Source organism: Cydia fagiglandana, chromosome 1 (assembly GCF_963556715.1).
Source record: "Cydia fagiglandana chromosome 1, ilCydFagi1.1, whole genome shotgun sequence".
In the NCBI taxonomy this organism is placed as follows: domain Eukaryota; kingdom Metazoa; phylum Arthropoda; class Insecta; order Lepidoptera; family Tortricidae; genus Cydia; species Cydia fagiglandana.
This window is the reverse complement of record NC_085932.1, coordinates 466,499-1,619,931: the sequence shown is the minus strand read 5'-3', so window position 1 is coordinate 1,619,931 and position 1,153,433 is coordinate 466,499. Positions and strand designations below refer to the sequence as shown.

Genomic DNA, 1,153,433 nt, shown 5'->3' with positions numbered 1-1,153,433 from the left:
CAGAATACGCGTGGAATACATAGACACCGCACTGAAGCGCTTACAAAAAGCAGGTCACCATACATAGTGCAATTTTACTTGTAATATATGCTACTAATTGGGCAGTACAACCGAGTTACATTTAGCACCATGTGATACTATAATAACCCCCAAAGCTAAACTTTTGTAAGGGTTTGTGCACAAATCACGCGAGGTGTTTTCGGCTACTTTTTGACCCCCCCTCCCCCTTGGTGATATTTGGTGAGGTTTTTGGCTACGCCCCCTCCCCCCACACAACCTCACATGTATTTTTTTGAAATTTTTTCAGTCGTCCTAATTTTAAGATAAATAGTAATTGTATATAGAAAATCTTGTTTATTTTTCTATTTTCGTTAAATAAGCTCGCGATTTTGAATCGCAGAGTGAAGATTTATCTTTAACGAAACCGAGAAAAGTATCTACTCATGTGGTAGGTTTTTTTTTTCTTAGTTTCGTTCACTGTAAAAAAATACACGTGAGGTTTTCATATATCCCACCTCCCCCTCCCTCCCTCTATCGTGATTTTTTCGTGAATTTTATCATAGTTCTCCAAATAAAAGGAGTACCTTTTGACGTGGGTAAGGGTTAAATAAGAAAATTAACCTTTATAGCCCTTAACTCTTGTGTATGTCTACAGGATAGATGTAACACAGTTTTCTGTTTGACCCATTTACAATTTATAGATTGTAATAATATGGTGTGTCCCACAATAAAAAAGGAAAAATAGGAGGGCAAAACTCTGCTCGTATCTAGAACTGAAGCTGTCCATCAATTCTAACGTACATTTTCAACATATATACGTATACTATTACTACAAATATAATTGAAAGGCAAGTAGGTATAGTTAGGTATTAGAGAGTAGAATAGTCGTTAATAGACAAGCAATTTACGTAACTATGTTTATTGTTTACCGGTAGCTGACTTGAAGGATGTTTTCGTACGCCCTCGTTACTTCCTGCTTATTAGGGATTATGTTCCAAATTAGACAAGCTGGCCAATTCGAACGTACACTGATCACTGATATCAGAATGATATTTCAATCATGTTAATTTGTCATCGTGCGTCTCGTCTCATTTAGTTATTGTGCGCATGGAAGTACGAGCCAAATGCGCGATACCTTGTTACGGGTTGACAAGGGTATAAGAAGAATAAAGGTCACAAAATACAACTTAAAACTAAACTAAAAGTTCGCTCGTTCCGAGGATAGAATAGAACCTCGGCACTTCAACTTATACTTAAGTGAAGCCCGCGCGTCACTGGTCCATCGTGAGGCATGGCTAACGGCCGAAATAGGTTACCAGTTACATCGCCTACGTACCATTGTACCTTATTGCACAGACAGAAAGTCTATTGTCAATTAACGTGATCAGTCTTAAGGTGGCTTAGCAACAACATAACAACTTGAATGCCAACAGTTAGATATCCTGATACCAGGGTACGTCCGAATTGGCCTGTTTACCATAATACCGCTTATGGAAAATTAAGTGCCTGTAATAATAAGTACGATAACCTGTAGACATCTGACTGACTGTAGGCGTCCGACGCTTCGTTTTTTATAGAAAACATCACGTGATCACCGATCATAGAAAACGTACGGCTCGATTCGGAAAATGAATTAGAGACTCACTAGATATGAAATAGTAACGATATGTGACGTTCCACTGCATAAGGTACCTTATGGCGGATGGCGCCGCGATTCGGGTAATGAATCAGGGATTAACTAGATATTAAATAGTGAAGATATGTGACGTTCCATGGAAAAATGTACCTTATGCCGGCTGGCGCTTACGTTGCATAGCGCCGCAATAATATTGGAGTGGCGTTCATCATCATCATCTCAGCCATAAGACGTCCACTGCTGAACATAGGCCTCCCCCTTGCCAACCGCCATAAGATACCTTTATCCGTGGGACGTCACATATCTTTACTATATCGTATTTAGTTAATCTCTAATTCATTTCCCGAATCGTGCCGATAGTGTCGTACGGCGGCCCGGACCTGTGGGGGTACCGCGAAAACCGAAATTCGCAAATTGCAGGGATCTTTCTCTTTTGGTCCAATGAAGGCGTAATTAGAGTGACCGAGAAAGATGTTATAGCCCTGTACTGTTCTAGCGCGAGTCACTGTGGGCTATATATTGCCCGTTAATCGCAGTAGGTAAGGTACTTGCGCCTAATAAGGCCCACTTTTAATTACATCTTTTTAAATTTTTCATTTTTGATATGAACTTGCAATTTTGTCTATGGTACTAACCAAACATGGGCGAGAAATTTAAACTCATTTACACTTATAAAAGTATGAAATTTTGAAATTGAGCAAGCTTTAAAACTGGGCCTTATTAGGTGCAAGTACCTTACACATTATCTGTAGAATATCAAAGGGTTTTAATTGCCCGTAGTACGCGTGACAAACCCGAATAGTCAGCGTCCAAAGTTACGGATCACACTACGCGTCAAAAGTACAGATAACCATTGAAAAGTAGCGGTCTCGTGATTTTGCCCCCTTTCCTCTTAATAATAAATATTTGAAAGCATTTACGCCCCTCCTGTATAAGATTAAAAATAGGTTTTGCCGCAGTGTTGTTACACCGACGCTTAATAAAACAAACACGTCACGTGCAATAATATCAGTTAATGGCCTAAAACAGATCGTTTCAATCGAATATATTTGTAAATAAAAACATCTACTTACTGATGATGATTCATAGATCCCGGTTCAGATTTAGGGTGAACTGGAAACCGTGGACTGGAAATTTGCGTGCAGTTGGCGTGCAATTCCCATACAAATTGCAGTTGGGTTGCAGTCCGTCTGTATCGGCCCTTAGGGTGTCCGTTGGCTGACGCGGTTGAGCGGGTTAACGGAAAATAGTATTATCGCCACTTGCACCATCCCATCCCACTAACCCAGTGTTAACCAGTTAAGCCGTTAACCCAGTGTTAAATTGTACTGGTGCAAGAGGCCCTTAGCAGCGCAAACTGAGGTTGAGAAATGCGACCTACCGAGAACATCCGGACATATGAAAGCATTTTTGCGCAAGCTGAAAGAGACCTTCGCTGACGCTCGGTCATTTAGAAACTCAGAATGAGGGGGAGGGGATCAAAAATCTAGATTCGTGTGACGTAATTTATGGATGACCCCAAAGTAGTCCTAAGGAAAATAAAATTAATAATAAATATAGATCTTTCAGAACGTATTTATTGAGCACAATACCTAAAACTAATGTTTCACAGCTATCAACATTACGTGCAGATAATTATACATTCAATGTTAATTAATATTTGGTAACTCCTAATCCTAAATAAATAAACTAAACATTATCAACAAATAGTTATCACAAATCGTCACAATAATTAATAGCAAAGTGTAAACAGCTACTCTACACTAGTTTAAAAACATTTAAACTGTGAGTCATACTAACACTATTTAACTATGTATAAAATCAAATATATAAACAAATGCATATACAGCTTAAAAACAAATGCCAACCGATAGGTAAATATATGGAAATGTTTTTTTTTAATAATTTAAATATTTGTAGTCGCTTGATGCCTTTCTAAATGGTCAATTAAAATCTCGCAGTGTTACATAATGATGGAGTCGAAAGGACCAAAACGTTTCGGCCTCGTTGATGAAAAAAAATATATTTTTTATAGTTAAATGGTGCTAAACAGCAGATACACCTACACTAAGCTAATCTTCACATCACAATACAGACTTCTTGTAGGGTAGACCGAGGTGAATCAGATCACAGGGTGAATCGGATCATCATGAAAAATCCGTCGATATCTGAAATATTTCATTGATTTGAGTGCTTTAAAATAGCGCTGTACATGTCTTCTGTTACCCTACGACGCCAGCCTTACGCAATATTTTCAATATCATCAACTTTTTTAGTCTGACCCGAATCGCCCTGTGATCCGATTTCCTCGATCTACTATATGTCAACCGATCTAATCAGTTCATTCAGTCTTGTCGGGGTTGACAATGGTCGCCGCCACCTTCTGGTCCGCCGGCGCGTCGTCCCAGCCCCAAGCATGGTGGCTACCATCACCGGTTCTCTTCACTCGCTTCTCCACAATATCAGGGGAAACTGACTTAAGATCATACGCCCATCCGATTTTAGACATACCATCAATGAAGAGCTTAGAAAGATTGAGAGAATAGCCTCCCAACTCAGCAGTTTTATAGTCCCAAGGGAAAGTGTGATGGTAATTATGGAAGCCTTCGCCAAAAACGACCAGGGATACAGGCTTGGTCTCGACAGGGTTGATGTTTTTGTCGTAGGGACGGTCTCCCCACTTGTGGGCGGCGGAGTTGACCAGCCAGGTGACGTTGAGGACGTAGCAGTAGCGGAAGATGGCGCAGACGAAGTAGGCGTTCCACAGCGACTCGCCCCAGAGAGTGGGGATGTATGAGGGTAGGACGAAGCAGAAGAGCGGCATCAGGGTCAGGTAGTATCTGGAAAAATAAGTATTTTGTCAAAATTTTCATTTTCGTAACAAGTTTTTATCGCTGACTATACTTTTCTTTTAACAGGCAACATCTCGAGACAATTCTAACAAATCAAAACACAATTACGTAGCGTTATTTTATCACATAGTTCATATGGCTACTTTCTGTGCCCATCATCAGATCAGCTCGATGGTAACATAATAATGCATTATCACCAAACTAACCCATACGCATTATGCAAGTAGGTATGTACTCGTATGTCGAGTAAAGGGAGGTGAGTCTAACCTAATAGAGTTAGACCGAGAAAAGTCTGCAGCGATTTTGGATAGCCCAAGCAGTGCAAAGTGGTATTTTAAACGTCTAGGTATCTATCAAAATCGCTGTAAACTTTTCTTGGTCTAACTCTAGCTTGCAAGATTTGACTCTAACATTTATAAAGATAGAATTTACTTAATAATTATGATTTTACGCGCCTACCCGAAACAATTAGGATCCAACAACTAATTAGAACATAAAAGCGTTGTGTTAAAACAAACACGTTTTGTATCGAAAATGTGATATTCAAAATTAATTTACCTGCCATTCAATTATGACTAGGCATCAAAATATTGTTTAGGTACCTAATTGTTTACCTATCCTTTAAAGTTACGAGAAGGGCTTGATATGTTTTGATTATACTTAAATATTGATGTTTTAAGCCAAGGTAACGTTATTTGAGTAATTCAACTTACGTTAAACCGATTTAAAAGAATCAAAAGGGATATCAAGTAGACTATATTTTTGTATGTTTGTTACGATGCGAGCCCGTCAGAGAAATTGAATTTTCGATATATTATTACGTAGGTATAAACAAATTTACGATTTCTAAAAAAAAAACAGAGTGCCCCCTCTAACTTGGAGGTCGCTAATTCGAATCTCAACTCACATTTTCTGAGATTCAGAAACCCATGGGAACGTCACTTTAGTCTTCGCTTTCTTCTGTGAATGCTTTCACACTTATACGCAGCCAATGTGCGAGAAGAAGACAGACACATTACTTACTTCTTCTGGAAGTGCAGCACGGGATCGGCCAGTAAGTCGCTCATATCAATGGTGTGTTCCTTGGCCTTGATCTGCGGATGCTTTCGCACCAATAGCCAGCCAACGTGCGAGAAGAAGACTGACAATTACTTACTTCTTCTGGAAGCGCAGCACGGGATCGGCCAGTAAGTCGCTCATATCAATGGTATGACCCTTGGCCTTGATCTGTGGATGCTTTCGCACCAATAGCCAGCCAACGTGCGAGAAGAAGAAGCCGCGAGTGGCATTGTGGGGGTCGGCGTCGGTCTCGGAGTACTTGTGGTGCATGCGGTGGTCACGCGCCCAGTCCAGCACAGAATCCTGGAACAATTGCATGTGTTTTTTTTATTTTGGTACTCAAAAAAAGTTATACAGTATTATTTTAGATACAGGTTCAGGGGAGCAATTTCGACTGCGGGAAAATTTCAACTACTTAATCAAAATATCTTACATGTTTTACAATATCAACTAGAGTGCCATAAGAGCGCGGCGCGCTCATTCTTTCTTCCGTGGTGTGTTATTTAAAAGAACTCTCGATTTTTACGGAAAAACCAGCGTTTTTTCCGTGAACACTACAAAATGCAATTAGTGTACTTTATTAAGAAAATCGGGTAAAAATCAAGGTAACATAATACTTTAAGCAAGACGTTGAGCGAGACAACGCTATGCACGTGTAGCGATATCCCGCTCGCAAACCGGCTGTAATATTTGTAAATAAATGAATTCATAAGCGGTTGCATGCTTCCGCCGAAGTTACTCAACATTCTTCATTCCATATTGCAGTTTTTGTCGTAATCAAGGTACATAACCCATCAATAATTATTACCTTTTTGTAGGTGTTTTCAATGTTTGATTTAGGTTTTTTTTTTCTATGTTGTATCATTTGTGTGAGTTAATCGGTCCTCGCTAGAAATACGGGCGGCCGGTTGCTCTTTGTCGGATAGAAGCAGATATGTGATGTGTCTAGTAGGTGTATATATTCCGTTGGGGCAGGTGGGCAGCGAATACGCGTGGCCTTGTCCTAAGTTTCCAGGTCTTTAATTACAGTAGGGTACTATTAGCACATTTGTTCAGATGTGTTTCTAATGCGAGTTCATACATTTGCTACTGCAAGTAAGTTTAGTAGCAAGTAGTATATAAATATATGACGCAAATGACGCAATAAACCCTAATCAATGTGTAAAGGCCCCAGTGTGGAGCGAAGTCACACTTAAGGTGAGGTATGCCCGGGGAAAATTTTCAGATTCTGTCAAATTACCCCATTTCACACACAAGCACGCGTCACGCACACTACCTCACTTTACCGGGACAGGTCAGTGACCCATCCTGTTTTTTTTAAGATGCAAATGAGAGTATTTTGAGTTTCGTCTTAACCACTAGCCTCCTTTGAGGAAGAGAAACTCTAAAAAAGTTCCATTGAAAGAAGGAAGACAAAACAATATATTTTATCTTGCTCTCCTTGTCTGTTCATGTCACATGTGACGTACTTAAATGTAAATTAACTAAATAATCGAATTCATTAGATACTCGAACTAAATAAACCGAATAAATACAGAAGTCGTCAAATGAAAAACGTTATTTAGGTACTACTCTAATCAATAGGGCTTTCGATAAGGCACAAATCAATTCAATGACAATTTCATTAAAATCATATGTGTATTCCGATGATGTTATTATTATATAACTTACCTTAGCTTAGCTTCAGTTTGTATATATATTTAGTTATACTACCTAGCTACTAAGAAAAAATTGCATGCTTCTTCAAGTGAAATGTAGGGGAGAGCGGGGACAAAAGTAACTGCGGGTGGAAAGTAACTATTGCTCTGTAGGTTTATCTAATAGACAAAATACCACTCCGCTGCTATTAAGTGATAGACAGTGGTGCCCCCTTCACTCAGTCAGCGCATTCAGTCGAAACGGTCGCCACGTGCTATTAGGTTGTGTGAGAGGACGCAACGTGATTTTTCGAATCTAAAGTACGTTTTTTGACTTTTAGTTATTTGATGTTTATGTTGTATTAAAATTCATACATTTTCTGAATATTTGCATATCCCCCAGTGGCATTGTCTGGCTCCCAGTCTCTATGGTGGCGGGGAGCCGGGAGACGGACAGTCATAACAAGCCGTTGAATGGCGGCGCCTCAGATTTAACGGTGGCTTGAGGTTGAGTGGCGCGGCCAATTTAGAAAAATATACGTCTAATGGCGTGGCCTCCATGGGTGGTCATCGCGAATTTGGCGTGTGTTAGAAATATGACCATTTCTTTAAAAATATGTATGAATGATATTAATTATGTATCATTGAATTCAGCATAAAATGGCTTATTTGATTGTATACCAATGAATTTCATTATATTTATGTGAATTATGCTGGACTTGATCAAATCTCATAATACCAATTTTTTTTTCTTTCATGTATAAAAATACGTATAATTAGGAAATAAAACAATTGATTGTAGAAAAAGCAGCCTTTATGACAAAACATTACATTTAACACGATTCACACAGTTTATTTCACTTTTTATCACTGCGTATTCCATTTGTATACCTTTGTAAGGACAATGTTTTTAGCAAATAAATTTCTGGTTTCTAAATGTTCGCGGCTCGAGAGTCGGGTTCCGTAACTCAAAAAGAAAAAACGGAACCCTTATAGGATCACTCGTGCGTCTGTCTATCCGTTTGTCACAGCCAATTTGCTCCAAAACTACTGGACCAATTAAGTTGAAATTTGGTATACATATGGAAGTCTGCTACCCAAAGACGGACATGTAATATAAACAAATGAATTTTAAGTATAGGCGGCTATTTTAAGGGGAATATGAGTAAATTAGAAAACCAAGTTTTGCAAACCATATCGTGTTACATTATAAAAGGGCTTATTTTGAGGATCTATATATTTTTTTTATAATTTTATATGAAACAGTTTAAAAGTTATTTAAGAAAATAGGCAAAAAATGACCGTCCCCCCCTCCCTCTTATCTCCGATAAAATTGGGTCTAAAATTTTGAAAAAAAATACACAACCTTCTATCTCTAGATGACAGGAAAACCTATTAGAAATCTAGAGTCCAGCGTGAGTCGGACTTAAGAAAAAAAACGCGGTTGGGCTGTTTTAGGGACACAACCGCAATTGTTTACGTGAAACGTGGTGCGGACAGCTAGTGCGAAGGTTGATGGCCAAGCTCTGCGTTGGGCCGAAGGCCTGACGCATCCGAGAGAGGTGCACCTCCACGCAAGGTCGAAGCATGAGCTTTAGGAGGTTAGTGCTCAAACAGAACAAATAATTGGTTTAAGTACGAGTAGCTAAGTGAGAAGGCTGAACTGCCGTATATCGCGACCATCGAATTTCGCAAATTGCGGGGATTTTTCTTTTACACCAATGAAACCGTAGGTAATTAGAGTGACAGAGAGAAATGCCAGCAATTTGCGAACTTCGATTGCCGCGGTTATAGCCCTGTTATCTTGAATTAACAGAGATACGCCTAACAATGAAAAAAAATGTAGGCACTATGCTTAACATAATACTTGAACAAAAAAAAATGGGTAACTAACTATCCTAAGATAGCCAGCTGTGTGTGGACAAATTGAATAAACAGTTGAATGTACTTATCTTATCTTATTGTTTTCGGGGGCCCTTGCGGATACACTTCGACCCATAGGGATCTTTTGTGCAGTTACCCCCTAGAAGAGATCCGTCAACTACTCAAGAGCTTTTCCCACCATATCCATGTGTCGGATGATGGAGCTCATGGGTAGCGTTTTAAAGTCCTTTGGTTCCAGGTATCCTGCTCCAAAGTCCTTCATTCTTTGTCTGGCGAGGGCGTGACATTCACACATTAAGTGTCTTACTGTCTCTTCCTCTTCGCCACACATACGACAATCGGTGTTGTCAGAGTGTCCCATCTTGGCCAGAAATCCTTTGACCCCGTAGTGGCCAGTAAACACCCCCGTTATGATTTGGAGTTGTCTTTTGCTAAGTTTCCAAAGCTTTTTGCTCCAGCCGGAGTATATTCCTTGCATAAAGTGCTTTGCATGCTTTAGACCCGTCAGACTATCCCATTCTTCCTGGTGTTTGGTCTTGGTATGGTCTTTAATAGCCGTTGTGATGGTTCCCTGTGAGAGCCCCACGAATGGTTCCGGACCTATAAGGTTACTTACAGATCCGGCTCTGGCGAGTTCATCTGCATTTTCATTGCCTATGAATCCCTCGTGCCCTGGGATCCATACCAGTTGCACCCTGTTTTGCCTTCCAAGCTGGTTCAGAGCTTGGACGCCATTATATACCAGTCTAGAGTCCACTCTGGGAGCTTCGAGCGCTTTGAGAGCGGCCTGACTGTCGCTGAGTATATAGATATTCTTCCCTTGGGTTCGCCTAACTATATTCTCATGAACACAGGCAATTATAGCGAATGTCTCGGCTTGGAAGACAGTGGCGTAATTGCCCATGCTTATGCTACTACTAAAGTCATTTGCATAAATGCCTGCCCCCGTACCAGATTCTGTCTTAGACCCATCTGTGTACCATATAATGTCGTTTTCATCAGAGATTGGTGCTTCAAGACCTTCGGTCCACTCAGCCCTTGTTGGAATTTTAACGTTAAAATTCTTATGGAACACAAACTTGGGTTGCATCTTATCGCAGCCCATGTTCGTAATCCTTTTCATGAAATTGTCGCATTCCATGTTTGTGTGTTTGGTCTTTGGCTTGCTATCGCTCCAGAGTCCTGTTAGGGTCAACCTGTGTAGCGATTTCCGCGCCTCAGATTGTATCACTAGGTGTAGCGGCGAGAGGTCTAGCAGTACCTCCATCGCCGCTGTTGGCGTCGTTCTAAACGCACCAGTAATAGCCATGCATGCCGTTCTTTGTATTTTCATAAGGGCATCCCTGCATGTGCTCTTTAGTGTCCTTGGCCACCATGCCAGGCATCCGTCATATCACAGAATATCATTGAACGAAAAACTTTGTTTTATTTTATAGTAAATTAGTATAACACTCGATACATAGGCAATCACAAACCAGGCACCGCAGTGGTTTTGGGCTGTAAGCCTCGTAGGCCAGTATGTATAATGTATATCTCGGCCTCACAAGCCGCAAAAACTCGCTGAGGCTAGACCATAGCCGTTTATTTATTCTTGATTGCATGAAGGTTTGCAGAACAGCACGTAACCGCATTATACATCTATCTTAGACGGACCTCACAGCAACAAAATAGGTGTACCACTGCACGATTTTCAAGTAGTACACGAAATATTTACATAATGTTCCGTATTAATAGGTAATATTTGAAGATCAAAAGTTCTCTAACATAAATACAAGATCACAACATTGTCATCACAGTTCATTGACGTTGACGTACAAAAGTACGTCAAATAGGTATGCAATATTAATACCAGCATAATGAAAATTAATTCCAATCAATAAGTATGAGTCTTCAAACTTTTTTCATTCTAAGCCGGGTTTCAAGGAGCAAATTACTTAAATGATATTGGAATCGTATTGTTTTAAGATAGTTTACTGCGTTTTTCAACCATTATGCCCCAACAAATCAAATCTAAGATGAGACTCGAGCTCCATGTGATGATAATTATTTACCCTGTTTTTTTAAATACTATTTGTCTACTGGTATACTTTTTCGTATATGTATATGACTTAATGTCGAAATAAATGCCAAAATCAACTGTCATTTTAATTAAATTCGCGATACGTGTGCTTTGATCCGAGCCCAGCGGGCATCTGATCAAAGAAGTTGCGTGCACGGAACCGCTGATATCATATTTTCGAACTTATTTAGTGAATGTGAAATTAAAAAAAAAAGTAATCCTGGTAGTCGTTCAAGCATACAATTGCGCGTACATAGAAGCAGTTTTCATATTTCTATCTTTTGTGCACAAATTGTTACGAATCTTTAAAGTCCGTTTTAGACCTATGTTCGTGATCGTTTTCTATCGAGCAAAAGTCAAAAACTTAGGATTCTAATCACTCCACTCACTAGAAAAAGCCCTCAAGTTTGCTAATTGAATGTATGGCAGCCGTATTGTGATCCAAAAAAGAGCTACGGCTTTTAAAAAACTCCGTTTTCTGAACTCACTGCACCTTAAGGATGACTCACGTTAGACCGGGCCGTGTCCGACCCGGAGCTTCCGGCGCATCGTTTTCTATAAAAACCGGGCAAGTGCGAGTCGGACTCGCGCACAAAGGGTTCCGTAACATAATGCAAAAAAAAAAACGGTCACCCATCCAAGTACTGACCACTCCCGACGTTGCTTAACTTTGGTCAAAAATCACGTTTGTTGTATGGGAGCCCCATTTAAATCTTTATTTTATTCTGTTTTTAGTATTTGTTGTTATAGCGGCAACAGAAATACATCATCTGTGAAAATTTCAACTGTCTAGCTATCATGGTTCGTGAGATTACAGCCTGGTGACAGACGGACGGACGGACGGACGGACAGACGGACAGACGGACAGACGGACAGACGGACAGACGGACGGACGGACGGACGGACGGACGGACGGACAGCGAAGTCTTAGTAATAGGGTCCCGTTTTACCCTTTGGGTACGGAACCCTAAAAAGCATCACGGAACACTGCCCGGTCTAACGTGAGTTAATTGTCCTTTAACCGTATGCAACATTTACCCGTATTGACCTTACTTAATCATAAAAGTCATGTGTAAGACACATAATACACGACAATCACACCGATAACAGGCGACGATCACATTCGAGTGACCTTTCGGCGTGACTCTCATGTGAAAGGAAATGTATGTACCGTCCTCCACACTGTTAACTGTAGGTACATCAGTGGACCTTATGCCTTTTGTAATAAGGTCCACCGATGTACAGTTAAGAGTGTCGCTTTTCGTACGTTGTGATTGAAAACACGTCAGATGATTAATTGTCGAGGGGTCAGGCGTGGTAGGCGCGTGCTGATAAAATAACGAACGGCTGAAAACGTGACGTCTCATCTCGGTTAAGTCGGAGTCACGTGCCAACGTCGTCTTTTCATATTGTCCGATCCGATATCGGACGTCGGATGACCTGGACAACAACAGCTGCTAGAAAATACCCTATGGCATCAAGATTCAAGACGTTTTTTTTATTCAAAATTGGCATTAAAATTTACTTTTGAACAAACGATAAAAAACATAGTTTTTTTCTTTTGGAATGTACCTACCTACATCGCTAATCTTTTGTCATGTCATTATCGATAATGACAAGAAATTGATACACGTAATTAATTTATCGGCAACTTTGCTCGAAAGTTAATGAAAATTGCGTAATTTATCACATGGGTAAAAATCGGAAACAAAATAATTTACATGGAGAACGAAATTTCCCATTTCAATTTTCCATTTCCAAAATGGGAACTTCCCTTATTTTTATTATAATACTCGAGAAATTTCTAAGAACTACACAAACATTTTGGTAGCTAAATATTGTTCCGAAACTGTAATTATTCATACTATCCACTCAATGTTTTGTGACCTTCAAATATTATCAAAAAATGTCACACAATCAATATCATTGGCATCAGGTTAACAAGAATTATATCAAGTAAGAGATAGAAGTTCAGTTGAGAACATACATCGGGGTTTTGGGTGCGGGAATGATTTACACTAGCCAAAAAGTAGATAAGAACTGTAGAGAAACATAAACTACCTATTTTGACATTTCTAACCATATTTGGAGCTATACTTACTGCTTCTTTTTAATTCATAGTCTGGTAATTAATTTACAATAAACAAAGTTATAAATATGTATGGTATCCATGTATGTATGGTTAAGAAACAGTTCCATTATACGGGACTGAGCACGACACGACTCAACAATAAGGCGGTCGTCACACTGCTCCGCATCTCGCAGCGGCGTCCGTTGATGCGTTTTTTAACTTTGTATGTAGAATCTTGATTTTGTATAGAAAAAACGCATGGTACGACACACTGGCTCCGCGTCGACGCGCGGAGGAGCGAGACGCACGGCGACTCGCGCGCTCGGACGGAGACGCGGTGCGTGCCGCAGGGTATGTCACACCGAGCTCCGCAGTGCCGTACGGGTTTTAGTGCAAGAAGGACGTAGGCGCAATGGATATCGACGTCGATAAGTATATTTTTAAAATTGAAAGTCGTCCAGCAATTAGGAATATTAAATGCGACGAATATTTTGCTTAGGAAATAATTAAATGACGCGGTTGACATACGGGTGCAATAAAAAAAAATTTCTTTGTGTTGCCTTAAATCTTGGTAATCTCTAGGAAAAAAACATTTATAGGTCTGGTTTGTAAATAGTTGTACCCATGCAGTGTCTTCTGCGTTTTATGACTCAATTGTACATAAAACAAACTGAAAGTATCACTGCAGCGTTCTGATTAAGTTCCGTTTCCATTTTATCGACAAATAGGGACTGTTTTCACCTTAACATCCGAATGTGAAATGAACGCGAGACGGAAGTAACGCGGGACGTCGCGCATCGCAGCTCCGGACGGAGATGCGGAAAAAACTCGGACGTTGGTGCGTTGTCCCCGCATGCGAGTCCGTTGCTCCGCGTCTCGCAACGAGACGCGGTGGCAGTGTGACAACCGCCTAAAGGATTCATTTGTTAATTAATAATTTCAGCATCGCATCACGTATTTCCGTGGTTCGTTAGCATACGAAAAATGTACTTTAACGAGGTAAATCATGAAATTATCGATGCGTTTAACAAGGAGGTGAATTCAAGTAAATGGTTTACATTTACGGTATTTCATAATATGTATTTTAAAAGAAAATATTTCACTTCTATCAGAGTTCGTACACTTTTATAGGTGTAACCATGGTGTAAAATAAAGGTGACAGTCAATTTTCAACGACAGCTGCATTACTGTTCATTTTACTATGGAAATTGACAATAACAGCAACGCGTTCAGTACTAGTAGTGCAGCTGCAGTCAGAAATGGAATGTTACCATTAGTCAAACTGGGAACAGAAAAAATCCGCGGGCAAAAACAAATGACGCTGTACCCGAATTACTTAGCCATGATAAGACACGATTTTTAAGAGGCGGCTTGTTGTTACGCAAGCAAATATGTACCGAGATTTTAAGGCGATGTGAGGGCCGGGCCTATAGGCAAGATGACAGTCGTTCGCAGAGATACGAAACAAAACGCTATCTGGCTCTATCACACTAATAACAAGAGTGATAGAGAGACAAGCGTTTCGTTCGTTTTCTGCGAACGATTGTCATTTTAACTAGGCCCCCCGGTTGCAGCTCGCTAAGCACTGAGCGGAGCAGAGAGCCATGCATGCCCGGGATCGAAAATATTTTTCTTTTATTGTTATTTGATTGGTCTTTTTTAGTAATTCTTAATAAAAAAATTGTAATTGCTCATCAATACTCTTCTCACCGAAAACATAAAACTGCGCATTTTACGAAGCAATTTTCGTATTTTTCGATAAAGTGCAAAAAATGTTACTAATTTCTACTAGTGCGTGCGTTCGTAATTTAAGTTTAATACTTGGTAGTAATTAATTAGTATTCAAAAGTTTCCAATTTCAGCCTATTTATAGCAGACTTGTATAGACAGAAAACATCCCTAATTATGTATTAAATTATGTAGTCTAGAATTTATAATTGGACCAAACACATTTTGATCATTATTTCAAATTAGTAGCTTTCATATCTAGAATTTAATTGCGTCAAACAAAGCGCCTACAAGAAATTAATTCAATTTAATATAGGAAAATATAATGATTCTATAAATTCAGCGATAGAAGTTTTCCCAATAACGGGTACTATTTCTACGAATTAAATCTTTCGTTCTTGTGAAATTTCGCAACTTTATTATGGGCACTACCGCGCTCTGTAAGACGCCCTAAATGTACGGTCGGTGCCCCAAGTCCCCAAGTACCCAAGTTGCCATACTAATTGTATAGAAAAGTGGGTACTTAATGTTAAAGAACCGACAACTAGTTACCAGTTGATGATATGATTCGAGTACACCAGAATGGAGGATAGCATGAAAATGAAAAATAAGAAACAGTTAGGTATCATTCGCGCGTGTATTTCGTTTACTTTTCCATATATTGGCGCGCGTATTTTCTGTATACGGAATATACCTACATATTACCGAGACGCATGGACGAATGATAATCAAAAGACATCATTTTGAATGTTTACTGACCTGGAAGGCGATTGTGTTGAACATTGTGAGCAGTATCCTCAGAGGCAGGCGCGCCTTGTACGACTTGTGGGCCCATAACCTGTGCGCTCCCGCCGTGATGCCGAGGCCGGACATTATGTATAATAGAACCGCTGGAAATAAACAAAAAAATATATAAGTATTTATTTCTCTTGTGGTAGGTATAGCAGATGAAAGTCAAAATACACGAATTATCCTTAAAGGATGTCACACGCTAGAACGTGGCCAAAGCGTGCGACGCTTCGTTTTCTATAGAAAGCATCACGTGGTCACCGGTCACCTGTCATAAAAAATGAAGTGACGAACGATTCGACCCGGTCTCGAATAATCCAAATGAAAATTACAATTTTGGGAAAAAATATCAGTTACATATGTCATTCTGATATCAGTGTAGGTACGTTCGAATTCGCCTGTATGATTCGAATTCTGACACGCCGGCCCACAGTTCTATCAACTGAGCGTGCTAAACAAAACTTTAGTAATCAAATTGAAAGACTAATCAATTATAAATGTAATCAATTTAAGAAGTCAACAAAAACAGCTCAGGTATCGGATACCGATAAATCCTATAATAACATATTTTTAAGCTTTTAGTTCAAGGGGCATTTGATAATGTTATTTGGGTAGATTTGATCGAAAATATCCGTCTAAAAATAGGAATAATATTATTTTTGTGCGCATGTAGGTATGTACAAAACCCAAATAGCTTCTTAACCTTTACCTACATTTCTAATAATATCTAAAGACCAACCAACCCCCGCATAACTTACTTCAAAAATGAAGGAATCTTATTGGATATTTTTAGTAGGTCGTGGTACTAGTATCCCTACGTGCGCACTTACTACACTGTCCGTATGATAGCTACGTGTCCTCGCGTTAAATCTCTCCTAACACCCTTTTACAGCCATAGGTAACGTTGGTAAACTCATTCAACTTTATACCTTAACCTCGTGCAATAAAGTTTAAGTTCAAACTGGTTTTTCAATGTTAATAACGGCTGTTTTATATGGTGGGATAGAAATTGGACCTGTAGATGAAATACAATTACTTATTCTATGCTCGTAGCCGAGGAAGTTTTTATTTAGGATGAAATCGAAAAAGTAATCAGAACCCATTCTGGAATTAGCAATTACAGTGGAATTACTTATAAATTAGTTATAAAATCATTTTCTAAATAACGCGCGTAACATTCAAAATTCCAATAAATATTTTTATTTATGTGATCTTTATAAATTGTTGATATCGCGAATATATATTTGAGGTTCAAACAACTTTGTAGTGATTCACAGTTACCGGTCCAGAGTTTGAATCCAACCAAGGAAATAAGTTTTTGTACCTAGAGTGAAACCTCTTGGACTTACCTATATATCTTTGTGTAGGTAAGTCTACAACGATTTTGATGGCATATATACGCAGTGCAAGTGTTACTTTCATACATCGGGGTTTTCGGTGCGGGAATGTTTTACACTATCCAAATAATAGGTAAAAACTGTAAACAACGATACTAATTTAACATTTCTAAGCACATTTGGACCTTACTACGTACGTGTAATTCATATTTTGGTAATTAATTTCTAATAAACAAAGTTATAAATACACGAAATCATTCCCGCACCGAAAACCCCGATGTAGGGGAGACAGAGGTGAGTTGTGACAGAGGAGAGTCGTGACATCGTCGATTTTTTGGAATCTATTAACTAGAAACTAGGTCGCCATAGCGCGCGATTGTTAGTTCAAGTTACGAGCTAACAAACGCATACTGTTGCGGCCTAGTTTCTAGTTAATAGATTCCAAAAAATCGACGATGTCACAACTCACCTCAGTCTCCCCTATGGTTATTTTATACCTCAAACTTCTATGAAATTTTGAAGTATAAATTACACTTGCACTGCGTGTACTATCATAATCGTTGCAGACTTCTCTTGGTCTACATAACTCTACATTTGTCTTATATTAAACACTCACTGAAAATCCTGGTGATCCACATAGCCTTAGTAAAGAACAGGTATCCTCCATACAGCGCCCCGATATGCAGGAATACGAACAGGGTGACATTCCTCCACACAATCTGCAGTTTCCTCTTCTCGGCCTCCGGGGCGGGGGTGGCCACGTCTTTGTCCTCGGTCACCGCGTCGGACTCGTCCAGCACCCAGGCCGGGGGTTGCCCTTGAGGCGGCATTGTGCTGGGAAAAAAGGATAATTGAATAAAAAGAAAATTAACATTAAAAAAAGTTAAAAATATATTGTACCTACTCTGCAGGTAAGCCTCAGGGGCTCTTTGGCAAATCCATACAACATAAATTTACAGTTATATTATAGTGACATAAAAAATACATAGCGACATTTTTAAATACAACAGACAATTTAAAAGCACGAACAGGCGCGCAACAGGCGTTGGATAACGCATTTAATTTGCTACGCAATATGTTTTTACATGGCTGTTGTGACTGTTAAATATGCATGGCAGAAATTTAATGTGCATTTTGCGATTCTCGAAAACGTTTACATGTTTTTGGAATAAAAATAAACGAAATCGGATAGAGAGGTCTCGAGCAGCTATCTTATAGCTCCTCTACACGATGGGCTAACGCCGGCCACTCTAAGGGACGCATTTATGCGTTAGAGGGAGCAAGTGATATTGCTATCTCATTCTACCGCATGCTTGCGTCCCTTGGAGTGGCCGGCGCTGGTCCATCGTGTAGAGGAGCCATTAATTAATAAATATAAATACACACGTACGTCTTCAAGAGTCCGTCATACTCTTTATTTAACTATTAATTCAATATAAAAATGGCAACAACTAAATTACAAACTAAAACAAAGATTAGTTATTATAAACCATGATGACGGCAAACTAGCGTACAGCCCGTCTGGCATTGCAATTGCTAACACGTTACCCACCTAAAATTTTAAAGTATCTATGAATGAATATTGTTCCAGAAATAGTCTTCAAATACTTAAATATTTATCACAAAGCAAAGAGAAAGTCAATCTACATCTACTTTGCACTTTAAACTACATACGTCAATGCATGAACAACATATTTATACACGAAGGATAAAGATCTATAGGTAATTATTTTTAAAATAATCTTCTCTTTTGATTTCAAAGGCATTTCATTACGTAGAAATAACAGTGATTGATGTCGATAACAGTGTTTTTATTTTTTTATTTATACGTTAATCGGGCTTAGTTTTATCGACGTGCGAATTGATAAGCACAAAAACGTGCGACAAATAACTTTCTTATCAGTTTAATTTTCACGCGACCGTCCATAGAGATATTCGTTAGATCTCGTTTCTTCTTCTTCCTGGCGTTATCCCGGCATTTTGTCATGGCTCATGGGAGCCTGGGGTCCGCTTGACAACTAATCGCATGATTTGACGTAGGCACTAGTTTTTACGAAAGCGACTGCCATCTGACCTTCCAACCCAGAGGGGAAACTAGGCCTTACCGCGATTTCTTTGCGTGGCAAACAAGTACATCCATTCCACACCAATTTTGGTGTCTAGCCATAAGCCGCGCATGACGCTTCCGCCACCTAGCGGTCATATCTGTCCTAATCGTAACAGACGCGTTTTGTTAGAGAGTGAATCTTCTGTACCTAGTACTAATATTTATTCTGTGCCTACGTTGACCCAAATGTGTACTCGAACATGAAGCGAGCATAATGGATATCAATACAATAGGTTCCTTTTCTCAACATTTCACATGTGCCAAAGGGAAAAGAGATTAATCTGCGTGAACGTATTTATTAACCAACTACTTGCGCTCCAAAAGAGTAAACGCTTATAAAGGGCAACTAGAAAGTGAATTTATAATAAAAGTTTGTTTTCTTTTGTATCATTTGCAATAAATCATCGGACGTAAAAGTTAGTGAGAAATAGGTAAATATAGTTTTTTGTGACGTTCTTCCAACTCGATAAAAGTAGTCCGGTCTTTACCGGGTACACCTTACTGTATCGTCCGATATACACCTACTACTCTATGTGGTTTAAATCAAGTCAAAAATTTGGATAAGGGTGAAAAAACTATTGATTATTGATTTTGGAGTGTTTTAGTGGTACCTACCTAATTTTAAGATATTTTATCTGAACTACAGTCCTCTAGCGTATCCATCTGTCAAGTTTACTTCAAGTTCCGCCTCTAGGGGAGAGGTAAAGAACTTAGGGGGTGAATTATGATAAAATTTTAACATTTCATTTCTGACCGCAGCTGCACTACTGGTACTGGACGCGTCGGTGTTATTGTCAATTACCATAGTAAAATGAACGGTAGTGCAGCTGTCATTGGAAATGGACTGTCACCTTTAGCCGCTTACTGACACAGACCGAATACCACGCGGGCGAAGCCGCGGGCACAGCTAGTTTCCCATAATTGTCATGTGGTAATTTCCTGTTCTATACACAAAGGGTCGTAATTTATTATTATTGTCATTTAGATGAACCTGTAGGTCATTACTTTTTACACAATTTGAATAATACCGCCTGGTATTATTTATTAAAATTGCTCAGTACGTTGCATTTTAATTTGCAATTTAATTGCACTTAAATGAGACCTTTTAATATATGGCTTAACGCTGGCTAAAGGATGACTCACGTTAGACCGGGCCGCGTCCGGGCCGGAGCTTCCGGCACATCGTTTTCTATGGAAAGCATCACGTGATCGCTTGTCATGTCATAGAAAAGTAATCCGGAAGCTCCGGTCCGGACACGGCCCGGTCTAACGTGAGTCATCCTTTATCAGCTAAAAGGTTTTTATTTTTACTTAATCGATCAACCCCGAAATCGCATAAAAGAATTGCTTGTCCTATTTAAAAACCCCAGTCTTGACTGTTATTTGTGTTTGTATTAGAATTGCTAAATACCAAACTGTTATTTCTGTCCTAATTGGTAAAGTGTATTAATAATTTTATACAGTCAAGACTCAAGAATTATTATCAATTAGAATTAATTGGCATTAATACAGACTTTAATATCGCAACTGGGAGTCTGGCTTCTCAAACTGTGCAATTCAATTCCAATTTAGGTCTATTTGAACGCTGCAAAGGAAACCATTGATGTTGTGAAACCAATCTGAGCTCGATTTCAATGGAAGTTGGAATAAATTGCATCTAAGAGTTAATAGAGTATTTTATACATAAGAGTGGCAAAGTAAACTGATGCTAATTTTGAGTTCAGTTCTCATGCGGGCTCAAAATTGACTTTTAAGTGTTGATTTTATATTATAAATATTTAATAACGTTGGTTTTAATTTGTTTTTAAAGTTAGTATGAAAAAACACTCGTGTGATCCTTTTATGAAACTCATTTCATTAGTTTCGTAAACCCACACTCGTATTTTAATGCCTTTCATTATGTAGCAGTCACATAAATGACTATTACTTAGAAATAGTAAAACATACTGGATTGCATGATAACCGGATGGACAATAGAACTACCGTAATATGGGGTAAATAGACTGATTATACTTTTATCTTTTATTACGGGTACTTAGGTACACGATGACGTCAAAAGAAAATCGATGCTTTAACTTGCCTACGAATATAGTGAGAAATTAGGCTTTAAAGTCCGTTAAATTATGATGTCCACAGCAAAATCTACCAGACTAGTCTATGTTGACCTTAAAAATCATACTAGAAACGTTTTTGACCCAAGTAGCGGGGTAATTTTGTGCGTTTAGACATTCTGATCAATTTCAATTTACTTCGCCAAAAGCAAAAATGTGTTTACATGTTTATGTCTTTGATTGGTCGATGGCAATGATTGCACATTAATCACCATGCCTGCGAAATATCACGTAGTTCTGATTAATAGACTTGTTGCTCTAAATTACTAATTACCTACGATGTAGATACATACTTAAAAGCGTCTACTGTCTCGCTGTAATTACATCTAATCACCGAAACGCGCAAAATTACCTGCTACTTGGCTCTAGCAATGTGCAAATTGCAGAACATTGACAAATTTCTGGAAACTTTCATAAGAATTTTCTAATGCAAGTTTCCACTTAGAAAGTTCTCGTTCATATAATATGAACAATGAATGATTAAATCATATTCCCTAGTGCTTAGAAAACTGAAATCAAGTTTTATGGCAGTTTTAGGTTCCTGAAACTGATGTTTCCTAATATGGTTGGCTCCAGGGGGCAGTCACTTAACCTATTGAGTGATATTGATAATTCTTTGCACCTGATTGTACCCATTAAAATCAATGCATTCCAAAAATGCCTAAGTGGCGTCAGAACACACCTGTTCGGTGTTCTAATTAAGCGATTACACTTAATCGATCATTACAAAGCGCCAATCATTTGCAATAATAATGGATACCTACTGGGAGATAGTCACGTACTCAGTTGGGAAAGTTTATAGATCACGTGATGTTTTGCGACCTTTGTACAGTCGCCATCAGATATATCTGAGCGGTCACGGCGCTCACAAATATCTATACACGCCTCTATTGTCAAGGCACTAGAGTGCGTGTTCAGATATTGTGAACACCTCGGCCGCTCCGATATATCTGATGGCGACTGTACTCCAATCAGAGCTATTAAGGATGATCACAAGAATTGGAGGACTATTCATAAAGACGCACAGCCTAGCCGCCACCATACAATCGAAGTTACGCTTTTTATTTTAAAACGACATTCTAAAATAACAAGAAACGACATAATAAAATGTTCGAGTATTAGGTACTATAGGTACCATCGGCCGTAAAAATGCATAGCGACTTTATCAATGAATTCATTCATAATTTCTCCATATAATTTCGCAGCTCACTACATCAGTTTCGTTACTTAATAAATGAGTTGTATGGAAGGTACGATAAACGTATCATTAATAAGTTAAACTCGCTTATAACTTGATATTTATTAAGCTTAAATTATATTGCAGACAAGTTTTGGCAAAGCTCGCCTAAAACTTATTAGGTATAAATGAGTTTACTTCTATGTAACAATATGGAGTACTCTTGGTTTTATACACCGTGTTTTTATTGAATTCCGTAAACTTCGGGGTATGGTTAAGTACGTTTAAGAGAACTAAATGGCATAGTTAATTTTGAAAAAAAAAAATTGTTTTGCTTTTTTTATAAAAAAAATTAAGTTTAAAAAGTAATTAAATGTAGCATATAGCGTTGTTGTAACACGGGCATTACATTTAACTCATTCAAACAATTGAAATCTGTGACATATCAATGTCATTTTGAAAATCGATCGACCGACATTGTACTTAAGTTTAGTAGCAAATGTATGAACTCTTTCTAAACACTAATCAATATGTATACCGGCCCTAAGGTAAGTGTACACGCTTGTAGAGGCCTTATAGGAAAAAAATAAATTATTGATTATCTCCGAAATAGAGTTAGTTAGAATATCGGTATCTTTGAGAAAGTTACTTAATTTAAGCTCAGGAATGCACCCTTGAAATTAACGGAAATAAAAAAAAACACGGTGTATAAGTATAAACCAACCATGTACTCGCTCTATTTTCTTTGTATAGGTAACAAAATCTAGCAAAAAAATCTAGTACCAGACTAGGTATTTTATGTAAATGCCACTTCTCAAGTAATTTAAATAAGCATAGTCTGTTTAAAATGTGAGCGTCACTTCTATCGTATGGGGGCGGCTTATAGCGCGAGGTTCGTGTAACTCTAAAGTGACCCAATTTTGTGTGTAACTATGACGAAGCCTGTGGATTGATATTGTATTTAATATTACTATTTGTTACGTAAGTACCTAAATAATCTTTGTAATTAAATATCACTCACACTGCACTGCACAAATGCATGTGATTGAAGAAGCCTTTGAGGTTCGGATTCGAGATCATTCTTTCTCTAGAACTTCACAGCTGTCAGAGGTTTTCCAATCAATTCAAAGAAATGTTGATTTTCTTCATAGACAAATCACTTTAATAGACTTTTTTTTTGTCTCAAAATGAGGAGACCATTTAATTCTGCGTAACAAGCTTTGTTTCGTACAACAGATTCAAAGACAATTTCTAAAGTAGCTTAAATCATACTTATAGAGCTTAAATTGTATTAATTAAATTGTATTATTTAAATTGTATTAATTACTCGTAATGCATGTTAATTATAAGATGTAATAATGTTTTGAAAAGATGTGTCCCGCCGAGTTTGTTGCCGGTCCCATATTGGGATACCCTCCTCCAATTGAAGGGGGATTTAAATCTTCTCGGGGCAGAGGTGTACGGTTGGAGCCGGTAAAGGTTTATTTGACGTTCATAAGCGCATTGTAATATGCCTACTTGAATAAACTATTTTTTTATCTTTATCTTTTATCTAACTGGAGATCACTTGTTTATTTAGTCTTTTCGCTTACAAATAAATATTATGATATCATTTACTAGATGAAAATATGAATAAGTTTAAAATAAAGATAAACACGGGTCTAATTTAATTATTACCTAGTGAGAAAGAATAAATTTATTTTATTACGTACTTAATTAATTAAATAGACAGCGCCCCTTGCACCATCCCTTAACCCGGGGTTAAACGTTAACCCAGTATCTAATTGGACTGGTAACCAAGGTAACTCCACGTTTAACCGGTTAACCCCGGGTTAGTGGGATGCTGGGTTGGTGCAAGTGGCGCTAAAAGGTATAAGAAAAAGCTGGGTTAACTCAGGCTTAAGCCTACAATTAGTTTAACTTTCTCATGAATCTCAGTATCTAAATTCGAATTTATGAAAAGTAACAAAATAGCGCAAAATGGCAACGATTTATCTTTTGACCACCAAAGACGTCAACTGACGCGCGCGGCTACGGACCAATATGAACCTTAGTGCATTGTAACAAGGTTCACATTGATGCGCCGCGCACTCAAAGGGTTGTAGTTTTTTGTGATGACAAGTCACGTAAAGGTCGAATCTTTCTTAGGTCTTACAGCAACAGTAGGTATTCCTAAATATGAACAATATACATTTCCACTCGGCCCTGCCTCTAATACTTATAAATAAACATACTAAATCTGGCTAATCTAGCAAAATTGCAGGCAATATAAAAACGGATTATCGTAGACCCCATATTTAGGTGAAATATTACAAATGTAAATCAAGGGACAATGCTTTAAATGGTGCCTTTTAAGGTTATAAATCCTAAGGTTTCTTAAGTGAAGTTAAATTATTAACTAGTTGTTTCCTCCGCTAAGGTTTATTAATTGAAGTTAAGTTAATTATTGAATTGAATATCTAAATAGAATCGGACGTTACTTTGCGGAGACCTTTTCCGCGAAGCCTAACGAAAACGAACCACTTTCTGTGTCTCTATCACTCTTACATATTTGTGCGCTAGAGAGACAGATAGCGTTTCGCTGTCGTAGCGCAAACGATTGGCATCTTGGCTAGGCACCCTGGAGATTCAAGCGTCTAATAGGCAACACGGTGATGGTATTACATAAAGGAACATTAAGGTAAGTAAGTTTAGGTATGTCCCATAGACATTGTATAACCAAAATACTGACTTTAATAACAATTACCACCTTACATTATCAATCTTATTAATTATAATAATCACTGTATTCTCAGTGCAATCATTTAACTATCCGAAACCGAAAGATTATTGTATTTTTAGAGGACAATCCGGTCAAAACGTAATGGTGATAGCAAGTTTGGATTGCAGCTTCACAATACGTGAATGTGTGCGTGCTCCGTCGCGTGATCTACAGATGGCGCGATATGGATCAACCAATAACAATAACGTATGTCATCGTTACATGGTTACTACATACGAGTATATGACCTTACTCTTTTGAGGGAATTATCAATTGACCGATACGCGTCATATTTTGTTAACTGCTCGGCTAACAAGAAATCAACTTCTCTTTGCGAGAAATTCTGGCCATTTCGTATAATGATCATTTTAATAAGAATATTAAAAAGAATTAATTAAATTAATGAATGGACTGAGAGTCACACGAACGGCCATACAATGGAAGTTATTCTCTTTTTAAAACAACTTCCTGAAATGACATGAAACTTGGCATGGATGGATCTATGTCTAGTATTAGTTTTCGTTGGTAAGTACGGATTGTAATAGGTAGGTACAAACAAAAAAGAGAGAGTACTTAAACCTTTTAAATACAAATCTTCTATCCGGTTTATTTTATTTGTAGGTATTACAATGTTAGCAACATAGTTATAGGTATGTTACTTAACTCATCATAGCAAGTTTCATGTTTTTTCAGCTTCTCGTTTTAAAATGTGAGCTTTGGCTTAAAGGGCTGGCACCCAGGGCATAAACTTCCATTAATAATCAAAAAATGACACAATTCTAAGGATTGACAGGGCAAGCTATGCTGGCGCCGATAAAACTGTTTGGCGGAGGGTCTGCTTTGTAACACCCTTAAAAATGGAGTCTTTTACTCTACCTATAGTTAAAATACATTTTATCCGACATAAATTTTATAACATGCATAATTTCGTCTTTCTCGTGCCATATTTCTCGCAAAAGAGAACTAAACGAGTGGACACAATTACCTATAGGCGTTCGATTTAACTGTAGTCTTAAATCGGTACGATTTCTCGTTTGTGTGTATCCATTACATGGCCAATAAGATTCCTGCCTATCCTTACTTTTCGTAAGATCGGGGGTCTCGTAACAATGGCTCGACTTTATATTGGTGTTATCTGATCGCTAATACGCCGACGGCTTATCGGTTTTGTCTTAACGGGCTTCGACCCCCGCGGCCTGTCTGAGATAGGGAATATAAGGGCCCTTGTTGAATATTTGTATGCAGGTAAAGTATACATTCCTACGAACGATATTGTAAGAGATAACTTTTAGTAGTTTTTGTAAGTTACTCTAATTTAGACCGGGAGTTTTTTAGGGTTCCGTACCCAAAGGGTAAAAATGGGAGCCTATTACTAAGACTCCGTTATCCGTCTGTCTGTCACCAGGCTGTATCTCAAGAACCGTGATAGCTAGACACTTGAAATTTTCACAGATTATGTATTTCTGCCGCTATAACAACAAATACTAAAAACAGAATATAAAAAATATATTAGTGGGTCTCCCATACAACAAACGTGATTTTTTTGCCGTCTTTGCGTAATACCTACTAATTAATTTACCCAAATTATTTACCGTAAAATGACAAACCACACACTCAACAATACGTCCTGCAGGTTTGTATATACCCGAAATCGTCATTATCTTTGTCCTTATATTTTAAATTCGTATCCCTCCATACTTTTTTGTGCGTGATGTTATTTATTACTGCCCCTTCTAAAAGAGCGGCAAAGTTGACAAACACGCTTCTTTGCATAGAAAGGAAAGAAAATATTACATACAGTATTTTCATTATATACAGTATTTTCCTGAATACATTAAGGTCAGTGGCCTTAAACTGAAAATATTCCTCATCTTATACGTGATAGCGAGAGGTTAAACAAAACGTGTAGGTAGGTAATAAAGTTACTGTTATATGTAAATGTTTACCTAGATTTTTTTCTAGTTTTTCTTTTTCTTCTTACCTTAGATAGTTTTTGTTAATTCTTTAACGCATTAAAGATAGCGACAATATACTCTTATGTGATTTTGCAACGAGCGGGCAAGTGGTTTCTACAGCTAGTGCTGATTAGAATCCTGAGCGAAAAGGGTTTTTTAATAAATACTTGCAGTAAAATAGAATTTGTCCTCTTTTTGTATGTATAAAGTAAGTAGGTACCTATTATTGTAAATATGTAGTTTATTAACCCTGCTCTGCTACAATTAAAAAGTGATGCTGCTTTAAATCCTGTAATTGTATATCTCATCGTTTCATATCTTATTAAACTTTTTTGACTATTTATATTTTAAGAGTAGTTATTTTTTGCTAAAATTTTTCTCAACCTCACAATACGAAGCCAAAAGTTCAACAATACAATAACTAAAATGTTCACGTACTTAAATTTTATTTCAACTAAAGTTAAAGCTAGTTGTGAAGTCGAAACAACACTTTGCAAAGTAAATAAGAGGCCAAGCGGCAGTTAAAAGAACTGAGAACTTTGCACCTGCTGGAAAATGTGTGCTGAGCTAGCCAACTAGCTGGAAAATATATTTTCACTTGATTTATTTCTTATTTACCTTACGAATCGATAATTTACTATTAAAGATTGGCAAAACTGAACTGAAGGTATGTATTCTGCATGTTTTATCTCGTCTACCGTTAATTTCTGTAATAATGTAAACTACAGACTCTCTGACTACAAACTCAGAATAAACTCTAAAGTTTATTATGATTTTGTATTTCGATTTTGATACGGTTAAAAAGAGCGTAATTATTATTACATTTAGAAATAATATTATTCGTCATGCCACGCAAATCCTACCATCTGAAAATATTTGCGTAACCCTAAATTACTAAAAATATTATTTTCACGTTAAATTTTTTCTAAAAATTAACTGTCACTTATTTTATAAAGCTGTAGTTATTTATTTATTGTCAAGATTATATATATTAACAAACTGATTAAACATACAAATTACAAACTAAAATAAACCTAAGAATGAGTTAAACTAACTTAACAAATAAAGCCAAAAAAAATTACCTAACTTATTTGCGATGCAAAATCCGTCCTATACACCGTAACTCAAAACACAGGTAATAAATTAAATACTTACAATTAATAACTAGATTAGTTCCGACACTTGACAGCAGCTCCTTATGGTCACTTAACGTTTCCCGCGCGACTGTAACGAAGCATTTCTTTCGCGCGATATATATAGATGTTGGACAAGACCGCGTGCGCGCCGCGGGAATCGCAGGCGCATGTCGTGTAGCGAAACCGTGCGGACCTTGCCCGGCCCGTGGCGATGGCGGGGTGGTCGCGATCCCCGTCTAGGCGTGGAATGGGTGATAGGTGAGGTGAGGGTATACTTAGATGAACTTTTTCACTTCTTCAAGCCATTTTTTATTAAACTAAATATACCAATCGTCATCAAATACCTAAAGTATTTAACACGGAAAACAGACATAACTTGGGTATGGGTATAACTCCACTGCGACGCCGGCAAAGGCGATGCTTACCTGTCAGTCCGGCCACGCTATACCATTGTTAATTGGCAAAGATCCTAAATGAATATTTGGAATACAATTGTTATGTCTCGATTTCAATAATTTAAAATACGAAGCCATTCACATGTCCGTCACATGTTGATGGTTATAAACAGTATAAACACTCTTTAAGAAACAAAACACTTAGGTACCTACTTACCTTATTATGTATGCAGTAGATTTCGCAAATAACAGTGGTAAGTATAGTCAAAGAATTTAATTTGCATATAATTTCGTACCTTGTCACAGTGACAATTAAAATGAAAGTTAATTAAATTTCTCGGACTATAGTCGGGCAAAGAATAGGCCTAAGTAAGACTATCGGAAACATGTCGCGCGTAGCGTCTAAACACGTGACGTGAGTAAAACCGACCGATCCGATTATTCAATGAAAGTTTAAATTCCATTATTCGGACTTTATCCGCGTCAAGTCCGGATTCGCCCTGAGGGTGGCGAAGTTGGAATCTCGACACAATGCAAATTTCAATTCTTCTGTGGGAAGTGTTCCGTACTTCAGACTTAACGTGTAGCGACATTCGCCAAGGAGGAGTTTTGGACGAAGGGTGTCAAGTTTCGGCGGTTCCGCGGTCGGCTCCCTGACTGTTTCCATACATTACTGTGTTTATTTGATTAGCGTTTTCTATCAACGATAGTTATCTTGGATAGCCCTCCAGTCTCGTTAAAAACGTGAAAGTTTAAATCAATATTAAATACACCTATCAGAGACTCATAGATGTAACTGGGGACCGGAGAGCTGGCAGGTATACCTCGCACAACGCATCAGTCTCGCAGTTCAGCGGTTCCTTAAGGATGACTCACGTTAGAACGGCCCGGGTCCCGGCACTTGGTTTTCTATAGAAAACATCACGTGATCACCGGTCATCTGTCTTAGAAAATGAAGTGTCGCTTGTCGTCGTGACCCGGGCCAGCGTGACTAGCGTGAGTCACCCTTAAAGCAACCCGCATCTTCGGAACATTGTCACAGGGCATTTTCATTTTTTATATTCAGTGTTTTGTTTTTGTAACTTGTATTTAGATTAATAGTAATTTTAAGTTGTTTTTATTTAATTGTTTTTGTATCAATTATAAATTAATTGGTTTCCATATAAAAGTAGAATGTACTTTGAACCTATGTAATTTCGCGAGTCGCGTGGTCCGAAGCATGCTCTTGTGTGCACGCAAGGTCGCTCAATGTCGGGCTATCTCCGTTCTTATCCGTGACCTCTCTTTAGGAATTAAACTGAGGGTTTCCGTTATCTTCCTCCCATGGAATTGAATAGAATTGGGATAGATTCCATGAATACGCAAGAGTGATAAAGAGGCAGATTATAAAATTTCGATTAGCATTTCGACGAGCAGCAATGTTGTCTTCTCGAGTCGGATTTTAAAAACCACTTTTCGCCACAATTTCTGTGGATCAAGCATAAATAGGAAGCTTTTATTAGATTAAAATAAAAACGTGGGTTGTCTGTATTAACAAATTGTATAACAACTAAAACTGCACCCAAAACTTTGATTTTATAAACAACTCAACATTTCCATAATAAAATGGAACTTTCTCATCAGTTTTTTAATAATAAAGATAGCCTTTACGAGTTGGTGTGGTGAAAATAAATATGCGGGTTCAAGTTAAATAATAACGTTTAATAAAAATAAATTCATTGATAATATTTTATCACGCAATACGGAAAGTAAACAAATGAACGAGCTTTGGAATAACACCTGCAGTTGTCATGCACGGCCAGTAATCAACAAAATAGAATACATACCTAATCATAAAAGTCTGATTAGAGCTCAAAACTGACCCCACGTATATTGTGCCGCGGGTGACTCAACTGTACAATCGCCATCAGATATATCGGAGCGGGCGAGGTACTCAAATATTTCGGAGCAACATAACTTTTCAATAAATTCGTTATACTAGATATGCGGCGCGATTCTGGAAATGAATTAGAGATTAACTAGATACGATATATTAAAGATTTGTGGCATCCCACGGGTAAAGGTACCTCATGGCGGTTGGCGCTTACGCTATTATTAACGCCGCTCCAATATTATTACGGCGCTATGCGACGTAAGTGCCAGCTGCCATAAGGTACCTTTTTCCTTGGAACGTCACATATCTTCACTATTTCATATCTAGTTAATCTCTAATTCATTTCCAGAATCGCGGCATCAGCCGCCATAAGGTATCTTTTGCAGTGGAACGTCACATATCTTTACTATTTCATATCTAGTAAGTCTCTAATTCATTTCCCGAATCGAGCCGATGGTCAATAACATAAGAACATGCAATTTGTCATAAATATAAGAGCAGCGACTTTTCAATAAATCCGGAACATATAACGAGGTAAAAATATGAGAAAGCACAACACGTCAAAGGTATTTACGCAGGCAGGATGATCATTGATCATAGAGATCGGAACATATTTGTGGAAAGTACACCTTAAGTTTGACAACGCCAAATATTGTATGTACTGCCGAACAAAGTGTTTGACATAATATATTTAGAATTTTATTTTAGCCAATCAAAACTTTTAATTACTAATCACAACTTTTTTTTTAAAGCGGGACATTGTGTGTTGGTTAATATTTATAGCTGCGGGCGGGGTATATTTATGGAGAAGGGATAAGGTGGTACTAGTACTCGACATGCTAATGCCCAATAGATGACACCCTGCTGTCACCTCTATTGACAATGACTTAAGTTTCAGTACATGTACTGGGACCGCGTCGAGCACTAGTACCACCAACTTATGTCCCGATCCGGATTTTGAAATTGACATCTATTAGATATCTTTTAGACATCACCAAGATACGATAACGATATGTTTAAGATCTAACCTGTCAAATTTGACATTTGCGCGATTCTGGAGATACTCTTGAACGATTTCCACAGAATATGACTTAGAGATCCAATTCACATCTAAAAGTTCTCTATCTAACGTAAACGTGACATTGGTTGCTCAAATTGCGCTGCAAAAGAGAACTACCTGATATCTAAACTATAACGTATCTAGAATGGATCTAGTACGTGTCGTCTCTTGTGAATATCTTGAAGTTCAAATACGGCAGTTAGTCATTGGTACCAGATAAGTGTTCAGCCACCGCTTCCGGAAATCAAAATATACTAAGAGCTTCTTTTATATATATATATATTCCGTCGCTGGCAGTAGGTAATCTAAATAGCAACCGGCTAAATATTACAAAAGGGACAAAGATGTCGCCAAATTGATAAATTGCCGATCGCGCGAACTATGCACTATCCCGCCAATTGCTTAACAGGCCGTTTCCTTTATCGTATATACACCAACTTTGCCCGCGACATCTTCCACTTAAGAGTAACCTGAACCTAGCCGCCGCCATACAATCAACGTACATTTTAAAACGACATTCTAAAATTACATAAAATTTGAGTTTAACATTCAAATAGGTAATAAGTTTTTTGTCAATAATTTAGTTTTTATTTATTTATTTAAACTTTATTGCACAATAAATGAAGAGTACAAATGGCGGACTTAATGCCAGAAGGCATTCTCTACCAGTCAACCATGGGCTAAACCGAAAGATCTAGTTGGTGCAGGCTCAGAATACTGTGCCTGCACTTGTGCTGTGTGTGTTTTTAATACAAGTTTTTAACGTCGACTGTGCTTTCCTGTCAACAATCAACAGAATCAACTAATTATAATAAAAATTCGACACTCGCAAGGAAATCAAAATGTATAGGGTACTTTCCGGTGACCTAGAACTGTGATCGTCTTACACTACAAGTGCCTACAGGGTCTACCTACTACAAAATCCTCAAAACTATAAATATGTAAAAAAATAAATAGAAAATAAGTGAAATTTGTACGGCGTCGGTGGGCAAGTATGAATCGTACTTGTCCGGTTTTTTTTTATTTTAATGTCATGTCTGTCCGTAAAACACAGGCAATTTTTTGTGATATTTAGCAAACGAGCATCAGACGAGCAGCCTGATGGCAAGCAGTCATCGTCGCCCATGGACATAAGCAACATAAGCGTTGCCAACCCCTGAGAACCCTAAATACCCGCTTTTTGAAGAACCCCATGTATTTACTCAGATACAATAGGTAATTATCATTGTAGGCATATTATACATTTTATAATTTCTAAGTGCTTTTCTAATGCAATTATGTTAAGTCAATGTTTAAAAATGAATATGCATGCGGTGATTGCCTTTAAGTGGGGAATCAATTATAAATCGATTTAAATTGTAAATTGCATCTTAAGTTGGTCATATTAACAAATACAAAATAACAATAATCTCGGTCCATATACGTCCCACTGCTGGGCACAGCGCTTATGCGCGAGAGGGCTTGGGTTATAGTCCCCACGCTAGCCCAATGCAGAATGGGGACTTCACATAGCGTACCTACACCTTTGAAATTGTCAATCAATGGTACACTCCCATTTTAACACGATATATAGGCCAATAGAAACTTACATTCTGATTTTCACAAATATAATAAAGGAAAACTCAAAATTCACCGCCTACGGCAACATAAAAGGAAAGAAATATAAATTTGCACGCTTCAAATAGGAAATATTTGCAGACTATTAGTAAACTTCCGTAACGTAGCTCATTGGTTAAGAGCGATTGGACCGATGTTCTAAAATGTCGCAAGTTCGAGTCTTGCCAGAAGAAGTGATTTTTCCTTTAATGTGAAAATTTGTAGTACCGCTCGCAGACATACGGTCGGTGTCCCAACTATACCCAAGCTCCCACATATATTTTATAGAAAAGTGGATACTTAATTTATGTCAGGTCTTATGTATGGTTACATTCATATTCAAATATCATTCTGATATCAGTGTACGTTCGAATTGGCATGTTAGCATCACGTGTCACCCTACACTAATAAGGGGTAATCCCATAATTAACCACTTTAAATATGACAATAAGATATCAAAGGCTTGTTAAAAATCCGCTTCCGTGAGTGTTGCTCTTGCGCATCCAAAACGACGAATATCGCAACAGATGACTATACGCGTACGCTTTTTGACCTTCGCGAGACGATTTAGTGGGATTTGTAGATGACATTACATAGATGTCGCATTATGAAAGAGTTGGTCTGAAAGATTGCTTTAGGTTAAGATCGTACGTTGTAGTTAAAATTGTGAGTAGTATACGGAAAAGACTTTTGTACCACACCAGCTCATAAAGGCTTATTTTAGTCTTCAAAAACAGATAGGTAACTAAGTTGCAATTTATCCTCTAGATTGGCAAATTTTGAGTTGTTTTCTTATACTGTTGCTGGTAGAATGGACTTTTAAGTGATGATTTTGGATGATACAGTATATTTAATTACTTAGGTAGGCACGTTCATTCGTAAATAATTTGTAAAATATGTCAGTATTTTGTGATTTTTTTTTGAAAAATGTAGTGTTTCACTCGGTGGCAGTTTGTTTAAAATTGTTTTGTTTAAAGTTCATGGATATGCTTTGTCTAATGCGCTAGCGATCTGTTCTCGGCCTAAATCAGTGTAATGGTTTTAGCGTGACATGGTGCCTTATGAGTAGCTATTGTTCATATGTTGCCGACCCATCCACAAAAAGTAACGAACAGGAATGTGATCTATATAAAGGAGGACCATGGTTCGGTAGTCACAGTGCAGTTCTAATATGACGGTAAGTCAGTTTGTGTGTTATGTGGTTTATTTTATTTTATTGTGTATATTGTTAAAACTAGCGTTTAATCATGCTAAATATTACACATATTTAGGTACAGGGAGAGACTTGTACGAGCCCCGATGCACATGTTTTCGTCTATACTGCAAAACGTAATTCCAGACCAAAAAAAGTAAGACAATGTTGCCACTGCAATAATTTGTTTGTAAAATAGTAAATTCCTTTTGATAAATAATCACGCTAAGATAATTTATTTATCAGTAATTTTACTCCTACGATTGAAAAAAGTACTTTTATTTACTTATTTTTACATAAATACCTACAAGACGCGCTAGTAAAAAAGTGGCAACATTTCTTACTTTTTTTGGTCTTGAATTACGTTTTGCAGTTTAGTGAGACCATTTTTTGAGGTTCTCGCGTTTGTTAAAAATAATGTTTATGTTTAAAAATTACTAATATTTAATGCTTATACTAATGTAATTTAATTTTATATGGTAATACTCTGCAATAACTAAATCCAAATACAAGAAATACTGTTTGTACTGAAAGAAAAAAATAATGATGGAATATCTAAATATACAACCATGTAGTTAAAACATAACAACAAACAAGACATTTATATTTATGTGTTTATTTGTTGACCGAGCGTTAGCGAAGTTAAAAAAGGCATGTACGAGTATTTTATTTACTTAAAGTAGGTACATAAATACTTCTAAGCTATGTTTTACTGACCTGATAGTACTATCAATTAACGATGTATGGCCGTGCCATACTTGATGAGACATCACTTGGCGTGCAAACTTTGCGTTGGCCACAAATTACGAGTATATCTGATCATCATCATCATCTCAGCCATAAGACGTCCACTGCTGAACATACGAGTAGGCCTCCCCCTTGCATGATGGGGGTGAAATCCATAATCGCCACGCTTGGCAGGCGGGTTGGCGATCGCAGTCGAGTACACCGAATTTGACGAGTATATCTGCGCAGATGTAATACTCTATAGGCATTTCCAGAAAAAAAACTAGAAAAATCAAAACATGAAGCCTCTAACAACGTTAAAAATTTCCAAAGTCACATTTAAAATATCTCGTCATAAATATCTGCCATAAGCAAGAAAGGCCAGTAACTTCCTTGTTGCATAAATTTTCACCGCACCGCCTTCATTTAAATAAATAAGCCACCCTTTAGTCATTATAAAAGAACTTAACCTTTCTTCTTTGCTTGTTTAGGATAATTAGAATCCTGTGCATATTTTTCTTCAGTCACCGTTTTATTTTTATAAAAGGATTTATCGGATAAACCATACACCACGATCTACTTTAAATAAATCTTAGGTTTTATCGCACTTGTGGCTTTCACAGTAACATAATATCCCTTAGACAAAATATTGTTTTAATATGTTACGCAACGTCAGTTGATTAAATATCTTAATTTTAATACCAAGTTGCTTCTCGTCTTCAGCTGAAAACGATAGTCCTCTTCGTCGCCATTGGTCTGGCCGCCGCCGCGCCATCGCAGCGCGAAAAGAGGTCTCCAGGTAACTTTCATGACCTTAATTTTATTCTTATTATATGCGTACCTTGGTATACGAGTACGTCCACAGGGCCGCATCGCACGCAGCGGATTTTAGTATTCTTTGTATGTCGGCGGCCGATCGTAAGATCAGGCAGATCGTAATATTCCTGTGTAATGTTTTGACGGTAGTCACATTACATCAATATATAGGTAGGATAGGTTTGTTAGGTTGCTTCAGATGCCTGAAGGACAAACTGCCCAGAAATAGGTGCCCCGCGTAGATTTTCACGTTTCACGATATGCCTAGGAATTTCACGATATGCCTGATCTTACGATCGGCCGCCGACAAAGTCACACAAGTTCGTCCACTGATCCGTCGCGTGCGATGCGTCCGATGCGTGCGATGCGATCCTGTTGTAGACATCTACCTTTGGTCACTATTTTTTTTGCAAAAGTGACTGCTATCTGACCTTCCAACCGAAAAAACGGTGTCTTATAAGTGAATAAATTTATTGGTCAACAAACAATTAGGTTATTATTATTTCTTAATTAGGTTTTCCAAAGTATTTCTTCATCCTCGATATGCAACTGGTGAATATTGTTGTCTATTTACCTTTCTTTGGTGCCTGAGGATATAATGCTTCCATTTTAATTAGGTGGGAGTGGATGGCAGAGCGGAGGTGGCTACGGTAGCAGCGGTTTCAGCGGCGGCTTCGGCGGCGGTAGCTTCGGCGGGGATTTCGGTGGTCTGCCGTCGGTCGGCGTCGCTCGCTCTGCTTTCGGTGGTGGGAGCGGCGGCTGGGGTGGATCTGGTGGTATGTATTGTTATCCAAACTGGGGTCTACAGACTACGAACGGCCCGCGAAATAAAAGTGAAAGAGCCGAAATCATCGCTAAAAATAAAATGGGAGAACCCTGTACAAAGACCCTCGCCTTTCCTATATCTCAATATAGGACCTATATTTTTTATGATATAGGAGACAAACCTGCAGACGAATCTTATGGTAAGCGATAACCGTCACTCATAGACGCCCGCAACACCAGAGAAGTTGTAAGTACGTTGTATGTTGTATGGTATGCTCTTTTCTTGAAGATTTGAACTCTGAAGGCAGTATATTGGCAATTCCAATTTTTTCTTGATATCTAATAATTGCGAAATCTTCTGACCTCGTATCCAGATCAGACCTAAGGTAAACGGCCCCAAGTTCGTGTTAGTACGTTATTTCGTTAGTTTTTTTTCTGGCGCAAATAATAAGGAATTCAAATATCTTTTATTCAAATTATACATATGAAAAAAATCTGTATTATTTAATCTCTTCAATAAAATGATAACCAATATTTTAGTGATTAAACTAAGTAACTAATACGACGGTCGAAACTGTTAGACGGCCGCGAATAGCTGTGTTGTATGCGTGCACTTTTTTTAGGCGTAAGGTGCGCGCTCTCACTTGTTAAGCTTATAGGAAGGAAAAGCTAAACCCATTCGAATAAAAGTTTTTGGGAGTGTTTCTGTGGGTTCCTTAGTAATTGATTTGATAAGAAAAAAAGATTGAATATATGCATAGAAATAACTTAAAATTGCAATAAATCGACTCACGAAATAGCGGTCATTTTATCTTACGTGTGTCTCCTATTTCGTGCCACTAACGAATCAAGGATTTTCTAGATACATTTTGAGTGCTTGTTTTTAAATATAACAACAAAAATAATTAAAAAAATAAATTAGAAAACAATTAATGTATTTCATGAAGTTTCGTATGAGCGAAATTCGGTATATGTTTTTTTCACTAGAATTCTCATAAAACGAGTTTGAATGTGACCCGAGTTAAAATTTTTAAGGTATGTTCCACGTATATTCTCATATTAACTACTAGCACAATTTTATTTATTATTGAAATTTGATTTATTTTTGTGTAGGTATGTTTATTTTTAACGTATAAGATAGTAAATTATTTTTTGTAAATAATTATTATTTTTAATTATTTTTTATTTTTTTAATTTTATTTTTTATTTAAATTAAATAGTTTGACTTTTAATCAAGTATTAAAGTACCCATATGGTTTTCCTAAGTCTTAATTCAACCATTAAAGTCGACGAGTGAAAAAAAAATTAAGCTAGCTCTCAATTTAACATTTTTTATTTTTATTTTTTTTATTTGACCTTACAATTATTCGTAAGTAGGTAAGACCGTTAAATATTTAAAATGATTATCAGCAAATTATCAATTTATCACCAATTACTCTAAGAAAACTGTATGCCGAAACAGGGGACACGAATTCACGAATTTAGGAGCTGACCTAAATTTGTATCACGAAATGGGAGCCAAATAAGAGGTTCACGAAAAAATACATATAAAAAAAAGTTTCAACTAAAACCCTACAGTTTATACATTAAATTATTAACAAAGAACTAATATAACATATTTAAAAGCTTTCAAGGTATTGATATGCTTAGTAATATTAAAAAAAATACACAAACTCTCAACTCACTCTCAAGAGCCTTAACCTGCCGAAACGGGGGCCCTTTACCTTATAATGAAAACATTACAATGTAATGCAAGTTTAAAGTGACGTTTATGTATAATTTTTATTGAATCACTGGCTACCACCCGTGACCTCGTCTGTGTAGAAGTTGGAAGGTAGTACCTCCTCCCCTCTCTACCTTACCCTTAAAGTATTTCGTACTTCAATTCAAAAATATACTTTATTCATCTAGGCCTTGTAACAAGCACTTATGAATAGTAATTAGGTACCTACATATTATCTTAATCTATTTATCAGAGCAATTTATTGATATTAATATTATTCCATACTAAGTTACTCCCTCATAATATACTTCACTCCCTCATAATAATCCTACTCCAGGTATTAAACTAAACTACCTCTTTGTATGCTAAACAATAAGCAGTTATGTTTAGCCGTTATATCGTGACTGAGCATTTAAATATATACAAACAAACGGATTTATTTGCATTTCTGTTTCATTTTAGACACGCAGCTGACGCTACTATATTATGATATTAGAAGCTTTTGAATTTGAAAGCTTATTTGCTGCGTGCAGGACTGTCGCCGCCCTAGTGGGTGTGGGTGGAAATTTTTATCACCAGCCATACTAAACCTGTAGGTATTTGTAGGCTGAACAATTTATACTACGAGACTGCCGAAATCGCTTAAAAAATTTGGCTGTTTCATACATTCCAGCCAAATTTTTTTTCGCAATTTCGTAATCGGTCCCTAAAAATTATAGTATAGCTGGTGATTATCACCCTGTACAGGTCGTCGTATGTTCGTTTTCAACACTATTATACATACGTACTTACTGTTTGGTGTTCAGGACTCGGCAGATCCAGCGGCGGCTTTAGCTCTGGTGGCTGGGGCGGGTCTGGTGGTAGCGCGAGGAGTGGAGGCTTCGGTTCGGGCGGGTGGGGTGGCGGGAGCGCCCGAAGCGGAGGATACGGCTCTGGTGGTATGTTTCTAATTAAGACTAGGTTCAATAGTCTTTAAATCTCTTTAGTCGTAAGACGTTTCTTTACCGAGTTTTTTTTGTATGCGTAACGTAACTCTTTTTAAACAGATTCGAGCCTTATAATACTCGTTACGACTCAGTCATTAAAATGTCTCACGGTGGTACATTTATATATGACTTTATGAGTCCCTAAAAGTGTTCAAAGAGCTTAAACGAACTCGCGCTACGATTTAATTACTAATCTTAAAACTGAGGCGAGATTTGAAGGTGAGAAATCTAAGTCGAGCCTTTGCCAGCAACATGAATTGCATTGACATTTGCAACTACACGCCGCTTTAGTGCGTATTATTACCTTTTAAAATATATCCTTGAGCCCAAAAAGTTTTCCCAACCCCGCAAACCAGTGTGGGAAAAACTTCTTTAAAAACCGTAATGTTCGTAAGAAAATTCGAAGGTACAAAAATGAACGCTAAAGGAATCAAACACCACATCAATAAATTTTCAGGTGCCGCGAGTACCCGAAACAGCGGTGGTTGGGGCGGCATCAGCGGACGCAGCGGCTTCGGAGGCAGCGGAGGTGGTGGCTGGGACTCCAGTTCCCTAGGACGCTCCTCGGGAGGGTGGGACTCTAACTCCCTAGGACGCTCCTCAGGAGGGTGGGACTCTAATTCTCTCGGGCGGTCTTCAGGATGGAACTCAGGTCTGGGACGCTCTGGTGGTTCAGGTTCCGGTTGGCAGTCATCCGGGTGGTAGGTTAGACAGTTCTCCCTAACTTACGAAATTAGGCATTATGGGTATAGTAGCAAAACAGGGTAGAGTATGATCTTTTGAATTTATCCAAATGACATTTGGACTGAAAAATGCGCCAGCCAATTTTAATGATAAAAGTGTCCTAAAGAGATACAGGGTCCTTTTCGAAATTGAGCTTTCTTCTGAACTCTGAACACCAACTCAACCACTAGACGGAGTAGGTACATAAGACAATCTCGTACTAAATTAGTATATTCGTATGGGACCGTGACCGCATATTTCAGTTGTGTCCACACTTACGACCTAAATTAAAACTATTTGCAGTAATTAAGCTTTCGGAGTGTACCTGGTTTGTTAAACCTAGTACGTGTAGAACACGACTCAGTTATGCTGCTCGACTCGTAGCATTTTACCAGTAAAATTGCACCTAATGTATGGTGACCTTGAGATTTTTTGTAAACGCCTTATATTAATTAGGTGATGCGATGTCTGCGTAGTCTGAGTTTCGAAAACTTCAGGAAATGTTTGTATCTCGGCTAGCAATGTACATGTGCAGAACATTCTCAAATTTTCGAAAATTTCTCATGCAAGTTTCTACTTATAAAGTTCCCGTTTAGATTAGGGATTATTACCTACTCAATATTCTTAACTATTGACGACTGTTTCATTTAACATTTACTAAACTCATTGGCGCCTATTTCAAGTATCATAGCAATCGAAAGTAACTGTATGAAGGTTTGACAATAAATTTGCAGAACATTTCATGCAAAAATACAGTATTAAAATTTTTTCTTTGGCACAATGCTAATCTCGGCACGTAGGAGTAGATACTCAGCCGAAAGCACTGTATTGTTACTATACCGTTGATATAATCAAAGCTATGGATCGTGTGCTCGCTCGTGCTTATAAGTTAATGTGCAATAAATCAATTATTCAATTACATATTGGTTTCAATCAGTTCCCTTCCCCACGTACGTATTGCCTTAATTAAGCCAGTATTGTGAGATACGAGCGGGTGTTAGTGCGACATGCAAAAGGCGGGATGTTTTACGTAAACTATTGTCATAGCTTAAACGTATCGCCTCATAAAACCAGGATAGGAGTGAGTCCAAAGCAGCGATTGACCACCATCTGCACCCTAAGGACGGCAGAAATTTGATGGAATTAGATGCAGGCAAAGGCAGGCAGGATTTGGTAAACATTTAAACAATAGATGACGAAGTAGCTCTGCAAAATGACCCGTATTTTGGCTAGGATCTAAAAATTACATTATTTTGATCGTTGGCTGGAGCGACCACTGATGGCTATAATAAAATGATAAGCTGGAAACTCGTATACACCTTCACTACGGCGTTCTAAAGGTTTCTATAGCTCCAATGTTGTTTACATCTATATACATAAAAAAATTGTAACACATTACGTTTCAAACATTTTTTCATGCGATCAGCCGTTTTCAAGATAGGGCATAGAACGCTCATCAGTCAGCCAAACGTACCACGATACAAGGTCAGCAAGCAGACACCTAACATGAGTGAATAATATGTTATATAAAGCGTTCTTTGCACAAAAGGCGTTAGGAATAACAGTTTTGCAGTCATTCAGTACACTCGTACTAGAGTTTTGCAGTTACAAAGGGTGTTACATTTCGGTTCCAACTTGTTCAAGCGGGACAGATTAAACAGTTCTTTTCAGAACTTGTGTACAATGGTTTACTGTACCTACTGTTCTACAGGAACCCGCAATTCATTAGAGTTCGTCTAAGCTAACTTTGCACTAACTTGAACAGAACAAAGTGTGGGAGTATCAATATGGACACTTTCATAGTAATTTGACATAACATAAGCGACAGTTCCCATTGTGTTTAATAATTTACATGCATTTTTTACCTAATTAATGTAGGTATTGCTTTTTTGTCTGAGACTATAATATATTTACGCCTACTTATTTACTACAAAGACAAGTGACCATTACCTATTATCTTTAATATGCTTTATAAAAAGTAGAAAAATTATCTCTAATGTTCATTGAGTACTACAGTTGCCTCCAGAATCTCGCGAACTAAATTGACAGGTCAATGTGCACAAATGATACCACAGTTTGGCCAGTGCTGTTCATATCGATATTTTCAAAAAAGTTTGAATTAGAGAATATCGCGAGAATTCACCGCTAGCGGCGCTACTGTTGCGCGATCAGTTAAAATGTATCTTTAAGTAATTTAAATTATTTTACAAATGTTACTTGGTATTTCGAAAATTGTGCAATTGGATAATCATATTGTAGGTAATTAAATAAATATTTTATTATATTTATTTTATTTCATTTGTTAGGAAAACTTACAGCTGTTGTAGGTGATAACATAGAAACAGTAATTTTGGCTCAAAATACAAATAAGGCCGACCCAGACGGGGAAATAAGATAAGATTTCTCATTTATTTTGTGTGGTGTGGACGTAAAAATTAAATCGTCTCGGTGATCCCTATTGCTTCGATTGTAAAGAAGACCAGTCCCTAAACTGGACATTCAAGTTGACAATTAGGTCAGAATTTAAATACAGTTAGACCAAAAAATGTCGGCAGCGATTTTAATAGCCCACGCAGTGCAAGTATTATTTTAAATGTCAAAATTCTATGAAATTATGACGTATTAAATAACAGTTGCGCTGCATGGGCTATCAAAAACGCTGCAGACTTTTCGTGGTCTAACTTTAATTATCGATCAATCTCATCTACTGGTCACATTGTATAAAATTAAATCACCAATTTTAGATTTATGGCGACAACCGCGAGCTCTTGATATAAACAACTTGCCCCCAAACCTGCATATTAAGAGCCAACAGGAATGATCATATCTCCATACAAACGTACTCGACTGCTTTCTCCGTGGGTTTTGACTTTTGATGCTAGAGCAATGATTTTTTTCAACACAAATTAATTTTGTTAATATGTATCTGTGTCGGACCGTTTTGATTTTTTGATATTTTTGTTTTTTAAAGCGCTAGAGCCTTTCAAAAATGGCCAAAATGGCGTCATTGACTATGCCGCAATGAGAGGCGTGGTATTCAAAACTGATATTAATTAGCCAAAAAAGAAAAACGGTCGGGCACAGATAATTTCATAATCATTTAGATTTCCAAATTTGGTTACGATTGGTTAAGTTTTGGAGGAGGAGACAGTCGAGTACGAAACCCTTATTTTTGAGATTTTTACGCAGGATTTTTCGCCTTGTCCTTATCGCACTAGTTTTAGGAGCCGTTTTCGTTAGCGAGATGGGTATATTTACCTAAAATATTTAAAACTCAGCTCCTGTTTCGTCTTAACATTGAAATTTGTCAGTTTCACACCCGCACCTCCTGATTTGATTGGTAACGTCGCAATCTTACAATCGAATCAACCACTTTTCTCGTCACATTCATAAAAATCGAAATCGTTTGTGACCCCTTTATAATTATCACATGGGTAGTAAGTGCATCTTACTTATCGATATCATTTTATCGACATATACCCCTGACTATTTTTTCTTTGCTATTCCTGGTATCATTTTATTTGTCAAACTCATGTCAATTTAGTTCGCGAGTTTCTGGAGGCAACTCTTATAGAGACAATAAAATTGTCAAAATCGCAACTTCGCTGTTTTTATGGTTCGCTTCTATAGTTTGTTGTCAAAACAACAACAACTCATGGCGAAAAATACTGGTTCTCTTGTGCCTCATCTATACTTAGTAATAAAAGTTCAATGCTAATGTTTTCAAAATATCTTTTATTGGATACAGGTGAGCCGATTTTTATTGTGTTGTCCATTTCGATAAAATTTTGCGAATGAATAGAACAAGACAGGCGAAATGTTCCTCTGAGTGTATGCTATTTTAGTAGCTCTACGGAAAATTTCGTATTGTTAGTCCCAATTTGGAATTTTGTATTTATTGCATCCGTACCCAATAAGAAGCTTTTCAAACCTGCCTAATTTTACCCAAAACAACGAAATAATAATCGACCCAGGTACCGACAGTTGATTCGCTGAAAGCCGTTCCGGAATAACTATTTAACTATTTATACATATCATCATCATCATCATCTCAGCCATAAGACGTCCACTGCTGAACATAGGCCTCCATACGTGCCGGATGGGGGGTGAATGCCATAATCGCCACGCTTGGCAGGCGGGTTGGCGACAGCAATCGAGTACACCGAATTTGAAGGACGCTGCTGCTCGTCCACTGGTGGTCTTGGACGTAGTTTAAGGACATACCCGGGTCCCGGGTATTTATACATATAGTTAATCTAATCCTCCTGGTTCTCTATTCAGTTATTCAACTAATTATTTAATGAAGTTCCCAACACACAGGCTGTACCTATATTTAATTTCCGCCTACGGGCCTTGTCCTTGTACTCGTAACTTGAATAATCTAGGAAACAAGCTAGTGTAATTACCTAGAAATTGTCGTAGTGTGGCGGTAGAAAATTGGTATTGTGTATTTTGTGAACTGACTGACTTTCGACTTTGTATTTTCACTTGCAATGTTTATTATGAGTTGGGGTCAAATCTTGCAAACTAAATTAGACCCACTTAATTCCCCTATTCGATTGAGCTGAAACTTCACATACATAAATATTATATAAATTTGGTGAAAATGCAATATTGATATCCCGACTATCTAGTTCATAAAAGGACATTTTATTCTGAAAATTCTTACTTAATTACATACATACAAGAAACTCACATATGATATTTTCAAGCTGTGGAAATTTTCCAAAACAATGGAAAAATTCTCTGACATTTCTAGAAAATTTATACAAAATTTTGGAAATAAAAATCCCCATACGTAAATATCAGATGTCTCCGAAATTAATATATGTGGAAATGTAGCAATTTTGGAAACTTTCCGACAGCTCCGTTACACTAAACAACGAGAATCCCTAAAAAACTAATTAAATTCTCACTATTGTCAGAAAATCAAACCAATTTCGATTCCAAACTACACATTATTCGTTAATTACTCTATTTACAAGTAATTAACACTCCTGCCTGTGAAGCAACCGGTAATTAAAGTAGGTACCTACTAATAATAAAAGGAACAATACCACGGAAGTTATTACGAGTCAGCCCTAACCTAAGACAAGACTCGTAATGTAAACAAAACTGAAGCAAAACTTGTACAGTCAGCAGCAGAAGTCGCTATACACTCCAGGTGCTCAAAGAGAGGTAAACGTTTAAACTGTCAAAAAGTTGTTGACTGTCATGGTAGTATTTACTTGTGAGCGCTCAACGTGTCACAAATATGTTAACAGTCGCTATTCATTAATTTCTACACTTACAACAAGTCATTGATACCTTAGCTGTCAAAAAACCAATGGTATCTAAGCGGTCAACGTGTCAAATATATCTGAACAATATGGAAAAATAGACTTTAAAGCATACAAGTATGGTCGAATATTGAATAAAAGATAGCCATGCTAATTTCAGGTTTGCGTTTTGACAATCATCGAAAGCAGTACAGTCTTGTCATCACATACATCTATCTCACGTTTTGCCCTTCAACCATTTGACAGGAGCCTCTCGGTCAACTTACTGCAAACTATTTCTTTTAACAGAATCGTCAAGACGAATGACACATAGCAAAAGCTAACTGAAGCCGAATTTAGAGCCAATTGTCAAGGCACGTCGTGGTCTCAGTAACAGGCGTTTGCTTTTCAAAGCAGAGACCGCGGGTTCAAATCTCAGTCGTACGCACCTAGAGATTATACAGCTTTTTGTTTTTTTTGGGTTTCATTTCTATTATTAATTTGTGTCTTCTGGTTTTATGTTAATTTCGCATTAGTTTATATAATTTTTGAAGATAATGTCACATGTAGCGTAGGTATGTACGACTTTCTATCAGGACGTTTAATATAGTCATTATATGTTTTCAGACAAACAAATTAATATAGTTTTCAAACCTGTGTGACGTGATACGTCTAGGTGTACTGTTTAAAATGCACCACTCTCCCCCCCCCTCCACCTGACGCTCGACCCCCCCCCCACCTTGAAATGTGTCCCCGTTGGTAGTTTTTTGGCATTCTCACGAAAACTATAATAGATATCAAAAAAGTGTCAAGGACAGAATTAATCCTCATTAAATTTAGAACAAAAATGGTCTTATGTGTTTTATTATAAGTTGGACGGTATTCAAGCTATAAGTACTTGTATAACCTTAAAATAACAAAATAACCATACTAGTATGACGAAATGCAGAATATCTTCAAAACGGCTAGACCGATTTTAATAAAATATACCTAAAAAATCACCGCAGTGAAGCCAGCTATCAAACAAAAGAAACTACATCAAAATCTGTTCATCCGTTTCGGCGTTACGAAGTCACAGGTAAACACAGAAATACAAATTTTTTTCAACTGCACCCAATAATTTTGTAAACTGATTAATTTTGATCAATTATTTAATGGGATCATGTCCCTTGAAGTTTTAGCTTTACGAAAAGTTAAAAAACATGGAAAACGGCCCAGTATTTTTCAAATTATCGGCATTTTCCCGATTTGTGAGTGGTTTCGTGTTATCACGCGCACGAGTTGCCCTTGACCCCTATAAAACGGGGGGTAGGGGAGGGGTTGTTATCAGTCACTTATCAGAAGTTGACCGGTACACATATCTGCATATTTTCCCGTAAAGAAGACCTGTGAAAAATGGAAACCACTGAAGCTGAAGTCCGCCAAGTCGTCCAGCTCAGCTCCTGCAAGAGGGGCGTAGCCAACGTTCAGTAGCTGCCACGCTGAATTTAAGTCAATCTACAGTTTGCAGAGTTTACCAGAGGTTCCAACGGACTGGATCCTTTACTTCAAGACCAAGAAGCGGCCGCAAAAAGTGTACATCAGAGAGGGACGACCGCTTCATTGTCACAACATCTCTCCGAGATCGACACCTGACAAGCGTTGCCATCCAGCAGCGTCTGCGTGAGATACGAGGAGTGGCTGCCAGTGAGTGGACAATAAGAAGAAGACTTAAGAAAGCGAACTTGACACCCAGGAGGCCTGCAACGGGGCCCAGATTGCTGGCGCGACACCGTACAGCCCGAAGAGAGTTTGCAGAAAATCATATGGACTGCACCATTGAGCAATGGACCCCAGTTCTCTTCTCGGACGTGTGCAGAATATGCTTGAATGGATGTGACCGAAGAGGAAGAGTCTACAGAAGGCCAGAAGAACGGTTCGCCCAATGTTGCTACTCCGAAAGGGTCGCCTATGGCGGTGGATCCGTGATGTTCTGGGACGACGTTTCCTACGACGCGCGAACAGAGCTGGTTTTCGTGCCTGGCGGGGGCCGTGGCGCGACTTTCGGAGAAGCAACATTGGGCGAACCGTTCTTCTGGCCTTCTGTAGACTCTTCCTCTTCGGTCACATCCATTCAAGCATATTCTGCACACGTCCGAGAAGAGAACTGCGGTCCATTGCTCAATGGTCCAGTCCATATGATTTTCTGCAAACTCTCTTCGGGCTGTACGGTGTCGCGCCAGCAATCTGGGCCCCGTTGCAGGCCTCCTGGGTGTCAAGTTCGCTTTCTTAAGTCTTCTTCTTATTGTCCACTCACTGGCAGCCACTCCTCGTATCTCACGCAGACGCTGCTGGATGGCAACGCTTGTCAGGTGTCGATCTCGGAGAGATGTTGTGACAATGAAGCGGTCGTCCCTCTCTGATGTACACTTTTTGCGGCCGCTTCTTGGTCTTGAAGTAAAGGATCCAGTCCGTTGGAACCTCTGGTAAACTCTGCAAACTGTAGATTGACTTAAATTCAGCGTGGCAGCTACTGAACGTTGGCTACGCCCCTCTTGCAGGAGCTGAGCTGGACGACTTGGCGGACTTCAGCTTCAGTGGTTTCCATTTTTCACAGGTCTTCTTTACGGGAAAATATGCAGATATGTGTACCGGTCAACTTCTGATAAGTGACTGATAACAACCCCTCCCCTACCCCCCGTTTTATAGGGGTCAAGGGCAACTCGTGCGCGTGATAACACGAAACCACTCACAAATCGGGAAAATGCCGATAATTTAAAAAATACTGGGCCGTTTTCCATGTTTTTTAACTTTTCGTAAAGCTAAAACTTCAAGGGACATGATCCCATTAAAATAATTGATCAAAATTAATCGGTTTACAAAATTATTGGGTGCAGTTGAAAAAAATTTGTATTTCTGTGTTTACCTGTGACTTCGTAACGCCGAAACGGATGAACCGATTTTGATGTAGTTTCTTTTGTTTGATAGCTGGCTTCACTGCGGTGATTTTTTAGGTATATTTTATTAAAATCGGTCTAGCCGTTTTGAAGATATTCTGCATTTCGTCATACTAGTATGGTTATTTTGTTATTTTAAGGTTATACAAGTACTTATAGCTTGAATACCGTCCAACTTATAATAAAACACATAAGACCATTTTTGTTCTAAATTTAATGAGGATTAATTCTGTCCTTGACACTTTTTTGATATCTATTATAGTTTTCGTGAGAATGCCAAAAAACTACCAACGGGGACACATTTCAAGGTGGGGGGGGTCGAGCGTCAGGTGGAGGGGGGGGGGGGAGAGTGGTGAATTTTAAACAGTACACCTAGATGTATCACGTCACACAGGTTTGAAAACTATATTAATTTGTTTCATTTTCCCATACATTGATTACATAGAATGACTCAATTAGTTGTAGGTTTGAACCCGCAGTGGGCGTTACTTAGATTACTCCTGTGCGGAATGCCATTTGATATTTACTACTCAAAAATCACGTTTGTTGTATGGGAGCCCCACTTAAATCTTTATTTTATTCTGTTTTTAGTATTTCTTGTTACTTATTATAGCGGCAACAGAAATACATAATTTGTGAGAATTTCAACTGTCTAGCTATCACGGTTCCTGAGATACAGCCTGGTGACAGACGGACGGACGGATGGATGGACAGACGGACGGACAGCAGAGTCTTAGTAATAGGGTCCCGTTTTACCCTTTGGGTACGGAACCCTAAAAATGCTGGTCTCTTCGAAAACTGACTAAATTAAATTAAAGGATATGAAAACAATGCATTTTATTAATTTCAGACATCATGTTTAAAGTTAAACAGATAAAATGTTTATGCTTAGTTACCATTGAAATAACAACTGCTTAGCAACTGGTGGCACCCTGGCTGCTGACGTACGTGATTGGCAGTGCGTGTAGGTATTAATGACAGCAGCTTGAATTTGATTGCTTAGTTACCACTGACTTTTTAACCGTTATTGTCATTGTGATTAAATAAGGGTGTATGTGTTAAAGAAAAGCTCAGAAGTTAAGGTATTTGTGACGAACTGAAAGCCTACGTGAAAATGACATCTTAGATGTCCTTATTTTTGTGACGATTGAAGTGTATATGTTTTCTTGGACACCTTGCCCGCTCAGGTATATCTGCTGCTGACTGTACGTAAATGAGCAAAAGTTTAGCTCGTTTGCGAAATGCCTATTTTATGCATTGCCTGCAACAACGGAAACTTATAAAACGAAGCTGAAAAAGGATTCTTCAGAAGGGTTTGCATTTTCGCAACAGTGATTAGGAAGACATAAAACTGTAGTTATACAAAAAAACTAAAAACCTTTATACGATTAAAAGGCCCTAAAATGGTAAGATTTTCCACCTCGTATCTAGATAGATAAGTACTTATTTATAAGGGTCAAAACATTCGGGAAAACAACACGAATATGAATGATTTGGATACATTTACTGTGACTTTAAATAATCAATCAGCTTTTAAGAGCGTTTCTTTTATTTTTTGCCATTGTTATATATTGTGACCTTTTTTGCCACTTTTGTGTTATTTCTACTCAGAATCACGAGCTCTTTCGATCCTAATGGGATAAAAAATGTCGCAGAGCTTTTTTGCTATGTGTTACCATTTCCCCATATACTTTGTATGGCGGTAACAATAAGGAAAGTTTGAAAAATGTATGGAAATATTTAGTACACTTTTTTTCTTCTATAAGGATGAAAAGGGCTCGCGATCCTGACTAGAAATAGCACAAAAGTGGCAAAAAGGTCACAATATATAAAAATGGCAAAAAATAAAAGAAACGTAAAGTTCGTCAAGAAAATTATGCTTTGTAGTCAATTTATTTTTTACATCACCTATTCGAAAAAGGGCTTTTTCTTCCCCGCTAGGAGGGATCAAAGTGGTACTTTTCTTCCTTGCTAGGAGGGATCAAAGATCAATACTTTTCTGTTCTACGACACGATTTTTTCTTTCTTGCATACTATTTTTTTTGGACAAATAATATATATTTTGGAAAATAACAATTTCCTCATAGTTGATGTGAAAAGCAGTACGTGTCACACGGTATCAAAATTATTTCGTCTGAATAAATAAATAAATAAATAAATAAATAAATATTATAGGACATTTTTACACAAATTGACTAAGCCCCAGGGTAAGCTCAAGAAGGCTTGTGTTGTGGGTACTCAGACAACGATATATATAATATATAAATACTTAAATACATGGAAAACAACCATGACTCAGGAACAAATATCTGTATCATCATACAAATAAATGCCCTTACCAGGATTCGAACCCGGGACCATCGGCTTCAATAGGCAGGGTCACTACCCACTAGGCCAGACCGGTCGTCTGGGGCGTTAACACTTCAATCCCTCATTACGCTCAGGATTCAATTACGCTCTTGACGGAAATATATCATTTTGATCCCTTGTAACACAAATTACTGTCAGCTACCATTATATTGTCAATAGGAAAAACGCATAACCTTCACTCATACTGTAATAGTTTTCGACTCATTAAGGACATAGAAGCCTAGTAAACGGCAAGGATGAAGCTCCAATATTCGCAAGTTTAGGACAAAATTACTTTAGAGCTAAAATATGAGGGGATATTATACGTAATCCTTGAAATTTAATAGGCTCCAGTGGCCCAAACTTCTGAGAACAGAGGGGACTAATAAAAATTTGGACTTTAATATTTATTGGTAATAATTTGATACTAGATAAGTTGATGAAAATTCGAGGAAATCAGGCACATATCGTTACCTACATAAAGAAAAAAACAGGAAAGCATTTTTGCTTTACTCAATTATAATCGTTTTGAACTAAGTAGGTATATAATAAGTAGACAAGTAACCTGCTTTAAATTAATAATATTTTCCCTAGATTAAACAGATATTCAGCAATTTATTGTCTCGATACATACCAGTTTGGAATCAAGAGAACCCGGCATTAGCGAACACCGTGCTGCGCCTTATTCGGAACACTGGAATATGGCACTATCAAAGCTTTGGGCTCCACTGGGTCGCTAAATTCGCTATTATCTGCTTCATATCCACGAATTTAACGCAAGTCGTAAGTCTGGTAATACATAGAGATGACTCTACGCGAATGTTCGAGACCTTCAGGTATTTATTTTATACATAATATGAGTCGTTTCTGAGCTAAATGTCAGACTTTGTCGCTTGCATTAAGGACGCTTTGACAGGTTATTCGTATAAGAATATAAGCGACATATGTACGTGTTGGCTGGACTTCGACAGATTTGTCTTCTTTAGTAGCTGATCTCAGATATTAAATATTACTAAGTTTATTAAGATATAAAACTTATACTATTTTATTTGTAATAGCGATGGCGCGTCTTTGGAAAGGTTTCGTCAAGGCGTCAAGGCATCCAAAAGGTACCTTGACACCGATTTGAGTGGAAACCATTTCAGAGACGTTATTGTCCCTTCTGTTTTTGTCCCTTCGGCCGCGTGGTCATGTGACAAGCTGTGTTAGTTAAGTTTTTGTTGTTGAACATCTGAACTGTATTCTATTATTTATTGACTTTATTGTATTTCAGCGTCCTCTCCTTCTGCGGCATGGGCACTTTAAAACTTTTTAACTTATACACTAACAGAAAACGTTGGACTTCTATAATCTCACAAGTAAAATATTTAGAACACGAACAGTTGCACGGAAAACTTTTATCGAGCATTGATTCTGGCATCGAAGAGGATTATTCCCCGCAAATAATCGCAAAATACACGCATAGACACACGTTTATATCATCTATTCTTTTAAGACTGTACAGTATTACCGCAATTGTGTTCATGGCGACCCCATTTGTGGAATACGCGGTGACTACTGACGCTAGCTACTACCCCCACATTTTACCGGGCTGGGCGCCATTGGACAACGTTGGTTTTGCAGGATACTTTTTGTCTTTAATCTTCGAGATTGTAGCATCTATCTACTGCGTATTTGTCCATGTTGCGTTTGACTGTACTTCGGTCGGGATTATGATTTTTATATGCGGCCAGTTTTCCTTGCTCCGTCGGAAGACTGAGGACATTGCTGGTAGTGGCAAGGATTGCATGCCGAGTACGAAGAGAGATGCCCGAGCTCATCTCAGGATTATTGAGAGCCACGGCACGCATAGCGCGCTTTGCACGTAAGTATACCCTATTTGTAAAAACTAAATTTTCATGTCAATTTGATTATTATAGTCACATCCTTGACTGTAATCACCGAGTACCTACAGATCAAAGATACCGAAGTAGTGAATAACCCAATCCCCACGTATTTTCAACTATTTTCTCGGAAACGTTAGTACTTCCGTCTTCCTCAGTAGGTACTTAGCAGAGTTGGACCACATTAAGTTTTCATGCTAAGTGCTTAGTCAAGTATGAAGTGTAGAGGGATATGTATGCGTACTTACTTCCAAGTTTGTGCAAAGCTCAAACGTAGTGAAGTTAGAGTTTATTTAATTTACGCTACTGTTAAAAGAGCTTTGTATCTAATGGTATCTACGGTTATATTTTTTTAACCAACATTTTTAGGGAAGTACAAACTTAAACAATTTGTAGTTATGAAATTGTAATCATCTCTACAATAAACAATCAAGCACATGGAACATTAACCTTCAGGTCACCTTTATCTCTAAAATATAATTATGTGTAATAACGTTCCAGCGATATACATTTGTGCGATTAAACCTACGTCAAAGATTACGTAGATTACGTACCTAAATAATACTATATGTTAGATTACTTACATAGATTCGAGATTCGAATTTTCTTTATTCAAGTAGGCTTGCACTGAGCTCGGTCGAATTTCACCTTAACATACAAACGGAGTTTCGGCTGACATCCACCATTACACATCGCCCTCAACCACTTTACGAGTTTTCACCCGGGACGGAAATCTGTTCCTGGCCCGCTATCTACTAGGTCTGTTAATTTTTGAAAGTTTTACGTCATTTAACATGTTGTCGAATGTTTTATTTCAGTATTAGTAAGGAACTGGATACAGTGCTGCGGGGCATACTCGGGGTATACTTCTTGGTTGCCACCCTGACCGTGTGTTCAGTGGCCGTAAGACTCAGTTCCGTAAGTTTACCTACTCTTAAGTTTACACAACGATTTTCACATAATAAGTACCATTCATTTTTATTACACTAGATAGCCCGGGTGCACAGAGCGGGCGCAAGGCGCACGCACGCGGTCGCGGGTGCCAATTGGAGGTAAAATCCGTCGCACGCGTCCGCACCAGCCGGCCTAGCCAAGGTTACAATCGCTGTCGCTTCGACAACGAAAAGCTTCATGTCTCTCTATCACTCTTTCATATTAGTGCGACAGTGACAGTTGCGTTTCGATCGCTACGGAGTGTAAGTGACTGGCATCTTGGCTTCGCGGCCAGTTAGCGTTTCTCAATTATCTCATACTTTTTTTTCCGTTAACCCGCTCCGCGCAACTGCGCCAGCTAGCGGATGCCCTACGCCCCGTTCCGTGTTATTAATAAGTAGGTAGGTAAATATAGATACCTACACTTAAAGTTTAACCAAGCAGTCACGATTTGGATTCCACTATATTAATGTTGTTTCTACATTTTGATAGATATCTTGTTGGAAGAGACGCTTATACATAATTAATCTCTTTCTTCCAAATCAATCCATCAATTATCGTCAATCAAATTCTGAAGATTCAATAAAACTTTCAGATTCAAGAACTCAAACACCTGTTCAAGTGCCTGTCTAAGACTTAGATTCCTATCTCAAGACAGACATTTCTTGCCAGTGCGTTTACATTAGTATATTTTATTTAGTAGTACGAATCAACTAATTTAATATTGGTCTAATTCATTACAGTTGACTATACTGTCTCGTAAGAAGTCATTATATGTATGTAGTTATGTCGAGAACCGATACTGAATAGTCTTAATTCAACCATTAAAGTCTACGAGTAGAAAAACGATTTTTTATTGGCAGGAGATCCTCAGCTTCATGCAACTCGTGTCCCTCCTGCAGTACATGGCCGGCACCCTCACCCAGCTCTTCTTGTACTGCCGATACGGAGATGCCGTCTTTCACGAGGTCAGATGAAATTAAATTAAATGGACAGTCTTTATTTTCAGGCAACTAGGATAAAACCTTAACATTTAAGAGTCACTCGAGTAAGTAGAATTAGTTTTCCACAGAAAATTTCCACTCGCTCTATTTTCTTTAACAACTAAAACTATTTAGTACCATACATAATGGCGTATATGGCGGATTAATCAGGATTAATAACAGGTTAAGAATTTGATCTGGATTAGATAGGGATATGATGTCAGACTCTAAAGCTAAAAACACACACATTACGGGGTTGCATTACGCAACCCCGCAATGTCAGGGAACCGGCCGCGGAACCGCCGGAACTTGACACTTCGGCCAAAACTCCTCCTTGGTGAAGGTCGAGACATTCAGTCGGAAGATAAGCTGCAGCAGTGACGTCAACTATCACGTGTGACCATGCGTGTGGTGGGAACGTGACTACGAGTGCTTATGCACTACTTCTAGAAATTGTACAATGTTATGGTCACGCGAAGATGAGTCAATTGTGAAATTAATTTGTGCAGAATGAAGACAAATGAGGCGACCCTGACGCCGTGTTTGTTAGAAAGCTTGAAACACATGTGAAAGCAAGAAAAAATAGGCCAAGTGCGAGTCGGATTCGCGCATGAAGGGTTCCGTACCATTACGCAAAAAACGGCAAAAAATCATTAGTATTTGTTGTTGTAGCGGCAACAGAAATACATCATCTGTGAAAATTTCAACTGTCTATCACGGTTCATATATAAAGTTGTATCCAGAGGAGACAATTTTTCGCCAATCTGATGAAATTCTCCGATCGAAGGGCCGTGCGGACGCAAATACACACAAAAATGCCAATTTTAATAGCAGAATGCAAATTGGTGATTTAATTTGTGTACGTGTGGACGCTAAATGAGATTGACCAATTATTTTCCTGAACAAATCGACTGATTTCGTCAGTCCCGATACCCCTTTAAAGTCTGCGGACAGCGGAGTCTTAGTAATAGGGTCCCGTTGAACCCTTTGGGTACGGAACCCTAAAAAGGTTGAGAAAATAATGAGATGTTTTTTAGCCTCGGGCTGTAATAGGCTCTATGGGCCAATAGTTTCCTGAAATTAAATATTTTCATTTCATTTCATTTCTAATCTGCAGAGAGCGAAACTTTGGTGCCGATGACGTCATTATGACGTTAAGTCGCTTATAGGATGTTTTTTTAAAACAACATTGTAACACCTCAGTGATTCTTAATAATGATAATATATATATAAGTATATATAAAGAAGAGTCTCGACCAACACCTAGAGAGACTCTCGCTGGGTGGTTGGATCAAGGGTCAGATGCAGAAGGCGGTAATTTTGGACACGGCGCGTATAGTACGTCGGTTCCTCACTCTGAGGCCCTGACCACCGGCTGCTTGGACCCTGCCCCGCTGCCCGAGGCACCCTAGGTTAAGTTTTTTTATAAGGTGTTTATATGGATTTTTTATAGTTTTTATGTGCTTTTTAGGGTTCCGTACCCAAAGGGTAAAACGGGACCCTATTACTAAGACTTCGCTGTCCGTCCGTCCGTCCGTCCGTCCGTCTGTCACCAGGCTGTATCTCACGAACCATGATAGCTAGACAGTTGAAAGGGTCTAGCAGGCTAAGCGAACAAGAAGTGCCCCCAACGACGGATTTGGTCATTCTTTCAGGTGGTGTACTGGCAGGTCCTAAGAACTCTCTATGCTTAATATCAGTCCTCGATCTTCTTTTGTTTTCGAGTTATTCAGGATAATGTAAAATCATCAGTGTATCATTGAAAGTGTCATATTTTGTAAACCGTTCAAGTTAGATTAACCAAACAAAATTATATTTGACAACAATAAAATAGACTACAAAATGAATATGTTTCACCTGCATCATGTCCTTATACTTCATTATAAAAAAAAACATTTTATTTTTCTTCTCATTATTTTTTATACTATTCGCGGAGGTACACGTACAAAAAAAATATGCATGAGTACTGAGTAGCCACTAATACCCACTATATACACATATAAAGATATTTGCATAAATCTTCGTGCGTCATGTCAAAAAAAAACATTATCGAACAAGTATCTCGGAAACAAAAAAAACGGTCACCCATCCAAGTACTGACCACTCCCGACGAGTGGTCAGTACTTGGATGGGTGACCGTTTCTTTTTTTGCTTTTTTTTTGTTTCTTTTTTGCATTATGGTACGGAACCCTTCGTGCGCGAGTCCGACTCGCACTTGTCCGGTATTTTTATTTTACTTTTATATTCATGTTATAAACAACCTAACTTAAGATGAAAAATAAATAAAGAGAATATATTATACAATTGTTAATTTATTTTTTATTTATTTGCTCAAACGATTAAAATACGCCAACCTGGAACCAGCGTACGATTTTGTTCCGGTCGCGGTGGAAACTGCGGGGCCGTGGTGTTCGGAGGCCAAGAGGTTGATTAGAGACTTGGGGCGGCGTCTACGTGACAGAGGAGGCGATCCCCGTTCAGGCTCCTATCTAGTCCAACAGATATCGCTTGCCATCCAGCGCGGTAATGCCGCTAGCATCTTTGGCACTTTTGGGCTGGGTGGGGGTCGGAATGGGGCTGATAGTGTAAGTAGGATAGTATATTAGTAATATGTTTAGATTTTAAGTTAGGAAATTGTATGTAAATTATTTAAGTAGATTTTAAGATTGACTTTGATTTGTAGTATATTGAATAAAAATTATTAAAAGACAAAAAAAAATTATAAAAATGCTTGGTAATTTACACAAAAATAATGTAATTGCTTGCTTTTGCTGATAAATTTTGGTCACAGCAGGAGCGGTACATTTTTTAATTTTTTTTACAATCAGAAAAGGAAATTTCTGCAAGTACGGCTGCATAGACTCCATAGCGACTCCATAGCTCCATAGCTTCAAACAATAATATTTCGGTTATATTTTTATAATTAAAAAATAAGTATTTAAACAGAAATTGGTCGTAATTTCCAACAATCTTATTTTTAACATGACAAAGACAGTTAGTACGTATAAAAACTCTCATACAAGTTTCAATATCAGTAAACTAAAGAGTCTAATAAGATTTTATTTGATTAAGTACTTATCTATAATCTAGATAACAACACTCTGTATTTAGCTTGACGTCATACGTCTGTCATCGGCATTGCATCGGCACCAAAGTTTCGCTATCTGCTAATCTGTTAAACAAAAGCCTATTGGTATCTTTTATATATGCAGAGCTGTCTACGGTACGGTCATTTTTGAGCTCTAGTCAGACTTTTGTTTAGGTTCCATATTTACCAAAAACAAACATTATTTTTTTAATCGTTTACCTATCCATTTAATTTATACATTTCCGATATTTTCGATTTCGTTTGTGCATCCTGACACAGAATAAATAATAAAGTACTTATAACTGAAGACTCACTCTCTAACGAAACGCGTCTGTCACGATCAGCACAGATATGGCGACAGCGCCACGCGCGGCTATGGCAAAATCAAACCCCAAAATTGGGGTCGAACGGATGGACTTTTAGCTACCTGTAGCAAAGCGACGAAATCGCGGAGTGACCCACGCCTGATCCTGATCTGACCAGACTTTTTGTTAATTAACAATCACCGGCCTGACCTTTTCAATTACGCGATCAATGCTGACAGCTGATAAGACGAGGGTTTCGCGAACTTTCCACCCGCGTGCTGAAATCGAATCCTTTTCTCACTGTCTCGTTAATTAAGGATGATCGATTCAATGATATGTTAACCATAGATATGGCATACCTTACCAAATAAAATGCTTGCAACGCATTTCCGAAGTCACGGCAGCACACACTCACAATATGTTTAATTGTTTACATACACGAAACATACGCAAAAGGCGTAAAAAAGGCATAATTAAAATAATACCGACCTAAGTAAAAAAAGAGTTTGTCAAATTAGGGCGCGACAGAGCATTCTCTACAATCGTCACAAGTTAAGTGCATTTGTACCTATTTTGGAGCGCGTATCTATCTATAGTAAAATTTAATTTCAATAAATATCAAATATAGTTGTAACATCATTGTACGTCGATTCGAGCGAATTTATAATGCCCACAACACGTGTAACCAAAGAGTAATATAATAATATAGGACACGTGTAACCATTGTTTTACATCTCGTATCGAAAGATGATGCCTATGACAGTTAATTTTTAGGTATATGGAGCAGCTCTCACGTAAAATGTTTGTTGGAAGTTTATTAGCTTTAATTTATTTAGATATGTAACATTTTGAGTAGGTAATACAAAATACGGTAGGTAAGTATAAACATATTTGTTCAATTGTTTTTTAAATAAATGAAGCCCAACCAAAAGAGACTTGAAGAAACGGTCATGAGGACCATCATTTATCGCGAGAGGTAAAATGTCTCCTGACGAATGTAATGCTAATTAGACTTAACCTCCTAGTCCCAGCGTTCTAATCTATTTTAAAATTTATACATATTATTGTGTAACTGAGGGTTCCAATTTCAAAAACAAAACAGTTGCTTCTGGGTCTCAGGAGGTTAAAACACCTTTGTAAAATAATTTAATGCAATAAATAATAATAATAAACTAAACGTGGGCTATTCTTATACACATTGCGTAAGCCCACAGCAAGCGGGTTAGTTGTGGATATTCAGACAACGATATATGTCATACATATATAAATAGCAAAATACCTACACAGAAAACATGGGAAACACCCATGACCCAGGAACAAATTTTAATACTTATCAGCTTATCACACTAATAAATGCCCTTACCGGGTGTAACGGTCAAGAATGACTCTCCCTAACTCAACCCCCTCCTAACCCATATATCTAAAGCAACCCTCAAAACAAACCTACTTTACCTAAGAATATAATTTGTCTCTGTCTTGCATTTAAAACTTTTGGCCATAAAAGTGATGTGATCGTCTAGGAAATGGTAGGACCTCGTAGCTGTACGTAATAACCCCTGGTTCTTTTACAAAGAGAAGAGTTACAAACCTGTAAACTAACCTAGCTAAATGAAGAGCACAGTAATAATTTGATATTAACCCATAGGAATCAAACAGTAGCATAATAAGAAAGGTTACTAATAAAAGTAGGTAAATGAGAAATGCAATGTACTAAAGAATATATTTTAATAAAGGTAAGATAACAAACACAATGATAATTTATTTTAGAATTAAAGTATTGTAAATATTGTAATACTGCTTGCAATTGATAATGAGCTTTCTGGATACTAGTGAGTAGCAATGAGAAGTTCTGCCTCGCTGAAGTACTCACAGTCCATCTATATTCAGTGGAGTGAATAGTAGAATATATAAATAAATAAAAATATTTTTTTTGGTAAAAATCCCCTACTCCTATTGGACTCCGGATAACATTGAGGAGCATTTTTCCTGGGATAAGCCCTTTAAATCACTACTTAAGGGAAACTTTATATTTACAACCTAACAACATCTGATTGCTATTCTAGATGCCACCTCAATGCTTGATGGGGTTTGGAGTCATCCTAAACCAATCCCTGTGGGTGATCCCGTCGATTGGGCTTCCTTCCCCTACCTCCCTATTCCTAGGAGTTTAAGACTCAGCGAAAGGCTAGATACGTTTCACAAACCCTAAGTGGTATCTGAGGAAAAGAAACGTAAAGTATTCCATCAGCCACTCTACCTACTTCTTTTCACACTAAGCTAAGAATACTGAACCCATAGTCCCATCCCATAAGCTGTAAACTATATTTGATGGCAAGTCCATAGATAATTTAACCTTTAAATATGATATAATAAATGTGATAGGCCTTGGCCTAATTTATAATCATGACCTTAGTCAGGAATACAATTCATTAGGTTCAAGTTGCGTGAATCGACTGCGTTCCAAGTATACAGTACGACTCCTAACTTTACGTTGCGATCAGTTAGTGCAAATCAACCATAAAAATGTTCACCTGAACAATTTGTTTATCAGCAATATTGTAATAATATAGATCGTATCTACTTCATGCCATCATTAGGAATCTGATACTCCTAAATGTCAATAAGTCTTTAGGAATGTTGATAGTAATATTTCTTTTATGTAAATAATTTCAATAGGTAGTGTATCAATCTTTATTAAATCGAGAACAGATAAATAATATAAGTTGTAATTATTTCCACCTTTGAGCCATAATTACCAATATCGCACTACTAATTCAATAAAATCATTTTAACTTCATAAAAATAATGGCGCGTAATTTAGTCTCTCCTGCATTAAGTATTTATTTACTTTCACTAAAATATCAATCAGATAACGATTTGAACAGAGCAATAAACTCAAAATCGTAAATATTCATATTTAAGAAAAACATCGTGACTTTAATTCATCTACTTTAAATATCAGTCACTTAACACAAAATATATCATTCTTCAGATAACACTATTCTTCAGTATAAGTACTACTACGTACTAGTACTAGTACTACGGACAGACCGGATCATACAAAGAGTCCAAAATGCATGTGCGCGTTATTGTTTTAGAATTCCCCCGCGAGCGCATGTGACTCCTTATTTAAATTCATCAGGCATTCTCAAAATGGCTTACAGAAGAGAACTCCATCTTTCTTCCTTATTGTTCGGTGTAGTAAAGTTTGCAAAACCGGAGTATCTCTTTGAAAAGTTCACCTGGCGCTCAAACACCTCAATGAAATATGGCCTTAGATCGGTCAGCAGCAAATTAGTAGCTTCACATCACTGCACCACCGCTTTTCGAGGTAGTTTTAAATACACAGCAACTAAGTGTTGGAATAATATTCCTCCACCACTACAGACATTAAATGGTCTTCATAGTTTCAAAACCCGACTTAAGCAACACCTTCTTCAGATTCAAAACGAACTTCCTCTTGGCGGTAGAGCAATACCCTCTTACCTACCTTCTTATCTCTGATAATAGCCCAGCCAAACATTACATGCTGTAAAATTTGATTTCAATAAATATCAAATTACATTAAGCTATATTGTTAACAAATACTTATGCACTTCACACTCAATATATATATCCCAATTTATATACACAAAACGTTACTTCTTTTAAATATGATGCTGTACACAAACTATAGAACACACATAGAATGCACTGTAAGGTACACATATATTTTTATAACTTGCACTCCTCGCTCCGTTCCGTCACATATTTTATTTACTTTAGGTTCTTTATTATTTTATTAGGGTCCGACTGAAAATCAGCGTTGCAGTTAATTTTACTGCAACATCATGCTGAGTCGAGCCCCTTTTTAACATCACGCTGTTTTGTTTATATGTTAACATAAATTTAATTTTGTTTTAGAAGTTTTTTAAGATTTTATGTTCAAATGTACCATTCATGTCATGTTTGTGATGTTAAATAAAGTTTTTCTATGTCTATGTCTATGTAAGTATCAAACTAATTCGTTTCAACTTCCATTCATATGTAGGTACTTGTGTCGCAATGCGGCATGAAACATGAACGTTCCCTTTCTATGCTCCTTTATGCTTAATTAACACTCACATCATAATCTTCATTTAGAAATATATCACTGATAAGTATTTTAACAAGTGAACACTATTCTCATAAATACGCAACGTTAGTACAGAATACCCTTCCTTCCAATATATCGGACCAATTTATTTCCATTACTAGATTACGTACGCTAAGAAAATATTATATTCGTATATTAATATTGTTTAACTATTTAATTAGACACTGACGTAAGGTGATACTGGTAAATTAAGTATTAATAAAACAAAATGTTAGATAGTATCACGGACGTAAAACACGACGGCACGACACATTCACTAAATATCCTTCCAAATTACTATGTGTTATTAAAATACACTAGGAAAACATCGTGTATGAACTTTATAATTATTGAAACAAATATTAAATACTGACGCACGTATTATTTGATAATAAAGCTAAATGAAATATCTATTGCCACGTACTACACACTCGCGCGATCGTCTCACACCGCCGCCATCTTGTCTCCTTGCCGCGAACGGAAGCTATTTATTTGTTAGTGAGAAATCTTCGTAAATTAAAACAAACTATAGCGACACTGACTTCAGAGAACATTAAAGGTAGGTATTATGTTTTTACTGTGTTATTGTGTTTTAGGCGAGAAACTAGAATTATTATTTGTTAGTTATGCACGCATACGTAATTCGAACAACTAGCTAACACAAAACCGGCACTGAGAAAAAGCTTCAAATAATTACGCACTCAAATGATAAAGGCACTGTACTTAGCTTGTGTTTAGATGTCCTATTATCTTCTATTATCTGACGCTGCCTATTTCAAGCTCCTTTTAATAACTTCTTCTAGTAAATCACTCCGTCCACTGACAAACTTCGAACGTACTCTTACGGAAGTCAGACAACGAATGCCCCGAGGCCCCCGCGCAACTGCTTTTTGTCAACCTATGTGGCTCGCGCCTGCGCAGAACAAACTCACGCCGCGTTCCTCATTGCTACAAACCGACTAGCAAACTATGGTGCAACTTTTGTATCAAAATATGTTGACTTCTATTGATTTTTAACTATCTCTTGATTATATTATATTTTGTTCTAAGTATTTTTCCTTTATCGTCATGTATGTCTATAGATATCAATAATATTCCCCACGGTTGTTAGCTTTTAGGGCTGTCGTAATTTACTCACCCTAATTTAGTGAAAGTGCTTTAACTCCCTAACACGCTTTTATTACCTTATATGGCCATGCGTCCTGCGCTCGCACTTTTATTACCTTATATGGTCACAAATCATGCGCTAAGCTTCCTGGCTTGTGATTGGCTGACTGTTAATATGGTGCAATTTGACTGCGCGACCGAGTATCGACATGTTTTGTGTTATGTTTTATTTAATTTTCAATACATCATGAATTCATGCAACACATAATTGATTATATAAATAAAACCATATTAATATTATATGTATATATAGATTTGTACGGAACGGTAATACCGTACCGTCACAATTGCCCCCCCATTTGAGCATAGAGTAAAGGTTTAGTAAACCTGGCTCGGAGCTCAAATGTTCATATTCAAAACCAGGTATTGTTATTTTAACCCTTTGATGTAAATGTGGTGTGTAAAATGACCATTACTAGAAAGGAAACAAATTATCCAGCATGAATTATAAACCCACAGAATTATGATCCATGAGTCCAATTGTTTTCAGACAGAATTTCCACCCTCATTGAGACACTTGGTTGTGAGGCAAATGAGCCCTAAGTAGCAAAGTCTTCGCGCTTCATCCGGAATCTGTAGCCACATTGCCCGGCAGGCGATTCCACCGCTCACATTGCCCGAACGTCCAGAACCAACGAAAACCTCCTCATATCGAATGGAAAGACCTTTGCGGTAACCTCCAACACTTTTTCCCAGTGGCCATAATCCCAGTCCACAATCCATACAGAACAACCGGTTCCTTCCTTTCTTGGCGAATGTAGTACTCTATTTCCAAGCAAGAATGCTAGCAGTATTTTGAACTCTTATTTTACGTTATAGCTCAGTTGCTTTCCACTCGATTCTTTTTTTTTATACTCGTGTAGAACCCAACCTTGCTCTCTACTCTATCTGAAGTTCACGTCTGGACAATCGGTCGTAAAAATAGTCAAACATGTGTATTCAGATATTTAACCAAATCCACGCCCTGCACTAACCGTGAAGCGGACGGACCACAATTAAAAGCATAGAAGATACCCTTAAAAGTATCCGACGGGTTCGCCGGCGTGTGGCACTACATACGGACAGCAAGGTACTCCTGGACAGCCTCAGCTACGCTTACCACATCAATAATAACTTTTGTTTTATTATGTTTAAGTTATTATTATATCTAAAAGACTCCAATTTACAAAATCTAAGTATGGTGTAAATTCATTAATTTAATAAATATATAAACGAACAGTTTATATCGGCCAAAGCGCCATTCTAATCTACATTGTAAATATTCAAATTTAAAATATGATATGCTATAAATTATTATTGTCAATTAGCATTAACCAAGACTCTCCATCAGATGCACACTGTACTCTCAATAGGTAGGTCCGCCTCGAGCATCTACAGCAAACGCATGGTTCTTTTTTCTTTTTCCACACGTAAGTGCGCAACCCGGATCCCGGATCCCTCCAGACAGGTTTAAGCAAACTATATCAAAACACTACTTCTGCAATCCCACGCGTTCATAGAGGTGTAACCGTAGATTAGTGATAGCTTCTTGTTGAGTGTTGTGTTATCAAAAAGAATTTACCTTTAAAAGGTATGACTTTAACCTAACTCCTATATTCTCTTGATAACACACTATTGTTCCCCATTGCCCCATTTGCAAATAACAATAACTGTTGTCAATATTCTAAGATAAGCAACTTTTAAGAAACTCGATCATACACAAACATACTTCCACTCATTCATGCATCTCCTTTTATCTACACATAACATTCATCACCTGAGTCATAAACATTCTATATCCTTTTCCATACAATCATCTTATATCCTTCCTCACTCGCTTTTCCATACAGTTTCATACAAAATTGCAGATCTCATCTGAATACCGACAGTGAATAACAAATGGTCCCATTTTAAGTTATTTTTTATACCAAATACTATATCATTGCTATATCATTCAACAAATTGACATGATATTATGCTACGCTACAATAATTCATAATTTACGCTTGACTCTTATATTTACGCTTAGTGCAAAACAAATTGAATGTAACATGCTGATAAATAATTACGCTGAATATTCATAAGGTCAGGGCAACGCAAGAATCGATCCCCGACAGCCACGAATCAACCCCTGCACATACGAAACCAAGACTTGCCGTTTAACAGAAAGCCTCAGCCCCACACATGCATGAGCAACCCACAACCATCAACAACCAACCTCACGCTACTCCAACTATAGTAGATTACGTCTTATATGCTTTAAAATGAACGCTAAATAAATTACGCCAAATATTTTGAAATTTACGCCAAATTGCCTTAACTAAAACTACTATAATGAAAATCATTACACGTTATGCCACTTAAATTTAGTATTCTAACTACGATAAGAATCTGATGTTCTACTTACAATCAACCGGCTACTAATTCCCTTAACTTGACTACAAACCGCTCTCTCTCTCTCTTTCTTCGATTCTTCTAGTAATAAGTTGACCTTGCTTACACCTCTTTAATAGTTTCTTCCCGTACATCTCTTATTGTAGAGGTAGCTCTTCTGTTTCAGCAAAACCTGTTCATTATAAATTAGACTTGGATTGACAGTATTATTATGTTTTATTTTATAAACCGTAATTGTAAATCTACCCAGCAATATTGGTTTGTATACCCTATTCATATAAATATCTAAGAAATGTAGATCTTTTGAATGTTATCCTTTATTTTTCCAACTTAAGTACTCCACTAGCATGGCAAGTATTATGACATTGACATCAGTAATAACAATTGAAACCTGTTGACGTAAAGTGAAACTTCTTGGAACTCTTCGTTAAACTTATTTTTGGCATACAAATCTGTAAGTTAAGTTAAAAGAATATATGATAACAACATACATACGTACACCTACATTACAACTGAACTTTGAAAAAAAAACTAATTTATTACCAATATCTATAAACACTTGCATACATGCCCCCCTGCTAATTAGACTTAACTACAGCCGTCGAATATTTGGCTTAAATATGAACTACGATTTTCAAATCATTCGCTAAACTGAGAGGGTTAATAAACAGAAATACTCTACTTTCTCTATCCTTTAGTTATGTTTAATGTTATTCCAAGATTTTGATGAAATTCTGTAATTCCTAAAGCCTGTGCAGTTTATTTCATACATACAAACATACCTACATACATACAACTATTGTAATTTCAAACTTGATTAGAACTATACTTTAAGTATCAGAAAGTAATTTGAATTAAAATAATTATTATTTTATTTTAGTTCAATATTAATATGTCACGAGAGTTTAAATTCGATTGTGGTTTAAGTACCAAATAAACATCTATGAAGAATGCAACTTTTAATTTTGTTATAATACGAATATCGACGTATTTTGTTAAGATTCTACTGGTCCACTATTATATGTACTTACTGCTACTACTCCTTGCTGACAGTAAGATTGAGTTGAAATTTGACAAAACTATATTTTCCTATTTCAACAAATTACGATTATATGAGCAAACAAAAGCAATACAACATAAAAGTATGAACAAACTAATGAAGTTACTGATAAGTAAACTAAATCAAAACTATATATGCACTTGAAAGTTAAAGGTAAAACTTCTAGATATGGAATCCTATGTTTTATATACATTTTGTTTTTGTACATGAAATGTACCGAAAAAAATACAGAAACTTTTCTATCAAATAATTTACCGTTAGTTGAAATTTGAAACACGTCGATTATGCAGCAATATAAACCACGAAATGAATCTAATTTACTTTAATATAGCAATATTAACCCTGTAGAAAAACAAATTAACACACAAAGTTACAAATCAAATTGAAATTATTTCTAACATGCGCACATACCTTTTTATGATATTAAAAAAATACTATACAACTCTTTCTTCATCTAGTCTTACCAATCCAATCATCTCTTATACTCTTCGAAACAATTGTAATGCTAGTTTCAGTTCTTGACATTACTCACAGTTTGCCTTGAATCATGCCTGATAGGTTATGTTTCCTATGCCTTAAAAAGGGAGAAACAAATTAAAGAAAAACATAATTAAATATAACAAAAGTAAATAACATAGAACAATAAGAGTAAAAACAACACAAATAACCCCGTATATTTATTGAAACTTCATTCGTCAAATTCGCTGCTCGTTCACGTGCCCCCCCTTTCAGTAAAGTCTTGACCCACATTTATACACACAACAAGTAATTACGATAAACTGAAAATTAAAGATTATAATTTAACATAATAAACATGTAACTCTCAACTCCTTGCATCCATAACACGGCAACAAATTGTGGCACTCGCGTGCCACTAGCAAGACAGACTCAATTAACGAACTACTCACATAAATACACAGTAAAGCTAGTTTTATTCTGGTGAAATTGAATTTATCCTGGTCACGGCACCAAATTGTAACGGTCAAGAATGACTCTCCCTAACTCAACCCCCTCCTAACCCATATATCTAAAGCAACCCTCAAAACAAACCTACTTTACCTAAGAATATAATTTGTCTCTGTCTTGCATTTAAAACTTTTGGCCATAAAAGTGATGTGATCGTCTAGGAAATGGTAGGACCTCGTAGCTGTACGTAATAACCCCTGGTTCTTTTACAAAGAGAAGAGTTACAAACCTGTAAACTAACCTAGCTAAATGAAGAGCACAGTAATAATTTGATATTAACCCATAGGAATCAAACAGTAGCATAATAAGAAAGGTTACTAATAAAAGTAGGTAAATGAGAAATGCAATGTACTAAAGAATATATTTTAATAAAGGTAAGATAACAAACACAATGATAATTTATTTTAGAATTAAAGTATTGTAAATATTGTAATACTGCTTGCAATTGATAATGAGCTTTCTGGATACTAGTGAGTAGCAATGAGAAGTTCTGCCTCGCTGAAGTACTCACAGTCCATCTATATTCAGTGGAGTGAATAGTAGAATATATAAATAAATAAAAATATTTTTTTTGGTAAAAATCCCCTACTCCTATTGGACTCCGGATAACATTGAGGAGCATTTTTCCTGGGATAAGCCCTTTAAATCACTACTTAAGGGAAACTTTATATTTACAACCTAACAACATCTGATTGCTATTCTAGATGCCACCTCAATGCTTGATGGGGTTTGGAGTCATCCTAAACCAATCCCTGTGGGTGATCCCGTCGATTGGGCTTCCTTCCCCTACCTCCCTATTCCTAGGAGTTTAAGACTCAGCGAAAGGCTAGATACGTTTCACAAACCCTAAGTGGTATCTGAGGAAAAGAAACGTAAAGTATTCCATCAGCCACTCTACCTACTTCTTTTCACACTAAGCTAAGAATACTGAACCCATAGTCCCATCCCATAAGCTGTAAACTATATTTGATGGCAAGTCCATAGATAATTTAACCTTTAAATATGATATAATAAATGTGATAGGCCTTGGCCTAATTTATAATCATGACCTTAGTCAGGAATACAATTCATTAGGTTCAAGTTGCGTGAATCGACTGCGTTCCAAGTATACAGTACGACTCCTAACTTTACGTTGCGATCAGTTAGTGCAAATCAACCATAAAAATGTTCACCTGAACAATTTGTTTATCAGCAATATTGTAATAATATAGATCGTATCTACTTCATGCCATCATTAGGAATCTGATACTCCTAAATGTCAATAAGTCTTTAGGAATGTTGATAGTAATATTTCTTTTATGTAAATAATTTCAATAGGTAGTGTATCAATCTTTATTAAATCGAGAACAGATAAATAATATAAGTTGTAATTATTTCCACCTTTGAGCCATAATTACCAATATCGCACTACTAATTCAATAAAATCATTTTAACTTCATAAAAATAATGGCGCGTAATTTAGTCTCTCCTGCATTAAGTATTTATTTACTTTCACTAAAATATCAATCAGATAACGATTTGAACAGAGCAATAAACTCAAAATCGTAAATATTCATATTTAAGAAAAACATCGTGACTTTAATTCATCTACTTTAAATATCAGTCACTTAACACAAAATATATCATTCTTCAGATAACACTATTCTTCAGTATAAGTACTACTACGTACTAGTACTAGTACTACGGACAGACCGGATCATACAAAGAGTCCAAAATGCATGTGCGCGTTATTGTTTTAGAATTCCCCCGCGAGCGCATGTGACTCCTTATTTAAATTCATCAGGCATTCTCAAAATGGCTTACAGAAGAGAACTCCATCTTTCTTCCTTATTGTTCGGTGTAGTAAAGTTTGCAAAACCGGAGTATCTCTTTGAAAAGTTCACCTGGCGCTCAAACACCTCAATGAAATATGGCCTTAGATCGGTCAGCAGCAAATTAGTAGCTTCACATCACTGCACCACCGCTTTTCGAGGTAGTTTTAAATACACAGCAACTAAGTGTTGGAATAATATTCCTCCACCACTACAGACATTAAATGGTCTTCATAGTTTCAAAACCCGACTTAAGCAACACCTTCTTCAGATTCAAAACGAACTTCCTCTTGGCGGTAGAGCAATACCCTCTTACCTACCTTCTTATCTCTGATAATAGCCCAGCCAAACATTACATGCTGTAAAATTTGATTTCAATAAATATCAAATTACATTAAGCTATATTGTTAACAAATACTTATGCACTTCACACTCAATATATATATCCCAATTTATATACACAAAACGTTACTTCTTTTAAATATGATGCTGTACACAAACTATAGAACACACATAGAATGCACTGTAAGGTACACATATATTTTTATAACTTGCACTCCTCGCTCCGTTCCGTCACATATTTTATTTACTTTAGGTTCTTTATTATTTTATTAGGGTCCGACTGAAAATCAGCGTTGCAGTTAATTTTACTGCAACATCATGCTGAGTCGAGCCCCTTTTTAACATCACGCTGTTTTGTTTATATGTTAACATAAATTTAATTTTGTTTTAGAAGTTTTTTAAGATTTTATGTTCAAATGTACCATTCATGTCATGTTTGTGATGTTAAATAAAGTTTTTCTATGTCTATGTCTATGTAAGTATCAAACTAATTCGTTTCAACTTCCATTCATATGTAGGTACTTGTGTCGCAATGCGGCATGAAACATGAACGTTCCCTTTCTATGCTCCTTTATGCTTAATTAACACTCACATCATAATCTTCATTTAGAAATATATCACTGATAAGTATTTTAACAAGTGAACACTATTCTCATAAATACGCAACGTTAGTACAGAATACCCTTCCTTCCAATATATCGGACCAATTTATTTCCATTACTAGATTACGTACGCTAAGAAAATATTATATTCGTATATTAATATTGTTTAACTATTTAATTAGACACTGACGTAAGGTGATACTGGTAAATTAAGTATTAATAAAACAAAATGTTAGATAGTATCACGGACGTAAAACACGACGGCACGACACATTCACTAAATATCCTTCCAAATTACTATGTGTTATTAAAATACACTAGGAAAACATCGTGTATGAACTTTATAATTATTGAAACAAATATTAAATACTGACGCACGTATTATTTGATAATAAAGCTAAATGAAATATCTATTGCCACGTACTACACACTCGCGCGATCGTCTCACACCGCCGCCATCTTGTCTCCTTGCCGCGAACGGAAGCTATTTATTTGTTAGTGAGAAATCTTCGTAAATTAAAACAAACTATAGCGACACTGACTTCAGAGAACATTAAAGGTAGGTATTATGTTTTTACTGTGTTATTGTGTTTTAGGCGAGAAACTAGAATTATTATTTGTTAGTTATGCACGCATACGTAATTCGAACAACTAGCTAACACAAAACCGGCACTGAGAAAAAGCTTCAAATAATTACGCACTCAAATGATAAAGGCACTGTACTTAGCTTGTGTTTAGATGTCCTATTATCTTCTATTATCTGACGCTGCCTATTTCAAGCTCCTTTTAATAACTTCTTCTAGTAAATCACTCCGTCCACTGACAAACTTCGAACGTACTCTTACGGAAGTCAGACAACGAATGCCCCGAGGCCCCCGCGCAACTGCTTTTTGTCAACCTATGTGGCTCGCGCCTGCGCAGAACAAACTCACGCCGCGTTCCTCATTGCTACAAACCGACTAGCAAACTATGGTGCAACTTTTGTATCAAAATATGTTGACTTCTATTGATTTTTAACTATCTCTTGATTATATTATATTTTGTTCTAAGTATTTTTCCTTTATCGTCATGTATGTCTATAGATATCAATAATATTCCCCACGGTTGTTAGCTTTTAGGGCTGTCGTAATTTACTCACCCTAATTTAGTGAAAGTGCTTTAACTCCCTAACACGCTTTTATTACCTTATATGGCCATGCGTCCTGCGCTCGCACTTTTATTACCTTATATGGTCACAAATCATGCGCTAAGCTTCCTGGCTTGTGATTGGCTGACTGTTAATATGGTGCAATTTGACTGCGCGACCGAGTATCGACATGTTTTGTGTTATGTTTTATTTAATTTTCAATACATCATGAATTCATGCAACACATAATTGATTATATAAATAAAACCATATTAATATTATATGTATATATAGATTTGTACGGAACGGTAATACCGTACCGTCACACGGGATTCCAACCCAGGACCATCGGCTTCACAGTATCATTACTCATTAAATAGGCCAGACCTGCAGTCACGATGAATGAATTATACCCTCCTCCAATTGAGGGGGGATTAAATCTTCTCGAGGCAGAGGTGTAGGGTTGGAGGCGGTATAGCTTCATTTTACGTTTATAAGCGCATTGTAATATCATAATATGCCTACTTGAATAAGCTTTTTTTTATCTTTTTTTATGTTATCTTTTAATGAACGTTGCAGAGCTCCTTCAACATGGGCGAGGGTCCATTCGGCGCGGCATGGTGGTCGCTGCGTCCGCGCATGCGCCGGCAGCTGGCCATGCTCGGCGCCGACATGATGCGCCCGCGCACCCTGCATGCCGGCCCTTTCAACAAGCTCGACCTGCCCTCCTTCGTGCAGGCTAGTGTTTTTCATTTTTATATGCTTTTCAGGCATACTATTTATTGTAAAAGTTTCCAGCTTGAATATCGTCCAGAAGTAGATACTAATAAGTTAATAGGGTAGTAGGTAGGAATTAAGGACGTGTCCTTCGATCTTTAGATCTTTGATCTACAACTTACTGTATAGATGATCAAGCAAATCTTGTCAGTAGAATAGAAAAAGGCGCGAAATTCAAAATTTCTATTAGACGATGTCCCTTCGCGCCTACATTTTTCAAAATTTGCCGCCTTTTTCTACTGACAAGATCTGCTTGACCAACTTTAGTTACAGTGAGCTCGAACTTCGAGATTCTTTATTATTCTTGTTCTTATTATTTCCCGCAGACGGATTTAGTCACGTTGACCTTATTTTTTTTACAGATCGTGCGAGCTGCTTACAGTTACTATGCCGTACTGGGACAAACTTCTAAATGAAGCTAACCAGTTTAAAAAAAAGTTACAGTGGTTACAAAACATCTGGCGACACCGTAGTATAGCACGAGGTACAGACACAAAACTCTTCTCGTCATATTTTCTAAAACGGTAATCTTTTAAGTACACACATACCTGTGATTTTGTGATTCTGTGATTGTATTTGGGTTATATGTAAGTTTTGGAGCACTCACTGTAGAGCAAGTAATAAAAGAAGTTCTAATTATGGTAAATATTTTATTGAAACATTAATAAAACGAGTATAAGTACAACATTCTCAAAGATCTGTGCAGTCTTTCAGTAGGCAACTATTTTAGAAAATGCTTAAAAATTAAGGAAATCCGTATCCATGGGCGTCTGGTCTCACCATAAAGAAATTGAAAGTTGTTCTAAAATTTGGACATTAAATATTATGACGTCATAAATTCATAATCTACTCAGTTTTCAATTTGCAATGTCAAGCTTTCCCACTAGACAATTGAGAAACGAATTAACGGGCGCTGTACGGATATGATGGTCGTATTTGTCTACGTGACAGCGTGATAAAACGGTGTCCGCCTCTTTCTATCCCGCAGAGTTAAAAAGTGACAGTTGTTTTATCACGTGGATAAATGTGGATAAAGCGATCCATAATAGGCTTGCAGGACTACGTACAGCCATTTGAAGTTTAACTTTTTTAGCGCAATTTACCATGTACCTATCTGACTATTCCAAAATGCTAGTTGCTAGGCAGGAGATTAAATAATGTTTTTACTTTGACTTTGATGGGTACTACATGGTCCACAGGTTATGATTTCTGTGTGGAGCGCTGCTCGCGTCTTGTTTGCAACCACGCGGTTACGGCGGGGGCTCTATTCGAGGCCCACTTGATGTTGTTGCGAACTGTTTCAAGCGCGCGTTTCCGCGCTGACTCGCCCGCGCCCGCGTCGGGGTACTTCGCGAAGAAATCTTCCATCTGAAAAAAACACAAAGATGCATTCAGCGAAATTACTCGAAAAATGTTTGGAGCCATAAAAGTTAATGTTACTTTTCGTGTCTTACGTAGAAATTGTAATACAAAAAAAACCGGCCAAATCCGAGTCGGACTCGCGCTCCCGTAGCTAACTAGAGAGGGCCAACGATTGCGAACGTCATCCCATATTAGAGTACCTAAAGGGTTGTAGTGTTCTCACCTCTTTGAGGTCCCTTTCCGAGTTGAATGAGTCAGTGACGCCCGGTACAACGGCGCCCAGGGTCCGACTGTTGAGCGTGTAGCGCTCCACTAGCGAGGGCCAACGATTACGATCATCCTCCCATATTAGAGTGCCTGAAGGGTTGTAGTGTTCTCACCTCCTTGAGGTCCCTTTCCGAGTCGAATGAGTCAGTGACGCCCGGTACAAAGGCGCCCAGGGTCCGACTGTTGAGCGTATAGCGCTCCGCTAGAGAGGGCCAACGATTGCGAACATCCTCCCATATTAGAGTGCCTGAAGGGTTGTAGTGTTCTCACCTCTTTGAGGTCCCTTTCCGAGTTGAATGAGTCAGTGACGCCCGGTACAACAGCGCCCAGGGTCCGACTGTTGAGCGTGTAACGCTCCACTAGCGAGGGCCAACGGTTGCGGACGTGGTCCCATATCAGATCGGTGCCTGATGGGTTGTTGCTGATCATTTGGATGACGTTCAAGTAGTCTTGGGCGCGGACGTTGGTTTCGTCCCACGCGAGGTCGAGATACCTTAAAATAATTACTTATTACAATAATAATAGTAATCGTTCTATCCTGCAGCTATTTCTCAACCGACTCTCGTGAAATTATTTTATTTACAGAATACACTTCTTGAAATGTTGTCAAAAAAAACCAGACAAGTGCGAGTCGGACTCGCCCACCGAGGGTTCCGTACTTTTTAGTATTTGTTGTTATAGCGGCAACGGAAATACATCATCTGTGAAAATTTCAACTGTCTAGCTATCACGGTTCATGAGATACAGCCTGGTGACAGACGGACGGACGGACGGACAGTGAAGTCTTAGTAATAGGGATCGGAATCGGAAAATTGAACATAAATGGCAAGTTTCTCAAGCCAGGCTCACATGCGCGCCGAGACTTGGCAAGCGTCAGGGACGCAGTTATAGTTAGAGGGAGCAAGCGATATTGATATCCCATTCCACCGCATAGCTGCGTCCCTGTGCTTGCCAAGTCATGGCACGCATGTAAATCAGACTTTAAGATCTAAATAGCAACAGTCGTTTGTCAATAGTAGAGCATACTGTCTTTTCTTATGCGAGTATTACAGTTACTGAGTACAGTTACTGAGAAAATCGATTTAATATCATACTTTCTGAGTATAGCCGTATCCCGCGGCGCCGCTAACGCTTGCCTAATCTTAGACTGTTCGTGTACGTCCTCTTCTCTCTTATAGATCTGCCAGAGTTTGTCCCACTCTGCCTGTGTACCCTGTTTCATACCTGCAAGACACAGAGAATTAATGGGAAAAGTTAAAATAATGTTACATCATCACTTCTAACTATATATGTGATAAATATAGGATGGCCCGAAAATATGTTGTAATTTTTAGTGCATGCATTGAAAATTTGAGCAAAAATCTGATCAGGCACCTTGACGTGATATGACGTCGTTGGCGCCTTACCGTGGTAATACACTAGGTCCCTCAAGTCCGTCTCCACAGTCTTCACGGGCCCGGAGTCGTGGCTGTTCAGCCACTCGAGGAACATCCGCCGCGCCTTGCTCTGCGCTTCCGGGAGCTCCGCTTTAGTCGCCAGCGACAGAATCGTGGTACGTAGGAGACTGTTGAAGTTTGAAAATTAAAGTGAGAAATTAAAATGGAAACAGAAATCGTATTAAATGTTGTACACTAGGCTAACACTACAAACACTAAGAAAAGTTTCGCAAGATGTTGATTCCATTCCTTTAATGTTTTTCATAAACTTTGCATGACGGTAATCGAATGGAAGGAACGAATAATGTATGGAAATTTTACGACACTAAAGAGCTGTGATATGATGTGTGATTGAAACCTTTAAAGGGCTGCTCTACCTACTTATACAAGGTGTAACAAAAGTAGTGGTGATCCGTATAACAGCATATTTAGTATTGTCTTCGGACACCGTTTATCACGCTGTCACGTACACAAGAACATCCATCATATCTGTACTGGCACATACAAAAAAAAACTTCGAAGTCAAAAAAAATTCTTCTGCTTTTTCCTAATCATAAAATGATACCAAATATGCCCTTAAACGGATCCCCACTATTTTGGTTATATCTTGTATAGTCTATGAAATGTACTTACCGCTCAATCACTCCCGAATTTTCAGATCCTTCGTCCACTTTAGTAAAAATTGGCTTGACAAGTTCATGCATGTATTGCTGTCAACGATAACAACATTAAATTAGTTTTTGCTTACATTATATTACTATTTTCATGAATTTCTTCGTTTTATGCAAATAAATAATTGGTGAGGATGCAGATAAAATAAATACATATTTAATAAAGTAAGGGAGATAAAGTATGATTAAGTAATTTGTTTTGAATGCTCATACTAAAGAAATTTGCCCATAGCCCATGCCCGGGCTAGCCACAAAATCGCGCAAAAAAAGAATTGACAACTTGAGGGCCTGAAGTAGACGAAACTATGGTTTTTTCAGGATTTTCATATCGGTTCCATGGGAAATCTTGTTCAGTATGACCATACCCTTTAGCAACCTTTAGTGCATACAAAACCATTTGTGGCAGTACATAATATTTAACTCTATTGACAGCTATTAAAGTTAAAATCTAAACAAATAATTTTATATGTTTTGCAGGATGAGGTTAATACGTTTTTGCCATTCGTGATCTCGATTTAAATATACATATTTATTTCTCATAAGAAATTACATTTAACTTACACGATGTAGGGCTCACTAACTTAATATTACTTATTTGAGTTTATAATCTCGACCTCAAAACCACCCAGTATATTTAATTGATTAACTAAATGAATAATAGTTTAAATACCTTGAGATCATCATGGGCGGGTGTGTTCAGCAGCCTCTTTGACAGATCGCCGAATATACCGGCGGCGGTCTGCCACGGCACATAGGCCTCCTCCACACTGAGGTAGGTGGTCAGGTGGAGGGCGAGCGAGTACGGCACGAGGCCGGCTTCGGCCAGCGCCGACACGTCGTCCAGCAAGTGCGAGCGGTCGGATATCGTTAGCTGGAACAAGATACAATGCCCTGTCTGAACCCAAGGTCAAATCACGTCGACTTTTGATCAGGAGCCAAAAGAAATAAAAAGCGGCCAAGTGCGAGTCGGACTCGCCCATGAAGGGTTCCGTAGCAGCAAGTAACATAATAAAATTGCAGTTTACGATTTATGACGTATTATAAAAAAATACTTACTAGATCTCGTTCCAACCAGCTAAGTGCATGGTAATGTACATCATACATCTACTTACCAAGTTTCAACAGTATAGTTTCGCATAAAAGTGGCTGTGACATACGGACGGACAGACAGACAGACATGACGAATCCATAAGGGTTCCGTTTTTTGCCATTTGGCTACGGAACCCTAAAAAGTACAGTAGGAGCATTCCACAGGCTGTCCCGTACAAACGCATTTTATTTCCTGTGTTGCGGCTTTTTTTCCGCATTTAAAGCAGGCGATTATTTTTCTGTGCATATTTTTGACCATTTGTCATAGAAAAGGAAACTGTTATACCTGCAAATCTTCAGAAAATTCGCGTTTGTACGGGACAAACGGTAGACAATTTCATAGAATTGGGACTAAAACTAGTTTAGGGTGGTATTCCACCTGTCCAATTTCTTTATCCAATGTGCATTGCGTTTCACTCTCTCATTAAGCAAAATTTGAGACGCAAATACACATTGGACCAAGAAATTAAATAGGTGGAATACCAACCTTATTCTCTAGCCGCCCAGACATCTAAACTAAAACTTGTTAATACAAATGCAATTTTGATTTGTCAAAATAAAGATTCAAATTAGAATGGGACGGAAGACAATTTTAGTAGCCTCTGGGCGGCTAGAGGTTATACATTTAGATTTAGATTTATTTATTTCATAATATGAAATTACAATATAAATTATTTTACACTAATCTATACGAATTTATATTATGATCGTCAAGTAGAAAAATAACAATTGATTATAATTATACAAATGTCAAGCATTACACAATTTAAAAACCATTATAAGCAATCGACTAAATTATTAACAATGTCAAATAATATAAAACAAAAAACAATGTTAATATGACTAAGCTAAGCACGGATATCTCATAATGATCATCAAAATAAAATTAAATTAAATTAAAAACAGGTCAATAGAAAAATGAATTATATAATCATTACATTTTACTTACCGAATCAACTTCATGCCGCCAAACCGTCAACCAGGCCGTAGCTGATATAACTTGTTAGCTTGTTACCCACCGCCCGAGTTAAACGGTAGACACCTACCTGATCAGATCCCGCCTTCAGCTGCTCCACCAAGCTCTGCCACATCTCGTGCGGGTAGTTCACCCGGTAGTACCCCACTTGGTTGTTGTTTATCTTGAGCCAGGTAGCGTTCGGCTCCGATATTTCAACTGCAACAGAGTAGTGAGTCAGTTTATTGACCGAACAAGCACGAAGCGCGAGCGGCTCGACTTAGTGTCAGGTTGGGCATTCATGCTTTCATTTGTCCGACTTTTCTTTACAGGTCGCTTTGCGTGAATTATTGTGAGCAGATTGAATAATCTAAAGATTGTGTGTCGATCCAGTTTTTAGGGTTCCGTACCCAAAGGGTAAAACGGGACCCTATTACTAAGACTTCGCTGTCCGTCCGTCCGTCCGTCTTGTCTGTAACCAGGCTGTATCTCACGATAGCTAGGCAGTTGAAATTTTCACAGATGATGTATTTCTGTTGCCGCTATAACAACAAATACTAAAAACTGAATAAAAAAATAAATAATTAATAATTAATTAAAAAATTAAAAACACGACTGCTGCATTTTAAAGCGAACTGAAAAGCTAAAAATAATGTTCATATGTTAGTTACATAACTTTATGAATCTAAATTGGAATGTAAATATACACTCACGGTCATTCACAGTAAATACTAAGGGTTATGCTCATTTATGACCGTGAATGTAGGTATACGTGTACATTTAATTTCAATTACAATCGGGGGACCTTGGTGTGCCTAAGTGCATCTCATTCAAAAGGTCCCCCGACTGCAATAGAAATTAAATGTACACGTACCTACATTCACGGTCATAAATGAGCATAACCCTTAGTATTTACTGTGAATGACCGTGAGTGTATATTTAGTATGAGGGCGCCGAAGGCGCCCGGTTTTGGAACGCGTCCGGCGCGCCACGTACGTCAGGCTACGTCCGACGCTTTAGGTATGAGGGCGCCGAAGGCGCCCGGTTTTGGAACACATACAGCGCGCCACGTACGTCGGGCTACGCCCGACGCTTTAAATATGAGGGCACCGAAGGCACCCGGTTATGGAACGCATACAGTGCGCTACGTACAGTCGTACATCGGGCTACCTACGCCTGACACTCTTAGTATGAGGGCGCCGAAGGCGCCCGGTTTTGCAACGCGTACGGCGCGCCACGTAGGTCGGGCTACGCCCAACGATTTAAGTATGAAGGCGCCCGGCAAAACATATGGATGATTTGTATATATTTTTATGATCAGCAGTCAATACCCTTTCATTTGATAGCTCACTAAATTAGATAGAAGGAATTATTTTTCTTAGCACATTTTGTAAATCCTTATTTAACCAAAATAAGACTTAAACGCGTATGCTGCATATATATTTTAAATCGTCTTTCAAGGCTCTTCATTTTGAGACCCCACTCGATAGGATTGCAATTTTTTTTTTTCTAAACGTGACGCAATTTTGTGTATTACGTCCGCCATATTGGTTTTATAATAACGTCACATAGCCTATGTTAGTCGGGATGACGTAAGGATTCTAATGATGTATCATATATCTAAATCGGTTAAGGCAATCAGAAGTTATGGTGGAATAAAGAAACTCACATACATATATACATACAAACATGAACGCTGAAAACAATACACTCTTTTTGTTTGGGCAGTCGTGTAATAAAGATTTAAATGGGGCTCCCATACAACAAACGTGTTTTTTGACCAAAGTTAAGCAACGTCGGGAGTGGTCAGTACTTGGATGGGTGACCGTCTTTTTTTTTTGCTTTTTTTTGTTTTTTTTTTTGCATTATGGCACGGAACCCTTCGTGCGCGAGTCCGACTCGCACTTGTCCGGTTTTTTTAAGTGGCGGAGCTATTGAGGTTCGCGAGTTCTACAGCTCACAGAGCCACTAGTGAAAAATAAAAAATAGATAAATGATGGAAATATTATAAACGCTAGAGATAAATTAAACTCAATCAATAACATACCGTTATCCTTTTTATCTCCGAACCAGATGACTTTTTCGTTTACGCCGTTATTCGTTTTGTACGTAACAGGCACGAACCACCTGTAACTGTAGAAAAACCAATGCAATCGGGTCTCCAAAAAAAATCCAATGGTTTCCGTAGTTAGTTAGACCATTAGCATAGAGTATAAATTTTAATAAAGTTGACTCCAATTTCTCAGCATTTAAGGTCACCCAGTTAGTCACGTGACTTAACCCTTTGACCGCCACAGACGTCAACTGACGCGCGCGACAACAGCCCAATATCAACCTTCGTGCATTCCGACAAGGCTCACGATGACGCGCCGCACACGATAGGCGAGGCGTTCAAAGGGCCAATGGCAGTGTTTACCTAAGTCCAAAACTTCGCACCTCGCAAACCTTGGAATCGAGAACCACCGCAAGACAACTCACTGACTGCTGTGGCGTAACGACCCGAAGTGGATCTTGGCCTCCGACACCAAAAACCGCCATGCTACTCTATAAAATAAAACAAAACAACCAAAGCAAGACAACTCGCATTCACGTAAAAAAACCGCATCCGAATCGGCCCATCCATTGGAGAGCTACGGTGCCACATACAGACAGCTTTCAACACCCTTCTTTTTGCGTCGGGTGATAAAATGTAATAATCTTACTTATAAGCGGAATCATTAGGTGACTCCGCCTCCGGGTCCAAGAGGAAGCGCGATTGCGTGACGCGGTAGGAGGTGTCCGTCCTGGTCACCGTCAGTACCGGGTAGCCCATCTGACGCGTCCATGTGTCCATTATGTACCTGGAACATTTATTATATATATAAACGTTTGTAGAAGAGTGTATGAAGGAGAAGTCGAAGTGGGAGTTGGAAGGCGTAGACCTCGGCGGATTTTCTCTAATCAGATCGGGGAAATCCTGAAGAAAAGCCAGGTCAAGAGCACCCTAAACCGGCGAGCGTGTATGAGGAATGTTATGAATGTGAAGGAAGCGAAAGAGGTATGTCAGGATCGTAGCAAGTGGAAATCCGTGGTCTCTGCCTACCCCTCCGGGAAATAGGCGTGATTATATGTATATGTATGTATGTATAAACGTTTGTTTAATATAAATCAATTTAAAGTATCCGTTCCGTTGGGGGTAAATAATTAAAGAGTAAAGTAGCGGTAAGAGTGTGCGACTTTCAATCTGGAGGTCGCGGGTTCAAATTTCAAACCCCGGCTCGTACCAATGAGCTTTTCGGAACTTATGTACGATATAATCATTTGATATTTACCAGTTGCTTTTCAGTGATGGAAAACATCGTGAGGAAATCGGACTAATCCCAATAAGGCCTAGTTTCCCCTCTGGGTTGGAAGGTCAGAATGGCTTATTATGTCGCCTACGTCAATTCTTGGGATTAGTTGTCAAGCGGCCCCCAGGCTCCGGTGCATGAGCCGTGGCAAGCACGCGAGGAAGAAGAAGAGTAAAATTTCATATTTATTTTGCCTCATTTAATATTTTACAAACATACTTACGTGTAGTTACTATCGGGATTGTCCTATGGCTCGAGTGTCAAAGCAATATAAAATGATTCAAACCTTTTTAACCCTTTGACCGCCATAGACGTCAACTGACGCACGCGGCTACAGCCCAATATCAACTTTAGTGCATTCCAATAAGGTTGACGTTCACGGCGACGATATTTTATTATTGTACAAGACAGGTTCTAAGACCCTTATTCATAAACGCGCTACAAACCCAATTAGCTAATAATCGTTTGTCTTTATCTGTCATTTTGACTTAAGTAATTGTAAAAAAGGGATAAAACATAATTTAACCCTTTAGTCGGTAGCGGCAACATACATGCCATCATACTTAAAACAAAAACGCATCCCTACTGCAAGAATTACGGTTCGAAATCGAATGACTAGAAAGGAATGTCAATTGGTTAAGAGCCAACAGGAGTGGTCATTTCTTCATACAAACGTACTCGATTGTTTCCTCCGTGGGTTTGATGCTAGAGCAATGATTTTTTCAACACAGATTAATATTGTCAATATCTGTGTCGGACCGTTTTGCTTTTTTTGATATTTTTGTTTTTTAAGGCGCTAGAGCCCTTCAAAAATGGCCAAAATGGCCTCATTGACTATGCCGCAATGAGAGGCAAGTATTCAAAACTGATATCAATTAGCCAAAAAAGCAAAACGGTTCGACACAGATAATTTCATGATCATTTAGATTTCCAAATTTGGTTACGGTTGGTTAAGTTTTGAAGGAGGAAACAGTCGAGTACGAAACCTCGATTTTTGAGATTTTTACGCAGGAATTTTCGGTTTGTCCTTATCGCACTAGTTTTAGGAGCCGCTTCCGTTAGCGAGACGGGTATACTTACCTAAAATATTTAAAACTCAGCTCATGTTTCGTCTTAAAGGGTTAACTAAATCAGGCCCGTAAAGTTATTTAAGTAAGGGGGTAAATGTGTACAAAACTCACGTAAGATTAAGATCGGGGTTGGCCTTCTTGAAGTAGGGCTCCAGCGAGGCGAGCAGGTCCTGCGTGACCGTGTTCCCGAACTTGTGCTTCTTAAGGTAGTCAGACACGCCCCGCCGGAAACTCTCCTCGCCTATGAAACCTTCCAGCATACGTAGTACTGATGAACCCTGTCGAAATTGTTAGTATACTGAAATATTGTAGTGGTAATTAATCGTAGAAATATGAATAACTTATTCTTTTATTTTCTTAAATACAATTTCTTGAGAACAAATAAAATAATTTGAGTCTGTCTATAAAAACTCTTAAACTAGGCCTAATCTAATAACCACATAATTGTATCGACTCAACAAATAACAACAATCGCCGTTGAATCCCTCCTATTTTTATTAAAAAAACAGAAGTCGTTTTTATTATCACATAAAAATGCTTTACCCAATAAGTTTCTGGACCTATACACAATCTTTCTTTTTTAAGAGGTTTAAAATTCCTACCATAAATGACCTAATAAACTTGGTGCGCTGAGATTGGTTCAGCGTCAGCCAATCAATGAGTATAATTATAGAACTTAATACTTTAATACATATTTAGCCATTTTAGCCAATGACTTACTGTAATACAGCTTTAAAATACTTAAGACTTGTTTGGGGTTATTTATCTGGGGTTCTGAATAAAGGTCCTTCTTTGTAGGGCTATGAAATGCCAATCCTAATATGATTGCAATTTAACTTGCTGTATGAAATGGAGTCAAATATGGCTGTGGTCTGGTCGGGCGTCCTCAGGATGGGGTGAGACAACAGTTGAGTGTGATATGATTACCAGCTACCTTTTCATAGGAAATGAACTCGAATACAGCAGTGACCTAGTCCAGCGTCTTCAGGATGTCAAACATCCATCACGGAGTGGCCTTGTAGGGCTGGCAAATAATCCAAATATGGTTTTACCTTCTTGTAAGAAATGGTGTCGAATATGGCTGTGATCTGATCGGGCGTCTCTACAGTTTGCACGATGGGATGACTCGAGAGCGTCGCGTCCGTCACCATCACGGTTTGCATCCCTTTCAAGAATTGATCCAGCTGAAAAATAACAATTCGTTTTTAATTCCAGAGCCCATCAATGTGCACACTAGCGCCATAGCTAAATAATCATAATTATTTAAATGTAACAAAAGATATTGATAAAAGGGAGCCGCTACGTACTGTATTGTGTATTTAAGTACCTTTTGAATACATCACAATAGTTTTTATGTTGCTGTATTCGTCAATCTATACGTCCAAAGTTAAAACGGCTTTTTTTGTTTTGAGTTCCTAGATCGACGAATCCAGCAACATAAAAACTAGTTTGATGTATTCAAAAGGTACTTAAATACACAATACAGTACATAGCGGCCCCCTTTTTTCAATCTCTTTTGTTAAATTTAAATAATCACTATTATTTAGCTGTGGCGCTAGTGTGCACGTTGATGGGCTCTTCACCATAAAAATGCTTTGAGTAGGTATTTTCCCCAGTAAAATACTTGACATGTCTAGCGATATTCGATCATTTACATGAGTGATGAATTTTAAATACATATCTCAATATTGAGTCATGGAAGTTTTCTAGTTAAAAATAATACGTCTCACCATAGTCCAAGAAGGCTCGATGGCGTTCAAACACTTGACCTGCATGTAGGACGCAAAGCCCTCGTTCAGCCACAAGTCGTCCCACCATTTCATAGTCACTGCGAACAGACAAAGATAAATATGGCTTTCCATTAGTGTGCATAAGAAGCCTCTCCATCAGAAAAGGGTCCATATGATCCATGCAGTATTCCCTGGTGGAAAGGCTTCAGTGTGAAGGGCGCCGAAGCGCAGGCGCCCTGTATTGTATTGTATTGTAGTTCGGGCGATTTTCCGAAACTCGACGACTGGCGCCTATTTTGCGTGACTGTGTATATTAGAGCCCAAACCTTCGCCCCACCTTTTCGAGTGGAGGGCGCCGCAGTCAGGTGTTTGTGTGAGCGCGCTTCGCGTTGTGAATGTACCTTTTAGTGCGAGGAGGGCCGCGGGAGTCATGTATATGTAAGAGCGCGCGAAAGATTTACATGCCAGCGGCTCGCGGTCAAATCCCATAGCACAAAACTAGACACACAAAAAACCGGCCTGCTATAAAAAAAACCGGCCTTTTATGGCTATTTTCTTAAATAACTTCGAACCTATGTATTTGAAAATTATAAAAATAACATATCCATCTTTAAGTCACTAATTTACATATGTGTTCCAAATTTCAACTTAATTGGTCCAGTAGTTTCCAAGAAAATAGGCTGTGACAGACGGACAGACAGACAGACGCACGAGTGATCCTATAAGGGTTCCGTTTTTTCCTTTTGAGGTACGGAACCCTAAAAAACTTTTTTTATTAGCCTTCACATACCCAAGTTGCCGAACCACATGTGCGCCAGCTCGTGCGTGATGGTGTTGGCCACGGCGATCTTGTTCTGCGCCGAGGCCGTGGCCTCGTCCACCAGGAACGAGGTCTCGCGGTACGTCACCAGGCCCCAGTGCTCCGTGGCCCCCGATATGTAGTCGGGGATGGCTATCATGTCTGCAATTTAATACGAGCGGCTTATTAAGGCGTGTCTCCATATTGCGCGGCAAACTATCGAACATTGGCTCGCGAGGCAGCCGCGCGCAATGGATACCGGGTTGGCTCGCGAGCCAACTCGATCTGATCGTGTTAGCTCGCGAGCCAAAGGTATCCATTGCGCGCGGCTGCTTCGCGAGCCAATGTTCGATAAATAGGTACAGGCCTTTAAATTTTACACAGTACTACACATTGCTACACATTTGCGAAAAGCATAATGGAGCAATTTAACCACCTGTACATAATGAGAAAGATATATACTCGGCGATAAGCGGGTATTTATTCGTCCCCCTCGCTGTCGAGACTTAAGTCTGCTGGTGTGCTGAGCTCTGGGAGTTGAGTCGTCGCCTGCTTGAAAAGGGCCACGACCCAGCGCCTGGGGCTATTTCTGATGCAATGGCTTTCCATCGCGATCCAACGCGGCGACGCAGCGAGCGTAATGGGCACCTTTGCGCCGGGGGCAGCCCAGGACGGGTTTCAGGAGGTAGATTATTTTATACATATTTCGTTTATATTCATATTTAAGTTTAGTTTTTAGTTAGTTTTATGCTTAGATTATTGTGTTATTAATAAAGGAATCTATCTCATAAAAAAGTATTAACAAACCTAGTTTTGGCAGAGGAAATGGCACTTCATAATACTGTATATAGAACTCAGTGGCTCTCTTCCCAATACTCTGAGCAAAATCGATTTTGTGTGTCTCATTCTTCTGCGCAAATGATCTCAATATAAAGTTGCTTCCTATACCATTGGAGTTGATCTCTGTTTCTTTGGAGGCGAAGTCACAGATCACAAAGCAAGCTAAGTATGTTGACATGGGAACGCTAGTGGCAAATGTCACAACATCTGAGGATGTTTTATCATCACGAGATCTGGATATTTCCTGAAAGAATTAAGAAGGTACATTTTAACTTTAAGCTTATTTGTTTTATTAACACTTTGAACGCCAAGCCTATTCATGGGTGGCACAACATTATTCCTTTAATATCTACTTAGCATACAAACAGTAGTTACAGTACATACATTCATATTGGAGAGGGCTATATAATTCTCCGGTTTTACAAGAGTGATATCATAAGTTGCCTTGAAGTCCGGCTCATCAAAGCAGGGGAACGCTTGCCGGGCATATGTTGGCTGAAACTTGCTTGCCACCATTGTCCTAAAATTGAAATAAGTTACATAATATCTAGACACGCGGCAGCGTGTCAAGCCAAGTTCAAGCAAAGGAACTGGCTAGCCAGCGCCGAGTGTAATATTACACGAACCACTTGGTGCCACTTTTGACCCTTCTATAACTCAAAACATCTTTGACGTAAACACATAAAACTACGTGTGTTTAATAATATCCATAAGGATATCTAGAAGCCCAAATTTCATGAAGCTAGCTCAAACGGTTATAAAGGTATGAAGGTCAAAAAGTCGTAAATTTTAAGACTGACTTATGACTTATAGTACCTAAACCTAACCTACTTCCAGATGACCTAGAAGGATGAAATTTGGAATCCAGCTTGGTTATTGTGTGTAACCGTAGGAAAAAATCTAAAAATAAAATAAAGTTAAAAAATAGGGGGGGTCCCCATACAAAAAAACCACTTTTTATTGGGACTGACATATAAGTACCTAAACCTAACCTACTTCCAGATGACCTAGAAGGATGAAATTTGGAATCCAGCTCGGTTATTGCGTGTAACCGTAGGAAAAAATCTAAAAATAAAATAAAGTTTAAAAATAGGGGGGGTCCCCATACAAAAAAAACATTTTTTATTGGGACTGATATAAGTACCTAAACCTAACCTACTTCCAGATGACCTAGAAGGATGAAATTTGGAATCCAGCTCGGTTATTGTGTGTAAGCGTAGGAAAAAATCTAAAAATAAAAAAAAGTTAAAAAATAGGGGGGGTCCCCATACAAAAAAATATTTTTTTATTGTGGCGTTGGAACCGTTACAAGCAGATATTTGAAACTACCCCAATATATGTATTATTATATTTGCTATATTAAAATAAAGTTTAGTCAAAAAATAAGTGGTGTCCCCATACAAAAAACTTTTAATACGCTCTAAACAACCGGCCAACGGTGTGTCGTCGGCGGCGCGCGGTACCACATAATTATACAAAGAACAGAAGTAAAAACCATACAGCGGAAACACAAGAAAAAACATTAAATCTCAATACCTGCCTAGTTTTCTTTACAAAAAGTATTGATATCCCACCAAAAACATAAATGTAAAAAAGGAGAGCCAAGTTCAATACAAAAATTATGCTTGGCTGTGGGGCTCGCCGCAAAAAGAATGGAGATCTAAATGAGTGCCACTGCCAAGTTCTATGCAAAATCCAAATATGTATTTATAGGAACAAAATAACATTATAAACAAGTATTAAACTCTATTTCCTTGCTTTATTGGATACCTATAACAATTGCTGTTATTTAAAAAAATGTCAGATCTTAAAGTAGGTTAGATTTGGCTTGGCCAGGTTTTATCAGAATTACAATATATATAAAATGATTGATATAATGAAAACTGGCCAAGTCAAATCTAACCTACTTTAAGATCTCACATGTTTTTAAGTAACAGCAATTGTTATAGGTATCCAATAAAGCAAGGAAATAGAGTTTAATACTTGTTTATAATGTTATTTTGTTCCTATAAATACATATTTGGATTTTGCATAGAACTTGGCAGTGGCACTCATTTAGATCTCCATTCTTTTTGCGGCGAGCCCCACAGCCAAGCATAATTTTTGTATTGAACTTGGCTCTCCTTTTTTACATTTATGTTTTTGGTGGGATTCTCCTACACACAAGTCTATGTACTCCTGTACTGTTTTTTGTTTAAATAGAAAACTAATAAAAACTATTTCCCATTCCCACAGGTAGTTGTTGTTTAGTAAGAATTTGTCTACATTTTGTATGGTTATTATAGGTGTCTGAATAATGAAACTTAATTTTAAAGACATAAGAAAAAGACTGGAAATCGTATAAACTATAAACATCAACATTACGTACTTGCCATCTCTTAGGCGTGACGAATAAAATCCAACAATTTTCTGTGTTAATTTGCCTTCGAAATCTATATCTATCTGGTAACTACCCGGGCTCAAAGGATCGTTAAACTCAATCAAAAGTTGTTCAAGTTTCTCTACCTCCATGTATTTAAATACCGGTATTTCTCTATCGCCCCTGAACACTTGAACTTTACTTATATCTAAAAACTTGGTATGCAAGTTCACATAGTTTTTTTCCTGCTTTAAAATTATGTTGATTTTAACGTTCCCTTGGAAAATACCGGTGTCCAAGTTAGGCCTCAACAGCAGCTTGTAGTTCACCGGACGAACTAGGGAAGAAAGCCTTTCGAAAAGTGTTATATTTAATGGCGGACCCATTATTAAACACTGTGCAACACGCAGCTACTCGTAATTTGTCGAGTTTAAAACAATTAAAACGGGAAAAGAAAAGAAAGATCGTAACAATGATAAACAATTTTTGACGTTACAGTGACAGTGACGTTAAGACAGCTGAAGTTGACAGTGACACTGACAGTAAAGAGGAGTGTTTTTTTGGTTTTTAAATTAAATATTAATTATTGTCAATAGGTCTCTACAGACTTTGCAACAAATCGCATGCGATTTTGCATTGGGGACAACTCTGAGTAGCAGAGTAGTAGTATACAGGGTGGACAATTTTAACGGGCCCTGTAGAGAAAGCGCCTTAAAACCTTAAGTTAGCTCATTTTAGTTAAAGGAAACTTTCTTTCATCTTTATTTATTTCGGATAAATAAAGTACTAAGTATAGAGCGTTAGTAAACATTTCATTTTTCTATCCATACATACTGTTTACGCGTCTTGATTTATCTTTCGTTTCATTCGCCGCTCTTTAAATTTCAGCACCTATATTAATATCATAGGGGGGAAGGATCCAATCCAACATACCTGCCGTTTTTTAGTGTGCTCCCGTAGAATCCAACCAATCCCCCAAGCTTACCCGAGAAGACTATCCTCAACGTATAAAGGCCTCTTGATAACTCTTTCTCCGTTCTTATTATTAACATCTCTCTTCTGTCGTCGATATTATTCTCTGTTCCGATAGTATGTTTATTCAAATCATCGTCTCTTTTTAAATCCACGAATTTAATACGGAGTTTATTGGAATGCAAAGTCACGTTTTGCGTGGGTTGTAGTATATCAAGTTGAATTTTGACGGAGCCCGTAAATGTTTTGTTGCGGCCTTTCAGTGTTGGCTCCAGTCTCAATTTGTAATTTTTCGGTATTACGTGTCTTGGAAGCCTGTAATTCATGCTCTACAAAACAATAGAAATAATGGTATTTCATTAGAATGATTAGACTTATATACAAGAGAGTAAATTAAATATAAGATGTAGGTATTCTGGCGAACCAATTTGTCAAGGCGCATACCTAATAAAAACTTGACCCTGTGCGCCAATTTTTTTCTGATTTGCCTTTTTTTACTAACGTTGGCTTGCCAGACTATAAAAGATCGATACTATTTGAACGATCACACTTCACAGTGATCAATCTTGAGCAAGGCCTGTTCACTTCCTAAGAAAGTTATGTCCCCAAATAATTGTTCATGTGTGCGCCTGAAGCTTCTATGTGTGCGTTGGCCTCTGAGAAAAAGTTGCGAGTAATAAAAATAAAAACATTTTTCTACACCAACATATATTGCTCCCAACTCTGATTTAAATTATCACGAATTTTATATATTATCAATCATAAAACGGGACTTAAAACGCTTAAGGTGGTTCGCCTAGGTTACTCAAAACTTAACTCTCGCTAGATGGCACCACTTTTGCAAAATTTCAGATTTTATTTTTTTGTGAAATGGTCTTGGTATTTGTAGACTTAAAAGTATGTTTCGCGCACTTTTTAAGTAAATATTGAACTATTAAAATAAACTTTGAATACTTCATTGTGCAAAAACCACCTTTTTAATTCGACGGAGTGCTGCTGTCACGCTTTTTCCTACTATTACTCACACATGCAAACAGTGTTTCCGTGATCCTTGTAGTAGACAATTTCACACAACGTAAGTATGTTGCAATAGCGTAACGGTATGTTCGTGAAAATACGTGCAAGAGGATTGGGGTTCAAGACTGGTGCGAGTAGGTAATTTCTTTTTGTTTCTCCTTTGTGTTATCTTACCTTTAAACGAGCAATTATTAGATATATAATTATTTATTTATATATTTGGATGGTATCAGAAACGGCTCTAACGATTTCGATGAAATTTGCTATAAGGGGTTTGATCTCTTAGCTAGGTCTATGAGAAAACGCGCATTTTTGAGTTTTTATGTTTTGTAAGCTTTGGTCGGTCTCCCAGATATTCAATCTCCGCTTGGCAACTAATCCCAGAATTGGCATGCGCACTAGTTTTTACGAAAGCGACTGCCCTGACCTTCCAACCCAGAGAGTAAACTTATTTGGATTAGTCCGGTTTCCTCACATTGTTTTCTTTCACCGAAAAATAGGTATCGGTGTATAAATAGGTAGGTATCAAATGCTATTTCGTACAAAAGTTCGAAAAATCATTGGTACGAGCCGGGGTTAGAACCCGCGACCTCCGAATTGCTTTCCGCTAGGCCAGCAGCGCTTCCCCCACATACTCAGTGTTATCAGGTTTTTTAAAAATCAAAAACGATTACTTATGAAAGCAGAAGAATATAAATGATCGTATTAGATTTATAATTGTTACATGTTTGCCGTAACTTATTTTTAAAATGTGTTTTTCAATTAAAAGACACGTCAAGATTGTTTACCTTATTTCTAATGCTAAAAAAAACAAACTATAGTAATAATTGTGTTTTTCATTCATAGACAAAATCCATTATTTTTAACCACAGGAAATTTTATACACTTCTTTTTAGGGTTCCGTACCCAAAGGGTAAAACGGGACCCTATTACTAAGACTTCGCTGTCCGTCCGTCCGTTCGTCCGTCTGTCACCAGGCTGTATCTCACGAACCGTAATAGCTAGTTGAAATTTTCACAGATGATGTATTTCTGTTGCCGCTATAACAACAAATACTAAAAACAGAATAAAATAAAGATTTGAATGGGGCTCCCATACAACAAACGTGATTTTTGACCAAAGTTAAGCAACGTCGGAAGTGGTCAGTACTTGGATGGGTGACCGTTTTTTTTTTTTTTTGCATTATGGCACGGAACCTTTCGTGCGCGAGTCCGACTCGCACTTGCCCGGTTTTTATTGCAGTGAGGATGTCCTGATTGTAAAAATCAGAGAGATTAGGAAGAGTATAATTTCTAATTATCTTTGTAAAAATAAAAGAATACGTGTAGCCCATACTTAATAATCGATTTATGATAATAAGAATAATTAAATAAAAATAAAAAAAAACAATACGAAATTTAGGTGTAACAAAAATACAAAAAGTTATGTTCCAGCATACAATGACTGGGGATCGAACCGGGAATCTTCCGTTTGCAAGCAAAAAAGCGGCTGTTTACATAACACGCCATGATAGTTCTTAGCTAAGCTGACGAACTTCTCGCTTAGGTCAATTAACTACCTGTCAAATACCAGTGTCAACAAAATTGCACTAAACATGACGGCACTCCAAATTCGAGCCGTGGTCAGCCCGGCAACGTCGGAAATGGTATGGCAACGTCGCAAATGTATCTGTACACGACATTTGTGACACACACATACGTAAAATTGATGAAAAGTTAACTATGATTTTTGCATGATTTCTGTATGAAACATTGTTTTCCTGTTAATTTCGCGCAAACGAATATTCGAAAGAAGATAAATGCGGAAATATTTGTGTACTAATAGTGTGTAGTTACTTAATGAGCTTTGATTGAATTTTGTATGAAAAGCGAACCACCTTAAAACTTAATTATACGCGATTAAGTTATAAAACTGAATATTTGCTTCCAACTGTCTTTATCAATGTCCATAAAATATATGGAGAGTAGGTACATCTACCCACCATAATACAAAAATATATTTGTCAATGCCTTTGTCCAAAACTGCTGTGGTTAAAGTTCATAACGAAAATTTTATTTATTAAATCTTTAAATAATAAATACAACGTAGCGGTACTACCACTTAAGACTGTAAGTCTGTACCTACATGGATTACAGCAATGCACATAGAAAATGTGCTAAATGAGGAGCAACGGCTGTTCAAGCAGCCAGAGTGAAATTTACAGCTTTAGTGGGTTCAGGAACAGAGTCATAACGCATCTGGAAAGCGTATTAATTAACCGTGAAGAAATGTAGGAATACAAGTTGGAAATCTGTGTAAAATGCCGTGTGTAAAGTGTAGTGTATCTGTGTGTAAAGTGTAATAGGTAGGCATGCCTAATGTTATTTGTATTATACTGAAAACTTTGTGAATGCGCTTTATTAATGTCTATTTTTTTATTAAGTGGCCAGTTGCCAGTTTTCAGTGTATATTTCTATATGTAAAACATTTTTACACAATTTATTTTAATTAATACAATGTTGTAAACATAAACATGCCTTTTATTTAAATCAATTGATAACCACAAACAAGGGTTTATTTGCACCTTTCATATATTTCGTGATATGAAGATAACAAATACATATGTTTGTCAACAGAATTACTATATACCTACCAATACCCGCCAGGCTAAACCGGTTGTCAACTTTAGTGTTTGGTACACAACGAAGGCACTACTAGTATAAACGTATAAACGTTTGGGGACATTTTTTTGTATGGAGTTATCGTTCTTCTCCTAGTGAGTATTATATTCTTTGATCTTGAGGGATTGGTCCTTCAAACCATGATATTTCAAGTATGGCTCGCCTATGTGATATGACTGATATGTACACTTTATTTAACGCTTTTTCTCCGCCAAGTGCTATGGTAGGAGTCTAAGTCTCATGAGCCCTTTACTCCAAAAAGAGAATATGCCTACCCCCATCCTGATGAGATGATACAGTAAGGAAAAAATATCAATAAAATTGGCAGCAATAACTTGGCATAATAATTATTACATCATTGTCTGATTCATGGGGATTTATTTCTTTATATAATTATATTAAATGCCTAAAACGACCGATTGCCTAAGTCTGATTAGGAGATTAACATTATAAATTCATGAATTTCGAAGATCGTCCATTTCTATGACGTATTCACGTATTTTGCTATATTCGAGCGATAGAAACGGAGATGAGGTGAACTTCGATCTTGATGACTACGGTTTTTATATCCTCAGGTACGGTACATTATAATGGAAGCATAATAAAATCAAATTGAATAATTCTAATATTACCTAACGCTAACGCCACATAAATTCTAAACAAATCAATTTACACATACCTACAGGGGCTACAGGATTCATTTAAGATTTCCCTGTGAAATAAAGCTAGGATAACTTATAGTTTGTCAAACCACCTTTTTAGTAGAAAAAGGCGCGATATCCAAATTTTGTATGGGACTAGACATGTGCGCCGCGCCGCCGCGCCGCCGCCGCCGACGATTTTTCCACGCCGCCGCCGCCGATAAATTTGACCGGCGTATAATCGGCGTGGGAGATTTTGATACCTATCGTGTCTTATTCCATGTTGCGTAGTGAGTAGATAGTGTCAGAGGTATAATTTAAAGATCCTTATGCTTTTTCGCTTATTATTTGCCAGTGAAGCATATTAGCATAATTTTTGTTGTTGCGGTGTTAGCTGTGATAACGATTTAGCGTTAATTTAAACAAGATCTTGTTTCTGGATCTCAGGTTATTATTTGATATTTTATCGCACAGCTTTTTTGTCGAACGCATTTTGTTTTACATCAATAGTCTCTTTATTGTCAATTTAATCAGTGAACTAAAGTCAAGAAAATAGCAGGTTCATATCCTAGGACATAAACATGCTATTTTCTTCTTAGAATCTCGAGCAAGCTGTAATTGCGTATTTTATGATTTCTCGTATGATTCTGGTGACACGCATGAGAGTCATCAACAAGACATCAATGTCATCATATGATAGATATGATTTGATTTATTTATCACATAATATACAATTTCATTTAAAAATACACACGATCAATTCTTAGTCATTTTATGGTGATGATCAGCTTCTTTTACTTAGTAATATATATTTCAATCAAAATTATAAAAGTCAGGTTAAAGCTTTGTAATAAGCTATACCTAAACAATGATAGCTACTTATAGGAACTTAAATCACCAAATATCTTCACTAAGCTAGGAGTAAAGAAAACAAAGTAGACCTTAATATTCTATAAAACGGGACACTCCAAAGACATTCTATTGAGCGAATCAACCGGCCAGATAAGTTTACTTTCGAAAACGACGATATCTTTAGTCTTACATAGTTTTCTGTTAAACTTCAGTTCAGACAAATGTAAAGTATTCATCATTATATCGTAACGTAACAAATCCTAAGTGAGGCGACAGCGGCTGGGAAAAGTCAATATAGATTTAAGGCAACTTAAAGATTTTTTTGTGTTTTATTTGTATTTCGCTTAAAAGTAAGTAAAAATACTGCCTAAAATGTAGCGTTTTAAAGTATCCTTTTTAATTTAATATTTAAACATACCGTTGGTAACCATTAGGTAGGTATTGGTAATAAATGGTTGCCAAGTGACATGCCGGGATATAATTTTCGGCAATAATTTAGAAAACACACATAATATGCTTTGGATAGCCTAGTAAATACTCAGAAGGCTTTAATGTAGAGTTTCTACAGCCACGTTCTCATGCAGTATCAAAAATTATGCCACGCCGATTTCACGCCGATCACGCCGCCGCCGCCGGTCAAAAAATCATCGGACGCCGCCGCCGATGATTTTGCCATCGGCGCACACCTCTATATGGGACCCTAACCATTCGCGGATACATTTTTTAAATATGCCGTTTTGTTCTACTGACGGAAATAACCTGACCGTCTAATCTGGTATTAGAATTAGGCCCACTTGCACCATTCCGCTAACCCGGGATTAATCAGTAATGTCAAATTGTACTGGTAACCATGGTAACGCCAGGTTTAACCGGTTAACCCCGGGTTAGTCGAATGGTGCAAGTGGGCCGACTAGTATATAAACGCAACGAATGTTTTAGTTAAATAATAACCAGTTAAAAGTATTAATCAGTTAATTTAGTTTCAGACTGCTATAAAAAATATGCTGTTTAAAAAAAACTAATTACGAGTATATATTATATATGTATATAATTACAATACAATATCAATTATGGCCAGTTCACACTAGATTTCATTTAATAACCATAAAAAACGCTATAATATACATATACCTTCATACTTCTAGAGATGGTATTCAATGTAATCGTGCTAACCTATTACGTTTAGACAAAGGAATATTTACACTTTATGCATTCAATTTGTAAAGTTATTAACAAAACAATGAAATAGGTACTATCCGTCAATTTGTGCAACAGAATTAAATATGTGATAAAAGTAACAACAACATTATATTTTTCAAACCATAACCACAGAATAAATAATAGTACTAGGTACAGAAGACTCATTCTCTAACAAAACGTGTCTGTTACGATCAAGACAGATATGGCCGCTAGGTGGCGACAGCGCCACCCACGGCTTATGGCTAGCCACCAAAATTGGTGTGGAACGGATGAACTTTTAGCTACCTGAGTGAGACACGCCTGCCATAACTCGTAACTAATATTACTTAGGTATTTAAAGTACCTAATGCCTATAATATGCAAAATATCATGACCATACCATGAAGTAAGACATCGTCAAAGCAAATTAGTACTTATATTAATCCCAATAGTTCATTCTGGTCGAAATCCACGTCCAGGAATTAGGACAAGATTCATTCGCATTTGCAAAAAACTAGTAGGTATATAGTGCATAATGTGCCAAATCAATAAAACATAATTATGTTTGGATTAATAGTTTTGATGATACGGTTGCACTAGAGTCATTAGACGGTAAGTATTCGACCGGGTGGGTACCCGCTATCTTCAGTTACCCGTGAACAGGATGCATGTAACTGCCTCGAAATATCGGGAGCTCGAATACAATTCAAAAGGTAATCACGGACCATATCCAGGTCGATATAAATGTAATATTTTTGGCTTATTTTTTATTACTTAGGTACTCTAATAAATCGTATCCGTGGGACTCCAGGGACTAATCTTACTTGTTTGTTTGTGGTGAAAAAAAACACTCACCCCAGCTTTATTATTCACTAGTGAAAGTTTACTTAGACTCCTCCCATCTAGGTCCCGTTTGCAGGTAGTTCCCCTCACAGCGAGTGCTACCGTGGATATGCAGAAGCACAAGGCCAGCAATCCGACAACGACCAGCAGTTTATTACTGCCAACCCACTGCTTCACACGCCGTGGCGTCATCTAGTAAAGAAACAAGTAAAATCAGACCAAGCTAACTCTGAAGCCATTTCCATATAACAGACCTTTTTTTTTGGGAATTGCTAGTGTTATTTTAAACGTCACATTCATTCATAGAAGTTTGTTTTTTAAAAAAACACTAGCACTGTATTGTATGTGCTATCAAAATCGCTGCAGAGTTAGCTTGGTCTGACTACATCGAAGAAGACAGGCTCTGGACAGGGATGCGCGGAGGAATATGGGAAAGGCCTATGCCAAGGGCAACCAGACCAAAGTCTGCGGAGAAAGGCTAGCAGTAAAGCAATAAGACTACATCGACAATGGATCGTTGGATACATTGTTTATATTTAGAGTCTGCGGAAAGAGAAGAGTCGTAGTAAGTAGAACGCATTGGTGCCATTATATTACACAAATCTCTTTCCGCACAGTCCGCACAGACTCTCAACGATTGCCAACTGAATAAGCCCCCAGAATTGCAGTTTCCTAGTACTTACTAACGGTCAGGCGGTCGGGCGGTCGATCCAAGCCGCAGACGGACTGATAGAGCTGGATATAGTGGAACTATACGCATTTATAGTTAACAATGCTTAGGTACAGACAGAGAACAGACTTTAATGATCGGTAAACATCATTGGAGGTCAATATTGAATGGCTAATAAACCCACAAGAGTGACAAACTACAACATAAATCAACAGTCTAGCGTCTCACGTAGAGGTCATAGATATGTATTCGACAATTGAACGCCTTGCAAAATAATGATGTTGCAAGTGCAACGCCGCTGGACACTCTCACTTCTAGAGTTAGACCAAGCTAAGTTAGCAGCGATTATGGTAGCCCAGGCGGTGCAAGTGTTATTAAACGTCATGATTTAATTGAAGCTCGACGTTTAAAACAACCCTTGCACAGTCTGGGCTATGAAAACCACTGCCAACTTAGCTTGGTCTAATTCCTGTTAATTAAGTGTGGTGAAAATTTTTGTGATTCACTCACATCCCAAAGTTTGTTTAACCAGCTCGTGCCATGAAATCCTCGGAACTTAAAAATTCCACTTTTTGAACCACCCGCTACTCATATCTAGGTATATTATTAGCATTAGCACAGGGGAATAAATAACAACTTTGCGTTGCCCCAAGCTTTTTTTGTTGGAGATATTTATATTCTCTGACATTTTTAGGATAATATGTATTAAGAATTAAGATCCCTTATTGGTCTACGAGCTAGCTACGGAAATAGGTTTGCAATTTATAGAGCAACGAAATCCCTCGCAGTACCTATTATACATACGAAATGGCAGGTGAATTAAATTCTTTGACTTAAATCGGGATGACTTTCTTTTCGCTTCAATCATTTTAATACTATTTTTTAAAGTAAATATTCCTGAAAAATAATTAATTTCGGAAGCACTAAAAATGTGTACGTGTTACCTAGGTATTATTTTTACCTTTGACTCGTAAAACTTTAAAAATAATTTACTTTTAAGTGGTGTAGGTAGATATTTAAAACTCACCGTTAATTTTATATTGTTTCGTTATTCACACATACAAGAAAAAATGTTTTTATCTAAGCATCACAAAAGTCTTTTATCGGAGAGCAGACTCCCATCGACAAAAGCCTTTTATCATATAATGATGAGATAAAAACAGGTTAAATAATACAGTTTCACTATCAAACTGTTCGCTACGGTCACTCGAGAAAAACTATGCCGTACGTTGATAGTGAGAGTGACTGGGCGATCGGCAGCGCATTAGACGATGGAATGCGAATAGTTAAATAGGGTCGGTATAATTGATGACATGATGACAGACGTACATACACCCTAGGCCAAAAGCATGGAAACAACGTTGTTTTCTTTAATATTTCATGTTTCTATTATTATTACAATACAATTATGTAGGTACTCTTTATTGCACTTAACAAACAGAATAGAGATGCACCGGATATCTGGTTACTATCCGGGATCCAGCCAATCCGGCCATTATTTTACTATCCGGATACCGGATAGTTACATTGCTTGATTTCGGAGTAAACAAATTGGATTTAAGAAACAGACATGGTTTTAATCGTACTTGTTTATTATTTTAAAACAATTTAATCATTCTACTGACTTGCACGCGCACTCATTTCGAACCTAGAAATGAGTCCGCTCGAACCTTTACTAGGAAACAAGTCAAACCTGCAGAATGCGCACCTGAAAAACCGAAATGTAGGTATAGTTCCGCCGGCCGGATACCGGATATTCGGCCAGTGCCCAAGCCGGATATCCGGTATCCGGCCAAACAACTATCCGTTGCATCTCTAAAACAGAAACAAAACAGCGACACAAGTAGAAGTAAACAACAGGCGGTTTTATCGTTAAAAGTAAAAGTATTATCATAAAAGTCTTTACCCATCACGAAACAATGGTGTTCCGGACATTTTGAAGACGTGCGCGGAGCCGAAGGCCCGAAGCCAACATGTAGACGCACTTTTGACACTTTAATGAGATGTAAGGGGTACACCGATCAGGGCTATAACCGCGAAAATCGAAGTTCGCAAATTGCGGGGATTTTTCTCTGTCACTCTGATTACGCCTTCGTTGGAGTAAAAGAGAAAAATCCCCGCAATTTGCGAATTTCGGTTTTCGCGGTAGCTGCTCTGATGCCGCCCTTGCCCGTGTCATGGGTCGCACGCAGAGGCAGCACCCGCCATGGTGTAAGGACTATTTAATTGAAAGATGATAGAATCTAAAATGAACTATTGGGTGAAAGCGATGGACTATATACGAAGCTATTGAATGTGAAACTGGACGCCTGCCTAATAAAATGGTATACAATTTTATTTCAGGTAGACGGTGACTCGCTCCCACGAGATAGGCCCCCGATGCCTCCCACAAAAAGCGACATCTGGGATGGCTCATAGGCAACATCGGTGTACCTGAGGGCTGGGCTGAGCTGAGGGCAGAGAGTTAATTGTCACTGTACTTTAAACATATAGCCATTCGCCACTCGTTCTTTGTTTGGTGTTTGTCGGTGTAAGATTGTCATCCTGACTTGGTCCCCAGGTTTGTTTAGTAGGCCATGGTTGGTGTCGAACAACCGGAACAACAAATCACGATATGCTATTTTCCATATATTACCAGCTAAGTAGGTGCTATAAATTCAATTGATCGATCAAATACCACAAAATATAGCCCCCTCCAGACTATGTGCGTGAATCGCGGCGGGACTTCGCGGAGGACGAACGCCAGAATACCAATTTGTGACGCTAAATATTCGCGTTTGGGGGCATTTTTTAATTTAGAGCGCTTAAATATAAGATTGCCATAAATCTAAAATTGGTGATTAAATTAGATATTGACGCCAATTTCATTATTTTTCTGATCAAATCGATCGATTTGATCATACAGTCTAGCTTTTATCTCTGGAATCGTTCCGAAACCAAATTCATTTTCTAACTGATTGCGTTAATTAAGGTGAATCTAAGTAGCAATATGATAGTAGATATAAACTTAGTTTAAAATATAATAATAAGTGATATACTTGAGTGATACAAAATAAAATATAACTTTATTAACCACTTTTATACTTAGCGTGTTTCTGAGCGAACGAAACGTCACGGGGATTTCCCCATGACATTGACATTCCAATTGTTTATATTTATTTGGACAATTCGTATGTATATTAATAGCTGTTAAGTACTGATAACATATTTAGTAAACGTTTAACATCGTAGTGATTATATCCTGTTTGTTTTTATTAGAGAAGTGGTGCGTATTAAACTAAGTGCTTTCGTTATAGTGGATAGTGGTATCCTTTGAATCCTTTCAGCAAGATGTTAGTAAAGACAAATAAAGAAATTCGCAAATTAGGACCGGGTGAAATAAACTCCCTTGTAGAAATCTTACACGCTGTAGAAGATGACTGGAAAATTTTCATGTCTCTTATACCAAAGGATCCTCGGAACGAAAATTCCGAACGAAAATACAACAGTGAGGATATAAGGTTAGTATAAGCGGCTCTTTTGAACTTATATGTTGTGCTGTATTAGCTGTATATAAAATTTTAAAGATGTTCACGCTTTTTCTTAACTATTTGTTGGATACTGAATTTTGTTCAGATTACCAATGACTATAAAATATAACCCCACCACTTAATTGAGACTTCAACGTTTTAAGATAAAAAAAAATATTTTTCAAGTAGGCATACTACGAGGGTTGCACTGAAAATGTCGGGAATAGAGAAATCTGTCGCATCTAGACAGTCAATCTTTATTTTAATGCATACTTAAACTCAAACTGACCACGCATATAAATTTTCTTTTGAAAGTAATCATTCTGTAATGCACACGGCTCATAATCCCAAAGTCCTTTTTGTATGGCGATTTTGGGGCCTTAGTGGTTTTGTATGAAATTCGTGGAGTAGCCAACGGAATTGAAGTTTTTTTTAAATGTATATATATATAAAAGATTTTTTTACTGTTGTCATATGAATATTTAGGAATGTCGAAATCTGCCGATATGCAACTTTTTTGGCAGTCTTTTTAATTAACAGCACAAATGCGATTTTAATTTTTGACGTCGCTTTGGAATGACATGCTTCTTTAAGATCACCCATGGGATAAAATGAAAGTGACTTTCATATTTATTTTTAACTGCAAACGAGCGTACGATGAACTCTAGTTCATAAAAAAATAACAGAAGCCCATTGTAACTTTTATTTATTCGCTGAGGGTATATTGAAAACCGTTTAAAATATGATCCGAAAAATCACTTGGCCAAAAATTCAAATAATGTTCGACATACAATTTTCAAATTGCCAGTAATTCTTAAATACAAATGACAACCAAATGGAATATACCTTAAAAGTTTTATAAAGAGTTACATTTTTATAAATTATATGCCTCTTTCTATTATGTTATTTCTAAGTGTCCCATTCCCGAATATTTCAGTGCGACCCTCGTACAATGCGCTAATGAACGTCAAACAATGATACGCCAGCTCTAACCTGAAAAGATTTAAATACCTCCAAAATTGTATTTAGTAGGGTAACCCAGTAAAGTAGTTTAATTTGGGTTTGATTCTAGTTCAGTTGTACAGTGTGAAACATTTTATGCAAACTTCCTATTAACCATACGAGTATATTTAATTTGTATTATATTTTATGCAGAAAAATTGAAAAACATGCTGGAGATAGTCAAGAAAAATGTGCCAAGATTATGTTTGATGAATGGGGGACGTCAGGTCAAATCCGGCCAACACTGAGAACAGTACAGCAAATTGCTTTTAAGGCAGAGATGATGCGCCTTGTTGATGAAATATCTGTCATGTTGGGAGGTAAAAATTTATAACTCTATTTTGTAATCTCTCTACAATCTTGCACTTGCAGATTGCAATTGCAGGTGCAAGATTGTAGAGAGATTGTTGCAATCTTGCACCTAACTGTTTCTGTTCATAGACTGACCGCTTAAATGGGTCTGCAATGTGCCCAATGGTTGACTAGTAGAGAATGGCCTTAATGCGTTAAGTCCGCCTTTTGTAGGTTCCTACTCGTTTTTGTAAATTTGTGCATTTAAGTTTAAATAAATAATATTAATTCTAGAGCCACTTGTTCCTCGGCCAACGCAAGGCCCCGGAGCGCCCGTGACTACGCAAATTTCTCTTTTTGTAAACGTAGCAAGCACCGCGGAAGTGACATGTCAAAATATTGGACAAAATGGAGCTAATGACATGAGCACCGAGCGATTACATAATGTACCAAACTGGGACCAGTTACAGAGGTAATTATAGACAAATCAAATAATGTATCTTCATAATATTGTAATTTTTCTCGCTATCTCGGAATGTGTTAAGTAAATATGTGACGTTCCACGGCAAAAGGTACATTATGGTGGCTGGCGCTTACGTCGCATAGCGCCGCAATAATATTGGAGCGGCGTTAATAATAGCGTAAGCGCCAACCGCCATAAGGTACCTTTACCCGTGGGACGTCACATATAATGTCTTCATCAGATAGGAAGTGTTAGCGAATTTTTGGAGATATTCCCAAGCTGATGACATTTCGATTGATTGCAAATTAAAAAAATTCTGATGATTGCTTTGAGCCCATCAGTGAACTAAGTCGGAACACAGATCCGCCACTGCTCCAGTTTGCTCCTGTTATGTGGTGAGACTGGCTGGCTGGTTAAAATTCAGAGGAAGCCTTTTTAACTTTTCCTTTAATATATGACATCTATTTTCAATTTATTTCACAGGTCCCGCTGCATTGATCTCAACCTTACTACCCCACCAATTCAACTTGAACCAGCAAATAATGTGCCAAACTGGGATCTATTGGCCAGAAGCAGAACCCTCAGTACCCAGCACTCTTTTTCTTCTTCTTCAAATAATAACTTACCAACATCACTTGAATCAGCCATTAATAATACCTCACCAATTCAAACTGGACCAGGAAATAATGCACCTAACTGGGCTCGATTGGCCAAAACTGCCAAAAGCAAATCCTTCAGTACCCAGCAGTCTTCTAAAAGCCAGGAGGAATTCAGCAATTAGCAGCCTAAACAAAAGGAAAAGAAAAAATCATTAGGGCACAAGAGAGACAATTATAAGGTCGCTAATATGACAAAAGTAGTTTGTAAAGTTAGCACTAAATAATAAAATCGTATAACTGAATGTATAAGCCGTTTTTCAATGATGCACCAAAATTTATAGAGTTCATTTATGTAATTAAAAATAATAATGGATCAATAACATCACTTTGTTAAAATAAATTTGAAATTGTTGGGTTGCGCACAGATTTATTGTTCACATTAGATTTATTATGTTTCCTATGTTTCCGTACACTAATACACGCTCTGCTGCATGCATGGGGCTATCTATTTTACCTATATTACTCACAGTACTTATCTAATTTACCATTTTGCTATCCTATCCCTATACAACCTTTCCCCATCCGGGGATAAAAAAGGCATTGACAAACTACTGTCCTGGTTTTCAACTACTTTTAAGTTACTATCTCGTTGCCCGGCACTTTTCAGTTCACAAAGCCTTTCGGCCACAGCCCTCTCTTCTAGGCTACAAGGTAACTTAGCCACACTTCCCTGATCACAGGGTATCTCAAAGCCACGGTTTCCTTGTTCATAGGGAATCTTAGCTGCAGAACTATGGTAACCTGCCTCAAAGGGCTCGGGCTCTGCAAATTTCTTCCTTTGTTTAAAGGGTCTTTTGGCATCTACGCTTTGATTTCCTTGTTCAAAGGGTATCTGAGCCTCTGCGCTTTGCTTGCACCCATATGGCTTTTTTGTCTTTGTACTTTTCTTACAAGGCTTTTCGTCCAGACCTTGCTTTAAATGTTCACTGGCTCTTTCAAACCCATCGCTGTGGTCACCCTGCCCTTTGGGCTTTTTAGCTTTTGTTTTCTTCAAAGGCCTTTCGGCTAAGTTAATTTTCTTTTCCTGCTCGCAGGGTTTTTTAGATAAAGTGCTTTGGTTGGCGTCTTTTATGCAATCTTCTGGTAACGCGGCAAGAACGTTGCCTGCTGCCACCATTTTTAAAATCTTCCTGTCGTGAAATGCATGTGTGTGGTTAAACATTCTGGAAATATAAAAACAAAATAGAATTATGGATGTATTTTAAGCTTATTCATTATAGGGTATTCAACTGAAAAGTAAAATTAGCTGGTTTTTTAAATTGTCCTACTCATAATGATTAGCCACTATGAAATGTAAATAAAACAGCACAAGTGACGTCGCGGTCCTCACCAGGGATGTTGCGGATGTAGATTTTTTGACATCCGCGGATGCGGATGCGGATATTTAAAGCCTCACATCCGCGAATGCGGACGTCAAGATATGGTACATAAAAAGCTTCAAATATTACATTTTTTATTTAAAAAAAAAGAAACGTTTAGTATTTGAGCAAGAATCTAGGTGCGTTTTATTTAATAAACAGTAACTTGACCGACTTTTCGGGATCTAGACGATTTTGTTATATATAATGACGAAATTACCTAGCACTTACGCCGGCGCGCGGCGGCGCCGCCGCTAATACGTTCCTGTTACCGACTTGGTCGACATCCGCATCATGCGGATGCTCCGCATCGATTTTATGCAGATGCGGATGTTGAAAATAATGCGGATGTTTCGCGGATGCGGATGCGAATATTCGCAACATCCCTGGTCCTCACTACCAAGTTGTCCTTAGTAACAACTTTGCAGTTAAGGTCTCTGCTACATCAGCAGTGGCGTAGCTAGGCGTGGGCGAAGTGGGCCGTCGGCCTCGCGCCCCAAGAGGGGCTTCCCGCGAGGCCCTTTGGGGAACAGTGAAAGAAAAAGGCCTCGCAGATGCGACTTCGCCCACGGCTAGATTAGTTCACGCTACGCCACTGCACATCAGACATCACCATTTGCGTCGATCGTCGCTGTAGCGGTACCTATTCTATAAATATGTAGGTAGTGTAGGTAAACCTCACTACCAAATGATCCTTGGTAACAACAAAGGCTTTTCCTACATCGCCATTTGCGTCAACCGTCGCTATATCGGTAATCTATATTGAATAGGTTGTAGTGTAGGTACTAACCTCCTTACTACCAAATTGTCCTTAGTAACGACAAAGGCTTTGCAGTTAAGGTTCCTATTACTGCAGCGCCATTTGCGTCGACCGTCGCTGTAGCGGTACTCGGCGGAATACACGAACCGATTCAATATCAGACGGAGGACGCCGTTCTTAGATACTGAATAATTCATTGTAGTTTTTGTTTCTGAAACAACATCATTGAGAGTGATATCTAGAGTATTTCTCTAAGTATATTTTTTTCACATTTCTTGGACTGTACCTATTATTAAACTTACTTTAACCTTTTGAACGCCAAGAACACCTACAGGCGTCGTAAATAATCGTTCCCACAACGCCATGGACACTTAAGTGTTATGACGTACGCTGTCAAAGTAACCTTATTCTTTCAAGTAATATAAGGCTGGGGGATTCCATACTTTAATTTAAACTACTTTAACCCGATACAAAAACGCAAAATACAAAAAACTACGTAGTACAGTCAACAACAGAGCTATGAATACAGGCAAAGTGTCAAAAATATGTATACAGTACTTTATTGCCTGTACATTAAGGTCGTGTATACATATTTTTGGCACTTTGCCTGTATTCATAGCTCTGTTGTTGACTGTACTACCTATAAGTGGCCATTAAAAAAAAATGTCTGCAGTCGAATTGCCGCGACCTATATATTTTCATACAAAACGTATGAAACTAGTCTTGGAAATTAGACGCACCCGCAGACATATTCTCAGAGAATGACCCTGTAAACGCAGAAGCAGCAGGACGTATCTCTGCGACACTTGCGTCCTTTTACTAAGAAGAATAATATTTTTGGAGAAAACTCAAAGGCACGGACCACGGACCGTCCCGCACAGTAAACATTTTATCCCTTAGGGATGTAAATATTGTAACTACAGGATATTTTTTTAAACGGACATTGAAGAAGGAACAACACGAAACTATACTATAGATTATAGCAGCACATAAGTAAACTCACCTATGACAAAAATGTTCACCAAAAACTAGATTTAAAAAAATTCTAACTAAAACAGTGATATGTCGTCTAACACAGTCCCCTGAATCTTGTAAATATAGTTTCGAGCTAGTTAAATAAAAATACAAATGTAAGTTCATAAGTGTATTCAACGTCTATCAGAACAGGGGCCCTATTTAGGTTCCGATTTTAATTCTATTGATTTCTCCTCTGCGTCCTTCAGTGCGCTATATACGCAGCCAGCCGCTACTTTTCTCAGTATCTTCTGGTCGTGGTAGGGGTGCGTGTGGGCGCCGATTCTGAAAACAAAAACAATTGAAGTGTCAGAATAGACAGAACGTCCGTAATGCAGCGCTGTTGGTGGGATTCAAGTCAACGGGAAGTAAGTAGATTTTGATTCCCTTGCGACCTTCAAAAAACGAGCCATAAACGGCCTTATACTATCTTCTTTGACTTTTTCACTTCTTCAAGTGTTAGAATATGTACGTACATACCTACTTGAGTAATTGATTTTCATTTTAGCTTGATACATCCACGTGTGTCAGTCCGGTATAATAGAGCTTATTATGATAACAATAAGGTCCATTTTCGACTTACCTCCGTATGACGACGTTGTCTCGAGTGACGACATTAGCAGGGCACTTGCGGTCTCTCGTGTCAATACACTTCCACTTTCTTCTGTTGTCTGTGTACCGGTACGCTTGTACATACATGTACCGGTTTAATATTAGTTGCGCAGCGCCTTGGTTCGATAGCGTGTATTGCAATGACGTGTCTAGCCCTACAACAATAAGATTGGTTTTTGATTGTAAATGAAGGCAAAGGATCATTTACATAGGCATAATTTTGTTTGGCTACTGTTCTATTAAACTTAGGGCCTATCACGAACTTTCAAATTTCGTTATCTGCCTCCCTATTGCTATCGCATATTTGAGCGATAGAGAGATAGATAACGATGTTCGATGATGATAATGATGGTAGGCCCTTTCTTTTTTTTTTAATCAATGTGCAATTCAATATGTTCATAACATTAAGCATTCCACAGAAATGACTTCGTTAAGTTTGAAATTGGAGCTCGAAAAGGCAAAAAACAGCGGTTGCTGGTGGATTTAGATGGACACAGCAAATGCAAAATAAAATAGTTTTAAAGCACTCATCTTGTCAGTCACTAAATCACTTGGATAAACAATTTAGCACAGGGTTTGAACACAGAACCCACGACCTTTGTATGGGAGGTTACCAACCGAACGACTCTTTATATTATTATATAAAAAATACAGCAATATACTATTATGTATTTATTTAAATCTAATCACATAAAACACAATAAAAAATTGATATACAATATTTCGTAAATAACTAACATTAGTGCCTACTATTACATCAAGATTTAGGATGTTTGCTAGTACATATTTATGTACCTACCTACTTATTTACGTACGGTGTGTACTTATAGCATCAATTGCTACTGTAATGTCCGAACCAAAGTTTAGGTCTCGGCATAAAAATCATGTTTGAGCCGAAGGTTCAGTTTCCGCCGCGCCAAAATTATATTTTCGGTAGTGTCCGAAATAAGTTTCGATTTTAGCACGAGTCGGCACAACAATCATTAACCGAAACTGGCCGCGTAGCCAAAATGCCAATCGCTTACGCTCCGTAGCGTTCGAAACGCAACTGTCACTGTCGCGCTAATATGGAAGAGTGATAGAGAGACATAATGCTTTTCGTTGTCGAAGCGCGATTGTAACCTTGGCTAGGCCGGCCGAACCTTCGGCCGAAATAAGATCAAAACTCCTTCGATTTGGAAAAAAAAACTGCTTTCATTCGGACAGTAATGTTTTTGGGTCGTCTGCGGTTACATCTAATTGCCACGATTATTTTCATACTTGTATGAAAATATACGTGTCGCGGCAATTAGACCGCAGACATATTTTTTTAGACTGATCGTTTTTACGTTAAATATACAATCGGAAACAAAAACGATTAGTTTTTAGACTTCCAAACTTCTAATCTCACACATACCGAGAGTATTTAAAACATCAAACCGCGTAATCTTAAATGTGTGGGCAAAAATCATTTACTGTATGTATAAGATGTCTAAACTCTACTAAAATAGTTGTGCTTCGATTTTGACAGGTATTAAATCTACTATATGTGTCTGTCAATTCCCTCTTGACGGAATCTCAAGGAAAGGATACATTTTTTTTATTTTCTTGGTTATACTAGTTGTCAGATTGATCGGTCGCGTCAGATCTGCGCGGTTTCTGTTCGCGGTCGCGGCAGTTGCGTGTATTTTTGGCTTTTTGTAGGACTGAGTACATTGAGTCTATGGGCAGTTGCTATTGGTTGCATTATTTATTGAGTAACGTCAGCTTCCTGGTTGTCAGATTGTTCCGCCGCGTCAGATTTGCGCAGTTTCTGTCCGCGGCCGCGGCAGTTGCGCGTGCTTTTAGCTTCTTGCAGGGCTAAATACATTGAATCTATGGGTAGTTGCTATTGGTTACAGTATTTATTGAGTGACGTCAGCGTCCTGGTTGTCTGATTGATCCACCTCGTCACATTTGCGCGGCTTCTGTCCGCGGCCACGGAGGTTGCGAGTACTTTTGGCCTCAGCTTCTTGTAGAGCTGAATAGACTGACCCGGCGCGGACTTTCTTTAGGATGTTCTTGTCGTGGAATGTGTGATTATGGGCACCCACTCTGAAAATGACATGACAATTAAATTATTACATAAATATTTTCATTAAAATGTTTTTTTTCTTTAAAGGTCGGATAAATACTAATAAAATAAATAAAAAATATTACAATTATCAGTTTGTTTAGTATGATGTCCGGTTAGTACGACGTAATATCAGCGGTCCCTTGGGCGTCATTATAACCGGACTCTACTGCAGTTGAAAAAAGTAAACCTGAGGCAAAAATACTTGTAGCAAAAATTGGAAATGAGGAAAGAGTGTAGGTATTTTTTTTTAACATTAGATAGTTAGATACTCTACCTCCTCAGCACAATGTTGTCCTTAGTAAAGACGGAGGCCATGCACTTGTTGTTCCGGTTGTCCACGCAGCGCCACTGCCGGCTCTTGTCCCGATATTGGTAGTATAGGAAGTAGAGGAATAAGTTTGATACTCTACCTCCTCAGCACAATGTTGTCCTTAGTAAAGACGGAGGCCATGCACTTGTTGTTCCGGTTGTCCACGCAGCGCCACTGCCGGCTCTTGTCCCGATATTGGTAGTATAGGAAGTAGAGGAATAAGTTAGATACTATACCTCCTCAGCACAATGTTGTCCTTAGTAAAGACGGAGGCCATGCACTTGTTGTTCCGGTTGTCCACGCAGCGCCACTGCCGGCTCTTGTCCCGATATTGGTAGTATAGGAAGTAGAGGAAACGGTTCAAGATCAGTTGGAGGCTGCCTTGGTTAGATACTGTGTATTGAACGGACACTGTAACAAGGGGATTAGTCAATTATGGAATTAAACTGGAGTCAGAGTAAAACTATGTTTGTGGGTATGTATAGTTACGCTTGCCATGTTTAGCGAATGTAAAGTTTGGCTGTAGGACCTTCCTCGAAACTAGTAAAAACTATTTTGCTGTTTCATTACGGTTGATTAGATGTAGATGGTTTCTAGGCTTCTAACATTTTCGCGATCAAATTGCCACCATAAAGTAGTTATAACTTACACATTCACTTTACGTGTCCTGTTTTTTAAACTACCGTTCACTCTAATGAATCTAATAATAAACAACAAATTAAGGTAGCTGAAGCATAGGCATGGTAGCTAAAGATCCAAGGTATAAAACATTCCGACAAAGTTTAGTGGGTAATACAGAAATGACTATTGTATTCGTGATTGTAGTGTTGTCAAAAAAATTGAAAATTTTATCATTGGATCATTCGCTAAACCACGTCTCATTGAACTCTTATAATAGAATTAGCAGATACGAGTTTGAATTAGATTAAGTAGTTTAGTTTTACTTGGTTTTTTTTTATGATGAAAGAGGCCTTTAAGAGGCAGACGGACAGAGGAAGGCGAATCGCGTAATGGTAAGCAATTATCTTCGCCCATGGACAACCGTAACACCAGAGGGGTTGTAAGTGAGTTGCTGGCCTTGAATATGGGAGTACGCTCTTTTCTTGAAGGTTAAAATTTTATTTCATTTCGCTAAAACAAATTCCATGTTTATATAAGAGCTCAATGTAGGGCAAGTTTAAGCTGTGAAAGAGTAATAAAAAGCTGTACTTATCTGTTGCTCTTTCACAGCGCCTCTTCAGCTACCGGAAGCCAGGTGAAGTTACGTTTCCGTTCACAAAATAAACGCACACTTTTCATTAAAACAAAAAAATCAAAACGCGATTAAGTATTTTTAAAAGCAGTGAATCTGAACCAATAGAATTATGCAGTGGCGTGACTTCCATACAAGCCCAAAACCCGGGCTTGCCCTAAGGCAACTAATTGCCTTACCGATATTACGTAGTGATAAGATCAATAAAGATTATTTTAAAATCGCGCGCCAAACGAACCCGTATTATTAAATTCAAGCCACAGTGGCCTCGAACCGCGGCACGAGCGTGTTGCAAAATTTTGCCGCGGCGTGGCGCCTCGTCCGCGCGAAAGAAATCAGGCGTAGGATGTTCTAGCTATCCTGCTCGTACTCGCACTCGTTGGCTTGCAACCGTGCTTGCTTTTTCGTCCCGCTCTGGGCACTATCAGCATACAAACCGCCAAAGAACGATGTAACTATTTGTTGGTATGTATAGCAATTTTATAAGGCGATTTATGCTTGGCTTTTGTTTGGTGTGAAGTTAGCTGCATAAGTTCGCACGAGCGCGCGTTCGCGTTTACTTCGAGTGTATTATTATTTAGTCTCGAGTCAGTGGTCGAGTCGAAAGTAACGAAAGTTTGTTTAAGTGAATTTGATTAAATAGTGAATGTGGATTTGTTCATTGTTGTGGCGTTTAGTTTAATAAGTGTTAACAATGGATCAAGAAGTGGTTCCTTGTGACGGTTTGAAATGCGTCCACGTTTTAGTCAACCAAAACAAGGTAAAGTCTTTGACCTTTGTCGAAAAATGGGACATAATTTCCGCGGCAAAACCAACACCCGACTTGTGTATTTCTCAGTCAAGTCAGTCGCGTAAGAGAAATTTCTGTAGGGCCCTCTACAAAACTCATTGGATTGTTGGTTGTTCCCATACAAGTAAGATGTACTTATTGCTGGTGTTGCATTTTTTTTCGAACGATATTAACGTTTGGAATACTTCTGGCTATAACGATTTAAATAATTTATCTGGAGCGATAAAGAGGCACATGAATTCCGGTAAACATATGTGTGCAGTGATTTCTTTTAGCAATTTTGGGAAACAAAGGATCGGGGCCTCTTTGTCGCGCCAATTATCAGAAGAAATATCAAAACATAACATGCGTGTTGACAACAATCGTAGTGTTTTTCAGAGGTTAGTCGATTAAGGACTGTATCGTTTATTATAAATACAGATAAAACCTGGTCTAACTGTTGACGTGTGTATTATTTTGTATTACTATGTTCTTAAGGTATAATCTGGGGGTATTTTTAAGACATATCTGATATAAGAATGTTTTACATTTATTTTATTTTAGGGACTTTATGATGATTTTAATACCTTCTAGCAAATGTAATTCGGACAAGCCTATCGAGCTTAATTTGAGACTATTTCACCGATTCCTTAGTACGATTTAAAGAAACAAAAGGTTAATATGCTGCCAAAATATGCCATCTAAGTGTCCTTTTCATGATTGCTCAATTGAACATCCACAGAATAAATGTGGTGTATTTTATCTTTACATGAAAACGACTTTTTATGCAACATTTTGGATTCCCGTCAATTTCTGACGCCAGGGAAATGACGGAAACAGCTAAAAGAATCTACCGAAATCCAAAGCCTAACGGACATTCATGGCGTTGAACCATGGCTAGAACAGGTCGATAGAAACGCTCCATGATGGTTATATTGTATACCAAAGTCGGGGTTGTCGTAAGTAACATGCCATATTTTCAAAAAGGCCACCAAGCACAGATCCAAAACTTTTTTTCCAACTAAAAGAAATGATTAGACTATGCCCAGATGTTTCGCTTTACGAATCATATGTAATTGCTGTTTACATAGTACGATTTTTTTTGTGTAATACTTATCTTGTTCGCAAACCGTAAATTTTCTTGTAGTATTTGTCCGAAATCGTTGTAGTTACTCGGGAGGATTGGGTAAATATTGTCCAAACCATATGCTTTACGTGATCTCCCAGGACGAAATGTTACTTATTATTAAAGCACTAATTAAACTATATGTGTAATTTTTTAATAAAAACATAATACCAGAAAAAACGGCTAAGTAAAGTTGTATTTATAATAAACGATACAGTCCTTATGTGTGCCATTTAGCACAGCAAGAACTTCCTTTTAGAGGACACTATGAGTCAAACACTGCGTTAAATAGGGGCAATTTTTTGGAACTTGTATCGTTGCTATGCGTATGCCCTCAGTGCGCTATGATTAGCTCGCCTCGACACGCTAGCAGATGCATTTTAATCCGAAGAATGAAGATTGGACAGTTATTACGAAAACATATCTTTCGGCTTGCCCTACTCCAAAACCCTAGGCACGCCACTGGAATTATGCGAAAATATCCAACTGTATATACTGCATTTATATGGTCAGATTTTGTGATTAGATGTGATGTGTGGAAAAAAAATTTCAGACAAGTGTCAATATTGTAAAACACGGGCAAACGCGACTGTGTGCGGAAACTACGAAAGAACCCGGAGAAACGTTTTCACAGTATCCGCATGAGTAAAGTAAAACCCGCTTACTAGGATCACGTTTAATACGATTTCCCACGTAATAGGTACGTCATTTTACAATGGGTCAACCAACTTGTTTTCATACTTTCCCGGTTAAGACGTTTTCCCACTTAAGATGCGTTTTTACGTGGTCCCTTCAGAATCTTCTTACTAACCCGATTTTACAAGATAAAAGTGTTGTTGTCCAAACAAATGATTTTTAGAATATGCAAAACAAGCATATAACACAATGCATCCATCAGAAGATAAACCATTTCAAATATGCTGCACAAACATCAGTCAAACGCCCAGGTGCCTATAAACCTTACTTGAAAGTGTGAAGGGTCTTCGACGCCTATAGTCGTCCACGGCGCTGTGGGCACGACTAGTAACGACTTTAGATGTTCTTGTCATTCCAAAGGTTAAGTAAATATTTCGAAATTCGTCCATGTTGACCAACTATTAGAGTAGAGTACAATAGGGTAGTTCCGTAGTAACCTGTTTTTGTCCAGTTTGCTTTTTTTCTGTATAAATTTTAAGACATGTATCTATTAGATACTGAGAATACGAATACAAGAAGATCACTTACTTTGCGGGTTATCAGCTGACGGCTTACTAACTGCCACTGTTGTGTCCTGATCGTGATCCCCATCATCATCATAATCATCCCGGTCATCTACATCCAACGGGTCATCATAATCAACCTCCTTTTCTTTCCCATCCTTCTGTAACACGGGCATATCTCTGTTTTCTGTCTCCGACTTGTTTAGTAAAACTCTTTTTCGTATCGGCATACTGGACAACTTGTTACTTTCGAGTTTTCTTTTCAAAGTGTTTAACGCTGAGAATTGGGGGGTGGATGTGTCGGGTCGTTGGAGCTTAATTTGTATTTCGGGGACCTCTTTTGGCGCTTCAAAATCTACTTCCACTTCTGTTACGGAGGGTGCACCGCCAGCTGCTTTCTGAAATATTTTACAGTCAGTGAAAAGTGTGCTGTTTTAAAAGATTTTACAGCTAAAGTTTAAAGGGGCCCACTCATTAAGAGCCAACAGGAGTGGTCATTTCTCCATACAAACGTACTCGACTGTTTCCTCCGTGGGTTTTGATGCTAGAACAATGATTTTTTCAACATAGATTAATATTGTCAAAACCTGTGTCGGACCGTTTTGCTTTTTCTGATATTTTTGTTTTTTAAGGCGCTAGAGCCCTTCAAAAATGGCCAAAATGGCATTGTACATCCAGTCTTTTACATCTAATATAATATTATATAATATAATTTCTAATCATTTAGATTTCCAAGTTTGGTTAGGATTGGTTAAGTTTTAGAGGAGGAGCAGTCGAGTACGAAACCTCGATTTTTGAGATTTTTACGCAGGATTTTTCGCCTTGTCCTTATCGTATTAGTTTTAGGAGCCGCTTCCGTTAACAAGACGGCTATATTTACCTAAAATATTTAAAACTCAGCTCCTGTTTCGTCTTAACAGTCGGCCGGAAGGTATTGGTCTGTCAGTTGGAACAAAATTTTGATAGTTCCGAACAACTGACAGGCCACCGCCAGTCCAGCGGACTGTTAATCAGTGGGCCCCTGAAAGACTTGTTTTAAACATAGTTATTATGAGCTGAATTATTTTTATGCCATCATAAGTAATCTCTTTTTCCATCCTTGTTCCCATTAACTGGGGTCGGGCCTCTCCTGTCATATTAGCGCCATGTTGTTCAGTCTTGGGGTGTCAGTTCTAGCAATTGGGTTTACTGGTGGTCTCCTTTTATTATGAATCACCAGGTTGATGGTTTGCAGTCTTTGCCTATATTTTGTTCTGACAGATTTAGCACAAATTGTATGATACCATCATAAATAAACATTGTTAAATAAATGTACCGTATTCAAGTTGCCAACTAATATTGTATAATTTTTTCAGCCTATATTTGGGAAATCAACTACTTCAAGATAGGTAAATCTAATCTACCAAGAGGTACAAATACAGATAGTCACTAATACATTTTTGAGCAAGGTTATTAAATGCACGCTTTTGAAGAATAAACATATGGGTAATTAACAAAATATGTACCACATCTTCTAGCCCCTTGATATGCAACTCTTTGGCAGCGATGATCAGGTCACTGATGTCATCAACGGCAACCAACGCCTGACCGGTGTAGATGTACTCCAGTATTGAGCATAGCGTCTTGTATGATACTTTCTGAAATAATAATAGAGAAAAAACTCATTATTGAATCTTATAATACCGACCTAAGACACCAATATTGGTGGGTTTGAGAATCTTTTGAATTCATTTTTACGAACAGGGTGGCTGAATTTCATCCTCGTATAAATGTTGTATAATGTTCCTAAAGAACATCATAGAAGGAAAAATAGAGAGAAAAAGAAGAGGAAGACTGATAATAAATTATTTCAAACAAATAAAAGATGATCAGGTTGTGTCAAGAATGTGGTGGTTGTGTGTTGTGTGTGAAGATGAAGAAGATGTTCAGGTTGTGTCATATGAGAAGGTTAAGGAGGTGGCAGAGGACTGGATGAGTTGGAGATTGCTCCACCGACAAGAGTACAGCTCTTAAATATAAAGAAGAAGATAAATGTTTGAGCAGATACTTACATTTAAGAAGATAACGGGATGCGGACAGTTGGCGGTGGAGATGAGCTCCTTGATGTACGGGCTGGCGAGCGCCATCACCATCTGATGCACCTTCACATGGTGGCCGTCCGCCGCCAGCGTCATGTCCACAAACTCCCCATTCTGAACAAAAAACACTACTTGAATGACTGATTTCTACTGTCTTCTGAAAACGGCCCGTACTAAATTGCGGTTATAGATGGCATCCCATGCTGTATTTATATAGGTACTGAATATTATGGAAAATGGTTAAATAACGGAAATGAGGAATGCAAAGCTCAATAAAAGAAAACAATACCATAAATACACGAATTTAAGAAGCGATAGACTTTGGGTAGTTCCATGGATGCAATATTGCACACAAAATTTTATACACAAGTAAAAAAGGATCTAATAAGAGGGATAAAAACAATAATGTAATCACGACAGTATATAGAAATTGCATTAATTCTCACCTGTTGTAGAGCACTTAAACCACTACAAATGTTTTTATTGTGGGAGTCCCACTCCAAACAAAACTGCGAGTCTGCCATTATATTTGTAGCATTTAATTGAATGATTACTTCTCTTTTCAGCAAGTTTAATGATAAAATTGTATTTCAGCAGGCGAAAGCCAAGCTAAAAGCAAGCCATAATCAAGCCTAATTTGACACTTATATGACAGTTGTTTGTCAAAAATGTTACTATATTAAATAATGCTGACAACAAAAAATAATTCTTAAAAAGGCCATTCCAGATGGGATGATCAAATCGACCGATTTTATCAGAAAAGAAGCCGGCAATTAGCAATTTACCCTGGCCGCAGATATTCGGAATTTTCATTCGGTTTCCGTACGGAATGACAGGTGGGAACGGGACATCGCTCTACAAATGCATAGCGCTGTCTCGCTTACACATGATATTGAAAATTCTGCCCACAGACAAAGTATCCTCCAGACAGCATAGTCGCGCTACCCCCTCTGCCACGCAAACGGTAATTTTACTCCATGTTCGAGTCAAAAGTGTCTTTGTGTGACGTCCGTGTCTTTAGCCCCCTCCAGACTATGCGCGTGAATCGCGGGCGAAGCCGCGAACGCGAGTGTGGAGTCGATTTCGCTGTCTGCGAAAATCGACGCCACACTCGCGTTCGCGGCTTCGCACCGCAATTCGCGCACGAGTGTGGAGGAGGCTTTTGAACGGACCAATCTCGGCACGGGACTTCGCTCACCTCGTCCCGCGCTCCCCCGCATTTAAAGTTGGTCAAGCAGATCTTGTCAGTAGAAAAAGGCGGCAAATTTGAAAAATATAGGCGCAAAGGGATATCGTCTCATAGAAAATTTGAATTTCGCGCCTTTTTCTACTGACAAGATTTGCTTAACCAGCTATATGTCATCATCGGTTGCATGAAATAATTGCTCTAAACTCGGTCTAGAGGATTCCTAGTCTATAATTCTGCCCTTTCCTAGAGTATACAATTTGTAATATAAATAAAAGGCTTATTATTAACTGGGCAACTAAAATATTAAACAGGAATTTTCATTGGACATATAATAATATAATTTGGCTGTGCGTATTATTTTAGCGCCAAAAAAAAATAGATGGTCAAGCAAATCTTGTCAGTAGAAAAAGCCGCGAAAATCAAATTTTCTATTGGACGATATCCTGTCGCGCCTACATTTTTCAAATTTGCCGCCTTTTTCTACTGACAAGATCTGCTTGACCCATTTTATAATTATAATGCTATTGTACGCCTGGCAAAAAAAGAGTAGAAATTAAAAAGTGGTTACACTGTAGTGTCGTCCCGTTCTCTTATAATATATAATTTGATTTGAAAGGGACGACTATAGACTTATAATATATAAAGACGGTGTCTCAGCGAGCTGTCACTGTTGCCACTTTTTTTAGTGTACGATTAACAATGAGGCCCACGTTGCTGTAGCCATGTCGATAAAGTCATATCGATAAACTATCGACATTTCTTGTAATTTTAATTTTACTTCAAAGGCTTAACGATACCTAAAATGACCAAAAACGCTTTTATTCTTTATTGTGGTTATCAGATCACAATTTTATAGTCACGCCCCAGCAGGGAACCAAGGGAAAGTTCAGATATTTAATTAAAATACATAAATACCTCCTAAAATAGGTGTTCCGCAATAATTGAATTATATTATTATATTATAATACATTCATTATCCATTAGCATTTCAATTATGTTTATGTTTAACGAAGATATTGAAGCTTCAATGAATCGCTATTTCGTTCCGCTGTGTAGCATTTATCGATATATAACATGATTAAAATCGACTTTTGACATCCCTAAAAGAGCACACATATACGCTTTTACGCAAACATACACAGCCTGGGCGCATCAAGAAAGGCAACACTTGATTTGAAGTCCACCTTGTCAACAGTACTTATGGTTGTCCTTTTTTGACAAACGGCATTTTAAAAGAGCGAGGAGTGAGAAATGATACTAGTTGCTGCGCCGTGAAAGAGAACAGAAAACGTTGGGCCCTTGGGGACGACACTACACTGCCGCCTTAAGAAAAAAAACCATAACTGACAAAAAGTAAGTTTCGAGAAAAAGCCAAAAAACTTTGCACTCCTGTTCAAATAGGTTAAATTCAAAGTACAAAGTTGAAACTTTTGTTAATGAACAAAGTAATTATGTAGAATTTTTATGCGTTGTAAATTATTCGATATCTATTTATTTAAATAAGTTATTTAGAAAAAATAGTTACTGCCTCGTGATATAAATAAAATAAAAATACTTTTACTAACATTAAATGACATAAGTGTGTACTTATGGTTTTTGTGTTAGTTTTGCACTACGATGTCTAAGAAATAAAAACACAAGTACACAGTTGTGCTTATGTTACTGACCGATCTCGAAGCTGAAAAAGCACAATTGGGTACTTTATGTTTTTTTTGCTTCGTTAACGTTATCAAATTATAATTTATCTCGTTAAAGGAGTTCTTAAAAATACGATAAAGATTCATAATTATTTATTTAAAGAAAAAAAGGAGATATTTTTAGAGATATTTGATTAATAATGCAATATAAAACTTAAAAAATGCACAATTAGATTGCACTACCTAAGTAAAAATGCTATTAGGGACCTTTAAAATGTCATAATGTAATACAAAACTGAAATGATGTACAAGTAGATTGTACTAAGTACTAGTCCTTAATTTATTGAGATGCTGCTGATGTTTGTGGCTAGACATTATTTTCTCGAATGTCACATCTGGCCATAAGAAGCAACCGTCTGCTCCTGGGCGACTGCCGTATCGTTAAGGTGACAGTCCATTTCCAACGACAGCTGCAATACTGTTAATTTTACTATGAAAATTGACAATGACAGCGACGCGTTCAGTACCGGTAGTGCAGCTGCGGTTAGAAATGGAATGTTACCATTAGTAATCTGATAACCAAAACAAAAAAAAACGCACCCACAGCCAAGAAGCAAGCACAAACAGCCATTGCGTTCTAGAATAAAATATGTTTAGAATTAGAATGTTAGATAAGCTCAAACACTCAGAAAATTCTCAATTTTATTTCATTATAACAAAACTTGCAATCATAAAAATAACAACAAAGCGATACTCATGAAACAAACATAATGAAAAATAAATAGTTGGGAAATGCCTGTTTCATGAACAAGCATGACATTGGGCGGTGTATCCCATCCCATACTAAAATAAAATTAAGCCATGTGCCAATGCAAAACTATAAGTGTTATTTTGCAACATACATAAAGCTCGGTGGTTCCGGAGTGATCACACATAGGATCGAAACTTTAAGCCACGTTATTTTAAGCCATTGTACCTTAAATTCGTGGTCAGGGTTATAATATGTTTTAGTCTCAATAGACAAGTTACTTAACACCAATATAAATAAAGAGATAATGTTAATTCCAGATACGCATAGGTAAACATTTGAATACGCGTGCCAAGCCTTAACGTAGGTACCTATGTACTAGAATCTGGCGAGGTTGCGGAAGAGTACTTCGGCGTTCCTGGGACCTTGCCATATAGCAGCGAGGTGGCAACAGAGGGGTTTTAGTGGGTAAACTCTCATTAGCCCACAACAGGGAGTCCCACATAACCATCCCGGCCCGTCCCCGCGCCGGGTGGTATGCGTAAAGCATTTCCCCTCTTTAAAAAAAAGGTGCCTACTAGAATGACCGTGACAAATATACCTAAAGTTATTCAAAAATTTAGGCAAAATCTGGAATACGCGACGAGATGAGAAACGTAACATGGATATAAGTATACTTACAAATAATTTTTGACACTTATTACAATCACGTATACACATTAACAATTCTAATATTTTTTGAAGTAGGCACAGGAGTAATTAATACGTGCGTCGTACGCGCAACCTCTTCCGAAGGAAAGTAACCAGGAGTGAACCGGCCAAAATCTGTCCTTATAGGGGACCGGAGGGGGACTACCTACTAGCCTGATAAAGCATAACTGACCACAACATTTAATAAATAAAGCACAAGTTTACTTTTTTTGCAACTGACACTTAGCAGAAAAAGCATAAGGAAGAGTCATACGAGATAGAAAAAACATAACGTGCAACTTATGTTTTTTCAAATTCCCAGAGTTATGACTAATAATTATTTTATACTAACAAGAATGAACACTTCTGTCAACTTATGGGTTTTTTACATAGAAATTTTATAGAAAACCAATATTATGGTTTTTCTTCTTGTGAAACAATTGTTGGGCTCATATTCAAGACAAAGGAAAAAAACACAAGTCGTCAATTTAGTACTTTTCTGTCTATGAATATATACTTATGCTTTTTCTTTCTCAAAAAGGCAGTAACTTTACCAAAATGGTGTGTAGTTATGCTTGTCTAAATCGTGACCTGTTAGAGATAAAGAAATAACTGCTAGATAGAAAAATCACATTTTTCTTCCTGATTTCGAGGGTGTCAATAACTCAATTTCGCAAAAATTGTCACTTATGGTTTTTTTTCTTAAGGCGGCAGTACAGTGTTGCCACTTTTTAATTTCTACTCTTTTTTGCCAAGCTGTACAGATTTAGAGTCTGTGCGGAAAGAGATGAGTCGTTGAATGTATGGGGCTCAATACATTCCACGATTCTTCTCTTTTCGAACAGACTATATGAGCAAAAATATGAAAAAAGTTACTTTCAACCCCCCTCTACACCTCCAGCACACCCCTACCCTCGAGGACTTTTAGTATGTTTATCTGTACACCACAAGGTATACCTGTACCAATTTTCAAAACTACACGAATTATTTCCGCAGATTTTTCTAATTTGCTTAGGGTACCTCGGCCATCAGACCAGTGAAGGCGAGTCGTTGCTCCGTGAAGAGGATCCTCGAATATTGGATCGAAACATGTCGAGATATTCGACTTAATAATACGTGAGTGACCCATTAACGTATATATCTATGTCAATGGAGTGACCCATTTAAAATAATATATACTTAAGTGTATTATTATCAAATATAATTTAATATTAACCGATAAAACAAACATGCCCTTACATTTAATTAACAAATGATATTTAACAAACATAATTTTACTGATACGGCAGCTACCTAAACAACTCCTACTCCAATAAATGCTTAATTCCGTTGCTTAACCCTATAAGGAAACACGCGCGTTCAATCAAACATAATGTGTCCTCTTAATAATTACATCGAAAAGGAAATCTTTCACGCATACCGTCCGTTATTTATTTTCCAATCCGTGCTCTTAATTACCCCATTTTGCGTAAATAATGGGTTCCTAACTCCAGTTGATAAAACTTGTGACATTAAAACACTTCTCGGCATTTGCATACATATTATTGCTCGGATTATCTATTTCTCGGGCGTATACCATGTATTTACGACAGTTCATTATATTCCGAGTATTGTCTACTTGGCAGTTACGAATACAATTACGTACTGTATCTCAGTAATATGTATTTACTTCGTTAATATAGTACAAAGTCATAATGTACTACAAATTTTATTGAAGTTACGTCAAGCTATGCTTATTATAAATTTGGACAAGCAAGAAAGTTTAAAGGATTACATGGTTTGGAATTACGTTTGCATCATAAGTGTTTTTTGCATTAATTTCGCAATAAGCGTCATAAATGTTGTACAAAATCAGAATTTAATAATTTTGAGAATATTGGGCTATTTAGCCCTTTGACCGCCGTTGTCCGGTATAGAAGACAACGATAGAACGATACGCTGGCGCCGTCGTCTTGTATACAAGACCCAAATTCAACCACTGAGTTAATGTGAAAATAATAACAATTGCAATTTCATTTACACTCGTGTTCATATTTAAGGTCTTTGTTTTTTCATTTATTTGCTTTTTAAGCCGCTATATAAATCCCTTCTTTTATAATAAGGCATTTAAAAAAATTGCTCCAATTTTCAACATTTTTCATGTTCCTCGTCGCCGTTGTCTTGTATAAAAGACAGCTAGGGATGGGAATGTTAACTCGATATGGGAATTTTTAAAGTAAATATAAAGTCAGAAATATGTTTTAATCTAGGTATTTGAACACTTGTTAATCGCCAATTTTTTTCAACGAATAGTAGGTAACTACTTACTAGAATACGTAGAACGAGAGTCAGATAGGTATAACTATATTTAAAGTTCAGGTAGCTTCTTTAGCTCTATAAAGTAGAGCCAGACAAGTAAATTTGCCATTGTAGATTGTGGACTATTTAATTGCAGAATAGATAAAAAAAAAAAAAATTGATGTTATTTTATAGCTTAGTGGGAAGGGATACACCGCAGCGACCGCTTCGCACAAGTGTGGTACAGGGACATACCTGTTTATCAGACTTTACTTTTATTGTTATAACATTGAAGTTAATGTGTAATTTTTTGTAACAAGTCGTTGAACGTTTTTTTGATAAGAGTTTACCTATAGATTATTGTAAACCAAACTGAAATTATAATGATAAATTCTAATTCCGGAATAATATCTTCACTCATTAAAAAATCAACCCACGTGTAATTTTCACTAAAACAGTTCCGGTATATTGACTTTATCGACACATGATGCGCAGCTTTAACGTTACGCCAATAAAGTTTACGTACCGACAAGCGCTTACGCCGTTGACCTAGAGACTATTATTACTTGATCCGCGCGGAAACAGTCCTTGTCGGTCTGCATTGCGGGCAGTCCATGGGCGCCGTTGTCTTGTATAAAAGACTTCTCGTACAGCCTAGTGCGGCGATATAACGTCTTGAATCGACATTGTTTAGTGGTTGTTTTTTATGTTAAATCCCTATATTTTAAACATTTTCGGGTGTAAAACATATGTTTAATTTTGGCAATTAGGAATGAAATTAAAACAGGATAAGAACAAAGCTAAATTAAAAAGATTTTTACCATAATATTGGAAATATCGATATCACTATTTGCAATCCCTAAACTTTTTATTAGTTGTTTACTTAAAATTTGCTCTGGCGTGTGAGTGATCGTCTTTGCGGACTAGGTCCGGCGGCCAAAAGGTTAGTTTTTGATGTTGAACTCATTTGCACATTTCGAACCATTTCATTTGGTGCTAGTATATTAGCATCATGGAATCGCGAGATGATCATGTATACTAATAAAACTGATGAAAGTGATGAAACTTATGAAACTGATGAAAAATATCTTTGTATGCACAGAGAAGAGATGAAATCAATGTTTGAGGCATATGTGCACATTATCAATGCATTTGATCTCTGCAATAAAATATATCAGTGCACGGTAAGTTACTACAATAATAATTATCTACCTACTTTAAAAAAAACATATATATATACCCCCTTATTCATAAACGTTTACTAAAGTTGACAACCCGATAATAATCGTTTGTCCCTTTCCGACGTATTAGTACGATGGAAAGGGACAAACGATTATTATCGGCTTGTCAACTTTAGTAAACGTTTATGAATAAGGGGGATAGTCTGTATCTTTATCTTTAGGTACTTGTTTAAATAAAAGTAAACAAAATCTACCCTCAAATGGCTCCTTAAGCCAGTTGAGGGTAGATGAAAACATTACATGATCAAAAAATGTAGGTAAAAGTCAGGTTGTTCTGTCACTACAGATCCAAGCAGTTTTGAACATAATTAGATTGGTTAGCCAATAAAGTTATAACTAATTAACTACCCCAAAATGTCAAAATTGTTTGTTTACTTTTATTTAAATACCTAAAGATACACCCCCTTATTCATAAAACTTTACGGGCCTGCAAGCCTATTATGGATCGCTTTATCCACATTTATCCACGTGATAAAACAACTGTCACTTTTTAACTCTGCGGGATAGAAAGAGACGGACACCGTTTTATCACGCTGTCACGTAGACAAATACGACCATCATATCCGTACTGATTTAGTTAAATTATGTTATTCTCTTTCTTACAAATTACATAATTCAAAATGACAGATAAAGACAAACGATTATTAGCTAATTGAGGCTTTTAGCGCGTTTATGAGTAAGGGGGACAGACTATAGTAACAAACTATCGCTAAAAGAGTTATGATTGTGACCTTTAAATATATATAGTTACATAATATATAGATATTCATAACCCGGCATTTCGTTGGTCCAGTAATCCCAAACTAAAATAGAGTTAGATCAAGCTAAGTTTGCAGTGATTTTTATAGCGCAGACTGCAAGTGTAATTTTAATATCATAATATCATAGAAGTTTGACGTTTAAAATAGCACTTGCACTGTCTGGAGTATCAAAATCGCTACCAACTTAGCTTTTAGCTCTAGGAGTGTAAATAATAATTTTACGTCCAACTTTACCTACTATCTATAGGTAGTATCTATGCTTACATTATCACCACACTTCTCCTCTTTATTAATTGCTTGAAAACCTTATAGGTATGTATAATAATATATGCATGTGATTTTTTTTAGATATCGTACCAATTCATCAGTTTGTTTTTCAACTCTCTTTACTATGTGGAGATCTCAAAATATACAACTTATGAGCAGGTAATACTTATGTTAAGTTATATTATATATATCCAGTTATATTTGGCTACATAAACATACAAGTCCAAATGACAGAATTAGCTGTAGTTTTTGAAGTGGAAACTTCTTTAGCGGCGCTGAGCACTTTTTGAGGTGGGGAAAAAATGATTGTTAATGGGATTATTTTACTTCTAGGCCAAGCAATAAGAAGTTATAGAGGGAAATGCTAGGAACACAATTTTTGACTACGTAACTTTGTTTGGACTAGTTAGAAGGTGAACATATCAAAAGTCCCCGGCCGTAGCCCCGGTGCTGGGGGGTAGAGGGGGGAAAGAAGGTCTCATTTTTCGGTTTTTCACTTATATCTTGGAAATTTTGCATCTTAGCGACATGACTACTAAGACAAACCAAAAGCTGATAAAATTTGTTACAAGTTTTATTTAGTCAAGTTTTTCGATATCTTGAATAGTTTTTGAGATATCCGCTCTTGAAAGTTTATTTAGGGCTTTCAATTTTATCTTGATATCTACATTAGTGACGCTGCTAGACCGTGTTTGGTATCATTTTCGTATAAATCGGGGGTGCTGAATTCAGTTTTGGTATCACATTGACACCATTCCTAAGAAAAAACATATTAACTTTAAACAAATACCTTTTTTTTTAAATTCCTCTTCACGCTTAAACCGCTCAACCGATTTAATTGAAATTTGGTATACAGATATTTCGAGTCCCAAGATAGGACATAAGATACTCAATAATCATCCTTTAAAGTTGTGAAATGGAGTATGGGGGGAATTCAACTTCGTCGACGAAACTGAATTCCTGAGATTAATACTGCTCAAGGTAAGGTTTGAAGTCATGTTTGGTATCACTTTCATCTAAATCACAGATGTATTCCGTCCTAAATTTCATCTAAACCGGTTCAGCGGTTATTGACTCCCCATACAAACTTCCACCCCACTTTTCACACCCTCAAAAGATGCTTTTGGTTATAAAAACTATCCTATGTCGTGGGTCGAGATTTAAACTATTTCTATACCAAATTTCAACGAAATTGGTTCAGCGGTTTAAGCGTGAAGAGGGATTTAAAAAAATATTTATTTTTAAATTTTGGTTTTACTTCGGAATGGTGTCAATGTGATACCATAAATGAATTCAGCACTCCCGATTTATACGAAAATGATACCAAACATGGCCTAACAGCTTCACTGACGTAGAAATCAAGATAAAATTAAAATCCCTAAATAAACTTTCAAGAGCGGGTATCTCAAAAACTATTCATGATATCGAAAAACTTGACAGGATAAAACTTGTAACTAATTTTATCAGCTTTCGGTTTGTCTTAGTAGTCATGTCGCTAAGACGCAAAGTTTCCAAGATATCAATGAAAAACCGAAAAATTCGACCTTCTTACCCCCCTCTACCCCCAAGCAGCGGGGCTACAGCCGGGGACTTTTGATATGTTCACCTCCTAACTAGTCCAAACAAAGTTACGGAGTCAAAAATTGTGTTCCTAGCATTTCCCTCTACAACGTTTTTTGAGCATTCATTTCTTGACCTATTCGATATTTAAAAATTATGTGGACTGTATTCAAACGAATTACGAGACGAGATACGAAACGATATACCGTGGAACTTAGGACAGGCTAGGTCAATTGGTAAAAGCACTCACCTTGCTGAGCTGTAGATGACGGTGCAGCTCTCGGTGGAGGCTGGCGCAGGCTTCTCAGACCTTCGGCTCGTCTAGACTTACCTCGAATCCGAGTTACCTGGACCAGCGTGGACACCAGTGGCGGATTTCCCATAAGGCACAGTAGGCCCGGGCCTAGGGCGGCAAGATATTAGGGGCGGCAAATTGTGACAAAAAATTCGCTGATGATAACAAAAAATAACTCAAAATTAGACCAGGCAACAAATTCTCAAAAAAGTACCTATAGAGGGAAATGCTTGCAACACAATTTTTGACTTTGTGTATTTTTATTTGAACTATCTAGGAGGTGAACATATCAAAAGTCCCCGGCCGTAGCCCTTGAGCCAGGGGAAGAGAGAGGTCTCCGAAACTGCCGGACCAATTAAGTTGAAATTTGGCACACATATGTAAGTTTGTGACCCAAAGATGGACGTGTAACGTAAATAATAGTACATTGTGCAACATGGGGCGTAAGTTGAATATTGCAAACGAAAGTAAGTTAAATCGCGACGGCTTGCCGGAGCGATTTATAGGCTCGAGTTTGCAATATTATTACGCCCCGAGATACACACAATGTTTTTCCTCACACTTGCGATACAAAAAATAAGTTTAAAGACAAAAAACTGTTAATTATGGCACTAGAAACTTCATAACTCCCTAGGGAAAACGCCCGAATTTTCTATAACTCCCGCTACGCCTACGTGCAATTCCACATTTACTGAGCGAGTGTGATGAAAATGAATTTTAAATATGGCCTCCATATTTTGGGGGGGTAAATGAGAAAATTTAAAAATAAAGTTTTTCAAACTATATCGTGTTACATATCAAATCAAAGAGCTCATTGTAAGAATCTCAGATTTTTTTTTAATTTTAGGATAAATAGTTTAGCAGTTATTCAAGAAAATAGTTTTTAATGTTTTTGTAGGTACTTACATGAAAGTCAATGTTATATATTGGTAAAACTGTCACTTAAAATGAATAAGTATTTGCTTATTTTTTCATAAAACCGATGTTCCTATGATCATGTCACAAGGACGTATAGTTTCTAAGATATAATAAGCGAAAAACCGAAAAATGTGACCGTCAAACCAAACCCCCCCAACTTTTGATATGTTCACCTCCTAACGAGTCCAAAAAAGTTACTAAGTAAAAAATGTGTCCCAAGCATTTCCCTCTATAATATATATTTCCGTTCCTGATCTAAATGTAGTCAATATGAGGGGTGCTGATGCTGAGAAAGGGGCGGCTACAAGGCTTGGGGCCTAGGGCGGCAAAGACTGCAAATCCGCCACTGGTGGACACCGAAACGGAGCAGGAGCAGTGCTTCTTCAACTGATTAGCCTTCCACAATGAGTACACACAGTTTACAGACGAAATTGAATCTTTTAAATGAACCGAGACGATAATATTCGAAAATAATAATTAGCGCAGCGAGATGCGCCCGACATGTTACATTCGCGATACGAGAAGGGGAGGAAGTATATATTTTTTTTTAAGTTTAACGATAATGTTGCCAGGCGAAATTATTTTAAGACTACAATCCCTAACAATGATAAACTCGATTGAGCGTAACGCGTAACGTAACGCTGACGTCATGTGTCACGGACAATGTTATTCACCAAAGAACTTTAGTCCTAACGTATCATAATCAAGTCAATTATTTAAAACTGGACTTAAATTAAGCAATAAAGCTCAATGTTCTAATTTTGTACGGACTGAAATACGCGGATCTCACAGTTACATTCTGACTTTATATCACTCAAATATAATTCAATAAAGCTACATCTTGATGAAATCGCTAATAAAAGTGAACTCTAGTACTGGTGAATAAAACTCAAAATATCATGACCAAATTATATTTAGATGCGAGGTCTGCAAGGTAACTTTACAATTTCTATTCGAATTTTAAACAATTAACGCTACAAATTTAAGCTCACTGGCCAGCAATCTCGGAACTAAAGTTTTTCAATAGAAAGGAGGATGGGTCAATTATACATAGTGCTGCAGACATTTTGGACTAGACATTGAGTTTTTCACTTCTGTCGGCACTCCCGGAGTGCAACCCGTTGTTTTTTTTATACCAAAATGATAACCATTCCTCCTAGAGAATTTAAAAAAATATATCTACGAATACCAGCGACTAAATGTTGAATCTAAGTACCTATATGTGTTTTGTTCTTCAAGATAGAAGACTCCGGATTTACAAGGAAAAGTGCACTTTACCTACCTAACCCTTATAACTAAGAATAGCTGAAAAAACGAATTAAATAAATGCATTTGTATTTGTATTTTAGTATTTGAAAAGTTTAGGTTTAAGTAATTTACTAGAAATTAAATAGTTTTAATGAATTAAAATGCATCCCGAGATTTCGAACCCTGATTGCTTCAGTTTTATTTCATGTAAAACTATCACAGTAACCGGATACAATATTAATTTACTTGAATCATTTTAAGGATGCAGATAAAATTCATCGTGAATTGGTGATCTTTGCATGGAATTTCAAGAGCGCCCTGGGCCTAGCCCTCCTGAGTGCTGCTTGCGAGCGGTTTTACCGAACCGTGCGGGATAGCCTGCTAGTGTGCGTGAGAGCGACGACACTCGATGGTTCAACGAAGGTCAATGAGGGTAAGTCAGGGCTATAACCGCGAAAATTGAAGTTCGCAAAATGCGGGCATCTTTCTCTGTCACCCTTATTACGCCTTCATTTGAGTAAAAGAGAAAGATCCCCGCAATTTGCGAATTTCGGTTTTCGCGGTAGCCCGTCTGATAGAGGGCCTATTGTAAATTCGTACGTAAGTGTGACAGGGAGGCAACACTTCGAACGTGGTTCGCGGTAAGCCCTCAGGGTGGAACCGAAATTTGAGTCGTTAATAAGCTACATTGTCCTAAAGTAACTGTATCAAGAGAATGAAACGCAATAAAAATGGAGTATCGTACCGAATCCAAGTTCATAATTATGTTAGTCATGAATTATTTTGTTTGCCTTCAGTGTTTTAACAAGTTGCTCGATTCTACCTAGGTAGGTATAAACCGGATAATGATTTAACTTTTAGGCAGGATTATTTTTGAACGAAGCTTATACATAGTTACAAAATTTGTACCTATAGTTCGTTCAGTGATAACTATTAGTGACTAGCTGTTGCCCGCGACTTCGTCCGCGTGGAATTTTATCTTCAACATTTTACATCTTTAGTAGGTACCTATAATTTTCATATCCAAGCAATGTTGAAATTAAGTACTTTTCTTTTTTAGCAAGTTGTATGAAGTTTTAAGTCAAGTGGATTTTGATATTGTTAGTTGCTGAAATTACTTTTCTTGTATTCTCATAATAGGTACCTATGCCCTTATACAAAGATTCAAGTTCCGCATTCCGCACTCACAAAATATCTCCATACAAACTTTCAACCCCTTTCTCACCACCTTGGGGGATGATTTTCAAAAATGCTTGAATTAGTTTTCATGTTTTTTAATTTATTACCTTTTTTTCCAAAAAGTTAAAGTTCCTAGCTTAAAATTAAATTTACACCCCAAGACGACTTTCATCCCCTTTTTATCCCCCTTAGGGATTGAATTTCCAAAAACATTGCAATTACTTTTTTTGTAATCGGCTATGATGTCTTTCTAAGAAGTTTCAAAGCATTTGTAATGGATTCAAACTTTGAACCCCATTTTAACCCTGTTAGGGAATGAATTTTACAAATCGCTGAAACCACTTTTATTTTCTTCTAAAAATATCCCCAAATACAAAGATTCAAATCCCGCGCTCGAAAAAATGCATGATATCCATACAAACTTTCAACCCTGTTTTCACCACCATAGGGATGAATTTTCAAATACGCTGTAATTAGTTTTCTTGTATTTTAATATAATACCTTTTTACAAAGTTTCAAGTTCCCAACTTCAAATAAAATTTGCACCTGAAGACGAACTTTCATCCCCTTTTTAACCCCCTTAGGGGTTGAATTTCCAAGAACGTTGCAATTACTTTTTTGTTGTAATCGGCTATTATGCCTTTCTAAGAATTTTCAAAGCATTTGTAATGGATTTAAACTTTGAAACCCATTTTAACCCTGTTAGGGGATGAATTTTACAAAACGCTGAAATTACTTTTATTGTCTTCTAATAGTATCCCCAAATACAAAGATTCAAGTCCCGCGCTAGAAAAAATGTTTGCTATCCATACAAACTTTCAACCCCTTTTTCACCACCTTAGGGGATGAATTTTCAAAAACGCTGAAATGAGTTTTCTTGTATTTTAATTTAAAACGTTTTTACAAAGTTTCAAGTTCCTTGCTTAAAATAAAATTTGCACCCGCAGACGAACTTCCATCCCCTTTTTAACCCCCTTAGGGGTTGAAATTCCAAAAACGTTGCAATCACTTTTTTTATGTAATCGGCTATTATGCCTTTCTAAGAAGTTTCAAAACCATTTGTAATGGATTCAAACTTTCAACCCCTTTTTAACCCTGTTAAGGGATGAATTTTACAAAACGCTTAAATCACTTTTCCTGTCTTCTAATAATATCCCTAAATACAAAGATTCAAGTCCCACACTCGAAAAAATGTTTGATATCCATACAAACTTTCAACCCCTTTTTCACCATTTTAGGGGTTAAATTTTAAAAAACGCTGAAATTTGTTTTCTTGTATTTTAATAATATATCTTTTAACGAAGTTTCAAATTCCTAGCTCAAAAGAAAACTTTAACCCCATACAAACTTTCATCCCCTTTTTAACCCTGTTAGGGGATGAATTTTACAAAACGCTGAAATTACTTTTATTGTCTTCTAATAGTATCCCCAAATACAAAGATTCAAGTCCCGCGCTCGAAAAATTTTTTGATATCGATACAAACTTTCAACCCCTTTTTCACCACCTCGGGGGATGAATTTTCTAAAACGCTGAAATTCATTTTCTTGTATTTGAATTTCATACTTTTTTACAAAGTTTCAAGTTCCTAGCTTAAAATAAAATTTGCACCCGAAGACGAACTTTCATCCCCTTTTTAACCCCCTTAGGGGTTGAATTTCCAAAAACGTTGCAATCACTTTTTTGTAATCGGCTATTATGCCTTTCTACGAAGTTTCAAAGCATTTGTAATGGATTAAAATTTTCAACCCCTTTTTAACCCTGTTAGGGGATGAATTTTACAAAACGCTGAAATTACTTTTCCTGTCTTCTAATAATATCCCTAAATACAAAGATTCAAGTCCACCACTCGGAAAAAAATTTGATATCCATACAAACTTTCAACCCCTTTTTCACCACCTTAGGGGATGAATTTTCAAAAACGTAGAATTCAGTTTTCTTTTATTTTAATAATATATCTTTTTACGAAGTTTCAAATTCCTAGCTTAAAAGAATTTGGGGGTTGGTTCCATAGTAAAAGTTGCTCAGTGTAATCCCAAAACCTCCCTGGCAACGGGAATGCAGTTATTTTTTAGCTATCCTGTATATGTGACTTTGTGACCTAAGGGTTCTACGCACAGAACACTCATTGCTTGACAAGACCGAAAGGTCACGAATCACGTTGTCCTTCTCATGTCAGTTTGCTTAGTCATAACCTCCGTACTAATTAAAGATAGCTCTTTAAAATATCTTTACTTTACCACTACCTAGGAATAATTGAAAATGTTTAGTTACGTTCAATAAAATTGTGAAAAACGCTTGAATTGAGAAATATTTATACACTGAATTTCATTATAAAATAAATAAATAAATAAATATTATAGGACATTCTTACACAGATTGACTAAGTCCCACAGTAAGCTCAAGAAGGCTTGTGTTGTGGGTACTCAGACAACGATATATATATAATATACCAATACTTAAATACATAGAAAACACCCATGACTCAGGAACAAATATCTGTATCATCATACAAATAAATGCCCTTACTGGGATTCGAACCCAGAACCATACATATTATTATTCATATATCTTATTAGTTCTACGTTCTACCCGAAGGACAGTGGGTAATTTAAATTAAAATTGGAAACAACACCAACCACTAACGAAGTTTTTTTATGAAATCTTAAATAAAATAGGGGATACAAGGAACAATAACAAACATACTTAAATACCTATTTCACTAATAATTAGTAGGAACCTAATTAATTAGTTTTAAGTGAGCTTTTCAAAAAACGTATTGGTTGCAATTGTGTTAAAAAACATGCGAACTAATAGTACTAATACATGCATATAATTTAATTAAAATAAAAAACTTGCTAACATGTCCCATACATGTTAGCACATAAAAGAAATCGGAAATAACAACATTCAATATCAAAAAAATATAGCACAAAAAAAACTTAACTAGGTATAATAACTTTTTATAAAGGTCTATGACTATAACCTATCAGTAACATATTTAATCCGGTCTTCCCGCGGCCGGGAAAGAGCAAGACAAATCTGTCTTGCTTATATAATTATATTATAATTATTGTGTTTGAGTCCCTCTGTGAAGAATGTGTCTGGCTAGCTACATACGGTCTCTACATGTTAAAGAGATGTACGAGCTAACAGCAACCCCTATTGATTAATGGGTTTGCAGGTCAAAGTATTTTACAGATGGCGCCAGAATAGGCCCATATAACCATTTCAGTCGCAGAATCATCAAAGTGGTAACTAAATGTCAGATGTGTCGTAACAGAGTCCACACAATGTGTCTAGAATTGTTTCGAAACAAAGTGTCGTCGCCGTGTGTACACTTTTCCGTAACAAGGTGTCGACACATTTGTGTGCACTTTGCGTGCGGTTTGCGACTAAATCTGACAGCAAATTTGTGACAGCAAATGTCAATATAAAATACCTCTTGAAAACCAAGGTTTGTCAAACTACTATTAATGTCTCATGTGCTCGTAAGTAATTCTAGTAAGTCATCATGGGCGATGCAAATGATAATAATCGACCAAAACCATATAAACACCCAACACCCGTCAACCTTTTACAGAAAAGTTTTTAAAGAAATGCAATAAGCTACTTAGATCAGCCAACGAATGCTCCAAAAAGTTGTAGAGGGAAATGCTCGGAACACAATTTTTGACTCTGTAACTTGGTTTGGACAAGTTAGGAGGTGAACATATCAAAAGTCCCCGGCCGTAGCCCTTGAGCGGGGGGAAGAGAGGGGGCTTTGAAGGTCCCATTTTCCGGTTTTTCAATTATATCTCGGAAACTATGCATCTTAGCGACATGGCCACTTATACAAAATGAAAGTTAATTTAATTTGTTACAAGTTTATTCAGTCATTTTTTCGATATGTTGAATAGTTTTTGAGATATCCGCTCTTGAAAGTTTATTTAGGGCTCTCAATTTTATCTTGATATATCTACATCAGTGAAGGTGCTAGGCCGTGTATGGTATCGTTTTCGTATAAATCTGGGTTGCTGAATCCATTTAGTGTATCACATTGACACCATTCCACAAAATTAAAAAAAATATTTTTAGGGTTCCGTACCTCAAAAGCAAAAAACGGAATCCTTATAGGATCACTCGTGCGTGAGTATGTCTGTCCGTCTGAATACACAAAACAGTTCTTTACCTATAGATGACAGGAAAACCTATTAGAAATGTGCAGTCAAGCGCGAGTCGGACTTAATGTACGGAACCCTTAATACGCGAGTCCGACTCGCACTTGGCCGGTTTATTTAAAACTCCTCTTGACGCTTAACCGCTGAACCGATTTCGTTGAAATTTGGTATAGAAATAGTTTGCGTCCCGGAACAGGACATAGGATAGATCTTATAACCAAAATCATCTTTTGAAGGTATGAAAAGTGGCGTGGAAATTTGTACGGGAAATCAATAACCGCTGAACCGATTTATATTAAATTTGGGATGGTCTACATCTTTGATTTAGTTAAAAATGATAAAAAAACATGACTTCAAACCTAAACTTAAACAGTATTCACTTCAAGAAGTCAATTCTGAATTCCGCCCTACACCTCATTTCACACCTTTAAAGGATGATTTTTGAGATAACTTATTATGTCCTGTCTCGGGACTCAAAATATATGTGTACTAAATTTAAATTAAAACTGTTCAGCAGTTTAAGCGTGAAGAGGAGTTTAAAAGAAAGTATTTTAATAAGTTTATATGTTTTTACTTTGGAATGGTGTTAATGTGATACCATAACTAAATTTGGTACTGCGAATTTATACGAAAACGATACCAAACATGGCCTCGTAGCTTTACTGTTGTAGAAGTCAAAATAAAATTGAGAGCCCTAAATTCTTATTACTTGGCCAAACTTGTGTAGAAGGAAAAGGAAAAATAAAAGTCTTCGGCAGGAATATAAGACACAAATATAATATTTTTTTTTGCGTTACTATTTCAATCATCAAATATAAACATACCTTGATTATATTTAGAGAATGCTCCCGGTACTGAGTTTGTATGAAGAGAACCGGGAATTCCCGGTTCCGTTACTGTGTTTGTATAGAAAACCAGTACCGGGAGCAGTCCCTAATTATATTATTCTAGTGAGATCCTCATAGATAAACAAAAACATTTACTTAAAAAATTACAAGGTCGAAATGTCACGGAACTTTAGAGAGTAATATGTGAAAAATAAAAACTTTTATGACAAAAAAATCTGGACACAATTTAAGAAGCATCCAATTGCGTCGAGGAATCATCTGTATTTTTGCTTGTTTCATTACCTCCTCGCTTCTTTTTTGTCCTTTGTATTCTGTAGCAATTTGTTAGATCTGAAAATAAAGATAACTTGCGTCGTCACGGATGTCGATTTATAGGTTTTAGGGAGTGCAGAATTCGAAAACGATGATCATTTTATAATCCAAGATGGCGGCTACGTATTTTGTCATAAAAGTCGTCATGAATATCGTTTTATAGGTTTTAGGAAGTGCCGATTTAGAAAATGATGACCAGTTTGGAATCCAAGATGTGTGCCGTGCACTTTGTCATAAAAGTCGTCATGGATATCGTTTTATAGGTTTTAGGGAGTGCAGAATTCGAAAATGATGACCATTTTGGATTCCAAGATGTCTGCCGTGCACTTTGTCATACAAGCCGTCATAGATGTTGATTTATAGGTGTTAGGAAGAGCAGATTTCGAAAATGATGACCATGACCAATAAAACGACATCCATGTCGACTTTTAACATAGTGCATGGCCGCCATCTTGGATTCCAAAATAGTTATTATTTTCGAAATCTGCGTTCCCTAAAACCTATAAAACGACAGCCATTACGACTTTTATGACATACTGCATGGCCGCCATTTCGGAATCGAAAATGGTTATCATTTTCGAAATCGAAAATGGTTATCATTTTCGAAATCTATGCCCCCCAAAACCTATAAAACGACACCCATGACGACTTTTATGACATAGTGCATGGCCGCCATTATGGATTACAAAATGGTCATCATTTTCGAAAGCGGGGCCCCCTAAAACCTATAAATCGACATCCATGACGACTTTTATGACATAGTGCATGGCCGCCATCTTGGAATCCAAAATGGTCATCGTTTTCGAAATCTGCGCCCCCTAAAACCTATAAAACGACACCCATGACGACTTTTATGATATAGTGTATGGCCACCATTTTGGAATCCAAAATGGTCATCATTTTCTAAATCTGCGCCCCCCAAATCTATAAAACGACACCCATGACAACTTTTATGACATAGTGCATGGCCGCCATTTTGGATTTCAAAATGGTCATCATTTTCTAAATCGGGGCCCCCTAAAACGTAAAAAACGACATCCATGACGACTTTTATGACATAGTGCATGGCCGCCATTTTGGAATCGAAAATGGTTATCATTTTCGAAAGCCCCCCTAAAACCTATAAAACGACATCCATGACGACTTTTATGACATAGTGCATGGCCGCCATCTTGGAATCCAAAATGGTCATCGTTTTAGAAATCTGCGCCCCCTAAAACCTATAAAACGACACCCATGACGACTTTTATGACATAGTACACGGCCACCATTTTGGAATCCAAAATGGTCATCATTTTCTAAATCTGCGCCCCCCAAAACCTATAAAACGACACCCATGACGACTTTTATGACATAGTGCATGGCCGCCATTTTTAATTTCAAAATGGTCATCATTTTCTAAATCGGGGCCCCCTAAAACCTATAAAACGACATCCATGACGACTTTTATGACATAGTGCATGGCCGCCATCTTGGAATCCAAAATGGTCATCGTTTTCGAAATCTGCGCCCCCTAAAACCTATAAAACGACACCCATGACGACTTTTATGACATAGTGCACGGCCACCATTTTGGAATCCAAAATGGTCATCATTTTCTAAATCTGCGCCCCCCAAAACCTATAAAACGACACACATGACGACTTTTATGACATAGTGCATGGCCGCCATTTTTAATTTCAAAATGGTCATCATTTTCTAAATCGGGGCCCCCTAAAACCTATAAAACGACATCCATGACGACTTTTATGACATAGTGCATGGCCACCATCTTGGAATCCAAAATGGTCATCATTTTTGAAATCTGCGCCTCCTAAAACCTATAAAACGACACCCATGACGACTTTTATGGCATAGTCCATGGCCGCCATTTTGGATTCCAAAATGGTCATCATTTTCAAAATTGGGGCCCCCTAAAACGTATAAAACGACATCCATGACGACTTTTATGACACAGTGCATGGCCGCCATTTTGGATTCCAAAATGGTCATCATTTTCGAAATCGGCACTCCCTAAAACCCCCATCGACACCCATCTCGACTTTTATGACAAAGTGTTTGGCTACCATCTGCATGCAAGATATTTCTATTATTTTTACGTACAAAAATAGCCCCTGTCAACTTCCAACCGAGAATTAATCGATAATTTATTCGATTAATATTCAGATTAATTCAATTTCTATCTATGTTAGGTCGACTAAACTAATCGCGATTAAAATTTGAGGATTAACTTTTTTTATTCCATTAATTAGTCGAATAAACAGTTAATCTATTAAGTCCCATCTCTGACCACGGCATTTTTACACTTTGAGAATATCTGAAAACAAATGAACACAAGGAGCCATTTTGCAAATCCAGTAGCTTTGTTATTACTTTTGACAGCGCGTGTCATGTGTCTACACAGAGTCGACACAAAGTCGAAACATTTGCGACTACTTTGTGACTGCAATATTTCTCAGCCTTAAACCATATTTATACATCATAATTAACAAGTTTCGTAGTATGTAAAGCGTTATTTCTGTTATTTAAGTATAGTATATGCATCGAAGTACTAAAAATGCATCAAATAATATAGTTATGAACACAGGCACTGAGAAGTAAACAATTTCATTTCCGGCTAAACTAAAACAATGTGGTGGCGCGTTGATTATATTACACTTAGTTTATCAAATCACTCGAGCAGTTTAATTCCCCATAATAATTTAAGTCCTATTGTAATATAAATGCAAACAATATATAATTACGTCTTGTAATCCGTTTTAGAGATGGCGTATTAATGTCACTTATTTTTATTTAACTATTTTTCCATCTGACAGTTTCCATTTGACAGGAACAAAATGAACGAATGAACGAATGATTTTGGCATAAAGTAGTCGCAAACTCGTAACAATGTGTGCACACGGCGACCACACTTTATGTCACTTTGTGTCATGTGTCGACCCTTCCCCATTTCTGGTAACTGTGTCGACACGGCGACGACTCTGCGACTGGAATTGTGACCGAAACAGACGGTGTCGACACAAGATGTGTCTACACCGCGTCGTAACGGCGACTGGAAATGGTTGTATGGGGGTTTTACCTATCAATCCTTTAATAAAGTGTCAAATTCCTATTTTTTATGCCTTTGATGCCCTTTAAGCCAACTCTATACCTAGTCTGTATCTTTAGGTATTTAAATAAAAGTAAACAATTTGTACATTTTCGGGTAGTAACTAGTTATAACATTTATTGGTTAACAGACCAATTACAAATACCGCCTGGATCAGTCACTGAACGACCTGACTTTAACCTACATTATTTGATCGTGTAATCTTTTCATCTACCCTCAACTGGCTTAAGGAGCCGTTTCAGGGTAGATTTTGTTTACTTTTATTTAAATACCTAAAGATACAGAGTATAATAGAACAAAACTAGAGACAGGTATAACCTATGTCAGTTGTTGGCAACCCCATTGTTGCCAAAATTGGTAATGACAAGCCTTTGGTCAGGCCCCTATTTCACCAACGTGACAGGTGCGACAATTCGACAAGTCTCAATGTTGCTGACGTCACAGGCATCCATACGGTTATCGCTTACCATCGGGTGGGCCGTATTTCTGTTTGTCACCATCATTGTATTATTTAAAAAAATCTTTATTATATCGGCAAAAAACAGGTATTTCTCTTGTGATGATTATGATGATAATGCTGACAATTGTCACAAGATTTCAAAGAACTTTCGGTAATTCTTGACAGCAAATGAGTTCTGTGTCGGAATTTCGTGACAATTGTCGTATTTCTTGTGACAATTGTCATTAGCTTCGCAAAATAAGTATTTATTTACTGGCGATATAGTGGAGTTGTTTTTTAATTAACATGTTGGTGGCAAACAACCACACCGTCCGTCTGATGGTAAGCGGTTACCGTAGCCTATGGAGGCCTGTGACGTCAGTAACAGTGATGTCGACAAATGCGACATTTGTCACGTTGGTGAAATAGGGCCCAGGCTTAGAAACAAAATGTTTAACTTTTGTCACACATTTTCCATGGAGTTGCTTTCAAATCTCTTTCCATTCCTATCGGAAAGATATCTGTACAAGTAATCCGGTGCCAACGTAGAAACTACGACCAGACAGTTGAGGGCCCAGAATGTGACAGAAGCGAGCAGGCGTATGTACGTGCCGAGGATTGAACCGTGGAGGTTTCTGGAACAGGTAAATTTATTTTTCGAAATTCATATTTAAGTACTCTATCGCTCTTGCATAGTTGAGCGAGAGTGATGAGATTTTCGTTTTTCGCGCTAGAGCCTTGGGGTGCTTTTTCTCTCGTGTATCACAATCAAAACCTACATATTTCAGTTTATAATTTATGTAGGTACCGTAAAATGGGGTGAGTTGGGTGAAATTTGACTTTCAAACCTCGATAAAATCTTATTTTTACATGTGCAAAGTGAATGGTGTATATAATAAGCAAAGGTCGGACAGGGTGAGCTATTTACCTTATAATTTGACATGTATTACGTCATATTATAAAGCAAATAGCTCACCCCCGCCGACCTCTGATAATAAGTGGTTCAGACGTTTGTATTTTAGTTTGTATTTTATTTTGGGTAGCTCCATTTCATAACTTTGACGAAAAAGAGGAAAACCCACCTCACCCCGTAGTGCCTCGTATTTGGGGTGAGAGGGTTTTTCATACAAAGGTGATTTTGGAAGATTGTTGGATCGACTTTTTATTATTATGTGTATTACTATAGCCCCATTTTAAATTGGAATACATTATTTTCGTAGCAGTATCCTTAAAATCCCTTCTCACCCCCCTCTCAAACCTTCTCTCCCCATTCACAACCTAACTCTCCCCGCGAAACCTACTTACCCCGTTTTACGGTAGCTGTTACCTACTATGTCTATTTACTTAAAAAACAATACCTACAAATCAAAATGATTTGTTCAATGACTCAACTCACACATTAATTGAAGCATACAGGGTGTTGCAAGCGACGTAGACGAGCACGGAAAACACAACGCTCGCGGCAAAAGCGACGGTGTGGTAGCGGGCTTGTAGCCACAGCTTTAGGTTCACTATCAGGACTAAAAGGTGGTACAGTACTGCTCCAAAAGACCTGAAACAATAACATAGAGTTAGACCAAGATACTTGCAGACTTCTGCAACGATTTTGATAGCACACGCAGTGCAAGTGTTATTTTCAATGTCAGACTTCTTTGAAATTGTGACGTACATATATATAACACTTGCACTCTATTGACAATAACAATATAATCAATCATATAGCATATAAAACCATCTGATCTTCACACGAATTTTTCACCTGGTTATGGAGTCGTGCACCTACATTGTCCTTCTCTTCTCTATAGGTACACTTGTATAGAAATGCGCAAAATTTTGCTTTATATATGTACGTGTACTGTTTAATGTTAATAAGTGTTCCGTGAACAAAATTTTGTACGGAACACTAAAAATTCTACGGACGGAATAGTCCCTATGACGGAATTAGCTACATTGACCTTAATATTATATCTTCTTTACACAAGTTACAAATTTGAATAGTAAGTATATGATATCATGAGAACTCCTTAAAAACTGTTTTGTTAAAGGGTGTAATTATAGCTTACCACAGATCCACAGGCTTCATGTCTGCGCTGATAGCTGTGTCACCCACGGCCAACGCTGCAGCTACGTAAATCACCACAGAATGGTACACAGCTGCCAACATCCAGCCGCTAAACCGCGACCAGGACATGAGGCTGTTCTTACTGATAGACTTGTACAGCATAGGACTCCTGCAAGTAAAGGCTTGTTATAGTGAGTGCAGATTCATTTTTGATCTTATACTTTTAAACGAACAATTCTTGTACATACACGGTGGCTAAAAAATAACTGCATTCCTGTTGCCAGGGAGGTTTTGGGAGTATTCAGAGCAACTTTCACTAGGGGACCAACGCCTAAATCGCGAACAAAATTACCCTCTCATAGAAAATGGACCAGCCAAAATGTATGAAATAGCCAAATTTTTTTTTGTGATTTCGGAGTTGGTGTCACAGTTAAAGTTGCTCAGTAGAATCCCAAAACCTTCCTGGCAACGGGAATGCCGTTATTTTTTAGCCATCCTGTATAGGTATATATTTATTTATTTATATTTCGGGCTTCTCGGAAACGGCCCTAACGATTTCGATGAAATTTGCTATAGTTCTTGGGCGCGAAAAATCGATCTATTCGCGCATTTTAGACTTCTTATATGTTTTCTTATAAGCAGTGGTGGCCGAGTGGATATGACGTCTGACTTTCAATCCGGAGGTCGCGGGTTCAAATCCTGGCTCGTACCAATGAGTTTTTCGGAACTTATGTAGGTACGAAATATCATTTGATATTTACCACTAGCTTTTCCGTGAAGGAAAACATCGTGAGGAAAGCTGCATACATCTGCGAAGAAATTCAAAGATGTATGTAAAGTCCCCAATCCGCAGTGGGCTAGCGTGGGGACTATAGCCCAAGCCCTCTCGCGCATGAGAGGAGGCCTGTGCTCAGCAGTGGGACGTATATAGGCTGAAATGATGATGATGATATATGTTTTCCGAGCAAAGCTCGGTCTCCCAGATATTACTCATATCATAAATATTAAATGGCGCAGTCGGTAGGATCGTAAGCATCACTTCTTCTTTCTTCCTTTGAAAATAATTGAATGTCCCGTCTCGAAGTTGACGAGATTTTATTAGCTAAAATGTACGAAACTGGCATTTTTTTGCCATTTTGGGCTTCTGTAGTATAATTAATATTATTCACCTTTTGGAGAATGATTATGGGTTAAAAACGCCCCATGTATAAAGTTTTCTAAATAATACGTAGACTGAGATTAGGCATGAATGTGTAGTGTGAGTTAGGTAGATAATCAGGCCGCGTAGCCAAGATGCCAATCGCTAACGCTCCGTAGCGATCGAAACGCAACTCTCACTGTCACACTCATTTGGAAGAGTGATAGAGATACATAATGCTTTTCGTTGTCGAAGCGATAGCGATTGTAACCTTGGCTAGGCGGCCAGAACTAACTTGAGAAGTAAATCTGCAGGCCACCTCTGTTCGGTCACTGAGAGCACCATACAAGGCAGTGCCGTGAACAAGTTGTATATAGTCAGGTACATGGAATCGTAGATCGACTGGGTAGAAAACGCGCAGTTCATTTGGTAGAACAACTGGAACAAACAAGCCACTGATAGTGATGTTTGCAATAGTTAATTCAATCATAACAGAAGATCATTTATAAATAAATGGTGAATGGTTATCAAAATATTGATGATAAAAAGTTGTTGGTTAGGTTTTACCTATGGCTTCTATGACATTGGTTCTTACCAAGCTCAAGCTAAGAGCAAAAGCTAGCTGGAAATATTATAATCGAACGAGCGAGCGAAGCGAAGCGAAGTTCTTACATTCGACTTGGATCACGCGGCTGGCTAGCGGCACGTCCCGGCATTTCGATGTTTTTAAGCTGAACTGTCAGAAGATAGTTTGATACTCAAGAACTTAAGTAAATTTGTTCTAATTTAAATGAAATTGGGTAAACGTGTAGTTGAGGGCATTATATTTTAGTCATTAAATTTTGAGCAGGCTCGAACAAGAGGTTATTGAGCTAGAAGACCTTAAAATGCTAAAAAGCCATTTGTGAGGGGTCTTGCTATTCTGGTCATTTTTATTGCAAAAAAGTATGGTCGAGTTTGGTATCAAATGAAAGTGCTCAGTTTGTTACACATTTATAATATTGTCTTTTTAATTTTAGATTTTTTTCAAATATGATGACTATTTTGGAATTCAAGATGGCGGCCATGCACTATGTCATAAAAGTCGTCATGGATGTCGTTTTATAGGCTTTAGGGGGCGCAGATTTCGAAAATGATGACCATTTTGGATTCTAAAATGGCGACCATGCACTATGTCATAAAAGTCGTCATGGATGTCGTAGGTATTTATAGGTTTTGGGGGCGCAGATTTCGAAAATTATGACCATTTTGGATTGCAAAATGGCGGCCATGCACTATGTCATAAAAGTCGACATGGATGTCGTTTTATAGGTTTTGGGGGGCGCAGATTTCGAAAACGATGACTATTTTGGAATCCAAGATGGCAGCCATGCACTATGTCATAAAAATCGTCAGGGATGTCGTTTTTTAGGTTTTGGGAGGCGCAGATTTCGAAAATGATGATTATTTTTAAATCCAACATGGCGGCCATGCACTATGTCATAAAAGTCGTCATGGATGTCGTTTTATAGGTTAAAGGGGGCCCCAATTTCGAAAATGATGACCATTTTGGAATCCAAAATGGCGGCCATGCACTATGTCATAAAAGTCGTCATGGGTGTCGTTTTTTAGGTTTTGGGGGGCGCAGATTTCGAAAATGATGATTATTTTTAAATCAAAAATGGTGGCCATGCACTATGTCATAAAAGTCGACATGGATGTCGTTTTATAGGTTTTGGGGGGCGCAGATTTCGAAAATGATGACCATTTTGGAATCCAAGATGGCGGCCATGCACTATGTCATAAAAATCGTCATGGATGTCGTTTTTTAGGTTTTGGGGGGCGCAGATTTCGAAAATGATGATTATTTTTAAATCAAAAATGGTGGCCATGCACTATGTCATAAAAGTCGACATGGATGTCGTTTTATAGGTTTTGGGGGGCGCAGATTCCGAAAATGATGACTATTTTGGAATCCAAGATGGCGGCCATGCACTATGTCATAAAAGTCGTCATGGATGTCGTTTTATTGGTCATGATCATCATTTTCGAAATCTGCACACCTGTTTCAAATAAGGTATAGGTAGATGCATCCTAGTAAGTCAACAACATCTATATCTACTATCGAATTGTACTTTTGATAGTAGTAGTACGAAATGTAATCTGAAAGGAGTCAAGTAATATATTCCTGTAATGAGGAATCTACATTGATTCCAATTACTAGTAATTGTAGTATTCGAAAATTGATTCCTGATTCCTCATATGGAATTGTACTTAGTAATTCGGTATTGTTAGATTACAAAGTAATCTGGGAATCGGTAATCAGATTACAAAGTAATATCAAGTAATCTTGGAATCAGAAATCAATTACGAAATGCCCATCTCGGACTAAGTAGCACTGCATTCAATTGATCTTTTTGGCGAACCGTGAGTTCACAGTTCGGGGCGAACTACTAGTTATTGCGATAACATACCACTAACTGAGCCAAAAAGCAATGCTGAACTGCTGTACCTAGATCCATTACTAGTTTTCTTACCATTAAGTTTCCTAGAACTAGATTCTTATAGAACGAGTAATGTATTAAGGTGGCGAATCTTTGGTAATACCAATGACCCATAACCAGTAGGATCCTCTTCAGCATGGAAAATTTCGCGAAAGCGTAATCTGCAGATCTGTAAAAAAAGCAGGAGAGTCGTGCTTGAAATATTTCTCTTTTTATCTTTATTTAGGTGTTCGTCGTTGATCGATGATGTCAGTCTCTTAAATATTACATCCACTTATTTACTCAGTCTACGTAAATTATTCTGAAAGCCATATATATTCTAGAAGACAGCTCTATCATATTTCCAAAAAGCTTTCAGGCTACATTTCCCCTTGCCTATTCAGTTCGCAATTATGACAGTTCTCCCATTGAACTAAATCTGGGTCTGAACTTTGACATTCAAAGATCAGATTTCATCTATCTGATCTCCATAATCAGATGGAGATACACCTACTTCGACCATTGAATTTCTCAGTATTGATGTGCCCATACCTGGCAGCCTGATGGCCCTCCTTGCCGAAGATCCCAAAGCCTACGTGCGCCGCCTGAATCATGGAGATGTCGTTGGCTCCGTCACCGACCGCCGCTGTGATCGGCCGACCAGGACTATTCCTTATTAACTTTACTATCTAGAACAAGTTCATCAAATTAATGATTGTATCTATTGTATTTATTATAATTCGACAAGGCTCAGCTTAGTTTCGTATAAAATGCATAGGGAAGTGTTCCACATGCTAATTCCCAATACGTGACACCCTGCTGACACCTCCATTACTAATGACATAAGTTTAAAGATGGCATGTACTGGCACTCGAACGTTTACCTTAGAATATATAGGTACATACCTCCGCTTTTTGTATCGGGGACATTCTGCAACACAGTACGGCATTACAGTTCATTGCAACTTCGACAAAATCTGCTTCTACCGACTTCTCCAGAATCTGGTTGATATTGGCACCATCTACAACCAACGCTAGTGATTGACCCTCGTCTGCTATTCTTTTACATTCTTCTAAATGGGCTTTTATATCCGACTCTTCTTTCGCGCCTAAGATGAACATTTGCTTGGTATTTTCCGAAATGTAGGCACATGATTGTGCTACATTCAAAGTTGTTTCTACCTAAAAATTGCGTACCAAAATTCTTTCTTCGTTATTTATTAAAATCATTTTGAATTCTATTACAATTTCGTATAAAGTGATTTTGGAAACATTAGTGTGGTTTATTTTCCTACTTTACTTAGTCAAACATTGGGATCGAGTTAAGCAGTTCGTTACCAGCTCACCTTATCTCCAGTAAGCATCCAAAACTTGATGCCAGCACTCCGCAGCGACGCTATTGTTTCAACAACATCATCCTGTAAAGAGTCTTCTACTGCTGTTGCTCCAAGAAGGATCAGGTCACGCTCTAATATCCTGAACTGTTGAGTAATTTGTTCTAGTTCTTCAATACTGTTTTCTGTTTGTTTTTTTATTGCTGAAAAATAAATATAAAAATTTTAAAATGAATTTATTAGTACTTAAATAAAAATTTAGTTTTTTTGTGACCTTAAAATTAAAAAAAATAATATGCTATAATCTCAAGCTCTTTCACAAGTCTATAAATCCTCGTGTCACCTGATTTTAATTTGGAGTAGTATTATACAAGACTGATTTTTCAGTCATAATATACATAAGATACATACATTCACGAATTTCCTGATAATCCTCCTCATGTATCTCTCGGAATGCTACGGCAAGCGTCCGGAGCCCCTTAATAGCAAATGCATTAATATCATGGTTTATTTTATCAACCATTTCCTTATTTCGACAAAGCGGAAACACTGAGCTTTCTGCCCCTTTACAGAATAGCCAAATCTGAAAACAAGCATCTATAACTTTAAAGTATCTTGGAAATTCCAGTTATGGTCGAGTTAAATTTGATCGAAAATAACGCTGAAGAAATATTTAGGACGTAATTTATGTAGATTAGCTGTGTATTTTGTTGGATTGGAAAGGAGTTCCAAATATTACATACTTCATGTATACCTTTCCATTTTTATCTCTAAAAAGAACAGAGATTCTATTTCGTTCAGAGGTGAATTCAACCGATTCCAATTTCTCGTACACTTCAGTGTCTTCTTTCGTTTTCACGAATACATTGTTTCCTTCTTCTCCAAGAAATGTTACACCAAATCTGGCCGCCGCTTCAACAAGAGCCTTCTCATCTGGACTGGTAGCCTGGTACTGCACATTAGTCTTATAGATATTATTCATCATACCCCTTGAAGATTTATGTAGAAACCCATGTCCATTGGGGATGGTACCATTTTTCACATACTTGATTTGGTTTTTGGGTTCTTGTTTGCTTGACCCTGAAAGCCATTCACTGAGTTTACGCATGTCTGCCGTGGACGTCTGTGCAGTATGGCAGAGAGCGAGAATCAAGAAAAATAATTTGATATCTGCCTGAAAGAAAAGTTGGTGGTTAACTTCGCAATAAACGATCCTTTAAAAATATGTCAGTCTCTTTATGTCAACATATAAAAAACATTTTTTGCATTCATTTAAGCCTGACCTGCCCGGTATCCACCAGCTCTTCAGTACTTATGTCGTATAGCAATTTCTTCCTCTCTTCGTAAACATTTCCTTTTATAGAACAAACTTTGAAAGCCATGATGTTTTTCGTGAGCGTTCCCGTCTTGTCGGAGAAAAGTATCTCGATCTGGCCGAGTTCTTGGTTTAGATCGGAGGTGTTTGCAAGTGCTCTTAGACCAGTTTCTTTACAACGGAGGTCTTCATCCCATCCTATATATAAGGCACCTAAAGAGTAATTGGTTGACAATAATTACCCATGTATTCTTATCTGCATAAAAACAGTTTTAAACTAAACTTACCAATAAACTTGTATATCTCAATGGTAACGAAGAGCGACATTGGAATGATGTAGTAATACAACAACAAGAAAGAGAACACGTCTTGCATGACACCAGAAAATGGTTGCGGAAATGTAGCTCCCAATCCTAGATATAGATCTCTGGATTGTTGATTAACGTCGATATATCTCTTGGCGATGTAAGAAACTGCAATCTGTAAGATTATTATGCCGATGAAAACGAAGAGGCATCGGTTGGTGGCGGATTCACAGGAGGAGAACTTGTTGCTGACGTATTTAGCATTCAGAGCTAATTTCGTTTCTTCCCCTGAAACACGAAAATTATTGATTCCCATATATTTGGTCATTTCTGTTTCACATAAAGTGGGCCAAAGTATTTTCTTCAATGCTGAAAAGTTTACCCGCGAGAAATTAATTAGAGACCCGTTTTACAGTCTTGGAGTTACACATTTAAGAAGACTATAACTAATGCTTAGTTATCAGAACTTTCTGGTGAAGGCTTTTTTATTTCTTCTTAATTAGGTAATTCTGTGTTGACAATGGTGTTCAGCTGCTATCAATATAATAAATTAATAAATTAAGACAGTTCTCATTTGTGTTGGCAATTAGCATCTAAATAAATTTACTTAACTACTAAACCAACCTGTATAGACTGCACATCCTAGAGCCCACTCCGTGTTCAAGACTCTAGATCCTCGCATCATCAGCTTATCAGTTGAGAGCGGTAGACTTTCTGTCCCAGGGATTATTAGCCTCCCGAAAAATGTGTATAGATCTGCTATCGGATTCGGTATTTCTATGCGTAAACCTTGAGGTAAATTTTCTGTAAAAGAAGGAAAGAAGAAGACTTAGAAATATGAAAACTCAGAGAAAAATTTGGTCGTTCCATCACAATCTTGATAGCTGGCTAAGTGTCTCCTGCCATTAAGGATGACTCACGCTAGACCGGGCCGTGGCCGGGCCGGAGCTTCCGGAGCGTCGTTTTCTATGGAGAGCATCACGTGATCACCGGGGCTCGGGCGTGGCACGGTGCGGGCCCGGCCCGGTCACGTCCCGGAGCCTCCTGACAACCTATTTTTCTCTTCGGGTGGTATTCTACTTGTTTAAGATCTTTGTCCAATATGTATTGCGTCTCACTCTCTCATTAAGCAAAATGTGAGACGCAAATACACATTGGACCAAGATTGGACAGATGGAATACCACCCCTGTGTCGGAATATATTTGCCAAAATAAGAAGGTTGCAAAACGTCATAAATTTGTTTGTTAAATATGATGGTATAGCTAATTTGTTACTTGGTCGGTTTATATTAGGTACAGCCGTCTTTGATATAATATACGTCAAGATTATATAGGTTGGATAATGTCTTGATTTATTTTGTGAAATATGGAAGTGTTGCTGAAATGTAATTTAGTCGGATTATATTAAATGAGACATCTATTGATGTTACTGCTTGTAAAAATGATTCAATAATGAGAATGTAGGTTTATAATGAATATTAAGATACTATAGTTTTTTCTCACATTACCACTTATTATATGGAGTGTAGAAGTAACTTATTACTTAGATACTTTTTTATTTCGTACGAAGTTCATAGAGATATATATGACAATACCGTATCTATAATTGGTCACACCAAATTTGTCAGTAAATAAGAACAAAAAAACTATACTCATCCTTTTCTTTTGGGTGTTAGTACTAGTGTAAGACCAAGATAGCATGATTCTCTCTATCTATGTTTGAAATGAGGCAGTCCTTTGACAAACTATAATAACCATTTTTATTCATTCATTTAGAGTTCAACTAGTTCAACTGATCTTCTCTGCCTGCACAGAGTACAAATTTACATCATAACTATGCCTTAAAAGTAGACTCCACACTCGTGCGCGAATCTTGGCTTCGCACTGCGATTCGCACACGAGTGTGGAGCGGGCTAAACAGTTTTATGTCAACTTTTCACCATGATATTGATGCATACTTACTTTACTCTTTGCATCCAGGTGACTTGTTTACAAATGGCTTACCGCAAAACGCGATAATCAAAATTTCGTTATCTGCCTCTGTCGATAAGAAAAGCAGATATCGAGTGATTGCCTCTGTCGATATGCAGGGAAGCAGATATCGAGTGATTGCCTCTGTCGATATGCAGAGAAGCAGATATCGAGTGATAGAGAGGCAGAAACCGAAATGTTGGTTTTCGTGTTCCGCAGTAGATCCTGGGGTTAGTGAGAGTAACGCCCCATACGCAGAATGTTCCGTAATATTCCTAAGGAGCATTCCATGAAATTGTCTACCGTTGTCCCGTACAAACGCGAAGTTTCTGAAGATTTAAAAGTATAAGAGTTTCCTTTTCTATGACAAATAGTCAAAAATATGCACAGAAAAATAATCGCCTGCTTTAAATGCCGAGAAAAAAGTCGCAACACAGCAAATAAAATGCGTTTGTACGGGACAGCCCGTGGAATGCTCCCTTAATTCCTGCCTAAAATTACCCAAAGGCACTAACTACTGAAATAATACAATAGTACTCTTCGTATATTTTATTGTTCTTATATAAATGTCTAAGGGTGGTATTCCACCGTCCTATCCAATTTCTTTGTCCAATGTCATCGCCTCTCACTCTCTGATGTGAGACTCAATAGAAAGTCAGACCAAGAATAGTCTGCAGCATATTTGATAGCCCACGCAGTGAAAGTGTTATTTTACACGTCAAACTTCTTTATTATGTCGTATAAATGACACTTGCACTGCGTGCCCCTATCAAATCCGCTGCAGACATTTTTTGGTCCGACTTTACACATTGGGCAAAGAAATTGGATAGATGGAATACCATCCTAAAAGCTTGTAAAAATGCGGTATAATCCAAGATTTCACAGGTCCACCCGCCATTCTGACGTCAGGATGGCGGGTGGATCTGTGAAACATTGCATTATTTCACGCAAAATGTATGTTTTTATATTGTACCTACAGTGTACTTGCGTAAACTATGAATAGAAATCAGTGTACTTCTTCCGGAAACGAGATATTTAACAAAAAGGTCCACCCGCCATTCTGATGTCAGGATGGCGGGTGGACCTGTGAAATCTTGGATTATACCGCATTTTTACAAGCTTTTATTTAGTTTCACCTGACCGTTGTCTGTCTGTCTGTCTGTAATCAAATCTTGCAAGTTAAATTTGATCCACTTCCCGGTTTCCGATTGTAAGTCGGGTGACTATGCAATATTATGGTGTCATCGAGCTGATCTGATGATGGAGACCGGAGGTGGCCATAGGAACTCTGTGATAAAACAACGAAACCTAATTGTGTTTGGGGTTTTTAGAATTGTCTCGATGAGTATTAGTTGCCTGTGGAAAAAAGTACATAGTACAGTCATTATAGATTTTGACCCGTGAATAATTAGTTCTTGGAATTTTTTTTCGTAGGTCCCTCGGGGGGGTCACTGGGAGTGTAAATTCAAAAAGTAGGCTTAATCAGGCTCCTGCGTATATTCAAAAAATGGTTTTTTTCCAAAAAAACGGTTTTTCTTCAATAACTCGGCCATTTTTCATTTTACAGTAAAACCGTAAGGGCAAAAATTGTAGGAAATTTGATTCTCTACAAGTTAGTCCAGTCATTATATCCAAAAAACCGACTCTTCCCGTGAATAATCAGTTATTGGATTTTTTCTTCGTACGTCCCTCGGGGGAATCACTGGGAGTGTAAATTCAAAAAGTAGACTGAATCAGGGTCCTGTGTATATTCCAAAAACGGTTTTTCTTGAATAACTCGGTCATTTTTGATTTTACAGTAAAACCGTGAGGACAAAAATTTTAGAAAATTTGATTCTCTATAAGTTTGGTCCTCACAATTTTTCTTCTAGGATCGATAGTTTGGAAATAAAATTTGAAAAAAGCGACAAATTCAAAATATTTTCAACATGTCGTTTATTTTCAACTTTACGATATAAATGAAGAGGACTAAACTTGTAGAGAATCAAATTCTGAACAATTTTGGTTCCCACCTTCTTTCCCCCAAAATCGATATTTTAGAAATTAAACCTGAAAAACGCGACAAATTCAAAATATTATCATTATCTCCTATGTTCCACGCTTTACGGCATAAATGAAGGGAAACAAAGTTGTAGAGAATCAAATTCTGAACAATTTTTGTCCTCACGGTTTTACTGTAAAATCAAAAATGACCGAGTTATTCAAGAAAAACCGTTTTTCGAATATACACAGGACCCTGATTCAGTCTACTTTTTGAATTTACACTCCCAGTGATTCCCCCGAGGGACGTACGAAAAAAAATCCAAGAACTGATTATTCACGGAAAGGGTCGGTTTTTTGGATATAATGACTGGACTAACTTGTAGAGAATCAAATTTCCTACAATTTTTGTCCTTACGGTTTTACTGTAAAATCAAAAATGGCCGAGTTATTGAAGAAAAACCGTTTTCTTGGAAAAAAACCATTTTTCGAATATACGCAGGAGCCTGATTAAGCCTACTTTTTGAATTTACACTCCCAGTGACCCCCCCGAGGGACCTACGAAAAAAAATTCCAAGAACTAATTATTCACGGGTAGGGTCGGTTTTTTGGATATAATGACTGTACTAACAGTCGACGATAAAAGCTTGTACCAAAAATTATTTTTTTGCCAAAAACTTATTATTACATATCAAACTGCAAAGAATAAAAATTTATTGAATAGGTATTCATGATCTCCTTAGATGTGGCTGCTACAGTCTTGATTTGCCGAGTGATCATCGCTTTCCGGTTGCAACTTGGTGCCATCGAGGAATGTCCATGGTACATACATGAAAAAAAAATCGTTTATAATACAATTAATTGTATCACAATACCTATTTTGATTCTATCGCGAGCATAAATACACTCTTTGGTACTTTGTTTTATAAGCTAGGTGTACCTAGTGATTATACTAGCTGTGGCCAAGGCTTAGCCCGTATGGAATTTGGGCAGTTTCTCTTCCTTCCTCTCTATAAGTGCCAGTTGCATCAACCACATTTGACAGACTGATCATCGTCAGCCGGCGCGCCCCGCGCCTTTACTATGAAACTTTCCATACATAAAAATTTAGCGAACTCTTTAACGTTCGTAACAGTTTGGTGCAACCGACCCTAAGTAATATTTTTATTAATAAAAAATAATCAAAACATATACCATCAAAATTATTTACCATACTTCATGTCATAACAATAAAATTATAATACAGTCGCCATCAGATATATCGGAGCGGCCAAGGTGCTCACAAATATCTGAGCACGCCTTTATTGTCAAGGCGTTAGAGTGCGTGTTCAGATATTGTGAACACCATAGCCGCTCCGATATATCGGATGGCGACTGTACCTAAGCACCGAAACCTTACATAGCGCTGTTTTTTGGAAATACTGTAGGTACATTACATACATACATACATAATAATTATTACTATTTGATTTATCTTCACAGGACCGTAGGTCTACGCTACGAAGTCTAGGAGTATATAAAAGGTTTCAACTCAATACGGACCCGTTCCCGAAATAAAGGGTATCGACAGACAGACGGCCGGACGGGCAGACGGACAGACGGAGGACGGACGGACAGACGGACAGACGGACAGACGGACAGACGGACAGACGGACGGACGGACGGACGGACGGACAGACGGGCAGACAGATGGACGGAAGTGATCCTTTAAGGGTTCCGTGTTTTCCTTTTGAGATAAGGAACCCTAAAAAATAACTTTTGCTTATCATAGCGCTCTTTCTTTGGACATACGTATGTGTACAATAATATTAAATTTATTTTACTCCTCTTCTTATTTCTCACGTATGCAAGTAGTACGTACCTACTTGAAAAAAAAAACGTGAAAGACATCACTGTTAAGGTTACTAAGTCTAGGTATTACTTCTAGAACCAAAAAATATACTTACAGACAAACCTACGTACATACAATACACTTACAAATATTTTAAAAACAATCCTCCTACTTCAATATCATGGGTGCATGCCTGCATGGGTCCCATATGATATAGACATTTGATCCTTTACAAAAAACTTATCATCTAGCCTAGCCTATTGGTAGTATTTTCTCGAGCTTTACGCAGTTAATTCAGGAAGTTGTCATACCTACAAGACAAAAGCATTTCGAAAGCCACATTAATCATGGAACACCTCATCTATGTGTAGTTAATGCAAATGCTGTATTTGTCAAAGAAAATAAAATCTCATCACACGATCAGGGTTTCACCCTTAAAACACAGAAATAATTTGGGTTCGTATGTTTTGGCGCAAGATAAGGAAAGCTGGAAGATACTCCATCGACAAGAGAATAACTCTTAAGTTAATGATGATGATGATGATGTTTTGGATAGCTAATGAAATCCTAAAATACAGACAGACAAACACCCTCGAGGAGAGAACAGCATCAATGCATACTAATATATAGGTATTACGAGTACAAAGGCGAAAGCGGGTTCCTATGCAGATTCAAACGGCACTACACCATAATCATACCTATTTTTGCCAATACCTTGACGCGCGGGGTAACACGATACATTACCTGCATTCAACGTGTTCTTGCATATTCAAATACATTTAGTATCTTTCTACAAATTTAATATCACTATTTTTTCTTTTGACATGTTTATTATACTATTCAGCCCATCGACACCCCATACTTTGATAAATTATGAAAGCCCTTGTTACCAACATTGAGGCATAGAAATAATCTTATCGAATTAAAATGACTGCTGTTGCATTTTGGTGGCACATACCATACTTGCTTTTAACATAGACGTATTATACTTACTTTTCTTTAGGTTGGTATGATTGGTAGTAAAACGTCAAACGTCATTTGAATTGTCGTGAACGTGGAAATACGTGGTTATTTTTTATTGTAATTGGTAAACTGTGTGTATTGGTAAGCTGTTATTTAAATGGGGGCCAAATCTTTAAGGAAATGTGAAGTTTGTAGTGGGTGTGTAAGAAGACTAACTACTGACGCATTTTTGGCCAAATTTCCAACTTGATCCGAACAGGTCGGTAAACTGATGTTTGTATGCAATATTTTAATTTTTTACTTTGAGTCGTTAACAGTTACTAATTTAATTAGTTTTAGTCGTGTACAATTCATGATTAAAACGATAATATTTTGTGAATAAAACACAGTTATTTATTATTAAGTAAAAAACTAAGTAACCTATGACACGAATAGTGTACGACCAATTTTATCGATAATCTCTTTATTTCAGATGTCGATTATGGGCAAAGCTGAGGAAAAGGAAATGAGGATTTGGCGTATTTATTTACCTATTCAAAAGCTGAATGGAAACAAGTTCATTTGTGGAAATAATTCTCCATCCAGTGCCTTCAATAAAAAGGGACCAGATTAAAAAAGAATGCGCGCGAATTCAGCATATTGTAATATGCCTACTTGAATAATAAACTATGTTATTTTTATCATGTAAAATAAAATTGTTTTTATATATATAATGTTCTTTTATTTTATTAATAGGTAGTACAGTAGGTAAATACAGCAGCACGTATCGCACATTTATCGATATCGATAAACAGTAGGTACTGGAAGTGTCGAGCCCTAGCGTTGTTTTTTTTTGTGTTGGTAGTATTGTGTGGTTTTTCTTTTTTTAACAATTATGGCCTGGATGCGAGATCTTTAAGCCTGTATTTGGTGTGTTGGGATATGTACGTTCATAATTCGGTTCGAGGATTGTTCGAGAGTGCCGACTCTTAAAACGTAGTGATTATATGCTCTTTGATACTATTCGAAAAACATGACAGCGTCAAATATTTAAAAGTCGTAAAATGTAAAAAGGGATACGTGGAGAAATAAGAGGGAGGCCTTTGCCCAGCAGTGGGACAATATAGGCTCATAATAATAATAATAAAATGTAAAAAGGCATAAGAAAAGAGTCCAAACATATTATTTAAGAGTCGGACCAAAGAAGGACTTTTTTAAATATTAGATCTAAGCATTAGAATCTTAGTACTTATAGGCTAAGCCTAAAGTGCCATTTCAATGCAAGCTAATGAATAAATATAAACTAGCAACCCATATTTAAAATCAATTATATTGTTATCTTCTTCTGCACGACTTACAAAATATACCTAATTTCCAAATCGTTATCTTATACTTTTTGAGTAAAATAGCTGTGACATATGGACAGACAGACAGACAGAGACAGACAGACAGGCAGACAGACGGACGGACATGACGAAACTGTAAGGGTTCCGTTTTTGCCATCTTGGCTTGTTTTTCACCAGAGGAAAGTAAGTAAGTAGATAGTTTATTTTTTGTAACCGACACAATTCTATCTTAGTGTAACGAGCTTAATAGTTTTTATTTACTTACTTATTTTATTGAGAGCGCACCACCGACATTCTTAGTGGTATTCGCTGTGGCCGAAAACAGCTTGTAGATAATTATCTTATACCGATACTTTTTAAATTTTTGTTACTTTGTGGGGCGCCATTGCCATTGGAAATTTCTCCTCTTTTAAACTCGTTTTTCATGCATGGGTTCCTGAAATTGAACATATCTGAACTGAACACATGAACACTGAAGAACGTGGCATTGATGGGAGAAAATAATGTCAAAACCAGATAAGCTGAAAAATCTACATTTGTAGAATGTAACTAAATGCATTGGGTACCACTACAATTTGCTGACGACTACCTAAATATTCCATAATATCAATATCCAGTGAGGAAAACGGGAACTATGTTTGTATGGAGAACCGGTCATTCCCTTTCCTCTTAATAGCTTAATATACTTCGGCACATGATTATACATATTTATTAATAGGTACATGCACTGTATTTCCATACCTTAAGCAGAGAGCCAGACGGTGAATGCTGGATATTGGTTTCTGAAATCTTGTTATTGTTTTACCAAACGTTGTTTAATTCTGCCGTGTGGACGGCTTCGAAAGAATCTTGAGTCATATGTAAATAAAGCTCTTTACATCATGTTGTATGTACCTCTTCTTATTTTTCCGAACGTGTCGACGTGGATGTACGCCCTAGAGTATGCAGTAGCCTCTTAATCAGTCATTAAGGCAGCTAGGGCCAATATTTTGATTATATTATTTCCTTCCGTATCCGCTTGCTTCCGATCGAACCATTGTTTTCAATCTGATTGACATTTGTCATGAACAGTCAGCTCGGACGTCCCGGTCGGCTCGGATAGGGCTGGGTAGGACTCGAGCCCTTTGAATCCTCTGCTTGAAGACTACTCAATTTTCTGACTCTTATAATTAAGTTTAAACTCGAGTTCTTTTCAACTAGATAGAGACCAAAGTCTCTTGTAGAGACTTGAGTACTTTTCAGAGAATTCTCGTTTTTTTACAAAAAAAAAATCGAAATGCATTGTCTTTATGTATAATTTGTAGATTAGATACGTACATAAATCATAAAATAACGCTTAATTTCGTTACTGTTATATAGGAAAAACCTATAAATTTTTTCACGGAGTCTTTATTTGGAGGCTCGAGTCCTTTTGAGTTGCTCTTAAAAAGGACTACAAAGGACAGAAGTCGGGAGAAATTTTTTAAGCGCAGAGTCTCGTAAAAACGAGCTGTGCCTACATCAAATTCAGACTCAAAGGACTCGAGTTCCTACATGTAAACACTAGAGGCTCGGACATTGCTTGGACAGCACTAGTGTTAATGTAATAAACGGGTGGCCCTGACGCCCCGGCCCCGGAACGGCCCGGTCACGGTGGCGCTCCTGACAGCTCCTGCGTCGGCTCGCTCCGGCCCGCCCCGGTCCGGGCACGGCCCGGTCTAGCGTGAGTCATCCTTTATGATACCCACAACGTCTCCTGACACTTTCTCAAATCAAATGAGAACCGCCGTAACGCAACTTTTAAATAATTTAAGCCTCAAAGAACACCCTCAACGGATAAAAATTTTTCGTTTACCAGGAGTGCATCCCACAAGAGGTAGTGGGACCCTCAGCGTCTTCAGATTCGTATCCCCGTCCAGATTGGCCGTGGTCACGAAGCACTTGCCCTTGACTCCCTCAGAGCATAGCAGAACCAAGTCTGCTGGGACTTCGGACCCCTCCTTCACCCGGACCAGGGTGCCGGGAGAGATGGCGGAGTTGCGAACCTCTTTGATCTTTCCTTCTTGAAGTACTTCCACTGAAATTTAAATTGGAAATGAAGTGCATTGATTTTGTTACTATGTTTTATAAGGTGTAGTGATGTAATGAACAATTTTTTCCCATCGTATTTTTTTGGAAACGTTCGTATTTGTGATGCTATTTCAGTCGTTTCAGCACATCAAATAAACGAAACGTAATATTCGTTCTTTAAAAACGTAATATTCTGGCTCACCCATCTGGTTGTTGACACGGCCATCGTTCCCGTGCCGCCGCCAGTCCTCGTGGGCGCTCTTGATCGCCGTAACCATCACCATGAAGGCGAGGGGCACGATACTTGTGAGTGGCGACACTGGGCTATCTGTAAAATGTTGTAAGTGGGACAAGTCAACACGAAAAAGAAATTAAAGAGATAGGAGAGCCCCTCTTCTCTTAATGTCCATAAGTACATCTAAATTGACAAATATGCTGGCTATAGTACATATATGATTGAGGTTTCAAAAAGAATCAGAAGCTTGGACTCGACCCTAGTTTTTATACTAAGTATACCTGATCCCAGTATTTGTGATAAGTACTTACCAATAGCTAAAGAGATTATTGTAACTATCACGAAGTAAACATGTATGACTCGACGGAACTGCTCAGCCAGGTTCTTGGGCACGAAAGTAAGCAGCGTGTATCGGGAGGTTTTGATTTCGTTGTGCCGCTTGCCAGGTGTTGTCGCACCGACCTCGATCAGACGGGTTTTCGCTGTTCCATCTTCTTTCTTAGCCTGAACAATGAAATAGAAAAACTAAAGTCTGACTAGAGCTGAAAAGTGATACCACGTGTATTGCGCTGCAAGCGACTCAACAACTTGACAACGACGCGCAGCTTGACAACGTTTTCCATTCTTTCAACACCCGGCAATCTGTCGTGGCTATTAAATTTGTAAAGTCCAGCTATTTATTTACTAAAAGCAACTACCGAACAACGCCATTACATGCTTTACGAAGTCTACGACATTGACGAAATCTTTAGATTTGGTGGAAGTTATATTTTAAAAGAAGAAGAAAAACTTACCCTACAGCCAAATATGGTCCTGAACCACAAAAACCAGCTGGGCAGCCAATTAAAAACTGATTTCGCCTCCATCGTCACCAAGTCATGCGTATACCCAGGAAAGCATGTTTAAAACATGACACGCACGCTGCAAACTAACTTTAACAATACGATATCTAAATCCCTTATCAATATCTTGTCTTGTCGCAATCGTGGCGTGTTCATCTCATTGTTAGGTACTTTAGGTACTTAAAGTATAGTAACTGATAATACATAAATATTATTACAAAGACGTAAGGTCGAACTCTGCTCAATTGAGTGTTAATGTCATTCGATTCATGAAAAAACCTCTCAGACGGCGCCTTTCAATTTATGCCGTGGTTATCGCCTTATCGGGGTTTTCCAAACGTTTTTACTGTATTCTCTCTGTGTTATATATTTGTTTTGTGCAATAAAGTGTTTACTACTACTACTACGTTTCTGTTCCATCTCTTCCTTTTATACGGCAAACAAAATGTCGCAACCACACTACATTTAAAAGGGCCGATTTAAAGTAGACCATCACTATAGTTGTAAGTAGGTACTTAAATGAGATTATGATATATTTTTTTTTTTATTTATTTATCATAAAGTACACAACACTTTTATAAACATTATATTCCTCGCCAAACTGCAATTGCATATAATTGCATGATATAGCTTTTCATACTTATATAAAAACTGTCGGAGGACATTTTACTATACCAAATCCAAACCAAGAAATTGCCGATATCACAGCCTCAGCAATATGAAACCGATGAATCGCGGTCACCATTATTATACAGAGGGCCTACCGCGAACCACATTCAACGTGTTGCCTCCCTGTCACACAAACTTACGTACTTAACAAGTGCGACAAAAAGGCAACACGTCGAACGTGGTTCCCAGTAGGCCCTCGGCGTGTGTTTATCAAATTCCGTTAATTGCGACGTTAATTAAAGGCTTTAAAAAGCTCTTTTTTGGTTTACACAATATTATTTTGATTTATTTCTAAAGTACTTAATGATCAATGTGTTGAACAAATAAATCTTTGAATGCAATGTACTTAATCCGTTTGCGGTACTTGCGGTAAACACCAAGAGAAGAGGTTACATGCCTATTGTCTATTTTAATAAAAAACTTTTTTTATAAAAAATAAATTATATTTAAATTGATTTTCTTAAGAAATATTTCGCTATTTGTTCACTAGGTATTATTAATAAATAAATAAAATATATCTTGAGGTCATTTACAATTATAATATGTAAGTACAAAGTCGAGAAAGACAAAATTACATACATGAAGTACTATCCCTAGTAGCATTTTCGTTGGGGCCCACGGTGCCAACGGTAGGGAAAACGTTGGGATGAGGTTCGTTCCGTAGCCAACATTAATTTTGTATTGGCCCACCATCGCATTTACCAACATTCGCTGTGGCACAGATGCCCAACAATGGGCCTTTGTGTATTTTGGTACCGTTGGCTAAACAACGATAATATTCGTTGGCCCAATGATGACATATATCGCATTTACCAACATTGGCAGTGGCAGTGATGCCCAAAAATGGGCCTTTGTGTATTTTGCTACCGTTCGCTAAACAACGATAACATTCGTTGGCCCAATGGTGACGAATACCGCATTTACCAACATTGGCTGTGGCATGGATGCCCAACAATGGGCCTTTGTGTATTTTGGTAACGTTGGCTAGTCAACGATATCATCCGATGGCCCAATGATGACAAATATCGCATTTACCAATATTGGCTGTGGCACTGATGCCCAACAATGGGCCTTTGTGTATTTTGGTAACGTTGGCTAATCAACGATATCATCCGATGGCCCAATGATGACAAAAATCGCATTTACCAACATTGGCTGTGGCACTGATGCCCAACAATGGGCCTTTGTTTATTTTGGTAACGTTGGCTAATCAACGATATCATCCGATGGCCCAATGACGACAAATATCGCATTTACCAACATTGGCTGTAGCATTGATGCCCAACAACAGGCCTTTGTTTATTTTGGTAACGTTGGCTAATCAACGATATCATCCGATGGCCCAATGACGACAAATATCGCATTTACCAACATTGACTGTAGCATTGATGCCCAACAATGGGCCTTTGTGTATTTTGGTAACGTTGGCTAATCAACGATATCATCCGATGGCCCAATGATGACAAATATCGCATTTACCAATATTGGCTGTGGCACTGATGCCCAACAATGGGCCTTTGTTTATTTTGGTAACGTTGGCTAATCAACGATATCATCCGATGGCCCAATGACGACAAATATTGCATTTACCAACATTGGCTGTTGCACTGATGCCCAACAATGGGCCTTTGATTATTTTGGTAACGTTGGCTAATCAACGATAACATTCGTTGGCCCAATGGTGACGAATACCGCATTTACCAACATTGGCTGTGGCACGGATGCCCAACAATGGGCCTTTGTGTATTTTGGTAACGTTGGCTAATCAACGATATCATCCGATGGCCCAATGACGACAAATATCGCATTTACCAACATTGACTGTAGCATTGATGCCCAACAATGGGCCTTTGTGTATTTTGGTAACGTTGGCTAATCAACGATATCATCCGATGGCCCAATGATGACAAATATCGCATTTACCAACATTGGCTGTGACACTGATGCCCAACAATGGGCCTTTGTTTATTTTGGTAACGTTGGCTAATCAACGGTATCATCCGATGGTCCAATGATGACAAATATCGCATTTACCAACATTGGCTGTGGCACTGATGCCCAACAATGGGCCTTTGTTTATTTTGGTAACGTTGGCTAATCAACGATAACATTCGTTGGCCCAATGGTGACGAATACTGCATTTACCAACATTGGCTGTGGCACGGATGCCAAACAATGGGCCTTTGTGTATTTTGGTAACGTTGGCTAGTCAAAGATATCATCCGATGGCCCAATGATGACAAATATCGTATTTACCAACATTGGCTGTGGCACTGACGCCTAACAATGGGCCTTTGTGTATTTTGGTACCGGTGGCTAAACAACGATAACATTCGTTGGCCCAGTGAGCACAAATATCGCATTTACCAACATTGGCTGTGGTACTGATGCCCAACAATACCAGTTGAGTTTGCTTGTGGCGTCACTAGATGGCGTTACTGTCTCCAAACATCGAAGTTATAGTTATTTTCTCGATTATTCCGAATAAAATCACAATATTTTTTAAAAGTAACTTATAAATCTAATAGCTATAACTATAAAATATATACATAAATTTAAAAAAATGTATTTTACCAACATTTTCTCAATTTAAATCTCAAAAAACATAAATCTCGCTTACGAAGTTTCGAAGTGCGGTTAGTATATATACAAATTAGAGTGTATAGTAAGTGTACTTGCTTCGGCAGTACATATACTAAAATTGGAACGATACAGAGAAGATTAACAACAACTGCTGCCTAGGGCCTTCATGTGGATACAACCAATGCCTACCGTAGTGTAATTGTAATATTTATCAGCAAAGGCCCAACGTCGTATTACACAACCACTTACTTAACGTAGGCTAACCTGTAGGACTCGTAAACAAAAGCCCATTACATAATTAGACTGTAGGCACACTATAAATTACACAACTATTTACCTACGGTAGTATTGTAAGAATCCTACACAAGGCCCAACGTTAAAGTTACAATGTTGGCCCTTTGTGAGACAAGCTGTGTTGGGCCTTCAACCTGGTGCACGACTACCTACCGACCTACCTGACTTGCCGTTGGCTAATTGTTGAATTTGCAAACAGAAGCACAACGAAAAAATTGCCCTTTTTTATTTTTTTGCAGTTGGCCCTAGAGCAAGCCATACGGCCAAATGTAACAATTAACCAACCATCAAACAAATGTGTATAGGCCCAACCACGGCCCAACCAAAACCACCACCGTTGAATAATTGTATGATTTATTTAAATAGGCCCAACGAAAAAATTACTCTAATGGCCCTCTGTTGGGAATCTTCGGGAGGGCCTTTGTCGAGGGCCCTCCAGCAAATCGTACGGCCAAATGTAACAATTAACCAACCATCAAACAAATGTGTATAGGCCCAACCACGGCCCAACCAAAACCACCACCGTTGAATAATTGTATGATTTATTTAAATAGGCCCAACGAAAAAATTACTCTTATGGCCCTCTGTTGGGAATCTTCGGGAGGGCCTTTGTCGAGGGCCCTCCAGCAAATCGTACGGCCAAATATAACGGTTGCCCAACTAATACGTAAACAAAGGCCCAACAAAATCCCTACAAGAAAATGCTATTAGGGATCAGACTATCACAGAGGCACAGCTCAAAATAAGGTAAGGTGGAGTAAAAGAAACACTGGGACAAGGAGATACTTCTGTGATTGCCATTCCATCTTACCAATAAAAACTAGTATTTTCACCACACCAGCTCGGAAAAGCTAACATTGCACTTCAAAAAAAGCAAAGGTTCAATTTTGGAATCTTTAGCTTGCTCGGGTATCAATATTAGCACGAGCGGTTAAACAACAACTTTGCCCCCTTGTAAAACAAATTTGAACTATGTTTTTCTTTTTCCCTTTCCTTGTCAAATACAACGCTTTTGAATGTACAATTTAGCTATAGAACCCTACGGCGCCACAATCACGGAGCGCGACGCGCGACTGTAGGTACAAACTTTGACTAGAGAGTTAACCTAGGTTTTAATCATTGGCTCCTCGCTTTTATCTGAATATGAATATCTATGTATAAATTGTTTTTGGCATTTATTAAATATTTTAACTAAAATTCTCTTACATTCCTAAATTTTATACACTATAGGCAGATATGCAAATACCTATAGGAACAAGTACAAAACGATAAAACGACTATCAAACAGGCTAAAAATAAAAAAAACCTGAACAAAACTAAAAAATCAGAGGGGCTACCGCGAAAACCGAAATTCGCAAATTGCGGGGATCTTTCTCTTTTACTCCAATGAAGGCGTAATTAGAGTAACGGAGAAAAATGCCCGCAATTTGCGAACTTCGATTTTCGCGGTTATAGCCCTGTTTCGCATTAAAAAAAGGTGCGTGCCTTTTTTACATGTCAAATACAGAGTACTATAGCCACACTCCAACACACCCCTAATAAAATTATCTCAACCCCGCAGCGCAGTGGGGGATTGACTGAAACTTGACCAAATCACAGCATTCACAGCTCGATTCGTCAACGCGATAACAACACTTTCTAAATACTAACCCTGTATTGTATTTTTTTATAATACTTATGTAGGCTTGTAAATATGTATCATTATTTCTATTTGTACTATAACTGGTCCAAGTATGTAAATGGACATATTTCTAATTTTCTAGTAGGTATCAGAGTAGATTACGTATGTGTGCGTATGTATTAACTCGTACAAAAATGATAAGAAATATCTAAAAGTACATTATTCTGCTAACTACGATACAAGTGCAAAAAATAGGAAATTCGCAACGAGTGGCCATAAATTAAAACACGACCGAAGATAGTGTTTTAAATCGACACGAGTACCTATTCGCACATGTATCGTACATTACGTTTTACAGTACATATGGCCCTTTAAATTTTCAGCATAGTTAGGAACATAATGTGCTAAGAGCGGTAAAGTAGCACCATAATTATGTACTGTAAATGTATTTTTAATACCTATTACATACGAAAAGTAGATAGGCAAGGAATATAAGAAGTTAATAATTAATTACTTACACAATTTAAAAAATAACATTATTATTTTCGTTGTATGTCTAATATTTAAAGTTTAACAGCAATGCTTTTTTTTAAGATACTTACGCCAAAAATAGGAATAATAATTACTAAAATATAAATTATTATTTAATTTAGGTACCTGCACAAAAAAATGTGTTAATGCACAGCTGTGAAGTAAGTAGGTTAATACTTTTTAACTAAATACTTACTTATCACTAATTTCACTTAATCGACTTAACGCTTGGCGTTCTCTTTACTTAATTGATTCAATCAGCTAACTTGACTAATCAATATACCCTGTATTACGTAAGCCAATCATGGCACGTTTACAAAGATCCATCTATTGTTCTAAAAAATAGTCGTATTTGCTAATGCAATAACCCGTAGCATAGCGTATTCCTTTTTTCCCAAAAAACTTTTTTCACAACTGCTCCATATCCGGAATATTTGTGGTTAAGGAATATTGTCTATGGCACCCTCATTATCAGTAGTCATCTTTCATTATCTTTAGCAGCAACAAGTGTGACAAACTATATTTTTAGACACTTACAAAAGACTCTAGCACACTAGTGGTAAAAACATTGGCACCAGTGTCAACAAGTTGATTTCCCTTACTTATAATATATCTGAAAAGTATCGATAACAGTAAGCCCTAGCCTCTCCAAATGCCACCGATAATCGCATGTGATCTGCAATACATTGCGGCGTTTGGTCGATCGATTGAATTCGTTGCTCCTACTTAGCCAGCAATGATCAGCAGGATTTGTAAACACGTCTGTTGAAACCTTAAAGGACACATTTCACAATCTAGTGGTAAAGACAGAGCCTCCAGTATCAACGAACTGCTTGCTCTTACTGTCTGACAAGTATCGATAGCAATAGTCAGGTACTAGTGTTGTTACTACAACTAGTACGTTTAGCAGCCAGAAGGACAGGGACGAGCAGAGCCGGGTGTACGTGCCGAGTATTGCACCGTCTATTTGTCTGGAACAAGTAATAAGTTAAAAAAAATCTTTGATACACAGAACTTAATTACGGCACCTTAAGTGTATTTCTACTGAACACATGAATCAATCAATCAATTCATTTATTTGTCGAAAAGGAGGCAGAGTTTCAGGTGTTACATGCATAATATAATTAAGTGCTCCACTTTTGGCCATATGAGGCATACAAGTATTTAACGTGAGTGGCGGTGTATACAATTTATAATTATTATAATTAATGCAAGCGTAATATTGGTTACTTAAACGAGCCTCATTTCTTTTTAAATGTACGCGCGCAAAAGGAGTTTGACGAATGTCAAGATGTAGCCCGGTGGATTAGGTGATGGATAAATTGATCTTTGTAATCTTATTTAAATATAATAAACCAATGGAGGATAATACACTAGTACCTATTATACTTACAAGTTTATAAGAGAGTAGCCGAGGTTGAAGCCGATGTAAAATAACACGGACAGTAGGATGCTGAGCACGAAGTAAAACGTGTGGTAGCGAGCCTGCAGCCATAGCTTTAGGTTCGTTATCAGGACGAGAAGGTGGAACAGGACGGCTCCAAAAACCCTGCCAATAAAAAGTTAGGTTAGGTTACAGATCTTCTTTCTCATTTCCTCATTACTGTTTTGAACACCAAGGCTCTCCATTCAGCACGATTTTCCACCGTCTTAATAATAGGCGCCTGTGTAGATCCCTAGTAGGCCTTAAAATATCTCGGGTCGGTGGATGTCTACTAACCCATCCTCCATACTGCATCCTCCATGCCAAGCACAAGGAGTGCCTACTACCAGCCTGAAGGTGTGTTAGCATACAAGAGCCACTTACCAAACGTCCATAGCCTTCATGTCAGCGTTGATCACGGAGTGTTTTATCGCCAGCGCGCCAAACGTATAAATGATCACGGAATGGTACACTCCTATCAGCAGCCAGGCGGAGAACCGCGACCACGACATGAGCTTGTTCCTGCTTATGCCTCTGTATAACGTCGGGTCTCTGCAATACATTAAGTAATAATTAAAACCTGTAGTATGACTGGTCAAACACAAAACTGTGTTCTCGTCTTTTCTGTAGAAATACCCAAAAGTTAAGGACTATACCTACAGGTTAATTATCTTATTTAACCCATAAGGGTCACCTTCAAATAGCCGCTGCAGCTCGCGAGCCGCTATTTTCCGACCTGCGTTAGGCCTACGTACCTTAGGAGTAATTCTTTAGGCCACCTCTGCTCAGTAACGGAGAGAACCAAACACGGCAGCGCCGTGAAAAATAAATTGAAAAACGTCAGATACAGCGAGTCGAATATTGACTGCGTCGACCACGCGCTGTTTATTTGGAAAAACAACTGAAAGAATAATAAAATCATGAAAAAAAAATACTTTTTATGAATAGGAAAATGCGCCTAAGTAGAAAGTGGAGACACTATGGTGACAGACATGATGGTGAGAGACCTGCGTTTTTGAAAATGGTGTGTATCCTTTTACATATTTAAAATTAAAGAATCATAATGCCGGATTATTTTCAAACGATCTTAATAAGTATTGAATCAACTTTAAACAATTTGACATTACTAAAAATGGTTGAAGTATTCATTAGTCGGCATTGGAAGTGTTTCTAGTTTGTGTATCTTGTATGACTTACCATTAAATTCCCAAGTACTATATTCTTATAGAAAAAATATTGTATTAAAGTAGCTAATCTTTGGTAATACCAGTGCCCCATAACTAGTAGGAACTTCTTTACCATAGAGAACTTTGTAAAAGCAAAGTCTGCAGATCTGAAAAAAATATATTTAAATTACTCTCAGGTTACACACAAAAAACTCTGCGCAGGATTATGGTTAAGGCTTCTACAGACCAGACACATGACATTTTATAGATAATTGCTGCCAAATTGTCTGCGATTACCAGTGACGTTTGGAAAGTCCATCAGTAGTAACCTATTAAAACATGAAATCTTACCTAGCGGCTTGGTAGCCTTCCCTACCAAAAATCCCAAAGCCCACGTGGGCCTCGTGGATCATGGATATGTCGTTAGCTCCATCGCCGATGGCCGCGGTGATCGGCCTTGATGGACTGTGCTTTATTAATTTTACTATCTGTATGAAAATACACAGTCATTAACATTTAGTATCAGCATGTGTGTGACGATAACGTTTATTTTGTTTATCTCTTTCAAATTAATATTAGAACACAAGTCAGTACCCTAAATGCGCACTTAGACGGTGAGAGCATTTGCATGCCAATTTCGTTACATTGCGGTAGTTGATTCAACAGTTTTTGTTCTACCTTCTGTACCAGGCGAGTAGCATATTGATACTTACTTTAGCTTTCTGTAAAGGAGATAGCCTGCAGCACAACACAGCATTACACTGCAAAGATATCTCAGTAAACTCAGGAGCCGCGGGCTTATCCAAAATCCAACTCATACTCTTCCCGTCCACTACGAGAGCCATATCTTTGTAGCTCGGCTCCGCTAATATTCGTTTGCATTCTTCTAAATGTGACTTGATTGCTTCGTCGTTGTCTACTCCTATTATGTACATTTGTCTACTATTTTCTGATATGTGTGCGCAGGACTGAGCTACGCTTATTGCAGTTTCTACCTGGAAAAGACGAGAAATCGGTTACACTCTACAATTTATTTTTCTTGCTGCCGCCTTATTACAGACTCTAATGTTCAGTTTATTTACTGATGAAAACAATCTATTCACGAATAAAATTGGCACCCAACGTGGGACCATTTTTTTGTCTTACCTTATCCCCTGTTAGGACCTATATCCTGAGTCCCGCGTGACATAGTGATGCTAACCTATCTGCTACATCATCCTAAAGGCAGTCTTCTGCTGTCATTTCAATGGATTGTAACAAAATCTATTCACCAAACCAAAGTAATTGGCACCCAACGTGGGGCCAACTTAACTTATCCTCTGCTAGGACCCATATTCTGAGTCCTGCTCAACGTAGTGACGGTAACTTGCTCGCTACGTTATCCTGAAGTCAATCTTCAACTGCCATCTCAATGGATCGTAACAAAATCTATCCACTAAAAAAATTGGAACCCAACGTGGGGCTATACTTGTCTTAACTTATCTTCTGCTAGGAGCCATATCCTGGGTCTTGCGCGACGTAGGGATACTAGCATATCTGCCACCTCATCCTGAAGGCAGTCTTTTACTGCCATCTCAATGGAGAGTAACAAAATATTTATTAATAACATTGGCACCCAACGGGAGGTAATTCTTGACTTACCTTATCCCCTGTTAGGACCCATATCCTGAGTCCCGCACGACGTAATGATGCTAACGTATCTGCCACGTCATCCTGCAGGCAGTCTTCCACTGCCGTCGCACCTACTAACGTCAAGTCGCGTTCGAGCATCCTGAACTGGTGTGTTACTTGCTGTAGGGCTTCCGCGCTTTTAACGTCTTGTTTCTTTATTACTGTAATTAATGGGAAGTCTTTTTAAATTTCTTGAATTTATTTGCGAAAAGATGGAAATATGCCTAGATTTATAGAACCGCAACCCGAAAGACTGGCTCACTTTGAAACGGTGTGTGGGTACTCACATTCGCAAACCTTTTCGTATTCCTCATCAGGTATCTCCCGGTACGCGATGGCGAGGGTACGCAGACCTTTGTTAGCGAACGAGTTGATGTCCACATTGGTGTCGTCAACCATGATCTGGTTGACGCACAGCGGAAACACCGCGCTTTCTGCACCTTTGCAGAACAGCCAGATCTGGAAAAAGCGGATAGTTCGGATAGTTAGGATAACACACTCTAATCTATTGATGCCGACTGTATAAGTTTATACATAATAACAGACTCACCTTGCCATCTTTATCCCTTAAAACAACAGACATCCTTTTCCTCTCTGATGTAAATTCGATAATCTGCAACCTCTCGTACATTTCAGTCTCATCTCCCAATTTAACTATTAGATTGTTTCCGTCTTCACCCAGAAACGTGACGCCTAGTCTATCGGCCGCTTCGACTAGAGCCTTCTCATCAGGGCTACTAGCTTGATAATCTATGTGTCCAACGTTGTTAACACTCATCATAGCATTCCAAGTAGACGTATCAACTACGCCATTTCCGTTAGCCACGGCTTTTTTAGGTTTCTTTCTTCTAAACATGTTCATAAGTTGGAGGTCTCCGGTCATGGATAGGCGAGCGCTGAGTCTTTTCATGTCTTCGTTGGATATCTGGACTGAGTGGCAGAGAGCGAGGATTTTGAAAAAGAATCTGATGTCTGCCTGAAATAAAAAGTCGGTGGTGAAGTTATGAACGGGATTGATAATTCTGAATGAATATGTCGACGGGTAAAAAGTGGGTAAAAATGCTCTCAACTCCGTCTATAAGCTACTTATAGACTTACTAAATATCAACAATTAAGTATCAAAGACTTACTAAATATCAAAGTCTTATTAAACCTAAATTAGAAGAACTAGACTCTGTTTGATAAGGCCAAACAAAAGCTTAAAATGTCAAATTTTCTGGTTGAGACGACTTTATAGAAAAATGTAGGTAACATGTTGACAAATCATAGACGATTATAATGTTCTAAAAACTTTCATCGCTATCCATGCCGTTATATTATATATACTAGCTTCTGCCTGTGACTTCGTCTGCATGGGATGATAATGATGATGATTGACAAAAATCCTAAAGTTTCTCGGGCTTTTAACTATCTTCATACTTCATATACCATTAGTTTTAATATAGTTTTATTTAATATTAATTTCATTTTAAGTAGATAGTTGTATTTATTGTTAATTTAGTCTTTTAATCATGTTTTGTAGAGGTAAATGTTGTGATAATACCAAATTTCTTCTAAATTGATTCAGCGGTTTTAGCGTAAAAAGGTAACAGACAGACAGACAGAGTTATACTAATCAGTAATATGCGGAAATGGCAACAATTGTCATCGGTCAACGGTATGATTACAGTTACATGAACTGATAGCTTATCTCAAAACCTTGATACGGGGCAGTTTGCTGAGTATGTACCTATAGTTACACCCACTTACAGGTACAGACTAAGTACCTAAACGTTTATGTTCTATTTCAACTGACTGTAAAGCTAATCGGTACCAAATAAATTGTTGAACTGATACAGTTTCAAAGTTAAAGTACTAGGTACTTAAATATTTTTACCGTCTAAAGTCGTCTTCGTTTTAAGAAGAAGAAGTCGTCGGCAACGTCAAAGGTCTGCTAGGCTTAGAGGTAGAGTTGGGTTAGCAAGAATAGTGCCGCCAACCCACCACGCAAAATAGGCGTAAAAATATGACGTAGAGTTGCGGAAACCAAGCCCGCGAGAACCTATAACCTATATGTCTGTGTCTCACGGAAGTTTTGTATCTGACCTGCCTAGTATCCACGGGTTCTTCAAACCTCCCAATATCGTAAAGCAGCTTATCCCGCTCCTCATATATGATCCCTTTGATGGAGCAGGCCTTGAACACCATGATGTTCTTGGTGAGGGTGCCCGTCTTGTCGGAGAAGAGGATCTCCACCTGCCCCAGTTCCTCATTCAGGTCTGAGGTGTTGGCGATGGCTGGCTTCCCAGTCTCCTCGCAACGGAGCTCTTCGTCCCAACCGATGAATAGCGCGCCTGGAAAAGGTCCGCAATTATTTTGATAGTTTTGTTATATAGTCTATACTGGTGATGCTAATAGACTTGAGCATTCACTGGAACAGAATATCAAGCATTCGCAGTTTTCTAGCAGATTTGGCGAATAGTTCGATGAACGCTAAAGTTAGGCCAAGAAAAATCTGCAGTGATTTTGATAGCCCACGCCATAAAAACATATGATTTCATAGGTATTTGATGTGTATGTTAGGGCACAACATTGGTCATGACTCATGACATGACTCGCTAAGTCATGGTGACCGATTAGTTAACATGTCCCACGTGACTGATTAAGGCTGCCCTTGGCTTTGAACTATTATTACTATGTATAGAACCGGCACAGAGAACCAACATTTTGCGTCAAAAGTTGTTGTTGTTTTGACAACAAACCATAGAAGCAGAGCGTGATTCTCGCGACCTAAACGCGTAACAACCGCCATAAATTACGACGCTTACGACGTTTTACGAGGTCCAGGTTGCGATTGCGGCATTTCATTGTTTGATAAGGCTTATCTATAGTAATAATTACTTAATGGCCCTTGGTTACAATTACAACAGAAATACATTTTACGTTCCAATATTCTATTAACATAATTTAGAAGTTTTCATCTCTTTAACCCAAGTTACTAACGCGTCTTCAAATTTTGCAGATCTCGATTAATCATTATTACAATACAAGGAAGTGGTATATAACGATATATATTATTGTTATCATACATCGTACGTTTTCATTATTAAAGATAAACTTTATTATCTGATACCATTAATTTTATAAATATGTAAATACTAAGCAAGATTAATTATCTTTGGTTTTGACGTTAAAATTATGCCTCTTTTCGCAATGATAAATAACAGCAGCGATATTTAAAGATAAGCCCAAAAAAACATAAATATAAACTCACCAGTAAACTTATACAGCTCAATAGTAACATACAGCGCCATTGGAATGATGTAATAGTACAGCAGCAAGAACGAAAAAATATCCTGCAGTATCCCTGCGACTGTCACAGCCGAAGTCCCGCCGTACAGGCTAGGCCCCAGGTACAGATCCCTGTTCTGATAGTGGATGTCATTGTAGACCTTCAGGCCGAAGCTGATGAAGACCTCGAGGACGAGGATCGCGATGAAGACGAACAGGAAACCGTTGACTGCGAGCTCGCAGGAGGAGAATTTGTTGCCGGCGTATTTTGAGTTGAGCGCCAGTTTGGTTTCTTCGCCTGAAATGGATGAGATCGTTGGAGATTGTGAGGTTATTGTATTTTGAATAGAATATTTATTATATTAAACTAAATGTACATATAAGCCTAAGAAAGTTTAGTTTACCAACTGAGAAATGAGAGATAAATGCGTAATTTTACTTAGGATCGAATTAATCGATTACTTTTTTGTTAAACCTTAAAAATAACTAATATAAAACAATAATTTAAATATCCAGTCAGCTCTCAGCGAGCTGCGTTCGGGGGACCTGAGCTTTCAGCGCCTTAAAAGAAATAGTGGCATAAAACTCTGACCTGTATACACCGCACACCCGATGGCCCACTCAGTATTCTTGACCCTGGAGCCCCGCAGCATCAGGTTGTCGGTGGTAAGGGGCAGGCTCTCCATGCTGGGGATCTCCAGGCGGCCGTAGAACGTGTACAGGTCTGCCACCGGGTTGGGGACCTCGATCCTCATGCCTTGAGGCAGGACGTCTGTGGAAAGACAATGAACTTATCCATTGCGAGATAAACTCGTAAATACAAGGTTCGTGGCTTTTGTTTGCTCATAAAAATGTAAAGTAGCTTAGCTTGTATCCTTTTTTACTCACCGGGAGTATACCCCACTAGCGGAGGCGGTATCCTCAATGTCTTGAGGTTCGTCCCTCGAACCTAAATTCGCCGTTATTACGAAGCATTTTCCCCTTTCCCCCTCGGCTTACAGTAGCACCCAGTCTGCCGGGTCTTCCTTACCTCATTCCACTCATTCCCATGCAACAGTTACAGACAAAACACACAAAATTTACACACCCTAACACACACACAGCCTAAACTCACCAGGAGTATACCCCACTAGCGGAGGCGGTACCCTCAACGTCTTTAGATTTGTCTCCCCATCCAAATTCGCCGTTGTGACGAAGCATTTTCCCTTCTCCCCCTCTGCGCACAGCAGCACCAAGTCTGCTGGGACCTCTTTGCCTCGCTTCACTCGTACTAACGTGCCTGGTGCGATGGAGGAGTTTCGGACCTCTTTGATCACGCCGCGCTGGAGTATTTCAACTGAAAGATGTTATTTGATTAATAAAGCCACACATCGTTAGTTTAAAAATCCGTTTTATTTATCGTCGCTGATACTCTTCAAATACCTCTGCTTATAATACCCCGCCCCGCGCTTGGTGCATCGTCAGCGTCAAGATCGAGTTTTACAAGCGGGTGTGTTATGTTTATGTTATTAGTTGTAGTTTTAGTTTTTTGCATGCCAGATGCTGGTCAAATATGTGTTACCTAATAATATTGTCTGACCATCTTTTGTACCATATTTCATACAAAATAAAGTTATTTGTATTTGTATTTTAACACGCAAACGCTCCTTCAAAAAAATATTGTTAGAGAACTTGCATGCGATTGCGGTATTTGGTAAATCGACTGAATTAATCTCCGTGTAGGTATATCGAATATTGCATGCGTTCTCGCGCCGTATAAATGGGGCTTTATATCAGGTAATTTTGCGGTGATTTCGGACTAAAACGAATTTATGAGTATGTGCCTATAACATTACACATGATTAACTTAACACGAAACAATTGTATGCAGCTTTTAACTAGCCCGTAGTCGCCATAAACATTGTTTACCATCCGCCGCCGAGAAACGGTAGACCTATAGGTGTAGGTATACAGAACAACTGCATAATTTTTAGGCTCTTAGATACTCATTATTTAAAAAACTCGAACTGAACAAGTAGATAATTCCGACTGATTCCGTTTAAATTCTAACGAAATGTGACGTTAATTTCACTTTTCTGAAGATTGTTACAGTTAAAGGTGAGTTGTAGTAGGTACATGAGAGATATCTTATCTTTGAAGTATTACTTTCGGCATAATCTGAAACCAGACAGTGACCTTCTAAATCATAGCTTGCTATATTTGATAAAGATTTATCACGGCCGAATGATGTCAAGGGTAATCTAAGATTTGGAATAAGTCTTTGTTAAGAGTTTCATTTCCTATTCAAATTTATCATATCACCGACTGTAGTTTTTTTAGGCGTATCATTGTCCTTTCTAGCGAGGCCAAACAATGAAGCTTTTAAGATTTTCACCTAAGATACGTAGACATGATGATACAATTTTCGGGCGTAGCAAACCAAGTCAATGTTACTTGCAGTTTGACCTATGTTTCACATTAAATATGACATAAATTGAAATTTTAAACAATTGAACAAAAAACAGTAGAACCTCGTTAATTTGGACGGGCAAAAACCGGACATTGGCGGATTACAAAGGTTTCCAGATTAGCATCTGCAAAATGCCTAGGCCGAAAATTCGGGTGCTGAGGAAATGGGAGGATATAGGTAAGCTACGGCTACCGGAAGCAGAAGAATGAAGAGCAAGAGAGGTTATTTAATATTTCGATTCCTCGGACTTTGTGCACGATAAATCCCTTAGGCTGACTTTCCACCGAAGAGGAGATGAGATGAGACGAGACGAACGGGAATCAAACAATTTGTTCAGTTGTTCGCTCCGCTGGATTACATTCAATGCTATTGGTCACCTCTCATCACCTCTGCCTCTTTGGAAAGGCAGGTTTAGAGTCCATAGACCACAGATCCCTTACCAATCTGGTTGTTGACTCGACCATCAGCCTTATGCCGCAGCCAGTCCTCGTACCCGTTCTTGACGGCCGTCACCATCACCATGAAACTAAGCGGCGCAATGCTCGTCAGCGGTGACACCGGGCTATCTGTAAAAAAGTTACATTTATAATTTATGCCTTGTGACAATGTGCAGTGTCCTAGCAAAAATCCCGTTCAGGACCGGGAAATGTCATGGCAATAATTGCCTTACTCGTTTATGGTACCTACTCTAGCCTTTCAGGCCACGTTGTGTGATCAAAAACCATAAAGTTGCATAGCTTGGCACCGTGGGAACGTAAAACACGGAACGTTCAATTATATATAATAAGCACCGTACCTATTGTGGGAAAAAACAGGTGGAGCATCGATTCTCCATGTGCAGCTCGAACATGACCACTTGGAAAGATATATTGGCATATCGAAACTTTTTCCAACCATGTCGAAATTGCAAAGGCTTGCACTGAGAATACAAAGGTGCTGTAAGTTCGTGTTCTTCTCTCACTCTCACTGAGCGTACGCGTGAGCTAGATGGAAGTTGGTGGAAGGACCCATTGGTGGTCGAGATAAATCTGCCACCCAGGAAAAAATTGTTACATGGTATAATTGTTATATGGCGAGATATCGACTCCTTTATTTAATAGCAAAGACTACCCCCAGCACGCGACTTTGTCCTCGTAAGTATTGAAAATCTTGCGACTGTTTCGTCTATTGCGTCTCAACTCACCGCCATACATCAATACAAAAGATATGAGTAGCTAATAAAATAAAGGATATGTTTGGTACTTATATGGATTAGTCAATTCTGGGGAAAACCTTGATAAGAATGTAAATTTCAATAACCTACAAGTTTTATCATTACTCGAAGCAATTTCAAGTGCGCTTGACTGAGTTCAGCTAATTTGTAAGAGAATTCCCATTCCCACTTATCGTATGACTTCACAGCTATTTACGTACATCTGTAAGTACACTTCCGTTATCTACTACGTGTCTAAGAAGTAAGTAGACCGTACCGTAAAATGGGGTGAGTTGGTTGAAATTTGACTTTCAAACCTCGATAAAATTTTATTTTTACATGTGAAAACTGAATGGTGTATATAATAAGTGGTTCGGACCTTTGTATTTTATTTTGGGTAGTTCCATTTCATAACTTTGACGATAAAGAGGAAAACCCACCTCACCCCGTAGTGCCTCGTATTTGGGGTGAGAGGGTTTTTCATACAAAGGTGATTTTGGAAGATTTTTGGATCTATTTTTTTTTATTGTGCCCCATTTTAAATTGGAATACATTATTTTTGTATAGTTTGTTTTTTTTTAGCATTAGAAATAAGGTAAACAATCTTGACGTGTCTTTTAATTGAAAAACACATTTTAAAAATAAGTTACGGCAAATATGTAAAAATTATAAATCTAATACGATTATTTCTGTTCCTCTGCTTTCATAAGTAATAGTTACTGATTTTTAAAAAGCGTTTTTCAATTAAAATACATGTCAAGATCGCTTACCTTCTTTCAAAAATAATTTGGCCAAGTCCGAGATAGCTCGAGGCATTTAGTGTTCCGTACGGCTACCATCAGTTTGGCATTGACATAAACGATATCGTGAACGTAATTTACTTCCTATAGGTATATCTCTTTCGCACTAATATGTAATAATAATACGAGCGAGATGCATAGAAAGTAAATTACGTTCACGCCCACGGTAGCGTTTATGTCAATGCCAAACTGATGGTAGCCGTACCGCTCGCATCGTTACATTTTACAGAGGTTGTTTGCCTGTTTTTAGGATACCGTATTCAACTACACACACAGTACAATAGTACAAAGTGTCTAAGTGCGAAGGCCGAAAGCCGAGCTTTAGCAAAATGTCATCGCTTTAGCACAGAGCAATAGTACAAGTGTCTAAATGTGAAGGCCAAAGGCCGATCTCCGCGTAGCCCGAAGGCCCGAAGCGTCCAGGATGTCAGTGCTTAACACAGAACAATAGTACAAGTGTCTAAATGCGAAAGCCGAAGGCCGAGCTCCGCGTGGGGCCGAAGGCCCGAAGCGTCCAGGATGTTAGTACTTAAACACAGAACAATAGTATAAGTATCTAAATGCGAAGGCCGAAGGCCGAGCTCCGCGTAGGGCCGAAGGCCCGAAGCGTCCAGGCTGTCAGTTCTGTGTTTAACCACTGACATCTTGCAGGCGTCGGGCCTTCGGCCCTACGCGGAGCTCGGCCTCCGGCCTTCGCATTTAGACACTTGTATTAATTACCTGTGTTTAGAACTGACCTCCTGGATGCTTCGGGCTTTCGGCCCAATGCGACTTCAGCCTCTGGATCTTGCGACTTAGACACTTGTACTTAAAAATACTTGGAAAAGTTACGGGAGGCGCGCGTCTTTCGGACGCTTCGGATCTTCGAATCGCTCCTTCGGCCTTTGCATTTAGTTAGATTCTTGTACTATTGCTTTGTGTTTGAATACCGAAGTCGAGCATCTCGCGAATGCTTGATGTATTATAATAAGGCTGCTATTTAACTGATCACCAGATTTAATAAAATTTAATACCAAAAAAATCTACTTTACCACCCTAAAATAATGAATGATCACCAAAATTATAACACCATTTTAATGTGAAATGATTACCAATTTTATTACATTTTACTATCCTATTAAAGGAATTGACACCAAATTAATCATTATTAACCCAAAAATTGTAAATAATTACCAAATTTCAAACCCCAATTTAATGTCAATTGATAACCAAATTTTTACATCGTGCTATCCTATTAAATAAAATGACACCAAAATAATCATTGTAAACCCAAAAATAGTAAATGACCACCAAAATTAGAACTCCATTTTAATGTAAAATTATAACCAAATTTTTAAATCTTGCTATCCTATTAAAGCAAAGCAAAATTTTCTAGTAGCATTTCGTTTCTATATGGGTTGCAGTTCAAACCTAACCTAACCCACTTTTCTAGTAACATTTCGTTTCTGTAAGGTTCGCAGTTCAAACCTAACCTAACCCACTTTTCTAGTAGCATTTCTTATCTGGAAGGGTCGCAGTTCAAACCTAACCTAACCCACTTTTCTAGTAGAATTTCGTTTCTGTGTGGGTCGGAGTTCAAACCTAACCTAACCCACTTTTCTAGTAGCATTTCGTTTCTGTAAGGGTCACAGTTCAAACCTAACCTAACCCACTTTTCTAGTAGCATTTCGTTTCTGTAAGGGTCGCAGTTCAAACCTAACCCACTTTTCTAGTAGCATTTCTTTTCTGTAAGGGTCGCAGTTCAAACCTAACCTAACCCACTTTTCTAGTAGCAATTCGTTTCTGTAAGGGTCGCAGTGTTAACCTAGCCCACTTAACTGATAGCAGTACAAACCTAAACTAACATACTTTTCTAGTAGCATTTCAGTATGCCTACCTAAGTTATGCGGTGCGGGGTACGGGGGTTGAGCGGGAGGGGCTAGTAATTTTGGCATCATTTTACTTTATTTGGTAATATGTATACATTTTTTGGTATCACAGTGGTTTATTTAGGTGAAAATATCGCATTTATTTGGTCTTCAAGATTTGGTGATAATTAATGATTTTTGGTAATCATTCAATATATTTGGTATTCAAATACAATTTTAAGTGCAGTCGTAATTAAAATGGTGGTACATTTGTAATTTTAGGCCTTATTTTTTTGGTGTTCAGTAATTTTTTTTGGTAAGCATGATTTTTTAGTGTTCCGTACAAAACTTTGTTTACGGAACACTTATGGGATCACTTCGGTCTTGCAAATCAGTTAAATACGTTTTTCTCAGAGACCGTTTGACATAGATACCTAAAATTTGGAACAGTTATAGCAATTACCACCACTCATATTGTGAATAAGTCAAAACTGCTTATTTCTTATTAAAGGGGGAAATTTAGGGGGCTGAGAGGGGTAGGCTGAAATTTTTTTCATTTGTAAGAATCGTGTGGGGTACCATTAGAAAGCTTGCAAAAAATTGAGTCGATGGACTGATTTTGACTTCATTTTAGACTGCAATAGTTTCGTCAAAAAATGCATTTAAAGTTGCAAGTTTTCATACAAAAATTTTCACCTCTGTCCTGGCGATTTTCGCGAAAACTATAGCTAACAGGCAGCTGACCAGTCAATACCCAACTTAAAGAAGCATGGAGACGGCGGGAAAATTATCAGCTTAACTTTATCTTTATTAGTTTTTCAACTGCAGCTTGACCTTTGGTTGCTTAGGGCTAGCTAACTGATGCTTACACTGGTCAATTCATATTAGGCGAGAAACATCCTTAGTTAAAACTTTGGCATTGAAATTTATGACTTATGTCTTTGACATAAAGTTTAATTCTCCTTGCTTATTTTTGTGGGATATTTAATTTTATCTTAATAGCCTACTATAAGTATGAGAGAGATCTACAAAATACGACCTTATTATATTGCAAATAAGTTTCAATTTCGAACGGGCTTTCCAAGCAATGGACTAGCATCTCAAAAATCTGAAAAATTCAAATTAAGAATTCCGTTCTTGACTGTCGTTGTGTTTTTTTTTTCCACAATAGGACACATAGAGTTAGTAAGGCGTATAGAGATAATAAAGTCATTTAATATTTATGAACAGCTTTGGCCTCATGTATAGATTTTATTGAGAGTATCTGATTCGTCGAAACAATATACACAATATTCCTTTTCATTAAGTACCATTACATTTCTGTATTATTTGTATAATTATAATATCTATTAATTATATTCAGTACTTATGTATATTTTTGAACGGATCGGTGAGCAACAAGATTCAGGGCTATAACCGCGAAAATAGAAGTTCGCAAATTGCGAGCATTTTTCTCTGTCACTCTAATTACGCCTTCATTGGAGTAAAAGAGAAAGATCCCCGCAAATTGCGAATTTCGGTTTACGCGGTAGCCCCTCAGTCCTGTTACGAGAAAATAATTTTGGAAGACATTAATAAATAGTACCTATATGACAGTTAAATATCACAGTTTTTTAGAAACAAAGGTAAAATTGACGAAATATTTAAAGTAAGCCGATCTTGTTTTTTAGCAGTTCTAAATAATATTAAAGTCTATATATATGGCATAGAACCAGAAACAAAATCAAATAAAAAATAATAATGAGTTCTAAATTCAAATTGAAGGAGTTATGTTACATTTTAAGGTATTATAGGCCAAGCGCGCACCACGATATAAATTTTTGCGACACGATTTTAGAATCGCGCTGTAATATATCGCAGAAAATTCACTGCGCGCACTGCGATGAAAATGAAAAAGTCGACCAGTCGCTTGTCATGAAACGTGTCTTTAATATGCGATTGCTGTATGACTGGTGATCCCCGTCTATTTCCATAATTAAATGGTCAACATCTAGCGTCTCAGTTTGAGACTCCATTGGAGGTGCAGGTGCCGAGATGTTGGGGTTTGGAGAGCGAAATGCCGACAGAGGTCCGGCCGGGGTGCGATTTTATTATCATAGTGCGCGCGGGGCCATACAACTCCGCATGCTGCAATTCACTTTGCGACAATCGCGTCGCGAACAATTGCGGAAAAATGTGACAAATCACAATTTAAAAATCGCTGCGATTTTTTTGTCGCATATGCGCGCACTAACATATAAACACATACGTTGCATTTCTGCGACAAAATTATCGCAGGACAAAAAATCGTGGTGCGCGCTTGGCCTTACTCTAAATTATTATAATACATCAAGCATTCGCGAGATGCTCGACTTCGGTATTCAAACACAAAGCAATAGTACAAGAATCTAACTAAATGCAAAGGCCGAAGGAGCGATTCGAAGATCCGAAGCGTCCGACAGACGCGCGCCTCCCGTAACTTTTCCAAGTATTTTTAAGTACAAGTGTCTAAGTCGCAAAATCCAAAGGCTGAAGTCGCATTGGGCCGAAAGTCCGAAGCATCCAGGAGGTCAGTTCTAAACACAGGTAATTAATACAAGTGTCTAAATGCGAAGGCCGGAGGCCGAGCTCCGCGTAGGGCCGAAGGCCCGACGCCTGCAAGATGTCAGTGGTTAAACACAGAACTGACAGCCTGGACGCTTCGGGCCTTCGGCCCTACGCGGAGCTCGGCCTTCGGCCTTCGCATTTAGATACTTATACTATTGTTCTGTGTTTAAGTACTAACATCCTGGACGCTTCGGGCCTTCGGCCCTACGCGGAGCTCGGCCTTCGGCTTTCGCATTTAGACACTTGTACTATTGTTCTGTGTTAAAGCACTGACTTCCTGGACGCTTCGGGCCTTCGGGCTACGCGGAGGTCGGCCTTTGGCCTTCACATTTAAACACTTGTACTATTGCTCTGTGCTAAAGCGATGACATTTTGCTAAAGCTCGGCCTTCGGCCTTCGCACTTAGACACTTTGTACTATTGTTCTGTGTGTGTAGTTGAATACGGTACCCTAAAAACAGGCAAACAACCTCTGTAAAATGTAACGATGCGAGCGGTACGGCTACCATCAGTTTGGCATTGACATAAACGCTACCGTGGGCGTGAACGTAATTTACTTTCTATGCATCTCGCTCGTACTGACATATTAGTGCGAAAGAGATATACCTATAGGAAGTAAATTACGTTCACGATATCGTTTATGTCAATGCCAAACTGATGGTAGCCGTACGGAACACTAAATGCCTCGAGCTATCTCGGACTTGGCCAAATTATTTATTTAGGGTACCAAAGTATTTTTTGGTGGTCATTATATTTGTAGCCTTATAATAATTTAGAGTAAGGCCAAGCGCGCACCACGATTTTTTGTCCTGCGATAATTTTGTCGCAGAAATGCAACGTATGTGTTTATATGTTAGTGCGCGCAATTGTGACAAAAAAATCGCAGCGATTTTTAAATTGTGATTTGTCACATTATTCCGCGATTGTTCGCGACGCGATTGTCGCAAAGTGAATTGCAGCATGCGGAGTTGTATGGCCCCGCGCGCACTATGATATTAAAATTGCACCCCGGCCGGATCTCAGTCGGCATTCCGCTCTCCAAACCCCAACATCTCGGCACCTGCATCTCCAATGGAGTCTCAAAATGAGACGCTAGATGTTGACCATTTAATTATGGAAATAGACGGGGATCACCTTTGTGTTATAAATGCTCAAAGTCATACAGCAATCGCATATTAAAGACACGTTTCATGACAAGCGACTGGTCGACTTTTTCATTTTCATCGCAGTGCGCGCAGTGAATTTTCTGCGATATATTACAGCGCGATTCTAAAATCGTGTCACAAAAATTAATATCGTGGTGCGCGCTTGGCCTATAATACCTTAAAATGTATACTCCTTTAATTTGAATTTAGAACTCATTATTATTTTTTATTTGATTTTGTTTCTAGTTCTATGCCATATATATAGACTTTAATATTATTTAGAACTGCTAAAAAACAAGATCGGCTTACTTTAAATATTTCGTCAATTTTACCTTTGTTTCTAAAAACTGTGATATTAAATTTAACTGTCATATACTCTTCCAAAATTATTTTCTCGTAACAGGACTGAAGGGCTACCGCGTAAACCGAAATTCGCAATTTGCGGGGATCTTTCTCTTTTACTCCAATGAAGGCGTAATTAGAGTGACAGAGAAAAATGCTCGCAATTTGCGAACTTCTATTTTCGCGGTTATAGCCCTGAATCTTGTTGCTCACCGATCCGTTCTAAAATATACATAAGTACTGAATATAATTAATAGATATTATAATTATACAATTAATACAGAAATGTAATGGTACTTAATGAAAAGGAATATTGTGTATATTGTTTCGACGAATCAGATACTCTCAATAAAATCTATACATGAGGCCAAAGCTGTTCATAAATATTAAATGACTTTACTATCTCTATACGCCTTACTAACTCTATGTGTCCTATTGTGGAAAAAAAAACACAACGACAGTCAAGAACGGAATTCTTAATTTGAATTTTTCAGTATTTTGTGATGCCTAGTCCATTGCTTGGAAAGCCCGTTCGAAATTTAAACTTATTTGCAATATAATAAGGTCGTATTTTGTAGATCTCTCTCATACTTATAGTAGGCTATTGAGATAAAATTAAATATCCCACAAAAATAAGCAAGCAGAATTAAACTTTGTGTCAAAGACATAAGTCATAAATTTCAATGCCAAAGTTTTAACTAAGGATGTTTCTCGCCTAATATGAATTGACCAGTGTAAGCATCAGTTAGCTAGCCCTAAGCAACCAAAGGTCAAGCTGCAGTTGAAAAACTAATAAAGATAAAGTTAAGCTGATAATTTTCCCGCCGTCTCCATGATTCTTTAAGTTGGGTATTGACTGGTCAGCTGCCTGTTAGCTATAGTTTTCGCGAAAATCGCCAGGACAGAGGTGAAAATTTTTGTATGAAAACTTGCAACTTTAAATGCATTTTTTGACGAAACTATTGCAGTCTAAAATGAAGTCAAAATCAGTCCATCGACTCAATTTTTTGCAAGCTTTCTAATGGTACCCCACACGATTCTTACAAATGAAAAAAGTTTCAGCCTACCCCTCTCAACCCCCTAAATTTCCCCCTTTAATAAGAAATAACCAGTTTTGACTTATTCACAATATGAGTGGTGTTAATTGCTATAACTGTTCCAAATTTTAGGTATCTATGTCAAACGGTCTCTGAGAAAAACGTATTTAACTGATTTGCAAGACCGAAGTGATCCCATAAGTGTTCCGTAAACAAAGTTTTGTACGGAACACTAAAAACGAACTATAGCAGTAGCCTTAAAATCCCTTCTCAAACCTTCTCTCCCCATTCATAACCCAACTCTCCCCGCGAAACCTACTCGCCCCGTTTTACGGTACTTATTTAATAATTATATATGAGAAATGCGTGGCGGTGTAAATAAATACGAGATTTCTCGCCCTATGTAGGTATAATAGTTCGCGCGGCAGCGTGTCAAGCCTAGTTCAAAAGAAGAGAACTGGCGACTCAGCGTCAATTCCTGAACTTTAACTACATCCCAACTGAACTATGTAGAACTGAAAAAAAATGTAAAACTTGGCACTCATATATATCTCAATTCTTTTGCCGGCGAAGTCAACAACGACGCATATGCTTAAAATGTTGAACTTGTCTCCCATTTCACATGAATGTTTTTGATTTCTCTAACTTTGCTTCTCTCTCATGTTCGAACTTAATTTGTTTTAGTGCCACCCCACACTAGCGGCTTTTAAGTGTCGGCGTCTAGTCAGCGCTCTGGAAAATGACGTCTGTGCTGCGCAGTTGCGTCGAACGTTGCGTCGAGCAGCGGCCAATAGAAACTAAACGCTGACGCTCGGGAGACGCTAGTGTGGGGTGGCCCTTACGTTTCTTGTTGTACCTATTACATTTAGGTACCTACTGAAGTTTCTAAACTGCGTAAGTGCGTATGGTATAACCCACTCACCAATAACGATGGCTATAAAAGTAACGACGAGGAAGTAAAAGTTGACGATCCTTCTAAACTGCTCCGTGAGGTTCTGTGGGATGAACATGAGAAGCGTGTATCGGGAGGTCTTGATCTTGTTGTGTTTCCTGCCGTCCGCCGGCGCGCCCACCTCGATCAGCCGGGTCTCTGATGCTGACGATACCTTGTTGCCCTGGCGGAAGAAGACATGATGAGAATAGGGTATTCTCCTACTAATCAAATCAGTTTCTTTTTTAGAATTGTCAAAACGATTGGCCAATATGGAGTTTACAAGAAAACTGCTATTAGTGACGTTACGGTCAAATCACCTACTTTTTATGTTCTATCCGATTTCTTTAAATTGAAATTGTGTCAAAATATAAATGCTATGTTTTTCTAATAATTATCTCGTGTTTTATTTCGTGCATGGTGTAAAATAAATTATTTTAAATGCAGGAGACATCCCTATTGCACAAGTCATCATACAATCAGCAGCAGTATGTAGCGTGTGAATTTGTGAAACAACGCGCCCGATACACTGAGAGAAAAGTACAACAATAATTTTTAAGAAAAAAAAACCGACTTCTATGGGGCCCGGTGAAAAATTATGGTAGATGGTGCACTATGTAGAAAAGGAGGTAAAACCAGTACTTTCTAGTAGCATTTCGTTTCCGTAAGGGTCGTAGTTCTAGCCTAACCTAACCCACTTCTCTGATTGCAGTTCGGTTCTGTGAGGATCGTAGTTCGAACCTAATCAAACCCACTTTTCTAGTAGCATTTCGTTTCTGTAAAGCCCGCAGTGCTAACCAAACCTAACCCACTTTTGTTTGGTCTGTGAGGATCGCAGTTCAAACCTAACCTAACCTACTTAACGGCGCATGCCGTGCGGTGTATGAGCGGGAGGGGTTTGGCATCATCATACTATACCGGGTGTGGCCTGTAACATGAGCAAATAATTAAAACATAGATTGTACTCCTCAAACGGTGACACTTTTCTTCAACAACTTTTAAAAATTATGAAGTATTTAGACTCCCTATTTTTCATACAAAATAAATATTATCTTCAATGGACGCCATTGCCACGCCATATCATTGTGATTGACGTTGCTTGTCATGTCTTAAAAATAACAAAATTCGCAATACATTGCGTCTTTGAATAACCTTTAAAGTGTATTAAAAACCAAAGTACAAGTTATTTTCAAAAGTCGCTGAACAAATGTTGATCAGTATGAGGAGTACAGCCTAAAGTTAAATTTTTTGCTCATATTACAGGCCACACCCGGTATACCTACATTTTATGGTAGGTAATCATAGCGGTTTATTTAGTTTAGGTATCATAGTGATTTTCCGGGTCAAGGTCCAGGTCTCTGAGTCCGAGTCCGGGTCTGAGTCTGGGTCCGAGTCCGGGTCCGAGTCCGGGTCCGAGTCCGGGTCTGAGTCCGGGTCCGAGACCGGGTCAGAGTCCGGGTCCGAGTCCGGGTCCGAGTCCGGGTCCAAGTCCGAGTCCGAGTCCGAGTCCAGGTCCGGTTCCGATCCGGGTACGAGTCCGGGTCCCAGTCCAAGTCAAAATCGAAATTCGAAATCACCAAACGTGTACTATGCGTCGTTGAAGAGTTCTGTTCTGATCATCATCAGCAGTTCCACTTCATCAAATGCGACAGTTTTTAATGTAAATGCTTGATTTTATGATGAAAATACAGAAAATTCTATACGTATGCCTTTAAGATTTGAGGAGTTCCCTCGATTCCTTATGGATCCCATCATCAGAACTCGAGCTTAACAGAAATGTGGCTTAAAAACTAAACTTGCTTAGCAAACATAACGAAGAGGACAAATCGCCAAACGTGAACTATGCGTCGTTGAAGAGTTCCGTTCTGATAATCATCAGCAGTTCCACTCCATCAAATGCGACAGTTTTGAATGAAAATGCTTGATTTTCTGATGAAAATACAAAAACCTCTATACGCATGCCTTTAAAATTTGAGGAGTTCCCTCGATTTCTCATGGATCCCATCATCAGAACTCAAGCTTGACAAAAATGTTGCTTAAAAACTTAACTTGCTTAACAAACATAAGGAAGAGGACAAATCGCCAAAGGTGAACTATGCGTCGTTGAAGAGTTCCGTTCTGATCATCATCAGCAGTTCCACTTCATCAAATGTCACGTTTTTGAATGTATATGCTTGATTTGTTGATAAAAACACAAAAATCACTATATGTATGCCTTTAAGATTTGAGGAGTTCCGTCGATTCCTCATGGATCCCATCATCAGAACTGGATTTTGACAAAAACGGGACCAATCTGTATGCATATACATGCAATCAAAAAAAGAATTTTTAAAATCGGTCCAGTAATGACGGAGATATGGAGTAACAAACATAAAAAAAAAAAAAAAAAAATAAAAAAAAAAAAAAAAAAATAAAAAAAAACATACAACCGAATTGATAACCTCCTCCTTTGGGATTTGGAAGTCGGTTAAAAATACACTTAGAATTACAAAAATAAACTTAATCCGGGGACAAGGAGAGTTAACTAATAGGAACAAATTGACTTTTGCAATTTCTATTAGTTCTTGCAATTTCTATTATCTGTTTGTTGAAATTATATTTGGGATTACTGAGCTGTTTGTAGAAATAAATAATCTTTACAGAAATAGTGAAACGTCCATAATTATTACTTAAACTTCCCCCAGTACAGAACTGTTTTTTTAATTCCTGGTGATGATTTTTCTCTCAGTGTACCCGAGCAAGCCAAGAATTCCAAAATTGCACGAGAGTAGCGAAGCGAGTGGTTCTAAGAGTGGAATTTTAAGCGTTGCGAGGGTTTCAAGGTACGAGGGTTAGGTAATCAAATTTTGCCACCGAGTCACAGAATAAATAATTGACCGAGTGAAACAGAAAAAATTTCACCATACCGACGCAAGGTTTTCCTTGCGTGGGTGTATCTACTAACTGTAGAATATCAATAGGCGCACACTTCTTGTTGCCTCCCGGACTTGAAATGCTTAGAATTACTCAAGGAACATATGTGATGAACTGATGAAGCATACAGCTTAATAAAAAAAAATTGGGTCAACTTTATAACTGCTTCCAGTAGTATGAGGAAGGTTTAGGTGTATAATTTATTAACCCGTGCGAAGCAGGAGAGGGTCGCTTGTATTTAGTAAATTTGTTTGATCTCCCGAGTTTCCAGAGTTTTGACATAATGACCAATAAGAGTCTAAAAACTTACATACATACATAAAATCACGCCTATTTCTCGAACGGTTTTCTTTCTTTATTTCTTTATTGCACCATGGTCATTACAAGATAGGCAGAGACCACGGATTTCCACTTGCTACAATCCTGATATACCTCTTTCGCTTCCTTCACTTTCATAACATTCCTTATAGGTACACGCTCACCAGTTTAGGGTGCGCTTGACCTGACCTTTCTTCAGAATTGCCCCGACCTGATCAGAGAAAGTCCGCCGAGGCCTACCCCTGCCAACTCCCGCCTAAAAACTTAAAAGTTTGATAAAACTTTACCACGAGAGCGTTCATGTCTTTTACGAGTACCTTCATGTGCTCCAAACTCTAGTCGAACTATATTACAGCCGCCGAGGCATCTTAGCACGTGGCGCGAGCGTCGAGGACTGCGCCCAATGTCATTGTCAGTGCATCGGGTGGCGTGTGAAAGGCCGCAGGTGCTCAAAGGGTAGTACTACAGGGTGCATCCGTAGTTAGGGCTAGGTTTGTTTGATAAAATGTTGAATCTATATTTTTTACTTACAAGTTTTAATAAAGCGCCTGTTTAATAAATAAAGTATGGAACACCAATTACAGCAGTTTATAAAAATCAAAAATCAAAATCAAAATATACTTTATTCATGTAGGCCTAGCAACAAGCTCTTATGAATCGTAATTATTATTTTTAAAGTTCCCTTTCCCGTGCCAACTTTTAGATAATAATAGGTGGATGACATCGCATGAGACCGTTCCCAAACATACCTATCGATGTATGTAATGCCGAGTAGGCATAAAGTGCTTATCTAAGGTGTATATAAACACTATTATAGTATTGTCTTCGGTTACTTACCGCGATAGTTACTCAGAGTGTGTACTATCTCTTCCGAAAATCGTTTTTTCCAGATTGATATTTTGGCCATTTCGCATATTTTCCCATTACATTAATTTTCCAATAGTTTAATTTTCTAATAGGTTTTCTAACCATTCGCATAATTTCCCACTATATTTCTTTTGTTTACAATCACGGAAGACAGAAAATAGATAGGTGCGACGACGAGCGAAGCGAGGAGGAGTGTGTTAAGTGAACTGCGAGCAAAACAGTGCCGACAAACAACCAGAACCGACTTATTTTATTGTACGATATTGATTTACAAAAAGAAGTTATTTTTTAGTTAGTGTTTCGTATGTTATAATAATAATACATATCCAAATTATGGAAATGGTTAGAAAACCTATTAGGAAAATAAGCTACTGGAAAATAAAATTAATGGGAAAATATGCGAATGGTTAGTAGACATGCTTTCGGGAAAGGAAGCTATTGAGAAAAAATGAAATGGTAAAAATTGCGAAAGGTAAAAATCGCAATCTGGAAATAACGATTTTCGGAAGAGAGAGTACACACTCTGAATTCATACTATTATAGTATTGTTAGATAATGTACTTCCTATCAGTTTTGGATGTTAAGCGCCATCGCCAGTTGCCAGCGGGTTTAGTCTTGGAGAGAGCATGCCCTTTTCAAAAAATTAAAACTCATACCACCTTTGGAAAACGACACATTTCCCGTCAAAATGTAAACATAAATAAAATTCACTACAGTTTTAGTACTTTGAGTATTGGAAAAATGCACGCTCGATATATATTTTTCCCTGTAAATATGAACTAGTTTTAAACATGGACATTCCACGCTTCGAAACGAGGGCAGGTTTTAAAGCTTTTAGTTTCGGTTAGTAGCTTCGTTTATTATTTAAATGGATTGTTAATTAAGCCTTTAATGAAGATCAAGTTCGACATATATAATTACAGACTGACTGAAAAATAGCTTTGATAATAATTAATAGTACATATTTCAATCACTGATTTCTAATAGGCAACTTAGGAGTGTAGAAGGAATTTATGTAGGAGGAGGGGGGGTCGGACAATTTCCGCTGAGATAGAGAAAAGTATAATATGTTGTTTCCCTGTCGCTCTTAGCACCAAGATAGCACAAAGCGCCCGGCAAAAGGAAAGTTTTAATACTTAACTTTTTTTTAAATATACTTTCAATGGTAAAGTGAGCTGCGCAATTGCGTGGAAAAATTATGAATAAAGTCATTGATAAAATCGCCAATCGCCATGCACTTTTACGGCTGATGGTACATTGTTGTCGAGAGATGGAAAGAAAGGTATTGTCTGAAGAGATAAAAAGTCCAAAAAAAGGGTTAATTAAAAGGTCCGAGTCAGAAAATGCCGGTTTAAATACCCAGCATCGCGTGCAGGATTCCTAGGAATAAAATGACTCATTACTTTAATTACGTTTTCAATTAAGAAACAAAATGCGACCATTCCCGAGCATATTTGAGAATATGTACCTAATTTACGCTACTTTAGGAACATTTTTTGTCACCCTGTAGTCAGATCATAGAAAAATGTCCTCTCTCGTTCTCATTTACACGTGTGGTCTCCCGCATTTATTAATAACAGTCATACTTATCCCTTTTTTTTCAATAAAATAAAATTGAAAAAAATAAAAAACACATGTCAGCCTTCGAAAAAGGAAAAATGAAGTTCCAATGTTACCTTTCACAACTAAAAATAATTTAAAGGTTTATATAAGTCTTTATTAAGCTTTACTTTGCCAGCACAGACTGTGCAAGTGTTGTTTTAAACATCATTCATCATCCATGGAAATAATTGGAGTGACAGAGATAGTTGCTCGAAATATACGAACTTCGATTTTCGAGGTTATAAGGTCAACCGGGGGGGTAATTGCCACTTTGGGATTATTGCGTCTAGTCCAATTGCGGGCCACCATTATAATTCGATTTCCATTGGCATTTTAAGGAAGCTGGGGCCCAGGCAACCTAGCAATGGTTTTGAGATGGAGAAGAGGGCCACTCTACATTCTTAGTGCCATACCAAGTGCCCAGCTAGGACCTAGGTCTTTACATCCGAGCTGTTATCGTGCGTCTTGCCCGCGCCAATAGAGTCAGACCGTGAAAAGTCTGCAGCGATTTTGATAGCCCACGCAGTGCAAGTGTCATTTTAAACGTCAAACTTCTATGAAATTATGACGTATAAGTAATACTTACACTGCGTGGGCTATCAAATCCGCTGCAGACTTTTCTTAGTGCGACTCCACATCACAAAGACACAGCATGAACACACTCATAACAATAAGTTAAAAGACCGTAAACAATCTAAAAATACTCACCAAACAACACTTAAACACATATCCAATAATCGTATTCACCAACACAAAAAACCACACTAGCCAATTGGCTGTCACTCTGGCCATTGTCATTTGCCACGCATATTTAAAAAGAAAAAAAAGAAATATGGCTGACCCTTTCAGTGTAAACGAACGGACTGAGCTGATATCTATACTTATCTTATCATCATATCGCAAACCTTCAATACGGTATCACAGATGACGTACTTTTGATTGGTTTATTAGGAACTTTTGTATGAATGCGGCGTTTCCTAGTAAATAGATAAGTTCGTTTACCTACCATAAAATCCCCATAACTGTTAGGTGTTGTTACTTTTGCCAGTCACTTTTTAAAATAAAATATACTGTTTATAGGTATTTAAATAAAAGTAAACAAAATCTACCCTCAAATGGCTCGATCCTTAAGCCAGCTGAGGGTACATGAAAACATTACACTATCAAAAAATGTTGGTTAAAGTCAGGTCTTCAGTGACAGATCCAGGCGGTTTTGTATTTAGTTGGTTAACCAATAAATGTTATAACTACCCGAAAGTGTACACCCAGCAAACATTTTTGGTCGATATTCCGAAAAAGGCACCTATTTTAGGTCGCACAATTTAGGAGACCAAAATGAGGCACGTCGAATCGACGTCGTGGGCACGTGCCGGCGACATAAATGGGGAAAAAACGCACGTGCCGGCGACGTATTTATTGACGGTAAATTAGTGATTACAACCATTAGGTCAACACTAGGTCATGTTTCCGATGTGGATTCGACGTCGCCACGACGTGCCGCGTAGTGAAAATGTACTAATTTGGTATTCTTTACCACCTTTAGACGTGATGGCGACATATTTTTATCCATATAATTCTCTGCGAGGCAATATTTAGATGAGACGCGATGAAGAGAAAAAGAGACACAAACATTTTACGCTTATATATTCTTTTCACTCAGAAACAAAATGTCTAACAAGAAAACAACTTTAAGTTGTGCAATGATAATGGCGGCCACTAAGTCATGTAAAATAATTTAGGCCGATTACGCTGATGAAGAACGATGAAATCTAGTGCACAGAAAATTTTTTCGTGCAGTATGTTAGGTTTACATACAAAACTATCGATGGGCTTTTGAAATATTTAAGTTTTCAACATTTTATAAAATCAAAATGCATATATTTGCTTGTAATTGAGTGTTGTAATTGAATATTTGTGTGTGTGAGTGTATTGACTTGATCAAAAATATTGTTTTATTTTGAATATTAGCACAATGAAGTACCGTGCGATGGCACCATTCAAGATATAACAACTTAAGTTATGCAATTTCATATTTAGCATCTCGTTATAATGAAAGAAAATGGCGGCACAACCTTATGGTATTGATAGTACTTTACAAGTGATTTTAACTATATGGTCGCAATTTGGTATCTATTTTAAGTAACATTTACCTAAAATTAGTAGCTAAATCGACATAAAATCGACGACCTAAAGGTCTCCGTATAAGAAATAATTACGTCGCAAATACACCTAAAATGTCTTATTAGTACATTTGACCTATTGGTCAGACTTTGCAGTTAATTTTACCTAATATTTCGACTTATTTTCAACCATTAAGTCCCTGACTTCATGGTCCCCGTATAAGAAATAATTACGACGCATATACACCTAAAATGCCTTATTAGTACATTTGACCTATTGGTCAGGGTTCGAAGTTAATATTACCTAATATTTCGACAGCTTTTCAACCATAAAGTCCCTGACTTCATGGTCTCCGTATAAGAAATAAATTACGTCGCATATACACCTAAAAGGCCTTATTAGTATATTTGACCTATTGGTCAGGGTACGAAGTTAATTTTACCTAGTAATAGGACTTATTTTCAACCATTAAGTCCGTGACTTCATAGTCCCCGTATAAGTAATAATTACGTCGCAAATACACCTAAAATACCTTATTAGTAGATTTGACCTATTGGTCAGGGTTTAAGGTTAATTTTACCTAATATTTTGCCTTATTTTCAACCCCTAAGTCCCTGACTTCATGGTGTATTTATGAAGTGAAATTTACGTTTTATTATCCCTATATTTTGACTTGGAAGTAAAAGTGTACAATACGTAAAATAATTGGTGACTTAGGACGTCATTTTCACTTAAATTGGAAAAATCTTCTTCAAGCCTAGGAAAAAATACTTAAAATGTTTGCTGGGCAAATTATATGTTTACTGTCGCCTGCCGCTGGTCCCGGGTTCGAAATCCGGTTAGGCATTTATTTGTGTGATGACTCGATTCAAACTCGGGTAAACATCGGGTAAATCCATCTGTTACCTAGATTAGGTATGCGATTTTGGGATTAAGAAAAGGTAAGGGTAGATATTTGCTGAAAGGGTAGAATGGATTTACCCGTGACAATCCAAATGCCATGCAGAGTTAGCTTGGTCCGACTCATAAAAAGATAAAAGCACTTTTATTTTTCAATTACAGTATAATATTACACCTTCAACATTACCATCGGTAACACATTTCTCAACAACGCGGCGTCAACTGACGAAAGCTAGGTAATTGTAGTTAGTTATTTAGAAGTTATTAATGAACTTCGGAGCTTTATTGGCACGATCGACGTGAACCTATTTATTGTCTGATAGTGAAATATTTAACCGACATTGAATACGAGGTTAAAATTAGTAGTTTAGGTATAAAAGTAGGTACCTAGGTATAGGTACGAATCAAGTCGTATGAAGTCTATCGCTATAAAAGTTAGCTATATATTTTGAGGAGAACGCGGCTGCAGCATGCTCATATAGTATTTATATACTATACTCTTTGAGGGTGTTTAGCTAAGGTGGAATAAAATCCCAAACCCGGGGTATTTTCTAATCAAAATTTAACCTCTAGCGGCCCACCATACTAGAAAAATGACCTACCTTAGTCTTTCAATCCAAATATGAATTTGTTTTGTTTTCAAATGGAACGAAATAAATCAATGTCAACTGCTCCATTTAAAGGATGACTCACGCTAGACCGGGCCGTGCCCGGGCCGGGGCGTCCGACATGTCATTTTCTATGACGGCTGATCGGTGATCACGTGGTATTTTTCCATAGAAAACGAAGCTCCGGAAGCTCCGGCCCGGCCACGGCCCGGTCTAACGCGAGGCATCCTTAATAATTATTTAAATTCTATTGGTGGTAAATACCTCAGTTATAATTAGTACCTACTAAGTATATAGTTGCTACTAGCAAATTTTATGTTAGTAGGTATGTACGAGTATGTACCTACTCGAACTCTCTGCTAAAAGGTTGCCGACCTCTGCTCTTGAGTATAGATTGAATAATACGTTACGTTCATTACTAAATCGTTAACATAATTATTTTAATTTTGCTTAAACGTCCATTAAAAATCCAAAAGTCGTCTATATTTGCCTCTTATCACTTTTGCATATTCATATAATGGAGAAAGAAATAAACGAAACTTTATTTACTGTGGTAATTTCCCTTATCATATTTCACTTAAGTAAGAATTTACATGTAAGTATCAATAATTAAGACTTACCCGAATCATCAAAATGCTCAAAACCAAATTCCCCACGATGCGCCTCATGACACATGATAAGCTTGCAACTTTACTTACAACGAGAAAGGTAGTTTCGTCGTCAACTGCCAACTAGACCAACTGATATATTGTTGAGCCAAGTTCTTAGTAAATGTGGGACCCGTGTTTGAGAATTACATTAAGTACGTAAACATAGTAAAGAGGTAAGACTCGTGAAATTAGGGTTCCTTGACTCTTGAACTAGGTTTGGAATTATCTAGGTACTTATTTATGGACCTTAACCTGACTTGACAGAAAGACCTGATATGAAACGCAGTAGTTTAGTAACATCCTATTCACTCTCGCTTCGAAGAGACAGCCGTGGCTGATGGGCGTCTTTAGAACTTAATCTTATAGGCTTGCCCATTATCTTATTGCATCATACTTATGCTTAGTTAGCATAAATTAGGTATGTACGGAGAATGAGATACAGAAAAGCCAAGGAAAAAAAACATGCCTCAACTTATTTTATTCCATCATCAAGTTCAGAATATTTTTTCAATGTTTAGTTCGTGCGAACGTCCTTGGCGCAAGGTTGTTTGCGAGGCAAACACCATGTGGCTGGCTCCCTAGAGAACTGTCTAGCATAACAAATGAAAGTCCAGGAGAAAAAACTATAAGATACCGTTTTTGTCGACTACTGTCGGTTTTAGCTGTCTAATTTAACAGAAAAATGGTGTTTTTCAAAACCATTATACGGTTATTGCAAATTGACACAGTATAATAAATTGTTTGGTGGAATATTCGCGTGAAAGCTTGTGTAATTACCCCAAGAAATGATTTTAATAATATGGCGATTTAGGATTTTTGCTACAACGCTGCCAAAATATTAGGTACAGGGTTCTATGTTTCACTTTTATGGAATTGAAATTGGAACGTTGTTAATAGTGACATTAAGTCGAATTTCAACTATCTTGAAAATGTAACATCCTGGGCCAGCTAAAAGTAACAGCGCAATCTAGCGGGAGATTCGTGAACTAAACAAAGTAGAACCGTACCTATCAACAGAGGATCATTTTCTCAAGAAAAATCTTGTTAGCGTGATTTAGGAAAAAAAATCACCACTTACATAAAACAACGCCATCGATAACTATCTAATCAAAACCTATTAGACTGAAGCAGGCGTGTGGCTCACTCCGCGATTTCGTCGCTTTGCTACAGGTAGCTAAAAGTACATCCGTTCGACACCAATTTTGGTGGCTAGCCATAAGCCGCACTTGGCGCTGTCGCCACCTAGCGGCCATATCTGTCCCTGATTGAAACAGACGCGTTTTGTTAGAGTGTGAGTCTTCTGTATAGTACCTATAGATGGTCAAGCAAATCTTGTCAGTAAAAAAAGGCGCGAAATACAAATTTTCTATGGGATGATATCCCTTCGCGCCTGCATTTTTGAAATTTGCCGCCTTTTTCTACTGACAAGATCTGCTTGACCAAGTATAGTAAGTACTATTATTTATTCTGTGACTGAAGTCATTATCCCAAGAAAAACTTAATACAGCTTTTCAGGATTTTCACTGCAAGGGGACAGCGCCATCTGGCGTGAGATTCATAAACTAAATATTTTTTTAATAATATGGCGTCATTGTCCCAAGAACAATCTTGATAGCGCAATTTTGGATTTATAGTTATACTTACTGCACAGAACAGCGTCATCTATCATGCAATTCGGTATTCGGTCGTCTATTTGCGTCTCTATCGCTCGAATATGCATAAAATAAATGATATCTAGAAGTATCTAGTATAATAGAAGAGTTGTTAGAGAAGTTATAGAGAACTAAGGTCATTATCTCATTAGAAATCTCACGCGGTTCAGGATTTTTTACTTCACGGAACAGCAAAACAGTATGAATCCCAAAACATAAAGAATAATACAGTCATTATATGTTTTGAGACAAACAAATTAATATAGTTTTCAAACCTGTGTGACGTGATACGTCTAGGTGTACTGTTTAAAATGCACCACTCTCCCCCCCCTCCACCTGACGCTCGACCCCCCCCCACCTTGAAATGTGTCCCCGTTGGTAGTTTTTTGGCATTCTCACGAAAACTATAATAGATATCAAAAAAGTGTCAAGGACAGAATTAATCCTCATTAAATTTAGAACAAAAATGGTCTTATGTGTTTTATTATAAGTTGGACGGTATTCAAGCTATAAGTACTTGTATAACCTTAAAATAACAAAATAACCATACTAGTATGACGAAATGCAGAATATCTTCAAAACGGCTAGACCGATTTTAATAAAATATACCTAAAAATCACCGCAGTGAAGCCAGCTATCAAACAAAAGAAACTACATCAAAATCGGTTCATCCGTTTCGGCGTTACGAAGTCACAGGTAAACACAGAAATACAAATTTTTTTCAACTGCACCCAATAATTTTGTAAACCGATTATAGACTGGTCATATTTTTCATCAAAACGATTTCGACTGGCAAAGCATATTACTTTTTGGCAACCGGGTTTTTTAACCTAATTAGACCCTGCTGAATCCGAATTTGCCGGTTGCTCGATCAAAATCTTGACCGGAAGTGAGATATTTGACATTAAAGGTCCCTTTTTTTAGTTTTTCGTAAATAACTCTTAAACGGAGGCGCATAGCAAAAAATGTTCTATTACATAAGTAATTTGCATAAAATTGCCTACAAGAAAGATTCAGTAAAATTTTTCGCTAGGATCAATATTCAAAGAGATATTAACGCGGGAAATTTAATTATAATCACTTCTAAGGTCCCTTTTTTAGTTTTACGTAAATAACTCATAAACGGTGGCCAATATCAAAAAATGTTGTTAAACGATAATAATCTACATACTATTTTGAACAAAACAGATTCAGTACACTTTTCGCAGGGATCAATATTTAAAAAGATAATAAAGAGGGAAAGTTCTAGTATAATGAATTCTAAGTTTCCTTGTTTTTATTTATTCGTTAATAATTTGAAAAGTATGCTCATAGCAAAAAAAATCTTATACCTAAATAATAAACATAAAATTTCCTACAAGAAACATGTAGAACACTTTTCGCTAGGATCAATATTTAAAAAGACAAAGCAGCGGGTAAGTTAAATAATTTTAAAGTCCCTTTTTAGTTATTTGTAAATAACTCGTAAACGGTGTCCCATAGCAAAATAGGTTTTTAAAAATAAATTATCTACATAAAATTTCCTCCAAAAAACATCTTGAACACTTTTCTCTAGGATCAATATTTAAAGCGATATTAATGGAAGAAAGTTAATTACAATCAGTTCACATGTCACTTTTTATTAGTTTTTCGTAAATAACTCGTAAACGGTGGCCCTTTGCAAAATAATATTCTACATAAATATTAAACATAACATTGTCCACAAAAAAGGTTCTGTACACTTTTTCGCTACGATCAATATTTAAAGAGGTATTAAAGGGGGTAAGTTCAATAATAATTAATTTCCAAGTCCCTATTTTCAGGGTTTCGTAAATGACTCGTAAACGGATAAATGGGGGGGAGGGGAATGGTCATTGTTTGGCTATGGGGGGGGGCTTTATCTCCGAAACTACTGGGTTTACCTATAGATGGCAGGAAAACCTATTAGAAATATGCAGTCAAGCGCGAGTCGCACATTACTTAGTTTTTGAACCAACCCCTACGGGTTTTTTAATGGCAATTCACTCGCGTTTCACGTAAAAAAAATACGTTGTTGAAATTTGGGTAATGTACGGAACCCTTGCAACGCGAGTCCGACTCGCGCTTGGCCGGTTTTTTCCTTTTGAGGTACGGAACCCTAAAAACTAAAAAGAAGTGACATGTGAATTGATCGTAATGAACTATCTTTCTTTAATATCGTTACAAATATTTATCCCAGAGAAAAGTGTTCATTATGTTTTCATAGAAAATTTTATGCCGATTTTTTATTTACAAGAACATTAAGACTTATTTTGCTATGAGCCTTATTTTACGAGTCATTTACGAAAACCTAAAAATATGGACCTGGAAATTGATTATAATTAACTTACACCCTTTAATACCTCTTTAAATATTGAACGTAGCGAAAAAGTGTACAGAACCTTTTTTGTGGACAATTTTATGTTTAATATTTATGTAGAATATTATTTTGCAAAGGGCCACCGTTTACGAGTTATTTACGAAAAACTAATAACAAGTGACCTGTGAACTGATTGTAATTAACTTTCTTCCATTAATATCGCTTTAAATATTGATCCTAGAGAAAAGTGTTCAAGATGTTTTTTGGACGAAATTTTATGTAGATAATTTATTTTTAAAAACCTATTTTGTTATGGGACACCGTTCACGAGTTATTTACAAATAACTAAAAACGGACTTTAAAATTATCTATAATTAACTTACCCGCTGCTTTGTCTTTTTAAATATTGATCCTAGCGAAAAGTGTTCTACATGTTTCTTGTAGGAAATTTTATGTTTATTATTTATGTATAAGATTTTTTTTGCTATGAGTCATACTTTTCAAATTATTAACGAATATTTATAAAAACAAGGAAACTTAGAATTCATTATACTAGAACTTTCCCTCTTTATTATCTTTTTAAATATTGATCCCTGCGAAAAGTGTACTGAATCTGTTTTGTTCAAAATTTTGTGTAGATTATTATCGTTTAACAACATTTTTTGATATTGGCCACCGTTTATGAGTTATTTACGAAAAACTAAAAAAAGGGACCTTAGAAGTGATTATAATTAAATTTCCCGCGTTAATATCTCTTTGAATATTGATCCTAGCGAAAAATTGTACTGAATCTTTCTTGTAGGCAATTTTATGCAGATTACTTATGTAATAGAACATTTTTTGCTATGCGCCTCCGTTTAAGAGTTATTTACGAAAAACTAAAAAAAGGAACCTTTAATGTCAAATATCTCACTTCCGGTCAAGATTTCGATCGAGCAACCGGCAAATTCGGATTAAGCGGGGTCTAATTAGGATAAAAAACCCGGTTGCCAAAAAGTAATATGATTTGCCAGTCGAATCAAGAAGGAGAGCGATTTTGAATTTTTATGTCTAGTCTATTAATTTTGATCAATTATTTTAATGGGATCATGTCCCTTGAAGTTTTAGCTTTACGAAAAGTTAAAAAACATGGAAAACGGCCCAGTATTTTTCAAATTATCGGCATTTTCCCGATTTGTGAGTGGTTTCGTGTTATCACGCGCACGAGTTGCCCTTGACCCCTATAAAACGGGGGGTAGGGGAGGGGTTGTTATCAGTCACTTATCAGAAGTTGACCGGTACACATATCCGCATATTTTCCCGTAAAGAAGACCTGTGAAAAATGGAAACCACTGAAGCTGAAGTCCGCCAAGTCGTCCAGCTCAGCTCCTGCAAGAGGGGCGTAGCCAACGTTCAGTAGCCGCCACGCTGAATTTAAGTCAATCTACAGTTTGCAGAGTTTACCAGAGGTTCCAACGGACTGGATCCTTTACTTCAAGACCAAGAAGCGGCCGCAAAAAGTGTACATCAGAGAGGGACGACCGCTTCATTGTCACAACATCTCTCCGAGATCGACACCTGACAAGCGTTGCCATCCAACAGCGTCTGCGTGAGATACGAGGAGTGGCTGCCAGTGAGTGGACAATAAGAAGAAGACTTAAGAAAGCGAACTTGACGCCCAGGAGGCCTGCAACGGGGCCCAGATTGCTGGCGCGACACCGTACAGCCCGAAGAGAGTTTGCAGAAAATCATATGGACTGGACCATTGAGCAATGGACCCCAGTTCTCTTCTCGGACGTGTGCAGAATATGCTTGAATGGATGTGACCGAAGAGGAAGAGTCTACAGAAGGCCAGAAGAACGGTTCGCCCAATGTTGCTACTCCGAAAGGGTCGCCTATCGCGGTGGATCCGTGATGTTCTGGGACGACGTTTCCTACGACGCGCGAACAGAGCTGGTTTTCGTGCCTGGCGGGGGCCGTGGCGCGACTTTCGGAGAAGCAACATTGGGCGAACCGTTCTTCTGGCCTTCTGTAGACTCTTCCTCTTCGGTCACATCCATTCAAGCATATTCTGCACACGTCCGAGAAGAGAACTGCGGTCCATTGCTCAATGGTCCAGTCCATATGATTTTCTGCAAACTCTCTTCGGGCTGTACGGTGTCGCGCCAGCAATCTGGGCCCCGTTGCAGGCCTCCTGGATGTCAAGTTCGCTTTCTTAAGTCTTCTTCTTATTGTCCACTGACTGGCAGCCACTCCTCGTATCTCACGCAGACGCTGCTGGATGGCAACGCTTGTCAGGTGTCGATCTCGGAGAGATGTTGTGACAATGAAGCGGTCGCCCCCTCTGATGTACACTTTTTGCGGCCGCTTCTTGGTCTTGAAGTAAAGGATCCAGTTCGTTGGAACCTCTGGTAAACTCTGCAAACTGTAGATTGACTTAAATTCAGCGTGGCGGCTACTGAACGTTGGCTACGCCCCTCTTGCAGGAGCTGAGCTGGACGACTTGGCGGACTTCAGCTTCAGTGGTTTCCATTTTTCACAGGTCTTCTTTACGGGAAAATATGCGGATATGTGTACCGGTCAACTTCTGATAAGTGACTGATAACAACCCCTCCCCTACCCCCCGTTTTATAGGGGTCAAGGGCAACTCGTGCGCGTGATAACACGAAACCACTCACAAATCGGGAAAATGCCGATAATTTGAAAAATACTGGGCCGTTTTCCATGTTTTTTAACTTTTCGTAAAGCTAAAACTTCAAGGGACATGATCCCATTAAAATAATTGATCAAAATTAATCGGTTTACAAAATTATTGGGTGCAGTTGAAAAAAATTTGTATTTCTGTGTTTACCTGTGACTTCGTAACGCCGAAACGGATGAACCGATTTTGATGTAGTTTCTTTTGTTTGATAGCTGGCTTCACTGCGGTGATTTTTTAGGTATATTTTATTAAAATCGGTCTAGCCGTTTTGAAGATATTCTGCATTTCGTCATACTAGTATGGTTATTTTGTTATTTTAAGGTTATACAAGTACTTATAGCTTGAATACCGTCCAACTTATAATAAAACACATAAGACCATTTTTGTTCTAAATTTAATGAGGATTAATTCTGTCCTTGACACTTTTTTGATATCTATTATAGTTTTCGTGAGAATGCCAAAAAACTACCAACGGGGACACATTTGAAGGTGGGGGGGGGTCGAGCGTCAGGTGGAGGGGGGGGGGGAGAGTGGTGAATTTTAAACAGTACACCTAGATGTATCACGTCACACAGGTTTGAAAACTATATTAATTTGTTTCATTTTCCCATACATTGATTACATAGAATGACTCAATTAGAAGGTTGGAGAAGAATGTTGATCCCTGTGGCCTATTTTATAAAGCTACAACTTACAATTTACAAGCGGAAGTCTCGCTCTGTCACATAGGGTTAGAAAGAGACTTCCGCTTGTAAATTGTAACTTGTAGCTTTATAAAATAGGCCACTGTTGGCAGGTGGGCATGGAAATTTGTGCAATATGTGGTGAAATCCGAACGTCTGCATTTTAAGATTGACAGTATTGACAGCCAGCTGATTCTGATTCTTAAATTCTAAAGTTGACATTAGATTAGCGCATGAAAATATTTCCGTGATATTTCCTAAACCAAACCTGAATATTCTGAATGAAAAACCGAAAAATAAATAGTGTTATTTCCTGAGATGCTGTAGTGTATAATAATAAAGAGTAACTAAACAGTGATAACTCTACCGCTATGGCTTTAAGGGGCAGGACGGTCGGCGAGATTCCGAAAGATGCAGTCGAACTTACGCCTGTCGAAGCTACCAATTATGTCTGGGAGCTAATTTCTAATTGGGAATCTTTCTCCGACACGTAAGAATCTACTTTTAGTTCATACTATGTTTAGTAAAAATATAATAAATTTTCTAATAAGATTGCTAACCTAAAAATGAATCTGATAAAAACAGCCTTGTATGAAGAGACCTGATTAATTATAATTTTTCTGTAATTAAAAAAAATACATGAAAAAAGATGAGGCTATTTTTAACAAGCTTTTATTAGGTCGACCTGTATGTAACTATGTAACTGTAACTGGTGACCGAAGAGCTGGCGGCTACCTCGCACAACGTATCAGTATTGCGATAAGATGAAAGAAGATAAGCAGGGAAATTCCGCCAGCATCCTTGGTACAATGCCTCAGGGGCCTATTTTAGATTTAAGCTAGTTATTAATTTCGTTTAGTTGTACCACTGTATATATATTGTATACTATGTAATGAAATCTAAGGTCACTAATTTAACCATCTTCCAAGGATTGTAGCGTCATGAAAATTGGCAGCTGTATGTAGTTCTGATGACAATACAATAACATGGTACTGTCATGATGATGATGGAGACAGGAGGTGGCCATAGGATCTCTCGAACTGTATGTAACTAACTAAGTAATGGAATCTAAGGTAACTAATTTAACCACCTTCCAAGGATCGTAGCGTCACGAAAATTGGCAGCTGTATGTAGTTCTGATGACTACAATAATTTGGTACTGGCGAACTGATGTGATGATGGAGACAGGAGGTGGCCCTAGGAACTCTGTGATGAAACAATGCAACCTAATTGTGTTAGGGGTGTTTAGAATTGTCTTGATAAGTATTGGTTGTCTGTCGTAAGAAAAGTGCAGTCAGCAACAAAAAGCTTGTACCAAAAATGAAATCTATGCCAAAAACTTATTTGTGTAGGTAACTTTAGTGCGTGTGATAAAATTTAAAAGAAGTTTAATAAGATAATGTTTTGAAGGAGATGTTATTGAATTTTTTTTAATAATGGATTAGAACCATTAAAATTGCTTCATTTCTGAAATGCTAACAAAATCAATCTGTATCACTCTATTTTTTGTTTGCAGATGGGCGTTACGTTACGGGCCGGTGGTCTTAGGAGGCATGAGTGCGTTGTCTGGCGTCATCATAAATGATCACTACAGGAAGAAATTAAAGTTGGGCAACTTTGGATTTTTCTCCTCCGTGATACCTATTTCCGTGATGCCTGGGTTAATGACGGCATTGTTTCATAGACATGTAAGTTTCTTATAAAAGATATTCTGTATAGCCGTACATATGGCGGGTGACAGAAGCCTATGGAAGAGACTGGTCAGCAACATTAGGACATGATGTCACGATCCTCAGCATTGAGGGAACAACTGTTGATGATGATCTCTGTCAAAAGTCTGAAAAACAAAAAAGGTGTATTATTCACCTGGCAAATCGGCATGGTTTTTATATCATTTAAGTTAGTAGAAGGCTCACAAGGCTGACAAGTCCCATTTTCTTCTGAAGATGATACTAACAGCAATACTCTTAAATAACAACTTCTCAGTGGCAATTAGCTTAACTCCTAATTAACCAAGCTATTTGGAAATAGAGCCTTATTGAAAACCAACAATAAGTACCCTTTGGTTGAGTTTGGCACATATAATATATGAGTGATTAATAATTTCAGTTGGTATCAACAGAGATGTTATTGATGAAGAAAGAAGCCTGTCCCATTTGCTACGAGCTCAAATCTGCAGTCATCCAGTGGGGTCTCGGTGTCGCCTACCCCATGGTGTTGGGTCCTGCATCAGCTTTAATGGTATGACACTAATGAATTATCTTACCTTAAAGGGATTTTAGCCTATTCCAATTTGTTCTTACCCATTAGTAGTCCCGTGGAGAAAAATGGGACAAAAAATTACTATTGAAGACAACTGGGAATGATTCCTTCACAAAAAGTCAATAACAATATCTTTATGAAGCAGGTATTATTAACTATATTTACTATGTGTTGATAATTAACTGGTATTATGTATGGTCAGACTAAAGAAACTGGTAACAACTGAATTCAAAAGGGATTTATTCATTTCAAGTTATCCATGAATGGTAATAAACGGGAATTTCCCACAGGTCTGAATTTCCTTTTGTGAACACTACATCTGTGGAACTTGCACTTAGGCAATGGTTTCTTAATATTATCTATGGTTTTTTAATTGTCACCTTTTTATTTTTCAGTTCGCCAACAGATACTCCACATACAGAGTACCCAATCTAATAGAGGGGCCTAAAGTAATGTTCGAGTTCTTAGCAAAACTAACCAAGCCCTTCTACTCAACTTTAGTTTACATGGGCGCGTTCCAGTTGGTGATGTCGTCTGTGCTGACATATTTTGAAATGAAGAATCATATCACTGTCAGGTTAAAGATATTGGAGATTGAAGAAAAAGTTATGGCCGAACATGGGCTTGAATAGTTTTTATTGTAAGTAGCTTGTTAATTATTACACAATTAGAAAATGATTAAATTTTTTATTTTCAATTCTATGAAGTTGGTGATATTGTCCTGTGAGATAATATTAGACGCAAGAGAAGACGCCTTACGAAGAACAGACCATCAAATTTTAGCTATTGTGAGTCATACTAACAATAAGTTCATCATCATCATCATCTCAGCCATAAGACGTCCACTGCTGAACATAGGCCTCCCACTTTTTTGGGGGGTGAATGCCATAATCGCCACGCTTGGCAGGCGGGTTGGCGATCGCAGTCGAGTACACCGAATTTGAGGGACGCTGCTGCCCGTCCACCGGTGGTCTTGGACGTGGTTTAAGGACATACCCGAGTCCATAAGTTAATTTTACGGAATGTGGGAACATATTTCCCACATAATTTTGAACTTTGTTTAAAACAAAGAAAGTGATAGGGTTAAATTTTTCGTAATTTCTGACACTTTTATGCCTTATAAAGGGTTAAGAATAGACCAGTACCATATATGTATTTAATCTATTTTATAGGGACTTTTCTTCAAGACGACCTTTCATCTTCGGAGCGGCAGCTAACGTTTATGATGTAAGTACGATTCCCACCAACCGGCTGGAGTCGGGCCGCGCCGGAGCGCATTTTCAATGTGCCTATACATTATGTATAGCAGAAGCGATGGAGTCCGACCGGAGCCGCCTGCGTCCGCGAGGAGCCGACCGGCTTGCGGCCGTACAAATGTGAAATGCGTGCCGACTCCGCCCGTTCGGTGGGAATCGCACTTGAGAGTTATTCCTCCCGTCTTAATTTTGATGGACCACTGTTGATAGCCTGTGAATCATTCATAGTCAGCTGAAAAGGTGAACCTGGATAAATAAAATAAAATAATATGTTTTTCAGTAACCTATATTAATTAATTCATAATTACGATACAAAAACGGGCAACAAACCGCACACAACGTCACAACGGAAACACTTGCCCTGAACACATGCGAGACTGCACCTTATGCTAGTTATATTATTGCTTATTATTGGTTGATTTCCATGGTTTGCACACACAAAACTATACTGTTTTTTTTTTTTTACTATGAAGGACTGCCCATAGGAAATTGTATGGAACGACCATTTGTTTCTTGCATAGAAAATGTATGGCGTAGTACTTTATAGTTAAAAGACACTACCGTTTTTTTTTTCAGATTAGAATTGAGATAGAAAATGAGATGTCAATGTACGAATTTCTTCGTGCTTAGCGTTCTTACTTTAGGTATGTTTTCAGTATATTTGTGACAACCCGTCCCAAGTTTCGTCTCGTAAAACAATTTATATACTTGCCAAAATGGACGCAAGTAATACCACTTAATGCATTCCATATTATATTTGGACTTTAATGCAACCCAAATATAAGGTCTTTAATGGCAGTATTTAACTAGAAAAGCTCAGACACATCCTATGTTAGGTCGAAAGTGTTGTGGAGTCACAACACTCAGACTTCATAATTACACTATATTGAGAGAACGCCTCAGTTCCATAAATGTTTAATTATTAGAAACAAGTAATTAACAAATTTAATTCGATAAATAATTGATTAAAATGAGAAACGATTAACGTCTCCACGGTTTTTACGCTTATTTTTATTAGAAACTTGGCAAAGCCGTTTGACAATCCAGTTCACATGAAACTATCACGAAATATTTTGAAATACATAAATGGCGCGGTACAGCGCCATTCATTTCAGCAGCATAAAATATTACAAAAATTTATGAAACCGAGTTTATGTCTGCATATTCAATACTTAGATTAATATAATGTTTCACTACGTTCTAGCAATCTATTCGGGAGTTGGGGCTTTAGAATTGAGCCTAATACATCCACTGATTTCATACTCAATTTTCAGATCTGATCATGCAGGCCTTTCGCAGACAATCTTTAAATACCCTAAGGAAACCTAAGTTCAGCAAATTCTAGCGACCATTAAAATAAGCTATTTTAATCTGTGATAATAATAAAATGTTATACACTCCTTTGGAATTTACACATAAAATACTGAGTTTTCTGAAGGGCCCGTGAGTTCAAGTCCTTCTCCGAACGCAGCTCGCTGAGCAGATGGCCGGGGATGACGGTTATCATTGTTTTTGAATTGTCATTTTTAGTTAGTTTAACCCTTTACCAGGCTAAGGGATATATATTTCCCACATACGGCACTTCAAACATGTGTTCTAGTTTCGATGAATAAAACTGATATTCGATTGTCATGTCAGCCTGGTAAAGAGTTAATCCTCGAGACACTGACAATAAGTTTGTACAAATATATTTTCGTAATGTTGGCTTGTAAAGATGTTTGTGAACTCGACCGTATTATGTATCTAACTTACCCAAGTATAATTCTGTCCCAAGTCAGTATTTTGTGTGGGTAATAATATCCCTCGATAAATTCAAATTGACAAAATGACGAAAACCTAGCTAAGTCATAGACATATAAGGTTTATTATACTGGGTGGATTTTTAAATGGGCCAGATTCCATCCTGCCACACAAAAATGGTCTTAAGAAAGTTAATTCTTTAATTTAATAAAGTTCCGTGTAGAATATACAATCGATCGGCATAAAAAAACGACAAAAGTGTCGATTTCGTTGCTGACTGACTTTTCCAAAATCAGTGAAATTGTCAGTTTAGTTAAGATTAAGTCGGGGAAATTTTCATTAAACCATTTTCACGTAGCAGCGCGGGGATCTAAAGCTACCCTCATTGAGCCATTGAAAAATCCATCCTGTATTTACCATGTTTCATTTAAATATAGACTTGAAATACAAATAACTGGCGGATTGCCCTAACAAATCGATCATAACCATAACTTTTTTTGTCCTTTCATAATTATTTGCTTTTTTTATACTTTTCTCATTACAAAACCAAATGCATGATATATAAGGATAATCTCTAATATTAATAATATTCTTGTGACTTTAGCATAAGAACTTCACCTTAAAGTTATCGCTATCATCTAATGTAATAAGTACCTTTGTTTTTGTATTTTTTATTTTAGGCAATCTGAACATGATATTGATAAGGTAAAATATTTTTCTTTTAAGCGTGGAATTGAGTTAAATTTTGATTCAATCTTTAAAAATCTTTTAATAATGTATATCGATTTTTTAATATTTTGAAAATATAACATGCTTAATTTTTGGTAAGAGCGTTGATGTTCGTGAAATTATGTATTATTTTTTTATATAGAAGAGACATTTCATTTAATTACAGCTAAGAAGCCAGAGATATATAGATAGTTTAACGCGCAAAATTTAATTTTATTTTGATGGCGTTGGCGCCTTTAAGACGTCCGCTAGCTGGCGCAGTTGCACGGAGCGGGTAAGCGGGTTAACGAAAAATAATATGAGGTAACAGTATAAGCGTTGCTATTATAAGTGGGCGGACGCGTACCAAGGATTTTACCTACACCCGCACCTAAGTGCACCCAAGCGACGCGGACTCCCTTACGGCGCAAAACAGGCTCTTATTTTGTTTTTATTGATTGTTACTGTGTTAATATAAGAAAATAAAATATATAATTACAATCTACAGATCGATTCATTCATATTGTTTATCGAGGTGCAATTCTTTTATATCAACTCATATCCATCACTCCATACATGATTTAAGCAATTCGACAAAACAGATATTATTTATTTTCTATAAATGATTTATCAGATCACGTTTTGGCAAATCGACCTGTAAGTTCATAAGATTATAGTGTCCGACCGAAGGTTCGGTTTCGGTTTCGGTTTCGGCCAGTTTCGGCCAAAAAATCATGTTTCGGCTGTAGTTTCGGTTTCGGCCAAAAAACGGCCGAACCTTTCGGCCGGGCCGAAACTTACCAAATGGTACTTCGGAATAAGACCAAAAGTTGGGGAATAAGTAGGACAACAATATTAATACCTACATATTAGTTATACTGATTCATGTATAGGTACAGAAATTAATTGGTTTATTATAAAACACAATTCCACTAATGAGGGCGCCACTGAACGGTCGACGCAGTCTTAAGAGGCTTTCAATACCTATAACGCGCACACTATCTAATTGTTTCGGAGTGAATGAGTGATTTTACCTCAATTTACTATTGGTTTGTGTTCCACATGTCCTCTACTTCAGCTTAGCCTTTGGCCTTCCTGCGCCATGCTCGGCCTGCGGTCTCGCTTTTTAATACAATGGATATTGGTTGGAATCTCTGCTCAATTACTTATCCTGAAGCACGGCTTTGACTTCGCATGAAAGTTCGCCTCTGGGGCATTTTGGACTTTTAGGCCCAGGTGAAGATTGGTACCCGGCCTTGCGATATTGTCAACAAAAAATTTCGCGCTCGCTTTTTTGGTTGGTTTTTTGGTTAACCCTGTATCTACATATTAACTTGACTTGAGAGTTAGACCAAGAAAATTCTGCAATAATTTTGATAGCATACGCAGTGCAACTAGTGCAAATGTTATTTATACGTCATAATTTCATAGAAGTTTTGACGTTTAAAATAACACTTGCACTGCTTGTGTTATCAAAATTGTTGCAGAATTATCTTGGTCTAACTCTAGTAATTTTCTTAAAAAACTGCTTAAGTAACATCAATTTCAAGGATATTGGGTGTTGACAGCCCCATAACATGTGTATAAAAGGGATTTTATGTCATTTTTCCAACGATTTTAACAAGTCTTCAAAAGTTTCGGTTTCGGTTTCGGTTTCGGCCGAAACTAGAGCCAAAGCCGAACATTCGGTTTCGGTTTCGGTTTCGGCAAAAAAACATGTTTCGGTCGGACACTATAAGATTACAATATTATGGGGATTTCTAAATAAAAACTGTTGATTTTCATTTACAATTGTTCTAACCCAGATACTAAAATTACAGCTCCATTGGCCCATTTACTAGAGTTAGACCAAGCTAAGTTGGCAGCGGTTTCGACAGCCCAGACTATGCAAGTATTATTTAAACGTCATAATTTCATAGAAGTTTGTCGTTTAAAATAACACTTGCACAGACTGGGCTATCTAAATCGCTGCCAACTTAGCTTAGTTTATCTCTACCCAATCGTGCTTTACAAAAAATCCATTCATAATAATTCTCATAATGTCAATACATAAACTACTTAACAAGCGGATTCAGTTTTGTCCCTTTACAACTCATGAAATAAATCAAGCGTCAGAAAGAAACAAAGGCGTCGTCGTCGTGTAACTTTTTTTATTGCAACAACAGATGTCAACAGACTGACTGTCAATATTGCGATCAAAGTGGACAAACGTGTCGGCGCGGCTTAAGATTTTGGCGGGAATGTTTTACAATAAAAAACTTTTTGTGGTTATAATAGTAGCATAAGAAAAAAAATATGATTCTTTCTGCCTATTCTCCACTCTTATAGTTTGGCAAACCATTTACATCAGTAGAAAAAGGCGGCTGCGGACAATTGGGTTTGCCAGATTATTCCTATATTCTGATTATTCTATAATTTAGAATATTCCAGACTTCGTTTTTAGCAAAGAGAATTCAGACTGAGGAATTGCGTTAAAGTAAATTATGCAGTCAGTACACTTACTGCCATTTTTCGACACAAATGACTAACACTATTAGAACGCCATTTGACTTTGATCCTTATTTTTTCACTGATATGTGTTAAATTTGTTAAATGTCAAATAGTATACATCTACTCGAGAGTAGGCCAAAGGTATGACGCCATCGCTCGAAAAGATGGTATCATACCTCTAGCCTATCGTCGAGTTTACTTTGACAATATTCCTCTATTTGAAATTCTCTTTAGCATTAGAAAGAACACCACAGAAGTAAATGTTGATTCATAAGAGCTGGCGTGAGATTTGTACTCAACTGTCAACATCTTCTATAAAAACCGTGTCAGCTTAAGAAACCTATAAGTATTGTGCCATATTAATAAAATAAACTTTCTACTTTTATTATTACACTGCATAAAGCGCCCAATAAAAAAAACCAAACCAAAAAACCATTATGCTTACTTCTGTGGAGTTCTTTCCACCTATTAATATAACGCATAAAACAGTTCCCTTGCTCAACCATTAATTGGTTTGAATCAAAACATCCACTTCCCAAAATACTTATTTCAATCCTAAATGTCGAACCACATACATATTATTAGCACTTCGGGTAAGGTCAGGGAGCATTTGATTCGGTAATAATTTCGGCTTAGCCTATCCGATTAAAAATTGAACTAAAGCTAAAATTAGGATGAAAGAGGACGGCCGCGTTAGGGTGGTTCAAAAAAATTTTTTTTTATTTTCCGACGGGCCATCCCCTTATTTTGTTACACTTATTATGCTGATAAAATACACCAAGTTTCGTAATTTTATCTCAACTACAAGGGGGTGCTCAACCACTTTGAAAATTTTGTATGTTGTATGAAAACCAAAAAACAGAAGTATTTATTATTCAGATTTTTATTTAAGTATCTGTTTTCACATTATTTGCACATGTGATTTATAAGTTTTTAAGTAGAAAAACAGTTTTATTTCTATTTTTTATAATTGTTCGGAAAGTAAGATTTTTAGAATTTCACCTAAAAAATCATAAAAAATAGAAATAAAAATGGTTTTTCATCAAATAACTTTTAAATCACACTTTAAAATAATGTGAAAACTACTACTTACATAAAACTGAAAAAAATAATAACTTGTTTCTTTTGGATTTCATACAACTTTGAAAATTTTCAAAGTGTTTGAGCATCCCCTTGTAGTTGAGATAAGATTACAAAACTTGGCATATTTAGTCAACAGAACACGTGTAATAAAATGAGAGGGTGCCGCTTTTTCTAGCTGGAGTTTGAATTTTTCCCATACCAACGTGAACCACCCTAGGCCGCGTGCAATCGCCTTTTCATACAAACCTAGACCTCATTTTCCTCTTTGATATTAACAATATTGATAATATTTTGACACAATTTGAAGTTTATCGACCACAGCTATGCCCCTTCGTTAGATTTTTTTATTATCTACCTATTTAAAGTGTTAGTAGCATTTAAAATTTTGTATGGGATTTGTTTTTTGCTCTTAATTCTTATAATAGTCAAAAAATTTAAAAAGTCAAACGAAGATGATGATGATGACTATGATTAATATACGTCAAATTATGTGAAAATATTGTCCATGAAGTGGTCGACCCCTTTCCCTCTTAAATAATTCAACTTTATCTTTGTACCATTTGTGTATCTCTGTTTGGCCCTACGGTTGACTGGCAGAGAATTTTATTTGGCAATAGTACTTAGTACATAGTTGTATTTTTTGCAATAGGTAATTCAATATCTACGGTCACAAGAGTACCTACTTGAAAACGTAAATTTAGGATGTTTTAAGACCGATCCCGCCAAACCGCCGCCTTTACATAACATAACTCACACACACATTACTCAAACTTTGGTGTTCGGAATGTCGATGGCAGTGTTGTTTAAGACACGCGTTCACTTTGAGCACAATCTGATCATGCCACTAGAGTACACTTAGATACTAACTTAGCACTATAACCACATAGATGAGTCGAACTGTTTTCCATCTTATAACCTCTAGAAAGTGGTGAACTGTATATAGGCCTCCAGGGCAACTGAGATGAGGTGTGAGTCACCAGGCCCCGGAGACGGAGAGGTTGGTGCTAGCACCTCTGGCTGATGTAGTCGCTGTAGGAGGCAGAGATCTCCTCGGATTGGTAGCGTGTCAGCTTGATGCTGCGTCTCATGTCACCGGTGATGGCTGCCTTGTAGCCACCTTTCCGGAGCAACGAGTCGATTGTTTGGATTTGGTCCCAACCTGGAATTAATATATCCAGCTTGTAATGACTTCCTACAACTTTTGATTCTGAAATGCGAATCTGTAGAATGTCATCCATGTCGAGGTTTTCTATTGAGTCTGTAACCCCTTTAAAATGCATGATTATGAACTTTGCTTGTTTGTAAGTGGTTAAGTACATCGGTAGGGTAGGGTAGGTAGGGCTAATAGGGTTCTCTTTGAAGCAATAGGAGTTCATAATCTGTGGGAAATATATTCCCAATTCCATGAGCCAGCAATACGGTTATTGCTGGCTCTTTAAGCCTTTATAAGGAATTGGGAATATATTTCCCACAGATTTTGAACTTAGCTTCAAAATGATGTGGGAAATATATTCCCAATTGCTTATAAAGGCTTGTTTGTAAGTGGTTAAGTACATCCACCACATTAACCACTTTGAAGCTAAGTTCAAAATCTGTGGGAAATATATTCCCAATTCCTTATAAAGGCTTAAAGAGCCAGCAATAACCGTATTGCTGGCTCATGGAATTGGGAATATATTTCCCACAGATTATGAACTCCTATTGCTTCAAAGAGAACCCTATCTCTGAAGCAAAGTTCAAAATTATGTGGGAAATATATTCCCAATTCCTTATAAAGGCTTAAAGAGCCAGCAATACGGTATGTAACCGCTTACAATTAAGCGTTTTCGCCACATGGTTTTGGATTATCGGTTAAGGGCGGGGCACATTGCTGGTAGAACCTGAACCTGAGGATTCCCCCAGCTAGGGTTGCCATACGTCAGTATTTCCCGAGACATGTCGATTTATGGTCCGAGTGTCAGGGTTTTTTAGAAACCTTAACTAACCACTAGAAGCAAGTTAGTTTGGAGTGGGATAGAGGAATGGTTAGGTTATGCTTAGTCTAAATAACCAAAAAGTTGATGGTGTCTCGAAAAAAAAGTAAATGGTACCATTTTCTGAAAACCCCCAGTAGACACTTACCCTGCTCAGTAGCAACTTGTGGTAGATAAGTAGCGGTCCGCTTCGATCCCCGTTCACTGATGAACTCGATCCTGATGCCATGCTTCCCCAGCTTCCAGTCCAGGTAATGCTCGGCCTCCTCAAAGTGCTGCAGGATGGACACGGAGACCGTGAGGCGGGGGACTTCTTCGCGAGTGATGGGCGAGAAGCGGGAATCTTTCAGGGCGCTGGTTATCGCGTACTCGCGGAGGCCTAGAAGAGACGGGGGTTAGTAATGTGCACACGTAAATATTCTTGGAGGTCAAAAATAACGCGTTTTTCCTTAACCTTTTATAAGGCATATATAAGGGTGTCAGAAATTATGAAAATTTGAACCCAAGGTAACTTAGAAACAAAGTTTAAAATCATGTGGGAAATATATTCCTTCCGTTTTATAAAGGCTTAACCTCTCAACTGACAGGGATCTTAAATTAAGAAAGGAAGAATTTTTTAAAAGGGTCCCAAGTTCCGGCGGTTCCGTATTTTGTAGGTTTTAGATTTAAGGTATTTTTGTTTTAATAATATGATTGTATGCTTTTAAAGTTATGTATGGGCCACTAATTATTGAAATAAAGACTTTCAAATTCAGAATTGAATTTCGTTTTCTTTTGCTGACCCAATATCGCGTCTGTGGGAAGAAATTTAAAATTCACTGTAAAATTTTTCTGCCGACTAGGTAGTGCTATAATGGGAAATATAATACCACTAGCTTCCGCCCTCGACTTCGTCCGCGTAAAAGTCGTTAAGAACATGCAGCCCCATTACCCCATAACTTTAAATGGTGGATGACTGCTTCTCCATATGATGTAAACATCCAGAGAGGAAAATGGGGACTATGTTTGTATGGAGTTCCAGTCGTCCCTTTTCCTCTTAATGTTTACTGTTTTTATTGTTTGAGTCTTTGTTTGGCAGTCGTTATTACGAGGGTCGCACTGAAATATTCGGGAATGGGACACTTAGAAATAACATAATAGAATGAGGCATATAATTTATAAAAATGTAACTCTTTATAAAACTTTTAAGGTATATTCCATTTGGTTGTCATTTATATTTAAAAATTACTGACAATTTGAAAATTGTATGTCGAACATTATTTGAATTTTTGGCCAAGTGATTTTTCGGATCACATTTTTAAACGGTTTTCAATATGCCCTCAGCGAACAAATAAAAGTTACAATGGGCTTCTGTTATTTTTTTATGAACTAGAGTTCATCGTACGCTCGTTTGCAGTTAAAATTATATATGAAAGTCGCTTTCATTTTATCCCATGGGTGATCTTAAAATAGCATGTCATTCCAAAGCGACGTCAAAATTTAAAATCGCATTTGTGCTGTTAATTAAAAAGACTGCCAAAAAAGTTGCATATCGGCAGATTTCGACATTCCTAAATATTCATATGACAACAGCAAAAAAATCTTTTATATATAGATATATGTAAAAAAAACTTCAATTCCGTTGGCTACTTTACGAATTTCATACAAAACCACTAAGGCCCCAAAATCGCCATACAAAAAGGACTTTGGGATTATGAGCCGTGTGCATTACAGAATGATTACTTTCAAAAGAAAATTTATATGCGTGGTCAGTTTGAGTTTAAGTATGCATTAAAATAAAGATTGACTGTCTAGATGCGACAGTTTTCTCTATTCCCGACATTTTCAGTGCAACCCTCGTAAGCAGAAAATAATAATAGAGGTGAGTGTCAATGGATCATACATATTTAATGCTCTTTATCATGTAAATTGCTTAAAATTACTGCAAGTGATGCTTTAATTTGAAACACTTTTCTAACTTTATGTCTCGTAGACGAATGATAATTGAAATAATAGTCTTGTAGTCAATTAAAATTATTATAGCATGCATCATTAGCCTATATATGTCCAACTGGTTGCCATAAGCCGCCTGTATCACACTGGAGGGCTTTGGCTACCGGAATTGGCGTCCAAAAGGTTAACTGTATGGCAGCGGCCAGGTTCATGTGACTATTTTGAATTTAGATGCTCTCAAAGAAAGGCAGTGTTTATTAATTAAGAAAGGTTAACAACTTGGGCTGTATTTAATATGTATGCTAGTTTTAAGGTATTTATCTATGGGCCAATAGTTGCCTGAAAATAAATGTTTTCATTTCATTTCATTAACGCAAATAAATACTGAAGGTGACTATAGTTCTCTTTATAAGCAAATGAGTCAGAATAATGAATAATTGATAAGTGATTATAAAATTTTACTTTTATTGGCTTTACAGATTACATCATTGAGTTTAATTACTCCTCTCAAGGTCTGCCAAGTAATGATGTTAATCATACTTTATTGATTTTTTGGATACATAGATAATCACCCAAATCTATTAATCAAATTCATAAAACAAACTTGAATGAAACTGTAGCTATACTTATAATGTATTTAACATTATACATACTTATGATATAAAAATATTGTATTTTATTACCAAATCAATTATTTACCAGAATGCAAATGCATGGCATTGAATGTCCCAATGCAGCCTCGCAGCCGGTGCTCCTTCCCGATCTTCCAGGTTACAAACAAAGGGCTGCAAGAACATCTCTCATTTAAAGTCCACTAATATACATATCCAATACCTATATTACAACAAAGAGTGCATTTATAATCCAAAGTGAAAGTTACTATAAGACAAGCATAATTAACAACAACACCCACACATTTGCGTTGACAAAAAGGCTTTTGGGCGTAAACTGGTCAACCTACTAATTGCCCAACCGACGAACAAAGCAGCTTCTTTGTAAGCAAACAAAGAATGCCTAAGCGAAATCCTACCCCCTAGAGATTAACTTATAAATAGTTTCACTAGAGTATAATCTATATTGGCACTTACTAGGCATCGTTGGTAAAATTTGGCGTTTGTGGAGGGTCCATACTATGCAGCTGACAATACAAAACATCGAAACAAAAGTAACACATATCAGGAATAGCCACTGATTCTTGGTACCCATTTAAAGGTCGATCTATACCATTATAGGAATTGTTCATCTTCTGCTTCTTAGTACCACAACACGCTGAAGACATGTTTGATGGTTTTGCTTTTATAATTATTAAACTAAACAATCCAACCACAAAACTCGCGAACGAAACTATTCCCCCGAGGTTCTTGAACCAATTTTTTGGATTGATGTTAACCACAGAGTACGTAGACACTAGACAGACGTAATCTAGACAGGTGATTTTTGAATGGCAACCCTAAATTGTTAGCCGACAAAGTTCGCCGACAATTTATAAGGCTTTCATCACACGCGTATACAAATTACAGATGCATTTTAAACGGTTCTTTTTGAAAAATATCGTATCTGTAGTAAAAGCGATTAAAAACACAACATTACGAATTCGTAAGTCTATGGCACGATGGCTGTCAATTGAGTTTTATTTTATTACTAGAAAATAAGAAAATAATGAATTCTGTGCACATTAAAATAATATTTTCGTGAATAATGTACATTTTATACAATTTTAATCTAGATATAAGTGATGCAATTGTTATCTAAATATAGTTAAAGCCACATAGCGATGTTTAGTATAAAAACTAACTGAGTTTCGACGATGGCGTCTGACGGAGAAATTTCCTGTACGAATGATCCCAATTTCGCCGCAATCTACTCGTTTTTGAAGGTTTTCGGGAAATTGTACGGCCTAGAAATACCGTCAATATCAAAATTACAGCAGCTCGTAGAGAATACGGAGGAAGGTAAGGTATTACGAGAATTGTGATGTGTTGTGTTATAAACAAACAGTGTTGAGAGTGGTGTTTGTGCAGTTCCGGAGCCGCTGAAGGAGCTGCACCTGCGGCTGCTGCGGCGCGCGCAGAAGTCCGTGCAGAGCAACCGCTGGGAGCGCTGCCTCATCAAGTTCTGCCACCAGCAGGGCCACCACCAGGAGGCGTGGGAGATCGAGCGCTTCTCCTACAAAAAAGCCAGCACAGAGGTCAAACTAAAGACCCTCAAGGTACGAACAACACTTTTTACGACATTTTGCAACCCACACTATTGAATTAGAAAGTGGCTTGATGGAAGCATTACAGTTAGTTTCTATTGTATACAGAATGTATTGATCTGACATAAAAACAACTATGTAAGTGTTATTACATTGTTAATGCAATAAGTTCCCTGTGTTGAAGCAGGGTGGCGATTCTAGTAGTTTTTACTAACCTTTAAATAGTCACAGTCTACCTCTGATCACTTCAATGTCACTATGAACTTGTGCATTTTTATGTACAGTAGTAACTTGATTTAATGTAGTAAGTGTAATTAATATAGTAATTAAAGTAATGCAGAGTCTCAAAAATGTCAGTCCAAATCAGAATAAAATTATGGCATGTCACCTGCCCAAATATTGAGCATCTCTTAAATTTTACCACCATGGATTTTACAACCACCAAGTATAAAAATATGTTTCATATATTTAAATGTGACTTAGCAATGTTATGATTGATCTAGAATAAGATGGATTTGTTTTTTGCTACCTGAACATTTTCTAGAAGAGGTCACTATCACTACACCAATAAGATTACTTGTTGTTGCTACTAAATTGTCTTGCCTGAGTGGCCTTGCCTTGCTTTGTTGCTTGTGTAATTTTCTTGTTTGTATAATAGGGCATTGTTAGTAAATGCCTGCCTTAATAATTATGTGATTCTGGTGTTATAAATCAGAATCAGAATGTATTTGTGTAACAAAGGTCGGTACAGGTGGTGATTTTAAATAGATTTTGATCACTATGTTTTACCCTATGTTTTTTGTGTACAAATTTAGTGTATGCCTAAAAATATGTTGCATCCATACATTGATTTCAATCATTTTCTTAAATATAAACAAAACAGCTGATTGCAGATAAAAAGAGAAGAAAAAAATGTTTTTTTCTTAAATATAATTAAACATCATTATTATGAATTATAATATATATGTAATTCATTTTCAGATACTTCTTGAGTACCAATTCACATGCCACGCAAAGTTCAAGGCAGCGGTCAATGCCCTGTCATGTAAGGAGCTCCGGTTGGACCCCATCGGACGGGACAAGCAGGGCTGCGTGTACTGGCTTCAGGTGGACGATGAGGCAAACCTCTGTCTGTATCGGGAGGACCAGGATGAGGAGACTTGGGAGTTAATAGCGAGGTACATGGTTTTTTTTTAAACTTTGTTAATCCTGTATCTACTATAATTTCTATGTTAATGTCATAGTTGTTGGATCTCAAAATGAATAAAAAAAAACAGAATCACATTAAGCCTCGTCTCTATATCTCGCGGCCACGACGACATCGGATCGACGATATCGGTAGACGGGGCTTTACTGTTCACTCAGTGTTTTATGGATTAGTAAGTGCCACTTGCACCATTCAACTAACCCGGGGTTAACCAGTTAAACCTGGAGTTACCATGGTTACTAGTACAATTTGACAGTGAGTTAACAGTTTGACTGCTTAACCTTGGGTTAGTGGGATGGTGTAAGTGGCCCTAAGTCTGTGATCCCTTTTGTCAATAAGTTATTTGTTTGCAGAAATCGAGAAGAGCTAGTCAAAGTAATAGGACAATTGAAGAATGGAGAAGAGATTTGTCCCTCGACTGTGTCCAACACCAATGAGGACTCCAACAGTACCGAAATACCTGCAACTGAGGCCACTGAGGTATTTTGTTCAGGGAAACAGTCGAATTATTTTTATTTGTGTTCTTTAATTACCTAGTCACAATACTATAATACATTATAAACTGAAATAGATGTTATATTTGTTAAAACTTGGATCCTGCCACTGAAGGGCTTGAAGACCGCAATTTAAAAAAAAGTTTTATCTTTCAACTACTAATACCTACTTTTGCTACTTTTTTCATGTTTTCAGAAAACCAACACACCACCTGAAGAAGAAAACGAGGAATTCCTAAGCCCAGAGTCTGAGTCGGAACATGATGACGATGAATCTAAAGCTGATCAGAAACCCCCTCCCACAGAAGCTGATGATAATATTAACAAAGAAGAAAAAACAGTAGATAACAAACCAGAAGAAGAATGTGAAAAAATTGAAGATTCTAAAACAGAAGAACAAAAAGTAGAAGATGTGAAGGCAAAAGAACCTCCTATAGAAGATAAAAATATAGAAGAGAAAGGTGAAAACCCATCAGCGCAAATATCAGAAAAGGCTGAAGATTCAGAAAATCAGCAATTAGAAGAAAAAGACGACAAAAACGAAGAAAAAGTAAAAGCTGATGCTGCTGAAAAACCCCAAATCGATACAGACAGCAAAAAATCTCCAGAACGTGAAAAGACGCCTGAGAATCCTCCAAGTGAGGAAACCAAATTAAAGGAGACGGATGAGGTGAGTGAGGCAATAGAAGAGCCGGTCATGGTTGTCACAGGGGAAGGCAGCGGAGCCGATTGTGAGAGCTCCTACTTTATAGGTGAAGAAATATCCGAACCTGTCATGTATTTTTATGGAGAAGGTTGTGGTTATGATAACGATACCGGAAACCCTGAAGTATTAGAAGAAGCCAACACAGCGCAGCGTAATTCAGATGAGGAGAATGACAATGAAGAATGTGTCAATGGTGAACATTCTAACTCTAATGATATCTCTAACTCTAGTAAAAGTAAATTAGTTAAAAGTGTTAAGTTAAAAAGTGGTCATCCTACTGTAAATAAACGATCTTTGAAGAAGCAATCTAATGATAATTCCGAAGTTCTAAAACCAGATTCTAAGAAACATTGTATTAGAAAGCTTAACAGATCAGACAGTATGAAATCAAATTCAAGCAATAATGACAATGACTTGAAAAGGGAAAGCAGCGTGAATGACAAAACCACAGATAGTGAAAGTCCGAACAAAAATAATGTGAAAAAAACTAGAGGTAAGGTAAAGAAAAAACCTGAAGTAGCAAAGAAATTAAAGCTAAATCAGAAGAAAGAGTCTCCTGCGTCGGACGCTGACAATTGTAATGATAGTAAAGCCAGTATTATAGAAAAGAGGAAAAACAGTGTGTCTTCAGATCAAGACGGGGTTGATCACACGGAACAGGAAAAAGAAGGAAGCCCGGATCACGAGGCTAAACCTGACGACGATCTACCTCCAAAAAAAATACGCTTAGAGCCTAGTAAGGACATTGAAGTATCACATTCCAAAGATACTCTAGACAGTGTAAATAAAGACGATGCTAAAAGCGAAAACAATGAAAATAACGACAATCTTAACAAAGAGCATGAAGATAAAGATCCTATAGCCATGAGAAAGAAAATTAAAGCTAACAAAGGGAAGTTTAAAAGAAAAAAGATACTACAGAATAAGGTAGATAATAGTGATGTAGAAAAGAGTAATGGTAAGGAGAAGAGTAAGTCTAAGCCTTTAAAAAGGTCGCTCTTGGACGCGACGCAAAGTGACAGGAACAAATCAGAATCTCAAAGTGAAAGTGAGGACGATATGCCCATCACTAGTGGCAAGAGGTTGAAAATTAAACCCAAGAAAATTATTACAACATCCAGGTAACATTTTCCATCTATCACTTAAAATGGTTTGTAAATTAGTTTTGATACCATATTATAATTACATTTTCTTTTATAGAAAAAAGGTTGAAGCCAAGCTGCTTGAGAAAAAATCTAGTGACGATTCCGAAGAAGAAACATTGTACAGTATAGGTAAAATATAAATTGAACATGACTTTCTTAGAGTTTTTTTTTACTTATTTTTTATTTTATTACTTATTTCCGTAAAATTTTGCACGGACGAAACTAGTTCATAAAGATTCTGGCAAACCTACTAAATTTGAGTGGCAATGCAATGTCAGAAGAGTGTATATTTAGAATCGCATTTTGTATATTTTTGCCTTCAATAAATTGCTTGCATTATCAAATTTCAGCAGGCAAAAAGACCGGCAAGAAAGTCTTAAAAAAGAAGCCAAAAGGCAAAGAGAAGGCCAAAGTAAAGGAGACTGCCGACGACTCTGATCCGACGCCCGTCCGGCAGTCGCGCCGGATCGCGCAGCAGAAGATCAAAGAGGAAGCCGACAGGAGGCATCAGGAGGAAGTTGCGCTTCGGGAGATGAAGATGATCCATAAGAAGAAGGTAAGACTTTATTAATGTATGTTTGTTGTGTGTTGTTTTTTTTTTAAATGTATGTTTAAATATAAAAGACAAAGTAAAGAAGGTTGCGGACGACTCGGATAATAAATACCACGTATTTTTCACGTATTTTGGGGCAAAAAATAGAGTAAAAATTTGAGAGTATCAGATTAACTTATTTCTATTAAGACTAAAATATGTAAACGATATCAAATACTAGTCTTTAATACACTTAATAATAATAAAGCAAATTGTGTTTTGTTTAATAAATGAAACACATTTATACTAAATATACAAAATTTTTAAGATATCACGTGACATTAGGGCGTTTTTTAATGACGTGATAATACTGATAATGAAAAGGAATCATTTCATCATATATGTTCATATATCATTCATTCATCATTATGTTGTGATGAAAAATATTGTGTATCTTCGGGGGTAGGAATATTGCAAATTGCAAACTCGAGTCTTTAATTCACCTCAACCTGCAACTGTCGTTTGCAAAATTTCTCTTATCCCCAGGCGGCCTTGCCAATTGCTTGCGCTTCGCCATCGAATCGCTTTGCGTCTCTCTGTCACTCTTCCATATTAGTGTGACAGTGACAGTTGCGTTTCGTTCGCTACGTAGCGTTAGCGATTGGCATGTTGTCGGGGCCTGGTTGGTCAATGTAGTATTGTATTACAGGGTGTCGACGAGGAGGAGGAGTGGCGTGCGTCCGGCAGCAGCTCGGGCTCGCCGGTGCGGCGGCGCGCGCGGCCGGCGGCGGGCTGGCGCGCGCAGGACTCCAGCGAGCCCGACTCCGAGTCCGAGCGCGACGAGCTCTCCGACCGCCCCGAGCCGGACCGTGAGTCAACAACTAACTTTATTTACACTTGTCGACTTTAATGGTTGCATTGAGAATTCGTATACCAAAGTAATCGCATACTTTTAGGGTTCCGTATTTACTATGGGCTCGGGAGCCCTCAACGGGACTCAACTATAATGACTTCTTACGAAACGCTTTAGTCAACTGTAATGAATCCTTGAAACTGTCGCCAAAGGATAGAACAAAAGACATCAACGCGCTACTATACAATGAATGAGAAGTGCGTTGATGTCTTTTGTATTATAGTTTTATCTACTTTCCTAATTTTGTTTAATTATTTAAGTTTTATAGTAGAAATAATATAATTTGACTTAACTCGTGGGAAAAGTATTGTACAAAATAGTGATATAATCAAGCTTTTCAATTGCGTACCTTACTTAGCTCTATTCACGATTTTATAAATTATTATTTTTATTAGCCTATGTGTGTGTGTCCCACTACTGGGCAAAGGCCTCCCCTCTCCCTTTCCAATCCGTATAAATTAATAAAAAAAAAATAGAAATAAAGGTTTCGTGCAAACAAAATGAAAACGTCCATATGCTAAGATGGTCCCTTAACCAAGCAGGCTGTACGTTTGCTTGCCACCATATTAAACAATAATTAATATAAGTGATAATCAAGTGATTTTTATAAATTTACAGTCGAATTCGGCAAATCAGACCATGAGTTCTCTCCAGAGTCCGACCTTGAGACTGGGGAACCGAGCGAGCCTCTGAAAAGGGCCAGAACTTTGCAGGAAGGTGAGTTCGCTTCGGGTGGAAGGTTGCACGTAAACACAAGAGATGGTGGAAAAACAAATAAAAACTCGACAAGAAAATGTTGCATGTTTTTTTGCGCTTATTTCTTTTCTGAGCACCAATGTTTTTAGGGCTGCATGTTTTTCGTGTTATTTGTGGCAAGTTTTCAAAATGTATCATATAGGCCGATTTTTATTTCTATAATGTTTGGTAAATTATTTATTTTCTTATGCATTCAATACATATAAGTGCAATATCTCTGTCGACAAAAACGTATAGAATTTTCATAACTGAACGGAAAATTACATTTGTTTGTCCCAAATTGGGATTTCGTATTTATTCAATCGATAATTAGGAGCTCATCAAACCAGCCAAATTTTATCCAAATCTAACGAATAAAAAATAGACAACATAATAAAAATCCGCCTATATGAGATTAATAATAATCCTTTTAATTTTAATGTAAGAATAGGCTATGTTACTTTGTAGGTCAAATAAATCATAAACAGCATGTGTTTTTTTTATTTTCGTGATAAAGTGATTTCGACTTAGAGCATTGACTAACAAAATAAAATGCTCTAAGGATATCGAAACAACTGAAAAAACTGCTTTATTTTTTTATCATTTCACATGTCATTTGCAAGGTTTGTAAGGTTCACTGTAAGTCATTTAACTCGTTGAGTGGTTACTAAAACTCGATAGAAATAAACACTTAACCATAACTATTAGATTGAGATTGAAGCAAATATATTGAATCACCCCGACGATGCTTATGCTAAATAATGTCTTAATAAATTATAAGTTACTTCGCATGTATTATTATTGAATGTAATTGAATAAGTAAATGTGCAAGAAATGAGTTAGATAAAATCGTCAGGTGACAGCCAAAACTCACTATATAATTACTATAACATTATGAAAAAAAAAATCAACCTTATTCAGATGACGATACGGTTCATTATGGCTATGAATTTGTGGTGGTAATTAGTGAGTTTTGGTTGTCACCTGACGAAATGTTTCATATTCTTCTTTTAGCGAAATGCAAACTCAACTCGAAGAACCTTTAATATTTTTTAATTAAGAAAGACCATAGAGTACTTTTCTATACAGGAACCCTTTTTTTACAACTAAAGGCCCTTATTCACGGTCCATCATATTGGACAGATTGAACATGGTCGAGAGCCCTACAAACATTTTAGTTGTATGTCGCGAATGTTGCGCGTATCCTATTGTCAGCACCCTGCCAACGGCTGGCATTTTCAACCTTATTGTAACGCAAAAGTGGTAACTTTTTCATATAAGCTTCAACGACTATATTTTTCCGTGCAAATTAACGGGTAGTTTACATTAATGTTATCAAGATGTATATTGTTTTGATGGAGTTCATTCAATCACATAGCAACCTCCGTAATTGGTCTCCTCAATTACACGTCACACATGATGGATCGTGAATAGGAACTTATAACAAGCGGCTGGAATAAAAAAAAACATCTGTCAAAGTGGCGTCCTTTCGCAATGTTTACGATAATACCGCTAAACATTTTAACATGAAAGAAACATGACTGAAAGTTCCGTGCCACTGCCGTATATAGTGCGTTTGGTAAGTTCGTTGACTGTCTAGGAGCTGATGATGGGTTCTGCAAGCACTGCGGCAGCGGCGAGCAGCCGGAATGGATACTGTTGTGTGACCAGTGCGACGCCGGCTACCACGCGTCGTGTCTCAAGCCCATGTTGTTCCTGGTGCCGGAGGGCGATTGGTTCTGTCCACCGTGCAATCATGTAAGTAAATTGTACTAAGCACGTCGCGATATCGCGTCGGCAGAAAAAATGTTTGCCTTTAATTATGAACCTTATGTTTTTTAAATAACATGTATACTTGGTCAAGCAGATCTTGTCAGTAGAAAAAGGCGTCAAATTTGAAAAATGTAGGCGTGAAGGGATATCGTCCCATAGAAAATTTGAATTTCGCGCCTTTTTTTACTGACAAGATTTGCTTGACCAGCTATACATACCTATTTATTTGAAATGACTCTGCTAGTCATAAATACAAAAATATCATGTATTTTCGTAATTTACTTATTATAAATCAGTTGGCAGAATGAGCATAATTCCTTCGCAACTTTTCCAATGAGGAAAAATAAGCTGATATTGTCTATGCCTTTAAACAACTAAAAGCGCGGGTAGGTGATAGCGTCCTATTTAGTTTTCACGATTGTGGGTGTGGCTAGATTTTCTTAGACTAGGTAATGTAAATAATTACTTTATATGTTTATTGTTGGCAAATAACGAATATTCTGCGAGATACATAGGATTTTCATGGAATTATTGGAAAGAAAACTTGGTGTGGTGACTTACGATTGCATGATTTTTTACACCATCAATATCACATTTCCATGAATGATTGAATTTATCTACTAATCGATTTATAGCGATAGAAGATTATTACGTTTTGCAATGAAAGTACGTAAAACATGTTTTTGTGGCTTTATTCACGACGAACTGGAGGAAGAGGTATACAGAGATTTTAACGTTTATTTGTGTTTATAAAGTAGTATTATTTCAGTTTTTGCAATACTTATTACTCCGTGCTTAATTTAATGTAGGCACGTGTTTGCACGGCAAATTTAAGGGAGAAATTTACACGTTTTAATCAATGGAAAATGCCATGAAGAAATTCTCACGGAAACTTGCATGCAATCTCCAACCAAAACTCGCGCGAAGGTCATATCTTCCGTCGCAAGTTTCGCGCGGCGCGACATATCTTTTGTTTCCTTCTAATTTCCTGGCTTCAGATTGTGGATGAATCAAAATCTAAACTAAGACGAGAAGATTTTAAGAGACCTAGTATTACATAGATGAGCTATACGCGTGCCTCCGTGAGGGACAAAACATACGCAAAGCGACAATATTAATTAAAAACACGTTTTAACATTCCTGACAACATACCAAAAACAATCTACGTAATTCGGTCGGGTTATTTGTTGACCACCATAAACCATACTAAATTTTTGGTGGGGAACAAACAAAAAGTGCCGCCGCATACCGCTTTCTCTGCTACTCCTACTGAAATTTCCATAAGTGCATCTCGTTCGGTCTTTTGGCCCGTCCCCCGTGTCATCTCTATATTATTGTACCTCTATGTAATTATATAATTTGTTTCAGGCGATGCTAATATCTTCTCTAGAGAGCGAGCTAGTGAAATACGACGAGCTGGTGGTGAGCGTCGAGGCCGAGCGCGCGCGGATCAAGGAACAGGAGCTGCTGAACAAACCGCCTTCCGTCAAGAGCGAGAAGAAAGAAGAAGGTATAGTTATTATTATTTTAGAATATTAGTATGTATACTGAAAATCGTAATTCAAGACCAAAGAAAGTAAGACTATGTTGCCACTTTTTACTAGCGCGTCTTGTATTTATGTGAAAATAAGTAAATAAAAGTACTTTTGCATATGCATAGAAATTGAATGTTGTTTTAGAGTCAGACAGCGGAAGCGGAAGTGCGAGCGATTATTCATCATCATCATCGACGGGCGCCGTGTACCGGCTGCGCGCGCGCCGCCAGCTGCCGGTCAGCTACCGCGCGCAGGAGTACGACCGGCTCATCAGCTCCGCTATCAAGGTACGTTCAACTCATGTTGTTATTGGTTTTTTAGGGTTGTTGTTGTCCTAGGGCACCCCGGAGGTGCATAGGGCCTCCACAAGATCCTTCCACGCCTTTCTATCTTAGCAACCGTCTTGGCCACGTTCCACTCTGTCCTACGGCTCGCAGCTCGTTCTCTACGGTCCGCCTCCAGGTGTGTACGGAGCGTTTAGGGTTGAATATGAAATGAAATCGTAAAACAAAAGCTTAATAAATCCTTTAAATGAAAACTATAGCGAACATGATTGGTTCAGTCGTTTTTGATATAAATGTACATGATATCAAAGAAAATAGAGGGTATAGAGAGTTACTGTCATGGTAAATTATGTAGCCACAGTACATTTACTGCCATCTTTCGACAGAAGATTAAAACTGTTAGAACGCCATTTGACTTTGATCCTTATTCTTTCACTGGTATGTGTTAATTGGTTAAATATTGGAATTAAAGCCATACTCGACAATAGGCCAAAGATTATGGCGCCATCGCTCGAAAAAATTGCACCATACCTTCGGCCTACTGTCGAGTAGAAGGCGTTAATTTCTATATTTAACAAATTAAACATATCAGTGAAAGAATAAGGATCAAAGTCAAATGGCGTTCTAACAGTTTTAATCTTCTGTCGAAAGATGGCAGTTTACTGTGACTACATAATTTACTTTGACTCTCTATTTCAAATTCTCCTTGATGATACTATCTAATAGCCCCCGTTTAGCCTTATCTAACATAATGATAACTACGGAACCCTAAACTGAGCATGGCCCAACATGCTCTTGGCGGATTTATTATGTAACAGTAAATGAATATGTAATATTGTCAGGAGGAATACGTGGAGCCGACAACTAGTGCGGGCAACCAGGGGCGGGGCAAGGACATCTCGACCATCATAGAGGCCGCTGAGGAGGAGAAACTCAAGGCCGAGCGGGAGGAGGCCATCGCATCGGTAACGAAATCACCTAACAAAGTATTTTAGTGTATAATATTGTTCGCGAGTTACATCGTGAGGAAACCGGACTAATCCCATTATTGGGATTCGGGAAACTAGGCCATAAGGCCTAGTCTAGGTCTAGTCTCGGTTGGAAGGTCAGATGGCAGTCGTTTTTGTAAAAACTAGTGCGTACGTCGAATCTTGGGATTAGTTGTCAAGCGGACCCCAGGCTACATGAGCCGTGGTAAAGTGCCGGGATAATGCGAGGAATAAGGGAGATATTACGGACGGGCGCTTCTCCATACCAGCGTAGTCCCCTTTTTCCTCTCTGGATATTGACATCATGGAAATAGGTCTTTCAAAATGAATAGGGAGGGGTCTTCAACAGCATTTTTTACATAAGGTGAATATTTTCGGAAATAAACGCTCCAAAAAAAATGAAAAAATCGAGAAAGTAGCGTTGTGGTTTTTATTCAATAAGGATTTTACTACTACTATTATTATGTAGTATAAACAAGTTGTTACAGTAATATTCTATTTCGTACAGGGTAAACCAATAACGGAGATCCGTAAGAAGAAGAAGCAGCGACGGAAACCGCGCAAACTCAACTCCTTGGAGGTGGTGTCCGAGGACGACGACGAGACCGATGAGGACTTCAAGGACACCGGGTATGTTGCTACCTTTCCCTATACTTTGTATCTTTTGGTATTTGAATAAAAGTAAACAAAAGCTCCGGCTCCGAAACGTGGTCTTTCACTATCGGCCTCATCTCAAAATTCAAAGTCTTAACTTCTAACTCTTCAACGAGCTATGGAGAGGGCTATGCTCGGAGTTTCTCTGCGTGATCGAATCAGAAATGAGGAGATCCGTAGACGAACTAAAGTCACCGACATAGCCCACCGGATTAGCAAGCTGAAGTGGCAATGGACAGGCCGCATTGCGCGCAGAGAAGATGGCCGATCGGGTCGAAAAGTGCTCGAGTGGAAACCACGGGCTAGCAAGCGCAGCGTAGGACGTCCACCCACAAGATGGACGGACGACCTTGTTAAGGCCGCCGGATGACGCTGGATGCGGGTCGCTTCCAACCGGTACGAATCGAAGTCCAAGGGAGAGGCCTATGTTCAGCAGTGGACGTCTTATGGCTGTGATGATGATGATGATGAAACAAAAGCTGCCCTCAAATGGCTTCTTAACCTTTTGGACGCCAATGACCGATATATCCGCACCGCAGGTCCAACGCCAAAGACGGGTTAGTCGGTCACAGACTACAGAGCAACATAGACTTACGTGCATATGCATAAAGTTCAATTTCAGTTTTGACACTTCGGTGACCGCGCCCCTTAATTTCTACAACTTTATGTAACACTATAGGTACTTTCAACTTTATGTAACACTATAGGACCCGGGTATGACCTTAAACTACGTCCAGGACCCGGGTACGTCCTTAAACCACGTCCAAGACCACCGGTGGACGGGCAGCAGCGTCCCTCAAATTCGGTGTACTCAACTGCGATCGCCAACCTGCCTGCCAAGCGTGGCGATTATGGCATGAATGCCTCCCCAAAAAAGGGGGAGGCCTATGTTCAGCAGTGGACGTCTTATGGCTGAGATGATGATGATGATAGGTACTTTCAACCCTCAATTGACCCTCTCAGAGAGGAAAATTTGTTTAAGCCGCCTTTTCACGATAGAAACATACAATACTTCTGGATTTATTCTACTTGTAGGATTCCCCTGCTATTAAAGAAATGCTCAAGTCAGTCTTACTTGTTAACAATGCTTATCATTTGTATTACAGCATGGAGTCGTCATCGGAAGACATGTCTTCGTCCGCCGACCGCGACAGTTCGGACTCACGCTCGTCCGACTCCTTGCCCATACGCCGCGCCCAACGCACTGACAAGAAAGGTAACCAACATAACCTTACCGTAGTTCACAATCGTACTAATTACGGAGAAAAAATTGTTGTAATTAGTACCTTAGTGCACAGGCATGAAGTAAGGAGACATGCGGGAAGCAAACAATAGCTTTGGGTGCGATCCACATCTCTTCTCCGCTCCGCTGGATTACAATAAATGCTAATATTAGTTCATTACTGCACGTCTCGGTGAAAAATTCAAATATATTCAAATTAATGCTTGTTAATTTTTTTGGTATTGTTTATTAATGGTAATGCTTTTTTTAGGCTGTTATGGTGGTGTATTATTATGTCTATTATAGTGGTGACGTTTAGTAAGATAGTTCGTCATCGTTTCTTTTACACATGCCCACAGCACAAGCGTTATTGAGCTTACTGCGTGACTTAGTTAATTTGTGTCATAAATGTCCTATAATATTTATTTATTTCATATTTATATTATTTATTTTCACATAATATTGCAATGAACGTATACTATATTTCGTTGCAGTAAGGTATGTTTTTGTGAATATTGCAGATCGTCCGAAACTCCGTGAATCGTCGCCGGAAGTGAAGAAGAAGAAAGGAGAGTTCGCCGGCAGCTCCAGCGAGTCCAGCGGCGCTAAAGAGTGGCCGCCGAAGAATAAGTGAGTCGCATTTTATAATACGAACCTTAAACTAAGATATGCCACAGAGACTTATAAAAGTTTATGTAGAACCGAACTGAACATTCAGATTTTACCATTCCCACTAACTTGTTCCAGATCAAAATCTAAATCGCGATCCAGACGCGAGAAACGCGAGAAGCGTGAGAAGCGCGACAAATCCCGTCCGTCGAAACCGAAGAAACCGCGAGGCCTACAGCAGTACGACGCCGACGGCAACGTCATCCGGCCTCGCGTCACTTACGGAGGCCTCAGCGACTCCCCTAATGACTGGTCGCCGAAACACAGGACGAGACAGAAGAAGATTAATTATACGGAGATGCCTAACACTGAATCTGAAGATGTAAGTAATAAATATAGAATATAACTAGGTTAAGAAACATTCGGCCTCGAGTTTCTTGTGGAAGCCTGAGCGACTCGGCCAACGGCTGGTCGCCTAAACACAGGACTAGGCAGAAGAAGATTGGACTTATACGGAGATGCCTAACACGTGAGTACAAAGATGTTGTCCTAAGGCACCCCAGAGGTCTCATAGTGTCCTATTTAGTCGACTTCACTGCCGCAAAGACACCTGTGTGAAGTAAGGAATACAGATTTGTAGACCCTGAAGGCTACTTGCGAAGCAATTGTTATCAACCTCAGCTTTAATACAGTAGGCGCTTGGTAATCCGGCGCTCGTCAATCCGGCGGCGTCTTAGATGGCCCGCTCTATAATCCGGCAGTTTACACAACCGAACGCCGGATTACAGACCGGTTGCATTGTTCGGTAGTGCAATAAATTCACATCCACTATTCCGACAGTTCCAACAATCCGGCAAAAGGGGAAAAAATTGGGTGCCGGTCTACCTAGCGCCTACTGTATATCATTGTAGAATTATTTGTTTAAACAAACATTATAAGAAATTTTTACGCAAATTGACTAAGCCCCACGGTAATCTCAAGAAAGCTTGTGTTGTGGGTGCTCAGACAACCATATATATAATATATAAATAAATACATAGAAAACAACAATGACTCAGGAACAAAATAAATATCTGTATCATCATACAAATAAATGCCCAGGATTCGAACCCGGGACCATTGGCTTCATAGGCAGGGTCACTACCCACTAGCCCAGACCGATCGTCAAACACCATTATTTAAAAATCCAAATTGCCTATTGTTTTAACAAACTAATTTTCTATTAAACAGGAAATGCATAAAGGCAGCGGCAAGCACATGCCGGACAGTTCTGACGAGTTCAAGGTCACCTCCTCCGACGCCGACTCGGACTCTGACCGGCCTGACCCCAACCAGAAGACCCTCAGCGACCTGATCAAGACGGCCGTAGTGCCGCTCGAGAAGCTCCCTGATGACGTCACCAAGGCGAAGGAGGAGGAACTGCAAGCGCATCTTAGTAAGTTATGTGTGTACGCCTTTTAACACTTTCACTAGCACTAGCGTATCTCTTAAGTAATGCTCTACCGCTTACCACTTTAACTATCACTAGCAACTCACTTACAACCCCTCCGATGTTGCGGGAGTCCATGGGTGGCGGTAATCGCTTACCATCACGTGATCTGTCTGCTCCTGTATCATTAAAAAAAAGTTTAGATATAGCAGCAGGAGAATGATAACATTGATAACAAAAACAAGGTAGTAAATGACGAATGAACGTAATTGAATGACATTTTTGGTCAATATTGTTTACAATTACAAATCTTGTGAATTTCTTCATTACCAATTGCACCTAGTTATGGTATTATAATTTACGATGAACCAATTATAATGAAATTTAGGTATATGGCAATATAATAGGTGATCTATGTATTATACTTGTAAGGTTCATTCTATCATATAAAATTTTCCTATTTTTAATTTAAACCTTGTAATTTAGGATGAACTTTGTTTGTTTGAAATTTGGCAATAAAATAAAAGAAATGTTATATTATTTGGTTTATGAAGGTATCTAATTAGATTGAAAAGGAGTGTATATTGTAATGTATATAATATGTACTACATGTTAGTTTTTAGGTTTTTTTGTATATAGTAATTGACGCTTGGTTTTTTTAATACATTGGTTTGGAAGTTTAAATAGATTGATTGAAAGGTATTTTTTGTCGCAATCGTTATTGTATCCTAGGTGTTTGAATGTCCGTGAAGTGTTGTCAGAGTGTCGTGTTGTTGCAGACGCTCAAGCGGCCGCGACGGATTCGAGGCCGCTGCGAGGCAAGGGCAGCCGCGGCGGCCGGGGAAGCAGGTATAATGATTACTTCTATTTATGTCGTCGTATCGGGGGCGCCATACGAGGATGTCGTTAGATTCCAAAGTAAAAATTCAAATTGAATCGAGTCATTTATACATTCTGATTTGTCAGCAAAAAACGACCTCGATGTTTTAATGTTATAATTGAATTTTTCTCAAAAATGGACGGCAAAGTCGACTTTGCCGTCTAAAAAATAAGTCGCGAAGCGCGTAGTTTATGGTCAGTCAAAAATTAAAAAGTTAAAAACATTGCAGTTTCGATTTTGGGACTCCAATGTTGCATACATATTCCATTATTTGTCGAGTTCCAAACTTTTTAAAAGTTGAAATGACCATATCAAATGAAGGCACAGGCCCATTAAACAGCCAAAACAGATGATTAGTACCGCGACTAAAGTCTGGCTACTGAAATTTTACCTAAATTTTTGGCGGGAAATTCAAAAAATTTTGGGGTGGTCACACTTTGTGTAGTAGGAATTATAGTTTTGATACTCGACAATATTTATGATATTCAGTGTACAAGTAAGGTACCTAAAGAAATAAGTTAAAGAAACGTTTACGTGCACTCAAAGTCAGCTCACATAATTTCTACCACTATTTAAAGTACAGTCAACGACAAACACCTAATATTTACGTTCCAATATTTAGATTTTATAGATATTTTTCAGAACTTTTAGTTTATCCGTTTCTTTGTACACTTGTCATATTTATGAGATTCAGGCATTAATAAATTCACGTACTTAATCAAAGTAATACGCAAATGTTAGAACTAGTACTTAAAGTATCAAAATATTTATAGAGCACCAACCTCCTAATTTGTTTACATTTGGTTAGGAGTTGTAAACATTGCAGTTTTTCGTTATACAACGCTACACGTTGACTTCGCACATTGTCGTAATTATTTACGAGCTTAAATAATAGTTAGCGAACCTCACTCAGTATAGAAATTATTAATATTATTTAAAATAAATCCATTATAAACCGCAAACAATTTGAATGAATGACATAAATTGACAACTGACTTTTAGATTTTTTTAAAATCATAGACAATTGGTGATACAACAACGAAATATCTGTCAACAATTTTTGGTTAGCCAGACTCTATTTAGATGTATCAAATAGGTTGGCGTATTTTTGGCAGAAAAATACACTTCTATTTTTTTATTAAAAAAAATAAAAAGGTGGCAAGGGCTTTTTGCTGTCAAAATATATATGTAAGAACGTCGCTTTTGTAAAATATTTCTATGATATTTCTATTTCTTGCATCATTTTTGAGAAAAGCACTATAATATGACTCGGCCGGAAGGCTACTCGCTGGCTTCGGATTCAATTAAACGGACTCCCAGGGTCGTCCGTTTAAAACGAATCCTCAGCCTACAAGTAGCTACTTCCGAGCCTCGACAATAATGTACTATTGATCGTCATCGCCGATCTCATATTTCGTTCGTCTGTTAAAAATTGTAATCGCTTGCAGGGGCCCGCGGGGGCGCGGCGGCGGGCGGGGCGGGGGCGACGACGCGCTCGCCAAGCTCGTCGGCGTCAAGATCAAAGGTCACCATGCCCACACACACCACCACACCGAACATACCGACACTCACATATACCCACATTCCACTGCAAATAATATATAACGAGGAGGACTTCACGTTACGATTGGGATTTCGATACCCAATAGGCAATAAACTACAGCCTTCCCACCGATAACCCGTATACTAAACGTCCGCATTGGAACGACGACAGATCCGTTCGGTGCAAATCTATGGTGTGTTGACATTTGTCCCCGCCGGGCACGGACGGGAATGAACCCTTCGTATAGATCGTTTCCATTTTTTCCCCGCCTCATATACGGCGGCGGTCACGGGTGACGAATCGAATTACATCAGATCCGTCCCGGTAAAACCACCCTATTTAGAAATGAACCTTCCGTAAGCATAACTTTGTAAACGAAATACTGAATGCATCCAATTCCAAGTCGATTACATTCTAGCCAAGTTTCACAAATTTATTATAAAGTTATCTCACGTCAATAGAAAGCTCATTGCTAAAATATAAAATCTCAATGTTATCAACAAAACCAAACATACACAGTTACACACTACATTTACTTACACTTTTATCTAATAGTGCACAATTATGTTCGGAAATATACAAACTGATCTAGCTATTTCAGTCAGTCGTTACAAAAAGTACTAAAGTTGACTAAAGTACTATGACAACGAACATTTCCAAAAAAATACAAAGGAAATCAATTATACACTACACTACACCTGTAACTTGTTTTTCAACCTAACATCTAAGATATGCCCTTATTTTTGTTTACAGACCTAAGCCAAGAACCCATCAAACCCAACCAGGTAAGAATTAATCACATAACTATTTCGCCAGCAATAGTCATAAAAGTCCTCAATAAATACATAGAATTAAAATTTGAGGCCTCACATTTCCCTAACGCATTTTTTTAAATTTAAGATTGAAAGAGAAAAGAAACGTCAAGAACGGGAAGCTAAACTAGCAGAGAAAGAAGCCAAACGCATGGAGAGAATACAAAAGAAGGAAGAGAAGGAGAAACTAAAAGAACTAAAGGCGAAAGAGCGAGAGGAGAAGAAACTAGCGAAGATAGCGCTGCAGGAGAGCAAGCGGATGAAAAAGGTATTGATTAAATTAAATTAATTATACATTGAAATAATGTCAACAGGGATAAATGCGTCACTTAGGGCTGATTTAGACGGCGCGCGAACTTGTATGCGATTTTAGTTACATTGCGGACTGTTTGGTTACGTCCACTAAACAGGATTTGGTTAGACCGAGCAATCTCCAAAAAAACCAAGATTGGACTGGTGAAGACTTTGGTGTTCTCGATCTTCACTTACGGCGCGGAAACTTGGACCCTCAAAAAGGCCGACAGAGCTCGCATTGATGCGTTTGAGATGTGGTGCTGGAGGCGAATGCTTCGAGTGCCATGGACAGCCCACCGCACAAATGTGTCCATCTTACAAGAAGTGGGAGTTACTGTCAGGCTATCAACCATCTGTCTTCGTAGAATTTTTGAATTCTTTGGACACATAGCCAGAAAGAAAAATGACAACCTGGAAATGCTTCTGGTAACGGGGAAAGTCCAAGGAAGGGCGACCACGTGGAAGAAGCCCAATGCGATGGACAGATCAGATCCCCGAAGGCACTAAATCTAAAATCCACGATGCACTGCACACTGCTGAAGATCGCAACAAGTGGAAGGAGTTAGTCCACAAAATAATTCGTGGAGGCCACGATCCTCAGCAATGAGGAATACGACACAAGGAGGAGGGAGGTTACGTCCAATTCAACCGACCGATCAAAACCCGCAATGTAATGAAACTCGCATGCGAGTTCTCACATCGTCTAAATGAGCCCTTAAGTTAATTTAGTCAGTACTCCGAAAACCTTGAAAATGATTCCCATGAAGAATCTTTGGGTATTGTACCGTCGATAGAGACAATATGTATGAATTTTTGGCACTCTATTAAATTTGAAAGTCTTATCTGTATGATTTTTATTTTAGGGTGTATTTTTTTATAAATATTTTATTCTATTCGGCTTTTTTTCAAACTCTGACATCAATTCAATTCAATTCAATTCATATAATACATATAATATAACCTGGCCTTGGGCCTTTATGAAAATTTAATTGAACCTTCAGTATCGAGTATGTCACTCGATAGGTAATGAAATGTTTACTTGTTAACTGATTCTTTACTTATCGTAGGAGAAGCCAGAATACCCGATATCCGGCCCAGTAGGTTACAACGTTAGACCAGACATGCGGATGATGTACACCGGCCCAGGCATGAAGCATCCGGATTACCCAGGTCCTGGTCCGAGTCCGGGTTCCGACCAGCCGCAGAGGTTCCCTACACAGCCCAGGTTACAGGTAATGTGGACATTCATTTATAGTTTTATTGCAAGAGAAGCACTTAACATGCTTCGAACGTAATTCCTAATTTTTGTTTTTGGTTAAGTATAATTACCATACTATTAGAAGTATTAGAACAAATTACATTAATTACAGAAAATATTTCAATTTGTTTTTATCAAGTAGAAACGCTACTATATAAATTATAAACTGAAATAAATGTCATATACTAAGAAAAAGTGACCAAGGCCTCCAGTGCCCCCGGCTGGAAGCGTTTCAGCGGTTTTTGTTTTGTTTACCATTGTAAAAATCAAACTAGCATCAGTTTTAAATAAATAAATACTATCTTATCTTAATTGCCGCGTTGCCGTTTTTCTCTATGCAGGTACGGGCGGAGCTGCGCGGCGTGCCGGTGGCGGGCCCACTGGCTGCCGACAACCTCCGGGAAGGTAGGCAACCACATACATATCAACTATAGTCTGTCTACTGACAAAGACCTGACCTTTGACCGCTATATGCAGAAAATAATGACAGCTCTGAAGGCTACATTATGTGTATTATTTAATTACTTTAAAAATCAATTCATACCAGTATTTGCCGGCTAATTTGTTTAGTTAAATTGCTATTCCTATAATTAGACGGTGCGAGAACTCGTATGCGAGTTTCATTACATTGCCGTGTTTGATTGGTCGGCTGAATATATGTGACCACAATAGTCTGCAATGTAACTAAACTCGCATACGAATTTGCGCGCCGTCCCCATAGAATGAGAATGAGAGAAATGTGCCCTTAGAGTAGAGGATGAAGGCAGGATTCATATTAAAATTGATTCCGAGTTGAAGCAGTAAATTTTCTTTTAATTAAAAACATGTAAATTGTTTGGCAGGCACACTGTCCGTAGCGGGCTCCCCGCAGCCCTTCAAGCCGGTGAGCGAAGAGCCCAGCGTCATCACGCGCATGCCGCACATGCTCAACCAATACAGGTACCTAGACATATGTATACAGACAAACAATTATACATATAAAATATATAATATGTAGCCAGTTTGAAAGTAGGCTTTTCGTATTTTTTTACCGAACAACCTTATATCATATGTATAATATATAATATGTAACAAGTTCGAAAGTAGGCTTTTCGTATTTTTTAACCGAACAACCTTATATCATATGTATAATATATAATATGTAACCAGTTCGAAAGTAGGCTTTTCGTATTTTTTAACCGAACGACCTTTTATAATATGTATAATATGTAATCAGTTTGAAAGTAGGCTTTTCGTATTTTTTAACTGAACAACCTTATTAATTTTTATGAAAGTATGAGACCTGTTTGGTTTAAAAATGTTTTGTAATTTGTCAGGGGTCCGATGATGTACCCGGGAGGCGGGTCGCCGTACGGTCCGCGGCCGCAGAACATGATGTACGTGCCGCACCCCGGGCTGCCGCCGCGGCAGTACCCGCCGCACTACTACCGCCTGCCGCCCTACCGCCTGCCCGACGGGCAGCAGCCCAACCACGCCGTCTCACACCTAGCTCTGGGGCCCCGGCTGCTGGGGACCCCCGGGGCGTCGCACCACGGGCCCCACGGGCCGCCCGGGGGTCCGCCTGGCGGCTCGCCCTACAGATCGCCCGGACCTCACGCTCCACCTGGGTCGACCTACGGACCACCGGGCCCTCACGGTCCACCTGGATCGACCCATGGGCTACCGGGCCCTCATGGATCGCCGGGATCGTCGCATGGACCTCACGGCCCGCCCGGCTCGACCCACGGCCCACCGGGATCATCCCAAGGATCTCACGGGCCCCCGGGCTCGTCGCACGGGCCGCCAAGAAATTCTCATGGACCCCCCGGGACTCCTCACGGGCCGCCCAGCGCGCAAGGCCCCCCGGGCTCGTCCCACGGGCCCCCCGGGCCTCCCCACGGGCCCCTCGGACCTTCCCACGGGCCCCCCGGAACTCCCCACCGGCCCCCCGGGCTTCACCACGGGACTCCCGGACCTCACCACGGTCCTCCCGGGCCTCCCCATGGCCCGCCGGGGGCCCACGGACCCCCGGGACCTCACGGACCCCCGGGACCTCACGGACCCCCGGGACCTCACGGACCCCTGGGACCTCACGGACCCCCGGGACCTCACGGCCCGCCCGGGTCCTCCCACCGACCGCCGGGACCGCACGGACCCCCTCCCTCATCCCACGGACCCCCTCATGGGCCACCGAATTCGTCGCACGCATCTCCGGGTCCGCCGGGCTCGTCCCACGGCCCTCCGGGGCCCCGCGGCCCGCCCGGCTCCTCCCTCGGCCCCCCCGCGCCGCACCCCCCGGTGTCGGCGCACGGCCCCCTGCACGGGCCGCACCCGAGTGCGCTGCACGGACTCCTGCGCGCCGGCCCGCCCGTGCAGCTGCAGGCCTCGCGCGGCCCGGCGAGGCCCGCCGGCCCGCCCGGCACGCCGTCCCCCGGCCCGCCGAGCTCCGCATCTCCCGTCTCGCTCCCGCCCGGGGCCCCCGGCCCCGGCTCCGACTCGACGCCGCCGCCCGCCAAGGAGCCCCCCGTCAAGATCAAAGCCGAGGTGAAGACCGAGCCCGAGTACCACTCGCCGGGGCAGTCCCCGCCGCGCGTCTCCCCCGAGCCGCCGCGCCACCCCAAAATCAAGGTGACCGACAACAAGGAGCGCCGCCCGCGCTACCCGCTCGGGCCGTACGCGCCGCAGTACGGCCCCTACGGCCCGTACGCGCCGCCCGCGGAGCGCCCGCCGCTCCTCCGCGGCCCCTCGCCGCTGCAGCGCATGCATCAAAACCTCCACCAGTTTCTACCGGAGAAACCCGAGCCGGCGCGGTCGCCGCGGGCCGAGGCGCCGCAGTACCTCCCGATGCTGCGGCCGGGCGCTCCGCCTTACAACATTCCGCTAATGCGAGCGCCCGGGCCGGCCGCGCCCTACTACCCGGGGCCGGACGTGCGGCAGGAGAAGCCGCCGCCCGCGCCGCCCCCGGACAAGCCTCCGCCCGCCGAGGCCCCCGCGCCGCCGCCTTCGGCCCCCGCGCCCGCGCGGGCCCCGGGGCCGGGGGCGCCGTCCCCGGCGCCCGTGGAGGAGGCCCCGGAGCCCCCCAAGGGCCCCGACTTCGTGAAGACCGAGCCGCCGTCCGAGCCGCAGGGCAGCGTGTTCGGCGGCCTCGTCAGCTACTTCTCGAGCCAGCGCGAGGACGAGCTCGACGCGTAGCGACCTGTACATACTCTATAGTGATCTATTTATATATCGATTCGATATTACGTTTGCGTAATTAGCGGATTAAGTTGAGGACTTTTTGGTCTCGAATAAAATGTATTATTTCCGGTTATGTTTAAGTGAGATTTATTTATACAGAGTCGATAAGTACTTACGTGTATCTCTAAATACGAATTTTATTAAAGAATCAAATCGATTATTTCTTTTTGCAAAATAAATGTTTTCTCCTACAATGTGTCTCGTTATTTGTAATGCAATTAGGCCCATTGCCCCCTACGCCCTAAAATGCCCTATGATTGATAGACAAAACTCTTCGAGTGCAACGATGTTCGAAGTAATGAAATCTAAAAAAAAGAACGGAACAGCCATCCACCGTGTAAATCTGTGACAAGGACAAACAATAATAGCGCTTTCGCTGCTACTCCTACTGAAAGATATATAAGACTATCCCGTTCGCTCATTTCCTCCACCCATCATGCTTTATCCAGTTAAAATTTCTACATTCATGGTCTGTGTGGAGCAAATACACGCGTCCGACCGTCCATTACAGCCTTAATCACAATAATGTGCTTACTGCTTAGTAGCGGTTTTGAAATTGTCTTAAACTAACCGCATCATTCGCAGAGCAACTGTCAACTAAATGTCAAAATAGACGCGAACATGGTAGAAGCGCGTCGTTTCGAGAAAAATATAAATAGCTTTAAGTATAAGTAAATGAGTTTTATCATTATAGTATAATTATATTTAATAACACAAATCTAAAAATCAATTTACAAACCATTACACAGCCATGAATTTAGAGTTGCTTGGTAAGTAATCATAAATATGGTGTTCCGGTGTTTGTGTCTTACTTGTTATTGTTTTTAAATCACATTTCAATTTAATTCCAGAATCTTTTGGACAAAATTATCCCGAGGTAAGCACTTAAATAATATAGTTAAAAGAATATCATTACTAAGTAAAACTTAATTTGACAAAACCTAACTAGTATTTATTTTATTATGAATAAAAACAAAGTTTGTCATGTTGACTTAAGATTAGAGATTGTTTCTTCTTTCTTACAAGTCGCAGATAAAAATGAACGTAGTTCCTATGCTGGTAATTTCAGCCAACCAAATTCAATAAGAAAAAAACTAACCTTAATCTTGCCTTTGTTTAATAAAAATTTGTATTTTTCAGGAGTTTGATGGGTCTCTCGACTCGATATCTCTGGCGGCGACCTGCGCGTTCAACCGTCGAGGTACCCTGTTGGCAGTGGGGTGCAACGATGGGAGGATCTTTATTTGGGATTTCCTTACACGAGGAATCGCAAAGTCAATATCCGCACATGTTTATCCTGTTTGCAGTCTTAGTTGGTCCAGAAATTGTAGAAAGGTTAGTTATTATTCAATTTTTCTTATTTAATGTGCATCACAGGCTCTGTGAGGTGGATACATAAACAGACATATTTATAGCCGCAGACTTTGTCTCATGACAATCAATGATGAAGCAGTTATAACAACTGATATTGAAGCTTTCCAGTCAATGCTTATCTCATTGCTGAATAGTAGCAGTGCTGGATTAACCAAAAATCAAATTAAGCAGTTGATACGGCTGATGACCTGGGAGGGTCATACATTTCATTACAAATGTTATTATCCCCCTTCTAAGGGGGCAGTGGCCTTCTTTGGTGATGCCCTTGATAATTTAAAATAATTATGTTCTATTCCAGCTTCTGTCAGCCTCAACAGACCACAACGTTTGCATCTGGGACATCCTCACAGGGGAGTGCGAGCAGCGCTACCGCTTCCCAACCGCCATAGTACGAGTTCAGTTTGATCCACGCAACGACAAGAGGTTCCTCGTGTGTCCCATGCGCCATGCGGCACTGTTGGTCGACACGGACGGGGATCACAACATACTGCCCATTGATGAAGATGTAAGACATTTTATACAAAAGGGGCTATTCATAAATTACAGCATGACGTGGGAGGAAACAGGTTGTGGGAACACACTTGGATGGCTAACCCCACTACGCAGCGAAATAAAATCGACGCGCGGGACGCGCGGGGGGTTAGCGTCCATGTATGTTCTCACGGGCCCCGCGACTTCTTTCTGTACCATTATTAATACATCGGATTTTCAATGGGTCACCACCTCTCCTAGACCCTGAGTGTGTGGTACTAAGACCTTAAGTCGCACAGGGTCATTCGAATGATTTTTGAATGATTTGGGGGAGGGGGGGTCAAAAATAGTCAAAAATATACGAATTTGTGGTCATGGCAAATGCTTTGAAAGCTTATTTTTAAGTTTTAGAATTAAGTGTTAGCCCCCTTTAAGTAAGTGAGATGAAAATTTACAATTTGCCATAACCTCTAGCCGCCCAGAGACCTATAAAAAGGTCTCCTGTTCCATTCTAATTTGAACTTTGTGTTGACAAAATAAAATTTAATTTTGCTTGGCAAGGTAAACCAGGTTTCCTTGCTCAGAACTGTATTTGTAACTTTCAGGGTGACATAAACGTGATAGCATCATTCGACCGGCGCGGTGACTACGTGTACACGGGCAACACAAAGGGCAAGATTCTGATATTGGACTCTCAGACGCTGGCAATAAAGGCGAGTTTCAAGATCACCGTCGGCACCTCGAGCACGACGGGGATTAAGAGCATAGAGTTCGCTAGGAGGGGAGAGTGAGTGGTTTTTTGTTTGCCTCTTTCGCATTCATGAAATGTCCATGTGATGGCTTCCCTTTTGCACACTTGAATTATCTTAATAAAATAATACAGAGTTGAGTTGAAACTTGGTCGAATATTGCAGTTGTTTCCTGGTGAACACTTCGGACCGCGTGATCCGCGTGTACGACACGACGACGGTCGTCAAGAGCGGCGTCAACGGAGAGCCCGAGCCCATACAGAAACTGCAGGATCTCGTCAATAAGTAAGTTTGTTGGGTTGCAAGTGCGTTATCGGTATTGTTGGGAGTATGCTCTTTTCTTGAATGTTTGAATTTAAGGTCGTATCGGTTCAAAAATACAGCTGGCACAAATAATTTTGTGTGAACTCGTGTTGCGTACAAAAAAGTGATTTCTACTACTACTACCCTACAAAATCAAACAGCTCTTGGTGAATTTAGTAGTATATGGTAGTATTACGAAAAACAAGAAATGAGCGATTTCTTTATTTTTTACCCCTGCTAAGTTTATTCCCTACTGTCCTCAGAACGACATGGAAGAAATGCTGCTTCTCCGGCGACGGGGAGTACATCTGCGCGGGCTCGGCGCGGCAGCACGCACTCTACATCTGGGAGAAGAGCATCGGCAACCTTGTCAAGATCCTGCACGGGACCAAGGGCGAGCTGCTGCTTGACGTGGTCTGGCATCCCATCCGACCCATCATAGCTAGTATTAGTGCAGGTTAGTGGAGTCGTAACAACAGAGAAGAACTAAACTAAAATAATGATATATTTATGCACCATATGTCTTATGTCTTTATTTATTTTTACCTTTATTAATTATATTTACACTCATAATCTATCTTATAAGATCATATACTTCCTTCCATATTATTATTCTTTATTTTCTATTCAATTCTACTTACACCATAGGTACTAGCAATTATTCTGTCCAAATTCTAATACTTGTAGTTTACTTACACTCATACACAGAAGCAAGGGATAATGTATGAAGGGTTTGCCTGAAAACCAGCGTTTTAGTTAACACGCTGCAACATTATGCTGAGGCAAGCTCCTATTTAACACTCATGAATATTTCTCCCTTAGATGTGTAACTCAATTTCTTAGTTTTTAAGTGTAAATTTAAGATTTATCTGTAAAATGTGTTACATTATTTGTTAACTCTGTCATTTCATGTGATGTTGAATAAAATTGTTCTATGTCTATGTCTATGTCTAAGAAGACCCCAATGTAGATCCCTGAGGTACACCTTAACCAACCAACATAATATTGCTCTCGATCAAGCTACCACAATTTGGATGGGTTCTGGGTTAGTTCAATACGATTCTAAGACACCCACCCTTGAGTTGACACTATGATGATTAAGAATAGTCAAAAGCGTCAGGTAATCAACACAATCGAACGCATTGGATAAATCGCAAAAATATCGAACATACGAATTTGACGACTGATTTTATTGTCTGGTATCAAGGCGAGCAACATTGCTGGTATACGAGTATGTACTAAGGTGCTTAGAGAGCATCGGCATATTTTGCATAGATTAGGTACTTGTTTCAGGTGTCGTATCGATCTGGGCGCAAAACCAGGTCGAGAACTGGTCGGCCTTCGCGCCCGACTTCAAGGAACTGGACGAGAACGTCGAGTACGAAGAAAGGGAGAGCGAGTTCGATGTGGCCGACGAGGACCGCTCCGTCGACCAGGCCGGCGAGAGTCGCGACGATGAGGACTTTGAGGTAAGCGTTGAGGCACTAATGATTTTGTGGTACATAACGACAACGTTCATGTAGGAGGAGATGGTGTTATTATGTTTTGAAGTAAGGGCCTATTTAGACGATGCGAGAACTCGATGCGAGTTTCATTACATTGCGGGTTTTGATCGGTCGGTTGAATTGGACGTAACCAACAGTCCGCAATGTAACTTAAATCGCATGCGAGTTCGCGTGCTGTCTAAATCAACCCTAATAATGACTTGTCTGGAAGATATAAGTTAACTGATCTGTTTCATAACTTTTGTATTGCCATATTCTTAGAGTAACTATTGAGATTTGAGTCGCTTAACTTCAAACTCGGGTAAATCCAACTGTCAGATTTTGCGATTTCGGTATTAAGATAAGGTAATAGGGCAGATATAAGAGGGTCGAATGGATTTATCCGTGTTTGAAGTTAAGTGACACTATTTCGTTTCAACATGAATGTGTGAGCACTGGGAACTTGTTTACCGTGCAGGTGGACGTGACGACGTGCGAGCCCGTGGCCGCGTTCTGCAGCTCCGACGAGGAGGGCGAGGACGATGGCATGCTGCACTTCCTGCCCATAGCGCCCGAGATTGAAGACCCGGAGGTAAGCCATTCAACTTTTCGCCGCCGTGTCAAACACAAAAGCTGTCATCCGGACGCCACGTCACCGAAGTGTCAAAACCGAAATTGAACTTTATGCATATGCACGTAGGTCTATGTTGCTCTGTGGTCTGTGACCGATCAATACTTCTTTGGCGTTGGACCTGCGGTGCGGATATATCGGTCATTGGCGTCCAAAAGGTTAAACGTGTTTTATACTGCATTATAACTCGGATAGGGCAGCGTTCAAACAGATAAAGGCAGTGGGGAGACACTTCGGGCAAACTCGGCTCCGTTCGGCTCAGTATTGCTCTGAGCAATTAGGGTTGACACAACTTGACGTCCCTTTGCGTGGTCGACCACTGATAATTACTTGAATTTTGACAACCCTAAATAACCGAAAGGGATAGTGCCTTAAGTTAGAATGGGATATGATGATTCGACCCTGAACCGCTGTCAAACTTGGGGTTTGTAGGAAGTGTCCTTTCTGTACGGTAGTACTATTACTTATTCTGTGACTTAGGGCCACTTGCACCATCCCACTAACTTGGGGTTCTTCAATCTAATCGTCGTTAGGTTTTAGGGTTCCGTACCCAAAGTTCCGTGTGCGTCCGTCCGTCTGTCACCAGGCTGTATCTCACGAACCGTGATAGCTAGACAGTTGAAATTTTCACAGATGATGTATTTCTGTTGCCGCTATAACAACAAATACTAAAAACAGAATAAAATAAAGATTTAAATGAGGCTCCCATACAACAAACGTGATTTTTGACCAAAGTTAAGCAACGTCGGGAGTGGTCAGTACTTGGATGGGTGACCGTTTTGTTTTGCTTTTTTTTTGTTTTTTTTTTTGCATTATGGTAGTATTTTTTGGCAGTACGGTTTTCTTAAATACTTATATCATTTGTAATGTAGGTATACTTAAGTTAAATTGTAATAATTGACATATGTTTATTGTATTGTGATATTTGTGATTGCAGGACGGCTGGGCGGCCACACAAGACACGGTCACACCGACGGAGACCCCCGAGAAGCTGGAGCCCGCCGCCAAAAGGCCGAAGAGCAAAACCTATGATATTTCCCTCAAAATAGCGCCGCCCGGTAAGATCATCTAATCCTTTAGGTCTAAATAGCCTCGTTGAACCCCCCGGAATGAGAGCTCTTTTGCCTTTTACCCACGTACCAGTAGAAAACGACCTACCTATCCTTTTCTAGGTTAGATCAATATGTGCCAAATTTCTGAAATTTCATCCGTTTTGAGCGGGTGAACGCCTATTGAAAAAAACTTTTTACAAAAAAAAGAAAACCGACTTCAAAAAGGATGAAATAAAATATTTTTTTTTTCTATGCTTTACCAACTGATATGTTTGAAGTCGGTGCCAAGCCAACTTTTGAAGCATACCATGATTTTGGTGCGATTCGATAAGGATGTATGTTGGATTGCCTTACACGACGACAATGAACGTACTTTTTGTAGGTACAGTCGACGTTAAAAACTGTACATGTTCGTACATGTTTTGTGATCGTCACGAATAAAAATCTTTTATCTTTTTTATCTTTTTTTTAAATATGTTTACACTTTTCGTCTTATTACAAAGGAGTAAGGTGCAAAAGTGTAAACATATCTTTGACGTCGACTGTACCTAAGAACACACCTCAGAACACACGATCAAACCTTCTTGGCACAGTCCGTACCATGTTTGTCGGCACGCAAGCGTGGGATTGGGACTGAAGTTATTTCCCGTCCCTTATTTAGAGGACTACATTTCAAAATATAAAACAATTCAAGGATTTGTTGCCAAATTTCACCTAAAGCGGTTCAGTTGTTTAGCCATGAAAAGGCGACAAAGAGGCAGACAAAATTACTTGCACATTTATAATAGTTATTAAGTACAGTTCTAATGGGATTTATAGTCATAAAGCTGATTATTTTTGACGGGTATTGTTACTACTTGGCTTGGCACCGACTTCAAACATATCAGTTGGTAACGCATAGACTTAAAAAGGATAATATTTTATTTCATCCTTTTTGAAGTCGGTTTTCTTTTTTTTGTAAAAAGTTTTTATTTTTCCATATTTAGTTTTAACGCATTGTTAAGAGCGCGACGCATGAATGAAAAACAACATCATGATTAACACTAAATTCGTGGACCTACTTTAATCAATATGTAATCAGGAATTTTCTCGTTTCCGTCTAGGAAATTATAATTCCTGTCACTACACTAAATCCATCCTCCGCCCCGCCACTGACCCAATCCCTCAACCCCCCCGATCACTCTACCTCACAGCGCATCAACCCCTGATCCATGTACCCCTCGGCCCTGAACCAACAGCCCTTCAACCACCATTACCCGACCCCTTAACTCCTAACCCTAACCCCCGATCAGTACCTATCCTTACCAGCTTACCAAGAGTTTGACATTGATTTATTCGCTAGCGTGTGTGTAACTTACCTACTTTCTTTCATCTCGCTCGTACTGGCATATTAGTGCGAGCGAGATGCATAAAAAGTAAGTTACGAAAGCGTTAGCGTCGCTAACTTAGCGAATATGTCAATGTCAAACTCGTGGTAAGGCTACACGTGCACTACATCAAATTGGCGGTGTTCGGAAGCAAATGCTCAAGTTACTTTAGAAAACACTGAAATCACTTTACATGTGCCTTTAAAAATTGAGGAGTTCCCTTAATTTGAATCAGTTGAGTGCGCGCTCGCGACCCGAACGCACCTATCCAGTGAATTTTATTTGCTACCTGGTCCACCCAGTGATTCTCAAACTTTCATATATCTACGAATTGTCTATTCTAACCATGGAGTGTGCCTTATGCAATGTATCCATCAGTGACGGAGCCCAGTGTTCAGTATGTAAGAAGGACATCGGTTTTTGCTGTGCGGACACCACGGAGCAAAGCTTTAGGAAACTTAGAGCAGACCGGAAGGCAGTCTGGAAGTGCCCCAAATGTAAAAGGGAAGCTTTGCCGGCGGTGGCAGCCGTAGCGAAACACACAGACGCGTCAGATACCATCTTAAATGAAATTCGGGACTTGAGAAAAGAACTAGCATGCCTGCCTGGATTGGTTAGGGATATGGCAACCGTGAAATCGGAATTATCGGAAGTGAAGGAATCCTGCAATTTTACTAGCAACAAGGTCGAGGAATTTTCTGCGCGCCTAGCCGAAATGGAAAGAAAGCTGCCGGAAGTTGAAGCCCTGAATTCCACAGTCCAGTCGCTGACCAATGAAGTATCGTGGTTGAAAGAAGAACTTGCGCGTAATGACCAACTAATGCGACTCAATAACGTGGAAATTAAAGGTGTTCCTGTGAAAAAGAACGAGAACTTGTACAATATCTTGGACAGAATTTGCTCGGAGATTGACTATGGCGTCGACAAGAATAGTATTAACTATATTTCGCGTGTGCCAATTCAGAATTCTAAGGACAAGCTAATTGTTGTCAGTTTCAGCAATCGCTACATTAAAGAAGACTTCATAGCATCAGCGAGACTCAAAAAGAGCATCTCCGCCGAGGATATTGGTTTTCAGGGGGTTACCCACAGAGTATATGTGAATGATCACCTGACGCCTAGCAACAAGAAACTTCTGACATCTTCTTCTTGGTCGCATCCATCATGACTGATGATCGTGGTTGGTGGGTTTTGTTCGGGCACGAACACACTCTCGCCATCGATTCCGGTCCATCGCTTTCCTCACCACGTCATAGAATTTCTGAGATGGTTCCTCGCCTTTGAGTTGGTCAGTCCATCGTGCTGGTGAACGGCCCCGTGACCTTTTGCCATCAGTATTACCAACAACGATTAACCTTTCCAAACTTTCGTCTCCCCTTCTCATTATATGGCCAAAGTAACTTAGGAAGCGTTGTTCACAGATTGTGGACAATCGCACTTTCACGTCGAGTTCCAACAGTATGGAGTGATTCGTGCGCTTAGCTGTCCATGGTATTCTCAGCATACGCCTCCAACACCACATCTCAAAGGCATCGATCCGTTGTTTCTCTCTGCTTTTGATTGTCCACGTTTCGGCTCCATACATAAATATTGGAAATACCAGGGCTCGTACAAGTCTTATTTTAGTGTTTCTGGATATTCCCCGATTACGCCATATTTTCTGAAGCCGCGTCATGGCATCTTTAGCCATTCCTATGCGCCTTTTGATCTCCGGAACACAGCTGCCATCATTACATATCTTTGACCCCAGATATACGAACTCATCAACAGTGTCTATACCCTGGATTGTAGGAGCTGCAGACAGGCGGCCGGCGCGATCCACAATCATCAGCTTGGTTTTGCTTCGGTTGATTGCAAGACCTAACTTCCCGCTCTCGACCTCCAGTCTGTTCTGACATCTACAAAGACTCAATTAAAGCAAAAGGGTTATGCGTATATATGGGTCAAATATAGTAAAATCCACGTACGCAAGGACGATAATTCCAGAGTTTTGACTATCAACCATGAACGTGATTTAAACAAATTGCTTTAATGTGGTGTAATCTCTATTCATTGCTTACAGTTAGATTCTGGTTGTTAATTATACTTTTTATAGTATTTTTCAATATTATAACTAAGTTTATTTACCAAAGTTTGAACATCTGTGACCAACTAAACCGGGTTGCATGTTTACTTTGTTTAGCGCTCGGGCTTATCGCTACCTGCGATTTTAACAAAGCGCTTGCTGACCCGTCTGAGATGTGTAAATTAATGTATGCTTGTTTCTTTTTTTCGCACGCATGTGTTGCTGTGGATGTTCTTTTGCTCTCTCGCACTTGCAGATTTGTTTGCTTTGTTAGTTATTCCGCGTCGCACCCGCATACTTATTATTTATTGGTGATAATTTCAATGCTATTTTTACTAAAATATAAGTTTGTTTACAATTTGGACGATGAAACCAATATAAATTTAATTAATATCTATTTTATTTTAATTACTATCTACTATTCAGTGCCGTAATGGATAACGATAAGGGCATTTTCCCGTCTATTTACTATCAGAACGTAAGGGGACTTCGATCCAAGACTTTAACGTTTTACCGCAACCTTTGTTTAGCATCTTTTGATATAGTTATTTTGACAGAAACTTGGTTGGTGGACGGAGTTCTAGATACGGAACTATTTGATGATAGGTACGTCGTTTGGAGGCGTGACCGTGATTACACCTCGACCGGTCAGAGCCGTGGCGGTGGTGTCATCATAGCTACTCGTAAAGAACTACCCGTCACCCCTCAGTTAGAGTATCAGTCCTCTGCTGAAGATCTTTGGATTACACTATCGATGAAGGATAACAATAACAAACTGATAAGGGTTCATATTTGTGTGTTGTATTTGTGTAAACAGAATAACGGTAACACTTTTTCACAGCAGTTATCAAATTTTTTAAGTAACCTAAGTGTAATAGTATCTAATAACCCCGATGACAAATATTTAATGGTTGGTGATTTTAATATGAGTAACATTATATGGACTGGCGGCGGCTCGTCTATGATTCCGTCTAATTATGTTACCGCTGATGAGTGCAGTTTAATTGACGATTTAAGCATGCTTGGTCTACTTCAATATAATGGTGTTTTCAATCAATTTAATAAGTTGTTAGATCTCGTCCTTTGCAATGATCTCGTCTCTGTGTGTGAATGCCCTACCGCCCTGGTACCCATTGATCCCTATCATAAGCCCATAATAATTCGTATGAATTTTTCAATGACGGACCCCTTACATTCAGCTCCTCAGGTGAAATTCTTTTATAATAAGGGTGACTACGAGTCTATTAATAAGGAGTTAACATTAATAAATTGGGAAGAGGAGTTTTCTGGACGTACTCTTAATCAGTCACTTGATTTCTTTTACGAATCTTTTAACACATTCAACACCAAGAACCCGACTGTCGGGTACACTGTTCGTAGCGACTACGCGCTACATACGACGAAACCGTGGCTACGCGCTACGAGCGTAACCCGTAGCACTTAGTGGTAATGAATGTGTTAAGAGGTTAAGGGATAGTTACATACCTAAATAGAAAATTTATTCTGATTCGTATCCGGTATGGTATTCATTAGCACTAAAGAAGGTTCTAAAAGAAAAACATAAATACTTTAAAAAATTGAAGAGATATGGTAATATATCGGATTTGCTTTCATTTAATGTTCTGAGAGACAGGGCGCATAGATTGGAGCAGCACTGCTTTGATATATACATGGAACGTGTGGAATCGAATATAGAGAAGTCCCCTAAGCAGTTTTGGGCATTTGTTAAATCTCGTTCGACTTCAAACAAAATTCCTAGTTGCTTGAAATATAATAATAGGTCGGTTAACAATGGGCCAGACATTTGTAACGCTTTTTCTGAATATTTTACTTCTACTTTCTCCTCGCTAAATGTTCCACCTCAGGTAAATCATAGTACGGGTTGTGTATCCGGCTTGAGTGGTGTTGAAGTGAACCCGAATATGGTCACTAAAATACTACTCAACTTGGATACAGCTAAATCTGCTGGCCCAGATGAGTTACCAGCTCTGTTTTTAAAGAACTGTGCCAAGGCACTTGTCATACCTATTGTTCTATTATTTAGACGCTCTTTAAAAGAATGCACAGTTCCTGATATTTGGAAATCAGCCTTTATCACCCCTGTTTATAAAAAAGGATCTAAAGCGGATATAACTAATTATAGACCTATCTCTAAGTTATGTATTTTGGCCAAGGTTTTTGAGAAAATTGTTTATGAACAAGTATATAATTCACTTAAACACTCATTTATCTTAAATCAACACGGTTTCTTACAACGTAGGTCTACTATTTCAAATCTTGTGTTATTTAATGAATATGTATCTAAGGCAATGGATGACGGCTTTCAAGTTGACGTAGTCTACACAGACTACAGTAAGGCCTTCGATAAAATTGACCACCGGTTATTAATTTCTAAACTTGAAAATATAGGAATCAATGGAGATCTACTGAGATGGTTCACATCCTATATTGATAATAGATCTCAGGCCGTAGTTGTCAACAATTACATGCCAGGGTGGGTAACGGTTCCAAGTGGAGTCCCCCAAGGATCTTTACTGGGTCCGTTACTTTTTAATATCTTTATTAATGACATTGGGAACTGTTTCACCTACTCTAACCTACTCTGCTTTGCCGATGATATGAAAATTTTTATAAAAGTAAAGTATCCCCATGATTCAAGTCTCTTACAGTCTGATTTGTTACGTCTAGATGAGTACTGCCTAGCTAATGGGCTTGACCTGAATCCTTCCAAATGTTTCTCAATGTCATTTTCGCGCAAATATAACCCAATTGTTACTTCTTACAGGCTTAAGGGTCAACTTCTTGTCAAAATACCCTTTATGAAGGATCTTGGAGTCATCCAAGACTCCAAACTGCTTTTTGATAAGCATGTTGATAGTATAGTAAGCAGTGCATATAGGTCATTAGGCTTCATAATGCGTAATTCCACTCACTTTAAGCAAGCAAAAACATTGAAAGTGCTATACTGCTCATTAGTCAGAAGCAAGCTGGAGTACGCATCTCAAATATGGAACCCCTGCTATTCTACATATACTGAAAGAATAGAACGTATTCAACGTAAATTCATTAAATTTCTGTGTTTCAAAATTAAATCTCCTTATAGCTCATCTAACTATCTATCTATTTGTAAAAGACATCACTTAGTTCCACTTCAAAAACGGCGGGAAATAGCTGACATAACTTATTTACTTAGTATCACTACTGGTTTGGTGGATAGTCCTGAGTTACTTTCCAATATCTCTTTTAATACTCCCACTCGTTGTAAAAGGTATTATCCTCCTATTTCCGTAAAATTTTCATCGTCTAAATACAGACAAAATAGTTTCTTGTCGCGTGCGAGTAGAGCTTTAAACAACCTGGCAAACCAATTAGATATAGATATATTTAATTGTAAGATACCTTTGGTTAAACATTATTTGACGCTAAAATGTTTTGATTGAGCATGTGTAATCAGTATTTGTTTGCTACTTTTCTATTGTATTTCTGATTGTAGGTGTTTTTTAAATATTGTCATTTTTGGATTGTACTTAATATTTACTGTAAAAAAAAATCTCTTATGTTGTGTGTTGCTGTGTCCGAGCGTCGACACTTTTCATTTAAGTAAATTTGAATGTACAATCTGTAACTACATGTGTGATCCTGTAATTGGCTTTCCATCTCTTATTAATGTGGCATACTGTGTATAGATAGCTGTTGGATCTCCATAACATAAATAAATAAATAAATAAATAATTCCTTATGGATTCCATCATCAGACCAGAACCAAAAATAATACGGAAACACCTTGGAGGCAACTCCTTCCAAACAAAAAAAGAATTACTCAAATCGGATCACAGGTGCCGAAGTAATCGCTGAACATACTACATTTAAAAAATCATCATCATTATCATCAAAACAATCATCATCATCAGGTCTATTTCATCAAAGTGGTGGTTTTCGGGAAAAAATGCTCGAGTTGCTTAAGAAAACACCCAAATCACCATGCATGTGCCTTTAAAAATTGAGGAGTTCCCTCAATTCCTCATGGATCCCATCATCAGAACAGAACCAAATTAAAAAGGGACCAACTCGGAGGTAGCTCCTATCAAACAAAAAAAGAATTACTCAAATCGGACTACGGATGTCGGAGTAATCGGTGAACGTACATAGAAAAAAAATAGCCACAACCGAATACAGAACCTCCTCCTTCTATGAAATGGAAGTCGGTTAAAAAGAGTATGTTCAACGCTAATAGTCTAGCTAGCTAGTCGATAAGTACAAAATGAACAATATAGAAATACTGCTCCCAAATATATACGTATAATACGCATTGGATGCGGAATGATTTCTAGAAAAATGTATTGGACTCGTTGACTAAACTATAACTAGCGGAGCGCGGAGGAGTGCGACGGATTTCACCTGCGACGGTACTCGCGCAAGACAGCCGATTCATTCAACTCCTACAATATTCGTTTTTGAATATTATCTGTATGAGTGATGCAATTTTTGTGCTTAAATACTAACACTAGTTATTAGGTACGTAGCTTAAGACAAACTGACAAATTCTATAGATTGTTAATATGATCTATATTTATATGATATGATTATTTAATTTAATTTTTGCAGAACAACCGCTGTCGTTCGGCGGCAAGAACAAGCAGGCGGCGGGCAGCAAAAAGGTGGCGGGGAGACCAAGAAAATAAATAAAAATATTTACATAAATATCTGTTTTATTATTTAAAAAACATTTTTGGATCACATTTTAGCTTATAGGCAATTTAATATTACATAACAAATACATATAACATTTGGATAAATTGCAAAAAAAAATGGTCAAGGAAATTGATTCTTTAGCAGTGTACGGTTCACGGTCACTTACATTGGACAGCTCTTAGCATAATAACATGTATAAAACCAAATTTACTTGAACCGCAAATTGATAAAAAATCAATTTCCTCCACCGTACATAGTTATGGACCTGTAATTATTTTGTCTGAAGTTAAAGTGGTCCTGGTCTGGTCTAATTTTAAATATTTATTATTTTCCGCCCAGTCAGTTACTAACAATGTCTATTTTGTTGGACTCCATGCATTTCGTCCGACCGCTCTCAGACACTGTTATCGGTAGAAGGTAGATCTCCGCCGTTCAGCGCGTGTTGTATGAAGGCGTGCAGGCTGCCCTTATGCACGTCCGTCGTGCAGAACCGCGCGATCAACTGGTACAGCTGGCCTGGAATAATGACATTGCTATAAGCCCCTGCATGAACTGTAGGGGGCAGCATAGGAGCCGTCAGATTTTTGGCGCGAGGCGTAAGTATGTTGTTTATGCTTCCGATGCAGCCCACAAGATGACAAAACCTACTATGCACGAGCAAACTTACCGACTATAGTTCGTTTTTTTAGCATTAGAAATAAGGTAAACAATCTTGATGTGCCTTTTAATTGAAAAACACGTTTTAAAATAAGTTACGGCAAATATGTAACAATTATTTATTTATTTATCAAATAAGAATAATTATGAATCTAATACAATCATTTATATTCTTCTGCTTTCATAAGTAATAGTTACTGATTTTTAAAAAGCGTTTTTCAATCAAAAGACATTCAAGATCGCTTACCTTCTTTCAAGTTCTTTCTAATGCTAAAAAAACGAACTATAGAACGGTAGATGGTTGCACTTGCTTTGGCAATGTACATGTGTTTCCGATTCAGGCCACAAGTCACAAGCCATAATCAGTAACTTAAACTTTGCATATCCGTTTCCGGCCTTGAAGGTTTGAAAATCTTATCGGGCCGCAAACACCGCGGGCCACAGTTCATTCCACAATTTAGCTGTTCGAGACAGGAAGTATGGTCATATGATGCTCGTTTGACAGTCTCGTTTACTGAACCAACAACTATGTACATGACTTTACAACGAAATAAATGAAATGAAGAAAAGACGCGATAGTCACGTTACTCACTTTGTAGATATGAAGATTCAATAAGCAGTGGTCGCAGTGTGTAATATTTTTATTGAGATTAAAAGATTGATTAATTGAACGATCCCTTGCTTGTAGGCATGATTAATTACTGATTAATCGACTAATAAATCGGTCTATTATACCAACTTACCTACTGTAACCTTATGTTCCTTCAGAAAATTATAAACGTTCACAAACTCGTCTCTGATCCCCTCGTCGTTGAACGTGTAGTACGCCATTGGCCTCCGGGCCTCCGCACAGGCCATGAGCTGTATGAGGGTCTTGAGCTGCGGGAAGCCGCCGTAGGCCCCGCAGCCCCAGTTGCCGGTGGCCACGCCGGGGTACTGGACACCCGAGGGTTGGTCTTTGGAGTAAAAGCTGAAACCGACCCAGGCCTGGAAAAAATATTAAGATGAGATTTGTCATAGACTGTGAATAACGGTAACGGAATGGAAGGAAAGGAAACGTTAAATGTGTGGAAATTTTAAATATTTATATATCACTATTGAAGGCATCGCGTCCACAGCCAGCAGGTCGCGACTGCGGACGCGATCCCTTCCATTCCATCGTGACGTCACACCGGCGACGGGACAATCCGCCGGTGTGACCCGTGTGACGTCACGATTAGGGTTGCCAACTTTTTTTTGGTGGAATATAGTATTTTCCAGAATAAGGCATCAAAAATATAGTACATTTCAAAAAAATATAGTACTTTTAGATAAAATACTAAACATGAGTGTAATATACGTTTAATCGGAAATATAGTATTTTAGCGTATTATATATTTTTCCAAAAGTATATAGTACAGAGAGCCAAAATATAGTACAATACTATATAATATAGTACGGTTGGCAACCCTAGTCACGATAGTAACCCTTACAGCGAAAAATAACCTTGCTGATATGTATAAGTAAAATACCTAAAAAAAAACTACCTTGACGTTTGTATACTGCTATTAGAATCTATTGAAGGACATACCTTATTAAGCTCCCTATCAATGGCCGGTAAAGTATACTGCAGATATTTATCTCCTCTATAAGGTGTCGCGTCCATAGCCAGCACGGCGACGCGACGGCGCCGACACGAGTCCGACGGCGTGACGTCACGATAATCGCCCTCGAAGCGGAAGGTGCGGCTGTAGCCGGAGTGGTTGTTGTAGCGTTCGCAGCCTGAAATAAGTTAACTAGAATTAATTATATTTTTATTTTAAACTTGATACTTAAAAAGGAAAACTTTAAAATGCTCTTTTTAAGAGTCTATTTATAATCACTTGTTTCAGACAATAGGTTCCACATTAAACCACATGTAGATGAAACAATGAAAACGCAGAAAATCAAATAAATTTGTGTTTCTCTTAGTATCGATACGCTTTTACGGCTGACTGCACTCTTTTGACCTTTTCGACGCCGTTTCAAACACAAAAACTGTCATGCGGACCCCATATCGCCGAAGTGTCAAAACTGAAATTGAACTTTATGCATATGCACGTAGGTATATGTTGCTCTGTGGTCTATGACCGATTAATCAGTCTTTGGCGTTGAACCTGCGGTGCGGATATACCGGTCATTGGGGTACAAAAAGTTAAATAACAAGATATATCACCAATGTTTTGAAACTATTTGAAACTTTAAAACAAACACTCACCTATGATCATGACCGCCTCATGAGGTAGCAACGTCTCAGTAAACAGCATAGAAACTAGTAACTCGGGGCAGATGACGAAGCGGATCTCTTCCTGCACACAACCTCGGCGTAGCACGCCTCCGCCGAGTCGTCTGTACAAATAATACTTATAATAAGTTTTTGATACAAGCTTTCATCGCCGACTGTACTTTTTTTTTCCACAGGCAACTAATACTCATCGAGACAATTCTAAAACCCCAAACACAAGGTTTCGTTGTTTTATCACAGAGTTCCTATGGCCACCTCCGGTCTCCATCATCAGATCAGCTCGATGACACCATAATATTGCATTGTCACCCGACTTACGTATGTATGCAAAATTTCAGCTCAATCGGAAACCGGGAAGTGGATCAAATTTAACTTGCAAGATTTGATTACACACAGACAGACAACGGTCAGGTGAAACTAAATAAAAGCTTGTAATATATATTGGCAGTCAAAATGCATACATGTCCCTATTACTCCATACTTATCGAATGCCCAGGGGTGGCAGAATACCGGGCACAACACCTCGGCTCACCGGGGTCTCTCCCAGAAGTCGTCGGCAACGTCAAAGGTCTCCTAGGCTTCTTGGTAGACATGGGTTGGCAAGAATAAGGCAGCCAACCCACCACGCAAAATAGGCGCAATAATATGACGTTTAGTTGCGGAAACCACACCCGCGAGAATCTATTAGACCATACTTAACTTAGCACTTGGCATGAAAACTTAACGTGATCTGACTCTCAGCAAGATTGGAAGTTGGAACAATGCTTATATTTCATATTTATTTATTTCGTACGGTTTTGCTAGCTCGATTGCGAGGTATGTTAATTACATTTCCATCATTGATAATCACAATATAAGATGTCACAGTGTCAAATGGCATTGTTCATTTGGGGCTATCTATCTATACCTATCATTTACATACTGGCGCAGTTGGCAGGATCGTACTCACTTGTTAGCGAAGTCCATTTGTATTAAACCGTCAGCGCCTTCAATACCACTGGAAGAGTCAACATGTAGAGGTACAGAAAGAGAGGCGGATGACTTGGACCAGTCGGGACAGTGGTCAGGCACTGACCGACGGGAGAATGTGACCGCACCCACTGGGACTGTTTTGGATAAAGAAAAAATCATTAAATGGGTCTCCATCGCTGGAGTTAATGGCTATGCCGACAGACTTTAATTGCTGCTTACAACGTTAAATAAATTTTACGTGTTATTAATTTTAAAACACTTTTTTTTTCATAAATTTAGCTGATGTCATGTAATCAGCGAAGTGATATACATGGAAGTATTCTGTCCGCTCAGTTATGACCCAACGTAAACTATTCGATTGTAGGCGGTGCTTACAAACTGTTCTATTCGCAACTTCAGTTCGACCGAGATGACAGTCAGTGACGGATGGCTAAATTGATTTATAAAAACAACGTTTTTTTGTAATTAAAAATGTCTTCATGTGTCGTGAAGTGGTGCAGAAGTTATTTTAGTTCATACTAAGAACAGTGGAATCACTTTTCACTTGTAGTAAACAGATAACTTCAGTAAAATTTGGAATAAACATGACGATTTATTTTCAATACTACCGTGCTAGGCTAAAACGTAACAACTGCATACGACTTTCATAACAACATACGACTTTTTAAATTGCGAGGATAATAGGGATGGTGTTATGCCAAATAGACGATTTTATTAACTTGTGTTTAGTTTAGGTATTTTCTATATAATTATAAATGTAGTAATAAATTCCTTCTTACAGATTTGTATTTTCCTTTTTTATTTCATGAGATGGAGCTATAAAAAAACTACGTAGTTATTTCAAATTAATAATCAAATTTGGTATTGTCATTTTACATTACTTTCCATTCAGATTCGCACAAGATGCTATTCGCAGAGAACTATGGAAAAAGCTGTCCAATTAGAGAGACATGAAATTGAGTGGATGCCTGTCAAGATATCTAGAATATGTTCTATTCACGAGATATACCCGTGAGATAATCATACCCGGTCTCCTATATGTAGATACATTTTTTTCTATCGCGCTTTCACTGGATTAATTTAACAAATACACACATTATCTGAAAATGTTGATCATTTGAATCCACCCTCTACGTTTACTGTCACATATATGTAGGTTCTCTCTCAAGCCATTTCCGTCAGTAGAAAAGAGCGGCAAATTTAGAAAATGTAAGCACGCGAATGGCTGTGGTCCCATACAAAATTTTAATTTTGCACCTTTTTTTCTAATGACAAACTTGCTTGACCGGCTATATACATATAAAATATTTCCATTGGAACTGGAAGTGGGGATTTATTGTGACTCCGCCTGTTTAAATATTTTTGACCCGATTCGTGTACCCATGTAAATTTTGCAGACTGTATAGCCAGTCCGATTTCTAAGATCAAGTTCGCCATACATTTACTTACTTTATCTTAGAAAAACGGACAGACTATACTTGAACGTAACTTCGCACTGCCATACAAATTGATACTAAAATATACAAAATACTTATTATAGCGGAATACATTTATACAACAATGATATATTTACTTATGTTGAGTTAGTCTGTCATTTTATAACAACATTTTAACTAGTTATCTTTTAATCTGCATTAAATTATTATACGTGAATTATTTGACTGGTTCTTCAATGTATGGCATAAACCTATCCCTGTCCAAGTCATATTCTAATCAAATATGAACCGCGAACTCTCAGCGGCCAGTACTTACAGCAAGAAGGTTATTAGCGGATTAATGTCGCTGATTGGTAGTTATTGACATTATATGCATTTCATCTACACTTAGCTATGTATGTACCATTTGTATAATAAAGACGACTATTATTTCGTTTACCAGCTTTGATTACAGGCTCTGTAAGCGCGTCGTCTTATTTGAATGTAGGCGTAATTGTGTATGTGTGCTAATTGGGCCCGAGAATTTGAACGGTAATGTTCCTAAAGGCGGTTTCCATACTAAATATATGCGTTCACTGCATGTAATAATCACCTTCAGTGCAGACTCTTCTAAAGTAATTAAGGAGACACTTAAGTTTGCCCAGTACGTGATCTGCTCCTGACGTTTCATAGAGGCTGCAACAAAAATATATACTTAACGCTAACTTTCTGTGGACATCTCGAAAGTCTTCATCTGGACATCTCCAGTAGTTTCGGAGATAAAAGGGGGGGGGGGCATTTCTTGGCTATTTTCTTAAATAATTTGTAACCTATGTATTTTAAAATTATAAAAGCTCTAGAGCTCTATCATTTGATATGTAACACGATATAGTTTGAAAAATTTTACCCCCCATAAGTGCCCCCCCCCATGTTTAAAATTCATTTGTTTACATTAGATGTCCATCTTTGGGTCACTAATTTACATATACGAGTATTATGTGTACTTCAACTTAATTGGTCCAGTAGTTTCCGAGAAAATAGGCTGTGACAAACGGACAGACAGACGCACGAGTGATCTTATAAGGGTTTCGTTTATCTCCTTTTGAGGTACGGAACCCTAAAAAATAAAGCAAAGTGTACGAAAACAGTTAATTATTGTATTGTCCATTCTTGGTTTCCCTATGATTCCATTTACTTACGTATTAAAGTTAAAGCGTGGCATAAAAACATATTCCGAAGCCTTTTCTTTGCTGTCTTCCTGTTTTAGCCTCGGGAATGTGCAGAAAAACGCGTTTGCGAGCAAACTCGATATTTGCTGCTGCGTTAGTGATATCGACTGGTTCTTGTTTTGTCTGCAAAATAAATGGATAATTAATTATTTGGCCATAAATATTTATTCTAAATTTTAAAGTGCCAGGTCGTTTACAGGCTGCCAAAATCCTATGAAAAATCCAGAATTTGTCACTCAAATTTGAACCTATAGTGCAGGGAATAGAGTTGATTTTCGTTTTGTTTGAAAATCCAACTCTGTTTCAGTTTAATATGATTTAAATTTCATCAAACTGAATAAATACTATAGGTAGGACCTTGGGCCTTAAGAGGATAATACTTACTTTATAACTGGTATTGGGGACTGAATCAGTTTCGGCAAGTCTAGGGCTAGCTTAGTCATCAGAGGCAGTGTGACCCCAAAGAATTGCTGGGATTCCTCTTTTTCCAAATGCTGAAAGCAATGTCAATGTTTATAGCATAGTTATAGTTAATCCTCATGTTTGCTTCTCGAAATTTGTTATTTGCTGTAGTAGGTAAGTTCACACACTCTATGCAATTCCTATCAATGGGGTTGGCCGGTGGAAGTTTTTAGCAGATGGCGCCATCATAGCTTGCCCTGTCAATCCCTAGAATTGTGTAATTTTTTTGTTTTTTCAATACCCTGGATGCCAGCCTTTTAAGCCAAATCTCATAGAAAAAGGGGCAAGCTATGATGGCGCCATCTATCCATACGTTTGACAGTTGCCAACCCCGTTTAATGAAAATGCGTAACGAAAAGTTTTTTTTTAACATTTTCACTTTACAATAAATCTAAATGAATTATCTATTTTTTTATTACTTTCCTATAGTTTTTTTGTTCTCTTTAGGAACTTCGGTGTTCACACAGTTCGTCCCTCAGATAATATTCATAAAAAATTATGAATATTTACTATGTCAATGTCAACTCCTCGATCATTTCTATTGGCCAAGAATAAATTAAATCTTTTTGAATTGAATCTTCTATCAGTTCCCCTAATTCTAAAAAACCACAATGAGGATGATTTTACACAGAACTTAAGGCACTGTTACACAACTGTATGAGACCCCTAATATAATATTTACCTCATTGAGCAGCTTATGCAGTGCCTTGAATTTCCAAGTGTCCTTGAGCTGCGTGTTGTAGCTTAAGATGGCATCTGCCAGTTCCTGGCTGTTCCGGATTGGCTGACTTAGGGCCGTCTGGATTAAATCCCAGCGCTTCTTTATGTATGGTTCACCTGAGCTCTACAATGTAGTAAATAAGTTTCTGTCATTTTTGATACCATACACCATAGAATTGCACACCAAAGTTATAGTAAGTTTGGTTAAGCCAGAAAAAATATGATTTAACTCACTTAATTTTAGTCAATCATGCAACATGTTTTAGAGAGCCTAGGTCTCCATTTTTAAGCCCTAACAGTGCATGTTAGTAGCGTTCACAATGGCCGCGCGGCACACACTCACACACTTTTTTTTGCTTAATAACTTAAACAACTACTACTACTAACGTATGACAGTTTAAATAAGTTTAATATGATAAATTTTACCTCAATTGTGATCAAACAAAACCAAAAGAAATCAGAAATTATTAAAAACTTGAAAGAATTAATTTTAAATACAAATAGCGGAAACTAAATAACTAGAAGCTTGCAAAAAAAAAAAACTATTACAAACCACCTTCAACTATGCCTTCTGTTCTGAATCTTTGCTTACCAATTGTTGTGCAATGCAATGTAATACTGTGCAGTAGTGTTAGATGAATTATTATATTTCTAAAAAAAATTAGAATTTCATTGAACAACTTACATCTTCGACCCGGTGTAAACTCTGACTATTGCAGGGCATTTTGACGAAATCATCATCCCATTTGTCTTCTCCATTCTGAGGTTCTGGCGGCTGTTTATCGAACTCTAAACTGGAAATGCGGTACAACACTGTGTGGTCTGCCGCCGGGACAACTAAAGGGAACTCTGGAGCCCCCCACGGGGATTCCGCCCCCCATATCTCGGTTAAAGGAACCCCTCGCCAATTACCACTCTCCATATCGGTAGTCATACTCATGATTGACGCGCGAAACTGAAACTACAACTCCGATACCACGACTGAGCATGTTGTTTTTATGACTGTTCCAATATTGCGAAATATTTGTAATGTTGACGAAAACAAGCTAACCTGTTTGGTGTTCAGATAACATTCTGGGAAAACGCTGCGTAATATTGAGTAATGTAATACGGGCGACTAGGACAACTTATCTATAGGCGTATATGTCTACCAAATTCTTTATAATAAACGAATGGCTCGTCCTATGTGTAATTTTAATTACTTTGTTTACTACTTAGTATTTAATAAACAAAACGCTGCTCACATGCACATGAGTCACACCACACGATATGACTTTGACAAGTTTGACAGTACCGTGACAGTAAAAAACCCGGCCAAGTGCGAGTCGGACTCGCGGCGTTCCAAGGGTTCCGTATATTACACAATTTTTAACAATCAGTGCCGGATTAAGATATTTTGATGCCCTAAGCATTTCTAGGTGCCCCCTCTCCCTAGGGTCATCAAGATTACATTGTTTTTTTTGGTAAATTGAGAGAAGTTCATTGCCGCATTACAGCTGAGAATGGAAATCAGTCACATTATTTTATCACGAAAATTGACAATGCCGCAGCAGTAATGTTGCAACAGAGTACCTAATGCTGTTGCAGTCGCCACCCGAATGTCACCTTTATCATAGCTTAGAAAGTAATAGAAACGTGAGCGAAGCGAGCGCGGAATTTTTTCGATATAAAAACGCAATATGATAGACAGTTGTATATTTTTACTTTTAGTATGGAAAATCAGTCACATCATATTATCACGGAAGTTGACAGTACTGCAGCAGTAACGTTCCAACAGAGTAATGTTGCTGCAGTCACCACCCGAATATCACCTTTATCATATTTATAAAGTTATTGAAAACGCGAGCGAAGCGAGCGCGAAAATTTTTCGATATAAAAACGCAATTTTACTTTTAGTCCCAACCAGGCGCGAATCCAGGATTTCATACAGAGAAGGGATGGGACAGTTTTCTATCAGCCTAGCTTCGCATAGGGCTCGATATTTAAGGGTCTCAGCGAGGTTGTTTTCATGCATAAAATATGCAAGAAAGCAGAGCTTGGAATTGAATTGGCGAAGTGTGAGAAAGGCAGTGGGCCCAGCTGCGAAAGAGAAAAGCTTGGATTTGGATCCACGCCCAAGTGTAATTAAGGCAGAGGATTAACTTTGCCGTAAGGCAGAAGGCCTCGCATAAGACCTAACGCCGAACCGCAAAAGAGTGGGTTGAAATCGAATCTATGCATGTATAATCACGACTCTTCTACTGCTACCGATTGTTTCCCAAAGAATTACGCGACATTATTTTTGCAAATTAGCTTTTGGACAGCTAAAAAAAATCGTGTGGTAAAAACGATGTCTCTGTCCCTAATTTTAAAATTTGTTCACCTTTTTCAACCTGGCATTTTGGTGCCCCCCCTGAACGTGGTACCCTAAGCACGTGCTTGTTTTTCTTATTGGTTACAAAGTCTTTATTAATTCAACCATTAAGTCGACGAGTACAAAAAACTTTAAGCTAGCTCTCAATTTAACATTTTTTTTTTAACATTATTTTTAATTTGACTTTACAATTACTCGTGTAGGTAAGACCGTTAAATATTTAAAATGATTATCTTATCAGAAAATTATCACCAATTACTCTAAGAAAACTACTACTCTAAGTAATCCGGCACTGGTAACAATGTATTTTTTATGTGAAATGTGAGTGAAATCTCTTTAAAAAATCTGTAGGGGTCGGATCAAAAACTGTAATTAAGTCCGACTCACGCTTGACTGTACATTTCTAATAGGTTTTCCTATCATCTATAGGTATAGACCTATTTTATGTATTTTTTTGAAAATTTTAGACCTAGTAGTTTCGGAGATAAGGGGGGGGGGGGGGAATGGTCATTTTTTGCCTATTTTCTTGAATAACTTCTAAACTGTTTATTAGAAAATTATAAAAAAATATATATTTGAAGCTGTCTGCGAAAATCGACACCACACTCACGTTCGCGGCTTCGCGCCGCGATTCGCGCACGAGTGTGGAGGGGGCTTGAGATCTTTACAATAAGCTCTTTCATTTGATATGTAACATGATATAGTTTGAAAAATTTTTTTTTTCATTTACCCCCCAAAAGTGGCCCCATGTTTAAAATTAATTTGTTTACGTTACATGTCCGTATTTGGGTCACAAACTTACATATGTGTACCAAATTTCAACTTGATTGGTCCAGTAGTTCCGGAGAAAATCGACTGTGACAGACGGACAGACAGACAGACGCACGAGTGATCCTATAAGGGTTCCGTTTTTTTCCTTTTGTGGTACGGAACCCTAAAAATGGCAACAATTTAGTAACGTCAGCCCAGACGGGTCAATTTTACGCCCAATCTGATTGAATTGTCTGATCAAATCATTTTATTATTTATTAATGCATTGTGGATGACATAATACATGGTTTGTACATTAGATTTTATAACTTGTTGTAATAACCATAAAGTAAACATTACAACCTCCTCATTAAAATCATGAAGCTGCGTTTCAACATTTACATCGGCGAGTTTGCCAATTTAGCCAGAGGCGCATCAACCCTACTCTATGGAGTCGATCATCATGAAACTTCCCGTACAAAAAAAAAAAGAAATGTTAATCATTTTCGATTCATCCCACATACGCGCCAATAGAATTTCAACTTTATCTTTCCGATTTAAGGTTCAAATTAGATTGTACTTTCAGGAAATGTGTCTTATCTTCAAATAAATCTCAAATCAAAGTTGGATTGACTGGAATAAGTTGTATTTAGATTTTTTGGAAAACCTTGTAGCTGCTTGTAGATATATTATTATAACACTATATATACATGTGATATAGACCTGGACAAAGGTCAAATGATACAGCCAGTTTGGTTCAAACAACCCTTCATTTCACTACAACATTCAACCTTATTACAAAGTCATGAGGTCCACTACCATTGCTATAATAGTAAATATTTTCCTTTTTTGACAGTTAGTTATTAATTTAATGGTTAAAATTCAAAAATGAAAATGATAAGTAGGTAGTATACACTTTAATTCATTTTCAAGTTAATAAAAATACAGATACTTACCTATATTATTAAATAAATTTATATACATTTTACCATAATGTGGAGGCACTATTGTAAGGGAACTCAACATGAGGGTTTTATGGAGTAAACATTTTCTTCTATGAACTTATGCAGACTAATGTAAAGTTGACGTCAAATATGTTTACACTATTGCAATTTTCGCCTCTATATGAATACCCCTTACTCTACATCTCTGTATTTTTACGCCTTATGGCGGAAAATTTCAACATACATATAATATGTATTGGATGACAACTACGGGCCAATAACTTCCAAAGTTAACAAGGCCAACTCTTAAATACGATGTAAATAAGTATCAGAACACACTATAAAGTAACTAAGCAGTATATACATCAAATAGCTTTTTTACTAAAATAATCCGTTATTTTCTTAGCCATCTTCCTCTTCATCTCCGAACTAGGATCCGATTTACTTTGTTCCGATTTCTCACTCGTATCCGTAGAATCATTTGTACTTTTTACAGATTCATCCAGTATATTGGTGTGTGATTTAGATAGATTTAGCTTACCGTTAGACTGGTCAAGCTTATTCATCTCTTCAAACAAATCTGTAGTAAGACTTTTACTATTACTGGCGGCCATTTTGGTTGAACTAGACGCCATTTTTTTAACATCTGTGCTTGTTGATTTAGATACACTTTCACAGTAGTTTAATAGTTGTGTTTCTTGGGAGTCTGTGTCTTCTTGGGAGAACATGTCTGGTGATTGTTTGAGGAGTTCCTTTTTTAATGATTCTGAGAGTTCTATTTCGTTCACGTCCAATATGTCACTCTGAAAAGTCAGGTACGTATTTACTAGCAGAATTAAATAAAAGGTTAGCTGTATAATAAATATTAAGGTTCGAGTAATTCTTATACATTTTGAAAAGTCTATATTTACGGGTCAGAATATAAATATTACTTTCATGTGTAGTGAGTACTTTTTCCACTGAGACTGACCGAAGGCGTATAACAAAAATAAAACGTTACCAAGAAAAACACGTTATTCACTACATCTGTGCACTTTTTTATTTCGACCTAATAAGCTCATCGTTTGCAAGGCAACGTGCATTTTGTTACAACATTAGCAAATTCAACAAGTCAGAATAGTTATTTGTTATACAAGGGGGCAAAGTTGTTGTTTAACCGCTCGTGCTAATATTGATACTCGAGCAAGCGAAAGATTCCAAAATTGAACCACGAGCGTAGCGAGTGGTTCGAAAAATGGAATCTTGAGCGTTGCGAGGGTTTCAAAGCACGAGGGTTAAACAAAATTTGCCCCCGAGTGAAACACAAAATTTTTCACCACACCAACCCGAAGCAAATATTAAATGTAAAATATCAAACAAAATCAAACCAAATCAAATCCAAATGAATGTTATTAAATATTTATCATCCAAAATCATCATTTAAAAGTCAATTCTACCAGCAAACATAAGAAAACAACTCAAAATTTGCATTTGATTACTTTGCCTCACATGTGGATAAAATGCAACTTTGCTATTCGTTTTTGAAGTGCAAAGTAATTCTTTCCGAGTTGGTGTGGTGAAAAATAACTTACAGGCTTTTTACTTTTACCGATGGTACTTACAATTTCCATTTTCTCCACCTCCGTGGTATGTCTCGAGCTCTCTGCCGGATTGGGCTGACCGCTCGCAGGCGCCGTTCCCGTGTCCGGAGTACTCGGCACCGACGCGTCCGGTCGTGTCCACTCCTGACATGTCGGCACTTGTCCGTTCTTCAGCGCGTGTTGTATGAAGCCGTGCAGGTTGCCCTTGCGCACGTCCGTCGTGCAGAACCGCGCGATCAACTGGTATAGTTGGCCTGGAATGAGGTTTAGATATTGAAACAAAGACTGATAGATAAATCAATATTTTATTGAGTAGAGTTAGACCAAGAAAAGTCTGCAGCGATTTTGATAGCCCACGCAGTGCAAGTGTTATTTACACGTCATAATTTCATAGAAGTTTGACGTTTAAAATTACACTTGCACTGCGTGGGCCATCAAAATCGCTGCAGACTCTTCTCGGTCTGACTCTAACACAACACAAGCCTCCTTGAGTTTACTGTGGGGCTTAGTCAATTTGTGTGATAATGTGATATTTATTTATTTATTGGTTGGCTAACTGACAGAATAAATAAGTCATCGATTGATTCAACTGTTAGTTGGTCGACATGATAAATGAGTCTATAATTCACTGTTGTCTTAAAATTAGTAAACGAATTGAAATGAATTATATAGTTGGGACTGATGGAATAAACTAATCTATAATTAATTGGCTTGTTAGTTGGTTGACTGACGGAAAATGGTTGGTTTATTGAATGACTAATTCAATCATCATCATCATCACCGTCATCACCACCATCATCATCATTAATTCATCATCATCATTCCATTTGTCATTTTAAAATCTGTATTGTAAACTCACCAACAGTGACATTATATCTCGCCAGCAAGTTATAAATGTTGACGAACTCGTCCCGAATCCCCACGTCGTTGAACGTGTAGTACGCCATAGGCCTCCGGGCCTCCGCGCACGCCATCAGCTGTAAGTAATAAACACTTTATTTCAAAGAAGATAAAACATTACATTTAATAAATAAATATTAGGGGACATCTTACACAGATCAACCTACCCCCAAACTAAGCAAATCTTGTACTATGGGTGCTAGGCGACGATATACTTACTTATATAGATAAACACATACTTATAGAAAACACCCATGACTCAGGAACAAATATTAGTGTTCATCACGCAAATAAATGCCCTTATGGGGATTCGAACCCAGGACCATCGGCTTCGCTAGGCCAGACCAGTCGTCATTAAGAAAGTACAAGGGGCTATCAACTTATTTTTTTTTTTATTTTTTTTTTAGAAACAAACAGTCTTATAAAACATGTAGGTAAGTAAGCTAACAGCTAGAATTTCATATAGTGTAGACCTATAGTTCCCTATATGTTAAACATATTTTGTAATAAACTTAATACTATGAAATGCTATCTAAGTATAACAACTATAAAAAAAAAAAACAACAAAGAACACATAATGTACATAAATAACTTAACCTAACTTTCACACTAAGGTATTTAATAAAGAATAAATCTTCTTCTTAAATAACCCTAACGAACTGCCAAATATATCCGCATTCATACACTTTTCATTATGTGAATTGTGTCACCCATCATTGCCATGGTTACATTCTTCTCCATAGTGGCCTATCTACTAAGCATGTCAGTTTCTTCCAAAGGCGAGCTTATCCCTAAAAGGGGTCTCTTCCAGCTAACCTGTATGAGGGTCTTGAGTTGCGGAGTGCCCCCAAATGCCCCACAGCCCCAGTTGCCAGTAGCAACGCCGGGGTACTGGGTGCTTGTGGGCTGGTCTTCCGAGTAAAAGGTGAATCCTACCCAGGCCTGGAAAGGTTAATGATGTTTTATTTATTTAACAATATAGATAAAGTTAGACAGTGGTGTACCTACTAATTGTTTTTTATGTGTTGGGTTTGTGACTGCTCCAAGCAGTAATAAGGATGAATGGTACTTTTTAATCTTCATAGCAGTAATTAAAAGTATTCATGGACAATTTACGTTTTATTTTGTCCTAGCAGGACCACCATAGCTCATTATATTGAGTAGAGTAAGTTGAAATAATTTTACCTAAAATAATAATGATATTCTGTGTAAGTAATGTTTTCATGTACAAAATAATTTATTTATTCATAAATACTTTTACACGACATTACAGTAAACCAATACGACGATTAAGTATAATAATGTGTGTTGTAATAGATATAATGTGTTGACATGTAAAATAATTATATCAATAATTAAAGTTTGTTTGATTGATTGTACAAATCACTAAAACTAATCCAGTAACAAAATAATCTCAAGCACTTACCTTATTGAGTTCTCTAAGTATAGCCGGCGGTCGGTACTGCAGCGCCGCGTTGGCGTAAGGCAGCGCGTCCACCGCCAGCACGCACACGCGACGCCGGCTCGAGGAGTCTAGCGGCGTCGCGTCGCAGTGGTCGCCGGCCCATTGGAAACTGGACCCGTAGCCTGAGTACTTGCTGTAGCGTTCGCAGCCTAAAACAAATTCTTGCTTTTAGGGTTCCGTACTCAAAGGGTAAAACGGGTATCACACAGACTCCGCTGTCCGTCCGTCCGTCTGTCACCAGGCTCTGTATCTCACGAACCGTGATAGCTAGACAGTTGAAATTTTCACAGATGATGTATTTCTGTTGCCGCTATAACAACAAATACGAAAGAACCCTCGGTGGGCAAGTCCCGACTCGCACTTGTCCGGTTTTTTACCTGTGTGCACTTGTGTGATTTTGATGCCCTTTGAATTTCTCATAGAACAAAGCAAAAGACAGGTAAAACCTATGCCGGCGCTATCTATAAAAACCCTTGACACATGCCGAACTATTATGTACCTACTATAGATGGTCAAGCAAATCTTGTCAGTAGAAAAAGGCGCGAAATTACAAATTTTCTATGAGACGATATCCCTTCGCGCCTACATTTTTCAAATTTGCCGCCTTTTTCTACTGATAAGATCTGCTTGGCCAAGTTTAAAATGACAAATGAGTCGGACGAATTCGGGCAATAAAACTGTCAATGTGTTGAATTCATTTACCTATGATCATAAGCGCTTCGTTCGGCCGTAGCACCTCGGTAAACAGCATGGATACCAATAACTCCGGACAAATGACGAAGCGAATCTCTTCCTGAACACAACCGTATCCCAACACGCCCCCGCCGAGGTATCTGCAAGTTAATAATGGGTATATTCAACAATGAAAGATTTCGGTCGTGTGACATAAAGAGATAGAAAAGCTGTTCTGGCGCAGTCGGATGGATCACTCGAGGAGAGTTCTGTTCTGTTACTTGTCAGCTAAGTAAAACTGCACCAGACCATCAGAATCTTCGATAGTTCCACCGGTACTACATGTAATGAGACTGCGACCAGCGAGACAGTATAGATTGCGGCCAGGTGACGTAAAGAAAACAAATCTTATCTGGCGCAGTCGGATGGATCACTCGAGGGGAGGGTTATGTTCACTCACTTGTTAGCAAAGTCCATCTGCACCAGGCCGTCAGAATCTTCAATAGTTCCACCGGCAGCTACATGTAAAGGAACTGCCGCGAGCGAGGCGGTAGATTGTGACCAGACCGGGCAGCGCCGCGGCGGCACCGAGCGGCGCGAGAACGTCACCGCGCCGACTGGGGCTGCTCTATACAGAACGGGAATTGAGGATAGTTTCTACGACGTTATTACAGTTAGGGTTTCTTCAAAATATATAGAACAGATTATTAAGTACTTTCTTGGTAAATTACATATTGTGGAATCAATTCGGTCTTTGTTGTTAGTTGTCATGGATGCTTACTACAAAATGGATAAAAAAAACACAATACTTTTAAGCTGATATAAAATAATATCACCTTTAGTGCAGACTCTTCTAAAGTAGTGGCATAAACACTTGAGCTTCTCTAAGATGGAATCTGATCCCGACGTTTCATAAAGGCTGTAACAAAACAAAAATAAATGTCAATAAATCATGAGATATTTTTTGTCAAGGGCTGTCAAACTTTGATAGATTTACGTGTGCTTGGTTTCTGCAACTCGACGTCACACATTGCGTCTATTTTGTTCAATATTTGTCTTTATAAATATGCAATAAGAACACGAGGCTTTATTCCAGATGTAAACAAAATATTGGTTTTTATATATAGCACGTCTTTCTCTTAAGATTTTTTTAAATGTTTTTCTCTTTATAAAAAATCATAAGTGCCTAATCACGTATTAATAATTTGGCCAAGCCCGAGATAGCTCGAGGCATTTAGTGTTCCGTACGGCTACCATCAGTTTGGCATTGACATAAACGATATCGTGAACGTAATTTACTTCCTATAGGTATATCTCTTTCGCACTAATATGTCAGTACGAGCGAGATGCATAGAAAGTAAATTACGTTCACGCCCACGGTAGCGTTTATGTCAATGCCAAACTGATGGTAGCCGTACAGCTCGCATCGTTACATTTTACAGAGGTTGTTTGCCTGTTTTTAGGATACCGTATTCAATTACACACACAGAACAATAGTACAAAGTGTCTAAGTGCGAAGGCCGAAGGCCGAGCTTTAGCAAAATGTCATCGCTTTAGCACAGAGCAATAGTACAAGTGTCTAAATGTGAAGGCCAAAGGCCGACCTCCGCGTAGCCCGAAGGCCCGAAGCGTCCAGGATGTCAGTGCTTTATCACAGAACAATAGTACAAGTGTCTAAATGCGAAAGCCGAAGGCCGAGCTCCGCGTAGGGCCGAAGGCCCGAAGCGTCCAGGATGTCAGTACTTAAACACAGAACAATAGTATAAGTATCTAAATGCGAAGGCCGAAGGCCGAGCTCCGCGTAGGGCCGAAGGCCCGAAGCGTCCAGGCTGTCAGTTCTGTGTTTAACCACTGACATCTTGCAGGCTTCGGGCCTTCGGCCCTACGCGGAGCTCGGCCTCCGTCCTTCGCATTTAGACACTTGTATTAATTACCTGTATTTAGAACTGACCTCCTGGATGCTTCGGGCTTTCGGCCCAATGCGACTTCAGCCTTTGGATCTTGTGACTTAGACACTTGTACTTAAAAATACTTGGAAAAGTTACGGGAGGCGCGCGTCTGTCGGACGCTTCGGATCCTCGAATCGCTCCTTCGGCCCTTGCATTTAGTTAGATTCTTGTACTACGGCTATGTGTTTGAATACCGAAGTCGAGCATCTCGCGAATGCTTGATGTATTATAATAATTTAGAGTAAGGCCAAGCGCGCACCACGATTTTTTGTCCTGCGATAATTATGTCGCAGAAATGCAACGTATGTGTTTATATGTTAGTGCGCGCATATGCGACAAAAAAATCGCAGCGATTTTAAAATTGTGATTTGTCACATTTTTCCGCGATTGTTCGCGACGCGATTGTCGCAAAATGAATTGCAGCATGCGGAGTTGTATGGCCCCGCGCGCACTATGATAATAAAATCGCACTCCGGCCGGACCTAAGTCAGCATTTCGCTCTCCAAACCCCAACATCTCGGCACCTGCATCTCCAATGGAGTCTCAAAATGAGACGCTAGATGTTGACCATTTAATTATGGAAATAGACGGGGATCACCTTTGTGTTATAAATGTTCAAAGTCATACAGCAATCGTATATTAAAGACACGTTTCATGACAAGCGACTGGTACGAAATCCATGTTGAGAATGAACAAATCGTCGACTTTTTCATCGCAGTGCGCGCAGTGAATTTTCTGCGATATATTACAGCGCGATTCTAAAATCGTGTCGCAAAAATTAAAATCGTGGTGCGCGCTTGGCCTATAATACCTTAAATGTATACTGCTTCAATTTGAATTTAGAACTCATTATTTTTTTTATTTGATTTTGTTTATAGTTCTATGCCATATATATAGACTTTAATATTATTTAGAACTGCTAAAAAATAAGATCGGCTTACTTTAAATATTTCGTCAATTTTACCTTTGTTTCTAAAAACTGTGATATTTAACTGTCATATACTATTAATGTCTTCCAAAATTATTTTCTCGTAACAGGACTGAGGGGCTACCGCGAAAACCGAAATTCGCAATTTGCGGGGATCTTTCTCTTTTACTCCAATGTAGGCGTAATTAGAGTGACAGAGAAAAATGCTCGCAATTTGCGAACTTCTATTTTCGCGGTTATAGCCCTGAATCTTGTTGCTCACCGCTCCGTTCAAAAATATACATAAGTACTGAATATAATTAATAGATATTATAATTATACAATTAATACAGAAATGTAATGGTACTTAATGAAAAGGAATACTTATTGTGTATATTGTTTCGACGAATCAGATACTCTCAATAAAATCTATACATGAGACCAAAGCTGTTCATAAATATTAAATGACTTTATTATCTCTATACGCCTTACTAACTCTATGTGTCCTATTGTGGAAAAAAAAAACACAACGACAGTCAAGAACGGAATTCTTAATTTGAATTTTTCAGATTTTTGAAATGCCTAGTCCATTGGTTGGAAAGCCCGTTCGAAATTTAAACTTATTTGCAATATAATAAGGTCGTATTTTGTAGATCTCTCTCATACTTATAGTAGGCTATTGAGATAAAATTAAATATCCCACAAAAATAAGCAAGCAGAATTAAACTTTGTGTCAAAGACATAAGTCATAAATTTCAATGCCAAAGTTTTAACTAAGGACGTTTCTTGCAAATTACTGCCTAATATGAATTGACCAGTGTAAGCATCAGTTAGCTAGCCCTAAGCAACCAAAGGTCAAGCTGCAGTTGAAAAACTAATAAAGATAAAGTTAAGCTGATAATTTTCCCGCCGTCTCCATGCTTCTTTAAGTTGGGTATTGACTGGTCAGCTGCCTGTTAGCTATAGTTTTCGCGAAAATCGCCAGGACAGAGGTGAAAATTTTTGTATGAAAACTTGCAACTTTAAATGCATTTTTTGACGAAACTATTGCTTTCTAAAATGAAGTCAAAATCAGTCCATCGACTCAATTTTTTGCAAGCTTTCTAATGGTACCCCACACGATTCTTACAAATGAAAAAAGTTTCAGCCTACCCCTCTCAACCCCCTAAATTTCCCCCTTTAATAAGAAATAAGCAGTTTTGACTTATTTACAATATGAGTGGTGGTAATTGCTATAACTGTTCCAAATTTTAGGTATCTATGTCAAACGGTCTCTGAGAAAAACGTATTTAACTGATTTGCAAGACCGAAGTGATCCCATAAGTGTTCCGTAAACAAAGTTTTGTACGGAACACTAAAAATGATGTACATATCACAAGCATAACCATTTTTCTTCAATAGTTGCGTCTTAACATATTTCTGTTGCAACTTAACTGACAATTTTTAAATCTTATTGCAAAGCTAGTTTTACCAATATTTAGTCAGTGAAGTTCGTTGCAGTTAACCTCTCGTTTGTGCATAAAAACTCCTGACTGGATTCATTACTGTCTGCATTTTTATTGAGAATAATTCCTACTTTAATTGGCGTGACCGGGGCTTAAACTCTCAATTTTCGACCACACAGACACTAGGTAAGAAGGAACTAGGAGCTACCAGGTAAGGAGGTACGGGGTAGGTAGGTAATACTCACGTATTAAAGTTGATGTGCGGGAAAGAGGCATATTCTGAGCTCTTCTTGGTGCTGTTTCTCCGCGGGAACGTACAGAAGAACGCGTTGGCGAGCAAACTTGATATTTGCTGCTGTGACAGTGATATTGACCGGTTTTTGTGCTGTCTGTAAGGAGTAACCAAAATATGTGACGTTGTCAATCGAAAGGTACCACTTTGTCGCTTAACATAAAGACGAAATTTGATTTTATCAGGGGTGCGAAACTCCTGACTTCGGTCAAACTCGGCTCCGCAGCATTCCTCCGAGCAATTATTAGGGTTGGCACCACTTGACTTCCTTTTGCGTGCACGACCACAGATAAGATAATCACTTGATTTTTGACAACCCTAAATAGCCGAAAGGGATAGTGCCATATATTAGAAAGGGACAGCATGATTCGACCCTGAACCGCTGTCAAACTTCATTTTTGTAGGAAGTTTCCTTTCTGTACGGTAGTACTATTAATTATTCTGCGATTTTATCTTTATACAAATAACCTGTCAGAGTGTCCTATATTGTCGGGTGACAAGCAAAACTCACTGAGTACTATCAAAACCTGACGATATGGCTTGCCAAAGTGGTATCTTTTGATTGAGAACATCATATATTTCGTTTTTTCATCTTCTGTAGAGCAGATATTGATTTCAAAATAAAAATTCTAGTTATACCTAAAGGCATTTAAAACTAGTTCGCTTATATAGAGTGCTCACTGGATATTAGCCCGAAAGGTTGACATAAGGAAGGGATGTCGAATTGTCGATTGTCGAGTGAGGGAAGAGGGGGCGAGGGCGCAAATACTAAATACCAAGTTTTACAACGAATACGCCCCGCCCGCTCCCTCAGTCCCCTTACTTTTCATGCTTTCATTATTTCTAGCTTTCGGGCTAAATAGCCAGTTATATGGAGTGAGCTCTCTATGCTTACTTATTTCTCTACGCTAAAGGTCTAAAAGTTGCATCAAAAATTTAAAATACCCTAATAGTAAATAGGGGAGGCCTTTGCCCAGCAGTGGGACACTTAACCAGGCTAACCTAAAAAAAAAAGTTTGTATATTCATACAATGAAGTATTTGAACAAATTAAATTATTTTCCAGGAAATATTAAAAAAAAAGCCTTCAGTAAAAAGTGCTTATACTTGGAAAATTTGACTAATGTCTCTGTGACCCGGTGGCCGAGTGGTTCAGGCACCTGCCGCGATAGCAGAGGACGCTGGTTCGATTCCAGCCTGGGGCACTGGAGGCCTTGGTCACTTTTTCTTGGTATATGACATTTATTTCAGTTTAGTATATTCATATCCAGAATTACAAAGAGTAAACATCATCTGTTATTTTTTAATGATTCAAGCCTACTTATTGCCAACATATACAAGGTAACACTTACTTGAGCAACGGTATAGGGGACTGTATTAATTTAGGCAACTCAAGTGCAAGTTTAGCAATCTCGGGCAATGTCACATCAAAGAAGTACTGGGATTCCTCTTCTTCTAAATGCTGAAAATAAGAATATGGTAAACTAGAATATTTTTTTTAACCTGCTGGAAAAGTTTTCAATCTTATTTTGTTGTTGATTCTAGTTTTCATGTATTGGTTTAAACTGTTATATTCTTTGTAGCTATAGTAAAAACTTTGCTTAGTTGGAAGCTAGTTTCCACAACATACATGGTTGGTAGGTATCTATAGATAACAAAGAAGTTATGAAGCAAGGTTTATCTGTGTAAGATTGTCCCAAAATATTTCAATTTATATAAATATTTATTTACTTCTTCATTGTGTATTGTAATATTACCTCATCAAACAGCTTATGCAGTGCTCTGAACTTCCAAGTGTTTTTGAACTGTGTGTTGTAGCTTAATATAGCTTCGGCCAGCTCCCGGCTGTTGCGGATTGGCTTCCACAGGGCACTCTGGATCAAGCCCCAGCGCTTCTTCAAGTGTGTTTCACCTGAGCTCTACAAGAAGAAGACAGAATAATTCACTCGCGAAACGCTCCTAACAAAACGATAAGTGAACGTGACGTCACGGTCACTGATAGTCCATCTTGAAGTATGGACAAAACATGAAAATTGCGTTTTTGTTGGTGAAATATTGCGTTTATGCATATAGTTGCTATACAATATTTTTTTTGTATAAAATGTAAGGAATTGAATGGTATCCTTACCACAGAATAAATAATAGTACTAGGTACAGAAGACTCACTCTCTAACAAAACACGTCTGTCACAAACAGCACAGATATGGCCGCTAGGTGGCGACAGCGCCACGCGCGGCTTATGGCAAACCCCAAAATTGGGGTCGAATGGATGTACTTTTAGCAAGCTACCTGTAGCAAAGCGACGAAATCACTGAGTGAGCCATGCCTGATACAGTTTGAAAGAATAATAAGGGGAAAGGAATGACCCTTAATAGATGACTATTAATTACGTCAGACGTTAAGAAAATGGGGGGACTTTAACTTCACCTGTGATCAAACATTATTTGGATTGTGGGATATACCACATTAAAAAATTTCACTGTAATAGACATCTGTAGATACAATTTATAAATGAACTTACATCTTCAACTGGATATAAACTCTGATTAGAACACGGCATCCTGACGAAGTCGTGGTCCCATTTATCTTGTCCGTTCTGCGGTTTCGGCGGCCGGTCGCCCGGCACGCAACCGCTGCTCGGAATATGGTACAACACCGTGTGGTTAAATGCCGGGGCCACTAAAGGGAACTCTGGAGCTCCCCACGGGGACTGCGCCCCCCATATTTCGGTTAAAGGAACGCCTCGCCAGTTATTATCACTTTCCATGTCGGCGGTCATAGCGAACGCGCGAAAATCATGCCTGGCCACTGTAAACGAACTGTTTTAATTGCCGTTCTTATAATGCAAAAATACGCGTAATAATATTAAAGGCAAGCTAACCTTTGTAGCTTTTAGATAATATTCTTGTAAAATGAAGCGTTAAGTTAATTTTCATTAAAATAAATATCTAAGTAAGAGTAAATAACTCAATTGACGTATACGTCCGATGTGCCGTCACCGTCAGTCAGAAATCACAGATAATCGAAAAAAAAGTGAAATAAAAAGTCTATATCCGTCTCTGTCACTTCAATAGGCATGTTCGAGTTTGGGATTTCGCCGCAATGATCGTCATCAGTTTGACATGCATTCACTTGACGCTTGACTAGTTGAGACAAGTTGACATTTCATTCATATTGGTGTAGTGTTTTGTTTTCGCGGTTTTCATGTCTTTTTGTATCCCAGTTTTTCTACAATAATAACGCGAAATGTTGGAAGAAGAAACAACTAACGAACGCACCATACTGGATTACCTGAACGAGGATTGTTGGCGCGCCGTGTTACCCCATGTACCCGTCCAGGACATTATAAGAAGCGAGCGCGTCAGCCGCCGGTGGCAGCGAGTAGTACTGCAGTACTTGCAAGGGATCCGGTTTAGTTTTTCTTCTGTCGAGGAATTGTTTTTTGCGGACCCTTCAAACTCCTTTCCTTTTTGTTTGACGAAGCAAATGTACGAATCATTCGAGAGTTGGACAACTAAACTAGGCAAATCAGTAGCAGGTGCCTACTGCATGAATCATGAGAGTTTAAAAAAATTGAAAGAAAACTGTCCCAACCTTGAAGCTTTGACGCTGATCGAGCTTGAAGAACCCAAAGCCACAAAAAAACAATTTCAACAGAATTTAATCAAAGACTTGAAGTGTGTAAAACAGCTTTGTGTCAGCACATGTAACCTCTCCGACCAATTTATCAGCCAGTCCATAGCAGACAAAGTATTAGAAGAACTAGAATTCAATGACTGTTATGAAATCACAGGAGAATGTTTGAATTCTATAAACTTATCTAACTTGAAATCCCTTGTCTTCAAGATGTGCCTCAAGCTGCAAGCTCCATACATAATTTTATCTATCAACCAACTTGGTGAGCTGACAAAACTCGAACTAACTGATGTTCCTAAAAAAATATCAAAGAATATTCAGTTAGTATTGGACAAGATGCCTAAATTAGAATGGCTCGAAATAAACACCCATCGTAGGAGGATGAATCAATGTTTTTTAGAAAATTATAAGCCTCTCTGTCGCCTCGGTCATTTGAAACATCTGCGTACAAATCTCAAAGTAACAGACGAGTCTGTGGAAGCCATAACTCGATGTTGTAAGGAGCTGGAAATCCTGGAGTTTGGTGACTGTGAGTGTCTCAGCTCAGAGGGCTTGGAGGCAATCTGTCGAAATGCAGGAGACCATCTCACTGACCTTGGGCTGCATTTCTTCTGTTACCTACAGGATAATGATGTGATAAATTGTGTCCGCAGCTGTCCCGAGCTCACATCACTCACAATTGGTGGGTCATGTCAGTTAACGCCCGCTTTGCCACCACTTGCGTCAGCCGCTCGACATGAAGTGAGTCCGGGAAATGTATTGTGTCTGGACCTCAGTGAAACAGATCTGGGTAACCCAGATTACCAACATAGCATCGGTATGGAGGAATTCGCAGACATTGAAGAGGAGTATGAGGACCTGTGTGTGTCTTTAAATTTTTAAGTTAATCAGCTAGTTAGTTTTTAGTTAATGTTTAAGTTGAGAAATATTACAAATTTAAGTTACGTTATTATTAATAAAGAACAAACAATAAATGACGAAATTGTTATAAATCAGGGGTCTCCAAACCCTGGCCCGCGGACCCAATCCGGCCCGCCAACACCCAAAGCGTTCGGCCCGCGGGAGCCAGGCTCCAGGGGTTCAGTTTAAACAAACGGCATGGTATAAGGTTCGTAACCGAATGACAGCCGAACGCGAATGTAAACAGCAAGCGCGGGTCCCGCGCGAGCCCCTTTGGCTCGTGTCATGGCCGGTTTAGATTCGCGGGTCGTGGCTCGCCTCGAGCGCGTAAGCTCGTCGAGCCAATGACTATAGTTCGTTTTTTTTAGCATTAGAAAGAACTTGAAAGAAGGTAAGCGATTTTAGCATGTCTTTTAATTGAAAAACGCTTTTTAAAAATCAAAAACTATTACTTATGAAAGCAGGAGAATATAAATGATCGTATTAGATTCATAATCGTTACGTATTTGCCGTAACTTATTTTTAAAATGTGTTTTTTAATTAAAAGACACATCAAGATTGTTTACCTAATTTCTAATGCTAAAAAAAACGAAGTATACACTCGCCTTGTGGCTCGTAAGATTTTATAACCGAATGACAAGCCGAACGCGAGTGTAAACGAAAGCTCGGCTCGGCTCGCGCGAGAATGTAAATCGCTTGTCAGTCGCGCCCAAAATACCGCTCCTCCACGCGAGCCCAGCCACGAGCCCACCGCTTATAAAGGCCCCAGTACACAATGGGCCATCGCCGGCCATTCCATGGCACGCAGCCATGCGGTAGAATGAGATAGCAATATCACTTGCTCCCTCTGACACATAAATGCGTCCCTTGGAGTGGCCGGCGATGGCCCATTGTGTACTGGGGCCTTTAGGCCAAGCGCGCATCACGATTAAAATTTTTGCGACACGATTTTAGAATCGCGCTGTAAAGCAGACAGCGAAATCGACTCCACACTCGCGTTCGCGGCTTCGCCCGCGATTCACGCGCAGTCTGGAGGGAACTTAATATATGGCAGAAAATTCACTGCTCGCCGCACTGTCGAAAAAGTCGACGATTTGTTCATTCTCAACATGGCTTTCGTACCAGTCGCTTGTCTTCAAACAAATCACAATTTTACAGCTTGGCAAAAAAAGAGTAGAAATTAAAAAGTGGCTACACTGTAGTGTCGTCCCTTTCAAACTAATTCATATAAAGCCCCCTCGTTCTTCGCATTTCTGCGACAAAAAATCGTAGTGCGTGCTTGGCCTTACACTCGCCACTCGCGTCTCGTGGCGCGGCTCGCGGCTCGGCTCGTGGCTCGCGGCGCGCGCGAGAATGTAAACCGCTTGTGAACGGCTATTTGGCTAGCGTTCTTTTTCTTTAGTTGTTTGTTGTTGTGTTTTGTTTACTACTAGTTTTAACTTTTATCTGAGCAAGTGAAATGTTAGAACCAGATAACGAATGGACGATACTGGATTACCTAAACGACGACAGCTGGCGCGCCGTGCTGCGCTATGTGCCCCTCCACGACATTATACGAAGCGAGAGCGTTAGTCGCCGGTGGCAGCGAGTGGTGCTGCTGTATTTAAAAAGGATACGGTTTTGTTTCGGAACATTATCGGAAAATAGAAATGAAATTTAAAGCTTTTAAACTGATCAAGTATCTAAAATCAAAAAATATATATTTAAGTGAAGACTTTACAAAGGAAGTTCTAGAGATTCGCAAAAACTTAATTCCCCTTGTCAAAAAGGAACAAGCAAATGGAAATAAAGCTTATATCAAATATGACAAATTAGTAGTCATCCCTAGCACAAACAAGCGAACACGCTCGGAATCACCCCCCTCGGAAGAAGACAAAAACTCATATGTTGGTAAACAAACACCATCCTCTAAGGTTGTAAAAACCAATGCCTTCCAAGTAATGAGGCATAGGGCACAAACGAACAGCACGAACAGCACAAAAAACTAATTGCCATAGGCCACAGTTCAACTCCTCTTATTAAGAAACAACAATTTAAATCAACTTTTTCAACACCTCTCCCAATCCGGACAGCGGTCACCGTGGGAGAACAGGACCGCACCCCTCCAGCAACAAATACTACAAAACGCAAGGACAAACACTATCAAACTGTACCAACCTCAAAACAGAAAGAAAACCTCTATATCTCCACACTTAACGTAAACACACTTAGAACTCCAGAGAGATTGGCCGAACTTGAAGAAGCACTTAAAAATATAAACTGGCATGTAGTGGGTTTAAGTGAGGTACGCCGTCTTGGAGAAGAAATAGAAGAACATAGCAATTTTATTATGTACAGTGGAACCTGGATAATTGCAATCTCAAGGGACCGGCCAATTTTTGTCAATTAACCAGGTTTTTCATTTAAGCAGGTCGTGTCAATTAACGAGGTTCAAAAAATCGTTGTGTCAATTATAGAGGTTTTCATTAATAGAGGTTGCGTTCTGACAAATTTCTTTTATGGAGGTGCAAATAACCATTTTAGTAGATTTACACGCTTACATTCTATATATTGCTTCCGTCTATACTTGCACTTTTACACTACATTAATTACCACTTTATTTTCTTATCATTTGGGTTTAAAAAATTCCCTTGAATTGTAGAAGAAAGTTTTATTAGAATGTAAAAAGCATACTTTGTTTTTTATTGATCAAAACTATTTCACCTACTACAGGCTGTGATAGATACCCAATAAATAAATTAAATTCTGGATGGAGATATAAATAAAATGATCATTGCTATTAAAATATTGTTTCTGCTGTATACAACTACATTAATTCAATTACAGAGGTAATAAGCAAGACTCGTTTCAATAATAGAGGTAAAAACAAGAGCAAAAATAACGGTTTTTTTAGCATAGTGTCAATTATAGAGGTCTTAAGTTGCGATGTGGTCAATTATAGAGGCAAAATTACGAAAAGCACTAAAATCTAAATTGCAATTATAGAGGTTCCAAAATTTCAATTATAGAGGCCTTTTGGTCTCAAGGGACCGGGACCGGACTTTTGGTTGCAATTATTGAGGTTTTCCATTTATCCAGGTGCCAATTAACCAGGTTTCACTGTACTACAAAGGAGAAACAAGAGGGCAGTACGGGGTTGGCTTTCTAGTACACATCTCACTGAAGAAATATATCACAGAATTTATATCGATATCAGACAGAATAGTTATACTAAACTTGAAACTCCCAGAGCAAAAAGAGCCAATGTCAATAGTACAAGTTTATGCTCCTACCAACTGCGCAACTAAAGAACAAAAAGAAAGTTTTTACAATCAACTTAACTCAACAATGGCCACTACACACAAGGCAAAGATTGTGATGGGAGATTTTAATGGCCAAATTGGAAAAAACGAAACATCCATTAACACAGTGGGAAATCACTCTACTGGCAACAGAAACGACAATGGTCAAAGACTGATAGATTTTTCCTTATGCAACAACCTTTACATCATGAACACTTTCTACAAGAAAAGACCGTGTCGGAAATGGACTTGGATGTCCCCAGGTGAACGCTACAACAATGAGATAGACTTTATATTAACAAACCGGCCAAAAACATTCCAGGATGTGGATGTTCTTAGCTCACTAAACTTCAGATCAGATCATCGTATGGTAAGGGCTAAGATTACTGTAGAGATGCCTAAACGCAGTAGAAAAAATGTAAATCTGACAAAAAGAGCCCGTGGACCATTAGATCTCTCGGACGAGGTACAAAATAACATCAGAAAATCATTGGAAAAAATAGATTCAATAAGTAATCTACAAGAAAAATACAATCGTCTAGAAAAAACGTTAATTACTGTATCCCATAATATTACCTCAAGCAACAGAGAAAAAGACAAGATTGGAGACAGGGCACGAACTCTCATGCAAAAAAGGAAAACTATGTTGATGGAGAAGAAGACAAGGAAAAACGAAATTACACAAATTAGCAAAGACATAAACAAAGCTATCAGACACTATAGAAAGGGAAAACAAAGAGATGCATTCGAGCACTACATACAAAAAACAGGCGCAGTCAAGAAAGCTTTTAAAGACATGAGAGAAATGGTTACATGGATACCTAGTTTGAGATCAAAAAGGGGGAAAAAGGAGTCGAAACGGACCTCAATCCTGCAAGTAGCTACAGAGTTTTACAAAGACCTCTATAGTGACACTAACCAAGAGTCTATTGTAGAATTACATGAAAACCCTGAAGAAGAAACACTTGAGGTGCCAAGTATCCTAGAGAAAGAAATAGAATTTGCCATAAAATCACAAAAAGCAGAGAAAGCGCCTGGTCCAGAAAAAATAACAAATGAAATGTTAAAAGCCACTTTAAAAGTAATTTCTAAACCGCTGGCAAGTATCCTTAATGAAGTATTAAGGACTGAAAAAGTACCAGAGCAGTGGAAGAAATCTATTATTATATTGCTACACAAAAAAGGAGACAAACAATCAATAAACAATTATAGACCTATAAGTTTAATGCCAAACCTATACAAAGTATTCTCAAAGATTTTACTAAACCGGCTAACGAAGACATTAGACGAAAACCAACCAAGAGAACAGGGAGGATTTAGATCTAATTTTAGCACTATAGACCACATATTTGTAGTCAAACAAGTAATCGAAAAACTAACAGAATTCAGGAAAATATACTACTTAGCATTTGTGGACTACAATAAGGCTTTTGACAGCTTAAAGCATGCGAGCATATGGAGCGCCCTGCTACAGCAAGGAGTAAACAAAAAATACATTCGGATTATCAAAGAAATATACAATAACTGTACTTCGGCAATCCAACTAGAAGCCATGGGAACAGAATTTTCTATCAGTAAAGGGGTGCGACAGGGCGACCCACTCTCACCAAAATTATTCTCAGCCGTGCTAGAGCACCTATTTCGAAACCTCAACTGGGATGATCAAGGCATAAACATAAATGGTAAAAAACTAAGCCACCTGAGATTTGCGGACGATCTAGTGCTATTTGCGCAAAGTGCCCAATCACTACAAGAAATGTTAGAGCAACTCGCTGAGCAAAGCGCTGAAGTAGGACTAACAATGAACACAGAGAAGACCAAGGTTATGTCAAACCACACCAAAAATCTTATACTTGTCCATGGAAAAGAGATTGAATATGTCGAGGAATACACATATCTAGGACAAATTATAACAGGTTCAAACATGACAAGTAAAGAAATTGAAAAAAGAACTGTTAACGCATGGAAAGCCTACTGGTCATTGAGAGACATTCTAAAAAACCAAGATTTACCATTGTCCTGCAAATCAAAGGTATTTGATATGTGTGTTCTACCATGTATGACTTACGGATGTCAAACCTGGGCAGTAACTAAGAAAGATCTCGAAAAATTAAAAGTTTGCCAACACAACATGGAAAGATCAATCTTATCTGTAAAAAGGAAAGACAAAGTAAGACTGACAGATATTAGAAAGAAAACTAAAATTAAGGATGTATCAGTGACTGTAAAAACGTTAAAATGGAAATGGGCTGGACATATGGCAAGAGAAGGTAGAAATAAGTGGGATAGAGAGGTGGCGGAATGGTATCCTAGAGATAGAAAGAGGAGAGAAGGGAGACCATTAATGAGGTGGTCAGATGACATCAAGAAGCATGCGGGAGTAAACTGGATTAGGACGGCACAGGATAGAGAGACGTGGAGAGAACTGGAGGAGGCCTATGCCAAGAAGGCAGACTAAAATACTAAAAACAATGACATTAAAATATATTTATTAAAAATTTGATAGGAAAGATATTAAAACTAATATAATGATAAATGAAATGTGAATTTATTTAAATGCAATGTGTAATAATTCTATTTTGGTCAATAAAGGCTATTCTTATCTTATCTTATCTTATCGGAAAATACTCATGTTAACTCTAACGCTTCTAACAACTTTTCGTTGCGGAAGTCAAAGTACGAATCATTCGAATGTTGGATTACCAAACTAGGCTCCGCGGTTGTGTCAACTTACTGCATGAATGAAAAGAATTTAGAAATTGTCAGAGAGAACTGCCCTAATATTGAAGCTCTAACGTATATCGAGTTTAACGAAACTAAATCAAAAGCTGATGAACATCTTCCACACAATTTGAACGAAGATTTCAAGAAATTGCAATACCTTTGCTTTGATAAATGTCATAATGTCTCAGAACTCTCAGACCAGTTTGTCAGCCAGAATATAATGGATAATGCGTTAGAAGAATTGCTATTCTACCACTGTTATGATGTCACAGGCCAATGTTTGATTTCTGCAAACTTATCTAAGATTAACACACTTGTCTTCGAGTCATGCTTTAATTTGCAAGCTTCACACTTACTTTCATCCGCCAACCAACTTGCTGAGCTGACACAACTTGAACTACCTAATTGATGTTCCTGTAGAAATAGCGGAGGAAATTCAATTAGTGTTGGACAAGATGCCCAAATTAGAATGGCTAGAAATACACAGCAACGGTACGAGAACCGATCAGTGTCATTTAAAGAATTATAAGGCTGTCTGTGGACTCAGGCACTTGTTCAAACTGTGTATAGACCTTAAAGTAAATGACATTGCTGTGGCAGCTATAATGTGTTATTGCCAGCAGCTAGAAATACTCGAGCTGTGGGATTGTGTCGCCCTTACACCGCTGGGCCTGAGGGCAATCTGTCACTATGCAGGAACGCGCCTCTATAGACTTCGGCTAAATTTATTCCACTCCCTAACGGATGATGATGTGGTGCATTGTGTCCGAAGCTGTCCAGAGCTAGAGGATCTGGATTTGGGTGGGCCGTGTCAGATAACCCCAGCCCTTCTGCCACGGGTGTCGGCTGCGAGCAAGGCCTGTTCACTTCCTAAGAAAGTTATGTCCCCAAATAATTGCGCATGTGTGCGCCTTAAGCTTCTATGTGTGCGTTGGCCTCCGGGAAAAAGTTGCGAGTAATAAAAATAAAAACATTTTTCTACAGCAACATTGCTCCCAACTCTGATTTAAATTATCACGAATTTTATACAATATTAATCATAAAACGGGACTTAAAACGCTTAAAACTTAATTACATGCGATTAAGTTTTATAATAAATATTTGCTTCCAACTGTCTTTATCAATGTTCATAAAATATATGGAGGGTAGGTACGTCTACCCACCATAATAAAAAATATATTTGTCAATGACTATGTCCAACTGCTGTGGTTAAAGTTCATAACGAAAATTTTATTTATTAACTCTTTAAATAATACATACAACGTGTACCGCTACGTACCACTTAAGACTGTAAGTCTGTACCTACATGGATTACAGCAATGCACATAGAAAATGTGCTAAATGCGGAGCAACGGCTGTTGAAGCAGCCAGAGTGAAATTTACAACTTTAGTGGGTTCAGAAGGAACCGAGTCATAACGCATCTGGAAAGCGTATTAATTAACCGTGAAGAAATGTATGAATACAAGTTGGAAATCTGTGTAAAATGCCGTGTGTAAAGTGTAGTGTATCTGTGTGTGTAATAGGTAGGCATGCCTAATGTTATTTGTATAAAAGGTACTGAAAACTTTGTGAATGCGCTTTATTAATGTCTATTTTTTTATTAAGCTGCCAGTTTTCAGTGTATATTTTTATATGTAAAACATTTTAATAAATAATATACATATATAATGTTATAAACATAAACATGCCTTTTATTTAAATCAATTGATAATACCACAAACAAGGGGTAATATTTACATCTTGCATATATTTCGTGATATGAAGATAACAAATATGTTTATCAACAGAATTACTAAGTACCTACCAATACCCGCCAGGCTAAACCGGTTGTCAACTTTAGTTCCATTGGTACACAAAGACGGCGCCACTAGTATAAACGTATAAACGGTTGGGGACATTTTTTTGTATGGAGTTACCGTTCTTCTCCTAGTGAGTATTATATTCTTTGGCTGCGAGGCATCTAGTGAGCTCAAGGAAGAAACTACAACTTGACGTCGCTGAGACCAGGCTGACTGACCAGGACTACCTAGAAAGTGTCAGGGAAAATTATGAAGAGATGAGATCGCAGTATGAGGATTTAAACGTAAATTTAAAAAAATAAAGAAATTCTCTTTTTTAATACAGTTGCTCAAAAAGTGCTACTTTACGTAGCTGTTTAACGTGCGGAAAGTTGGTTATCTCGAACTAGTGCTTTTTACTTTTCCAATTCACGACTACTTATTGATGAGTGTTAATATTAGTTTCCTTTAAACGTCGTAATTAGCATAAAAACCTACCGTTAATGTAAGAATACGAAAAATATTACATATTTCATATTTAATTACTTACCTCTTCATCATTATAACACGTTTGTTTTTTAATATTCAATATTGAAAATTCCGTTCTTAATAAGTTGACTGAATGGAACGGAATAGCTGCCAAACGCCCATAGATATAATATACTTAAAGACGACGTCTAACCGAGCTGTCACTGTTAGCACTTTTGTTTAGTGTACGATTAACAATGTTTTTCTTATTTTTTCGCAACTATATTAAAAAACGTCGTTCGATACACGTGCGGAAATGTCATTCTCAGTAATGACATACCTTCCGCACTAGCATCGAAATGTACTATTTTGTTGTTTCTTATTAATGGTAGTGAAGAAATGTTCTTTTTGAAAAACCATACCCTCTACCTCCCAGATGTATATAATAAGGCCTTCCATTCCATTGTAATTAGAATTTATATTTTGACCAATAAATTGTATTTATTTTGGTAACTTTTTATCTGTGGTTAGTAATATTCTAAGATAATTTAAAAATTTTAGAGAGTCAAGTTGGGTAAAAATGAGACGTCGAAATAACTGGCCAATTCGAAGGTGCACCTGGCATAAAACGTCGATTTGAATCACATCATTGCGTCTCGCTTGCACGAATGACAGCTAACTGATAGATTCAAATATTGTTTTCATGATAGGCGCGCGTTCGAATTGGCTTGTAAGACAAATTATTATTTTTTTACAAAGAATTGAATATGTCTACAATATAATCCATAATGATATGGCTTGTAATATAACTAGAGATTTCGGTTGCGTCTTATTTTTAGTCTGCAGTTGACCACATGAAACATTTTCTGGATAACAAGCACAGACACGAGTCAGTAATGCCGGCTACATACGTAACGATAAATCGTTGCGATAAAACTGTGCAGTCCGACTGTGCAGATAAATCGAACCGTGTGTATGACAAATCGTTACGATAATCGACAAACCATTACGAACCATTTTGTGTTATTCCCAGCTGTTACCACCAAGGTGTTACCAGTTGAATAAATCTTTTTTTTTCTCGGAACTCAAGTCACTGTGGTATTGAATAAAACCAAGGTTACCGTTCGCGCGATTGGTCGCAATCGCAAGTAGTTGCGTTAGGCAGCATTGGATCGAATTCGTGCGGCACCAAAAATGACACCGCACCATTCATACTGCCCGTAAGGTATGAAGTAGGTACCTAATGCATAAGTATTTGCGTCCGCACGGCCCCGTACGATCGGAGAATTTCTTCAGATTGGCGAAAAATTGTCTCGTCTGGATACAACTTTACTTCAAACTCGGGTAAATTAAATCCATTCTACCCTCAGCAATAACTACCCTAGTATTACCTTTTTTTGATACCAAAAGCGCATAATCTGACAGATGGATTTGCCCGAGTTTGAAGTTAAGCGAGTCACAGTGGCGTAGCGTGAACTACCTAATCTAGCCGTGGGCGAAGTCGCATCTGCGAGGCTCTTTTCTGTTACTGTGCCCGAAAGGGCCTGGCACGAGGCGACGGCCCACTTCGCCCACGCCTAGCTATGCCACTGGCGACTTATAAGTATGTGCTAGCTTTCTGGCGGCAGAACATTGCAGTAATTCCTCCAGTTAATAAAGGGCTGACTTTAATTTTGTTGTCTCTGTTTTTCGTTACATTTGTTCTTAAACAATTTGTCTGGTTTGAAGAGCACCTCATTCTGGATTGAATAAACACGATGCATGTCTAGGGACATCTGAGGGGGGGGGGATGTAAGGTGGTTAATGGTGGGGTTCTGAGCCATGGCTGCGTCGTCGATTTTATCGAAATGTACCTAACGCAGTAAAATCGGCCCAAAAGGTGTTTTCTTGGATCTTTGACGATGGAAATAAAACACTGTCCTAATATAATTAAAATTATTTATTATCCTTCATCATATTTCTAGCATACTAAACGTAATAAGTGTATAATAATAAATAATTGAATAGTAATTTAGTTTTGAAATATTTCAGCAATATACATATTAATAACTCGATATAAGGTTAAAACGTTCATTAACTAAATAAGACATGCAAAGTAGGCGAATTATTATTGTATTTATTTCCCTAATGTGTTTCTATGAACGCAGTCCGTCATTAGCTAAGTACTGTTTAAAAGTTTCTTTAAAAACTATCAATAAAGTATAAACTAATTAATTAATTTAAAAAGAACAATTTAACTAGCGACGCTCCAAAAAAGTGATCATAACTCTCTTATTTTACAATCTTTGGCGAACTATAACAATATATGAGAATAAACATTTTCAATAGCTAGCTATCAAATGCTCTGTATCAGCCCGCCGCGCGCGTGAGCGGCAGGCGGCCTACTGTACATGGCGGCCTATTGACCGTTGCTCGCAGTACTATGCTCCTCGCTGCTTCTGCGCTCCTGGAACTTCCCATTGTGCGGCAGATATCTCAGTAATATCTACACACGACCTTATTGTCATGAAAAGTTTGTTAGATGTTTTTGAGCACTAATAATCCACTACTGACCGCGCGAGCGCGAGGAGTTGTAGTAAGCGAGTCTGTCTACCAGCTGTCAATAAAACTGACCGGTGTTTTCACGGTTAAGATCGGTTTTATTGTCAATCAGTTGAGGGCACTTCGTTATAGCTTATTTTAGCAGCGAGCCCTCGTCCTGTTAATTTGTGCTTCAATTTCATTTGTGCCTTAACAAAGAGAACTCGCATCTAAAAAATCTATGCGAAAGTGAGGTAACTGTATCTTCTATTTATGTCACATTATAGGAATGCTCAACTTTGGTTCGAGTCACAATTCCACTTACATTTAGTTTTGGTGAATCTTTGGTAAGTAACCGGTAAAGCGTGTACTGAACGACCATTGCCTACCAAATCTTATATTAAAATACATATAACAAGTAGGTATCGATATGATATCAACATTATTTAAAATTAAAATTATTTCGACTGCCATGAGGTACAAACGGGTATCTGACAACGAGCAGTACATTTACTGACTCTTACATAAATCAAGTCGGTCATTCAGTGCCTGCCCAAACAAACCAACCCAAACGAAACGTTAGGAAGTGTCATTTTCATAAATAGATACATAGAGTAGGTTCAATGGACGATCGTTTCAAGCGTATATCACAGATACCTTAACAGGCATCTCAATGCTAAGCTATATGTAAACAGCTAGTCTGTTTCCTAGTCCAGGCCTTCACCGGGACTTCGGATCGGATCGGATACAATACTATTATATCAATTTAAGGGAATTGGAGTCAAATCCGGCTGTGAAACAATCACGGTGCCGCGGTGAAGGAATCGAATCGTCCCTGTTTCCTTTCTTTTCGATTCGATATCGCGCAAGGCGATCAAGAATAGGTTAGGTTGGTTACTCTTAAACTATTCCAACATAAGTTATCCAGAACAGTGCATGTCCACGCTACTTTAGATATTGGGCGACCGAAATTAAAATCCTAAAGCAATTTCTCATCCAAAAATCTGTACATCAAAACACCTAAATGTGTAATGTCGCCCGTGTAAAAATGCGCGCGTTCTAAAACGGTTAATGATTATGATCTCGACTTAGCATTTACACAACGTCACCCTGTCACCCGCCCGGGATTCCGGGCAAAAGGCTAGTAAGCTCCTAAATTAGATATGACGTCATTATTATGTACACATCGAGTTTGAAGGCTGACGCATACCGAAGGCTATTTAGTCAAGTTCCACGGCTGCAAGCGTTCTGGACTAGGAAAGGAATATTTTACGGACGGCGCGATTTTGTTCTACTGCTGTCTTTAGTCTAACTGTTGGGGCAGTCGCGGTGCGGGTCTCTAGAGTACAAAGAGTAACACTTTACTGACCATTTGTAGAAGACCTGCCAATGCAATAAATAGCTAAAGATGGCTAGTTAGTATTCTTTGTTGGGCCGAATATGAAACGGTTTTCGATTGGTCTGTTTTCAGTTCTGAAAGAGCAGGAGGCCAGATTGAAATATTAATAGGGAGGTCTTACAATCTGATTACCGCATGACTAGCTGCCTCCCGTTCGCTTTTGAAGGACTACAGGGGGCCTAGCCAAGATGACAATCGTAGGTACATCAACAAACGCCCGAAAAGAAACAAATGTATCGGGAGGACAGGTGCAACGAAAAGTTACGTAATCATTTCTATACATTATTTCACTTTCGATAGGCGTTTTCTATCAACGATTGTCACTTGGTTAGACCCCCAGGAAAGACTGGGAATACTTTATTAAGTAGCTAGGTCTTACATCTTGTTAGTACCCGCGTCGCGTTTGCCGATCTCTGCTTTAACATTCGATAGCAAAACGTCTCTAGAGTTACTTGCTCTACTCACTCGTCTTTAACTCGCTAACTTCAAACTTCTAATTTAACCGAACGGTTACACCATTTCCACTCCTCCCTACCGTACATTACCATAAATAATCTCAATTCACCTTAATCTTAACGTATCTAAACTATGGATGAAATGATCTATAATAAAACAGTATTCTGGATAACTTATTAAAACATGAATACAATAAACTTATTATTGTTACAACATAGTCGGTTTCGGTACAATTGGGTAGACATTATCTGTAGGAAATCGTATGCTTAACTAACTAGGATAATTAATAGTTAAACTAAAAAACGAAATGGCACGAGAGAAAGCACTAGAATAAGTATAAATTAAAATAAATAGTTCAACAAAAAAGAGTGCTTGAAGCTAAACTATGCTAAGCGATAGAAAAAATAAATAACGTAAAGAGATATGACTAGATTGTTTTTTTTTTCCATTACTAGGATCTACAATTCATAAAAGCACTATGCGCCTCTCTCCATATTTTATTATATAAATAGATATATAATAATATGATTAATTAATTATTCCAAATTCTAACGTTTGTTTTTTTTTCATTTTCTGATTAAAATATTGGCATTCATCTTACTAACTAGCGTCGAACAGGGACCAGGGCGTAACCGCGCGTCGCCGGCCGGCGCGGCGGCCTGGCGACCGTCCCTACCCACCTCCTCGGTACTTCCTTATATTCCATCTACGCGAGCGCTACGACCAATTTTAAACATGCGAACGTTATAAATATTCTATAAAAGTTTTAGGAGTTAAATAGTTAAGAAATTCGATTTTGTAATACTAAGTTGCCGTTAGTTTTCCGAGAGACGGTTGATGTTGCAGATTTCTCAGCTTTCTGGTTTCGCGGTCTACCGTCTTCAGAAGTATGAGATGACAAGTGAATGAGGATACGCTAGAACGCAAGGCGCAGTAATTTGGAATGAAGTGTCCGGCCAGTTACTAGTAAAATAAAAGGCGAAGCGCAGGAATCACCCGAGAGGGGCTCCCGTCCGGTCTATACCTTCGAATAGGGGGCTTTCCGTGCAAACTACGGAGTTATCGATTGATTGACGTTTCATCTAATTGTCTGTGGTTTCCGTCATTATTAGGTACATAGATTTGAATACTTTCCTAAGTTTCGTTTTCAGCTCTTTATTGCCATCGCACGTGGCCAAAGAGGGTAAATGAAACATCGGGAGGCAATATATCTAGTCAAATATTTTATTTAAAGATTTTTGTTTTATCTATTTCGTCAGTTTATTTTCTCTCCTCGTATGATTACAAAAGGTTTTTGTCTACAGGACTGTCTATACAGTACCATGAAGTTGAGAGTAGTCTGCATGGAAAGCCAAGCCCCTGGTTAATCACGGTGACAGAAAAGTTCAGTCGCTGACTTGTTGTTGGTTCAAACGTCAGGCCGACGTCCCCAACCGTCCCACAAGTACTCGTACCCTCCCGGCGCGGCCGCGATGGGATGAGATGAGATGGTTCCGGTTCCTATGATGAGGATATAAAAAGTCGCGGCTAGTGGACCCGAGAGCGGGCTGGCCGAAGCATCGCAGTCTAGTTCAGAGTTCGGCAAAACCTGCCTACATGAAAACATTTAGATACATTTAAATAATTGCAAAGCATACCCTGTATCCTAGAATCACTTTTATGGGCGATCGTTTTATACATTCAGAGAGGTTCATTAATCTATTACAAACGTTAGCGTTACCGCAATATATCTTTAGGGATTTATTTTTAATCAGTATAAAGATATAAGTACAATATTATTAATAGCCCGGGGGGCTCGGGCCGCCCCGGGGGCATTACTCCTACATTACGCACGAGGTGATATTTATCGATAGTCGATATACTAAGTATACGTGTTCCGGTTTGGCATCGATTACTGGTATCCTAATAGCGCGAGGGCCGTCGCTCGTCGCGCCGCACTCACTCGGCCGACGGCCGGCCCTGAGGCCCGAACAGACCGGAGGCCCAGAGGCCGACTCACAAGTCGGTACGAAACTAGACCACGTCAATAAACAACATAATTCAACGAAAACACTACAAATTAGAAAAAAATGCGACGTGAACGAAAACAACGCTATAAAACAATTTAAAAAGCTCAACAACGTATTGCACTCAAGTTTCAGGAAAAAGAACTAGATACACTCGAAACGTCGGTACACAAATTCATGTTGTTTTTATACACACCGCTTACTTACAAATCATAAACGCCTAAAACTAGAATACTATATCAATATAATATAATTATTTGTGTAAATATAAAATTCTATGTCTTGTGGTGAGTGTAATATTTGACTATAGCGCGGCAGACGACGGCGGGCGCTCCCGGGCCGGGCGGGCCGTCGTGGGCGCGGCAGCCGGGCCCGCGGCGGCGCCCGGACCCGCGTCCCGCTCGGCTCTCGGCCGCCCCGGCGCTGTGCCGCCACACCGGCACTTAGTCCGCCCGCGCGCACACAATATAATCTAAGGTATCTCAGTATCATTATAATATTTATATTGGTACCTTTTTGATTATGAATCTATTTTTGTCTGTAGAAATTACACTAGTTTTGTAACCTGTTAGCTCGCGCACCTCCCACTGTTGACTCCCGGACGCGGTCCTCACATTTATTGTATTTAACACCTTAACACGAATAGTATTATGTATATATTTGTATAGACACACACGAAATAAAGACGGGGAAGCACGCTCGTTGAGAATTGACATCGCGTGCGTGCCGCGCGCTCGCGCCGGCCCGTAGCGGCGGAGGCCACACGGCCAGCGGCGAGCGGCGGCGAGACGCGTCACATACAGACACGAACGGCGTGAGTACAGTCCATTATGTTGATTATACTTTTTATATCACAGCCCATTTGGAATTTACAACACATAATAACACGATCTTTTGAAACGAAGGCCTAAGTATTCGGTCTTATGTTGAAGTGCACTTTGATTTGTACACAGCGTTAAATACAAACATTTAATTTTTGTCAACAACATTGCCATTAGTTTACGTTCACTAACAAGTAGTTTGTGAGGAGCTGGGCATACCATGGACAGAGTTGCGTCGCACCGATACGAGTCATCGCGTATTGTCCGTGGCGTACCGGGCGTCGGGCGCTGTCGGCCGACGCGGGACGCTCTCGCCGCGCGATGCATCATGAAAGTACAGATCATTGGAGTGGGACTGGTTATGTTACACAAGAGGACTGCCGTGTGGTACCCCAGCGTATTAGCTTATCAGACACACACATAATAAAATTTAACAAAATATAGGATATATATACTCCAATAGTGATCTACACCGAGCACTTACATTAATGCAATCAGTTCGGCGGAGGGAGACAACAGTGTCCGCGATGTGTCCGGGACGGGCGCCGCGGCTGCGGGGGCCGGGCGGGCGGGGCGGGCCGGGGGCCGCGGGGCCGAGGGGCCGGACGGCGAGGCCAGAGGCCGGGCCCGGCCGCCGCGCGAGGCCGCAACGCGCGTCCCGGCTCTACGTCTTGTTGCAATATACAATAATTAAAATACACTTTTTTCTTACATTTTCAACTTACTTAATAAATTCAGTTTGGCTTAGTTCAAGCAAATAACTAGTATAATAAATTTATGTTAAAAGTTTCAGTTAAACGTTAAGTACTTAGAAGTAGAAGTATGATTACGAATGACAAAATTTTTATAACGTGTCATTTTATAATAATAATAATTTAATCAAAGTTAATAAATTGTATATATAATAATAATATAATAGAGTAATTTAATGATTAATCGATAATGATAAGAATGAAGCATTCCTACGCGCTGATTTAATAAATTACTTTTAACTAATTTAGTATACTCGCCGAGTGGGCTCGCATAATCTTTAGGTAAGTATGTAGGTAATGATATTTACTATACAATAAAGATGTATTAATAAATTCCTTGGAATTGTTGATAATACATGATGATGCGCGCTGCGGGCGCGGGGCGCGCGCGGCCAGACACCTGCAACAAGCAACACACGCTGTAACACGACGCAACCGCAACACGCTTGATATATTTACACATACGGCCTGAGTCGCTCTTATTATACACAAGCAAAAGTATTCGGGCGGACTTAGTGCACCCTGCACAGAGCACATGGCCGCATTGGCCGCTTGCCGCTACGCTGGCGCTGCCCGCCTGGCCTAACGATCCGCTTGACGCTGGCCACAGCGATTGTATATAATATCTATATGCAGGTTGTTCAATAAACAGAAACCATCACTTTATACGTATTAAAATGTCTATATACATATCAAATATAGATTTTTTTAAATTCAGATTTTACACTGTTACAGGAATGGCATGGCATATAAAGAAATGGCATGTTATTTTAGTAGGTATATAGTTGTTAGAGTTTAGTTTAATTATTTTGTTAATACTTTTATTTTTGTTACTAAACATAAGAACTAAACATAAAACATAGAAGGTAATGTAAGAATTGTAAGATTAGTAATCAGTGAAAAACACCGTTAAGAATCCTATATATGAACTTTGCAAAGAAATTCAGAGGTGTATGTGAAGTCACCAACTCGCTTGTGGGAACTATAGCCCCATCCCTTTTGTGCGTGGGAAGAGAACTATGTCCGATAGCGGGATATATAAGGCTGTATGTATTTACTCACGGTGGTGACGCGGGCGCGCAGGGACGGCGTCTAAGGTTAGTAAGGCCGGTTGGCGTCCTTGGGCCGCTTGAGTTGGACCTTGAGCCGCTTCATGCCGATCTGGAAGCCGTTCATCGCCGCGATGGCGGCTTGCGCCGATGTGGGGTTGTCGAACGACACGAAACCTAGAATATTATGAATACTATTATTACTATTAAGGATTGCATAAAAAATATAAGAGTGTAAACTGAGTGGGGGCCCGATTCGGATTTCGAAATAGGTCGCCAGGAAACAGATCGCCATAGGTACCTATAAATTATAGGTACCTAGAAATAGGCCGCTATAAATGATCATAAGTCGGTATGGTGAATAAATAAACTAACCGAAACATTTGCTCTGGTTAGTGGCGCGGTCAATAAACACTTTGCTGCTGATGACGTTCCCGAATGGCAGGAACATCTGCATCAGCTCCGCGTCCCCGAACTCCTGCGGCAGGTGGTAGATGAATAGGTTGCACCCCTCAGGGCCGGAGATCGAGCACCCTGGGAACATAAGAAAATCTTTAAAGAACTCACAAATCTGCCTCTGGACACAATTGTTCGGCTTAATTCTAAACATAGGAAAGATGGCATGTAAAATAGTCCTGTATAAATCATAAACCGGCTCTTTCGCATTGGCTTATGTTACATATCTTATAAGTTAATATTGCTATTTTGGACCGAGATTTAGTTTCATCAAAGCCCTCTTGACTTGCCTGTTCTTACTAGCATTTGAGACCCTGAACTTACTATAATTTTCAGAGAGTTAAAATCAATGAATAAAATTGAGAGACACAACGTTTTTAGAACTTTGAGCATGGATTAAAGTTTCGTATCACAACTTGCATTTTTTGTCGAAAGTTTATGAGAGAAACATATATGTATCATGTTTTAATACTCGCATCCATGAAAGTTTGAATTTATAAAAAACAGTTGCATTGCACAACCTTTTGTTCATCAATGGCAAGCTCGATTTCGTAGATTTGTACAAATGATATCGATATTTGTGGGTTCAAAAATAGTGCGCTTGTTGTTTTTGGTCGTAGGAAAACAGCTAAGTCGCGTTTCACCCCGAAAAGTAGGTATGTAAATACTTACTTCAATATCTCGTTCGTAACAGCTCGTTGTTTGTAATATGATTGTTGGACCGTTTTTATTTTGCTGTCGAATTTTGTTTTCGTCAGGCATCGATACATTATGGTGGACATCAGAGTTCCCCTTTTATAATACATAATACCTATATAAGCGCAATTTCCGCGTATGTCCTACAAATCTTCCACTGCACGTATGGTATTTTCGTTAGCGCAAAAATTGGGATTTCGTTTTTATTCCGCCCAGAAAGAAGAAGAGCTCTTCAAACCAGCCAAATTTTATCCAAATCTTACGAAATAAAAATCGACAATATAATAAAAATCGGCCCAAATACAAACAAGATATTTGAACAAACTCGGCTAAGTTAAGAACCGTCTATTTCCTAGACTTTTAAAAGTGTCTACTGTCCAAGCTCTCAAGAGAGAAAAGAACTGCACACACACGAAGTTTGTAAAGTAAACAAGAACAAGGAGCTAAACAGTCAAGACAACACAACATTTATACAAGTACATTTACTTATAGTAGAGGTACATCAAGAAGTCCGAAACTTTGGCAACAAGTTGTCACTGTAACGTGCAGCACTTCGGAGCAATACGGACTACACAGACAATTATAATGCGTTACCGTGTTTCAGCTCGGAAATTAGCAGTGAAAAGAAGAAAGATGGAATCATGAAAGTGTTTCCGATGCTAAAATACGGTTGTTCGGGCTAAGGGCGTACACTCAATGTGAACATTTTGCAGTTTGCAAAATTGTATCTTCGCGTTTTAGAATCTGTATGCTGTTTACACGATTCTAACTGAAAGACTTAGTATCTTCTTACAAGACTACATCTCATGGATGTTAGTATATTGTCAATTGAATGTACGCTCCTAGGGTGATGTTGTGTAATGATTACCAGGGCATCAGGCGGTTGAAAAAGTAAGCAAGAGGAATCGGAAGGATGTATGATCGGCCGACGCGATGAGGGGTCTATCTGGTTGATTTTTATTGTGAATAAAGATGCCACTTTTCGATGATGATTTTTTGTAATTAAAATATTGCTAAGCTCGTTTTGACAAATTTTAAAAAGCATGGAAGTGCAATAAGCCAAGTCCAGGCAAATTATTACGTACGAGTTTTTTGTAGACGTCAGCTGCGTGAAATCTGCATTCGAATAATGTTAACACCACGTGACGTTTACGGTGTATTGTCAAATGATTTCAATGCAGACTTAATATAGCCGCACTTTTTACAAGTGGCACCTCTATTCCTATAGCTCGGGGCTCCACTTACCTTCCCTCTGCGCGGGCGCTATGGTGGACATCGGCGGCGGGATCGGCTGCGGAAACTGGCCGTATACCGCCGGGTAGGCTGTCGAACATTTCCACAATCAACACCTATCCGACATTCACATGCACTCCACCCCACATTTAATATCAAGCTAAATAAACATAATTGGAGTATCTTATTTTCGGCCGAATAAACATGTGAACGACGTTTTTTTAAACATGAAAAAAAGTATAAGACGTAATGATTTCAGTATATAATCAAATGAAGATATTTAACATCAAATAATGTTTGAAACGAAAATGTAAAAGAAACTTTTGTAAATATATAACATAATAATGATACGATTTCCTGAGATACTTATGTTATGTTATGCGTAAATATATGATTTTGAGAGAATCTATTTGTTTATCATATGGCTGATAGATTATTAATTATTTAAAACTTAGCAAAATTTCATATACAATTTTGAAAAAGAATGTACTTGTGGTGTACGCAGAATACTTCTAGAAATAATATAAAATCTAAATTATATATTTCTCCCCTTTAAATAATTGGATATTGACAATACATCAATGTTTTACACAATGACTGCAGTAACAACAGATTATTATGCCTATGATAACACCGACAACAACTACAGTATGTGACATACGTATCCGACAGCGTGATAGGTACAGCGCATATAACGTTACACCATCAACACTTATAACAGTTCATTATACTTGTATAATATCAACTGTCAATCGATCGGTCTTTAACGCGGCTGAACATTGTGAACTTGGCTGGTTGCACTAAAGTGCGTGTAAAAAGATCGATCAATTGATAGAAGCGATGTATACACAAGTTGTCTTTAATATAATAGTTGTCTTTAATTATCGACGATCATAATGTAAATTCATATAGATTAGCGTAAGAATAATTTATACTGTAATTTATCATTATGAAATAAATAAACTAAACTAAACTAAATACATTTTTAATGACAAATCTCTTTTTCTTTTTGAGTAGGTATTATTTCAAAATTTAAAGCAACTTGTGTGTTAGTAACATCTGTCGTACAATAACAATAATAACATTTCGCCGTTTGACATCTATGTTGCTGCGTGATTATTTCAAGTAAATAAACATCGTTTAATATATCCGATCCGTTCGATCGTACTAGTTATAATATGAGTGCGAGAGAGCCAACATAAGTAAATATATCCATTTATAGATATTTAGACGATGTTTACATTTGAAAATCACAGCTAATATGCCCTAAACCCACAGAGATGCGTGACACGAAATAAAATGTTGATCATTCTATACAGTTGCTTAATGTCATTTGTTTATAAAGACTTGGTTTAAATCTTTGAAGTCTCTACAAACAAGCGACTATCAAAAAGATATTTAATGTCGTTATAAATATCCGCACACTTCAACATCTTTTTAAAATTCTAAAAGTGTGCAAATATTTTCGTACACATCATTTCCTCGCTTATCGCCCTCGATAAGCGAGAAAAGACTACATTGGTAAAGCGAAGCGGTAAACGCCACTCACCGACGCCTGGGAACGGCTGCATGCCGGGGTAGGCCGCGTGCTGCAGCGCCGCCTCGCCGTTGGGCAGGCCCTGCGCCGTCACGGGCACCGCTGCAACATTCGTCAGATCAGCGCACATCGGCGATATCACGCCTCGGTCCTCGCCCAGCAGTGGGACGCTCAGATAGGCTGATAAAGAAATAAGCCTTGCTTTATGGTACGTCGCCGTCAACTAAGTTTGATGTGGTTGTTGATGAGAAGCGACTGATGTGTAGTGATATTACGTGATGTTCTCGCCCAGCCACTGCTGGACCTACAGCCTATCTGAGCGTCCTATACGGGATGCTCAAATAGGCTAGAAAACATGTCTTGCTTGAAGGTACGTCGTAATCAACTAAGTTTGTGTGGTTGTTGATGGGACGTAAGTTCTTTCAAATGATTGGTATGAATGATGTAGCGTCTCAGTTCTCGTCAAGCAGAGCGACGCCCAGAGAGGCTAATAAAGAAATACGTGGCTGTCAACGTCCTGATATTAGACGTCTGGTCAGCAACAGTGGAATGGGCAGCAACGGCAATGCATTCAGCATTATACTCACGTCCAGTGAACGTCTGGTGTATCCCGTTAGTGTAGACCGCGTCCTGTGGCGGCGGCTGTCCGTTGGCCGTCTGCGCCGCCATGTTGAACCCCGGCATGGTCGGCGATGGCAACGACGGCAGCGCGCCGTTCAGTGGCTGCGCGCCCGTGCCTATCGCCAGGCCGGAGAAGTTGTCTGTAACCGTAATGTTACCGTATTTAAACACTTTAAAATTGTATGATTTTACGTATGATTGCTAAATTGGATAGATGAAACTTTGTATTCAGAGCTGGAAATATGTAAAGCACAAAGAGGTCTGTATTGAAATAACCAACAAATCATCGACCATCATTGTTTGACACGGATAGTGCTATTTTCGCGTCTCTATCTTTATTCTTCACCATATTGTAAATTCTACGCAACAATAAGTAGTTGAGCTTCATTCTCTTCTATTTCACCATTTCATTATTTAACCCTTTGAGGTGATCAAAATAGCCGAGGTAGAACATTCAAGTCTCCTGGCGCGCAATTGTGATGCCTAATGAAATTCTAGGAAAAAAAAGCAATCAGAGGATGAAAAGTTATGTTTCATACGGATAATGTTCTGTGTATTTACCAGAGAAGGGCGGCAGCATGGAGTTAGCCATGCCATTAAGCGCGTAGGAGGCGAGCTGTCATGGCTGATGTAGTATAGTGGTACTAGTGTGTAGTGTAGCGCTCTATATAGTAGTGTAGTTACCAGAAGCAGGCGGCACCACGGATTTGGCCATGCCGTTGAACGCGTGGGAGGTGAGCCGTCATGGCTCATGGCTGATGTGGTACTAGTGTGTAGTGTGGCGCTCTATATAGTAGTGTAGTTACCAGAAGCAGGCGGCACCACGGATTTGGCCATGCCGTTGAACGCGTGGGAGGTGAGCTCGGAGTAATTAACAATGGAGCCGCCATTAACAGGCGTTCCCCTCTGTCGAAAATAGGCGGCCAATGGTCAACCTCATGTCAACCATATGTATGGACTGACGTTTATCTGACATGACGTACCTATACATTTGATGTGCCCCTCCCCCGCAAAAAACGGCAGACTATTTTGTACCGAAAATTTTAGACATGGCGTCTCCGTTGGTTATATCCTCCAAGGAGGTGAGCCGTCATGGCTCATGGCTGACGTGGTACTAGTGTGTAGTGTGGCGCTCTATATAGTAGTGTAGTTACCAGAAGCAGGCGGCACCACGGAGTTGGCCATGCCGTTGAGCGCGTGGGAGGCCAGATTACATGGCTGATATAGTATACTGGTACTAGTGTGTAGTATGGCGCTCTATATAGTAGTGTAGTTACCAGAAGCAGGCGGCACCACGGAGTTGGCCATGCCGTTGAGCGCGTGCGACGCGAGCGCCGTCATGGGGCTGATGTAGCCTTGCGCCGTCGCTGCTACCATCAGGGCTGCTTGTTGCTGGAAAAGACATGATAACTTTACTGACAAATTGAAGTCCAAATAAAACAAGCGGCGATTGCTATACTAAATAAGTAAATACACAAACTGATTACAGCTGTATGATTGTTGTTTCAAACGTCCATGAAAAAAAAACTCTACCTAATACTGACTACGGAAGACGGAGTAGTAGACATTCACCGACCTCTGGGTAGACAAAGAAGGCCTACCAGGGATCTATACCTACAGGCGTCAATTATTAAGACGGAGGAAAATCATGCAGAATGGAGAGCCTTATTGCACAAAACAGTGACTTCATTTGGTCGCGATCCTCAGTCATTAGAAAAGTAACAAGAGACCTTCTGTCTTTCGTAAAAGTACCTGCTCAGTGATGACTTGCGCGTAGGTGCTGTAGGCGCCGAATTGGTTGAACACGAACGGGTTGAGCAGGCTCATGTTGCCGGCCATCTGCTGCATGCGCCGCAGCTGCCGCTCCTTCTCCGTGTCTGCGAACTTCACCACCAGGCTCGAGGACGCGCCCTGGAACATGGAGAACAAAACACGTCATGCCAGCTGTCCAGTAAACACTCGTCGAGAGGTTCTTGCCTTGCGCTCAGCACCGCTCCGACCCAGTCGGAGAAGGACGAGACGAGGCAAGTAAGAGCGAGACGAGAAGGAAGCAGCATGTTCATTCTCGGCCTGTCTCGGGGTCTATTGATGAGTGTATTCAGCCGGTATTAAACTGGTTCTTTGTGTTTCAACGTTAGGGCCATTTCTTTTAATTCCAGGGTGGATCGAAGGAGTTTCTGCATGGCCTTTGCAATAACAACTTTATTTCATTAGGTATATAATGAAAAAAATCCGCAAACTTTTAGAGGCAAACTCTACAACAAAGTTTATTATAAACTAAACCGAACAAAAACTAAGTGCGCACAATACTAACCGACTACACTATTTAGACAGACTAGACTAAACTTGGCGAAACAAGTAGTTCGGCAACACTAATGTAATTGGTTGATTTTCGAATTAACTTCGGAACAGTGGCTGTGGCCGTGTGTGCTTTAGTTGTACTTTATTTGCTGCACTTAGTGTGTTTTAACTTTGTAAGGCTCGATGTCCTATAGAAGATTTTTACATGTAAGACAAGATTTTTAGTTCGAATTGCCCTCCAGACCTTATATAAGTACCTTATATACCCCATAGGAGCCTAAAACTTTGAAATGTTAGGACTCTGGGTCATTATTTAACAATAGGTGTTATTATACCGGGTGTGGCCTGTAACATGAGCAAATAATTAAAACATAGATTTTACTCCTCAAACGGTTTTGTTCAACAACTTTTAAAAATTATGAAGTATTTAGACTCCCTATTTTTCATACAAAATAAATATTATCTTCAATGGACGCCATCGCCACGCCATATCATTGTGATTGACGTTGCTTGTCAAGCCTTAAACATAACAAAATTCGCAATACATTGCGTTTTTTGAATAACCTTTAAAGTTTATTAAAAATCAAAGTACAAGTTATTTTCAAAAGTCGCTGAACAAATGTTGATCAGTATGCGGAGTACAGCCTACAGTTAAATTTTTTACTCATATTACAGGACACACCCGGTATAATGACATTAATGACCGTCGTCATGCGCACAATTCAGTTAATAATAGTTTGGATTAGGTACCTATTTTCATTAGGAAATACAAGAGCTTCAATAAGTGACTGTTAACACAACTTCCGCTGTGTTTTTTATTACCACTTCGGTAGCGATCACGCATACGGCTGGGGTACGGCGGCATGGAAAGCATTTCAATATTAAATGCCAAATATGAGTTTTATTCACAATAATATACTTACGCCTACATCACTTACGATTCCAAGTAATATTCGATTTAGTACGAAAACATAATCGGCTTTAAGTACACGTACATTTTCTCTTTGAAATATAATCTCATGTTTTTCATAAGTAGAACGCGTAAAAACACGTCGCCCTTTTTGAATACGTAATCCCTCACTAAATAGACGCTCGAACCCTGAAAACGTTTATTGTGCGAGCCTTTTATATTTTACAGTATTCTTTACGCGAGGGAAATATTAAGGAGCTTATAAATAAAACGGCACAATCGGCCCCCGGACTATTACGAGTGCAATTTCCTACGAACTACCGAAAGCCAGCGAACAATGCGGGGCTAAGCGTTCAACGTTGGCATGAGCATTCATTATGTATTTGCCGGGACGGGCAAAAATGGCAGAGCTCCATAGGCCGGGCGCAACAGGTCGCCCCCCGCTCGAGCAACAAGTTATTTGGGCTCACATCCAAAAATGCATCGGCCGGCCTGCAAAGTTTAAGACGGTTTCCTTCCGTAATAGTTTCGCCATTACGCTTTCCCTAATTGGCCATGTCGAACGCATTAATTGCTCGTTAAACTTGGATTTTACACAGCCTTTTTCAATGCAATCGTAATGAGGGTGCGTTATTAGTGTTAATGGACCGCCTAATTAGTGTAATAGGATTAATAATTATTATTGTAGCGATTCAGGAAATTTTAAGCGCGGTAAGGTTTTAATGAATTGTGCTCGACGTTTTATGAGACGTTCGTGGTTTTGCTTTGTAGTTTGGATTGGAAATAATTGGTTCTGTCTTCATAATTTTTTATTTTCGTTTGCTTTGTATCAAATTGGGTTGTTTTCAACGACGAAGATGTAAATTGTTAATGGCTCGTTACTGTTGTTAAGTAAAACGTTCGATTTAATTTGAATAGTAAACACAAGTAGTGAAAACATGTAGTCAGGCGAGTCAATTAGCTACGCTCGATATTTATTAGAGTTAATCTATTTTCATTTATATTACATATATGTATATACATTTATGAGGAGTTAAATAAATCAAGCGTCGCGTGATATTTCATGCGCAACTTATCTTGCGCATCCAAAAAAAAAAAATCGGAAACTTTTTACATTTTTGTATGGGAATCTAAATTTTCCATTTTCAAAAAGAAAGTTTTCTTTGATTCCTGTAAATTTTGAAGTTTTCTAACGTGTCTATCTGTCTGTCGCGGGTATTAACCTACAGTTTGCATGACATAGCCATTATAATACCTATGCAACACCTTAATATCCTTATCAACTATATCCACATTAGGTATACAATATACCAGAATTACTAGACAGACAGGAAGCCCACATCTATTCTTATTACGTATACCTACAACGCCGAACACCCACACTATTCGCCCGGTCGCCCATTCTACGTCTGAGCCGTAATGAAATTTGTCGGTCCGACGGTCCCGAATATGTCGAAGACACTACCTGTACACACACAAGGACCTAACTAATGTGACACTTGTATTAAGATACCACCCTGTCGAACTACAGATTAGAGCTGTATTCAATGTGACATCCGACTATATGCTTCTTAGGTGCTTAGTGCGCCTATGTGAGCGGAAAATGTATAGAATTCAATTTCTGGATGCTTGTCTTGTTATGTGCCGGCAAAGTCCTTTAAACATATATATTGTAGTATCTATACATAGAGTAAGTAGTTTATCTAGCACTATTAAATTTAGTTTGAACAAAAATAAATCAACAAAATCCGCTTGCAAAAACAAAGTGACGATTCTTGAAATTTCTGTCTGTGTCTGCATTATGTGGATATAAAATGTGGATTTTTTAAGACAAACAAAAATGGTCTGGCCATTTTTATTTGTCCCAAAAAATCCACATTTTGACTATTCGAACTTTTACTTTTCCAAACTAGTCGATGTCCCAATTAGTTCGGATAACAAAGGTTCTATTGTAAATAAATTCGTAGGGACTGTCAGGCATATTCTGATTTTAATAACAGGTCATGAATTACTTCGATCTTAATTAGGTATAGATCTGATCTCAAATCTGTCACTGACAAAAGTGACATTTATTGATCCTAAGGCGAGGGACACACTTATCCCACGTACGCAACGTATGCAATGCATTATGACATCTGAACACTGAAATTTGTACGCTTAGAAAAGAAACATATACTTGTCATACGCAACGCAACGCATGACAAGTATGTTTCTAAGCATAATTTCAGGATTCAGATGTCATAATGCATTGCATAACGTTGCGTACGTGGGATAAGCGTGTCCCTGCCTTAATACGTGTCTTTAGACACTGGCAGATGACATGATGAATGAATGACGTGTGTCAGTTTGAGGTTGAGGGTCTGCCATTTTGTGACTTAAATTACTACTTAAAGAAATGTTATAAATTAACTTATAATTAAGAAAATTCATGGCAGTTTTAACACCGAATAATCAACTAACTAAGCCTCTTCTAAGGCTACATACATCAATACGTTTTAATTAACAGCAAAATCCCCCGGGTTGGCTCGAAGTCGTACAACAACAATTAGGGGCGTAATAACGTCGCGATAATTGGGGGCCGTGGGGACCTCTAGCTTTGCCTATTTCGTGTTGCGTAAATATGAATGTACTTGTACTTAACATTGACAAAGTCAAGACCTTATACTAATGAGGTAAAGATAACGTCACAAGGCAACGATTTCGTGAGGACCCGTAATCTATCTGTGGAATACTTGGAAATATAATTACATGTTTAATTTTTTCTAAATCAAGCGGATACGTATGCGAACGATTCTACAAATTTTTAAATTAAAGAGCTTGGGACAAGATACGAACTTGAGAGCTTTTGGAACACCGGTCCGATTGTTCTTAATCAATTGAGCTACCGAATCTTCAACGAAGCAGTGATTTTTTACAGTTTTCCTGTAGTGTCGTTAGCAAACGTATCGGGTTGATAAAAAAATATTTTTGTATGGTTTAGTCCATTGTTACTGGTGAATTCACTGTAACATATAATATAACTTAGGACCCCGGTACCGTTCAGTTAGAACATTGTTACGGTAGATGTCGCTATGCTTCGCTTATTTAAGCCGTGTAAACAAAAAGATCCAAGAGAAAAGATCATCCGGACGAAGACGTAACTCGTGGCTCAAAAATCTCCGAACATGGTTCAAACATATTCCGCGCAGCTGTGTCTAAAGTTCGTATAGCCCTCATGATAGCCGACCTCTAGGAGATGGCACTGGAAGAAGAAGAAGTTCTTTAACTGAGTATAGGCCAAAGGTGCGGCACCATATATTCGAGAATAACTTATTTTGATTTCCGAGGCACGTTTTTTCCTTAGACTTTATTCATCTTAGGTATACGGAGTTACATATATCTTTGTTACAGACGAAATCAATAAGGCGTACATCAAATATATTCAATGAATACACCCAAGCGTCTGAAGTACACAACACAAGGAAAATAAAAATAACACGCGTTACCTCATAACCGAAAACAAGGTGCGTTTTTACGAAACCTGTTCACATATTTATAACTTCATGTGCTCGAAAGGTAAATAATATTAAGAAGGCACCTACTGAAAGCTTATAAATATTAATGGAGTAATCTTCTGAAAACGTGCTACTATTGAGCGCGGTGTCACGACTATTTAGCGAGGGTGTGAGGTAGCCGAATGAAACATGCTTGTGACAGTTGTGACATATTTTGAATCAAAATTATTGATGTTGCAGTGAAGTGACTTCCTAGAAAACGAAACTAACTGTCTACATAATGTTTGGCAATAAAAGTGCAGGACAAAATACCATGATTTCATGGGAACTTTGCAATTTTTACAAATTCTCTTTGGCATATTGCTAAATTCGATATTTGCCAGTAAACACTTTAAAAAAAAACTCTATCATTGCATCACACTAATACATAACAACACTCCATTTTAAGATCCTTCTAATGGTTTCCCGCAATCACAATACACAAGGGAATGATTAGCGAATCAACCACTACTCAAAACGCCGTATGTCGCTAAAAACTACATCGCTGCCACAAACAGTCGTCAATTTTCAACCTTATAGCTACGAAATAGGCTCTACTAACGGTTTGTGTATGTTAGTACAATTTTGAAAGTGGACGGCTGCTTCCCCATACATACGTAATCCCCATTTTCCTCCATGGATATTGATGTTACGGAAAACATTATTACACAATATTTTTTTTATTGAATTTCGACCATGCCCCTTCGTTTGACTTTTTCGATGTTTTGATTATTATAAAAGTAAGGAGCGAAAAACCAGTTCCATATAAAATTTTAAAAGATTGGGCAGATCTCCGTGAGCTCGGCGTCTGCGAAAGCTGGCGGGATACCGTTCAGAGCGGCTACCGCGAAAACAGAAAATCGCGAATTGCGGAGATCTTTCTCTTTTACTCCAATGAAGGCGTAATTAGAGTGACAGAGAAAAATGCCCGCAATTTGCGAACTTCGATTTTCGGGGTTATAGCCCTGGGGCCTGGACCTATCAAAGAGGCGTGCTCTTGTGTTGGAGGCCAAGACTCATTTTGGGTCATCGCGTCCACTAAGTATAAATATATAAAATTTTAAATGCTTAGTCTAACTCATAAAAATCGTAAAAATAAATTCAAACGAAGGGGCTTGCCTGTGGTTCTTTTACATCCAATTAAGTCAAAATATTTTCAATAATGTTAATAACCAGAGAGGAAAATGGGGTACGTTTGTATGGAAAGGCGGTATCGGGGCGTTCGTCCACTTTCGTCTTAATTTCGCCATAATAAAAGGGCCAGATATTCACGGCTAGTTAGACAGCGCGCGTAGTTCTTTAGGCGCGTCTGTCAGCCGCTCCCATCTCAAGGGGTCAACACACCCCCAATTTAATTTGCCACCGAGTGTAGACAAGGGCGAGATGGAGAAACTTAGTTAAGCTTAAATTAAAAAGTGAAAGTGGTTCTTGGAGAACGTAGGTTTTGAGGGAAAGTCTTGCCAGGTTTTCGATGTGGAATAGAATACTGTGAGAAGCCGATTTGTGGGCCTTGGTTGATGTAGGTACTATTACTTACTATTACGTTACATAAGTGGGCACAGCGTCACATTATGATGCTCATGGTACATGATCATCACGAAGCCAACTTGCTTGATTTAAAAAATCTAAAATTTCTTTATTCAAGTAGGCTTAGCAACAAGCACTTATGAATATAATAATATAATCTTAAGCTAATAATAATCTGAATAATTTATGATTATTACATATTGAATAAGTATAATTATTGAATTTTTATACAGATCAAATTTATAATGATCGAGAAAATTGATGTGTAAATATTGAAATATCAGTTGCTACACAATTTATTATTATTAGAAATTTAATGTAATCGAACGCTTTAGTTTTGTTTTTTCATTTAGAAAGTTTAAAAAAATGTCAACATTGAGGTCTTTAGTCTAACGCGACGTCACAACTCTCATAAGTGGTGCCTATATACGCAAAAGGTACATTTGGCGCTCAAAAAAAACTTAATGGCACTCTGATGATATTAACTTCATGTCACTCAAACTTACCCCTTTATACGACCCGAATCCCGTATATTATAGCATTATAAGTATATGTAATTAACAAAAAGTACTAGTGCTCAGTCCAATTGGGTCAATTTTTGAAGAGGGTGTTTTTTCGACATTTGTATGGCAATCTTTTATTTTTGAAAAATCCGATTTATAATCATCGTTTTAGGAAGGGTTCTTCACAACAAAAAATATACTGTAGGAGGCACCTCTGTACTTTTTATAGTTAGCTAGATATGGACGTTTAAAGATCGACATTTGTATGACACTATTTAGCCATTTGTAAGGCGCTTTTGACATGTATAAGGCATTTTTTCGACATTATATGGCAGTATCAACATGTATATGCTACTATTTATTATTTTTGTTGCATTTATAAGACCTTGACGACATTTGTATGACACCTTCTCGACATCTGTATGGCACTATGTCGACATTTGTATGCCACAATCGACATTTATACGGTCAAAATAGCCGTATAAATGTCGCCATACAAATGTCACGACATGTCGCTAATAATATTTTTTAGCGATATTTCCTACACAAAACAACCGATTCACTTATTTATTTTACTATATATTTTAACACTATATTTGCAACTATTATTATAAAATAAACATTTTTATTCCAACTATGTACCAACGTATTAAGCGTCCATACAAATGTCATTGTAGTCGTACCAAAATATATCGAAAGAGATTTTTATCTGTTTTTAAATAAATTAAACTGTTTCCGGGTCTATATTTGATGTCAATCGATGCCCAACTAACCGCACTATTGCGTCGTAAATTTAATCTAACCGTTATTCAATAGACAAAGAAGATTATAGGGGGTATATTTAAGTCATAACAAAACAGGTGCGACGCGGGACAGCGATAAAAAGGCTTCCCTGGTTTTATTAAATAACGCATTAATTTATCAATATGATTAAATCAATTCTCTAGAAAATGCTCTTTATAGAAATACAAAGTTCTTTATAATAGGTTGCCTACATACAAAGTTATGATTTTTTTTATTGCGCTATGCCGCCACTGGGACACGCGAAAAACGGCAAATTTCGCCGTTTTTGGAACTTCAAATGCGATTTTGTCAGGAACAAATAATATTTTAGGTACAGTTGTGCATGATTTTTAAAGCTTATAATACACTGAGTGAAAATATATACATACCCAGTCTTTTAGTCCTATGGACTTCGAGTTTTAGCCGTGGGACAGCAAAAAATGCCTATTTGAAAATTGACCCAATTACATCCACCATGCTATTTGTACCACAAGAGAACCCAAAATGCCTTCTCACGTAAACGATGTAACCGACATCCACTCACCCTTTCACAAACACCATTGTGGTGCGGGGTGACACCCAGAGCCGTGCCATTGTATTACGAACGTACTTAACTGGACAGATCGAGATCAACAGTAAATAACTGTCCTGGAGACATAGGACTTCCGCCGGAGCGGTGCTTAGCGGCCATGGGCGGAAGCGGGCGCGGCAGCGGGAGCGGAGCCGATATGGAGCGTAGGGCAGATATGGACCGGCGGCGTGCAGGGTTGAACATGGATTTCATATTATTCTAAAACATGCAGTTATTATGGCATTAAGAAAGCCTTTTTTATTCGTTCTTTCGCCTAGCCTTTCGCATGGCCTTTTGGCAATTTGGTAAATTAACGATTTTTCGGATTTATTTCTGCAATTTTTGCCAACTCTATACTTATTTAATACATTTGTTGAAGCCATCAGGTGTAAAACGAGCATATATTTTGAAATACTGTTTTTTAAATTAGTAATTTTACGTTAATTTATAATTTAATTAAATAATGAATAAGATATGGCTGAATTAGCTGATAACAACACTATACCTTGGTTATCAAAGATATGAATTATGACATATGTATGTAGTACAATAAAAAAAAATATAACATCTGTTTGTCGGCAACCCTACGGGCCACAATGGCGGCTAATTCCTCTTGCAACAGACACGCGCCGACGACTCGTACCTACCTACCACAATGCCTGTATTTGTCGTCTGACAATCATATGGCGATTGTATTGCTAATTCGTAGCTACGAGCTTATTACCTATGTCGACACTAGTCTTTTAAACATTGCGCTAATAATGATAAGTTTAAAATGAATACTCCAAAAATACCTTCTAATTTCATAAAACATAAACCATCAGCATATCCGTAACAAAATCAGGGCTGAAACCAAAAGCGTTTAATGCACTTCCATAAATCAGTGAAGTTATTCACATGTATAACATCACACTTGGCTGACCTGTAGTAGACATTATTTCCTTGTGATAGGGTTTACTAACGGTCACTGTTTGTGGGCCGTGGGGACCACGGGGTCGGGCTATCTGCCGGACGCGTCGCGAGCAAATTCTCGTGATTTAACGCGCGGCTGACGGTGGCGTCGAGTTTTTGGCAACCCTGCATCATACCCTTTAGAAAGGACGTATGTGTCATGTTTCTCGTCGTGGTAATGACTCCATAGAGCGTCTCATAGTGCAGGGAAAGGTCGAAGGCAGCAGGCCACGTGGTAGATCACCAATGAGATGGACAGACCAGATCAAGGCCGCACCTAAGTGCTCGGTTTACGAATGTACCCGGAAAGCTGCAGTCCGCGACGAATGGCGCCGTATTAGCAAGATCATCACTCATCGAGATTTACAATGATGACCACGACCACTCTGGCAAGAGTGTACCGACTAAGAAGAAGATGTGTCATGAGTTGACGTGACGCTTATGCTTATGACCTTTGAGTAGGTGAGCTGTAGAATGTATGAAAGTGAGTTCTTAGTTTGCAAAACACATGTACTTTTATGTTTTAATTTTTGTAGGTATTTTACAAATCATCTAAATCAACTTAAATATGTTCAATATGATATTCTTCTTGAATCAATTTATTGCCGAACGTGAAAATAATTTATAATGTTATTATTCTGCTCTGCTGTCGCCGGCCGGTCCTATATTCTGCTCAATAAAATTTGATCAACATATTTTTGGTTACCTACTGTACCAGAATAGATATTTCTTTTTTGGTAATTTCACACAGTGGGTAGGTACCTCTATAATCGTGCGTAAGAAGTAGACTTCTCGAATAAAATCGCTTAAGTTTCCGAGCCATAAACTATATGTATGTTAAAATATTGTACTAGGACGAACTAGGTGACATACATTGGGAATCATAGAATAAACTAAACTTTTTGTTTTTATTCGAGTTTTGTACTTTATACATACTTACCTTACCTATGTATCATAATTTCGGTAAATTAATGTTATCATATTGCCTTTTTAATTTATGTGACCTGTATCCGTGTGCGTTTTTATTTTATATATGTAATAATAATTAATATGTATTTTTTATTGTTTTGTAAGTGTTTTTATATTTTACTTTTATATTCATATTATAAAAACCCTAGCCTAAGAAGAATGATGAATAAAGATATTAATATAATAATTTTATGTAATAGTATTTTATGCAACCGTTGTTTAAGAGAGGTCAAAAAGGCGAGTTGCGCGAGTAATAATTTGAGACGAAGCCGAAAATTGTTAATAAAGACGCCACGAGCATTCTCGGTTAAACAACGTTGCATACAATGCTTTTTCTACGACCAAGCACTTACTTTGAAATAAAATTGAAAATTTAACAAATCTTTTTAATTCAAGAAGTAGCAAAAATGGAGGGTACAGGCGGGAAAAGAATGAATGAGAGTATGAAAAAAAAAAAAACAAAAATATGTCTATGGTTCACTTATTTGTCAGAGATGACATTTAAAATAAGGTTACACTGCATTTCATTCAATATTTTTTGAAGTGGTCATTACACGAAGTATCGTAAAATCGCCAAAAAGATACTGCGTGTATGCACAAATTCTTTTTTGGGGAATAGACTAAAGACTTCTCTTGACAACTATAAGGTAGGGTTTTAAAGGTGTGTGCACGACCCTTTAAATGACAAATAAAAGTACGGGAGTAGAAAAACATTTTAAAATCTGACCCTGTAACGCAGGCAAGATTTAAAACTTCTCATACCTACCTATGAAACTATTAACAGTATTAACCAATACCTATAGGAAATCTGCGTCATCACTGTTAAAATTATTTTAAACATTTACAGAAAACTCAGTATCAATAGGAATTAAATGATATATACTAAAAAGTTTTTAAAACATCGTGATAAAATATACGGTTCTAAAAGTTGATTAGCCTATATATATACCTATCTAATCTTCATGGTCTAAAAGCCCGTTCTTAGTCACGATCTAGTCGTTCTAGCCAAAAGCCAAACACACAAACACACGTACATAGTTTCACCTAAATCCTTGTAAAGGGACTGCTCAATCCGGAGCTTTTACTGCCCGGGTAAACTTTAAAAGATTCCAATTAAGCTAGGCAGCTTTAGCCTAACGAACAATGCCATAAGGGCCTTCGACACTGCTTGGAGGGCATTACAAGTACCCCAAACTAAAAAGTAATTTCCTTCGCTGGTTCTTTAGGGATATGTGCCCTTTTGGATTCGAAGGGTAGATTAGGGTCCAATAAAATGAGGGTTAAGACCGGGTTTTGTACTAGAATTAGAGGGATCCTTTTTTACAGCCTTTATATTAACTTCACTGGTGGGTAATTAAATATGTAAAGGAATTTTGTAAGATATTCACCTAGGTACTTCGGGTTGACTTTAAGTTTGTATACCACTCCATTAGTGTTGAAAGAGATTCCTAAAAAATATTAAACATTTGGCTCATAAAAACCTCGAGTATGAAAAAAATCGCGAAAGTTTCGGGCAGTTTTAATTAATTATTTTTTTTTTATTTGTCATTTTGACTTTCGTATGGATTAGTAAGATGGGATAAATATACATAAATGATCTAATTATGGATTGTATTTTTTTATAAAAAACACTTTAGAAAGCAGCCGGACCTAATAAATGAGTATACTTTGTCTCTTTTCTGTACGGTACTCTAAAAGCAAGGCAATTTAAATGAAAGAAACAATATGAAAAACACTGTTCTTTGTACAAAGTCAACATCGAGTTTTCTTTGACAAGACTAAACAGAATTCAATTCCGTTTTCTCCGATTTTTATACACTTGAGCGTCTCAAATGCAGGCTTAAGCACTTTTCATTAAACTATTCTGGCCTAAGGACCCGGGGCACTTAACATTCGCGCCCTTTGTTAGGTTTAAACAGCTCTGAACCGGCTCAGACACAGATAATACAGTAGTGCAGAGATTTGGCTGCAAATGAAATTATTAAAATGTCCAATGATTAAATATGATACTTGCGCCTAAAGACGTTTTTATATCTTTCTTATTTTTAATATGAACTTGCAGTTTTGTCTGTGGTGTGATGACGTGATGAAATACGCTCGAACTTGTATGTACATGTTTTGGCGTGAGCGAGACGCACGATAACAAAATGACATCATTTAGATATAATTTACGGTAACCGCCGTGACGGCGTATTCATGAGGTCTAGGGCGTTAGCCGGGCGGATGCCGGTTCGAATCCGGCCTCCACCACTTGAGGGCTGTCATTCATTCATTTTTTCTTTAGTATAATTATGACATCTATTGCTCTATTTCTGCCTACCAAAATATTTATTTATTTATTCTTAACTGTTGCGTCATCATTCACACAATACAGATGTAGTGCATAATTGTTTCCTTTCGTATTTTCTCGGAAACGATCGTATACTATAAATACGAACTATGTATACTGTATACTTCAGTCAACAGTACTTCAACAGTACTTTTAAAACCGAGACTGTCTGGAATAGCAAGACACGTTCGTACGTTTCCATAAAAAATACGAAGGAAAGTTATTATGCACTACATACACAGTCAAACCTCTACCCATTAAATTCTCTGCGCCAGTGTAATCTCTCCATCGCCCGATCACACCTAGTTATTTGTGTTTCAATTAAGTGGCCCAACTCTGCGGTCCGAATGATAAATTCGGCGGTAAGCTGTAGTTATGAGCCCGTTATTTACTGACCCACCTTGGCCGGTTATTGAAATAATGGGGATTGTAAGATAATTGATAACAGTTGAATAGGAGGTCGGATTCGAATCCCTTTGTTTGACATAATTATTGAAAGTCATAATGTAATGATTGTCAGATTATCATTTGTCAATTATGACAATGATGAAAAGTTAACGGTGTCTGAATTATCTGACACCGTTAACTTTTCAGGATTTTCGATCCTATAGATAGGTTAGGTTACGTTTGTTTTAGGGCAATCCTGAAAAGTTACGCGTTTCTGAGAAAAACCAAATTATGGCTAACGAAAATACATTATGACTTAATACTATATAGGAAACAAAAGAAACGTAGGAGGCATTTTAGTTTAATTTAGAGTGGAATACATGTTGTTACTTTGTCGGCTACTTCTGACGACTTTTTAAAATAATATTTATTAAGAGGGGGCTCACGCATAGTTTAAGCTTTATATTCTTTAATCAATGGGAAATGCCAGGAAAAACGAATGTTACGGAAACTACACTTTTTAGGGCAGATTCCAAACAAAAACATAACAGAATCAAGTTGGTACTATAGAAAAAAAAAAACCATGTCTGAATTTCATTTATTTTCAGTTGTTGCACACCATAGCAGTATAATTTTGGTATAAAATAGCTAGTTATTTATCCGAGGGGTTTGGGGAGCAAAATTTTAAACAAAAGAGTAATTAGATAAAACGTAATAACACGCGCAACGGCCATATCTTCCGTCAGAAATTTCGCACAGTGTTCATTACCATATCTTTTATTTGCTTTTAGTTTCCTGGCTATACACCCCCTCACAAAAGTAACGCAAGATTCCTCATAATAAAAAATTGGTAACTAAATAAAAAAAGTGTGAACACCCCTTAAGTCGTGATTACTATATTAACCCCAGATCCCGTAGATCACGTTCCGCACAGTCGCGCAGACTGACGCCGGACAATGGAAGTTATAGAACGCCATCTGTTAGCATTATTGCAGTGAATTGGATGACTATACTTTGGCCAATTCATTGTAATTTGTGTCTAATATCGACGAAAATACAGTTGATATTCCGTTGATTTCGGTGACGTAGCGCTTCGTAACTTTCGTAGCATTTATGTAGCATCGTCGTAGCACTAGCAAGCACCTACGCCGTAGAATATGGAATTACTTTTACAGAAAAAGCAAAATAAAACAGAAATAATTTGTCTCTGGCTCTTTTCTTATATCATTTAAATCCAATTAAAATTGTATTTGTGGGTTTTCTATTTGTGCAATTACTCTGCTTGTTTGCCTTTTGAATTTTTTAAAGTATAATTAGGTTTAATGTAAAAGAATATATCGTTTTTTATAATTATAAACATCGTTTTTTATTTAGCTGCCAAAAAACTAATTGATTAATCATTTAATATTTTCAAATTTAAAATGACTTAAAATTATATAATTTTTGTCAATTGACCAATATCTTAGCTACATAAAATGTCACTAAATTGGAATTCGGTTTCTATAAACCAAACTATACTAAACTATTTTATACTATATTAAACTATTTTAGAATTAAAGAATGCATTAAAAATGTAAAGCTGCATTACCAACAACATCCGCACTAGTCTACAAAAAAGAACATCATTAACTTTGTGCACGAAAACTATTCTTTATTCCTCTGAAGCTCTTTAAAGCCGAGACGGCGAACATTTATTTATTTCCGGTTTCGGACAATAACAAGCTTTTGTATTATTCATTGTCCAATTATAGTAAAAGGAGTCCGGGCCAGGTAAGAGCCGGTCGAGTGGCCGGGCCGGCAGGCCGGCCGATTGGCCGAGTCAAGAGCCGTATAGCAATTATTGTGAGACTGTTTTCATAAAGGAAAATACCTTATTATATTCTAGTGTGCTCATATTAACGATGCGAATGCGGAATGGATCGATCTGTTCAATGTAAAGATGGAATTATATGGAATACAAAAATGGGAATGTAACGTTTCTTCAAACAATAACGTCATTTTTGACACTAACATATATAATCCATATCGTATCTAGTCGTAATATTTGACTTATCTTAAAGTTCGAATAGGGCGGCTGTGCGGCTAGTTTTAATTCATGGGTGAAATAATTTAAAAAATATATTTTTTAATACAGTTGCTCAAAAAGTGCTACTTTACGTAGCTGTTTAGCGTGCGGAAAGTTGGTTATCTCGAACTAGTGCTTTTTACTTTTCCAATTTTTTTAAATTTATACTTGTTCCAATTCACGACTACTTATTGATGAGTGTTAATATTAGTTTCCTTTAAACGTCGTAATCAGCATAAAAACCTACCGTTAATGTAAGAATACGAAAAATATTACATATTTCATATTTAATTACTTACCTCTTCATCAATATAACACGTTTATTTTTTAATATTCAATATTGAAAATTCCGTTCTTAATAAGTTGACTGAATGGAACGGAATAGCTGCCAAACGCCCATAGATATAATATACTTAAAGACGACGTCTAGCCGAGCTGTCACTGTTACCACTTTTGTTTAGTGTACGATTAACAATGTTTTTCTTATTTTTTCGCAACTGTATTAAAAAACGTCGTTCGATACACGTGCGGAAATGTCATTCTTCACTCGTCCCGAGTCTTGCCACTCGCCTGCGGCTCGTGGCAAGATATCTCGGTACTCGTGAAGTAATGACATACCTTCCGCACTAGCATCGAAATGTACTATTTGTTTGTGGTAATGATTTGTTTGACTTAGTTTCCTTTTGTAATAATGGTAAAATGGAATGTACAATGTACAGATACGTGTCAACTTTGTTTCGTATTTATTTTTTAGGAATTAAAAAGTTTACTTTATTATACCTCTCTCACTCAAAACCTGTATAATGTAGTAAAGTCGTGTTTACGTGTATGAAACTCGAAAAAACTGCTGTGTATTACTTGGGACATACATATTTATTATATTTATTATTTATTCATTAGTAAATAAATTATTTATTAATTATTTATTACTTTCTCCGGAACGAAATGAAAAATTAATAAATGTGAACCAATTTAAAAATAAATTAGACAGACACATCAATACATCTACTTGTCAACGATAACTATTAATGATTACTGGATACAGGCAATATCAGTTGTCACAACTGCCTGCCTGCTTACACAATAATAATAATAATAAGCCCCCAGGGCAGCTTGTGGCGAGCTGAATGGGAAGTGACGTCCCTTGGGTCCCATACCCCCGAGAGTAGGTCAGGCCCCTCTCTCCAGCTTGCCTTCATTGGCTGGCTGGAGTGAACACTGAGCAGGGGCCGCAGGACTCTCACCTCTGGCTTGCCTTAACCGGCCGTCCAGAGTGGGGTGTCAGAGCTATATGCTCGCAGGGCGGAAGTGAAACATGCCTAAGACGCGAGTTGGCACAGTGGCTGCTTACAGCCACTGGGTAGAAAGCGGTGCACACCTCTCCACGCCCTGAGCCGCTCACGTGATGTTGTGCCCTTGTCGCTTCGTGCGAGCGGCCGTTTTCGGGGACCCATATTGTGAGTTGGCGAGTCACCTGGCCCATTTTTTCATGTTTTTTAACATATGAACAGGGCAGGTGCCATAGTCTCCTCCATAGTCCCGGTTACTAGCCCACTAGCAACTCAACGCAATAGCCCGGTTTCTTTTTGTACCTTTTCTTACAATAGGGCTAACCGGGGCTTGTCCTTGGGTGCACTACTATAGCGCAAACAGGGATAATCGTCGGTTGGTGTCACATTATTACATTTAGAGTAAATTGTCTTATTACAAGGGGCCTGTACGTGTTGACTCCGGCCCCACGTACGCCTTCCAAATGCCCGGAACCCCATGGTCCCGAGAATTTGTAAAAGACAGACATAAATAATAATAATAAAATTACCTGTGATTACGAAATTAAGATTGAAATAAAACTAATTCTTAAGATTCGCGGACGGCCCACCGGGGCACTTTTGCGAAATTATGAAAGTTAAATACGACGTCGGCTCAACTTTGTTCAAGACTCTAACTTATATTGACATGGATTAAAAATGTAGGCCACTCATAAAATCATGCTGGGGACGTTCATGATTTTTAAAGTACGTTTCAAATTTAATAATTTTTAAGTGAAATGATTGGGTTTATTAATATTGTAAAAGCTCGGAACATTTTGAGTTATAGATTTTCTGCCAACAATTTTTGGCAGATTTGTATCAGTAAATATTTCTAAAATACAAACGTTTCTAAAATATCTCTGTCGTTTGTCTCATATATCTTTAAAAAATAGCTGTTAAAATAAAAAATAAAAACTATGTTTAATGCAGAAATCACGCAAAAAATATTATTTGGTGTTACATCTTTCATACATTCATCATTTTTTTGCATTTTTATGTAAAAAATAAAGGTTTCCATCAAATAATCGAAAGTAGAAAAATAAATTTGTAATAACAGTGTGGAATGAGTGTATTGACTTAATAAAGCGTAAACACAATTGTTTTTTTGTATGGAAACCGAACCACCTTTAATAATATGTATATTATTTTGATTGTGTAGGTTATTGGAACGTCAAAGAAGAGTTGGTATAAAAGGCCTTCGCTTTCATTCAGCGGTATTGCGCGGCTTAGGCCCGTCCCCGGCCCGTGTATGCAATAAACTGAATTAATCCGGCCGGCCATCGTTTTATATTTATTGGCCGTGGTGGCGTATCTATATCCGCTAATGTAGCAGCGGTAATATGTGGTAGAAATGTGATATTTTATTTTTCACCACACCAGCTCGGAAAGGCTTACTTTGCACTTCAAAAATCGATAGCAAAGTTGCATTTTATTCACATGTGAGGCAAAGTAATCAAATGCAAATTTTGAGTTGTTTTCTCATGTTTGCTGCTAGAATTGACTTCTAATTGATGATTTTGGATGATAAATATTTAATAACATTCATTTGGATTTGATTCGGTTTGATTTTGTTCGATATTTTATATTTAATAGTTGCTTCGGGTTGGTGTGGTGAAAAATTTTGTGTTTCACTAGGGGGCAAATTTTGTTTAACCCTCGTGCTTTGAAACCCTCGCAACGCTCAAGATTCCATTTTTCGAACCACTCGCTACGCTCGTGGTTAAATTTTGGAATCTTTCGCTTGCTCGGCTATCAATATTAGCACGAGCGGTTAAACAACAACTTTGCCCCCTTGTAAAACAAATAACTATTTTAATGTATCTTTTGTTTACTATTATGTGTAGAAAGTTTTGAAGTTGTTGCATTGTTTTTTTTTCTTTATAAGACATTAAATTAAAAGCAATTATGCAATTAAAAACCTTCAAAACCATTACCTTAAATTTTCGCACCTTAAATTTTAAATTCACGCAAAAACATGAACTGCTAAGTCGGGTTGAAGTAATTTAATTTATAACGATTAATGACTACAATCAGACCTCAGATAATGAATGTTGTACTTTTAATTCTTTGTACCAGAAACAAAAATAATCTCTTAAGTATTTTAATGTATATTTCAGTGGTTTCGATACTTTCGATTTCGAACGATATGTTAATTAAGTAAATTAATTACACCATTTTGAAGGCGGGATGTTTAAGACATTAATGCGATCGACTATTTTTATAACTAAATTATCATTTTAATCATAATTAAAAGCCCAAACTTTATAATTTACTACCTATTAAATTCGTTAAAACACGGCCTCATCCCCCGCCACGCCACAAATGATCTTGTAATTAATTTTTTAACGCTAATACCTGTAGTAAAACGCTTGTCTGAATGAATTATGCCCAGATTACCCCGTCCAGGTGAAGAAGGGCGCAACATTGTTCGGGCGCGGTGCGCGTGCGTCTTTTGTTTCGGTATTATACTTGTGGAGCGTTAAGCCTCGCCTATTTATCATTTTAGGAGAGGGTTCAATTTTTCCGCTCCGATGTTATTTGCTTGGAACAAACGATATTCGAGGTATTAATAAATGAAATGGGGGTTAAAATATTGTTTTACGCGGAACGGGAAAAAAATTGTGAAAGGTAAAGGAATTTAGCCGTCGTCTGATGATATGTGGGCTTTTCTCAAATTAGCAACATGGTATCAAATTACATAGGTATCTTTTTGTTAATAATTATTAAATTTGATATTTAACATTTTTAGGTTATCTGATTATTTTAAGGTAGGAGAAAAGAGGCACGACACAGTCACTTGAGATCATTGAATTTGTACGGCGTTTTTTTTAAAAGTTTGAATTCGAGTTTTTTGGTTTCGTAGCAATAGAGTCAGACCAAGAAAAGTCTGCAGCGGATTTGATACCCCACGCAGTACAAGTGTTACTTTAAACTTCAAACATCTTTGAAATTATGACGTATAAATAACTTGCACTGCGTGGGCTATCATATTCTCTACTGATTTCCTACAGTTAACTGAATGTTCCCCGATAGTAAAAATATACCTTTAAATAATTAGTAAAATAGATATTTTTAGGTCTGAAAATCGATGGAAGCATTTTCAGATCGCAATTCTTCATAACCTAGCAATAGTCGGTGGAACGGAATCACATTCGGAAATATGGCGCGGAACAGACTATCGCTCAGGCTTACAGTCGCCATCAGATATATCGAAGCGGTCAAGGTGCTCACAAATATCTGAACACGCCTCTATTGTTAAGGCGTTAGAGTGCATGTTCAGATATTGTGAACACCTTGGCCGCTCCGATATATCTGATGGCGACTGTACATACAATATGGTAGAACAGTTACCCGACTACATATAGGGCAAACACTTTTTAGTATGAGTTAAGGCTATGCGTCGTTACTGTGAACAGCCTAATGTGTTACCACGTTAGCTTTAATAATTATCGGTGCGATTCGGGAAATGAATTAATTAGAGATTAACTAGATACAATATAGTAAAGATATGTGACGCCCCACGGGTAAAGGTACCTTATGGCGGTTGGCGCTTACGCTATTATTAACGCCGCTCCAATATTATTCCGCTATGCGACGTAAGCGCCAGCCGCCATAAGGTACCTTTTACCGTGGAACGTCACATAACTTTACTATTTCTTATCTAGTGAATCTCTAATTCATTTCCCGAATCGAACTGTATGTCTCTATGATTAAAACTAAACATAGTTCGATTTCTGCACTATAACATTTTCTGAACTTCGTTAGCCATCAGGGTCGATCGGGCACCTTCGGCGATCCGAGGAGCAATCAACAAGTCATTGCCGAAATAATGATATTTCTCCACGGAGAAAGAATTGGCGGCCATTTTCCGCGAATAATGTTTTGTGATGTTGTGTTTTTTACAAGGCTCCGTTTAGCTTTATATAGAAGTTAAGACATGCTATTTTCTTTTAATATGTGTTTAGTTTTCGGCCATCCTGAAAAAATACTCTAGTCGTCGGTATTGACTCGCCTACAAAACAAGAGGTCCCGGGCTCGAATCCTGGTAACTAGATCCATTTGTGAAAAATTTCATATAATATTTATATATTTGTTGAGCTATTATCTATCTATCTTTTATTATATCTGGTTAACAAACATTCGCAGTGAAACTACAATAGTTTACAATAACATATTTATTTTTCAAAAATAATTTAAAAACCACATGCATTGTAGTAACCTAATAAGTTAAGTCCTTTCTGAGCAAACATAAATTTTATTAGTTATAAGTGGAAACTGTTTTGGCTATGTATTATCTAAATTAATTATTTTGTTGTAATATTTTGCCTGTTTGTTTCCCAAGTTTAAATAAAATAAAAATAAAAAATAAATAAAAGTCCAGTGGACCCACTACGAGTATCTTTTGAAAACAGAGCCATAGGTAAGCCTTTTCCTTTTGAATCATCCAATATGATAGCAACATCGGTATTATTTCAAAAGCTGTCCCCGCAAACGCTCAAATTGGATTCCTTCAATGAACCAATCAATAACGAACATACTATACTTCGTCGTAATATCCTGCATCATAAAATCAACTTACCGCAATTGGAATAGAGCTCAAATCGGTGCAACGCAAAACAAGATGCGACATTTTGAAATTTTTCTCAAGCTAGAATGGCGGTTTATGTTTGGGACTTGTTTTTTTTTTTAGCTTCTGCCACGACTTTAACCGCGTAGGTAGACTCTTTATTTCACCTCCTTAAGGATATAAGTATTTTCCGGTATAAAAAGTATTTTATACAGTTTATCCAGGCCAAAAACTACAACAATAACAAATATAGACATTCAAATAAAAAAACGCAACGAACTAGAATAACTATAGAAATCTAACCAGAGCTCATAATGTCCCCACGGGAGTGCCGTGAGCAACTTAAGGTGACAGTCCATTTCCAACGACAGCTTCATTTTACTATGGAAATTGACAATGACAGCGACGCGTTCAGTACCGGTAGTGCAGCTGCGGTTAGAAATGGAATGTTACCATTAAGGGTACTAATATTGTATTGCCGCGAGAAGTTTGATATACTTAGGTAGGTATAAACTTACCAATTTTTATAAAAATCAGATGAAACAAAAACCAAAATAAACATAGAGTTACTACCTTCAACAACCAATTCTCCAAGTAGTTAAATTGAAATGGCAAATACTGTAAACCAGTTTACCTTTATTTCTTCGTAATCTTGCACATTTTGTGGACAACCACGATTTTATGAAGAGTTTATATACTTATATTTTTTATTTATGTATGTTAATATTTCAATGAAAACAATCTTCGTAAAACTTTTAGGTTATATGTCAAATGGTAACAAAATCTGTCACAATTGTTTATATTACTCCACTTTACTTTGCAATGAAGTTTCTTCATTAGCCCTTCCCGCCTTAACTTTTTCTCAACTTCCGAGTTTCCATCAACAAAATGAAGGTACGTGCTTAATATCAAACTTGCCCGTAATGGATTTGAGATTTACATTAATCCGGCTCGTAAATTAAGATTGCTCAAGTCACGTACCTAAGAAATGTCGTAAGAGACCATCAACTTTCCACGTGTTTTGTATTGACACCCAGTTCATTGTTTCTTTAGTGATTATAAATTAAATTGGTTTAGAACTAAATAAAAGGGCCCACTACTTTATTCGAAAACGCGGTGAAACGTGGAGTACGTATGAATTGATTCATGAAAAATGACAAAATGTTGTATGAGAATTGACAGTTAAGTAGGTACAAATTTCGCTTGCTGGCCGCAGTCGTATACACAAAAATACGATTAAAATATAAGAAGTAAAACATTTAGAGCATGTTATATTATTTGAATAATGGTGCCATCTAGTTTCAATATTTAAAACCTTTTATAAGTCCTCAAAATGCTTTATTTATTATTTAAATCTAATTTTGACTAAAATTTCGGTCAGTAAAGTATAATTTTACGTTTTGAAATTAAAAATACCACTTTTCATACTGAAAAAACATGTAAAAAAATATACATTGACGGTCTCCGCAGCGTAGTATGGGAGTTGTTAGTCCTCTTTATTTAATATACTGCTTATATTATATACTTATAAGTATGTCACAGGAGTCATAAATGTGGATTTCAATCTTAATCGCCCCTTGGAACGCAAGTCAGACGCATCAAATACCTTATTAAGCCAAACCGTTTAATTACCTAAGCTTAATCGCTGACGTGGCCCTAATAAATTCCATATTAAAATCCACGGAGCAATGGTAGACGGTAATATTATCTGTGAAATTATTATAAGACTAAATTACATGAGAATGCTTTAATGATATCTATTTGTAAACTTATATTTTAATACTTACTAATACTATTAATACTAGCTTTGTAGAAAGTATAAATAAGTTGGAAAAAAAATCGGGAATTTCATAGAAAAATAAGAAAACTTTCAGTTTTGAAACGCCAAATTTCGATTCCCATATACAAAAACAAATGTGAAAACATCCGAATTTTTTCAATGTAAATAGGTACTTCGTAATTTTAAAGGTTTCAAACGCCACCACACCACCACCAGGAGTCAGTACTATAGTCAGAGTATTAGACAAAATTAAAGAGTAGTCGGACAAAACAGTGTCTCAGTTAAAGAGCGCTCATTTAACGCCACTACTGAAAAACTGCGCCAAACGACTAGCCATTAATTCCGCCCCCGCTGCCGCTGCACCGCGGAAAAAAGGTAAAAGAATCAAACAGCATTAACCCTTATCTTGGCATCGTAACACCCGTGATACATAGAACTTAAAAAAATCTAGCAGGTTCACTTTATTACCTAACAAAATAATTCTGCCATCAATATGTCGAGCTACCCTCCTTACTTATAGAAAAAAAATAATGGACACGAGTGTCATTGTAAATTAATTAGTAATAATCAACATGGCGCCGCGGAAACAATATATTTCTGTTCGTACTGGAAGTTTTTCATTTATTTCTTATGTTAGTATATATTTTTCCATAATCTACATTTTAATGTCTTTACTGTCTCTTTATGCATACATATTTACAATGCCTTTGAATTTAAAAATATTTAATACACAGAACCTTACATGAAACTGTTATGTATTATATTTGATACTATGCCAAGAACTAAGAAATGTACATATCGAAAGGATTGTATTACATTTAATACATTGCCAAGTTATCGTCTAAATAGTTTTACATGATTTTTTATTTTTTTTATTTTTGTGGGGTTACAAAACATGCTTCAATTATTTAATATTAGTTGTTATATTATTTAGTTATTAAACTTTGATTTTTTTCAGAACTAAATGTTATTTAACGATATATTCGTACGCTGTAGCATTATTGCTACGCCGTAGCCCGTAGCACGGAAAAATATGTGTATGGCAAAAAATGGCGCCAAAGTAAAAAAAAAGTTTTTTTTTTTACTTTTAATTATTTGTTTACTTTTCATATTTTACTCAACTTTTTGCTGACGACTTTTTTGAAACTTTACGGGATCTAATTTTCCGCCCATGTGATCAGGTATTCGTAGATATAATTTATATTTACAGGTTTAATAGTCATATGATGCTTTAGATTGCGTTTAATAAGCAGTAAATTCTAATATGTGTTGCATTACATGGTTTATTTTTATTAAAATGTACATTTTTCTTCTAAACAGTGGGTAACTATTTTGTCGAGTTATTGGCATTGTATCAAATATGATACATATGATTTTCCGAAACTGGAAAATCCTGGATTTTTTCCCTTATTTTTTAATAGTCTAGTATGCTCAATAGGTGACAAAAAACTAAAAAAAAAATTAAATTTAAGATATTTTGAGCCTTGCCAAGATAAGGGTTAAACGGAGCGTCGCTCTCTTACCTCATTAATTTTCATCTTTCCGCTACCTCACATAACTCCGAGTCGAGCGAGTCCGGCCGATAAGGCGAAACACTAACCCGCTTTTATTAAATCTCGTCTGTCGCTGCCTGATAGGACGCCATGTTTATCTTCAAAACAACGCTTTTTACGCTCAGAGTAGTCCAATTTTTTTGTTTCCATTTAAATTCCAGTTTCTGTAACGTTTGAAATGTTACAAACAGTTAATTTATTTGCCTCAGGAATTGGAATCACGGTGTTTATTATGTGCTTTACCGAATTATGTCAGCCTACGTAGGTAAATAGGTATACATTAAGGCGTCGTGTTCGCTGTCTCGTCAAAATAGAGGGAAACTCGCTGAATCGAGAAAATTTAAATTTTAGGAGCGAGTATGCAAACTAAGAACAAATTTTAGAAAATTCCCGCTCCTTTGCCAAAGAAAAACCGAGGGCAGCAAAAAACAAACTTTCTTACAGACTAATGAAATATGGAATTCTCATTCGTAATTTCACGACGCGCTAAAAATAATAATGTAAATGTGATCTATATGAAATTTCGCGAAGAAGATTTGCCGCTATGGAATAAAGTCTGTGAGTCGAGGAGGCCATACACTCGTGTTCAATTCCAGTCGGAGCGCCTTTAGACGCATTCCATTAAGCATCGAGTGTTAAGGATTATTAGATGCAGCCTGCAGGCACTAGAGCGCAGCGCGGGGCGGGCGGCGGGCACTCAGGCGCGCCAATGATTGGGTCTACCAAATGGCGCTCGCGTAGAGTCCGGACAAGAGCTCTTTGCGCCGCCGCTGCCCGCAAGCTTGTGCTTGTTATTCTATGCAAATCACCGGCCCCCGTTGCCCGACGCGGCTAAACTGGCATTTCGGAGATTCGAGTTTTTATGCAAACAAACCTAAGTTATTCAAGTACGCCCTTGCACGGCGCTCGCATACAGAAATGCCCTAAACGTTTATACGCTCCGTGTTTTGGTATTTTCGAGAGATTCCGACAATATTTGCTACACGTTTTGTTTTTTAATCGGTTGATTTGGCGTTTATCGGTTACCTGCTTTTGAAGCTAAAGAGCTCGAAGCAGCGATTGCATACGTATTCAGCTCATAGTTTAACAGATTGCTTTAAAATTACCTTTCCTTTTATAAGTTTATTACAGGTTTATTGAAGACGTCGAACTGGTGAGACTTTATCAAAATAATGCGATGTGAACGTGACTTCACGTCGAAGAAGGAGCCAAATCTGTTCACGCACAGTTGTTTGCTGAGGAAAACAGAGTGGATGTTTTTCTAAATTTATGCGTGCGAGGGCGCGGTCAATAAATACGAATAAAGGAGAAAATATGGAAGAAATGCAGCTGCGGGGGGGTTAGCTAGTAAGAATTTAGAGGCGCATACAGTAACGAGGTGGCACATGCCGAGTTAGGTGCTCCGTATTTTTGTGCGTTAGAGTGTCTGGCACGCCGCCAGAGTCTTGATCCACAACTTTATCCCCTGAGTACCTAAATCAGTATTATTTTTGCTCGAGATCGCGACAAACAAACGAACGTTAAGTCGCAAGATGTAATTCTTTAAGTGTGTTTATTGGTGTGTTATTGTGTGTGTTTATTATGAGAATACTTCGGGAGTGTGTTTATTATTGATCAACAATTAATAAAATAAGGTACTTAAGTACACCTAAGATGACCCATCATTACTTTTCTTATTTTAATTATGAACTTGAACAGTAATAGTTTCCAATTAATTGAAAACACTGCATAAAATTAGCAATAAACCTAAGTCAGTTACAAGCTACTGGCCATAAATTGTTCCCCATTTCGAGGATTATAACGGCAGTGTTTTAGAAAAACAAACCGCTATGTCATCGGTTGTTTAAAAACAAAAGACAACCGCAAATGCATTTCTCCGGAAAATCGACTGTAAACTTTCCAAACCTCATATCTGCATTAAAACGCAAAACCAACTCACCGCTCAAGGAATAAAGTTAAAAATAACACGAGAAGAATGCAGCCCGTATTTCAACAGAGCTAATCCATCTGCGCTGCCATACTCGTAGTCTATCCGATGTAACGAGTGAATAATTACACAATGATTCCTATTACAAATGCAAAAATGGGACCCGTGATGCATACGTAATGCCGGCGCGAGTGAGGAGAGACTTGATGGATTAACCGGTCCAGCGTTCAAAATGAGGTTTAATGCGAAAAGTTGGGACTTTTTAACTTGGCGAGGTTCTCGATTCATATAAGCGGAAAGTGGAACCACTTATCTAAATGGAGTGTATGATTAGCTACGTTTTAGTTTTTGATGTGGACATTATAATAATTATGTTCTCAGATTTGTCAGAGTGACTAAAGAGCTAATAAATGTTGTAAATAATGCAGGTGCTAATAAATATTATGGATCATACAAGAATGATAGCAGAATTTAAGAAAAATTTGGAAATCTGCGCCGAACTACCAATCCATATGGTAGCAGCAAGAGAAGGACAAAGGTTAATTGCCGATATGATTAAGATCGTAAAGAAACGTTGGATGAGGGAAGCATACTATTGGTCGTCGTCGGAGATGGCTTAAGTCAAGCATTGTGGACGTGTATCGGCTGATAAGCGATCACGATTCATGGGATCACCGAGGTTGCTAAACCAGAAATGAGGGCTAGCCAAGAAAAAGCTAATCGAAATTTAAACAATGTACAGAAAGAGTCACGTGACTTCATAGCATCTGTCACACCGATACATTTTTTATCATCTTGGGTAGGCCCACTTGGCTCCTTTAGGATGCCAAGATTTCTTCCTCTTTCCCCTGCCCTTATCCCACGTTATGTGGGGTCGGCACAACATGTTTTTCTCTTCCATTCTCTCCTGTCTTTCGTGTCCTCAGCACTCACTCCTTTCTTTCTCATATCCTCTTTCACACAATCCATCCATAGGATGCCAAGATATTTCGGTATATAAAAATATTTGAGAGAATAATTTAAAATACGTACCTAATCTTGTCCGTCGCCAGTAGAGTCTGTGCGGAAAGAGAAAAGTAGTAGAATGTATGGGCTCCCATACATTCAACGACTCTTCTGTTTCCGCACAGACTCTAACCTTGGGACAAGCGCCGAGCGAGCGCCTCCGGCAAACAGCGGTAATGGCTGGACAAACAGACATCTGCATACGGACTCAACGTCTCAGTACTACCAATGCCTGCCAATAACTAAGTAAGAATTTTATATAGGTACTAGCCAATTTGAGTGTCTCACTGCTGGGCAAAGGCCTCTCCCCTCGATTTCCACGACTCCCGATTTAGCGTTGGCTGTTGTAAATGAAGAATTGACAAATTTAAACTTTCATGGGACAGTTCAGTGAAAATAGAAATCTAGGAAGTTGTGTATACTAAATACATGTCTGTTAAATCATCTAATTAAGATCTACCAAATATCAGCCTTATTTTATAAACATTAGCAATTAAATAGATAGACTAGATAAAGTTATATCGTAAGGTGTGTTAGTCATGCCTTTGTAACGAATGACAATAAATACAAAATGTATTTTCTAGGTTTCTCTGCTCAATAACACTTTTTTTTACTCAACAGTTAAGGTCTAGCCAAAATGAAAATAGTTGACAGAAACATTAAATAATGTAATTAAATAGCCACGTGATGTGACATGGTAGAAACATCACCCCGATACATTATTTTTTTCGTTTGGCGTTTGTTCATGTATGATTGTCATTTTTGCCAGGCCCCCAGTTCTGACACGTCACCGGCTTTCAAAATCAGCCGAATTACTCCATTTTCAACAAGAATAGCATTTTCCACAACAATGGCCTTTCAACCAGCGATCGCTTCAAATGTAAAAATCGGTGCGCAGTACTCGTACTATGTGTACGCTCGCCGCGCAAGAGCGTAGGGTAATGTTATGCGGGGCTCCGAGCCTAATTAGCCTTTGTTATTTTATGCTAATACGTTTCCACCTCGATTAGCGGGGCACGTTTAGCTGCTCTTTGGATCACTACCGCTCTCTTCCTGAATTTTGTGGGGCAGATATTTTCCTGATTTTTTTACGAAGCAGCGAGTAGCGGGTAATCAAAATCACCATATTGTGATATTCGCTGTGATTTTGTTTGTGTAAACTAGTTCGATTAAAATATGATATTAGTACCCGTTCTTAGGAGAACGCTACGAAACAATAGAATCACTTCATTTACCTATCCTCGCTCACCGTGAAGTGTTTCTTTGGTACTTAACAATCACCTCCCTCGCTAAGCATCCTAGCCTGTGTTGTGCTCGCTTGCTGCACGTGATAACAATTATAGACATTTAGATACACTTACTTCTGTAAAATTAATGGTTGGTTGTTTTACTACCTACTTAGATATAATACTCGTAGATACCTAATACTTACTTGAATTTTATTATTGATTAACCCCCATATTCATAAACGCGCTACAATCCTCAATTAGCTAACAATCGTTTGTCTTTATCTGTTATTTTAACTTATGTAATTGTAAGAAAGGGTTAACATAATTTACACATACATTGCCACCAAGTGTTACGCTCGTAGCGCGTAGCCGCGTGTTCGTCGTATGGAGCGCGTAGTCGCTACGAACAGTGTACAGTCAGCAGCAGAAGTTGCTAAGCGGGCGAGGTATTCAAAATTAGCTTGACGCGCTCTTATTCACTTAACAATAAAGTTGCGACAAGATCTGCGAGGCTGTTTGTTTTCTAAATAAATTTAAAAAAAGATCATTTTGAACACCTAGCCCGCTTAGCAACTTCTGCTGCTGACTGTACTCGACAGTCGGGTTCTTGGCGCTGAATGTATTAACAAAATCAGGCCCGTAAAGTTTTATGAATAAGGGGATTATACTTTGTTCTTACGTTGAAATAGTTAAATCCGAAATATCTATATTATACAATATTATCGCTTTTAACTCGCGTAGTAAGGTAAAAAAAGGCTTTTCCCACGTCAAATCCTCGTCTTACATGTCAGGCACGTCTCGTTATGGAAATACTTTCAATAAGGGTTAGGGCGATAATTTTATGACGCCGATTGACGTGCGATTATGTAAAGTTGGCGGTTAACTGCAGTCGGGTCGTGAGCCGGCAGCTTTATACTGTATTAGGCATATTTTATTTTCTTTTTTTTTCATATGGTTAACGGCGCGATTCGATCTTTAAGATATCGCGCCGTTAGACATTCACTAGATATGAAATAGTAAAGATATGTGACGTTCCACGGCAAAAGGTACCTTTTGGCAGCTGCCGCTTACGCTTATTATTAACGCCGCTCCAATATTCAGTCGGGGTAATGGTACCTTTCGCCGTGGAACGTCACATATCTTTACTATATTCATATTCATATTCATTTAATCCATTGTTCTCATGCTCATCAGTACAATAGGTCTTACATTTTAGTCTTCGTAGGTGCATGACACCCTGCTAGGGTATACAATACAGGACATGTTACTTAATAATTAAACTTAATAACTAAATAAAATTTACAATTACAGTAATTATATATCTTATCTAGTGCATCTCTAATTCATTTCCCGAATCGCGCCTTAATACGGATAAGTATGGCTGCGAGGTAAATGTGGCTGGCCTTCACATTGAGGGTTGTTTACACCTGATTAAGTGTTTATTGCGAGTTCATACATTTAGTAGCAAATGCTAACTTGCTTTAATCAATAACTATGTAAACAGCCCCAATTTGAAAGCCATCCATACATACCCGTATTGACCTTACATTAAATGGTTTCGCAACTGCATTTGCAAGCATCCGAAGGCTGCGATGATTGCTTATCATAAGCCACAAGTTATCTTAGATATTTGTCGTATTATTTTGGTAGAAAGTTTCGGAGTAGTGTTTTATTATAGGTCTTCCGGGTATCAAATTTCAATTATGAATATTTCTAAGCGTAACCCGTCTTTATATTTTTCTATACGTAGCCCTTGTCTATCTGCCTTGAATATATAAATAGTTAAGTTCAATAATACATACTGAATTAAGAACTATTTACCTACTTATAAGGTGAACATTTTTGTACTTAATTATACAACTATAACGATATTGTAACAATATCTCCTAAACTGGTGTAATTAAATTGAAATGCTTATCCATACTCACTATACTCAGCAATGAATTATAGTATTTGTATCACGCAAGAGCTTAATATAAACCCAGTAACAGTTTAGTCCGTGTCATCATGTGAGAAAACTTAATTATATGAGCTCTAGGGCAGTAAGTCACCGTCAGGTGCCCGTTACACGCACCCGGCCCAAGTTATGACGTCACAAGCCCTTTCCAAGTATTCATAGAGGGCTGTGACGTAGTTTGTTGGTTATTTATCTGTGTGATGTTGCTTGGTAGGTAATAATAGCGAAGAGGTATGCATTGAATGAAATAGGTAATTTTTATATCGTGAAACATCTGTCTTACTAAGAAAGTATGTTAAAATTGTTAGTATTCAATTACAGATTAAAAGTTTAAATAAATTCGGAAGTGATTTCGGAAATTTCTGGAAAAATTCACAAGATATAAAGAAAGTTTACATAAAAAATGTGGCTGGCCTTGACATTGGTGTCTGTTTATACATTCATTAGTTTTTTGTGCGAGTTAAGAGCCAACAGGAGTGGTCACTTCTCCATACAAACGTACTCGACTGTTTCCGCCGTGGGTTTTGATGCTAGAGCAATTATTTTTTCAACACAGATTAATATTGTCAATATCTGTGTCGGACCGTTTTGCTTTTTTTGATATTTTTGTTTTTTAAGGCGCTACAGCCCTTCAAAAATGGCCAAAATGGCCTAATTGACTATGCCGCAATTAGAGGCGTAGTATTCAAAACTGATATCAATTAGCCAAAAAAGCAAAACGGTCCGACACAGATAATTTCATAATCATGTAGAAATCTAAGTTTGCTTAGGATTGGTTAAGTTTTGGAGGAGGAAACAGTCGAGTACGAAACCTCGATTTATGAGATTTTTACGCGGGATTTTTCGCCTTGTCCTTATCGCACTAGTTTTAGGAGCCGCTTCCGTTAGCGAGACGGGTATATTTACCTAAAATATTTAAAACTCAGCTCCTGTTTCGTCTTAATAAGTTTGCCACTAAATGCAAGTAGCAAATGTACTGGCCCTAATGTGAACGCCGACCACTTTTACCCGTACCTACAGTATAAGGTTTTGGAATCTGAATTAACAAAATATCTTGTTGAATTAAGGCATAAAATGTCACAGCGTAATTAGAACAAGCTCGTTCGTTCCTAAACAAATATCGTTACCACCGTCGTTTTCAAGCGAGGCTCTGTGTAATAAGTGATCTCTCTATTCAAAAGGGTTACCATCTACTTTTATAGCTTATAGCTTTAAATTGGGTGAATAGGGGAGCATTGACATAATTTTAAGCTTAAAAGTCCCTTATAATGGGGTAAAGAAAGCTGTTTTTAAGTCTGCCTTTTTTACGTAATGATACCTACATTGAAGAATCAAGAAATAAATGTGCATTTTAGCATTATCGTTTTACTTTTTAATAATTTTAATGGAAAACTACTTACTTACATTTTTTTATTGAAATATTCATTATTTTTTTTTTAAACTTTATTGCACATACAAAAAGTACAACAGGTCATGCATTTTTTTAAATGAAATACTAAATATTATAAACGCGACAGTAACTCTGTCTGTCCGTTACCTCTTCAAGCTTATATTCTAAACCGATTTAGATGAAATTTGGTATGGAGATAGCTTGAGGCCCGGGTTTGGTCATAGGATAGTTTTTACCAATCATCATCATTCCACGCAGACGAAGTCGCGGGTAGACGCTAGTAACTTATTAAGCAACTTGAAAATATCATAGATACAGCAGAAACATCGTTAAACCACGGACAGCGGCGATAACTGTATGTGCACGGACGTGTATATGTCATTTAATATCGTCTTATTGCGACCGCCGCCCGTTTTACGAACGCCAGTGTACGTCGGCAAATAATTGCAACTTGTGTACGCCTTAGCCTCTACGATTGGGTGTAGTTTTTAGTACTCGCCAGTGTAATTGAGCTTTGTCCTTTGTCCAATTAATTGATAGGATGTGTTTTAGTTTAATTGAGTATTTGTTTGGTAGCTACATTAACCCTTACTGATATGTATAATGTGTTTATTAAAAGCGTTGGTAGGTAAGGTGTGCTGTTTCTAAACCGCAGGTTGTGAGTTCAAACCTTGACTTGTACCTACTAATCCGTTATACAGAACTGATTACCAAAATATCATTTGATATTGATCAGTTGCTAAACATCGTGAAAAATTATGCATACAATTAATTTGCAAAGATTTCCCGCATTGAAGTGGCGTGGGGAGTATAGGTAGTTCAAACCCTACACCCAATGCAATGATAAAAACAGCATAACAATATACTGAGATACAACAATGACACACAATGGATACAATGAGAGGAGGCATGTGCCCAGCAGTGGGATGTATTTAGGCTAACGATATAGTCTCTGTGTGTCATGCACATTTCAGTTTGTAATTTTAATTTATTGTGTAATAGATTTAGTAACCTGCAATATTAATTATGTTAATCAACGAAGGAGTAAAGCAGAGTAAAAGGAGAAGAGTAACATATTATAGCAGGTTACTGTACAAGCACATGTTGTTTGTGTTGTTTCGATGTTTAATGCTATGTATCCCAAGACAAAATAAATGTCGTTAATCGGATCCTATCTCATCGCATAATAATTGATTGTCATAATGTAATGTTACGCATAAATATCTTTTCGCATATTTTTTCTCCAGCTGGAACAGAAAGTGTTTTCGAAAATATTTTGCATAGGTTGTGTAGAAAAGGGTAGGTTAGGTTAGGTTTGTGTTATGATTTTTCAGAAATGTTAATATTTCCAGTACAATAATAATTATGCGAAATGAGTTTTATGCGTAATATTACATTAGGACAATCAATTATTATGCGACCCAATATGGACCCGTCCTTAATGTATCGCAAAAAGCCGATTGCTAAAAATACCTACACCTATCTTTAACGAAAAGGCCGAACCGAAAGCGCTAATTAAAATCCCAGAGTAAATCTGTACCAGTAAAAGAAAACAATTTGCGCCGAAAGCACGCAAACGGCACTATCCCGCCCCAAACCAGGGCTTTAACATTTAAAAGGCATAGTGGACCTGTCCTTATAGACGGAGAGCTAACCCCGGCAAAGGTTGTATATGTACCTAACTTTTAGAACAACACCTCGCCAACCACTCTAGTCAGTTGCAACGAACTTTACAATGATTGTATGTATTTTTTTCATGTAAATAAATTGAGATATAGAGTTTTCTTTATTATCTCTATAACTTGGTTTGGTCAGCTGTTCTTCGGTGAAGGTTAGGATACCAGGCTAAGGGATTTAAAAATCAATCGAAAAAAACAGTAGGTAATGCCATCACCGCTTGTTAGTTTTGGTGTACGTTGGAAATGTTGCAATACATGAATACACCACATAACCCATATACTCACATACAAAAATAAACTGCTAAAATTATAATCCTTATTTTCAGCATCGACGCAGAGGAATAAAAATGGAGCTGAAAACTTTATAAATTGCCCACCATCAATTGATTTTACAATCTTTACCTCCACTTCCACTGATAAACAGCTGCCAGACGCACATATCTATTAATGACTGTATAGCAAACTACAAGGGTTTCTTTGCTTAACATTAAATACCTTTTTTCGAGACCAGCTCTTAACCTATCACAACCCTCGGGCGAATGAAGCCCTCGAAAATCCCTAATAAGGTCCGTAAAAGGCGGGGCCCAATTATTAAAGACAACATGACCTGTGTACTGTAGCGGCGCAATGAATACGGATTTGCGTTTTAAAATTGCGGAACGGGGATTTTTACTTGGTATGTTTTTAGCGATTATAGGTAGCTTAATACCTAATTATTATTTTTTCAATTTTAATGTACTGTGTACGTAACTGTACCTATCTACAAGTAAAAATAAATTCATTTTAAGTATATCTAGAATATCATTCGAAAACTAAAATGCGTACTGGGGGCCGATTTTTGAAATTCGACTACTCGATTTCGTGTATTTCGTTCAATAATATCTCCACTACTAGGCATTTAAATTCTACTAATAGAATTGAAAACGAGTGGTCAATACCACTCGATTCCCAATTTCTATCGCTAGTATTTCAAAAATTAGCATTTCGCCGTTTTCCACCGATTTCCGAATGACGAAATCGAACGATCGAATTTCAAAAATCGGCCCCCTGTATTTTATTAAATCGTATGAGACGTTTTTGTTTGAAGAAACGTCGCTTTTGACACATACACATATGTGTTACTATTTGACATATTTTGAAGTTCGAATCGGACCGTTTTTACGCTTTTACGGCCAACTAAGTTTAAAACCTAGTCTATAAGGTATGCAAACTAAAAACAACAGTCGTTAAGGCAACTTCCAGGCACGTCGGTACTTAAGCTAAGTGAATTCGCAACAGGTATTTTTACTTAGTATTTCTCAATACTTTTATTTTGCTATTTTATGTAAAGCGAACGTAAACGGTGAGATAGCTCGCAGGGGAGTGACCCTGCACGAAACATCAGCGAATTTATTAAGACTTGTTTATAACGCCCATCTTCTAACAATATAAGTATAAAATGTATGGTTTTTCGGGGTGTTTTCGTATGAAGTTTTCGGGCAAGGGTACGGTAGCTAGCTTATACTAAAGGGTTAAATATGCTCGAAAATCCTTTGTACTTAAGACGTTTTAAAACAACTTTGTTGTTGAGTAGTTTATTTCGAATAAGCGTGAGAAAGTTTAGGTAATTTTGGGTCTGATCGGAACGTAACTTGAGTACGTACTTAAAACGAGGTTTTAGATATAACATGGTTTAATCATAGTTTGTAGAAAGGTTTCAGAGTGGAAAATGTTTTCTGGCTCGAGTTGAACGCTTTGTGTTCATATTATAAGTACCTACCTCGCATTGAACGCTTGATTAAAATTTGAGATACTTACAGTTTAAGTATTTTTTTATTAAAAGTAAGATAATAAGTTGACTTATCAAAGAAAAAACTCCCGATATATGTATTTTTTAACTAACTTTCTCGAGAATATGATAAGATCCGAGTATTTGTATCTTTCATAAGTTTGGAAATAGATATAAAGGGGTAATATAAGAATAAACCCATAAATATAAAAGAGAAAACAAAAAGTTATAAATGCTATTAAAACATCTCGATATAATATAAGACGGTATTTATCTAAACGTTTTTGCACAAAATACATAAAGAAAAGTACAAATGGCAGACTTAATGTACGAAGCGCTTTGCTTCTTCTTTCCTTATGCGCACTGCCAAGGAATGGAATTCCTTGCCGGTGCCTATAATTCCGTGCTCATATAACCCGGCAACCTTCAAATCAAGAGTGAACGAACAGGCACCTTCTGGGCGAGCTCGCTCCATCGTAGGCCACGTCTACGCCTCGGCAAGTCTGTGGCCATGAGTAAGCCCATTTATAGTTAATAAAAAAGTAAAATAAAACTACAATGATATTACTGCAATGTTCTGCCGCCATTAAAAAGTGCAGCACTACCAACTCAGTAAATTCATAGACTAACTTATACATACTGAGTGTGCCTTAAACTGTTTTTTGACAAGTTTTCACAGACAATAAAATATGACATTATTGCATCAAGGCGGTTTGTTAACAAAGGCCTACCGGTAAACGCGAAAATCGAAATTTAGTTATCTGCCTCTTTATCGCTCAATTATGCAAGAGTGATAGAGAGATTAGATAACGAAATTTTGATTTTCTTGTTTCGCGGTAGACCATGTGATTGACGTGCGTGTGATGTGTCAATGTAGTTTGTTTACTGTATGTGCCACAAAGGTGCCACCTACGCAGAGATTTGCATAATATACCCTATTTACAGCGTGGGCTATTTATAATATAATCAATCGGGACAAATACAAAATCAATTAATTTTGGCTCTAGAGGGCAGCCAAACGTCTATTCATACACTTGTCTCATACAAATCACAGCACCCTGTCGGTGCAGACAAAAACGTCATTAGTGGGGAAGTTGGGGCAAAGCCGGCCTTTGTGCCGAATGGAATTATCGGTGCCGAAACACCCTCCTCGGAGCTGGATTAGTGCTGTGCTGGTGGCCTTATTGGTGACTGCTTCTGTCGTTTAGATTTGAAATGTTTTTGACGGGCTTAGAAACTATTTTGACAAGTGGAAAAGTCTAATTTAAAAGTTGGATGACAAGTAAAAGTTGAAGTTAATCGTGTATAAAACTATCATGTACAGCGTACGTGTGTGTGTTCATGGCGCCGTGGACACGACGAGTTACGACACCTTTAGGTAGCCTTGGCGTTCAAAAGCTTAATAGGGACATAACAAATTAAACTTGTACGTATACATTGGTATACCCATAAAACAATAAAAAATAAATCTCCATCTGGCAACATTAAACCAAGCACAAACAGGCAAGAACCAACAATTAAATTTCGAACTCATTCTTAAGCCGCGCACACACCCCTAATTACATCCCGTTACACGTGCCTGTAATATTCCGCGATACACAAGCACGTATAAGCACCGAGTTAATCCGAACTATCGGTATTGCTACACGGAGCCTAATTAGAAGGCTGCTTCATAAAGCCTCCTCAAGGCCAAAATCCTTGATATTAATTCTAATAAAATGTAATTTGATGTAATCGCGCGCGGCAGGACAAAGGCAGAAGCCACTTCGCCCAACAAGGCGCGCACTTTGTTATGATAATGCTCGTGCAATCCCCGCTTAATGTACCTTCGATATTCTTCATGCAAATGCTTCTCGCCGCCATATTTAATTTGAAAGATACCCGCTCTAGTTCCAGTTGCCAGGTAAATAAAACGGGAATTTTTAGTTCTCATACATTTGAATTTATTACGGACAAAATGGACGTGAAAAAAAACTTACATACCAGTGTTTTGTTCGTAACTATATGTACGCGCATTGTTTCGTTGGTTGGAAAATGTAAACTGCATTTCTGCTTTTGAAGTAAAAAAGCTGTGTTACTTACTTATTAATTGATTTACTTGCCTGTAAATTGAATCGCCTATGCATGATTGATAAAAACCAATTAATAATTTGTGCATCACTTTTTCGCTCCTTACCCCATAGTATAACAAAATTAAATTTCTACTCAGCTCCAAAACTTGGCATGGACAATATGCCTGGGCCTATCTCTAGACCACTAATTAAAAAGTTAAGCGGGCCGGACACTCGATTCGCGGTCTTTTTGCCGACCGATACATTCTGGCTAGTATTTACCGACTGCGATTTGTTAGCCGCTCTTTTATTTAGCCATCCGAATTAACCGGGACTTTGGGAAGATTTAAAAGGCTTTTTTGAGTGTTTGCATACGCTATTCGGCCGTCCTAAGGAAAAAGGCAGATAGGAAAATAAATGATTATGTGGCTGGTTTAGATGCAGTGGGGCCGAAGTAATCGCGGATGATAAGTGGATTAGCATGTGCATGCAACGTTTGTAAAATAGACTAGTCCTACAGTATCCCCTAAAATTATAGTAGGTAGGTATCTTTAAAAATAGTTTTATCAAGGTGTTGAAATAGTTATCGGCGCTACATTTTGCTTAAAATTTGCATACGAATTCCGAAGAAGCAAATGAACAACAGCTCTCTCAGCCCCCAAATCCACAGAGTTCCTGCGTGAACTGTACAAAGCGAATAAGCACTTTACATTGGCGATAAACCGATATTGCTGTAACAAACAACAAAATGTTCCAGCTCTGTTTGAAGTATCATATTAACATCACAATTTGCGACAATAAAAACATGTAAGCGCCGCGTACAAACGTTAAATATTTGCTCAGCCTCACCCTACAAACACGATTGAAATTAAATACTATAGTTGGCAATGTTGGCAGCGCCGATATTTGTCGCCCGTTATTGCATGCACTGTTTGAATAAACTTTTATGTTGGCAACACTCGACAGCTGTTACGTACGTCTGTCATTTAAATGAATTATATTTTCATTTTGACGGCGACGTCAACGGAGGTTGCATCGGGACAAGTCGGGAAACATATTTGACTTTGGAAATGTCATGTGGACATATGGATGCAAATAAAAGCCAAGTACGAGTCGGACTCGCGCACGAAGGGTTCCGTAGGTACCATTACACAAAAAACGGCAATAAATCACGTTTGTTGTATGGGGCTCCCACATAAATATTAATTTTACTTTGTTTTTAGCATTTGTTGTTATAGTGGCAATAGAAATACGTCGTCTGTGAAAATGTCAACTATTACGGTTCATGAGTTACAGCCTGGTGACAGACAGACGGACGGACAGACGGACAGCGGACTCTTAGTATTAGGGTCCCGTTTTTACCCTTTGGGTACGGAACCCTAAATAGCTGGGCGAAATGTTGAATAACGATTTTGGAATAGTTAATTAATTTGCTAATATTACTACCGTACAAAAAACATTTTGTGATATGATAATATGTGATACCTACCATTCATATTATTGAACTTCAATATAAGTACCATGTCTTAACCAATTGAAAATAATAAATACCTAATAAATTTATTCCCTCGGTAAAATGGTAGACCAAAATATGTATAGGTACCTATCATTGAAAATAGAGAAAAAAAAGTTATTTCTATAACAGAACGAAATGAAATTGAATGAAACCGAATATTCACAGACAACAAAACAATACCGCTGATTGGCTTCCAAACTCAAAACGAAGTGAAAAATAATAAACAAGTCAATAAATTCTAAAAATCTATTAGACAACAGTCTTTGTTCGCAACAAGGCCCATTAATTGGAAAAGTTTTCAATTGCACAGCAATTAATGGGAAGATTTGAAAGCAATGGCCGATTATATCGACTCTCGAATCGGTCCGATTACGCGCAAACAATTGCAATTACGATGCCTAATTGGGTAGGCTGGAGTTGGAGATAAAATTTTAGAACTTGAAAAATATGTCTAATGTTAAATTTGATGTAATATTTTGTTAAATTTATTGTAAAATTTAGTTAAAGTTAATGTAAACATTTGTTAAATTAAATTAAACCCCGACCGATCGGCCGTCGAATGTATAAAACATTCGCGTTGTAGTAATAGTATGTTTCGACTCGGAGGCGAATTTAAACTAATATTTTGACAACTAAATAATGTCAGTTTGTTCTCATTCGCCCGTGCTCACACTCGCGCCAATACATTTACGGACAAGTACGAACGAAATTATGTGTGAACCAGGAATTCAGTTAAAATGAGGTTCATATTATATTATACAAAAAAAAAACTATCTTAGCTAATATTCTGTCGAATTTACCAAGCAGAAATCAACTTCACCTGTAACTAATCAGAAGTTTCATACGAGCTCATTACTTAAGCTCCTTCTTCCTCTAACATTGCCTTTTAGAGAGAGACGTGTAAATAAAAACCATCGAAGCTATAGATAGTAAAGTACGTAGGAACAAAGTTAATTATGCCTCAACGTCGGAGTTTGGAACTAGATTCGAGTATCTAGAGTAGACTGTCCTGAGGGCTTACCGCGAACCACGTTCGACGTGTTGCCTCCCTGTCACACTTACGTAAGAATTTACAAGTGCGACAGAGAGGCAACACGTCGAACGTGGTTCGCGGTAGGCCCTCTGGTATAGAGATAGATACGTGAATAGATCAATGCATTGGTGTTGAGTACAATTAGGAGATGTTTTACTGCAATTCGGCAGTTTACGAATCGATCAAGGTGACAGTGAAGTGACAAATGAAATGTATATGAAAATATATTTGTGTTCAAAATGTTGCTCGTCAGGTTCCTCGGGTATATCTTTACTTATTTTATACTAAAACTATACTGTTATGATATTTAAGACAAGTGAAAATAAGAAATGTTTTCGTGATTTTTTTCATCGAGGTAACTTTTACCTTTAGGGTTTTGGTACATTGGAAGATACTCGTAGAAATATGATCATTATAGTGGCGCTGTTACACTGTCAGTGCAGAGTTCGCTTGGCCCAACTCTACCTACTTAGTTCACGGTATCAAAGTGTTCGCTAATCGCTAAGCGCCACTTGCACTATCCCACTAACCCGGGGTTAACAGATTAAACCGTTAACCCAGTATCAAATTGTACTGGTAACCGTGGTTTCGCGGTTAACCCCGGGTCTTATTGAATGGTGCAAGTGGCTTTATGAATGCTAAACAATGACATTAGTAGGTACTCACCGGCATAGTTTGACTCCCGTGCAAACTGGTGATGGCCGCCTGCGCCTCTTGGTGTGAGCTGAACTTTACGAACGCGCAGCCTGCAACAACGAAACGAAACTTTATTATATTTCATACTCGTACCAATGTTACATATATACCTACACATTAGTAGCTGGTCAAAATATTTGTACATAAGATCCCTTTAGCAGTGAGTTATCTTTTTACACTTTAGCGTTTTTGTTTTAATTGTTGTTCTAATTTTTTATGTGTTATAAATTTATGCTTAGATTAATTTTTTATCACTATTAAAATTAATACGTCCTATATCTCTAGCATAGAGGTATCACCGTCACGCAACATAAACTGCTTAATAAATACACCTGTTTCACCCCAACGTAAGAACAAGTCCCATTTGAACCAAAGAAAATATTTCGTAATTCGCCGAACCGTTCCGTTTTAGCGTTATCCTCAGCCGGCTTAGTTTACAAACAAGTTCGCCTTACGCACCTTCAGCCCATTCTAATAGAAACATCCTAAAATTACGAATAAACAATGTCCAAAAATAACATAAACTTGAGGAAAATTCGATTTGTTTTTAGAGTGGATACCTACCTATGACCTTTTTTGGGTAGTGTCGACGAGTGCGCGATCACATAGAAGGTGTTATCAAAGGACATTATGGAAAAATTAAATGTCATGAATATGAACTTAGTCAATCCATAATAATAGTCATTACGACTGTCATAAAAATATTTACTTAATTGCGTCATGCGTGTTGAAGGCACATTTATAGTTATAACGACTTGTTTAATGATTGAAAATAAAATTAAAATAGTTTTAATGATTGTCATTGTTTAATGTGTGCCTATATTTAGAAAATCTATATGTAAACCATATATCAATCACAAACTAGATGTGTTTTTTATATAATTTTATTATTTGTTACTAGGCAAACATGGTACCTACATACTTAGTAGATTCCCAGATGACTAGATTAGCATAATAGAAAATGCGCTTTTATTTTTGATTCTTTTCTTATAATCAGCACTGGCATAAGCAAACATTAATAACCTCATAAATTCCCAGGTTCAACACTAATATCCCAAAATCCCGGAAAAACATCGTCAAAAAAATGCCTTAAACAACAGCTCACAGCGGGATTATCGCTCAGTTTTTCAATAACAGGCTGTCAGAAGGCGGAGGATCAATCTTACCTCCCTTCCCACAGGTGCTACTGCGTAATGACGACTGATGGATCTCCCCGAGATAGGATTACCGCACCAACTTGCCCTCAACTAAATCACTTACCGCCCAGCCTCTTTTAACGGCATTAGTGCCGACACCTCGCCCATATTTTACACGATGCAAAACCGAAACAGAATTCCGGAAGGAATACAATCTTCTTTTATATTCGCGACGTGAGGATACGGGTAGATTATGCTCGTTACTTTATATTAAATCAACGATGAATCTAAAAAAATTCAGAGGTAAAACTTTGCACGAGAAATTGTGGCGACTATTTCGCCGAGCTCTCGACGCTGGAAGTACGATTATGCTTGACTGGCTTTTATTCGTATTATCCTTTGTTCGACTGGATAAAAGAGCACGGCCGAAACGTTTTCGGAAAAGCCGCCTCAAATAAATTAGGGCGTACTTTTTAAAGCTCCACACCATGTTTACATCTCCGGCTGCTGCGAAAATAGAGACAACGCAAAATAAGCAGAGGCCGAATAGAATAAAAACAATTTGCGATCGCCGGCAAGGGCGCTGTCGCTGTCGCATAAAGGAATAATAAGCGCGGATTGTGCGGAACACAATTTAAACGGCGACAATCGGTGTAGCGGCCGCGCGGACCCGCCGGCGCCGCGCCGCGCCGCGCGCGCTCATTACAATGGCTGGCGGAAAACCCATTATGAGGACGTCACTTGGCAAGTGCGAAAGAAGTCAAAACTTCCCCGGCAAACATGGCACTATTTACTGCTTCCACATTCGGCGACGTGTGCGAACTTGGATGCAATTTGTTAACCCTTTATCGGGCTGGCACGCAGGCGGCGGCTGCGTCGCGCTGCAGGTAACTTGGCCGCCCGCCAAAGATCTGTTTTCCTGTTGTTGGCGAGCAAACTCACAGATCAGTTTTTATCGCGCGAAAGGCCTTTATAGCCCGCCGATAGCGCCCGCGACCGAAATGTTTGCGTCGCCGCCGATCGCAAATATTATTGGATAGTTTTATGTATCGGAAGCATTACACGTTAAAAAGTTTGGCACTCGACTGGCGACGGAACGTTACCTCTGCGAATTGTTTCATGTTTGGTCGTTTGATTCGCGAGCGTGCGCGAGTGTTTACCTGTCAAGTTAACAGGATAATTTGTCAAAGGTTTCTTTGAGGTCCATTTTTTTGTGTGCGTCGCGAAGCACCTTTTATGTCTTTGACACACGTCAGCTCGAGTAATCATACGTTCGCAGCGTCCTGAGATGAGGGCTTGTGCGTCTCTGAAAGGATATTTGTTCTGTGAGGTATTTTTTGACGGGGTGGAGCGGACAAATCTAGTTTATTCGTAAACTTGTTACATTTACCTGCTGGTTTTAATTTGGTAATGAAATTCTTACTACGACTTAGTTATTCCCAGTTTCAAATGAAGCCATCCTGATGTATCTTTACTTAGTCTATGAAATTCAACGTACGTTCATTTCAACTGTAAGTATAACAATGTCAGATGTAAAACTTTGTACTCCCGAGAACAAACCAAATACGTACTATTAAATGGCGCTATTCCACTGAAGGTTCGGGAGCGAGATCCAATATTATTACTGCTCTGGGCTCAGTTCGAATCTTTCATTTTAAACTTCCGCGTATGAAGTTGCTCAGAGGAAGTTGGTAATGCCGAGATGAATTCGCGAACAGTGTAAACAACATCCGATCTATATGGACCGCCCTAACGAGAGATTCTGATTGTCTTTGCTCTGAGATTTCATTCAGTTTGATTCGATTTAAGAAGCAAATAAAATTAGTTTCTGAATCGAGTTTTAAACTGTTGATTAAAATTTTGGTAAATTGTTTATTTAGGAATAGATACTGCAATATTCGTTTCCAAAAACAAATGAAGGGAATAAACAGTTTAAACATTGAATTGATGGAAATGTTAGTCTTGCTGTTGAGTCGCGGGGCTTCGTCGACTTTTACATCAACTGACTAAATAGAAACACCTAGCAAACATTGATTAAAACGCTTAAAATGTGTTTTGGAATGAGACTGTGTAAGTTAATACCAATATTATTTATGTCGCAAATCGATTACAAATAAATAATCTATTCACAAGTCACAAATCAAACTAAGCCTAACTCATTTAAGTATTTTCAATTCTCAAATTGAAATACCTAAATTGAAATTGGAGTAGATTCTGTTTATATCGCCAACAAAAAATATTTCGTAATTTCCATACGATTCCATGTAGGTATATACATAATATAATACATTGATAAACCAATCGTAGGGCCTATTAGTCTAACCTTTCAATGGCATGTTAGAATCAAACCCCTGAACAAGCCAGTTTCCATTCCTCGCTCGCTGCCTATTTGAGACTGGGACCAGTGTCACTATGTATTTTAATAACCTAAAGTACCTATTAAACTGTATACTACTAACTAACATTCATCTGGATTTCATTCATTTTATTAAAGTTTCAGAAGTACGCGAAAACATTGTTCTAAAATTTTCAACAGCCATCCGAAATCATCGATAAAATTGGATCCGCGAACACAAACACAAAGAGCGATAATACAAGGTGATTACGCAAACGAAAGGCGGAAACAAAGAGATGCCAATAATAGGGATGAACTGGAAACCGTACGCGGCAATTTTGGTAAGTTACGAGTGGCGAAGAGCGTCAACTCTATCGGTTTATAGCTCCGCAATCGTGCGTAACGCGGCACGCCAACTCTGCCGACAAATGTTTAAAACGACTTCTACTCCATTGTTCCTCAGTTTCCAATTGGGCCCAGGACTTTCTAATGTAACTTGATTGTAAAACAAAAGACGCTCGCAAACTTGCCGCGACCGTCTTTTGTCGAGAAAAAGGTGAATTATTGTTATGTTTCATAGGCGCCGCTTAATGGAGCGGCGTTGGGCGTAAATCTCGCGAGAGGGGATTTAATTAGACATAGTCTTGTATACAGGTGCAGCGGGTAAAGAATTAACCTCTCCCGCGTAACTCGAGAGCCGTTTTGAGGCACTAAAAGATGGCTAATTGGAAAGGTAATATCCACGGGTAGCATTAACAATGCTCGGGAGACCTGCGTAATCTCCGGCAGGATCCTTATTATTTTAAGTGACGCGGATGTTAAATATTAACGTGGAGTATTAGCGGGTAATGAGCAGATAGTTGGTGCGTGCAAACAGCGCGATTACGCCGCGGATAGGATCATGCGCGGAAACTCTGTACGATATAAATGCGTAAGTAAGCTATGATATATAAAGCTTAGCGCCAGTAAAGGCATAATGCTTTCGGTAACATATATAAAAAATCGTAGTTGTCAATCAAAACATAATTCTTTTGACGCTTAAAATTCGCGTTAACTTAAGTCCATCGTTGTGTCGCATTTTTTAAATTAATTATCTGTTATATGAAACAAAACGTCTACTTCTGCAAACTTAATAAAACTTATTATCCCATTGATTAAACTACTAAATTACAACATAAACTTAACTCTGATTTGTTTTCCCAAAACTTGTCCAATATATTTTTAACAACAACGTTTTGAAACGTCAAACAGCGCCGATAGGGTGTTTCTGAGCGAACAAATTCGCAACGATAAGGACGTCACAAGTTGGAGTATTTCATTGGAGTTGGTATCAGTTGCGAGCTCGCAGTCATTGTATGGAGTGCACGCTCAATTTGTGAAAAAAGTATAAAAGTTCGCTTACAATTCTCTTTCTGAGAGTTTAAGCTCGGGGTCAGGTTGAATTATGCTGGGACTCACTATATTTGTAAGGATCTTTGTGGATTGTGTCTTTGTATATTATGTTAGCAAAGATGAAATTCAGACGTTGTTTTTGGAACTCAGTTTCTATTAAATTAATAACCTTGAGACTGCTGCACTGTGATGTGATACTAATAAGAATAACAATTATAAACGTTAAAAATATAAACAAACCATTTTTGGGCTTGATTAAAACCATCTATGTGACCATTTTGTCTCGTAATGAGTACAATAGTTATACTCAAATTGCAGTAAGATCAATAGTTATGTTGTAGATGTAGGCATTCGCTAAATTACAAACACTCCGTAATTAGTTGATGGTAAGTACACAAATTTCACTCGATACAAAATCGAATCTAAAATACCACAAATTGTAAAAAAATATACGATGGATATATAATACCTATAGACAACGATGCCTTCAGCTAGTGCCAAGATGGACAGATAGGGCGATAGAGGCGTCAGGCGATAGTTCGCACGCGACGTAGCGCTTGCGTTCCACGATACTTGTCGCGTGACGATAAGACGGTTCTATCTTCTCTAAACACCTGTAATGTGAGTCTTGAGGGGGTCAAATAAGACTTATATTGCAACTATTCTAAAGATAGAAGAGTATTGTTTGCTTTGAGTCTTAAAATTGATGGGCATAGTTATAAAATAAATTTAGATATTTTCCTGTGTATTTCCTTTTATAAAGTTACTAGCTTTTGCCCGCGACTTCGTCTGCGTGGTATACTGATGATGATGATTACTAAAAACTGTCCTATGTCCATTCCTGGGCTTTATACTGTACTCATTCCATATTTCATGCAAATCGGTACGTAACATAGCGATTTAAGCATGAAGAAGTGACAGCAGACAAAGTTAATTTCGCATTTATAAGTATGTACTCGTAATATGAAATACTGATAAAAAATAATAAATTAAATGTTGGACATAGGGGTAGAGCTGAACGGCAGGCACAAGGTGGTGGGGTACGCAGATGACCTGGCTTTATTAGGGAGAGCCGTGAACAGGTAGCGGAGGCAGCTAGTGTCCTGGAACGAGAGGCCTCTAGTTTAGGTCTCAGGATCAACCAGGCAAAAACTGAATACCTCCACATGAAACGTTACAAGAATACACGCATCCAGCGTGATAGTCTTCATGTTGGGGGTACCGTCTACCGTGGAGTTGAGAAGTTTCGGTACCTGGGATGCACTGTTACCGACACAAACACCAGAGAGGAGGAGATCAACATACGCATCCAAAACGCCCTGCGGTGCAGTGCAGCCCTCCACAAAGTGTTGGTGTCCAGGCTTCTCAGCAAACATACAAAGTTACGGATATATAAAACCGTTATACGGCCTATCCTAATGTATGGCTGTGAGGCCTGGTCCCTAACACTAAAAGAAGAAGGTCAGCTCCTGGTAGCAGAGAGAAAAGTTTTTCGCAAGATCCTGGGACCTATTCAGAGAGATGACGGCACCTGGAGGATCCGGAAAAATGCCGAGATCGAGGAGTTAGTGGCCGAACCCAATATCATCGGCGAAACGAAAGCGCACAGACTTCGCTGGTTCGGTCACCTACTCAGAATGGGAGAGGATCGGGCTGTCAAGAAGGCGTTCTTGGGACGACCGACTGGTAGCCGTCCAGTGGGTCGGCCCAGGTATCGCTGGGAAGACAGTGTGGCGGCGGATCTGCTTCAGCTTCGCGTCAGTAACTGGCAGGAAGTTGCGCAGGATCGGGACAGGTGGCACGCTCTCGTTTCGGAGGCCAAGATTCTCTTTGGATCGCTGAGCCAAAATAGTTAGTTAGTTAGTTAAATACTACGTATTGTATCTTATTTTTCATCTTTAGATAATAAAAATTTGCTACCCACTGTAATTTTGTCACGAATAATAGTATGATATCAATATGAAAGAAAACATGTCGCACCAATAAACGGTCCCTTACACAACACAATCCGTCGACCACCATAATCGTTTACCGAAAACCGAAGCATTAAAATATCCATAAACCGGCTCAATATTAAAAAGCACGTTTTCACAACATTCGTATTCCGCCGCCGTCGGGTCATATCTCGGTTATATCTCCTAAGGTCTCATAAGGGAGACGGTTGGACCCGGCGCGGCTGCAAAGTGGTTATAAACCGACCCTTAAGGCGCCACGGTAAACGTAAAGACACTTCGCGTACGTGAGCCGTTGGCTTCATACGCGTTAAAATATTATACTCAGCGTTATTGATACTGTTATGGTGATAATAGGGCTATTGATCTGGTGTTTACGACATTTTTAAGGGGACGAGGATGACTCTGTCGTTGCACTTTTTATTTTGGGGTTAACTGTTGACGATCGTAAAATGTTGCTAGCCGTAACTCTTGATGTCATTTGATTGTTAGGCATTTGGAGTCTATTTCATCAACCTTCATCGGACAGCACTCAAAATTAAGTAAAATGTTCAATTTATATAAAAAATAATCCATTTTCATTCTTTAATTATTTTGATTTTTGGCGCAGTCGGTGGGATTACAAACTGATCATTAATTTATTCCAGGCAGGTACGTCTAAGCTAACTTTGCACTGACTAAGTGTGGAAATATCATTATAAACTTCATATTTTCATAGAAAATTAACGTTTATAGAATTAGCAACCTACTCTTTACCACTGTAAAGGCTTGGTAGAGTCAGCCTGGTCCGACTTCTATTTTAAAACTTTTTAGAATGCCTTTATCATTCATGTGTACGAGTATACAATAACAAATACATAGCATACTCGTATCATAGCCATATCGCTATACGCTGTCCGAAGTAGGCCGCTTATCGGCGGTCCGCAGAAGTAGGCGCAATTAGCTCCACGTCCTTATAATGGAGTCTATTGATTGGGGGATTAATCGGAGATGTTAGAGGAGAATGGGACGTCTACTTATACTGATAGTGGGCCAGTGTATAACGGCCATAGCGTAGCGGGGACTCTTAGATGTCGTACAAATGTTGAAAATAAAATAAAAAGAACTAATTAGCTAAAGGGAAAAAAATATTTTTTATGACAATGAAGGCAAACGAGTATGCGAATCGGCTGATGGTGAGTAATTACTATCGCCTAAAGAAAAGTGCGTTGCCGGTATTTTGAAATATCAGTACATTTTTTTTGTTGAAGATTTGAAGGTCACACCGGTCCGAAAATACCACAGACTACAAGTTTATTATACAAAAAAAAAATAGAGCGATAAGCGGCTCAAACAAATCGTTCCACGTCACCATTTCACGCCGAACTGATCTCGACCAGATGCTGGCACTATATGAGTATAAAATCTTCATTGCGATGTCTTATGTATAACAAAAAATACAATATTATATAAGTCGCACCGTAGTATCATTATCTAACTTCTCAGACTTTAACAAAGTGTTGAATGAATGAAATGAGCACGAAATTGCTAAATTTATCAAAACTATTGCAATACTCAAACTTACAGAACATTCACTCTTTTCAAGATTTGCGACGTTTCTTCTCAAACTCTCAAATTGAATATAAAAATGAAAATACCCTAAGACTGATTGTGTTTTAGCAATTTGATATGGTTTTTATCTTATTTTATTTTTAGAGAAGTAACTGTAAAAAAAATTTTGTGACACTTTTGTTGCTGACTGCACTTTTTCTCATTTGCATGTCTATCGAGTATTTCTTGAGACATTTCATTTTGCTTAGCGTGAGCCTCTAAAGCTAAATGCAATCAAGAGTAGTTTTATCAGTCATCTCGTTACACTTAGGTCAAACTTCAAAAAAGCTCCCTTCTGCGGACAAAACAACAAAAGTTCGTCTCTCGAGTAGGTACATACAAACCATATCAAATTGTCAATACAGAATTGGCCTCCCTTTCGCTTGAACGTTGTTTTTTCCACGAGTCGCCTAAATGGAGATTCGGGCGCTCCTAAATATAGAGCGTCGACCTTTCGACCTGCTGTGACTTTCACTGGATGCCTTTCGGGTCCGTTTCAAAGTAACCCCTTATCACCCTAATGCAATTGAGTAATGGTTTATCAGGGCTATTGTTCTTGTGAATGCAAAGTAGAGTTTAGCTGACGAGTCCAGTATAATGAGATCTCTAATTTGATAGAAATTTAAAAATTACGGTTATATTGGTTTTCCTGAGTCGATCGCTTGCCTGCGATTAGAAACTGGTTGGAATATGGGGTCAGAACTTATTGTAGAAAGTGAACGGTGAAAAAGTGGATTGTTTTAGCCCGAAGGTCGGCAATGTCTTAAAGTATTGACTTTATGTAGGTACGGAGTTCAAAGTTGATTGTGCAGTATATCTCTTTAGGATAAAATTCCTAAAGATTTGGTGTCAGAGAATAACTTGTGGTTCGATATAAATTTGCCAGGTAAAAAAAGTCATTCAATAAACCAGTCGAAGTATTTAAAAAAAAAATACATGGTAGACACTACGATTTGATAATTTACCATAAGTACATAGTTTTAAAATGATAATTACTTACTGCAAGACAATGTGTCACAAAGAAAAAGAAAGATGAACAATTTTAAATATCTAAATTACGGATGGATAGCGGCTTTATTATAAATTTTAATTTCAACTTCACCCTTTTCCTCAGTTCTAAAAACCGTTAAATCATTAGAATTAAAAAAATAACAGCCCCTAATCTCGCGTCAATCACTCAAATTTAATTTCCAAATTTGAGGCGAAATTTAATATCAGTTTCGAAACTTTGATTAGGGAACCCGTGATGGGTGTAATTTGGAGATGGGCTAGTTTTTATCGGATGAGTTATGGGTGCTTCGCTGTTGCGTGCGGCGGCGGCGAGCGACACCTGCCAAGTGGTTTTTAAGTGACGAGTGAGGAGCGGCCACTCGAGTTGTTATTTTTTTAATGACCTGTCTTAAGAACTGGTCTTAGAGTGAGTTCTGACTTTGTAGGAAAAACAACTTGATGAATACCTACATATGCTCGTTCTTAAAAGTTACGTAAGGTATACATTTTAGACGTATCTTGTTTTATTTTGATACGAGTGATAGTAATGTCTGAGTGATAGTAAAATAATATTAGATATACAAAGCGAAATATAAATTTAATTTAATTTGTTTAAATTTAATATAATAGAAGTTACAAGAATATTAGATGTGAAACAGATAAAAATTTAAATATTTTTTATTGCCTAGAAACATTATGGCTAGCTCAAAAATGTGAATTATAACCACTACATACAACCTTGGCCTAAAACTATATACCAAAGAAAACATTAAAACAAATCCCATAATAAACTAGCTTTAGCGCCCCCTCGCCAGTATTTATCGTCAGCAATTAACCAGTTAGCTGTTATCAGCTGCTATCCATCCTTGTCGATCCAAAAAGTCTTATTTCTTTACAAACTTATATTGAGATACGACCTTTTGGTTTACAATGGTGCTATCGGTTGTCGGGTGTGCGGCGGTTGGGGATATCTTACCTATGCGTGCTTACGGCATTCTTGGGTAAAAGTTGACGCCATCGCTAGTGTCAGAGACCGGGAAAAACATTTTACAAATTAAAGTTGGAATGTTTGGATCCTACCGGCTGCGCCAATGTGTAAGCAAATTGTTATTTTATTAACGTGATTTACGGTCAATTTTAACGAAAAATACGTTTTAAATCAATGCAATTAAGCCACTTTTGTATTTAATTTTAATACAAAGTGACAGTCATGGTTTTACTCTTATCTCGTATTTAACAGATCAAGAAATTGTTAGGTTTTCATTCTCTTTATTGAAGAAACAACAGAAGTAATTACATAATAGTTTATGCTAACTAAGTTATACAGTTCAAAACTAATGAAAATGCTAAGTTATACCTTCTAAAATGCTCTCACTTAGAACTATACATAATATAGGTAAAGGTATGCTACGGTAAACTTAACTGTAACCTGCTTGTTATTTATTAGCATATGTTGCTTTGCAATGTTTGGGTAGCAATGTTCTTTAAATAACCTTTTAATACCTCGTTTTTGATTACCTAATTTAGCAACGTAGGGTAATTATAGAGATATCTCTATTAGTCACACAAATGCACAACTAAAATTCTGTCAAAAATTTAGATACTCTTATCAAGTACCTAAGTAATCAGATTTTTTTTTTAAATGTGTCCTTAATTCGAATTGTAAAACAAAAGCGAGGAAAAAGGAACCCTATATTGAGCAGGATCACTTCATCATAGCGTCCAGGTAGTTGCCATCGACCCATCTAATCCCAGAAGAGGTTCAATCTTGTCTTCAATCGAATCTCCCTGATCACGTCAAGCGATATGCAGGGAGGCGGAGTTAATAACGCTCGAATGTCGATCAGGGCCGATGGAAAAATAGCGTGAGACGCGGAATAAGGACCCGGTTAGTGTTACCGGGGATTGCGAGTGCGAGTGGCATCATCGTGAATAAATTGTCTATTGGGCGGTAAAAATATGCCGATTTTTATGAAAATATTTTTAATTGCTGAGTTTCTCTAATGCAATCTGTAGCGCAATCTGTTTTTTGTGTTGTTGAGATAATAGTCAAATCCCAATAAAAAAGGTGACGAGTTCGGATACTGACTCTAAATTCACGTATAACAATAATATTAATGCCTAATGACGCTGAACATTTTGGAATTTATATTAACATTAAGAAGTAAACGATTCAATATTTACACATTTTTAAATAAAATCGTTAAACAAAGTTGATATAAAGTCAACTACTACTTTTTAGTATATATTTTTGGTATTCTAATAATGTATTCTGGCTCTTGTTAAATGGGATATAAGTTTCAAACAAGTTCTATGTACATATATTAATAACGATCTCTGCCAGTCTGTACCAACGAGCACTATAATATCCATTAACTTCCAACTTTACTACCAAACATTAAAACGCTACAATTGAACTAGGTATTAATTACTAGGTATCACCACAACTGACATGTTTACAGTCGCATCACATCAGAACTTCGTTTAATTAATTATTTTATTACCTGGCAAAGAAATGCACTGTTCACTTAATCAACGCAAGTGCTCGCGTCTCTAGAGATCGGTAATTAATTAACTAGTCTGCTATCGATTGGGACAATACTTTATTACTTTTATTACCTTTTGAGTGCGGTTTTTGCTGAAAGGACGTGGACGTCTTTTGCATCTTTTTTTAGTCTAAAGGCACAGCGCTACTTGGAATTATACTCAAAGAGCTCTTGAGAATATCTTGAAAATAAAAGCAAAGCAAATAATAAAGTCGTAAGCTGAAATAGATGTCATAAGTAATATATACCAAAGAAAAAGTGACCAATATGCAACATTATACAATATGTAAAGTAACTACCTATATGTGACTATTTCAATTATAAAAATTATAACATATTTGAGAAAATAATTAGATTTGCTCCCTAGTTGAAAATTATGAAGTGGTTATAATAAGTCTATATTAATTAATGTAACTTTAATTAATTAAGTTCTCCTCATTTTTTTACCGCCGCACATTATAATTAATATTTATTTTATTGCATTGAAAGTATCTTTAACTACGTACAATGTTTCAACATTCGTTGCTTTATAAATGCAATCAAATTAAATGATGTTTTATTTGCTTGTGTTGTTTGTTCTTTGTTTCTATGTAAGCGCAGTTTTTTCTAGGTTTTAATTTTGCCAATTATGTTACAAACTAAGTGTTCTTATGGTGCAAACATTAAATGAGTCAGTAAATTAACCTGAAACTTTTCAAAACATGTTATTTACACGTGACACACCGTCCATTTGGACGGCGATTTATTTGAAAACTTCCCATAGATTAATGGAAGTCCTTTAAAATATATCAAAGTCTTGAAACTGAGTTCAGTTCGGTGGCCGGCGCTCGATCGCGGGCAATGAATTGGACAAACATTGCTCACGATCGTGCGAGCACCTCTATGTTCACTATTTTCACTTTATTTTGAGCTGTTTGAACCTTTACCTAGTACCAGAGAAGGTGTGAAAATATTTTATCTGTATGTGTAGGTATTTTGACCACGAATGTACACTGAAAGCGCATAGCATCTTGCATCGCTCTCGCATAGTCGAACGATAGGTAGAGAGACAAATAAACAAAGGAAATGGTTCATGGAAGGATAGGAAGGCTCTCAGTATATCAATACTAGGAAACCAGAATTGAGCAAAATCAGTGATAATAGGAAACTAGAGAATTAACGGTCCGAAAGGGAGCATAAAACCCAAGAACTATCTCGGTAACATAAGTTGAAGCACTGTGTACTTCAAAAGAAATGGAATTGTACTAAAACGACCGGTTATGAGTTTAAACTAGAATAAATTGACTGAGTTTTATGAGATTCTGTTCTTAAAAGACTTAAGAGAGTTTTTGGAGAGCTAATAAAAACGACTCAGGTTCTATTTTAAACTCTACGGTAAATTTTGAAAACTTAATTTTAATTAAGGTTTAAAACAATTGTGTCTATTATCATACTTTGTTTATATTGAGCAAGAGTTGCATGCAAAGACAACGTCTCTGGAAAGTTGACTTTTCTCTAGAAATGATCCAGCTTCGACAAAAGACCCGAATTTAACCAAGATACCAATTAACCTACACAATATACGTAAAAATCAACTTCGTCTTCAATATAATTTCAAGAGTACAAAACTGAGACGATTTGAGGACTGCAAAGACAGTAAGTCTTCACGAATACTACGTTAAACGCCACACCGTGTAGTTACTTATGTTAATTTCTGCGTACAGCTTAACAAGCCGGCTCCATCTTTCAGCCGAGCAGTAATAAAAGTGCAGTCGTGTAAGTGGCGCGATCGCAGCGGCCATTATTTTTACGGTCGGCGACCACTCAGCGAGATCGCGCCGAGCGTACACTGCTCAGCACCTTTGTATGGAAAAATTATATGGAATGTGGCAATTATTTTAACTTTTCTTCGGGTTCAAAATACGCATTTCCATTTTTGAAATATGTTAGTATACATGAAAGTAAGAGTTACAAGAAAATACTCACAGACCAATTTGAGCGTACACTGATATTAGAAATAATATCTACCTAATTGATGTCATTCATTTATCGTGTATTTCGCTCGTATTTGTCTGTACATGTATTGACGCAGGCGAGACGCACGATTACTAAATAACATGATTCAAATATCATTCTAATAAACTTAAGATTACTTTTGATATTTCAAACGCAACTTTGCACCGTTCTTGTATAATATTAATGTGACCTATATAGTACAATTTAGGGCTTAATGGCTTAAAAGGCAGCCAAGATGACAATCGTACCTCAACAAACGCCAAACGAATAGGAAAAATGTAACGTAAAACAGATTCTACATACTCTCGTGATTATTTCCATACATTATTTAAGTTTCGATTCGCGTTTTCTGCTAACGATTGCGAGTTTGCCCCCAGGAAAATTTTATTATTATATTTACCCGTATTCATTTTATTTACACGTAGGCAGTGTGCCCACAGCTCGATCCGCAGTAATACCATATTACGGGCTTCTCTTTCTAATGATTGCCGCCCGGCGTCTCAGGTATGCCGCCATCTTGTATTTTTATTTTTTTATTTTTCTTTGATGCAGCAGCGAAGAATTAGTGATTATGGTTTTTTTCATATTTTGTTGGATTTCAGTATTGATTAGAATTTTAGCGCCATTAATTGTAAATAGACTCGGGACAATGCACTTAATAATAAATTGCGAGATCTTGTTTTTTATCAAATCATTTACATATTACTAACAAAGACAGGAGACTGTGTGCAGTAAAAGATCCCATAAGTACTTATAATAAGATAATGATTGCCGAAGCAGTAATAACAAGCTAATCGTAATCAATCTTGTGTAATCTCGATTTGCCATATAAAATGTACATAATCAATAAATCCTATGAGTATTTTCAAAGACTTGCATTTAAAAATTAATAATTACCCTCGCTTCATTAACAATCTTGAAAATCATAATCTCATATACATAATTGATGTGAACAGAATAAATGAGATGTTTTAACGTTGAGACCTTCAAACTTTCAAGAAAAGCCGGCTAATCTTAAAGGCTCGGCCCCTCTGGGTTTGCAGGTGTCCATAAGCGATGGTGATTGCTTACCATCAGGCCATTTGCCTGCTCGTTTGCCTTATGTAGGTACCATATAATTACCTATTTATAAGTGAGAACATATAATTTGCTCTGTAATTCTATTGTAGCTTATATAATTTTTTATAGCTGTCGGTTTTCCATGTTTGTAATAAAAAAATGTATTGATGTATTGTTAACGTTTTAAAATCTGAATACGGCTCCTGCCGGATAAAGTGATTTGCCTGTATTGTGTTACGGCATCCATCTCGGGCGCCACCCGAGGCCAATTACAGCACACGCGGAACACGAGCCAGACCGTCGAGGTGATGGAGTAGCGGTGACCACCGATGGTGCTTGTGTCGCGGCGATAAGGTTTTTTAATAGGTAAAATAAAAATGAAAACATTGATTGCAGACAACACTGATTCCTATAATATTTCAATTTGAAATAAAAAATAGGTATCATGCATTCAAAATTCAAAAACAAAAACATTCATGATTATTTTGGTGGATGTCGATCGATTCTATAGGTACCTACTTCTCATGAGATTCAAATGTTTCTAATAAATATATCTATCTGTTGTAGGTACCTTGGAAACTCCCAAATTAAGAAAATAAATGTGGAAACACCCCAGGTGGAAGGCTGCGGCAAAATATATGAAAAAAATGTGAAAAATAAGATTTTCGGAATGTACCGCCTTAAAAAATGCATTTAAGTATATTGTAGTGTAGATATGGCAAGTATAATAAATTTGAAGCGTGCCCAGTGCGGTAACATAAGTACAACATTAAAGCGCATTATATGTTAAAATGCACTAAACGAGTCTATAATATCAGTACAAAAACTCGCAAGTACTTCATTAAATTAAAACGCATTACCAAAACCCCCTCGACTACGGACACTCGATGGACTTTTAAATTTAAAGAGAAAAATCAAAGAATCCTATCGCGCACCGTAAAAACCGGTAAAACTTTTACCGCTAAAAATGTCGAAATCGCATTTCAAAATTCATTGGTATTACGACGATATTTCTGCTACAATTCAGGGATCCGGGAGTGCTGGGGACGTGTTTTTTCAGAGAAAAATAAATGCGACCAAAGAAAATTGCGAGTTCTCCCCATGCCAGGCAATATTTTGTTCTACCTTTTGATGCGAGCTTAAAACGCGGCGCCCAGCCTTTATTGCGTCACTTCAGTTCCCACGACCATGCCTACTTATATCCGAAACGTATTTTGCGTACTCTATATGGAAAAATGTTTCTTTGCTGTTTGTTGTCGAATACCTTTAATAAGTTGTTGGAATGAGAGCGGTCGGATTGTTTTCGCTGCGAACGGGCGCCGCGCAATTATTATTGCTCTCTGAAAATGTTTATTTTAGTTTTGTTTCTTAAATTGGATTGCATTGTTATACAGTGTTTGTTCTCTCGCGCAAATATATTTAAAATTAATTGAGTGGAACGCTCTTAGTCCACTCGAGAAACAACTTATTTTGTCGTCGTTGAGTTTAAGGCGTTGTGGATATTTAATCGATTACCTTCAACGCGTGGCGTGGGCGATAAAGTCTTCTTAGCTAAATTGAACTTACTGAAATTGGATCAGCAGTTTACGTCTAGGCGTAGTTTTTTACTCGATTATAGCAAAGCCATAAATAATGGTTCTGTTTATAGCAGTCTAAGTAGTCTAGGTGGGTTTGTTTGGTGGTATTCCAGAATAAGTGTCCGACGTATCGCTACTTTTTTAACACTTGCTGATAAAGCTAATCAAACAGAATATAAAATCGTATAAAGCAAATAACAAAAAAAAAATCCCAAAAGCAAACATGCCGCTAAAACGCCGTCCATATACCTTTATTAGGTCGGCAATTTTTAATCCCCGTTTACACTGCCACGATTTAGACTAATGGATTCTTTTAATGACCGAATGAATATTTAAATTCGACTTTAATGAAAATGATATAAGTAACGGTTCAACCGCTCTTTGCGTTCGAATTGCGTTTTAAACGCTGCATTGTGAATTGCGAGTCATTCGCTCATTCAGTAATCGTAAATGAAGTTTTAATATGATGCGATGAATGAATTATACCATTTCAGTTTGACGATAATTTGATTGAATAGCTGTGGACAAGTGATGCCAATGTAAATAAGATGAGTATCTGGACATCAATAATTATGAGGATGAAATTTACAAAAACATCAATAAAGTACACATGTTTGATTCTGTTATTGCTCATCATCTACCGATGCGCGTTTGTTTTGTAAGTACTTATTAAAACGTTGTTTCTCTGTCTTGTTTTGACACGAAATCGTCGCTCATCTCGGTGATTGTTTCACATATTATGCACGACTTTCATTGCATTTAGCATGTACTAATCAGTGTATCTTCAAGGTCATATAAAAAGAGATCAGAACCTTAGCCTTACCACTGCCTTACCGCCTTACTGCCTTAGCAGTGTTACATTGATATAATTGGTAATGTCTGCGTAATTTACTTTCTATAGGTACATCTCGCTCGCACTAATATCCGAGTAGTAGCGAGATGCATATATAAAAAGTAAGCTACGCGTACGCTAGCGAATATGTCAATGTCAAACTGGTGGTAGCCAGGTTACTTTAAAATATTGTAGCTCCTCGAACTTTATCATCAGACTGTACATAGAGTATATTAAACGGCAGCTTAGTCTTCGGCATTTTTTCCCGAAAATCTATTAGCGATGTACAAATTCAGTAAAGCGTAGTGGGAGTATAAATAGGGTCCGTGTGAAACAATTGGCCCGGGGTGATTAATCTTCGGGACGCAACGCAATTAATAGTGGCCGCTGCGATGGATTTATAGTCCGGCTAGTGTTGTAGACTCGAGTTACTTTTTAAGTCTCGAGTCCTCTTGTTAAAACTTGCCTCTATATTTTGATTTTTATCGTTACTTTTAGGCGGTCTTCACATTGGGTTGCGGTTTTGCACGAGCCGCTCCTGTGTATTCGCACGTCACTCCCGGTAAACACGCGCATAGCGCAAGTGTTATAACCATGTTAAGAATTGTCGCCGTGTTTTAAAAAGGCGGGTATTGAAAGCGTGAGTGTTTAATGTAGTTAAGGAGCACGAATAAATTAATATCGGCCGCTGCGATGTCCTTATAATACCGACTAGTGTTCGTTGTCAAGTGTTCTGTCCATAACTTGTAGAACTTGACTCGGTATTTTAGATTGTACCTATTAGGTCAAAATATTATTTTATTCTTGCTAGGTAATGTAACGAAAGTAATCGCCAGTTTAAGAAAAGATCAATATCTTAGGCTATACTGAAAGCAGGCTCGAAAATTTACTCGACTCACGATCATAAACATTTGCAACTCATAAAAATGGACTCGAGTTTTTCAAAATTAAGACTCAACGAGTTGTCACCAACACTATCCCAAACTCCGAACGCCACTGATGCAGTTCATGGTGAGAAGGATCTTTGAGAGGAGATTATGTTTTTCAAACCCATAATGATGTAACAATATAGCATAATTTTTAAGAAGTTTGTTAGTGCGATTGTGCGGTGCGGTTGCGGCATATTTTTATTTGGTTGTTATACCAGGAACTCTATTTCCGTGTCTCATTCAAAACCCACATTTAGCAGGGTCAAAGTCAATTCCTCCCTCCTATTCAGCTACCCAGGTAAATTTTCATCACGTCCCAATAGAGATGAAAGAGTAAGCCACCAAAGAATCGTGTCAATCAAAAATTTATCGTCGCCTTTGCAAATCTAATGAATATCCAGAATAATTAAACACGAAAGCGCCTTTGTCATAATCACCGGCGTCTTATGAATACAGATGACGAATACTGATTCTTTATTTGAGTTGAATGGAGCTTTATTACATTAAAAATAAGCGACAAATTATTTGAGACATTGACGGGGGATAGTAATTACTGTGCCGTCTGTGAATGCTGATGATTTTGAGGTATTCTTCCTTTATTAAGATGATGACCTCATTTTTATTTAAATATATAAATAGGTATTTAAGTATGGCAAAAGTCTCTTCAGTTTAACTACTAAAAAATCTTTCTTTTTCTCTTTTGTAATCGCCATATCGGAGCAGCGAAGGTGCTTAAAAAGGTGCGAACACCTTAGCCACTCCGAAAAATCTGACAGCGATATATCTGAAACAAGATCTAAATATATAAATAGGTATTTAAGTATGGCAAAAGTCTCTTCAGTTTAACTACTAAAAAATCTTTCTTTTTCTCTTTTGTAATCGCCATATCGGAGCAGCGAAGGTGCTTAAAAAGGTGCGAACACCTTAGCCACTCCGAAAAATCTGACAGCGATATATCTGAAACAAGATCATCAACTGTCCTTGTGAATCACTCGTTACCGAATAAATACGCACATATATCGTAGATATCCCAAAAACTTTAACAAAGGACACAAGCAGTCATCAGCGCGCGCCGCAGCACGTAGGTATCCCGGAAAAACTCCGGGATTCCGATAACTGCCCAATTCATGAGGCTGCCGGTCGAATCCCGGGGTTATTGAGGAGTCTGAGCGTTTTTCCGGGCTTGGGACGTTTTGTTTGTGCCCCTGGAAGCCTGCTTCCGGCCTGCTAAGGGTAGGAAATGTGTTAGACGTTGTTATAGTATTGTAAATTGTGCAAAATCCCTGGGGATCGCCCATTGCTCACGGATCGCGCGGGTTATTGAATGTTGCTGCGGATTTGAGATACAGTTTTAAGCTAGTACATTTTATGTGATCGACGTTTTATGTTTGACGAGAATTTTCTCAATTAAATTTCAAACTTCAACATTTATTCAACAGATAGGCCATAAGAGCACTTTTACACGACAACATAGAATTTACATGCAAGCAAAAAAAAAACAGGACAAGTGCGAGTCGGACTCACCCACCGAGGGTTCCGTACTTTTTAGTATTTGTTGTTATAGCGGCAACAGAAATACATCATCTGTGAAAATTTCAACTGCTATGACGGTTCGTGAGATACAGCCTGGTGACAGACGGACGGACAGGCGGACGGACGGATAGCGGAGTCGTAGTAATAGGGTCCCGTTTTACCCTTTGGGTATGTGTTTCGAAGGTTATGAAGATGAGTGGTCATCTTTGGACGCATATGTGAATGATGCAATTCGATCCTTGCGACTGCTAAGTAATTAAAACTTTCGTCTTGAACGAAAGTTTTAAGCGACTCGTACATTTGAGTTTACAAAAGTTAACAATATCAAGTCTTCTTAAATCTGTTTGTTCACAGTGTAGTGGACATTTTACAGGTAAATTTTATTATCTACTTTATGCAAAGGTTAAAAAATACACCCTCCTGTTACTACTCCATATTTTGAGATAAAGTTACCTTTTAAGTATTTTATTTTGAGATTTTAATTGGTGTCGTGTAATCAGATTTTCTTGGTTACAGTTTCAGTAGAAATAAAAGTGTTATTAGCCTTTTTTTAAATGCGATGCTCTTAATGAACGCAGTTTTAAAAAACCTGATAAAATAATTGCACGTTTTCGAAAATTTCAGAGTTTGTTTATACGTAAAGCCTGTACGAGTACATGAAAAACATTTAATTAAAAAACAAGTGTATACACTGAGAGAAAAATCATCATCAGGAATTAAAAAACATTTCTGTACTGGGGGAAAAAATGAAGTTTTAGTAAAGTTTATTTATTTCTACAAACAGCTCAGTAATCCCAAATATAATTTCAACAAACAGATAATAGAAATTGCAAGAACCAATAGAAATTACAAAAGTCAATTTGTTCCTATTAGTTAACTCTCCTTGTCCCCGGATTAAGTTTATTTTTGTAATTCTAAGTGTATTTTTGTTGTACTTTTCTCTCAGTGTACCTATGGCTCGGTTACGTGTATGTACATGTTCTTTTTAAAGAGTTTTCTAGGCACAAAACTGAACCATAATTCTGTATCAGTTGTTCCAAACAGTAATAAGACTACATTTGTTTGTCAAGAGTATCGCAAAGTAATTAATAATCGTGTCTTTGATAATGATAGTTCCTAAGATTGCTATAGGTACCTAGATGCAGTTTCAATTTTAAGTTCACTCAAAAGTAATCAAAATTCCATAAAAAATCCCAAAAAGTATTTCACCCCTCCCAATTACAGGTTAGGTAGAAATTCAAAATATTCCAACCAGCAAAAACAATTGTTATCCAAACGTTTGTTATCCCTGCAGTTTACAAATGCCACAACACCTCGACACGTACGTTGGAAAAATATTCCCGCCGCCGGGCGTTGCACCAAACATTAACCCGATTAGGCGTCAAAGCACACTTAAACTGAAGTGTAAAGTTAATTACGTCAGATTCAAATGTGCCCAGGCCAAAGTAAACGGGTGGGCGCCGGCTATGTAAATTGACGGCCGCGAGCCGCCGAGCCATGAGCTGTTGGCGATGGCTGCGTTCTGGGAGGCCTATATCTCGCTCGTCCATATATTGGTGAAAGAGAGATACGCTTATATAAAAGTGTTCTCACTCACTCTTAATTTGTAAAGATCGAATAGATATATGTATAGGGGATTTATAATTGAGCTAAGTTTTATAAAATAAAGTAATTATATTAAAGTTAAGACCGACTTACTTTATTACTAGTTGGCTAGTTGGTTGCTCTATTTTGTAAGTCCGCTGTAAGAGCAATCTCTTAACGGTAATCTGTTTCACGTCAAAATCCAACAAAACAAAATATTGTGATAACATTAAATACTCATGTTTTTTGAGAATTGGAATACTATTATATAAAAAAGCGTTGATTTCTCAATCCAGCATAAAACAACATTTTTGAACCAATGACTTTATTAAAATGTTGCGTAACTTGTCCCAGAACAGGTCCCTTTAAATATCCTGCGAATAAAATCAAATTACGTCAAATCTTCCGTATCAAAATCTACTCTTTCCAAACACCTCCCTGACACAATCTCAACTTTAAAGGGTTGTTTGCTCGGGCCGAGATTATTTTTTCTTCACCGCAAACACATTATATCGTCGTAACGCGGTGCGACGTATTTATATTTCCCGGCGCTGTTTGTCCGCCCGGGGCCCTGTCCGTGTGTGGGTGCTAAAACGTACTACTTTATTTATGTGTTCGGTGGCCACAATCAAAATTATTTATGCCTTTTATATATGGAAATCTCGGCCTTTGTCCCGCACGCCGGTCGCCCGTGTTTTTCTCCCTAAATTGCTTTTATTCGACGACCGGCTTAATATTATTTTTGTAATTAAAAACTCGTCCTGAACGTTTTCATCGCAGTGGGAATGTTTCGCGCAATTTAAGCGGGAATCTTTTTGGACGGCGCGAAGTTTTTTTTGTTAATTTAGCGATTATTTATTCTTGGGGTGCGTTCAGAATTACGGACTCTTTGTCAACGATGTGGGTAATGTGATGGCGAGAGCAGGTTTGTTTTAGAATTTTAACATGTTGCTTCTGTTTTCTTGCTTGGTTATATTAATACAAGACCAATGTGCCTGTTATAATATAGTCCGTTCTATATAAACAAAAGACAATTGACTACTTGAGTGGGTACTTACTAAAATATAGGTCGTTCCTCGTACTCGGCGAATCTAGTTCTCTCAGAGGTATTCATATAGGAATAAGTTAAGGGAAAATACTTTCAGTGGCTACTAATGTTCTTGATAAATTATTATTAGCGATCAGTAAATCCATGATAACCCCAAGTGCATAAGCCAAGCCACTGAGATGGCAAAGAAAGATAACAGAGAAAAATTAGCCGATAATAGTGATCGATTCATCCAAGTTCCAAGTTGTACGGAATCTCTGATGGGCAATCTATAGCTGCATAAGTATACTGGGATAGTTAAGACGCAAGCGAAGGTTTAATCTTAAAGGATAATCCCAAATCAATGAGACGTGCTGGCTTCGATTCGGGAAGATATATTCGGTTCAGTACATATAAGTATATACTTACGTGTATATAAGTATGGGGGAAACGAAATTAACGTAGGAGCCCAACACGATTGCTTTCCCTCGTAAATAAATATATTTGTATTCATTCTGTATGTGAAAAAAAGATAATTGAGTTGTTACTGTTTGAAGGAGCGTAATGTATGCCGTTTAAGGAGGCAGGTTTTTTTGTTTTCATCGTTTGGGGTACTTCAGTCTTCAGCGGGACTAATTCTACCTTTCACAAAATGCTATTACACGTCTCTGTATGTATATGTTTATACAAAGTGCCGCTTTGATTGTTCAAGTGTTAAATCAGAATGTATAGGAAATAATGCTGTTAATGGACCTAAGAGGAAGAGAAGGTAATGTTTTGAAGATGGAGACACGTTTTTCACATTTAGGCAGATTTTTCGTATACGACACAACAGTTATTTGATCTACAATTCCCGTCTTACAAAATATCAAACTGACAAGACTCTATTTAGCACACAGTGCTATAACAGCACAGTGTTTATAACAGTGTCGCTACAAGCAGCTTACACATGGCAATGATGTGCGTACATGTCAACGACTAATTTCGCAACATTCGGCTCGATTCGGGAAATGAATTAGAGATTCACTAGATATGAAATAGTAAAGTTAATATCTTTACTAATACTGGAGTCAGTTATGTAACGCTGCCATACATGACCCAAAAAATTTTTATTAAGCTATGAGCTTCATCACATCTGATATTTGAGTAATTCTAAGCATTTCTAGCGTGAAGTGGGGGGGAGGGTGGGGTACAAAGACGGCCGCCATCCGTCATCTTTAAAAAAAATCTACTCTGATCCTGGTGGGTACTAGGGCAAGTTTGGTATCATTTTCGTATAAACCAAAGACGTAGAATTCATTGCTGATATTTGTTTTTTCAATTTCATAGTAATTTTACAAGAAAAACGTAAAAAGGTGAAAAATTTGGTTGGAGATTTTTGCTACGCGGAGCCGAAACTACAAAAGATAGAAAGTTGAAATTTGCACACTAGATTACATTTATAAAGTGTACAAGAGATAAGAAGCGATTTTGAGAAATTCAACCCCTAAGGGGGTTAAAAAGGGGATGAAAGTTTGTATGGGGTTCAAGTTTTATTTTAAGCTAGGAATTTGAAACTTCGTAAAACGATATATTATTAAAATACAAGAAAACTAATTTCAGCGTTTTTGAAAATTCATCCCCTAAGGTGGTGAAAAAGGAGTTGAAATTTTGTATGGATATCAAAAAAAATTTCGAACGCGGGACTTGAATCTTTGTATTTGGGGATATTATTAAAAGACAGGAAAAGTAATTTCAGCGTTTTGTAAAATTCATCCCCTAACAGGGTTAAAAAGGGGTTGAAAGTTTGAATCCATTACAAATCCGAGTAGACACACATTTCTTATTGGCTCCCAGGCTTGAAATGCTTAGAATTACTCAAGGAACATATGTGATGAAGCTCATAGCTTAATAAAAAATTTTTGGGTCAACTTTATAACTGCTTCCGCTATAATCTCTAATTCATTTCCCGAATCGCGCCGATTGTTTATTGGATTGTAAATGTTTGATTGTATTCAAAACACCTTATACGCACACTAGTGCGTAAAATAGCACTTTTTGTGCGTTTGTCAAAAGTTTAAAAGGCCACATGTACTGTAAAACGTTGTACGATACGTACGTGCGCCACTCGTTTCGAATTTCCTCTTTTCCGCACTTGTATCGTAAATAACTCTTTTGGTAATTTTTTATAATCCGTAATCATTTTGTTTGTCCAATATTCTCATTGCCAGTATAATAAATTAGTACTTATCACTGAAAATCCGCATCACGGTGAAGGCGAAATAAAATCTTGTCACCATACATAATATATTTAATTTACTTCCTCATATCGCCAAGCGACACTTTGTATATAAAGGTATCTCTGCATTGTCGTAAAACAAACCATTATAACTAACCCCATTAGCGCGCCTACTATAAAAACTAGTAGTATTTACTGCGGTGAGGTGACATGATGTGTGGTCGCCTTTATGGGCCGTAAGGGCACAATGGCCGGACACGCCCGCGGCCGCGGCGCCTATTGTTGACTTGTGGTTTATTATATGATATATGGCTGAATGTCTTGATCTAGTCACGGGAAATTAATAAACTGTTTACATTTGGTTAACTGGGACAGCATAAAGTCAATACGGATAAGGGTGTCTGCGGAAAAAGTGTGAATAGCCTTCACACACCTGTTTACACTACTTGATACTTGCGTTTAGGGGCAAATGTATGAACACGCACTAAACACTAATCAAGGCGTCATCCATTCATTACGATTATTTAGCCACCCCCCCCTTTCCCCTTGTAATTTTTTTCATAGGAAAGACATACGCATTTAATACGTACAGTCACACTTGGCAATTGGCATGACTCCCCCTCCCCATGTTGATGTGACGTAATATGTGGATGAACCCTAATGTGTAAACAGGCCCCGGTGTATGAAGAAGGCCCGTTGTCCCGTACTTAAGTATTAATTTGTTTATCTTAATTATGGATGTAACAACACTGCGAAAAGTTTTTGAGTCGGGGTATTTTCAAATATCATCTTCTAGTAGCCATAACACAAGCTTTTTTGAGCTGCTATAGAATAAGTAATGTTGATTTGTATAAGATCTTCTTTACTGCGTGTCAGTGACTAAAATAAAATACTCGATGAATAAAAATAATTAATTCAGTGCACCCCTACTAAAAACTGTGACTAAGGCCTAAACAAAAGCTCACATAACTTTGTAAAGGTACCTAGGTCTATTAATATCGTACATTGTTGCGCTGACTGTCGTGTAAATAGTCTACTTTACGGCCGGGCCGGCAATAGTGAGGCGTGTCGCGTTACTTAGCGCCTGGCGCCGTAACTTGCGTTTAAGGCACACCTTGCGCATTGTCGTGTATTCACGGTGCGTCGTCAATTCTGAATGTAAACGGTATAAACGGCCGTCTGTTTATGTGGCCTTGGATGTGACTCAAAGGTGACATTCTGATGGCAACTTCAGCTGTATTAATGTTGCGACATTACTGCTGCGGTCGTGACGCGGGCGCTGTATCTGTATATTGTTAAAATCATAAATAAAATGAGTGTTGGAGTGAATGTCATAATCGCGGCAGTAATGCGGTCACAAACGTCACCCGTTTTATCAAGGACATAGACATAATGTTACAACAGTATTGCAACTGCTCTGTAGCCCTCGGAATGTTACTTTAAAACTTTTTAATAAACAAGGAGCTTATGCTGATGGGCAATCAAAATTTCATTTCATTTCGCACTGGTAGGTAAGTACTATTTTCATTTATTTCTGCGTATAGTTTATGTGTTATAAATAAATAAAATATGTATTAGAAATCATCCAAAATGAATGTAGAACAAAGTATTGTGAATTTAAATAGGTATAAAAAACATCGTTACGACACAATAAGTAAGATGACAACATTCAGTTGCAACGCATTGATCGATAGAACACATAAAAATCTGTCCCCATAAGTAATGCCGTCGTTAAAAAAACAATGAGCAATTCTTTACGGCACAAGAATAAATATATACGGGTCATCAGTCCAAGCCTGCAACGTGGAATTTCCCGCCCCATACAGGTAGCCAAGCCATAAAAAACGAAAGATTTGAGCGATGAGTCGGGACTCGGGACCGCCATGTTTTTTTGTCGGGAAAATATAGGAGAATGTCAACACGCTCTCCTATGGAGTTGGAGCGCGGGTTGTTTTTGATGAAAATATAATTTGGAGATAAAATTGATGTTTGAGGGCAATGTTTTTTTAATTTACTATTTTATTATCGTTTCATTTGGTTTCGTCGCGACTGTGACTCGGTTTATTATTGTGGCGTGATAAGTTTCATAATGGATAAAAACATCAGGACTTTATTGAAAACACTATGTTACAGAATAATTCCGCATATTATCCATTTTTGTGCACTTGTAACAGTTTGAACAAAACCTGGATCGATTCCTCTTCTCGTGGGCACTAATTACAACCCGACCCACTCAAAAACAGCAAATTAAACATGTTTCTTGGTTTCGGCATCCCCCAGCGGCCGGAAAGAAAACAAAAATCCTTCCCGGCCGCATGAATCAACAAATGTTTACGTTTCCTACTTTCGATTTCGACCGTGCGGTTGACGTTTTTGGCTCCGACCCCAGGGACTCGAATATAAACAAATTCTGTACTCGGTAGGCCAATGTCTTGCTAACTTTCACTGTTGGAAGCCAGCCAACGTCGCTGCCAAATCGTTTTTGACTTTCATCGAAAACACTGAATAGAAATAATTTATTTTATTATTTCAAATGGTTTTCGGCTGGCTCCGCGATCGGTATCGCACGAATGCACGGCGACGGACTGAAAAAACGTAAGAGTACCTATCTGTTCGTAAAGGTGAACAAACTGTTAATCAGATTGTTTACAATCTGCAGGTTCTCCGTATAGGTATTGAGGAGGGATGTGTAAAAAAAGATAAGTTTAAATTGAGTTTTGAAAGCCGGCGGGCGCTGGCGGCCGGCCGGAAACTAGGCTTTCGTGATCCTGTTCGGACAAGGATAGTCCGCATTAAAACTGACCAAAATTTTAAACTGTCCCGACTCCCGAGCCAAAATTGGTAATATTATTTAATAGTTATAGAAGTGGACGAGTAAAATATAATATTTGAACTTTTCAATAACAATACGAGGCAAATAAATGATCCACTCAATCGCTAAGTTATCAAAGAAGTCGAGCTTATATGAATCGAAGGAAGCAGATATTAAGCTAGGTAATACGATTTTAACTAAGTAATACGTATTAAATATTTTTTATTTAAATTAGTTAGGGCCTACTTAGAAACCTACTTTTTACTAATACTTAACTTCTACGAACTCACATAGTCGCACGTGGCTTATACAGGTCTTTGACTTTTCCCACCTTGACTTTCATAGAGATCTTCAACCGAATTACAACTCGTAAGTAAACACGAAACAAGTTCTTTTGAAATATGCTTTCAAAGTGCAAGAAGCGCTTTCACCGCAAAGTAAACTAAAATATTCACTACTAAGTGTCCGTGAGCCATCGTAATCTGTACTCGTGATCTTCTAACCATTTTAAGTGAGTTCTGGAACAAAAGATACACGTTTTTCGAGAGAGCACGTCGGCGTATTTATCAGAGTTAAAAATTCGTTAACGCGCAGACGATAAGTATAAAAAGTCCGCGGTAACCGTAGCATAATATAATAGCTGTTAACATTTCCCGATTGAAGGCCATTTCGATGTTTTATAAAACATATCAAAGTTTGAGTGGTTTTGTTTACAAAATTTGTATAAAAATATTAAAAACTGAAATAGATTTCATAAATACCAAAAAAAAAAGACCGAACCCTTCAGTGTCAGAGGCCGGATAAAATACAAATAAAAATATTTGATAAAATAAGTTAATTTTTTCCCTAAGTTATAGTAATTTTATGATCAATTTTATTATACTTTTGAACAAGTATATCAGTACGTTAGAACAATAGAGATGAATGAAACGCAAGAAATTATATTCCATCTGATAAAAGAACTTAGAACGTCGATTGCAATCTGTACTTAAATGACAAGAGTAAGCTACCTTTAAGCACTAAATACGAGTACATAAGACGATAAACAGGCTACTGATAAGGTACACACTTCGTCTTTTACCGTCCAAAGTCAAAGGTGAATGCCATAATTGCCGAGACGACTTTTAGTCGGCGGGCCTCGAAACTCGCCCTCTAAGCAACTCTAATGGCACTTTGTTTTATAAACATTTGCAATTTGATGAAGCGTAGTTTAGCGCATGAAGCGCATTTTATAGTTTCTAGAGCGTTGTAAGTTTGTACAAAAGTTTATCAAATATGGTCGACAGATAGGCACAACTATACACATACACAATACTTAAGAATGCTGAAACTTATGCTTAAAGAGTTTTAAATCATATTTATCCTCATAGAGGGCTTAATAATTTAACAGATTTAAGATGTCGTTAAAGAGGTTGATAAAAGGTCAGTTACTGTGTCGACGATTGTACCTATGCCACTAAAGTGACAGTAACACCAAATAAACTTAAATTTCCCTGAATAATTAATAACCAGCGAGAGGAAAGGCTCCATTGTTTTGTTTGGAGCAGGAATTTCAAAAGTTGAAACTTTAACAATATAAAATGCTCGTTGAATATGAAACTACCGCAAAACTCCAAACATTAAGCGAATTAAAGCGAAACTAGTATAACATTCAAAACTTGTCATATGCTCCTAAATATTGAGCCAAGTCAAAGTTTAGGCGAGTGTATATCTCGGCGAAAAGTGGCCGAAGTCCGGACGCTTGCGGGCAATATCGCGCGTGCAAATCCTCACGTATATACCCGGCTTTATCTGCCACTTGAACTGTTTTATGGTATCCGCAACTAAAGTTGGACGGTTCGAAACAGCGGGACATACGGCCGGGACCGACGACCAATGAAGATGTATTGGAAGGTGGTTCGGCGATCTTTAATAATCGGGGCACGTAGTTGTCAATTTTCCGTTCATTTAGTTTTACGTCCACGTTTGCGTTGGTCTTTTAGAAACTAACGGAACTATTGTTGCCCGGTTTTTAAATCGAAATTTAAGATGTATTTAATGCCTAGTACTATCTAAGGTAGTGTAAATTTGAATCAGGTAAATATTTTTTTGTAAGATAAACGTGAATAATTATGCCTTGGATTAATTCATCAATGACAAGCTGTCCTACCGACTGCGCCACTTACGTACAATTTAACAAAGCCAATAGTAGTTAAAGGAAAATCAGGAAAATTTTGATTTAATTTAATATTAATATTAATATTCAAGTTTTTAAACAAAGTGGAATATTTTTTAGTGAAACGAATTTTGTATAAATAATATACCTACTTTATTAAATTAATGATAATGGACGTTGTGAAAACCATCTTAATGGTTGAATCCCGGAAGATAATGTTATTATTATAAGATATTGTTATTGCCAAGATATTAATTTAAACATATGTACTTATTAACTATATAACTAGTTAGTCAACTTAAGTTGTCAATTTGTAAAAATTGCAAATATAAATAAATAAATAAACCTAGTCCCACTGTAAGTTCAATAAGGCGTGTGTTGTGTGTACGACATTATACATAACGACAGTATCTGTGACAAACACACAAATAAATGCCCTTATCGGGATTCGAACCCTCGCAGACCTCACTGCTTCATACTACTTAGACTAGGCTAGGAGGCCGTTAATTAATACGACGCTGTAAGAAACTTAAGGCGTCAATTGGAGACAGCCGTAAATGTTTCGACTGAGTTAGTCAAGCAGTTGGGCGACAAGTCGGGCGACTCATCAGCCAAGCCCTGCGGCCCTGTGCCCGCTATATTGGATACGTGACGTGGCCGCCACCGAGTGTTATTGCGGATTACGTTATAATCGACTCCCTCTAAAATTGAGACGCCCTCCTACGTGTCGTTATTAATGAATGCGAGGCGAATTCTGTTTTAATAATTTGATATCGTTTTAAAAACAGAACTTATATAAAGTATATTAAAATGGGTCACTCGCATATTTAAAGTCGAATATTGCGCGACATCTTTCGCTTCGCCCTGTATGGAAATAGTCACGTGACTTATCCCGATACATTTTTACTTTTCATTTCACACTTTTGATTGTCAACTTGGCTAGGCCCCCTGGAGTCATCTTATAAGGCATTGCTTATAAGGCTCACTGTATATTGGGGCGCGTGAGATGCCTGACGAAACTCAAGGTCGAATCGAAATGAAACCAAAACCTTATCAAATTGTTAATCCAGAATCCGCCTCCATGTGATACGTGAATATGAATAATAATTTGTTAGAAGCTTTGTAACATAGCAACATTGTACTGAGAGCTAGGTTTTACTTTAAAATAGTACAAGTTTATCGTAAATTCGCCTTAGACCGAAACGGGGAGCTAGAGACGCGGGCGATCTTTCGTGTAATTGTGGAGTAAAAGATAATTCTTGTTTCTGGGGAACACAATTGCTTTGCAACGAAAGAGCATGTAGATTAGAAGTTCTCAACATTTTTGTGGTGAGTTCCCCAAAACAAATTTAATCGCTGTAGACCCGTCTCGTTTTACAAATACAAATAATTTATTGAGAAAAGTATAGTAAAGTGGTATAGTGGTGGTGGTAGTAGTATCATTAAACATATTCTGATTTAGTAATATTAAAATCGCGATATCACAAACTGAATCAACAATATTCGGAAGCGAAGCCATCGTTTAAATAACTACTACAACCAAATATTTGCCGTCGGGAGATATTGGAAAACCGATGTTATACCGTCAGTCGACCTCACAGATATATGCCGCACGAACTTTTGACTTCCAAACACGAAACTGGGCACGTTTTGTGCAGAAGTAGGGTTGATTTCATAAATTAAATTAAATCAAGTTGAAATATGGTATAAAGTACGAATGTATATAATTTTGCCATCGTGTAGCGAAGTGTAAATGTATAATTGGAACATTTTGTAATTTTTATGACCTGCATACTTGCAAATAAATGTATATTATTTCCACATTTTTTCTGAATTCCGTAACTAATAATGGAATTAAATGATTTATATTATAGTTTCACAGCGGCCATTAAATAAAATTTGCACAAACACACGGTAAAACCACGATGAAACATTTTTTGCGCTTTCAATTTCAATCATTTTTAAATTAACAAATAAAGAAGAGATTAATTCATTGTCAACTAAAAATAGATGTGATATAGTAAAGAAAAAGTGACCAAGTCCTCCAGTGGCCAAGGTCGGAATCGAACCGGCGTTTCCAGTTTACGCGGCTAACGCCTTGAGCCTCTAAACCACCCGGCTATGGCGATAAATAACATGGCGAAAATATAGGTTTACTCAAAAAAAGCAAGCAGTTAGTGCTTGCAGCTCCTATATGAATCCTTAAAAACACAAATCAGAATATTTAATTAAAATATTTTGACTTGTTCCCTAGTTGTTGAGATGACTTCACTATGAAGTCACATTTTGGCTGATTCAAATCGTCCTTAAGGTTAGTCGAATATCTAGTCCATACTTTTAAAATACAGCGCCCTTTCTTGATAAATTTCAATATAATGAGATACTAAAACACTAACTTTTTATGTTTTAAAACCACTCAGACAGACGGCGATAGATTAAGCAGCAGTTTTTCTTCCATTACAATTCAATAACATCTTTTTATCGTTTTGGTTACTTTGAGCATTACCATTTTCAGTAGATTAAAGGAGTCGTAACTAATAAAAAATCACTTGAATTTACATAAGGTGAAAACTATAGTATTTTTCACATAGTTTCGTCACGGTGACAGCTGTCGTCTCTTGGCATTTTTATGCGCGATGTCACCTATACGCTTTGGCTAATAAAATCCAGGCTATACTTAAATTGAAAAAATACAAGAATTTTACACTATTCGTAGGATTGACAGGTAAAACCTCTGGCGCCATCTGTAAAATACCTACTTCGACCGGCCATAGTAAATATCTCGTCTTAACAATTCGATCCTCACAAAACGAAGGCATTGAACTAAATCTTAATTAGTCGGAAGCACGTCTTGAGGAACAATATCGCGTGTCCCGTGGCGCGAGGTGCCCGTACATTTAGATCGGGGGATAACGGCTGTTTTGTGCGGGGGTGGGACAGGACGCTTGCTCGACGGTTTAAGGAGTCAGAAGAACCTAGCTGCCAACATACAATCGAAGGTGCGGTGTTATTCTAAATTATCTCAGGCGATTCGTTGGTTTTTTGCCTCCTATATTATAAAAACAAAACCGGACAAGTGCGAGTCTTAGAGTATTCCGTACTTTTTACTATATTGTTGTTATAGCGGCAACAAAAATACATCATCTGTGAAAATTTCAACTGTCTATCTATCACGGTTCATAAGACACAGCCTGGTAACAGACAGGCGGACAATAGAGTCTTAGTAACAAGGTCCCGTTTTTACCTTACCATTGGGTAAGGAACCCTAACTTTGGACAACGATGAGTTACAGTGCTTCAATAAGGGATTGTATGTACAATGTTTTAAGGTGTCGGCAACACACATACCTACAAAGTTGCACACGTCCACAAGTTACATTAGCCGCTACACAAATAATCTGTACCGTAAAACCACCAAAAGCTCCCGAAAATCGTCCAGAACTAACTCGAATACCTTCGTTCTGGTGTGAATATTTAATTGAATGTCCCAATTCAGTACCCCTAGTGTAAATTTCATTCGATAGCGTGACGTGAAGCCCGCGTTTGCGTTAAGTGTCATTTATATGGGATTTTATTAATTTATTTATAAACTTTATTGCACATACAAAAAGTACAACAGGTGGAGTTAATGATTTTGAGTTTTTAAAACGTCCCGCTTGGCGCGCTGTTCAAAATCCCATACAAAAATAGACAAAACGCAAACGCGAACTCTCGTCACGCTACGGAATCAAATACTAAGACAAAATATTTTAATAAAAGAAATAATAAACACTGGCAACACCAAAAAGACGTGATACTAATTAGGCATTGAACTTGGTGACCATACTTGTAGTACTGGACTATAGTTAGGTTTTTCGGTACGCTTATTTGATACCACCAGCGTGATAAAAAAATCGAAGCTCAGCTTAAACCGGCCCATCAGTTCATTCCTCGAATTGCCTCCCTAACATTACCATCCAACCTGACTCGGCCCACCTTTTATTTGAAGATTTAACTCACTCGTCATTAGAGCAACCATTTCGCGAAAACGAATTCCACATCCACCCTCCCTGTCGCACCTGTATGTTTTGTAACACAGCCTTCTCTCTCGTTGCGTAGCGCACATTCATTTGTTAAATGAGTGAGCCTACCGTATAATTTGATCGAAAACAGACCCGCCAGCGTTTCACTAGTAGGAATGAGTGGCGATGAATGAATTGAATATTATAATGAGCTGGAATACACTTTCCAGAAAACGTGGAGGACGAACGAGATTTTAAAGATAAAATAAAATTATGTGATGAATCTTTATTCTGAGGATCCGGACTATAATAAAATGTCAAAGTATTTGAATGAGTGAATATTCAAATAATTTATCATACTTATGCAAATAAGTCATTGATTATGGTCAGTGAGTAGTCGCAAATGCTGAAAAGACACTTCAGACACTAGATACGGTTCAAAATTGAATGTTAAAAATCATTTCTTTATTTCAATCTCTTAATGCTTGTTACTCTACTTTAGATGTTGACTGTACAATGACGTGTAATAAATACACTGAATAGCTGTCCTTCACAAAAATATGTGAATGCTATAGATAAGTTTCTCATTCTACCATTATGTGACGTCGCCAGACTGGAAAACGCTCGCGATAATTTTATATGACGCCTGTAAAGTGAGGTGTCGTAAAACGCTAAATTGTCATTTTCGGCCGTCCGGGGCCCGTAAAAATATTAACGCGGCCATTACTACTAAGTTGATTTAGTTTTAACACCTTTACAGTATTGAATACAATGTTAGTTTTTGATATATGGTGCATTGGGGTAAATGCGAAGGCGGCGTAATTCCGGAACTAGCAAATATCTACTAAACTAGAAACAGTTCATACTTTAGCAACACTTACGCCGCTGCAACGCTTACTTGCGTACTGCTGATACAGTAGAAAGTGTTTCTAGTTTAGTAAATATTTGCCAGTTTCTAAATTACCCCGCCTTCGCATTTATCCCAATGCAGTGAAAAAGTTGCAGAGTCATTTTTAGTTATGTACGAGTGTTAAATTATACATTTTTAGTTAAACATTAAAATCATGTTAATGTTCAATATCCTTATTTTGATATTTACAGGTTCACACAATTTACCAACATCTGACATGCGGGCTCCTGGTTAAAATTACTGTTGACGAAAGAGCAATCCATTTTGTATTTTTAAGTATATATCCAGCATTTTTAGTACCTTAGTAGTCGCTTGAAAGATATTAGAGAGCTAGGTAATATTGGTAAGTGTCCATACATGAACTATTGAACTGGTAACCATGATCACGTACCTGTAACAAAAAAAAACAATTAGCATTAGGTAGGTAAGTTTTCGTTTCCTCAACTTCAATTCAAAATAATGCTGTTTCGTCGATACAGAATGGAACTAAAACCTGGGGCTTTTTTATACAGTTAAAGTATTTTTATTTGATATTGCCCGACATTTAAAATTTAACTCATGCAATTATTTATGTCACAGTATTATTATATAGACAATTTCATTTAGGATTGAAAATAATATGTTTTCAAAAAGTAGTTGTTCGGGTTTTATATGGACATATTGATCATATTTGAAATGTAGAATCTAAACCGTCCTCGTGGTAACAGTAGTCACCCATTTGTGGGAACGTCCTTCTTTCAGTTCCACATAAAAGGGAAAAAATATGGAAAAATTATCTAAACACTCAATCCGTAGGTACGTACGATATATCATCTAACATACACACTTTGTATTCAGCGCATCTCTATATATATATTTCGTCACCTATAAGCACCTACTTACTCGTAATCTACTTGCCAACATCCAAATTACTCATTAGTTACTTTCCAAACCTCATTTTAATTTCAATCTCATTCAAATGTCAACTCTGAACCGTTGTAAATAGGGTCGCTTTTGTTAGTAATAATGAAGATATACGAGTTTGTCTCAGTGTTTGTTATCCTCGGTACGTGCTAGAAATACATTCCGTATTTCTATGCAAAAAGCAAGTATTTGTCTCCTGTCGTAGTCTCTGAGGGGGAAGGGGAGGGGGTACATCACTTCTGGTGGAACTCGCAAGAGTCGCAAGTTAATGACGATAGGAAATAGAAATAAAGTGGACGTCTTACAGTTAATTTTCATGTATTAATTTAAATGTTCCTGCTTTTAGATTTAATTTAATATGACTATTCATTTTATGAAACGTCGCAGAGTAGGCACCTATGTACTTACTTGTATTTATTTAGTCACCTTAACTAAAAAAACACGGGGAAGAAACCCGCACAATAATAAAATTGGAACTGTTTAATATTTGCTTTTTGATGATGATGAATGAATGATCAAAATAATTGCAAGTATAAAATCTGAATAGGGCGCCGGATATCAAACGCCGCGACTTGCAGTCGCGACACTCGTAATGCGCAGCATTTCGCTCTGAAACGTTTCGTCTAGAATAGGGATGTTACAAAACCTGTTTTTTTACATTCGTATTTCTCTCAGATGCTGTGCGAATCCTCAAATACGGAAGTTTGATACCTATATGTAATAATGTGGTGTAGGGTTAAAACCAGGGGTAGCTTATGTGATTCATAAGTGCATTGCAATATGCCTAATTGAAGATTATAGACTCCCGCTTATTCATAAACGCGCTACAAACATCAATTAGCTAATAATCGTTTGTCCTGTATCTGTTATTTTGACCTATGTATTTGTAAGAAAGGGACAAAACGTAATTTAACTATATCAGTTTCACTTTTATTTTTACGTTTTACTTTCAGTTAATCATCACATGTTTGCGCTTTTCCAATTTATTGGGCCGATGTTGCATGTTCTCGCTTGTATAACACAACTGTCACGAGAATGCGAATATTCGTAACATCCCTATTCCAGATTACGCTCCCAGCACCTTATAACGGCGAAATGAACATTTTTATCACCATATTAACTCGCTATATGCTCTTTATTAACGCTTTAATTTGGTCGGTCGCAGGCCGTCTGTCCTGCTTAGTTTCTAAAAGAATAGTGAAACGGACGCACTGAAAGTTTACCGCTGGTTTATAGTTCTGCAAAAGTATTGTGTGATGTTTCGACAAGAAAAAAAAAGTAAGCGAAGTCAACAATATGAGACTAATTCTGATGTCCCGTCTGTTAGTTTTCTTAAAAGCGCGTAAAAATAATTTTGATTTAAAAAAATCTTATATAAACACATTCACTGACAGAGTGCAAGTTACGCGCTACGAGCGTAGCCGATACGACTTTTCCCCATTTGTAGCAAAAGCGCCTACGTACAGAGCACCCGTCTAGCGGCAGGCGTGGCTCACTCCGCGATTTCGTCGCTTTGCTACAGGTAGCTAAAAGTACATCCGTTCGACCCCAATTTTGGGGTTTGCCATAAGCCGCGCGTGGCACTGTCGCCACCTAGCGGCCATATCTGTCCGGATCGTAACAGACGCGTTTTGTTAGAGAGTGAGTCTTCTGTACCTAGTACTATTATTTATTCAGTGCTAGCGGGTCGGTGGCAGTGAATGTGTTAAAAAGAAATATGTAAAAATACCTACCGCATCCAATCGAGCAAACCTGCCCAAATTTTCCAAATGTAAAATGCCCTTGTTTACACAAGAACCTGAAGTTTATTCATCTCCAGTTAAATTTCACGCTGTTAAATAAACTTAGGTTATTTTGTTTCGCGTTCGCCGGGAGTCTGGTAGCAACTTGTACACTCCATAGTTGAGTAAAATTTAGGATAAACATTGTTTTATGAAATAACGAGCGGGAATCTGCTCGCGCCTGGTTGGTGTTAGGTTTCCACTTAGAAAAATCCTCATTAATGTTATTACTTGTTTATAGTACACATTTTTTACAGTGTTCAAAGTACAAAGGAACAATGACCGTAAATTGAGTATGTCTTTGTATAAAAAGATGTAGATATAGTCCCCAATCCCCAATTTCTTCGCAGATATATTGTATGCAGATTTCCTTAAGGTGTAATTTCGTAAGTGGTATAATTTTAAAATATGGTCAATATCTACTAAACTAGAAGCACTGTCTACTGTAGCAACAATAATTAAATTGAAAATTGAATTTGAAATAAGCAAAATGCCTTGGTAAGCGTTGCACTAGCATAAGTGTTGCCAACGTATGAAGTCCTTCTGGTTATATAAAAATTAGCCTGATTCAAAATTACCACTTTTTTGAAGTTACCTAAATACACCTTATTAAATACATATGTTTTCCTTCACCGAACGGCAACTTATATCTAAATATACAGCAACAGTCATTAAAAACATCTTAAAAGGATTATCCAAAATCGATGCAGCGCTCGTCAACATTCTCGGCCATTTAATTTTAAACGCAAAATGCTCCGTCGAGATGCAAATGAAACAAACTTGGCGAACAATTAGGGCCGTCTTAGAGACACTTGGCCCATATTCTCGCGAGCCCAATCTGGGATTTGCACTTTATAATTTCTGTGTTGAAAGTTGGAAATGTTAATGTTAGGGTAAGCGGTTGATAAATGGCGACAGTTTAAATAACACAACCTATTTTTATTAGGGTTCTGTACCCAAAAGTTAAAAATGGGACCCTATTAGTATTACTAAGATTTTGATGTCCATCTGAAGCGCTGAACTGATTTAGGTGCAATTTGGTACGGAAATAGTTTGAGTTGGCAGATGGCAGCAATTTTTTTTAAATCTAGTGCCGATAGTAAATAATATGAGTTGCCAAGCCGACCCCAGGCGCCCAAGAGCCGTGACAATAAGCCACGAGGCCACGACAAATGCTAGGAAGAAGAATAATGAAAAAGCTAAATCCCTTTCAAGTATACTACCGTTATAGTTACTCGGAATAGCGTAATTAGATTCCATAACGATGTCTCTAGCTCTATTTTAAGCGCGCGATTAAAACATAATCGGAGTTAGCCCGTTTTTAGAGCGAGCTGCCGACGAGACTATTAAGTTAAAGGCTAATTAAACTCATGTGAAACTTGCCTGGAGACGTAGACGGTGCTAGTCTCAGGCGGAAGCGGGAAAGTAACTAGCATTTCCATCTTTACTACTTACATAATTGGCAGTCGACTCAATACAGCAGCAACTGTGCGCTTCTCCAATAATTCCTGCCTCGCACTGTGGAATGAACTGAACTGTCGCCCGCGGTATCTCTGGACCGATACAACATTTTTAAAACCATAAGTATCAAGGTATATTAAGGATTCAATAAGCCGATAAAACATTAATATTCAAATAGGCCCTCCTATTTCATAAATCAGAGAGTATTGGAGATTTATTAGAATTACACACTCGGTAGGCAAAAAGCTCCAATTTAGGGTGGGCTCCTCTAGTAAGGTGCGCTCGGATCTGTTTGGTTGATAAAAACAGGTACCTTCATTACAAAGAGCGTTGACTAGATTACATGGCTCTTAAGTTTTCTGCAACGTACCGTGCGAGGCTATCGAGCGACTGAACAGAGTCTTCATCAGGGATTTAATTACCTTTTCAACTCCCTCTGTCTTAATCTCCGGCGACTATCAGACGCTCGAGGCTTGCGCCGAATCAGTACAGTTTCATTGTCCCTGCAGGCAAATTGGCCTGTTAACATCGATTGCGTCCGAACTTACCATGCCGACGGCTAGCGCCTCGCGCTTATTGGGTTAGCTTCGGCAGCTCCTACGCTTCACCTAGCCATGTGTCTAAATATGTGTTTATTCTCAGGTATGTAGACTATGTACGATAATAAAGCTTTGTCTCAGATTCCAGCTAAATTGTAATAAAACATTCCTCGACGCAGCACTCAATGAAATGGTAAATCAAGACGCAATTACGTACGCAAATTGAAATATTCCCCAATTTGCTTCAAAATCAGCGGCAACAAATTGTGACGGCGCTCGCTATCAAAAGGAGCTCAAATATTAGCAGAGTCATGTGTCGGAAGGCGTATCACGGCCGGCGTCGTATTATGAGACATGCTACCTTTCGCTATCTTCTTCCAATTTGAACGCTCCATTGATTGCAGATGCTCGGCGTGCTCGTTTGCCGCGAGAGGTCGCGCCCATCCAAAAATGCCCGAGAACGAGACGCTATTTTTCTACGACGACGAAAATATCGAAAAAAGTTATCGCATCAAAAGCGCGGCGTTCGCAAAGGTCTCATTAAAAGTGCTTTGTGAAGAATTCGCTTCAATTTATAAGGCAGTCGGCGGTAGATCGGTCGGAAAGTAAATAAGGACATTCCCTATTGATTTAAAGGAGCTCACTTACATTAAGGGCGGCTCTTATTAATGCAAGAGGGCAATCCGTTGATGGAAGAGTTCCTTTGTTGTACCGGTTATGAACAAACTTGCCTTTTTGGGTATCGCATGAATGATTAAATTATTTGACGGAAACGGCTTTTACTCAAGCATAATTGTATTAGGCCGCCCTGATCCGAGCGGAGCGTGCCAGGGTGGGCCTTATTGTTATAAATTTAAAGGTGACTCGTCGAGATGATCGATCACGCTGGGGGGAGAAAAAAACTCAAAGATTCCGTTTTTCTATTCAAATCGTGACTAAACTTGAGCGCTGTTTACCTGCTTCGTCAAACTCTGCCAATGACGTGTCCGGATTTACTTTTAAAACATGTCATTATTTTTTTATTACGGCGCGTGAGCAAAAATGTACTTATTTCTCGCTCCGTTGGTCTGAAAATGTGACATCAGCGAGTGTGAAGGCGTACGTCGCTACACCGCGAGTGCGGAGGCTATACGGAGTTATTTACGAGGTGATGCCGCACTCAATATCTCGGCCTCTTCACTTTACGGTCACTGATTTTTATTCGAGTTGCGCGAATAAAACAACGGCGCGCCTACAGTGCGAGCAACTATCGGCGGTGCGCTCCTCTTGTGGCTCGGGACATTCCACGATCCGAGCAGATTTCCAAACGCTTTGCTGGCGTTTGAGAAAAACAACCTAGTTCCGAGAACTGAAATAATAGAGCCTGTTGCAGCGTTTTTGTCTATCGAATAAGCCCCATGCATATCGAGTGCGACTCGCACTCGATATGCACTGTGCGAGAGGTATATAGGAAATATGTTTGAGGACAAAAGACTTTGACAAAAAAGTTTTATCCATTAGACGATTAAAAGCATCCACCATTAATATTTCGTACATTCTCGTATATTTCTCTTGAACGTCCATAGTTGGCAAGCACTTCAGCACTTACTTTTGAACAGAATGTGCGATAGATAGGACTATGAACTTTACAACTACATTAGGTGAGGATTTTGTACGTCAGTATACTCAATGTTGACGTTCCTAAAATCTGTGTTATAAGAACTCAACGTAGGTATATAGCGATCGCTGTCAGCTTAGCCGAGATGAAGAAGTAAATTGCTTTTAACCAAAAACTTTTGGATGTTTAGTGCATTCGTTTATTTAGAAATGTAACATTTAAGTAATAAAAATACGGTTAAAACATCATTAATTAATTATTTGTAACCAAATCCCAACCAAAACAGACTTGAAAGAACTGTAGGTGACCATCATTGGTCGTTAGGTAGGTACTTATAAACGCTCGACACAGCAGCGTAGAGTATGCCGTTATAGGAGTGTCCTAATACACATATTACAGACATATTAGGAATACTCCTATAACGGCATACTCTACGCTACTGTGACGGCATGCTGTCTCTAATGTCGCAATATTAGGGACATTTTTAATGCTAAGATTTTTGTGCGTAAGTATAACGCGTCGCAGTGACTTTCAAGCTAAAACCAATAGGAATTAAACATTGGTGACAAGAGGAGCGGAGCGGGCAATCGCTCAGATTCATTGCACGCCCTCTTTATTGCCCCACACGCAAGTTAGTGTGCGTTTAAAATACCAATAAAACCGTTCCATATAAACTCCCGGCCAGATTGACTCTGTTTTTCTGGATTCAGAGAGCCGGGTGCTTCGAATAGATACACGAAGCGCGTATTTCTGTCTGGATTAGGTATAGCCGTTTTGTCACGTGACAGAGAAAGTAAATGACCCTGCCTATGAAACAAAAGGTCAACAAGTCTTATTAAGCTTATGGTGAGACTAGGTCGATCTGCGTAAAATTATCGTACTTATAGTATTTTTTTATTGATAATTTCTTCTTTTCCTATTGACGTTCCTTTTTCGCACACGATCTCGTGTATAGGCAGCTATGTATAGTTCCACAAAATTATACAATATACCTACAATAACATAAAGCTGTTAGATAAATATATAACAATACTGTTTTAATACTAATTTTATTTGATTATTAAAGGCTCGCGCTTAAACCGCGTTCCACGCCCGCGCCGCGTTTCCGCGCTGTGCGGTCGCGGCGTCGGGTGTCAAAGCGCGTAATGGCGTAACCAAAGAACCCTGACAGCCGCTTCATTACGCGATGAAAAGTTAATTATCAAGGTTACGTGGATTTTTGACGCATTCTGCTCACATTTAGATTAAGGTTTCAAAGCCGTGGATTTTATGTGAGCGTTTTGACAGTTCAATACAATATACGCCAGCTCTTAAATTATTAAACAACACAGTACCCACAGAATTTGCTAGGTAAAATGGGTTACGGCTAAGGTTTAACATGTGCTTAAACTTCAGATTTTAATGATACAACGAGTTTTAAATACATAATAAGTGCTTTGATGAAGAGTAGCTAATACTAGGACATTTAAAAAGTTACAAAAAATTATTTTTCATTGTTTGCTTTAAAGCTAAATACCTACTATTCCGAAATCCCAAATACAAAAGTAATTTTATATCACCGTATATTAAAATTGAAGGTGCCACATTAAATGTTTGCGAAAATTTTAGGCGTAAGTACCCAGTAAATTGATATTTTGCCGACAAAATTTGGTGAAATAATGTTTTAACATAATTTCGCCTGAGCGTAAATTAAAATTTAGAAAATTATTTCGCATTCATATTACATAGTAACTAATTACATAAAAACACATTACTAATTTCGTGGTTTTTAATAAAATGAATGCTACATGAATTTTTAAATATAATAAAATAATAATTGTGTACTGAAAAACAATTAGGTATGTAAGTTTATTATAAAAAATGTTACAAAACAAAATAATTAAATTATTGTTAACGTTTAACTAGAGTCAGGCCAAGTTGTGTAACTGTGAATGGCATTGCAATGATAAAGTATGGCAACGTTATCATTAATGCCAGTTTTCTATTAATATAATTTATGACGTTAATAATGTCTCTTCTTCACTTTGTTCTGTACAGTTTCGTGCAAAGTTACCGTAGGCGGACTCTAACAACTCACACTTAACTCGCTTCCAGATTTGTCTTTTCAATTCAACGTTTGAATATCAAGCATTGAGACCCTTTAAACCAGGTCAAAATCCTGCAAATTCATCAGAAAATAACAGATTTATCAAACAACAATGTTTATGAAAACAATAAAGTCACAACAGATCGCACCACAGGACCATATCTCACCCCTAATCGGGTACAGCCCAATCTAATCTGGAAATTCTCAACAATCACCTGAGTTTCGCAACTTTATTCTCCCCCCCAACCCCCCTCGTTGGGCCTCATTCGTGCGTGAAAAGGTCGAGCGATACTACTCCAGGGTGCGTTGCCAACATGCCAATCGTTTACGCTCCGTAGCGAACGAGACGCAACTGTTACTGTCGCACTAATATTGAAGAGTGATAGCATGACATAAAGAGTTTCGATGTCGTAGCTCAAGCGATTGTCACCTTGGCTAGGCAGTAGGCACTCTGAGAGTAAGGTTCGGTTCCAAGAATTTGCAACCGAGAGACGTTCATAAAGATGGAACTAAACTGTTATATATTGAGTTAAAGGGTTGAGCTTGTTTCTTGATGTGGAGTTTAAATCCAGGAACGCACCCTCGCTGTCATTGCTTGACTTGTTTTGTGTTATTTGTGCCGAATGTTGGTGGCGCGGCTGAAAAGTTGAACTTTACTAGTTAGGAGGAATTTCTTTGAAGGTATTACAGTCTAATACCTACAAAAGTACTTAAGTAATTAATAGTACATTACGATACAACTGCGAATTACCTTTTCGCACGTGTGTTGTACAACGTTTTACAGTACATAATATGACCCTTTAAATTTTTGACATAGGCACGTATTGTCCTTAATCCCGCCCGAGGGCGGTAAAGTAGCACTATAAATGTACTGTAAAATTATGTTAAACACACCATTATTATTATGATGATGTTAATCTCTATGGAGGAGCGGTGTCTCTTGACACAGGTATTTTTTTAAACTTTTAAAGAGGCACCAACCCGATTTTTGTTAAATAACTTGTGGTAGTTAGGTACTGAATAAGTAATTTTTTTTTTATTTATGTTTTTTACAATTTTTAGCAACGAAAACTAAATACAAGACATATGTTACTTGAAAGTTCACGTCAAACACTATGTTATTTCAGAATGTCGTTTTAAAATGAGAGTGTAACTTCGATTGTATGGCGGCGGCTAGGTTACGACTAAGCCCAAAAACAATAAAATCGTACCATGAAATACTCACGCGCGCGTTCATAATCGCAAAAAGCTTGTTTTCGTATTCGCGATAACGGAAATAATGTAACTGTGAAATTCATTGAATAACCGTGTCCCACGCTCCGCTGAGTTAACATGTCGAGTGGTCAAGATGGCGCCGGGACCGAATGGACTTGTCCACCTGATTCACGAAACTTACCGCCCTCTTCGTTACAGAGGACCAGACATAGTCTATGTCACATAGATAGATATATATAAATATTTATAACCATAGAAAGCATGCATAACTCAGGACCAATGTGTGATGAGCACACAAATAAATTCCCTTACCAGGATAAGAACCCGGGAACTCTTGCTTCGTAGGGTCACTACCGACTATACTAGGAAGACGTTTATTATGGGACCAACGAAATTGGGCAAAAAATTGGCTGTTTTCTGCTGATCAAATGTCCTTGTTTTTTATGGGAAAGCGAAATAGTAAACTACATGATATCACAACATTTACCTCGCAAAATTCGCCTGAAGGTTGAAAAACTTCCTGTATTTGCTTCAGAAGAGGTCAATTTAAACTAGAGAGTGAAGGAACTTGTGGTAGATGTTTTGAAAATACGCCGACAGAATCTATTTTTGAAGCGTTCGTCACGTACGTAGGGACAGGACACAGAAGAGGTTGTTGGACTGGCAGAGTACTTAATTAACTATGTCCATCCTTATAAAGTAATAGACCATCTTGTAATGTTAAAAGTTATAGGAGTGATAATTTTATGAGAAGTATGGGAAGGTCGGTTAACACCGGATAGTTGAGGAAATTAGATTATGATTCATTATTTTCGTTCGATATATTTAAAAAAGTCTTAAAATGAAAATCAGCAAGTAATTGATTATCATTTGGCACAACCCGTTAACCGTTAACCCAGTGTCAAATTGTGCTGGTAACCATGGTAACTCTAGGTGTAACCGGTTGACCCCGGGTTAGTGAATGGTGCGAGTGGCCCTTATATTAGTATCTCGTCTAGTACTTAGTAGCAGTGGTACATATTAATGTAGGTAATGGAATTGATGATGTTGATGATGATAAATGGAATGTAAATTACACTAATGCCAATGCCTATTGGTCAATGTATTATTAACTTAAATCTATTTGCATCTCAGGATTAGATCATGTCATTATAATTGTATTAGCAAAATAAATTATCAACTGCATCTGCATCACAATTTCATGACAAATGTATTTTATGTAAAAAGGTAGGTAATTTTTAAACCGTAACCGAGAAGTTTTTTTTTGTGGTCTAAAACACGTTGGCAAATTTAAGAACTTTTACTGCTGCATATTATTGATAATTCTCACCAGCGTGTGCGTTTCTGATTAAAACACAAGAAAGATATTAAATTTAAAATATAAATCTTCTTTTTGTTAAATGAATGTAGTTTTAATTATTAATGCCACTCTGGAAAATACGTTTAAGTTGTTCGAGTAAGAAAAAGCATCCCAAAATTCATTGTCAACTTACTTTTACTTTTACACATGTCTGTAATGTAATAACAATTGAATTTACGCCTACAAAATCACTTTATCATTCATTTCAACTGTTCCAAGTTTATATTCTACACCAGCTTGAAAATAAGTGCTGAACGTGAACTTCGCTTTTAAACGAATAGTGCTTTGACCATTATACTTTTCTTTATGACACGTATTCCATAAAGACATAGTTCTATAGTCTGAAATTCTTATGGTGAGAATCTAACGTAGTGTTGAAAACGGTTTCGTTCCGTCTTGGATATAACGTTACTTTAAATCTAGTGTAACATTTTATTTTTAAGGCTCATTCATCTTGACTTATTTTTAAACCGACTTCAATGTGTCAAAAGGAGGAGATGGAGAATTGAAAAGCACACTTTGGTTGCTTTTTATAATGTTTGTTACCTTAAAACTTAGTCATTTCTGCAGCGATTTGGAAAATATTTTCTTGTTTAAAAGTACATACTTCCAAATTAGTCGCATTTTTGTTATAATCCAGTTCTGATGATAGGATCCATGAGGAATTGAGCGAACCTTAAATCCTATAGTATAAGTAAGCATAGCCTTTCTAATACATGCTGCGTCACCCATTATTGTACTTATGACACCAATACTCGAAACAAGCCTTTACATCCAAAAACAAGTCCCCTGTTATTTATTCCGCGAACATATTTCAATAGGGCTTATCATTACACACGCGCGACATCGCGTATTACCCGTCATGACGTACTCGTCACGTAATAGAATGCACGCGACTCCCGCGGGCCCTAGCCAATTTACATCAATGGAGGTAACGGTGACACGTACTCGGTATTTTACGCGTACTTGCGTGGGAAGTATCTTTTTGGGGCAAACACAGAGAGTAGTATTAAGATAGGATGTTCACTGAGCTTAGTTAACATGGTGCTTTGCAATAAGCTTTTCTAGCACACTTTTTTTCCACCTCACGCAGTTTCTGTCACGCAGTTTTGACCCTACTTTTACAGCATATTATACATCACTTTGTACCGTCAACAAAGTCATGTTGCGATAGTTCCAGATTTATTCGTCCGTCCATAATAGATCAATCAAATAAATAAATGCCATACGCCCTTAATTTCACCTTTAGACGTGTATCCTCCTTTGTTTGACATAAAATATAATATCTACGCTAAAGTTTTCTAGTACTTAGTTTTGTTAAGTTTTGGAATCGTGATTGGAAGCATGTTGGATGTGATAAAAACGTATGACTAGCAAACAAACCAAATTATTTTATGAAAATATTTAAATTTTTGTTATTTCATATAGAAACACTACTATAATTATAAAGAGATAATATTAAAAGATTGCATAGTAATTGCATAGCAAGTAATATAGGTATATTACTTGGAAAATTTCGACTCATGCTGCTGTGGCCCGGGTGCCCGAGTGGTTTAGGCATCTGCCACGAATGCAGAGGACGTTGGATCGATTCCAGTACAGGAGGCCTAAAGGTGACAGTCCATTTCCAACGACAGCTGCATTACTGTTCATTTTACTATGGAAATTGACAATAACACCGACGCGTTCAGTACCAGTAGTGCATCAGCTGCGGTCAGAAATGGAATGTTACCATTAGTCACATTTCTTTTGTATATAACATCTATTTCAGTTTATAGATTTTAAAAACGATTAAAAAATGCATTGTAATTGTGACAGGTAATATTTTTGTTACGAAATACTTTTTAACCAGTATACAATCATAACGCCCACCCCTATTTACCCTTATGCGGTCCCGATATTACGCAGGTGAGCAGATGAAATTCGTCGAAGGGCGAACGGAGACGAGCTAAAAGATATTTTGTTTCACTCGGTGTTTCATTTTTGTTGCAAATACGAACCACCTGGCCAGAATTGTGAACAAGCACTGCCGGGAATGTTCGCGGTTTGCGTCGTGTTGAAAATATTAGTGTTGTGTACGGAATGAAATAAAGGAAAAAGGAAGCGTTTGTGGAAAGGGGTTTCGTTGAGTTACGCGTTAATTTAGAGAGCGACGAAGAATCTTGTTGGGAGTTGACAATGTTACAAGCTTATACAAGTTTAGTATAAAACACGCGTGTAGAATTTACTTGAATGCACAAGCAGTTTAGGGTTAAGCTCGAGGAATTTGTATAATATAGATACAAGAAAGACGTAAAAGGTTAACTGAGTTCTATAGGGTCTAGGAGTGTGTAAAAAATATTGCACGATAATTCAGAAGAAACGGTACTTTTATTGGGACTATGGACTTTGTAATAACAACTAATGTAAAAATCTAAGTGACATAAAACTTTACCTTTATAACAAAAGAAATATCAGAAAGAGTCCGATTTTGTTAATTAATCTTAAAACAACATCAGTTTTACTTAACTACAAAAAAAATTAAAAAAAGCACACAAATTGCAAAATACCTATCAGAAACGATTGTGAGAGAGTGAATTTTTGATAAATTCTCGACGCGAGTATTATTCCGCAGTGAGTTTCGATCCCAGCGCGCAGGCATTGTTTGATAAACGTGGAATCTAAGACACTGCCGTTCGGCACGTGTAACTTTACAGAGTACCGGCGCGATTCGGGAAGTGAATTAGAGATTCATTAGACATGAAATAGTAAAGATATGTGACGTTCCAAGGCAAAAGCTACCATTGCCCCGGCTGAATATTGGAGCGGCGTTAATAATAGCGTAAGCGCCAACCGCCATAAAGTACCTTTACCCGTGGAACGTCACATATCTTTACTATTTCATGTCTAATGAATCTCTCATTCATTTCCCGAATCGCGCCGTACCTCCCTTATTCATATAACTTTACGGGCCTGATTTAGTTAAATTATGTTTCATCCCTTTCTTACAAATGCATAAGTCAAAAGACAGATAAAGACAAACGATTCATAGCTAATTCGGGTCACTAACGCGTTTATAACGCCATACGACTGTAAAATTCATCTAAGTAACTGCCATCCACAATAAAGAAACATTTTGAGAGCGTGTGGTGACAGATTGAATTTAATACTTTATAGCTCTCGAAAATATAACATTTTCAAGTCATACTTTATACTCTCTGTACATCAGAAACCAAACATTAAATAATATCATTCAGCTTAGTGCGAATGAGTTATTTGTTACCGTTAAGGTATAGTTCGGATTCCAACTGCACCAGCGTTACTGTTGCAGTATTCCAACGCGAGATTACTGTTGACTTGCTGCCTCAAATGTCAAAATTCCGAGTGGCGACAACTCAGTTGTGGCTATACCCATAAATACTTACTTACTACATACTGCCGTGGCGCAGCGAGCCGAAGTGGATCTTGGCCTCTGACACTAAGGAACGCCATGCTTCTCTGTCTAGAGCGGTTTCTGTCCAATCGACCACACCCACAAATACACACATTACATTTAATTGCCTGCATTACTATGCACGACAGTAATGTAGGACTGCAGAAATGCTGCCGGCTGCATTACTGCATGAAATGGCGCGCCGCAATACTGCAGCCGTAACGCTCAATCTGAATCCAAACGGTAACGTTATGTTAACATGTAATTTTCTTTCGTTCAATGCTGACATGGAACTCGGCTCGATAAATACGATGGCCAAAAATAACTCCGCGTCACAGTAAACGCACTATCCCGATGACAATACTATCCACCTTCCCAAACTCATAACAGTCATAAATCTCCCTGAGGCTTCGGTCTCCTTATGAAAAAGCCATTGCATTGTGGCGGCCAGAATGGCGGACAAATATTCGAACATCGCCGAATAAAATCTATTCGTTGGAAAGCGAAAGTAAGATTGATCATGGAAGTTGAATAAAGTTAGTTCAGTCTACACATCCCCCCTTTGAGGGAGGGGAGGAGGGCGAATGGCGACAAAGGAAACAGATTTTTATTGAGTACTGGCAGGGAATACTAACTATTACGTTACGACCTAAAAAGTATTACAATCCGTGACTTGAGTGTCCGCCGGATTGCGGAATATTTTGGGTCACTCTTGGGACTTCAACGCGATTTGACAAGAACCCGGTGGACATTAGGTAAGTTGTAGATCCCTTTTATATCGGTCTATTCTAGGTCACAGAAAATCAAACCAAATTAACAAGAATCCCTTATTATGTTTCTTTTATAGAGCTTGGAAATTGCTTCCCAGATTGAAAAGGGTAGCTATGGATTTTCTTTACTCTTAGGACATTTTTTGTTCATATCGCTTCATAATAACCGAGCACTGATTCTTGAGTGATGCGATGCCTTTAAAAAATGATTTCCTACGAGTAGCGGTAGTTTAGTTGATTTATCTATCGTTTCCCAATACGGCTAATAAAACTACCCAATAAATAAACATTTATCAGTTGCATTTAATTTATAATCTCTGCGCCAAATTAATCCACGCAATAGACCACAAAACAAAAAGCGTTGTAACCATCTCCGCATTCAGATACCGCTCATCGAGCGCTAAGTGGGTTAGGCGGCCCCCAACTTTGCCCACGGTCCTTTTAAAAGGGCGTACGTATACAAAACTGAAAAGGCACTTAGGATGTTACAGAAAAGAGGCAACTCTGGCCCAATCACGCACGGGAGCCCGTAGATTGATATTTGATCCCCGAAGTCTGCCGCGGGGAAAGGAATGTCGCATAAGCGTAGTTACATATGCTCGGATAGAGGGTTTTATCATTGTAAATAGAGAAACGGAGGTTGCCATGGAAACGGGCTACGTTTGCACTGTTCGTGTAGGTACAGTTATCGGGGGAATCTTACACAGGTTTGCACGATTTACACGTGTATTTGGTACATTTTAAACGGTACATTTAAAACAGTGTTAATTCGTCAATAAAAAGATGATAGGTGACTGTGTTATAATTAAATAAATATACACGCCAGTTTTGGTTAAAAGACTCGAAGAACGTAAAAGTAGGTTATAATACACGTAGGTATTTACTTGTTATTCCCAACTTTTATCCGTATATTTCTATAAAATTATATTATTTAATTACAAGTATTCGTAATACGTATACAGAAAAGGTATCCATTTAACAAAAAATTTACAAGATAAATCGAAATGCGTTGTAAAAATATGTTTTAGAAAATACTAAATGCAACCAGAACATTAATTACATGAGCGGAGTACACAGAATATAAGCTAGTATATTTTCTTACTCGAGCTAAGTTCTGGCTCAGACGAAAGTTGGCTAAAAAGGGAAGCTCATTTATTAACAAGAAAATAACTAAGTATTGTGCTCAGTGCCGCGGGTTTAACGTTTGCTGGCATGATACAACCATCTGGCGAATTCCATAGAAAACTTACTTTGGTCCGCTAAAAATTAAAAAAATATGCTTGAAAGAAGACGCCAATTAAAAAAGAATGTACTTAAGTAATCAAAAATAATTAAGACTTATAGAATATTTTAGACGAAGTAATTTTATGCTTTAGGCAAAATTGAGAAATTTAAATTAAATGTAATACTGTCGCTTTAAGGTCTGAAATAATAAAACACGATTTTAATTAAAAACCGGGCAAGTGCGAGTCGGACTCGCGCACGAAGAGTTCCGTACCATAATGCAAAAAAAAAAGCAAAAAAAAACGGTCACCCATCCAAGTACTGACCCCTCCCGACGTTGCTTATCTTTGATCAAAAATCATGTTTGTTGTATGGGAGCCCCATTTAAATCTTTATTTTATTCTGACTTTAGTATTTGTTGTTATAGCGGCAACAGAAATACATCATCTGTGAAAATTTCAAGTGTCTAGCTATCACGGCTCGTGAGATACAGCCTGGTGACAGACGGACGGACGGACGGACGGACGGACAGCGAAGTCTTAGTAATAGGGTCCCGTTTTACCTTTTGGGTACGGAACCCTAAAAATGAATATTGATATTACCTAGAAATCGGTGTAATTTAAACTACCAATCCGTTTGCCCGTTCGTGCTCAAAAATCGAAATATACAAGCCAGCGGCGCTCCACAACATTTAATAACGTATTCAATCGTGCAAAAACAGTTGCATTTAAACGGGGCATAAACTCGCGATGTACCAGTACAAATTGGACGGGGAAATATACTCCTTAAATTATTGGGGCAGAGCAAACAGCGGGGCCAAATATTGGCGTGGCAAACGTGGCCCAGCGCTATTCATTAACTCATCCCGGGACGAACAAAAATACCACCTTAATTCGCGATCATGGCCGACAGGGAACCGCGGGACGCTAGATGTGACGTCACTGGATAAATTAGTAATAGTAGTGCATACTGCAACGCAGTTTGAAAGCGGATGGTCTAGAAATATTTGTGGTACTTTACTAGCCTGCGACAGGAGCTCGTTCTCACGCGGTAGACTGTACAGACTATGATTGTGGCAAAAGTACCTATCTACAATTATCTATAATCTTAACAAAATCTGATGACTATACCTCCCAATAATTAACGTTCAAAGCAAAAGCGCGATTGTAAAGTTGAGTCCCACTGGCGACGTCGTAAATATAGACGGCAATGTGACCTTAAGAGAAGAGTAACTACGTACAATCTTACTATAAATTTATAGTAAGATTGTACGTAGTTACTCTTCTACCTATTTATAGGTATATGCCGAAAGAAACGCAGATCCAATTAGATTACAAGTTAAGAAGTATCAAAGCGATTTGATAGAAAATAAATATTATTAAATACTGCTTGAACTTTTGCTTCTTGTAATCAGAATTCCGAGGACCATTTAATAAGAGGAAAGAAAATGGAAGTTAAGTTACAAATAGAATTGACAAAAAAAGATGTGTCATAAAAAATTTATACGGAAAACTCGCACGTTAAATATATTTGAGTGACAAAATATTTAAGAAACAGAATACATATTGGCATTAATAGGAAGCATTGTAAAAAAAAGCTAATTTATCTACTCATCATACTATTATAACCCCAATAAAACTTCAATTACTAGCTAGAACTTGATTTGATTTAAAATGTGAAGGTGAACGGTAAATAAATGTTAAGCCTGACCAGGAATCGATCATGTCATGTCATCATCAATCGGTCATGATCAATGATCACGCGCATATAGTAAACTATCTAATACTATACCTCTGTCACCTCTTCACATTAGAATAACAGCGCCCTCTTGACAATGATCATATATTACCTACTAGTCAGGCTCCAACCGCAATAGAAGTGGAAAAGTTCAAACCAACCTTTGATCCTGACCGTGCTCAAAGTAACCGTGCATCGTAACATCTAATTTATGAGTCTCTAAAAATGTGTCCAATGCATTACATGCAATACACACGAACCCAAGAGTCAAAATTTATTAGACCATATATTTTTTATGTCACACCGAAAAGCGGGAATTTGATAAAAACAAATGAACACTCTAGTTGATGACAAACACCGTGCATTCGTCGCGTCCCTCCCGCCACCGCCGCCGCCGCCCGCCGCGTGACAAAATGCAGCGAACTTCAAAACAATGCTTTGTGAGGTTTTACTTTTATTAACATTACCGTTTCGAGTATTTCCTTTGCCAATTTGAAGTCAGGGACGGAAAAAAACTGGGCTAAAAAAGAATGTCCATTCAGATTTCAGCTTAGCTTTTACTGTTTAGAAACATTTCTCTCCCCAATCAACAAACATAGTTCATCTTCGTCCTACAAAGTCAAAGCAGCCAGAGACAAAATGACAAAACTAGACGCGTGTCATTAAAAGTTATAATGGCGTTTCCAGTTGTCTATGCCCAGCGGACGGGTCACTGTTTATGTCCGACACTCGAACGGCGCGCACCGCCTACCAATTTCAATATTGACCGTTGCTTTTATTAAAACTTTTATTTTAAATGCGTTAAACGTTTGTGTAAATTATTTTTTTTGACGCTTTTGTTTTTATTAGGCACCGATCGTAAACATGACCGTAATAAAATTATTAAATGGGAAGCATGATATTCCGGTCGGTCCACGCCCGCGGGCAGGTTTCCAATGTTGGCGGCTAATATGTATATTGGGGGCGCGCCTGTGTAAGATTGGATGCGTAGGTTTGTGAATTTAGAAAAAGGTCTATTAATAATGTTGTACCTAACATAATATAATCAGTGATGAAACTCAGGATTTATTCTCTATTTGTATTATGTAAAACATAATGTTGTTTGCAAGCAGACATTACTCTTAAACTTTTAAAAAGTTATGGCAATCTAATCAATGCGAGTAGTTTACTTTTTCGCTCGGGGACATGATTGACGAGCCTGATCCTAAGTCAGTGACAACTTAAATTGCTTGTAAACCGCATCATAGAACCAGTTAACGCATCACTGCTAACTAAACTTCGCAATAGATTTACCCAACTCTCCGTAAACACCATTACTCCAAGCGAAGGTTCCTTATGCCCTCATTTTCATTCAAAGGGTTGGAAATCGTTCCGAAAGATATTAATAACGTTAAGATGATTCAACTGTGACGTCCCCTCGGCGGGTAATCTAGATAATAATGCTCGCGGGACAGCGAAGTTATAATTACTTCTCGCCCGTGGGAAAGGCTCGAAAAGGTTAATTAAACATCGGGAATAAAGTGTCGCTTTGTCCGTCAAGTGTAGCGCTGATTTTGCGGTGCGGTCGGCAGGCGGCAATTGGAAAATGCGGTGAGTGCGGTTGAACGGAGAGGATGCATCTATGCCACAATGCGTTAAAGGCAAAAGGGCTGGTGCATGGCATGGCATTTCACTAACTTTGACACGTGCTTTGGCGATACAAACATTGACACCGCGCTACGTTTTGCATAGTAAATATGCCAATTACACGTAAATTTTATTGTCAAACTGATTTTGTTATTATTCGCCCGTGCGTCTCGGTCTCGCCATTAAATCTATGAACAAGTACTAGTGAAATGTATGCGCAAATGATAACAAAGTGACATCGTTTAGATATCAAATGTTAAGTTTAAGTTGGCAACCAGCAGGCGGGTTTTACAAACTTAAATGTAGAGGCTATATAATCGGTGGCCTTATCGCTAAAGAACGAAAATTTAACACACAGATATCATCCTCTAGACACATAGACTTATAAAAAGGCCTTCCATTTCACGATTTGATTCGTGGGCGTCATGTTTAAATTTATATCAGAAAAAAAAGGAATCTCAGTTTTACTACCCCGAGATCAAAGGATAACAACTCCCTCCGATCCCCAAACTAAATCTTAATTAGCTGCAACCGCAAATAGTAAAGCAGGACGTCAGTTCTGAATCAAACGTCACAGCCCCGCACCGGAACCCACCAAAATAAACACCGCTTAATTACTATTGGGACGATCGGGTGACCGGCACGAACTGTTTTTATTTGTCCGATGATACACGAGAAATGAGTATTTGAGCGCAGTGTTTGCTGTGACTGACTGTATGGACACTATGGGCACGTCTGTTTTGGGTTGTTGTTGGAATGCTTATAGGTACATCTATGCTTATAGGTTATCCTAAGGGATATAATACGTATGATTTCATTTACGTATTCAGGCTTCATTCGTTTTGTTAAATAAATAAATTGGGACTAGATTTTGTCATTTTTAACATTCAGTTCCCGTACCAAACGAACGGTCAAGCCTATTTCGCCTATTTAAATGAGGAATACTTCTGTTAGCATGTTAATAGTCGTATTTTTGGTTATATTTTTAAGGTTTTTCTAATTGTATCAAAAATCTGTCCCTGCTTATTCCTAACTATTATACTAGTGGCTTTATGAGCTGTAGAGCGAAGCCCCTTGGCTTCGATTAATTCCTAAATCTGAATCGAAAAAAAAAAATATAATTATCGAATCGTAGAAGAGAACATCCAGGCCTACGAAATAATTTTTGCTCAAGCTAAAACAGAAACCTTCACTTCGCGCGATCAAATAAAAAATATATAAATTAGAATATAACTCCATGCTTAACCGAAAACTTACTAAACATTTTTTTTTACTAAAATACAATGACATTCCACTTATCTTGTCTCGATCGGTCGTAAAACTCGTCATACCTGCAAAACAACAAAACACGAATGAGTACACGCGACTAATTTGTCGGGTTAGTCGTTGCGTCGTTAGTCACTAATGGGGAATGATTATGTGCCGTGTCGTCGCGCCGCCAATGACCAAACAGGCAAACCGCGGTCAGCTCCCTAAAGGACATAGGCCGGTTTAGACTGAAGGCGATGTATGTTTCAAGTCATAAACCTTTTTAAAATGCCCGTAATTCGGCCATATTCGTTGCTTTTTATTGTTCGGTGCTATTTTTGTTGTAATTTGGATGAATGTTATTTTGACGTTAGCGGGTTGATGACTGCAGATAATGGTATCATTTTGTAGACTAGTCAAGAATAAACTCTGTGTACTTATAAGAAATAGATAGGTATTTAATGATGATGTTTTTTTGTACAAAGGAGTTTTTATAACAACGATTGCACTCCTTAAATATAATATTTCCGTGATAGAAATGTATAATATCGTATGGAACATATCGTCGCGTCATCTTGAACCATGATGCACGAAGGTCGATATTGGGCTGTAACCGCGCGAGTCAGTTGACGTATTTGGCGGTCAAAAGGTTAATGGATATTTGAAACCTACGCCTCACGTAATTATTGCAACGTTTAGGCCCCCCCCATGTTGGCCGTAATGGTTAATTCTAATTAACAATTAATCAATTGCATTAACCATTAATTCCGCAATTAATCAATTGCATTACGCATCAATTTAATTAAAGTTAGTTAGAATTGAATCTTGAGACATTTAATTACATTGATTGTCAATCTAATTGCCTATTTAATGGCATTAAAGTTTCAAAAAATTAATTAGAATTACTCTCAATTGCATTAACGTTTAATGGAATTAAATATTTTTTTCATAAACTAATAATTAATGTTAATTTTGCTTGAAACTATTAAATGGGAATACACTCATTATTGGTGTATTTTTATTTGTCCCTGTCATATGTGAGTTGGAGACAAATGGGAAACGGGGACAAATGGGATTTATTCATTTATATGAAGCGCTTATTCCATCTGCTCCAGGCGGGAACAAACGGGAAAATATCGGATAATGATGTGTTCCCATTTGTCCCCACACCAATAAAGTGGGGAAAAATGGGAATAATTTATATGCAAACTGCACATATATTTCCTATATGTTCCCCGTGGGGACAAATGGGAATACACCCATTATTGTTAGTTATAATGGGTGCTCATAAAATAAATAAAATAAATAAAATAAATAAAATAAATAAAATAAATAAAATAAATAAAATAAATAAAATAAATAAAATAAATAAAATAAATAAAATAAATAAGATAAATAAAATAAATAAAATAAATAAAATAAATAAAATAAATAAAATAAATAAAATAAATAAAATAAATAAAATAAATAAAATAAATAAAATAAATAAAATAAATAAAATAAATAAAATAAATAAAATAAATAAAATAAATAAAATAAATAAAATAAATAAAATAAATAAAATAAATAAAATAAATAAAATAAATAAAATAAATAAAATAAATAAAATAAATAAAATAAATAAAATAAATAAAATAAATAAAATAAATAAAATAAATAAAATAAATAAAATAAATAAAATAAATAAAATAAATAAAATAAATAATATAAATAATATAAATAAAATAAATAAAATAAATAAAATAAATAAAATAAATAAAATAAATAAAATAAATAAAATAAATAAAATAAATAAAATAAATAAAATAAATAAAATAAATAAAATAAATAAAATAAATAAAATAAATAAAATAAATAAAATAAATAAAATAAATAAAATAAATAAAATAAATAAAATAAATAAAATAAATAAAATAAATAAAATAAATAAAATAAATAAAATATAAAATAAATTGATTAAATTAAATAAATCTTGGACGTCTTTATAAAATTACGATATTTATTCTTGTTAATTGTTAATTATCAATCACATGTTTAATTTTCATTAAAAATTGTTTTAGTTTTTAATGGTTTGTAAAGCAATAACCATTAATTCTTTTTAATTGTTAGTGGTTCGTAATAAATTAACATTAATGCAAATTGATGTTCAATGCAATTGATAATTAATTTTCCTTCAATGGTTAATGGCTAATGGCAATTAACCTTTTCAATGGTTAATTTTTAATGGTCAATTGCATTAACTTTCGGCCAACACTGCCCCACATCATGGCCGCTGCTCGACGTAACGTCGACGCAACTGCGCAGCGACGTCATTTTCCATAGCGCTGACCAGACGCCGACGCTCGAAAGACACTAGATGTGGGGGGGCCTTTACTGATAAGAAGACTATAGGTATAGACAGTCAATAAGTTCCCAACATACGCTCGGCGTCACACAGTCTACATTCTACAAACTAATCTCGATAAATTCCGTCGTTATCTAAATCTGCTCGAGCGAAGCGGGCCCAGGTATTACTTTTATCGAAGTTGCGTTCACTCTAAACGATCGCCCTTAAACTTCGGCTCTTCAATTAGTGCAGGTTTCTAGTTAGGATTCAGATTAATGAAGGAATTATAATTTAATTAGGTTGATTTGTCGCCTAATATGTATCTACGACATAGTTTAAATACTTTTAAGAAAATCATATTTTTGTGCGGCATCTAGGTGTCATCAGGAAATGCCTATCTTGTCATTCCTCGGCAACAATATACTATTCTGGCCCACCTTTAGTATGCTTTTTAATATGCGATAAAGTTTATAGAGCACGCGGCATTATTAATATCATCATCATCATCATCATCAGCCTACTCTCGTCCACTGCTGGACATAGGCCTCTCCTATTGCACGCCATTGAGCACGATTTGCGGCAACTCTGATCCAGCTCTTGCCAGCCGCCTTGCGAAGGTCATCGCTCCATCTAGTCTGAGGGCGTCCTACGCTACGCTTTCCGATGCGCGGTCTCCACTCGAGAACTCGTCTACCCCAACGGTTATCGGTTCTACGGCTAATATGACCGGCCCACTGCCACTTCAGCTTGCTAATCCGGTGGGCTATGTCGACGACTTTAGTTCTCTGACGGATGACTTCATTTCGAATACGATCCCTCAGAGAGACTCCGAGCATAGCCCTTTCCATAGCTCGCTGAGCGACTTTGAATTTATGAACCAGTCCTACCGTGAGTGTCCACGTTTCGGCTCCGTATGTCATCACGGGCAGGACGCACTGATTGAAGACTTTTGTCTTCAGACTCTGTGGGATTGACGACGTGAAGACTCGACGCAGCTTCCCATATGCTGCCCAGCCCAGCTGTATCCTTCTATTCGACTCTTTCTCGAAGTTGTTCCGTCCTAACTGCAGTATTTGCCCGAGGTAGACGTATTCCTGAACAACCTCGAGAACAGCCCCTTGTACTGCAATAGGTCCCGGAGCAACACGTTCGTTGAACATAACTTTCGTTTTGTCCAAATTCATCCGGAGACCTATGCGTTGAGAAGAATCAGCTAGACCGGTCAGCATATGCTCTAAATCCTGCAACGTCTCAGCCATTATAACGATGTCGTCGGCAAATCGCAAGTGTGAGATGTATTCGCCATTAATGTTAATACCATGTTCCTTCCAGTCGAGCGTTTTAAACATATCCTCCAAAGCATTTGTGAACAATTTGGGGGATATCACATCCCCTTGTCTCACACCACGATGCATGGGGATAGGCTTAGTCTGCTGGTTTTGGACTTGGACGGCCATGGTAGCTGCGTTGTACAGACATCTCAACACTTGGATATATCGCCAGTCGACTTGGCATCGCTGCAGGGAATCCAGAACAGCCCAGATTTCAATGGAGTCAAAGGCTTTCTCATAGTCCACAAATGCTAAGCACAGGGGCCGATTATACTCTTCAGTCTTCTGTATGATCTGCCGCACTGTGAAGATGTGGTCTATGGTGCCGTATCCTCCTCGAAATCCGGCCTGCTCCGGTGGCTGAAATTCGTCGAGTCTTCGTGCTAGGCGGTTCGTGATGACCCTCGAAAACAGCTTGTAGATGTGGCTTAGGAGCGAAATAGGTCGGTAGTTCTTCAATAGGGACTTATTTCCCTTTTTGAAGAACAGCACGACAACACTCCTACTCCACACCTCTGGAGTTCTCCCATCGAAGAGAACGGCGTTAAAGATGTTCTGGAGCTCCTTCAGTGCAGGTTTGCCTCCCGCTTTCAGAAGCTCAGTTGTGACGCCGTCCTCGCCTGGGGCTCTTCCATTTTTAAGCTGTCTGAGGGCCATCTCGATTTCGTCAGTGCTGATTTCTGGCAAGTCTTCGGTAAAGTGGCGGATTAATGTGGCTCTCGAATCCTCATTTTCGGAATCTGGTTGAGATGCATGCGAAGCGTATAGCTGGCCATAGAAGGATTCGATTTCAGAGAGAATCCCCGACCGGGACGATACAACAGCCCCACCGGTTGTGGTCAGCTTCGTCAGGTGGCTTCTTCCAAGGGACTGGACAAAAACTTTTGACCCCCGATTCTGCTCAATCGCTTGCTCAATGAAGCGTGTATTGGCGCACCGGAGGTCACGTCGTACTAGTTTGCCAATCCTCTTGTTTAGAGCCCGTCGCTGTGACGAAGTGGCAGGTGGGTCTTCCCGTCGTACCTTCATAAGCCTGAGGGTTTCCTCCGAAAGCTTCGACCTCCCGGCTTTACGCCGTACTTCGCAAAATCTCGTACCTTCATCCCTGAGGATTCCAACCACATTTTTGAGGGTCTGGTTTATATCAACGGCATTTGTGCTTTCCACGGCAGCGAATCGGTTCTCCAGGTTTGACTGGAATGCTTCAGATCCTACCATGGTTTGGAGCAGGCTAGGTCGGAGCCTGGACTTCATCAAACGGACACGTTCGAGCTTATAATTGATATTCAGAGAGCCTCTAACAAGTCGGTGATCACTACGAATTCATCAAGAAAAGCCCCTCTCTCTCGAGGAAGTTGACAAGCATTTGCCCCCTATGATTCCGGCTACCAAAACCATGGGATCCTACTACCGACTCGCTGCAATTCTGTACTCCCACTTTAGCGTTGAAATCACCCATGACAACGTTGAAGTGGGCCTTGGTGGTGCGATGTAGGGCCTTCGATATGTCATCGTACATATCTTCCACTTCTTCGTCCGTGTGTGTCGAGGTCGGTGCGTAAACCTGTACCACCTTGAGGCTGTATCTCTCATTGAGCTTAATTACGAGGTACGCAACCCTGCTCGACACACTCGACATTTCCACGACGTTGTCACAGAGGGCTTTGTTTACCAGAAACCCTACGCCACCTTGGGATAGCTGGTCTCCCTCTCGAAAGTACATAAGGTGACCCGATTCGAGGGTTACTGTGTCCTCCCCCTGTCTTCGGACTTCGCATAATCCCAGAATGTGCCACCTTATCCTTCCGAGTTCTTCTTCGAGTTGTGCCAGGTGCTCATCCAGCCGTAGCGTGCGTCCGTTGTACGTCGCCAAGGTCAGTTGTTTGTGGCGGCCTTCCGTCACCCGGCGATTCTTTGCACCCCCTACCCTACCGTTACCGAGACCGCCGCCGTGGTCCCGGACGACAGGGCGACCGGGAACTGGGGGCCGTGGTTTTTGGTGTGCTTCCATGGAGGCTTTGCCCATAATCGCCACGCTGGGCAGGCGGGTTGGCGATCGCAGAGCGTAACATATCGCACCAGTGTCGCTGCTGCCCGACACTGGTCTGTTGGATTTTGCTACGCTTGTTTACAAATGGTTATACCGCCATCAGTCGGTCCAGAGCCTCGTCTGTTGTCCGGCAGGATGCACCACGAGCAGGTGAGGTTGGTGGGAGCTCTGAGGTGATATTTGTTCTCCCTTACATCCCTATTATGTATTATATTATATTATATTATATTATGTATTATATTATATTTATATTATATATATTATGTTTATTTTATTATTAATATAATAATAAAATAAACATATATAATACACTGACACAGTAATACTTGGTTATTAAGTGTAAGATAATTCAATACCTATTTATGTCTCTATGTTCATGATTTTAATTTGTTTTGTTGTTCTTTTTAAATTAGTAAACTTATCTCTTTGCCTGAGATACAGGACTACACATGGTTACAGGGTTAGTTCATGTGCATGTAACAATGTACGTAAAATGTAAAAGTTCACGCATATTGTAACATTACCAATAAGGTTTTCTCAATAAATTATTTTTAATCTTACACGCGTATTCGGGAAACGAGATAATCACAAGATCTAGAGACGATATAGAGATCAACTAGATTTACATTAGATATCGACTAGATGTGACTTGGATATCTAAGTCATATGTAACTTGTCGAAATCGTTCAAGAGGACCTCCAGAATCGCGGAAACGTCAAATTTGACATATCTATCTTACAAATATCTTTAAACTAGCTGCTGCCCGCGACTTCGTCCGCGTGGAATCTTATCTTCAACATTTTACATCTTTAGTACCTATACCTACCTATAATTTTCATATCCAAGCAATGTTGAAATTAAGTAAGTACTTTTCTTTTTTAGCAAGTTGTATGAAGTTTTAAGTCAAGTGGATTTTGATGTTGGTTGCTGAAATTACTTTTCTTGTATTCTCATAATAGGTACCTATGCCCTTATACAAAGATTCAAGTTCCGCATTCACAAAATATCTGATCACCATACAAACTTTCAACCCCTTTCTCACCACCTTGGGGGATGATTTTCAAAAATGCTTGAATTAGTTTTCATGTTTTTTAATTTAATACCTTTTTTTTTGCAAAAAGTTCAAGTTCCTAGCTTAAAATTAAATTTACACCCCAAGACGAACTTTCATCCCCTTTTTAGCCCCCTTAGGGGTTGAATTTCCAATAACGTTGCAATTACTTTTTTTTGTAATCGGCTATTATGTCTTTCTAAAGAAGTTTCAAAGCATTTGTAATGGATTCAAACTTTGAACCCCATTTTAACCCTCTTAGGGGATGAATTTTACAAATCGCTGATATCATTTTTATTGTCTTCTAATAATATCCCCAAGTCCCGCGCTCGAAAAAATGTTTGATATCCATACAAACTTTCAACCCCTTTTTCACCACCTTAGGGGATGAATTTTCAAAAACGCTGAAATTAGTTTTCTTGTATTATAATTTAAAACGTTTTTACAAAGTTTCAAGTTCCTAGCTTAAAATAAAATTTGCACCCGCAGACGAACTTTCATCCCCTTTTTAACCCCCTTAGGGGTTGAAATTCCAAAAACGTTGCAATTCCTTTTTTTTGTAATCGGCTATTATGTCTTTCTAAGGAGTTTCATAACCTTTTGTAATGGATTCAAACTTTCAACCCCTTTTTAACCCTGTTAGGGGATGAATTTTACAAAACGCTGAAATTACTTTTTCCATCTTCTAATAATATCCCTAAATACAAAGATTCAAGTCCCACACTCGAAAAAATGTTTGATATCCATACAAACTTTCAACCCCTTCTTCACCACCTTAGGGGATGAATTTGCAAAAAAACTGAAATTAGTTTTCTTGTATTTTAATAATATATCTTTTTACGAAGTTTCAAATTCCTAGCTTAAAAGAAAACTTTAACCCCATACAAACTTTCATCCCCTTTTTAACCCCCTTAGGGGTTGAATTTCTCAAAATCGCTTCTTACCTCTTGTACACTTTATAAATGCAATCTGGTGTGCAAATTTTAACTTTCTGGCTTTTGTAGTTTCGGCTCTGCGTTGATGAATCAGTCAGTCAGTCAGTCAGTCAGGACACTTGCATTTATATATATATAGATTATCCATATCGTAACTTGTTGAGGTCTAGTAGAGATCTAGTTCATTTTCAGAATCGAGCCATTATTCTTAACATAACCGCTACACACAAGTATATAAAGTAAAGAGTAAGTAAGTACAGTGAGACAATCCTCGCTGAATCGCGACACGATTCGATGGAGCCCTGCCTGGTATCAAATTACATGCGATGCTCGGAGCGAATTTGTAACCCTTGCGTAAGGGCCCGCTTTGGAGAAAGCGCACCGGAACAATACATTCAAGGTATAAAAGTGAAACGAGTGAAGGAGTCTATGGATGAGCTACATGAAGAAACAAAAATGAAGTAGACTGAAAGTATTTTTTTGGGTTTGCATTTTAATAGGTATCAATCAATCAATCAATATTTTTTATTGCGAGAACATAGTTGAATTATGTACATAAGGTGATAACATTTTTAAGAGCGTCTTATGTTCTACCAGAGAAGGCATGCAATAATATTTACAATAAGTTATTTACAAGTACAAAAACAAACTAACAAATCAATATATACACTAATGTCAAAATATTACAGAAAATCTAATGTCTAAATATTACATAAAAATAAATTACTTGGTCAAATCAAAACAAATAGGTACGTAACAATTTTATAGTATTAAGTAATGATGTCAGATTTTATGGTTATTAGGATCTTGATAACTAGATATTATTTACTAAATAGTCCTTTACAGAGCAAAAACATTTGTCTAGCAGCCATTTCGTAAGTGTTTTCTTGAAGCGATTTGTAGGACATTCTATGATACATTTAGGCAGCTGGTTATAAATTTGGATAGCCATACAGAACATAATAATTTGGATGAGATATTCAATTAATTAGGTATAGATACGAGTACATCTTCATCGATATACTTATCTAAATAGTTAGCATTTTTTTTGACAATAGGTCATGAGAACATATTAATTTCATAACTTCTATGTTACATATTCGATTCAACAAAGTGTGTAATATAACAAAAGGTGTGTTACGATATATTTGATCACGTTGGCCGTCAGATAAATACACAGCTCAGCTGTTTGATGCTAACAACTGTATTAGGTACGTGATGACTATATCAAACCACCACAGAGCGTATGTAGTTTTTTTACACTAGCGTAGTTTAGTTATCCATGAAAATACTTAGACCCTAGGTTAAAATCAACCTTAAGAAAAAGAAGTATCTTACGCCTTTTTCGCAGGAAAAAAATCGCTCCGCATGTTCAATACGGGTCCTTACTAGCAAGGTAACTCAATGCATATATCTCTAGAGATAACCGCGCACTTAGTCTTTTCCCGTAACACCAGTAAAGTGGGGCCCTTTAGATTTATCACCTGGAGGCGGTATAATGTGCACACTATTTATTTAACACCGCCCCGTGGCGGTTTATTAGTTTTTCAAACTTTAGTTAAGTTGAGAAAGTTTTAGTTTTAGATTTGTGTTAGTGGGTTTTTTGGGCTGGTTGTATTTAGTGTTGTTATGAACTTATGAATCTCAAAGGGATTTTATGTGGCAGGTATGTATAAAGCCTGCTGTACACAATCGGGTCAATGCTGGCCAATCAGGCCCACTGATTGCCGTGGCATGCTATGCTAAATGGGGATCCAAATTTAGCATCCAAACCCATTTTTTAGGGTTCCGTACCCAAAGGGTAAAACGGGACCCTATTACTAAGACTTCGCTGTCCGTCCGTCCGTCTGTCTGTCACCAGGCTGTCTGGCTATCATAGCTAGACAGTTGAAATTTTCACAGATGATGTACATATTTCTGTTGCCGCTATAACAACAAATACTAAAAACAGAATAAAATAAAGATTTAAGTGGGGCTCCCATACAACAAACGTGATTTTTGACCAAAGTTAAGCAACGTCGGGCGTGGTCAGCACTTGGATGGGTGACCGTTTTTTTCGCATTTTTTTCCGTTTTTTTTTGCATTATGGTACGGAACCCTTCGTGCGCGAGTCCGACTCGTAGTTGCCCGGTTTTTTCAATAATAAAAATATATATAAATAATAATTGGTTTAATATGTGTGTTTTTGATGTACTAAAAACTTTCCTCAACATTTGCAGCCATGCGGTGGATTGAGCAACGTTGGCCCAATGTGTACAACGGGCATTATGACCAACGCATTTTATAGTTTCGCGAGTTTCCGCGCGAGTCCATACTTGAAGTCGAGATGTATGGAGTCGCGTGCGAGATCGCAACTCATGCTAGCAGGTCTGACATAATGATTGGGACAACTCGATACAACTGAATTTTTAACCGTTTCCCGCAGTATAATCACGTAATTAGTCAACGGCCTACATCTCGGGAAGCACCTGACTTAATTAGTTTTACGACTTGAATTAATGTTATAATGTAATGGCTTCGCAGTAAGGGGGTTAGTGTTATCGTCGCAGCGAATGGTACGGGGACTTATCGCGTTATTTATGTTTAAATTGCTTTAGCGGTTATACAGATAGGTAGCATAAGTTTAGTTAGTTAGGTACTTAATATTTGGGTTTTGGATTATTTAGTGCCATAATTTTGGTATCTTAACAAAGTCATTACTATTTCAAATTCTGTACATTTTTAGGGTTCGGTACCCAAAGGGTAAAACGGGACCCTATTACTAAGACTTCGCTGTCCGTCCGTCCGTCCGTCCGTCCGTCCGTCCGTCCGTCCGTCCGTCCGTCCATCCGTCCGTCCGTCCGTCACCAGGCTGTATCTCAAGAACCGTGATAGCTAGACAGTTGAAATTTTCACAGATGATGTATTTCTGTTGCCGCTATAACAACAAATACTAAAAACAGAATAAAATAAAGATTTAAATGGGGCTCCAATACAACAAACGTGATTTTTGACCAAAGTTAAGCAACGTCGGGAGTGGTCAGTACTTGGATGGGTGACCGTTTTTTTATTGCATTTTTTCCGGTTTTTATTGCATTATGGTACGGAACCCTTCGTGCGCGAGTCCGACTCGCACTTGCCCGGTTTTCTTTTATGGTTAGGCTATCTAATCCATTTTTAAGGTATCCAGAAAGATAACGTAGATTATGTATGTAAAAGAGACACTAAGTAGAAAAACTATCAAACACGCACATCTTGGTGTAGCAAAAAATAGAATTTAGTTATACATGTATTTAATGGTGTCGTAAGGTCGTAACACAACTCAAAACATTAAATAACTTTTATCAGATCATAATTCAGTTTCGCTTTGGAATAATTTCTCTCAACCACAAACGCTTTCAACTCATTTTAAAAAAGCTTACAAGCAAAAAATCACATTTAACTCAACCGATTTTCTTTCGAACGAATTCTATAATAAATCAGGAGAACTCAAGACTCCTCGAGACGAGAATGGAATCTGCAAACAGGTCCAGACTTTCGTCTTTCAAATTGAACTGAGCGCTTCAGATTTACAAGGAAAAAAGTATATTTCATTCGCGCGATGTTAAAAGCAAGTTTAGTATGACGGCCCTCACATATTTTGAGCAATTTGAGAGTGCAATATGCGAAAAAGAAGATGCTACCGCGTACGGCTTGGCCGCTTCGCTCGAAATAAAACTACCTAGATTAAGTACTGGTTATGTGCAGAAGTAGGAATCATTCTACAGTTTTATTATGCATTCAGCGACGGTCATAATTGTTATCATTTCTATGTTTCTACTTAACTGTGTTAACAGGAAAATATTTATAATACACATATTTATAAATACTTAAATACGTAAAAAACACCCATAAATGCTCTTAGCTGGATTTGAACCCGGGATAATCGGCTTCGTAGGCAGGGACGGCAGCCACTACCCACGAGGCCAGACAGGTTGTCACTGAGTGGGCCTGAGCTGTGCCTGAGACTGAGCGATTGCGCTACGTAACATAATAGAACCTACTGCCGTATTCGAACTTCAAGATATTCACAATAGACGACACGTACTAGATCCATTCTAGATACGTTACAGTTAAGATATCAAGTAGTTCTCTTTTGCAGCGCAATTCGGGCAACCATGTCCATGTCACTTTTACGTTAGATAGAGTAAGATATATATTAGATGTGAATTGGATCTCTAAGCCATATCTTGTGAAAATCGTTCAAGAGTATCCCCAGAATCGCGCAAATGTCAAATTTGACAGGTTAGATCTTAAACATATCGTTATCGTATCTTGGTGATGTCTAAAAGATGTCCAATAGATGTCTATTTCAAAATACGAATCGGGCCCCTAAACATATGCATGGTAACCACGAGTTTAATAAGCTCCAAGTAAACATTGTAGAGTGTAAGTTACCGAGATTTACCAGAGCTAAGTTGGCAGAGCGATGAGCTAGACAGTGATCCAGCGTCGCGAGTTCGAGTCTCACCGGAGTGAGTTTTTCCAATTTTCATATCCTACTTAGCTTTCTGGTATCTGCCTAATACAACATTAATTTAGTGTAAACATAATATGTCTATCTACCGCCTTATATCATACGTGTGTATAAAGCTGATCCGTTCCGTCGCTATCGAGCCGGCTCAGAGGGCCTACCCCGAACCACGTTCGACGTGTTGTCTCTCTGTCGTACTTGTGAATTCGTACGTAAGTGTGACAGGGAGGAAACTCGTCGAACGTGGTTCGCGGTAGGCCCTCAGACAACTTTAAATATATCCCCCGAGAAGCCCTAATACTGCCGATGCTTTGAGGCTTATGCCAAATTTAATAACAGGTTATGATCTGAATGTGTTAGGCACTGGTCCCACCGCGAGCTAGTAAGCTATGAGAAGAGACACGGCGATATTTATAGCTCACCGCTGGGCGAGTAACTATAAATATCGCCGTGTCTCTTTTATTTACACGGGAGTGCTTATCTTTTGTTCGTGTTTATAGCCGATAGCTCATAGCTTACTAGCTCGCGGTGGGACCAGTGCCTTATGGATATGATCTGTAGGTAAGTGTCATACATAAGTGACATTTCTTCGACCACAAAGGTCACTTTAGGTCTCCATAGTAAACCTATTCTAGCTCTTGTTTGTTTGTTACGGATTCTGACGGAAACCTTTTGCATTTTCAAGAACGTTTTATCTGCTCTATAGTTATACAGCACAAGTAGCACAACCGAGGTTTGAACCCACGATTTTTGACCACCACAAACATAGGTATGAAAGAATAATCGTCCGTTTCATTCTCTTCTTCTTCTTCGTGTTATCTCGACATTTTGCCACGGCTTATGGGAGCCTGGGGTCCGCTTGGCAACTAATCTCAAGAATTGACGTAGGCACAATTTTTTACGAAAGCTACTGCCATCTGACCTTCCAACCCAGAGGGGAAACTAAGCCTTATTTGGGATTAGTCCGGTTTCCTCACGATGTTTTCCATCACCGAAAAGCGACTGGTGAATATCAAATGATATTTCGTGCATAAGTTCCGAAAAACTCATTCGTTTCTCTTTAAATTGTGGGATCTACCTATACCAGTATACCAGTATTGGTGCATGCACTAATTTCTACAAAAACGACCGTTCTTTGACCTCCCAACAACGAAACATAGATTTTTTTAAACTGCAAAGGCTACCTATACCTAAAACGCTTGTCGATCGGCTGAAAAATTAATTAAAATTTTCTAAGGCAGAGCAGAAGCAAAACCTAAGTCATCACAGTCCTAAATTACCAGTTACTAGGCTCAGGGCTAAAAGCTCGTTAAAAATTAAAATAAGCTTCGTGCCTTGAATAAAATTCCCAAATTATTATTTCTTTCTCATAGTTCTTCATTAAATATTTTCTTTAGGAATTCTACGAAGAGAGCATTTTCTGATAGGCATTGACGTGAAATATGCATTTCATCATGTATAATTTAATTAAAAACCTATTCAGTTTGTGTTCAAACTAGATAAATATTTGAAAGAATAATCATATTTTATCTTTAATAAAAAGGAATTGAAAAAAGTGAGGAATCCATTTTCATTTATTTGATATTATCTTTGTCACCAAACATTGAGCCCAATTCAGATTTAACAACTTGTTACGATTTTGATCTTATTTTGATACGACCTTGAAGATCGCTCACGTGATTGGTGCATGCGAAATAAAATACAAAATAAATAAATATTGTAGGACATTTTATTGTAGGTAAATGAAGTGCAATTCGAGCATAAGACGCGCGCCAATCAAGAGGATCGTCTAAGTCGTATCAAAACTATAACAAGTTGTCAGGTCTGAATTGGGCTCCTTGTACAAGTACACAATTACACAAGCATCCCGCCAAAGGCTTCACAAAGCCCGACATTGTAAAACAAAATCGAATCCGTTTATTATCCGATAAATTGTTCCCCGTATTATTTGTTTCGGAACAAATTAGTGTACAATTACTGGAATTGTTCAAATTGTTCCATCGTATTGTACTTCCATATTACATTTACACTATTTCAAAGACAATATCGCTTAAAATTTCGTTTGAATTTGGTAATTATACCTTTGAATATTCTGTTTTGAGTAAATATCTAATTGCATGTTAAAGGTTTAGAAAATAATATTATTGTATGGAGGTTATGTTTGTTGTTTATATGAATTGATTAATGATTGATTGATGAATTGTTTGTATAAATTGAATGAAATTGGTTAATCAAATTGGAGTATTTATTTCATTGAATTAAATATTCAGGTAGTTTTCTACTTGCTGTGTATAGAAGAAACTAGCTACCAAAAAACCACTGCTACTACTGTGCACTTTTTTTAATTCACTCAATAGGTATATTCATATTCATATTCATATTCATATTTATTTATAATATCATTAATATTACATGTCAATTTACATATTATTAGGTACAGTATCATATTATATTTATCCACGTACCTAGTACGTGATTTATTCAACATATTATAATATACTATGTATAGGTAGTATATTATATCTTTACATTTAAAAATTCATTAAAACTATAAAATGTGTGCCCGAGAAGCCATGCTTTTAGTTTGGTTTTAAAACATTGCAAGGATGGGGCGGAGGTGACCTCTGCAGGTAATTTATTGTATACGGTCGGACCCATCACGTGAGTGACCTTCTCGGACTTCGCCAGTCGTCGCTTCACAGGGAGAAGCATATTTGGGTGCCGCAAACAGCGCGCCGAATCTGAGCGTTTTTTGTATTCGCTTAAATTGACATATGTATAAATTGCTATCTGATAGATTACTATCGACGGCAGAGTTAATATTCCCAGCTCTTTGAAATATGGTCTTACTGAGGTTTCCTGTGCTACCTGGACCACAGATCTTACGGCTCTTTTTTGTAATCGGAACGCGCGCTCCCATTCTGCGGCGCGTCCCCACATTTCAGCACCGTATTGCAACAGGGAGTGGACGGTCGCGTAGTAGCTTGTCCGCACGGTATGCTTCGGCACGACACGGGCCAGGCGGCGCAGAGCGAAGCAGGCGCCACCTAGCTTACCACACAGCTGGTCAATATGGGTTGCCCAAGTCAGTTTCTGGTCTATTTTGAAACCTAAAAAGGTAGTGGCCTCCACTTGTTCCAAGCTAACTTCGTCGGCCTTAATTGTCAGCGGTCTGGGTTCGCGGCCACCGAGGTGGAAATGGAGAAAGTGTGTTTTGGTTAGATTTAGTGCTAAACCATTAAGGCAGAACCACCGGGACAACTGATTTGCAGCATCGTTCAACCCGATCTCCAGGCTGTCAACACTTGGGGCGGATATAATGCCAGCGACATCATCTGCATACATTAATATGTCAGCAGCTGATATCGCTTCGGGTAGATCGTTTAACAGCAAGGAGAACAGAATGTTAGACACTGACGATCCCTGTGCTACGCCCATTGATGTTGTTAGCGGGTCCGATTTGGCTTGCCCCCCGTCTCCCACCACGATTTGGGATCTGCCATGCAATAAGTCTGTAAGGAGGCCGTGCGCAGAGCCACGTATACCGTAATGTAGAAGTTTGGTGGCTATTACGTTGTGGTCAGCGACGTCGAAGGCTTTGGAGAGGTCACAGCAAATCATTGCAACCTGTTGCTTCCTCTCCAGCGCGTCTGTAATTCTGCGCACGACCTCACGCACTAGATCCGCAGTGCAGCGCCCGGCTCTGTACGCATACTGTCGCTCAGACAATGCACAAGTCGAGGTTAGGAACGTCGTTAGTCGTTGACAAAGCCCGTTCTCCAACACCTTAGCGATAGCGATAGTATATATAGGTATATACTCTCTGTGCACTCTGCACCAATTGTAGATATCTCTTTTTGGCCCTAGGGTTGACTGGTAGAGATTGCCATTTGGCATTAAGTCCACCATTTGTTCATTGATGTATATATTTTGTGCAATAAAGTTTAAATAAATAAAAGCAAAAAACGGGTCAATGTTATACATAATATATAATTACATCCTGATTTTTTACGTGTGTATTTGATTTAAAAAACTCATGGAGATGTCGTATACCTAATATACTGAAGAAAAAGTGCTAAAACCATCCAGTAACCGAGAGCCAGATTTGTGTTGGGTACCGCCGTGGCCGCGTGGACTAGAGTCAGGGTATTAGCCGCGTAAGCTGAAGACGGCGGTTCGATTCCGGGGGGCTTGGTCACTGTCCCGGAATCCAGGACAATTACTACTTCGATAGCTAAATTGGGAGAAAACGAAAAAGCTGGGCTTTCAGACATGAGCATTTAATGACAACTAGATCTAAAACAAAAGGTAAAACAAAATAGCATAAAAACATAGACAATTTATAAAAAGTATTAATAATATAAAAAACCTCAAATTAGTCCTCGACATCATCCCCCCCGTGTAGCAAAGCTACACAACTTCTTCGTGTAGTCGAGCTAACTTTCTCGCGGGCCTCCTTAATAGGCCCCCTTTCGTGGCCACGTCAGCCACTCTGACAATTCCATCTCTGCCCGGGAACACTTCCACTATACGACCTATAGGCCAAACACCTCTAGGCAGGTCGGGGTCAACTACGAGGACAACGTCGTCTACTTTTAAATTGTAATACTGCCTTCCGTTGTTTCTTCTCGGCTTTAGACTGGGCAGGTATTCTTTAAGCCACCTGGTCCAAAAGTGTTCGGACAGTCGTAGAACTTTTTGCCACTCCTTTCTTGACGAAAATACACCATCGTCTAAAAAAAGCTATCTTTAGAAAAAAATTAAAAAAAAAACTGAAAAGCAAAAAACAAGTTCAGTAGTCGAGAACATTGAATCAGTTTCATGATTAACATTTCGTATGTCAATTTTGGACCTTGGAGTTTAAAAATAATGTCCAAATCGCTTGTGACGGATCCGGAACGAGGCATACGAATCGTTATGACACAGATAAAACAAACTATACATTCTTATACGAAACAGCAACTTCAACAGTCGGGACCCATTATTGTCGTCAACATTAGTGCCGCAGCCTAGACTTTTAATGGGTCCCGACTGTTGAAGTTGCTGTTTCGTATAAGAATGTATAGTTTGTTTTATCTGTGTCATAACGATTCGTATGCCTCGTTCCGGATCCGTCACAAGCGATTTGGACATTATTTTTAAACTCCAAGGTCCAAAATTGACATACGAAATGTTAATCATGAAACTGATTCAATGTTCTCGACTACTGAACTTGTTTTTTGCTTTTCTGTTTTTTTTTTAATTTTTTTCTAAAGATAGCTTTTTTGCAGTCGGGTTTTTTTATTTTCTAAATTATCTTTTTTTTTTATTTAACACTTTTTAGTTAGTATATTATAAATGAAAAAACCGGCCAAGTGCGAGTTGGACTCGCGTTCCAAGGGTTCCGTATATTACACAATTTTTAACAATCAGTGCCGGATTAAGATATTTTGATGCCCTAAGCATTTCTAGGTGCCCCCTCTCCCTAGGGTCATCAAGATTACATAGATTTTTTGGTAAATTGAGAGAAGTTCATTGCCGCATTACAGCTGAGAATGGAAATCAGTCACATCATTTTATCACGAAAATTGACAGTGCCGCAGCAGTAATGTTGCAACAGAGTACCTAATGCTGTTGCAGTCGCCACCCGAATGTCACCTTTATCATAGCTTAGAAAGTAATAGAAACGCGAGCGAAGCGAGCGCGGAAATTTTTCGATTTAAAAACGCAATATGATAGACAGTTGTACATTTTTACTTTTAGTATGGAAATCAGTCACAGCATTTTATCACGAAAATTGACAGTGCCGCAGCAGTAATGTTGCAACAGAGTACCTAATGCTGTTGCAGTCGCCACCCGAATGTCACCTTTATCATAGCTTATAAAGTAATAGAAACGCGAGCGAAGCGAGCGCGGAAATGTTTCGATTTAAAAACGCAATATGATAGACAGTTGTACATTTTTACTTTTAGTATGGAAATCAGTCACATCATTTTATCACGGAAGTTGACAGTACTGCAGCAGTAACGTTGCAACAGAGTAATGTTGCTGCAGTCGCCACCCGAATGTCACCTTTATCATACCTTATATAGTTATTGAAAACGCGAGCGAAGCGAGCGCGAAAAATTTTCGATATAAAAACGCAATTTTCCTTTTAGTCCCAACCAGGCGCGAATCCAGGATTTCATACAGAGAAGGGATGGGACAGTTTTCTATCAGCCTAGCTTCGTATAGGGCTCGATATTTAAGGGTCTCAGCGAGGTTGTTTTCATGCATAAAATATGCAAGAAAGCAGAGCTTGGAATTGAATTGGCGAAGTGTGAGAAAGGCAGTAGGCCCAGCTGCGAAAGAGGAAAGCTTGGATTTGGATCCACGCCCAAGTGTAATTAAGGCAGAAGATCAATTTTTGCCGTAAGGCAGAAGGCCTCGCATAAGACCTAACGCCGAACCGCAAAAGAGTGGGTTGAAATCGAATCTATGCATGTAATCACGACTCTTCTACTGCTACGGATTGTTTCTTAAAGAATTACGCGCCATTATTTTTGCAAATTAGCTTTTGGACAGTTAAAAAAATCGTGTGGTAAAAACGATGTGTCTGTCCCTAATTTTAAAATTTGTTCACCTTTTTCAACCTGGCATTTTGGTGCCCCCCCTGAACGTGGTGCCCTAAGCACGTGCTTGTTTTGCTTATTGGTTACAAAGTCTGGTTACAAGTTCAACCATTAAAGTCGACGAGTACAGAAAACTTTGAGCTAGCTCTCAATTTAACATTTTTTTTAAACATTATTTTTATTTGACCTTACAATTACTCGTAAGTAGGTAAGACCGTTAAATGTTTAAAATGATTATCTTATCAGAAAATTGTCACCAATTACTCTAAGAAAACTACTACTCTAAGTAATCCGGCACTGTTAACAATGTATTTTTTAAGTGAAACGTGAGTGAAATCTCTTTAAAAATCCGTAGTGGTCGGATCAAAAACTGTAATTAAGTCCGACTCACGCTTGACTGTACATTTCTAATAGGTTTCCTGTCATATATAGGTATAGACCTATTTTATGTATTTTTTTCAAAATTTTAGACCTAGTAGTTTCGGAGATAAGGGGGGGAATGGTCATTTTTTGCCTATTTTCTTGAATAACTTCTAAACTGTTTATTAGCAAATTATAAATTATTAGAAAATTATACAAAAAAAATTATTTGAGATCCTTACAATAAGCTCATATAATAATACGAAATGTTAAGCATAAAACTGATTCAATGTTCTCGACTACTGAACTTGTTTTTTTCTTTTCAGTTTTTTTGCAGTAGGGTTTTTTTATTTTCTAAATTATCTTTTTTTTATTTAACACTTTTAAATTAGTATTATCTTAGGTACCTATTCTAATCAAATTTAATAATAAGGGAAACGTAAAAAATATAATATAATAAATAGGTACTTACATAACGATATGACACCACTTAAACGTATTTAAGTATTTAAGTATGTTACCTGTTAACAAATATTCCATCGGCGTCACAGTTATCTGACCAGTTTTGAACTTTGTTGCAAGGAGATAAAGCCTAACGACTGCTCGGGTAAGTGTATTGCCGATAGTACCTACTTATACCTTACACAGTAGATTAAGGAAGATTGTTGAGTGCTACCGTTCGCCAACAAACTGTCATGCAGTTTGGCGAAAAAATATGTGTAATGGATTACTGTGTATTTTTTATTGAGTAAATAAATTAAAAAAAAAAAAAAAAAAAGTGTCAACTTTTTATACTTGCATACATACATCTTCTTCTATCTATCTATCTATACATATAATAAAGCTGAAGACGGTCGAAAGTCTGTACATGGAAGATATGGGGATACTTAGAATCGATAACAGGACACGTTCCAAAAGTTTTTAGAATTTTTGTCTGTTTATCTGTTTGTCTATTTATTTGAACGCGCATCACGTGAAAACGGCTGAACAGATTTTGATGAAAACTTTACTAATCTGTCGAGAAAATTCCCGGCCAGGTTATAGGCTATAAAAATTCAACCCCTAAAAGGGGGGGTAGCTACAAAACTCGATTGACTTAAGTTTGCCCCTGAATCTTATGGCGCTACTTAGGAAGGAGGGGCAAACTTATTTCAAATATGAGCTACCACTATTGTGTACCCTGGTAAACTAACAGATGGCGCTGAATTTAATACGTTGTGACATGAATAAGCCACCGAGGAAAGATTTTGCCAAATTAACTCTATGTTTAGAAGAGGGGTTACGGATATGAACAAAAATAATTGAATAATTATGTTGATTTAATAAATTAATAATACAACAAAATTAAACTACAGTAAATTAATTGCCCCTCATTGCACAGTGCCATCTTTTGGGGAACTGAGTAAAAATTAAGTAATCAAGAAAACTAAAAATGAGTTTACATAGTTAGTTACGTAGTGGTAAAATAAACACACATATCAACACGCTCTGCCTTAATTACACTTGGGTGTGGATCCAAATCCAAGCTTTCCTCTTTCACAGCTGGGCCTTCTGCCTTGCTCACACTTCACATTCACTTGGTCAATTCCAAGCTCTGCTTTCTTGCATCTTTTCTATATGAAAACAACCTCGCTGAGACCCTTAAATATCGAGCCCCATGCGAAGCTAGGCTGATAGAAAACTGTCCCATCCCTTCTCTGTATGAAATCCTGAATTCGCGCCTGGTTGGGACTAAAAGTAAAAATGTACAACTGTCTATCAAATTGCGTTTTATATATCGAAAAATTTTCGCGCTCGCTTCGCTCGCGTTTACAATTACGTTATAACATATAATAAAGGTGACATTCGGGTGGCGACTGCAGCATCTTTACTCCGTTGTAACCAAAAAGAATAGATAGTATAGAGGGGTCCTGTCAAAGTAAATTTTGTAGTCACAGTACATTTACTGCCATCTATCGACACACGATTAAAACTTAAAATAAAATTGAAAATGTATAAATGAATTAAAATATGTTTACGGATATATGATTATTAATTTTTATTGTTCCACAATGACCCATGTTCTTTCACTGATACGTGTTAAAATTGTTAAATATCAAACGGTGTCGCCAACGCCATCTAAACGACAATAGGCCAAAGGTGTATGGCGCCATCTATTCGACAGTGACTTTTGCTTGACATCCGAGGCACGTTTTTTTCTTAGACTTTATTTATCTTATACGGAGTTATATATATCTCTGGTTGTAACGTTACTGCTGCAGCACTGTCAATTTTCGTGATAAAATTATGTGACTGATTTCCATTCTCAGCTGTAATGCGGCAATTAACGTCACTCAAATTACCAAAAAAATTCAATGTAATCTCGATGACCCTAGGGAGAGGGGGCATCATGGTCTAGAAATGCTTAGGGCATCAAATATCTTAATCTGGCACTGGTCGTTTGCGGAGTGAAAGGATTTGGGACTCGCATTTTATACGCATTACCATGCCTTCCCGAAAAAAATCGAATCATTCGCAAAAGTCTCGCAACGCATTGAGGTTACAAGGGGCACGCGATCTTCCTCAGGAAGATCCTGAAGAAGACCACGGTGAGTGGGTGGCGCTCTAGCCAGGCAGGCCGCTACGCTTTCGCTCGCGCGCGTATACCTAACTGTATCCTCCGATATAGGTACATCTACTACTCTGTCGTTTAAATCACGTGTAAAATATGAATAGTTAAGGGCGAAAAAAACTATTGATTTTGGAGTGTAGTTTTATTTAGTGGTACCTAATTGTAAAATATTTTATCTGGACTACAGTCCTCTAGCATATCCATCTGTCAACTTTACTACAAGTTCCGCCTTCAGGGGAGAGGGAGAGAAATTAGGCTATTAGAAATAAGTCGCTTACTGACACAGACCGAATTCCACGCGGGTGGAGCCGCGGGCACAGCTAGTACTTATACTTAAATAAATACGTACGTACATATAGGCTTTATTATAATATTTTTATTTATATTATAGGATAGTCAGTAGTCACATAGTCACATTGGCCTCCTTTGCGTCGCGCAGTGCAGTATTATAATACTGAACAGAATTACTATAACTTTATAACGTTATAGATTTTAAATGGTCACTCTAAATGAAAAACTGTGAAAGAAACCTGTAACTGATTTTTAAATACCTATTCAGTGATACCCCACTCGACATATTTCGTTAACTTTTTTTTTTTCAATTTTGGCATCTGGTTGTCGCCATATTGAATTTTGATTACTGTCATGTGTTTAGTGACACACGCAAGAGTAAGACGGTTCGATTGACGTAAGAATTATCAAATTCGGTTCACGCGTTTGGGCTCTGGAGTGCCACATAGGAACAAACATACATACATACATACATACATACATACATACATACATATATAGGCTGATAAACACATTACCCTCCTTTGCGTCGCGCAGTCGGGTAAAAAGTCCGGTAGCTGCTGCGGTGAAGAGGTACCTATCAAGAAATGGGACGGCGTTAGGCTTTCATACTCTCTGTTCTCAGTAACGTAGGTTAATGGCCGCGAGTTTACTAGCGCCTCTGCCTCTAGGAGAAGAGTATGGAGTAGTTCCTCTCTGGGAGCCCTTTCTTTTAGAGTCACAAGGAGTGCTGTCTTAACTGTCTTTACAAGTCTCTCCCAACAACCACCCATGAATGGTGACGCCGGGGGAATGAAGCACCATTCTATGCGTTTGCTGGCAGCAAAGTCTTGCACGGCGTCGCTGTAAAATTCGCACAGCTGTCTGTTGGCTCCAACAAAGGATGTCCCATTGTCCGAAAGTATCTTATTCGGGAGTCCTCGACGTGCAGCAAAACGACGTATGCTCATGATTGCGGAATCTGCTGATAGGCTAGCAACAATTTCCAGGTGCACTGCTCGTGTCGTCATGCAGGTAAAGAGGGCTATCCATCGTTTTTCTCGTCGACGGCCGATTGACACTTCGACTGGGCCGAAATAATCTAGCCCGGTGTTTGTGAACGGGCGTTTGTGGTGTTCCAGGCGCACATCTGGTATATCGCCGGTTGGTGGGATTTGAGGCGTTGCTTTACGCTTTATACAGTAGGCACATTTCCGGGCAACCATGCGCACTTCGCTACGGCATCGCAGTATCCAAAATCTTTGTTTAAGTTCGTTAATCACCAGCTCATTGAAGGCGTGTGCAGCTTCGACGTGGTAGTGCCGTATGAGTAGACGAACAGCTGGGTGACGGCCATCAAGAATAATAGGTGATGTAGTGGCGTAGTCAACGTTCTTCATGCGCTTTACACGACTGTCCAGTCTGAGAAGGCCATCTTCATCAATAATCGGGCAGAGAGGATTCAATTTGCTCGACTTGGGCAAGGGCTTAGCTTCTCGAAGCAAGGCAAATTCTTCGCCGAACAAATCGGTCTGCGTTTGTCGAAGAATGGTAATTTCGGCCTTCTGCATCTCTACGGCGGATAGTGGTGGAAGCTTAGAAGAAGGGTTAGTTTTGGTTTTAGAATTTGGATTGTCATGTGCCAAAAGGGAACGAAACTTATTGATGCACTGAAATATACGTGCAGTTGTACGAACCAGGCGTAACCATTCACTAAAACGTGAGGGATCTGGCACAACCGATGAAGGCTTGTCCAGATTGATTAGTCCTACATGCGTCTTAGAGGGTTTTAACTCCTCCAAGACGGATGTACTTTCAGGTGGCGATGGTTCTTTGGGCCATTCGCTGAACGGCAGTAATAAGAAATCAGGTCCAGAGAACCACCGCGATAAATCGACGTCACGATCTTTTAATCTAGTCGCGTCATCCGCTACATTCAAACCACCTGGTACGAATTTCCAGTTGGTAACTTTGGTGATTTCGGTGATTTCGCCCACACGGTTCGCGACAAATGGTTTGAATGTCCTTGCATCACTACGGATCCAACTGAGTACTGTGGTTGAATCTGACCAAAAGTAGATCGCATCAGGTTTTATATCGTGACCGATGCATATCGTATTGGCGAATCGGGAGGCTATCAGGCTAGCTTGGAGTTCAAGTCGTGGTATAGACGTAGGTTTCAAAGGACTCAGTCGGGCCTTTCCTCCAATGAGAGACAGCTTTACGGAACCGCTCGTTAATGTAAAGCGCCAATATGCGACGCACGCGTATGCCTCCTCGCTGGCGTCTGCAAATATATGGAGCTGTCTGTCACGAATGATATCATCTGGAAACCCACATCTGTACCAACGCGGAATTTTTACGCATGTAATCGTAGCAAGTTGTTGAGACCAAGCTCGCCACTTTTGAACGGCATGTGATTGCAGCTCAGTGTCCCAATCAATTCCAGTTCGCCATGTCTGCTGGAATAAAATACGACCTTGAATAACCAGAGGAGTCAAGAGACCGAGGGGGTCGTACACACACATCAGGTAAGACAATACCTTTCGTTTTGTTAATTTGTCTTGGTCAGGTATGGGAGAACCAGTACGAAAACTAAAGGTATCGCTCTTTGGATGCCATATAAGTCCTAAAGTCCTAACAAAAGCTTCAGGCCCTACATGTATATCTTCAACTACAGGAGCTCGTAAGTCTTCTGGTACGGCCGCAAGTGCAGCGGGTACGTTAGAGACCCAACCACGCATCTCCATGCCTGCCGCTTTGTGAACCGTTACTATGTCAGCTGCAAGTTGCGCAGCTTCTTGGACACTGTCAAGACTTCCTAAATAATCATCCATGTAATGATCACGAACGATAGCCTTTGCGGCGGCCGGGTAAGACCTTTGCAATTCCTGAGCGTTACGATTCTTTATGTATAGAGCAGTACAGGGGCTGCACACAGCACCGAAGATAACGGAAGTCATTCTGTATTCTTTTAATTCACAGTGAGGGTCATTCCTCCAAAGAAAACGTAAAGCGTCACGATCTTCCTGCCTAATCCTAATTTGTGGAAACATTTCTTTCACGTCAGCTGTCATCGCAACATGACCTTCACGAAAACGGAACAATATGTGTAGCAGTGACTGCAGGAGATCAGGCCCCGGGAGCAGGAGTGAATTCAAACTGACTCCCGAAGTCTTTGCGGCTGCGTCATGGACTACGCGCAGTTTTCGTTTTTGAGGGTGGATTACAGGAAAATGGGGTAAATACCAACGTAAACCTTTGTGTGTAACGCTTGTGTTTATTTTATCATGGTATATTTCCTTTGGACACTCTTCAGTATAACCTTTTGACATCATGTTATCGATAAAGGCACAATAATCTTTTTTGAGGTTAGACTCTCGAGCCATTCGCCTTTCCAAACCGTGGAACCTCGAAAGCGCTTGAGGATAACTGTCAGGTGTGTTCGGAATGTCATTACGCCATAATAGACCTACTTCGAACCTACCTGATGGCAAACGTTTGGCCGTGGATTCTAAAACCCCTAAAGCGTGTTTATCTTCGTTAGAGTACACATTTTCAGACTTAGAAATACCTACGGCATCAAGGCGAAAATAATCTTTCACAAGTTCATCCATGGTGGTGTCACTAGCACTATTGTTGCTTGAAATGTGATTTACAAAATAGACGGGTTTAGACCAAATGTTGGATTTGCCGTGTAATACCCAACCTAAAGCTGTACGTGTGGCAATCGGATCGGTTTGGGCACCTTCCCTAAGCTCACGGCAGATGGTGAGATACCAATGTTCTGCACCAAGCAAGACTTTAGGTGTAGCTTCCGATATTGAAAGAACGTCCGCTAAATCAGCCAAGTGTGAATATTTCGTAATTACGCTTTGGCTGACAGTTTGTGTGAACAGTGACAATGAGTTTACGGCCTTAGCGTTGTTAACCGTGAACGTTTCAGAACATTGTTTACCTTTTATAGAAAAGCTAACATGTTGGATGGGTCTGTGTACTGACATTCCACAGGCTCCGTCAACTTTGATTGACTGCATGGGGCCAGTCGCTCCAATGTGGCGTGCCACCTCCCAGTCGATCATAGTTGACATGGAACCGTCATCAAGTAACGCATATGTGTCATATTTCCCATGAGGACCGCTTACTTCAACCGGAATGACTCTTAAAAACACTTGAGATTCTGGACTTAACATTTCATCGTTTGAGTGTGATCCAGTGACGTTAGAAATTGTAACAGTTTTATTTATGTTTTTGTGTTCAATAACATCGCAGGAGAAAGACGGAGACTCTCTGGCAGCATTGACTACGTGAGGCGTCGTTGCTGAATGTAGCAATGGGTGATGAAAACGTTCGCACCCGTCGACACCACATCGATCGATCCTGCATGACTTCCACCGATGTGATTTAGATACCAGACACTTAGAACATATCTTTGCTTCACGCAACCAAATCCATTTGTCATCTAAAGATAGTAACTTAAATTCCTCACACTCTGTAAGTTTATGTTTATTGTTACAGTAACGACATAGTTCATTATTGGTGTTACGCACGGATGTCACATGAATGTTTTCACTTCGTGTACAGTACCGGTCAAAAGTTTAAGTTCACTCTGTAAATTCGGTTAAATGAAGCTATAACACAATGTACTAATAAAAGTATTTAATAATCTTTTATTACATAATAAATTAAAGGTAATTCTCTAATTTAAAACCACAATTAAATAAAAAAGATCAGTTTTTGCCAACTTTAGACTCTTCAAAATATCCGCCTTTTGCTTTCAATGCTGCCATACACACTTTCGGCATTCGCGTAATTAGTTTTTGCAGTGTTGATGTCGAAATTTTATTCCAACAAATGTATAGGTATTCCCAAAGCTGTTCTTTATTAGTTGGCCGCATTTTTCTCACACTCCTGTCCAATTCATCCCATAACAACTCAATCGGATTGAGGTCGGGCGATTGAGGAGGCCAATCCATATATTTTAATTCTTTTTGGTTCTCTTTGGATGAAATGTAGTTTTTGCACAACTTCGACGTATGCTTGGGATCGTTGTCTTGTTGGAAAACAAAACCTCTGCCTACAATCCGTTTTCCAGATGAAAAAGCGTGACGTTGCAAAATGTTATGATACATTTTCTTATCCATTATGCCATTGACTCTCACGAGATCACCAACTTTATCACCCGCAAAGCATCCCCAGACCATAACTGATCCTCCACCGTGCTTCACTGTTGGCATCACGCATTGCTTTATCATTCGTTCGCCTACTTGTCGTCGAACATATTGACGACGTCTCCCTCCAAAAATTTCAAACTTCGATTCGTCAGAAAATAAAACTTTAGACCACTGTTCAGACGTCCAGTTTTTGTGTTTCTGGGCCCATTTCAACCTCTTAACTTTATTCTGACTACGTAACAAGGGTTTTTTGGCAGCAATACGACCTTTTAGACCATAGTTTCGCAGACGCCGTTGCACTGTCGAAACCGATACTCGCTGTTCTCGGGTGGCGTTGAGTTCTTCGCAAATTTCTGGAGCAGTTAGAGTACGTTGGCGTTTGCTCTGCACGCAAATAAATTGGTCTTCGCTTTTAGACGTGACTTTTGGCCTACCTGATCGAGATCGACTGCAATTAAGACCGGTTTTTTGTTTTCGTTTCAAAGTACTCACGACAGCGGTTTGAGAAACCTTCATTTTTTCAGCGATTTTCCGCGTCGTGTAGCCCTCATTTGACAGAGTTACAATAACAGCACGAGTTTCGACACTAAAATCGGCTTTGCGACCCATTTTAAATGATTTCTAACTTCACGAAATCTCATAGGAAATACGGAACAAAAATATTAAATGGATCAAATTTTCCGAATAACATAAAACGATTCCTCCAAGAGGTATTTTTATTGTTATTTGGTAGTCGTGGAAACAATTAAACGTTTGAAATTCAAAACATATTCTATATTTGAACATAATTAAATATGATAACCTTATTTCGCAGAGTGAACTTAAACTTTTGACCGGTACTGTAGGTTTGTGTGAAAAATTATTGTTGCCGACTGTACCATGTCGCCTACCTGACTCTGAAATAATGGCACCATTTCGCCTACCTAAACCTGAAGTAAAGGTGCCGGTTTGCCTACCTAACTCAGGCATAAATGTGCCAGACCGCCTACCTAAATCAGGCATAACAGTGCCAGGTCGTCGGGCGTAATCAAGTACTAAACCGTAACGATTGTGTTTTATAGCCTCAATATCAAGAAACTCGGACAGTAATTGAATTTTAGGCACAGATCGGTCATTCTTGTACGCAAATTCTTTCCACTGACTGTACAATATCGGTGTCAGTTTGGATAACACACTATGAAACAACTCTACTGAATAAATATGCTCTATCTGATCTAAGTTTCTAATTACTGCTATACAATTGCGCAATCTACAAGCAAAGTTGGTAAGATCTTTTTGATCAAAGCTTAGCTTTGGGAGATTCCGCACGAGAGTAATCTCGTGTAGCACGATCATTTCCGGGAGCGCGAACGTCTGCTCCAGCACGTCGAGCACCTGCTCGGGCCGCTCCGCCGTGTACAGCAGCGACGACACGCTCTCCAGGGCCGCGCCGCGCAGCGCGCCGCTCAAACGCACAAGATTCTCTGTAGGCGTAAACAAATGTTGAGTATCGCGGTAAATGCGCTTAAACATTAACCATTCCGTGGTCTTACTGCTAAAAGGAGTAAGCTGTAGTTTATGTGAGCACCTTTGGGAATAAAAATAAGGCTCGGGCTGATTTGACGGCAACTGACATTGTTTGTTATTTGAGTTGTCAAGCAACGGCATTGATGTCAGTGCCTTATTATTATTGCTCGTAGAGGTTTGCAATAAATTTGAATCGTCATTTATTGGTATTTGAAATGTCACGGGTTTTTTGTAGACATCGCGATGCATTTCATGATTTTCAGGATTATGATGTACCACTGAATTTTCATGATTGCGATGTGACGCAATCATATCATTTGTGTTATTAGTATTTTGACGTGTGGTATCTCGTTCTTGAGAGAAATATGGGTTGATAGGGCTATTTACATTATTTTGTTGAGTATAACTAGGTTCTAAACCTAAGTTTCTCTCGCGAACGTGAACCGTAGTAGAGTCCGCGCCCGTAGGCGGGATATTTAATAGGGCCGCATCGGAGTTGTTGTCAGCGGGACGACGGCCGCTATGGCTGACGTCGCGGACCCACGATGCAGTACGTGAATAAGATTGACTGACCGTATGAGTGTTGGATCGTCCATCCACTTCTTGGGTTGCCAATCTCGCCTCTATTTCGAGCGCTTCCACTTGCTTAGCTTGTTCGAAGAGCTTACGTTCGAAGTCAAGCCGCTGGCGTGCAATCTCCTGCTCACGTTCAAATAGCTGCTGTTCACGCTCCAGGCTGCGACGCGCCAATTGGGCCTCCTCGTTCAACCTCAGTGCCTTTATTGTGGCTCATGAACGAGAAGACGACACACGCGACCTGATACTGGGAGAAACAACATTAATGTGTTCAGCACTATTCACACGACACTGGCGAGGCGTCTCGGGGGCCTCGGGGCCTTTGGAGACGTAGGGTGCGGGCGTATCAGTGGTACCGGTCGTAACGGTGTCCAACTTTGTGGGCTGACCGGCCCCACCCGCAGCCGACGCTCCGGGCTCCTCGGGGCTTTTGAAAACGTGGGGTGCGGGCATAACAGTGGCACCGGCCGAAACGGTGTCCAATCTCGAGGACCGGCCGGCCCCACCCGCAGCCAACGCTCCTGAGTCCGAGCGCGTCTTGCCAGCACTTTTTGCTGGTGTGCTCAGCTGTTTCGTTTTAGAACGCGTGATCATGTTCCGAGAAGGACCAAAATGTCCCGGAATCCAGGACAATTACTACTTCGATAGCTAAATTTTGGGAGCAAACGAAAAAACTAGGCTTTCAGACATGAGCATTTAATGACAACTAGATCTAAAAAAAAAAGGTAAAACAAAATAGCATAAAAACATAGACAATTTATAAAAAGTATAAATAATATAAAAAAACCTCAAATTAGTCCTCGACAGTCACTATATATTTAATGACATATATCTCAGTTTATAATTTACATCTAGTAGTGTACAAAAACAGATAAAAATATTTAATATTTTTTTTTGTCCCATAGTTTTACCAATTTGATTTCTTATTGTGTTACAAAGGTGCTACGGTTTCTAGTAGCACTTATTCAGTGCTACGCTAGCATGCTGCCAGTGGAATGTTTTACGACGCTTTCTGGAGGCATAATCAGGTTTAATGAATCTAATACCACCATGATAATCAGTACGTTCCTCTCGCATCATAAGTGTGGGTGAGACGTATACTAATTATATTTAATATTAATAGCATTGATTTTTTGATTTGTACACATAATATGTATTTGAAAACTCATTCAAATTTATACCGTACTCTTATTTAAATTTCCCGGATATGCTTAGAGTGGCACATATTCCGTATGTAAATAAAAACAAGGGAATTGAAGTCAAACATTCATTTTACGTTCCTTTTCGAGTAAGTACGTAACAAAGTTAACACGGAGCTGGAATTCGGGATGAAGTTGGCAAAAAAAAACAAACACACAGACGGCGGTTCTCAAGTATTTTGGGTAACAAAGATCTGAGCTCGGAGTTACTTGTACGTGAAGCTTGAGTCAAGGGGGAGAGCGGGGAATGACGTCAAGGTTTTGGAAATATGCGTTATTATTTATTATAATATATTAACGTCAATCTTGATAAGATATAATAAAATGTTAAATTGTACAACGAGACTTAATCGCGTATTGAAAAATCGTGAAAGTATAAATTGGTTTATAAAGTTGTGCAGTTTAAGAGGAATTTATTCCCGGGGACGTTCCGGCTGTGGAATGAGCTCCCATGCCGAGGTTTTCTCGTGGGACTAATACGGTAATGAGGTTCTTCAAAAAACGGAGTGTACAGAATTTTAAAGGGTCGGCAACGCGCATGTAACAACACTGGAGTTGATAAGAAAATCAACGCATATATGTTATGCATTTTTATTTGCATAATATATCTCTGATGTTAAATTTGAAATAGTTTTACATTTCTCGGTTTATGTTTGAAAAATTATAACAAGTATTATTTTACAAAACCGACTCTAATCAACAGGTGAGATAACGTAACAGTAATAAAGCTGCATAAATGTTTACACAGTTATAAAAATTAGGAGGCTCATTATTAAGGCAAGTTAAAAATGTAGCCTAATCAGAATCAGAAATTATTTATTTGCATTGATACAGTATGGGGATGTTACAATGTATGGTGTTACAGATCTTGTAACTAGCTTGCATGCAAGCGTGCAAATTCATCTACTAATAATAATATTCTACAATGAAGTAGGTATATGACCAAAATATACCAACAACTTTCCTTACCCACACATAAAAATACATCGATATCTAAATGATTATGATCTATTAAATGCTAGATCATAACTCAAAATTTTCTCATTACCGTATTCTGGTAATAATGGAACTATATCGCGAATAATAATTCTGTCTTCTCACTCAGGTTACCAAGACCGGTAGATGTTATAAAACGTCGACCTACACAGAAATCGTGGCTCACTATTACATTTATCAAAAGCCAAACCACTTTTAGTCTCCTATACAGAAATCGGACCACGAATTTATTTTATTCGATTCCACATCCCGCTGCCACTCGCAACTCGGCGATTTCTTTTAAGAGTGTCATTTTATTAAGCCGTCCGATAGAATCTGGGCCGGCTGACATGTGTCGCGAACGTGCCGAATGTTGCCAGAGCATTGTTCCCCCGTCCAACCCGAAAAGTCTCAAACGACAACTTTATCTTCATAAAACTCGACTTTTCACAATCGTGCCGTTGTACCCTAGCTTCCTCACTTTGTCTTTAAAACCGAATCGATTCGCGCGCCTCAGCACGTGTTAAAAGCTAGAAGTCCTTGTCAATTATTAAGTGTTCTTTAAGTTATGTCTAGGTACTTTTAACGAATTTGGTTTTACGATGGAGGTTATTACTCCAATTTTATTACTTATTCGTAGTTTCGCTTATTTCAAATTGAAAATTTCCATTAAATGAAGAATTAAGAAATTCAGCCGAAGGGAGGGATTTTTTTTTTCAAGGCAGAGGCCAATCGTTTCATGTGAAAAATTGGTATGAGAACACTCATAGGAGCTTCGCCAACATGACAATCGTACATAGACAAACGTTAAACAAAATAAAAATGTATGAGGAGAACTGATGATAGATGCTACGAAAAGTCACGTGACTACCATTCATTATTTAAATTTCGATAGGCATTTTCCATCAACGATTATCATCTTGGATAGGCCCCTGAGTGTCCATAGAGAAAAGCGCTGAGCGGTTTCTAAAATATTTTAAATATAAGAACATTACCCAGGATGAAACCTTCCGCACCATAACCCACCATCCACGCTCACCCATAACTGTCTAACCAGTTTTTTTATTGTTAAAAAGGCCAATTTCGCCTCACAGATAAATAAGGCCTGATTTACAGCGAATACCTGGGGTAATAGAAACCCGTGGGCCCGTGGGCTGCATACCAACGAGAGGCATTGATTCTTTAAGGCTTTAAACTTGAATACGATGTTGTTAACTTGTGAAGCTTGTTGTGGATGAGATGGCAGGTTTAGTGTCGAGGCAGGGATTTCTTAGGTCTTTTAAGACGAAATCGCTTTGAGGTTCTAGATGAAAATTTTAAGACTTGAAGTTAAGCTGATGAGCTCGGTGCTGAGGGAAAGATTACCTTCGATACGATGAGATGTGGAAAGATCAAGATGTTTTATTTATTTCTTTAATTAGATCATGTTAGTTACTGTACTGTTGGTACTAATGCATATTATGGGCACGTATTTTTGCACAAGGTGGACAGACGACCTTGTTAAGGCCGCCGGAAGACGCTGGATGCGGGTCGCTTCCAACCGGCACGTATGGAGATCCAAGGGGGAGGCCTATGTTCAGCAGTGGACGTCTTATGGCTGAGATGATGATGATTTTTGCCAGCCCTAATTTTCCATGCAACATCGATATCACGGTTTAACTATTGGTAACTTGGTAGCTCAGGCCCTAAAATTAACCCAAAATTTCACCTCCCGCAACATTACCCGACACTTGGCACTTTATTAAAAAGGGCCCGTTAGAAATAATAGACACCACGCACCTAGTTCCAGCTCCGTATTAACCTCGTAAAAGGAAAGTGCCTCCGTAAAACCAAAAAGGTACGTAACATAAAACCGAATGGTAAATCTGTATTAAGAGAGTGGGGGAATGGGATAGCATGCTGTGATTATGGGTTACTTAAAGGCTGCTTGTTTTAGTCTTAGTTGTGGTTTTTATTAGTTAATATGGGTGGTTATGGCGGACGGTCATGTTCAAATAAGGTAGCTAGATGTCTGAGTAAGTATGTACACCTACACATCACTATCTCTGTGCATGCCATTTTTAAACTACTTCATTAGCAAAAGAGGTAACAATAGTATATCATCTATTAAAAATATGACAATTGTTATACATATTTGTCTTGTCAGTCATAATTTCGCCTTTGAATGTTCGACGATTGCTAATGTGATAATTTGCGATGGTTACACTAGGGTTGGCAATAAGCTAGGATAGCAGCTTAATATCATAGCCATCATGAGATCAAAAACATAGATTGTATGATAAATAGTGACACGAAAAGTATTTAAAATCAGGTAAGCGTTATTCTACTATGTATTATAATACATGCATACCTTCACAGAGATATCTCGTTTATTAACGTGTAACCAAAATCATAAACAGCCCTGCTATTTGCTCTTAAAATAAATAACAATAACACGTTTAAGCTCCGTTACACAATCAGCATTAATTCGCATTGACACCAATACAATAGTCTTACTGAGACAGGGTTCCATTTACCCTCACACGTCTAGTTGTAAGCTTAAAACAATGAACATACATCGTGTACCATTCAGAGCGCACAAACGCCGTGCCCTTCAGTAAACACCGCGCCCCGTTTTGTAGTCATTAAAGGGAGCGATGAGATCAACTGTAGTGTTTAGCGAAACATTTAAAGCGGCGTTTACACTTGGGTAAATGAAGAGTTGAAGTACCGAGCAGTGGGGACTTACACTTACGAATGAAGTTATTTGGGCGTGAGTACCGTCATTACTCAATTTTGTTTTCAATCATGACGTTTAAATAAAAGTTTTGAGATTCATTAAGGTGACAAACTCCACGTTTTGTCCTTATCAGGCTGTCAAGGAGAGGGCAAAGGACCGACATATAGGTAAATACATGGAAATCGCTCCACCGACAAGAGTTGAACTCTAAAATATATTAAAATGACGATGAACGTAGCAACAAAAAAAATTAAAATTGAAATTGATATGCGACTTCTTTGGACAGAATTCAAATTTAAAATATATATTAATTTCAAGAAATTTGCATTCGAAGAGAGGCATTACAGTAATCCCCAGGCTAGGCTCATCCTGTAACGAGAAATTATAAATAAGTAGGTAATCACTGATTGAAAAACATACTAAGCCGTTGATCCATTACAATTTGGAATTTACTGATCATACAGCGGAAAAATAAATAAAAATATACCGAAAGCCTTTATCAATACGGTCTATTCAAATATTAATGGATCGTTCCAACTAGTTAAGTCAACATGAACAATTCGTCGAAAATATTGTCTCTGTATTGTTACCTCTGCTCACTTATCGAATTATTTGCTTGCACTGTTTGTAGGTAAATATTTACACATTGTTTTATCTACAAATTTCTTACAAAATCTTTGACAGATAAAATTGGGAAATGTAATTTTAGCAATTTTTTCGATACTCAAACTATTTATCTTCACAGTGCCTTCTCAGAGTCTGTTGCTTAAAATATTTTTTTTAACTAAGTATTTTTAATATTTTTTTCTGCATTAGTTAAGGTAATTCAGCGTTAAATTAAAATAGACAAACATCCACATTACTAATAATATGAGCCGCGAATACAATCAAATTTAGAGCTAATTATAGCTGCTTGTATATTATTATGTATCTATCTGGGATTCAATAAGTGTGAAAAGTATATACTATAAATAACTGCCTATTTTTAACTTGTTCTTCTTAGTAATAAGACTAAGTAAGCAGAAGCTTTAAAAAAAAACTCAGTCTTCACACATTAATAACAATCTTCTAAACCAACAAACTTCATTTGAAAAGCAAGAGCACCCCACAAAAACCTAATGCACTGCACATCATTATCAACTCCAGCAGCAGCACCAACTTAAATGCTTACCCGACATTAACAAACTTGGAGAAAAAATACACAAAAAGTACCTCCGAGATACAGTAATCAGGGGAAAATATAGTACGGCCCACGTACGAATCAGAGGAATAAAGTTTTGATGTAAAAAGTTCGTATTATTTGGCGCCGGCGCGCTTCGAGAGACCACATTCTCGAATGTTTATTTTAGGAAAACGATATCGAAGAGATATGTATTATACGTATATTTACTCGCTTGCCCCTATAGCCTCACCACATATTATGAGCAAGCGAAAGATATTCTCATTGAATTGATGTGACGTTGGATTTGGTTTTCTGATTCTGAATAAGGGAGCCGGTAAGGGGAAGACGTTTGGCCGTGACGCGTCATTACCAAACCTAGGCGCTTTATGTGATATTCTGTCACGTGTGGGAGAAATTCTGTTTTCTTTTATTTTATCACTATAGATTTCGATTCAACGTGAAACGTTAGACGAGATGACTTTATATAAATGAAACTGCTTTCGAAACATAGGCAATTGATGGTTGTTTTCATAAAAGATGTTTTAAGTATATTTGGGTTATTATGATGATAAAGCTAGGTAAATTAGATTCTTAACAAGTTTCTTCGTCAACTTATTGGAAATATAAAGTATCTTTGATATCATGTGAATAAAAAGTTTGCAATAGCTTTAAGAGTCTTTCGAGGCAATTTTAGTCAAAGTACCATTAACAACATAAAAATTTACCTTTATTGGGATGTAAATCTTCATTAAAAAATAAGTTTAATATAAGGTTTAAGTATGCTAATAAATTATATGTGGAAAAAAATTATATGACATACGTGTTTTAAAAAACTAATCTCAATATGTATCTTTTCTTTTTTTTAAAAATGCGCTTCTTTTAGTTTCTTATTTTCCGTTGCCGGCCGCCAGACTGTCAACCTCTCCAGTATCTGCTGATGATGCATCGTCGTGGGGAGGCGAAACACGTGTCAAGTTTTGTACTTTTAGGGTAAAAAAAAACAGAAAAAAGTATAAAGGGTTAGCTTGATTATTGATTAACACCTTCTTATTTCGCAGGTAAAAAAAAAAAACAGAAAAAAAGTATAACGGGTTAGCTTGATTATTGATTAACACCTTCTTATTTCGCAGATTAGCAAAGTAATATTTTTTGTTTTAATTAATATAATTGTATTAACTACCTACCTATTTCTCTTTACTCCAACCTTCTTACATTACTTCAGTTCTGCTTTTTTTCCTTTACAATCAAAATGACAAGTTTATCAAACCATTGCTACAATTTTCAGGACAAAAAGCACTATTATCAAATTTCAAAAATATAAACAATGCTTAACCTAAACAATACGCCGGTGAGTGAAACGACATAACCCACGTATCCAATAATACCGATACTTCCAAACAAAAGCCCAGTTTTCGGGCGCACATCAGGGGCCATTGTGTAAAAGTCCTCACTAATGGATTACCATTGATGTCATTGCTATCTGTTATAGAGCTGTTGCCTCGTTTGCACCAGTAAGGTGCACTGAGGTCAAACGAGGGGACGCCTATATAATTGACAAAATCAACCACTGTATATAATTATGGTAGTTATGTAAATTGTATTTTTCCCATTTTTTTATTTTAACAGATAAATTTCTTGTTTTTGGATATTGAAATTCAAATAAATGAAACCGCGATAAATTAATATACTATTTATTGTGATCCATTGCATATGTACCATTGTTAGGTGTAAAAAATAAGTTATACCCAAGGCGACATTCCTCTGGGTGCTGACAACGCCCCGCCATAGATGCAACTGGATGGCGCCGCGGGAATTGTTCGGAATTGAGGTTATGTGGTTACTGTACGCCGTTTGATCTGTCGTCGCGTCGGACGTTTTCATTAGCACAGGTATTTCATATTGTGGACGACGGATTGACAAGGCTAAGCTAAAAAGCTATTATGGGGATGGTAATTTGTGTGAGGGTTTTACATTAGGGGATAGCTAAAGTAAACTATTTTGGTAGATATATTATGTAAGAGAAAATATGAAAAACATAAATATTGGATACGTTTGTTTTCCAATAAAAGATTTGTACTATCACGAAAATATTTGTAGGTTCTCGAGCAAAAAAGTAACTTTATCAATTATATATTTTATTAAATAAGAGGCAAAAGAGCAGATGGGTCGCCTGATGGTAAGCATTTACCGTCGAACACGGACGCCTGCTACACCAGAGGGATTGCAAGTGCATTGCCGGCTTTTAAGATGGCAGTGCACCCTTATACAGAAAATTTTAATGTCGTGTCGGTCCGGAAATACCGCGGGAATTGTTAAAAAAAAAAACAAATTAAATTCCAATATGCGTGCAATATACAATTATACATACAAAACGTGTATGCAAAAACGATACAATAAAAAACACATTACACAAATCGCAACCATTAAAACGACAACGAAGCGATCACCAACAATGTCATATCCAGCCCTGTTTAATTTCATAACACGCGACCCGTTTGTATGTATGTTACGTATTTGTATGTATGTATGAACGAGTCATTAGTGGAAAAGCACTCCGGGTATTGTGGGTCGATCGGCGCGGTTTGATGGCGCATAAATTCCATTTTAGACTTTTAATGAACACTTTAATAAATGGATTTGGATGCGAGTCATTTAGAGGTAAAGTTATTTTGTTTTTGAGTGACGGGAGTGACGGCGGTCGTCATGGGAGAAATCATAGCAGTATATTGTATATTTCTTTAACTTTTCGTATGATAGTGTAAAATTTTGACTGTTTAAAACGTGAAATTACTGTGGATATAATTAAGTTGAATGTAGGGATGTATTCAGTGCTAAAGCATATCAAAGGTTAATTTAAAGTTAAAGTTATTAACGATACAAGTCGGTCGTATTTAAACGCACGTGTATCGTACAACGTTTTACAGTACATACGGCTCTTTTAATTTTCGACGTAGTTAGGTACTTATAGCACAGGGTGTCGTAATGGAGCACTAGATGTAATTTAAAAGGTGTTTATATGTTGGTACTTCAACTGTCATTTTTGTTATAATTATTTTGCGTATGATAAAATGGTATGTATTAAAGTATTGAAGTTAATAACAACAAGCTTTTTTTAAAATATTGCAACGCAAAACTGGCCTACCATGAAAAAAACATATAATTTTTTTGCATATTTGCGCGATAGAGGAGTAGGGTAGATAAAGAAATTTCGATGTTATCCACACCAATAATAATTCTCGATAAACTCATTAGCATGAGCCACGGTTTGTAAAAAAAAAATAACACGACAAAAGAGGTGCCAGCCCGAAAAGGAAAATAATTGATATTTGGACGCGTCACTTTTAGTTTTCCAATGAAAGTGTACGTCTTCCAAGTTTGAATGTTATCCGAGCGCTGCTAATTGGGAAAAGTTCACAAAAAGATCGAAACGAATGAACGAATGAATGAACGAACGGATGAACGAGTGAGCGATCACAAGGAGTCTTGTAATTACTCAAAAATTCTTACGAAGTGTTTACTCTTGATCTGAGATTGGAGGGAAGATTGGATCTTGGGATAAATTGTTTGATTTTATTACGTTTTAGACGGTTGTATATTAATTTGGATACTAAAAGTTTTTCGTTTCACTTTCATAATTTATATAACTTGAATGACCTATACCTACTATAATAACTTTGTCTTTAAAATTAGAAGCCGATACAAACGGACAGCAACCCGACTACAATTTGTATGGGAACTGCACGCCGACTGCACGTAGTTCCCATACAAGTTGCAGTCGGGTTGTAGTCGGGTTGCAGTCCATCTGTATCAGCCCTAAAATGGCACCACTGCTGATAATATGTATTACCGTATACATTTTGTAATTTTATTTTCGTGACTTTACAAATCTCAATAATTTCTTTAACACGAATCACTCGATATTTTTAATTGATGATTCTTCCTCTTTTCTAGATAAATTTTAATGACAGATGTCATTAAAATTCATCTTCATACAAACATAATATATGAGTAAAATGTAAAAATAAGAGAATATACCTACGAGCACAATTGTGAAGCATGACAGATAGGTCGGTATAAGTACATATTTCTCTTAGTATTCCTAAATCCTAAACTGCTCTAATGTTATTTATTAAGATTAGGGCTTCTACGTCCATGGTGATAGCATGAGTAACATTTAATATCCTCCCAAAAGCGAAATGACATAAATGCATCGAGAAAACACGGAGTTATAACAATTTTCATTCACATCGTAACATTTTGCCCTCTTAATAGAAAAAGGTAGCAAATTATTAGAAAATCTTCTTTACATAGGACTTTATTCAAGTAAACAACACCGTTATCCCTTACAAAATCACTGTTACGGCCAAGTCAGGCAGTTCAGCTACAATAATGGCATATAAAACCTTATTCGCAGACTTGGGTGACCGGCATAGGCAATTAGGCATAAACAAATATTGCGTGCTTATTTTATACGAAACAGTGTCGTATTATGGGGGCAATACGTCGTCAATTTATATGACAAACTGAGCTTAGTGTACGTGAACTAAGAATTTTGTAGTGAGAATGAATGGAACTCTGTTGACTTTTCACGGTTAAATTACTGAAATAATTTTGGCGAGATTTGGCATGTAGAAAGCTTAAGGGGCCCACTGATTACCAGTCCGCCGGACGATATCAGCCTGTCAGTTGACCGCAAAAGGCCACACACTAACAGTTTTCTGTCAGTTTTCGGCCTGACGACTTACACGAACTGATCGTGTGTGGCCGCCTGACGATTCCAGTCAGCGCCGACAGATATCCGCCGGACAGTCCGTGGCCTCGAGTCCAGTCAAACACACATCATGAGGTAGCCGGCCGGCGATCGACACACGTTACAGCATTAGTAAATTATATTTTATTCCTAATACTTAAGAGTTCATAGTCCCTAATAAGCAATATAAGCATACGACTTTTTGTCTTCGAACATCACGGATCCAATACTTAATTCTTTGAGGCTGATATTTGCTTGTAATTTCATACACAATTTACGCCCAGTAGACCTTATTAATCTTAAATACGGTAGGGCTTCTGTCAAATTGAAATAAAATTATTCCGAATGTGCAAACTACGTCACCAGGCCCCAATTTCACATCGGTGACAGGTGCGACGAATTGTAAAATCACTGTTGCTGACGTCACAGGCATCCATGGGCTACGATTACCACTTACCATCGGGCGGGCCGTATTCCTGTTTGCCACCATCATTGTATTATTTAAAAAAACTTTATTATATCGGAATAAAACAGATATTTCTCCTGCGAAGTTTATGACAATTGTCAAAGATTTAGAAGAATTGTAGGTAATTCTTGACAGGTAATGAGTTATATGTCGGAATTTCGTGACAATTGTAGTGTTTCTCGTGACAATTGTCATAAACTTAGCAAGAGAAATATCTGTTTTTTTCCGATATCATAAAGTTTTTTTAAATAATACAATGGTGGTGGCAAACAGGAATACGGCCGGCCCGATGGTAAGCGGTAACCGTAGCCCATGGATGACTGTGACGTCAGCAACAGTGATTTTACAATTCGTCGCACCTGTCACGTTGGTGAAACAGGGGCCAGATGTCAGTATAAAATTTATACAATTTTAAGGCCTGAATACAACAATGCGAAGGTTGCATTGTATCTAGTTTGTCAAGACTTTTCTTTATTTATCATGTTGTTACCTCGCAACTGTTGTTTACTGTCAGTCAAAAATAAATGTCGTAAAGAGAATTATAACATAAACCTTATTTTTTCTCTATTAATTTTAAATGTGACATATTGTATTTGCGTGGCGTATATATTCGAAAATACAGACATGATTATTGATTGCTGGAAGTGTAACCGAGAAAAAAAGGAGCAAGCATTCAAAGATTCAAATAGGGAAATTAGCCTCCCAATATTACCTAAAACACTGGTTAAAATTTTAATAGTTCTCAAGATAACGCCGGGAGGTATACTATCGTTGGCGTTCACGGCAGCTAGCAATGAAAAGACTAGCTATGAAAAATACCTTTATAAGAAAATCGAAAACATAATATCACAATTCTGATTTTTTTCATGACTGACATTCTGCAAAAATTGTGCGATTTGATTCTATAAAGTACGCTATAAAGACACGTGGTAGGAACACTAGCGCAAGTATGGAGATACCTCACCTAACCTAACCGAAGTACCTGCTTAGACAAGAGATAAGATCTATGCCTGAAATTCTTCAGCTACAAGTTGGATCCGAATTATGACAACATTAATTCATTCCGTTTTAAGTTAAAAGAATATCTGGAGCAAACTGTGTTCGGCGTTACAGAGCGTGGCGTGGCGATATTACCTACCTGCAATTCTCCTACTATGTGACTATTATTACAAAAAAAGGATATGGAGTTAGAAGCTGCAAGCGGTGGATTCAACCTACTTTTACTTACACCGGCTCTTATTTAGGTGCTATCTTTGTATACCAAATTGAAAGAAATGAAAATACTTTACTGTTATGTTTTTGTTTTATTCATTCTACTCTTTAAAACCTTTTCTACATAATATTAGGTCCACTTGGGCGGTTTACGAGTGATTTTTTTGTTTGATATCTTGTAATAGATTTTTATAATTTACAAGAAATCAAACAAAAAAATTACGTACATCACCAGATATAGTAATCCACTTCGTCACCTTTTTCTGGTAGTATTTCGTTTCTGTAACGGTCTGGCGCCCCCTACGCAGAGTTTCGCGTAATATTCCCTATTGATAACCTTCGTCCTTCTCAGATTTGAAAGTCAGTTAGGTAATAAAAGCTTGTAAAATAGTTTCTGGTTGAGCCAGTAATTGACTGGTAAAGAATAACTTAAAACATTAAGTCCACCTTTTGTACCTTTAACTTGTTTTGTGCAATAAAGTATAAAATAATGAAATAAATAAATAAATATTTAAAGTACATCCTATTTTACTAGTAGAAATAATAAATAGGACCAAACAATGGAACTGTTACAATTATAGAGTAGGTAACTACTTTATGCAATCTGTTTAATTACGGAGGCAAACATAAGAAAAACATCAAAATCAAATTTCATGTAACTAATAAAATAACTAAAAAAGTTTCATAATTTCAATTATAGAGGACCTTTGGTTCCAAAGGACCAGAACCAGAGCTTTGGTTGCAACTATTGAGGTTTTCCATTTATCCAAGTAACCAATTAACCAGGTTTCACTGTAGTAGTAAAATATAGGTTTACATTTTTTGCCTTATTACAAAGGAATAAGGTCCAAAAGTGTAAACATTATCTTTGACGTCGACAGTCCATTTTGAGGAAAAAATTAAACTAGTTGAAAAACACGAAACTGAAGGCTCTCGACTGACAACAGATGACGGCCAACAGGCCACCGGCCGGCTATCTGATAATGTGTGTGTAAATTGGCCTGCAGGCCACGGACTGTCCGGCAGATATCTGTCGACGCTGACCGGAATCGACGAGCCGTAGTCCGAATAGCCGTCAGTCCAAAATCTGAAATAGAACTGTTAATGTGTGGCCTGCTGCGAGCTGCGGTTAACTGACAGGCTAACATCGTCCGGCGAACTGTCAATTTGTAGGGATCTGTCAAAATTATATCAGACTATTGCCGGCAGGCGGCCGTACGGTGGGAAAATGACGACTCGTCTGTAGTCGCAGAGGTGGCAGCAGACCATTGCCGGCCGGCAATAATCGCTTATGTTTGTGGACGTTATTGGTCTAGGACGGCAGGTCGCCCGATAAGGCCAGAGACAGCAGGCGGACTGGTAATCAGTGGGCCCCTTTAAGTCCCGGCAATAGACATACAGGCCAACTCGAACGTGCACCTGATATCAAACCGATATTTGAATCATATTGGAATCCACTGATTTAAACTTTCACGATTATTAAACATCATCAAATCTAAAAACTTAAATACGCGATTAAGTCCCGTTGTGCAGTTTGATCATATTGGAATCATACAGTAAGCTGTCATTCGCGTGGGCATCGCGCTTGCACCAGCAATACATGTACCTACGGACACGTCAGAACGATAAGATTCCAATATTATTCAATTATTGTTATATTCATTACATATGACACTATTAGGTTTAAAAAAATTAAATTCATTCCCTGAGAGGAGGATGAAAAAATGTCATATACCGAATATAGGACTAAACCGCGGGCAAAGCTGGTGGTTTCATATATGTATGTTTGAAAGACACTTTGTAAACAAATTGTATCAAAATGCGAAAAGCACAATACAAATACATTTCTTATACACAGTAACGGAAACGTGTACAAAACAAACACCTGCTAATTCACGTAATAACCGGTACATACAGTTTTATTACCGATTTCGACGGTAACACCCAACGTTGAGTGGGAAATTGAATACCGGTAAATATCGGTAAATTAATTTGCTTTACAATTAGCAGTCCGTACAGTATGAGCTTCGGAATCGAAAAATAATTAATTTTACTTCATAAATTTAATTGTAATAAAGAATGATTTATTCATTTTGAAATGAGTTTCTGATCTTCAAAAAATAAAAGGAGGTTTATCACGATTCATTAACATTGCATATGAGTGTGGTGGTCAAACGAAAACGAAAAGATGACCAAAAATTCGGTCAGTATCTAATCATACACACAGACACAGGTTAAGGTCAAATATGCTATTTACCATACGTTTTGATACCAAAATCTACAATATTTTATGTAATTGTACTTGTTACAGAAGGCCAAGTAATGCCAATCATACTTGTAGTTGATTTATAAAACGCTAACTTCAAAATTTTTAGCTTTTTACGATTTAATACCTAATGTAATTTAGCTATTTTTGGTTCACAGTTGTTGCTTATTTAGCCATAAATCTAGCAATTTTTTATATACAGACATTATTAAGTAGCGTAAAATGCTAAAATAATACTTAGGCAGGCACACCAATCCGATATGACGACCCTCGGTGAAATAGAGCTTTAATATTGTGCGTGCCTGAAAAAGAGCCATTTCTCAGGGAGCCACTACGCTTTTTATAAATTCGCTTGCATCGTGACGTTATTAAACACATAAAGAACCTTAACGAAACCGTTTTGACTATTGCATTCTATATAAAAACGAGACATAAACGAATATTATTTTTAAACGAATATTATACAAGCCGGGAACAGCTCCAAAAAAGCGTTCAAACACATGTACAAAGTTAAAAAAACTGAACCTGAAAATTATGTGAAAAGCACAGCGCAAGAGACTTTTATTAAAGTTTAGTGAAAAACGTCAAAAAAGCTACAAGGCTGACAAACAGTCGTCGCATAATAAAACGGTACAAAACGCCGCCCTTACAGCGGAGACGTATACTTGTTCTCATTAAGGTCCTAATTACGCCCCCAGAGCCCGACGCCCGGCGCGCCCCACAGCGCCGCGGAAATTCAAATTTAAATCTCGTACGTTCCGAGCTCACAAATTGCGATTTTTCACCAATAAAAAAAGGCAGCCGATTCGAATTTTTAAACGGTTATTGTTTCCTTTTTATGTTAATGGCCAGTATTGAAATTTCGCAACGGATGTTCCGAAACGGCCGTAGATCGTTTAACTTGGGCTGCGCGGGACAAGATTGAGTTGCCGTTTTATTGTTGTTACTCCCTTTGTTGCTTCCGTAACGACCGTCGATTGTTTTTCTTTTTCAACTCCAGCTCTCCTTATCTTATGAAAAGAGACTGCGATTTTTCATCAGGCCGCCTTTAATAAAAGCATAATAATCCTCCATGAAACACTTCATTAAAATATTCAGAGGCTCAGGAGTGATTATCAGGCCGGATAACGTTTAGGGTGGCAACACCATATTGCATTAAGTATTTTTTGCCGGCAAGCTTCATCTTTGACCGCGGGGGTGGACGACCCTCACTCACTTTTCATAATTACTGTCCCCGCTGTCATCAAACTGATTGTCACCTCTTGTATTTTGGATCCTATCGCTATACCGTAAGGTTGATAATGGCTCGGGGTGTGATTGAGGTAAAGGTACGGGAGGTTGTCACTTGTTATTAGCGTGCGTAAGTAATAAACTGTTGTGAGTCTCACGCTCGGTTCGGTTTTCGAACGGTCCCTTATTTACCGGTATATTGCCTGAATCGTTGGGTTGTTGAGCCAGAATATAAAACTCGCTGAAAGTTTACGAGATAATATTCAACTTCTTTTATGAAAATGTTTATAAATTCAATAAAAAATAAATAACAAGTTCGATGATCATACGTACATTCTTATATTTCGCATATTGATGCGAGTAGATTACGAAACAACTTAAGAGATGACAAAATCAAATCAATTTCAAAACTTCAAATACATAATTTTAGTAAGTAATAATATTTTTTTGAGTAATCCTATATACCGCAACTGGTTTAGACAAAACGGGTTCAGTGTGATTTTCTGATTTTCAAAGAGCAGTCCTATAGAGAGCGTTCCGTACGTGGTTTGTCAAACGTTTTCCCATAATTATAGGTACCCGTTTATAAAAAAAAACATCGAATTACATTAAATTTATTTTTGCGGAATACATAGTTATTTCTAAAAAAAACGTGAAGCATATTAAATAACGTTAAATCTAAGCTACTGAACACGACTTTCCACTAAGGTATAAACTTTATTAGCCGTTTTTAGAACTTTGCCCAGACTTCTACGCAACTTTGCTTATACATATTTCAATTTCCATCGGCGCGTTGTTTACCCCCGTTCATTTGTATACAAACTCCGTTCGAGATAATCCCGTCGAAAGTTTGCCTAAACAAAATATCTTCAAAATTTAATATCCTGAAACTTGATTTAAACACCAATACATTAACGACGGCCCGACAAAACACATCCGACGGATGGTTTTAGATAAAGCGAGGTATTCGCGGGCTGTATGAAAGGAGTCGGCGGCAGTCGGCATAGGTGAGAATCGGGGCGTGAACAGCGAGTGGATCCAACTGCTATTCTCAAAGGAAATGCGAGTCTATCGCCCAGTTTAAGCATGATCTTTGACTTGCTGTAGTTATTGCGAAAGTCCAGGTTAGTTACATTGGTTGGATGAGAGTTTGAGCCCCAGCAATGAGAATATTCGGCCAGGAAACTGGGGGACATTAAAATGTTACGCGCGCTCGCTTGCCACGCCAAGCGTGCTGCGCGCTCGGCCATATTTTTTTTAAATCATTTTTTTTATAAAACACAGACGCTCCTCGCTTTGTGGCGTTTTTTGTATATTTATTATAAGGAATTAATGGACTGCGTTTGTTTTGAATTCAAATTTGGAACAAAACACGTGTTTAATTTACGTTGTCAGAGGGATGACTGGCGGAAATGTAACGAGTAACATGTTACAATTGTCATTGTGGCAAAAACCGTGAGTCGGCGAAAATGGGTCCGTTGTTGGAATTAGGGATACGTACATAGAGAGTTAATGGGACTTGAAATGTTCTTTGACATAGGTAAATAGGGTTCAATTAGATTACGACCCTCTAAAAGACTTACAAACATTATTAAATTGGAAATTGTTTAATGAACTAACAGAAAATTTTAGTTTTTCCTATAACATCTTTTTTTAGGGTTCCGTACCCAAAGGGTAAAACGGGACCCTATTACTAAGACTTCGCTGTCCGTCCGTCCGTCCGTCCGTCTGTCCGTCTGTCTGTCACCAGGCTGTATCTCACGAACCGTGATAGCTAGACAGTTGAAATTTTCACAGATGATGTATTTCTGTTGCCGCTATAACAACAAATACTAAAAACAGAATACAATAAAGATTTAAGTGGGGCTCCCATACAGCAAACGTGATTTTTGACCAAAGTTAAGCAACGTCGGGCGTGGTCAGTACTTGGATGGGTGACCGTTTTCTTTTTGCATTTTTTCCCGTTTTTTTTTTGCTTTATGGTACGGAACCCTTCGTGCGCGAGTATGACTCGCACTTGCCCGGTTTTTTTTAAAGCAAATACAAGTTTATTTAAACTGAAACAAGGAAATAAAAATAGGGAGTTATACCTACTTCTTACTTACACGCATATACTTAATATATGACTCGATCCTTAACTGCTGTTGTGACCACTTTCTTACCTGTAACAATTATAATAAAAGATTATTTATTATGAATAACATTAAGTACCTACCTACGTAAATCTGTATAGACTTACAAATTATTTGATCGAAATCAGGACATGTGATTTTGATTTGATTTAACACCAAGAATATATTTGTGAAAATCAAAATCGTTTTGAAATTTAACTAAACTATTTAACCTAATGGTTAGGGAGGCGAATAGGGGAATTTTCGGCAATACTCGAGCGTGGCAGTTTAAGATATGAGAGATACCTTAGACCTAATAGAACAACCTTGTAAAGTATTTAGCTCTATATGTAGTGACGCGCGCCTAGGATAGACGATCAGATTAGTAAAAAAAAATGGATAGTCTGAAATACTCGAGCGCGTCAGATTAAGATATTGGGGGTTGATTTTAGTGTTTAAAGACTAAATTTAACTAATCTGACGATAAGTCCTTGACGCCGCCGAGTTATAGGGTCGCGAACTTGTAAAAAAAAAACGTTAATCCGGCATTCTCGAGCGCGATTTTTTTATTTTTTATTTTGAAGAATATAATCTAAAACTTACTAAAAATACAAAATCTGCCGGTTTCCGCATGACCGGAAGTGTGGAGGAGCCATTTCGTCTTCCTAAGAACGCGTTGCGGCATATAAGTCGCGAACGATACATTTTACAAAAAAAAAGTTTAAATAAACAAAAAAGGTAATTTTATTTTACACAAAAAAGGTCTCTTTACATTTTTGTCCAAAGTTAAAACTTTTTGACTTGAAGCATCATAAAATCGGTCAGATTAAGAGAACCCACCAACATTTTTGTCAGATTAAAAAAATATGCTTTCAGGATACCGAGATAAACCTCCCCTATGAAAATCTGACGCGCTCAAAAAAACTTTTTTTTTTTGCATTTTCAAAAATTCATCGTAACTTATCGTCACGCCGAAATCGTCAGTTTTTTTAAAGGAAGCTTCCTTGGGGCCTACTTAACACCCCTTCCGAAAATCTGACGCGCCCGAGTAAATTTTTTTTATTTGCATTTTTGACTACTTTATATGCCTACCCCCACCACGCAAACCGGCAGATTAGTATACCGTTGTTATCAGAGGCACTCGGGGCATACGTAGTATGAATATCTGACGCGCTCGAGAATGCCCAAGTAACTGTTTTTTTTAACATTTTTGAAAAACCGTACACGCCAAACCCACCGCTAAAATGGTTTTTGCCATACGAGCTTTTCTTTTCGAAATTATTTTATCTTTCGATTTTGATAGGTCTCGACGGCGCCGTTGAATTACGCCATTTAGCTACCTCGCCTCCCTAAGTATAACTAAGCTGTATTCAGCTATGAAAGATATGCAACCAATCTGCAATGTATCCCAAACACACTAAACCGGCGTCACAGTAACACACAAAGAATAAACAAATACGGTAACATAACTATTTGGATATATCACAGAGAACGTACAAGAATAGTTCCTGCTAAAAGAAAACAATAAGAGTATCTTCACAACCCCAACATATACATTACAGCACGCATATCAACGGCGATCAGCATCCTCTGCTCTAATTTATCTTTTAATAAATATGTAAAAGGCCCTCATCTTGTGGGTTGTTGTTGCTTCCACTTGCCGAGCGAACGCGAGTCGAGCCGGAGGTTTATTTTATCTCTGTCCCTCTAACCTAGCTAGAACGATGGAAATGGAGACGATCTTTGAATTTCGATGTTTACGGTATATATATCCAGAGGCCGTAAGTTCAAATCTCACCCAAGACAGTAATTTTTCCACTTTTAAATTTATTCTAAGCTTAATACTTAGCATCGTTCGCAGAAATTCCTGCTTGTTAAAGAATTAAATTATATATGCCTATGCATCAATATGGATAGAAATTAATTACATATTAGGATTCAAGTTCTTTTCAGTTAAGCTCCATAAAGATTCGAAATTTTTTTAGTTACTTACTACTCAATAGATAAAGATTTTTAAGAGCGCAGTATCTTAAAAAGTCAAACGTCAAGAAAACAAAAATTCAAAACGTATCGGACAAGATGATGCGATAAGTCACGTGACTGCTTCCATATATTACATATTTAAGTTTAGATTGGCGTTTTGTATCAACGATTGTCATCTAGTCTCGCCCCCCGGTCTCCATGAACACTCGACTCTCTCAACAGGGGAAGAGAACCAGCCAAGAATTATACTGACCGAATAATACAGTGAATTCCGGACATGATTCCGCCCGCGCCCAGGGGCACGAATTAGTGAGCTACGTGATCAAACTTGCCGATTTTTTTACGGAATATTACTTGGGCGTGTTTTTACAACTCCGTGACGACTTCGTAATGACATTTTTATGCGATATGATAATTGCATCTGTACTTTAATAACTAAGACGCTGAGAAGTAATTCATATCTCTAAAATTAGGTCAAACTCTGATACATTTTTTCTCTTTAGAACGAATGACAACCTGTAGGTATACATAGCGACGCATATGTCTTATTTTTTTACAGTGAGTATTTCCTTTATATTTCAAACAAGACAAAAATAAAAGCTGGAATATTTACGTACTCAGTGAGCGTTTGACGTCATAATTATTAATTATATTTTTCATTTACAAGTTGAATGCTGAAAGCGCATAGAAGTAGCATTGCCGTTGGTGTTTTAAATAGGTTGGAGATGACACCTATCAGTGTATCTACCCTTCCAGTTTGAAAAAATACTAGAGGACACCTTTGTACGTACAGTCACCTGCAATAATATGTCACTCTTCGAAGGCCGCAAAAATATGTGACACGCTCTTACGGCTCTATAAATAAGATCGTGTCAGATTATCTTTGCGGCCTTCGCTGTGTAACATATTACTGTAGGTGACTGTACCTATAAAATCAGACACTCGAACGTGACCTTTACCAAACTCTGTTTAAAATGCTAACGGTACAAACTTTAACGGCAGTTTTATACAAATATAATTGGAGTTCCAGGCACATCCAGTCGAGTTATTTTGAAAAGGGCTTATTTCTCTACGGAAACCATGCAAAAATAAGCCATTTTGAAAAGACACTCCTCAGTTTGGAGATTTATCGGCGCTGATAGTCGCTGTTTGGTTGTTCGCGTTCGCTGTTTGGACAGGACAGTTGTCTTCGGAACTTTGGACCCGTGGCTCTGTTCTATTTTCAAAAAGGCGTAACTTCTACAGCTGTTATGGTAATTTCAACCTTATAATAATGTGTATCAGTTTAATTTTTAAAGGGAATGGAAATTGAACTAAGCGCTTTTTAGAGAGTCATTGCGTTGATGAAGTGGGAGATGAGTCTGTTTTTTGAGTTGATAAAAGTTGAGTAAACGTGAAAGATTGAGTAACTTTTGACTACACGAGGTAGTCAATCTGTATACCTAAGTATATTAAATGCTCTTTAAAATCCTTAGTAAGAATTATTTATTTTTACTTAATTTTATTTCGGTTTATATAATAAAGTACGTACTTACTTATGTAAGTATATAATTATGTATATAGATAAAGCCTGACCAATAATATATGATATGATATGATCGTTATGAAGAGTGTGCTATTATTCTCATTTCTAAGGTAGTTAACAGTTCGATATATTGGATATATTATTGTGCATTGGCAACTCTTACTTTTGTTCACCGTAATCAAAATCAAAATCCAAATATTCGGTATCCATAGGGCAAGTGGCATCAAATTCAAACCCAAAAAGCGAATTATTGGAATTAGTTTCAAAAATTTTGATACGTTTTTTTACGCTAAACAGAGTTTTCTTGCGGTGTTTTTAGTTATTTTTGATAAATACGATTTAGCCATTTGAAGAGTATCAGCTTTTTTAAACTGATGAAGGCATTTTTGCCATTATAATGGTTTAAAATTGTAGGGTTTTTTAAAATGTTTTATTTAATAGGTACTGTACATTGAACTAGCCTATTAACTCACAGGTGAACAATTTTCACCCTACAGCCGGGAGCGGTGACGCCGCTGCACATCGGTCAAACGTCATTAGTGATGACCACGATTAATTGCACTCAGGTATAACTATAACTAACTACCTATCGAGGAGTGTGTTATGATCAAGCCCGATATCTACGTATCCTATATTCGCCTTTAGTCAATCATAATTCCACTAGGTATATAAATTGTATCATGGGCGTTCAGTAATTCAACATTGAGGATTTGGATTCAATGTTAATATAAATTTATAACATATGTATAATATAACATTTTAATATGACTGTTTATGTTCTAAATAAATAAAAAAAACTATTCATAACATAAAAAATCATGGTGAAGTAGGCGACAAGAGGCGAAGTTAGGTTATATTCGATCTTTTTTTTACTTGAAACAATTTTGACGGAGCTTTTTTTGTGAATTCAATGAATATTTCTCGTTGAAAATATATTTTTGCTGGGCGTAGAAGCACCAACGGTGAATTTGGGGTTCCCTATGAAAGGAGATAGTTTCACCAACCCTAATTTTCAATTAATTGCAACATTAACGGGATTTGGTTATATACACTGAGAGAAAAATCATCACCAGGAATTAAAAAAACAGTTCTGTACTGGGGGAAAAAATGGAGTTTTAGTAATAATTATGGACGTTTCACTATTTCTGTAAAGTTTATTTATTTCTACAAACAGCTCACTAATCCCAAATATAATTTCAATAAACAGATAATAGGAATTGCAAGAACTAATAGAAATTGCAAAAGTCAATTTGTTCCTATTAGTTGACTCTCCTTGTCCCCGGATTAAGTTTATTTTTGTAATTCAAAGTGTGTTTTTGTTGTACTTTTCTCTCAGTGTAGATTTCTCAATAAAAAAAATGTAGCGGTCAACGTATACTGCAGTTCGGCTTTCGAATCGTTGAAGTTTCTAGGGGAAAGGCATCAAAATTGCTAATTTACTATTTGGCAACCGTATTGTGATCTAAAAAAGCGCTACATCGTTCAAAAAATCTGCTGGCTGAACCTAATGCATCTTAAGACAATGTATTTAATAAATAAAAATAGCTATTAATATAAAATTAGGGACATTGGCCTCGATCGAACCGCCCCGAGCGAACTACTCGAGCAGGCAAATAGAGCGGGCCAAGAATTTCGTTATTAATTTGAGATTCAGACTTCGAGATCTTTAGGAACAAATAAGAATGGAGAAAGTTTTTGTGCACTGAAAAAAAAAATGTTGCCTTAATAAATGTTTACGTTTCTATTAATATAGGATTTGTTTGCGTATAAATGTTTACTGTCGCCATAATAAAACAATTATTTATTTGTATACATTATGAATCTGGAGGACATTATACCATTAGTTTTGCAAGTATTTTAAAATTAACATCAACGCATTACGCACTTTGTCGATTGCAGTTTTTAAACTTATAGCTACTAATTAAAATAAAAAAAACTAAATAGCTTATGATGAGCAAAGATTAGCAGGTTAAAATACCTATTGATTTTATCTTGGTATTAAAATTATGAATAATAGAATCAAATGTGCTTGTATAAAAAAAAATTCGTTGTTTGGTGTTGCAGGTTGCAGGTGTCCATGGATGATGGTTATTGCATACCATCAGACGATATGTCTGCTAGTTTGCCTCCTATACCTTAAACCTTAAAAAATCAATCACCTTTAGATATACCTAATTACATATTACTTCTTAACCTATATGGTCAAGCCTAAACCGTCCGTCTCCCGCACTACTTCGCGAAACTTTTTTAATTAAATGCAGAAAATATTTCCCCCTATATTTATTAGCATAAAAAGCCCCCGGGCCGCTATCACTGTTTACGTGACCCGACTTTATTAAATCCCTATTTGGAACTCGCTTCGCCTGATTTTTATTTGACGCTGTCGGGACTTAATGAATTCTATATTTTAGGTATAGGCTCGGCTGTGCGACAGTGTTTGACGTTTTTATTACATTTTTAATGTTTTACTCTTGTTTCATCACTCACTGTTTTTATTTTCTATTTGGCTATTTGGTATAAATAAAACATACTGTCCAAAAGAAAGTCTTACTTAGTAAGACTAATATACTTGTAGCAGCATTTTTATTATTTACACTTCTTTTATAAAACGGCATTAAAAATTAAAACTGCTGCGACTAATTAAAACAAAGTGTACTAAAATCTTTAAAATATACTCCTTGATACACAGACGCAAAAGTATGTTAAAGTATTGTGTACGCATTTTTGGTCCACTCTGTAAAGTAAGAGAAAATTGAGTAATTCTTACAAAGTGCAAAGCACTCTGCCATCACATAAAACAACAGTAGAATGTTACTTAGACATTCGAAAACTCGATATTTACCGTATTTTCACCAAAATGTTACTTTGAGCTGATTTTTCATGCCACTTATCTACGGTCGCGGAGTGCGATAATACCGCCCGGTAAATTTAAAAATTGAGTAGGTAATAATACATCTATAACTCTGTATATTTAGTTATTTAAATAAAAGTAAACAAAATCTACCCTCAAATAGCTTCTTAATGTAGTTGAGGGTAGATGAAAACATTACACGATCAAATAATGTAGGTTAAAGTCGGGTCGTGCAGTGACTGATCCAGGCGGTTTTGTAATTGGTCGGTAACCAATAAATGTTATAACTACAGGAAAATATACAACAAATTGTTTGTTTACTTTAATTTAAATACCTAAAGAGACTATACGTATGATTTATTAAAAGACGGGAGAGGTGAATCAAAAATGAAGAACGTGCTTACATGGATCAAGTAAAGGAAAACTCAACGTCGTGTCGTATCAGGCTATTGTGGATAAGTCAGAAGACCGACACCGAAACTCTCAAATATACTATATGATGATGAGTGAATGATTACCCCTGAGCTGTTCCAAGAGCTCAGTGACACCTTATCAATTATAATCAGGTTCAAGGCCGATTAACGTATTCGCTGTTTGTCATCGGAACTCGCCCCACCTGTACCGTGTCGGGAACTGGAGCTGAATTAATGATTAATAGCGAAAGGATTAATCAGGATCCGACGAGATTAACTTGAGCACTGTTAACAAGAATTACTAGATGGGTGTGGCTTTGTAGGAATTTGTAGCCGGTTTGGGGAAACGAGAACAGTTTATATGGTTCTGAACCATGGTTATTGATATAGCTGAGTTTCTAGATTTTTTATGACATAGGAAAGCATATGAGCAAACGAATCGCCTGATGGTAAGTATACCTACCGTCGCTCTTCAATGCGATGGACCGACCAAGTTAAAGCTCTCACCGGGTCACCTTTAAATCTGTGCTTGCGGAATGCAATAAATGGAGAAGCATGGCGGGAAACAACAAAAAAGGCCGTAAATACAACGACCTCAATGACGACGACTGCTCTGACAAGAGTATCCGACTAAGAACAGACGGGTTGCAATAACAGACGGGTTGCGAATGGGTTTCCAACCTTAAATATGAGATTACGTTCTTTTTTTGAAGGTGGCGAAACGACCTTCAACGTTTCGGTCCGGAAATACCGCGAGAGACAGTTCATTCCACAGTTTAACTGTGTCAGGCAGGAAGTTTCTGGAGAAGGTGAGGACTGCCAACAATCTAAATGTTTTCGCGTAGAGAGAGAGGCGATCTCGTCCCCTTGATTACATTAGGTACCTATACTTTAAAGTCGTGATTTATAATAGTTGTGTATTTTCTCAGAATCTCGAGTTTATTACCGTACAAAGGTTAAAAACGTTTGATATTTTAATAGGGCGCTTTAAATTTGTCAAGCACGGTTTCTTGCAAAAGACAAGATTACTTAATAACTTTAATTATAATATAACTAGAAAATTGCCCCCACGCTATTTTCAAGATTTTTTTGATTAGAAAACCTAATTAAGTCTACATGCTTTAAATAGCTGAAATTGAAAGTATTGAATATAATACCATAAAAATATTAATTTCTAATAGGTAATAAGATTAGTTATAAATTGGCTTCGAAATATGAATAAAATGAAAATCTTAGAGTAAGCGATCACTACTTACAAGCGATGAATTTCCTCTTTTAGTAAAAATAAACTTGGAACCTATATGTATTTATTGCACAATACCAGATCCGCATTCGCCATCATTAATCAAAACATCAAACGTCTAATAAACAGCATGGCTGCGAATTTACTCAAATTTAATAGTCCATCGATATCAATACATCGGTGTTTGGAGCGCGCCTCAATGGGGGGTGACTTGCCGCGAGTTTGAGTTTTCATCGTGACTCGGCGTTCACGGTACGGCGCCCTCGTAGGCTGAGAGCAAAAGGCAGTATTGTAAGAGTAATTGTAGCTAATTATTAGCAGTATACCCTGAGGTTTTTGGTGCGAGAATGTTTTACACTAGGCCAAAATATAAAAACAGAAACTTTCTCAACATTTCTAAGCTCAATTGGAGCTTACTACCTATTTACAAATAGGTATACATCAATATGTTTCCAAATCTGTCAAGCCGATCCATACGCAAAGCGATTTTTCGCGTTAGATATTAAGTAGGTACCTACCTATACCTTTTAAGTATAAAGTTAAACTCTAGTTATTAAACGGCTATAGATACGACTGCTTGCTTGAATGGCAGGAATTTAATTAAATGTTAGCTTCTTTTGTCTGTACTTGATAATGTAGGGAATTCCCCGTCGCCTCCCGGTCTACGCGCCCTTACGCTTCCTCGCCGCCCAGAATTAATCGCTACTTCGGACCGTGTGAAAGGGCTCTGACAATTACGTTTGTGCTCAAGGAAGCAGTACTTAATTTGAATTATTTCTTGTAAAGCTGTAGGCAAGTTACTCGCTAAGAGCAAAACGCGCACTTAGGCGTGGGTTGATGAATGTTAGAGAAATGTTGAGCTTGGTAACAAGTCCTGGTTTATTGTTAGGCCGTCTGGGGCATGTGACGTAGTGTGGGAAGGTCTTATTCTCGAGCATGGGTTATTGTGGGTAGACTGCCAGATGAACAGACTTTGTAAGTTTGCTTGAAGCGTAACGGGGCCCACTGATTAACAGTCCACGGGAAGGCATCGGCCTGTCAGTTAGAACAAAATTTTGACAGTTCCGAACAACTGACAGGCCGATACCGTCCGGCGGACTGTTAATCAGTGGGCCCCTTTATAGATTGCAAAGGCTTGATCTCTAGTCGTAAATATTACCTTATTTTACTAATAACTAACAATTATGTAGTTAGACCTTAATTATATTCGCCTGTCAAGTCTAAAAGGCTCTTGATAATCGTTTGTTCGTGATTTTGATATTTGTGTTGGTTAGAAAGTAATACAATTTAACAGAGGTGTGCTAAGTTTTCTGAATAGGGTACAAAGGGCCTCACACATAGGCCCGATGTACAGCAGTAGACTACCATGTTGCCGAGGTACGATAGGAACAGTATACGTTTTAAAATAGCTAAAATCGTAACGTCATAATTATACTAAATAAATTAAAACTAATAAAATAAATAAATAAAACTTACCCACCTATCTTAGGTCCCCCAGATCTGTCCCCTGCAGAAGGGTGCCCATAAGGCTGGCTACATTCCCACGCTGAATAGCTATGCCTATTCTTTGGCCTAGGTACGAACCAGCCCTATGGTCACCCGTGGTTTCAAATAGTCTTATACAGTATGTGTCTGACCATGGGGCTTTAATTCTAGGGCTTAATTTTACTCGCTAAAATGAGCTACTTTTACTATGGGACCAACCCTAAAACCGGGGATTTTTTTTTGGCTTTTTCATAGAAAACGTCGACATCTGATCAGCCAAAATGTATGAAAAAGTAAAAAAAAAAAATCGGGATTTCGGGGTTGGTGCCATAATAAAAGTAGCTCGGTTTAGCGAGTAGAATCGAGCCCTGGATTTAAAGCCCGATGGTCAGTAACAACCTGTATACGTCATATACTAAAGGTATTACTTATGCCTTTCCTTTTGGCTTTGCTGAAAGTAGAGGAAATATATTATATAGGTCGGTATGCCTTTGAAAATATATTGACACATTTACACACGAGTATATCTAGCGTGTATGCTATAATGGACGGTATTAACGTTTTTCCATATTTTACGTACATATTTCAGGCTATCAAATAAATATTTATTCATATGACCCATATTTAAAAACTAATGATAGCTGGATCGCCATAGACATAATTATACTTTATGAACACTATTTAAAAAGGCTATTATAATAAAAAATAATAGCACAGGTGGAGCTCAATAGAGAAATATACAGGTTTTTCAGACAATTTAGATAATTACATAATTTGGGTCAAAGTATCAGTTTTAATGGTGAATCCCGATATTGTCCATTAGGATAATTAAGAAACGACCGGGTTGGCTCCCGAAGTATTGTGTCAAAGTAATTTAATCATAATTTAAGTTTAAAAGTTAGAAAGTAGTATGAGCTAAGAATCTGTAACTAAGAATTAATTACTGATTGTAAGTATACAGCATGTATTTTTTGTGCTATGAAATGGTTTTGGAAGAAATTTTTAATTTAACGTCAATTAAAACAACGTAGACAAATTATGATTTTTTATTGAGCGGCAATGTACCTACTCATACCTATTTCGTAATCATCATTTGTGACAGTAGTCAAGTCGCGTCAGTAAGTTTGCCGTTTTGAATAAACACAAAGCGTGCAGAATTATATTGTTAGGCAAAATAAAAGACTTAAATTATACGTATAAATATAAAACAAATGTAACTTAATTCAACAAGGTCTAAATTAACTGCCCGTTGACTATGAATTATGTGGCTGTATAAAAAAATACACGTTGTATAAATCTTTTTACCTAAAGTAGGTACTTGTAACCGAGCACGAGTTATAATTAAATACATTAATCTACTTTTACGTTCACATTATAAATCTATTTACCGTAGTCATTGCTTTACCGTTGTCAAATAAAAACAAAACAACGAGTTATGTATATACCATGGGGCTTTAATTATAGGGCTTAATTTTACTCGCTAAAATGAGCTACTTTTACTATGGGACCAACCCTAAAACCGGGGATTTTTTTTTGGCTTTTTCATAGAAAACGTCGACATCTGATCAGCCAAAATGTATGAAAAAGTAAAAAAAAAAAATCGGGATTTCGGGGTTGGTGCCATAATAAAAGTAGCTCAGTTTAGCGAGTAGAATCGAGCCCTGGATTTAAAGCCCGATGGTCAGTAACAACCTGTATACGTCATATACTAAAGGTATTACTTATGCCTTTCCTTTTGGCTTTGCTGAAAGTAGAGGAAATATATTATATAGGTCGGTATGCCTTTGAAAATATATTGACACATTTACACACGAGTATATCTAGCGTGTATGCTATAATGGACGGTATTAACGTTTTTCCATATTTTACGTACATATTTCAGGCTATCAAATAAATATTTATTCATATGACCCATATTTAAAAACTAATGATAGCTGGATCGCCATAGACATAATTATACTTTATGAACACTATTTAAAAAGGCTATTATAATAAAAAATAATAGCACAGGTGGAGCTCAATAGAGAAATATACAGGTTTTTCAGCCAATTTAGATAATTACATAATTTGGGTCAAAGTATCAGTTTTAATGGTGAATCCCGATATTGTCCATTAGGATAATTAAGAAACGACCGGGTTGGCTCCCGAAGTATTGTGTCAAAGTAATTTAATCATAATTTAAGTTTAAAAGTTAGAAAGTAGTATGAGCTAAGAATCTGTAACTAAGAATTAATTACTGATTGTAAGTATACAGCATGTATTTTTTGTGCTATGAAATGGTTTTGGAAGAAATTTTTAATTTAACGTCAATTAAAACAACGTAGACAAATTATGATTTTTTATTGAGCGGCAATGTACCTACTCATACCTATTTCGTAATCATCATTTGTGACAGTAGTCAAGTCGCGTCAGTAAGTTTGCCGTTTTGAATAAACACAAAGCGTGCAGAATTATATTGTTAGGCAAAATAAAAGACTTAAATTATACGTATAAATATAAAACAAATGTAACTTAATTCAACAAGGTCTAAATTAACTGCCCGTTGACTATGAATTATGTGGCTGTATAAAAAAATACACGTTGTATAAATCTTTTTACCTAAAGTAGGTACTTGTAACCGAGCACGAGTTATAATTAAATACATTAATCTACTTTTACGTTCACATTATAAATCTATTTACCGTAGTCATTGCTTTACCGTTGTCAAATAAAAACAAAACAACGAGTTAGGTCAAAATCCAAGCAAAGTCTGTGCTCCGGTTTAATACTAGACGGTATAATTAGGTGTTTTATAGAAAAAGCTCAGAACAATGGGGGCTTTCAGTGGAAGTAGGCGCAGACTCTTGGGCTTTTTATACGGAGGCTGTTGGTTCTTTTAATGGGGATGAAATCTGTCGATAACTAAGTAGTTATTAGTAATTTTTGCTTAAATTTGTGTATAACGAGCCTGATCGATTTTTTAGTTATCTTTCTGTATTTTTTTTCGAATTATTTTCTGTGCTCTAAAAAGCACCGAGATTTGAGCCTACGATTTTTTACTACCACACACATATTATGTATTATGAAAGGTTAAAATAAAATACCTATATATTTTTTTAGTTCATTGATTGTTTTTTTTAACGTATTTATGTGCCACTCTGTATACAGCCGTATACCTACATATAGCTATATACTCGTACATAAATAAATAAAAAAACAAATGAAACGGCCACCGTATATCAGACCGAAAGTACTTCATTAACACAAAATTATCTCCCACAAATTACATCGTTGCTTAACTTTGCCAGGCGTAATCTACGCAGCACCTCATCACCGTTATGAACTGGCGTGCTATTGTAACCACTTAAACACCAGCGAGTCAAGGACTCAATGTAAATGTGGACCCGGGGGTGAATCCTTAAACTAAATACGTCCAAAAGAGAGGTATGGGCACCGTGCGTAATATATCAACTCGCTTAGTGTTCCCTACCACACTAAGGGCACAAAACAGAGAGGTACAGAAATCAACCTACATACAAACCGCGCTCGAGCAACGCACACATAGACACTGCTCACGGACACGATATCTCGGACCGGTTGGGACCAGTGCGAGCGAGACTGCCATCCGCTTGAGACACGCGTCTGTGAACTTTTTTGTGCAATAATGGAGAAACAAAAAATAAAGTTATTACCTATAACTGTACAGTGGACGGTTGTTTAAATTCAATATTAATCGGTGAATTGTCGTTTTTTAAGCTACCAGTGGTTTCAGAGAGAATGCAAATGCGATTTTATTACATTGTACATGAGAACGCGAATTTATTATAATTTAAAATATAATAATCGTGCATTTCGCCAATCTCGAAATCATCGCAAGATATTTTCTGTGACAAATTTGTAATATAACAATGACATTAAAATTAAAATACCTATTTGAGTTATTAATGTTATTATTAATTTATATTTCCATTCTTCCCGTTTTATCCTCAACAATAAATCAAACAACTAGATTCGAGATACGATACGATAGATACGAGTGCCACTACCACGATAATTTTTGTGCATAAGCCATAGTTCGCAACCCTAGAGCGACCGCCGAGCGTAGGTATGAAAAGTAAAGTACATACATGTGATTGACTTCTGTCCCTATCTGTTTTGTGCTAAGGGCCACTTCCACCATTCACTAACCCGGGGTTAACTAGTTATACCTGGAGTTACCATGGTTACCAATGCAATTTGACACTGGGTTAACGGTTTAACCGCTTAACCCCGGGTTAGTGGGATGGTGCAAGTGGTGCTTAGTGTGCCCTACCACACTAAGCTACTGTGCTGTGGCACGGCGGATGTCATTCCAAAGCGGCTACCGCGAAAACCGAAATTCGCAAATTGCGGGGATCTTTCTCTTTTACTCCAACGAAGGCGTAATTAGAGTGACAGAGAAAAATCCCCGCAATTTGCGAACTTCGATTTTCGCAGTTATAGCCCTGATCTAGAGGCGGCTGACGTAATAACGCTAAGGACGATACCGAGACAAGTGGTGAAATCTTCAAACAAATGTTGTGAACTGAGACATGTTTGTAAAAAGACTGTCAATCTGTGAACAACACATCGTTGTTCGAGATATTTTTTTTTTTATTATATGGGAGGTAGGGATTGCAATCCGGACTGGTTTTGAATCCGGCCGGATCCGGCCGGATTTTGGCCTCAATCCGGCGGATCCGGCCGGATCCGGCCGGATTGGTATTGCGGATAAAAATTCATCAAGTCACGTATTTTATCATGTTTTTAGCGTTATATGCAAAGTTAAGGATATTTTTTAATGGATTAATAAAACGGGTGTCTTAACAGGAGACATAGGCTCTCCGAAACATGTCGCGCGAGTGACTAAAAACAAGTGAGTCTAAACCGTAAATTATTCAATGTTAGTATGTCTCACAACAGTTTAATTCGATGATGGCTGTTTTAAGTTTCAAAAATCAACGTTTTCATTACTTAACCACAAATAAAATCTTCTTTTTCTCTTAAAATATCTATAGCCCAACCCACATTTCGAACAAAAAGGTGCTCTCAATTCAACCATTTTAGTTTTAGCAAACAAAATCAATAAACGTGTATACCTATACAAGTACATTTAGTAGCATAATAATAACAAAATTTTGGACACGGCGCGTATAGTACGTCGGTTCCTCACTCTGCAGCCCTGACCACCGGCAGCTTGGGCCCTGCCCCGCTGCTGGCGGCACCCTAGGTTAGGTTTTTTATAATGTGTTTTTTTTATTGTTTTGTAAGTGTTTTTATATTTTACTTTTATATTCATATTATAAAAAAACCTAACTTAAGACGTAAAATAAATAAAGACAAAATAACATATAAATAATAATAATAAATAAATATTATAGGACATTTTTACACAAATTGACTAAGCCCCACGGTAAGCTCAAGAAAGCTTGTGTTGTTGGTACTCAGACAACGATATATAATATACAAATACTTAAAATTAAATACATAGAAAGCAACCATGACTCAGGAACAAATATCTGTGCTCATCACACAAATAATTGTTCTTACCGGGATTCGAAAACCCAGGATCGCGGCTCCACAGGCAGGATCACTACCCACTGGCTAGGTCAGACCGGTCGTCAAAAGTCAACATATATTTCTCTATTTAATTTTATAAATATTTATTCATTATATTTTAAATGCAGGTAACACTTAACTATTATAAGTGGGCTAAAATGGTTTGTACAAAATAAAACGAAAGAACATGTACATTAAATTACAATGTAACAACACAATAAATTGAATATAAACCAATCCAGTACTTACGGTGCACGGAAATCTCACGACACATATTTCGTCGGCTAGAAGACTGGCGTCAACTAACAAACAAGTTGTTGTGTTGCTGTTTGCGAGCGAGAAAATTCGAATACTGGCGAGAACTTTTAAATTTTAGCAGTGTTTTAAGCTGTTATTTTATATTTTAGCGCTTTATTTCACTTTACCGGATCCGGGACCGGATCCGGTGAATTTTGCCGGATCCGGTATCATGAAAAATGTGCCGGATCCGGCCGGATTACCGGATCCGCCGGACCGGATTGCAATCCCTAAATTGGGAGGCAAACGAGCAGACGGATCGCCTGATGGTAAGCGATTACCGCCGCCCATGGATACCAGGTTGCAAACGCGTTGCCGGCCTTTAAGATGGGAGTACGCTCTTTTCTTGAAGGTTTGAAGGTCGTATCGGCACGGTAATACCGCAGGCGACAATTCATTCCACAACACATATATAACATAACATAATTATTGCGAATATCATTTTGACTATCATGATAAAAATTTGTAAATTTTTGATATCAATACAAACTTATATAATTGTCTAATTCATGAAATAAATGATCTTATCTTTTCTAATTAGGATTCTGATCTTATCTTAGGATTTTCAACATGTTACGTGGCTGTAGCGCTGTTAATATGAGCTCAGTCTAAAGTGAGTCCTTAGAGGAAGCGATTTATCGTGTCCTCAACGTGGTAATAGCTGTAATGATCCGATCCCCGTGGAAGGATTACTGGCGTAATAACGCTGGGGACGACACCGAGACAATAGTGGTGATCACTTCTAACAAATGCTTTAAACGGAGACAAGTGTGTGAAAAGACTGTCTATCTGTGAACGGCACATCGTTGCTAGAGATGGGGAAAAGTCTGCGAGGCCTCAGTTTCATGTTAGGAAGTTATTTGTTGGTTTCAACGAGGTAAATAAACGGTTCATACGGAATGACTATTAAGTAAAATCAAGTTAGAACTTGTGAAGAAGAAATGTTCAAATTTGTAAAATAAACATTTATTGCATTTCCAAGATCTGTGTCGTAAGAACAGTTGTTCAATCGAACATAGGTGCATATTCACGTAAGTAGCCGAGTTTAGTTAGACTTAACTATATGTTTTGATTGGCGTTTGGACACCGAAACACCATTTAGTGAGCGCACTAATTGAAAATCATTGGGATTGTAATCGCTTGGGATAGCTCGCTAATGTAACGCCATCAACAAAAACAATGATCACTAGACTTTATATACAAATGAGCAGTCTCTATTATTCACTGTCTCCGTTTGCAAGATGTTTTGGGACATTTCTGCCAGTGATGACGTGTTAACGGGACAAAGGTTGTGTGGATAACGACAAGCGCGTATTGTTTGAGTTTAATGTCTTTTAGACGTCGTAAGTGGCCGTTAAAGTTTTTTGAGGCATTTTAAGTGTTACCAATGAGAGTCTGTTAAAATATCGCTATAATTTGAGGTGAGATACAGCCAGGATTAGATATGAATAATATACAATAAATTGTAAGTGTAAAAATATTCTTCATAATATCAATATCGAGGGAGGAATATAGCGACTAAGTTTGTATGGAGGAGAGAGTACAAATATCCTGTAAAATTTTCATTGGCTACTAACATTTATTATAAGACTTAATATATAAAGGTTATTTTCCTTCCAAAAAACTAACCGCAAAAGCATGATACGTATCTCTACCAACCTCCAAACCCCACTAATTTTATCGTCCAATTTGCCGAGTCGCAATATAACCTTAATTAAATTCGTATTTCATATCTCGGGGGCACAGAGCATAGAAATTCTTTTTTCCACATAGTTAAACACTTCCCTGCCCCCGGGCAAATGTTTCATGTAACGAGGAGGCCGCGGAGATAGCCGGGTAACCGGCGGGTAGTAGAGATGGCCAAATTGGACTTAATAATTATTATTTTCTAAATAATTCGATTCGGTACCATACGCATTTTGGAAAATGTATTGAAAGGGTATTTGTTTGAATTATGATTTGAATATTTTTTGTTTCTAAATGATGTGGGACCATAGTCTAATAAAACATGGTCTTCTCTTCCCAGAGTGACACAAGGCTACGTCACAATAACATGGCCGCTATATATAGCGCTATCGCATATTATCATATAGCGCTGTCGCATGATGACGTAGGCTTGTGTCAGTCAGGTGACCTAGAAAAGACGGGAAGAGAGTACCAGGCGGAGTATATTATTATACCATGCGTGGGACTAAATTAACCAATTATATTTTTAAAACTGATATTGTTTTTAATGTTTATTTTTTAATAAGTACTTTGGCTTTTTTGTTCTCGCAACTGTTCAAAAATATCGCAATGTTCGTAAAATAAGTATAATAGTAGATGAATAAATAAATAATGAAAATAAAAAGGTTAATTCATAAGCGCTCAATATGCCTAATTGAATAATGAACTATCTTTATCTTATCTTCTACCATCGTTCACGTATCATTGAATAAAAACATTATTCATTATTCACGAAAAAATGTTTTTATTCGTTATTCGTAAAGTCCAACATTCTGCCCATCCCTGGCCGGTACGCCCGGGCCCAAACAGAAATCTTTAATAACATTACCGGGCCTTATAAAGTGGACATGCCTCGGAGTTCATTGTTTAAGTGAAGCTAAGTTGCTTTTTTCATAAGATTGTTACTTAAAGGAGAGGATTTCAATTAAATTGCATTGTCTGAGGAGGTCCGAGGCGCAGGTAAGGCTTAGCAAAAAAGAATGCATCGCGTTTTATTTAATGAACTTCGTAGTAAGGTTTTAAACTGGACTGTTATATTATTTTTATAACCAAAAATACCGTTGTTTTTGTTTACTTTGTAAAAAAAAACTGTTGCTAAATATAAGGGCCATATTTGGTTTTCAATCAGAGAAGGGTCCTTATGCCCCAATTTACATATTTATTATTTAAAGTTGAATACTTTATTCTCCTATTAGTACATATCGAAAGAGCTCGAGTAGAAATAACATAAAAAATCACAAATCTAAAGTGCTTAGTAATTCCTCTTAAAAATAACTGTAAATAAAATCAAATGGTTTTTAAAGTCCGCAACTTCGTAAGATCGTTTCGTTGACTTCGTCTTCCTGTTACGAAACGGTTCGGACACGGTCCGGACACGTGCCCGGGTCTCGTGTCGCGCCGCGTGCCGTTTCACGTGTCCGCTGAACTTGTAACGTCTCTTGCGGGTTGAAGGGACCCGGCGGTATAAGCATCGCTTGTTTCATTCGTTTTTAGTTTTATACCTATTTCTTATTTCGTATTATTCTATTTTCGTCACTCTTTATACGTCTTGTACGGTTATTGTCCTTAGATAGGTATTTTCTTTACAAATGGTTTTTTTTTGGTATAAAGACTTATTAAGAGACATACCAACTACAGACTTTTGCATGACTGATTCAAAAGTTAAATGGGGCGGGGGACACGTTTTTTGGTGTATTTTTAATACATTTATTTTCAAAAGTATTCACCCAATCAACACAACTTTTTCAAAAATCTTTAGCCCTGAGAAATTTTTAAAATAAATAAATATTATAGGACATTACTATACAAACTTAAACTACTCTTGGTAACGGAACCCTAATAACGAACAAGACAAATAAAACTAAAGACTTGTACCTTTTCTAAGCTCTATGAGCTTCTATATCAAACCTAAAGAGATATTTCAAGAAGCAAAGGTCAAGCCAAGACAACCGAGACCTACAGGTAACATATATTATACAAGTTGGCTGCAAACACAATCTAAAGTCACCACGTGTAAACGTGCCGCGTGAGCCGCAAAATTGACACCTCCAGAGGTGACAGGAATGACGGGAGGTGACGGAGACACAGACCACCGTCTGCAGACTGCGCATTATTGAGCGACTATGAAAACCGCAAGTGTCACCTAAAGTCACAAACCTCCTATACTTAATTCCCGGTAACATTAGACACTAGATCACAGTAATAGAGATTCTAAACCTATTATCAGTGAAGTTGTGACGGCACGGTGAACGAATACAAAAGCAAATCGTAGACAGTGACAGAAAAGACGCCTATTAACGAGCGTGGTTGGCCTAAACATACTTCTTTGTGTATATTATACAGAAACTTTGTTTATTTATTGTGAAGTACAATTATAATATAGATATTTTTTTTACAAATGAGTGGTCAGTCACAAAAATGGTTGATGGATAAATTGGGTGGGAATATTTTCTTCATATTTTTTTAAAATTTAGAACAAGGTTTGGGACCTTTAACGTACGCCGTGATTATTTTTTTCTAATATTTTCCTTGTACGCGGATCCGCGCTCCGGCATACGACGGCTTAATTGAGAAATGTTTCTTATTGAACAACATCCTAAGTATACTTAATATATTGCATTGTATGTAAAGAACTATTTTTCCCTTTGCCTTATCCTGAAGTTAGAGTATAACTCTATTTAAAGGTAATAATGAATTTGCGACTTTGGCAGACGTTACATAGAAGATGGAAGACATACATTTCCCGTCTAGTCACATGATCTGTGGACAGAGCTGACGGGAGCCGAGGTGACGGTGTAACCGCAGGCCGCAGAGCGCCAGAATTCCGCGCGGCGCGCGGATGAAATTGCGATATTCCGCCGTACAAACAGCAACACTGCTAACTGTACATCGGTGGACCTTATTACAAAAGACATAAGGTCCACCGATGTACAGTTAACAGTGTCTGCGATGGGACTATCTACGAATACAGGGAACGTGTGCAAACAATTCTTAATTAATTATTTTAGGTACTATTTAAACGATCAGTAAAAAATACTGACCTAACCTAACCTTAAATAAAACTGATTGCACAGCATTTGCATTCTGTTGTGAAAATCGGAATTTTTCGGATAACTTTATTGAGAGACGATTAAAATTGAATTGATTGTTTAGTTGTCTTTATTTTTAATAAATCTATTTTATTGTGATACGCCGGCTATCTATGAAGGCAAATAAATTATGATGACTTAGAAAATGTATTACATAAATCACTTTTTTTTGTAAGTCGGTTTATTTGTCTTTAGTCACCAAACTCACCAATATATCATAGTAACGATTAAAATGATCAGGTCGCAATTATAAAAATCTGGATAAAAATTCCGACGTTTTTTGGCTTCGTTTAGTTTAAAAAAAACACTGGCAAATTACTTAAATAAATGTGATCACATGCACTTTCAGAATACACTTACGTTTTTTTTATCAAAATGTTAGAACTTACATATTTTTTCTTAAGTCCACCTTTACAATAAACTCTTAACAATACAAGTGCGGAGACTGCTTATTTAACCCGTTGCACGCCCAAAACATAACCCCTCGCCACTCATAGTTTCGCCCGGTTCTGATTAATGTTGCGGGCGATTGGGCTGTCACGCCGCGGCCGGCCGTGACGGGCAGAAACCGGTTATTTTTACCAGTTAAACCGGTAAATGCTTCGTAAGTTGGAGCTGTAATTGATTTGGGAGGTTTTCACTTTTTTAGGAGGAGTTATGCGGTAGTAGAATTGAGGTTGCTATATTTTTCTTAATCAAGTTTTCATGCTGGTAAAGATTGAAATTGAAATAAATAGTTCATATTTATTTTTATAAATAACTAAAACGCATGTAGAGTTAGACCAAGAGAAGTCTGCAACGATTTTGGTAGCACACGCAGGGAAAGTGTTATTTAGACGTCATAATTTCATAGAAATTCGACGTTTAAAATAACACTTGCACGGCGTGTGTTATCAAAATAGTTGCAGACTTTTCTTGGTCTAACTCTATAGATTTTTATATTACGTATTGTATAGATTTTTGTACCTAATATATTATGTAGGTCAACTATCTTCAAAATTATCTAGGCAAGAAAATAGCTAAACTTAGTCTCTTAAATCTTTGATCTCTGGTTAACGCCGAACGCTACGTACAGCGTCATATTATTATTATATTTCATATTTTTAATTTATTAATGAAGTTCACTCGCGAAATGCTGTTGCATTTATAATATAATAGCTTGTGCCCGCGACCTCGTCTGCGTGGGATGATGAATCGATGATCATTGATAAAAACAATCCCATGTCCGTCCTCGGGCCTCAAACTATGTCCATACCAAAATTTATCTAAATTAGTTAATCGGCTTAAGTGTTAGGAAGTATAAGACAGGCAGACATAATTACTTTCCCATTTATAATAGATATTAGTAGGGATGATTTATATTCATCATTTAAATTTTGATAAAATACCTCAACTGTGTATGTCTACATGCGACGCTCTACTCTACAGCATATGGCATCAACCTGAGACCAAGTAAATAAACAGACAGGTTAAGCAAACTTAGTCCATAGAATTCTCTGACGTTTCATAAACCTTATTGTAACTACATAAGGTCTATCGATGGTTAGTCACATGCGTTAGGCAGTCGTGGTCACAGTGCAAGCAGGGCGGACAGTTCCCCGATAGTGCGGTGCACTGATTAACGCCCGTCAGGTGTCCGTGAACGTTTACACTTCGCTTTAAATTAGGCACGGATCGAAACAGTTTTAAATTCACCAAAACCCTGACCCAAACAGCTTGGTACAACTTCATTTAGGAACTTATGAAGTACGAGTAGCAACCTGTAATAAGAGTTCAATGGGATTCTAGGAGGTTAGAATAAAGAACAAATGGATATACGGTTTCACAGTAACCCAAATAGCAAAGAGTTTAACAAACTTTTTATTTCAATTTTACAAACAGTTAAATTTAAATTCCACGTTTACAATTTTACACCTTCTTTCATTGCGACAAGGTGGGAAATGATATGACACCTGGACGTCACGTTGTCACCGCGTGACGTCCTTGCGTCATGTCAGGACACGTGACGTGACGCGGACACGTGCAATAACCTTTGCAGTTTTCTCGGGAAATTGTATGTGCAGGCGTGATTCGAATATTATGATGATTTAATTTAATTTTAAGAAGCCATGGCAAACTGAAATAGATTTGAATAATGAAAAGTCACTAAGGCTTCCATTGCCCGAGGCTGGCAGGCCAATTCGAACGTAGATTGACATCAGAATGATATCCGTGGATATCATATTGAATGATATTCTGTCATTATCAGTATGTGATTGCTCTTCCTATCCAAATCATTAAAACCGAAATATATAAGGGCAAGATTGTGGTGTGGTGATATAGAAAGATGATTAAAATTCTTTGAACTGCTAGAATAAACTATTCCATATAGAAGAAACTACAATTCCAAGCGCCTTTTAAGCATGAAAATTTTCAGATAGGACTAGCTTAAAAGAAGCATCATACAAGGCCAGGGCAAACGTACCAAAGGACACACAGATACCTGAAGATACCAAGACCCAAAACGGCTTGTAGTAGTCGGTCAAGATATAGAAGTGAAATTTGACATAGCATCATACTTTTCTATAGGAAAGAATGCGTCCGCCCATCATATATCTCTCAAACTCACCCATAATTTGTACCTTTGAAATATAGGCACGAAGGTCTAGTAATCCGCGGGCCCGGCACATTTATTATTGTCCTTTGTGATGGAAAACGAATGAGGATAAACCGAAACTGTGTTAGGTGGACACACGGTTGGTTAGAATATAACACGTTTAGGTGAAGTTATACTGCTGGCAGTGGGGCACTAAAATATAGAAAAAAACCTGTGTTTCGCGGCAAATGTGTGATTTAGCATTTTTTTGAATGATTGAAAAAAAAAATACATACATTACGAATTTTTAAATATCATTTACAAGAATTATAATAATAATTATTAGTAAGCATTTATAAAAAAATACGTAAAAGGAGACGGCGGCGGGTCGACCTATATTAGATAGGTACATAATTATGAAAAGTGCCGGGCGCGTGCATTGGACAGAACCAAATGGCAGGTAAGAAAGGAGGCAAAATGTATGCACCTAAATATTTTATTCCTTTAATGAGGCAACTACGCCTACTCTATCTATAATACAAGTATATGGCAGAAAGATTTGTACGGTAAGATATCGCTTGGGCCCTTCCCTTCCTATGTGTCGGAAGCCGGTGTTGCTCGAAGGCGTAAGGATAAGAGACCTTTCTGCTGTGATTGTAAGAGTAAATAAAAAAATATTAATAATCTCTACATAAGTCGTCATATTTCCCTCACCGTGTGTCATATTCATATGTAAAGTCGAATATGTGGAGTGGCGAAATTGAAATCGCATCGGCGGGGACAGGGGTCGCTAGGGCTGATTCACAGTTCCTTCGGTACCGAGTGCGGATTAGGGCTGTAGTGATGTACTTAGCGCGGGAATTAAATATTTAGTTTTAATATTGTCTTTGTATTGTATTGTGTTATTGTTGTTAGGTCGCCGGAAGACGCTGGATGCGGGACGCTTCCAACCGGTACGAATGGAGGTCCAAAGGGGAGGCGTATGTTCAGCAGTGGACGTCTTATGGCTGAGATGATGATGATGATGATGAATATTGTCTTCTGTTACCGTGATGGTTACTCATGAAATAAAACTATTGAAACGGATTATATCGCGTAATATTCAGCTTAAAGTTTCAGTCATCGGTTGATTATGAACGCTGTAAAGGGTTCGAAATGTGGGGATGTAAGTAGTATGAATTCAATATACGCGATATAATCCGTTTCAAGTATGGTTTTATTTCATTATTTACTTTTATTTTACAATTATGACAAGATAAATAAATGCTCTCAGCTTACATGAACATTAATAAATTTGGCTATATAAACTATTTTTTTGAATATGTAAAAATTATGATTTTAATACCTCAACGCATTTTCTAGCAAACAATCATGAGCCAAGAAAATAAAATTATTATAGAAATGTTTGACAGAAACAGCGCTAGACAGAGAAGCATGGCGTTCCTTAGTGTCAGAGGCCAAGATCCACTTCGGGTCGCTGCTCCACGGCAGTAAGTAAGTAAGTATATAAATGTTTGAAGGGTATTATAGATTTATATAATATATATTTATTCCACGACAGTGGCTAATCAGCGTAATAAAAGCATGATTTATGGCAGATACCGCAGCCTATGGACGCTTGCGCAAGGGAACCAGGTCCCAGGATCCAGACATAGGCATAAAGCAGGTCCTGCTTTATGCCTATGTCTGGATCCTGGGTGCTTCTGCAAAAATCATAAGTTTACGAATTGAAGATATCACAAATACGCAAAGGCATAGTTCTATAAACCAAATTATATTTGTTGGCATTTTGTTGCTATGTGCAATGTTTCCTCATATACCTACATAAATATTCCCGGGGTCAGCAAAGTTTCTGCGGTACATCACTAGGGTTCTCCGTGTTTCGCTGATGCCGCATATCGGTCCTGTTTCTCTTTATAATGCTCTGTTTTGTATTTATGATACAGGCTGTGAATTCTTCGAGTATTTCTCGGATTCAGGTTTTCTGGAGGACTGGTGAGGTTTCGTAATTCTTTGAAGTAACACAAATAGTAGAGACACCTATATAATTATATCAGGATATCTTTTATTATGCTTCTTAGTTACCGACAAAATAAAACTTAAGTCGAAAAGCAGAACGGTAATGATGTTTCGCGCGCACGAGCTAATTTTACTCAACTACGGGAAAGCAAAAATGAAGGATTTGAAAACTTACTACCTATACGAACGAATTCAAATCATATTCAATATTAACGCCAGAGACTTATATGGACCTATCAAAGCCAAATCCTGTAATTTAAGAGTTCGAAGCCTTTTAGTACCATAATTCGCAAAGGTGCTATGTGCGGCACTTAATCATAGGCACTTTACGGGGATTATGGTACATGATCGCATATCTCTTACATTATATGGGATTCATCGTAGCAACTTTCTGATTGCATCCTAAAGCTAGGGGGTCCACCTTGGCAATTTGGCTTAGGTCCTAGTATTTAAGAAAGTGATTCTGATCTTCTTAACCATAGGGACCGTTTTGAATTAGAAACTGCTAGTCAAATGATAAATAACATGAAGCTATCAGATGATGGTGTGTGATGTCAGTGATTTCGGATTGTGACCACTACATCTTACTGTTTAATTTTATCGCCAAATCATCTACAAAAAACTTGTTAATATAGCTGCCACTGCCAGACACATCATCACAGATTTAGGATAAAACAGGCATTAGGTATTTTATTCTAGTTTATTATCATCTCCTAGTTTTACGGAAGCCTCACTAGACCACTCAAACACCAACACTGCAAATACTACCTTATTTTCTTATGTTAAATATTAAAATAGAGCACCTAACGCGCACTGCCATACACGAAAGCTGAATTCAACCTTATTCATGTAAGTTTAAGGTGTAAATTTAAGTGACTGAAACCATAAACGGTGAAACAGATCACCTCCCACTAACGGCTCATAAACGCCTTTTTAATTTGCAGTAACCTTGTTATGCTCACCTCACTGTACTATCTATAATATTACGTTAAAACTATGTGATTATATTATGAAATAGTACGATAAACTCATTTTATACAATGGTTATAAAAACACTCATAAAGAACTGTAATTGGAGCTTGGTTTATGTTTGTAAAGTAAATAAGAAAGTTCTCAAAACTACCCGGAATACAATAAGATATACAAGCACACCTGTTAAGAGAAAGTCATCATCATCATCAGATCTCAGCCATAAGACGTCCACTGCTGAACATAGGCCTCCCCCTTGGATCTCCATACGTGACGGTTGGAAACGACCCGGAAAAAAAGAGAAAGTAGTAGTGTGTATTTCATTTTGAACAAATCACTCGATGAATACGTTGTGAGAAACGAGGAAATTTAATGTAAATAAGAGTAAGAGATTAAGAATCGTTTAGTTTAAATAAGACCTTTTATTTCTTTGTAGTCGAAAAATTTTAGCGTTGGGCAACAATAAGTTTTAAGCAACATATTATATTTTCCAGTAAAATAAGTATTTTCTGGAAGTTATTGTAATAACAAAAACAACTCATTCCGTCTCCCAGTAGCGTCCGTGCAGAACGTGACTGCCATACAAGACTCATCCACAAAGAAAATACAGGTGACCAGCTTAAATCCGACCTCCACATACCAATCATTGCGAAGAATCCACGGGTCAAATTACACTGGATAATTTGGATGAGTTGGATGGTTTCAGAATATGTTGTTCGCACCTCATCTTGGTGAATAGTGGCGAGGGGTGGTTAAAGTTATGGAGATAATCCATTTGGGTCATAGAAAGAATGAAAAACATAAATGACTTGCCTTTTTCTTGAAGTTGCACTAGGGTAACGACAAAATAAGAAGCAAAGCGAATGCCCTCTGATGTTTTCAGACACATCATCATCATTTTAGCCCCCTATCATCCACTGTTGATTAGGCCTCTCTTTCGGTACGCCACTCATCCCGATCCTGGGCTAGCTTCGTCTAGAAGTGACCCGCAACCTCCCGAATGTTGTTCACTCAACGAGCGCAAGATGCACGAGGCGCTTCTTTAATTAAAACGGCCACCAATCCCTTAAAATTTTGGTTCATCTGCCATCATTCTCAAATGCCATCATGGCAAAATGTCCCGCTGAGATTTCAGACATTTTTGAAGAATCATAATGTATTTACCTATACAGGTCACCGTCCCCGATATTGTGCGGTTCGTGCGGTTATTTGCCGAGGACTGTTGGCTAGTTCAGATTGCTTCCACCTTGTAAATAAGGCATCGAAGCCGGGCACAATTTGGATTAGTGCAAGTTCGGTTAAATAGTTCCAAACTTTCATGCCGCACACAAAACATCACATATTACTTTGTTTACTATGGCGGTTACGTCGTTTTAGATTAAAGCGGAGTTTACGTGTACGTTGTACATTAATAAAGTACTTTGTAAGCTGCACGGTACTTTGTTATTTGTACAAGAGCGGTGAAATTTTATCGGCTTTAGGTTATATTGGAAAGGCAGTGTTCACAGCACTACGAACGCATATTTTAGTAAAAAATAACCAAGTAATTTATGTATAATTCTGCATTTACTTATCTCTGATTGCAACCTACTAAGCCCTTAAAATACCTACTCATATTATACTGGTTGCTCAAGAGGTACTTCTCTTGAACAATTGTTGGACAATTATCAAATTGTCAGTTTATTGTGTATATTGTGCATTCAATAATTCGAACATCGATTGAAAGTACCTCGATATTACCGCTAAGCTACCAATGCTTTTACGGGCACATATGTACGTATATATATATCCCTTATTGTTTACACTTGTTTCGCGCTAAATAATAAATCCCTCTTTTTAGCGTTAGTCCATATTCCTTGCCAATAGCATCTAGCGGCTAAGTGTGAACTAAATTGGTGATATTTTACGATCCAGTCATTACCCGGGCCCGTAAAGAATCCGGTTTGCGGCGCTTTTACGGCTGCTCCGTGACCCGCCCTTATTACGACAAACTAAACGACATTGCTGTCACTCAAAAAAGTACCTTATTACCAGTTTGACATGGTTGTAAATGCAAGTGATGATATGTTTGAGGTTCTGATACGTAGATGACAGTCACTCAAAAAAGTACCTTGTTACAAGGTCAACACAGTTGTAAATGCAAGTGATGATGATAGTGTCTGGGGATTTTGATTGTCGCGTCGTGAAAGAATGCTTTATGGGTTTTTGGTACAGTTGATATTGCTTTCATAAGTTGTTTGGTATGATAGCATACCTAATTAAACATACATACCTAATTGCCGTGTGGTGCCGGCGTAGAATGTCACCACCCCATATCCTCCAATGGGTGTCGTAAGAGGCGACTAATGGATCTCACGTGATATGCCAGAAGACACACGCTCACTTGAGCGTTGGCAAGTCACTGCATTCCCTGTCTCTGCTAGTCGTATCGGTTACACGGTCCACTGGCGCCAGGAGGCTGGGAACGAGAGAGTGGGCTTGTAGGAGCGCAACTATTTGCCCACTATAATCTAGTCACGCGCAGATGACCCTGGCAAAGTTCTCAATGGACATCGAGACCAAAGTCCTCCGGCGATGGAGTGTCAGCGGTGGGGTTCCGGACTCCGATGTATCCGGGCCTTAGTTGGCACTCTGCACGTAGGCGGTCAGACGAGAGTGGTCGCTCCTTGGACTCGATAGAGGCGGGAGGACAGGTTCGGCAGCACGTCTGGCGGCAAAGCAGCCCTATTTAGGATCGCTCTGCTTTCCCCAATCAGGGGAAGGGCCTAGAAAAGGTGGCCTAAACATAGTCCGTCTCACTTTCCACCCAGGTGCCAAACCGCGGGCATCTGGACATCGAACTTACGCGGTCGAAAAAGGAAACATATATTAAATTGTAAAGACCTCTGCATCGGGGCATGGAATGTTCGAACGCTCCTAGACGCTGACACCAACTTGTGCCCTGAGCGAAAAACCGCTCTCATCGCCAGAGAATTGGGCCGGTATAGTATTGACATTGCGGCGATTAGCGAGACTCATCTCAGTGACAGTGGAGTGCTTTGTGAGCAACTAGGTGGTTATACTTACTACTGGAACGGTAGACCTGCTTCCGAAAGGGCAGCGAGTGGAGTAGGCTTTGCCATACGCAACCATATAGCGAGATCATTACAGGAACTGCCAGTGGGTATTAGTGATCGCTTGATGACACTTCGGCTTCAATTACCATCGATGAAGCACCTCCATCTTATCAGCGTATATGCTCCTACGTTGCCCTCTTCCGACGAAGACAAGGGTAGGTTTTATCAAGATCTCCGTCATGTCCTCACTAAAATACCGTTAAGTGACAAGATAGTACTTTTAGGAGATTTTAATGCTCGGGTCGGCGCAGAGTATGAGGTTTGGAAAGGTATCCTCGGTCATCACGGTGTCGGAAAGAGTAATGCCAATGGCTTGGACCTTTTGACGCTGTGTGCAGAGTTCGACCTGTGTATTACGAACACTTGCTTTCGGCTGCCCGAAAAATACAAGACCTCGTGGATGCATCCAAGATCGAAGCACTGGCATCTCTTAGACTATGTCATAGTGCGAAAAAGGGACATCAAAGATGTTCTTATTACGAGAGCTATGAGAGGTGCCCAGGGCTGGACCGACCATCGCCTGATTCGGTCAAAACTAAAAATTACTATAAAAGCGCCACGTAGAGCATGCCTCAAGACTCCTACTAGACTCGACACCAACAAACTTGTTCATGACCGGCAACTGGGAAAGGACATTGATGCAGCCTTTGGCAGTCAGCCGTCGTCATCTGAGCCAGAGTCTGTAGACGTACAGTGGCGTGCTTTTGCCACAAAACTGTACGAAATCTCCTCCAAGACCATTGGTAAACCGTCCAAAAATCATAAAGACTGGTTCGACAACTCTGACCCCGAAATCATGCGTCTTGTGGAAGAATATAGACTTGCGCTCAAAACTACATCTAATACAGCAAACAATACACAGGCTGTCAGGGCTGCTCAACGACTTTTAAAGGCGAAAGTGCGCGAACATAAAGATAGATGGTGGAATGAGCAAGCTAATGAATTGCAACACCTTGCTGATACAAACCAAATGGGCAGGTTCTTTCAAGGTATTCAAGCAGTTTTCGGACCGAAATGTAGGAAAATAGCACCTATTTATTCGCATGACAAGGAAAGACGTCTCACAGACAAGCATGAGGTGCTTACTCGTTGGGCAGAGCACTTTAAAGACGTCTTAAACCCTGTCACTCAAAGTGTTGATTTAGCCTACATACGGACCTTGAAGAACCAGCCTTTATCGGAAAACCTTGCTTTACCTCCAGACTACGACGAATATATTGCAGCAGTGAGGAAACTTAAAAATAATAAGACACCAGGATCAGACAGCCTTCCCGCAGAGATCTATAAGTACAGCGGATCAAACGTTAACAACAGGTTGTTTGAACTGATACTGAAGATTTGGGATTCGGAAACTGTTCCTCAAGATTGGAGAGATGCTTCTATTTGTAAACTGTACAAGGGTAAGGGTCAGATCTCCGACTGCGGTTCTTATAGAGGCATTTCCCTTCTATCCACTGCCGGCAAAATCTTAGCGCACATCCTTAACACCCGCCTAGGTTGCCTAGCAGAACAGCTCTTGCCAGAGAGCCAGTGCGGTTTCCGACCTTATAGGGGCACTGTTGATGCTATATTTGTTCTGAAACAAATCCAAGAGAAAAGCTTAGAACAAAATCGTCCCCTATATATGTGCTTTGTAGACCTTGAAAAGGCTTTCGACCGCGTACCGCGCGAAGCTCTCTGGCTTGTCTTGCAAAAAACTGGGTGTCCCGAAAAATTCGTTAACTTAGTCAGACAGTTTCATGAAAATATGATGGCTACAGTTCGGCATGAAAACGAGTTTTCGGAACAATTTCCAGTCACCAGTGGAGTCAAACAGGGTTGTGTGATGGCTCCAACTCTTTTTGCGTTATATTTCTCCACAGTGCTTGAAGACTCACTCCTTGGATGCTCTGGACAAATACAACTAAGTGTTCGTTCTGACAAAAGTGTATTTGACCTAACTCGTTTCAAGTCTAAAACGAAAGTCAAGAAGCTCTCCGTTCTCGAGATTCTCTATGCCGACGACGTTTGCTTAATGGCCGATAGCATGGAGGCGCTTCAATCCTACATGGATGCTCTGCAAAGGTCATGCCTTAGATTTGGCTTAATAATAAGCATATCCAAGACCCAAGTGCTAAAACAACCAGCCCGTAATTGCGAAGCGGACACTTCCAATCTAATTATAGAAGGGAAACCCCTAACCGAAGTGCCCTCTTTCAAGTATCTTGGGAGCCAGATCAGAAAGGATAACAGACTAGCCTCCGAGATCCCATCTAGGATTGCTAAAGCTGCGTCCACTTTCGGTCGGTTAACGCATCGTGTCTGGGGATCGCATGATCTAAAGCTGCACACGAAGTTGTCGGTGTACAAAGCCATGGTTCTTCCGATTCTTTTATATGCTTCGGAAACATGGTGTTTGTACAAAGGCGACATTCGCTTGCTAGACACGTTCCACTTACGTTGTCTGCGTTCCATTCTGCGTATAAGATGGCAAGATCGCGTCCCCAACACTGAAGTACTTCGTCGTTGTAAGATGCCTGGCATGGAGGCGCTCTTGATGAAGGGTCAGCTAAGGTGGTGTGGGCATGTTTGGCGTATGAGTGATTGCAGACTACCGAAAGCCGTCTTCTATTCCCAGCTATCAGCTGGTAAACGGAACCAAGGTGGGCAACACCTACGTTACAAGGACGTGCTTAAGCGCCACCTAACTGCCTGCGGTATACCACCTGACAAATGGGAGGAGTATGCTTCCCTGCGGCCAGAATGGCGTTCCCGTGTCAAAACGAGTGTAAAAAACTTTGAAGACGCTCGTCTCACTGATCTTGACGCGAAACGTCAGATACGAAAGTCCCGGCCGAAACCCTCTTATAATTACACCTACAATATATCTGGTCAACTGTACTGCCCCACCTGCGATAGAATTTTTAAAAGTAAGTTCGGCTTTGCAAGCCACATTCGAGCTCACGCTCGTAACTATTAGCTAGGGTCGCCGTTGCCGATTACGGCATGGATAGCTATAATTAAACATTACTAAAAAAAATTTATGTCAAATAAGTAGTGGATATCACGATGAGAATGGCCAATTGAGCGTGTTAAATTGCCCCGCCGGTTGTTCCTGATCTTCCGGGTAGCAATAGCATAGAATCCAAAAACATCAATCAGTTACAATAAAAACAAGATCGAAGTGATCCCATAAGTGTTCCGTGAACAAAGTTTTGTACGGAACACTAAAAATTGTGACACACTTATATTGCTGACTATACTTCTTCTCATGTGCCTATCAAGTACTTCTTGAGATTTTTTTAATGCGCTTAAACTCGATGTGTTTGTGTATTTCCATCGAGACGATCCTTCGGGTACCTTCAGACTGCAGCATCAGATATAAATCAGATAGAGGACATGTTAATATATTATTTTGCATTGTCAACGGAATTATGGATGTACTTGTACTTCAAATTTCAACTGAATCAGACACCGGGAAGTGGTTCAAATTTAAGTTACAAAATTGAATGACATATACATTACATAGGTATATGTACACAAACATATGCAGTGAAAATAAATAAAACTGTATTAAAATACTGAGGCGTAAATTAAATTACAGAGACTTGTTAAATATTACTGCATGCGACTGTACATCGCTTTTAAAAGGGCAACGTGTGAATCTAAATCACGAGTTCCTAAGTGTATGGAGTTTTTATCGTCATCTGGAGGTTCGGTAGTGCGAAGTGCTGTAGCACCGAAGGCTGCTAGCGATATTTTACTTCGGCTCGTAAGTATGTTCGGAGTTAAAACACTGCTGGGGTCAATATATCGAAATCGGAGCTAAGACCTAACTGGGAGAGCACTTTTAAAAGAAGTGTTGAAAAGAGTGAATATTTATTTGTAAAGCTGTCATGATGTTCAGTGGAAACATGAATTGCGGGATAAAACACATTAATTATTTAAGTTTTAGCAAGGTTTTGTGTTGTAAAGTATGTGAATAAACAAAATCTTCAAAATTTTTGGTAGTAAAAAGTAAGAGTACAAGTTGATATTATCTTGTCTATCCCTGCTCATGTTTAAAACCAATATCCATCATACCAATACGTCGGAAAGGGACAAACGATTATTATCGGCTTGTCAACTTTAATAGACGTTTATGAATAAGGGGGTAAATTAATTTACATCTATATACCTATAGATAGTTGTGGGCCCAGGAAAGAACATAGGATAGTTGCATGAATATCGCTCGCTAGTGAGTTGCACGAAAATATCAACGATGATCGTAAAGGTCATATCAAAACCAGAACCTTAACACTTTTCTAATCAAAATTATATTATTACTTTATTACTTTAACTTTTCCTTTTATACTAATTCTTAGTTATTTAAATGTCGGTAATATTTTCTGTAAAAATTTCTAATGTCAATTGCATTCTAGGAGCCCAAGTCACAGGCATAGCCTAGTTTGGGATCCACCTGTGTCCATGTGTCTGTAAAATCGTTTTCTTTTGTCAATAAAAATATTCTATTCTATTCTATTCTATTCTAAAATCGTGCTCCTGGTTAGAACTGGTTAGAACCAGTTGCAGTGCAGTGAAATAGGCAGCTGATAGTTTATTCATAGCGAGTTCACCGCCTCGCTCGTGCATATTCATTCGCCGCATGTCAAGAGGCTAACCAGGTGGCTGCTGCGTTTCTTTTTAAATCGTAATTAGACTAAAATCTGAAGTAAGAAATCTTTTAGATAATATTTTGAAGATAATACGTCTTGCTTTATTTAAATGATCTTAAATGTCGTTGGGCGGATAGAGTTGAGGCAGATAGCCGTGAGCTCGGCGTCGGCGAAAGCTGGCGGGATACCGCTCTGGACCTAGCAAAGTGGCGTGCGTTTGTACAAGACTGGTTTTGGGGCATCGTGCCAGCCAAATAAATAGTATGTAAATGATTGTAGTTTTAATTTTCAATAACATTTTATAACAGATATTTAAAGAAAAATATTCCTTAAAGTTTTTGTCAAGATATTTTGGGCCACACTGCAATGCCTTTTATACAACAGCCTGAAAAGATTAATTTGTCATCTATTTTATTATTAAGGCGTTTGCACGCTAGCTTTAAAACGCTAAAGTACGTTGTAAAGAAGTAATTGAAACGAGTGAAATCTTATCACAGCCGCCGTCGGCAATTAAACGGAATTAACAATTCTCTGCGTGATCCGCTACATCTGTACGACACTTAATAAATTTACTACGACCGTTATGGGGAAGGGTTGTAACTCAAAATTTGATTAAACGCTTCCAGGATATTTATTAAAACTTTATTAGGTCATTTTTTGTTAGTGTTTCTAATCACGGAACAAATGGTGTTCTGGACATTTGGGAGGCGTGCGCGGAGCCCAAGCCAATACGTAGAGACCCGTCCGACACTTTAATGAAATTTAAGGGCTCCTTTAGACGGCGCGCGAACTCGCATGCGATTTTAGTTACCTACATTGCGGACATTGAGGTTACATCAATTCAGCTGAACGATCAAATAACGCAAAGTAATGGAACTCGCATGCGAGTTCTAGCATCGTCTAGACGAAACCATAGGGATACACCGAGCGGACGCTGTCCTCGCTCGGGTCATGGGACGCACGCACCTGCACGAAGCAGCACCCACCAGGGTGTACGGACTACGAGTATTGAGAGTTGATGGAATCAAAAATGAACCAGGCTATTGGATGGAGTCGATGGACTAAATACTAGGCTATTGTTAATTTTATTATTAGTGCATGGCGCTGTACCTTATCTATAGGTATATTATTATTCTTAAATAGCAACACAGAGCCAAATTCATGAACTAACTTTTTTATAAAGTAAATAAATCAAAAGTGTAGAATAGAACAAATATAACAATAAAAAAAATGGTTTATAGTAGGTATGTAAATTTGAAGTTTTGGTTTTACTGTTTATGTGACATTTTTAAGTTTATGATGGAAATAAATTAACCATAGTTAAAAGAAATTGTATCAATATGTTTATACCATAAAAATAGACAAGTCTGAAATTATTTTATTACTCTACATCAAGAATACAAACAAAATATAGCTATTTTAACACATCGTCACATTTATTTCTGTCAAAAAAATGTTTTATTTCGAAAAGACAAAATAGTAGTTACAAATATTGGAAACGTAAAAGACGAAATAAAGTCCAATTTGTCCCGTAAAACAGAGAGGCACGTGGCAACCTCCGCACCGGAAAGTTTCCATAATGACATTCCCGAAGTTTTGGGAGCGCCCTCCCGTGGAGATGTTATAATAATCACCTAATTAGATTCCCTTCAAAAACATTTTTATGTAGGAAAATACTCCTAGTCACAATAAAAACTATTTTGAAATAGATAATCTGTTACAGTTTTAATATTAATTTGTGTTATTTATTATTTTTGTACTGTAATGTAATATAATTGTAGTGTAATATAAGAAAATTAACACTCCCTTTGAAAATTTATGTACATGTAGCCTTTCTTCAATATTGTTTATTAACTAGTCCTCGTATTTCTGAAATTACTCACAAATTCATGTTTTATGTATACAAAATGATGATGATGATGACGAATGATGAAACGCATCAGCAAGATTGTTTAACTTTTTTATTTTCTGTTATAAAAAAAAAAAACTAATAATATTTTGCAAAAGAACGAGAGTTCAGAATATACCTACAGCAAGAAAAATAACTTTAGAATTTTAAATGCATGTCATTTTACATTCTACAATTTACTTATAAAGCCATTCCTAATATAATCAAAATCTCAGTTACGGTATTATGGCGGGCGTCGTCGTAAAATCTTAACGGTTACATAAAAGGCGCTTACGCGACTAGAAGAGACCGCGTTACGCCATCTCGTGGCAAAATGCCGTAAGTAGTAAACTTTTTAAATGTATGTTGGGTCTTTTTCTGGGTTAAACAATGTTGTTCTTTACGCCCGTAGTAAAACCGTTTCAGTTTAGTTAATGAAGATTGAAGAGTTACGTCAGCTTTTTATAATTTGTAAAATATAATATAATATATTTTGTAAAAAATGTAAACCGCTTATGTTTATTTCGACATTAATTAGCATAATAAAATTAGTACACCTTTATTTTTATTCTCAGGAAATATCTCGGTAATTTTCAGACCTGTTCATAAGAAGTATTCTAGTTGAGTTGAGATGTTGACAGGCTAGGCTAGTTTGGTTTCTTTATATTAATAATAATGACTTCATTTTAAAACTTTAAGACATGTCCGTTACGTCATTCCAAAATGGAGTCGTAAAAGCCTTACGCTACGTCTTACGTAGGCGAACAACGCGCGAACGCGGCGCGGCGCCTGACATTCGCGTGCAAATCGCGCCGCACCGCGTTCGCAACGAGATCGCTTACGTAGGACACTTCTATGGGCATCAAAGGATTGATTTCGCCGCGCCGCGCCGCGCCGCGTTCGCGCGTTGTTCGCCTACGTAAGACGTAGCGTTAGCACGCGGTATAGTTTACTTCAGTATTAAAGGCGGTTTGAGCGCTGGATTAAATTAAAGTTGGCTGACTGTCACGTCTGTACGTGTGTATGTACTTGTGCAGGGCTGCCCAAATAATAAAAAACGAATTCTTCTAATTTTACTCGCACTTCATGCGGTGACTCATGAGACAATATAAAGCACTGTTAAGTGTAAAGTCGTAATTGGAATTGCGCGAGATTAGACCACAGTGTGAATTTTATTAATATTAAGACATTACACATGTTTGTATTGTATTATTAAAATGTTTATATTTTTTCTTTAAGTTTAATAAAAATAAAATATACCTATACATTTATTCGTAACGATCATACAATATGTACAGACGACAGCAAAAGCAGAAAAAGCAGAATATTAAGACCCATTAAGAGACAGCATAATTAGCGTTTGGGTGGCAAGAGATCCTCAATGTTCGATTGTTCATAATTTTCATTGACTTGAGACTTTCTATACGACTTTAATGTTATTATTTATTTATAGTGCAGCTTAACCAGCTATGTCAACCCTGGCATATGTATTTGAATGCAAACATGTTGTTCCGTCGAAGTGAATCCAACTTGCGCTACAATTATAATAAGGGCTTTCGTACACGCTGCGACTGAAACGTCGATTACGACTAAGTATTACAATCCAGTCGCCAGACATTATTAGTCATTCGAAGATTATAAAATAATAAGTCCAAGTACAATCGGGAATGTTGTAAAAGTTATTACAGAATAAAATGTTATGTTTTGCGTTAATTTGAATTTATAATTTTAGTACGTGCAGCTTGTAAAGTGTCAATTTTATCGGTTACTACGGACTTTACGAGCAGGATGTTTAAGCACTTGTAACTATAATATAATTTATATTACTTTCAATATTAACAGTAATAAAACTAAACTACATGGAATATAAAACTTAAAATAGTCATATAAATAGACTTATAAATAAAATGTAAGTAATGAAATTTGGGTCTTGATGCGTTCTAAAATCTACTTCTAGATAGAGTAAGAAATTTATTGAGTGAAACATTCGAAATTCAAGTGTCGATTGAAGAAATTAATATCGTTAGGTATTGACATTATAGGTACTCAAAACATGCATGTTATCGTTTATTTAAAAGAGTCCATATATCTATTGAATGCTTGAGTTACGTAGGCCTCAGCATTAGAACATTTGTATTAAAACAATAATAACATGTTCACAAATAAGAAATTTGTTCTAACAAAATAGTTTATATTTAGAAACTATCGATCGATCATGTTGATATGGTACAGTCGACGATGGCGTCGATCGACTGGTGAGGTAACACCCTAAAGTTCCTAAAGGAGGACTGTACTGACCTTTACTCGCGCCGTCGGGTCCGCGCAGTATGGAGCACTCCTCTATAGTGCCGAAGGGCGTGAACAGTTGCCGCACATCCTCCTCGGTCTGTTGTTTGCTCAGCATGCCCACGAACAGCTTTCGATCTGTGGAAAACAATTACAATTCATATAACGAATACCTACAATATTTTAAATATTTAACTCCCGTGACACTTGAACATATTAACATTATTTAAATGGGTAACCCGTATATATTAAGTCGGATAAACGCTCGACATGTATCGATCCGATTTTTAGGATCTTCGACTATACATAACGCAATACAAACTGTCAACTGAGATCATAATGCTATCTCCTTTACCCTTATTCAGATGAACCAAGAGCGAAAGAGATGGCTTTATGACCTGACTCGCCACTTAGTTTTGCGGCATGTATAGGGCACCGACTGCAGTCTCTACTGATCGAGCGCACGATGTGTGATGTCGAGCGCTTATTTAGCAGGCCACTGACGAGCCTTCCAAATGGATGCCGTTACAATGGATTCATCTAAATGGACGGCATCCTAATATTAAACAATGTACGTTTTTGACATTCACGGACCGATTTTGGATTGCAGCCACGCTATTTGGACTGTTGGAAAGCTCGTCAGTGGCCGCCTTTAGACTTAATAATACGTGTATAACTGGTGTAAAATTATTTTAATAGGTACAATATTGTCACGAGGACGTTCGGACCGGCAACGGTCCGGGTGGCAATTTAACCTACATACGAGTAAATTAAATTTAGTAGTCAAGATTGCGGATTAAATAATATTTATCATATGTTGGTACTAACACTAGAAATTAAACTAATTATACGGTTTAACTCACGTATTTTAGTCACTCACACAACATACATACCAATATACATTATAATTTATTCGCCTGATTATTGTTTATACGATACATTCATACGATTTATTGCCTCTGAATGTATTCTTTCAAAACCTTTCTTGCCGTAACGCCGTTCGTCCGATCCGAATCGGATAAGACTCCTGGCGTATTCAAAGTCTGTCATATCACACACAAAGCCGGGATACATTTTAAATTATATCTATATTTTGTTGACTTCGTTGTTATGATCAGTCTTAAGGGTATATTGCAATTAGTAGATTATTTTCTCTCTTTCACAGTAAAACATAATGCTTCAGGTATTCAGAAATAAGTTCTGTACTTTATGCAAGGACCCTCAAACTTTTGACACGTTCATGACATAAGGGCGTGCGCACACGGCGCTTCTCCTTAAAAACCGCCAGTCTGCAACTGTAAATAATGCCAATTCTACGCAAGAAAATGGCTACAAATAATTAATAATTTTGTTTGATAACATAGTTACTGCCAAAAATCTGCTAATTGGCATAATTAAAATAAATCTTAATGATTCCTCTTGCATCAAAGACGCATAAGTTAAATGAAAATGGATCAAAAGAAAATACCAATCACTTCTATTCGTTAGCCATTTCCTTTTCAAAGCCCGAAGAACACTTATAAGGCTTGCAAAGAACATCAAAACACCCTGCTTATCGGTGTTATTCGGGCGTAACAATTTTTTTCATAAACGAGAAATGGGCACCGTAACCGCGCACACAGCTGCCGACAATTTCACGGATGACTGGCGCCTAATTAGCGACCAATTACAACAAAATGGCGGCGTATAGACGCGTGTGCGCGGTTAGCGGGCGTTTTCAGCGCCGTATGCGCGCGCACTAAGTTTACTGTTGTCAATGTTAGAAGGAGAAAGAGTCTAATTATATTAGCAAGTACTGGCCACTAAGAAAAAAAAAGCTTATTCGTTTAGTGGCCAGTATATTGCGTTTGTTTCTTTTTTTTTTAAGTGCACAAAAGTTGGCCCCGACGCTACAGCTGTCGTCAACAAACAACAGCTCTATGAAAACACAGATTACACACAGTTTTAGTTAAAAATAAAACAACGAACAAAATCCAAACCCAGATCAACACATAATTAGCACATTACACTAACGTTGCAGTGATTTCATGAATGAGGAGGGTTCCGCAGCGGGCAGGGTAACACATAGGGTAAAACCGATTAGTGCACTACGGAATCCTCTTTTAGCTTTTAAGGGAGCTGTTATTTCCAAGATTTCTGTTCGAGCTGTGATTAAAACCCAATTTCATCACTGTCCATAATTTTGGTCGCTCTTTACAGAAATCGACGTCAAAAAAAATCAATGGTATAACATAAACCACACTAATTACTTCTCGAAATGAATACGAAAACAAATCTCTTACAGCACGACGATAACTAAGTGCACAGTGAGTGTGTATTTCCAGGTCGAATCCAGTTTTCGAACACGCCTTTATGATAAACTACGTGCTAGCCGTGGCTCTTTGTAAGAACAGCTGGCGGTCTGAAACATGAAGCTACGCTACGCTCTGACACGGTATACTCCAGTCATGTTACCGACCGCAGGTATGATAATTGAAAATAATTTATAATAGCAGACATTTAGTTATATATTTACAACCTTGAATCCAACAAAATATGATTTTATGGTTACCGATACACGTTTGTGTGCACCTTCGTAATATTATTACAAACATTTTTTCTCTCCTTTTTTATGAAGATATATTTTCTATGTCGTAGTATCTAAACAAAGTACAACTACTACTGTTACTTATTACTGTTTGTTTCTAGCAAAATAAGACATATATCAGTGCATCATCTGCGCCATACATGCGTAGATTAGTGGGGAGTTTCAAAATAGAGCGGAACGATAAAATGAGGCTATTATAATTATGAAGTCAACCGTATCTTTGGTGGGCTACCACAAGGCGGTTCGTTGGATTCGACGTGGACACTCCGCGCGCTATGAGACAGACAGTGACAACAGTACAGCCTAGAGCACGCACACTGAACGCTACCTGCGATCGCCTACGCGCGCCTCCTTGCAGCGCCCCCTGGAACACAAGAACATGCTACACATGGGGTATACGGCTCGGTTGAATTGATGAATTAGAGATTCGCTAGATATGAAATAGTAAAGATATGTGACGTTCCACGGCAAAAGGTACCTTATGGCGGCTGGCGCCGCGATTCGGGAAACGAATTAGAGATTCGCTAGATATGAAATGGTAAAGTTATGTGACGTTCTACGGCAAAAGGTACCTTATGGCGTCTGACGCTTACGCCGCATAGCACTGCAATAATATTGGAGCGAATTTAATAATAGCGTAAGCGCCAACCGCGATAAGGTACCTTTACTCGTGGGACGTCATATATCTTTACTATATCGTATCTAGTTAACGTCTAATTCATTTCCCGAATCGCGCCGATAATGGGTAGATTGTACCTTGACTCCTGGAGGGCTATATAATACGAGGTTTACAATCAGAGGGCCTACCGCAAAAACCGAAATTCGCAAATTACGGGGGTCTTTCTCTTTTACCCAAGTAAAAGCGTAATTAAAGTGACAGAGAAAGATGCCTACATTTGCGAACTTCGATTTGCGCGGTTATGGCACAGGATATGAAACGAATAATAAAAAAACTGATTATTATAATTATCCGTATCTTTACTGGGCTATCACATGGCGTAGATACGTTTGCTCACGAACGTTGCTCTTATTAATCAGCACAAAACAATCACCGAGGTCGAAACCAGCCAGGACAGAATGACGATATATGTATGAAAAGTTACGTAGAAAATATGAATGTGCAATCATGTCGGCTCGGAATGAATTCAACCAGGGTGTGTTAGTCTCCTAAATCTGAGTCGAGTACTACTAAGGGCCCGATTCGGATTTTGAAATAGACATCTATTAGATATCTTTTAGACATCACCAAGATACGATAACGATATGTTTAAGATCTAACATGTCAAATTTGACATTTGCGCGATTCTCGAGATACTCTTGAACGATTTCCACTGAAGGATATGACTTAGCCTCTTGGGGTTCAATGTTCTAATACTAGTACAAATTACCTCCAATGAAATTTAAATCTTAATGAAATGGAATAGAGTTGCTTTTATTTTGTTTAGTTAGACTTTAAAACAAAACAAATTCAACTCTATTTTCTAATACGGTAGATTCAAATTCGATTGCCAATTTTCCTTGTATGGTGGGCCGCTAGAGGTTAGAGATCCAATTCACATCTAATAGACATCTTACTCAATCTAACGTAAAAGTGACATTGGTTGCCCGAATTGCGCTGCAAAAGAGAACTAGTTGATATGTAAACTATAACGTATCTAGAATGGATCTAGTACGTGTCGTCTCTTGTGAATATCTTGAAGTTCGTATACGGCAGTAATTCAGATTAAAACAACTCCAGTTCTTACTAAGATTATCCTAAAAAGGGTTTCAGTCTGTGGACGCCAGCAACCTAACATAAATCCATGCGAATATAACAAATTTGTATTAAAGTGTAGGTAATAACATTGTCTAATCAATCACGCATTGTGCCTCGATTTATGGGGGTCCGTGTTATTGATGGGTTCCATGCGTTCGCTACAGTTTGAACAGTTTGGAACCCGGTCCGTAAATATTGATGTAATTCTGACTTTGGGAGATGATTATTATTGACTAATATTCTAAATGTTAGCCTACATGAAATGGTTGCGTGACATTAACACAATATTTTGTTACTATTAACGTTCACAAAAATTGGGAAGTATGTGAAATATATCTGTTACGGAATCCTTTTAATGATATTGAACATTTATTTAAGAAATGAAGTGAGAACGTGGTATCGAAACCAGTTCAAAATCATAACAAGATTTTGAATCTGAATTGGAATATTTTATTTATTTTATTTTATTTATTTAAATATGAAACAAACGGTCATACAAAAAATATTGTTACAGTTTCTTCTCTTAATGTAGACCTATAGTTTCCATTTTTATTAAAGATTTATTTATATAGAAGCACGAAAAAGTACCTATCTTGGCTTAAGTTCAGCTGATTAGTAAGAGGTTACACTGAGTTTGCGAAGTTAGAAGTTAAGTATACATAAAACTCAATGAAATACTTGTTCTACGTTTTCAACAACTATTGAATAAGTATCGACATACATGACATGACATATATTAATACTTACTTAAAATTTTGACAAATTTCGTTAATTTACATATTACTAGTCCTGAATTTTTTTTTAATTGAGCTTATGGTACAGTAAAATATGTCTAAATTTTTTACAATATTATTATCATTATAAAGTGCACATGCTCGCTTAATAAACATATTTTTAGAATTTTTTGAATATTTGGGATCGAAGTAATGTAGTTATCAAGTAACGTTCGATTGCTTATTAATAACATATGATTACATCCGCGTATTCATAAAGGCGTGTTAATATGGCTAACACGGCCATTACCGCTTGACCGAAACGCCGGTAATGGAACCAAGTACAGTAATTGCGTGCGTTTAGCAAATAACTGGTGTTTATTAACGAAAAAGGAGATATATATCAGTTTTATTACTACTAATTTTGGTGTAGTGGTAGGTTATTAAAAGCGAATTAGATTAATTTTATCAAAAAAAATCTTTTTCAATTAAAATTAATTAACATATTGAATCAAAATTATACTTAAATATGCTTTTTTTAATGTCCTGGAGGCAGTACTACAATTGTTGTATCAAAACAAAACGTATCAATATGTTCCCCCTTACCTATAATATATTATAAAATACATATGTATGTTAGTTTGTAAGGTATTTGTAATATGGGCCTTGTTGCCTGATTTAAATTTCTAAATAAAAACATTTAATAAAAATACACAAACGCAAGCGTTTCATAAAATTATCAACGATATGCCGTAGTTAAAAACATTGTCAACCTACTTTTAGGTCAACCTGTGTTATTTCTAAATTTCTTCTTTCAAATTGTATAAGCTACGCTTTTTTTATTTAAACCGTTCGTCGTAATTGGCACCTGAATACCGAGTGTGATTGCATAGTGAAGCACCTCTCAGCAAAAACTGCTTAGCCGTGGGCTTAACGAGTTGCGGTTCGGGTGCGGTTGCGGCGCGGTTCCGAGGCGTTAAGCTGGGTCGGTGTCGGTCGGTTTACTTTTTAAATGCGTGGTAACGTATAGTCCGACAAGAAATTGTAGAAATTTATTGAGCGCGCCACTTCTTACGTAACTGTTACATTTTTGACGTAAAATGTTTAAACATGGCAACAATTTAGTATGGATTTTTTTTTAACTCCATTTTATTCATTTCTACTATTTTATTATGCACTACTATATAGTTAAAGGAAATAAACAACAGGTTGAAATAGTTTAACAATACTAAATTAAAGGTTATTAAAGAAAAAAAAATCTTAATGTGAATATTAATCTGTTGTGTAAATAATTTGTTATAGTTTTAAACTCGTCGATCATCAATATCGTTTCAAAACCATAAGAAATTGTTAAATATGAAGCACTCTAGTTTTTGCTACAGGTATAGTTCATAAAAAATATTCAGTTTAATATTTCTTTCAGCAAGTTTGTGTTAAGTAGTATACGCTTTAAGTTTTGTTATTAAAATAGTATACGCTTTATTTAAGCTTTAATAGAAAGCAGAACATTATCTCAAATGAAACAAGAAGTCCAATCGATCCGATTCATAACAATTTCCCTGTTGTTAAAAAAGCTAATTCCCGATGTGTACCCAGCTTTATTAGCAAGCTGGAAATTATCCGAATTTAGGTGGTCATTAGGAGAGTCGCGTGGGAGAGATATCCGGCCAGCCGTATAAATCTGAATTTAATGACCAGACCAGTTCTCTAATATTTCCGAACAATGTTTCGGGTTCGGGACACGTACCTTGTGTCCCCGCCTTTACGTTTCGCTTTTGTTTTTACTTGAATTTATAATTGGAATGTGCTGTTTTTTGTTTTTAAATCTATTTAACGGTGCTCTGGATTGGGTTTGTATAATTTGAATGTACTTCGTAATTTAAAGGATTATTTTTGCGTGTAGGTATAAGTATGTGTGATGTCATATTAATCTACGAGTATGGTGCTAGTGTAATTGTAAATATTTTATTTTGCGGACACACGACTAAAGAGGATTCGCGGGAAGAGCTCTCTTTTATGGATAAGTTCGCCTTTGTACATATAGTTTTTACGTCATTTTGTCTGTTTCGTGTAAAGTTTATGTTCAATATATTTAAGCATGTATCTGACATAGGAGAAATACCTCGAAAAATTATATTTAAAAATATCTTTAAGTCCAGGATCCACCTGAATGGAAGTATTTTACAAGGGGATTAATTATGCCGTAAACATTTTATATTAAAAATTGCTTTTAAACGTAGTTTAAGGGTGCTTACAAAAAACGATAAAGTTGAACTACGGGCAGGGGAGGGCTCTTAATAATGATTTTATGCGAAGCGGAAAATAATGACTTTCGTTATTAGGATCGAGATCATTACCCGACCTATGTTAAAAAAAAAACAGGTAAGAATAGTCTATATGTTCATATAGATATACAAAATACGCACTCTACTTTGTTTTTAAGATGAGAAGAGATAAGTAAGGAGAACGTTGTTCTCATAGGAAATAAAATATAGAAACGGATTATTCTGCGTATAATGAATTTAAAATTGTAACTAGACGCACTAGCTGATCTAGTTAACATAAATAATGATTGACACAGCTGATCAATCGATCTATATTATTTTCATAAACTTTAAAACCTCAATTATTACATACAAATGTTAATTAAAATAAATACATGTAAGTAACTATAATATATGCATTCAGTAAATTAATTTTAAATAACAGCAAAACATTCTCACGAGAAATTCGAAACAACAAACAAAAACTTAACTGAGTCAAGTTTGTAGTGGGCCATTAATCAGAAAAACTGATTCGCTGAATCCAAAGAGAATGGAATGTGTATAGAGTATTACTGTCGGTGAATTTTGTAGTCACGAAGATTATGCTGCCATCTGTTGACGCAGTATTGAAACTAAAGATGAAAATGTATAAAATATCAATAAAACATATATATTTACATATAGACATAAATGATTTTTATTAATTTTGGAACGCCATGTGTTTTGATCCATGTTTTTTTACATTGATGTGCATTAGAATTGTTGAATATCAAGAGAGTGGCGCCATCTGTTAGAGAGTGGCTTTGTCTTGATTTCCGAGGCAAGGGGTTTCTTTTGACTTTGCTTGTCTTATGGGATTCACATCTCTTTGCTAAAACTACTCAAGATTGGAACTCGAGTTTAAAGGAAATAAATAACAAAGTTTTTATTTTGAAGTGCGCCTAACGCGTCAAATGCGTCAAACGCGTTTCGTTAATGTCTTTTATGGTTATAAATACCCCCACGCCAAGCTGGGAACGGATTATTCTATTTTTGTCCGTCGGATTGTCACGATCTCTGGCTCGCCCGTAGACGTTAAAACAAAGGTGTTATTTTTACGGTTGAATGTTTGACATTACGTAGCTACTATGCTGCTTTTTGTCAGACTGTTCAATTGCTAGTTCAGTGTAAATACTTACGTGTGTTTTGGTGTTTTTGTGTTTTAGAGCCAGATTAGTGTCTGATTGCACGGTCAATCAACCGGAAACGCCTAACCTAGCGGTGATAAGCGGGCTTTTCCGGGAATCCAGTAGAGTGTTAGGTCCAGGTCGCGAGAGGGGCCTGGCGTCAACCTTTTTACCTACACAGGTGACGATTATACCTCTTACGTTATCTTCAAGGTCTGATAGAGGGATGTGAGGATCTCACGTGTGGATCATTAAGAGTAATCTTTACTCACTGAAATCTGTTGGTAATTGAAGAAGCGTGGTCTTGTTATATATATTTATATATTCACATTTTATATTTGGAATAGGGCGCCTTATTCGTCAGTACCCTTGGCTACGGCCTATACTGCGGAGGGAGGCAAATTACACAGACACTAGGGTTTGCAATACCTCGGTTTTGTCGGCCGAACGTTTACAGCTTAAATTAGGGTCCCTCTCACACACTTCCCCCCCCCCCCCCTGTAATACTAGAGGTTCGCTTCTAGTCTTACACATTAGAATAGGTGAAATTGGGGTAGAGTTAGGGTAGAGTCATTATTTGGGTGTTAGGGTTAATTATTATTTCTTTCTTTATTATTATTTATACTTTCACATGTATTTTGGTTACATACAGTGTTAAAATCATTAGAGAGTTAATTGTTTTAAAATACAGAATAAATTAAAGTCTAGTTTTAGTAGCATATGGATGGGTTACTGAGGCTCGTATATTAAATATGATTTAAAGGTAATACTTTTTATATTTGGTGAGATAGGGGAACAAAGTTATTTGAGGACATACTAAATAATTTTGTTATAGGGAGCTAGTGACAGGCGAAGCAGTTCACTAGTGACAATTTGAGCTTTTCTATATTGGGTATCTAAGGGTTAAAAAGTCATGTTTATTAGACAATCGCTTCAGTATTCCATACATTTATAGTATATTCAGATAAGTTTCTTGGCGTTTCTTCTTGTCTGAAAATAGGTTCCGAAACGCAGATAAAAGTAAATATTACATAGTGTTTAGGAATACCTATTAAAAACAAAACAAAATAAAATAGGTATTATTTAGTTTAGAGACCCGACTTCATCCGAGGCGTGACAGTAGATAAAGTATGTTTGTACGTATTAATTTTTGCAACATTTACATATACATATTTTCCTTTAGCTAGCTTGATTAGCGAATGGATATAAAAGGAAAATATAATTACAAACAACAAGGGCTTACACTACTGTTCATGGTAACTGGTCACGGTAGGGCTCGGTAGAAGATAAATTCTAAAAAATATAATTTATTATTTATTTTTTTTCATATGATAGTGTTATAATATAGAAATACAGTAGAAATATTTACAATTACATAGGGTATTTTAGGGGTAGTATTTTAAATCCAAATCTAATCAGTCTGCACATAAAAGACGAAGGGTACTAAGGTTCACAACGTATTAATTTCACTAGACGATCACATGGCCAAATTTATTTATTTTTATTTATTTATAATTAATTCTGGATGAGTTTTATTAAAGTAGATTAGCTAATATTGGGTTAAGGTACAAAATACATCCCGATGTTTTAAAGTTTTTAAAACCTTTACAGCTTTTTTGTTTACTTTATTTATTATATGCGATATAATCCGTTTCCATGGTTTTACATATCGCGTCCGAAGACAATATTAGTGTTCTCATATGTTGAGCTCAAAAATTAAATATAAATAATTTAAGAGTTGACCAGAGCTATTCTACAAAAACCGAATCACAAGAGCACTTTAAATAAAATATATGTTAATCTCGTGTATAGTTAAATATTATTTTAATCCAAGCGCCACAGGAAAATGTTTCCCAAAATGAAAATAAGTCTCAAAAAACTCAACACGAATGCGTTTAAACTCCACTAAAAACTCAACTACAAACTGTCAAAATTCAACTAAAAACACTCCATTCCTTAGCATGCCATAATAACACAATTACAGCCAGTAGCTTAACAACCGAGCGGAGCGAAAATTTCAATGTACAGTTGATTCCATTAATTAGGCATGCTGTGTTCGCCCCATCGCGCCAACTTGAATAGCCAATTACATTGGTAATTGGGCCGGGGCAGGTGTCTCCTCACAAAGCAGGCTCGGAGCAGGCACTTTTCATATTTCCACGTCGTTGTACTGTAAGTAGTTTTTGATTGTTGAGTGGACATTTGTATGGGTTGGTTAAGGAATGCAATGTTTTTAATAGCTAGTTGACGTATGGTTTATTGGTGTGGGTTATTAATCACTGTTTAGAAAAGTACATTCAGACAAGGAAAAAACTATTCTCATCGTGTTACGTAATTTTTGAGGTGAATATAATTTATTTTATCTTCTATTAAAATAGTTCAAACCTTAAGCAAAAAAATATTTTTTCATTCCAAAATCAGTATTAAGGGCTCTACACATAACAGATACACATACACATATCAGCCACATTTTCAAACTGAACTAAAAAAGGGTATGTAGGTAAAGGTATCTACTTGTACTACTATCACTATAGTTACACCACAAACCAACACAATGAAACAACAAAACGCATCATTATTTATACAAATGACAGCTGATAGTCGATTCAAACGGATTCCGCGCTCATCAAGGTCTTATCAGATTAAGCCATACATAACGAGATGGGTCTGAAAGTGGGTCAGTTGTGGGTGCCGTGGGGCCACTACCCCACCTACCCTACCTACCCGAGTCGAATGAGAGTTGTTACGGTTGTGTCGTTGCAAGTTCAAGTTCTAGATTAACTTTATCTTTTGTTTTTTTACGACTGCGTAATAAAATAGTGTAATGTAATGTGTTCTAGGTTTATGTATGTTTCTTTCAATGTAAGTTCGGAATTTACCAACTTATCTTATGTTATCTTTTTTGGTTGTCTTTTAGTTTAGTATTGAAGTACAATAGGAAATTTACTTTTATTTTGACGACCGGTCTGGCCTAGTGGGTAGTGACCCTGCCTGCGAAGCCGATGGTCCTGGGTTCGAATCCCAGTAAGGGCATTTATTTGTATGATGATACAGATATTTGTTCCTGAGTCATGGTTGTTTTCTATGTATTTAAGTATTTGTATATTATATATATCGTTGTCTGAGTACTCACAACACAAGCCTTCTTGAGCTTACTGTGGGACTTAGTCAATCTGTGTAAGAATGTCCTATAATATTTATTTATTTATTTATTTATTTATTTATTATTTAAACCACACAAGCCTATCCTAATAATATTATTGTATATGCGCATGTAACTCTGTCTGTCTGTTACCCCTTCACGCTTAAACCGTTGAACAAATTTAGATGGAATTTGGTATGGAGATAGTTTGAGGCCCGGGGTCAGCATAGTTTTTATCAATCATCATCATTCCACGCAGGAAAATTCGTAGTTAAAAGTTAGTGATATATATTTTTTATGTTTTTATTGAGGTAATTTTGAAATCGTCCGAATCCTTTTCGGCCTTAGCTCCATATTAAGAACAATGATTTTAGCCTATTAATGTTCTTAATATTTTTTTAGGGAAGCATATTAGATTACAATATAAAAGACAAATCATATTTTCCGTTAGCTTTCCGAACGTGAAATACCTTTTGGTGTTCGCAACAACGCTCCCTAAGAAATTATTTCTCCCAAGATTGAGTTTTGATTGAATAAATAATGACACGTCAAATCTCGTCAAATGCGACGTTGCGCGTTGGAATAGGGTTTCGGTCAACGGTTGTGGACGGCGGAATTTGTAGAAGTACATTTAAATCGTTACACAGGCCAATTCGAGTTTTAATTATTCAATCTGTTTCCAATATGATACAAAATGTATGGAGGATACAAGTTGTGAGTTAGTGTTACAACAATTTAGATAAAACCCCAACAAAGTTGCGGGTAATAGCTATTTTGGAATATAGAAGGCAAAAGTACTTATACATAGACACGTGTTACAAATACCTACAAGTAAATCCTCGGCAGGGAAACTACAACCCATATTTGAATTTTCTCCATGTTCGTTTTACTTGTCAGCGTTTGTGTCTTGCAATATTAACCCCTTTCCAAATATGAGGATGAAGTGATTTACCCAAAAGGGAAGGTCGAGGTTGCCACGTGTAAAGGTAAATCACGTGTAAGAGGTATTCACATTTAACAATGTGTTAAAGATTCGATATTGTAATGGTCCGACCTTGACATGAGTTGCCGTGTGCTTTTCACGCGCATCTACCTTCACGGATTATACAGAGTTACTCAAACATAATGAATGAATCATTTATTTTCAGGCAACTATTGGCCCATAGATAAATACCTTAAAACTAACATACATATTATTACAAAATATATCTTAAAACTAAAAACACAATTATGGCTGCGATGCAGTTCGCAACCCCGCAGTGTCAGGGAGCCGGCCGCAGAACCGCCAAAACTCCTCCTTGGTGAATAATGTAGGGGAGCCCAAGAGGGAATGTTTAAACTTACAAACGTGTCAGATTAAGAGTTGAGTAATATCTTGCTACCCGTGGAATATACCTTAACCACTTTTAGCCGTCTATGTTGGTCCGTTGGTTCGTGGGCAGTTAATAGTACATTATTGTCGAGGCTCGGAAGTAGCTACTTGCAGGCTGAGGATTCGTTTTAAACGGACGACCTTGGGAGTCCGTTTAATTGAATCCGAAGCCAGCAAGTAGCCTTCCAGCCGAGTCATATATAGTGCTTTTCTCAAAAATGGTGCAAGAAATATAAATATCATAGAAATATTTTACAAAAGCAACGTTCTTCCGTATATATTTTCACAGAGAAAAGCCGTTGCCACCTTTTTATTTTTTTAATAAAAAAATAGAAGTGTATTTTTCTGCCAAAAATACGCCAACCTATTTGAGACACCTAAATAGTCGCGGTACTAATCATCTGTTTGGCTGTTTATTGGGCCTGTGCCTTCATTTGATATGGCTATTTCAACTTTTAAAAAGTTTGGAACTCGACAAATAATGGAATTTGTATGCAACATTGCAGTCCCAAAATCGAGACTGCAATGTTTTTAACTTTTTAATTTTTGACTAACCATAAACTACGCGCATCGCGACCGATTTTTTAGACGGCAAAGTCGACTTTGCCGTCCATTTTTGAGAAAAGTGAATTTGGTTAGTTTGGTATACGTTGATGTTAAGATTGTGCACACTTAATCTGAAGATTTTTTTTTTGTCAGCCTGGTTAAGTGTCCCACTGCAGGGCAAAGGCCTCCCCTCGCTTCCTCCACTCAACCTGAAGATTATTTTTATGTATTTTCTTAATCTGACGATACAAGTTCGAAACACATTATCCGTCAACTTTCAAGCATAATAATGTACTTATACTATTTGTTTCGTATATATTTACCGTATTTCACAAGCACGTGTTATGAAACCAATTAAGTCCAACAGTTCAATGACGGCCAACGTTCGCTTCATATTGAACTGTTTAAAAATAACTTTCTATAAATGTCCTGATTACATCACGTCCACGTGTATTCCGATGTTATGCTTAATTAATAAAATGTTATATGTATCACTTTTATCGAACTGAAATATGAACATTGTCATAGTGACATTAAGTCGTATTTCCACTATCTTGAAAATATACCTAACATAGAACTGTAATATTGAGCCAGCGACGTGTATGACACGTTTAATGTCTGTAGATATAAGCCGAACATAATACGTACTTTTCAGGTTTGCATCCACCAATCCTATTACGTAGGTAACGAGCATGGACAATGACAGGCCGAACGCACCTCTCCAATCCGACCATTCATTAGACTCAGTGTATGGAGCGACCTCCGTAAATGCACTGTCAACACCAATTTAAAGTGTTTATAGAACCTTGTGCAAATAACTACGTAGCGCCGCGTTTCGCTAGAGAATTAAGTTATTTGCTGAACGAGTCAAGCCGTTGCCGAAATTTCGTGTCCGTGAACGTTATATGAGTGGGGCTTTAGGGACTGGGGTACCTATAGTTGGAATGGGGGTTAGTTGTAGGTGAATTAGAATTTAAGTTTATAACAATTGCATAATTTGAAATGTAGGACCAACTTAACTTGTCTAGATTTTTGAACTTTACAAAAACTATAATTGAAACTTGCTTGTTAAATGATAATTGCAAAATAATGACTTTAGGGACAAAGATGGGTTAGAGTAGGGATTAGTTTAAGTTATAGTTGAATTAGAATGAAAGTTACAAACTGAAACTGTCAACTTGAAATTAAGACTTGAAACACAAATTAAAATTATTTTCAAAGAGTAATTCAGTTTGTTTCTAATACGTGGCATGATGAAAGTTTATCACAATTATGGCTTAATTAAAAAAGTAAGACCAACTACTTACTAATTCCACTTTTGAAAACTACTAAAGCTATATATTGATGACATCGTAAAGTAGTTACTAACAATACAATGTTTAGATTCATATATAAATGAAATAAGAGATGTATACGTAGATACTATAAAAGTATAAGATTAACTTAAACTTTAAGATACGTCAATTAATAGATCTAGAAACGATATGGATTAAGTGTAGTAAGATATGTCAGTGTCAAAAGTGACGTTTTTGTTTGAAGAAACGTCTCATTTGACACCGACTTATCTAATCCATATCGTTTCTAGATCTATTAACTGACGTATCTTAAAGTTCGAATCGGGCCATAAGTATATTGTTGAATTCGCTAGCGAGTATATACCTCATAATAATGTATTTGAAATATGTTACCCTTATCTAAATCAATCACACAGGCGTAGACAGCCAGATTTTAGCTCAACAAGTACCTATTCAATTATAAAATTATTTTGATTCTGTTTGAATTGCATGTGACGCTAATTTACACTGTCAAATAAACAAGTTTATCATAAATTCAGCTAGCGAATGTTAAGGCAATTTCAACTTTGAATACATTAGCATAATGTTACTTATTTAATTTTCGGACTTTGTTTACAGGTTTTGTAGTGCAAATATTAGAGTTAATTTAGTTCAGTTCATATTAGAGTTACAATTTATTGAAATGTAATAGCGTGTATGCTAACCCATATTGAATTGATTTCAAATAGATTGGCCGCTATTGAATGAATATTTTAATTATGTGAAGCCTAAATCAAATTTACAACATCATTTTCATAAATTTTGTGGCAAAGGAATAATGTGAAAGAGAAATAGATTCAGTTTAAATTTAAACTGATGCATCTTTTATGTCGAATAAATAAATTTCGAAGTTGTTTATACCAAACAACAAAATCAGATTTTTTTATGAAAACAACTGTTGAGTAGACTTTTAAAAATGCAAGCATCATTTTAATACATAATACGTGGTAAAAAATAAACAGCAAAAATAACAAATGTCCGTTTTGGTCACCTTGCCCGTTTGACCACTCTACTGTATGCTCTTAGTTCTGCTAAAATACACAAAGAATACCTAATTAAAATTGCAATATTGTCTTAGAATGAAAATTGATAACATAGTACAGTTCAATTCAGTTACATTATTGGTAAAAAATATTTTACAGGTCACACAGGTACATTTGAAATAAGATAGTTATAACGACATATATATGTACGTTTAAAAAGACGTCCCGAAAAAATCTAGTAACAAGTCAATCAAAATACTTAAATGTTAAAAAAGTAATTTAATTATTCCAACGGGCTATAGCCATGGCCACAAGCAGTGACGGATAGCCTTGTAGTGTCGCGAGTGACGGGCCGGTGTCTCGCTTACACAAGGCAGAACAGTCTGCACGTGGCTCTAAATAGTTTACTGGAAGATTCAACTAATGAGTTTAAATTTGTTTAAAAAAAATGCAGAAATATGTGTAAAATTTTGTAAAAAAATTAGTTTATCCTTTACAGTTTCACGATAAAGATGATCATTTAAGCTAAACATGTGTGTCATGCCATGCAAGAGCTAAATGTTGCTGCGAGCACCTTCCAAAAGCATAGTCTGAGAACTGGACAGGACAGATGCCTGTTAACAGGGTGGCCTAATATCACAATCGTTTAAAGAGCATTTGCTTTGAAATCGCATTTAATTGTTTTCGAATCCTGCTAGTAGTATAAAAATACCTAGTTTATTTTCTTGATGAATATAAAAAAATAATTGTACTATGCCATTAAGTCTTATACAATTCGAAAAATATCGTTGAAAGTTATGTTAACATTCGTCTGTACTCGATAAAAATAAATAAGTTCTCAATATTTGGAATAGATTCCTTACCCATATCGCTTTAATCATAAGTATCATAACTAAACTCAAAATCACGGTTCACCCACAACCCACAATATCGACACCAATAACAAATCATCTCACCGTCCCGTCATTAATAAATGACACTTCCAGTCATTAAGCAGCACAGACGGTAGCCACGTAAATTAATCAGCCGGGACAGGGGACCGGATAAGAGGTATGCTCCAAAAGTTTCACTCCTTAATGATGGCTTAATGAAAATTGCACGGAGAACGATGACAGTTAATCACCGGCAGAAATATAGCTTTAAAACGCTTGGTGTGATTGGATGGGTGCGTTTGTCGCGTTGTTTGGTTTTGTTTAATGGTGGGCCGACTGAAAATATTCAGCAAAATGTCACTTTGTCATTGTAAACTTTCATATTAACGCTAAAGGAGTTTGCATTTTGTAAATAACATTTTAATGGTAAAATATATATGTGCACCTATATACAATTATGTATCGTATCGAAATAAAATCAGGCTTACATAATTACATACATAATAAAGTAGCAACATGCTAAAGTAGAGTACTTTAGTTTTATTTAGTTATTGATTTAAGTTAAAAGTTTGTTTTTATTTTCTTATTCTTATAAAATCTTTTTAAAAGTCAGTCTGTAGGTATTGTAATTTATTATATTCTACGTTTACGTAATATAATAATATGTTTATTCACAGTTAGATGTTGAAATTATCAACACAGAAATCCTTTTCAATCCTAGACACTTCAGAAAATGCATCCAAATATTTTCGCCATCCTATTCCATATTAACGATTCACCAAATTCGCTTAATTCCTTATTCAAGCCCTTCAATTAATTCAGCTGTCTGAGTTGCGTGAAAGTAAACAGCTTAAAGTGGCCAGAGAAGTTTAGATTGTAATCAATTAAAATCTTGGAGACAAAGCGCTGTATTAATCTACGGTTTACTGTTTAAACTGTTGCTATTGTTGTCCAAGTTTGTAGTGTAAGGTAATCTTCAGCGAAATAGAGGTATTAGTCGAGCGTTACGATTGAAAGGAATGAATAATCGAGGTATAGCAATAGTTAAGTGTGGTGGGGGGAAATACAAACAACAACATTCTTAACTGTACATTCGTGGACCTTATACAATAGGCAAAACGTCCACTGATGTACAGTTAACAGTGTGGGCGATGGTATAAGCGACGTTAACGCCAGGGAAAATGTCGCTCTATCTTTATACTATTTGACATATGTCAACTGTCAGATGACTAATATATCTTGCGCTACAATCATAATTATTTAGATGGAGAAAGCAAGTTACATTATTTTGAAATAGTTATTTACGAATACTGAGATAATTGTGGTTAATTTCATGTAGGTACTTGTTACGTTAAGGTAAAAGAAAAACACAAATAATAAATAAATGTACAGGCCCACCTTACCAAAGGTACCAAACCTTAACAGACACGGATCGACACTATAAGTGAAATCCTCCATTCCGTAGATATTTAAGACCCTAACAAAAACAACAAGAAACTTGTAACTTGATGTTTGTTGGTGGTATGCTGAATAACTGATTGTTGATTATATTTGGCTTTATTAATTACAAACCAACAATAAAACATATCCTCAGTCCAACGGTTCCTTTCCAGCCCTTGCGTAAGTAACTCGGTCCAAGCCATTCGTCACGGTGTTTGTCCGTCTTTGTTGACCGGCGGTTGTTGGCCGGTGGGTAAATAACACTGTTTACTTGCGGCCGGACAGATTGGCGCGGGGACTTTTGAGGGACAATTAGCATTTCCCTTGCGCCTGGGATCATTTTCATATTTTGTTTTTGGTTAACGAAAAGGACATTTCAAAAGGAGTTAACATTTTGACAAAGTACTTAAAGCAACAATGGTATATTTTAGATTTATTTCGGATATTGTTCGGATTATGCACTAAACCTGTACATTCAAATTGCGATTGCGCTGCCGGTGCATAGGTATGTCATGTTAGGTGTCACTGTCAATTTTCTTGATAAAATGCGTTACTGTCAATGCCATATTTGCTGTAGGTAACGATTAGATATTTAATCCGTCACTCATTTTATTAATGAGATTGACAGTTTCTCCAATTGATTGTTTTTCGTCTGCTGCTGTAGTAGTTTGCAGCAGTAATGCTACATCAGCAATGTTGCTATATTGTAATCAGAATGTAGCATTAGCGGGCTTTTTTAATGTTTTCTAACCTAGTCTGATAAAATATAACTTACCAAAAATAAATACATAATTAACAACTTAATCACTCTAACGTAAGTTGTCCATGAAGCCTTCACTACATAGTTAGTAAAGTTCTGCTATTAAGCTGTAAATCATCCGTGCTCAGATAGATTTCAATGGCTGCCTGCTTCACTCGGTGTAACACGATAATATTAACGCGGCTCAACGATGAACTTACATTCAAAACCTTACATACTTGCGTTACAGTTTGAATTCCAATGAGTCGCGACGCTTTTGATACGAGATTTTGGAGTTAATATCATCGAATATCTCCAGTGGGAAGTGTTCAATTGAATACTTAATTGATCCTCTTAAATCTGATCGCATATCCCTCTTCGATTAAGTGTGAATTGCTGCGGAAGCGAGTGATGTGTAATACATTTATATGACATTATCGACAAGATAACCTTTGCAAACATTCTTTACATTTGTGTGTAAAGGACCCCGCAGCAGACATAGGGAAAAAGTGGTTTCAGTTAAATCTCACGAAATGTAAGTATGATTTTAATTTGGCTCTCCTGATTATTTTTTTGTATGGGCACAACTCTCTCAGCAGTATACTTTCAGAAATAATCAAGTATATAATTTTCTATTTACGCGACATGTTTTCTTAAATCGATATATTGTTATGACACGCACTGGCAGTTACTGACGTTATAAGGTGCAGTTACCAACTGTCAGGAGCAGGAATTACGTAAAAATGGTTAACAAACACATATTTTGTATGAAACAATTACATTGATTATTTCTGAAAGTATACTTCTGAGAGAGTTGTGCCCTTAACATCATACTAAAATTTCGTGAGATTTAACTGAAACCACTTTTTCCCTATGTTTGCTGCGGGGTCCTTTCATCCTCATATTTAACATGAATATTTCTGATCCTTTTTTGAATTGTGAGGTAATTTATGTATCATGTAATGTATTTGGACATCACCTACTTACAATAACATTCATTGACATTTTGTAGTACATTATCAGTGATATTTTCGGAGAAAAGCATTAAATTAGTAAGCTTTATTATAAAATATACTGAAATCAGTAAATTATGTGAGTATACTCGTATTTCATTTGAACATTGTAATACTTGAATACTATGAATTAACGTAGTTAATACGAAGTCAATAAACGAGATTTCATTATACCCCTCTCAAAAATTTTGCCAATATTCTATTAATAATCCGGTGCTGTAAGTTTACTAGTTTATTAAACTATATTTCCCCAGTAGTTATCTGCCTCTGAAACTTTTCCTACAAAACGCAGCTCGATTATTCGCCTTCTTAACTCTTAAAAGCTTTCTTGTCTCAAATCGAGCCTGTACCGTGATTCAATCCACCTAGCTTACTCCTCGTCCCCGGAGACGCTACCTTTTTGAGCACAGAACTATGACGCTTTAAATTGAAAAGGGACACCGGGGTAAAGAGAGTAAATGGGGAAAGTTGTGAGTTACGGAGTATTTGAATAACTTTGGACGTAAAGATAGTGATAACAATCACACTGGAGGAGGAATTATGGACGTGTTAAATGTAAATATAAATGCTATGCTTATTTCACGCTTGAAATTTTTAAATTTTGAACTAGTTAGATGTTTGATATAAAACAATGCATTCACGCCGTGTTTGGAACAATTTTAATTGTCCTGATTGATGTACAGCGAGCATGTGCAGTGAGCACTTCACAGTTTTTAACCGACTTAAATTTCCAGGAAGTACTTACAAGATTCTTTATATTAGTTTTTTTAATTAATAATCTTGTAAAAAGTCGTCGTAATACGATTCGACTGCAAACTCCATACACATATCATCGCACAAGCATTTAAACACAAGCGATGTTCGCCAGGCACGCAATCTCAATGCCACCCATTAAATTTAATAATGAATCTCCGTATCACCGGGTGCCCTTAATGGCAAAGTTAATTCGAGAGAGCCGCAAGCAACTAGTAATAATGGGCGGATGGAACCCTGTTCGATTAAGCCGGCCCATTGATTGTTTGATGACGTCGATGGGATCCGTATCTTTGTCCGTGGTTTAATTACTTTATTTGTGACACGGTGGTATTGTCTCCGCGCTTGTGTTGGTGATCTTTGGGAGTCTTTAATACTGTTTTATGTGTGGGAGGTGTTTAATGGAATCCGGATTGTCTATTTGTACATTTGATTGTTTTACATTTGTACTTATTATTGCTACTGGCGTATTGGAATTGAAGATTTATTAGTGATTTCCTGATTTGGCAAAATATTGTTTGGCTGTGCTTTTTTGTGCCATAGCTTGAAATTTTTAATAAAATCTTCTTGATCTCTTTAATATAAACTACATTTTATCACACAAAAATATTTTATGTAAGTGAATGTTTTCTGGTGTAAATTCGCACTGAAGTGCTTTCGGAAAATTTCAAAAAATGCGAAATTTACACATAAAAAATATCAAAGCTTCTTATATTTTTTCCATTTCTAAAATGAAAATTACCTTTATTTTCTTTGAAATCTTCCTGATATTACTCACTGTTTGGAAACTTTAATAAAAAAATAATTATATTTATCTCTTCAAGGAGTACTACAAGTAATAGAGACTAACCTCTAGGCCTCTTTTACTTGTTTTAACATAAATACATAATTTATCATTCTAACTAGCTCTAGCAAATAACTGTTTGCCGAAATAAACTATTTAGACGGATTATATTTCGATGTAAAGGCTTCAAAACGTTCAAATGTATTTTAAATTTATTATACTCTATTATCCATCTATATAGTTTTATTTTATTAATAACTATCGCGGTAACCGTAGACAATATTAACTATCTCCCGCTCTTAAAAGAATACACGAATACAAGGGACCACGAGTACTAGGTTCATCTAGAAAAGTACGGATTTGAACCTCAAAAAAGCGTCACATTTTCATCGCGTCAAGTGTTTCCCTTTCATACTCCGTAATTCTTTTAGTTTGCTATTTCATTACTAAGTAATTAAATCTTTAGCTCCTCCTTCATTTACTGTTGAGGTTTTTAATTTTTCTTTCTGAAAGAGATAATTAGTTTTGTTTCTCGATGCCAGAGGGTAGTCTTTTGTGCTCCGCTTCCACCTCCTAATATTTTTAATATTCCATTGAAATACATCTTAAAAAATAACATTTCTTTCCTGTTACGGGCTAATAATGGGCGTTCGTTTTTAGGGTTCCGTAACCAAAGGGTAAAAACGGGACTCTATTACTAAGACCCCACTATCCGTCTGTCTGTCACCAGGCTGTATCTCATGAACCGTGATAGGTAGACAGTTGAAATTTTCACAGACGATGTATCTATTTCTGTTGCCGCTATAACAACAAATACTAAAAAGTACGGAACCCTCGGTGGGCGATTCTGACTTGCATTTGTCCGATTTATAAACGTTGTTTAAAAATTAAAGTGTTCCTGTCTATCATCGTCACTGTCATTTTCGAAGAAGTATGTAAGTACGTGTGATACGGAGTCGGCAGAAGTGCAACCATCATAGCCGTTCTGATTTTTTAAAGTGGCAGTGTAATACTGTCATATGATAAATATAGGGTTTCTTGCATCTCTTTCTAAAACTGGCGACCTTGTGCCCTTGAGGAATCTCGACCTACGATCATTGTCCTAAAAACGTAAAACTGGCCGATAGCGTAAAACTGGCTATAAATCCCGTCAGCACGTTTTAAAGCTAAAATGTTTTGAGATTTGTGACTAAAAGCGATTATACCACATTACTCTTATTCTTTTTTGCATTATGATTTGATGAAATAGATAACATTTAAAGCATTTTTTTATACCACAACGGTGGGAAAATTACATCCAATATTATTGGTTGTAATCCAGCGGAGCGGAGAAAAAATGTGGATTCCTATCAAACCCTCCACCAGTCATAAGGCAGTGGAAAGGCAGCCTAACCTCGACATCCCAATAAATCAAAGCATTATTATAGAAACGTCATCTTAAAAAACCGGGCAAGTGCGAGTCGGACTCGCGCACGAAGGGTTCCGTACCATAATGCAAAAAAAAACAAAAAGAAAAAACGGTCACCCATCCAAGTACTGACCACTCCCGACGTTGCTTAACTTAGGTCAAATATCCCGTTTGTTGTATGAGAGCCCCATTTAAATCTTTATTTTATTCTGTTTTTAGTATTTGTTGTTATAGCGGCAACAGAAATACATCATCTGTGAAAATTTCAACTGTCTAGCTATCACGGTTCGTGAGATACAGCCTGGTGACAGACGGACGGACGTCTTACGGAAGTCTTAGTAATAGGGTCCCGTTTTACCCTTTGGGTACGGAACCCTAAAAAATTGACCATCACTACTGCGATAATTTTGACCTCATAATACCTGTGCAATAGAAATTGAAACATCCCCGATATAAATATGTTGTAAGGCGGTAAAATGTCAAACCATTTGATAAAGGTCATCTGCCATCATTTATTATTAGTGGCCGGGCCGCGGGCCGAGCAGATCGTGAATTTATTATGCGACCCCTGAATTAATGATCCAAGTGTCCACTTTACTGCGTTATTCCTTTTAAAGACGTTAATCGAATAGGTGTAGTGATGAAATGGTTTTTTTTTCTACTCGTCGACTGTAATGGTTCATTTCTATACGACTTTAGACCATTAGACCATGCCTTAAGAAAATATTACATCAGTGTGAACTAAATTTTAAGATAAGTAGGGTTTTTACATAAAACTCAAAATCGTAACTTAATAGAATACCCGATATAATTTCGAAGAGAAAAACCAAAACAATCGTTTGACACCAGAACCAAGCCACCGTTAATCAAACGGAGCCTCACTGACTTAATGCAAGGCTTTGCAGTCGACACCGAGATACCTGACACTTCATACTATATTAATATTTTCCAACGTCCGCCCTCAGAACATTGTGCGCTCTAAACCCATAATAGCCCAAGATTTATCGGCACCATTAACATGGAAATAATAATTCCACACTTTATCGACTATAAAGGCATTTTAATATCAGCTCGTTTGATTTATCTCGCAAAATTCACTTACCATCGGATTATTGTTTAGCTAAACATTTGAGTTTAATGCGGCAGTTATGTTCAAATTGGTCATAATTCGAAATTATAACGTCGACTGGCAACCACGGCTGCCGGCAGTAAACGTGCGGCGCGATCTAACTTTGTTTATGTGCGATTGTAGCTAGATATTACTGAGCTATAGAACAGAATAGATAACCGTAGTAGCCCGAAATAACTTACTTGCTATTTTATACGTCTCATTCGCACGAATACTACTATGAGCGAGATGCTGAGAAAGTAAGTTACGTACACGCTGGCAAATAATGCAGTGTCAAACTCGTGGTAAGGCTATAGGTATTTGCTGGGGCCACCTACCCCGCCGGCGTCTTCCTAAGGTACGTATAAAGGGTATGATGAAAATACTCGCGGTTAACAGGTAAATCTCGGTAGCGTACTTGTTAGAGTATCCCAAAGACGTCGTCGTAGGCAGGGCCAGGGTCACTACTAGCAAAAAGAATAGATAGTATAGAGGGGTCTTGTCATAGTAAATGTTGTAGTCACTGTAAATTTACTGCCATCTATCGACACACGACTATAACTCAAAATATACACGTATAAAATTATCAAAAAAATTAATATATATGGATAAATGATTTTATTATTTTTATATCATTTTGACCCATGCTCATTCACTGATATCTACGTGTTAAAATTGTTAAATATGAAACGGTGTCGTCACGCCATCTAGCCGAGGATAGGCTAAAGGTGTGTGCGTCATCTATCCGAGAATGACTTTTTCTTCATTTCCGAGGCACGTTTTTTTCTTAGACTTTATTCATCTTAATACGAAGTTACATAATAATATGTCTTAGCTACTAGCTAGGCTAGAAGGCCGTTAAAACCGTTTGCTTTTGCTTTGAATTGAATTTATTTGGATAAATTCCAAGCAACAAAACTACACTGACAGACGCAAATTGCGAAATTAACACGATAAACACTGCACATCAGATCTCCGCATCTTAAAAATGTACCAGCGAACCTTCCGTGAGGGCGCCACATAACTCAGCCCGAGATGGTTCGTGCCACGCCCCCATCAGCCTCATGGACATTCCTTATCATTTATTAACCGGCCATAAGTGCTAAAATGTGTACATTCATACCGTCTACGTGTCTATGTATTAATAATTCAATGTATCTGGGCCCGGAGGCTCCTTGAAGGCATGCGATGGCCGACATATTTATCGTGCAATTGGGTCGGTCAAATTATTTATTGGAACGGAAATTTGAATGCGGTCGGGTTTTTTCATTTGCCGGAGTTTTGGTGCGTGGCTGATGTTTTATATTTCTTCTTCAATGTTATGTAATGACGATTCCCGTAAAATTATTTTTAGAAGCAGTACTTTGGCGAATCGACTTGTACGAGTAGATAATTTTGAGATTTTATTCTTTATTATCAGTTTTAAATAAATATTCATTAACACAGCATGGTGATAAAATTGTAATGAACGGCGTCATAGTCTAATAGGCAGAGTGATCCTGCATTTCAAGTAGGATGTCCCGGTTTTGAATACATGGTAAGGGCATTTATTTGTGTTTATCACAATGATTTGTTCCTGACTTACGGATGTTATCTATTTATTTAAGTACGTATTTATGAATCACTATCTAGTAACTATATGCATTATTGAGCTTACTGTGATACTAAATCAGTTTGTGAAAAAATGTTCAAATAATATGTATTAATTAGTTATTTATTTAAATTTAGATTTCTTATGCCTCAGAATAAATTTAGAGTATACACTCATAGTTTACAATAAATTTACACATAACCACTTCAAATAAAAGCAAATCTAGTTATCAGTAATTTTAACTGCCATCTTAATAAGTAAACAACAACGCCTAAACGATCTTTATTCTTTAAGAAAAATATCTGACGTTAAGCAGCCCACACACTCCCAATCCACGTTTAGGTAGTTTCAAATAAAGCCCTTAGGGCTACGAAGTTAGAACGTACTAAGAACCCTCACAAAATCAAATTACGCTAACATTCCGTGCCTAAGCTGTTTCCACGTGGTTAACAAGACCTCTTTCAGATAGATTATAATTGGGGCTGGGAGGGTCAAAATCGGTAACGGTCAAAACGACCCGGGGGCCGAATACGAACCTTAAAAATCTGTACAGGATTTCCATACAATAACTGGGATTTACATAATATAGTAAGTAAATGGCAAAATAAATGACGCAATAACTAAATGTATATAAAAAACTTAGACTAAAATAAAGCTAAACATGGCCCTTACGGTATTGTACCGAAGAATAGATAGGTACTGAATTAATTGGCTAAAACTCCCAGCCCTTTGGATTCTATGGCATCTTTGAAAGGTCCTTTAAGAGACCCAGAGAGCCAGAACCCGGTATACCAAGGATCTGATTAATCGAACATGTATATCCTGTTTGGTATGACCGGCTGGGGCCGTACCATTTCAACTGGTGCCATATTTTTTGACATCAGTAAGGCTTTCGACAAACAAAAAAATGTCACTTTTGACACTGACACATCTAATCCATATCGTTTATAGATCTATTAATTAACGTATCTTAAAGTTCGAATAGGACAGTCATTAAACTTTTTGAAAATTTCCCGGTTAAAAGAAAATTCAGATTCAAAATAGAGGTTCTTGGAACTTCAATACATAAAAGTTAGAGCAAAATGGGGTGAAACATCAAATCAAGTTTATATTTGTAATGTTCAACTGGTAATCATTGTTCAACACGTGTACGAACTGAGTTCAAGGTTAACCCTTCGTTTTTTGGAGATGCGAGTTTGCGGATTAAGTAAAAGTGAATAAGTATAAAAAGCAACAGATTAAGATTACATTTTATAAAAGCTTATAGAGGCCATTTTAATTTTTAATTAAAGTGGCATTAAGAGGCTTTCATCACGCCAATGACAAAATATACCTCCCATCTATTTCATTATGAAGTAAAATCTAGATGAAAATTTTAGTGTCTATATTACTGGGTCTAAGATTGTTAGATAATATATAAGTATTATTTATTTATGGTTGGGTTCGTATAAAATGTCGTTTTCTTCGAGCATTTTGTTTCATTAGCGATCCAACATGTTTTTCGGAGCTATATGAATAGTTAATCATCTTAAGTAAAGTAAATCATCTTGACTAAAGACAAACAAATAAAGTTTAAAGCTAGTTTTCGGGACGTTTATCTAATAAATTTAAATTTTACAGTCACATAAAATTTTCACAGCGTCTATTAAAACGACCTACATTCCGAATTTCTCAAACGCGTTTCCTATATCCACTTCAAACCTACATCAAATATAACTTGCTTAGTATATGAAACAGTTCACAAACTTCCGCCCATACGAGTACACAAAATGATACTCAGCCCGGAACTATCCCTGGGGAACTCGAAAAATACATCAACGCGAAACAGACATTGCCCGCAAAGTCTCCCATCGAACTTGTATTTCAAGTTCGGCGCAGGACAGGGTTATTTTCTACCAATGGCCGCCGCAGCGTCAACACAAGGTGTCACTTTCGAAGTTACTTTAAAATATTTACGAGTTTCTTTGGAGTTTTCGTTCGAATTTATAGTTTGCTAAAGTTTGGCATTAGATATTATATTCGGCATTTGTCGTGGATTTATATGTGTTTTATAAAGTGCAAGTAATGGACTTGGGTTGGGAGGTGAGTTCAGGCCGCGTAGCCAAGATGCCAATCGCTTACGCTCCGTAGCGATCGAAACGCAACTGTCACTATCGCGCTAATATGGAAGAGTGATAGAGAGACATAATGCTTTTCGTTGTCGAAGCGATAGCGATTGTAACCTTGGCTAGGCCGGCAGGTCGTCTGAGGTTGTTTGTGGAGAGTCTGAACTGAGTTCGAAAGAATGATTTAAATCTTAAGTTCGGTACATTGTGTCCGCCAGAACAACGATTTGTCCGTAATAAACTTAAACCAAAACAAGTATACACACGATTTACAAAATATCTATTGGTATTATAAATTTAATTTAGTTTGTAAGGACATTGTTATGTAACGTTTACTTTTATAGGCCGATATTTTTTTATTTCAAATTAAATTAGCTAAAGTAAAAACTCTCAACTAAAATAATATGAAACTTCTCCATGTCAAAATGAACTTTAGGTACCTAACAACTTGGTTTGCGTGCCACTATTATTTCATACAAAACAAAAGGAATATTGGTATTTGTATACCTTCTAGACTATATCATGTATGCATCCCTGCTTGTACCAATTTTGAGAATACATTTTAATGGTTCAAACAAAATCGTCTTATTTTAAAATTGAATACAAACTACGCAATATAAAAATAGGACCACAAACTGCGATCTTATTTTAAAACTCTATAATCGATCAATAAAACATATTGCAACAAAACGCATGTAGTGGCACATCGGTACTGTGGCAGCCATCGATGGCAGATAGCGTCCGGTGTTTTATTATCTGTGTTGTCGCGACTGACGTTGACAAACGAGCGGCAGCGAGTTGCGGGCGGCGGCGGGCGCTAGTGAGCGCTAGTTGACGCTAGTAGTGTCTACAGAACTTTTAGCATTAACCACCTTACCCACGCCAAGTAAAGGTAATCCTACGTCCAAGAGCGCAATCATTAATTTGATTTGTATTACTTTGTTTGTCCTACCTATGTAATTAGCTACCGATAGCTAAAATTGGATTTATTATATTGATTGTTTTCCAAAATGATTTCCAAAAATATTCTTCCACACTACGAGTTCACACTTCATTATTACTTAAATAAATCATTTAAATAATTATGTTACATTCACTTTTGTTTCCTTCGCATAAAACAATATAACATGTAGGGGAGAACAAGGTGAGATGTGACAGAGGAGAGTTGTGACATCGTCGATTTTTTGGAATTTATTAACTAGAAACTAGGTCGCAACAGTGTGCGTTTGTTAGCTCGTAACTTGAACTAACAAACGCGCGCTATTGCGACCTAATTTCTAGTTAATAGATTCCAAAAAATCGACGATGGCACAACTCTCCTCTGTCACAACTCACCTCGGTCTCCCCTACCTATATGGCAATTTAGTTTCTTTATTAAAACAAAACTAATACCCTGTCGAATCCCCTAAAACATAGAAACGGCCCAACTAATATCCCAAAATTGCACCTAAATTTATCAGAAAATATTACAACTTTGTCACAAATTATTACTGTTAAGTTCCCCTTATCCGCCATCTTCAACATTCCGAACCGCTGTTATGTTTGTCAGCGATAAAGTCTATCGATCGAAAAACGATTTAAGTTACAAAAAACTTCCTGCGATTTATGACTTTATGAGATCGGAATAAAGTCTCAATTCGTATAATTAAGTTTTGGAGATGTAACGCTCCGCCTTTGATTTGTACCGATCGGTTATTACGGACATGCAATTTTGTGATTAACACTCCTTTTCGAATTTCAACGAGCCGTGAATTTGGTTCAGATTAGCTGCATGGGATATTATTGCTTAAAAAACCGTGTAAGTGGTGTGCCGTTTGTCGAAAGAAAACATTAGCTTGCAAAACAAAATTTATGTTAAATTTAAAATAACATTATAATAACACTTTTAACAGATTAACTTATATCGGTTAGATACTCGTTATATCTGTTGCGTCGAATGATGGTGCCTATGATAGTTCATTTTTAGGGTTCCGTACCCAAAGGGTAAAACGGGACCCTATTACTAAGACTCGAATCCGCTATCCATCCGTCCGTCTGTCACCAGGCTGTATCTCACGAACCGTGATAGCTAGACAGTTGAAATTTTCACTGATGATGTATTTCTGTTGCCACTATAACACCAAATAGGTACTAAAAAGTACGGAACCCTCGGTACGCGAGTCCGACTGGCACTTGTCTGGTTTTTATACATACGGGGTAACTGTCACGTAAATTTTTGGCACTATTAGCACATTAATGTATTTAGAAATGTAACATTTAAATAATAAAAAAATAATGCAAACATATTTATCATATTTTTTAACTAACCAACCAAAAGAGACTTGAAGGAACTGTCAAAGTCTCGGTTTATATAACTAAAATAGGTTTTTTAAATAATATAATTATTATTGATTTTAAATAGGTACATAATTTTGGAAGTTATTCATATATGGCTATTATCATCACATACAAGCAGGGGCCCTGTACCAATATAATGGTATATTGTATTATCGTGTTTGGCTCGTTCCAAATAGCCTCGCAGCATTGTGTTGTGTTCGTAGCGCTACGAAACTTTGCTACGAGCCGCTACGCCAGAGGTATACAATTTTGCAACAGTCTTGCTATTGTTATTTTGTCAGAAACTAAACTACGTTAGCTAAAAACAATTACAGTGACGTTTGTAATAGTTTGTAAAAGTTAGTTTGTACTGTAATATGTAGATTTTTATGTCCTATATGTTTCAACATAGATACATTTTCTAACATAGGTACCTATAGTGTATTACCAAAAAAACAAACCTTTTCACATCACCTATTCGAAAAAGGTCTTTATGTTCCCCGCTAGGAGGGATCAAAGTGATACTTTTATTCCCTACTAAGAGGGATCAAAGTGACACTTCTGTTCTGGGACACGATTTTTTTTTTCGCATCATTCAGGATTCAATGTACGTCCTTGACGGAAATATATCATTTTGATCCCTTGTAACACAAACTACTAAGTATTAACTAAGTTAGTCCACAAGAATCTAAGCTGTGCCATCCAAATATATAAAGAGTATATAAAATAATCATACTCGTACTTATACGAATATTTTCCACACGAAAAAATAAATTGAAATATTGGTTCATTAGCTAAGTAGTATTATTTGTACAGTAAAAATATAATTTATTGATGTAAGCTAATATCATGTGGTAGAAAAAAGTATTTAACTAACTGTTAAAGTGACATTCCATTTCCAACTGCAGCTGCAATACTGTTCATTTTACTATGGAAATTGACAATGACAGCGACGCGTTTCCATAGTAAAATGAACAGTATTGCAGCTGCAGTTGGAAATGGAATGTCACTCTTAGGGACTTGTCCCACCAAGAGCGAGTAAGCGATTAACTATCGGCGATTTTCTCGCCCAAGAAACGAACAAAAGATTAGGATCCTGTGTTAATAAAAGAGACACATATACTAATAGTTCATCGTTGGCTGTTCACACTGCCGGCGAGAACACTCGCTCTAGTAGTTTGTCGCCGCGATAAGATAAAACTAGCTCAGCGGTACTCGCTCGGCGATGCTCGCTTCGTATAGTTCGTTTTTTTAGCATTAGAAAGAACTTCGCAGAAGTAAGCTTGGGGTTCCAAATCCGGCACTTTTAGTGGTAATAATTTGAAGTAAATTATATGTATTGACCGTGCTTCATTAGATAATTTAATAATTATTAACAATTAAAGAGCCTGATAAAAACTGCACGCTTGCTTCTGTGGAGTTCTTTCTAATGCTAAAAAAAACGAACTATAGTTCGAACTCAAGCTGCGAGACTAATCAGTCTGAGTGTTCGGCTACGAGTAATAGCCCGTCGCACTCGAACACTCGCCTATAGCCGAGTGACAAAACTATTGGAGCTAACACTCGCTTCTCGCCGCTCGCCCACTCGTTTCTAGTTTATCGTTCTACTCGCTCATCGTCGGCGGTGGGACAAGTGCCTTAGAAACGACCTTTCTGTTTATAAAAAAAAATCTCAAACCGATCGGTGCAAATATTGTGAGGGGGCAGGTAGAGGAGCCTCACAGGGATGATGGGAATGAAAAGGCAGGATCCAGAGCGATGAGGGGTATTTATTATTTAAATAAAAAGGCACCTGTAACAATACAGGTTACGTGTTAACAGATAGGTATGTATAAAAATACTTTCGTAATTCAGAAGGTTAGAAATCAAATAACTTACAATATGTGCCTTGGTGATGATGTAGATATATATCTGGAAGGTGTGCAGGGCCACAAAACGAGCACTATACTGAACTGCACGCACTTATGAATTATTACGTTTACTAATAAAAATCACACTTAAACGGTCGTGTTTAGAAACTTGGGAAGTACAGTCCGTTAGATAAAATGATGTTTATCGATCAAAGTATGTGATCGAACTGAAAATAAAAATCATTGAATGGAATTTGGAATAGGATTTGAATTTCAAAAAGGAATTTAGAATTTGTATGGTGCCAGAAATAGTATGAAGGTCGATAGTGTAACGCTTCGTTACACGCACCGTTACACTACCGGGGTCGCCCTGGAAGGGAAAATCCTGGGGCTTATGGCCAAAGGATTTTTCCGTAATGTAAATATAATGTAATGAATATGGGTATGAGTGATAAATTTAGAAGGTGGGGATGTTATATACAATGTTTATCATACAAGAGAGGCGATTTAAACATGCATACCAAAGGTCATTCATACATCATCTTATAAAATTTTGGTTAATTGTTTAACCAAAATAAGTTTCAATAGAGTACTCCTTTAAGTAGAGGACGTACTCATTAAATCGCTCTCCATTAGTATTAAGGCTTATTAATCAGTAACCACCCGCTGAATATTAATGAATCTAAATATAATATCTACAATAATGTGTACCTACAAAGAGTACGATTGTTGAAATTTATTCAACAAAATAATGCCGTATGGAATGTAGGATTACTACAAAATATCATAAGATAATTCCTTAATGGAATTAATAAATGTACTGTACAGTACGTATGTACCTAAGTACGTAAATATGAACGTTATGTCAAGGGAAGAAATATATAAATAAGTATTGTTCTAACTCTGGTAGAGTTAGCTTTGAATAACGTTATATGAACGTAATATAACGTTATATAAATTAAATAGTATAAATGAACGTATAAATTCGTACTAAGTAGGTATGTACGAAATGTAATGAGTTCGAAATGTATAATGGGGATGAGATATAATTATAAATGTATAACATTATATACAATATTTTACAAGTTAGGAGCTTAGGAGAAAAGTAGCTAAGTTTGAGCCAAATAAGAATCTAATTAAGGAAAAACAGTATATTATTTATTTTAGAATTTTGGGGAGTACAGTCCGTTAGATAAAATGATGTTTATCGATCAAAGTATGTGATCGAACTGAAAATAAAAATCATTGAATGGAATTTGGAATAGGATTTGAATTTCAAAAAGGAATTTAGAATTTGTATGGTGCCAGAAATAGTATGAAGGTCGATAGTGTAACGCTTCGTTACACGCACCGTTACAAATATAACATAATATTTACACATAATTATTCGTATATCGAATGTATAATTAGCATCCACTTTGATGTGTCGAATGAGACATACGATAAAATAATATCATTAAAAAGGGTTCGACCTGATGGAATGTTTAAATGGGAACCTTTTGATGTCCGGTGGAAAAATTAAGCTCACTGATTGGGTAAATTTATTGAATTTGCGATAAATTACTTTTATTAAAAGTGAGGGTTCATATAATACATGATATATATCACCCAGAGTAATAAAAACTTAAGTCTACTACTAGCTGATATTTTTTTTATTTCGTATCTAACCATTAAAACCTAGTAGTATTTACTTGAAAATGGACCCCTATAGATAGATATAGAGATACATACACGACATATACGACAGACTATAGGGACCGTGATGCCATCTTCTGGCCTGAACCGGAAACATATGTGCACATGTATACATTGCCATAGCAAGTGCTACCATCTACTGTTCTCGTCGGTACGTTTCCTTGTGCAAAGTAGGTTCTGCCATCTTGTGGGCTACATCGGAAGCATAAACGACACATTTACGCTTCGCGCTAAAAATCTGACGGCTTCTAAGCTGCCCCTTTTAGTTCATTCACGGGGCCTTTAAATAACGTGAGTTAAACCCATAGACTAGGAATCCTCTAGACCGAGTTTAGAGCAATTATTTCATGCAACCGATGATGCCAAAAAAGCGGGGGTGCGCGGGACGAGGTGAGCGAAGTCCCGTGCCGTGATTGGTCCGTTCAAAGACACGGACGTCACACAAAGACACTTTCGACTCGAACATGGAGTAAAATTACCGTATGCGTAGCATAGGGGGTAGCGCGACTATGCTCAGTCTGGAGGATGTTTTATCTGTGGTTAAAGCATACATTTAGCTTAAATCTCTGACATGGTTTTATAATAATAACTGTATCTACTGCTGAATGCCATGAAAGAAATTTCCTCAAAATGGCAAACTAAAATCACTCTTCGCAGTGTCATCGCGGCACTGAATTTAAATAACAATTTAGCGAGGCAATAACGTCGGGAGACGTGCGCCAACTGCTAATTGTTCCCAGCTATTTAATAACTCCGTCCGTCCGTTCTGAAAGGGCGTTAGTGCGGCAGCGAAGGCATTAAAATACTTGTAATTATGATGGAATAACAATATTCGAATTAAATGTTATGATTATGGATAAGCGTCTTAAGATTGCATTGCAATGTTAGTCATTTTTGAGATGATTTGAACTTTAAGATACGTCCAAATTTTTCTAAAGATTCAATATGGGTCGGATATGTCTGTGTCAAAATTACGGTTTTGTTTGAAGAAACGTCATTTTTGACACTAGATATTTAGGGAGGAAAGGGAGGGAGGTCTTTGTAAAGAGTGGCGGGAGTGTGCATCGGATAGGACCAAATGGCGGGAAAGAGGGGAGGCATTTGCCCAGCAGTGGGACACTCCTAGAGGCTAATAAAAAAAATCTTTGTTCCAACATTTTTTCAAGTAATATACAACGAAAAAAGTTTTTGCATCTCATTACGAGTTTAATGACTGCCTCATGTTAATCCTAAAACCAAGCATCTCTTTTAAAGAAATAACTCACTGACTTGATTCCCACAAAGTTTGATATGATAGTTGCACTGTGACTATTATGAAATCAAAATGAAATTGCTTAAATCTAAATGCGCTTCCCCTTCTAAACAAGGATATTAGGATGTTACAACAGTCGCCATATCCGGACAGAAACCACATGCATTCGAATCGGCCGTCTCTCTCGCACTTCAAAGAGAACACGTTAATTCGTTCCTGCATCTCTCTCTACACGTCGTTACAATCCAAAGCAGCGGTTTTGTACAGTCGGCTGCAGACTTAGTTCAAATAATAAAACATATTTAAATGCATAAGTTTTACAACCTTTCATTGGATTTTTCTTTCTGCTTGATCGCAATAAAATTGAGCAATTTCCATCAGGTTTCCGATTGAGCTGAAATTTAGCATTCATAAGAAACTGCTGTAGGCATGGTATCTCGCCTGTGGAATAATATACACGTCTTTTTCTAACTGTATAAATTAGAAAAGAATGGGTAGCCTATCTCGCGGACGAAATACCCGTCCCGCTGCTCACGACAGTTTCAATTTGTTTATCTTAGGTTCCCATTATACATAAATAAATAATAATAAATCAATATTATAGGACATTCTTACACAGATTGACTAAGTCCCACAGTAAGCTCAAGAAGGCTTGTCTTGAGGGTACTCAGACAACGATATATATAATATATAAATACATAGAAAACAACCATGACTCAGGAACAAATATCTGTGTCATCACACAACTTAATGCCCTGATTGGGATTCGAACCCAGGACCATCGGCTTCACAGGCAGGGTCACTACCCACTAGGCCAGACCGGTCGTCAAACGGACATATTGCATCACATTGGAATTTTTAGTGATTCCTCTAAAAGCAGGCTCCGTTGCTATACTTTTAACGCCTCGAAGCCAGACAACCTGAATTTGCTCAGCTACTCTCCCCACCGACTATACCGGTCTGGTGTAAAATTAATTTTCTTGTGTTTCACGATGCAGATTTCATTTGTATCATGCCGTTGTATAATGTTTTGCTCAAATAGATTCATTAGAAACTGGCTAGTCCTTTGTATTCATAATATTAAAGAACTTAATGTGCAAAGGATTTCTGTATACGTTTAGAAACTTATTAAGAATGTTTTGCATATGCGGCATGGTCAGATTATATTACTTTGTACTTAATTATATTATTAAAATTATGATTCTTAAACAAAAGCTTGTTAAGAAAAGCTTACATTTTGATTATGAATAACTAGTTTCTATCCACGATTTCGTCTGCACTTTTACACTTACCTAATGTACCTATACAGTTTACATCGGGTAGTTACTACAGAAATTTCTGTTTTGACATTTGGTGGGACACCAGGGGTCCGATTCGGATTTTGAAATAGATATCTATTAGATATCTTTTAGACATCACCAAGATACGATAACGATATGTTTAAGATCTAACCTGTCAAATTTGACATTTGCGCGATTCTGGAGATACTCTTGAACGATTTCCACAGGATATGACTTAGAGATCCAATTCACATCTAATAGATATCTTACTCTATCTAACGTAAAAGTGACTTTGGTTGCCCGAATTGCGCTGCAAAAGAGAACAACGTATCTAGAATGGATCTAGTACGTGTCGTCTCTTGTGAATATCTTGAAGTTCGAATACGGTAGCAGTTAGCCGCGACCACAACCTGTCGACACAGGTACTTACATATAGTTAGTAAACGTCGATAAATAAAGGTAATAAAGTAAATTCGCCCTGTAAAATAACTAGACCCGGTTGTAAATGTGATTTAATCATAGTTTTTAAAATTATTTTAGCTATCAGCGATTTACAACGAAACGCATCTCCCCACATACCACCGGACAACCGCATGGCCGATCGGCGCGAAAATTCTAAACAAAAGAATTCAAACGCCGCAGCTCTGCAATTAACTCTATTTTACTCACAAACATCGCTATTTTACTGACAAATATCCCTAATTTCGGCGAGTGTTTGTACTGGTATGGCTACGCGGACGGTGAATTTGAATCATGTTTGATGGAGTTGGTATGCTGATGGATTGATTGCAAATCGTTGTCGCGCATATATGTTTATTGTACGGTGAAAGCATTTAATTAGTCTAAAGAAAGAGACAAGTAAGTTTTTTGAAACACTTGTTAACTTCACTAGCAATTAAAAAATAATAGACTAATGATATATATAAAAAAAACTTTTAAGTTCACATTTATTTAGGTTCATGTATTTAATAGTATTATCGTAATGAATTTTTGCAACTATGACCATGCAATATTGTGATCGCATTGAGTCAATCTTAGATAGTGAAACTCTGCTGTATCTACTATGGGTTTGCCTTCGAGTTTGGGCTCATTGGATGCGTTTTGACAATTCCAATATTTTAGGGCCATATACTGAAAAAAATAATTAGCTATAAGTACTCATTGACTAACACGCGTATTCGGGAAACGAGATAATCACAAGATCTAGAAACGATATAGAGATCAACTAGATTTACATTAGATATCGACTAGATGTGACTTGGATATCTAAGTCATAACTTGTCGAAATCGTTCAAGAGGGCCTCCAGAATCGCGGAAACGTCAAATTTGACATATCTATCTTACAAATATCTTTAAATTATCTATATCGTAACTTGTTGAGGTCTAGTAGAGATCTAATACATTTTCAGAATCGAGCCGTAATTCAAAAATAACTGAACTAAGTAAGTAGTAAGTACCTAAGTAACAAAGGGGTCAATTTCACCAAACGAGCATTTTTGTCTAATTTCCATGGAATTTTGAAATACCAACATTACACAAAAAAAAATATGCTGAGAATTTGATAAAAAATATAGTAAATATTAATTTTCTTATGGGATAAAAATATTCATAAAACTATAAAAGTTATTTAAATTTAAAATTTTGGTCAGGGCACGGGAATTAGTGTGTCCATGGAAATTAGATTTTACTAGGACGGAAATTAGAACACGGCACGGGAATTGTTTTCTTAACTTATTTTGGTACTTAAAACTATTATTTATGTATATTTTAATCTACAATAATATACTGCAACCATACTGAAGTGGCATCGGACATATTTACCTTCTTTAATTTTAGTTTCGAACAACAAATCTACGAAAGTATGTTACACTAAAAACTACGTATAATACTAATCCTTTCCTTTATTTTAATGGCAACTAATCTCTCTTTCTTAGTAAAATGTACATATTTCAAAACAATACTTTGAGTAGTTTCGTAAACTTGTCCGTCTTTACATACAAAACTATTCATTAAAAAGTGTCATTATGTATCTGCATGTAGATAGGTACAAGGTGTATGATCTGGTATATGGTCTTATAGGAAATGATACTAAGAAATAAATAGGGGCACAGTGAGAAGAAGTTATTGTGTAAGTTAATCTGAAGAAATCGAATATGCTGCCTTCATAAATTAATAACCCAAAAAATTGTTTGAACACATATGAGGTAAGGTGGGGTAAGACTATCACCGGGGTAAGACTATCACTTGTATGGAATCCTCATACTGTTAGTCTTGCCCCGATCAAAATAAACTAAGTTAGTCTTACCCCGCCTTACTTTACACATAGGTATACGGGGTGTCCCTGCCTTGCGGGAAAATCTTCAAAGTGTAGGTTGGTTAAGTAATGTCTCAAAAATATCATAATCTTCCTTACAAAAACTTGCTTACAAAATACCCCCTAGCACTGACTAAAATAACCGACTTGGTTTCACATTAAATTAAATCTTCAAAGTGAAGGTTGGTTAAGTAATTTCTCAAAAATATCATAATCTTCTTAAAAAAAACTTGCATACAAAATACCCCCTGGCACTGACTAAAATAACCGACTTGGTTTCACATTACATCCCAAAACTTTTTTGTAGTAGAGTAGAAGAACTGCGTTGCGAGATTTGCATCTTTTTACATGAATTGAAATGATCCCATCTCTTTTTGTAGGCTGTCCTTCTTTTCGGGTAAACATACCCATACCATACTGATACATCTTTATTCATACTCACATCGTCCATCGTAGTGTACCTTTATTTTCCCTACTAATTGTAAAAACTAAAAGGTAACGTTGTTATTGCATATATTTATATAGGATTACAAACTTAATTATGCAATTATCTTTAGAACGTGACTAATATTGCAGTATTATTAGATTTTTATTGGCTTAAAAAGCTAAAACCTAATTACGTTTCAAATTTGGAACTTGTGGGTATGCTAGAAGTACCTTAAAATAATATTGATTGAGAGTGATTGTGCCAGTGACAAAACTAAGGGATTTTAAAGTGTATTAATTCTTAGACTACATGCTCAAACTAAATGTTATTTAGATAGAATGTTATTGAGATTTGATGGTACGGCCGTGCTACTTTGTTTTGCTCGACTTGGGGGCGGCACTGCCGTGCCCCCAGATCCTTTGTCCTTCTTCAGGCCTCAAACTATCTCCATGCCAAATATGTATTATCAAGATGATATTGTTTCAGCGGCTTTTTTGAGTTTTTAGGTAGGTATATGTTTTCCGAGCAAAGCTCGGTCTCCCAGATATTTAAACTTCATACGGCTTACGCTGTCAGCTGTCAAATTTACAAAATAAAACCATTGTAAATTTGATTCATTTTGTTTCATGTAACCTTAGTATGTAACGGGTATTATAATATGTAATATAATATGTAATAATTTCAAAAATAGTTTTATGTTTATATAATATTTTAATGTGTATTATAATATGAATAAGGTAAGGTGGCGCAAGACTAACAGTACGAGGATTCCATACAAGTGATAGTCTTACCCCAGTGTCGTCTTACCCCACCTTACCTTACGAATTAAAATTGCCCGGGTTATTCGGGTCCACCCTGTAAGTATGTACTATAGTACTTATACTAAAAAACCGTTCATAGATTTTTGTGCATTCTCTGAGATTTCCTTAAATGTAAAATAGAAAGATATACGTCATATTATTATTACATATAATATATATTCAATGCTAATATATATATATATGTAACAATAATATGACGTAAACATTGCCAATTAACTTACAGTGCCCCCAATTAAAAATTTGTTGACAATAAATGTAATACTTTCTAATTCCCGTGCCACTTAATCAGCTGTTTTAGGTAAATATTCTATGGGAATTAGGGCACGGAAATTAGAATTCGTAATAAAAAAATTCGCCAAAAATTTAAATCGTGTTTAACCAAACTGTTATGTTATCGCTTACATAAAGATACATAAAGGGCTCCTAAATATGACAATTGTTTTTGAAAAGCTATGTGGGAAATAAAATTTATAAGGGGCAGCGAAATTAGAAAAAAATTGTCGCCCACCCGGATTCCGAAATACTTATGCGATTTGCTCGAACACGCCGCGGCTTGACGTACATCCGCTTGCTTTGAGAATCAGCCGAATATTGCCAGTACAGGTGAGGCGGGACACGAGGCGGTTCAGATACAGACGTCGGCTGTGAGAGCCCTTTGAGTTTTGCCGACGAAATTTTACTCGCGCGCTCGGACAAAATTTAAACTTCGATCACGAGTTATTTACCACAATGAAGTTTATAGTGTATGTGCTCAGTGATAGTAAATATCATCTAGTTTAAGTATTTGACACTAAATTAGTGATACTAATGTAGAATTTTTCGTAGGATTTTTCATTATGCTCAAAAGTAGATTCCGGACAGGGCACGGGAGTAGTAATTTGAGCCTTTAGGTATTTTTAAGTGTACTCTAAAAACCAATTAATCAGTGAATTCATATGGAACCCGGTGTGAAAGTGTGGCTTCTTTATGTAAAAAAAAAAATGGTAAGTATTATTTGATGCTAACCCGCGATTTTCATCACGGACAGAAAAAAAATCGTGTTCAGAAATTGACCCAAAGTAATAAAGAAAACAAATTTTATTAATCCTCCTAAAACCGACATTGTTGTTACAAACTGACCTGTTATGTTAGTTGGTGTAATATATAGTTCGCAAGTCACAATTGTTATGTAAGTAGTAACAAAATATTTTGCTTACCAGTAGATTAGGTATGCAAACATTTCTTTAGGGTTGGCAAGTAAAAGTTTGTTTTTAAGAAAAATATTTAAAATTGTTTTAGAACATTACATCATTTATTCCGTCCATTATGAGCAGTACCATCGATTTAGACGAGTAATCTCGTTGTATTAAGGTAATTGTTTTTTTTATTTCCTAAATTACATTCCATCGAAAGGCATTCGAGGGCGTCACGAACTCTGCCCCTTCATTATTAATAAAGATGGTAATCAAACCGCTGTTGATTTTAGTGTAAACATGGAGGTGTGAGAAAAATTAATATTGTTGATACGATCGAAACGACATGGTGGTTTGTGGAGTGGAAAACTCTATTTTAAGCACGCATGTTTAGTAGACCACTAAACACACTGCAATAAAAAGTTTATTTAAAAAATAATCTGTATTAGAAATCTCAAAGAGATTAAGATTCGCAAACAATTATACGTTTTAAACAATTTTATTATAATAGTTAACCACTTTATAACCAGGGGCTTTAAAACAATTCTTATTAATTATTGATCCTACTCACAAAATTTTACGACTTCCCATTAAAGGAATAACAAAGTTAATAATAATACAGGTTGTTTTTTACTGTATGTTCAGTATAATTATACGAGAAATATATATAGGTCATACATTTGGGGCTTGGGCTGGTCACATTTTTTTCTATGGGAGAGCCAATTTGTTTTTCACGATTTCGGGGTTGGTCCAATATTAAAATTTGTTCAGTATAACCCAACATCCACTACCAGGTTTATTATTAAATCATAACCGGCAGCCATAAAACTCCCTGTTTACACTAACAATGTCGTGAAAAGCCTAAAACCGCATTTACCATCAAATATAGGTACCATAAATCCAGACAACAAGGTCGTAATACGCATATTTCCGATTTAATACAACATAGAAAGGCCAATTTTCATTTCACAATTTGTTATGGTTTTGATTACAACTCACAGTGTACCTACGTCACGGGCACCAGTAATCGCGAGATGTCAAAAACTGATTTAACATTTAACGATTTTTACACTTATTTTAGTAAATATAAACGAAGATCGCCCGTTGAAATACCGGACATAGTTAGCATTATGGATTGACTGATATCTCTTGTGTGCAAAACGTTCAAGTGCATAAATAAGACCAAGAGTGTGGGTATTGAAAAACTCTCACGTCTTTCTTCGAAACCACAAGAATACTAAACTTAATGTCGTTTTCAAAACTTCAGAAGTAATTTTAAAATTTAATTAAATCGATTAAGTCCCGTTTAAGTAAATATTAATGTGTCTACTCGTAATGCCATGACTTCCAGTGCATTTTGCAGGACACCAATCAGCGTTAGCTATGGCAGTCTTAACTTTAGTTTCGGATTCGCAGGCCACTCCGGTGTGCGAGAACGGGTCTTTCTATATAGCGAATAGAAAGAAAATACATTTATTTACGTCAACCAAACCAGTTAAATTACAAAGCATAGCGTTGTCACGCTCATATATCGCCACGTGTAAATACGCATCAGTGTTATAACCGCATATAGTCTATCGTCATTAAGATCAAAACCGTACCTAATTGTAAAATCAGAGCCAGCCTCAGAAGTAGACGACTCATCAAATGCCAGTGTTGTGACTTATTAATGTGAGTAACGACGGGCTATCGATGAATAATAAGTGAGTCGATGGTGAATGTCGATGATGTGGCATGTGCGTGCCGGCTGATTGGACGCTCAATCTGAGTGTAATCGGTTGGGCTCTTAGGTAATGTTGTTGGTACATGTTGAGGTTTGGATAAATAAGTAAATATAGGACCATTTAACCCAGATCGACCTAGTCCCACAGTAAGTCCAATAAGGCTTGTGTTGTGGGTTATTCGTATGTAAATTAATCAATCAATCAATCAATCAATAATAGTTTATTTCGAACAAAAAGTAAAATCACGCTGAGTGTTTGTAATGCCATTTAGAGTTCTAGCTAAATTGAACATTCCATATCGTAAGTATGGAATAAGTGGAACAACCAATGTAGCTAAAACCATATTATGTCGTAACTATCGTGGAGCGTGATGATACAGTCGCCATCAGATATCTCAGAGTGGTCAAGGTACTTAAAAATATCTAAACACTCACTCTACCGCCTTGAAAATAAGGGCGTGATCAGATATTTGTGAACACCTTGACCGCTTCGATAAGTCTGATGTTGACTGTACGAGAAAATTAAAGCATCTTTACTGTCTAACACGACAATGTTTTAGTATAACATCGTAATAAAAGTTAACGAAATATATACGAGATTTATCCTCTGTATATATTTCCAGCGATATCACCGGTCAGTTTTTGATTACATTAACAAGTCATAGTGATACTTTCAATAAAAGAATTTCAATTTCAACTTAAACTGTAACAACAGTAAGCAAGATGCCTTGCCAAGCATTGCCGTAGCGTATTGCTAAAATGTGAATAGGTTCTATAGATATTTGCCAGTTTGAAAATGACCCCGCTCTCGAAGTAAACCCAAAAGCTCCTTAGTATATTTATCACATAGCAACAAAAGAATGGATTCATTCCTACTTTTTATTTTTAAAATGTTTGAAACCAAAGAACATTCTTCACGAATCCCAAACGCGTCGACTAAATGAGTACATCAGTTAAAAAAACAGGAAACTCGACGGAAATTACTGTTACTATAACAACGCTAAGGAAGAAATTTATGGCTGAGCACCTAAGAGGAAGCTTGAAAACGCTCGCCCAAAAGAAAATAACTAAAGGCAAAAAGGAAAAGGTTAAAAAATTACTGAATTATTCTTTAACGGTCTCAACACATCGAGCCTAATGAAACTTTAATGACCATTGTAGCGCGCGTACAATAAAAGATGATTACTTTGAATTTTACATCGGAAATGTTCCATATTTTCAGATAAATATATTGTTGTATCCAACACATTAAGACAAAAACACGGGCTCGTTACAACACTAACATAGTTATTACACGAAACACTTATTTTAATTACACGGCCACGTGGCTATTCGGTCACGCGAGTTTCGGACAATCGATATCCAAACTATGCGTAATAACCGGGTCCCGTCACTACCTTATTCCGTGTTTAAGTTTGTGTGATTTCCCCGTGGGGTAGGGATGGCATTCGAGGATCGTCACCGACTGTGAATTATTGAAATCGATCGATTACAATTTAGTGATGAATACTAGCCGTTGTCATTTAGATCGACGACAGCGTTATTATGAAAATATTGATGTAAAATTATAACCAAATAATATATTGGCTCTAGAGCCGGACCAAGCTAACTCGGCATTATGGTATTTCCAATAACAGAGTGCCAATGTCATTATTAATATATTAGTAGACATAACACTCTCTTTCTTTGTTAAGTTCAATCCTGTGCAAAGTTAGTATAGACGGACTCTAATTTAATACATTTTAATTACTCAACATTTGAGTTCGTATTATTTGAAAGTTATTATGAAGTACTTATTTAATTAAATGCACAAAGAGAGCGTGGGCATTTTCGTTACATTTGAGTAGGTAAATAAAAAAATATAAAAAAATTTAATGTCAACATTCTTTATCAGTCAACTATAGGCACTTATTAATAATGGGTATAGATTTCGAGTTTTTTAATAACACTTAACAACAACATTATGGCATCAAAAATATAGCATGAATCCCTTTGCCCAGTCCAGTAGTGAATATTTATACTTCCTCTCTAAAATTCACTTAGCTCTTTCAACCACAGAAAAAAGCTTAAAAATTCATGAAAATATTTCAACGACAACGATGAATAACTCAAAATGTCCAGGCGCACTCATTGTGGAGAAGCTTAAGGTTAAAAATGGAAACGAATTGGAAACGGAACGAATGGAATGGAACCGGCGATTAAAGAGCCCGGAGCTGGCTTCGCAATGTTAATTATGCTTCAAATGAAAAAATGGCGGAATAAGCCGTTTACTTACGTTTAGATATGATTCATATGATTCATGCTTGTGACGGATAAAAAATGTCTTAAGAGCCTCATGAACTCGCCGCCAAAAACCGCTAGCATAAAATCGAAGTTAAGGTGACAGTCCATTTCCAACGACAGCAGCACTACCATTCGTTTTACTACGGAAATTGACAATAACACCGACGCGTTAGTCCTAGTAGTGCAGCTGCGGTCAGAAATGGAATGTTACCCTTAAGCTCACATTTTAAAAGGACATGCTTAAATTGCATGAAACTTGGCAAATTGCGATATAGTAAAACTAATGTTTTTTGTTGCTCAAAAATGTTACACAAAGAATATAGAGCTAAACTAAACTTCCACTCATTTTTTAGGTTAAACTTCTATTCTAATAACAAAACTTCTGTGAGACTCAGACATATTAAATATATTAAGAACGGGTCACTCACGTATTTTAAGTCGATAAACGGTCGACATGTTTCACTCCGTACCGAGGAGTGTCATCGGGAGCGACGGGAGCTTGCGTTGACACTCCTAAAATCCTCAAAATACTACTGTTTATTTGAGCCCTACGTAGAAACGAATAAAAACTAAAATAATAAATAAGTCATAAAACAAGAAATGTATAGTTGTATACGTTTAAATTAGATTGTATACGCTTCGGTACGCGTCTCAAAAATCGTTAGTAACGTTAATTTATTACGCCGAGCTAAGTGCGGATAATTTAATAATTTAAGCCTAAGCCAAGCTTCCAATTATTCCAGTTACGATTCTTACCAATTAACGTCTAGAAATTGGTACAAATTATTATCAAGGCACAAGAGACCTCAAACTTACAATTTGATATTAAAATTATGTAATTTTGTTATCATTCGCTCGTATGTACATTTCACTCGTACTACTTCGTACATGTATTGGTACGAGCGAGACGCACGGGCGAAAGATAATTAAATGACATCATTCAGATATCGAAACGTACGTTTGAATTGGCCTCTCGGGTTCCAGAGTAAACAAAGAGTGGAGCGGGGTACGTAGCAACCGATTGCCCATTCGGCCGAGTAGTAATTGCTTTGACGTGCGAGTAAGTCGTTCGTAATAACTGTCTGGGTATTTCGTAAATATGTGCAGTTTCGTAAACACGGGTATCGTCGTATCATCAGACTGTTACATGTTAGCTTTCGATTTGGGTGGCGTGTTGATTTATGTCAGAAAATTGTGGTCTATTCTATAAGTACCTACCTGGTTTTATATCAACAAGAATTCAACATGGTGAGTCTGACCATGTGGCTTTAAATCCAGGGCTTGATTTTACTCGCTAAACTGAGCTACTTTTACTATGGGACCAACCCTAAAATCGGGGAAAATTTTTTGGCTTTTCCATAGGAAACGCCGACATCTGATCAGCCAAAATGTATGAAAATGTAATAAAAAATTTCGGGATTTTGGGGTTGGTGCCATAGTAAAAGTAGCTCAGTTTAGCGAGTAGAATCGGGCCCTGGATTTAAAGCCCCATGGTCAGACACACACCGTATAAAACTGAAATAAATATAATTTAATATATTATTATGACTCTTAATTAGGATGCACAACTATATACATTTTCTTCAACTAAGCATATAAGTAAAGAGCTTTAGTTTACTTTCGTTTTGAAATATAAAAGAAAATGTGTTTCTTGGTATTTAATGAATTATATGACAAGATAACACTAATGAACTTAATTAAGATATGCAATGAATGACAACCAAAATCTTTATTTTATGAACACATTTAAATAACTTACACAAAGGAAAATTCCGAAATGGACGTATTTCACCCGAATCCCCGCTTTACCCTAAAAATTAAAAGGCAAAATGCGATGTAACAGAAAGCGAACCCTTTCTGGATGGATATCCAAAAAACCCTGGACGGTTTCCTTGAAAATATGTCGGTTGCCAAAGTATTTGTAAGGGTACAGCGTAATTAATTTATTAGGATGTACCCTACCTTAATAATTTCATTTGAACATGCCTTTTAGTAAATGTTACATGTGAACGAAGTTATATCTCTTGAGGGCGGTTTACGTTCGTGCCGGTAGTATTTATGCTTCCATAAAAATGTAATATTAACTACGTTAGTTAACCTTAGTTCTAAGTATACTCGTATTTCTTATACGGTGTTAGATATTTGAAAAACAAATAAAAAATTGTTATTACATCAAACAAAAATACAAGAACACTTGTATTTTTGTTTGGTGTAAAGAAACGTAATATTTTGACAGATACGATACGATAGATTACTGCTATGCTATCGTATTAAAAGAATAATAAAAAAAATTGCTGCCTAACATACTTAATGATAACAGAAGTTCCAGCATAATGAAAATGAACACCGATTTTCTCTCAATTTTCAATTAGTTTACGTAGTTCGCTATTAACAAGATATTTATCGATTTTTGATAAACATTTGAAATCAATTACATCAAATAGAGTTCCATTCTAAACCTCATTTTGAGAGTATTTTTGTAGAATTATTCCTGATTTTATAGCAACGTAACACGACGCCGGCATGGTACTTATGTCACAATTTTGTGACGTAACACGACGTGTTACTCATGTTACAATTTTTGAAGCCAAGAAACAACCCATATCCAGCAATTATAAAGAAACGTTTAATCCTAAAGCGGGGCGGGCCAAGAAAGCTATATGGAATGCTGCCAGCTTGGGCGGCACACCGGTTGCCAGCAGTGGGACGGGTCAGGCTTGGCACTGGCTAAAAATGCCGCAGGCCCATTGGTGAAGTTGGAAACTTCAGTTTCCAGTACTGGACTTTTCATTGAAAGCAATAGGAATATTATTTTTTGTTTGCATGTAATGATTCTTCCAAAAAGGCATTATATTAGAGGCCTTTTGGCCAGGCAAACAGAATATTCCAGTACTTGGTTATCGACTCTTTAAAATCGATTATCTTACCTACAGTGATTATCTGATTATATTTAGTAAGTATATTACATGTTATGGTTGTAAAAGTACATTTTACCTATTTCTTCGCTAAATATTACATTAAGATTTTCAATACCTATGTGACATTAAGGTTAGATGTCACGTGTTAAATAATGGGAGACGGATAATTAGTAAACATAAAGGTAGTTATGTTATAAATACGTATTGTATAATATTTAATATTCTACGTATATGTTCTGAGAATTACTTACTTATATAAATCACTTTTTGTGTATTACGTCTTAGTAATAGTTCTACTTGTATCTAGGTAGGTTAAGGGCTGATTTAGACAGTTGCGAGAACTTGCATGCGAGTTTCATACCATTGCGGGTTTTGATCGGTCGGTTGAATTGGGCGTAACCAACAGTCCGCAATGTAACTAAAATCGCATACGAATTCGCGCGCCGTCTAAATCAGCCCTAATATTTGCTACATTAGCAGCACTGGGCAACTGTTATGATAACTGTGCCGTAAGTATAAATTAATTAATAAAATAGTACTTAAATGAAATTTACCTCCTCTATTTTCGCTGTCCGCCGGCTTCACCTGTATTGCTCGGTTCATCTGAAAATAAAAAGGATTTATTAGTAAAACAGCAAATATATAGAAACAAAATTAAATATACATGGTAAATACCCCGTTTTTAATAGTACGAGCAGGTGAGACCCAGAGGTGGATTAAAACGGAGGTTAGTTGAAACAATTGTAAATTTTGCGGTATTTATAATCGCCTTAAAGCAAGGACGCATATTGAGAGAACAGCAGACGGTAGGACAGTTAGCAGCAAAGTCGCAAAGCGGGCGAGGTGTTCAAAATTACCTTAACGCGCTCTTATTTTCTTAACAATAAAGTCGCGCCAAGATCATTTTGAACACCTCGCCCGCTTAGCATTTATTGCTGCTGACTGGACAATGCTAAACACAGATTTCTCCCAGCTCGATAACAGTTATCTCTATCTTTATTATACTCGTCAGATATCTCAAAACGGGGCCAGAAGTGAATGCCTACCTTTCAAAATGGCTATTTATGTACTGCAGAAAAACTACAACGCAAATTGTCTATTCTCAAAACAACATACAATACAAAAGGTTTACGTAAAAACTGTATAGGTATGCAGCAGAAAACCAATGGCGTAGGAGGCCCACTAACTTGAATAGTATTAGAATTAAATCGTTAAATGACTCTCGGCACAATTCAAACTACGCTTATAAGATGTCAAACCAATACGATACTAATCTGTCAGTGTTAAAAGATACATTTCTTCAACTTCATTTGTTGCCAGCTTGAAATTTAAATTCTAATATATATCACCATAAAACGATTCACAGCAATACCGGCATCATACAATTGCGTTAAACATGAATAATGCAGGCTAATCATTTGCATTGTCAACTCGGAGACAAATTTGGCATCAATGAATAGCGAAATTGCATTTGGTGCGTAAAATAACCGATGATTTTGGTACCCGGGATCGAAACTCGGAATAGTACTAACAAAGCGATGGTCTTGTAGTTTTCTAACCTCAAAAGTAGTGGTGAATAACTTTTTCTTCCGAACTGGGAATGCAAGATTTGATCACAGACAACGGAACAGGTGAAACTAAATAAATAAGCTTGTAAAATACAAAATAAAAGATGTAGGTTACACTTGTATCCAACTCTTTGTAACAACCGAACACAAACGAGTTATACGACTTTAGCACATCTCAAATCGTAGTCCAACAGAGACATACCTATTTGCGGCATACATGAGCGACCGCCGGAAATTGCTCCGTGATATTTGACTTCAAGAACATTAGTATTGCCCTTATCGGTGTTACTGTAATAGTAATCGCTACCCTTTATAGCCGGGGAAATGGGAAAAATTGGCTTCTTTAAAATGGCAACATTATGCAGGTTTTATGAATGGCAAGGGGAAGCAAATATGGAATTATTGCCATAATACAAGCAACTGTAATTGTTGTTTGGAATGAGTGTTATTTAATTTATTTCGTTGCTGCAACACGCGAAACTTGTGATCTCAAATACTCTGAAAATATATTTTTGTTTAAAATTTTGCTTGTCAGATCTCTTGGCTATATGACTAGCTATTTTATATTTAAATTATACTGCTATGGTATACCGAGTATAAAAAACTGAAAGTACATGGAAATTAAACATTTTGTAGTGATTATTTTCTATCGAACGAAGTTAAACTTTGTAAGGTTTTGTTTGGAATCTACCCTTGCAATTATACGGCCCGATTTAAGAAACGTCAAATATTACGTCTATCTAGACTATTAGATATGTCAGGGTCAAAAGTGACGTTTGTTTGGAGAAATGTTACTTTTAACACTGACATATCTAATCCATATCGCGTACCTATCTTGAAGTTCAAATCGGGCAGATGCTCTAGTTTCCGTGTGAATTTTCTATGACATTTACCCGTGATTGAAACGTAATAATAAGATATAAAAACTACAATTTAGCGTTAATGCGGTCCCCCTCTTAAGTATCATATGAAATCGTTGGTTGTGATTTGTTTGATTTCAATTTATATTTCATCGAAATGGCTCAAAGGATTACCCACATCGACCGGTGTCCTTCTATACACCGACGGTACTAACGCTAGTTCGGCTAAAACTAAATCGTTCCGCCATTTTCAAAATACTAATAAAATCGTGTATTCACTGTAAGAGGCTTAAAACAAAACACTCGCTCAAAACGTTTACACTTGTACAGCTTTCACTTGTCTAGTTAAGCTTCCATAAAAGCCTCTTATTTTTTAAATCAAATAAAGCTCCGTTGGAAACTATTTCCCACCTAAAGCTTTTTGCTTGTTAGGTAAGAGGGAAAAAATGCTGATGTAATTCGAGTGCATTTAGAGATTTTTTGTGATGATTCAACTGTGAATCATTTTACTAGCCAAGTGATCTTATTATGTAGGTATGTGGCACATCTCTACGCAGGTGGACTAAATTGTCTACCTGCCCGATTCGAATTTTAAGGTACGTCAGTGTCAAAAGTGACGTTTTGGTTTGAAGCGCGTTACATTTGACACTGACATATCTAATATATATCGTATCGAGACGATACAAATTATTATTGTATTGTATCTTGATATTTGACGTATCTTAAAATTCGAATCGGGCCGTAAGTCTGTCAAAAAACTTGTAGATCATTAAAATTAGCTTGTATGAATGGTTGGGAGTCCATAGAGAACTGACATTTTTTCCGACAACTGCGGCCGCCATAACTAATGTTGATTAACCAAGTGGAGGGCTTTGTCACTATTTCAGTTTATATTTTAAATAGTAGTATGACTACTAAAACCACAAATCAAAATAATTTGATTTGTTCCCTAGTTGTATAGATGGCAGCACCATCTCTCGCGCTTTACCGTAATCCCGTAAGAGATTCATTTAGGAGGTGCAAGCACTTACTGCTAACCGTTTAGAGTTGGTCAAAGGCGCCTAGCCTTCCGAACATTGCATATAGTCGAGAATTTAGGACGGGTATACCGCCACTGCCGGGTAGCTTAAAGGTCATGGCGTTAGCTGAACCGGCCTCGGCCGTAGAAGGGCTTGGCCAACTTTTATTTAGTATATGATATTTATATATTTCAGTTTACAACTTAGAGCATTAAGTAACTGAAAACGTCATGGCTGTCATTTTCTATACGAAACAGTCTGCCGATTTCTGCGGGAGAGGGGACGTCAAATGTATTGCTATTTCTACATGATTTGTACGTAACGTCCGAATAGCCACGTCAGTTCATACAAAAGTTTGCACAATTGTGCAAGTTTTTCGGCAGAGGGGTAAACTCTTAAAGTCGACTCTAGTTATTGAATGCTCTAAGGTTTGTAGGTTTACAATGATGATAGATCCAGCCAGATAGATTCGAATGCGCCAAATCAATAATAGGTAACTAAGGTAACTTCGAATTTAATGGGGCTAAGAATGTTATTTTTCGTGAAAACAATCCACAGTTTCAAAACCAATAGGAATGCATTATGCAGATAATATCCAATGCGAGTGCATTATACATAAGACGGCTGCTTTCAGCATAACACGATCCAATTATACAAAGTAATATTTTTGAGGCTGCGAGTGCTGCACGTATTTTAACGTATCTGGAAGATTTATAAAAATGGATTAAAATATAGATTGTCTGACAAATATGTGCAAGAGTGGGGTCTATATTAGTTCGCATAACGTAAAACTTCTGTTCGCAAAGCGCTGGTGGCCTAGCAGTGAGAGCGTGCGACTTGCAATCTGAAGGTCGCGGGTTCAAACCCCGGCTCGTACCAATGAGTTTTTCGGAACTTATGTACGAAATATCATTTGATATTTACCAGTCGCTTTTCGGTGAAGGAAAACATCGTGAGGAAACCGGACTACTCCCAATAAGGCCTAGTTTACCCTCTGGGTTGGAAGGTCAGATGGCAGTCGCTTTCGTAAAAACAAGTGCCTACGTCAAATCATGGGATTAGTTGTCAAGCGGACCCCCGGCTCTCATGAGCCGTGGCGAAATGCCGGGATAACGCGAGGAAGAAGAGAACGTAAAACTTCTGTTCGTGAAAGTGACGTGCGTGCGATTCTCGAAAATCAAATTATAGACTTTACAGTACTACTAGTATTTACTTAAGGGTAACATTCCATTTCCAATGACAGCTGCACTACTGTCAATTTTACTATGGAAATTGACAATGACAGCGACGCGTTCAGTACCGGTAGTGCAGCTGCGGTTAGAAATGGAATGTTACCATAATTCGTATACTGAGACATTAAGAATCATTAATTCCAAATAGTTACCACCAAAATATTTTATACGTACCTTTACTAATAAAATATCAAGATAAATAAGCAGTGCCTAAGTTAAAATAAATCTAAAATTTAGTTCTATTGGCATGGTACAATAGCAGCAGCACAAACGAGCAAACTAATTGCCTGATAGTAAGCAACTACTGTCGCCCATGGATACCTGCAACATCAGAGGCGTTGCAAGTGCATTGGATGCCTCTAAGATGGAATAATGCTCTTTTCCAAGGTTTAAAGGTCGTATAGGCCCCGAAATACCGCAGTGGACCATCCGATCCGTCATTCCACCCACAGTTTCACGGTCTTCGGTCTCCAGTGGCGTTTCTGAGTCATCATAATCGAGTTTGTATTTTTTATATGATAGTCAGCAAACGAACAGACGAGCCCCGCCTGATGGGAAGCGGTCATCATCACTCATGGACATAAGTAACATCATATGAGCCACTTAAGCGTTGCCAACCCTTGAGAACCCTAAATACCCGCTTCTTGAAGAATCCCATGGCGTAGCCCAAAGGAAATACCTCAGGAGACGAGCGAGATGCCCGCTTATTCTTGGTGTGCCATGTATCTAAGCAGTGAGGATGAACTTTGCGGCTTTGGCGGCAGTTGGCTTGGGCGGTTGGCTTTGGTGTTTACATTATAATTCATATTTATTTAGTAGGTTACATGCCTGAGGATATATATTATGTCATTAGGTATTTCCTAAGTAAGAACACCAAGACATGGGGATATTAATATACATACCATTTTATTGTTAGTAATTTTGCCGAAATTATAGTTATTTTATTTATACATATTCCACTATAATACGAGGAGATTTATCAATAAAATATTCCTTAAATGAAGTTTGAATTCCAAAGCAATTAATGTCCCAAATTGGACATTAATCAATTTTCGATTAATGTGTTCCAAATGATATTTCAAATTATGCATGCTTGGAATATCATTTTAACATTATCGTTGTATTTGATGCTTAAGAGTGATCATACGGCTGTAGTATAATGTGTATTCGGGTTATTCCGACTACTTCAAAATGTCGGCTAATTCCGTAATTTACCCATAATTCAATCAATATAGAGTTCGTTTTTGGAATCACGCGACATTCTGAACTTTTCGGAATTACCCGAATACATCTTCGCTTACATTACACGAGGTAAAGGTATCCGTAACGAGGCGCCCACGAAACTTGATTTTTATTAGGTCTACTTATATTTCTAAACAATTTAAAAATTAATATGAATATCAAAAGGTGTGATGTTAATAGTTTTTTTTTTTTGGAAATGATGTACTGAAACATCCCGTTGAAGAAATTTAGTTTTCATTTCACTTTACTGCAACCCACAAAGTTATACTAATACTTGATGTTTAAACATTTTCATATATTTTAATAAGCTTCAAATAAAGCGCTCGGAATGAGTAGCTCAAACCAAACATAATGTTTAATATAAACTTTTGCCCTGAGCTTTGAAATGTTCTGCGGTGCATTTTATAGCGGGGTTGATACCTTCAGATGAAAAATGTAGCTTTGATAAAGTAAATTTTAGACTTATTATAGAAATTGTCCTAATCTGAAAGTAGCATTTCTAATTAGTGTGAGCCATTCATTTTTTAAATGAAGATATAAAAAAAATCACAATCACACAAAAATTAAATTAGAAATAGGTATTATTTATATAAAGGCATATTAAAGGCATTTTAAAAATCCGTGAATATCTAGAAACATATACACTTCGTGTTTTAATTGACAAACCACGTTTTCAACGCAGTCTATTGAAAAAAATGTTGGCAAAAATATGTACCCTAAATTCATTTTTATTGTATAACTTTGCCTTTATTATATAGGTATAACTTTGCTTTTATTACCTGGAATTATTATGTTAATATTTTACTTGGCCGATGTTGGGTCCAATGGACGAAGTAATGTTTCCCTACGGTACATAGAAAATACTAACTAAGTATATAACATAACAAGTTGAACTAAAAATGAACGATTTTTAATATTTATCATCGAAAATCATTAGATAAAATTTAATTCCCCCAGCCAACATGAGGAAACAACTCACGATTTGCATCAAATGACTTTGCCATTCATATTCGTGTATTAAATGCAAACTTGCCATCTGTTCTTTAAGTATAAAGAGAGCCTTTAGGTGTCTGGTGTGGTGAAAATGTATTTATTTACTTATTACAAATGTACGTGAAACACTTTTTATATAGCCTCCAGCCTTACTCAATTACCAATAATATTATCCCGTACACAATTAACGTATCAAACTTTCTAGGTACATCTCTGACAATTTTGAGATAAATTGATAATAGATTATTCCATTTACCAGTCGCCATAGCAACATTTCAACATGCCTCTACAATACCGTTACCGAGCCGTAATCGCATTGATGTACATTTCAGCCACAAGCCTCTTCAAACACATTGAATATAGATACACTTTAATCCCCCTGAAAGGTCTCATATCTCTGAAATGTTTGTTACATAACGCGCAATATGACAATAAAATGCATTTGATCGCTTATTTACTGGCGCTGGAAAGAGACAAGAACACTTGCAGTGGGCGTGACCCAGATTGTAGGCTGGCTGCAACACAGGTATATGCCTACTCGGTTATTATAATAATAGCTTTATTATTCTCTCCTCGTCTTGATAAATACGGGGTATGTGAAGTAATTTTGTGAATTGTTTCGGAGATATTAGAGTAATCAACGCGCTGGATTTATGTGAATTGGAATAATACGTATAATATAAGTAATATACGAGTGAAGTGTAAGATAAAAGTCAAGGAGAAATTTATGTGTTAGATACAGATATAAGATGGTTAGTTGGTTAGGTACCTCTGATAAATTAGAAGATAGCAAGGGCTTATCAGAGGAAGATATTAGGGTATTGTCATTGAAGAAATATTGAAATGATTGCCATACTAGCTATTGAGATCCTACCGACTGTGCCAAGTAATAAAAAATAACTTAACATTTTAAATATGTCGACGTCTTTATTTTTGTAAGTATCAAAAATTATAACAGTTAAGCACACATAAGTTACTTCTAAAATAAAGAAACTTACTTTATAAGTATGAAAAAAATATCATTTAATAAATATAATAAAGAACCATTAATGAATTGATCCCATCCTCAAACATAATAGAATGGCCGAACATCCCAATCTCAAATCAAGCCAAGGCAGCAATAATAAAAAACTTTCTTCATGAAAAACCGGCCATAGGTCGTAAAGGCAGATCAATGGCATTTAATGAACATTCCTTGCGTAATGAAAAGGGACAATGTAGATGGTATCTGAGCTATTACAATTATGGTTGTACATATATGTGAATTATATAAAGGCATGCGCAGACGGTCGTAAAACGGCGACTTCTAAAGGGCTGTCGTGGCTTCCAACCTCCGTGGCGACCTGACATAGACCGACTGACTGACTGGCTGACTGACATACATATTTGGAACTACGGATATTTAAATTTAAATTTCGACATAACTATCACACGACAAATACCACCAGTTCACGACAGACAGCCGGTTCAAAGCAGACGATGACGACAGACTGTACTTTTTGGACGTTGTAGTATGTAGATAAAATTAATATACTAAGAATAATAACATTACGTAAAATTATAAGTATTATGTTAAACAGTATCCTAACCTAATATACTCACTCATGTAAGAAATATATTAATACATTAATTCACCAAACTCTATATTAAATGTATCGGTTACATTTCTATTACGTAGGTATTTAATTTAACGTCAACATTATTAGCAAACTAATTACATTCAAACAAATGCTTCATAACAAGTTCTAGTCTATGAGGCTCTAAATACAAAATGTTAATTAACACGAAATACTAACAGACCAATAATAAAACTAAACGTTAAAATGTAACCAAAAGCCGACAGGTCAGCACACGCGACGTCGCCAATTACAAACCATGTAGATGCTTATCTTACATACATACAAATAATTTATGATCGCGCGCATTAACGGCCGTCAACTGTTTGTATGATAATGAGAAAAACACAAATAGGACGGCTTTGTGACATGTGAGTATAGTGTAGCAAATTGTAGGCGCTGTTTTAATGTGTTGAGTTGGATTAATATTGATTTAGAACGCGATGGTCTGGGCTGATTGTAGTAAAAACAGGATAGTAGCAAACAGAGAAGAAAGGATATGGTTCTGTATTGAATTAAATCGAATTTGAAATTGTAAAATAACCCTCGACAATTATCAACAGCGTCGTCTGTCTAGTCTAAGATCCATATTGACAAACATATTATGTTTTGATTCTAAAATGAACTCAAATGAGTTCATCCATTTGGGAGCAACGATTTCACTGACAGAGTACAGATATTAAACTTATATATGTACCTGTATAAATAAATAAATAAATATTTTAGGACATTTTTACACAGATTGACTAAGTCCCGCAGTAAGCTCAAAAGAAGTCTTGTGTTGTGTTGTGTTGTATAAAAAATAATATATATGAATGTTTTGACAATGACACGCTTTCGTAGCTCTAGATTGTAATCTTTTAATGTGTTGTGACTTTAAATGTTTTATTTTAACTCATTTCTAACTATATCTTCCAAACTACTATAACAAATTACATTTCCACGTCACCACCATCATAAATTCCAGTTTACTTATGACTAGAAAATAACACGTCACTCGACCGCAAAACAAATAGTGAACGAAAACAAACATGGATCTCTCATCGCCGTAAAAGGTGCCATATTACATCGTGTCAGCTGTCAGAGCTGTCAGCTTGGATAAACTGTGAGCCCACGTGGCCGGCTGTCTACACTTCGATGTGCTGTCACCTGAATGTCGCTTGGTGAGAATTATGTCAACAAGTGCTCGAACCGCTTTATTATCCCGATTGGAGTAGTTGTAAGTACTTGTAGTGCGCTAGTTTTAATTTGAATTTAAGACGATATACGACAGTATTCAATTAGTTTCATTTTTTATGATGATCTCAATATTTTTTCTTAATTTTACCTACTATTTTCGATAAAAAGATAACTATGGTCATATGAATCGTCAGACATAATAAAAGAAGCACGGAAGAGCAGATACTCGGGAAGAAGGTTCGAAGACAAAACCTAATTTGAATTTCGATGAGAAACTTAAGCATTCTTAGGGACACAACGTCAATTTTTTTAATAAATGTTTTGGCCATTAAACTAAAAAAAAACATATATACTTGGGTTTAAAAAATGCCTTTTAACGTAGTGAAAAATCAATATTGACAACCCCAGTGACATGAAAATTGAAACTATTGAAGCATGTCAAAGATTCACTTCTGTGAATTAATACTTGAATTGGATTAAACGTAACGGATTAATAGGAAAAAAAATCTAAGAAAACGATTTTAATTAATGAATGTCTGAAAAAAAAAGAAAAACTCTATGTTTAAATTTAAGAAACAAAGCATCTGTTAAGCAAGCTTCTAGGAAGACAGAAATTCCACAAAATTAAATGCCAGAACAAAACGCACTTGATAATGAAGCTCCAATTCCTTTACTGCACAATTGTATTCCATAAAAAAGGGGTTCCCTGACAGAGCGCGGGTGATTTATGGAACCCGGGTCCGTAGCGTAAGTGTGCGGTCTGCATGGACCCCCGGGAGATGTAGAGGTTATGTAAGTGTCTGGTTATTTACAAGCATTGCCAAGGTGGTTCTTAAATTAAATCGTTCTTCTGTTTTTGTTTTCTTAGAAATTAGAGCTTTTCTTAAGTAGGTTACGATGGTTGAAAAAGGAAAAATATTGTAAACATTTTCATCAAAAAATTATTACAATTTACTTTTATCCGTAAGTTTGATCAATTTAAGTAGTTGATTAATATTGTTAACTATAAAAATATGAAATTTTCTTTTTCAACAACAAAATAAAAAAACAGGTACCCAGAAGAAGGCACACTGGCACAATATAAAAAAAAAACTTCAACCTTTAATATCTTGGAAACCATTTATTCTGACCCTCAGTTGTTGGAGACTAATTTGTTGCAAATTAACTCTAGGATTACGTCCTTCAAGAAATACGTCCAATTTATATCAACCCTGTACAAATCTAAATTTAATCCTGCGAAAATGTAATTTAATGGTTCACAGGCTATGGAATCTGAAACTGAACTTCATTTTGAATCTCACCATCTTGATAAGAAAATTGTTATCTTTTTGATAATTTTACTCGGGTTTTATTACTAAAATTCCAAAAACATATAAAGTTTTAATTACAAACATTTAATTACATTAACTAGGTATTACGCGAGGCATTCTTAAATGAAGTGGAATTGAAAATTGCCCTTAACGATAGCGCGGCACGAAATGAAATGTTTAATTAATTTTTACAGACTCGTTTGAAATTTGATGAATTTTTCATTGAAACAACACAATTTAATAGTATAAAACATTTCAGTTAAGTGAAAAGTACCTATGATAAATAAGCACTTGTTAATGATTGTAGTTTGTAGTACAATCTTATTTATGAATAAGTGAGAGGTTTAATGTGAGTGCGACCTTCGAGTGTATTTTTTTTAAATTAGTATACGCCACCCCAAAGGTGTATACATAAAGGAAGGAATGGAAAAGTTTCCGATGTCCTGGTAGGCTTCCGTAGCTCAATTGGTTAAGAGCAACACACGGATTGCGGAGGATGCGGGGTCTTACGGGAAGCGGAACATTTTCCATTTTTTCCTTTAATATAAAAAAAAAAATTAGCGTCAATTCATATCAATGGGCTCCCATGAGCCGTGGCAAAATGCCGGGATAACGTGAGGAAGAAGAAGTGTCAATTCATATCAAAATGCGCATTGATTTAACATTTATTTATATTTTTCTTTAAACTTTACTGCAGAAAAATTACAAATGATGGACTTAATGCTCTATTTTCTACCAGTGACAAAGACATGTTAAACTGATGCAAGGAGAAAAGTAAAAAGATATTTCTTAGATAAGAACTATCACAAATAACTGAAATTGCAAATTTGATATACATAAATTCAGAGATGGGCATTAATCGATTAACTTTTTAATCGACTAATCAATCGATTAAAAAAGTTAATCGTCAAAATTAATCGGCGATTAATTTAATCGCGATTAATTTAGTCGACCTAACATACGATTGAAATTGAATTAATCTTAATATTAATCGATTAAATTTCTCGATTAACTCTCGATTGAAAGTAGACAGGACACTGGTGGTCATTTTTGTATGTAACTAAAAATCAAAACTTCTTGCGTACACATTAAAAACCATTCCAGTGTTATAAATGTGCTTCAATAGTATAAGATGGTTACATTGGTTACTATAATAATGCGGATAACTTAGCGCGGCATCTCTAGGTAAGGGTTTAGGGCTTGTAGCGCAGGTATAAAAATTAGAAAGAGAACGACGTATGTGTATGAAAGAGCAAACACATTACTTACCTCTTATCAGTTGTTTTCTATAAGGTTTCAACTTGTCAATGCAGTAATTACTTACTACTTACATCGAACGGATACTATCCTATCGAAGACGGTCGAAATTAATAGTCTCCAAGTGAACATACATAAAAATTCGTCTGTTACTTATATTATTTATAAATGTTTCAGACGAATTAGGCACCTCGTCCTTTTTTTTAAGTCGGTTAAAAAGACCATATGTATTGCTAAAATTAATCGAGAGAAAATTAATCGAACTAATTAATCGATTAAAAAAATTAATCGCCGGTAATTAGTCGACGATTAATTTAATCGTGACAATATTAGTCGGAGCTTTTCGACTAAAATTAATTAATCGTCACTTTTAATCGTTGCTCGCGATTAAGTCGGTTAATTTTAATCGTTAATCGTCAATCGATTACATTTTGCCCAACTCTGCATAAATTTAAACACTTTTATTTCATTTCTCATAATGAATCGCTATTATTAACGTTCATCAACTATTAACCTATCCCAGAAATAGCAATTAATGTATTTTTACTGTTTTGATCTAGCCCACAAGATACTGGCTTGGCTACCTACGCTACTTTGGTTGCTACGAATGTTTAAGATAGGGGATACGACTTGAATCGAATACCTATAAACTTAGAAACACTGATTTTGATATCTGATCTTCGAAATAATCTCGTTACTTCTTCGTTTTAGAAAATATTTCACAAGTTTGAGTTTAAACTTGTTCATGTATTTCCACGTATACCTAATATTATTATTAGAAGAAGAAGGAGAAATACATTAAAATACTTATTATAGTATCAATATCAAAATTCATCAAGTCCGCACTCCAAGGAAATGTCAAATTAGTGTTAGTATTATATTTTGACCGTTGACTTTTAGGATTTTAGATAAGCGTCCACAAGCATAATTATACTCGTACCTGCTTAGCTTAGTATAGTACCTTTTCAGCGTCCACTCCAAACTTATTATCCCTCATAATTGGACCAGGCGATTTTTCAAACAATCCACGCAACAATGTTTTCTTATCATGACCGTATTCACCCTTTTCATCAACAGCTCACCCGGCAGAAAAAAACGAGTTTACCCGTGGGTTAATGGTGCGTACGAGGATATTCTTTTACAAGTTTCGGCTAACTGGCCGGGGCATGATAAAACTTTTTATGTTGTGCTTATGTGACCCAACAGTTCTGGAATCCATAACGCGTTATGCGGTGTCCCGTAAGGCCGTTAGGTGTTGGGTCGACTTGAGGTTCGGAATTGCCGATTTTGTTTTGTTTATTCGATTTTCGAATTCGGAGCGGTCTGATTTCAAAGTCAATGGCTCAAGGTTGGTTTAGACTGAAGTTCTACAATAAGCAGGTACCTACACTTATTTCCTATTTTTATTTTTAGGATAATTGATTACTGGCGATTGTTTATTATTTCTCTTTTTAGTACTCAAAATCGTCATTCCGAAAAAAGCTTTTTTTTAATATGTAGGTAAGTCAAATACTTATTATGAGTAAGTATGTATATTTAAAAAATATTTTTCATTCTATTATGTTTTCATTATACATATTTTAAATAAATGTATATCCTAATTATATTTTTATGAGATGTCCTGGCCGCGTAGCCAAGATGCCTATCGCTTACGCTCCGTAGCGATCGAAACGCAAATGTCACTGTCGCACTAATATGGAAGAGTGATAGAGATACATATTGCTTTTCGTTGTCGAAGCGATAGCGATTGTAACCTTGGCTAGGCCGGCTGTATTAAAATGTGATAACTATGTTACCTTAAATGCTATTCTTCCTTCTCAATCGTTATCATTTTAAAGGATTTACTTTTGAATCTCACCATCTTGATGATAAGAGAACTAACTTACTTTTGTAGTATATAATTAGTGGCTATTTAGTATTAATATGTATAGTTACAGTAGTAGAGTAGTAGTTCTTAAACAAAACACTACATTAGCATAATTTAAAAGTACTATAATAGCTGTTTTAAAATTCTACTCAGTGTCCTGCTTTTGATTGAGGATGCTTATTAATTTATTGTAAAATACCACCAAAAATACACATAACCGTCTATAACATATATTTTAAAAATAAAAACGCAAAAATTAATATGTGAATATTTTATTTGGTCGTCACAATAAAAAACAAAAAAGGGAAGGGAACAAAATAACAAAACAAAATGTTATTAAATGTTCAATGTAATTAAAATACATAACTCCCTGCAAATAGTTGCTCAATCAACCTCGTAAATAAACAGAAAAATGCTCGCGATCTTAGCCTGAAAAAAAAAACAAAACCAAAATAAAAACACGCTATCAGCGATAATAAGTCACTTGGCAGATGTAAATAAACAGTACTTACAATAACAGGCGGCGGGTATTCAACTTTCGCTGAACGAAATATATCTACGAGATGAACCATATGGACAGATAATTTAGTAACAGTTTATGTGAAACTTTGGAGTAAACTACGAGAGGTAGCGGACGCGGGTACGGCGGATTACGGAGGCAGTGACACGTCTGTTCCGTGCGGCGGTGCGACGGCTACTGCAGGAGGCGAGCGCGGGCTACGCACGCGGGGGGAGGGGCACGCACTCACGCAGGCTTGACAGCCAATCGCGTGCGTGCGCCGCGCGCACCCCCGCCGCGCCGCACCCGCCCCGCGGGCGCCCGTCACCTCACAATCGATGCCCTATATTGCATTAATTATTTAGGTAACACGCAATAAGATAACGCGAGGTGGCAGATAAGGGATCTCTTCGTACGTTTAAATAAATCATCGTATCTTGGTCCACTTTTATTTTGAGTTCGCTCGCATGCCATGTGGGCAGTGGTAGGTATCATGGCCGCCCCACCTGGAGGCATTATTTACGTTGTCATTGTGCGTCGGGAAATTGTTTTTCTTATTTTTGTAGTCAAGATATATTTAGGTCCACAAAGTTATTATTCGAATACCTGGAATGATAGCTTTCACATGAAAAGGGTTTTTGTTATCACAGGCGTATTTCAGATTTTGATGAGCGTAGGTGGCAGGTTCTGAAAGGGATATCATATTGCGAACATTTCTGATTATGACGCCCCGCGAGCGCCCACGTACATTGTTTTCTGCATTTTTAATAATAAAATGACACTTGATCTCTACAGGTACTCCAGTTCATAAAATAAAGCTTTTATTTCATATTTTCTTTTAATAAAGTTAATGAAAAGTTTCATTTTAATTCTAAATCTTTAACTAATGACTGAAATGACTTAAATAAAACTAAGGACAATATTTATTCAAATTTAGTCAGTCAAGAAAAAAATGAAGTAAGTTTTACAAGAAATTATGAAAATATTATTCGAAAAATCAAGTAACGTTCGTAGAAAACTTTTACTCGTTTTTAAGTAGTTGTCGTCTAAATTTGTTCTGAGTTGATTTATAAATATTTCATTTAATAACATATTTTAATATTGAAATAACTTTTTTTTATACTAGATTTGCCGACATTTGTCGAATCCCAAGTTTTACGCGTAATATGTGCCAATTTAGTTTAACTTGAAGATGAAAATGTTTTACTGAATTATTTTTTTACACTTAAGTAAGATCTTATTCATAAATGGCCTAAATAATGACTGAAAAAGATTAAAAATAATATATTTAATATTGTATAATTCTTGTTTGCTCATATTACTTTTATTGCACCCACATTGACATTTTACTTTTAGGTCCTATTGTTGACTGAGTACTTAAAATCCACGAGGCATTAAATCCGCCTTTTGTACCCTTTTGATGTGCAATAAAGTTTTAAGTAATACAAAAAATAAAATAAAAATATTGAAAAATACATTGTAAAATATTGAAAATACCAAATAACGTGATGAACGTTGGATTAATATTGGATAACATGGATTAATACAAAATAAGATTTTTATAAGAACTGACGCATAGAAATTACGCGCACCTGCTCTTGTGTATCAATCTTTATGATTAACGAGTTTTTTTCAAGTGATATAGTGACATAATACTTTATTTGAAATATTTTATGTTTATCACTAAGAATCAAGTTATTTTTCGATTTTATTAAAACCGGCATTTTATCCCGACTTTGTATGACGGTAACGGAATGTAAGTAACGAAAAATCTACAAAAAATGGGTCACTGAAGTCGTACTATAATCGAAAAAGCTCGTGATTCAGAATAGAATTAACAAAAAACTACGAACAATAAAAAAAAGTGTACACAATTTTGAATAATATTATCGTGCACTGTGCGGCTTCCGAGGAAGAGAAAATTCCTCTCGCTGACGCTTCGGCTGTGGAATAAACTGCCTGTGAGGTCATCGTCGTCGCTACAGTATACTTAGAATTCTTCGAAAAAGGAGTGTAGGTACTCGCACAGGTTTTAAAAGGTCAGCAATGCGCATCTAACATCCTTGCAGTTGCATGGGCCCATAGACCAACGTGGTGACAAACAACGAAAAAATATGTGAAATTGAGGATATTTTTACCTACTAATTTAGAAAGTAGTGATCGGCCAGTTCGTTCGCGCCCGGGTTCGGCGCGCCTACCGTGAAGTCTTGTATAGAAGCGACCACTTGTTGCGCGGAGGCGGTGGCGTGTGCAGCGCCATTTTTCTAGCCGGCAATTTGTACACGCACGCTAATTTGGCTGAGGATTATGATTGATTGTTTGTTTAGGTTGTCTACCCCTGTTGTGTGTTGTTCTGTGATAAGATATATCGATAAGTGATAATTTATTTAGTTAAGTAGGGGCAATTGAACTGCTTTTGCATCGTCAAATTATACAAAGGTTGATGGATAAAATAATGTTCACTAGAAACAGACGAGTATTTAAAAAAAATCTTACCTAAATGTAAACCTCCTTCATTTTAAATATTAATTTTAAAAATTAGTCTTCATTTAACTATAAAAACATATTTTTAACTGATTTTGGAAATAGATATTTTTTTACTGCACAGCACAACTGAATAATTGAATATACGTCTAAGATGTTCAGATTCATTAGACACTTTAGGTAACTTAAGAATTTCAATCGTAGTAGACTGATCATCAATTAAGGTTTTGAGTCTACTACGATTGAAGTTCTTAAATTTAAGTGTTTCTTAAACTACACGTTAAATAAACAATTAGATATGATCGTGACCGATAGTATTATTTAGAACGTCCTCTCTCGCTTTGTCATCGCTACGGAATGTGCGGAAAATATTCGAACCATAAATTTCAAAAGTCTGTAGAAAATTCATTTCAAATTCATGAGTGAAACTGAATAGCATCGAAGCCAAAATTATTTACATTTAAAATTATGCCTGTTATTTTATTTTGCTTAAAACAAAATTTAACGCTGTATTTAATTTACTGCAAAATTTGAATAGTATAAAAAAAACAGAAGTAATATGAAACCGGGCTGAAATATTTAGTTTCACATTGAACACTAAAACATACCAAACCGTAAAAAAATCGCTATTGTGCGCTTTTTTACAGCAGTTTGATTAAAACAAACATCAAAACTGAAACCATTTTGATGGCAGAATAATATTTAACACAATATTACACATGTTTACACTTTCACCTTACTCCTTTGTAATAAGGCGAAAAATGTAAACATATCTTTGACGTCGACTGTACCAGTATAAGGTTATTATTGTAAATAAAATCTACATTATACTTACACCAAAAGATTAGGCAAAAATGCTTTCTTATGTCTGTTCTGGTGTCGGGTATTTTGTGACCAGTTTCGATTATTATAATATGGATTTTATTTGTCAATTCAGTGTGGATTTTATATTAGTAGAGACAGACAGAACCTTTTATATTAATAGAGATGGCACTAGCAGTCCAATAAAAACCAGACAAGTGCGAATCGGACTCGCCCGAGGAGGGTTCCGTACTTTTTAGTATTTGTTGTTAAGTAAGCGGCAACAGAAATATATAATCTGTGAAAATTTCAACTGCCTAGCTATCACGGTTCATGCGATACAGCCTGGTGACAGACAAACAGACGGACACACATACGGACAGACGGACAGTGGTCTTAGTAATAGTATCCCGTTTTTACCCTTTGAGGGTTCCACCCTAAAAAGTAATCATGACACCATGACTGACTGGTTTCCAGTTTTGAATGATTCACGGTTGGATGCTGACACGCAATAATGTGTCAACCCACATTATTTTTTTAATAAGATGTCAACTCAAAAAATTGACGCATAAAGTTGACATTTTATTGCAAAATGGATGTGGGATGACTCATTTTTGCTAAACATCATCCGGTTAGTTTCACTAGATTTATATCGACCGGGATCACGATCCATATCCCGGTCGATATAAGTCTAGTGACTGGGTTCCATATTGCATTTAGAACTTAATTGCATGCCACTAAGACACGTCTTTGTTTTTATAGTCCACGTACCTTAAGTATATTTAAATGTGGGAGTCCATTTGGGCGTCACCTGGCCCCGCTACGTGGCCCGCATGCCGAGACGATGGGGTAGTAAGTGATTTTACGGTCGCTGCGCTTTCGATGTTGGAGATTTTAAATGACATTTCGCCATTTTGTAACGCGCATTGGGTGTACAGAATTGATTGATGTAAAAGTGTACCTACACACATACCTATACTAAACCCTCTATGATGCGTTAGAAAGCGCAAATTACGGCCACCATTAGTGTCCTTGAAAATGTTATTATTGCGAAGTAATAACGTCCATATGAGGACTTAATGATGTCATTTAAATTTTGAACGTCTCTGTGAAATAATGAATTTGATTTGACCTCATTTCTAGTAGGCACATTTATTAGTAAAGATTACTTTTATTGTGATCAAATGCCGCCACGCAAAAATGCTAAACACATCATAAAGAACTTATAATATGTCTGTAGGTAACGATAATTCGTGGATTTGCGTCTAAGATTGGGTCAACTTAAAGATTCATCAAATACTCCAAAACCGATCTCCTCAGACAAAAACCTATAACTTTAACTCAAGACGCCGCAATGTCTGTGAGGAGAGATAGTCTTGGCTGTCGTGTTTGGCTTAAATTCCTCGGCAGAACAGCAGTTCATCATGACGATTAACATTCCGATCCTAATTAATTATGGTTGCGATCTTAGGAGACATTTTTTTAAGTTGTTAAGAGCCACAAGACCTTAGCCGCCGCCATACTTACTATAGAAGTTCCGCTCTCAATTTACAACGACATGTTTAAATTTCATGAAACTTGGCATGAAAAGTTACTTAACGTATTTTATTTACTTTTTTATTACATATAAATGTAATATCAACTTCCGTTGTAAAAATTATTATGTAAAGAAGTATAAGTGAGTAGAATTTTTGTATGTAAAACTTGTATTTGCTCTAATTTCTTTGTGTTATTGTCAAATTCCAAAATATACCTGTATTTTCATGTCAAATTTCTCGTTTTAAAATGAGACTGTAACTTCGATTGTATGGCGGGAGCTAGGGTTGTGTGACTCTTATGAATTAAAAAAAAATATAGGGGTAAGTCGGTTATATTGTAACGCCGCTTAAATCGGACCACTTCTAGATTTTCTATTGATCTGACAAGTTTATTAATAATAAACATTACATAATATGTAATCAGAAACGGCATAGGGCTTAAAACTAATGAAAGAGAGAAAACATATATTATTAATTATTGTCAGTCTTGATCTAATATATACGGTAAATAATATTTAAACTATCAAAACTACATAAATCTAAAAAAGTTGAAAGATTAAAACCAAAACTACAAACTACTTACAAATAAAAAATGGCTACAATTCGGTGCCTTGTAGCAAGGTGCCTAGAAGGCAGGCGGTATTGCCGCGTGGGACGGTTAAATAGTAAATACTTGCACATAAAAATTACATTGCAATAAACATATTTCCAAAAATTTTGTTAAAAAAAGCCAGATACAGTCCACATCCACAATATTCACATTCCTCATTTAAACAGCAAAAGTGCTCCAGCGGCGTTAGGAGCCGTCACCACTAAACGCTTCGTTTGGCTAATTCTCCAGCCTCGCTTTGAGGTCAATCGAATTGTACCGAGGCAACTGGGACCTTCTTAAATAAGACTACCCTCATCCCTCCCCCTCCCCCTGCATTAAGAGGACAGGGGACTATCGATTCTCCATACAAACGTAGTCCCCATTTTCCTCCCTGGATATAAACATGGTGGAAAATATTTTTATACATTTTGATTTAGGTATCTTAATCATAGCTATGCCCATGGTATAATAATATACTCCGCCTGGTACTCTCTTCCCGTCTTTTCTAGGTCACCTGACTGACATAAGCCTACGTAATCATGCGAAAGCGCTATATGATAATATATTATGCGATATCGCTATATATAGCGGCCATGTTATTGTGACGTAGGCTTGTGTCACTCTGGGAAGAGAAGACCATGTTTAATTAGACTGGCTATGCCCGACCGTTTAATTTTTTCCGATGTTTACTTTATTAATAAGAGTTAGGAACTTTTAATTTTTTTTATGAAACCTATTTTTGCTTCTAATTCTTATAATAACCATCCATCCATTCCATCCATTTTTCCATCTCACTCACACTTGCACAGTAGGGGGAGTGGTCAAGGTATAAATATGGCCGACCATTCTGGACACGTCATTCCGTTGCCGGACGTCAGACCGTCAACAGCTCCTGAGGATGCCTCGTAGAGAGGCGAAACACGTGTCGAGTATTATTCTTTTGGTGGTGGTTTGTTATATTTATTTGCGTATTTATTTTTGCGGATGGAGGGTGGGAAAATTAATTGCATTCAAAAAATACGCAAGTAAGTATAACGGGTTAGCACTGATTGACTAGCACGTTATCTTTTTACGCGGATTAGCAAAGTAATATTTTGGTTTTGATTCTTATAATAACTAAAAAAATCTAAAAAAAAGAAAATCGGGCATAATACATTAAATTGTGTAAAAATATTTTCAATAATGTTAACATCCAGAGAGGAAAATCGGAATACGTTTGTATGGAAAACCGGTTCCGAGCCGGTCGTCCCCTTTCGTCTTAAAGCGAGAGCATTAAACCTCTGCGCTGCGCCGTGAGTAATGCGTATCATTTTTTGCCGCTCCCTACCTTTTTATGTTCTACGGAGGTTGGCATTATTAAAATTTATAAACATATAATATGCTATCAATAACTGAGATGTACGGTACGGAGCTCGTGAAATATTTCAGTGGTTACTTTGCTTTATAAGCTGCGATAGACTGGAGTTTTGGTTTGGGTTTTGTTTAGGCCCACTTGCACCATCCTACTAACACGGGGTTAAGCGGTTTAACCATCAACCCAGTGTCAAATTGTACTGGTAACCATGGTACCTAACTCCAGGTTTAACCGGTTATCCCCGGTTTACTGGAATGGTGCAAGTGGGGCTTAGTATGATAACTTTTTTTCTTTGCTTATTTGAGTGTCCCACAGTTGGGCAAAGGCCTCTCCCCTGGTTCTCCATAAAGGTGACAGTCCATTTCCAACAACAGCTGCACTACTACAGCTGTTCATTTTACTATGGAAATTGATAATGACAGCAGCGCGTTCAGTACCGGTAGTGCAGCTGCGGTTAGAAATGGAATGATACCATAACTCCCGATTTTGTGCTTCCTCCGTCAGTTGTAAAGGAAGGTGTAAAAGTCGTCTCGATTATGACTTGAAGTTTGAAAATTTGTTCTTGATTTGACGACCATGAACACGAACTTCAGAAGTTATAGAGGTGTAAGTGTCTCTAGTTTTGTCCTCATTTGTTTTTTTTCGTGTACATTTTTGTACATAGTTTCAACTTTAGTACTTTTTACAAACGGTACCATTAACGAAGCCTGGAGGTCGATTCTATTTTAAACTGGTTTTGATACGACCTTGACGAACGTCTTAGGGCCCGATCCGGATTTTGAAATAGACATCTATTAGATATCTTTTAGACATCACCAAGATACGATAACGATATGTTTAAGATCTAACCTGTCAAATTTGGTTGCCCGAATTGCGCTGCAAAAGAGAACTAGTTGATATCTAAACTATAACGTATCTAGAATGGATCTAGTACGTGTCGTCTCTTGTGAATATCTTGAAGTTCGAATAGGGCAGTTGGTGATTGATGAGAATTCCACGCACGACTTTCACTTCATTTCACATGTACAAATAAGCGTGAGCGATCTTCAAGGACGTATCAAAGTAAGATCAAGACCATAAACAATTGTTAAGCTTGCATCGGGCTCCAGTACATTCAAAAGTTATTCTGAACATTGCGTATAACTTCACCTTCTATCATTGCAGGCATAAAATCTGTTCAATTATAGTGCAACGTTATATTACTTTACTATTTTAGTCGATACAAACTTGGATATATCCGCTGCACGCTGCAGAAAATCTTTATCGATGATACCAAAATCTTACCTGAAACAAAAATATGGAGAACATAAGTATTTATTTAGAAAAAACCCTTTTTTTCAATTACCTAGATATGATAAATTTTTCTTTGCTTTAAGAATATACATTTTTATTCCAAAGAATAATACAGTAATCAACAGCAACTCTAGATTTGATAACATTGTCATGTGAAGGTTTATTAAGAGAGAAGCTTGCAGTTTTAAAATGATTTATCTGTAAGTTTTGGAGAGTTCAATAATTACTAGTCTTTTAAACGAAGTAAATAAAGTACTACCTATCGGGTTTGAAAAAATACTATAAAAGCAAAATTATCACACCAATTCAAAAAGTCTTCGAAGCATTCCCACTTGTAGTTACAGAAGGTAGAACATGCATAGAGAGCCAATGTCTCTCCCAAAGCTATGATCATTAAAAAAAACTTAAAGCGACGGGGTAGAAAACAAAGACAACGAATAATCTTGCACAATTTCCGCCACGTCAGTCATTCGCGTTCGGTTCGGGACGAAGTCGCGCCAATTCTGGCTCGGAGCAAAACGTCTCAGTTAAGCGATGACTGAGTCAGCGGAACGACTTCTTTGCAAGTGGCGTGTTTGGAAAATGGTATCTTTTAAAAACTACAGTTTTGTCGGTAAACAACTTAGAAAAATATTCTCTTGCATCAACTTAAATATTTTCACGCCTCTGTTCGGAAATGTGGCAATAGATGGTCTAAAACCAAGCTGGAAAGTAGGCAATAGCTGTAGCACCTGAAGCACCACTACTACAATGTTTCATTGTTGTCATCATCTGTCATTGGTGACAGTTCGCTACAGCAATGAGTATCATTTAAAACATAAAAATCAATAAAAGGTCTTTTTTTGCGCAACTTTTTCCTTCAAAAATAAAATTAGGTTATTTATAGCACCAATTTCTTGTTTAAAAAAAAAAAGAAATATCAAAACCATTCACTTCAATTTTTTTAACAATTATCTATTCAGTTCACGCTTATGGCGTTTTTTACTTTTGTAGCTATTTGTGGTTTTATTAGCAAAAACGCTTCTAATTTTAGAGTCGGTTTGAAGCAAATAACAGAAAAACGCCTCTTAAAAGTGGTAAAAAAAGTAAAAAAAGGCGGGATCTGAAAATACCTACTGAATTGGATAGTGTAAATTATGTTTGACTAAAAAATATAAGAAACGCGTATCTACGCTCGCTATAAAAATGAGTTCTTCTAGTGAAGAAAATGATATTCTTACGCCTACCGAAATTCAAGAGACAGTACAGGCAGTGGCTAGTAATTTGCTACCAGAGAAATCGCGGGCTAGTACTTATAGTTATGCAAATGTTTTCTTATTTCCTCGCAGTAGTCGTGAAAAGCACTATGTAATGCCTCGGCCGGAAACGCTAAAGATGGACTCGTATTATTCGAGGGCCTCCACTAAGGTGTCGGCCCTCGAACTCACTCGTCCATCTTTTAGCGATTTTCCGTCCTCTCCTACAATGTACTATTATTACCGGACATCTTTATACAAACCGACTAAGCCCCACAGTATTGCCTTTTTAGTTAGTGTAGCCACCGTTGGCGCTAGTTGCATATGCAGTTGTAATGCTTAGCCAAGGTATGGTTGGACCGGACCGACGATACAGTGTTGTGAGCCCGATGCTTTTTTTTTATGATATAGGAGGCAAACGAGCAGACGGATCACCTGATGGTAAGCGATTACCGCCGCCCATGGACAACCGCAACACCGGAGGGGTTGCAAGAGGGGTTGCTTGTTTTATATTTATAAGAAGAAGAAGAAATACATTTATTTTAACGTCACAACACAGTACACGAAAAAAAAAGAAAAGCATGCAGACATAAAAGTATGCTTGTAGGTGTTGTTCTTAGACAACAATATTCATAATATTTATTTAAATACATAGAAAATACAAATGACTCAAACAAATACCTGTGCCCATCACACGAATAAACCCAGATTCATACCCAGGACCATCGGTTTCATAGGCAGGTTCAATAGTGTCACTTCCGACAAGGCCAGACCGGTCGTCAAAACGATATTGACAACAGAAATATTCCAGTTATTAAAAAAAAGTTTCATTGCTCCATAGTACCCATAGACTAGGAATCCTTTAGACCGAGTTTAGAGCAATTATTTCATGCAACCGATGATGCCAAAACTGCGGGGGTGCGCGGGACGAGGTGAGCGAAGTCCAGTGCCTTTCGACTCGAACATGGAGTAAAATTACCGTATGCGTGGCAGAGGGGGTAGCGCGACTATGCTCAGTCTGGAGGATATCTTGTCTGTGATAGTACCTATTGATTGGGTACGATAAAACGTCAATCCTTTTCCTTGCTATTACAATATTTGACGTTGTGAACATGCGCGCAGTACAGATAAATCGCTCGCGGCGCAATTCCCTTGGGGTCATTTATGAGCTCAGAGCTTTTATAGCTATCTACGTATATATTATAATAATATAGCTCCCGGACCAAACTATCACATTCTCCACAAATATTAGCCGACGCGGCGGAGAGATAAAGTACACTAATTATATTAACTAGCTGCGTCTGCACAAATTGCACTGAAAACGGAAAAGTAACAGATCAGTGGATGATCGAAGTTTTTGTTTATTCTTGTTTATAAGGGAGACCATTAAAAGTTCTCTAGACTAACTTTTAACAAGCCATGATCGACAGATAGACGTTTTTCTTGTTAGCGACTCGCAAAGATGTCAACTTTGTATGTTGTATCTTCGTATCTTAGTTTTGCTTACACGTCAAGGCAGATAAGGTATACATTTTAAAGTTTTGAGCACCTGGTAAATAAGAGGAACACTCATATTATATTGTCTGCTAAAATCATTAAATTTAGTTTTCCCATTGCCTGTCCAAAGTGTGTCAATAATATGAAAAGGAAAATGTCGATTTGAATTTTAAAAATAAATTGTATATTTTATATTATGAGAATACTTTTCATCTGAGGAATATTGTATAATATTCAATACAATACAATACAATACAAATACTCTTTATTGCACACCTCATTACAGAAAACAATACAAATAATACAGGAAGAAGAGGTTAAACAACAGGCGGTCTTATCGCTAAAAAGCGATCTCTTCCAGACAACCTTTAGGTAGCGGAAATTAATAAATTTATGTCATGTCAATATTCACCTTCATTGTAAAAATAATAAAATAGAAATGGAACTTTCAGGTTAATTTACATTTTCAAAAGTAAAACTGCCTATCGTATCGTGAAACACTGGCGATGCTTACGGTAAAGTATGGACGCTAAGCAGGAAAAATTTCGTACATTGACCCGCCATTTACTATCTCTATCGCAAGCGCATAGTTATATGGCTTTTCCGCTCCCACAGTGGCATTAACCGCCGGCACATGGGCGGGACAGCAATACAATTACGCGCGTGCGATAGAAATAGGCACAATTTACAAATTCAATATACTTACAAAACCTGCTTGGCGTCCTTAGTCTAGGTACTATTTTCATACGTCAACGTAAACTCAAAGAAATTTTCAACGTAATTCTAAGAGATTCCGCTAAGTTAGTATTAACATTAATTACTGGATTAATCTAGGTCCGACCGGACCAGAAACTAAAATAGAACTTGCTCAAACTCCCGGATTCTTAAAACTAGCACTCTGCCTTTGTTCCTAATGACATTTTTAAGCTTTATGGATTTTAGTGATATCAGGTGACTTATATTTTAAGAACTTTATATCTGGGTGGCTAGCTGGCTAGCAAATTAAAATGAAATTACGTTTTTACTATGGCTTAAATTCTAAGATTATAAGGATATAATGGTATAAATTGCGTATTTTATATTGCATAAGGGTACTTACTTAAATCAATAATAGAGATATAATAAGTATAGATACACACACTGTTTTGCTAATTAAGTATAACATTAGCGCACAAGTTATATAATAATAATGACAAAAGCATGCGGGTGTAATATCTAGGATTATGAGCCTTAAAGCGGTTCAATAATGTTCCACATTACGAGCAAGTGCGTTGAAAAATCTTACAATGCAAAAACGCCCCACTTCCCACCCAAGGCATATATCTAGTCCCTATAAACACATGGCGTGTAACAAAGTTGAGTTACTTTATTCAAATATGGCGCATACCCGTGCTCGTGACGAAATTGCTTCTTAGCCATAAATTACAACGACACTAGCTGCGTTTTTGAAGTTGATATTACTTTTCAAGACGCTACGGAAGCATGGTGACGTATAATATCACATTATTTGAAACTGCGAAATAATGTTATGCCTGAGCTACTTTTGAAATATTATTTCAAACGTGTAAACTTATATCATGCACAAAGGAATATAAGGTTACGTGCGAAACTAGGTAATATTGTGTCGATTACCGCGATTGTTACTCATGAATTAAAACCATTTTATGGGATTATATAACGAAAAATAAAATTTCGAATAATTCTGACTTTACCGACCCTATAGCATATGTGGTCAACGGGAGACGATGGTCTCATAGTCCTATGTTCTTCTTCTTTATCAGATGGACTAAGAAACATTTTAAACTTAGGTAGGTAAAACACCGGTTTTTACGTTAGAGGTTAAAAACCGGACGTATATTCGATCATTTAAACCCTCTTGCTAACAGCGAACAAGTGAGGCGTCCTAGGCCGAAACAATTGAATGTCTAGTATAAATCCAGCCCGAATTGTTGAAAATCCAATTTTTCGTTGCACCGGTCTATACCTTACATCTCGGTTTCCTCTCGACTTTCCTATTTCCGTACCCGATTTTAGTGCACATAAAAGGGTGTTTTTGCTTTGAAGTGTGGCGGTTACTTCTTTTTGGAACATGTAGGTACTGAGTATTATTTAGTATAAAGTGCAAGACCCACAGCCATATTCGAAATTTAAGATACGTCAAATAATAGATATGGAAACGATATGGATCGGATATGTCAGTGTCAAACAAGTGTCACAAGTGAGGTGTCTACAAATAAAAATGTCACTTTTGACACTTATTTGACACTGACATATCCAATCTATTTCGTTTCCATATCTATTATTTGATGTATCTCAAAGTGCGAATATGGCTGAGACTCATCTCGAAGGAATCATAATTTATTTATTGAAACTCAAAATGTAAAATACCTGTGACAAAAATAATCGCTATTAACTTTTACGTCAGCAATGGAACTTCAGCAGCATAAACAGTAAGGCTGCAATTGATTAACGTTTCCAAGGCCTCGCTGCAGGTTGAAATGAAACTGTTGCATTTGGCAGGTGAAGCAGGCATACAGTGACGTCATCACAACATCCGCTTTCACGTCACAGGATTTTCGGAATGCCCTTAATGAGATTTCGATATCAAGTATGGTCTGCATCAATAGTAGCGGCTTAAACAACGCTCCAAAGGTATCTGTCACCCTGGTATATTTTTTCCAAATGTCATAATTCTCTACAGTTCGCATGCAAAAGTATCTCTATAAATAAATCCAAATGGAGAACATCTTAGGGTTATTTGGTAATGGTTACTTTATAACAAATGGGTCAATTTCACCAAACGAGCATTTTTGTCTAATTCCCATGGAATTTTGAAATACCAACATTACACAAAAAAAATTATGCTGAGAATTTGATAAAAAATATAATAAACATTAATTTTCTTATGGGATAAAAATATTCATAAAACTATAAAATTTATTTCAATTTAAAATTTTGGTCAGGGCACGGGAATTAGTGTGTCCATGGAAATTAGATTTTAGGCACGGGAATTGTTTTCTTAACTTATTTTGGTACTTAAAACTATTATTTATGTATATTTTAATCTACAATAATATACTGCAACCATACTGAAGTGGCATCGAACATATTTACCTTCTTTAATTTTAGTTTCGAACGACAAATCTACGAAAGTATGATACACTAAAAAAAACATATTTGACTAATCTTTTCCTTTATTTTAATGGCAACTAATCTCTGTTTCTTATTAAAATGTACATATTTCAAAACAATACTTTGAGTAGTTTCGTAAACTTGTCCGTCTTACATACAAAACTATTCATTAAAAAGTGTCATTATGTATCTGCATGTAGATAGGTACAAGGTGTATGATCTGGTATATGGCCGTATAGGAAATGATACTAAGAAATAAATAGGGGCACAGTAAGAAGAAGTTATTGTGTAAGTTAATCTAAAGAAATCGAATATGCTGCCTTCATAAATTAATAACCCAAAAAATAGTTTGAACACATATGAGATATGAGGTAAGGTGGGGTAAGACTATCACCGGGGTAAGACTATCACTTGTATGGAATCCTCATACTGTTAGTCTTGTCCCGATCAAAATAAACTAAGTTAGTCTTACCCCGCCTTACTTTACACATAGGTATACGGGGTGTCCCTGCCCTGCGGGAAAATCTTCAAAGTGTAGGTTGGTTAAGTAATTTCTCAAAAATATCATAATCTTCCTAAAAAAAACTTCCTAAAAAAAATACCCCCTGGCACTGACTAAAATAACCGACTTGGTTTCACATTACATCCCAAAACTTTTTTGTAGTAGAGTAGAAGAACTGCGTTGCGAGATTTGCATCTTTTTACATGTAATCTTTTTGATAGGATCCCATCTCTTTTTATAGGCTGTCCTTCTTTTCGGGTAATCATACCCATACCATACTGATACTATGTATACACATATCATAACTATACACCTAAAAGGTAACGTTGTTATCGCATATATATATATATCTATAGGATTACAAACTTAATTATGTAGTAATTTATGCACTTATCTTTAGAACATGACTAATATTAATATTACAGTATTATTAGATTTTTATTGGCTTAAAAAGCTAAAACCTAATTACGTTTGAAATTTGGAACTTGTGGGTATGCTAGAAGTACCTTAAAATAATATTGATTGTGACAGTGACAAAACTAAGGGATTTTAAAGTGTATTAATTCTTAGACTACATGCTCAAATTAAATGTTATTTAGATAGAATGTTATTGAGATTTGATGGTACGGCCGTGCCACTTTGTTTTGCTCGACTTGGCGGCGGCACTGCCGTGCCCCCAGATCCTTTGTCCTTCCCCAGGCCTCAAACTATCTCCATGCCAAATATGTATCATCAAGATGATATTGTTTCAGCGGCTTAAGTGTGACGAGGTAACAGACAGACAGACAGAGATACTTTCGCATTTATAATATAGTAAGAATAGGATATATTTAATTTTTCTTGTACCTATTAGAAAAACTAATTTATAACAACTAATCTATTAAACGAGCAATTCTTGAATATATTTCGGGGATCTCGGAAACGGCTCTAACGATATCGATGAAATTTGATCATATATGAGGGTTTTCTGGGATGAAAAATCGATCTAACTAGGTGTTATCTCTGGGAAAAAGCGCATTTTTGAGTTTTTAGGTAGGTATATGTTTTCCGAGCAAAGCTCGGTCTCCCAAATATTTAAACTTTATACATCTTACGCTGTCAGCTGTCAACAGCTGACAGCGTAGCGTGGCGTAGGCGTTTAGTTTTGGGTTTGCATTGAAGTTTTTACAAAAAAAAACCATTGTAAATTTGATTCATTTTGTTTCATGTAACCTTAGGTACAGGTATTATAATATGTAATAATTCCAAAAATAGTTTTATGTTTATATAATATTTTAATGTTATAATATGATCAATGAATAAGGTAAGGTGGCGCAAGACTAACAGTACGAGGATTCCATACTAGTGATAGTCTTACCCCAGTGTCGTCTTAGCCCACCTTACCTTACGTATTAAAATTGCCCGGGTTATTCGGCTCCACCCTGTAAGTATGTACTATAGTACATATACTAAAAAACCGTTCACAGATTATTGTGCATTCTTTAAGATTTCCTTAAATTTAAAATAGAAATATGTAATAATAATATGACGTATATCACGTCATATTATTATTACATATAATATATATTCAATGCCAATATATATATATGTAATAATAATATGACGTAAACATTGCCAATTAACTTACAGTGCCCCCAATCAAAAATTTGTTGACAATAAATGTAATACTTTCTAATTCCCGTGCCACTTAATCAGCTGTTTTAGGTAAATATTCCATGGGAATTAGGGCACGGAAATTTAAATCGTGTTTAACCAAACTGTTATGTTATCGCTTACATAAAGATACATAAAGGGCTCCTAAACATGATAATTGTTATTGAAAAGCTATGTGGGAAATAAAATTTATAAGGGGCATCGAAATTAGAAAAAAATTGTCGCCCACCAGGATTCCCAAATACTTATGCGATTTGCTCGAACACGCCGCGGTTTGACGTACAACCGTTTGCTTTGAGAAACAGCCGAATACTGCCAGTACAGGTGAGGCGGGACACGAGGCGGTTCAGATACAGACGTCGGCTGTCAGAGCCCTTTGAGTTTTGCCGACGAAATTGTACTCGCGCGCTCGGACAAAATTTAAACTTCGATCACGAGTTATTTACCACAATGAAGTTAATAGTGTATGTGCTCAGTTATAGTAAATATCATCCAGTTTAAGTATTTGACACTAAATTAGTCATACTAATGTAGAATTTTTCGTAGGATTTTTCATTATGCTCAAAAGTAGATTCCGGACAGGGCACGGGAGTAGTAATTTGAGCCTTTAGGTATTTTTAAGTGTACTTTAAAAACCAATTAATCAGTGAATTCATATGGAACCCGGTGTGAAAGTGTGGCTTCTTTATGTAAAAAAAAAATGGTAAGTATTATCTGATGCTAACCCGCGATTTTCATCACGGACAGAAAAAAAATCGTGTTCAGAAATTGACCCAAATGATTTGTATAAAATTTCTTAAATGGGAAAATTCACAAAAAAGGTCTACTTTGTCAGCGATTTGACGCGTATGACCTTAAAGGCCTGCAGACATCCGTATTATATTTATACCGTTAATGCTACGTTATCAAACGTTATCATGTCAAATGTCGACTTCTAAACTTTATCGAAAGTGTTAAAAAAATAGTGTCACGTACCTCTAACACTTTTCTAGAATGCTTTAAATGTAAGTATCGAAAACTGCATCAGAACCTCTACTCTAGTCTTGTCTATTCTGAGTTGATCGTATGCAGAAACCAAAGTAAACGAGCTAAAAAATATACTCCCTCCTAATTTTCAATGTTAAAATAAATTATTTTAAACCAATTACAATGAATGATAGTTAATTAGGAAAAGCCACCGCAGTGCAACTTACCGCTCAATTCATAAGTTTAATAACGAAATATTCTACGTAATAATATTACCTGATGAAAATTGAAAATTAATTTGAATGAATCACTAAAACACTTATTAAGCTCTATTGACTATCGTAATTGTGAAAATAATGTTACAGTAATATTGATTTCACGTATTATTAGTAGTGAAGTCTAATTTGTAAGGTTACAGCGACTTAATTTTGTTTATCATCATTCACAACGGCGGGACTTAATCGCGTAAAATTAAGTTTTAAATTTACCTCCAACTTTTCGAAGACGGCGTTGTCCCCGTGGTCTCAGAAGACTGGCTAAAGTTGACATCAACATCTATGCGCGCGAGTTTTTCGAACTACCCGCACGATCAAGTCAATAAACAAGACTAAATGCGGGTAGTTAACAGTGTAATGTGCAAGTTGTGTAGAAGTGAAAGACAGAATCAAACTTTATTTAAATCTCATAAAAGCCCAAATTCCAACAGAAGACATGCACTATTATGTCAAATGCATTCTCACTTTGATCATACAAATCTCAGGTATAACGCTTAAAAGGCTTTGTCTTGAGCCACAGACAACTTAGACGGAAGCCAATTAGATGCATGTTAATTCATCGCCTAATCTATGTACTGATGACAGGGGACGTTAACTTAATTAGTAGCAGCTCGCGTAACTATGCTAATTACTTATGTTTGAGCCGAGGGCCTTTGGTGCGTGATGAATACAGTGCGGGCCGTCGAAGTGCTGTGTTGGAAATAGTTTGTATATTGATTTCTCAAAACGCCCCTACTAATATTATAAGTGCGTAAGTAACTTTGTCTGTGTGTTACCTCTTCATATTTGATAATTATGGAGATAGTTTGAGGGCCGGAGAAGGACAAAGAATAGTTTCTCTCAGTCATCATCATCATTTCATGTATTGTATTACTCGCGGGCAGTAGCTAGTATTGTGTAATTTTTATCGAACTAATTTTATGTAAGTAAACTTGTAACCACTTAGTTAAGTACATTTATGTCATGAAGAAGTTCTATTATAATTGCCTCAGTCAGACGGGAGTTTTCTAAAAATAGTATAATCAAGTAGCGTGAGTTGTCAAAAGTACTAATCAGGTTTGTGACGATAGTTAAGCATTAAATTTAAATAGAAACTTAGTTTTGGAGTTCAGTATTACAATGTAAAAAAGCCAAAAAGTTGATTTCTAGCGCGCTGACTAGCAAGTTGACTTAGGGCGCCCACTGATTAACAGTTCGCCGGACAGTATCGGCCTGTCAATTAGAACAAAATTTTGACAGTTCCGAATAACTGACTGTTAATCAGTGGGCCCCTTTACGCTAATTGGATACGTTATTTTCTGAAAAGTCCCAGATACATTAAATAAAATAATGTGCAGTTACACTAGCCCATCACATACATAAATAACTTAGTACTTGAATACCTACGATACACTTATTATGAAAAATTCCATAGAAAATGACCTACAAATTAAACTAGTGGCTCTGTGAGCTGTAGACCTCGCGAGCTGAGCTTAAAACTGAGTAAATGTATGGCTTCGTTGTTTAGAAGAATTTAGAGAATCTAATTTGACAATTAAAACCTTAACTATCGAACCTTCTTACAAAATTCGGGAATTGGTTTAGAAATGCGACCAGTAGAGTAGAACAGATGGACATACGAAACAATTTTTGGCTAACAGGCCAATTCAAACGTACACTGATATCAGAATGACGTCTAACTGATGTCATTTAGTTATCGTGCATTTCGCTGGTTCTTGTCCGTACATGTATTGGCGCAAGCGAGACGCACGATGACTACTAAATAACATGATAAAAATATCATTCCGATGTCAGTGTACGGTCGGTGCCCCAACTTAAGTATCCACGTCGCCATACTAATTGTATAGAAAAGTGGATAGAGTTAGACCAAGAAAAGTCTGCAGAGATTTTGACAGCACACGCAGTGCCAATGTTATTTGTGCCAGTGTCAAAATCTCTGCAGACTTTTCTTGGTCTAACTCTACTTATGTTAGGGAACTAACATTACCTTTTAATTAGCCTGTAAACTGCAACTGAGAAGCTTCGTGCGCGTTTGGTTTGTGTAGCAGCATACGATTACTGGGGATGGAACCAGGGACCTCCCGATGCAAACAAAAAAAGCGAACGTTTGCAAAATGCGCCATGATAGTTCTTACTAAAGCTGACGAAATTTAGCTACTCATTCTCAAGTAAAAACGAAATATCTAAATATCGCCAAAACCAGCGATACAAATTTTCTGAATTTTTGGACATTTAATCTGAGCTGTAGACCTCGCGAGCAGAGCTTGAAATAACATGGTGCTAAGAGCTTTAAATACACCGTGTTTTTTTTTATTTCCGTTAATTTCAAGGGTGCATTCCTGAGCTTAAATCAAGTAACTTTCTCAAAGACACCGATGTTCTAATTAAGTCCATTTCGGAGATAATCCATAATTTATTTTTTTACTATAAGGCCTCTACAAGCGTGTACACTTGCCTTAGGGCCGGCTTACATATTGATTAGTGTTTAGAATGAGTTCATACATTTGCTACTAAACTTAAGTACAATCTCGGTCGATTGATGTACGAAATGACATTGATATGTTACAGATTTCAATTGTTTGGTTGAGTTAAATGTAATGCCCGTGTTACAACAACGCTATATGCTACATTTAATTACTTTTTAAACAAAAAAAAAAACAAAAAAGAAAACAAAAAAAAATTTTTTTTTTGAAAATTAACTATGCCATTTAGTTCTTATAAACGTACTTAACTATACCCCGAAGTTAACGGAATTCAATAAAAACACGGTGTATAGTAAATTAAAGAAAAACAATACGAAATTTATGTGTAAAAAAATACAAAAAGTTATAATATCCCAGCATACAATTACTGGGGATCGAACCCAGACCCTCTGTGCAAACAGAAAAAGCGAACGTTTACAAACTGAGCCAAATAGTTCTTAGATGGGTTGACGAAATTTAGCTACTCCTTCTCAAATTAAAATTAGTTAAAATTAAATATCTAAATACCGCCTAAACCAGCGATAATTTTTTTCTGCATTTTTTGCTATTAACTCTGTAAACATGTTTCAAAAAGAAAATAGGCTTATGATATCGATACGACTATTTGTTTAGGCGCCAGGTATCACGACTCCGCCATTTTTAAAAAATTCCAAAAACCGGATTGACAAAAAAATTTTATTTAGTCATAAAATTCGGTCACAAAATTTCACGAGAATCGGTTAAGAATTGCGACCTGTAGAGGAGAACATCCGGACATACGAAAGCAAAATGCCCGAGTCAAAACGTAGACCTTCGCTTCGCTTCGGTCAATTAATGTGATTCATACCTCTCGCGTCAAATGGTGGTCCCTATAATAGTTCATTTGTCTCTTTTGGACTTAATTTAAACAATAGTTGAAGATAAATGTTTTACCGTATTTTTAATTCTTATTGGAAAAACTAAAAATTGTTTATTTCGTGCCCGATATTCAAAATTCAAATCTAAATCCGACAAACATATATTATCGCAAATCACTAGTTCGCAAATATATATCCTCGCAAACTATGTACCGTCGCTAATCCGCTTAATCATATTAGCGTAGCCTAGGCGACCATTGATACTTCGCCGATTCGTCTGGCAACTGTCGCTCTTTCATGCAAAAGCAGTCGACACAGACGATTATGGGCCCGATTCGGATTAAGAAATAGACATCTATTAGACATCTTTTGGATATCACCAAGATACGATAACGATATGTTTAAGATATAACCTGTCAAATTTGACATTTGCGCGATTCTGGAGATACTCTTGAACGATTTTCACAGGATATGACTTAGAGATCTAATTCACATCTAATAGATATCTTACTCTATCTAACGTAAACGTGACATTGTTTGCCCGAATTGCGCTGCAAAAGAGAACTAGTTGATATCCAAAATAGTTGAGATCTAGTACGTGTCGTCTCTTGTGAATATCTTGAAGTTCGAATACGGCAGTATATCATCAAAAACATACATGTGAAATGGGAGTCAAGTTTTATGTTAAGTACCTTAAAACTACTACTATTTATGGTCTATAAGTTTAAAATGTACCATCGCCCACGCTGTTAACTGTACATCGGTAGACCTTATGCCTTTTGTACTAAGGTCCACCGATGTACAGTTAGGAGTGTTGCTGTTTGTACGTGATTGGGTAAAATAGCAAGGTGCCTTTTGTAAAACCTAAGTTCTTACTACCATTTTTAACAATGTTTTGTCATAGGTCTGCGACATTCAGTCCTTACATTCTCGTTTTTCTTATTTTTCTGTTAAAGTCTGTATATACAGAACTTGGTACCTACCTAATTTAAATCTCAATAAACTTGGCTGACGCGCTAGCAGCGTATCTGGATTCCTACAAAACCATAGACAAAGGCAAAAATTAAATTAATGACTGCTTTGAAAACAATGATTGGAAGTAGGTGGTGTCACCGAGGCGCCTAAGTAGTTTGCGGCGGGTTGTGATCTGCAAAACTCACTCCTAATCCAATTAGGAGGGAGGACGTGGTGTAGACAGCTGACGGAAGCGGGAGCGTGTTGAAACTGATGTAAGCCAAGGACAGTAACAGGTCATGCTAAAACAGTGGTCGGCTATGGTAATTCTTTTTTCACCACAACAACCCTGTTAAGGATCTCTTTATTCCTCAAAAACTTGAGATCGTTACATTTTATCCACAAGAGCGGTAAAGTAAGTAGAATAAAATTTTTAGTAGATTCCTCGTGTTGGCTAGTAGTATTGTCTTTTTAATTATTAATGTTATCTTGAATGATAAATATTTAATAACGATTATTAGGACTTGATTTGTAATGTTTTGCAGTCCGTTTTTGAGTTAGTGTGGTGAAGAATGTTGTATTTCACTTGATAAATAGCAAATTTTGTTTAATGTGCAATGTGCATACATATAATTGCCATTTACAGATTGATTGTACGGTCAAAAGGGAAATATTAAATTTTATATTCTGCAAATGTAAAATCGCCCATCGCTTATTGCTTAAGCTCACATTTATCCATCTATACACTAGTCGAAATAAATTCGTATTAGCTTTGTTTTTAATGGCAATTAATTTAAAACCCTCTCAGTGAGTAATTGGATACTTTTACGGTATCATTGAACTAGAATCAATAAACTCAACTAAGTACACGAATTATATTTTTAATACAAGTACTTTAAATCTAGACCTATATAATACAACATGTTTTAAGGATTATTTAGTAAATTAAACAGAAGTAATTTAATTTGTACGGACGATTGTAACGTTGGATAAATGTATTAGGTTTATATTTTCTCTTCTTTCTTACTAAGAGTAGGTATTTTCCACAAGAGTAGATTTTTATCTTTTGGGTCTTGTAACGAGACCCTATTTATAAAATTAAAAATATGCAATGTTACTCAAAAGAGAGTTAGCAATATTGCAAACCGATATTCAAAATCAAATCAAATCAATTTATTGTCAAGCAACAAAGGCATAATATGCATAAAATAATCATAACCAAAAACTAAAAAAAAAAACACAATTCTCACTGGCGACTGCATCAGCTGTTCTGGTGTAGGATTCGGCAGATTCCCGTAAAACCGGCGAAATAGCACCACTCTACGGCCAGCTGCAGTCTGCGCTCGCGATGGCTTCCAGCAGCGACTTCGACTCGCGAAACACGAACGAGATGTGCATATTTTACCTGATGTTTGTTGAAACATGCGAAAAGTGCTCGAGTGGAGACCACGGACTAGCAAGCGCAGCGTAGGACGTCCACCCACAAGGTGGACAGACGACCTTGTTAAGGTCGCCGGAAGACGCTGGATGCGGGTCGCTTCCAACCGGCACGTATGGAGGTCCAAGGGGAAGGCCTATGTTAATCAGTGGACGTCTTATGGCTGAGATGATGATGATGATGATGAAACATCATCAAACCATTATTTAAAAAAATCCCTTGAGTTTAATAACCCCTTAGAAACAAAGCTACACCAAAATGAAATGGAATGAGAACGCCAACCAAAAACGCCCAACTTAAAATTGCACGTAACTAGTTTTAAACTAATAACATGTGCAACTGAATTTACATAAGTTAACTGCGCGGTGAAAATCCGTTCTGCGGTAAAAAATATTAAGGCATTCATTCTCGTCTACCATGTAATTTAAGCAATTCTTCAGACGAACAAATTTCGTGGAATCAGAGATGGAACTTACACGAGTTTGTAACTGTGAAATTAAGGTAGGTACTAGATTCTTTGCTAGAGTTTTTCTTTGTTTGATTTGAAATCAATAGTGTATCTTCATAATTGTAAATAATATGGATCAATATATCAAGTTACCCTCCTTTGTTTAAAATAAAAAAAAAGAATGAGGACAATATTATTAAACTAAAGTCTAAAGTAAAAGTAAATTTATTAGACCAGATTAGAAAATATTCGGTGTTCCGCTAACTATTACTTTATATGCCGTTTAGTTAGTCATTTAATTTAAAAAATTCACAAACAAACCAGTAATAGTCGAAAAACATAATACAAATTGTTACAAAACACTGCATGCAATTGAAAATCGTAACTATCTACGTATAAACACGAAGTGTAACTCTTTTCAATACGGAGCTCTTGCTCGAGCACACCACCCTATCCATTTACCAACGCGTCTGCATGTAAACCAGGCGTACCTATAATAAAGATGGCCACATGTCCGAGCCTTGCGTGATAGGCTGATTTTATTTCTAGGACCGTGACAATAATTGGCGCTCGGCCGGCGACCGGAAGTCGCGTCACGGACCGGACCTGCTCACTCAGAAATGAAACCAATTAGGGTCACAGCCCATGTGGAGGGATGCAGCGGATTTCAGGAACATATAGTGAAAATTTGTCTTCTTTGTAATATGCTAGCAACAGTTTTCACCTTTCACCATTCTTTTGTGCTTTTTCCTATATCTGCATATTTTTTTATAGGTACTGAAGTTCGTTCGCGTTAAGAATGCAGTAAAATCATCATTGTCTCCGTGACAGCTACGCACGTAACCGATAAAATCGTTCCTAATTAGAAAGTTAAGTTCACAGAGAAAGAAGGCATAATATTTTCTTATTAGGAACGATTTCGTTGGTTACGAGCATCGCTAAGCCGGTGGACAATGTTGATACGTACACACAATACATAAGTTATACTCTTACACGTTCTTTCTGCGATGCTGATCACAGTGATCACATCCAGCATTATATGCGTTGCGTTGCGTTGTCGACGATTGTATAAAAATTGGTCACTTTCATCGATTTACTAACAAAATGCGACCATTTCCGAGCATTTGAGAAAAGTAATATTTGTTTCTATAGATAGAACTGTATAACTCCGCCTACAATTTCTAACTTGCGCGTCAAAGTAACGCCGAACCTCTTCCCGCCGGACGTTTGCTGTCAATCGCTCTCGTCGGGCTGTTTGTAATGGCTCTTAATGAGAAAATATAAAAAAGTAACAAGCTTTTCGTTCTTTTGGGAAGTCATCGGAAAAGCTTGTAGATATGTTTAGGTCCCTATAAAAATACTTATTAAAAATTCGTTTTTTTTCTGTTTTGTTTATTTCGTTGCATTGTAATATACCTACCTACAGTTTGAAGACGATGTCACCAATTGGTAGTCTTCAATTCAATTGTGCGTTTCTCCAGAAACTTCGCGCATCGCACAGCTAAACTTTGGAATGAACAGTCGCCCGCGGTATTTCCGGACCGATACGACCTCCAAACCTTCAAGAAAATTATTGCAGGTGGTACATGGGTAACGGTATTACTTAGTTATTATCAGGCGATTCGTCTACTTGTTTGCCACCTATTTCATATAGTAAAGGCATTCTTATAGAAGTGATACTTAAATAACCAACAATCTAAACTGAAATCATCTCATTTAAATTGTTCCACATAAATGAAACCTGAACAACGCGAGCAACATCAAAACCACTATTAAACACAACCCCCACAATTTCGAAATCCGAATTCAATAAAACTTAATTCAAAACTACGAATTGAATTGAAAGCCATCATCGACACGAACGTTGGGTAATGGGGAGCATGCTGAATCATAAATGTGTAAACAGGCCGCGTGCGAGGCCTAAGATCCCGGTGTTGGCCGAACGTGACGGTGCGCAGAGCGCGGGGATTAGGCCGAGAGCCTTCACCCCCACTCTGCCTTAATACCTGACTGTATTCGTGTTCCTAGCGAGCAAATCGGACTCAACTAAACCAGTATGCAAGGTGTCATCTTCTTAGGTGCATCCACACAACAGTTAACTTTTACAATTGTAGAGCAACACTTTGAAACAGTAAATAACTAAGGATGCACCTATTGAGTGCATTTTTTCAAGGCAAGTTAATAAATAAGTCAATACCAACAGGACGTCAAGATTTAATAGATTCCAACATACGTATTTACCTTTTAAGTTCTTTTAAATTATCCGAGTTATTGTCCAAAACACAACTATTTCAAATTTGATAATACAAGAAACTTATTTGACCGTATTTTGACCGTATTTTAAATCAACAATTTGCATTTTTTAGAACGTTTTTTTCTGTTCTGTACAAAACAACCGAGGTGTGAAGCCACGACACACCTATAGCTCTACCATCAGTTGGCAGAGTATTTTTCACTTACACTCGGTGAATAAACGTGCCGTGTGTCACGTTTTACGTTTCTTTACGGTCTTATGTACCTAACTTCACTCCACTCCAAACGATGCTGTCCCTTTCTAAGTATACTAAAAAACAGAGCAAGAGTTATATCGGAGTTTTATACAGCGCCTCTAGGACTCACTTAAAGAACTAAATAAGAAAATTGACACATTTTCTCACGTCTACGTAATTTACTATCTATGCATCTCGCTCTCGCATATTAGTGCAAGTGAGATGCACAGAAAGTAATGTTACATATACTGATGGTAGCCGTGCTGGTGACCACCACACAGAAATTATATGAAAGGTTAATATTTTAGACACCCAAAACGGAGTTACTTTTTTATTTCTCAAAGTTGTGTCCAATAAGATGTCACCTATATAAGCTTGAGACGTATAACTATGCTGTATTGAAGGAGCATTTATACTGGTTTCTTTGAGAGTTTGATCCCAAATGGGAATAACGATCCTGAGCTCTCCCAGTGTTTACCTGCTTGTTTGTGGATGATAGTTCATTTTTGGATAGGTATTTAGAGATGAAATAAGGAATTAGAAGTGATGCAGCGGAATTTTGTATCACATAGAAATCAAATAAGAAATTGACTTTTGCAGCCTTTAATTTACGTAAGTATGAACTTAAATATGTTTTCCTAAAATATCATTGAATTTCTCAATCATGGCATAATAATTCATTCCATCATCAGTCAGCCTAACGTTTTATTTGCGTGTAGGTACGCCTGAATATGAATCCATTTCCTAATATATAATATATTTATTTATTTTTAGGTAAGTAACTAAGGTAGACTTATATGAAACACTACTTAAAATAAAGTTAAAAAAAAGGAATTGCCAACTGTTCGAAAAAATCCAGTCTATTAATAAATTGCAATAAATAACCGTTCACGGATTTACTCATACAAAGCTGATGTTATTACAAAACTGCCAATAGCAGAATGAAATTTTTTTTCTATTAAAATTATTTGATTATTGCGACATCCTGTGTGTGTAATATTAATGAAAGGTTTCGATATAAATCTCACTACATGCCCGCGTATCCAATGGGATTTGTTTTGGTTCAGATATTGCTTGTTCTTATTTCGCAATAGGTATTATGCAGTTTTTATTTGACACAGTTTTGAATGAATATTTGATTAGATTTTCACGTGAGTGCAGATTTATTATTCGGTTTCTTATTCAAATGATAAACAAGTCACATACGGACCAAAAAATAAATTACCACAAGTAGCCTTTTTGTTTTGCACAAAGAATTAAATGGCCGGGATCGATGGATATTTAGTAGAACGGAACTTTAATGTAGAGGTTCTCAGTTATATATTTTTTCTTGAATAAGTTTTACAGTTTTGCACTTCATCGTCTATCACTTTTTGCTCTTTTACAGTTTCTAAATATATTTTTTCGAACTCACTTTACGGTACAATAAAATGGCAATGAACCTGTCACAGTCAAAACAAGTCCCGTGACCTCCATATGCCTCAATCTCTTTTAAAACGTCACGGGCGGGCGCGGCCGGCAATCAATTAACGGCCAGCCCCGCCCGTCCCACTATGTGTTTGCAATGCCTCATTACTTACTAGCTCCTTGCCTCTATTTACGCCTTATTGGCGCAGTCGGTAGGTTAATCATGTTTTGGGTCGTGTTGACTTTAGTTTGGTGCAAACTAATCAGTCACTTTGAAAAATGGCTTGCGTTAAGGAAAAATGCTAAAGTCGGAATTGTTACGAGTTAGTCAAAAATAATAATTATAAGTTTATATTTCGTTTAAGTTCCGAACACATCGGTGACTTACAGACGGAGGTTTTCATAGCAATACCTAAGAGTAATAAAATTTCGGGCATTGGTACGTTTCAAATGTTACAATTTATAAACGGAATGCATCTTAATAAAATTTATTTTAAATTGGTTAAACATGAGAAAAACTAGTATCGATGAAACTTCGAGTGCATATTTTCGGACCTGTGTTTATTTCGTACAAAACACCCACAACACTGAACTGAACTGACTAGTTGGAAAAACTCAAATGTTAATTACGAACTTCGGATGCAAATGAATTGCTTCAAAAGCTAAAAAAGGCGCCCGCGAAAAATTCCCAATTTGGCAGAGTTACTTTCTTCAAAGAACAAAAACTGTTAAAAAAAAGGTGAAAGGCAGCCTTTGTTTTCTTTAAGTTAGATAATTAAGATTTTTAGCGGCGTTTGGACTAGCTGACGATGGTGGAAAAATGTAGGCACCGTGGCTGGGTTTTAATTGCTGAAATAATTAGTACCTCACTTGCGGAATTACCCGGGGCCGTTTCTTAACTTTCTACAAACTTTTGATGAATGAGCTGTGAGGTACATAACTTATTAAAAAAGCGCGATCTGGCCGGATTAAACTTTTCTAATGATCACCCAATAACATAATGCATCGGACTTGCTTGTTATTAAAAGTAAACATAAATTAAGTAATGGAGTGGTTATTCTCCAGCACTCTAAAATAATAATGTAAATCAAAACTTCACAGACTATATTTTATAGGCAATTTCTTAATGGAGTATTGTTGTCTGTTTTATAACGGTTTGGTATTGAACTTCGTAAACATTTATTTGTACATATCTATTAAAGTAAGTACTTATATAGAATTTTTGAGTTGAAGATATGAATTTCCTTTAAATATTAACTTCAATACTTGCTGGGCACGCGATCTTCTCGTTTCCCTCGTATCCTTCCATAATGCAAGTAATTGAGATGCAAGAGAGCTTAGGCAGTCACAAAGAATTTATTGTACCGGAAATCCTTATTAAAGTATCATCGTGGAAGAACATAATGGACTTAGGAGCTTAGACGATGAATCCTTTTATTCAAAAAATATTTACTAGAATTATTGAAAATGAGTGTAGCTGTGGGTAATGAAAATAATGCATGCAAAATAAGGTATCACCTGAATTTGACAGGGGATGATATAGGATGCAAACAAGCTGATGAATTGCCTGGTGGTAAACAATCACCCGTGGACACAGGTACAACACCAGAGGGTGTTGCGAGTGAACTGCGAGCCCTTAACATAGAAGTACGCTCTTTTTTAATTTCTTTTTGGTAAAATGAAAACGGGAAATCAAAATTGTTATTGTCCACGTGACCTACAAGTGAGAAAGAATTTTCATAAAGTTTTCCAACTATGAAACTTTTGCAAAGTTTTACAAATAATTCGATATTCTCCAGCCTAGTTTGTTAAAACAATTAGTTATCTGCTTCCTTATTAACTACTTCTTTCAGCATATTTAAATTAATCATAGTGCAGTAATTTATGCAGCAAAGTAGCGACTTTACTGTACTATAGCAATATTTTTTTATATATTATTGAAAATTGGTAACACTCGCGCAATATAAATTCCACACAAACTAATCCGTTTTACCATTGAGTTTGATTTACAATATCAAATTAGGTGAAAATTAAAATAATAGATGATAAAAAAGCTGATTTTATCTCTCAGTTTCTTGGAACTGCTTACACTGTTCGAGTGTTACAATTTAACACAATACAAACCCTTCTCAAACAAAACACCATCCATACTTATGTACAAGATCTAGTTTCGAATCCTCCTTGTCTATGGAACGCAAATCTTCTTATCAACTTAGTGAGCTATAAGTTCGCCCCACGCTTACATGCGATGCAATGCCTGGAGGCCTATTCAGACTAAACGATTTGTTACGGTTTAGATTTCATTTTGATAAGACCTTGAAGATCGCTAACGCTGATTGGTGCATGCGAAATGAAGTGAAAGTCGTGAGTGAGATGCCCGCCAAAAGCACAGGCGAATCTCAAGGTTATCAAAACCATAGCAAATTGTTAAATTGGAATCGACTTCCTGCTTGCACTTTATTGCGGAGGCAGTTCTGACAGTAATGCAATCGTGTCCTGGGATTTTAAAGACACTTCTCTTGGAGTTAAGTTTGACTTTTAATTAACAAGTTGGTTTAAACTTAATGCTTTGTTTTTGTTTATAGTTTTAGTAACTGTCCGAATCGTCTTTATGTTAGTCAACGCTATTTATTTACAAGAATACACCGGCTTATGCTAATTCGTAACCTATTATTAAAATCAGAATACTAAACCGAACACGTTTTCTATAAAATTATGTACATTGTATATAATTAAATAGTGACAAACAGACACAAAGCGAACAATAGGTGTTTTTAGGTTCCTAATTAGAGAGCTAGATTACAATTTAATATACAAAATAAAAATAAATAAGTTTTGCCTCCTTATGCTAGCAATGGCTGGCCACACCATGTTACATAATCAAAATGATATATACCAACTATAAAAACCGGCCAAGTGCGAGTCGGACTCGCCCACGAAGGGTTCCGTACCATTACGCAAAAAACGACAAAAAAATCACGTTTGTTGTAATTTTAACTGTTCACCGCTCTCGAGTTACGGCTTGGTGACAGACCACGACAGACAGACAGACGGACGGACGGACAGGCGGACAGCGGAGTCTTAGTAATAGTGTTCCGTTTTTACCCTTTGGGTATGGAACCCTAAAAATGAAACAAACTACAATATTTTAGCATCAAAGTAACCCGCAAACCGTTTCAGAAACTGTATCACAAACTGAATTCCCTGCCTGATACCAGCACCAATACCGCATACTCGCATCGTAATGGAATCGCAGTCGATCCCCGCAGTCATATCCGGCATCCGCCGTCTTAGACCGACTTTATAATTGCACAATATAACGGAGATTTCACCGGGAACAATATCTCAACCGCAATCTCGTCCAACTTGGAACAGACCATTGCAAACCTTGGAACTAAAGTAGGTGAATATTTTTGTTAGTTCTTTTTGGGTGATGTAGCGAAGTATTCGATAGACGTTCCATGTTTGAAGTTTGAAGAGTTTGAATAAATGACGTAATGCTTGCAGACCTTCTTTTTTTTGCAGAGTCTGCGTTGATCTGCCAGCGTGCTACTGTGTTGAAACTCCTCGTTATGGAGCGAAACATGTTGATCAATCTTTGACAAAAATACGTGAGTTCACGGAAGTTTCGTTTAAAAAAATAGCTGCAGACTTTACTAACTTTGCTTAGAAGTTTGCTTCTCATCTTGCCAACTTAATCATATTTTTATGAAGGTTCTTCATTGTATGCTTTTTTGTAAACATTACATGCAACCGGAGCTTCAGATAAGTTTTTTACCAATACATTTTAACGCGAATGTGAAAATTGAAACTCCACGTCATTAACAAAGCGTATTGATAGACAGTTTGGAAAGCATTTAAATTAATATTTAGTATCGGCCACATCAATATTTTTTACAAAGATATCCTTTCCACAATGATTTTCGAGCCACTGTACAATATTTCAGTATAAAACATCCACGAATTCCATCATGATTTTTGAATGCGTCAGTATTTTTACCGAAAATCCCTTTTTTGCTTCAGTGATCCAGTGATTTAGTTATTATTGAATTCGCACTACAATTTCGGCCGTTAATTAAATATGAAGCGGACCAAAATAAGGAAGTCAATTTTATAATTTCAAAGGGGTGTATAATTGAAAAATATAACTAAATTCTTGCGTACTTTCGGCCGTGTTTGAGTCAATTCATCTTGTTTAATCAGGCGAGAGCACTTCCAGCGGAATAGGCGGAAATTTCACAAGTATCCTAATAAAACTTGTAGGGAGTTCGAGAGGCACCAACTTGGTCCAGAGTCTTGGAAATATTTCAACATTCTACAAATTCAATACTTACCTATATCATATATGCTTAGGTCGGTACACCTGTACGGTATAGCGGCGTGTTTCAAATATTTACGAGTACATTTATCATGATTTACTTTCAACGCGCCTCCTTCACTTCATTCGTTAAAATTTAACGAATGCCGAAAGCCCCTTTTTATTTATGTTAATATAGTCGCCTGAATTAGATTTTTGAATTTGATGGCATTTTTAATGTAATCCGATTTTGCTGTATAAAAATTAATATCGAATTTCTATACAACGTTGGGATTTTTGTGAATACTAGCACAATATAAAATAATTAAGCCTCCAAACGATTCCGTCACAAGAAACACAATGGACAATCAGCGTGAAAACAGCAAAAATACCGCCGAAAACCCGTTACCGAAATCGTACCGATATGTTTTAGCTGTTTGGCGATACAGCTCGAAAGCTAATAGTCTTAAGCGCCACATGATTTAGTAACGATATGACATTTTGTCGAAGCGTAGCGTGTTCGGTGCGGTGTTTGCTGAGCGCTCGTGGGTGGCGTGCGTCGGACAACTCCCACTTCACACCACGGGCACGGGACACGGACGTGTTTGTACATCGGGACACGCTTACACAAGTGTGTACATTTTATGTATTTTGATTTTTGCGAAGCAGTTTACTGTATCTAACGCTGTGTGCTCTTGAAAATTGAACGCTGACCCTTTATTTTGCAACGGCACGTTCCCGTTGAGTGGTTGTCTTCGAAATGTTTCGACAAATTTGCGTTCGGATCCAAGGAGGGCAGATATTCAATCTAAAAATAACGAAAATTGAGGCAAAACCTGACAAGATATTTTCTCTGTGAAGCGAAATATTGTTATATATTCGCGTGTAGAGGTCTGAGTCTGGCAGGCGGAAAAAAATCTCCTATGTAGGTACATAAATGATGATCATGACGAGTCGAATATGAAATAATATTTGTGACATCTTTCATATACTCAATACAACTTGGGAAACAAATCAATTTTGCTCGAGGCCTCTTGAACAAAAAATATCTTGCGCTTTCTTTTTCATTTCCTTATTTGACTGCAAGTCTAATAAGACTTTAATATAATATACAACATCAAAGTTTACAAAGTCTGTAACATCCAGTATCGGCTGTTCGCGGATCGAAACGCAGTCACCCGAATAATATAAGCCAGTATAATTACTGAAAGACTGTACTCGCCGAAGTTTGCTAATAAAGTGGGTGGTTAAGTTCTGCAGGACGGGCGCTTGTGTTTAAGGGACTGTGCACATTGTACAATTTCCATACTTTCTGTTTTTACTCCCATGGCACCTGTAACACCAGAGGGTTTTAAATGCGTGGCCTTTAAGGTAGGCGAACGACTGTATGCTCTTGTTTTGAAAGTTTGAATGTTATATCACTGAACTTATCCAAAGTTTATGATATTAAGTAGTAGACCACTTTCTTGGCTGACCGTACAGTGGATGAGTAAAAATAAATATCATCAGCCAAGAAAGTGGTCTACCACTTTTCGACTCTATCAATCAGATGATAGAGTCGAAAAGTAGTAGACCATTTTCTTGGCTGACTATACCTAGCGGACTTGTACTAAAACTAGTTACTTACTTGTTTCTTACTACTAACACAAGTTACATTACATACTACACACTAGGTACTTACACACGAGATTGAAAAAGAAATGAAAAACGCATCGTTATCATCATTGGCCACAGCATCTTTGTAGATGATAGGTAGTTGCAGCGACTAAAGAAAGTATAGTTATAAATCATCAACAAATATAAAAACAGATCTAACCATCAGGAAGCTCAACGTTATATGAGTAAATGCCTAGGTAGGTATAAATTTCCCTTACTTTGATGAGCTTGTAGACAATATAGTGTACACAGAGCTTAACAAAGTAAGATCGAAGCTCAACTTCGAAAATTGATCCGGCGGCGTATCCAGGAGGGCTTTCTTAAGTGTTTTTTTTTATCAAAGTAACGGTTACAGACTTCAAAATGTAAACCAAAGTAATGATTGGTGCTGATGATCCATTTGGGTATCAACATGAATGAATAGTCGGAAAGTGTTGATTTTTAAAAACGTTTACTAAGAATACATTTTAGGCTCAGCTTATGCCCGAACGAATCTTTCATGTGTATGTAGGGGTCAAAAATCATGGTTGTTCTGTATGTATTAAATCAAAAAAAAAATTTCTCGAGAAAATGAAAGATGGTAACTATATATTCGACCAGAATCCTTATAATACTTTAAATTGGTTAGCATCTACCAATCTGAAAAAAAGTTTTTAAAAATGTAACTGCAAGTGTTAAGAAAAATACCTACAACAAACGAATAACAACGTTGAAAAGATACTTTTTTTATTATTCATTAAAATAAAACTCGAAGTTAATAAATCTACACTTTCTGCCTACACAAAGGCTTATATAAATAGCCTCAACAGGAAAACTACAGCCTCCCAAGAGCCCCAGCAATATCAACTAATTACACAAAGACTGATAAAGTAAAAACGGTATTTCAGCATCAAGCGAAAGGACACGTAGCGCGTTAATCGTAATGTTCTTTCGGCGAAAATAAAACCGGCATTAATAGAGCATGTTACTTCAGCGGGCTAAGTGGACGCTGTACTAATATATGACTGACCATTGTAGAACCTTGTGCCTTTGAAATAAGGTTCAAGTTTACAGTGTGGATAGTGGCACTTGAAAACGAAATATCGGTACGCGAAGTCTATGAACATTTTGCGTTTTTCTTCTGGGTTATTTGCGGCCGTGACTTCAACTGCTCATTTTAATAGCTTTATGGCACTGTCATTTGATTACTGACTTTGATGTAACAATGGTATTTTGTATAATAAAATTAGTAAGTTGCAATTCTAGTGAAGTCTGATAATTAACCTGTTTTATTTAGGTTCAAGGAACTTTGACTCAAAGCATATAAATTTTTACTGTCTTCGCAATGCCAGATTATTAAACAGACGTATTTCATCATCGAATGAGAAATGTCTTTATTAATTACTATTACTGTACGAGCTGAAACAATTATTGCTTGTTAAAGCGGGTCGCAAGGGAAATAATAAAGAAACAAGACTATTGTGCCACTGTTTACCTTATGAAATTCATGTTTCGCTGTTACTTTTGTTTTGCAATGTAGACCTTAAGCTATTTATGACAAGGTCCATTTATAAATTATGTATTTTAAGAGATACGAGGTTTTAGAATGAGGGTATAGTACGACGGGACGCACTCGCTCGGATTGCTTAATTGCTTTGACGCAGCTATGAGCGCTGCGTTTTGTTTCATCAACTGGGGAACTAATAAGAAATATTAAAAATATTTCCAACATACAGTGTCAAAGGCTTCTTTCGTTTCGCTTTAAAATGTTTTATTAATCCAGATTTTTATATCTTTTTCTTTAACGTAAAAAGAGTGACACGTTAAATATATTTTTTCCTGTTATTTAGGATTAGCATGAACCAAAATTAAAACAGATTCTACAAATTTTATAGGTGTACCTCAGGGTGCAGTATTAGTCCCTAAACTATTTAGCAAAAACAAAACTATTAAACTATATTCAGGACTTCCTAAAGCGAACCGCATTCATGTTTTTGTCACATCATTTACCACGAACGGCGGTGCGCTTTATGAGCAAGACGTTTATGATTAAAAATGAATTTGTGATCTAGCTCGGCAACGGTAAAGGCAAAGGACGAACGTGGCCTAATAATTTCCTTTTGATGCAGCCGTATAAGTTACAAGAGACAAGAGAATATATAGTTAGAATGAGGAATGTTACTCTTTTTAGTCTGAACGACAGAGAGTTCTACACTGGTCAGTGTAGAACTCTGTCTGTCTGAATAACAAATAGTAAAGAGTTAACGAATTCCGTGACGATTAGATCTCGTCTGAATATAAGAAAAGCATATATAAATCGCTGACCGTTTGCTGTTAAAAATTTTAGTATAAAAAAGTGCACATGAGTAAGAAACTATCTCATTACTTCTCATCACTCGCTTATCACTACCAGTAAGATTCCGCTAAAATAAGTAGAATATTTGAATGCTCATGGATGGAAATAGGGATCATTGTCAGATTTGTCGTATCTACACTTAATGTAAAATTTTAGACAGTTAAAAGTTAAGGTTTTTTTGACATCATCGCTCGTTCCGTAGCAAACTTTCTTTGGTATCGGAGGACATGAGCTACGTGGAGTCGCCACTCGGAGTCGGAGTACACGCTACATCTCTCAACTCGCGTCACGCCCGACTCGGGGTGTAGTGACAGCGGACCCTAATCCGCGCGGCTCCGCGGGGCGTCATGCTGCGCCTGACGTTTCCAATTATAACCATTCACCATGTAACACTTTTACCAAAACTACGCCATTATTCCTATTAAATTGTTTTTTTGTATCGTCAAATGGAACTTTTATTGAATGTCGCGAAGGTTCGGGCGCGGAAGCTGGGATTTGTTTTGTTAGATTTATGTGTTCGTTTGTGTAGGTCTTATTTATAACTTTGGTAAATATGGACGTTGGTATTTAAAGCTATATCTTTTTCTGCTGCTCGATGCTTTTAGTCATCATCTATAACAGTATGTCACTTAGATATTCTCAGTCGTAGCACAGCTCGGGAATTTGAAACTTTGGATCCAGAATTCTTGGAAATTCAACCCCTGAGGGCTAGAAAATGCGTTTATATATTTATCGAGTATACCAATATCTACAATTTACTCTTTCATACGAGCAAATACAGTATGTAAACTTACTAAAACCATTTACTCAACCCCGTTAATGAATAGGTCACACTGAGCAACTTTTACTATGGCACCATCCCCGAAATCGCAAAAAAGAAATTGATTCTCCCATAGAAAAATTCAATGCTAGACCAGCAAAATGTATGAAACAACCAAATTTTTTTTCGCGATTTCGGGGTCGGTGCCCTAATAAAAGTTGCTCAGTGTGATCTACACATTAACGGGTTTGAGTAAATGGTTTTAGTAAGTTTACATACTGTATATATAATAGAATTTTCAGTTTTGTTACCTACAGTTTTTGAAAAATTTAAACTTAATACGCCACCCGAAGATGTTGATTTAGAATATTAAAAGTTCACATGAAAACATCTGGATCATCATTCATTAACAATATAACAATGAAAAAAATACTTTTTTTTTGTTTTTCCACCCTATTATATATGTATGTACGAGTATACGTGGTTTAATCACCTATTATTTTATTAAATTGTCCTTGAAATACTCTCGCTCAAAGGCTTCAACTACATAATTGTATCGAATAACCTTCATATTCCACTCCAAACTAAAATCCAAAACTACCCGAAAGCCATTAATCCATGTCAAACTCACGCAACTCACCTTTCATCGGACAATCCACACATCAAAACTTATCGAATATCAAATTCAAATCTGCTCAGGGACATAATTTAGCTTTGCAACATTCGCTTTTATCTAAGGGCCCGGATAGTTGGGTCACCGCAGGGACGATATTGGTGATCAAAAAAGGGTTTAAAAGGGCACCGACGCACTTTCCGCGCCGTTTAATTGGCACAGCTCGGGAAAGTCGTACGCAAATTGGATTTGTGTGCTGGTACTGGCCCTTTGACCGCTTTCGGCTGATGGTGGGTGCTCGATGCATGCTTCTAACCAAACTGCCAAAAATTTGAGTTTCAAATTAATTTTATAGATGTTTTCAACCCAGAGTTCATAGTACCTAATTAAGTGGGATTATACCTGAATCATACATCAATTCCTGGTTATTCAACAATGTTTCTGGTTTTTTTAATCACCACCGACTTTCTTGTCAAGATTCAATACCTTCTCTTGTAACTTTTACTAACTGGAGCCAGCTTACATGTCTCTTTGCAACAAAATGCAGAATGCCTGGAGCTAATTCAAAAATAGTCAATAGTGATCCTTTGTACATTTCAGAATTACCTGTAGCTTCGTTTAGAAATAATTTAGCCTAAAACTCCAATCACCAGCAGTTTTTTTTTCTATTTGCTTATTACCCTAAGCGATATCAAAATCCTACTGTGCCAGTATTTCTGTATTTGCCGGTACGCAGTGTACGCACCCGCCAACAATTTGACATTACTGGCCGGGCAGCGCAAGTAACTTGATTAGTTGTCAATTTCATAGGCACGGATCGCTCGCAAATTCACTGGGGCGTATATTTTTCACGATTTCGCTTTTTAAAACGCCTTTTGACGGCCGCCGTGTTAAGTGGCTGAGAGTGAACTTAAAAACTGGTTTTAGGTGGTTCTATTAACTGAGTTGAATTTAGGGGATTTTTCTTCATGCTTTTGAAAGGTTAGAATTAAATTGGAACGGTTTTTGTGCAAGTACTACGTCAAGTGCCAAAGGAAATCATTAAATTGTTATTTAGGTACGTGTAAAGAAAAAGTACCTAAGCACCGAAGGGCCTGGTCACTTCTTTAGTATAATGACATCTATTTTTTGTTTCGTAATAAACTTGATTATAAAGTCAATATTTCTAAACAATGCCAAGCCATTATCTCTCATACGACAAAATGTGTCACCAGAAAGTTCATTACCCCAAATGAATTCAACCAAGCGCTTCTAAATTCGATTTATACCTACCGTTTCAAACAATCCACTAATTGATTGATTTCTCTCCCCTCCCCTCGACTACCTCTCCCCTCCCCTCGACTACAATACCTCTAGTACACGTAATGCTGTAAAAACAAAAGCTAATCAGCCAAAAGCATCACCAGTACTCGCTTTATTACTCCATGTCACAGATCACTTGGTATTAGATGAATCATGCATAATAAAGGCTACTCGCGGTCATCCATTGGTTTTCCATACTAGTTTAAATAGGCGTATAGCCACCCAATTATAATCAAGCACTACAGCTAATTTTTATTTATTTTATCATCGGTTTATAAAAATATATTGTCTTAGAACTACTACATTCAAATATTAGTCATACTTGAACGAAGTTACAAAAGTTAATTTTGGACCATAATTATTTGGGGAGCTTTTAGACTATAGCTGGGAGGCAGGTTTTACGGTTATATAAAGGGCAAACGCTAAATTTTATTCATTTGTGTCTACGTTTAAGCCTAGAATTGATGTAAGTTAGACATATTAACGAATTTTTAAAGGGGTAACCAATAAACCATGGGTTATTGTAATATAAAAAAAATGGTTGCCTGTAACGGCTCGGCCACGACATCGAGCGACTTGCGACGGCGGGAGCGATAACCATAGGTTGGAGCGGAAGGTCCGATCGCTGTGTCACGCTCTAACCTATGGTTATCGCTCCCGCCGTCGCAAGTCGCTCGATGTCGTGGCCGAGCCGTAAATGCGGTTTACGGACGATAGGTAATTTTGCGTGATAACGTCATAAGAAAACATTTTACGTAACGTTACCATGGAGATCTAATGTTCACAACGTTACCATGGAGATTTGTCCACAACGTGATACTTTTTCGTGCATGCTACCGGTGTTCATCGATTTATAAGACGTTATTACGTCAAAAAATGTATTAAGCAACCAAAATTCAGTAGAACAATTGAGTAAATTGGCTTGCGATGTAATATTTATCTTGACCGCGAGTCTTGTATTTAATAGCTTTATAATGCGGCGTCCGTGGGGGGTGGTCTATGTTCCATGTATAACGACGAGTGTTGCAATACCTATTACATTAGTACCTGTACATGCGGTAATGAACCTTGAGTGCATACAACAAGAAAGCTTTTAGAACAACCGCTGCTTTAAAAGTCCTGAAAAGTATCATGTATTGAGTTAATTAAAGTAAAGTGGTACGTACGCGTTTGATTTAATGGGTAAGTATATTTAAATGCATATCGGCTGTACCTAGTGTTTTTAGGGTTCCGTACCCAAAGGGTAAAACGGGACCCTATTACTAAGACTCTGTTGTCCGTCCTTCCGTCCGTCCGTCTGTCACCAGGCTGTATAACCGTGATAGATAGACAGTTGAGATTTTCACAGATGATGTATCTCTGTTGCCGCTATAACAACAAATACTAAAAACAGAATAAAATAAAGATTTAAGTGGGGCTCTCATACAACAAACGTGATTTTTGACCGAAGTTAAGCAACGTCGGGCGGGGTCAGTACTTGGATGGGTGACCGTTTTTTTTTTGCTTTTTTTTATTTTTTTTTTGCATTATGGTACGGAACCCTTCGTGCGCGAGTCCGACTCGCACTTGCCCGGTTTTTTATAATTAAGTAATGCACGAGAAGTACTTTTTGTTTCAATAAAAAAATGCGTTTTTAAAAGATATTTCGTACAAAACACAAGTTAGGTTTCGCACCACAATCTAATACAAAGTGCCAACGTACGTAAACTACTCAGCTACCAGTTTCTTGAAATAAAAATTCTCACTTACAATGGTACTCAAACTCCCTTCTTAAAATTCATTAGACTCCTATTTCCGACCACTCACGGCGCCGTGAATAAAATATGGCCGACTAAAGCGAGCCTTTTATCTATTAAACGCATTTGCTGTTACAAATCTTTACTCTCGCGGTGGCCAGGACTGACGGCCCGATTCAGATTTTGTAACAGACATCTATATCTTTTAGTCATCACCAAGATGCGATAACGATATGTTTAAGATCTAACCTGTCAAATCTGACATTTGCGCGATTCTGGAGATACTCTTGAACGATTTCCACAGGATATGACTTAGAGATCCAATTCACATCTAATAGATATCTTACTCTATATATCTAACGTAAAAGTGACATTGGTTGCCCGAATTGCGCTGCAAAAGAGAACTAGTTGATATCTAAACTATATCGTCTCTAGAACCCTTTTTATGTGCAAATAAATGATTATGATTATGATTAGAATGGATCTAGTACGTGTCGTCTCTTGTGAATATCTTGAAGTTCGAATACGGCAGTGAGTCTTGAGCGACTCACAGACTTTTAAGGATTCCACTGCCATTCTTAAAGGGTGTTTTGTTTTTTTTTAAATTTCTTAGGTATTCAGCTGGCACAATATCGACAGCATCCTTTGGCAAATCCGGCGGTATACTTATGTGGGTGGCAAAGGTAGTTGAGGTAAAGCAATACCTCGAAACATCGGTTGAATTATCTTGTGATATCGCGCGAGATGAAGTCGCTAGCCTGGCGACAGTGGCGACGTTGAGTAACGCTAGGCGAAGATGGTTGACTTCCTGAAGCTTCACCTGACGACTGTGTCTTATCGAGTGACGTGATAAACAAGTCGAACGATGAACGTAACGTTGCCTACATTTTACATTTTTACTGGCACGAGATTTTGCAATATATCTCAAAAGAAATCCGTCAACGTTGCATCACATAAATGTAGCGCCCGAACATACATGAATTTCAAGTTAAATAAAAGCTTATGTTCCGTAGAGGAACAGATTAGTATTAATCAATTTCTATGCATATTTAAATAGGTATTTTTCTTATACATACAAAGCAACACAATTAGTAAAGAATATATTTTCGTGTACTTTGTAGCTAGATATTTTGAACTGGCAACTGCATTTATCTCAAAGCCCTTACTTCCGGCGCGACCTACCACCGCGCCACCTAGCGAGGATAAAAAAAAAACTTCTCCTGCCGTTAAACCCAATGGCCGCGAGTGCGCCGCGCTCCGATTAAAATAATTCATATCTCGTGTCCCGTCGCTGCAATCGAAGTGAAAATCAACCAGAGACATATTAGTGACCCAGTGCCCCCTATGGATATATGCAGCTGTCGATAAAGCAGAGACTTTCCAAATCATCATACATAGACCCCCACGCGGTCTGCTAAGGTGCTACTGGATTTATGTAAGTCGCTCTCAATTTATCGAAGCTACATAATTTTTTGATCCGTTCGATCCGGATTTTTCTTTCTCTGGTTGTGTTGCTCTTGTATTTTGCGATTTTTTGCGGTATTTCGTACCCAGTTTTTCGTTTAGACACGTTTGTAGTTCAATTTAGTATTGTCATTGCCGCCATCTTTGTCTCGCAAAATGGTTCCTAACCCTACAGACGGCAATACTGAAGCCGACACATCGTGTATTACACAAGACATATTCGAACGAGATCTAATTCTCGACGAATTAAAGAGAACATTACAGTTCGCAGCGACAAATACAGATCAATTTCGTTCAAGAACTACAGATTTAACAGTGCATCAGCGAAAATTTACTAAGATTCAAACTAAAATCGAAAAAGCGTTAATTAAATTGCAAAGCTTCAACAAAGAAGCCAATATTAAGATTCGTAACGATTTTAACGATTTGTATTACGCGATAGTTACACATTTAAATAACCTAAAGGAGGTAGACGTAGAAAGGCGTCGCGCGAGCCGCGCGCTTACCCCCAACGAAACGCTTAGTACCGATCGTCGAAATTTACCTAAATTATCGCTTCCCGAATATCACGGCGAACCGACTGGTTGGCCTGCCTTTTTCGATTTATTTCAATCGCTGGTACACAATAACAATGCCTACACGGATGCGGAGAAGTTTAGGTATTTGCTCCTTTCAGTCAAAAACGAGCCACATAATTTAATTAAATCGATTCCCATAACGGAAAGTAATTATGCAATTGCGCTCGATATTCTAAAATCCCGTTATGACAATAAACGCATTATCGCATCACAACATCTGGATAAGTTGTTCGATATAGATATTTGTTCCGCGCGATCAGCTGTTGCTATGCGAAATTTACTTAATGTTTATCACGAAAACATAAAGGCGCTGGAAGTAATGGACTTTCCGGTTAAGGAATGGGACTTCGTTCTGTTAAATTTATTATTACGTAAGATTCCCGTGAATACGCGAAAAGAATATGAACGTTCCTTAACCAACCCGGGCGAAATACCTAAAGTTCAAGGCCTAATTGCTTTCCTCGAACGCGAACTTTCAGCGGAACAGATGATTTCAGTTTCCAATACACAGTCCACTCGAAACAATTCCTTAAGTAGCAAAAATAATACAAATATAAATTCGAATCAAATAACACCCAAGCGTGTTTTTGCAACAAGTACGGCGTCAGCCCAAAGTCGACCTTACGACGATACAAATAAGGTTCGATCTTGCTTGAAGTGTAAAGGAATGCACTCCCTTAATAAATGTTTAGAATTTTTAGACTTATCGGTGAAAGATAGATTTGCATTTGTTAAAACAAATAATGTATGTTACAATTGTTTATGCCCCGGGCACGACTTAAGGAATTGTAAATCCAGTTTCAAGTGTCGTAAGTGCAATAAACGACACCATACTTTAATTCATTTAGAATCAAACATTCCGCAACCGATTATCAATGAAGCTACGGACTCAGGTGCCGTCTCGCTCGCTCTTACGGAGCAGCCCGGCCCTAGCAGCCCGTCAGCAGTTCACGGCGTGAATGAACAGAGTTTAGGTAGTTTAGGGAAACAACCTAGCACGGTTTTATTATCAACAGCGTTGGTTGACCTTTATTACGAAGGCAACAAAGTTGCTACGATTCGCTGTATGTTAGACGGGGGCTCACAAGCAGCTCTGATTACAGAATCGTGTATGCAACGACTTAATTTACCGCGACAACATGTTAGCGAGCCGCTGGTCGGTGTCGGCGACTTGCCGCTGGAACCTAGGGGTACCTTCGTGTGCTCAATTTCGCCTAAGGGCAAACAAAATCCAATCATTCCGTTAGAGGCGTCTATTCTGGCGAAGTTAACCCGTCAAATGCCTAGTGTACCACTAGCACCTCTCGCTGATTGGCCTCATTTGCAGGGACTCGCTTTAGCCGACCCTGAATTTCATAAACCTCAGCCGGTCGACATGATACTCGGCGAGGACATTTTCATGGATATTGTTCGCGATGGCATTGTCAGAGGTAAACCTGGCACGCCCACCGCAATTAACAGTGTATTTGGTTATTTGCTAGGAGGTAAAGTGAACTTTACTTCCGATGTTTCGACTCCACGCCATACTTGCTTTACGTCGTTCGACAACGACAATCTTCAGAAGTTTTGGGAGCTGGAGTCAGTACCAGAGATGCGGAGTTACACTCCCGAAGAAAAGCTATGCGAATCCTTTTTTCAAAAGACGCATACTCGTGATGAAACAGGGCGATACATGGTCGCTCTGCCATTCAAGCCCGATGCACCGCCGCTCGGCGAGTCTCGGCAAATTGCCCTAGCACGATTCCATAAATTGGAATACCGTCTAGAACGTAACCCCCAGTTGAAGGCGGATTACCACGCTTGCCTCCAGGAGTACGTGGATCTCAACCACATGGAGCTCGCGGACGATAACCCCCCCGCTGGCGCGAGTTATTACCTACCTCACCATTGTGTGTCAAAAATTTCCGAAACTACACGCACGCGCGTAGTCTACGACGCTGGGTGTCGCACGACAAGTGGACACTCGTTAAATGACGTTTTGTTAACAGGTCCTAAGTTACACTTAGACATTGTTGACGTTCTTCTAAAATTCCGAGTGCATAACATTGCATTTTGTTCCGACATCAAACAGATGTATCGCAATATTCTTGTGCGTGAAAGTGATAGGGATTTTCAGCGCATCCTTTGGCGCCAATCGCCCGAGGAGCCTCTGCGCGACTATAGGCTTCGTACCGTTACATTCGGTATAAGTAGTTCCCCTTATCTCGCCTTACGCACAATTAAACAGCTAGCTCACGACGAAGCTGAGCGTTTCCCGCGCGCCTCACCAGTGTTACTAACTGACGTCTTTGTCGACGATGTGGTAACCGGTGCAGATACCACAGCCGAGGCCCTCGCTCTGCAGCAGGAGCTGATAGGTATTTGTGCCACGGCCGGGTTCGAATTACGTAAATGGCAAAGTAACTCGCCAGCTATTCTCGCTGTTACGCGATCCCCAGATTCTCATGGTGAGCGGCGCGAAAATGTTCATTTTGCCGAAATGGAAAATGACAAAGGGGTCAAAGTCCTTGGACTTCAATGGAATCCGGGATCAGACTCATTTAGTTTCAAAGTACAAAGTACTTCTCGGGCCTGTACGAAGCGGGCTATTCTCTCGGAAATTGCAAAAATTTACGACCCACTCGGGTTATTATCTCCGGTGACATTGTTTGCCAAACATTTAATTCAATTGCTATGGTTAGCAAAAGTTCCTTGGGACTCAGAAGCCCCTATCGATATAGTTAACTCGTGGACGAGTTTTGTTAGCGAGCTCCCGCTCTTATCTCAAGTTTCATTTCCTCGTCATATTTTTAATACTGACGACTTCGATTCAATCGAAATTCACGGATTTGCAGACGCAAGTCAAATTGCGTATGCCGCATGTGTTTATATACGTCTTACGGACAATACCGGTAAGGTTCAAACTTATTTAGTCATAGCTCGAACCCGCGTAGCTCCACTTCGGATTCGCCTTACTATTCCGAGAATGGAATTAATGGGATGCGTGATCCTGTCAAAGTTGATAGAAAGAGTAATGCGCATTTACGGTGATCGCATTCGCCCCGATCAAGTGTACGCGTGGTCAGATAGTTCCGTCGCACTCGCGTGGCTTAAGTCACCCCCGCACGAATGGAAAACGTTTGTCTCTAATCGCACCAGTGAGATTTTGTCCCGTGTCCCGGCGAGCTGCTGGCGTCACGTCCCGTCAGCTGACAACAGCGCTGACCCGGCGTCGCGCGGTCTGTTGCCCGCCGCGCTCGTACAAAATGACTTGTGGTTCCATGGTCCCACATGGCTCCAACAAAGTCACGACTCCTGGCCTATACAAAAACCGGTAGTAAACACAGCGGAGGAAAAACGTAATAAAATTGAATCAACAAATATTAATTGCGCATGTGTATCCACATTGCCTACTTCCCCGGACGATGATACTCTTATTACGCGATTTTCGTCGCTAGGTAAATTAGTTCGCGTCACGGCATTAATATTTCGTTTTTACAACAAATGTAGAAAACATAACCAAACGCTCCCTGAGTACATCACCGTACCAGAGTACCACTTTGCATTAAAGCGACTTATAATGATTACGCAACAACAGGTGTTCGAAGACGACATTAAAAATATTTCGTCAAATAAATCCCCTTCGTTACGTTTGCGGCGTCTCGCGCCTATTCTAGATAGTGAGGGATTATTACGCGTCGGCGGACGTATTCATAAATCGATTTTACCTTATGAGTCAAAACATCAATTAATTTTACCTAAACGACATCCTCTTACAAATCTTATTATTGACGATGCTCACATACACGAATTGCATGCCGGTCCGCAATGCGTGCAAAACTCGCTCTTACAGCGATATTGGATTATTTCGGGTCGCGACATTGTACGTCTACGCGTGCATCGTTGTATTCCATGTTTTCGCGCACGCCCCCCTCGCGTGCAACCTCGCATGGGCATGCTTCCCTCGGTTCGCTTGCGCCCCGCGCGCGTATTTAGTAAAACTTCGTGCGATTTTTGCGGGCCATTCTACGTTCGCGCTAATAAGGTTCGTAATGCAAAAATAATAAAATGTTATGTTGCAGTTTTCGTACGTATGAGCGTTAAGGCTGTACATCTTGAGTTAGTTTCCGAACTTTCCACAGAAGGTTTTTTAGCTGCGTTGCGTCGTTTCACGTCCCGCCGAGGATATTGTACAGATATATATACCGATTGCGGACGTAACTTTGTTGGTTGTAATAATTATCTTAAAGAATTATACGCGTTCTTACGTAACGATTCGGTCATGAGCGCTCTCAACCAACAAACTTTAAAACAAGGATTAACATGGCATTTTCAGCCACCGTATGCTAGCCATTTCGGTGGACTATTCGAAGCGGCTGTTAAGAGTTTCAAAACCCATTTATATCGCGTAATAGGTACACAGACGCAAACATATGATTCTATGCACACGCTGACCTGTCAAATCGAAGCGGTACTTAACAGTCGTCCTCTCTGCGTGTTAAGTTCAGACTCTTCTGATCCGTTGCCTCTTACGCCGGCTCATTTCTTAATCGGCGAGCCCCTAACGGCCCTACCAGACGTTTCTTTGATCGACGAAAACCCTAGTCGTCTTACACGCTGGCGCTGGGTACAACAAGCTGTCCAGCATTTCTGGCGTAGATGGAGTCGTGAATATCTCCATCAACTGCAACAGAGTACAAAGTGGCTTCAAGATCGCGGTCCCGCCATCCGTGAAGGCACTGTTGTTGTGGTATGCGATGACCACTTGCCGCCGCTACAGTGGAAACTCGCGCGCGTTCATGCTGTCCATCCGGGCACTGATCAAGTTATTCGCGTCGTAACTTTAAAAGGTGGGAACACCTTGTTCACAAGACCCGTAGTTAAGGTCTGTCCCTTACCCTTAGAATAATTCCTACAATCGTTACGACTCTTAATGTTAGCATTTAAGTTAGGTATAAGTTTCTTATCTTGTTGAACTTTCGCGTGTTCTTTTAAAAGACACTACGTGCTTTTAAGGTGAGCGGCATGTTCCGTAGAGGAACAGATTAGTATTAATCAATTTCTATGCATATTTAAATAGGTATTTTTCTTATACATACAAAGCAACACAATTAGTAAAGAATATATTTTCGTGTACTTTGTAGCTAGATATTTTGAACTGGCAACTGCATTTATCTCAAAGCCCTTACTTCCGGCGCGACCTACCACCGCGCCACCTAGCGAGGATAAAAAAAAAACTTCTCCTGCCGTTAAACCCAATGGCCGCGAGTGCGCCGCGCTCCGATTAAAATAATTCATATCTCGTGTCCCGTCGCTGCAATCGAAGTGAAAATCAACCAGAGACATATTAGTGACCCAGTGCCCCCTATGGATATATGCAGCTGTCGATAAAGCAGAGACTTTCCAAATCATCATACATAGACCCCCACGCGGTCTGCTAAGGTGCTACTGGATTTATGTAAGTCGCTCTCAATTTATCGAAGCTACAGCTTATAAAGTAACCCGTATCATTCCCGCTTCATCTCCCGCATTGGACGTCCCGGGAATGGCTGTCCCGCGTCTACTCCTTGCATTCACGGCATTCCCACCGCTACCCTGCGGCTGCTACAATATGGGTTTGTCAGCCACAATAGTTGAGATAGCAGTTCACTTTAATTTGGCCTTTGGCGGTAGCATCTTGCTGTTTTGTTCCAAATAATATTTAACATATTCTCTGTGTAGGAATGATACGGATCTTGACCGAATTTTTTGTCATCTTTTCGGAGTTTTATCGAGAATTTTTTTTTGGTTATGCAGTATAATTTCTAAAATCAAATATCCTAAGTACGAAACTCCTAAAGACAGGACATCGAAAATCAAAATATCTGATGTACGAAATTCCTAAATATGCATGTCCTACGGTTAATCAACCTATATTTAAAATGTCTAAAGTACAATACTGCTAGTGGACAAAAATACTAACGACCTTTTTTCCTAGGTCAAGTTGACCTAAGTTTATATGTATGTATAGTGTATACCTATATGTACGTGAGTTAAATCGGAAAATTAGCTTAATTGCATAAAAATAACTGTAATAACTTGTGAAAATTTAAAAACAGGTTTCACTCTAAAACATTACCAAACCCACTCAAAAACCTCCGAAGCCAATAAAATGATTAACGAAAACAACCCATAGAAACAGCAAAACTCCTAAATGTACATTATCGGTGGGCCTTATTACAAAAGGCATAAGGTCCACCGTTGTACAGCTAATAGCGTGTGCGATGTACTCGTAGGGTCGCTCCGCACTCGCCTCTAAACCCGGCCCGGGAGCTTCATTAGATGATGTAGGCATGTCATTCGCGTCCCTCGGGCGCGTAGTTAACCCGGGTTTAAATCGACCATTACTCGACGGTGGACTAAACGTGATTTAATGAGAAACAGGTCTTAATCACGATCGTGTAGTATAGTTTGACCTTGGGGATTTGAAAGACTTAAAATTGAACGGTTTTTGTTTACAAAAGTTTTGTTTACGTACGACGGCAATAAATGCACGATATTCTGTTTTGTATGGAGATTTTATACAGAGTGAAGTTTTTGCTGTCAGTGAGTGTGGGTCTAAAGTAATTGCTAGATAATGGAATATACCTGTTCGTATAACTCGATATGGACTTAATCAGTTTTGAATGTCTCGATGAAGTTGATTTTATTTGAACACAACAATATTTAAGAAAGATACGTCAATTAATAGATTTAGAAACGAAGTGGATTAGATGTGTCGGTGTCAAAATGACGTTTTTAATTGAAGAAACGTTTTTATTTTTTTTTAGATCTATAAATTGACGTATTAAAGTTCGAATCAGTCCGTGAGTTGTAGAAAATTATAATTTAAGACCATACAAAATCACACAGAGGCTTGTATCTTTTAAATACTATCAATTGTTAGAACATTTTGAGCCCGTCAGTCAACCTTCCTGTATGTATTTCCTTATCCTCATTTATATTGATCGTGGTTTTGACAAACATAACGAAACATAATAATCAGCAGTTTCCAGCACTCAATATTAAACCGTTGAAGAACTTTGCTACCACAACTCAAAGTTTAAAAAGTAGGTATCTTCGATCAGCGCCACCTCCAATACAAAAAGATACCCAATTAATAATTAACTTAGCATGTACCCCGCTCTGGGAACTTACAATCAAGTTTTAATTGTTTTCGCTGTTTTACTTTCCAACAAAATAATTTCCTTTAGAGCCTCATTTGATTTGTTTGCTTGTGTAAGACTTCGCTTTATTAATTCTACAGTTTTCGCATTGGTGTTTAAGTCAAATTTGTGTTGCGCCCGGTGTTAGGAAAGTCGTGTTTGTGTGGGTGCCGCATTGTATTTTGGAAAGTTTTAAGTCTATTAAAATTTAGTTGGACATGTTTATGTAGTATGAGAGCCGGTTGTTTTATAGTATGGTTGATAAAATCATATTTAACAACGTTCATTTATTACGATTTCTAAATGTTAAACTATTAAATGAGATTGTTAATCAATTTTTTTAATAGCCCGTTATAGTCTGTATGTACAACAAATACAGGTCGAATTCGCAACCTGTTATTACTATTAGAATAAACTTCAAGGTCTGGAGCATTATTGAAATCAATGGGCAAAATAATAAATTCGAAATATTCACGCTGCGTTATAAAACATATAATATTAGGTACTTACCAACAACAATATTGACTTTTACTAGGCTCTATGTATTTGCAATAAGATTCACGAATTGACATTTTAACAATGTTACAAACCGTATGACGTACCAACAGCAACAGTCTTAAGTATCCATCGGTCGACCTTATGCCTTTTGTAATAAGGTTTATGAACTGTCACAGCGTGGGCGATAGTATGTGTTCACTAACACATGTTTACTGGGTTGTTAGCGAGTCAGACAATACCTTTTTATTTGCACTCGTTAGCTAAAAGCGGATTGACAGAGCCCTTGCCTTCGATCCTTGTTTGGCTTACATTAAATCGTTGTTGAGATTGACGTCATATATGCCATATCGGGCTGTGAATAAAGATGGCAAAAGACTTCTTCGCTAATTTTATGCCTAAAGACTATTTTTTAAAGGTGGCGACAGAAAATAATGTAGGTAAGTACTACTAAACATAATATATGCCTGGTAAACATCAAATGATAACTATTACGTGGACGTCAATAAACTCATTGGTATAGGCAAGGATTTGAACCCACAACCTATTTAAAATAATTTCTACTTATGCTTACTTGGTAATAGGTACGATACTTAAAAAGACGTTCATTTTATTAAACTTAGTCATAATCCAGCAATAAATCACATCATGTTTACAAATTCCCCAATTTCTTGACCAATTTAATGTCTTAAAAACTTCCAGAAGCGCTCAATGCGAACGCCTGTTCAAGGATTACGACATCCAAGAAGGCTTAACGCATATCTCCGAACGGCGCGTGATGTTTGCACCGTTCATGTGCGGCCTGGCTTAGTTGAAAGTTAGGTAAATCCTCCGTACGTGACATAATTAGAAGATAGACGGCGGGGGCGTCTTACGCTAAGAGCTGAAAGAATCGAATGAGGCTTGCGTCGACAAGATTCATGCAATTGTGGAGATATTGAGCGGTTCGCTGAAAGGAAGAGAACTCAACATTTAAACAATTGATCTCAATTTATGCGTCTTTATGTCTCATTTTTTGCAGCGCATCTCACTCTTCTTGCTTTGTATATTAGTAAGCAAGCTACATTGCTCATTTCAAATTAACCTCTCGTATGTGCATGGTATTGGATTGATTCTGACCGAAATTTTAATTAATATCTTTTAGCATTCTTTTCATATGATGATTTCTGCTCTATACCGTACAACCGAGGTTTAAGACCACGGTTTTTGACCACCACACACTGAAAAGTTAAAATATCATACAGAGATTAAAATTATAAATGTCACTGTATCCGTTACAATTTTCTGACGTATTGCGTAGCCATTGATACGGGTGCGCCAAAGTTCATATAAAATTGCAAATTCGATTATTGAAACTCCGAAAATGTATCTCATATAATTTTACATTCTAATGATCATTGTACATTTTCATTTTAAACAATACTCATTGGAACTTCGAATTTATTATATTCATAATGTCATTCTACATAAATATCTCTATTACTAAAATTTATGCATATATTATTACTCGACATGTCGATTTTGACATATTTGATTTTATTTGTAACAGAATGCACTTGTAGGTCTAATCAGGTTAAAATCCTGCCAGAAAGGTGGGTTAGGTAAGGTTAGAACTGCGACCCTCACAGAATCGAAATGCTGCCAGAAAGGTGGGTTAGGTTAGGTTAGAACTGCGACCCTCACAGAACCGAAATGCTGCCAGAAGGGTGGGTTAGGTTAGGTTAGAACTGTAACCCTCACAGAACCGAAATGCTGCCAGACAGGTGGGTTAGGTTAGGTTAGAACTGCGACCCTCACAGAACCGAAATGCTGCCAGAAAGGTGGGTTAGGTTAGGTTAGAACTGTGACCCCCACAGAACCGAAATGCTGCCAGACAGGTGGGTTAGGTTAGAACTGCGACCCTCACAGAACCGAAATGCTGCCAGAATGGTGGGTTAGGTTAGGTTAGAACTGCGACCCCCACAGAACCGAAATGCTGCCAGAAAGGTGGGTTAGGTTAGGTTAGAACTGCGACCCTCTCAGAACCGAAATGCTGCCAGAATGGTGGGTTAGGTTAGGTTAGAACTGCGACCCTCACAGAACCGAAATGCTGCCGGAAAGGTGGGTTAGGATAGGTTAGAACTGCGACCTTCACAGAACCGAAATGCTGTCAGAATGGTGGGTTAGGTTAGGTAAGAACCTCACAGAACTGAAATCCTGTGACCCTCACAGTGAGCGAGCGTAGCGAGAGCAAATGCTCGCCTTAGTCTTCGAGAAATTCTTACAAATAACATTATGGGCACAGATACATTCTCAGTGACAATATTATGAGTAAAAAAAAACGGATTATGTATCGTTATGAATAATGTAGGTAGTAGCACAAAAAACTATTAAAAAAATATATGAGTAACAAGTTTCGGAGAAACGATGATTATGACTACAAAGCGGTATTATTAGAAATATTCGAATAATGAATTGTATATGAGCCAATATGGACCCCATTGATACACACCCAAAATTCTTACTTAATTCTTACGCACGTTGAAATCCATGCATGAAATAGACCAAGCAGGTCAAGTTGATCGATAAACTTTCCGATGCAGGTACGAGGAAAAACTTACCTGAAACAAAATAAATAAAATATTATTATCATAAGTTTCATTCTTACATACATATATTAAGGCGGGATTCCATCAGTATACGGCACTGTGAAGCACGAGTATAAATATATGCCAAACACTGGTCGAGTCCCGCCTAAAGAATTGCAGAAATTCATATAAAAATATTATGTTTGTTCGAACGACGATCTATAACTAGGTACCTAATGATAATCACATTATCAGGATTGTCATGTCAAGATTTTACTTTGATGACAAGTTTATACTTTTAAATGAAAATGCCACGTTTCTGATGTCGACTGATCATTTCAAAGAACAAGAAATCCATCATTTACAAACAATGATTGACAACTTCCAACACTCAACTACTGAAGCTTCGTAATTTAATAATTAATCTCCCTCTTTGTCCACGAGCCAATTTCAATTAAAGTTTTCCATAATTACTCATCTAGGGCAAACGCTCCGTCAATTTTAACATAATTATCAGGGAAAAATTTAATAAGTTCCCAAAATTTCCCGGTACCCGAAAAGCCTAATCAAAATTCCGAGCCAGATAATTGATAACATTCTTTTGAAATATGAAAAAAATTATATAAAATTTGTATAAAATGTTAAATTATATGGTAATATTAGATGGTATTTTATGACGATATCTGTTTGGGCAAGGATTATAAATATATTAGGTACTTTAAGGCAATAAAGATTACGTGTGGTGTACCTATACAGTTTGTCAACCTACATAAACTTGTTATCCACTGCATCCTTTACTCTAGTAAACTAGCTCCAAATCTAGCTACATACCTACTCGTAGTTAGTTTCCTACCTTTGATCTCGCCAGGTACAAAGGGGGACATATTGGGACATGTGTATCGACACGCCGATGTAACGCGCGACAAGACAGATCGATGTGAGCCTGAAGCTTGATAATTTGGTGTTCAGCTTTGTAGTTCGTTTAAATAAATGATTTTATGAATGACGGTTATTATATTTAATTCATTTAATAGAACAGGTACTATTTTAAAGTTAAGGTTCTAAGAAAACCTTTATTAAGAGTGACACGAACCCACCACCAATAAGTTTTTGGCAAAATTTTTGGGTCAAGCTTTTTTTACTGTGTTTTTTTTCCACGTGCACCTAATACTCATCGAGACAATTCTAAACACCCTTATCACAATAATTTATACAAAGAAAATAAAGTGAGTAGTACCTAGAAGTTTTTTTTGTAACACTTTCATGTTATTCAAGTATTTCGATTCAGAATGAAAGCGTAACTTCTATTGTATGGCGGCGGTTAGATTTGTGAGACTCTTAATAAGAGGACGAGGAATGACAATGTTTGTACGCGCCTTAATGAATGATTTTGAATAGCTTTATTATATGTATAACAAATCAACACAAACCACACGTGCCTCGAATTTGCAATGCAAATGTAAAATATCCCGCTAGCCCTTTGCCTCGTACGAGAGCGACTCGACTCGAGCCAGTGTCGCGGGACTCGCGCTATTTCCTTTTCTTATTACGTAGGCTGCCGAGTGGGCCGTCTGTGCCGGCTGACACACAAACAGGTCTTGAAAAATAACTTAAATCAAAGGGTCATCTGAATGATGACATGGATATGAACTGGCAATGTCCGAATAACCAAGAAGTGGCAGTAAGAGACAGAGAGCAAGACAAATTTAAGTGCGAAGAGGTAGGAAGAGGTAGCTTCATGAATAGCGAAGCTAAAAGCTTCCTACTGACCTCTGATATACCTATACGGAGTCCATGAGTGTTCGATTCAGGATGATATTTATTCTTGACGGTAGAGGATAGAGGGATCACAGTCTCTTAATAGATAACTTTCTTCTTCTTCTCCGTCGAATTACTCTTGGCAGAGCAGTCGATCACTTTAAATGACGAACGATTCTACGCCAGTTATATAACATTGGGTAACACCATATCAGCCAGTTTGGAGATAAAATAAGGACTAGCAATGACAACCGCTTGCGATTTTTTTGCGTTCATTTTTAATCCAAAATTAAAGATCTAGTGGAAAAAAAACCTTAACTCGCAATTAATTTTACTGAACATAATATTATATAGTAGGGATTTGTACGGGCAAGCGATTTCAACCAGTCTATTCTTAAGTACGCCGCCCGCCGTAGTGCTGAGCACAAAGAGTTCAAAGGCTTACAGCTCCTGGATGTGGTCTAAGAACCATTGTAGATCAGGCTTATGCATATATTTTCGAGCTCAATCGAGCTAAGATTCCGTCTCGGACAGGTTCTTACAAAATTACTGCGTATCTTCCTTCTTCGGTTTAATAGAAAATTTAAGCCCTGTCCCTATTCTGGTTCTGTGAGCTGTAGGCTCCTCCATTTTGAAAAATCCAAAAATGGAATAACAAAAAATCTACTTAATCATTAAACCTTTGTGAAAATTTTGTGAGCAAAATTTCACGAGAATTGTGACCTGTAGGGAAGAACATCCGATCATACGAAAGCATTTTTGCCCAAGCCGAAACAGAGACTTTTGCTAACGCACGGTCTGTCTGTTACAGAACCGATTTAGATGAAACAGACACTTACATTGAATCACGAAAATTGCAACCATAGGAGTCCAGACGACTGGAAGATTTTAAACCTCTATTAAGCGTAGCGTAATCAATTTAGTAGTCCAACAGTGTCAAACACAAGCCGCCCTTTATATCGAATGCCTACACCGGCCTTTGAGGCTTCATCAATTGGCCAGGCTTTTGGAGTGCATGTACTAACAGCTGATCATAAATAAACCTTATGTGCTTTAAAATAAGGTCAATGGACGGTAAAATAACAGTGCGAACGGTGGTAAGTGCAAGGAGCTTAACTGACCAATGGAGGAAGGTACGCTCTTCGAAATAGGGTTGAAATGTTGTCAGTGAACAGTGCGGATGGTAAGTCTCTTTGAGAGTCCAATAGAAGTCAATCCATCCGCAAACGCAACGTATTTGGTAGGTTTCCGGACAGATTGAAGACTAACAAGACCTAGTGTGATTGCCGATTGGATATTGGGGGGTAGGATCTGATCCGCCGGTTACTTTGTTTAGCGCAGCAGGCCGAAAGTTGATGTTTTCCAGCCGGAGGGCAGAAAAATAAATATTCCGATGTTAATAATTTTATACCGTATATAGTTTTAAATATCTTGTCTAAATACGCTTTTTGTTTATCAAAATTGCACCTTCCTATACCGGACCTACAGATTTTTGTGTTCTGTTTTTAGTGAAAAATTGCATTATTAAAGCACTTTTCCAGCTCTTCTAGTATTTAGCACGCAAAGGGCGGGAGCAAAAAGACTCATTCTTTTGACAAACGCCGCGACTCGCAGGATACAATTTGTGCAAAAGGTGGTCTGGCGTTGGGGCTGGCCGTCTTCGGGAGAACGCGTAGCGAAGACGAAAACAGCAGGAGCTGAGAACTTTGGAAATATATACTTGATTTGACAGTAATTGCCGTGCCTTCCGTGATGTTCCCTCCGTGAATGACTGTGGCGCCACCTTTGTAGGTGTAGGGCACATCGTTTATTAGACAGTTGACAGCTGCCAAATAATATGAAGATATCGTCCCACGAAAATTCATATTTTCACCACGTCGTGCGTAGGCTTCGCTTGTATTTCCCCAACCACCAACTTTGCACATAGGCATTTAGTGCACAGGAGATGGCTTAATATCAAGTTTTTTGTAGTTCAAGTATTTGTTTCTTATAGATTTGGCTTCCGAAAAAATTACGTAATCATAAGTAGACAATACATTATTAGCCACTTCAACGAGAACTTTAATTTTAGAAACCACTGAGTAAAATATATCGTACCTAAGTAAAATAATGTATCAATCACATAATACAAGCCCCTAAATTTTTATTAAATAAATTTAAAACTTTTCCACCTTTAAAATCTCTTCTGTATGTTGTTTCTCCTAAGCTCACAAGGTGGTTTTTCCTTGCGGACTGTGCACTTCTAATGCAAATGCTGTCATTATGCCCTGATTTGAGAGCATTCGGGGCGGGCCTTGCCGTACCAGCGTACACGGTAACTAACCATTTGTGGTCTTTATTGCAACGAGATAAGATCTACCAGCGGTCACTTATGTGTGTTCCTGCACGTTCTTTGTAAGGGAGGACGTGAATGACATACTTTTGTTGACATAGCACCCTTGTTTGAGCAAGTTTGCTTGGGAAAAATCTTTGTGGTGGTGATGAAATCTGGTTTAATGTTCGTTTATAGAGTATTTGCTAAAACGGAATGATAGTAACAATTTTTGGTTTGGATTTAGGGCCTGCTTACTTTACTACGTTATATAGTGCCTAATCTTTTGACGGTGAAAGCATTAAGATCTTCGATCACTAAATATGCATCCATTAACTTTTGTGAAGCAACACTGTGGAACACTAGGTAACATACCTAGTTGCATTATTAAATAATTTTTTAAATGTAGATTGCGGTGACTGTAATTTGTGGTGCAGGAATATGGGTTCTTTCAAGGTTTACGTCCTATTTAATGGTCCTCAATGTCGCTGACACATCCGTCTGAACCCATTAAATGCTGTTGGTATAAACATTAACATGGTAATGTGTTTTAGGTTAAAGTTTTGTAATGAAACTTTGCTCGTGTCTTTCTCAAACGTTTCTTTGCCCTACCTTTAAGTCCGTCCCTATTACACTACACTACTACTAATTTTAAGTACACTGTATTACTAATTTTAAGTCACCATCTACATATTCACTGTATTCTGGCAAATAAATAATTTGTATTTGTATTAATTTTGCAGCTAACACATCAATTTCTCTTATAGTTCCAACGACTAGAAAGTTGCACAGTGTTGCTAGCTACACAGTTGCTCCAATATACATAGCTAGCCGGTGGATGCGCCTAAATAAGGGTTTCTTTTTAGAAACGGTTATACCTACGGTAGTGCTTAAATATGAGGGCAAGTTTATTTATATTGGTTATCTAAATTTCTTATACTTATTGATAGCGCACAAAAGTGTGAGTACAGTGTACAGTCAGCACCAGAAGTTGCTAAGCGGGCCAGGTGTTCAAAATGATCTTGACGCGACTTTATTGTTAAGAGAAAAAGAGCGTGTCACGGTAATTTTAAACATCTCGCCCGCTTAGCAACTTCTGCTGCTGACTGTACACAAAATAAAATACTCAAGACAGAAAAGTTAAATATTTTTCCATTAAGTCTATAGCTTGATTAAAATAACGTCCAAGATTTAAACTGCTACAAAAATTAAGAATAAATCAAAGCGGGCCGGCCGAAGAGCTAAACTCACTATTGTAGGTGGTTTGTATTTTAATTCATTAAAGTGTCGGCGGGAAGGTGGTCGGGACGGGGTGGTCTAAGAACGCGCGTGCAGCGGGGTAAAATGATTAGGATTTGTGTTTAAAAACTTGTACACAACAAACAACATAATTATTTTTATTACTTATATTCGTTAAAATGCGCAACTTGAATCTTACAGAGTCTAAGACCACTTTCAAATAAACATTTAAGTACTTACTGTTTTAAGATCTGCTCTATTTAAATAGTATATGATTAAACAAAATATCGAATAGTCAAAAATATCATCATCATCATCATCATTTCAGCCTATATACGTCCCACTGCTGAGCACAGGCCTCCTCTCATGCGCGAGAAAAAAACACAATACATCCAAATATTACGTAGTGCAATGTCAGAATATTTAAAACTTTCTCGAATGATTCTTCTTTTCTTCGGATGTGTGCGTGGATATTGTGAGTGTTGCGTGTCGGACTATTGACAATAATTAACATTATGTGTAGTGGGTGTAAATGTGATGTCTACCCCAAACTTTTTCATACACTTTTCGTCTGGTAAGTAGTTGCACAAATCTTTGTTTTGATTTTGCTGGGACATCAGTTAGCCGCGACCACGATCAGTGAAACCTGTGTCGAAACGTCGGTAAATAAAGGTAATAAAATAAATTCGCGATAGACCCATCTATAAAAGTGAGTTAATATAGATCGAAAGTAATTAGTAATATAGGTAGGTATATTTATAAGTACGAGTGTGATGCACTGCAAGGGTATTTGTATCGTTCAAATCGCCTACCTGTACCTACGTACGCCTAAATCGAAAATTCATGCTCGCAGCTCGCAAGAGGCGCAACAGTCAGCGTTTACGCGCAGACACCTCGTGCTCATGTCCCGACGTTAGTTCTGCACAGTGCACAGATTTATAATCACAATACTCGTTAGAGTGGCAAACGCCTTGACAATACGAGTATATGCATCCATAGTAATTGCCGGCTATGCGCGTGGCGAGGATATAAAAACAGTGGCAGCGCATGGTGTAACTAATTTTGTAAACTCAAAATGTGTATCAGGTAATCAGTAATAAAATTTACTTTGACTGGTCAATTGGTACAGTCAGCTGCAGAGATAGTTGGGCCTAATACAACAAATTTCTATGCAGGGAGGGTTAGTTTGTTTATTAGCGAGGGATTTAATATGACAGTTTATTAAAATTCAATTTATTCATTTAAGTATGTATATGGAATATTTACATTAATTTTGTGTCCCCATATATATGCATTTGGCAAAATGGCGCCGGACGATGCGAGCCGAGCCGAATGACGACTATTTCGCTCTTATTGCGCAGACATAGGTAAAGCTTTTTCCTATAGTTTTCTAGTTTTAAGACATTGACGTGTAAACTTTACTTTGTGTTTATAAATAAAAAATCTTAATCTGAATCTGAATCTGAATCGGATATTGCCGATTCCGGGTTGACATATGTGGGGAAACCCTAAGATAGGTAGCATAGTATGTTAGAAAAAATGTTACATAACGTTCTACACTAACATGATGACCACGATGTTTATGGTGTTCCAAGACCGACGTTGCAGACCGTAACCCAATATGGACAAGAAAGTGTTGATGGACCTAAGTACTGTTTCTCAATCTGTGTGCCATCAGTTCCTCCGTCCCAAGCTAGGCAGCTTTAGTCCATTAGTAAAATTAATGTTTCGAATTACTCCGAGGAGGAAATCTGGTAAAAACTGCGAAAGAAACAATGAACGGACATTATTCGTATGATGTTTGGGGAGGGTCGCGAGACGATGGCTATTTCTGGTCATGAGATATATTTCGCGCGGAAACATTTTTCTATTTTTAGCCATCATTTTTCGTTGACAGTTTCCTTGTTGTGATTGTGTGTAGGTTGGGATTTAATTTGGTTTATGAATTTTGAAAGCAGTTTAATAAAATATAGGAATTATTTTTATTTATAGCAAAATTAAGCTTTGACTTGTTTAGTAGGTAGGTAGGACACGTAAATAAAATTACACTTTCTTTCATTCTGAACTAATTTCTAAAAGAATTTCCCACACTAAAAATCAAGAAAGATATAAAAAATCAACCAGGGGAGAGGCCTTTGCCCAGCAGTGGGACACTCAAATAGGCTAAGAAAAAAAAGAAAAAAATATATATAAAAAGAAGACCAAGAAAAATTAAGGACCTCTTCTTGATATTTTGCTAGAAAAGCTTTTAAAAGCGTGGTCATGAATATTGATCAAACGCTCATTAAGCATAAAGGCGAATTTAAACTCACATTGTGACATCAAAATGATCTCCAAATGCTGTCACTCGCACGTGCGTCTTGCTCGCTCTAATATATCTACAGACATGTACGAGCGACATGCACGCGCGACTGACATCATTTAGATATCCCGATGTAAGTTTGAACTGGCCGCCAGCTAGCACGCTGCGCACGCGGCTTCATTTCCGGACGGTGATGGATGGAGGCTGTCTCCAATCCCAACTGACACGTGTGGATCGAGTCTTTGGAACCAATCATTACTAAATTCCTAAAAACAATAGGTTTTGATGTATTTCGTGTGACGCTTACTATTATTATTTCTAGGTTGCAATATAATTTTGTTCATTTTAATAACAAAACATCCGTGAGACACAGACATATTGAATATAATAACGACCTCCTAGCCTAGTCGGTAGTGACCCTGCCTATGAAGCAGGAGGTCCCGGGTTCGAATCCTGGTAAGGGCATTTATTTGGATATTTATCACAAATATTTGTTTCTGAGTTATGGATGTTTTCTATGTATATAAGTATTTATATATTATATATATCGACGTCTAGTACCCACAACACTAGCATTATTGAGCTTACAGTGGGACTAGATTGATCTGTGTTAATAATATTTATTATTTATTATTATTGGGTCACTCGCCTATTTTAACTTTTTTTTTAATATTACGTTCTTGTGGCTTGAAAACCGTTACATTCTTGTGGCTAAAATAAGTGTTCTTTTAAAACTAGTATACAACATTTTGACAACAAACTTTATCTATATTGGATCAAAAACGAGGGCATTTGAAGTTCTCAAATATTATCTTAATCGATTTAATATTACGACTACTAACGGTTCATTTGACGCACAAGTACATTTAAAATATGAGCACATTAGGACTTAAAGTCAATATCAATAACGACCTAAGCAATATCTATTGCTCACAGTAAGAAAGAAAACAAAAAAAAATCACCTACCATTAGTCCCTGCACGACCCTGGTTTATTATTACCCGTTGAATATGAACTTCCCAGGAAAGCATATTCTCTTCTCATCTATTTTAGCTTCAACTATGCAGTTAGCATCTCACTTGCATATTGATTATTAATTCGTGCGAACACGCCCGACTGAATATTACATGCACGTAGTTTCTTGAAAATGCACTTCTTATACTTGCGTGGCTTATTAAATTCTTGATACTTTATGATGCTTAGATGAGAATAGTTGGGTAATTAAAAATGGTCTAACGACAAGTGACACTTACTGTAAGTCAATGTCAATAAAACTGTCTAAGATTATCTTCAAATATTTATTTATTTAATAGTTTTGACTTTTATAGAGACAGTTATTTTCACACATTGTCACTGAAAAATCGATGCAAATTATCTCAGACGGACTTTTTATTTATCTTTAGTTATCTGTGAGGCACAATTGAAAAAAACGTTCAAGCCAATTCGAACGTACTCTAACGTCAGATCGATATCTAAATAATGTCATTAATTATTGTGCTTCTCGCTCGCACAATACAAGCACCAATAAGTACGAGCGAAATGCAAGATAACTAAATAGTACGATCGAATTGGTGTGATATAACTATATAAAAACCTCAAAGTATACAAAATTTTCCTCTCCCACAAAAAAGGCGTTCCATTTACCTACAAACCGATGTGGTGTCACGAAATAGTAACAGACTTCACTGCTCTTCACTCGACCAGTCTTTATTGACCCCCCTGTTACATCTACGGTTCATGTGTGGTATACTGGAGCAAGGGGTCAAGAAGATCTGGCTGGTTTGTACCGGTGTCAGACTCTATTTTGCGTGATTGATGTTATTCCTGATGTGTTCGGAACCGTCCGGACTGCATTCATTCTGAATCGCGATGAGATGGTTCTGCAAATTTGACTCTGTGTGTATTATGATAGAGTTTTTAATTCTTTTAAGATGAGAAGTAGGTTGTAGTATAATGTAATGTAGTTTTAGGTAATTTTATATGAATGAATGTTTCTTTTATTCAGGCAATAGACCCATTACATAACTTTAAAATTAAAATACAATAAATTTAAAAATAAAAGGAAAGAAATGTAAAAATAAATAACTACTAAAAAAAAATAACTAAAAAACTACTTTCGGTTCGGTTGCTGATGCGCGGACAACCAATGCCGGAAAAACACATTTTGGTAAATATTTTCATTTACAGTCGTAATTAGCCTATTATTAGAAATGCGTACCCTGTTCCAGAACGACGCTATTCGATTTCTAATAATGGCAAAGAAGTCAGGTACCCTGGCTTCAACAAACATCGCTGACGCACTACAAAACCGTGGTTGTTTGGTGAGAATTCGCAAAGCGTCATTGTACTGTACTCTAAGGATGTTGTAGGCTTTTCGTGTATATTTTGCCCATAGTTGGCAAGTATAAAAACTTTGGCAATATGCCCGAAATAGCACAAGCTTAACTTCCTTAGAGCACTTAGCGAACCTACGCGCCAGCATATTGCTACGTATTGCCAGGGCCCTTCGTTCACGCTCCATGTCGAGGTCGTCCTGCATGTTATAGGATAGTATATGTCCTAAATACTTGAACTGTTTTACAACCCGAACTGATTCACCATTTAGAAATACCGGTGGCACTCTCTCCGGACCCTTTCCACATCTAAAAATTACCATCTCGGTCTTAGCGGTATTGTATTTCATGCCATTTGTTAAGGCAAAGTTCTGGCAAACCGCTAAGAGCTCGCGTAGGGCACTGATCGATGGACTGAGGAGAACCATGTCATCCGCATAACTTAAGTTATTAAAACAGACGCCATCAATATGGCAGCCGACACGAGTCCCCCTCAGTTCATCGATCAGATCGTTAATATAAATATTAAAAAGGTCCGGCGAGGTTAGCCCCCCTTGACGGACTCCACATTCTAGTCTGTATTCACTAGATTGTGAGTCGCCCCATCTAACGCTATTCGTTTGGTTTCCATACCAAAATTTGAGCAGGTCGACCATACTGTGCGACACGCCCGCCCTCAGCAATTTGTTCCACAGCACTTTGTAGTTGACAAGGTCAAAGGCGCGGCTCAAATCCAGAAAGCAGGCGTAGATGGACGTTTCTCTTTGCAAATAGTAATTTACTGTGTTTTTTAGACACAGTATGGCCGAATCAGTTGAAACACCTTGTCGGAAACCAAACTGCGCATCGTCTATTACCACATTCCGCATCAGTTCGGGTTGCAAAAGTCTCTCTAAAATTTTACTAACTACAGTACCTAAAGAAATAGGCCTATAATTATTCAAATTTGACAGGTCACCCGTTCGGTTTTTGGGTATAGGAACTACCACCGTTTTCATTAAACTAGAAGGAAGGCAGCTGTGTCTTAAACATAGATTAAACAATATAGAAAGCACCCTGTATATTTCTTCACTAGCATAGACAATGTGTTCGATACTGAGCCCATCATGTCCGGCAGATTTCCCACGTTTCATAGATTTAACTACTCGTGCTACGTCATTAGCGGTTACTGTCCAATTTGTGTACTGCGGCACTGGCGTGGGCTCAGTATCCACCACATTGTCAACATGTTGGGGAGTAACCTTGAAGTGGCCAGCGAATAAATCGGCAATCTTCTTTGTGTCATGTACGTTATTCACGCTGGTTGGCAACTTGGGTCTTAAACTCATATTTTGTCATATATATATTGTATATATGTCAAAAAGTTCTTGCGTTTCGTTCATAGTTATTGTTTCTTATGGTAACATTCCATTTCTAACCGCAGCTGCACTACCGGTACTGAACGCGTCGCTGTCATTGTCAATTTCCATAATAAAATGAACAGTAGTACAGCTGTCGTTGGAATTCGACTGTCACCTTTATTCTTAACCCCTGCTGCTTCTACTACATATATTTATGGTATAAAAATTGTAATTTTTCTTTCCTTGTTCTTAAAAACATCTAACTCCATCAACGTTCAATAATAATATAGTATGTTTCCTGTTATATTGCTATTCTTTTCTATTTAAAATTATTTAAGTACAAGTAATTAACCAAAAAAATATACTCACACAACAATTAAATTTCTCTACCTACTCGCATATAATATATAAAAATAAAGTTAGCATTTACGACATTTACCTTACACAGCACAATCATTCCAACGTTTCCTATTCCTCCAATAGTCACTGAGAAAAGAAGGCCCGCGGTCAATATTCATTATTAAATCAAAAACAAATAAAATCCCAAGCCACTTAATTGTGTTAGGCGATCTTCACATTGGATGCGTGCGTGTGTGAGCGGGACATCTCTATTTACGTTTTTAGCGTTGTCCCGCTTACACACCAGTGGTAACCACGTTAGTGCTTGAATGGGGATAAGGCGGGCCACTCATGGTAATACGGCCCAAGTACGTGTTTTCATTACTAGGGAGCGAATGAATTTTTTAAGTGAACTCTTTGGTTTCGTCTTTTGGCTCTTATGAGAAAGTTTGTGTGAATTAAATATTGCTATGTGAATCACGGTATCAATAAGGGATCTTATTTGGCTGATTAAACACATAGCCGTGTCTGAGCACGATTTATTGCAAGTATTAACGTTATAAAGGCCTGTTTTAATGAAGTATCTTCCAAAGTAATGACAAATGATAATAATTTATGAACACAAAAGAAAAACATAACTTCCGTGAGACACAGACATATTAAACGCGTTTTTCGACTTAAAATACGTGAGTGACCCGGTTTTAATATATTTAATACAAAATAAAAATATAGGTACTTTCATATTTGAAACAAAAAATGGTTAAAAAGAACATGTTTAGAGGTCAGGTTGGAAAACAGAGTTAAATGGAGACCTAGTTTTAAAATTCTGTGTATTTTTGCAGTGATAATTAGAAAATAACTAGTATCCAGCAAGTAAATGCCCCATTTTATCCTCGACCTATTATTATAATAATAATATATAAATTGCCTTGGATGTAATGGGTCGTTTTATGTAGTTGTATAATCCATACTATTACGTTATCGGTTTATCTCCAAAGTTATAAATCGTCGCAATACTTAGTTTAATTTTTTATCAAAGTAATCATTCGTTTTCTCCAAAAGATTCCCAAAACTTATTTACCCATCAAATCCACCTGGGCGAAGGTGAATTTTCTTAAAAGGTTTGTCCACGGGCCGCATTACTTATGCATTAACCTAACAGTACTCAAGGGAGGGCTCGCGATGTGTGAGTCGGGAAACCGTTTTTGACAAGTAAGAGTCGTGGTGTGCCGATATAATATGTACGTAGCTAATGTTAATTTTAAACGTTTAAATATTATAGTTATTTAGAAGTACGAGTAACCTATATTGTCAATTGGTCACACTTCCTGAATTTCTGAATATACATATGTAATTATTTTATAATATAGTTAAAATAATTTAGATTACTTATGCTTTAACGTAACTTTACTCAAGTGAGAGCTCGCGATGTGAGTCGGGAACTCGGGTGTTTTGACAAATAAGAGTAGGTGGTGCGCTGTTACATGTGTAATGTTAAGTTTAAACATTAAAATACGGGCGTGGCCTGTAATATGAGCAAAAAATTAAACTGTAGGCTGTACTCCTCATACTGACTAACATTTGTTCGGCACTTTTAAAAATAACTTGTGGTTTGATTTTTAATACACTTTAAAGTTTATTCTAAGACGCAATTATTGAGAATTTTGTTATATTTAAGGCATGACAAGCAACGTCAATCACAACGATAATGGCATGGCGATGGCGTCCATTGAAGATAATATTTATTTTGTATGAAAAATAGGAAGTCTAAATACTTCATAATTTTTAAAAGTTGTTGAACAAAAGTGTCACCGTTTGAAGAGTACAAGCTATGTTTTAAATATTTGCTCGTGTTACAGGCCACACCCGGTATGTGAAAATATACTATACCAAATATGTCTAAAATATTACTACTTGTTATAACAATTTAAGTTATGTTTTAATGTTTTTTCTCAATCACGCAAAAACAGCAGAACAGATTTAGGTGACATAAATATAGATGTCTTATTACCTAGATTAGGAAGTAGGATACGTTTTAAGCCAGAAATAATCCCCTACGATGGTGAAATGGAGAAGAAAGTAGCACAGAAGTTACTGTGGAGAAAGGGCGTTTAAAAAAAACTGAAAGAAAAAAAAAAACTGAAAAAGTCTGTCTTCCAGAAATCAGAGAACATACGAATCGAGTCATTGAGAACGTTTCTTTGACATTTTAAAGTCAGTAAGATAAATAACGTATCAATTCCATTTCTTTTCCACGTTCGTCAGATGCTATCTAAAACATTTCACTTTGACGTCACATCCACACTCATCCGCGAATCAGAGCCCATTCCCCATCCATCTACTACGTGAGCCATTCTTATTTCTCTCCTAAAACGTACACAGTTCCATTTCCTGTCGGCATCAAAGGAGCGAGGAAATCAACTTTCTTCGCGGATATCATATCGAATGCATTTGAAGTAAGTATCAATATCAAATAGGTATTAGTACCAGACTTGAAGCTTACAAATGATGCCTTTGCAAGCCGGCTAATAAATAACAATGAAATGCACTACCTAATTACGTGACAAAAACATGGCTGAGCTGTGGCGGCTTAAAAGTGTGACTGGATAGGTTATTATACTTATATTTTCATATGTATATATTATTAGCCCGCCTTTAGTTTGCCTGTCCTGTTTTCCTTCATTGAGCTGTGGAATAACAAAACAAAAAAAAACAAAATTCAAGATCTTCGTTATCCACCATCTTGTTACATTACTATCAATCCTGGACACAAACACACAGACAAGGGATTACCCATATCATAGTAAAGTTGCAGATCTCCGCAGATACGCCACTCCGGCACGGCAAACACTAGATTAATTAAAAGTTTCGTGACCACCAGAGCTGCGGATTACACGGATCCATGTTAATGGGGCCGAATGGGGCATATTCAAGGGGATCAGGGAGCTGGGGGTAATTTGTAGTTAGATGTGAATTTAAGTGCATTAAGGGGACGTTTTAAATTAATCTTATTAAAATATATTATTATAATCAGTGGATTTTTGTTGAGTACAATTTATTGAGTATTAAATTACAATGAGTATTGTTTAATTCTGAATACTCGTCCAGCTTGTCAATACGGCGTTACTCAGCAATTTGGAATATATTTGGAGCAGTTTTTGATTTTTTTTTAAATTTATTAAGAAACAAACAGTCTTATAAAACAGATAAGTATATAGAGTAACATTCTTCTAGTAATAGACTTATAGTTTCCTATATGTAAACAAATATTATAATAAAACTTATTACAAGTATAAATGACATGCATTATGTACTAGTATGTGCGACGAGATATGTGAGGAAATGTTAATTTAGGTGGTCATATAGGTGTTTTTTATTTTAAAGAAGAAAAAACTAATTTTTTAAACAATCTAATTCTATCAATCTAATAATTTTTAGCGAGCTGAAAATTTTACGAAAACTTGTTTAAAATGCTTATCTAAAACTTGTTATGGTATAACGTAAGCTCAGGTGAGACCAGGCATGTCGATTTGTGAAATTTTCGATCTGATTTTCTATTGATCAACTATTATGTAATCGGGTAGTTTAAGTTTCTAACTAGTATGAGTGCTTGTTACTAGTAGGAAATATGTGATGTACATGTTTTCTAGATAAAAAAAATCAAATCTGAATGTTCACAAATCCACCTCAGCCTTCGCCTACAGTTAAGATAAATAGATAGATAAATAAATATTATATCAATCATTAAAAAAATCTAATAATTTCTTTACAAAACCTCCTCAGCCTTCGCCTACGTTTAACTTTGTCACAAACTTCCCACACAATTAAATTACACAGACGAAACAAAGTACTCTAAACCCAAACACTCCAGCACAAAGCTATTTCAAAGCGGCCATCTCAAATACGTAATAATATGATAAAACGCTAACCCACATCCAAAACACTTAACCTTTGAGGGAAATAAAAGTAAGCTGCAAGTGGGGCGGACTAAACGGGCGCTTCGAATTGAAAAGCGGCTGTTTTTGTGAGAGGGATGGAGGTAGACACGGGCACGGTAGTGAATTACGCACGATCGTTGCGGTCCGCGCCGAGTGTGGAGGGCTAAGTTTAAAGAGGACAGCGGAGACATTATATCAATGTTGTATTATTTTTGTGAGAGGGATGGAGGTAGACACGGGCAGGGCAGTGAATTACGCACGATCGTTGCGGTCCGCGCCGAGTGTGGAGGGCTAAGTGTAGAGAGGACAGCGGAGACATTATATCAATGTTGTATTATTTTTGTGAGAGGGATGGAGGTAGCCACGGGCACGGTAGTGAATTACGCACGATCGTTGCGGTCCGCGCCGAGTGTGGAGGGCTGAGTTTAAAGAGGACAGCGGAGACATTATATCAATGTTGTATTATTTTTGTGAGAGGGATGGAGGTATACAGGGTAGTGAATTACGCACGATCGTTGTAGACCGCGCCGCGTGTGGAGGGCTGAGTGTAGAGAGGACAGCGGAGACATTATATCAATGTTGTATTATTTTTGTGAGAGGGATGGAGGTAGACACGGCAGTGAATTACTCACGATCGTTGCGGTCCGCGCCGAGTGTGGAGGGCTGAGTGTAGAGAACAGCGGAGACATTATATCAATGTTGTATTATTTTTGTGAGAGGGATGGAAGTATAAACGGCAGTGAATTACGCACGATCGTTGCAGTCCGCGCCAAGTGTGGAGGGCTAAGTGTAGAGAGGACAGCGGAGACATTGTATCAATGTTGTATTATTTTTGTGAGAGGGATGGAGGTAGACACGGCAGTGAATTACTCACGATCGTTGCGGTCCGCGCCGAGTGTGGAGGGCTGAGTGTAGAGAACAGCGGAGACATTATATCAATGTTGTATTATTTTTGTGAGAGGGATGGAAGTATAAACGGCAATGAATTACGCACGATCGTTGCAGTCCGCGCCAAGTGTGGAGGGCTAAGTGTAGAGAAGACAGCGGAGACATTATATCAATGTTGTATTATTTTTGTGAGAGGGATGGAGGTAGACACGGCAGTGAATTACTCACGATCGTTGCGGTCCGCGCCGAGTGTGGAGGGCTGAGTTTAAAGAGGACAGCGGAGACATTATATCAATGTTGTATTATTTTTGTGAGAGGGATGGATAGACACGGTTCAATACGATGCCTGTCTACGAGATTGTTGCCGTAGACCCGCGTTGTTGAAGACAAATAGACCTCAAACTTGGTTTAAAATAAATACATAAGAAAATTCTCAAAACATATCGCTTCCTACTTATCACTCGCGCCCATCCCAGCGGCAAGTCAGGTAATTCCATAATTCGTGGCCACTCTCCTAGGTAAGCCGTATTGCGTTGGAACCCGAGCGCACTTAGCCTCTCGGGTCCGCGACTAGCGAATTTGTACCAGCTTCTTATTAAAACACGTCTTTTTGAGCTTGCTTTTTAATTTAGTAAAACAGTTGCGGGGGGAGAGGGGGTGGGGTTATGAATTAAGCATCATTTATAAAGCTGTTTATAATATTCGTAGGTTCAATCCAGGCATACTGGTTTCGAATATTAACTTTACCGTTATATTAAATATCATTCGTCGTTTATTTAAAAGAAATACCGTAAAAAACTGAAAAACTATTCTAGTTTCGTCTTTTGAAGTATAACAAGGAAGTAGCTTTTGATTTAATATGTACTTAAGAGTAAAGTAAATGTTAAAATAGTGTTTCAAGTTGAACCATGGTTGTTTTACTGCTTGATTATATATTAAAATTTTATTTCGACGAAATGGCTCAGCAGCCAAAGCCAAACATACTCAAGGCCACATACGTCACTAACCATAAGCCTACCGGATAACCGCCGCACAAACTCCTATTTGTCAACCCCATTTGTGTTAAAAGCCCGTAACTCAACGCAAAACAACAATACGTGCGCCCCCCACGAAATCATAACTCAACTAAAAACTCGTGAATGAACGAATTTGCAAGATGAATGGACTGGTGAATGAGTGGCATGGTGAGTGAAATGTTAATAAGGCCCCGACACGGCAGCTAACTATTAGCTGCACGTACGGCCTACGAAAATGTTTGCTTTTGTGCCCTGTCATAATGAATTTGGAGCGTTTAATGCCTGTGCTGTGTTTTAAATTTATGTTTTTTTATGAAACAAAATGGTTGAGCGTTGAGTAAACTAAGTTGCAATTTTTATATTTATAAGTTTTTGATAATAATTTATTTTATTGCAAGCTGTCCTTTTTTACGAGATGATTCTAACCCAATAACAATGGGGTTGCGTTGGGCTATTACAGAGTTACTCTGGCTACATTCGATCTTTAAATCTCTATCATCTGAATTAACGTTTTGGAGCTACGCTAAATAATAGCTCAATCTGACATCGGTAGGTATTCGTTTTTTTATAGATGATAATCTATTTCAACGGAAACAGTAAAAGGTATCGTTTTAATCATTCATGCATGATATTATTGCAAGTCAAACGTATAAAAAACTTGTAGGTATAGGTACAATTTACTAAGACTTTCTTATGAAAAGCCTTTCCTACACAAAGTTCGTGTATACGTACGTTTACCTATTCAATGTTTCTTGTTGCAATTAAAATCTCATACTCCCAACCTTTAAACCGTTTTAAAACAAGCTTTACAAACGAAACTCCGCCACATACGGCATAAAACCATCCATGCAATATAAAGGTGCGTCTCACTGGAAAAGGACAAGTTTCAATAGAAAACGTATGAGACTTACTACATTATGTAACTGGGGCCGTATAATTGAAGTAATGTCACACCAGGGAACTCGAGCCGACGACACTCTTCTTTATTGTTCTCTGCCGTGCTGTATATACTTACGAGGGGCCCTTTTAGCTAGTTTTAAAAAGGGCTTAAGTGAATAAAGGATTGGTGTCGCTTGAGCTGTTTCGTGTTCGATGTTGCCGCGTGTTCGGTTTGATTTAAACGCTGAGTTAGTTTGAAGTAGTCTTCTATGATTCTATGGTGTAATGACGTGTAATTCGAGGTGAAGTTGCGTTTCGCACGCAAATACTTTCTGTTTTTTTTGATTAACAGGTGTTTTTTTAACGTTTTTTTTCCAAAGGGACAATTTGGCCTTATACTGCCTTTTCAGCAACCCTCATTTTTTTGCCTGCAAAAGTAATAACACTCACACAAGTTCAGAACTTAGCATAAATTACCTAAATATCGATTCCTTTCTCCTTTGATCATAGTGATACAAAAGTGAGGCCTTACTGCCGTATTCGAACTTCAAGATACTCACAAGAGACGACACGTACTAGATCCATTCTAGATACGTTATAGTTTAGATATCAACTAGTTCTCTTTTGCAGCGCAATTCGGGCAACCAATGTCACTTTTACGTTAGATAGAGTAAGACATCTATTAGATGTGAATTGAATCTCTAAGTCATATCCTGTGGAAATCGTTCAAGAGTATCTCCAGAATCGCGCAAATGTAAATTTTGACAGGTTAGATCTTAAACATATCGTTATCGTATCTTGGTGATGATGATGTCTAAAAGATATCTATTTCAAAATCCGAATCGGGCCCTTAGAATAGTGAGTTTTATTTTATATCAAGTCTGACGATTCACTTCATCTTTAAGTCCTTTGAATTGTGTACTGTTTAGCAGCACTTATACTTTGTCTTAATATATAGGTACAATACAATACAATACAATACAATACAATACTCTTTATTGCACACCTCACATACACGTAGTTTACAATAAATGGACAATAACATAAACAAAGACAGTAGAGGTAACAACAGGCGGTCTTATCGCTTAAGAGCGATCTCTTCCAGACAACCTTTGGGTATCGGAGACATAAGAATTAGAATATACGGTAGGTGGCGCAAAGAAAAAAAATATGAAAAGTCGAATTGAATATAACTTAACAACACAAAATATTACTATAGATAAACATACTTAAATACGTATAACCATAAACATACATAGACATACATAAAAAGTATATATTAAATAAAGAAACAACAGTGTCAATATTATAAAAATGGAAAACTAAGGTAGGGAAAGGTAGTATTCCTTAACTTCCTTAGGTATTAAGGTATCACGAACTAAATGTCAGAAAGATATTTATTTTCTGCATAAGGAAAAAAAAGAAACTACTACTGAAAATAACTGCCCGTTAAAAACGAGTTAACTTATTTCACGAGATCGAACCATGAAACTCGTTAAAACACCAGTAATTAAAAAGCAACAATATTGTGCAAGTAAAAAAAAAACTTTAAAGAAGCCACTAGAAGTTTAGCGACACTCAACAATCAGAGAGGAAATAAGCCCAGTTCATAATTAAGTTAGTTAGCAAATGTTTTACTAAGTTCTAGACCGAGATTCTTGGTCTAGAAGAGAAATGCATTATTTGATTCGTGTCCTTTTTAAGGTATTTTTTAGATTCGTATTTTTTTTTTCATTACGTTACTAATTTACGTATTAAACGTTTTTTTTAATATGTAAGACACTAATAAATAGTTGGGAATTGTCTTTGCTGTAATTTATTTTTTACAATGTTTGTTTTCATAACCATTATTCATTAAACATCATACAGTAACAAAAACCCCAAGACTATTTTTAACAAACTCTTAAAATCGTACAAAAGTAGATCTACTTATATACAGCTGTTTTAAACTTCTGATAAATTGACTTTGATTGATCTTTACCACGGAATACCAGATCAATATAAGAAAATTTTATACGAGTAAGTACTATTGATTTATACTGTTTATATAATAATAATACTCTTCTTCCTTGCGTTATCCCGGCATTTTGCCACGGCTCATAAGAGCCTGGGGTCCGCTTGACAACTAATCCCATGATTTGACATAGGCATTCGTTTTTACGAATACGACTACCGTTTGACCTTCCTACCCAGAGGGGAAGCTTATACTTATTTAAACTTTATTAAAATAAGCCACCAACTCTGGATGTTATAAAGTCATAAAAAAATCTGTCCATCTGTGTAGTAGACGACACAAGCATAATACACCATTACACGTGAACATAAAACCGTTTTGCAGCAGAGTGCCTATAAAGATAATGCAAATATTCAAACAGAGAAGCACAGAGCTCATATAAAGACAACGGTAGAAATAAAATAGGGCAAGTATCTATGTATATGTATATTGTATAGGTAGTGTCAAATGTGCTTCTAGGAGAGTAAGGGTATTGTTATTATTTTTTGTTCTAATGTGCGTGTGTAAATATTAGCTAGCATGTTTTATCCTCCTAAGTCCCTAAGTCATTATTGCAGTTTTTAATTTGGAACCTTCTTGTATTCCATTTTAATTCATAATTCGATTTGAATTAAATCCTTTATAAAAGCCTCAGGAGTCAGGACTCAGGAGGCTATAACAAAATTGGTTTAGACTATAGATATTCATCGACATAGACCAAGCAATCTAAAATCATAAACATAAGAGGGAAACTTAAAGTGTTTGAAAATCGATTCAATTAATTGAGATGGTAATATACTTAAAAATTCCAGATTAATATTACCCCTGCCACCATATCAACCCTGGCAGAATTTCAAAACAAGCTGCAGCCAGTGAACAAGAGCCTATTGATAGTTTTTCACTCAAGATAAAGTGCCTTTACATTACATTAAATATACCTTTTTAAGTAAATTGGAAAGTTTTCCCCTTAAAAAAGTACACATTTTCTGATAACACCTTTCTACTTTAGAAAAACGTATTTTTTTTTAATTCAGTCCTAATGCTTACCCATTGAGAATACTCTATAAAAGTTGGAATAGCTTCTTTCAAACTGGTAACATCGAACTTATCAGTTCTGAGGATATTTCACAGTCGGATGGCTGCACCGCCGTACATATTGCGGGATCGGCAGGTAGGTTTAATTGTTTGAAGCGTACGTGCCGCGGCCTACACCGCCTAGGGATGTGCGGGCGGTGAAACAATATTGCATTTTAGGATGCGAGTCGAAGAAACAAAAAGTAAACTCACGGTAACGGCACGTTTCGAATATTGCGATTTTAACATTTTACATTCATGGTTGCAGAAATTATCACAATAAATAAATACACGTAAGTCGCAATTTATTTTCCAAAATTTTCATGTGTTTTGAAATTTTAACCAATAAATACAGAAGGAGGTAAGTATGGCATTACCTACACTGGCTTTTGTCTTTAGGTACTTTACCATCCTTTCAGAAAAATTATGGGCCATAAAACTTAATAAAAAATAACAAGCAAGCCCACTGCCTAATGATGTACACAGCCTCTGAAAAAAAATACATAAGGACGCATACATGCGTCAGGGTGGCCGTGTCGGTATTAGTAAATTTGACGCCATCACTTATTCTAGTCAAGGATTGCATTTCATATTATACAATAAATGTGGTACATCCACAAAATAGAAATAACATTTTATTTAATAGGACTGTCAAGCACAAAATGTCACAGCACTACACAGCGCGCGCGGTCCGAGCAAAACCCGCCAAGCCGTGACCGCGGTCCCGATCGCTGCGGAATTCGTCACCGTGAAATTATTTCCACTCCTGTTTGTATTTTTGTACTTTTTCCGAGGATCACACGAACAGGTGACTTTTGACTAAAGTTACGAACGTATCGGGTATTGAGTTTTTTTGCTCTTGCTGTTTTACGAGGTATATTTTAACATTTAAATAGGCATTGCAATAGTAAATGGATTTTTTTCTTTTAGTTTTATTAGACAAACACGAAGACAAAAAGTATTTCTGGCTCTGTTTTTAGAATTGATACTGTTAGAAGCCAAAATGCCCACACTTATACAATAACTTACGATGTGTTGAAAATTTCGTACAAAATGACCCACTCCATTTCTCTACAGTGTACCTTAAACGTGCCACCGAAATAAGACTTATATAATTTAATTTGTTTAAAACATCAATAAAAAGAAGCTCTTAAATTAACAAAGCCGCCCACAAACTTATAAATAGACGTTTCGAATGCTAAAAATGGCGCCTCAATGAAACTCAATTAATTTAGCGGACTTACAACCTGATTGGGACATTCAGTCCCGGATTGATCTATAAAAGAGTACACTTTAGGTACAAAGACGGAAAGCTTCTTTGGGCAGACTATTTTCTACTATACGAGTAATTTGGATTTTTTCGACTATCCTACTAACAACTTTAGGATCTTGGAGATATTCCGTTTTACTCTAAGAACAAATTAAACTAATAATAATATTAATATTTTGTGTTTTTTCATGTAGTCACACTACTATTTAAACTATAATAATTGCGTGTTAGTTTCTTGTATTATTATCTTTGTGCGTAATCTGACTCATGCATGTTCCAAGGTGTTGGTAATAACCTGTGACCTCTTAAAACAACATTATCCCACACTTAATACTTTAAAACAGCTTAATACATATAAGTTCAATACACACATACGACTTTTTAAACCTAAAATGTACATTAGCACTCCACATGGATTACCATAATTGATATTAACGAACTGGGGAAGGTTTAATTACGCTCAAGTAAGAAGGTCGCACAAATAGTAACACTCCTTAATTGACCATCGGGTGGAACTTATTGCTTTGCAATAAGGATTATTGTCGGTTAAAATTGTGGATAATTGTACTCGTAAATTGTGTCGAACACTATTCCGTAATCAAAACAAAGGAATCAGAGGTAAGCTATTTTAGAAACACGGTCTCATAGAAGAACAAAGTAAATAAACCTCATTTTGTTAAAATGAGATTAGACATCACAAGTCAACGATATTCTTATGGACAATCAGAAAGAATAATATGTCAGAAAGAATCATAAAACGATAAACATTTTTCTGCTGCATTTAACCACTAAATATTCTAATTTTTATTGTTATTTTATAAAGTAAATACCTATTTTGGACCAGTAAAAATATTGTTGGTCGATTTTGTACCACCTACCGACTGTGTCAGTGATTAGATTACATTTTTTTATTTCATTAATAAAATAAACTTTAAATTTGCATCAATATTAAACTTAAGTATAATATGTTTCTCTTCTCATCATGATCTTCCAAATACATAATAAAAATATAAAATTATGAAATCTCTCTCCCAATATGGATTAATATGTTGTGATAAGTGTTAAATTTGTCCGTTTGTCCAGCGTAAGGCCGTCAACCCTGTACGCTAGTAAAATGTATTTTCCTCTTCTTATTGAACTGGATTTTTTCTAGTATAGTAGTAGTAGTAGTATCTTGTATGAACCTACCGACTGCACCAGTGCTGATGTACATTTCCGCACGGGCGCTCCCCTGATGCATCAAATCGTAGAAGCAGCCAACCGTTTTATCTCATTCACCTGCTTGAGACTGCGAGCGATCATGTGAGACAGGCATGCATGTATACTTTCATACCTTCGTATAAGTTTTTTATGAAATGCAAGGTAATCTTTTGAACATTTGTGTCACTTTAACTTTGTGTTGTGTCCGCAAATGGACGCATTGTTATCGTGTTTGTCTAATCATCATCAAACTGATATATTACGTAGAGATTTGTATTCAGAAAATCACAGAGCGGAACACCAAAGTCCAAGACCCACTAGATTCCAGACTCAAATTCCCGACATCAAGACTAAAACCTGGTTCAACAATCGTAATTCCACTTATCGGCGACTAAGCAAATAGGCGACAGCGGAACTTGCCGAAACATCGGAATAAGTACCGCCAAGAGCGAAACGACGGAGTTAAATTCGATTCTGAAACTTGGGGCCGAGTTCGGCGCACGGCGCTGTTTTGGTGGCATCATCGAAACGGATCATATGTGAACCTTATTTTCTAAGATATAGGGTCGTGTTCTGGTGAGTCATGTAAGCTGCTAGTATGTTACGTTAGTTACGTGATTTTGATGAGATAATTCATCAACAGAATTGCAAAGCGACAACGTTAAGTAACCTTTGAAGACAATCTGCATCAGGGATTTGGAGTTTTCACTTACAATTTACATGTAAGTATAAAAATTTATTAGTAACCATTACTGTGTAGTGGGGCGTACATTAAAGCCGTAAGTGGTATATGGATCCGGGTATGTCCTTAAACCACGTCCAAGACCACTGGTGGACGGGCAGCAGCGTCCCTCAAATTCGATGTACTCGACTGCGATCGCCAACCCGCCTGCCAAGCGTGGCGATTATGGCATTCACCCCCCAAAAAAGGGGGAGGCCTATGTTCAGCAGTGGACGTCTTATGGCTGAGATGATGATGATGATGATGATGACTTTTGTGGGACATAATAAATGAGCTATTGAAAATATGGCTGTAGGATAAGTATGGGTGGTGTTCCCTCTATTAACACAAAATGTTTATCATATCAAAATACAATTATTGACGGTTAAATTAATGAAGTATTTGTGCTTTCTGATAAGTAAAATTGCATATCATAATTATATTAACATCATCATACCGAGAAGGAACCGAGATAGACGTGATATTTACTGAAAATATATCACACACAACTTAATTTGATTGCCTTTATGATGATCTCCATTATTTTTTACAAGGCAAATAAAATAACTTTCAAGGTATAAAATAACCCAATAGAAAAAAGTGACGCACCCTACCGTACCCGCCTTAATCCACAAACACACGTCTCACAAATGTAATGAAGGAATATAAAACGCATAAAAATAACGTCGCGCATCACAGGAATACATTAACCGGGGGCTAAGAGAAAAAACTTTTTTTTTGTAATATGACACAAACATCGTAATAATAAAAGCAGGGCTTTAGAAACTTGACGCAGTCTGATTCGCGCTTCCTTTATTAGCCGAGCGAGCTTTATGCTGACGACTTTTTTATTTCCGTTTATCCGGCGTGCGACCCGCGACCCTGGCTTGGCAGATTGCTCTGCTTCTACCTATTTCAGTAAGTTTTTAGCATTTTACAAGTTGACTTTGCATTACCTTACTGGCTGCGCTAGTGATAAATTGTAACAAGTTTTATATTTAATTTCAGTGTCTTTGGTATGCCACCTACGAAACTGGCTTGATAGACAGGTATTGACAAGATTTTATTTGGCCTTCGCCATGTTGCAGATTTTCAGTGGTTATTTTACTAAAAAATAGAACTCATCAACAACGGACTGCAGATGTAGTAAGTCATCAAAAGTCACACGTGTAATCAAGCAGAAAGGATTCCGCTATTGTAAACGGTAAAACTTAAAAAATGCTAAAAAGATTGTCAAAAAATATATATTTTTAAATAATTTACACAAATATAACAAAGGATTGCGTAGCGTTTTATTACATAAATAAATATTAAACATTGTTTTGAGATCGTGGAAATGACCGATACTGCTATTTTATTTGACTAAACATCATGATATACGCATATAATTATTATTATTGATATATGTTAGCTGCTTGTAGCGACACTATCTCAGGGCCAAGTATGATATTGTCAGACTTTACTCATACTTTGGTTGGTCAGCTTGACAACCAAAACTCATCTTGTCATCAAAAGATATTTAATATGTGATACGTGTTGTATTATTTCCGTTTATGGTTATATTCATTATACCCGTTATATTATTATTCCCGTTATATTCATTATACATCAATTATAATTGTGAATGACTTATCTTATTGTAGTGCGTCCATGAGAGTGCCGCACTCTTGTATATCTCCTCTCCTCCGTTACGAGAGCGGCGGCCTCACACGCGTAACTAACAGGAAAATTTCGTACTCAATGATGAAGATGGAACGAGCGGATGGACGAGAATGAAGATTGATGGATTGTTAACCAATTTTACCTGTATTTTTACCTATTTTAGTATTTTTTTACTCATTTTTGTGGTGACAGTATTATTTTCCCGGCTGCGCCATTGATTGATAGGGTTTTAAAGACAAAACGAAAACTTCCTGTTAGACCATAAATCTAAACACACACACAGAAACTCCACACCGCCGAAATGCGAATGCTGAGATGGTCGAGTGGTGTCACGTTAAAAGACAAAGTGCGCAATGAATATATTCGAGGTAGTCTGAAGGTGGCCCCGATTGCTGATAAACTTGCAGAGACCAGACTCAGGTGGTATGGCCATGTGATGCGTAGATCAGACGATTATGTCGTGAAAAAGTGCCTTTCCATCGCAACAGACAAAAGGGGAAGAGGTACGCCGCTAGCTACATGGCTAACGACTGTCCAAAGGGACATGAAAACTCTCTCATTGGAATGCAATGACGTGACAGTGCAGTTTTCTAGTTTGCTGTAGGTCATAAAAACTTAACTTAAAATTTCTCGTCCGGCGTAGAATATCACTCATTCACTCACTACTTTCACTAGCTTTGTATCTCTAAACAAATCGAAATAGCATCAGAATTTTTGCGCATTCTGTATTTTTTTTTACTAAATCGACCTATACGACTGCTTCGTGCCATCCGCATCCTGCTATTACGTACACCTTTTCCGTTGTAAAATAATTTTCGGTGTAAACATTGTCTGGTTAATAAAGTGATCTTGCGGGTTAATGTAATTAGTGCCGCGCCTTAATAAGTCGTAAACGTCACAATGTAATGAGGGGTAGTGTTGATACACTGTAAGGTTGTAAACTAAATATAAACTGTTAGTGAAAACTGCGGTGCATCTAGAATTCGCTTGGCCTCACCGTTAAATGATGCATAACTTATTTCAGGTGCATATTTTGTATATTTACTTGAAAAATGAGCTTCTTTAGCAATTATAATATTTACATAAGTGAAACTCAATGTGGAGTATTCTGTATATTTAATTTATGATTGATGTTATAATTATATTTATTTAGAAAACATCCACAACTGAGGAACAAAGATTTGTGACACACAAATAAATGCCCTTACCAGAATTCCAACCTGGGACCTCCTGCTTCGTAGGCAGTGTTACTACCGACTACTCTAGGAGGCCATTATTTACCTAATCTAAAACTTAAAAGTTTTTATTAAACTTAAAAGTAAAAAAAGCTATAACAAATATACATTTTTGCAGAACCTCCGAAATTAAAACGTGGAAGCTACGTCAGACACGATTGAATTTGCGGTGCTCAATCACATTAACTAGTAGTAAAGAACATTTCCGGACGGAGCTGCACCTAACCGGTTTACTCGTACCGGTTTATACTGGCTCGGACTAGTTTGTGGTCGTGGTAGGGATGTACGAGGTTTTATCGAAATGATATCTAAAAATAGGAATTTGTGGGGCGTAAAAAGACAATATTCTGTGCTCAGTCACGTTAACGAATAATAAAGAACAATTCCGGATAGAGCTGCACCTAACCGGTTTATAAGTAATGACTCGTTCGTGGTAGCGATGTCCGAGTAATTTATTATTTTACCGAAATGATTATACATAACGATTATTCTCAAAAATATTTGACAACATTTTTTTTATCGCTGAAACTGTACTTTTATTTCAATAGGCAATTGAAATAATTCTAAGACACGCAAAAATAAATTAGTTTGCGTTATTTTATCAGAATTTCTATGGCCACCTCCTGTGTCGATTAGCTCGATTATACCATAACAATGCATCGTCATTCAACATACATTATAGGTATGTGGAGATTCAGCTCAATCAATTGGCATATGGGTTTCATTTAGCTTGCAAGATTTCACCTGAACATACACACATTATAAGTTAACCGGTTTACGCTTCGAACCGGTTTATACTAGCATCTTGCCGGCAACATGCCCGTAGTAGCAGCAGTATGAGCATTAAGCAAAGTGTGAACATTGGCGGCTCTAAATCATGCCACGGCATGATTTACTGCAAGATTTGCAGTAAATCATGCCAACATTGGCCGGCTGACTGACCTGCTCCTATCGTCAAAGTGTCAACGAGGTATATTTTTTTTCTAAAGCGTAAAGTATATTTGTAAAACAGATTTTCAACAAGCCCATCCCTAGGTAATAGCGTTGTATGTAGCCTTAATCGCGTCCAGCGGCTGTGCGAGGTGTGAAATTAGTTAAAAGACGGCCGGCGGCTGTGACTGGAATCCGTAATGGCTGATTTAGTTTGCCACTAGCTTTCTTTAGTGTGTGGTTTTGGTAATTCGAAATATTTTGGACTGGAACACCCAGGGTTGTCTCAGGTGGAACGTTAACATGCGGTTTAAATGCATTATTTAAAAACCGTTGAACCGCTTTAGATGAAATATTGTATAGAGATAGTTGTGGCCCAGGAAAGGATATAAGATAGTTTTTATACATCATAGTTATCATTCTACGCAGACAGAGTCGCGGGCAGGGTGTAGAATATCTATAAATCATATTTATTAAAATGATATTGTAGCAAATACAATTTGCTAGAATTATTTGGATTTGTACACAATATGGTATGTTCAGTCGTTGATTTGGCAATACATTGTCACAAATTCAGTCTTAAATATTTTTTGCACTTCCCATTTCACGCACACAGCAATAACCCACTGCATGAGCGTGTCAGCGGCGGCGGCGTATCGGCGAAGATGCGATTGTTCCGACCGGCGGCCCGCTAACTGGGTTACTCTTCATTACGGCCGTGTAATATGCAACTATGTGTAGCGAGCTGCGTCATATTCGGGACCCTTCTATAAGGTATACAACCTTTGCTTTTATACTTTGATTCGAGAAGCGGGAAAGTTTTCCACTAAACTCTGTAGTTCTTTATAAGGCAGCTAAATGATTGTCTATTAAATTATAGCGTCAAGCAAGCCAATTTCGTACCACAATGATGCTGGCGAACAAGCATACCACCCGTCTGATAGAAAGTGGTCACCGAAACCTATGTAGGTACCTACCTTTGCAACTCCAGAGGTATCACTTGCGCGTTGTCGACCCTTAAAAAAACATTACAATTCTTTTTTGAAGAATCTCATACTATATAAAATAATAACAATAATCGAAAATAATCGATTTATATTCAGATTAGAAATGATCAAAATTGCAATGAAAGATGCATAGAAATCCCTCATACTCATTGTACAGGAGCAACAAAAATTTTAGCAACAGGGTCTTAAGGTTCATTAAAAATAATGTCTTACTTAAAATAATATATATTCTACAACATGTTGTAAATAAACTAGTAAAAATGATAAAATTAAATTGAAGCGCACGTACGTAGTAGGTCAAAGACTGCATCAATTATTGGCGGGGTCATCAAAGGTTAAAGATCGAGGTCGGGCGGAACTACAAAGTGGGATACTCGTATACTTAACTAGTTAGCGACCCCAGAGCAGCATCCCTTACGTAACTAAGCGTACGTACATAATCGTAATAAATGTGGATTACGGGATGTTATGTGTGTTTGAAAACTTATTGTTTTTTGTTTCGGTAGTTTTATTATAGTTAAGTTAGTCAAGTGTGTATAGGTAAGTAAGACTAAATGAGATGTTAAAATAATGGTTTTCTATTGTGTACAGTTTATTTTTTCAAAATCTTTATAAGATGTTTTGTGTTTACAAGTTTTATATCAATATAGTTTTTTTTGGTATTTTATTGCCTACTATTTCCTTAAAACTAAATGTGGAAATTAAAACCAAAAATATTACTTTGCTAATCCGCGAAAAGATGCTGCTAGTCAATCAGTGCTAGCCCGTTATATTTACTTGTGTATTTTTTACATGCAATTAATGTTCCCACCCTCCCACCGCAAGAAATCCTCAGGCATCGTCAGGAAATGACTGTCAATGCTATCATTTTTTCTTTAGAAAATAAAGCACAAACCACTCTCTTTTTACACCCTTCAAACGCCACATTTACAACAAAAAGCACACTTCACGCCAAACTTTAAGAGCCAACATCATAAAAAATCATACCCAACTCCGCAACTATGAGGCAACAAAATAGCCCCATTAAGTATAAAAGCCTAATATAGTTACAAGTTTGTAAAAAAAACATGGCGGCGGTGGAAAGAGAGTTTTCCCGGAGCGTTTATCAAATTAATGGTACCTCATTAGTCAACCTAAAAGTTTTATTTGATTCTCCGATCGGATTATTTTTAACGGAGTGTGAAAATGGAGTTGGGGATTTAGAGGAGGGTTGTATCGAGGCGATACTATGAGTTTTCTTTGTTTGTGGGTGGGATATTGTAGATACTATTTTCAGTGTACAAAATTTGAACAGTTTCATACTTTCTGTTGTTCTTACTACTGTGTTGTTTATTATGATGGAATTAAGGGTGATTTTCATCAAAATTTCGGAATTATCCGACATTCTGTATTACCCGAATACACCTTAATCAGCATATTATACTTCCCATCTGCTGGGCACAGGCCTCTCCTAATGCGTGAGAGGGCTTGGGCTATGATTCCCACGCTAATACAATAATAAATAAATAAATTCTTACACAAATTGACTAAGTAACATAGTAAGCTCAAGTAGGCTTGTGTATGATACAATTAATTAGTTGAATCAATATTTGTTTTATGATTTCAGGAACATTGTCATTTACTATTTTAGTGCAAAATTATTCATGTCCCCTATAAACATTTTAACAGATAATTTCGTTTTATTTATTTTTATTATACATTTCTATTTTAAGCGCTGGTGGCCTAGCGGTAAGAGCGTGCGACTTGCAATCCGGAGGTCGCGGGTTCAAACCCCGGCTCGTACCAATGAGTTTTTCTGAACTTATGTACGAAATATCATTTGATATTTACTAGTCGCTTTTCGGTGAAGGAAAACATCGTAAGGAAACCGGACTAATCCCAATAAGGCCTAGTTTCCCCTCTGGGTTGGAAGGTCAGATGGCAGTCGCTTTCGTAAAAACTAGTGCCTACGTCAAATCATGGGATTAGTTGTCAAGCGGACCCCAGGCTCCTTTGTGAGCCGTGGCAAAATGCCGGGATAACGCGAGGAAGAAGATACATTTCTATTTTATCCTATTTTGAACAAGTTATTTCTATTGTTATTTAAGGGCCGTGGAATAAAAGATTATATGCGGATTAGATAATTATATTAATTTATCTTTTGTAAAACACTGGGAAGCAAGTACAGGTCCGTTCAAGTTCAAAGAGAGGGTATATGAGAATTGCCGCAGAAAAATAATGTGACTTAGTGTTGCTACATTTCAATGTATAACTCGATTTAATTAAGTATCGATTTACATTTGACTATATTATTGTGATTGATTTTTGTTTACACATACGTATTAAATAAAACCAACAATTTCAAAGAGAAAAATAAATAAAGATATTTTTAAAGATTACCACCCTTTGACTGGATGATCTAGTGTTTTGTTTTCTTTTAAAGCCATCAGATATAAATGTAGATTATGTTAATTAATGCGTTGAGGTATCTACATCAAATGGGTCAATCTGATAAAAATGAAGTAATGGTTCACCCAATATTTTAATCTTTTAATTTAATGCTAGGTTTTAAATTGATTTTGATATTCTACTTAAGTTATAAAGGAACGAATGAATGACCTATATTTTACCCAGACATATTGAAGAAGAAGGAGTAAATAACATTATATAAAAAAACACTTCTGTGTAAAATACAATTAAAGTATTCCTTTGCGCTACGACATGGGATTCTTCAAGAAGCGGGTATTTAGGGTTCTCAAGGGTCGGCAACGCTTAAGTGGCTCCTGTGATGTTGCTTATGTCCATGGGCGACGATGACCGCTTCCCATCAGGCGGCTCGTCTGCTCGTTTACTGACTATTACATAAAAAAATGTAAACGACTCAAGTGTACCTGAAACCTAGCCTAAACCTCAGGTGTATAATATATACCTATCCTATTTTTCTTATTTGAAGATCAAGTACTGAAAACACGTATTCCACTTGTAAGGGTAGTAAAAATTAGCTATAGATTCCCTTAAATTTGAGGTCCACAGGAAAGACTCGAACTAAAATGTGTACGAGTATGATCCAACTGTCAATCTTATTCGTTAACTGTTAAGGCCATGTCGAGGACTAATTCGAGGTTTTATATGTTATTTACTCTTTATGTATTTTGTCTGTGTGTTATGGTATTTTGTTTTACCTTTTGTTTTTTACACTAGTTGTCATTAAATGCTGTTGGAAAGCCCAGCTTTTTCGTTTGCTCCCAAAATTTTAGCTATCGAACTGGAAATTGTCCTGGATTCCGGGACAGGCCAGAAACACATATTTTGCCAAAAACATTACCTTCTTTACATCAGACAGGTAAATAACTAAAATGAAACCTAACAAATCTCACACTCCGCCATAAACCGTGGATTATTCCAGACAAAATTAAACTCACGGCGCTCGCTCAATGACTTAATGGTATTTCAATGTTGCCTCAGCTTTCACTTTTAATCTGAGTCTGGCGAGGCTTTTGGATTTTAAAGGCATTTTTGAAATCAGATTACTGAGAGCTAAATGAATAAACGCCTGTTGTAATACGATAGTCTTTCAGTTTTATTTAATATACTCATTGTAGTGAAATTTATAGGAACACATTCAGTACTAAATTTTAAAAAAAAAACAACGGTTTGCACTCCGGGAGTGCCGACAGAAGTGAAAACTCAATGACTAGTCCAAAAAGTCTGTAGCACTATGTATAATTGACCCATGCTCCTTTCTATTAAAAAACTTTAGTTCCGAAATTGCTGGCCAGTGAGCTTAAATTTGTAGCGTTAATTGTTTAAAATTCGAATAGAAATTCTAGAGTTAACTTGCAGACCTCGCATCTAAATATATTTGGTCATGATATTTTGAGTTTTATTCACCAGTACTAGAGTTCACTTTTATTAGAGATTTCATTAAGATGTAGCTTTATTGAATTATATTGGAGTGATATAAAGTTAGAATGTAGCTGTGAGATCCTCGTATTTCAGCCCGTACAAGATTAGAACATTGAGCTTTATTGCTTAATATATAAGTCCAGTTTTAAATAACTGACCTGATTATGATACGTTATGACTAAAGTTCTTTGGTGAATAACATTGTCCGTGGCACATGACGTCAGCGTTACGTTACGCGTTACGCTGAATCGAGTTTATCATTTTTTCCCCACCTCAAAAAGTGCTCAGCGCCGCTAAAAAAGTTTTCAATTCAAAAAACCTCAGTTTAACGAACCTGTGTGTATATTAGGGGATGTTATAAAATTTTGTCAATTCTAGGACCTAGCTATTAGTATATGAAAATCTTAAATTAAAATCTGTTCCTCAAACGTTTCAAACAACAGTTTTTATCGTGTATTATTAGTTCCGTTTTTAAGCTGAGCTGTTCTTAAAAACTTTTTAACCTAATTTTAGTAAGTATAGGTATAATTTGGCATTAAGGCAAATGTTACGTGAGGGGTTCTTACTCATAAGTACGACAAGTACAACTTAAGGTAAACGTACCTACTGGTACTCGACGCGGACCCAGTACATGTCATCTTGAAACTTAAGTAAGAGGTGACAGCAAGTTGTCATCTATTGGGCATTAGCATGTCGACCACCAGTACGTTTACTTATTGCTTAAATAATCATTTTGTTAAAAGACTAGAAATAAAATTCTATAAATCTTTCTATCTTCCGTTTTCATGGAAAGCGAGTCGATCCGAACTTATAAACGACAGATACGACAGCAAACACGTAACTAATGGAAAATAATGTATAAGTATTAAGACGTATAGACGTAACTTCGTATAAGATGAATAAAGTCTGAGGAAAAAACGTGCCTCGGAAATCAAGAAAAAGTCATTCTCGGATGAATGGCGTACTCGGCCTATGCTCGGCTAGATGGCGTGACGACCCCGTTTTATATTTAACAATTTTAACACATAGATATCAGGGAATGAATATGGGTCAAAATGATATAAAAATAATAAAATAATTTATCCGTATAGTTATAAACATTTTTTTGATAATTTTATACGTCTTCATTTTGAGTTTTAGTCGTGTGTCGATAGATGGCAGTAATTTTACAGTGACTACAAATTTACTATGACAGGACCCCTCTATACTATCTATTCTATTTCAATGTACTAAACCCACACACGCAATCAGTTGCAAGACATCACGAGATTATTTTTGCGAGCATTTGATTCGTGATTATATCTCGTGGTAAGAAGTTAACTTCCACGCACACTGCACGCTCCTGACTCCAATATCCCAAGATGACGTAAGCCAAAACTAGCAACACGTGGCTATATAGGTACATGGTACGTGGCTATATGAGTGCTTTCTTTGTTCGGCAATAATAATAGAATGAGTTGCAATATTTCCCGGCCGCGAATAAGATGTGTGCCAGACGTGAAATCTCATTCCGAATAGTGCTGTGAGTGTTGTAGTGATGGGGCGATTGATATCGATAATGACTTTGAAGGATTTCGGGTTTGTTATGAAATAAAATTGGTATAAATAACCTGTATTTGCTTTGCCAATAAAATTTGTATAAAAAAGCTGTATTGGAAGTGGTTCGGTCAAAACGAGCGCTGAAATCACGCCGCAGAGGTAAGGTAACAGTACAGATTTGAGACAAAGTTAATTAAATCGATACTGTTGGAGTGTTTCTAATGAGTACCATATAAGCTGTTAATGTTCTTTGTCATAATTATTGTTAACACATGTAGGTAATTTATAAATAATTATGTATTCGTTGTAGTTAGCAAACGTAACAAGTCTATACTCTAGATGCCCAGAGGCCTTTAAAAATTCCCCCGTTCCATTTTAATATGATTCTTTATTTTAATAAATCACAATAAAGTAGGTATTTTGTTAAAATATAATTATGCACTGAAATGTAGTACCATTTAACGTAACGTAGGCACCTTAAAACAAATCTACCAATCTGTGTTACTATATGAAACTAAAAATATTAATTAAACCATCGGTCATTCCTAACAAGGCATGCAAAAACCCTCGAAATTGCAACCGAACCCCTGCAATAACTCACAAATCACGATGCAAAACTTAAAAATTCAATTAAAACCTGAAAGGTAACAGATACCACCCCAATAAAACCCTTATATCTCGCTAACACGAAGACATAAATTATAGCCGACAAATTTGAACCTTCTTCCTAAAAACATACTTTCTGGGAATGAAATAGAGTTTACATTTCACAATAACGGAACACCTAGTTGAAGAGAGTTATCGATATCGACTAATCGATATCGAGGCGAGTCACAAATCACGACACTCGAATCTTGGTCGCAAGCCCGAACGCCTCCGTGATACATTAGGGGGGATAAAAATATTTCTTCTGTAAGGACCTGTTGCTATTCGGTATGAGCGAGTGCTGAGTCATGAGTGTATGGTGTTAAATCTCAACGAAAGACAAATTGTGGGAGGTTTTAGATTACGAACAAATTTATAAGTAATTGGAAGCGGTGATAGCCGAGAGGACTTTCAATTCAGAGGTCGTGGGTTCAAATCTGGGCTTGTATCAAAGAGTTTTCTAGAACTTATGGACGGAATATCATTTGATACGTATCACTTGCTTTTCGGTGAAGGAAAACATCGTGAGGCAACCTGCACACACACGTGAAGAAATTTAAAAGTGTATGTGTCCCAAGCCCGCATTGGGCCAGCGTGGGGACTATGGTCTGTTCCCAGGAGTGGGACGTATAGACGGTTTTATTATAATAATTTCATAAGTAATAGTATTTCATTACATTATGCAAAGGTTGTCTGGAAGAGATCGCCTTTTAGCGATAAGACCGCCTGTTGTTTACCTCTGCTTGTATTTCTGTTTTCTTTTGTATTGTCTTCTTTTATTGAGGTGTGTAATAAAGAGTATTTGTATTGTATTGTATTGTATGCCTCATTAAGCCGATATGACCAAAATTGTAAACCAGTTGTGTATTTTTTCGAAAAGTTGTATACCGCATATACCACGAGCTCTGCGACAATGTACTGCTTGTCTTACCTGAAACAAGAACAAAGAAATATTAGAAACAGTTTTAGTCAGTAAAATATTACATAATAGCAACTCATATTATCTGTAATAAAGGCCAATATTCTAATTTAGAGTCTAGGTTGTGTTTTAAGAACCTCATTATCCTGTATGGATGATTGGCGTGACTTCAAAATACCTCTATAAATTTTACGACGACATTACTCAGTAATTTCAATCCATCATAACGTCAAATTAACTACAATAACACTTTATTTCCTTCCACTAAAGTGTATTATTTCATTACATTTACAATAAACATCAAAGTCACTTTAAAGCATGATGAGAAAATTTTAATGTATGCAAACGCAATTATGAAGATTGCCGCCAATCATAGGATGTAATGGAGTCAAAACAAATTGCACATAAATTGAAAATCTACCTTGGCAAACGGAAATGGGCCTTAATTCGATTTTAAGCAATTCTGGGCCCAAATTATTTGTATTATACGGGAGTGCATTCAATTAAGAATTCGCTACTTTGGTGGTTACTGATTTTTCATTTTATTGGTTATTGGCTTATTGCTTTACTGAAATAGCTTATTTTATATAATTTTAGTTTATGTTGTAGTTGTAGTTTAATGTAGTAATTTTTGTTCATATTACATGTACTATACCTATATTTTAATAAATTCCATAATATTTTTTAAGCTAGCGATTGGAAAAAATATTTGTACTAATTAATAAAATAAAAGCTTAATAAGTATTCTCTGGCCGAAACGCACACTAACTAAAATTATGAATTACGTAGGTACAAAATGTCATTTGATTATTTACTAGTTGCTTTAGTTAGAAAGAAACAAAAGTAAAGCGAAACCTTGTAAGTAAACCTGTGGGTAACCAAAAAAAAATTAGAAGTAAGTAAGTACTAGTAAAGTCCTCAATCCTAATTTGGCTACGTTAGCGACTATAGACACAATTTAGTATTTATACAACGAGATAAGGATTATCATGTCCTCTGCCCAGCAATCGGGTAAATTTAGTCTACCTAGTGCTGATATATCGTCAGAATGCACCTCAATACCCTATTAAACCACAAACACGTCATCTAAACCTAAGCGAGTGACTCAAAAGTTCCTAAGCGATACCTGCAGACATATCGCGGGGAACAAAGTTGTTCGCATATATCAGAGGCACAACATACTACGAGTTGACTCCGCAAATTGCTCTTCGCACCGCTCCTACTTCGTTTCCGTTGCTTGCACTTCCTTCGCTGCCAACTTTCAACGGATATTCGCTATTTCGCTCTCGCGCACTATGATGGAAAATTAGTTTTAAAACTGGCGCTTAAGGGGCTTGTTTTATTTCGCGATGTTCACTTTGAGTTTATTGTCTTTATGCTTACACGTTTTATGAGTTAGTTGGAGGCCGGTGTTTAAACTGCACTTAAAGTTAGTGGGTTTAATTCTTGGATTCTAGTTCTGTCTCAAGCGTGTATTCTGAGACCAACTAGAATATTATCAGATTGTATTCACGATATATGTATACCGATGTGAGGTGTGCATGTGGCGGAAGTTTCTCATAAAATGGAAAAGTGTTAGGAAACTCATTATGGAAATTAAAAATTTCGATTCCGATACAAAATTAAATTATTATGAAAACTACCCGAAATTTTTCCATGTGGAAACTTTTGCAATTTTGTAAACTTTTCGACAGCACATCAGTAGTATGGATGGATATATTATAATAATTTAAGATGATCAAGTTTAAGATAGATTTGTTTTGTCCATCAAAAACATATTAGGTCCGGTAGTAATTTTCAAAGAAATGAGATTATCAAATTAATGTTCCTACTTATTGTGAGGATTGCTGGTATTGCTTAGATAATTGTGAAAATTTCGTAAATTTTTAGAATTTTGACTATTCACGAAGACAACACATAACATTATTATTATATTTGTTATTCTTGTTAGACCAAAATTCCCCTTCTTCATAAATACCCAACATTGCCAGGTACTTAACAAGCTACGAACTGAGTTTGCTATAAACTAAGGTATGTCCAGGTGGAAATTACTCTTCACATTTGCAACATTTACTATGATAAAAACAACCAAACTGTGATTAAACTGAAACTTCCGGCATTCATTGCAACCAGGTCCACTGACTCTCAAACTGCCGAGTGCCATTTATCATTATGACGTTTTGCATTCTCCTAATGGTTCTTTAACTTATGTTCAACTAAAATTCTATATATTTTTTCAGTCATAGAGTAACGTTAGTAATCGTTGATAATAGTGAGTGTGTATTTAAATGTAGGTACTCCATCGAAATGATAAAGTCGGATGTAAATTTCGTAAGGTTAATAAATTAGCTATTGTAGCAACAGAAGACTCTAAGGAGTCTTCTGTTTTCGATTTAAACACGACAATTTAGTTAGCCTTACGGCCCACTGATGGGCACAGACCTCTCATGCGCGAGAAAGCTTGGCCTATAGTCCCCACAATTGCCCAATACGGGTTGGTTAAAATAATGTTTATTACCTAACTATCTGATTCATTTCATTTCATTTCAATTTGAAATTGCTCTACAGCCATACCTAGTTTAAAATTACCACTCGGTATACAAAAAGTTAAATTGAACTATCCAATACAGAACAGGTATCAGTGGCTGCAAGCTGTAATGACGTAAAATGAAAAGAGAATTAACAAACGAAATTTTCGAACCAAGTAAACTCGTGTTTTGCTAAATAGGATAGCGTTTAAACGGCCATTTCTGTGTCGGTAGCAAAAAAAGGCATGCTGCAGCGTGCATTGTAACCGACAGTTGCTTGGAAATTCAAAATATGGAATTCGAAATTTAAAATTACCAATTGGGCGGTTATTTTCGACAATCGATTCGCGTCAAGCGTGGCAGGTAGCGCCCGAGGTAATCCTGGCGTTTCAAACGACGCGCCGCGCCGCAAACATTAAAAAAGGGCGAAAATGACATTTCCAATTTTCTACTGTTGCTCCGGGGCAAATTCATTTTATTTGTAGGCTCGGATTTAGTCGTCACCCCAGGATTGGACTCGCTAGTTGGCAATATTTCATTGCCATCAAAGGAATTTCACGCGGCAACCGGAGGCTTTATTAAAGAATAATTCGAACGGCCTTTTAAAAGGAATTTCCCTAAGAAAATTAGAGGATTTCCGCACTTTTTTGTTTTCTCCTCTATTTTCTAAATTAAAATTGTACTTAGTTGAGAGGTTTCCCGTGTGCTATGTTTCCGCGAGATTGAAATTGGAAAACGGGGAAAAATAAGAATCCATGAAAAATCATAAAAGTTCTTACCCAATTTATAAAATGTCTTCTCGTTTGTACATTTCTTTGAGTTTTTGCTCAAATTGGTTTTAAAAATCACATTCATACCTATTTTATACACATTAAAGTCACTTTAATTTTAACCTTTTGAACACAACATTTATATTGAACGCTTAGAAGTGGGCGCTTTCATCTTTCTGTAAACTCTATTCCGTATATAAAACCACTAAACTAACTTGAATAATATACCTTCAGCAGGTCTGATAATTCGGACCTGCTAGCATAGTGCATTCTCGCGCGCGACTCCATACATTTAGCGCGACTTTAAGTATGGAATCGTGCGCGAGAACGCAAGTAGGTATGCTAGACGATCAGGTGTGAACATATCTTGAAAGTCAGATCGAAGAAAAAATCCAGGCATCACTAATAAGAAGATTGGCATTGATACTTACTTACGCGATGAACTTGAGAACTATAGTTGTAGTAGGTAAAGGACTATATGTATCTATTATTTATGTAGGTCGTTTAACGGTAGGTATAAATAATCTACACCTACTGCATTTGACTACCTTAACAAACACATTTTTAAATCGTGAAACCATAAATATAAATCCAAGAAACAATTTGTGTAAAGCCAACGAGTCCATTCACAAGAGCGAGGCTAAGCGAACACCATTTTCAAAAGAATTAAAATAGGAAAGCTATGTAAAAATCTCAACTGAATTCTTGAGACGACAAATAAGAGCAACTGCAGTATAATTTGAGTATATTCACAGTACACAGAGTAACAACAGTGAGTATAAACTTATTTGTAAATGAACTGGTAGCCGATCTATGGGTCGCACGCTTCATCACTTCCAAACCAGCAGATAAATACAAATTTACATTACATTTGGACATCAAAATTAAATCTTAATGATGTCATTTTGTTATCAATGTTGATAACCCATTCACCCATGCATCTCGCTCGTGCCAATACATGTCTCGAATGTTATCTAGGTACAAAATATCATTCGATGTTTACCAGATGCTTTTCCGTGAAAGAAATTATCATGAAGAATCTTGCATTTATGTGCGATGAAAATTAAAAACGCGTTAAAATTTTGAACTTCAAATCCTATATGACTTTAAAATAATGTCATAGTTAATGCATCAGTAGCGAACGTATTGCTCTAACGTCCGACTGTGGCAGCCTCTATGAATAAATTCATGCTCGCACGGCGCTACACTACGGCTGCTGCAAGTCACTGCGGTACTCGTACCAACGTCTTTGATTTACCTTGCATTTTTATAGGTAACATTCTAGAATTGAGTAATGTACACAATTATTACATAAGGCGGTCTCTTTATGCGCATCAATGTGTGTGAATGTTCATTAATCATTACGGTGGGGTTCCAGAAAGTTTAAAAATATTTTGGAATAACCATTTGTACTAACTTGCGAAGTTAATAGCGCCATCTATCTGACCCATTTTATACTTTATCGGACCCTAGATGGTTTATCAGTAATCGATATTATACGCATCCAATAAGGGTACGTAGTTCCAGAGACAGTCTATAGGTGGCGCTGTAATCAAACATAATTAATTTAGGCAAGCGAATTCTGATGTACCTACTTATTTTACTTTTCCAATATATTCCATAAGAAGCACACGTTTTTTTGTGATAGTAGGCAAATACATATAATTAACAAAATAAAATAATTGTTAATATACATAATAATAATGTTAAATACAAAAGTATACTCTTCTAGTTCTTTTAAGGAATCTTTTTAGTATACCTGATTTGATGGGTGTTATTTATTCTGTACCGTTAACGTAAAAACAATTTAAAGACGAAAATAACAAAACAAACTTCAGTATACATATTCCATATTTTAGGTTATAGGAAGACAATGATTTTAGAGCAAAGTGAATGAAATTAAAGTAGAAAACGTATACGAAATATTTATAGAATTTATACAAAATAATTTAACATTGTTGTATGATTTTTGTTTAAAGCTTTAATGCTACAACAATGTCACAAGGAGAATTTGACCAAGCTTTTGAAAATTTCTACACAAGAACTCCTCAAAAGAGAGGTAACTGTGTTACATTTTTCACGACAATGCATGCTAAGGCGATTAGTAATAACAATCGGTCCACCCTTTTAATTGTTTTCTGAATGTGTATTCATATGAAAACTTTGAATAGAAAAACTCTATTTGTTACGAGAATTTAAGAACCGGGGACCAAATCCCCAATGAAAAGCGTTTGTATCTCAGCCGTTTGTGAAAAATATGAGTAGCAAACATGTTTAATTAGATTGTTATTTTTGGACAACAACGATGTTTCTGGAAATTTATGCTTACCTACCTACAACGGACAGACGATCAGTGAAGTCTTAGTAATAGGGTGCCGTTTTTACCCTTTGGGTACAGTGCCCTAAAAAGCAAGTAAGATGCACTGCTAGCAATATCAAAACGAGATCAATCTGTAAGGTTCGAATGATCTAGGTGCCCGTAAAAATGTAAGCACAACCACTAAAACTACCAGGACAACATGAATACCAAAGTGATAGCGTTCTAGTCCAGCTGAATAATTTACAACAATGCCACAGATTGACCCCGTCCGGTGCGTGAGGGAGCTTTTTGTCGCAGTTCAAACAATTTAACGCAATTATTGTTAGCTGTGGCCACGGAGTTGCCGTGTGAACAGTAAGTAAGTAAGTAAGTAAATACTCTTTATTGTGTTTATGCGTTCATATTTTTATGTCACAAATTCTAATTTCCAACAATTTTTTTAGCAAATACATTTTTTTTTCATGCACTCACGAATTTTTGTTGAGTCTATCGAGAATTTATTTGTTTATTTTTATACATATTAATTTATCGCAGCATTGCCGATCTCTGAATGTTGAATCTAAACGAATTATGTTTAGATCTTATCGTTTCTTTTGTTATCATAAAAAAACAACCTTTTTAATCAATTCAACCAAAAGAAAGAAACAAAGGTGACAAATGCGTTGCTTGAAAAAAAAATGTTAGCTAACAAAAATGAGCTGAAAAAAAGCCTCTTACAATGAAATTACGAAATGTAAGTTTGACAATAATTATTCTCCATTTCCAAAACTGAAACAACTAAAAACTCCAAACAAAACCATAACAAACTTGATACTTGATTTTTTTTATAATATGTAAAACAAGTTATTACAACTGATTCCGCGGCCCACCCGACCGAACACGGGGACGACCCAAACTTCTATAACAATTTTCGTCAAATAAAGTCGTAAGTGCTCTTACGTCCAACACACATACGCCGTTATGCCGCACGATTCCTCGCTTCAAAATAATTCTATTCTCTTTCCAACCGACTTGTTTCCCTGAATGTACGTTCGTCGATGCATTATTAAAGCGTACAACTTTCCGAGGTTTTTTTTTTTAAATCATTCCAGGGGACTGCGTTCAATACTTAGGCGTACTTAGCGTAGGTACTTACGTGTTTGTTCTGTTTTGAACGATGGAAAATGTATATTTGTTGGGTTAGATTTTAATGCTGAATATGTATGAAAAGTTTCATCCTATTAGAAGGAATGCTTTTATTTTCAAAATCATCAGTATGGTTTTGAGGGACAAAATACAAAATTTTCTTTAATGTGTACTTCTAATACTTTTTAAGTCTTGTTGATAAAAAAAAGAAAACTAAATATTATTCCAGCTAAATTAAAAACATAACGCTAGCAAAATACTAAGTTTAAACTGAATCAGGTTGCTTTAAGCTACTCCATACCTTAACTTTTATCGAACTCAAAAGGTCGCCGCGAACCCGTGACGTAATGCACATACACCATTCTGTCTACCCCAGCAGTATGTCACTGTTGTCTATCGCTATCTTCAAATTGAGGAGTCTGGATCGATCGCCACAGCCGAAGTAAATTAGCTCTCCCCATTTTGCTGGAGTCTACAGCATTCCATAGCACAAAGGCGTATCTGAAGAAAACATCTATGTAGATACGACGTTTTGTGTAAATGTCGGGCTAGGTCGCACCTAGAGCTCGGTGCTCGGTGTGCAATTTGATTTACATTCAGCGTACACAATTACCTTGGGCTGGTCGGAGGAGATCTGGCTCCGACTTGCGTGGACTAGGAGGGGTTAGTGGGAAGACAGACAACGTTAATGAAATAAATGAACGTTAGTTTTAGTCCAGCGCTTTCCAACAGATCATTGTAAGTAAACTTGGACGCTGATGCTATGCTGTAAAGCAAATGTTAAAGTTTCTTATTACATAACTTACGTAGATACTTACTCTAATAATGGTGAGTATCTGACAGTTGTCCAAAATGGTTTTTTTTTTCTATACCTAGTTTCACAATTTTGCTTTCAAAGGAAAAATGGATTGAAAACGTCGTTTCTTCCTTGTTGTTGAGCGAGTAAATGTTGTTATATAGTACTAGCTTCTGTCCGCGACTTTATCTGCTTGGAATGATGATGATTGGTATAAACGACCTTATGTCATTATCATTAACCGGATCTCAAACTATATCCGATCGAAAAACGCAATTTTTTTTAATTTTCGTAGTTGGTAAGCCCTCAGTACTCTTAGGGTCTCCCCTGATATATCGACGCGCATTCGGCAAAAGCCGATAGGAAAAAGCTTTATGTCCACGCAATAAGAGCGAAAAAGCCGTCGACGCGTCGGCAGGCGCCGGCCGATGCGAGCCGAGCCGAACGACGACTTTTTCGCTCTTATTGCGTGGACATAAAGCTTTTTCCTATCGGCTTTTGCCGAATGCGCGTCGATATATCAGGGGAGACCCGTCAGCCCGAACATAAGGGCGCATGTTCACTTGCGACTTTCTCGCACGCAATGCTATCGACATCCGCCGTCATAGCCTAATTAATTGGTAATCCACATACAAAGCAAATCAATTAAGGCCCAATAATTACTGAACAGCTACAATTAGACATCTGTACATGTGTATGTATGTCGCAACTTGAGATTTGTGTTTACTGAACTATGAACCAATTTAAAAGTAATTAATAAGAATAAATTATACTCGAAGGCAACCTACATTATACTAGTGAAACTTATTTCATAGGTATGTGTATAAAAAAGTAATGAAAATCATAAAATCTTAATTCCAAATACTAAATTATCAAAAGATTATGTATTTATTTTATATTTATATGTTCTTGTTGTTACGCCATATTAATAATCCGCCTTCTTGGAAATGATACTTGAGTTCCAAGAAATTAATTGATACGACCCCTCTGTGTTCGAGCCTATGACTTTCGAAATTTGCTAGGCTAGGCTACCAACAACTTTGAATCATTTGACACAAATTCTGTTCTGGTGATGATAAGTTTAATTTACTATTAGAAGTATTAGAAGAAATTAAATTATTTTCAGATATTTTAATTTGTTTTTGTCAAGTAGAAACTACTATATTTAACTACCAACTTTATTTCAGTTTATAAGTTTAATTTAGTTTTACAATATGTACGTAGTGAAAGTTACCATAGCAACAGCAGCCTCCTAATACCAAAAGTATCAAAGACAGAGGCACTTAAAAGTCTTAAAATCACCGGGCCACTATACATATGTAGCATAAAGACTCCGACTACGCTACTGTTTGCTTTAAGTGTGCGCGGTCCGTAAGTATGCGCAGTATGAAGTGTACATATGTAAAACCTTTCATCGCGACCGATCCAAGTAAATCCGGTCCGGTTCTGGTTTGTCTGGTGACCCACTAAGTAAGAGCGCTTCCACATGAAAGACGTTAGGTGCGCGTTTATGATTAAAAAATCTAACAACATCTATTTAGGCACACTTATGGTATAGCGCTGGGGCTGGGGTGTGCGGTGTGCGAGCGGTATCAATGTATTTTTAGATCGAACGTTGAAAAGCGTTGACGACCAAAATATAAATGATATCTATGTTTTTGACATCAGTGCAAAACTTGTTAGGTATATTATTGTCTTTCATAAAATAAATGATCTTATCTTAAACACCTTATCTCACGCCGGATCAGGTAAATCAGTTGAAACACCGATTTCACAGAAACGCGTTTGGTCACGGAAGGCTTTTAAATAGCCTACCTACTTCCGACCACAAACACAAGGGTGTACTTATAAAAAACGCTTTCGCACAGCCAAGTCATGAAAGGCCACAATCTAACACGTTCAACACGCGCCTAACGCCCGCTCAACGCCTGTCAGCAACCATGTGGCAGTGCCCTAAATCCGTAGAAATCCTCTCCCCGCCGCTTCGCATTTATTTGCGACTGACCTACAATTTTGCAAGGAATCCTATATATGTGTACATGAATTATTCAATAGTTGATTTTGTTTTGAATATTAGTTTAACTGAACTTTATAGAGGTTGGATCGGTTTAGTGTGACTGGATGTTTGGTTTTAACCTTTTCCACTATTATCTTCAATAAGCCTTGGTTTTGATACGTATATTTAAAAAAAATCTATAATTTTTCGCAGCGACTGGCGGGAACATGCACTAGACATGCACACGTGATGAGTGGCGGAAGAAAGGGGAGGCCTTTGACCAGCAGTGGGACACAAAATAGGCTATCTAGACACGCGGCAGCGTGTCAAGCCAAGTTCAAGCAAAGGAACTGGCTAGCCAGCGCCAAGTGTAATATTACACGAACCACTTGGTGCCACTTTTGACCCTTCTATAACTCAAAACATCTTTAACGTAAACACATAAAACTACGTGTGTTTAATTATATCCATAAGGACATCTAGAAGCCCAAATTTCATGAAGCTAGCTCAAACGGTTATAAAGATATAAAGGTCAAAAAGTCGTAAATTTTAAGACTGACTGACATACCTATAGTACCTAAACCTAACCTACTTCCAGATGACCTAGAAGGATGAAATTTGGAATCCATCTCAGTTATTGTGTGAAAGCGTAGGAAAAAATCTAAAAATTAAAAAAAGTTATAAAATAGGGGGGGTCCCCATACAAAAAAACCATTTTTTATTGTGACTGACATATAACCCATGCAACCATTTCTAGTCGCCGTTACGACGTGGTGTTGACACATCTTGTGTCGACACCGTCTGTTTCGGTCACAATTCCAGTCGCAGAGTCGTCGCCGTGTCGACACAGTTACCAGAAATGGGGAAGGGTCGACACATGACACAAAGTGACATAAAGTGTGGTCGCCGTGTGCACACATTGTTTCGGGTTTGCGACTACTTTATGCCAAAATCATTCGTTCATTCGTTCATTTTGTTCCTGTCAAATGGAAACTGTCAGATGGAAAAATAGTTAAATAAAAATAAGTGACATTAATACGCCATCTCTAAAACGGATTACAAGACGTAATTATATATTGTTTGCATTTATATTACAATAGGACTTAAATTATTATGGGGAATTAAACTGCTCGAGTGATTTGATAAACTAAGTGTAATATAATCAACGCGCCACCACATTGTTTTAGTTTAGCCGGAAATGAAATTGTTTACTTCTCAGTGCCTGTGTTCATAAATATATTATTTGATGCATTTTTATTACTTCGATGCGTATACTATACTTAAATAACAGAAATAACGCTTTACATACTACGAAACTTGTTAATTATGATGTATAAATGTGGTTTAAGGCTGAGAAATATTGCAGTCACAAAGTAGTCGCAAATGTTTCGACTTTGTGTCGACTCTGTGTAGACACATGACACGTGCTGTCAAAATTAATAACAAAGTTACTGGATTTGCAAAATGGCTCCTTGTGTTCATTTGTTTTCAGATATTCTCAAAGTGTAAAAATGCCGTGGTCAGAGATGGGACTTAATAGATTAACTGTTTATTCGACTAATTAATGGAATAAAAAAAGTTAATCCTCAAATTTTAATCACGATTACTTTAGTCGACCTAACATAGATTGAAATTGAATTAATCTGAACATTAATCGAATAAATTATCGATTAAATCTCGGTTGGAAGTTGACAGGGGGCCATTTTTGTACGTAAAAATAATAGAAATGTCTTGCATGCAGATGGTAGCCAAACACTTTGTCATAAAATTCGAGATGGGTGTCGATTTATAGGTTTTAGGGAGTGCCGATTTCGAAAATGATGACCATTTTGGAATCCAAAATGGCGGCCATGCACTGTGTCATAAAAGTCGTCATGGATGTCGTTTTATACGTTTTAGGGGGCCCCAATTTTGAAAATGATGACCATTTTGGAATCCAAAATGGCGGCCATGCACTATGCCATAAAAGTCGTCATGGATGTCGTTTTATAGGTTTTAGGGGGCCCCGATTTAGAAAATAATGACCATTTTGAAATCCAAAATGGCGGCCATGCACTATGTCATAAAAGTCGTCATAGGTGTCGTTTTATAGGTTTTGGGGGGCGCAGATTTAGAAAATGATGACCATTTTGGATTACAAAATGGTGGCCATGCACTATGTCATAAAAGTCGTCATGGGTGTCGTTTTATAGGTTTTAGGGGGCGCAGATTTCGAAAACGATGACCATTTTGGATTCCAAGTAGGCGGCCATGCACTATGTCATAAAAGTCGTCATGGGTGTCGTTTTATAGGTTTTAGGGGGCGCAGATTTCGAAAACGATGACCATTTTGGATTCCAAGATGGCGGCCATGCACTATGTCATAAAAGTCGTCATGGATGTCGTTTTATAGGTTTTAGGGGACGCAGATTTCGAAAATGATGACCATTTTGGAATCCAAAATGGCGGCCATGCACTATGTCATAAAAGTCGTCATGGGTGTCGTTTTATAGGTTTTGGGGGGCGCAGATTTAGAAAATGATGACCATTTTGGATTACAAAATGGTGGCCATGCACTATGTCATAAAAGTCGTCATGGCTGTCGTTTTATAGGTTTTAGGGAGCGCAGATTTCGAATATTATAACTATTTTGGAATCCAAGATGGCGGCCATGCACTATGTTAAAAGTCGACATGGATGTCGTTTTGTTGGCCATGGTCATCATTTTCGAAATCTGCTCTTCCTAGCACCTATAAATCAACATCTATGACGGCTTATATGACAAAGTGCACGGCAGACATCTTGGAATCCAAAATGGTCATCATTTTCGAATTCTGCACTCCCTAAAACCTATAAAACGATATCCATGACGACTTTTATCACATCTTGGACTCCAAACTGGTCATCATTTTCGAAATCGGCACTTCCTAAAACCTATAAAACGATATTCATGACGACTTTTATGACAAAATACGTAGCCGCCATCTTGGATTATAAAATGATCATCGTTTTCGAATTCTGCACTCCCTAAAACCTATAAATCGACATCCGTGACGACGCAACTTATCTTTATTTTCAGACCTAACAAATTGCTACAGAATACAAAGGACAAAAAAAGAAGCGAGGAGGTAATGAAACAAGCAAAAATACAGATGATGCTTCGACGCAATTGGATGCTTCTTATATTGTGTCCAGATTTTTTTGTCATAAAAGTTTTTATTTTTCACATATTACTCTCACAAGTTCCGTGACATTTCGACCTTGTAATTTTTTAAGTAAATGTTTTTTCACCACACCAGCTCCGAAAGGCTTACTTTGCACTTCAAAAACTGATAGCAAAGTTGCATTTTATTCGTGAGGCAAAGTAATCAAATGCAAATTTTGAGTTGTTTTCTTATTAGTTTGGTGGTAGAATTGACTTTTAAATGATGATTTTGGATGATACATATTTAATAACATTCACTTGGATTTGATTTGGTTTGATATTTTACATTTAATATTTGCTTCGGGTTGGTGTGGTGAAAAATGTTGTGTTTCACTCGGGGGCAAATTTTGTTTAATCCTCGTGCTTTGAAACCCTCGCAACGCTCAAGATTCCATTTTTAGAACTACTCGCTACGCTTGTGGTTCCATTTTGGAATCTTTCACTTGCTCGGGTATCAATATTAGCACGAGCGGTTAAACAACAACTTCGCCCCCTTGTAAAACAAATAACTATTGTTTATCTATGAGGATCTCACTAGAATAATATAATCAAGGTATGTTTATATTTGATGATTGAAAAAGTAACGCAAAAAAAAAAATATATTTGTGTCTTATATTCCTGCCGAAGATTTTTATTTTTCCTTTTCCTTCTACACACGTTTGGTCAAGTAATAAGAATTTAGGGCTCTCAATTTTATTTTGACTTCTACAACAGTAAAGCTACGAGGCCATGTTTGGTATCGTTTTCGTATAAATTCGCAGTACCAAATTTAGTTATGGTATCACATTGACACCATTCCAAAGTAAAAACATATAAACTTACTTTCTTTTAAACTCCTCTTCACGCTTAAACTGCTGAACAGTTTTAATGTAAATTTAGTACACATATATTTTGAGTCCCGAGACAGGACATAATAAGTTATCTCAAAAATCATCCTTTAAAGGTGTGAAATGAGGTGTAGGGGGGAATTCAGAATTGACTTCTTGAAGTTAATACTGTTTAAGTTTAGGTTCGAAGTCATGTTTTTTTTTTATCATTTTTAACTAAATCAAAGATGTAGATCCCAAATTTAATATAAATCGGTTCAGCGGTTATTGATTTCCCGTACAAATTTCCACGCCACTTTTCACACCTTCAAAAGATGATTTTGGTTATAAGATCTATCCTATGTCCTGTTCCGGGACGCAAACTATTTCTATACCAAATTTCAACGAAATCGGTTCAGCGGTTAAGCGTCAAGAGGAGTTTAAAAAAAAACCGGCCAAGTGCGAGTCGGACTCGCGTATTAAGGGTTCCGTACATTAAGTCCGACTCGCGCTTGACTGCACATTTCTAATAGGTTTTCCTGTCATCTATAGGTAAAGAACTATTTTGTGTATTCAGACGGACAGACATACAGATGCACGAGTGATCCTATAAGGATTCCGTTTTTTGAGAAAGATTTAATTTAATTTTGTGGAATGGTGTCAATGTGATACCTTAAATGGATTCAGCAACCCAGATTTATACGAAAACGATACCATACACGGCCTAGCACCTTCACTGATGTAGATATATCAAGATAAAATTGAGAGCCCTAAATAAACAAATAAACTTTCAAGAGCGGATATCTCAAAAACTATTCAACATATCGAAAAAATTTACTGAATAAACTTGTAAAAAATTAAATTAACTTTCATTTTGTATAAGTGGCCATGTCGCTAAAATGCATAGTTTCCGAGATATAATCGAAAAACCGGAAAATGGGACCTTCAAAGCCCCCTCTCTTCCCCCCGCTCAAGGGCTACGGCCGGGGACTTTTGATATGTTCACCTCCTAACTTGTCCAAACCAAGTTACAGAGTCAAAAATTGTGTTCCGAGCATTTCCCTCTACAACTTTTTGGAGCATTCGTTGGCTGACCTAAGTAGCGTATTGCATTTCTTTAAAACTTTTCTGTAAAATGTTGACGGGTGTTGGGTGTTTATATGGTTATGGTCGATTATTATCATTTGCATCGCCCATGAAGACTTACAAGAATTACTTACGAGCACACGAGACACTAATAGTAGTTTGACAAACCTTGGTTTTCAAGAGGTATTTTATATTGACATTTGCTGTCACAAATTTGCTGTCAGATTTAGTCGCAAACCGCACGCAAAGTGCACACAAATGTGTCGACACCTTGTTACGGAAAAGTGTAGACACGGCGACGACACTTTGTTTCGAAACAATTCTAGACACATTGTGTGGACTCTGTTACGACACATCTGACATTTAGTTACCACTTTGATGATTCTGCGACTGGAATGGTTATATGGGAAGTACCTAAACCTAACCTACTTCCAGATGACCTAGAAGGATGAAATTTGGAATCCAGCTCAGTTATTGTGTGAAAGCGTAGGAAAAAATCTAAAAATTAAAAAAAGTTATAAAATAGGGGGGGTCCCCATACAAAAAAAAACATTTTTTATTGTGACTGACATATAAGTACCTAAACCTAACCTACTTCCAGATGACCTAGAAGGATGAAATTTGGAATCCAGCTCGGTTATTGTGTGTAAGCGTAGGAAAAAATCTAAAAACAAAAAAAAGTTAATAAATAGGGGGGGTTCCGATACAAATTTCTTTTTTATTGTGACTGACATATAGTACCTAAACCTAACCTACTTCCAGATGACCTAGAAGGATGAAATTTGGAATCCAGCTCGGTAATTGTGTGTAAGCGTAGGAAAAAATCTAAAAATAAAAAAAGTTAAAAAATAGGGGGGGTCCCCATACAAAAAACCTGTAATACGCGCTAAACAACCGGCCCACGGTGTGTCGTTGGCGGCGCGTGGCACCACATAATTAATACAAAGAACAGAAGTAAAAAACATGCAGCGGAAACACAAGAAAAAACATTAAATCTCAATACCTGCCTAGTTTTCTTTACAAAAAGTATTGATATCCCATCAAAAACATAAATGTAAAAAAGGAGAGCCAAGTTCAATACAAAAATTATGCTTGGCTGTGGGGTTCGCCGCAAAAAGAATGGAGATTTAAATGAGTGCCAAGTTCTATGCAAAATCCAAATATGTATTTATAGGAACAAAATAACATTATAAACAAGTATTAAACTCTATTTCTTTGCTTTATTGGATACCTATAACAATTGCTGTTATTTAAAAAAAATGTGAGATCTTAAAGTAGGTTAGATTTGGCTTGGCCAGTTTTTATCAGAATTACAAAATATATATGTTGAATAACTTTATAAAATGATTGATGTAATGAAAACTGGCCAAGTCAAATCTAACCTGCTTTAAGATCTCGCATTTTTTTTAAATAACAGCAATTGTTATAGGTATCCAATAAAGCAAAGAAATAGAGTTTAATACTTGTTTATAATGTTATTTTGTTCCTATAAATACATATTTGGATTTTGCATAGAACTTGGCACTCATTTAAATCTCCATTCTTTTTGCGGCGAACCCCACAGCCAAGCATAATTTTTGTATTGAACTTGGCTCTCCTTTTTTACATTTATGTTTTTGATGGGATAAGGTTTACTCGGGTAATTCCGAATGTCGAAAACTGTCGGATAATTCCGAAAAGAGACTTTTATTATGATGGAATTAAGGGTGATTTTCATCTGAATTTTGGAATTATCCGACATTCGGTATTACCCGAATACACCTTATGAAAAATTTTTTTTTCGTTATATTTTGCAACGTAACGATAAGCTTTATTAAGGGCGTTTACGTAAACAAGTCGATAAAGACTTTCCAAAATAAATTTTGCTCTAAACTAAATTAATTTTAAAATCATCTTATAATTTAGAGACTTTTATGTTTCTGGCACTTAAAGAACGGATAAAACAGAATATTCAAGTGTCAAGACATTGAGGGCTGCTCAAGCTGTCATGTTGTTTGCCAACTTAAGTTAAAGGTCGCACTTAATTGGCAATTAATTATTGTCTGTCGCGTATATACGTCACCACGGTTCAACTACCACAACATGCTGATAAAACAAGAGAAAATAACACCTAGTAACGCAAGTTAAGGACGTTTAAGTGCGCAAATTGGTCGTGGCAGCGATACCCACCGAAGCATGGCCGTTAGTAATGAAGACCAATTATCACTGTAATTCATGTCGCTGTACTTGAGGTAATTTGGGATAATTCGATGAGTTTTAATTATTGTAGCTGGCTTTGGTTTGAAAGGTATGAAAGGATAATTACGATTGGTAAGGTACTTATTTCAAGGTTATGTTAAAGTTAAAGCGAAGAGAAAGTCGCGTGTCGTGGCGGAGATATACAATCGTTAGGTTAGCTAACACAAATAACGACCTAAAAACATTTAATTCTGTTAAAAAAATCTAATTTCAACTTCATATTTCACCACCTTTCTCCACTGACATAGGTACCAAAATAATGAACAAGGCTTTTTAATAGAATGTTTATCTATAAAAATAAAGAAGTAGGTTCATACTTCAAGACAAGCTTTAGAATAAAATGACAAAAATATTATGAAACATTTTTAGGTACTTTTAAGACTAGTATCCAGTAGCATTTGCTACACGATCCATCTTTCAAAACCTTTGAGAATTTCGGCAAAAAACATTACTTAAGTAATATTACCGAAGAAGAAAATAATATTTCCGAACCGTAATATTTACCTATATATAAATATTACATAGCAAAACCACTCTAATGTAAGGCGTATTATCATGAATAATAAAAAAAGTACTGTTCGGTATCATAAAGCGAAGTTATAGGAGCAAATGGGGTGAAAAGCGTCCCAAGGGCCCGGCTGAAGGGATTTCCAATATTGTGGAAATATCAGACGAGCTTCTACGGCGCCCTAATCTATATGGCGAAATTATTTAGTTTAAAGCTAGAATATGGTCATATTTTGCATAAAAGTGTTAAATCTGGTAAGTTGTTATTCTTTTTGTAAATTATTAACCATTCTGATCATACGTTCCGAAATATGATGAGTTTTTACACAAAAAACAGTGAAAATTCCGCTTTTTACAAAAAAACTTATAATGTCATTATTGAATCAACCATCTAAGAGTTAAAAGATAGCTAACAACAGGCGGTCTTATCGCTAAGAAGCGATCTCTTCCAGACAATCGTACTAGAGCAGGTTGATAAAAAGTACTGCAGTACTTAGAACTGTAGGTGATTTAGCCAAATTATAAGCTAATACATGTAAATGTCTGTTGTTACTATACTATCTTTTAACTGTGTTTCATTTTATATGTACCCATTTGTAACTGTATGGTGCACAATAAAGAATATTTACTTACGATTGATCGACTATTATAGTAACGTAGACACAGAAATACCTATTATACGTATCCGCATGTTTACACATAGATATAAAAATATGTCTAGCTATAACATATAGGTAATAACACGGTGACCAGAGGCATGCACTTGTGCATATCGGCAGCCCAACGACCAGAAATGATTGTTAAGTCGACGAGAAAACATTCGATAACGTTCAATAAAATTGTATGTATGAACTGTATAAGCAAGCCAATTTCAAAGAGAACATAGTTTTTACATATAATCTGCCGCCTTAAGAAAAAAAACCATAACTGACAAAAAGTAAGTTTCGAGAGAAAGCCAAAAAACTTTGCACTCCTGTTCAAATAGGTTAAATTCAAAGTACAAAGTTGAAACTTTTGTTTATGAACAAAGTAATTGTGTAGAATTTTTATGCGTTGTAAATTATTCGATATCTATTTATTTAAATAAGTTATTTAGAAAAAATAGTTACTGCCTCGTGATATAAATAAAATAAAAATATCTTTACTAACATTAAATGACATACGTGTGTACTTATGGTTTTTGTGTTAGTTTTGCACTACGATGTCTAAGAAATAAAAACACAAGTACACAGTTGTGCTTATGTTACTGACCGATCTCGAAGCTGAAAAAGCACAATTGGGTACTTTATGTTTTTTTTGCTTAGTTAACGTTATCAAATTATGATTTATCTCGTTAAAGGAGTTCTTAAAAATACGATAAATGCTTCATAATTATTTATTTCAAGAAAAAAAATTAGATATTTCATTTATAATACAATATAAAACTAATAAAATGCACAATTAGCTTGCACTACCTAAGTAAAAATGCTATTAGGGATCTTTAAAATGTCATGAACATGATGTAATACAAAATTGAAATGAGGTACAAGTAGATTGTACTAAGTACTAGTCCTTAATTTATTGAGATGATGCTGATGTTTGTGGCTAGACATTACTTTCTTGAATGTCACATCTGGCCATAAGAAGCAACCGTCTGCTCCTGGACGACTGCCGCATCGTTAAGGTGATAGTCCATTTCCAACGGCAGCTGCAATACTGTTTATTTTACTATGGAAATTGACAATGACAGCGACGCGTTCAGTACCGGTAGTGCAGCTACGGTTAGAAATGGAATGTGTTACCATTAGTAATCTGATAACCAAAACAAAAAAAACGCACCCACAGCCAAGAAGCAAGCACAAACAGCCTTTGCGTTCTAGAATAAAATATGGTTAGAATTAGAATGTTAGATACAGCTCAAACACTCAGAAAATTATCAATTTTATTTCATTATAACAAAACTTGCAATCATAAAAATAACAACAAAGCGATACTCATGAAACAAACATAATGAAAAATAAATAGTTGGGAAATGCCTGTTTCATGAACAAATATGACATTGGGCGGTGTATCCCATACTAAAATTAAGCTATGTTGAGATGGTATTTGGGGTTGATTAAATGTACCATTCTAAATCGTTGGATCATAAAGAGAGAAACTAGATGCATTTACTGTCATATAAACGGTCTGAACTACTTTGGGGTGTTTGTAAGGAAAAATGCGCATGGCGATTTATATACTTGAATTTATTATCGCAAATTTGTATGGTATAGTGCGTTCCTATGAAAAGTTATATAAGGCATTAGGTGCCTAGAAGTTAATTATTTGTGTTTGGATCTAAACTCAATAAGTAATATTTACACTGTGGTAATCCAAATGTGAAGTGCAACCTATGCCTTTTATTGCTCGAACTATTACCAGAATTTGATGAAGTCTTTAAACAATGACAATAACTAACGCACATACCATCCTGGGAACAATATGTATGTAAACTCGTCGAACCAGGAAAAACCCAGGAAAACCTTGGCTCGACCATTAATAATCAAAATTGTAATGTCTAGATACATTGGTGCTTACAAGTTTCAGTTGTCTAACAATAACAATTAACAATCTACTAGTAATTTCCAAAACAGTATACACAGCATAATTGCGGATGACGGCTTAACATGCACATGTTAAAATTAGTCTGTAACACTCAACTGCATAATACAATATCAGTACATATTTCCATTGACAATTCATTTACATCAAATTATCTGCGGGAACTTGAATCCCTGATTCTATAGATGTGTTTAACCATATGTATTAACAATAATGAGAGTCGAACTCATTGTATATAATTATAGAATGTCACCTTTAAATACTCGTAATATAGTTTGGCAGGTAGCATTATTAACTCTTGGCCTAATGTTAGGTACTTAACTGGATTATACTGCCCAACCGGAACCACTGATTCTAGATCTGGTTTTATACAGGATTAAATATAATTTACTTTACAAAGTTAGGTAACACTTGGCGATATTTCATAGCAAGAGCAAATCTAATGGTCGCGCCGTCCTCTTTGGTGTCTCGAATCTCAGTGTCCCTTCTCCTCCTCCGTTCTTAGGGAAAAACCCTTACAATATCATCTTATCTCTAATTAAGCTAGGGTCGACTTTATTAACAGTGAATAGAATACATTCTCGCTACAAGTGTCTGCACATCCCACTTGTCGCGACGTCCCGTCCGAAGTTGCTCGCTGTCTGTTGTCTTCCTCCCGCACATGGAGCCATCGGCTGGTGTTGCTCTGTCTCGCTCGCTCGCACAGGGATGCCAAAATGCCCGCCGCCAGCGACGCGCGCGCAATTTGCGTTGCACATGTCCAATTGTCCACTGAAACATTCGAATTGACCAAAGTAGATACCGCTGCGTATCGTATTGTAGACCTTAGGGTCATGTGTTGAGGTTCTAGATTAGTTTACCGTTGTGTACAGTGACGGCCCTTTATCTCTCCCAGTGAAAGCTAGTATAAACGTTGTATGGCGTAGTTTTTGTAGTTTCTTTGAAACTATAAATTACCCTTGCACTTGTTTCTATGATTTCGCTTGAATTTATTGTTATTTATTTAAGCCTGCTGTTTTTGTCCGTCTAACTATTTTAAATTTATTGCTTCCTCATGATGCTGGGGTGACGCTCTTAAATTATTAACACCTACTGGGTATCTAATACCAATATACCACCTCACACCCCTCTCTGGGTAGATGACCAAAACTACATCGTTCCCTTTTGGTCTTCTACACAAACTATGTAGAACAACAGAGGATATTGGTAACCTATTTCTCACTTCAAATAACTGTCTCGATATAAAAAAACGAACCCCAGTCCACTCGTACTTAAGTGAGCATTGTCTTTCTTTAACAACGGTCTATTATGGAATTTGTATTAGTGGGCAGTAAACAAATAAATAAAGCTCTAGCACCGGCGCCTATCTTTGTGTGGCTACCTGACTATGGAGAGGTCAATTGCTGCTACTGCTACTAGCATTTAATACTTATTTTAAATAACTAATAATTTTCGTAGGTACTCTTGAAGTCGCTACCTGTCTATGTAAGTCATTACGTATCTTTGAACGTTGTTCCTATGTGATAATGAAATTTAATTACAGCTGTATGTTCGACACTAATGCGTTTATATAATTATAAATTAATTAAGAAAAATTGCCGAGCCCGTAAGTTACAGTTTATAATAACGAGATCCCTTGACTCATTCGTCATCAAACAATCGTAATATTCACTCACTACCTCTCAAGATTCTAAGTTGCATTCGTCCACTCCTTTCAAAATCACGCAATACTCTGGCCAGAGATTTTTCATACTAAGTTCACACATATTACAATTAGTTTGCTGGTTATAATATAATTCCCATTCATTTCTGTTATTAACTATTTACCCATCATGTTTACATTTACTGATACTAACGCCTGTATTTTTGTCAAGAGATCTCGCCCCATAAAACTTAAAACTGCATCTAAAACAAACTTTCCCGTGTCCATATTATCCAAATTATGGTAAGATTGCAATTGATAAGATATACTATATCTTGTGGTATAGTAAAATTTACTTTCCTTCATTTATTCGATTACTGTCATGATATCAAAACCCCTTTGTTAAATGTATTCTTAGGAGTCTTTAAATATTGTTATAATAGAGTTTTCTATAAATGTAATATGGCTTTAAAATTTTAGTAAGTTACCTGATTTTTTTTTCTCCAAAAAAAATAATAGTTCGAACAGACAATGGCCTGGCCACACGTTACAGAGTCATTTCCTCATGGAGCGGAACATGCACTGCTATAAATATCGTTCGTCTAGTACGAGAGTGTTTAATTCCCTGGGTCTGTTGCGTCCAACAGAGGAGGGGCGCAAGAACAGTCGCTCCTAAGTGTAAATGACGATAGGTTTGATTGACTAGACCGGGTCCGTCATCCATAACGCCAAAACTTCTAGAATTGATCCCGTTTGCACCACCCACGTTAGGGCCTGGCTCCAGTAATATGTGTGATTGCTACGTAGCCTTTTCATATGGAGGGTCAGCAAGTGCACAAGTGCACTATGTTGGTTTGTGATAGTATTTGATGTTAAATGGTACCAGTTTGTTTTTTTTTTTTTGGCCAGTGCTGACCCTCAGCGCTTCAATTTGTGTGGGCACAGGGTATCCTACGCAAGCCGTATAACCTTGGTCTATACTGGCAATTAATCGAGTCCCTATTCTTCTTGACGTAGTAACGTCGAAGCATCCCTTCTAATGTGTACAAATTACAAGCCTCAATAAAAGATAAAATATCCAAATATAATTGTGTTCCAGGAACAAAAGAAAGCCCAGCAAATTGCGTCCTCAGAGGTTATCCCCATCCGGTTAGACTCCCTCCAATTCCGCGTCATAACTGCCAGTATACATGAAAGCTTTTCTACCTGAGATCAAATCTAGTTGTTTATTAAAGCCAGGCACATAATGTCAAATGTAAATTTTCTAATATTGTCTGTTCAACCTCGCTAATGACAGCTTTACTTGATTCCCAAACCCTCCCGACGTAAAACAATTTAAATTAGTGTCATCTGTAGAATTACTACCATGGACTATTTAAACGGGCAATCATAATTGATAAGTTCATTTTCAACAATTAATATTCATGTTCAATAGCAAATATATAAACACATTTTACGTGGAACAACATCAATTGAAATAAATATTTACTTTGTGTACTTCTGATTATAAAAAGATATATAAAACAATAGGTGCGTATAAACCTATAATTTTAAACGGTAAATCTTTCTGTGACATACATACATACAATACTACATGATCTTTCAAATGGATTATACATCGCGTTCGTCATAAATTCACAAGCGAAAACTACTCAGTTTTGCACTATTATCCGGTTTCCGCTAAGTTTCTCAACTCTAACAAATGCATCAACAGTAACTCTACTAGATCTTTACATAATTTACGTAACCTCGTAAATCTTATTACAACCGAATTTACTTTCTTATTATAACGGTAAAGTCCTTCGCTACAGAAGCTCGCACATTATTAACTTGATAATTATTATATGAGTTATTATTTATTCGACGGCATTAAAACTCGATCTAAATATTATCTCACTCTCCGCTTTAAATAAAATACCACACCTGTCACATCTCGCCATCAATAACTCTATTATATTACGTCCTATGGTCGATATTCCTACAACGGCATTCGTACTACGCTATCTAATCTTGAACTGCCCAAGGAAACCTTCTGGTCCTATTGTTCTCCGTTGTTTGGTACCTGCTTCGCGCCTATTTGCAACCTTCAAGGCGAATTTTAAACCATAGTCTAACCTAATCAAATAAAACTTGTATTACAAAAGACTATTTAGCTCTCAATTTAGCACAAAATATCTACGTCACTGTACACAAAACACACACAAAATAAAATTCAATGACATATAAGTAGGTATACTGTCTTGGATATTTTTAATTGTCAAACCTTAAAAAACTCACACTAATAATGGTTTTCAACTGGAGTCTATTAGCACTCTAGGTAACCTGATACCCCTCTCAGACCGTTCTCAAGTATGTAAATATATTTTAGTGATCGTCATATTAATTTAATAAATTTAATGTTTCCTACGTTGTGTTTGATTTTTTTTTTTTTAAGGTTCTTTTTCTAGTTGTGTCTTTTTTGTGTAGTTTAATTTAGACACAAAATCTAGATCCTGCGCCACGGCACCACGTGAGATGGTATTTGGGGTTGATTAAATGTACCATTCTAAATCGTTGGATCATAAAGAGAGAAACTAGATGCATTTACTGTCATATAAACGGTCTGAACTACTTTGGGGTGTTTGTAAGGAAAAATGCGCATGGCGATTTATATACTTGAATTTATTATCGCAAATTTGTATGGTATAGTGCGTTCCTATGAAAAGTTATATAAGGCATTAGGTGCCTAGAAGTTAATTATTTGTGTTTGGATCTAAACTCAATAAGTAATATTTACACTGTGGTAATCCAAATGTGAAGTGCAACCTATGCCTTTTATTGCTCGAACTATTACCAGAATTTGATGAAGTCTTTAAACAATGACAATAACTAACGCACATACCATCCTGGGAACAATATGTATGTAAACTCGTCGAACCAGGAAAAACCCAGGAAAACCTTGGCTCGACCATTAATAATCAAAATTGTAATGTCTAGATACATTGGTGCTTACAAGTTTCAGTTGTCTAACAATAACAATTAACAATCTACTAGTAATTTCCAAAACAGTATACACAGCATAATTGCGGATGACGGCTTAACATGCACATGTTAAAATTAGTCTGTAACACTCAACTGCATAATACAATATCAGTACATATTTCCATTGACAATTCATTTACATCAAATTATCTGCGGGAACTTGAATCCCTGATTCTATAGATGTGTTTAACCATATGTATTAACAATAATGAGAGTCGAACTCATTGTATATAATTATAGAATGTCACCTTTAAATACTCGTAATATAGTTTGGCAGGTAGCATTATTAACTCTTGGCCTAATGTTAGGTACTTAACTGGATTATACTGCCCAACCGGAACCACTGATTCTAGATCTGGTTTTATACAGGATTAAATATAATTTACTTTACAAAGTTAGGTAACACTTGGCGATATTTCATAGCAAGAGCAAATCTAATGGTCGCGCCGTCCTCTTTGGTGTCTCGAATCTCAGTGTCCCTTCTCCTCCTCCGTTCTTAGGGAAAAACCCTTACAATATCATCTTATCTCTAATTAAGCTAGGGTCGACTTTATTAACAGTGAATAGAATACATTCTCGCTACAAGTGTCTGCACATCCCACTTGTCGCGACGTCCCGTCCGAAGTTGCTCGCTGTCTGTTGTCTTCCTCCCGCACATGGAGCCATCGGCTGGTGTTGCTCTGTCTCGCTCGCTCGCACAGGGATGCCAAAATGCCCGCCGCCAGCGACGCGCGCGCAATTTGCGTTGCACATGTCCAATTGTCCACTGAAACATTCGAATTGACCAAAGTAGATACCGCTGCGTATCGTATTGTAGACCTTAGGGTCATGTGTTGAGGTTCTAGATTAGTTTACCGTTGTGTACAGTGACGGCCCTTTATCTCTCCCAGTGAAAGCTAGTATAAACGTTGTATGGCGTAGTTTTTGTAGTTTCTTTGAAACTATAAATTACCCTTGCACTTGTTTCTATGATTTCGCTTGAATTTATTGTTATTTATTTAAGCCTGCTGTTTTTGTCCGTCTAACTATTTTAAATTTATTGCTTCCTCATGATGCTGGGGTGACGCTCTTAAATTATTAACACCTACTGGGTATCTAATACCAATATACCACCTCAATGTGCCAATGTAAAACTGTAAGTGTTATTTTGCAACATACATAAAGCTCGGTGGTGCCGGAGTGATCACACATAGGACCGAAACTATAAGCCACGTTATTTTAAGCCATTGTACCTTAAATTCGTGGTTAGGGTTATAATATGTTTTAATCTCAATAGACAAGTTACTTAACACCAATATAAATAAAGAGATAATGTTAATTCCAGATACGCATATGTATACATTTGAATACGCGCGCCAAGCCTTAACTACCTACTAGAATGACCGTGACAAATATACCTAAAGTTATTCAAAAATATAGGCAAAATCTGGAATACGCGACGAGATGAGTAACGTAACATGGATATAAGTATACTTACAAATAATTTTTGACACTTATTACAATCACGTATACACATTAACACTTCTAATATTTTTTGAAGTAGTCACAGGAGTAATTAATACGTGCGTCGTACGCGCAACCTCTTCCGAAGGAAAGTAATCAGGAGTGAACCGGCCAAAATCTGTCCTTATAGGGGGACCGGAGGGGGACTACCTACTAGCCTGATAAAGCATAACTGACCACAACGTTTAATAAATAAAGCACAAGTTTACTTTTTTTGCAACCGATAATAAGCAGAAAAAGCATAAGGAAGAGTCATATGAGATAGAAAAAACATAACGTGCAACTTATGTTTTTTCAGATTTCCAGAGTTATGACTAATAATTATTTTATACTAACAAGAATGAACACTTCTGTCAACATATGGGTTTTTTACATAGAAATTTTGTAGAAAACCAATATTATGGTTTTTCTTCTTGTGAAATAATTGTTTGGCTCAAATTCAAGACAAAGGAAAAAAACACAAGTCGTCAATTTAGTACTTTTCTGTCTATGAATATATACTTATGCTTTTTCTTTCTCAAAAAGGCAGTAACTTTACCAAAATGGTGTGTAGTTATGCTTGTCTAAATCGTGACCTGTTACAGATAAAGAAATAACTGCTAGATAGAAAAATCACATCTTTCTTCCTGATTTCGAGGGTATCAATAACTCAATTTCGCAAAAATTGTCACTTATGTTTTTTTTTCTTAAGGCGGCAGTATTATGTCATTTCGTCATACATACACAGATCACATATCAGAAGAAAAAAAGAAGAGAATGTGATTGCGCAAATCATTTGGATACCCAAAAGGGTCAAAACAGAAATCTTAGTACGAGTAAGCAAGTTGAAATCACGGCTTACATAAGACAAACTGCAGCCTCGACATATATACAAGTAATAGTCGATGGTCTTCACTTTAATGCCTTCTAATGTACGTACCATATATCTTGCTTTGTCCCATTCGGCGAGGCGACGAGGCAAGCCTGGCATACTGATGTGTTACTTTTAAAATTTATTTCTTGAACCGCGAGTGACTTGCTATGCGATATCGATATAACCTGACTTTTCCAGGGTGCAATTTAGAAAACAGAAAAGCGTTTTGACCACAAAAATTGCCACGTTTTTGGCCCTTCTTCTTTAAGTACCTAAATACAATGTGCCATTACCCTTAAGTGCGTGTGCCCGCTGCATGCACCCGCGCCAGCCTAGCGGACGCCCTACATTATCTGAAAGTTTACGGAAAGTAATAAATACATCTCAATCAATCAATTAATGAGTTCTTCGGAACTTTTGTACGGAATATCAATTGATATATACCACTAGTTTTTCGGTGAAGGAAAACATCGCGAGGAAACCTGCATACATCCGCGAAGGAATTCAAAGGTGTATGGTGTGTACCCGCATTAGGCCAGCGTGGGAACTATAAGTAGCCCAAACCCTCTATTGCGTGAAAGGAGGCCTGTGCCCAGCAGTGGGACGTATATAGGCTAAAATATCATTTATTAATAAATAAATCTACAAATGCATATGCTTAACCATTGATACGTCTCAAGAAAAACTTCCTTTCAGACGATCCAAAACACTTTATCCCCAATTATTTGCACACCCCGCTTGCCGTCGCAGCAAGCAAACATTCCACCAGTAAAAACCAATATAAATCGCTGGCGTGAAATAAACTTTATTTGCGTAGCTTCTATCGGAGAATCAGCTGTTTACATCGATAGATAAACTATCGGTGCTTCAGCCAAGCCCTAGCTCACTGAATAAGAAGTAATGAGTTTTCTTTTACCACCTGACTTCTGGCTTGCAGACGCCCTCACTAAACAAGATTAAAATCATGTTTTTTTCGTGTTTCGTTTGAGTTTTACAGTGTTTGGAATGATTGTTTTTGAAGGAAAATAAATAAATGTTTTTTTTAAGATGCGGTCTTATTGCAATTCTCATAAGAAGTTCATTAAATATTAAGTTTAAGTACAAGTACAAACAGATGTGTGAATTGCGACGTTTTCGTGAAGTTAACAAAGTTCTAGGTATTTTCAGGTAAATTTTGGAAAAAAGAAGGAACCTTAAGAAGTTTTGGAAATATTCCAATAATACATACTATTAAACGTTTAGAATTATGGGAAAATTATGACGGTTGTTTTATCATGATATACTTAATATTTATATTTAAATATTTATATTTACTGACTTATTTAAAACTATTAATGAACTGACATCCCAGCCTTATACAACAATCACAGCCTGCAACTAGCATTCAAAATTAAACAATAACTTTTGTATCCTCGCCTTTGCAAACTTCGATATTATTCCAGTATCTCTAGATAATATAAAAACCGTCGGAAACAAATCATAACAAACCCGACGTTGCCCGCGCGCAGACAGAGCTGCAATTTGTTATCATTAACTGCAGCACCGCTGATTCGATAATCTAAAAATTCCCTTAGCCGTGGCGGTGTACAGGGCGCGGCGCAAGTCACTCGCTGATTTATATTTACTTTCGGATTTATAACTATCGAGGTTATGATTTGATATTCGTTTATTTGTTAAGCTAATTTTAAATAACAATATTTTCTGAATACATATTCCAGTTATTATTTCTTGTCACAGGGTCATGCATTCTCTACGTTTAATAATGTTAACAAGCTTTTATTGTTGTACTTTTTGAAACGTATAAGGACTAATTAGGATAATTATAAATAACTTACGCCATATTGAAAATTATTATTTAACCCCAAAGACATGAAATGAAAAGAAAAAAATCTTTGTTACAGGCAACTAGTGGCAACAGTGTACGTAGGCACTTTATAAAAAAAGAGTCAATCTCACATAAAAATTAACGTAAATAAAATATAATAGTATCTAATAAGTAAAATTCTCACGTGCAAATTCCACGTATAGAACAAAAACGAAACGCAACGCTCATCTTTCGAGCCATGCACAAGACGTAGCGACGTCGCGGCGACACCGCGCCGACAACACGCCATTTGTAAACTATTTGTATGCGGGCGAGTATGCCGAGCTCACTTTTCTTACTCCGCCGTGACGAACCGGCGTCGAGGTCCTATCTGCGACGCTTTCCAACAACCCTGCCTCACCATGCGGTAGCGTAGCTTAATACCGGCCGTGTCAAACACAGCGTCGTGTGTGACGCGCACAAAGACTAGAGTTTAGCTCAGCACAGTGACATTGGTATTTATGTGTCGTTCGAATATCGGGTGCATGCTCTTCGGATTAAATTTTGTTCGTGCGCTGTTCGCGCTCGCTCGCTTGATACGTTGATTGAAAGGCATTTTCGTACGTGTTTCGCGTTTTGCGATGATCTTTTGTTGGAATCAAAGGGAAGGTTTCGCTCGCGGTGGATTGGAGGTAAATTTTTACGTAAGGTGGATAAAAATAGGGATCGCTATGAGACAAGAGCGTCGTTGAGGGATTTCGCTATTAATTTCAGAGCGATGGATCCAGCTTTAGGACTTTATAAGGCTTTAATATTTAGGGTTTAATGTTCAATGGCTTGAACAATATTATCTGGAGCTTATTTTGACACTTAAGTGCAGACAACAAGACAAATTTATTTGACGTGAAATTTACTGTTACTATACATTAACACCTTTTTAGTGCCAGTGCGAGCTACGCGCTACGAGCGTAGCCATTAACATGGGAAAAACCGTATGTAGCGAAAAGCGCGACTAATGGAGAACCACCCTAAGTTTAATAAAATAAATATCAGTGGGACATCTTACGCAGATCAACCTTACCCCAAACTAAGCAAAGCTTGTACTATGGCTGGTAGGCGATGATATACATACTTATATACTTAGATAAATACATACTTATATACATAGAAAACACCCATGACTCAGGAAGAAATATTAGTGTTCATCACAAAAATACATGCCCTTACCGGGATGCGAACCACGGACCATCGGCTTCACAGGCTGGATCACTGCTCACTAGGCCAGATTGGTCGTCAATAAAAATAATGGTTTTTAATTAAATCTGTTTAATATACAATAATATTCTGTCGGCTACTTCACTGACTTGAAAACTAACACCTGACACTGATATAGGTCGGTAATAACGGCGTCTAGCATCAATATTTGCTCGCTGGACTTATGAATTGTCAGCGTCGGGCGATAATTGTCAGCGTGGTGATATAGAAGCCTAGTCTCCTGCCAATTATTTTATAAGAGCAAACAAGTTGAAAAGTACTCAAGTTTCGACTTAATTATCTGAAAAACTCTGAGTCTGAAGAACACGGTTGAGTCTCAAAGCAGAGGACTCAAATAACTCGAGTCTTTACAAGTACTACTCACACTGGTGAAATCTTTGGATATACAAAGCCTGTGTATGACCCGAAAATCATAAACAAACAATAGACCGAAACCATAAACCGCCTCGATTATCAGATTTAACGTCTTCCTTTTGTCGCTCCACTCACTCCGCGTTTTATACTAGTTTTTATCAAAACCTAAATCTCCGGAAACAAGCGCAAATAACATTGTTAGACACAGGAAGATATATCGTTTATGACAAACTTGAGTACACCATTGTCGTTCCGTTTCCGAGTTTATTGCCTGGACTATAAAAATGCATCGAACGTTGCAATGGTTTTAGTGCGTCTCCATTTTATATTAGGCACTTTGCATTCCACATGCGAGCGATAGCCCGATCAACAACGCAGTTAACCTCATATAAATGTTTAAGTTTAAATTATTGTATTTTTATTACTTGTGAAATTGGCAGTTTACTGTCAAAACTTTTTACTTGTTATAATCTTACTATTCTGCAAAGAGAATATACCTACATGCATAAATTTCATGCAAAAAATAAAATAAAAATATTTCACGAAATACCACAAACACCAATACCATTTATCCCCATTAGTTGGTTAAAATACTAGAAAATTTCCTGTAGCAATTGGTTTTTCTATATATTTAAACGTGTACATTTAAAATGAAATATAGTATTACATGAATGCAGATCAAAGAATAACTTAGCTCAACATTATATCAGGTTTTCCAATAATATTTTATTTCACTAGATTTCGGAGAAATGCCACTTCATTTTGTAATTTCCAGGAATACGAAATTGGCTCGTTCATTTCGGTAGAAAATATTTTATACACACGAATACACACGTTTTTATACAAGATTCCGCGTATTTTTAATTACGTTAATATATTATTTTATTTTATATCTCAAACAAAATTGTCAATAATACATTACGTTCCAATATCAAAGGAAAAAAATACTATACAGTTAATACATTATGTTCTTACTTAAACCGCTTAAAATAATATTATATGTTTTTAAGTGCGAATCAGAGCTCCAGTGAAAGTGAAAACGCAATTTTGATCTGATATTACTCGAAATACATTTCGCTTGCAAAAATAATGCAAGATATACTCACACTAATAATATATGTGAAATCGATTGAATATCAAATTAAGATCTTATTTTTAATTTCAAATGCGCCTCATGTGCACTTTCTGGGAATCAAGTCTAACGTTACTCGCAGATAGAATTCAATTATTAACCGATGCTCCCGTTGCTTTGCCGACCAGTTGTTTGAGGAGCTGAGGCATTAGAATCTAAAAGCAGGGGAGAAAATATATTTAACTGTCTACATAAATAGCATAAATATGTGTCGCTCCATTGCATGTAAAATTTGTTTTAAATAAAAAAAAAGTCTTTATATGATGTACACACAATTTTTTTCTATATATTTAAGACAAGATAAAAAAAAACAACCATTAAGTGATTGTCTAACTATTGAGAAATACATTTAACTTATTATGTATTGAAACTGTTTAAGAAGTGTTTAAAGTTTAAAATTGAATCGTATACATTATATTTGTAACATTTTGATCAAAACAATTAAATATTATAGGACAATTTTACACAGATCGACATACTCGTATATAAATCCACTGAATTCCACAACATTTATCCCCTGATCTCTAACGGGCCGACAAACACTAGTCGCCACTAGAGATGACAAACTAAATTGCAATCGTTTTGCATACAGAGAATATCTGAAATCAAGTGAATTGAACTTGTGTTGTTCGACACGCACCAAAGTCGTATGGCTCTCTAATGTTAGCTAAAGACACGTTTTTAGGGATCCGTACCCGTATAAACGGGACCTTTGGGTTTTACCCTTTGGGTACGGAACCCTAAAAAGTACGGAACCTTCGGTGGGCGAGTCCGACTCGCTCTTGTCCATTTAGATTTCGTGGTCACAAATATCAACGTAGGTATAACTTAGTACTGTTTTACAAATGATTTCGTGGTTCTTTCATCGTAAATGTAAATAAAATGCTTCGTCTTAAAAAAACCAATGATGAATATCATCATTACAGGCTTTGTAATTTTGAAATAATATTAGTTCTAAAATGATTGAGGCGTTCTTCAAACATTATTATTATCTGAAGTAAATATGAAATTCCGATAGATTACTTCAAATCTATAAGCAATAAAGAATTTAATAAATGCAATGAACAAAATGCCTTAACCGCGCCTCGAATAGATCACCCGAGTTGAATCGAGAGTAAATTAATAATCGTATTACTTTTTCCACTGAATGCAAATATTTGGCGACGGCCGCGAGTGCTGCGCGCTGATACAGCCACGCCGATTCTCGCCAATGGAAGGGGCATTATTCATTGTTTGACACTTTATACATTCTTTTATTATTATTTTGCACTGGGTATATACAATGACCTTTTGAGAATAATTTTACACCTCTCACGTCGCATTATGCCCCCAGATAGTTCAAGTTTGTTTTGGTTGGACTTAATTAAGAAACAAATAAAGAAATATGATATGGCCGTTTTTTTATTTTTTAAATATGTAACATTAAAACAATTCCAAAACAAAAGTGCTAAACTTCTAAAAATATCTACCAGCTCTTTGATATAAAAATGAACTGTCACCCTGGCCACCCTTGCAGGCCAGCCAGCGTGTTTAACATTTTATCAAATTCTGCAGAAACTGTATGATAATTCTTAATATTTTGAATATTGAATCAATTGATAGATAATTTTCTGCCCTATCACACTATGCTATTTTACAGGAATGGGTAACAGCCCCGGGAGATACATTATTCATTGTTTGACAGTGCAATTATAGATTCCTTTTCGTTTGTTTGCACTGGGAGGCGCATTAACCTTTGCAGTCTTTGATATCTATGTCTGGCCACGCGTAGAGAAACGAGTTTTTATTAAAATTTTCATCTACATACATTATTATAAACCCTTTATGATGCGTTCAAAAGCCACAAATTACTTCCAGCGTAAAGATAAACTATTTTATTAGGACAAAATTCCGTGAAAATGTTATAATGTCGGCGTATAGTGGACAAAATATAATTAGCACCGATTGGTCATAAACCTTTTTCTTTACGAATACAAAAGGATAATAAAAGAAGTGTGAAGTGCTTTGCCGCCAAATATACTTATGATACTGTGTGTTTCTGGGGTAATATTAACACGTTATTAGGTAAATTAAACTTTTTTTCGACACAAATCGTATTCAGTTTGAAATTAATGTTTCTTTACATAAATATTTTAAAACAATTTTTAAACAAGCAGATTCGTCTGCGAGCGATATTCCAAATTTTATATTAAATCTAGATATATAAATGTTTTATTCTTTAAAGATTATAATTTTATTTGTTTCCCATATTGCTATGGTAAGAACCCCCCCCCCTTTTATCATTTGCGGGCGCCATTTTCAAAATTTATATAGCCTGTATCACTCCCGAAATTCTGACAAATTCAACGACACCTCATACGTCAAAAACCAGCAAACCTCCGCAAACTCAAAACGGACTCTTCCAGTTCTCATTTCCACGCCGTCCTCCATTGTGAAACTTTCATAATCGGTTTTCCACGATTTCATCCAGCGCTCGTGAAATATTTTGATTGGATTTCACGTGTATTATTTACTGTTCTGACACCCGTCAGACGCGATGCCAATGCTGAGTGGGCCGATGCGATTGCATTCAGAAATCTACCTTTTTAACAAGATATTTAAGTGCATTTTTATAATTAATTTTGAGTAAGATGCTGCAATTTTAAGTTTAACCGAACCGTAAGATTTATCCCTACTAATATATCTATCTATCTATCCAATACCTGTAAACGAGCAATTCTTGTTTATTCATTATATATTTTGGGGATCTCGGAAACAGCTCTAACGATTTCAATTTCAATAAAATAAAATTTGTAAGGTATATGGGGGTTTTCGGAGGCGATAAATCGATCTAGCTAAGTTTTATCTGTGGGAAACGCGTATTTTGGATTTTTTGTATATTTTGCGAGCAAAGCTCGGTCTCTCAGGTATTATTTTCAATTCGAAAGTAATTCTGTAAATATGTGTGTTACTTCTTCACGCTTAAACTGCTGAATAAGTAGGTAGCTTACAGACTGCTTATTTTGATCGCTTACAGCTTTAAGGCACATGTGTGTGTGTGGTAGATATGTGTCTGGATTCAGATCTCAAGAGTCCAATTCGATCCTCGCTTGATTTTTACGACAGATAAATAGATGTGTGCTCATTCTTTGGGTTTTCTTTCTAAAACATGTACATTCGCCATCAGGTATATCCAAGCGGCCGAGAGACTCAACGTGTAAGGAATATATTGCTGCTATTTTCATTCCGTATTAAAAATAGTTTTAAATATCTCACTTATTCGTTACGTAAAAATACTTCGTAATTTTAATTAATACCAACAGTTTCTATCGCGGTGGCTAAGGGGCTATTCATAAATTACGTCATTTCAAATTAGGGGCGGGGAGGGGGGAGTCTGGACGTCGAATGATGGTAGGATGATGTAGGAGGAAACGGGGTCATTCGAAGCATGATTTTTGGATTATTTTAGGGGCGGGGGAGGGGGGGGGGGGGTCAAAAATCATCAAAAATCGATGACGTAATTTATAGACAGCCCCTAAGTCCGTGTGACTCTTAACTAACTGCTTAAAAAAATATCGCTCTTATTCAACTTATGTCTTGTAAGAGACGTATAAGTACATCGGATAATATAATATCTTCAACGCTATCAGCTGAATCTTCATCAAAACAATCATGCAGTCCATCTATTCTCCCCCAACTGAAGCGATCGGTTCCAAACTAAACTAACGGAATATTATTAGAGTTTGTTTGTTCTGACAAGTTTCTACATACGTTTAACTTCGGGACGATATTAGGGCAGTGGCACATGAACGGGTATCTGCGTTTATAAAATATACATTTGAGCATTCCTTTGTAACGCGTATTTCAAATTATATTTAATATTAGCTTAGCTCAACTTTATCTCCGTGGAATGATGATGAATGGCTTTTCCCGGGCCTCAAATTAGCTTCATACCAAATTTCATCTAAATTGGCTCAGTGGTTTAAGAGTGATTATTACTATTATTTATTACTTTCATATTCATAATATTAATGGGATGAATATATAATCACTGAAGGGCTGAATCATGTCACAATCGTAGTCGTTAACCGCCATCCTCTCCCAAGCCGTACAATCCACAATTTTAAGCATCACTTAACATCGATAATTGACGGCGGCTCTATTAATATTGACAGTTCATGGCGCCATATTAACGGAGCTTTATAATAATTCAGTCGGCTCGATTATTATGATGTTGGGCGATAGTTAAGCAAGTTTGCTGCAATTTGAATTAATATTTAGATGAAAATAATAGACGTTTTCTAAAGTGACGTGACACAATGTTATCTACATAAAATTGGTTGATTGTGTGTAACGAAATTTCCTCGTGGATTTTAATCGGAAACTTGTTATATTTTGTATGGATATCGAAAGGTTACTTTTCCAAAATTACAGTTTCTTTTGTTTACTATAAAAAATCTAATAAAATTATAACTTTTCTAACTTATTGGAAACTTCCCTCAATTTCCACATCTGTGTGAATATATTAACCTACTCTCAAAAACATTACAGTGAGAAGTATCAGTAAAAGCACAAAATAAATAATAAGTAGTACTAAGTAAAAGACATAAGACTTCACCGAACAGACTATAGTATAATGTAACTACTCAGCCGCACTTATTGCTAAAAGACGGACTCTTCCACGAATCCGGGTGCATCGCGCTCGATCTGATCGCTACATTTGAAAATGCTGTCTACAACTAAAACGTCACATATTTTTAAGCCCTGTAGTTACATACGACATTTAAATATTAAAGTTCTAGAAATAATGCAACGTCAAAACCGAGATCGCGGGAATACGATTCTTTCAAGGCTTGTTATTTATTGTCAGAATAAGGCATTCATTCAGGTGATATGTGAATATGTAAAGCGCAAATCTTTGTCCTTGGAGTGTATTCAGATATGAACATATAATTCCAATTTATCAAATACTAATAAAAAATATAATTATAAGCGCTTTTTACCGGGCTTAGCACATTGACAAGTATCAAATATTTCTTGCTAAACAATAATTAGAAATCCATTAACGAATTAGAAAAGCAAATAATCCGCGGTACACTAAAAATATTGGAAAATGTAAAAATCAAGTTGTAAATTGTTATTAAGTTATTATAGCATTCATTAAACATAGATATAATTCATAATATAACGGTGGCTTTATGTGAAACTATATGATAGGTTTCAAAAGATACCACCCACTCCACTTAAAATAAAAGTAAAAAATGACGCATATAAAAGAGACGCGTGCCAAAACATAAATATGATGAATTGGCTCAAGACTTTTGTTCAATTAATTAGTAAATTACAAAAATAGTATTTATAATTAGGTTTGAATTTCCTGTAAAAGTTAAATTATCTTGTGCCCGCGACTCGAGGGTTGAAGGTCATGAATGATGATAGATAAAAACTATATATTCTATACCTATAAGTACTTCCCCGGGCCTCAAACTATCTCCATACCAAAAGCGAGTGAAGAGGTAACAGAGTTACTTTCGCATTTATAATATTAGGAGAGATAAAACCTCATAAAACGACGCAAATAGTTTTATTTACAACATTCACCGACGCGTGTCAAGGCATCGATATGATGGCTCTGCGGCATTCGAAATAATGCATCGGTTCAGTTTACCTAGTCGAAAACATGTAACCCGATATTGGTGGGTTTTATTACTTATTGAACGGGTTTTTCTACGATCTACCCGTAATGTAATAGGTATGTTGGATTTCCATTCGAGCAATTTGAATTTCATCGAAAAAATTAAATTAGAACTTTACATATTGATCTCATATTGATACACTCGCAACGCATTTTCACTACAACTGGATCTAGTTATTAAGATGCGTGCATTCAATTCAAAATATGTGTAGTGTGTATAGAGCGATTTCCGAATGACTTCCCAAGGAATGAAATCCGCATTCATGTTTTTTTCATCTGTCATAGGATTTACTATAAAGGGGCTTACATATTACCAATTCGCCGGACGATATCAGCCTGTTAGTTGTTCGGAGCTGTCAAATTGCTTTAAACTGACAGGCTGATATCGTCAGGTGGACTGGTAATCAGTGGGCCCCTTTAGACTTATTAACTTAAAACAGCACAATGCATGAGACAATAATTGTTAATGTCCATACTGTTTTGTCATAAAATTATTTTTGACCACTTCTCCGTTACATTTCGCAAAATAAACCTGTTTAATTATAAAAGCGAACGATATCGAGTAACATAAAGATTTTGGATGAGCAAACGAGTTGGGTGCATTATTTCCAATGTGACGGTTCTGTTGTGTTCGGGCAAAATTATTTTACTTATACAGTAATAAATTCATGTAGGTGAAGCATGGACTGCGGTCCCAAATACAGCTGGTGGGGAACTTGACCCCCCTCGCATAGAAGTTTGTATGAAAAGGTTTAGCACCTTTTCATACGAATAGTATTCCTGACTGCACATGAGCCATCCATAATCAGTCTTGGTAAAAACTCGAGTTTTTTGAGTCTAAATACGACGAACTTGGCTAGTTTTCACTAGGCTACGCTATACATTAAAAACTTCTAAATCTTTTAAGTCCCCAACAATTCGCACAAAAATAACAGGCTCAAAAGTAAAAAAAGTAAAGTAAATTCTTTCGTATTTCGTATGTTAAGTAATAATTAAGAGTATATGTCATAATCATATTGTTGTTTATTGTTTCGTTCTTCACTATGCAAAAAATTGTAGCAGGTGACTGTACCAAGCTGTTTTTTAAAATACCATACTTTTTTCAAAAGCAGAAAAAATAAACGTTATTAAAAATAAACCAGTATCACGTTAGCCCTGTCGGACGTCATTAAAACAATATTACTCAGCCCGTCCCGCGTCCGAAGCACGTGTTCCACCCTACACGGCTAAAACACGTTTTATTCACTCCAAACTAGCGGGAAACAAATAAAATTTCACTATTACCTACGTCGAACGGACCAACTTTGATTACATACTAGGTACGGTACCGTCATCATTCCGTACATCAAGTTTTACGTTTATTTTTATTTTAGTGTAACGGCTCAAAATATTATCTGGGATATAACTACGAGAACCGCCGCGGTGACCGTAAAGCCATTATGGGTTCATAAAAAGGTTATTCGCGTGCCCTTTTTTCAATATCTTGAGGGTTTAACGCTGTTAACTCTGTAATTAATTATTAAATATTCTGTAAATTTTGAAAAGTGCTTTTACATTAATTAGTAGATTAACCCTGCTAACTTTACTAATTCTTTAATTCTAATATAATGTATATTTTCATTTCGAAATATTAATTAAGTATCAATTATATTGTGTATTATACATAGTATAAATACACTATAATACAGCTCTACAAAATTATATTTAATCTGATTGTGGAGTCAGGTATCAGTCATATTTTCTACTTAACGCTAGTTACTTAAATAGTAGGTCAAAACATTGCATGACTAAGTGAGGAATGTCATCATAAATGTCAAAAAATTACAAAAAATTGAATTTAATAATGACACTTTCAAATTACGTCATTTATACCATTCTGATGGCAGTATACGTTCGAATTGGCCTGTGGTAAGTTCAGTTTTACGCTCTACCGCCAATTATCATTTTCCTGGCCTGTACAAGTAATCATATTGGAATTACTGAGTTCCTTAGCGTTGTCAAGCTAATGAAATAAAAATAATGTGATAAAGTTATTTACAATTTTAACCTGCTCTTGGAATTTATAAAATCCAATCTTTCCCTGTAAAACCTGACTCCATTTTAATTTCTCGGCAAAATCATGTCCACATTAATAACGGTTACGCCAAGGCAAACTAAGCTTTAATTTGTCTCACCAAATCCCCGGAGATCGAATAAGGAAAAATGGATTACAAACTTGCTTTCTGATCGGAATGAAAAACGGACTGATTGAACAAACAAACGGATTGTTCAATTACTTCAGTTCGGTTTAAAATTTTATTGCGATGTAAACATATATTTATCGGGCGATAAAACGAATATGGCCAGTAATAAATGTTTAGGAATAAAATTTATAGACTGTTTGAAAAAAAAGGTTAATGAATTAATCTTTTAACTTCGGTTGTGCTCTATGTATGTATTTACAGCAGAAAATGGTTCTCGACTAAAATGCAAAAAGATGACAAAAATCTCCTCAGGATCCTTATCATTGATAAGCTATCAATAATATAGGTAAGAGATTGAAAAATAAGGTATAAGATAGGTATTAATACAATATACGACCGCTTCTCCATACAATCGAAGTCCCCATTTTCTTATTTGAATATTGACTTTTAAGGAAAATATGTTTGCAATTTTTTTGTATATTCACCATTCACCATTTTTTAAAGCTCTGTACTCTAATAATAATTAAAAATGGAAAAAAAATAATCAAACGAAACATACATAGCTGAGGTTACTGTACAGTCAACGGTAAAAATATGGGTGTAGACAACTTACTCAAAAATATGTCCCATAGTTCTTAATTCACTGACATAAGAGTTATGGGACATATTTTTGAAATGATTTGTACACCCATATTTTTACCGTTGACTGTACACCAAATTGAGAGGAAAACGGGAACCACGTTTGTATGAAGAAGCGATCACGTGACTTCGTCTTTCCTATTAACACACCGTCTACACAAACTATTTGTAGCTGTATACAAACAGCAACACTCCTAACTGTACATCGGTAGACCTTATTACAAAAGGCATAAGGTCCACCTACCTATATAACAGTTAACAGTGTGGGCGGTGGTACTAAGATACTAAGTATCGGAGTTCGGATCGCGATCGGCATCGAAGACAGAAGCGCTCATTACGCGAGTAGTGTTTACTGAAACATTTCAATCTGAAAACTTTGTTCAGCGAACTGTTTGTGTAGGTACGGCCAAGCGCGAGGTCGGCTCAGATCTTATTTTACAACCTTCGGCGGGGATACGTATTAAGGCCATTTATTTTAAACCTGTATGCTATTAAGCTTAGAAACAAATAGTGGCTAACGACCCGTTTCTAACTTTAAGATACGTCAAATATGACGTTTAGATACAACATGGATTAGATATGTCAGTGTCAAAATTGACGTTTCTTTAACCAAAAATGTCACTTATGGTGGAAAAATTAGTTGTATTGTGTAAGGTCTTGGTAAATACCTCAAAGGTCGTGGTTTCAAGTCTCATCTAAGACAGTGAAATTTTCCACTTTTAATTTGTTTAGGTAGGACGCTTCATTTTTAAGGCAGGACGCCTCATTTTTATTTTTTTTGTTGATAAACCGTTACCGCAACTCCAGAGATGTAGCATGTGCGTTCAGATCATATTATATCAAAATCTCACACATGATGGATGGTAATATTATGCACTCGTCTTGGAGCGACGTGAAGAGCTTCAAACTCAAGAGGCTCCCGAGTGTGGTGAAATGATTTCGTTTCAAGAGGCTGTGTGATAATATGACAAAGTGAAAATGGTGTAATGCTTTTCAATATAAGGTTAAGACAAAACGAAAAAGGTTACATAGGTATTTACTGACGTTTTTAGAGGAAAATAAATATTTGAGTGCTAAAAGAAGTTAAAATATTTAAGTATAGAATATTTTTAAAAGATAATTGATTTTTAATTCACACCGTGACAAATGTACAATATAACAGTTATGATAGTTATGATACAAGTGTAAAAACGTATAAATGAGTGACGATTATTAACCTCTTATCTGTGTATGATAATAATCCTGACCGAATTTCATCTTTTATCGATAACAATTTTTAGTTTTTGTGATTACCAAAAAAAACCACCGGAAAATATTATCCGGTAAGCACACAGCACATGTGACTCAAAACAGTTTTCGACCACTAAAATAGGCTCTCCTAAAAACCGCAACAACAAAGGTGCGAAGCGCCCGGAGGCGCCGGCCGGGATTGCACTAAATTATTCCCCCGGGCACGGGGCGGTTTAATGAATTTTTAATCGAATTAGTTGGCAACCCCGTGAGAAAATTTAAGGATAAATCTTTATGGCAACATTATAGTACTGTGGTAAACGATTGGTTTGGTTTGCGCAGTTTTGTAATTACGAGTATATTCTTGTACGGTCCGGTTGATGGTAAGAAGGAATCATAGCCAAAAATAATTAAACTATAAATTCTTGCTGTATAGGCAAATTTAACCGAATGGCTAGGGATATTTTTTTAGGTACCTTGGTTTTTCTTCAATATCATGACATAAAGTAACCGTAGTAGACGAAAATTGTAACAGAACCATGTAACCCAACATTGTAGTTAACGCATGACATTAAACGTGAATATGAATGGTTTTAGTGATGTCGTTCCCGTTTTAAGTAGCGCGTGCTTTAGTGCTAAATTTTATTGTAAGTACACGTTTTAATAGTGAAGCTGTGCTATGTAACGCTAAACTAATATAGAACAATCAAACGAGACAATTTCGTAAAGCGTTGTTATATTAAAACTGGACAACTTTATTAACAAATCTAATTTTAATATTAAAAGCAAGTACGCACTGCTCGTCATTTTACAGTTGGTCCAAAAACGTCTAGTTATACACGAGAAAATGGGACGGGTACCTACAGCCGTGACGGGGGAGCCTAAAGGTCCAGGGTCCTAGCCACGTAAGCTGAAGACGCAGGTTCGTATCCGGCCTCTGCCATTGGAAGATAATTGAGGTTCGAGGATGCTTGTTTTTATCAAATATCATCATTATTATCATTCCACGCAGACAAAGTCAGAAGAAGAAGCCAGTCTGGAATAAATGTCTTAACATAATTGCAAGTGGAAGGAAAGCAAGTCCAACAAACGTGGTTATTTTTGAACCATAATCCCCAACCTATAAAATCACTTCCTATACGAGAACCTCTTTATCAATACCATAACACCAATAAATACCTCACAAAACCCGCACTACATTTCGGACCGCAGCGCAGTTAACGTGGTCCGAACCGTAAACCGGGGGTCGTGAAATAACAAAGCTGGGATAATAAAGACAGAGGCGACTTGCAGGCGATTGCGGAGTCATCGGACCCATTGCTGGGACGTGCGCGGCGGGGGGCGCGGGGCCAACCACAGGAGGGAGCGGAAGCGGGTTATATGGCACACCTACATAATTATTATGATAAAAATGACCACCTTATAACATCTTTTTTATTGTTATTTAATGTAGAATTTTCAGGGCTTTAAAGGTTTAAAGAGGCGATGAGGCTTGAATCGTGAAATAACAAAGCTAGGATAATTAAGACAGAGGTAACTTGCCGGCGATTATGAGGTCATCGGACCTTGTGCTGGGACGTGCGCGGCGGAGAGCGCGAGATAGGGCCGATAGGGGGCAGAAGGAAGAGCGGGAGCGGGTTAAGAATGCCAACTAAAGCTAAAACTAGGAAATATACAGGCAAACCAACTATGAGACACTAACTAACTATTAGTTCATCATCATCATCATTTCAGCCATACGACGTCCACTGCTAAACTATTAGTTAAATTAATGTAATTTGTTATTTTTGTAGCAAATAATAACTATGCAAATTTAGTAACAGCGCACTTAATATCATATCAAACATTTGCAAAAGAACAAGAATTAGCCAGCACCATATTTTATAAATGGACTGAGATGATCTTAACATGAAATAATTATTCAAAACAGCAGCATCTTGTTTTCAGTTACAATCGCTCTCACTTGTGATTTATACCGTATCAAAATCCATATAGTAGGTTACAGCGATCGTACTTAAATAAAAACCTACCCTGAATACTTTATTCGTTAGGCCTTTACAAAGATCCAATGAACTTTAGGGACAAATAACTAAATATAATATAAATATATTCAACTTCTTTACAAGTCTTAAATCTATTCTAGGTCATCATAATCTCTCGACTCAAAGCTCATATCAAAATCAAAGCTGCTTTTTTTGCAAGGATTACAAACCAGCTTATTATCGTTGACTACGGAAGAAAAGACAGTCATATTTTCTTCCATAGCAAAGGAATATAGTAAAATTATATACCTACGCCAATATTTCACCTAATATAGAAACTACAATGATTATTTAATTTTTTTTTAAATTTTGTTCCAGCCCTAAATCGCTCCCGCTCTCCCTTGTGCCTTACCTCCTCGCTTGCTGCATCGCTGTGTCGAAATCCCCACGATAGCGCTCCGTAAGGTCAGGAAACTTACTCTTTGAACTTAATTTGTTTGTCTAATGAAAACTTATGTACTTTACCTAACGGACTCAACCTAGATTCCGTTTTGTTATTGTTGCAAGGTGAAAAGATACTCAGAGATAAGTTTAAAGAAATGTACACTTTGTTCGTGGGTTTATTATTAGATACAGTTGCTGTTTTTTGTAAAAGTAAACAAGTTATTTAAGTAAACAGGATTTAATCGCGTACACTTAATCATTAATATTATCTAGGTAATGATGGGGTTCGGATCTGTGAAAATCGTGAACGTTCAAAAAAGTAGTAAGTATTAACAAATAAAGGGAATATAACTAATGTAGAATATGCAAAATAATTGAACCTAAAGTAGGCCGTACTACGCAAAAAGTTCAAGTTGATGATAAGTAAAACCAAGTGCGGGTAGTTTTGTAATGTCGCGCGGCTAGAACATTTTGATGTCAACTTTAGCCAGTCTTTTGCGAGACCACGGGGACAACGCGTTCTTGAAACGTAACGGTGAATATTAAAACTTAAATATGCGATTAAGTCCCGTTTTACAATTAAATAATGTTTAATATAGCTCTTTGTGTACATGGATTACATAGTTAAAACGGAACAAACCCCTGTACCGTAAAGCAAGTACTAATCCCATCGCGTCAAAGAAACAAATACAACTCGCACAGGACTCGTCGCAGGCCCAGACTTTTTGCCACATCAACGGCCCGCCGTTTGTCACTCGCCGCGAGCCAAATGCGAGCCTATTTCCAATTTGCGTCTATCAATCAACACCAATCTCGTGCTGAGTGGATTACTCACAAATTAAATTTGCATAGGCTCCCGGACTACCATGGCGACATTGCGACTACTACTAATAAACTCACATCTCTATTCCCTACCTTTTAAAAAAATAAACTTTAAATCCCGTTTCATAAGGTTTGTTTTCATCATGCCCTTGTTGGGAAAGATACGAGCTTGAGTAAGGTACGAGTAGTGTGCGATGCTTGTTGCTTTGTACGTGGCACTTGCGGTTTTGAACTGAAATGACGCGAGGTATGGGAGCTGAGAGCTTCGCTTATAATTGCACTGTGATACTTGAAATCTTGCGGCTACTGTCAAAGCTTTACAATTTTGAATGGCCTCACTACGGTGGCATGGATTTTAGAGCTAGATATACCTAGAGACTTTGATTCTATTTTTACCGACCTTCGATTCGATTTTTTACCGACCAATATTTATGCATGTTAAGTTAGTGAAACGATGTAACTGATATTACTGCGGACAATTAATTGAAGATTAACAATCAACAACAGTTAATTGCATGCGGCAGACGTGATATGCATGGAACCTAATTAAATATATGTTTTTTTATCTACTCCGTCTCTTAATGTTAAGATGTATTTTAGTTTAAAATTAATTTAGTTTTACTTAATAAATGAGTTTAATATTATGGAATATACAGCGGCCTAAAAATTAAATTCCGAGATCTATATCCAGATTAAAATATATATTTACAATTTTAAACATATACGTTATTTAAGTTATTTAATGTTTATTTTGTACCTGTAATAAAGCAACTTAATTTGAATTAAATAGTTTGTCGACAGAACACAGGCCCCGGTCCTTAAACAAGGTAATACTCCTAATCAAACATTAGCTATCACTATCAATTTCTGCTTACTTTGCCCCGAGTTTGGTTTACTTTGCTCTAAGCCTCATAATCATTTAACTTTGCCTGGGGTTAAGGATGTTTAATTAGATGTATCTGCGTTTTAGAACAAGTTTACATTTATTATATTGATTAACAGTTATAACAAGATATATTAAGAAGAAAAATCAATACTATATTTAATCAAATAGATACGTCTGCAAGCGATAAGTACTAAAAAACATACAGCGATAATTGAAAAAATCATCACTTTGAGCAAAACTCGAACTTGCGATAAATGTAAAAAATGTTCTTGATGGTCTATTACTAAATCACGACTAAATTTGAGAGAAAGTGGAAAGGCTCTCATAATGTTAGTTAAATGCAGACATCTTAATTTCGGGGGGAAAATTTAATGACATTTATTATAGGGACTATTTAAACTTGAAAGAAAGGTATATCTAATTGCAAGATTTGTTTGCCAAATGGTAATAGTTACCCACGCAACTGTTTTTAGGGTTCCGTACCCAAAGGGTAAAACGGGACCCTATTACTAAGACTTCGCTGTCCGTCCGTCCGTCTGTCTGTCACCAGGCTGTATCTCACGAACCGTGATAGCTAGACAGTTGAAATTTTCACAGATGATGTATTTCTGTTGCCGCTATAACAACAAATACTAAAAACAGAATAAAATAAAGATTTAAGTGGGGCTCCCATACAGCAAACGTGATTTTTGACCAAAGTTAAGCAACGTCGGGCGTGGTCAGTACTTGGATGGGTGACCGTTTTCTTTTTGCATTATTTTCCGTTTTTTTTTGCTTTATGGTACGGAACCCTTCGTGCGCGAGTCCGACTCGCACTTGCCCGGTTTTTTTATATATTTCTTGAGTCAAACTGAACCTTCTTTGGAGACAGCGCTAATTAACAGCGAATTTAAGGGCCTATTAACAAGCGAATTTTAATGTTTCGCAGGCATTAAAATAATCCTCTTACTAAATTAGCAAGCAAAAACTCACAAGCATCTCAGAAGTGGTTAAAATAAACAAATAAAATAAATAAATTGATTTTATTTCAGGCAAGCACCCATATAAACAAAGAATCACCTATTAAATTAAATCTGTTTCCCTGTTTATTTTGATGAATAACGATTTGTATCTCGAAACATCCCAAATATTATATACGAATAATTTGCCTAACAAAAACGGCCTAATTCTGAATGGTTTTAAATGAAAATCGTCTGATTTGGACAATCTGCCATCAAAGCTCATTCAGTGTATCCAAGAGATAAATTACAAGAGAATCAGTGTAATTTGTGATTAGATTTTGATGTGTATCCAGGTGAAAAATTAACTGGGGACTAATTATGTCGGAATTAAGTGTGTGGGCGTGAAATTGTTGGGATATTAGCCGTCGTTGAAATTGTTTGGGGAAAATTAAAGGGTTGTTGTCCGGAATGGCCGTGTTTTACTGTCACTTTGAATGTTTTAGAATGGCTACAAGTTGGGAATTTTCCAAATTTCGCACCGGAAAAGCGTGTACCTTGTAATAATTTGTTATGTTGTAATAATTTTAGTTGAAACCAATCATCTTTTTTTTTACTGGTTGGACATTATACTGAAAAGTTAGACACATTTTTTAACTAAAAATATAAACGTAAGCAAAAAATTATGTATTTTTTCTGTGCCTAATTGAAAAAAAAAATATGTCGAATTAAAAATATATACAGTTTGATGTATTGATTGTGATATTTCGTGTGATTGGCGATTACTCCACCGACAAGAGCAAAGCTCTTAACTTATGATGATGATCAGATATTTCGAAGCCATTCTAAAATTTAATGACAAATCGAAACTATATTTATATTTATCACAAGTCACAATTAACTACATAAATGTCTCAGAAACTTCATTTCACTATCGCTATCTTACAAAATATAAAATTTATTAAGCACCGAGTTGAAAATGTATTCAAAACACCAGTCAATATAGATCCAAGATCCCATCAATAACATTTACTGAAGCAATGTAATATTAAACAGATTTTAAGCCCAACGCAAACACGATATCTAACAAGCTTGCCAACACGTACCCTCACCAATGTAAAATAGACTTAATAACATTGTTTATAGAGTAGATATTCGGTTGGATGGTCAAGATAGTTACAGGATTCGGTCCAACGATACGTCTTCCCCAATTCCATCGTGACGGGAACAGGTGTCAGGGTTGGGGGCGCGATCGCCTGGAATCGGACATCTTCCCGAACGATATTGTACATAACTACATTGTAAGTATAGTAGGAATACAGGGTGTAATGGGAGGAGGGATATAAAATTAAGTAGTTGCCTGAAAATAAATGATTTGATTGATTGATTGAAAATTTTGAGTGAGATGAATGAGATTTCTATAAAGTAACATAGAAGCAATGTGCTCTTGAGCGGTAGTTGAAATTTAATTATCTGTTCTATTTGTAGAAAAAAAGGTAGATTCTGTATGTAAATGGCAGATTAATTAAAAAATAAAATAGCTTGTACTATGAATTAAATTCAATTGCTGCTCCTTGTCATTTCCTGCCCTAGAACCGAAAGATTATTTTCTATCTTTGGATATGTACGCGGAGGTAGTGAGTATTAGGAATCATATAATTGACAATAATTAATACAAAAGTATGTGTGGTGGGTTGTATGAATTTGTGATGTCTATCTACTCTCAACTTTTTCATAGACTTTAGTTCGGATAGTTAGGTACATAAATCTTCATTTTAACATTTTGATGGGATATCAGTTGGTATGCAGCTTTTTATGTTTTTGTACAATATATAGTGAACCACTACAAATCATAAAATAACAATTACCTAGTAAAAAATATTGATCCATTTTTAAGTTGTACTTATTTCTTGTCATTCCTAAGCCCATCTCCAATTTCCACCTGTATAAGTTGAGTTACTATGTTACCGAATATAGTGATCGGTGAACGGAAATACACGGTTATACGGCATCGTGGCTCTGTGCAAATTGCCTTCGATATCTACAAACATATTGCTTCAACCACAAAAAGCTGTGTGCTACATCGAATACAGCGACATCCTTGCTTAGTAGGTAGTGATCAATACTACGAAGCTTAACTTCCTAATTAGGAATACCGGAAAGGCCATTGTCTGTGTGTATGTCACGAATATTTGTTAGCAGGGGCACAGAATAAATAATAGTACTGCCGTTCAGAAAGGAAACTTCCTACAAAACCGAAGTTTGAGAGCGGTTCAGGGTCGAAACATGCTATCCCTTTCTAATATATGGCACTATCCCTTTCGGCTATTTAGAGTTGTCAAAATTTAAGAGATTATCTTATCTGTGGTAGTGCACGCAAAAGGAAGTCAAGTGGTGTCAACCCTAATAATTGCTCGGAGCAATTCTGAGCCGAGCGGAGCCGAGTTTGGCCGAAGTCAAGAGTTTCGCACCCCTGGCAGGGGTGGTATTTTTTAGTATTTATATTAATCTATAAATTTACTATATAAGGTGCGTTGGGACAATTTTGAAAACTGGATAATTTTAGCTAAAACCTGATTTTTGAAGAGAAAGAAAATGTTTTGTATAAAGAAAGTGTTATATTTATACGAGTATAACACTTTAAACTCTCGCGTTTTGTACACATATTTAATTACATAAAGGCACCCGGTAGACCCGTTTGTGTAATTAAATAAAGAAAGTATTATCATAATAATATGATATTAATATGTCCTCCTTGTATAAGATTAATTAATGAATGATGATAATGGAAACAATGGAAGACTGTGCGATATTTTTTAATTAAAATGTGCCTAAAATCTTCCGAAATCTGTTTAACAATAAATTACGGCCAAATATGGCGGCATTTCCAGAACAATTGATAATAACATTTCTGGCACATTCTATGTCATTGCTTACGTCAAAGCCTGTTAAATCGAAATGCGCCATTTTGGAATTTTGTAAATGTGATCCATCAGGGCTCTGTCGAATTCACGGCAAAAGTCAATTAAAAGCATAATTGAGTGTTTGCCGCGTTTGACACGCAAAAGGGGACCAATCTAGATCAGTTTAATATCCTAGGTTTAATTAATTCTGAATTTCATTATTATAATGAAAACTGTGGGACTTTATTGTGAAATTGTCGGTCGTTCAGTAAAGTACCGTTTATTAACATACTATCACGCTCAGGTTTTACGAGTTTATTGCTTTAAATATTTATTAGTTTAATAATCGAGCAATTAAATATTTTAATGTTAAAATAACTTGCCTCAAAAAACCTTAGGAACACTATATTTCTAAGATCAGCAGTTTTTCCTGAAACCCTCACAGTTTTTGTGTTCTTATTATAATTTCTTGGATTCTAAATAGTAAAGCTAATAAATGCCTCTTTAGTCGTCTCTTAAATATATTTTTATTGATTATTTTCATATCGAAATACTTCAGATAAATTATTTATTTAACAGGTACATATAGCCTTACCCAATCGGGCGGTAAGTGTATTTGCCACCGACGAAATATAATTATTATACCTAGTATAAAAAATATACTTCTTATAATAAATATTCTGATTCATGCTTCTAATAAACAAAATTAATTTATGCCACGATCCAGATATGCCCTCATGTATAGATAGATAATATAGCTATATAACGTAGCTGATATATTATATTTCAGATATACTGTATTTTCCAGTTCGCCTCAGGTATTTTCAGATGAATATAAATATATATATCAGAAAGTTTGCTTCTGACGTGTGATTTAAATTTCGGAGGAAGCAGGCATCGGAATCGCGGTATACGTCCGAATTTATTTAACTTTTACCTGAATTTTTGTTGAAATATAAATTGAATACAGTATTGATCAACTTTTGAAGTATAAAAGTAATGTATTTAAGTTTAAAAACAGGCAGTTTAATACTCGTAGAAATACGAGAATAGTTAAATCCACAGAAACATAGTATATAATTATTTTTTCTGAAAGTATCTCTTTCCTTGTAGCGTCCACGCTGGTTCACTAACGGGTTGAGGACTACACATATACCTTTGAATTTTTCCGCATATGTATACGTATGCAGATTCCTGCACAATATTTCTCTTATATCAAATTACATTTCATACAGGATTTGACCCGCAACCTCCGGATTGAAAGTCATCTCAGATTCACTCGCAGCCACCACCGCATAGTAAATAAGTTTCGTGCTTTAATAATTATAGTAAAAAAATTCGCTTAATACATATAGAAAAAAATAGAGGACAAGCAGAAGGGTAAGCAGAGACGGGTTCCTAATTGCTTTAACCCTGATATTCTTCATATAACTTCTGCAGTTTAAAATACTTTCACCAAACCATGCTTTGATTCATTTTCCACTTTGATCGAACCAAGTTGGTCGAAGTTATCTCCCTGTATGAATTTTAGTACTCTAAAGTCCTTTTGGGTTCAGTTTTCCTAAACCTTCAAGAAAAGAGTTTATTGAACCTTAAAGGCTGTTGCAAGCCCTGTGCGCTTTGGTGTTCTAATTGTCCATGCGCGACGGTAATTGTTTACCATCAGGCGATTTGTCTGCTCGTTTACTTACTATACCATAAAAAACAGACGAACAAACATACAGCGTTGCACCATAAGGGTTCCTTTTGTACTTTTTTTTAACGGAACCCCAAAAAAATTATCAAATCCGCAGCGGATTCACCAAGGACCTCTCTTGGCGTCCGAAACGTTACTCCATAATGACCCTTTTAGTAAGTCGGCTGAGACTAAACTCAACAGAACTAAGTACAGAATCCACACGGCATTGTCTAACCCGAGCGTCTCGGCCGCTTTGTCCCCGTCGCGGGCGCCATCAATTGCAACAGACTTCTTTGTCTGACGGTATAAAGGCGGGTCCATTTTCAAACGTCACTTTTTTCAGCGCTAATTCTCTTGGGCTCGCCGTTCTTAGTTTTGTGTTATTGAGATGCTAGGATGGTATTAGTGATCCGTATTTGGCAGTGATATAATTGAAGATGTAACCACGATGTAGTTAAATACTTGCGTATTTAATATACAAATGTACATTGACACAATTGCAACAGATTTCTTTGTCCGCTTAGGAAATTGTATTACAAAGAAATTAGACCAAACAGACTAGGTACATACAAAACTTCGAAACTAAAGCAACGAAAACTATAGTACCAGGCAAAGATAAAATTATAGATAAATTAAGTATAATATGAATACTAACTATAAAGTTTATGTCCTTAAGCTATAAAGTGATAAAACGAATGGTATAACTCACTACAGGCTTTTTGTTTTTCTTTTTCTCCTTCAGTGTCAATGGTTATGCAACTTACCTGAAACAAATATATTTTATTAGTGAAATACAACGTAATTACACGAGGATTAGGTTAGAATAGATCACAAACGCTAGATAATATGAGCATGCGAGATAAAGTGAAAGTCATGCATGAGATGCCATTCACCGAGACGATCGTCGATGTCGTATCAAAACCAGTTCCAAACTATAACAAATTGTTAAAGCTGAATCGGGTCCACGAACGTGTACAATACATCAAAAAATCCAAGTTTTTCTTCGAACCCTTAAATAAATCTGAAATGTCAAATGAAAACAAAGTAATAATATTAACACGTAAGTAATACATCAAAAGTATTTCGCCAAATTCTGGTTTCTCAACTAACTCAGACGAATGAGTCCTTCGACAGCGATCGCTCAGCGGCTGTCAACGGGTTAGGAATGCTCGAAATAAAACAACGTACGAATGCCGAAAATGTAAGGTTAAAGATTATTTAGATCTCAAGATCGTCGTATGTCTTTATTTTCTAGTAAACATGGTAACATCTTATGGGTTGCATTCATTCCAGGAGCTAATGCTAAAGTAATTGTATTGAACGTACCACCCGTACTACTACTACATATTGTGTTGTACCTACCTACATTTTTGGAGCTGTTGCTTAAAAATAAATATAGGTACTTATTTTTTTTTTGGAAATCATAAAGTTTATTGTGCCAAGGATTCGGCCGCCTTATCCGATCGGGTAGTTTCTAGTGGGCGTCATACTCATAAGCGATATCTTAACGAGAAGTTATTGTTCGTCGTTTGCATAAACTGGCACATCCTGTTTCAGTATCTATCACATTTTTAAAATGAGAATACTCCGCCAGTATAATACTGATGGCATGCGAGCCTGTACGGACCAAGGGGCAGTACTCACTACTCACTTACCAGCAATTTTGCTCCCCGGCTTAAAAGGAATTTTATAGCCAACTCGAAGAACGTAAGCCCGTAGGAAATTCAAATACTTGACGATAAAAGCATTTCCAATCTCGATTTTGTTGAAATACATTAGATTCTATATTTACTCTTTAATTCCTTATGACCCTTATAGAAAGTCGGATACAGAGAACTGCCATAAAAATATAGGCTCAAAGTTGATTTAATTTTCTATCGAATCGAGTATAGGTTACCTTTTGTAAAATGTAAGACATTAGAGGACTATACAAAAATAAATAAAATATATTTTATCCCCGAAAAAATCTTTATCTTTTAGGTTAGGTATTAGAAGTCTTCCATAAAATTATAGGCTTCATTTTCTAGGTGTAACGTGCATGTATCGGCACAAAACGCCCAGGACGTACCTACCTTTCTGGATGGGCGAATGATTACAAAATGACGTTATTTCCATGTCAAAATGTAAGTTTGTATTGACCTCCTGTATGTTGTTTTGGCCTCAAGCAACGTCGATAGACCTCAAATATTATAGTTAGGTATGCTTAACAAAAATTTTATTTATGTTACTGGTCCAAAAGTCAAAAAAGTCTCTGCTGTATATGACCCTAGTTCAGATCTGCAAAATTGGGTTAAGGAAAACTCATCTTGCTTTCTTTACCGCTAAGAAACGCTGCAGAATTGAACATGCCACTACCAATAAAAAAAAACAAATAGAACTCAAAGTAATATTTCGCCAGCACAGCATGCTCCTTACAAAGCCATTTTAAAACTAAGCTTTCCACTATCGAACCCCCGATCTCTCCATCTTAGGCGAAACTTGGCGAACAGTTTATTCGCAGCTGCGGACATTCCGGACAGGCTAGCATCCCTTTACGTCGTTTATGTTGCTCCGTCACAAACATTTAACACCGCGCAGACGGCAATATCGAGAGTTCAGAGGATAAAATCTGGAACATTCTTTGTTCTGGCAAATGGACAAGAGGTACTTATGCTTAGATGTGGAGATAAAGGAATAGCACGGGCTGCAAGTTTGTTGACTTACACGGGTGGTTTATACCTGCGAGTTAACTTGGCTTTTACGGTTAGGTCGGACAGTAAATTGAATTAAAATGTAACTGTTGAAAACATTTTTCGGTGAAGAACGTTATTTGAAACTGTAGATATGTTCTACTTCGTTTCAATTCATTGTATTCGTGTATAGGCCTGAAACCGAACTTTATCTAATCATATGCGTAAAGTTTCCAAAAAAATGCAAAAAAACAGAACACAAAGGAAAGTTTCATTTTGGTAATGGAAAATTTCGATTCCCATACAAAAATAGGAGAAGTGTCTAAAAAATATCTCTAAAAAAAATTTCGCAATTTTGATTACAGACATTCACAGACAGAAAGGCAGACACAGACAGATATAGCAAAAATTAAAAGTTGTTGTTGATAAAGGAAGCCTAAAACGCAGCGTTTTATCAAATATTCTCATTCTAAATATGTAACTTAATTAATTAAAATAGTTTAACGGCTTCCTCGGTTTTCATTCACATCAAACCCTTGTTGAGTTCAATATAACGCTATTAATATTTTCATAACTAATGAACACAAATTACGGCGTATAGAGTTATTGCGTCAAAATTAATCCGTAAACTATTCAACGCAATAATATAGACAATACGAGCTTACAAGCCCGACGATTGACACACAACATTTGAATAGACGCGAGTTAACATAATTATCAAATTCCTCTAATACTGGCACGGAGCGTACGAGCGTTAATGGAGATACGTCCTTATTCGGTATGGAATAGGCGTCATTTCCGCGGGCCCATTGAGAAACGTGTGCCACTCGGCAGCCCGGCAGGGATGTGAATATGGCTTAGGCAAATTTTAAATTTGACTCACAATAATAACGTCTACATTTGGCTCACAATAAGTACAATTACGATATTAAGTATTGATCGAAGCTCTGTAGTGAATCATGATAGTGGTTTTTTTTATTTACTTATATGGCTCACAAAAAAGTTACATTTATAATTGCAGGAATTAAAATATTAGCTTAGCAACTCAGATTTAAAACTCTGAACATGTGTGCACAGAAGGATAAAAACATTATAGTTAAGTATAATTTTCAACGCTAAATTATGAACAAGATTGGTGCAGTATCATTTAAAATCTTAACAGAAAATTTCGTTAGTTAGGAATAAATTAAGACGAACCGTTAATATTCAGAATTCATGAGCACAACTGTTGCTAACACAACTATATAAAACAATGTTAACATCGTATTATCATCGTTGTATCTGATATTAAACCTGATTCACTCCGTTTGGAAGGAGCGGTACCTCCTAACACAAGTATTGCTATACTTAACAGGAGGTATCCACCACAAATTATTGTATGAATCCACCTAGATACCAAATAAATAATTTTGATTTTGAATTTTGATTTTTTTTGATAACACAGTTACATAATTATATACCCTTACTTTTATAATACTTAATTTGCACACAATCAGCGTCCAACATATGGCATGAAAACAACTGCTACTACTTTAAATAAAATTTGGTATCACACCTCCTGTTTCGTCCATCCTTAGCCGCATCCCGCCGAAGACAGCCGTCATTCCCGTGTATTACGGATAATTGTATTTAACTCGTGGAAACAGAGCGGACTGCATGCATTCGTAATACAGTTTGCTATTTACAATCGTAAATATGTTAGGGCGCAACGATTTTTAGAGGCGTTGGAGCGATGCTATTTTGTCATTTGCGCGATCGAGTTGTCGAAGATTTGATCAGAATTAGAGCGGAATGTATGCATTCGTAATACACTTTGCTATTTACAATCGTAAATATGTTAGGGCGTTTTTTAGAGGCGTTGGAGCGATGCTGTTTTGTCATTTACGTGATCGAGTTGTCGAAGATTTGATCAGAATTGGAGCGGAATGCATGCATCTGTAAAACAATTTGCTATTTACGACCGTAAATATGGTACCTATTTATAACTCTAAATATTAATAGGGCGCTAACATTTTTACATGTGTTAAAGCGGTGAATCGAGGGGTTGAAAATGTGATTTAAACTAACCATGTGTATGTTATTTTCAAGCGATAAATAATTACTACCACTTAAGTCGAATTTTTTTTTGTTTGTAATTCGGACTTAGAACTTTATAAACAAAGTGGACTGCATACATGTTACACTTTGCTTTTTACAATCATATAATCATGTCATAAGTGTAATGTTGTAGCGTGGGCGCTAGGCTTTTTATAGCGATTTTGAAGCGGTGGGATGTAGTGAATTTGTAAAACCGAAAGTTTTTAAAATACTTGTGCTGATTAATTCTAAAATTTTACAGAATAATATTTTACAATTCAAATATGTATATTAATAATTTGATTGTGTGTAAAAAATAACCTTTTGAATTAATTTACAAGCGTGTCAAGATAACACTAATCCGGTTTTTTAACAATGGTTAATAATCAAATCGCATAACGTACAATTCAATACTGAAAAGCCTAGGTTATATCAGATTGCCGAACCCTAACTCCAGCATTAAGTTAAACGCAGACAAATCCTCCTACAACGATGTAACCCGAGTAACGGTAGAGCGGGGACATTTCGAAAACGTTGGGAACGAAACGTACGTACAACAACGTTTACAAGAAATTGTCGTGTGTTATGAAAGTGAAGGATGCGAAAGAGGTATGTCAGGATCGTAACATGTGGAAACCCTTGGTCTCTGCCTACCTCTCCGGGAAACAGGCGTGATTATATGTATGTATGAATGTGTGTTGTGAGCATACCCCGGTTTGAAAAGTGCAATTTGGTTTGATGTGTAAAAAACGCAAGGACAGATGAAACTTATTGTAAGTCGATGTCGATAAAATAAATAAATCATGTTATTTTTAAATATTTTAGTGAACTAAACTATTATTTGATTTAATTTGAATTGTCTTTGTCCTTGTAATCTACTGTTCATTTATCAGTTGATAATTCATTGGACCTTCAAGATGGTTCTAAAATCGTTTTACTACTTGGTCATTACCATGTTTTGCGGTAAACTTTACAATTTCTTTGTACAATCAACAACACTCCTAGCTTTACGTCGGTGGACCTTATTACAAGAGGCATATTAAGGTCCACCGATGTACAGTTAACGTGTGGGCGATGGTACTCTTAAGCACGCTGCGAAATGGATAGGCCAAAAAAATAACGAAACACTATAATTGTCACAATTCGTTGCGCTGAACAAAACTGGTTACATGACTATATTAAGTACTATAGACTATTTTAGAGGAGATTTGTAGAGGCGTATGCCCAACAGTGGGCACGTACTCGCTTAGTAAGAAGAGGAAGATATTTAGTAAAGAAACTGTTATTCAGTAACTTGAAACAGTTTCAGAAAACGCTCATCCTTAACTACGGCGTGTATCGGCGAGAATCCGAGGCGCGTAAAACATGTCACACCTAACTTAATTAAATTCTATTATAAGGCGAAGATAAATAGCTCGCTGCTACTTCCCGGGAAATTTAGAAACTGCAATTTCTTGTGTGGGCGTTGTTGCTCTAATTGTAGAATATTTCATTGGGAAAAGTTGTTTTAGAGAAGCGTAGTGCTTTAAGTGGCCCACTGATTAACAGTCCGCCGGACGGTATCGGGCTGTCAGTTAGAACAAAATTTCGACAGTTTCGAACAACTACAACCCTAAATACAGAAGTTCCACTGCTTGCCATGTATGGTAAAAAAAATGACAACCACATGTGACATTTACATGATAACTTCTTAAAAAATACTCACACAAATTGTGTCATTCGATTGAAAATAATATTAGATTTTGTATGATACCATTTGTGAAGGTAGTCATTAAGAAATTGTCAGTTAAATGACATTCTAAGTTTTGTCGCTGCTCACCCCAGCCATCCCTATTCACCCCGGTTGACAGTATCCATCCATATAACCTAAATTGCACGTAAGTGGTGAATGCGCTGTGGCCAACATTTCAGAAGACCTGTCAAATGCACCTATGCTCACAATGGGGGGTAAGTACATTGTCCATTCGAACTAAGTTACCTAAAAGCCTTTGACCTAGTAATGTTGGACCTAGAATAGGTATAGCGCGGTTGTTTTATTGTGAAATGTTGCAGTTTAATAGTAAATAAGAGTACATAGTCGTCGTAACCTCGAGCCTAATATTGCACAATAAAATACAAGCGAATATTATTCATGATTTTGTCGCTTGAATATAAAACAACTTGAGTTTGCACTGTCTTATTGTAACGGGCACGTTCTAGCCTAGTCGGTAGTGACCCCGCCTACGAAACAGGAGGGTTCGGGTTCAAATACTGGTAATTTATTAAGTAACTGCAGGTTATTAACCCCGACAAAGTAAACCATTTTGTGATTCGCCCCAAATAAATTTTCATGCTACTCTTAGCTACTAATTGTTTTCAAGTTCATTTCCACGCGTCCTTTCTTATATAACATCCGCCAACTCAGCCTAAATTCAACACTGCTACTAACCCTCGGCTGCCTAAGTCAAGAATACTGGTCATGTAAACAGGGTGTAATAACTCTCTTCCGGGCCGGAGTTTGCCAAGGAAATTTGATCAGGGCGTGATTAAAGTGCTCTGGATTTCATTAAAAATGCCCTGCCCGTCGGCGGGAGGATGTTTTTTGAGTTAAGTTTTGATAAAATGAATTGGTATTGTGATGTGGGTTAGAATAGGTTCGGGTAAAACTACGAATAAGTGGTGAGTTGTAGGCATGCATAAGGAGTCCTTTGCATTGTAGCCCCTCTCTTTCTTATTGTATGTATGTATGTATTTACTTTATTGTACATAGAAATATAAACACGAGAAACACAGTTACAGAGTCAATTAAATACAACAAAGGCGAACTTATTGTATTGTAATGGTTTATGTGAGTTTTACATAATGCCTAATAATGTACTGGTGACCGCTTATATGACTTTCGCGAGCACAGTCGGAGTTGCAGATGCTCACATAGCGTGGGCTGGAATTGACAGTAATATGTGTGTAGAAGTAATATACCTGATTTTAGTAGATTAAATTTTTTACTCTAGACAAACCAAAAAAAGGGCAAAAAATGTAAAAAGGAACAACAGAAAATTTACAACAATCACTCCGAGCACCGCGAAGATTTTATTAACTTCACAAAATTGCCCAATAAGAATAGCTTAAAAGCAATAAAATTCAGTAATAAAAATAAAGCACCGTGTAGAAAGTTATTAAATGAGGCACGGATTTTGTGGCAGCCATAGAGACCTATAATAATAACATTACAGGTGTAAGAGCCGCATGTAGCGAATAAAATTAAATATAAATAACACATGACTGTAAAATTAGGTTGTTGTCTAATTTAGGCACGTAAAACACGTTCAAGGACAGCATCCGCACGATGTACCCCTTACTTTTAATTAAAGTGTCAAAAGGGCTTCTACGTGTTGGCTTCAGCTCCGCGCACGCATCCCCAGTGCCCGGAACACCGTTTTGCGATTACATACAAATATTATTTATTCAGCAAATTAACATCCAACCTTTGAACATAGGTAGTTTGGGACAGTAAGTAACACACGTAAGTAAATGTAATAATTTAGCGAACTCGCAGACGTGGGACGTGCCAACATTGCCACTTTTATTTTTAAAGCCTATTTCTAGCAGTTTATATATGTGGTGTATGGAAATTGATATTTTATGTTCTTTTATTGGGAACAGCTTAAATAGAAAGTACAACTTTTTTGTGAAAATAAGAATACTTAAAATATTGGTTGAGTTTTTGTGTATATTTCCCATTGTCAACTACACCTTTGATCAATTTTAGAGTTTGGCACCATTTTTTGACGATCCTAATATACGTAAAAATATGAAATAAAAATATAATAATCGGTTTTTTCTCTTCTTTCCGCCTGCCAAATAAAAAATGAGAACTTATATTTTTTTCATAAAAAAATAAAAACAACGCGATCAAAGTTATATTGAGAATGGGGTTACTTTGAAACCACTTATTTTTTTGCTGACAATCTAAAGTAGACCCGCTAAAAAGCCAAGCTAAAAATAAAAAAATAAAAATCGGTTAAGTACTTTTTAAGTTATTTATATTTTTAAGGTGTGGGGTTACTTTGATATCATACGAAATGATACAAATTAGAAGAATTAAGCGCTTATTTACTATAAATAACGTAGGAATTTAACTTATCATCGCACTTAGCATCAGATTTTTGAATTGTAAGCTTTTCCGTTTCAGTAAATTTGGTCTGTGCACCCGGGTTTTTGATATGTTACCTTCATACTTATTGTATAAAGTTCTATAAAAAATATTGTGTGCTTTATGTGGATAGATTTTGTGCCAATGTTTGCAAATGCATCATTAAGTAGTTCTTCTTGGTATTTTTTGTAATCTCGTTACCCGATATATTTTTTTGTAATCTATGGCATTATTTCTATAAAAAACAATGCATATTTATTTATTGTAGAATTAATGCCCTGGTGGGCTGGTGGCCTTACGCACGTATAATAAAACACCTAAAGCAAAGCCGCAGGATAAAATATAGCCAAATTCCACCGAGAAACTTAATTCCATACGACAACAGTATGGAAGAAACGGCTAAAAGAATATTTATAATCAGATAAGCAGTTCCAGAGATCAACTCCTAGGTACAAATTTATAATTCTACAACCTCTAACTCTTCCACTGACTCAAACGAAGCCTATTTATTACATTACTATTGAAAAGATACATTAAAAAAATCGTAAGCTGCCAAAATAATTCATGGTGTTACTTCAATCTTTTGATCAATTTCACCACGTATAAGTGATCAAAGACACCCCGATCCATGGATTCCCCGGCTACATGCGCATGTGGAGGTTGTCGAATTCAGGCATTTTTTTTATAAACTCGCGAATAAACACTGATTAACGTAAGACACTATAAAATTACATGTATTAATTAGTGACACAGATACAGTCAAAGTTTTTCAACTAATAAAATCAGGAAGAAAAGCGTACCCGCCATTAATATTTTTTTTCTAGACGAAATAATAATATTACACTCGCATCCGCTTACTGCGCGGTGAAACAACTATCAGTGTTGCCAATAAAGAAAAAAATACTGCGAAGTTTTTGTTCAATTCGTTAAAACAAAGACTTTAGTAGCGGAGAGAAGTTGCTATCAAAGTCGACCCGCAAATCAAAATAACCCCGGTTTACCATATTTTTTGTGCTTAAAACTGCATTTTAAATCAATAGGTAGTTACCACGGATTGGGCGAAGTCGGAGCGCATTTTCACATTAATTGTACCGCCGCAGGCCGCGCGCATTCTTGCGGATGCGGACGGCTCCGGACGAACTCCATCGCTTCTGTCATACATAATGTGTAGGCACATTGATTGGGCTTACCGTGGGGCTCAGTCAATTTGTGTAAAAATGTCTTGTAATATTTATTTATTTATTATTTATTGAAAATGCGCTCCGGCACGGCCCGACTCCAGCCGGTCGGTGGGAATGGGAATCGTACATAAATTGGATTTTCTCAAGTTATTTGAGACTGGAAAGATACTTTTGATGCATAATCACATCCTGAGTGTACAAGCAATAGACCAGCAACTCTTGACGAAATATCCATCCTGTTATCGCCTTATTTATTCGCTGACGTCGCCCAGAGTCTTATCAGCTGTGAATTTTCACTCATAAATATTCGATTGCCCGCCCCCGGCGCCGCCTCTTTGTAAAATTGTGATTCATAATTCGACCTCAACCAACGGCCCGATTCGAACGATCCTTACAAGATGTCACATCGATACGACATCAATGTCAATAGTGACGTTTGAAGAAATGTCACTTTTGAACTTTTGACACTGACAGGTCGGTATCGTATCGCTGTGATATAGTATTGAGGATTGTTCGAATTGGGCCGTTTGTAAAATTGTGATTCATAATTCGACCTCAAGTAAGTTGGCGATCCACTGAATTTGTGAAACGTTAATAAGCAAATGTAAATATAAGCAGGGTTGTCGGTTTTGAATTTGCGATAGTTTTTTATTGGAGTGTGTTTTCATCGAAGTTTGATGATGATTGGAACTGTTTTAAATTAGTTTGTTTTTGTTTTTCCGGGACCGAAAAGTTTTAACATTAAACATTTTTATTGACACTTTCACATCATAAGACATCTATGATGTGTTCAGAAACTGGAAAATACGGCCATTATATAAAAATAAACTGTTTTGTTATAACAAATTTCCTATGTGTGAAAAATTTATTATTGCGTCATATAGAGGTATAAATTATAATTTATAATTCAAATTTCGGACATATTTGAAAAACAAAGTAGGTAATTGGGTTTGATCTCATTTCTAGTATCAGTCTTAGAATATGTTTTTTTGAGTGTTCCATGCCTCTATTTTCAATTTTAAACCATTTTTTTATAAATACCATTGACAAAACTGATCCCATTTTATTTCATAACTCAACATCTAAAATAAAACTGGCTTTTACCCGCGCCTTCGTCAGCAGGGCATGATGATGATGATTAATCAAAATAACTATCCTGTGTCCTTTCTCGGACCTCAGACTATATCCAAATCCTATCTCAATCGGTTCAGCGGTTTTAGCGTGAAGAGGTAACAGACAGAAGTTATGTAGGGATTCACAATAAAACTTCTACGTAAATTTATTTATTCCTATCTAAATCCTCATTTGTCCACAGACCAACACAATTAACTCGAACCGAACTCGTAAACAAAAACAATTTGAACACAATTAAGCACACCTCCATACGGCATTAAACAAAACGGTCGTATTTGTTCGGCAACCGCGCGGCATTCTAATAAGAAACAACAGCAAATATCTCCGTAGCTGTCAGGCCCCAATTTCACATCGGTGACGGGTGCGACGAATTGTAAAATCACTATTGCTGACGTCACAGGCATCCATGGGCTACGATTACCACTTACCATCGGGTGGGCGGTATTCCTGTTTGCCACCATCATTGTATTATTTAAAAAAACTTTATTATATCGGAAAAAAACAGATATTTCTCCTGCGAAGTTTCTGACAATTGTCAAAGATTTATAAGAATTGTAGGTAATTCTTGACAGGTAATGAGTTATATGTCGGAATTTCGTGACAATTGTAGTGTTTCTTGTGACAATTGCCATAAACTTAGTAAGAGAAATATCTGTTTTTCCCGATATCATAAAGTTTTTTTTAATAATACAATGATGGTGGCAAACAGGAATACGGCCCGCCCGATGGTAAGCGGTAACCGTAGTTCATGGATGCCTGTGACGTCAGCAACAGTGATTTTACAATTCGTCGCACCTGTCACGTTGGTGAAACAGGGGCCAGGAGCTATAACTCCCCTGTCATTTACTTCCAACTCAATAAAAGTAGCTTCAGTCGTAAAATTTGTTCGGCGGAATATCTTTGCGATGCATGAACCTGCTCGTATATTCCAAACGGTTTCAACACACCGGTGAGCTGAACGCTCGAGACGAACAGTGTTCCAGAAATCAACAGGGCCCTTCATCATCTTCCTCGCGTTACCCTGGCATTTTGCTACAGGTCATGGGAACCTGGGGTCCGCTTGGCAATTAATCCCGAGAATTGGCGTAGGCACTCGCTTTTTACGAAAGCGACTGCCATCTAACTTTCCAACTCAGAGGGTAAACTAGACATTATTTGGGTTAGTCCGGTTTCCTCACGATATTTTCCTTCACCGAAAAGCGACTAGTAAATAACAAATGATAACTCGTACACAAGTTCCGAAAAACTCATTCGTATGAGCTGGGGTTCGAACCCGCAACCTCCAGATTGAAAGTCCAGCGCTTCTTTTTAACAGGTCCCTTGGTAAATAAAATTGCCTGTAAGTTACGGGATAAACGCAACTGTAGGGTCATTGCAACAATTTTGATATTTCTCGAATACGATTGGTCGAAGCTCATGATTTTATCACTAGACACCTCCCGGTGTCTAAAACACCGTGAATTGCAAGAAGTCCCGTTCTTCTAATTCACGGTGTTTTAAAAAAATATTAATTACTGTAGCCTTGTGAGGTTTCGTTGTGTGAGGATTTTCTGAAATTCACTTTCGGCTCGTTTCATAAACCCATACTCGTATATTAGGTGCATTTCATTATGTAGCAGTCACATAAACTATTACTATTAAAAACTCAGTCTAATCATATTGATGAGGATTAGGTTGAAGCGAGACACAGCCATCTTACCTTTCGTTCCCACCTATGGTTGCCGCCGCTGGTCGCGCAAAGTCGTGCTTGGGCCGCTACGCTGGGTTACCTGAACGAACGTCTAAAAGTTGCGAGGCGATAGGAACGCACACGGAACTTACGGAGCTCGGCGTCAGTGTTTAGCTGTCAAACTTCCCTGACGCTGCAAGCGCGCCGCTTTGAGCGGCGAACGCTGTAGACGCTTTAATTTTACGCCGTCACAGCAAAGGCGTATGCAAGGCTGATATAGTAGAGGATTATGTAACGCATTTGTTAGATAATTAAAATGAAACTGCTATATTAATACCGTACCGTACCTTAATAGAAACGGAGCGATTTCTATTTGGGAACAAAAACAAACAATGTTAAGTAAGCTGATAAATACGGCAGCCATTTGGAATTGCACGAGTAGGTACGACTTGTTCAATTATTATGAAATTTTATTTTATAATTATCTACTTTACTAAGCTTTTATTTAACGAGTTGTTAAATGTTACAATTTCCTTAGCATTTTATCAAGAACTAAAATATTTAAAATTAGACGTCATATACTTTTTTTATCTTTAATAACTTCAGATGCATAACATAAACAAATTAGTAGTGAATGACATGACCTAGATTATATTAATTTTAGCTAGGTACAAAAGTCGTCTGGAAGAGATCGCTTTTAAGAGATAAGACCACCTGTTGTTTAAGTTGATGTAATCATTGTATTGTTTTCTGTATTGAGGTATGTCATAAAATATTTGTACTGTAGTTTATCGTGCCCAAGTAATACCAACCCCGCTTCCCCCGTCGCCGCCTCCTAAAGGTGAGCGACTCGCCTTTGACTCGCTCCATCTTAAACTATTCGTTAAGTACCTCGACAACTGCTCCGTGACTGTCGCCTATTACTACAGACAATTTGGAGAGGCCACTTCTCAAGTATAAAACAGCTAAAGCTGCACGAGTTAACGTGATCCCATTGTTATGACTAGTGTCGACCCTTGAGGATTTTAATGATTTGAAGTTGCGCCGCCGGCGGTTTGTTGCCTGTATGTTTAAGTGTTACAAGTTGCTTAACATACGGTGTATTAAGTTCCTGTGTTGTAATTTCATCATCATCATCATCATCATCTCAGCCATAAGACGTCCACTGCTGAACATAGGCCTCCCCCATCTGTATGATGGGGGGTGAATGCCATAATCTAATCGCCACGCTTGGCAGGCGGGTTGGCGATCGCAGTCGAGTACACCGAATTGAGGGACGCTACTGCCCGTCCACCGGTGGTCTTGGACGTAGTTTAAGGACATACCCGGGTCCCTACTACGTTGTGTTGTAATTTATACCCAAAATATTAAATAATATAAAGTACAGGAAGAAATGAGAAAAAGTATTTAGAAAATTGCTTTAGTGAATACAATCTATGACGTAAACGCAAAGACAAAGAAGTTTTTTAGACTTGCTCTAGATCACCAACTTAAATACTCACGTAGCCATACTATTAGCAGTATAAAAAAATGGATACTTAATGGGTACCGACTGTACTTTTTTTAGTCTTTAGAACAACTAAGAATGTTATTTTATGAACAGAATTGTAAGATATATACTTAATTCCATTTGCCATCGTCGATTGAATACTACGTATATCTATCCTCAAAACAAAATCCGATTCCAAAATATCTCAGCAAACGAACTACGAATTAACCGAACGCTCCCAAAATCCGTTTTCCAGAATCAAGTAACAGTATTTATCATTTAACATCGCGGCTGCATTCAAGCCATGCGCCCGGGCCCCGCATTTGCTAAAATGAACTTTTCCACGTTTTCTGAAATGGACTTTGACACTTCACTTCCATTTTGTTTTTATTTTAGCTTTCGCTGGCTCGCACGCTCGATAAATTTCATGGTACTTAGTGGACGTCCGCGTCCGTGGCAGGGTTTCGAGGGCCTGAATTGGGCAGACACCGGTGGATCTGTCTCAGACCAAATCTGTTTAAACTGCGGAAGCTTGAGTACTATTTACGGTCGTTCATGTAGATTGTGTTTGCTTGCTTTGTACATGGAGACGATGTATTAGAAGGAATGCAGTCTGTAGATTAAATGATGATAGTTTTATTGTGATAAAACGATCAAATGTTTATAAAAATACAGTCGTGTATTTTTTTTTGTTTCATTTGAATTACATACACACATGCGTGTAGATAAAGCCAGCAGTAACTGCGTCAAAATATCGGAAGCTCGAAAACAATACGGTAATCACGGTTTATATCCCGGTCGATATAAGTCTAGTGAAAGTAACCGTGAATCATTGAAAACTATTACATGCAGTGTAGTGTAAACTCTAAACACCTAATTAGGCATTAAAACACTCGTGTGTTTCATATGAAACTTGCTTCGCTCGTTTCATAAACCCACGTACCTACCTATATTTTAATGCCTTTCATTATGTAACTATAAACTACTATTGCATTGGTGGATGGTAAATTAAAACAGAACATCGGCTACTTCGTTTTTTAAGAATGATATAATAAAAAATGAGAAATGTAAAACTGTAACAGCAAACCAATGTAAAGCCGGTATGTATTAAGTAAAAATATGCAATAACTACAAGTATTTGAATGCAGTAAAAGATATACCCTTTTACCAAGCAAATATTCTATTACACAAATAGATAGAGATGTATTCGTAAACACAAATCGAATCAACCCGACATCTACGAGAAGCAAATATTTAATCAGGTAAAATGTGGTGCAAACCACCTTAACGTACATAGACTTCATAGTAATCGTGGCTCTGCCATCTTAACGCAAATACTCGCGGTAGTGCAAACTTGACGCTGAAATACACTACTAAACAGACGCCGCATTGGGACTAACGCCAAATTGCATTTTTTACATGGCATTTTTACAAGTTTTAGTCAAAGGCGAAAAAGTTACAGAAACTAGACTACGAATATATTTGCAAGGACAGAGTCCAGCCAAAACTGTAAAAGATTAGATTTGTCTCGAGAGAAAAAAAACTCGATAGAATAAATGACATATAGGGAGTCTTAGCATAGCAGTATAATTTAAGTTAAAATGGGTTGTGTTAAACAGAGAGTTATCTGCAAAAGAACTCAAGTCTCTACAAAAGACTCATGTCTCTAATAAGTTAAAAATGACTTGAGCTTCACGTAATTATAAGTCTCAAAAACCGAGTCGCGTCATAAAGCAGAGGACCCAATGAACTAGAGTCTTATCACTTTTAACCAACACTACTAGTTCCATGTTCCATCATATAGTTGAGGTGATCTGTGCGCGGAGAGTACAGTAATGCCAAGTTGGCATTGCCAACTTACCTACTTTATCCAGTATAAAGGGAATCGTTAACGGGCCGAGAAAACCTCTGGTCCGCCTGGTCAGCAATCGACTTACTAAAATGTTATTATAAGCCGAGTTTGCTAGCTTAGTTAGTTTAAGCTTAAGCAGACTTATTATGAAATGATTGAATTATTGTCTGTAACAATGTTGTACACATTTAAATAAAACGCCGATGAATTTAATAATCAAAAGTCAAAACTACAATATTAAAATATCCAAGTACACAATCATTTATAAATAGGTATCTAAAAACTCCACATGAAATATTCCATCCGTGAATATTATTTAACTTTTTGTTTAAAAAAGTATTTTTTTCTTCGTAACCGTCTTCTTCTCTATAATAGTAATGGTACATACTAATATTTATATTTCATAAATAGCAAGAGAATTCAGAAATAAAAACACATTCGATATCAATGAATACTTAACATGAATAAACATTAAGTTAGTCTATTCCATCGCTATTCTCATCATTCATCCACCTACTCGCACATTGTCATCAGTCATGTCACTCAATAATTACTGAAAATAGTATTACGCCGTCACCAAACTAATCACTCAGTACGTGTTCCTAATACGCCGAGTACACGTATTACACGTGATCACTCCAATCGACTCACAACACAATCCAAAGATATTGGATTACACACTTTGTTCACGGAAAAGTTAATACGAGCAATAGTTATGGGTGAAATTGATTAATTCTCTGTGAGGGGCCGGGGAGGGTTCGTACGCGACATTGGTCAAAGTCCAAATAATGCGAGGACACGAACTTTTTGATAGGCCCACCCGGTTAAATGCAGTCAGACAGATCATTGTGCCTTCCGCAGGAAACACGTGAATAGTCAAAGGGCTTTGAGGTGATCTACTCGCTTTGCCATAGGTACTATATAACAATTTAATTACATCGCAGAGTAATTATATTGATACACGAAGCCGCTGAGCAAACAATTTTTAAGACAAGTTTCCGTAAAGGCTGCCGGAAATGAATCGGAGCGTATTGTCAAGTGAAGGGGAGCACTCGAGTTCGCCTATCACTTGCAAAGCCCGTTATTTGCTGTTTTTCACAAATAGACGAGGTTCCCTCGAGGAGCACCGAACAAGGGTAGGTGGGGCAGCGCTGGCTTTACAGAAAGTGCGGAACAACTTGGAACTTTGAAGGTTCGCCTTGTGTAAATACGAGCGGAAGCCTTCGGGATGAAGGGGGCGACGCGCGCAGCCCCGCGAGTAAAGCTTTCAAAAACTATTTAAGGAGGCTTTGTAGGCAATCGGCAGGCGGATGTAGACGAGAAAGGGAAACCGTTAAAGTGACGTTACAAAAGAAATTTCGAATGAATTCCCCAATTTGCAAACGCTGACACTTTTATATAGCTATAACTGACCGAGCGAGCGTTAGCGGTCTCCGCTTCAGCATGGACAACAATGCTTTCGCATGTAGAATGATATTTCTTCTACAGGTCGTATTTCTCAACAGATTCTCGTGAAATTTTGTGAGCAGGTTCAAGAATTAAACAGGTTTTTTTGTTGATTCAGTTTTCGGATTTTTTTCAAAATAGCGGACCTGAGGGTTTGCTATATCTTAAGCTTACAGAGCCACTAGTTATGAATTTTCCAATTTTCCAATTCGTTGGAATCAGCGGAACTAACTAAGGGAGGTTAATAGGTATTGAAAATAATAACTCCATCACGTTGGGATGCAATATTCAGTGCGAAGCCCGGGAAACTTCCTGTTTGTTGCTGAGTACGGAAATTCAATTACCCAGCGATAAAACTCCACATTTGATCTAGAAGGCCGTAAGTGTGCGTTTTCTGCCCCAAGATGGCGCCCTTTTCGGGCGGCGAGCCGGAAAAGTGCGCCGGACGGCCGTGCCAGTGTGAACTTGAATTACTGAATGTTGCGATTTCGTTCACTTTATTTTATATTTCGCAAGACTGTACAGTCTTGTTTCATTGAAGTTTGTTAAGAGACATAACAGGAAAATATTGTTTGTTATACCATTTTGTATTTAATTACTATAATTAATAAATAAGTTTAGTATCTTGTTCAGCAACCATCAATAAACCTCTATTTTTACCACCTATGTATAAATACAGTGGTAGGTACGGTAATAGAGGAGTTATAAATTACTTGTGAAAAAAATAAACAAAATCATTTAATTAATGTATCATGCAAGATTTTGGATATTGTATACCCAGTATACAATATCAAAAACCTTAATAATAATATTGTACTATAACAAATAACACTCCAAAGGATTCCGATAACAATGCAACAAAATGCCTACTATTTTAAAAACGTAAAACTAACCAATCACAAACGCAACGGATCGCGAGAACCACTCAAAAAAAGAACGGATTAAAAAGTTTCCCCGGGCGCAACAAACGGAAACATGAGCACGGGTAATCCACAATTACAACGGAACATCGGTAGGAGATTTTGTACAAAATACATAATCCTAGCGCGGGCCGCATTACGTTTCGGCGCGCGGCGCGGCGCGTAGCTCGCGCGAGTTCGGGGCGGCTCGGTTCGCGGACCCGAGGTATTGTTGTGCGTGAAAGCGTTTCACTAATTCGTTTTATGGGGACGTTTACTAATAGTGGTTTTTGGTTTGAGGTGGGATGTTATTATCAAATAATGACAATCTTTGCCGTCACTACTTAAGGTAAGATTCCATTTCTGACCGCAGCTGCACTACTGCTTCGATACGTCAGTGTTATTGACAATTTCCATAGTAAAATGAATGACAAGACAATGAATGACAGTAACGTCGCAAAAATTGTGCAGCTGTAGTTGGAAATGGACTGTCACCTTTACCGACAAAAAAATGCACGGTAAATTGTCACTGTCAATTCTCAATTGTCAAGTTGGTGGAATAGCTAGTAAAATTGAATTTCCAAAATAACACGGTTATCAGTCACATACCAATAAAACCTAACGTCTGCAACAAACGTCTACGTCCAAAAAGGTAATACACCCTTTCATCCGACAGTAACATCCCACACACTCTTAACTGACAGTTCGTAAACCTTATTACAAAAGGCATAAGGTCCACCGATGGTCAGTTAAGAGTGCTGCTGTTTGTACTGTAAGACAGAAGCCAAGTAAACTTTTATTCGTACGGCGTTTCGTTCGTGTCTGTACCCGACATTGTTACTGGCTGAAACTAAAGATCCACTTCTATTTTCCAATAGGGTGGGCATAGTATCATTCAACTTTTTTTATTATCTCGGAGCAGGTCAGCGGGCGATCGATCTGCAAGTCAAATAGGGACAAGTTATATTTTATTTTTGTGGATGGAGGTTTGAAGGTCTAAAATTTTTTGAGAAATGTTCAACGTTCGGTCAGGCGTGGCTCACTTCGCGATTTCGTCGCTTTGCTACAGGTAGCTAAAAGTACATCCGTTCCATCCCAATTTGGGGGAAAGCCATAAGCCGCGCGTGGCGCTGTCGCCACCTAGCGGCCATATCTGTGCTGATCGTAACAGACGCGTTTTGTTAGAGAGCGAGTCTTCTGTACCTAGTACTATTATTTATTCTGTGGTTCGGTATTGCTTGGTTTGTTATTCTATTAGTTGTTTAAAAATTAACTACAGTAGATTCGTTATAGGGATTAGGGATAAGCTCGTCTTTGTACATTGCATACATTTGGTTTTTATTGTGATTTCCATTATTCTTATGTGCAATAAATTGTTTCCATACATACAATTGCATCATTCGGCATATTACTTGTTTGGGTCAAACAACAACTGAAAAATAACAAAAGTCATAACGGAAAACGCCCTTATTATATGATACTATTTTTTATATAGGTATTATTCAAATGTTTCAAATAATCAATCAAACATAATTCACACAGGTAAAATCACGTTGTTATACAATTCTCTTTTGTGATCGCTCCCAAATTTCCTTTAACAAAGGGTCACAAAAGATCAATGTCGTTTGATTCGTGATTTTAAAAAGGATTAATCCAATTACCGGAGATGCGCTGGACCCTTTAATTCGATAGACGCAGATATATATTATATAACCATCTAAAGTAACTGTTTTTAAAGCAATTACTTGATTAATTTAATGTTGTTGAAGTTGATTTTGACCATTTATTAAAATAGATGTTCAGTACAGACGCAAAGTTAAATTGTGTTATACGTGCAAATTTATAAGTAAGAGACAAAAGCGTCTTTAACTTTTTACCAAACGCAACTTACTTGTCTCAGGTATATTTTCTCGCAAATTTTCTATTTTAGCTGCTCCTTGTAACAAGTCAAGAAACTCGTAATTTTGTTATCATAGCCATGCGCAGTTCTCACTGTAGTGCTTAATTGATATCTTATTATAAATATTTTTTTAATTAACATTATAGGTAAGTATCATTATACACCGTAATTTTTCATTTAAACGCAACGTGAAATCCGTTACCATCGACTTCAACGTTACGATAAAAAAAATCTATCCCCGATCATTGCAAAATTCAAATTGCTTTATCAACTCCGAATATAACTCTTTAGTCTCTGGTTAAAAGCCTCTTGTTAGTGGAGCCTTAAGCCAATCCGGCGGTGACGGGCTCGAACCAAATTCAATATCTCACTGAGGATCCCACTAATTTAAATCCAGCCCATACATTTGGGCGGCAAATCCGATTTTTCAACTGTAAATGGATTCTGGATGGTTTGAGACCCAATTTCACATATTATTCAGAATGACTTTCATATTAGCTTCGGAAAACATTGTCATTCGTCCGGATAATGGGCTGTCGAGATGGGCCAGAAATACAAAGTTGATAGCATGTTGATAGCAAGTTATAACGTAGGTAGATAAAGTGCATGCTCAGATATTTTTGAGCGACCAGATGAAAATAAGCAAATGTACAGTCAGCAGTCAGCCAAATATCATAATATAACTTTGTTGCCATAGAAAAAAGGATGTGTTCCGATATAGTGGCGAAATATTGAGAGACCACAGCGGCTCGGACACTGAGAGAATGGGAGAGGATCGTGCCGAGAGCGTAGGTACTTGGGACAACAAAATGGGAGATAGCCGATCAACGGACGTCCTAGGTACCGCTGAAACGACGTAGTTGCTCAAGACCTGCTCAATCTCCGCCATACCGACTGGCGAGAGCTATCGCAAGACCAAGAAACATGACGTGATCTGGTGTCGGCCAGGACTAACGTTGCGTCACCGTACCTAGCCGTAGTAAGTAATGTTATAAAATCCATAAAGGGAAATGGGGAGTACGTCTGTATCATGGTATAATAATATACTCCGCCTGGTACTCTCTTCCCTTCTTTTTGTGGTCACGTGACTGACACAAACCTACGTCATCATGTGACAGCGCTATATGATATTGATAATATGCGATAGCGCTATATAAAGTGGCAATGTTATTGTGACGTAGGCTTGTGTCACTCTGGGAAGACAAGACCATGTTTTATTACTTTTATTAGACTAAGGTTTGTATCAAAAGGCGATTTAGGGGCGGTGGTCGTCCATATTATTCTTAAGGCGGTAATTAATCTAATGAACTTTTTTGCAACTAGGCTTTAACACAACACAACTAGGCTTGCAACTAGGCTTTAACACAACATAAAATAAATAATAATTTTATGTTGAAACAAGTTTTAAATAAATACCTACGTAGATGAAAAAATACAATCTTGCCTTTTATCAAATCACATCATTTTTTGAGAAATTTGCGAACTAAGTTATCCGAATAACGGCTACAATTTAATAAGAAATGGATATCACAGTTATAAACCCTGGCAGGATTGAATACATAATAATGTCGGTATTTCAATGTACATAAAACAAACTCTTTATTTCATTTACGCGAGCGGAGCTGCGGGCCCGTCTAGTATTTTATAAAATTGTAATATGTCACCTGTCGCTTGACAATTGTCGCACGACATATGTCACTGACAATTGTAGCCGTGGTGAAATTGGAGCCTGTCTGGTTTAGTTAGTAGTGACCAATTGACCATGATTTGCTAGGGTTATAGTAAATGTTTCTAACTTGCAAAATGGCCCTTGCAGCATACATTTTTGAATTTCAAACATGAATTTTGCCTCGCTGGCCTTAGTCATTTGCCATCGATCCTCATACAGGATCCGGCGGCTCGTTTCCGATTGGACTCGATTAACATTTGGCTTGTTTGCCGACTGATCGTAATACAATTGCAGCTGGCTTTGACGTGGCGAGGGTCAATGACACAGCTAGTTAGAGGTATAAAGGAAAATCAGGTGAAACGACCGATAGTGCGATTCAGGTGTAACATCTTGTAACGGTTTTAGACTGGTTTTTACACAACATAGACGATCGTCATGGTGATTAGCGCATTCCTCACGCATGACTTTCACATCATTTAGCATGAACCAATCAGCACGAGCGATCTTTAAGGTCGTGTCAAAATAAGATCAAAACCGTAACAAGTTGTTAAATCTGAAACGGACGATATTAGGATTCAGATACAGTATTCTGTAGAACGATGCCGATGTATTCGGATTCGGATGTATACAGGATATTGTATTCGGTAGAACGATGTAACGGGGAAATATTGTGTGAAAATCATGGTCAATGAAGCTGATTATAAGAATATTTCTATCAACGATTGTTTACAAAAGCAAACTACTTCCTTCATCTTTTAAAGCGATTAAAAATATTCACTATATTGAAAAGTTTTATGACTAATATAGGCCCCACATAGCCAACACAGTGCATCCGTAGGAGCACTGGAATCTTTACTTAAAGATTATGGCCCAAATGATCCTGATATAGAAAATTTAAACAAAATATTCATAAAGGCACGTACAGACAAACTTTAAAAAAAGAGTCATTCCATTCCATCTTTAAAATTTTAATTTCAAACTGAAAAGAGTTCCTTTACTGTCACGGTCAGTGGAAATCAAATTCTTGACCAAATTAAAAACCCGTTCGGAAACCGCTTGCGGCTGCACGGAGCCTCCGTGTTCTCTAATTAGTGAGAAGGTCGCGTTTCCGAACGCTCTTTGCGCCGCGGGGCAAATAACAAGAGGTAGCGGATTCAATGAGTTTCATAAATTAAATATACCAGTATTGTGCTTTTTAGTATCAGTTCTGGGATTAAAAGAGTTTTAAAACGTAGTGGTTTTGTTGCGCGAATATTTTACAATAACCAAACAATTAGTATAATCTTTAATAGCATAAACCATTTTAACATTTGTTGCACATTTGAAGCTTAGTACTTATTTTTTTATTCTATTTTACATTAATATTATTTTACAATAAACGAATATACACAAAACCTGTATTGTACTAAATAAAAACCCTAGTAGAGTAAGGACATGACTCGCTGGCCCCTTCACCATTTTATGACTTGCACCACCGTCCAAGCCTCAGGGCGACTGGACCACTGGCATGGCGTGCTGCAAAAGGATTACCCCAGTAAACAAAACTATAGATAGGCACCCATAAAGTTAATCTCGGCTTTTTCTTCATTAAAATGCAAGTGCGCGTATATTAATGAACGAAATATTTTTAAGCTGCGATATAATTAGAGTTTTGAATTAATGTTAACTGTGTTTTATTACAATATATTGGATGAGTTTGTGGTGGTTTTCACGTATATTATAAATGCAAAAGTGAAATACTTTCTTCTCTATCTGTTACCTTATTTAGGTTATATGCTAAAACCGGAACTAAGACACAGTTTAGTGCGGATATAGTTTGACTTCTGGAAAAGACAAACCGTAATTATATATTATCCAGACAAAGTATTGGGCAGAGACTGTAAATAAATAAATAAACATTATTTACTTCATTTCGAAAATGTTTAATCTGGTCTGAAGGCGACATATTTCATACCTATTATATAAAAATGAATAGGTATAAAGAGGATTTATTATTAGAGTCAAATATTGTCACTAGGAAAGTGGAATTTCCTCATATAAATAAAACTACTGAATTTCAGCTACGATCCTGCACTAAAAGAGAAAATTTCGCTTCAAAAGAACAGAGCTATTTAATTGAATTAAATTGGAAGACACAAATCTTGCGTTGAGGCGTCTCGCTCCGAGCTGGGAACTGTTTCTTTCTCGTTTAATTAGGTCGTCTATTGGCGGCACCTGCGGTGGGATATTTTAAATGTATTCAAAACAGTAATCTTTATTTTATGTTCTTAAGTTCAATTCAAATGGAAATAATGATGTATCATACGTCTAGATCGGTTAAGGCATTCAGAAATTAAGGTGGAATAAAGAAACTCACATATATACATACAAACATGAACGCTGAAAACAATACACTCTTTTTTCGGGTAGTCGTGTAAAAATATTTCATTCCACTTTTTAGGTGAAGAAATATGGTCCATATAGTGTGCCTTGTGGAACACCTGTGTCTTGCTCCCTACTAGTAACATTATTAATCAAAACCTCTTCTACAACTTTCACATGATCTATTCAGGCGTTACTAGTCCCTCTGACTGTTGCCATGGGTAAGCATTTATAAACATTTTTTTTACAATCAACGTAGTCATAAGCCAAAGTCAAAACGGTTATAAAAGTGATAAATATACATATTTATCACTTTTATAACCGTTTTGACTTTGATTACAGTTGGCAAGTTAACAGTTATAGATGGTCAAGCAAATATTGTCAGTAGAAAAAGGCGAAATTCAGACGACCGGTCTGGCCTAGTGGGTAGTGACCCTGCCTGCGAAGCCGATGGTCCTGGGTTCGAATCCCAGTAAGGGCATTTATTTGTATGATGATACAGATATTTGTTCCTGAGTCATGGGTGTTTTCTATGTATTTAAGTATTTGTATATTATATATATTATATCGTTGTCTGAGTACCCACAACACAAGCCTTCTTGAACTTACTGTGGGACTTAGATACTACAGATACTACAGACTACTACAGATTGATCTGTGCAAGAATGTCCTATAATATTTAAATTTACTATGAGACGATATCGCTTCGCGCCTACATTTTTCAAATTTGCCGCCTTTTTCTACTGACAAAATCTGCTTGACCAAGTATAGCTTGTATCTTGTATTATACTGTTAAGCTACTGTGCACTGTGCCAGGACTTAGTGTCAGACCAGCCGTTCGGTGCAAATCGGATCTTCGACGGCATCTTTACACGCTCCATTTGCAACGTGCAGCTACACCACTTTAATTTCGCACTTGAATACTTTCCGCAATTATCTATACTTTGTTAAATGGTCCTTGCTGTGAAAGATGGTCGTCGTATAGTAAGTTAAAAGAAAGATTTAAATTTGTTTATAATTAAATTGATTCACCAAAAGTTAGTGCAGATTATATATACAGGTATTATGACAATTACGATAGTTCAATATGTACAAATCTTGGGTATAGGTCGAGAATATACTGTTAACTAGTCAGCAAAGTCGTTTAAAATTTCCAAGAAATTTGCTTTCGAAACATGTTTAGAAGTATTAGAAGAATGACATTTGTTAACAACAATTTCGGTAGAATGCTTTTTAATAGCGCACTTTTTAACTATTTAATTTTTTTACCTTTTTGTCTTTTGCACTGCAGACAGCTAAGTGATAACAATACTTTAAAAGTGGTTCCACAACGCAGGTGTGGTGTAATTCTATTTGTGTATTAATGGAACAAGCGATGGCCTCGGGGATGTGGTGTCCTACTAAATTTGTAGAGATTCATGATAGTTTTTACAACAAAACTTCATCCTCTAGACTTATATCGACCGGGATATGAACCGTGATTACCTTTTGTGTTGTTTTCGAGCTCAAGCTATAAGTCTAGTGAAACTAACCGTGAATCATTCACAACTCTATTATAATTTCTTTCTTTCTTTAAACTCTATTGCTAAACGAATTATATTAGCATTTGTGTAATGCACTAATTGTTATTCTAAAATAAATTTGAATACAACAAAGTTACATCACTTATTGATTACTTTATCGGATAGTTAGATTGAACTGTAAGTAAAGTTTTTATTGGTAAATTATAAAAGTACTGTTATTTGCTTTCTACATTATTACTACCAGTATATATAATTTTAGAATTTACTTTACTACACTCGATCCGGAGTGTATGCAATGAATAAAAGTCAACTTATTCAAACAAACGACTAAACACAACATAACCGTCACCCAGCTGAGTGAAACAAATCATCGCGAGTCTAATGAAGCCATCACTCGAATCCTGTTTAAAGCTAGTGCATTGTGGGGGACAATGGCACTAATGCTGGGAAACGAATTGAGAGAAGGACGGGTTCATTGTAGCTGGCACATAAATAAGCATTTGCCTGACGAGCGGGCGCATGTTACAGGCGATAGCGGGTTAACGAAAATTAAAGCTGCTTTTCGACTGTAAATACAAAAACTTGTAATCAGTTTTATAATTAGATATAAGTAGTTATAATTGTTATAGTTTTAAATTAAGTCGGTGGCAAACAAGCGTTTGGCCTGGTTTAATAGTAAAACTAATGACATAAATTGGAATAAAAAACTTACATGTCATATCACCACATTGCTTCACTTTTTACAACATCTGACTCGTATTTAACACTTACCTGTAAAAAAATAAAACGGCATTAGTATTAGGAAAACAGAAAAAACATTTATAATAATTATGTCAGCAGTTAGAGAACACTTATAATACTTATGTGAACCAATTTCCAAGATAAATAAACCATTATAAACAGTAGTGTTAATTTAAATATTTTAATATTGCTAGGAATCGTATTTTTTATAGTTGGTCATAAAAGTATTCCCTCAAAAAAATATTAAGTATTCCCGGGATGCATTTCGGAGGGAAAACGCTCAAGCCTTACACTTAATAATTAGCGGGGGATCTGGGGGGTGGCCCCAGAATTAAGATCTCGCAAGTGATATATTGAAACCGGCAACGCATAGTAAATCATAAGCAATTATTTTAAACAATATGCGCGCAAATGAGGACTGTTTGTTTACATAGAAACCTATAGGTTACATAGGTAGGTATAATGCATAAAACAATGACTGCTCATCGTAAGCTGCAGCTAATTTGTGACCTATATAAACGAACCATGAGTTGACACTTGACGACTTGCTTGTATTGATGTATTTATAGTTGTGCCGTTATCGAGAACGTTCTCCGTTTTGTATGGTCAATGTTCTCGTGCGAGAACTAACGTACTAACAATTATTCAAAAATAGAAACCTCTAAAGAAGACTTGTTTTGTAAAACCTAATCCACTCAACTCGCAATACCCCGCTTAGTATTAAAGGCGATTATTATTCACCAGGCATACATGAAATATTTATTTGGCTAGGTATTGAACAAAGGAGAGTAGGTACAAAACAGGTGCATACACAAAGTAATAATCTGTTCCTTTCATTAAGTTGCACGAAAACGAGTTCAAAACTTATAAAAATAAGAACGTCAACGTGAAGTACGAAGAAATAAAATGTACGTGAAGATCATTAAATCCCTTATAGGTAGTTATAATAGTTTGTGATTATTGTGAAAGCATAAACTTATAAACGTTACCTTGATCTTCCAGGTACAAAAGTGATACGTACAGCGATATCAATTTCAGCTGTTCTAACATCGCTTGGAACATGTTTCGCTGCTTATTCAACTCAAGTCACTATTCCTTTGACTATATTAATAGTATTTCTCTCAATGCCGAAACACTAAAACAATCAAATACCCATTCCAATACCCGGCCGTGTCCCATACCGATAACATTTTGCATTGAGTCGAACGCACTAGGCCCATATTAAACAAAAGGTCGAACTGTACCCCATAATACGAAACAGCATATGGCACCAAACAACTAATATAATACACGCTCTTTTAGTACAACATCGTCCAATGATTGCTTTTTACAGAAAAACCTAAGTGCCGGCAAACATTTTTGTAAATACGACGTTTTAAAGACGCTGGGGCTATGAGCGAACAGTCATCCAAAGGGAAAACCTACCGATGCGAAAATGAGTTGGCAACCGTTTTCTTGATAAAATAAATACTAAAATAAGTCGATGTCGCTGTCGAGTCCCTTTGAAATCGTTAGAGAGTTTGCTGGTATTTTTCATCTTTAAGTATATTATATGACAATATTTGTACGCTGTTACAAGGCGTTTTATTTTTGAATCATTGAAGTTTTATAAAATATATACGCAGCCGCGACCCCTTATGAGAATCCAAACCTAAATATTATACCTAAGTATTCGATTCATGGAAAATAATTTATATAAAACTATTATAATATCCATAACATTTATTTTAACATTCAAACCAATGTTCTTTAACGCAATAACGTCGACATATTCCGATTATTCATATAAACAGTGCAGCCAGTATACATATCACAGCAATATTTCTAAGTGTAGCTTCGTTATACCCCTTGAGATGCATTCGACATTTCAAAACTTTAACTTGCTTTGACATTACGTGCTAATGCTTCTCGTTTGTAGAAGGTACTTATATCTTGACGAGCGCGAGACTTACAGGCCGGGCACTGACATCAAACCGATATTAGAATGATATTGGAATCATATCAGTAAGCGGTCATTCGCGTGGACTCTCGATGGCACTAATACTCGTATGTATTTCTGCGGACAAGTCTGAGCGAAATGAGCGCGAGGCCTGTATAAGTCCCTGTAAGTTTTTCGATCTACCCGTTAATATCAAATGAACGGTTTTTACTTAGTACACGATTATGTCCCGTATTTTTTCTGTTAATATCAAATCACGTTTCGAAATTAAAAGTCGAACGCGGTCGCTTGTTATTGCATTCAATAGGCGGCTTTATAGCGATACTGCTTGAAAGAAAAGGCTTTTCTCCGGGTACGTTTTATCGACATTATTTTGACGTTTTAATGGCGAAGTTCTGATACGATAGGTGCAGGATTTGCAGGACATTCTTGCGCACTTTATAAATACGATTAGTTACTAGGTTCAAGTTTAGTTAAACAGCAATATTATATTACAGTAATATTGCATTACGCTATTTGAACAGTAAAGATTTCTAGAAACTTGTTGACAAAGCAGAACTATTCAACAATATTACAGTTCTAGCTTGTATTTAGTGTTATTAATACGAGTATAATTTATTGGTCTAGTAAAAGATGATTCTGAGAATATTTTAATAAAAACTGGCCGCAGTTTGTGTAACTGACTTATTAAAAGGTATTAACCTTGTAAATCTCTTTTAAATGGTATCAGTAGATTCGGTTTTATTCTTGAGTAATTGTTAGTGAAGTTGCTACAGCCAAAATCCTTAATCTACTCTTCAACCCTGGTAGATACTTTTGTTTTGTACTGTAACCAGTCACAGTAGATGCCTTACCTCCCACCAAAATTCTTGTTATATGAGGCTCTAAAAATTACACACTAAATTTGAAAGGCCTTGCAATACTCAGCTGACCGTTTGTACAGCACTATCCACTGTTATTACTAGCCGGTAGGCATCGCCGTTCCCGTCGTATGTCGACCGCAAGCGAGCATTCCAAAAGACCCACCAATATAAACGCAGTCTTCGCTTGCGTATGGTTTTCACGGCTATCTCGCTCTGGTTTATGCTGGTTAGTCTGAAGTTAAAGCGAGACAGATTGGAATATGGTTTTGGGCACATAGACGAGGCAAACACCACACAAACGCTTAATCCCTGCAGAGGGACTGCACACACGTAGTGCATGAGCGCGCAAATATTATTTCAAATAAGTAAATATCATTAGAGCGATGAGTGGTTATGATGATAGTTTCTGTGATGTATCATTTAATGTATTAGTTGTTAGTTAAAGTTTGCTATATTTTTCTGATAGCTTTTCCACACGTCAGCATGCGAGTTTTCTTGAATAATAAGAATGTAAATAAGCAATAGATGGTAAATTAAGCTAGAGAAACATAGTTACCTAATTGTTATCGCTCCTTATAAGAAGCTACATAATCAGGGGAGGTCTCTCAGCGTTTGCAGTACAGTATAGTACAATATAGTATAAAGGCTGATCAAGATGCGAACCACGTGATTTATTTCGCGTCAAAGTTGAAATTAATTCACAACATCACCGTGCGGTGGCGGAGCGGGTAAGGTCACGCTTTGAATGTCACTGGGTCTGAGCGGGTCGAATAAAAAAAAAAGTTTACTTAGGGTAAATCACTTTTTTCTTGTTACTTGTTACCATGGTTACGATCACTGGGTCACTTTTAAAACCCTGGTTTTATGGTATGTAAAATAACCAAATATAATTATTTTTATAATTATTTCCCAAAGCGGGTCGTCTACATACGTAACCCTATAACTAGATTGCAGAATAAAATTCCATTTAGCAAACTTTTCTACTATTGTCGCCCGGTTGACAGGACTGAATAACTAGATTAATAAACGTCTTCTATATGTACAATGTACATAGAGTATTTTCTTCTTAAATTATGGTCTAAATAAAATGGCGTAGACACTTTGAGCGCACGCTTCAGCAGTTCAATACGTGGCCTTAGGGCGGATAGTGCACTATATTTGCTGACAAATTTACTGCTTCAGATGACTTAAAGCCGCGCTGTCAACATCCAGGAGAACGCAAGACGCCAAATTTGTAGGCAAATAATTTATTTGTTTATTTGTTTATGAAATTTTGAGGTGTTTTCAGGTTCAAGGTGTTGTAGCGATCTTCCAAAAATGTATGTAAATCACGCTTTAAATCATTAGACTGATGTGATTTTTATCGATTTTTACCGGGCGAGAAAAATATTAAACACAAGGATATATAATATATTTACTGAGTAATTGAGATAAAAAATAAAAACCCGTGCGATGGCTATATCGCAAATTCATGAGTCCATATCTTTTGTTGATAAAGTTTGGCTCACTGCATCGGGTCGTGGTTTCATATCAACTCAGCGAAATGCTATACATGGAAGTATTCTGTCCGCTCAATTATGACCCAACGCAAACTACCCCGCGATAGGCGGTACTTACAAACTGCTCGATTGGCAATCTCAGTACGACCGAGATGACAGTCCGTGACAAATGGCTAAATTGATTTATAAAAACAACGTTTTTTTGTAATTAAAAATATATTCATGTGTCGTGAAGTGGTGCAGAAGTTATTTTAGTTCATACCAAGGCCAGTGGAATCACTTTTCACTTGTAGTAAACAGATAACTTCAGTAGAATTTGGAAAAAACATGACGATTTGTTTTCAATACTACCGTGCTAAGCTAAAACGTAACAACTGCATACGACTTTCATAACAACATACGACTTTTTAAATTGCGAGGATAATAGGGATGGTGTTATGCTAAATGAAGTAGACTATTTTATTAACTTGTGTTTGGTTTAGGTATTTTCTATATAATTATAAATGTAGTAATAAATTCCTTCTTACAGATTTGTATTTTCCTTTTTTATTTCATGAGATGGAGCTATAAAAAAACTACCTAGTTATTTCAAATTAATAATCAAATTTGGTATTGTCATTTTACATTACTTTCCATTCAGATTCCCACAAGATGCTATTCGCAGAGAACTAAGGAAAAAAGCTGTCCAATTAGAGAGACATGAAATTGAGCGGATGCCTGGCAAGATATCTAGAATATGTTCTATTCATGAGATATAACCCGTGAGATAATCATACCCGGTCTCCTATATGTAGATACATTTTTCCTATCATGCTTTCACTGAATTAATTTAACAAATACACACATTATCTGAAAATGTTGATCATTTGAATCCACCCTTTACTGTCACATTTATGTAGGTTCTCTCTCAAGCCATTTCCGTCAGTAGAAAAGAGCGGCAAACATATTAACTCACATTATAGACGGGTCTAACGCGAATTATATTCAATTACCTTGATTTACCGACGTATATCAGTTTCGTTTCGTATAATGTGAGTTAATATGTGTTCAAAACGCGAAAGTTTAAAATATTATAAGAGCGGCAAATTTAGAAAATGTAAGAGCGCGAACGGATGTGGTCCTATACAAAATTTTAATTTTGCACCTTTTTCTACTGACAAACTTGCTTGACCGGCTATATACATATAAAATATTCTGAACTGAAAGTGGGGATTTATTGTGACTCCGCCTGTTCAAATATTTTTGACCCGATTCGTGTACCCATGTAAATTTTGCAGACTGTATAGCCAGTCCTATTTCTAAGATCAAGCTCGCCATACATTTACTTTGGCGTACTTGATCTTAGAAAAACGGACGGACTATACCTGAACGTGACTTCGCACTGCCATGCAGATTGATAATAAAATATACAAAATACTTATCATAGCGGAATACATTTATACAACAATGATATATTTACTTATGTTGAGTTAGTCTGTCATGTCATAACAACATTTTAACTAGTTATATTTTAATCTGCATTAAATTATTATACGTGAATTATTTGACTGGTTCTTCACTGTATGGCATAAACCTATCCCTGTCCAAGTCATATTCTAATCAAATATGAACCGCGAACTCTAAGCGGCCAGTACGTACAGCAAGAAGGTTATTAGCGGATTAATGTCGCTGATTGGTAGTTATTGACATTATATGCATTTCATCTAAACATAGCTATGTACCATTAGTGTAATAAAGATGACTATTATTTCGTTTACCAGCTTTGATTACAGGCTCTGTAAACGCGTCGTTTTATTTGAATGTAGGCGTAATTGTGTATGTGTGCTAATTTGGCCCAAGAATTTGAACGGTAATGTTCCTAAAGGCGGTATCCTTAGTTATATATGATCGCAGTATCAACTTCACTTAATAATCTAGTTATAAGAAGTGTTTATTTATTTAGCTAAAATTCTTAACAAAAATCGATCGAAATGACGTAATTTGCTAATTAAATTCTAAAATTAACTTGAAAAGGGTAAAATCCGCTCCAAGTAATTATCCCACAAAAATCCGAAAGGTAGCGCATAAATCAAGTTCAATATGAATTTAAGGCTTAACGCAGAAGCCACCAAATTTCATCATAATCAACCGACAGGCGAAAACTTATAATTGGTTTTCATTTGCCCAGTGACACAACCCTTCGAGGAATTATGAAACAGGAGAGAAACAGCCGATCAATCTTTCACGATTGACGTGCACATTTGAAGCAAGGAATCAGCCGGGGTCCAAGTTTCGATAACTTACAAAGGATTATTAAGGGGTCTAAAGTAATAAAAGACAGGATGGGAGAGGATCACGGTAAAGACAGTTTATTTATTCTTTATTCTTTATTCTTCCATAATTGCATACATGTAGTAGGTACAAAAGATATTAAATATTATATTAGGATCTTACATGCTACCCGATTCGGGTGTTGCAATATTTACACTAATTACTTATTCTAACATTATACACATAAAATATACATATTTACAACTTATACTAAATTTAACTACAACTATCCGCTACAAATTCATCGACAGAATAAAAACATTTTTCTATTAGGTACTTTTTAAGTTTCTTGATAAATATTATTATACTTTCCTCGGACTTAATATAGGCAGGGATTCTATTATATAAAGTAGCCGCAGCATAATTTGGGCTGCTTCGAAACAATTGGGTACTAGATGCTTGTATTACTAGATTAAGTTCTCTTCGGCGACTTTGAATTCGTCTGAATATGTGTGAATTTTTGCGCACGAAAGTTGCTAGTTCTAGAATGTACATGCTAGATAATGTTAGGATTTCATATTCTTTGAAATATGGCCTACAGCTGGCTGGGCACCTAATTTTAGCCAGTATACGGATGCATTTTTTTTGCATAAGAAACAGTTCATTTGCATCAGTGCTGTTCCCCCACATTATGATTCCGTAGCGCAAACAAGAATGCGCGTAGGCGTAGTAGGCTGACATAGCCGTCTTAAAACTTATTGTTTTTCGTAAAGTATTTAATACAAAAAGAAATTTTGCCATTTTAGTTTTAATTATTGCAATATGATCTTTCCAGTTAAGACAACTGTCTAAAGTTAATCCTAATAACATACATTTATCCACTTCTTCTATTTTCTCATTATACATGGCTAACTCTATATTTAAAGGCGTTCTCTGACGAGGGTGAAATTGAATTAACTTGGTTTTGCTACTGTTTATTATGAGGTTATGGTCCAACATCCAACTGTTTATTTCATTAAGCGTATCCTCTAGTCGAGCGTTATAGTCATCTTTAGCATCAAACTTAAACAAAAGGGAAACATCATCAGCGAATAGAACGCTCGTAGTATTTATAATATTGGGTAAATCATTTACATATATAAGGAATAAAATACATCCAAGGACGCTACCCTGGGGTATAGAGCCCTGCAATTGTATACAGTCCGATAGTACTTTTGTTATTTCCTTAGTGGAATGATTATGGTGTTCTACCTGCACGTATTGAGTTCGCTGATTTAGATAAGACTTAAACCAGTCGTGCACTACGCCTCTGATTCCTATTCCGTATAGCTTCATCAACAGAATTTGGTGTGATACTCTGTCATAGGCCTTGCTGAGATCCAGTAGCAGTCCCACGGCGTTACTTTTCCCATCTATTATATTTAGGACTTCTTGTACATAATTATAAAGGGCAAGTTCGGTAGACCTGTTCTTTCTAAAGCCATATTGATTATCTTTTAGCAGGTCATTTTTTTCTAAGAATTTGTATACACGCTCAAACATTACTTTCTCGAAAACCTTTGAAAACGTCGGTAGCAGAGCAATAGGCCGATAATTATTGGGATCTGTAACATCCCCCTTTTTGTACATAGGTTTTACTACTGAGATTTTCAATTTACTAGGAAAGTTACCTTCAGTGAATGATTGATTAATCAAGAAAGTGAGAGGTTGTGCTAGTTCCCGTGCACAGGTTTTCAATAGTGTCGAAGGTATTTCATCAGCACCACAACTTCTTTTATTTTTAAGGCCTCGAATTGTTTTATACATCTCATGTTCAGTTACTGGAGTCAGATACATAGACGTCATTGGTTTGTTTTGGACTTGTCGGCCACAAGGTATGGGCACTAACGCGGCTTGTGAAGATTCAGAGTTGTCAACGCTTTTTGACAACGTATATACACCAGAGAAAAAATTATTGAAAGTGTTTGCTACCGTTTTTGGCGTCTCTGTGACGATGTTTTCCGACTCGGTCCTTATCTTGAGATTGCATCTTTTTCTCTCCCTCGATTTACCCTTTACTTCATTAATTATTCTCCACATAGTTTTAGCTTTATTATTAGCTTTTTGCATTTCTTCGATATAATTTAATCGTTTTGACATGTCTACACTCTTTTTTAATATCCTGCAATATTGCCTATAATGTGATGCAAGAATAGGGTTCTTTTTAATGCTGTGAATATGTGCTTTTAGTAGCCTTTTATGCTGACAAGACTTTTTCAGACCTACCGTTAGCCATCTTTTTTTATTTGTATTTCCTATTTTTACACGCTTAACTGGAATAGTCTTATCCAAAATCTGGCATATTACGTTATGAAATGCTATATAGTTGTCTTCCAAGTTTGAAAACAGCATAATGTCACCCCAATTTACACTACTCAGTACTTGCTTAAAAGCAGATTCATTTTTTTCACTATGTATTCTTGTATGCATAAAATATTTACAATTGGACTTGGTTTGGATTCTAAATTTAAAAAGAATACTTCTATGATCCGAAAGACCGTTCTCTACAACGGTAAGCTCAAAATTAGTTTGATTGCTGAATACTAAATCAATACATGTGGCTGAGCTTAAAGTTACTCGTGTCGGTTCTTTTACTAACTGGGTGAGATTTCGTGATATCATTAAATCTAACAGTTTTCGTGCATGCTTGCTATTTGGCTCCGCCATGTTTATATTAAAATCTCCCCCTACTATAATGCGCTTTTTGTTTTCTTTGTGTTCTAATGCCCTTAATATGTTTTCTAAACTGACATAGAAATCTTCAATTTGCTTATCCGGCCTATATATACATATTATTATAACATTCAATTTCGGTATTTCAATGCAACAACATTCTATAACACATTCAATAGATTCGCTTACAATATCATTTCTTACTACATATTCTATTCCACTCTTAACAAATATACACACGCCTCCGCCATTGTGTTCACTACGGTAGAAAGCAGTGGCTAATTCGTATCCTGACACCTGTAAGAGGCTCGATTGCAAAGATGACACCCACGTTTCAGATATACATAATACGTCAAATTCACATTCATCTAGGAAGCTTTCAATTACATGTAATTTGTTTTTAATACTCTGCATATTTTGGAACAAAATTGAACACTCTGGCTGCGCTGTTCCGTTTCCTGGAGAGTCTTTTAAATTTTGTTGCGACATTGTCAGGTTATTCAGTTGATTTGTCTTCTGATCCACGAAAAAACTGTGAATTCCCTTTTTCCTCTTCTTGCTCATTGTCGTTACAAGTTTCAATGTTGCGTCGTTGTACCTCCGTTATAAAGTAGTCGATTATTTTCTTCTGCTTAGGTTTTCGACTTTGTGCTTGTGGTTTCACCGTTTTGAAATAGTTTGTTATTTTGGTCTGATTATTTTTCTCTTGGTAATGAGTGTCAATGGATTGTAAATCTGGTATTATATTTGAAGTTATAAAATTCCCTATGTGGTGTAATATATTTTCCATGCCTCTGTTGTTAAGTTTACCAGTTCTTACTGAAAACATGTCTAGGGACAGGTCTAAGTTTGAGTCAAAGGAATAGTGCCGTGCGTGGAAAGTGGCATTGTTGCGCAATAGCTCATTGAAGTTTTGAATTGTAGATCGGTTTACCACAAATGTAAGTTGGGAGAGTCATTATCATATTTGTGTGCGTAATAGAGTTCAAAGTCTTATTAATGAGTAATTTAGGTCATCTTTAGTATCGGTGGGCAGATAGATTGGAGGTAGATCTCCGTGAACTCGGTGTGTGAAGGCTGGCGTGATTCCATGCAGGACCGGGTGGAAGCGCGTGCTTTTGTCGGAGACCAAGACTCATTTTGAATCATCGTCCCAACCAAGCAGCAAAGCAAGCAGGTACATAAGTTTAAGTAAAGTAATAAAAAATATTGATCCATTATGACAGATAAACGGCCTAGTGGGTAAAGACCTTGGCGTAAAAAGCCGATGGTCCTGGGTCCCGGTAAATACATTAAATAAACTTACAGTATACACCCATCCGGAAGAAAGCATGAAACTGATGCGTACATGAAGTTTGTTAGGGGAATAGGCAGGATTAAACAAGATAATAACCGCTTTCTAGCTTTGTCGAAATCAGGTGGCGCTGTCTATAAATCTTACTTTAATTCTAATCTAAAAATACTAATAATCACAAGAAACTGGCAATCAATCTTCCAAATTGGCGCGCAATACATTTCAAGCAACAAATCACCCGACTGATGTTTTCAAAAAACAAGTAATACCATTGCAATTGTTCGGGCCATAAATAAAAATCGCGAAAACACCTCAGCAGTTTTAATATTTTAATCCCCGGCCTGGGAGCGCATAAATTTCGTTTGGCTGTTTGATCAGCGTCCGGATTCCGTGTGTGATAGAATTTTTGATAGGTGCCTGTTTGTGTAAGGATTTGGTTTACTTCGCTTCTCATTATATATTCTCGTTAAGGTTACATGCAATGTTACTTGCTTTAAATTATTTAAGTGTGATTATTTTATCATCTGAGACTGATAAATTAGTTGTTCTTTTTGAGGCTGCAATGATTTTATGGTTAGTATTTTTTTGCTACATACGAAGTATTTTTTAAAAATGAAATAATAAAAACAGATATTAGAAAATTGATAAAAAACGATCAGTATAAAAGTCATTGTAGGGCACAAGTCTAATAAAATTATTTGTCTTGAAAGTAAAACTGTGACTATTGATATTGGTAGGTAATCATTTATTGAATCTTAAGCTTTAAAAAAACCGAAGGAGTTCTCTCCATCGGAATAGGCATTCATAATTCGTCAGGGGCTTGTTGAAATGTGGTGAATTTATCCACACGGACAAATACTGGGGCCGTAAATCAAACCTACACAATTTGTATCGAGTTTTAAAATGCCGCTCTAAACTTTTGCAGAGAAATTAGTAGTAAGTAAGTTATTGATTTAAACGTACTGATATACATTAAAATTAGATAATATTTTAATGAATTGATAATTCATTCAATCCTACTAATCCTACAAATTTAGAAAATAAAAATTTGTAATCATATCCAAATTTTATAACAAATTTTTAAAATGTCTTGTGATCCAAAGTTTTCAAGAGGTTTTACGCCGAAAACACTGAAAAGCATTTCTTCAAAGACATACACTTTTGCTTTTGGTTTTGTATTTTTTTTAAGCTGCAGTTAATATTAGTGTAAAAACTTTCATCATAAATTTTTAATTGGGTAAGTTTTATTTATTTATTTTATTAGTTTTAATTTATTTAGTTTATACTTAATTTCAATAATAGTTTATAAATGTTTAATAAAATAAATCCTTTTTTTTATTAATAAAATAAATCCTAACTCAACTTAAACATACTTAATATTTATTTTGAACTATCCCAATTCCACTTCAAATCCGGAGTAAAAAATAAAGCAACATCATTACTGGAAGTCAAAGCGCAGACGTCGTTTGTATAGTGGCAAGCGAGCAAATGTTTGAACTCAACAAAATGTCTGAGAGCCGAGATGCAGTGCAAATATGACTAATGTGATCAAAGCTGGCCATTTTAATTAACTAAATGTGGATATAATAGTAGGTAACCTTTTTATTAGATATTCAGAAGAGTGAGTTCGTAACTTGTTCAGATGAAGGAAACAAAACAAAAATGCTTGCTGTTTGAAGAGGAAAATTTCAAGTGTTTTAAAATTAAATGAAATTTACGTTTGCAATATGATTTTGGGACAAATTATTTATTGCTTTTCGATGGGTCTTTATTGGCTCCCTTATAATATAAATTCCGCTTTTGTTGACCATTCGTCTTCGTAACTCACTAATTACTATCACGAGTTAAATAAAAGCCATAGTGAATCGTGCTAGTGCCTACCAAACTAAGGTTAAGTATCTTTTTTTCAGTAATTAGTGAGTTTTGGTTGTTATCTGGCGATATTCAGTAAATCTGACTTTTAAGTTTTGAAGCAATAATAATAATTATGTTTATAGGAGTCAAAGGGATAATCTTTTTTATACTCGTTTAATATAGAAATGAAGTCTTAGTAATGATAAATTAATTTACCATTTTATATTAATCATAAAATACTTTCAAAGACAACTCAGTTTTACATTCAAAAAGAATCATATATTATTATGACATTTAACAGTATGTATGTAAATATGCAAAATTTCATCGCTACGATAAGAACAACAACCTCATCAGAACTGTAGAACACAGAGAACACGAGTAAAGAAAACAATAGCATACGTCAGACCGTCATTCATTCCTTCAGCGAACCAGCTCCAGGGGATATGTCAAATATTAACCAATATTTCCTGACCTCTCGCAGCTTATGATTCTTTTCCATTCCCGTTCAACATTTGTAGTGTAAAGAGGGATGTAAGAGGTCTTGGGATGTTGGTGTTGACTTGTAAAATTCATACGAAGCCTTGACAAGGGTCAACGGAACATTGTATCTGCCCTGCATTTAGTAGTGTGCTAAGATCGTGCCCGTGACTTCAGTTTATTGATATTTTGTATGTGAACGTGAACACAATAAATCTGCGGTGCTAATATATTAGGTAATTCAGGTCGATAAATAAAATCAGATCCAATAAAACAGAGTTGCATTTGTTTTACTTCGTTACATTTTTAAACAAAATAATTTAAACTCAATATCCTACATTATAGGTTGAAACAGTTACATATTGTGGCTCTTTCTTTTGTATGGGCCTAAGGGAGATAAATATACTTTATGCTTTTAATGTAACTTTAAATGGTTACTTAACAATTTTGTATATAAGAACCTATGTATTAAGGCTACATTTTATTACAGAGGATGGTTTTTGTGCCATACTAAATTTATTCTTTGCGTAAATTTAATACAGTAATTGTGAGTCGTATATACGAGTAAATAGTTATTAAAACGATCCAACAGATTCTATAAATAGCTATCGTAGTCTCGAAGAATTTGTTAGGGCACAGAATCTGTTTGGGATAATATGAAATTCCTGAGATACCCTAAGAGATGCTCCGAACAGAGGCAGTTATGAAAATTTCGCATAATTTTTCGGTGTCCGATATTTTTGTTCAAGGAATTACTTTTATAGTTACTTTGATACTCCTAAAGATTGATTGCTAATATTTCATAATAAGTATCTAGATATAAAAAATTTATCACCACAATAGTCAACGTATGTTTTGTTATACCCGAGGCCCACCTAATTTGAACCTTGCTATAGAGTTGTAGATATGAGTAATTGGGATGAATTTCGTTTATTCTAGAAAGCAATGAAAGGGGAGTTTATGATGACTTCTAATTACATTGGGCCTTACAAGGATAATGGACTAGAACTAAAATAAGGAAAAGGCGATTTCCTATTACAACATTAAATAAAGGACTCGTATATAAACAAAGATCATTTTACGACAGCACCCTAAAGGCCATCAGAAGCAAATAACACAAATCGCAAAATATCCTCCATCTTCGTTACCTTCGCAATATCAGTTTCAAAACAAAGCACAGCGAGCCAAACGTAATTAAGCCGCTCCAATCGTTCGTAAGTTCTAAATAAAATCCGAAACATCACTCAAGGAGGCTCCTCACCCACTTTTAATTAAACATCCAGTTCTGTTCAATTCGCGACCTTATAACACTTTGCTCTACCCCCATTTGTTGCGCGGAAAATTTAAATATTTTACACTCGAAGACACCTTTCCGATCGTTACCTCGGACGTTTTAATGTGAGCGCCCTACGTCCCGCCATTACTCCACCTTCAATTAGATGATATCTGACGTTTATAGTTCTTTATGCATTCAAGGAGCAAGATTATGCTTTGCCAGTGCCAGATAATGCCACTTAATGGCGGTCCGATCATTATGCCAACTGGCGTAATGAAAATTTTGCCCGGCTTTTACGATGGTATTCGAAAGAGCACTTCTGCTTTAATGAGCGATCTTTCTTTGAAGGTGTTCATTTACTTTTTTAAAAGATATTTTACGACCGTGTTGAGACTTTTTGGAATGGTTTTATTACTTTATTTCACAGTGTAATGCATCTTAAAGAGATGTAATAGGAGTTGGAGGTACTTTGACTGACGCGAGGTGTGAAAGTCATTACAAAGTATTAAAAGGTGATATGGGCGTTGGGCGCCCCTTAGCATATTATTATAAATCTCTGAAACGCAAAAAAGGTTACTCGTGCTGCAGAGAATCTTATCAGAATAAATATTATGAAAGCAACTAAAAGTTAATTTTATGTTTGACTAAGAAAACCTAAAGCAAATTTTAATTTGAAAGCGTAATATTTAGTATTTGATTAAAAATACCACACATTCAGAATACTTAATGTATGTTCCTGGCGCCCGATACTTATTAACATTTCTTGTTCTAAAAATGTTATACGTAATGTAATGTAATATAGTAAATATGCCCATTTCTCTTTATAAATACACTCCTCAAATACAGATCATATCCGACAGTCTGAGACCAAGAAATTAAATAAGAATCGGTCCCCATGTTTTTTGGATATGAATGTCGGCAAGGTGTAAAGTCGATGCAGGAAGAATTGGCGCTTATTGTCGCACAAACATGTAATCTCATGGAATGTCTCACTTGAACTAAGTTTACTGTTAAACGTAGAAAAACCCACAAAATGAGGGCAGCACCAGTCATGCACCTAGCGAATAATACATACCGCCGTGTTGAAGATATTACCCTTACTAATATAAACAATTAAAGGTAGGTATATTCAGAAGAATCACTTCTTTAGTCAAATTCAAAAACACACCTAAAATCCAACGTTTCAAAAATATATTTAGGTACACGCCCCTAAAACACTGACAAAAACGTCCTGTAAATATATTTTTGGAACATTGGCCTGTACAGATGTTTGTGAATTCAACCGTATTTTAGAAGCACATTTTCAGTAACTTTACATCATTCCTTTATCTCCACACAATCTTATCGGATATTCAATAAAGTTTCCAAAGTCCCTTGTTTACATTGTAAGATATGAGATGGAAATCAGGCCCCATTCAACCTTGCCCGCTGCCCGTGCACCTTTCGCTCGCTATAACCGTCTCCTGTCACATAAACTCGATCGACGGTGGTGCATATTACAAGCGTCAGCGGGTAGGTTTTCTTAATACTAACTACTACCTTTATAAATAAATTATGACTAAACATTTTCAATAAAGGGACTTACATAATTATTTGTTTTCGTCTAAGGGCATTTCTCAGGAGGGCCGTTTTTACGTGTCCGGGGCAGTAATTGATTGAATTTACTGTTCAATAAATCTGAATTAATTTAGGCATGATCTTCAGCTTATATTCTGTCTGGAACACTATCAAATTATTTATTTATTATTTAAATAATACAAGAAAAAAAAATTCAAATGCCAAAAATGATGTTCGGTGGGCGTGTCCCGCACCCAGATTTTATGAAACAAAAAATTATTACTCAAGATGGGGCATTAGATCGGAGTTATTATGGGTATTCACGCATAGGGTATTAGTTAGCTTATCATATTCTTTATACCACAATAATGTGTTTGCTCAACACATTGAATAAAACCAAATTTACGATGTGTCCCGGGCTAGTGACTGATATCGGTGTAATTTGCAAAACATGTCAGTACTCCTTGAAAGTTGTAGACCAGGAACTCAGTGTCTCAAACATAGTATGCTTTAGTTGTGCCTTAACCGTTGAATAAAGTAGAGGTACAGTCACAGTACAATAAAGTGATTTTTTAAACGTTTCTCCGTCCTTCGCAGGGTTTGGTCCTATGTTTTTTTGAGATCGGTGGTGCAATTTACTCCGAAAGTTTTAGTGCAATTATCGTTATGTAAGTGATTAAGAAGTCATCGAAAGTACGTAAATCCACCATTATTACATCTCCTCTGTATCGTTCATGCTATTTCTGTAATTGCTAAAAAGCGATTAATTTTGATATCGCTGGTGTTGATTTCCCTGGTTTCGGTGGATTTTTTGACCACCGATATCAAAAAAGTGATCACTGAATTCAAATCCTGCTTTGTAAACTAGTTTGTTGTACTAATTTATCATGTCTAAAAAGTGAAAGATACGTTGTACAAACGTAAAATTATGTTTGTAAGTAAATTATGTCATAGTAGGTACACAAAATCACTAGTTCACTATGAGTAGTTTTTCAAACCAGACGTATAGACTCAATGTTTCTTTCTCTGTCTTGATATTCTTTTCCAATCAATTAAGTAAATTATGTTCGTTGTCCTCTGTATCACCGGAGGCCCTACACCTCGATACCTTTAAACATGTCAGCCATGTTAAATAAATGTAGTCAATTAGATCCCACTTCTTTTAAAATAACTTGTGTATGTAAGTACTATGCAAGGTGAACCCAAGGGACGGGATGTACAGAACAAGGGATTAAAAATAAAATAGCATTCTAATGTCGAGATCGCTTCAAAGGCACTGAGCGTACCTACTGATCGATATTTCTAAAGGATAGCCATAGACACAAATTGAACACAGCAAATGTTTTAACAATCCTCAATGTCTTATGTCTTTGTCAACAACTTTGTTACAATTAAGCTCAAGTGTTTGAGGGTGCTGGAGATCATAATTAATTGGTAATTGGATCTTCAAGCATTACTCGACTACTTCAAATATTAGATTAGAGTTCACGCATTTAAACTCTTTTATTAAAAAAAATACTTGTTTTCCGTATTGCATCACATTGCTTTATAAGTACATTAAATATTTAATGAGCATTGAACACCACTCAAGAGTGTATTGTTTATCGGGTGCAGGTAACATAAGTTTTTTTTAGATGCGTGTGCGGTCGGATTGCGTGAAACAAACATCTTCTCCTTCATGGATATAATAATGCAATGAATAAATGATTATAATGTGCGAATTTGTGGTCGACAATGTCGACACGTCTGAAACTCGTTTCAGGACCACACATCACCCTATTATATGAGGCCAGTCATATAGTGTGGGATATCTGCTAGAGATGTTGATTTACAAGCTGTAATTTGGTTATTTTAAAATCTTGAGTCTATATCTATTAAAGTTATGTAAGCTTTCGAGATCATTAGCCTTGTTACATCGCTTATCAACAAACAGGATTGAAAAATATGATTAAAATAATTATATAATTGAGATTTAAAACCTAAATGTGATTTTGGTGTAAGCATTATTGAATTCGGTGACGAAAATTGATTTCAGTGCCTGCACATGATTTCGGTGTTTTTAAATCTCAAATATCTTGAAAACTATAAGGTTCTAATGGAGGCCTCCACTACCAATATTTTTTATATCAAGGGTAGATTTTAGGAAATAAACTCGCATATTATATAAGTTAAAAAAAAAATGTTGGCACCGAAGTCAGGCACCGAATGTCATCTCTGAGAATCGCCCCTAATATTCTAGTTGTCCTAAAAATTGGTCCAATGCGAGTTGTGGCATAGATCATCATCACAAATCATCTTCGTAATAGGTATTCGATCAAAGCACATGAGCAATTATTACCATTACATCTTTTGCCGCCTCCAACTAATCTCCAGCACATAAGAAGTTTTTAAGACTCTGTCAATCGAAGTATTTTTGAAAGGACCTTAGGTGTGTTTAATTTGAAACTGACGTAGAGCAGAGCCGATAACGTACAAAAATACTGAAAAATAGACCATTGAATTTTTTGGATATTTCGCTGGTTTCGAGTTTGACAAAGACACGATCCATTTTTTGGCCAAGTCACGCCAAGCTTCCCGCGTGAATTTGCACCAAACCAAAGAAAATCAATCACTGATCTACTGTCCCTCAATCATTTACTTATTCAGGCTCCGCGCTACCCATACTTAAACTTTATGGAGCGAACAAACCTCCTGCCAACATCACTGTACCTTAACATTAAGGTATACGGTCTAATTTCGAACGGTAAGTGCTACGAATTCCTTCGAAGGAATCAATCTTGACCCAATTTGAAACATGTTGGTTTAATGATTTATATAAATCTAGGGTTTGTATGGGTCAGTAATTTGCGAGGTACTAAAATTGTTCAAACAATTTTTTTGAGTAGGTATCCATTTTAAAAGTTTTCTACGTGTATAAAGCTTTTGCGTTTACGATATTTTTGACAAACATGCCGTATATGCTCATGCTAGGTTGTCATGTAAATCCCGAACAAAATTTACCAAGTTGAGTGTCATACTCGTACAGAAAAACAAAACAAATATTCGGTTCTTTGTATATTTGCTTCTTAAGGGTTCGTTTTTGTTGGCTATTCAGATTGAAAATATTGGCCACCTTTTAACAACATGATATTGAGGATTTGAAACATCCAGAGGATTCTATGCGCGAGGTTGTTTTTTTCTAAACCTCAATCTACACATGATAACTCGGATAAATCCATATGCGATTTTGGTACTAATAAAAGGTATAAGAGGGTAGATATTTGATGAGGAGGATTTACCCGAGTTTGAAGTGAAGCGACACATTATTGTTTCATGAAAACCCCCATAACACTAGAAAACCTCTTGCGTACAATAATATTTGCATATTTCATCGACTTACAAAACTCCAACAGCATATAACAGATATTAACTATAATACCTAACATAATCATAAGCACATGTTGTTTCCCCACCTTAATATAAAGGGCAACTACGGCGTGCCCGCCATGCCTCCACTCATTTATGTTGGCCGCCTGACGCATACCAATGAGCTGTTGTGATGCCATTTTCACCTCATCCGTCATACTTTGTGCATAATTTGGGAGTAAGATTGTCACGTTGCGATTAAAACAGGATTAAGAGTCAGTGGTTTAGTAAAAGTCATCATCGGTTGTAAGCTGATGAAATAAAAAAAGAAGTTTGTTTTTATACTATTTTAAACAAATGGGTGTCAAACAAAAATATTATTCAACAAAATCGAGGTAAGCTTGTTAAGGGTTTGATTAATTATGGCTATGGTTGTTCGATTGACTATTTTTAATATTCATTTGTTTTTATTGTCAATATACGCAAGTTCCCTTTTGTTTCCGTATGGTTACGATGTAATCGACACGTCTGTGATCGATGCGGCAAGAAGTGCCGATCGGCCATTGGTCTCTACAACCATCGCAGTCGATGTAGGCTGTAGACTACCTCCTCAAAATACTTTCTTCAGTCGCTGCAACTATCATCTGCAAAGATGCTGTGGCCAATGATGATGAATAATGTATTCAAAGTGACGTAATACCTTCAGCTATAATTGTTATCCTTGTTTTAAACTTTGACATAGCAGGTGCCCTCAGAGGCCCTTCACAAACGTAATTAGCATATAATATTTAAAAATAATTACACTCCCCGCCTCGGTTTTTAATCAATGTCGGAAAGACGCCAACTTCTCAGACGCCGAGAGCGTACGAACAAAATTAATCTTTCAATTACCGTCCAAAGAATCGCGGAACAATGACAATTATAAACAAGTACGTGCATATAATTCGCGGAGTTCGCAACTCGTACCTTCCGCACGCACGGTACATAAATTTGTTACAACTGATTACCAAGTTCGCGCGGAGTTGTCATCGCAACTCTTCTCCGGGCGAAATTTTTTCATTGTTATATCTTACCCTGTTAGAGATCAGGGTTCATGAGCGGGGTGGTCCTACGTGCCGCGAATGCCACGGCCGCATTACGTCGGCTCGAAGGGTGCGAGCGAGACGCCGCAATACGTGCGAGTAGATCTCAGCAAGATTTCGTGACCTCTCAGCGGCTCTCAGCCCGCAGAAATATGGACGGCAATAACATAAATCCCTTTGGCATATAAAACACTAAACGTTCTCGGGAGTGTCCCGACAATCGCTTCTTTTTATGAGAGGTTGTTAAAATATTAGTGCATTTATGAAATTTTTTTGGAGCTTGGAAAATTTTTCGGGCTCAAAGGGTTTAAGCGTAATAAAGAGTCATTATTACTCGGAAGCCTTTGCTGACGTACAATAGGAAATACATATTCATGGATATACAGTATTGTATGCATTCGGACAATGTGCAGTAATGAGCTTACGTTTCTGTTTTGATTTAAACAGCGGAATGGAACAAGAGTATTACGTACCTAAATATATCACAATGACATTTATAATATTAATAGACGGCTTACGAAAATACTAATTATAAACAACTGAAATGAGTAGAAGTAATTATATTTTGTTTGTTTCACAATATAGACTGAACAACAGCCATTATTACAGTTATAATAATTAAGCCAAAAGTGATAAACTAAAACAAGAGATACTAGTCGATCATTATCCGTCTATTAACATTAAATAAGTAATTATTGTGTGTCGCGGTCAACAATCATTGATTCAAACCACGGTTATGCTGTATAAAAGCAGTAAAAATAATCATCCCCGTACGGGTATGATGGTCGTTCTTGTCTACGTGACAGCGTGATAAAACGGTGTCCGTCACTTTCTATCCCATGGTGTCAAAAAGTGACAGTTATTTTATCACGTGGATAAAGATGGATAAAGCCATCCATTATACGCCGGCTGAACAATAAATGCAAAATAGATGATTAAACATTCGATCAGGATCCTTATCCTACCGAGACAAGAAGTTAAAATTAGCCCTACCTAGTAAAATGTTCAAATTCAGTGTCCAACTAAAAGTTACTCCTGTGTTGACAATTTTTCGATAAGTTTAAAACACATAATATACATGTCTCTGAATTTTAATTATAAGAAGCAAGCTGTATTAATGTTTTAAACTTTTAACTGTTGGACGGTTATCAACTTATCATTTTGACTGGTTTTTTTATACTGTTTGGTTGTAGTTTATAGGTTCAATGGGATACGTTACAATTAAAAAATATAAGGCTAGCGTGCAAAATAAGAGCAATTTTTTTGCTCTAAAAATAAAGTCTAAAATGTAGAACTAAATTCGAAAAGCTCCAAACACCGAGAAATCTCATGCAGAACAAAGTTCCGAAGCTAAAGTCTTTAGAATGCCATTCTGCTTAGTTTTCGTATTTCTTAATACAAGCTAATGCTTTGACTTAAGCCACAAGCGGAAAGCGATTATCTTATAGAATAATTATTCTGTTTTTAATAGGAACAACAAAAGTACTCAACAAATAAAAATGTCTTCTTCAACGCATTCACTGCTTAGGAACAAACTTGTATGACGGTGAATGCACATGTGCGTTGGGGGCAGAGAATGTGTTAAAAAAGACTTCATCAAAAAGACATCATCCTTCGGGCTGAAAGTTAACACCACAAAGTCGCAGGCAATAATCATTGGTAGTCCTTACTCTATCTCCGGGCTGTCTTACCGGGTCTTGCCAGATATTTTGTTCGACGGAACTCCTATTCCTTTCTCTTCCACTGTCAAAAATCTCGGTATTACTATGGACCAGACGCTCTCATGGGATCCTCATGTCTCTGAAATCAGCCGAAAGATTTTTGCTTCTCTCCATTCCCTGAGGCGCCTGCAGAATTTCCTCCCGCTTCCGACTAAAATTATGTTGGCTCAGTCTCTTCTTCTTCCACTTCTCGATTACGCCGATATTGCGTTTTTCGATCTGAGACAGGAACTGCTTGACAAGCTTGAACGCCTGCAGAATATGTGCATAAGATTTGTATTCGGTCTAAGGAAATACGATCATGTTTCTCTATTTCGCACTCAACTTAATTGGATTCCCATCCGCCGTCGCAGGGATCTGCACATTCTTTCTCTTCTTTTTAATGTTATTTTTATTCCTTCTTCTCCTCTCTATCTTTTACAAAAATTCAAGTTTTTGGCAGATGGTAGTGGCCATCGCCTTCGATCGAGTACCAATCTTGCACTGGCAACACCTCATCACAAATCTCGTGCGTATGGTAAATCTTTTGCGGTACGAGCTGTTCAACTTTGGAATGAGTTGCCTCCCTCCTTAAGGCGCTCTTATATTGGAGTTTTACGTTTCCGAGGGGGTGAAGCAGACGAGTGGTAGAACAGGCGGGCGGGCGCCCCGCGCGCCCCGCCGCACCATTCTCGCGCAGCACGTCTACGTCCTTATTCTGGCGCCATCGGTATTCTGAATATTCTGATTTGTCAGTTCCGGGATTTTTTCCGGCAATTAATATCGAATAAGGTTTATTAGCAAATTCGTATTTTAATGAGTATTTAATGAAATTATATACAATATGAGAGTATACCCCGACAAACTAAGAAACTAATCAAATTATACCCAATTATTCTTCTTCTTTCTCCTGGCTTTTGTCCCAGTTTATTTGGGGTCAGCCCTCCTAGTAATCTTGCGCCACAGCTCACGGTTGTGGGTTGTCTCGTCTGTTGCGTTCAACAGCTTCATGTCCTTTTTGACTGTTTGGAGCCAGGTTGTTGGTGGTCGTCCGGGTCCTCTCTTCTTCTCTTCGATTATACCCAATTATTATGAGGCAGAAATTAGTACTTACTTACCTTAAAAATATAATAGAGTTAGACCAAGAAAATTCTGCAACGATTTTGATTGCACACGCAGTGCAAGTGTTATTTTGAACGACAAACCTTTATGAAATTATGATTAACACTTGCACTGCGTGTGCAATCAAAATCGTCGTAGACTTGGTCTAATTCCAGAAGTCAATTTCGGGCAAGTAGGTATTGAAAATAAGGAAGAATACTGTAGTTCGTTTTTTTAGCATTAGAAAGTACTTGAAAGAAGGTAAGCGATCTTGACATGTCTTTTAATTGAATAGCGCTTTTTAAAAATCAGTAACTATTACTTATGAAAGCTTATTTTATATATTAGGACTTTTATTTTATATAAAATCAATCAACATTTGCATGATGTGTCGCATCCCCGTAGCTGCAGGCGTCCATAGGCTATGGTGAATGCGGGTCGTATGCTTGCTTGCCACCAGTGTGGTATATAAAAACAGCATTTTTTGGAATAAATTTCCATATAGCACGGTACGGACTTGGCGGAAATAAGGTAGAAGTACCAGTGCTCAACGCTGCACTAGTATTCGACACGGGCACTTTATGTCAAAGTGACAAGAATTAAATTTGAATACAGAAAGATCGTCGCCGTTCAAATTTAACCTATATTACTTTGACATAAAGTATAGTGTGTAGCTTTCAATTAGAGCTCAACGGCTAATCCTATTGTCTATTGTTAAGTAAAACCGCACGTGCTACTTACCTGCAAAAAAGGGTCTTAATTATTTTATTCGGCACCTGAGCGTGGGCTAAGCCAACGCTAAAAAAACCAGTGTAGGTGCGCTCTCCGATAACGCGCCTTTGTTACGCATCTCGATGACACATTTTAGACTGGTTCTGTAGCGTTCGACTCGCCGGCATTCAGTAACTGAAGTACGTATTTTTTATGCAGGTGGTGGGATAAGGGCAGGGGAAAGAAGAAGGTTGTAGCACGTGGCATTAGCGGTTTTACTTAACAAAAGGATTAGCCGTCGAGTTCTATTTGGAAGCTACACACTATACCCATGTCGAATACTAGTGCAGCGTCGAGCACTAGTACTTCTACCTTACCCAATCATCATTCATCATTCTCTTGCCCTTGTCCCATTCACTTGGGGTCGGCGCAGCATGTCTTTCACTTCCACACCTCTCTGTCGCCCGTCATTTCATCATTCACTTGCATTCGTTTCATATCATCTCTCACACAGTCCATCCATCTTTTCCTCGGTTTTCCTTTCCTCGTACTTCCCTCCACATTCATTCGTAATACCTTTCGCGTCACATGACTTTCATCCCTCCGCATCACATGGCCGTACCACGCTAGGCGATTTGCCCTTACTTTTTCTGTTATGGGTGCAACTTTCAGGCTTCCTCTTATATATTCATTCCTAATCCTATCCATTCTCGTCACGCCACACATCCATCTCATCATTCTCATCTCCGCTACATGCAATCTACCTTACCCAATATTAAACAGAAAACCATTTTAGGCATTTTTCGACCACTTCCCTTAAAACGCATGTAGGTAACTCGGAAACTAAAAGCGGTGAAATGATGGTGGTAACCATACACTAAACACTCCCACATATGTATTTGAAATCCGTACACATATGTTTAAAAATGATTAAATTTGATTAATTTAATAGCCTTTAATAAAATATGTTTACACAATTTATCAATCGTGACTGAATTCCGGATTGGTTAGATGGGTGTGTGCCTTTGCTTCCCAACTTGTTATAAAATGACAATATGATGGGCGAATGTCTGAAATGTCACAGTAATTAAGAATCATTTTGCTTTTCTTCGTAAGCATGTTGAAAAACATTGTGTGTATAACATTATTTGCATATTTATACAGTGATTACCCATTTTATGAAACGTCCACTAAACTAGCATAGGTCCGACGCTGGCAGTGGCCACGGGCGTACTGGCGCGGGGAATGGGCGCAAGGTATTGCCGCGTAGGGTGTAATTTAGTAGGCAAAAGTTGAATTCATAAAATTATGAATGAAAAGATTAACGTATCGATAAAAGGACCAGCAATAACGAAGATTTACTTAAAAGCTATCGAATGAGGTAAGTTTCATATCCATTTTCGTCGTAGTACTTCTAAAATATGGATCAAAAGACAGCTTTAAGCATGTTTTCAACTTAAGATTCTATCGAGAAAATAATGAGCCGTTGTGTTTCTGACAAGCAATAACGTAGTTCAAGGACTAAAGTTATACATACTAGAAAATAAAGCATGAAATCCTTGTAAAAGTCTGTAAATATGTTTACAAAAAAGCGCATTTTACTACACACCGCGCCTTAAGGCAATCGCAGTCCGTTGCGTCGCTTAAGGGGCAGTTAAAAAAGCTGTGGCTATCGGACCGGAATTAACTTGTTCGTGACTATAGATATTATATATTTATTATATTTAACGTAGGTATTCTATATATTTGTTATATTGTTAATTCCAAATTTTATCTTATATTATTTATTTTCGCCCTCTTTTATAATTTGATTGACTTTTCTCTAGTCTATTGTACTCAGTGCTATATTTGTCTACCGTTCTTCTTCAATTCTCATCTACTCAAAGGTTAACTGGAAGAAATCCCTTAAAGGGATAAGTTCGCCTTTGTACTGCCTATCCTGTGCCATAAATTTGTGTTTTGTGTTTTGTACGATAAAGAGTTTATACATACATACATACATACATACATACAAAAGAAAGGTTTTAATGCTTAGAGATTATGGAATAGTGAAAAAACTCTCGGGTGAGAACCGAACTCAGATTGACACTGTAAGTAGATACTGAGCCAAGACTTACCCGTGGACAACCATATGCGCTTTTTTATGGGGTTTCTAAGGATTTTGATATCGTTAATTTAGGTTGCTTTCAACTTATCGAGTTATAAATTCACTGTTACTACTTGCTGCACTTTTGCATTGTGCAAGTAGATTGGTTTTATCTAATGAGGTGCTAATAAATAAATTCTTATTTCAAAAGACATACATCATGTAATTTCAACACGTCAAATTTTTATGGCGTTATTTATAAACGTTTCTCAAATCTGACAAACCGTCGATAATACTTTGTCCCTACACCTCATTTCGACATTTCTGTTCATTAGAAAGAGACAAAATTTAACTGAAATGTTAACATTTACATGTTGTTACCGCTGCACCTTACAACTCGCGCCGACTTTTCCGCTGAGCCGGGATGAAAGAAAGTGCACCTTAAGCGTATACGTGGAGTCAATTTGCGAATAAAGTTTGGCGACTGCCTGCAAGCCAGACTTTTTACTGCGTTACTTAAAACTGACTCTTTGGAAAGTCACGTTTAGCTTGTTTTCTTGTTTTGTTTTGGCGGAAAGGTGTCATTAAAATAACATTAAAGTTGCAGATTTAGACGTTGCTAGTGTTAAAACAACATCTTGTACTGAAGAAATGCTTTTAAACCTATAATTTTTGAGCGTATATCGGGTTATTTTTGTAATGTTTCTCTCTTTGTATACCTATTCCTTCGACTGCTTATGGATCTGTCGTAAGCAGTCAGGAGTCAGTTAGTCATCTAAATCATATCTCATAGATAAAACGATGTCTTGCATAAACCGACACTTAATAACTTAATACTACACTTTTGTTTTTACAATAAGTGACAGAGTATGGAAGTGACGATATGGCGGCCGTTTTAAAGTAAACTAAAAGAATTCAGTCAGACAATACCATGTCACCAAATGGAACGTTTCATAACTAAATAAATAAATAAATAAAATAAATAAATATTATAGGACATTGTTACACAAATTGACTAAGCCCCACGGTAAGCTCAAGAAGGCTTGTGTTGTGGGTACTCAGACAACGATATATGTAATATATAAATACTTAAATACATAGAAAACAACCATGACTCAGGAACAAATATCTGTATCATCATACAAATAAATGCCCTTACCAGGATTCGAACCCAGGACCATCGGCTTCATAGGCAGGGTCACTACCCACAAGGCCAGACCGGTCGTCATACTCAACTATCGTCAACTATCGGTGTTTTAAGTAATATTTCTGACCACTTTCAGGAATTCAATTAATTGGCTAATAATATGCCGCAAGAAAACAAATTCAAAACAAATCTACTGCCGAAAAATGTGCACTCAGTAAGCACAATTTTTATAAAAGACAAGCTTCCCCATGTAAAAAATAACAATAGATCCCCCTAACTAAGTTGGGGGGCCTACTTTGGCCCCCAAAGGATTGAAGTTGGAACGAAGACGGAACGCAAGCATTAACTGCGAGTGCGAACGTAATGCTGCGGAAAGTATGGACAAAAGGAAGTAAGTGCCTGAATAAAGCTACTAACTAAAGCCTTTCTTTACAAGCTTTTGAAAGTGCCATCTGACGTGATTGTTGTTTATTTTTGTGGAGAAAAACTAGGCTGCACATGGGAAAATGCGGTTATAATGAAGATGATAGGGATTTGTACCGCGAGATTTTCTTTTTTTATGTCACGGTTGTAACAAGAATACAATAGACTGGTAAGGGGAACCGGTGGTAAGCCCATGGCTTGAAACTCCAGGGGTGATCCATAAAAAACGTAGCTACCTATTTAAATTCAGGTAAGTATGGCCCTTGTCTTAAAACTAGGGTGTAAAACATGTGTTGTGTTAAATTTGTATAGTGTTTTGGTATAACGATACCTAAGTTAGTGATAAGGGAGCCCATAAATTCTACGACTTTTCTGTTACAAATTGAATTTAGAACAATCAAATTAAACTACTATTTTATAAACACCTTCACATACAACGAGATATAACTGAAAGCAATTGCCGAAAGCAATAGAATCAAACACAATTAGATAATTACCTCAGTTCCAATATCAAAACCCGCAATGACATTACACTCATCATACATAAAAACATGGCCACCGGTCTCAGAGCTAATAAATAAGCAAATAAACCAGCACATATTAATATTCATTGGTGTATTAGCGCGTTGATGGATCGCCGCTGTACAAACTAGTGTCGTGATAATATGGTCAATGCATACCTTAAGGTGATTAAACAGGGTGAAATTGTTATCCCTGACCATATTCTGAGGGGTGGATATGTACTAAGTACGTAGGTCATACTGAACAACTTTTACTATGGCGCCAATACCGAAATCGCGAAAAAATAGTCGACGAATGGAGATGACCGTAACATTTTACTTTTAATCAAATGCTGATATCACCGAAGGAAAACGTACCAACTTTGTAGGTACATTCAGAAGTTTATCTATCCCCAAAACTTGGCAAAATATTATGATGGCTTTTGCAAAGTTCGGAAGGAAGGAACCAAATTAACTGTATACGACAAAGATTGACTTGGAGGGATTTCTTTTCACTGATTCATTCATTCATATTATAGCAGCTATTATTTATAGAGAACAGAGACAAGTGCTAACTAGTGTCCGGCGGGCGTGAAATCCACGATGACAATTGGTTTTGGACACTTGCAGGTAAACGAGCGAGCGAGCGAGCCGGCAGTATTTTTGGCACATTTGGTACGTCGAGTGAGTAATTTGGTATTTATTTTTAAGTTACACAAGCATTACAAATAGCCATTACTGACAATGTTTTCAAACATCAACATTACTCAAAAAACTGAAATATTTCCTATTCCATATTGTAGAAAAACGAGACGATTTCAGTGTCACATAAAAAATCCCGTATCACAAACCTCGGGTCTAACAAAACACATGCAGAAAAACTTTGATGAAGTGACTTTCAGCATATTTCCAACTTTTTTCCAAAACACCTCACCCCTAAGTGACTCGTGTGATCGGACTGTGTTTTACGAAAAACGTACCCTTTTTCGATGTTATTCGATGATATTTTTCACAAAGTAAACGACCAAAGTTTTATAAAGTTCAGCAACTTTGGAACTCGCGTCATCTTTTTTGCGTTATCAATGGCAGCTTTTTAACTATTTCGTTTCGGAGGTGAGATAATAGAATACCTTATTTTATTAAGTATCGAGACTTTGTATTATGAAAATTCGGTATTGGAATGTAAACTGACAACTTCGTTACTTTAGAATTTAAACACAGCGGGGATTTAAACAAGATTATCTCTTAAATAGATCTTAAGTGATTTAAAGATTTTAAGTTTACGTATTTCGTAAATTGATTTAGTTACGTTAAAGTTAAAGTTACGATGATTGATGGATTAGAATTGCTTAAGTAATTTTTATTATTTTAATAAAATTACTTATAAGAAAAGAGAAAAAACATATATATATATAACTTGATGTGTTGATGTTGTTGTTGGTGTTGTTGTTGTTGTGTGTTGATGTTGTGTGATTTAGCCTTATGGGAACCCTGTGGAAGGGTTCCCATAAGGCTGGCTGCGTTCCCCCTTTGGATGGCTATGCCGATCCGTTGGGCGAGGAACGAGCCAGCCCTACGGTCCCCGGTGACCTCGAATATTTTTTTTGAGAGCTGCCGAACTAGTTTATGGGCCCCTGGGCACCACGGTCCCAGAAAAGAGTATTCTTAAAAAAACCTTGAAAGTTTTACTAAGAAACCTAGGTGTTGCATTTTCATACGATATAAGTCGAGGAAACCCCTAATTTTAGTAACCATATAATATTTTAATGATTCGCGAATAATTTAAGTAATGATAAAATCAGTCAAGTTAAAATCAAAGAGAGTGATCATTACCTAAAGTCATATCAATATGTGGGTACATAACAGATTTGAAAAATCTTCCTTTCGCTTACCAACCATTCAATATCATTAGAATATTAGTGTTAACTATTAAGAAAGTTTTACCCCCACTGACATAAAAATATCTTAGTGCAAAATACATGGGTATATGAAGTATATTTCATGCATTGATCAAATGAATACATCCATTTAAAATGCCATTAAAATGTTATGACATAGGACACTCCAGCCTCGCCCATATTTACCTGCCCTACCGGAATTCTAAATTAGTGACGTGTCAACACATGATTAAAAGCATGATAAGAATACATCACAATAAAAAAGCTATTAGCCACCACATATTCCTGGCGTTGTTTTACTGTATACGGCATCATTGATTGAGGTAGATAGGTATTAAAAAAAATGTCTTGTAGAACAATTATGAATTATAAAATGAGACCATTAACGAGGTCTAGTAACCATACATAATAAAATATTAATAATCAGTTCTAGTTACCAGGTCTGAAGTATAATATGTTTAATCTGGTATCATATGATACTGGCATTGCAAAAAAATTAAGCGACTTTGGTCAGCTGTATCTCAAGGCCTATGTGGGTGTATAGACTTATTTGGACTCACTTTGATGCATGTTTAATTTGCTATAAATATTAATTAGTGACTTTTGCCGTAACGACAAATTTTCAAATTCTTTTGGGCTTTCAAGGTCAGAAACTTGAATTGAACAAGGGCATTTGTCACTATTAGCGTATATGTAATGCAGCTGCTGCATTTGGCAAGCTCAGCAACCGTGTGTGGAGGTCGCACGATTTGAAGCTGTCCACAAAAATTATGGTTTACAAAGCTATCATCATACCCACTCTGCTTTATGCCTCAGAAACGTGGTGCAGCTATAAATCAGACATGAAAAAACTGGACACATTCCACCTACGTTGTCTGCGCTCAATTCTACGTATAAAGTGGCAAGACAAGGTACCGAATACGGAAGTTTTACGTCGCGTCGAGATGCCTGGTATTGAAGCACTGGTCATGAAGCATCAGCTAAGGTGGTGTGGCCATGTCGTGCGTATGGAGAATGAGAGACTGCCCAAAGCAGTTTTCTACTCAGAGCTCTCTTGTGGAAAGCGGAAGCAGGGGGGCCAGTACCTGCGACATAAAGACGTTCTCAAACGCCACCTCGTCGCTTGCGGGATACCGACTGACTGCTGGGAGGGCATTGCATTACAAAGATCGGAATGGCGTTCTAGAGTTCATAAGAAAGTAGCTCAATTTGAGCAGCAGCGTCTGGAAGACCTGGATGCTAAGCGTCATATCCGCAAGACGCGACCTAAGCCCTCCTACACATACACCCGCAACTCGACTGGACAACTCCATTGCGCATCGTGTGACCGCATCTTCAAGACAAAGTTTGGTTTTGCGAGCCACATAAGGGCATTTCATAATCCGGATAAGAATTGTTGATGGGGTCGCCATTGCCGGATACGGCAAGGAAGGAAGAGATATGTAATAAAACCAGCCGGACTTTATTTAACACTAGATGAAATATAACAATGGATCAGAAAACCCCTTGACGGTTTGATTCTTATCTAAACACGCGGCAGCGTGTCAAGCCAAGTTCAAGCATCTCCTTTTTTACATTTATGTTTTTGGTGGGTAGATACTATACTAGTATACTTATTCTCAATTGCATTTGATATTTTGAAATAATTATGTATTTATTGCATTCATTTCTCTCACTTTCCCTGCTCTAAACACTTCATATTTTTACAGTTTACAACTAATCACTCACAACTAAAAAAGAAAACTAGAAAATCGTGTCGTCGTCGCGTCGTCAAATCAAAGTCCCCTCATAGTTTGCAGCTAACTTCCATGATTGATGACCATACCAGACAATTTTTCCATTCATCATAGTTAATTTTATTGAAGTGTCGTATGGGCGAGCTGATAAATTAACCGCGTTTTGCCGTGCCACCAATTTTGTACGGAATTTCGACCCCTTTTGGAGTCGAAAGGGCTACAGTGGTTGAAGCGATTTAATAACGCTCATCGCGCGCTTTAGCACAGACTACCCAGTACAAGTTTGGTCTCGAATTTTGTACATTCATTACGAATGTAAAGACCATGTTCTACAAGCGGTAACGCAGTCTATTACGAGGTGTTTTATGAGTAGATACAGGTTAATGCACACAGTGGACGAGTCTATTTGCCGACGGGCGAAATTGCGTATGTTAATTTGTCAAAGTCGGACAACTAATCTGGTTTGACCGTGAAAACTTTTTATTGGACGCGTTTTTGTTTTCCGCGTGATTTCGTCTTCATTGTCATGTGATTTTTGATTAAAATAGTAATAAAACCGATTGTTTTTGTGCTTTTTATTGGTAAAGTTAATGTTAATAACTACGACTAAGTTACTTAATAGAGGATAGGATACTGCGAAAAATAGGTAGAGCATGTTTTGCTCGAATCTGGAGCGAAACTGATAGATATGCGAACGATGTCATGTTATTATCTCTACTAATAAATTGGTACGTGAGAAAATAACTTTGTCTATTTGTCTTTGGTACCTTAAACCGCTTACCGATTTAGGTTTTTGGTATGAATATAGATTGAGGCCCGAGGAAGGACATAATTATGATAGTTTTTATCAATTATCATTATTCCACGCAGACGCAATTATGGGCAGAAATAATTGTTCATATATTTTTCTCGATTTTATCTCATAATGACACTACGAGTAATATCAAAATGACGTCCTAATGCGTCTCGCATAATTCGTTGAGTGTAATTAAGCTTATTTCATAATCTCTAATTTTCATCCAGTCATATCAGATGTTTCTTGTGGTTCACTTAAGCCTCGTTTACACAGGCTCACCTGAGACGTTATAATCCTTTAATCTCATACTCGCAAAGACTAGCCATTGGATTCCCTTTGTAACGCAGAATGGCGTTAAGCTAGGGCTTAGACATCCTTAGACTGTGAGGCCCTTTTAACATGTCCTATACAGTCAGCAGAACTAGCTCCACAGAGTAACATATAATCTAGTCTCATATCTTAAGCGACACCTTGTATACCTTAACGAAGTATTTGGTCACTAGCAGAATAACTATTTTTTGACCTGATTACTGTAGTTATTCCAACTAAACAGATATACCTAAGTACTTATAATTAATCACGGCAGGTTGATTTTAATTTATCAATTATCATTGAATTGGTTTTGATGCGACGTTGAAAATCGTCTTGATGATTGGCGAGCATCTCACGCACGACATCTACTTTATGTCGCATAATTACACGAATCAGCGATAGCGATCAAAGTTGTATCAAAATAAAATCCAAACCGTAACAAGTATGAATCTTTACTGAATTTTCATCACATACATATGTTTGTTTTTTTCGATATAACTATGAGACAAATCATATTTTTAAATGTAAAATTTAACTGTGGATAAAAAAATTAACTTAACACCACCATGACGCCGTCATTAAAATCCGTTAGAACATTAGTGAGATTTTATTCAAAATGTAATTAAAACACATTTTGTTAGTACAAAATAGAAGAGCGAAACCCTTTGCACTCTATTAAATATGAATTCGAAATTAATTTCAAACTGCGAAGTAGCAACTATAACATAATTAAAGAGAACATGCGGGAAATATTGTCATTTGGGTTTTATTGGGGCCCCTTTGCCGGTCTTATTTACGTAGAATGTCCACATATGAACGCATCTGCGCATATATATATACATGTCCGCGAGCGACGGGAAACTAGGAAGCTTTCGCAGAATTTTAATTTGATACTTTATTCATATTCCGAGTTATTTATTTATTACTGGAAGATCTAGCCACCTCGTATAACGATCTCCTAGCTTAGTTGGTAGTAGCCCTACGGCCTACCTACGAAGCAGGAGGTCCCGGGTTCAAATCCTGGTAAGGACATTTATTCATTATGTTCATTACAGATATTTGTTCCCGAGATGTTTTCTATGTTTATAAGTATTTATTTAGATATATCTATTATATTTATATCGTCGTCTAATACCCATAAAAGCCTTATTGAGCTTACTATTCAATTCAATTCAATACTTTATTTCTAAGAATATGGTACATACAATGTTGTTTAGTAAAAGGTCAGCATATTCTGCCGGCATGCATCAGCGTAGAAATATTTACACAACTACGTATATGAGGAGTAAAATTAAACGAGGTCGATTTGTCTAAGATTGTCCCATTCATCATATACTTTTACATATTACTAAAGCTTCACTATAACACATTTAATTCTACAGCGTATTGGGGCTAGCTGTAATGCTGATATGTAAAGATATCCCGGAATAAATATGTAAATTATGTTTATTTATTATCAAGAATTAAATGGATATACATAGACACTTAGACAGCTATTTGCCAAAGAATGACTGTTTTTAAACCACGAAAAGATTGGCATAATTAACTTCGTGAATATAATTATTTTCAGATGTAATGTACGCAAGTCTACTTATAATGTTATCCCTTCACGTAAAACCAAAGTCCCTAAATCCAGCATGTCCTAAATACTTTACCTAAAACAATTTCACTTAACTAAGCACTTAACAAAGCGGTACACCACTCCCAAAATCTAAACAGATCAAGCATGTCCTAAGTTCACCCCCACCACCTTTTTACTCTAAAGAATCCGGAAGCCACCCCCAGCTAATTATGCAGTGCGTCCGCCCAATGATTTCCCCAAGGCCCTTGTCCTGCACCGTTTTAATCATATACGAGATTGCATCCAAACAAATAACTCGAACCGGAGCCTGCAAATTGCGAGACTGGCCTGAGAAGTGGAGGAGGTGGTTTAGAATATTTTTATCACACTTGCTCGTAACAAGTTGCTTAGCGCGCGATGTGTTCAAAATTACGTTGACACGCTCTAATTCTCTTAACAATAAAGTCACATCAAGATCATTTTGAACACCTGGCCTGCTTAGCAACTTCTGCTGCTGTAGTACAGTCAGTTATTATGATACTATTGCAAAAAATAGGAATCCCTTTTCTCTCCCTTTGGTCCTGTTTTAATTTATCGGCACTAGTTGCAAATTACCTGTTCGCACATGTATCGTACAACGTTTTCGCGTAAAGCCGGGTACTCATTAGCGAGCTGTAACTGTAACCGCTGCATATACTGTAACCAAAAAACATAGCGTGTACGTGGTTCGCAAACCTGCTGCGAGCGGTACGCGAGCGGTTCGCAGCGAGCCGACATCTACAACATACTCATTTCTGAACCCGTAACGTTGCACGTAACTGTAACAGTTACTGTTGCCAAAAACATAGTGTGTACGTGCTCGCGAGCCTGCAACGAACGCTACACGAGCGGCTCGCAGCGAGCCGACGTTTACAACGTACTCATTTCTGAACCCGTAACGTTGCACGTAACTGTAACTGTTACTGTTGCCAAAAACATAGTGTGTACGTGGCTCGCGAGCCTGCAACGAACGCTACACGAGCGGCTCGCAGCGAGCCGACGTTTACAACGTACTCATTTCTGAACCCGTAACGTTGCACGTAACTGTAACTGTTACTGTTGCCAAAAACATAGTGTGTACGTGCTCGCGAGCCTGCAACGAACGCTACACGAGCGGCTCGCAGCGATCCGACGGTTGTCGGTTTTTGCCGCGAACCAAAGGACGCTTGCACTGCGCTCGTGGACGTCAAGATTAGTTGTTGCTAACCGCTGCGAACCAGCTATATATCGAGTATTTATTCGTCATGAGTGAATAGTCAGAGGATAAATGTATTTTTCACATCACCTATTCGGAAAAAGGCTTTTGCTGCCCTGCTAAGGAGGGATCAAAGTGGCTCTTTTCTGTTCAAGCACACTATTTTTACATTTTTTGCACATTATTTTTTTAGCTTAAATAATCTGTTTAAGCATCAGATTGTGTCAACACTAAGATTTTTTTATTTTCCTCATAGTTGATGTGAAAAGCAGTATGTGTCACACGGTATCAAAATTATTTCGTCTTGGGCGTTAACACTTGAATCCCTCATTACGCTCAGGATTCTACTTTAGAATTTGTATATTGTAGAATCCATCGCTTCATTCAGGATTCAATATACGCTCTTGACGGAAATATATCATTTTGATCCCTTGTAACACAAACTACTATTGCTGATAGACGCCTACAGGGAAAATAGTGTACTATGTAGTGTATTCTATGGAACTACTTTCCCGATAAATTCTATGAATCCCACATCTTCGTGGCCGTTTATGATCATCGAGTAGGCATCTAGTATGTATTCTGCACATGCGAAAAATATTCGTCCGACATAGTGGAGTTACAAACCAAAACTGAGGATAGATCCGGCTTCCAGCGGCTTGGCCTTCTCGTACACACTAGAACCTCGTTACTGTATCACGCATGTTCGGTTACAGCTCGCTAGTGAGTACCCGGCTTAATGTGCCAATTATCGCACTAGTACAGTAATGTAGCATCATATTTAGGAACTGCAAAAGGTATTCTTACACGTAGGCGATAAGACACATAAGGCGTAATCTTATCGAGCTAGCGCTGTATTGTATTTTTTCATCACACTTGCTAGGCGATGGGGTCCAATAATCCTAAATTTCCAAATAGGGCCGTATTCTAAAGTTAAAGTGTCAAACTAAAACAAAAGTGCTTAAATCCTTTAAAAAACAACTCGCCCAAAACATAATCCAAACTAAAGGCGCTTTAAATTCAAGACATAAAACCCGTCTAGTTCTCAGCTACCAGCGTGTAACTTTATATGCGTTAATATTTTACAAAGACTGTATTTTGCTCAAGGAGGTCTAATGAAGAGGTCGGCTCATCTCTTTGTGCGGGGCTTGTGTTCCACGGCTCGGCTCATTATGTGAGGGATTTGCACTCGTTATTCGGCCGGTTTCGTTTTTGTTTACACTGCATTGGGAACTTACCTGGAACAAGAAGAGATATTGTTGGTTAGTGCGGTTTAATAATAGATATTTTTTTAAATATTGACTTCTTCACCATAACACATAGGGCAGATTTTTCAGTTATCATTTAAGTTGTCCGATAATTTATTCCAACGAATTAAGTTACGAGAATGACAGATGAGAATCGTATTATCGATGGAATAAATCCAATATATTATTAATTATTGCAGTTAAATTTACCTCATACAAAAAATCGAGTTAAATGTTCAAATATTTTTACTAGAAATCATTTTAATACTGTCTTCGATCAAGAGAAGATTTGACTGATTTTTTCGTTTAGGTACCTTTGGAAATGATCAAAGAAGGTCAGCCAATAACACCAGTGTGCAGGCCCCTAAGCGGACTGGATTATTTATAATTTGAGGCCGCATTATAACAGTGCTCGCGCTAAGAGCATTAGGCGGGTTAATACGGGGCTGGCCGAGGTAGGCTTTTCACACCCGAATAAAGTGTGGAGAAAGTGGATGTCAGCCTTAATTTTAAGCAGTTTTTCATGCAGAATAAATATTTTACTTGTCAAAATGTTTGGCAAAATTGAAAATATGCATGGCGCAGATGAAATCCAAATTTAACCGATTAGTATAGGTATTTTAACACCATCTATTTTATTAGAGAGTTCTTAAAAGAAAGATATACCGGAAAGATATGCCTATAACACGAGCAAATAATTAAAACATAGATTGTACTCCTCAAACGGTGACACTTTTTGTTCAACAACTTTTAAAAATTATGAAGTATTTAGACTTCCTATTTTTCATACAAAATAAATATTATCTTCAATGGACGCCATCGCCACGCCATATCATTGTGATTGACGTTGCTTGTCACGCCTTAAACATAACAAAAGTCATTGTAGACTATTTAAGCAGTGGTGGCCGAGTGGATATGACGCCCGACTTTCAATCCGGAGGTCGCGGGTTCAAATCCCGGCTCGTACCAATGAGTTTTTCGGAACTTATGTACGAAATATCATTTGATATTTACCACTAGCTTTTCGGTGAAGGAAAACATCGTGAGGAAACCTGCATACATCTGCGAAGAAATTCAAAGGTGTATGTGAAGTCCCCAATCCGCATTGGGCTAGCGTGGGGACTATAGCCCAAGCCCTCTCGCGCATGAGAGGAGGCCTGTGCTCAGCAGTGGGACGTATATAGGCTGAAATGATGATGAGACTATTTACATATAAAATTAAACTAAATTAGTATTAGACTTAAACATTAGTGATTTTTTTACTACCTAATACATTAGTTTTGTAAAAACGGGACAACTTCAATAAATGGTCTGACTAGACGAGAACATAATATGCATCGGGGCTAGTATGTGAAAGTGAGTATGTTACTATCAGGCAATGCAATCATTAATGAAAAACATTATGGAAAATCATGATGCCTTTATGTATTCAGCAATGTACATGACATGATACATGTACATTGCTGTATGGCGACTATAATGATTTACCTCTCGGCCTCTCAACACGTCAATCCCAACGTAACCGTAGCATGGTTTATATTAAAACCGAACGCTGACCTATGTGACGTGACCCGTGAATATCGAAGACAGCCACTGTAGCGTTATATTTCACACGAATATTGCTGGAGCAATTTACAAGCGAAAGCGGAGATCAGTGACACTAATGGGCTCTCCCATTATTGTCAATGTGAACACAACGTAGCACGCACTGCACTCAATCTACTGATTTGCAATTAGAAACTTTCCAAATCGAGTTACTACCTATAAGTATTTTCTTTTTAGCATTACATTCTTGCCAGAGTAATCGTAGCCATCATGACCCTGTTGCACAGAGAACTCACACTTTAATAACCAGACACCATTTCAGGGGGCAAAATTGAATGACAGGCCTAAATCGATAAATTCAATTATCGATGCTTTTCCCTGTCATTAAATTTTACTCTCTAAAATCCTATAAGTATAAAAAATAAAATAGAATAGAAAAAGATTTATTTATCATAAAAAGTTCTATATTAATCACAATTACAGCAAAGTAATTTATCACAATTACACCTAATAGGATGCCGCTCGGCATAAGCTGCGTCTATTAGACACGATACTGGTTTTCAGGGCACCCGACATAGGGTACTTTTTGCCGTGGAACGTCACACATCGTTACTATTTCACGCGTCTATTAGACACGATACTGGTTTTCAGGGCACCCGACATAGGGTACTTTTTGCCGTGGAACGTCACACATCGTTACTATTTCATATCTAGTGAATGTCTAATTCATTTTCCGAATCGCGCCGTATCTTAATCAACAATCGCCTTCGCTTTTCGCTTGACCCGCTACACCGGCACAGGACACGTTCTGACGCGATACATCAGCGTAGTATTGGCGCCCCCCACCCCCTCCCATTTGCATGTAAATTGAATAACGGCGACGCGGCAGAGCTTTGGCTATCCGTTCAACATTTCGCACTTCCTCTACTGCCACTGTTTGGCAAAAATACGTGGGAATTTTCGTGTCGACAACACGGTTTGATGGATGTCAGTTTTGATACGAAATGACATAAGAGATGCATTATGGTGGTTGCACGCAAGCGAGGCGGATACAAAATATTATTGGATATGGTTACGTGTGTGCGGGAACTAAAAGCGATAACCGCGCTCCACTATGACAACGACAACCATATTTTTCAAGTACCTATAAGTCCAGGCCGAAGCGTTTGACACGTCAATCTTCTATTACCTCTTCACGCTTAAGCCGCTGAACTGATTTGAATGGATATGGACATAGTTTTAGGCCCGGGGTAGGACATTGGGTAGTTATTATCAATCATCATCCCACACAGCTGAAGTGGCAATGGGCAGGCCACATTGCACGCAACGCATTGCAAGATGGCCGATGGGGTCGAAAAGTGCTCGAGTGGAGACCACGGACTAGCAAGCGCAGCGTAGGACGTCCACCCACAAGATGGACAGACGACTTTGTTAAGGTCGCCGGAAGACGCTGGATGCGGGTCGCTTCCAACCGGCACGTATGGAGATCCAAGGGGGAGGCCTATGTTCAGCAGTGGACGTCTTATGGCTGAGATGATGATGATCTCACACAGGATCGCGGCGCGCGAAGTCGCGGGCAGAAGCTAATAAAATATTAATTAGATCTTAATTATTTAACGACCCTTATCTTTGCCATTGAAATAATTATTTATGAAAATACGATGGAATAAACCTATTGCATTGATAATAAGAAAAGTTGCTGAGTTTTTCTGGCTATAGGTATTCCACGCGCTCGCTTGAAGACTCCAGGATATTTTATAGAGCCATTAACCATGCACGACGTACATTGGCTCGCCGTCCCAATGACTCCATTCAGACCCCAATACTGAAGGTGACTTGGAAATTAAACGTCCCTTTTTATCGTCCACGTACTGTATTAAATGGTTTGAATGGCATTGTTGTGAGTTGACGTCTTTTTACTAAATTACCTACTTGAAAAATAGATCTTAGTGCTTTGTAACAAGGTTTCTTATTGTAAACGTTGAACGTGATCAGAAAAAGGTATATTTTTTTTTTCTTTTTATTTATTGTTATATAAAAAACACATACATACACAGTAACAAAAATTTCGCCAAACTGTACAACAGTTTGTTGGCGGTGCGCTCTTATATTTTATCTTAAATCAACAGTTAACAAACTCAAATAGAAATAGAAGTGCACAGAAAGCAAACAAGTATAACTAGATACCAGCAGTTCACCTCGATTTAACTACACTATAAGTAATAATAATGCTATGTAAATTGTACACTATAAGTAATAATAATGCTATGTAATATGTAAATTGAAGGAGCATAATTTCATAGGGATATTCAATTGTCCATAAAATTCTTTAGTATTTTTTTACTACTTTTTTGTATATTAATATTGTACCTAGTCCACGTGAGGTAACGTAGCTACTACTACTGCTGCTGCTACGGTTACTACTAGCCGCTTTTCGATAAAGGAAACATCGTGAGGAAACCGGACCCATAATCCCAATAAGGTCTAGTTTACGCTCTGGGATGGAAGGTCAAATGCTCAGATGGCAGTCACTTTCGTAAAAACTAGTGCCTCCGCCAATTCTCGGGATTCGTTGCCAAGCGGACCCCAAGCTCCCATGAGCCGTGGCAATTGCCGGGACAAACATAAGGAAGACGACGATGATGAAGGTATGTTGAAAAGTTTTCTTATAATACTGTCATATAATTAATTTTATACTCCAATCTAGTTGATGCACAATTTTGCACCTTACTTCATTTTAAATAAAGCTCAACACGTCTGTATTTGGCGTTGATTCCCTGTTCAACAAAACTCTACTTTAACCTCCAAAACTATAGTAAAATCAAATAGTCGCTGCACGTCGTGTTCTCTCTGTCACACTTACCTGCGGCGGGTAGATATGACAAAGATCACACTACGTATTCGCGTGCAGCGAGTGTTTTATTTTACTCTAATAAAAATTTTACGGGTTATTTTCGCTTGAACACAGCAATAGTAATGGTGTGTGAACTGATTTAATCTAGCTTTATGTCTTAGCATTATTCTCAATTCTGAATATAACGAATCGAAATGATTTCGAAAACTTATTGGCTTCGAGCTCTTGCTCACTCAAATGACGAGTGTGCGAGGATGATAAAGTAATATTCGTTATCGTTTCCGAATTAAGACTTGAAATGTTAGTTCCGTACAGTTTTATTTTAAACAGTTTTACTATTCGGCTAAGACAAAACTGTTCAGCATAAGAATAAAATAAAGCTAGATGTAATCAATACACATATTGTTAAGTTAACCTGAATGATTAGAAAATTAGTTTAAGTTATTAGTGTAGGTATTATGATAAAATTTCAAGTATAAATATTCACATTATTATAAAATAGTCAGATTATTGATAAGGCCGCTGCCGGTTGCGTTCGTGGCCCACAACTGGTCTCGCCGGAAGATCAGCGCTTACTTTAGGATTAGCAGTATACTGAGGCGGGACCATTACGTGGTGAACTATTATATTAACTATATTAATTATATTCGACAAATTCCCACCTCCAGTTTTCTATTACAGTCCTGCTGACCTAGCCAAAGTGCTAATCGTTAACCCTTCAAGGCATACGAAACGCAACTATCACTCTCACACTAATATGGAAGAGATATTGATAGAGATGACTACGCTACGGAACGTTAACGGTAGGCACGTTGGCTAAGCACCCAGTGCATCTAAAACAAGGTAAGTGTTATGAAAGTTCCCAGTTGATGCACAGCTGATCGCGCATGCCCGTAAGCCCGTAGCTCGTAATTTGTTGCCAAACGCGATTATACGGAGCGACTAATGTCGCCGGTGCTCCGTTGACATTTGACTCTAGTTACGTGACATTGCGATTGGATTGATAAATATAATGTTTGCGAGTCAGTAAGATTTTTTAGGTAACTTAGATTAGTAGGTATATGACGCCGCAATAATTAGAACGGTTAAAATTAATTGAAACAGGTGACTCACGTACTATTAAGTCGAATAGCTCGACATGTTTCGATCCAATTTGCGAGGATCCTCTTCACGGAGCAACGACTTGCCTTCAAATTTTTATAGTTAATATTAGAACGGTCGTTGTATAAGTGTGGTACAGTCACCAGCAATAATATGTTACTCTTCGAAGGCCGCAAAAATATGTGACACGCTCTTATGGCTCTATTAATAAGATCATGTCAGATATTTTTGCGGCCTTCATCGTGTAACATATTATTGCGGGTGACTGTACGGTTGCGTCCGTGGCCCACAATGGTCTCGCCGGAAGACCAGCGCTGACTTTAGGGTTAGCATTATGCTGATGCGGGACCATTTCGTGGTAAACTATAATATATATACTTCATGTTTTAGATATACTTTTTTGTAATACGTTTATATGAAATTTAGTTTCAGTATGCCATGAATAAATGAAATTATACTTGTTCTTATTCTTAGAACACTTTGTTAGGATATGATAATCGCGTGATAGCATTTTGGCATACGAAATAGGAGCCTCGAGTCACGAACAAAGTAAAGTTGCGAACGAAGTTACGTTACCCTGCCGAGAAAAACCTCTCCACCTAGTCTTAATGACTGTTACCGGCGACTTGAAAGGGTCGTCATATCACGGAGTTAACGGGTCATACTAATGCTAAACAACAAAAGTTAAATACAGTCAATACAAAACTAGTATTAAGCGAAATGTCTGAACTGTATCATGTTTCTCAGGTAATTTTCTCGATTTGTGGGGTCCGCTTGGGCAAATTGGCGCAAGCACTAGTGTTTACGTAAGCGACTGCCTTCTCTTCCAAAGCAAGGATATACTACACCTTATTTCTGTTTGTCCTCAAGATTTTTGCCCTTCTTCCTCCCTAGTAAATAGCCAATTATATTTCGTACATCAATTGCGAGAACTTTAATGCTAAGATTCAGGATTTGAACCCGTGACCTTCGGTTACGTCACGAAACCCGATCGTCAAGGATGTATCAAAACCATATCAAGTTTTGAAATCCGAATCGCGCTCCTGGCTTGTATAAAGTAGGTTTAGTTCATGTAAAGAATGCCTCTAGACTGGAAAATTTTGCATCTATTATCCTAACAATTCATATTAGGATGCTTTTGCTCCGTTCTACCACTTCCTTCTAGTATAAATAATGGTTTCCGTCGCATGAATGCCACATTTTTTACAAAAGTTTGGGCCACTTTAAAAAAGATTACATTGTAAGTTTGAAACGAGATAAGTAGGTTTATAATGTTTACTACGACACATTTATTTAATATTTTTGTACATGCGACCACAATACAACCTTACCCTGGTCGAATGTATTAATATGTGACTTATTTCTAACCTTGTCACAGTGACAATCAATATGAAAGTCACTAGAGACCTCATACTATTGTCACTGTGACAAGGTACAAAATGGGTATACAAAAAGGTATTTGATAAAATAAAATCAAACTTTTTCTTCAAAAATATAAATATTAATTATACCTAATCTCTAAATAAATAATTAAACACAAAAATGTGTAGCGTGTACTTACAAATCAGAGTAGCTCTCGCTCGTCTAACATCACGCTTAATAAAAGGCAAACTAAGCCTACCTCTCGTAACTTCAATTTGTCTTCAAATCTTCCCTGTATGCAACAACGAAATCCACTACAGATCCGTATTCTGGATTGCCTGGCTTATAGATATAGGTAGTTGCGTGACAATTTTTGTGTAGTTTTACAAATTTTTTTCTAAACGGGATATAGTTATCTTATCATAAATATCGTATGGCTTGTAACCTAAGCCTAACAACAAACTTAGAACAAGACGCTCTTATATGACATACAATGTAGTATTACAACTTGTCTCAGAAATACATGAAGGACTGTGTCAGTTTTTAAATCTACTTGTCTAAACACTTGTTTTCAATAGATTCAATGTTGACAAAGAGAACTCAGGTCTAAGAAGTTTAAAATTTTCAGTCATAAACTGCAAGAATAGGTAGCGACACATTATTAAAGTGAAATTATTACGACCTAAGCTATCAGGAAACCGATCCAATGAAGAATATTTCAAGGAATATTTCCCCGGCTTGCGCAACGCACCGTCACCGTCAGTGCAGCGCAAGGCCGCACTGGCAGGGTCGCCATGTGATGTGGGGGATTAAGACAAACAACTGCTTGCTATGATATTGGTACAGTGCGCGTGAAATGATACATGTGTAGCCTTATATGTATAATCTAACACTATTTGTGTATGGGTAAGGTGTAGAACTCCCTACAGAATAAGGACGTACGCAGGTGGGGGTAAACCCGGCTGAGCACTCGCAGCGATATATCATGGCCGTCGCGGTAACTTCATCATGAAATAGTGTAGGGTAATGGATGACGCTGCCAAGTGGGTTTATTCTTATGACAATGTATTTAGGTGCGTACATTTTAAATTGAGTACGATTCAGGACAGTGAAAGAGGGCACATGTTGTATTGCGTCCCATTCAGAAAGTCAATCGTACATCGATAAACGCCAATCATAATTTCTATACGTTGCTAAAATAATAGCTTTATGGCTATAGTGTGTCTTATATGCATTCACACATCTTATTTACCTATACGGTTGCCAATTTTTTTTAAATTAACCTAACAACTTAAAAAAGTTAAGGTTATAGGCCAGATTTTTTCAGTCTAAGATGAATTGGGTTTAATGATACATTCCTTTGTGTGCCTATTCATAAATCCTCTTTTAAATTTTGTCCCTTTACAACAGATATAAATGTCAAATTGACACAGATAATGTTATTAGACTTGACAAGCTTTTATGAGTAGCGCCTTTAGTCTTGACAGAATTCACAACTATTTTAAAGCAAACTCGAAACCAATCAAAATAACACTCAAACGCCAAAACACAAACAAATGTCCCACTTTCTCCAAATTCTAAAAATGGCGGGTTGCATTTAAAGGGCTTCCTAATTAATTGATCTGAGGCGCGGAAATTGCCAGCCACCCTTCCCTTTAGTGTATCTGTGGCCTTAATTTACAATTCCACCCATAACTTTACCAACCTCCTATCATAACTCCAACACCACTGTATAATGAACCTTGAATGTTACTGGATAGAGTTCAAAGTAACAAAATGGCTTGAAACTATGTAAGTTATTGGAGAAATGATTCGTGAAACGGTTGGAGCGAAGGGATGCAATTTACGCAATATAATTGCGCGATTTACAAATAATTTCGATTCTCGGAGTTCGAATGTTTCAGTTGTGTATTTGATTATGTCTAGTTTATTTTATGATTGGAATTTTCGCACGTTCGTGTATTAACGATGGCTGTTATTGCTTATTTAAATATAGGTTTAAAATTTAAATATATTCATGATTTACATTCTATGTATTCCGTAAATTAAAAGATTATTATAGTTCAATTAAATTTTATATTTTAAGAACTATGGGCGATGGGAGTAAGGGTAATTACGTTTGGACAAGGCGAAATAGATTTGTTCATGATAAGTGAAATAGGCAAATAATTTCCATTTCCCCTGGACACCTGCAACACTAGAGAGGTTGCAAGTTCTTTGTCGGAATTTAAGATCTTGTTCGAATTTGGAGCAAATGAATTGAATTTGTTTCTTAATCTATTAAAAAGGATTGGCTACGCGCTAGTGACAACACGACGCAAATGTTAAATAGAAGGACCAACTTACCCCTCAAATTGATAAGTTCGTATTTGTACATTGTCTATAAATAGTGATTTATGTATAATTTTCCAACAAAGCTTTTCTGCATAGGTACTTACATACATCTCCAGATTTCAAATAATCAAATGTTCAATAGATAGTTTCCGTAAAAAGAACACGAATGTGTTTAGACCAAATTCTAGAACATTCAGGTTGTAACAGGAACGGAAACGGTAGTCGGCGATAATATTTATCTTAATTACGCAAACGCGAGTTTATCACCTGAAGTTGGCTGCGGTACCATTACCGAAGGCTTATTCTGATGGTGAGCACCAGAGACCGCGGGATTTTTGAAGCATTTTGGAATGTTCATAGTAAGCCATTTTATCTCCTTCCAATGTACACATATCGGTACAATATACACAACATATTAAACAATATTAAAAAGTAGAGGAAGGAATGAAAAAAATTGTATACTTCCGGTTTCAAAAGGTTTCAAAAGGTCATGAGTTCGAGTGTAGGTATACCAAAACGATGATTTTTTTTCCATTTTTTTCCTTTAATATTAAAATATTTTTTGAGTACGAATGTACAGGTCAATTTCGAAAATGTTCTTATTTAATTATGTAGGTGCTTGAAATTAAACTAGAAAATCTCTTTGAAGCCGTTTTTCATTAATAAGGTAAACTTCAATATGTTATCTCTTTGTGTTGATCTAACTTTGCCTTTCATTTTCTAGTAGATTCTGTCTTGGAAATCAAGATTTAATAAAAATAAGATCTGTTTAGCATAATTAAAAAAAATTTGCCACACCAAATCGTAAAATCTATTCGTAACATTTACATTTTAGAGGACGCCATTACAAACAAACACATATTTTCCCTTTGAATGACAACATTTCAGTTATTTTTCACCAAAAATCCAAGTATTTTCCCAAGAATCCAAAGAAAAACAAAACCATTGTCGCGCGTTATTCTGATACATCTGTACTCTCGCCAGAATACGCTACCTGGATGATAATGTATGCAAATTACCTTTAACTTGAGCGCAGCCTGCGAGCGCTGTATCAAACTTGTTATTTGTGTGTTTTAAGTTATGTGATGATTTACGTGCGCCGGATTACAGAATAAGGACACAGGGACGAGCGAATTGGCGAGTAAGGAGGAATAAAATACATACTTACCGACTAGGGTTTGCAATCCGGATCCGAAATGTATGAAATTATCCGGATCTGGATCCGGATCCGCGGATCTTCTCATACATTTCGGATCCGTCGTGCAAACCCTATTACCGACCAATTTGCACGTACACTGACATCAGAATGTTCCATGTTCACTTACATAGTAAATTCCTCCGTTTTTTATCCTCCTAATGGATTATTTCAGTGATAAAAACAATCCTGTGTGCTTTCCCGGGACCCTATATCCATGGCAAATATTATCTAAATGGGGACAGTGGTTTAAACGTGAACAGGTAACAGATATACAGACCTACGTTCGCATTTATAATATTATAGGTACACATTTTATCTTTTTATTTTTATTTTTAATTTAAAGATGTTCTTTATTCTATTAGGCGCAAGTACGGCTCGAGCTCATTTTTTAATTAGTAAGAAAAGAGTTTTACATGTTATCTGTCAATAAGGTCCTACTGGCATCAAACGCAGTTATCATAAGAGACGGTTTGCGACACGGTCATTCTGACGCCCACACGTCCTCACGGGACTTAATCTGGATATTTATTTAAAAGTTTATGTTTAAAAGTTGTCCATCCTATCCGTCTGTATATCACCCGTCAGAACGCAGCTTTAGTAATAGGTTTCGACTGTAGCAGGTGTCGGCATCTTGATTTACACTGGCGCCGCCGGCGCCGAGCCTTATTAGCTGACAGACAGACGACGAGATATTAATTATTATGAATACAATTAGAACTATCATTTTTGTTTTGAGATTTGGTAAGTGTACAAGTTTTTTGAATAGGTAGTTTGGAACACGAATATAACAATATTATAAAGGGACCAGCATTTGACACGAGAGGTATAGTGTTTGTTAAAAAACTTTGGAATATAATGTGCTCTGGTTGCCCTGAAAACCAGCGCCATGGCTAAGTATCTTAGCCATCGGCAAATGCTGAGTGGCATCCATTTTGGTGTTAGTATGTATTAGAGTAAGATGTATTTTAGGTTAAGTTTTATTTTGACACCAAATAAACTTTTTCTATTTCTATTTCTATTAATAAATATAAGAGGGTACGTATTAAGATAAACAAACTGCGTCATTTCTAAAATAATGTTAATGTGAGATAAGTACTATTTTAATATAGTTGATGGAAAAAAACATTCAGCGTGTTTATGCATGTTTAATGTGGATTAATACCATTAGTTTTATCTATAGCCACTACGACAACGAAAATCAAATAAAACCTATTTATTCACAATAAAAAAATGGAATAACTCAATACTCCTTTTCAGTTTTTACATGGATATGGAAGAATAGAAATATATATTTCATAATACATTTCAGTTTAAATTATAAAAATAATCATTTATTAATATAATCCTATGATCTCCTTGAATGGATATCAAGATAGAATTTTTTCTAACCTTAATCAATATTCATCAATATTGTTGTGATAAGACAAAAGCTATTGTTCGAAACAACCCAAAATTCAGCCTATACGTAGTCCGCCTATTCCGTTATCCATTATCATAACTCAACGTCACGTATCTTGTCACCTCGTCAGGTGACAAAACGTGTTTACGACACGCGACACCTAGGTCTTAATTTTGTTGACGTCGTAATACCTGAGAGTGCTATTATTAAGGTGTCGTGGGATTACAGGGTCACCTTTGTTTAAAAAATTGTTATCTGTTTGTTGCTATCATAATTTTCCGGTGATGTCAATATCATTTGGAGGTCGATTCTAATTAATAGTATGTTTTTGACATGACCTTGATCATCGATTTTGTGATTGGCGCGCATCCCACGCACGTCCAATCGTCCATCACTTCCTGCCGTATTCGAACTTCAAGATATTCACAAGAGGCGACACGTACTAGATCCATTCTAGATACGTTATAGTTTAGATATCAACTAGTTCTCTTTTGCAGCTCAATTCGGGCAACCAATGTCACTTTTACGTTAGATAAGTAAGATATCTATTAGATGTGAATTGGATCTCTTAGCCATATCCTGTGGAAATCGTTCAAGAGTATCTGCAAAATCGTGCAAATGTCAAATTTGACAGGTTAGATCTTAAACATATCGTTATCGTATCTTGGTGATGTTTAAAAAAAAATCTAATAGATGTCTATTTCAAAATCCGAATCGGGCCCTTCATCTCGCATGCACCAATCAGCGTCGGCCTCATTTCCAGCGTCGGCCCAATCTTCAAGGTCGTATTAATAAACTTAACTTTAACATACAGATTTGAAAATATTAAAGTATGCTTCTTTGCCACCGATGTGGTATAAAAAAATTCAGTTAGTCTTAAGAAAAAATCAAAACGTCTTAAACAATGGAATAGTACAAAATATTAAGTATAAGTAAAGATGCCTGACAATTATCCTAATAGTTAACTATAACTATAGTATACATACCTACAATTATTTATTGTTAGTTGTGTCATCCTTATTTACTTAGGCACCTAAGTAGCGAATTTATGATTTCAAACCTGCCAACCCATTAATCTAAAATTTAATATATTAAAAAAATGCTGTAATTTCATTTTTATATCTTTAAGTCTTTCTTCTATTATATTTTCCTGGCTCACAGACAAAAGCCATCAATGGAAAAATATAACAATAATTTCATGAAGGAAGCAGCTTATCTCGAGAGACTCTTCCGACGAACGACCCTCAAACATCTTGTGTCCAAGTGCTTTCAGTGTACCTAAATTCGGATGACATTTAATCATTTATGTAATTCGATGGGGACTAATGGAAGCCATGGGGAATTGTGGTGTGGGAAGAGCGAATTATATCATTTTCATAAAAAAAGGAACAAAATAATTGTTGTCTTGGAGTATTCGAGGCGGTGCGATTCGAACTCGGGAACCTTCGTAGGCAGGGTTACTACCGACTTGGCTAAGGGTCAGATGAATATATACATTTAAACAAATTAAAGGCAGTACGTAATTTTGAATTCAAAAACAACGAGTGCAGTAATAAAAGATATTTCCCACATTCAATTAAACATCGAATGCTTTCTCTTATTATAGCTGTTTACAAATTCAAATAATTTCCCAACTAAAACCTACAACGCAGCGAAAAACACCATCAAATCAATTCGAAAAACACTTCAAATACATCGAAAACCATCTATACAATATACAAGTATAGACTGTCCCTTGTTCCGAACGATGGCAAGCGGTGGCCCGTGACGGATTTAATGAATGCTTAGCGATAAATAATAGACTTGTAGACGAATAATTAATCAGATTTGAAGCCATTGTGGCCATGATTGCTCTGGGCCGTGCCTGCCAGGTTGTTTATCGGTAACTTTGTATAAACAAGCTATAGTATTTGTTAAGTTTTTGTGTACGCAAAGTTGAATTGGGGTAAAACTTAGTTGTCGGTCTGGGACAACAGATAACTTAGTGGGAATTAGTAAGTGGAATAAATTAATAATAAATTACTGTATCTGTCAATTTCCTTGGTAAAATGAGTGACGGGTTGAACATTATACTCACAGCAGTATGCGGCGGCGAATATCGACATAAAATTGACAGATGCGCAACAGTAATGCTAACTGCATAGATGGCAACCGAATGTCACCTTTATTGAGTTTACTGAAGGAATAGGTCGGTTTGTGTAAGATTGTCCTATAATATCTATTTATTTATTTTGAAGAATAAGTTGACAATAATACTCCATCAAAGAAAATATGACAAGGAATCTTCCCTAAGTGTATCAAACACATCGTAATCACAAATTCCCACTTCACATTCCACGAAATTCCCAAAACTCGAAAGCAAAGAATCCCTAGCACTGCGACTGCTTTTGACAACCCTCCCCGTTACCGAGGTAACCTCGTTACCGCAGACTTTATTGTTTTATTCAATGTAAAACGCTTCGCTACTACACGCTACATGTATACACACGTAATAAAAGCCGCAATGTATTACAAGCGACGTACGGGTCTCGGCGGTCTTACTTAATAATGGAGACTCCACGGACGCAGTCTCTGTGATGCTTTTTAGGGTTAGACTCTGTTAAATTGCTGCTGGGAATTAAGAGACATTTTAAAGAGGAATCGCCTTTGAAACAAAATTTTCATTTAGAGAGATCGTATAAGTAAATAGTTCTAGCAACCCGCAACGTTATATAGTATGTGTGTTTCATTTAGTCTATAAACTAAATGAAACTTAATTGCAAATGGGTTCGGGAAATAACACTACATTCGAATAATAAGCTAACAATATACATAATGTTAGAGTAGTATTCTTTATCTCAACAAATCACTGTATTTAACTTCTTGGTTTAATTCACTACTCGTTTTCTAGTTTTGTGAAATGGACATATCGGTGGCTCATCTCACCTATAAACGTCAGTTTGCTTTCCATAATTTGTATCACATTATGCTTGGAAAAGATTTTGATCATAATTAAATTAGATACATCTGTCGTTTTTTGTGTTTATTAAGAACTGTCGCTAGTTTTTAGGGTAGTAGGTAGCTAAGGGTAAAACGGGACCCTATTACTAAGACTTCGCTGTCCGTCCGTCTGTCTGTCACCAGGCTGTATCTCACGAACCGTGATAGCTAGACAGTTGAAATTTTTACTGATGATGTATTTCTGTTGCCGCTATAACAACAAATACTAAAAACAGAATAAAATAAAGATTTAAGTGGGGCTCCCATACAGCAAACGTGATTTTTGACCAAAGTTAAGCAACGTCGGGCGTGGTCAGTACTTGGATGGGTGACCGTTTTGGTTTTGCATTTTTTTCCGTTTTTTTTTTTGGCTTTATGGTACGGAACCCTTCGTGCGCGAGTCCGACTCGCACTTGCCCGGTTTTTTTTATGGAATGTGCTAAAAATTACAGGAATGAGGAAAGAAAGGATAAAAGAATTCATAATGCATAAGAGATATCAATTCTCTATGCCATGTCATAGAATCCCTTTTAACTACGCCAAGTTTTTACCGCTAAGTAAGTAGGTATGTGAGCTTCATATTTAGCATCTGGCATGAAAATTGAGCGTGATTAATTTCTTAATTTAAAAACAAAGCTACGGAACCTTAAAATCGAGTCAACCCAATGTCGCACACTCAGTGTTGCCAGGTTGCCCAATCTGAAAAATCCAGAAGATACATGTCCTAAAAATCAGTAGAATTGAAATAAAATCAGTCAATCAATCGACCGATTTCATCAGGAATGAAATCATCATCATCATCATCTCAATTTCCAATTGAATCACCAATTTTAGATTTATGGTGCTATTAGAGCCCCCTAAATTGAATAAATGCCCCAAAACGAGACCACTGGCGTCACAAAATGGTATTCTTGCGTCCGCGCTCCATTTTATCGGTAATATCGCTCATAATCGGTAATTTCGTTTCGATCAGAAACCATGGCAAAGGTTGATGTTACACACTACGATTGAATTCATGGCCGCCCTACACTGGCTTGAAGAACCCTGACGTTAAATTTATGTAATAATATTAAATGGTTGTGAACTTCTAAAATCCAAGAGATTTTTAGGAAAAATCAGGAGACCAGGAGATACACCCTGAAATCAGGAATATCCTGGAAAATCAGGAGATCTGGCAACACTGCGCACACTCCCTCAGCTCCGCGGGACCAAACGGAAAGCGCTACTTCCTTCCTTATTTGTCTAAAACTGACATGGCGGGTATAGGAGTAACTTTATTTAGTTTGGTTTTCTATTTTGCTCTCGGTATATCGTGTAATTGAAAAAGGGTCAGTACATTTAAGCACCGGGTTGGGTTCTCTTCACGATTTAAGTGGGGGTTTTGAGTAGGGTTTAAGGAAAGGAATGCTTTACAATTTTATATTATTGGAAACGTTATATGAATTAAAAAGTTTAAGATCATAGACATAAAAGTCTAATCGTTAATTAATATATAAGGCTGTCCAAGTGTCCAGTCCAGTCCAGTTAATCTAACTTTGCACCTACTTTAATAGAACAAAGTGAGGGAGGGCATATTTTGGCAAAAAAATAATTTTTGGTACAAGCTTTTATCGCTGACTCTACTTTTCTTTCCACTGGCAACCTACTCCTTGAGAGAATTGTAATAATCCCAAATACAACCAGTTTGAGTCTTTTTATCACAGAGTTCTCATGACCACCTCTTTGTCTCCATAATTGGTCTCGTAATTGGCTCCACCTGGTGCATCAAAATATTCAATGTATTAGAGGAAAAAATTTGCAGATTGAACTTTTTTTGAATGATTTTAATATTGATATTTTATGTCTTACTGAACATTGGTTACATAATAATGAATTAATGCCCCAATTTAATAATCACCAGGCGGGAAGTTCGTTCACCAGACTTAGTTCCATACATGGTGGGTCATTAATTATATTAAATAGTCAGTTAAAATTTAAGGAACGTAAGGACATTGTATCCATGTCTGTTGAACGGACTATAGAACTAAGTGCAGTTGAATTAGAGCAATTTATTGTTGTCTGTGTGTATAGGCCGCCATTAAGTAATTTTGAATTATTTGAAAACATAATGGAATCTGCCCTACGTAAAATATCATCTTCTAGTAAGAAATTGCTTATATGCGGCGACTTTAATGTAAATATTATGGAAAATTCAACAATGTCTTGTAGATTATTGAATCTTTTTAAATCTTGTAATCTCAACCACATGTTTATGGAGCCCACTAGAGTGACTGCTACTAGTGCAACCTGTATAGATAATATTTTCACAGATATTTTTCCTATTGCTAAAAAAGTTATCAGCAATTTAGAATCTGACCACTTAGGTCAATTAATGGTATTTGAGGCATTTAGGAAAAATACCATGAGAAAACAAATAACTTTTGTACCAGTAACCTCGGACCGCGTGGAAAGAATGAAGCTAAGTTTAGTTCAGGCGCTACCCTTTTTGTCTTCCGATATGAGTCCTAATAGTATGTATAATTCATTCTTTCACACTTTTATGAATCATTATAATGCGATATTCACCTCAAAATCGGTCGTAGTTAGTGGTGCATCAGTTTTTAGTGAGTGGGCTACTGCGGACTTACATCAAAGAAGACGTGAACTGTATGCCTTATATGAGGAACGGCGGTTTAATCAGAGTGATGAATTTAAAGAACATGTGAAGGCGTATTCGAAGAAGTTTAAAGTAGATTGTCATATAGCTAAGCGAAATTATCTAAGTCAGAAAATAAAAAGTAGTTCAGACATTATTAAAGCAACCTGGAAAGTAATAAATGTGGAGACTGGTCGTTCGAAACACACAATTAAAGAACTTAAACTAAACATTGATAACAAAATTATAGATTCTAATTTAGAAGTAGCTACAGAATTTGAAAAATTTTTCACCGAGGTACCAGTATCTACAACTAAGGATTTAAATTCATCACCCTCATCTGCTGTTACATTATTAAAAGATAACGCTCCAGAGTGTTGTGGAGACCTTCATTTTGAACATGTTTGTACCTCAGATGTAATAAAGGCGTTTAAATCAATTAATGTCAAAAAAACTAGTGACCTCTGGGGAGTCTCTGTCCATGCTGTCAAATCCTTAGTAGAAATTGTAGCGCCTGACTTGGTAGTTATATTTAACAACAGTGTTGATTGCGGCGAGTTTCCTGATCTAATGAAACATAGTAAAGTAATTCCTTTATTTAAATCTGGTAGCAGCTCTGACCCCACTAACTTTAGACCGATATCTGTGCTACCAACATTTAGCAAGATTTTTGAAAAATTAGTTCTTTCTCAATTAGTACGACATTTTAACTTTAATAATTTGATGCATAATAAGCAGTTTGGTTTTACACGGGGTCGCTCAACAACCGATGCTGGTGTTGAGCTAATTAAGCATATTTTCGATGCCTGGGAGGAGTCACGAGATGCTTTAGGTGTCTTCTGTGATTTATCTAAGGCCTTCGACTGTGTTTGTCATGAAACATTAATCAGGAAACTTCATTATTAAGGCGTTAGAGGATCGGCACTGAATTTACTTAAGTCCTACTTAAATGGTAGAATACAAAGGGTCGATGTGAATGGACAGCGATCACCTGGGTCATTGGTCTCTATGGGTGTACCACAGGGGTCAATATTGGGGCCTTTCCTGTTCCTTATCTACATAAATGACTTGCCATTCCTTGTTAAGACCCACCATGATATAGTATTGTTTGCAGACGACACCTCACTTATTTTCAAAGTCAAACGACAGCAACAAGCTTACAATGATGTAAACAATGCTATTTCAAAAGTAGTAAATTGGTTCAATGTTAATAATTTAATGTTAAATGAGAAAAAAACTAAATGTATTAAGTTTGTCACTAGTAGTAACGTAAGGCATGTGCAAGCAAGTGTCATTGTGAAGGATGAGGAATTGGAATTAGTTGATAGTACAGTTTTTCTTGGTATAACTTTAGATTCTAAACTCCAGTGGGGTCCCCATATTGCTACTCTTTCGAATAGACTGAGCTCTGCAGCTTTTGCAGTGAGCAAAATCCGTCAGTTAACTGATGTGAAAACAGCTCGATTAGTATATTTTAGTTACTTCCATAGCATTATGGCATATGGTATTTTACTGTGGGGCGGTGCTTCAGAGATAAATACCATTTTTGTTCTGCAGAAGAGGGCTATTCGAGCAATATACAAAATGAACCATAGAGACTCACTTAGAGATAAATTTTAGGAAATTGACATAATGACAGTGCACTGTCAATACATTTATGAGAATATTCTGTATGTACATAAAAATATTGTAAATTTTAGGAAAAATTGTGAAATCCATAATATTAATACTAGAAATAAACATAAGTCCGCAGTGCCCTTCACTCGGCTCCATAAAATTAAAAAATCATTCATGGGTAATTGTGTAAGATTTTATAATAAACTTCCAAACCATATTACTGAATTATCTATTAATAAATTTAAGAATTATGTAAAGCGTAAACTTATTTCCAAAGCTTATTATACCACACAGGACTACATGAATGATAATACAACGTGGGATTAATTGTTATTCGAAATGATTATTTATTTATTAGGTATATTTGATTATTGATGAGGAAATGGATATTCCGATGTAATATTATCTACTTGTTTGTTACTTATGCTTTTTTTGACATTTAGATTTTATTCTAGAAATTCTAGACTAGTATTTTTTTATACAATTTTTTTTTAAATGTTTGACGATCCTTTTGTGAAATTCTTAGTGTTAAATTTGACATGTATAATAATCCAATTTTATTATGGAATAATATTAACCTCAATAAATTGCTCTGATAATTAGATTAAGATTAATTACGATTCATAAGAGCTTGTTGCTAAGCCTACATGAATAAAGTATATTTTGATTTTGATTTTGATTTTGAATTAGAACTCCATGTCATCATAATATTGCATTGTCATCTGATTTACATAATTATATTATGTATGCAAAATTTCCGCTCTATCCTATGTAAATAGGGAAGTGGATCAATTTAGCATCCAAGATTTGACCCACACTAACTAATACATATTAACAGGGCATGTTAAATAAAACTTATAAAATCGACAGCCATCCAAATGTGATTTGAAATAACTTCCATTTTTCAAACCCAACACCATTATATTCAAATAACCGTTAGCAAATTCAACAGTCGAACGTTTCAATAAGTTGAGCGGACAGCGGTGGCGTAATGCACATTTAATATCTCCGTGCAAGTGCACTACACGGGCAAGTTTTGTGGGGAACGGACTTTGGAAAGATAAGATGCACTTTCATCTAAAAAAAGATACCTATGTTTTTTTTTAATAAAGGTATATGTGTTAATATCTCAAAAATTTGCACTAGTTAAAACATAATGTAACTTTAAAGGTAATAAAGAACTAAAAAGTAAACAATTGACCCGGATCACCGTATCGTGAAAAATATTTGATCATCGTCATTTTAAGGCGAGCTATGAATGTTTGTAGTACTTTTTATGGCACGACTAAAACAAAAGATAGTTCCATTGAATGCCTAAGTGCCTAATGGCAATATTATTTTTAGCTAAATGAAAATTACATCCAAATTCAACAAAAAAAAACAGTTAAACTTTATCCACCTTAGCGATTCCGCAATTCCAAAAGAAGAAGACAAAAAAAGCATTTCTATCCAAATTATATGAACACGTGTTAAACTTATCCAATTCATTTTCCACAAGCCGCGCGTCCAAAAACAAATTACAAGCAGCCTTTTCAATAGTCGCATTCGCCGTCCGCGTCCCTACCCGCCGGTACCCACTTCAAAATCTGCCAAAATGCTTTATTGCTCCGCGCAACTTGTGCCGGCTCGTAGACTTCCACCCACAGACACTGCATTATGAACATACTCTAGGGTTTTGGGTGCGGCAATGATTTCATGTATTTATAACTTTTTCGTTGTAAAATAGTTAGCAAACCATTAATAAAAATAGGGAGTAAGCTCCAAATGTCCATAGAAATGTTAAAATAGTTTCTGTTTTTACCAATTTTTTTCTCGAACCCAAAACCCCGGGGTATGTTAATATTAAAATACAATACTGCAAACCGTTCAACTTATTTGCATCCTATATTTACCTACACTGTTAGTGGTATTTTGTTTTCGGTTTAGAAATCTCATCTTAATTTCTTATTAATATAATACAACCTTCACACGACTCGTACTGCAACTCACGCGCAGCAGTAAGTGCGAGATATCTTTGTACCAATATCAAATCATATTGGGTTTTTAAAATCTACTGCTCCATTTCAACAATTAATATTACTTAAAATTTGTAACTTACACGAGTATAAGTGACCGTTATTACCATAAATGCTTGGTATATAGCTTGTAATATTAAATTTAATCATAGGTAGGCAATGAAAGAAAAGCAGACTCTAATAAAAATGTGACCCAGACTTAAAAGCTAGCTAAAATGAGGAGCTTCGCTCAAACTATATTAGTGTGGAATCATCATTAAGTGATGACCGCGAGCCATCTTGTTCCATCTACTGGATAGTAATCACTGTGCCGGCAGAGATAAAACTTTACAGGCATAATGAATCTTAATCTCGCCGTCAATTCGCGAAATTGTTCAAGTGTTCCGTTTAAAAACTCCAACTTATCTCGTTTGGTTTCAAATTAATTTTGTAATTGTCGTTGCGTAATTCGGTTACTTAGGTACCTGCTCGTCTTTTGTTTTTGTTTCCTTTTAATACAATTAGGATTGGGTCCAATTGGTCCGGGACATTGAGAGGTAATATTGATTTTCTTTATTGAGGTTTTAAATTAATCTAATTAAATTCATATTATTTAGTAATGCATTTCTTATTTCCTTTAACAGTTTTGTTTTGTAGTAAATATTCTCAGAAGTTTTAACCATTATACAATATTCAGTAAAAATGGTAACGCAATGGAAACGAACATTTTGGAACACTATTTTTCTCGTATAAAGATCAAAAAATCTCGTGTTTCGGTGTAGAAATAACATAAAAGTCTTCTAACTAAAAGAGTAGTTTACAACATTCAATTACATGATATTAATGAAATATAATTAAATGATAATTAAAACTGTTATATCTATCCTATTACTAGGTTCTCCCATTCATCACCAGACATTAATTCAAATCCAACTCAAAACATTAATCAACTCAAACCAGCAATTAACAACGACATATGAATGATAAACGGCCAAAGTATTTCGCTAACATTCGTCTCGGAGCCAGATGTCTGAACTTTTAATCCTTAAACCCCATAGGTATCAGGCCTTGGAGAAGTGAAGTTTAATAGTGATGGAAAACAGTCTTTGAAGTATTTTTCAAGACTCTATCCACAGTATCACTAATAAGTAACTTCTCGTATGTGTGGGATAAGGTCCCTGACCGAATATTTAGTTATCTTTTTGCATTTTTGGAGAAGATTTTTCTGCTCGATACGACAAAACTGAGGTAACCCACGATTTTAGGCCACCTACCACATACGAAATGTTAAGCTATTTTTATTAGACTCAAAGACTCAAATATACTTAAACAATTTGGTAGGTACTCTAAAACAGAACAGCAGAATCTTAAAACTGAGTCAAGTTACCAAATATATCAGACTAAAAGACTCGAATTGAGCATCACTAGTTTTAAGGCGGTACATTCATGGAAGTCACGCTTCATAAATACTAAATATAAAACTTAAAACCCAAAAACCTTGGTTTTCTAAAATAGAAAAGTGCAGAGAATTTTCAAACTGAGGCAAGTTTACCAAATAGAGACTAAAAGACTCGAATTCTAAGCATCACTAGTTTTAAGTACATTCATAACTGGACGGGGGCTTAAATCCTGTAAAGGAGGAAGCCCGTGCTCCGGGCCGTCTGAGCTAATATTAAAGGTTGCTTAAATATAAGTCTAGGTCTTTTCAATTCTTTGATCGTGCCCAAAGGAAGCCTATTATGTACTGAGTATTATTCGTCGGAATGACTGTCTTTTAATTGAAGCTCTAATAACTGAGATGGATTATGATAGAATGGAGTGTGTTTAATAGGAATGTTAAGGCAAATATCACAAATTGAATAGGTAACTAGTATAGGTAAATATCATTTGATATTTACCACTAGCTTTTCGGTGAAGGAAAACAAACCTGCATACATCTGAGAAGAAATTCAAAGGTGTATGTGAAGTCCCCAATCCGCATTGGGCTAGCGTGGGGACTATAGCCCAAGCCCTCTCGCGCATGAGAGGAGGCCTGTGCTCAGCAGTGGGACGTATATAGGCTGAAATGATGATCATGATGATGATGAATAGGTAGTGTTAAGATAATAAAAACCGGCCAAGTGCGAGTCGGACTCGCGCACGAAGAGTTCAAAGAATACAGTAAGTAAGCAGAGTTAAAAATACAATACCACTGACAATACCTGATTTAAACTATTACGATTATTACACATTATTATTAACGAAAACGAGACGGGAAGACTTGTCTGAGACCACGGGAATAATGACATTCTCGAAACGTCGAATGTACTTAATTATAAACCTTAATTATACGCGATTTAAGTTCCATTTTCATAAATAAGAAAATACAATAAAATAACTTTTGAATAATTTTTAACAAGCAGAAACGTCTGCAAACAATGCTATTAAACTTAAAATAAATTTAAAAGTGGAAAAAACCACCACCAAGACTTAGTCGCCAGCGAATCTTCCCACTAAATATATGGATCTAAGGGACCCTTAATCATAATGGCTATTAGTCCACCTATCTGTGACCTAAAGAAAAACAATATTTAATAAAGCCACTGCGGCCCTTAAAAACAAATGCAAAACGAAAACTACACGGCAAACATTAAAAAGCAGCCGAAGCCGCAATAAGTCGGGCATTTCTCACCTCTTGTCCGATCCGCACCAAAGTGGGAATAAACAAGGCAACTTTTGCCATTCCGCATTGTGAAGATGGAAACTGCTTTTATACAGAGCCGTGTTCAAATTAAAGTTGCCAGATTACAGAAATGTAGTGTCGGGTTGTACATTGCATCTTGAAGACGGAATTTCGGCGTCGACGGGATAAAATTACCGAAGTTATTAAAGTGGAAATGGTTTGAATGTGTGATTACTGTTTACATGGAATACGTGTTGGTTGGATGTTGAGTTGCATTATAAGGTAATAATGTTTTTAAAATCTTAAGTTATGCGCAGTTACTAATTTTATTATAAAAGTAGCGGAGGTCTGTCTTTATTGTTACCACTATTGTAACGTAATAGGTATACGAGCATAAATCAAATAGCTATAATTCTTCGAACCTTCGTCTGGCTTGTTCTGGCAAATTTACGTAATTATTCACTAATAGTGGGTTCATTTTTTACAAATGCTGAAACTTGATTAAGGTTTGTTAAAGTTATTTTGAATAATTGCCTTGATTGACGGACCGCAAACTTGTTAGGTATTGTTTTGACAGGCTTCAAGAACAATCGTCGTCTGCTCAGATTACACTCATTTCGGAGGGAGGTACACTTTCGAAAATATACATTTTCTTGTTCTTTATTTGGTTATAATTAAATTTCTTGGGATTAACCCTTATTAGTAAAAGGAGATATTATTTCCCACTTGGTCTATTCGTATTATATCAATTTTGTTTACATTGAAAATATCAATTCCTATATTTTTACTAGTCCCGGTCTCATCTTCGCAATATTGGTTACAATTTATTTATCAGTATTTTTGTTAATGTTTTTTGTAATTTTTGTTTGTGTTTTCAAAAGTTAACGATGCAAAAAAATAAACAGTGTCTACAGTTAAATAAATACACATCAGCCAAATGTTGTTTGATAATTCGTTCAATATAAAATGATCTGAAATAATCATGGAACAGGAATTGCCGGGTAACGGTACCTAAATAATTATAGCTAGGTATGCCCAAATAGCGTGTTTTATAAATTTATTTTAGATTATTTTAAATCAGACTATTTACTACAGTCAGACGAAAGACGAACTGAATAAGCGAAAACCCAAGTAAATTTTGCCTACAAAATATATCTTGGGGTGGTTAGGGTGTCCAAATAACAGTAATTCAAAAACGGAAATTAACGTAAGAAAACAGATCACTACAACGTGTGATGCATGATAGGCACCGCCTATATGTACAGTCACCTGCAATAATATGTTACTCTTTGAAGGCCGCAAAAATATGTGACACGCTCTTATGGCTCTACAAACAAGAGCGTGTCACATATTTTTGCGGCCTTCGAAGAGTAACATATTATTGCAGGTGACTGTACAGGCGTAGCAAGCAACTTTGAGTCATGCCAAGCTAAGTTCAATCTTATGCCAACAATACAAGGACTGTTTTTATTACTTTCTTCAGCTTAGCTCAAAATTTACCCAATTTAAGTTTTATTTACTATCTGTTGGCGTTTATTTATCTTTATTTTGCTTCATTGTTCTGAAAAATAATGATATTGTACCAGATTTTGATTCCACATAAAATTAATTTAAGTATGTATATATTACAATCTACAAACATGAAATAATTATCTTGTAGACTTTGGAAACGTAACCTCATTCATAAGATCTTAAATGCAAATACTAAAAAATGGCGTCCAATCATAAACAATGTGTTCAATGCATGGACGCTTCTTGCATAACCATTCAGTTTGTCACGTGCTCGACGAGGTTACGTTCCCTCTTATCATTTATATACCTGATTCCGCTGTTCATGAACTGAATCACGTAGACACGCTGCAAACAACTACCAACACGTCAGTTCATAAAACTGTCATCCGCACATCAACTATAGCATCAACAGTTTGGGTGTAGTGTAGATCCTTGGGAGTCCGAAGGTGACTGGCGCGCGGCAGACGCGTCAGCAACAGGCGGTTTAAGAGGTGGAGCCAGCAAGCGCATGCGTGGTACGAAGCCTCGTTGCCATGGCAACCTCCCTCCGAATGTTTGTGATTTCGTAATACACCCATTTCTGAAAGAAACTTCCGTGATTGACGCGTAACGTTCAATAATTGTGTTTGGGGGTTTCATAAAGTAACTAGTAAGGCTTTTAGTTGATATACGCTTCAAGTTTACTCGCTTTTGAAAGGTTAAAGTAAGACTTCGGAGCTCGACAAAGACGTAATCAATGTTTGGGGAAAACATAAAACCGTGGGTTTACAATACGTTCTGTACATGAAACTTTGCCTTGTCTGATATTTGCATACTGATTCTATTTGGTAGACAATTGTGGTATACCACCTCTATCAATTGTGAATTGGACGTTATATTTATTCGAAGTCCGTTGTTTTTGATGACAATGAAATGCCAAAATTATAATAATATAAATTTAAATCCTAAATATCGTCCTAAATACCGTTGGGCAGATAGAGTGGAGGCAGATCTCCGTGAGCTCGGAGTCGGCGAAAGCTGGCGGGATACCGCTCCTGACCGATCAAAGTGGCGTGCTCTTGTGTTGGAGGCCAAGACTCATTTTGGGTCATCGCGCCAACCAAGTAAGTAAGTAAGTAAGTAAGTAAGTAAATTTAAATCAAGAGTAGTACATATATGGGCAGTAAATTAAAAAGATAAACAAAAGTAACATTCCTTTATAACATAAAAAACAACACTCGCTTCAGAAATATTGATAAAGTATGACAATAATAATAAAGACTGATTGTCACGACAGGTGTCCGCTAGTCTCTCCCATAGCCCATTATCCAGTCCATCCAACTTTCAAATCTATAGCCCATGGCCTTAGTTCCCATCGCAGCACAAAAGTGCTGCACTGCAATAGTCTTTGCACCTGGCGGGGACCATCTCCGGATGTATCACATTCCCATATAACCATTCCAGTCGCAGAATCATCAAAGTGGTAACTAAATGTCAGATGTGTCGTAACAGAGTCCACACAATGTGTGTAGAATTGTTTCGAAACAAAGTGTCGTCGCCGTGTGTACACTTTTCCGTAACAAGGTGTCGACACATTTGTGTGCACTTTGCGTGCGGTTTGCGACTAAATCTGACAGCAAATTTGTGACAGCAAATGTCAATATAAAATACCTCTTGAAAACCAAGGTTTGTCAAACTTCTATTAGTGTCTCGTGTGCTCGTAAGTAATTCTAGTAAGTCATCATGGGCGATGCAAATGATAATAATCGACCAAAACCATATAAACACCCAACACCCGTCAACCTTTTACAGAAAAGTTTTTAAAGAAATGCAATAAGCTACTTAGGTCAGCCAACAAATGCTCAAAAAAGTTGTAGAGGGAAATGCTCGGAACACAATTTTTGACTCTGTAACTTGGTTTGGACAAGTTAGGAGGTGAACATATCAAAAATCCCCGGCCGTAGCCCTTGAGCGGGGGGAAAAGAGGGGGCTTAGAATGTCCCATTTTCCGGTTTTTCGATTATATCTCGGAAACTATGCATCTTAGCGACATGGCCACTTATACAAAATGAAAGTTAATTTAATTTGTTACAAGTTTATTCAGTCAATTTTTTCGATATATTGAATAGTTTTTGAGATATCCGCTCTTAAAAGTTTATTCAGGGCTCTCAATTTTATCTTGATATATCTACATCAGTGAAGGTGCTAGGCCGTGTATGTATGGTATCGTTTTCGTATAAATCTGGGTTGCTGAATCCATTTAAGGTATCACATTGAAACCATTCCACAAAATTAAAAAAAATCTTTTTAGGGTTCCGTACCTCAAAAGCAAAAAACGGAATCCTTATAGGATCACTCGTGCGTCTGTATGTCTGTCTGTCTGAATACACAAAATAGTTCTTTACCTATAGATGACAGGAAAACCTATTAGAAATGTGCAGTCAAGCGCGAGTCGGACTTAATGTACGGAACCCTTAATACGCGAGTCCGACTCGAACTTGGTCGGTTTTTTTAAACTCCTCTTGACGCTTAACCGCTGAACCGATTTCGTTGAAATTTGGTATAGAAATAGTTTGCGTCCCGGAACAGGACATAGGATAGATCTTATAACCAAAATCATCTTTTGAAGGTGTGAAAAGTGGCGTGGAAATTTGTACGGGAAATCAATAACCGCTGAACCGATTTATATTAAATTTGGGATGGTCTACATCTTTGATTTAGTTAAAAATGATAAAAAAAACTTGACTTCAAACCTAAACTTAAACAGTATTAACTTCAAGAAGTCAATTCTGAATTCCGCCCTACACCTCATTTCACACCTTTGAAGGATGATTTTTGAGATAACTTATTATGTCCTGTCTCGGGACTCAAAATATATGTGTACTAAATTTAAATTAAAACTGTTCAGCAGTTTAAGCGTGAAGAGGAGTTTAAAAGAAAGTAAGTTTATATGTTTTTACTTTGGAATGGTGTCAATGTGATACCATAACTAAATTTGGTACTGCGAATTTATACGAAAACGATACCAAACATGGCCTCGTAGCTTTACTGTTGTAGAAGTCAAAATAAAATTGAGAGCCCTAAATTCTTATTACTTGACCAAACTTGTGTAGAAGGAAAAGGAAAAATAAAAGTCTTCGGCAGGAATATAAGACACAAATATATATATTTTTTTTGCGTTACTATTTCAATTATCAAATATAAACATACCTTGATTACATTATTCTAGTGAGATCCTCACAGATAAACAAAAACATTTACTTAAAAAATTACAAGGTCGAAATGTAAAAAATACGTGAAAAATAAAAACTTTTATGACAAAAAAATCTGGACACAATTTAAGAAGCATCCCATTGCATCGAGGAATCATCTGTATTTTTGCCTGTTTCATTACCTCCTCGCTTCTTTTTTTGTCCTTTGTATTCTGTAGCAATTTGTTAGATCTGAAAATAAAGATAACTTGCGTCGTCACGGATGTCGATTTATAGGTTTTAGGGAGTGCAGAATTCGAAAACGATGATCATTTTATAATCCAAGATGGCCGCTACGTATTTTGTCATAAAAGTCGTCATGAAGTGAGAGAGATACTAGTGGAATCGCTGGTACTCTCTCATTTTAACTACGCAGATGTGGTGTACGGGCCAAGACTGTTAGCAGAAACTAAAAAAGCTATACAACGCGTACAAAATGCATGTATTCGCTTCTGTTATGAGGTGCCTAAACGAGCACACATCACCCCATTTCTTAATGACAAGAAACTACTAAACATGGAGAACCGTAGGCATCAACATTTGGCTTATACAGTTAGAAAGGTTTTGGATCTCCAGGAGCCCTACTATCTATATGAAAAGCTAAAATGGATAAAAGACACACGCACTAGGTCGCTAAGAAGCTGCACTAAACTTGCTATCCCTAAACATAAAACAGCATTCTTTAGAGGGAGTTTTAAATTTGCTGCTGCCAAAGTGTGGAATGACTTGCCTCCACCTCTCCGTGAGCCTATGCCGCTGTTTAAATACAAATGTTTAGTACACGCTCACTTATTAGACAAACAGAGTGGAACTTTCCCTCCCTACTAAAGTTTTTAACCACGTAAGTGTCCACACATCACATACACATAGACAAACGTACAATCCCCGCCTCCACACACAGGCATATATATATATAAATAGATATATTATACACACACACACACACACACACACGCACACACACACACACACACACACACACACACACACACACACACACACACGCCGACATACAAACATAATCGCGAGCATGTGTATTCTCATAATATTATTTTCCACTTATTATAAATCCAGTGTTGCAATATAGTATGACTGTTACTTCTAAGTGTACAATGTAAGCAAGCGTATTATTTTTTCTCTCATGTCAATTCAACTTTTTATATTTTTTAATGTATTACTGTTAACTTGTAACTTATCTGCTAAAATCAATTGGTAATGTTAAATACATTCGAAATGTTAGTAGTAAAATTTTAAATGTTAGTAGTAAAATTTTAAACGAGCACCAAAGTACTGAATTTGTCATAAATTATGTAACATTCTCCGACCGTCCTTAGTCTGGGACCGGTCTGAAAACCAGCGCCGGGCATCTAGGCCTGGCACACGCTGAGACTGGAACCCTTTGCCTAATACAAAAATCTTCTCACCTTTTGCTCTGTATAATTTGATAATTTAACGGCTGTATTTTATTATGTAAGTAATTCTAACTCTATGTTATTTTCATGTATGTGGCAATAAACCATTCTTATTCTTATTCTTATTCTTATGAATATCGTTTTATAGGTTTTAGGAAGTGCCGATTTCGAAAATGATGACCAGTCTGGAAACCAAGATGTGTGCCGTGCACTTTGTCATAAAAGTCGTCATGGATATCGTTTTATAGGTTTTAGGGAGTGCAGAATTCGAAAATGATGACCATTTTGGATTCCAAGATATCTGCCGTGCACTTTGTTATATAAGCCGTCATAGATGTTGATTTATAGGTGTTAGGAAGAGCAGATTTCGAAAATGATGACCATGACCAACAAAACGACATCCATGTCGACTTTTAACATAGTGCATGGCCGCCATCTTCGATTCCAAAATAGTTATTATTTTCGAAATCTGCGCTCCCTAAAACCTATAAAACGACAGCCAATGACTTTAATGACATACTGCATGGCCGCCATTTTGGATTCCAAAATGGTCATCATTTTCGAAATCAGGGCGCCCTAAAACCTATAAAACGACACCCATGACAACTTTTATGACATAGTGCGTGGCCGCCATTTTGGATTCCAAAATGGCCATCATTTTCGAATTCTGCGTCCCCTAAAACCTACAAAACGACATCCATGACGACTTTTATGACATAGTGCATGGCCGCCATCTTGGTATTCAAAATGATCATCGTTTTCGAAATCTGCGCCCCCTAAAACCTATAAAACGACACCCATGACCACTTTTATGACATAGTGCATGGCCACCATTTTGGAATCCAAAATGGTCATCATTTTCTAAATCTGCGCCCCCCAAAACCTATAAAACGACATCCATGACGACTTTTATGACATAGTGCATGGCCGCCATTTTGGAATCGAAAATGGTTATCGTTTTCGAAATCTGCGCCCCCCAAAACCTATAAAACGACACCCATGACGACTTTTATGACATAGTGCATGGCCACCATTATGGATTTCAAAATGGTCATAATTTTCTAAATCGGGGCCCCCTGAAACCCATAAAACGACATCCATGACGACTTTTATGACATAGTGCATGGCCGCCATTTTGGAATCGAAAATGGTTATCGTGTTCGAAATCTGCGCCCCCCAAAACCTATAAAACGACACCCATGACGACTTTTATGACATAGTGCATGGCCGCCATTCTGGATTCCAAAATGGTCATCATTTTCGAAAGCGGGGCCCCCTAAAACCTATAAAACGACATCCATGACGACTTTTATGACATAGTGCATGGCCGCCATCTTGGAATCCAAATTGGTCATCGTTTTCGAAATCTGCGCCCCTTAAAACCTATAAAACGACACCCATGACGACTTTTATGACATAGTGCATGGCCACCATTTTGGAATCCAAAATGGTCATCATTTTCTAACTCTGCGCCCCCCAAAACCTATAAAACGACACCCATGACGACTTTTATTACATAGTGCATGGCCGCCATTTTGGATTTCAAAATGGTCATCATTTTCTAAATCGGGGCCCCCTAAAACCTATAAAACGACATCCATGACGACTTTTATGACATAGTGCATGGCCGCCATCTTGGAATCCAAAATGGTCATCATTTTTGAAATCTGCGCCTCCTAAAACCTATAAAACGACACCCCTGACGACTTTTATGGCATAGTGCATGGCCGCCATTTTGGATTCCAAAATGGTCATCATTTTCAAAATTGGGGCCCCATAAAACGTATAAAACGACATCCATGACGACTTTTATGACACAGTGCATGGCCGCCATTCTGGATTCCAAAATGGTCATCATTTTCGAAATCGGCACTCCCTAAAACCTATAAATCGACACCCATCTCGACTTTTATGACAAAGTGTTTAGCTACCATCTGCATGCAAGACATTTCTATTATTTTTACGTACAAAAATGGCCCCCTGTCAACTTCCAACCGAGATTTAATCGATAATTTATTCGATTAATGTTCAGATTAATTCAATTTCAATCTATGTTAGGTCTACTAAACTAATCGTGATTAAAATTTGAGGATTAACTTTTTTTATTCCATTAATTAGTCGAATAAACAGTTAATCTATTAAGTCCCATCTCTGACCACGTCATTTTTACACTTTGAGAATATCTGAAAACAAATGAACACAAGGAGCCATTTTGCAAATCCAGTAACTTTGTTATTACTTTTGACAGCGCGTGTCATGTGTCTACACAGAGTCGACACAAAGTCGAAACATTTGCGACTACTTTGTGACTGCAATATTTCTCAGCCTTAAACCATATTTATACATCATAATTAACAAGTTTCGTAGTATGTAAAGCGTTATTTCTGTTATTTAAGTATAGTATACGCATCGAAGTACTAAAAATGCATGAAATAATATATTTATGAACACAAGCACTGAGAAGTAAACAATTTCATTTCCGCCTAAACTAAAACAATGTGGTGGCGCGTTGATTATATTACACTTAGTTTATCAAATCACTCGAGCAGTTTAATTCCCCATAATAATTTAAGTCTTATTGTAATATAAATGCAAACAATATATAATTACGTCTTGTAATCCGTTTTAGAGATGGCGTATTAATGTCACTTATTTTTATTTAACTATTTTTCCATCTGACAGTTTCCAATTGACAGGAACAAAATGAACGAATGAACGAATGATTTTGGCATAAAGTAGTCGCAAACCCGAAACAATGTGTGCACACGGCGACCACACTTTATGTCACTTTGTGTCATGTGTCGACCCTTCCCCATTTCTGGTAACTGTGTCGACACGGCGACGACTCTGCGACTGGAATTGTGACCGAAACAGACGGTGTCGACACAAGATGTGTCTACACCGCGTTGTAACGGCGACTGGAAATGGTTGTATGGGTTGTGCGTTCGGGGATGGTATCCGCCACGTGTATCCCTAGCTTTTAGATTAAAGTGTCTTAAAGGGCCTCTGCGCTGTTGGCTTCGGCCCCACGTACGCCTCCCAAAGGTCCGGGATCCCATGGTCCCGAAATATGGCAAATACATACAAATAATAAAAATATTTGTAAGTTAGGTAGGTAGATACTTGTCAAACATAAAAAATCTTTTTAACGACAAAATTAAACGTAAGTAAATAATTTCCTTACTAATCAATAATCATTACCTATATACAGTAGGTACATATACCTGTCATAAAATGCGGTCAAAAAATTCAGATCGCTATTTGACAAGCGGTACACTCAAATCATCCCGGATTAAGGTAGGGTAAATCGTTTTTGCATTTCAATCTCTTTGTAGAATTATCTGTTGCAACATTCAATAAAACGTATTTGCATCACTTATTTTAATTGAAATAACAATACTATTAGATTTGTCGCTGACTGTACTTTACTTTCAACAGATAACTAATTATCGAGACAATTTTCAAAAACTAAAACCAAACTAATGGCCCTATTCGAATTTTAAGATACGTCAGTTAATAGATCTAGAAACGATATGGATTAGATTAGACATTTAATCCATATTCTTTATTAGATCTATAAGTTAATTGACGTATTTGACGTATCTTAAAGTTCGAATAGGGCAGTAAGTTCCGTTGTTTTATCACAGACTTTCTCTTCCTTCTGGCAACCTCCTAAATCCATGATCAGATTAGCTAGATGGTACCACAATATTGCATGGTACTTACATATTCGTATATAAGTATGTAAAGTTCCAGGTCAATCGAATTATGGCAAGCGGGTTTATATTTAGCTTGCAAATTTGGATCCGAACATACATACAAACATACATTGCAAGTTAAATAAAAGCTTGTAAATATAATACTTAATAACATTTCACAGTATTATGTAAAAGATGACTAGCGACATCTATTATAAAAGTCATAGACTATATTAACGACGTCGTTAGACGTCTAAAAATAAGAGTAGGTTTTTTTAACTGACCATCCCTATTAATATTATAAATGTGAAAGTATCTAACTCTGTTTGGCTGTCCGTATGTTGTATTTTTACATTTAAACCACTGAATCGATTTATATGTATTGGAGATAGTTTGAGGCCTAAGGGTAAAAGGACAATTTGCATCAATCATCATCATCCGACAGAAGACGCAGGCGCGGGCAGAGGTTAGTATAGGTTTACAATTAATCTCTTAAATAAGCCCACACAAGCTCATCAAACTTAAACCGGAAATTTTGACTATTAAGTTTACTCTCCCAAGCTAAAGTAGTAAGTCCTCAATTTGACTTTAGTGCGGTAAAAATAAAGAGCACTATTCCCGAATAAAACCTAACCTCATTCATAACGAGGTCCTCACAAAGTTAGCTTATAAACATAATATTTTAATTAATCATAAACGTAAATAAAAATGCACGTCCGTAACATATACTGAGCGCAAAAGAGACATATCCCCAACTCATTTCAACTTCCAGCGCTCTGAAACTCGTATCAGCTTCGACCTCGTTTAGAAATGTGAACTTTATAGTCCACGGGCCAAGGTTGCTTCTGTATTGTCCATTTAAGTACGATACGAGGTTGGGAAAATAATGGAAATTTACTGGAGTTTGTCGTAAAAACTTGCAGCGTAAAACATGTTCATTAAGACTTCGGTAAGTGACATACTCGACGAGGTATGTAGGTGCTATACGGCGCCGCAGACTGGTCGAAAAGCAACCTCATACGGCGCAATTCGGGAAATGAATTAGAGATGCACTAGATATGAAATTGTCTTTTGAATATATTGATATGAAGTTAGTCTAACGCTACTTCAACGCTTACCAAGACATCTTGCTTACTGTTGCTACAGTAGGAAGAACTTTTAGATAGTAAAAAAATATTTGTCATTTTCAAAACTACCCCGCTTCCGCTGATTTAGGGTAACTACCCCATGCACCTATCGACACTTTCATGTTTTCGCAGCTGCGTTAGAGTTACGTCCCTGCGTTTTTTCTTAACACTGACCATCGTTGCTGAAGCTGTTTTTTTCGGCTGTGTGATGGTTAATGTTAAACTGCGCTACACCGCGAAAGTTATATCGCGGCCATCAAACGGCGGGCATGGAGTAATGAACATTCCCGGTTAAAATAGTTTGCATCATTATTAAATGCCTTGAATTGCTGCACAAAAATGTTAAAGAAACTTTTTTTTATGATGTAGCAGGCCAAAAAGCAGACGAGTCGCCTGATGGCAAGACTGCAAAATTAATACAGATATTGGAGTTTGCTGATGGATTTAAGTATCTGTACCTAGGTAGATCTTTTTCTCATATGAAAATTAGATATGTTTATCTGTCGTCATATTTTTTTTTTATTTTACATCAAATTTGGATGCTTGTTACATTTATGTATACGGGACGAATATTAAATTTTCAAAATCAAAATTTCCTTCTATTTCTTGTGAAATAGTGTGAAATGTTCAAAACAGACAATTCGTCAATTGCCACTGAGTTTTATTTACCAACACCAATAATCTTTTACACGTTTCGTGACCCACTAACATGTCAATTGAAGTGTATTGAGTATAAAACTGTATAGTACTTATAAAACGGACGGGTCGCTGCATGCATTAAAGAGATGAAAGTATGAACCCGCGGATTACCTACTTAATGCGTCGCTTACGAGTACGAGGCGTCCGAGTGATGTGCGTGAGCGATTTTTGTTTTTCCAGTTTATTCCGGGTGTGGCCTGTAATATGAGCAAAAAATTAAACTGTAGTCTGTACTTCTCATACTGACCAACTTTTGCTCAGCGACTTTTAAAAATAACTTGTGGTTTGATTTTTCATACACTTTAAAGTTTATTTCAAGACGCAATGTATTGCGAATTTTGTTATGTTTAAAGGCGAGACAAGCAACGTCAATCACAACGATATGGCGTGGCGATGGCGTCCATTGAAGATAATATTTATTTTGTATGAAAAATAGAGAGTCTAAATACTGCACGGGTCCTCCACTTTCATCTTAAATGTAGACGATGGGGCGCCGTAAACAACAAAATCTTGACCGTTTTAACCGCCGTCCCGCAAAAGGTTAATATATTAGTTCCAAAGACCACTTATCGCCGACACCACATGTTTCAAACTCTGTGATATATCGACCTCCAACTTGCCAGGAAATCTTACCTTGCAGCTCAGACTTGGACTTAGCACTTGTTACGAATGAGTTAGAGCGTTTATTAAGTTTAGTATCAAGTTTTGTAAGTAATTTTGCGTTTAATGTGGAGCTTTAAAAATACGTGAGTGAGAAATGCGATATACTTTGTACTCGAATGCTATTAGAATAGAAGTATCTAGTAGTACGGTAAGGTGGGGTAAGACTATCACCGGAGCAAAACATGCACCTTTTATGGAATCCTCGTACTGTTTATCTTGCCCTAAGCAAAATAAACTATGTTCGTCTTACCCCGCCTTACCTTATGTAAGTGAGAGTTAGCTAAGGTTAAGTGTGGCTGTGGGTTAAGTGTGGCTTCACTTTGCAGCCTGATTACACATTATTGATTATGTAGTGTTTATTTATTGAGAGTTCCGAGATTTGATACTTGCGTTATGTGCTTGTGGCAAATGTATGAACTTAAGCCAAACATTAATCAATGTGTAAATAAGTGTGTGTTGATATTTCGAACACTAAGCTTTTCTTTTGTGCAATAAAGTATAAATAAATAAACAGGTATGAAGACTAAAGCAGGCCACTACGAGCCTTCCAAATGGATGCCGTTACCATGGATTCATCCAAATGGACGGCATCCTATGGACCGATTTTGGATTGCAGCCACGCTATTTGGACTGTTGGAAGGCTCGTCAGTGGCCACCTTAACCCGTAATATTGATTGATATTAACTAAGATGAAGTACATATACCTTATTGCAATGACTTAAAGCCCAATAATGGTCTATTCAAGATCGTTGCATAGTGAGCAAACAAAATGCAATCACACACAGTCTATGAAACACGCGCCGCGACCCATAGGAAATTGCTAACACTAGGTTCAGGGGCTATATTCAAATGTGAGAGACGTGACATCGCTATATTTGGGCCATGTGTCCGGCTGTCCGTTTTAATTTTTTTATGATAAAAGACAAACGAGAAGACGCATCGTCTGAAGGTAAACAACTACCGTAGCCCATGGACACATGCAACACCAGAGGGTTTGCAAGTTCGTTGCCGGCCTCAGCGTAAAGCTCTTTTCTTTTCATATTCTATGTTTTTGTTTTCTATGTTTTCAGTTGAAAAACTGCATTATTTTATTTACTTATATCTTACCTTTTGTGTATAGTACGATCAATAAATCTAGCATAACGAGTCTATTTTATGATGCCATTGATGTACCTACACTCAGCATCAATATTATCAATATGCCTATAAATTATTACTCGTTTAGTGTGCCGAGATAAGAAGGCGAATCGGGACGGCAAAGGATGCTATGACCCGTTTAAATAACATTTGGAAGAAAAGGGGAATTGGTATCAAAACCAAGATCAGATTGATACGAGCACTAGTATTCCCTATCTTCCTGTATGGAGTGGAAATGTGGACTATCCTAGCCAGAGAGAGAAAAAGGATTGATGCATTTGAGATGTGGTGCTGGAGACGAATGTTGCGAATACCTTGGACGGCGAGACGTACTAATGCATCAATCCTAACCCAGCTCCGAGTGAAAACTCGTCTATCCACCATATGCCAACAGCGCATACTATCATGTTTCGGACACACAGTGCGCAGAGGCGACAAAAGTTTGGAAAAACTGATTGTGATTGGACACACCGAAGGCAGGAGATCACGCGGTCGTTCACCAATAAGATGGACCGATCAAGTTAAAGACTCGTCATCCTCTGCTTTCTACACGGTCGTCGGAGACGCCTTGGACAGAAACCAGTGGAGACAGATCCGCTCCAGATGCAACCCTGATACTGACCACGATCCTCAGACATGAGGGACCGACCAAAGAGAGAGTGTGCCAAATGTGAGTTATAACGTGTTGTTTATTTTTTATGAAAGATAAACTTACCTCGATCAGCAAATTTAACAGCCTGCACTCAGTACTATTCTCAAGACATCATAACCATATGACGACCATTAAAACTCGAATACTGCAAGGTTCATTGTTCACTATGGCATAAACCCGTCCAGCTATGACACGGCGGTACAGCAAGATAGATGATGCACGGATCTAGTGCATTTCTGTGTCACTGTCACCATCGGACACCAAGTTTGAATAGGAATGCTTGGTTCAGTTTTGCATTGCAATTTCGGTGTTGCGCGTCTTTCGTTGCCTAGCGCGGAAGAGGAGAGGTTTATGCTAATATTTAACGCACAATTTTATAAATTTTATAATGATATTTACAAAAGTGAGGAGGCTTTCACCCAGCAGATGGGATCTGCAGTCAGCCCCAAAACAAAATAACAACCTGACTGTAGAACAAATGAAGCTTAAATAATAATAATAATAATTTACAAAATTTTACATAAAATCCCTATTAATGACTTCAATCACTTTATAAAAATGTTCGTAAAGACAATGAATAATTCGTGTAATTAAATATGAAAACTATATGTATATATTTCATAGTTAATACTTACTTATTTATCTTGCTTCATTATAATCAGCTTTTGTGCAATCAATTTTTTTCCAATTAACACTCTTGAGCGAACTTACCTGAAACGAAACATAAACAATTTTAATTGGCTGAAGATCAAGTCATTAGAAAGGATATAAACGGTAAAATGTTCAAAAGAGGATTAAATCAAGCACTCTTGTTATGGTTTAATTAGCAATCCTTACGCACAAAATTCAACATTTTAGAGATAAATTGAAACGAGCGAGACGCACTTAATTCTGATATCATTTCGATGTCACAAAGATTGAATTGACCTCTTTGTTTGTCCCAGTCAGTACTTAAAAAGAAACACTAGAATGAAGGATTCCATTCCACAAATCAGCTAATAAAATGAATCCCTTTAACTAATCAGCTTAAGGGAAAATCAATAACAAAAGCAAACAATGTTTTCGTTGCCGATAACTCGGGTAATTTGATTAGCCATTAAGAAACGTGTAATATTACAATCCGGAGGAGTACGGCAACTCATTTGTTACCAGCTTATTACCGGCGCCCTCTGGGAGGCTGAGATAGGTTGCCTAGGGAACCTGCGGGGTACGGGTAGAGGTGCTGGATGTGCCACGGAAATAAGGAGGTATTCTTTTTTTTTCACATTTGGATTTTTTTATGTAATTTATACTTAAAATTACGAACTCTTTCAATCTTAATAAGATAAAAAAGTATCCCAAACGCTACCATAAAAATTTTGTCGAAAAAACTTGTAGAAATAACATTCTGGGTAGAAATAACATAAAAATTCACACGAACGTAGCCGCCGCCATAAAATCGAACTTACGCTTTCATTTAAAACGACGTTCTAAATATAATATGAAATTTTGTATGAAGATTCAAGTAACATACTCATAATTATGTCTACTTGGTACCAGTTTTCGTGGCTAGAAATTGAAATGCAAAGCAATTAGAGCGAGTAGAAACTTACATGAAAAATGAGTACCCGCTCTATTCTTCTGTATAATACTTTTTAGCAACGAAAACTGATACCAGACAAAGAAATACGTTACTTATATAAATGAAATAAATGATCATGCCTAGTTTCATGTAATTTGAGCATGTCATTTTAAAATGAGAGCGTATCTTCGATTTTATAGGAGCGCCTGGTCGGTGTGACTCCCAAGTACTAACACTCACAGTTAACTATAGGTACCTACACCGGAGGACCTTATGCCTTTTGTAATAAGGTCCGCCGATACACAGTTAGGAGCGTGGCTGTTTGTACATCAATGCCACATCCAGTATAACTGTAGCCGCTCCCAGGCGGTAGATTTAAATTACACTCCGTGATTGTGAGCAGTTTGCATATCGTTGTAATTGCTGGAGATGGATCCGCGATCCGAGAATACAAATAGGCTGGATACAGTCACTTCTGCCACTCTGTTCTTTAATTAGCTGGGTTTTTTAAAGGATTTTAATTTAAGTAAACATTTTTTATTACGGTGGTGTTATATTGCGAAAACAAATATATAAATGCTGGTTACGAGTAGTTTAGGTGTAGGCTCTAGTCAGTAAGCTCGAGCCCATCTTTATTTGTTAGAGACCTGAGTCTCTGGTAGAGACTTGAGTCCTTTTTCTGAAAAGGACTCAAGTCTCTCAAATTATATAATTATATGCAATTTATAAAAAATTCAAAATGTGTAGCTTAGTTGGTAATAGCGACTGTTCCCAGTTCGAATCCTGGGAATCACATTTATTTTTGTTATTGCCAAATATTTAGATCATAAATATTTTCTGTGTCGTGTAAGTTTTTAAATATTATTGTTACCTACGTAATGTACCTAAATAATTGTATAAATAAAAGCATTTATGAGCTTGTTGTCGGTTAAGCCATTTTGTGTAAAATTATTATGTAACATTTATGCATTTTATATTTACTTATGACAAGATAGATAAGTTGTTGTTTTCATTAGAGTATTCAATTGAATCCCGTATAAACTAAATGTTCTTTCTGTATTTTTATTGTATGTCAAATTCGTTACTGACTTAATTTTGTTTTTGTTTATTTTCGTTATTCCATATTTTCGTCTGTTATCTTCTAATATTCTCTTCATAACATGTGGTACATTTAATGAAGCCACGACCAAAGTATCAACATCATTTACGCCACACCAAATAAAACCGAGCACTAAAGGTGGCCACTGACGGGCCTTCCAACAGTCCAAATAGCGTGGCTGCAATCCAAAATCGGTCCGTGAATGTCAAAAACGTATAATGTTTAATATTAGGATGCCGTCCATTTGGATGAATCCATTGTAACGGCATCCATTTGGAAGGCTCGTCAGTGGCCTGCTTAATAATAAACACGAGCACTGTAAAAACAGGCCTTTGTCATCTTCCCGTAATAATATCGGAGCACCGTTTCATCCTTTACGATCCAATAAACAATTTCATTTCCCAGACAATATTTATTATTTACTCTACACATTGATAAGCGAGGTATATTCAATTTCGTTGCAAAGTCGTTCTGATGAAATATATGTACGCCGTATGGTTATAGTGAATTTATGGTCGGGCCATATCGCGGTGGGAGAGTAATTTCAGATGGGACACACGGTCCTGGAGGTTGGTCCAGATTTCGATTCAGATTTGACAACTTGTTACGGTTTTGATACGAAATTTAAGATCGCTCACACTGATTGTTGCATCCAAAATGAAAGTTGTACGTGTGTTGTGTGAAATTCGTGCCAACCACCAAGACGATCGACAAGTAGTCAAGTGTACGTGTAAGACAAATTGAATTAGACGTCATAATTATACTAAAGAAAAAGTGTCGAAGCCCTCCAGTGGCGGAGACCGGATCCGAAGCGGCGCCTTTAGCTATATCGCGGCTAACGCCATGAACCTAATATTTCTGGTTTAGCCCACTGGTTGGTAAAGAATGCTATGGCAATAAGCCCGCGATTTGTGCTATCATTTGTTTCCAAATTTGACCTGTAAGGACAGTATTATTATAACTTTTCACAACTCACCAGCTCGAACTAAATATATTTTTATTTAAAGAGTAATTTATGGCGCGACTACAAATATATTACCTACGTTATTTATCAAACAACTAAATAAAACTTGAATTACGTACAAGACATGTTTACGCTCAGCGACCGTACGTAAACAAGTTACTGTGAGTAATTTAGGGATCGTTAGTCTGCTTTGACTCCGTTATTCTGGGCCAACGGCAAATAAAGAGGTTCATTAAGGTGTTTTGGTATGTGGCGCCGCTATCAAAACATGTTACATGAATGCAACAGAGATATATACTAGCATATATTTGAGCATTTTAAACATCATCACTTAAAAGTTATCTTTAGAAATTTACTCACTTTTTAACCAACTTCAATATCAGGGAGGATATTCTGTATTCATTTGTGGCTATTTTTAAAATTCTTGCCATTGTCAAGGTGGAAGTTTTAGGTCTTTTATTTAACGTGTTTAAGTTTTGATTTTAGTATCGACACTTGAGTTCTGTCTAGAGAAAATATGATTAACGCATTCAATGCCAGGGGGCGTGACCTAGGAACAAAAGACGGTGTATGACGGTGGACGCACAGTCGCACATGTGCGCCAGGGGCAGTGAATCTGTTAAAATTTCTGTATATTTCAATGGCCATGGTTTCAAGTTCAATTTCTCGTGGTTTCTATAATAAAATATTTTAAAAGCGACAGTTTTAATATTAATTTCAAATTGATGACTAAGAAGAAAATAGCCTTTTAAATAACTGTAAAATCTTCGTAAAATCTTTTAATTGCAAAGTATCGTGAAAAGTAAAATCCTTGTAGTTAAAACTAATAACACTGATGTTCTTACTAACAAGTGTAAAATTTTGTAATAAAACCACTTGCTGCTGACACTGAGTTTTTATTTATAATAATTTTAGAATAGCTTTTACAAATTAATGTCTTCAAACAACAAGAATCAGTAAGTCTACTATCGCTAACCACAAAGTTACCCAGTTCATTATTCTAAAACTGCGTCTGTACTTAACAAATGCCGCTCGCTGTCACTGTTACTTTCACATGTATTGAGTAATTCAGTCTGTAGTTACGTTTCGTTGCAAGGCAAGCATATATTACAAGTGACGTGACAAATACGCCAGTATACAGCTTAAAAAAATATCGATGCTTCAGCGTATTTAACCTACCGCGCAATATAAAATAGGTTGTTAGGTCGTATAGCTCGATTTACGACCGGCTAAGTACAGGCCAGTCTCACGTTTCACCCATAAAACAGATTCTTCACCCGCCATTTTGAAGAAAGGATGTTTGTCTTGAAAACTGGTAGGGAGTTTGGTCGTTTTGAAAGATCGGAGAGCTGGCAATACTTAGCTTAGCAGAACGTGTTTATTCTGATGCTAAAATAAATACATGTACCACATACCTATATTGTACTAACATCAAAGCTCTTGACTGGCTCTAAGGTTATCCTTCAAACTCTTAAACCTTATTTAAAAGGCAGAATGAATAGAATGATGGCCGTCAGGAGATTCAGAGTATCGCTGATAGTACTTCCGATGGGGTTGGCCGGTCGAAGTAATAAGCAGATGGCGCCAGTACAGCTGCCCTGTCAATCCCTAGAATTATGTAATTTTTTTGTTTTTTAATGGAATTTTATGCCCTGAATGCCAGCTCTTTACGCCAAATCTCATAGATAAGAGGCAATCTATGATGGCCCATATATGCAAACATTTGACAGTTGCCATTCGTTTAGGCATTCTCGACAATGATTAATTCATAGCATTACCTACTTCATACTTCGCGATACTTGCGAACAAATAGGACCTTCAAACTTTCAAGAAAATAGCGTACCCCCATATTAAAGGCCGGCAATGCAATTGCAACCCCTCAGGTGCAAATGCAATTACTGAGGTGTTGTAGTTATCCATGGGCGACGGTAATTGCTTACGATCAGGCATTTCACTCTCTTTACTCGTTCTTAGAAAAAAGATCATCAATATCATCATTGTTATACATGCAAAATTTACTCAAAATTGGCATTCTAAGTCTAAAAAATACTAGCTACCTAAGTATCTATGTGTAAATGCCTACATTTCAATGCGCCAAACAGTAACGATGTAAATAAGTCAGGCCGAAACTACAGCCAGCAAAGCAGTGATTCAGGTTGGACATTGTAATACTGACTGCAAAAAACGACCGGCGGATGCCGGCAGGTTTTTGTTGCGTTGCCCGTGTTCACAAACGTTGTGTAGTCTCTGTTGTAACCAGTATAATTTGATCTTTACATTTGTCATCCGTCCGTTTCTTTTTAATAATCAGTACTTAGAGCCCGTCTAGGCTAACATTGCATCAACTTGAAGAAAAAGGTTGTAGTGTGTCGACCAAGTAACATCCCTATGCGTAAAGCGTTCAGGTTGATAAACAAGACCAAGTGCGGGTAGTTCGAAAAACTCGCGCGGCTGATGTCAACTTTATCCAGAATTCTCCGAGACCACGGGGACAACGCGGGCCGCTTCCAACCGGTACGAATGGAGGTCTAAGGTGAAGGCCTATGTTCAGCAGTGGACGTCTTATGGCTGAGATGATGATGATGATGACGGGGACAACGCCGACAACCTCGAAACGTCGGATGTAAATTTAGAAACTTAATTTTTCGCGATTAAGTCCCATTTTGCTAAATAATAATGAGTAAAAATCGTCAAAGTTATTGAAATCAAAGGAAGGAGTATCAATATCATTATAAATGTTATATTTTCATAGAAATTAAACACATTCATGATGACATTGCCACACTAGATCATAGCCAATGCCATACAGAGTTAGTTTTGATTTGTCAGAGGTTGGTTGATGGGTTGATGGTAGCGGTTTCAGATGTGTCATATGAAATCGACAATAATAAAAATGAATAAATAAATAAAATAACTGACAAGCTTAGCTCCTTATTCAGCTTCAGAAGCTGACGGTATTACAGGAGCTGGACAGAAGCTTACTGAAGCTGAATAAGGAGCTAAGCTTCTCAGATACAGGATAAAAACCTTCAAATGAAATTCAGCCTAAAATAGTTGGACCAGTGGTCAGTATTCTCAGTAAGTATGCTTTATGAATGTGGAACTGTACTGCAGTTACAAATTTTATTGCGTTTTTTCGTTTCGGCCGTCCAGGTGGTAAAACTGATAAAATCGTATGGTTTGGACATTTCTCGTTAAAACTTGAGTAAAAATCAAATTGTTCGTACTTAAGGTACCTTAAATTTAACAATTTGTGAGAATTACTTGCTGCTACTATTACATTTTTAATACAACTTCCAATTTAAGTTACTTTACTAAGTTTTGATATATTTGATATGCTAATTTGCTCCTTAAAAACTTCTTTGCGGAGGAAGTCGTAATCAGACGCCGTTTTCCAAATTTATAATAAAAATAAAATAAAAATAAGCTCAGAAATATGAAAACTCTTCTCTCTAACCAGCTAAATTTTCAAGAATCCTTATAAACTATCAGATTGTATTAGCCAACTTGACAGGTATCGAGTTTCAAGTTCTGCGATTAAATTTGAAGTTAAGCTTCTCTGGAATCTTATTTTAGAATCAGCCTTATTTATTTATTCACTATCCAGTAAAAGGTATGAGAAAATAAGTGTAAATAAAATCTTCAATTTCTTTACTTATCTGATACTCATCCCTTTAATGCTGTCGCCAGACTTATCTGAGAGGGTCGCTTTGAAACGCAAAAATAAATAGGTAACTCAAGTTTTGTATTTGTATACCTTTATTTCTATGTAAATATAGATCAAAGTTTATTTAGATAGTACAGTCAGCAGCAGAAGTTTCTAAGCGGTCAATGTGTTCTAAATGATTTTGAGGCGACTTTATTGTTAAGAAAATAAGAGTGAGTCAAGGCACCTCGCCCGCGTAGCAACTTCTGCTGCTAACTGTACACTTTTAATGTAAAAATTGGTTGTCATTAGTTGTGGTTTATACAGGGTGGAAAGATAAGTCGGGCCCTGGAGGGAAACTACCTTAAATCCTTAAGCTGGCTCATTTTACTTAAAGGAGACATTCCTTTATTTTTGAAAGGAAACAAAACTGCATTCAAAGCATTTTACTTTTTTTCCTCAATTTGGCTTGTCAAAAAAAATCTTTAGTACTAAATATTAGATTTTATGGATATGTTGTACGACAGACGAGTGTAAGACCTAATTTTTCTTGGGGAAATGTTATCATTAACATTAACTGTATCGACTAGTAGAATATAATTGCGAGTTTTTATTTTTTGGAATTTTTAGTCGGCTCGAGTCCCGGGCGAGGCAAGCGAGTTTTAGAAAATCTTACAATGCAGTTTTGTTTCTTTTTAAAAATAAAGGAATGTCTCCTTTAAGTAAAATGAGCCACCTTAAGGATTTAAGGTAGTTTCCCTCCAGGGCCCGACTTATCTTTCCACCCTGTATATTTCATATTAGCTTCTGCCCGCGAGTTTGTCTGTGTGGAATGATGATGATTGAAAAAAAAAACTATCTAGTACTTCTTCTTACAGGAGCTGAGTTTTAAATATTTTAGGTAAATATACCCGTCTCGCTAACGGAAGCGGCTCCTAAAACTAGTGCGATAAGGACAAGGCGAAAAATCCTGAGTAAAAATCTCAAAAATCGAGGTTTCGTACTCGACTGTTTCCTCCTCCAAAACTTAACCAATCGTAACTAAATTTGGAAATCTAAATGATTATGAAATTATCTGTGTCGGACCGTTTTTGCTTTTTTGGCTAATTGATATCAGTTTTGAATACTACGCCTCTCATTGCGGCATAGTTAATGAGGCCATTTTTGAAGGGTTCTAGCGCCTTAAAAAACAAAAATATCAAAAAAAACAAAACGGTCTGACACAGATATTGACAATATTAATCTGTATTGAAAAAATCATTGCTCTAGCATCAAAACCCACGGAGGAAACAGTCTGAAACTACGTTTGTATGGAGAAATGAACACTCCTGTTGGCTCTATAAAACCCTCCTGACAACGGAACATATCATAAAATTTATTAAATAAAAAAAACCATCGGTATTATCCGATTTAGATAAAACATGACTGCCTAAGAACCACTGCTATGCTAGCCTATTTTAAAACGTAGGTTTACCCAATAACAAACTTGCTCCAAAGCTTACGAAACGCTTCATTCAAACTCGACCGCAACGATGACGTCATAAAAAATTTCATAATGCGCCCCGCAGCTGATGCAATATTAAATTTTAAATATCGAACGACGTTCAATTTCGAACAGTAACCTTCATAAACTCATATCTCTCTTTAACGCTATTCGAAATTAAACTTTACGCTAAACAGTTACGGTATACTTTTAAAATTAATGGTTGAGTAATACGCTGTTTGGAAAATAAAGGCGGTTTGGCGCGTATCTGTGCTCGGTAGTAAAAGAGAATATATCGTCGGTATACTTCTAAAACATGATAACTACCTGAAACATAGTTTCGAGAAAACGCGAGTTGAAAGTTTGATCCTCAAATGTGGGAATTTAGAAACGCGTTTTTACAAATTTAGTTTAACATTTAAAATTTTTGGATATTAAAATTGTCTATAAAGTGATAAAACTGATGTTTTTGAACCGAAAAATATTTAATATTGGCCGACAAAAACATGGGATGTGTTAGTTATCATGTTTTGCCTGTATAAAAAATGGACTGATATTTGCCTATTAATTTATAATCATATAAAAAATAATTATATATAATTAAAAAATAATGACAGTGATAAAAATACTAGTTCACACGGCATTATAAGTAAATTCTAAAAACTACCGTTAGCAATAAAAAGTAATAAATTACATGCAACATGTTATTATTTACAGGTAAACAGTTATAAGTGATTCTAATATTACAATTTTTGACTTTTCCCTCCTTTATTGAAGAAACATGTGACAATACACTCCTTATTAACTAAATTACTGCAATAAATTATGTAACTGATTTTTTTAGCGTTTAACGAGCATAATGTTAATCAGTTTAAAGTGAATTTAATATTGTCTAGTTGTATAATAGATCGCGTATTGAAAGAAATGTCTACAGGTAAATAGTAATGAATAATGTTATAATGTTTTACCAGTTGCTATAACTAGGTTCTTAATTATAGGTACATTCAGGTAAAAAATGTTAACGTTACTTTATATATTTTGCGTGACCAGTTTTATGAGATAAGGTAGTGTTAAATACTCTTATTATGTTTTACGTGTACATTATATTTAATTTCCTGTCTGTTAGTACTTTTTTACACTGTGTAACTTTGTAAATAATAAACACAATTTAAAAAATGTCACATATATATTTAAAGCAATAAAATTTGAACAAAATTGTATAAATAACTCATTTTTGACCATTTCGTCAGTTATTATGTTTTTGAAGTATACCGACGATATATACACATCGATAAAATAACCGTTTCGGATTCTGGCTATTTGGCCGATTTGAAGATCGCACGGATGGCATCTTTCGATCATCTGTATTTAGTTTTTTTTTTATTCGCTTTTTTATACTTGGTCAAGCTGGCCTTGTCAAGGCGGCAAATATGAAAAATGTCGGCGCGAAGGGATATCGTCTCATAGAAAATTTGAATTTCGCACCTATTTTCTACTGACAAGATTTGCTTGACCATCTATATTTACTGTCAAGATATGGTTATATTATATCTTTTTAAATGGATGCAATGCAATTACAATATTGACTATCTCTTTTCTTAAATATTACTTTAATATACTAGCTTTATCCCGCGACTTCGTCTACATGGAATTAGTGACAGCAGCTAAAGTAGGTATAGCGCCTGGATGATGCTAATAGCAATCATTCAACCGTTCCGTTCGCGCATTGCTTACTTCAATTATTAGGCAATTCATTAATTCTGTCAATTCCACCCCCCTTTGCGCTCTCTTCAGGGATGATTTCCGACATAAGACTATCCTATGTCTTTTCCCGGGACTCAAACTATCTCTGTAGGTACCTAATTTCAACTTAATCGATTCAGCGGCTTAAGCGTAAAGAGGTAACCTACAGAACGACAGACAGATACACTTTCGCCTTTACAATATCTATTAGTATGGATTACAATTTCTGAAAAATTCAAAATATATCAACGCGTGTCAAAAAAGTAGCAGCAGATAATATAGGTAGGCAGAAAATGTAAGCATTTGCCTGCCCTTGACTTCCATCATCCGACACGTGTCTACGAGTATGAAGTTGGCATATCAAAGTCTGGAGTTATACCGTGGGTCATCTGGTCGAAAATGCTCGAATAGACAAAGGGGTTAATTTTGAACAAAGTTTATCCGCAAGGGCCCCCGGAATAATAAAATAAGATATATGTCGGCTAACATTTTGATGATTTGTCCATGACAGCAAAAGATAAAAAAATACGAGAAATTTATGAATAATATTACTGTACCTATTAGCATTTCCCGAGTATGATACCGGCACAAAATTCCGATCACATTTTAATTTGATCCAAACATTCCAAACTTTTATAAAAAAATATATCAAACTTGTTTTCGTGTTCTACATAAAAACTTCAGCAAGTACATAGCTACCGATCAAAATTCAGGAGATTTTTCTTCAGAGATATTGCGAAAATACCTTATATTAAAATGTAATAAAATTCCCCATCGCTAACATAATTCTGTGGCGCGAACCGGTCTTGGTGAAAACCTACGGAGCACGATTCAGGTTTAACTTCACAACGGAAAAGGCAATTGGCCTAAGTTTCCATACGTTTTTACTAACGTCAGCGCCAATCAAGACGAAAACAGTTCCTCGTTTTTGCATCACAATAGAGAAGTCACCCGTTAAGATGGCAGCAATAGCTAATTAGACTCGATATAGCATTTCTTTAGTTAGTTTTAATTAAGTTTCTTAGGTTTTCCGGATCACATTATACGTGCAGACTTACCGTACTTAAACTCTTAGAAAGCACTGGTAACCTACGGTAAGAACGTACGACTTTCAATCCAGCGGATTTTCGGAAGTTTTGTAAGGTTTCACCATGTTTTTCCCGTTCATTACAAAACAACGATTATTTAAACGATTTTGACAAGCACATACCATGTGAATGACGTTTAGTGACTGCTAAAAAATATGTGACGTTCCACGGCAAAAGGTACCTTATGGCGGCTGACGCTTACGTCGCATAGCACCGCAATAATATTTGAGCGACGTTAATAATAGCGTAAGCGCCAACAGCGATAAGGTACCTTTACTCGTGGGACGTCACATATTGACATGTATTGTGTTTTTAATTCGCTGTCAAAATATTGCGCTGCAGACTTTAGCAGTCATAGACTCATAGTATTTTTTTTTGCAGAATGAACCAGCCAATTATCATCCAAAGGGTTTATAAAAAATAGTGGCCTCTTTCATACAACATTCTCAAAATCGTATAACTTTTCATTATGCCGCTACTGTATGTTCGTTTACTTACTTTTTACTAACTATATCGCACATAATATCTGAGTGTTATGTATTTAAGATAACATTCAACTAAAAAACTTGAAAGCATCTTTATTGACAGTTTCATCTCACAGACAATTAAGATTATGCTAAACATTTAAATTACAATAGACTAAACATACAAATTATAAACTAAAATAAATCTAAGAATGAGTAAAACTAACTTAACAAAAACTTGAAATATTAAAAACCGCTCGCGGCCGCCTATACAACCTCCCCGTACGCTCCCAACATTCGCTCGCACACCGCCCGCGTCGCTACCGGCGTTCAATCGATACGGTCGCCTAGCAACGATCACCTTCCAAAACAAACAATCAGAGGCCCGGCCGAGAGCAAATTTACTTTCTTATTTTATTACTTGTGTCAACATTTTAGATCGATATTATTGGATTTGCTGTATCATGTTCTTGTAGACAGACAACATGGTGTTGATGCCTGTTTGTGTGCCCGAGCATTGCGGGAAGGATTTCCGACACTCGTTGAAGAAGCCGAGCCCCAACTATCCTTATGGGGCGAAGACGAAAAAACCGAGGTATTTATGCAATTTATGACCGTATTTTATGGAACTTTGAGAACAAATCCTATGTATTTTTTTAAATATTTCAATTCCTGCTCTGTATTTTTACGATTGCATATACGCGAGAAACTGGGTCGGGTTTCGCCGATAGCCGCCTAAGCTGAAATCGCCTGTTCGGTTCCGGCCTACACCGTTAGAGGAATTGGTCACTTTTTCTTTCACATCTATTTAAGTGTATTTTATACCAGGACATTTTAAATAGAGTGCTGATGCGAGAGAAATAATTTGTATACTAAAAAGCACTTTATACTAAATCCTTTAGAAAAAATAGGGGTACCTACTTAAAAAGAATATTGTTGCTAATTTGTACAGTCTCTATCATATTATATCGGAACAGCCGAAGTGCTCAAAAATGTTTCAGGTAGACGCACTCTAATGCCTTGTCAATAGAGGCGCCTTCAGATATTTGTGAGCACCTTGGCCGCTCCGAAATCTCTGTTAGAAGGTATGTAATGTTAGTTAGTGTGGGTCACATCTTGAAATTTAAATGTAAACCACTTTCCGATTTCCGATTGAGCTGAAAATTTACACACATGTAAGTCGGGTGACATTGCAATATTATGGTACCATCGAGATGATTTGATGATGAAAACAGGAGGTAGCCATAGAAACAGCGCAATCTAATTATTGTGTTTGGGGTTTTTTAAATTGCCTCAGCGATTAAAACTTGTACCAAAAATGCAATTTCTGCCAAAAAATTATCCTTTATGATTGTTATAAAATCTCGTATACCAACAGGCTTGTCCCAGCCTTCACCATACAAGCCATGCAGAAGAACACCCGAGTGATACCGCCGAAGAAGTGCGGTGTCTTCGACCCGAAGCAGATCAAGCAAACCATGTTCAGGAAGTGCTATGCTCGGGGGGAGTTTCCTGTCGTCATCGAGTTTACAAGCAGTGGGAAACGGCTGAGTTGGAAAGTGAGCGGCACATTATTATTATGCACTATTAAAATTGCACAACGGGACTTAATCGCGTATTTAAGTTTTAAGATTTACCTCCGACGTTTCGAGGACGGTGTTGTCCCCGTGGTCTCGGAGAAGACTGACTGAAGTTGACATCAACATCTTCTAGCCGCGTGACTTCTTCACTGTACAGTCAACTGTAAAAATATGGGTGTAGCCAACTTATTCAAAAATATGTCCCATAGTTGAGAATTCGCTGACATAACACCCATATTTTTACAGTTGACTGTACAGTGATTCCGCCGAAGTGCGGATTTCGACCTGAAGACGGTTAAACCGTTCATGGTCAGGAACTGCCCGGGGGAAGTTGTCTGTCACCACAACAAGTTAAAAAAGATTCCAGCTTAAATTTTATTATGAATCTGAAAAACTTAGTCGTGTCTTAAAGCATAGGACTCGAGTCTTAATTAAAACTGGTGTTTCATGTTTGTGATGATGCTTTTATTAACTTTTGTAGATGTACAGAGAGTTTCTGAGCTATCAATTACCTGACAATACTGTATGCGTTGTATTAGGTGCACACTATAATTAACTATTTGCACTCTCTAATAAATGGAGGATGCTTAATATTTGTCAAGAAACAGAAGCTTGCGGTCAGCTGCTACGAATATATTTATCGATACGTTCGCTATAACAGGTCTTGTGTGCGTGCATGCGTACAGTCAGCAGCAGAAGTCGCTATACACTCCAGGTGCTCAAAGAGAGGTAAACGTTTAAACTGTCAAAAAGTTGTTGACTGTCATGGTAGTATTTACTTGTGAGCGCTCAACGTGTCACAAATATGTTAACAGTCGCTATTCATTAATTTCTAGACTTACAACAAGTCATTGATACCTTAGCTGTCAAAAAACCAATGGTATCTAAGCGGCCAACGTGTCAAATATATCTGAACAATATGGAAAAATAGACTTTAAAGCATACAAGTATGGTCGAATATTGAATGAAAGATAGCCATGCTAATTTCAGGTAAAGCGTTTTGACAATCAACGAAAGCAGTACAGTCTTGTCATCACATACATCTATCTCACGTTTTGCCCTTCAACCATTTGACAGGAGCCTCTCGGTCAACTTACTGTAAACTATTTCTTTTAACAGAATCGTCAAGACGAATGACACATAGCAAAATCTAACTGAAGCCGAATTTAGAGCCAATTGTCAAGGCACGTTGTGGTCTCAGTAACAGGCGTTTGCTTTTCAAAGTAGAGACCGCGGGTTCAAATCTCAGTCGTACGCACCTAGAGATTACAGCTTTTTATTTCTTTTGGGTTTCTTTTTTATTATTAATTTGTGTCTTCAGGTTTTATGTTAATTTCGCATTAGTTTATATAATTTTTGAAGATATGTCAGATGTAGCGTAATATGTACGACTTTCTATCAGGACTTTGTAGGTTTGAACCCGCAGTAAGCGTTACTTAGATTATTCCTGTGCGGAATGCCATTTGATATTTACCTACTGCTAGGTTGGATACAATTATTTTCTCCTTCGTTCTTTGATCGATTCGGGGCATCGTATTTTAGTAGGTACTACACAGGTTGGCCCATTTAGATCGGTCAGTATGGGAAAATCTAAAACTATAAGACATACACCGATCCCTTCTTAGGAACCATGTCATCGATTTTAGTAACAAGAAAAACTGCATTCATACATTTAAAAAAAATTTATGTAAAATGTATTGAAAATAAAAACCGGGCAAGTGCGAGTCGGACTCGCGCACGAAGGGTTCCGTACCATAATGCAAAAAAAGGCAAAAAAAAAAAGGTCACCCATCCAAGTACTGACCCCGCCCGACGTTGCTTAACTTCGGTCAAAAATCACGTTCGTTGTATGGGAGCCCCAGTTAAATCTTTATTTTATTCTGTTTTTAGTATTTGTTGTTATAGCGGCAACAGAAATACATCATCTGTGAAAATTTCAACTGTCTAGCTATCACGGTTGGTGAGATACAGCCTGGTGACAGACGGACGGACGGTCGGATGGATGGACGGACGGACGGATACTAGAGTCTTAGTAATAGGGTCCCGTTTTACCCTTTGGGTACGGAACCCTAAAAACCCTAAAAATCTTCGAAAACTTACTAAATGAAATTAAAGGACATGAAAACAATGCATTTTATGAATTTTAGACATCATGTTTCATAGTAACATTTATTGCTTAAGACCTACACAATCGATATCTAAATAGAAATAGTCTTAGTTTTATTTTTCAAAACGTTCGGGGTTTGATTCCCGAGCTGAGTACACATTTTTTTTAAATGTATGAATGCAGTGTTTCGTGTTAACTACTTAAATCGATGACATGATTCCTAAGAAAAGATCGGTGTATATCTTATAGTATCAGATTTTCCCATACTGGCCGATCTAAATGGGCCAACCTATGGCCACCCTGTATAGTATGTTTTAGTACAATAAGCGGGCTAAATAAATATATTAACATAGGTATATAATATGCTCTACGGTTTGGAAGAACAGCCGCATATGACAGTTAAAATAAAAAAAACCGATCGTTCTCGTAGAACCTACTTATTTATTGTCTAAGTTTGACACTTAACGATAAAATACTTCTTTAAGAAAGGAGGTGTCAATTCGTAGTGCTACAGTATTTATTTAAAAGTTAAACAGATAAAATGTTGATGCTTAGTTACCATTGAAATAACAACTGCTTAGCAACTGGTGGCACCCTGGCTGCTGACGTACGTGATTGGCAGTGCGTGTAGGTATTAATGACAGCAGCTTGAATTTGAGTGCTTAGTTACCACTGACGTTTTAACCGTTATTGTCATTGTTATTAAATAAGGGTGTATGTGTTAAAGAAAAACTCAGAAGTTAAGGTATATGTGACGAACTGAAAGCCTACGTGAAAATGACAACTTAGATGTCCTTATTTTTGTGACGATTGAAGTGTATATGTTTTCTTGGACACCTTGCCCGCTCAGGTATGTCTGCTGCTGACTGTACGTGTGTGTGTAGACACAGACGTGTTTAAATATAAAAACAGGAATAAGTATTTTTTCTTATCACACAGGTTCCGATTGAAAAGCTGGACTTCCACCACTACCTCCCCATGTTTTTCGACGGTCTCTCAGAGAGCGACTACCCGTACAACTTCATCGTGGAGAATGGGATCAATGATCTGGTCTCCAAGGGCTCCTACAAGATCCTGCCTGTGGTGCCGCAGCTCATCATACCTATTAAAAGTGAGTGGCTTTTCATGATAAGAGAGAAAAAGAAAGAGAGTGAGAGAGAAATAGAGAGAGAAACATCATCAAAAAAATCACCATTTTATAAAATGATTATTTAATTTAAATAAAATTCTTTGGGATGTTTCCAAAATTACGAAACTTTCAAATGGAAAAAATTCGAAAACTTCGTACATTTACGGATCGAAATTATATTTCTAAATATCATTTCGTTGATTGAATACACTCGTATTTATTTGTAGAATTTAGGAGTACCAGTCAGATGGATACGTATTTAACTAGACTCTTAACAAACGAACGAACTAGCATTATCCTGGACCAGATCCGTGATTTATTTAACCTTCAAAGTTAAACGTTAAAAAAATCAACAGCTACCTCAGACTGAAATGAATACTCCGTAAATTAAATCTCTAAGCAGGATATCCAGTTTCACGAGCAATGTTAAAAACAACTTGATCGAAGCAACAAAATACCGATCAACCGAATTCGAAAATCTGCTTCTTCTTGTAGCTTTTATCCAACATAAATAGACCCCATGTTTTTAAGATCAAGTAATAGTGATTTAAACAAGTAAAAACGTCTGCAAGCGATACCACAACAAGTATTCCACTGGCTCCGTGAGATGTAGACCTCGCGCGGTTACCTTAAAACTGAATAAATCTATGGTTCCGCCACAAAAAAATTCCAAAAACTGAATGGACAATAAATTTTGTTTGATCGTCGAACACGCTCACAAAATTTCACGAGAATCGGTTGAGAATTATTGCGATCTATAGACGAGACAATCCGGACATACGAAAGCATTTTTGCCCAAGCTCAAACGGATACATTTGCTAACGCTCGGACAAACATCCAAATGATTTACATATTGACTGGTTGTCACATCGTAGCCATAGATTTTATCGTGAATAGCTCAGCCGTCAGCGAAGGTACCAGAGACTGCGCAATTCTCATCCTACCCCCGTTTTATAGTATCGGGTTACAGATTAAAAACAAAGTGGGTGAAGAGTGAGCTCAACGGATACACAATAAGCCTGGTTTTCTTTGTCTTCGTTTGGATTAGCATTGTTTAGGTAATATTCTGTGGCTCTAGTGAAAAGGGGCACACGTCTCGCGAAGTGTTAGGTTTCAGAGCTGCTCGAGTTCGTACCCTTTATTACTAATATAAATATGTTATAACTTTTAACAGCCTTCTGAAAAATTTAGATTAATTAGGTGTTTTATCAAGGAAAGAGGTTACACAAATATTTACCTTATCTGTGTAGGAGATTTAATAACTTTTGGCTAGTAAAACTAAAACAGCTGGCTTTGAAGCAAGATTTAATGGCAACTGATTTTAAATTAACGTATAAACATTACCACAAAATAAGCATAGCTAAAGTATGCTAAATAAAGTAGATAATAACCTGTAAACATTACCACAAAAAATATAAATAAAGTATGCAAAACTAACCTAGACCATACCTAGACAATATGAACTTGATGTTTAGCTGTACTTGAGTTGCTGTAATCATTTTATTGTTTTAATTCTGTATTGAGGTGTGCAATAAAGAGTATTTGTATCTCTTGTTATTTTTTTTTAATTTCACGTTATTTGAAAGTAGAAACACAAATAAACTTTGTATGAAAAATATATGTTCTATACTAAAAAATAATATGACTAATACCACCTTTGCTAAGGCATTGATATCAGTGTCTTCAGTTTTAGCAGTTTCAGTTCCTTTATCATAATTAGTATTATTATATCTATTTTCAACTTACGATCATCAAAATTTTATTTTCACCACACCAGCTCGGAAAGGCTTACTTTGCACTTCGAAAACTAATAGCAAAGTTGCATTTTATCCACATGTGAGGCAAAGTAATCAAATCCAAATTTTGAGTTGTTTTCTTATGTTTGCTGGTAGAATTGACTTTTAAATGATGATTTTGGATGATAAATATTTAATAACGTTCATTTGGATTTGATTTGGTTTGATTTTGTTTGTTATTTTACATTTAATATTTGCTTTGGGTTGGTGTGGTGAAAAATTTTGTGTTTCACCCGGGGGCAAATTTTGTTTAACCCTCGTGCTTTGATACCCTCGCAACGCTCAAGATTCCAATTTTTGAACCACTCGCTACGCTCGTGGTTCAATTTTGGAATCTTTCGCTTGTTCGGGTATCAATATTAGCACGAGCGATTAAACAACAACTTTGCCCCCTTGTAAAACAAATAACTATTTCAACATTTATCTAAATGTTACTTTTTTCAGACGCCTTGTCGACCAAGAGGCCAAACGTGATATGTCATACCCTGAAATGTATCCAGATGATCGTCACCGGGTCGGAAAGAGTGGGCGAAGCGTTCGTGCCATATTACAGACAGATACTGCCTATTCTGAACCTGTTTAAGGACAGAAACAGTAAGTATTTTCACCTATAACCTTACATTCAAACAATAAGGTATTTAAGTTTATATGTTTTATTAAAATATGTAACAAAAGCCTAAGAAGGTATATCTTTATCGGCTATAATAGTCGAAAGAAATCATCATAATCTAGATATTGTATTGCAAAAGTATAGCGCACAGGCCGCACAGCGGATCATTTAAATTTTTTTAAACGGTCCAGGGCGGGGGCTCGGATTCTGTGAACCATTGTTAAACCGCGCGCCCCCCCAAAAAACCAATAGTTCGTTTTTTTTAGCATTAGAAAGAATTTCAAAGAAGGTAAGCGATCTTGACATGTCTTTTAATTGAAAAACGCTTTTTAAAAATCAATAACTATTACTTATGAAAGCAGAAGAATATAAATGATCGTATTAGATTCATAATTGTTACATATTTGCCGTAACTTATTTTTAAAATGTGTTTTTCAATTAAAAGACACATCAAGATTGTTTACCTAATTTCTAATGCTAAAAAAAACGAAGTATACGCTCGCATTTAACGCACATAGTTTAAGGAGATACCCGGGTCCATTTGTTTGTCCTAACGAAAACGAACTATACGTCCAAAACGGGCAGCAGCGTCCCTCAAATTCAGTGTACTCGACTGCGATCGCCAACCCGCCTGCCAAGCGTGGCGATTATGGCATTCACCCCCCATTAAGGGGGAGGCCTATGTTCAGCAGTGGATGTCTTATGGCTGAGATGATGATGATGAGACAAACAAAAGTAAAGTCGTTAAGTTTGCTTTACGTTTATAGGATTACTTACTTCATTAAGAGCATATCTCTAGAAAAAAACAATTTTAATTCACTTTATCTCTACTTTGAAACCCTTCCTTACCCCTCTCCCTTCATCTGTCGGCCATCATTGCCATCAATCAAGCGACATAATCGACACATCGGTATATTGTTTCCAGGTTTTAATAGACTTGTCACGCCGCAGATTAATTGCACGACCGCGAATTGACACCCGTTCGTTGGAACTTTTTGGAGTACGGCGTTTTCGGAGGGTGGTTCGGTTTATTTTCACGGAACCTATTTAATGTAAAATATTGTAATTAACATGAACGGGAAATGAACCTAAATATTCTAATTTTTTTAAATGCAGTACCTATGTGTGGTTTATTTTGAGCAAATAGGTACATATTTGTAACCACGGAGTATTGGAATCATAACACCTGACATTCGCGCGTTCATTTCACTCTGAATTGTCCGTACATGTATTAGTCCAGGCGAAGCGCTAGCGCGAATGACAGCTAACTAATATGATTCAAATAAATAAATAAAACATACACGTACATAATTATATATATGTACAGTAAATATTACTGTACATCCCGTAAGTTTGTCTATTTGACCTGAATGGAGTTTTCCTCTCATATAATCGAAGGTTAGCTGGAAGAGATCCCTTATAGGGATAAGTTCGCCTTTGTACTTCCATTACTGTAATTTATTTTTGTAAACCTGTGTTGTGTACAATAAAGTGATTACTACTACTACTACTACTACAAATATCGGTTTGATGTCTGTGCACGTTCGAATTGGCCTGTAGCTCTGTGACAATCTACTGCTTGTCTTACCTGAAACAAAAAAAAAGAAACATTAAAAAATTAGTCAGTAAAATTAATAGATATAACAAATACGTTTTCATAATAATTATGTAAGTACACACTTCAAAACGTACGAACTACCTATATCGTTAATTAACTGTACAGTAAGTACAAGCTTCTGGGGACTTACGAACTAAATTAAATTACTTAAACTACCAATTATCCCTCTAACCTCGTGCGCCTAACGCTTAATTTTTCCCCTGATCAATTTTACAACATGCCAGGAAATGCCCTCTATCGGTGATATAATCGAATTAGCATCCACTCCGTGTACGCAGGAACTTTGTGGGGCTCACAAAACTGCGTTACTGGACTTGATTTAATTATGTGCCGTTATTAACAAGCGTCCGTGATGTTTTAATATATTTTTCTCAAACATGCAATGAAATATTGATGTTATGTTCCTTATAATAGGCTGCGAAGTATGACGTTTCAGGTGCGGCTAGGACAAAAGGTCGTTAATGGAATTTTATACACATCTTGCAGGCCTAGGCCGGCAAAGTCCTCTTTTTTAATTTTCATTTCACAGATATTTGTGACACAGCATCGTGGCATTTATCCATTAAAAAAAACTAGAGGCAGTATTTGCTTTATGGTTCGTAATGACACTCTGCCACTACGCCTATAAAAAAAACAAAAAACAATGTTTGCTATAATTTGCAGTTTTATTTGTATAAAATCAACATGAACTTAATAAATAATACATTCTACAATTTTAAATTATAAATTTAACTAAACAAATAAAAACATTTAAAATATGTCATCTAAACGTTAGCGGTAAAAAGGTCTACTCAAACACGCGTAGTTATATTTTTTAAATTGTTATGGAGATAAAGTTGAAAAATATTCATTCTGTTTTATTGGATTTATGGTGCGTTGTTAATTTTTTGACTTTAATATGAGTTCCGACGAAATAATGAAATTAATATTAAGTGTAATCGTAGGTGTTGGAATTGGCAGCGTAAGCAGAATTGATTTTAAATAACTTGCTGCCTCTGCCGCCAAGTCAAAGACGAAGTATGTATATGGTTGCTTATGGCAATTTTATTATTTGAGAAACACAGTTTTGTGGCATATTTTAAATGAATGTAACTACAAATTCGTCAACACTGTCGAAATTATACTCATTTACTCCATGCATAAAACAACGATGTATGTGAAACATGATATCAATATGAAAGACTATGTAAACTTATGTGACGAAAACAACAGTCAGACGGATACAAGGCGAAAATTTCAAAGATACATGAAAATATACGGGTAGTAAAGATACACGACTCGTGTAAAACATACGCGTGATAATGATATAGGTATGTGTAGGTTATATTTTGGGTGTAGTTTACTTTTAGTTTTTTCTATAAATAAAACTTGGGTTCCGTGGATTTATTTATTTATTTCATTGCATGTTTGAGAAAAGCACTATACATACCTCGGCGGGAAATGGGGTTGCCCGCGCTCAGACCTATCCGGCCTCGCTTCGCTCGGCCGTCTATATGTCTTCGGCCGGCAACCCCTTTCGTCCCGGCCTCTGTAGTAATGTACTATTGTGAAATAGGCTGTAAAGGGTGAAGTAGGGTTTATAGAGAACGTGGCCTCTGCAAAGTGCCATCGCCCACACTATCCATCGGTGGACCTTATGCCTTTTGTAATAAGGTCCACCGATGGACAGTTAAGAGTGTTGCTGATTGTATATTTAAATAAACAAATACCAATAAAAAGCCGATTGCAACTTACAAGCCATTTCGAATGTGCTCTGACATGATGTTATTTAGTTATCGTGCATCTCGCTCGCGCCAATAAATGTACGACCAAGTACGAACGAAATGTACGATAACCGAATGGCATCAGATAAATGTCACTCTGATTTCGATGTACGTTCGAATTGGTCTGTTACACATTTTATACTTAAAATCTTAGTGATGTCAGTCGCGCATACATGTCTTGATTGGCACGAGCAAGACACACGGGCAAAATACATAATTTAGATATAAAGTTGATGTCTCAATGTAAGTTGGGTATTTGACCTCTTGGACAAGTACATAGTGTTAACAGATCTCACGCGTGTTTACAAATCTCTCATGATTCGATTCGCAATATTCAGTAAAGTTTTAGTGATTATAACCTAAATAAAACAAAACTCGACTTCAGCACATTGTAAGTTCGTGAAATCAAGATTTATTTTCTCTATATTAATTGATTAAAATGTGTTCCCAGATAACATCGGCTCCGGGATCGACCACACGTCGTCCCGCGGCGAGAACGTCGGGGACCTCATCGAGGAGACCCTGCAGATCCTGGAGCGCTACGGCGGCCCCGACGCCTTCATCAACATCAAGTACATGATACCCACTTACGAGTCGTGTGTGCTTAACTAGAGGTGATTGGACGTGATCTGGACTTACTAGTACAGATGTAGTGCATGATTATATTCCATTGTATTTTCACGGACAAAAAGTACAAAAACAAACAAAAAAGACTGAGACAAAAACACACACACACACCACACTAAACACACACACAAAGACACTGGTACAAAAAGTACTGAGATTTGGCCCAATTCGAACTTTAAGATACGACAATAAATAAATCTGTCAGTGTCAAATGGGACGTTTCTTCAAACAAAAACGTCGGACTTTCGAATGATGCTTGGAACATGGCGGATCGTGCTCCAGACAGTTTTTATTTTTTTATTTTTTGCATATTGCTGTTTAATCTATAATTTAGATAGCATATTATGCAGTGAATAGCAAGTGTGACGGGTGCAGATAATGAAGAATTCTTCTGGAAATACGTATAAGTAACCAATTCTTGGACATCATTCGGCGGTTCGTGGTCTCGGCCGCCATTACGCTTTGTACTGCTGCTCCAGCTATCCTCCAGTGCATCGTGAAGGCCTATTATGAGCCCCGATGCATATGTTTTCGTCAGGTGACCCCATTTTTTGAGGTTCTCGCGTTTGTTCAAAAATAATGATTTTGCTTAAAAATTACTAATATTTAATGCTTATACTAATGTAATTTAATTTTATATGGTAATACTCTGCAATAACTAAATCCAAATACAAGAAATACCGTTTGTACTGAAAGAAAAAAAATAAAGATTTTTCTTTTTTACGGGTAGGATTACAACATATGTGAAAAGGGCTATTACCAGGGAAAGCAATAGGGCTCTGCCAATGTACTGAAAATTTTGTTTCGAGCCCATGCATGCAGCAGTGCTGTAAGAGAGGACAATATGATTTGGACAACGTTTTTGAAAACTCCTTTTTTTAGCAATAAAAGTCTCATGCAATTTTATTATACGATCAAAATAAACTACATTAAACATTGCTATTATGGTTCCCATTACTGGGTCATTATATGTTCATGTGTAAAATTTATTAAAATAAACAAAATTGTTGCGCGGGACTAGACGAAATCATTTGCATCGGGGCTCGTATCACCATATTATGAAATATTTGACTTGTGATATATTACTGTATTTTGGCAAAGGCCCATGAGGCTGCCACTTCTCCAATAAACAAACAACAAACAAAAACGTCACGACACATCTAATCCATATCGTTTCTAGATCTTTTAATTGATGTATCTTAAAGTTTGAATCGAGCGGGTTGACTGAAGTAGCATGACAAATACGAACGTCTCCGAGAAATTACGATGGAAAACAATAATGCACTACATCTGTAGTATTCTTCTAACGGTCAGTTCTAATGTAGATCATGCGTTTATTCAGCACTTACACTTATTAGACTGTGAAAAACTCAGTAGAGTCTTAAAAGCGGAAGACTTAAAGGATTCGTGTCTTGAGTAATACTGTTTAGTTTTAAAGTGCTGTCACGTGCATGTTCAGGCTGATATGTAGAAGGAGACTTAGATGTAATGTCTTATTACCTACTTAGTTGTCTTTAACTCAGCTAAAATCAGACATTTCAATTAGAAGCATTTTCTGTTAAAATTATTTCCTGTAGCTTAATGATACACAAAAGGAAATGTAGCGGATATATTGATAAAATTTTAATGAAACAAAATACTCGAAGTAGCAATATTTTACCATATGCACGTAGTTTTAAGCTGTAGATATCGGACTTATCGTACTTTTGATAAAAATGTTACATCATTTCTCAAAACATGACACTAAGGTATACTGACAATTCAGTACAGTCCTGCAATAATAGGTATGTTACATAACAAAAGCCGCAAAAAATCTTATTTGTAGAGACTTAAGAGTGTATCGCATATTGTTGCAGGTGACTGTACCATGTGATACGTTTCATTGTGCTAGGAATACACTTTTGATGATGTCACGTGCATGTCGAATAATTGATTCGTGAATTTCATAATCATTTTGTTTGTTTCGCAATTTCATGTTGACTTAAATTGATCTTTGTAGCATTGTCATAAATTAATCGTAGTTTTAATAACTTCTAATTACCGACTATTATTATTAGTATGTTAGCTGGAAATATATATGCTAAAGTAATATTCATAGTGACTGATTAGTTCTAGTATTGTTAAGTTTTGCCTTGTTCATTTGTAACAGGTGTGTTTGAATTTTGTACTTTTTACAATATTATTTTGTTAATAAATTGTTCGTGACCATTACAACGGATTTTATTTTTACACTAATTATTAGGGTGGAGCGAAATTCTTTTTTTTGGATTTTGGATTTCTAATAGTGATAAAAAGTTGCCGTTAGGGTTTAAGATAAGAAGTTATTATGACGACTTTACTATCAAAAGGGAGTAAGTGCCTCCGCAAGGTCAATGAACTTTTGTATGAAATTTTTTTGTCCTGTATATAGCACCAACTTTGTTTAAGGATTATTTGGACTTAAAATGACAAATTTAGGTTTATTACTTATTAATTATTCTTTTTTATTTAAAGTTATTATTTTAGGTGAATAAAAAGTTCAATCAGACATTCACCTCTATAGTAATTATTGACTATACCAGTAGTCAAATATGGGCCGTATCCACTGCAATGACGTATATTTGAAATATAGTAAAATTGACCAAGTAGTGGTAAAAAAGTATGTTTTATGTCTTCATTATATCAGCGATGAAAGTGAATCCATGCTATTGCAAAATATAGATACCAATTTGACGGTATTTTCTGCGAATTCCAGTTTTCTATCTGATGATTAAGTGGAGGAGGGATATATATCGCTTTGGCCTTAAATATTGATTATAATATTATAAATAGGTACACAATTATATTGTTTCTGAATTATTTATCAAAGTTGATTATTTTTGTTTCAGAAGACACTTAGTTTGTCGTTGTATATAACTTATATTGTAATTAATCACGTTTAATATCTTGTCGTCCTGAAGTGGGTTATACGGTGAGAAGAGTGTAGTCTTCAAATATATTGCAAAACTTTTTATGGAGTCAAAATAAAAGAAAAAACTCTTTTAACACCTAAATGTATTCCAATACATATTTATCTAAAGTAAGAACCTTTTAAAAAAAAAGGAAAACAATATTTAACACATACATATTATGAGAGTAAAAGTTGCTTGCACTCACGTAGTGTTGGTGGTTCCTTCTTAGGTATTTGAAACCATTTATTATGGTTTATTTAACTGGGAAATGGATAATATCGAAGAAGGAAAACATATTTTTATGATATACAATAATCAATACATACATATCATGTTTTATTTCTTTATTTCGGTTATTTTCACTTTAGCGATGTTGATGCTGCCCGTAATGGATTTTAAAGGCCCATTTCATCAAGCAATATATTTTTTTTATAATGGGTACTTATATTTTTAATAAATATTTGTTTACTTAGGTGCTTACAATAACTGTATAATTAAATATTTAGGCAGGAAATAAAGCTTTAATATCACTTTTTGATGGTTACACACGTGTCACGTTTTTCCACTTCTTTAAATATTTGAAAGGTGATGCGGAGGCACAAGATGACGTCATAAAAAAATATAAAAAATCACACAATATACTCTTACCATAAGACAACTTTTCCGCACTATTAGAATTGAATCTACGAAAAAAAATTTTTTTCCATACAAGCGCGCTCCACCCTACTAATTATAAACCCGTGTACATTTTATATCTATGTGTGTGGTGGTCAATAACCGTGGGTTTACCTTTTTTGTGCTGTATAAAGTGTGTTAATTCAACACTGGCAAACCCTTCAACGGTGGTTAGCATAGGACTTAAGAAGTATATTGAGATAACTTTTGCTTAGAAATACAATTAAATGAATAACTATACAAAATAATTCACCCCGCAATGTAAAGCAACACAAAAGTTACGAGATACGAGCTTTATATAGTAACTGCATGACAACGCTTGTTGACAGTTATCTTATCTCGTAATATCATGTCAAGTGATGTCTTGTAATGTTTGCAGTACATTGCTGCTCGGTAAATTTTCATAAATTAATGATGGGTCATAATTTTATTAAGTGTACCTAACTTCAATGAACTTCTTAATTCATGATAAACACAGAAAATTTTATTCTATGCCCGGTTTTATCTTAGATTGCCCATATTAGATTTACACACTAAAGTAAGTAAAGTAGAAAAAAATCGTTAAAAATGCAACAATATGGCTCAACGGTCAGGATACATAGATAATTATAAGAAAGATTATTTAAGTTTGTTGTGATTGAAACAGCGTTCCACTATTTTTAAGCTGCATCAATAAGTATTTCCCGATATTTGCCAGACATTTACAAGCAACAAAAGACCGGGAAATAAATAAGTTTATTATTTCCTCCAACGCTGTATTTTAAAGACCGACGGAAATCAAACCGCTCATACTGTCTCGGGTTGACTCTCATTCGGTTAGTGTCGATTCGTGTTTATATTATATAAATTATATATTGAGAATAAGTAATGTTTTTTTATATAGAACGCCCTTCTGGGCGTCCGCCAGCTGACATGGGTGCACGTAGTGCCCGCACGCACAAAACTGACACCAAAATTTGTATTAAAAACTTATATCTGGAAACACAATTCTGTGGCCCTAGTGAATAAGGGTACAAGTCTCGGACAGCGCAGTTGTAAAAGGACGTAGGTTCCAAGTAACACTTATGCCCTTTTACACCTAAGCTGCGCGAGACTTGTACCCTTTTTCACTAGGGCCACAGAATTATTCTTTGTTTCACAAAATATTCCTCGTGAATTTGAGACAAAATAATGGAATAGTTCTTAGTTTTCCGAAAAAAAAACTAAATGACCCTTATTTTCTGTAAACTGCCTTATTTATCCAGGCATTTCGAACGTTACGTTACGTCCTCACGGAAGCAGTCTTCAGACATTTTCGAGACGACGAATCGAGCAAGCGCCAAACGGGGACGGCTCCATCTTGTGTCACGTATCTCATACGGGACCCTTCGCCAATATTGCAGCAGCCATTGCGCCAGAAAATTGCTCTTAAACTCTAAGCAATATTACGGTTGTTATTGCATGTTGCCTGTCGCTTGTTGAGTGAGCGAAGCTAAGTATATTTGGTTAAATTGAATTTTGTTTATAATATGTCAAGAGGTAGTGTAGTAGGCTTCATAAATCTTAAGCAGTGACAAAAAATTTAGTTAAAAGTGAAAATAAGATCCTATGTTCAACATAAAAATAAAATAATCGAGAGGTAACAAACTAAAAGAAAAAATTATGAAGGTTTCACTAATTATGTAAAATAAATTGTTACAAAGACATTTAAAAGGTATAAAAGGGTCAATTTTCAAATAGGCATTTTTTGCTGTCCCACGGCTAAAACTCGAAATCCATAGGACTAAAAGACTAAGTATGTATATATTTTCATTCAATGTATTATAAGCTTTAAAAATCATGCACAACTGTACCTAAAATATTATTAGTTCCTGACAAAATCGCATTTGAAGTTCCAAAAACGGCGAAATTTGCCGTTTTTCGCGTGTCCCAGTGGCGGCATAGCGCAATAAAAAAAATCATAACTTTGGACGTAGGCAACATATTATAAACAACTTTGTATTTTTATAAAGAGCATTTTCTAGAGAATTGATTTGATCATGTTGATAAATTAATACGTTATTTAATAAAACAAGGGAAGCCATTTTATCGCTGTCCCACGCGGCACCTGTTTTGTTATGACTTAAATATACCCCCTATAATCTTCTTTGTCTATTGAATAACGGTTCGATTAAATTTACGACGCAATAGCGCAGTTAGTTGGGCATCGATTAACATCTAATGTAGACGCGTAATCAGTTTAATTTATTTAAAAACAGGTAAGAATCTCTTTCGATATATTTTGGTACGACTACAATGACATTTGTATGGACGCTTAATACGTTGGTAGATAATTGAAATAAAAATGTTTATTTTATAATAATAGTTGTAAATATAGTGTTAAAATATATAGTAAATAAATAAGTGAATCGGTTGTATTGTGTAGGAAATATCGCAAAAAAATATTATTGGCGACATTAATACGGCTATTTTGACCGTACAAATGTCGATTGTGGCATACAAATGTCGACATAGTGTCATACAGATGTCGAGTCGGTGCCATACAAATGTCGTCAGGGTCTTATAAATACAACAAAAATAATAAATAGTGGCATATACATGTTGATACTGCTATATAATGTCGAAAAATGCCTTATACATGTCAAAAGCGCCTTAAAAATGGCTAAATAGTGTCATACAAATGTTGATCTTTAAACGTCCATATCTAGCTAACTATAAAAAGTACAGAGGTGCCTCCTACAGTATATTTTTTGTTGTTAAAAACCCTACCTAAAACGATGATTATAAATCGGATTAATAAAAAATAAAAATTTGCCATACAAATGTCGAAAAAACACCCTCTTCAAAAATTGACCCAAAACTATTTTATGTAATTAGGTATTGGTCTATCTATATCTATCTATAATATCGTCGTCTAGTACCCACAAACACTAGCCTCATTGAGCTTACTTTGGGACTATTACGTTGATTTGTTTATATTCTACCAGAATATTTATTTATTATATAATTATATTATTTATAAAGTGACCATGCAATTTTATTTTTCAGTTGGGTATACATGCCATGCCAATACTACTACAAACTTACATCAATCCCATTCACTGTCCAATACTGAACTCATATCGGGAAACTAATCTACAATCCCTTTGCCGGCAAAATCGCATGGGCGGATATCCGAATTGGGCCCAGTACTGAGGGATCCTGCACGTATATAGACCCCTGTACAGAAATGTTAATAATTCTGCTTCACAGATTGTAAATTGCTTCACTCTGGTTCATCTAAATATTGACTGACCTGAGCCGTAGTGGGAAGATTGGAACAGTAGGTCAGGTGTGTATTTACAAAGTTACGGCAACGAAAGCCGTATCCATATACGTAGCACTATTCCTGCTCTGTGCTTACTTGCTTAGGTGCAAAGAATATAATACTCACCTTAGCTGTCTACACATAGTAAGTAAGTACATAAAGCTTATCATTATTCAAAGTAATACCTACTAGCTAACAAATGCGCGTAGGCTAAATAAATCTACATATTATGAATTCATGACATAAAATAAGAATAAAATTCTAATTTTCGATATACATACTAGGACTGTAACTCTGTACAATTTGGCACATACTCGTAATAAATCTTAACAGTTTATTTTCCTAGCTTCTGTATTTGTATTTTGTATTTGTATTTGCTTCTATTACAGGCATGATGATTTTAAATACATAAATGGTTTTTCATTAAATATTCCAATAAAATAAAACAGTTTATTATAGTTATATGTAGGTACTTCTGTATCAAAGTCATTGTTTACTTAAATAACGTTGTGCTGTTGAAATCAGTACACTGTTGAGGTCACGCCAAAGCTTTGTCAGCAAACAAACGGCGCACGATATTATACTGCACGTATACTGTGCACTATGTACAGGTTGTAATTAAGTTGGTGATGAAAACTAGGCAATCGGGAGTCAAACGCAGTAGGTGTTATTGCAATTCAAATCGACATTGGCAGGAAAATAGGATTTAAATAGAGTTATTGCGTGCGTGTTGTAATCTGAATTTTAATTCAAAAAGCCACCAAAAGGCTTTAAAGCTGTATATTAAAGTGCAAATAAATATTTATGACCTTTATTAGGCAAACTGTTAAATCATATTTTAAAGGTAATATTTATAAAAGTATTTATCGTTTAGTTTGTTGTCTTGAGTCTTGTTATTTTGGGGCCAATTTAGTCGAACATGAAGTTAAAGTTAGCTTAACCCTTTTCTTGCCAATCTACTTATATTAAAAGGTACTTAAGTAATTTTGCACCCTTTGTATTTTTTTTTTCTATCAGCCGCAAGTGAGGTTAGAACTTACGAATATTTTTGATTTGCCAAGAAAAGAGTGAATTGGATTGTATGTATATCAGAGTTGATCCCTGAAGATATTTACCTACTTTATTACCTATACGTTACCTAGCTGTTCCGTTAACTGTATATATTCTTATTTCAAGATGTTCTTAACAGTAAACAAAATTTTTGACTTTTAAACAATAAAACGGATTTCCTTTTTAATGAACCTTAAAATAGTTCCGCGCACTCGTCACGAAAATTACCGTCTTGATTGCTTCTAAGATAAATTATTCGCTTCCTGAAGTCACTGGAGTGATAAAAGGAGCTAGAAGTGATACACAATTGGAATAAGATTTTTAATTAAACTTCAAAATGGCGAATTCTTGAGAGTATTTTTTAACGTTACAAACTTAAATTTAGTTTCACCTATCCCGTTATCTGTCTATCTAGATAATCAAATCTTAGAAGTTAAATTCGACCCACTTTCCAATTGCTAATTGTAATGTAAAACGCTACACAATTAAGCTGAAAATTTGCATAGGTACAATAGTCAGGTCACAATGCAAAATAGTATGGCACCATCGAGCTGATTTGATGGAAACAGGAGGTTGCCATTGGAACTCTGTGATAAAACAACGCAAACTAATTCTGTTTGGGTTTGTTAGAATTGTCTTGTTGATTATTAAAAAGAAAAGTAGAGTAAACATAAAAGCTTAAACCAAAAATGAACATTTTGACAAAAAACTTATTGCTCATTGATGTTGTTTAAAATGTAATAATGACTGCTTATTATGGAGTGAACTAATGTGGAAGTGTGCAGCTAATGAAGAATCCAAATCACAATTTCGAGTCTTGCCCGAAGCGGGACGTTTTTATAATTTTTTTTTTGATATAATTTTGTTTATTGCAGACGAAATACCAAAAGGTTCGAACCTTATTTTTATAAGTTTTTATAAGGCTGGCTGGATACCGCTCTGGACCGATCACAGTGGCGTGCTCTTGTGTTGGAGGCCAAGACTCATTTTGGGTCACCGCGCCAACCAAGTAAGTAAGTTATTTTTATTGTTTTAGTATCGAAACATTGTCGCTTCAGTAGGCTTTAGATCATGGCGACACCCCCGTTATAAATGTTCGGCGACTAAAAAGGTGTCGGCGGAGCGCCTGCACCCGCCCGATAATACAATCCCGCTGTATTCATATTTATATATCTGCGGATTTCGCGGAAACTGACTGGTACGCGCTGATTTTGGATGCCTGTGCTGTAGGGCCTGGAGTAAATGGTTTTGGACCTGTCTGAACGGTTTTATGCTAGAGGTAGGTATGATACCATTTAAACTCTCACGCACCTTTAAAATAAGTATTCTTATTTTACCTATTAAATTAGGGCTATCGCCGTATTTTTTATGATCGTTTTTAGTTTAACTAGTTTTCCGTAAGGCCTAAAATAAAATGACCCAAAAACATTAATAAAAATTGGAATATCGCAAATAATAAAAATATCTTTACAAAAAGAAAACTTTACCTAGACGTTTGTTATTTTTTATATTACGTATAGACATTTGAAATTTTCTAAATTTCTCCATTTGCAGAGCAGATAACTGTTGTTTTTTTGCAAACGCTACATTTCTATTTTATTCCATAAACACCTCTCTTTTAAAAAATAACAACCAGAAAACCCAAAGCATAATGCATTTAATCAATAATCCACTGTTACACTCTGCTTTATTTTCAGCTCCAACGTAAATGAACTCGTAATAACGAAGAATACCCATTACCGATTATTAATCGCCACCATTTTTCTATCCACCATTTTGTATAGTGAATTTCACAAAATGGCGGACACTTCTTGAAGCTGCGTGTCACTTAAGACGTTCTTGCATTAGCTAAGTTGTAGTGCTTTTTACTGTTACTCTATTTCAGTGCCGGTTATTAATTGTTTAGTGTTTGTATTAAAGACAGAATTAGAACTCAATAGAATTAATCTCAAATGTTATCCTATATCCTATAATGGATTTTTTCTTTAGAAGTATTTATAAGTACTCGTTTTATTCCGTTTTGATATTGTTAGAGAGAAGTTAACCTATGCTCGGTCAATTCTTTTAGGCACGTTTTTAACCGGTCAACTAATTAATCGAATTTGGGTAGTTTAAAAAAATAGAAATGGGTACTAAAATTAATAGTTTGGCAACAAAAACGGTGCCTTAAAATATATCAATATGAGTTGTATTTTAATGCCGTTACAGCTTTTGATTATTTTTAGGCAGGTACAAAGTATTTCTTTGGCAACTGAATTATTATATTGGAGACCATTTATGAAGCACATTATAAAAAGAAAACAGCTATCTATTAATTCAAAAATGAAGTTCTTTTAAAATATTTTGTTTGATCATTACACGGTCAACCTAACACGCTCCTCCTCGCTTTGCTCGTCGTCGCACCTATCTGTGTGACCAATATTCATTAAATTTAACTGCTTTCGTGTTAAAATACTACCTAGCTGAAACGACATGCTCAGTTATGACTATAGTTGATTACATAGGTGTGAACAACTAGATGACAACTAAATTTTATGATCGCTTTACAATACCTATTAGTTGCCAATTTATTATTTTAGTCGCCAACCTATCACTTTAAGTTCCCTATATTTTTTTGGGTGGCTTGATTTTGCTGCCAGATTTTTAAATAATATGATGCTTTATTTGAGACTAATATATTTTTTTTGGCGCTAAAATATTAATGCACAGCCAAGTTATATTATTATATGCCCAATGAAAGTTCCTGTTTAATATTTTAGTTGTCCGGTTAATAATAAGCCATTCTTTTACCTACGTTTTGGAAGTGTTTTAATGTTTACATAAAGAATAATCCCAACTATAACTTAAAGTATATAACATTTTTATCAATATAGCTCGTTTTAGATCTAATTCAACAACTTAAGTTACCATTAAGGCCAATTTAGCAGGGACGATAAACGAATGTAGCTTGTATTTTAGGGGTAATTGGTTGCCACTAAAATACCTAATGTTACACAGAACTGTAACAGATGATAAAATGATACTTATTGCTACCTCTGGAATGCAGTATTAGAACCCGGGCGTTATTGTCGGCTCTAATTACAACATTGTTAAAGTACAGATAGATTTAGGCACTTTTTTTGGGTCTTTCTTTGGGTATTTAACAGCGGGCTGGATTTTAAGAGATTGACACAAAATTATTCCTCTCGTTGTATTTGTACTATAGGGTATGAATTTAAATTTCTACGCGGATATGCAAATTTTATCTCAATCTTTTCTTGCACCGAAACCAACTAGTACAGTAAAATTATTATATTAATATAAAATCTGAAATAAGTACTTGTTTAGGTACCTATTATACGAGCAGGCGGTATGAACAATTTCGCGAAAATGAATAAACTACTTAATGGTCAACATAGTCACCAATGTTCAGCGTGCAATGCTCGCCACGGTGTAACACACGGCCAGTTTTAGACAAGTTTATGGCGTACTAGACAAATTTTGCAGCAAGATAAGAAAGAACGGTCAGCCATTACGGCTTGCTCTTAATTCGGCTTATGTGGAAACAAATGACGGGGTCCGAGCCGTAGTTTTGGAGATAACAGTGATTAAACGCTTGCTTTACGGTCAGATTGTAAAAATGAGGATATACTTAGTGTTTGTAGAATGTTGAATGAAAATTAGTGCAATCAATTGCAAAATCAAAACTCATGGATATTGGATACTGATGTGCCCAAGGCCATTACAATTGTTTTCACCACACCAGCTCGGAAAGGCTTACTTTGCACTTTAAAAACTGATAGCAAAGTTGCATTTTATTCACATGTGAGGCAAATTAATCAAATGCAAATTTTGAGTTGTTTTCTTATGTTTGCTGGTAGAATTGACCTTTAAATGATGATTTTGGATTATAAATATTTAATAACATTCATTAGGATTTGATTTGGTTTGATTTTGTTTGACATTTTACATTTAATATTTGCTTCGGGTTGGTGTGGTGAAAAATTATGTGTTTCACTCTGGGGCAAATTTTGTTTAAGAGGGGCGCTTTGAAACCTTCGCAACGCTCAAGATTCCATTTTTGAACCATTCGCTACGCTCGTGGTTCAATTTTGGTATCTTTCGCTTGCTCGGGTATCAATATTAGCACGAGCGGTTAACCAAAACAAATAACTATTACATATACCTATTTGGAATAAATTTTATTTTGCTAAAATAGAATAATTATTTATGTTAGGGCTCAATGAGTGTTTGAAATCCTTTTGTGAAAAGTTTTACTATTTATTATTTACTACATCATTGTATCCAGCACCCGGTCGGGTAACCGCACCAATTACTGACACTTTGTTAATAACGTCGCTCGTCATTGTGATATTCCATCGATTTCCCGTCACCGGCATGATCGGTGTCGGCACGGTCCAGTATTAATTATACGTGCTTTGTGCTTGTATTGATATTATGTCGTACACGGACCCCATTCATTTTGTATAATAGGGACTTCGGTAATGAGAGTTGCCGTAATATAATACTATTGATCCTATAACGAGTTATAATAGAGTGTTGAGGGAGAAAAGTCTGAGCGTGATATTAACTCTGCTCTCATTACACGTGTTTGTTCAATTTGAAAATACATACAACATCTCATTAAATCATACTGATGTCAGCCAAAATATATTCACGATAGTATAAAGATGCCCAACAGTTGGATGTGTATACATGCTGAAATGGTTACTATTCCAATATTCCGTTATCAAATGACTTTATATTTTAAGGTAAGTACCTAAATGCTGCATGCATAGCCGCCATCTTGAATTCCAAAATATATTAGACATAAGTATCTAATTTTCGACAAAACCTGTACAGCATTACCTACTAATTTTCCCTCTCACACATTACAGTAACATCTATCCTCAGAAGACTATTTATATAATCCTGAGCTAATAAATATGAATGTCCAACCAACCCAGTGAGGCGTAGTAATTGGCCACAGTTCACCTGGGAATCCGACAGGTGGCGCTGTCTCGGCTCAGTAATTTAAAACGTCTGAAGATATTCCAATGCGTTCTTATGATATCTCTGTAATATGAAATATAAGCTGCAGCTAGTTATCGATTCAGATTTAGCATCTTACGGCTCTGAGGAACCAATTTTGATACGACCTTGACGATTGTTTTGGTGATTAACGGTCATGCACAAGTTTTAGTTGATTTCGCTTGCACCAATCACCGTCACTGGCTTTCAAGGTCCCATTAAAAAGATCAAATCAAGTTGTTAAATCTGAATGGTTTCCTTCTAGTTCTTTCACGGTCCAGCGCTCGAATCCAGTACCTACAGTCCGTAGCATCGGTGCTCGCTCCACTGAGCTCGCTAACAACTGGGGGCAAACGTCGCGCCAGGATCAGCTAATTGCCTTGTCTACAGACATAAGTACGAATATGTTATATCTACAGATATATCAATACTGACTTAGCCATATTACCACTTATTTGTACCTTATTATATGCACTTAATAGTCAATCATTCTGTTTAGCCAAGTAATTCACTAGTAGACGCTATCTTATAGAATCAAGTGCATTAATTTAGAAATTCCAGCAATGAACAATATTTTAAAGACCAAAAAACTTGAAATTTATTGAAAATTTTTGGGGAAAATGGGAAATTGGGGAAAGTATACGTTTACAATAGTTGGGCTTAATTTTTCTATGGTGAAATAAATAATGTAATGAATGACATCCAAATCCTCATAATGTTCTGAAATGGGCCCTGTATTTCTAAATACTTCGACAAAATACATAAAATGTAGAAAATAATGGTACTAGATAAATTTAAAACAATCTTAATCCCTCTATGACCTAGATCGAGATTTCCTAGTATCGAAAGCAAGCATGACTACTCGCCCTAACTAGTGGAATCTCTCGTAACTTTGCTCCATTGCGTCCGTTCCAGGAAGACGGTTATTGTTGTTAATGCTGTTCAACAACTGGCACGTTTACCATATTTGTACCCTGTTTGTATTACCTTGTACATACGAGGGTATAATATATCTCAATAATATGTTGTAAATTAAATATGTATGTTTTCATTTTGATTATCCAAATCATTGCCAAAAATTATTTTGCTGAATGTCATTGATAGTAGGTAAGTACCTACGTACTTCTAATGGCAAATCATTTTTGTAAGAAATTCACTACTACTGTCTCTAAACAAGTTTGAAGATGCCAATCTAAAATATTACTTACTTCATGTATCAGTTATTGCTGCCTTAGTTGTCTCCCAGCAATTTTTCATATTTTTAGTTTTTGTGCACAAATTGCTGTCGTCATTTTTATCTATCAAGGGATAGTCAGGATTCGAATCGATGAAGTTACTAGAGACAGGCGTCAAAATTGCTAATCAATTTTTTAAAGTCAATCGTATTGTAATCTAAAAAAGCGCCACCGTTTCTCAAAAACTCCGCTCTCTGAACCTACGGCACCTTAAGGTCGTATCAACACCAGTTCAATCACATCACAAATGCTTGAACCTGTACCGGGTTTCATGTATCAGTTATGATGCGTTAGTTGGCTCCCAGTTCACCCGTCTGTTTACAGAGTCTGTTGGTGCGGGAAATAGGTTACGGTGAAGTTTGTTAACCCAACTTATCGGTGTAAACTGATATAGTGCAAAGCACGCGATTCATGATTAAGATTCAAGATGTACAGTCAGCAGCAGAAGTCGCTATACACTCCAGGTGCTCAAAGAGAGGTAAACGTTTAAACTGTCAAAAAGTTGTTGACTGTCATGGTAGCATTTACTTGTGAGCGCTCAACATGTCACAAATATCTTAACAGTCGCTATTCATTAATTTCTACACTTACAACAAATCATTGATACCTTAGCTGTCAAAAAACCATTGGTATCTAAGCAGTCCACGTGTCAAATATATCTGAACAATATGGAAAAATAGACGTTTAAAGCATACATGTATGGTCGTATATTGAATGAATAATAGCTATGCTAATTTCAGGTAAAGCGTTTTGACAATCATCGAAAGCAGTACAGTCTTGTCATCACATACATCTATCTCACGTTTTGCCCTTCAACCATTGACAGAGGCCTGTCAGTCAGCTTACTGAAAACTATTTCTTTTATTGAATAGAATCATCAAAACGAATGAGTGACACATAGCGAAAGCTAACTGAAGCCGAATTTAGAGCCAATTGTCAAGGCACGTTGTGGTCTTGTGACTAAGGCGTTTGCTTTTCAAAGCAGAGACCGCGGGTTCAAATCTCAGTCAGACGCACCTAGAGATTACAGCTTTTTTTTTGGGTTTCATTTCTGTTATTAATTTTTTATAGTTTTATATTAATTTCGCATAACTTTATATGTTGTTTGAAGATATGTCACATGTAGAGTATGTACGACTTTCTAACAGGACGTTGTAGGTTTGAACCCGCAGTAAGCGTTCCTTAGATTACTCCTGTGCGGAATGCCATTTGATGTTTACTGCTAGGTTATACAGGTTATACTAACAATAAGTTCAAAGATATACAGTATGTTGATACATACTGTATATCTTTGAACTTATTGTTAGTACGAACGTTAGTTTGAACGAAAGGCCAAGAAAGAGACCCATTAATGTTTAGGTCATACTGAACAACTTTTACTATGGGACCAACCCCGAAAACGCGGAAAAATACTTGGAAGTTTCATACATTTTGCTGGTCTGATGTTGATATTTTCTATGGGAGAGTAATTTTTTTCCGGGGTTTCGGGGTTGGTCCCATAGTAAAAGTTGCTCAGTATGACCTAAACATTAATGGGTCTCTTTCTTGGCCTTTCATTCTGTATATAACTCCGTATACTCTATCCTCTCTGCTAAGTTGTAAAAACAAAATTCGTCATTCCTATGGTCAACAGTTAGCATATTACGTAGGTGTATATTATGCATGACAGTGATGGTTTTAACGGCTAGCCTCTATTACAAAGCCATAAGGTTTACATGTCAGATTGGGACAGAGAACGTGTTAAGTTTCAATTCTATTATTTTCTCCTTCGTTCTTTGATCGATTCGGAGCATCGTATTATAATAGTATATAGTATATTTTAGTACAATAAGCGGGCTAAATGAATATATTAACATATAATATGCTCTACGATTTGGAAGAACGGCCGCCTATGACAGTTAAAATAAAAAACCTATCATTCTCGTAAAACCTACTTATTTATTGTCTAAGTTTGACAGTTGACGATAAAATACTTCTTTAAGAAAGGAGGTGTCAATTCGTAGCTGCTACAGTATTTTTATAAAAGTTAAACAGATAAAATGTTGATGCTTAGTTACCATTGAAATAACAACTGCTTAGCAACTGGTGGCACCCTGGCTGCTGACGTACGTGATTGGCAGTGCGTGTAGGTATTAATGACAGCAGCTTGAATTTGAGTGCTAAGTTACCACTGAGTTTCTAACCGTTATTGTCATTGTGATTAAATAAGGGTGTATGTGTTAAAGAAAAACTCAGAAGTTAAGATATATGTGACGAACTGAAAGCCTATGCTAAAATGAGTAAAATGACAACTTAGATGTCCTTATTTTTGTGACGATTGAAGTGTGTATGTTTTCTTGGACACCTTACCCGCTCAGGTATATCTGATGCTGACTGTACCTACGTAGTTGAGAAGAAGAGCAGGAGCCCGTTTTTCAAAAGTTTGTAACTTGTAATACAAGCGGCTGTCACTTTTTTACAGCTTTCGCTAGAAAGGGACTTTCACTTTTATTACAAGTTACAAGCTTTTGAGAAACGGGCCCCTGGTCCTGGTCTCAACTTTTATAATTTTTGGTTTTCGTCGCCAAAGTTCGTAGGAGTCTGTATTTTATTAAGCCACATGTCATACTATGTTTTCGAGAAAACAAAGATAAAAATAAGTCGTATAAAATAAATATAATAAAAGTTGCGACAATACCGTCATTATTGATGGGACACGAAGCAACTGCCAAGCGTCGTACCCACATGCCACATACGAATCCACTTATCTTAAACGTAATAAGCTGTCTAAATATAGGAGTCAAAAATAAAAAAAATACCGAAAATTTGTCGAATGCATATAGTTTAACAATATCTGGAAGACCGAGTTTTTTTCGGAAAACATAAAAACTCGAAAATGCGAGTTTTCTCAGAGATAACCCTAGGTTTAACCTAGGTCTATCTCTAGATCAATTTTTGAATGAAATTAAAGCATACTTCTATTGTACAGCAGCGGCTTGCTTTGTGTGAGTGTAATGACCTGATTTACGTAAAATATTTGCCAACCGCTACCTGTCCGTAATGCACCAATGACCTACATCCGACACCAGTTACATAACCAGCCGACCAATCAAGAACAAGCCCTGTCAATTGGTTAATAAAGTTAACCAATGGAAGGCCTAGGCGTGGCATGGCACTGAGCCAACTCGGCACTGCATCTTTCCCTAGGCCGAACACTTGTTGATATTACTGGAAAATTTCAACTGGCTACAGCTAAGTGTTTATCCAGGTCAAGTTAGCCAGGTATATCTTTCAACTCCATAAAAGCATAAGTAGCATTTACGTATAATACTTATACGCCCTTTTGATTTGGCAGCGGGATCGCTAAAGTAAAATGACGTAACTATGTGGGAATATGAGTGGAAATAAGTCGTTTTAAAGTATTTATTATTGGTTCAACTACAACACAGCCTATAGAATATCTGATTCAAGTAAATCTACTGAAATATCAACTTTACTGTGCAAGCAAGAAAGTTCAAATTTTATTTAGCCGATAGAATTTCATAAGCCCACGCAAGTTATTTTAAGAGACTGCGGTAGGTTTCAATGTTTCTTGGTGCTGCTTCGAGATGATGACCTATTTTATCGTCTCAATATTTTTCAAGTGTCGTTGGAGGTAATAAAACAGCATTAAGCTTGTCGTGAACTATTAACACTACAATTTTATAATTTTTACACCCATAACTAAGCTATTTAGAACATGAAGATACAAATCATAACGCGACTCACGAAAGGCCTATTTGACCTACCTACTTCACATTACGGCCGCATTTGATCGTATATAGTTATCTAGCGGCTTCATAAGCTTAAAACCGGCCAAGTGCGAGTCGGACTCGCGTTCCAAGGGTTCCGTACATTACACAATTTTTAAAAATGTATTTTTTTATGTGAAACGTGAGTGAAATCTCTTTAAAAAATCCGTAGGGGTCGGATCAAAAACTAAGTAATTAAGTCTGACTCACGCCTGACTGTACATTTCTAATAGGTTTTCCTGTCATCTATAGCCTATATACCTATTTGATGTATTTTTTTCAAAATTTTAGACCCAGTACCTAGTTTCGGAGATAAAGGTGGGGAATGGTAATTTTTTGCCTATTCTCTTGAATTACTTCTAAACTGTTTATTCGAAAATTATAAAAAAAATATATTTGCAATGCTTACAATAAGCTCTTTCATTTGATATGTAACATGATATAGTTTGAAAAACTTTATTTTTTAATTTTCTCATTTACCCCCCAAAAGTGGCCCCCATGTTTAAATATCATTTGTTTACGTTACATATCCGTATTTGGGTCACAAACTTACATATGAGTACCAAATTTCAACTTAATTGGTCCAGTAGTTCCGGAGAAAATCGGCTGTGACAGACGGACAGATAGATAGACAGACAGACAGACAGACAGACAGACGCACGAGTGATCCTATAACGGTTCCGTTTTTTCCTTTTGAGGTACGGAACCCTAAAAATGAAAAAAAAACTAACATAGTCTTTGTCATAGCGATTTCAGAATGGTCTTAAGTGCCATAGACGCTACTGGCACTTAAGTCCTTCATTTGGTATGAAACAAGTATTCACAATTTTTTACATCTTCTAAAAAGTAAACTACTGAAAATTATATCTAAAATTATACCGAACCTGCTCACAAAATTTCATGAGAATCAGTTAAGAAATACGACCGAAGCTATGAAAGCATTATTGCTCAAGATGAAACGGAGACTTTGGGGGAAACGCGCTTGGTCAATATTTTATTTAATCGATAACTAGTACAGTCACCTGCAATAATATGTTACTCTCCGAAGGCCGCAAAAATATGTGACATGCGTTCTTATGGCTCCACAAATAAGAGCAAATAGGGAGTCTAAATAATTCATAATTTTTAAAAGTTGTAGAACAAAAGTGTCACCGTTTGAGGAGTACAATCTATGTTTTAATTATTTGCTCATGTTACAGGCCACACCCGGTATTTTTGAGGCCTTCGTTGAGTACATATTATTGGAGGTGACTACACTGTACTACTCGTAGTATAGGTGTTGAATTGTACCATCTATCTAGGTGTACCCATTACGTTTAAGCAATTATTTAAATAGCTGGCCAGTGACCAGTAATTTACAAAACCTCGTAACTTTCTTTATAATGTCAAGGGATATAGACTCTACCTTTTAAAGATTTAGGTTGATGTTTCAATGCCAAACGAAGTCGGATACTTGGTTGATAAAAAGTGGAGTCAATAAAGTAATGCATCCATTAAATATGCATGCAATAATGGAGTCTTGAAAGCTGAAAGGTTTTTTTACCTTTTACGTGAAAAATCTTTGGGTATATGAGTTTTTTGTTCATTGGGATTTAATAAAGGGTGTTACATTAGTCTCTATGTGAGTATTAGCATCGAAAATATTGAATTCGTTTATGTAGAATGTACAAATTCTTATATAAATACATAGAACTATTAACCTAGCTAAAACAGATTTCAGTATTATTACATTATTATCTAGTTGTGTACATTATTTTATTTAGAAAATCTTTGAATCGACAACAAAAAATATAAGAATTGAATATTTCAATTCAAACTTACAATTGTGTAATTGTGTAGGTACATATATTTAAACAATGAAATATTTTAATTTTGCTATTACAATGTGACAATAATTTTAATTTCATTACATGAATCGAATTACGTTAGAAAAACAAGAATTAATAAATGGCTCGTCTCGTATAGTAAAAATGTGTCTGATTTCTACTCTTATTAACTCTTGTTTCTAATTATAGTCTATGATATAAATTCATATTATGAAAAGCAAGAGAATTTTTTTTTCAGTACTTGAGACTCAAATAAGAAAAACGTCATATAAATGTACCCGGGTCTTAAATTTTTGTTGTAGTGTCTACAAAAGTAACCTATTTCTATATGTTAGTCCCAAAAATACAATACAAAAGCTAAAATTGTGCGTTTCCCCTCTTAAAAATAGAATTCAGAGCCTTCGCCGCAAAATCCGGCTACACAAAGTACAAAGGTATGAAATCTCAAATGGGATTGACAGAGTACTGGGTAAGGCCCGGAATTTGATGTCACCAACATTCCTTGGCATATCCGAACGCGACTATCATTTACTGGGAAGTAAAACCTTTAAATGTACTTTTATAAAACAGCGAAATATATATTAACGACTTGTTTTTCAAGAAATATCCTCCATTATAAATTAAAAAAAAAAACTGCTCGCCTTTTTCGTAAGTTTTATACACGTCACGCGCTCGACTATCTCCATTTTAAAAATCTGACACTAAACCCTGAAAAAAAAAACAATACAGAGCAGTAACTTTTAATCAATACTTTGAATGAATAAAGCTCACGCTCGTCCAATATTTATCCTTATATGCTTTGGCTATATATTTAACAGACATGAAACAAATGTCATTGTCCGAGGAGTCCATTCAGCGCCCAAAACTATAGGCTTTGAAGCTCGGACAATGACGCCGTAATCCGAATTAGCGGTGCAACATGACCTTTGTCGGTGACGCCGACACCGAATGTCGGAACGATTTTACACCTCACGACTGATTGGAATAGTCATTTACACCTCACATAATCCTAGAGGCTCTCTTTGTTCTTTAAAAACTTTTTACTGGTAATACTTGTTTTGAAAAGTTGTTGTTTAACTTCTCGTATTAACCAGGCAAGAGAATGATTCCAAAAATTCAACCAACAGCGTAGAGAGTTTATTATAGGCAACACATACATTTCTGACATTATAAAATAATTTTCACCACACCAACCCGAAGCAAATATTAAATGTAATATATCAAACAAAATCAAACTAAATCAAATCCAAACGAATGTTGTTAAATAGTTATCATCCAAAATCATCATTTAAAATTCAATTCTACCAGCAAACATAAGAAAACAACTCAAAATTTGCATTTGATTACTTTGCCTCACATGTGAATAAAATGCAACGTTGCTATCAGTTTTTGAAGTGCAAAGCAAGCTTTTCCGAGCTGGTGTGGTGAAAAATAATAAAAATAATCGAATCGTCCCCGCATCGTAACTCCTAAACTACACCCTCAACCCCGAGCGGATTTCCGGCCGTCTTTTGTCCGCGGATCACAGTTCAATGTTAATTAAAACGAATATTGCATGGAAGGTATTTTTGTATGGCCCAAGGTCATTGTTCGGCTCGACAAAGGTTCAGGTGTTAATTGAGTTCGTAGTTTTAAAAGTTTGCAGGTTTTTTTAAAGGGGTTTTAGTTGATGATACTTTTTGTGGTGATAGGTAGTTAGATATGCCTTGCGTAACCCTTAAAAATTGAAGGCCAGAAACTCGCTATGTCAAATTATAACATTGCCAGTTTTATTTATCATTCATAATACTATAATAAAATTTACACTAATAATTATAAAGTTGGGGAAAGATTTTTCCTACCAACATAGTCGTAATAGATTTATGTTCATGTGATCAGCTGACGGTCTTTCCACTGCTGACGATTTTATTATTTACAACAACATCTTAATTATCATCTGACAATCGAGATGCGATGACTAAATGTATTTTTACGTGTTTGGGTGGCTAACAAAGGAGCGGCAGCTGACGCTCACGGGGGTTCATTAGACATAGCCCTAAACCACTTTACCAGTTATCGCCTGGGATGCAATTGGTCATAGAAATCTGTTCCTGTTTAGCGGGGTATTTATTTCTGGATCAATAAGTAGTGTAAAACTGTTTGCAAAACTACAATTACCACCTTTTTCAATATGTGCACGTATCTTGCATCAAAATACATTAACAGGACAATTACACAAACAATTTAATATCAGATATTCATTGGTATGCAAAGTCTCGTCCTGGGACCAATTAATACCTATCGACAAATAACTTTACCAACCTCGTATCTGCTTTTATCACCACTCATCAATATCAACTTTAATATTAAGCCTTAAGGTTCGAAATGTAACTGACACAATTTTCAAAAGTAGATGGGTAGTAAGTATTAATTAAGCTACCACAATACGTCATCAGCAGACCCGAGACGCGTCTGCCCAGAATACGATTATACGCTATTATACAGCCACAATTTGATGCAAGCTGATTTCATGTATAATTTAGTGAGCATGTGGTGTGCGGACTTAGCTAGGATTCTGAGAGGTTCGGGTAGCTGTGTGTACATATTAATAGATCTAAATGATATGAGTGTATAGTTACAATTGCTTGGGTTGCTATTGTCAATAGATTTCTTATTTAATAACTACACTTGATTTTCACTTGATGTCATATGAAATTTTACTTAACACATTAAGCTAGCTGAGAAAAATGGTATGGGATCCTCAGATTGCAGTTTGATTTAGTTGATTCAGATGATACCCTCTGGGTCAGATGATAGTCGTTTTCGTAAAAGCTAGTGCCTACGCCAATTCATTCGATTACTTGCCAAATCGGACCACAAGCTCCCATGAGCCTTCATAAACAAAGCGAGGAAGAAGAGTAGAGGCTACATCATGCAGTGCTTGCCCACCAAAAAATAATTATTATGGTACCTACATTTATAAGCTTTATTTGATACTTATTTGTACCTACACAATCTAAAAATAATTTATTCTTTCAAGAGTTGTTAAGTAATAAAAATAAGGCCCTGGACTTTGTTTTCATTTTACTCTTATACATAATTATAGAACAAACTGAGCTATTCCTGGCAGAAAATCTTCACCATCTTGAAACATTTTCTTATCTTACCTGAAACAAATAAAAAATATTATAAACAAATATTTCTAAAATTCCTCAATGTGATTTTTCACAATCTTGAAATATACAATAAGTCAATGACAAAAATATTACAAATCAAACAAAATAACCCCCATTTCCCAACATGCACTCAAAAGTATCTCCGAATACCCTCGGGAATTCCAAAGCAGCAAATGCAAAAACAGTGTAAAAGCATACCGACGAACGATCATTTATTACAGCGATGACACTCTATTACCTCCCGTGACAGACGCGATGTGTCTGCCCTGATACGGCAAATTATGAGAAAGGATGTAAATAAGTTAGATTTGATGGGAGTTTCGAGATTGTGCAAAAACGAGGGTTTTGATACTTTTGATGTGATGTGCATGCGGTGGCGTGATACATGCTTACGTAATACGGGTGATTTGAGTTAAGTAATTTTAAACTATATCCTTGGGTTTTTTGTGTGTAACTATTTAATCAGTTTCTTGGTTGTTAGTGTTTTTATCTTATCTTTAGTTATTTATTTTCTTGACAGATATTTTTAATAGAGTAGTAATAGCCAACATGCCAAACACAAATGAAAGAGCATTTCGTAGCGGCGTAAACGATTGTCACCCTGTTCTTCATATATTTGTTTTACTTAATTGTAATAAATAATCATAAACTCAATAAATGATAGCTTCAAAATGGAAAATAACTACAATAGTACAAATCCATATGCCAAGCAGCCACCACTTTGATTTAAATAACTAGGCTTTTGTCCTTTGATTTCGTTATCTACCTATAGTATAGGTGTAGGTATACTTATATTTATTTGAAATGCTCCTAAACTAACCGACTCCATTGACTCACATGATAATGAACGTCACCGATAATCCAGTAATTCTAAATCTTAACAGGTTTTTTTAGAAATTCGAACGTTAAGGTCCTATCTAAATTTAGGTCTGTAAAAGCACCTTGAATGTGTTCCTTCTCGTGTTACGCATTAGCCTGCTTGTGTCAGTAGATCGACGGGAGCTCGTCGACACGCAAAGCTGTTACTGCCACAGCGTACATAGCATGTCGGGCGTACGTAGGTTACAAATTTCGAACTTCAAAATGGCGAAGTCGTCGTGAGGTTTTTTTTTGTTCATAAATGTTGTTGTTAGCTTGTTATTCAGTGAAGCAACTTAGCATTCAACTAAAAGAAGAATTTATCTTCAAACTCGTTTTACCATTCTTTATCCAACTTTCTTTCATTCTAAGGCCAACAACCTTCTACAGAAGAACGTGTTCATGTTCTACGACCACACTCGACATTGGTGAAATCATCGAAAATTTGGTGGAAGCCATTTTTGGTAGGTTTGAAATTTGTTTAGTGAATGAAGTGAAAGCAAATTGTTGGTAGGTTTGAAATTTGTTTAGTGAATGAAGGTCATAAAATCAGGAGATTTTGGTAAATTTATTGGGACTTTGACCACTTTTCCAGTAAATATTAGACATCATTCAGGGCTACAAAAACCAAAATTCGCAAATCGCTAAGACCGCTCTCTTTTCTCCAATGAAGGAGTAATTATAATGACAGAGTCAGATGTCCGCAATTTGCGAACTTTGGTTTTCGCGGTTGTACACTGGCAGCTGAAGCGTTATCTTCGACGTGCGATAAGAACACATTGAAGCCAGGTTAACGAGACGACCTCATTACGTCATGCAAACATCGTTAGGTATCGACAAGAGTGGTTATGGGTTCACGGGGAAACAAATATGTGGGTAGGTCTCATGAGAGATAACAATGTGGTCAAATACAGAAACCGTATATTTGCAACATTGTGAATACTACTGTCAAAATAGCCGACTTTGCCCGCTGTAAAAGAGCACTAATGCTGAACATATTTTGACGAAATATGGTATATAGGCAGTTTGAGATGAAAAGAGGAGAACAATTACCTATGAAACAGGAATGTAGAAGTTATTATTTTCTACGCCGACAAACTCGCGGGCAGGAGCGAATGCAGTGTAAAACTTACTTTTAACATTAAATTACCAGCAAAGGGTTTATTTTTGCACAAAAATACTAGAAATCAGTACGAATTCATTGAACCAAGGTAACTCAAGCGAAAACACTTAACCACCCTCACCGCATGCATTTCCTCGTCTGCAACCAAAAACACTATCTTTACAACGATAACAATAATTCAATAAACTATATTACTTCCCAACCTCACAAATTTGAGTGGTAAAACCAAAAATTTTACGTATAAAATTCAAATGGAGCCATTTTTATTTGAATTACGGACGCGAGAGGATGAGTAAGGAATGATATTGTATGCATTTTGCATGAGTCGTTATTATCGGGGAGCATTTGAATACACCGTGTTCGGTTCAAATTTGTGTCGCACATACTATATATATTATATAGATTTATATGAGCGTTTGTCCTCAAAATGATTTAAATGTAGATAGTTTTAGTACAATCGCCATCGGATATATCAGAGCGGTCAAGATGTTCACATATATCTGAAGAATGCCTATATTATAAAGGCGTTAATAAAGAGCACTGTACATATGTATATACATTTTTTTGTATTCTTGATATCTGATGATAGTCTTTTTGAAAACATTAGGTAGGTGCAAGGATTGACAAGACTTTTGAGTGTCGGTAATTTAAAATATAATTTATATTTAAAGCATTGAACTAATAAAATCGAGATAAAATAGAGAAATAGAGGTTATATTGTTTAACAAATTGTTAAATCGAAATCGCGCTCGTGATTAATGATCATATTTATTTGCTTAATGTATGAAATTCTCCAGTGTTCTATGAAGTTGCACATACACACATAGGTACACATTGCATAACGTACTACCAAAAGTTTTTTAATACTTATATCACGTAAAATTCACTCATCAAATATTAATTAAGTAGGTATTGATCGGAAAGTAGCTAATTAAAATTAAGAAAGCATCACGACTACCAACATGAATACCAAAATTAACATTTTCATAATTATCTGGATAAAAATCTAACGAAAAATAAAGTTCAAAAAGCGAGAAGCGTTCGCAATGGCAAAGTCAATTCATAATACTCGCACACAGTGCCAGGAAGTCATGCTCAAAGAGAAGGAAATTGCCTATCACTGCCGCCAGTAATCAAGGACCGTACCAATCTAACTTTGTTGTGGACGTCGTATTCCATTAATAAAATATTTCTAGAAGCACCTTTGAGTTTATGCGCGCCTGGTACTTTTTAACGATGCGGTGATGCAGAAACTGTGGCCGATTTTAAACGTTCTATAAAACAGTAAATTGTGTCACAGGCGGGAGAAAAATGAAATGACATATTTATGGCGAGGGAGTATTTTGAATCCTGAACAAACCGAAAGATTTTATAATAGTAGAATAAGAAAGAGTAGAGAGGGATTCAAATGCTAACGCCCAAGATGGAAATAATATTACTACCAAGTGACACGCACTGCTTTTCATATCACCTATGAGAAATTATTAAGTAAAAAATATTTTAGGCTAGAGCAGAAAAGTGTCATTTTGATTCCTCCTGAGCAGTGAAGAGAAGTGCCACTTTGATTTGATCCCTCTTAGCAATGAATAAAAAGCCCTTTTCCGAATATGTCATGTCAAAGGCATTTTTATTTATTTATTTAATGTACCTACCATTGACATACGTAAAACATACGGAAACATATATACCTAGTCAGTTATTTTAGTTAAAACCAAACATAGGTCATACCTAAAGTCACAAAAGTTGTGATAGTGAGCAATGTTATGTAACAGGGTTAAATCAATGTAACAAATAACAATTTTAACATTATATAATGGTTATGGATATACCCGAAAACACAGTCAACCTTTCACTAGGTAGCTACTAAATGTTTTGCATCCTGTAACGAAATTACCATAGGTATTTTCAGTCCCCCTATAAATTAGTTAAGTAATTCTCGGGGCCGTATAAAGGGGCATAACCGAGTGATTTTATTAAAGCGATCTAAACTATTCCAGATTAGGGTAATGAGATTCCTAATGGGTATCCATTTCTCTTAAACTGTGGGCCGTTGGCGAAGTTATGGACAAAATTTGCTACTGTCGCATTATTGAGGTTGTCTCGAGGGGCGAATTTTGTATTTTTTAGTATACGGTTCTTCAAAAAACCGGGCAAGTGCGAGTCGGACTCGCGCACGAAGGGTTCCGTACCATAATGCAAAAAAAAGCAACAAAAAAAACGGTCACCCATCCAAGTACTGACCCCGCCCGACGTTGCTTAACTTCGGTCAAAAATCACGTTTTTAGTATTTGTTGTTATAGCGGCAACAGAAATAGATCATCTGTGAAAATTTCAACTGTCTAGCTATCACGGTTCGTGAGATACAGCCTGGTGACAGACGGACGGACGGACGGACGGACGGACGGACGGACGGACGGACGGACGGACGGACGGACGGACGGACGGAAGGACGGAAGGACGGAAGGACGGAAGGACGGAAGGACGGAAGGACGGAAGGACGGAAGGACGGACGGACGGACAGCAGAGTCTTAGTAATAGGGTCCCGTTTTACCCTTTGGGTACGGAACCCTAAAAATGGAGTGTACAGGTTTTTAAAAGATCGGCAATGCGTAAATATCTTCCAAATTACTAAAACGCCTACACATTCTATATTAATTCACCTTATTACAATTCTGATTTAAACTGTCTGATTGAATTGAAGTAATTAACCCATTATAGGTACGCAACTAATTGTCTTCAAGGAAACCCTATTTAAACGTCACGTTTTTCACTTATATGTTTGCCCAATTATATGTTACTCTAGTCTCCTATGATACTCTTAACTATCAAGTACCTATAGTTAACATACAACTTTCAATTGTTCGAATAACCAAAACTTTTAATCATCTAACCTTCAATAACATAGTTTCGCAAGCATTCAGTTCGCATTATGTTTAATATAAAGTACGTTCATGAAGACCTCAAGTGGGGGGTGTTGCCATAGACACGGGGGGGTAGTTGCTATAGGTGATTTACGTTGCCCCGGCGTCCGTCGAGCTTCTTAGGCGGGTGGTTTAAGGGATAGGCGGATGATTTTTTGTGGCATTGTGGGTTAATGGAGCTTGAAATTATAAAATTCTTTGGATGTAATTGGTTGGAGCTGTTGGAAAGGAATATTTCTTTTTACGACGGTATTTTTGGGGTGATAGATATACAGTCGCCATCAGATATATCGGAGCGGCCAAGGTGCTCACAAATATCTGAGCACGTCACTATTGTCAAGGAGTTAGAGCGCGTGCTCAGATATTGTGAACACCTTGACCGCTCCGATATATCTGATGGCGACTGTATGCATTCCTAAAATATGACATCGGTTTGACACCTTTGTGTTATTTTGTCCTAAGTAATTTCCCTTATTCTGAGTACGAACGTTTGTTCTCAAAGCATATTTTTTAATTATTCTCAGTCAAAACAATGATATTATACATATAAATAAAGATAGGTTATACTCATCCATAAGGAACATTTAAAATACTTCCATATTTATTTCATTACCTACGAATGAATCTGTTTTTGTTGAATAATTTTCGCATGTCATTCATCTTTGTCACACTACTCATAATCGTTTTTAAACATAAGCTTATTTCTTTCTGTTTCGGTGTGCGGGAGCTCGTTAGCACGTCCACATATCTCGCTTGCCTAGGCGCGACTAAAGGCAAATTGTACAATTTGTACAAAGTCAACGCTTTATTTTTGGAACGCCTATAACCGATCTGTGCCTTGTTTATCAAAAGCTTGTAACTTGTAATATAATTGGAAGTCCCTTTCTAACAAAAGCTGTCAAAAAGGGAAGCTTTTAATAAACAGGGCACTGGTAACCACGGTTACTCCAGGTTTAACTTGTTAACCCCGGGTTAGTGACTGGTGCAAGTGGGTCTTAATGTTTTAATTTATTTTAAAATGTAATTAGCTTTCGGTCAAGTATTACATTAACGCGCGCTGTTGTGACATATTTTTCTAGTACCTACAGTCGGCAATTATCTTGGAATTTTATTTTTGGATGTATTTTTTTATAATTTCGTCACCGCTCATGACTCGCACCGCACCAATACAAGGCCTCATTACCAGCTGAACAACAAATAAACATTCCGCCATCCGAGTTCGTTATTGGACATTATTTAACGCCCGCGCACCTCTACGTTTTGTAATTGTTCGCATTAATTGTTGTCTTTTATCAATATTTCCTTGTTCTTTGTTTTTGAGATCAAATACTCGTTTAGCGATGGGTGGATTTCATTTGTATCGCTTCTTTTTCTTCGTCTTGGTACTGTTTGTTGCTTTATTTCTGCGTATACCAGTGGGGAGACACTCCTGACTTCGGACAAACTCGGCTCCGTTCGGCTCCGCATTGCTCCGAGCAATTATTAGGGTTGGTTGGACGTCCTTTTGCGTGCACGGCCACATATAAGATAATGACTTGAATTTTGACAATCCTAAATAGTCGAAAGGGATAGTTCCATAAGTTAGAAAAGGATATCATGATTCAACCTTAAATCGCTGTCAAACTTCGGTTTTGTAGGAAGTGTCCTTTCTGTATGGTAGTACTATTACTTATTCTGTGCTTATACGGAAACGCGCACACACGCACGTACACGTATGTGCACGTATTGGCTCGCCTTTCCTGTGGCATAAGACAGTGAAGCCGTGAGGGTAATGCAGGTGCTGGGCATCCCTGCGTTTCCTTAATTCCGTCCCAGGCGGTGTAATGTATGTTACACCATAAATCGTCTGCAATAGACGTAAAGGCCAATGATGATACGGAAAATTTGCAACAGTATTTTACATATTGGATAACACCATTATAACGAAGTGCTATTAACATATATCGGAATTTTGGGGGTAAACTAATAAACACAACTATCAAAAGTTTTCCCTAATAATAGTGATCGCCCCCAAATATTACCAAAGTATGAAATGCTTGTGGTTTAGAAATAATTTAAAAGTTACCTCGTTCTCGAAGTAATCCCATACCTTACTAGAATCGGCTGAGTACCTAATATTGCATTGCATGGTATGTTAAAATCGTTACCCTTCCCTTGTTTAGGTAAAAAATACTGATATCATCTAAAGATAACCGACATAATGTTCATGCATTATGTCGGTTTCATCAACCGTATAACCGTCGTCTATGTATAACCGTTTTCACCCAACCATGAAAATTATTGATTATTAGCATAGCAGCCTATATAAAAGGCAGATGATGATGATGATGATCCTTCCGGCCAATTTCGGCCATGGCGACCACTTCGACTCCTAGATAGGCAGATATGAGTTCTGTCACAACAAGTGTCCCAACTACATAGTATGTAAGTACCTATATCGTGCCGTGTGTTCTTCGGCAGTACTTACTAATCATCTGATGTGAGAAGGCAAGGATTTCCTTAGAAAATAATGAGATATTCTTCAAAGATTTAGCTGACAGATTTTAAAGTGCCTACGTGTAGTAAGTGTTAGGTACGTGGGTACTGGGTACGTGCTCTGTTCGAGTCAGAATATCAGCCCTAGAAATTGCATTACGTAAAATTTACTGTTATAAATTAGGTAGTTAATCTTATTTTCGAAAAGACTGATTTGAAATAAGCATATTATAAAGCTGTATTTTTAAAATGTCTGTAATTTTAAAACAGCGCCACCTTTCATCCAAGCTCTGAACTACGTGGTTCCAGCGGGCACAGGTCGAGTTTCCCGAGCGTCCCGGTAGTTACCTGAAAACCCCGTACAGATGTCGTTGCTAGACTCTCACTGCTTTTGGCAAAAGTAGACTGGAATTGCGAAAAGATGGCGCTTGCAACCGGTTTTAAATAATTTAAATGTACGGATAAAAAAATATAATATATTGTTTTGTAAGCTTTGGAATTCCGTAACAAAATTTTATTTGGAAGTTTCGTATTAAAAGAGGGTGAAAAAATGCGAGTAGAGGGATTCATCATTAGGACATAACCTCTTGTATGATAATAAGGATCCTGACCGAATTTTTAGTTTTTTTTTTGTAATTTTCATCGAGAACAATTGAAGGGATGTTTCCAAAAACAACATAACTGACTACACTGGTTGACACCTGAAACGATTAACAATGTTCTTAAAAAAGGGTCAACCGCTCTAAGCAGTTATGTTGTTTTTGTAAACATCCCTTCAATTTTACTTTACACCAAGTTTGAACCCATGATTTTTGCCACGACACACATATGAAAGGGTTAGTGAAATATTATTAGATAGTGTTGTATGATAAGTAGGTAATAATAATTTGGTAGCGTAGTAGAGTTGAAGTTATTCATAAAACTAACTACCCACACAGCTGTATTGAAATTACTTCTCATAATATGCTATTGAACTTTGTTACGAAATTCAGTTTCGAATTACAAACAAGAATTGATTAAAAAAATTTCACGAATCTTTCGAACAGGGACAATGCCGTCCTTGAAACATCGAAGGTAATTTTAAAACTAAACTATACGCGATTGAGACCCATTTTCCTAAATAATTAGTGTGAAAAAGATATTAGTAATGACTGTTTGATTGTCAAATCTGTCTAATTTTCTACTAAAATCGATCGAGCAGTCATTTAAAAAGTAATAGGCATTAGCTTTAAAAACAAATAAGCCTATTAAGATCAACCATGATTCATAAAAATACAGGAAAATACACTTTTCGTTCCGGATGTAAGACAAATTTCAAAGCCAGTTTGCTTTAAACCTATATCTGTTTAACCTCAGAATCTTACCGCCCGCTTGCTTAGACATTAACAAGACCAAACGTCACGTAGGAATTCAGCGAATCCCACGGGCCCCCGGCTAAACTCTAGTCCAGGGCAATTTGTTGCAGCGGTGTCGCTGGTGTCAGACACTATCAGGCGACACCGCCTAGAGCAGGCCCGCCAGCGATACGATTTCACGGCCAGGAACCTGACACTATTTCCCAAAACTTTCAGAATGCTCTAAATTTATTCTAGGGTAGTTTGAATTTGGACTTTAAAGTCAATGCGCATGGGTTGTTTTTTAAACTTTTTGTTTAGTGAACGAATGTGAGAATGTATGGTGGTATTGCAGGCTGTATCTGTTTATTTTGCACGGTATATTGGATTTTGTGTCTGGTTGAATTTAAAGTTGGGACTGTTTTAAAGAATGTTTGTCTGGATATACGGTAGACGGGATTTTATTGGATTGCTAAGTGAAAGGTGGTGGGTATTAAATTATCAGACAAAAAACAAATAAATCTCTTTCTCTCTCGCAAGACATCCCGTTTATCTATTAGGAAGACGAATAAAAAACCAATATGTACACATTATTATGTTGGAAGACTAACTAAGCATAATTAATATATAATTAAAGTCAAAAAAGTAATGTTGTACCTATAAAGTATTTTTTACCAAAAAACTCTGAAAAACGCGCGCACAATATCGCTTCAAGTGACCAATGTAGCACTCTTTACATCATAATGTAATTACTATTAATTAGTTTGTTCGTTACTCTATTTTAGTTATAATCTTTGAATGCTCTGAAGGCGTGAACGTGTCAGCTAATTTGAACTTTGCTACGAGGCTGCAAATGCCAGGGCTAATTAATAGCGAGCGTGCCCTTTTCATAACGTAATTTTATATTTTAATAGCCAGCTGCAACATTTTCTATGGAACGCAGGAATTGTAATGTAGCCTTTTAATGAACATCATTCTAGTATTAATAGCATAATAATACATTAACATTAAGAAGGTAATGATGACTAGATGTTTGTTGTATCATCATCATCTCAGCCTATATACGTCCCACTGCTGGGCACAGGCCTCCTCTCGAGCGCGAGAGGGCTTGGGCTATAGTCCCCACGCTAGCCCAATGCGGATTGGGGACTTCACATACACCTTTGAATTTCTTCGCAGATGTATGCAGGTTTCCTCACGATGTTTTCCTTCACCGAAAAGCGACTGGTAAATATCAAATGACATTTCGTACATAAGTTCCGAAAAACTCATTGGTACGAGCCGGGTTTGTTGTATAAATCAAAATATTTATAAAACCCTATTTTTATTCGTACAAAACATGCCAAAAAACAATAAATAAAAATAACTTAAACTAAAGACAAACTATTCTAAAATAAAATAAAAATGGTGGTGATGATTAAATTGCTATAAAAAGAGTGATTTCTGTCTATGTATAAACATACAGTCAAAGTCAGAAATATCAACGGATCCAGACATAGTAAGAAAATTTTAAAACATAAATTTTATCTTCAAGTTTATAAAGACGTAGATGATTGTATCCCGTAATTTCTCAAAGCACATTTATTTCCAATATAATATTTATGATCTTAACTCTACATAAATATTAACGAGGCCGAAAAAGATACTTTGTTTACGATTTCGTTTTAATAGAAAATATATCATGCATAACTTTTGCAGCAAACTCATCACGAAAATTTTTTACTTGTACCATCAGCATTATGTAGTAGCTTGATAAAAATATATAAATCCCTGTATGTAGAACAATTAGAATGTGACAGATTAGTTTAAAACACGAACTGTAAATATATGCATCATTTTGTAAAATATTACAGGGTGGCGAAAACTTTTTCAGCTTTGTTTTATCCGCTTTATTGATGCTGACTGTACACATAAATGGCGCAGTCGGTAGGTTCATACATATTTCTGTGGTTTATTTAAATCAAAGATCGCTAGGCAAGAGTTACTCGGATAGTACCCAAATCAGTTGACGAAATATGAAGTGAACCAATCTCGAGCAAGTCAAGATCAAGATCGGCTCACTTTGTAATTCGTCAACTTTACATAATACTAACAAACGTAAACTATCCACGTAATAACCTATCTCGTCACTTAATCAAAATACGCCTCTACCCAAACAATACTAACTATAGAGATGTACCCTAATATACGTGACCCTTCTAATACCTCAGCTAAAGTACTGTCATCAATCTATTCATCCGCCACGCCACACAATTCTGTGTTCTATAAACGTAGAAATAATGACGGAATTCGAGTGAAGATTGACGGAACTAGGTTAGGTTTTCGCCGAAATGTCCACATTACAAAAAAGGTCGTATGTGTAAGGGTTTTGTATTGGAATATGATGTTTTGTATTAGAAAAATATATTTGTGTTATAGCAAGTGATTGGATATATAATATTGGCTGGTATATATATATTATGATGAATAGGGGATTGTTTGCTGTAATTATTACACCTGGGGCTTAATTCGAAACGAATTATAAGTATAGTGATGAACGTGTGTTAGATATCTAGCCACTTTGGCCGTCATGTATAGGTACATAATATGTATGTACTGTTATATACTTACGTAACTAATTTAAGAGCATGAAACGTGAACTTCAAATATCTTTAATTGAAATATATTATTTTTGTACGAATTGTTATTTCTATATTACATTATATTATCATGACGACTACTAAATATTTTCATCGACACGTGTTAAGCTTCTCCAGTTTATTAAAAATACGACTCAAAATATTCTTAATCAAAATCATATCCATTTTTTGATTCGCTCAATATTTGTTGACGGAAATGAAATTTAAACCAGCCGTTTGAACACGCGGATATTGATCCCAGAGGCAACCCGTGTTCGAATATTAGAAAATAATCCACGGTATAGATTCCCGAACAACGGTGTTATTAAACATTTGATGAATACCTAATATTTGCCTCTTTGTAAACGGTAGGATTTAAAATATCGTGAGTCATAGGTTAAATTCACGTATATTTGGCATTGAATTTACCATAGCCAACATAACAATTATTCAGCTTCATTTGCTGAATCCCTACTACAATAATCATTAATAAAAAAGTAACTCTGATGTATATCTATCTGTCGTTTCTTATCTCTTCACGCTTAAACCGCTGAATCAATTTACGTACCTATATTAAATATGACTGAGGCCCGGGAAATGACATAGGGTATTTTATCAGTCATCATCATCATCATTCCACGCAGACGAAGTCGTGGGCAGAATTCGGTTCTGCAGTCTTGGGATTAGTTGTGAAACGGACCCCAGGCTCCCAAGAGCCGTGGCAAAATGCTGGTATAATGCGAGGAAGAAGAGGAGAAACCTTAGAGAAATCAGAGATCATACTTATTTAAGTGTATATTATTATCATTAATCCCGACGAATTGAAAACGGTTTCTTCCCGACGAATTCAAAAGTCCGTTAATAACCAAGTTACTACCTACTCTATGCTCAAAAGCAAAATATTCCTCACACATTCACTGACAATTTCGAATAATTTTATAAGAAGTGGAAACACTTTGGCAGCACGAAAGGCTCCCTTCAAGTGGGTTCCCAAGTGTTCTGTTTGCTGTGAATTTAGCGCACAAAAGATCCCATATTGGGTGTGGATCGAACTAAATGGCCGTGCTACGTTTGTGTACCGTCAACTGAATTTCGAATGGAGTATGTTAAATTTTTAAATAAAGGTACATTTAGGTATACTGAAGCGTAAATTTTGAACATGGTAACTGGGATGATCTAATGGAAGTGTGATGTTGGGTTTTAAAAAATCTATATGTAGGTATATTTTGTATTTCATTTTCATCAATCCCTTATACTACAAGCCCAAAATGTACTTATCAAGAATTACAGAAATGCTTCCATTGCACTAGACAGAAATTAATTACAGCGAGGTCGGATGGACTTAGTATTTGAATTATTAATGGTTTCGCTTGATACACGATTAGGAATAGTCTTCAATACGGAGGGGCTAGTCAAATGACGATCGTTTATAGAAAACGAATAATCTAGCCCCCGCCAAACGATCGAAGGTTCACTTATTTTAAAACGACATTCTAAAATAACATTTGAATTTGACATTAAAATTTAAGTAACATATATTATATCTATAGATGTAAGGTACTAAAAGTCTTAAATACGAAACTTTTAAGCTGGAAAATACCGTACCTATCTATATAAATATGTACATATACATATTTGTATAATACATTAAACATGACATAATTATACGAGTACGTCAAGAAAATAAAAGCTGTTTTATTTCCTCCGGGTTAAGGAACACAAAGACTATTGACAATCATTCTTCATGCTGAAAATAAAAACATTCAACACAACATGTAACTTCAAAAAAGATTTCAACATTTAGCGTGCAACTGCTGTGCCGCATTTAAAATCTAATTTACAAAACTCATTAACTTCCATTCGCGTTGAAGTATCAAGGCAGCATCGCATCCGTTTATTCATACAGCTCTTTACTGACCATCGGTAAACCTTAATGTCTCTTTAATAAGGCTCACGATCAATCAACAGCGACGAATACCCGCATGTACACGAAAACTAATCACGGACAGCGACATGAAACTTCTAATGTCCCCCTAAATTATACCGGTCAACTCTGCTCGGCATTCGGCCGGCCGAAAAACCGCGATATCATACAACATCCTAACACAAAAATGACGTATGTCTATATTATGTTATAGTGATGTAAGCTGTTTTGATTTTGGGATCCAGTTTACCTAGCTGTCTCATTTGAATAAGGTTTTTCGGGTAGCAGACTCTTTATGGTTTTGTTTCTGTTGATAAGATCGAGCTGATATAAGTATCGTAGAATTTGGGGGTGAGGTGTCGGATTCAATTAAATAGTGTTAGAAAGTATATGTACCTATGTCACTTTTGACTGTTATACAGTCGCCATCAGATATATCGGAGCGGCCAAGGTGTTCACAATATCTGAACACGCACTCTAACGCCCTGACAATAGAGCGCGTGTTCAGATATTTGTCTGAAGAGAGAATAAAAGTCTGAAGAGAGCTTAAAAATGACCTCACGGGTATTTTGCAGCGAACGACTCAACTCACAACACAATACAACAACAACAATACGAGCGAAATTCAGACATGAAGGAAATCATTTTGATATTATTTTATGTCAATTTGAACGTAGAATTAGCCTCATATTCAAATACCTAAGTTCCAAGTTTTAAATCAACCAACAATATAATCTATAAATTAGTCAAAGACTCATCAAGCCAAAGTTTCGAGACAAAATTGTACAAAATGTATAACAGTCCTTTCATACAGAAATGCAAGTCAGGAGACACGCGGGGCAAACATTTGTCCTCGTTCTCATGCTTTTGTTACTGCGCGCTGACTGCGCTGTTTCCTTTATTCAATCATCGGCTCCTTCTAGCTTCACAATACCCTCGATTGTGTGAGTTGTGATTTTTAAGTAGTTTAAATTTGAACGGTAAATAATGTAAGAGTGCATAAAAAGCTTAGTTAAACACGAGTAGATTAGAGATCTAGGAAAATGAAATGGCTAGTTGAACACTTAAGGATAATTATATTCCATTGAGAACCAGAGTGCACGAGCCACAAATAATATTATATACAATAAACAGTTTTACTAGACACACATAATAAACTCAAAGAAAGAGACAATGTAGATATTTAAACAACATGTAGAAAAATTTAAAAATAACAGCCAACAAACAAAGTAATGAGATTTTGTTGAATAGGTTATTTTAAAATCAGAAAAGAAAATGAAAATATAGAAATTAAAAATTCCAAGTGTTCCCACAGATTATTAATATAAAATATAAACTTGAATCACGAGGCACACAATGAAATAACCTACACAGGAACATTGTAAGTAAATAAACCAACTACATTAAGCAAAATAAGCAGCGTAAAAAGATTTTTGAAGAAAAAATACCGTCTACAAAATGCCAAAGGAAAGGTGGAGAGGCAAAAGAGCTTTTATAGAACAACTTTGGCGTACAGTGTCGCTATGAGAGCGTTTACTGCTTGCCGGGGACGTTTCTTCAAGCGGACTTTACGTTTTATTTTAGCTAAGAATTAAAATACAGGCTCAACTACGTACATTGTAATGAAATTTGTGATAATGTTTAAGGAAGTCAATTCATACTTACATTTTGACATAAAAATGACATCTAAATGACGTCCTTTTCTTCTCATTCGCTCATGCGTTTCGCTCGCGCCAATACATGTACAAATAAGTACAGCGAAATGCACGGTAGCTAAATAACATCAGTCATTTAAATACCTATCAGTTTACGTGCGAGTTGGCCTGATTCAAATTTTATTTAAAATAAAGTGGTCACCAGAAATGGATAGAAGAAGATACGCTTTTAAATCATTGCATAAATAAATGGCAGTCCACGACGTCAACAAACGTTATCTGTATTATTTCAACGAAATTCAATTAAATCATCATTGAAAACAAAGCGATAATTGCATGCACACCCTTTTCGTTTCAACTCAAAAGAAATATCTATACCTATCCCGTGATTGAACTTTATCTCTTACTTATTATTCATCAGTCATAGTGACTCAAAGCATAAAACAGAAACTGCAAAAAGTAGAATTTACAAGCGGCTCGCTCGCACTGCCGCCTCGTCCCAAAGGAGCAGAAGGAAAAAACTGCACCGACGACGACACGGCAAGCGCAAAACGTCCACAAGCACGGCTCCAGCGATCTCCGTAGATATGCAAACCATCCTCCTTTGTAACATGATCTTATTGTGTACGCGATTCCCTAGCGCCGACCAGAATACGAAACAACTTATGTCGATTTAGAAATTTATTAGAATGCGGTCGATTTTTATTCGAAACGCGGAGCGGCGCTGCAGTTAGGTTTCAAATTCGAAAATTTACCGGCAACTTTTGATTTATCGTGCATTGCCGATTCTAAGGGTATACGCAACTTAGGCAGTATGTTGGGACATGAAAATTTCATGAGTTGATTTTGCTATTGAATAAAATGTACCTGCTTTTTTAAGGAACCCTTACAAGAGAAACCTTAGTATTTCCCTGCTTATGACACATTTCTTATTATTTTCTTTTCACATGTGTACAAAAAATAATAAAATATATTTCTAAGAGAAGCCGTAGAAAAACAGTTTTAAAACGTATGTTACTTAATTCAAACTTCAAGGCCCTACCTTTAACTGTTGCTGTTGTACCTGTCAGAATTTTAAGAAAATGTTGTGTTTATATCAGGTGAATACGGGTACATGTGGCTGCGGGATTAATATCCTTCACATTCAGGTCTGTTTACACATTAATTATAGTACAAGTTTATACATTTGCCAAAAAAAATAAGTAGCAAATTTATGAACTCACAAAAACACTAATCAATGTGTATTTGACGTCACCCGAATTGTATTTCAAATTCAAGCTTCAAAGACAATTTGAAAATTGACCCGAACCATTGTAATCAACTGCACACAGGACATATCTATGCCGTTCATCATATCGAGGCAATTGGACGAAAAAGGAAAGCATCGCCTTTGTCCGCTCCTCCCGTGTCCGAGTCATGACAATGACAAGTCGAAGATTGCATCGACGGTTGCAAATCCCTTGGGCTCCGTGCCGAAATTGATCGGAGTAATTTGCCGGCGTTCGGAGCCCACCGCTCGGCGATTCATCTCGAGGCTCGTCGAGTTATAGGTGCGAGCGGGTGACGTGAGATCTTGAAATAGATTAGCATATACCTACTAAGTTAATTACCCTAATAAGTATACACCCTTTAATACTGGTATGGTCACTCCAACTACTACCTACTACATACTTGCCGGAATCAGCACTAAGTAGAGATCATAGCAAACTTGTAAGCAATGACGTGCATTTATATTTGATTTGATATTAATCTCAATTTGTTTTTTACGCATATACGCAATGGAATTTAGATCAAATATTTTTTTCAAAACACTGAATACGTCCCAAACATTCTTGATGCACAACCCAAGTTTGCACTTTATACTCAAATCAAAAGCACAATTTTTTATCACTGTCGGAGTGTTCATCCACCTGTAAAATGGTTCTTGGGCGTAGGTATGATTTTTGGAGGTCCATTCAAACTCTGTACGGATATGATTGTTACTCTTGTCTACATGACAGCGTGATAAAACTGTGTCTGTCACTTTCTATCTCGCAGTGTGAAAAATTAACATTATTTTATCACGTAGTTAAAGCGATCCATACTAGGACTGCAGATCTCATTACATATTCGTACAATTCGCAGTGCATCGTTCTCATATGGGTGCAAGCGAGACGCCTCCTAAAATTAAGAATAATTCACCATAGAACAGACCGCATCTAGGCCGAAGCGTCAGACACTTCGTTCTTTGTGACATGTAATCCGTGATGCTTTCTCTAGAAACCAAAGTGTCGGACGTATCGGCCTTGTTACGTCCTTCTCACGTGTCTGTCACGTGTACAACTCGCCATCAGCTCTCAAACTAGACTCCAGATCACCAAATACAATTGCCAATGATCCATAAAACACATTACTCAAACGACACCCGATCGTCACACGTACCGGGAATAAAAATATACCAATTTATTCCCTCGTCTTTGTCTCGTACAATTTGCGCTTTCGAAGCGACCCACTTGAATTATTAGTTTTCCGTACGCTGTTCGGTTGTCGGGAGAAAGTTATTGTGATTTGCAGTTCCAGTTCTGTTTTTCTTCGCTCAATATGAAGTGGGACTTGAAAAAAATTAAATATTGAACCCCACAGAAGTTGCAAAGTTGCTTGGAGGTGATTGAATGGAGTTTTGTCCCGATGATATTAGTTATGACTGGAGTAGATGTCATACATATAGGTACTAAAGAAAAGTGACCACGACTTTGCGTCTTCGCGGCCCGAGGCCAACCGGGTAACGATCACGGCCCAAACTACTCGAAATGCATAATATTCTTTCACTTTCAGTCCCGGTAGGTTTTGGCATAAAAATCCTGTTTCTGGAAAGGTTCGGTTTCGGCCAATAAACTGCGAAACCTGCCGTGCCGTAAATGTAGGTAAGTACCTATATTTTCGGTAGTGTCCTGCCAAAGTTTCAGTTTAGGCAAGTTTCGGCATAAAAATCATGTTCCGGCTTCAACTTCTAGTTCAAAACTAGAATCAAAACCAAACGTTCAGTTTCGGTTTTGGGAAAAAAATCGGTTTCACTCGGACACTATTTAATTTGGCTCACATTCATAATTATTACACTGATTTACGGTTTCACTCACTCGCGCGACTAAAAATACGTGAGTGAAACCATAAATTAGCTTATAGTATTTCTGATCCAATAAAATAATTAGGTACCTACATCATCAAAACAAGCCTCTTTTAAACGAAATACAATGACCAATTATACTTTCTAAATAAAAATTGCTACTAACATATTGCTAAAATAATATCGTATTGCGTTGTAACATAATATTTGTTTTACGATCTGTTTCATTTATGTTTAATATCAAAATATGTTAGCTTTCCATTTTCATAATTTTAAAATACTCAATGACTCGTTCAAGTTTGTATTAGATTATCTCTCCAGCTCCAATACGCCTCGACGTAATATTCTATCACCGCCGCAAGCTACAATAAAAGTTTGCACCCCAAAATGATATCGATCATCAAACAAGGCAGGTTTTAAAAAATTTCAATTCCCCGCCGTTTCGTCGCTCTATGAGACGCCAGAGGAATGAGAAGAATAGACATGAGACGGGGCGTCAATTTCACGAGAGATTTCGCATACAATTCTGTGCAGCATAGATAGCTACGTCTTATATGTACGTTTCTAAAGGAGTCTTTCATTCGAGAGCAACCGTTTAGCTGTGAACGGTGGAATTTTTATCTTTAGTGGAAAAATGGGAGTGAATTTTGCCGTCGGGATGAGATTGGGTAATTTTCCCCTGTGTTCAAGTGTATAACGACTTTGCAGTCTTGTTTTTAACGCTGCCACTGGTTTTAGGTCGATTTATATTTCAGTCGAAAAAAGGGTGTAAATGGATGGCAAAGAAATGAGGCTAGGATTTCAATGCGGAATGTAAAACCATCAACGGATTTCAAGTTAGGTACTAAAGTCAATTCGCAGCGTAGCTTTATTATATATTGGAAGCTTGAATATGAATTCATATTCCTTTGGAGATCTAGTTTCAATAAAGTCCTAGAGTAACATTCGGTTTCTCCAAATAACCGTAGCCCGTTTATGTATAATTTTGCTACGGCTCGCGTTTATCACTCGATTGCAAGCCCCTGGATGGTGCTCGAGTATTTTATCATAAAGGATATAATCCAGGCAACTGATATAATCCCTTCCCTGGCTGACAGTTACCGCAAACTTCTGGAAGTGCACGTGGAATTAGAGATAATAGAAGGTCCGTTTTTGTTAGATAATAAACATGACTAACAATTTGTCATGCCTCTAATTTTTTTCCTATGATTTAAAGTTACGTTAATTATAAAAAATACATATGTACGACATGTACGTGGATTTGATACCTAATAACAGTAATAATAGTAGATACCATCGATATAAGGGTATATCGAAAAGAAACACTAGAAGTCTTACAGAAAATAAAAATAAAACAAAAGAATACCTAATGTTTAGGATATTTATTGAATAGAGCAGTGAGCTACCTCACTGCTCTATTCAATAAATACAAAATGTTTATAATTACCATATAATTACTCTACAGTAATTATATGGTAATTATAAACATTTTGTCATTGCAAATGCCAGAGTTATATTGGTTCGACTCTATTTCATTAACAATAGTAACTGAATTAGCGATAACAACCTCACATAAATATTCTTTAAAAAATCGTTATATTGTTTTACAGTTTCATCAGAAATTTCACAGAAACAGACGCGCATCCAGAATGAATCTACACCACTACACGCCCCTATCAAATGCTCGTTTGCACAAAGTATAGACTCAAAGTATACCTCCAACGCCGACTCGAACAGCTTTCGAAACACTTTGTCCCTATTTCCGAACGAATAAAAAGGATTCAGAAAGAACTTCATGACTTTTGTTATACCGTATCGTTTTTAGGACCGAGCCGTGCGCGCTTTGCAAATTTTTAGGAAACCTTTTGGTGCCTTTTAGGATCGGTAGTTGAATATGAATTTTAGCTTCTCGAGTGTGGCGATATTTCGGTAGAGGTAGAGGTAGAGATATTTCTATAAAGCGTTCTCTTCTTATTTAGATGAATTTAACTACATAATTCTGGTGGTCTCAACTTCAAATTTCAACTCCATTTTCAATTTCGAAAACCTTCCTCTGAAGGAATCACATGAACCCGTCGCCAAAACGCCGCTCCCACACAATCGAAGTTACGCTCTCAGTTTAAAAAGTTATTTTGAAATAACATGAAAGTCATGAATATACATGTAACATATTTCTATGTCTGGCACTAGTGCTAGAAATTATAATACAAATAAATTAGAGCAATTAGAAGTTTTACATACAAAATGGCGGCATCTTCTTCGTGTGACTTTTAAAACACCGACCAAAAAGAAATCACCAAGGACATATTTTTCTACAGTTTTGCACATCATACTTCAATGTTATTACTTCGTTACAAGTTTTACGACCCCATCAAACGGATCTCGTTTCTGTCGAGATTCCATTACGTTGTCTTGGTTATTGTACGAATATTTACGCCACCTACGCCCACGTCTCGACTAGATGTCGACCTTGAGCGGTACCTCCCGCATTGCAGATTCCCACGGCTATATCAATTCGGTTACATGACATGGACGGGCCTAGAAGGTTATCAATAGTTAATGCCCTTGGCAATTTTTCGATAGCTCTTTGTGCGCAAAATTTGAAGCTATTCTTTATTCAAGAAAAATTAGTTTTATTGAGAGACCAAGTTGGAGCATTATTGTTAGTAAAAAATTGATACTTAAACATACTGTTAATATTTCACACCAGTAAACTGTTATGGAATTGTTTTTGACGATTACTGGACTGGACCCATCGAATTATCACAATCATTTTACAGATCCACTAAATCTAGAGAAAAAAAAAATACCCAGAGTCGGACCAACCTAACTCTGCATGGCATTTGTAATGACACAAGTGTGGCAATGTCATAATTAATGTCAAATTTCTAACGCAATAATGATGTTTATAAAGAAACTCCTTTACTTAGTTCTGCTCAAATCGTTGCAAAGTTAGGTTAGACGGACTCTTATAGATTTATGCTAAAAAAACCTAAACTCACCACATTATATGGCAAAATTAAAATGTATTTAGTAAAAAAAAGAATTTTGAAACCTCAACGTCATATTACAAGCAATAAATGTCACAACATTAATCATGTTTCAAGTCAACTCAATCGATATCCTTCACTCGAGTGAGCTAAAAAATGTAAACCCGTGCTTGAGCCAACATTTCTCAATAGCCTCGATTAAACCGTTTACCGTTCACCTGATGAGGTCATTAAGCTAATATTGATCGCCCTACTGGGATTAGTCGACGACAAATTGTCCAATCAGCGGACAGGTAATTGATTTTGAGCACCTAATATCGGACACTGGCTTCGTTAGAATTAGTGGGGACTTGAAATTTTCGGTTAGAAAGATTTTTAGCTACAACAAATTGATTTTGCTGGTGCGCTTCTTTTAAAAATCTCCCAGTTTTTGCTTTACAAAATACTTTTGCTTCAGATAACAAAGAAGATTAATTTAGAGCTTCGTATAAAAACTGTTTAGTTTAATCGTTAGTCAAAGTCCAAACTGCCAGTGACAGAGAAGAATGGTCGAACGTCACTATTGCGGTACACGTTGTAACAAGTGATGGCGAGAGGTTTTTTGCAATGAAATTAAATGGCAATGATCCAAACAACGCCAGACTAACAAATGGGGAATATACTAAAACAATTTCCGATCAGCAGTCCACGGATGCTGTATGATGGTGGAATCAATCTAGATGATCCGCTAGTTCTTTTAACGTGCGTCTATAAATATTGGATGGAAGGATTCGGATGATAGATGATGCTGTCACGGGGAACAACAAATGCATAGTTTAGTAGCGCGAGCCAGCCGATTTTCACTATGACAACGGGTGTAGAAAATTGCGTCAGTTTTTTACCTTTTATTTTTTCCCGTGTTAAATTCATTTTGGCCTGTTGAAGATTCTTTTTTGGTCTTTAAATCTTTCGTCCAGAAGCTCCTTAAAAAGTAAATTTATTCAGTTCTGTAACAAGACTGCGGTACACGTAAAAACCTCGGCGCTCGTAAAACCAAAATAATCCACTAACAGTGGATTTGCTCAAAGGTCGCCTAAGCAAACTGGGAGGATGAAACAATTTGTGTGCCCTAATCAAATAAGTGTAAAGGCAAATTTAAAATTCCTGCCCAAAATTTGCATAATGACCCAACGAAACGACTCAATCTGGGCCGGAGAGGGCATTTTATTGTTACGGCAGGCTACCGGCAGTAGCGGGGCTCTTACCGTTTTAATTTTGCAAAGATCACCCTCATTGCAACTTTATGAGTCCGGTGAGCATGATTATTGAAGTGATGATTGCGAGAAAATTTTATTGTTATCGTTTGAAATAAAAATGCGAAGTGCGCCGTATAACGGAGTGGAAGCCGTAAGCTTAGACCAGGTTTACGAGTATGCGTAATGGCCAGGTTCATAATTAAATTATAGCGTAGACGAAATTTCTTAAATTTATGATCTTCTATACGAGTCATTTGACTTGTGACAGACGAATGGACGGACAAAAAAGTGATCCTATAAGGGTTCCGTTATTTCCTTTTCATTTCATTTATTTGAACCTGAATTATAATAATTACATTACCTAATTCGCTACTTTTAGACGAATGTAAGTACTTAACTATCGAACTTGCTATGTTTTCGGATGAAATTATAGTTTTTCTCATCATTCCCTAAAAGCATTTATATATTTGTGAAAGTTAAAGGTACATTTTGACGTAATGTTCAGTACGGTCGAGTTCACATACATCTTTACAAGCCAACCTTCGCGATTTCGAGGTTGGTCCCATAGTAAAAGTTGCTCACTATAATCCCAAAACCTCCCTGGCAACGGAAATGCACTTATTTTTTGGCTAACCTGTAGATCTAAACCTAAAACAATCAAAATCTGGACAATGAGCAAAGCAAATCCAAATCAAACGGGCTCCAGACTGACCAAATCAAGAGAATAGTGTACTTAAATCATTCCTCGTTTGATGGATCAAAACCGCAGCTAACTATGGCTGCAGTCGCAAATCATATTGCTGTACATATACACTTATACAGCTATTATATTCACTAATCAGACTTTAGTAAATAGAGACTGCCAACCCGTCTATTCGTCTTTTGACCACCATCAGTCTGACCTAGTTAACGTTCATAATTTTTGTAACTTTCTCTAAGAACTCACTCATAGTGTCCTGCCCTTTAATAAGAATAAGCTTATAAATAATTGCTTTTATTAAATTCTACTTACCTACTTTAGTGTCAGTGATAACTGATAGCGGTTAAGCATGTCCAAAGAAGACATACTTATAAAAAGCATTAAGGCTACAAATTATTCTGAGTTAGTTTTTAGTGTTTCGTCACGAATAAATGTTTTATTTTTATGTTTAAATATCTTACTTTTCTTACGTATATGATGCCACGCCCTTGTAGGGTCCATGCTGTACTGAATGAAACTTAAACACCTGTATAAACACCATGGATTGCATCGAATAAATGATTATGATTATGATTATACCCATAAAGCCAAAATGAAAAATAGTAAAAAAGCGCCATCTACAACAATGGAAAAGCATATTGTATTGTCGGTCTTCAATATTAACTAGTATTTAATATTGATGTGTATGAATACAAACTGATATATACAGATAAACATAAACACGGCTCGCATATTCTAAACTCCAGCTAGAAATTCCGACGGCAGATATTAATATTTGTATCGCGTCACTGTAAATGAAGCGGTTTGGTTCGGCTAGCGTATGGAAATTTGGTATTAGCCTCGCGGAAACTTAATTTGTGAGTTTGAATTATTACAAACCCTTTGGTTTAAACATTTAACTGAAATATTTTTCATTAATGATCATAACTTTAAACGTAGGGGAGATTAGTCCAAAACCAGGATGCGGGTAAGACCAGGACACTTAGATAGTTTCAGATTGACCAACGCTTTGATCACTGGCTGATGTCAACCATCTTGGTTCCTTAGTTTGTCAACAAAAGGTGAATAACGTGCGTGCCGGCGTATTATGTAGCGGCCCAATAAACTTGTATTTGAGACATTTCGTATTTTATAATTTAAAAATTTTGGACACTGCAAAATATTTGTTCAAAGATTTAATATTTTATAAAACGAAGTTTCAGTGTACGAGTAAAACAGCATGCCGTCAACTCTATTCTTGTTCGTCCGAGCATTAGTTAAACTATTCCAACACCAAATCTAAAACAACTTTGCGTCTTTCAAAATAAAGTTCAAATTTCAGAAAACGTCGAGATAGGACGTTGCGAAAACGAGTAGTCTAAATGTTGGATACCTATGCTTGAGCTAACACATCTTACTTAGAAATTTACTATTCGCATGGTTGACCAAAGCAAACGAGTATACAGATACCCAACAACAATGAAAAAGGGTTACTCTGTTGAATATCCTTGCAAAGTGAGCAGCTAAACGAAGTCTGTCATATATTTAATCCATATCCTATCTAGACGTACCTAATATTTGAAGTACTTATCTTAAAGTGAGAATCGGGCCGTAAGGCAGCCCCAGTGCTCGACATAACAGATTGTTAACATCCTAACACATAATATATATAGTTAAACGTCAAACATTATACACTATGTGTATAATGTTAACGCTGACGCGATATTATTATCATACAATTACTATACCTACTTTAACGACAGTGTAACAAAACCCAGTATGGCCAGTATCATCGAAACGCAAAACGAACAGCCGCCGGCGAAAAGATCGGGCGAAATATAACCCAAAAAGCAAACATTTGAATAACTTTCAAAGGGAAACTTCGACTTTATTTAAATAAAGTTACTGAGCAGAATATAGTTCTTGGAGAAATTAGCAAAATTGTAGGTTTTTCGTTAAGTTTGAATTAGTAAACCGAAGTTTGTAGCGACGCCTCGCCGGGGTTATTAGCGACGGAACTTTACTTTCTTCGGTTTGTAGAAATTCGTGGACCGCTTTGTGTAAATATTACCTACTTTGAGGAAAAAATATTCACTTAATTGAATTTGAGTGAGGTTTTCAGCGGTGTTGCAGTTGTGAAATGTAGTTTCATAACTTTTTGTTTGTATTTTTGTTTTTATAACTATTTATCTACTTATCTAAAAGATGTGCACAGCCAGCTTCAAAAGTAGTGGATGAAATGAAACTATAGAGATATATCTAGAGAGATATATCTCTAGTTCATTCTTTAAAGTGTTTCCCACAATCTAAATGGTCTACATTCAGACATATATCTGTTTTTGTTTAGAAAACGGTAGATACAGTTTTGATGCACGCTCTCATCTGATCTACTACTACTGATGCCGACTGTACTAAGTATTTGCTGCTTACCTATCCGAGGACATCTAGGACATTAGCTCGTTATTCAGCATAGAGTTTCGGTAAACACTTACCTGAAACAAAAGTAAACATGGCGTAAATATGTATTCATATCTGTTTGTGTAATAAACAACATAAAGTTAGTACAGGACAACAGAAACTGGCCGGTTGCCATTAACAGCGTTTGAAACTAAGCATACAATTTAGAATTCATTTGATTAGTATAGCCCAAATCTGATTTAACAACTTGCTATAGTTTTGAACTGGTTTTGATACAAACTTGAAAATCACTCACGGTGATTGGTGCATGCAAGCGAAATGAAGTGAAAGTCGTGCGTGAGATGCTCGCCAATCACCAAGATGATCGTCAATATCGTACCAAAATCATAAAATCAAAAAAATTACACATTAAAGTCAACCGCTTATTTATGTTTCATATCATATTTCACTGTATAATTAAGTATAAACTAAATAAATTAAAACTAATAAAATAAATAAATAAAACTTACCCACCTACCTTAGGTCCCCCAGATCTGTCCCCTGCGGAAGGGTGCCCATAAGGCTGGCTACATTCCCATTCTGCATTTCACTGTATTAATATTCTCATTTTAAACCGTCTACAGGCTAAGCGGTTTACAACCCTATTCAGATTTAGTTTTTGTTATTACTTTTCTTGACGCTGCCGCTGGAAAGGTATCTAACGTATAATTAATTAGGTATTGATTGTTAAACACGTTTACATAATGAAAAACCACCAAATTAAAAAACATATAGATAAGTTCCAGTTTCATATTAGTATTTCTATGATCACTATAATTATGTACTTTACGAGTAACTGTTTCAATCGTTTCACTTTTTATGAACTATGCTAAAGTAATAAAATAAGAAAAAGAAACTCCTAGTATAGTTCTCGACTTTACATTACTTCTAATACCTAAAGCAATCTTTTTTTTCTGAACACAACCAAATTGGCAGTTCGCTTTAGCCATTTTATTACCCCTAACTCAATAAAAAAAGGTCGTAAGATACTACGTTATTGTATTGAGATAAGCCTTTTTAAAAGTAATGCGCTGACCGCCGCTCCCTTGAGACTAACCGAGAAGAGTTTCTTACGTGAAAAGTGTCCATTATAGTTAGTATAGTATTTATCTTTATCAGGTCAGATAGGTCAGATGAAGCGCTTTTTTATTAACTTTGTTTAAAAAATACCCCTACCTATAGATTGTAGGTGTAACCCAAATCGTTGCTCTTTAAAAGAATACCATAATCATACTTACTTTATATTTTTAATTTTGTTTTCTTTTGAAACATATTTTTTTTTTACCACAGCAATGCCAGAAAAATATTAACCATGAAACATTATACATTAAATCAAAATGAACGCTTTTCAATATTTATCATTCTTCTTCATTTATTTTATTCAATGTTTATTTTCTTCCAACCAACAAGAGGAAATAATTCATTAAAATTACTGTGCTATTTTTGTGAATAAAATACAAATTTCTCATCAAATTCTATAAGGAGAGACTTTAATATGAGCTGGTGTAGTGGTAATTTATTTTTAGCGCCTACCTACTTCATGATTTTTAGATACCCAATATTTGACCTAACAATATCAACCCCAAACGCTGTCTATGGCGGATAGCAAAAACAAATGCAATTTGCGTTCGACGTTCAAAATTGCCGGGTTCCGTCGGCCATTACGGCTTTCACCACAATTACTGGGTAATTGAAAACGCTGGTCGTTACTGCGTGACGTCATGGAAAAATGGCTTTTGTAATCGTTGAGGATAAAATACAATGTTTTGGAGGGGCATTGTGAAGGGAGAGATTGTGGCAGTGACTTTTCCATGTAAGATAGTGTCCCTTATTTTACGATTTTCAGAAATTAATAACGCATATCCTCCACATAAGTTCATATTACTTCAAAATACTCCTAAAATAAATATCAGGTCATTCCTGTAACTGTAACCTGTGCCGACTTTCATGTGACCTGCGTTTTTGTTTATAGAACACTTAACAGTCTGTCAAGAGAGCATGATATTGACGTGTTTAATATAAATACGCAGTCTATACGACGTATTTTAACGCTTAAATTCTTTGAGTGAGCTTGACCTTTCTATCTTGTCTGTAATGATTTTTGTCCTCAATAGTTTTTATTCTTAATTTATGTATGTACTTGCTTAGTCTACGCAGAATTGTAAACTATATATACTTACTTAGCGAAGTTATCTTCTATGTAATTTATATCTGTGAAAACCTATAATTGGCCTTCTATTTTTATACATAGTGCTAATATGTTTCATGTGCTGTTGGTTTTCCAATAAATAAATAATAAATAATAATAATAAAAAAAAGAATGTGTCAAGTTCTCATGTTTTTTTTAAATTAACCAATGATGAAGTTGTTAACCGAAAAAGAGAAATAAATATTTTGTTAAGGCCCCTGTACACGTTAGGCCAGCGTGGGCCAGTCTGGGGGACGCATTTATGCGTTAGAGGGAGCAAGTGATATTGCTGTCTCATTCTACCGCATGGCTGCGTCCCAGTGTGTTGGCCCAATATGTACAGGGGCCTTTACAGCACTAAACAGTTTAACATCTTATTATTCTTATTAACATAGTTTAATTTCACAAGTTACTACTAAATAATTAGCTTAGTTTAATTTAATTCTATACCTACATTATGTAACATAATAGGGAAGAGTGATGTTACCCAACAGGGGCATTTTTTTGCTCAAGGGTAGCTCCATCCCTTGCATTATACATATTTCACGTGTATATTTTGCAATAAATAATTTTGTATTTGTAACTATCATGGTAACAGAAGACTATATTAGAATCTTAAGTAGGTGTTATGTTAGTTGACGATTTAAAATTTCGTAGAATTATTCCTTTAAAGTTCAGTGTCCGAAATTCGTAACAGTCATGTAACAAGCAACCGAGTCTGTGAAGAACCGTGGGTATTTAGCAAACGCTCATCTCGAGAGCTGCCAACTAGAGAGTGGTCCAATTTAGCGGCATACGCGAATTGTAGCTCATATATTCATAATACATAGTGTGCCATGTTCCTTAAAAAAACTGGTATAAGTCCAAATTGAGCCTAAATTAGAAGTCGCGAGGCGAGTCATTTTTAGTATATTGGGAGCGTTCCTCAATAGGAAAAAAGTCTTCATTCCGCGAGAACATTTCCATATTCACCACTTATTAGATGTTTGGCAGTCCTTAACTGCGCGTTTATTTAGAAAGTTCTGCCTCGTACACCTAAACTGTGAAATGAATATCCCGCAGTACTATTTCGCGGACCGATACAACCTTCAAGAAAAGAGTAAATACTAAACAATTATGTCACCTACTTACGTCTGCCAAATGCCTTATAAACTTTTACAAACCTAAATATAGCCATACCACAACTGCCTCAGCAGTGCCAAACTGACATATTCGCTAACGTCTGTGTAATTTACTTTCTACACATCTTGCTTGCACTAATATGCGAGTACGCGGAATGCAAAGCAAGTAAGTTACGCACACGCTAGCGAATATGTCAGTGTCAAACTGGTGGTAGCCGTACCGAATCATAGTGACACGTGTCAAAATTATAAAACATACACAAAAACATATAACATTATCGCAGTTTCTCATGGCCTACACCACCCCCTACAGATACAAAGGAGACGGATGCGGTCCCCCCACAAACTTTGCTGGGTCTAGCGAAGGGTTTAATTGTGCACGAGACGCTGCAAAAACGCAACTAAAACGCTCTTCAAACGCTCAGTGCCCCACTTTCGCGACTTTTGTGTTAAGGTAATTGCAATTTCAAGTTATAACTGTGTAGATTAGGTTCAAATTGTGTCCGCGGGATAAAATGTTGTTTGTAATTACAGTAGAGGTGCAAAGTGAGGTAGTTAGGAGTAATAGCGTATCAAAAAGATTTTAAAGACAATTTCCGTTCGCAGTAAACATCTTGTAATTACTTATATTATGTAAATACCACTTTTTATGCAAAATATAGACGTTGAATTGAATTGTTAGGAATACATGGATTTTAAACGAAAACTGTCACCGTGGACAACATTTTGTGTGCGTGTATTTAAACAACAATTTAAGGTTTCATAGTGATCGGGGTTTAACCAAAATAAGGCTTTATAACATTTTATGAATACAACGTTACGATGTCTACAAAAACCTTACCCTCGTCTTTCACTTTCAAACCTAATCTACTTTGCAGAAAGCTCTACAGCTAAAATTGATTTCAATCATTACAGTATTATAGAATTCGTACCTAAATATTTCGTAAAAATCACTAAAGAATGTCAAGAATAAAAGCAAATGTTATAAGTTAATATATACTTGAATTTTTCCTTAGCACACCTATAAATCTCTTGCCGCGACGAATTTCTTGAAAATTCTCCTCTAAAGTGACTTTTGTCGGACGACGAACCTGCGGCGCTGACGGCCTTAAGCCGCCCTTCGTTACCAGCTTAAAACCCCGTTGACAAGGGATTTTCAACTCTCACACTTCACTCTCAAGCTCGATTTTAGCAAAGCTTAATACTCGGCTCAAAAACCTTGTTATTAGTTGGACAGAATAGACAGCGCCATAGTATTTACGGTGGAAAACAGCTGTTTCTCCGCAAATTAGACACCGATGTGATAAAATGGGGACGTTAGACGCGTAGTAAAACAAATTGAATTTTCGCTTAGACGTCTGCATTTCTTTTCGTACGTTTATGTACTAGTTTATTCCCGTTCGTACTTAAATTCTTCAGATTCTGCTCTAATATTGATACCATAATAATAATATTGATGTAGGTTATTTACCTACTTACTGACCTACTTATATACCTACTTATATTATTTTATCGTTTCTTTTTACCTACAAGAATTCCTGTCTTAAATAATTAACTGAGTGGAGCGATGGGCCTTTAAATTGTAGACGTAATAGTAACGTAATGTGGTTATTATAGTACCTGGTATCATAAGATGTACTGATGTACTTTACTAAACTTTGATACCGGCCTCTGAGTAAAGTTTCCACCAGAAAACAGCAATTTCGATACAAAAGACTAATGAATAGTATTCAAATGTTAAGCGGCGGAGTCGTTAGCTCACTAACCCCGGACCCACGTACCCTCCATTAATTAAAACAACTTAAACGAAACTTAATTACTTTCTAAAAATGGCGGATGTTTTAACATTTCAATTGTTTTACGAACAATGAAATGTAATTGGTAAAAATACAATTATAATGCACACGCTAACCATGACGTCAATAAAATTACACACTGTCGGCCCGATAAGTACTTTACGATACGTCTATTAATAGATCTAGATAGAAAGGATATGGATTAGATATGTCAGTGTCAAATGTGATGTTTCTTCAAATAAAAACGTCACTTTTGACACTGACACATCTAATACATATCGTTTCTAGATCTATTAATTGACGTATCTTAAAGTTCGAATCGGGCAGTTTTACTGTGACTTAAAACTGATATCTAAATATTATCAATATTTTCAGAATTGTATGAGAAAAATCTCATACATTTTAACTTTATAATACAAGAAGAATCTGCCGAGTAAATGCAACTAACCATAACTAGTCACAATGTAATGTCCCTAATATTAATGTAGCTATAACATTACATTACAATTATTAATACACGTCCGATTGGTAGGTATGTCATGGTCTTTTTTTTCACCTAGCTTCCGCCCGCTTGCTTCTTCGTTGACAAGTAAAAATAATAACAATAATAACCCTTAACCCATTTTACTTCATTTAAGATTAAATTGCAAGTAATACTTTCGCAGTGTAGCTTTATAACATCGAAGAATGAGTACCTATTTCCAAGTTCCTACATTTTACGGTTTAAGCTGTCAGTATATGTATCTAAATAAAGGATGAAACTGTTACCTATACTATAAGGTAGGTACTTATTTTAACGATATGTTAAAGCAAACAGCCCGTGACCTCGACAAATATTTATTTAATTCGACTATGCAAATGGAACTCAAGTCAAGTTCAAAGACAAACTGCCAAACAACCCAGAACACAATTTAACTATAACAATAAATTTTGTAAACGTAAACATAAGAACCCTAATATTGTAATGAGAACAGAAACCCGAATTCGCACTGTGACTTTGCCAACTGCGGTTTTTAAGACCTACAATCTACTTACACAATTTTTATTTTTATTTAAACAGGTCTTTTTATCGCCTTGATATAGTCAAGAGCTGGAATTTGGGACCTACTTAAGGTTGAATATCGTGTAGCAAACTGACCCTATTTCGAGCTCATATTTTATGGCAGTGTCATAATTCATAATGTTTACCATCGACATTTACTTATGTTTACGTTTCTAGGAGCATCTGCTCAATTACGTCAATTTGCGAACTATAATTGTGTGAAAAAAATACTTTATACAGATTTAGAAAACCGTAGCGTAGTGATAGCTTTTTGCAAAGAGGTTATCATTTCAAGGGTCGATTCAATATGAATTTTAAATGTCTTGACATTTCAACACTAGCTAACTGAAGTTTCAGTTTCATTGCGTTAATTGAAATGGTTAATAGAAATGGGTCCCAAATTAAAGCTCGCGACTGTACTTTTTTTTGACAAGAACAAGTATACCTATAATAATATCCTCTAAAAAAATATCGCTTGTTTTAGTGGGATTTTACTTTAGCCTTATTCGATATTCATAAGATTTACAAAATTTTGTTCATAAACAACTATTTAATTATTTGTGTTTACTAACATATAAACACTACCTACTGTACTAACATATAAATGAACAATAATATTCGACTTCATCTTTATTATACTTGAAGTAAATAATGTATTTTATCCCGATTGGCTGTATTTTGCGGTGCAGGATGCTATTATTATTTTTAAGACTTCTAATAAAGCTCTTATTCTTATATACCTAATATAGATTTGTACAGGTTACTCAGGTAACTGCCATACTCGTCATGTTCCCAACAAAGTAGACTTTTTTGTGGATTGTGCCCAAATTTAACTCCGTAAAAAACGCCGAGTGTTCCAAATAAGTCTGAAACTATTAGAGGCCTGAAGTTAATTTTGTCTGGAAATTATTACTCGCGGAGGGCGCCCGGAGGATTCTGAGTGACAGACTTTCTTTAAGTTACGGTCCTGTTTTAGGGTCCTGTCGGATTATTTTTAATATCGTACTTATAGCATACACACTTTCGTTCGCAAAAACATACAAGGAGCGGGATTTCATATGCTTACTTACAAGTATTCATATTCGTACTAGTAATACCAATCTAGATTCTGTTTTTGTAAACTCTAAGAACGAAATAAAGCCATACTCCACACACAGTTAATGCTATGAAAGTAATGAATGTCAGAAACTACCACCGGTTTAACCCTGCTTCACAGCCCCGAGAAGATACCGGTGCAAGAAACTCGACGGGACCCATTTTTCATTCAAACTCATACTTGTGGGTGCAGTTTAGATCATTATTTTGACAATATACGTCGACATATTCCAACTGCACAAAATAAACATTATAATGACACAGTATAATACCTAAGTGAATACAGTTTTAACTTAAATTGTTTTTTTTTTTCATTATTATTCCAAGAGAAGAATCCCGTTTTTTTCCTCCTCGCTCAAAAAATGTGGCTTAAAAGAGGCAACTTTCGTTCCCAAAATTTAACTGCATTTAACTTTGTCCTTATTACATTAAACCGTTACATATGTCGGACTCAGAACATAACTTACAGATTTAATAAACCGTCCTTGTGTATTCGTAATTAAGTATTTTACGAAGCGAGTGCGTTGGTGATGAAATTTGCATTCATTAGTGAGCGTCCGTGAGGTAAATGTCAACGGGTGTTTCTTTTAGCCCCGGCATTATGTAATTTGAACTGAAAAATGGTTAAAATGAAAGTCTACTTTGACGTGGACGAGCTATATTGTGTTAATAACGTTTAGGTAAATAACTACTACTTTATTATTATAATTACAAGTGTTATGTTGTAGACGAGTTTTATCGTAGGTACCTATTAAAATGTTTAGGTACCTACCAAATACTTAAGTACAACTTATATTACAATTACTTACATGTGACAATGTAAAGTTGTATTGTTAATGAGAATAACGATGGCAGATGGCGCTGGGATTTCGCTTTGTATTACAACTAATAGGTATTGTTTTCCTACATACAAAAACTTAAATTAATCTCTTACGTTCTGAGAAAATATAATAATAAAACACGGTTCCCTTAGATCTACATACATTATGCATAAGTAGATGGCGTAAGCGGATACAGGTCAATGGCCGTTAAGCGTTCGAAGGGTTGAAGATTATGCAGATTGCACTTTGCGACTGAAATTGCGCAAATAAGCGTCACAGTATAAAAAAGTAGTACATCTGTAATCAAAAGAAAGATTTTTTTAATTCTTATAAATCTTATAATAATTATACAAAATCTAAAAAAGTCAAACAAATGGGCATATTTAGCTACAGTTTATGTACATCAAATTGTGTAAACATAGTTTTTACCTATAACCGAGTGACCGAGAGTTACCGAAGGTCTCCGGCCGTGTCAGTTTGGGCAAAATTGCTTTCGTATGTCCGGTTTTTTTCCTTTACAGTCGAAATTCTAACCAGATTCTCGTGAAATTTTGTGAGCAACAGCAGGCTCGATGATTAAATCGATTATAATTTATTTTGATGATACAGTTTATCATTTTTTTAAATGGCGCGATTGGCGATTTTTTTAAGTTAAGCTCGCGAACGCTCACTGAACCACTAGTTTATTTATGATGACTTTATGATAGTAAATTTAACACTCAACGTCTGTGAAGTTATACTACTGTTTAATGTTACTAACTGTGTTTTCACCGGATGGCAAGGGGATGACGACCTTACGATGAAAGTTCAAGTTAATAATGAAATGTAATTTCATTATGCTGTGTTTTCATTTGAGACAATCTGAATGCTACTTCTGCAGCTAAAGTAAAGTATTTTTATAATGAAAATTTATCTTTTTTTGCAGTTATTTTTAATTATTGAGTTCAATAAATATGTCAGAAACCGATGGTCCTAATGACGGTGGGCGCGTGGGGGTAGTACCTCGATGTATTATTTCACAGATAAATTAGTATGCTACCACTGCTACCAGTGCATGAAATAAACATTTGGACTCGTTAACCATACTATAGCGCCTACTATATTTCAGTACTACATGATAAAAAGAACTAATTGCTATAAGGATGCTAACGGATTAATTCGAAAATAAAAAGATCACATAAAACCGTTCAAATCTTTATTCAAGTCAAACTAAGCCGGCTCCAACCCTACGCCTCTGACCTGAGAAGATTTAGCCCCATATGGGACCGGCAACAAACTCAGCGGGACAAATCTTTTCAAAACAACACATTCTTTCTTTATTTCACAAAAGTAAGCTTCTAATGAAACATAAGAAATCAAAATAACACTTGAAATAAAACACTTAGCTGGATACTGCTACAGCTACAAGTTGGATTCTATAAGCTTTCAGAATAATCCTTCAGGTTTAAGCCTTCAGGAACGTGGCGAGTTAGGCACGAGGTATGGCTAACGTCCGATCTCTAGCGCGGTCCGATCAAGAAGAACTACTAGCAGCGGTGCCTCTCTGCTCCCGCCTCCAAGTCAAGTTGGCAAACCTGCTCAACCAGTCTACCAACATAACGACAAAAATGCCACCTCGTGCCGAACTTCACGCAAGTTAAACCACTTGACGTTCCAAAGCCTTTTACTGTTAACTGTTTGACGTCCTCCTAGTTAATAGTCTAGTTGGTAGGGACCCTGCTTAAGCAGGATGTCTCGTGTTCAAATCATGGTAAGGGCATTTATTTGTATGTTTATGAAAAATATTATGGATGTGTTCTATATATATAAGTGTATATCGTCTAGTACCCACAACACAAGCCTTACTGATTTTACTGTGTGGTGCTTTTCATAGAAAACGATGTGCCGGAAGCTAAATCCCGGACCCGGCCCGGTCTAACATGAGTCATCCATAATTCCACTCCAATTACTTCTTCAAGCTTTCCCTTAATCAGTTAAGAAACAATTCAAATCACATAAACCAAGTTCGAAAATTGAATAAAACGGAATTCAACCTTTAACATGATAAAACTCGTTATACCGTAAATGTATGTTAATTTCAACACAAGATATTCCGAGGAACAATGTTGTCAGAATATTCGGCGACATCTTGGCCAACTCGGTAACTTGATTATTAGGGGTGGAGGGGAGGGGGGGATGAAATGCAACGGTTTCGTTACATAGTTGACGTAGGGTTGAGGCAATAGTCACGCAAATAACCGAGACGGTATAATCGGGTACACATTAGGGCTTAGCTTTGATCGTCTGCGTTCTAGGCTAAATATTTAGAAATTTCACTTTTTCTCAACTTTAAGAACCTAACTTATAACTGATCGAGAGAGCACTAACTTTATGCAGGTCATGTTCAATATTGTTAGCGTTGAAAAAAAATATTTATGAAGCAGATTACTCCTCGCGCCTGTAATACCAAAATTATGAATAACTTTCATGTCCCCGAATTAACAATTATTAACAGGCAGATGACTATTTTATTTTTAATCGCATATAGGATTCAACGTCACGCCAAAAGTGATCTCAATTTAAACGTTTTTTCAAGCCCGCTTTTAATGTACATACTTATAAGTATAAGCTTATACGCTGAGACAGCCCTAACCGCACTGGTCATTCCTTCAGACCTTCCACAACCCTGGACGTAATATTGCCGCGGGCGATGTCTTTGTTGATTATGCTAAGTTATTCCGTTACCGACTTTAGTTTGACTCAGTTGAAGGCATTGTTGGTGAATTTGAATTTCAGTATTACAGTGACAGAATGGCCATTTGAAGGGCAGAAAGGGCCATCTCCTTTCGTCGCGAAAGTTCGTCTACAAGGATGAGTGATGCATACAAATATCTGTAAGTATTCTAGTTTTAAGAACCTTGTTAATATAGTCAGTCATAAAGCTACAGTAACGCCCGCACCATTGCGCCCCTCCGCGTACTCATTCAGTATACATTCAGTTTAAGTAAATACGACAAACTAAACCTAACATATTTCTGTATATTTTTCTAGAGGTCAAGAGTAAATGTCGACTCATATCAGAAATCGCCTTTTATATATTGAGATTTGTTCAGATTTTTACCGCAACCGTGTTGATTTTAAAGTATTTAATCACAATACGTGTCCCATTCATTCATTGCTACTAAGACGACAAGCTTTTTAGTTCCACCAGTTCCCTGAAGTCTCGTTAACACTAATGCTACTCTTAATGGGGTTTTAATTGAACAAAACAATATACATTAAGGCAAACTAACGGAACAGGTGGTGACGTGACGAGCAAGTGTGTTAATTAGGCAAACTTTATCTGCTCTAGGATGCTGAGAGTTAGTGCGCGGGGACGCACGGGTGGGCAGGATGGCCGACACGGAGTTCAACATTAAACTAGCCAACTTAAAGTGACATTCCATTTCCAACTGCAGCTGCAATACTGTTCATTTTACTATGGAAATTGACAATGACAACGACGCGTTTCCATAGTAAAATGAACAGTATTGCAGCTGCAGTTGGAAATGGAATGTCACTCTTAAGGTGACAGTCCATTTCCAACGACAGCTGCACTAGTGTTCATTTTACTATGGAAATTGACAATGACAGCGACGCGTTCAGTACCGGTAGTGCAGCTGCGGTTAGAAATGGAATGTTACCATTATTCGAATCATAATTATTTTTTATGTGATTGTCAGTAAACGAGCAGACGAGCCCCGTGATGGGTAGCGATCACCGTAGCCCGTAGACGTAAGCAACATCGGAGGAGTCACTTATAAGTTGAAGAACACCATGTATAAATCTGTAATCTAACTGGTATGGTTGACGTAACTCATTTTACATTCTGCTTTTCTGTAACATATTATAATATCATGACAATATTAACATCGTATTTACCGTAGGTTGGTACATAGATGCTACTACATGGCCTATATTAAAAAAAAAATTAAGTGATAGTAGATATGTATCCTACTGACTGCGCCAATATTTGTGTCTTTAAAATCATCATAATATCAGCCGAAATACATTAATCAATTGAAAGTCATGAGCAGGGCTTCCCCAAGGGTTCCTATGACTCTCATGGGTACATTGGTTGCCTGCAATCATGCCTGGATCATTTTTCTATTGTAATATTTGTAATGGAGGGTTTTTCTTTGCGTCTTCCGGTTCACAGTAAAAATTCAAAGTTTATCCTAGCGCAGCTCGGTCCATTGATCTTTAAGTGACTTTGAGCCATTGCGAAATATACCACAGATAATCGCTTTAATAACGGCTCGAACACTGTGATATGTATTATGTACTATACGTCTTACTCTCCCGACCTCTAATCTGTATGTCACGGGACTTAGCAAGCCCTAGCTCGCTTGATTCGGATTAAACTTGGAATATGTACGGAAACTTCGGCTCAGCGTCGGCTACGTCTGGCTTGGATCCAGCACGCACGTCAATTCACTACCAACCGTGGAATTTGCATTAACAAAAGGACGTAAATCTCCCAAACGTTAGGGTGAAATACGGTCTTCTCAACTTTCTCCTAGAAATGTGCAATACGTTCATAAAGAGCATAAAAGCCATGTATCCCGCGAAACTAATAATCTCTTTTGTCCAAGCAACTGGAACTATATTTCTTCATTTTTAATAGGGCGTAACTGCAGAGGACACATAGGATGATACATTCCTTTTCTATTAACGTGGACGAATGAACATCAAGTGAGATACGCTCTTTTTCAAAGGCTGTTTAATGCTGAAAAGGACTTAAACGCCTTATATTGAAGAGTGATATACGCTGTTTTCAAAATTATTTAGTAAGAACTGACTGAGTTTTGCTAAACAGCACGAGATATGTCCAAGTGCGGCCCACTGTGCACTGGACGTCAGTGGTTACTGCATTGTTGCTGTTTGATTCACTTTGAGTAGTGCACTCAGTGTAACTACTTTAGGATAAGTAAGATTTAATTTATTTTACAGATTTTATCTTATACTCGTAAATATTATTTTAACGCAGCTTTCCTAAACTATGGGTCCAAATGAGTGGGCCCTGAAATTACTAGGAAATCTGAGCGTTGCACGTTGCCAATAATATTGTATGTCCCCTATTCAAGACTTCCAATAGTCGTAGTGTTAGCTGTGTCGGAGCACAGTCAACTTTGGGAACCACTGTCTTAACGTACCTATAGTTAACGTATTGTTTCCAGGGCCCTTGTGTATACACTTCGACCCATCGGGATCTTTTATTAATTTATTTAATGTATATGGGCGCAGAACAAGCTAATAAACTAATGCAAAAATTCGTAATTGATTCAAAAGTTCGTAAAACAAAAGGTGCCTCGGGGTTCATGTTCGCTTTTGGCGCGGTATTACATCAAAAGAAGTATTCGATCAACGTGTTTCGTAGGATTTTTTTAGTTCATTTGCCGCGTGCCATACGCCCGCCTCTGCTTGTAACATGGGGCGTAATTCATAAGCGTCAAGCGGAAATTCAAATAGAAATCTCAAGTTATCTACGGTATACTATAAAACCAATATTTTTTTATGAAACTTGGCATTTATTTACATACATAAAATTTTAAGTTATAAACTGAAATAAGAAGGTTGTAGATCACGTGTCACGTTCATTCAGCCCTGTTCCCTGGAGTTGGAGCTGCAGGTTACTGTCCCGACGGCATTCCTATACTATTCTCCTCAAATCTTCAAGTAGTTTGAGTAGGTGACAGTTGATGACGAACAGTAGACTAGTGCAGCACTGAGTATGTACCTCAGACCAGAGAAAATTCAATAAAAATATAAAAAAATTCTAGGCTTCAGATAAATATTTATTACTGATTGTGTTTTTATTTTACCATTAGTCTGTGTAACCCGCTTCCTGCTCTATATTAGGCCACACCGTTAATGCACGGTTTATGTAAATATTACGAGAGTTTAACTATTCAGTTATTCACTTAGCGTTAGTACTCTTCGGCTGTCTCTGTATCGCTGAAATACTTGCCTTCTTTCTTCGCTAAATCGCTTTTTGTCATGCTGTTGCAAATAGGATTTTAAAAACATTGTTTAGTGATCCAGGGGCTTGAGTTTGTTGTGCTGACAAAAACTTTAGATATAGACTTCACATAATAAAACTATTCACTGTTCCAAACATTAAGTATTATCTAGTGAGGGATAATCTTCATGGAGTTTATTTTTATGATATACGTATAATATGTAGGAGGCAAAACAGCAGACGAATCGCCTGATGGTAAACAATTACCGTTGCCCAAGGCAAACTGAAATATCAGAACGTTTACAAGTGCGTTATCGGTGTTTAAGATGAGAGTACGATATTTTCTTGGTGGTTTAAAGTTCATATCGGTACCGGAAATACCGCAGGCGATAGTTCATTCCACAGTTTAGCTGACGAGACCGGAAGTTAAAAAAATATTTATTATAATAGAAGGGTGAATATAATTATCTTAATTAAAAACGAACTCTAATACGCCATACAGTTCACCATTTCCACTTTCTTTTTAACTAAAAGTTTTCAAACTATGAAATGAAGTTTCACTTTCAAATAAAGTAAAGCTGAAATTAATACACTAAACTAAAAATCTATGAGCTATGGAGCGCAGCATATTAGGTGTTAAATTAATGGATCGTATCCGCAACACCACGCTGCGCTCCAGAACACAAATAGTCGACGTAGCTCGGAAAGCGGCCAAGCTAAAGTGGGACTGGGCTGGTCATGTCTGCCGAATGCCGAGTGAGCTGTGGGCCAAGATCACCACAGAGTGGCAGCCCAGATCAAAACGAGGATTTGGCAGACCACGTCGGCGATGGCGAGACGAGTTAGACTCCTTTTTAAAGGAATGGCCAGAGACTGCACAGGATCGGGAAGACTGGAAAAAGTGGGGGGAGGCCTTTGCCCAGCAGTGGGACATTATAGGCTCCCAATAATAATAAAAAAACTAAAAATCTAGCCCAATCAACGGTACTTACTCAATATGGCTGACTAATTATTACAGCAAAATATATGTTTAACCTGAAATTCCAAGGGAACCGGCATGCACACTTAAATACCTTAATCAGGAACCGAACCCCGACTTGGCAGCGCTCTGTGTCATGAAGACAAGGACCCTCGAACAAAGATGTTTGTGGCACTTCGCGATCGAGTTGCCCCAAACACGCTTTAAGGACGTACGAAGGTAACTTGACTAGACCAAATTAAGTAAGGCTGGGGTTTGGGCTAGGAGATTGGCGGGTTTATAGGCGGTAGCGTTTGTTTAATAATGAGATCAATTATAGTTTAATCATTAGTTATGGTTTCGAACTAGATTGGCCTTACTTTTACTTCGATCATCTACAAACTAAAAGCAATAAAAGTTTTTCAACATTACATACAAGGATAAACATTTCGTTGTAAAAATGTCCATGTATTAAGATATCTTTGATTGTTTGTAGAGTTGCTATGAACCTTAAGAATCTAACTAACTATTTTGGCTCAGCGATCCAAAGAGAATCTTGGCCTCCGAAACGAGAGCGTGCCACCTGTCCCGATCCTGCGCAACTTCCTGCCAGTTACTGACGCGAAGCTGAAGTAGATCCGCCGCCACACTGTCTTCCCAGCGATACCTGGGCCGACCCACCGGACGGCTACCAGTCGGTCGTCCCAAGAACGCCTTCTTGACAGCCCGATCCTCTCCCATTCTGAGTAGAATCCATTCATTCTGAGTGAACCTTAAGAATGATCCTATAAATTGTAAGCACAGTCAATAAGTGTAAAACTACCTTTACTAAGGTAAGGATGAGCGTAATAGTTGAGAGGAGACATGCGGGAATCATTGTTTGGTATCCAGCAAAGCGGAGAAAAGTATCAACGCTATTTAATTGATACCTCATATTTGCTCACTCGCGACTTGCCCGTAACTTTTTGTAACGGTTTTCCCGCCGTTTTCATGGCCACACCGCCGCCGGCATTCAAGGCACGTAGCGCCTCCACGTCGCGTGTCCACCTTGCAAGCGACATGCTTTCTTATCCGGGATTAAGTCGAATTAACGTATATCTTTGTTTATACAGACTCCAATAGAGACATAACACTTTCATGCTATTGTATCGAAGTATTTTCTGCTGAAAATGGCGGGAATTCGACATAGCCGATCTTTATTTTATTGTCGAAATTTAGGTTATTAATGATAATGACAACCCAAAAATCACGTGTTTTTCGTTGTATTTTTCAAATAGTAAGTACTTATTTCATCTGCAAAGCTTGATTTAGTAAAAGTACGGTAGTTTTTCAAACACACAATTTTATTTAGACCCGTCAAAATTCAACATTCTTTTCTCTCTTCCTTACTCTGCATTAGGCTCGGTTCACACTGTCACGGAATTATTGAAACGGCACCCGTTTGAAATCTGTGTGAGTCCAGTTGTCGCTGACACCGCGCTGAATTATATATCGGACCGTTGCGCTGCGCGAATTATCTTCGATTCTGAGAGTGTGGACGTGGCTTAGTTTATTTGTTTTGGGTGAGTTTAGGTCATTTTACTCGTATTTTCTTAAATTTGTATATTTTTATGTCTTTTCCACTCGAAATCACTAGCTTAAAGGAGCTTAGCTTAAAGAAGATTAATTAAAAAGAATATCAAGCCTTATCAACGTCAATTGAAGATTACATACAATTTTATGACTGAATTAGCCTGACATAAACGTATCACTGTCTTTCTTGATAAAGTAAGTGACAATTGAGCGCTTTAGACAGTTTATCATTCGCCTATGGTCTGCACTTTTCCTCACAGCTATATGCACCCTTAAGGATATGTAATATGTAGACTTATATCGACCGAGACCGGGATATGGACCGTGATTACCTTTTGTATTGAATGCAAAAGGTAATCACGACGTCACGGCATGGTCTATATCCCGGTCAATATAAGTCTAGTGAAATTAACCGTGAATCATTCAAAACTGTTATGTGCTTAATATTTATACGTGGAATAAATAAAAAATCTGAAAAAGACCAATATCTAAATAAATAAGATAAACTTTCAGAAAAATCTTTGATTACCTTCTCAATCAATATTTTTCTTGACCTCAGCAATAATATAATAACGTATAACAGTCACTAGCTATAACATAAACATGTCTACCCAATCCAGAGACAGTATCCCTTGAATTATCAATAGGACACAGATGCGTCACTCGCAGCCTCCACAGTTTACCAAAACGTTCTAAGTACCCTCCAAAACGATATACACTTACGACGTTTTGTCGCAGAACAATAAGACATTTAACTGAGCTATTGTCGACTTTATGTCGTTGGATTAAGGGTTAAGAATAGTCAGTGTGACAATGGTACTTGAGCGATGAATGCATCGTTGTCTCATGATTTATACTGTTGTTTCAAGGCTTGCCTTGGGTTTGATGCAAGTGGAATATTAGATGGGGTTGTGTCTATGTAACTCGAACGGCCTCCTAACATAGTCGGAGTCGGTAGTGCTGCCTACGAAGCAGGAGGTTCCGGGTTCGAATCCTGGTAAAGGCATTTATTTTTGTGTTTATAACTGTGTCATAACTAATAAATTGTTCCTGGGTTATGGATGTTTTCTATGTATATACGTATTTACAATAGGTACGTTGTAGGCCTCATTAAGTATCTATATATAACTTTATAAAGGGGGCTTAAATTGAGTATGGAAGTGGTACAAATACTAATCTACACGTACAAAGTCGCGAGCAGAAGCTAGTATGCAATAAACTCAGTTTTTCAACGGCGCCACCAAATATATCTAAAAGAACACCTTTTCTAACGGTGAGTAATAAAACTCCCTCGTATAGAAACTTCTCCGCAAGGTTCCAGGCGCAACTTTCACACGATATTTCTTTCCAACTTTACAATTTCTTATATTTTTCTTCAACTGTTTCTTGTGTAGCGGCGTATTGCGAAAAAATATCTTTGTATTTAGAATAATAAATAAGTGGATATTATCTATTTTGATGAATGCCTGTGGTATAAAATGTTTTCATTTTATTGAAGTTTGTACCGTAAGTCGCAGTGCACATCTGTAAATTCGATAAAACGATAACTAGGTACTGTTATATATCACGATTCAATAAACAATACAAATTTTATTTTAGTTGCGTTAGAACAAAATTCCATTTGTTTGAAGATACAGAGATTGTTTCTAAAAACTAATTTTAACAAAGATAAAACGGTTAGTTCGCAACAGCTACCTTTTCCAGAATTATGTAGATTTGTTAGCGCGATATAATTGGCTCGGTGATTCACCTACAAGTCACGTTCGCATATATATTCGGATCGTTTGCAATGCAATTTATTCTTTACAAACTATAGTTTATTACTTACCTATTGTTTTTACTATTTTTTAATTTAAGCATATGTAAGTACCTATAACTAGTCATTAAATAAAGGTATTCAAACAATGTTTTAAAAAAAAACATTAGGTAAAATTTAGGAATAGACATAAGAGACGCTTTCGTCAGCCTGGCGGAGAAATCTGTCAATATATGGGAATTTTAGCGCGACCGCTAACAGAGCGGCTACCGCGAAAACCGAAATTCGCAAATTGCGGGGATCTTTCTCTTTTACTCCAACGAAGGCGTAATTAGAGTGACAGAGAAAAATCCCCGCAATTTGCGAACTTCGATTTTCGCGGTTATAGCCCTGGCGCGGTCGCACGGAGCGACTGAACGTGTTAACAAAAAATATTACGAGCAACACTAACTAGCGCAGACGCGAGCGGCGGATTTTGCCTACAATGGCAGCTGCGTGCTCCCGCTCCGTGCACCCGCGCCAGCTAGCGGACGCCCATAGGTAAGTACATGTGTGTCTGACGGAGATCTATTCGCGGGCTCATATCTGTGATATAAAAATTGTCTGCGATAAAAAATCTGTTGTTGATAATTTTTTTATGTAAACCGTAAAATTTGAAGCATTGATTGATGCTCGATGTAAAGAGGATGTCGACAGAGACAGAGCAAATGTGCGGGCACGCCAGGCGGCATTCGTTATGTGCAGAACCGTCCGTCATGTCGCGGTAGGCTGTCGCCGCGACAGCTCCAGACACGGCTGTACTGTGACACCGACGTGTAACCAAGTGCACTGCACTTTAGCACTCTACTTTATTTAGTATGCGCCCGTCTTTAAAAGGATTGGATGTCATTAGAATCTAAAATACACAATAAAAAAAATATCGCATCTCACCCATTTGTCATACCGGTTAAAAACAAGGTTTATATCGTAACCATGATTGCAGAGAACCTTTCCTTCTACTTTAAACGTACAAAAAATAGAAACAACCACACAAGTGCAAGTCCGACTTACCCACAGAGGGTTCCGTACTTTTTAGTATTTGTTGTTATAGCGGCAACAGAAATACCATCATCTGTGAAAATTTCAACTAGCTATCACGGTTCATGAGATACAGTCTGGTGACAGAGAGGTAGACAGACGTCTAGACGGAGAGACGGACATATAAGTTTTAGTAATAGTCTCGTTTTTACCCTTTGGGTACGTAACCCTAAAAAGGTTTGATTTTTTACCTAATTACGAATTATTAACATTTACTGAGTGTGTACCTACCTAGGATTAGTCCTGCTCAGGTCTCATAAATTACTGTACTCGTATTCAATACAAATCCCCTTTCCCACTTCACCATTTTAAACAGCATCCAGTATAGTATCGGTGTAAATTCATCCCAGGACATACGCTCCTACGTGGCGCTAGATTTATGGCCGTACCCTGCGGCTACACGGAATACGGACGTCTCAGCATCTGATGTATGAGACGAGCGGATTTATGCGACGTTTATTGGTTGTCTTACAATCTTATTCTGATGTAATTAGCTGGCATTTAATTATGTCCTAAGAATTAACTCTTTTTAACATTGTACTAGGTATCGGTGTAAAATAGTTTTCATCGCCTCTGGATTAATAACTTTGGTTATCTTTGGGCAACCTTAAGCTTCCACAACAGTCTTGCTGTATCTCAGGAACCATAAGAAGTAGACAATTTTATATTTCTTAGCTTGTGTACGTATTCCATTCTAAAAAGTAATAAAAATTAAACGAATAGAGGGCGTTCATGCCTTTTATTTATGTTTTTCAACAGGCTATATATATAAATAACTAATTGTGATTTCATTGCTTAGCCTTCCATTAAAGTTTACACAGGTAATAAATCAGAAATCTTGTTTGCACTATCACAAATCTATCACCGCAGCAGACACCAAACAGCCTCACGGGGCATATGAACAGCCTTGACTAACCCCGCGAATGTTGACACAGTATTAATATCACGCGTCCCATCGACGACCAATCAGGTTAAAATCACACTTCAATTTAACCACAAATACAAACTCGCACAATGAATAACCGTAATATTTATGGCAATATTATATCGACAAGCCAAACGAATAATTAGAAATAGGCTTTTAATGGTAATTTTTCGTACATTTTAACCGACTTCAATAATAACATAGTATAATTTTATTATTTCGTAGCTAGACAGGGATTATTATTCTACTTAACAAAGAGAAATGCTTTAAAATGTACTGTCAGTTTTACAAAAAAGTGTTATTCAGAACACATTCTGGAAATATTCGCATACGTACTATGCAAGCTAACATGATCAACATACTATTTACACAGCATTAATGTGTTTGTCGAATTAGCTGAATTCAAGGTTATTTAGTACAACGAGATCACAATCACATAAATGAATAACCATATGAAATGCGCATGTTTAAAAATGTCGAGATTAGGGATATTTTTCTAGCGTTTTTATCAACTTAAATTACGTATGTTTTGTTGTATTGTGTACACATTATTGGCGAAGTACTTTTAAAATATTTTACCTAGACGTTCCATTACTTTGTAGAACTTATACTTCACAAATGAAAACATCCTAAAAATGTATCGTACACTTACAAAAAACCGGTCAAGTGCGAGTCGGACTCGCGTTCCAAGGATTCACGCTTGACTGCACATTTCTAATAGGTTTTCCTGACATCTATAGGTAAAGTACTATTTTGTGTATTTTTTTTTTTAAATTTTAGACCCAGTAGTTTTAGAAATAAAGGGAGGGAATCGTCGGACAGACAGACAGACGCACGAGTGATCCTATAAAAGTTCCGTTTTTCCTTTTGAGGTACGGATCCCTAAAAAGGCTCCATTGAGTGCATCCTAACAGGATCAACAAACTGATCACCAAGCCTGATTGACCATATGAGCAGCTCGTCTAATCCAGCGGACGTTGACACAGCATTAATATTACACGTCCCATCGGACGACCAATCAGAGCTTGTTTAATTTCGATCAACCGCACCGCCGACCGTGTAATTGAGCCTTGTCACTTGCACGCCCTGGGTGGTTAAATTATGACATGTTGACCATGTTGATGGGATTATGGGTTTTCTTTCACTGTTGCAAATTATTTAAATTAAAATTTTGTAGAAAAAATCTGAGAAACTACAGCTTTGAGATGTCACAAAGAGTAGGTAAGCATTTTCAATCAGCAAAGAAAAAGGGGTTATGTCAATTAGCATTAAACACACAGGAAGACGTATTCCAATTGTAATAACAGGAGATGATTTTGATCTTAATTTATTAGGGATACACAATTTTTTCTCAAACGGTACAAACGCGTTTTACTTGCTAAGAACATGTACCTACAGTACCTATGTGTTGTAGACACAGCTTTAAAATGTTTAGCTCGGTAGACTTCTACAAACTGTGCCGTAAGCTACCTTTTTTCATTATGTTTATTTATGTAAATGCTGCTTGCAAAGGAAACGCTTCCAGGAGAGTTCATATTTTATTAAGGAGTCTTATCGGAATTGCTCTGAGGCTATTAAAATAAATACGGCCTGAATGTTTAAATTTAACTTGCACCAAACAGTTTTAGGAAACTAAAGGAAATAGCTACTTTTGATACTTTTTAAAGCGATAATCTTGGTTTTTTAAAATTAACTGGCTAGTCTTAGTAGTCAATTTAACATGATAAAATTTATAAACATAAACATCAACATATGTTTCTATTTTAGAAAACAAAACTAAAATATCAATATTATAATCGTGAAACTTTTAACAAAATCGTCTACAATTTAGCAACAAAATACTTCCTCCCAATAAAACAGAGACATTTCATATTCTTTGTATCCATAAATATGCGCTGACAGCCGAAGGCAGTTCGGAATATCACGTATCACATTGTAACAGGCAAATACTGCAATAAATGCAATACGAAGAACTGCAGTCATTTTACTGTTCCATTCAAAAAGCTGTATGATTTACAGGTTTTATAGTAACTTATGCCATGTTGGCATAAAACGGTAAAACGTAAAATTTTTAGGTCCATTCTGCAACATGGACGATAAAGTGCATTTTGCTAATTTGTGGTATATTTGCAATTTTATTGCGTTAACTGCTAACTTTGTTGAACCATGACTTGTTAATATTTCTTGACGACTTTCTAACATGTTTGTATTTTTTTTTATATTGCGTTAATAAACAATATTGACATGCAATTTACCTACCAATCTTTTAGAATCTGTGCGGAAAGAGAAGAGTACATTGAATCCCGTATATACCATTCTGACTTTTCTCTTTCCGCACAGAATTTACTCGTATAATTACAATATTGATGCCCACACGACGTATCGAGATTTAAGTATGGCAAATTAAGTTAACTAGTACATTATACCGGCGTAAATATAATGCATCATAAATACCTCAGGAAGTCTTTCTATTCACCAGAAAGTGCACACCTTACGAGTATGATGATAATTAAATACTGGACATTCGTTACTGGTACAGAACCCATAGGTATACCGCGAAGCTAACTAGACAAAGCAACGGAAGGGTTAGTTAGTATTTCACACGACCGCCGCCGGTTGGAAGCGAGTTAGTATACCTTACAAAAAACTCTTTTTCACATAAATTAGACTCATACTTACTACAGGATGGCCCAAAAATATGCTAACAAAAATATCTTAGGTATATTTTTCTTACTCACACGTCTTTTAAAAATGTCTTCAAAATTTAAACTACATACAATAATTTAACTAAAAAAACCGGCCAAGTGCGAGTCGGACTCGCGTTCCAAGGGTTTCGTACATTACAAAATTTTTAACAACATATTTTTTTAAATATATGTGAAACGCGAGTGAATTGCCTTTAAAAAACCCGTAGGGGTCGGATCAAAAACTAAGTAATTGGTCCGACTCACGCTTGACTACATATTTCTAATAGGTTTTCCTGTCATCTATAGGTAAAGATCTCTTTAATGTATTTTTTTCAAAATTTTAGACCCAGTAGTTTCGGAGATAAAGGGGGGAATGGTCATTTTTTATCTATTTTCTTGAATTACTTCTAAACTGTTTATTTTAAAATTATAAAAAAAATATGTTTGAGATTCTCATATTGAGCTCTTTCATTTGATATATAACACGATATAGTTTGAAAAACTTTATTTTTTGATTTTCTCATTTACCCCTCAAAAGTGGCCCCCATGTTTAAAATTCATTTGTTTACGATACATGTCCGTCTTTGGGTCACAAACATATATATGTGTACCAAATTTCAACTTAAATGGTCCAGTAGTTTCGGAGAAAATAGGCTGTGACAGACGGACCGACAGACAGACAGACAGACGCACGAGTGATCCTATAAGGGTTCCGTTTTTTTCCTTTTGAGGTACGGAACCCTAAAAAGGTATTATCTTTAAACTGAACTGAACTGAAAACTAGTCTAGCAAACGCAAACGTTTGTTAAAATTATCAACAATAAGCACGGTAAAAATATGACTGAAACGTGTTTTTGGGGCCATCCTGTACATACTTACGATAACTTAATCTGTAGACTACTACCTATAATTTCAGTTGTTGAATTTATTATAGTGCTATCAGGCTATTTGCACGGACTAGGAAATGCACAGACGAGTGATGTCAAAATGACATCAACTTTACATTAATTTGTACGTTCGAATCGGCCTGGTCAACTAGATTTAATTTCCCCGCGTACGCGCGGAAGCTACAGACTTCCTCACATAGAGTCCGCATTATAGGTTTTAATGCGATCTGCGCGGAAACTCACGTCGCGCCGCGCTCCATTGTCCGGCGGTGGATCGGCGTTCGGAATTAGGTTTGCAGGCTGTGGGCTGTCGTGTTTGAAAGGCTTTTTGTAACTTTGTTTGTGTTGCGACTGTGATTTTTATTTGAGCTGTTTATATGGTAATAACGTACCTATAACGTATAATCGTGGTTAATAACGAGCCGAACTGATATTTTATCACGTCAGACATTTTGTAACCGTACTGATGTCACTGTCAAATCACATACATTTTTTGGAATAAATAAAAGGTACTTAACCATTCTCCTCTCCACTCCCTTCTCTAAAAAATACTTTACTGTTATGCGACAAATTGTGGAAATATAAGACCTCGCTTATTTTCCAAGAACCCGGTATTGACACAACCTCATCCTGTCCCGTCTTTCGATTTTAATATCCTCGTTCAAATTTCACCTCTATGTTTAATATTATAAGAGCTCTGATCGCATTTGTAAACACGGCTAATCGAAATTAAGACAAACGACTGTAACCCATGTCAGAAAAAGTGCTCATTTAGTGGAAAGTTGGACAAAAAGTGAAGAGCTGATAATGCAGGGCCTAATGTGAAATCGATGGTCGGACGGACATGACGAAGACGGACTGATGCGGTCGGATCGATCGCGATTTGGGAGTAAACAAAGAATCCACCATACTGAAGCATTGACATTGACGTAGAACTAGCGTTCTCAGCAAAAAAATTGCGGTTGTCCAAATTCTCGGCAAAAATAAGACAACCACCGTAAAGATTCAAAAAGAGCAGTCTTAACAATAGGTAATAAAAGCCCCTATTGTTACCGAATAGTAATTTTAATGAAGTTTCCTCAGTTTTTTGCGACAAAGTATGAAAGTCGAATAGAACGCCGGATGGGCGGGACAAAATGAGTGATGGATGCCCTAGTTCGAAAGCTCAATCGAAGCTAAGACTAACCAAAAGCTCACAAAAACACTAGAAGTTCCAGGTTGAACAGCGCGGCAGGAATATGACCTTCAATTACGTTACTCTATATTTTCTTTCTCTTTAACCAATATAATTGACTTGAATCTTGAATTTTTTTTTTTTTATTATGCATGGGTTTACTCATGGCCACAGACTAGCCGAGGCGTAGACGTGGCCTACGATGGAGCGAGCTCGCCCAGAAGGTGCCTCTTCACTCTTGATTTGAAGGTTGCCGGGTTATAAGAGCACGGAAATATAGACGCCGGCAAGGAATTCCATTCCTTGGCAGTGCGCATAAGGAAAGTAGAAGCAAAGCGCTTAGTGCGAATTGGCGGAATATCTACCAAGTAAGGATGGAAACCGGCCGTGCGTCTAAAAGTCCGATGGTAGAATGGGGACGGTGGAATGAGCTCGTGTAGCTCTTGGGCACACTCCCCGAAGTGCAACCTGTAGAATACCGACAGGCTGGCGACTTTCCGCCGATGGGCCAAAGTCTAAAGCTTAGCCGTTAGCTTCTTGTCGCCAATCATCCTCCTGGCTCTGCGCTCCACTGAGTCCAAAGCGGCGAGTTGGTATTTAGCTGAGCCATCCCACAGGTGGCTGCAATACTCCATGCACGACCGGACTTGAGCTTTGTAAAGTGTTAGAAGCTGTCCAGGTGTGAAGTATCGCTTCACCTTATTTAGGACGCCCAGCTTTCTGGCCGCAGTTTGTGCTTTAGACTCAATGAAGCTGCCGAAGCCGAGGACTGAACTCAGCTCCATGCCGAGGAGTTCCAGGCTGTCGGTAATAGGTACAGATGCACCCCGGAAAGAAGGAGTCAGGTCGAATGGACTCCGTTTAGCGGAAAATAGACACGCCTGCGTTTTGGAGGCATTGAACGTGACCAGATTGTCATCACCCCACTGGGAAACGAGACTAAGGGTCAAGTTCATTCGCTCAACCATGGCCTCTCTCTGTGAACGTATATCCTCCCTGCTGTCCCTTGCACTAGCCAAATATCTCTCAACAACCGTACTGTCATCTGCATAACCTACAATGCTGGGTTGCAGCATGTCGTTAATGTGGAGCAGGAAAAGGGTTGCGGAGAGAACAGACCCCTGAGGAACACCGGCGTCAATGGCCATGAGGTCCGAATTGAATATTATTATTGGTAAGGTAAACGTACTAGTGCCCAATAGATGACACCTTGCTGTCACCTCTATATAGAAGTTTCAAGATGACATGTACTGGAACCGCGTCGAGCACCAGTAAGTACGTTTACCTTACGTACTAGTATTACCCACGTTGGAATACAACTATGCAACCTTAACTTCTCTGAAAAAAAAAAACAGATCAACCAATTTAACTCCGTTTATAGATAGTTTTTCCTACAGCTCCCATACACTGTGAGCAATAGCCCATAGCCACACTGCATAGCTACTGTACCTACACACTGAGGCAGTCGCAATAGGCGTGTGACAATCTGACTAATAACTGCGAACCGAGTCGTGACGGCCGTGACGTGACGTGCACGGGGCCGGATTGAGTGTGCACTAGGCTTTATGGCTAACATTACGTGTTTGCAAATTATGCATAGGTATTAAAACAATAAGAAGCATCTAATGTATGTATGTACGAGGTACTTGACAATTTACATTTTAATGTAGTATTTTATTTTTATTTTATTTTATTTATTAGGAAAACTTACAGCTTGGGTAACAAGTTAGGTAATAACATAGATACAGTAAGCCAATTACAAGTTTCCACAGGTAGAAACTGTGTAAAGTATATAGCGTGCGAACTTACAAATTTAATAAATAATACTTACAATTATATTTTGCTTATCATGCTAGACAGGGAGAATAGATTTACACAGTGAACGAGAAGAACAAAAGAGAAATAATAATAATTAAAAAAAAAGCATAGAAATAGGTACATACTTAAGTGTTAACAGTGCGGGAGAAGTCTTGGCTCATTAGTTTGCGTATAGAACTAAAGCTATCACAGAACAGATCGATGAAATCATGAAATCATGTATTATTTGATAAATCTGTAAAGATTTTTATCACAATTACATAGCACCGAATAATGAGCCCTAACGATCACATAACTATAAATACGTACTCTATAGAACTCCAGTTCTGATTTTCCAAGTGTGATCTGTCGAACCCATTGAACGAGCACAATGGAGTGGGCATCTTTGAGACTTTTGTGAAAGTTTCAGGCTTACCTGGCTCAACAAAGCGACGGTATACCGTCATTATCGTCGGGTCATATCGACCTTTTATAACGACTGCAGACGAAAATGTCTCAATTATTTATATAGTGTTTTGAATGGATTCTATTTACATCTGATGACAAGGTTTCTGATGGTTTTTAATCAATATGCTATATCAACATAATGTAATTGTGGGATTTTTATAGGCCCGTAAATAAAAACCTAATTTCATAGTGGTTTATCATTAATAGAAAATATGATTACATAAAATCTTGCACTTCTAGACTGATCAATTCAATCTTTGGTATAAAGTGCAGTAATAGTTATTTACGATACAAGTGCGTAAAACAGTAAATTCTCAACAAGTAGTGATAAATTAAAACACGAACGAAGGGAGTGTTTTAAATTGACAGAAGTTGCGAATTACCTATTTTTGGTAAAAATTCCGTACGATGTTCGACTGTACATATGGCCCTATAAATTTTCGACCTAGGCACGAAAAGTGCTTATTCTCATAATGGTGCTACTTTCCCGCGGATGGTTTTTGAGTATTTGTATAGTCTCTATGGCTGACAATATATTAAATTTTGAGAAGTAAAAGGTCCCCAGAGTTAGGGTAGATTAATACTATCAAATCTGTACTGACTGTATACGTTTGAATGTCGTTCAGTAGGCATTAGTTCTCGGGCCATTGGGAAAGGAGTGTTTTACGAGTGTACCGAGCTAATGTTGTGGAAACTCTGGATACCAACTCCGGGGGTAAACTGTGGGTTGAAAAAGTGATACGACTGTTCCCTGAACCTACTGCACCTTAAAGGATGACTGCTAGATGCTAGCCCAGGCCGAGGCATCCGACATTCTAGAACGGCTGATCGGTGAACAGTTGATCACGTGGCGCTTGCTAAAGAAAACGAAGAGATGAAAGCTCTGGCCTGATGGCCCCGGGCCGGTCTAGCGTGAGTCATCCTTAAGTCTCAAATATCAAAGTAATGAAAATGTTTCCCGCCGTGATCCCGCTTGTAAGGGTGCAGCGTAATAAAATAGCTTTTGATTCTATTCACTTTACGATGTCTACTGGCGTGTGAACAAGTTAAGTTTACAATAAAATGGGTAGGACCCACATTTTAAAACAGCATCGCGCTTTTCACTTCCTAAAAACCCCAAGGAACCGAAATAACATAGAGCTCTTAATACGGATGTTAAGCTAAGTAACTCCGGTCCATAATCTGATACGGCCAGTACTACCCGGGTAGTACCCGCTTAGTACTAAAAGCAATCTTAGCCGATCATATTTAGACTTTATTTCCTTTACAATAAGGTTAGGATTTGACAGTTAACAGTCTGGTACGGGAGGCTGGTAGTTTCTTTTAACGGTAATTGCTCACTATATTGCGTGGCTGCTACAGGAGATTTTAATGGTTATTAAATATTATTTGTATTGTTATGAGCGTGTGTTAAGATGTTTAGCGTATTATTATGACATAATATTGCATATGATTTAATTTTTGCGAAGGGTTAATAGGGTTTTGTGGCATTTATTTAATGCCGAAATGTGCTTATTAGAACTTGTACCTCAAGTACAAAATAAATAAATCTTACCAAATAAATTAACGAAGTTCAGACATGTTGACAACACACCAATAAATACACAGTCATATCCGGACGTCTGGTGGACCCAAAACTAGGTAAAGTTCTTGCATGCAAATATTTGTAAGACAGATTTTATACAAGCAAGTATAAGTTTAATAAGAAGAAAGTTACATCATTATTATAAATTGTATGCGCGAACATTAGTGCGTGTGTGTTGTTTCTGTATATTTCGACGATAACTTTTTGTCCTAACAAAAATCTATGAAGTTTAGTAATTTGTTCAGGGTTATCCCTCCCAATTCGCATTTTTTTGTCAACACCATAAAAAGTTACCTACTGTCGATCGAAAAACAGAAAATACTCATGTCCAATCACAAGAATGGCGTCGTTGGTGACGGACTTAATGTAAACTAAAATAGTTACCATACAAATCAAACTACAAAATTAATTTATAGCAGTCCTATCTACCAAGTTTCCCCAGAATTACTTAAGCATATAATTTGAAATTCCAAACAATGTGCCGTCTGTCTGTCCCAAGATCCGAGGCGAGTATTAAACTAAGTCGAAGTTGGCCAACTTCTGAATATAGGGCATACGATTGGAATACATATCGCATGCACATGGACGGTACCTACGGTCAAGATTTTTCGTTAAATGTTATTTATGTAAGATTTCTAAAGTATATTTTATAATACTGATATCTGCGTACTTACTTACTACAATTCAACGTACTTACTTGTTTTTGAAAAATTGTAACTGAAAACACATAAGCTTTTTAATTTTGATTTATTTGTGGAAACATTTCTGTAATATTTTTAGAATGACATTTATTCTCTAATTCTTAAGCTACCTATGACACCTAAAACATTGTATAGTCATATTGTCGATAAAATTCATCGTACTTAAGGTGGTTAAGTGGATAATGACTCCACCATAACTGTCCAAACACATTGTATTTCAAAATTTAAGAATTTAAGAAGTAATCTTTTTTAAAAGCAAGTAGATTTTCCAAAGCCTTTTTATAACATTGTGAAACTCTGACCTTTTCTTGCTCATATACCGTAATACAAAAGTGGAACAATATTTGTCCGATGCGAATATTCCTAGCATCTCTATCTACAGAGGATGCATAAAGTTTTATGCGTCCGATTGGTTACTTTTATTGGGCAGTGGAAGCAGAGCGCCTTATCTATACCTGCCATGCATGGGTGTGTCGCAGCGCATGACAGCGCAGGCAGTGCGTGGAAAAAAAAGCTGGGATGCCAACCGAATTAACAACCATAAGATTTACACGGCGCTATTTTTTTCCCAAATACCGTATACGGGATTTTATCGAGTAAGTACCGTAGTGACAGCAAAATTTGTATGGCAACGTTAAAAATCGTATACACGGCGACTATGCGGGAAAGCCGTCTAGCCGTGTGAACGATTTTGAAAGTTGCCATACAAATTAACGTGTAAACCTAGCTTAAAATTTCACTCATATTATTTTCAAGTAAAAAGCTCGGTATGATATGTTTTAAGCATCGAGTAAGTAATTAATAAAGCTATTTTGTTTGACAGTTTCTATAAATAAAAACTTAAGTGGCCATAAATACAACGATCAAAAACTATAAAGCCAGGTGCATACTACATGTTATTAAGAGTAACAAACGGCCACATACAGGATATTTACTACTGTGAAGCTTACAAAGGACAAGTATAAAATTCTTCTCTTCTTCAATTTAAGAGGTATCCTCTTGTCGGTGGAGTATTTTCCATTTCTCCCTCTCATAAGCCATAGCTTTGACCTCTTGATACGACACGACACCAGCTATTTCTTTTATTTGGTCTATATAGCTACGTCTTGGTCTGCCCCTGCCTCTCTTTCCTTCTATCTTGCCTTCTATGATGGTTTTAAAGAAGTTGTCGTGCCGTAACAAATGTCCAATCATTTAATTAAGTATAAAATTAGGTTGTCATATTTTTAGCGTTTGTTTAGTCAGCAGGCCAAGCTGTCTTACTAAGCTGTATTTGTATTAAGCCTTAGTACCGCTATCATTATTAGGGTCCGGTGGATAAGCAACATAACGATGCCGTCTGACCCTGCAATTGATTTAATCTTTATGCCAGTATGAGACTACCGGCCAATTCGAACGTACAGTGACATCAGAATGATATCAAAATGGATGTAATTCGGTATTCGTGCATATCGCTCGTACTGGCACAAGGCGAGTCACACGATACCTAATAATACCATGGTCCAAATCATTTAGATGTCAGTATTTAAGTTCGAACCAGCCTGTGAGACTCGATCTTATCAGCGTTTGCGTTTAGGACGATGTTAGAATAGGATTATGTTGCGGTTTTATGGACCATTGGTTGTGAAAATGTTACGACAGTTATTAAGGAAAACCGGCTACTTATACTTGAGTGATTGTAATCAAATTCATCTGAATTCAGTACCCTGCATAAGAGAATAATTTATATTATTATTTTGAATATGAATTTGCAGTGTTATCTCTGGTATTAGCGAAGATGGACTCAATATTTAAACCATTCACATTTATAAAATATAAAATTGTGAAAGTAGGCAAGTTTAATAACCGTGCGTTGACTCATAAACCTTTTTGAAATCAGCTTCAGGATCAATTAAAATATCATAAAATTGTCGTATTTTTGTATGTTTTTTTATGGACTATCTTAGAGGCTACATTTGAATGGCTTGCAGCAACAGCGTTCTTGTAGGTACGATATTTTTTCATTAATTCCATCCCAAATTTAAAAAAAAATAAACTAATTTTTATCAAGCAGATACGTCTGCAAACGAAACGATGTTAGATATTACGATAGCTCTCACTATATGCGCCTCCTTAAGGCGACTAAACAAAATGAAGAAATGAAAATTCTGACGCTTCTGATTGGCTTCAGTATCTCAGTTAGTTAAGGGCGATTGAACCGGCGGTGTTCCAAAAGGACGCAGGTTCGAATCGGTAAATGGTTCCATTAATCCTTTAATTTTAAATGTCATATTTACTTATTAATTATTACCTAATATTAATGGAGTATTACCATTAAAAAAACGAATTAAATGCTATATTGTAAATAGTTACCATTAGTATTTAGTATTAAGATTATTGCCATGCCAACACAGGGTACCATGTACCGACTTTATAATGTTTTAATACCATCCTATGTACAAATGAACATGGACGCAATAAAGATATGAATTATGAATTATAAATAACTTTCAATCAGTCAACCTTCGTCCAAACCAGACAAATTGTTCGGTTAAGTTTTAACAATCAAACGGCCCTGCAGCTAAACGGGTCCATTCATTACCATCGCAGTCCGCAACTAAATCCGGTGGATCCGGGTTTGATTCCCGTTTAAAGTCGAATAGGCCGGAAATCGATTGCTTTGGGAGCTGCGCGTTCGAATTGTAGGCGAAAAGACGTGGAGATGTGGTCGCTAGATGTGGCATTAAACAATGTTTTAACTAAATTCACAAGCTAAAAATTAAAACGTCAAATCGTCAATGTCTTAGCAAATTGGTATAAGCCAACGGGCGTCAGGGACGGAAAACACAATGCTCTTATTACATATTCAATTAAAATAAAAAACCGGACAAGTGCAAGTCGGGCTCGCCCACTGAGGGTTCCGTACTTTTTAGTATTTGTTGTTATAGCGGCAACAGACATACATCATGTGTGAAAATTTCAACTGTTTAGCTATCACCCATGAGATACAGCCTGGTGGCAGACAGACGGACAGTAGAGTCTTAGTAATAGGGTCCCTTTTTACCCTACGCTCCATATACTCACGTTTATCTGACACGTATCATTGCCAATTACCTTTTCTCCATTTAATGTAACCCGCTCGCAGTTTTGAAAATTACCCAAAACACAATTTTCCGCTACACAAAAAAAGTTATGATTGGTCACTAAAAGTTTTGACTGAGTAAATCCCTCGCGGCTCAAAACAAGTGGGGTCATTCTTAAGCTTGTAGTCAGATTTCTATAGATAATTATTCTAGTTCCTTGGCTTTGGCTTTCAGATTTCAGCAGGTAGCTGTTTGCGTAAGAAATCTTTAATTTTAAGTTATTCTGCTCACGTGCATTATTAAAATCGACCTGCAACGCCGAGCCACACGAAAAGAAGGTAAAATTCACTAGAAAGAAAGCCCGATCAACCTGCTAGTATAAAAACTTGTTAAATAATTCGGTCAAGTGCGAGTCGGATTTTTACTCTTAAGGTTTTTGAGTTTCGGTATCGTAAAGCCTATGAGGCTTGTGAAATGTTATGAATAACGGTGCTAATACAATGTTCATCATTACTAGTTCGTTATCTGCCTATATGCCCTATATAAGGCCTGCTTCTTGGCACATCGTCATCGTCATCATAGTCATATCATCCGAATGACGCCCACTGCTGGACATAGGCCTCTCCCAGGGATTTTCAAAACGACCGGTCTTGCGCCGCTCTCATCCATCGGCTCCCTACGACCTTAACAAGATTGTCGGACCATCTTTTATTGGGTCTTTTCTTGCTGCGTTTTTCTTGGCACATGCCTCCCCTTATTATATTGATTTGGGTTAATTATGCTCTTTACCAGAACGACAACTACGGCAATTACAACTACAACTATGTGGCAAAGTAGTTGCAACTACTTTAAAAATACAAGAAGTGAGTCTAGAGCTAAAGCCACTCTGTGACTCTTAGAAGTCTAGATTATCAATTCTTGTATTTTTAAAGTAGCCGCATTTGACTCATAATTGGAATTGCCCTGCCTGATCTTATTTATTATTAACCACTTGCTTTTTCTTGCCAATTCTGTTATAAAAAATAGCTCTTTTGGAACCTTCGAGAACAAACCCTAAAAACTAGTTAAAAAGTAATCTCAGCCAATCGCTTCCATGATCCTCGCATCCGCGTCGTCCGGCGAACGGAAATAACGCGCTTAATAGATTCGCTTCGGCTCACAAGTGCGCTGACAACTCGCTAATCTATTTATGTGGATAACTGCACTGCAAACACGCATAGCCTTTGTCATAGGCAGAATAGACCTATTTCACGTATTTTGCTAGATTTTAACATGATTATATACGGGTAAGATTTTAGTAGAGGGTTAATTAAATCGAGTAGCCAAAAGTATCCGGTACTCCCAAGTTCTAAAGCACAGGCTTCATGTATGGGTAGGTATGACAAGTGCGCTGACAACTCGCTAATCTATTTATGTGGATAACTTCACTGTAAACACGCATGGCCTTTGTCATAGGCAGAATAGACCTATTTTACGTAGTTTGCTAGTTTTTAACATGATTATATACCGGTAATATTTTAATAGAGAGGTAACCGAATCTCTAGCCATGGGTATCGGGGGCTCCATGTTCAAAAGCACAGGCTTCATATACATGAAGCCTGTGCTTTTAATGTCATACTCATACGAGTACTCATAATTATTGTTGTGATTAATTGTGTTAAATTATGTGATAAATGGTATGATTGCATTCATTAAGTCATTAACTCATTATCATGTATTGTATTTTAATTTACCGAAAATATACAACTTACCAACATAACCTCCACATAGTTAACTGACCAATTATAACCCTTATAGCAAACACATAAGGTTCACCTTAGCTCGGTTGTGTTGTTAGTTGCACGTTAATCACTCAGTGCCAGCAGCCGAAATCACTTACCTGCAACAAATGCGCACAAATTAAAAAAGCACTCGATCACGGCGACACAATCAGTTAATGGCTCCGTTCGTATCATACCTGTGTTACTATGGAGAGTATTTATTGCAATATATTTTATTGGACATACTTCAAGATAAATTGGGGCGACAACGTTGAGGTACTGGATGTATTTATATTAAATGTACATATTTTATCGCAATAACGGCACTATAAACTACCTTAAAAATTGCACCAATTTCCACCAGTTTTGTTGCAAATATGAAATTTTGTTGCAGTTTTTGTGATCTTGCCATTCTGAAATCGTTAGGTACAGGTAGTAAATAGGTAGGTACTCTTTCTGTGTCTTTGGCTGGATTGCACGTTTACTTTTTAAATATGCTACATTTATTAACTCGAATAATTGTAAGCTTATAAAAGGTCATTTTATAAGCTCACTTAACTGCACATATAATGAAACCTCCAAAAGTAAAAACTACGTAACTCCTAAATAACGAAACCTCAACGACTATTATTTCGAGTAATTCGAATGACGGACGCGCCGCGTGCCCGCGACGGAAACAAAAACGAAATGTTGTTGCCAACTCTCACAGAGCACGGGACGCCGATAAAATAAAACAGTGTGACCTGGTGATAATAAATAATGAATTAATGCATATTTGGGGACAAACCTACACATATCAACCTAGCCCCAAACTAAGCAAAGCTTGTACTATAGAAACTAGATGTTGTCGGCATTTGAACCAGGGATCTCCTGCTTTGTAGGTAGTTTTACGTAGGTGCCGTCAACTATATTTACGTATTAAATATTTAAGATATACACATAAAATAAAATATATACATAGCCGTCAGCACAGTGAAATTTCACGAGCTCTGGCAACTTTGGTCATCACAATAATCACAATACTAAAACAACCGGCAACATATAAAAAATGTCATTCTATGGAACTTGCTAAGTATGTAAACAAAAGTCACTAGTAAATTCATCATTCAGAGACAATTTAAATATGGCGGTTTGTTTATTTACTCGTACATAGTTATCAGCTATGGAACCTGCATGAATGACACTTTAGAAAAAAACGTCAGCTTATGTTTCTGTAACTCAGAAATCCTTTCTCAGTTACTTTGCCTCAAGAGTGCATATGGTCAGTTATAGTAAAAAAGGTAAATTTTAAGATATAGGCGCTAAGGGACGATCTCCCATACAATTTATAAATTTTACGCCCTTTACTACTGACTAAATCGATTTTCCATTTTGACTAAACCAGCTACACTATCAACACTATCAAAGATTAAGTCAGGTAAGCTGAGGCAATACACTGTAAAGGCACTGGAACACTCGGTCACAATGACCCAATTATTAAGTGTGTTTTAATGGCATCCACTACTGATAAATGAATTGCAGAGTTCGCGACTCGCCGTTTAAAATTGTGCAGTTTATTCGCACGCGTGAGTTATGGCAGTTTTGTTTTGGCGTGTTTATATGGCTGTTGTTATTAAAGTTGGCATTGGTAGAATTCACATTAAGTAATTGATAATTTGATTTAAAATATTTAAACTTGAAAGAATAAAATACAGTTATACATAAGTCAAGTAGCCATATGCATTTATTGTTTGCTTATTATAGTAAACAAATGTTATTAACTGTTTTCGTGTACGTATTCCATAATTCTGTGCCTCCAGTGTAAAAGGGTTAAACTCGAGTTTGTCCAAATTACAAATTTTGCCAGTGCAAGGTTTATTACATGAAACTACATCTTTTGTGCTGACACCCACGGCCCTACGACTTCTAATTGCTGAGATATCGATTGTGCAAAAGGGTTTAAGTTTGCCAAAATTCTTAACCATTATGTTCAAAACGATTTATTTTTATATAATCTCGTTTAAAAAATTGGTACTTAAGAATCGTGTTACGAACGATAGTTAAAGTAAACTTTAATCTTAATGAATAAACTACATTTCAAGAAACATTCGGTGTAAAGAAATCAAAATTCACTTAGATGTATTTCAACTACCGAGTCTAGTTCGTGAATGACGGTAAAACTTAAGCTTTTTTATTATTCACAAACATTTTTTAAGACGTCATGATGTGTAAAGGGGTATAAATAATTTACTTTGACCGTTTTTCACCATTTAGTTTCGCTAAATTGAGTTAATGATTATGGTTAATGTTCACTTACATTCCTTTTCATATAATTTTTTTTTGTTGGTCAATGTTGTGCAAAACGGTGGAAGTCAAATATCAAAAAGAAAGTCCTGTAGAAGAAAAGACATCTAAAAGGCTGATTATGAAATAATTGTGCAACAAAAACAAAAAATAAAAAAACAAAGATGGGGAAGTAAGACAAACAAGTACAACTGCCCTGTTGTCAGTACAACACTACTACAGTACAACATTACTCTGTTTAGTAACCATTCACAATTTCAACAGAGTAATTAAATATATTAAGTCACTCTTTAATTACATTGATATTATTCTCTTTGGTTTGTTTTTTGTGCCATCAATCTAAAAAAAATGCAATATTTAGTTCCCAAAATGGTTACTTTACACAACACAAAAGTTCAAAAAGATTTTAGCAACACTAGAGAAAGTGCAGTTTAACCTTTTCACACATTCATTATTTTTGTGAAAAGGGATATAAGTTGTTTTTGAAAGCCAATATTTCCGTTACTTTCACATAAGTCAGGTTAATTTAAATGACAAGTTATAATTCATGACTTAAACTATCTAAACTAAAAACAAAAACCTAATTTTTTTAGAAACAATGCAGAGAAAACACGGTTTGAAACGTTTTTCGGCCATACTGAAAAATTACATTTTTTGAGTTTAACCCTTTTACACTGGAGGCACAGAATTAATTTACTAGTTTGTATAATTTCATGTACCTACCTAATGATAATCTACCTAAGTACCTATTCCAGGTTTTACGACCCCGACACAGCAGGACTTTTTTATGTCTGTTTGTCATAGCCTTTACAGTCATAAAATTCGTCACGTATTCATTTCGCTCCATAAAAGAAAGGTTATTGAAGTGAAAACTTTATTCTAAGCTTTTATTTTAAATAGCAATGGAAACGTTTTATGATGAGCTCAATTTTAATGTAGTTATTCGTTATCTTTTAAAAGTTTCTATGACTACCTTAGAATGACATTTTATTTTCATCAACTTAAAATTAAATGACAATAATTTAATCGGAACTACTCAAATTATGCTTGATTAACTTGTAATTAAATTTCTATTTTTTTATTGCAGTAGCCCAATTTCTATCTTTTATAGTGTCGTAGACCGACCGGTAGGTACTTAAAATATTTTTCACCAAAAGCTTTCCCATATTTATATTCTACATGAACATATAGGTATCAACGTGACATAATAAATCATTTCCACACATTTAATTATATTTCAGAGGCACTCAATGTTAATGAGTTATGTCTGACGGTGTTATAATTTTATTACGGCTCACGCGATCGTTGTTATAATAGAATAAAATGTTCCAGCCGTTTACGATTTAGCCTTCTTACGTAATAAATTGATGTTGAGTAATATATGTAAATGTAGACGTAACGCGTCTCCATCCTTACCTAAACGCGAAATGTTGCTGTGAAAATAAATTTGATTTATCCAAGTAGGTACCTATAGCTGTCGGAATTTATTATTAAAGGGACTGAAATTTGTAATTGTTTTCTAGCTTTTGGTAATGCAGGTTACCAGGCGACGCCTTTAAAAAACTAAACCAGAAACACTTACTTTGGCAACACTTGCGCCACTGCAACGCTTACCAAGGCAGTTGCCACGAAAGTGCTTCTAGTAGAAGACAATTTACTTGTTTCAAAATTACTCGCCTTCTAAGATAAATACCCCAATACATCTTATTTGGCTTTTGTGATCGTGGTTCACTTTGTTATTATGGAATATATTATCTAGGTTTCTAGTTTGTTCTCTCTTTCCCTTACCGGGAGAATTAGTGGGTTATCATATCCAAGCAATAAATGATATAAACACAACCACTAAATTCACGGTTACCTCCCGCTCACTGTTAGCCGAACTACAAAAGTATGAAATTAACCTTATGCAACATAGATCAAAATCTACAGCCTATCAAACCAGGGCACCATCAAACAGCCCCGAACATACGTTAGTATTTTGTAACGAAATTCCGCTTGAATAATTCCGTGCGAAACAGGCTTTCAAACCCTCGGTCCGATAAGTTTATCGCGCATCAAATCGGCTGCACTAAATCACAATTACACCGAAATCCGAAAATTTTCGATGAACAGTTTGCGAATAGCATTGTCGAGGATGTAGAGATGGTGGAATGTTTGAGATATCATTAATGCCGTGCTGATCTAAATATTTAATGGCTAGGGATTTCGTATATACAACACAAACACAGGGAAATGACAATAAGCAGTGTAAAAATGCTAAAATACAATAAGTTTGCCTAATATTTGACTCGTGTAAAAAAAGAAGATTGCAATCGCCGCGAATAACCGACCCCGCACAATGGACATCCATTTAATCAACTTGGAATTTGATATACCTAGGTAGTGTCGATGACTGTCAGATGAAATGAAAAATTCTGCTCGTCAGTCTTGGTAACATTGGCATGAGATTTAATTTGGCTGGCTTGTGAAATTGTTTTTTGCTGTGAAGCCACTTCAATGCCCGCTACACCGAATGCATCGTTTTTCATTGCTATCGGTGCAACTAATGCAATTGCCCCGCGTAATTCCGCTCAATCAGTGGCCGCACGCGATTCTTTGGGCAAACACATTATTTCCCTGTTCTAGGTTTCGGCTAAATTAATATGTTGCTGTCGAAATTGTTGGAAATATTCGCGGTGTCGGCATTCTACTTTACATAAGATGCCCATCTAGAATAGCGAGGAGTACCGCTGTAGGTAAGTCACCAGCCAAACCTTGGTGAACAATCTGAAAATGTTAGTTTGAAAAGTTGTAAGAAAGATTTGAATTCGTCAGTAACTACAACAAAATATAAGTAGCTAGTTATGAAGTTATATTTCATTTATTGTTTTTGTGTCCTTGAAATAAAAATCTCCTTATTTAGATGTGTTCGATTTTATGGACATACATTACTAAACACAACAATTATGTTATAAAAAGAATCATCGTAATAAAATTTGTTTGCTTCAGAAATAGCAAGCTTGATTAATGAATGTAATCTAGAGCATATTCCGAGAAATGAATGTGTTAATTCGTAGTAACTATGTTTATGATGATATGGTGTTGGCTGTTGGCATACTATCGGTACAAGTTGCAAATTTAATTTAAACAAAAAAAGAGTCTACAAAAATTGTATATTTAGAAAAGTGCAACTAAAAATCGGTATGCTTGCAAATGACAATACTCAGAACATTATTATAAGTCGTATTTCAGTAAACTAAATATACCTTATTGATTAAAGTTATTCGACACATAAATAATACTAGCGACCCGCCCCGGCTTCGCACGGGGTAGCAAATGATTCACCTAAACCTTCCTCAAGAATCACAATATTGATAGGTGAAAACTGCATAAAAATCCGTTCAGTAGTTTTTGAGTAAATATATCGCGAAAATACATACACACAGACAGACGCGGTGAGGGACTTTGTTTTATGTTGTGATAAACAGTAGTAAAATGAATTTTCACGTGATCACAAATTAGACATAAACATTTATCATGACATTCATGACTCATGCTGTATTTGTCGCATAATGTTGACTTTATTTATGGAGTGTTGCTACTATCAATCAACTGTTAATGATTCCAAAGTGTTTTCACGCTATTATACTACTGATACTTTTGATGAGGTTCAAATGTATTCCAAATTTTATTGTTCTAAACACACAGGAACAGTTTTTGTTCTATTTATATATGTATTTGAGTCTTTTGGACCATACACCTGACCGTCCAACCCAGAGGGGAAATTTGTCCTCGCGATGTTTTTCTCCTCCTATTTGGTAAATATCAAATGAAATGATAATATCCTACAGTATAACTTAAAAAAAAAACTCCTAGGTATCCGGGGTTTGAACCCACGACCTCCAGAGTGAAGTTGCACTCTTTTACCGATAGGCTCTTTAATGTTTGCAAATGGAGATTAAAGCGTAACAAATATCTAATAGATAGATATATTTAAAAAAATATGTTTAACTACTCTAACTCTATATAATCGACACAAACTATTTGATGGAACTTAACCCGGTCCATACCCATATTAATTCCGCCGGGCTGATTCATTACCTCAACGTGAGTTATGAGGTACGGCCCGCAGGCTCAGCAGTTTGGTAACACGGCCGCAATTAACGTCTGATACCTATTTTACGGACCCTACCAAATGTAACTCACATCAGTCTTGTCCTGCTAAGATAAAGAAAAGAAAATTTATTTTTTGCTATTCAGTGTTAATAAATTAAATTAACTATTTTAAAGATACGCAAACAAAACTGACTTTTGCTTTATTCATACTCCAACTACAACTACCTATGTTTTTTTTAACTAATCTCCATCTGCAATGTAGAAGATTAATTTTCGTAGAAGTTTGCTTAATTCTTTTAATATCATTTTACGGTTTAAATTCTAACTAAATCATTTTCTTCAACATTTGAAATGATTGATGATGATGAATGTTTTTCACGAGGAACTATTGTATTTTAATATATTAGAAATATATGTTCCCGTTCGGTACTATTTATATCTGATACAAGCGATTCCTGGCTTATTTTAATCCAACGTGGGGAACGCTAAGCTACTTACCTAAGTAATATTTCAACAAGAACTTAAATCTGTAGGTGACTATACCGATAAAGTCCTCTGACTTCTGTGGCTAACCGTACACGACTGCGGGTACCTCATTACCTCACTGAACGATGAGGTACCCACGCAAGCTCAGCAGTTCGGAAACATGCTCCCAATTATCCTGTCCCCGTTCAATTAGTTACTATTCGACAATCAAACGTTATGTGCGATTGAGTTTCGACAAAAATTATACTCATTAACTGTGTGCCTCATTAAACGTTTCATTTTATTAATTGATGGGAAAAGCACTGGTTAAAAAATTAAAGCCTTGCTTGCTGACATGCCTATATTTTATAATATACATTATATGTAATTAATGATTTGAATGAACTAGTTTTTCCCATGATTGTGCATTCCTAGACAATTTTCGCCATTTTGCAGAGGTAGGATACTCCACCTACTAAGCAATAAGTAATTAAATATTAACAGTGTAAAAAGTAACAGTGGTCCGCCCTTTGACGAGTACCGAGCTACTAACAATGCAATAACAGCGATGTATCTGCATACACCCTACCTGCGTAGGGTACGCCTTTTCGCCACTTTACAAGTGGTGGTTTTGTTTGGTAAAGTCTTCTTCTTCTTCCTCGCGTTATCCCGGCATTTTGCCACGGCTCATGGGAGCCTGGGGTCCGCTTGACAACTAATCCCATGATTTGACGTAGGCACTAGTTTTTACGAAAGCGACTGCCATCTGACCTTCCAACCCAGAGGGGAAACTAGGCCTTATTGGGATTAGCCCGGTTTCCTCACGATGTTTTTCCTTCACCGAAAAGTGACTGGTAAATATCAAATGATATTTCGTACATAAGTTCCGAAAAAGTCATTGGTACGAGCCCGGGTTTGAACCCGCGACCTCCGGATTGAAAGTCGCACGCTCTTACCGCTAGGCCACCAGTATTGGTTATTATAAGATTTTAAAGACAAAAAGAAATTAAAATTATGGTCTCGATGCTTATGTACCTACTCATATTTAAAGCTGGTAAGGGGCAAATTCGTTCGACATAACATTAATTTCGAATCGTGAAAAAAGGCACCCACGCCACCCGGTCCCATGACAAACGGCCGCGTATCGAGTTGCATTCATTACTGCACTTGCGGAAACAATTACAGTTGCACCAGATGCCGTGACAATAATTCATCGGCTTTATACACGCCAGATGGCGCTGAAAAAACGGTTTATTCTCACAGGAAACAGACCGGAATTAATCGGCATTATTTATAAGTTCGATTTTCCGGTCTGTTGTATGACATTGTATGTGTTTTAAATGGATTTGTTTTATTTTCACACGTATATATTTTTTATTTTAGCTTACATAAGGGTATATTTGGTGCTGATACTTGGATCGAGTTATTAGAATCTTAAATCCAAAATGTAATTAAAATTTACCTGAGTTTTTCATAAACGAACAACATGGTGAAACCAACTTCTGAGGCTCTACTCTACAAACCTTTACTTAACATAAAGTTAAAAAGCAGGAAAAACGTTTTATTGTTTTACTCAAAACCTTTAAAACCAACCCTATACATTTAACAAAACATACACACCTCACGTCTCAAATTAACACATGAAAAATTTACCTAAGTGATATTCATAAATGACCATCACAACATACAAGCGGCATGAGCAGCTCGTGCAAAATAAATCGAAGGGGCTCCTTAAGAGGCTGACATTGAGCGAACGGGGAGTAAGGGTCGTATTGAGTGAATGTAAATTCTTAATGAACGCGCATCCCTTAGCGTTTGGGGTTACAATGGATTAGGAGGATCGTACACGAACAGTGGGTCAGAACAGGTATCTGTTAACTGATAATGAGTAAACCGTATTGCAAAGATATAAAGACCATTTTTCAGTGAGTAAAGAATGTTTCTTATAGTAGATAAAGCAAGGGAAAAACTTGTTAATTTGAAAGTTACTGTCACCGTTGATTAAATATTACTAACGTTGAAATAAAGAAGTCTGAGACGCATAAAGTCTCCAAAATGTATGTAAAATTCTAAATATAAAACTCCTGTGATATAATATTCCAACATATTATTATTTTAAACAGGTTACTCACGTATTATTAAGACGAAGATCCTCAAATCGTAATATGTCGAGCGTTTAATCAAGTTAGTAAAACGTGAGTATAATACGCCATTTACTTAAAATTTAATTTTGATAATGTTAGTAAAATTTCGATTCTTTAGATATGTAAAAAGACAAGGTCTCTAAATATGGAAAATAAGCGATCCATTTTTTAAAGAAATAACTTACACCTAATCCAAAATTAAACTTAAGCCGTAGCAATCCAAAATATTCATTCATTTCTTAACCCTTAATCAAATATCGGGAAATTATTTCCCACTTCATTCTAATTTACGAAATATTTTTTATCTTTTTAAAGGCAGCACTCAGCGGTACCAACTATACAGATTTAAAATCTTAGTAACATTTTGAATTTGAAAAATGGCAACACTTTTCTAATAGCCGCCATTTGTGACCATACGTCAAAGTCAATGTCAGTTGTTGTGATTTTTTTTGCAATAACGACAATTTTTTTAGTGTTTTGAGGTTAAATGAGAAAAAAAATCTTGTAAGAGCATACACTGAATACTATCATAAACTAGACTTATTTTCCCTGTGTTTTGCTTGAAACGAATTGTGATAGCGATATGATTTAGCCAAGATTTTTAGGTTTTAGTAAGTGGGTAATTATTTCCCATTGTTTGTCCCTGAACGTACGATTTACAAAAAAATTGGTAGGTTTTATCAAGTGGGAAATTATTTCCCAGTGTTTGTTCTATACCTAAATTTTAATTGGTTTCCATAAATAAAAATATATGCCCGTTTGCCTGTTACACAAAAAAATCTGTGCCTGTTTTTGTTTTCTTTTTTCTTTTATTTATTTCTTTGATTTTTGAAGATAACGTTAAAAGATCATACTTGAATTCCAAGCAAAGCCGGGGGGAGCTACTAACTAGTAAAAAGTTCGTAACCGTATCGGACAATGGGAAACTATTTCCCACTTCATTCAAAATGTTGCTATTCCGTAACGGATAACGGGAAATTATTTCCCACCGCAAAACCCCCCTTTCCCCCCCACTAAAATTCTTTTTATATATTTTTTCGTAATGTACGCACCCAAATTACCTAAAAACCAATCTTAGTTTTCAAAAATCTCATAAAAAGTGTTCCATTTGATTAAGGGTTAAAGTAGGTTTATTGCAAAAAAGAAAATATATTTCAAGTCATAAAATTTCCAAGTTATGAATAGCATCAACAGATACCAATCCAAATTATTCCACAAGGAACAGTTAATGGCTGCTCTCTCTTACCAAAAACTTTCCATGTTAACATTGCCACATTTACGGCCCTTAAGACTAAATTCGGATAGCGACCGCAGCAGCATTACTGCTGATCATAGTGGCGTCACTGACAATATTCTTGAAAAAATTAGAAACAAATTGAACGATAATATATACATAATATAATGGCAATGATAGCTAAGCTGCGAAATTTACTTAGAAAATTGACAGTGGCATCACTCGCGTCTGTACTGCAGCAGCAATGTTCCTGCAGTCGCAATGCGAATGTAACCTTTAAAGTGACATTCCATTTCCAACTGCAGCTGCAATACTGTTCATTTTACTATGGAAACGCGTCGCTGTCATTGTCAATTTCCATAGTAAAATGAACAGTATTGCAGCTGCAGTTGGAAATGGAATGTCACTCTTTAAGATCACATTTGCATGTCTACAGCTGCATGTCTACTGTTGCGACTTTGCTGAGTTTACTGCTGCGCGCTGAGCGATGTATCTGGCCTTGATGTATCTGTCAATTCTCAGAATACTATTAAATACTATTGTTGCATACTCTTTGGAGTATTATCATTCTTATTTTAAGTTATCCAAATTCGAAATTATTAAGAAAAGGGAAATTGTCATATAAATTGTTGGGGTCGATTTGGATAACTTGAAATAAGAATGATAATACTCCAAAGAGTATGCTCTGTGTCAATTTCCTTGATAAAAATAAACGTCATAAACGCTTCAGTAATGCAACAGCAATGGGGTTGGCAACTGTCAAAGGTTTGCATAGATGGCGCCATCATAGCTTGCCCCTTTTTCTATGAGATCTGGCTTAAAGAACTTGCATCCAGGGTATTAAAAAAACAAAAATTTGACACAATTCTAGGGATTGACAGGGCAAGCTACGCGCCATCTGCGAACCCCATTGTAACTTATTAATTATTATCAAAGGCATTGACAGATAAAGTGGCGTCATCATATCCACTATAGAAAGTAATGTCGCAAAAGTAACGCGAATTCAGTTGACATCAGACTGTAACCTTTAGTAACTGTGGTTTCAGTCGGGTAGCACAACGTCGCCATTCGCGCCGCGGGACTAATATTTGCATGTTAAACGGTTGTTTGTCTCTGTCTAGGTCTTTCTTTGTTCGCGAACTCTTTGGTTTCGGGAAAAAAGCGCGGTGCATTGCACCTTCATTTGTCAATTAGGTTATACTTGTCTTGAGTTGGTTGAAAGCTTGTGTTAGAAAAGAAAATTTATCCTCTTATGTGTACGATAAAGGCCGAGCCACACCGGCTTGCGTGTGCGTGACGTGCGCATGTGCGTGCGCTAAAATGTTGGAGCCGCACACGCACACGTCACGCAAGCGGTGTGCCGTCTCTCATAAGGATTTGTATACTACAACTCCGCACGCGCACGACCGCACGTGCACGTCACGCACACGCAGCCGATGTGCACAGGTCTTAAGGATCCTGACCGAAGTTTAAGTTTTCTTTTTATCTTATTTCGAGATAGACCTTTTTGACTATTACACACATATGGAAGGTAAAAAAGGCTCAGAGAAGATGCATAGATTGGTACCTATAATATGGCTTGAAAACATAAAATTCATGTCAAGGTTGAGATTTTTTTTATCATTCCATACCTACGTATCGTATTACTTGAAATATTTTAAACAAATGTAATGTTAAATAGCCATGAGCTGGATATACAGGCAAACACGGCATGCATGTAGACTGACCACGCTAACTTCGCACAAACTGTGCACTAAGAATGCATATATATATATATATATGTATATATCCCTATAGGCTCCATACTTGACGTAACACTTGGCATGGAAACTTATCGTGGTCCAAATCTAACAGTTATTGCTATTCATTGTAGTAGAAGAGCCGGCCGCAAATTTTCTAACCGACTTGATACCACGATGAAATGCACAATGGTTTCCCATAAAAGTGATGCTAAGTCCGAATTCGATAGTCTGCCACGGCGGAACTTGCCGAAAGTACGAAAAAGAAGGCCACTTCCGGTGCGAAAAAAGGGGGCTGATTTAACCCATCTGATACCGAAATAATAGTTATGGCAGCAGTTAGAAATTTACATGTAGACACATAAAAGCGAAGTCTGCCAGTATTTTTTTTGCCGGAAGTGCTTGGCAGACGCTCTCAAAGGTGGCCAACGGGACCCCTAATTTAACCCATCTGATACCACCATGAAACCAATTCCAGTCGGTAGGTATGAGCCCTCATGTCAGGAATATATAAGTCTGCCAAGGCTTTTCCTGCCGAAACACCTTGGCAGACGAGATTATGTAAGCAAGGTCGGCATCGGTTACCCTACACTAACCCATCTGATACCACCATGAAACCAATTCCAGTCGGTAGGTACGAACCCCCATTTTAGGAATATATAAGTCTGCCAAGGTTTTTCCTGCCGAAACACCTTGGCAGACGAGATTATAAACAAGATGACCATCGGTTACCGTACACTAACCCATCTGATACCGCCATGAAACCAATTCCAGTCGGTAGGTATGAACCGTCATTTTAGGAATATATAAGTCTGCCAAGGCTTTTCCTGCCGTAACACCACGGCAGACGAGATTATGTAAGCAAGGTCGGCATCGGTTACCCTACACTAACCCATCTGATACCACCATGAAACCAATTCCAGTCGGTAGGTATGAACCCCCATTTTAGAAATATATAAGTCTGCCAAGGTTTTTCCTGCCGAAACACCTTGGCAGACGAGATTATAAGCAAGATGACCATCGGTTACCGTACACTAACCCATCTGATACCACCATGAAACCAATTCTAGTCGGTAGGTATGAACCCTCATTTCAGGAATTTATAAGTCTGCCAAGGCCTTTCCTGCCGAAACACCTTGACAGACGAGATTATGTAAGCAGCATCCACATACGAGGGATCCGTATTTTGGGATTATACAGATTACGGACATTATTAATAGCTGTAGGCTTATTTATTACTTTATGCTTATACATATTTGTATATTATTATGTTATTAATAAAATATATTTATAATTTATTAAACCTAAACTTAATACATTGGGAATTCATTACCTGCTTACGGCAGTAGTAGGGATAAGTGGGTGAGTTCTGGCTCACTGAGCCAGGCCAACAGACCCTCCCCCTTTTTTCCCTTGTTGAGGCCCTGCAACCTTGCCTTGAACCCAAACTAATGTCATTGTAGCTCGAATCTAACCTAATTTATTTTTATTGCTTTTAGAATATTTCAATTATCTACTTTTGCAAAGTTAAATGTTGAAATCTCTATTTCGAAAAATGGAATTTTAATGTGACTTTAACACGTTCACTGCGTTACGGGGGCTTTAAGCCCCGTACGATGTCATCATTCAGTGCGAAGTTAAATTTATTTTAGAAGTTAAAGGAGAAGGGGAGGGTGCACACATTTTACCACTTTGGAAGTGTCTCTCGCGCAAACTATTCAGTTTAGAAATAAATAATATTAGAAACCTCAATATCATAAGCGATAAGACCGCCTGTTGTTACCTCTATTGTCTTTGTTTATGTTATTGTCCATTTATTGTAAACTAAGTGTATGTGAGGCGTGCAATAAAGAGTATTGTATTGTATTGTATCATTTTTGAAGACCTATCCATAGATACCCCACACGTATGGGTTTAATGATAAAGACATTTTAAGTTTCAGTTCCAAGTATGGGGGACCCCCAAAATTTATTGTTTTTTTTTTCTATTTTTGTGTTGAAATCTTAATGCGGTTCACAGAATACATCTACTTACCAAGTTTCAACAGTTCTTATAGTTTCGGAAAAAAGTGGCTGTGACATACGGACGGACAGACAGACAGACATGACGAATCTATAAGGGTTCCGTTTTTTGCCATTTGGCTACGGAACCCTAAAAAGGAGGTATTAATTCGGTTTTTTAATGTTTGATATCTCCGTCATTTCGGGATCGATTTTGAAAATTATTTTTTTAGTCGAGTTGTAACTTGTAAGTATATACATACAGATTGGTTCCGTCTTTGTCAAAACCCAGTTCTGATGGTGAGATTTATGAGGAATCGAGGGCACTCTTCAAATCTTGTAAGGGTGGTTCACGTTTGTATGGGAAAAATTCAAACTCTAGCTAGAAGAAGCGGCACCCCCTCATTTTGTTACTCTTATTATGTTGACAAAATACGCCAAGTTTGTAATCTTACAATCTTAACTACAAGGGGGTGCTCAAACACTTTGAAATTTTTCAAATTGTATGAAATAAAAAAAAATAAGTTACTATTTTTTTGATTTTTTTGTAAGTAGTAGTTTTCACATTATTTGAAAGTGTGATTTAAAAGATATTATTTTGAAAGAAAATGTTTTTCTACTTCAAAACTTATACATCACATGTGCAAATAGTGTGAAACCAGATATTTAAATAAAATTCTGAATCATAAATACTCTTTTTGTTGGGTTTCAAACAACATACAAAATTTCAACGTGGTTAAGCACCCCCTTGTATAGTTCGTTTTTTTAGCATTAGAAAGAACTTGCAAGAAGGTAAGCGATCTTAGCATGTCTTTTAATTGAAAAACGCTCTTCAAAATTCAAAAACTATTACTTATGAAAGCAGACGAATATAAATGATCGTACTAGATTAATAATTGTTACATACACTCGCGTGCAAAAGTATTGCATCACTTTGCATTTTTTCAACTGCACCCAATAATTTTGTAAACCGGTTATTTCCATTAATTATTTTAATGGGATCATGTCCCTTGAAGTTTTAGCTTTACGAAAAGTTAAAAAACATGGAAAACGGCCCAGTATTTTTCAAATTATCGGCATTTTCCCGATTTGTGAGCGGTTTCGCGTTATCACGCGCACGAGTTGCGCTACCCTTGACCCCTATAAAACGGGGGGTAGGGGAGGGGTTGTTATCAGTCTTGTTGAAAAGACACTTATCAAAAGTTGACCGGTACACATCTCCGCATATTTTCCCGTGAAGAAGACCTGTGAAAAATGGAAACCACTGAAGCTGAAGTCCGCCAAGTCGTCCAGCTCCTGCAAGAGGGGCGTAGCCAACGTTCAGTAGCTGCCACGCTGAATTTAAGTCAATCTACAGTTTGCAGAGTTTACCAAAGGTTCCAACGGACTGGATCCTTTATTTCAAGACCAAGAAGCGGCCGCAAAAAGTGTACATCAGAGAGGGACGACCGCTTCATTGTCACAACATCTCTCCGAGATCGACACCTGACAAGCGTTGCCATCCAGCAGCGTCTGCGTGAGATACGAGGAGTGGCTGCCAGTGAGTGGACAATAAGAAGAAGACTCAAGAAAGCGAATTTGACACCCAGGAGGCCTGCAACAGGGCCCAGATTGCTGGCGCGACACCGTACAGCCCGAAGAGAGTTTGCAGAAAATCATATGGACTGGACCATTGAGCAATGGACCCCAGTTCTCTTCTCGGACGAGTGCAGAATATGTTTGAATGGATGTGACCGAAGAGGAAGAGTCTACAGAAGGCCAGAAGAACGGTTCGCCCAATGTTGCTTCTCCGAAAGGGTCGCCTATGGCGGTGGATCCGTGATGTTCTGGGGCGGCATTCCCTACGACGCGCGAACAGAGCTGGTTTTCGTGCCTGGCGGGGGCCGTGGCGGTGGATTGACCGCTGCAAAATACATTACTGACATCCTGGAGGAACATGTTGTTCCTTATGCCGGATAATGCCCGTGTCATACCGCTAGGGCCACCGCAGCCTACCTTCTCGAAGTGGGCATCGACACCATGGACTGGCCAGCGATGAGCCCGGACCTTAACCCCATTGAACACGTGTGGGACTACCTGAAAAGGAGGATTCGGAAGCGGAATCCTGCCCCGGCCAATGTTGAGGAGCTGAAGGGAGCCTTGCTGGAGGAGTCGGACGCAATTCCACAAGATTTCATTAGAAAATTAATTAGGTCTATGAAAAACCGCTTGATATGTGTGAGGAGGGCTAGGGGTGGCAACACCAGGTATTAATTAAATAATAATAATTTATTTTGTATTAAATAAATGACTTTTATTCTTAACTTTCCTAAATTTATTTCTCGACCATTATGTCGCTACTTTCAGTTTCTGATTTTTTTTAGTCTTCAGATTTGAAATTTCATTAAATTTCCCAATTCTAATGCGTTAGATTATAAGCTTTCAGTTGATACCAAAATTTTCAGAATCGGCTCTAGAATTACAAAGATATTGGGTGCGGACGAAAAAATGCAAAGTGATGCAATACTTTTGCACGCGAGTGTATTTGCCGTAAGTTATTTTTAAAATGTGTTTTTCAATTAAAAGACACATCAAGATTGTTTACCTAATTTCTAATGCTAAAAAAAACGAAGTATAGTTGAGATAAATTAAGAAACTTGGTGTATTTTATCAACATTTTTTTTATATGAAATAAAATAAAATAAAAAATAGTTTATTCAAGTAGGCATATTACAATGCGCTTATGAACGTCATATAAATTTACCGGCTCCAACCGTACACCTCTGCCCCGAGAAGATTTAAATCCCCCCTCAATTGGAGGAGGGTATCCCAATATGGGACCGGCAACAAACTCGGCGGGACACATCTTTTCAAAACATTATTACATCTTATAATTAACATGCATTACGAGTAATTAAGAAAAATACAATTTAAATTACTATAGAATTCATGCAATTATACTCAGTGAGTACATAACTTTATAGAATTTGATATAAAAAATAAACATATATGTACATGAAATCACAAATACGTAGCTCTTTCAGAAAACAAATCAAATCTTACAAAAGGAAAAGAAAATAAAATCAATAAAAGAAATGAGAATACATATTATATGAATCTAACTGATTGTTATGAGATGCTTTCATACAATTTGATGTGCTTTCTTACCTGAGCTGAGTCACCTTTAACTCTACACATAATACAATGTTTTTAATTGCTACTTGTCGTTATTACAGTTTCTGGTTTGGACCATGCATGTTTGTCTGTCAAGTAGTCCTCGACTCTGTAATAAGCCTTCAACATCAATGACTTTTTTAAGTAATTCTTAAGAGCTGGAAAGGGTAATCTTAAAGCATCCTCAGGTAACTTGTTATAAAAATGAATGCATTGCCCAACGAATGACTTCTGTACTTTACGAACACGAAACTTTCTGATAGCAAGCTTATTTTTATTTCTAGTATTATAGTTATGGACATCAGAATTCTTAGTGAAGGAGTCTAGGTTCTTAACAACATAAATAATACTATCATATATGTATTGGGAAGCTACAGTTAAAATATTAATTTCTTTAAAGAGTTCTCTTAATGATTCACGCACCCTTAAATTATATATAGAACGAATGGCTCTCTTTTGTAAGACAAATATAGTCTGTATGTCAGCTGCTTTGCCCCAAACCAGAATACCATATGACATTACACTATGAAAATAACTATAATAAACAAGGCGAGCTGTCTCAACATTAGTCAATTGTCTAATTCTCCTCACAGCGTAAGCGGCCGAACTTAATTTGTTTGCTAGAGTTCTTATATGAGGACTCCATTGTAGATTTTTGTCCAATGTTAAACCAAGAAACAGTGCTTTATCTACCATCTCTAAGCATTCATTATTCAAAAGTATCTTAGTATCGACTGGTTTAACATTCGGCAAAGAAAATCGAATGCATTTAGTTTTCTTAGCATTAAGAAGCAAATTGTTCATAGTAAACCAGTTTAGTACATTAACGAGTGTGCTGTTAATTACACTGTAATCGGTAGATTTACGATCAACCTTAAAAAGTAATGATGTGTCATCAGCAAAAAGAACAATTTCACAAAGATTTTCTACTACACATGGCAAATCATTTATATAAACCAAAAACAGGAATGGACCCAAAATAGAACCTTGTGGCACTCCTAATTGGACTACAGTACCGCTAGACCGGGTTTTGTTTACAACAACTGTTTGTGTTCTGTTGCTAAGGTAAGAAGACATAAAGTTTAGGGCATTTACTGACAGACCATAGTGTTCTAATTTCAAAATGAGCGTTCCATGATCCACACAATCAAATGCTTTAGAAAGATCACAAAATATGCCAATTGCATCACAAGAATTTTCCCAAATATCATAAATATGTTTAATAAGTACCGAAGCAGCATCGGTCGTGGAACGGCCCTTTGTGAAACCAAACTGATTGCTTGTGAGCAAAGTATGTCTGTTGAAGTGACCCAGTAGATCATTTAACATTAACTTTTCAAAAACTTTACTTAGTACAGGAAGTATTGATATTGGACGGTAATTAGCCATATCACTCGAATCACCCGATTTAAAAAGAGGTATGACTTTGCTATATTTCATAAGATCTGGAAAGACTCCTTGTGAAATTGAAATATTATAAATTACGGCTAAGTAAGGCGCTATTACGTCCAAGACATGACTAATGACTCTAACGGATGTTCCCCATAAGTCTTCCGTTTTCTTTAAATTGAGTGACTTGAATGTTTTAACAATAATTGCTGAATCTACTAGACTAAACTCAAAGTTAATATTACATTTCTTAACATTAGCACAAAGTAAGGAATGAGCTCGAGACGAAGATGAATGTAGACATTTCGTGGTATTAATAGCTATTTTAGAAAAATAATCTTCGAATGCCGAGGCAACATCGTTGTTTGACATAGTCTGTTGTTTATCCGAGACAATGTTGACTTGACAATCGCGTGATTTACATTTACCAGCTTCCTTATTTATAATATTCCATGTTGTCTTCACTTTGTTGTCCGACACTTTCAGTTTAGAACTTGTATAGTTTGCTTTGGCTGTTAAACACACTCTATGTATATACTTAGTTATAGTACCTAGTTAATAAGGAAAGTTTGCATGCTTCTTTAAGTAAATGTACTCACTTAAATTACCTACTGTCCAACTATGTTTACAACTACATTTTTGCAAATAAATATCTTTATCTTTATCTTTAACATAATAAGTGTAACAAAATAAGGGGGTGCCCCTTAGGAAAAAAAATGTTTTTTGAACCACCCTAACATATAGTGATACTGGTGTATTTTAAACAAACCAAGCATTTACATTCAGAATTGTAACATTTGATGAAGTGAAACTGCTGATGATGATCAGAATGGAACTCTTCAACGATGCATAGCTCATGTTTGGGGATTTGTCCTCTTCGTTATGTTTGTTAAGCACGTTAGATTTTTAAGTCATATTTTCGTGAAGCTCAAGTTCTGATGATGGGATCCATAAGGAATCGAGGGAACTCTACAAATCTTAATGGCATTGTATAGTGACTCTTGTATTTTCATCAGGCAAACAAGTATTTACATTAAGAACAGTGGCATTTGATGAACTGGTATTGCTGATGGTGATCAGAACGGAACTCCTCGACGACTTGTCTTTTTCTAATTGATTGTTAAGCAAGTTACCCCACTGGCAAAACAAGCAAGATTTTGAATTCGACTTCTACCTGAACCTGGACCCGGACGCGGACCCGGACTCGAGATCGCGAATTCGGACACGGACCCGTTTTCTATTTGGTTGGTGTAAATGGAGTTGGTGAATTTTTTGATTAATTCGGGCGAAAACTGGAAGGTTAGGTATCATAAAATGTTCATGAAGAGAAATTGTAAGAGATGGTATCATTACCAACAACTGTGGAAAATACTGTTTAGTTACTCTTTATTTAAAAATAGCAAAATCAAATTGCATGATTTCATTCGTTTTCTCCACGGTACACAGAATAAGTAATGATATTTAGACTAGACAAAAAAATTCAAAATCGCTATCCTTCTTGATGCGACTGGCAAATCATATTACTTTTTGGCAACCGGGTTTTTTAACCTAATTAGACCCCACTGAATCCGAATCCGAATTCGGTTGCTCGATCGAAATCTTGACCGGAAGTGAGATATTTGACATTAAAGGTCCGTTTTTTTCGTTTTTCGTAAATAACTCTTAAACGGTGGTGTATAGCAAAAAATGTTCTATTACATAAGTAATCTGCATAAAATTGCCTACAAGAAAGATTCAGTACAATTTTTCGCTAGGATCAATATTCAAAGAGATTTTAACGCGGGAAATTTAATTATAATCACTTCTAAGGTCCCGTTTTTTAGGTTTTCGTAAATAACTCATAAACGGTGGCCAATATCAAAAAATGTTATTAGACGTTAATAATCGACACAAAATTTTGAAAAAAAAAGATTCAGTACACTTTTTGCAGGGATCAATATTTAAAAAGATAATAAAGAGGGAAAGTTAATTATACTAAATTCTAAGGTTCCTTGTTTTTATTTTTTCGTTAATAATTTGAAAAGAATGACTCATAGCAAAAAAAATCTTATACATAAATAATAAACGTAAAATTTCCTACAAGAAACATGCAGAACACTTTTCGCTAGGATCAATATTCAAAAAGACAAAGCAGCGGGTAAGTTAATTATAATCAATTTTAAAGTCCCTTTTTAGTTTTTTGTAAATAACTCGTAAACGGTGTCCCATAGCGAAATAGGTTTTTAAGAATAAATTATCTACATAAAATTTCCTCCAAAAAATATCCAGAACACTTTTCTCTAGGATCAATATTTCAAGCGATATTAAAGGAAGAAAGTTAATTACAATCAGTTCACAGGTCACTTTTTTTTAGTTTTTCGTAAATAACTCGTAAACGGTGGCCCGTTGCAAAACAATATTCTACATAAATATTAAACATAAAATTGTCCACAAAAAAGGTTCTGTACACTTTTTCGCTACGATCAATATTTTAAGAGGTATTAAAGGGGGTAAATTAATTATAATCAATTTCCAGGTCCCTATTTTTAGCTTTACGCCTGTATAGGTAAAGAACTATTTTATTATATTTTATTTTCAAAATTTAGACCCAGTAGTTTCGGAGATAAAGGGGGGGGGTGGTATTTTTTTGTATTTTAATGTTTTATTTTGGGGAAGGGGGCTTTATCTCCGAAACTACTGGGTCTAAAATTTTGAAAAGATATACAGAATAGAATCCATAGATGACAGGAAAACCTATTAGAATTATGCAGTCAAGCGCGAGTCGGACATTACTTAGTTTTTGAACCGATCCCTACAGGTTTTTTAAAGGCAATTCACTCGCGTTTCACATATATAAAATACACTGTTAAAAATTGGGTAATGTACGGAACCCTTGCAACGCGAGTCCGACTCGCGCTTGACCGGTTTTTATTCATTTTGAGGTACGGAATCCTAAAAAGAGAAAAGTGTTCCATATGTCTTTCGTAGAAAATTTTATATCGATTATTTATTTACAAGAACATTAAGAACTTATTTTGCTATGAGCCTTATTTTACGAGTCCTTTGCGAAATCCTAAAAATAGGGACCTGGAAATTGATTATAATTAATTTACCCCCTTTAATATCTCTTTAAATATTGATCGTAGCGAAAAAGTGTACAGAACCTTTATTGTGGACAATTTTATGTTTAATATTTATGTAGAATATTGTTTTGCAACGGGCCACCGTTTACGAAAAACTAAAAAAAAGTGACCTGTGAACTGATTGTAATTAACTTTCTTCCTTTAATATCGCTTGAAATATTGATCCTAGAGAAAAGTGTTTTAGGTGTTTTTTGGAGGAAATTTTATGTAGATAATTTATTCTTAAAAACCTATTTCGCTATGGGACACCGTTTACGAGTTATTTACAAAAAACTAAAAAGGGACTTTAAAATTGATTATAATTAAATTACCCGCTGCTTTGTCTTTTTAAATATTGATCCTAGCGAAAAGTGTTCTGCATGTTTCTTGTAGGAAATTTTACGTTTATTATTTATGTATAAGATTTCTTTTGCTATGAGTCATACTTTTCAAATTATTAACGAAAAAATAAAAACAAGGAACCTTAGAATTTAGTATAATTAACTTTCCCTCTTTATTATCTTTTTAAATATTGATCCCTGCGAAAAGTATACTGAATCTTTTTTGTTCAAAATTTTGTGTAGATTATTAACGTCTAACAACATTTTTTGATATTGGCCACCGTTTATGAGTTATTTACGAAAACCTAAAAAACGGGACCTTAGAAGTGATTATAATTAAATTTCCCGCGTTAAAATCTCTTTGAATATTGATCCTAGCGAAAAATTGTACTGAATCTTTCTTGTAGGCAATTTTATGCAGAATACTTATGTAATAGAACATTTTTTGCTATGTGCCACCGTTTAAGAGTTATTTACGAAAAACGAAAAAAAGGGACCTTTAATGTCAAATATCTCACTTCCGGTCAAGATTTCGATCGAGCAACTGGCAAATTCGGATTCAGCGGGGTCTAATTAGGTTAAAAAACCCGTTTGCCAAAAAGTAATATGCTTTGCCAGTCGAAATCGATTTTATGAAAAATATGACCAGTCTAATTACTATATATGTTCAGAATATTATTTGAATAAACTTAGGATAGGAAATAAAATGTGTGTTTTTATATCTTTAAACCCAATTACTAAGTAGACGGCACATACATTAAAGTCACATTAAAATTCCATTTTGCGAAATAGAGATTTCAACCTTTAACTTTGCAAAAGTAGATAATTGAAATATTCTAAAAGCAATAAAAATAGATTAGGTTAGATTCGAGCTACAATGACATTAGTTTGGGTTCAAGGCAAGGTTGCAGGGCCTCAACAAGGGAAAAAAGGGGGAGGGACTGTTGGCCTGGCTCAGTGAGCCAGAACTCACCCACTTATCCCTACTACTGCCGTAAGCAGGTAATGAATTCCCAATGTATTAAGTTTAGGTTTAATAAATTATAAATATATTTTATTAGTAACATAATTATATACAAATATGTATAAGCATAAAGTAATAAATAAGCCTACAGCTATTAATAATGTCCGTAATCTGTATAATCCCAAAATACGGATCCCTCGTATGTGGATGCTGCTTACATAATCTCGTCTGTCAAGGTGTTTCGGCAGGAAAGGCCTTGGCAGACTTATAAATTCCTGAAATGAGGGTTCATACCTACCGACTAGAATTGGTTTCATGGTGGTATCAGATGGGTTAGTGTACGGTAACCGATGGTCATCTTGCTTATAATCTCGTCTGCCTAGGTGTTTCGGCAGGAAAAACCTTGGCAGACTTATATATTTCTAAAATGGGGGTTCATACCTACCGACTGGAATTGGTTTCATGGTGGTATCAGATGGGTTAGTGTAGGGTAACCGATGCCGACCTTGCTTACATAATCTCGTCTGCCATGGTGTTACGGCAGGAAAAGCCTTGGCAGACTTATATATTCCTGAAATGAGGGTTCATACCTACCGACTGGAATTGGTTTCATGGCGGTATCAGATGGGTTAGTGTACGGTAACCCATGGTCATCTTGTTTATAATCTCGTCTGCCAAGGTGTTTCGGCAGGAAAAACCTTGGCAGACTTATATATTCCTAAAATGGGGGTTCGTACCTACCGACTGGAATTGGTTTCATGGTGGTATCAGATGGGTTAGTGTAGGGTAACCGATGCCGACCTTGCTTACATAATCTCGTCTGCCATGGTGTTACGGCAGGAAAAGCCTTGGCAGACTTATATATTCCTGACATGAGGGCTCATACCTACCGACTGGAATTGGTTTCATGGTGGTATCAGATGGGTTAAATTAGGGGTCCCGTTGGCCACCTTTGAGAGCGTCTGCCAAGCACTTCCGGCAAAAAAAATACTGGCAGACTTCGCTTTTATGTGTCTACATGTAAATTTCTAACTGCTGCCATAACTATTATTTCGGTATCAGATGGGTTAAATCAGCCCCCTTTTTTCGCACCGGAAGTGGCCTTCTTTTTCGTACTTTCGGCAAGTTCCGCCGTGGCAGACTATCGAATTCGGACTTAGCATCACTTTTATGGGAAACCATTGTGCATTTCATCGTGGTATCAAGTCGGTTAGAAAATTTGCGGCCGGCTCTTCTACTATTGCATTAACTTACGTAAAATATCTTACGTATGTGACTGTATAAATTATACCCTAGTACAGTTTTTATTCCCAATGTCCGCCGCCTCGTTCGCCGCCGCCCTGCCAATACCAATAAGTACCGACATACATTTATCCCGAGTAACACTTAACTCGGTGGGGCGGGAACCTTTTATTTTAGTTAATTCTATTGCTGGGCTACGTGAAGAATTACTGCGGCCCTTTGTGCTGCAGTATTTAGCAAAAAACATCTTGTGTATTTAAAACTATGTAGCTGTATTCAAAGGTATTAGCTTTCTGCCCGCAACTTTTTTTACGTGGCATGATGATGATGATTAATAAAAATATCCTATGCCCATGCCTCCGGGTCGAATCTATCTCCATAAAAAAATCATATTAACCATTCAGCAGTTTAAGCGTGAAAAACGTAACATACTTTACCATTTAAAAAATTAGTAAAGTAAGGATTAGGGAGTAAGTCGTTTTTAAGACAAAAGGCAGAATTTAAGATTTTGTTCTGCAGACAAAGACGTTATGAGTACTTTGAATAAATGCAGATATTATGTGTAGGATTTAAACTCAATGTGTATTGCCGTCTGAATCCGAAAGGAAGTAGTAAGTTAGTAACTCACGGCTTAATTGTAAATAAAGAAAATTTGCCATCAAAATTATAAAAGAAGAAACCCTACAAACCTAAGAACAAATTCATCACTAATTATAGTTTTGAATTGACTCGATACTTAATATTTTCTGACACGTATAGTATTAAACATCGAATTCGTCAAAATTTTGCAAATTTTGAAATACCTCATTACCCATCACCAACACTTTCTACATTCGTATGTGAAAGACAGCATTTCCTTAAACAGTCTCACGCAAAAGAATGTCAAAACAATCAACCTCACCCCCGATAAGGCGAGAGGTAAAATATTGATAGAATAAAGCATTTTCCCTCCCAGTATTTGCAAAGGTTACGTAAGGCACTCTTCAAACTTTTACAAGAATTCGCCACAAAATCCACAAATGCCCTGGCTGAGGCAGTTTTTGCCGATTTTCCGTTGTTTGAACGGGGACAGGAAAAATGTAGGGAATGGCTGCTGGAATTATTGCATGGTAATGTTCGATTTTGCTACGTTTTCTTTTATCTTAGACCCGTAGCAATTTAAGCTAAAGGAATATGTCGAATTTAAGCTGAAATATTTGGCTACAAAGCATTATGAAATAATCTAATCACGGAAATAGAAGTACAGGTTGAATATACCTGGTTATTTTGTTATGTTTGATCATACTTTGAGGGGTCATATTGAACAACTTTTCCTATGGCGCCAGTCCCCAAATCGCGTTTTTGCGGTTGGTCAGTCAGTATAGTCAGTCATAAAATCACTATGTACTTACACATATCAGCTTATGCCCCATTAAATCTGACTAGCTAATAAAATATCTGTGTTCTAACCTTTAAAACATGGATTTAGAAATTAGAATTACATTGTTTTAAAACTCTACTTTGCATTTATTTGCAAAATTCCTTTGAACATATTATGTTTTTAAAACTATTGTATTAAAAAGTCTCCGAACACTTTCCCGGGCTCTGAAGAAATAAACTCCAGTTACAAGTTTTTTCTCAGCTAATGAAAATTTGATATTTCGCAATGGCTGCCCCCCGTTGTGACCGGAGTCAGAGGAGACACACAGTTTTAAAGATTTTCGAGCAATTTTAATTTAATATCATGAATAACAAGAACACTCCCTAATCTCAAAAACATTGATACTAGTCAATCGGAATGGGAATTTCCATATAAAATTATCAGTTTACATATTTCTATATTATAATAATAAAAACATTGGCAAGTTTTCCAAAGGTTTTACTGTGATTTCCCTAATCTACAATCTACATTGGCCAAATGCTTTTCTAATTTTTTTATTTATTTTCTTTGTTTACATGTCCGCTTAGTACAAAAATAAATTTATTATCGATCTTGTTAAAATAAAACCAAACCGGCTATTAAAAAAGAATGTCTTGACATAAAACATACTTAGGTACCTACCTCAGATGCAATTTACACCACCCAATAATTTTCAAAGTAACCCGTAACCCTTTCTCAAAAAGCCCTTAAAGAAGCCTTGGCGACCTCCTTAACAAACGATAGGGAAATCAGGGCTCCAATATATCAGCAGGACCCTATGCGGGACTAAAAAGCCCTTTGCTCGTAAATTATCATTGATAAGAACTAGAGATTTATGATACGGTCACCGTTACGCAATACTTTTATGCATTTTATATACTATTTTGGTCCTACCTCTTTTGGTCAAACACTTTTTTACTATGAGTGAGTCTGAGAGAAACTTTCTTAAAAGGATAAAGATCCTTGTAAATAAATGTTGCTTATGTCTGGCACCAGAGGTTGAGAGGAGAAACGCTCAGGCCAATCTTAGTGTATCCTTGCAATCACTCTGGTGTCCATGGGCAACGTTGCTTACCATCAGGCTATTCATCTGCTCATTTGCCTCCTACAAAAAACTTACTAACAGAAAGGATCTAGGATATTTCCCGCTTGAACCGCTTTCCGTCCGTCACAGCTCACCGTCTCCGTTCAAGCGCCCTATTTCTAACACTAAATAATTCATAACCTTGAAGCCTTGCTAAGCATGCCCGTCGGCGGAATCCGGCTCTTACTTAGCTTTAAAGTAACGAAATGAGGCAAATTGTGGTAATTGATCTCACGGTACAAGATAATAACATTCATAACATAACACTGAATATACACGTTATTAATATTATACGGTTTATAGCCTTAGAGGCGCAGCGCTGTAAGTGCAAGGTGATTTTGCCTACACGATTTACACGATACACTTTTACCTACGAGTTAAAGATGTTTGAGAATGATCAGCTATTTTATAATGCGGTGAAAACCGTCTATCAAGCAAGAACATCTACAAGCACTTGCGTTTGCACACATACTCCATAACAGGAGGTTCTTTCCCTATGACGGTTTTCCCCACCACAATGTTACATGCCGGTCTTCATCACGTCTATTTATATTTAGTAATAGTTAATATATGCGAGTTTTTATGACAATTACTAAGTGCCAAATCACATTTTTCTTAGCAGAAAAAGGATTAATGTTTTTTGGTAAAATCAGCTAGACGCTGGAAAACTTCAAAAACTTCTTACAATAGTGGAATATCTACAAAATACGCAAATCGTCTCTTGCACGTTTCTCAGATGTTGGTGTAAAGAAACATGTTCCTTTAAACTTTGTCTTTTAGGTCGTTCTTCTTCCGAGAGTATGCGTTCGTATTCCCAGTCTTCATAACTCTTAAGCTTAAACTACAAAGGTTAAAGAAACCATATATTAGAAGTCTCAGTTGAAACATAAAATAAGCTCAATGTCGCTTCAAGAGATAATTCTAAATTGTGTTGGAGCTTTGAAGAACAAAGACAATGGTAAAAAAGTTATTTACTTTGGCAATTGCTTTTTTAAGCAATTGCCAAAGCTACTAATAATCAAGAAAGCAGCGCTTATTCATAAAACTTTAGGGGCCTGATTTTATTAAATAATTTTTCATCCCTTTCTTACAATTACAAATACTTAAGTCAAAATGACAGATAAAGATAAGCGAACTTTATTTGCCAGAACCATACTTGGAGCCCGATTCAGCTCAAACAATTTGATTATGATTTTAAACTAGTTTTGATACGAGGTTGAAAATCACTTACAATGATTGGTGCGTGGAGGATGAAGTGAAAGTCGTGCGTGAGATGCGTGTCATATCACAGAGACGAGGTCAAGGACGTATCAAAACCAGTTCAGAACCAGAAAAAAAACTAGAATCGGCCTTCAGGCTGATATAGAAATTAATTGGCACTAAAAGCAGTTGTTGCTAAGTAAATGCGATATTAAAGTACTTAAGATCCCTGCTAACTAAATCATCAATTTAAAAGCTCCAGCTTTGCAATACAGCATAACATTAACATAGCCTTGCCAAATCTTCATCTTTCATAAACTTTGCGAATTTCGGACCCAACTGGCTCATTCCAACTTCTTTATTCAATTAAAGCGATACAAAAATTACAGCGAGCCCGTGAATCACTCTAAACGGCCCAGGGTATTATTTATTTATGTAAAATAGGCTTAAGCACGTACTTAAACGTTTGAACGAAAAAGGTATCATGATAGTTACAAACTGGTAGCTTTTCGGCTGTATTTTTTTAGGCTGTAACGAAGTCTTGTACCCTTTTTGAACGTGGAAGCTGAATAGGGTGTAATAAATTCATAATGGTTTCATTTGTATTTTAGGACAAAGTAGGGAGGTAGCCCTATTTAAAGTTTGTTTGAAGAGTAATTTTTTATTAAGATTTAGGACATTCTAAAACTATTAAGATATTTTTTTTACAACATCCTCACTGCATTGTAAACACCAAGACGATCTTTGAAATACAGTTCAAAACAGTAAGAAGTTGTTAAATCAGAATTAGGTTCAAGTAATGTTGTACAACGATGAGCCAAAATTCCATTGGGCACATTCCACCTACAGCTAAACACCATTCCAAAAGTGGTCATGTAATTTTATGGCAGGGTGTCTATATCAGTCTCGGCATATTTCGCATTTAAGCTTAAGGCTAATTAAGAATGACATGACATGTGCGAGAAATTCTAAGCGCCCTCCAAAGAACACAACAGAGGTGAGCAGAGGTGTTCTCGTCACAGGAACAACATAAAGCATAACTTCAACTCGTTGGCGAGGAAGTTGAGCTACTAACGCGGTTTACTTCTAATGATTGCATTACGGAGCTCCTCAGGGAATCCACCTGTGCCGAGTTGTATGTGTGGTGCGATTGTTGAGCGACGGGCGATTTTAGATGTTTTAAGAATTACTCACACTAGACCGGGCCGATATGGAAATCACCACATGATCACCGATCTGCCATTATAGAAAACGAGATGGTGGACGCCTCAGCCCGGTCTAACTAGGGTGTCATCTTTTATGTCAATGATAAATGCTCATAGTTTTGCTTATTTCTAACGCGGTTTACTTCTAACGGTTGCATTACCGAGCTCCTCAGGGAATTCAGCTGTGCCGGGTTGCGATTGTGGAGTGATTATTGAACGATGGGCGTTTTTGGACGTTTTTGTGATATTATATTTTTCAAAAGAACCACGTACATTTATATATTTATTTACCTAAACTTTATTGCACAGAACATAAAAATAATTTACACATGGAGCATAAGGATCATTTAGGCAAAGAACGCCACATTTAATTAATTCGAAAAATGCGACCAGCATGAGATTTGTTTAAGCAAGTTAAATTTAAAAAAAAAAACAAGTCGCTTATGACTCACGCACCCTAAACCTGAGTTCATTGTCATGTTACGTGAATCTATCTGTATTCGTCAGGCCGAAGGTCCCAGACTTAAGTAAGCAAGGCGTGCCGACATTAGCTTCTACCTGAGTACCTACTTATGGTTATAAGATAGGGAACTTTTGGAGAGAATCTCATATTAGCCACTTGGTGTTTCTTTATTTCCAGACTTGTAGTTCTAAAATTTATCGCATGTTATTGTGTTTGTTTCTAAAACATATATAGGTATGTTAATATTTGTAAAGTAACGCAACAAGCGATTCTTTATAAAAACAAGCATTATGAATATATAATTATTCGTATTACATAAAATCTATGGGAAACTGATCATTTTCGCATTCGCAATGTCGTCGATCAACGCAAACTAGTACCAGACAAAGATATTATGTTAAATACTTAAATGTTTAAATTTTCATGTAAATTTTTTAATGAAAATGAAGCATGTCTTGTCAAAATGAGAGCGTAACTTCTATTGTATGGCGGCGGCTTTTGGCGCGGGTTCATGTAACTTCTAAGTTTACTTGCGCATCACTGCCAAATAAGCTACGACACAAACACCCTTCAAATTCCTACCCTCCATATAACGTCATACATTTCTCCGGAAAGCAAATTCGGTTAAAAAGCCATAAACATGTTTCCTCGCCGAGTGACGTCACAGGATTGCTCATCCGCCATTCTGTTTCAGGCATGTTTCAGATTTGGGAGCGATGCGTCATATCAGGTTTGGAAGGTCAAAAGTATTTTTTACCCAACGCAGGAGGGTTAAAATATGTTTTTGTAGTTATATAGGTACAGCAGGATGATGAAGTGTAGACAATGTAGGATTTTCAACGATCTATACTACTTTCATATTTATAATATTAATGGGTATCTAGAAATAAGGTAGCCTTATGATATATATTCTGAATCACTGTCTTAGACTTTAAATACATTTCTAACAATTTGAAGAACTTAAACAAAATTTTTATTTCTTCGGATTAAATAAAGTTTCTTCTCATTTATTTTGTCCTGTTTTTGAGTTTTAATCTAAACAGAAAGACGTGTTTGATTATAAAGTTAAGCTGAGTGCTTCATTACAATAATGTCCATAATTAGAAACTTTCAAATGTCAAAATATTGAGACAAGACTCATTGTGGATTCAAAGTGGGAGCGCCAAGTTTGAGGACTCGCCAAGTTCGACCGGGCGATTTAGCATATCTCCCGGCTACTTTATGTACGTCACATCTTTTTAATGTCTTTATTGAAATATGAGCTTTATTGTGAATTAAGCAAAGTTCCTTTTTCAATGACGTAACGTGTGAGTTAAGAGATACTGAGGTAAAGACATTCAAGGCTAACGCGCTTTCAGAACCTAATTTAAAAATAAACTTGCACGTCCTAATGTTATTAAAATTAGCATTTCTTATGCAAAATCAAGTATAAGAATATTTTGAAAAAATAATATTTAAACTACCTATAAAGTAAATATTTGGAACAGTTACATGTAACGACATACATGGAACTTTTGTTTTCACTCTATCATGGAATAATTAATCTACATAATAATAATAAGTTTAGGTACTGCGAATCAGACAAATATCAACAATTAGAAAAACAAACCCTATCGAATCAATTAATACAATTTTTAATAAGCATGACACTGCTTAATGGATTTTTTTATCATTTTGACATGAAGTCCGCCTTTTGATCGATACATTTTTCTGTGCTATAAAGATTAAATAAATAAATATTTTTTGGGTATTCATAAAAACCCTTTTCAAGCGATATTTGTAAAAATTTATCACACACTTTATTTACAGTTGAAGAAAAATAACTTAAGCATCGAAAACATAATGGCAAGACTCTGTCGCAAGTACCATGCCATACAAAATATATGTGCTAAACAGCGATAAAACTTATTCTTTGGCATAACTTGGCCACGTTTTTAAAAGCCATTTAAAGCATGGACACAGCGACAAGCTCGGAACTAATGTACTAAGCCACTGAGAAGTTTTAACGACCTTTACTTACAGCTAATGTTCCTTACAGAATGTACTGGGAAATGTACAGCCAGCATACCTCTCTGCTATCGGGAAAGTTGGGGAATACTTTCATTTATTTAACTTTATTTTAGGTGGAGTGCATTTGGCTTGAGATGGCAAGTTTGGTTCACTTGGGTTTTGGAAGTTTTACATTTTATTTGAGAACTTTTACAAGGCTTTGTTAAAAATCTGACTACAGCTTACACCAATCTGCTAAAATACATTTGTAAAAGCCGAACCAAGCTAACTTTGCATGCATTTGCAATGAAAAAGTGTGGACATGTCATATTATGACATTCCCTCACTCTGTTCTATCTGTCAGTGCAAAGTTGTCTGAAACGGACTCTATCAGTACCTCATTTAAGGAATATGTCCTGATTAAGGTATTTTTCACAAAATAATAGATAAGAAAGATCACAAAAAAATGTAAAATTAAGTTTTTTTATAAATAGTGTCAAAAAGTAGCTACTTGCCTAATGAAAAAATAGCAAAGCAATTACCTATATTCTTCGATATTTTTTCGAAATGATCTGTTGAGATAGTTCTTATATTAGAAAACTTGTAATTCACTTGGCGCTGTCTTAATTTCGTATTTTAAGAAAAAAGGTTCTTAACCATTGAAATTTTCCATTACATTTGAAACGGTCGAGCCGTCAGTCCCTTCAATAGCATGCAATAACAAGGCTATATCCTTGAATCCTAAGTAATTGGCTGCCTTTGCCTATGAGTCACATCTCGTAGTGATTCATGCAAAGTGATTGCTTCTTGACCAATACGCGCTGAACTATTTAGATCGGTTCTAAAGAATCCATACTCGGAGAAAGTACATACCTATTATATTGATCGATGTTGTAACAAATGTGGTGTAGCTTTTTATTTAGCCAACTTTTTAATTAAATTATATTTTGTGACTTCGTGTAGTTTGCGCTCATATAGGTGTTATTGTAGAAAATACATAAGACTAGACTTTCTTCTTTTAATTTTTAAGCTCATAAAATTTTTGGAACGAGATTTTTTTAATATGGACATGATTTTGTTGTATTGCGGTAGAAAATTAAATTATATCCCTAAATTACCAACTAAATGTAATTTAAATAACTATATGGACATTCAGCATCAATAGTAGCGAAAGTATAACGTGTGAAAAGTATCGGCCACCCTTTGATACTCGTAGTTACAAATAGCTGTGAAATACGCGGTTAAAGTGTTTTCCGAGCAAAGTGTCGTTTCCAAGCAATCAAAAAATCAAACAAGCATGCACCTATCAATGTGAACAATCTTCAACGTCGCGTCAAAATAGGATCAAAACCGTAACAAGTTTTTAAACCTGAATTGGTCTCCAGTTAACAAAGTTCAGATTATCGTAATCCCCCAATCAGCACAAATTCAAAATTAACTGATCCTGCCACTTTTCTATCGCTTCACTTTTTCATTCGTCAAACCAGCCCACCGTGAAACTACCTGACTCTAATTTCAGCCCGGGATTTGCATAAGGACTATCGAAGTCCCTAAGCCTCAAGATGGGGAGATTACGAAACGCTGACACTGTCTGTTTTAATTTTATCTCAAGTATCCTTGGCTATTGCGTTTTCCTCAGTGAAAGGAAAGTGCAATTTTACGTAAAATTTGAAATTTTTGAGGTGTTGAATATAGTTTTGATTGAGGATTGAATCAAGAGTTTGTGCGCCATTTTTTTCTTTTTAGATGTCATGGTTATTAAGTTTTTTTTAGTCGTAATGCTGACTCAGTCAATTTTGTGAAATCTGTGGCCATGAGTAAGCCCATTCATAATAAAAAAAAAAAAAAAAAAAACGCTCTTGTCCATCCAACATGGCGACGCCAAAAGAAGGCGTAATGATGAATTATGATTATAACAGTCTATTTTTTATGTGCGAATTCTAAGTGTAACTTACTGTTTACGATTTTTTGATGAAGGAGGCGCAAACGAGCAGTTTAATCACCTGATGGCAAGCAATTACCGTCAAACTTGGACACCTGCAACACCAAAAGGGTGGCCAGTGCGTTGCCGGTATTTAAGATGAGATTACGCTCTTTTCTTGAAGATTTGAAGATCATATCGGTCCGGAAATACCTTCTAACATATTTATTGGGCCTTATTCATTGCGGAACATTGACTTCCAAATTTGACATACATATGTATAATGTCAGATAACCATATTCGCGTTAAAGTTTAAGTATTTTGGTTATTGTTAGATTGAAACTCTATTCTTGAACCGGAAACTAGCGTTATTTAAAATATTTTAGATGTACCTACACACTCGCCATCTGTTATTTCATGATGGGATACGCTGTCGGATGTAGGTCGAGTGTAACCAAAATAAAATAAATGTATTTCGTGGTGCGGTTAATGGATATAAGCTTTGCGTTACGTGTGGTTTAAATTCATTTTTAAGGGCTAAGTAAATGATTATTTATTGTAATAAAAAGGGACTTAATCGCGTATCGTCTCCGCTGGCTTGGCCACCTCCAAAGGATGGGTGAAGATCGGGCAGCCAAAGGGCCTACTTGGGGCGACCAACTGGACGCCGTCCTGTGGGTCACCTTAAATCCGTGAGCTCAGCGTCGGCGCAAGCTTGCGTGATACCGTTTTGGACCGAGGACTCATTTTGGTTCATCGCGCGGATCGCACCAGCCAAGTAAGTAATCGCGGATAATTCAGTTTTAAAAAAATACCTCCAACGTTCCGATGACGGCATTGCGCCGGTCTCGGAGAAGTGCTAACTTATACCTAAGACATGCTCGTACCAGGTTGTTTATGTGACATCATTGAATAAAATAAATAAAATAATTAAAGTTAGGTTACAACTTCTTTTCATCAAGTCCATTTAAAAAATTGCGCGTGCGTCGGATTTTACCTACATTGGCACGCGCCTGCGTGCGCCCGTTCCGCGGACCCGCGCCAGTTGATTGGATGCCTTAAAACTAAGTCGTAGAAAATCGTCTCTTCATTCCAATTTTAATGACTAAAACCGCTAAAACCTTTTAAGTCGGACGTGACCACGCGACCAAATTGCAGTCCAATCGATTACTTCAATTGTCAGTGTAATTCCCATTTAACCGACGTAGCGATTAAAAGAGTAAAAACCTATTTAAGTCCCTAGTCCGCGAAATTCGATTATCGGTTAGCGGGGCTGATGAGAATTAACTTTTTATAGACTTTTTGTGCTGAATGTACCAATAGGGTATTTAGGCGAATCTCATTTTCTTGTCAGTCGTTAACGTGGTTACGTTCCTCTGGGTCTGGGTAAAAAGACATTTTTTGGTTTATCCACTCACTTTTGACACCATCGGAGCTACAGCAAGCGTCTGACACCAACCCTTATTTCACCACATAAGTCAAATCAAATCGTAATTACTACCTAATTCCGGAGTGCATAAGACTCTTCTGTTACATCCATGCGATAGGATTGGGCCCCAGAGTGATCTTACAATACTGAGAATATTCCTCACGTTGAAGTATCGGTAAGAACTCTCGTAATCTTTTTAAAAACCGTTTAAAAATGTTACGAATACCTATTGCATTTTTTTATTTATCATTTGGAAATCTCAACTTATTAGCAAAAATATAGATAATAAGTGGTAAAAGAAATTAATTTGAAGAACCATTTTAAAATACGGTTATGAAAAAAACAATAGTTTTAATTCTTTAAAAAAATATCTTCCTATTGAACAAATGTCCCAAAACTATTTCCAAGCTACAATACGGTTGTCTCCCCTTGTTTTACTTGCCTGCAATACCCGATAGTGTTCGGACAAAATAAAATAAGATCCGCTTATCCTTTACTTCTGGTCTGTGCTGTTGTGTACGGAGACTTCATTGGGATTCAGAGCTTTAGGTCGGTTCAATGTAAAATGGACATAGACTTAGGAAGCTAGGCTTCCTAACAAGATTATATAGACGCTGCTTAAATTTAAATAGTAGTATAGTAGAATCCACACCGTAGTTAACTTGTGCGGAGCAGCTATGAGAAACACGGTAGGTAGCATTACGTAACATACCTAGTTACTGTTGAACAGTGTTGCTCCACAAATGTAAACTGTGGTGTGGATGCACCTTACGAAAGCGATATACTTACGTTACAATTACACGATTAAGTTTTTCGAATTATGTAGTAATATTAAGCTTCAGCAGCTTCTGGGCTATAACCGCGAAAATCGAAGTTCGCAAATTGAGGGCATCTTTCTCTGTCACTCTAATTACGCCTTCATTGGAGTAAAAGAGAAAGATCCCTGCAATTTGCGAATTTCGTTTTTCACGGTAGCCACTCTGAAGCCATAAGTGCCACCCCACACTAGCGTCTTTTGAGCGTTGGCGTCTAGTCAGCGCTATGGAAAATGATGCGTCGAGCAGCAGCCATAGAGTTGAGTAGACGATGACGCTCGGGAGACGCTAGTGTGGGGTGGCCCTAAGAAGCGCACTATCAAGTGATATGTACATTTTGTACAATGTATAAAGGTCCTGAAAAAAAAATGGAAACTTTGGAAAATAAAAGGCTATTTTTGGAAACAACATGGCTGTATTTTAAAGGAGTTTGAGAATTAAACGTTATTCCCTATACATAAATTCCATTGCATAAAATGTATTAGTATTCGTGATTTAGAATACAATTCCATTTATATTCTAAAGTATGTATAACGTAAACGCTTTAGAATAAATGCGATTATTTACAAACAATTAAATTTTATACCGGTTTGTATTCCTACCATTCTAAATTTATTTCTTAGGACTTAAATTAAACTACCATAGTAACTACAAAGCTTTCTTCAGACAAATAATATTTGGTTTATTACACGCATGTCCTATCAAGATATTCCCAAAATAATTTTAAAATTACATTTACGTCGCATGGACGAAATTCTTCCGCTATCTCATTTCGAACCCAAATAAGAATCGTTTTAATTCAAAGAAGAAACTTTCAATATTTTGTGCCAATATTTCCGCATAAAAACAAAGTAAAACAGAAAACGTGGAATCATTTTAGAAAAAAGCGAATTGAATTATTCAACTTCGGCGTTCGTTTAAATGGCGAGCCGATAGGTGAACAAAATAAAGTGGAAAAGCAAATCATTGACGGTATAATGGAATAAGAGAAAATAAGAAAACAGACCAACTAATCAGCTTTCGCGAGTTAGCTTACAAAGCTATTTGTCGTTATTACACTGATTTTAGGGACAGTATCGTACGTAAATGAAGACGGATCGACTCGCTTCTTTTTCATTATACGCGGAGTCATAATCTTTTTGATTAATACTGCCGTATAAATATCCATGAAGTTTTTTGCGGGTGTGGAACGTCTGGGGGAGAGCTAGATGAATGTTCGCTGGGTGTCCCGTTTTATAAAGATTGTGAGTAGAAATGAAAGACGGAAAGAAGTAATTACAAATGTATTTGAAATTTTAAGAAGCTTTGTTAAATAAAATGTAGGTAAGTAATCAATACAAAATTTTAGAGTTATATTTGAGGTCCTTAATGTGATGACATTAAGATAAAATATATTTCTGATAGTAATTTAGCAAGGTACTTGATCTATTATCAGGAAAAAAGCAATGACTATACTTCGGAGAAAAAAATATTTAGTTCGTGTTTCATGTAAGTAACTACCTACTTACACTATTGAGTCTTGTACATAATTAAAGAATTATAGGTCACAGTCTTTGTGACTGTCTTAAGGTCAATGCAACATAGTTACATCTGAACGATAGAAATATTAGAGTTAGTTACTTTGTGAACTTACATTTCATACCAATATCCGTTGGCTGAAAGTGGGTCGATGATGCTACCACACAAAGTTGTAGCAGGTCAACTAATTTACATCTTCAAGTATTACAATAGTAGGTTGTTCAATACATTTATATAAAACAATTTCATAGATAGCGGGCAAGTATATTATAAACGTGGAGCGTAGAGTAGCGTAGTGAAGTTCCAGAAAATCATAATATAATTCAGCTTACAATTTCGACTAAAATATTAGAATTGTGACAGTATAATTAACCAACCAATTATGGGGGACCAACCGGGAACCAATTATGAAATTTCATTCCATCACATAATTATATACCTATATGTATTTATGCTTCAAATTCGTATACCAGTCAGTTCAGTACATTACTCCCGTTATATTATGATGTGACACGTATCTATATTGACGACTAAATTGACGAAGAACAGGGCCTTACCATGATGTCCTTATTGTGATTAAGGACATCATCTTAAGGCTCCAGAGATAGAAAAACTTTCATTGTGCCTTATTCAAATATACTACGGGTAAGATGGTCGTACCTACTCCTTCAATCACCACAACCACACATTTTCAACAAAAAAGTTATGTTTTATTTTATCATTTCATCCATCATACATCTACTGTTCAACCTTTTCATTCATTGGGATTATTTCTGTGTTGTGAATTTATAGTTGTATGACCTAAAACTTTTCCACAAGCGGAAAATTTAAAGGCCTATAGCTAAAACACATCTGCATTTACGTAGCTCCAGTTTTAAGCCGATAAGTCCTCTATTAGCCAATAAAGATAGTACAGCGATATTTTACGACACTTTTATGTGTATCCCAGTTATGATATTTACTTTTCGTTTTATTACGCGTCTCGCCGAATAAGCAAATAGCATTCCTGGGGGATGAGCGGAATATATATTATATTTATATTCTACGTCCGTCCCTCGGATGCGTTAATCTTTTAGAGATGTTTCTAACTGGCCATCTCCTCATGATATTTCGGGCACTTTGCAATTCCTTTTAGGTAGCTTTTTGAAGTTTAATGTTCTGTGTATTGATATTTGGGTGCGTTACGTAATTATACGTATATTTAGGTAGCTGGCATAGATCGGGTACAACTCCATAGTCAAATACATAAGAATTGACTGGAGTGCCGTAGGCCCGACGGTGATACAAAATATAAAATTTGGTTTATGCTCCAAAATATCAATTATTTCTGTAAATCTGGCATTTTATTCGGTCCGATTATTTTCTATGTATGTTTAACTAGGCATAATTGTGGTTAAGAAAAAAAAACTAAGCTTCAAGTAGCTTCGATCAGGCGATAACTAGGCAATAAAAAATCTACCTACGTACATTTTCAGTTTTTACACATCAATTTACATCACATTTCCTTCTTGCTTCTAACATGTGTAAAATTAGCTTTGTTAATAACTCATAATAAACATATAAATAGTAATAGTCTCGTATCAAATTTTTCGCCGTCTCGCCGCGGTCGCCGTGAACGTTAACACGAACGGTATAAACCCAGTGGCCCAATTCGCGATCGAGTGCCTTTGATGCGGCCGTAAAACACTAGGCCGAATAACCGGCCAATATCAATCAGACGGGGTGCGGTTGAAGACACGACCAATAGACAGGCTATAGGTACTATTTTGTTTCCACTTGTTTCCATTTTGCAAGGAACAAACTTTTAAAAATAAAAAGGGTAGTATTACTTTGTACATTTTAATCTGGGTTTTGACATTTTGTAAGGGGCACTCAATTTTCAATTTCTTTTGGATTGGTTCCATTATGATAATCGTTCAGTTTACTTAACCAAATTTTCTCGCGGAGTATATAGGATAGGATTGAAAAAATACCCTGTATACCTTTATTGTATTACCTACTGGCATTTTAAGCATTACAAATGTCTAGTCTTTTTCTTCCTCGCGTTATCCAGGCATTTTGCCACGGCTCATGGGAGCCTGGGGTCCGCTCGGCAACTAATCCCGAGAATTGGCGTAAGCACTGACTAGTAGGCGGCTGCTGTCTGACCTTCCAATTCAGAGGGTAAACTAGACCTTATTGGGATCTTACAAACGTCTAGTATTATTCAAAAACAAATTTTCTTTTTCCTATCACGTTTACAAGGATTATTGTACATAATAATACCCACAAATATTATTTTTCCCCTTGATACATAGTTCTGTTATCCTTAAAAAGTGTATTCCTGTGAAATTAGAGAGGTATTATAATATTACGAGTATAGTGATTTTTTTTATTTTTGCTACTCCGTCCAGATTCGGTTTCAAGAGACCAATGGGAAACCATTCCCGAAATATCCAATAATTTTGTTTCAAATTTCCCTATCACTAAAGTACCCAGATCATGTACCGCACAAACTCTGTTAAGAAAAATGTCTCTCGGTGCAATTTGGCACCGAGTCCCCAGATGGCGCGGGCGCGCAGTCTGCGAACACCTCATTTTTTTGCCCGAACTTGTTTGCCACTGGAACTTTGCGGGTTCCGGTTTGTGTCTGCGGTTCGATTCATATCTGGTGAAATACTTTGTGGTTGAAATTGTCTGCAGGTATAACAATTGTTAAGTGCAGTTTCATTTTTGATTCCCTAAAGTGCTTAATTAAACTGTTTGGTTTTTAGGCATCAATAATTTATTTTTATTACAAGGCTTAGGTACTCTTGACGTTAGATGTCGTTAGATGTATGCCTAAGGCGTTATATAAACACCCATGATTGATAAAGTAAAATCACTCCAATCTATAAGGTTCGGTAGCTTCATTAGGTGAAGGAGTAGCTGCTCTGCTATACTGTCTCAAGTTCAAATCTCGCCCTATGTGGTAAATTTTTCTAATTCTTTTTTTACCTTCTGACTTTAGCTTTTGATCAAAATTATCTTTTACTCAAAACACTATTACGTGTTTACACGGGAAAACCGATGGATTCAGTTTACTTAGTCATAACAAAGACGTGGCGACTTTCAGTGTGACCTTTATTTCTCCTTAATAACTAGCTTGTCACGGTTGTCGGGATTCCACACATAAATATAACATAAATGAGCTACCCCTCCAAGGAAAGTGAAATAATCTTAATAAATAATTTCCATGAATTAAATTGCTTCCAAATTCTTCTTCCAAATACGCACGGCCGGAAACCAACTTTCCCTCTTGTTAATATTAAAGCCGCAAAACCTTTATTATTCAGAAAACAAAAAAGAAACTTGACAATAAAAATCCCCGGACGACATTATTAGGTAAAATAATTCCTGAGTATAAATCAAATATCGCTTCTTTGCCAAGATTCGTTAAGTTCGAGGTTCCTCGAAAACCAATACAGCATTGCAATATCAATAATCAATTGATGCATTCTTGGCTTGGCTTCAAGTCTATTACGCTGGGGGTATAAGCGCTGCACATTCAAATGTATTGCGATCCTTTTGTGGGGGAACTCGCATCTGGACAGGCCAGAGCTCGTCTTATTGCAACGTACCTACGAATTTGTCGAACACGTTGTTTGCATTGTGGGAATGTTTTAAAAGATGTTGAGGCTACATTTTGCTGAAGGCTAAAGTGAATTTTGATGAAAAGTTACCTCTACTTACTTCTATTTCTATATTTGCAGAATAGTGAGCGTTATCCTGCTGATGTAGACTGGTTTCTTGCGTCATTCATAGCAATGTGTTATTAGGTTCTTACCTTAAAATTCCATCATAATATTTACTGAATAGCTCAATCTTTGTCAGAACTAAGACTGGTAAGTACTTCTTAAACTGTATTAATAATGTCAGGATTGAATCGTATTAGATGGAATCTTGTCACCATGAATTATGAAACTAAGAAATCATTTCATACCATTAGGAGTAGGAGTACCGGCTTTTTACAGCTTATCGTGAAATAAAAATAAAATTGTACGTAAAAGGATTTCTCTAATGTGGATAAATGGATGTTTGAAATACGACTGTTGTTATAAAAGATAACTCGTACGCTCTCAGTGTTGAAGAACATATTTCTTAACCAAAGCCAGTTGTGGCATTAATAGCCAAATAGCCATTTTTACCTGCTATCTGCGAGCATTTAAGGTTTTATGGGATTCAAAACATATTTGTGTACGTAATAAGTCAACTGAAAAACGCTTGAGTAGTTAAAAGTTGATGTATTGGGCCTTCCAACGACAGCTGCACTACTGTTCATTTTACTATGGAAATCGACAATGACAGCGACGCGTTCAGTACCGGTAGTGCAGCTGCGGTTAGAAATGGAATGTTACCATAACTCATCGCAACACTTCGTTAAAGTTTTTTTTAAACCGTCAATCGAACTAAGCGAAAGCAGATTGTATTAATATATTTAAGGAACACAACACACAGTTTCTTAAAAAAAATATACTAAAAAGAAAGTAAAAAGCGTTTTTCTTGAAGGCACTTAACTTAATTAAGTTCTTATGGCATTTCGTCCCAGTAAACATATCAGTAAGGCTAGGTATAGTTAATTTACAAATTGATTCTAGGCGCGGCTTGGCACCGACCGCGGGCCCCGTTTCGTGTCTATTTGCATAAACGTAGGCCCTGATCCGACAATCGACTGCTATACTTTTTATAAATCTAGCTATATTTTAATATGGGTACATTTTAAACATTTTTGGGTTTTATAGTTGAAAAAATTTTTACAGTACGAATGCTTCAAAAAATGCTTAGAAATAAAGCAAAGCTGGCAAAACTCGAACTCGAGACTCTGGAATACGAGCACGCCGCTCTACCAACTGAGCTACCAAGACTTACCCGTGTAAGGCGAAGTTGACCACAATCAACTTTCGTTTCGTTTCGTCTGCAACGTTGCTTTTTGTATACATAATTAACTTCGAATAAATTAATACAATACAATATATTATTAATAAATGCAGAACAATGATACAATACATAATATCCCAACTAAATTTATAACTAACTTAAAATTACAAAATCACTATCTTAACCTAAACTAACAAGTTAACAACTATTAACTAACACAAAAACTATTCACAAAATCCGCCCCACGCCCCTCCAGATGCAAAAGAGCCCATCACGCTCGCCGCGTTGCCACGTTGAACCGCGATGGACAACCTTTGCATAAGGAACGACCCGGAGCGAGGGTCATGACCACTCAGGAATGAATGAGGAATGAGGGTTTCGAATAAATTCGAAAACTTTCAAAATTTATAATTTTAGGTACCCACGATTGATTGTATAGTAGCTATAATATTAAATAATTACATTAAATACAAATTTTACTTGCCAATGAAGGTATTTATAAAAAAAAATTACCAAAATTATTTCCATTAACTTTGATGGGTACCCCTGTAACCTTTTTCAAAAATAATTTATAACATTGCTTAATTAGGTACACATATTATAAGTTACATTTGTGGGTAAAGTGAAGAAAAGTGAAAAACTGACATCGTGATAGGCGTTTAATTTCTCTGTATATAGTCATTCCTGTTTACTTTAAAGGCATTTAATTAAACTTTAGACTTCATTAACTTTACCATCCTTCATCCATTACAAAAACACGTCATCAACAAAGTTTCTTCGATCCAAACTCGAGTATAAAGAGCCTTTCAGCACATCATTAACCTCGGTGATATTATCTATTCGCCGTGTAATAGACAGTTGATTTGGCCCGTCATACTTGTCAGCGTGACTTGCGGTTTCACGACGGGGTTAGAAAGCTGAAGGCGGGTTGAATCCGAACGAATCAGTGAGGGAAATCACAAACTATAATAGACAAGCTATTAAGATATAAATAAACTGAATTCACGAAACATATTTTGCACCGTACCTACTATGTGGAATTTTTTTATGATAATTTTGAACCTATACATACATGTTCCGACTGGTCGCAAGTTCGAGTGTTGCCCGAAGTGGTGAATACGTAGCTATCAACTTAAAGAAAATACATCGAATCTTCAAGTTTTATTTAACTACAGAGTGTGTTCGGGTATGTTGTATCAAGAATAAAATTTTAGTAATTTTTTTAGCATGGACCTTGATGGAGCATTATTTCGCTTAACAAAATGAAAATATGTTCCCTGTAGGTAGTCGTAATTACTCATACAATTGTTGTACAACATTTGTTCGTTTAACTTAGACACAATTCCCGCCTTAGGGCTTTTCAATAACCTAATTTATTTTTGTTACAGATAACAAATATATATAATTATTTAATACCCTATCTGGCAAATCCAAATCGAATCACATCCGAAGTCATCGAAGCGTAAACTTGTGTTAATTTCATAGTCGGAAGAGTTATCATATTCCAATTATGCGCCATTATTGCCAATTAATTACGTTTCAATATTAAAAGCTAATTGTTTGATTTCATATCACCAAATTAAATTGATTTTATCTAAAGATTTTGATACCAATGAGCATGTCTGCGGCTTTCAAACAGTATTCAAACTTTGTAAAGAATGGCAATTATGTTCATGTTTCTCACTGCATTTATTTTAATATCCTTAAAATACATAATTGATTGGCACCCCCTTTATTAAATTGAAACAGCGCGACCTACCTACATGTAGCCGAAATCTACCTTAGAACCATCTCGACAGAATTTCAATTAAAAACCAGCACTCAAATCGGTTGATCCATTGGGAAGCAACCTACGGAACCCTCGGTACGCAAGTCCCACTCGCACTTGACCGGTTTTTTTATAAATTTCTTGTAAGATTGACCTGAAATATTTATTTTAAAATGAACTCGAAAAAGATTAAACGAGCCGATTAATCTTGTTAAATGTTCCGACCTATGTATGTGAATATGTAGGTACATTAGAAATGCGACAGTAAAAAAAAAAAATTGCCCAGTATACTCATGTACTTACCTATATTTGATTATGCCACATAATCTATTCCCCTAAAATAACTTTCTTGCAGTTCTCCATTAAAAACAATGGCACAAATTACGTCAAAACAATTTCCTCAACACACGTGCCTTATCGGCTTATTTAGCCGTCGACACGAGTGTCAAACACAATAAAAAGCCAGTATTATGGCAATTAGGAGACTTGTCAGAACGCCCAAACATAATGGCCAACTTAATAAGTCACGCAGAAGTTAGAGCCAAGAGGGCGGCGGGAGTTGGGTGTTCAGTTTTGTGGATATCTGTAGTTATTGGGAAAGTTGGGGTGCGTTACTCAGTCGGTTTGAGAGGCATTTGAGCATTAGAAATTCATGTCAAATAAATTGTACTTTATTAGAGCCCACAGTAAAAGTTGTTCGTCCCTTAGATGCACTGCGACTACGAGTACAGACCACCCCCACTGTATACTTATAGTCTGTGGCTACTTATACATTTATACAATGAGACCATATTGACACTTTGTTAAGTTATTTTATAATAATTTGATTACCTATATTTTTGCAATTGCTAATTTTAACGCTCTAAGTTTAACCACACCTTGGTACAGTTAAATTTTATTCTTAACAACATAATGGGTAGCAACATTTCGGCACTCATGCCCGTAAAACACATACGAACAGCGCGGCAATTATATTTTATTAGTCCGACTGTACTGTTTGCGTGCTTTGCTCTATTGCAACTGACTGTACCTGAAAATGGGCCTAAATAACAACGTTATTAAGTTTAATGCTTATGAGTTCAAGTTAAGACGTTACGTTAGAAGTCGTTTTATTTCTATGATTGTAACGGTACTTTAAAAGTACTTGCAGGAAATTTGTATCAATAATTAAATTTTTGCTTTACATATTTATATCTTATTACACGAGTAGCGCTGAGCGCTGGTGACCTAGCGGTAAGAGCGTGCGACTTGCAATCCGGAGGTCGCGGGTTCAAACCCCGGCTCGTACCAATGAGTTTTTCGGAACTTATGTACGAAATATCATTTGATATTTACCAGTCGCTTTTCGGTGAAGGAAAACATCGTGAGGAAACCTGCATACATCTGCGAAGAAATGACTATAGCCTATATGACTATAGACTATAGCCCAAGCCCTCTCGCGCTCGAGAGGAGGCCTGTGCCCAGCAGTGGGACGTATATAGGCTGAGATGATGATGATGATGACACGAGTAGTGTTCTTTAAACTAATACAATTGCGTTTCGCGCATTGATTTCTGCGACTAGCGCGCAATCAAAAACAGCAAGTAATTAGTTGCTGTTTAATACCACAATGTTCGTTTTACTCTAACCATGCAAGGGCTTGTATACTTGTACTTAGCTTAATACCTCAAACTTGCCCTTTAGAAAGTGCTTGACAATTGCTTAAGAGCTGAAAGTCCTAAGGGAAGCAGACTTTTTCAGAACACAATTTCCTATTAGACCCAATATCCTTAACGTTAAATTAGAAACTTGGACCATAAGCTTGATGAAGCTTTTTCAGATACACTTTTCAAATTATAACCGACAGAGCGCTTTCAAAGCCTCGCCCCAATCTTAAGATTGTAAATTGTCATCATTTCAATTGGAAGATCCCATCCGTCCCGTCGGCTAACACCAACACACTCCGTCGTGAATTATTCCTCGACCTTTGTTCGCTCGTCTTTTGTCGATGGTTCACAATAAAATTTTATCCAGGAAACCTTCGCAGTTACCTTTTATTATAATGTTGCAGCTGGTTCGGGGTAGTGTTGGTGGGAATGAGTCTTATGAGTCTAAATTGAAACTAGACTCATTTAGAGACTCTGCGATAAAAACAACGGCTGCTATTTAACTGATCACCAGATTTAATAAAATTTAATACCAAAAAAATGTACTTTACCACCCTAAAATAATGAATGATCACCAAAATTATAACACCATTTTAATGTGAAATGATTACCAATTTTATTACATTTTACTATCCTATTAAAGGAAATGACACCAAACTAATCATTATTAACCCAAAAATTGTAAATGATTACCAAATTTCAAACCCCATTTTAATGTCAATTGATAACCAAATTTTCACATCGTGATATCCTATTAAATAAAATGACACCAAAATAATCATTGTAAACCCAAAAATAGTAAATGACCACCAAAATTAGAACTCCATTTTAATGTAAAATTATAACCAAATTTTTAAATCTTGCTATCCTATTAAAGCAAATGACTCCAAAATAATCATTGTAAACCCGAATATAGTAAATGACCACCAAAATTGTAACCACAATTGTTTCTGTATGGGTCACAGATCAAACCTAACCTAGCCCACTTTTCTAGTAGAATTTCGTTTCTGTAAGGGTCGCAGTTCAAACCTAACCTAACCCACTTTTCTAGTAGCATTTCGTTTCTGTATGGGTCGCAGTTCAAACCTAACCTAACCCACTTTTCTAGTAGCATTTCGTTTCTGTAAGGGTCACAGTTCAAACCTAACCTAACCCACTTTTCTAGTAGCATTTCGTTTCTGTAAGGGTCGCAGTTCAAACCTAACCTAACCCACTTTTCTAGTAGCATTTCTTTTCTGTAAGGGTCGCAGTTTAAACCTAACCTAACCCACTTTTATAGTAGCAATTCATTTCTGTAAGGGTTGCAGTGCTAACCTAGCCCACTTAACTGATAGCAGTACAAACCTAACCTACTTTTCTAGTAGCATTTCAGTATGCTCCTAGAAAAGTAGGTTAGGTTAGATAGGTATATGGTGCGGGGTACGGGGGGTTGAGCGGGAGGGGCTAATAATTTTGGCAGCATTTTACTTTATTTGGTAATATGTATACATTTTTTGGTAATCATAGTGTTTATTTAGGTGAAAATATCGCATTAATTTGGTCTTCAAGATTTGGTGATCATTAATGATTTTTGGTAATCATTCAATATATTTGGTATTCGAATACAATTTGAAGTGCAGTCGTAATTAAAACGGTGGTACTTTTGTAATTTTAGGCCTTATTTTTTTGGTGTTCAGTAATTTTTTTTGGTAAGCATGATTTTTTTTATTTAGGGTACCAAAGTATTTTTTGGTGGTCATTATATTTGTAGCCAAAAACAACTACCAAGTCCTTGATTCAGTCTCAAGCCTCCGAATAAAGACTCCGTTAACAATTTTGTAGATTTTAACAAAACACTAGTAGCAGTAAAGTAGGTACACACCTAACCCACGAACTTTACATGAAGTGCATTGTCTTCAAGTATGCATTGTGATTTTTTGTAAGAAAAATTAGAGTTCTCTGAAAAGTACTTAATATGTCTCATCAGCAGACTCTCTAATAAGTTTAAAAGAACTCTTGTTTCGACTTAATTATTATGATGAAAAATACAGTCCGAGTCTTAAAGCTGAGGACTCAAAAGACGAGTCTTAAAGCTGAGGACTCAAAGGACTCGAGTCTTAACCAACACTAGTTCGGGATATTCAGTGTGAGGCTTTTGTTGCCACATAATGGGGCAACCTTTTTATTCCGTCAGATTCCGCTATGACGCTGGTGCGTCTAGATTATTTGGGGGCCATTGTGTCACGATGAATGGCGCGTTGTGATAGCGCAAGTGTGAGGGTGTTTGGTCAAGGCAAAATAATAAGTTCCTTATATGGATCATTTCCACTGATTTTTTTTTTATATAGGTTGGAAGCAAACGAAGAAGCGCTGGCTGGATGTCATGACAGCGGACATGGAAGAGAACTATCTCACACCTGAGGATGCTGAAGACCGGGCAAAGTCGAAAAGACTCAGCAGGAAAGCGGACCCTGGCACTTAGGCCGGGAAAACGTTAGGTTGAAGAAGAGGTTGGAGGTAAACGAGCAGACGAATCGACCGATGGCAAACAATTAATACCGTTGCTCATGGATAAGATAAGATAAGATAAAAGATAAAAAATAGTTTATTCAAGTAGGCATATTACAATGCGCTTATGAACGTCAAATAAACCTTTACCGGCTCCAACCGTACACCTCTGCCCCGAGAAGATTTAAATCCCCCCTCAATTGGAGGAGGGTATCCCAATATGGGACCGGCACAAACTCGGCGGGACACATCTTTTCAAAACATTATTACATCTTATAATTAACATGCATTACGAGTAATTAAGAAAAATACAATTTAAATTACTATAGAATTCATGCAATTATACTCAGTGAGTACATAACTTTATAGAATTTGATATAAAAAATAAACATATATGTACATGAAATCACAAATACGTAGCTCTTTCAGAAAACATATCAAATCTTACAAAAGGAAAAGAAATTAAAATCAATAAAAGAAATGAGAATACATATTATATGAATCTGACTGATTGTTATGAGATGCTTTCATACAATTTGATGTGCTTTCTTACCTGAGCTGAGTCACCTTTAACTCTACACATAATACAATATTTTTAATTGCTACTTGTCGTTATTACAGTTTCTGGTTTGGACCATGCATGTTTGTCTGTCAAGTAGTCCTCGACTCTGTAATAAGCCTTCAACATCAATGACTTTTTTAAGTAATTCTTAAGAGCTGGAAAGGGTAATCTTAAAGCATCCTCAGGTAACTTGTTATAAAAATGAATGCATTGCCCAACGAATGACTTCTGTACTTTACGAACACGAAACTTTCTGATAGCAAGCTTATTTTTATTTCTAGTATTATAGTTATGGACATCAGAATTCTTAGTGAAGGAGTCTAGATTCTTAACAACATAAATAATACTATCATATATGTATTGGGAAGCTACAGTTAAAATATTAATTTCTTTAAAAAGTTCTCTTAATGATTCACGCACCCTTAAATTATATATAGAACGAATGGCTCTCTTTTGTAAGACAAATATAGTCTGTATGTCAGCTGCTTTGCCCCAAACCAGAATACCATATGACATTACACTATGAAAATAACTATAATAAACAAGGCGAGCTGTCTCAACATTAGTCAATTGTCTAATTCTCCTCACAGCGTAAGCGGCCGAACTTAATTTGTTTGCTAGTGTTCTTATATGAGGACTCCATTGTAGATTTTTGTCCAATGTTAAACCAAGAAACAGTGCTTTATCTACCATATCTAAGCATTCATTATTCAAAAGTATCTTAGTATCGACTGGTTTAACATTCGGCAAAGAAAATCGAATGCATTTAGTTTTCTTAGCATTAAGACACTTGCAATACCAGAGGGGTTGTGCGTAGCGTGCGTTTACGATGACTGCAAGGTCTTTTCTTGAAGGTTTGAACGTCGTATCGGTCCGGAAATACCACGGGCGACAGTTCATTCCACAGTTACAACAATCACGAGAATCCTGCCCGATACATTTGAATCGGCATTAGCTTTTGGGCCTCTCCTATGGATCGTTATGGGCTATTTACACCAACGTTTTAATTCTAAATGAATAAATAATGTAGTTAAGTAGTGTGTAAATACCAGAAATATAATTATCAGGAGCTTAGTTGATAACAATTATCATTTCTCCTATAATTTAAAAATTGTAACATCCTTTGATATTCGGTCAAGGTGCGCGAGACTTGAACACTCTCAGTTACGGTTATGTGTATACTTTGTGAAGATATTTTTAACGCGGCTTCATAAAAGCGAGCCGGGACCTAATAACGACTTTATTTTTCACACCTGAGTCTTGCTTTGTTGTGCTTTCAAGCGGGTTTTCTCATGTATAATATGTACATTTACTTATGTTTAGACCAAGATATAGAAGTGCTGATGAAGACCTTAACACGCTGTATTTGAGGTTTAAATTGTGGTTAAACACTCAGTTGACTAATGAAGAGTGTCTTTTCAATATGGCTTATGTCATTATGAAGACGATACAAAAATAAGCCCTTTTGAAAAGACACTCCTCAAATGTAAAGTTTTGTAACTATAATTAACATCGATTACAACAAATATTTAGGCACAATCTTATTGGACATAATTCCAACCTCATGAGAGAAGCATGTGTTAGGGCCACTTAACTTGCGAGTTCTAGGGTCAGCCAACTAACCGTTTACACAGTACAGCTATCCCTGAAACGCGCAAGGGTAAGCTGCAGGATCGCCCACTTTATAGGTTTGGCCTACCACCTTCAGAAGAATCTATATTTAATACTAAACTTACTTACCTATGTAAAATCTAAAATTTTGCTTTATACCCGTATTGATTCCCGCAATTCATCAAAATCCAGTTTAGTTTACATAAATACCAATCTGTACTCATGTTTACAGTGAGCGTTAAAAATTCACTGATTTCACAAAATATGAAAAAACGTAAGCATCGATCAAATACAAAAGCTGACGCGTGATACCGTGGACATGGAGGGCTTAAGTTATGAACGCCATGACATTTTGTTTATAGAAACCGCTTGAGATAATTATAGTGGCGTGTCTGAATAGTAATATCAGACAGAGTAAGAGTGACTACAGAAGTAGAGATGTACCGTGGGCGACAGTTATTATTCTACAGTTTAGCTGTGTGAAGTCGGAAGTTTCTGGAGAAACGCACTGTTGGAGATTGTCAAACATCAGAAAAAAGCGATGGCAGAAAGAAGCCAGAAAATCGTTAGGTGTAATGAGAACATTCATGTGTGCCTCTAGTATCATAAAGGTATAATACCTTCTCTTTTCTGTCGTAGGTAAAAAGGCCTTTTACAACTTTTCAAACTTACGCTGTTATCTCTTTCGTCCCTGCCTAAGTGGGGTCTGGGGGCTGTGTATAAAACAAGTACACGCTAAATTGTGCAAAGTTTTTGGTAAAATTACCTTTTTATAACTTATTCAGAACGCCTGAAGTGTTTGGTGTCATGGGGCTATAATTGGTGTGGTGTATTTTAAGTAACATATCCACAATTTCTGCCGTATTCTCGCGTAATAAATGTTTAAGTTAACCGTTCGGATTGAGACTACAACAGCATTACTGCAGCAGTATCGAGTATCTAATATAAATTTGTGCATTTCTCAAAAAGTTTGTACATTTCGATCACCTCTTAGATTTCTATAAAAATTGGTATGCTGGTAAACAACTTCCACCATATTTCCCAAAATGTCCCAGAAAGTTTCTATGAAACATTCCTTTTTTGTTACCAAATGTGTAAGGAAATCTGGTAAGTTAAGTCATACGACTCGGGTTTTTTATAACAAGTTAAAAAGGACTCGAGTTACGACTTAATTTTAAGAGTCTAAAAAACTTAATCGAGTCTTAAAACAGAGGAATCAAAGGACTCGAAACTTAACTAATACCTACTACTCGCTGCAAGTCATCACTTGCCCCACACGCTAGATCTATCGCCCGACCCTAATCAATATCCGCTTGTTATTTGCCGACATGACGTTTTTATTAAATAAACGCCAATACTAACTGTAGTGCCAATAGATGTGCCGGCGCCAACTATTATGATAAATGGGCGAGCATCTTCCTAATGTTTGGAGGTTTGTGAAAATGAGAAAAGTAACACGTGATAACATACCTACTCGAAGTAAGTAGTAATTATGTAAGTATGTAAATAACTATTACCGTGTTACGTGAAGTTAAAACACACAGAAAATTAATATATACATATATCGGTATCGCCTGATATATAGTAATATATACAGGGTGTAATTTTTTACGTGATACAAAATATGTTTTTCTAACTCCATAAACAACTAGCAATTGAATGCTCCTACTCTCGTTGAAATCAGACAATTTTATTTCTAATTTTTTTATTTTTTTTTCGTGATATTTTTTGTACTTTTAAAGGATATTATGATATTAAAACAGCTTTAAAATGTAAAGTGAACTAAATTACTTTTCAAAGTAGCGTAAATCACAAGTCATTAAACATTTTTTGTGATTTATGCTACTTTGAAAAGTAATTTAGTTTACTTTACATTTTAAATATCTTATAAAGCTGTTTTAATATCATAATATCCTTTAAAAGTACAAAAAATATCACGAAAAAAAATAAAAAAAATAAAAAAAAAATTGTCTGATTTCAACGAGAGTAGGAGCATTCAATTGCTAGTTGTTTATGGAGTTAGATAAACATATTTTGTATCACGTAAAAAATTACACCCTGTATATCAGGCGGTATAATCGCCGTGATATATATAATTTATCAAAGTGAAAACACAAACATTTATATACTTTCAACAATCATAAATAAAATCAAGCGATAGGTAAAAACAAAGCTGGAGGGATCACAAGTAAAGTGTCATTCTATGGAACTTGCTAACTATGTAAACAAACCGCCATATTGAAATTGTCAAAAATTATGAATTTACTAGAGACTTTTGTTTACATAGTTAGCAAGTTCCATAGAATGACACTCTAGTTACGTAGGAAAATTCTACCTGTCATTGAATTTTGCCCTATAAAATAACATATCTGTGATGATTCATGATAAGGTAGAAAATAAAATATGTAATAATTTTGAGTCAATCACAGCAGAGGAGAGGCAAGTTTATATTCAAATTACAACTTACTTACCCTATGTATAGGATTTATGACAGCTTAAATATTATTTCTGTACGTACCTGTAATCAATACAAAATAATACACATTAATAAACACATTTCTCTAGACAAATACTGTTTAAATTCTAATCCTAAAAGGGTCCAATATCCTCTGATAAATTATTCTATAACTGAGTAATTTGAACAAGCAATAGTAAAAAACTGATTTGGAAATAAAAAGAAATGTAAAGTATTTTATAACAGAGTCCTTAATGTGATTGATAGGTAGTCTGTAAGTTTTGCTTATAATATTATTTAAATAAATAAAAGAATACGCAATATACAATAAAACACAACAAGTTATACGGCCTTTAAATACTCGCTATTCGTCCATCTTTTATCAAGCACATTGACTAAAATATCAACATTATTTAAGCCGTGTAAAGCCGCAGACGTATAAAACCGCCAGCACGTAAGCAGCTGTCATCTCTAAATAGCGTAAACAATCAACTTTTCAGTTCATTGCCTTTTTCCATGCTGCATGGGCGTTACGAGTACGCGCTGTTTAGTTGAGGAGCCGAATGGAAAACAAGCGTCAACGTTGAAATTATAGTCTGTTCGGAAAGATAACTAGAGTCTGTGCAGAATAAGAAAAGTCGTGGAATGTATTGAGCCCAATACATTCCACGACTCTTCTCTTTCCGCACAGACTCTAGTTATCTTTTTATTATACATATTTGATCCAAAGAAAAACTCTTGTAAAGTATGAGGGGTATTTTGGTTGTAATAAAAGATTATCGTAAATTATACTATAAAAATTGATCACATATTTTCGTAATAGACAGCTGTATGAAACTTATAGGTACATTTTAACACATTTAAATAAATAACTAAATATAACGATTTTTTAATCTTATAAATACAAAAATAATTATGTAATTTTAAACTACTTAACTTTGAGATGATTTAATGACTGATGATGACATATTTATACACGGAGAAATTGTTAACACTGACGAAACCCTGAGGGGCAAATATGTAAGTCATACTCAACAACTTTTATTACGGGGTTAGCTAAATCGTGAAAAAAAAAGTACTCTCCCATACAAAATATTAACATCAGACTAGCCAAAATTAATGAAACAGCAAACATTTTCGCGATTTAGGGTTGGTCCCATAGTAAAACTTGTTCAGTGTGACCTATACATATATTGGTCACAGATTTCACAATTTCACCGTCTATATAGTTTTATACATTAGCAACGTCTGTTCGAAACTATAGGTATGAGTCTCGTTACAGGATCAATCGTAGATGCCAATTCTGTAGGTTCAAATCTCGTTAACAATATGTTTATTTAGAATTTTTTAAGATTTTTATTTTAAATTGTACATTGTAGTGTCGGATAAAACTCGAAACTTCTTGTATCCAATTATGAAGAACTTGACTCGTTTTCTGTGCGCTAAATTTAATAAACTTCCGTGTCTTTAAGTCCTGAGTCATGTCCATGATTGAGTATTTTAAGGGCAACTTAAAAACTTAACTCAAAAGTCGAGTCTCCGAATAAAGACTCCGTCATCAATTTTGTAGGTTATATCTAAATACTACCTAGCAACAGTAAAGACAAAAAGCTTTATTGGATGTACCTCACCTATGAATTTTACATGAAAGATTTAAAGATTCATAAGAGCTTGTTGCTAGGCCTACATGAATAAAGTATATTTTGAGTTTGAGTTTGATTTTGAATTTTTATAAATGAGAGTTCTCTGAAAAAGACTGAATGCCTCCACAGCATACTCGGGTCTCTAACAAGTTGAAAAAAACTCGAGTTTCGATTGAATTATAAAATTGAGTCAAGAATTAACCAACACTAGCACATAGTGCAAACAGAACTATCTTGCTCTAAACTAAACAGACCATTCCTCATCAAAGTAAATAATAAAAACAATTACCTAACCCTGCATATAATGACGTCACCAACAATTTAATACTCGTATTAATAATGGAATCCAGAGAGACGTAATGGCGTCACGCCGGTATGCGCCCCCATTCTTTCGCGAGGCATGCCTGTGGGGTTCATATTAAAACGTAATAAGGAATATTGAAGCTTCATTTCATTTCGGAGAGGTTAGATTATTTATATGAATCTTTTAGCTGGATATAATTCCACACATATTCTGGGCCCGATTCAAATTTTGAAATAGATATCTTTTAGACATCACCAAGATACGATAACGATATTTTTAAGATCTAACCTGTCAAATTTGACATTTGCGCGATTCTGGAGATACTCTTGAACGATTTCCACAGGATATGACTTAGAGATCCAATTCACATCTAATAGATATCTTACTCTATCTAACGTAAAAGTAACATTCGTTTTTAGAATTGCGCTGCAAAAGAGAACTAGTTAATATCTAAACTATAACGTATCTAGAATGGATCTAGTACGTGTCGTCTCTTGTGAATATCTTGAAGTTCGAATACGGCAGTCTGTGGTTGTACATTGTCGATAAAATATTGGTAGGTATACAAAAATATATTCTTATTCATATTAAGTACCTATATATTGGGTTAAAGTTTATCGTACTTGACAGTTAAGTTCTCGGCATAAGTCAGATTGGCAGTTATGCAGCACTTTTTGTATTGATAAATTCCAATACAAATAATTAAAGGAATGCACAATGAATAAACTTTATACAACATGTCACTTTTAAGTACCTATGGACCAAACGAAAGCTCAACAGCAACCGATTTGATAACCATATTGTATATTAAATACTTAAGCGAAAATTAACGATTTCTAAGAATTTATTATTCTAGTATTTTTAATTTAATAAAACCATAGCAAATTATCAGTGGTTCGAATTACAAATTAATTATTAATTACGTGAATGCATCCAATTACCTCCGGCCGGGATAATCCTTTATTTAAATATGATTACCACTTCATTACTCCGGTAGTGAAATGAAACGATATTATCGGCCCATGGAAATGAGATATCGCAAAAGTACGACTATAATGGATGGTATTTTAAATTATATCAAAGTCTGCAACGGTTGCCCGCAAATAAATATGGATGAGGTTTTGAATAAAAATAAAATGGGCACCGAGAAAAAGGTTTATCCCTATCCTTGAGGTGTTGCGAGTACTGTTCAATTACTATTAATCAACCATTGGGTAACTATTCACCACGACATGCCAATGGTCGTCATATAATGCCAATTCACTATACAGTGAGGAAATATAAGTCGGGCCCTGGAGGAAAACTACCTTAAATCCTTAAGCTGGCTCATTTTCCTTAAAGGAGACATTCGTTTATTTTCGCTCGCGGTATTTTTGGACCAATACCACCTTAAAACTTTCAAGAAAAGACTCGCATCTTAAAGGCCGGCAACGCATTTTGCCCCTCCACCCTATTGATATTTTAGGTGTCTATGTATAAAATTGCCATCTGTTTGTTTCCCAATAGAAAAAAAGTACAAATGGCGGACTTAATGGACCTCTTTAGTGCTTTATTTTAAAATATAAAGACGCAAATTTCCTTCACACTTCTCCGTATGCATGCATATTGAACTCCAAAATCGACTCATCCCGATAGCATCTAACGCTTTTTTCCCGAACGATTCATCATCCGCGCCGACAATAGGGAATTGGGAAATAATGTTCCCGCCGCCGAGCGTTGACAGAAAACAAAGGTAGAATAAACAATGTTCCGTGATTGATGGTACGAGTAAAACGTACCCTTTCGCTATCAAGGTGGAGTGCAGATATGTCGATATTTGCTGATGACATTTGTTTTTTACACTTGAGAGAAATTTTATAGACTGCTGCTTATCATCGGAGGGACTACCGTGAACACTGAAGTTCGCAAATTGCGGGCATCTTTCTCTTTTACTCCAATCAAGGCGTAATTAGAGTAACGGAGTAAAATGCCCGCAATTTGCGAATTTCGGTGTTCATGGTAGGCCCTCAGAGACTCAAGCAAGCATACATGTAGTCGATAAAAAAATATATCAACCATAAAGTTCAAATGATGGGCCATTATATTGCACACAGCTGTATCTCTCTGTCACAGATTTGAAAAAGTGGTCTAGAGTTACACCAAGAAAAGTCTGCAACGATTTTGATAGCATACGCAGTGCAAATGTTATTTCATACGTCGGAAGTTCATAGAAGTTTGACATTTAAAGCAACACTTGCACTGCGTGCGTGTCATTCAAATTGTTGCAGTCTTATCTTGGTCTAACTCTATATTCAAAGACTTACAAAAACTTCATAATTCAATAAAAATCCGTAAAAGACTCCCAGCCATTGTCGTCATCCAATATTAGGCGAGATTACCCGGTAATGAAGGCTCGTACGCCATTACGACGTGTAGCCAATGAAGCTGCAAGCCTCGACTTAATTAAAAGAAAACAATGTTCGCACGTGCCAGAGCGAGACGGACGCAGTCACGTACGTTCGTGTTTGTTCTGTGTGTGTAGCTGTTTGGCGAGGTATAGGTTTTCATAGAAGCTGGAAGTAATAAAATATTTTGTTAGTTGGAAATCTAAAATTTTTGATATTTTAAGTCAGTACATACTTTTATTTTTATTGCGTATTTAAGTTTATTGGATACCTAAGTTGTTTAGCCATTTATTTAGTCTATGTAATGGATAACGGCCTGATTGTTTAACACATAGAGAAGTATCAATTTTTTTAAAGCTTAGAGGATGGTAAACACTTATGTCGCGATCCGGTATTATAATAGCTTGTTTTTTCAGACGTATTTTAAAGCAAAGTATTTGAAATTTTTGATGACTACCTATCACATACTGACAAATCACCAGAAACATCTTTTTTTATGTGTCCAAAGAAATGTAAGTGTTTGAAGCGCTCGTGAAAAATGTCAAAAACTACCACCGGTTCTAACCCTACAGCCCTACACTACAGCCCCGAGAATATACTGGCCCCAGAAACTCGGCGGATTTTTTTCATAAAAAAACATACATCAAATCTTAGGAATACGTAGGCTTGTGTTTTGCCTGCTTGTGACTGAGAAGATTAAGATACCAATCAACAAATATCTTAATCCTCCGTCAACCACGAACCCTTCTACCGCTCAGCAACTAAAATTTAATGTACACTTGTAAACCAACTGCGTTATAACAGTGCGGTTATTTCGGGAGTAACACTAACAAACGCGGCGGTTCGATTCTGCCGAACGGATTAGTTACGATTCTATACGCCGGCTCAAAATAGAGCTAGCATTCGGTAATGCAAGTTGGATGTACGCGATATGGTATTGAATGTATAATGAAAGACTTGTGGTATTCATCATTATCATCAGTCGTTCCCTCAATGCTGAGGATCATGACATCATGTCCTAATGTTGCTGACCAGTCTCTTCCATACTACTACTACTACTACTTGTGGTACCTATTCTAAATATGATATTACTTCTGAAAAATATGAAAAAATGAGAAGTTTTATCATCTACTTTTTTTAATCAACTTTTTAACTTATGTAAAAGTTTTTGGACGGATGGATACAGAAAAATCATGCAAATTAAACTGAATGAGTTATGGTAGGTATATGTATAATACAGTGACTACATTAGCGATATTAAGATCAGGTATTACATTAAGCTTTTATAAGGCAGAGGGAATATATTTCCCACAATGATTTTGATCGTTAGGTATTTCCAAGGTAGGGTTAAAATTTGCATATTTTCAAAACGGTCACTCATTATTTTTTTACAATACCAAAATAGATAAAATGTAATTATCTGTCTTCTAAAATACACTTTAAAGAGTTACGTGCTCCTGCGATTATACTCCCTCGCTTCTATTAGACTAGCCATTTAACACGCTAACGTACCCACATCACGGCAATTGCCTCTAAGACAGATGTCGATATCGACTATTAATAAACCAGATATCAGATTTGTATTTAAGTATTTATGTATAAAGGCTCCTAGTTCCTCTGTTATGTTTGCCCACCCCCCCCCCTGCCCACGACTACCTACCTAACACGCTCACCTGCCCACATCACGGCAGATTGCCTCTCCAAGACGGACCCTTTGACTTTAATTTCAATCTGGGGCTTCGCATTCTCCGGATTCCCCGCAAAGGTATATTAGAACGCTACGCAATTTCTCTAGCCCGTAAGCTTATACTTGGTATAGATAAAGCTTTAGGGTGAAGCTACACAAAGCGCCAAAGACATGGAGGCTAATTCGACAGTACATTCCGATATCAAAATGATGGGCCACGAGAGCGTAAGCGTCGTCCTAGATCTGTGATAATATCGATCTCATACGAATCGCACGCGCTACGCACGTGCTCTAAAAGCACCACTATTTGTTTTACCGCCAGCGCCGATAGAACGGCGGCAGGTATCTAGAACACAGACTACCTCTTACAGATATCGCATTAGTCCACGAGAGCGTATGCGTCGTTCTAGATCAGTGATAATACCGATCTCATACGAATCGCACGCATTACGCACGTGCTCTTTTATAAGCTTTTGCACCACTATTTGTTTTACCCCCAGCACCGATAAAACGGCGGCAGGTATCTAGAGCAAATAGGCTACCTCGTGTAAACTCCCCTTTAATAATGAAATTACATTGACATAAATAAAGGGGTAGTAGTGGTTAGCCCACTTAGCGCTCAAGAGTTGTAATGATTTTGGTTAGACACAAAAATGCAATTTGTACTGTACTAAATTAAGGTAAAGAAACGTTAATGAATAGGTACTCGTACGAACCACTGCATAGAGATGCTCTAATACTTGTGAAATACTAAGAAGTGAGTAGCAGTACGTGTACTATGTTACTCCTCCTCCTACAAAATTCTAAAATTTACCGCTTCGGGCAATACTCAAACTTGCGACTTTTTGGAACACCAGTCCAATCACTCTTTATCCAATAATTCGGTGTTCGAAAATGCAAGTTCGGGTCTTGCCTAAATAGCCAAGACATAAGATATTGCCTATTGATATATATATTTGAAGCTTACCTGAGTAAGTATAGATATTAAATGTGTAAGTAGGTAGGTACGCAACTTAAAAAGCGGGTGGACAATGCGAGTGCCAATGTGTGTGACCGCGAGTTATTATGATATTTCATTTCTTATTTCATTTCATTTATTTCAGCATATATAAGCATTACAGTGTTATACCAAAGCGCCATCTAGTAGGCAACTCATCTATGCTAGAGCATAAAAACATGTGTGCTTTTAACTTTACGATACATTTCGAATATTTCTTTCCGTCCGTAAATAAATCACGCTTCTTGCTCCATTGTAACAGTTTATGATTTTAGATTTACTGTAGTTGTACCTAGAGTGATTTAGTGTACTACCTACGTGTGTTCTACGTTACATGTGAATCACTGTTACTATGTGAAAAAAAACTAAAACAATTTGTACAAAAGTCTCCTTCAATATCGGTTTACAAATTGCTAACATCTGTTGCTAACTTTATTCAAAAATTTTGCTGTATTGGAGTAAGAGTACAGGCATTAACACTAGCGTCTTTTGAGCGTCAGCGTTTATCAGCGCTATGGAAAATGGCGTCGCTGCGCAGTTAGGTACGCCAACTTTGGGTCGAGCAGTAGCCATAGAGTTGACAAGACGCCGGTAGACGCTAGTGTGGGGTGGCTCTATACGATTATATTTTCAAAGTTTGCACTAGACACTGCTAAGCTAAGGTACCATCGCCCACACTGGTAACAGGCAGCTCGTAAACCTTATTACAAAAGTCATAAGGTCCACCGATGGACAGTGAACAGTGTTGCTGATGGTACTATGCGAAACTAACGCAATTCCAAACAATGCACATTACCCAATCGCATTCGAAAATACGGTAATTGGCCGATGGCACAGATTGGGAAACCATCGCAGCTAGATATTACCGAAAAGGCAGTTCCACAACGGCCATTAGTGAACACAATTAGTATGTGTATGAGTTAGTGGTCAGTCGATTACAATTAGAGCCGTAGAAAATGGGGCAGCGAGTGTGAATGTTGTAATAAAACAAATTATTTGAATTTAGTATTTTCTAATGTTTAAGCAGCAGTTTCCTATTATTACACAGGTAAATATTTTTATTGGTGTTATGTTAAGTAGAAGTATACACAAAATTCATTATGGAAAGAAAATCCACGATACCATACACGAAAAATCGTGGATTCGTTCAAAGGGTTAAAAGCGAATTGAAGGACCGACGGCCGACTGTGAGTATCAAGTCATGTGAATGTTGGCCCTCCTCCAATTATTTGAATTATTCAACCTTACTTAAACTCAAAGGAAGCGTTGGGGACTATGAAGTTAAAGTGTTAAGCTATTTAACTTAACACTTTAACCGCAGAAAAACGTCAACTGACGCACGCGACTATAAAATGCGCTCCGGCGCGGCTTGACGCCAACCGGTCAATGGGAATCGTACATTAGCCCAATATCAACCTTCGTGCATTCACACAAGGTTCACGATGACGCGCCGCACCACGATTAGATAGACGTGCCGATCACAAGGTTAAAGGGCTAGTTGCCTAATAATGTTGTATAAGATCAGGACAGTACTGTACAGTGGGTAGACCGATTCCACAGGAAGCTGATATACGAGTATCAGGGGCCTATTTTTCGAAATTCTGATAGGATGTTGCCAATGGTAACCCGTACGATTTGACGGATTTTGTGGATTAATTATATTAGTCCAATACCGTTCGAGAAATGGGCCCCAGATCTTGTGTGGTTTCCATTCGGTAGGTATTTCACGGTCCACGGTGTTTCGCAATGTTTACATTTGCTAAATTTATTACAGCTCTGTAATTGTAAATATGGTCTACATTAAAGCAAGCCTTAAATTCGCTTTGAAAATATTGGAAAGGTTCTTTAAATATAATAATTATTACGTGCAAAAAGCACATGCCTTTAATGTAACCAAATAACAAACAACGCATTTGGATATATTTTGATATATATTCTAGTAAATACCTAAAGTACTGACTTACCGAAGCAGTAGTTATATATTATATCCTACACCTAAGTAAATAGGTACGTAAATTAAATTGTACTACCTACGTTAATATCTTACGTAGCATCCTTTAATAAAATCGTTTACTAACTACATATAGTGATTTTTTTATTATATAGATACAATTAATATTTTTTAATAAATTACTCTTAGCAAAAAACCTACATGCAGGCAACATGTCCATTTTTTATGCAAAAATACATGACTCACCAAATCATCGTAGTAATTCGCAATATGCGAATACACCAGCGAGTCGTAATCCATGGTAACAAGCACACACACACTCACAAAACACAAAATCCCGGTACCCGCGAATTCCCGTGCGATCCCGATTTCCCGCGATGTAGGAAACGTGCGCCGGCGTCGATTTAAGACGCATTGCCGTCTGACGTGCGAGTCGACCGTAAAGCTATAATAAGACCAAATTTTAAACACAAATCTTTGGTGCTGCTACAGATCTCTATAGAGCTGTCGGTGAGAGTTTGTAATGAGTGATGGAAGTCACGAATCTTGGGTATATCCAATTTCGTGACTGACAGATGGTTTTTAGACATTTTGTTTACTTTATCATAATATAAGAAGCAGCATGTTGTTGGGTGCTCTAATTTCACTATCTCGGTAACCATCAATTTTACCTCCATTATTTTATAACACTTAAGTCTTTCTAAATTACTAACCCGTAATAATTAATCCATTTCAATATAATAACTTTATAGGTAATTATGGAATTACACTCATATATGGAAATAATAATTTGCAGTTTACTCCATGATATTAAATTACATTTCTACTATTTGCTGCTCTAAAATTTGAATTGAACGCATGCAGCCTAATTGCTAATTCAATTTGAACATCATTGAATAATTTCGTTTGTTACATGCGAATAATTTTGTAACATACAGCTACTTTTAGAATGATAATGACTGAAGCGTTCTTTATTTATCTCGACTTTGAATAATATCTAAGGGGATTTCATCATCATCATCATCTCAGCCATAAGGCGTAATAGCTCATACTTATTATTTCGTTAGAGCATTTATGTAATATGTAATATCATGCATTAAAGCCACAATAAACCTATTTAAAACACACTTACCGCCCAAAAATCACAGTCAACAGCTCAATAGAGTTCCTCAAGAGGAAGCGAGTTATGGCGCACGAGTCATGATTTCAAACATGTATGTATGTTAGTTTGTTTTATAATTTCTACGGAACTTCTTACAGATTTACAATGAACTCGGCGCGGCGAGCTTCAAGGTGTTAATTTATATGAATGATCTCTGTTTCGTGTTTGATGTTGAAATTAGTCTTTTACGGTTTTAAGAAGGATGAAATACCTTAAGATGAATAGTGAAATGATTTTATATTTTAAAATAGCAGGAGGAAACCGGGGTTAGAATTAACAAAATTTTTATTTCATATCTAACTATAACACGCCTATTTAGTATTGATTCTTTATACCTACTAAATCACGTAACGACTTACAATCTTGTATAAAAATCGTATAGTAGGCAATCATTGTAGACAAAATACCTTCTTATATTTTACATAATAGTCGATCTTACTTATAAATTAATAATTCTTAATTCTTGACTTGACGCTTTTTGGAAAAAGACGTTATATTAAAGAAAAATTATATGTCTCATTTAGCTTAAATTTACTTCCCATTAAACCAAAACCATCTTATCCTCAGTCGGTAAGCACGTACGGTAGAAACGTTAGAGCAATACAATGTTATTCTAATTCACGACAAATCCTCGGGGACGCGAAAACAAATGCAATACGCGGTACGAAGACGAACGTTATCTGTTTAACGCAGCAATATCTTATTTAACACCACCACGTCATTTCAAAACCAACCGTATGATTAAAGAAATAGAGTTCAGTTTGGAATATTGAATGAGAGTTGGTTTAAGATTTTGAAGAAGAGATAAAATAATGCTTTTGGGCTCGGCGCGTTGCATAAGAAATGCAGGTTTGGTTTATTTATGTGATGTTTTAAAGTTTCAGTAAGAAATGAGCCAACTGAAAAAAGTTCACAACTTAAGGCTCACTGTGTACTGGATTTTATACCTACGAAAATTTTGGTAAACATAATTATGTATTTAAAGTTCTATTATACAATATATAAATACTTAAATACATAGAACAGGTAGTAGGTAGTAGACTTAGGTACCTATTGCCACTAGTTCCCTGAAATATTATTTAATTTCATTTTAAGTATAGAAAACACCCACGATTCAGGCATCAGGAACAAATATCCGTGTTCATCACACAAATAAATTCCCTTACCAAGATTTGAACCCGGGACCATCGGCTTCATAGGCAGAGTCACTACCCTACAGACTGGTCGTCAACTCAAGTACCTTATATTCATATATTTTATGTACAATAAATATATATTAAAATATATAACAGCACACGCCTACTCACATTTCTTATTGAAATAACTTCTTTCCTTGATGGTTTATACCTGTAAATTAATAACTATAGCATGCCGTAACCATTTTGATCATCAATAAACAATTTGGCATACTGCACCCAACCACACCACAACACATCCCACAAACTGACACAACCCGCTAACCAATCTTAAACCCTATTACAAAGGCATAAAACCTACCAACAATCACTTAACTTACGCATAGACCTGTTGCTTTGGACGCCTTCCAGTCCCATGACTTATTAGCTGCGTTTAGTCGCATAGCGGTCTTATACCGCCTTTATTCGTATCATTTACATTTTTCAATTCAGCTGCGGTTCGTGCCAAGTGCGTGATTTAGAGGCACATGTGGAGTGTTACGCTTTTTGGTTTGTTAATTTAACGTTATGCATTTTATTGTGACTCTGAGAATATTTAATTTGTTCTGTAAATTATTAATCTATATTCATAAATGGATCGGAAAGAGTACATTTTAATACGGCTTTAGTCATTCACTGTTATAAAAATGTAAGATACTTAATATGAATGGAAGTCATTCATAAAGTAGGTATGCACTTATGCAGCTCGATGTACATGATTGTAACGATTTACAGTAAGATACTTAAATAGTTTCTCATGATGTTTTAATCTACTCTTAAATCTTAACACTATTTTCCGTGATCAAATCGATCAAAAGGTATAATTAAATTTTATTGATAATGGTTATATGAAATTAAGTTTTTTGACAAAATTATTTATAAGGTAAGAGTGAGTTAAAGTACAACTACCACCTGTATTTTTACAGTTCCTAATCATCATTTAAATGAAGAGAAAATTTAGTTCGTATTCAAGTTTTTAAAACCCGATTGTGTAAATTTTTTCGCCTTCATTTTGGTAATAGAAAACCAGTCCCCAGCAATTTCTTGTATTTTTCGTTCTTCTTCCATATTTTTATTTATGGTGCATTGTATAAATCCCGTCGCTTTTTTGAAATCAATTACAACCCCTAGGCATAATCGGTTAAACAGCGAGTCGTGTCACATCTCCCTGGCGACAAAATTCAATATTTAACACGCCAAAGCGTTCCTAACGGCCAAACGGTGATTCTAAATAATAAAAAAAAACTCTACCATTTTTGTTTCTCACGCAAACAAAACACGTCTTTGTTATGATTTTTCAAAGGTCACGTACTGTCGTATTCGCATACCATTTTAGCATATAACTAGTCTAACTAGATCCCTACACCCATAACAATCACACTCAGCTAGAAGTCTTATAAGTACCGGTTTTCGAGACGGTGCTTTTGTCAGGAGTGCTGAATAACGGTTGAATAACATATGTACGCTCAGGCGATCCCAGGAGATGTCCCGAGGATATGTCTAAGCCAAATTTTACTATGAAAATATTATCACGAGGAACCGCATATAAAAGTTTTATGATAAAACGTTATCTTTACAAGCTTTACTGTTTGGAATTTGTGGGTGGTTGGAAACAAGCTTTTTTTTTTACGCTTTTTTCTTTGGTATATGTAGCGTATATAAATAATATGGAAGAAAATGATTTTCTTTTTGGGGAACTTAAATACTTGTTATTCACCCGCGTCATTATTCATGTTCGCTGATTCCATTCAATTTCCATTCAAAATTCCCTTTTAATCAAATGTATTTTCATAATGTAAACAAACAATATAGAAAAATAGAATAGAAAATCCGACATAGACATGATGAAATAGATATTACTTAATTATTTCTTAGGTCCGTTACGTCAGACCAAATTGTTTGGAAAGTTTGTTACAAACATAATTACATACTTGATATAACATATCAGATTATTAAATCGTGAATGCTGCTCCAGGTGAACTCACGAAAAAAGTTCTCGAGGGTCAAATACTATTATGATAGCAAAAACATTATATAGAACGTATGAACACTTTTCTGGGGCATTTTGTGTTTGACCCTAGAGTATAACGAAAGCACACAGCAACATTCACCTGCTACTTTCCAAAAACCCGCCAGCAAAACTGTAGATTTTCTAAAGCAAAAACACACCAGCAATTTGCATACCATTTGCATATTTTTGTTTGTAAATTAAGTCACTCTGGATAGGGCTGTGCGCGGTTGCAACCCTTACACACCTACTTATATACCTACTAGTTGACCTCGCCGATAATGTCCGATAAGGGTACCTAGCAACTGTTTTAATTAATGATTATGCCACTTGTCCTTAAAGCGTTCATTTTACTGTCAAGTGTGAGTTGCACATAGCAATGGTTCAGATGTAGTGCATAATTGTTTCCTTTGTATTTTCTCGGACACGTTCGTATTTCTCATGCTACTTCAGTCAACGTCAGTACTTTTTTACCAAGACTGACTGAAATAGCGAGACACGTTCGTATACGTAACGTATACGTTTCTGTGAAAATACGAAGGAAAATAATTATGTATTACATCTGCAGCAGATTCCTTTCTGAACGCTAATAAAGCGATGTATGCTCAAGAGGTTTTGTTGTAATTAGGAATGTATTTTCTGTTGAAACAATGTAAACATTAATATTTTTTTAGTAATTGAATTTATTTATTAACTAATTGAACTATGTATAATAATATAATTATTTTCACAAAGTCTGGCCGATAGAAGGCTGAACCTAAAAGTATACAAGAAATAAGGCTGGGAATACAGTTTTAATTAATTTTGTATGGATTTAGTTTCACGTATCGCTAACAAAAATGTAGTTACAAAAATAAAATACAGATATAAAGATTGTATTTCCAGAGCACATAAAATAAACAAGTAGGTACCTTTTACACCCCGGTTCAATATGCCCTCTGGCAAAAATATCCATATAAAATGCCTCCAAAAAATGCGTGGCGAAATAATAAATTCACCCAAAACTGTTCGGGAATCAACATAAACGAACACCACGTCAACTTCTTGTTTTATCAGGAATTCCCTATACGTAGAGTGCCCAAAAAGCCGAAAATAAAGCGGGAAAGTCCTAACCTTTGTTATCTAAACACAAAAATATTTATGAATTTTTTCCTTAAACTTCATAAATCATTGTCAACGCGAAATTTTATCAATGATTTATATATTACACTTACAGTATAGGGAATATTTTAAGCGACAAAGGTTAGAAAAAATATAAATACATTTTCGAAAGCGCCTCGATGTGTAACCTTATTATTTATGAATGCCTTTATGGCCTCAAAATTTCTTACGCGTGAATTATTTAATCTGCTTTTCCATTAGGGTTTTCGTGAAATGACACAATTTATATTCAGGGTGAATACGAGGAACTCCAGTTTGAGTTTATGGGAAGATTAGGGTTCAGATCAAAAATTAAAACACTTAAGTTTCACGCCGCGTAGGCTTTTAACGCATTGCGTTGGGTTTTCACTTGATGTTTATTTAGTTGACGATTGATGGGTTTGCGATTTTGTTTTAAAGTGGTTACTCAACGTTAAAGCATGGTAGTCGACTTTTAATCATGACAACGAAACACTTATTACTTCACCTGACGTCGCGCGATGTCACCAACTATATCAAATGACATCGCTCGACTTCGCTTGACTTATCGCCGACATATTTATGTCGCGAGAGATATTTGGCCCCTAGTGTATCCCTGGCTTTGCGCACCTGCGTTAACTGAGGATTACTTTTATAGTCTTTTGCATATTCATCTGTATGTAAGTCAATAATATTTATTTTTATGGTGAAAGAGAGTAAAAAAAACCATTTTGTTTAAATAAGTTGCTAAGTTACCAATACCAATCGTTTATTCTCATATTTGACAGTTATATATCCTTAACCTCTGGGTTCAATTGAAGTAAAAAACATTTTGGCGAAAATGAATTATATATACAGTTTTGTTTAGAATTCCGTTCTGTATAGTTAAAATTTCGATATCTCTTAAAAAGTGGCCTTTACGACCCAATTTTTACACTATGAACTTGCAAAAACAGCTTAGCTCAAGGGGCGTAAATGACCAGTTGCAAATTAGATGTTCAAAGATATTATCGTAAAGGTTACCGCTGAATAGTTATAAATGACTTACATGTCTTTTGTCGTCCTTTAAGCCCTTCATTTGTCTTAATAATTTTTCATATCGTATGGTCAAGCTCAAGATGGTCGTAAAAAAACATATTTTACTATTGATATTATTGAACTTGCCCTTTACGACCCGCTTTGAAAATACTTTTTTAAGTATAAGAAGCGATGTTGTCCTTTACGCCAAGTGAACCCAAAGGTATCGATATGTATATTCTACGATAAACTACCGTTATCTAGTTTGCGTTTGTAACAGCGCCATCTTTTAGGAAATTTGGATATCAAACTTAACACATTTCATGTAGTAAATTATAGATTATGTGGTAAGTACTGGGGACCTAGCGGTAAGGCGTGTTGTTTCTAAACGGGAGTTAGTGGGTTCAAACCCGGACTCCTACTTATAATGTAATTTGATGACGCTGAAGGAAAGTGTGTAAGCCGGAATTATCTCAATGAAGCCCATAGCAGTCCTCTGGGTTTAGAGGACATTAACAAACAGCTGTTATTAAAACATCTAGGACTAAACTTGCCCTAAATGGACCCTGGGCTTATATTGACGTAACCGGGAAAATTACTTTAGCCATGCAAAATTTATGTCAATGCATGCGAATCATGTAATATTCATTTATGTACTGTAAAACTCCGCAGATATAATCCAGTAACGCAACAATGCTTAAAAAAGTACTATATATATTGCTAAGTATAGTAAGTATACAATAGCTATATTCTTTTTTGTTTTGTGTGAGTTTTTCCTTTCATTTATAAGTATAATTTTCCAAGTATCCTAATAATCACGTCTAAGTACCTATGTATAAGGGTTCGGGTTCATTTTAGACCGTAACTTGGTAGTTTTTGATCTTTAGTTTGGTGGTTTTACGGTAAGAATAGCATCAATTAATACAGTAAGTTCAAAAACTTTTTCATCACATTCCTTTGCCACAAAAACAGACAGCGAAAATAGCTTTATTTTAATACAAATAAATAGCCGCGAGTGTCACGTTTAAGTGGCAAATGGTAAAAAACGGGCCGCGTATGAGCCCACATGCATTATTCATGGCCGTATAATTCGTCGCAAGGCGCTGGTCATTTTCGCTATTACGGCGGTAAGACCCTTATTGTGGCGTGTACCGCGAGTATACATTGTGTCTTGGAGACCAACAAAGAAGAGAGATAACTTTTAAACCCCCACTCCCGTTTATTGATTCTATCAGTGAGGTATAAACATTAACCCGTAGGTACTAGCTTTTGCCCGCAACTTCATTGCCGTGATGATGATTTGTAAACACTATCCTATGTCCTTCCCCGATAACGTAACCAATATTTATTTTATTGCGGTATTATTAATTTTACTGCGTTTGATGTAAGTGTAATTTAGTACTTACTCAATGTGTTGTATTCGCATACGACTCATTAATAATGACTTATGTTATAATGTGATGTGATGGTATGTTATAATTAACAAACATCGAGGGACTCGTATGTAATGGCATGTTTCGCGCACTTGCATTAAAATGTACCTACTAAATATTTACATTTATATTTTATAAATACATATAATAAATGATTTATTTATCAAAAACAAAGATAACACAGATCAAGCCATTTTACGACAGTCATCAAAATCTAGTATTGTGGTAAAACATTATGTCACGTTTTAAACGTAGAGTCCCAGCCGAGTTTTTACGTCCACTTAAATTTTCAGAACAATTACTTTATTTCGGGCCGCGGAAAGCTTTTGCCTAAATTGGGACCACCTGTGCGGGGCTTGAAAGTCGATATAGTTTAATATTTGTTGAAGTCTGGCAAGACTCGCTTAAAATGGGTTTTTATCTATGTATGGAGTAAACTCTCTAAGATTATTTATATCTCTATGACTAGAGTCGGATAAAGGTAATTGCGCAAACTAAGCAAGCAACCGAGTGTGCAAATGATAGCATAAACGTCAAATTACACACTTCACACTTCCACACATTGTCACTACATGGTCGGACCTTGCACGGATGCAGATCTTAGAAGCAACACACAGACAGACAGTTAATTCACCGTTTAATTATCCTTCTCTCGCACTATTCAGAATACAAAGCAACCACGGATAGGAAGACAGTCTCACTTGTGGCAACATTGCAAGAATCACATAGCCATATAGTGGTCGCATACTGGCTCTCACAGATCTCTTACGCATTTAAAACATTACCTACACAAATAAATAAAATAAAATAATCATTTATTTCAGATTTTAACAATCCATAGATTTTGTTAGCTTAAGCTAAGTACCTACCTATTTAATGACTAGTGTTAGCATTTACTAATTTACTAATTAACCTATAACTAAAAAGCCACTAAACAATGGTCACTAAGGAGACCGATTATGCCTTGACATTATTTAATGTTTAGATTTTGTTATGATAGGACCTTGATACAATTCTAAAAGCAATACCTTGAATCGACATCAACTCCACATTCTACTAAGATGCTATTATTGAGACAGTTTTGGACATAATTTGTACTGTACCTATGTGTGTCGCTTTTAGCAAAGAGAATAGATAGTATAGAGGGCTATTGCCAAAGTAAATTTTGTAGTCACGGTACATTTACTGCCATCTATCGACACACAATTAAAACTTAAAATAAAATTGAAAATGTATAAATTAATCAAAATATGTTTACGGATAATGATAAATGATTTTTAATTTATATTGTTCCATACTGACCCATGTTCTTTCACTGATATGTGTTAAAATTGTTAAATATCAAACGGTGTCGTCAACGCCATCTAGCCGAGAATAGGCCAAAGGTGTGTGCGCCGTATCAATTCGAGAATGACTTTTTCTTGATTTCCGAGGCACTTTATTTATCTTATAAGGAGTTATATATATTATATCTCTGCTATTAGCATAGGTAGGTATAATAGGAATGAATTTGATATTGAATGCGTAGTCTGTAAGAGAGATTCAATGTTAAGTCTATAGCGGCAGTACAATGCTGCCACAGTGTTTGCTTTTCATGTTGGGCGAACGGCAATTCTAGAATGAAATGCTTCGTATTGCTACTACATTAAGGTTCAATTCCTGTCGCCTTGAGTATACAAATACGGGACTCTACATATGTGGCTATGCTTCTTAATGATATGAAAAAAAACGATGGTTGGTATGTTTATATTAATGTCTAGCCTCTATCAGCGGATTTGCCCGCGTAACTAGAAGTAAAGCAAGGACGCTGAGCATAAAGAATTTCGTACATTGACTTGCCTGTTCTTATCTCTATCGATCACTGATTGTGTAAGAGTATTCTTACTAAAATACAGTTATGTAAGAGTTATATAATGGTCGCGGAACTTCTGGACCTATACGACCTTAAGACCTTCAAGAAAAGAACGAACCTTAAGTTTAAATGCCGGCAACACCCTTACAACCCCTTTGGTCCTGCAGGTATCTATGAGCTACGGTAATTGCTTACCACTAGGAGATTCGTCTGCTCGTTTGCCTCTTATGTCATAAAAAAACTAAAATAAACGATAGTTATGTAAGAGTCATATAGTGGTCATATAACAAGTACTCACCCCTGGTAGCGTCCGTTTTTCATGAAGCGCTGACTGCGCGCTCGACGCGCTCTCCGGGTTGAAGTAAGTCAGGAAGGCGCACCCTGTGAAAGAAAACGTTCATTTAATATGGTGACTAAAAATAATGTACCAAATAATTGTGGGATAATATTTTAAAAATACCGGCCAAGTGTTTGTAAACGGCCCCACTAATTAACAGTCCGCCGGACGGTATCGGCCTGTCAGTTGTTTGGAACTGTCAAAATTTTGTTCTAACTGACAGGCCGATACCGTCCGGCGGACTGTTAATCAGTGGGCCCCTTAAGGCAACGACCGTTACGAACCATAAGATTTTCTTTGATTTTGTAAAAACAGCCGTGTACCTATTTTCGGAACTTATGTAAGTACTAAAATGTAATCTGATATTTTGTCAGTCGCTTTTCGGTTTGCTGGTTTCCACTCTAGGTTCTGAGGTCAATGGCTATGTAAGATATAGCTTGATGATGATATAGCTTGCTTAAAAACTAGCGCCTACGCCAATTCTTAGGATTAATAGTTAAGCAGACCGCAGGCTCTCATGAACCGTTAGCAAAAGGCAGGGACAACACCAGGAAGGTGATAAACAACTTACACTTACATATCCATAATTTGTGATATGAAAATAAAAGACCAATACGATTTTAAAGTTTTGCTACTCCCACACGAATCGAAATGAAATTTATCTTCCCGCTTATTATAATGAACGTAAACCCATTGCAATCCTGAAATAAAAGTGTGAAAGCAGACAATAATATATCATCCGACCTTACCGTCGCAGCATCCAATTTAAATAACAATACAAAAAGTTGATATTAATTGATCGCGGAATGGTTCCCAACGGGATTACAGAGGCGGCATTCAGATTTTACATCTGTTATTGATATGATGTTACTTTCTATGAATCGCGCTTGAAGCCTAAAATAATCTTGAGTGACATGAGTAAATATGTAAGTATAAATATAAATTTATCATACTTCTTTAAATTTTGAATGCCGCTCAAAAATGGAAGCACGCCCAGAGCCAAAACCTAGAGGCCCTTTTGACAACTTAATGGAATGTAAGGGGGTAAGTACATCGAGCGGATGCCGCCCTTGGTATTCTTAAACAGCGACACTCTTAACTGTCATGTTTACCAATAGGGGATATTACTGCTATGTTCTGTCGCTAGAGTGCAGCACTACCGACTCAGTAAATTCATAGACTAACTTATACATACTGTGCCTTAAACTGTTTTTTGATAAGTTTTCACAGACAATAAAATATGACATTGATGAATCAAGGCGATTTGTTAACAAAGGCCTACCGGTAAACGCGAAAATCGAAATGTAGCTATCTGCCTCTTTATCGCTCGAATATGCAAGAGTAATAGAGAGATTAGATAACGAAATTTCGATTTTCTTGTTTTGCGGTAGGCCATGTGATTGACGTGACGTGTGATGTGTCAATGTGGTTTGTTTACTGTATGTGCTACAAAGGTGGCCACCTACGCAGAGCTTTGCCTAATATTCCCTATTAAAAAAATCACTATTTCGGAAAGTTTCCCATGTCACATCCGTACGTGCGATACAAATTCACTTCTAGTACCTACCTCATCATAACAATATATGTATTAACAATAATTTTCAAAGTTCAAATATCTCTTCGGTTGGTAAAACGGTAAACTAGCCCGCTTATTCTGTACGACTAGTGGAGGTTGTATATTGGGGTACTCAATCTATTTTTATTGCCTATTTTATTGAATATTCAAATCTCTTTGGGTCAATCGGCTTTCGGAATAACAATTGTGGTCGCATGTGTTGCTTTTCAAATATTTTCAAATGTGTTTGTATTCGATCACGGTATAAAAGCAGTGATAGACGAATTGTTTAATGGTTTTATACAACAAACAAGTTTGATAAATAGTAGGCGGACACCAAAGTATATGAACTAATTTAAACTCACGATTAGTCATTATATTCACAACCTGCGACGTTTCGAGGACGGCGTTGTTAGTACAGTCATTATAGATTTTGACCCGTGAATAATTAGTTCTTGGATTTTTTTTTCGTAGGTCTCTCGGGGGGGTCACTGGGAGTGTAAATTCAAAAAGTAGGCTTAATCAGGCTCCTGCGTATATTCAAAAAATGGTTTTTTTCCAAAATAACGGTTTTTCTTCAATAACTCGGCCATTTTTGATTTTACAGTAAAACCGTAAGGACAAAAATTGTAGGAAATTTGATTCTCTACAAGTTAGTCCAGTCATTATATCCAAAAAAACCGACCCTTCCCGTGAATAATCAGTTCTTGGATTTTTTTTTCGTACGTCCCTCGGGGGAATCACTGGGAGTGTAAATTCAAAAAGTAGACTGAATCAGGGTCCTGTGTATATTCCAAAAACGGTTTTTCTTGGATAACTCGGTCATTTTTATTTTACAGTAAAACCGTGAGGACAAAAATTTTAGAAAATTTGATTCTCTACAAGTTTGGTTCTCACAATTTTTCTTCTAGGATCGATAGTTTGGAAATAAAATTTGAAAAAAGCGACAAATTCAAAATATTTTCAACATCTCGTTTATTTTCAACTTTACGACATAAATGAAGAGGACTAAACTTGTAGAGAATCAAATCCTGAACAATTTTGGTTCCCACCTTCTTTCCCCCAAAATCGATATTTTAGAAATTAAACCTGAAAAACGCGACAAATTCAAAATATTATCATTATCTCCTATGTTCCACGCTTTACGGCATAAATGAAGGGAAACAAAGTTGTAGAGAATCAAATTCTGAACAATTTTTGTCCTCACGGTTTTACTGTAAAATCAAAAATGACCGAGTTATTCAAGAAAAACCGTTTTTCGAATATACACAGGACCCTGATTCAGTCTACTTTTTGAATTTACACTCCCAGTGATTCCCCCGAGGGACGTACGAAAAAAAATCCAAGAACTGATTATTCACGGGAAGGGTCGGTTTTTTGGATATAATGACTGGACTAACTTGTAGAGAATCAAATTTCCTACAATTATTGTCCTTACGGTTTTACTGTAAAATCAAAAATGGCCGAGTTATTGAAGAAAAACCGTTTTTTTTTGGAAAAAATCCATTTTTCGAATATACGCAGGAGCCTGATTAAGCCTACTTTTTGAATTTACACTCCCAGTGACCCCCCCGAGGGACCTACGAAAAAAAAATCCAAGAACTAATTATTCACGGGTAGGGTCGGTTTTTTGGATATAATGACTGTACTATGTCCCCGTGGTATCAGAGAAGACTGGCTAAAGTTCACATCAACATCTTCTAGGCGCGCGAATTTTTAGAACTACCCGCACTCGACTTAACGTCAGAGGTAAATTTAAAACTTCATTTTACGCGATTAATTAACGTGGTTGTGAATAATAACGACCAAAGAATTTGGACTAGAAGATCGGCTTAGGTAATATGTATGATATTACTATCTTATTTAGGCGTAGTTAATAAGTTATTTATATTTCTATAGAGAAGATACGGTCCGATTCGAACTCTAAGATTTTGCACTTTACTCCTTTATAATAAGGCGAAAAATGTAAAGATATCTATGACCTCTCTACTATACCAATTTTAAAATTTAAGTGGAAATGAAATGGAACGCTTCTACTTCTGGCAAGCCCAATCTGTCAGTTTTAACAAGAAAAAAAAATCCTTTAGGTATGCTTGTACTAACCTAAGTAAGACAAAGACAGTATGATTCTCTCTATCTGTATTTGAAATGAGACATTCCTTGGCCAAACTATATAGAGGTATTAGAAAAGCTAACATTGCAGAGCTTTCGCAAGAAAGGTTTCTGTTTAATATAAAGAACTAACTTATGGCAGTGTTTAAAAAATATGACTTGGCAGCATCGACTGGACCGGAAACGTATAGGCGCAGGAAATGAACCCGTTAGAGCAATCCAAGATGGCTGCCGGAAGCTGCGGAGCGATTTATTCCTGTTGCAGTCCGGTTACAAAGGTAATGGATATGCTTCTTTTGTACACAACTTTGGGATACTTAGGTTATTTTACTTGCTTTGGCGTAGCAGTTTCAAAAGTGTAGAAGTTGTAATTCTAAACTTATTGCACGAGGACTTTTTTGACGTGATTAACGTCATAAATCGATGAACACTGGTAGCATGCACGAGAAAGTGTCACGTTGTGGACAAATCTCCATGGTAACGTTACGGCCACGTTTTTATGACGTTATCACTCAAAATTATCGTCCGTGAACCCACTTTACAGACAACCATGTTTTTTATAATTCATATACTCACATTCATATGCGCCACCGATAGAATTTTTTTTTATTCAGAATCAGAATCAGAATCAAGCATTTTATTCGTGATAAACTTAAAACTAAGATTACATACAAGAGTATAACTAAAAACTACAAATATTAATAAAGTTGGAAAGCGTTAAAGTTTACCACGAAATGGGCTCGCCTCAGCATAATACTGACCCGAGGGCCAGCGCTGATCTTCCGGCGAGACCATTTGTGGGCCACGAACGCAGCCGTACGACACGGCCCTATCATAAGCTGAACGCAGCCTTTGCAGCAGCGACCGGCGCCATCTTGACTACTGTCTATGGCAGTAGCTGAAAATGACATTTGACATTGACAAGACAATAACAAAAATGGCCATGCCGTACAACGCGATAAATATATATGTATATTTTTTTACCTTTCATTCATATGAAAATAACTTTTATAACTACATATATCCGGTGACAACATATATACAGCAAAAGTGATAAATTCAAATACAACTTTGATACAACATAACTAAAGAGGTGAAGTTTATTTTGTCAATGTGAAAGTTCCTCAGTTGACCATGGAGATCATGCCAAGTTTACACAATTGAAAGTTTATACTGTACACTAAGGGAATTAAATTAAATAACATAAGATAGCTACATAAAGACAAAAAAGATAACCACACGCGCAATTGTAATGTGGGACGAAGCGAAGAAATAAATTACAACAAGCACTATATACATACAGAGTACAGATCAAGTACAGACGCATTGTGTGATCGTGAGGAAAGGACAGAAAAAGCAGGTATACATTATTATTGAGTTGACTATTTGTTTGTAAAACATGTAACATTTTCGGCTAAACAACAAAAAAAAAATAAAAAAATTAAATTATATTAAAAGCAACTCGTATCATGCCGTAATGCCTCCTGTGACTGCTGGTGTTGAAGTATAAGTATTTTGAGTTTGGTTTTGAAACTTGTTACACTTTTTAGGTTCCTGAGAGGGGGGGGAATAATGTTCCAGCACTTGGTTGCGACATACCTAAAGCTCCCACGGAAAGCCGCCGACGCATGACGAGGTGTCATCAATTGTACACTGCAATTACGAGCCCCAAGTGACCTGCGAGTGGACATCCATGACAACTTCTCGAAGAGATATGATGGGGATTTGTATTTTACTACTCCAAAAAGGAGACCTGCCAGATGAAGCTTGCGTCGGTGCAGCATTTTAAGAATATTGTGTTTATTTAAATATGGAGTAACATGGGCTCGTGGCGGGATATTGAAGCAGTACCGAGCACAAGCATTTTGCACCCTCTGTATGAGTCGTTTTGTTTTTGATAGGAGACGTGGGCCATACACCAAATCCATGTAGTTTAGTTTGGACAGAACAAGTGTTTCAATTAATTGAATGCGCAAGGTTTCATTAATATATTCTTATTGTGACGATTGGATGTCAAATGCAGCTGCATTACTGGTTGTTGCGGTGTCATTATTGCCTCCTCTGCATCGGTCAATGCCCTTGATAAAATGAAAGACAAAATGAACGTCAAAATCTCGGCAGTAATGCAGCGGCGAACGTCATACATTTCATCAAGGAAATTGACAGGATACAGCTAAAATTGATAATAAACTAAAATATTAGAAGTCGTAGAATAAACAAAATGTGACGAAGCCCTCCAGCCTCTAGTGGTGAAGGCCAGGTTCGAACTGGCGTCTTTACGAGTAGCTGGCGCGGCTAACACCGTGAACCCCTAGGCAACCTCGCCACGGCGTAACCGGTCTTGATTTCTCGACTGTATGCCATCTTGGTAAAAATAGATAGGTGTCTTTGACCAACTCTAAGGGCGAGCAGTGTGTGCTTGCACCTCCTATACGAATCCCTTACGGAATTACGATAAAGTGAGAGAGATTGGTGCTGCCATCTATACACAACCTTGGTAACAAATCAAATTATTTTTATCAAGTACCTAGTCACACTTTTCCTTTCCATTAAATTTTTTTTCCAGTTTCAAATTTATAGATATATTGAAGGGTTTTTACTTATTCTTCACAAAACGTACAAACCTTAATCTTTGAAACGTATACTCTGCATCTGTAGTGTATTTAACTAAGAAGTAATTAAAACAAACCGGCTCAGATAGACTGTTTAGTCATTACTCCTACGTAATTTAGCTACCAACTCGCACACAGAGATCCTGAGCGCGCAAATAAGTAGCATAGCTACTCAAAATTAGCCACTGCCTCTAATTTACGCGGTGGTCGAATTTACATCGCTTCCCCACCCTCCTATCTAACGTCCGTACCATTTGATTTTGAACTTAATCTGACGCTGTTTAAGGTTTGTTTCCTGTTGCAAATACGTCAGATAGGAGGTTGTGACAGCGAGGTAACGATTTGCATCGACTAGCCTCCTAATTAGCAGTTACCCGGCTTTTATTTCCGACCGACCGTTATCTAAGCCCCTGTAATCGGCCACTGCCACGCCTATGCAGGCTTTAGCTTTAAAACAACGTATTTCAACTAGAACTTTAAAGGAGTTACGTCATTTTAAAACTGTAGGAAACTATGGAGCTAGTAGTCGTAAAATGACCAAAGTTTAGTCAAGGCTAGAGGGGCTTACAGCGTTTTGAAATAGTAGGCGCAGATACTGCAATGTTGCGTTGAAGTTAAACAAAATTTAAAGTTCTTTTAACCAGCGGTCAGCCTCAAACAATGTACAATTAAAACTGTTTTTAAAACTAGTGGTTTGGTCTAACTCCTTTAATTGGTTACTGTCATGCCTGTGTAATAATGTTGCAGACGAAATACCGGTACGAGAATACTTCCGTTCAGAGAATGGGGAATATTTATTACGCGAATCTCTGCATAGAGGGTTGCCATATGGAAGTATTAAATGTCCTGATAAAAATCCTGACATCACCCTAAAAATCCGGACATTTGGCGTAGCTTGAACGACGCCCCGGCGGCGCGCTGCTCTCTGCGGTGTACTGTATCGTGGATCTACCTTTCCCTTTCCCTCCACCCGATCCCGTGGCCCCCTCCCCGCGCCGTATCGCATTCGTTACGCAGTATATCACGTAAACATTTTTTTATAAGTTCTTTCCTAGAAATCCGGACACTTGCCAAGTCCGGCCGCAACCGGACAAAGGGTCAAAAATTCTGACATGTCCGGACAAATCCGGACGTATGGCAACCCTATGCATAGGGCACGCCACCTACCACAATCCATCACAATCTGAGGGTCTACCGCGAATCAAGAAAATTTCGTTATCTAACCTCTCTGTCACTCTTGCATATTCCAGCAATAAAGAAGCTAAGAATAACTAAATTTCGATTTTCGCGTTTCCCGGTAGGCCCTGTATGCATTAATGTCATGTTTTATTATTTGTGAAAACTTGTTATTATAAAACAATTTAAGGCACAGTATGTATAATTTACTCTGTGTGGTTTACGATAGGTGCTGGTGCTGCACTCTGGCGGCAGAATATTGCAGTAATACCCCCTATTAGATCTTCAGTAGTTTAATTCATCTGATCAATTGAACACGTTGTTTACAAGTTTCAAAGCATTAAGCTTCGTCTTACAACTAGGGATCAAATCAAACTATAAGTGAAATAGATGATATCTACTTATTTTGTGTTATAAATAGCTGGGCGTTACTAGAAAAAAAACTGAGAGTGAACGTTTTATATGAACGAGTCACCTATGTAAGATAAACATGTCAAAAGCCCGACAAAGTAGTCAATAAATAGGATTACTGACTAAGCAAACAAAATTGATAATCCACACAACACACAACATTCATCAACCCACAAATACCGAACTCCAAGCGTACCTCTCTGAAAGCAGTTCTTTGTGAGCCTAATTAAAACGGTGATAATGCAATTCACCCGCAGGCCCCGCGGCGCTAAGACAGCTGAATAAAATCCAATGAATGCGATTCCAACGTCATTTTTCAAATAATATTAGTTAGCTGGTTTAAAAGGACGAACTAGGCAATACAAATTTTCACTGACAGGTACGTTATGCTAAATACAATGTACCTATTTTAATAACAAAACTTCCGTGAGACATAGACATATTAAATATATTTAGAACGGATCACCATCCAATATCTCCCATCATATCCCATCATATCTTCCATCACCATCTAATATTTCAACATGATGAAATTTTGGATCTTTACTAGGATTATGTTTAATAGTTCAAATTTTAACTGGATTATTCTTAACAATATATTATACTGCTAATATTGAAATAGCATATTTTAAGTCGAAAAACGCTCAGCATGTTTCACTCCGTACTGAGGTGTCATCAGGGAGCTTGTGTTGTGACGGACCGGCGCAGACTGCGGGCCGCTGCCCGATGACTCGCGCGGGCGCCGGTGGCGGCAGGCGAGAAACTACCCTCGTTTACGGCATTATCGTCAAACGATGGGTTGCACACAACAAGTCGCGCGTTTTCCGACTTAAAATACGTGAATTACCTGTTCTTAATATATTTAATATGACAGTGTATCTATGTAATTGAGTTCCTTATTAAACGTAAATATTAATTTCAATACCTTCCTATTTAATATTTGTTATTACTATGACATTGAACTGATATGATACGACATTAACCATCGTCTTTGTGATCGGTGCGCATCTCATGCACGATTTTCACTACATTAAAGTGACATTCCATTTCCAACTGCAGCTGCAATACTGTTCATTTTACTATGGAAACGCGTCGCTGTCACTGTCAATTTCCATAGTAAAATGAACAGTATTTCAGCTGCAGTTGGAAATGGAATGTCACTCTTACACATGCATGTCGTATTAAAATAAGATCAAAATCCGAATTGGGCTGTTACAGTGATTTTAGAGTGTCTAGTTTGACCGAACTTATATTTTTAACAGATTTAGCGGACGACATTTTGTACAATAAAGGATTAAAAACCCAAAGTCGCCACCATAAACACCTAAGCCATAATGGTCGCTTAAAATAGCCAAACACGATCAGCTGAACGCTTTACAGAGTCATGTAGGTACAGATATTTCGCAGCTCCTGTGCTTAAAGTTCCATAAATCTAATAACAGCATTAAAACTCCAAAAACCTCCATTGCTTTAGATTTGATAAGGTTAGTCAGACTTTCAACTCATTCAAACTTAACGATAATATTCCTAAAAACGATCCAGCTGAAACTGAAGTTGAACTGCACCTCCAAGTTTTATGACGGAGCCGACAGACGGATTGAACCAACTATTATATCTCCTGACATTCACTTGGAACTAATTTCGCGCACGGGAGTAAACCTGAAAGGGAATTTTCTCATCAACAAGAAAACGGCTTAAGTGAGCGGAAGAATCGCCTAATAACACTCTTATCTAAAACGTATTAAGGTTAGTTTTGAATTGAACTAGTCAGGGTATTTAAGATGTTTTGAGCTGGTAAAACGCAAGGCTGCATCTTTTCAACGGTGGCAGGAAGGAAACTTTCTTCCAGTGAAGAGCCGACTTAGCGATTTTTTCTCATTAATGATTCTGGATATTTTAAACGGTTTTGTTTTGAATTGAACTTTTAGCAGTTGGAAGTTAGTAGTTAAATTTAACTATCGGGTTGTTAACAGTATTTCAGTATCAGATTTCCCTCATTATAAAGTTTGACAATAATTATTATTTTAGGGTGATATTTTAGATGTTATTATGAATAATAAAGGTTATCCTGGAGGCCGATTCGAACGTACATTTAAAAATCATTTAATTACATACAATATATATACAACAATTAGGGGCCTATTTTAGATTTAAGCTAGTTATTAATTTCGTTTAATAGTACCACGTACATTTTGATATCCAAATGAATGTCAATACATATTGACATTCACAAATGACAACATGCGAGCATTCGTGCGAGCATTTCGGTCATAAGTACTTGTTAATGCATGTACCTATTGGCAAGCGAGACGTACAAGTGAATGATAACAGACATCATTTTGTAGTCAAAATTAAAGTAGGTATGCATTTTCCTTCTGGTGAGTCAACAGTATATTCAATACATGTCTTGTTATATTAAACAATACATTCACAATAAGCGAGTCGATGAAAATCCCCGCCTCTGCAGGCTGGTGACGTTTTTGACATTATATTTTTTCTAGAAGTGCACTGCAGCATATAATTATTGTAATAACAAGTACTTCATACCCATTTTCACACTCAGTCGCTATTACGGCTGAAAGTACATTGTATCGCGTCGCGTTAGCGTCTAATTATGGTCAATAGAAGTTGAAAACAACCGTAAAAAGCTTTTAAACCAAATAAAGTGAATTTTTAACGGCGAAGTTTTATCGTGCCTGAGAAGCGTTAACTTACACTCTAAGTGGCTGTATTACGTGACTTTTAAATATCGCTGTTCATAAACATTATGCTCTTTAAAATAAAAATCTCATAACAGTATTGCGTGGACGTTAAGAGTCATATTGAAATAATCGTTTTGAATTTTCAGAATTGTATTCGTTTAAGGTGTTTGCATGTTCTATGGTCTTTTAATAATGCTTCTTTTTCTGTTTTATACACATATTTCTTTAATTAGGTACATTTGTATGCAAATAGTATGGCTTTATAAGCCAGTTTATATGTATTGTAATCAGGATCCTGAATCTTTAGCTTACTTCGCTTTAGAGGTTTTTTTTTTCAAACCTGGATGTGTGTGTATACACACACACACATCCAGGAGAATTTGAAGATCGCTCGTGCTTATTGGTGGATGCGAAATGGAGTGAAAGTTGTACGTGAGAGGCGCGTAAAATAAATAAGACGACCGACGGACATCTTAAAACCATAACAAGTTTGAAAAATCAGTATCGGGCTCCATTTTATTTTCAAAAAGGAATACCTATTATAATTTAGTGGAAATATATAGCTCAATTTCATTCTGACTAGAACTGTTTATATATTTCACATAATAACACACATAAATTCACATAAGAGCTCCATAAGTTAACTGGCCTAATGTAAACTTTATTGTAAATATATAAGGTCGACTGTTAGCCATCTGAGAATTTTTTTTCTTAAAAAGTATTTTATGACATCTTCAAAAATGACTCATCTTGAAAAACTTTCTGGACCATAATACTTACAGTCAGACCAAGCTAACTTTGCACTGAATTTGCAACGACAAATTGTAGGAAGGTTATCATTAATATAAGATTTCTATGCAAATATGACATTTATAATGACACTATTCTATATATATTCTATATTTTGTTCTATTCAAGAAGTGCAAAGTTAACTCAGAAAGACTCTTTTCTTTACATTTCAATGTTCACTTTAACCTAGTCCCAAATTCACGTCTAAAACTAAACAATTTAGGAAACACCTCCAAGTCAACAAATACAATCTCGTTTCTGGAACCGCGATCACGTAGCTCGAGCTTTGTTTGGAGCTGTGGTCAGTGAAATATAATCCACAATCTGTGGCCTGATCGGGCGGGACCGTATTTTTAAATGTTTATTATACTGCAACTTACCCGGTTTGTGGCACAGTGGATGAGTGAAAAGCAGTAAACAACTTAAAAACTTTAAATATTTGCTACCTTATGACGGTCCACTTTTTTACTTTACATATATAAATGCTTTAAAATAAGTCTTCCATTCGAGTATGGGTACCTATATGAAGTCATTTCTAACAATAGGATTATCGAACCTCATGAAAAAATCATGTAGTGTACAGTCGGTCTATCTATACATGATATTTTTTTTAATAACTTGCAATATTTTATGATATGAATTGAAATGTCATAGTGAGCAACTTCAACTATGGGACCAATGGAACCAACACCCAAATCGCGAAAATAAATTTTACTCTCTTATTTCTTGACTACAGGCCAAAATGTATGAAACGGCAATTTTTTTGTTTTGTGATGCGGAAGTAAAGGCGTTATCGGTATAAGTACCGTGAAGCCAATTTGAACTTATATTTGGATTAAAACTGGATTTTAATTGATTGAAGATATAAAGTTAAATTGACATACTGTTAGTAAACGCCAGACTGCGTTTGGCAACGGTGAGCTAACCGAGTTTTTCAGCGTTCTTCGGACGCGGACACACGCTGCTGCCAACAAGAACTCTAAACACTCAAAACCGAATGAACTGGAACATGTAAGAAAACTTAACGCGTTGTACAAATTATCAGAACCCCTAGTGGCGTTTAAGGGAACTTTTGGAAACTATAAATCCCATACAATTGCCTAACGCCTTTGCTTAACGCGAACGCGTTCGTCACGTCAAGCTATCAAATGAAATTTACATTAGGGGTAGGGGTACTGAATTAAATGTGCAAGTATCGCACAGTATCTGGGCACCAAACAAAGTACAATTTTTACTCCCACATTAGCCGTCATCAAATTTATCGGAGTGGTCAAGATTCTCATAAAATGTCAGCATAAAAATATACACTCTCTACATAGGTACGTCTGGGTTAAGGTCTTTGTGGACATTTTTAATGCTATATATTTAGTAGCAGTCAAAAAAAAATTGTACTTTGTCACAGTGACAATAGTATGAGGTCTCTACTTTCATGTTTCATAATTTAATTTCCGACCCATTTCGTACCTTGTCAACTGTGACAAGGTACGAAATGGGTCGGACATTAAATTCTTTGGCTGTACCTGACATGAAATAAACTAGAAAGTGCTTTGAGATCTCTGTGTATTTTGTAAACAGGGTAATTTTAATAATTATAATTAGACAACTAAACGTGCCGCCCGTACGCGGTTGTGGCCTTTCAGCCAATATAAAAACCGGGCAAGTGCGAGTCGGACTCGCGCACGAAGGGTTCCGTACCATAATGCAAAAAAAAAGCAAAGAAAAACGGTCACCCATCCAAGTACTGACCACTCCCGACGTTGCTTAACTTTGGTCAAAATTCACGTTTGTTGTATGGGAGCCCCATTTAAATCTTTATTTTATTCTGTTTTTAGTATTTTTGTTGTTATAGCGGCAACAAAAATACATCATTTGTGAAAATTTCAACTGTCTAGCTATCACGGTTCGTGAGATACAGCCTGGTGACAGACGGACGGACGGACGGACGGGCAGCGAAGTCATAGTAATAGGGTCCCGTTTTACCCTTTGGGTACGGAACCCTAAAAACCGGGCAACTGCGAGTCGGACTCGCGCACGAAGGGTTCCGTACCATAATGCAAAAAAAAGCAAAGAAAAACGGTCACCCATCCAAGTACTGACCACTCCCGACGTTGCTTAACTTTGGTCGAAATTCACGTTTGTTGTATGGGAGCCCCATTTAAATCTTTATTTTATTCTGTTTTTAGTATTTGTTGCTATAACAACACGGCAACAGAAATACATCATCTGTGAAAATTTCAACTGTCTAGCTATCACGGTTCGTGAGATACAGCCGCGGACGGACGGCCAGCGAAGTCTTAGTAATAGGGTCCCGTTTTACCCTTTGGGTACGGAACCCTAAAAAGGCTTGTATACCGTCTTTATAGTAAAATTGCGGCCACTATTATCCTTAAATTAAGAACAGTAGCCGTTTCCAGGTTTGCTGCCGCGGGGCGGTTAGTTTAAGTTTCCGGTTTCAGGCAGATTTGCAACCCTTTTTCTACCACTTTTTTCCTGGCGGCTTTCTTTTGCTAACGTTTTAGGTAGATGCATAGAAAATCTACCTATCACAAAGCAAAAGTAAAGTATTTCTTATACACGGGCAATAGTCCCGAGCAAGCGATAATAGTAATCTAAAATTGATTCAAGAGCGTAGCGAGTGAGGGTTGCAAATGTTTCAAGGCACGATGGTTAATTAAACTTTGCTATCGAGTGAAGATGTAATATTTTTACCATACCAATGCGAGAAAATTATTAACTATAAAACATTACTTACAAATCAAATCAAAATAAACCAAATGAATCTGACGTTACATTAAGTGATACTAAAATATATAAGTAATCTCTTGGCAATCTTTATATCTTAGAGTGTTCTTTTCTAACATTCTGCAAATCACTTTCCAACTGTCCCCTGCCATCGCAGGTTTAATTGTGTAATAATAAAGCGCATTATTCAGGCAGTATTTCTCATTCCCTCATGCGAAGCCATCCATTACTGCGAGAATATAAGACCCCGCTACATATCTTTCGTTTTTTGCTTTTAAAACACCATGCAAAGGTAATAAAGTAATAGATCTTAACCTTGCCAGTGCTAGCGGTAAAAAAGATTTAATAAGATTAGATATTCGTATGAAATCTCTAGCAAAGAACTTATGTGATTAAAATATAGACTAATGTATTTATTTATGGTTTTTTTGTGGAAAAAGCCAATAGGTAATATTAAATACTCGTACCTTTTTATTAGTCCATACTTAACAATAAGTCGCTAAGTAAGCGGACACTAGACTAATTTAGCGAGCCTTGACCAAAACCAAAGTGGAGCTAGGAAAATGATAATTTCATAATGTTAGTTATCTAAAACATTTCGTAAATCAGGTTACCAAAACATCTAAGCCTAAACACAAAGTTTGAGCTCTAAAATCAGAGGCAACAAGCTATCGCCGTATAGGCTCGCCAGAAATAGCTTATTATTTAATAAACTGGAAATACCAAGTTTATGACTCGCAGTTTGCAAGTTTGGAGCTGGGCAATTTACATTTATTTCATAGTTGTTAGTTTCTCACTACCAAAAGGGCTTAAGCGACGTTAATTTGTTAGTGAAATACGACTTTTTGTAGTGGCATGTTGTTCTGAGATAGTTAGACTGCGATAGTTTACTAGTTAGCGTTAGGGAAATTTGGCAATGAATATTTGTGTGAAATATTAGCTTTAGTGTTTACACAGTTTTATAAAATATTAATTTAGTAGTAGGTGAGTACGAGTAGGTAGCTAGATATCTACAATGTTTTCCAACAAGGGTATTCGCTATAAGCCTAATTACTACACTAGTATCGTAATCGAGATGCTGCTCAAAACATCAGACACAGATAATAAAGCCCTATTATTACACTTTAGCACTAAATAACTATCATTATGTTCAGCCTAAAATATACAAACTATGTCAAAGCGTTCCGTTCATCAATATAACCTAATTCCATTACATAACAGTCGGCGACAAGATCTAAGTACCAAATTGAATTTAACAGCAACTTGCGGAACTAAGTCCTAACTTGCAAGTATCAAGATTTGAAATCCGAGTACACCGCGCTCAAAGGAACCAATCGGGCGGGGAGAGACAAAAGAGCTGCCAGGAAAGGCTATAGAATATAATATCAAGATTAATTACTGTACTGGTGAACCTTGGTGTTAGCGGGCCGTGTCATAGGCTGGCAGGTAGTGTTTCATGATTTTGTCTTAGTAAATATCAAATGATATTTCCTAACATTTTTTATACAAAGGGGTCAAATGACGATTATCCGGAAGAAAGCTAAACGGGGAATTCCAAACATGACTGTGTTTCATTCCAAAAGTAAGGATATTATATTTCTCAGTACATATACAATATGTTTAAATGGTTTTCAGGGCTTTTATGGGTCATCTTCTAAAATGGCAATATTATATATACCGGGTGTGGCCTGTAACATAAGCAAATAATTAAAACATAGATTGTACTCCTCAAACGGTGACACTTTTATTCTACAAATTAAAAAAATTATGAAGTTTTTTGACTCTCTATTTTTCATACAAAATAAATATTATTTTCAATGGACGCCATCGCCACGCCATATTCATTGTGATTGACGTTGCATGTCACGCCTTAAACATAACAAAATTCGCAATACATTGCGTCTTAGAATAAACTTTAGTGTATTAAAAATCAAACCACAAGTTATTTTTAAAAGTCGCTGAAATGTTGGTCAGTATGAGGAGTACAGCCTACAGTTTAATTTTTTGCACATGTTACAGGCCACACCCGGTATATATATATTTTCCATTTTATTATACTAAACAGTCAACATTATCATAATTATTTCAAAACATATTTTAACACATTCATTGCCAGCAACTCCCTAGAGGAGTTCACTGTTCGTAGCTTTTCTCTACATACCGTTTTTCCCGTGTTATCGGCTACGCTCGTAGGGCGTAGCTCGGGCTGGCACTGAATGTGTTAAAGGTTATGCAATTTTTTCTGGAACTGGTTAGGTACAAGTTAGAATTAAAAGAGATTAATGGCAAAATTGATAACTTATATGCCGACAATCATCAGCTTTTGTTAAGCTAAAATTATTATTCATTATTTTTAAAAATGTTCTCAAACAAATCCGCTCTCGCTTTTATCCCAAACCCTGGCCCGTGGATAATGGGCCGGCGGCGGTCACGCCATGATAATTAAAGTGACTTGTTTGTTTGTACATCGAGCTTTCTTGTTGACACGTCATGACGAGTGCCTCTGTACGTGCCGACTAATATTTGTACAGAATTGGGGCAGATTCTTAGCTAATTTCAGTTATACAAAGTGAGATTACCATATCATGCATGCCCGGATTTTGTCGTGTACAGTCTTTATAATATTTTCATACAAAATAAATATTATATTCAATGGACGCCATCGCCACGCCATGTCATTGTGATTGACGTTGCTTGTCACGCCTTAAAGTGACATTCCATTTCCAACTGCAGCTGCAATACTGTTCATTTTACTATGGAAACGCGTCGCTGTCACTGTCAATTTCCATAGTAAAATGAACAGTATTGCAGCTGCAGTTGGAAATGGAATGTCACTCTTAATCATAACAAAATTCGCAATACATTGCGTTTTAGGATAAACTTTAAAGTGTATTAATAATCAAACCACAAGTTATTTTTAAAAGTCGCTGAACAAATGTTGGTCAGCATGAGGAGTACAGCCTACAGTTTAATTTTTTGCTCATATTACAGGCCACACCCGGTATACTCGTAAAATTGCATAATAAATGTACATGGTGCTCCCAGATCAATTTTATTTACCTGATACATTTTTCTGTTCGCTAATCCGTCACGCGCGGCTTAGCTTCTTTTAATCAAATCTGTGCGTTTAATTATTTATTCTGTAATGGAGCAATCGCGCCGGGAAGCCTTAAATCCCTGGCCCGGTATATTTATCCTCCAATTACGCGTTCCTGGACAACAATTACGCTGGGATTACGTGAGGGTCATAACTGTCCTATAACGTTAAGGGTATGCTGGAGGTTGCAGCTATTTTCTACGAGCTTAAGAATCAACAGTAAATAGGGGTTGTGTCATAAAAGTTATATGGCTCTTATCTTTTGCTCCAGAATGTAATCTTATACATACATCATTAAAAATTAAGATCTGAGAATGAAGATAATATCAAGTAAGCAAATCTCGTCAAATTAATCTTTGCCGACTCTAACCCTACACCTCTGCCCGAGAAGATGTAAATCCCTCCTAAATTGTAGGAGGGTATCCCAATATGGAACCGGAAATAAACTCAGCGGGGCTCTCTTCAGTAATTTGTTTAAAGTATTTTACAATTTGCGACTTTTTTTTGAAATATACCTGTATTCATAATAATTTACCTTTGATTATACGTTTAAACTAGGTAAAATTTACCTACCTAGTTTTTAGGACAATTATAGAGTATCCTAAAGTGAGGAACAAATATTTGTGATAATAAACATACAAATAAATGCTCTTACCAGGATTCGAACCCGGGACCTCTTGCTTCGTAGGTACCACTTCCTCATCTACTAGACTAGATTCAAAATAAGCTACACATTTCCTTTGCGGAGTATGGCTTAGTAAAAGACATTTTTTTATATTTATAATAAGTAAGATGTAAACGTAGGTCGCAGAAACGAGGCCCTGGATTAAAAGGCGGCGTCTCATATTTAGCATAAGCCTTAATTGCGCCACCGTAAATTTTATTACTTTGATTATAACGGGTTTCATTTGCATTTAAAGCCTCGAACATCTTAACAAGAGCATTAAAAAGGTTAAGTGCACTTAAGAAATTAAGACGTAATTAGGGAATGACTTTATAATGTGCATTTAGTAGGCTCATCGCTTTTTAATGTATTAATCAGTAAACGTTTAAAATAGCTATGTTTAAATACGTTTAATGACGGGACACGACTTACCTTATTACCTTTCTACCTTATGTATCAGTACCTTCTTGATAATCAGTTACGACATATTGTATGAAAGATCAAAATATTATTATGTAGGTACCTATCTTCTGTTTATTTATAACTAAAAAAAAAATACTTGTACCAATTGTAATAAGTTATTTGCTTTATTTTAGTGCTTGTTACGTTCCATACATTTAAAAGTATATTGAAGGATGACTCGTGCTAGAACATTCCGGGTCCGGGCCGAGGCGACCTACACACTACACCTACACACACACACCTAACACTTCGTTTTCTATAGAAAGCCACTTCCGAGTCTCGAACACTTGGTGCTGTCTCAAGAAAATGAAGTGTCGGACGCCTCGGCTCGGGTCGGATCGTTCCAGCGTGTGTCATCCTTAAAAGTTATATTTTTTTTTTGACAAGCTCTTTTCTCAATACAAACTTTAAGAACCACCAAACTTATATTAAAAGAACAGATTTAATAAAAATAAAGCTATCCCGACCGACCTTCAGCGGATCGGATTATTTTTTGGCAAATTCTCAAAAACCGGGCAACAAAGAACCTCTCAGCAATAGGAACTATAATAACTGTTTCACCTGCTTTACTTTATGTCCAGACGTAAATATGTTGTCTGTTCTTGGCAGAGGCCAGGACGCCTGTTCAAAGTTCCAAAATCTCAACTCGCTATACCGTAAGGGATTCTTATAGGAGGTGCAAGCAAGTACTGCTCGGACGCTATAGGTGGTCAAATGTGCCTTGCCTTTTACATAAGCACGAGAATTTGGGACAGGTACCACCGTGGCTGGGTGACCTAAAGGTCCAGGGAGTTAGCGTTAGCCGCGTAAGCTGAAAACACCGTTTCGAATCCGGCCTCCGCCACTGGATAGCTCGGTCACTTTTTTCTTTAGGACATGACATCTATTTCATTTTATAATTTATACTAGCGATTCGCCCCGGCTTCGCACTAGTAAACCTTGACAAATTATATACTTGAACCTTTCCCAAAAATCACTCAATTAATAAGTGAAAACCGTATAAAAATCCGTTCAGTAGTTTTTGAGTATATCGTGAACATACAAACAGACAAACGCGGCGGGGGATTTGTTTTATAACTGACTAAATAGGTACGTAAAAAAACACAAATTCAAATATTTCATAAAATACGTAATTTTTTTTTCTATAAATTGTATATCAATAACAGATTTATAAAGTTCGAATGGCGTTCCACGATTGTCCGATGAAATAAATGTTACAGAGCGGTTTATGAAAATTAAATTTCTAGATTGTTATGCACTGATCTTTGCTATCCTTCTCATTTATTTGAACTTTTAAGTTGGCACGGAATGCCCATTTGATTTTAACTGCTGAATGTTATGATAAAGAGGGGTATTAATGTTTGTTTGGGTATTTTTCTGTTGCGCCGCAGCGGCCAAATAAATCGTTTTGATCTAGTTTTTTAGAACCGTAACACAACCCAACTACATAACAACTACTTATGGTTCACTAGTTCAACACTTGTGTACAAGTGACAATACCAATACGATTTCTTTTACAGGTCGCGTTTCTCAAACGATTGGAATTTGTGATCAGGTTCTATAACGATACAGATATTTTGTCGACTTAGTTTTTGGAATTTTTTCCAAATTCCGGAGTCATGTAGGTTAGCGAGCTCTGCAACTCAAAGAGCCACTAGTATAGTTTATTTAAACAGAGCTACAAGCTCAGTGCGTATGGGTAATGGCGCACTGAAGAGGGATAATGCATACAAATGCATCAGCCAGACGGATTATCGTCAAATAAGCAGCTCCTAAATGACGGATGCACCGCACGTACTGCAACGGATTGCAAACCAGCTGCACTTGATTACGCTGACTGCAGTCAGTGCAGTTGATATACGAGTTGCAGTTGAGATGCAGTCCGGTGTGACCCGAAACTTGTTGATAGCGTTATAATGAATTAATTATTATTTGTTTTTATGCAAAATGTAATTTACTTATGTTATTTTACGGTATCCTAGCTACTCAGTATATTTGTGTGTTTGTGTAAGCTCAGTGTTTTCTACTTTCTTTTAGTTACTTTTTTATAATGAAACTGATAGGTACGAAGCTCCCGAGTCCAAATCCTAGTGAGGATATTTTTTTTCTAGAAGAAGCACTTAAGGGCTCTTTGACAAGACAATACAACATTTACAATGACATCACTATAATAATTAATATAGTAGTATGAAAAATAAAATAACCTATACCTGGGTAAACATTATGTTATAGTTATCTTAAAATAAACAACTACTACAATATAACAGAGTTGTTTACGTCTCTATGGTATATAATACATTAAATTTGGAGATGTAAAAGGTCTCCAAAGTCAAAGAAAATAGTCAGTTTGTCAACTTAGGGCAAAATAGTCAACTTAACTTTAACCCCCTATCCATTTATCCCAAGCCAATCCGCCCCACTAAAGCCTACTCTCATGTTCCGACTAACGTACATGTGAAGGAATCAATAACTGACCGTCTCATTACACGCCCTACATCCAATCTACACCGACCATCGCAAAATAGACTTTAATACGATACCATAAGGTTTATTGTCGCGTGAGGGATGCTAGCCTTTTAATCTATATTATAGTAATAAAAGTGTCAAAGCGAAGGAAAACAGTGGACGTTTTTAGTGAGTATAACAGTGAAAATAAAGGGAAATAGCAGTTGTCCGGTTGATATGATAGCGGTATTTTATCGGATGTTATGAATGTTGTACGGATTGTGTACTATTAGACTTTGTACTTCGGAATAAACATCAAAATATTGTACACTGTGATATGAAGTAATTAATGGGTGCGTGTGAACGTTCTAATCTGATTTTAGAGTCTTTACCTTGTACTTTCTCATACAATGAGAAGAAATTAGCTTTTTATGATGTAGGAGGAAAAAGAGCAGACGAATAGTCTAATGGTAAGCAATATCCGTCGCCGACGGATACTTGCAAGACCAGAGCATTAGCAATTTATCGTCGACCTTTAAGATGAGAGTACGCTGAAGGTTTGAATGTCGCTATAAAATTATAAAAAAAATATATAAGAGAAATTGTTGCTCTTATAGGTAAATATTATATTTAAATTACAATCCTTGTTTAAATTATACTTCAATTCAACTTTACCAGAGCGGCAATAAAGCTGCATTGTAATCCAAGCCTTGCCTTCCATCACAGATTATGCAGTGCGTGAGGCCGTGAACCGTCAAAGCCTCACGGCTTCGTAGCCCGTAGCGCTCGCTACGAAGCGTAGCGTTACGGCACGTAGCACGCACCGGCAGATGCTACGCACGTGGCGTTACACACAAACGAACATGATGCTAAGGATGAAATAATAATAATTATGTTTACTTTAGTATATTGACCGAGCGAAGTGAGAGCAACTGTTTCAGCTTCGATAAAATTTTCGTTTCACATGCTGTTCTTACGTATCTACCAACTCGCATTTCTCAACCGACTCTCATGAACTTTAGTGAGAAGGTCCGATAAATATGTAATTAACTAAGTATATAATATAAATAGTCCCTGCGGCCAAAATCGGTCAGGAGAAGAAGAAAGAGGGATATGTAATTTTTTATCATCTTGTTTTTATTGGCGGAGCCATTTGTCTAATGGTGGTTTGCGAGGGAGAGCAACTAGTTTATTGGATTTGTCAAGAAGAATTACAACATAATGGTTACTATTGGTCAATTAGATATGAAATTTAAAACGCAAGCAAGACATGTCATTTCAGACAAACATTAAACCACATATTTTCATAAAACAGATTAATTAAACCCCACACATGGTGCGTTATTAGATACATGTTTGAAAACAAAGAAAGAAGCACAATGGCCGCGCGGGGACTTGCATAATTCACGCCGTCTCAAACAGGTTACTGTGACTTTCTAGAACAAATGTCCCGCAGGTTTTTGAAGCTGGTGGTGGTAAACAAGCGTATGGGTCCACTGCCTGACTAAGTAACTAATAGACGCGTTGTGGATAGTTTAATCAAGGATTAAATGTTCAACAGGTTAAGAAAAACAATAAAATAATAATACACATAATAATACGTCCCATTGGTGAGCCTCCTCACACGCGCGAGAAGACTTGGGCTATAGTCCCCACGCTGGCCCAACCCAAACTGGAAAATTCACATACCTAAAGGCTTCACCGGAAAGTTAATGGTAAATATCAAATGATATTCCGTGCATTAGTTTCAAAAAGTTCATTGCCATAGGAGCCAGAATTTCAACCCGGAACCTCCGGATTGAAATTCGGACAGTGAAATTCAAATTCACTCCGCCAACACCGCTTCCTACTACCAATACTATTTATTACTTATCTTAAAGGATTGTAGACTTCACTGGTGACCGAAGAGCTGGCGGCTTTCTCGCTCAACGTATTAGCTTAGCAATACAGCGGGGAAATGCTGCCAGCGTCCTCGGCACCATACCAAAGGAGCCCAATTTCTAAGATATATTTTTATTTAATTTTATTTTATTTAGTATTAGTTTTTAGTTTTAATTTAGTTTTATTTTATAGATAAATTAGTTTATTTTCATTTTTAATATTTGTATCTACCTTATAAATAAATATTACTTATCTTAGTTTGTTTATATACAACAACTCGCCCACAACGATAACCAGTGCTCGCGCAAATGCTGTAAAACTACAGTAACTATTGACCTAAAGCTGAGCCCTTTAAAGTGCCCGTTAAATGTTAAACAGCAATCAGTTAAGGCGCGGTACACCTGGCGGCAAATAGCCCGTAATGGCGCCTATTTCAAGACAAATAGGCGAACGATTTGCTGGCATACTGTATTATTTGCACGCTTATATCACTGCTGTTTGTCTTAGGGCTCCATTATGAAATGGTATGAGAACCCTATATAATATATGTAGTTTTAAAATATCTTCTAACTATGAAGACAATACACTCCTATAATTATCTTGTAGCAAATATTTACCAATATAGGGAAAGTTCAATAAGTTTTATCAAAAGATTATTTTCGCTATTAAAAATCATTACGCTGAATAATAATATAGGTAAATCCAAATTCAATGAGATTAGCATGCTTAAAACAACTTTTGATCGTCATCTTCAAGACGACAACAGAACTTGTTTACCAAAACAGTAGCAAAAGTTTGCTAGGATGCACTTAAGGCGCGGTGTGTAGTAAAATGCGCTTTTTTGTAACCATATTTACAGACTTTTACAAGGATTTCATGCATTATTTTCTAGTATGTATAACTTTAGTCCTTGAACTACGTTATTGCTTGTCAGAAACACAACGGCTCATTATTTTCTCGATAGAATCTTAAGTTGAAAACATGCTTAAAGCTGTCTTTTGATCCATATTTTAGAAGTACTACGACGAAAATGGATATGAAACTTACCTCATTCGATAGCTTTTAAGTAAATCTTCGTTATTGCTGGTCCTTTTATCGACACGTTAATCTTTTCATTCATAATTTTATGAATTCATCTTTTGCCTACTAAATTACACCCTACGCGGCAATACCTTGCGCCCATTCCCCGCGCCAGTACGCCCGTGGCCACTGCCAGCGTCGGACCTATGCTAGTTTAGTGGACGTTTCATAAAATGGGTAACCACTGTATAAATATGCAAATATGTTGTACACACAATGTTTTTCAACATACTTACGAAGAAAAGCAAAATAATTCTTAATTACTGTGACATTTCAGACATTCGCCCGTCATATTGTCATTTTATAACAAGTTGGGAAGCAAAGGCACACACCCATCTAACCAATCCGGAATTCAGTCACGATTGATAAATTGTGTAAACATATTTTATTAAAGGCTATTAAATTAATCAAATTGAATAATTTTTAAACATATGTGTACGGGATTCAAATACCTATGTGAGAGTGTTTAGTGTATGGTGGTAACCATTTCACCGCTTTTAGTTTCCGAGTTACCTACATGCGTTTTAAGGGAAGTGGTCGAAAAATGCCTAAAATGGTTTTGTGTTTAATATAAGGTAAGGTAAGAAGTACTAGTGCTCGACGCTGCACTAGTATTCGACATGGGTATAGTGTGTAGCTTTCAAATAGAGCTCGACGGCTAATCCTATTGTCTATTGTTAAGTAAAACCGCTCGTGCCACGTGCCACAACCACCTGCATAAAAAATACGTACAAGCCTGGCAAAAAAGAGTAGAAATTAATAGGGGCGCCACTGTCGCTTACATGGCAACACAAATAGTACGACCTAGAGATATTGATACTTGGGCCATGGACAGATTTAATGTTCTTGTTTGTATCGACTCTTCCCAAAAGTTGTGACTATTGGTTATTCGAATGCCAAATTTGCACACACCCCATATTTGACAACGTCGGAACCGATTTTGGATAATATAGGTAAGTCAAGAAAGTGGACTCCACTCTCATCAGCAGGTAGGTACTGGAAATACAAATTTTGAGTTTTTGTAATGTTCCTTTTTGTTAGCATTAGAAATAAGGTAAACAATATTGATGCGTCTTTTAATTGAAAAACACATTTTAAAAATAAGTAGCCACAAATTATATCTAACAGTTATCAATCTAATATGATCATTTACGTAGGTCACTCAATAAATTTTGACATAAAAAAAGCTATTGAAGATATTAGTATTATTTATTTTACATTTTTTCAAAATACTCTCCATTACTCTCTATACAAATTTCCATTCGTCTGAACCAACTTTGGAAGCACTTTTGCCAGTCTTCATCAGATAGGTCCGAAATTGCTTCTTCATATGCAGCCACGGCTTCTTCAGCACTTGAAAAAAACTTCCGTTATTTTTTCTTTCACCACCGGATACAAAAAGAAATCGCAGGGAGCTAAGTCAGGACTGTAGGGTGGAAGTGGTAAGGTTACTATCCCAGCTTTCTCAATAAACGCCTTTGTTCTGAGGGACTTATGTGAAGAGGCGTTATCGTGATGCAGCAAGATTGAACAGAAGAGCATGAAGTAGTATTCTCAGGTGTTCCCCGGCTACCATCAAAGCCCATCAAAAAATTGAACCTTTTGCCTAATGGCACATAGGTCGAAATTGTCCAGTTCCTTTTTTGGACGCCCCTTTCGGCGTTTTCCAGGCGTTGCAAACACAGCATTGTTAAGGTCATCTTCTAATACAATTCTCCTTACAGTAGTTTACCTGATTGAATAAATATAAAGAAGAGTTAATTATAATTTCTAGTTAATACAGTTATAATAGTCACATATTTAATATAATTTACAAAACATTTACATTATAAAAATATATCGCAAATCGCAAGTACCAAGTTGGTTGGTTTGTTAACATATTACACATAACCTTAAAAACATAACCTTTGGGATTGATTGAATTTTCAAGAAAACAGTTATTAAAACTTGAAAAACATGGGGATTTTGTAAATTACGCCAGAGTTCACCATTTTTAGTATTCTAAAATCATTACAAACCTGTCATCTCAGCCGTTCTTTGGTAAACATTGTCCAGTTCCGACAACAAGGTTTTGGCTTCAAATTCTGCCAGACACCGCCTGTAAACGTTATAAATAACCTGGCGGGTGCCACTTCGGATCGTCCTGTTCATCATTTGCCACAATAACAACAGTTTACTGACGATAAATTTAAACAATACAATAAATACGAAAATAAACCAACACTGTTGACAACATAGATACTAACAACTGACATATTAAACAGTGTTGTAAGAGCAAAAAAAAATTTGTTCCATATCTACTCTTTTTTGCCAAGCTGTACTTCGGTTACTGAGTGCCGGCGAGTCGAACGCTACAGAACCAGTCTAAAATGTGTCATCGAGATGCGTAACAAAGGCGCGTTATCGGAGAGCGCACCTACACTGGTTTTTTGAGCGCTGGCCTAGCCCGCGCTCAGGTGCCAAATAAAATAATTAAGACCCTTTTTTGCAGGTAAGTAGCACGTGCGGTTTTACTTAACAATAGACAATAGGATTAGCTGTTGAGCTCTATTTGAAAGCTACACACTATACTTTATGTCAAAGTAATATAGGTTAAATTTGAACGGCGACGATCTTTCTGTATTCAAATTTAATTCTTGTTACTTTGATATAAAGTGCCCGCGTCGAATACTAGTGCAGCGTTGAACACTAGTACTTCTACCTTATTTCCGCCAAGTCCGTACCGTGCTATATGGAAATTTATTCCAAAAAATGCTGTTTTTATATACCACACTGGTGGCAAGCAAGCATACGACCCGCATTCACCATAGCCTATGGACGCTTGCAGCTACGGGGATGTGACACATCTGCCAAATGTTGATTAATTTTATATAAAATAAAAGTCCTAATATATAAAATAAGCTTTCATGAGTAATAGTTACTGATTTTTAAAAAGCGCTTTTCAATTAAAAGACATGTCAAGATCGCTTACCTTCTTTCAAGTACTTTCTATTGCTAAAAAAACGAACTACAGTATTCTTCCTTATTTTCAATACCTACTTGCCCGAAATTGACTTCTAGAATTAGACCAAAACTGCGACGATTTTGATTGCAGTTGCACACGCAGTGCAAGTGTTAATCATAATTTCATAAAGGTTTGTCGTTCAAAATAACACTTGCACTGCGTGTGCAATCAAAATCGTTGCAGAATTTTCGGTAAGTAAGTACTAATTTCTGTCTCATAATAATTGGGTATAATTTGATTAGGTTCTTAGTTTGTCGGGGTTTACTCTCATATTGTATATAATTTCATTAAGTACTCATTAAAATACGAATTTGCTAATAAACCTTATTCGATATTAATTGCCGGAAAAAATCCCGGAACTGACAAATCAGAATATTCAGAATACCGATGGCGCCAGAATAAGGATGTAGACGTGCTGCGCGGGAATGGTGCGGCGGGGCGCGCGGGGCGCCCGCCCGCCTGTTCTACCACTCGTCTGCTTCACCCCCTCGGAAACGTAAAACTCAACTATAAGAGCGCCTTACAAAAATATTAACAATCTAACATTCTTTTTTATACGACCAACAAAAGGCGATTTGCAAATGTCATTTTATTCCATGTCATAAAACACTGTGGCGAAAAATCTAATAAGAATCTCTTTTACATGACCCAAATATGCATTTAATATTTAACGCAAAACCTTTTTATACCATTACAAAAATAATCCAACCTGACTTATCATCATTCGCAACAAAGCGACCCCGACCGCAGATTTCTCGCTGCCCGAACAAAGCGGTAATCGCCGCTTCCATGGCCGCTTCTAAAAGAGCTGTAGACGGTTTTAATTATGCAAAATCAGCGATGTATGGCTACCTATCCGGGTCAAACGTGGAGCCGGCGTATTTGAAGAACAATGGGGGAGCGAACGCCAAACCGGTGTACATACTCGTATATGAAACGTAATAGTTTTCTAAAGGGGGATATGTGGTAATCAGGCCGTGGGTGAGCGTTTGTTATTGTATGAATATATTTCTCATATACCTAATTTAGCTGATGGATTTTTTTTATTGAAAAATGATTTTTGAAATGATCAATATGAAGATCAAAGATACATTGAAGCAAGTTGTTAAGTGGACAAGCTAAAATAAGAGCGAGAAGATGGTCGAGTTGCAGAGATGTGGGTTACCACTACCCTATAAGAAAATAGTATTTTATATTTAGATTGTTATGTAGGCAAACTACTATAATATAAGCATAAATTATCTTCGGCCACTGGATGGCCTTTTTACGTTTTCTTTAGGATTAGAAATCTATTTCACTTATATTTGAATTATTTTTAGTCTACTCCCTGCTTAAACACTAGTCATGGTTTCCCCATGAACATAATTACCTACCCAATCTAATCATAAATAGCAATGAAACGACATATGAAAAGCTTGTACGACTTAACAATGGTTTAAAATCTTTCAAAAGAAATCTCTTCAGTAAACTAAATAGAGAAAGGTACAAAAGTTCATCATCCCGAAGTCAGAACCCCCACCGCACCGGGCTCACGGCAAGTTCATTTATGAAACAGAACTTCTTACAAATTATTATAATTCACAATTCTACCGAAGAATTATGCAGTCCATAACGATATTCACGAACTTTTTCTCTTGTGAATAAAATCCAGTGTTTGAAACTAAAATTAACTAACGAAGCTGGAATATCCTAACGGTTTTTCTTTTTCTGCGTCAATTGGATATATTTTTACGCAAGCTGGGTGAACCAAAATGCTTCAAAAAGCGTTTAAATTCCATAACTATAGATATAGCTAGAATTCATTTTAGTTTAATTGCTCTGTGTGGGATTTCGATTAAGTATAAAGTGTTTAACAGAACAGTTTCTTTTTTGAAAATTCGCATACTATAAGTAATATTGTATTTGGACAAAACTTTTCTTAAAATATTATACTTATGTATTCTTTAGTGTATGGTCTTAGATGTTAAATAGGTATTAACTATTATTAAGTTACTTAAGATTCAAGAACTTATTTTATTTTATTTGTCGCACTTTTCGGAAGGTGTTCCATGGAAGAAGCTAGTCAAGCTTTTCATAAGGTACATTGACAACAAGCTGAGTGGAATTTTGTTTTTAGTAACATTATAAACTCCACATGTGACTTACTTTACTCAGTCAAGTTTGTGTTGTTTACGAGTACATGGCCTGTACATTGTTTCCATTTTATCATATTCTATTCTTAAACGTAATGTGACTAAAATGATTAATTGGCATATTTACCCGAACTGCAGTCTGTTGAGTTTTGCCATACTTACACACGTTGTCTTAAGAGTATGAGCATTTTAATAATGTACGTACCTGTAATACAAAAACATATAGTTTAATTCCCAAAATTATAAATCTCTGTAGCTCCTAATTTATTTGCAAAAAATATTGCGATATTCTTACACTGCATAAAATGAGATATAATAATGTTATAACTATCATACGAGTATAAGGGGTTTGTTCACGAATTGAGCACCGTGATCTCGGATGTTAATTTCCACAAAGTGCCGGTATCTGTGTTCCTCGCAGTTTATAAGCAGGGACGCTGATAACTCTTGATTTATTTCCGAGCGACACTTGTCCTAGCATGTTACTACAAGTAGGTACCTAGCGTGCTTTAAAAAATATAAAAATCGCGACATTGTAACAAATTATCTAGAGAATTTAAGTGAAAATGGTTGCTCTCAATTTACAATCGGGTGAGATTAGTGTGTATATTATATATATCGTCGTCTAGTACCCACAACACAAGCCTTATTGAGCTTGCAGGAAATAGGTCGATCTGTGTAAAGTCCTATAATAGGTATTTATTTATTTATTTTATTACAACAAGTAAAACAAGTCGATTGACTTCACACGCTTACGAATTACAAACAGTATTAGTAGTAAAATAAAAAATAGAAGTTCGTTGTTCTCGGAAGTCGGTTAAAAACGTATGTCTACGTCATATGAGCCCTAAAGACAAGTCAATAGACATTGCAGACATGAAAATAGAAAGCGTAGTGTCGTCGGTAAGCTGGGGCCATACAAAAATACAAAATATACTGCTAAAATCATGACTAATCACTACTACTTCATGCTAATATAATCTTCTATAAAGCACTGTCCTCTGTTCATTATAAACTATTTTTCAGTCAGAGTATTATTCCCTAATTTTTGGCAACGTATCCGACGGCTCATGCTAGCACGCCGCTTGGAGCTCAGCTGAGTTTCATAAATCCACTGTGATGAACACTTAAGAAGTTACTTCGGAACATTTTTTTCCGTTTTTTGAGATTAAGTCCGAATTATCGCGGGACTGTCCAAATAATACTTAGTTGGATTTATTTTCTTATTTTCAACGATTTCATTTACTTAGACGTGAACCATCGTAGATACGGACATTATTTTTTTGACCAAGCGTTAGCGAAGGTCTCCGCTTCAGGCCCATCCGCTGAAGAGCTACGATGCCACAAACAGACATTGGCGTCAAACGTGTTATACGTTCATTTGACACGTTTCTAATTTCCGACCCGAAGAGAAGAGTGTTATACCCGTCTCTTCCCGTCGGGGGTCAAAAAGGTGTCAAATGAAGGGCAATACACAACGCGACGATAAACTAGTTTCATCAATTGAATTTCACAAAAAAACCGACACGACATTATCAGTAAAAGCGATCGTTTCTTTTGGCTGAACAAATTGGATTGGTTTCGAAGGTAAACATCAAACGTGCCCGAGGAATTTCTTTTACCGAAAAGAATTTATGTTGAAGTTGTAACTGTTGTAAGTTACAATATGTGATTTGTGATGTGGAAGGTGAACTATTACATGAAATGTAACACAGGGTTAGTTTACGGATGGTTTGCAAAATATATGAACAATGTAACAAACTGATTTGTAACCCACTACAGAGGATCAAGGCCATATTTTGACTAACAATAAGGTGTAGAGTTTGTGAATATAGGACTTGTAGAGTTACGGTTTGTGCAGAAAGAGAAGAGTCGTGGAATGTATGGGGCCCAATACTCGTATTTTTCTACAAAACCTACGGCCCGTAAACTTCATTGCTTTCTTGTACCCTTCCTTCGCTCTTCAAGGTAAGGTCAGCACAACGATAGCCATAAACGGACTGGCTCTATAAAGGCCTGGAATGGCTACTTTCCTGGCCCGTGCAGTAATTGTAGTCGTTTGTTTAATAACTGCCGTTTTATTGAAGGAAATTCGAACGGTCATGGTTTTGTACGAAAATGAGTTTGTTTTTTGAGCAGCGTCGTATTTTTTTACGAGTTTCTTATGGGCAAAGGTCTGCTTTTTTCATGAGTTATTTTGATGTGTAGCCATTTTCTGGATCAGTGTCCAAGTGACGTTCATTTGACGTTTTCTTTTGATGGAGGTCTAAGTATTTTGTTGGCCTCATTCTCCTCAAAGTGTTGAGTTTTAAAAATAATTTATTTAAAAAACACTACGTTGTTGTTTTATGTTGTGTGTATGTTTGTGTTATTTACATTTAGAATAATAAAGCATAAATTATCTCCTTACTGTTCTTGGATGAGTACCTATCATCTTTAAATATTTTTGTATGTTTAAAGATCATTTACTTTTAAGGACCGCGTAAATGGGTGTAAGGTAGCTCTTTCTTTCCTACCATCGTGTAAATGCGGCATATCGCATATTAATCCTAAAGATACGCTCAACGATGCGTCACAAGAGTGCAAGTGATACTTTATTTTCTTAAAATTCACTTAATCTTTCCAATACATATTTTTAACTACGCCACGTCAGCGTATTATAAAATATATGGGTCAAAAACAAAATATACCCACAATTTCGTATAGAAATTTAAAATATTCCCAACACCATTAATCTTCGGAACCGAGGCCGACGCGGACATAACTAACGGCCTGACATAAGTGCACTATCTGTCCCTCTCTTTTGCGAGGGCGAAGAGCGAGAGAACATATTTTCACGTCGAATTCGATTTAGAAGTAAAACATATTTTGCGCCTTAGTTCGAGCTTCTGGCGTTAAGTGTTTGTGTTTAGGCATTTAAATGTGACAGCGAGTTATGTTCGCATAAGAATATTGTTAAGATGGTGTATTTTTATACGCTACTTGCTCGCTTCTTTAATTTTTCTATGTGTGACCGAAGGAATATTTAAATCTTTGGTAAGTCATGATACTATTTTCCTGTTTTAATTTAATCAACAGGATCTATATTCTCACAAATAAGTAGGTACAACTTAAGTAAATTAATTAAAGAGGGACGGGTAGTCTATGACGCGGGCGAGATACGGTCGCGCTAATCATGTGCTAGCCCAGCAGGCTTATCATCAATAAGCAATTAAGAACAAAGTAGCATAATTAGATCAATTTGACATCCAATTGTAAACGCCACTGGTGATCGTAGAGCTGGCAGCTTCCTCGCACAAAGAATAAGTATTGCCATATAGCGGGGAAATGCTGCCAGCATCTACGGCACCATTCCGCAGGATAGTTTGTAATTATTTATTTTTAGATTAGTTTTATTTATTTTTAGATTTTTTTTTTATCTACGTATTTAGAAGGAGCCTTTATCTATGGGACATGTCGGCTCCGTTGGGCCTCTACATTACATTACTCTAAATTACATTAGTGTTGCTAGATATCAAAGAAATGGTACACGAACTTCGCATGTTTAGATAGGGGTTCCGCCAATATCGACTGGAAAACCCCAACATCTGTTGCTGTATAGCCCCCAGCTTCAAATAATTGTGCCCTCTTGTCCCGAGTCCGAACACATTCCATTTTTAGATTTAGTTTTTAAGTTTTGTAGGTTAGTTATTTAATTATGTTTTAAGTATAATTTTTGTTTGTAGGTATTAAGTTTGTATACACTAATAAATTGATTAAATCCCATGATTGTAAATTCTACTCAATGTATGTACCTAAGTCCCATTAAGTAAAAAAATAGTTTAACTTTTTACTAGTACGATTGTGTACAACTATGAGTGCTAATTTACCACTTACTGAGTTCTAAATGTTCTAATGTTACTTGCTCTCAAAAACATCAACTCGAAACTTTGCACCGCATATTTCCGTAAAATTCCTAAAAAAACCCAACAACGCTTAAAACTTGTACCGTGATTTTCATACGAATCGGGGCACGGAAAGTTCGAGAAACTTCAGCAATTTTAAAATGGCTTATATCACATTAACATATGCTACAGTTGAGCTCCTATTATCCTCCTGAGGGGGAAGTTGGATAAAATTATGTAAATACGAGTCCATGATTAACTCTGGCGGATCTTATATCTGTATTAATATCCTTTTGTAAGGAAGACATTTTCATTTTAAGATTTAAATTTCTGTTATGAAGAATGACGGCGATTTTATTACACCGCGTTATTAAATCAGATTATCATTTCTATTGAAAGGTTAAATGTGATACATTGGCTGCATGCGACTTCGCTCGCCAACAGAGATGTAGTCTCTAGGGTTCATAATACATTAAATTTGGAGGTGTAAAAGGTGCCAGATAAAATACTAATACTGTTCAAATTTGGAAATGCAAAGACTTTCATCTTATGAATCAATGCTACAGAATACATAACTAAATAGTTATTTTGTAGGTACCTAATATTAAGTCAATGTAAACCTTAAAAATCAACACCAATGATACGAACTAAGCCCTGTGTTCCCGAGACGTGCACAAACAGACGGTCATCGGGAATTCTTTCAGTCGAGGCAAACACTCGCGCGAAACAATCGCGCGCTTAAATGTTTGATAAAGCATTGATCAACAAACGGATCTAGTTGGTAATTGTGGGCAAACAGTTTCAGTTCTGTTATGGGGAAATGGTTTAGCATTGTGATTGAAAATACTACTTACTAATTGTCCTTTTCGTTATAACTTTCAGCAGTTTTTCTGGTGCTCAAAGCACTCACTGGTAGACAAAAAGTCGGATATCTATAACGTAAACTTAAATGACGATGCACCTACAGATACAGGTTTGTTAATAGTTATATATATAGGCCGTTAGCTTATCGTTTCTGATTATATTATATAGACGTGGATAAAATAATTACACAAAACACAAAGACGAGGCGTCAGTCGCGGCGTCAGGAGCTTAATCAAATGTTGCAAAAAACCTATCACTCGTTCATAGTAAAGCCGCGGTCGAAAAAATTTAAATAAAACAGCTCGTTTCCAATGAAACTGCGAATTCCTTTCGGTAACAAAGCGTCGAATCCATTTCACGGATAATCGAATTCTGGTACTGCGCCGTATTACATATTCTGCTGCGTTTAAAATTTCAGCGTATACGGTTAACAAAGTGCACATTTAAATGTTGCTGCGTACACAAAAATCGGTCAAACGTAAATGTTTTAAAGCATGTATAAAGTTGGATTGCTGAAGCTTAAAAAATATGTTGAATGAAACGAATATTATTATTTTAAATAATGATTTCTTCATTTTTAAATGCACCGCATACAATCTCTTCTGCATTGCCCTAAGGTTGACTGGTCTTTTAGAGCCTTGTTGCCTGATTCACTTTAAAAAAAAATATACCTAAATATTTCAGAAAATACCAAGAAAATAATTATTATTTAGAAATGTTCACTACCTACTAAAGTGTATAAGCTGATATGAAGTAAACATCAGGTCGTTTCTATTTGTTATGAGTTTTAACTGATTTTTATTGGAACTTGATGGTCTTTTTTTGTGATTGGCGCGCCTCTCACGCACGACTTTCACTTCATTTCGCATGCACGAATCAGCGTGAGCGATCTTCAAGGTCGTATTAAAATAAGATAAAGTTAATTCTGAATCGGGCTCCATTTTTCATTGTTCTCTAAGTATGGCGTAATGTTTCATGATAAAACACGTCATCAAAATGGCTATCAAGTTAGAAACGATCTAAATATGCAAATGAGAACCAAACCACATACATCGCCAATTCAATTAGTATTTAATTTCAAAATTACAATCACGTAAATATCTGACATGTCACATGATGTGCTCTAAACAACGAATGAAGTTGACTAAAACACATCTAATTTCCTAAATTCATAAAGTTCGTGTAATAATGTGAACATTGTGCATTAGTTAACCGGGAGTGTTATCGCACGTGACTCTGCGATAATATTGTCCGATGCAAATCGAATGTTGACCGAAGAGCGACCAAACAACGCGTGCCGGCAAATGCTGCCGGTGGAATTATACAAATGATCAAAATGCGTTTAGCGTTGCGTTTATTATTACTTACATATATAACATTGTGCTGTTTACGAGTATTTTTGACGCACCATCACTAAGGCATACCTAATTTGGCAAGCTCAACTTGTAGGTACAAATTCGTAATGTACAGTAATCTGCAGAGATAACTGACCCCCCTGCATAGAAATTTGTTTGCAGGGGGTCAACTGTCTACACCTATGTACTTACTCTTGCCGTAATTGAAATAAATGAATTCAACCTACACACTAGTCGTCTAATATCAGTTAGATGTGTGTTGCAAATTATCTACATCATATCCAACCTTAAAAAGGGGTACCCATTCCCACAACGACCGGTCGTGCACTGTGTTGGTTGTATCCAACCAACGACTGGCTCTCTGCGATCTTCAGATTGAGATCGTTGGTGCAACTAGTTGTGGACATTTTTAGAATTGTCTTCTTTTTCTTGAAACCATGAGTGATCACATATCTGTGTCTTTTTAACATCACTGGCAATAATAGTGGCAATGCCTACATACTAATTCAAAACGTTCTTTTATGATACTGCGGATTTGAACTAGGTATTAGCTATAACGAAACTTTAATCCGTTTACTGAATTAAATTCTAAGAGCGATCTTTTTCTCTCTTAGTTATACAGAACAGAACAAAATTATAAAAGTAATCAAAGAGACAAATAGCAATTAATCTACCACAGACAGATACATAAACCAAGCCATGTACTAACACATAAGTATCAAGTAAATGAGGGAGTCAATTCCAACCACGAACAGTTAATCATGCCTCTTAATGCATTCGCAATACGCACACAGCTGTAATATATTGTGGCCATCGCCGGCGAATTTAATATCTGTCACGGACAGCCTGCGCGCGCGTTGCTGTCGCGAGCTTTGACCCCGTTTGTCTGATAGTAATAATCGGGGTATACATGTAACTGTAACAGACTACAATCACTGAACTATTGGGATTCAAACTGCAGAAGGTGCCGTTGAGATTCAGACTACAGTAGCATTAACTGCCGCATGCCTATTTATGTCAAAAGGCATCATCAATTTAGACATTTGCGGTAGCATCAGCAGCTCAGTTGGCAGTACCTAATGCTGCCGACTGTTGCTAAATAATGCTGCCAAGTCGTTTGATCTACGACTCAGTAATGAGACCCATAATAGCAGTTTAATTGATCGTTTAATAAAACTGCATGAGACACACACAATACATATTGTTGAAAAATAGACTTTCTGCACTTCTGATCAGATTTCCAGCCGAAAAAGAAAAAAAAATCAAGAAAATGTTTTTTTTTTCTTACTATAATTGATATAAATTTCTCGTATTTGAGAGTAATTTTAGAATAGGATATGTTCATATAAAATAAAACTACATTATTATAAGTCTTAACAGTAATTTATTTTTTATTTTACTCATTATTTTTGTACGAATAGCCTTAGAAAATGCAGTAACTATACGAGAACATATGCATCGAGGCTAGTTTTATTTATTTCACGTACTCAATACCCCCGCCGTAGCGAGCATGCCCCGCTGTTATGAGACATCTCATTTCACATGTCCCCGCCATTGTGACGCGTCTGTTTACTCCACATATCCACATGCTTGTTCACAAGTATTCCCAAGTATTTACTGGGAAAAATACTAAGTATAGTAAAGCATTTGAGTGTAAAACAATTTAGTAGATTTTAAGTTTATTCTGGGCTGGTGTTTTATCGCAATTTGAATGAAAGTTAGATTAAATACTCGCGGCAATGTTAAGTTTAACTATCTTATTACTTTTATACTGATAAAAGTAATAAGATACTGCAATTGTGGACATGTTTGTTTTATCATAACTTTGGGTAGCTACTCACCTGTAGAAAAATAAATTAATATAGATGTGAAAGATTCAACTTTGATCTTAAGGTTTTCGCTCATATTCTAGTCAGTTGCAAATGTATAAAGCCAACAATATAATCTGTAGTCATAAAAACATCAGACTTTTTTCTAAATTGAGACACAAATTATCAGCAATAGTGACACAAGACATGACAGTTGTTACATACTATCATTACTAACGACTGACTGATGCTTTAACCCTGTTCGGTTAAGGGCTCTCACAATTATGTCAAAGGTTCTCAGTAAAATAAATTGTCTAGATATCTGTTAAAACTATTCTAACCTCTTCGAGGTGTAATAAGTAAAAAAACGCATAAAATTCGAATTCCGGTGCAGAATTCAAATACAAGTGCACAAATTGATCTCATTAATTGCAGTGCAGGTATCTAGTATCTCATAATATTCGTGCGAGAGTGGCGCACTCGAAGTGATATCAAAATGAAGATCGAAGTATTCAAACTTGGAATGCCATCTTTGGACTGCATTCGTAATATGCTCTCTGTTAACGTTATTGCATAACTTTGACAGTCCATTTAAAGTTGGGCATATGCTAGGAACCATGACAGGGTATTTAGATGGAAATTATATTCTAGTGTTAGAGAAGCTAGGAACCTGATTTATGAATAAGAAGGTTTTTTTTTATTGCAGTCAGCAACAAATAGATAGTGATGGCCAAAGTAGTCAAATATATCGCGACACATACATCCATATTTTTATAGTAACAAAGGTGTATTAGTATCCACACTTTGGATATAAGTACATATTTATGTTTTTTTTGTTTCATTAGAAGGCAGTTACTTACAGCCTACACCGATAGAATATTTAAAATAGATAAGTTAATATTTCAACGACAAGTAAATAAACGACAAAAGAGAGAAAGATATACCCACAAGGTTTAATTACCTATACAAATACTTATAAATCAATCATTGAGTTAAGTCTTTTTTTATAAATTGCGAGATTATTCAGCGGCAAAGGCAATTTAATTTGTAAAAATATTCATACTATTGAAAATACATTATATACATACCGGACCAGAATTATAGTACAATAATAACAAACCGGCATACTAGCAATAAATTCAAATAAAACCAAGAGAACGAAGAACAAAAATCTCTCAAAAATAACTATCGCAATTGAAACTAATCACAAAATTGAATCCGCAAATAAAACCTTTGAAAGTATCAAAGAAACAGTACATCCTAGAATGTGCTTCGAATCGAAGGCAGTGTTCGAAACAGGGCAATATGAGCGCGGTTCAATCCACTTATCATCTCGGCTGCCCTAAGCAGAAAACAAGTAACCCAGTTTTGGCAAATTTTTGAGGAGAGCAAAAAAACGTAATTTGTCTGTTTTGTTAGGTATTTGGTCTAAAATGTAACATTTTTTTATACCATTATGTTAAGGGCGATAAAATTAAGCTTATACGGACTTAATTTTTCTATATTCTTTTATACAAAACTTTGTACAGGCATAAATTGTTTTCTGTGTAGTTTACTGCCCGAAAATCTCAGAACCATTCTACACAAATTCAAGTATCTTGTGTTTAGCTTTGAAATAGCAAGCACTTTAGCTTCTTAAATACTAAACATATTTGGCTCTCCGCTCAATAACTTTTCAAATTTTCATGCAATTCTGAAGGAAATGGTATCAAATAAAAGCTAATGACATAAGCTACCGAAAACTCATTTTTATTTCTTTCAGGTTTGTCGACTTCAAAATTTCTGTTAGATAATAAAAAACGCTTGAAAAAATTATATTTTTTATATATATTTAAAACTCATTTTCTCTTGGAAAATATACTTTTTTTCATTAGTAATGGATGTTCCCATCCTCAGACCTTCTGACACATGGTTATTGGTACCTATTTCATCGATTTTATTTATTTCCCGCGATTATTTTGTGATACAATGTCCCATTCTTTCAACTAAACTTCTGTCTTCGTGGATGGGTGGTATCAAACTTCTAAATTAACGTAAAAAAAGATACGGTCGTTTATGCCAAAATACGTAGGTATTCGACACTCTCACGGGAATCAAAATTTAAAGGGTACCTAAGTAGGTAGAACTATGAAATTTGGCAAGTAATATTGTCTTACACTATATGTAGAGGGAATAATCTGAAAACTATAAAGTACAAAAAAAGGAATACCTAATTTAAATTTGTAAGGTGGGCGAGTCCGACTTGTTGCATTTTTTATAGTCCTATTTGACAGATGTCTTTGATAGGAATGAGGCTGGTGCATGGCATGGTGAGAGCTGGTGAGTCCATTCAAATCAATATTTGGGGACAATCTTTCACCGGTTGACCTAGCCCCAAATTAAGAAAAGTTTGTACTGTGAGTACTAGGCGACGATATACATACTTGCATAGATAAATACTTAGGTACATAGTTACTTTATTTACTATTTAACTTTACTGATGTAACAAAGTAAAAATCTAATTAAATCCTTCAAGTCAGTTTTACCTATTTCTTATAAAGCAATATCGATTCTTGACTATGTTACCTATTAATATGGTAAGTAATAAAATTGGTGGTTCTCTTTAGTAGCTAGAGTTAAACCAAGAAAAGTCTGCAGAGATTCTGACAGCACACGCAGTGCAGGTGTTATTTTAAACGTCAAACTTCTACGAAATTATGATATAAATAACACTGACACTGAGTGTGCTCTCAACATCTCTGCAGACTTTTCTTGGTCTAACTCTACTAATAGACTCCTCGAATGATTCACTTTACCACATAATATATGTCTTTATAAAAAATCAATTGTTGGCATTATTTCTGGATTAAATATTTCCCTTTTGGTCAATTGAATCCATTGAGTTATTGTTTGTTTCTATTTTTTCCAAAACCTTTGGCATGGATACGGCATGATTATGATTTTTGTTTTCATTACTGTAGACAATACAGATAATTTTAATTGTTTTAACAACACTTTTTCTCTATACTTAAATCTCACAGACTCTTCGCATGTTAGCCTTTGACACGAATATTGCTAAGCAAATTTGTTTTCTATGTATATGTTTAAACAAGGTACCTTCTGTATAACTTTGTAACTAATTTCTAACCTAAATTGCAGATTCTGTTGGGAGATACTTGTTTTACCATTGTAATAAACTGATTCGCAGTTACGAACATCTACGCTAAACTCAAGTATCTCGGTCATCTATATGAATTACAAGTATCTCTGTTTAGTTACTTGAATTTAGCGTAGAAATGGGACATATACTTGAATTTAGCGTAGAATACGGGGTCAAAAAAAGATACTTGGATTTTAAAAACATGAATATTTTAAAAACTACGCATTCTTTTACAATTATTTTTTTGGTGAAAGATGCGCCTGAAATTGTAGATTCCGAAAATCCAAAAAACCCGTTTTTGAAAATTTCCGAGATACTTGTTTTCTGCTTAGGGCAGCCGATCTGTGATAGTATTTGCTCTGGCACTGGCTGGAGCGGAGATGGAAAATTCTAGATGTGTCACTGTTGAACAATCAAGGATTTTAGAATTGCAAAGAGCTTACGAAAGCATCTCTTTTGTCGCTTTCGTAATAAAAACGCTTATTAACGTATTATAGATTTTACTTTGCGTTGTAAAAATTAAGAGGCAGTGAAAAATGCATTATAAAAAACGAATAAATTTATAGTTTTCATAAGGTGGTAAAAAATTTAAAAACTATTGTTTATAAGCATTTATTTTGAGTTCTATATTAATATATAAAACGGTTAAATATTTCTACACGACTATTAATTGTTTATCACGAACGCGGAAAGCTGAAGAATTATTTATATCAACAGGAGCGCAATTATTCAAAACTTTTTACCGTTTTAAGAATAGCTACCTTGGAGACCGCTCCCGCTGATAGGTGCATGCGTAATGAAGTGAAAATCGTGCGTGAGATGCGCGCTAATCATATGACTGCCAAGGTCGTATCAAAACCAGTTCAAAATTATAACAAATTAAATTAAAATTGACCTGAATATAGTTACTGTTTTCAGACCTCTTCCAGTCCACCGTATCCACGTACCCTTGAAATTCCGAGATGCCTTAAATTCTGATGGCCACTTGAACTCACTTCCATTGGAGTATATCACCTGCACTCAGCCCGATGAGTGCATTGCTCTGTTACACTTGGTTGTGACAGCGGCAACTTTGTTTTTGAATTGGTGATAGTTTTAACAAAGACTCAAATGGCTTGAGTTAAATAAGTATGTACCTAGGTACATAAATGTGCCAACTTTAATTATCTGGTTATATTCCCTAATGGGTCAAAAACATTATTGTGTTAAGTCTTTCCTGTAGACATACACAAGAGTTAAGGGCTATAAAGGTTAATTTTCTTATTTAACCCTTATCCACGTGAAAAGGTCCTCCTTTTATTTGGAGAACTATGATAAAATCATTACTTACATGCCCACAAGCTGTTAACTATTGCCCACAGGAGAGAAAACTAGTATGTTCGCGCGAACTGTACATTTTTCTCGCTTGTGGGCTTAACTCTTGTGTATGTCTACAGGAAAGACGTAACACAATAATGTTTTTGACCCTAATAGTACTTATTCGACAATAACCACCGATTGCTAGTTAAATAGTTATTTGTTTTACAAGGGGGCAAAGTTGTTGCAAATATTTCAAAGTTAAAGAAAGTTTCCAAATTGAACCATGAGCATTGAGCATAATCATTATAAGCAAGTGGTTCGAAAGGTGCGTTGCGTTGTGTTTATGGCAGGTTAAAGTAATCTTGTCACCTAATGAAATGTATAAGTTTTCACTACACCAAGGCGATAAAAATACTGACTCTAAAGCATTACAAATCAAGTCTTAAAAAACGTTACTTATTATATATTCTTTATTAAAAATTTTCACTTTAAAGTTAATTCTACCAGCCAACATAAGGAAAATATATTATGCAACGTTATCGTCGGTTTCTAAAAAAAAATATTTTTTACTTTTATATTATGCGTCACTTTTATAAAACACTTTTACGATAACAAACTAATTACAAGAACGAAAAGGCAAGCAAGCGCAACGCTTACAAATAGCCCTTCTTCACCCCAGCCCCATTGGAGGCCGCGCCTTCCCAAAAACAATAATTTAATTAGAGAGGACATTCCCGCATTAGTTCAGATCTAGCGTAATAGTGTCGTGCATTAGGGCAGGGGGACTGTAAAGGGGTAATCACCCTCGCCGGGGGAGAGTTACCTGCGGGGCAGCGCAAGTCACGAGTTATGAGACGCGTGGTGTAAAATTTAAAGTAGGTAAATACGTAGTTAGATTATTTACCTTGGCCCAAGAAAAATTGGAATTCAGGCCGCGTAGCCAAGATGCCGATCGCTTACGCTCCGTAGCGATCGAAACGCAACCGCCACTGTCGCACTAATATGGAAAAGTGATAGAGAGACATAATGCTTTTCGTTGTCGAAGCGATAGCGATTGTAATCTTGGCTAGGCCGGCTGGCTCTTTAAAGTTATTTTTAGGTGATTATATATAATATAGCAATATAAGTTAAATAAGTTTTGTCATTGTTTACCAAAACTTCATAAACAAATATGCATTGTGTGGGTTATTTGCAATTCTTTTTTATGATGTTACTATAATCAGTACAAATTAGTTTGAAAGCGGAACATCATTATTAAATCGATATCGACGAAATTATTACGTATAAAATTTTACAGATAAGAAAATTCTAACAATATATTTTATCAATTTGCTGGCTGTAATTTGCGGTTTTGAAAACACCATAGAGGGTCTATGATATATATGTAGATAAAATAAATTAAGTAGACTATGACTTGTAAAATCTCGTGAACTCTAGCTTAGTGGGGGGCGCGTTGCGATGAGAACCGCCTTCCGCTTGCAACTTGCGCCTCGTCTGCAGGAGTGACATTTTGCGAGTAATGTTTGACTTTTACCATCCCGGGTATTTATGTTGCCTGTAACTCTTACTCGGTGTGAGGTTAGTTAGGTTACCTTGTTTATGCTACGCAAATTGTAGGTAGATTTACGTAAGCGTGACAGTTTGAAACTACACAGCTTTTGGTTATTCTTATAAAAAATTTATTTTTGTAACTAGTCTAATATTATCACGAAACTTACGATTTTCATCGCAATTATTGGTAAAACATTTACTTTTTGTGCTGCAACCGAATAAATAGCAAAATCGCCCGATTAATTTACAAATTGCATAAGTCTGCAAAATCGTATCGTAATTACGTTGATTAATGTATAATCCATATCCATAAAATCAAAGTTAATATTTTGGCCCAAGGGACATAATAATATTTGACTACCTAATTTTCACTACCTAGAGGTTGTCTGGAAGAGACCGCCTGTTGTTCACCTCTGCTTGAGTTGCTGTAAGTATTCATTGTATTGTTTTCTGTATTGCAGTGTGCAATAAAGAGTATTTGTATTGTATTCACCAACATCTCAGCCATAAGACGGCCACTGCTACACATAGCTAGGCCTCCCCCTTCTATATTGTATTAACACACCTAGATACTTTTACACATCTAAATATTATAGTTTTTTTTTTGTGTGTTTTTTATCTGTATTTTGTATGTAATTTGACATTAAGAGACCATATACATCTCTTAGAAATTGTAATACGTTAGATTGAATTGTTAGTAATATTTTGTAAAATTGTTGATGTTATTATTTTTGCTTTTATGTAAATTCAATGTTGACGTGTAAAAGTGCCCTTGTGGCCTATTTGCTGAATAAATGTTGATGTTTGATGTTCATATATGTATAATAGAATATTAAGTACTTGTAGTATCATTATGGGCCTTGTAGCTTGAAAAAAATATATATTTGATAAAAATCTACATACAGCAAAAATAACCTTCTATTACCAAAGGTTTTCCAACTAGCCAGATTGGGATCGGTGATAGAAGTAAGTCAATGCACTTTGGTCACCTTCGGCGGCGCAATGTCAGACGGGTCGGGCCGCTGCAACCACCTTTTAACTTTCTTGCTTGAAAGGCTGGTTGTGAAATATTTCTTGTAAATCGTATTGTTAAACACTGATTTAAACTTTCACGATTATTTAACATTATGAAACTACACAACGGGACTTAATCGCGTATTTAAGATTTACCTCCGACGTTTCGAGTACGGCGTTGTCCCCGTGGTCTCGGAGAAGACTGGCTTAAGTTGACATCAACATCTTCTAGCCGCGCGAGTTTTTCGAACTACCCGCACTTGGTCTTGTTTAAATCTTAAATACGCGATTAAGTCCCGTTGTGTAGTTTCATAATCGTATTGTTGTTAACTGTAAATATTTGTACGTAGAACAAGAGTGATAGATGAACGTTTTATTATATAAAAAGATGAAAATGATTTAAGCTGTTCGTTCATAGCATATAACATTAGATATACTAACAATATTAGAAAATATTTTTACAGTATTTTTTGCCTTTGAGGCGTATAAAACTTTTCAGTATTTTTACATCAATTAACATAAGTATGATTCAATGGCAATATATTATAAAATACATAAGTAAATTAATAGATTGCTAGCTAAATTATTCATAACAGTTTTCAAAAATATAATATATAACTTACTTGATTAAAATTGGAAAGTTTACAATAATATTTACGTGATTACAAAGGTTTACGCATTAAAATGCAAAATTATTATGAATTTTAAAACATTCTCCAATAAAACTATTTCTTTAAACCCGGTTTCGGCTCCGAACAAAATCAACGCACGCTGTACAAAAAGTCCATTTTGCCCCGCATCCTCTAAGCATCGAGGGCCCTCCAGCGCGTAATTGTGGGTACTCCGCGAGGGCACTTGACCCGTTTAGTTCGCTGCCAGTAATTAATAGCGAATATCCAGTGACAATTTGATTTGATGTAGATATGTGGGATAATATGAACATTTTGTAAAGACAAAATCGCAATCTTTCGTTTCAAACTTGAACAAAAATAATCAACAATAATATATATGCCACAGTACATTTTTCGTAAAAAGCATTTTGGGCCAACCTGCACTTTTAAAGTTTTGACCCTCATTATAAAAAAAACACACTCCGGGAGTGCCGACAGAAGTGAAAACTCAATGACTAGTCCAAAATGTCTGCAGCACTATGTATAATTGACCCATCCTCCTTTCTATTGAAAAACTTTAGTTCCGAAATTGCTGGCCAGTGAGCTTAAATTTGTAGAGTTTGTTAAATTGTTTAAATTCGAATAGAAATTGTAAAGTTATTTTGCAGACCTCGCATCTAAATATACCGGGTGTGGCCTGAACCATGAGCAAATAATTAAAACATAGATTGTACTTCTCAAACGATAACACTTTTGTTCAACAACTTTAAAAAAATATGAAGTATTTAGACTCCCTATTTTTCATACAAAATAAATATTATCTTCAATGGACGCCATTGTCACGCCATATCATTGTGATTGACGTTGCTTGTCACGCGTTAAACATAACAAAATTCGCAATACATTGCGTCCTAGAATAAACTTTAAAGTGTATTAAAAATCAAACCACAAGTTATTTTTAAAAGTTGCTGAACAAATGTTGGTCAGTATGATGAGTACAGCCTACAGTAAAATTTTTTGCTCATATTACGGGCCACACCCGGTATTTAGTTATGATATTTTGAGTTTTATTCACCAGTACTTACTAGAGTTCACTTTTATTAGTGATTTCATCAAGATGTAGCTTTATTGAATTATATTTGAGTGATATAAAGAATGTAACTGTGAGATCCTCGTATTTCAGCCTGTACAAAATTAGAACATTGAGCTTAATACAAAAGTCAAGTTTTAAATAAATGACCTGATTATGATACGTTATGAATAAAGTTCTTTGGTGAATAACTTTGTACGGTGACACATGACGTCAGTTACGCGTTACGCTGAATCGAGTTTATTATTTTTCCCCACCTCAAAAAGTGCTCAGCGCCGCTAAAGAATTTTTCACTTTAAAAAAAACAATATTAAAAATCTGAAAATTTAAAAAATATTTCCAACATTTCACTGTTACTGCAATTGTTATCCTTCCTACATGCAAACTATAAATAGTTGGTTAAAAATAACCCGACGGGTGTTTGATGCAGTGTGCGGATAAGCCTCTATTTGTTAATGGTCTAAAGCAAACATTTCTTGTTATTAGTCGGAAAATATTTACGTTATAAATATCACTTCAATTTTAAAATTCGCTGCGGTTAGATAAGTAAAGTAAACACTTTTTAATTCGTTGCCTAGTTGTTGACTGAAAAAAAAGTTTTATTATTTTCATTAATGTTTGTATAAATGTGAGTATGTTATATGTAGGTATGACTACTTTTTTGCAGATCCTCAGAAATACCCTACCCGATAGTAGATTAATAGTTGAGTTACGAGGTTTGCGATTTAGGCCGACGATGTGTCAGTGTCAAAAGTGACGTTTTTGTTTGAAGAAAAAAAAGTTAAAGGTTTGAAATATTAAACAAAGAAACTAATACTTTTAAATAATATTGCAATAGCCGGAGTCATGAAATGACTAAAGGGATAACTGCGTAGTTCTATAGAGCCATAAAAAGTTTTTTTGGAAAAGAAAATATAAAATAGTGCTCGGTAATATGGAAAACAATTGAATAGAAATGAGTCATTTATGTGGCTTTAGCTGTAGACGATTGGTGTCGCGATAAGTGGCCATTGCACGCCGGTGGTAGGTAATGCGCGGTGCGGTTAGTATGGAGCTAGTTGTAATTAATGGGAGGTTTTTCTGTAACTATTCTAATTATGCTTACACGCTACGCTCTATCATGGCTTTATGTGTGTTTGCTTATTTTGAATATTATACAGTTTAAAGTACTAAATTGAGAGGTTACATACACCGCGGCACGTGAAATCGTTTTTCGTACAGGCATAGTCCTCATTTTGCTCTCTGCATATTAAACATATTAAAATATTAAACTTATTAAAATATTTTGACACAGATTGTTGTACATCAACCACAGCTATGCCCCTATGTATGTTTTTTTTCGAAACTTTAATTATTAAGAGTTAGGAGCATTTAAAAATTTGTTTACCGCTCCTAATTTTTACTTTACTTTTTTAAAATAGGGGTAAAGTTGTAGTTAATATACATCAAAACATTTTCCACAATGTCAATATCCGAAGAAAGAGGACTACGTTTGTATCGAGAAGCGGCCGCAGTATTTACTCTTAAGTTAAATTAACAGTCCTTCACATAATATGTAGAACGTTATCTTATCTGTTTAACCCCCGGCGCAAAAAGAGGGATATTATATATGTGTGACGCCAATGTCTGTCTGTCTGTGGCATCGAAGCTCTCAAACGATTCACCCGTACGAAAATACGTTATTTTCACAAAACCATTTTGTATAAGCACTCATACTAACTTTAACGAAACCAATAGCAATCTCAACTCTGGCAAGCGTTAAGTAATTAAAAAAACCCTAAAAACAAGCATTTCGTTCGCGGCACTCAGCGCTCCCATAGCTCGTCATGTGTGTAGGTTTTTAATTCGTCAAAATACTTTTTAATTCGTTGAAAAGTCCCATAGGTAATTTGCTGTTCGGCTTTAGGGCCTGAATACACGCTCGGCTTTTCCGCAGGGAATCGAGCAGTACCTAACTAGATTAATAATCGGTTTTACATTAATATATACCGCATGCCAAAATTATGAAAAAAAGCCTTTAATTTCATTACGGGTATTTACTTTATTTAATACGTTATTCTTTTGTTACATTGTCTAATTCTTCTTCGAACGAGCTAGACCATTGTTTGAGGGGCCGTAACTTATGTTAAGGAAAATAATAATAATTAATTATGAGTGTAAGCAAAAGAGATCCAGCCGCATGATCTCGCCACCTATACCCCCGGGGTCTCCAATAGTGTACATGTAAAAACGTTGTCAATATTAATAGTTAACTGAATAAATATATTTGAAGAAAACTGAAATGTCATCTTACATTACAAGAACTGCACCTAACTGAACTGATCTAGGATGTAAAGGGAGCTCATGGGTACGACACAGGTTTCACTGGTTTTAAATAAATTCGCGATAGACCCGTCTATAAATGTCAGTTAATATGTGTTCAAAACGCGAAAGTTTTAAATATGATAGCTCATGGGTAAATAGTAATTCAAATTAAAAACCTACAGTCTGCAGAATTAATAGTTAGCTCGTGTAGCCTCGACTTAGCTTCGCGAACTCGATAATTAAAGTGCGGCCAACGTTCCTAACAATAGGGAATAAAATTACCGACTTGATCACCGGTTTTTCGTGCGAGTGCAAGTTTTTGTCAACGCGGGACTTGTAATTTACGTTGTCGGTAATAGGTCCCGCTGTATTTAGTTACGGAACGAGGTGTGGTTAATGACAGACGACGTTAAAATGCTATTTAGGGTGATGGTACTCACAAAAATTATAATGGGAAAAACTAAAAAGTAACTTTAAAACTTCATAATGTAGGTAGTTTCGTTTATTTATAACTTTGTTTCTTAGATCTTTGAATGTAGAAGTTATTTTATGATATAGGAGGCAACGAGCAGACGTATTGCCTGATGCCACCACCACCACCCATCACCATCACCATCCATCAACACCTGACCATTCCCCATCCCATTACCATCGCCCATCGACACCTGGAACACCAAAGAGGTTGCAATTTTATGCAGGATTAAGACGAAACGGGAGCTGAGTCTAAAAGTCAATTTTGAGATTTCAAGCTGAATATACCCGTCGCTCTGACGGGGCGTAACCGCGGCGTGAGAGACTGTATTTGTATGTGTAATGCATGCACACAGACGCGTGCGGTGCGCCCGTACTCGCGCTGGCGCGCACCTCACTGATTGCAATTTGCATTGCCACTTTTTGTTACTGCTACTACTAAGTAGGGTAATTCGCCAGTAACTGGCCACTTTTAATAACTGGCCGCCCTAAACTAAAAATGAATCCTATTCACCTATAAACAGAATTCATTTTAGTATAAGGTTTCAATAACTTCAATAACTGGCCACTTTATACTAAAATTAATTCTATTTATAGGTGAATATAATTCATTTTTGGTTTGGGGTGGCCACTGACGAATTACCCTATTGCGATTGAATTTTTTTACTTACCCGGCTTACGTTTACGGAACTCGATATCGAATAGGGTAATTCGCCAGTAACTGCCCGCCATAAACTAAAAATGAATTCTATTCACCTCTATACAGAATTCATTTTAGTAGGTATAAGGTTTCAATAACTGGCCACCTTATACTAAAATGAATTCTATTTATAGGTGAATAGAATTCATTTTTGGTTTGGCGTGGCCAGTTACTAATAGTGGCCTGTTACTGGCGAATTACCCTATTTATGTACTTAGTGGTTAATACTAGTATCAAGTATTTTTTTTTCAATAATGCTCAGAAACGAAGTATAGGCATGACAAATATAAATATTAACGTCTTTGTAAGGCAGAATTGGACATTCTATAGAGTAAGAGTAAGTGTATGAAACAACCAATTCAGCTAGGACTAGGGAATGCTATCTAGATCTCGCAATTTCGAGATCTCGCTAGATCTCGCACGTATTTTCGAAATTTAACCTAGTTGACAGGAAATCTCGATATATGCAATCTCGGTCGAGATCTCGATTAATATATTCGAGATCTCGAACAAGACTGAAAGTGAAATACTTTGTTTTAAGTAATATATGACCTTAGATTCATGTTGTTCAGGCAATGCTATTATGTGTCCGGCTTTAGCTCTATTATTGTTACGCAGTTTCTAAGTAAAGGTAAAATAGTGGTTTAACATCGATAGCATTTCATAGAAGTAAAGTAAAAATTAAAATTGATTTTATGTTAAATATTTAATTTGTTGTTGTTATTTTCAAAATATAACATGAGGTACCTTAAATAAGTAGTATGTCGGCGGCATATCGTAAAATCGTAATCCTTGGCGTATCATAAAACGCCACCATTTCCTGATCTAATATTAACCCAGGCATATCACGATCTTCCTTATGAAAGAGACGGCAGATCCATCTGAGCAATGCATTCTTTGATATTCCTAGCTTCATAGCGGGCGCATTGTAAAATAATTGATCGAGAAATCATATACATATTTTCAATGATTTTGTAAATGACTACAGTTATGACTACGGTTATTAGAAACCAATTATAGTATGTTTAATATTCTTTCTAATGGTATACATCACCAATTGATCAGTAAAATAGAACCCGAGAAATAATGATCAGTTGAGGTCAGTCGCCCGCCATTTACGTGACGGAACAAAATTCATCATCACTTTGTTATATGTATAATATCATACATCAATAAAACTTATGTTTTTGGAAAGCTAATGAAATTTTTCGTATATTTTATAATAACATTAATTGCGGTAAAGTTATAATTTATTGAGTTAGACGCATGTTTTGTCAGTACTTATGCCATCCATGCACGGTAAAACATCATATATTTTAAATATTTTGTAAATGACTACAGTCATGACTACGGTTATTATAAAACAATAATTGCACGTTTAATACTCTTTCAAACGACATCTCACACGAACCGATCGGTCCCATAGGACTAAAGACGTGAACAAATATCAATGCTGGTCGGCCGCCCACTTATTCCTTCCTTTTTTTCGACACGTCCCCTCCCCCCCGTCCATAAAATAAAAACCGGTTTATTCATATTCTGGAGACCACGAGGAACACGTCCATACCAGTTTTAGGTATTTAGAAGAGATGTCGACGAAAATCGTGAAGGAGACGACTTTTGTTTAATTTGCCTATAGACTATAGGAATATCAGAATATCACACCTTGAGGTTTGCGCAAAATGGCTGGTGTTCGCTAGGCAGATCATGAAATGTCGGCGTTTCATTATATTCCTAGGAATATCTCGATACGCCCGATTTTACGATGTCTATATCTATGGAATTCTTAGAGATTATTGATTAAAATAACACATTTTTAGTTACTTTGTCAAATTCGATCTCGTCGAGATATTAATCTCGATCCCGAAAATCTGACTGTCGAGATCTCGAAACACCCAATCTCGATTCGGATTTTTCGTGCGAGATCTCGAATCGCCAATCTTGGTGCGAGATTGCATTCCCTAGCTAGGACCTTAAATTGCTCGACAATTACGGAGCGTGACTGTACCTAAAAATTTTGTAAACCCATAACCATGCAATAAAATATTTTTGATTATGATTTCTAATTTGAAATATTAGAATCAAAAAGTTCAAAATAGATTGTACCTATGTAACTACAAAAATGTGTTCCCTCTCAACGCAAAACCCCTTGTGTCTTAGGAGGATCTAGATATTTTCACACAAGACGGTTTATCGATAACTTCTTACATCACTAGATTATCGACATTAAATGTCGACTATTGCCCATCACTTTTCTGGCTGTGTACGTATTTAGAAACTTGACTCCGCCCCTAAAATTAGTGCGATAGGGACAACTGCAGCTGAGGCGAAAAATCCTGCGTAAAAATGACAAAAATCGAGGTTTCGTACTCCTCTTTTTCCTCCTCCAAAACTTAACCAATCGTAACCAAATTTGGAAATCTAAATGATTATGAAATTATCTGTGTCGGACCGTTTTGCTTTTTTGGCTAATTGATATCAGTTTTGAATACCACGCCTCTCATTGCGGCATAGTCAATTAGGCCATTTTGGCCATTTTTGAAGGGCTCTAGCGCCTTAAAAAACAAAAATATCAAAAAAAGCAAAACGGTCCGACACAGATATTGACAATATTAATCTGTGTTGAAAAAATCGTTGCTCTAGCTTCAAAAACCACGGAGGAAAACGAGGACTACGTTGTATGGAGAAATGACCACTCCTGTTGGCTCTTAAGATTTATTTGTTTTTAGCATTGTGTAGCTTTAATCATTACAATATTATAAATATTTGTTCTTGATGTGACGAAATGTCTAAATTTCAATGAATAAACAATTCGATTTACGGAAATAGGCATCAAAACTTCCGATTCCTAAGTGCTTTGACTTAGGTACAAAAGGCTCTGGAAGGGATAAAGGAAAATTTCAATTATAGGTTGCCTCGCGGGGCAACGGACGTCAGGGTCTCGCCTGAATAACTCGGAATGGGAATTCATTTTATAATTCCGTTCGATAGAAAATGAAAGGAACTGATACATAAAAACTTTGAGAAAGAATTGATAGAAACCTTGTATTTTAAGTTTAACGGTGTTTTACAAGGAATCTTGTTCCTATTTCTCTTTGTAGAAAATTGATTAAAATAGTGCCAGAAGGTAAAATATTCCCATCTGTACATATTTTCTACTAAACATAGTTCAATAGATAGAATAATCTTTATTGGCATACCTTAGTAAAATATATAACTTATGAAAAACTAACTGAATACCTATAGAGGCAGACAACAGGCGGCAAATACACGGTGTAACATGAGTAAACCGAATAATTTTAATAGCGTATTCCTGATCATATTTAGAGACAAAAATGTCTTATAAACTTTTTGAAATTCGCCTAGTTTCAGAGATATTATTAATTAAAAAAAAACAAATTTTTATTGTTACATAGTGTAAATGGCCATTTTGATGGTGATGTTGCTGCTATGGGACGTAGTCTAAATATCCTTATTAATAGATGTCAAAAAGTGACAAGTAACACTTTGCAAAAAGTAGGTTCTACGAAAAAAAAAAAAGTAAAAATCAATTTTAAGTGACAAGTCTACCAATAACATTTACGTAGGTTGTTCCATAAGTCTTGCAAAAGTGTAACTTCTTATTAAGCTTTTTCAAAATAAAAACCATCACTGTTAATACACTTATGCATGCGTTCCAACCATGTATCAAACATGACCTTCCACCGCTCCTTTGTGACAGTGGCGCAGGGTTCATCCCATGCACTCACTAGCTCGTCATCAGTTGCAAACCGTCGTCCTTTTAATTGGCTCTTGATCAGCAGGAAGAGACCAAAATCGCACGGTGCAAGGTTGGGGTTATAAGACGGATGGTACAGCACAGTAAGCCCCGATTGCTCCAAAAACTCCCGAGTTCTAATCGCACGATGAGCAGGAGCGTTATGATGGTGGAGGTGCCAACTGCCCAGATGAGGGATCCAGAGAGAACATAACTTTTTAACTTGTAGGTCTTCGTGTAAAATTGAATTAAGTGTTGATGCACTAATGTGGAGAATGTCCTCAATCTGCCTGCACGTAATTCGCCTATTAATAGTTATCAGTTTTCTAACAGCGTCTATGTTTTCTTGGGTCCTGCTTGTAAAGGGTCGGCCCGGACTTTCGTCGTCGTCTAAATTATAGTTGCCTCTTTGAAATTTCTTGTACCACCTGAATACGGTAGAAAGGGAAGGGCACTCTTTACCAAAGGCACCGAACATTTCCCTCGTGGCACTCTTGGTAAAATAATCCACGTTTGAAATTATAATAGAAAATCACTCTGTACTCGCGGTTACCCTTTTCACAATTGTTTCGATCTATTTACCGACTATCACTGCTGGCAGGCTCAACAAACACATCATGTAAGAACTTGTAATTAGTGGCAGATAACCATACGCTCAGTCATACATGTCAAAGCTTGTTAGATTCCTTCCATTGCAAGACTTATGGAACAGCCTACGTATTATTTATGTGCAAATACATTCGCAAAATTGGAAAAAAAAAAACAAAAAAAAAATTAACCTATAGTCATATTACATTTTTTACTTTTTTTGACCTCAGACATGCGTGGTTAAAATTATTCGGTTTACTCATGTTACACCGTGTATATGTCGCAGTAAGATAGATAAAGCCGTTATATAGTTATAACCCTAGGGATATAATTATATGACGTAACATAGTTATATGCAAGCGTTTCATTACTATCTTACTAGGTATATAACTATAATACGGCTTTAGTTTAGTGATATAGTTATATTACTGGATTAAGTTTAGTGATATAGTTATATTACTGGATTAAGTTTAGTGAAATAATTGTAGGTAGGAGTGCAGCGGTGCGGCGGAGGTATAGTTATATCCCTAGGGATATAGTTATATGCCGTATAATACTTTTTAGCAATATTACGTAAAATTACAGGTCGATTCACGAAAGCTGGCGCGAGATTTCTACTGAGTGACAGCTATTTTCATCGAAATTCTGTGAAATCTCGCGCCAGCTTTCGTGAATCGATCGCAATGCCTCATAAACCCTTAAAAATAGCAGCATGAAAATATATATAATAGTTATCTTACTAGGAATATGATTATAATACGACATATAACTATATCCCTAGGGATATAACTAAACCTCCGCCTCACTGCCGCACTCCTAATACCTACAATTACTATCTTACTAGGAATATGATTATAATACGTAGTTACGTACTATACGGCATATAACTATATCCCTAGGGATATAACTATACCTCCGCCGCACCGCTGCACTCCTACTTACAATTATTTCACTAAACTTAATCCAGTAATATAACTATATCACTAAACTAAAGCCGTATTATAGTTATATACCTAGTAAGATAGTAATGAATCGCTTTCGTATAACTATGTTACGTCATATAATTATATCCCTAGGGTTATAACTATATAACGGCTATATCTATCTTACTGCGACATATATATATCCACCGCCAGCATCAGCAGCGTGAGCAACATGCTACATTTGTAGCGAAAACTGCCTACAAACAGTGAACCCGCCTAGCCTTCTTAAAAAAAACAATTATATTATTAATGATGGATTCTGATCTCAGGAAAAAATATATAATGTCAATAAAGAGATGGAGGTCAGTTCCGAACCTACATTTTGTAAAATATGATTCACATATTCACTGAAACTCATTTGTATCCCGCTTGTAAACAAACCAAACACATATCTCTAAAAATCGACCGTACTGTCCAGTAACGTGAACGTGTGTGTGTAGTAACGTGAACGTCAATCTTACTATCAGATTGGTTTCAATATATCTCCCGCAAACGCGCGCCGACAGACCCATAAATACAGCGAATGGGTCTCTATTGTAAAATAAATAAGACGGCCAATCCCGCCAGTTCTGACCACTGCTAAGTTATAGTGTGGTATCATCGAGTGTCTGACGACTATAAACTAGGAATGTCTGAAATGTACTTTGGATCTGAATGAGTCTAGGAAGGCGATTCGAACTTTATAATCTTGTTATTAACGCTTATGAGTCACGAGAACCTTGCCGCCGACATACAATCGAAGTTGTGCTATCTTTGAAAACGTAAGTCTATAATGCGGGAAGCTAGTCCGTAAACTCCGTTTATTATAAGAAATATAAAAAATGTAAACCGTGAGCTAAAATTAAAATGCATTATCAAACCAGCAAACCAAAAAAGGTGAAATTTTATCGAAGGTCCGAAAGATAGGCCACTGTAAAGGTCCTATTCATGTTGCGTCACTCGGGGGCGAATTTTATCTCTGTCCTTTGAATTGACCCATTTTTTAAGCCTTTTGTAACCCTTTCAGCGTTGTTATCAATGTTTTATATGTATATTGCGGCCTCTTGACCTTATTGTGCAGATGTGAAAGTAAATTGGATACTTTTTTATTGTTTGTTTATTATGTTTATATGTATTATCGGAATCGCTGATCTGCGCGAGCTGGGGGTTGAGAACTGGCGAGACACGGCACAGGACCGGGATCAGTGGGGAGCAGTCGTGTTGGAGGCCAAGACACACTTTGTGTCGCTGCGCCAGAGGAGTAAGTATTATCGGAATAGTACCGACGGAATCTAATATAGATAGTGACGGCCAAAATGGCCAAAAGGTGGAAATACGGATGTTTCGCGATATATTTTACCAATTTGGCCGACACTATAATATTTGATGCTAAGTGTACTTAGCGTGTAAAGATATTTCTGTCTCTTTGTGGTCTTACTAGGTGAGCAACTTTATGTATTTTAATAATGTAAGTCAATTATTCATATTGTCGTAATATCATGTACCTAATACCTAACAAACGAACATCGTACCGAATGTATAAATATCGAAGTATATAAACTTTCACAATAGTTCTCATAATATTGGTAGGATTAGCATAAATATACATACTCCATAGCTTAGTTACGAACGTACATTACACGTACCTACATTATTTTATCACACTCCAATTTCTGACGATGAAAAAGGAACTATAGAAAACCCGAAAGTAAATGTTATACAGGACAAACAGAACCGAGAAAAATCAACACTAGCCCGACAAATGATAGAGGTTACCCGATGAAAAATCAGCAAATTTGAACAGCGATTCGAAATTTGGTCCATTAAATGAGTCGCTAGAGGCCGAGGATAAAAGTGTGTGGAAACTGATGAATCGTGTAAAAATACGGGGCTAAATAAATGAGAAATAAATTCGATGTATGCTGCGTATGACAGAGATTTCCACTATTTTAACAATTCAAAGCTGTTAACATATAAAATAATTACTATGCCATTGAATAAAATAGACACGTCTCTGTGTTTATTGATTTCTGTGTAAATTTAAAAAACTCTGAATACCAATTGTACCACGAACTACTTTGGTGAATTCGAAAATATAAAAGTCAGATATTCATTCAATTTTTCCTGAAATACCTAGGTACCTGCACAGTTTATATCAGTCGTTTTAGTTTTATGCCAAGCCGCCGTCATATTTTAAATTACAGTGATTTAAGCAATAATATATAGGATTTAAGTAATTAATAACCAAAAACATTGGCAGGGCAATCTTATTTAATAATATTAAAGATGTATTTGATGTTTTTTTTTTGTATAACTACCTCCTTTATTATTATTATATACACTTTGTAAATTCGCAAAAAAATATAATCATTCACACTTTACCACTGCTACAATAAATCATTAAATAATCTCAAATCCCAGCTCAATAAATTCATTGATAATTTCAACATGAATACGCGACAAGAATTACCCCCACTTTTGACTGCAGTGGGGTGGCCGCCGATTTGACAAACGGCCAGAGTTCGCGCATTCATCATTACTGCCGATTGATAACACTTTATGCGAATTAAAAACTAAGTTTATAGCCGATTTATGAGGTACATTTTCATACACTTAGGGCCGGTTGCACCAAACTGTTCGTATCGTTAAAGAGCTCGCTAAATTTTTATGTATGGAAAGTTTCATAGTAAAGCGCCGGGGCGCGCCGGCTGACTTTGATCAGTCTGTCAAATGTGGTTGGTGCAACTGGCCCTTACTGAAGTCTAACTTAACAAAACTATAGCCATATTCTTATTTTAAAAATAGTATTGATTAATCTGATTCAGGTTCACCCGGGGTCAGGTTAGGATACCACATAGGATACCCTTAGGGCAACATTCCATTACATTTGTAGGGTAGTGCTGCTGTCGTTGGAAATGGACTGTCACCTTTAATGGGCCACTCAATGCAGCTGCAGCTGACATCCGTATGACACCTTTATATGGAGTTAACTATTTGATAATAATTTTGGCAACCGTCAAAAACCACAGCTAATATCAAAGCAAAAACCACATCTAGTTAAACAAGTGGATGCACGAGAGCAAACAACAAATAATGGTAAACTAATTTATTAAATGTATTATTCGTTGGGTTTATTTATCTTTTAGTTATTATTTGCATTTCGTATTCACTTTGATAGGGAATGATGATTTCATAATATTGAGGTGCGAATATTATCATTAATACATTATACACGTAATGTAATGAATACTCAATTACTTGTTGTTTAATACAATTATCCATTGATACTTGCATTTATAATAAATAATAGTCCAAAAAATCATTATTTTTTTTATGTTACAAACAATTTAACATTGCCATTTACAATATGCCGAAATATTGTTTCTGTTTTTTTATGTTATGGGAGACAAGCAAGCAGACCAATCCCATGATGGTAAGCAATTAGCGTCGCCCATGTTCACCTGTAACACCAGAGCGGTCGCAAGGCATTGCCGGCCTTTAAGATGGGAGTACGCTCTTAACTTGAAGATTTGAAGGTCGTATCATCCCGGAAACACCGCAGGCGACATTTCATTCCACAGTTTAGCTCTGCAAGGCAGGAGTTGTCTGGAGAAACGCAGTTGAGGACTGCTGCCAACCATCTAGAACTTCTCTATCTAAAACTAGAATTAGTACTGTAGCAGTCGTCATCTAAAGGATGACTCACGCTAGACCGGGCCGTGGCCGGGCCGGGGCGGGCCGGAGCGAGCCGACACAGGAGCTGACGAGCCCTGTCAGGAGCGCCACCGTGACCGCACCGTTCCGGGGCCGGGACGTCAGGGCCACCCGTTTATTACATTAACACTAGTGCTGTCCGAGCAATGTCCGAGCCTCTAGTGTTTGTAGAAACTCGAGTCCTGTGAGTCAGGAGGCTCCGGGACGTGACCGGGCCGGGCTCGCACCGTGCCACGCCCGGGCCCCGGTGATCACGTGATGCTCTCCATAGAAAACGAAGCTCCGGAAGCTCCGGCCCGGCCACGGCCCGCTCTAGCGTGAGTCATCCTTAATACCACCTTTAGGCATATTTCCTTTGTATATTTAATTCTCATAATACAAATCAAAACAGTCACCTCCACCCATCGAAAGCTTTTCGACGTCGTATATTTTAAAAGTAGCAATTTTCCAAGCTAGTTTAGGCATTTTGTAATAAATTGAAGGCATGTGATTGATGAGCAGCCGCGTGGACCATCAAATGAGATGCAGCCACAGACCACTTGCTCTTACGGAGCATACTTGCGGTCGCCGCGAATTGGCTCTTTCAGATTGAATATACAAAAATGAAGTTAGTAGATTTAGGATAAATATAATGCAATAATTTTTATTATGCTTTTTGTAAACTGGTACCTACTAAATACTGACATGAAACTCATACCTTTTGAGCTTTACTTAAGTTTTTTACCTATACTTACACGGATAATTATATAATAAAAAATATAATTGAAGAGTTAACTAAGAGCTCTCATACAACTAAATGATGTCAAATATAACTGAGTGGCTTGTAGCATTGTATTTTAAAAGCAAAAAGCGCTTGTGTGTCTTAAGGTGACAGTCCATTTCCAACGACAGAGAGCTGTACTACCGTTCATTTTACTATGGAAATTGACAATAACACCGACTCGTTCAGTACCAGTAGTGCAGCTGCGGTTAGAAATGGAATGTTACCATTATTGAAAAAAGCGCAGCGTCGCACGCTATCTGGCTCATTCCGTGACACAAAGCTGAGTGGGGACCAAATAGTGCAAATATAATTCTATTTCATTATTTTTATTTATTTTTAAATTTATGTAAATTGTACGAACAAATATATTTTGTTTTTTTTCTGTATGTTGATTGTAGCGTATGTATAATTATATACTTAATGCGGTGTCTACGAGGCGTAATTGAGAATGCAACGCTCTATACGAGCGTGTTGAAGCTTTTTCGTGTTTATTTTATAATACTCGCGTTCCTTGCCAGCTGTTGCGAGCTTTTATTGATGTGTACGGATTTTGCGATGGAAATTTTATGGAAGATTTTTAAAAGATTTGTAGTTATTAGCATCGATACTCATTTTAAATAGCTTTCGGTAAGTTGTCGTTACAATAGGTTAGTTTAACCTTTTTGTTAGTTAAACAGTGTGGGAGAGCTTACAAATCGTCTTATTATAATTTAAAATTATATTAATTTATTATATTAGTAGGTATACGTATGTTCAAATTGGCCTGTCCATTTTGTTTGCTGTAAGAATTCACTACCGATGATCAGATGCTCCTACATGTGCTACGGCGTAGCCCGTAGCAAAGTTCTTGTTTCGTTCGTAATAAAAACATTCGTAGACTTGTCCGACATAAATATCAACGATACCAACAGGCGTATTCAGATTTCAATAACAGGTTGTGAATTATTTATGGATCTGATCTCTCAGTGTCAAAAGTGACATTTTCGTTTGAAGAAACCGACACTCGTTGGGAAAGACCTACTTTCCACACTTGTATCATAAATAACCATTTCACTCAACTGTTCTTTATTCAGAATTGCAGTAAACAATGCGGTGCATAATTCTAGCTTAAGGCTAGTTTCTTCTATATTTCCGTAGCAGAATTCCATTAAAACACATATATACAAGACAAAGATGTCTGCACAAAAGAGAGAACTCTTTAAAAAACGTTTTAAAGACCGTGCTCGGATTTATCCATATAATTAAAAAAGCATGGAATTGAATACGATGCGCGCACATGCACACGTATACGTGTGTATGTATATGTGTATGTGTGTGTAACTCATTTCCTTAACGACGCGAGGCGACATCCCAGTAATAAGAGATTTTATGTTGCGGTTCTGTGATTCCGAGCCGTGTTTTTGAAAAGATGGTTTTTATAAAGTTTTTTTAGACGTTCATTAAAATTTTATCTTGAATGGGATAATGAAGGGGATGCTTAATGTATTTAGTTACAGTTTAGGTGTGTGAGGCGTACGTGGGATTATGGTTGAAAGTTAGCTCATTTATATAGATGTAGGTACTTTTATTTTGAAAGAGTTTTGTTTTTATATAATTTATCTACTCACGTAACATACCCTCAATGATGCGTTTAAAAGCCACAAATTACGGTCTGCATTAAGACAAACTGTTTTTTACAACACATTATTGTATAAATGCAGAACGTTAATAATACTGATTTAATAATGACATTCAAATTTCGTTAGGTAATTTCACATTCAAATGCCGCAATGGCAGTCGTACTCGTAACATGCGGTTTCTGGGTGCCTAGCCAAGATGATCGTTTGCGCCGTAGTTAACGAAGGGGTAATCTCTCTCTATCACTCTTCCATATTAGTGCAACAGAGACATTAGCGTTTCATTTGCTCCTGAGCGTAAGCGATTCGCATCTTGACTAAGCACTCTGAACACATCACGGAAAACTTATACTGGAATACGTGTTTAAATAAAGCAGTACATGTAACTGTACATAATTAGGCATTAAAATACTCTCTTTTAGCTCGTTTTATAAACCCATTCTCTTGTTTTAATGCTTTTCATAACGTAACAGTCACGTAAACTACTATTAATGTAGGGTCGCTTTGTATAATACTTTGCATGCGTGCAGTCTGTTTAGTCTAACGGCTCGATTCGGGAAATGAATAAGAGATGCACTAGATATGAAATAGTAAAGATATGTGACGTTCCACGGCAAAAGGTACCTTATGGCGGCTGGCGCCACGATTCGGGAAATTAATTAGAGATTTACTAGATATGAAATAGTAAAGTTAATAACTTTACTTTAAAGATATTATCTTTACTATATCGTATCTAGTTAATCTCTAATTCACTTTCCAAATCGCGCCGTATGAGCCTTGTTTATAAGTACCTGATTCCTGCCAGAGTCTAATGTCACTCTGATCCGATTTATTTATTAACGAAGCCTACTCGTCCGTCGAAGTTATTTTTAGCCCGCGGCCGTAATGACGACGGCTCATACTTTATTTACAGTACGGTACACCTGGAGCGACATGCGAACTTTTAAATCTGTTTGATTGACGACCTGTCTAGACGGTAGTCTCTGTCTGTGAAGCCGATAGTCCTGCATTTGAAACCTCATAAGAGCCTTTGTAAACTGTTAGATGTCATATATGTCACAAGTAGTGAAGGCCCCATTTAAACATGCGTCTTTAGCTTACGCGACTAATGTACTAGGGCCTTATTTGACATGTACATTTGTACAACTGTCGAATTTCGCGTCAACTTCAATTCAACAGTTGAAGTTCATCAAGTGCGGATAGTTCATTTGGTACAACCAATAATTTAACAAAAAACAACTTTGTTTTATCATTACTTTAAGGTTTATAATGGTTTGGTTTAGTTGTCACCTAACTGTGGATTGCTAATGTCCAAATTTGACAAGTAATTAATGATTCGATTCAGTAGAAGTTCAACATGCGACGTCAAAAGTGGCATGTCGAATAAGGCCCCTGGACCTCTAGAAATTGGGACGGGTACCGCCGTGGCAGATTAGCCTAGAGGTTTATGGCGTTAGCTGCGTAAAGGATGACTCACGCTAGATCGGGTCGAGGCCGGGCCAGAGCTTCTGGCGCTTCGTTTTCTATGGAATGCTCATGGCATGTCGGTCGCCTCGGCCCGGACCCGGCCCGATCTAGCGTGAGTCATCCTTAAGATGAAAACGACGGTTTGACTTTAACCATTGGAGGGCTTGGTCAGTATTTCTTAAACTTTCTCAAAACATAAAACTATTCACACCTAACTGGCTTTATTTGTCTAAATGAGCACAAATATTTTCTCCTAGCTTTGTATTATATATTTTATCAGCTACCACAAACCTTTCTGCACAGTTATTGGTTCTTACGTAGTTTTTGGTGTGAAGTTCGATTAGGTGCATAGGTACAATAGGCCAACAACCGGTAATGTTTCATATCAGACGGGACAGAGCGTACGAAAATATCTGACACGCCCGATATAGAGCTGTGTCAGTTGTTGGGTAGCTTTGCCGATGGAATTCTTGTCTAATATACTATTTATACCAAAAACTGCAGTGCTTCATACCATAATCACAATTTATTTTTTCTAGGTAGTCTGACCAGGCTAAGATTTCATACTAAAAGCTACGTCAAGTATGACACTCCTATGGGATATGTAGAATGACGAAGCTCTTATTGATAAATAATTTTGATGTGTAAAGTTACCTATTCTTCAAATAATATTTGTAGCTAAAAATAATTTTATAACATAATTAACATAAACAACGTTACAGCACTTTCTCGCGTGACAATAAATCATCACTTGGAAAGAAAAACTCGAATATGGAAAAGCGCAGCAAGGCATTCACGCTATAAATATGTATATTTTTTCTTAATGCAAATATAATTATGATATTTATATGTCGGAGAACGGCTGAAATGTGCCATCTGTCGCCTTCAAGAGGCGTCTTATCATGCAAACCTTGACAAATAGAGCAAACTAGGGTGTTACGTACACCGAGTGGCGTTCGACGCAGTTCCGCTAAGACGTCATAGAGCGCGCTGTTAAAAACAATTGAAGCCCAGAACAATTGAAGTTATGCTGTCAATCAATCTTCAGAAGAAGCACGATGAGAACGAACGGGGAAAGATGACGTCTGTGGCGGCTCCTGGGTCAAATCCACTGGTTTGCTTAAGATAAGAAACGTATCGCGTGCTGTGATTTGTAATGAGTCTTGTGCAGTAAAGATTGTGAGTTGAACAACGTATTTCATTGAAGGCCCTCGTCATCCACGATTGAAGGTTCTGATGTGCTGCAGATAGTATGATACGCCCACAATTCCCGACTTCAGAAGTGGGATTTGTGGGCGTATAGTTTATTTGAGAATAGTTTATTTGAGAGGTTCATCACATGAGTTGGCGGTCGCAACCGGATCCTGAGTTGTTCAGAGGGCGTTTGAGGGCTGGGTGCTGGAGGGCACAGTCCTATTCGTAACTGCAATTGCGGGGTTTCGGCCAGGCGATGAGGTTAGCTGTGTGTTGGAACCAATATGTTGTAAAGTCAAGTTGTTGGTACTGTTATTGAGAAGGTGGCGCTGAACTTGTTCATTCACGACAATGATCTATGTGCGTGTTATTGAAAGAGTTGCCTGTCAGTATTCAAAAGTTATGGGAAAACTTACTTTGGTCAGGTAGGCCGAGCAATTGAGCTTAGATACCTCAGATTGTTGTATTCTGTCCGCAGATGTATGCAGTGATGCATACAATGTCAGGATGCCGTGGTGGTGCAGATGAACTGCGCTCTACAGTCTCTTTTGAAAGAAGAAGAAATCTGATCTTCGCTCTAGTCTACCAGTGAGAGTCATAAAGGAGGATAATGTACGGAGGGACCCGTACAATGTCAGGTGGGCCGTGTCGGAGAACGGCTGAAATGTGCCATCTGTCGCCTTCAAGAGGCGTCTAAGAGTGACATTCCATTTCCAACTGCAGCTGCAATACTGTTCATTTTACTATGGAAACGCGTCGCTGTCATTGTCAATTTCCATAGAAAATGAACAGTATTGCAGCTGCAGTTGGAAATGGAATGTCACCTTTATCATGCAAACCTTGACAAATAGAGCAAACTAGGGTGTTACGTACACCGAGTGGCGTTCGACGCAGTTCCGCTAAGACGTCATAGAGCGCGCTGTTAAAAACAATTGAAGCCCAGAACAATTGAAGTTATGCTGTCAATCAATCTTCAGAAGAAGCACGATGAGAACGAACGGGGAAAGATGACGTCTGTGGCGGCTCCTGGGTCAAATCCACTGGTTTGCTTAAGATAAGAAACGTATCGCGTGCTGTGATTTGTAATGAGTCTTGTGCAGTAAAGATTGTGAGTTGAACAACGTATTTCATTGAAGGCCCTCGTCATCCACGATTGAAGGTTCTGATGTGCTGCAGATAGTATGATACGCCCACAATTCCCGACTATATATTTTCATTCGGGTCATTCGAAAAGTTGATGTCGATGTCATACGTTTATTTCATCATAATCAACATACAATTACAGATTATATAGTCATCCACGAAGATTTTAATAAAGATGCGCCCCAAAATATAGTAACCGTTTGGAATGTTTGGACATCCCTCGCTTTGCTTGAACTTGAATAATCTTTCAAACGTACACCTTGTAAAACGATAATCACCAAGTAGTAGGACGTATGTAAGTAGAGAAAATAATAAAATAGTTATCCTTTTGCCAATACTCCAGTGTTTATAGTATATATCACGGATATTGTGTTGGCTACGGCACATGCCTCCGAATTATCCAGAATAACACGTGTAATAAACAGAAAAAAATACGTTTAAGCGATAAACATTCGGCTAACCCTTATAACCACTAAAGTATGTAGTTACCTACTTAGGTACGCAAAATAATAACCTTATCTAACTCGCCAAAGTTCGTTCATTCATACAACTACGTATATGTATATGATACCGTCAGATAACATACCTGATACAGGGGATTTGTACAGACTGACGAGTGGCTCCGACATCAGGGGGCCGCTGAGCTCTGCGAATGAATATCACCCTTATTCGCGAATTAAATGTATTCAAATAAGCCGTTTTTACGATGGAGGTGCTAGTGAAAAGGTGCTGTAAAAATATTTGTAATATTTGTTTTGGGTATATTTTTATATGGCATTAGTTATGCGGTTTTAAACATAACACAGAAATATAATATGATGCAGTGAAAATTTATTTTATGTCATTATAATTTTAAATAATATTTTTATGGTTAAATTTTTGAGCTCCAAATGTAACAAAATCTGTTGCAAAGATAACATCGCTTAGTCCAGTCAGTATTTATTGTAGTAGGTACGCAGCCTGCCGTATACATATCGCATCATCGAGACCCAATCAGCGTCGATATCACGACGTCTACTGCCTCTGTGATTGGTCAAATATATTGCTACGGACGATACGAACCCTAATCAAGCCAATCGCTACACACCTCATAATTCGATGCACGCATACATGCAATTTTCTTAATTTTCAACTTTCTTCTTTTTTCTGTACTAAATTTGCTAGTTTTATATGAAGGTTATTTAAACCAAAAGGTGTATTCTACCTATATTATGGCTGCTGAACCCGTTCCAAGAAACTACTAATCGAACTTAATCCACATAGGTACATAAGTGTAATTACTTGTCCAATAATCTATCAATACGTAGGACACTTGTGTTAACTAACTTGCTTGATTAATTAACAACATCAATTATCGGATTACTCTACCTATAGGTCATTGCACTAATGATCTCTCGTATGATTGAGTCTGCTCGTAGATCCAAGTTAAAAAGATTACCTTGAGAAAATTACATTGGATTGTTATCCTATCAAATATAATTTTATCTACATAATCCTACCTATCCTCAAAAGTAAACAATGCAAAAGCATTGTAAAAACATCTATAATTTAAAGTACATACATACAATATGTACACTTTAATATTAATAACTACGTACAATATATCGGATCAAAACAAAACAAAAATTATAACTTGGATACATTTAAATGAAAAATTATAGTAAAAAAGAAAGAGTATTTTGTTATATCTGAGTATTTTGTTATATCAAAAAGTGTATTGAAAGAATACTTTTGACTTCGTACAACTATTTGAATCTAAAATACTTGAGAAGCCTGATACTGCAGACCCCAAACTAAAGATTTCTAACTTTTGTTATAAACGCACATGCACACTGTGCGATAAATAGCAAAAAACGATCAAAATGAAATATTTTCCAAGTTTCTTGGCAGTCTCCGGCAGACGTACTCGACAACTATTAGCGGAGTCACTTGCGAGAAATAATCGCGTAAAGAGTTGCCGAAATATCGCTGTACATTTTTGTATTGGCATTGCGCCTAGCCGGCACTGAGATTTGTTATTACTGCACTGGGAAGAATTTTATATATACTCAAACTCTGGGAAAGATTAAGTGCTACGTGAACTATTTACTAGTTAATAACCGAGCATTTTTCAATACTTGAATCATATCCAATTTTATACAATATTATTTATATTTTACACTCTAAACTTTTTGTAGAAATCTAGATTGGTATACATTATCCGACGGGAGCGCACTATGCAGGATTTAAAAATTACACCTTAAAATCGTTTATAAATCCTCAGCCTCTCAAATTCCCCACAGAAACATTTAACTCTTAATATTACGCAATTATTTCCCACAATATTTTAATCAAATAACGTGGCTACGCTAAATTTCTCTTCATTTTAGTGTCCGGGTTTATTTCCATATCACATTGTTGTATAATTTTCATATTTTGTATTTCACACGTTGCATACAGAAGTATATATAATAGCCTTGAAAAATAAACGGACATGTTAATTAAAATAGCCGCATTTTTCCGTGTTTTAGTAACATAAAACGCAAACGGCAAGATAAACGCCTAAAGGAATCTCCGCCAGTCAGCGCCTGTCGGACAGAAACAATTCCAAGGTATTTTTCAATTGAAATAGCTTTTTACTTGGTACTTTCTTGTTTCTCGAATAATTCACGTGGTTAGGTTCCTATGTTATTAAAAAATTGCTTTTAACATTTTAAGCACCAACATTTTGACATTTTTAAATGGAGCAGACAGGAATTTTCATTGTAGCAAAGCAACAGGAATTAATGTTATTTTATTTTATGCACATTTAATGTAAAATATTATAAAGAAATACTGGGAACATTTCTATACAGAAGCACTTTTTAACATAATTCAGACGACTTTAATTTACTTCAAAAATGTTTTCTTGACACAATATTGTATTTGATAACTTCATAATTATGAAAGTTATATTATTGTACTTTATTTTTCTTGTTTTAGAATGATCTTCCTCGGCCATTTTTATTTTACTTACGTCAATTAAGGCTCAACAAAAAAAGTTAAATAAACGATGAAAGTTTAGTTTGACGACAGTTTTAACCTAGTGACCTTGCCTACTGCGGGTTCTGAGTTCAAATTCTGCGTATAATAATATCATATTAACGTTATATATGAATTGTATGTAACTTTTTTGCGCGTAAACAAGTTTACACAAAAAGACAAAACAAAGTACCTAATAGATGTACGTATACTTATGAGCAATTTTCTTGTTTGCATTGTTACGTTACCTAAATATATCGTCAATTTCCTAAAACACAAGCTTATTGAACTTTAGATGGGACTTAGTCAATTTATGTAAAAAATGTCCTCTGATGTTAATTTTTTTTATACGTAATGCTTTAATTTTTATTTATGCTATTTTTGCTGAATTATTTTTGGACTTTTTGTCAATTTTCCAACACTAACACCTCCACCGTGCAAGCGAAAGTAGTCATTCTCACCTCTACAAATGAGCGACATTTAGACACTGCCACTTAACCTTAAATACTGGATACGTATTCTTCACTTACACCTAGTTATACTAGCGCAACTATACACATTAAGCTGTATTTAGAATTTCGCAATAATTAACTATATATCACTAATTACAGGCGAGAAGGCGATAAGAAAAACTTTGTACTGCAAGCGCTATCACTTTATGGCACTAAAAAGACACTTTTAAATGTTCACTTTAAATTATAGACATCAAAATTGGAACAAAACACACCGATTATGTTATTTTCGTCATAAAGTGTATGTCATAGTCGTTATTTGTTTACGTGTGTCGCGGGGCGACGCGCGCGACTGGTCGCCGGTTGGCAGAGGACTGAGGTGACGTGACAACAGAGTACAGCCTCGCGGCGGCGCCTGCGCGCTACTCGCGGCAGAGGCACGTGGATACGTGACAACATAGCCGGCGAAGCCTGAACAACTCTTCAGTATCTACAGCCAATGAGTTTATGAGGTAGGTTATCCTTAAGATGACTTCACGTGACCACATCTTCATATAATAAACATACTGCCGTATTCGAACTTCAAGATATTCACAAGAGACGACACGTAATAGATCCATTCTAGATACGTTATAGTTTAGATATCAACTAGTTCTCTTTTGCAGCGCAATTCGGGCAACCAATGTCACTTTTACGTTAGATAGAGTAAGATATCTATTAGATGTGAATTAGATCTCTAAGTGATGTCCTGTGGAAATCGTTCAAGAGTATCTCCAGAATCGCGCAAATGTCAAATTTGACAGGTTAGATCTTAAACATATCGTTATCGTATCTTGGTGATGTCTAAAAGATGTCTAATCGATGTCTATTTCAAAATCCGAATCGGGCCCGTAATCCCCATTTTGCTTTCTGGATATTCATATTTCAAAAATAATTTTACCCCGTTTCATACTTAATGAAACACAACTTTGCCCCTTCTATTATATGTTTCGATTAATAATTTGTGTGAAATCACTCCTAAATAAGTAATTCTTATAATACCTAATTAAACAATAGAAAACAGTCTAATAAAGGGGCATAGCTACTCGTATGGTTAATACACAATAAATTCTTTAAAAATATTTAACGTTAGGTATGGCAAAAGCCAGAGAGGAAAATGAGGACTACGTTTGTATGGAGACACGGTCGTCCACTATCCTCTTACAGTCACCTGCAATAATATGTTACGCAACGAAAGCCGCAAAAATATCTGACATGGTCTTATTTGTACAGCCATAAGAGCGTGTCCCATATTTTTGCGGCCTTCGAAGAGTAACATATTATTGCAGGTGACTGTACATCATAAATCATTCTAAAAGAAAAACAAATCAACATCAACCGAAGTTTATTCTAAAGGATATTTTTAGTCAGCTTGCGTGATGATTGGCCGCTTCAATGGCGGAGTGACGTAATTACAATGACGCAACGTCGCCGTTCAAATCTGCGACGCAAACATTGTGAATACGTAGCAATTGTGTTTTGTGAACATTGTGAAATACGTAACGCTTGTGTTTTGTGAATACGTAACACATGTGCTTTGTGAGTGGGTATCAAACCCAATATAGCTCTAATTGCGAAATGATCCCGACGGAGTTTGTAGCTTTGGATGCAAATTATAACAAGTTGTAGCACATAAAACAAATCAGATTAAGCGTATTAAAAAACTCGACTGATTTGTAAGCAATTTTAATACATAGAGAGCTAGTAACGACATGTCGTTTCGCTTTTACGAAACATTTTTGCTACATAGCGGGAAGTTCGCGGAATCGGCTACGACGTAGCGCTACGATTAGATTAGACGCAAATGAATACTACAGAACCTCGGTAGCACGAATTCCAAGGAAAACGCCAAAAAAATCGTGTTAACGAGTTTTCGTCTAATAAAGGGTACCGACTTATAGAAATCCTTTTTTTGTTCTCTAGAAGGTTTAGAGTTACAGAGGTATTTACTTTATCTTAATGAGGTTTCATATAACTATATATATAACTAAGCCGCCTGCTGCGTCCAAGCCTAAGCAGCGGCCGAATAAAGGGGTGCAGAGCCTTCGTGGACCTGTTCACAAGGATCGGTCACAGCTGACTGTAAAAGAGTCGGAATGCGACAGAGATGGCTTCAAAAAGGTGGAGAGGAGACAGAACTCAGCTCGTCCGAATCAGTGCGGTACCGCACCGACTGGGTCCAACCATTTTCTGCGTCCTGCAACACCGACGACGCTGCTGTATGTGTCCCGATTATACTACCTTACGAAGGTCGAGGAGATCGTAAAGTATGTACGAGCCAAGTCCGGATTTATTCTGAGGATCGTGAAGTTGGAATCTCGACACATTGTGAATTTTAATTCTTTTGAGCTGAGCGTTCCGACTGAACATCTAGCGACCTTCACAAAGGAGGAGTTTAGGCCGAAGGGTGTCAAGTTCCGGCGGTTCCGCGGCCGGCTCCCTGACACTGCGGGGTTGCGAACTGCATCGCAGCCATAATTGTGTTTTTAGTTTTAAGATATATTTTGTAATAATATGTATGCTAGTTTTAAGGTATTTATCTATGGGCCAATAGTTGCCTGAAAATAAATGTTTTCATTTCATTCATTCATTCATATTTCGAGCTGTAGATGATGGGTGCTCCCGTTCTAAATAGTTTACATAATAAGTAACTTGCACGGCTGTCCGACTCACGTTTTTGCTGTGAAGTGTTTTATACTTGTATGTAAGTGAGGTTAGGACCTTAAGACACATCTTGTTTAATGGTGGCGGCTCGAGCTCGTTACGGACCCGGCACGTTGTGACGTAAATCATGTCTTTTACGTCCCGTCCCTTGGCGATGGTTGTAAAGGTGAATCTTTGAATCTTCACACAAAAATGACACTTAAACGATCGGGTACGCTCGGCTATCGGGATGCGTGGAGCATGTTAGTGATAAACGGCCTGATTCCAACTTTAAGATACGTCTATATATACGATATGGATTAGATATGTCAGTATCAAAAGTGACGTTTCTTCAAACGAAAACGGAAATTTTGATACTATATCGTATCTAGACGTAATATGGCTATATAACTCGTGTGGCTGTTGGGGGTCTAGGCAAGATGACAATCGTTGAGAGAAAACGCCAATATATTAATAGGTACTTCTTATCCCTCCTCGGTCCCTCATTGCTGAGGATCGCGACCTTGTATGCTACGTCTCCACAGTGTGCGATCATAAGCCATATGGGTCACGCACTGCATGTTGCCGCCAATCACCCTCTTCACAACATCAGACCATCTCGTGGGTGCTTTTCCTCGCGCTCGCTTGCCCTCTATTAATAGGTACTACCTACATAATAATATTTTATCTTTAACGCCAGAGTTATTCATGTAAAATGTGTATGGGATGTATTTTAAATTCACAAAACAAGATATTATCCGATTAAATACTTTTATTTTATGACGACATACATACTTGAAATAGATAAATAAATACTTAAAATACATAAAAACTATCCACAACTCAGGAACATTCGAGATATACGTAAACGTGTGTAAATAAATTTAGATGCTTACATACTTACTTATATCGAATACTTACCTACCCTTGTGTTTCCTTATGAATGTTTACGTGTATATAGTTTTTCATCCTAACACTGTTGGTCTAGGCATCCTAGACATCTTTTACAAGCGCGGGCGAGCCAGACATTCTTAATCAGCCCTTCTTTTTGCTTGCTAACTAATTTACAGCGTTCAGGTTTTTTTTACATCCTGCACTAAATTTATGCTCTATAATTTACACATATTTTATGGTTCCTTTTATATAATTTAATTGTATTATCCCAATGGCCAATGGCGGGATCATGCTCAGCATAGAGAGGATTGGAAAGGCTTTGCCCAGCAGTGGGACACACACATAGGCTAATAAAAAATATCATACCCTTGTATTAATTTTGTGAAGACTTCCGAAACCAATCTTCTGCAGGTAACTGTGCTATCCTGTACCTAATACAAATTTCGTCGTAACATTTTTCTATAGGTATTCTTTTCTTGCTTTTTCAACGCGGTTTTCCACTTGACCTACTTTGCCCAGGACCTTCCAGGAACCGCCATTTTTCCTCAAACGAAAGAGCAACCGCGCATCTAATTAAAATTTGGAAAGGGTCTCGTAAGCACTTACTAAGAACAGTAACAGACTTTAAACCCCCTAATGGGTAAAAAAGGTTGGAAAAAAAGTTAATACAGCATAATGCGAGGCTCTCGGTTGTGTCTGACACTGTCCGCAACTTTTTTAGACAGTAATAAGTTATATAATATGCGAAGGTAACTTTTGAGCTCTCTAGGCGTACGGAGTTTGTTGTGTAAGGATAAATAAAGTCTCAGAGTTTATTACATTATTTATGTCAAGGCTGGCAGATTGGTTACGGGTGCCAAGAAACAAATATAAAGCTAGTAGGTATATATAGGTACATTTTTTTGCTATTTCAACAATGAATACATACAGTAGAACCTCAATAACAAAGTCGTTAAGGCGAAATTAAATGCCATTCACTTTCCTGTGAAGCCCAAAACCGCCATTTCTCGAAATATTTAACCAAACTAAGAGGAAGTAACTAACGATTTCTTTCACGGTTATCTAGTACAATACCTCTACAACACGAAAAAGTGGACGTATTGTTATTATCTCATCTACATATATTATCGAAAATATTTACTAACAGATTTCTGTTAGACTGTGAAACAATAACACTGTACTGTACTTTACTCATTTATTCGTTGCGCCTTTTCCTTAAGGTGATATCACTGTGATTTTTTAGTAAGGTTTCCTATCTTTAAATAAAGCTATCTTTAAAGTTTCCAACCCTTTCATCATAGATACGACTAATTTAGGAATACGCGGCCAGCTACCAAATTGATAGGTAATTGTCAAGTTGTTGAAATAGGAAATCAGCAAATGAGGCAGACATGACATATGTCACGCTCACGGCGCGGCGTGGCGACATGGCATTCGGCACGTCGAACTGCCGGACACACGTTCCATAAGCTTTATTACATGTGTTCATTACATTACACTCTGAGACATTACATGTGTTACACTCAAAGATAATTAAGCTCCATTACTTTTGCTTCTATTTTGATAACATCACTGAACTTTTAATTAAAAAGATATCATTTTGTTGTCCAAAATTTCATTTTTGATACGAGCTTACGCTGACTGTAATTTTATTTCAACATCACAACAACTTTCAATCTCATCAAGGCAATTCTAACAAGCCCAAACACTATAAGATTTTTTCTCAGAGTCTACATGTTGGAACAACAAAGATCATTAATTTCGTCGTGACTTGCGGAGCTCATAGCGCCAAAAATGCTAAGATGTATAACATTTTCTAGATTGTGACCATTGATGAAAGCGTGAATGTCACATTTTCAGATATGACAGAATCAGTTCAAAACAACAACATACTGTCGAATAAATTAACTTAATTATAACTAAATCGATTTCATTAAACGGATAAACGCTACTATATACATTTGAAACCAAAATAAATGTTATATACTTAAAAAGTGACCGATGCTTTTAAATTGTGTGCCTCGGGTATTTAAGTACTAAAGCCCTTAGTCACTTTTTCTTAAGTATACAATACACATTTCTGTATAATTTAGTCAACTACATATTTGATGCAACGCTCAATTTTACCAGCTAATAAAACATCCAAAGATCCTTTTGAAAACAAAATTTTAAGCGTCTACAACTCGCCGTCTTCAAACTAATACGATTACTTTAATTCAGTCCCGGAGATACGTAGCGAGGTAATTTAAGTTCAGAAATAAGGCTTGCATTAATTAAGCACGATGTTGTCACTGGAACATACCTACTCTGCTGGATGTTTGTAGTCTTTAGTATTTTTAATGTAGACGTCGAGGAGCGAAGCAGAAGAAGGATTTATTCTACAAAACAGGACCTAGTATTTTAATAACAAAACTTCCGTGAGACCCAGATATATTTATTAAATACATATATTAAAACGGTCAAAATCGGACGGTCGGGGGGATTTGGTCGGTCCGATCAAAGTGGCGTGCTCTTGTGTTGGAGGCCAAGACTCATTTTGGGTCACCACGCCAACAAAGTAAGTAAGTATATTAAAACGGTAAACTAAAAAGGCGGAACCTGTCTCAATTTCTCGACTATATCCATCTTACATAGAAAAGTGATATAAAACGGGTCACTCACGCTTAAGCACGATGTTGTCACTGAAACATACATACTATGTTGGACGCCTGTTTGTCTTGAGGATTTCGAATGTTATGGAGCAAAGGAAAATAATTTATCTTACTAAATTATAAAAGTGCAAGATTGTACGCTTCGACCTTTTGGTTGATTGTCTCTAGATGTTGTTAAAACTTGGCACACACCATAGATACTTAGTTTGCTTTGTATGTTCGTTGCTCGGTCACAGTTTTCATACAAAAAAGAGGTAAAGAAATAACATATACAATCCTTATATTTGTATATAATTAACTTACTTAATGCATCAACTCGTAAAATAAGGATGTTTTATATATAAAAACCTATAATATATATAATTTTTAGGGTTCCGTACCCAAAGGGTAAAACGGGACCCTATTACTAAGACTTCGCTGTCCGTCCGTCCGTCCGTCCGTCTGTCACCAGGCTGTATCTCACGAACCGTGATAGCTACTAAAGTTGAAATTTTCACAGATGATGTATTTCTGTTGCCGCTATAACAACAAATACTAAAAACAGAATAAAATAAAGATTTAAATGGGGCTCCCATACAACAAACGTGATTTTTGACGAAAGTTAAGCAACGTCGGGAGTGGTCAGTACTTGGATGGGTGACCGTTTTTTTTTGCTTTTATTTTGTTTTGTTTTTGCATTATGGTACGGAACCCTTCGTGCGCGAGTCCGACTCGCACTTGCACGGTTTTTTATTATACTAATTATTTACAAGTATTATTTAAGTAGTTTTAATATCGGTGTGCCACTTCTAATTAATGAGTTTTACTGAGTTTTATGAATAGCAATGCTTCCGGCTACATAAATTACCTACTTTGATTCCACAGATGTATCCGAAGTTACTAGTGGTAGAGTACAAGGGTAATATTATAATATAATTGCATTGAAACAGTATCTTGACTTTCAAAGCGCGACTAATCAAAACCCTTTCAATTCCCTCACGTTGCTGCACGTACGAATACGTTACATACATACGTTATATACATATGACGCAGTATAGCCTATTCGACGCTTACAATCTCAATTCGATGTGTATTTGCCATAACACCACTCGCTCCTTGCGCGCACTAATAGCGGTAAATACATATTTTGCAATTTTACTATTATCTAAATGTTAAATGTTTGATTTTGTTAAGATTAGGACCTTGCCACGACACGCAATGTATCTCGCATGCATCAACAAATGCGATCAAGGTAGCATGACTCCCAGTACAGTTCGCAGTAGTTCACCAATCAGAATGAGTGATCGTCAAATTCATGGCATAATAAGATCAAAATCACTAACAAAATCTTAAAATAAATATGAATAAGTAGGTACCAAATGAGATGCACTGCAGGAGCCCTTTTCAGATATAATCAATTGTTATTAGTTTTGACATGACCTTGAAGTTTGTGTTCGCTCTTCGCTCGCGTTCGTGAAATACTAAAAGAAGTCAGGAGAGCGATGTGCGCCAATTACCAGGACTATCATCAAGGTCGTATCAAAACCAGTTCATAGAAATAACAAATAGTTAAAGCTGAATCCGGCTCCTGGTCCTGTCACGTTGGTATCTTGTCAATGAAAGAACACGTTGAGATTTTAAATGCGGAACATGCCTCCAGGCTAGGGTAAAGATCATCGGTGGATCCCATTGGGCGCAATCAAGCGGCCGTCAATCAACGAGTCGCCTTACTTAATTACCAACCCTCGCATGTGGAGCTAGCTTTACCTAAATACCCGGCCAGCCAACTTTCAACTTTAAAACTAGGACAACATGGTCCAAATTCAAAAGAAAAGGCGATAGTGTCAATGCAATAGTGGTAAAGTGATTTTGAACTTTGACAAGTAAAAGATAGAGTAGAATTTTGAATGGCTTTGGATAAAAGTGGGTATATAAATGTGTGTGTGTTAGATAATTTCGAGTTACGTCGTTTTTGGGTTAGGTTGCACGTTAACACTTTATGAGCTTAATCAGTTTGCTACAAGGCCTAGAAATAGAGGAAGGCAATTATTGAACGCTGTATACTAGGTAAATGTAATTACACTGTGTTAAATTTATTTTTAGTAGTATACATTACCTTCTAATGGTGTATATTGTTACTGTTTGTGTAAGACTGTGCCATTATTAAAATATTTTATAAAATGAAATATGTTAAATATTTTTAAAACATTAACCAGACTCATACAAATAATCTGCTATAAAATAAAACTGTTAAACATTGCATGTTTAACAGTTTTTTTTTCCTTTAACACAAGAACCATAAGAGAGGAAAAAGAGATCGACATCACCTTATATGTATTATCCAAAATACCTGGGAGACCGAGCTTTGCTTGAAAAACATATTAAAACTCAGGAATGCGCGTTTTACCAGAGATAAGACTTAGCTAGATCGATTTATTGCCCCCGAAAACCCCCATGTAGCAAATTTTATCGAAACCGTTAGAGTCATTCAAACTAAAATATTACTTTGCTAATCCGCGAAAAGATAACGTGCTAGTCAATCAGTGCTAACCCGTTAGTTATACTATTCACTACCCGTTAGAGTCATTTCCGAGATCCTGATATATATAAATAAACAAGAATTGCTCGTTTAAAGGTATTAAATAAATTCAAATTAACCTTTCGTATGTGTGTGGTAATCAAAAATCGTGAGTTCAAACTTCAGTTGTGCCAGATAGAGCAGCAACAATCGTTTACATAAAAATTACCTACTGCCGTATTCGAACTTCAAGATATTCACAAGAGACGACACGTACTAGATCCATTCTAGATACGTTATAGTTTAGATATCAACTAGTACTCTTTTGCAGCGCAATTCGGGCAACTAATGTCACTTTTGAGTTAGATAGAGTAAGATATCTATTAGATGTGAATTGGATCTCTAAGTCATATCCTGTGGAAATCGTTCAAGAGTATCTCCAGAATCGCGCAAATGTCAAATTTGACAAGTTAGATCTTAAACATATCATTATCGTATCTTGGTGATGTCTAAAAGATATCCATTAGATGTCTATTTCAAAATCCGAATCGGGCCCCTAATGTTCGGTCAGGATCCTTTTTAGTCGCAGACAACAGGTTAAAGTTACATTACAGATACAATTGTGTGTAGGTATTGTAAGTAGGTACGTCTAATATCTAGTTAAACAGCAATATTTCATTATTACAATTAGAGTTCAGGAAACAAGTAAATGATTTATAAACTATCAACGAGGTCTAGGGAAAAACTAGGATAAATGGATATAAATTTTATCGACTTTCCATCGCCTACTTACTCGCACTGTTGTTGCTTACGTGAAGATTAACGTTAAGCCTCAACTTTTTTATTACAACTATGCTATCTTGCTCCAGGCTCCCTTTTTCCCATTATCCCCCGAGGAACCTTTTTCTGGGATAAAAGGAAAGTTATTTTCAAACAGGTTGTTTTTGACATCAAAGTATTTTCGAAAAAGGTTAAAAAAGATTGCATCATGCTTGGTTCGCGTACTTTATTTGTAATACGGGTCTTTTACAGTTGTTTTCGTTTTCTTGCATGCTTATTAAGGCTTAGATAGATTTTTGATATCTGAGCCGATTACTTAGCTTAAAAAAGCTAGAAGTTTACTTTTTTTGTAGAATGAAGTATCGTTAATATAGTTTTATATAATTTTTTGAATAAAGCGAGTAAAGGTGACGTTCGGATTCACACTGTACCATTATTACTGCTGCGGTATATTTTAATTCCTACACATTTGTATAGTAATCCGCAAACCAGTAATAAATTATATCTTAGTACAAACCAGACCGCTGTAATCTTCCGTCTAAATAACAGTATCAATCTAAAACTACTTTACTCGCCAACACAAGCCCTGATTGCATTGAAATTGGTCTAGTAATTTTCCTCGTCCATTTTGTTATTACGTCTGGCGTGAATGTCATGTAAATGAGTACATGTTTTATTAGGTAGGTATAACACTAGGTATAATATTATTTCAACGTTTGTAACAGAAGTGGAGCCCCGCGTTATTGGTACCTAGTTGCGTTACTTTGCTCCTTCAATTTGTAACAAAAAGGGCATGTTTATAAACGATAAACTTTAATAATGTAATTTCTAAAATAATCAAGTTTGAGAATTTGTCATTTTGGCAAAAATTTTAACACTAAAAAGCGTTAGATATAAATCACGAAATGCACCATCAACTAGGGCAATCTCGTTGATCAAAATATTGAAACTTAATAAAACTGAGTCAGTATAAATTTGCTTCAAACGAAAAACAGATTTATCATCATGAAATTTTATATTTATTTCCCTACAGACAAAATTTTAATGAAAGAAGTCTTGCAATCGACAACGAAGACAATTCAATTAAAACAAAAAGGTTACTTATTAAGAAACCGGCCCATTAAAAATATCTACAGATACCGACCAATCTATACCTCAATGCCGTTCCTAAAACACCTCATTTTCCAAAATGCACTTTAGTCGGTTGGTTTAGAGACTACAAGTTTTGGGGAGGTTATTTTCGCATGGCAAGCTTAAGTTTGTAAAACCGAGTAGCACGTTAACGATCGGATAGGCTGGTTCAAAGAATGTATTTGCCTCAGTCGCAAAACATTGGAAAAAAAATCGCTCTCGTGTTTTCTGCTCGGCGAGATGAAAGGGATTGCTCATGTCGCCTTCTAGCGGTAAATATATAAAATCAGTATAGAGAGCGTGTACTTATATTGAGTACTTTTGAGCTGAAATGTACTAGTGATATAATCCAGCTGTTTATTGGAATTTACTTATATTTTTTTTGTGCAGGGCTTGTAACCATCGAGGTATTTAAATAGGTACTAAAAAATGTTTTTCAAAGGAATTCAAATCCACAATTGTGATGACGTGGGTTTAACAATTTTTTGTTCATCGTATCACGTTTGTTATAATATTAAGAATGATGTATAAAATGGCAGTCAAGAGTGCGAAGGCAAAAAAAGACAATCGGAAACAGTTATTCATTTTCTCTAGTCGCCCAGTAACCTATAAAAAGGTATCTCACTCCATTTTGATTGTAAGGTTTAATTTTGGGAAATCATAATTGCATTTGTTTTCTCCTCTTACTTACTCGAACATACAAGAGATTCATCTATTGAAAGTGGAGATCCAAAAGGTCGTTAGTAGGTACAGTACAGTCAGCCAAGAAAGTGGTCTACCACTTTTCGACTATCAATTAGATGATAGAGTGGAAAAGTGGTAGACCACTTTCTTGGCTGACTGTACATACATACCTACGCCTCTTGTTTGAGGCAATGAATTTAAAAGTTTCTCTTTATCTTAAAATTTCTTGATTCCATTAACAGGTCTGTTTCATACAATATTAATTTCCTTAAAAGTAAGCGTCATCCCGTTGTGAAATATTCTCTGCTGCGGCGTCGAATATTCTGATATCTTAATAAAATATAAACAGAATATCACGTGAGCCGTCGACCTCGTGACCTTATTCGTTCGCTGGCTACACTTTTACTTCCAAAAAGTCTTATCACCCCAAGAAAATTATATTAAAATAAGCTTTTTTCATAAATAGGGTTGGAGAGTAGGTACTTTAGAAGTGTCCAAAGCGTACATAATGATGGTTGAGCGTCACGCGCAACAATACCGGTATTTTTTTCGTAATTTGGGTTGCGTCAAGATGGTGTTCATAATTTGAGATGTCGGGTGAAGTCGGATCGTCACCTGTAGTGCTTAGTATTCGTATATAGTCGACTGCAGCAGTACAAGTATTGCGATATTACTGCAGCGATATTACTGCAGGAGACGCTACATTTCTTGATAAATTGACATTTTGACTTTTCCTGCGATGTTTTAAGATTTTTATTATGCTTCAATCTACCTATGATTCCGCGTTTGAATCTGAATTTACAAGAAGCTAACTTTGCATGGCATTTACAACCATAAAGTGCGGCAATGACACCATTCACGACAAATGACTTATAGAACAACACGCTTCACTTTGTTTTATATAAGCCGTTGTTTTAATGCAAGGTTTGCTGAGCCGGACTGTAACGCCTATGCGACACTCAATCATGCCTGTCTGCTTTCGTTTTTCCAGACCATACGCTTATCTAAACCTTAGGTCTTCCAGGAAACAAAGAATTAATAAAATAAACCATTTCGAGCATAATACGTGAGGGCGCGAACACAATTAAATTTAATAAAGGCATCAAACCCCAGCACGGGAAGCGGGGTCGCCTCAAGAATTAACGGCCCAATAAATTATAACTCTTTTGTTGTTGCCAAAAAAGGAACGTCGTTAATAAGTTTTCGGAAATGGACACGGGCTGTGTTTCATCGTCTTTGTGCTGAACGTGCTGAAAATAAACTGAAATAAATGTCATATACTAACACACACAGCATCAAATTTCGTATATACACCAATATATTATATTGTGTTATTCCTACTAGTATTTGTAACGCAAAAGTAACTCGGTCAGTCTGTATGCCACCTCTTTATGCTTAAATTGCCGAACCGTGTTAGATGAGGAATGGAAACAGTTTGAGGCCCGAGGAATACTTTAAGGTAATATGACAGTTTTTATTAATCCTCATCATCACCCCACGCAGACGAAGTCGCGATCAGAAGCTAGTTGGGCTTAAATTGAGCAGGCATTAATTACAAACTATTTCTTTTTCAGGTTTCATTCATCTTAATTGACAAAATTAACAATGGAATCAGAATATTTAGCAAAAGTACTTCATTCGATTTTTCAAGTAAGTAGCAAAAGCAAAAGTAAGTAGGTGCATACATTTAATTCATACAGGGTTGTTTTGAAAACTCATTTGCCAAATACATTCGCATATATCTTTTGAATATTCATCCGCACAAAGATACACGCGTAGATACAGAATCCAGCTAAAAAGCCTTCAGCCGTTCGAACCGAAATATTTATTTATACCCCAGTATGTTTTCAACACACCTTCAAAATGTGTTACTTTCGTTGCGTGCGAAAATTCAGGGCACAGACCCTTTCGTCCCTCCAGCCAAAACCCTTTCGGGCATGAGGGTAATTATGCTCTTACCGCACATGTGCATTTTAAAGTAATATTAACGCCTAACTACTGATGTATGGAGGAAAGTGGAGTTTCATCTTTCGTTTGTAGGTTGTGTTGGTAGTTTATGTTTAGGAAATTATTTTCTCCAGAGACATATAAGTTTTGAGGGACTCAAGCGTAAGTAAAATATTTCAGGCAGTTACTTATTGTAATTAAAATTGACAAAAAAGTCATTTAGTAATCCTACCCATCAAGTTTGAAAAGTACTATAAAGAAACTCGCAGATATTTATCTGAACACTAATCAACCCACTAATCAAAAAATGTAACAAGTTTAAAACACGTCAGCAATTTTAAAACGGTTTTACAAAACACGCGGTTGTCGTGATTACCGAACGTAACCGGTGAATGGTTATCAATTATTTCTCTGCTGACCGACATTGTATAGTTAACTTGACATTAATTACTCGCCGTCACGTCAAGAGCGTATAGATTACTACGCTGACTGTAGGCTATCGTTTAAGTCAAGCGTTTTTCATTATAATAATATAATCGAGATAAACAAAAGCAAGTTAAGTAACAGTAAATAAAGGTCTATTCCACACGAACCTAGCCGCCGCCATAATATAGACATTACGTTTCACTCATATTCTTATTTTAAAACGGCATTCTGATATGACATGAACATTCAATATTATAAATATGTACAGATGTGCAAGTTTCGAAATGTTTCCAAAAAGCTGATAAAGTTCTCAGAAATTTCTAAAAAAAATCTCAGGAAACGAAGGACACTTTAATTTTAGAATTGAAAAATTTGGATTCCTATACAAAAACGTGAGAAGCTTTCCATCTCCACAATACTTTCCAAACACACGTAAAATAACTACCCAGAAACATTGCATCAATAATTAAACCTGTCCCACTCACATTGACAACTACGAATAAAATTGATTTCGTTCACTGAAAGACCTCATTTAAGCTGTCCGAAAAACAAATTCCAATTGCAGCATTCAAGCTCTCAAATGACATTACTTTTCCACCAAATTCCTTTGCGCAGCAACCATTTCTAACACAAGTTCATCGACCTCGCAAACAATTCACAGATCTCAAAAAAGGCAAAAACTTGAGCCACAACAGCGGCGACAAATTTTTCACTTACTATCAAAGCTGCACGCTATGGAACCATGGTTAGATGACCTTTTGTGAGCCTTATTACAAGGCATTAAAGTCTACAGATGTTCAGTTATAAGTGCAGCTGTTAGAATAAAACTAGTGGAACAGCAGAATGAGTGTGAAACTGGCGAATAAGAAGTTGGCTAATGGTTTGAAATATTGCTTGGCACGCTATTTGTTGCTCTGTTTTTATTTCTGTCATAATAGTTTTAATAAATGTGAAACTTTTGAATAACGTCGATAAAAGGCTGAAATAACTAACATGTTACACAGTTTTACTGATCATTTCGAAAATTTTCCTCTTAATAACTTGGTTAAAATTGTAATAATCAATAATTATTTTATATTTTAAATTGTAGTAATGATTACCTAAAGGTTGTCTGATAGAGATAGCTTTATAGCGATAAGACCGCCCCTTGTTTAACTTACCTCTAATTGTCTTGATATTTCCTTGGTGTATTGTTTTCGTTTATGAAGGTGTGCAATAGAGTATTTGTATTTGTCTTATAATAACACGAGCAAAGGAAAAATTTACTGAGCAGCTAAAATACTAAGGGCCCGATTCGGATTTTGAAATAGACATATTTTAGACATCACCAAGATACGATAACGATATGTTTAAGATCTAACTTGTCAAATTTGACATTTGCGCGATTCTGGAGATACTCTTGAACGATTTCCTGAGGATATGACTTAGAGATCTAATTCACATCTAATAGATATCTTACGCTATCTAACGTAAAAGTGACATTGGTGGCCCGCATTGCGCTGCAAAAGAGAACTAGTTGATATCTAAACTATAACGTATCTAGAATAGATCTAGTACGTGTCGTCTCTAGTGAATATCATGAAGTTCGAATACGGCAGTAAGTCAGCGATTAGTCGCAAGGCTAGTCGCTAAGTTATTATTTCATTCGCTGAGTCACATTATTTACGTTAGTTTAGTGTGAAAATACAATTTTTATAAGAACCCAAAATCTAGTTGCTATTCGGGTTTCGAAGACAAAGAGCATCGTCTTTGTCTTTGTCATTTCTCATGCGCCAATCAGCGTGAGGGATCTTCAAGGTCGTGTCGAAATAAGATCAAAACCGTAACAAGGCCTTAAATCTGCATCGGACTCAAATTGATTGATAACTTATTTATTCATCCTATTTACTGAAAACTTTGCCCACGGATATAATAAAAGAGCCCAAAATAAATATATTTATAATTAGTCTAAAAAGGTATCTCCTGAATACTCGATAGAGGATGTGTTTATCCTATAGTGTATTCATGATATACCTACCTATTTCAACTACGAATGTAAACCTATTCTAATTTTAAATTTAATTATGTATAGTATTGTAGTATACTGAGACTCCACAGTCAAACTAAATGTAGTTTTGTGAAGCATTGTATGTAACAAAAAGTTGTAACTTCTAGTATAATATATAACTAAATAAGAAAAAAAAAATCAGAGCAATGGTTGTAATAATATGGTGATTTTTATTTTATTTTTATTTTATTTATAAATACGTTTACACGACATTACAGTAAACCAATACGTCGTGAAACTAACACAACATATAACAATTTACATTAAATTTCAAACAAACAAAGAAAAACATACTTAGCCATTCATCTATGTTGTAGGTACATAATTTTTACTTTGATTAAATTTATCATTTTAGTTGTTTTCTGCTGTCTTAGACAGCACCCCTTATTATGTATCTGTTGCACAAAATACGATGGTAGACGTATAATATAGCAAAAAACACAATCGTGATTCCTTTATCGGAACGCGGAAAAGCGGAACCTTATAAAACGTTTGCAGAAAATTAAACTTCGTCTAGTAAAAACTGCTGTCATCAAACCGCTTATCGTCAAACATAGCCTACAAATTGTGAAATGCCAGAAATTACAAGCAAAGTCGGGTTTTCTGGTAAAATATGCCCGATGCATGTAGTTACTCCCATTACAGGACCACGGTATCACGCACGCCGGTTACCGAGCCCACACAATTGACTGACTCTTCTTGAGCCTTTATGCAACGACTTAAGGCTTACCAGTGACAAGTTAAGCTTTGTTATTCCTGCTTGTATTTACATGCAACTATGTTGACAAGCTTAAACTAACAGGTAAGGAGGCACATTTTTGAAAGTAAAGCTAATAGACAAATAGGATATGAAATTTATACTTGTAGATCGTGGGATATTTACCATGTAATGTTTCAACATCTTGAAAATATAGGCGCTGAGCTAACAGGATAAATATTAGATACTATAATTTGAGCTACTCAAAAGACTTCTAAAACCTGTTATTTAAAACAGATATGTTATGTTATAATGGATATGTCAGTGTCTAAGGTAAAGTTATTGTTTAAAAAACGTCACTTTTATCACTGCCATGTCCGGTCCCCGTCGTATCTTTAGAAAAATTTTGACGTATCAAGTTCGAATCAGGCCGTAATTCAAATCAGATCCTATTTTATTTTGAACTCCTTAAAAATGGATTCTATCAACTACACTTAATTATCAGCTGATCCGTAATATACTAAATTAAATGCTAATGTAACATGTATGCACGTGCACTACTGTATAAACTCAGAGATCGGCACGGAATCGGCCAGTTTACATGCCCTGCAAGTGACGACACAACGACGACGAACCGACGTCAAAAAGTACTATACATTCTTCGCCTTACCACCAAGGAGTAAAGTACAAAACTGTTGAGATATTTTTGACGTGGAACGTACATGACCTACGAGCATGCATGCATGCATGCCATGTTTCTTTGTTCACGTTTTCGTGTTGTTACGGTAATAAACTTACGCTGTAATGATTTATTAGGAATCGCATTGGGTATTCCTTATTTTTAATTTTGTTCTAAACAAAGAATAAGGTTATAAATAGCGAAGTTAAGTAAGATACTACGCTAAAAACAGGTATTAAATACATTCAACATGACAGATCTTAATCTGGCAACTTTCTTAAATACGAGTAGTAAAATATGGACAAATTCAGAAGAGCTGGTGCGAGATATGTATTGAACGTTAAAATATATAGAAAATCCAAGCAAGTACTTTTCTTTTAGTATGGAATACAGAACACCGGCTCGATTCGGAAAATGAAATAGATCTCTACTAGACGTCAACAAGTTACGATATGGATAATTTAAAGATATTTGTAAGATAGATATGTCAAATTTGACGTTTCCGCGATTCTGGAGGTCCTCTTGAACGATTTCGACAAGTTATGACTTAGATATCCAAGTCACATCTAGTCGATATCTAATGTAAACGTAGTTGATCTCTATATCGTTTCTAGATCTTGTGATTATCTCGTTTCCCGAATACGCGTGCACGACTTTTCATAATATGGAATCGTTATCCCTTTTTAAAACAATAAGAATATTTATAATATGATCCATGAAATAGAAAAATAAGTTTTAAAATTCACACAAATGTATTTTAGGTTCTGCTGCTGCTGTTGTAAGTTACCAACCAATGTTGGTAATACCAACATGTTGCTAATACTAAAATTAGAATCACCATGTAAATATATAGTACATGCCGTAAGCGTGATCTTAACCATCTTAAAAATATATTCTCTTATGCAAAATTAATGAACCCATGTTAAATTTCAATTTCGAAAAACCCGATTTACCTACTACTTACCTCCCCGGGGCAATGACTCCCAAGGCCCCAATACACCTTTTACCAAATTCGTTCCAATAAGTTCGATTCGCACCATGTCCCCGAAAACCCAGCAACCACCGCCATTATAGCTTATTTTCATCCATTTTCATCCCGCCGCATCTCGGAGGGTCGCCCCCTCTGAGATGGGGTGCCCGTGTACGCACACAGATAACACCCACACGCACAGTTGCTAGTTTTCGGAGCAAGTGAGTGTGAAATCTTATATGAACGATTGAAATTTGTATAGACTTAAATTGTGGAAATTTGATGGATGTAACTCTTCCCTTTGAAGCGAAGAATCATTACTCGTAGTTATCTATATAATTAGATCTGGATTGTAAATAAGATCAGACAAACCAGCTATCATAATAATATTGAGCTAATCATACTTAGATTGAAGCAGTTTTTTTTCACCCTTGTTACATAATATTTAATAATTATATAAAGTCCATTGGAACCATGTAAAATATTTAGTCCCTTATTAAAGTTAGACAATTTGTTATGTAACTACCTAGTTAGAATTAGGAATAATTGTAATATACTATACAAGTAGGTCCACAATGTAGTTTCAATACAGGTATCTATATCTCATAAATTTAGCAGATACGCAGAATATTTACCGAAAAAACACCTTTTTAATAATAGCGTACCACAAGTAAAATAATTATGTTATACAACGTTTACAATCCATATCTATATATATTTACAACACGCCTCCTCCACAAATTAAGATAATAAATTCACCCCATAATAATCCCACCTATAACGCAGCCTACAAATCCTCGAGCCGTCGAAATAAATCAACCAACTGACCTTTATGCATGCCGGTGTGCTTATCCTTAAGCACGGTGAGCTCGTAAATCTTGCCGAACTCCTCAAACATCGGGCGGAGGTCCTCCTCCTCCAGGTGGCGAGGGATCTGTCCGATGAACAGCTTGACGGCATCCTTGCCGGCGCCAGGGGGCGCCCCCGTGCGCTCCGAAGGTGTCAAGGAGTCCAGCTCGTAACTGTGCCCGGTATGCACCGGAGTCGCCGGGGCAGTGGTCACGACACTAGCGTTACTAGAGCTAGGCTGCCGGCTCATCGCTAGTTGATTCTGCACGTAGTTCGCTATCAACGGGTGCATGTTGAAATTCGCGCCAACGAGCATCTTACTTAACTTATGAACACGTTAATCACAGTATCTTTGTACTTTTAAGTTAGTTTACACTATAAATTCGGTTTGTTTAAAGCATGTTTACGTTCGCGGAGGGATGGGGCGGGCGGGTGTGTGCGTGCGTGCGGTGGTGTGCGTCCCTTGCTCTCGTAATGCGTAATGCTATCGATCGCTATAGTACGAGTTGTAGGCAGTTTGGGTCTCGTGTCTCAGCGACCTCTCACTCAATGTTACTTCCACGTGCCGGTGTTATTATATCCCAAAAAATATGCCTTTATTTTTGGTAGTATTTTTTATTGTTTTTATACACTTTTATATTTTTACACGCACGTTATTGCACTAACTCCGCGTAGACTTAATTCATAAGAAACATAAGTCTTACTTTACATAGAATAATTCTCACTTTATACTTATATTTTTAAATTCTAAAGAGTTAGGTTTAAAATTAATTTAAGAAATTACGTATTAGTAAATATTGAGATCAACATTGGCACAACATTAGGTACTAGGTTTAGAGCGCGAAATTTTCCGTAACACTAAAAGCAACGTTAGCTTGAATGAAACACTAATTCAGTGTTTGTTTACGTCGGCGCGCTCGAACACGCCGCACTGTTTACAAACACACAATATATACACACACAAAGTCCGAATCGTAAATAAAATTCTAATTTACACTAATTCACACACACCGAACTATGACTTGACGCACAAACGAAAAGGACGAGACGACACGAAAATGTAATGGCAACAAATTTGCCGTGTTGCCTTGTATATGTCTACATGTCCACTGAGGGCCCCGGCATGGGGTACGACCAGCGATCTTGGTACGCACCTCCCTTTCGCGCATTGAGATATTAAGCTGCGCGATCTGGGCTTTACTCAATGGCTTTGTTGATGTTTAGTTAATATTGCCGCGGTTTAGATGTTTTTAGGAAAGTAATAGGATAAAAACTGTTAGGTTTGCCATAAGATTTATATTTCAGGTGATCTATTTTTTTTGGGCGTGCCTAAAGTCATATTTTTTTAAATATTGTGTAAACATTTATTATTCCTTTTATGAAAACTCTTATACAATTTTTAACTTTTGAATATTACAATATTTGTATCAAAAACTATAAATTTGGCATTCATGCATTATTTTATTAAAATTAACCTAAATATGCGTACCTATTTAGAATATTTTTGCAATATCAAAATTTCCCCAAAACACACGCCGTAAATCCAACTTATCTGTCCACGTGCATAATAAAAAAGGACATACGTTATTTTCCATAACACTAAACTTTATCCCGCCATAAACTCTTGATGGTGGATTCATAAAAAAACAATTTGCCGGCCAGCATTAATATACCGAAAAAAAAATGTTAAATAATTTAGGACGTATCGTAAAAGGTCTTCAATGCTTGGTCGGTATAATTTGGTGCCGAAAATAGCGAGGGAGACCTCCCCTCCCCACTTTCCCTTTCCTCCCCTCTCGTCGCACGCAGCTCCTAATGGCAGTTTAGAAAAATCTGCAAAGAGAGTTAGTTAGGATCACATTTTTTGGAAGTACTTCTTGAGGATACCGAGTTGTTTGAAACAGTCATTCGTGTTGTTTGTAAAATTGAATTAGGGGTTGGATTTTAAGGCTTTGTTCTGCATGAACAAATAAGGCAATAAGAGTATTGCCAATGTGACAACATGGTCGTTATATTTCGCAGTCGCTTGTAGCCCCATGTGGGCTACCACGGGTTAAATCGAAATTATGGAGTTAAGTGATTTCTACAGATGTTTGTAAATATGAATTTTGACACAAATTGTTAATTTTCATACTTTGTGCTAAATTTAGTTCATCTGACGTACATCATTGTCATCCTAAATATTTATTTAATTATATAACCCACGCAGAATACCTACAGGGTGTAATCGTTAAGTGTAAATTTTTGGGATATTTCTGATTTTAATTTAATAATAGTTATTAATGTAATTTAACTCATTGGGAAACGCACTTTAGATATAAATTTGAAGTTTTCTGATATCTGTTACATTTACGGAATTATCGCATGGCTACACTTAACGATTACACCCTGTATATTAAAAGTTAATTCATTTAATCAAGATAATGCAATACTTCTCCTTCATAAATGCCTGTAATGTTAATTCTAATAAGCCCTTGATAATTTGTGTCCTTATCCGACATTTAGACATTTAGTGTTTGTTAGAAAGGGATAAAATTTAAAAAAAGGTTTGCAATGTGTTACGAATAAGATGGTAAGTCATTTCAGAATAAGCACACTCATTTGCATTTCTATTTAACTTTTGTTAAAACAAATTACTTTATTTGCGCAAATCTTTACGAGTATCTCTAAAGTCCAAGATGGAACCCTAAAAATACAAGAAAAAACCTCCCCCGAAGCATCCGAGCCGACAGCAATTCTAAATTCGAAAATTTATGACTCGCCCGTCGGTTGCCCTAAAAAATATTTTCTTGCCACTCTTGTTTCGGATTCTTGCCTTTTAAACTTTCGCATTAAGAGCTTTCTTGCCTTATAGAGTGCGGCTTAGGGTCGCGGCTGATGCAATATTTATTAAGCTCCTGAGTGGTTAGCGTTTTTCAAAAGAATCTGCTATTTAACACTTGAACTGACTCACGTTCAAATATTTTTTTTATTTGGAAAACGAACGCTACTTTTTTGTTCATCATTAGCTGTCTCTTTTGTCTTCCGATGTGGTTTTAAAATCCGTCATTTTTTCTCAACATAAAACGACGTTTTGTCTCTAAAATTAAAATGAATACCTGCATCGTTCAAAGCGACAGCCGCCCATTATACCGCCCACTATGGGTAACACCAAAACTCATACCAATGCATAATTGTATTTTATGATGAAATCATATTATCGTATATTTTGAAATTACTCACAATGTTACAATATGTAACGTAGTATAGGTACGTACGTTAAATATAGGCTCTCGCTGAAAGAGAACAATGGAAAATGTATAAATTATTAACACATAATTCCAAAATGTATGCCCAGCAGTGGGACGTGACCTTAAGTTATTAAAGCTTAGTTGTTCGAAACGGTTCTTAAGTTTCACTCAAGACGGTGACAATTAGCGGCCCTCGTAAACGTTAATAATTAATAGAGTTCATTAAACTTGGAAACTTTGCAGCTAATAACATACTACATGACTTAATATAATAATATTGTGCGCTTGAGATTACTCATTGTATGTACCGAGTTATTAGCTGAATAATAAGGTCACAAGAAGGTGTATTGTAATTTTTTAAATGTCATCTTGCCGTGTTTATAAACATACCCTAAAATCTTGATGTGCGCGAGATACATAGCTCGATTTGGAAAATGAATTAGATTTCTACTAGACTTCAACAAGTTACGATACGGATAATTTAAAGATATTTGTAAGATAGATATGTCAAATTTGACGTTTCCGCGATTCTGGAGGTCCTCTTGAACGATTTCGACAAGTTATGACTTAGATATCCAAGTCACATCTAGTCGATATCTAATGTAGATCTAGTTGATCTCTTAATCGTCTCAAAATCTTGTGATTATCTCGAAATCCGAATAGGCCTGTTTATCATCAATAACAGATTAAAACTTAAGCGTTCGGTAGGTAATCAACTAGGAACGTATATTAAAGTTAAAATTCTTTATTAATAATGCATTTATTTCAGACAACATGGTCTATATTATTGACCTTTAGTATTTATAAATATGATATTCATAACAAAATAATCTGCATTTTTAAATTAATTAAATTTACACCTCTGTAACAGTTGCAACAGGCAGTCGAGTTACTCGATCATTCTCACGGCGCGATTCGGGAAATGAAGTAGATACTCACTAGATATGAAATAGTAAAGATATGTGACGTTCCACTGCAAAAGGTACCTTATGGCGGCCGGCGCTTACGTCGCATAGCGCTGCAATAATATTGGAGCGGCGTCAATAATAGCGTAACCGCCAACCGCCCTAAGGTACCTTTAACCGCGGGACGTCACATATTTTTACTATATCGTATCTAGTTAATGTCTAATTCATTTCCCGAATCGCGCCGTCAGTTTCTCAGAGCTACCAAATGCTACGGCAGCTACGACTTCGTAGCAAACGCGCGTCTTTTCAATCGCATGCGCACCTTCCTGTCTACGAGCGTAGCGCGTCTTCGTAGCACGCTGTGGCGTAGTACAATCAGCGCATCTAAGTGTAGGGAGAGACAATAAATAATAATAGATTTTTAAGCTGGACTGGTGCTTTAAAAATACATTTAAATGGTCAACACTATCATAAACGCTATTTTATTAATGTAATACTTAAACAATATCTTAGTCGAGCTGTGTGTGCTATGTAATTACTAATTAACAACTTGTAGTGAGTCAATGTAATTAATTAAGTATTAAGCCTTATATAATACAATTCAGATTAAGGTAGGTATTAAGTAAAGTTAAAAATTAATTAGTCATTTTGCCGTTAAACAAATCGTTGTGTTAAATTATTTAAACTGAATAGATGTAACATAATTATATTTCTATTAAAGGCTTTAATTTTAAAATGAACGGTTTTTTCTTGTATATTATATATTGTTATAATTTATCTTTACTTAACTTATTCATTGGCGCGCATTCGAACCTTCGTGAAGATAGAAAATTAGTTTATTTTTTCATTCCCAATGTAAATACCTTTCACTAATAATACCGCTGGTACTCAATTAATTACAAGCACTTTTCCGCACTCATTATGCTTTGATGCCACAACACACGTTCCACACGACATTCATAGGGTGAATTCGCTCCTTTGTAGCTTTACGAGATTCCATATGACTATAAATAAGGGCCGTAAAGTAACTTTAGGGTCTTTCAACATAAAAACTTTGGCGCGTAAATCTCTTGTTATGTATTAGGCTCAGGCAGTAAAAGTTGAATGGTTATTAAGAAAAGGTTGATTTTATGAGAGATCTTGAAATGAGATCCTCTTAGTTTTTAAATTTTATAGGCCTAACACAGGGCGCTCTGGAAGGAACCGAACAATTTAGGTATATTAAGTATGATAGGTATTTGGGTCTAAAGTGTCTTAAAATATTTAATAGATTTTGATTTGGAAATTGCAGCAATAAAGTGTTTACATACATACATATGTACAGTTAGTAAATTAATATAAAATAGTAATAATTATATAATTTATATAAAAAACTATGGAAAACATGCATAGGCTACGGAATGCTACCAGTACTAACTGATTTTGTAAAACCTTTTTTGGATATAAAAACTGCAGTACCTTAGCTAATGACTAACTATTAATGATTTATGTATGTCTACATCAATTTAGTGCCTGCGCAATAGTCACACATCGGTATAATATTGAACTGAATGCGCGACTAGATCTCCCATCCTCAGTCGTCATACCCACACTGCGGTCCCTCGAAGTTTGAGAGTCAAACAATAGGGTGTGACGACCTACTTACCAAATTTTGTGTATTCAATACTTCGGTGACACTCCACGGTTATCGATTTGAACCTTGTCTTCGAGGCAAAGAGTTGAAAATTGAATACCCCGCAATGAAATTGTTATAGGCAGGCTGAATTTTGGGATGTAGTGTGGAGTTATTGTTGTATATGACGTCATACTTGCTCATATGAAATAGACACATAAATTATGTCTATGATAGTGGCAGTTTGTACTTTAGCTTAGTTTCGTGTTTTCTTGTAAATATACACATTCGCCGAGTAGAATTATTTTTTTCGCAGATTCACGCCAAAAGCATTTGCGTCTTAATACATAGCCAACCCATACTTGAGTGTACCTATATATACATGATTGTTAAACATTATAAGTTATGCAGTTTAAATAATATGCCTACGTAACACCAATTTATATGTCGGCGGCAGATCGTAAAACCGGGCATATCCAGATATTCCTAGGCATATCATGAAATGCCGGCGTTTCATGATCTGCCTAGGAATATCACACGCTACTTATTTTATATGCCTAAACGTAGCCAGGCAAATCGACAAACGTTGAGGTTTGAACGATATGGGTAACATTCCATTTCAAACGACAGCTGTACTACTGTCAATTTTATTATGGAAATTGACAATGACAGCGACGCGTTCAGTACCCGGTAGCGCAGCTGCGGTTAGAAATGGAATGTTACCATATGGCTGGTAGTCGTTAGTCAGATCATGAAATGGCGGCGTTTCATGATATGTTTAGGAATATCTCGATATGCCCGATTTTACGATCTGCCGCCATATATATCAATTGAGATATTACTAGACATCGTCAATTTTATGGCAATTTCCGTGCTTTTCCCAGCTTCAAATAAAGTGATTAGGTAATAAGAACAAATAACTGTAATTATGTACCTCAATAGATCAATTAGATAATCTTTCTAAAATAGTTTGCCTTTGTTTCTCTAAAATAGTCCGGTCATTACGGATAAGTGTGGCTGTGGGGTACGTCCGGCTGGCCTTCAAATGGGGGTCACTGAGGGCTACTTGCGTTTAGTGGCAATCGGGTAAGTGTGGCTTACCACACTTACCCGTATTGACAATAATAGCTTAATAACTGCACCTATTAAATTTACGATGTCTGGATATCACACATTAAAACCAAAAAAACGACTTAACTAAAACTTGCCTTCAGAAGTCCTACAGTCCCTGAGTCATGCAGGATTCTTAATCTGACATAATACCGAGCCCGGCGACTTCACAAAACGTATCTCGTGCAAAAGTTTTTAAAGCACATTTCCACAGAATGTCAGTTACACTTTGCGTCGTATAAAAAGGTCCAAACTGGGTCGCGGGGAGCTGGGAGTTGTATGCGAACATTACAAATTCACCGTAATTTTATCTCATTTTGATATCGCATCTCGCTTGTAGCAATATTATGTAGGTGGACTTTAATGCTTGAACATTGGACATTTTATAACGTTAGTATTAACAACCAAATTAGCTTGAACAGTAAATGGCTCAGCAATTAAGTACGTGAATACTTGATCTAAGTACCCACACAGTATTCAGACTAAATTATTTTTTCGCGTTGATATAGTATTATATCTTGCGCCTCATGTGCCACCAATGAATATTTATCTATTTGAACAGAACGCTGTGTACCTACTCTGCAGTAAATAATGCAGCACGAAGTGAATATGAAATATAAGGATAAGTTTATTAAAGTAAACATACGTATCATCGCAGTTTTTGTCGTAATATTTTTTTTTTAATTAGATATTTCGATATTGATCCTCTTCAATTCCAATATTGAATTATCATGAAAATTGGTCCGATGGTTAGGCATACCGAAATTCCGCTATTTATGCCTTAGGTGAAGTGGCATGAAGTCAATATCAAAGAATTAGCTGTAACTTTAAGAATGCTCAAACGGGTTGTATTCGGTTTTTATATTGTTAGTACTTATGAATTACGTACCTATTGGCAAGTATTGTGAATTAGTGTCAGTCTATATTTATTCACTTATTTCAGTTATTTCAGTGTAATTAAAAAAATATTCGTTTAAAAGAATGCCCAGACAGAACTATTGCGATTTTATCAATTAATAATCTAGTCATCTTAGGATTGAATTTTTCGAGCGGGTCAAAAGCACCGATGTTACGAGTAGATAAATGGCGAGCTTCTGTTTCCCACTTGCCTGCGACAGGTGGGACGGTATCTCCATTGCAGACTTCGGGCCACGTTCCGACGTCACCTTACCGAACTATTATCTACGAACCGGACCGGGTTGACTATATTATAATAATTATATAGTCATAAAACGTTAAGGTAGTGATTGTAACTTTACGATTTCATAATATCAAAGCCACAGTTAAGTGACCATTTTTAAATGGTAGTTTATGTGAATGCTAAATAATGAAAGGCATTAAAATACAGGTGTGGGTTTATGAAACCAGCTGAAGGTGAGTCGTAATTATGTACATGCTATGAGCCCCCTATGATTTGTTCAAAGTGTTCAACACCGTATTACGTATGACTGCCATATTGGCATTTGATCACATACAAAACAAAATGAAACGTCATATCGACTGATATTAAAAATGAGATCAAATCAAACTTCTTTGTTTTTCAGAGATTTTCCAAACTTGAATGTCATTATAAAATCGAATTTGATGTTATTATTACATAATAATAATATTTTCACATATAAATAAAATGTTCGTTTGACATTTTTTGGTCAATGTAGAACTCGCTAATTAGTAATTAAGAGCAAACCCGTTTTTACTGAAACACGCTACATTTCACTATCTAAATACACTACGATAAAATCAATCGTATCATAATGCAACAAAACCAACCCTTCACAATAAAACCAATATAAAGCCATAAAAACGTTCCAAAGGCGCCACTACAAATTACCAACAAAATTCCTAACCAGAAAGCAACATTTTTACAAAACAATTATCATAACATAAACAGAAATAATCGCCGTCCTCGAAATTCATTTGGAAATAATTGCGGTATTTTTACGACCATGCTCCGTCCCTGTCACCCCTGTTCGTGTCACGGGATCGTAAAAAGAGTACTTTCGATAATTGCTGCGCCGGCGCCAAACAGCTGAACGCCATGCAAAACTGCATTATAATCTACTCTATTGTTTATGTAATGATAGAGAGGGACAGGTGATATTCTTTTTACGGCCCCGACACTATCATGGATACTGACATTACTTTGACGGAATGACGTTTTTAGTGATAGTGTAGGGAGTGTCATGAAGGAATGACGGCAAGTAATGAAGTTTATTTTAATAATTTCCGTCAGTATTGGAGTTATGTCAAAGTAATGATACTAGAAATGACATTATACTGACAGTGAATTGATTAGAATGATGAAATCAGAAATGACAGAAAGAATGATGGACGATAATGAAGTTATTAAACATTTTTAATATTTTTGAAGAAATGTCAAAATAATGACATTATACTGATAGTGAGTGGAGCGCATCACTCTAATCCCTCATTCCGTCATTTAAAGTACTTTAGAAGAAGGTTTTATACTAACAAGAGTCATTACTGGCATTTAAAATATTTAAATCAATAAGTGAAGTATACCTACTCTATTATCATTGCTCTAAAGTTTATTTTCACTTGACTCTCAAGAAAAAAGGAAAACATGCAGAATACGATGCATAAAGAAAATTTCTGTCCCTTTCTAAACATTTTCCATACATGAAATAAAAATTAAAAAACCTTTTATTTTAAGTTGTTTACAACAATTTAATTATATTTTTACCGGGAAACGCGAAAATCGAAATTTAGTTATCTGCCTTTTTATCGTTAGAATATGCAAAAGTGAGGATGATGATGATGAAAAGTGATAGAGAGGTTAGATAACGAAATTTCGTGTTTCGCGGTAGACCTCCAGATTGTGATGGATTGTGATAGTGGCGCCTCCTACGCAGAGTTTCAAGTAATATTTCCTTTTCAGGGAAATAGAATAATATTACGCAATACTCTGGGGCGCCTCTAGCACATACTGAGGGCTTACCGCGTAATTTCGTTTTCTGCCTCTTTATCACTCTTGCGTGTTCGAGCGTTAGAGACTGATAACGAAATTTAGATTTTCGCATTTTGAAGTAGACCCTCTGAATTTGCTAGTGGACCCTACGCCGACTTTTGCGTAATATTCCCTTTTGCGTTTTATTTCGTGCATGGAGTTCAAAAAAACATTTTTAAATATGGTCAACATCCCTATTTCGTATATTCTGTATATGGCCTTATATAATAACATGTTGTAAGTATGCACCTATCCTATATATATAAGTAAACTCTCTGGTTTATGGCATTATTCATAAACGCGTTACTGGCCTGAATTAGCTATGAATAGTTTTCATCTTCTCGTTTTGGTCTTTATCTCTCATTTTGACTTAAGTATTTGTAAGAAAGGGATAAAACATATTAAATAAATCAGGCCTGTAAAGCTTAAAATGTTTTATGACTAATTGAGAATGAATAGTTAGTGTTTATGGTTGAATGTTCCATATAAGACTATCCCGTTCGAACTTGCTTTATGACGGACTCTTTTTTTATACCTCCTTACTTCGAACCTCCACAAATATTGTTTTTAATAAACGTCAGGTCAACCGCAGAAACCCCGACTAGTTTTAATCAGCAAAATCCTAACCACTTGCTTAATAATTAATATAATTATGTACAAGTATTACTATTTCTGATACCCCAAAAACCTGTGTCTTAAAAGTCCTTCCCTCAGCATAATATATAGAATGCGACAGAAAAATGCGGTTCTAAAGACTTTTTCATAAGGATCTGAAACGAAAAGAGATACTCAGATAAAGTTCGAAGGAACACAATATAGATCTTTAAGACGAAATAAATTGCATTCAGTTTCCTTCAAAACATCAATTAAATTTCTGCCATAGCCGTTTTTATTTTACTAACCAAATAAAAATAAAGTATTTTTATTATAGGTAAGTTAACTAGGTTACATATCAGGTACCTTTTATCTTAACCAAATACGTATACATTCTTACATAAAAGAAGAATCCAGTAGGTACAGTCAGCGTCGTATAGTAGGTAGCATCCAAAGTATTCAAATAGTTCGGTACACCATATAATAATAGGTATGTATGGCGTACCGAACTATTTGGATAGGTACTTTGGATGCTACCTACTATATGATGCTGATCGTACTTTAAGAATAGTTTGATTCCCGGTTCGTGGTAAGAATAAAAAAATATATTTGTATACATTTTTTAACTACCAGTCTTTCACACAGTCATGACGCACGCACGCACGAAAAGGTTGAAACAAATCTTCTTCTTCCTCGCGTTATCCCGGCATTTCGCCACGGCTCATAAGAGCCTGGGGTCCGCTTGGCAACTAATCTCATGATTTGACGTAGGCACTAGTTTTTACGAAAGCGACTGCCATCTGACCTTCCAACCCAGAGGGTAAACTAGGCCTTATTGGGATTAGTCCGGTTTCCTCACGATGTTTTCCTTCACCGAAAAGCGACTGGTAAATATCAAATGATATTTCGTACATAAGTTCCGAAAAACTCATTGGTACGAGCCGGGGTTTGAACCCGCGACCTCCAGATTGCAAGTCGCACGCTCTCACCGCTAGGCCACCAGCGCTTTTACTGGTTAACCAAAAGGTTGAAACAAATAAATATTCTTTTTAGTTACCTATTTCTTTTTCTGTATTTTTCTGGCTCATCGGGTATAGAGTTGCCACAGTACATAGTATAGTTACGACAGGTTAGAAATATTTGAATCGATACTTGAATAATGTCTTGGTTTTGTGTTCTTCAAAACGTACACTACAACATAACTAAGAACGGTTAGGAAAATAATAACTTAACACGTTCGCGGACGCTCAGTCACACCAGTTGGACACCTAAATTTTGTACGGAAATATTGGGACTGTTATAGCATTCCTGTCACTACAAATATATCTTTTAGGTTTGTATATGACGCGTAATGCTATGCAAGGCGAATGCTATGCAATCCGCGTCAATATGAAGTATATTTTTTATACGCTATGTGACAACAAATGCTATACAATTCGGATGCATAAGCATGTCTGTCACATGACGTAGTCAAGATGGGATTTTATATGACATCGCATGTTATAGCATTCATACATCGTGCTCGATGGACTTGATAGCTGAGACTTCTGACTTCCTAAGGGCGCGATTTTTGCTCTAAAGACTCATTTGCTGACCTCTTCAAACAATTTTCTTCTTCTGTTTTGTTCCCTCTTTGCTTATCATTGTAATATTGAGTCCATCTCATACATGCCCCACGCCAAGCACGTTCGCTGTTCATTCGACCTCAAATTATGTGATACTACCTACAAATTATGCGTTGGAGACCGGCTCTAATCTAAAGGCCCAGTCATGGGTCTCATAGCATGTTGTAGAGAGCCGAGTTGCAATGTTGAGCTCTCTTAAAATGAGAGGTTTGTTCTTCTAGCTGTCCAAGGTATACGCAGCATTTTACGCCAACACTACTTCTCAAAAGTGTCAATATGTACCGCATTACACTTTTTCAGTTCCCTGTAACGCACCGCCGCGTTAAGTTCTGGACGTAAAGCGTCCACCACTTTTCCTGCCAAGCGATGATTCACCCAACTTTATATTCTTTTTCGGATGCATCTGCACCAAATACAAGGCATGAAATATACACAGAATGATACCACAAATGCGTGTCATAAGGTGCTTACCTTGTGGGAGGTGATCATCGAGCGCCAACAGGCTATAATTCACAATTATATGACCAAAACTATGACTAGTAACGTAATTATTTCAATAATAGGTATACACATTCATGCCTCACTTTTTCACATTAATCGTCATCAAAATTTTACTGTAGTATAATTAACGGCAAGTAAACACGTTTGTTTATTAAAACACAATGAAAAACTTAAAGAAATTGTAAGAAAAACATTAATTACGATTTTATAAAAATACGTCAAAATCGCTATCGCGCACGAAATTGACCCAAATTACATGTGTCCACTCCCAGACGCACCTGCCGGGCTACTATGGGAGCTGCCATACAAAGACGAATGCTATAGCATCCGCGTCACAGAAAGGGGGGCCAATTTGGAGACGTCACAGGATAATTTTTAACTTCGATAAAACTATGTAATATGGCAGTACGCATTATTTGACTCTGGTGACTGGTAGAGGAAAAGTTGATGAATAATATTATACTGTGGTTAAGCGGATTGATAAGCATTTCAACGAAGAAATTTAAAAAGAATAACGGATGCAATAGCAGGCGCGTCACCAGGAGGAGTACAAAAACGGATGCTATGCAATCCGCGTCCGCGAACGTGTTAAAATCCCCGTGACAAGTAATGATGAAAATACTGATAGAAATACTGATAAGTGTGTGGGGAGATTTAAGAATGTCATGACCTGACTGGACCAAACGCTGGAGCGTTATGAAATTTCATGTCATTGCTAATGATAGTGTCGGGGCCGTATTACGATCGAATCTGAACCACAATAAAGGGTATGAATATCGTAATTTATTATCATGATTAAATATAATGATCAGTCTCAACGGTGTATTCCCATTTGTCTTTATCCCACGTGACCGCCGCCATGCATGAGGCGGGAACAGGGGGAATGATAAATATGAATGTACATATTATTCAAATACCCCTACACAAATGGGAATACACGGTATCCTAAAATATGATCTTTTTTCTGTATAATTTGCTCTATTTTCCGTATTAAGAAAAGTGTTTATATTTATTTATTTAATACAGTGCAAGCTTACAGTACTACACCAATTCAGTTAATAGAAAAATAATATTGGTACATGTCAGAAGAATCTCAAAAAAGAATGCAGACAGATAAAATGTCAAAAAAGATAAAATTTACAAATTCAGTCAATTAATTACAATATTTTAGATTTTTATAATGTCGGGAAAGATAAATTAAGCGTCTGGAATAAAAGGCAGGTAAGCAATCCATTCGCTTGATAATAAGCAATGACTTTCGCCCATGGACACCGCAGCACCAGAGGGGCTGGAGAGGCCGGCCTTTAAGATAGGAGTACGCTCTTTTCTTGAGGGTTTGAAGGTCGTATAGCCGGTCAAAAATCTTTGTCAGTAAAAAGGCGCGAAATTAAATGTTTATATGCGACGATAAACCTTAGTGCATATTTTATTTTAATTTGCCGCTCTTTTTACTGACGGAAAGGGCTTGACAGACAATATATTATATATTTGCCGTTATTTTCAAAGTTGGGGTGTTAAAGTATGCAGTCATTATCGGCCAAGATTAATGGTTCCGTTAACAAAGAGTAACGTGAAAGAATATGCTTCAAGATTTTTGCTAAGTATTTCATTTGATGGGGTGCGAAAAAAATAAGGCTCAATGATTTTAGTAAGTATTGAGATGAAAGATAAAACTAGGCATATACCTACCGGGTGTGGCGTGTAACACGAGCAAATAATAAGATTGTACTCCTCAAACGATGACACTTTTGTTCAACATACTTTTTAAAACTATGAAGTATTTAGAGTCCCTATTTTTCATACAAAACAAATATTATCTTCAATGGACGCCATCGCCACGTCATATTATTGTGATTGACTGCCGTAAGTGACGTATTTGTTTGATGAAACGTCACATTTGACACTTACATATCTAATCCATATCGTTTTTAGATCTATTAATTGACGTATCTGAAAGTTAGAATCGGGCCGGTTGCTTGTCACGCCTACGCCTTAAACATAACAAAATTCGCAATACATTGCGTCTTAGAGTAAAATTTAAAGTGTCTTAAAAATCAAATCACAAGTTATTTTTAAAAGTTGCTGAATAAATCTTGGTCAGTATGAGGTGTACAGCCTGCAGTTAAATTTTTTGCTCTTATTACAGGCCACGACTGTATTTACGACTTACATAATATTATTTAAAAACCAGCAAAATGTTATAGGTTATACCAGCTAATCTACTAGATTTAAAAAGAAAGGCATAAAATCCATCCAAAATCCATCAAAACAAAATTTTTATTACAAATGGACAAGCGAAAACCAGTCAAGAGCGAGTCGGACTCTGGGGGTTCCGTCACTTTACACAATTATTTAGATTTTTTTTCTATTCCAGTTTAGACCGAAGATTTATACTGTTGAGAATACTTTTCTTATTACATTATTAAATGTCTTCCCGTCAAATAAACAGGCCTTTGATTTCAAAATGGATCCTACTCATTAATTTTTTATTCAATCGAATTTTAATTATTTTTTGTTAAATATATTTTAGTTACATAATTAAGGTGTACGAAATACACACGGAACAAACAGGCATCATAGTTAATATTCGGATTCCGTGTCTCCTTATCTTATAGGGACCCTTATTTTATAGGGACCCCTAAAAAACAGCGACATTTTTCCAATACAAATATCGCCAAATTCAATAAACCGGCCCCTAATCCTTCAAACCGGTTTTAGCTCGTGCCAAAGGGTTTCACATGACCTCACGATCGTCCCCTCTCACTCACACCACAGCAGTAAAACACTCGAAAGAGAGGGAGAAATGATCGTAATTCCTAATTCGGAATAGAATATTGCGCGTGGACACCCTTTGTTAGAGATTGGGGTTATTGAACTGGGGTACGTCAGAGGGGTGACGTTTACATGTATTGTGTTTATCATTTTTTTTATCTGTGTCGTGATAGTGGTAACAAATGTCATTCAATGTCTGAATTGGTGGAAACATTTTAATTTGTATGAAAATAATTTGCATTTTTTTTAATAAAATATGTGTGTGTGTGTTAAGTATTTCTTAAAATCATATTTATTTTAATGATACCTATTCATTCATATCAAGAATTTGAACACTTTAAAATCGTTATTACATTACATTGTGTATTGAGTGCGGTAAACGAGAAATTAAGAACGAGTGTGAATTGAACGCCTGCATGGCGGAAAATAAATAAAACCGATACTTTTTTTATTACTTTCATCGCCGCTCATTTCCACCTCAGTTAAAATATTTTCAAACATACTAGCTACTTACTCACAATGTACACCCTAAGGCCAAAGTTGTCGTAAAAATATTGCAAAGTTATAAACCCCTCGTAAATCGTATTCACCGGCACCGATGTGTAAAGTTATGGGCCCAGTGTATTTAAAAGTAAAGAAGAGACGGATTTGTGCGGTGGGAACAGGGAATGCGTGGAGTGAATGTATAGCTTTACAAAATGTTGAATTTTTATTTTTTTGATAAAGGTAATCATTTTACCACAATCTCACCCGATGGTAAGTGCCAATCCGGTCTAAGATGCTTAGGTAAGTAAATAGTCTACTCACTCTCCATTTGAAAAGATCCTAGTAATAGTTCGCGCTAGGCCCGTTTTGGACGAAATGCATGTTGGACCAAATACACGTTGGACGAAATGCTAATTGAAAAATCTGTTGGACGAACTGCGTATTGGACGTTAGCTGCACGTCCAATACGCAGTTCGTCCAACAGATTTTTCAATTCAAAATCAAAATACTGATCAGATAAAATATCATGGTTACCTCGTAAGCCAAGCGAAGTCAAATGTGATAAGAAATATTGCTGCTCTACATATTTTAGTGTTCTCACCCAAAACACCGCAGTAAGAGCGTCACAGGCCCACGGGACGCGCTATTGATTTGCCCTGGGTATCGGTGCCCGCTTAGATATAATGAGAGAATCTCTGGATTGCGACGCCCTAATGAAAGTGATGGAAATGAAATCGATGGAAATATTGAGACGAAAATGGCACACGTATAATAAAAATGTGTTTGTCAAGCTCTAATAGGTAGTTTTACAAATTTACCTCTATAGTTTGCAATTACACGCATTGAAAACTATATAGTAGTAGGTACAGTTAATTAAGTATGATATTTGTTTATTTGTACCAAAATACCAGCATAATGTTTCTTTTTAACAAAACAAATAAAACTCGCCAATTATCATCATCGAGATACAATAATTATGTCCTCACAACTGCCAAAGCAATTTAAAATTAAATAAGTTTCAGTAAAAGGTCGCAAAAATATCGCAAATGAATCCGCAGCCAACGCCGATATTATCAACAAAATGAATGGAATCTTGGGAATGAATTCATTTCCAACCGCTATTTCGATTTTATTTCTTTTGACGGAGTATTCTATGGAACCAATGAAATTTCTTTCAGCGATGCATTTAAAGGCTTTTCGAATTTAATTCAGGTAACTCAAAAGCGCTTAGAAAGGTATATTCCTATACTTCACGTTGGCTTGGGGCTGAGTGTGGGCACAGTGAAAATAGCGGGCGAGGTGATCAAAATGATCTTGACGCGCCTTTATTGTTAAGAGAATAAGAGCGTGTCAAGGTAATTCTGAACACCTCGCCCGCTTAACAACTTCTGCTGCTGACTGTACACGAAAGCAGGACACACGAACACTTAGCCACATAATGCAGGCTAGATGGAGGCCATCTAGTTAGCCATTAGCACCCCTTTAGCCCTAACACCTGGAGAGTGCCCGGGATCCAGCCATTAAGGTTTACACTTGATTTTAAAAGGAAGGGCAATTTTGCTACTAAGTAGGTACATCCTTGAAACTGTTAAGTTTAAGTAGGTACAGTTAGCACTTTTTATACCTAACCGTAACACTCACTTATAGTACCTATAGAGGACTTATAGCCAATTATTTACTTAAAATAACTCTCGTTTAACTGACTGAATTTTTTGACCTTAGGTAGTACTTTGTGTAGAAACAAGTATTTGAGTTTGTGTTTTCTAGACTTATCATGACGTAGTATCATATTTTAATTTTACAACAATCCTTAAAGCTTATGAGACAAAATTACATCACGAGGTTCAGAGGAACTTTCGGCGACAGGTACATTATATTTAATTAAAAGTTTTGTAGGTCAAATAAGAGTTAACTAAAGTAATTTTAATTTTAACAAGCAGACACGTCTGCTAACGATGCTACTAAGCTTAGAATAAATCCAGAGGCCGTGAGTTCAAGTCTCACCCAAGACAGTAATTTTTCCTTTTTTAACTAAATTAACTACTAATTAACATTATTTCAAAAATATGTACTTTTCGCAATTCCAACTTAATTTTATATTTATTATTTTTATATAATAATATTATGTAGATAATATAAATTATTAAGTTTCAAAATTTTACATTAGATATTATAAAAAACTAATCAAATCTATAAATAACGATCTGTGTGGCAAAAAAAATGTCCAAATCGCAAGTAATATTGTTTAGCTTACTTTAAAGGCGAAGGGTCGCGGGATCGATCCCGGACAAGCCCCGGACCCGGCCGAGCCCTCACGATCAACTTCTTACTGGCTTACTACCACACCGTCACGCAATTTCAATCTTAGTATTAACAAGAAGTCCGTAGAAGTAAGAATGAGATTCTTAGGCAGAAAGTTAAAAAAAATTAATAGGTGAAGTGTTTTCACTTATAATTAATACCATAAAAAGCTCTCCACAAAAATCCTTAAGGTTAGGTACATCTATGCATATTTTAGTGCTAAGAAACAACAATGCATAAAAGTAACCGATACTAATTGCTAGTACAGTCAACAACAGAGCTATGAATACAGGCAAAGTACCAAAAATATGTATACACGACCTTAATGTACAGACAATAAAGTACTGTATACATATTTTGACACTTTGCCTGTATTCATAGCTCTATTGTTGACTGTACCTATTACATTTTAACTACAGTTTTTGGATGCAATCACCAACAGGATCTCAACTTAAATGTCCAACTCGTAAGTAATATTGTTTGGCATAGTTTAAAAGCAAATGGTTGCGGAATCTAGTGGGATATTGTTATTTTCCTCATAATGTGCGGTGTCGGTGTAAGGGACGGCCGGTATCGTGGCCTGTTTTGACGAGCGCCGATATCACACGATAGCCGAACCCTTTCCTCCGTCCGTTAATGCTTCAGTTATTGCCCTTCGGGAAACGTGTTGTTTGTTTTGATACCGTTATCTGCTACTATTTGCTGGTTTGACTTGGGATGTTGTTTTGACAGTAAAGAGGATTAGTGAGTAATATCTATACCCCGGGTCAGGGGTGCAATTTGGTTTTGACGTTTAAAACAGTGCGGAGTAAGTTACGGCAACCATTATAATAATATTTTAAATATTTCAATCGCTTTAATAACAAAATGGACCCGATGTAGATTAACTTATTGTCGAAATGACTATCAGATATCAGCATTTTATTTCTCAGTCATAGAGTTCAAATAGGCAATAGGATAGGTAGTAAAGCAAAAATGTCTCAGATCGTCTTCGACCGATAAATTATTACATTTGATCTTATTCACTGGCCGAGGTGTGTGTACTATTTTTCAGCTCTATGGAGCCGTAAAGCGGCAAATAGCGCGGCGGTCCGAAAATTGACGCTTTTCAGCCGGAGGCCATAATAGTTATTTATTTTACAAGGGGGCAAAGTTGTTTAACCGTTCGTGCTAATATTGATACCTGAGCAAGCAAAAGATTCCAAAATTGGAAAAATGGAATCTTGAGCATTGCGAGGGTTTCAAAGCACGAGGATTAAACAAAATTTGCCCCCGAGTGAAACACAAAATTTTTCACCGCACCAACCCGAAGCAAATATTAAATGTAAAATATCAAACCAAATCAAATTAAAAGAATGTTATTAAATATTTATCATCCAAAATCATCATTTAAAAGTCAATTCTACCAACAAACATAAGAAACAACTCAAAATTTGCATTTGATTACTTTGTCTCACATGTGAATTACTGATAGCAAAGTACAACTTTGCTATCCGTTTTCGAAGTGCAAAGTAAGCCTTTCCGAGCTGGTGTGGTGTGAAGGATGAGTTGCTTGTATTTTATTAAACATTTTTTTCTCCACGCCAGGTGGGAAAGGCACATTAATTGTCAATATAATTTAGAAATGGCTTTCATCGATATCGACATCACTTGAGTCGAGTTTGTAAAATATATAATAAATCACACATAGATAATAAACCATCTCAAGCCATAAATTTGTAAAACCTCCAAAAAACCATACATTTATTCGGTCAAAAATCCACCATTTCAGTAACAGATAGCATCAATACAAACTGTACATTTCCCAAATGTTTACCGCCAGATATGGTATTGAAAAGCGTAACATGCAAACTGAAATGCGCTCTAACAACAAAACTAAATATTTCTACCTACAAACAAAAACAACGATAAGAAGGCAGGTGAGGAATCTCCTAAGATCGTTGGTACAGAGTTGAAAGTTGTTTGTTTTAGTGGAAGGTTAAGTTGGCTAAAGACTGACAGCATTTTCGTCCGGTCTCCGCAACGGGTTTTGGCTAAAATGTTTTCAACAAATATTCATTGGATGCAGATCTACTATCCCTCCAGGATTAGAGGTAGTCGCATTATTTGGAAAGTTGCAGCCGAAAGTTGCAGGCTGATGAAAAATGATAAAAAATGCATGTTCAGCCGCGTTGAGAGCGTTCTGAACTATTGCGGTTTTCGGCTTAAAAACGTTAAATCTTTCATATTTTAGACAAGAACACCAAACATTTATTTACGAGCGAAAAGTTTTAAAAACATTCAAGGGTAAGATTTTTTTGGTTTTTGGTTATAAATGTAGCCTATGTTATCCACGCTACTAAACCATTTAAACGAAGCTGATAACTACCTAAATAACATGCTCAAAATGTCAGTGTACGTTCGAATTGGCCCGTAGTAGTTACTTTTAACGCTAATGGTCGAACATACGTTGATAAAATCTTTACTCTTTAGCTTTGTCATTATTTATGGTTATATTTTTTCTAAAATATATCAATATATTTATGGTTATATTTTATATAAATCTAATTTTATAGCAAATAAAGTCTAGTCTTTTCAAAAGTACCTTAAACCAGCCAACTGTAGTTCAGTACTGATATGGTCCTCAAGATTAAATACGTCTAAGCATAAATACTAAGTTTCTTTTCCGTTTTGTCTGGGTTTACATTTATAACAATATTTTGCCATCGACATTCAAATAATAGAAACACTTGAACGAAAACACGCGTGTTACTGTTGGACCATAGACATAGTAAAGGGTTTTTGTACTATAGTTGGGTAGGTTTACGCTATGTAATTTGATGGATAGCAGCATCATAAAACATTAACGACATCACATTACATGACAAACATAAAACCACAACACAACTACATGTAAACACGCATCACACAATAGCCAGTAAATTAAACCTTAACATTACAGTATTGATCACAGCTTACAGCCGCCACACCACTAAACAGACACACCGCCAGCAAAGCCCCCGGGGCGTGTGTAATTTGCGAACGTCACTGGACCGTTTCAGATTTTTACACGGCGCGATAAATGGAGGCCGCTGCCCGCTGCTAGTGCGGTCGCGGGGGCTTACAAATTCGATGGCGGATTTTTAATTGCATTTTTTTGAGTTAAATTTCTGCAATAACTAATTTTTCTGTTTTGAATACAAGAACTTATGTGCCTATGGTTGACTGGTAGAGAATGCCATTAAGCTAATGCCTCTAATCCGCCATTTGAACAAATAAAACACAATAACAGAGTCCTATAGTATTATTTTACTTACGAGTATTTATGTAGAAATAAATTATCACTAAATACTGATATATTAATTAACACTAATAGATTTAGTGTTAATTAAAATATAGATTTTTAAAATACATTATTGTATTTTTTACTGTGGGACGTACCACATTACAATATATGCGGAATTGGTAGCGCGTTGGACCGGCAATCTAAAAGATGTGGTGGTGCGGTGCGAATCCCATGGTGGCCAGGGTAGATCACAGTTTATTTTTTTCATTTTGTATACAATTCAGGTATATTATGTATCTATTCTGTAAATATATCGTATGATACATAAACTCAATCAAAATCCAAAACTAAGCCAAGGATATCAGCCAAAGAACGTTGGCGTAGAAATTGTATTCTGCCCATATTAATATTAAAGAAGGCTGCCAAATGTATGTTTGTGTCTATCAGGACAACATCTAACGTGAACTCGCACTACACTTAGGGTAATTGCGTTCGATTTTAAATGGACCTCTTTATGTATTATTCGGTACCTAGTAAAAACGGCTTATGCATTAGGAATTCAAAATTTTATAGTTATTTTATTACCTATGTTGTTTTATTAACATACCCATTTGATACTGCATTGACACTACTATGATATTGCAAATTACAGATAGATAAAAATTATATTCATAGGAAAAATGGAAAATTTTCGACGACAAGTTATAAATTTTATCGATAGATCTGCTGCCCCATCACTAGCCCGAACGAGTGTCGTAAAGCTTACGCATTCAATTACTTTGTGCCTGTTTTTGTTGTGATTGTGGCGCCGCCGGCTCTAAGCTGCCTGCTACGAGTATTTACATGTTGCACTAGCTTTACGTTTTAGAGTTTTGCTCTAGTTGTAGCTGAAAAAATAAAAAGATTTTTCATCATCATCATCATTTCAGCCTATATACGTCCCACTGCTGAGCACAGGCCTCCTCTCATGCGCGAGAGAAACGGAAAATAATTCACCGATTTGGGCAAGACTCGAACTTTCGACCTTTTGGAACACTTTGATACACAAATCCAAATGTGTGATAAAATTACTAACAATATGCCGCAGTTAAAGTTTTTGTCAACGTATAAGGGCCCGTGCGCGTTGGAGGGTCTGCCACCTTGTGGCCAGAATCGGAAACATAAACATGTAATTACCAAAGCAAGTGCTGCCCTCTACCGTTCTTATACCTACGTTTTCTGATGCATAGTAGGTTCGGCCATTTTGTGGGCTACATCGGAAGGATAAACCTTCACATTTACGCCTCGCGCTAAAAATCGGACGGTTCCTGTGCTGCCCCCTATATAATAGTTCCATGCACGCACCCTATTTTGGGTCATCCTTTAATTCTGTTTGTATGATGGCCAAAACAAACGCGCTTTAACGCAATACCTATCGATCCAACATGTGCCGGTAATACTGTTTAGGAGGCATATTCGAAATAACTAATTCATGTCGATTTTATTTTATTTTGATATCACTCTGCCGGAGTGAATATGTTATGTGGGGTGATAGTCATTAATTCTGAACAACTTTCAGTACGTGTCCAACGATTAACACAAAATCTCTTAGATGGAAGAGAGGTGCGAGATTGATAATAACAAATAAATACCATTATTTCGTCATGTGACAACCAAAAGTCAGTAATTGCAAAAAAAATTATAAAACTCAACATTGTTTTAGTACTTACTCGGTTATTCCTTTATAAGGCAACGGCCACAAAAAAGACCATCCTAAATATAACATCAATCTTTTGAATTTTTTTCTCGTACAGAATTTTTTGGACTAGCGACGCTTTTATAGATTAGCGATGAGGCTTAAATGAGTAGATTGTCACCTGATGATTATGCAATCCTTTACAGGCTAGGTTCGAATGCCGCCCTAGAGCTCGTGTTTGTATTGCTCTACTCAGCGGATGATGGAAAACAAATATGAGGGTACACGCCGCGCCACATATGCACACGGTTCTGAACTCATATACGTGACGTTCCACGGCAAAAGGTACCTTATGGCGGCTAGCACTTATGTCGTATAGCGCCGCAATAGTATTGGAGCGGCGTTAATAATAGCGTAAGCGCCAACCGCCATAAGGAAAATTTACCCGTGGGACGTCACATATTACAATCATAGAGGATCGTAATAGTGTTATTAAAATAATGTTATGTCACACAAACTTCTGCCCGCGACTTCAGCTGACTAAAATAAGATCCTGTCTTTCTATTACATACATATATGTTTTAACACACTACTAAAACTATACATACCAAATTTATTTAGTGTTTGTACACATGCTGACTGTTCAGTGTTCAACATCAAAATGAATAAGGGGCCAAGTCGTGTAATAGTTATTTACGATACATGTGCGGAAAACAGCACTTCCCGTAGCTAAAGACAAATTAACTCACATTTTAAAATACAAGTTAAAATGAAAATGCCCGTGATTTTATTAACAGAAATTAATCATAAAAAAAAATAAAAAACCAAAATTCTTACGAATGGAAATAATAATAGGTATTACCTACTTTTTTATTACGGCTAAGTACCCAAGAAGCTGGCAACATTTCCTCTATTGTTAGGCATACGTTAAGCGAGGAAGCTGCCAGCTTACATCGTGATGAAACATTATTCAACATGACATCAAAGTGCAATTAACCCATCATAGCAACATTAGCGATAGCAACGTACATCTGCACGCGGTCCTCATAAATCTTGGTCATTATTACACGACCTCGCACATATCACTAATTGATGCTACACTCTACAGTGATATAGTAACAGAAGCGCTGGTGGCCTAGCGGTAAGAGTGTGCGACTTTCAATCTGGAGGTCGCGGGTTCAAACCCCGGCTCGTACCAATGAGTTTTTGGAACTTGTGTAGTGGCAGTCGCTTCCGTAAAAACTAGTGCCCACGTCAAATCATGGGATTGTCAAGCGGACCCTAGGCTCCCATGAGCCGTGGCAAAATGCCGGGATAACGCGAGGAAGAAGGAGGAGTGTAACAGAGCGGCTACCGCGAAAACCGAAATTCGCAAATTGCGGGGATCTTTCTCTTTTACTCCAATGAAGGCGTTATTAGAGTGACAGAGAAAAATCCCCGCAATTGACGATTTTCGGTATTGTCGGTAGCCCTACAGACTGCCCGATTCGAACTTAAAGATACGTCAATTAATAGAAGACGAAAGTGACGTTTTTGTTTGAAGAAATGTCGTAATTATCTGACAGTGACATATCTAAACCATAGCATTTCTCGATCTACTTATTAATTGATGTATCTTAAAGTTCGAATCGTGCCGTTAATACATTTCTATGTACATAGGTACCGTAAAACCAAACAGTAGTTGACCAAACTAAGGTTCAAAATGAATTCTAATTATCTTTATTCAGCTAAATTTTAAGGCATCAGCAAGATAAGGTATGGGAGAGTCGGGCCAAGAGTGTCTGCATAGCATTTGCAATAACAAAGTGTAACAATGTCACCATCAATGTCAAATTTATATATATTAAAATATTTCTGTACAATATATTTATTGTTTTATTAAAATCGGTGCAAAGCTTAAGCTGAAATTTTGGTGCTTATTTGTAATCTTGACTTTATCGACCAATGGTCTGAATGTTATAAGTACAGTCACCTGCAATAATATGTTACACAACGAAGGCCGCAAAAATATCTGACACGATCTTATTTGTAGAGCCATAAGAGCGTGTCACATATTTTTGCGGGCTTCGGAGAGTAACATATTATTGTAGGTGACTGTACCTTTACCCTTCAATATCAAACGAATAATAAAAAAATAGATAACAATCTCATAAGAGTCATTAGGAACGTATCAAATCTCAAATGACTCATGTATAAGTAATAAGTATAAACGAAAAGAACTCCGACTCCGAGAAAATGTTACATTCATTAAAAATACAGAAACGTTTTATGTAGTCATATATAAATGGCATAATTATCCCGCAGCCCTAAAATAATACTTTTAAAATACACATTTCCATCTTAATCATTTCAAAAAGAAAATCTGCCAAAGGAGCATAATTATACGGAGAATCCGCTCAAAAAAATATCCTTTTACCGATAAATTATTACATTTTTAACGACCAGAATCCCTGTTTCGTCTTGAAGGAGAAATTCAAATTATACCTTTGTTTGCTGCCGTCAAAAGGAAGATAGCTTTAAAAATCCATTTCCCAGTTATCCGGGGAACGCCTCGGGCGATTTTTTTTATATACATATTCACCGTCTTAGGACGGAGCCACCGGAGCCTACGGCGGGGGACACACTGGGGCAGGAAATGCAAAGCACACTCTGTTTTATAGGGGCGCCCTAATATAACGCTACTACGCAACTATCGCAAGTTCAAGCGAATTAGACTCGAGTGAGTGCGCGATCAAAAATATTAAACTCGAATAGGTGTCATAATTCCTTTGTACCCGGGTATGTCCTTAAACTACTTCCAAGACCACCGGTGGACGGGTAGCAGCGTCCCTCAAATTCGGTGTACTCGACTGCGATCGCCAACCCGCCTGCCAAGCGTGGCGATTATGGCATTCACCCCCCCCCCCCATAAAAGGGCGAGGCCTATGTTCAGCAGTGGACGTCTTATGGCTGAGATGATGATGATGATGAGGTGTCATAATTGACAACCGCGCGATTCGCTTAGGACGACCCCTAAAGCTGACATTCGGATCTCAACTGCAGCTACGTTACTGTTGCGGAATTTCGTCGATAAAATGAGTGTCATATTGAACGTCATAATCGCGGCAATACGGCGGCGAACGTCACTAATTTTATCAAGAAAATTTACAAATACATTGGTAATATCAACGCTGCAATGCATGGAAAAATTTACACCAATAGTAAATTTTTTTTACCTACCTACTATAAAAAGAAATCTTGAAATTATCCTGCAACTGGTGAAAAATAAAGATAAATTAAAAACTTTTAACACGAAGAAAATGTACCAACAAATAAAGACAGAAAGCCCTGAAAACATTTCTACAGACAGACTAAAGCAGACAGAGCTAGGCTCTGAAATATGAGAGCAAAATTACTGTCATTATTTACCGCCTCGCTGCCCCGTTGCTCACAAAAGAGCCCACTCGTGTGTCCCACATAAAACTCAATAGCGTAGAGGGTGTGACCCGAGGACCTAGAACTAAAACTGGATGTCCAATCTAAAAGCTGTAGCAGACGGGGGTACCTACCGTGACCTTAGTCCGGTCAACATATCTCTTTCCCACTCACACTTATAGCTGCGTCTATAACGGACGTCCGGCGGAACACCTTCCTCACGATCGAACAGGCCTCCGATCGGTCCAAGGTCGCGGTTCGTTACACCCGTCTGTTACTCGTACAGCTTTAAGACGTTTTGTTGAAGCGGGATTTTTTTTTCAACGTGTTACATTCGTCTTTTTTAATTGTCCTGAATGTAACTCTAAAGATCTCTATGATTCAAAGGAGATTGCAGGAAAAGACAATCTCATCGTGATGTTTCATCAAATTTTGCGCCTCAATAAAGTAATATACCTGTAATTGATGATAATAATTTACCTACTAGTATAAGCATCATTCTGATGTCAGTGTACGTTCGAATTGGCCTGGTATAAGGAACATCCAGCGTAAGAAAAGTCCTTGGTGTGACCATTTCACTCGGCGTTTCCTCCGATCCGCATTCGTTTTACAGGGAAAGGGAAGCGCCCAGATGTCGGCGGGACAAATTATTTACTACCCTCCTTTTGTCGGCTCGCACATATTTGTTATTGCGCAAATTTGGCTGTTCACCTGCTGGGATGGGTTAGTGTTAGATCTAGTTAAACATTTCGGCATTTTTTCTTTACTAAACGGATTTTAGGAACAGCACAAAAACACGAAAGGAGAGGTACGATGAGTACGAAGAGTTTTTACGTATAAGCTACTTTTCTAAAATTTGGTTTGTTGGTAAAAACTAGCCAAGTCAAATCCTTTATAATTTCAGGATTTTCTACACAACACAGAACTTGCCACCCATATAGATCTCAATTCTTTTTTCGGCGAGTCAACAAGGACACATATTCATAATATTGAACTTGGCTCTCATTTCACATTTATGTTTTTGTTGGGATTTGCTTTAACAGATTAACAGAGGAGAGTACTAACAAACCATATTAATAAAAATTACACAACCAATTTTTCAAAATTAATTTCTCAGCCTTTCATTCGGAAGAAACATTTTGTAAAACCAAATGTAAATAAACCCTACAAACCTACTTCATTGCATATGACCTCCAAGATGGCGGATAAGAACATACAAACTCCTACCTTGCCAGTTGAAAAAAATGGAGTCATACATCTTAAGCTCAAGCTTGGAGTATACTTTAAGCTTGAGCAGAATAAATCAGGAGTCCTCCCGTACAGATTACATCAGTCGGAAAATTGTAGGGCCAGCAGAAAAAGGGGTCGAGTAATATATTACCTTGTTTTTATTGCGAAAATGCGTGCGGAAATGAAGTAAGGAATGTTGGGATTAAAATAAATATGTCAGAGGTTGTCAAAAATAAAATGCAATTGCGGTGAAATGTATAGACATTTCGTCACATCTACATTGATGTTATACACAAGAAATTCGAGTGTTCATAAAATGTTATGACTGAATAAATAAAGGAAATGATGGAAATTGTTCAAGAAGATGAAAATCATTAAAATAAAGAATGGAAGAAACATAATGTGGATCGAACTGGTTGGAACTGCATTTGCATTCACTTTACATTGATAGACAATTTTAATTTCTTTTTGAATGAATTATTGAATTATATATTTATGAAATGCGACGTAGTGGACAACAGTCGGACTAACATACGAAATCATTTTTGCCTAAGCTGAATTGGAGACCTTCTTCTGCACACCATACAAGTTACATGCCCACATGGATACATTAATCTTTATTACCCGTTTGATTGCGAACCGCAACTTCGTCCGCGATGACTGCGCGGTTACCGCAACTTGTGCTGATTACTATCATGATTGATTGATTGATATGTTGAGTTTGGACGTGTGCTATCAAATAGTATCAATAAAGTTGACAGGTTAGAAAAGTTTAATAGATATTGACAGCAGTGTAAGCTAATTATCGAAAATAACTATTTATCGCTGAATTTAAAATAATCTCATCTAATTTTATTCTAAATATCTTAATACACGGTGATTAGAGAGACTAGATGGGAGCTGTTTAAGTTCTTGGTCATATTTATCTACTAACATTTTCTTTCATTTCTGGCTTTTCTACTGCCCTAATGGGTTGATCTGAAGCTTTTGACGCTGGAGAGGAATAAAATCAATTGACATTAAAAAAAATTGACTAAAGTGACGATTTTCTTCCTAAATGTGTAAATTGACAATAATTTTTATTTAAAAATTAGGGAAAGTCTGTCTAGGATGATTTTCGCGTAGCAGCATGTGATCTGGTATTTACCCTCGGTGCCCTGTTTAAAAATTCCACCCTTATTATAGATAATACTCATTTCAAGCGCACCTAAACTTACTTTGATTTATGTTGAAATCACAAGGAACTAAACATGTTAAACACTCATAGGCCATGCACGCCAGCCCTGTGATCTGGCCTGCATTGCAGAGGCCTCCGACGCAGCACCACAATTAGTATGGTAATAAACTGAGAGACCACGCACACCTGCCAAGGCATATAGAATATCACAGTAGGCGTAGTTTGGGAAACAGGATTGAAACCAAGAAAAGATGTCAACAAATATGTAAATATCTTTATCAAATACCAAAATCAATCAATCTCAATTAAAGGTTTTCGATAAGAACTCGGGTCGTTAAAGGTAATCTCCCATCTTTTTGCGATACGTCCACATTTTAACAAGACAAGGCATATATTGACTAGATAATTTTTAATATTTTTCCTCTCATTTGTTATTATAAAACCTGTAAAATAGACGGGATTTCTTATGACATACTTTTAATTTCTTTTAAAATTAGGCCTTATTATTACCGTCATATAAGATAAAAGCAGTTTTAGAAACGTTGTTGGATGTCTGTTTTACCTGTGTTCTGCAGTTGAACTTCAAAAACCTTTATAAATGTTACAGCATCATTTATGTTTGCATTATTCGTGAACATATTCCTTTAACATTTTCATGTCGCAGCTGTTTAGCTGTTACTGTTTTAATAAAATGACTGTGTTACATAGTACACGCCTTGCAGTACGCGCATTTTATTACCGTTTGTAATACTTACTGTTGCATTGCTAATAACTGATAACGTATGATTGGACACGCAAGAAAATTACTGTTTTCATTTCTTTTTTATTGAAATTTAAATGTTTTTTCATTGTTATTGTAAATCCACAGTAATTCATAACAAAACTATTGTTAATTATTTTTCTTTTGCAATTTCTAGAAATAGAACTACCTACTGATAACGTAAGGTCGGACACGCGAGAAAATTACAGTTTTAATTGAAATTTAAAAGCTATTTTTACTGTTGTTGTTAATGTACAATAATTTTTAGTACTTACTTATGTTTCTAAATTATTCATATCCATAACAATAAATCCGTATAAGCTAAGACGAGGTTGACTGAAAATTAATAAATAATAAATTAAAAAATAGCTTTACTTCTAGCTTCAGATTAAATTTTAAATAAAAAGTACCTAATTATAATTTGAAGCAGCAATCTGTTTAGTAATAAAAATATTGTCAATGAAGTAATAAATAAAATATAACGCATTAAATTACTAAACATTTTCGCCATTTTCTAGGTGTCCATTTAGACCATTTATAGGCAAAGGCCTCCTCCTGAGGACTGAAAATCAAACAGCAACAGAACTCATCATCTTTCTAACGTTGGACCAGCAATTTAACTCGAGTTGGTTCGGAAACTTGGTGTTCACTCGGCATCCTAATCCCAAGACTCAGGCACTAGGTTATAAGAGACTGCCATCTGACTTCAAAAACCGGAAGGGAAACTAGGTACAACGCCTTTTTTAGTATTCAGAGGATAATCCTTAGCCGAACAGGGAGTGAATAATTTTAAGGTTTAGTCTCACTTGCTTTTAGTCGTAAAATTATTCAATGTATGTCTCACAACAGATTAAATTAGGCTACGATAGGGATTAGTAAATGTCAAATGATATTTAACTGATAATTATAATTAATTATACGAGCAGGGCTCGAACCTGCGACCTCCTGTTTAAAATTCTGACACCTTACCGCTAGACCAGCACCAATAAAACTAATTCATACTATTAGTAGTATTAGTACAGAGAAAGTTGCAAACAGTTGGGCCGGTTGCGTTTTATAGCATCGGCTCTGTCTGTTACAACTATATACGGAACTTAACTAACTAATATACAAACTTTAATAGACACTGTCCTAATACTGTTGGGAAACTATATATGGTTATTTTGAACTTTAGTAGAATGTAAACATCTGAACAATCCTGTATTAAACAGTCTGTCATAATGATAGTAATTCTCAAGAAGTTTTCAATTTGTATATCTCTAACGCTCTCACTGCACTCCCTTTTCGTGAACATTTGCCAGGTGCCGATGCCGCACATTTCTGTATGCGCCAAACGCACATGTGAGTTCAACCAACTATTACCCAGTGCCTCCAACGCACATATGAGTACATAAAGGATGACTCACGTTAGACCGGGCCGTGTCCGGGTCAGAGCTTCCAGCGCATCGTTTTCTATGGAAAACATCACGTGATCGCCTGTCATGTCATACCGGGTGTGGCCTGTAATACGAGCAAAAAATTAAACTGTAGGCTGCACTCCTCATACTGACCAACATTTGTTCAGCGACTTTTAAAAATAACTTGTGGTTTGATTTCTAATACACTTTAAAGTTTCTTCTAAGACGCAATGTATTGCGAATTTTGTTATGTTTAAGGCGTGACAAGCAATGTCAATCACAATGATATGACGTGGCGATGGCGTCCATTGAAGATAATATTTATTTTGTATGAAAAATAAGGAGTCTAAATACTTCATAATTTTTAAAAGTTGTTGAACAAAAGTGGCACCGTTTGAGGAGTAAAATCTATGTTTTAATTATTTGCTCGTGTTACAGGCCACACCCGGTAGAAAAAGAAACCCCGGTAGCTCCGGCCCGGACACGGCCTGGTTTAACGTGAATCATCCTTTAATAGACGTACCTATGTAGAACATTTAAAATTTAGATCTTATATATGTGTTGAAGGCACTGGGTGAAAGTAACTAAAAAGCATAATAATATATGTGCAGCAATGAATGTGCAACAGAACTAGCTCAAAGAACCAACATTTTACTTTATTCCAGTTCGGAAGTGAGTCGTGAATCATGACTGGTAGCAATCATTCGCGCGGATCGAGTGCTCGATCTGAGATAGTTCGCTACAGAGCGTGCCCGGTGGAAAACACGGGACGAGAAAATTGCAAGCTGATTTATAATAAATAAATAACCTATATGGTAAAGACTACTAGTAGTATACAAATTTGACAATTTAAATAACTAAATTTGAATCTGGACATAAGAGAATCTTTATGAGCCGATAATTTAAAAACACAACTAACAGTTATGGTACATAAAACTAGGAGAGATTTTCGATAAGTATTCGAATGTTTTTCTCTCACATGCGCCTTGCTTTTTCTATGTTAAGGACTAGGAAGGTGAGGCTCAGCTCTTGTTTTTTCTTCTGTTATAATGCTCATTCTAACTTTTCTATTTTTCACTGAGTAGGTACATTTTATGTGAACAGCCACTTCAGCTGGCTTATTTTGTCTCCAAGGTGTGTCAACTTCTGTCTTTTAACTTATACCTAATACCTATGCTCGTCTTGTGACCTGCTGCTAATTGTAAAACTTTTTTTTTTTATTCAGTAACTTAATAGCTTAACAATTTTTTGTACCATATCATCATCATCATCATTTACATGGCGCAAGCTTGCGCCTTTCTCTTTTTTATCTTTCTGTCATACATCTTCTCTTTATTCACGTGCTTTCTTTTCATAATATCATCCTCTCAACACCCATCATAATAACACCTCTATACATCTTCCAATTAGTTAATTTTGAGCTTTTCATGATTTTGTCTTGTCGATTTTACTAAGAAGTCATGTGGAATTCTTAATCTATGTTCGACCGAACAAAGCCCCGTGTGAATCAACCATACACGCCAATGATGAGGCTTCCTGCCACCGACTCAATCGACTTATAATCAGCCGCCGATAACATCTATTACCCCACGTTGCTTTGTACCGAGAAACCTAGCGTTTCTAGCTTTTCAGTCACACGCTATAGGGTTTGTGTAGAGCGTAGAATGACCCATCTAAATTAAGTAGTTTTTTAAAACATATTATGGGTCAATTTTTGAAGAGGGTGTTTTTTCGACATTTGTATGGCAATTTTTTATTTTTGAATAATCTGATTTATAATCATCGTTTTAGGAAGGGTTCTTAACAACAAAAAATATACTGTAGGAGGCACCTCTGTACTTTTTATAGTTAGCTAGATATGGACGTTTAAAGATCGACATTTGTATGACACTATTTAGCCATTTGTAAGGCGCTTTTGACATTTATACGGCATTTTTTCTACATTATATGGCAGTATCAACATGTATATGCCACTATTTATTATTTTTGTTGCATTTATAAGACCCTGACGACATATGTATAACACCTTCTCGACATCTGTATGGCACTATGTCGACATTTGTATGCCACAATCGACATTTATACGGTCAAAATAGCCGTATAAATGTCGCCATACAAATGTCACGACATGTCGCCAATAATATTTTTTAGCGATATTTCCTACACAATACAACAGATTCACTTATTTATTTTACTATATATTTTAACACTATATTTGCAACTATTATTATAAAAGAAACATTTTTATTCCAACTATGTACCAACGTATTCAGAGCCCATACAAATGTCGTTGTAGTCGTACCAAAATATATCGAAAGAGATTTTTATCTGTTTTTAAATAAATTAAACTGTTTCCGGGTTTACATTTGATGTCAATCGATGCCCAACTGACCGCACTATTGCGTTGTAAATTTAATCTAACCATTATTCAATAGACAAAGAAGATTATAGGGGGTATATTTAAGTCATAACAAAACAGGTGCCGTGCGGGACAGCGATAAAAAGGCTTCCCTTGTTTTATTAAATAACGCATTAATTTATCAATATGATTAAATCAATTCTCTAAAAAATGCTCTTTATAGAAATACAAAGTTGTTTATAATACGTTGCCTACATCCAAAGTTATGATTTTTTTTATTGCGCGGTGCCGCCACTGGGACACGCGAAAAACGGCAAATTTCGCCATTTTTGGAACTTCAAATGCGGTTTTGTCAGGACCAAATAATATTTTTGGTACAGTTGTGCATGATTTTTAAAGCTTATAATACACTGAATGAAGATATATACATACCCAGTCTTTTAGTCCTATGGACTTCGAGTTTTAGCCGTGGGACAGCAAAAAATGCCTATTTGAAAATTGACCCTTATACGAATACTTACACTTAGTCATCGCCACAGGTTCGGCATCAAAAGTCAATAGTCTAGCTAGCTGTATGTATAATGGATTAATTGCGTTAGCTTCATACAAATTAGGTAATTTGGAATTGTTGTTGTTAATGCTTGCCAAGTCTAGCTAGACCATATTTAACAAAATCGCCAAAAACTATCGCACGATTCGTGTTTGTTACTTTAAGAGAATTTAGTTGTATGTACATATTATCTATTTATTTCTTATCACAATATAAGCTTTTATATAATATAGGCCTTTAGGTAGCAATACTAACAAATTTCGTTATCTGCCTCTCTATTACTTGAATTCGCATAAACGATTTGTGATTTACAGATCAGTATTAAAACTCGCCAACGCTCATTTACCAATGAGAATTGGCAATACAGCCCTGAACGCAACCGTCGCGCGTCGGTCGATGTAATAAAACGCACCCGCCACGCCACACTATTTTCAACTTAGTGTAATTATGTCTACTGGTACGGTCAAGGAATTTAATTTCAGTACCATTTCGTACCTTGTCACAGTGACAATAGTAAGTATCAGGACTCTAGAGACTTTCATATTTATTGTCACTGTGCAATATTTAATTAAGGTACGAAATACTGCCGAAATTAAATTATTTGATTATACTAACCGCATCTTAAACAGAACATTGATGTAGGTACCTTATGATTTTGCAATAAGAGTTATAAATTATCACCCAATAGTGTTGATGATAGCATTTACAATTACGTCATTATTTTTACTTGTAGTACTCGTAACCATACACCCAGTGCTTCTGAGCGGTAAATATAATTACTCGCTGGAAGGGAAAGTTTATAAAATATTGCTATACTAGTAGTACTTACCTGTGATTCTTGACAAAACATGACATTAAGATGGCTATGGTTATAGTATTCATAAAAGTTTTAATATACATAAAATGGTAAATAGATCTCCATTGGAGCCGTGAACAGGATTCAAAATTTAAGTTAAAACTAGTATCGTCATTAACACACAATTTGGAACCTAAAAAATAACTGCTCCATAGAAATATTTAGCCCCCCCATACCACTCAAATATTTCCCCATTATTTACCGCACTGTGACCGCTAGTCGTTTTTTGTAGCGCAAGAGTTAAGAGATTAGCGCTAAAGCCTATAACGTGGGAATAAAGAATTCCGCTTGGACGCTCGCGCTCCCGCACTGGCTTTTTCCGCTATTCCCTTTCCATTTCGGGGGACACGTTAATTTAAATGTTTCGCCGTTGCAATTGTTTTTTATTTTTTTATTTACAGAGAGTAATTTTTGGGTTTTTACGCTATTCTGTTTGGGTGCGGTTTAAACCAAAAATTCAAGAGTTTATTGCGAGAAGCTGTTTTATATTGAGATTATTTGTAGTGTTTACCCAGCATATATACTAGGCATTGGCTGTTGTATTTATGAATGTTACTATATATTATGTATTTTTCGTGTCACTGTAAATGTTGTAATGACTTGTAAAAGAACCCTTGAGGCATATTTACTTACAGAAAGAATTTTTAAATTGAAATGTAAATCGTTAACTTGGACTCCATCTTCAGAGGCCGGCCAGATATAGCACTTAACAGAGACGAGTAGAAGAAGATGGGGGAGGCTTTTGCTCAGCAGTGGAACACAGTGGGTTCTGAATAAATATAAATAAGTAAATACTGTAAATAGTCTGTGTTTTTATTGTTAACGTAAAAACGGAATAGGTACATCGCACCAAAGGCAATAAAAAGCAATTACCGCGTTTATAACTTTACTGAACCTAGTAAATATGCAAAGTCACAACGTTTTATGTTCCTTTTTATCGTTTCATAGTTCAAGCGATGCGTGATTAAAAATGGTTATTACCATAAACACAACAATATTACGAGAGAAATTAACTAATTACGCGAAATTAGTATAACCGCAGAATTTGTTATGCAAACAAAACTTTTTTAACCGCCAGCAGTAAAATTTTTGGAGTTCACAATCACTTTATTCGTGATAATTTAAACTAAGGTATGAGGCTAATCAAATTAGATCGAAGGATCCGAGTTTGCTCAATCCCTGGCGTGCATTGCATTAACTGAGACAAGTTGTTTTGTCAAATGCTAGGTACTCGTAGTTAGGTTTTTTTTTGCCCATTCATTAGTAAACCGGATCACAGTATGGGGTTATTCAAAAAAGAAATATACAGGCGACAATAGGCTACACTGACTGCTTGCCGTCAAGCGGGCCGTATGCTTCGTTGGCACCGACGTGGTATTGAAAACAGGTTCTTTTTTCTTGACCTCGGCCTGTTACGGCACCGCGTAGACGTCTTTCAATTCGAGCCGGTCCCATCTCGCCCTAATCCGTTCCAAGTTGTCACACGTATCGTGAAGGCCGAGAGGGCCTCCGGCGGGTCGTAAATCTCAACTATCCTATACACTGGCCTGGAGAGCACTTAGTGGTCCTGCTCTAAATCAAGAGAGGTGAGCGACTGGAGGATTTAACTGAATCATGGACCGTGTGGACCATTATTACTTTTTCCAGGTCATAAGAGCGTCCCACTGCTGGGCAAAGGCCAGCGGGTGGTAAGTCCTCAACTGTCCTATACACTGGCCGAGACAAGTTTAATGACGTGTCTTGCTCTCAAGGGAGGTAAGCGACGGGAGGAGCATTCAACGGAATTATCTACTGCGTGTCCCCATTTTTTGCTAGCCTATAAGAGTGTCTCACTAAAAAGGCTTCCCTCTTTCCCGCCATTTGGTCCTATCCAATGCGCACACTCTTTTCAAAATATATCAATGTCATCCGCGCAGAAAGCTGCATCCATACCTGAATGTTTCCCCAAATAAATTAGGACCTAAAAAATAAATAAAATGTATCTTACTCGTATAAAGGAAATGAATTATCTACAAGACTGAAAGTAATCCGTTTCTATACAATACACCGACCTGAAGAGCACTTAGTACTCTTAGTAGTGCTCGGGCTTACCGCGCCTTAAAGGAACAGTGGGGAGCGACTGAAGGACCAATTTCACAACTATTTTGTAACACAAAGGTGGCAAACAAGCTAAGGCAAGACTGCGACGATATTGATAGCACACGCAGTGCAAACGTCAAACTTCTATGAAATGATGACGTATAAATAACACTTGCACTGCGTAATATGCTATCAAAATCGTTGCAGACTTTTTTTGGTCTAACTATATCTATCTGACTGCTAGAAAGTGTTAAAAATATTTTATTATTTCGTATCAATAAAGTGAACTTTCCTAATTATCGCGGTAAGTCTTTTTAACTACCTATGTATGGATTCGGGACAAACCCTGATGATGACGACCAATTATGACCATGTAAAATTTCTGTGAATATATAATAAAACTCCCTGGCTTTGTTCTATATAAGTTGGTGCAGAGTTATCTTAATGAGACTATAGTAATCGTAACATTTTCCAGATTCCAATTCGAATCATTGGACCCGACAATCTACGGGTCCTATAAAGCAAACATGTGGTACTTCAAGTTATCTACAATTCTAGCTATTTTAAGGGTCCCAAAATCGCTTGGTTAAATAATGACTCTTGCAATTGAAAGAAAAAAGAAAATTATGCTTAACCTACACTTAAGACTTTTATGTCTCTTCTTTTCTCTTATAATGTTGTCGATTCCTATACCTAGTATACCTACCCCTGAATCTCCATAAACCTTCCAAATTTAACCCCCAGCCATACCGCTTTATTCAGGTTTACACCAGTTTATGCGCTTTTTAGCGCCTCGGAAAGAGAAAACGACATCTTAGCCGGGAACAGCTGCGTGTCTAAGAGCTCGCGACCGTGTCTGGCGGTAGATCTCCTCCTAGTAGATCTAGCATTAGCATGTAAGGTAAAGTGTAGCCTTCACATCGCGTAGGTTTACAAATTGATTTTTGCGTTTATTGCGAGATCATACATTTGTTATTTGTGATAGTGGCACATGTATGAATTCACAGTAAACACTAATCAATGTGTAAACAGGCCCCAATCCGAAGGCTAATCACAATAATCCGTATTGAACTTAATGTTTTTTTTTACTCATTAAGTTTGCTCGTACCTGCCAACATTATAGAGTTATGAACTGTTTGAAGTCTTTACTGTATCAGCTGAAGTCACAATACATAAATAGAGCTATTACTTACCTAACGGCTCGATTCGGGAAATGAATTAGAGACTCACTAGATATGAAATAGTAAAAAAGCTCTAATTCTCTAAGCTCTAGAATTAGACCCAATGACGACCCAGAACAAAAATGGCTGGCGAAAAGCGATTAGGAGAGCCGACCCCAATTGAACATGGGATAAGGCCGGAGAAAGAAGAAGAAGCTTAGATATGTAGGCAGGTGAATTTAGGGTACGTAGTTTTTCCAACCGACCTACTTGCTCGATCTAGCCGTAAACAGCGATCTGCATCTCTAGCTAAAATGTAACATTGTTATATGAAGTTTGTATGAACGGCTGAGTGTCTAGTCCTACCTACTTAAGTTTCGGAACGAGTTAACTTTAGTGGAAAACGCTTGTTCGAATGAAGGGTCTCTGTTAAGATTATTAGTGAACAAGAAACTAAAGAAAACTGTCTAAGCAAATAATTTTTCATTTCATTGAATAACAAATGCCCCATATAGACAGTTCAAGGACTCATTGCATGCAGTATTGGATACATTGCCGGCTGCGGGGCACAATGATTTCAGTCGATCGACCAAGGAACGCAATATAACGAAAATTGCATGCGTTTAAACTATTAAGCTGTATTTTCGAAACCACCCCAAATTCAGAAGTATTCGGACGTGGTTCAGAATTACCGGAATATAACTTTCTTGCTTTGCTTGTTGCGACTTATTAAACACCAGAGCATCATATCTGAAATCAAAGCTTGAATGTTGATAGCCCATTGATAGATGATACCGGAATTTATAAAATATGAACTGTAAATCCATAGGGCCGACACATAAAAATTACCAGCTTGTCATCGAGGGGCCTATTCAAACTATGTATAAATGTCAACAAAATCTGGTATTTATATGTTATTGAAATATACATATGCATCTCACTTGTACACCAATATAAATAAAATACATACAGGGTCATTTTCGGACCGTTAGCCATATTGTGTGAGGTGATTAGGTAGGCCATACAGAACAACTTTTTCTATGGGACCAACTCCGAAATCACAAAAATTTTTTGGGCGTTTCATACATTTTGGTCGAGTGGATGTCGACATTTTCTATGGGAAGGCCAAATTTTTTTTTTTGGGATTTCGGGGTTGGTCCCATAGAAAAAATTGTTCAGTATGACCTACCTAATCACCTCGCACAATATGGCTAACGGTCCAAAAATATTACCCTGTATAAGTTTAGTAGGGAAGAACGTCAAAATTCAATAATCATTGCGGTCATTGCTCATTGCTCTTGGTGGTCAAAACTACTCCCAGTCTCCCTTACAAACAAAATTATGCTCTTATTTTGAAACGAAATGTTTAAACTAATTGTAACTGGCATAAAAATTGACGGAACATTTATCTCTGTTTAGCAGGCATAGCAGCAGACAGGTTTAAGCGTAAAGCGAGATTTTTTATTATAAATGTTAACCGTTACCTCCGATTTATAAGAAAATTTGTGTTATCAAGATCTTTGTGGCTCACATCTTAAATCTATCCTCAGGTCCTAATAAGAACCAATCCTCCCAAAGGGGATCTTTGGTTCACGAAACGCCGTATTCATTTTTATACAACGTCCACTAAAACATATCATCATGTGAATGTGAAAGTTGGAATCAACCTCCAGCTATTCCACGCGGTCGTCTGCGAATATTTACCGTAACTATGCAATGTCGGGGCGTGAACATTCAATCGATAGTGTGAAGCGTGCCTAACGGCGCATAGACTGAGTTCTCGATCGAATACTATGCCACTAATGCGGTGGTTTAGATTCCGGAATGCTTGGACATTGCTGTCTTCTTAATAAGTAGTATATTATAGACCACACAACATTTGGCCAACTACTTATAAGTCTAACACTTGTCTCAGGTTGGTAAAAAAGTTACACGCTAATTTTCTAGGTTGGAGTTTTGGGACTAGAACTAGATTACTATTTTACTTGATATTCTGCTTAAATATTCAAAAACTGATTAATGTGGTGGGTGAAACGCAAAGTAAAAAAACGTTATCTCTCCTTACCGCTAAGATAGAGAGATGTATTTCTATTTTGTATTGGTTGTACATTTGTCATATTACAATAAATTATTTACACCTAGCTGAGCACTAACATTCATTAATTTCGTGATACATTAGCCCTGACTCATGATATCGCCGTCTTCGCTTCTCACGCTTCTGGTTTTGACCACATCTACCACAAAGAGTAGTTTGTTTAGTGCCCTAACTACCTGTTAAAGGGGAGCATTTGCGCCCGGCCAATTTGTGTTAATACACTATGTGTGCACATTGCACATAGGGAATACATTTAGCTTCTCGTTTGAAAACTAGATTTGTTGGTTTATAACCTGCATTAGGCATTGCATATGCATGGGCAATGGACAAATAAATATGTTTGCTGCCTTTGATCACCAGTTTTGACCCAGGAAAATTTAGCCAAAAGGGGAGCTTTGACCTTGGAGATAATAAACTTCAAGGCACCTTCATTATGGCCTTCTAATGGTAACATTCCATTTCTAACCGCAGCTGCACTCCTAGTACTGAACGCGTCGCTGTTATTGTCATTTTCCATAGTAAAATGAACAGTAATGCAGCTGTCGTTGGAAATGGACTGTCACCTAATAGGTTGCCCTTCCTTCTAACCACGTGTGCGCGTCGGAAGTTCTTCAAAATCAAAGTTCACATAAAACGGTTTTTCGCGAATTTAAAGGTTTTTATAACTCCACCAGTGATGTCTACTTCTGGGTAAAAAACGTAGTTCTTTGTGTAAGTGTTATGAACTCACGTGAATAGCCTTCCCCCAACATTAGAAGCGCCGGGCCGACTCCATAAGAAGTCAGCGCGTCCATTTTTCCTCATCTGAAACAATCACATCCGTTAAGGCAAAAAATTGATGAATTTAAAATTAATGTGTATACATAAATTCCGAGGTGAGATTATGATTGAGCTCGGATGGTAACATATATGAAGCAGTACAACATTATTGAATTTTTGATACAAATATTGAAACTGCCTAATTAATACCGAAATAAATGGAGGATAGAGATCATTTGCTCAGCAGTGGGATACCTATAGTATAGGTTGCAAATATAGGCACAATTGTTTCCACGGGATTTGAAAAACGTAGGTATATCAATAAACAAAAACATTTTTGGTAATCGACGCAAGCAGGTGAAATCATTTATAACAAGTCACTGATATTCAATCCTTGTATAAATTAAAATTACTTTTAAACATCGAAATATGAGTATTTTTTTCGTTTGTTTTAAAACAAACAAAAAACTCTTTTAAAAACACACTCTATAAACACTTTCGAAGAGGACAAAACACAAGTGAACATTGATGTGCATGTCAGATTTACTTTAATATTATCGTTGATAAAATAGGAAATAAGGATGTAAGGCAGTATTTAATTAAGACTAGATAATTATTGCTCAAAGTAATGTATTTATACAAGTATTTATATATATAATATATAACTACAAGGTTTAGAATATGAAAAATGGTAGACATTATTTAAGTAATATATTTATATAAGCAGATTGTAAGTAAAAGTATATTGTAGATTTACGGAACAATTAATCGGCTTTATTATCACATCATTCACAAAAATATTATTTTATGCGTAATAAATATTGGTGGCTTAATAGTTAGTACTGGCTACCTTAACGTACACACTTGGCATAGTTTAAAATAGTAATAAAGATCGAGCAATAAGCCACATGATGTATTACACCGTAATCAGTTGGAATATACGTTACATAGTAACTATTAAAAACTCATCAAAGGGTTATATTCACATTAAAGATTGTAACGTACATACCATCAGACTATAACACAAAGAAAACATACAGAAATTTATAACAAGTCATAAAATCACAATTAATAAAATTGACACTTAACTTCGTTCGTCGTCGTAGCTCTCCAACTGAGAAGTGACCCACAACTGTCAGACACCCGCTTATATTCGATTAGACTTCACCCCTTCTACCACTTCTTGGTGGGAATAACAAGTAAGATGTTTCCTGCACATCCGGTTATTATAATAATTCAATTCAACAAATGTATTTGCTGCATTTAGTTTAATTTATTATAGAATAATTAACGCAAACTAATACAAATTTAATATCATGGCTTATTATTATAAAATACTTTATTTACCTTACTTATGTTCTGACAGTTATGGTCAAGAAATATACATGGAGGGTAGTTGTGTTATTGAACAGCAGTTCTAACTTATTATTTCGATATAAGTACGTATTAGCTTAGCAAAAGTGAACCATCTCGTAAAAACGTAAGTGTGATCTTTGTTTTTATACTACGTATCTCACACGGCCATACTGACAGGTGCTTCGTTCTCGAAGTACCTTATTTCTATATTTATTATTATTTATTTATTATATTAAACTTAGTATATGCAATTACTATTTTTTATTAGTCAGATACTATATCACATATCACATTAATCAAGTGAGAGCTCGAAGGCTCGGCAGCAATTATCCTACTTACAATCACCATACTACTGTTTCACTTATCACATCAAGTGAGCCTCAGTAGCATGTATCACCCTAGGTTGGCTACTGGTCCACTTATAACATCAAGTGGGGCACACAGGCTCTGCAGCAGGTCCCTATATTGCTACTTTTTCACTTACATCAAGCGAGAGCTCGCAGGCTCGGCAGCAATTATCCTACTTACAATCACCATGCTACGGGCACTTATCACATCAAGTCAGCCTCGGTAGCATGTATCGCCCTGAGTTGGCTACTGGTCCACCTATAACATCAAGTGGGGCACACAGGCTCTGCAGCAGGTCCCTATATTGCTACTTTTTCACTTACATCAAGCGAGAGCTCGCAGGCTCGGCAGCAATTATCCTACTTACAATCACCATGCTACGGGCACTTATCACATCAAGTCAGCCTCGGTAGCATGTATCGCCCTGAGTTTGCTACTGGTCCACCTATAACATCAAGTGGGGCACACAGGCTCTGCAGCAGGTCCCTATATTGCTACTTTTTCACTTACATCAAGCGAGAGCTCGCAGGCTCGGCAGCAATTATTAATCGGTTATTATTTTGTCAAATAAGCTTTTTAACTACACTGGAATGATGTACACTGGAAGTTCTCAATCGATCGATAATCAACTCATGTCTCATTCACATAAGTAAACTTTATAAACTTTTCTTTTTTTTTTTCTTTTTTTAATACATAAATTACCTTAAGTATATAAAACTTCTTAATCCTAATAATTTTATTAATTAACCTGAATCGTTTAACAGAATTAAACATTTATCATTTTTTTTTCGTTCTTTTTTTTTTTTTTTCATTCCATTAGAACTTCCTACGTTGGGCACTCCCATGAATTATATAAACCTAATGTAACAGAATTTTAAACTCCGTTCGGCCATCCCACAAAACAACTATTTTAAAAGTCAGTGATCAGTATTATCTATAATGTATTCAATATGTATAGATCTATCTTTTATTTAGCTGAAGCTTCGGTGGCAAAATAAAAATGTGGTTACAAATAATAGGCAACGTATTTCTTTTTATGAAATGGTATTTTGGAGCTTCCATCGTAACTGTCCTTAAACCGCAGGAGATAACGCGATATTCTTCTAGTTGAATCTTAACTTATCGTACAAAGGCGGATTCATCTTTCAAAAGTTGTTCTCTAGGATGGGTCTAGGATGTTTTGGGCTTCTGGGTAGGACACAATTAATTCGAAGACATATTATTTATATCAGTCATGCTTCATTATGGCAATAGGTTAGGTATAAATAAAAATAAAAATTGATGTTTGCTAAATACTATAGAATCAGGATTATACGATTCGTTTTATTCCTGAACAGCTCACTCATAGCAACAAGTGGCACCAAAAGGTTAATTCACCTATCTACCTTCCACTTGGCTTTATCAGTATTCCGGTGGTCTTATGTTTTCTTGTATGTACCAAAATTAAAACAAACATTAAAATGAACCAGAAGATCATAGGTACAAAATTGCCATTGTTATAGGCATTTTATTACCGCAGCATATTTAATTACCGCCAGACCAGGTAAATGGTGGTACATATACCCAAGGGCTTATGCGAGTTTACTACGAGAACTGGTAAAGTATATAACAGTTTAAAATATCGTATATACATGGTGTTCACAAGGAATGCGAAAGACCTTAACCACGCATTTCTGAGGTCAAAAGAGAGAAAATAATGTAATATGTGTATGTGTCAATTTCGCCCAAAAAAAAAATATTTTTTTTTAATGTACTTGTACATTAAAAAGTATATGTTATTGGTAAACATGTCACTTAAAATGCATTTTTACAAATTTTTTTTTTCGTAAATCATAGTTGTTGCAAAGTGTTACTTGTTACTTTTTGACATCTATCGATAAGGATATTTAGACTACGTCCCATAGTAGTAACATCGTCATCAAAAAGAAAACTAGTTTTTTTTTTAATATTTTTTTTTGTATTTGTATTAAATGAACTCTGAAACTAGGCGAATTTCAAAAAGGTTTAAAGGACTTTGTCTCTAAATATAATCAGGAATACGCTGCTAAAACTATTCGGCCCCCTCATGTTACACCGTGTATATATTTTTTATATTCCTTACAGGTAGGGTTGCCAACCGTACTATATTATATCGTATTGTACTATATTTTGGCTCTTTGTACTATATACTTTTGGAAAAATATATAGTACGCTAAAATACTATATTTCCGATAAAAAGTATATTACACTCATGTTTAGTATTTTATCTAAAAGTACTAATTTTTTTTGAAATGTACTATATTTTTGATGCCTTATTCTGGAAAATACTATATTCCACCAAAAAAAAGTTGGCAACCCAGTTACAGGTCACCTAGATGAATGGTCCTAAAGGAATACGTTTACTTTGTACACATTTATTGTACTCTATGTTGTATATTTACCCCTTTTTTTTTTGTAAAGTATTTTTATTACCAAGAGAATATGTGCTTTTTATTTACTGACTAATTTGCATGTGCAAAAATCTTTCAACTTCACGGTTTCAAAACATAATTTACTAACACGGGACTTGAATTACCTCTGATTACCACAAGAACAATACTGACTAGTCTACTATTTTGTATGACGTAATTGTCTAAGGTTGTCACTGAGATATCCTTTTTTTTATAGTCATTTAATATCCATCAATCAGTAAATTTATCAAATTGGAAGCATACTTTCAAAAACGCTTTTATGCCAAACGCGTATTACTATCTGTACACAGAACTCGCAATAAGCACTGTAGGTGCAAAATTGTAAATAGCCGTTATTACTATTTATGAAAGTATCACGACTACCACCGACTGTTTTAATATCGATAAGCTTACGAGGGGCTTGTAACTGAAAACCAAAAGCGTGTTGACTTTATCCTTTACAGTTTTAAAACGACCTGACAGTTTAATATTGTTTACTGTTTTATACTTATTGAAATAGTTCCTTGATAAGATCCTGATCGGTGAGATAGAATCTTTAAGATATGTGCCTTCGATATCAGACTATTGAACCTAAGTAACTGGTGTTATATAAATATTTATTCGTATCAATCGTAACAAAAATAAGAAATAATGTGACTACAAAAATTCAAAGGACGTATAAGGGTATTTCCACTTAACTGTATACCGTTAACGGCCGGTTAGGAAAAGTCACAAATCTGACGACAAATATCATAACCGCGACAATTAAATTAAGTATCAAATTCGTAACTAAACCGACAGCTGAACCTGACTTGATAAACGTACCTAACTTAAGACACGCGGTAAGTTACAATTAAAATGCCCATTGTTATTAACCGCCTAAAATTTCCAACGTAGTCTTTAATGCAGACCTCAAAATCTTATAATGAGATTCGAGTTGTAGCTAACTGATCACGATTAAAATATTTATCCAGGCCATAAATAACGTTATTCCAACGTTTGGATACTTATTCAAACCAAACTGCTTTTCTAAAATCCAATTTCACAAATAGCTTCTTTTTTTTAATTATTATTCGATTCAGTCATTAACTAAGTCGTCATTTAGAATAGTATAGATTAGAAAATATTTATTTATGGGTCATTATGGTTACATAACAGGTTATGAAAAGGACAGACGTTTACGTTTATCTAACTCTGTAACTATTCGATGTGATTCGATATCTAAACATACCTATACAGTCCTATTTTTAAGTGTAACCAAATTTTAACATACCAGAAACAACATCATTCATCAGTCATCCTTCCAGACAGGCGCCACTCCGCAGCGTCTCACAGGTGCGGCAGTTTCTGTTTTGCGAAGTACTTTTGAGCTGCTTGCTGCGGTTCTCCATAAAAAGCATCATGCTTAGTATACCAAATATCTTGTTTCACCTGGGGTTTTCACTGAAAGTGAAACACCAGTGTCCTTGTGTCCAGGATAGCGCGGCTTACAGTGTCTGTTTGGAGTTGGATGGCGTCCCGCTGTTGACTAGCATAAGTAGTCCTTATACTCGTACTGCTCCTGAAACATTAGTTTTGTAGGCATAGAATGTGTGTAATATCATCCCACTTCTGATGTCAGATTTACTTTAATATTATCGTTGATAAAATAGGAAATAAGGATGTAAGGCAGTATTTAATTAAGACTAGATAATTATTGCTCAAAGTAATGTATTTATACAAGTATTTATATATATAATATATAACTACAAGGTTTAGAATATGAAAAATGGTAGACATTATTTAAGTAATATATTTATATAAGCAGATTGTAAGTAAAAGTATATTGTAGATTTACGGAACAATTAATCGGCTTTATTATCACATCATTCACAAAAATATTATTTTATGCGTAATAAATATTGGTGGCTTAATAGTTAGTACTGGCTACCTTAACGTACACACTTGGCATAGTTTAAAATAGTAATAAAGATCGAGCAATAAGCCACATGATGTATTACACCGTAATCAGTTGGAATATACGTTACATAGTAACTATTAAAAACTCATCAAAGGGTTATATTCACATTAAAGATTGTAACGTACATACCATCAGACTATAACACAAAGAAAACATACAGAAATTTATAACAAGTCATAAAATCACAATTAATAAAATTGACACTTAACTTCGTTCGTCGTCGTAGCTCTCCAACTGAGAAGTGACCCACAACTGTCAGACACCCGCTTATATTCGATTAGACTTCACCCCTTCTACCACTTCTTGGTGGGAATAACAAGTAAGATGTTTCCTGCACATCCGGTTATTATAATAATTCAATTCAACAAATGTATTTGCTGCATTTAGTTTAATTTATTATAGAATAATTAACGCAAACTAATACAAATTTAATATCATGGCTTATTATTATAAAATACTTTATTTACCTTACTTATGTTCTGACAGTTATGGTCAAGAAATATACATGGAGGGTAGTTGTGTTATTGAACAGCAGTTCTAACTTATTATTTCGATATAAGTACGTATTAGCTTAGCAAAAGTGAACCATCTCGTAAAAACGTAAGTGTGATCTTTGTTTTTATACTACGTGTCTCACATGCACGTATTTATCAGCTTTAAGTTGCTTGTGCATTCACATATAATAATAATAAAGTGAAAGAATACCTATCTAAAATTTCAGGCCGTGCCAAATTTGGCACTCTTTACAACAGCCAATGCTCGCGTAAACACGTGTGACCGCACGCCAAAACCTCAGAACACAAGTAATACCTACCAATCTAGAATCCCAAAGAACCTGCACATACGGGCCTGCAATTTTACAGTATTCCAACTTTGCAGGATTCTAGGCGCGTACCAGAACAAATCCGATAACGCGTCGCCCAAACTTGCAGACTCAATTTCAAGTGAAAACACGATTACTTCACGCTCCGAACAAGGACTGAATCTCTAGTAGGTACCTGAAGTATGTTACATTCGCTTTTTGGACCTAATGCAGTTAGACTAGTTTCGTTTTAAGTCGATGTGTGACTTAAAGAAGTTAAAGGGATGTAGTTTGCGGCGTTTGGGGTTGTATCTCGAATATTAAGCTTGGTGTTTTTGCAGTTTTATTTGTTGTCCTTTATCAAATATTTTAAGAAAATGTTAGTAAAATATTTGGAATTAGCCAGTTTAAGCCTAAGTTTTTTCTTTATAACTATAAGAAATGGAAACCAAACCTTTTAATAAAATCTCAAACAAAAACTGCAAAACAGTTTAGAGATATAATACACAAAGGTAAATAACGGCATAACATGCATATCGTTTAGCTTAGCTAGTAAATAATATCAGGTTTTTAAAGAAATTGTAAAATAAATCAGACCACATAGCATGACTAACTTGCTTAGTTATGCGCGACTCCATACTTAAGGTCGCACTTGACATAATCATATGACATGGCGCGCCAGATGTGCAAAATGCGGGAACTTTGAAAAGTTCTCTGTTTTCAAAAGTTTCACTGGAAACAAAAGAAAGTTTAAGTTTGGAAACTTCCTGACGATGCAACAGTAGGCGCGCCAAAATACAAGTCATACTAAGCTATCTTGTAAAAAAAATCAAGAGAGACTAGGTACAACTCACATTTTAATTATTATACTTTTTCTAAAAAAATATCGCTTCCTAACTACCTAGCCAAGCAAAACCAAGCTCCAATTTTATCCCACAAAAAACTATTATGAAAATCCCGCAATATCCCGTTTAAATTATATAGCGCATGTTTTATTCATGGGCGAAGGTAAAGTTGGGCAATAGTGAGACTAGCTAAGAACTTGCCGCGATAGGTTCAATTTGCATTTTAATTGGGGCCGTCGAAGCTTCGCGGACGCCATTAAAAACACTTTTAATTATCGGGTTAAGCGGGCGCGTGTTACACCGCAGTGTCTGGGTGAGGGTGAGTCGGTGAAAAAAGAAATGGCTTGCTAGAGTCGGACCAAAAACAGTCTGCAGCGGATTTGATTGCCCACGCAAGTACAAGTGTAATTTACTCGTATATGTCATAATTTTGACGTTTCAATAACACTTGCAATACGTGGGCTATCAAATCCGCTGCAGACTTTTCTAGGTCTGACTCTATGAACGTGGCATACAAACACTGCCCGTTCATTACCCTACATTGACATTTTAACCTTTAGTATGTGTGTTGTGCACAATATAGATAGATAAAGAAACGAGAAAAAGAAAAGAGAAAAAGAGAGAAAGAGACGCTCTAAAAATGCAAAAAAAACGCGTTCCTTTTTTAAGAACCTAAATAAAAATCAGAATAAAATGGGTTTCATATACAGTATGTATCAGCACGAAAATCCAAAAACGCGGAAAAAAAATTTGATGTTTCATACATTTTGGTGGTCTGATGTTGAAATTTCCTATAGGAGAGTCAATTTTTTTTCCGCGTTTTCGGGGTTGGTCCATAGTAAAAGTTGCTCAGTATGACCTAAGCATTAATGGGACTCTTTCTTGGCTGTGACATTCGATGGCTTTCAATGTCTGTTGTGAAAGTCTTCTTGCCAGTAACAAAATAAATTAGAAAACAAGGATTATTGACATACGGTGTGACAGCCGCCGTGTTCGCTTTAACTTAGCAATTGCGCTCGTTACGCTCACGTCAGATGTGAACGTGATTATACCGAGCCATGCTCATCCCGCGCCCTGCGATATAATATCAAGTAGGCGCTCGGTATTCCGGTTCTCGCCAATCCGACAACCCAGCAATCCGGCAACTAGTGACTCAGGTGATCAGCTCTATAATCCGCCAGTTTACACAGCCGAACGCTGGGTTACAGAGCAGTTGCATTTGATAAGTATAAATTATTCTACATAAAGCAATATCAATAATCCGGCAGTTTGAACAATTCGGCATAGAAAGAAAATTCAGATGCCGGATTACCGAGCGCCTACTTAACGAGTACCTACCTACTGAACTGGCTTCTCACCGCGACTCATTCTGAGTACCTACAATCTGTGCGTAGGTAGCTCCGCTGCTGAACTGCTTCGCTGAACATCTTAAATCCGATAACGCACTTACAACCCCTGTGGTTTTGGGATTCCACTGCTCGTTTACCACCTATATTATATTATTGAGATGGTAGTATGCTCTTTTCTAGAAGGTTTGAAGGTCGTATCGGTCCGAAAACAACGCCGGCGACAGTTCATTCCACAGTTTAGCTCTGCGAGGCAGGAAGTGTCTAGAGAACCGCACAGTCGAGGACAGCCGACCATCTAAGATCTGTGTGACTGCCAATCATCTAAGTGGTGTAGGTGGAAATGTTGTTATGAATAAAGATGGAAGCAAAGCCTCATGTTACTCATGTTCATATCATAACAAATCGACTTAAGATTGGTTAACTTTGAATAGAAAAACGACATCTATGTGCGTCAAGCAAATCTTGTCAGTAGCAATGTAAATCAAACTAAAGTAGGGCAACACTCAAAGAGCAGTATTGCGCTAAGAAAAGCAGCAATGTATGTACATTGAACCAGGGGTGCGAAGCTCCTGACTTCGGCCAAACTCGGCTCCGCTCAGCTCAGCATTGCTCCGAGCAATTATTAGGGTTGGCACCACTTGACTTCCTTTTGCGTGCACGACCACAGATAAGATAATCACTTGAATTTTGACAACCCTAATTGGCCGAAAGGGATAGTGCCATGTATTAGAAAGGGATAGCATGATTCGACTCTGAACCGCTGTCAAATTTCGGTTTTGTAGGAAGCTTCCTTTCTGTACGGTAGTACCATTATTTATTCTGTGATTGAACCAAAACTTTTTTTCCGCGCGCCCTACGTAACGTCAATACAAATTGTCACTCGCGGTTTATTGAAATTTTTTGAAATTGTTATTGTTGTTATTAATATGGACGGACAATTTAAAAGCGGTGTAAAAACGTCGTTAATCAAAATTATTAACAAATTCGAAGATCACAAAATAAAATTAGAAGCAAACTATGCCGTTAGACAAGAATGTATCAATAAAATATTTGCTTCCGCAGGTAGAGACGTCCTTTACTACTGGATTTTAATATTTTATTAGATTTCTCAGTTGGCACTGTAGGCATTGTAGGAACCTTAGCTTTGCTTAGGACACAATCTTATTTAATATATTGGTATTTAATGGTGACAGCAGAAATATCTCTTGAAATAGAAACGATTCAGAAAGTAAACAAACAAGACGATGGCTGTCATTCACGATCCACATTCCACAGATAAAACACGGATGACACGCGATTTTCGAATTATTCAAACACAGTGTTGCTAAACCGCGATTTTTCAAATTTGCCGCCGTTTGCTACTGACAAGATTTGCTTGACCCAGTATATCAACGTATAAAACAGCTTCTACATTCACTAAACTAAGAATTATTTTTAAAACAAGGTAAAAGTTATCAATTTCAGCAATAACTACAGATTTCCACTTTGACGCAAAGAATATCAGCGAACTGAAGCTCGATTTTATAAACTTGTTTGGTGTTTAGATACGGTTATTATTTTGGGTTAGCTTCAAATTGTTTTATGAACTTGCAGAATTTAATATTGTTTACTAAAATAGAACTTAATAGCGTAAATATAAGTAATTAAGCTTAAAATTACCTCTGGAGTTTCAAAACGATATCTATTTCCTCATGGTTTCGAAGAAATACTGACTAGAGTTGCAAGTCTTCTAGCTGCGCGAGTATTTCGAACTACCCACAGTTGATCTTTTTATTCACTTAAACGTCATAACAATGTATTAAAATAATGAATAAAATAGTGAAAGTTTCAATCAGTGTCTTGCAGAATTCCTTGGCGTAATTTAAAATAAAAATTAGTACGAGTTTTTATATTAACGTAAAATCATATAAATATTTTCTGGCACAGTTTAAACATACACTGCAAACAACACAACAACACAACTCACCGCTACCAACATAAGCAGTAAGCGCGGACCAAATTGTCCGTGCGACTTATATACTGTGCTGTAGCACCTTTTGGCGCTATGCCGTTATGTTGGTAGCGAAGTAAAATGGCAGATCGGTTACCAGCTGTTTCTTGAAAGCATGCGGAAATACTTTTGAACTGCTGTGTTGCTTGAAAATGGCGCAGCAGGTGCTAGCTTGAAATTAATACTAACAACGACATGTAATTAAATTCCTTACTGCCGTAAGTATTCGAAATTCAAGATATGAACAAGACGACGAGACGACACGTACCTAGGTACTAGATCCATTCTAGATACGTTATAGTTTAGATATCAACTAGTTCTCTTTTGCAGCGCAATTCGGGCAACCAATCACGCGTATTCGGGAAACGAGATAATCACAAGATCTAGAAACGATATAGAGATCAACTAGATTTACATTAGATATCGACTAGATGTGACTTTGATATCTAAGTCATAACTTGTCGAAATCGTTCAAGAGGGCCTCCAGAATCGCTAAAACGTCAAATTTGACATATCTATCTTACAAATATCTTTAAATTATCCATATCGTAACTTGTTGAGGTCTAGTAGAGATCTAATACATTTTCAGAATCGAGCCGAATGTCACTTTTACGTTAGATAGAGTAAGATATCTATTAGATATGAATTGGATCTCTAAGTCATATCCTGTGGAAATCGTTCAAGAGTATCTCCAGAATCGCTCAAATGTCAAATTTGACAGGTTAGATCTTAAACATATCATTATCGTATCTTGGTGATGTCTAAAAGATATCTAATAGACGTCTATTTCAAAATCCGAATTGGGCCCTTATAAGGGTTTCGTAAGAAAATATGTACCTATACCTATTACTTGTAATGTATTTTGACCTTTTTACTCGACTGCCAAACAAGAGTTATTGAAAATCATTTTTAAGAAAATAGTCCAAATATGAACTTTTTGTGGTGACACGGCCCAAAGTATTTTATATTAATAGTTGTAATACTCTAATGGTTTGTCCCTTTCCGACGTATTGGTGTGATGGAAAGGGACAAAAGATTATTATCGGCTTGTCAACTTTAGTAAACGTTTATGAATAAGGGGGTAAGTCAATAACTGCGTTTTATTAAAGTCCTCTTTTTAAAAGACTGTTTAAACCATATTTCCTTCTTACATGCCTAAAACCATCTAATCCCGAATCATAACGCATTAGACTTGTAAATCCTTTAAACAGACCAATTAAACCATCCGCCATTTTCTCGCAAAAAAGCAAATCCGAGCTCCCGCCGTGCTCTGCGGCTGCCGAGCGATAAACAGAAACGTCCTAGACCGCGTGTTTGTACGTTGCTTTAAAAACAAACCGTGGTGCGAGCGTCTGAAAAAATATTATCCATTTTAATTTCCTCCCAGACCAAAGGTATAGTTTTATACCCCAAACTAACACAGCATTTTCAATCTTAAACACACGCTTGTAAAGAATATATCAAGCGCACGTTACAACTCTATTATGAAATGAAAATAGCGGGACGAGCAACAATTTTTACGCGTTGTTTTCGATGCATTGCTCGTTCAATATGCATACCGTCAATATTGTTGTAGTAAAACAAGCAATTTACGAAGCTTTTGTGGCTGCATCAGTGCATTGATAGATGCACAGTGTGGTGGTAAAGGGGAGGCAATTCCTTTCGAGATTGTTGCTTTATTACTGAAACTTTGAGGTTTATGGAGATATTATCACATTATAATGCTTACATTTTGATATTTTAAAGTCTTTTCCATCTTAAAGCGATGGCCTGATGGCACTTTTTTATGCTGGCTAAAATAGTCTTTTCATTTTTGGTATTACAATGAAGATAAGATAATTATGTATGTGGATATTAAATAAATTTCTACTATAGAAAATAATAAGATGCCATATGATAAGTTCATTACACATATAATATTTTAAACTTTCGCGTTTTGAATACATATTAACTCACATTATAGACGGGTCTAACGCGAATTATATTCAATTACCTTTATTTACCGACGTTTCGACACAGGTTTCACTGGTCGTGGTCGCGGCTGACTGATTGTCCCAGCAAAATGTCAAAACAGAGATTTGTGCATCTACCCGACGAAAAGTGTATGGAAAAGTTTGGGGTAGACATCACATTTTCAAACCACCCACCACACATAATGTTAATTATTGTCAATAGTCCGACACGACGGGTGCGTGGATATTGTGAGTGTTGCGTGTCGGACTATTGACACACTTCACTTTGAGTGCACAAGTATTTTGTTGCCATTATGGTTACGGCACCCTAAACCTCAACTTCCAAGAACGACACATGAGTCCATCAAAAAATCGTCTCAACCCAACCCTCATAACTTTAAACCCTACGGCTTAAACTTGAAACATAATCCTTGGACGCTTAAAAACAAAACCCATTAGCAAGCACATAAACTGTGGGCAGTTCGCAACGTCTTAATAGTTAGTTGGCAAGCTTTGTTATTCTCTGGCGAATCTGCGGTCGCGGTCGTAAGCTGCAACATACTGTCCTCTAATTGCGGCCCTAATTGTCCCCCCTCTCCCTTCTTTATTCTCTGCTTCTTGTTGTGGCATACAGGCAATGTGGCTAGTCAACCTCTGATGTCACGCAAATGGCTGATTCACCACTGTGATAATTGTCACATGATAACACCGATCAAAATGACAATTAGCAACACATCGTTGGTCCAACAAGTTTTGAATTTGATTAATCCGGAAATGTAGGTAACATACCTTTTATCCCCACCCAAGAAACAAGATATCATTATAAGAACGTGTAGGTATAAAGGAGTGTTTATGACAAGTCTCTTGAGAGATATGCATTTCTCCAGAAACTTCCTGTCTCGCATAGCTGTGATATGAACTATCGCCCGCGGTATTTGCAGAATATTAAAGAAAAATATATAAAATCTGCACTGCAATGGAAAAATGGAAAAGATTATCTTCCCAAAGCGGTGAATTTTCCCATTTTTTTATATTATAATTTTGGGAACCCTTGCGGCTGCACTTCGACCCATAAGGATCTTTTGTGCAATCACCCCCTTAATAATGATTAATATAAACATTTACTTTACAGAAGTTCGTCGCTGCCAGTAGCAGTGTGTCTCCATCGGCCGTTCTGCCCAACACATACCATCTGTTGGCTCAAGAGAGGCCTAGGCGAGCCAAGCACGATACATTCCACTAATGGCCAGATTTACAAATCGTTGCGCTTATTCAGCCCGTTGGCTCCGCTTTTGATTTAATGCGATGTTAGCTGCCTTTTGAATTTAAATTAAAACCACGCTTTGAGATTTATTGGTAGTTTAAATAAGTTGCAGTTACAAAAGTTGGGGTATTGGACTGGTTTACGGAGATGGTGCAATGTAATGTATTTGTGGGAGTTATGAATGATTAAGATAGTAAAATCTAGGATTTTTAAGGCATAATAATGAGGTCAGCAGGAAAACCAAGGGCGTCGACATAGCTCAGAGAATGATTAGACTTATGGGCATAGCTTGATCTGGTGAAGGATTTTGGTTTGACGTTAAATATTTATTAGTTAATCACTTGCACTGGTACATTTTTCCGTCAAACCGGGACGTACTGCTCTTGTCCATAGCCGAAAGGTAAAGTAAAGAAAACCAACGAACATGAGGCGTATTCTGATTGCAATTACAGGTTATGAATGTAATCTGAATTTGTTATAGATATTATCTATCACTGTCAAAAGTGTCAATTATTCTGACATTGAAAGAACAAGACAAAGACAAATTTAAAAGTAAATTATTTTAGGTCTAACATACTTCAGTAAAATTCTCATCATCCATCAAAACCCGAAACAATAACCGAATCATTGAACCTCATATTGCATCACACCAGTCGTACAACGCTTGTGTTGTACATCCATTACAACGAGTAAATTGGCAGGCAAAGGCACTTTTTCACATTAAAATTAAGCGCAAAATTTCAATGCAATTGCCGTACATTTCCCTTTGAGCATCGATGCAACAATTCAGAATTTGCGGATAGCCAAAGGTATTTTATTACGAGCTTTTCAGTCAAAATACACAATAAAGCGCCCGTGGCGGGTGATATTATAGATTAAGCTGCATTCGGGATAGCAGATAGGCCTTGTCATGTAAATTGTAAAGGCGAAGCATCACCGGATGCAGGCTTTTGGAGCTTTTGAGTTGTAGCTTTGGATTGGCCACGTGCTAGTGTTGGTTATGGCTCGAGTTTTGAAGCCTCTGCTTTACGACTCAGCTTGTTTATCAGACTCAATAATTAAGTTAAAACTCGAGTTTTTTTTTACTTTTTAGAGACCCGAGTCCTTTTTTAGGCACTTGAGTCCTCTTCAGAATACTCTGATTATGTATTTAAAAAAATAATCAAAATTGAATATTTCATGTATAACGTAATTACGCTTATTTTCTGTACTGCTATTACTAATATTTTGATAGAACTTACAAAATTGATGTCGATGGAGTCTCTTCGGAGGCACGAGTTAAAAATTAGATGATAAAAAAAAACTAAAAAATAATGCAATAATATTTCTGTAAAAAGATGAATGAGGAAATCTGGCACTTGACATGGTGTGTGATTCTAATAAGAGATTTCATTATTTCACCCTACATTAAATTTTACAGGTCCAAAAACAATGAAAAACTATTGTTTTCAAAAACGTATTTTAATGCTTCCAGATACCAGAAATCTAATATTAATTTGATGCTCTCGACGCCTTTAGTTTATTAGCGCTTAGGTTATCAATATCCAATCAATAAAATATTTTTAAAACTGAATACCTCACCAGCAGTATAACAAAGCCTTACATCGCGATCGGTGAATGCGTGTTCAGCCTTTTATGCGCAAAAATTTGAAAAACAGATTCCTCTTTTGCCACACGCCCTTTGGGAGCCCCGGCGCACAATGTATTCCATTTTATAACAGATGGCACTGACGGATATTCATTAATCAATCGATATATGTAGTTATCATAATAAAATCAATAAAGTGTGTGTTGTATATTTTTCTTTATGGAATTAAAAGATGGTAGTTCCTTTAGAGTTTAGATCGATATCCAATTGAGCTGGAATTTAGCGTACTTACCTACGTCATGCCGGCCCAATGATGAAGACTGAAGGTGGCTAAAGGCACATTAGGAAATGCCTGACAACATAACACAGCTTAAGTTTAAGAATCGTTTTGATCTTGGTACAGTCGGTGCCCTAACACAACAGTTTGTATGGCGACGTGGGTACTTATGTTGTGGTACTTATTGTAATAGTAAATGACTATGATGGCTGTCGTAAAAAACTACAGTCGGCGATAAAATCATGTAGGTACTTGTACATTTTCTATATCGAAATTTTCGAAATACCTACTATAGGTACAGCAGTAATGCTGGTATAAATAGTTTGAATCCAAACGGTGCCGTAACGAAAAATATTCCGATATGAATACAGTCACACAAACCTCCCACATCAATCCATCAGAACGAAGCTCGAGTGCCATCAAACTTTCCAATTATTTCCTAAAAAAGGGTTCCGGCTAAATTAACGGTACCGTCCGCACCTTGTATTCGGCTGCAAATTTAATCAGTGCACCGGCAGTTTCGAAGGCTAATCTTTATAGACTCCGCACATTTCAATTTACATGTTACACCGGTATGAATATGATGAGAAAAGTGCATGAAACGCAGGAAGTTAAGCATTTTTTAACTTCGACCCTTTATTTGATTTCAAGTTTATTTTTTTAATACACGGCGTTTCAAGCAAGCATACAGCCTACATTTTGGTAAATGGAAGTGAAATTATAAGGTAGTTACATAAAAACCCAAACTTCAAAAGTAAGTATCTCTACAGAGGCATATCTCGTTTTGCTAAGTTATTAGAGTATATATTTTAGTAAATTAGGTATATTTGATTATTGATGAGGAAATGGATATTCCGATGTAATATTATCTACTTGTTTGTTATACATATACTAAATTATAAACACAACATATAAATTTAATAAACATTAATTTCACTTAAAAACTACTAAATCTAAAACTATAAATTACATCTAAACCTAAACTTAAACTAACCTAAAAAACTATTCAAACAACCCACCCCGCATCGCCCCCGGCGCAAAGGTGCCCATCACACTTGCCGCGTTACCGCGTTGAACCGCGATGGACAACCTCTGCGCCAGGAACAACCCGGAGCGGGGGTCGAGACCCCTCTGCCGCAGGCGACGCCCCAGCTCCCCGAGAAAGGTTTTCGCCTCCGCGCACCAACACCCCGATGTCTCCACAGCCAAGGGAACGAACAAGTAGTTCGTTAACCCCGAGTACTTGTCCCTCTTAAGGGACGCCGCCTGCTCAGCGGCTGCACCTGCCGACCTCACAGTGCGGCCAAGGTGCGTGGCGGCAAATGTGCTGACGCAGGTGGCGTCCCACAAAAGGCACTTTCCTTTCTCACACGGCACCAGAGTCAAACCGTCCGGCCTTTTGCCATCTGACCGACTGAGGCCCGGCGGCTCCAGCACACACGGGACATTGGCTGAAACCAGCGCCCTTCGAACAATGTCGTTCAACGCGTGGTGGCGTGGGAACCTCCCCGCGCATCGGCAACAGCTCAAAGCGTGGTGCCCGTTACTCTCCACCATGGACCCGCAGATGCATAGATGTGGTTGACAAACATCGCAGCCCAGACGAAGAGCAACGGCCACCCGCAACGAGTCGTCGTCGAGCAGGGTGCCTAAGTTCGGGGAGGGAAGGGCGTGCAGCCAAGCCCCAGATTCTGGCGCCGAAGCCGCGTTCAGTCTGGCTCTTTCCGCACCAGAAGCTTTGCCTAAAAGGCAGTCGAACAAACGCTTAATCCCGACCTCGTCCCACAAGCGCTGACGGAACGGTTGTTCAGGCACTGACGCACCCGGGTTGAGAGCCTCCCAGGCCGACAACGCATCGGAAGCGAAAGGTATTTCTGCCTTGCCACCATCTAACGATAAAATCTTAGTGACAAGGTCCACGGCCCCCGCCGCCGACGCCAGGAAAGCCGGAAGACACACATCCCGCACGCGCCGTATGCCAATTCCGCCACTCCGTATAGGCAACGAAGCCAAGTCCCACTGGTCTGGATTTAGAGAGACATTCAGCACACCCTCGGCACACTCCTTCACCACCAGGTCGAACGAGTCCATATGGCCGGGGTGCAGCCAGGTAGGTACAGTACGCAGAAAGTACATCACCTTGGGAACGGCAAAGCAGGACCTTAGCAAAGTAAGTGCCACATGAGCCGAGAGCTTTTTCAGCCTCTCACCAGCGGACTTAAGAAGCTGCTCTCTCACCTTGAAGGCTTCAGGTATAGCTGCGGGGAACATCGGGGAACCCAAAAGGTTAAAATTCTGGGTAGATAACTCCTTGAGGCCAGGGAGTAGGGCAGAAAACAAAGAGAAAGAAGGCTGTGAGTTGGCACTGCAAGGAAAAAACTCACATTTACCGGAGTTCACTTCGAGCCCCAGCTCTCGAAAAAGTGGAAGAAGCACAAGCAGGTCCTGTTCGACCTCCTCCGGCCTACCCCCCAGAGTCCCGTCGTCGAGGTACCACACGTTCAAAGGGGATCGAGATCTAGATATGGCTTTTTGAATAGCCAGGCTGAAGATAAGGGGTCCAAGCGGGTCCCCCTGCTGAGCACCGACCTGGGATGTAATTTGGGATGTAACTGGGATGTGATTTTAGTAAATACTTTTGACCCGTAATCTGATCCGTTACTAGGTAACTATTTATTCGAAATACTTATTACGTCTGACAGACACCTAATTCCCCAGGAGACCAAGAATTTTAGCAAGATCGACACTCACGGTAGAATGCATAAGTGGTCTGTGACCGGTCCGAACAAATCTCTGCACACCGCAGTTTTTTCCGAATCATTCCTCGGTGGGATCCGTCGGATTTAGCAGGATTGCATTCTGAACGGATGTCGGCAGTTTTTAGACATTTATGAGCGGTGCTAAACTGTTTATAACTATTGGTTTCAATAACTTAGATCGGATAGGTACTTCTTCTTGTTCTTCAAGTGCCATCTTAACCAGGAGGTCGGCGACCATATGTCTATATGTCTCTCTATGTTCAGTCATGCGAATTAGTCCATCTATGCTCTTCACTTTTAACCAGTCTCTTATATTTTCAGTCTATGATAGGTACAACAGATAGAAAAACAGGAAAAGTTCATACAGTTCTTAAAAGTTAAGAATACAACACAATCGTACATCGACAAACGCAAAACAGAAAGAGAAATGTTTCGGGATGACAGAGTCTTTATGATCATGATTTTAATTTGTTTCATTGTTTATTGTTCTTTAAATTGGTATATTATCTCTTTGTCTGAGATACAGGATTATATTCCTAGTTCCGGCGCACGTAACAATGTACGTAAAATGTAAAAGTTCACGCATAATGTAATACTAGCAATAAGGTTTTCTCAAGAAATTATTCTTATTATTTTAAGTTTGTATTCGCATTTTCTATAAGTAGACGATTGTCATCTTGCCCTTGACACATTTAGCTATATTTTTTAATAAAATATAGTTGGTGTAATGTTCGGCAAATCACAAAATAGGAGTTCACTTATTTAGTTATAAATACAAACATCCCCCTCAGGTAGGTATTTAAATACTCTGTAAAAAATGGCTACTAGTATACTTGGTGATTGATATTTAAGTGAACAACACAAAAAAAACTAAATAAGAAAACGAATAGCATTTTAAAATCCAGCCTCAATAGGATATAGGGGATGAAAGGTTCTAGCTACTACTTTTGTATCTAAAAACTGCAACAGTTTTTGAGCAAATTGATATTTATGGTAAAATATGATGTTTATTCAAAGAGGATACAAAATTACGTCAGAACCAAAACTTCAATAAATCTCCTGTTTTTGCCCGGCATCTCTCTTTAATATCGATTTAACTTCAGAAAAAGTTTCTGTAAGGTCGGCAGCTGAAGTGGAAAAACCACGTTGAGTGAGGGAAGAATATCTAAGGAAAAAGTAATATTTAGGTAAGTAAATATAAATTACTTGACGTAAAATAAAGGACTTAATGTACTTAATTAGGGCGAGCGAAGCGAGCCCTATCACTATTCGACAAACTATGCATTCTTGTGGTACACTTTACGGAAAAACTATCGCACTGATAGGTTTGAAATTTAACATAGTAATTTAAATTCATGTCTAGATGTGTTATCAAACATAAAAATAACATTTTATAAACCCAAAAACATAAAAATAAAGGAATAACACTTTGTATTACTACTAGCGCCATCTGTTAGAAAAAATATGAATTAAAATTCGTCCTTATGTACTTTGTGCTAACAACGATGAATACAAAAAAGGGTTACAATTTTGGATTCTGAATTTCTGACCCATGTCGCTTCGCTAGGTTTGATTCCCAATTTAGGAATTAAGTTTCTGTGAATATAATGTATATTCACTGCGGGTGCGGAGGTCAATTTATTCGTATTAGCGTATCGTATGTTCTATTCTGTGACGCCGATGAATTGATCAGTCGTGTTGTGTTAACAAACTTAAATCGGGTATTTAAGTACAGTTCGAGAAGCAGTTTTAGTGTTACTATTGTTTGGAACTGCCAAAATTATAAATGAAGATAAGCATAAATTAGGCCGTTTGTATCGGCCCTAAATTTGTCATAGTAGAAGAGCCGGCCGCAAATTTTCTAACCGACTTGATACCACGATGAAATACACAATGGGAAACCATAAAAGTGATGCTAAGTCCGAATTCGATAGTCTGCCACGGCGGAACTTGCCGAAAGTACGAAAAAGAAGGCCACTTCCGGTGCGAAAAAAGGGGGCTGATTTAACCCATCTGATACCGAAATAATAGTTATGGCAGCAGTTAGAAATTTACATGTAGACACATAAAAGCGAAGTCTGCCAGTAGTTTTTTAGCCGGAAGTGCTTGGCAGACGCTCTCAAAGGTGGTCAACGGGACCCCTAATTTAACCCATCTGATACCACCATGAAACCAATTCCAGTCGATAGGTATGAACCCTCATGTCAGGAATATATAAGTCTGCCAAGGCTATTCCTGCCGAAACACCTTGGCAGACGAGATTATGTAAGCAAGGTCGGCATCGGTTACCCTACACTAACCCATCTGATACCACCATGAAACCAATTCCAGTCAGTGGGTACGAACCCCCATTTTAGGAATATATAAGTCTGCCAAGGTTTTTCCTGCCGAAACACCTTGGCAGACGAGATTATAAGCAAGATGACCATCGGTTACCGTACACTAACCCATCTGATACCGCCATGAAACCAATTCCAGTCGGTAGGTATGAACCCTCATTTCAGGAATATATAAGTCTGCCAAGGCTTTTCCTGCCGTAACACCATGGCAGACGAGATTATGTAAGCAAGGTCTGCATCGGTTACCCTACACTAACCCATCTGACACCACCATGAAACCAATTCCAGTCGGTAGGTATGAACCCCCATTTTAGAAATATATAAGTCTGCCAAGGTTTTTCCTGCCGAAACACCTTGGCAGACGAGATTATAAGCAAGATGACCATCGGTTACCGTACACTAACCCATCTGATACCACCATGAAACCAATTCTAGTCGGTAGGTATGAACCCTCATTTCAGGAATTTATAAGTCTGCCAAGGCCTTTCCTGCCGAAACACCTTGACAGACGAGATTATGTAAGCAGCATCCGCATCCGAGGGATCCGTATTTTGGAATTATACAGATTACGGACATTATTAATAGCTGTAGGCTTATTTATTACTTTATGCTTATACATATTTGTATATTATTATGTTATTAATAAAATATATTTATAATTTATTAAACCTAAACTTAATACATTGGGAATTCATTACCTGCTTACGGCAGTAGTAGGGATTAGTGGGTGAGTTCTGGCTCACTGAGCCAGGCCAACAGTCCCTCCCCTTTTTTCCCATGTTGAGGCCCTGCAACCTTGCCTTGAACCCAAACTTATGTCATTGTAGCTCGAATCTAACCTAATAATTTTTTCAATTATCTACTTTTGCAAAGTTAAATGTTGTAATCTCTATTTCGCGAAATGGAATTTTAATGTGACTTTAATGTATGTGCAGTCTACTTAGTAATTGGGTTTAAAGATATAAAAACACACATTTTATTTCATATCCATAGTAACATCATTACTTATTCTGTGTACAGTGGAGAAAACGAATGAAATCATGCAATTTGATTTTGCTATTTTTAAATAAAGAGTAACCAAACAGTATTTTCCACAGTTGTTGGTAATGATACCATCTCTTACAATTTCTCTTCATGAACATTTTATGATACCTAACCTTACAGTTTTCGCCCGAATTAATCAAAAAATTCACCAACACCATTTACACCAACCAAATAGAAAACGGGTCCGTGTCCGAATTCGCGATCTCGAGTCCGGGTCCGCGTCCGGGTCCAGGTTCAGGTAGAAGTCGAATTCAAAATCTTGCTTGTTTTGCCAGTGGGGTAACTTGCTTAACAATCAATTAGAAAAAGACAAGTCGTCGAGGAGTTCCGTTCTGATCACCATCAGCAATACCACTTCATCAAATGCCACTGTTCTTAATGTAAATCCTTGTTTGCCTGATGAAAATACAAAAGTCACTATACAATGCCATTCAGATTTGTAGAGTTCCCTCGATTCCTTATGGATCCCATCATTAGAACTTGAGCTTGACGAAAATGTGACTTAAAAACCTAACGTGCTTAACAAACAACGAAGAGGACAAATCCCCAAACATGAGCTATGCGTCGTTGAAGAGTTCCATTCTGATCATCATCAGCAGTTTCACTTCATCAAATGTCACAATTTTGAATGTAAATGCTTGGTTTGTTTATAAAAACACCAGTATCACTATATGTTAGGGTGGTTCAAAAAACATTTTTTTTTCCTAAGGGGGTGCCCCTTAGGTGTATTTTGTCAACATAATAAGTGTAACAAAATAAGGGGGTGCCGCTTCTTCTAGCTAGAGTTTGAATTTTTCCTATACAAACGTGAACCACCCTACTACTATATGTATACCTACAAGATTTGAAGAGTGCCCTCGATTCCTCCTTAATCTCACCATCAGAACTGGGTTTTGACAAAGACGGAACCAATCTGTATGTACTTACAAGTTACAACTCAACTAAAAAAAGAATTTTCAAAATCGATCCCGAAATGACGGAGATATCAAACATTTAAAAAAACCGAATTAATACCTCCTTTTTAGGGTTTCGTAGTCAAATGGCAAAAAACGGAACTCTTATAGATTCGTCATGTCTGTCTGTCTGTATGTGTGTCTGTCCGTCCGTATGTCACAGCCACTTTTTTCCGAAACTATAAGAACTGTTTAAACTTGGTAAGTAGATGTATTCTGTGAACCGCATTAAGATTTTAACACAAAAATAGAAAAAAAATACAATAAATTTTGGGGGTCCCCTATACTTAGAACTGAAACTTAAAATTTCTTTTTCATTAAACCCATACGTGTGGGGTATCTAAGGATAGGTCTTCAAAAATGATATTGAGGTTTCTAATATAATTGTTTTCTAAACTGAATAGTTTGCGCGAGAGACACTTCCAAAGTGGTAAATTGTGTGCACCCCCCCCCCCCTTTAATTTCTAAAATAATAGAATGACAAAACTAAAAAATATATATGATGTACATTATCATGCAAACTTCCATCGAAAATTGGTTTGAACGAGATCTAAACTAGCCTCTAGACTGCTTGAGTCTCTTCAGCAATGCAATATTGACTATCGGTACATCGAAGTGTTGAAGTGTTTGTATAGTTACGCCACCATGTCGGTCCGAGTCAGGAGCAAAGTGCGAAGGTGATTCTATTGTAAAGAGGTGTAAGGCAGGGAGACGTTATCTCTCCGAAACTGTATACTGCCGTAATGGAAGACGCCTTCAAGCACCTGGAATGGCAAGGACTTGGCATCAACATCAACGGCGAATACATTACTCACCTTTGGTTGGCCGACGATATCGTAGTCATGGCAAAGTCGATGGAGGAACTCAGCATGATGGTCGATGACCTCAACCGAGTTTCACAACGGGTGGGCTTGAAAATGAACATGGACAAGACGAAACTTATGTCAAATGCCAATGTTGTGCCCATCCCAGTTTCTGTTGGGAACTCGGTACTCGAAGTTGTTGACTCGTACATCTACCTAGGACAAGTAGTCCAATTAGGTAGGTCCAACTTCGAGAAGGAGGTTAACCGCCGAATCCAACTCGGTTGGGCAGCGTTCGGGAAACTACGTAATGTCTTTTTGTCCGACATACCTCAGTGCCTCAAGACGAAAGTCTTTAATCAATGTGTGTTATCAGTGATGACTTACGGCTCCGAAACGTAGTTTTTCACTATCGGCCTCATCTCAAAATTCAAAGTCGCTCAACGAGCTATGGAGAGGGCTATGCTCGGAGTTTCTCTGCGTGATCGAATCAGAAATGAGGAGCTCCGTAGACGAACTAAACTTACCGACATAGCCCACCGGATTAGCAAGCTGAAGTGGCAATGGGCAGGCCACATTGCGCGCAGAGAAGATGGCCGATGGGGTCAAAAAGTGCTCGAGTGGAGACCACGGACTAGCAAGACGCTGGATGCGGGTCGCTTCCAACCGGTACGAATGGAGGTCCAAGGGGGAGGCCTATGTTCAGCAGCGGACGTCTTATGGCTGAGATGATGATGATGAACATTGTCCGTCGCCCATGACGTCAGCGTGTTACGCGTTACGCTGTCTCGAGTTTATCATTTTTTCCCCACCTTAAAAAGTGCTCAGCGCCGCTAAACAAGTTTGATTTTCGGCGGAAGTTTGCATGATAATGTACATCATATATATTTTTTAGTTTTGTCATTCTCTTATTTTAGAAGTTGAAGGGGGGGGGGGGTGCACACAATTTACCACTTTGGAAGTGTCTCTCGCGCAAACTATTCAGTTTAGAAAAAAATTATATTACAAACCTCAATATCATTTTTGTTTTGAAGACCTATCCATGGATACCCCACACGTATAGGTTTAATGAAAAAGAAATTTTAAGTTTCAGTTCTAAGTATGGGGGACCCCCAAAATTTATTGTTTTTTTTTTCTATTTTTGTGTTAAAATCTTAATGCGTTTCACTGAATACATCTACTTACCAAGTTTCAACAGTTCTTATAGTTTCGGAAAAAAGTGGCTGTGACATACGGACGGACAGACGCACAGACAGACATGACGAATCTATAAGAGTTCCGTTTTTTGCCATTTGGCTACGGAACCCTAAAAAGGAGGTATAAATTCGGTTTTTTTAATGTTTGATATCTCCGTCATTTCGGGATCGATTTTGAAAATTCTTTTTTTAGTTGAGTTGTAACTTGTAAGTACATATATACATACAGATTGGTTCCGTCTTAGTCAAAACCTAGTTCTGATGGTGAGATTTATGAGGAATCGAGGGCACTCTTCAAATCTTGTAGGTGAATGAAATGATGATGATGATCCTTCCGGCCGATTTCGACCATGGCGACCACTTCGACTCCTAGTTAGCTCGGCGCTCGTGCGCCCGAATATGGCTGACATAGCCGATCTTGGAGGTGAACCTCCGCGCACATTGAGGGCACGTGAGAACACCAGCCACATAGTGGTAGTGAATGGAAGCAGGCTGGTGCGCTTTCAGATCATCGCGTTTAGTGTCGAGGTCAACTTTACGTTGCTTCTCGAAATCGCGCACTTTGTCATGCACCAGCCTGCGCCACTCAGGACGTTGTGCTGCATATAGTAGTAGGGTGGTTCACGTTTGTATAGGAAAAATTCAAACTCTAGCTAGAAGAAGCGGCACCCCCTTATTTTGTTACATTTATTATGTTGACAAAATACACCAAGTTTGTAATCTTATCTTAACTAGAAGGGAGTGCTCAAACACTTAGAAATTCTTCAAATTGTATGAAATCCAAAAAAAATAAGTTACTCTTTTTTAGATTTTTATGTAAGTAGTAGTTTTCACCTTATTTGAAAGTGTGATTTAAAAGATATTATTTTGAAAGAAAATGTTTTTCTACTTCAAAACTTATACATCACATGTGCAAATAGTGTGAAACCAGATATTTAAATAAAATTCTGAATAATACTCTTTTTTTTGGGTTTCAAACAACATACAAAATTTCAACGTGGTGAAGCACCCCCTTGTAGTTGAGATAAATTACGAAACTTGGTGTATTTTATCAGCATAATAAGTGTAACTAAATAAGGGGGTGCCCCTTAGGAAAAAAAAAATGTTTTTTGAACCACCCTAACATATAGTGATACTGGTGTTTTTATAAACAAACCAAGCATTTACATTCAAAATTGTGACATTTTAGGTCAGTAAATGAATGCTCAAAAAACGTTGTAGAGGGAAATGCTAGGAACACAATATTTGACTCCGTAACTTTGTTTAGACTAGTTAGGAGGTGAAAATATCAAAAGTCCCCGGCTGTAGCCCCGGTGCTGCGGGGAAGAGGGGGGTAAGAAGGTCGAATTTTTCGGTTTTTCATTGATATCTTGGAAACTTTGCATCTTAGCGACATGACTACTAAGACAAACCGAAAGCTCATAAAATTAGTTACAAGTTTTATCTAGTCAAGTTTTTCGATATCTTGAATAGTTTTTGAGATACCCGCTCTTGAAAGTTTATTTAGGGATTTTAATTTTATCTTGATATCTACATCAGTGATGCTGTTAGGCCATGTTTGATATCATTTTCGTATAAATCGGGGGTGCTGAATTCATTTATGGTATCACATTGACACTATTCCGAAGTAAAACCAAAATTAAAAAAAATATATTTTAAAAAATCCCTCTTCACGCTTAAACCGCTGAACTAATTTCGTTGAAATTTTGTATAGAAATAGTTTCAGTCTCGACACAGGACATAGGATGGTTTTTATAACCAAAAGCATCTTTTGAGGATGTGAAAAGTGGGGTGGAAGTTTGTATGAGGAGTCAATAACCGCTGAACCGGTTTAGGTGAAATTTAGGATGGTATACATCTGTGATTTAGATGAAAATGATACCTAACATGACTTCAAACTTTACCTTAAGCAGTATTTACCTCAGGAATTCAGTTTCGTCGACGAAGTTGAATTCCCCCCATACTCCATTTCACAACTTTAAAGGATGATTATTGAGATAAAAAGTATCTTATGTCCTGTCTTCGGACTCGAAATATCTGTATACCAAATTACAATTAAATCGGTTGAGCGGTTTAAGCGTGAAGAGGAATTTAAAAAAAAAGGTATTTGTTTAAAGTTTATATGTTTTTTCTAAGGAATGGTGTCAATGTGATACCAAAAATGAATTCAGCACCCCCGATATATACGAAAATGATACCAAACACGGCCTAGCAGCTTCACTAATGTAGATATCAAGATAAAATTGAAAGCCCTAAATAAACTTTCAAGAGCGGATATCTCAAAAACTATTCAAGATATCGAAAAAATTGACTGAATAAAACTTGTAACAAATTTTATCAGCTTTTGGTTTGTCTCAGTAGTCATGTCGCTAAGACGCAAAGTTTCCAAGATATTAGTGAAAAATCGAAAAATGAGACCTTCTTTCCCCCCTCTCCCCCCCAGCACCGGGGCTACGGCCGGGGACTTTTGATATGTTCACCTCCTAACTAGTCCAAACAAAGTTACGGAGTCAAAAATTGTGTTCCTAGCATTTCCCTCTATAACTTCTTATTTCTTGGCCTATTTGATGAAGTGAAACTGCTGATGATGATCAGAATGGAACTCTTCAACGACGCATAGCTCATGTTTGGGGATTTGTCCTCTTCGTTATGTTTGTTAAGCACGTTAGGTTTTTAAGTCACATTTTCGTCAAGCTCAAGTTCTAATGATGGGATCCATAAGGAATCGAGGGAACTCTACAAATCTGAATGGCATTGTATAGTGACTTTTGTATTTTCATCAGGCAAACAAGGATTTACATTAAGAACAGTGGCATTTGATGAAGTGGTATTGCTGATGGTGATCAGAACGGAACTCCTCGACGACTTGTCTTTTTCTAATTGATTGTTAAGCAAGTTACCCCACTGGCAAAACAAGCAAGATTTTGAATTCGACTTCTACCTGAACCTGGACCCGGACGCGGACCCGGACTCGAGATCGCGAATTCGGACACGGACCCGTTTTCTATTTGGTTGGTGTAAATGGTGTTGGTGAATTTTTTGATTAATTCGGGCGAAAACTGTAAGGTTAGGTATCATAAAATGTTCATGAAGAGAAATTGTAAGAGATGGTATCATTACCAACAACTGTGGAAAATACTGTTTGGTTACTCTTTATTTAAAAATAGCAAAATCAAATTGCATGATTTCATTCGTTTTCTCCACTGTACACAGAATAAGTAATGATGTTACTATGGATATGAAATAAAATGTGTGTTTTTATATCTTTAAACCCAATTACTAAGTAGACTGCACATACATTAAAGTCACATTAAAATTCCATTTCGCGAAATAGAGATTACAACATTTAACTTTGCAAAAGTAGATAATTGAAAAAATTATTAGGTTAGATTCGAGCTACAATGACATAAGTTTGGGTTCAAGGCAAGGTTGCAGGGCCTCAACATGGGAAAAAAGGGGAGGGACTGTTGGCCTGGCTCAGTGAGCCAGAACTCACCCACTAATCCCTACTACTGCCGTAAGCAGGTAATGAATTCCCAATGTATTAAGTTTAGGTTTAATAAATTATAAATATATTTTATTAATAACATAATAATATACAAATATGTATAAGCATAAAGTAATAAATAAGCCTACAGCTATTAATAATGTCCGTAATCTGTATAATTCCAAAATACGGATCCCTCGGATGCGGATGCTGCTTACATAATCTCGTCTGTCAAGGTGTTTCGGCAGGAAAGGCCTTGGCAGACTTATAAATTCCTGAAATGAGGGTTCATACCTACCGACTAGAATTGGTTTCATGGTGGTATCAGATGGGTTAGTGTACGGTAACCGATGGTCATCTTGCTTATAATCTCGTCTGCCAAGGTGTTTCGGCAGGAAAAACCTTGGCAGACTTATATATTTCTAAAATGGGGGTTCATACCTACCGACTGGAATTGGTTTCATGGTGGTATCAGATGGGTTAGTGTAGGGTAACCGATGCAGACCTTGCTTACATAATCTCGTCTGCCATGGTGTTACGGCAGGAAAAGCCTTGGCAGACTTATATATTCCTGAAATGAGGGTTCATACCTACCGACTGGAATTGGTTTCATGGCGGTATCAGATGGGTTAGTGTACGGTAACCGATGGTCATCTTGCTTATAATCTCGTCTGCCAAGGTGTTTCGGCAGGAAAAACCTTGGCAGACTTATATATTCCTAAAATGGGGGTTCGTACCCACTGACTGGAATTGGTTTCATGGTGGTATCAGATGGGTTAGTGTAGGGTAACCGATGCCGACCTTGCTTACATAATCTCGTCTGCCAAGGTGTTTCGGCAGGAATAGCCTTGGCAGACTTATATATTCCTGACATGAGGGTTCATACCTATCGACTGGAATTGGTTTCATGGTGGTATCAGATGGGTTAAATTAGGGGTCCCGTTGACCACCTTTGAGAGCGTCTGCCAAGCACTTCCGGCTAAAAAACTACTGGCAGACTTCGCTTTTATGTGTCTACATGTAAATTTCTAACTGCTGCCATAACTATTATTTCGGTATCAGATGGGTTAAATCAGCCCCCTTTTTTCGCACCGGAAGTGGCCTTCTTTTTCGTACTTTCGGCAAGTTCCGCCGTGGCAGACTATCGAATTCGGACTTAGCATCACTTTTATGGTTTCCCATTGTGTATTTCATCGTGGTATCAAGTCGGTTAGAAAATTTGCGGCTGGCTCTTCTACTATCAATACAAACGTTAGTGATTTAGGGCCGATACCCAAGACAGAGCGGATTCTGAACCCTGGCTGTACCTAGTGGAACTCAGGTTTGGTGCAACATGGGCACGCGCAGTTTTAGTCATTCGACACGTCTTGATGGGCATTTGGGAGAGCAGTACCCAAGATAGAGCTGATAAGCTGATGCTAAACCCTGGCTAGTAAACCCTAGTGGAACTCAGGTTTGGTGCAACATGGGCACGCGCTATTATAGTCATTTAGCACGTCTTGATGAGCACTTGGGAGAGCAGTACCCAAGACAGAGCGGATTCTGAACCCTGGCTGTACCTAGTGGAACTCAGGTTTGGTGCAACATGGGCACGCGCAGTTTTAGTCATTCGACACGTCTTGATGGGCATTTGGGAGAGCAGTACCCAAGATAGAGCTGATAAGCTGATGCTAAACCCTGGCTGTACCTAGCGGAACTCAGGTTTGGTGCAACATAGGCACACGCTATTATAGTCATTTAGCACGTCTTGATGAGCACTTGGGAGAGCAGTACCCAAGACAGAGCGGATTCTGAACCCTGGCTGTACCTAGTGGAACTCAGGTTTGGTGCAACATGGGCACGCGCTATTATAGTCATTTAGCACGTCTTGATGAGCACTTGGGAGAGCAGTACCCAAGACAGAGCGGATTCTGAACCCTGGCTGTACCTAGTGGAACTCAGGTTTGGTGCAACATGGGCACGCGCAGTTTTAGTCATTCGACACGTCTTGATGGGCATTTGGGAGAGCAGTACCCAAGATAGAGCTGATAAGCTGATGCTAAACCCTGGCTGTACCTAGCGGAACTCAGGTTTGGTGCAACATAGGCACACGCTATTATAGTCATTTAGCACGTCTTGATGAGCACTTGGGAGAGCAGTACCCAAGACAGAGCGGATTCTGAACCCTGGCTGTACCTAGTGGAACTCAGGTTTGGTGCAACATGGGCACGCGCTATTATAGTCATTTAGCACGTCTTGATGAGCACTTGGGAGAGCAGTACCCAAGACAGAGCGGATTCTGAACCCTGGCTGTACCTAGTGGAACTCAGGTTTGGTGCAACATGGGCACGCGCTATTATAGTCATTTAGCACGTCTTGATGAGCACTTGGGAGAGCAGTACCCAAGACAGAGCGGATTCTGAACCCTGGCTGTACCTAGTGGAACTCAGGTTTGGTGCAACATGGGCACGCGCAGTTTTAGTCATTCGACACGTCTTGATGGGCATTTGGGAGAGCAGTACCCAAGATAGAGCTGATAAGCTGATCCTAAACCCTGGCTGTACCTAGCGGAACTCAGGTTTGGTCCAACATAGGCACACGCTATTATAGTCATTTAGCACGTCTTGATGAGCACTTGGGAGAGCAGTACCCAAGACAGAGCGGATTCTGAACCCTGGCTGTACCTAGTGGAACTCAGGTTTGGTGCAACATGGGCACGCGCTATTATAGTCATTTAGCACGTCTTGATGAGCACTTGGGAGAGCAGTACCCAAGACAGAGCGGATTCTGAACCCTGGCTGTACCTAGTGGAACTCAGGTTTGGTGCAACATGGGCACGCGCAGTTTTAGTCATTCGACACGTCTTGATGGGCATTTGGGAGAGCAGAACCCAAGATAGAGCTGATAAGCTGATGCTAAACCCTGGCTGTACCTAGCGGAACTCAGGTTTGGTGCAACATAGGCACACGCTATTATAGTCATTTAGCACGTCTTGATGAGCACTTGGGAGAGCAGTACCCAAGACAGAGCGGATTCTGAACCCTGGCTGTACCTAGTGGAACTCAGGTTTGGTGCAACATGGGCACGCGCTATTATAGTCATTTAGCACGTCTTGATGAGCACTTGGGAGAGCAGTACCCAAGACAGAGCGGATTCTGAACCCTGGCTGTACCTAGTGGAACTCAGGTTTGGTGCAACATGGGCACGCGCAGTTTTAGTCATTCGACACGTCTTGATGGGCATTTGGGAGAGCAGTACCCAAGATAGAGCTGATAAGCTGATGCTAAACCCTGGCTAGTAAACCCTAGTAGAACTCAGGTTTGGTGCAACTTACATACACGCTGTTTTGGACATCCGACTCGTCAGAATGAGCACTAGGGAGAGCAGTACCCAAGATAGAGCTAATGCTGAACCCTGGCAGTACCTATTGGAACTCAGGTTTGGTGCAACATAAGAAAACGCTGTTTTGGTCATCCGACTCGTTTTTTTAGCACTTGGGAGATACCCAAGATAGAGCTGTAGCTGAACCCCGGCAGTATTTAATGGAACTCAGGTTTGTTGCAATATTATATAGGCATACGATGTTTTGGTCATCTCACTCGTCTTGATGAGCACTTAGGGGAGTAGTACCCAAGATAGAGCTGATGCTGAACCCTCGCAGTACCTAGTGGAGCTCGGGTTTGGTGTAACATAGAAACACGCTGTTTTAGACATCCGACGCGTCATGATGATCACTTGGTAGAGTAGTACCCAGTAGTAGCTGATGCTGAACTCTGGCAGTACCTAGCGGAACTCGGGTTTTATACAATATAGGCACACGCTGTTTTGGTCATCCGACTCGTCTTTTTGGGAGAAACTTGGGCACTTGGGAGATACTGAAGATAGAGACGTAGCTGAACCCTGGCAGTATTTAGTGGAACTCACGTTTGTAGCAACATGGGCACACGCTGGTTTGGTCATCTCACTCGTCTTTATGAGTACTTAAGAGAGAAAATTATACGTAAGTTTATGTGCGGAGCAGCATTATTACCGCCAGTAAGTGTCCAGACGGGATAGTTTTACGCTTAATTGTGTAGTGTGGACGCATAAATAAATTCAAGGACATTGGCTCGGTGACCCAACATTATGTAGGAAAGCCAGTAGGCTTCCTTACAAAAAGTACTGGGCGACCGTGTAGGATGTAACAAGCGCTTATGAAATTGTATATTACGTGTGGACGATAGTCGTCTGGACACGTTTTTAATGGACAAAGTAAAAGCTGTAACAGACAGGCGTACCGGACAGCGACCGGGGTCCGATTAGTATATTTCTTTCTTGCTCTCACTTATAGCTGCGTCCTTAACGGACTTATTACGTACCCACTCGATCGAACATGGAACAAGCCTCGGACTGAATTCAAGTCGCGGTCCGGTACGTTTAGGTAGAAATACTCCGCGAGCCCTTACAAAGCTCTGCTTTTTGCTAGTAGAATATTTACTCAACGACTGGTCTGGCTTAGTTGGTAGTGACAGTGACTATGAAGCCGATGGTCCCGAGTTCGAATGAGGGCATATACTGCGTCAAGCAAATCTTGTCAGTAGAAAAGGGCGGCAAATTTGAAAAATCGCGGGCTAGCAACACTGTGTTCGAATAATTCGAAAATCGCGTGTCATCTGTGTTTTATCTGTGGCATACGGATCGCCATCTTCTTTGTTGACATTCTGAATCGTTTTTATTTCAAGAGATATTTCTGCTGTGACCATTAAATACCAATATATTTAATAAGATTGTGCATGACCTTAAGCAAAGCTAAGCCTACAATGTACAATCATGCTCGTTGATAGTGAACATTACTAAAATTTGAGGTTATGACAAGTACTGGAAGAACATTGGAAGAAATTGGGAACTTTTAAGATTATGTGCAGTTTTGTTTGTTTTAGGGTCAAAAGGCATTAATCAAATTAAAACGTATGCCTAAATCTATCCAATAAGACCACACATTGTGTCCTGGAAACCGTCCATTTGCCCACATATCTTAATATTTTCAGCGACTGATTCGACTACATATTTACAAAGGTAAATTTTTCATACAGTATTAAGAACCTTGATTATATCGCCGTTCTTTCGCAACATTACCTAATTCTTACATATGTTTGTTGCAGGATTAAATCTCGCCCAAAATAAGGCGTTTGTAGTAGGTAGTTTCTCCTCAGAAGTTCAGACGATACTTACCTACGGCGGTTTATGTACGTGTGCCTACAGCGCAACCAAGACGAAAAATAAATCTATTATTTAAAAATGTAACAAAAATATTGAGAGCAATGGAATAGATTATTCTTGTATAAGTTGTGCTTATGTTAGTCATCAAGAAAATATTATATTATTTAGGCTAATTTGTTTCATGCACTCAGCTACTGCACATATATACCTATGGGAAATCCTAGTTTATACTTGTTAGAAATAGGTACAGTCAGCAGCAGAAGTTGCTAAGCGGGCCAGGTGTACAAAATGATCTTGACGCTAAACTACATAAAGAATCTATTTTATGCCTGCCACAGAACCCTACAAATTATAAATTAAATAGTTTTCTTAGCACCATTAAATAAAATAGGTACCAAGGGTTAAATTAGACAAATTACCTACTGTTAAACTAAACTAAAAATATTTTGTTTACCTAAGAAATGTTTATTGTAAGTTAATTAGTCATTTAGGGAAGATAAAAGGAGTTAACTCCTTATGTTTGGTTACACATTTTGTAACAAATCTGTTTTATGCTTAAGATAAGATGCAATAGATGACTACAGAGTATTATGATGCTCGGTTAAAGTGACCAGGTAACCTTGGTAACTTCATTATATTTTTTTCAATGAATGCCCTGAATTATAGTGTAGGTAAGTTAAAGTGACCCTTATCTTCTCTTACATTTAAATTAAATAAGCACCCAAATATCATTTGTTTTATTTTTATTATGTAGGTATATTGTACAATATATACCAATAAAAATATTACATAGGTAGGTATGTGATATTGATCCAGAAAAGTACACTAATTTACATAAACAAGTGGCATATTATAAGTAAGTATCAAATATTCCACAGTTTCCATTTTGCTATGATTAAAATTGAATTCCAACTGAGAAATCTAATAAAATATCAAAATCCAGTAGGACATCTACCTGCAGAAGCAATGATTTCATTCATACATTCTAGTTTAATGGCATCTCTTCTTCTTTGTCGTTCCCTCGTGACTGAGGATCGTGACCAATAACTATGTCCCTCCATTTATCGCGAACAAGGGCTATGTGGGCTGCCCTCTGCATGGAACCACATGCTTGTTTTATGGAATCCGATCATCTTGCAGGGGCTCTTCCTCTAGCGCGCTTGCCTTCAACTTGCCCCAGTATGATGTCACATTCGAGGCTGTGGTGTGGCGACCGCTATATGTGCCCAAAGAATCTGAGAGCCCCCTCCTGGCAGATTGTTGAAAGTCGTTTGGTGATTTTGAGTTCTCTCAGAATGGTTTAATGGCACAGTCCGCTTCTGATTGTAATTTGATATCTTCAAATTTGTTAATCATTTTGACTAACATGGCTTTTAAATTGTCCGTCCATATTAAATAACAATTTGTAAAATTTTCAATAAACCGCAAGTGACAATTTGAATTGACGTACGTAGGGCGCGCTCAGCGGAAAAAAAATCATATTCGTTTTGGTTCGACGTACATTGCTGCTTTTCTTAGCGCAATACTGTTCTTTGAGTGTTGCCCTACTTTAGTTTGCTTTACATTGCTACTGACAAGATTTGCTTGACGCACTATATATAGTTCGTTTTTTTTAGCATTAGAAAGAACTCCACAGAAGCAAGAGTGCAGTTTTAGTCAGGCTCTTTAATTGTTAATAATTATTGAATTATATAATGTAGCATGGTCAATACATATAATTTACTTCAAATTATTACTGCTAAAAGTGCCGGATTTGGAACCACAAGCTTACTTCTGCGAAGTTCTTTCTAATGCTAAAAAAACGGACTATATCATAGGGCTGGTAAGGGCATTTTTTGTGATGATCACAGATAATTCTTGATTGTTGGGTATTTTCTACGTTATACTTATTCAAGTATTTATATATTTGTCTTAGTACCTATAACACAAACCTTCTTGAGGACCTTGAGGTTGCTCTGGGGCGTAGTCAATATATGTTTAAGGGTAACATTCTATTTCTGACCGCAGCTGCACTACTAGTACTAAACACGTCGGTGTAAAATGAATGGTGTTGCTGCTGTCGTTGGAAATAGACTGTCACCTTAAGAATGTCGTATAGTAAGGTCTGGTACGTATATTACCTACTTTTTTGTGGAAATAGTAATTCAGAGTTAATTGAATAAATAGTTATTAGTCGCCTTTCAAACTATATCAAAGCATTATGTAAAACATATAGAGCTCTAAAGAAATTCAAGGTTTATGGTGCTGATTCTTTTCTGCGAATAAAAGTTACATCAACAACGTGATAAAGCAATTGCTACTTGCTACCCACACACTGATGTGTAGTGATATAACATAGTGGGTAGCATTAATAACAAATAAAAAAAACTAAAGCCCTAGTTACAATTTGGAGTAGTAACTGGCCCTGCCAACGCTACGTTCACTGCCGATAAGTAACGCAGAAACTATCTCCGAAACAAAAGTCATAAATTTTTGCCCGGCAATAGTGCGAGAAATAGTTTGTAGCTATTGTCAATTGTTTTGTTCTGTTTTTGCCTCGCGATTATTGCTCGAAGTTTGCCTACGAAGCCCCGTAATAGAAAAAGGTAGTAAGTGCTCATGAAGGTGGGCAAACTTAGTACTTTCTAGCTATTGAGGTTATGGAGTACCTTTTGTGCACCTCATATTTCGAGGAAGTTTTATTAGTTAGTAGTTTTCCGATGCAGAGGTTCCGCTGAGCGCGTTTTGCTCGGCTTTGTACCGGATATCTGGTGAGGTGGTGTTTATTAGGATTTAATAAAAGTTTGTACATGGACGTTTTGCTGTTATAAATATCCGCGCGATCAAGTTCAATGAGTTCTTGTTTCGTATATGTAAGAACCTTATTAGTCCGGGCGAGATTGAATAGCAGGATTTTTGAGTCATTGAAAATGTAAATGTAAAACATTCAGTTATAAAGTTCAGAGCATATTTTAATCCGCTCACATTAAACAATTGAGGTTTTATTTCCGAATTAACAAATACCTGATTTCTTCTGTTCCTTGTTTTAATTTTGTTTGTAGTGTTTGTAGTGTTTTAATTTGCCGAACATGTAAATTAAATTAAATAAATCAAATAAAAAAGGGAAACGATCTAAAAACTGTTTCGGAAAAACAGAGTTAGGATCGTGACAACCGAATGTTTTCGTTTTATCACGAAACCTTCTGACGGTCCAAACTTGAGACTGACATATTCAGTAAGTAGGTACAGCGCCTCAAAGCACCGCGAACATTGAATTTCACGAGCGGTCCTCGGCCCTCATAAAATTAACAATTCTTATCACTGGCTGCATCGTAAACCTGCTCCCCTACTCTTTTCTCTCAGTTCTCACATGAACTAGAACCAAACTAGACCTCAATAGATCGAAAAGAAGAGAAGGTCGAAGAAAGCATAAATAAAAAAAATCCATCCAAATGTAATTGATTTGTGTGTTTACCACAAATATTTGTTCCTAAGTTATGGATGTTTTTTATGTATTTAAGTATTTATTATCTACATATGTCAATTAAACAAAATATCGTTCTGTATTTAACAGGTACCTACGCATAACACACACCTTATTGAGCCTACTGTGGGGCAGGTCAATTTGTGCAAGATTGTCATACACATATATTTATTTATTTTACTTTAAAGATATGAAGATCGCTTACACTGATTGGTGGTGGATGCGAAATCAAGTGAAAATTGTGCGAGAGATGCGTGCGGTGCATATGCGGTGCGTGCCCATCTCCAAGGGGATCGCCAAGGTCGTGTCGAACTAGTTCAAAACCATTGGTAATTCTGAATCGGACTCCTTTCATTAATATTTAATGATCCTAAAAATATAGGTTCATAAGAACTCTAAAAATCCTGTAAACGGATTCTCTCAATCACCCAATTCCCTAAGACCAAAACGAGCAAAAAGTAGAGGACATTTCTCTCGTAAAATCTCACTATCGCATGACACTAGAAAAAAGAACTTTGACGGCCGCCAAGTAGAAATAAAAAAGCCACGGCGGGACGTAAAAGTGCAGTTTTTACGCTCTCGTAAAACCGGCATTTCGGTAAACTGGTCTTGTTGGCTAAGTGCGGTGGAAGGCCTCCGCGATGATCGTCGCATGATGGATGGTTGTAACTCTAGTGCGTAATGAAGGGTGTTATGTGACTGCGCCAGTTAAGAGCTGTGGGCAAAAATAGGGCTAGCATGCATTTTTTTTTCGTTGAATAGGATTCCGTAAAATTTATGAACCTATAAAAGGCTTATTTTTGTTAACTAGTTGTATTACTGGCAAAATGGAAATTTGTGCTTGTTTTAACGTAAAAAACTAGCATGTGGAAAATTCACCTTTATTGCATACTAAATGTATTTATGGAAAGCATTTTTTACCTTTGTGACTTTTCTAGTGCCCTAACTTAGGTTGATCTCCAAGTAGTTTTTAAACCTGGATAGAAATGGGTTCATAAAATAACAATTTTGTCGCCAATGAAACAATTTTCCATTTTAATTCAATCGGGAACATTACTGTAACCACAGCCTTACTGTCATAATAGGGTATCCACACACGCAATCTATTAAGCCCTTCGCAGACACGAATCGACGCATTTCCTCCATTTATAAATGCGATCGCAGCCACAATACGACACTTGATTGACGTAACACCGCTCCTCGCTTAAGACGCAAATGTATTAATGTTTAAGGATATATTTTATAATGCACAGATGCTCAATTTGTGTATGTAATATTTAAAATGTCTGATATTCTTTAGGTTGCTTCAATATTACTTTTGTTTTAAATTTTAATGCAAAGTTTGCATAGGTACCTATTTAGAATTGGACCACGCTAAGTTTTGATGCCAAGTGTTACGTCAAGTTTGGAGCTTATAAGGATATATATGAACGTTCTTATTACCAAGACAAATTAGCGTGGCCACAGTTTACCTATTCGTCATTATACTAAAGAATAGCTGTAAGCTCAAATTGCTATGTTTGAATTATTTACATAAGTCATCACTACTTCAGAATCCTGACTCTGAGCAAGCAAACAAACAAAAATATATAACCCTTAACAGTTTTACCTTTGTCGTTACACAACCGAGCTTTTCTATCTGCACGAACCATTAGTAAAGCCTAAATTAGAATTATTTTTACGTCAAAAAACGGATCGCAAATAACTATCGGATTCGTCAAAGCTCCAAAGCCGCAAAAAGAGTAACAAAGTTACCCCGGTTAGGAGCTCGATTCGAACGTACATTTTGTTATTCAAATTATGTCATTTTGTTATCATTCGCCCGTACATCTCGCTCGCGCCAATACAATATATTTTTTTTTTATTATTATGAATGGGCTTACTCATGGCCACAGACTAGCCGAGGCGTAGACGTGGCCTACGATGGAGCGAGCTCGCCCAGAAGGTGCCTGTTCACTCTTGATTTGAAGGTTGCCGGGTTATAAGAACACGGAAATATAGACGCCGGCAAGGAATTCCATTCCTTGGCAGTGCGCATAAGGAAAGTAGAAGCAAAGCGCTTCGTGCGAATTGGTGGAATATCTACCAAGTAAGGATGGAAACCGGCCGTGCGTCTAAACAAGTATGAGCGAATTAACAGCGACAATTACTACAAAATGATATCATTTTTATATCAAAATGAACGTTCGAATAGACCTCTAGGTATAGGTATTTGAGCTCAATCCGTTCCTCAATAATGGTTCCGGAGGCATTGGCAGATTTGACTAACTTTGCGACTGGGGCTAAGCCGCACGGCCCACTGCCGAAGCGGAGATGACGTTTATTAGTTAGTGGAGCTTGAGGTTCGATACGGCTTAAGCCGGAAACATGCAACGGAACATGTAAGCGCAGCCAAGCTCCGAACGTCCAGACAAAACTACGATCTACGATCTGATTTTCTGATAGCAGACTAAAAACTTGCAAAATCTGCATGTTACCTCTTTATGATATAATACTTAGCTATGCCAAGAAGCGGTGACAAGCAATGGTACTTATACCTATTTTAATTACCAAAAATGCTAAAAGTTGTAAATGGACCGACTTTAATACTTTAAGACAGCTTACACCTGCAGAAATAACCTTTTCACCACACCAGCTCGGAAAGGCTTACTTTGCACTTCAAACACTGATAGCAAAGTTGCATTTTATTCACATGTGAGGCAAAGTAATCAAATGCAAATTTTGAGTGGTTTTCTTATGTTTGCTTGTAGAATTGACTTTTAAATGATGATTTTGGATGATAAATATTTAAAAACATTCATTTGGATTTGATTTGATTTGATTTTGTTTCATATTTTACATTTAAAATTTGCTTCGGGTTGGTGTGGTGAAATAACCTTTAACATACTGTTTACATTTTAAGGCCATGGGTGGAACTTCGTGTTTAGTACAGCATTTGTGATGTGTGTGATGAGGTGGTTGTCTCATGGTAACCCGGGGTTAACTGGTTAAACAATTTGACACTGGGATAAGGGTTACTGGTTTAACGGGTTAACCCCGGGTTAGTGGGATGGTGCAAGTGGCGCTTAAAAAGCATTTTTTTATCACTAATTTTTATCCTGCAGCCTATCACGCGTATTCGGGAAACGAGATAATCACAAGATCTAGAAACGATATAGAGATCAACTAGATTTACATTAGATATCGACTAGATGTGACTTGGATATCTAAGTCATAACTTGTCGAAATCGTTCAAGAGGGCCTCCAGAATCGCGGAAACGTCAAATTTGACATATCTATCTTACAAATATCTTTAAATTATCCATATCGTAACTTGTTGAGGTCTAGTAGATATCTAATACATTTTCAGAATCGAGCCGTATGTCATCTCCCCTATCTTCTATCGCCACCGGCCGGGCGACGATCTCCGGGCCTGGCTGACTTTAATTACTTTTTATTGCAACACTGTTTGTGCACCAACGTGAATATGCGCGGTGCACCGAACTTGACGATTCAGATATTGATAATTATAGTGACGTTAGCCAAGACCAATATGTTCATTTTATATCGTTTACGATTGAATCTTAGTAACTGTGTTAATTTATCCCTATTACTAGGTATTAGTATAAATGCGAAAGTATTAATTTCTTCATAATAGTATTAAAAATGCCTATCTCTGTCTGTTGCCTTTTCATCCTTAAACTTGGTATGAAGATTGTTTGAAGCCCGGGAAAGGGCATTTAATAGTTTTTATTAATCATCATCACTTCTAACTGATGAGTGTGAGTGTGTGTGAGAGAGTGAGAGAGAGAGTCGACAACGTTGCCTATGCTCATATTGCACTTCAGAAAGGCTCTTTTGAAAGCTCCTTACTCTAGTATTAAAAAAAAAAACTTTACCACAAGTAAATTCCTCAAAAAAATATTTACAGACAATGAAAAAGTGCAAGTTGGATTCAAATTAACACCGACCGAAGCAAGGCTTGGCTCAACTTTTGTATGGCCGCCAGAGCGGGGCTCAATTCCCTCAAAGCGGGAAAAAGTCGACCAACTCATTAGGCGAATGAACCAACGTTACCGTTTTTCGTAACTCGGCCCGGTTCGGAGTTGCGGCCCTTACTAACGGAAAGTACCTATGGGGTTTTCTGGAAGACTAACTCTTTTTAACATGAAGGGATACTCTTGCCCAACAATAGAAGTAAACCCATAAAACCACAGCCACTGCTACCTACTGTCGGCTCGATTCGGAAAATGAATTTGAATTCTACTAGACTTCAACAAGTTACGATACGGATAATTTAAAGATATTTGTAAGATAGATATGTCAAATTTGACGTTTCCGCGATTCTTACGAGTTGAACGATTTCTACAAGTTATGACTTAGATATTCAAGTCACATCTAGTCAATATCTAATGTAGATCTAGTTGATCTCTAAATCGTCTCAAGATCTTGTGATTATCTCGAAATCCGAATAAGCCTGTGTGTGTGGGTATTTGGGTAAGTATACTTGGGAGTACTTTGGGTTGGGTGGGGAGTTGGAAGGGGTAGACCTTGGCGGACTTTCTCTGATCAGATCGGGGAAATCCTGAAGAAAGGCCATCAGGTCAATAGCACCATAAACCAGCGAGCGTGTTATAAAAGTGAAGGAAGCGAAATACCTCTCGCCAGGATCGCAGCAAGTGGAAATCCGTGGTCTCTGCCTACCCCTCCGGGAAATAGGCATGATTACATTGTGATTGACGTTGCTTGTTACGCCTTGAACATAACAAAATTCGCAATACATTGCTTCTTAGAATAAATTTTAAAGTGTATTAAAAATCAAACCACAAGTTATTTTTAAAAGTCGCTGAGGAGTAATACAGCCTACAGTTTAATTTTTTGCTCATATTACAGGCCACATTCGGTATGTATGTATGTGTATATCTAGCTCTTCACACTTAAATCGCTGAACCAATTAAGATATGAATAGAGTAGGTACCGAGTTCACTACTTTTATATCAATTATAATCAATCAACGCATCAGACGAAGCTAATTAGTATTTATTTAGTAATATTGTATATACATATTTTTAATGAAATTGGCAAACGTTAATTGATTTAAGCATTTAGGGTTTTCCTACTTTTTTTCCGTGAAATACCCAAACCACAATTTAGTAGAGTTCACGCAGTAGCGACCCGCGTGTGAAGGCTCCTTCCGTCCGCGGCCTCGCTCGTGAATTATTCATCTCCGCTGCACCGCTGATTCTTCTGACGTTACTCATACAAATCACGGCGAGCCATGCGTGAAACAGTGAAATGTAACATCTTTACATGTAAAAGATGTTACATTTCACTGTTTCACGCATGAGGATTGTAAAGAATAGGCCAACGACTTGGTATTAGTTTACTCGAATAGAAAATTTTGCAGATCGCAAACATGGTTAAACTTGAGTCGTAAATATTGTAATAATTTCGTCCGATATTTGGATATTGTTGCGAGAATAAATGGCGTTATAAACTTTTGTCAAATCTAACAAACCGTTGATAATCGTTTGTTCCTATTCGTCATTTTGGCATTTCTGTTTGTGAGAAAGAGACAAAATTTAACAGATGTTTGTAAGAGGTGGCCAAGGTTTATGAAAAAAGGGTAAATACTCCGGTGGCAGAATATAGCGTTGCTCTTGTGATTTAGTCAAAAACTAACAAAACTTCATTAATTTTTCTTCCTAGGACTTATTCTGATTATGTCCTAAACGAACCTGGTACCTTCAGGTACATAATTGTAAGATATGGTATGTAGTGAACCAGTAATGAATTACTGGTACAGGCTACCACTTTCCGTCGGTCAAATTGGTTTGAAAAAATGGCCCTTATGTCCTTAAAGTCAAAAACAGTCTCGTTTCTACAAACTCTATCTAAACGGTAGTACTTATAATCAGATTCGCTTTAAACCAGAATGTAACGTAATTACGTATTCCGTATACCAGTAGGTACAGCCGGCGATTAACTGGCGAGTTGGGTCGCTTATTGTTTACCAAACGAGGACCCACTGAATACTAAATACTGGTTTGTATTGAAATTGCTAGCCTTACATTATCTAGTTACAAGCTGAGTAAGTAGAAGTCATTAAAAAAAATCAACTTTAAGATCTTCTGTCCGCCATCGCTCTACGAGACAATATATTATCCATCTTCATCACTTAGGTGGCAGTCCTCAACATTCCGTTCCTCCAGAAACGCTCTGCTTCGCACAACTAAACTGAGGAATGAACTGTCACCCGCGGTATTTCCGGACCGATACCACCTTCAAACCTTCGAGAAAAGAGCATACTCCCATCTTAAACGTCAGCAACACACTTGCAATCCCTCTAGTGTTGCAGGTGTCCATGGGCGATGGTAATTGCTTACCATCAAATGATTCGTCCGCTCGTTTGCCTACTTTGTCATAAATAAAAGTCGATTGTTTTGAAAGGTTCCAAAACAGTCGAGTCGTGCCAATGACCTTTCAGATGCCTTAACAATTTGTAAGATATCGTTTTAAAATTAAAATAAAACTGTTTAGTCTTGGTGATTAAATGTTTTAAAATTATTTAAATTAAATTTGTGCTTGGATTTTATAAGTTAATGAATTCATGATCTCCGAATTAAATGGAGTCGGTTTGGATAACCTTCGATCACAATTCACAATGTAAACCGATGTGGATGATGACCAATGTTCTAATTAGCCTGCCAATATGACGAAATAATCAAGTTTTCAGCCAAGCTTTCATGCTCCGCAATATTCGAGATAAATAAATACAGCATCCGTTTAAATTGTTTCGTTCGTACAAAAAGATCCGTCTTGCTGAAGTGAAGTGTAATAGAGTGCTCCAGTGTGTGCAGCACAAAGGCGCATGCAGCCAGTATGACCCAGCGGGACACACGGACGGACAAAGCCATGATCAAAGTTGTATGGTTTACTAGTTGGACGGACGTGATTGACCGACGGAATGTCGCTGAGTGCTTGTACATGCGCTGGAACTTGGCTTCAACTGATCCTGCCGAAGAGAGTATTATATTAACATCGAATATGGCGGATCATCACCCTAAGCAAAACAAGCTAGCTAGCAAGAAGTATTTTTTAAGTCGGCTCTTCTAATAACTCTTCGCTCGAACTGCCTATCCCGGGTCGTCTGGGCTAGAATTTTTGCCTTATTTATGTCTCTGCTGACAGGCCATCCACGCTTGTTGGGATCTTCCTGGCCTCATCGGCGGCAGTGGGTGCATATGCAGCTTTCTGTGTCATGTGAAAAACGTTCGGATTTCCTATAATATCAGATAAGTGTGTGTACGGTTGTATCGCTCTTGTGTTCGTGTGTACCGCAGATCCGCGCCCCGGGCGCGCCATTCGGGCCTCCTTTAATAACGTGGACGCCGGTCGTAATCCTGCTTATGTCTTCACAAGACATCGCATTTGTATTACGTATGTATGTAGCTGTCTCGCTTACTTGTATTACCTATGTATGTGGCCATCTCTGTCAACTCTTGTTCAGGTTTCGAAGCGGGGTGAATTGTATTTTGAAAGCTGGTGGTTTAAAATCATGTTGAAGGATAGCTCAATTCGAATCGTTTTATATCAAGCAGGTAGTAGGGTCAAACACATTTTAGAAAAAAGTCACATCTGTGGACAATACAATAAAAGTTAACGATTCTGCTGGTAGGTCGCGTTTTTCATTTGAGTCTTTAGAAAATACTAAAGAAAAGTATCTCGCCTGTGAGGCAGCAACGTATTAGCTTTAGATTCTCCTAACTTTGCGATGTCCACAGGAAGAAACAAACCAAATGTAGAAAACAATTGTGCTAATTAGGCAACCAGTAATAAAACAATCAACAGCTCAGTTTACCGACGAGAAACTAATTTCAAACAATTAACATTCGTTTGACGGTGAGGTGTTTAGCTCGCGCCGAGCAATGGACAGGGTCATTATGAACTAAGTGACAGTTGACGAGAAATTATGACGCCACAAAAATAAAGGTTACATTACATTGGGAGTCCGATTTGGATGTAATAATTTGTTATGGTTTGACACGACCTGGACGATTGTTTTGGTGATTGGCGCGCATTTTCACTTCGTTTCGTATACACCAATCAGCGTGATAAGGGATCGTATTAAAATAATATCAAAACCGTGACAGTCGTCGTCCAAATGTCACCTTATTTATATGTAAACTATGTATTATGAGAGGAGTCATGAATTTGATTAATATTTAAAAAAAAATGTTATTCAAAAAATGCAAAAAGATGACTATAACTTCGGTCAGGATCCTTATTGTACAACAGCAAGAGGTTAATGAGCAATCAACGGAGCAAAGATTAACACTCCTTTAAATTGAAATATTAAAGTCAAGATTTATAAGTAGGTGCCAGACTCTAAAATAAGTTGCATGAACTTTACAAAATATAAACAGTCAAATTTTGTTTTCGTAAACATACAGTGTTAATTTTTATTATTTCAGTTGTAAGCCAAATTAGAGCACGTTGAAATAACTTCTTCCCTTAACTAAAACTTTTCTAAACTCCCACTCGAACCGAACTCTAACTACCCGAACTTAACAGACAGACGCAAAGAAACTGAAATTCAATTTCAACCTCCAAATCCCTTTCCGAACTGGCCAAAACTATAGTAGCTCATAAACTAAAACTCTGAGCGTCTAAAATTTGTTTCTAGTAGAGAAAAGCGAAGTCAAATGCTATTAAAAGTTTTAATGACTTGGAGCATTCTTCAGGGCTGTTCGAAGTGGTATTAATTAAAAAGAGAGGGATCAAGCTCGGAGCAGCTGGCACCCCTGACATATGGGCTCGAGTGCTGAGCTGGTTTAGCGACGTAGGTATAATAAGTTCGCAGTGTTGTCAGCGGTTTTACGAGTGCGAGAATGAAAAGTTTTTTTTTATATTACTGGGGTGGGAAATACAGACCGCTTGATGGTTGGCAGGCGTAGTAAAAAGTAGCCGCTCCAAATACAGAGAAACGTATCACAAACCGGGTATATGATAGGTATCTCTCAAGGGCCCCGTAGGCGACGCTTTTTAGTTTTAGTATAGGTAGGTCCCTAATATACAGGGTGATTTCTGGGTCGTGATCCAAAACCACTTTTTCTGACTCTGTAAATGATCCACATTATCATATGGTAGTATTTGACTAAAAGATAATTACTTTAATTATTCTTATTTTTGAAGTAAAATTAATGTTATACTAAGTAATTATGGTCACCCTATGACTTTTGACATACGCTGTATGGAAAGCGACAAGACGTCACATTGAGTAGGGTCATCAAATTGTATGCAAAAATGTTTTTTCCTACTTGTCATCTGGAAAATAATCATCATTATTGGTGATAAACAATAATTAACAACATCATTAGGCTCATCTTTGGATTCTGTATGATGTCTGGCTCTCTTGCTACACGACCCCGAAATCACCCTGTATACTCGTAGTTTGGCCAGGGGCTGTCTCATTTTTAAACATAGACAGACAGAGAAAATCGTACTGATTTTGCCTTACGCTAGTAATCGCCTCGCACCTCGGTGTGGACGCACCTTAAAATAAAATGGAGAACGATGACCCGATGCCGATGAGGCGAGCGAGCGTCGAGACTATTGCATTACTTGAGCGAGTGTTGATTGATCCTGAGCATTCAGCTTTCATTCGAATTTCTAATGTTTTTGAAGCAAGTTAGTCTAGCCTTTTGTGATAATTATTATTTATTTATTTTATCTTTATAATACCTATTATAATGGAGTAAACTAGTATTTGATAATTATCATTAATATAATCATCATAGATTGATCATTTAAGAAAGTTCAAACCAACGGTATTTTGGTCGGTTTCTAATTTTATGTTGTCTCCTTGCTTTTTAGGGTTCCGTACCCAAAGGGTAAAACGGGACCCTATTACTAAGACTTCGCTGTCCGTCCGTCCGTCTGTCTGTCACCAGGCCTATAACCGCGAAAATCGAAGTTCGCAAATTGCGGGCATTTTTCTCTGTCAGTCTAATTACGCCTTCATTGGAGTAAAAGAGAAAGATCCCCGCAATTTGCGAATTTCGGTTTTCCCGGTAGCCCCTCAGGCTGTATCTCACGAACCGTGATAGCTAGACAGTTGAAATTTTCACAGATGATGTATTTCTGTTGCCGCTATAACAACAAATACTAAAAAACAGAATAAAATAAAGATTTCAATGAGGCTCCCATACAACAAACGTAATTTTTGACCAAAGTTAAGCAACGTCGGGAGTGGTCAGTACTTGGATGGGTGACCGTTTTTTTTGCTTTTTTTTTGCATTATGGTACGGAACCCTTCGTGCGCGAGTCCGACTCGCCCTTGCCCGGTTTTTTAGGTTTGTAGTACTGTTGTTATAATGGCAATAATAACTATACCAAAACATTAGGTTCCAGTGTAAAATATTTCTTAATTCCTAGTTCACGACCTGCTACATTTCTAGCGTAATTAATGTGGCTCATAGTTAAAAACGACGGGAACAAATAGCTCGGTCTCGGCGGATTTATCAAAGTCTAAACTTTTTGTTAAATAAAGCAAAACATGGACGCTATCATTTATATTACAGTTTTAATTGTGCAGGGCTTGACCTAACCTTTGAAAAATATATTTGTACTGAAGTAAAATGTTAGTGTCGTACTTGACTACAACTACTAAACCGTTATTTCGTTCATTATAAACTGTTTAATTGATGCAACGAGAGCTTAAAACAATCGTTATATCTCCTAACAGGGAACGGTAGGTACAGTGCCGGATTTACCACTAGGCTGAGTAGGCTGAAGCCTAGGGCGGCAGATTTTAAGGGCGGCTAATTTGGGTCAAAAAATATTTTATGTGCTGTTTAGATAGGGTTGACCAGAATTGTATCGATTTTGCCGCCCCCTGTCATGTCAAGACCCTTTATATTGATGTCAAGACCCTTGATACAGACGTCCGGGCGGACAATCCTATATAGGTTCCGTTTTGAAGTACGGAACCCTAAAAATGTACCATTTTCTATCAAATTGCGGTATTTCTATCGAAAAAATTTAGTTTATATTTAGGTACATTATTTATAAAAGCGAAGTGGATAGGGGCGGCAAAATCGGCATAGCCTACGGGCGGCATATGTCTAAATCCGGCACTGGGTAGGTATCTATTATTTTTCGTTAACCCGCTTACCCGCTCCGTGCAGCCACGCCAGCTAGCGAACGCCCTAATTTAGGATATTGCAATTCACAATAATTAGTATACCTATCTGTTAAATTAAATTCCAAAAACAAATCACCAAAGCGATGCACGGCAATCAAAGCGACAGCTACAGAGCGGCGATCTTTTACTAAACTTTTTACACCGAGCGGGGCAAGGAAAATATTGTGAGCAGAATTGATGGCATATTGTCGCGCGGTGTTTGTCTTATGTTGTTGCCGTCGCCCACCTACTGAGCAAGAGCGTTTGCCTCGAGAGGACCCGTATAAAGGTACCGTTCGGATTCAAACTACACCAGCATTATTGCTGCAGTATTGCAGCGCGACATTGCTGCCGACTGCACTGTTGTCGCAAATGTCAAAAATCCAACATCGATTTGGCATTTGAAAAGTCAAATTTTATATTATCGATAAAATTATCTTTTTGACGTTTCCTGCAACAACGCAGTCCACTGCATTACGCAGCAGTATTATCATTTACAACATCAATGTAACTCTAATCTGTTCTAGCCCCTTGGAGGACAGGTGTCGCTCGCTCTCGTCAGGTAATCTGGAATAGCAGCGTTGCGCGAAGCGTCTAGTTTCGAGTTTCGATATGATTTTTACTCGCGCTAAATAAACTGTTGTTCCAAGTCGTATTGTGATATTTATTTACTTATTTACAGTGCTAGAGCTTTGTTATTTACAGGTGATGTTTTGTAGTTTGCTTTTGGAAAATGCTGCTATTAATATAAAAATATAGCATAAACAGTATATATTATATAAAATATATTTTAAAGAATAATTATATTAAAATAAACCCTTACTTCTTATTTACTAAAAATATTCTTAAACTAGCTTGATTTTTCTAGCAAATATAGACATCGTTAGCCACAATATTATCCCAGGGAGTTTTTATACAAACTGTAATTGTGAAAAAAAGTGTTTAAACTTAAATTGAACTTTACATCACCATGAACCATGTAAAGCGACATAAAACGACGAAAAAATGCGTAAAATTTCCACAAAAGAAGCGCATCGCATACGAGGACCCCCTTTATGACCCCACAGATTATTTTTACGTCGCCGACACACTACAGGGGCAGAATAATAAGTACGTCTCAGCAGTTAAGAGCCATAAAAAGTGGGACGTGCTGGTTAATTGGGTCTGGCTATCCTGGACTGTCTGTAGCATGGTAGCATGGCTGAGCAGGGGAGGAAGCGGGAGCACGAGCGTTAGCGTTTTAGTTTGAACCGAGACTTATCGGCACCAGAGTAAACTGTTGAGGTCACGCCAAGGTCACACACATAACAAAGGGATTTTGAAAAGAGTGTTTCTTTTCCATACCCATTGCAAATTCAACAGCAACTGCAAGATTGGTAAAAAAGTTCTTTCAAGGTATTTAACTCACACATTCGTTCATCACCTTTTTTAAGATTTAGTAAGTATTCAGAAGCTGTGTTCGTCTTTCGTAGCTCAAAATACACCTCAACTGTGCTGCTGATACCAATAATTAACAAGATAAAATAATAGCAAGATAGTTAAGTCTCCTCAGCAAAAGGTAGCTAATAATTATACATTTGTTAAGAGGTAGTTAGTGCATCTTAAAGTTGAGGCAACAATAGCGCCAGTGGCCGCAGCCTTACAAAGGAAGTGCGACAGATTGGACCGGAAGTAGCCTTTGTTTATTCTTTGCAGTAAAAATGGAGGTTGTAACGGCTTTCTTAGTAATTATTTATCTGCGGATGGGGCCGGGATGAATTTGAAAACAAGCCCATTCATTAAGGCCTCCCGTCTCGGCAGAAATATTATGCTACGATTTTAAGTTTATAAGAGTAAATAACTTTTTGAATGTTTCTTAATAAATATATACTAACTCGGAAGGAAATAAAATTACCGCAAAATTCACCGATTGCATAAGCTTTTTTAATTAATTATTTAATTGAATGATAAATAAATACTTAAATACAGAATATTAATAACAAAACTTCCGTGAGACACAGACATATTAAATATCTTAAGAACGGATCTAATCCTCACTTCTGGATCTTATCTTATCTTCTTTATTTAAGATATTTAAATACAATTACAAAATGTCATTAAAAATTAAAACTACTATCATTTAATTAAAACTTCGTATTAAAATATTTTCCTTACGTTTTAAATACGCAACCACAAACGTTAGTTAAAATTATCAACAATACTTATGCCGCAGAAAAAATTAAGACAAACTTAATTGCCAATAAATAGGATTGAACATTACCCCCGATGTAACAGCGGCGCAGCCACATACGAAAATGTTGAATTGTTGATATTATAGTTGATTATCAACTTTTCCAGCATTTCTCCGAGTCAACGAACAATATCGCTTTACCGAAATAATACAGTCAATTTATACTGGATACCATCATGTCAACCATCAACGCTGTCAACGTGTCAACTCAATACCCACAAAACACAAAGCAATGCATTATCGTCAAATTAACCGTTATAATAGCAACATTAAAATATTGCCAACGAGTCTACACGACACAAGAATATTGCGTTTACCCATTGAATCTCGGCTTGAAATCGAAAACCAATTACGGAAAAACTCTACATACCTACGCATAACTGCGCATTGAGTATAGCCAGGTATGTGGCGGGTGCATTTCCTGGCCCGCTGCTGGATGTGGCTACCACCTCGATTCCGTTTTTTCATTTAAAAATATTGTATGTGTGTTTAATTTTAAAATGCCCGATTTCTCAGCAACTGGACAAGAACTGGACGGATTCTGCGCTTAATCGGGAAGAATGGAAGTCTAACAGGGAGGCCTTTTGCTAAGTAGCAATGGGACATTTTATACGCTTTAAAAAAATAACAATAGTCAATAGCTACATATACTACACGACACTACAATAGTCAATACTACAATAGTCAATATACTACACGACAATACCACATTTCCATCTTCAGTGCTAAAATGTTAGCAATCCTCAATGTGCGTTTCTACAGAAACCTCCTGCCTCGCCCAGCTAAACCTGTGGAATGCACTGTCGTCTGCGTTATTGCCAAACCTTCAAGAAAAAAGCGCGCTTCCACCTCCTCGCGTCGCATTTCTCAATGTTTCTGCCCATGACGGATGCCATGTGGAGAGCCATGTGAACTGTGGAGTCAAGAGCGGTACGGATAGCATATAGCGTACCTATGTAAAAGGTCGGCAGCGCAGTTACAAGTGTTACAACCCCTTCTGGTGTTGCGGGTCGGGTGTCCATGGGCGACGGTAATCGCTTACCATCAGGCGATTACCCATGCAAGTGCGTATTAGGCAGTCTTTAAGATGGCAGTAAGCTCTTTTCATGAAGGTCGTATCGGTCATTTAAAAAGCTCTCAGCCAACATTTTTATTATGACATTATGGACATATCTAGACATCTATGACTATGGACGAACGTTTAATTAACACGAGTGACGGGGACGCGAGACACCGACCGTACATCGAAATAACAATACTACAGCTCTTTCTATCTATAACCAAACGAATTAAGTCCCATACAATTCCTCGGCACTTACGACATTTTATTCTGATAGCTGTGTTATTTCAGCGAGTGTTAAAAGGACTGATGTAGCATGTACGTTGGTGGCGCATGTGACGTTTTGATTGGATCGGTGCACGAATGCGACTGAGTTTAACCACGGCTAATGATAATATCGTTTAATAGTTGTTTTACTTTGTATGAAAGAAGATTTAGTGCTATGGTTGAGAGGTTTACGATGAGAAGAATATATTTTACATAACAGTGTTTTTTTACATATCATTACTTTCATAATATTACAATCTTATGCTAGTGCCCAAAAAACTATTACTCTAATTAACCGGTACCTATTTATATACTTACCTAAAAAATAAAATGAGTAAGTAAGCACTGTTCAACCTCTGCATGACAAATTTCAATTAATTCCATTTACCTCGAATTTGTGTTTTAACCGTAATTGAGTTGTAGGTAATAACCGAAAACACCAAATAAATTTCACTAAATCAAAATGGCTTTAAACATTTCAACTCCACGCCACTTCATCCAGCTCCCAGTAAACAAACCAACAATCCGATAAAACGTACAAAAAATCAGCGTTTTCAAGCCATAATTCCCCCGTCATAATAATTAGTGCTCGCAGGCGCGGCGCACGGTGTATAATTAGTAGAAAGCCGTCAAGTGTGCGCTTTCTCCCGTTTTTCCCCTTTTTTCAGGTAAAGTTACAATGTGAAATTCTAATTCCCTTGTTAAGTACTTTAGGCTATTCTGGCCACTTTTGTGGGGGATGGAAGTGCGGAGTGTCATCACCGCGTTGGGGTAAAATGGTTTTAAAACTGGCGTGCGATTTAAGGCCGTGCTACACGGTGATCAACCAAGCTTCCGACGGTCCAACGTCAGCCAAGCCACTTACGTACTTTAAGTCGAAAAACATTCGAAATGTTTACTCGGTACCGAAGGGTCATCAAGAGATTGCTTTTTGGACTTTCATCATACATCGGTTATATAGGTACTTAAGCTAAGAAATTAAAGACTTCTCCAGTTTCACACAATCTGCATTGCGCTAGTATAGGAATATATCCAAAGTCGTGGGACGTATTCGCGTTCAGGCCCGTGATGATAAACGACATATCTACTATAATATAATGATTTAATCCGTGCCGCCTCGTATCGATATCGCCAGATAAGGAACGCACGCTTAGCGCTTAGCGGGGCGTTCGCGAGCCGCTCGATCAATCAAAATTATATTAGCCATAAATCCACGGAAGCGAACGCGTTTACTGCTCACGGAGTGATGGAGGGCGTATTTAGGGCATACAGACATCATTGGGAAAATCTTACCGATATCAATAACAGTATTCATGACATTTTGATGACAACGCGTGATATCATCGCAGAATTAATAGCTAATCTACGTAACTACAAGCACTTTCTTCTTTTTCAACAGTAAGCAAGATGCCTTGATAAGCATTGCAGTATAGTAGGTATTGCCAAAGAATGAAGTTTGAAGCACTTAGTAGATATAAACGGTTTTCCTACCGCCTTAACGATTGATTACCTATATTATAAGAGTTAAATACCTATAGGTATAGGAGCCATAGAGAAAAAGTACATAGAGTAGAACTCCATACATCAGTTTTGGTACCTAAACGACTATTATGTTTCAGGTCGACATCTACCATCGAGTAGCGGAATTATCAGTACTGCTGCTAGACAATAGATGGTAGAAACATTTAACATTTTGTATGAAATCTGTTTTTCGCTCCTAATTTTCACATTATTCAAAAAATAAAAAAGTAACGTAGGGGCATGCTAACGTAGCAGCTCCAGTTAATATAAATCAAATTATGCAAAAATATCTATTTTACTCGTACGTTATGTCAATATCCAGAGAGGAAAATAAGGGCTACATATGTATGGAGAAGCGGCCGTCCCCTTTCCTCTTAAGGCGTTTTTCAATAGCATTATCTCGTGTCGTCTCGCCGTCGTAGCCTATAAGCGCCTCAGAACTTTAGCTATACACTGATTGCTTCATAATAATTTATAGACAGTAATCTGAGCGCTATTACTCATCGGATCCGATCGGGATCCGATAGCAAAATGCTTTACTCGTGTACTCGTTTATTAAGCTGCTTTATTACCTTTCAAAGATGGCTGCCGAAATTGCAACTTATAACTAAGCAATATGTTGATTAAGTTTGGATTGGAGTGAATCTCCTCTCAAAAATTCGAGCAAAAAGAAAGCGAGTAGTTTCACTGTTTGACTAGACTTATATCAAACCAGATATTCGGCCTGATTAGAACTTTCAGACGTGATGTTTCTTCAAACAAAAACGTCACTTTTGACACTGCCATATCCGATCCATGTCGTATCTTTAGCAAATTTTTGACGTATCTTAAAGTTCGAATCACGATTGACCGTGATTCTACCTTTTGTATTATTTTCGAGCTCCCGATAAATCCCGGTCGATATAAGTCTAGTGAAACTGACCGAGAATCATTCAAAACTGAAACCGAATAATTGTTAATGTTGTTATATTATTCAATATCCTCTAAGGGCCCTATAAACCTATTCCCCACTTCATTATTATATAGAAACAGTATAGCAGAAGCTGTAGGCATTTTTCCACGCGTACGGGCGCCGATCGTAAACTGCACGCAAAGCATTTAATTACGCGCGGCGTCAGCCAGCCGCCGTAACTTGCTGTACTGTTGTAGCTCGCTATAATGTTACTTTGCTGTTATTATCATCACTCTACTCGTAGGCATAGGTACGCGTACTTACCTATTTAAACGATTCACTCTAGAAGAGGCTGCGAGCAACTTTTTTGATGAAAGGATTTAGAGAAGTTAAGCTATTTTTACATGGCATTTGCAATGACAAAGTGTAAACTGTCATCAAAAACGTCGATTGCAGACACTTGAAAGTTTAAATCAAGTAGCTATCCTCCAGTTTAATTTCTCATATCAACCGTCAGAATTTTTCATTCCTTCCCAAAGGGAATGAGCTTAACGCCATACAAAATCCTCTTAAACGCGATAACTTTGCACTCAGGAACAGAAAGCCCTGGAGGACGGCCGACAAACTAGTGCTGGCCGAGGCCGGGAATGGCCGAATCACATCCTAGCTATAAGTGTGAGATTTAAACATGTATACCTCTATGCCAAGAGACTTTCCCGGTAACAGACCCGAAATTATTTTCTACATACAATCACGGGAAATGAGACCTGATGTCCTTTGTATGGAAATTTCATATAAATAAATTTTCCATTTTCATTAAATACTAAGCCATGTTATATTCATTTTATAACACTTATTTCATTAAATGTAATGTTGATTATTAAAATACTTCTCAAATGATAGGTAAGTACATTTGTTAAATGCATTATTCATTCATAATTTTTAATCTTTAACGGAAATAATACTAAGAATTAATAACGATAACAAGTAGATAAACCGCATTAAAAAATCATAGTCGAATAAAAAAGAATAAGAAAAAAATCTTATTATAAGAAATTAACTTACCGAAGTTGATTATTCTTTCAACGTCCTCTACATTAGTGCGATGAAAAACGAACTACCTAGTAACCCATTTAGACTATTTTAGACGAATATTTTCGTCTCCATTTCACCCCCGCATCCCTACTCGCCGAGAGTTAACACGACTTGCATTTTCGGACGTAATTAATATTTCCTCTTCGGGGCTTCAGTTGTGCAACTTGCTATCAAAATTTCTCTCAAGTAATTTTGTAATGCGGCTTCAGAGGTACAGATTAACTTCGGTTACGTATTTAGAATTGTGTGGAAATGTAGATTTATTGTTTATATTTATTCTTGATTACAGTCAAACTACTTTGTTACTTTTGCGTAGTTCTAAAAAACGAACTAAGTAGTTAAGGACTAGTTAAGGACAAGAAAAATATAACAAAAATACTAGTAGGCTCAGAGAACGGAGTTTCGGAAAAGTCGTAGCGGTTTTTAGATCACAATACGGTTGCCAAAAATTTAATTAGTAATATTGAAGCCATTCTCTAGGGACTTAAGTGACTCGAATCATGAGTTTTTGACCTATATTTTTTTCTAAAAATGAGCAATATTATGTGGACTAGGGAACTCAGCGATTACTTTTTACAAGCTTTTATTTACTTTCACCTGTCCCGTTGTCTGTAATCAAATCTTGCAAGTTGAATTTGATCCATTTCCCGGCTTCCGATTGACCTGAAATTTTGCATGCATGTATAAATCGAATGATAATGCAATATTATGGTACCATCGAGCTGATCCGATGATGGAGACAGGTGGTGGCCATAGGAACTGTGTGATGAAACAACGCAACTTACTTGTGTTAGGGGTATTTAGAATTGTCTCGATGAGTATTAGTTGTCTGTCGTAAGAAAAGTATAGTCAGCGATAAAAGCTTGTACCAAAAACTTATAATACACAAAAAATTTGAATTCAAAAACATGATAATCGCGATACCGAGCACACATCCACAATCATCTCGCTCGCGCTTACGCTTAGTGAGAGTGAGAGAAGAACACGCTTGGAGCACTAGGCCTTAAAATTATAAATGGAATTTACATGGTTTAAAAAGTTATCCCAACAGGAAAAACTCGAATGGCCCTTCAAAAACAACGACCAACGAAAGCAACCAGGCACGGTCACTTCAAAAACAACAATATCAAACAAACAAAGAAGTGTAAGTAGAAACGTACTCTCGAACGAGTTCCGCGAACCAATCACCCGAGAGCCCTCGAGCCCCATTCGGATTGAACAACAGGTTAGGGTTTTGATACGACCTTCATATAGGTGACGTGCAGATGTCAACTGCAGTTGCATTACTGTTGCGGCGTCGTTGTTGCCGCCCACTTGCCGCCGCTGTATCTGTCAATGTCCATGATATGAGTGACTGCATGAACGTCATAATGGCGGAAGCGGCAGCAATGCGGCGGCAACAAAGACGCGTCGCGAAGTAGTGCGTCTGCAGTTGACATTAAAACGTCACCTTTTTGCATGCACCAATTAGCGTAGAGTGTCATTCTGTGGAACTTGCTAACTATGTAAACAAAAGTCACTAGTAAATTCATCATTCAGAGACAATTTCAATATGGCGGTTTGTTTACATAGTTGGCAAGTTCCATAGAATGACACTTTAAGCGATCTTCAAGGTCGTGTCAAAATATCAAAACCGTAACAATTTGTTAAATCTGAATCGCGCGCCCTCGGGAGCCCTCGGCTCTAACTAATTATTGAAACTCCTCAACGAGTTGATTCTGCATTTGAAAGTGCATACAGGGTGAATGGGAACGGGGCTGCATTCATTTGAGCCGGCTTGCAAATTAGTGGCGTTCTAGTGCGTCTGTATCGATAGACGGTTCGATTCAAATATGACGTTTTGTTGTATCGGTTGAAGTAGGAATACATCGTATACAGGTACAATATACAAAATACATACAATCATGTCATATCTCATATCATAGACGTCTGTTGTGTTTTGTTATCATCCTAAGAAGCTGATATCGAGAATTAGAAAGAGTTAACTAATAAGAATTTAAAAAGTAAAATAAAATTTATAAATCATATATGTATGTATATTTCCAACCGGTACGAATGGAGGTCCAAGGGGGAGGCCTATGTTCAGCAGTGGACGTCTTATGGCTGAGATGATGATGATGATGATGATGATGATGTATATTTGCTTTTGACCTGTGTTATGTGACCTTTTTTAAGCTTTTTTTTGTAATTTTATTTTATTATATAAATTAACGCATGATAAGATTAATAAGGAAAAAAATACCGCCCTATTACCTTTACCTATAACGTCATCTTTTTGTATTTCTTTTTTATTAGGTTTTTATGGGACTACAAGGTGGCTTTCTTATAATCTTGACAGTTAAAGGGTTAAAGAAAATATCCAAACATACAAGCTTACTCGTTAATTACTTATTATTTATACATAAACTAGGATTTCAATGCCTTTTTTATTAAAAATAGTCAACTCTGCATATTGAAATGTATGTACCGTCTATGATTTCACCCTGTAACCACTTTGAACGTGGTAAAAGTAGGCTCGCCTAATGTGATTTTAGAGAATTCAGTTACCCAGTAAGTGTGGGCGGGTGCACTATGTAGTTAAGTGGTCGCACTTTGATACAGGGTGGGTCAGCACAGTATATATATATACAATTATACATAGGTACGGGTAAGTTAACTTTAAAAAGTTAAATAAAATAGTAGGCTATAAAAATTAAATTGCTTATAAAGCGAATCGAAAGAATAGGTAGCTAGCAAATAATACTAGTTTTACTACCTACCTTAGATCACTCATAATCTATTTTGTTAGAAGGACAATTATTTTGATACAATTTATCGTCAAAACATTTTTGATACGTACCTTTATTGCCGACTTTACATTTTCTCCTTTGCATTTAAACAATATAATATTCTATTCTCAATGTTTATTGCCGTAATATTACTAATAGACATAGCTATTGTTTAAATGTAATAATTTATGGTAAACATACTCGTAATGAGTCACCATTATTTTAAGTTTAATATTTGTACGCCAATAGGCAAAACACAGAGCTCTATTTATTATTTTATATATAAGACCTTAACTGTACCTGTGTTCCACAAATAAATTTTTACTAAATAAATTTTTACTTTACTTTACATGTGTCTCAAGTACTTCTGGAGATCTCTCAAATGAGCCTAAACTCAATGTGTTTACGTTTTTCCATCGAAACGTTTCTTCTACATCCTACCTACTACAGGCTACCTTCCCGCTGCAGCATCAGATCAGCTCTATGTTAGCATATTATTGCATTGTCACTTGAAATACGGAAGTGTGCTGAATTTCAGTTCAATCAAACACTGAGAAGTGATTCAAATTTAAATCACAATGTTTGAAGTACATACGAGTACAAGGTATATTTAATATTCAAATATATATTACGCGGTGAAGCTAAATAAAAGTGTGTCAGATCAGAAGGCACAACGACTGCAAATGTCATACCACTTTATAAACTAATGAATCTCTCTCGAAGTCCAATCAAAGTGAAACCTTTTCGTTACTGAGAAAAATAGTAAAAATATAGCCATTATGAATATGCAGTAGTTATTTGTCGTACACCGTCGGCGTGCGTCGTGAATTCGTAATGGACTCGAATGTGAGGTGAGCAACGTAGTCTTGCTTGGAGATTTGACTTCACCAGTTTTTGAGGTAACATTGTGAGGTCTCTGTGGGTCTCAATTATCCGGCAGACTTAGAACAAGGCAAATATTTGGTAGGTAGGTACGATTTGATTCTGCCAAAATCTGAAGATTACAATTTGTAAATTTGATATAAATAATTACGAGGCTTACAAAAACAAATCATTGTAACTCGAAAGTAAATCATTGTAACTTATCGCTCGTTGATCCATATATAATAACCATCAGCTACTAAAATTGTTCACGGACAAAGCTAGTACTCGTACTGGAGGCGTATTCTGATTATACTAACAGTTTATGAAATGATATTTTGTAATGAATATCACCTCTCAATGTAAAAGCGACGTTTCTGGTTGAACAAATGTCGATTCAATCCAGATCAAATTCATAACCTGTTATTACAATCGGAATACGCCTCCTAGTCGGTATCTACTGTCGAAAATAATTTAATACCCGGCCGGCTCATACTCGCCTAACCGCACCGCTGCTGTTTCAAGTTATGGAACATTTCATGAAATGGGGCCTGTGTATATTGGCCAATAATACTTAGAGACATGCTGGAATTATCATTTCAAAGTCGGCTCTTTTCATGGTAAAAGTTATTTTAAATTTTAGCATAATTTATCCCGGAATGATAATCTACATACCTATATGATTTCTTGATTCCTACACATAATTATTGTTTATATACCTACTATACCTAGTCAAATTTAACAAACCGAGCTCGACCGCCACGAAATTGGCCACTTATCGCGATGTCATTATAAACGCACGCTGCATTTTAAATCCACTGAGTAAACGCCAATCATGTTTTAATGACGACTCTTGAGTGCATTGGGATCTGTTTTAATTGGTCACGCTAATTAAACAAGTCATTAGTGAATATCGGAAGTGGACAAATGAGCTGTCTTTATTTTGTTTAAAATTATATAAATATAACTGCCTCCGCCCGCAGCTTTGTCTGCGCACAGATATGGTTGAAAATTATTTCCACCAAATAATCATTGGGGTTGATTTACCAAAACTAGAATATAAGCGAACAAAGTGAAAATTATTTGTCTAAAATTTCAAGGTCCTAGATACAATAGTTAAGCTGTACGTTGCTGCAGCGTTGCGTACGTATGAGAGTTCGAGCGGGAAGTTAAAAAAAATTAAAAGGTTCGGAAATTTCCGGAATTTTACAGGCAATAAAGGAACTTTCATTTTGGAAATAGAAAATATCGATTCCTATATAAAAATATGATAATTTCTCGAAGTTTTTCCAAGTAGGTATTTTGTAATTTCGGAAACATCCAAACAGCACATCAGTAAGTACGTAAGAGTCCCACATGAACGCTCATAGCGGCCGCGGCCGCGAGCCGGCGGCGGCCGCGAGCCGGCGGCGGCCGAAGTGCCAAACTACCAACTCGCAAGATGCATCAGCTGCCAAGTCTGAGCTGATGCTAATTGCACAATTGTTCGCTACCAGAGTGTTTAGTAATGTTTTCACTACTTAAGAAAGCTAGACCTTTTATATTATTTTAACATACATAAAAAAACTGCCCAAGTGCGAGTCGAACTCGCGCACGAAGGGTTCCGTACCATTACGCAAAAAAGGCTAAAAGAATCACTTTTGTTGTATACTCGTCACTTAAATATTTATTTTATTCTGTTCTTAGTATTTGTTGTTATAGAGGCAACAGAAATAGATTATTTGTGAAAATTTCAACTTCATGAGACAGCCTGGTGATAGACAGACAGACGGACTGTGGAGTCTTGTAATAGGGTCCCGTTTTTATTCTTTGGGTACGAAACCCTAAAAAGTAGAGTCACAAGAACTAAGCTGCTGCCATAAAATCAAAGTTAATGATCTCATTTTTTTAAGTGTTCACAAACAAAACACGATCGCTGAGATTTTCCTAGTTTCAAATTTTAAAAATCGAATCGGGATGAATCATTTATTTCTCTCACGTGCCGATACTCGTGAGAACCGATGAATTATTCCAATACAAGTATAGTCACGTCAAACCCGTTCAGTTTTCAACCTTACTACATTAACATAAAGTCTAATATAATACGAAATTTACTTTAACGTTTTGAAGACAATGAGAATATTTTGTTGCTATTGTTTTCGTAACTCATAGGTAAATCGAGTCATTCTTTCTGGGATGAAATGCAGTGCATCGATTTTTCTGCAATAAAACGACACTCTTTGGCAAGTTTTCTTGCGTTCAAAGAATAATTTTAGTCTTGTATTTTGTATCGTAAGAACATACGGCGTACAATTGTTTTAATTACTTGGTGTTTTTTCTGTTTTCATTTTGTTATTTACCTACTTATTTAATTTAAAATATGAAATCACAAGATATATAACATTTATACGTATTTCATAGGAATTTTTAAGTTAATAACTGCAACATTTTTATGGTGCGTAGAATACTTAGCTTAATAAAAATAGGTTTCGAAGCTTTTCCAACAGACTAAAATTTAATGGAAGTCTTAAAGGAAATAGGTTTTTAAAGAAAAGGGCAACATGCATGTGAGTTGTTGTCTTTAGGCTACGTGAGCAAATTGTCAGATGAGCTCATATTTTCTATCGACCTGCAACCACATTCAGTTACAAATTTTTATTTATCGATTTGT

At 37.0% G+C, this 1,153,433-nt stretch overlaps 15 protein-coding genes and 1 long non-coding RNA gene across 27 annotated transcripts; 7 read left to right on the top strand and 9 right to left on the bottom strand.

The window, feature by feature from the left end:
- Window positions 1-3,197: 3,197 nt before the first annotated feature.
- On the bottom strand, window positions 3,198-17,886 carry LOC134671076 (acyl-CoA Delta-9 desaturase-like). Its single transcript, XM_063528886.1, has 4 exons — window positions 17,669-17,886; window positions 15,686-15,816; window positions 5,645-5,850; window positions 3,198-4,476 (listed from the first exon to the last, which is right to left on the bottom strand). Exons 1-4 carry the CDS (start codon window positions 17,880-17,882, stop codon window positions 3,978-3,980), a joined length of 1,050 nt encoding a protein of 349 aa, XP_063384956.1. The 5' UTR covers window positions 17,883-17,886; the 3' UTR covers window positions 3,198-3,977.
- A 17,977-nt stretch (window positions 17,887-35,863) lies between these two features.
- LOC134670137 (uncharacterized) lies at window positions 35,864-39,321 on the top strand. Its single transcript, XR_010099020.1, has 3 exons — window positions 35,864-35,940; window positions 36,575-36,733; window positions 39,252-39,321. It is a non-coding gene; the product is annotated as an uncharacterized LOC134670137 (long non-coding RNA).
- Window positions 39,322-49,662: 10,341 nt separating this feature from the next.
- LOC134672936 (uncharacterized) lies at window positions 49,663-72,866 on the top strand. The gene is made up of 7 exons (XM_063530924.1): window positions 49,663-49,754; window positions 51,292-51,533; window positions 51,971-52,561; window positions 53,399-53,498; window positions 54,377-54,481; window positions 72,030-72,188; window positions 72,590-72,866. Exons 1-7 carry the CDS (start codon window positions 49,752-49,754, stop codon window positions 72,641-72,643), a joined length of 1,254 nt encoding a protein of 417 aa, XP_063386994.1. The 5' UTR covers window positions 49,663-49,751; the 3' UTR covers window positions 72,644-72,866.
- LOC134671826 (glutamyl aminopeptidase-like) lies at window positions 72,864-99,534 on the bottom strand. 4 transcript variants are annotated; one of them, XR_010099277.1, is made up of 18 exons: window positions 99,402-99,534; window positions 96,311-96,490; window positions 89,068-89,435; window positions 86,160-86,295; window positions 85,743-86,019; window positions 84,927-85,097; window positions 84,137-84,234; window positions 83,459-83,590; window positions 82,518-82,684; window positions 80,710-80,847; window positions 80,055-80,140; window positions 78,099-78,226; window positions 76,634-76,834; window positions 75,926-76,002; window positions 75,263-75,420; window positions 74,951-75,080; window positions 73,813-74,349; window positions 72,864-73,595 (listed from the first exon to the last, which is right to left on the bottom strand). XR_010099277.1 is itself a non-coding variant. In XM_063529812.1 (18 exons), exons 2-18 carry the CDS (start codon window positions 96,488-96,490, stop codon window positions 73,428-73,430), a joined length of 2,838 nt encoding a protein of 945 aa, XP_063385882.1. In that variant the 5' UTR covers window positions 99,402-99,534; the 3' UTR covers window positions 72,864-73,427. The 4 variants fall into 4 exon arrangements, 1 of the variants encoding a protein (XP_063385882.1); XR_010099278.1 differs by lacking the exon at window positions 99,402-99,534 and adding an exon at window positions 97,996-98,229; XM_063529812.1 differs by having other exon boundaries at window positions 74,127-74,349.
- A 563-nt stretch (window positions 99,535-100,097) lies between these two features.
- Window positions 100,098-103,143, top strand: LOC134672764 (uncharacterized). The gene is made up of 4 exons (XM_063530744.1): window positions 100,098-100,468; window positions 101,633-101,799; window positions 102,065-102,242; window positions 102,717-103,143. The coding sequence occupies exons 1-4, from the start codon at window positions 100,299-100,301 to the stop codon at window positions 103,012-103,014; spliced, it is 813 nt and encodes a 270-aa protein (XP_063386814.1). The 5' UTR covers window positions 100,098-100,298; the 3' UTR covers window positions 103,015-103,143.
- A 146-nt stretch (window positions 103,144-103,289) lies between these two features.
- Window positions 103,290-116,308, bottom strand: LOC134672296 (longitudinals lacking protein, isoforms H/M/V-like). 3 transcript variants are annotated; one of them, XM_063530226.1, is made up of 6 exons: window positions 115,912-116,308; window positions 115,439-115,579; window positions 114,893-115,024; window positions 113,413-113,785; window positions 105,041-105,221; window positions 103,290-104,055 (listed from the first exon to the last, which is right to left on the bottom strand). In XM_063530226.1, exons 1-6 carry the CDS (start codon window positions 115,987-115,989, stop codon window positions 103,374-103,376), a joined length of 1,587 nt encoding a protein of 528 aa, XP_063386296.1. In that variant the 5' UTR covers window positions 115,990-116,308; the 3' UTR covers window positions 103,290-103,373. The 3 variants fall into 3 exon arrangements, with proteins under 3 accessions (XP_063386296.1, XP_063386350.1, XP_063386427.1); XM_063530280.1 differs by lacking the exons at window positions 103,290-104,055; window positions 105,041-105,221 and adding exons at window positions 106,177-106,309; window positions 106,608-106,791 and having other exon boundaries at window positions 115,912-116,275; XM_063530357.1 differs by lacking the exons at window positions 103,290-104,055; window positions 105,041-105,221 and adding exons at window positions 108,391-108,709; window positions 109,278-109,452 and having other exon boundaries at window positions 115,912-116,109.
- A 21,562-nt stretch (window positions 116,309-137,870) lies between these two features.
- LOC134670391 (phospholipid-transporting ATPase IF-like) lies at window positions 137,871-158,176 on the bottom strand. The gene is made up of 17 exons (XM_063528223.1): window positions 158,105-158,176; window positions 157,622-157,835; window positions 157,278-157,403; window positions 156,861-157,082; window positions 147,581-147,760; window positions 146,939-147,244; window positions 146,620-146,864; window positions 146,091-146,510; window positions 145,748-145,919; window positions 145,349-145,539; window positions 144,909-145,184; window positions 144,556-144,692; window positions 144,058-144,193; window positions 141,837-141,979; window positions 140,405-140,572; window positions 139,738-139,893; window positions 137,871-138,976 (listed from the first exon to the last, which is right to left on the bottom strand). The coding sequence occupies exons 1-17, from the start codon at window positions 158,174-158,176 to the stop codon at window positions 138,805-138,807; spliced, it is 3,336 nt and encodes a 1,111-aa protein (XP_063384293.1). The 3' UTR covers window positions 137,871-138,804.
- A 4,682-nt stretch (window positions 158,177-162,858) lies between these two features.
- Window positions 162,859-187,330, bottom strand: LOC134670969 (phospholipid-transporting ATPase IF-like). Its single transcript, XM_063528816.1, has 17 exons — window positions 187,257-187,330; window positions 183,700-183,892; window positions 174,270-174,395; window positions 172,495-172,716; window positions 171,973-172,152; window positions 171,364-171,678; window positions 170,196-170,443; window positions 168,661-169,086; window positions 168,398-168,569; window positions 168,081-168,271; window positions 167,153-167,434; window positions 166,791-166,927; window positions 166,471-166,606; window positions 166,029-166,174; window positions 165,658-165,825; window positions 165,244-165,399; window positions 162,859-164,821 (listed from the first exon to the last, which is right to left on the bottom strand). Exons 1-17 carry the CDS (start codon window positions 187,260-187,262, stop codon window positions 164,638-164,640), a joined length of 3,288 nt encoding a protein of 1,095 aa, XP_063384886.1. The 5' UTR covers window positions 187,263-187,330; the 3' UTR covers window positions 162,859-164,637.
- Window positions 187,331-201,239: 13,909 nt separating this feature from the next.
- Window positions 201,240-203,935, top strand: LOC134670128 (uncharacterized). Its single transcript, XM_063527816.1, has 4 exons — window positions 201,240-201,509; window positions 202,536-202,707; window positions 203,129-203,260; window positions 203,677-203,935. Exons 1-4 carry the CDS (start codon window positions 201,391-201,393, stop codon window positions 203,911-203,913), a joined length of 660 nt encoding a protein of 219 aa, XP_063383886.1. The 5' UTR covers window positions 201,240-201,390; the 3' UTR covers window positions 203,914-203,935.
- An 872-nt stretch (window positions 203,936-204,807) lies between these two features.
- On the bottom strand, window positions 204,808-215,845 carry LOC134670875 (uncharacterized protein CG5902). The gene is made up of 4 exons (XM_063528728.1): window positions 215,552-215,845; window positions 215,163-215,248; window positions 212,680-212,910; window positions 204,808-211,717 (listed from the first exon to the last, which is right to left on the bottom strand). The coding sequence occupies exons 1-4, from the start codon at window positions 215,740-215,742 to the stop codon at window positions 211,563-211,565; spliced, it is 663 nt and encodes a 220-aa protein (XP_063384798.1). The 5' UTR covers window positions 215,743-215,845; the 3' UTR covers window positions 204,808-211,562.
- Window positions 215,846-216,055: 210 nt separating this feature from the next.
- Window positions 216,056-239,084, top strand: LOC134670382 (remodeling and spacing factor 1). Its single transcript, XM_063528211.1, has 27 exons — window positions 216,056-216,415; window positions 216,485-216,672; window positions 217,642-217,838; window positions 218,221-218,347; window positions 218,558-220,188; window positions 220,268-220,341; window positions 220,563-220,768; window positions 221,454-221,613; window positions 222,276-222,374; window positions 223,993-224,150; window positions 225,534-225,675; window positions 225,845-225,987; window positions 226,827-226,949; window positions 227,482-227,603; window positions 228,734-228,843; window positions 229,371-229,479; window positions 229,597-229,840; window positions 230,689-230,893; window positions 231,667-231,736; window positions 233,216-233,292; window positions 234,064-234,095; window positions 234,211-234,390; window positions 235,484-235,648; window positions 236,016-236,079; window positions 236,517-236,613; window positions 236,991-238,359; window positions 238,720-239,084. Exons 1-27 carry the CDS (start codon window positions 216,271-216,273, stop codon window positions 238,843-238,845), a joined length of 6,363 nt encoding a protein of 2,120 aa, XP_063384281.1. The 5' UTR covers window positions 216,056-216,270; the 3' UTR covers window positions 238,846-239,084.
- A 405-nt stretch (window positions 239,085-239,489) lies between these two features.
- Window positions 239,490-253,086, top strand: LOC134670776 (retinoblastoma-binding protein 5 homolog). Its single transcript, XM_063528627.1, has 11 exons — window positions 239,490-239,660; window positions 239,742-239,767; window positions 240,031-240,225; window positions 240,563-240,769; window positions 241,341-241,522; window positions 241,650-241,769; window positions 242,051-242,244; window positions 243,081-243,256; window positions 243,750-243,863; window positions 244,840-244,960; window positions 252,992-253,086. The coding sequence occupies exons 1-11, from the start codon at window positions 239,642-239,644 to the stop codon at window positions 253,066-253,068; spliced, it is 1,431 nt and encodes a 476-aa protein (XP_063384697.1). The 5' UTR covers window positions 239,490-239,641; the 3' UTR covers window positions 253,069-253,086.
- LOC134670676 (poly(ADP-ribose) glycohydrolase-like) lies at window positions 253,078-262,086 on the bottom strand. Its single transcript, XM_063528522.1, has 10 exons — window positions 261,482-262,086; window positions 260,759-260,920; window positions 259,999-260,108; window positions 259,585-259,737; window positions 258,999-259,081; window positions 256,948-257,104; window positions 255,972-256,102; window positions 255,306-255,496; window positions 254,479-254,722; window positions 253,078-253,594 (listed from the first exon to the last, which is right to left on the bottom strand). The coding sequence occupies exons 1-10, from the start codon at window positions 261,734-261,736 to the stop codon at window positions 253,473-253,475; spliced, it is 1,608 nt and encodes a 535-aa protein (XP_063384592.1). The 5' UTR covers window positions 261,737-262,086; the 3' UTR covers window positions 253,078-253,472.
- Window positions 262,087-264,798: 2,712 nt separating this feature from the next.
- On the bottom strand, window positions 264,799-277,050 carry LOC134670342 (poly(ADP-ribose) glycohydrolase-like). The gene is made up of 13 exons (XM_063528156.1): window positions 276,934-277,050; window positions 276,574-276,860; window positions 275,810-275,971; window positions 275,405-275,514; window positions 274,007-274,150; window positions 270,297-270,379; window positions 269,921-270,083; window positions 269,491-269,621; window positions 268,750-268,937; window positions 268,140-268,265; window positions 267,283-267,400; window positions 266,445-266,677; window positions 264,799-265,646 (listed from the first exon to the last, which is right to left on the bottom strand). Exons 1-13 carry the CDS (start codon window positions 276,986-276,988, stop codon window positions 265,209-265,211), a joined length of 2,238 nt encoding a protein of 745 aa, XP_063384226.1. The 5' UTR covers window positions 276,989-277,050; the 3' UTR covers window positions 264,799-265,208.
- Window positions 277,051-293,627: 16,577 nt separating this feature from the next.
- LOC134670168 (CUGBP Elav-like family member 4) lies at window positions 293,628-1,091,583 on the bottom strand. 7 transcript variants are annotated; one of them, XM_063527899.1, is made up of 14 exons: window positions 1,031,736-1,032,189; window positions 1,028,861-1,028,920; window positions 964,078-964,160; window positions 531,505-531,553; window positions 483,236-483,361; window positions 342,647-342,726; window positions 302,139-302,297; window positions 301,664-301,778; window positions 300,353-300,526; window positions 299,778-299,945; window positions 298,241-298,318; window positions 296,219-296,395; window positions 295,857-296,020; window positions 293,628-295,194 (listed from the first exon to the last, which is right to left on the bottom strand). In XM_063527899.1, exons 1-13 carry the CDS (start codon window positions 1,031,752-1,031,754, stop codon window positions 295,893-295,895), a joined length of 1,416 nt encoding a protein of 471 aa, XP_063383969.1. In that variant the 5' UTR covers window positions 1,031,755-1,032,189; the 3' UTR covers window positions 293,628-295,194; window positions 295,857-295,892. The 7 variants fall into 7 exon arrangements, with proteins under 7 accessions (XP_063383969.1, XP_063384124.1, XP_063384048.1 ...); XM_063528054.1 differs by having other exon boundaries at window positions 299,778-299,867; XM_063527978.1 differs by lacking the exons at window positions 1,028,861-1,028,920; window positions 1,031,736-1,032,189 and adding an exon at window positions 1,091,515-1,091,583.
- On the top strand, window positions 798,793-811,898 carry LOC134670595 (parkin coregulated gene protein homolog). The gene is made up of 5 exons (XM_063528425.1): window positions 798,793-799,053; window positions 799,837-800,017; window positions 803,085-803,256; window positions 805,515-805,664; window positions 809,513-811,898. The coding sequence occupies exons 1-5, from the start codon at window positions 798,944-798,946 to the stop codon at window positions 809,671-809,673; spliced, it is 774 nt and encodes a 257-aa protein (XP_063384495.1). The 5' UTR covers window positions 798,793-798,943; the 3' UTR covers window positions 809,674-811,898.
- Window positions 1,091,584-1,153,433: the final 61,850 nt, after the last annotated feature.

Coding starts and splice junctions, on each gene's coding strand:
- LOC134671076 (XM_063528886.1), bottom strand. CDS start 17,882: ATGCCGCCTCAAGGGCAACCCCCGGCCTGGGTGCTGGACGAGTCCGAC. Junction 15,817..17,668: donor GTGGATCACCAGGATTTTCA/GTGAGTGTTTAA, acceptor GTTTATTTCCAG/CGGTTCTATTATACATAATG. Junction 4,477..5,644: donor GTGCTGCGCTTCCAGAAGAA/GTAAGTAATTGT, acceptor TTATTTTTCCAG/ATACTACCTGACCCTGATGC.
- LOC134672936 (XM_063530924.1), top strand. Junction 52,562..53,398: donor ACGCATAGCGCGCTTTGCAC/GTAAGTATACCC, acceptor GTTTTATTTCAG/TATTAGTAAGGAACTGGATA. Junction 54,482..72,029: donor GAGATGCCGTCTTTCACGAG/GTCAGATGAAAT, acceptor TGAACGTTGCAG/AGCTCCTTCAACATGGGCGA.
- LOC134671826 (XM_063529812.1), bottom strand. CDS start 96,490: ATGACGCCACGGCGTGTGAAGCAGTGGGTTGGCAGTAATAAACTGCTG. Junction 76,835..78,098: donor TGAAGGCGGGATCTGATCAG/GTAGGTGTCTAC, acceptor ATCTTGTTCCAG/CTAACGATATCCGACCGCTC. Junction 73,596..74,126: donor CGGAAAGGGACCTCAAAGAG/GTGAGAACACTA, acceptor TGTTTTTTTCAG/ATGGAAGATTTCTTCGCGAA.
- LOC134672764 (XM_063530744.1), top strand. CDS start 100,299: ATGTTAGTAAAGACAAATAAAGAAATTCGCAAATTAGGACCGGGTGAA. Junction 101,800..102,064: donor AATATCTGTCATGTTGGGAG/GTAAAAATTTAT, acceptor TATTAATTCTAG/AGCCACTTGTTCCTCGGCCA. Junction 102,243..102,716: donor AACTGGGACCAGTTACAGAG/GTAATTATAGAC, acceptor TTTATTTCACAG/GTCCCGCTGCATTGATCTCA.
- LOC134672296 (XM_063530226.1), bottom strand. CDS start 115,989: ATGGCAGACTCGCAGTTTTGTTTGGAGTGGGACTCCCACAATAAAAAC. Junction 115,025..115,438: donor ATCCCGTTATCTTCTTAAAT/GTAAGTATCTGC, acceptor TTATTATTTCAG/AAAGTATCATACAAGACGCT. Junction 105,222..113,412: donor GTCAGCTGATAACCCGCAAA/GTAAGTGATCTT, acceptor ATGTTGTTTCAG/AAACAAAAACTACAATGAAT.
- LOC134670391 (XM_063528223.1), bottom strand. CDS start 158,176: ATGGAGGCGAAATCAGTTTTTAATTGGCTGCCCAGCTGGTTTTTGTGG. Junction 144,194..144,555: donor GAGGGCCATCAGGCTGCCAG/GTATGGGCACAT, acceptor CTTTTTTTACAG/ATCTGCAGATTACGCTTTCG. Junction 141,980..144,057: donor TAGTTCTAGGAAACTTAATG/GTAAGAAAACTA, acceptor TGTTTGTTCCAG/TTGTTCTACCAAATGAACTG.
- LOC134670969 (XM_063528816.1), bottom strand. Junction 169,087..170,195: donor AACCCGTGGATACTAGGCAG/GTCAGATACAAA, acceptor TTTTTATTTCAG/GCAGACATCAGATTCTTTTT. Junction 168,570..168,660: donor TAAGGGATAAAGATGGCAAG/GTGAGTCTGTTA, acceptor CGCTTTTTCCAG/ATCTGGCTGTTCTGCAAAGG.
- LOC134670128 (XM_063527816.1), top strand. CDS start 201,391: ATGGCTTTAAGGGGCAGGACGGTCGGCGAGATTCCGAAAGATGCAGTC. Junction 201,510..202,535: donor TGGGAATCTTTCTCCGACAC/GTAAGAATCTAC, acceptor TTTTGTTTGCAG/ATGGGCGTTACGTTACGGGC. Junction 202,708..203,128: donor CGGCATTGTTTCATAGACAT/GTAAGTTTCTTA, acceptor TAATAATTTCAG/TTGGTATCAACAGAGATGTT.
- LOC134670875 (XM_063528728.1), bottom strand. CDS start 215,742: ATGTCTTCAGCGTGTTGTGGTACTAAGAAGCAGAAGATGAACAATTCC. Junction 215,249..215,551: donor AATTTTACCAACGATGCCTA/GTAAGTGCCAAT, acceptor ATGTTCTTGCAG/CCCTTTGTTTGTAACCTGGA. Junction 212,911..215,162: donor TGCCATGCATTTGCATTCTG/GTAAATAATTGA, acceptor CGTCTCTTCTAG/GCCTCCGCGAGTACGCGATA.
- LOC134670382 (XM_063528211.1), top strand. CDS start 216,271: ATGGCGTCTGACGGAGAAATTTCCTGTACGAATGATCCCAATTTCGCC. Junction 226,950..227,481: donor GGGAGGAGGCCATCGCATCG/GTAACGAAATCA, acceptor TATTTCGTACAG/GGTAAACCAATAACGGAGAT. Junction 229,841..230,688: donor CTAACACTGAATCTGAAGAT/GTAAGTAATAAA, acceptor TCTATTAAACAG/GAAATGCATAAAGGCAGCGG.
- LOC134670776 (XM_063528627.1), top strand. Junction 241,523..241,649: donor GAGTTCGCTAGGAGGGGAGA/GTGAGTGGTTTT, acceptor CGAATATTGCAG/TTGTTTCCTGGTGAACACTT. Junction 244,961..252,991: donor CCTCAAAATAGCGCCGCCCG/GTAAGATCATCT, acceptor TAATTTTTGCAG/AACAACCGCTGTCGTTCGGC.
- LOC134670676 (XM_063528522.1), bottom strand. CDS start 261,736: ATGAGTATGACTACCGATATGGAGAGTGGTAATTGGCGAGGGGTTCCT. Junction 260,921..261,481: donor GTTTACACCGGGTCGAAGAT/GTAAGTTGTTCA, acceptor ACTACATTGTAG/AGCTCAGGTGAACCATACAT. Junction 259,738..259,998: donor TCCCCAATACCAGTTATAAA/GTAAGTATTATC, acceptor TTTATTTTGCAG/ACAAAACAAGAACCAGTCGA.
- LOC134670342 (XM_063528156.1), bottom strand. CDS start 276,988: ATGAAAATTAACTTAACGCTTCATTTTACAAGAATATTATCTAAAAGC. Junction 275,972..276,573: donor GTTTATATCCAGTTGAAGAT/GTAAGTTCATTT, acceptor TTCTTCTTGTAG/AGCTCAGGTGAAACACACTT. Junction 269,622..269,920: donor CAGATGGACTTTGCTAACAA/GTGAGTGAACAT, acceptor ATTAACTTGCAG/ATACCTCGGCGGGGGCGTGT.
- LOC134670595 (XM_063528425.1), top strand. CDS start 798,944: ATGGTGTTGATGCCTGTTTGTGTGCCCGAGCATTGCGGGAAGGATTTC. Junction 799,054..799,836: donor GCGAAGACGAAAAAACCGAG/GTATTTATGCAA, acceptor GTATACCAACAG/GCTTGTCCCAGCCTTCACCA. Junction 800,018..803,084: donor GGAAACGGCTGAGTTGGAAA/GTGAGCGGCACA, acceptor CTTATCACACAG/GTTCCGATTGAAAAGCTGGA.
- LOC134670168 (XM_063527899.1), bottom strand. Junction 531,554..964,077: donor AAAAACGGACGCTACCAGGG/GTGAGTACTTGT, acceptor TTTTATTTTCAG/ATGAACCGAGCAATACAGGT. Junction 302,298..342,646: donor ACGGGAGTCAAACTATGCCG/GTGAGTACCTAC, acceptor TCCATGTTCCAG/GGCGCGTCCTCGAGCCTGGT.